This window comes from Sphaerodactylus townsendi, linkage group LG04 (assembly GCF_021028975.2).
Source record: "Sphaerodactylus townsendi isolate TG3544 linkage group LG04, MPM_Stown_v2.3, whole genome shotgun sequence".
Taxonomy (NCBI): Eukaryota; Metazoa; Chordata; class Lepidosauria; order Squamata; family Sphaerodactylidae; genus Sphaerodactylus; species Sphaerodactylus townsendi.
Window position 1 is genome coordinate 55,593,066 of NC_059428.1, and position 1,153,433 is coordinate 56,746,498.

Below are 1,153,433 nucleotides of genomic sequence, written 5' to 3' on the forward strand. Positions count from 1 at the left end.
TGTGTGCTGATGGGCAGAGTCTCCCTTGGCCTCAATAACATAATACAATTAGTTTGGAATAAATTGGGCCACAGCCTTTTTATTAAAGCATATAGGAAGCTGGGCGAGCAAGAGGGGGCACATCCTAGCTGCCGGGCAGCACCCTTGCTGAACCCGGCACTGTCCCTAATCTGTATTGAGGAATTGCGACAGGAAGTTACCAGGTGCCACAAGTTACCAGGTGCCAGGAAGTTACCAGGAGTGCAAACCCATTACGTGATACCTCTCCCTGATGGGCTCGCTTGGAGAGCCTCCACAGCTTGTGCCCTGAGCCTGCCCCACCCCTGGAACTCTTATTGAGACCCCTAACTACTGGGAGGCCCAGTACACAAGCACGGCCTCCCCAGAAAGGATGTGCTTCTCTAACAAAAACAGTTAACTAACAGTATGAACCATACTAAAAAACAAAGCCACCAAAGGGGAGTGAGAGCAGGTCCACTCACTGCAAGCCTCAGAAAGAGTCTGCCTAACAAACACATGCCATCTTTTTTAGGCATGCATGCCCCTTTCCCACCATGTGACTTCAGCCCTGGCACATGACTCGGGCCAGCCTGGCCTCATCACATGGGCCGTTGCCCAAGTGCGCACAAGTGCACTATCAGGTCCAGAGGGGGAAGCGGAAGCCCTGCCCCCCGCTGCAACAACCTCGGGCCAGCCTGGCCAGCCTGGCCTCATCACATGGGCCGTTGCCCAAGTGCGCACAAGTGCACTATCAGGTCCAGAGGGGGAAGCGGAAGCCCTGCCCCCCGCTGCAACAACCGCACTGGGTAAGCCCGGGGCTGCATTTTTCTGACAAAGTTGGTTCTGTTGAGTGAGCTATAGAAGCATAAGAATTATTTTTACCTACATGTTCCTCCACCAAATAGCAACTTGGCTACAGATGAGGACTCAATCTTCCATCTGCAAAAAGACCTGGAGCATATTCTCTTCAAAGCTCCTCTTGGTTCCTCCATAGCACTCATTCCAAAAGTGTTGTGCTCCCTGTTTTCCCTCCTTCGACTTGTTCTGCATTGTACCTTGGTAGTGTCTGCCTAATGTCAGATGGCTATGATTGGGTACAACTAACATGCTTGCAATCACTGTCCAGTGCATCACTATGTGCCTCTGTACTTATTTCCTTTTTGTGGCACTTGTGCTACACAGGCATCAGAAATATATTGACATAGTGGGACTTAAGTTTGGGCTGCCCAAAAGAATCCAGAGAAAAAAATCATACTTGTGCCATTAAATAGTAATGACTTGTCTCTACATGGCTGACAGGCTCCATGCAGAGCCACCTCTGTGGGTTGCAGCATCCTTGGTGCTGCCCACACAAGACCGTGCAAATGGTTTTGTGCATCCCCCGGCATTAATTATGACGGTGGACAGCCATCTGTGCAGAAATGACCTCAGGGAGTGAGTTCCAAAAGCAGCTATTTCACGCCGGTTGGGGGGGGGGGCAAGCATGGTGCTTCTGCAATGCAGTAGCACAAGCTGTGTAAACAGTGTGCCAGGGACGGTGTTTTTTTACTGTCCTTAGGGCGCTGTTTTTCGGGTGTGCAAAAATGGCCTTGGTATTGCAGGAGTTATAATTAGATGCCTGTTGCTCTCATAAACTGTACATGATAGCTGTAAAGACACATCTATAAATGGTCCTCCCTGATTTATGAAATCAAAATTCATATGTAGGTAAGTGATGATATCTCTTTCCCCTTCATTTTGCACTTTCATTCCCACAGTTCCTCCAGTTACTTTTCTCCCAACTGGCCTTACTGCTGGGAAGTAATCTATAGGCAGTTTTAAGTACTACCTACTTCTGGATGCCCAGTCACGCTCCCACTTTATAAGCAGTTGAGATTGGCCTTCATTTAGAGACCTATTTCTGTTACCATGATGGTAATTTGGGCCTCAGATAAATGTGAAACATATCCATAAATGTGTATATATTTTGCGCATATACATTTAATGCAGTGTTAATATAACAATAATTTTAGCAGAAAGAACATCCATATTAATGTTATATTTTTGTTATATTAATGTTATATTTTTATTTAAATAAAAAACTATGGTGCATATTATCATTTTTTTCAGTACAAACATGTTCCAATTAACAAGTATATTACTAATTCAAAGTATCTAATTTATAGTCTTCACCCTTTCTGCTAGGAAAGATTTTAAGCTTTCAAAAATTGAAAATTACTGACCAGATAGCATAGAAGAATAAAGACATAAAAGAAAAAAAACAATTTCCTCTATAACAATTTTTAAGCAAATCATAAACTTTGTGATGAGGCACATCTAAAATAATTATTTTCTTAAGGCTCAGTGTGCTGTGAATTTTAAGATTACAGCTAAGGTAGCTTCAAAACTAATGTATTCTATGAGCAAACTGAAAGATAAAAGTACTTCAAGTCTGTATGCTTTAAGGCATTTTCCCATAATCCTAAAGTACAATCCCCTGGAGTTCTAATGTGTGAATAATTGACAAAATTGCAGTATGCCTGAGGTTTATAAGCATAATGTAATCCAATATTTGTCCAACAGTAGGTCCACAGTGCTCCAGATAGACTATAATGATTTTACTGAAGGATATATAACAATGGATAGCTCATTTGAGGCAGATGTGACTTTATAGAAGGAAAAAATATATAGGCTGGCCAGTCAGAACTGCCTGTTTTGTCAGAAAAAAAAAATCATGATTGGGTAAAATGTGACTGCATAATTGAGTGGGGGGATTGGATGTTTCTTGCTACAGCCTAGCAGCACAAAATTTACCTATAGGTAGCAAAGGATAAGACTATAGTCAGGCTATCCTAATACCCTTGTGTTCTACAGTCGTCATGTGACCCAAGCATCTGATTATTGGCCCGTAATGATATTTTTTTGGAGCTGATCATTCTATAGGAAAGGTAACAAACAAGACCATGCAATCAGCCCTTCATCTGACAATGATAATCAGCAGTGTCAGAGCACCAATCACAATCTCTGTGTGATACTAGGTTATGGTGTTCCTTCTTTTATGCAGCATCTGTTCTTGTGTAGAAAATTATATTCAGAAGAGCAATCTGTCCGTGGAACTTGTTGGTAGGCAGGCACTAAACAACCTTACTGAAGTGAAGCACTTGGGTAGAACAAAGTATTGAAAAAATATGTCAGATTCAGTTCCTGAAGAGGACAGGTGGATTAAGGCACAGCAATGATAGATGCACAGAGAGAAGAAAGGCAGCTGGAGGATGTCTTCTCATTGTTTAAAAGATAGACTGGAGCATGACCTATGAGTTCATTACTGGAGACAAATGCTTCACATTTACTTATTTGCAACATCTTTTCTCACAGAGGCTCAAAGGTATTTCCAGTAAATAAAGCAGAATAATGCAGATGCAGGGTTTCTATTTTAAAGAAAGCAATCATACTTATTCTTCACCTGATTGCAATCAGAAATGCATTTTTCTTTGAGTATAATTCTTACCATGCATATTACCCATTTAAAAGATTGAGATTGAATTTAGTTATATTCTTCTTGTAGTGATTGTGAAATCAGCTTCATTTATATCTGTTTGATAGCTCTTAGAGAAATGTTTAGAGGCAGGTGTTTGGTAGCTATATTGCTAAGAGTACATGTGGGCTAATTTACTCTGGGGATCCATGTACATCAGTGTGGTATAGAGTATCAGACTAGGATTTGGGAAAACCATTTTTGAAACTATTTTGTTGTGGAAGTTTGCTGGGCAACCCTGGACAGATCATATAATATCTGTTTAACATACCTCATAGGATTATTGTGAGGATAAAATGGAGGTGAGGAAGATTATGTAAGCTCCCTTAAGACTCCTTTGGAGAGATATATGGTGTATAAATGAATTAAATAAATAAATTATTTTGCTTGACTTGAGTTTGGGGGCATGAAGGTGGGCCAGAAAAAAAGTGAGATCTGAAGACCAAATCCTCATGAAAGAACTGTGATTCTTAAAAAGATACCTCAAACTCACATCATAATATATTCATTAATACATCATAATATATTCTTCTGTAATTGGACTGTGGAAGTTAAGAACACAGTTTGGATTGTGAATTGCATCAAAAACCTATATCAAAGAGTAATACAATTTGAAACAGCAGATTTGGAAGGTCTACATAATTATCTATGGACTAAAGAAGAAAAAGAGTTTGAATTTATACTCCCACACACGCCTTTCTTTCCTGTAAGGAGTCTTAAAGTGGCTTACAAACTCCTTCCCTTCCCTTTCTCTCCTCTCAACAGACACCTTGAAGGTAGGTAAGGCTGAGAGAGTTCTGAGAGAACTGTGACTAGCCCAAGGTCATCCAGCAGGCCACCCAGCAGGCTTCATGTGTAAAGTGGAGAAACAAATCTAGTTCCTCAAATAAGAGTCCACTGCCCATGTGTAGTAATAGGGAATCAAACCCAGTTCTCCTCATTAGAGTCCACTGCTCTTAACCACTACATCATGCTGGCTTCCAAAGTCAGTTTAAAAAGATGCAATACAAAATAAAAGCCATGTAATTAGAGATAGACTGCTTAAAATTTGGGGATTCATCTCAAGAAGAAGAATGAGTTATTCATTTGCCCATAAATATATTCCATAGAATCATATTACAATAAGCATGTGAAGAAAAATAACAAAGGCCCCTTCCACACAGGCAGAATAATGCACATTCAATCCACTTGCACAATTGTTTGAAAGTGGATTTTTGCTATTCCGCACAGTAAAGTCCAGATTGAAAGTGCATTATTCTGCATGTGCGAAAAGGGCCAAAGAAAAATAATAACATATGGCAGTATGATAGAGTGTCAAGGAGAAATTAAGTTTTGGCAAAAAGTGAAGGCAAAACTGTACAGTGGTTATTGTATTTTTTACTTATTTTAAGATTTAAAAAGGATATTCACACTGGAAGTGGTGAAATAAGGGAAATGACTGAATTTTAAAAGGTGGTAATACAACAAAAAGAACACTTATTAGAGCAAATCTACAAGTTATTATTTCATTTTGATCCTGAAACAAAAAGTTAATATATGTATGGTAAGATGGATGCAAAATGTTGAGAAAGAAATAGCTTTTCAACAATGGGTAACCTTATAGACAAAGGATATAAAATTCATAGCCAATCAAACATTAAGAGAAAATTGGTATAAGAGGTTTTATTGCTGGTATATCATTCCAAAGGATATTGAGAAGATGGCCTATAAAGAGAAATGTTGATCGTGTTTTTTACCATATGTGGTGGACATATATAGACAAAAATACTAGAAAAATATTTCAATTCAGAAAAAAAATTAAATTTGCTACAGATGCCAAAAGTGTGCTACTATGCATACCACTATGCCAAAAATATTAAGAGAATTTCAGAATAACTGTTCCAATATTTGACAATGGTGTCAAATGACCACACCATGCCACCTTTATCTTCTCAGTATGCATGCAAAGGAGGGCAGGAGGCATGGCACACCACAAAATGGCAAAATAAAACAGGTTACTTTATAGGGGATCCAGTTCTAGAAGATCAGGTTCTAGGACCCACATGAAGGTCCAGATCCATGGATGAAGGTAGGTAGTCTAAAAAAAAATTCTGTCTGACTTACAATTGAATGTCCTCATTATAAATGCACTAAAACTTTAAATTTCTGAGTGGACAGGTCCTAAATTTTGCTCATTGGGTGATGGGTTAGATTCAGACATTGCTAAAAAGTCATGGCTGTTTTATGATTAGCATGTTCTGGTATAAACAGAAGAAAATTAATCGACTTTACTCCCTGTATTCTGCAGCAATTACTTCCATCATCTTCTGCGCCTCCCTATCTTAATAGAATCTAAAGCAGAAGCACTATTTCATATCTCTGTTTCCATGTTGGTATGACTACACAGTGCTCATCTACAGGCTACAGTAAGCATACAACCTACAGTAACCCATTTTTTCTCAATGATTTTTTTTATTTTTTCTGATAATAGAAAGGTAATTTATCCAACCACTGCAAGTATCATTACATTTTCTGAGTGTGAATAAGGGGTAGGGAGAATTGGTGGCTTTATAAAAGGCAAAAAGAGGAACAAAAATCAATATCAAATTTAACATCATATAAAGCAATATTTCATGTAATTATTTCTTCTATAATGCAGCTGTCAACTAAAATGTACATTTATTTACTTATGATTCTTTTTCTTTTTACAATTACATTTATATTTTGTTTCATTTGACATTTTTAGATAAAGAACATATATAAAAACTCATGCATACAAATATGTGTGTGAGAAAGAGTTTATATGTTTGTTGGTGTCTGTGATTAAAACATGCCAGACTAAAGCAAAAGAAACATTTCTTTGTCACTACTAGATGATTTTTAAAGAATAAAATAATTTGTTCCTCCAGCCAGCTATGAAAAATAGATTCTAATTGTCTTTGATTAGATTGCTTCAATAAAATATATTTCAAGGTATATTGTAGAAAGGAAATTCCATACAAAATTCTGACAACTTTTCACTTCTTCTGAATCAGTTATTTTCCTCTCAGCTTTTAATAACTACTTGTAACATCACTTCTGGAAGTGAAGTTGTGGTGTTGCTCAGTACCATTACCCACTCCCTTTCTTCTCGAGCTGCTCATTTGAGCAGTAGCAGAAGCCAGAGGCAAGCAACGGAAGGCTGCCCACCAATGCAGGAAACCTGCCAATTGTATTCTGGATGCTTGAAGAAGACAGCTGAATCAAAGTCAAAGGTTTTCATGGCCAGATTCAACTGGTGGTTGTGGGTTTTCCAAGCTGTGTGGCTATGGTCTGGTAGATCTTGTTCCTAACGTTTTGCCTGCATCGGTGGCCAGCACCTTCAAAGGTGTATCACTGAGAGAAGTGTGTTACACTCTGTATCCAATGAGAAGGGAATGTTTAAAGGGGTATATATTGTCCATGTCCCAGGGTGGGGAACCAATCAGTAAGTGTTTGGGGTGGAACTTGCTATGCAAAGGTGTGGTTGACTGTATTGTAATGCGAATTGGGTTTTCAGTCCATTTACATTTGTATTCGCATTTGCATTCCCTGCAGTAGCAACAGTATTAGTGAATTCAAATCCTGTGACTGGGTGGAGTTCATTGTCCATGAACCTAGCATGCCCTTGGTACTGGTATTTTTAAATACTAGTAGCCAAGTTTTGATAATTCTCAGCATCTCCTCCTTTGTGTTGAAGTTGTCCTGGTGTTTGTGGATTTCAATAGCCTCCCTGTGTAGTCTGACATAGTAACATCTGAGTTGTTCATGATTTCAGTGTTTTCAAATAAAATGTTATGTCCAGTTTTGTTTAACACATGTTCTGCAACTGCAGATTTTCAGAATGGCTAAGCCGACAGTTTCTTTCGTGCTCTTTAATACTAGTCTGAGTGCTGCTTTTTTGAAGTTTCTATGTAGACCTTTCCACAGCTGCCGGGTATGCAATAGATTCCTGCAGAAGCGAGGGGGTGTCTCTTGTCCTTTGCTGAGCATGGCATCTGCAGTATTTTTCTGGTAGGTTTGAAGATTGCTCGTAGGTTATGTTTTTTCATCAGTTTTCCTATTTGATCTGTGATACCCTTGATGTATGGTAGAAATATTTTTCTTGTGGGGGGCTGTTTCTCTTCTGGGTTTCTCTTGGACTTAAAGCAGAAGAGGAAGTTGGCTGGTTCCTTTCAGGAGACTCACACCAGCAGCCCTGCAGGAAATTAGATGCCCCTACCCAGAGATGTATAACTTTATTTTATGTTATACTATGCCTCCTGGGAGTTTGGAATCTGGGGTGCAGAATTTCATTTAGCACACCAAAGCAAGTCACAGCAAAGAGGAACAGGAGGTCTTACAATACCCTCAGCCCTCTCTCTTCAGCCTGTGGTTCACCTGATTGCTTAGGATTTACAGTCCAGAGAATGAAACTGCAACACTCCTTCCAACCACAAAAATGTTAGGCCAAATACAACCCAACGTTGTTATCATTAGCAAAATGATTTTCATTGCATGAATCCAGATTTTTAAACTTTCCTTCCTTCCTTTGGCAGTAGTATTTCCAGCCTTAATTTTAAGTTGAACTGAGTCTTTTCATTTTTATCTGTATTAATTCATCGCTTGATATTCACATTTATTATATCTGGTGATGCTGCTGTCTTAACTTTGCCATTAAATGCTCACATTGAATAAATCCTCCAGCTAATTTTTGTCTAAAGCAATGTAAAACAAAGGACCATTTTTTGCAGAACTTCATCTCTGAAGTTTTAACAATGACTAATTCTGAGTTGAGCTGTTGTATTCAGAGTTTTAAATGCCTATTATAATTAACTTTGTAGCTTAGCTTCTACCACAAACTGTTCAAAGATTTATAACACTGAGGATCAGAAGGTTGAATCAAGGATTTAATAAAATGCATTGGACAAAGAAGAACTTGTATAGTTGCACAGAATAATAAGGGTTTATTAACGCATTGCTGATGTGGACATAATGATAATTGCTACTCATCTATTGAAATTGATTTAGGGTTTAGCCTTACTTAAACATGTCATTAACTAATTACATTAACCAAACAGACTTAAGACATTGCTGGCAAGCCACTGGGAAACATACATCATTCAATATTTGAAGAGTAACTTTTCTGAAGCAGGCTGTTATATATCAAAATGAAAGCTGATCCCTATAGATTTTCCTTTTTTCCAAGGAAGAGCTTAGGACACCAGTAAATGTGTAAGTATGCAGCCATATATATATCTTTCATGTTGTATTCTCAAAAGGCCAGGGTCCAGTTCACTTGTCTAAGTTGCATGGCAATAAAGATATAGACACACCCTTTTATTAGTATAGATTAGTTAATGAATTTTAGAATAAATGCATCATTACTTTTCTTTTATTTCTGTTACTTTAGAGTCAGGGCCTGTCAGAGGCCTTTCCACATACACAGCTTACCAGTGTTTTTCCCAGTGGTTGAGCCTTATGTCTTGAAAACATTTTCTTTCTCCCCATCATTTTGGGTCTCCTGCCATCTTTTCAGTTGCAATGATTCCATGAGCTACTGCTGAAATGTATAAGGAAGATTCTAGCAGTGGGTCTCCAGATGTAAGTCAGCATTGCAGACAGAGATTGAGAGTGGCCTTAAAGGAGAGGTGCTGCTCAGCAAGACTGCAAGCTAAGCATTACCCAGAGTCTTTACAGGAACAGTCCCAGGTAAGTAGCTCTGAGGAATAAAAGGACTTTGGCAGGAACTGCAGTTGTGGTTGCAAAGTGTGTTCTACCAGACCTTGTCTACACACCACTGCTGTCTCTAGACCCTGACTGACCACTGAATGGCTTCTTGACCTTGATTCTTGGATTCTTCTTGTTGCTGCATACATTCCTGGCATTTGACTCCTGGCCTGACTGATATCTCTCTGGGCTGTCCCAGGGACTTGGTATCTTTGGACTGTATTGTCTGCTGCACTGTTAGCAGCCCAATACTGGCTCTGAGCCTTCTCAGTACTGCATGTTTCTATGGCAGCACACCAGCCCCACCCAGCCTGCACAGTAACATATAGTTCTCAGCAAAGTATATTCTGGTCACCATCGCATTTCAGATGCCTTGTCTCACTTCCAGCAGGAAAGGATCTAGTTCCTGCCCCCGCCAGAGCAAACCAGCACCCCAGGACATTCCCACAGGACCTTTTGAGCCTTGGCAGTAGCTGATCAAACAGTCTGCTGGGTTCTTTATCCCCAGTGACTTAGACAGCATGACAAATGGGAAGATGCAGCCTTTTTGCCCTTCTCAGTGCCCTTAAGCCAGGGCAGGACCATGGTCTTCAAAGAATGGAGTAAGAATACTATGTTACCTTGCTTGCCTTTGGTCACAGAGTTTATCAGCCAAGACACTGTGCTTGTATCTGGCCACCATTGCCTTTTACTACAAGGCTGTGGGAATGGTCTACCATGCCACTCTTTTCTAGTGCAATGGATTGTGAAAGGGTATAGCCACTTGCTCCACACTGCACTGGTCATGCTCATGGGCCTGCCACTCCAGCTGCCAGAGGTCTGTTCCTTGCCATTTGAGGTTACTCTGTTCCAGACCATCTTTTCCTTAACCTTGTTTGGAGACTTCCACTGCAGTGAACTGGTATTAGAATCACAGAATGCAGGATGACTGCAGCAGCAGGGCACTGACATTGGCAGACCTGTGGGTCAAAAGCACAGAGGTTCATGTTTGGCTTCACTGCTCCAAGACAACCAACAGGCATGAGGCACATAAGCCTTGACCTGTGAGGGATATAGCTTAGTATCTCTCAGCGTGGCCTTCGCACCAAGGCCCCCTTCTAATGCATGTCAACAGGTGATGCTTGTTGCACTTCCAGTTCATCAGCTTACTGCATGCCTAAACAGTTGGCCTGGAGTTGGCCTGAAGTTTGGCCCCACGCTCATTTTGAATTAGGAGAGCCACCACTGTGGCTGCACTGAGGATTCCTATAGAGCAGATAAGGTCCATCGCCCACTGGTACTCAGCAGCCTACAGGGGGTACATTTGCCCTGCACTGGTATGTTGATTTTAACTGTGCATGTGTTTCAGCATTTTCAAGTTCACATAATGTGGTTTAGATCATGGATCACAGTGTTGTCCACTTGGGTGGCAGCAAAGAAAATAATCAGCTGCTAGTAATAGTAATACAATAAAAGTGATATATAATCAGCTTTAGGTCACCATGTAACTTTTAGGAAATCTGCCAGTACATTACAGTATGTTTGCATATTGTAGCCAATACATAAGGATAATAAAAAATAATTTGATGGCTTCATGCATTGTCTCAGAAAAACTTTAAACTGTTTTGGGGCCTATGATCATGTAATTTATTTTATACATATTTGTGGAAATCCCTGTGTTTGATGAAAGACAAACATTGTATAAACAAGATAATTGAGAGAAAACATTGATTTAGTGAGATCTAGCTATTTTCTCCTTCATTTTTCTTTTCTAAATGTTTCTCTGTGATCACATCCTCCATTAATGTATTATTGTATTACAGTCTCTTTACTTCTTTGCTTGCCAAAATGGCCCTAGGCTGTGGTCTCCCAGGTAGCTGTAATATCCTTTTCTAAACCCTCCTTGAATGATTACGGTAAATCTTGCTTGCAGCTGTTTTTGTTCCCTCTAGTATCTTTCCCACCTACCTCTCTGTGCTAGTCTTTTGTTTTCAATTTCTTATTTTTTTCCTTGTCCTACAGTCTACCAAACTGTGGCAATATACTTTTTAAAAAAAACTGTTTGTGTATGTATTATTAGTGGTACACTGTGATTTTCAAACTTTATAACACTGGTAATTCTAAGAAAAACCATCAGAGCAAAACTCTAAACTATTTAATAAGTATCATCAATATTGAGACAGCTTAGCGGTTTATATTCATCAACAACCATTGTCATGCATTTAATAGATAATCCTGCTTTTCTATTGACCATATCAACAAAATGAAAAAAGATTATTTTGTGTTAAATTATTAAGTGAAAATAATACCATGTATATACATCAAGGTCCTTTGCATGCACACACAAAAAGATGTGGGGTTATTCCTTTATCTCCGTTTTTATGGATCAGAGAGTTGAAGCAATGGATCTGCCTTAATGCAGGAGTTAAATGTTCATCCCACTTCTATGGAAAAGTCCTTGCTTTTGTATTTTGTCAGGCCAATCTTGTCTACGTTATTGCAATCTACTACCCTTCTCAAATTGAAATGAGATGATCTGCTAACAGGCCCCCCAAGCTAAGACTCATAGGTTGTTGCGAGTTTTTTTTCTTTGTTGATGCCTAAGATTTCTGTTCATGACTATTCACAGTATTAATCTCCTAATAAGGCTATTTGTTTAATGTTTCCCATTTAGTGGAAAGGTCTCAACGATAGGAGTGGGAGTCAAGGGCTCTGGGTCTGAGGAAAATTCCATGATGCTGGGTTTTCTCCGGGGATCCAACTCAAATAATGTCTTCCGCTGGCTCATCTGGATCCTTCCCTCATGATCTTGAACCTGGCTCAGCAAGTATTATGACAAACACAGAAACTTGAAACAGGAACACTTGAAACAGTAAAATTTGTAAAACAGTTTTAAAACAGTTTTAAAAGTGGCATTTATCTGCATCTATTATCCTCATTTGCAGTCTAGATGCTTCAGATAAGCATGAAATTTGCTAAAATGTGGTGATATGAATTGGTTGTCATAAAATGGACTGTGTATACACAAATGCATCTTGCATTCATTGCAGGAAATTCATTGAAGCTAAATATGCCTTGCTGCAGAAAAGGTCCAGGGAATAATTCCTTCAAACTGGTCATTCTGAACTGAAGTTATACTTTTTGAGAAGCTGTTCACTTATGCAAATGGTTTCTATAGCTTACAGTGCAATCCTAAGGAGAGGCCAAAAACACAAAGGGATCCAACTAAACATGTCTCTGAGATATACATCAAAAGGCAATAATTGTAACACAAGGCTAAAACATTATATATAACCTCTGTAATTGACATAAGACCATGCAGCTGCAGAGCCACAATATATCACTAACTGCTACATTATCAGTGTGTTAGTACAAAAATGCCCTTAACAATTAATACCTTGGTATCTTATATCTCTGAGATACACCAGTGTACGGGGCAGTTACTCCACCACAGTCCTGCAATGGCCACCTATTGGTGGAACAGAGATGTAGATCCATACCAATGCAGCCATACCAATTCCATCCTGAATTGGCATGGATGTGGGCAGGCCTGGGGGAGGGCATGGCTGAACCTACAAAAACCCCAGTCAAGGCACTCCATAACTCATTAGGAAGGGTGTGTGGCATGACTGTGACTCACATCTTCCTGCCATGGGGATGTTACCAGCAGGAAAATAGGAAAAATATTTTCCTGAGCCTGCCACCGAACTACACTGGCTAAGGATCAGAGCAAAGAGACCAGTGTTGTCCAAAAGCCTCCACAAGTCCTGGAAAGAACATGTATATACAAATGTGCTGATATTTCACATGGTTTCCTTCTTACCTTTGTCCCTTTTAAGGTTTAATGTAAGCCCCTCAGTGTTGGATTTATTATTTGCCAAATGTTTAGGATTATACTTTAGCTAGGTTCTCCATCTGATTTAAGGTTTTCTTACTGTTAATTTAGGATACTCTTGCTTATATGTTTATATGGGCTTGTACTGTATTGGAGGTCCTTTGTTATAAGGTTAAGGGATTCTATAGAGTTACTTTAAGTGACAGACAAGAAGAGAAATGGATTAGAAATATTCTTCTTACTTTAATGTATTAATAGAAGAAGCCTCTTAAGATTTTAGTAGTTTTATTTTAGCTAGGTAACAAGGAAGTAGATCAGAAAATGCAAAGTAAGGACAACTCCTTCTTACAATCTGATAAGTTTGTCAACCTCAACAAAAGACCTTTGGAGGACATCATCCTACTTCCCATTGGACTATTTGAATTTTCACTTCTAGGATCTCAAGACCCATTGGACTATTGAAGTTTCCATTTCTAGGATCTCAAGATTCATTGGCAGCCTTTTCTTCTGGGACTTAATTCCATCAGCAAAAACAAAAGACTGTCTTCCTCCTCTTTGTTTTAGATTGTCTGTATTATGTGGCAGGGGACTGCCCCCTTACTCCTCGGCTTGGGTGAAAAACTGTATAAAAAGGGCTGTGTTTTATTCTGTATTGGGCCGTCTGGCCTGGAAAGAGCTTGAAATCACAATAAAGAACCTCTGCTCCGAAAGCAGCCTGCCTCTGCATCCACTCACTGCTGCCAAAGCTGAAATCACTCTGAAATCACTATTGCTCATTGCTGACAAAGCTGAAATCACTCTGAAATCACTTTCTAGTTACCCCTGGCAGTGGGTAACAGGGACATAGAGCAAGCAGCCTGGTACTTTGGTTAAAGGGAAGGCACAGACAGAGCACTTGGAGAAGAATTGATGTCCAGGTGAAGCTAGGTAGGCGGGCTGTGGGTGGAAGGAAGATGTCCATGGCAAAGCTGTGTTCACTGGCAAATTTGTCCCATTCTGGTGGTGAAGCAAATTAAAGCTGTGCTGGAAGTGATCTCACTTGCCATAGACAAAATGGAAAATGAAAGCAGGACTCCACAGAATACAAGAAACTTTGCTGCAACTGACATTTGTCCCCATCACATTGTGCATAACTGGCCTCTGCTTACACAAGATACATTTCTGGGTACTATGATATATAGAGATAAATGTGCCAGGTGTTGAGCATCATCTTGAGCAAGCAGACTGGCACTGAGTCTATTTAAGTTTCCGCTTGGATGTTGCTGGATTCAAGTACCTAGTCGTATCATTGGTTAGTCAAATCTAAGCTTGTACATAAATGTCACATTGTCAACAAAGCCAAAATATAATCTGGGCTTTTAACTGAGTCCCTCAAGAAACAAAAAAAATGACTGAGTAAACTGGCCTTCAGAGGGAATATGATATGCATACCTGAGGATCAGGTTACATAGCAGGGTCTATCAGTGCCAACATTGCAGGAATTATGAGTTTGAAAATGCACAGCCATGAATTACACTGGCAAATACTTGCACATCATTGATGGAGTAGTTTACATAAAATTAACCATGCACTGCTTGCATTAAATCAAAGAATAAAATATTCCTTCTTTCAATATTGTTGAATCACTTTTGAACTAAATATACTACCATATATAACAGCCACAAAACAAAAAGCACTTTAGCTAATTGCACATACCGAGGAGTAACTTCAATTGCAAGTGAAAGGCAGCCATCCTTGGACTGGAATACAACAGTGCACTTAACCATGCACAACAATATCCTATAATCATTTTGGCAGAGGAAGTTAAAAACACTCTATCCAATGAAAACTGCATAAGGAGATTGGGAAACTGGAACTCTGCCTGAATGCTCTAGTTGTTTTGCTTTATGAAATCATCTTGGAATCCTAAGCCAGTAAACCAATCTATCACCCTTCTGAAGAACATGTTTGTTTTCACAAATGTAAACTTCAATGTTTTCAACAATATTTCATTTTTTAAAAAATTACTATTGCTGTAACTTCATGGTGCTTCAGAAATCACCAGTGTTGTTTTCATGCATGAAACAAATATGAAGGAAACACAAACTGTGTAATATTGTCATGCAAGAGGAAAGTCAGACATAAGTTCTAGAAACAATTATTGTCTCAGACAGGTCCCAATTTAATTAAGTATCTCTACAAGATTTCTTAATTGATTCTATTAACATGCACCTGTCGTTTAAGCTCTGACAAAAAGATGAGACAGAACTGGGAAACTGGAAGGGAATATTTCCTGGGTGATAGATAGATCACAGAAATTCTTTCCCAGTTTGTTGGAAGACAAGTTACAGGCCAAAGCAGTTCCCCCTTTCCGTCCAATGCCTCTCAATTAGTTTAAAAAGCTGCTGGCTTAGGTTCTACTAAACAGCTCCCATAACACAGTCTATATAACATTAATGATGCATCTGTGACTAAGTGGCAAGACTGTGCTATAAGCTTGGAAGGAACACTGAAATACATGTGAAGTGAAAAGTAGGAATAAAGTTTATAATGAAAAATAATACGAATATCTAGGTGAGTGAATCAACAAATCTTAAGCAGTGAATATAGCCTCCATCCCTCATTCCCGATACTTAATACAAGAAGCTCACTAAAAAGTAAGTCATTCCACATACACAAACATTATTGAATTTACTCCATTACAGAGGTGGGATAAAACAGAAAACAAGACTATACCTACCAGTTCTGTAAAATCCCCAGTCATAAGTCAGGAGTCTAAAATCTACACAATCCAGGTATATTTCTTTTCATAGCATTAATTATACAAAAAGGATGATGTTTAATTATTGTAATAAATATGATAATGTTCTAGCAGCATTCTCTCCTGACGTTTCACCTGAAGATCCTCTGAAGATGCCAGCCACAGATGCAGGCGGAACGCCAGGAGAGAATGCTGCTAGAACATGGCCATACAGCCCAGAAACCACACAGCACCCCAGTGATTCCAGCTGTGAAAGCCTTCAACAATACATTTTTCATTTTGTTCTTTTATTATTCTCTCTCTTTCTCTGATCATTGTTTCATGTTTACAGGGCAGCCACTGCCAGCAGAGATGTAGCAAGGGGGAAAAGCACCCAGTGCACTGGTGCGTCCTCTGCCCGGTCCTACCCCAGAACACCACACCATGCCACGCCACACCACACCCCAGAATGCCCTCGCCACACTCCCACAGGTGCTCGCACCCTGTGCATCGTGCACCCCCACCCCCTTGGAGCCTCTGACTGCCAACATAGAATATAGTGTTCCAGTGGTGGAATCCAAAAATTTTAATAACAGGTTCTGATGGTGGTGGGATTCAAACAGTGGTGCCACCACACACACGCACCTCCAGTCCCTATTGGGGAGGGAGGTTGCTTTAGTAACCCCTTCTCGGCACTCAGAAAAAATTAGTAACCACTTCTAGAGAAATGGTGAGAACTGGTTGGATCCCACCTCTGCAGTGTTCCAGTTGGAGATAGGGGAGATAAATGCAAGCTATAGTGACTTGGATTACTTACTTGTGTGAGTTATCACATCATTGAAGCTGATGACACATATTGAAGTATACCTGTTATTAGGGGTCTCAGAGAATGACAGAGATAACTTTTTCAGATTCTTGTGCCAATTGAAGTGACTGTTATATATTAAGTCCATTATATCTTAATGCTTAGATTCTTCTAGAACATAATTGTATTATGTTTTCTGAATTTATTTGAAGCACTTCACTGTTTTCACTTAAGGCTCTCTTCACCCTTTCCTCATTAATTTTTCAATAGTTTGCTTTCCTTTTGTTTTTCTTCCTCTAGCCACTTCTGGGTTTTTTGGAGTCCATTTATTTATTTATTTATTTATTTTCCTGCACCCTCATTTTCTTTATTGGTTAGTCTTGCTTATTAAGCATTGTGATTGTGGTTTTTCTTAGTTTGTCGTAAGACTAGTGATTGTGTTTTGTCTTTGTCCTCCTGCTTTATTTAGATCAGACCTTTCTGACTTTTAACTGTGTTCCCCTCCAACCTTCTCCTGGTGCTGCTGTTGTGTTTCTTTGTGGATTCCCCCTTGAAGTCCATGCTCTCCTGACTTTGTTCCATTTTCCCAATCTTATTCAAGCAAATATAACTCACATTTTTTCCTACTAACTGCCTGCCCAGATTCCTTCTACCTCCTTGTACCCTTGCCTTGTCAGTCTGGGGGCTCCACAAGCTATTGCTCATCAAGCTAAGTGGCCGCAGTGCCAACTTCCCTGGTGCTACCTTTATATGTTACTGTTGTTGCTACCAGTTCTATCATAGACTTTAATGTTGAACAGTTGTTTATTATTTCCATTCATTGCCTCTATTTGAAATTGGGAGATAGGAATACTATAATACATCTTAGCTTTGTCCAAGTTGGATGGAAAACTTAAAAAGTCACAGAAAAAGGAATGTAGTCCCCTGAAAACAATAGGAAATAATAACAAAACTAAATTGTGAAAATAGTACAGAAGCAAACAAAAATATGAAAAACAACCAAATAACAGAACAGTCCCTTTTGGAATTAGTAACAAAAATGAAAGAACGAAAATAAACTTCCTACTAAGCAAAGTAGGATGTTGGCAGGCAATTCAAACTATACAATTTAAACCTCTCCACAAGTAGTTCAAGGCAGGAAATAAAATGGGGATTTGTCTATATACAGGCATGACTCCATTATTTCAGTAATGGAAATACTGTGACAAGGTTCTGTTGTTGGTGAAAGATGCTTGGTAGTATTCTGAATGCTTCACACTGTTTGGTGGCCTATTGTGGCAGAAAAGAAGAAAAATGCTTCTGGGACGAAGGAGAGGGGAGAGTGAAACTAAAATGGAAGAAGTCTTGTAACAATGACATACAAGTACAAATCGAAACAAAAATATTGAAGGACAAACCAAGTCAAATTCAAATCAAAACAATATTTTTGTGTTCATATATAAAACAATTTTGTCTCAGAGTTCACAGATTTAATTAAACAAACTTCACACTCAGCTTCCAAGGTGAACCAATGTTTGTACTAGGCACAGTGGAAATAACAGGTCAAATAATTAGATGATAATTAGATAATTAGGTTAGAAAATAATTAGATGAATGCATACACACAGAGATAAGAGAGGGAGAGAGCAACTTAGAAAGCATTTGGAAGCCACTCAGAAGCTTTCAAAGACAAAATCTTTTCAGAATAATTGTACATGATTAAATTTAATAAATTGCTGTTTGGTACAGTTGCATTATTGAATTTAGATTTTTCACTTATATAGATAGACTGTGTCTCATATGATGCCATCATCATTTGGCACCCTTTTTATTTTATCTGAAATTGTAACTTATTCTGTTATCCAACTGAAACATGAGTGTTGAAATTCTGCTGATAAAACATCCATGGACTGCTATTTCCTGTGATCTAATCACTTTTAATACAAAATTGACTATTATATAAATTTCTTTAAAACCTGGATGGAGTGAAACCTGACAATCTCATCCATTTATTGTGCAATGAGACAAGCAGGATGCATTAAGGAAGCAATTAAAGAAATGCTTCCTTGGCCAAAGCCAAGTAATATGATGCTGTAAACTTTAATCAAACTCTGAAACAGGGCTGTCACAATTCAGTCAATCCAGAAACACACTAAGGATCTGCTATGTTGAATAGTCTACGTTGTACCAATGAGCTTACATTCAGTGTTCATTTCCCTCCATTCTAATTCTTTCAGAATTCTTCTGTGAAATTTGAAAATCAAACCAGTTTAGGTTAGTTTGTAATTGGGACAGTCCAAGTCAGTGACCACTTCTGTGTAATGAAACTGGAGCATGGAATGGACAGAATATTTCAAAATGGCCAAAAGGAAGATCCAACTATGAGAAAGAACCCTGTGCATTAGTTTTCAAATAGCATTAAGGATATTAAGGGCTTAAATTCTGTTGAATTTCACTGTAATTGCAAACGGCAGCAAAAATTATGGTTTTATAACAACACCTGAGAGCATATGAATTCTTAATAGCTCATTTGCAAAACAAAGTCACCAGATGGAAGTCTGATGGCAGCAACAGAGCCTTCACACACCTTTTTCCCTTTCCCTTTATTTTTTCCTCCCCCTGCCACGTGACAAACATAGTAACTGGGAAACATTGGCTGGGGCTAATTTAACCTTAATTTAACAGTGCCAAGGCATTATTGAAATTTTATGGTAATTTTATGTTTTTCATAATACTGTTATGTCATAAATTTTTCACTGTAAGTCACCCTGAGCCCATTTAGGGAGGGGCAGCCTAAAAGACAAACAAACAAAAATAAATAAATAGCAACAGACAGCCCCTCAGCAGTTTTCAAAGCAATAGGTGAGCTATAGCCTGTGCATAACAACCATGCTTTCTTGCTAGCCTCCCATCTATGTACTAACCATGACCAACTTTGCTTAGAACCCAAGCAATGGCTAATCTGGACTGCTCAGGCTAGTAGTCCACCACAAGTTTCTTCTTACTCATATTAACAGTTCTGTTAATTTTCTGTTTCACATTGACTAACCTTCAGCTCTAATTAAGCATGCCATTGGCCTTAAACCATGAACGGCAGTGGCTCCAAGGCGCCCTCCCCCCCTTCCGCCCCTCTACCTACCGTGTCCTTGGCCGTCCGGTGTGTCGCTGAGGCCTGGGGACACGCCCCCCTGCCCTGGACACCGGAGCACTCGTGCAGGGCAAGGGGGCGTGTCCCCAGGCCTCGGCGACGCGCCGGAAGGCCATGGACACGGTAGGTCGGCCGGGCGACGGCACTCCGCGGCGCCTTCTTCCCGGCTGTTTTTGGGACCGTTCGTGCGAATGGTCCCAGGGGGGTTGGGTCGGTGTGGAATACTCTGACCCAACCCCCATTGTCGCTGTGCAGAAACGGCCATAGAGTCAAGGTAGTTATCTTCCCCATATGCCATAGGCATCAACATTTTGGAAAAGAAGATTCCAGCAAAGTTGCCTTTAAGTTTAGTAGGTGGTATATCATTTAATCTAGCAGCCAACAATATATAGATGTTTTACCTCTGAGTTATAGCCTCTTCCATTTTTATATGTAAATGTATATGTTTGCATCATTGTCATATATAAAATTATATATTAATTAGCTAATATGTTTATTTTTTGTCATATTGGTTTCAATAGAAAATGAAAATCTGGCTCATGGGATACTCAAACACCCACTCACATTCTGCTTGGCAGTTGTGAGCATAGAGTCAATTTTTCATTGAGCAGTTTGACTGTTAGTGAGTGGCTTGAGTCCAAATATTCATTAGTACAATTGCAAGCACTGTATGTACTTGCATTCCCACCAGTTTAATGGGAATCCTAGTTTCAATCTCCCAACACACATTCCGATACAGCATTGTTTTCCACTCCTACACAATACATTGTTTAAATAAAGGGTGAGCAAATCACTTAGCAAGTATGAAGGTATTTATAAACATTTTTCTAAGTTGTATCACTTGGTACTTAATCTGTGTTATGATTGTTATTTCCATCATGCACATTTTTACATAGACATAAGGAATTACAGTTCTTCCCCTTACTGTGTCATTTAATTACCTGACCTAAATTTCCATGACTACGTGAAAAGAATCAATTTGACCTACTGAGCAGATTTAAAAATAGGCACAAAGCAGAAGAAAATAAATTTCCACCAGAACAGATACTGTGCAGCCACAAAACTATCTAACATCTACCTGAGTCAGATAGTGGTGAATCAAGGAAGAAGAGGAAGAAGAGATGGCTTTTATACCCACTTTCCCTACCTTTTTAAAGGAATCTCAAAGTGACTTACAGTGGTTTTTCTCTTTTTCTCCCCACACCAGACACCTTGTGAGGTAGATGGGTCTGAGAGAGAGAGAACTGTGACTAGTCCAAGGTCACCCAGCAGGCTGCAGGAGGAGGTGTGGGGAATCAAACCCAGCTCACCAGATTAGTCTGCTGCTTTTAACCACTATGCCAAGATCTGACCCATGAATGACTGTAGCTGTTCCAGATTGTGACACATGAGATTAGGTCATGGAAAATATTATGCAATTAACCTACTTGAAAGCCAGAATTTAAAAAGGGCACACTAATGAACAAATATACTGATGCAGAGAAATATGTGCACTGCACCAAAACAAAATGGGGAACTCCAAGATCCCAGTAAAGAATAACCACACAGTCATCAACCAGATTTCCCAAATGATATCACAGCCCTATTTCAACATTGCCTAACAAGCAGTTTCTTCCTATGGGACAACAACATTTATGAACAGATGGATGGAGTAGCCATGAGAAGCTTCCTCAACCCTGATATAGCTAATTTTAACATAGAACACATTTAAAAAATATGTTATGAAATCCATATGCCAAAAAACAATGGTATGGATCCAATTTGTGGATGATACTTTTACCATATGTAATCATAGGCCGCTTCCGCACGGTCCATTTATGACGGCCTGGGGGCGCCAAAAAAGGTGCCCCCAGGCCGCCCGTTATCAGGCGCCGCTGCAACGCAGCGCAGCAGCGGCGCCCTGACCCTTCTTCCCCCCCCCCAGGGCGGCGTCAAGCCGCCCTAAACAACAACCCTTTAAAGGGTTGTTGTTGGAGGCGTCTTCCACTGCAGCGGTTGCAAACCGGCCGCCGGAAGACGCTGTCTCCGCCTCCATCGCGGTGTCCGCCTGGTAGCCTGCGGGCGTCGCAGCCCGCCCACACTGTCCTCCGACCTCCAGGATGGGAGGGCGGTGTGGGCGGGCTGGCACGCCCGCAGGCGTGAGGAGGACACCCGTGAAGAGCGCAAAGCGTCCGTGCGGAGCCGCCTGCCATCTACCGTCTGCCGGCCTGCTCGCTACTTCGCGCGGCTTTGCGTGCGAGCTCACTCCACACCGGCAGAACTCCTGCGGCAGCATACTCAACCGTGCAGAAACGGCCCTAGTTAGGAGGAATTGATGAAATTTCTGGGCCACCTTAATGGCATCTAGCCTAACATTCAATTCACCATGAAAAAAGAAAAAAACCCTGAAAAGCTGCCATTTCTGGATGTCATAGTCATCCACAAAACAAACCAACCATTGGGCTCACAGACTATATAGAAAACTGACTCACCCAAACTGATATCTACACCAGTCACCACCCATGAAAAAGGGGCATAATCAAAACTGGTAGGCTGGGCAAATTGGATCTGCAAAATGGATCTTCTCACTGATAAACTGAATCACCTAGACTAAGCTCTGCAAAACCAAAACCAAAAACTATGGAACTTTTCAAACACTATTCAACAATACAAACTGCTTCCCTCCCCCTCACCTCATTCCATTTTCTGAGGTAAGTCACAGATATTCAAACCACCAGCACATATATGTACAAATACAACTGCAAATGAACTCCACCTGAACACATGCAAATGCACCTCATCCCCTTCACACTTCAGAGGTGGACAATATAAATGCACAAGTGCTCCACAATGCCTTGTGAGGAGAAACACCTCCTACCAGAACATGCCTCTGAAGATGCTAGCTATAAATGTGGATGAAATGTTTGGAGCTAAGACCACAGCCACATAGCCTGGGAAACCCACAGCAGCTAATTAAATGGAATATTTAAAGCCATCATAGTACTCCATCATGTACTATGGGAATTTATATTTAAATTAAGGCTAAAATAAGAGTGCACATTTGGCTCAAATACATGCTATCTAATATGCTTCATTGTTCATTAACTTATAATGACCTGGCAATTAGATGTTTAAACTGTACTGAAAATATGGGAAATACGATTCATTCAATAAGTTAAGGAAATGAGAGTGAAGAGCTGTGTCAGCTGATCCATAGATTGCATTTAATAAGTGTAAGGAATCCTTTGCCCACTGCCTTCCAAAAACACCACTATGGAATGTCACAGCATAGTCAATGGAGATGCTAATGTTGTTGTACCCACGAAAAACTTTGGAAACCCATTGTTTTCCGGCTGTTCACCATGTAACTAAATCCTACAGAAAAGAGATTAGTACTGCCCAAGTTATGCCTTGGCCAGCCATAGCAGCACAAGCAGTCCTCAAGATTGCTCTATAGGCTGATGTCTTGGATGCGTTAGTGTAAGGTTGGGGGTTAGTTTCGGCTCCTTCGTCTTGTCCTTGGCGCATTCCACAGTCTGGGCTTCGTGCCCGGAATGGTTTCTGCCTTAACCTTGCTACGTTTATCTTGTGTGTTTGAAGCTTGTTTTCACCCTGTCGTGGGAATTCTGCTTGGGAGTTTGGGGAGGGGCCCGGATTGTCCGTAAAAGCGACACCTTAAGCCCAGGAAAGTCAGAATCCGCATTCCGTGTATTGCGATGGTTGAAGTTTATGAAATAAACGAACTGAACTCGGTTACTTTGTTTCGAGTCCTTTGAGGTTCCTTAAAGTTAGCTTTACAACCCAATCTGGAGGGGTGGGGCAAATTGTGGAAGTGGCATGGGACTGTGCTGGTGGATTTGCCCTCCCTGGGGCACTTACCCTGGTGGAGAGGTACTTCTGGTGAGTGGACACCGTGGCCCTCTGAGATACCTGGATGCAGCACTGGACACCTCATCAGTGCTTCTATGCCACTGCTGACCTTGTCATCACTGCATGGTCATACCAAAGGTATTCCCAGGGATGAAGCAAATGTTAATCAGCTTCTACCTTATCTTTGTGCCAGTTATGCCACAACCTGGGGGCTTGGGCTTATGCCACTCTTCTGGATGGCATAAGTCCATTAATTATTATAGAGGGCTTTCTGGGGGCGGGTGAAGGTTTTGGTTTTTCTGCCTCCCCAGGATTTCAGAAGGCCTCTGGAAGTGGCAGGGCAGTGTGGTAGCAGTGCTGTCCCAAACCACCTGGGGCTGTGGGTTGGGCTATTTTACATTTGTTTTCATAGATTTTGAATGGCTGTTGTATAGTTGGGTTGACCTTAGCATCTATAGTAAGGTATTAAAGCTTCCTTCTCATTGCATGTCTCCTGCACTGATCTGTGTCATTGAATTAGCAATGCAGAGTAATAATTAAAGTAACATAAACTCTATCAGTTGGTAGCCTGAACTGCCACACTAAATAATAGATTCCAACTTTTAATTTATAGTTAATGAACTAATCTAATCCTATCCATACATTAATATTAAATGCCATTTTAATCAGAATTAGAGTATGAATGGCACAATACATGAAACTATGCAGCACTCCAGTTATATCAAAGCTGATCATTTCGTTTATACATAAATCAAATAGTATGTGCATGCATTATGCACTTGACACATTTTGTCATTTTAAACATGTAAAATGCTTGTTTGCTGTTTCAGTTTAATTTAACTTCAACTTTATAAAGCCTTTTCTACAGCACTGTGCAAACAACCAAGGAAACCAATTTCCTCAAGCCTTCAAGGGTTCATATTGGATTCTCTCTATGGGAGGCAGCCTCCCTACATAAGCAATGCTCTCATTTTAAGGGAGATTACAGTAATCCACTAATAGAATCTTACTCTCTTCCTTTCCGCAGACAGACTATGTGTAAGCAAAGAAATTCTATACCTGACTTCCAAATATGTGTGACATGTGCCTATGATTCTAAACTGCTTTTTTTTTTACTTTCAAATTAAAATTGGACATTAGGTGGTTCTGCTTTGTTTCTTTTGTTTCTGATTTTTAGCATGTTTTAGTTCCCCATTGAATATTCCAAAGATATTTTATTTTAATTTCAATACATTTTCAACCTTTTAGTAACATTTTATGTTTTCTTGATTAATGTGTTATCTTTCAGACTTATGTTTCTTGTAATTTTTAAATTTTATTTATGTATTTATTTAGTTAAAACATGTCTACACTATATTTCACCTAAATAGGGTCCCCAAGATAGTGAACATCAAAATATTTCAATGTTAAATCATCAAGAAATCTAAAAAACATTTAAAATATAAATGTATATAAATATTAAAGTATATAAAACATACATACACACAAAACATCACAACCAAGCAGAAGACTCAGTGATAACTAGTGTGGAAACATCAAATGAAACAGAAGTCTTCACTTGCTGGCAGACAATGATAGAAGGAAACAGATGAATCTTCCTGAGGAGACGGTTCCAAAACTCCAGCACCACAACTGAGAAGAATCTTGACACCCAACTTCTCAAAATGAATGGAGGTTCATATGGAAGAAGGTATTCCTTAAACTATGATAGTTTCAAACCATATAGACCTTTGAAGGTCAATACCAACACTCTGAATGGGAGTCAGAAGCAAATTGGGAGCAAGTGTAGATGGAACAAGACAGGAGTAATATGGTTACTAAGACCCACTCCAGTCAACATTCTTGTCACAGTATTCTGTGCCAATTGTAGTGTTACCCAAAGTGGTGGGAAGTCTCTCCCTTTTAGTGTGGGGAAATTAGCTGGAGCAGACTCTCGGCATTGCAAATGTCCAGGAAGCATGGGAACTTTATACAAGAGTATGCTTTTTCAAAGAAAGCCGCAGGAGAGTTAATAAAGTTTAACAATTTTTATTAAGGGATAAAATGGGGCTACACAAGCACACAATAAAAACAGCAGAACACACACACAGTTCTAGGATATAGACAGTGGTGAGAGGGTAGATTTGGAATAGATAAGGAATAAATGGGGAGAGGTAATAAAAGTTATACACTCATCTGATCTTGGAGCAGAATGGACTGATGAACAGAACTGAATGACCCGTGCTTAATTCTGTGGAACAGTATCATAGACAGAGAGTTCACCAGAGATAGTGAACACTGTTTATTGGGAGAGTGGGCTTCTTACAGAGAAAAATGGACCCTCAAAGTTACGTAGAGTGGAAATGGGCAGTTTTTCATGGCACAGAAGTAATATCTTCAATATCATCTGGTAAATAACATCCCCTTAAGCTCCTATTAAAGGGTTTCTTATTATTATTGGCAGCCATACATGCATACTAAATAATGCATATCTTGGTAACATGCATATATTGTATTGTTTCAATTATTCTTAAAATTATAATGTATAAGATGGTCCTTCAGCAACACAGTCTTATCTCACTAATGTCATGGAAAGCTTTTGCCAATAAGAACCAGCAGCCTCAGAATGGTACAGTACAAATAATGTTTTAAAACATTTATGTCACTAAAAACAGTAATCATTTTAGAAATGTATGTGTTCAAAAATGAAGGAGCACCATGACTTACAATGGAAGAAAATTATGTTCTGCAGGCCACCAAACATGTGGTTGGCAGTTTGTAGACATTGAATATTGCCATGGAGTGGGGAGTTAACCAGTTTTAATTTTTTTTTGTTTCATGCAGCTTTTAGTTAGTGCTGTGAACCAGGGGCTTTGGAAATAGACACATATGGGGCTTAAAATATGGGACTTTGGAAATAGACACATATTTTTCTCAAATATTTCACATTAAGCCAAAGGGAAAGAACAGTTCATCCATCTGTCTTTTGAATAGCTCTTACAATTAATGGGTTGGATTTGTTCTTCTATTTGGAGCTAATTAACCAACTCTTTCCAAATTGTTTGTACTTTTTGCTCCATAAAACCTAAATATTCTCTTTTCCAAAAGAAGTAATACATTACGAAGAAGGGTGATCATGTTCCATTGCTAGGTTAGGTGCACATCTGGTGATTCTCTCTAATCAATGTTCAGAGAACTTAATAGTTCCAGGAACTATTAACTGATGCTGCATTCACACCAAATTTGTTTCTGTTCTCCTGATCTAATACTGAATGTGATGAATATTCATTAGAGAAATATCAGATTAGTGTTTTAACCACATTACCACAGTTAAAAGGCTATTTAATACATAGTGGTTTTTTTCTGATGTGGACATATATAGTAAATATATTGGGATAAGGGATAAAATGGGGGTATCCAAGAACACAATAAAACAGCAGAACACACACAATCCTAGGATATAGATCAGTGGTGGCAAACCTTTGGCACTCCAGATGTTATGGACTACAATTCCAATCAGCTGCTGCCATGCTGGCAGGGGCTGATGGGAATTGTAGTCCATAACATCTGGAGTGCCAAAGGTTCGCCACCACGGATATAGATCTAGAATAGATAAGGAATATAGGGAGGAGCAATAGAAGTTATAGTCACCTAATCTTGGAGTGGAATGGTCCGATGAACAGAACTGAACAACCCATGCTTAGCTCTGTGGAACAGTATACCAAACAGAAAATACTGAACACTATTTATTGGGAAAGTAGGCTTCTTGTGGGGAAAAAATGACCCTCAGAGTTACGCTGAGTGATCCTAAATCTCCCTAGACAAAAAGGATTTCCTGCCCTTCCTGGGAAAGACAAGAGACAGACATCAACTTTAATGGTGGGTTATCAGTATAATATGTTTCGACATCACCCTGAATGTGTCCCGGGACGTTAGGGTTACAGCTGTGAAACAATTATAATGTAAGGTGGTTGTTAAAAGTGTTACTCAGAGGAAGAAACATCTGATAGAACATTACATGGCAGGGAAGAACATTAAAACATCCTTTGTGTTATCCGGTGCATATGTTCCAAGGCTGGAGATGGGAACTCTCTCCACCCAAGATCTTTTGTGTAGACTTAATCCTGACAGGAAGGGTGAGAGAGGACATTATGCAAGTTGCTTTGGAGGGTGACAAGTCCAGACCAAGTTATTTTTCCTTGTAGGCTATCCAGAACAAGTTTCTCTATTTTGGAACTGCTGCTGTGCATCCCAAGGTTGGCTGAGGTGGTAGAGGTGCCACTGTCTGTCTTAAAACAATGGCCCTTGATCCACCATAGGTCAGTCTGACAACAATATATACAAAATGTGCGTACTTTCAGCTGCAAGTCTCAGTATTCTGCACATATATTTTACAGGTGCTAGTTTGTCTTGTGCAATTGATGTGCATGGCACTGTATGCATTTTAGACATGTGTATATTTTGTCGAAGGCTTTCACGGCCGGATTCAACTGGTTGTGGTGGGTTTTCCAGGCTGTGTGGCTGTGGTCTGGTGTATCTCGTTCCTAAAATTTCACCTGCATCTGTGGCTGGCATCTTCAGAGGTGTATCACAGAGGGAAGTCTGTTACACACTGTTACACAGATATTTGTGTACATTTGTGTATTTTTGTATGTATTTTTGTGTATATTTGTGTGACAGACCTAGGAAAAATGTAATATGAAAAATAATATGAGCATTAATGTAAAATAAAATATCCAGATAATATAGGGAAGAAAAAGTGATAATTCTGCCAAAGTTGCTTAACAATGACCAATGAGTCATCATTATATCCCGACTTTCCTGATTGGAATGAACACATTCAATATTAAATAGGGATGTTGTGTGCCTGATAGGGGAAGGAGATCTCCCAATTACAACAGATGTTTCCCACCAGCACTCTAGATATAAAAAAATTAAAACTCCTCAGCATCAGCATGATATCACTGCTCACTAGAAATTCTATGGTTTTACAATAGAGTTTTACCATAGATTATCTCATGATTCCTACAAAGATGCAATATCACTTCCTGGTTTTCTAAGACATAATATCACTCTGTCACCAACAGCTGCCCCTCATACCTCTGCCTTCTCTTCTGCTGGTTGCTAGTCTGGCAACCCTAATAATAATCCTAAGAATTATGGTTCCTGTCTTTTTAAACAGGAATCATTCTTTCTCCAAAGACAAATGTAAATGTAAACACAATGAATGATTGGGATAAAGAGCCTGCCTTATGTAGATTAGACAATTAGGGTACAAAGTAGGCAGGATATTTAAGGCTTGCATGTTGTTTGTCATCAGAAAACCTTTGCCATCCATCCCTGCTATCATAAAACAATGTGGGAATAGCAAGTCACTGGTTGTATCCAAACAGGATTTTTGAGCTTACCATGGTAAGTTCCTTTTCTATTTGCTTTATACTGTACATATTGGTTGGTTTGTTCAATAGCTAGAATGGATGGGTCCTAAATAAGGTCGGACAGGATTAGTGTGAGTTTAGTGCTCTCTTTCATTTTGGATGAGTAACCAAATTCTTCTCAGGTAACCAACCCAAACAGCTAACTTGCATGGAAGGGAAACTCAGTGCTGGGCATCATCTCCTGAACTCACAGACTGACCAACATAAGAAAGGGGTGTTGGTATCTATTGTCTTTCAGGAGTGTTTGGCATGCAGGAAAGAAGGAGTGGTTACCCTACTACTTCAATGTTGTTGTTTCTTAAAAAAATCAACACTAAAGATGAGTAAGAATTAATGTTTCAGGTATGTAATAATTAATAAGCCTAAACAAGGATCTTTCTTCTAAGTTCTAGGAGCAATGACTGCTAGATACCATATCCATAACTAAAGGAGGGGGGTGATACAGTGTACTATTAATATCAAGAAAAATTACTTACCTCCAACAATAATTCACTATTTACAAAGTTATATTCATTGTATTAATGGAAATTGTATGAATGGAAATTAAAAGAAAAATACATTTGTTACAAAACTATCTTAATTTCAACACAAGCACACAAGATTTATCCAATTGTAGAATGTTTTCAACATCCAAAAATATATCAAGCCTAAGTTAAGCTATTCTAATGATCTTGTTTCAAAATTCATTTATAATTTGAATTCTTATCTTATACATTGTTATATATTCCTTTTATTTGTTGTTATAGTTTCCTCAAGCCGCCAGTAAAACATATTTTGATTGAACTTCCTCAGAAGTAGATTATCTTTCCACTATGGTTCTTTTGGAAAATTCCTTTCTAAAAAACACAATACAATATTATAGAAAGTCATATACAATCAGTTGACATTTCAAATACATTTATAAACTATTTAAGAATGTAGGGTGCTGTGGCTTTTTCGGGTTGTATGGCCATGTTAAAGAATTACTTCAGACTGTTTTGTCATGAGTAGGTATGAAAGAGATTTGTCCCTTCTTCAGCTTCTGTGACCAGAAGGTGCCAAACTAAATAGGTAAAAGAGAGAAGTCAGGGACAGGAAATTTAATGTGGTGGAGTGAGGGTGTGTGTGCATATATGTGGTAGGGCTTTTTGTTTGCACAGAAATTTCCCTTGAGTAGTTTCATTTGGTTCTGTCTAGCCTCACAAGCTCCAAAGTTTCTAAGGCCGTTTCCGCACGGCCAAAAGCAGCGACGCGATGACGTTGCAAATTGCGACGCATCCCAAAAAAAGCGTTCACACAGACAGGCGGAGCTGCGGGCGTCCGCAGCCCCGCAGAAATGTGGCCGGTTACGCGCGTGGAAGGCGCTGCGAAGCTGGCGTCTCGCGATATTTGCGCCTGGGCGAAACTTCATGCGAAGCCGCATGCAGGCCCGGACGCCATTTTGGCAGGACAGCTCCGTGGCGGCTGTTACGCGCGAAAGTCGCGGCGTCCCGATCTCGCGTCACATGGGGAAAAAAAAAAGAGTGGTTTTAAAGCGTTTTCTGAATACCACCCGTCTTAGCGCCCGGTTTAGGCGTTTTGCGGCGGCGACTCGCGACTAAGCGGCGTGCGAGCCGCTTTAACGCCTCGCCTTCTTTTTTTCCGTTGCGACGACGTCATATTTTGCCCGTGCGGAAACGGCCTAAGTCTTCTAAGCTTCCACCAGCACTGCCCCACATACACTCCCCCCAAGAAAGTGAACAGAGGTAAAGATGTCATGTTTTTGTCATGAAAAAACCTGGAGGTAGGTAGGTTTAGGGTTTCTCATCTTACAAAGAGCATTCTATCTTTGGGGTGTGGCTTTCAGCATTGCTTGTCCCCATGGTGCTTGTGCAAGCTTTGCTGTACCTAAGGAAAAGAAATGGGGTTTTTTGCAAGCAGAGCACAGTTTTAATACCACTCTCTGGCTCATTCCGCACATGCAGAATAATGCACTTGCAAACTGCTTTCCGTGCTCTTTGAAGCTGTGCGGAATAGCAAAATCCACTTGCAAACAGTTGTGAAAGTGGTTTGAAAATGCATTATTTTGCGTGTGCGGAAGGGGCCTCTGTTTTAAGAACCCAAGAGGTTGGCTCACTTCACCTTTGTTAAGGCCTCTTATCCCGTGGCCATTCATGTAAGGGCAGGAGGAAGCCTGCAGCTTGGGTCCCAAAAACATTCCAAGGGGGAAGTGCGGGGGACAAATGCATATCAAAGTTGTCTTGGTTTTTCTGGTCCCAACCAAAAATTATGAAGGCAGATCATTTCGAGGAAATGCTGAATGGAGGAGAGGGTATCTGCCTCCAGGAAATTATTTACTTTGATGTTTTTCACTATTATTTACTTATTCAGAATATTTCTATGCCACCTCATCAGAGCCCCCCCCTTTTTTACTACATTATAGTATTTAAAACATCCATCAACAAAACTAGGTAAGGTGTGAATTATAAACACTTAATTCCACATAACAGTGAAAGATACAGAATCTTGGCAGTGGAGGGTGAGTTATCTAATGCTCTTCCTGAGTCCAGAGAACTGAGGATCATTTTGCAAAGAATTATTTTCTTCCAAGAAAATTAATTTAAGATAGAAGAACTGGAGTACACCATGATACAAACAGAAAATGAGGAGCCTTTATTTTTTTCAAGAGGGCAAAGACATTTTTTAGTGGGGAAAGCCTTTATGATGCCAGAGACTCTGGCTACAGTATCTCCAGGAAGGGGTGTTTGAAAGAATGCTGGGTGATTCTGTCTTGGGTGTGTTTTATTTTCCATATCCAAATGTGGAAATACTGGGATAACAGTGTGCCTGACACACATTGGCTGTTGAAGGAAAGTACTGTAGATCATTGTCCGGGAGCAGGGGTAGCCCCCACCCCCTCCCCAGACTTGCACCCCGCCTGCAGCCCGCAGGTGCATCCCCTGCAACATGGGGTGTCATGACGGGAGGGGAGTCTCATTGCTGCGCTGGCGAGGGACGGGAGCACTCCGGGGCCTGTCGCCGTGGCGACGAAGGAGCAGAGCGACTCCCTGCTCTCTTGCCAGCTGACGAGACAGGTGGGGGCCTCGGCGGTGGGGAGCGGTGCGCCGGAGAGGCCAGGCCGGACGAGCGGGGCCAGCTGAGCCCTGTTGGGCTGAGTGCGGGGGCTTTCAACCTGGGGGTTTGCTGCAGAGAGGATAAAAGGGAGGAACCACAGGAAGAAGGGGGAGAGGAAAAACGAGAAGGAGGGAAGGAGGGAGTGTGCACGTGTGTGGGAGGGAGAAGAGAAAGACATAAAGGGACAAGGAGGACGACGGTGGGAAAGTCCAAGGGAAGGAGAGGAGAGGACAATAGGGAGGAAGGTCTTGGAGAGGAGGAGAGGTGGTGGTCAGTCAGAGGGGGCAGGCACTGAGAGGGAAGGAGAAGCCAGCAGTCCAAAGGCTGGCAGGGGGGCTACCCTACTCTCCCTCCCTAGCTTCTTGCGAACCCTGGGTCAGCTGTGGGCAGCCGACGCAAGCTGTGGCTAAAGCGGCTGTCCCACTTATTCCACTCCCCGGAGAACGGGAGTGAGGCCGGAAGTTCCAGCATCCAGGCAGGGGAAGGTGGGTTGGCAACAGGGGTCCCAATGGGGTCCCCCGGGCGCAGGACAACCATTTTCTCCCTTTTTTGCAGCAGCTCTAATAGAATGCATGTGAGGAGACTTGCTCTGAGTAAACACAATGGCTACTGGGCTGAAACCACTGGTAGGATTCAAATAATTTAACAACCAGTTCTGAAAGGACTCAGTGGTGGGATTACAATCAGTTCTATGAACTAGACAAAAAATTAGCTACTGGTTCTATCGAAGTGATACGAATAGTCTGAATTCCACCACGGGCTGAACCCATACAGCTTGGGCTAAAGGGGAAGCACTAGTGGCCCATTTCTGGGTACTATCCATCAGGCAAATCCAAAGGGGGTGAGCAATTCACAATACAATCTACCTTTAAGAGCATGAATGCTAAGCAAGCCCTGTGCCATCTGAATGCAAAGTCTTCATTAGAGACAACAACAAAAATGTAGTGATGACACCCTCCTCCAATCTGGAGCATTCTGGGCATGTGGCCAGCTAAGGGGATACATTCAGAGCAGAACATCTGACTCATCAAAGCTTTCACCACCCCAGAGATACACCAATCTTCAAGACTTTTAGCTGGTCCAGCTGCAGCAGACATCCCTGGCTGCCACTTTCATGTAGTGCCATAATTTGTTAATTAAGAGATTAATAAGCTTAACTTGTATTTTTGAGCTGATATTATGGTAAAGTTATCTAAAAGATGGGTGTTAGATATTTGGACAGGGGTGCAATTTCGGTTTTTGCCCTATGTGCCATTTTCTGTAGATACACCTCTGTTCATCACTCAAGCAAAACTTTCTGTTGAGTGTATGTATACACAGACTAAAATTCATGGAAGGATTTAGTGCTAAACATGAATCCCCGGAGTGACACTGGCACATAATCAGATTTGATTGGCTTCAGGACACTGTGATTAAGGAGAATGGGACATCATCATGGAAGCTACAATCATGCACTGAAGAAGCCTTTACAAATAAAATAAATGACTCATGTACAACTGCAGAAGACAAATAATGGCTGGGATCAGGCACAACATGTGCAAACAAGTGGAAGGCAAAGGGTATATTTGTGTAAGCATCACACACTCACAGGCACACACAGAGTACTTTATCAAAAGAGAGCGTGTGGACTGAAAATCTATCCTGTCATAAATTTAACATGGCATTGAATTGGATGGACAGAATAGACATATGCTCATTGCCAGAAACTACAGTGACGCAGAGAGGAGAAAGGCACAACTCCCCAAGTAATTTGAAAGAAGCAGGCACATTTTCATTTCTTTAGAGCTCTAATATTAAAGTTATATTCATGAATATTTCTCCATTGTGGGATATCTGCCCTTGTGACCTGTTACACATTTAAATTCTCTTGAATACTTCGACTTGTGTCTTCAGAGAGTGTTAATTTATAGCTTCAGATTATGTGAAATATCCTTTGTGCCACTGCTAAATGAGGGTGAACAAAAGAATTGTACATTTATATGGTTTTACATTATGACTGTCTCTACTGATTTCATGTTTACTTGTAACACTGCGTAATTTTGATAAATTCTTCAGTGCAAAGCAAGGCATGATTGATACATTTGTGAAAACCATATTCCCTTTGCTAGCCATTGCCTTCAGAAATCTTCTCTGCAGTTTCAGTTTTTCAAAAATATTTGCAAATGTTACATTGCTATGGAAGAAAATATTAATGGCTAAAACAGACTGATGAGATGTTCCAAAACTGTTGAAGTAGATCAGAAAGTGTCAGAGCATATTTTTCTCCCTTTGCTTTTAAATACCAAATGAAATGGGGACAGAGCTCCCAAATTTTTGCATATTTTCTACCAACCTACATATGCATGCACATAGGAACTCAAGATTAGACATTGTGAGCAAGTGCAATTAAGAAAATGAGACATTCTTTTTTAGCTTATTTTAAAAGTACATGTAATATTATTGCTGCTGATATCATATATAAAAACAAAGTTCTATTTTTTCCAACTATAATTGTTTAAATGGAACATCATTTGCCAACACCAGTATTGTTTGAAGCAAAAATAACATTCATGGCAGTACACTCATCTTAATCACAGAAATATATATATATATTTCTTTCAAGACAATTATGTCCACCTGGCCTAGCATCAGTGCTTGCATACTATCCCCAACTACGCTGGTGTTCTGGGAGCATTCTGGGGGCAGGGTTAGCTTCCAGATCCCCCTCAGCCCTCATATGCGGGTGGAGCTGCTGGTGGAGATACATCACAGTTTTCATGGCATATCTCTATTCACCCATGTGGGGGAATGGGGAGGATTTTTCAGCCTTCCCTTTTTCAGCCTTCCCACGCTATGAGAAAGCCCTGTGAGGTGAGCAGAGTGGTGTTCTCCTCTGCTGGCGCCATCCCCATCCACCTCAGCTCTGGATTGTGCTGTTAATTGTTGTTTTTCAATAGTTTTGCTGGGTCATCTGCTAAAGATCCTTTTTTCAGCCAGGCTATGTCCCTTCCCCCTTCAGTCAGCAGACTTCTTGATAGATATCCTTTTACAATTTCCTTGTGTGTCCCAACTGAGGCCAAAATGGATTGTATCATGTTTTAATAAATGGCCCATGCTCCCTCAACCAACTTTAGAGCAAAAGGTTCAGTTCCTCTTAGAAGTGTCTGACCATCATAATTCATTTGTTGTCCATATTTTGGAGGCTGCAAAGAAGAATTGAAGGGAGGTGTTTTTACTTGTGGGTCTTATTTAAGCTTTATGGTTTTATTGTTCAAGACCTCAGTCTAAGAATAGGGGGAAAGGAAGGAAAGAAGGTGTTGTATGTGATGTTTTATAAAGCCCCACCTTCTCCTAGGAAGCCTTTAGTTTTCCTTTTCAATAAATCTACCTAAGTCAGAATTACAGGCAAGTATCAGCTCTCTATATTGTGGTAGTTTCAACATTTAGGATGACCCATGATTGATTTCATATGTTCTTTGTATGGCGTGGATATTGTTCAGTCTGAAATATCTTCTTTGCTACTATGTATCTTCATGAAGGAATAATTCAGTTGATTGACTTGTTAATTAGACATGGTAGATCTTCAAAATGGGGGGAGGAAAGTAACAATCCTCCATGTGCACTTGAAGCCTCTATCTGTGGGTTCTGTGGGGCAGAACTTGGAATGAGTTTGCAACAACAAAATTTAAAAACAAAATGGTTTACTTTTTTAACACATAACATCAAACATCAACATTTAACATCACACTTCAAGGTCCTGTTCAGGTTGCATTTTCAAGTCCTTATATTTACAGTCTACTGATACCGCCAAGTCCAATTCTTCCTTGCAAGTGGGTTGGCTCCCGAAGACTCCAAGGGCTTGATGAACAGGATTCAATGTGATGAAGGTTTCCAGGAGAACTCTCACCCATTACAAACATAAAAAACCCTGAAACAATAAACTCCAACATTTACAACATAGCAAAAATAAACAACTACCTTCCCACTAGTTCCCAACAACATTGCAGTTACCTTAACAAGGGCCGTTTCCGCACGGCCTCCAGTCGCCCCCACGCCGCCAAGAGTTCTGGCGGCGTGGGGGCGCAAGCCCGTTCGCACGCAAGCGTGCGAGCAGGCGAAGCAGAGGCCGGCAGACGGCAGGCGGCTCCGCACGGAGCCGCCTCTTCCCCCGTCCCCGCCCCACTCACGGTGTCCTCGTCGTCGCCTGCTGGGCGTCGCAGCCCCGCCCACGCTGCCCTCCGACCCCTGGAGGTCGGAGGACAGTGTGGGCGGGGCTGCGACGCCCAGCAGGCGACGACGAGGACACCGTGAGTGGGGCGGAGATGGGAGACAGCGTCTTCCTGGCGGCGCAGTTCACACCGCCTTTAAAGGGTTGTTGTTTAGGGTGGCCTGATGCCTCCCTGGGGGGAGGGAAGCGGAGTCAGGTCGCGCTGCTGCGTTGCAGCAGCGGCGCCTGTGCAAACGGCGGCCTGGGGGCGGCGTTTTTACCGCCCCCAGGCCGTCGTTAATGGGCCGTGCGGAAAAGGCCAAGGTGTTTTTTCTCTCTTTCTCACAATACTAGAACCAGGGGGCATTCATTGAAAATGCTGGGGGAAAGAATTAGGACTAATAAAAGGAAACACTTCTTCACGCAACGTGTGATTGGTGTTTGGAATATGCTGCCACAGGAGGTGGTGATGGCCACTAACCTGGATAGCTTTAAAAGGGGCTTGGACAGATTTATGGAGGAGAAGTCGATTTATGGCTACCAATCTTGATCCTCTTTGATCTGAGATTGCAAATGCCTTAACAGACCAGGTGATCGGGAGCAACAGCCGCAGAAGGCCATTGCGTTCACATCCTACATGTGAGCTCCCAAAGGCACCTGGTGGGCCACTGCGAGTAGCAGAGAGCTGGACTAGATGGACTCTGGTCTGATCCAGCTGGCTTGTTCTTATGTTCTTATGTTCTTATGTTCTTATATTAAGGGCTTATACAAACCAAGGTCTGAGTCTGGTAGCCTTGTCTCCTCCAAACTACATGAGCTCTTCAGCCTCATGCCCCACCCCTTTCTGGGTCAACCCATTCTGAGCATGGGGGTTACATATTTTCACCTCTTTTGATGAATAGGAACACTGAAAGGTTGGATAAGGACAAAAGGAGTCTGACTGGGAACACAACTCTAACTAGAATAAAAGTATGGGTACTAGGGTTTCCCTAAAAGTCATTTTATGCATGTGCTGGTTCCCCAGTCTGTCAGAAGCTTATAATCTAGGGAAGTGGGCTGGGGGTATCAGAATATCAAAAGTTCTGAAGAACTCAAAAGCTTGCACATGGTTGTGTTTTCTTATGTTAGTCCTAATAAATAATGTTCCTGGTTTTTTTTCTTTTGGATCAGCACAGCTGAAAATGTCTTTCTTCAAAATAGGGCAAGCTGTTCTAGAATAGAGAACTCTTAATCATTTTAATTGTGCTAAGCCATTTTATCAAGGTAAAAGCAATGATTAAATAAATTGTTTTCCTTAGACTGAGCTTCACATCTGTTGGGCACTCCAGTGCGTGTTCAGTGTTGTGACAGCAAATGAAAGGATTTATCTTTATGGACTGGGGGAACAAGAAACTATAAACAGGACAAGATATCTCTCAAAGATCCATTGTTAAATACCTACACCAGAGGGCAAGATTACTTTCTGTTGATAGGAGATAATGATCTAGTTTAACTGTGTGGGAAGTTGAATTGACTGTCAGTTCAAATGTAGCATGTTATGATGCATTTCCAAGTGAAGTTGTGGCTTCGACTGAAATTCATGCCAGCCTTGCATGTGGTTGCTCACTAGGAATAACACAGCAACTTGCACAAAACCACCAACGGCTCCAAGTGTGTACTTCAATGGTGAATAGTACAAAGTATAATTAGGAAGCAAGATAAAAAAATAGCAAGGAAATAGCTATCTTTCCTTTTAAAATAGTGGTTAGTGTTTTTAAAAATATTCCTAATGGTTGTAGTGTCTGCAACTTTTTTGTAGCAGTGGTTTTTTAGTTTAGTTTCCTGGATGAATGTAAAAGAATACCATGATCATCATTTTGTGGAGTCACTATGCCATGCTTTTTGTAAGTTTGGTGGAAAGATATTAAAACGCAGTTCATAAATAAGTCTTTAACTTAGAGCTAAAACCTTCAAGTGGGTCATAGGCTTATTCCGCACATGCAGAATAATGCACTTTCAAACTGCTTTCGGTGCTCTTTGAAGCTGTGCGGAATAGCAAAATCCACTTGCAAACAGTTGTGAAAGTGGTTTGAAAACGCATTATTTTGCATGTGTGGAAGGGGCCATAGAGTGTCATTTTCTAAGTCACACTTTTTTTTGTTTTTTTGCTTTTGAAGGGAAGGACCTACTTAGGCACACATACATAGATAGCATGGATGATGTACCTCCAGCCTCTTTTTGCATAAATGCTGACAGAACCAGATAAATGGCAAGGTGAGGTCATTCAGCAGTGAAGGTTCTTTTTTGGCACAGGCAAGTTTAGACATTTTTATGTTCCTGTTTCCCAATATGTTTCCCCAAAAGTACTGTGTGCAGTAAATAACAACTTGCTAGTGGTCCCTGGCTCAAAAACTGTTTGGTTGGCCACAACCAGGACCAGAGCGCTGGAAGATTGCAGACAGTTTCACAGGGCCTCCAAGATGTAGTTCTTCTGCCAGGCCTTGAAAGTCTATCTTGAAAATCTATCATATTTCGAAAGTCTATCATATTTTACAAGCATTAAGAACTCTGTGACAAACTGACATCTTTTTAAAAAGTCAGTTATCATATGTGCTGAACTTGGAAAACACCTATCTACAAATAAAAACTGTCTCTTTCTATGCTGACAGTTCCTATCTAATCCTGTGAAGTTGTTAATAAAATTCTATAACCTATATATTAAACTTTTTAAAAGGCTTATTTTGTGATTACGTGAGGTAAAAGGGAACAAGACAGACAAAAGAGTGGGGGGAACACCTCAGTTCCCTAAGGGAGCAAAACTCGAAAAAGTTAAATTTTATATGGAACAGGGAGGACAACTAAATAGAAATCCCTTAAAGGTATGTATGTATGTATGTGTGTCATGTCAGCCTTGCATATGATTGCTCACTTGGAATAACACAGCAACTTGCACAAAAACACTGAAGGCTCCAAGTATGTATATGTATACACACACTCTCTCTCTCTGTCAGAGAGAGAGAGAGAGAGAGAAGCTGACCACAGAAAAGAAAATGAGAAAAATGAGAAAAGATCTTAGGAGATTCTTTGCGTCTTGAGTATTGGAGGTGGGAGAATTTTTTCCTCATGATTCCCAGCTTTATTATATTTTATAAGCTACCCTGAGCCTTTACAGGGTGCCTGTATAGGGTGGCCTATAAATTGAATAAAATAAATTAATAAAATATGTGGCTTCCTATACTGTGTTCGCAGCCTACTGGATCCCTTGTTGTTGCCTTGGGTTAAAGGTAGGTCTCAGATCTGGAAATGTTGAAAACCAGTGTCCTAGATAAGTGTTGATTTAATTTTTTTACAGGCAATTGTGTACTGTGATGTCACATGATGTCACCCTTTGCTTACTTTTTGTCAGAATATTCAGACAAATTGTTACCACCACATCTTAGCTCCTTATCTGAATGTAGGCTTTTCAACTGTTTGTTGGGGAAAGGACATTCTTAACAACTTAACAAAAAAAGTCTGAAGGACAAAAATGCACAAGCAGATGGAGACCAGCCAAGATGATGTACTCTAGTGAATGCTTTATATTTTCACCTTGGTATAGGTTAATGATTTCCCTATAAATGACTTCAAAGTTTTCCTGCCTAATAGTATTAGAATAGTAATGAAAAATACATAGTAAATATTTCTTTGTATTAAATATATGGTTATATACATTCTATCCTTATAACAACATTTATTAACATTGTGCACTGCTCTCATTTTGAAGTTAGCCGCATCGCTGTCCATAAGTAACAACATGCTATTTTATTTCAAGGACATCTTCGGAGTTTCAAGGACAATTCAGAGATAATTTAAAAGGTATATATGCTTGTCTTTCATTGTACTGTATGTTTTGTAAGGGAAAAATTTCTTGGAGATTTGGGTGCACTGAATCCCAGATTCGGCCCAAATCTGGATGCATTTGGGCATATTCGGGCCACAATTGGCCGAATAGCTCCTGCCCAATATGAATGAATCTGTATGCAAGGAATTTGTTTTTTTTAAAAGTATTTTTGTGGTTTTTGAATTTTGGTCTGCAAGGGGCGCATTTTTAAAGCTAGCGGCACCAAAAGTTTAACACTCTCCTGATGCTGTCACCCAGGTTTTGTAAAGTTTAGTTCCGGGGATCCAAAGTTATAGACTCCCAAAAAGGGTGCCCCATCCCCCATTGTTTCCAATGGGAGCTAACAGAAGATAGGGGATACCTCTTTGAGGGTCTATAACTTTGGACCCCCGTGAACCAAACTTCACCAAACTCAGGTGGTATCATCAGAACCGTCTCTGGATGAGACTCTGAAATTTTGGTGCCACTAGTTTTGAAAATGCACCCCTGACAGGCACCTCAAGAAATTTGCCCTAATTCTCTGCTCTGCAGTGCCTTGGCACCATTGTACACAATGGGGAATTTCTGAGTGTGTAAGCAGACTGCACATTTTTGAAAATAGAAGCACCAGACTTTCAGGGTGGCTCCAGGAAGCCCTCCTGGTAATAGCATCCGGTTTAATGTAAAGTATAAAGTATAATTATTTTGCTGTCACCTTGTTGACCCAGCTAGCCCAATGTTATCAGCTCTGAAGGTGGCTTGTTCCTGCTTAGTATTTGTATAGGAAATCACCAAGGCAGTCCAGGGCTGCAGTACAGAGGCATTCAATGGCAAATCACCTCAGAACATCTCTTGCCTTTAGACCCCCATGGGGTCCTCATAAGTTGGTTGAGACCTGACAGCACTTTCCATCACATAATATTTCAAATAATTCACAAGGTGACAAACATTAAAAATAATATTTTACTATCAATTAAAAATAAAACTGAATAAGTTTACCACAGATATGATGTTAAAAGTTTTCTTTGCTTGTGTCCTTGCTTTGCTACATGCTTCTAAAATCATTTTTTAACTTATACAACAGGTAAATTCATAATTTGTTCCCATTCAGTTAACGGAGGTGGAAGGGAAGGGCAATAGAAAAATCACACAGATAGATATCTTCTAATGACTAATTACATAGAAGGGTGGTTTACAGCTATCATAGATGGCAACAATACCAGGGGTTCAGAATTCTTTTTGTCCCAAGCTTATTTATATTCTAAGCAAAGAGAAAAGCAAAATGTTAACAAATTATTAATTATCTAGGTAGTTAAAGATGATATGAACGATTATGGAAAGAAGTAACTTTGAATTGGCTCAATAAAGTGCAGTGAGTTACCATAAAGACTCCATGAAGCTGTGCCAAATTTCATCAGCTAAGGAATAGTCTGGACGTCTGTATTGAAACACATCAAATATGTACAGAAGTGTATTTCCTGAGGAACACTTTAAAAATCAGTCTCCTAATAATTAATAGATGGCAAGAATAATTAAATGCAGATGAAGAAGATGGATTTGAGGAAAAAGCACAGAAAAGGAAAGCACATGTTATTTCCATGGAAAAGGTTGTTGGTGCCATCCATGATTAGTTCCTACCAGAAAGACAAAAGGCAAATATCTCAATTTATCGGGACAACTTTGACAAGATTTTAATAGACAAAACTATGACTGAAATAATATATGACAAATAAAAGAGGCAAGAGACAAAGGCATCATAAATTAAGAATATTATGGCTCCCAGAATGAAATGTAGGTGTTGGAGCCAGCCAGGTGAAACATGAAGAATGCACACAATACAAATATACTGACATGAAATAGAATTCTAATTATTACATGACAGTGCTAGAGCATGAGGAAACAATGGACAAGTCATATTGCATCTGCTCCCTGAAGTCTGTAAACAAAAAGTAATAAATAAAATTATTGGCTAAAGAATCACAGTGTATAACCAGAAACAAATGAAGCTGCCTTCTGTCTAGTCTTTGTATTTCAGTACAGTCCAGGGTCCCAGGCAGAAAAAGGTCTTTCCCAAAATTTGCTACATCAGATCCTCTAACTGAAGATGCCAATAACTGGATTCTTCAAGATTTCTTTAAAAAAAACCATGTGGTATTACTACTCAACGATTCCTCTCCAACCTTATACGTAGTTGATCTCTATCTCCTTTCTGTCTGCAGTATATGAGTATGGTCAGCGCCATGGGCTCAAGGTCTTAGATCATGACTCATAACTGTGTCCATTGAGCAGGCAAGTCACTAAATATAAAACCTACACTGGGTTTCAGTTATTAGTGGTGGTGTTTTCTTGTTTATTAATTGAGTTTTGTTTATTTGAATTGGGTATTTTTTGTGAACTGTTTTGGGTCCCCACCATGAAGAAAAGTGAAGCACTAAGTGCACTCTGAGGCAAATTTTGAATTTTATTTATTTAGATACTTTACTGTGTGATCCTAAGGAGAGTTGTACTCTTCTAACCCCATTAAGGTCAATGGGACGAGGTGGGTTTAACACTCTTTAGGACTGCAAAGTAAACCACCTAAACCAGTTGTGGTGAACCTATGGCAAGGGTGCCAGAGGTGGCACTCAGAGCCCTCTCTGTGGGCACGGGTGCACAGAGTTCGTCATGTGATAATAGTGTAATTATTTCAGGGAGATTATTAGCATTAAACCTAAGACCTAGTTTTGGGGAAACAGTGTAGGTAACCCTGTTAAGTGCTGTTAAACCCCACTGATTTTCATGGGAAGAACGAAAGCATGATCCTTTACCTGGGAGTAAGCTCGGTTGCTGGCAATGGGGTTTGCTTCTAAGTAAACCCTCCTAGGGTCGTGATTCAACCATTCGAAGTGTTGCACAGTTGCTTCAAAGCAAAGCCACCGACTACCACCAAGCTTAATCCCGAGTAACGCATGCCTTGGAGCCAACCGTTTTTTCTATACTAAAACCTCAGTATTCAGGTTAAATTGTCATGTTGGCACTTTGCGATAAATTTCGAAAAGGTCTCGAAAAGGTTCACCATCACTAACCTAAACAAATAAAGTTCAAATTATGAGTCAAAACAGAAGATGGCAAACTTCAACTGTATCTCCAGTTGATATCATTGTTCTTTGAAGGGATAACTCCAAGTGGGCAGGAAAGATATCTCTAGGAAATTTCTTAGACACAGGTCTACAACAAGATTTCCTCTGGGGCCAATCACTACCACCAGATCAAACCCAAGAGAATATGAAACATGATTTATCCGACTTCATAAGGCTGGAATTTTGTCCTATATTTCCCCACTCCAGCAATCCTTGGGAACAGGATTGCTGCAGTCCTATTGATGCCTTCCTGAGAGTAAGTCCCATTGAGTAACGTGAGAACTCGTTCAGGATAGCGCACTTTGAAAATTGTGACTGGTCAGTATCCAAGTAGCCATGCAATTCAGACCCAAGAATGCTTCTCAAAAAAAAAAGCTCCCTGCATCATATGGCAAATTACTTTTGAACTTAACAAAAGCAGTCTGTGATACAACATAACGTGAAATCACAAGAAAAAATAGTCAAAATTACACTGATCATGCCCTAGCATGCCTCTTTCCATCCTGGCCATTGATCCTGGCAATTATAAGAATGATAAAAAGTTGGTTTTTTCTCAATAGACTTCTATTTTAGCAACTGGCTAAATTTTAATATAAAATATCACTCTTTTCAAGTCCTAATTTATGATTGCAGATTATGTAACAAGATCTTTGTAATTCATGCTTACACAGAAACACAAAGTGGTTTTTTGCATATTTATTTTGTGGACTCTTTTCTGTGTCCTTATTCCCATTCAGTTTAGAGATGATACTAAATTATTTATATTACCTTCATGGAACATAATAGCAGTAATCCTACAGTGGGTCAAGAGTTTCATGTCTAGCTAGCAAACCTGATAATTGTTTTATGCTGTAGAGCTCCATTATAAAAAGACATCTGAGATGCATAATATTAATTCTTCAACACGATTAATTATATCAAGCATTCACAATGTTAGGATAATTAATTATGCTGTATGCATTAAATGCAATACAGAAGTCTATGGACATCCCATTTAACAAATTAGAGGAAACTAATCAAGTAGCACTTAAACCAAATTTCAGCTTTTAATATATTCAATGAAAACTGAAGTTAGACACTGATATGTCCAGACTGCACTAGGACATCTGAAGCTCTCAGATCTACTGCTTTGAAAAGATCAACAGATTAAAAGGAAGTTATATCTTCCTAGTATCCTTGTTTCTCTGTCTTCTCCACCAACCAATTTAGGATTATGAGAGCAGGGAATAACAGAGGGATGTGAAAGCCTAAAGGTGCATCCTCTTCTCATGGGCAGGGCTGGGACAGAAAACAATGTGCAGGTACTCACCTTGCTTTCCTGGTTTTATGTGTAAGGCTAGATCAGGCCCAATTTCTTTCTCAAAATCTTCATTTTTTATATAAAACCTGGTAAAACTGACAAATATTTCTTCTCTCATAGCAAGACCTGTGGAAGTGTAATTTTATCCAAACATAACAATGTAGAAACTACATCCTTCTTTGCAGTTCTCAGAAATTACAAAGCTAGATTTTTGACCTTCAACTGATCTACAGTTTATCCTGTACAACTGTCCCTCTTCAGGTGTAGAATTAGTATTAGTGATGGGTGATGAGCTACTGGTGAGGTGAGTGTTTGTTGCTTCTCCTAAACTGCTGGGGAGTATTCACTGAGGTTTCTGTGTGAGAAGACAGTGTTGGAGAGTAAGTATTTGTAATTTGCTGGAAAGTGGCTTCTGATTTGTTCTTTTTGTTCTACTGTCTAGTTTGTTGCTGACTGAGGAGGGTCCATTTGTCTGAAGTTGATTGATGACCTTGCCTTCTGCTGTTGCTGTTGAACCTTAAGTTCCGGCTTACATCAGTCCACAAAGAAAATTTCAGGGTGATGCAATCTATTGGATAGGTGATGATGAATGCTCAAGGCCCATTTCCAGTCACCTGCGGGGAATGTTTTCTTCCCTGTCAGCAAGATGGACTTCAGTTATCAAAAGTGTAAGCTGTTAGGGTTCTTAGAAGAAAGAGTTTCAGAGTCTCAAGGAAAGCCTTGCTACCCTTATGAGATCAAGGAAGGGGAGGAGTTAATTAACAGGAATCCCTCATAGAGATGAGAAGATGGGTCAAGGAGATAACAGAATTGTTTACATCCCTAATGAGTCTTATCTGAGAACTACAGCATGAACTGGAAGGCTTAAAATGAGACAGTGCTCAGTGCCATTGGAACTCAGGAAATGATTCCAGGCCCTTGTGGTGGCAACACAGACAGAAACAGTGGTTGAGGAAGAACAACAGTGACAAGAAAGAGTCAGTGAGGAGGGCATGGGAATATTAAGAAATGGCATTGAAAGGAAAACGGAAGTGTTGTTCATGGGCTATTATCTTGTCTACTTATGACCAAAGTATGGGAAATAAGAAGAGCTTAAGCTTATAATGAAGACAGAGGTATATGATTTAGTAGGCATTACAGAGACTTGATGCAGTGGCAAAAAAGGCTGATTAGATTCTGGAGGCATACATGATGTCATAGTGCCTCTGTACACAGCATTGGTCAGGACATACCCAGAGTACTATCTGGAGTTCTGGACATCTCACAATATCTTCACTGAATTTGCTGTATCTAAGTAATCAAAAGATTTCCATTATAGAAAAAAAAAGTTTATATATTTTAGTTACAAATATGAAGCACAGAACAGACAGATCTGAACAATTTTATGTTGCAACAATTCCACAGGAAAATTAAGCTCTTGCTTAAAACTCTGAAAAATCAATTAAACTTGTTAAACTTGACCAGCTCATATTTATTTATTTATTTTGTACATTTTAATCTGGGAAACTGCTTCTTTATGAGCAATAAAATACAATAAAATGGCAACTTGTGAATTACTAGTTTTGAACCGTTGCAGGACTTTCTCTCCCCAGCTGATTTTGGCTGGGTTTAAGTTAAAAGAGATTTTCTCTGTACTGAGAAAGAAAAAGAAACAAGAGAGTGGAAAGATGGGATTCAGATAACTGAACAAACGCAAAATACATTTGATGCCTTCTGTGAATAAATGAGTCCTATCTCACATATATTTATCTACTTTCACACAGAGTGAGTTGTTTCTTATATTCTGATGTCCTGCCAGGGAAATTTTACATTTTCAGATGAATTTTTCCATGAAAAATCCAACTTTTTATATATGTCATTTTTTTTCTGTTTTAGATGCTGATAACAAAAAGACAACTTGTCAAATCTCTTGCTGATCAGGTGAGCAAACAGCAAACTGAAGCTCCACAGTGTGGCATCAAATTCTTTCTAAGTTCAGACAACTCTTTTCCATATGCCTTCATCCATCCTGAAGTAATGACCTTCACTTAGATTTAGATTAATATCTCTACTTGCTGTCTAGCTGTAATGTTGTATTCCTCTGTTTTTCAATTCCTTTGGGGAGTTTTCTTTTCTAATTAGTACAATAAGCAGATTTGGCCTGCTTTCTCTCAGCTTGATAAATTTTCTCATGCATGATAACATCTGTCTAATAGGTGTTTTGGTATAGGATTCCTACCAGAGATTTTTTGACATTATACCCCCAGCATCTTAATCCATATTTTTCCATCATTAAAGTAATCCCTTCACATAGATACCTTATTTGAGCAACAGGTTTATTTATATAACCCAACACATTGTTTCACCTTGTTCAGTCATTTAAATATTAGATTTATTGGACTGGAAGAGTATTAATTTTTCAACTGAAATATATTTGCTAACAGTGGCATAATCACAACTATATAGCAAAGCAGGAAATACTTCATGCCCTGTGTAAAGCAACGTGAGCCAAAATGAATGGAACAAATCCCCAACCTGATGGAAATCACCTCAGTTTCCAAATGTTAACTCAAATGTATTAGTGATAAATATATTCAGGTGTAAAGGAAACAATCTTACCATTTTTTTCCTTTTATTTTCTACTAAAAATCAACAATGCTATCACCTAGTTTGAAATTAGTCTTGGGTTTACCAAATCACAGGAAAAACCTGAAAAAAGCCATATTGGCTTATTTCAGAATTTTCTTTTACTGACATCCCACCCTCCATCTCACCCCCAGTGTATTCAAAAAGCTGACTACACTTGGGGCCAAAACAGCTGAATAACATTTGTTTAGCTTTTTAAATCTCCCTCCCCTCTGCTTTCAGTGGGCAAGGTCAGTTCTGCATAGAGAATCTATCTCACACTGCAACAGCAGGGGATAGATCAGCTAGATCCTGCACGTGGCGCTAAGCTACCTCAGGCTGTTTCCGCACGGGCAGAAAACAGTGCCCTAGGAGCGGTAAAAACACTATCCCTGGGGCACTGTTTGTGTAACCCCCATGCCCAGAATGGGTTGGCCCAGAATGGGTTGACCCAGTAAGGGGGTGGAGACTCGGAGCAGCAGAGAGGCTGAAAGCAAGAGCTCTTTGCAGAAGACAAGGGTACCAGACTCGGACCTTGATTTCTATAAGCCCTTAACACCTTGTTAAGGGTTTCTTTTGTGGTTGTAATGGGTGAGAGTTCTCCTGGAGACCTTCATCATGTTGCAACCTGTTCATCAAGCCCTTGGAGTCTTCAGGAGCCAAGCCAACTTGCAAAGAAGAATTTGGACTTGGCAATATCAGTAGACTGTAAATAGAAGGACTTGAAATGCAACCTGAACAGGACCTTGAATTGTAACGTTAAATGTTGATGTTATATGTTATATGTAAAGAAAAGTAAACTGTTTTGTTTAAATTTGGTTCTTTGCAACTCCTTCCAAGTACTGCCCCACAGAACCCACAAGCTGAGGTTACAAATGGCGCCCAACGTGGGGCTTGGAAGTGAGATTGCAAATATAAATTGCTTGCAATGGAAGTGTGCAGCAAGTTGGGGTTTGATCCCCATAAAACTGTTTTGTTATGTAAGTTCAAGAGATGTTGCTGTGTTAATTTGAAACACTGTTTGGCAGTTATATGAAGGAAGGGATTCCAGTTGCAATCCCCCATCCCTTCTGCAAACTGCTTGGCTGAATTTACAACATTTGCTGGAAAGTTTTGCAAACTTCCAGTGCAGCTAAGTTTGGAACAGTTGGAAATCCTTGCAAGGGAAAGACAATGTTCTGCATTCAGATGCACCAAATGTGGTTCCTCCAAGTACAGGAATCTCTGGGGAAATCATTGTGCAATGATTTCAAGAGTTGCATTGTAATTACTGTCGGGATGACAGAATTTTAGTGGGGGAGAATGTAACCCCCATGCCCAGAATGGGTTGGCCCAGAATGGGTTGACCCAGTAAGGGGGTGGAGACTCGGAGCAGCAGAGAGGCTGAAAGCAAGAGCTCTTTGCAGAAGACAAGGGTACCAGACTCGGACCTTGATTTCTATAAGCCCTTAACACCTTGTTAAGGGTTTCTTTTGTGGTTGTAATGGGTGAGAGTTCTCCTGGAGACCTTCATCATGTTGCAACCTGTTCATCAAGCCCTTGGAGTCTTCAGGAGCCAAGCCAACTTGCAAAGAAGAATTTGGACTTGGCAATATCAGTAGACTGTAAATAGAAGGACTTGAAATGCAACCTGAACGGGACCTTGAATTGTAACGTTAAATGTTGATGTTATATGTTATATGTAAAGAAAAGTAAACTGTTTTGTTTAAATTTGGTTCTTTGCAACTCCTTCCAAGTACTGCCCCACAGAACCCACAAGCTGAGGTTACATTTGCAAATCTGACACCCACTCAAGTGGTGTGAAAACGCCACTTTTGAGGACCGAGGTTTTTCAAAAGCAGCGTCTTCCACCTGCTGCTGTGCGAGCGGCAGCGGGTGGAAGGTGGTGTTTTCCCTGTGCCAGCATCAAATGCCTCCTTACCTCCTCCTGGCTTCCATCACTCTGTGGAGGTCAAGGGACATGCCTCTTGTCCTTTGACCCTGCAGTCATCGCTCTGGCCATGGGGGCGTGTCCCCTGGCCTCCACAGAGCGACAGAAGCCAGGAGGAGGTAAGGAGGCATTTGCGGAGCTGCGCAGCCATGTGGATCCTGCTTTGCCAACTGCGCAGCCAGTGGGGTCATTTGTGCAAATGGCCCCGGGCCTCGCATCCGCATAAACCATGCCGATTCAGCCCCACTACTCTGGCCGTGCAGAAACAGCCTCAGTCCAGCATGCAGTATCTACCTCCACTGATACTTTTCAAGCCCTGGCACAGATCTTTCTCTTCATCCCCCCTTGGCTGAATCCCAAACCCACACGGGTTGGAAAATGACAGAGGAAAGGAAGGATTTAAAAAACTGAAAACACCAAATGTTATTCAGCTTTTTTGGCCTCATGTATATTCGGTTTTAAATACAGCTGAGGGGTTTTTTAAATACATCTGTAAGGCTTGGAAAGCACTGGAGGAAGATAGATTGGATAGATCCTGTATGCAGAATTTGTCTCCACCCAACGCTTTCCAAGCCCTCTAAGGGCATTTTCTCCTCACCCCCACCATTTCTCAAACCCCTGAGTCTTGGGAAACAGTGGCATGGGGAGGGGGATGGAGAACTGAAAATTTTCAGATTTGGGTTTTTTAATGCAAATATTTTCAGTAATAGCCAAATAAAGTTGAAAGATATCAGCTTTATTCAGCATTTCCAGATTTAAAAAACCTGAACCCCAAATGCACTGGTATTTTGTATTGGTCCTCAAGCCTGGTTTGAAATTGGTCTCATTTGAATAAAAAATAGCTTACCTTAATCATTTTTATTAATTGTACTATTCATAATCATAATCACAATTTTTATAATTGCACCATTCATAGTGTCATTATGCTGTAGTTTAGTTTGGCTTCTTTCTGCTTTTCTGTATGATTTGCAGCCAGTAGGAAGTTCTGTAGTGAACATCACAGTGCCACTAATCAGGCTTGGGCAAACAACAAGATCACTAAGGACAAACAAATTCCTTTCGTTGTTTTCTCTGAGATCCTTTTACTAAGCAACGATCCTGTTTTGGATTCCTTCTGGCCCTGACCCATTATTCCTTCACACATGTGTGAGAAAAAAATATCAGAATATGTTCTGAGGAAAGGGAAGGAAATGACCTACTTCAGCACCTGTTTTAGATAATTTGTCCAGTTATTGCCTCATTCTTTAAAATGCCCTGAAGTTGTAGGCAACTTTTTGCAACAACAGGAAAAGGCTTTTAAGGTAAGTGAGTAGCAGAGATGGTTTTGTCATTGCCTTCCTCAGCAGAGTCTTCTTTGGTGGCCTCTCTTCTAAGTACTGGCCCTGCCTAGCTTCTAAGATCTGATTAGATCAGACCAGACACATACCTGCCAGAAGGACATGTGGGGTCACGTGTCTTTGGGTGCAGGCAATTTAATTACCCCCACACTCTCCCCTGGGGTCCTAACTGCACCTCTGTCACCTGCGTAGGTCTGCCTGCGAGTCAGGGCTGGCATGTTGCCTTTGCAAACCAGCTGCAGCTTGACCAGGGGCTTCCTAGTGTCAAGCCCTCGTGGCTTCTGCCTCCCAGCTTGCCAGCCACAGGCTCAGGGGGTGCTGCCTCCAGCTCCATCTTTTTGCCTGCCTGGCCCCCTGTAGCCTGGCTCGGCGATGGCAAGCACACCTCTCTGGCTCCATGACTGCTTTCTGGCATAGCTCTATGGTTGGTGGTGGGAAGGAGGCAGCAGCAGCTGCCACCAGGCACAGAGGCGATGGCAGTGGAGTGTGGTGGCGGAGGTGGTAGTAGAGCTCCAGCGGGGAGGTGCAGCTGCTCACCTGTGACCACAAGCAGGGCTAGCGAGAGCTCCACCACCTGGCTCCACTCGCACTCTCCCCACCTTTCCACTGCCAGTATGGATGTGCAGCAACCTGGCTCAAACCCGATTGCCCAACCCCTCTTCGCCTCTCCACAGAGCAGGGCCCCTTCACACCATCAGCCGGGCATGCCACGCCCAGCAGGGGACTGAGAGGCACTCCTCTTGCTGTGCCTCTGCTCAGACACACTGCCAAGTCATTGGCCCCCGTCCAGCCAGCTGACCAGCCTGCCAGGCAATTTGGGGAAACAGGATGACAGGACAGCCCCTATGACTGACAGGGAGGCCTTAAGTGGGGACGGCAAGGGGGGGAAGAAAAATCAGGTGTTCACCCAGGCTCCGGGGGGGGGGGGGGCGCAGAAAACTCTGGTCTTGTCTTGGCTGCAAATTTCTGCTGGTACGCCACTGGCTCAGACTATACCATGCTGTCTTCCTTCTCTGTCTTAGGTGAATAATAATCATTGGCTGTACAAACCAATGAAGAAAGAAGTTAGAATTAGATTGATCTAATTGAAATCATCTATATAATACTGGCCAATAATTTTATTTCCTAATCTCTGATTTTGGAGGTGTTAGCACAAAATGGCATCACACACACACACACACACACACACACACACACAGAGAGAGAGAGAGAGAGAGAGAGAGAGAGAGAGAGAGCAAAGAATGCTAGGTAACCTGATAGCAGTCTTTTCAATCAAGATGTTACTCATATTCATAACTGTCTTATATCCAGTTCTACCTGTTGCTACTACAAAGCTGCAGTTATTTATAGAAGCTGCAGCTTTACTGCAAGTGAGAAAACTGTTCTGTGCCAGAATATTTGACTAAGACAAGCAGAATAAGTGGGTGATCTCAAGATTAGGGAACAAGGTGACTGTTTGTGAATCTGTATTTGTTGGGTGAGAGAAGGGCAGTAGAATAATGGGGAGATGTACCTAGTGGACCGAGATAACGACAAAATTAGACCCCCAGTGTGAATGTTGGATGGCTGCCTTTAGACAGTCTTCTATCAGGTATTATGACTATACTGTACTGCCACTGAAAGTCTCTCTGTAACATTAACATGGCCTGGCTAGTAACTGTACATACTGATTAAAAGGAAATCAAGGACAATGCATCCGTCCACCTGGTGAAAACAGAAACCAGTTCAGACTTGATCTGAGAAAAAATGGCAGTTTTTCATTTTTGAGCACAAAGTGAGAAATAATTTACAACTGTGAGTTTGTGTGACAAAGAGGAATAGCTGGTGTAACTTTTATGTTGGATTGTTTATATGCCACTGCCTTTATAATACTGAATCATTCTGGGAAATGGAGATGTCATTTAGAGATGGCTGTTTCCAGATTTCAGTACTAAAGTGATTTTGGTTCTGCATGTGTTTGAATTCCTGTTAGAGATGTTTGTAAGAAATGAAAACCAAAATGTTCTATTCATCTTGCCATTGCTGCCTGAGGAGAGGAGGAAGAGGTCCGAGGGTGCAGAAGGACACACAGATTATAATGATTTCATAGAATTTTCAAGGCAAATAATTAAGCAGAAGTGGTTTTCCATTGCTTTCCCCACTAGTCTCTCTTCAAGTACTGATTCTACTTAGTTTATGAGATCTAATGAGATACCATTCCACATCCCACATTAAATCTAGTTAAACTTAATAGAACTTCATAATGGTAAATTTAGAGAGAAATCTATAAATACTCTTTCCCAATGTGAATGGAACACAACAGGGACAATAAATCTTCATTAATTTATAAAATCTGCTGGAAACTTTCACATATTTATCCATAGACTCATTATCACCATACTTCCATTGGATATTTAAATGAATTCATCATGTACTCTCTTTAGATTCAATTATACACAAGCTGGAGTGCTCTGGTCTTCATTGTGGTAGTGTCTGAGCTATATTTCACCAGTTCAATATCTATTATTTGAAAATCAGTTTTGATGCATGTGAAAAGCATAGCTTCACTTAGCTCTGAGTCAGAAAGGGCTGTTAATCTTTAGAAACCTTGTACCATGAACAAGATAGCCAGAAAATTACAGCTCAGCAATTTTCTGGCTTTGGAAGGCTGGTTGTTTTAATGGGCATAAAATTCATAGCCAGCCCAAACTTTTTTCCTTGTAGCTGACTAAGTGTTTTAAAAACACTCATTCATTGAATCTTTGGAGACACCATTTCATATTTGTGGATGACAGAGACAAAGAAATTGAACGTGTGTGTTGTGAGAGTCATACAAGTCTCAAAATCTGCTTGTAGAGATATTCAAGTGCAATCATCAGAACATAACAACTCTGATTTGGTAAGCTGACCTATGCTCTGATTGGTGAAGCAACCATCTGACTAACAGAGGGCGGAGGTATCCCATAGAATCATACAGTTGAAAGAGACCACAAGAACCATTAAGTCAAACCCCTATTGTCCAAGTCTCTAGAGCAGCAGATTTGATTAGCATGCCTTTTATTCCATCATCCAAGTCATTGATAAAAATACTAAATAGCACTGGGCCCAGAAAAAAAACCCTGGGCACCCCACTAGTTACTTCTTTCCAGGATGAAGATGAGTTTGGTCAGTCTGATGCAGAAATACTATTGTGAGTGTAGGACTGATGAGACTTCTGAAACATCTATACTATTTCATGCTTAATGACCTACAATTAAATTTTGATAAACCTAAAATAATGCTCTTCACCCATAAATGGCAATTGAGTAGATGGGAACATAATGGTAACCAGTTTGAGCAGGTTAAACAGTTTAACTATCTAGGCCTGAATTTTCATCATCAGGCTTCTTGGTCCACTCTTATATCCCAGGCCATTTCAGCAGCTAATATAAATGCTATGGCCATTTTGTGCTTTTTAATGGTAAAGGTAAGGGATATGTTCCTGTGGCATTTGAGTTATTCAATGTGAAGATCTGTCAGCAACTCCTATATGGAATCACCATATGGATTGAGGCTTGGAAGAGAGTACAATCAATCTTCCTTTATAAAATCTTTGGTCTTACTTATTCAGTTCCTTATCCGGTGCTTTACCTGTAATCAGGCCAGCATTTGTTAGTAACTGTGGTTTGATCTCTTGCATTCAAATTTTGGGTTCAGATTTGTTTTAATCAAGATGTCAAGAGTTTTTTTTTTCCTATCTGGCATTAGTTGGCATCCATTCCTCCTAATTGTGGAATTGTATTTTTAAAAAAGTTGAATTCATTGGGGTTGTCTCTTGATGATTTGGCTATCTTACCAAAACAAGAAATTTATCTAGCCATCAAAAAAAGACACTTCCAAGAAGAATTTTCCCACTGCCAGGAAGTCTCTATTGGGCAAAATATACCTATGCCATGTTTTTGTGGTATAAGTCCACTGGTGCAACAGGGAAAATGGCTGGGAGGGAGCTGGCCAACCATGTCACCGGACTTCCCTCACTACACTGGTGGGGGGTGGGGTGCAGGGATGCTGGTGCTGTGTCCAGCACCACATCCTAGCACCATCTGCATGCCAGCTGTTTCATCCTTTACCAGGGGAAGTGCCCCAGCACTGGCAAATCTGCTGATGGGGCTGTGCGCTGCTTCCACTGGCAGTTTCAGTCCCTCTACTTTGGATGGGACTATTAAAAATCTACAAAGCTTGATAAAATCTATGCTTTACTCCTGTCAGATTTCCATGAGCTGATTCTATTCATAATTCCAACTTTGCTCAATAAATTTTCCCTTTAAGCGGTTGAAGTTTAAGAGGATCTGTTTGAAAAGAAAAAGGCATTCTACACCTTAGAGTGGGACAATATTGGAACTATAGCCTGAAACCATCACATGCTACCAGAAAAGTTGTTCAGTCCTGAGGGACCCAAGAAGGCAAAAAGCAGAAGCATCTGCCTACAGCGAAAAACAAGGTGTAGAGTGGTAGGTGGTTCACCACAGCATGATTGTTGGCTCGGTACAGATCAAATCCTGACACCGTTAAGGCAGTGCAGGGCTGAGAAATGGCACTTGCCTTGGAATGCTGGAATAGCCTAATTCATTACAGCTGACTTATCCAACAAGTTTGTTTCCTTTTTAAGCAGCTAGCAAAGAGAAACTACTATGGGAACAATGTGTTGATACCTTTGTGGTGCCTACCTTTGTATCCATGCTGCACTTCAGACTTTCACTGAACCTAACACTTCTGGACTGGCCCTGGACTTCTGGACTGGCCATGATCCATGCCTTTACTTCTTGATGCATTGGATTCTGCCTTATATGTGTTTGACCTTGGGCTGTATCTTCTGACCATGCTTTCTGTTGCTTGCCAAAATTAGCTGTCTAACTCCGGACAAAGCCACTTACAATAATTTTATGAACTGGTCAGAAATATGAAAATTCTCTGGGTAGAAATTCTCTTGATCCCCTTCAAGAACATTTCTGAATTTTGTCTCTAAATGTCTTGGAGTAAAATGCTGAAAATGAATACGGAGGAGTCACAAAAAATAAATGCAATGGAATGCAGAATTGTTTTCCCAAAAAAACTGAATAGCTAAGAAATGTGACTCAGCTGTGGCAAAATAATTAGAACAGAGAGAGAACAAATGTTTATCATTGGGCAATATAAAAAGTCAAAATATCAAAATCAAAAAGACCACATCTCCATGGTAACTGCTCAGCCTATCTATAAATCTTGCCCCTTTGCACAGTCATTAGGGAACATTATTGTTCAGGAGGATTTTTACATCATTTCTACAAAAACAGAGATTTGATTATGCTTTTTCCTATGTAGAAATCTGTTGCTACCAGTTTAGGGACTTTGGCTATGGAATAGTGGCAACTACATGTATTAATGTTTATATGCCATTAAAGGTTAAAATGGAAATGGAAATGGATGTATTAATGTTGATAGTTTCCTGGTGTTTAGCCGAGATTACTGTTAACATATTGTGAGAAGAATGCTCTAATGCATAACTGTATTTTTCTCATTTTATTCAGTTCATAGCTTCCTTCATTTTCTCTGGAAGACTAAAACAGGAAATTTATTATTGTTAAAATAGTTTTTCTGGGATTTCTACATGATGAGATCTTGGATGTGCACATGTACTAAACCTTTTAATAGAATGGGTCTAAGCTCAGACTTCTATAGTATGGAAAAAACTTCTATGGAAAAACCACTGATGGTCAACAGAGTTTCTTTTTGTCTTGTCTTAATTTTATGGCATTTCCTACAGGGAGATCTAAATGGACGAGGTTTTCCTATGAGGTATGTTGAATAATCAGCAGTTGTTAACATCACAATTTTCAGAAGAGTTTTCTGTAGAAAACACATGTACAGATTTGAATTTCAAGGATTAGCAAATCCAGTTGAAACTTGTTTTATATAAATAAAGAGATCTTAAAAATCTATTTAAGATGATGATAGCAAAGTTTTGTATCTACTCACTATTAAGACTAAGAAAAATATACAGTAGAGGCCTACCATTGGGGTGATCCTAAGATTAACCATCATTTCAGTGGTGGAACTCATAAAAGACATCCTCTGCACTAGCACAGAACTTTTGTTTTTGCTACCTATATCATTTTATACATTTAAGGTTATGACATTTTGATAGAAACTAAACATTTTAATTGAATGAAATAAGCATACTAAACAACATAATAATCTAAAGCTATCAGTTCTAGTATTTGGTTTGTTCAGAGTACACTATGTATTATGATCTTTTTGATCTGATGAAGGTGTTCAGTGACTAGTAGTGTATGATGAGTTTCATCAGGATAAAATGGTACATAGGCATTGTTGCCATAGAAATGGAATGGCACCACAGAGAGAACCATATAATCAGGAGTGTATCTAGACTGTTGTCACACATAACTATGCATGAGAAAATGGCATGCTGGGATTGCTTCTAAAATTATGCTGGGATTGCCTCTAAAAATTGCTATCCTTAATGTCTGGCAGAATATGCAGAGACTGGTTTCAGAAAAGACTACAAAGAGGAAACAAAAGAAATCTTTACAGATAATCGGAAAGGGGATGTATGAGAGTTAGGGAAACAAATACACTGCTGATAAATATAAAAAATTAACAAGAGTAGACAAGAAATTAGGGGAAGAGACTTGAAAGACAAGGAGAAAGGAGATGAGAATGAACTGTAATGAGTTTTGTATAAGCAACAGGAAGGATTCAAGGACAAAGAATAAAGGATGGGGAAAAACAGAATGTTGAACCTGAAAACAAAAGAAAATAGAAATAATTTTTAAAGGGAAGCATTTAGGAAGAAAAAATAATTAAGTGTGAGGGAAGTGCTATGTAGAATACTGCAGAGTTTACATAATTCTTTTTTATGAAGGTTTATTATAAATATATCCATGAATACCATTTCTTTTTTTATCTGATTGCAATTTGATATCAATGACTTTAGTCTGGAGTAATTCTGCAAGTGCCTCAGCAGTACAAGGAGCTTAAACAGGAGTTTATCTTTTTTTCCCCCTCCATCTTTATTAAGGAAAAAGTGATGAGTTAAGAGGCTAACTGCATCCCTTGTTTGTGTACAGGACAAGAAAGGTACTATTGTTCAAGACAGATGAGTTGTTGTTTACTTACCCTAACATTGTAGGTTTCTTAAATGAAGTTATATATTATCATAAAACACCTGAATGTAATTAGTGTAACTTCTGAGAACTAAAGAATGGGCAGCATAATCCAGATGGGGGTGGGGGAACATGGTGACTGGGGAAGACATGGCTGCTTTGCTGCCACATCTCCTCTTATCAGGTTCTCAGACAGCATGGGCAGGAGGAAAACTGTCCCCAGGAAACCCCACAGGAAAAGGAATTTGTACCATAAAAATTGTAGCTCAAGTTCAGAGCCAATGGTGGAAGCTGCGTGCAGTTGGCTTCACCCCTGGGCCCATCCCCAGACGGCTCCCTTCCCCCATCAGTGTGCAATGTTGCACAAGATGCACACTGTGGCCACCCACACTTCTGGGAGTGGGTGCTACAGAGCTCTGTAGAACCCCCTGGAGGCATGGGTGCCCTTATTGCCAGTAGTGGTGCCCCTTAGATAGGCAGATTGGGCCCTCCTGTTGGCATAAACCAATGCTGCATCAAGTGGGAGATCCCCCCCTTCCTACTCTATTTAGGCACATATAAACATTTGGAAGTAGTTATTTAGAAAGCTAAATATTAATTTGATTACTTTACAATCAGAGGCTTATTGGAGGGGACTGACTAGATTTTCAGCAGTTAAAACATCATGTTATATACTTAATAATGAGGTATACATTTTGATGATTTCTTGTATGCAGAACATAATGAGCTGAAGATGATGCACAACAGATGGGAACAGAATAAATTCATTTTATGTTCACCATCTTGTAAACCCTGATTGGGTAGAAAGGGCTGGGGGCATAGGTTTTTTTAAAAAATAAATAATTTTTTCCATAACTATTTTAAATAATGTTGGTAATAACATATTTAAGGTACAAGTGGTATTAAGATACATGTAAAAGCCACACTGCTAATGCTTATCTTTAAATATCTGTTACAATACATACATTATATATCAAGTAAATTTATTTGTATATGGCCATAGGCTTTTATAAAATATCACCAATAAATGTAACACTTTTTAATATGGATATAGACATTATAAGATAAATTTACAATAATATAAACAACCTTGGAACAGTAAATATTAATAAATCCGGACACAATTTATCAACCAATAAAATCAATTTTGGACAACTGGTTGAAGATGTTCTGTGAGATATATAATCATCAGAATCTGATAGCAGGAATATTATTTTCTCTGTACCAGAATGAAAATTTAAACCAGATAATATTCTAGCAAGAAATTTAGCCTAGGTTGCACATAAAGTGGGCAGTCAAGTTTATAATGGAACAAATCCTCAAGAGATAGCATAACACAGATACAAAAACATTGGTCCTTGGGGGTTTGACTATAGTGGTTACCTGTTGTTGCTGTTGTTACTGTTTCAAAATACAAAGGCATGATAGCTGCTCTGAGGTTACGATCTGATATCTTAACTAAGTATGGAGATGTAAAATTATTATTTTTAACTGATTTATATCATGATGCTGACAACAATTTCAAGATTAATGATCTGTCTATCAAAGCATCACACTTATATACTCAGTCTCTAAATTGATGGTTATCTACTGGACTGGATACATAAAATATCATCACAGCATTCCAGTGAAAACACTAAATGAACTTGTAACATTAAATTAATTCAATTAGCAGTATGTCATTTATGTAATTATTTACATTAAAATGTAATTGAATTTTAAGATTATTTTGTGTAGAACATTAAAAAAATCAAGCTCCTGATTTGTGCCCGTAATTACTGAATTAATTCTAGATCAGACTATTTTCAACAGCATAAATAATAAACTTATCACATGATCTGGAATTTTTTTGACTTTAATTTTTATGACCAGCAGTACTAATGCTTAGTTTAAGAAAAATATAAGATATAAACTGAATTATAGAGGCAGGTAATTCAATCAAACAATCAGGAAAAGATAATGCACATATATTACACTAAATCCTAAACTTGTCAGCCTCAAGTTATCAGTCTGTTTTACCAAAGACTCAGATCAACAAGACATTTAATGTAGTTCTATTAACTGAGAACTAGGGTTATAATGAATAATGGACAGTATTCCTATGTGTGGTTATTTGCAACCTATGTTGATATCTCTAATGGAATGTAATTATAACATTTTCATGGTGACTAACACATCAACAAAAACAAAGTGTAGCCGCTAATGGAAATGATAAAGGGATTGCAAAATTAGTTGTGACATTTAACTTAATTACAGTATTTAATTAGCTTTCAAATGCGTTTCTGCATTTTTACCCTAATGTAATTATCCCAATAGCACAGTGAGGTAATTAAAATATTTTATTTATCTATGTCTTACAAAGAGGTAAGGGACTGGTTCATTGATACCAGCAATGTCCTTCCTTAATAGCAGAAGTCACATTTCTCAGATGAGGCTGCCCAATTTAAAGGTATTCCTGAGTCTTCCAAGTTATACACATGATCTTAAGGCTCCATTTATATTTAATAGTCTTGAAAGGTGTCTGTACAAGTCAGTCGTAAAGGTACAGGACCCATGTCACTATAATGCATATTTCTATAGCATTGATGACCATGAGGAAAAAGACTGCAATGTGGTTATTTTCCCATTTATCATGTTCCACTGCCACTTCTGAGTTTGGAAACTCCTGCAGATTTGAGGTGAAGACAGGGAAGATGAGGTTTGACATAGGAAGGGAGCCCAGTATAGCAAAATACAGCCATTTCCTCCAAGGAAATTGATCTTTGTAATCTAGAGATCAATTGTAATTCCTGGAGAATTCCAGGCCCACCTGGAGATGGCAACCCTGTGTCCCACCCCTATATCATCTCTGCTTGGATCTGGTATTGTTCAGAAAACGTATTTCCTGTGCATCCAGTATTTTAAAATCTCAGCTAATTTTTCTTCAGCTTAAAGAAAAGGTAGGTAATTCTTTATTAATATGCAGGGAAGATAATGTCATGCTGAAGTCTGTAATGTCATGCTGTACAGCACTTTCACTGCAGGCTGTAGTTGAAATTACTTGGAATGGACAAATTAAGTAAGCCTGTGTGAGCCTGAACTGCTTAATTCGTTTCAGTTTGCTTTTATTTGCTTACACTTTGATCGCTTCAACACATTATCCTTAGATTAAGTAAATGGCTATACATGGCCAAACATGTTTCAGCCATATGGGTCTTCTTCAGTGGTCATAAGTACCTATATATACATCAAGAATAAGTGTAGCTATACTATAGTGTAGCTATACTATACCAGGTATCGATGGATTCACATTTTATTCTCTGTGGCCAAATTGTAACATTATTAAGATCATGGATCTTGTTCTATGATTTTCATATGCACACACAGACATACAAGATTATAAATTATATCTAGTTTGACAGATCATTTCGTCACAATGTTTAGGTTTATGTATACATCAACTTTGGATATACATCAACTTTGTGTGATTCTTTTCTATGACCTTTCCATCCACCTTTATCAAAGGCTGTCTTAAAGCTTTGGTCTAACGTAAAGTTGCCAATGGATCAGAAATAATGGTCTGGCCTGCTTTGCTATCTTTAGCAGCATCTTAGTTTGTAGATTTTCCTGGCATGAAGATAAGTGTTACAAACAACTGCCAATTAACCTGTTAATAAAAGTACAGGGAATAATTACTCAAAAGAAGTTTGCAACCTTAGTATGATGTTTGTTAGCTGAACTGATAAAGGGTTAGAAGGGTGGTGAAAAAACAAGAAACCATTCTCGAGACAAACAAGTAATGCACTAAAAGGAGAGCAGATAGAGAAAAAATTGGAAACACAAATGTATTCATCTGCCATTTTGTAACCTCCACAAAACAATTTGAGAAAGCGAGACTAGAATTATACAGCAGTTTCATGAGGTAGTACATTGCTCACAATATTGGTTTATCTTCACCTATAGCCGTGATGGTGAACCTTTGGCACTCCAGATGTTATGGACTACAATTCCCATCAGCTCCTTCCAGCATGGCCAATTGGCCATGGTGGCAGGGGCTGATGGGAATTGTAGTCCATTACATCTGGAGTGCCAAAGGTTCGCCACCACTGACCTATAGCTTTTGAACGTTCTTAAAAATCTGTTCTAATTCTTTTTTTAACCTTCAAGGTGAATATAATTTTAATGTTTGCAGTTTAATATATGGAAGCTTTCTGGATTGCCTGTAGACAAATTGATGCTCTGTTTTTTATTATGAAGCTACTCAGTGACATAGGTATAGATTTTTAATGGGGTGGGTTCAGGAGGCGTGGCCAAGCCACCCCAAGCCCTGCCCCTGGCCTCAGTGCTTATAAAAGCAGCTCTCCAAGGCCAGAGATGGCAGACTCCCCTGCCCCCCCTCCCACTGGGCTCCAGCCAGCATCCAGCAGTCCCTTCTGTCCTCCCCTCCAGGCAGAGGCATAGCTAGGGAAAATGGAGCCTGTGCAAAATTTGAGTTTTGGGCTCCTACCCCCTATGGGCAGCTACTGTAATACTGGAATCCACCCCCAAACAGCATCACTTTCAATGGTGTTTAAACTAGGGAGCCCAGATTCTCCTTTTAAATCCACCTTAAAGGGAAAATCTGGAGTCTCCAGTTAAAACAACATTGAAAGTGATGCTGTTTGGGGGTGGATTATCCCCCACCCTGAAACAGAATCACTTTCAATGTTTGAGCTGGGGACCTCAGATTCTCCCTTTAAATCCATGCCAAAGGGAGTGGATTTAAAAGGAGAATCTGGGGCAATTTGGGAGGTGCCTGCTGTCAGGGGTGCAATTGTTAAGCTAGCAACACCAAACTTTCAGGGTATCTTTAGGAGACTCTCCTGATGATACCACCCAGGTTTGATGGAGTTTGGTTCAGGGGGTCCAAAGTTATAGCCCCCATCTTCTATTAGCTCCCACTGGAAACAATGGGGGATGGGGCACCCCCTTTGGGAGTCCATAACTTTGGACTCCCTGAATCTCACCTAACTTGGGTGGTATCATCAGGAGAGTCTCCCAAAAATCCCTGAAATTTTGGTGCTGCTAGCCTAAAAGCTGTGTCCCCTACGGGCCAAAAACTGAAAAAAACACTAAAAAACCCACAAACCGGGGGTGGAGCTTTGGACATATAATGGGGGGGTTGAACCCGGAAAAAAAAACCCTTACCTTTCCTTGAAGCCACCCAATGTAACTGTTACTTGGTTCCATAGAAGCAGCTATTTAACAGCATGAGAAATGAAATGAAATGTAGTCTATTCATTTTAAGGGCTATTTACTACTAGAATAGGAAGGGTCTTTCTCACATGTACATCTACTTCAGCGTAAATTGAAATATAACAGGACTGATTTGTGACAAGATACTAACATTTGTTTGTGCTTTCCTACTATGTGTTTCCTAGGACCATTTCTTTTAATACAATATAATAGAAGCAAATTGAGTAAAATCTTGCTTGGAGACCCACAACTGCATTATTATTAATTATGTAAAGCATATGACCATTCTGCAAAAAATAAAAACAGATATGGCGAATGAGATAGGTGGGGACTGCAAGGCATGCTAATGATGATTACATAATCCACAGACCTGTACAGCTAATGGCAAAATAGTCACAATTTTGTTTTAATACTTATGGATTCTAAATGATGCAATGCATTGAAAGAATAGCAAAATTTTATGTTAGCTGGTATGTTTTTTATAAGACAGAAAGTTTGAAAGTCAGTGTTGACTCTAGCGACTTAAATACAGTCCACAGCAGGTTACACCTGCAACAGTGAGTGACCTACCTTAAATAATCTTACAAATGAAATCGATTTCACCCTCTGACTTCTAAAAGACAGTATAGGAGAAAAGTTACCTTCTGAAAGACATCCAGAAAATTGGTTTCTTTAGGCCATCATTAGGGACCTAGACAGGTTCTGGCATCTCACTCTAAAGAACTGTCTAAGGCAATTTCATTTAATGTAAACACTTTTGATCTGCAAGTTGGACAAGTTTGACTGGAAATCTTGATACAGGGAAAAAATCTTAAAAGAAGCAAAGGCTCAGTCCAAAGTTAGACATATATTAACCAAAACACTAGACTATTGTTAAATTTAGTTGTTTAAAACTAATAGACAAGTCAAATAATCATGAGTAGCTTGTGATTCATAGGATCAATAATCTGAATGTATAAGTTCTGTGCCTCAAGAAAGATAAATGTTTACAATCCTGACTCTATGTGGAAGCTGTGTGAACTTTAACTAAATTACTAGAGATCAAAAATGTGGAAGGATAGAAGAATCTTTTTTTTTCATTATTTGGAGAAATGAGACTGGAAAGTATATAGAAAAATTGCCAGAAATCCATTTTCACCTTGATTGCGCAGAGCACATCTTTGCTTCTTTTTAAGAATTCAGAATGAAGCTTCAGTGGCTGTTGGGACTTTGTGTGCTTCAGTCACCTGGAGAGGTATTACAAAAACATATAATTGTTTTGCCTTCCAGCATTTGCCATTGCATTATATAACCACAAGGTGATTGTGCTAGGCAGTAGGGCATTGTCTCCTGAAGATGCAGTGTACAATGTGGCATTGGGTTTTTGTTTTTTTGGTAACTCAGCCGTTTGGTTAAGTTTGCCATTAACTTAAAAAATAATGAAAGATCTGGGGTGTCTCTAATTTGCTATGCTTATGTATCACAACTGATACTGAAAATAAGCTGTGTAGATCACTATCAGAGAAGCCGAGTCCTCACCCACCCTCACCCAATACAGATTGCTGTTGGATTCATGTGGCTGACAGGCATCTTCAAGTCTTAAAGGTCTTCAGTTTTATTTCACGCATACCAATCACAATGCTACATATTTTTGTTTCTTCTTTTAATGTTTTAGTTCTTTTCAATGTATTTTACAGTTGATTTATTACTTACTGTATTAAAAATTATGGGTTCAAATATCCCCCCCCCCCCAATTGCAATAACCCCTCTCCTCAGAAACCCCTATGTGAACAAGACTGGGCTTTGCAACTAAGGTAAGTTTGCATAATTAGACCATCTAACTCAATGTTATCTAATAAAATTGGCAACAGTGTCTTAAATAGTAAGAGGTCCTTCCGAAAATCTCCTACTGGAACCAAAGTAATTGGAGAAACTAGGAATTACATTTGGGACCTTCTGTATGTAAAATGTGTTCACGTCTAGCACAATTATGTAGCGTACTTTGGTGGCTGACATCCCTACCTATAGTATCTAAAAGTAGTGAATTGGCTATTAGCTGTGAGGCTTTTACAAGCTTTTTTGCAGATAAAGTCTTGTTGCTCTGCCAGGACCTCCCTTCTACAGTTGCAACAGTAAGGGAACTGGAGGCCCCTCAGACATCTTGTGATCCTATATTGGCAGAGTACTTAAAGCTGTAAGATCTACTACTTGCTCTATTGATCTGTGCCCCTCATGGCTGGTGAAGGACAGTTGTGTTACAGAGCCCTCTGTTGGATATTGTCAACCACTCCCTTGAACAGGGAGTGTTCCCAGGCAATAGTTGAAGGAATAGTTAAAAGAGGCAATAGTACACCAGCTATTGAAGCTGTTATGACCAGTGTTATGACCAATAGTACACCAGCTATTGAAGAAGCCATCTTTACATCCAGTGAATCTGGCCAACTATCACCCAGTCTCAAATCTATTGTTCCTGAGAAAGATAGCTGAGACAGTGGTTGTGGAACAGTTGCAGGCATTTCTGGAAGATGCACTGATACTGGATCCCTTTCAGTCCAACTTCCATCCTAGTCATGGGATGAAGACTGTGCTGATGGCCATCATGGATGAGCTCTAGTTGCAGCTGGACTGAGGTGGGTCAGCACTGTTATTGTTACTAGATCTCATCACAGCTTTTGACATGGTTGATCATGATCTCTTGACCCACTGTCTTGCCAGTGCTGGAATTCAGAGTACAGTCTTGAACTGGCCACAACAAAGAACTTCTGAGAGAGTGACAAGGAGCCAGTAGGCAGTGATAATTGCAGAGGACTAGCTGTGTTAGTCTGAAGCAGCAAAAATAAAGAAGAGTCCAGTGGCATGCTAAAGATTAATAAGTTTTATTCTAGTATAAGCTTTTGTGTTACAGAACTTAGTTCATCAAATGTATGATGTTATGACCAAGAGGCAGTGTAGCAGTTGGGGAAAAAAACATTACCATTTCACCAACCAAATGATCTAGAATGTTATAGAACAGAAGCACATCCTAATATGACACAACCAGAACCTTTTTTATTACTTTATGCTTTTGGTGGAATACAGGAGTTTGCTGAAGATGAGCAGATATGGATTCTCAGTTGAATAAACATTTTAAAAAGTGGAGCCAATAGTTCACCATTAATTAATGCAGAGTGAATTCATTGGAAGTTTAGCAAATCATTAACATGAGTGAGCAAATAAAAGAAAAGTGAGACAAATTAGCATATGTTGATTACTTCACATTGAGCAATTTGAATTCTTAGGTAAGTGGGCAAGGCTCCAATATATGTGGCAAAGAGAAAAACCTTGTCCATCTATTCTAAATGAAGGGGGGTAAACTTGCAATTTCATTCCAAAACTTGCAGGAAAAAAAAACCTAATAAAATATATGGTCTAAAATAAAATGATAAATTGGTTCATTAAGAAAGCAAGGAAATGTGAACATGAAAGAGACAGCAGTCCACAAACCACAGGAAGCTATGTAGGAGGTCGTGGCAGTTGATGATTTTTAGAAGAACAAAGAGATGGTGTGGGACTTGCTATTAATATGACTTTCTAGAAACCTGGACCTGAGCCATATAGTGCTTGGTCTGCAAATACTAGGTTTAAAATCAATCCCCTGCTTCACAGGAAGCCAATGTACTTTTGCTCAAAATTAGAGCAACATGAAAAAGTGTCTCAGAGACATTAACCATCTGACTGCTTGTGCATTTCTGTTTTCTTTCTCTTCCTCATTGGGGGGGATGCATTTCAAAGCAGCCACAGGCAACCAAAGGTTAACACATTTTCAGACATATATCTGTTATTACATGAATGCACTTCAGGGTCAGTGATAGAAGATTCATGTATTAAAACAGGCTATTCAAGCCAGGATGCTGGTGTAGTCAGATTCCAAAGGGAGAATGAGCCAAGAGAAAGTAAAAAATTGAATGGAAATTCAATTGAAAAATACTGATAATAAAATATCACTGTGGATAAGAATATTCTTAGGAAAAAGATATTGTTCATCTAGAGAAGAGAAACGAATAGAACTATCATTATGGAGAATAATTTTTAAACAGCCTCTTACAAATGGTTATATTCACTGAATGAATCACTTGTGTCTGAAGTGCATTTAAGAATACTTTTTCTACAATTACTATGACATTGATATTTGTCTTCTTAAGAGGCTATTTCATGCAAAAGGGGGGAGTGTGGGTCTCTATTACAAAAATTTTGAGCCCTGAGAAATTCAGCATTGTTAAGAGAATAATAAGAACCTGAAATGGTTCAATTATGCAATCTAATAACTCTCACCTAGTTCTAGCTAAAATGCCAGTGTATTTAGATCCAGAAATTACTGAGAAAGGGGGAAAAATCAGTAGAGTTAAGCTGTAAATGTGTGGGGTGAATTTGTGGCTTTAACATTTTTCAGTACAATGTTGCTGCTGCCTAGTAACATTTTGACCTAAAACTTTAGAAGCATAAAATCAATATTAATGAATTAGTTTATCCAAGCTATAGCAGAAAGACAAATTCTTAAGCCTTCTCAGACAATCAATATGAGGTAAGTGAATAGTGCTGTGAGGCCCCATCTGTCAACCTACGTGCATTCATTAGGCTGTGTGAAAAAACTCTTCATGCCCATGTAAGAATATCCCTGTAAAAGTGAAGGAGTTGTCCTAAAGGTGATCCTTTGGAGGTTTCTCATACTAAGGAAAGTAGGGCATATGTTTGGCATAAGTATGCCATAAAACTATATTTACATTTTGGGCTAAAATAGTTGCAGAAGTAAGCAAAAGTTTAGGTCCCCGTAGGGTAGGCTAACACCACTTAATCTCGACAGAAAGGATGAATTTAATATAGAGACCTTCTAAAGTCAGTAAGAATAATAGAACTGGAGCTGTACAGGTTCTTTGTCAATAAGGATAGGGGTAGAAGCCATTAAAAAGCTGACCTTCCATATGCACTTAACAAAGGTAGTGTAAGTTCATGCAGATGTTGCAGCAAGTGGAAGTTATTTATAAATGCTATAGAAAAAAATACAAAAAATATAACTTCTATTTATTCAGCCCTCCAGGTTCCTTAGTTATTTCAGATTGCCATAGTGTTATTAGGAATGCATACTGTAACATTACCTGTGCTATAATGTGTATTGAAACATATATTACTACAATATTTGTAGTTTTCTATATCAGTATGTTTTGTGTGTATTTATCTTTTAGCCATCACCATGCCTTAAAGTTTGTATTTCTCTATAGTTATTTAGTAGGAGAATATCTTTTTCAATAAGCAACTAAATAGCCAGTGTTCTACAAAATTCAGACCTCTGTGAACCATTGCTTGTCAGCAAAAATGGTATCCCTGTTGCAGTTGGCCAGCCTTCTGGGAATGATGGTATCCATCTTTGACATGGTCCAGTGGGGAAGGTTACATGCCCGTCTTCTCCAATCGTTCCTCCGACCATTCCAACATCAGATCATGATGAAGAAAGACTGAATGCTGTTGCTTCCTACTTGCCTCAAGACCAGATCTGAACACTCAAGACTAGATCTGAACACATAACATATAGACAACAATTGTGCATGGACATATTTTTAGATATTTGGGAACCTTTTATGGAAACTTATTTGTAGATAAGCCATCATTGTTATAGCTTTATCTCTACTTGATGTATACTTTTTTCTTTTTTTCAAAATTGTATTTAGTTGTTATTCTTTTTTTAAAAAAGAAGTATAGGAACTGAGAGATCCAGGATTGAATCTGCATTGTTCCATGGAAAATTTCTGTATGACTTTGGGCTAGTCACACCAACCTACCTACCTCACAGGATTATTACTCTTTGTTTTGTAGAGGCAGGTATGCTGAGGCTGCTGGGAGCCAGCTTTCCCAACTAAAGGCATTGTCTTTTCCTTAATCTCTTTAGGAGAAGGTGCAGCAGGATTGCTTTGTAAGTGGATGTTAGAAAGGGCTGTTCCAGAAAGGATTCTGCCCTTGTGGGTGACACTTAGACAATGCAGAGGATGGCACCCATCTTGGCATTCCATCTGTAAAGGTTAGCTAGATTAAGAGAGATGATGTTGTCCTAAAAAAACAGAGCTCCCCCACTTACGTCTGGTTCTGTCTGGTAACAAGGGGCATTCCTGGGATGAAAGTCCAGTGAAAGCTAACTACAGTTGGCTCAGCCCTCAGAAATACCCCGAGCAGGAAATCCCAGCTGCATTGATGACTAGGTTCCAACCCTCAGGAATGTCCCCAATTGCACCCATGCAAAGATTTAGACCAGCACAGCTCTGAGGCCTAAGCCCACTTCCAGCATGGGTGACACAAAGCTGTGTCTCATCCCTCCTCCCTGTCACATTCTTTTCCCCTTCCGTTTGTTGCCTCAGAAGGCACCAGGCAGGCTTACCCAACTCCCAACAGGAGGGACAAGGAATATCATGAGGCAAGAGGATTGAGAATTACTTAATAAAATTTTATTGAGGATCTCCTGTAGCAACAATAGGGATCGATGAACTGACGAAAAGCAGTGGGTTTTATAGGAAAAAGTATGGGAAGGAATGTCTTCAAAACAATTCAAACATTAATACATCCATTTGCAGAGTATTGGCATCTTGATGGCAATGTTTAAGATTTCAACATCTGTTTTCTCAGTCAGTACTTAAATATCCTGGTTCTTGATAATCTTTCTAATACACCAAAAATCTAATTCCCCTTTACAATACTCGATAGTACTTTAGATATGCAGATGTTTTCTGTAGTCATTGTAATTGAAGGCTAAATGTTCTTGATTTCAGAAAGCAGGGTGTGCCTTATAGCAACATTGGGGGGGGAGAGAGAGAGAACAGCTTATCAGTATTCAGAGAGACAGAAATTCTACTTCAGTTTAACAGACATTCTACAAACTATCTTCATAAAGGTTGACAGGCAAATAATATCACAGGCTTCATAATATCATTCTCCTACAAAATATAAGCATACAAAATAGGAATACTATGCAGTAAAGACAGGTATATTAGGATCTTTAGGACTAAAAACATTGAATTTTTGAACAAAAGAAACCATTCTCCTTAAAGAACACACCTGGTATACTCAGGGACCCGCGGGGCAGACTATATGGGTTCTTGATATATTCCTTCAGGGAAGGGCTATCTATTCTACAAGTCAAAGGGACTCTTTATTCTTCCATGGTCTTTCATTACCACATCCTGTGTACGTGTCAGTTTGCTTCTCAGCACTTTAGTGAGGTAAAGGGCTTGAGCTGAATATGGCTTCATGAGGAATTCTGGGATATAACTTTGGCCAAGCTGAAATAATACTGGATGAATTAAAAAATTAAAACAAAAATGCTTGTGAGGTTACATGTTAACACATTTGCCACTTGCACTGGCAAGGTGGACATCCACAATAGCATGAACCTGCACCGATTCCCTAAGACCCTCCCTCCCAGATTGGGCTGCCTGAATGACAGGAGGAGGTTCATTCTGGGAGGCTATTTGGCAGCCATACTGCAGAAGTAAGGAGAAGGAGCAATGGTAAGCTTTGTTCTTTTCCATAAATTTGGGGGATTTAACCTAACCTTGTAATTATCAATCTTCAGTGGCTAAGAGGCCTACTGAAATGAAACATAGATCATTTCAGTTTATTTTATTTATTTATTTATTTATTTCTTAAATTTATATACCGCCCGATCCCCGAAGGGCTCCGGGCGGTGAACAACATTATTTGAACATCTACAGGAGCGGTCATACAAATATAAATACATAAGCTCCATCCCATAAAATAGCTTAAAACTCATAAAAACAGCGAATAACCATAATACATAATAACAACAGGCGTCCAACCCCAATTTAAAACCTTCCCCCATGGGGGGGGCGGTGGGGCCCCTCAATATGAGGGGACCCTGATGTAACTGTCCCAGGCACAGAGCAGTGAGGGAGCACCGTTCAGCAGCTGGACACTCCAAAGGCCCGGTGGAACAACACAGTCTTGCAGGCCCTGCGGAACTCACCCAGGTCCCGCAGGGCCCGGAAAGCTGGAGGAAGGGTGTTCCACCAGGCCAGGGCCAGTGCCGTAAATGTCCTGGCCCGCGTGGAGGCCAGCCGCATCATAGAGGGGCCGGGGATCACCAGTAGGTTGGCCTCTGCAGAACGCAGGGGCCGAATTGGGACATATGGGGTGATGCGGTCCCAAAGGTACGAGGGTCCCAGGCCACGCAAAGCCTTGAAGGTCAAAACCCACACCTTGAAGATGATTCGGAATTCAACCGGAAGCCAATGCAGCTGCCGCAACACAGGCTGGATGTGTTCTCTGAAGCCGCCACCTGTGAGCAGGCGTGCTGCCGCATGTTGGACCAGTTTTAACTTCGAATCAAGCGCAGGAAGGCAGCGTATAGCGAGTTACAATAGTCCAGCCTGGAGGTGTCATGTGCATGGATCACAGTGGCCAGATCCGCCTGGGAGAGGAAGGGAATAACCGCCCGGGCCTGGCGAAAGATGGAAAAATACAGTCCGGGTTGTATGGGCCACCTGGGTCTCCATTGAGAGAGACAAATCCAGGTGGACCCCCAGACTGCGAACGGAGGAGGTCGGCGCCAATGAGACCCCCTCCCACACCGGCGGCTGGAAATCCCCGACCTCACCCCTGCGGTCTAGCCAGAGGATCTCCGTCTTGATGGATTCAGTCGCAGCCTGCTCTGCTGCAACCAACCAGCTACTGCCTCCAAACAATGCTGGAGAGCCGCAGGGGCGGCAACCGCTCCCCCCTCCATCAACAGAATGAGCTGAGTGTCATCAGCATATTGATGACAGATCAGCCCAAAGCTCCGTACCAACTGAGCAAGTGGTCGCATATAGATGTTAAATAACAGCGGGGATAGCAGCGCTCCCTGGGGTACTCCGCACTGAAGATTTAAGTTAAGAATTAAGTTAAGATAATAAAGTTACAACAACATCTAAAAAAGAGAGCAGAACACCCCAAATCTTAGTGACTTGTCAGGGTATAGTCATACAAATCTATTACCAAATGCCATACTGTGCAAAAGTTATTTGTTATGCATACATGCATACTTATGAGATAAATGGCAGAGGAGACTGTTGTAAATATATTGAGAGACTGTTGAGAGACTGTTGTAAATATATATATACAGGTGAGGAGAAAGTCCTGTGGCAACTGAAAGACTTGAAAATACATTATGGCATGTTTTATTATGGATCATATTATGGTTTAAAATCACATGCCACCAGAGGCGTAGGGGGGCAAAATGGTGCCTGCCCCGTGCCCTCCCTCATGGCACCCCCCATGCTTCCCCTACCCTCCATGCCCCCCTAGTTCATCTCTCCTGCAGCCTGGTGGGAACAACACTTCCCAGGAGCAAGGTCTCCTGGGAAGTGTAATTCCCACCAGGCTATAGGACAGAGGAATTTTCTGGTGAGAAAAGAAACTAAGGGGCAGGAGAGATGAATTAAGGTAAGTGGGGGGAAGGGCCAGGGGGCAATTTTCCACCCCTGCCGGCATGCGCCTGGTGCACACGCACCCCTCTGTCCTCTTATAGCTCTGCCACTGCATGCCACTATAGATATGCTTATTAGTTAAATGCTACAGGAATCTTTCTTGGTTTTTCCATACACATACTAAATGATGTGAGCATCACACACAGGCAATAGTTCAGTGCTAATTAGGAAGATTTTCCTTATTTATCACTCTATACCTTTGTCCTGCATTTCTACTTCTTCCAAATTCCAGTTTAACTGGAACCCCCACACCACCACCACCACCAAAAAAGCTACCCTGGATTAGATGATGTGCAGTCTCTAATTTAGTGTTCATTTGCATCTTATACTTTATATCCCCATATTATGGGGGAAAGACAGCATACTTGTGATGGTTTTATTTGCATTGCAATTGTTTAATGCAGAGAATGTGCGCATCAGAAAGGCGGCACATTTTTTGCATAATTACATTGCAGTGAGACAGTTACATTAAAATTACATCAAGAATTTTTTTTTACTATAAATCATGTACACATGAAATAATATTTTGGTACATTGAAGCACAAAGGAACAGCTCTCTGCACAAAATTTAGAAATAACTCCCAAAGGAGAATTTCTAATACAATGAGACCAGTTTAGAAACAAGATCAGATAAAAATCTACAACATAGGGAAAAGGTCAAATAAGGAAGTGATAATGTTACAATATGAGCAATAGTACAACAACTAAATTAGTAGCCTAGTTGTGGAATCTGATCCTATTAGCACATTTGACTAAAAAGTGTGTTTGGGTATATATTCTATTGGCTGCTCCTTGTTATGCAAAACCTGTTAATGGTATTCCTTCATGGAATGTGAGCATTTTTAATATGATTAGTATCAATTGTCAATATCATATTTTAGGGAAAGACAAAAACAGAATCCTGCCCTAAGTTCCATTTCACAAAATATTATAGAGCATTTAAGCTTCACTCAAAGAAATCAGTTTCAGCTGTCTTGTAAACTGACTCTTTTGGAGTTAAATTAAGAACATACAAGTGGGGACCTGCAAAGACTTGCAGGGGACATTTCATTTTCCTCCCCCCCCCCTCATTTCCTCATCATCTGAAAGCCCACATAGCCTCTCCCCTTTCCCTGCCACATTTTCTATTTCTCACCACCAGACAACTCATTTAATTCCTCTTATCTTCAGCATTTCCTACTTCCTTATACCTGACAGCCTTTACCTAGGAAAAGTCTGGAAATGGTGCACAGTGCTGACTGCTAAGTCAGTTTCAGTAGCTCAATGAAGAATCTGCAAAGACTTAGGAAGGGCATCTCATTTCCTCCTATATCCCCTTTCCCCACACTTTTTTGTCTTTGACCTCTCTTGAAAAATTCTCATATTCTCACCTTTTCCTGTACCCATCTCTGCTTCCATGAACATACTACTTTTGCATGTATTGAAGAAGTACAACGGTTTATTTACTTCAATAGCACACTGGCCTGTGATGGAGATGTTGAAGTCAATGTGAATTGTAGAATTGGCAAAGCATCAGCAGGATGCGCCAAATCTGGTCAGCATCTGCCATCAATACCAGGATGAAAATATGACTTTTCAGCACCATAATCATACCAACTGCAATTTACACCAGTGAAACATGGAAGACCATGGCAAGAATAGCCCAAAAGTTGAACATGTTTCAGCAGAGGTGCCCTCGCAAGATTCCTGGAGTCACTTACCATGACCACATTACAAACAAGGAAATTCTGTGCAGAAGTGGTATACGGAGGCTGCAGGACATTGTGACAGAGTGACGATTGCGTCTTGCTGGGCACATCCTACACCTACCTGGTCACCGTCAGCTGAAGACCATGATGCGATGGGTACCATCTGGAGGAAAGCAAAAGGGAGATAGACAATGGAAGACATGGTGCCAGACCTTCAAAGAAGGTCTAAATGAGGCTCGCATTTCATGGGACTAAGTTGAACTCTTTGCAACCTACTGAAATGTGCCCAATGTGCCCAGTTGCACAGGTGGAACTAAGTCTAAGTAAGTCTAAGCCCCATCCCCTGTGGGAAATTTTTTAAAGATTTCCTATTTTTATGCAAACCTGGACCTTTTGTGAGGCTTGTACAAATATAAAGTGAAATGAAATGTATGCCTTGGCTGTTCATTGCTCCAGTCTCCTGGGTCAAGTATCTACAGATTTGCCCAGACTGAGAATTAGATATATTGAGTGTAATTATGGGCTAAGGCAAGACACAGCTCTTAGACTTTCCCCTAGTTTTTCTTAGTGTTTTTGCAAAAATAAGCAGCCTTTTTTTTAGAAAAAAACTGTAAAATCAAAACTAGTTTTACTGACATACAAAAAAGTTCTTCAGTACCAAAAGCTCTGAGCTGAAACAGCCAGATCCAATTTGTGAGATTTGAGTGTAGCCTGTAGTGTATATAAGACTCCAATAAATTGTGGATTGTTTTAATTAAAAGGAAATAATAGAATATGATTTTTTGTCTTTATGCTGATCATACTGAAAAGGCACATTACTGCAAAGGAAAGACAATAAACACAATGAGAAGAAATGTGAATATGACAGCATTTGTTATAGAATATTAAATAATGCAACATAGATATAAATGCATAATTGATAAACAAAGCTTGGGATCCATTCCAACTTATGGTAATTATTTCATTTGAGAGTTATTAAATATTTAATATTTATAGAGTTCCCATATTTTAAAACCTCTTTATGTATTTACAATTGTATAACATTAAATATATGATGACAAAGTCTTATTTTTACTGTCCTTCACTGTGAGGGAATCAAATTGTTTTGCAAATCTGTGCTAGTAAGAATTTTAAGTTACGCATGAAATTTAGATTTCATTTCCCAGATATAAGTAGGGAGTTAGTATATTTTGTATCAAGAATCCTTCTAAGATATTAAATGGTTGGTTCAAATATTATATATGGCAGCTGAGTGCAGGTTATTTTTGGTTGTCAACATGAGATAAATGAGACGTCTCAACCTAGTTCTTCATTAGGGAGGAATCAATCAAATAATTCTAAATAAATTTCAGAGTTCACAGTTCACAGTTTTGAATAATTTGCCAGTTGTCATGCAGACACTTTTCCTTGGGAAATATTTCTTACTTGTTAATCATAGTATAAAGAAATAATAACTCCCCCCCCCCATCTAGGAAGCCAGTTAATAATACAATGCAAAATGAAGACATCATTCCTACAGCACTCAAGATGCTTTATTCATGGTTAATCAAAGCGGTAAATGCATATTTTTGCAGCATATTGTCCACCTGACTTCATAGTCTTTGGAATCCTTTGAAAAATGGCAGCAAATTGTACACAGAAATTTTATCCTTTTCAATTTTTCAGAGAAAATGTAAATCAAGAGAGAAAGGACAAGACGGTTGTGGTGCATAGAGGATAACACAAAGCTGAATGAAAGATAAGACAGGAATAGGTTATAACTTGTGATGGCAAAGGTGAAAATTTAGAAAAATGGAAGGATGATTAGATTAGTATCCATGCATTCAGTCAAGAAAAATTCATTAAAGAATACCTGATAGATAACAGGAATAACAATAGTAGATAACAGAAATAACAATCTTCAACCACTGGAACTGTTTCGATATGCAATGTAATAAAGATTAGGGCCACAGACTAACTGAGTTTCAATAAGTAAACATAAACAACCTTTCAGATGTATTCCTCTGATGAAAAAAACGCAATTAAGTCAAAGGAATAAACAGTCCAATATGAATGGACATCAACCACCAGTTGCTGAAGAATTGGCGAACGAATAAATGTTCTAAGGAGGGGACTAATTTAGCTTTATTGAATCCAAGTCTGAAGGAATCATATTGGCAAATGAATTCCAAGTCTGACAAGTTACACAGAAATTGAACAGTACTCTTATTAGATTCTGAAGCCTAATTTAAACATAAATCTGTTGGCTTTTCATCTAAATTGTGATGCTATACATGCAAAATTACCTTGCCTATGTGCTTGTGTGTGTGTGTTTTGTGCCAACACAAGTGGCATTCATCAGAGTATGTGACCAATGCCTGCAGAGTGATTTTCATATGTTCAATGTTGAGAGAACCAGTGTAGTGTGGTATAGTGATTATACTGCCGAATTCTTCTTTGCACATAATGGCAACATTGTATGTCATAATTGATGAGTGCTAATTTAGAGTTCCATTAGAGAATCAAATCCCAATTATTATTTGTAGTTCCCACGTGCAGCAGAAAAATTGAACAGTGAGGTGGCAGAATGTAATTTCAGCATGCAAATGTGGAATCACATTTGATTTGATTTGATTTAAGAAAAGTTGGATTTATATCCCCCCTTTCTCTCCTGTAAGGAGATTCAAAGGGGCTTACAAACTCTTTTCCCTTCCCCGCTCACAACAAACACCCTGTGAGGTAGGTGGGGCTGAGAGCGCTCAGAAGAATTGTAACTAGCCCAAGGTCACCAAGCTGGCATATATTGGAGTGCACAGGCTAATCTGAATTCCCCAGATAAGCCTCCACACCTCAAGCAGCAGAGTGGGGAATCAAACCCAGTTCCTCCAGATTAGAGTACACCTGCTCTTAACCACTATGCCACTGCTGCTCCTACATTTACTACATTTATAGGCTACCCTTCCTCTTATGTTCTCAAGGTAACTTCCAACTATACAAAAATACAATAATATAACAATACAAAAATAAATACGAGAATTAAAACAGATCATAAACAAATTACCCCAAAAGCTTGATGCTGGCTAAATACTCAACACTATAAATTCCTATTTTCCTAGGCAACAAATAGAAGGGGAAAGAAGAAAGAGAGGATGTTATGTTTGTTTGAAAATTCCCTGCCAACAGAAACAGGATGGGCTTGGAGAAAAAATTTCTTTGCTGTATTTTTGTTACTTTTTATTTTCACAAAGTTCTTTACACAGAGGTATTGCTTTCCTCATATTCCTAACTTCTTCAGGCAGGGAACCACTCACAGACCTGTCTTGTCAGATTTTTCTTGCCTTTGTTCCTTTAGGGACTGAGGTGCTTAAGAATTTTTGCAGATCATAAAACTGAAGTACTTTCCCTCAGCCCTATAACTTATCCAGAAGGTGAAGAATGCCTGTTGTTATAACCTTTCTAGGCAAACCCTTTAATAAGGCACACAAAATACAGTGGAACCTCGGTTTTCATCGGCAATTGGTCCTGGAAACATTGGCGAAAACCGAAACCAACGAAAACCGAGGCTCTCATTGGCAAGCAATGGAGCACCAGAGGGTCAGCGGTTTTCATTGCAAAATTAGTGCACGTGCACTGACAAAAACCAATGAAAACCGAGGTGACGAATGAAAACCAAGGCAACTTTTCATTTAAAAAACCCGATGAAAATCGAAACTGGCGAAAACCAATGGCAACGATAACCAAGGGTCCACTGTAATATTGAGGCAATTTTCAAACTTGAACAGAATTAAATATTTATTTAACAGAAAAGGAGATGGGAATTGAGATAGATACAGCTCCCAGGTGTCACAAAGTAGAGTTTTCTATACCCTGACTAAATCTGCTCTCCCCAGAGAAAATGTTTAGCTCATTATTCTAGGAACCCTAAAATCCAAAAAGCTCCCCAGATATTTCTTCATAGGGGAATATCATCCTCCCTCTGTATATCATCAAGTTCTTTAGCCAAACAGAGTGCGGGATGCCACAACCAATCAGGTGGTTCCTCCTGTTCTTAAAGCCATCTATGTGTCACTCTGAACGTCAACAATAACACCTCTGACAAACTTGCATTTTAAAATTAACCTTTCCTCTGCAGACCATCAAAGATGCATTCAAAACTTACATGTCTACCTGTAGACTGAAGAGATACAACCTCAGCATTCTACCACCTCATTCTGTATTTCGTGTAGCTCTATCTACAGTGGTCCAGGCAATGTATCCTACAGGCAGAATATTCCAAAAAGGAAAGAGAAGAATTTTAAATTATACAAGTGGGAACCCAAATGAATTTGCAGAGGTATCTCATTCTCTCCCACTATTTCTGCTTTCCTTTCCCTAAAAGTTCCCACAGCTTCTCCCCTTTTCCTGTTTCTTCTTTTCATTCCGTTCAGCAGCCAATCTACTTCAATCTGTCTCCCTAGCTTCAGCTCTCCCTCCCCATATCTTTTGCCTATGACCCAGTTGTGTGTTGCGAGTTGCTGTGCCAATTCCATTTCTATGGTAGAGAACCCTCAGGACTTGTGAGGAAGTATTTAGCTTTCTCTTCTATCCTCCTCCCCACACTATCATTTATTTTCCTCCTCCTGACAAATCCATACCCTCTCTCATTTCCCTGCCTCATTTGCAGCCATTCACTAACCTATCTATTAACTGCCTCACATCTTCAGCTATATTTGTTATTGGTTTACTTTAGGTCTACCCTACCTTCCTCTGCAGTGAGGACCAAAACAGCTCACATTATTTACTCTCTCTTTTTTCCTCATAACAACCTGTAAGATAAAGCTATTCCACCAGTCTTATGGTTGAAGCAGTAATGATAAAAACCAAAGACTTCCATCAATCTTGACTTTCCCCTTCTTTCACTCTTTCCTCTCTCCCTCACCGTCATATTGTTGAACTGGGACTTTCAGCTGCAGCACCCAGCTCCCCATAGGCATGCCTGCTCTGCCCAGAGTTATGCCAGCATCCTGGGGGTGTTCCAGGGGGCACGTCTAGCCTTTGATAGTCTCCAGAGCTCTCTCAGCTGCTGTATGCCAGCAGGGCTGCCAGTAGAGATGTAGCCAGAGTGACCTATGGTGGACCAAGGGCCCCTATTTTAAGACAGTGGCACCTCTACCACCTCAGACAACCTTGGGATGCCCAGTGCTTGTTCTGGGCAGCCTACAAGGGGAAAGAACTTGGTCTGAACTTGTCTCCCTCCAAAGCAACTTCCATAATGTCCTCTCACACCCTTCCTGACAGGATTAAGTCTACACAAATGATCTTGTGTGGAGAGAGTTCCCGCCTCCAGCCCTGGACCATATGCACTGGAGAAGACAAAGGATGTACTAATGTACTTAGCTGTCTCATATTGTACTAACTGATGTTTCTTCCTATGAGTACCACTTTTAATGACTATCTTGCTTTACATTATCATTGTTTCACAGTTGTAATCTCTTCAGCTAACTTCCCGGGGCACATCAGACTGACGTCTGAACCCATTAGACTGATGATCCACCATGAAATTTGATGTTTGTCTCTTGTCCTTCTCAGGAAGGGCAGGGAATACCTTTTGTTCAGGGAGATTTAGGATCACCCTGTATAACTCTGGGGATCCATTTTTTTTCCTACAAGGAGCCCATTTTCCCAATAGACTGTGTTCAGTATCTCTGGACAACTCTCTGTCTGTGATACTGTTCCACAGAGCTAAGCATGGGTTGCTCAGTTCTGTTCCTTGGACCAGTCCACTCCAGCATCAGGTGACTATAATTTTTTTTTGCTCCTCTCTATATTCCTTATCTATTCTAGATCTATCTCCTAGGACTGTATCTGTGTTATGCTTCTTTCTTATGTGCTTGTATACCCCCATGTTTATCCCTTTATAAAAATTGTTGAACTTTTATCCACTCTCTCGCATGTTTCTATACAAAAGCTGACTCCCGTAAGAATAGGCATTCAAGACCCATGTTGTCCAGCTTTTTGCAAGAGTCTGCTCCAGCTAATTTCCCCACACTAAAAGGGAGCGACTGCTCACCACTTTGGGTAATAGAGATATGCAGCAATGTTTGTGGCATATCTCTATTCTCCCCTATGAGAGAGTTTCAGATAGGATTTTTTTAACCTTTTGGGGCTCCCTGCTCTGTGTAAGGCTGAACACACTCAAACGAAGTCGACTTTATAGAAAAGGAACGAACTTTATTGATTTGTGTTGCCCTGATTACAGGGTGCTGGAACTGAGGGTTCCTGCCCTCAGTCCCAGTATATAAAGGGTGTGTTGGTGGGCGGTTCTTAGCTGTGGAAACCAGGGGATTCGGAGAAATGAAACTTACAGGGGATTACAGGAAATGAAACTTGGTCCTGACATCCCTGCAGGAAAGCCCTTTTGACTGGGTGGAGCAGTGTTCAAGTAGTACAGTCCCCACCTACCCGATTGGGCTGTTATCTCTTTAAACAATGAATAAGGGATAATTATGATCCTCATATAGCCACACATATATAAGGAATTTTAAAGGGGGGAAGGAATATAAATTATCCTGATTACATATTTAGAATCTTGCAATATCATTTTCTTTATTCTGATCCTCTTTAAATGTGATAAACAAAACTTCAGTTAATCCATCAGAACAAACATTTAACATGGGAACAAACTAAGCATCTAAAGCATCATGATTATTCCTATACAGCAACATGTAGGTTTTCAGCATGCCTTACTTTTAATATTATTCTACAAAAAATACACAAAGTTCAGAGTTAATAGCATGTCTAGTTTGTGATATTTTGTAGGACCAATTATATTATACCATATTTGGATCACCCTGAAATTTTCATTTAGCCATTTTGGCCAATTGTGCCAAAATATTATAATACAACAGGCAGTATATTCAAAATGCAAGGGTATGTATTTAATTAACTCCATTTAGATTAATTGTGTAGCAAGCCACTGTTTATTTCCTTTGTCATAATAGATCTCACAAATCCATCAGAGGCCCAACTTTAGCTATTCATCACCATTCATTGGTATCACAGCAGCAGAACTGCAGAATGAGATGCAGACCCGTATCAGGCTGCACAGAGGAAATGTATAAAATATTCATCACTGCATATAAAGTGCAATCCAAAAATTCAAATGAAAGAAAAAATTTCACCAGGAAGGGGTGCATGTTAGGATTGGAGGGGGGAAGTATTCTCAAGGCAAAAGTAAAATCCCAATATTGTCCTTTTTAAAATCCCTTGTCATCAATTAAATCGTATCACAGACACAGCAGGGCACTGCTACATTAAAGGTAACTACTCACCTAAAGGGCAAAAGGAGCAAGTAGGACTGTAAAAGCACTGTCTGAAGTGAACAGTTTATCAAAATTCAAAAAATGTCTCAAAGCAGAGGGACCAGAGCTAGGGTTAATTTAGAGTTATTAATCTTTCTGATGTGCACCTTGAAAAGCTTTGACTGTAATAGATGCCTTGAGAGGTTCACTGCCAAGTGTGTCTGCAGTCAAGCCTTCTTTTCAGGCATGAACTTCATCAGAATCAGAATGTTGAGGATCAATGACAAGAACTATACATGGACCTCTGAAGTTCCCAGGTTCTGAAAGAATGCAGAGTAAAGGGATTGTGCCCCTCCCCCTGCTGGGTGGATTCGTTCCCAGCTCAGAACACTGGATAATATATTGCAAAGATTTACCCCCCACCCCATCATGTGAACCAAGACAGTACAGTATTTACTTGACTATTTCTCTCACATCTCAAGGCCAGGCCCGACTGAGATAAGGCACCTGCAGGGAAAAAGCACAACAGCAGAAAGCCCCAGCAACAACCCAACCCCCATGAAACAGAACCTGACACTGCCGAAGTTGCCGCTTCATGGTGGGTCTCGGGCAACTTTCTAGAAAGGCCACTTTTTCAGGCTGGGGTCTCAGGATCCCTTGGCTGACCACATAACCCAAATACTTGAGTTCTTGGAACCGCAGATGGCTTTTTCCAGGGTTCACGGTGAGGCTGGCTGCCTGGAGTACTTGAAAGACCTGACAGAGGTGGTCTAAGTGGGTATCCCAATCCAAGCTATAGATAAGAATGTTGTCAATGTAGACTGTGGAGAAGGCCTGGCAGTAACTCAAGGCCATGTCCACCAGTCACTGGAAGGTGGCAGTCCGAAGGGCATATTCTGACACTGGAATAAACTCCAGGATGTGGTGAAAGCCATCTTTTCTTTGTCCTGGGGGTGCATGGACACTTGCCAATAGCCCTTTGTTAAATCAAGGGCAAACAAATACCAGGCGGTCCCTAACTGCTGCATCAGGTGGTCAACCTGAGGCAAGGGGTATGCATCGAATTGGGCTAGTGCATTCACATTTCGGTAGTCGATGCAGAACTGTATCAGGCTTTGGCACGAGCAAAATCGGGCTCCGGCAGGTGCTGTGGAGGGCTCAATGATGCTTAGTTCTAACATCTGCTCAACCTCGTGGTTCACTGTCTCCCAGTGGTGCTGTGGCAGGTTCCGCCAGGTGGCTCACGCCACCTAGTTTGGCAGGGAGTGGATCTCGTGCTGGAGCAGCGAGGTCCTCCCAGGGAACTTAGAAAAGTGTTTGGGGAACTGGTGCAGCAAGGCTTATATTTCAGCCTACTGGACATTGGACAGTTGTTTCTCCAATTGGGGTTGGTCACCCCCTTGGGTGTTGTCCACTGAGGGGAGGTTTACCTCCTCTTCCTGCCTCATGGGGTTTAGGTTGGCCATTGCTACCACCTTGGATGCCACTCCTTGAGGTCATTGATGTGCAGGGGCTTGCACTGCCACCAGAAGGGACCACACTGGACCTCATATGTAAGGGACCCACTTGATGATGGGGCCCTGCCAAGGGTCTCTATTCTGGGTGCTCACCAACTTTTGGGGCATCAGGACACAATCGCCTTTGTTGAAGGAGCGGGTTCTTGACTGTCGACTGTACAGCCTCTTCTGGGCCTGGGTGAGGTTTTGCCCTGCCTGTTCCTGAAACTGTGCACCCGGTGGCACAGAGCGTGCACATAGCCTGAGGCAGCCTGGGCAGGGATAGGGTCTCCAGGGCCCCATGCTTCCCCTATGACTGTGAGCATGCCCCTCAGATTCCCCGATAGAGCAGTTCGAAAGGGGGATAAACCTTAAAGACGACTGAGGGGTTTCCCTGATGGCAAATAGGATTGGGTCTATGAATAGATCCCAATTCTGGGGGTGATCTCATACTAGTTTGTTAAGCCACATCTTTAGGGTTTGATTAAACATTCCACAGGGCTATCTGTCTGAGGATGAGCCATAGCTGTGAAGATCTGTTGTATTACAAGGGCACAGCCCAGCTGCTGCGTGACATGGGCTGTAAACGGGGTACCCCTATCCAAAAGGAGTTCCTGGGGGAGTCCAACATGAGAAAAGAAGTGAACCAGGGCCCCTCCCACCCCCTTGCACACATGGAGCACATGGGAATAGCCTCTGGAAAGTATGTGGCATAATTGACCAAGACCAACAGGTACTTAGGTACTTGGCTTCTCTGGCTGTCTGGGTTAGGGGGCCTACAAAAGCCATGGCTACCGGTTCAAATGGCATCCCTCCATTGTTGCCCCCCCCCAACTCAAGGCTGCCACTAACAACTCAACAAACACTGGGACATCCCTACCTAACAAATGGGGGTAATGAAGGCTCACTACCTGGGCTTCCTTCTTGGGCAGGGCTCTCACTGCAGCCTGGGCTTCCCCAGTTAAGAATGGGGCAAGTAGAAAGAGCCACTGCACCGGGTCCCAGCCTGTCGCCTCTAAAAAACTGTCCATGACATCATCCAGGGTTAATTTGGTTAAGGGGACACATGGGAGGGATCCTGGATGGGTACTCCCTGTGCCCCCCTTGAGCCCCCAGCCTCCCAATCCACTGGGTGAGGTCCTGTAGGACAGTGTTCTGTGCATCCTGCTTCTGCAGAACCTCTTGCATCATGGCCAATCGTCCCTCCTGTTGTTGATGGGCTAGTTCCCTGGTCAGTTTGGCCTGGTGTTCTGCCATCCACTGGAAAAACTGGGTGAAGTCCATATTAACCTCCATCTAGGTGCCCGCCTCAAGTAAGGGGTAAACACCTGGCACTTCTCCAACCCCTTTCTTCTGGAAGTAGCAGGGTTCGACCCACCCTGGGGGTTTGGGAAGTGATGGGCGGGGTTCAGAGATCACTGCGGGAACCATACTGCCTGCACTCTCCACCAGATAAAAACATATTGTTACTTTCAAAACAGCTAAGATACTGCAAGTTAGATCTGGCAAGCTTTCTTTCTTTAAAAAACAATCTAGCCTGTGTGAAAGTTTGGACTGGGACATTCAGGGAGGAGAGAGCATGCCATTAAAATTTGTATTTCTTCACAGTTTTCTGTTGAAATCACCACCATCATCCTGCCCTCTTATAACATTTATTCTATTTTTTTCCTTTCCATGATTGAAAAGTCTGCAGGACCAGCAGTCAAAGCCATAAAGTCTTGGGAAGATTATACTTCCCCTTCCTGCAGAGCTGTGAAACAAACAAAAAGCAGGTAATCAATGTTTATGTTTAAAGGACACTGAAAGATCATTATCTCATCTAGTCTAGTACTGGGTTGACACATTTCAGAAATATAGTTAAGTGAGATAAAAAGGAACAATTTTTTAAAATCTCTTGGAATATTACTGCAATTTTGTGAGCATATGAAAAGAACTGCTGTTGCACCAACACTATACCAACACATGAAGTTGCCTGATAAAGAATCAGACCATTGAGTCATCAATGTCAGCACTGTATACTCTGATCAGCAGTGCCTTTCCAGGGTCTCTGGTAGAGGTCATTCACATCACCTGCTATTGGATCCTTCTAACTGGGGTATTGGGGTTTGAGCCTGGAACCTTTTGCATATAAAACAAGTTTGTCTACCACCATGGTATAGCCTCTTCCCAATCACTTTATTCAAAACCAGGAATTCTTCAGTCCCTGTATTGTGTGCAGTGGGATGAGGGGGAAAGATGAAGCATGCAAGCCTTTTTGCTTTTTCACAATCTAACTTCAGTTTCTTAGAGATGTTGTCCTATGACAGTGATGGCGAACCTTTTCGAGGCCGAGTGCCCAACTGCAACCCAAAACCCACTTATTTATCACAAAGTGCGAACACAGCAATTTAACCTGAATACTGAGGTTTTAGTTTAGAAAAAAACAGTTGGCTCTGAGGCACGCGTTACTCAGGAGTAAGCTTGGTGGTAGTCGGTAGCTTTGCTTTGAAGCAACCGTGCAACTCTTCCAATGGGTGAATCATGACCCTAGAAAGGTTTACTCAGAAGCAAGCCCCATTACCAGCAACCAAGCTTACTCCCAGGTAAAGGATTGCGCTTTAGTTCTTCGCATGAAAATCAGTGGGGTTTAACAGCACTTAACCGGGTTACCTACACTGCTTCCCCAAAACTAGGTCTTAGGTTTCATGCTAATAATCGAGCCCAGCGGCCCAGGCCAGCCTAGATGTATGGTGGGGGCACTCTGTTTGCATGTGCCCACAGAGAGGGCTCTGAGTGCCACCTCTGGAACCCATGCCATACGTTCGCCACCACTGCCCTATGATTTGCCACAGAGGTGTAGCTGGGCCAGAGTGCACCCGGTGCTCACTCTGTGTTTGCTGCCCTCCCATGGTGCCCCCCCATTTACCGTAGTTCAGCCTGGAAAGTGTCCTGTTCTCTTCAGGCTGAAAATGGCCTGGTGGGAACTACACTTCCCATGAGACTTTGGGGCAGGGGCGATTTTCCAGCCCCCCAGGCATGCTCCTGGTGCAACGCACACACCCTGGCCTCCTGGTAGCTCTGCCTCTGATTTGTCATTTTAGGAATCTTTATACTCGTGACTTGGAATTAAATGTGAATGTTTTCCAATTAGAAAAGTGAGCAACAAATCATATTACAGACAATCAAATTTCATCCATAGAAGTATTATGGAAAATAGAAAGCTACTTTAGTATTGATGATATACTGCAATTATGCTGAGTATGACTTTGACAATGACAAAAGCATATATAAAAGACAGCAGGTATATCTGAGTACGAAGCAAGGTTTTGATGGTAGAACAGACAGCAGGCTCAACTAGAGTAGACTAAGGTTCAGAATTTGTTGAAAAATGTTTCCCCCCCCCTGCCCAAATGAAAACACAGGCAACTAACCCTATTAACTGATCTTCATTTGTCCTTACCTGCACATTAAAAAAAATGTAGAAACATTTGTACTACATAGCCTGATAACTCTTTCCACCAATGATAACTCTTTCCACCAATATTAGTTCCTGAAAAGCCATCTATTAATAATCTAATAAATACAGATAATATAAAAAATGCAGATGCTGAAACATATACCAGTTGAAATATGACTGGCAGCCTGCATTAGATTATAATTAAGCTGGAATAACAGATGGGGAAAATGAAATGGTGACAACCATGGTAATACTGTAGGAGACAGTGATAGAGGTTAAAGGATGCTTTAACTACATGGGAAATAAATAATTTAAATATGTGTTCCAAATAGAACACAGAGATACAGTAAAATTAGTTCTGATGAACTTCCAGTGAAAGCAACAGAATTTACATATTGTGGAAAGTTTTCATGATTGGACATTGTCCCTGAAAATACCTTCCACAGTACTTAGTTTTTGGAGTTGGATTTGATAACCTCAACCAGAAAAAATCCTGAGGGCGGGGGTTAAAAGGAGCTAAAAAATCAAATCCTGAAACATTCCAGGGGTGAGGTGACATTTTTGGGGCTGTCTAATCCACTGCCTTAAAAAACCCTCTTCCTTCTCCCTCCCTCCTTTAACTACAGTCAGGCTGAGCCCAGCGTTCAACTGAGGGCTTCACTTTTGAAGTCCATGTGGACTTTAGAGATGGTGCGCACAGTTCAACACTGGATCCAGCCAGGCCAAGCCTGCAATTCAATGCTGGGCTTCGCCTGGCAAGGCCCAACATTCAATTCTGTGCCTGCACATCCTGCTGCCTCGAAACCTATGTGGAGTTCAGAGGCAGGTGTATTTTTTGAGTTCAGGTTTAATAACCTGAATTTTTTTAGAAAAAAACACAAAAAATTGAAATATAATATCAACTCTTTGCAGGTTTTGTGAAAATTTCTGGGTCAATTAAACCAGAACCTGAAAAATACCATGAAGAAGGGTGACCATCCCTACTTCATTTGCTTAGATACATCTTCAGTGAACTTTCGGGCCAACCTGTATTTCCTTTTTTCTCCTTAAAACTTTCTCTATTTTTTACGTATCAATAACATAGTACAATACCAAAAAGACATATATATTGTTTGTATACAAAGTAAATATTTGTGTCTAAACCTTGTAAAAAAACCCTTTGTGTACCAATTACTCTGAAATTTGTAAGTAAACAGAAATAATAATACTCAGTTAAAATGCAAAACAGTAGTTGCAGTTGCCACAAACCATTTGCTTCTGGCATCTTTCACCATTTCAAATTAGAAACTTTCCCAATCTTACTTTTAAATGGATATAGTACAATGAATAAGCCACGAGATATAAGGCTTGTGTTAGAGGAAGATAGCACATGTCTCTGGGGCATTGGCCTATGAATCTTTATGATTTGATTAATTCATGGGATGTATGCGGTGTATTTTCCATATTTCAATCAGAAGTAAAAATGTTATTAACAATCATAACATGATAACAGAGTAAAAATGACATTGTGTTGTCGAAGGCTTTTATGGCCAGAATCAACTGGTATTGTGGAAAACCCGCAATACCCAAAAATGACATTGTTCAGCAGATTTTTTTTCCTGAGAACATACATTATGTGTTTCCACTCCGGGTGCCACTTTCAGGATGCGAGACCATACCCTTTGAGGTCATCTAGCAGAGCTCTTCTTGTGGTCTCTAACAAATCATTTACTAACTAGAAAGAACAGCTTCAAAGCTACACTAACTTCCAGTTGGTTCTCCACTACCATTTTATTTATTATACTGTTATGTTTTGCCCCATATTTAAAAATAATTATGAGATCAATTTATGACTGGCAGCCTGCATCAGGGAAACACTTTAGAAATATTATTAGCTGCTTTCCTTCCTCATACAAAAATTGAAATCTCACAAAAGAATACTCAAGTGCACCAATAATTAAAGATACAGCAATACGACATGTGATCACAGTTGGCACATATCCCAGCATTTGCGATGCTTATTCATTGGTATGTTCTAAACTTCCACTATCAACCAAGGGACTTTGGAATTGAAGGTCAGCCTATGGAGGTCTCAGCTGAGGTTTTAGCCAATGCAGCATGATTGTGCTGATTGGAAGCACTAAACCCTAATCTGCAGTATATGATCCACTGATTGCAAAATGTCATAACCCATAACAAATTATAGTCACACATTCCCAGGGATGTATATCTTGGCTATAAAATAGTGGCAGGCTGGGTCTTGGCATACAAGGTCTTAGCCAGGAAGCAATTCTTTTTAACCTAGGTTTTTAATATGTAGCATCGGCACAGCAAGCAACTTATATCAAGGATCCTAATAAGCCTAAAATATGATGTTTTAAAAAGGTAAAGGTCTTCAATTAGATAACGATAAATGATAGATGGATGTGTTTCTGTTTTTGTCACACATCCCTTATTGTTTTAACAGCATCAGAGTATTCTTTTTGTTTAGAAAAGAAACACTAGTCAGAAGACAAGGGAAGTAATCTTAGTGGATCTCTTTAAGCCCAGTTATCTTTGATGCATAAGCTCCAACCTTTGGTTCAAATTGACTTTCATAGAATCTAACTGAATGCAGGATTGCATCCACAGAATAACAACTAGATTGAAGTCCAGTAATATTTTAGAGATTGACAAGGTTTTTGGGGTAAACACTTTTAAAAATCCAAGTTTCCTTCATAAGAATGACAAGGAGGAGGGAAAGTTTGCCCTCTGCAAGGTTTCTTGCTCTACTCTGACAAATTGTTTAATGCTGAAAAGAGAACAGAACCCAGTCTGCAAGCAATTAATTGCATTGTGAGTATAAGGAGCTCTTAATACTTAGGAGATGTTGAAGCCTCTAAAACTATTCCAGAATCAATAACACAGCTATGTACATTATATAGCTGATAAAACCTACAGAGCAATCCATGGGGAGAGGGGAGATAAAAGGGTTGTGGAGCAGCTGTGATCCCTCACCAGCATCATTGCCAGTCCAGACAGTGTAAGTACTCTGGCTGCCATAAAACTACCCCCCCACACACACACACACACACACACATACACAATGAATCGGGCTGTTATGTTCACTCATTTATTCATTCATTTATTTTGGAGCTTCAAATAACTTTTCTTCACAATGCAAATCCAAACTGGTTTACAATAGTCCTGTTTACATGTTACAGTAAACATGCATACATAGTGTGTATAGAGAAGTATATATGTTTGCATGAGACAGCCAGCATGTGTTCATGGATGGAACTGGAACATGAGAATTACTGAGATAAATTAAGTGAACAATGTGCATGGATTTTACAGGCATTCATTGAACCTTGTCAACAGGCCTCCTACTGAAAACACACACACACACACACACACACACACACACACACACACACGAAATCATAATACTATTAAAGCCTACAAGATACCTAACAACAAATATACTTCCTTCAGTAATCTAAACCAGAGCTGAGGAACAAGACAGAGCATGTGGTAAAAGCTGTGCTCTTGGTAGAAACTCTCTCCCAAGTAGGCAAGCAGACATTCACAATTTAGCAAGGAGGGGCAATTTAGCAAAAAGAGCCACAGTGGAATAGTGGTTAACAGTAGGTGCACTCTGATCTGGAGAACCAGGTTTGATTCCTCGCTCTGCCACTTGAGCTGTGGAGGCTTATCTGGGGAATTCAGATTAGCCTGTGCACTCCAATACTACACCGAGCGACCTTGAGCTAGCAGTGGCATTCCTACCTATGGGCAAGGTGGGCAGTTGCCCAGGGCGCCCCCTTGTGGCAGGCGTCAAAAATGCAGGTTTGTTTGTGGGTTTTTTGGTATTTTCAGTGTTTTTTCCCTTTTGGCATGCAGAGGGCGCAGCTTTTAGGCTACCAGCACCAAAATGTTAAGGAATTTTTGGGGAGACTCTCCTGATGATATCACCCAAGTTAGGTGAGGTTTGGTTCAGGGAGTCCAAAATTATGGACTCCCAAAGGGAGTGCCCCCATCCCCCATTGTTTCCAATGGGAGAGCTAATAGGAGATGAGGCTACACTTTGGAGGATCCATAACTTTGTACCCCCTGAACCAAACATCACCAACCCTGGGTGGAATCATCAGTATGGTCTCACAAAGATACTCTGAAATTTTGGTGCTGCTATCTTAATAATTGCACCCCTGACAGCAGGCACCTCCTAAATTTCCCCAGATTCTCCTTTTAAATCCACCCCCTTCCTGCCAGTGCTTGTTTTCTTTCTCTATTTTATTCTCTCAATGCCCAATGAAGGTTATTATAATTATTAAATCCACCCCCTTCAGCATGGATTTAAAGGGAGAATCTGAGGTCCCCAGTTTAAACATTGAAAGTGATACTGTTTCGGGGGGGAATCCATCCCAAAATAGCATCACTTTCAGTGTTGTTTAAACTGGTGACCCTAAAATCCAGCTGCAAAGTACATTGAAAGTGGCTTGAAAATGCATTATTCTGCATGTGAGAAAGTCCCCTTGGCCTCACTTCCAAAACACCTTTAGAAGGTGATTTTCAGTAAGCATCATTATGGACCTGCTTCCCTAGGAAAATGAAAAAATAGAAAAGTCTACAGTTAACTTTAACATATGCTGATCTTAAGAGGGATATGAAGGGTGATGGACACACTTGGAAAGACAGCACCCCTTACCTTGTGGTGAAGGTAGTGAATTTGCCTGGGGTTGTTTTTTGTGGAAGTATTTATACCCCATATTTTGGCCTTTAAGGTTAACCAGCGTTCAGAAATGTCATCAAGAAAAGAGTGGACTGTGTTAAGACATTAGTATTGAAATCAAAATTTTGTCTGATTCTGAGTGATAGTATCGGAGTGTGTTTATCTGCTTCTGATTAAGTACATTTAATATTTACACATTGATTTGTACTGTTAAAATATTGTACCACCATGAGTCCTCCAGAACAGCTTGCAATACAAACACATCCCTCAAATTGCATGCAGAACGATGACCCTTGTCCCTTGAACCAGTAGATCCAACAGTCTTCTTGTTTTCAGTCCAACCCACCCTGACAATCTTGGTGCTGCTGCCTTGTGGCTGGTACTCAGAGAGAGAGGGGTGCACCAGCCTCCTCCTTGGTGCTTTGTTTTAAGCTGAGAGAGGATCCCTCTCTTGGCTTAAAAAAAGCTCTGAGGCTGGAGCATCCCTCTGCCAGCTTCCCCTCATCCCCAGTATGCCTCCCTGACCATGAATTGCAGGATCCAAGGGCAGAGCAAGCTCTGCCAGCCTCCCCCCATCCCCAGCACACCTCCCTGCCCATGGATCACAGGGTTAGGGTTAGTGTCATACACAAAAACAAATGAAAGCCATTCGGAAGTTCCTTTTGAGGTCCTTTTATTTTATTTTAATATTTTTTTCTCAGCAGTAATAAAACATTTTGAAAGCATTTTGAAAATGTCAAAAAAATTATTTCCACTGTGTGGCATGAACCATCCCTGTGTTCAGATTTGTGAGTTGGGGCATGTTCTATAACGTGATGGTGACTTTGAAATGACCTGGTGGAAAAAATCATTGTTTGGTCATGGTGAGGGAGGGTGGCCGCCCATTGGAGGAGGCATCAAACTAAGGTTTTGCCCAGGGCTCCAGTTTGCCTAGGTATGCCACTGTGAGCTAGTCACAGCTTTTTGGAGCTCTCTCAGCCTCACCTACCTCACAGGGTGTTTGTTAAAATCGACAAAAAAAGTACTTTATCACACAGTGCACAATGAATGAATATAACATGTTGCCTTGCGATGTGGTAATGGCTGAATGGGGGCCTCTATGCCTGAAAGCAGTAAACCTCTGGATATCAGTTTTGGCAGACCAACAGCAGGGTTTTGTCTTCAAATCTGGGCCTTCAAGGAATCTAGCTATCCACTGTGGGACACAGGCAGTGGTAGGATTCAAATAATTTAACAACCAGTTCCAAAATAACTCAGTGGTGGGATTACACCAGTTCTCTGAACTACACAAAAAATTAGCTACTTGTTCTACCAAATAGGTGCGAATAGGCTGAATCCCACCACTGGACACAGGATATTAGACTACGTAGGCCATTAGTTTTGTCCTGCAGCATTCCTCCAAAGTTTTCATGATATAGATGTCTCCTTTAATGTTCGGTCCACAGTCACTCCTTTCCTCTGTAAAGCAGGAAAATATCAAAGAAAACTATTTCCCATTTATATCAAGCCTCCATTTCCTAAAATTGTCACTTGATAAATTGAACTTGAACTCCTCTAATCAATTAATCAGTGACAGAAAAGCTCTAAGCTCTGAAGTGTAAAAAATGATGGTGACAACAATTCCCGTTTGCTCTTTATTAAGACAAATATTCTTTGAATTTCCTCCATATTATTCTAAATTGATAATGCAAGTGTGAGTGAAATGACATTTTAGTAAGCTCTTCTTGTCCAATCTTTGGATCCTATTTAAATCTCATTCTGTCAAATGAGTATAATTCCTTCGCATTTTTAGTTGTCATCATGGTGGTAGCATTCTGTATATTATCATTATAGCTGATCCATCTTACTTTGAAAAATAGCCAATTTACAGCTTCTCTCTTGAGCAGGCCATTATTATAAGCCTGGCTGGCATCTAAGCAAGAGTTGAATGGGATTAGTTGTGACTTGGTTCATAAAAAGGAAAAAAACCTAGTTCTTGAATTCTTCACTAATCACCTCCAATTTATTGCCAACATGAGATTTAGCATAAAATACAGGCAAATATGTTACTACAAATATCTAATCCTATATGGGGAAAAATCAGTTTATAGCAGCTCTGATAAGATGCATTTTAGGTCACCAAACAGGCTTTCTAGGATGTTTTTAATCCTTAAAAAGACCTTTTCCAATATATTATTATTTAAGAGGATTGCTACCTTGAGTGAATTTTGGCCATTATAATAGTAGACTAAAATGTTGAGCACTCAATTCTGATTCCTCATTTTTGAAGGATCTCATACAAGAATTTCTCATTCAAGTTTCTCCTATGATTTTAGGTTCTGAAATTCTCAGTTTTGTTTGCAGAACAGTACCAATGAACAAGAAAAGGAATATGATATAAAATCCTAATAATCTTCAATAAATAACCAACCATAGAACTTTTGCTAAAGCTTGTATGAAGGGGCATAAACCAGAAACTGAAAACAGCAATCATAAAAACAGCAGTATGTAGGCTACCAAGGAGAAAAAACTTTAAAGGTTGATATAAAGCTTTGATTAAATGCAGAATTAAAGAGAAATTATTCTTGCTGGTGCTTTTATGAATTTAAGGAGGAAGAGATTCCCCCAAGAAGAAATCTTCCTGCAGCCTTCTGCTGCCCTTCTGTAGGTAATATTACAGAGAACAGGCATTGAGAACTGATCTATACCATATGACAGAAGATATTCTTCAAGTATCTCTGTCTCAATTAATTACTTTAAAGGTAATAATTAACTCTTAGAATTGATCCAGAAAAAATGGGCAGCTGATGTAGATCTTTCAGCATTGGGGTGATACAACGTCTGTATCCAGTTCCAAACTGCAATTTGGCTGCCACAGTTTGAACTAGCTGAAGTTTCCAGAGAGTCTTCCTGAAGTACACTGTGGTAACATATGATCAGTGTATGAGTCACTATGGTCAAATCATGCTTTTCAAGAATGAATTTTAGAGGGCATAATAGAAGAGGAAGAGTTTGGATTTATACCCCCTTTTCTCTCCTGTAAGTATAACTCAAAGGGGCTTACAAACTCCTTTCCCCACAACAGACACCTTGTGAAGTAGGTGTCTAGCCTAAGGTCACCCAGCAGGAATGTAGATATGGAGAAACAAATCTGGTTCACCAGATAAGATTCCTCTAGTCATGTTGAGGAGCAGGGAATCAAACCAATTAGATCAGCAAAAGCTGCTAAGAGGTGCTACACATCATGAAAGAGTACTGCACATCTAACCACTGACCAGGACTAAGTAGCAATCCCAAACTATGAACCACTTGAAGAATTTGTTTAACATCTGAGTCCACTAGCAGCTTTGTTGGTTACCATCTTCCCTTCTGTCTAAACTAAGATTCAGTTTGGTTGGTTCTGGTGGTTTTTCCGTGCTGTGTGGCCGTGGTCTGGTGGATTTCCCTGCATCTGTGGCTGGCATCTTCAGAAGTTTATCACAGAGAAAAGTCTGTTTCACACTGTGTCTAAGTGAGAAGGGAAAGTTTAGTGTAGTATATTGTCCATGTTCCAGGGTGGGGAACCAATCATTAAGTGTTTGGGTGGAACTTGCTATGCAAAGGTGTGGTTGAGTGCAGAACCAGTTGAATCCAGCCATGAAAGCCTTCAACAATACATTAAGATTCAGTTTCTTAGCCTTAACTCATACCATTACTTTTTCCACATTTTCTCAAGAAATAAGAGAAGTGGGGCTAGGTGCCGTATGTATACTGGCAGTTCAAACTTTCATCTGATGTTGCACAAATTGGCTCCAAGTATTATTTTGATTTTATATGTTTCACACACCAATGTACACAGGCATATCAGCAACATCAACAGTTGCAGAAAGATGTAAATGAAGACCCTCATATTTAATGACACTGACCTACATAGTTCGATTGCTGGATCTGTCAAGAATTCAAATGTGATTAGGTAAATTACATCCTGTTTACTGTAAGGTATCTAGAAAGAGTGATTAGTCAAATGTATCTTTGTGATATTAATGGAAGTTATTGTTGCCATGCAGGTGGAAGCAGCTGTATAAAAACTGATGGCAAATAGTTTCAAAATGAACATCAGGGTCTCGGCAAAATCTTGAGTTGTCCTAAACAGTTATAATCTTCTACGTCAATTGAAGTCAAGGAGCTTAGAAAGGTATAACTCCACTTAGGACTACACTTTACTTTGCACTGTCAGTCAATAGATAAATAAATAAATAAATACATATATCTGCATTCAGGAAGGACCATATTTATAGTGGAATGATATGCATATGCACTGCAGCTTTTACTATAAGTACCTCAGTGAGAGGAAATACTCAGCTACAGTAGAAATCCTTGAGCAGTTCTGTTTACTTAAATAACAGAAGATCTATATCTTGCTGTTGTTCGTGGCTACTGATGTGGGTTTATCAAGTATTCATGATCTATTCTATGATACAGTCTAGTGACATTGTGTCCAGGGACAGGGTTTTCATGTTTAGCTGGCAATGGAAGGAGACCTGTTTTATAGTTAAATACTTCTGTTTAAAAAAATATTCCAGCAATTGACATTTCAGCATGAAGGAGGCTTTCAAAGATATGATATTTTAATTAGTTTTGTTTAATAAATGGCCTCTAGTCACCCAAGGGAAACCTTATAGGCACATTTGATCATAAAGAATGCCAATTTATAAATGGATGTGGAGTATCAAACAATAGATCATTAAAAATTATCATTTGAATGACACATGGAATCTGGGATTCAAGCCAGGAAGTAAAAGCATTCAGTTTATGAAATTATGTAGCTTCAAGATCAAAAATCCAATGATTCCCACAAATCTACCATGCAAAAGACATTTGACTTATAGTGTTTTTGCTTGCCTTCTTTCTGACTTCAAAAAAGAAACAATTTGAATATTTCAGGGGCAATTGGTGTTATACATAAAATAGAAAGACATTGTAACATTACCCATATGAATTCCTGCAGCACTTACATTTAGCAGTTATTTCCTACCCAGTTCAATCTGATTCCTATAGGTAAATCTACTGTTGAGTTTGACATTCAGTCAGCTTCTTCCACAGTGATGCGTTTGGTTGTTAGTTAATTATCTTCTTCATTTAAGCAAGAAATTTCATGTGTAAGGTAAACAGTCCTAGTCTTCATATTCATAAAAACACTTGCTTAGACAAACTGTACCCAAACATAGTACACATTTCCTGCTTTTCTGACCCACATTTGACTGTTTAATCCAAAATTGCAAACAATTTTGACAGAGGGCTCCTTTTTTTAGGGGTGTGTATGTCCCATTCCTATGAATCTTGGCATTATCATACTCTTATGCTACATTGCTCTGCTCTTAGCTCATCTGTATAATAATAATTGTGTGTTGTTAAGTCACAACTCATTCATGGTGATTCCAGGACTGTAGGATTTTTAAGTAAAGAGACGAACAGAAGAGGTATGCCATTTCCATCCTTTGAGTAGCAACCCCTTTCTTTCTCGGTAACCTCTCATGCAAGTACAAACCATGGTCAGCCCTGCTTAGCTTAATGCTGTTAGCAAGACTGGGTTAGTTAAGGCTATTCAATACTTTAATCTTTTTCTATTTTGATCTCCATGCTTTGTTTTTCTAGACATGAATACTGCTTGTAATATTTAAAGTTGGTGAATTTCCAGCCCATTTGCTAAGTCTGATCCTTTTTGCTCTAGTATCACTTGGTAAATGAGCTGTAGCTGTTAAATACTGACCGGATTTATCAATGTATATGCTATAGACACAACTCCTCCCCCCAAAAAATCTGGTCAGTTTTATTTATTATTGGGAGATTCTTTTCTTCACTTGCTGCAGCTTACAATATTGAAATAATAGAAAGCCACCAACTTTCCCAAACAGAGTAATTCATAAGCAAGCAGGAAGGCAAACAGGTAACCCTATTTTTCCAATGGATGAAAAGTCTTTTCCCCAAGCAGATAGGCACACACTTCCTCTAATCAAAGCTATCTATTTTCCCTGAGGTTTTAGCTTTCCAGTTTTTGCTCCTTGCAAACAAAGGGTAAGAGTAAGCACAAACAGCTGAACAGACTTTGAATTCTTTTAGTTATCCTCAAGAAGAAGGCTGAATGTGTTCTTTGCTTAGGGCAGCCCATTGCCCTATGACACTGCTTGCCCTAAACATTTGCCCAACTAATCAATGCCACTTTCCCTCAACCACTGGCAAGAATCCAAATCTCTGCTTCACATGACCTGGAACAAACACTCATCGTTAACAGGCTGTGCTGTGACAATCATTCTCTGTGCTACAGCTGTTACAACCCAACTCAGTGTCACTGAAGCAGAGAGAAACTTCATGAAAAATAATACGGTTGTTGGTTACGTACAATGGGCATGATAGGAAACAAACTGTCCTGTCAGCACATCTGAAAGAGACTGAGTATGATTTAGGCACTCCAATTCCTTTTCATCCTCCTCTCTTTTCTGCTCAAGAAATCACAAACAAGATCTACTGAGCTCCTGCCTCCTAAGGGCATCATCAAAAGCTCTATGTATACTAGAACAAGTGACAAAAAGTTATGGCTAACAGATTTTGCAGATTTGAGGAGCAAACATACAATCCATCAATCGGGCAGCTTCATAAGCCTATCTTTAAAGCACTCTGTCCTCATATTTATGATAGAAAGTAGATAGGATGGATGATAGATGGACTGTTACTTTTGATAGGAGGGCAAAAATGCCAGGCTGTTGCCATAGATAGATAGATAGATAGATAGATAGATAGATAGATAGATAGAGAGAGAGAGAGAGAGAGAGAGAGAGAGAGAGAGAGAGAGAGAGCCAAGAATTGTTTTTGTAACAGAAAAAATAATTCTCATCAGCTTTGAACCCAGCAATTCAAACTGGCAGCCTGTTCCCCCATGCCTTCATAAGCATATCTGCCTGATGAGGAAACAAATGCATCTTACTACAACAAGAACGTGCATGTCGAAATAGTTTATATTAGGTACCCCTATTTAGAGAAAGATGCTTTTTTCAGAGGACTATAATCTATGTGATATGCACAATTTTATTTATTTATGTATTTGTTTGTTTTTTAGATTTTATCCCACTTTTGGGAGGGAAGGAATCATAGCATAGCTGGATCTCAGAAGCTAATCGGGGTCAGTACTTGGAAGGGAGATCACCAGGGAAGACTCTGCAGATGAAAGCAATGGCAAACCACACTTACAGACAAGGAAGAAGTTCTGGCAGCCATTGATAAACTAAATGGTACCAAATCCCCTGGCCCAGATTGCATTCACCCAAAAGTTCTTAAAGAGATCAAGCATGGAATTGCTGATCTTCTCACTTTAATATGCAATTTATCCCTGAAATCAGCCTCCATCCCTAAAGACTGGAAGATGGCCAATGTCACACCAATCTTTAAGAAAGGATCTAAGGGGGATCCAGGAAATTACAGATCAGTCAGTTTGACATCTGTTCCTGGTAAATTAGTAGAATCTATCATTAAAGATAAAATTATAAAACATGTAGAAAAACAAGACCGGCTGAGGAATAGTCAGCATGGCTTTTACAGAGGCAAGTCCTGCCTTTCAAACTTACTAGAGTTCTTTGAGGGTGTACACAGGCATGTGGATAAGGGGGAACCAGTGGACACTGTCTACTTGGATTTCCAAAAGGCTTTTGACAAAGTTCCTCACCAGAGACTACTGAGAAAACTTAGCAATCACGGAATAAGAGGGGAAGTACTCCTATGGATTCAAAACTGGTTAGAAACAGGAAGCAAAGGGTGGGTGTAAATGGGAAGTTCTCACAATGGAGAGATGTAGGGAGTGGTGTCCCCCAAGGATCTGTTTTGGGACCAGTGCTCTTTATCCAATTCATAAGTGACCTGGAAGTAGGGGTGGTTAGCATGGTGGCCAAGTTTGCAGATGATACCAAATTATGTAGGGTGGTAAGAACCGCAAAGGATTGCGAAGAGCTCCAAGCAGACTTTTATAAATTAAGTGAGTGGGCTAAGAAATGGCAAATGCAGTTCAATGTAGCAAAATGTAAAGTGATGCACATAGGGGCAAAAAAATCCAAAATTTACATACACGCTATAGGGGTCAGTGCTATCAGTCACAGACCAGGAAAGGGATTTGGGCATCTTAGTTGATAGTTCCATGGAAATGTCAACTCAATGCATGGCAGCTGTGAAAAAGGCAAACTCTATGCTGGGATAATTGAATTGAAGGAATTGAAAATTGAAAATAAAGCTGCAAAGATTGTCATGCCCTTATATAAAGAAGTGGTGTGACCGCACTGGGAGTACTGTGTTCAGTTCTGGTCACCACATCTCAAAAAGGATATCGAAGAGATAGAAAAAGTGCAGAGAAGGGCAACGTGGATGACTGAAAGATTGGAGCACCTTTCTTATGAGGAGAGGCTGCAGCGTTTGGGACTCTAGTTTGGACAGGAGATGTCTGAGGGAGGATATGATTGAAGTTTATAAAATTGTGCATGGGGTAGAAAATTTTGACAGAGAGAATTTTTTCTCTCTTTCTCACAATACTAGAACCAGGGAGCATACATTGAAAATGCTGGGGGGAAGAATTAGGACTAATCAAAGGAAACATTTCTTCATGCAATGTGTGATTGGTGTTTGGAATATGCTGCCACAGGAGGTGGTGACGGCCACTAACCTGGATAGCTTTAAAACGGGCTTGGATAGATTTATGGAGGAGAAGTCAATTTATGGTTACCAATCTTGATCCTCATTGATCTGAGATTGCAAATGCCTTAGCAGACCTGGTATTTGGGAGCAACAGCAGCAGAAGATCATTGCTTTTACATCCTGCATGTGAGCTCCCAAAAGCATCTGGTGTGCCACTGCGAGTAGCAGAGTGCTGGACTAGATGGACTCTGGTATGATCCAGCAGGCTTGTTCTTATGTTCTTACATGTCACTTGCCCTGGAAGCCCCTTCTGTGGTTGCCATAAATTGGCTGCAACTTATAGCACATTACACACACATGATTCACTGCCCACTTTCTTCTTTTTTAGGCAGGCTAAGAGCTCATGACCATCTAAAAATCACTCAAGCAAAGCAGGAATTCCAACAGGTTTCCCAGAATATAGTCCAAAACTACCATTTCTATTAGTGGGGAGAGTGACAAGGAGGAATTAAGAGACTTACTTCAGGACACTATTACAGAGGGTATAATTTCTCAGTAATACTTATAACAACATAATTGCTTGCCAGTTTGAGGAGGGAATGGATAGGGGATGTAGGGAGTAAAAATATACAGACACCTTTTTATTTGGTAACATTTGCTGGTCACAGCTTGTTCATTGAATGCAGGCAAAGGAGAAGAATGCTGGAACTGAGCAACCTACTTGCCAACCAGATGAAATACTTTCCCCCAGCCTGCCTGTTGGGGGAAAACCAAGGAGAGGCAAGTAATTGGAAGTCAAGTGGGGACCAGCCTCTAATTGTTCCTCCTTACTACCTGGGGGTATAGACCAACTCACTGCCCTGCCTGGGCATGCAGCAAGTGGCCTCTCCACAGAAAGATCCATCCTGATGCCCAACCTCCCAAGTTGTGACAAAGTACTCAGAACACAAAACACACATGTAAAATACAATGAATGTTACCATGGAAATAGACAAAGAGGATGGGTAAGTTGTCGATCCAACAATAGGAAGAGGAGGCCAGGGTGGGGCTACATTTTATGGCCCTGCAGACTTACAGCTCCCTCTCCCATCTGGTTGATGTAGCAAACTCAGTTTCACACCAAGATGCCAAATGGTTCACACTGAGGGCACCATGCAGCCAGCCAGTCACATCTTTTTGCTCCAGTTCCTCCCACCCTCAAGAATGGCAACTAGCAGCCAAGGGTGAGTCAGGGAGCATGTGATATCAAGAGTTCCAATAACAATCTTTCAATTTTTTAAACAAATTTTATCTCACCTAACAGATGGTGGTAGACAAGGAAGAAGTTCTGGCAGCCATTAGTGGTAGACAAGCCATTAGTGGTAGACAAGGAAGAAGTTCTGGCAGCCATTGATAAACTAAATGTTACCAAATCCCCTGGCCCAGATTGCATTCACCCAAGAGTTCTTAAAGAGCTCAAGCATGAAATTGCTGATCTTCTCACTTTAATATGCAACTTATCCCTGAAATCAGGCTCCATCCCTGAAGACTGGAAGATGGCCAATGTCACACCAATCTTTAAGAAAGGATCTAGGGGGGACCCGGGAAATTACAGGCCAGTCAGTTTGACATCTGTTCCTGGTAAATTAGTAGAATCTATCATTAAAGATAAAATTATAAAACATGTAGAAAAGCAAGACCTGATGAGAAAGAGTCAGCATGGCTTTTGCAGAGGCAAATCCTGTCTTACAAACTTACTAGAGTTCTTTGAGGGTGTACACAGGCATGTGGACAGGGGTGAACTGGTGGACATTGTCTACTTGGATTTCCAAAAGGCTTTTGACAAAGTTCCTCACCAGAGACTGTTGAGAAAACTCAGCAATGAAGGAATAAGAGGGGAAGTCCTCCTATGGATTAAAAACTGGTTGAGAAACAGGAAACAAAGAGTGGGTGTAAATGGGAAGTTCTCACAATGGAGAGATGTCGGGAGTGGTGTCCCCCAAGGATCCATTTTGGGACCAGTGCTCTTTAACCTATTCATAAATGACCTGGAAGTAGGGGTGGGTAGCGTGGTGGCCAAGTTTGCAGATGATACCAAATTATGTAGGGTGGTGAGAACCACAAAGGATTGCGAAGAGCTCCAAGCAGACTTTTATAAATTAGGTGAGTGGGCTCAGAAATGGCAAATGCAGTTCAATGTAGCAAAATGTAAAGTGATGCACATAGGGGCAAAAAATCCAAACTTCACATACACGCTACAGGGGTCAGTGCTATCAGTCACAGACCAGGAAAGGGATTTAGGCGTCTTAGTTGATAGTTCCATGGGAATGTCAACTCAATGCATGGCAGCTGTGAAAAAGGGCAAACTTTATGCTGGGGATCATTAGAAAAGGAATTGATAATAAAACTGCAAAGATTGTCATGCCCTTATATAAAGCAGTGGTGCGACAGCACTTGGAGTACTGTGTCCAGTTCTGGTCGCCGCATCTCAAAAAGGATATTGAGGAGATAGAAAAAGTGCAGAGAAGGGCAACAAGGATGATTGAGGGACTGGAGCACCTTCCCTATGAGGAGAGGCTGCAGCGTTTGGGACTCTTTAGTTTGGAGAGGAGGCGGCTGAGGGGGGATATGATTGAAGTCTACAAAATTATGCATGGGGTAGAAAATGTTGACAGAGAGAAATTTTTCTCTCTTTCTCACAATACTAGAACCAGGGGGCATTCATTGAAAATGCTGGGGGGAAGAATTAGGACTAATAAAAGGAAACACTTCTTCATGCAACGTGTGATTGGTGTTTGGAATATGCTGCCACAGGAGGTGGTGATAGCCATTAACCTGGATAGCTTTAAAAGGGGCTTGGACAGGTTTATGGAGGAGAAGTCGATTTATGGCTACCAATCTTGATCCTCTTTGATCTGAGATTGCAAATGCCTTAACAGACCAGGTGATCGGGAGCAACAGCCGCAGAAGGCCAGTGCGTTCACATCCTACATGTGAGCTCCCAAAGGCACCTGGTGGGCCACTGCGAGTAGCAGAGAGCTGGACTAGATGGACTTTGGTCTGATCCAGCTGGCTTGTTCTTATGTTCTTATGTTCTTATGGTGTTACCAACCTCCAGGTGGGGTCTGGAGATCTCCCACTATTACAACTGATCTCCATACTATTGAGATTAGTTATTCAGGAGAAAATGGCTGCTTTGGAGGGTAGTCCCTACGGCATTATACCCTGCTGAGGTCCTTCTCCAAACCCCATCCTCACCAGGCTCCACCCCCATAATCAGGTATTTCCCAACCCAAAGCAGGTAACTGTATTTATAGTAAAAAAGAGAAGATGCAACAGTAGAAGTTAGAATTCAGCTCATGAAATACACACAATTCAATACACTGCTAAACTAAGGTAGAGAGTTTATGAATGAGTGTGTTTTGCTACTGCAAAGGGAGAATTGAAGGGAGAAGGACCCCAATCCCCTTCTGAGAACCATCAGAAGGCAAGGACAGCTTAGACAACACTGAATACGTGTGTGGTTGGTGACTGGATAGTAGACCCCAGGACAAATGCCAGACATTGATGTTAAATGGTAATCAATCAGCCACCACAGTTTTATTCAGTGCTGACTGAGCACTCTGTAGGTTATACCAGTGTATCCTGAAGAACCTTGATAAGGATGTTTCATACATTTTTGTTTCAAACATCTATCTGTGATAGTGGTGTATACCTGCAATCAAAATCACCTTGATACCTTGATGGCTACTGCAGATGTTCATGTGGCTAGAGAGTCTGTACTTGTGCATGGTAAGTTTTGACTTACTGTTCATGAATGTCTATGAAGATCAGTGGGTGCTCCTTCTCTCCTTTCTTACTTTATAGGATGATTGCAAAGACAAACATGGAAAAACCTTATATAAAATGAGATACAAATAGACTAAGTAAAATACAAGTAAATGCAGTAGTAGTGTAAAGGATTCAGTGGTGTTGATGGTGAAGTAACCTTGAGTGCATTCCACAGCCCGGGCGATGGGCCAGATGCATCGGCGGAGACTTTATCTTTGCGCGGGAGATGAAGACTCCGTTCCCATGGGAAGCAGGAAGGGGGGATGGGGTGAATGGTGTTATAACCTGTGCTTCTGGCGGGAAGTGCCATTCCTGCCACTGCGTGTACTTGAGCTTTCTAAGATGTCTTAATAAATGGACTTTTACTCCCAAAAGCCTTTTATTTCTGCTTCTATGGAATTCCTTACATTGTGGCAGGAAACGTAATTCATCTATATTCCTGTGCAGTGGACCTCTTGTCTTGCGATGGAGAGGTTGAATGTTACTGCGAGAGTGCGGTAGCCCCAAAGAGGGCTCCGACCTTTCCCTTCTGGATCTGGAGGAACCGGCAGGAGAAGCGGGCCTCGCTGGTAGCTCTTTCCCGTCCTCGTATCAACACGAGTCTTCCTTTACTCCGTTGGAGCGAGGGGCGTGGCGGCGACCATGGGGACTTCCATGAGTGGATTTGGGGCTGTCTATGGATCGGCGCCTGTGGATCCGGATCTCTACCCGTTTTTCGTGTGGATTACAAACCTCAGATGCAACCTGTCATGGAGAGGCGGGCTTGACCACCTTTCATGCTGCAACCCAGGAATCCATTGAGCGATTCCTGGACTCATTATTTTTTGGTGATGCTCCCAAGGAACCACCGTGGCACAGCACTGGGGCCGATCAAAGGACACGGGACTAAACCTGGAATTGGGAGGGGTGTCCGTGCAGCTTCAATCGGACCCCTAATCCCGGTCCAGCGACCGCACCTGAGAGTGCCTCGGGGAGCCACCGGTGGCTTTCACGGCGACTCACGGTGTCTCCGATACCGCTTCCAGGCAGCGAAGAGTCGAAGAAAGCCTGCATTCCCAGCCGGACGGTTTCCTCTCCCCATCGAGAGGACTGGGATGAGGAAGTGAAGGCGACTGCGCGAGATGCCCAGCGGCATGGAACCGTGAAGCGCCAGCTATGGGAGGAGCGGAGGGCACAGTTGCAGCAAGAGCGAAAACCTGCAGAGGACCGGGGAACAAGCAGCGTAAAGAAGTCCAGCTCGAGTTGGACCGTGCCAGGACGCGCTCCAGCGACAATATGCCCAGAATCTGTCAGTCCATGATAAAGTCCTGGAACATTCCAGACTGGATTTACAGCGGCAGCGAAAGCGTTCAGGCTCTGCATAAAGCGAGCTCACTGAAGCCCTTAAGCGGGACGAACTGGCTAAATTGGAGCGAGAAAAGCTGCTTTGCATGCGCACCAGGATGCATTGACTGCGCCCAAGGAGGGAGCTGGCTGCGTTGGAGAGGGAACTAAGGAGGCAGCAGACCAGGAAGCCCCAAGTTGGAGTCTATGCTGTTACTGATCAGGCGGTGCCAGGGGCCGCGTGCCTGGAGTCCTGCCACTTAAGCGCCACCGTCAGCGCCCGATTCCGGCCCCCGTGCAACAGCTGCCTGCCCAACCTGCTCAGCCAGCGCAACCACCTCCCCAGCAGGCTAAGAGGCCGTCGAGCGGGGCTACTACCGCCCCGATACCCAGCCCGTTTTGATGGGACGCTTCCAAACTTCCCTACTTCATCTTGCAACTCAATGCCCACTTGAAGACTATGATGATTTATACCCGGTCTGGCGCGAAAAATACGGGACATCGGTTCAGTCCTGGATGGGGCAGCAGCCGACTGGTCGTGACTCTTTGGATTTGCAGGATGAGGACTCTCGCACAGTGCCGCATTCCTCCAAGCCTTAAGAGCGTGCTTTCAAGATCCAGGCGCCGAGAATGAAGCTATCCGCACCATCAAAACCATCCAGCAAGGCAACCGCCCGTTTGCAGAATTTGCCCGTGAATTTCGTGCGGCGGCTGCTTTCGACTTCCTCCTGAGTGGCCTGAAGCGCATGAAATCACGAATACTTCTCCGGATGCTGTGGATGGCAGAAGCTTCATTGAAGCGGTGTTTTTTAATTACCAGGGTTCCTGCGTACTGTACAGATTGGATCAGTTGGGGTCCCCAAGTGGCGTCTCGTTTAGAATCTTTCGTCAAGGAGGAGGCCATACGCCGAAACCACTACTGTGTCCACCAAAGTCCAAGCCAGCAGCCCTACGGAAACCACCTCTGAGCGCCCGTCGCCGACTGAGTTGTGTCTTTACTGCGGAGGGCCAGGTCATCTAGCGCCAACTGTCACAAGAAACAAAACCAACGCTCCAGCTCCGCGCATCCGTCCTGCCAAACCACCACGGGTCAGGGCCGCCTCCACAGGCTTTCGTCTAAGCGGTTACGAAGCGACCCAGAGGAGGAAGCAGCTGTTTGCCTTTCTTCAGCCCCATGGACATGGGCCGACTCCTGGCGGTGAGTGAAGGCTTGGCGCTCCCATTACTGTTCAAGCATTTCTGGCCAACCCAGCTAAACACTGCGTATAGCCTGCGGCCCTTGTGGATTCGGCTGCTCCCACTGCTTATCACGGCCCCAGGTGGCAGAGGAGCTAGGTCTGGACCGAATTCCCCTGGCTAAGCCCATACCATTCACTTGATGGGCGGCAGCCCCTCGGGAGCGAAGGACCGGCCCAGTACAAAACACAGCCGGTTCTCCTCCGTTCGCCCGACCATTGGGAGAAAATTAGTTTTATTTTGAAGCCAGTGGCTAAACCTCCATATGTTTTGGGCATGCCTTGGTTATTGTTACATGAACCAAAGTTCATTTGGAAAAGAGCGGATCTAGGGTCACTGACCCTCCCTGCGGTGAACACATGAATTGGGGAGAAAACCCGTCTCTGACACACACACCTCCCTGGCTTCCTCAGTGATTGCTCGATTCTATTGGCATCCCACACCTGCATATCATGATCTAGCCAGAGTTTTCAGGAGCAGGAATGCGATCAGTTGCCACCCACCAGAGACACTGACTGTAAAATTGTCATACAACCAGGGCACAACTACCCAAGGTAGAATCTACATGAGTCCCAATGAGGAGAAGGAACCGTTGCCTTCTTGGACAGAACCTTGCGGGTTCATGCGGCTACCAAACACACACGCTGCTCCCACGTTTGTTTGTCAAAGAAAGATGGGTCTTCTGGCTTTGCACAGATTATCGAGTCTCAATCGCGGTCTCCTATCAATAAATATCCTTTGCCTTTGATCAAGGACCTTTTAGATGCACTTTCGGCAAAGGGCGCATTTTTTTACTAAAGTGGACTTGAGAAGCTTACTACAGAGTCCAGAATTGCTGAAGGCTATGAACACCTGACTGCATTTTAACACAAAGTTTGGACAGTTTGAATATTTAATAATGCCATTCCGGGTTAAGTGGGGCCCCAGACTTTTATGGCCCTTATCAACTTGAAGTTCTCCATGATTTACTGTACAAGGGGAGTTGTTGTATACTTAGATGACGTTTTAATTTACTCACAAACCATAGAAGAGCATGAAATATTGGTTCGAGAGGTATTGAAGCGGCTGCGTTTCTCTCTTTGCCAAACTCTCCAAATGCTGTTTTCATCAGACCTCCATTGACTATTTGGGTTACGGATCTGCGCCGAGGGCTTAAAATGGATCCTGCTAAAATTAGCGCCAGTCCTCCAATGGCCTGCTCCCACCAACGCAAAGAACTCCAGTCGTTTCTTGGTTTTGCTAATTTCTATAAGTGACTTTATACTGAACTGACTCTCCCTCTCACAGACCTCTTAAGCACTAAGGGTAAAAGATCCACTGTCCGCCAAGCCGGGGCCCCTTTCCTGGTCTGAGGAATGTCAAACAACCTTTCAACTATTAAAATCTGCGTTTACCTCCGAACCTATCCTAAAGCACCCTGACCCAGATCTCCCGTTTGTGGTTGCGTGGATGCCTCGGACAAAGCACTTGGGGCAGCCCTGTTTGCAAAAAAATAAAGATGGTAGGCTGGTTCCGTGTGCTTATTTGTCTAAAAAATTCTCTGGTGCGAACTCAACTGGACTGTGGGGACAAAGAGACTGTGACCCATCAAAGTAGCACTCTCCACTTGGCCACTGGCTGGAGGGCTAAGCACCCTTTCAAGTTTGGTGGGGATCATAAAAACCTGGCAGCTCTTTCCACCCCTCAAGATGTCAAGCAAAACAACGTTGGGCCGATTTCTTTTCTCGTTTCTCTCTTTACAGTCCATTTTTCCCTGGGAAAACCAACAAACTGGCTGGCAGCTCTAGCGCCTACCGAGGGTGCGGAGCTGCCTGAGACATTCACGCACTGTTCTTTCCCCTCCCAGTTGGGGTTGGCTGTCACCCGATCTCAAGCGTCCACTTCTCCTCCACCCCATTCCCAGTCGTCTCTCCGCTTTCCTCGGGGAACTGGAGGAGGCGGGGCTGCACTCCCCAATTGCGTTTGGAGAATGGAGTTTGGCGGAGGAATGTTAGTGCGATGAAGCAGGTTCTTGGCTTGCCGCGATGCCCGTTCGGCTGGACATTTTGGCTTTTGAAAACTCTGCATTTAGCCAGTTCTGGTGGCGCCAATCTTTCAAAGACGATGGCGTTACATTAAAAGGCTGCTTTCGGTTTGTGCAGAAGCCAAAACCATCCCGGAAAGCCCCATGGACTATTGAAACCGCTCCCGGTAGCCTCCCGCCCTTAGGAGATCATCTCCATGGATTTTATTACAGATTTACCCAAAGTCATGGCAACGGTTTTATGGGTGGTGGTAGACTTATTCTCTAAACAAGCCCATTTTATTCCATGTGCTTCCATCCCCTCCGCTCCTAAGTTGGCACGGCTGTTTATTCAACATGTTTACCGTCTCCATTCCGCCCCGTTAAAGGTGGTCTCCGACCCAGCGGCCCCAATTCATCTCAAAAGTTCTGGAAAGCGTTTTGGGGTTGTTGGGGCGCCCGGCAATCGCCGCCCTACCGCGTTTCAAAGTGGCGGCGGGAAGAGCGAACAGAACCCTAGAGCAGTATTTACGTTGTTACACCACTACCACCAAGACAATTGGTGCGAGCTTATTCCGTTGCGAGATGCGCCTACAACAATGCCGGTTCATAGTAGTACAAAGAAAACCCCTTTGAAATTGTGTCTGTGGCTCCCGCCCGTTTACCCACAATTACCCAACTTTGGACCCCCAGAATTTCAACAATGGATTTCATCCCTAGCCGAGGGATGGAAGTCGGTCCAGGCAAGCACTACAACAAGCAAAGGACTCCCAAAACTGCAAAGCGGATTTTTTCTCGCGTGTGGGCTCCTGGGTGTACTTATCTACAAAATCTCCAGAGGCGTTATAAATATTCCAAACTTGGCAAAGAGATTTGTGGGACCTTTTCAGATTACTAAAGTGATTAATGATGTCACTGCCAGCTTAGATTTGCTAACTCTCTTAGTAACATCCATCCTGTCTTCCATTCCAGCTTGCTCCAAGGAGGCTCCGCTTCCGATGCCTGGCGAGGAGGCCCCACCGACTATTATTGATGGCCACAAGCACTCACGAAATTGGCGCTATCTGGACTCGCTTTAATCATAGCGGCAATGTTAGTCGTGGGTGGGATATTCCTCTGAGTATAATCAATAGGTTTATTCGAAAATATTAAAACCCCCACCGCATTTCTGCTTTCCACGGTGCCTTTCATAAACCTGGGGGAAGGGTCTTCTTTAGGGGAGCAGAGTGTAAAGGGTTCAGTGGTGTTGATGGTGAGGTAACAGCAGGTACATTCCACAGCCCGAGGCGACAGATGCATCGGCGGAGACTTTATCTTCTTGTGAGGAGATGAAGACTCCGTTCCATGGGAAGCAGGAAGGATAAGGGTGAATGAGTGGTATAACCTGTGCTTCTGGCCGGGGAAGTGCCAGTTCCTGCCACTGCGTGTACTTGAGCTTTCTAAGATGTCTTAATAAATGGACTTTTACTCCCAAAAGCCTTTTATTTCTGCTTCTATGGAATTCCTTACAAGTAGTTGCACAAATGATCTATAAACTCTATCACTGAGTGCCCTTCAGCACAGCAAATGTATAACAGATTGAAGTCAAGATAAAGGAACCCATTTTCCTGTTTTTGCATTCACATTCATCCACATAGGCAGCAATTGGAGCTCTCGGAAACAATCCGGGTTGCTGCCACGCCTTCGCACAGAGACTTGTCTATTTCCCACACATGTGTACATATGCAGGCATACACAAATGAACCCCTAAAGCCATGCCGATGACCCACAACAGACCATCTGCACTTGTGTAGCTATGCAGATGCAAGCCACAAAAAATTTTTAAAGGAAAAGGAAGGCAAATAAAGTGTCTCCTACCTGGCCATTTGCTTGTAAGCAGCTGCAAACCGGGATTTTTGAAAAGACTCACTTGTTTAGTGATTTTTAAAAAAAACGGGAAAAACATGGGGCAGACTCATTTTGGGGGTGGTATCTGTGCGAAGCCCCGCCTTCAATTGATTATTTAGCCTGCTAGACCCATGTTTATTGGCCCATGTGGAAGGGGCCACAGAGACATATCTAAAGTGGGGCAAGACAGGGCATGTGCTGTGGATACTACCCTTTGAAGGGGGCACCAGACCACACCCCACAGCCTCCAAGCAACCACAGCTGAACTGCACTCTACCTCAAACTCCACATGGAGTTTGGGGTGGGACACACAGTTGAATGCTAAACTTGGCCAGTTTTAACACCACATTCAACTAGGCTTGCCCTTAGTAGAGTTTGGGGGAGAGTGCATCTGTATAACACTGAGGCTCATTTCGCACATGCAGAATTAATGCACTTTCAAACTGCTTTCAGTGCTCTTTGAAGCTGTGCAGAATAGCAAAATCTACTTGCAAACAGTTCTGAAAGTGGTTTGAAAACGCATTATTTTGCGTGTGCAGAAGGGGCCTGAGCTCAGTCTGGCTAAGTCAAGTTTTAAACTGCAGCCTTTGAGGCTGTATTTTGAAGCTTAACCCAGCTAGGCTGAGCTCAACATCAAACTGAGTAGCTACTCTACTGGCCTTGAGCATTATAGTGCTGGCTCCCCGCACCTCCCAGTCCATCTGAAGCTGAAGGTTTACACATGAGCAAGACCATACTCTGGCTTATTTTGCTGTAATTGCTGTAATTAAAGCAGCTTACTAACTGTAATTAAGGCAGCTTAAACACTTTAACTGCTCTCTTTCAACAGCAGTTAGTAAGCTGCCGTAGTTATGGAATAGCTGTAAATCAAAGAGGGTTGGGCAGGTAACTATTTTTATCCAAATTATTCTAAAGGTGACCTGAATAAAATTAACATTAGCATTGAATATGAAATCTAAGTATTTTCTTAACAATGTAAGGTTTAACTCCACAATAATCTGGGGGAGGGAGTGACAATTTGTCTTCCCAAAGGATGATTCCATAGAAAAACAGTGAAAGAATCTAAAAACTTGATCCCACACACATAAAATTAGAATGCAGTGCTCCAACTGCTGCATCAGCAGATTCAGGGACACAACTCATTTCAGTGTCATTGAAAAATGATTTGGCATCTTTCCTTAATTTCTATTTTATATTTCAATTAGAGATCATAATGCCTAAAGAAAATCTGTACAAAAGGGGAGGGGAATGAAAGAAAAAAACCCTACTTCACTGCTTTTACTGTATTACACGTGATTAGATGGTTTAAAACAAGAGAAAGAAACCAAACCAGAATCTCTCCTGAGTTATTTGTTTCTAAGTACTGGATAGGGATTCATTCTTTTAGTATTGCTTTTTTTCTTTTATTTGGAGAAAGATTTCACAAATGGGCACAGATGTATTTACTACATTTCAATAACTTATTATTTACAACCAGACAGTAAAACAGATTCAAAACAATGTTAATAACTGTGCAAATATTAGGTTCAGTATTAAATCTATAGCTATTAGAGTGTGCTATGGAAACAGTCATTTGAGCACTGAGTATTAAGTAGTTTGTGGAGTGCTATAAATTTCAGATGCATGCATGTTACATAGTGCTGCACAAATCATACTTTGGAAGTCAGTTCCATTTCTGCCATGTCTGCTGTAATAGACCAAAAACAACTCAAGCATGCTTGGCTCCCATTTTCAGGAGCTCAGGGATCATTCAGTCGAAGGAAGAGAAGCTTCTAATAGCATTTGAAATATAGCATTAAGAAACATCACAAGCAACAGTTCCACAAGCATGGCAATTTATTAAATTCCTGTTCCCACAGCAGTGGGCAAGATTCCAATTCTTGTTCCTTTTTATTGCCTTAATTTTCTGTGTACCGAAGGTTGCAAATACTGTTTCTTTCTACTACGCTGCCTTTCAGAATAAATATCACAATGCTACTTATGAAGAAACTAACTTTTCAATTAGTCTCACCACTTTTCTCTCCTCCCTTGCCATAACTTAACATGGATGTCTGATTATTCATTCCCATGTACACTTACCAACAAAAACTGGGACCTGGATTTCTGCTGGAAGCAATATATCTAATCCTAAACATGGTCCCATCTGCGGATACTTAAATATGGAGACTGGTTTCCCAGGTTTGCAGAAAAGTCATCTAAAAAACCCTCAGGGGGGCGGGGGGAATAAAAAGCCAGAATAATAGAAGCAAAACACATAACTTTGAGAGACAAATGTCCTCAATGGTCATTGCTAGGCAACTACAACAGTAATGCCAGCCTTCAAATCTTGAGATGATTCCGCATGGGCCAAAAACAGCAGTGTGAAAACCGTGTGAAAATGGTATAAAAGGGTTTAAAATGGTGTAAAGGGGTTTATACTGTTTTCACACCATTTTCACACTGCTGTTTTTGGCCCATGCAGAATCAGCCTTGGTTTCTGCCAGGAAAGGTAGCGCAAGAAGTTAGCCCTTTTCTAGGGCTGTTTTGACCATTGAGGGAGGACTCATGGGGCTAGGCCTGGCAATAACAACCAGGCAACTTGCCACCCCCAAACTTGCATGACTTACCCAAACGGAGCTGCTTGCTACTGTTCAACAGCAGCCACCCCATAAAAGCCAGCATAATGACATGGTTAGAGATTTAGACTACAATCTGGGAGTATCAAATTTGAATCCCCATTCTGCCATGAAAGCTCACTGGATAATCTTGAACCTGTTACACATTGCCCACCTAACCTACTTCACAGGATAAAATGGTGGAGAGGAGATGCTGTAAGGTGCTTTGACTCCCATTGTAGATCAAGGTGGGGTACAAATGAAGTGAACAAATTTTAAATATAGTTGAAGGTAGGAGAGGGCAGATAAAATGAAGGGTGTTGGTGGGAAGCAGACTAGGAAGCCAAGAAAGGAGAAGATATGGGGGTTGCCAGGAGTAAGAAAAGAAAAAAAATACTGTCTGGGAAGAGAATACAGGAGAGATTCCATGCATATCCTGTGCCCTTAAACTGCTTAGCCCAGCAGCCAGAAACATACTACTGGGCCTGGTCCATCCCAGCTTTTGGAACTGCACAGAGCTTTACCAGAGAGCCTACAGTAAGAGGGAAGAATGGAAAGCTGAAAAAGGGGGTGGGGGGAGTGGAAAAGGTAGATTGGCTGATGGATTTGAAGAAGGGAAGAAAGACCAAAAAAGGAACAGACTATAGGGGGAAATAATTCTTGCAGGTCCCCTGCATGTTACCACTGATTTCAAGGCTACTGAGAACACTTCCACTGGTGAAAATAGAAGCTACAGATGGTGAACTGTATGGCATCACATTCTTTCTGAGATCCCTTCCCAAATTCTGCCATCCTTAAGCATCACTTATACATTTCTAGGAACATCCCAAGCCAGAGATGGTGATCCTACTTTCATATCCCATCCAATTCTGCTGGGATCAGCTGGCATAATCTGGGCTGGAGATCAAGCAGGTTGCTTTATGATGGTCTGCTAAGTGCAGGGAAGCTCTGATGAGATTTAGGCCGTTTCCGCACGGGCGAAATATGACGTCGTGGCAACGGAAAAAGAACCGCCATAGCGAGAGCGTTCGCACGCGCAGCGGCGGAGGTGCGCATTCGCGCCGTCGTGAAAACGCTAAACCGGCGCGAAGACGCCGTATTCAGAAAACGCTTTAAACCACTCTTTTTCCCCATGTGACGCATCGACGGCGCACTCGTGCGAACAGCCGCCACGGAGCCGTCCTCAAACGGCGCCTGCCAAACGATCTCCCGCAGTAGCGGCGGCCATTTTGGGAGGGATGAACTGCTCCAGCGGCCATGATGGTGAGATCAGCAGCCGCTTTCGCAGCGCTTCCGTGCGAACCGACATTTATCTGCGGGGCTGCGGACGCCCGCAGTTCCGCCTGTCTGTGCGAACGCTTTTTTTCGGAGGCGTCGCAATTTGCGACGTCATCGCGTCGCTGCTTTTGGCCGTGCGGAAACGGCCTTAGTGTTTGGTCCCCATGGGAAATCATTCCACATTCTGTATTTTATATGCATGCACTCTCTAAGGAGACAGGACTTCTCCCTAACAAAGGGTCTTTCCCCACTTCTCCTGTTGCTGCCGTCGCTGCGCACTGCTCTGAGCGCGCGGCGTCCCTAGCGCGCATCTGGGCGTCCCCACGACCCCGCACTCTGCGCGGGGTCATCCAAAGGCGCCGTTTTTGCCAGCGCCAGGGATGCCGCGCCCTGAGCGGGCGCAAGAACAGCAGCGTCGGGCCAGCTGCGCTGTTGCCGCCCCTGACGTGGGGAGTGCAGTGGGACCCCACGCTACTTGCGGAGAGTAGCGCAGGGCTTAAGGTAAGTGGGGAAAGGGCCAAAGATATTTTGCAGAAACATGAAAAAACAACACAATGACATGAGAGTACCCTAATTGCTTTCCACCTTGACTTTCAATTTGTTATATGTCAGAAAACACTGTCTGAAATGGCTTGCCTACTTGAATGAGAGATGGCACAGAGCACTAGAAGGAAACATCTCTTGAATTATTACTGCTTCTTAATATAATGCTGCTTCTCACACATTAGTGCCTTCAGAACATTAATGTATGTTTTAGTACATTTAACTTTAACATTAAGAAGTGCCTATTTATTGCAGACACTTTTACTGTTTTTAAGTTTTCATAATTTCATTATACATTGGATATACATGGAGAGAGAAATGAATAGATAGAAATATATTCATATGCCAACAACTGTATAAAGAAAACACAATATATTTGTTTGGAAGGGGAAGTGAAACCATAAATAGGTTATGAATCTTTGAGACAAATATGTATCTTCACATGACAGAAAACTGAAATCTATCTTGAACCTCCCAGCCCATGTGGAACATATCTAAATTAATGAATATTTCGATGTAATACATTTAGGGCCAGAATGCATTTGATTGGGCAAAGCCCTTTACCGCCACCTGGTGAAGAAGTTAAACCACCTCATTTTTTTTTAAAAAAAGGCATTGCTGGATATCATTACAAGGTTGATTTTAATCATCAATTTTTAAATATTTTCCAGTTTCTATCAACAGGAGCCAAATGCAACTGTTATTGCTATTGTGAGGATTATCGGAAAGACTTATAATGTCTTTACATAGTGGAATAGATAATTTCATTTGTAATCATGTCCTCAAAAAGAAATTCATTTCAAATACTTTTTCTTCTAACATTGTATTGTTTTCTAAAAGAGATTATTAAACATATTGTAAACATGCCAGAACCCTGTGTGAAAAGCATCATATTGTGTCTTTCCAAAATGAATGTTTCCGTTGAGTTACTATTCATTCCTATTAAAATAACATCCAAAAGACACATTTTTTTCCTTGCCACCACCACCTATACATAGCTAAGGCTATCACAAAAGGCTGAGAATGTTACAGCTACAGTTCAATAAATTCAGCAGTGAGGTTTAAAGAAATGGAACAATCCAGCAAAAACTGTGGGTGTGCAGACACTGCTATGATTTGAGCTACTCCTTTAACTTGATTTACATGATTTTCTTGACATTTCCACTGTTACAGAAAGAGATCTAGAGCCTCATATGTCTTTTGCAGATATTGGCAAGGATAGAAATTTTACTTACATGCTAAGATGCATGTCACTATCACTATTTTTAAGGAGATCACAGAAATCAAAAGATGGGAGTCATAATCAAGAGTCATGAGCAAGCCCAACAGTCTGTTCACATCTTAGTGAGCACTTCTCTCCATATGAGCCTGCTGGCCTGCCAGAAATAAGAGTTTAAAATAAATGCTTGTAGCAAACAACTGATTGGGGAAGGAAACTAAAGGAATTGTGCTTTTTATCCTTACTGTGTAACTTGTATATATTAGAGTTCTATTATCTCATGGAGCATTTTAACCCATAAAATAATTAGTTCATGTTATTATATTTGTTTTCAAACTGCTTGCGGAAGAGATCTTCTTGAACAAAGGTTTTCTGAAATACCAGGTAGTTCTACTGTACTATACAAAGAACCATTTTAGAAAGGTTACCTGACCTAGACCTCTTTCTGTTTGCTTTGTGCCAGCAAAGCCAGTCTCCTTTACAGCTACTGCCCTATTGGTATTTAATTCTGCATAAAGCAGAACTTAAATTTATTTTCAGGTATTAAGTAGCTTATCTCTTCAAAGTATATCTCGGCTGATAATTAGGAATTCTGAAAGTCCTGCTATCTACTTAAACTGTCATCTTTTCTCAAAGGAAACTTCAAAGGAGGCTGTGAATATGAAAAAGCTAGTTTATTTGATGTATACCTGACATCTTCTTTATTACTTTGAAAGGAACAACTTTCCCTTCCGGTATACTTTTTGGATAACATTTGTAAAATGGTCATCTAGCAGCACAGCATGGTTAAATAGAGTAGCCTTCACAGTTAAAGTAGGAGTTCTTGTATGATTACCTAAATATTCACAAAAATGTTGACTTATAAATGGAAGAGGAATAAGAAAAAGAGGTCAGTAAGCACTGAGTAGCTGGTACAGTTGACACTGTCAGCCCTGACAATTCTGGTGCAATTATATCTGTGTTAGAGAGCAAGAAGGTAATGAGATCAACAATTAGTGGTTAGAGATGGAAATATATGCATTCTACTCTTTATCACAACATACATTCAGTCAGTTAAACAGTATGAGTAATTGTAAGCAACAGAATGTACTGTTTGCATTTTTGTCATCGGCATTAGACCAACCTCTGCAAGTTGACTTCCTTGCTGGACAAGGCCAAATATGTGAAAAACACATGCAACATTTATTAGTTTCTAAAATGCATCTGATTTCATTTTATGTAGTTGTGTGCGTGTGTATGTGTGTGTGTGTGTGTGTTTCTGATTCATTTTGTGAACTCCATAACTGAGCTGAATGTTCTTTGTATTCTCCTTCAGATATGGATTCAGATAATCAATTTTTCACAATGAGTTTTAGAATAACCAAGTCATGAAAATCAGTGCAGATGGCAGTCCATTGAACAGTGTCCTTCAGAACCAGAACCTAGACTGGGCTCTGCAGGCTAGTGGCTACTCCACAACAGAAATCAGAAGAGGGTTAAGTCCAAGAGAAACCTAGAGGACGGAGGAGAAACAGCCCACCCCAGGAAAAATATTTCTACCAGACATCAAGGGTATCACAGATCAAATTGGAAAACCGATAAAGAAACATAACCTACAAGCCATCTTCAAATCTACCAGGAAAATACAGCTGACGTTACGCTCAGCAAAGCACAAGAGAGACCCCCTTACTTCTGAAGGAGTCTATCGCATACCCTGCAGCTGTGGAAAGGTCTACATAGGAACCACAAAACACAGCATTCAGACTCGTATTAAGGAGCATGAAAAACAATGTCGGCGTAACCTTCCTGAAAAATCTGCAGTAGCAGAACATGTCCTAAACAAAACTGGACTTATGAAAACACTGAACTTCTGGACAATTTGGGAGGTTACTATGTCAGACTGCACAGAGAGGTCAATAAAATTCACAAACACCAAACAACTTCAACAAGAAAGAGTTTCTGAGAATTAACAAAGCTTGGCTACCAGTACTTAAAAACACCAGAATCAAAGGCCAAGGGCATGCTAAGTTCATGGTCAATGGACTCCACCCAGACACAGGATTTGCATTCACTGCTGCTGCAGGGAATGCAAATATGATTACAAATGTAAATGGCCTGATAACCCCACCCATAATACAATGCACACAATCACACCTTGCATAGCAAGTTCCACCCAAACACTTACTGATTGATTCCCCACACTGGGACATGGACAATATATACCTCACTAAACATTTCCTTCTTACTAGACACAGTGTGTAACAGACTTCTCTCTGTGATACACCTCTGAAGATGCCAGCCACAGATGCAGGCAAAATGTTAGGAACAAGATCTACCAGATCACGGCTACACAGCCAGGAAAACCCACTACAACCAGCGGGTTTTTTTTAAGTTTTTCAAGATGCATGTGGCAGCTGGGGGTGGAGTGGATTGGTGGGATTTTTTTACTTTTACAAGCTGCGTGGAACAGCTGCGGAGGGATTCATGGTTTTGGGTTTTTTAACTTTTACAAGCTGTGTTCCACGGCTGAAGGGAGATTCCTGGTTTTGTTTTTTTTACTTGTACAAGGCGCATGCAGTGGCTGGGAAAAATTTGCATTTTAGTTTGTTTTTTTACTTGTACAAGCTGCGTGCGGCAGCTGGGGGGATCCACAAACCCCAGTCACCACATGCGGCTTGGATACAGAAAAAACCCAAAACCACGAATCCCCCCATCATTCCCTTCTTTTACATAAACTACCACACCTCTTTTTTTCTCATTAGCAGTCCTAAATAAGTACTGAAACAGAACTCCGGTCCTCCTCCACACAAGTCCCCCACTAAAATGCTGACAAATGCCTGTTGGCCTTCTAACCTGAGATTTTCAGACCTGATCAAGTGTCTAGTTAAGCTAAAAGTGATAACAAGCACCACAATGTGAAAGCCTCTGAACTAATTATAGGTCTTCAGGCCCTCTCCGCAGAACAAGAATCCTTTAGCACTCACCCTTTGGCTCACACCAAAGACTCATGCCTTTGGCTAGAGGAGCCTTGCAATTCAAAGGTTCACATCCCCTTAACAGCCACAGTATAAGGTGGGGGTAGCAGTCAACCCCAGGCAAACAGACCTTTCTCCTTCAGCAAGAAACTGGCCAGCAGTCCTATCCTCAGCTATGTCTCCCAGCCCAGCTGACTCAATAATGTACTTTGTACAGATATTTTAAATGCATTATTCCATGTAATTCCTACAAGGGTTTCCAGGACAAGAAAAACATTCAAGAAAAGAGCAAAAAAAGAAAAGGGAAAGTATTTAAAAAGCCTAATACATATTGAAGAAGGCTTGTAGATAGCATCTCAATTGCTCTTTCACAACAGATGCTATATGAGAGCAATGATATGTTTGACAACAATGTTTACAGATCATTCATTCTAAAAGTAATGCAGAGGTGCTCTTGTAGTGATTTCCTAGGGATATTTTACAGTATTAGGGTTAACATCTGCCTAAACACAGTACCCAGCTGCTGACAGATGATAGGCAGTAATTGTCCAAGCAAATCTTTTGAATTGCCCATCTTAGAATGTAAACTGCTCTGCCTGATTGCTTTGACTGACAGTTCTCTCTGTCTGAGTGAGCAAAGGGCTGTGAAAAATCCTTCACTTCATAAGCATTTGGAAAAGTGATTTCTGACACAAACTTTTGGCAGCAATTTCCAAGGGGGTCATCTAACATGACTGATATAGTAGTTATTGAGATGCTGGCATAGCACATTTAACAGTCACTGAACTCTGAATATGACACAGTAGGTTTCTAATTGCAGCACTGCAAGTGAGAGAAAGGAGATGCTCATAATGCTTGACACATCTTTTATCACGATGACAAAAGAAGAGCCATTGCTGTTGATTACATCAGGCTATGTAACATTAATATAACATGGGTACTCTTTGCACCTTGGATATTGACACTCACTGGCATCACAGAAGCTCAGCAGGTAAAAAAATCACCATCAAGAGGTAGGAACTGGTGATTATTAAGGTTACTGGCATGACAGAAGCATTGGGCTGGGGGATCACCATCAAGACCCAGGCATTGGAGACTACTTAAGTTGTGACATTATTTATCCAATAGCATCCTTTGCATTCAGAATCTCAGAAATCAGGGGGACTTGTTCAGTGACAGATTCAGGGTTCAGTATCAGGACAGAAACCCTGATTTGGCATGAATGCTCTGTAGTTGCATATGGCATGCTGTGTAGTTACCTGGTTCCTGAATATCACAGCTTTCATTAATAAAAAATAAGTTTGTAGCTTGTGATTGCATAAATAAAACATGAAATGCTCTAAGGCTCAAATACCAGGTAACATTGAACTTGATACCTTCTCACCTCCCCTATTTACTTATTTATTTGGTTATTGTTCCTTTATCTTCTAGCTGTGGAAGAGAGATTTGACTGAGTTAAATGCCATAAAAGAAAGAGAAAAGGAGATTCTCCCTTTCCCTTGTTTCACATGGCTCTTCTTCCTCTAGATTGAGGCCTCCATAGCTGTTTCTGATGGACAAAGAAAATGTCTAAAAATATCTGACTGATTGCCACATGTAGTTTGGGCCCGAATGACAGTTGAGAAATCATTAGAACTTAAGTTAAATGATGTTCTGTTGCATTATTACCTTACTGCTTAGAGCAAGGAAAGTAAACATTTGTTCAAGCAAGAAAAGCAAGTATCTTATATGTGGCAACTTGCATAAAATATAAATATAAATCTTATTACATTAACCATATCTATAAATTTAATTTAATTTATGGCAAGAAATTTACAGGCCAATATTTATGACCAGAAATAAATTTAGAAAGGAATGTCAGAGTGAATGCTGAATAATCATTACAAAGGTCATTGAAGTAGATCGATTAAAATTATAATAGGATGATCTGATTTTAACATCATACTTAGGGTTTGTTTGAATTTGGAGTGTGACATAAATGAATACATCACCTATACACTATTTACCAAGTGTGCCTCCATCTGCAGATATCTAAATCCACAGATTGGGGCCACACTTACCTCAAAACAGATGTTTCTGCAAACTTGGAGGGACTACTGTATGACTTGATACTACCCAACTTGTATGATTTAATCAAGATTGGCTGCTTGCTACAGTCCAACATCCATCACCTTATGAAAGCCAGTATAGTGTAGCAGTTAGAACTTCAGAGTAAGATCTGGCAGACCCAGGTTTGAATCTCCATCTTGGCATTAGAAGCTCACTGGGTGATTTTGGATCAAATACTTTCAGCTTAACCTACTGTGATGGACCTAAAGAGCAGGCAGAGGTGAAAATTCCAAACCTGAAGTCTCTCACAGTGCCAGTGTGAATGACATATTGAAAGTGGATGAAGTTTTAGAAGCAGTCAGAGCTTCTGACAGGATTAGAAGGAATTCAGCTCTGAGTTGTAGGGGGAACCGATGTGTTTAGTGTCTGTGGTATTAACAGGAAGAGAGTGTCCGGGCACGGCCCTGTCCCCAGCGCCCGGACTCAGCACAGCAGGCAGGGCAAGGGCTGGCAAAGGGAGAGACAGCAGGATAACAGCAGACAGAGCAGGGGTAGGGAACCTGCGGCTCTCCAGATGTTCAGGAACTACAATTCCCATCAGCCCCTTTCCTCATGGCCAATGGCCATGCTGAAAGGGGCTGATGGGAATTGTAGTTCCTGAACATCTGGAGAGCCGCAGGTTCCCTACCCCTGAGACAGAGTAAAAGCCAGCAGAGTGAGTGTTGGCAGGGAGGGGCCTCTCACAGCTGAACTGGCTGTGAGAGAGAGTGATGAGCTGCAGCTGGGCCAAGAGGAGGAGTAGATAAAAGAAGGGAAATGAGCCTCTGGAGCTGCCGCTGCAGCAGGGACTGGGGAGGGCATTGGCAGGGGAAGGGAGTAGTAGCTAAGTAAGGAGCTTAGAAGGGGTGGCTGCCCAGCGCTGTGGGGAAACAGGCTGGTGAGCCCCGGGCTTCACACTGGCTGCTCACCCACCCCACCCCTGTGAAGCATAACAGGGTGGGGCAAGGAAGCCAGGAAAGGGGAGAAGCAATCAGAGGGCTCTCTTCTGTGAGGCAACAGAGAGAGCGAGAGGGAGAGGGGTCAGGCAAGCCGGTGGCTCTGGCAAACAGCGCTGGGACCCCAGGCCAGGGTACGGGAGGAGGGTACAAGGCGTGGCCTAACACAAGGCGCCCTGTGGGCAAGACTGTTCCTTGGCCCTCAGGGCCAGGCTAAGATAACATCGTCTGGGGAGTCCAACCCCCAGGTCAGGGAAGGTGGGTCAGTACAGCCACTTGCGGGGCCGGGGCAACTAGGGGAAACGCCACAGAGAGGACTTGGGGAAAAGGGATCCTACTCTGCCCAGAAGGGTAATTTACTTCTAGGGGGAGAAGAATTCCTGGCCCAGGTTTTACAACCAGATGTAGTTCATCTCCTGTACAGAGGGGGGTAGAACTCAGGGAACTAACAGAAAGAATTAGTGTCAGAGAAAGACCATTCTCTAGTCAGATAGGGAATTTACACTGCATATAGGAGAACAATTCCCATCCTTAGTTCTTTAGAAGTATTTACTTCAAATATGATGAAGTGGTCCTAAAGTCTGAGAAGTTTGATGGGAAAGTGAGTTGGGACAATACTCCTTTTTGTATAGTTTACACAGTTAATACATGAACCTCTGAGTGCTAGCTTGGGTTAAATCTGTGAAACATCTTGAAAGACTATCATAAGAACATAAGAAATATTTTAAAGCATTAAGAACTCTGTGAATTGAACTCTGTGAATTGAAATCTTAACCATCAAACCAAACACCATATGTGCTGAACTTTGAAAACATCTCAATAACTTATAAATGAAACTGTCTTTTCTATTACCATTCCCTACTATTCTATTTCCCTGAAGTGTTTTATAAAATTCCAATACTTATTTGTTGAACTTTGAAAAACTTCTTGCATGATTATCTGAGATAAAACAGAGGGAGAAAGTGAGGGGAGGAAATCACCTCAGTTCCAAAACTGGTTCAGATATACATTTATTTTAAAGAGGTACAGGATAGGACAACAGAAGAGAATCCCCAGAAGGTTATATATTTATACATAGAAAAGCTGGCCAGCAGGAAAGATCAGATCAGAAGAAGATCAGAAGAATTAGAGAACACTTTTTTCCTTTGGGTTTAAGGGAGGTGGGAGTATTGTCCTTTGTGGTTTCCTACTTTCATGCCTGTTTCACAGGGGTGTTGTGAGGATAAAAAAGGAAAGAGGAGAATAATGTGAGCTGCTTTGGTCCCCACTGTAGAGAAAGGTGGGATAGAAATGAAGTAAATATAGCTGAAGATGGGAGCCAGGTAAAAGGCAGGTTGTTGAATGGATCAGAAAGAGAAAATGAGAAAAGAATATGGGGATTACCAAGAGCAAGGAAAAGGGAAATAATGTGGAAAGTTAGATGCCTTCATACAAGTCCTTGAGAGTTTCCAACCATGTATGCAGGCCTGGCCCAGTTTCAAGCACCACACCCCAGGGATACAACTTTCCTTGGCTGAGGCTGCTGTGGGGAGAAAGAAAGATGAAGGGGCAGATAAATGTAGGTTGGCTGTTGGTTGGGAAGGAGAGAACAGGAAAGGGAGAGGCTGGGTGATTCAGGAAAGAGAAAGAGGAAATAGTGTGGGAGTGGGAAATAAGATGCTTTGCACAAATTTTTATGGGTTCCCACTTTTATAATTATAATTACTTTTCAATGTAGCTGTCGAAAAATATCTGGTATTTAGTTGGGCCTGTGGAATGGATGTGAAGGAAGACACGGACACAGATTATTGGTTTCCATTGGAGAGAGCCGGCAGCAACTCTGCCGATAGCTGTCCCTGGTCACCTTTTATTACATGCTTGTCAGTAGGGAGACAGTAGGGGCTACGTGAAACAAGTCATGCACTAGCAACGTGATCGATGAATGTGTATTGGCTTGCAAGTCCCCCTGGTCAGCATTCTTTGGGCCGAATCCACATCTGAAGGTCTTGAGGTGGGGGTCATGTCGTCTAGTGATGGGAACCGCCCTGCCGGGAGCATTCTCAACCAGACCATGACGTTTCCCTTAGAGCCACCATCCCCCACAGGATGCCCATGAGAATTCTTCCTAGGTCTTCAAAGTCAGTGATCATCACTTCCTCATAGTGAACGTACATAGGATCTCAGATTTACTCCAGTGATAAATCAGCCCTCTGCTAACATAATACAGCCCTAACTCATATTCCAGTTCTTTACAAGTTCATGTCACTACTGAAAATAACAAATTCTTCCATTTTATTCACCCAGGATGTAGGCATGCATCTTTACATTCTTCACAAACCACATGTTTAATTTTTAGCTAAATTAAATAAGACAGTTAGACCCTTTGCACTGTAGTTTACCATTTTATATGTTTGCTTTAGAACATTGTTTAAAAAGGAAATCTGTTTATTTCATCATAATCTCATGCCTTTGGAGCGAGCCCAAGAAAGTAGTAATTATATTGTCTGATAGCGTCTTCTGGGATGTGGAATTAATAACGCAAGAGTAAATGCAACCATTTCCTGTGCTTGCCAGACCAAACGCATTTCAATTTTATTTGAAACATCTGGAGAAGAAAAAACAAAGAAAACTCTTCATCTTAAAAAAAAACCCTAGGTTTTAATAAGAAAATGAATGGAGATCATTTTGTCATTCATCATCAGTACCAGCTATTCCTTCAAATACTTCTACTCCTTCCGTGGCATATGTGAAACTTTCACAGAGGTTATAACAGTTCCAGGGACAACAGTGGCGAAGCTACAACGGGGACATCCGGGTCACTTGACCCAGTTCTTTTGTAGAAATTTACTAGATAACAATTGAATTTACACTAAATATAGGAAAAACAAACTCAATCTATACAAGTGCTCAGTATGAGTATCTGTGCAGTCTATCTGTGCTTGTGTGCCTCTCCCTCCTCTTTTGCTGGAAAAAGGAAACAGATTTTTCCAGGAGCTCATGTGACTCTAGGCATGGGACTTCAGCAGTTAACTCTTGCCTGACTGAATAAAGCAAAATCCTAACATTGTACCTACCATATGACCTGCTCTTTTCGGTTTCTGAATGACGTCATCACAATTCACTAAAGTATAGGGATTTCCTGCTCAAACACAAGTGTTGTAGTGAATAATTTAATGCTATTGTATTAAACTAGAGATCAGAAGTTGAAGGCTGCTTGAAGAGTGATACCTGACCCTCAAGTGCCAATCCAGAAGTTAACAATGAATTCAAGCCAGCAGCTTACTTAACCACCAGGTTATTTTTGAGCGATTAGAGTTAGGACATTTTACCCAAACCCATCTTCTCAAAGCAGGTATCCAGGGGAAAAAATTGATTGGACCACAGAGTATTAAGCCTTGTAGGATGTATGTCAGGTGAAGAAAGGGTTGCATCTGTAGTCTCTAACATGTTAGTTTTTGAATTCTTTCCCTTCTATATATCTGCTTTTCCCCTGCTGACTTAAAATCTCAATGTTTTTTTTTTCCTAGTGAACTTTGAAATGGCTGCAAGGCAGATCCATGTCAAATGCAAGCCTTGGTGAACTTCAGAGGAGACATCTGAGAGCTCAATCAATGAACAGGGCTGGAATACGGACCTTACTCACATCAGCCTAGAGACATTCTTCACTCCTTTTTTAACTTAAAAAAGATTTTGTTTATTGGTTTACTGCCATTTTGTTCACTTCCTCTGCAATGGGAGATTGATCTCAGTTATACCTAAATTCAAACATTATTGCAAGAAATTTCAAAGCACATAAAACAAATTCCCTGTGTGTATAAATTATATCAGTGTAGGGTGGGGAAAGTATAATGAGAGCAAATGGAGTTAATATACATTTTGAGAAGTATCTGGAAGTGCTCATTTTTCAAAGAACCAATAGAATTTCAAGAAAAGTTAAAATAATTTCAATAAAGTTAACAAAATTTTGCATCGTGTGTTTGTGTGTTGTGTATGATTAGTATTGGACTTTGATCTAGGATAACCAGTTTCAAATTAGGAGTGTGCACATAAAAATGATTGTTTTTATTTCCATAATTTTGGGAATGTCATGATCATTTTCATGAGATATCAGGTTTATAAAGTTTTGTAAATTCATTTTGGTAGAAGATTTGTTTATGGCAAGTTCTGCATGCCAGTTAGACTGTTCAACCACAGACTATGCTATGCCCTATAGAAGCAGCTTCCTGTGCTGTTTCATTATATTGCACTTCTAAAACCTTTAAAATGCTCTTGTGAACGTTTCTGTTTTGCACCTGCTGTGAACTGACACAGTCGGAACCACCACAGGGAATGTACATGAATGGGCCCTTACCTGTTTTCAAGGTGACATCTTCAGAATGCTTCGCTCAGACAAGCAAAGTGGTCACAGTAGGGCACAGCAGGAGAAGAGATTCTGCATGTATGTGGGTTCAAGGCTATAAATAACTTTGTAGGTGATAACGAGAACTTTAATTTGAACCCAGCAATTGATTGGTACTCAGTTCAGTACCTGAAAAATGAGTGGGGTATGAATGCTATTTCAGGTCCAATTGTAGCCAGACTTAGGTATTTTGTACCAAATGGAGTTTCTAAATAATTTTTTTTGGCAGCAGATCCAAATAAAAGGCATTACAATAGTCTATTCTTGAGGTAACCATGATATGGAGTCACTTGGCCAGATCAATCAAATGGGGGGGGGGATCATTTTCTGAACTAAGGAAAGTTGAAAAAATGCCATTTTGAAGTTGCTTCTCCACCATTAAAGTTGAATCCAGTGAATCTCTAGGCTCCTAGCCAAGTCAATGGTTTAGAAAAAGAAAACCAAGGGAAGGATGAATAGGGAATAAAAGAGGAAGCAATCTTAGAGGACACAGGAAAAAAAGAACACTTGATCCTAGAGAGAATATATGAGGGAATTTTAGAATCTGGGGGACCATGGTGAACAAGCAGGGGCTATTGGAGGAATTTATGTCTGCTGAATTTAACATTATTGTAAACTAATATCTTGTTTTAGTTTCTAAATCAGGACATTGTGGATGTGCATTCAGATATGTCCAGTCTGAAGATACATCTAAAAAGAATACCTTCTGGTTATTTCTGGAGATATTTGGGTCTCTGAATAGTGTCTGAGATTTTTGGGATCTCCTGCATTAGTTCATTGAGGGGGGGGGCTGATTCTGTCTGCTTTGAGAGGATTTGGGCAAGATTTGCTTTGCTTCATCTTACTGTTTAGCTATTCTTTGTCTTGGACAAAGCATGGAATTCCCCCTCCATAGAAAACAATGGAGGATGGCTTGGGGCACCTTGTTCAGAGGCCCATGGAATTGATCCTCTTGGTCCAATTTACTATAAATGTGGCTATTATTTAAAATACAGGCACCAGCAGCTCTGCTGAAATTTTGGTCCACTTTGTTTGAGTCCCTGCAGTCCTCCAGAAAGATTTCCCATAATGAATAAGGTTGGCAAATAACATTGGAAGCCCCCACCCCTTAAAACCTCCCAGATATGAATGCCAAACCAATATTTTAAACCTGTCTTGAACTGGATAGCCCAGGATATCATTATCTTGTCAGATCTTGGAATTTAAGCAGTGTTGGCCCTGGCTAGTATTTGGATGGGAGACCTCAATGGAATATCAGGACATTACACAGAGTCAGACAATGGCAAACCACATCTCAATGTCTCTTACCTTGAAAACCATGTGGGATTGCTACAGGTCAGCTATGACTTGATGGCACTTTCTACCATCACCATTTGGAACCTGGAAAATGGGGAATACAGATTTTTCTCAGCTCCTTATCCACATCCAAAAAAATCCATTTTTAGTCAAGCTGCACATTCCTACAGACCACTGTTCCAGTCACTACTGATCTTGTTTTTTGCACAGCAGTTAGTTGTCATGGGTTTTATGACAGTCATTGTCATAACTTTTCTCTTAGAAAAGAGGAATGGAAAAATGGGGCAGTCATTAGGCAACCAACATTTCTATTCTATGGACATTACTTCAGCTTAAACCAACTCAAATCAATGGCCTTAGTCTAGAATAACTGCACAGGATTGCCTTGCAAATCAATTTCAATGACATGTTATGTTTTTGATGGAATTTACTAAAACACTTATTGCATAAATGCATACAATATACATTCACAATTATGTATTCTGGAAAAGCCAGCTATGAGCACCCTTACTATCTGAGAATACAGGCAGATTGAGAGGCAGCAGCAGTCCCCTTTGTTATAGGCTCAGATTTGTTCCAGAAAATCTAAATTCAAACCTAATTTCTGGCAGGGCCTGTAGGATCAAAAATGTTTCCTTGCCATTGATCTGCTACATGAAACCCTCAAAAGGGCAGTGAATGACAGCCAAACTTATTATCAGCTCCAGCAAGTGAAGGTCAGTGAATGCAACATCTGCCTTGCTGGGACTTGCCTGCTTATTCATGCACAACTTCCTGCTCATCCAGAGGTCACAAAAACTCAGAGAAAGACCAAGCTGCCATTCGAACTGGCTGCTTCTATAGATATTGAAACAGATTGTTTTTCTACCAGCTCACTTTGAATTTTGGCAAAGCTTGCCGATTGAAGAAGTCAAAGGTTGCCCAGAGGAAATGTTTGCATGCAAGTTAGCAAGGCCTGAAAGTGTGGATTGTGTAAATATTTCAGCAGCAGAGTTAGATTTATTTCAATGAGCAAAATGACTTTTGTTTGCAGACTGGCTTTTCTACCACAATGTTTATCCTACAGAGTAAGAGAACCAGCTATTCAGTCACTATAAATTATAGCAATTAAATTAAATAATTGTTTAAAAGCTGAAAGCTATTTACCATGTATGTGATCTAATTTAATTTTTAGTAATAAATTTTATTTCCTGTTTATGAAAGTAAACTGTGATTCACATCCGGCCCACATGTCTAGCACATAAATGCACAGGGGGATGCTCAGTAATTACAGTGATTGGTGTCTGCTCAAAGGCGGTCTTACAAGGGTTCCCAGTATACCTGTTATGTGATAGGCTAGGTTTTTATAACTTTGGGTGGTACAAAAAGTAACACACTTTTACATACAGGCAATCATGTGAAAATGCACACATCTAGGGCAGATTTTTGACACACAGAAGCATTAAAATGCATAGGAGTGGAAGATCTTTCTTTCTGTAAACACAATCACATGAACAATGCAGGAGAAACTGGAAATGTCACATTCAGTTTGTGTTGCTAGCAGCTATTTGATTCTGATCTGGCATGTTCTTGCACTCCAGAAGATTCATTTGCAATTTTAAAAATGTCTCAATAATAGCAACACTTGGTATGAAATATAGTTTATTATAACAAACTGTGCCACATTGCCAATGTGTTTCAATAATTTTGAGAGTTTTGATTAATACATCGTTGTGCCAGAAAAAAATACAATTTTGATAAATCATTATGATTTACAGGAATCCCAGGTTTGCATCTCCTTATAATCTTTAAAGAAGAAGTAACAGGAAATCATCTTTCCATTTAGATGGTGTAATTCAAACTTGTATTCCACCTGAAGTATATCTTCTTTAACATAATTCATGCAGATATACTGATGCAGATTCTATTTGTACAGATTCTATTTGTACAGATTCTATTTGTACAGATTCTGTCAGAAACCCAAGCTACTATATTAGCTTCCCTATGCATAATATTTACTCAAGGGTCTTCATCATTTGAACCTGACCTTTTGAGTGCCAATAACTTGTAAAGGATAACAAAAATAGAATAGGATATTATTACTATATAATATAATATATAATATAATATTTTGTATTATGTATAGATTCCCATGTGTTTATAAAACTACAAAGAAGTCACTATATTTGTAAATATCGACAAGATGGATATATTTTAATCAAAGCTACACATTTTGGAATTACCTACTTTCTAAAGCCTGAAAACATTTCTTTTTCTTGTATGTCTCTTTATTCCACATTGTCTTTTTACATTTTCCTGTCAGAGTCAATATATATCTCCATATAATCCTTTACAGCCTCTGAAACTATGGCCGCTTCCAAGCGACGTTGCTAAAAGCGACGACCGATGATCGGCCGCAGAAATTGCGACGCATCCCAAAAAAAAGCTGCTCACATTACAGACAGGCGGAGCTGCGGGCCTGCCCGCGAGCCCTCAAGCAGAAATGTGGGACGGTTCGGCGACGGAAGCGCCAGGCGGAAGCGGCGTCTCATACCAAGTTGCTTCTGCGCAAGACTTAATGGGCTGCGGTGGCCGCAGGCCCTGGGACGCCATTTTTTTGGAGACGACAGTCTCCGTGGCGGCTAAGTTCTCGCGACGAAAAGTGCGGCCGATGCGCTCACATGGGGAAAAAAAGAGTGGTTTTAAGCTGCTTTTCTGAATAATAACCGGCTCTCTCGCCGGTTTAGCTGCTGGCGACGGGCGCTAAGGATCACAAGATCTGCTGCAAGTGCGAACGCTTCCTCGGCCTCTGATCGCTTCTTTTCCTTGCTAAGCGACGCACGCCATATTTTGCCTCCAGGTATGGAAACGGCCTATGGCTGAAAAAAGCAGTCTGTAAAGAATTTGGCTAAAATGCAAAATGGTCAAATTTCCCAAGCAATATCTTCAGGTTTTTATGAGCCTGGTTTTTATGATTTCTTCCTTTAACTTCCCATTTGTGCCCAGACATAAACTCATATTTCACTGTAGATCAGGCACTATTTCTTCAATTTCTGTAACATATCAGCAAAATACAAATGACAGTAAATTTGACCAAAGTTTAGGACTGAACAGAAAGAAGAATTAAAATTGCAAATTACATTGTAAATTAGAAGATAAAAACAAATAATTTAAAAGAACTTGAGACCACATCAAGTTTTCTCCTTCCCCTTCCCACACAACTCCCTTTCCCTCCTCCTGAGACCTTGTATCCATTTCCCTTTCCCTGTTTACCTATCACCTTCCCATCTACCAAACTTCCCTATCTCCTAGTTTTCAAATCAATTAATTATTTAATTTATTCATACCCTGTCTTGTCCCCAATAGAAACTTAAAGCACCTTATGTCTTCTCTCCTACATTTTATACTCAATACAGTAAGATAGATTCAGATGAAAGTGAGTGATTGGTTCAAAGTGAGATTTAAACCGCATCATACCAGCTTCCATGCAATGGCTGCTGTCAAAGAATAATAAGTAGCCAGGTGCTTACTGTTGGGCTTGACCGTGATGCATTCTCACTCTAAGATAGGGAAGATAGGATCAGGTATGGCCTGTGAGGCCATAATCATTCTCAAAAAAGTCCCTGCCCCTCCCTCTTTCTTTACATGATAGAAACCGAGGCTCATTCCGCACATGCAGAATAATGCACTTTCAAACTGCTTTCAGTGCTCTTTGAAGCTGTGCGGAATAGCAAAATCCACTTGCAAACAGTTGTGAAAGTGGTTTGAAAACACATTATTTTGCGTGTGTGGAAGGGGCCCAAGAAAAGGCGGGCAGTATTGTTGTGGTTGCCTATCAACCCCAACAGTAGACATTTTTTTTTCAGATTTTAGATTTTCTGAAAACCTAGGAAGAAGGCAAGTAGAAGAAGTTTGGAAAGTGTAGCAAATGGGAAGAAGCAGATTTTTTCAAGTGTTTTGAGGGGAGGGATGGACTGGCTTGTATGTTTATGGCTCCTGTCTCCAGATTTATGGCCCAATCTGGGGGCAGCATGGGCCTGGCATCCATATCAATGAAGGAGGATAAGGACCTGGCAGCTGGCCATTCCTCACCTCCATGGTGCCAAAAGCCAGATGTTCAGACTGCTATGGAGCTGAGCTGGCTTATGATCAGCATAGGGTGGGTGGGCCAGGGCATTCCTGTGAGTGGAACTAACATTAGACAACTCGCACCCTGAGTTTACATTGAGTTGCACTTTGGCCTGGGTCCTGGACTTATGCCACCCTTTTGACAGGCATAAGTCATTTAAGCCTATGGAGGCATTTCTGGTGGCAAGAGGAGTTTGGCTTTTTCTGTCTCTCCACATTACCAGAAAGTCCTCTGGAGGCAGTGGGGCGCTGTCTCCGGCTGCCAGGAGCGCTGGATAGGGCTGAAACGCTGGATTACAAGATGGATCCATGTGAAGAATTATATGCATGAAGGCCTCAGTCTATTTTCAACTGTTCTCCTCCAACAATTAGTAATCAAGGTACAAACCAGGGACACACAAAACTCACAAAGAAGGGGAAATCTTGTTCTTCCTCACTTGCTACATTCCACCCTGTCTCTACTTTTCTCCTTGCCAGATCCCACTTTCTCCACTCTGCCCACTTTCTTCCATTTGCTATGCCTTCCCAGTCTTTCTCCAATTGCCTCCTTTCCACTTGTTCAACTTCAAAACAGAAAAGGCACAGTGCTTTTTCTTCAAACTTTCTCTTTTCCACCTAATGCAAAACAGCAAGCAGCTTTTGCTGTCATCACAATACTGTTCCCAAAGTGCAACATCATTCCCTAGCTTTCATAAAAGAAAGAATAAAGAGGGACCTCATTGGGTTAGAGGGCTAATCCTGATCCCTGCTTCCAGTTACCTCAGCCTTAAAGAATTAAGTGTGTCCATATTTCTGTAAGACTACAATGGGTTGTGTGGTGGTCACATGACACCATTGTAAACAACAGCAATAGAATTCTTAGTTCCGGAGACCAAAGAACATAGTTCAGTAACTGCTCTAGGTTTGCTTGTCATTGTTCTTGTACAGCTTAAATCCTGCAGGTTTTTTATATATATACATATTGCATACCTACTAGTGGCTATCTGTTGATGGTAACTGAGTAACAATAATTTCTGGAAGCAACTACCCCTTCTTACGTACTTTGAAACTTCTAATCTTGCAATTTTTTCCTTGTACTTTATGGAGGCATAGAAGGCATGGTTCCTGCTCCATGCTGTCTGCTTAAAACTCCTGTTCTTTGTTTACTCAATACATACATGCTTGCAAAGCACTTTTCCTAAAAAATTGTGTGAAAGCACTTTTCCTAAAAAATTGTTAGAATGTCTAAATGAACAAATAAATTATTGATTTTTCCTTCTTTTTAAAAATTTGGTACAGGTAGAACATTATTATTCATTCGGGAACATCAGAAGCATCAACCAATCAAGTATAACTTATTTACTAAACCAACTAAAGTCACAAAAATTATTTAGTTTATTGCCAAAATAATTATTATTTACATATATGACTTCAATTGTGTACATGTTTGTAACAGTAGTGGGATTTAATGGTCAAATGAAATGCACCAGGAGTCTTAAGCTGGGGATTCCAGAGGAATTTTTTAGAGATGAGCTCTTGGCACCCTCTTTTCTTTAGAGGAAGATGCTTATCTGTCCTCTTCTGAGCTTCAGTGCTATGAACCCAGATGGCAAAATAGTGTTTTTGCAATTATCTTTTCAATATGGGTCAACGGATATGAGCAGCTTCTTTTTATAAATCTGCTGACCCAGTGTAAGTTACATATTTTTCAGGCAGAGAAAGATCTCAGATTCCCAAGCTTCCAAAGTTGCTCCCAGACTTTTGTGTGTGTATAAAGTGCTATAAAATTGCAGGCAACCTATAGGGAAGGGAAGAGACATTTGAAGTGGTTTGCCATTGCCTGCCTCTACTTGGGCTGACAGAGTTGTGAGAACTGTGTGATTTGCCCAAGGTTACCCAGCAGGCTTTATGTGAAAGAGTGGGGAACAGAACCTAGTTCTCCAGATTATAGCCCTGCTTCTTTTAACCACTATTCCACACTGGCTCTCAAACTTCAAACCTCACACAAAGGGTTTCTGAAAATAATCCTATTGTTTGCATGTTTTCCATCATATTTGATTTTACAGTTAATAGTTCTTCAAATAAATGAAATGCAAGACTGCTAACCAGGAAGTCTTCACAAACCCATAGTAAAATAATAGATGCCTTTTCAATACCATCCAAACTGCATGCTAGCCCATTTGTGAAAGGTAATAACAAATTAGAATAAGAACAGCAGAAAGCAAAATAGATCTTGAATGCATGAAACTCAGATTCTCTCTGCACACAGTATTCTTTTTTTCTATAACAGTATTATTAAGGACTGTACATAATTTATGAATTGTGAAGGTAGAATTTTCTGCAATATATAGAAAACTTCTCTTATGATTTCTTTAGATGTCATATTTTCAAAAGAAATAAGGAAATACAACTGCTGAAAGGTATTTGATAGTTTTAGCATACAGGATTACAACCAAGAAGATGCGTTCACATTGTTTTATTTGAAAATATACTTAGTTTTTGTGCAAGTCAAAAGTCCTTGGTGGAATATATTATAATTTATAGAACTGAGATCCAGAATGAGATGAGAGTCACAGTATATTTATATCTATCTCTGACAACGGTTCAAACTCCAGCTTTATATATAGTTCATTTGTATTTTCAGTCCTTTTTGGTTTTCCATATTTGCTGTATTGTTTCTGACAACAGCACATACCTTGTTACAAACTACCAAATGGTATTTATAACCTGCCTTGTTTCTAACCTTCATAAAATGAAGCACCGGGGAAGCTTATTAAAGATTCTGGTCATTGTTTCTATTGTGCTTAGGAGAGCTAAGGCTATTACATAGGAAAGAAGTTTATGGTTGAGTTTAGAGGGGAGGCCTAGCCTTCCTTTTGAAATAATGTTTTTGTTCGTATTTTGTCCACTCAATAAAATATGAAAGGAGAATTAAATGGTACTTTTTAATACAGTCAATCATTTCTTATCTTTTTATTTACACTAGAATTTAAAAAAATTAAAATATTAAAATGTAGCTGGCCATGCTACAATGAATGTGTGAATTAAAAACTGTTTTAAGAATAATTTTTACAGCAACATAGGTGTAAGTGTATGAAGCCAACTTGTAACACACCATTGGTTACATCAAGCCCAGTACTAGCTATTCTCATTAGTAGTGGGATGCCAAGGAATCAGAAAGATGTCATTTTCAGTTTTCATCCTGATCTTCTAACGTAGGCTTATGCATAGTTACTCCAGTCTAAGTTCACAGTCTCCAATAGGTCTAGACAGGAGTAAGTCTTCACCACCAGAGATGCCAATAAATGAACCTAGGGCCTTATACATCCAACTGTGCTATTTGCTACATGTATGATTCATTAAGGTACTCAAGCTGACCATGTATGATTTAAATTCTTACCAAAATCAACACTTTGGATTCTTCCTTCTCTATTCAACCCTCTCTTTATCTATTGTTCAGGCAGGCCTCTGTTATGGAGCACTTCTGTCTAGCTCAGATTCTTTTTGGTTCCATGAAAAACTTTGATTTAACTTATTATGAGAGGAATACTCTGCAGAGTACACTGTCGCTACAGTGGAAAATAATGTATATTTAATAGAAATGAAACAGAAGATGCAATAGGGGAAATTCAGCACAGGATAAAGAGGTAGTACAGGAATACCTTGCTACTTTAAATAAATTCAAATCACCAGGGCCTTGTGTACTATATTCAAGGGTACTAAAAGAACTGACAGAGTTATTCTCAGAACCACTGGCAATAATCTTTGAGAATTCCTGGAGGAGAAGTCCCAGCAGACTGGAAGAGGACTAATGCTGTCCCCGTCTTCAAAAGAGGGGGGGGGGAGTCCAAAACAATTATTACCCAGTCAACCTGACATGAATACCCAGAAAGATTTTAAAGCTGATCATTAAACAGACAATCTGATAGCACTTGGAAGGGTTGCCCGTTCTAAATATACACAGACCAAATGATTACTAAACATCAATATGGGTTTATCAACAAGTCATACAAAAATAATCTCTCTCTCTCTCTCTCTCAAGTGACAAACTTGGTAGATGAAGAGTTAAAAATGCTGGGCTAGAAAATGCTGCTGTTAGATGGATCTGTAATTGGTTGACTGACTGAACCCAAAGGGTGCTCACAAGTGGTTCATCTTCATCCTGGAAAGAAGTGACTAGTAGGGTGCCGCAGGGTTATATCCTGGGGCAAGTGCTATTCAATATTTTTATCGGTTACTTGGATGATGGAATAGAGGGCATGCTAATCAAATTTCCAGATGACACTAAATTAAAAGGGGTAGCTAATATCCCAGAGGGCAGGGTCAGAATTCAAAATGACCTTGACAGATTAGTAAGGTGGAACAAAACTAACAAAATGAATTTAAACAAAAATAAATGTAAGATACTACATTCAGGCAGGAAAAAAATGAAATGCGCTGATATAGGATGGGTGACACCTGACTTCACACAACAGTTCACGTGAAAGGGATCTGGGAGTTTTAGGAGACCACAAACTGAACATGAGTCAGCAGCATGATGTGGCAGCCAGGAAAGCCAATGCAATTCTGGGCTGCATCAATAGTAATATAGTGTCTAAATCAAGGCAATTCTATTCTGCATTAGTCAGATCTCATCTCATAGAACTGTGATCAGTTCTAGGCACCGCAATTCAAGAAGGATGTTGACAATCTGGAATGGGTCCAGAGGAAGGAGCCAAAATGGTAAAAGGGTTAGAATCCATGTTCTATGAGGAGTGGCTTGGAAAACTAAGTATGTTTTGTCTGGAGAAGAGAAGGTTTAGGGGTTACATGATAACCATGTTTCAATATTTGAAGGGATATCATGTTGAAGGGGGAGCAAGCTTGTTTTCTGCTATTCCAGAGACTAGGACAAGGAATAACAGATTCAAACTACGAGAATACACTGCCTATTGAAGTTTCTCTGTGGCTGGCAAAGGAGAGAGAGTGGCCATGACTGCAGGCTGAGCTTGAACTGGATTTGATAGGATTGTTAGTCCTGCAGCTCTCCAGATATTCAGGGTCCATCCCATCAGTTTCACCAGCATGGCCAATTGGCCATGCTGACAGAGGCTGATGGGAATTGTAGTTCCTGAACATCTGGAGAGCCGCAGGTTCCCTACCCCTGATGTAGGAGATTCAATGCTGGTTGGAGAACCTAGTTCTTGAGTCTCTGGTTTTGGTACTAACTGCAGGTGTTTTCTATTCCTGCAAATAGTTCCAGTGTTGGTCTTAACGAGGTACAGTAGTATCAAAAATGCACAGCCCTCAAAGGCAAAAGGGCAATGAATTCAGGTATACTCCAAATAAGCACATCAACTATGTATTTTAATGCTTATTCTGATCTTAAGTCAATATTCTTATTGTCTATATAATATACTTAAATTCTTATTCATTGGTCTATAACATAAAGATTCATAACATTCAATACAAAGTGTTGCCCGTTCTAAATATACACAGACCAAATATGTAACTATGTAATTCAAATACACAGAATCAGTTCATTGCTGGGAACAGAGATATTTAGAGGTATAGTAAGTTCTGTCGTTCATCTCCATTCAAACTGAGCACGTAGTCTCTATTCATTCATACAAAGCTACTTAGTACATGAGGAACAAAAATGAGATAGCTCCACTGTATATATATCAAATGCAAACTTGGCATATAATCCTCGGAGTTCCCTTCATAAGCTTGTCAACTGGGCTGTCGGGAAGTTATCCAGTAGAATTTCCATCTGACGGTCACGTAAGTAATTATCTAGAACTCGTCGCGTTAAGTAGAGCTTTCGAAAAGCCTTCTTCAGTAGCCCCTTTTTAAAGAATATGTGTTTTTGCCATCATATGGGTAATCTATTAAACATAATCATGAATGGAAATATTTTCAGTATATTAAATCAAGCATGTATATGTCTTCACAATAATCAGTTGTTCTATTCCATATTTCTTTACATTGCCCCATTTCTTATTTGTTTGCCTTTTACATAATACATATATTATTTTTGTCAATTGTTATCTTTCTGTATAATACATAATACAAAATAATAATAATAATAAATGCTAAATTCATGCTTACTGTCTCTCTGCTGCAGAGCTGCATGTTCCCATAATGGCTACTGCTGAATTTTTTCACCTGGAGCTCCTTATTGCTATTTTAGCCTAAAGTGATTGCACCTGGACTGGCTGATCCCAAGCTCTTTAGAATCTTAATTAACTAACTTATATCCTGTGTATTAACAAGATTGTAAATAACTTACAAGTGATATACAGAAAGATGTTAGCAGGAAGATGTGTTCAAACGGATATGTTTATTTTCTTTAAGTGTGGTTTAACACCATGTTTATCATTGTAATGCCCTAAATAGGTGAGAGACTTTTGGTGAAGAAAATATTTAGCTTTGTTCAGCTATAGCCCTGTCTTCTGTAAGGTGTGAAGGACTTTGTTTAGTAGAGCATCATGCTCTTTGTCTGTATGACCAGACACCAAGATGTCATCTGTATACACAGATATGCCTTCTAGGTGCTTTAACAAGTGAGCCATCTCTCTCTGGAATAACTCTGGAGCACTGGAAATTCCAAATGTCAATCTGTGGAAGAAATATTGGCTAAAAAAAGTAATGAAAGTGATTAGCTTTGCATTTTCAGGTTCTAATCGAATCTGTTAAAATTCACTTACAGCATTTCGCAGTGAAAATACATGGGCACCAGCTAATCTTGGAAGAATGTCATCTATAGTTGGAAGAATAAAGTGTTCACACTTGACATCTCTTTTCAGTTGTTTTAAGTCTGCAGAGATGCATACTGAACCATATTTTTTGGGTACTGGCACCAATGGAGCACTCCAATCTGTAGGTTCTGTAATTTATTCAGTCACCCCACAGTGAACCATTCAGTCAAATTCAGCTTTCACTTTTGGAAGTAGAAGTACTGATACACACATAACAGTACTGACAGCCTAGAGTGTGGCATTGTCTTTTAGCTTTATTTAATAGGGGGTATTTGTAAAGTTCCCAATTCCTGTTGAGATTCTTGTGGAATGTCATCTAGGTGATGGATGAAACCCAGCTGTGTCTCTGCTCAGGAGGTTATTAGATCAAGTTTTGAGTACATAAACCTTGAAGCTATAGGTTTTGCCCTTTGAAATGGGTTTGTGCTTGGAAAAAGAGCCATGCAATTCAGCTTGTTTCTCCCTTGGCTGCGGAATATGCAAGACATTTGGTAAAGGTGAGGACAGTTCTTGCTGCCTGTAAACAGACCCTGAAATCACATTCAGATCAGCTCCAGTACGTACCTATTTTGAATTTAAAGTCAAGCTAAAAAGAAACCACCCATGAGTCACTTATAGGTTTTGGAGCAGCTGATTGGTCCCAAAAAATCTGGTGAGAGGCACCCTCTTTAGATGCAACTTTTCTTACATCATGAGTGTAGCAAACTATAGCAAAACATTTCATTCATTTGTACTTATAGCACTGTGGAGCCTTTGCAGAACACTCTGTCCTCTGTGCTTGCTTTTTTCCCACAGCATGCGCACCTCGGGGTCTGGCTTGGCATACAGTACAACATGATCGCTAGGGTACTTCTGGGAAGGTGCAGTCCTAGAAAGTCCTAGGGTACTTCTGGAAAGGTGCGGAACTTTTCCTTGCTGGGGTGGGGTTTTTACGACACTTTGCAGTCCTAGAAATCTCTTGAAGTCCTTTTGGACAATTTTGTACATAGACTTCTGCTTTAATCAGTTCAGAGTTTCTAATTAGTTGGATTGTAACATCCAGGTCACTTTTAAATTGCAGCTTCTGAGAAAGTTCTGTGTTTGAAATACCCACAACTAATTGGTCTCTGATATTTTCACTTTTGTTAGTCTCAAAATCACAAATGCCTGCTTGTTCATGAAAACAAGTTTCTACAGATTCACCAAGCTGCTGCTTCCTCTGGTAAAAACAAGCTCTCTCATGGATGTGGTTGAATTTGAGGGAAAAAAATATTCTTCCATTTTCCCAGGACTAGGTCAAAGTTATTCTTACCCCTTCTGTTGCAAAGCTAAAGGAGTTGGAAATCTGCTCTGGGATCATGTCTGGATTTCCCCCACCTTCTCGTGGTATTTACTGGCAATTCTGTGCCTGGAGAAATACTGTTTCCAAGCCAAACATCTAGCAGTCTGATTGAAGTCAAAGGCTTCTGATGAGACAAACTTAGCCATTTTCTGCTGCTTCAGTTAAAAACATAAGAAAGAACCTGTTGGATTAGACCAGAGTCCATCTAGTCCAGCACTCTGCTACTTGCAGTGGGCCACCAGATGCCTTTGGGAGCTCACATGCAGGAGGTGAAAGCAATGGCCTGCTGGTGGTGGTGGTGCTGCTGCTGCTGCTCCCAAGCACCTGGTCTGCTAAAACATTTGCAACTTCAGATTAAGGAGGATCAAGATAGATCAAGATGGATCGACTTCTCCATAAATCTGTCCAAGCCCCTTTTAAAGCTATCCAGGTTAGTGGCCATCACCACCTCCTGTGGCATCTTATTCCAAACACCAATCATGCATTGTGTGAAGAAATGTTTCCTTTTATTAGTCCTAATTCTTTCCCCCAGCATTTTCAATGTATATCCCCTGGTTTTAGTATTGTGAGAAAGAGAAAAAATTCTCTCTGTCAACATTTTCTACCCCATGTATAATTGTATAGACTTCAATCATATCCCCCTCAGACGTCTTCTGTCCACAGTAGTCCCAAACGTTGCAGCCTCTCCTCATAAGGAAGGTGCTCCAATCCCTCAATCATCCTCATTGCCCTTCTCTGCACTTTTTCTATCTCTTCAATATCCTTTTTGAGATGTAGCGACCAGAACTGAACACAGTACTCCAAGTGCGGTCGCACCACGGCTTTATATAAGGGCATGACAATCTTTGCAGTTTTATTATCAATTCCTTTCCTAATGATCCCCAGCATAGAGTTTGCCTTTTTCACAGCTGCCATGCATTGAGTTGAGATTCCCATGGAACTATCAACTAGGATGCCCAAATCTTTTTCCTGGTCTGTGACTGACAGCACTGACCCTTGTAGCGTGCATGCGAAGTTTGGATTTTTTGCCACATGTGCATCACTTTACATTTTGCTACATTGAACTGCATTTGCCATTTCTGAGCCCACTCACCTAATTTATAAAAGTTTGCTTGGAGCTCTTTGCAATCCTTTGCGGTTCTCACCACCCTACTTAATTTGGTATCATCTGCAAACTTGGGCACCACACTACCCACCCCTACTTCCAGGTCATTTATGAATAGGTTAAAGAGCACTGGTCCCAAAACGGATCCTTGGGGGACACCAGTCCCTACATCTCTCCATTGTGTGAACTTCCCATTACACCCACCCTTTGCTTCCTGTTTCTCAACCAGTTTTGAATCCATAGGAAGACTTCTCTTATTCCTTGATTGCTGAGTTTTCTCAATAGTCTCTGGTGAATTCCCCTATCTCTCTATCAAGCCTCAAAGAGAAAAACTGGAGACCTTTGCAAACAGCCCTGGAGATGACTTGGAATTCAAAATTTTGACACCATGTTATTAAGGACAACAGGATGGTCTGTGTGGTTTAACACATGTTTATTTACAGATAACAAAAAGACTAGTTAGAAATAGAAACAGCTACACAGAAGCTCTCAGTTTGGATTTCTCTAAGGCTCATTCTGCACATGCAGGATAATGCACTTTCAAACTGCTTTCAGTGCTCTTTGAAGCTGTGCGGAATAGCAAAATCCACTTGCAAACAGTTGTGAAAGTGGTTTGAAAACACATTATTTTGCCTGTGCGGAAAGGGCCTAAGTCTCAGCTACGACTGCTTTTCCTGGGTCTCTTAACTTTGTCCATGAATTCAAAGTTTTAAAGGCACATATCACCAGAATGACCAATGGCTGCTTCTTCAGATTAGCCACCATTATATATACTTCTGAATGGAAGGACTGTGGACAGAGGGTGGGGAGACCTGAGTAATAAATGTGCTGAGGAAAAATGGAAGTTTAAGGAAAAGTCAGGACCAGGACTGACATAAAAACACATGCAAACTATTATATTTTTCCTTCTCTAATACATATTTCTGTTTGGTTGTTAGCAATTTATTTTTTCTTTATTTCTTTTTTTGCCCTCATCCTTTAAGAGCTTTGGTTAGTTTTGTTCAATACATTACAAGAATGAATACTCTAAAGAACCTCCTCTGCATCTGCAGCTAGTTTAATCCTTCAAAGCCTTGCCAACTTCATTGACTGACCCTTTGAAAAACAGCCTGCAGAAACCGCAGGGACAATCTCATGTTTTTTTCTTATTAGGCACAATTCCAAGACTGCAGAAAAGACAAAGACAAAAATACAGTCTCTTGTAGGGGTTATACTGACATAGACACATCAAATTTTTGGAAGTGCTTTGTATTTCTGTGAACCCCAACGTTTCCATAATGAAATATTCAGTGTATTGCTATGAATCCTCTATAAAAATATAATTAATTTTTGCATATTTACAAGACAGTATGTAATAAGCAAAGCCTGACAATGTACTAAAACAAGTAAGAAAATAGAACATACCTTCAAGGGCCAGCATTTTGAGTAGTTTGCACAAAAGTAATCCTGTTCACTCACAAGATTACCCTCTTCATAGTGCATTAGCATGACATGCAATTACACTTCTTTCACCCCTCTACACTGCTCCCTAGTAAGCTAGAGGGATGGGGTCTCAAAATTCCATTTGAAAAAGATCCACATCTCAGCAAGAATCTTTTCTCTATACTGTAATACGCTTTTCAAATATTTATATTCCTCTTTAATTATAGCCATTGCAAACAATTCTTTTTATGTTAGAAAGAAGTCAGAGAAAGTCTAATGTTTTTTTTTGTTCAAAATAGCAGGCCACAGTCAAAGTGGTTCAGATTTTTTCATAACAGTGCTCTTCAGAATTATGGGATGACATTAATCCTTTGGAATGAAAAAGAGAGTTGCAGTGGATACTAGGGGTGCACATTTGGCAAAGTCAAACCAAGGAATTACCTGAAAAATATCTTATTATTTTTCAGGTTATCTTTTTGGTTTCACGTTGCGAAATACCTTATCGGTATTGGGGGTGGGGGGTCACAAAAATTGGTGGCAATGTAAGGGAAGCCAAAAAGTGGGTCCTGAATCATGCTGGGGGGTGTGTATTTGTGTGTATGCATGATTCAGTTCCTTTCTTCTTCCCTTACTTATCTGCTAGTTGAACAGACCAGTTCAGAACTCCCCTGCCACCACCTATGGCACAGGTGCCAAACTTGCGGCCCTCCAGATGTTATGGACTACAGTTCGCATCATCCCCTGCCAGCATCATGCTGGCAGGGGATGATGGGAACTGCAGTCCATAACATTTAGAGGGCCGCGAATTTGACACCTCTGACCTATGGGCTTCAAATGGGGCTCAGAGATGATGTGTGGTGCAGAGCTGTATGCCAGGCTCGGCTAAGCTGAGCCTGGCATGCAGCTCTACCTAGGCCGTCACTGCCTCTGGGCTCCATGTGGCAGCTCTGTGGCTGTCATGACTATGGGGGCTCCAGGCAGGGCATGGAGACAGACACTGCAGTTCTGGGGTCAAGGTAAGTGTGGGAAGATGTGGAGGGATAAATAAGGGTAGTTAAATTTGGATTCAAGTCTGATATGACGGTTCAGGAATATATGGGTTTATTGGAAAATCTCAGGTCTATTAGACCTAAATCCAAGTTTTACTAATTTTTTGTTGCATACTTCAGTGGCTACCTTTGCAATTCTTTAGAAACAGTAAGAGGGCAACCTTCAAGGACTTGCAGGGCTCAAACCCCTTGTATCTCTTTACAATATTTTCTCTCATTTTGTGAGCACCCTGTCTTCTTACCATCTCATTCACAAACCATGTCCTTCTTACCATCTCACTCACAAACCAACATTTATTTTCAACTTCATTTATCATGTATTTATCTCATTTATAAACTGGGCGCCCTTCTCAAAACATTCCCCCAAGTACGTTTTCTGTTCATGGAATCGACCAGGTGCCATTTCGCCTGGGTTAATCATGAGTGGAGTCCCAAAATGTCCCCATTTTCTTTTCTGTACATGTACTGGTTGCTTGGAAATCATAGCTAGAGAGATGTGCGCTTTGGGCCGAATGTTAGTGGGCATATCATGGAGGGAGAGGTTCCTCTCGTTTTCCACAAAAATATGAGAAAGTGAGTGGGAATGTGATGTGATTCTATGCCCCATTGTTTTTTGCTGTCACTTGTATTGAAACCTGTACTGGGTCCTATCCAGGACTGGAAAAGCAGGGGGGGGGTTCATTTCCCAAAACAACAGCCAATCGGAATGCAGGACACCAGGGATGTTTGTGCATGCGCAGATACACGTGCAGTGTAAATACAAAAAACCAATTGCAGGGGACACCAATAACACTGGGAAATTGATCTGTCTATTATCTGATGGTGATCCAAAAATTACCAATCGAGTAGCACTTTTTGCTCATGCTGCAAGAAGAATCAGGCTAAGTATGGTATAATTATGTTGTGTTGTATTATTCGGTAGGGATATTTATATAGAGTTAATTTAGTCCATTTTAGCTAAGTCCTTTGGGGTGCTTTTGTGTATGTTTTCATGTTATGATACCATGTATGAAAAGATTGTGAAGGGCTATGGCCAAGACAATAAACTTTTACTACTACTACAAAAGACATGGGCTCGTGCGAGTATTTCCTCCTGGTCTTCACTCGATTCCTTCACACAAATGGGCAGCCATGAGAAGGGAGAAACCAGGATAAAATAGACCAGGCTTTTAAGATTCTGATTGTAAGCTGGTATAATAGTGCAGTGCAGTAACAGCCATTGTCTATGTCTACCAGTCTTGATTCTCCTTGATCTGAGATTGCAAATGCCTTAGCAGACCAAGTGCTCGGGAGCAGCAGCAGCAGCAGGCCATTGCTTTCACATCCTGCATGTGAGCTCCCAAAGGTTCTGGTGGGCCACTACGAGTAGCAAAGTGCTGGACTAGATGAACTCTGGTCTGACCCAGCAGGCTGTTTCTTATGTTTTTATTGTTAGCTTAACAAAACTTGTGTTAAAGCCACAAGGATCATCCTGTCATCCTTCACAATTGTGCTTCAGTAGCAGCTTTAATTGATATTTGAGAAGACATCACTTCTACATCCCTATTATCCTATCTGTCATTAAAAAATATTGCTGTGGGAAAATAAAAAGGCAGTATTAGCTGTATTTGCTGACTGGGCCTGTTCTAGACTTGAATGGCCGGTGACACCCATTTGTAGAAAGAGTTCCCGGAGGAAGGGAGGAAATTACATGCCAGCTAGCTTCGTGTCTGTTCCAGGAAAATTGATGGAAAGCATTATTTTCCATTATTAAAGAGCATTATTAAAGATAGTATTGTCAAGCATATAGAAATCCAAGCCCTGCTAATAAAAAATCAGCATGACTTCTGCAAAGGTAGGCCCTATCTCATTAACATGTAGTGTTTGTTGGAAATGTCAGTAACCATATGGACATGAAGGTGATTGTGGACATTGTGTATTTGGTCCCTCACCAAAGACTGCTAAGCAAACTTCATAGTCATGGGATAAAAAGACAAGTAGGAATAAATGGTTCATTCTCAGAATGGAGGGCTGTGAGCACAGGTCTATCTGTGTTGGTGCTTATCAACCTGTTCATCAATGAGAAGGGGGTAAACATGTTGCCAAATTATCTACAATGACACCAAATTATTTAGGGTGGTTAAAACAAAATGACCCTTCCTTAGGCCCATTCTCAGGTTGCCACCCCTCTAGCTTCAGATGGCTGGGAGCAACTGAGGCAAGGCTTCAATATTATCAATGGGGATAGGTAGATATACATGGGAAGAGGCATGTTGCTCCCAGGCAGTACAGGAATCTGAAGATCAGTACCAGCATCTTGAATTGAACATCTTGAATTAATATTCCCAGTTCCATTGATAATGGATTGACTCAAAGTGATCAGAAGGCAAGTCTACTACATTTGCCTTGACACCCTGGTGTTCTGAGGCAAATTTAGAACTATTTTAAATAAAATAATTAAGGTAACAACTGTGATTCTTCTAGCAGCTTCACACATTCCTTCAGCAATTATGGGATCTCTATCAGCTGTATAAAGGAGACTACATATTTTCTTGTAGTTTATGGGAGCAATCCTAAGCAGGTCGACTTCAAATAAAACCCATTGAGTTCAATAGGACTTGGACTAAGGTGCAATGGATTATGGCTTCTCTCTGCTAATTCTGTGTCCAAAAACTTACCAACTAAATTTGAAAAAAAGTATTTGAGAAGTAGTTGGTTTGTTAAAGAGCATAGCCCAGAGATGTATTTTATTCTGTGTGATTTCACAGAGGGCATTTCTAGGTAACAGATACATTTCAAGAATGTCTTCAGCTACTCAAAACTGACTTCTAAACATAATTTTATTGACTGCATTTCTTTTTCTAATGTAATGTTAATATTCTATGGCAAAGCTGGCATAAGTGTCTCTTTTCTTTTAAAGTGGAAGAATGTGCATAAATGTGTTGCCCTTAAAAACCCTACAAGTTATTTAAATAAATGAGTACCAGTGTAAGCTGAAATATGTACTAAGATGTAGAGTAACAAATAGGTGTTTTTGTTTTTTAAAAAATTCATGTGATCACTTGAAACACCACATGCAGGGGAGCAAACATAGAACTGCTGAGGGTTCTCATGCATACAAATTGGTTATGGGTATGATTACCAAAATAGGAAGAGGTGAAGAATCATATGAATGATAACAGAAAATAAGAACAGGCAGGAAAAGCAAACTGTGCACTTGTCCTTTTCACAGTCAAATCCAGACTGGCCCATATAAACTTGGAAATGAATAGAGTGGAATTTGGGACAAAGCCAGTGAAAAAATTCAGGAAAACTGAGTGTGAGAAACCTATTCATCCTGAGTGTGAGAAACCTATTCATGATGTTTACCAGCATTTTGCATAACCAAAAATATTTTACTAGGTTTTAAGCTAGGCCTTTGTTTATGTGAGTCCTCTTCTTTTGGCCTACTTCCCAGGCTGATGTATCATTTATCTGCATTGTCTCACTGCATTTTTAATTACTTACATTTAATGGCCACCTCTGCCAATCCTGTTACTTTTAGCCACTTGTGAATGATAGTAATAAAAGTGTTTGTCACTTACCCCAAGGTGATTCTAGCTCTTTTCAAACATCCTTGTATTCCCAGTCTAGCAATATGGATGATAATATAGCATGAAGCATATGAATAAACGTCACAGATTCACCTTCGATTAGTTCTGCTGACTAAGCCTTTAGAACACAGAAGTATTATCTTGAAAAGTTAACTGGAAGACATCCTGTAGTGTAGTGTATTGGCCCAAAGCAGTTGCTATAGTTGATGCTGTAATTAACAGCCAGCATTTTATATTTAATGAATGCAGCTGTGTGTATTAGGAGTTCATTGTTATAGAGTAGCTCTTGAATAAAACTGCTGTGCTTTAACCTCATTTGTCTGGGATTCCTGAACATTGAATTTGGTGATGAGGATGGGATTTTTTGCTTGGAAAGTCTGGAGACTTTGAAGTGAAGAACAGACATTAGTGTTGTGAGTGAATTATGGCTTTCCAAAGGCAAATGGAAGAATTTAACTTGGTGTTTTCCTATAAAGTGGCAAAATTATAAAGCCAGATTAGAATTTTATCATCTGGCAAACAATGTAGTTGAACCAGAGAGGAAACGTGCAGGGTTTTTTTAGTGTTTGTAGAGAGGGAGTTTTTGATTTGGCTACAGCTCCGATAGCTCTGAGGAAGTTATCAGCAGCACCTTTTGAAGAAATAGCAGCTGTTTTGAGGGGTCATTTTATTCCCCAGCCATCAGAAATAGCTAGAAGGAATGTGTTTTATAAACGACATCAAGAGGCAACAGAAAGCATTTTGGAATATGTAGCCAAACTCAAATACATTGCACAATATTGCAATTTTGGTAACCTAAAAGAGATGTTATGAGAACTTTGGTTTGTGACCTGGAGGAGGCACCATTGCAGAAGTTGCCGTTTGCAAAGAAGGATCTGTCCTTTCAAATGGCATATGAGGAATATTTGACTTTCGAAGCTGCTATGTTTTCCACCTGGGAAGTGAGACAAGCCAGAAGCCCAAAGAGATTCCAAACAGCTGGTGGTGGAACTGTTTACCCAGGAAATATAGAAGCTCAGAGACTGCAGCATGGCACAATAAGAACTTTAGGTGTGCCAAAACAGAGAGGAATGTTGGTGACAATGAAATGTGAAAGTGGTGGTGGGCAGGCTTGTAAATTTAAAGAGGCACAGTGTTTTTGTTGTAAATGTTGGATGCATATTGAAAAAATGTGTAAAGTGAAGAGAAACCAAAGAACAGAGAGAAGGGCTATGAGTCATTCTCCCAGTCAGCTGGCTACATATTCTGTACAGGTGCCCTGTGCCTTGTGGCTGCCCCCTAATTAATAAAGCAATGGAAAAGCCTTATTTGGCCACACCTTCCATATCAATGCTAAGTGACTGGAGACAAGACAGCCATCCCTTACCAGTACCTTATAAGTGTGCCCAACAGGCCAAATGGGGCAAATATCATGCCACTATTCAGCAGATGTGATCAGCCACGTGCAGCCAGTAATCCTGTGGAAGCTGACAGTGACTATGAGAATACAGGATGTCTCTTGTGTGATGAAAACGGATTCTGGTTCAGTATTTTCCATTGTCTCGTGGGACACATATAAAACATTCTGTTCTCAGGGAGATTTGAACATTAGATCTTTTGATGTCCCACTGACTGATTATCAAGGAAATAGAGTACCCATGGTGGGCATGTGTGATGTCAGGGTGAAATATCATATGTTTGAAGGATGGTTACAATTGCTGGTAGTTGAAGGGAGGCATACTAGTCTGTTGTGGTTGGACTGGTTTGGGAGGTTGGGAATTGTGATTACAAGAATACATGGGGTGAGTAAAGAAATGCGGGAGTCGCTATTTGAAGACTTTAAAAATGTGTTCGCTGGGAGATTGGGACAGTATAAGTGTCTACTGGTATCATTATGTCTTGACTCTTCAATAGTCCTAGTACATTTGAAACCACGGAGTGTCCCATTCACTTTGTGATTTAAAATTGATGCTGAACTAGATTGAGTTTTAGAACAAGGAATATTGGAGCTGGTTACATATGTGAAATTGTTACTCCCCTGAAAGCCAATGGAGCGGTACGCATTTGTGCTGATTATAAATGTACAAACAATAAGGTGTTCCAGAAGTAGTGTCAGTGGTGAGTCAGTTGTTGGCAACACTGGCAGGAGGGAAGATTTTTGTGAAATTAGATTTAGCTCAAACATAGCAGCAGTTGGGGGTGGATGACACTACAGCGGAAGCCCAGACAGAAGTGACTCACGGTGGGGTTTCAAGGTAAAGTGGTTACAATTTGGGGTGAGTGTAACTCCGGGTATTTTCCAGAGTTTAATGGAGGCAATATTAAGAAATTTGCCGGAAGTCTATACCATATTTCGATGATGTCTTGGTCATGAGTACATCTGAGAAGGAATTAATGGCACAAGTACAGAAAGTACTGCAGTGTTTCTCAGATGTGGGATTGCACATGAAGCAGGAAAAGTGTGTGTTTGAAGTGTCAGAAATAAAGTTTTTGAGGTATATGACAGATGCAGAGGGGATCCACCCGACATCAGTGAAAGTAAGGGCGATCCAGGATGCTTCAGTGCCATAGTCAAGACAGGAATTGCAGGCATTTTGGGGACTTTTGAACTTTTATCATTCATTCCTGGAGCATAAGGCTACTGTAGCAGTGTCATTACATTGCTTGTTAGATAAGCAGGCTCTGTGGCAATGGACAAGTCTGTATGAAAAAACTTTTCAAAATGTAAAAAAGCTGTTGACATCATTTGATGAAAGGAAGCCATTAATTCTAACTTGTGATGCTTCCCCTTATGGGGTGGGAGCAGTATTGAGTCACCAGTTGGAAGATTTGCATGAAGCTCCAATTGCATGTTACTCTAGAACATTGTTTGGCAACAGAGTGGAATTATGCGCAGATCGATAAGGAGGCATCGGCAATTGTGGCTGGAGTTAAAAAATTCCATGATTATGTGTATGGCGACCCTTTGATATTGTAACAGATCATAAACCATTGCTGGGATTGTTCTCATCAGAGCCCACATTGTCACCTAAAATGCTTCAGTGCACAATGTTTCTAAATGCATATGGGTATGTGTTGTAACATCATCCGGGTATGCAGATTGGTCATGTAGCTGCATTAAGTCGTTTACCTGTGCAAAGGGAGAAGGAAGATCTCCCCATTATTAGAAGTCTTAATGTTGGAATATTTGCCTGAACCTCCTTTGCAAGCAGCAGAAATAGCAGAAAAGTCAGTGAGAAACAGAAGACCCTGTCATTGCTCAGGTTTTGAACTGGGCATGGAGGGCATAGCCAATGGAAAAGTTAGATGTGCAATGTAGGCCATTTGTGTCAAAACAGCATGAATTATCTGTACATAAGGGTTGCTTGTTGTGGGAAATCAGACTAGTGATTCCATCGGTCTTGAGGACCAGAGTGTTGGAAGCCTTGCATGTGGGGCACCCTGGGATAGGGGGGATGAAGGCATTGGCCTGTAGTTATATATGGTGGCCTAAGATGGATAGTGCAGTAGAAGAATGGGTGACTAGATGCAGGGAGTGTCAGATTATTCGGTTGGCACCACCACAGGCTCCCATTCATCAGTGAGAATGAACAAAAAAAGCCATGGTCTACATAGTGACTTTGCAAGACTGTTTCAGGGTCAGAGTTTCCTTACTGTGGTGGACTCATATTCTAATTGGTTAGAGATAGTTTCAGGAATGTCAGTGACATCGTGTACAGTAATTAAGGCATTGCGTAAGTTGTTCACAATGCATGGCCTCCCTGGTACTGTGGTATCAGATAATGGAACATCATTTGTGTCTGGGGAGTTTAGGGTATTTTGCCAAATGGTTTTATTCACCAGCTTACCTTGGCCCCTTTCCATCCAGTTACAAATGGGCAGGCAGAGCAGATGGTGCATACAACAAAGGATGCTTTGAAATGGATAGTGGAGTGGGATTGGCACCATCGGTTGGTGAATTTCTTATTGACCCACCACATAACACCTTGTACAGCTATTGAACAAAGCCTGGTGGAGCTGTTAATGAATCATAGGTTGACTACTCTGTTGGACCGGATGCATCCTGATCTAGTGGATGAATGACTGGAAAAGGAGGATCAAGAGCTAAAGATGCCCCGGACATTTGAAAAGGATGACACTGTGTATGCTAGGAATTATGGAACAGGCCCTTGTGGGGTTCCAGCAGTAGTAATGCGACCTACAGGACCACTGTCATATCAAGTGGAAATGGAAGATGGGTGGGTGGTCCGTAGACATGTGGACCAAGTGAGGAAAAGAGTCTCAGACCCAATAATAGCAGTGGGTCAGGGAAGTGGGCAGCCAAAGGGTGTGGCGCAAGTTGTTGGGCAAGAGGAAAATCTGGGGTACTGGAGGGCCCAATAGGAGTACCAATGCAGGATGCGATGCAAAATTATGAGACATCACAGAGCCCAATAGCAATGCAGGGTTTGGAAGAAGTACAAGATCAGAAAGTAGAGCAGGAGTTGAGGTGGTCTCAGTGGAAGAGAGTTCTGCCAGATTATTATGTAAGTTAGGGGGAAGGGGTGTAGCGTATTGGCCCAAAGCAGTTGCCGTAGCTGATGCTTAATTAACAGCCAATATATTTTATTTAATGAATGCAGCTGTGTGTATTAGGCATCTGATGTTATGGAGTAACTCTTGAATAAACTGCTGTGTTTTAACCTCATTCGTATGGAATTTCTGAACATTGCACATCCTATCTAGCTTGGGAGCAATATCCCATCAATTCAGTCACTTCTAGAGAAGAAAACATGATGCTGACTAGAACTATCTGAAACATTTCCTGCTGATTGTTATTATTTCTTGCCTCAGACTTCAATGGATGTTTTAAACTCCTGTCTGGCTCATTTTCTATGCTATCTATCTATAGTTATAAACCCTGCGCAAGTAATGCATACTGTTACAAGAAAAGTATTGTCCCACACTGCAATCTAATTCTATAGAAACACTTCTTTCTCCTTATGTTCCCCCACAATGTTTTACAATGCCCTTCTCACCTTCTTCTATTTTCCTCTACAGCATTATTTTTTTTCCTTCACTGTCTTCCTGGAAACTTAATTTACAGTTGTTCTTTTCAGAAAGCACCCTGCAGCTGGCTCTTATAGACAGAATGCTAGATTCTTTTTTACAGTTTTTTTAAAAGGATGTGGTCTTTAATTCAAATGCATTGTTACAATGAAAAGTTCTGAAAAAGAATTGGCACCCTACTGTTGCCCCACCCTTTTTACCCCACTTTATAGCTTTGTATCTTCTACCATATTGTGGTTTAGAATGTAAATTGGTTTAAAAGCATTAAAAACCTTCAGAAAACAATCCAAACACTTTGCTATGCATGAACAAATATAGCTAGTCAAATATAATTGGCAACATGAAATGATTTATTGTGGGATAAATGTGAGAAAGGAACCAAAGCTTGGGGGAGAGATGTCCCCAGGGAATAATGCCACACATTTCACTTTCCAAAAGTCACCATTTTCTCCAGTGGAACTGATCTCTGTAGACTGCACATCAATTGCAATTACAAGAGATCTTCATCGCCTACCTGAAGGTTGGCAACTCTTATCTGTAGCACATTCAAATGTTGCTGCAAAGGACAATGTGGTGTCTTCAAAGAGTGTGAAACTGAAGAGCATTAGTCTGTGGCTGAAAGAGCAGAAATTTTCTACAATAAAAATAAAGGGTACAGTGTGTTGGGTATTGATAAATAATTAAAGCCCCCACCCACCCCCCGCCTAGAGAGAGATTCAGGCAGGTTAGTAGTTCTTGATTTGAGACCCTGAGCAGTAAAGGGGGTTAAACAGATTAATGGAGGTAACATCCTTCAATTGATACTAGCCACCATAGTGAGTAAAGTGAACACCCATATTTAGAGGCTAGAAACCTTTGAAACTTTCCCCAGACCCCCTCACAAAGCTCCCCAATTTGATTCCTGAACACATGCACTTCTTACCACAGACTTAGCAATGAGAGATGGAGTCTGCATCAAAATGACAGAGAGTCTCACTAGGCTTGAGCTGAGCAAAAAAAATTGGCAAAATTCAGGGTTTTAAAACTTAAAAATGATTAGTAAAGCCGAAAAACCCAAATACCTTTTTTGGGAAACACAAACCTGAACCAAAATTTTTTTTGGCTCTATGAGTATTTGGGGGGGGGGGTGTTCATATATTGGATGTGCATTTATCAAGGTAGAGGCACTAAACATGCAGACTGGCTTCAGAAGACTCTGCTGTTAAGAGCACTTAAGTTTAATGAAGGGGGTCCAATTGTTTGGGTCCCCAAAGGGGTAGTCCTCATATCCATTAAAAAACATTGGAAACAAATTTATAAATGCTTTATATGTTTTTTAAAATAAAAGAACAAAGAATCAATCAGATCATTGCCTGGTGTAAATATTTTTTTAAAACTGTGCTGATTAATTCTAAACATTATTTTGGTCCATATTCTTCAAACAGCTGCACTTGAACACTTTTCTAACTTTTCAATAATCTGAATGACTTGATTATTCAAAAAGTTGGGAAATCATGCTTTCTCAGTATAAATTCTAATTTGGAAAAAATGTTCACTGCATCCATACACACATTTTTCACATACATATCTAGGTTACAAATATGTATGAACATAAAGTCACCTTACTAGCTTTTTTTAAAGGCCAAATTGTAGAATATAAATTTATATTTATAGAGCTTCTCAAAAAATAAGGTGCTTTAAAATGCCCATCCTATTTCTGATTGAGCTAATCATGAGATTTTAGAACAAGGTGCTGATCTTTTGTCATTTTTTTACCAAAACAGTGAAGTTTTGAAACTATAAAAAATGTCATTAATGAACTAGCAAAAAACTCAAATGAGAAAAATTCCAAGCTTCTCCAAATGCTGATGAGACATAGTATTAGGCTGGCCCCTGACATATCTAAGTTCAAACCACTACTCACCATGAAACTTGCCAGGTAACCTTGAGCCAGTCGTTCTCTCAGCCAAGCTTAAGTAGTACTTACAGTCTATGTTCAAGAGAAGGGAGGAGGAAAGAATAGGCTACTTTTTTTCTATGTGTGTAAACAGGCCAAATCCCTTTTTAATAGGCTGATGTGCTTAAGCAAAAATTCCAAAACTCTTATCAGGGCACAGCTGTGTAAAAGAATTCAATGGATATATATTGTCATGAAACTGTAAAAAAGAGGTCTAGATATATAGAACTAATTGTGATAAATGTATTGCAGATACACACAAAACATAGGCTGAAAATGTAGCATTAAGAGCACAAAAAGGCAAATATAGTATTTCACAGGTAAAGAAGAAATGCATACAATTCTATGGACATAAACAACTAACCAGAAAAACAGAAATAAATTAAATTGAGTGAAGCTCAAAGATGTATCAAGCCAGCCTACAGCTTGAAGGCCACTATTTCTGTTTTTTATTAGTGTTTCTTTGGCAGAACAGGGTCATGCTAAAATTTAAATGGTTATGTAAATCAATATGCAAATTTCTTATAACCTCCAGGCATTTGGGAAGATGCCAGGGCTATTTTAGCTCCAAAGAGTTCAGGGTGCTACAGCTTTGTGATTGTAAATTCTCATGCAGAATTGCATAAATTATATCTGTGCTTAAATTTTAAAGCTACTGGTTTATTGAAGGTATGCCACCTGAAGACCTGTTATTGGACTTTCAACAGTGGTGTCATCTGCTGAGCTCTTTTTTCCTCTCTTGATGGCTGCCTGCTGTTTTTCATGCTAGTTTGAGATTATCTCATATTCCAGGATAACCTTTGCAAGAAAATGTCAAACTGACCCAATGTTCCTGAGTAAAGCCAGATGTGAAATAAGCTCAGATGTACATACATTCTTTTACTTTAGATTACTGCACCTATTAAGTTCTCATTAGCTAGTCAATTTCATTCTACACCACTGATAAAAATGAATGAGATGTAGAATTTCCTTATTCTACTGTGTTCATTGATGATTAATCAGATATTTCAGAAATACAGGGAACTGATGTTTTAAATCTATTTCTTTCCAATTTCTGCTAACTCCCATAATTTTAAAATTCACCTTCCCCATTCTTGTGGGGAGGACAAAGTTGAGATATGACCCTAAGGAAGTGTTCACAAGCTTGCTGTCACCAACTCTTCACTCTCCAACTCAGGCACCGTCCTCACTATGCTGGGCGGGTTTTTTCAGCTTTTCTTTGACTGAGCTGTTTTGATAGTAGTGTATGAGTTGTTTTATGCTTGTCTGCTCAGCCTTAGGAATTCCAGAAGGGTGAAGAGAGCTCTTTTCTGTATGGCAAATCCCCCTTTTCAAGGCACCAGAGGCAGGTTCAACAAACAAAACTAAAAATTAGGTACTGTAAATGGCATCTATACAACCGTGAATCCACAATAGAGTTCACTTCCTGATGCATATCTTCTCCACGCCACATGGGAGGGAGTAGTGTTAACTTGGGATGCCAACGATCAGTGGATGCCAACGATCAGTATGCCATGTCTGTAATTTAAAAACCTAAATTTAAACAATATCTTTTTAAAATGACAGAATGTACTATTGGAAGAAGAGGCTTTTCCTACATTAAGATTGAACTGTAGCTGCACATTTAAAACAAAAAAGTTATCTTTTATCCTTAGTCTTTCATGCAAAGAACTTTCTAGGGATCAATAATAATTTAAATGCCATTCTTCTCTGTAAAAGCACTGTGTTCGCATGTCTGTTTATTTCAGAAGCCAAATGATTCTTAAAATGAGTCTGGAAAAGCAATCACACTTTCCCCTTTGGAATTAAATGCTACAAACAGAAAAGAAAACTGCCTTTAAACTGTGAACATTTTCAGATTAAAGAGATCTCACCTTTTGTAGGGTGATGTTGATTTATTTAGACGTGTTTTCCAATTTAATTCCAGGACAAAATGAAAGGTTAATAACAGATGCTTCAGGTAGACATAGGGGAAATAATGTAACTTAGGGAGACCTATGAGAAAGCTATTCTTTGTGTTGGCAGAACTGCTAAGTGCATGCATGAAACGGGTACATGTCTGATATCTGTAAGGGTTTGTTATTCCAATCAATAATTGTGACTCAGGAATATTTTTAAAGCTTTATTGAACTGTATCAAGACCTAGGCTGCAAAAAGCCAGATCTTTCAGCAAGCCTTTATTGGCATAGACAATAGTACAACAATAATAAAAACAGATTAAAAAGCATATACAATACAGGAAATAAATGTTAGGTCGAAGGAAATCTACTGGCGTTTTGTAATTTCCAGGAGAAAGTCTGCCACTATCATATAGAGAGAAAAATCAGGATTGTCCAACAAGTAGTGTAATCTAATTAAATCGGGGAGATGGGGTAAATGTAAAGGAGTAAGATTCACATACTTGGATCTGATTTCCTTGGTGGGCCAGAGATTCAACTGAGCCATCGTTACATGGGCACAATCTTTTAACCTTTTCTTGCTTATTATATCTGCCATGTAACAAGGCAGAAGACATAACATTAAACCTGGCGAGCATTATGGCTCTCCTTTGAGCAGGGTTTATTAAGCAATACAGGTAGTGTGCCAAGTGGCCCTGTTCAAATGGGGTAGAAAAATACAGGGGGAGCACGTTTTCTTGGCTGCAGTGATTAGGGTAGAGAACTCTCTATCCAATAGTTGACCTTTTAATTTTCTATAAGCTTCTGAATAGGACAAAGGGCAAAGTGAATCCACTGACAGTCCAATAGAGGCCATTTTTTCTTCAATTATGGAAAACCAGGGGGTTTCAGGAAATGTATATACTTGTATATGTCTTAACTGTGTTGTATGTGATTTTTTTGAACTTAGATTTATATAAACATTTAAAAATTCATTTGGACTCTTGCATTTACTCTGCGGATTGCTCCTTGCCAAATCCCTTCCCCGTAGATATAGTCTCCAAGATCCTGGACCTAGTCTCCTCTCGCACTGCCAAGTGAGTTCCATTCCCCTTTGCTACTTTAAAAACCATATGTGTGCTGTTACACTCTTAGCAGCTGGTGGAGATTCCCTTTTATAAATTGCTAACCCCTGTAAAACTAAGTAACAATTCACTGAAAAAGCGATGAGACAGTGGAAAACTGAACTGACAGTCAAAAATGAAAACTTTGGAACAGTCAACATTAAGCGAGGAATTTTCCAAGGTGATTCACTATCACCTTTACTGTTTATCATTGCCATGATCCCACTAACAGTAATTTTAAAGAAAACAAAGTTGGGCTATCAAATGGCCAAAGACTCAGAAAAAATGTCACATTTGCTGTACATGAGATGATTTGGAAGTTGTATGGGAAATCAGACACTTTTAGAAATCCAGCTCACTAAGTAAAGCATAGTCCGAAAGTATTCCCAAGCACAGAAGCATTTCGATGGAGTTTGGCATTCTGGAGAAAAGTGCTATGTATTGTGGCAATAGAAGAGGGCAAGATCACTGAGAGTGATGGGATTAGAAATGCCTGATGGCCAACCTCATCCAAGTGCAACCAAGAGGCAAGCTTAGATAACTACCTGGGCAATACTTGCAGTTATGGATAAACATCAAGCACCGGAGCAAATTGAGGGCAGACTTGCTTGTCAGCAGAGAGTACACCCAGAGGGTCAGTAAAATTTTTGAAATCTAAATTAAATGGGTGGGTGAATACTCATCAAGGCCAATCAACACCTGGGCCATAATTCCTGTCATCAGGTACACTCAGCTGGAATCATCAACTGGACAACAAGCTGGTTGGATGGCATTGGATTGAAAACTCGAAGCTTTGCGATGACAATGCACCTCATGCTTTACACCCAATGCGCAGGTGATACTGATAGATTATACCTTCCCCGGAGGTCTGGTGGCAGAGGCTTACTGCAAGTACAGCAAACAGTGGAAGAAGAGAAGCATGCACTGGCCGATTATGTGAAGAAAAGTCAAGAACAGGCATTGATTGAAGTAAAGAACAGACATTTGCTGAAGACTCAGAAAACCAAACAAGAATACAGGGAAAATGTGATTAAAATGAGGACTGAAAGCTGGCACAACAAAGCACTGCATGGCCAATTTCTTGAGAAAATCAAGGACAAGGTGGACAATGAAAAGACCTGGCTATGGTTAACAACTGGAACTCTGAAAAAGGAAACTGAATCCCTGATTTTAGTTGCTCAAGAGCAAGCCATTAGAACAAATTCGATCAAGGCCAAAATAGAAAAATCCTCGGACGATGCAAAATGTAGATTGTGCAAAGTAGCTGATGAAACTGTAGATCATGTCCTCAGCTGCTGCACAAAGGTTGCCCAGACTGAGTACAAACAGAGACACAACTCAGTGGCCAAGATGATCCATTGGAATTTATGCAAGAATTACAACATAAGAATAGCTAAGAACTGGTGGGAACATTGTCCAGAGAAAGTAATGGAAAATGAGAAGGTCAAGATCCTGTGGGACTTTCGAATGCAAACGGACAAAGTGTTTAAACGCAATACACCAGGCATCACCGTGATCGAGGACAAGAAAGTGAGCATTATCGACATAGCAGTCCCCGGTGACAGCAGGGTCATTGAAAAAGAACACAAGAAGGTCATTAGATACCGCGATTTGAAAATCGAGCTTCAGCGTTTATGGCACAAACCAGCTGAGGTCATCCCAGTGGTAATCGGCACGCTGGGGCCATCACGAAAACACTAGGACAGCACTTGCAACATCTTCGAATTGACAAAATTAACATTGATCAAATTCAGAAGGCAGCCCTGCTAGATCCGCACGAATACTACGCCGATACATTACAACTTCCTAGGCCTCTGGGTGAGGCTCGAATTGTAATGAAGGCCAACAACCAGCTAAAAATCTGGCTGCTGTGAAATCTACAATAATAATAAGACTTTTATACCGCTCACCTCCAAAGGGGATGACAGCAGTGTTGGCATAATAAACTTAGGTTTGTGGAATAGATATGCCATCATAGCTAAACTGGCTATTAGGGTATCTCAATCTATTCCAGTGACTCTGGAATTAAATAGTGATGTACTAAATTAATATGAAGTGACACTAACATGGATTTTAAGACAGAGCTTTCATTTCCTGGTCAATAAAAAGTAAGATGAAAAACAGCCCACATTTGGATTTGTGTCAGATTTGTCAGTTTTGCACATGGCTCACTCACTGCTGCAAACTTTTGTAGTTGCTGAAGAGTCTGGAAATAATGTATCATTCTTAAAATACAATAAATAAACTTAACCTGAATCTCCCCTCTGAGACAGAACACTAATATATATGCTAGATTGGGAATCCACCTGTGCATATAACTCCCATCCTAGCTGGCTTAGGGATTCTTCTTCTACACCCAGAAGTTATATTTCTTTCCCTTATATTTATGGACACCTGTGCAAAGTCTAAATACTAGTCCACCTTCAGCCTTGGCAACTAAATAAAACTCCCAGTTTTCTTGTTTGAGTATTTTCTGCTTACAGCATACACTCTCAGCATATTTTTGTCCTTGTGGGTAACTCAGGCCATGCAGGAATGGGCTTCCCATCTTGACACTGCATGCCAGACACCCCAAAGATTGGCAATGTAGGTAGAAAACAGGTCTTCCTACTCACCATGGATCAGTCTGGTAACACTGGAGTCACTGAATGATTTACTGTAATGGTTCTCTCCATTATAATAATTATTATCATTGTTATTATGTCAATCACTGGGTGCTATACTGCTTAAGTATAAAAAGAATCCTGCTAGTTGTCTAACAATTAAAAAGGGCCTAGCAATTGGGGGCGGGGAGGGTAAGAAAGAGAAGGAGAGGAGAGGAGACAGTGATGAGGAGGAGCAGTTACAAGAGGTAGTGACAAAAGAGGCCCCAAGAGAGAAAGGACAAGAAGAACAAAATACAAGTGGCAATCTGACATTTATCCCCCCCCCAAAAAAAAATTGAAAGAGCATAAGTGCTGAGAAGACAAAGAAAGGAGACAATAAATATGGAGCCAAATAGTAAGACATTTAAATGCAAAAATAGTAACAAGCTGGATACAATAAGGAAGCCAAAGCCATTGAATACAGTGTTTCATGTACCTTTAGTCATGGAGCTTTGGTCTTGTCCAGACAGGTCTTGTCCACACAGGTCTTGTCCAAGACCTTTGGTCTTGTCCACACAGCACAAATATAACATTTTGAGAATGTTATAAGAAGCATTCTGGAATGGAACTCTGCACAGCTTTCTCCCCCAAGGTGTCTTCAGGTCAATTTTTTTCTCTCAATTTGGCTCTGTTCTGCACAGCACAAATAAGACGTCCTGAGGAGTGAAAAAAAGACATCTCAGAGAGGAGCTCTGCATAGATTTTTTCCCCAAGATGTCCTCAGGACACTTTATTTCTGTTTGAACCATCCTATTTTGATGACACAAAACCACCAACTTTTTCCCCAAGTCATCTGCAAGTCATCTACTCTTGCTGTGCAGACCTTAGAAGCTGAGATGTCGTATTTTTCCCACATGACCTTTAAAGTTCTTTTGTCAGTTTCCTCAGCGACTTGTGCTTGACATTTTGTGGTGCTGCAGGGATTTTCAGTGCCTGCAGCTTGTTGCTTAAGGTTTCCTTGGAACATTTGCTCTGCACATTCCACTGTTGGATGTCTTTTCAGCCTGAAAAGTACATTGTTGTACTCAGTAGGTGTCTTTGAAGCTTCACAGACTCAATATGAGAATCTGAGCTGATTTTAATATTGAGTCTGTGAAGCTTCGAAGACATGTCCTCTTAAAAAAAGCAAAACTAAATATTGCTGAAATTGGCAAGAAGAGCTGAGTTCAGTCATGTACTTTATTCAGTGAAAAGGCAGGTGGCCATGATGACTGCAGAACAAACTTTCCAGAAGATCTCCACAAAATGGTGTGCACAATGAAGCAGGCAAGTGTCAAATTGTCAGCAGGGAAAAGTGAAAGTAAAAAGATTTAAGTTAGGTCAGAAAAATAACATGCATGTGTAACCCCCATGCCCAGAATGGGTTGGCCCAGAATGGGTTGACCCAGTAAGGGGGTGGAGACTCAGAGCAGCAGAAAGGCTGAAAGAGCTCTTTGCAGAAGACAAGGGTACCAGACTCGGACCTTGATTTCTATAAGCCCTTAACACCTTGTTAAGGTAATTGCAATATTATTGGGAACTACTGGGAAGGTAGTTGTTTTTGCTGTGTTGTAAATGTTGCAGTTTATTGTTTCAGGGTTTCTTTTGTGGTTGTAATGGGTGAGAGTTCTCCTGGAGACCTTCATCATGTTGCAACCTGTTCATCAAGCCCTTGGAGTCTTCAGGAGCCAGCCAACTTGCAAAGGAGAATTTGGACTTGGCAATATCAGTAGACTGTAAATAGAAGGACTTGAAAATGCAACCTGAACAGGACCTTTGAATCTGTAACAAGTTAAAATGCTGATGTTTTAAAAGTGCTGCTACTTTGTAAAGAGAAGTAAACTAGTTTCTGTTTAAATTTGGCTCTTCTTGGGCAAACCTTCATTATCCCAAGTACCACTTGCCCCCACAGAACCCACACATGCTTTCGAGGTTGTGCACATGGAGGGGAGCTGTCTCCTCAGATGATTTATTTTTGTCTGTGCAAAAAAATGTGGATACAGGTTTAGTTAAGATATCCTCATGACATCTTATTTTGGTTGTGCAAAAAAGACCAACGTTCCAGGTGGGCACAGTCAAATGATTAAATTGAAGATGAACACAATATTCCATTTGAAAATGAAGTTCCCATCCTGAATTGAGCCTAAGAAAAATTCTTAAAACAGCACATTCTTGATTCAGATAGGATATAAGGAAAGTAAAGTCTCTCCCTATTTAAAGATTATTTTCAGTACCAGCTGGGGTGGTGCCTTGCATGGAATTTCTCAAAATAGGTTTGACTAGTTCTGGAGCATTGTCTCAACTGCTTAAGTTATTGGATGTTATATCCTGGAACTTATTACTTACTGGAAACTACAAATGAGGGTTCTCTCAGACATTCTGTCTTAGCTTAGTAGGGCCAACAGTAGGGCCAACAGTAGGGCCAATTTGGTTGGAAACCTGTATCTAGAGTTCCCCTCTGTTCAAGAGGAATCTACTTCATTGCTAAAGTCATTCAGTGAGTTTGTGCAATTATGTTCTGTTAAAATTTTCAAAACATAATAGTACTGACACAATGTCAAACAGCTTCCTGCAGCAGTTTGAAGTATCAACATAATGCTTGGTATTTCTTGGGCAATAATGTTAAGAAGCAAATAAATGAAAATTCTTGCATAATTTAACAAATAACGTTTTATTATTGAACTATATGATTTTGTATTTCATTGTGATTACTACTTTTTTATTTTCATGCATACTATAGAAACATTTTTTCTGTTAAAGGATTCAAATGACTTTGCAGATCTTTGCAAGAAAAAAGAAAGAGTAAGGATTGCTATTAATAATTGTCCTTTGAAGGAGACAGTCTGTTTCTCATTCTTGTAGATAAGCTTATGCAGGCAATAAAATCAAGAACTAGAAACCTAAATGGTAGTGTAAACCCACGGGAATACACAGTTCAGTTAAGAAGCAATAAACTGTCTTTCCTTCACAAGACTAAGATAAAACATTTGTGTATTTTTGTAAAATAGTCAAGTCTTAAATTTAATGTACACAAAGATTCTCTGTTGCATGTTTCTTGTTCTTTCAAATAACTCAGTCACTAAAGCATATGTAGTATATCACAAGGTTTTTAGTGTTAAACAGATGATCAATAGTTCAATGCAATAAAATTAAGTGTTTTGAGTTTATTAAATGTAGGATATGATTGCAGAGAAACTAGAAAGCAAAATATCATTAAAAACCAATTAGCGTAAGCATTACTGCCCAAATTGTTTGTTCTAAGCTCTGTTTATTTCTATGAGAGAAAATGTAAAGAAAAAAGTAACACAGGAGAACTAAATCCTTAGTACAGATTTTCGCTTCTTACCATGGAGAACTTGGGCCACATTTCTTGCTTTGGCCTTCAGACCTATTAAAGAAATAACATTATTCTTCTTTTCTCCAGACTGGATTAGAAATTTCCAGTGATAGGATAAAAAGTCTTTTTCAACATGCTGTAACTGAAAGTCTCCAATCTGGCAAGCAGGAAGCAAAAAACCTTCCAGTCTCAAAGTGCCATCAGAATGAGAGAAAACGTTTCAGTTCACTTCATATCCCAAATGACTCCAATTAAATGTGTTGGCTATATTTTTACCAATGTTTGACTGCATCACAGACCTTGCGTTGCTGCAGTGGACTGAGGAAACCATTCCAGCTTCAGCAATCTATTCAAGATACCTTGGTGTGAAAGGGCTGAAAGAAAATGAATTGTTTCCCTCCAACCTCAACTCAGTTCCTTCATGGAAAACAGGCACCCATGCAAAGGACAAAAATGGAAGTAAATGGACCCAGATTCAAACATAACGGATGCAACCCATTATTATTATGCTGTGTAGAATCCACCATATCTACAAATATCTTGCTCAAGATACTCTGATGCCCCAGAAAGGTGACATTTTTGTTCTTTCCCTTTATTTAGCTATATGTGGCGATCTTTTATATAACTTGTACCCTCAATATGCTTCAGCACAGCAGCTGGTCTGTCATTTAATAAATTGTAGAGAAATCTTTCAAGAGATTCATGATGCAGCAAAAATATGGCCAGTCTTTTTTGAGTGTTTTGCTCCTAAGCATTTTAACCCACATTTCTTCATACATAAAAAATTGACTCAATAGTTTTATCAGACCTTGAACTTTTCATCTTTACTGTAATTCCATATTTAAAACCTTGTTTTTAAAATAATGTATTAGCCATATACAATGTTAGCCATACATTCAGAAGTTTTAAAGTATGCCAAAAAAGATTGTGCAATGACTTATCAATGGAATATGCACTGTTGATTTCAATTTATATTAAGATAGCACTTACCAATAGTTTCTGGGGAGCCAATAGAAGATTAATAGCTCTTATAAGCATGTAACAAGCATGACTATTGTGTGTTATTGACCTATAAGCAATTGTAAGCACATCAGTACAAGATGTCATAAATCAGAGTGTGAGGAACCTGTTGAAGTTTGTAAAAAATCTATAATAGATTCATTGTAATATTAATTTCTTAATTCTTTATAAACTGCTTATAGTATTCATTTATAAGCTGCTTAAAATCAAACATCATTCTGCAGTATGACAGATTATTATGCAACACTGAAGATCCCAGTTGCCAAATGTATCTGAAGAAAAATATTCCATTAAACTTATGTGTACTTTAACTTTTATTGTCATCCAAACAATGTTACCCCATGGAGAATATTAATGAAGATTGAAATCTTAGTGTTATTATGCCAAAAAAAAAATCAAACTACTTAAAGTCTGCTAGAATATCACATCTGTAAGATTTTGGCTTGAGTAAAATACCAATTCCTATTTTCCTGATCATTCTAACTTGAATTATTGTATTCACATTAGCTACAGTGGGCTTGCAATATTGAATGTTCTCATGTTTGCTTAATTTGTATATCAATTAGTTGAATTGTGGTGCTGAGGGGTGATCAATACCACCCACATGCAAGTACAATGGTGTTATAGACAAAGTGACATAGTATGCATAGTATGTATGTAGTATTTTTTGTGTATTGATTATATTTAGGTGGAATTAATCTGAGAGCAAACTTGAAAGTGTGAGGGAAGCTATCATAGGAGAAGCACAGTAGAATTCTTATAGGTGACTCAAACAGATTCCCGAAGGTTTGCTTTTTCTCCTTTCACATAATCATAGAACATAGAATGGGCAGCATAGAACACAGAATGGAGATACAATTTGATGAAAGGATATCCAACTTAGAATGTAGATTATTCCTCTCCCTCATTTTCTCTTTCCTTTGCCCTTACTTTTATTTATTCGTTCCACCCTGCTATGCATACCTAACCTAATGATTTGTTCTACTAGCTTCTTCCTACATACTTCCTCCAGAGCAAGGCTCCCTTCTCAACCCGGTGCCCATAAGAGCCAGGGCATCCAACAACACTTTTTTAAGTGAGTGGGGCCAAGTGGGGCTCTTGGCCAGTAGGGATGCTGATTGGATATTGGTCATATACAATTGGCTGTGTAAGTTAAAATAATGTTGTTTCAGTGGCACCTGCAACCACAGTGTTGGTGTTATTCTCCCACTCCTCTTTCCTAGTCCATTTTTAAAAAATTACCCCCCCCCCTTCTCCCCTGCACATGGGCTTATTCTGTGTGTGGCTGGTTCCACCTCCTGTGTCATGTTGGGGTAATGTGGTTCTGCAACAAAGGTTTTTGTTATCAGAATAAAGGCAATAAGAACAGCAAAACACCTTGCTCCCTGATATAATAATGATAATTTAAAAATTTAAATGGAAATTGGAACATAGTTTATCATTGTTCTGAAGTACTGGACAGTATCTTTGAAAATATATTCTAGCCAAAATTGTTCTAGCCAAAAAACTAAATAGTAATTATAAACAATGTTAAACTAAAGTTGTCTCTATGGATACTTGTACACAATAGAAAACTTAGTGTATTCATTACTTATCTTCAGTTTGATGTATGTTTTAGCTTTTCATTTCTAGCTACAGAATGATGAAATAATATCAGCTAACCACTTTAACCACTTTAAATATAAACCTACCTTATTTGTCTCAGTGTGTGCATATCTCAGGCCAATTTATAGGAAAATGGTACCCAAAAGAGCTGTTGTCAGTCGCATTTCCACAGATTTCCCTGTCCAAGAAGGAAGCAGATGCTGAGGGAATTTCAGAGGACTCAGGGAAATGGTTATCAAGTCAGGAATTTGGCATTCTACGCTCCACCTCACATTCCTCTTTTCAAATCCATGCGTTCAAGCTCATGTCTACATGTCTAACAGAAAATTATCTTAAAATCAAATTATCCAATGATGTGTGTATTCCCCAAAGAAATCAAGAACATGTAAGTTGGCTAGCCAAAATTCCTCATGAGATGTAGTTTCAATGAATAAAACGTGAATGTCTTTTTTTAAAAAAACAACCTTGCACTACTAGCATATATAGCAAACTTGTACTTATTCATTTTACAGTAATTCTGAAGCATTTTTGAAAGCTTCTTATCAAAGGTTCAGATTTTAATATTAATGATAACAAAATCTTACACTTACTGATTTTTTAATGTTGTAATTTGTGTTCTTGCTATTTTCCTTTTTCAAAACTAATCAAATGAAACTGCCAAGATTTTCTCTAGCCTATCCAAAGTTGTTTCTATTTGTTACTTATTCCATTACGTGCACTTAAAAATTAAAACTACCAGTATATAGCAGACTTGACACATTCTATAATTCCAGTCCAGAACCTTTAATAGGCATATAATCAAGAAAATATATAATTGTTATGTTTCTTCTTTGGTTTATTAGAATATTTATTTTTATGTTAATAGGCATTTTGAGTAAAATTATTTATTGCTGGCTCAAAATAGCAGTGATACCTCATTTGTGTTTCATATCAATACCTCAATGATTCTTGAAGTGTCCTCAAAATATAATTGACAGTTGATGAAGAAAATGCACTAATTAATTCCCTTAAGATCCTGGGATGCATATCATGTAGAACTGGTGATTTGTATAGATTTAGTCTTCCCTTGTATTCTTGCCAGCATTTCAATGCCATTTCTGACAACAAGAACTGTCTTTTCATCCCTGGAAGAACAATTCAGAGATTTGAATAAACTGTAGAACACAGCAAGAGAACATAGCGGGGAGATTTCATGCCAAACAGGAGGAGATAACTAATTTTGCCATGAGGTTTTTGTGAATTTATAATTTAAGTGTGTATGAAGAGACTTCTACAATATGAATGAGGAAATAAAAGATATAACTAGTTCTTTTCTACAGAATATGCTGACGTGTAAAAGCAAAGTTGTAGGTATAATTCAGTTGTGAGCATATTATTTTGTTTTACTTTTTTATTCATTTCACTAAAAACAAAGTTGTATAGTAATGAAGCCATTCTAAGCACTGCCTGTCAATAGTTCAGATACCAACTAAGCTCTGTACTAGTATAATAATATATGTTGGTGTAAGAACAGTGGCGTGGGGGAGGGGAATGGCAGCTGGGGCAAAATGGTGCCAGGGCCTCCCATGGTGCCCCCTGTGGTGCCCCACCCACTGCAAAACCTTTTCCCCCCACTTACCTGAGTTCAGGTGGCTGCAAAAAGCAGCCAACTGGAAAAGTAGCCTGGTAGGAACTACACTTCCCAGGAGACCTTGCAAGCCTCACAAGGTCTCCTGGGAAGTGTAGTTCCCACCAGGTAGGTGGGGGGCATGGGGGGCACTGTGCAGGCACCATGGAGACACCATGGGGGTGTTGTGGGGTGTCGAGGCCCAGCCACTTCTGGGAAGGTGGAGTGGCATGGGTGGGCCTTGGTGTGATGTGTGCACGCTACCTGGGCAGGCCTTGGCCTGGGGGACATGCACACATCACACTGAGGCACAGCCATGCCCCTCCTCTTTCATGGAAGTGTGGGGGTGATTTTTCCACCCCCCCATGTGACTTCCACGGGGGTGCCTGGGGCATTTGTTCCTGGATGCCCCCATGGCAGCTACTACACTGTATAAGAGACTCAGCAGCAATTTTGGAAATACACTGGCACCAAAATGTGCTGGTACCACTTTGGTGGCAGGCCAAAGTATAGATTTAGGTGGTGTCTTCCTGTAACCCCTTCCCCAGTGTTTAATTTGAATAAACTTTGCATAACTAGAAAAATCTCAATAGACTGCCTTGACTTCATTGCAAAGCATAACTAAACAAAATTGTCAGCGTTTCACATTTTTTCCAAGCACTACATAAAGCCTTGCCAGTTTAACCATAACTGTAATTCTCTGGACTTCTGTTAGGTACAATAAGAACACATAAAGAGCCAGAGTGATATAGTAGTTTAAATGACACACAGAAACTACAATCTAGAGGGGGGAGGGGGGAATCAGTGTTTGTAGCCGGCATGGGGCCGCACAAGTGCATTTGACCACCCCACCGGCATAAGTGGCACTTATGCCAATGCGGATGGCAAACTGGGAGGCAGACAGGCAATATGCAACTCAGTGGACAGTGGACATATTGCAGACAAGCAATATGCAACACCTGCTGCCTGAAGAGCCATGGCAGCATGAAGTTGGATCCTGATGCAGTTGGAGATGGACTGGGAGTGTTTCCAAGGGTTGAGTTTACTTTAGTCAGCCTCCGCCAGACTTTCAGCCTGGGAGCACTTTCAGTGTAGCCCTTGGACTTTTGGGTAGTGTAAGTCTGTTTTGGACTATGGAGGGCTTTCAGACAGCTGGGGCTTTTCAGATCTTCACTGGCTCCCCGTGCTATCTGGAAGCTCTCTGGATGTGGTGCGGTGGTGTGTCCACAATGGCCACTGTGGCTTCTGAATTTGGTCGTAGAAACTGGGAAATTCAGGTTCAAATCCCCACTCAGCTTTGGATGCTTGCATAGTGACCTTGGGTTAATAATACACTCTCATATTAACCTATCTCACAAGGTTTCGTGAATATAAAATCGGGGATAGAAGAATGAAATAATCTGCTTTGGGTTGCTATTGAGTGAAAAGCAGGATATAAATGAATATGAGAGGAACTTTGATAGGAAATTCCACAAAAAACAAACTTTGATCAAAAACAGGAAACAAACATAATTACAACATATTTTTAACACAGTTCTAAGCACTATAGGTATTCCACTTTAGGTTACAAACATCAGAGAGAAGCTTCTACTCTTTCATCTGCAGATGAGAGATAAGCAAGGGAAGGAAATCAAGCTGTGATTGAATAGTCTGTGTGCCCCTAAGTACATTTTGTATTTTCTCAACATACACACACACCCTCAACAGTTTCCAACAGTAAGTAGGAAAAATCCATACATACCAACAATATACTGTAATTCTGAGCTAAGCCACCATGACAGTGGGGGATATGGGAAGTGCAATCACATGCCTAATGGCCACTGTACTCTTGAACGTAGCTACTGCTACCGCAGGCCAGACACTTGTAGAGTTTGCCCTGCAGCAGGATTCAATTGTTCCTCCTTTACTGTATTCTGTATCCGAGCAGCAAGCAGGCAGACATTAGAGCAGCGTGCACTTGTTGGCTCCATTCATCTCTGGGTGTCACGTGGAGACTGGGTTGTGATTTGTCTGGCTGTGATTGGCTGGGTTGTTGGTTGTAGAATTGCCTTGGATTCTGGTGATATAGCTATGCTCTCCACTCCTCAAAGTGGGGTCTTTTTTTGTACTTTTTTTCTATTTTGCCTAGCAAACAGGATGCCAACTAGTGGTTTTAGGGGTATAGTGGTGCCAGCACTGCATTGATGTTGCTTTGTTAGGAAGAGTCTACCAGATGAGGAAACTTGTTAAGTTTCCTCATATGGTACTCACATGAGGGTCTTAAATATTTTCATGACAGAATGAAGAAATGTGATATTATTTTCATTTATTATAAATTTTTCTGGTTGTAAATGTTCACATCCATAGGAAAATGTGAGCTGTACACCAGAATTTATTTAAATAATATTAATAGTGTTGTGCTATGTTGCAAGTTTTCTTCTTTTTGTCCTGATCATTCTTTTCCTCTGAAACAGGTGCTACAAGGCATATAGAGCTTCCACCATTCCACAGGTTGGCATTCTACCATTCCATCGGTTTTTCATTCAGTCTCTGCCAGTTTACTTCTTTTCAGTTTTCATTCCACATGAATGTTACCTGTGCAGATCTCATCATTTCTAGTGTGGCTATTAAGGAGTTAAAAGAGGACCCTTCTTCCTTCTCTAGTAGCAAAAACGTTGGTTGGATCCAATACTGTATCTTCTCCTATCTTCCAAGTGACAAGCACTTTATAACAATGCATGTCTCTAAGCAGCTTTCAGTAGTCAATGAAAGTAACTTGCCATATGATGAGATCTCACTATACATTGTGATGCTTACACATTGCAAAAAGACAGGAAATGCAAAGCGGACCAGCAGCAACACTGATTCTATGAAGCAGAAGTTCTGTCTCTTGTCATATATATTTCTGCTTGAAGTGCTCTTGTTGAAAGTGCAGGAATACAAATACTCAGGTAAATCTGCCTCAGTAGGAAAGATCTAACCTTCAAAATTTGTTACATCTTCGTAGACTAATTAATCAAAACTGATGAAGTACTTTTATTTGTTGTTCTTCTAATAGTTGCTGTTAAACAATCTTGTTTGTTGTTCTGTGAAAATAAGATTTATTTATATGTGTTGAGCTGTTCAGTTTAAAGGGGTCTTTAACAGTGCCATGAGCAGAGAATACTCTGTTTTGTGCAAAATATTACCTTGGTCTGTTTTTAGAAGTGATGAGAACTGGTAAAAGTAGATTGTTGTTTTATTTTCTTTCTCAGAGAGAGAATGAAAAAGTGGAACTGAAATAATCATACATAGGCTAAGGAACCAGCTGAAGAAGATGAAAAAAGCATATAATTGAAATCCAGAAATGATTATCTCCATAATTAAAAAATGAAAAAGTATTCAAGTAGCTTAATAGAAATTGCTAAAAGACCTACCTTATGTTCTAATGGTCACATGTGGACTCATTTGTGGATGTCTAAATCTGGATCAGACCCACACTGACTAAAAGTATATAGTTCTGCAAACCTGGAAGACCTTCCAGGTTAGCAGAAAAAAATGAAATAAAAATATACATTGTGGGGGAGGGAGTTAATTCTCTCCAAAACCAATAACATTGCCTGTGCTTGCACAGCTCTTATATTCCTTCATCCACCATTCTGCAGAGGCAGCAAAACTGAAGGCAGGTGGGGGAGGAGTAGCTGCTGCTATTGAAGGGATCAGGTAAGCATCCTTGTGGACTGCTGAGGACTGCAAATATGACAGAGGGCTTGGTAAGACACTGCTTCTGCCAAGACAGCAAAGCTGGCAGGGAGACAAGTGAGCTGCCACCACCGCAACAAAGAGCTAGGGAGCTTCCAAAGAGATTGGGTGAACAGCCAGTGGACCCACCATTACAATCATGGGGAGGGGAGGCAAGTGAGTCACTGTCATTACAGTGGAGAGGTTGGGTGAGTGACCAGGAGAACTGCTGAAAAGACGAGTGAAACAGCTGGGAGAGCTGCCAATGTAATGAAGTTGGTGGAGGAGAAGTAAGCCACACTGTGGAAGAGAGTGATGGTAGGCCAGAGAGAGAGAGAGAGAGAGAGAGTGGGGTCACCGAGAAAGTGATTGGGGGGGCAACAGAAAGAGTCACAGTAGATGGACAGAAAGTTAGATGGTGGGTGTCAGGAGGATGCTTATCGAAGTGAATGGAGTGCATTCTTGAATTCATGTAACTCACCATATATAACCGATCAATGCCTCTTTGATATATGTAACCAGTCTGCTATATATTACCACTGCCACCTGCGCATTATTACCTTGACCTGTGATCCATGGCTTTGCATGCTTTGTAGTGAATTAGGCTTCTCCTGTATTGCCTGTCCCGTGAGAAAAGAGTTACTACTGTTTTCTTGGTGGCTCCTTTGAAATCTGTTGTTGATCTTGGGGCAGTCTTGGTTCCAGAGGCTGCCTCTGGGAAATTGGGAGGGGGGATTCTTGTGGGGATACATGAGACTGTAGATACCAATTTATTTAGAACTGGTTCTGCTAAGTATGGTGCTTGAATATGTCATCGATAAATGCTGCTGATTACAACTTCAGAGTCTGTTTATTGGCTTAAGTTTCCAAGACCTAACAGTGGCAGAATGAAAGAGAGAGTCACTGAGAGAAATTGGGAGAGAAAGGAGAGAGGAGAAGAACTGAAGATAGTGGGAATATCAAGGCAGCTCCCACAAGTTTTTCTTGGGTTCCCATTTGTGTAATTTTAAATTATATAATGTGGCTTAATCAGTCTACTAAACTGAAGACAAATAGGACACTTAACTAGTCCAAACATGGTGGTTCATTTATTAGCAAAAGTAGGTCACAACCATATAGCATAACTGTGTTGCAAGCACTTCATGGGCTGTTTGTTAATGTCCAAATTAATTTAAGTGTAAATTGCACTGTTCTAATAAACATTTCTTTGTATTGTCGAAGGCTTTAACGGGTCGAATCACTAGGGATGCTATGTTGTTTCAGGTCTCTATGAAGTTTCGTTACAGCATCTGTGGCTGGCATCTTCAGAGGATCATCTGATCATCATTCAGATGATCCTCTGAAGATGCCAGCCACAGATGCAGGCGAAACGTCAGGAGAGAATGCTGCTAGAACACGGCCATACAGCCCGGAAACCACACAGCACCCAAACATTTATTTGATTACATTGCAGTGTGGCATTCTGCTCAGAAACAATTGGTTGGATTATATGTAGTGCACATATTCACATTTTATACTTCCGGTTGTTTAGATTATAATCTACTGGCAAGTTTCAAGTCCTGATGAGCTGGGTGAAAAGAGCACAAAAATTTCTTATATTGCACTTGTCGATTTCAATGCAGCTTCTGCAGGATGCCTTCCCTGTAAATTCTGCCCTTAATGTGTTGCAGACTGGGTTAGTTTTCTTTTCCATTGTTTATTTATTTGATCAGCCTACATCTTGCTATTACCCATTCAGTGATAATTGATCAAGCAATTGCATTTTAATTGTCTTAATAGAATGACTCAGTGATTTATTCGTCTTTGTTTTGTTTCGCTGCAGAGGCATAATCTTTGCTCAGATGGTTAACTGCCACCCACTTTGAATTAATCCCTATAGAATACACAAAAAGTTAGTCAATTTCTTCCTTACCAATGTTTAAATTGTTGCACTAGTTACACCACACTAAACTTTTACTTTTCCAAATAATTTCTGGTGATGAATCTTCATTGTTTCTGCCTTCCCTTCTTTTTCTGTATACCAAACATTTAGCTGATAAAGAGTTCTAGCCAATTCAAAACACTGCATACTCTAGAATATTGTCATTGCAAATAGATACATTTTATTAAACTATTGTTTCTGTATAGAATTTTTGTAACATTGTAACATTGATCACAATTCTGGGCAGCCCAATCCAAAGGAGTGTGGGGGATTGTATCTAGGTGATTGAGATGCATTCCTAGCACAATGTAATTGTTACAAGATATATATAATCAGCCTGCTATATGTTACCACTGCCATTCTGGGGTACTCTTTCCTTGATCTTTATGGCTTCACATACTGAATAGATAACTAGGCTTTCCCCTGACACTTTGGTGTCATGAGAACTGGGATTGTTTCCATTATCTTGTGGGGGCAGGATGCCAGGTGGTTCTCTATCTCTATCTGTCACCGACCTTGGGTTGCCTTAGCTCCAAATTAACTCTTTATCACATTTCTTGGGAAAATGGGAGGGGGGGACTAATATCGGAATAAAGAGGATAGCAAAAGCCTGGTTCGCCAGAACTGGCTTTGTCAAGCTGGGTGCTTTGTTGCCTATCAATAAACGCTATTAATCAACAATACAGAGTCCATTTAGTATTATTATTATTAATTAATTAATCAATCAATCAGTTAAGTAAGTAAGTAAACTTGTATACCGCCCTCCCCTGAAGGGCTGAGGGCGGTACACAACACAAATACAATTAAATAAATAAATATGCTCCATACATTTAAGTATTAGTCCCTGTTAAAATACAGTGCTCTAATTACATTGCATTACAGAAAGCAACAGATGGCGTCCAACAGCTAAAAACTCCCCTGAAACGGGGACAGCAGGGCCCCTGCTGTTATAACAAGGGGGGGGGGCGCATGTCAGCGGCTGGCCTCCCCAAAAGGCCAGTGGAACAGCTCAGTTTTACAGGCCCTGCAGAACTCATTAATGTCCCACAGGACCTGGACAGCTGGAGGGAGAGTGTTCTACCAGGCAGGGGCCAGGGCCGTAAAAGCCCTGGCCTGAGTGGAAGCCAGCCACATCGTGGAGGGGCCGGGGACCACCAGAAAATTGGCCTTTGCTGAGCACAGAGACTGAATTGGGACATATGGGGTAAGATGGTCCCGTAGGTACGAGGGTCCCAGACTGCGTAAGGCCTTAAAGGTTAATACCAACACCTTGAAAATGATTCAGAACTCAACTGGAAGCCAGTGCGGGTGGCGCAACACAGGTAAAATATGATCTCTGATGGCACCTCCTGTGAGCAAGCAAGCCGCCACATGTTGGACCAGTTTTAATTTCCGAATCAGACGCAAGGGAAGGCCCCCGTAGAGCAAGTTGCAATAGTCTAATCTGGAGGTGCTTCGAGGTTCAAGACCTAACAAAAGCTGAAGTTCACCTGCACCCAAAGGGAGTTCAAGTGGCATGGAAAGGGAGGAAAACAAAAAAAACCCTCTACTATGTCTTATTCTCAGGGGATGTCTTATTTTCGGAGAAACAGGGTAGTTATCAGATTTAAGTATCCAAAGATTTGCCCACTTCCACTATTAGAATATAAGATTTGATTAACCAGTGCCAGATGTCTTTGTTCTCTGTGTCTTCTTCCTGTAAGGTCAAGAATGACTGATAACAACTCTGCCCTGCATTTCAGCTCCCTCTTACATGTCCAGTCAGAGATACCATTTTTCCTCCCACCCTGATCAATTTTTTTTAAAAAAAAACTACAGTTCTGGAGAGTGTGAAAACTTGCACATAGTTTTGAGTAATTTAGGGTGGTCTTAATAAAAGGTATATTATGTAAAAAAAAAGTTTTCTTTATGCTTGCACAATTATTTCTGTGTTGTTGACTATTTTTGGGTTGTTACCAGTATCTGACTGCAGAGTAGCTGTGATCTGCACACTGAATGAGTTTGCCAAGTAAACTTCTCATAACTGATTTAAGTGATACCGGGGAGCCAATCCCAGAACTAGTTATGGGTATGGCATATGTCCTAAGATCCGTTCAAACTCATTGGAAGCAGCACAGTACATTTTTATTAATTGGTGGGCAGATGTTATGAAATAGTATGAAGACATTGCGCATAGCCACATTGGTTGGCTGATTTCATCGTTTAGAAAGGGGTAAGTTGTGGGAAGAGGGAGCAGGTTGTGTTTTGTTTTGCAGACAAACACATGAAGTTGTTCTATGTCTTTCAAGATAAGACTGGCCTTGCCTTGCCCAGAACCATGCTGGAAACAGTGAGAGAATCCTTGCTTTTTGCAGAACCACACTGCACAGATAAGACTTGCACACTGTGTCTTTGGATGATGGAATGTACTAACAAGAATGTCAACTGAAAACAATGGAAGCTCTCTAAGGGATCATTGGATATAATGGGAGTCACAAGTGTCTTGGACAGGAATGACAGATCATAGAGTGAAATGATGGTCCATAGGAATAAAAGGAACAAGCAGGACTTGTGGATTCCACAAAGACTTGTGGAGGCATCTCAATTCCCTGTATATATCTTCCATACTATTTCCTATTTCCCTCTTCCAGAAGTTTCCATAGCCTCTCCCCTTTCCTGATCCCTTCTCTCTTCTCTCCATCCCCACCAGCCAACCTACTTTTAATTACTCCCGAGTCTTCAATTTTATTTCCAGATTCTCTCCAGGAAAAGTTTCTCCAAATTACAAAAGTTGTGTAGTGGCTCTTTCCACCACTCTCCCAGTCCATGTCTAAACAGGCCTTATTCAATCAGCTTATTTCCAGGAACAAGGATTGCAACCTCATTCCACTTGCAGAGACCATATGTAACTAGTTTCCTTGTTTTTCTTGATCTGTTACTTGATTTATAGGAAGCTACAGTCTATGCTCCTTTGCAAAACTGCACACACAGACAAACATATTGGTGGCTATAGTTGGAAATCATTAATGGGAATACTGGAAGTTAGGATCTAATTTAAAACTAATCCATTTTGAAAGACATTCATGATAGATATAAATTAGGTTGCAGAGAAATGAATCATGCCTGTGTGGCAGAATAATTTGGCTGTAAGACAATGTACATACGTGAAAGCCTACTGTCTGTACACACTGTTGTGCAGCCACCCAGTAAAGTTTGATAAACAGTCCAACAATAGCAAAAAAATAAAAATAAAATAAAATCAGCAGCATATTCAATTCTGCCAATTACAAGATTATCTGAATCCATAGGAGTCTGAGCATCCCTGCTTCTGAGTAGCAAAGTGGCTGTAGGTTCATGCTTGTGCAACAAGTTCCCTTTGACAGAAGCAACCCAGGGAAATGAAATATGATTTTTTAAAAACCTCATCCTAATCCTGCCACACGTGCAACAATTGAGAAACTGAGAAAAATGAGATTAGAGTCCCTGAGAGAAGTAATTATTTTCTTTTCAAGGACTTTTAATGGCAACAATCTCTATTTCCTATTTTCCAAATCTGCACTGAGAGCCAAATCAAACAAGATAACTGGAAAACCCATGATTGTGTTTGACTGCATTTGTCAATAGCTTCCTGGAAGATCCCAATTCAGATCAGTTTGGTCTATAACATAGGAAAAGAGAAAGAAAATTTAATGTTTCCCCTCAACATCATTGCGCCCATCCCTAAAAGCCCTTCAAACCACTGGCGTAATGCCCATTGGGCAAGGTGGGCAGCTGCCCAGGGCATCACCTTGTGGGGGGCATCAAAATGCTGGGTTCGTTTTTGGGTATTTTATTGGTTTTCCATTTTTGGCCTGCAGAGGGTGCAGTTTTTAGGCTAGCGGCACCAAAATTTCAGCGTATCATCAGGAGACTGTCCTTATGCTACCCCCCCAAGTTTGGTGAGGTTTGGTACAGGGAGTCTAAAGTTATGGACTCCCAAAGGGGGTGCCCCATCCCCCATTGTTTCCAATGGTTTGAAGCAGGGGCGTAACGAGGCAGCCCTGGGCAAACTGTAGCCCTGGGCAAAACCTGAGTTGTATGCCCCCCCCCCCATGGGCGGCCACTCCACCATGACCAAAATTTTTTTTGCACCAGGACATTGGTGCCTGCAGGGGGTGCATTTTTAGACATATCAGCACCACGATTTCAACATATCATCACGAGACTGTCCTTATGCTACTCCCCAAGTTTGGTGAGGTTTGGTTCAAGGAGTCCAAAGTTATGGACTCCCAAAGGGGGTGCCCCATCCCCCATTGTTTCCAATGGGAGCTAATAGGAGATGAGGGCTACAGTTTTGAGGGTCCATAACATTGGCCTTCCTGAACCAAACTGCACCAAACTTGGTGGGTATCATTAGGGCAGTCTCCTGATGAGACCCTGAAAGTTTTGAGACTGTGCCTTCAGAAATGTGCCCCCCACAGCCTGCAACCCCCATTGACAGCAGTGCAGAAAACTCAATGCAGAACAAAGATTCTTGGGCAAATTTCTAGGATGTTCCTGCAGGGGGTGCATGTTTGGATGTATCGGCACCAAAATTTCAGGGTATCATCTGGAGATGATGGCACCCCCCTGCAGGCACCAATGTCCTGGTGCAAAAAATTTTTTGGTCATGGTGGAGTGGCCACCCATGGGCGGGGGGGCATCAAACTCAGGTTTTGCCCAGGGCTACAGTTTGCCCAGGGCTGCCTCGTTACGCCCCTGCTTCAAACCTCACTGGAGGCAATTATGTCTCTCCTAACAAAACAAATAAAGAAATTTGTACCATATGCTAAAGTCAAACTTTCACCCAAAATATTTTTGGCCATTAACACTACAAAGAAATTCTTGGTGATTTGGTAAACCTAACCCCCCCCCCCACACACACACACACACACAAGCTGTATCAGCTGATTTAAAAAAACAGGTGTATTTGAAAAACTGTATACACTTGGAGCTGAAAAGCCAAATAACATTTTTAAATCACCCTCCCCCCATAACCATTTCCCAAGTCAACATGGTAGCCAGTGGAGTGGGGGAGAGGGGGAGAGAGAGATCTCCATGCCAAATCTGAAAATAATCTATAATTTTTATCAGTGCTCATGCCTACAGAATCGGACTACTCTAGAAATACCCTCATGCAATATACTATCTCGTTGAAGGCAATGGGTTTTTCTGACCTGGATAGTTCCAGGCTAGCCTTGCCTTGCCAGATGTACAGGGTTGTCGCTGGTTACTAATTAAATGGGCAACCTTCAAGAAATACTAAAGCCATGACTAGGAGGCAGACCACCTCAGAACCTTTCTTGTCTTGAAAACCCTATGGGGTTTCCATAAGTTAGCTGTAATTTGACTGCACATACACACATTCAATAAACACACATTTATTTATCTGTTAAATTTCTAGCCCTTCCTCAAAATGGGGTGGGCTCAAAATGCCTTAGAACAATTTTATAACAAAATTCTTAAAACGTGTACTTACGTCCTTATATTACTTGGCCCCCTAAAAACCATTTGATTATAAGACCAATCAAAGGAGGAAACAAACAAAATTATAAATAGCATAAACAGTAAGAGAAAGAAGAGAAAGAAAGGGAGGGAGGGAGGGGGATGAAAAGGAGGGTATCTAAAATGGACCCCATTGCTGCCCTCAATCATAGGACTGATGGAATATCTCCCTCATACAGATCCTACGAAATTATACAGATCCTACGAAATTGAGACATGTTCCACAGGGTCCAGGACTCATTTGACAGAGCATTCCACTGGGCTAAGACCAGAGTTGTAAGAACTCTGGCTCTGGTTAAAAGCAGCCAAACATTTTTCAAGCCAGGGGCAACTTGTAGGTTATCACTTGCTGCACATAATACTCTTGCAGGGGAGAAGTGTACTGGGAGAAGCTGTCCCAGTACACTGGATACGAAAGTCCCAGACCATTTGGGGCTTTAAAAGTTAACACCAGAAATTTTAACCCCATCCTTTAGTCCACCTGGAACCAATGTAGCTGACAGAGCACTGGTTGGATGTGTCCCTGTGATGATCCATGTAGTTCTATTCTGGACCGGCTGAAGTTTCCAAAGTAGCATCACTGCTGGTTGCCCTGTATTGAGTGAGTGACATTAGTCTAGCCTGGAAATGACCATTGCATTGGTCATTGTGGCTAGGTTACGATGAGACAGCTAGAATGCCAGTTGCCTGATTTGATAAAGATGGAAGAATACCAGTTTGACTAAATTCATGACCTGTGTCTCCATAGAAAGGGAGGCATCCAGGATCATGCCTAAATTCCTGATGATCAGTGCAAGTGTTAACTGTACCCCATCCAAACTTTCATTTGTGCCTGCCTTTCACACCAATGGTGATTCCAAGCAGTTGTCCTCTCTTCCATTTGATCTTCCCAGCAACTCTGGGAGGTGGGTTAGTTTGAGTGTGTGTGACTGGCTCATCAAGCAAGTTTCCATGGCAGATTGCAGATTTGAACCTGGGTCTGCCAGATCCTAATCTGGCACTCTAACCACTGTAGAAGCACTGGTTCTAAACTACACTCACCCTGGCAAATGTTTGAACAACTTGTTCCGGACCATTTGTGAATCAGTGCCAGATTAGGGCTTTACAGCCAAGATTTCTGGTCCAAATCTTTTTTATATATAAATTAGATTATATATTACTGTTGAATAATATACATGCCTTAGAATATTGAAAAAAATGAAGCTGCTCAAAGCAGAATTCTGAAAAAGTGGAACAAAAATATTCTAAATAAAATCACTATACAGCTCTTAGAAATTAAAAAATGATATACATTCTTGTTTTATTTTAATATACATAATTAAATATGATTGTATTACCTTAAGACTAACTGGACAGCTCTTGATCTGGTATAATGATGCCTAGGGATAACTCACACATTCCTTTTGCTTTTCTGACAGAAAACAGCATGTGCCCCAAAACTATAATATATGAAATAAAGTAAATGCCAATGTCCTAAAAAGAAGACAAGAGTTCTAATTCAGAAGTTATATTAATACATTAAATTACATTTAGTTTTACAAAAAGAGAAGCTTATAAATCCTTAAAAGCTTATCAATCCATAAAAGAAATGAATGGGTTAAATGGTATGCCAAGTATAATAGAGTAAATCAGAGCTAAAAAGTCACAGGATTGGGGGATTCCAGCCCCCAGTGCTACTGATGGGATGCCCAAAGAGCAGTTTGCAGCAATCACCAGCAATGCTGCATTGGCGCTCCCTTTCCAGAGCTTCATGTAGGAGCACTTAAGCTGGTAGGAAGGAGAAAGTGATTCTGGTGATAACCTTTTAATCCTTTTTGGGAGTAAATATGAGACATTTCCTTAGCAGGGAGCCTCCCTGCTCTTTTTTCCTCTGACATTAGGAATGGTTCTCACAAGAAGACACTTGCGTAAAAGGGAGTTCTCCTGCTTTGGATTCCCTGTGTCTTAAGCCAATTGAAAGGAAAGCAAAGGTCTTTGTGAAGACTGAGCTCGCTGTTCTAATAATCCTTGTATCAACTGCTTTAAAATATTCAAGTGTTTAATGTTAATAACTCTGCACAACACTTCTACAAAAAGTCACTTGTCTGTCCGTGACAGCTTCTGAATGTGGATTTTACTTGGTTACACATCAGCAACACATATAGCAGAGGTAACGAATCAATTCAGGTTTCTCCCCCCACTCCCCATTCATGCCTCCTCCAAAGCCGCTTGCAAATTGCTGCTTTGTAGTTTCTCTGCGATAGAGCAGTAGGACCCAGGGGCCTGTCACAGCCACCAATAGAAGCTCATACTTGGATCTATTTGTATGCAATGCCTTCTGCTCTGCGCATTAATGGTAATACAGATAACGGGTCTGAAAGAATTCTCATCTGAAGAAGGATTTGATTTTCCGGGGTTCTTGATAGTGGAAAGAAATCCAGTTTCATCCTTCCTTTATGGTGAAAAGTCTCTCGGGCAGTTCGCCTGCTTGAACTCAAAGGTGTGTGCGTGAAAGGAAAGTTGCGAGGACTGTGTGAAGCATGGAGCTGCGAGTTTTCTGACAGCCTGCTTATCATTGAGGGTAAGTGCCTGAAATGTCTGCATTATTGAGGTTTTTTTAGAGGTTATAGTTATATTGAGTATGAAACAAACCATAGAGTTTTTCTTTAATTACACATAGAAAAGAACCATTAAAACATAAAGCACCCAGTGCAAAGCCAACAAGTTTCTTTGCAGGTGTCTCCGGACAAGCTGTTGTTATTGTTATTTAAAGTTACCAGGTTATTGAGGTGATGATACTACAGCAAATGGTAACGGACAAGTTGAAAAGCTCCATGGAGGCATGTTAACAGAATCTTTTGGAGCAATTTCCACTGTGCAGGGGTAAGCAGAGCGAGAGAGCCCGTTCCTCTCCCCCCCTCCCCCTTTGGCTGGTTAATAGACTTTGGATTTGGAGAAGCAACTTTACAGGAGCTGATCCTTCACTACAGAGCCGCGTGATGAAAGATCCCCCACTCCTACCCCATGGCTTTCCTAACACTTTGCAAAACAGACAGCAGCGTGTGTGTGTGTGCTGCCGAACTGCATCGGCTCCTTTCTGTCTTCCTTTGAGATGTGCTCTTCTTTCTCTGGTTCACCCCCTTCATCCTTTTCGGTAAGAATTTTTTTCCCAAAATTCTATTCTAAGTGATTGCACAGGAAACTTACGGCTTTTAACCCTTCAAGAACGTATCAAGGAAATCTGCTCTCTCTCCTTCCCCCTCGACTGAATTTTGCTTGCCAGTCAAACCCCTTTGGTAACTAGGAAGCATATTGCAGGTGGGGAAGCCGTGCAGCGCCTGCATTATTGATGAAAGGCTCCCTGGTGCTGTTGCTGGAGGCAGACGCGTCCCTCTCCTTTCCAAAGGCTGGGGCGGCTCCGCGCCTCTGCTCTTGTCAGCCAGAAGCGGGACTCGTGTTGCTGCCACTGCCTAACACAATGGAAGGAGCCCCTTACAAGCTGGTGCAGGGGGAGCGAATAGGAGAGAGCTCGGCGGCTCCGCTGCAGTAGCAGCTGTACTGTGCTGCTGCTGCAGTCAGTGACGCAGCCCTGCACTGTTTTCACCCTCTCCCCCTCATCACCATTCCCCATCCTGGGCTGCATGTAAAGAAGCCACATTGTGATGCTCCAAGGGCGAGGGGCTGCCCTTTCGATCTCCTTCCTGCTTCCGCAGTACTCTCTAAGGGAGAGACGGATAAATACACTGAGGCCGGCGCCTCTTTTCCTCCGTCCCAGCTTCTTTTCCGCCGAGCCCTCCAGACTCACTGAGGCACGGGCCAAGTTAACTTACTAAACGGAGAATCGGAAAGGCAGAGCAGCCCTAGAAAAGGCCACGCCCCCCATAGCCACACCCATTTCCGGCCATGCCTCGGCAAGGGGGAAGAACTGGCTTGGGGGGGTTAACGAGGCCAATTTTTTCTTGCATAAGGTACTCTTTGGCAATATTTGGCTGGTCTCGTGGGGGACAATCCAGGGCGAGACGGGAAGGGGTCTGATTTCGAGCATAGCGGGTAACAGCGTGCAGTGGGTCTCATGTCTAGCGCGCGCCCACACGAGGAGATGCGGGTCTCTTGCTTTACGGCTCCTGTGCAGCTGGCCTGACAAGAGGCTAGAAGCAGTCTCCTATGTCTCGCTGGGCAGCCCGCTTGATGGAAGCTGGTGGAGGGGTGCCTTTGCCACTTCCCTTCCCTCTGAGCTATAGGAACAGGAAAATAGCCTGAATATTATATTTGATATAGAAGAATAAGGGATCTATATAAACTTAAAATCAAGGAGTCTCTCAGAAGTAAAAGAACCTGTCAGCAAAGGTACAAAGTTGGAGGCCATTATTACTAAGTAAGTTATAGCATCCCGAAACAGGACTAGGACTCTAAACACACCATCTCCTAGAGTTCAAAGTATATCCTCAGCTAGATAGAGGAACTTAGTTGGTTGATTGATTGATTGATTGATTGATTGGATGTATATCCCGCCCAATCACCGAAGGGAATTAATAAATACAGATGTCAAATACAAAATGTTTAAAGGTTAGAAGACAGGTAACATCTAATGAGATAATTAAAATGTGTTTTTTCTATATTTTAATGAACTCTGAAATGATAGTGAAATTTATGAAACGGATATATGACATTTATTCTATTTGAATAACATTATTCTATATGAATAACATTATAAGAAGATGTTTTTTGTGAATAAGATGTATGTAAAATCATTTAATCCTGGAAGAGGTTACTTTGCACCATAGCCCTGTTCAGGCATGCTGGAAACTGGATAACTGGTTTGAAAGGCTGAAAATAGTTTTATTGCCTGACCTATGGAAAGGAACTATCGTAGCAAAATTTGTTTTGCTAGCTTAGCGGAAATTTGTGTTTGTGTTAAATTGTTAGACTAACAAAAATTAGATTTTATGGTGGAAGGTATGTACACAAGAAGATCATGACGTATTCATTTTGAAAGTTTAAGAACCAACATCTGTGACTGGGAAATAGTGTCTCTAGCATAGAACACCCTGTTTTAGAGACTGAATCTGAACAGTAAAAAATCCTCTCTTTGAAACCTAAGTCTTTGGAATTTTCTTTCTGTCTTTCACACGTGACTGATCTGGCCCAGAAAGGGGTTTTCTGGTCCAACAGAGCAGACATCCTTCTCGGAGGATAAGGGAAGCTGCTGGAGAACCTTCGCTGCTTCCCTTCCCTCTGAGTGGGCAGCCTGCTCGGAGAAGAAGGGAAACGGGTGGAGTAGTGCCTTTGCCATTTCCCTTCCCTCTGGGCAGACAGCCTGCTCATTGGAGAAGGGAAGCTGCTGGAGGAGCCCCTCCACCCGCTTCCCTTCCCTCTGAGTGGGCAACCTGCTCAGAGAAGAAGGGAAGCGGGTGGAGGGGCACCTTTGTCGCTTCCCTTCCCTCTGAGCAGGCAGCTCACTCAGAGAAGTAGGGAAGCGGGTGGAGGGGCACCTTCGCCACTTCTCTTCCCTCTGAGCAGACAGCCCGCTTGGAGAAGAAGGGAAGCGGGTGGAGGGGTGCCTTCGCTGCTTCCGTTTCCTCTGAGTGGGCAGCCCGCTTGGAGAAGAAGGGAAGTGGGTGAAGTGGCACCTTCACCGCTTCCCTTCCTTCTGAGTGGGCAGGCTGCTCTGATAAGAATGGGCAGATCGCTCCGAGAAGAAGGGAAGCAGGGGAGGGGAGCCTTTGCTTCTTCCCTTCCCTCTGAACAGGCAGCCCACTTGGAGAAGAAGGGAAGCAGGTGGAGGGGCGCCTTTGCCGCTTCCCTTCCCTCTGAGCGGGCAGCCCGCTCGGAGAAGAATGGAAGAAGAAGAGTTGAATGTATATCCCCCCCTTCTCTCCTATAGGAGACCTATAGGGGCCTACAAACTCCTTACCCTTCCCTCCTCACAACAAACACCCTGTGAGGTAGGTGGGGCTGAGAGAGCTCAGAAGAACTGTGACTAGCCCAAGGTCACCCAGCTGGCATGTGTTGGAATGTGAAAGCTAATCTGCATTCCCCAGATAAGCCTCCACAGGTCTGGTGGCAGAGCAGGGATTCAAACCTGGGACATTTCCCCACTGAGAAATTTAAGCCAGATACAGCCAGTTTTCAAAAGAAACAGCACCTTTTCATCACGGTTTCTCCGTGAAGACCTCAATGTCTATCACAGTTTCAAGCAATGTAACACTCCCCATGAACATGCGATCTTCTCGGCGGGTATGTTCTTCCTCTTCCTGATTGGCTGTTGGGGTGGGAACTTTTTTAAAAACTTTTTTTCACACAGCTACATCATTACGTAGATGTGTAGACAGAATTTCCCTGCCTTTTGTGTGGCTATTGTGCTGGAGCAGGAACACTATACTGCCCCTGATTGAAAATTCATGTTATTCTTCTCGTTTTTAGGTTTGAATAGAGCCACGCATAAATAATTTATCAAAATCATTATACCGTAGCTTCCTATTCATGTACCTTAGTAGCCATGCCCAGCGCGGCACAAAATAAAGGCTCTGCGCACAGCCCACTGCGCTCTGATTGGCTGGAAGGTTTGAAGGGCAGGAAGAATAAGCTGCATCTGTCTTGTTTGTCCCCACTGAACTGATTTTAGAGCATGATTGGGAAAAAAGATGCACTTCAATGCAGGTTCTGAAAAAATGCGGGATGGGGGGGGAGTGCATATCAGAAACAGGATGAATCCATGTTTGGCACTTAAGTGGTGGGGAATTCTTGCTTAAACCATGTTTTCTTGCGTGAGTATCACACACTAAATTGACCGTGTGGAATCAACCCTGGTTCCTCCAGATCAGAGTAGACCTGCTCTTAACCACTATGCCACTGCCATTGGAAACGGGTGGAGGGGTGCCTTCACTGCTTTCCTTCGCTCTGAGCGAGCGGCCCACTCAGAGAAGAAGGGAAGCGGATGGAGGGGTGCCTTCGCTGCTTCCGCTCCCTCTGAGTGGGTAGCCCGCTCAGATAAGAAAGGAAGCGGGCAGTGGTGTACCGCTAATGGGGACATGGGGTAAGGTGCCCCCCACGTGACCAAACAGCATGCGCTCATGGACATGGGTAACCCCATGTTTCCATTAGCAGTATGCCACTGCCATCCCTCCTCCCTTTGACTGTTGGTGGGCTGACGGTTTAGCTGTGACTTCCTGCCTCATAAGAAAACACTTCTGGGTAAAAAACATGATAGCCAATGTTTGACAGTCCATCACCACAAATGCACATCATACTATCTGTACGTATCTCAAGAAGCCAGTAATCCCCCCCAGTTGTCAGATAAAGCAATATGCATGAAGATTGCCCAATGCACATGTGTTCCCCTGAGCAATTAAGCATTGAATGTTCACAACTGGCTTCCACAAATACAGGATTTTAGGAAGGGGCTCCCAAGACATTTGCCAGTGTGTGACTGATGGTTTTCAGACCCTGTGAGAGTTTTTTTTTCTTAATCTGACATTGGCTCTAATGTTTGGAGTGAATGAGTGAGGCTGCTCATCCTTCCGGTAGAGGGATACCAAAGACATATGAAATAATAGCAGGGCACCCGTGCTTCGCTATGCATACTTCATCACAGGCTCTCTATGAATTTTGGGGTGGTATTCAACATACTTCTTTACAGCCTGTTTGTGAACTTTGGGGTGATATGCAGCATATTTTCTCACAGCCTGTCTGTGGACTGATGGGTTTGTTTTCACATATTTTGCAGCAGCTTCCTGTAGTTGTCTTTTTCTAATGCAATGTGTTATTGCTCTCTTTCACCTAGTGGGCTCCAAAAGATGTAATGTGGAAGCAGCCATTGTATTTTCAGGATGCAGAAAGGAAGTGTTCTGCCATTGGATGCTGATGAGTGAGGAGGCTGTGAAGAGGTTCAGGGTAGGGTTGAAGGGCAGGGAGCTGGACTGTACCGCCACTGCAGCACATTATTGGGGACTTATCCCGCCACTTCAGAGCACGACACCAGGCACAGGGTGAGCGGAGGCTGAGAGCAGTAAACTTGTCTGCACAGTAATCAATCTGATGTCCAGAGGTGGGATCCAACCAGTTCTCACCACTTCTCTAGAAGTGGTTACTAATTTTTTCTGAGTGTCGAGAAGGATTTACTAAAGCAACCTCCCTGCCCAATAGGGACTGGAGGTGAGTGTGTGCGCCGCCGCCACTGTTTGAATCCCACCACCATCGGAACCTGTTATTAAAATTTTTGGATCCCACCGCTGCTGATGTCCATATGCAAAACCCGACAAATTTTTAGTAGTCCAAGGTGATAGTGCGGTTTGTAATCTGTTTTGATTGTATTTGGCTGTAGCGGTGTTGTTAACATGAGGGTGGGTGGAGGAGTACTTTTTCACAGCCTGTCTGTTAACTTCAGTGTGACATTCAGCATGCTTTTTTGCAGCCTGTTTGTTGAAACTGGTGGTGTTTAACTGTCACCCTTAGAATGTTCATGCAGCATGTCTGTGGACTGTGGGGCTGGTTTGCCCTTAGAATGTTTGCGTAGATGGCCAGAGATGAGCAGTTAAAACAGTAAATGTGTAATGACTCAAGTAAAACTGAATATTTTGAAAAACCCTTTCTTAGTGGGCACCTAAACCACAATGAACTGGTGTGCCAAATTTCAACTTTGTAGGTTTGGTGGTTTTTGAGTTTTTTTGATGAGTCAGTCAGTGAGTGGTATTTCACGTTTATAGATATAGATTGTTTTGGAGGCTGCTATAGAATTAGACGGCTGGTCATCTCCAGGCTTTTAAATAATATGCTGCATGTGTGAACAATAATAATAAATAGAAGAAAGTGAATTTTTTAATGTGACAGTGGGCTGCTTAGCTTTATTTGCTTCCTCAATGGATAGTACTGTATGTTTGAAAGAAATTGTATCAATCCAAAACTGGTTTTATGTCTGTGACAGAGAACAGTGACCCTGAAGTAATCCCCAAGTTTTCAATCAAGGTATACGATCTTAATTGGCTAGACCACTGTGTAAATAAAGTGAATGTGTTCTGCTTTTGGCAGTATTCACACAGAGATACAAATAGCATGATAACAAAAGTAATTCTGTGGTATTTGCACTTTCCACTGATATTATGCATGCTATTTGGAAATAAAGTTCTCTGTATTCAAGATTTCAATGAGAAGAGAAAATCTGTTATGTGGCACCCAGACAATATAGTAAGCAGAACTAGAACCAGGACTTGGCAAGACAGGATAGGATAACTTTGCCTTTGGAGTCCAGAACTCAATGTTAGAAAGGGCAGGATAAGGCCTTGCCTGCTCTTGTGCAGTTAATATCAGTTTGAATGGAACAAATAGACAAAGTGATTATTTTATTTTTATTTTTACCCCACCCATTCCCTGAAGGGCTCTGGGTGGCCACAATAACAAGATGATACATTAAAATTCCAATAAATAGATAAAAACAATAAAACAGTTTAAAACAAACTAACTTGACCACTCAGACTCCAGATGGAGACTCAGCTTTGTACCCACTCCCCTGGGAAGCCAATGAATGATGTAACTACTGACCCGGCTGGCCAGCAGGGAAAGCCCAGCGGAACAGCTCTGTCTTACAGGTTCTGCGGAAACTATTTAGGTCCCGCAGAGCCCTGGTCTCAAATGGGACCGTGTTCCACCAGGTAGGAACCAGGACTGAGAAGACCCTGGCCCATGTGAAGGCCAGCCAGATCACTTTAGGGCCAGGAATTTCCAAGAGGTTCCCACCCAATGAACGGAGGAACTTGCTAGGGCAATATGGGGAGAGTCGGTCCTTAAAGTATGTGGGCCCAAGACTGACCATAGCCTTAAAGGTTAGAACCAATACATTGAAGATAACCCTGCCTGCCAGTGCGCTAGGTGACCAGTATACCAGCAAAACAGCCAACCTCTCCGGGGAGTCCCAATGGAGGCCTAAACACTCTGTCCCCTTAATCGATGGGATGGGGGACATCCAGAAGGAGATTGAATCCCGAATGACCATTGCCACATCTCTCCCCTGGCCCTGTGTCCATGGTTGGTGGGCAAACATGGAGCCCGCTGAGGTGAGTTCATTGAGGGCGACAGTCTCACCATCCCTCACCCAGGTCTCTGTGATGCATGCAAGGTCCACTGCTTGTTCCTCGAGAAAGTCATGGAGAACAGCTGTCTTTTTATTAATGGACCTTGCATTTAACAACACCAACTGCGGAGCAGAGTAAACTGCTCCAACCCCACAATTAGTATAATTAATTAGTATAATTAAATCATTATTTAGTGCCAGTGGAGCAAAATGCTGTTACAGTAACAAGTGAAAGGGTTAGAAAGCAGTTCTAAGTCATTCTATTCAGAATCCCGTTGAAGTGTATTTGGTGTGGCTTATTCCCAGGAAAATGTTTTTGGGATTTTTCTGTAGCAGTCTTAAACTGCTAATGCAATGAAGTAATGATTCCAGGGATTATTTTTCAATTTCTTGAAACTGATACTGTTTAATGACACTGCAGAATTTTTATGTGCATTTTTTGTTTTTTTAAACATATATCTTTCAGTATAAGAAAATACTTAAAAAAAAACCCTGTTGGGCTAAGTCAAATGTAAGATCAGGGAATTTAACAAGGACTCCTGAAGTGAAAGGTTACTCTAGAACTGTATGTATATTTGAGGCAAAAGAGTGTAAAAAGACAGCCACCCAGCTGGATTCACCTGCTTCAAAAGCTCACTTAAAATAGCACAGCTCTCCTTGTTACAGGTTGCTAGAATTGTTTACATTGCTCATAAAAATCCAGGTTATTTTTTTTTGCCATTTAGCCTATTTATTGCACATTTAACTGGAATGTTCCATCTTTATCGAAAGCTGCCCTAACACAAAAGTGCAGTTAGCTTTTTAAATTGTCTACAGCTTCGAGATTTGGTACCCCTGTGTTATTTTTAAAAAGCAGTGCCACAAGCCTTTTATTAAGCTGATTATACAAATCATTGGACCAGCTAGCTCATTACTTTCTGCCTTGGCTAACAATAGCTCTCCAGAATCTTAGAGAAAGACACTTCTTTCTAGCACCTGCAACTTGAGCTCAGTTTCAGCTGGAGATGCCTGGTACTGAATCTGGAACCTTGTGTATACAAGGCACATGATCTCCCTCTGAGCTATAATCCCTCTACAGTCACAACTATTGTTGCCAACTTCTTGCTATTCCTTTAGCAGTTTGGTCTGTTGATATCAGTAGGTGATAATGCTCCACTCACCCAAATATTCTCCTGTTGATTCTTCATCAAGTGACCATTCACAGCCCATCTTTTTAAAAAATCTGGCAATTATAGCTACTTTTTAAAACTGAGACCCTGTGTCTAACTGCTCATGAAAGCTTGAATTTCTGCAAATGATTATTCTAAGTATATCAGAATCTCAGTCAGTTTTTATGACTTGTTCATATCCCTGATAGGCCAAGAGATTGTGTCTGGTCCATGGCTACCCAGTCACCTTCATGGTTAACAGACATTTGAACATCATACTCTCTAGCACTACTAATCAGCTCACATGTTGACACTCTGAGATTTCTTATCCCTGTACAGCTATATTTCTACTAGTAATCTGTACTGTCTGTCAAGAAAAAAAAGTTACAACTTCAGTAATGGCTTGTGATTCTTGCATCTTATCCCAGATGGCTAGCCTAGTTCTGATTGCTAATTTGGACTCTTCAAGGTGCTTATGTTGGTTGTTGTTTTACAGTGAGGATCCTGAATAGCTGCATGGGTTGGTGTTAAGGTGCATTAATTTATCAAGTTCATTTATCACAGTTGACACATCCTCTGTTAAAGGTGGTTTAGTCCCATATTGTTTCCAGGATATAATGTACAGCTTCTAATGTGGAGTTGAAAACATTGCGCTTCTTAGATTCTAGATATTTAATTTCTTTCAGCTTGGTAATTTACAGACTTTGGCTTGTAAATGATACCTGAATACCCATGGGGATTTTCATGAAAGGGAAATAAGAAATAGTAAAAGAGGGGGAAATGTAATACCTCCTGCAAGGTTCTCCATTGTCTAAATAATGGGTAATGTCTAACCAACAGACATTATTATTTGGGACTGCCACTATCTATTCAGGTAAATCTGTTCTACAAGTCAATTCTCAGCATCTTGCACATTATAACCACCTTTAGCATGGTTGATTGGCTATGTAAAAATCTCATCACACACTAGTCCTGTTTGCGATAACTTCTTCCAAAGCAAGCCATCCTTAACAAAAGGGAGTACCTTTAACTCATTTTTCTCTGTATTGTCGAAGACTTTCACGGCCGGATTCTACTGGTTCTGGTGGGTTTTGTGGCTGTGGTCTGGTGGATCTTGTTCCTAACATTTCGCCTGCATCTGTGGCTGGCATCTTCAGAGGTATTAACAAAGAGGGAAGTCTGTTACACACTGTGTCCAGAGAGAAGGAAATGTTTGGGGTAAATATTGTCCATGTCCCAGGGTGGGAAACAAATCAGTAAGTGTTTGGGTGGAACTTATTATGCAAAGATGTGGTTGATAGTATTGTATGTGGTAGCATATTGCACTAGGCGTACACCTGTGGGGCAGGAAATCTCACCCACCCTCCACATTTACCTTAGTTTAGCCTCAAGGTCTCCTGGGAAGTGTAGTTCCCACCAGGTTGTTTTCAGCCTCAAGTGAACAGGCTGCTTTTCCCAGCCTGCACTTTCAGGCTGAACTAAGGTAAGAATGGCAGGGCGCCCCACAGGGGGCGGAAAACACAGAATGTGCACCAGGCGCAGTATGGCCCAGCTACGCCTCTGGCACACAGACCAAAGAATGACATAATTGCGTTGAGTTTATGCTGATACATAGAATAAGAACAAGACATTCATTTTAAAGTGAGTAAGAAGGTGAAATGTTTATAGAAAGTGGCAATGCAGAAACACCTCCACTGGCGTAGGAATATCAACTAAATGTTTTGGGTAGGCAAAATTCCTGTCAGGCATCTAATTGTTGTGTCATTTTCCTTCTGTTGCCACTATCTGGGAAACCAAAACCAGGCAACGGGTAACAGAATAAAAGCTTACGACCCTCTCAGATATAAGTCATAATTCTTAGATTAGGGACACTTATGCTATTTATAGATGGACTTTTGGGTCAGATGTTCATTTAGTAAATTAAGTAATGGACATTCCTAAAAAGTTGCTGTAAATATTTTGACTAGTAATTTCTCTGATTATGGTGTCTGCATTTTTTCAAGTCCCATGACAACATTAGTGACTTATTTTACTGACATAAATACTCTTTCTACAGACCTTTTAGTATAATGTAACTTGAGAGATGGTGAATAATCTCACCATGTTTGAGCAGCAAATGCTGAGAGATTATTGGTTCTGTAAGCTAGATACATATTTGTTGAGGTTTTATGGGAAAAAATGGCTAGAAATATTTAGTCAGAATTTTTTTTTCCATATAGAGAGCTATACTTGGAAGGTAACAACTTATTTGGGGGTTAATACACATCTATCTGTCTTACTACTTCAGTCCTTTAAGTGCATAGACGATAACAAAATTCAACAGTTTTACTATGATACAACAAATTATGATAGCAAAAAGCTGTTTGTACATTTCTAAGGTTGTAGTGCAATTGGCTGAGTTATCCAAGCACATTGACTTCTGAGTGAACTGTTTCATAATACAAATCATTTGTTGGATAAGATGGAAATGGATCCAGATGCCTCACCCCTTACTTCCTGCTTAATAAGTGACACATGCTGATGGAGGTTTCAGCAGAGCATTTGTAAGTGGGAAGACAGTGTACAAATATTTCAGATAAACACACATATATATATTCAAAGATCAGCCTTTTTTTCAGAGGTTAGTTGCCAATGGGAGATAGAAAAGACTTGCCATGTATTGTTCTTCAAGCTTTCTTTTGTCCTCTTTGAGAAGCCTGTTAGAACAATGATTCCTAAATGCTTTTTTTCTGATTTCTGTCATCTCTGTATGGATAGTCTCCAGTTAGTTAAGATATGTGTATGTTTTATAAGGATACAGTAATTTTAAGAACTACCTTTGTCCTGAAAATTAATTATCTTTTTATAGGGTTTATGAGGACAAGCTTATTGATTTCTGCCTATGATCACTCCCAAACAGTAAAAGGACTGACACATCAAAAACTTGAATAGGGCCTTGCACATCTGTAAACACAGGACTGCCAGATTCATAGTCTGTCTGGAGCATTGCACTCCTTCATAAAAGGGAGGAAAGCACCCAAGGTATTCCTCAACAGGTGGTTATAGCCAGTGGTGGGATTCAAATAATTTAGCAACCGGTTCTGGTGGTGGGATTCAAATAATTTAACAACTGGTTGTATACAAGCACCATTTTAACAACCGGTTCTGTCGAAGTGGTGCGAACCTGCTGAATCCCACCACTGGTTATAGCCCTTTTTTGCTTAGCAGTCAACCCCTCCACAGATAAGAACCCTAATTTTAGATGTTCTATCAGTCTAGTGAGTCTAGCTTCCAGCTATGAGCGAGAATGAACCACTGAAATTGTCATGATTGTTCCTTGTCCATTGTACTTTAAGAGGGAAATCATGATTCCAACCAAGAAATCTTGTAATGATCTTTGTCAGCTGATTGGAATGTCATTAGTTTATCCTCACTGTATTCCAGTCTATCTTTTCCAAAACTGCTTACTGCCTACTGCTGAATCTTGGATCAGGTTTATGTTTCTGTGGTCGAGACAATAATTAATCTTTATCCAAATTTTCTAATGGTTAATTTGTGTGTTGTATTGGTTTCAAGTAGTTCTTGTGCTCTGCCCATCTTTAGATGGCTAAAGGAAGGGTGGAATACTTCCTGTCAGTGGTCATTGGTAACTGTGCTTTCTCTGAGCCTTCTATCCTCATGGGCGATATCACTCAACAGTTAAGGATGCTGTGCATTACTTCTCAGTTGAAGGAACAATCATGATAAGTCCAATATTCTGTTCTAATGCTTCCATCTTAAATCTTGCAATACTATGAGAATAATTAGTTATGATGAGTGATAGCAGTTGTTGTACTGTCTTAGTATTGTAAAATATCTTATGCTATTTTTTAAAAATGGGCAAGTATTCAAGACAGATAAACCAAGAACAAATATTTGCCTGAGGCCGCTTCCGCACGGCCCATTTATGACGGCCTGGGGGCGCCAAAAAAGGCGCCCCCAGGCTGCCGTTTACTTACGCCAAGCGTAAACCGAGCAGCGGGCGACCTGACTGTTCATCCCTCCCCTCAGGGTAGCGTCATCGCTTCTAAACAACAACTCCTTTAAAGGGTTGTTGTTGGGGAGTGGATGTCTTCCCTGCGCATGGTGTGCGAATCAAGGCCACCGGGAAGACGCTGTCTCCCGTCACCGCCTTCAATTACGGTGTCCTCCTCGCCGCTTCGCGGGGCGTCGCAGCCCCGCCCACACTGGAGGGCAGCCGCATGGGCTGTGACGCCCCGCAGGCGACGAGGAGGACACCGTGAGTGGGGAGGGGGAGGGCGCAGAGGCGGCTCCGTGCGGAGCCGCTCTTCGTCGCTCGTCGTTCTCCCCTTCGCCTGCTCAAGACGAACAACTGCTGTCATGGGGGTTTCTCCCGGTCGTGCAGAAACGCTCCGAGAGTAGCAAGTTTTTAAAAAGAAGTTGGAGGAATTTATAACGAAGAATTTATTTTTAATTAATATATTATGTCAGCTCAGTTATAAACACTCAGCCACAGGAATTAATTTGCTGGCTAAATTATTCTTTGGTCAAATTATTATATCACAATTTAAAAAAAATCTTCCTTCAGTCTTTCTTTTTAAAGAAAACTGAATGATTTCTGTAAGTGTTATGCCTGACATCTTCAAAAGTCCAAATAACATGTATCTTGACAACACAGTTATTTGTAGAGCTATGTGTGGAGAAAGGGTTAAGGAGATATTAATATTCTGACGTTTTTCTAGTGCTTCAAATAACACATAATTGAATTTTATTAGTTCTGGCAAGGTATAATATACATTCATTAAAAGCTGTTCCAGTGTATTTGGGGAAACTATTTTTATTTCACTGTGATGCATTAAAAGTGGGCAGACTTAACACTGACAAGGCAAAGTTGACTTTCAGTGTGATTTCTTCAACACTCTTAATGTAGTATTTATGTTTCTTTTATTTTGATATATTGGTTACAATTACTCTTTTTGTTCTTGTAATTTCTTTTATTAGGCTTTACATTGTTACACAATAAAATAAGTTAGATATTACTTGCAACATAAAGTTGGTTTGGAATATAAAATGTGCAAACTAAAACAAAAGTAATTTTTTTAAATTATTTGAATTTCAAAACTTTTTGGGAAAAGTTATAACACTATGGTTTAAAAGGAAAAAGAAAGAAAAAGAATCCAAACTTGGATGATTGGTAATGGAAGACCAGTTGTGATATCATTGTATTATCTATATTGACACAAATGAAAAAGCTTTCACTATATTATTCCACTTTTCTGAATTTCAAACATGAATAAATGTGGCAGTCAATTACTTCAGCTATATTTCCTAGCCTGCATCACAGACTTTATTGATTGGTTTCAATTAATGTATGCCAGCAAGTAAATTAACATAGCACCTGAGGCATAATTCTCTAGTGGCTCAAGTACACTGACTTTTCACCATCTCTGCTGTTTTAACTCCTGTTGAGAATATTGCTAGGAGGTACAGTGTTTTCAGTCCAGACATGAACATTACCCGTGGCTGTAATGACAGGTCATTTGCAGCAAACGCATGTTTTACCCGTGGTGTCTCTTTCAGTGACACTTTATCAATGGCAATTCAATTAGTCAATCTTAAGACAGTGAAGAATATTTTACATTCTGTTAACACAAGGATTTTGCATTTCTGATATCAGCTGCAGAGTATTTTAGCATATAGAAATGAGAAAAATAGCACATTTTGGAATTCAAACAGGCCCTTAGTATTCTGGCAGTAAATCCTACCATCCGCTAACAAGTCTTGTAGAAATAACTGCGTGCATTTTGAATACTAATGTGGTTTTAATTCTGAAACTTCACAGAAATTTTGTGATGCATGCTGTGGCAGCTCTTTTCACCCTCCTAACTATTTGTGGTAGGCTCTGGCAGCCTCCTAACTGCTGGGCCGGTTTTCCTGCCTTTTCAATAACTGAGCTGTTTTGATGGTAGCATATAAAGGGTTTAAAGCCTATCAGCTCAACCTTAGGAACTCCAGAAAGGTAAAGGAAAGGCACCTGTTTCCCCTTAAGGCAAATCTCCCTTTTCAAGGCGCTGGAGATGTGAGGAAAGTTTGTCAAACAAAAATAATATTGATTGAACAAACGAGATGGGATCAGGAGATTTTCAAATGGATGGAAATCAGGCAAGCGATAACTATATACCAATTTCAGTATTGGGCACAGGCACAGTTCTTAATCTATAAAGTTCTTAAACTTTATAAGTTTCTTCTGTTGATTAGATGTTATGTGAGGTTCTTTACTTTAAGCTTTATAAGTTTCTTCAGTTGCTTAGATGTTATGAGAGGTTATTTTCTTTAAGATGGGTTCTAACAGACTGGTACTCTTTCACAGAGTACATATACAGCTTTGACACTTTTTAAACTACCCAGTTCACATAAATCTCCCGCCTGAGGTTACTATGGCAGAACACTAATACACTAGACTGGTAATTTACCTGTATATATAATTCCCATACTAACTGGATTAGGAATTCTTTACCCAGAAGATATATTCCCTTCCCTTTTATTTATGGTCACCTTTGGAAAGTCTCCCTTCTATTCCACCTTCAGCTTTGACCACTAAATAAAACTATTTGATGTTGCACATTGATGTTGCACGTTTGCCGCCCTGAGTCCTGTTGGGAAGGGGGGAATATAAATCTAATAAATAAATAAATGAATGCTGCATTGATATCATTAATTTGTGTTTTTTGTAGCTTAAACACCAATAACAAGTATCAATATTCATCTAAGTAATCCATCCATATGTGAAAGTGTATATCCACTTATAAATATTCTTATACCTCTAAATGCACAGGCTAAAGTATAGGCTAAAAATGGCCTGAAGAACTACATTTCCCAGGAGACCTTGGGGCTCACAAGGTCTCCTGGGAAGTATAGTTCCCATTAGGCCGTTTTTAAGCCTGAGCTGTGAATAGGCTTTTTTTCAGCCTGAAAAAGTCCTAGGAAAAGGAAAGGAACTAAGGTAAGAGGGGAAGGGGGGTGGCGCGGGGAGGGGCACTGAGGGGAGGGGGCGGAAAATATAGACTGTGCACCAGGTGCAGTTTGGCCCAGCTACGCCTCTGGATTTCTAAAAAGTAAAATTGGTCTTTCTCTGTTTCATTTTAGCAGAGACAACTTTAAGAGTCAGGCTTCTGCCTTCCCAAGGTCACCTGAATTGTTAGGAGATAATCGGACATACTAACATACTGAGGAAGATGCACGAAAAACGTTCTCTATGCGCGAAACGTTTTTATGTAGAACCTGCAGAATTGGAATATGGACTATATGAAACTGAAGCTTTGTCTCTGAAAAAATAATTGGCAGGAATTGAATGGACTGAGTGGTTATTTATGTTTAGTTATAAATGTTGGAAGACTGATACTTTATCTTGAAGAACTCTGTCAGTAAAATGGAGGAAATGTAAATACAAATAGAAGTGTTAAGTTGATTACTTAAATGTAAGATCAATATATAAGATTGGATACAGCCAGAGTGCAACGTGTGTATTTCTTAGTATTTAGGCAAGAGATAATCGGCTCCACATTCCTACAATAGCTTGTAACTGGAGGCACCTGCGGTAGATGAGATAACATTCCAGTAGTTGTGCTAATTAGGGGCAATGATTTCATTGGGTGAAGCATGTCACCTGATATATAGCTAGGGCTGTAATGCATATGCTAAGGGAGAGATCTTTCTTTAATACCTGTAGTTCCCCAGAAGTAAAACTTGGTTAGGTGTCACCAAGTAAGTGACCATGCGTAAAAGTATGCATATTGCACAGGCCGCTAGGACCTCTTCCCTCCTGAACAAGGGGAGTGCCAACCTTGCCTACTTTCAGACACCACTCCGAAATTAAGAAGTTTTGGACACCACTCCAAAATTAAGAAATTTCTACTAAGAACTTCTAAAGTTGCTATGAATAATAAGGAATAGGGGGGTCCTTTTCTGGTTCCTTTCTGTATAGTAAATGATATTAATTACTATTGTTTCCTTTTGGGTGGAATAAATAGCTTTCACTTCCTGTTGATAATGTCCTTCAATTCCCATATGTTGTAAAACTTTTTTCATGAATCTCCTGCTAGCAGTATCGAAGACCTTTTCTGCATCTAGAAAAATCATAGCCATTGGTTTTTCTGAATGATGTTCTAAGTATTTTATAATATTTAGCACAATTCAGATGTTATCTTTTATTTGCTATTTGGGTAAGAACCTGGCCTGGTCTTCATGAATATAATTTTGTAATGCGCTGATTAATCAATTGGCCAGAATTGCCACAACTATTTTATAGTCTAAGTTCAACAGAGAGATATGTCTACAATGTTTCACCTCCATGTAGTCTGAGTCTTCTTTTGGGATTAGAAATAGATTGGTTTCTTTCCACATTTGGGGTATTTTATATCCTTTTAGAACTGAATTCATTATTTTCACTAATTTTGAGATCAAAATTTCTCCAAATATTTTAAAATATTTTTTGATGTATCCATCTGGATTTGGTTCTTTCCCTATTTTCAGTGCTCTTATACTCTATTACATATGAAATCATGCATGCTTCTGCACCATCCTCTTTCCTGACTTTGCCACATGAATGAATCAACCTCATCTGAGAACAGGCACTGAACTGTAGGACCCCATAATACTACGCAGCTAATCAACTACTATATGTAATGATTGTAATTAAGGCAGGTGAGGGCTAAACAAATGAAGATGCAGTTGTTTTTGCAAGTAATGGAAACTTCATGGAATGCTTGTGATAGTGAAAAGTTCCAGCTTGTCTCTATTAATCGTCCATTAATATTTCTTATTGTACTTTCCAAGTGTGTTTGTGAATAAGTCTTGAAGGTTTATATTTAAATTTTCACAAGTTAGTTCTGGGATAAATTAAAAATATCAATATGATTTATATATTTGTCAAATAATGGCCAAATCTTAGCCATTAAAAAATGAAATAATTTAGTGGTGTAAAACATTTAATTCCTAAGCTGCTATGCCAACAAAAAAGATTGCTGCATTATTAAGTCTAACTGTTTTAGACTTTGTTTATCCCTAAAGTTTTTTTTCTAACTAGGTAGAAAGAAATAACAAATAAATATAGCATTGTGAAAGATAATGTTGACTGCAATGGTAATTGATTGATAAATGTAGAGGAACAAATGACAAGGAGTAGTGATATCTTATTGTGTCTGCACAGAATAATACTCAGATTCACTAATGTTATATTTTATGGTTATTTATCCCCTGGCACCATTAAAATCACCAGTTTTCAAGATAAAAGTGTTTAAAAGATTTTATCCAACTGCTATGAAAATGTGCTTATAATAAATCCGGTTTCTTTCAAATTGTTGGGAAGAAACAATGATTTTTCAGCTTTTTTAATTCTCATTATTTACAGAGTTTTAAATGTCATAAAGCAGCTTGAAACACTGTAGGGAGTCTGTTCAGTAATTGGAAAAATGTTTTCCTATTAATGTTTGGATTGCAGTAACATGTGCCATTGGTACACATTAAGAGATAATAAACATCTTTAGATATAATTTCAGCAATGTATTTTTTAAAAAAAGATACTTTGGACAGTGTTTGCAGTGACATTGTAAAACCCTTAAGGTGAAGTGATTTTCCCTGATTATACTAGCTTGCATTGACTGTTAAAAGAACAGCTAGGTGTTTTAAAAAGTCATTTTTGTTGGAAAAAGCAAAATGGTTTCTATATTATTCTTTCTGCTGAGATTACTTTCTCATGGCCATGACTCCTTTTTTTATGCTTTGATCCATCCTGAATTTGTAGCTTTATTCATGAATGTACCTGATAACCTAAGTGAAGCCAATCAGATTAGTCATGGTTCCAAAATCTAAGTTCACAGCTTCTTTACTGAACAGATATTCAGTTTTAGGAGGCTTAATTTGAGTAATGAGTGATAGTATTCAATGTATTTGCATTGTTATTTTCTGCTGAAGTTTCTTAGTCTTATTTTCCATTCCCACCCAGCACTCTAAGGCTTTCATTTCTGTTTCATAGGTATAAAACTGAAATATGGAATAGAAGCAGCTAGAGAAACTCATGTATTTTGCCAGCTAGAGAAGCTCATGTATTTTGACATCTGATAAGCTATTTCTAATATAAACTTATTAAAATGCTACTTTTTGCAGCCATAAAAATTCATTCTGATTTATTTTAGAAGTAAGTAGTATTTGAAAAGGGTTAACTAATTGTAGAATTATGGGACAAATCAGAAACTGTAGTTGATACAGAACACCACAGCTTTTCTGTTATTCTGCACAAAGCAGATTATTCATATTACACTTTTTCTGCAGATGCTCCCCTGTACTAGTAGATGAAGCTGCCTTATGCTGAGTCTGACCATTGGTCTCTTAAGGTCAGTATCATCTAATCTGACTGGCAGTGACTCTTCAGGGTCTTGTGCATAGGGTTTTCACAACACAAAACCTAATCATTTTAACTGGGGTTTGATTTCTGGGGTTTGATTTCTTCTGTATGCAGAGCAGATACTTTATCATTGACCATTCAGTGTTAAAAAATCCAGATCTATTTTATCCTGGTTTCTCCCTCTGCATGGGTGCCTGTTTCTGTGAAGGAATTGAGTTAAGACCGGGAGGAAATATTTTGATTTATTTTGCACGAGCCAGGCTTTTTTATTTTTACAATGCAGATGCATCACACATGCTCAAATGTCTTTGGTGCGCTGCATTCTGATTGGCTCTTCCCCTCCCGAGGCAATGCTTTTGATTGGTGTATCCACAGCAACCGCGGGAAAACCACGCGGGACATCCCCCTCACTTTTCTCTAGCTTTGTAAAGGAGCCAGTTCAGTGATCAACACAGCAAACACGTTGTGCTGTACAAAGTAAAAACTTTTGACCAATACTGGGCAGAGTATTACGTCCCATCCACATTTAAAGGTGTGCAAGAAACCATAATGCATCGCAGACACTCCACCTCACTCACTTGGATATGCACTGTAATGCTGAACATTTGACTGGTTTTTGGGGCTGTCACGGAGTGAAAGCATACTGCCAGGCAGGCACTTTCCCCCCTCCCCCTAGGACCCACATTGAGAACATGAGGCTATGGGGCTGGGCTGTCTGGGCTGTGGCTTGGCTAGCAAGTGGTGCTTGGCGAGAGCGAATGGGAACAGGGCAAGTGCTCGTGCTTTCCCACATGGGCTCACTTGCCTGGCTCCCAGAAAAGCTTCTCTAGCCCTCCCAGGATCCTGTAGGGAATGTGAGCCCAGAGCTACAGGGCTGGGCTCGGCTAGTGAGTGGTGCTTGGTGAGAATGAGCAGAAACAGAGGGAGCTTCATGCTTTCCCACATGGACTACTTTGCCTGGCTCTTGGAAGAGCTGTCAAAGGGCAGACGATTTGCTTGGAGAATCTTTTGGAAAGGCCGGGTACAACTCAGCAGAAATGAAACTGATATGATGTAAGGCAGGGAGGTCAGGCAGCAGGGTGGGAAAATAAATCGGTTTTGCTCCCGTGGCATTCACACGGAAGCAGATTCAAAGTGCGATTTGGGGGGGGGGGGATCACCATTTTAGCAGTTTTTTGACAAACTGAGAGAAATATCATGGGACAAACTCACTTTAAGATCGGGAACTGTGCAAACTTGTTGGCCAAACCTGGATATTTCCCTTGCTCAATCCGGGATATTTGGACCATGCGGAATCGCCCCTGGTGTCAATGAATTCATCAGGGCAATATGCCCAGTATGAATAGGCTTGTGCTTAACATATTTACTTTTACCACTAGGAAAACTTCAAATCACAGCAACTGATCTGACATACCAAATAATTATTTGTAAGTGATTTACTGATAATTTCACATGCAGTCTTGACCAAGATGCTAAAATAACCAGTGGTTTATACTGTATGAAAAAATAATCCTATAGTAATGACAGTGACAGAATACTTTTTCTCATTGGATAAGTGCACGAGTAAAGTCATTTCTTACAACTTAATCCCCAGTGAAATTAATGAAATGGGACACACAGCTGTCTAGCCTCTTTAAAAGTCTGGTCCTACAATAACTGTTTTGGGATTATAGGGATGTTATGTTAATTGTGGATATGCCTAACTAGTAATTAAGCCTTAATTAGTTTTCATCCTGAACATATAGTGCTTTGATTGTGTGTTCCTGCATGGAAGGGGGTTGGACTTCATGGCCTTTGTGGTCTCTTCCAACTCTGTGATTCTATGATATATCTCTAAACAATATTTGTGGTAGCAGGCAATTCTTTTATTTTCAGAATTTTGCAGTTCTATATTTCTGCATCATCGAAAGCCATGCAAATAGGAAGTTATTTAACCATCGCAGTGGAACTATACCATATCTAAACAACTATTTAATGCATGATATCCATTGGGAAGTCCTGGATGTAACATCTGGCATTAGACAATAGCAATAACCAAGTGTCAAAGATTCAAAACCACTGAACAACCTCCTCCAATTCTTGACATGATTCTAAAACCTAAAATAATGAGACTTTCCAATGGTTTGTATTGACAAACAGTCATTCACAAGTCCATATGAGACCACACTGTTCAATTCCAACAGAAATTTTATATCTCTATTTTTTTGTAATTCCCAAATTGAACTTCACAACAGAGCTGATATCTCCTGTGCCTTGAGTCCATTCATAGATGGTACATGGTAAAATGAGAATCCTGTATAGAATCACACCACGCGTCTGAAGGCGTTTTCGAAGGTATCTTCCTCCGTATACCGATTCTCAATAGCTTGATTTCATCCTGGGGTTCTACAACGCAAGGTTGTTGTTATTCATACCTATGTTCGTATTAATAATCAAATTTAACCCAAAGTGTTAAACATACTTACAACATTCTTCTACAGTGTCATCTTTCCCCTAGAGATCATCTTATACAAGCAGGAAAAAAGCTCAGATATATACATCACCCATTAATCATCTGCACCTGTTCCCATATAGGTCTAGAGCAAAAGTTAAAGGGATCCCTCTTTCATTCATAAAAAAAAAGGTCCAGTCAATTTCCCTATTAAGACCTGTATGGTCTGATTGTAACGTGTATATCCACTTTGCCTCTTTCTGCAAAAGAATCCGTCTGATGTCCTTGTTTGTTGAGGGAATATGATAAAGTACCAAGAAGGAAAAATCCTTCTCCGTGTGTTGTTTCTCTTTAAAGTGGCTAACCATAGGAGCCTCCTCTTTATTTAATCTGATGTTACTGGCGTGTTCTAAGAGTCTGGTCCGGAGATTTCGCAATGTCATTCCCACGTACATGAGATTACAACTGCATGTTATCAAATAAACACATTGGTTAGTGTTACAGTTGGAAAAATGTCTGATGGGCCATGTTCTTCTAGTGTTAGGATCTGTAATATTTTTAGTATTAAGTGATCTGTCACACATGGAGCAATGGCCACATTTGAAGTGGCCACGTTAGATAGGCGTTATTTGATAAGGTTTTCTTATGTCCGATCTTATCAATGTCTGGCGTAGATTGCCCGTGTGTCTATATCCAATTATTGGTGGCAGTCTGCATCCAGGTATGTCTGCCACAATAAACCAATATTTATTTATGATGGATCTGATCTGGCTAGCCTGTGTTGTGTAATCTAATGCCCATGTGATTCGTTTATTATCCATCCTGGGCTTATATTGTAATAAGCCCTTTCTAGGTACCTGTCTTATTCTGTCCAAAGATCTATTTATCACATTTTGGGGGTATCCTTTTTCAGAGAACTGGTTGACTATTCTCTCAGCCTCTTTTTTAAAATGGTAAGGGGTTTGTGGAATTTCTTTTAGCCCTAACCAATTGGCTATATGGAAGATTATCCCGCAATTCTTAGGATGGTGGGAAGAATAGCATAGCACTGTGTTTCTCTCTGTAATTTTATGAAAAGGGGCAAAACATATTTGGTTGTTTTGCCCAAAGTAGATGGTGGTGTCCAAGTAATTTATACTCTGAGTGTTACTAGTACCTGTGAATTTAATGGACCCATGTATCTCATGAGAATCGGTATACTGAGGAAGATACCTTTGAAAACGCATTCAGACGCGTGGTGCGATTCTATACAGGATTCTCATTTTTCCATGTACCATCTATGAATGGACTCAAGGCACAGGAGATATCAGCTCTGTTGTGAAGTTCAATTTGGGAATTACAAAAAAATAGAGATATAAAATTTCTGTTGGAATTGAACAGTGTGGTCTCATATGGACTTGTGAATGACTGTTTGTCAATACAGTTGGTGAAAATTTGTGTAGTTCCATTTTGAAACCATACAAAATATGGACATACTAAGAAAATTTTGGAACTCATTAGTTTAAAGTCACATATGGACCTTGTCATTATATATTGAACGAAATGATGAAATTGTATTTTGATGTGATTTATTGACACTGGCACTTTATATATATTATGCACTTTAATTTTCTCATTATAGTAGATTAGAATAAGGTTAGCATTAGTGTAAGTGGATTTATATATGTGCAATAATAATGAAAAAATAACTTTGAGTAAATGTTGCTTTGAATTATTGTAAATGATGTCTACATACAAATCCAGGTCAGTGTGCCAATTTTGAATTTTTGAGTTGTTCGGTTCTATTGGATTGGTTAATACTATCAGAGTAGAATGCTGGCATCATGATGATGTAGTGAGTATGTAGGGTCTGTTCTCATTGAGCTTGGATATGGATAATTCTCATTTGCATTGAGCTTTGGAGAAGCTTTGGAGTAAGTGTCCCCCAAATTTGAAAAGTATATGTTTCTAAAGCTCGATGTTGCACCAAGACAGGACCACTCCTGTGCAAAACTGCTAAAGCTTTAGGACCTTTTGGAGATCTTTGCACACAAGTAAAAAGATATTCTAATAGGATACACCGTCTCCAAGTTGAAGGTTAAACTCTAGACAGGGCTGCTTTGAACAAAAGCTACTTTGGGTTTTAACTGAAAGATGCAAGGTTTCTCTCTTTACTGCTTGTCTAGCTGCTCTTAGGGGGTTGTGTGTTTGTAGGCACTTGTTAGTTAAAGACTTGGGAATCACAGACTTCTCCACCTAATTTGCTTTGGAAAAAATGTTCTGTATATTAATAAATAGTGAACTTACCAGATTTTAGCCATAATTTCTGTGGAAGATAACTGAAACTTCCACCCAGCCACTCTGGTATGGATTACATTCTGGCAATTGAAACTTATGCACCTATTCACCAAGATTCACAATCCATCAGTAGATGCTTGCTATGTGCAGAAGAGCAATTAATCCTTTGAGTTAAGTCATACAGTGAAATGGTGTAATAAATATCTCTGTTCTGATAATGAATCAGGAGTTGGTAGCACCCTGATTCAGTCTATTTTTGCATATATATTTAAATGGAAATAAGCTCAAGGTAAAAGACTGTTCAGATTCACAAAGGACATTTAGGCAGCCCTGATACCAAGTGTCCATTGTTACACAGCTAGTGCCACATAATAGTAGCAGAGGAAAGAGTGGGAGAACCATTAGCATTTTATCTTGCTGCTTGCTTGAACAGCTCTTTGGCAAGAGTAGCACTTTGACAGTTGTTACTCCTGGGGCCTATGCAGCCAGAGATATAGGAGGACTCTACCTTGGATCACTGTTTCTGGCACCAGCATATATTCCACTTGGGAGGCGGGTGTTGCCTGTAATAAAGACTGTAAAATCCTGGCCTGATGATGCCTCTAAACTACTTCAAGATTGTTTTGAGACAACAAATTGGGATGTTTTCTACCACCCAGATCTGGAGGAGTATACCACTGCTGTTCTGAGTTATATCACCCACTGCACAGACACTCTTACTGTGTATAAGCGCATCCGGATTTACTCCAACCATAAACCCTGGATGACAAGGGAGGTTCAGCGACTTTTGCATGACAGGAATATTGCTTTCAGATCTGGTGATGAGGCAAAGTATAGTGCGGCGAGAGCCAGTCTCAAGAGAGGCATTCGACAAGCCAAGATGAGTTATAAGAGAAAAATTGAAGATTATTTTAATAATAACAACATGAGGCAGGTGTGGCAGGGAATTCAACAAATTACCAACCATAAACCAAACAATGACATTTCTGTGGATGGGGATTCTTCTCTGGCGGAGGAGCTAAATCACTTTTTTGCCCGCTTTGAAACAGGTCTATCAGAAGGAGATGACACACAGCCACCAGGTGATTGCAGCTCACACCTCACTGTGGAGGAACATGAGGTGAGGCAAGTTTTGAGGGCTGTGAATCCAAGGAAGGCTGCTGGACCGGATGGTATTCCCGGTCGGGTGTTAAAGGAATGCGCTAACCAACTGGCTGGTGTTTTTACTGGGATCTTTAATCGATCTTTATCCCAGTCCACCATTCCATCTTGTTTGAAAGCTTCCACCATTGTTCCACTACCAAAGAGATTTCCTGCTGACAATCTTCAGGATTATAGACCAGTGGCACTCACCCCCATCATCATGAAGTGTTTTGAAAAACTGGTCCATAGGCATATTAGTTCTTGCCTTCCAGATACATTTGATAAACATCAGTTCGCATATCGGACTAATAGATCTACGGAGGACGCCATTGCCATTAGCCTCCACACAGCTTTGACGCATCTGGAACAGCAGGGGAATTATGTGCGAATGCTCTTTGCGGACTTTAGTTCCGCATTTAATACAATCTCGCCACAAAGACTGGTGACAAAACTTGTGGATCTTGGACTCTCACATTCAATCTGTTTGTGGATTAGGGACTTCTTGTCTGGACGTTCCCAGAGGGTTAGACTGGGAAATCGGGTTTCCTCAGTTCTTACTCTAAATATGGGAACGCCACAGGGCTGTGTGTTGAGCCCTTTACTGTTCACCCTTTATACATATGATTGTACTCCTGTCTATCATAGTAACACCATTATCAAATTTGCTGATGACACAACGGTGGTGGGGCTCATCTCTGGAGGGGATGAGTCTGCCTATCGGAATGAAGTGGACCGACTGCTCTCATGGTGCAGGGAAAATAACCTGGTTCTTAACACTAACAAGACAAAGGAGCTCATAGTGGACTATAGAAGGAATAGCTCAGAAATTCAGCCCTTGACTATAAATGGAGATCAAGTGGAGCGGGTGGCTAGTTTTAAATTCCTGGGCGTTATGATTAAAGAGGATTTGACCTGGGGAGTACAGACTACCGCGGTGGTTAAGAAAGCCCAGCAAAGACTGTACTTTCTGAGACTTTTAAGGAAGCAACAACTAGATGGAAAACTTCTGGTGTCCTTTTACCGCTGTGCTATAGAGAGCGTCCTAACCTACTGCATCTGTGTATGGTTCTCCAGTTGCACAGTGGCGAATAGGAAGGCGCTCCAAAGGGTGATCAATACTGCACAAAGGATTATCGGCTGCCCTCTCCCCTCCTTGGAAGAAATCTATAATGCCCGAAGTCTAAATAAAGCCCAAAATATTCTAAGGGACCCGTCTCATCCAGCACACTCTCTTTTTAAACTGCTACCATCTGGCAGACGATACAGGGCCCTCAGAACTAGGACAAAGAGGCTTAGAGACAGCTTCTACTCTAGAGCTGTGGCTATGCTAAACTCCGCTGCTTCATATTGATGTATTTGGGGCTATGTAGGGATGGGTGGAGGATGATGATGTATGAGTCTGAAATTGCATGAGTCTGAAATTGTATGAGTCTGAAATTGTGTGCATCGAGGAATGCTGCTGTAAATTTCGTTGTGCGTGCACAATGACAATAAAATGCTTATGCTTATGCTTATGCTTATGGATCAATCCATAGAATCATTATCTGTGCTCTCCACTTTCAATGGGATCCATTTGACATTCACTGATTCAGTTTATTTATTTCACAGAAACATTGGATTGCTTCTCCAGTGATAATTCTGGATCCAATACAATCCTTAAACTCTTAACTAATACAGCAATTTGCCTGATCCATGCCATCTAGGCTTAATCTACCATAATGCACTCTGCACACACTTCCCCTTGAAACCAACTTGAAAAGTTGGTAGGAAATGCAGCAGCTCAATTACTAGCAGGTATAATGAAAAACATTAAAAACCTTCTGGCAGCAGGTCTATTGGTTACCAATCAGCTCTTGGACTCAATTCAAGGTATTATTATCAATACCTTTTTCTGTTTTTTCTGTTTTGGGGCACCACATATACATCCATCAGTGGGTTCTGCTTATATTAGCTATAGATGAACATAACTTACTAATTGTGAACACTTTCACTAATTAGCATTTGTTTTCCACTGCTTCTTGTGTAACTTTTGACTTTATTGTGATTTAAATGTTTCTCTTTCTTGCTTTGCTGCTACATGCAATAAAAATTAACTAAAGGTTTTCTTTTGCCTTTTTCTCCCAGATATCACCCATGAATGGTTTCATGTATAGATTTAGAGTTCCATGGCAGAGTTGGGAAATTTATGTGTAAAGGCTTCATATGAGTGTCCCCCTGCTTTCCCAGATACAACAGTATAAATCCTAACCCTAGATATGTCAATTTTATTAATGTTGCTTGGTAATAAAGGAAATGTTTTTGAGTTCCCAGACATAACAGCATACTGTTTGTGTAGACAAATGGTAATTGTTCAAATTCTATGCAGAGTAGGTTTAGGTGTACCATACTCTGCAAAAGACAGAATTGAATAGTTAATGATATTCATTTTAATAACAAATGATTTGCTACAGCTACATGAATGGTTTTTAGCCCCTCCTTATTCTGGCTGTGTTAAATGGAATTTATGGTTATGTGCTGAATCCAGGAGGAATTTTTCCATGAAAAATTGAGCGGCCTGTGGACATTTGCTGGATAAGGAGCTTAACCTTCCACCTAATTTAAGACACCTAATCCTGTTAATTGAAAATGTTCTGAGGCTGTCTTGGACTGCTTAAATACAAAAAAATTCACCTGAGCTTTTGCATTAATAAAAGTTAATTATTATTAGATGTTTGTAAATGCCTGCACAAAGTCTTAGACCAGCTCTCTAGTGATTGTAAATGGTCGTAGTACTAAACGAGTTATGTGATTATAGTCGCTCTGACCGAACCGTTGAATCATGCATTGTGTTTTTTCTTCTCTATGGGTCTCCCAGGAAACATGACAGCAATTCAGCAATAAATGGAGAATATCTTAATGTATTGTGTATAAATCAGACTGACAATGTTTCTGTCCCCTTCAGCTATGCATGCTTAATGTCGCCACTGATAACTAGGTGGTCCACATAGTATTATTTCTTTCCATTCAGCTGAACTGACTTCCACTTACAAATTAGTTTGCTGATGTTGCACCATGCTGTTGCCCTGCTGGACAAAAGATCAAGATTAGAAGAAGAGTTTGGATTTATACCCCACCTTTCTCTCCTGTAAGAAGTCTCAAGGTGGCTTACAAACTCTGTTTCCCTTCCTCTCCCCACAATAGACACCTTGTGAGGTCCCCCCCCCATTGTCATGCTATCAATATACATTACAGAATTTGATAAGAAAGGGAAAGCCAGTGCCTAGTCTGTGAAATGTTAGTTTTAACATTGGTTCTAAAATCGTGAATAAAATGTGAATCAGCTTGTTATCAGTAGATAATATAATGTTAGGAGACTGGGAACAAATTGTGAAAGAAATTAATTCGACCTTGGTTCAAAGATGAAAGACAGCTATTGGAATGATCAGTCATATGGGTATGGAAAATAGAAAAGGAAATTATGATACTAAAGCTGGTTTGGCAATAGATAAAATTTAGATTATGTGTCAGGACTCAGGAGTGACTTTGATAACAAGATTATAGCCAGCATAGATAAGAATTAGATGGGAAGTTGCCTTGAAATAAATGAAAAAAAGAGGTCTCTCAGAGAGTATTAGCAAAAGACTAAACCATGAAAATTTAGTTGAAAGCTGAAGGATTTCCAAGTTTATTTTTATAGAGTTGCTGGGAATGGGTGACATGAAAAATGGTAATTTTAGTGGTATTTGTTATCAAAAACATTAGCAGGGGTTAAAGAATTCAGCTCATACATAAAGGTCCCTTGTGGAGTTTCTTCCATTGCTATTTTAGTGTTGTGTGTGTGTGTGTGTGTGGGGGGGGAGTATAATCATACATGCTTCTTGTTTCCAGTATGCATATGTTCATCTGAAGGTCTGAACATAGCCTGTACATGTAGTACTGCATGGGTACAAGATTCTCCATATATAAGGTATTCTACTTTTTCAAGGCTCCCAGTCATTCATCAGGAACCTACATACTCTATTCCAACTTCTGTTACATGATGTCTGGGAGCCTGCTATCAGTTTGGAAATATCATGTGTCTGGGAGCCTGCTATCCGTTTGGAAATATCATGTGAAAGTGACAAAATTAAATATCGTGATAAGTGTTCAGCATAGGTATTTCATCTCCTTGTTGTGCTTAGTTATTAGTTGTTCTTCTCTAAGGGAGGGAAAAATAAAGAGTACTATCTTTTTTTGATATAAGAGTTACGTGTGCACTTCCTGGTTGCTTGTTGTACTCCATTACTGCATTAAAGCAAAACTGTTTCTAGCCGTGCTAAAATATAAAATTCTAGACATTTGACTTCCAGGTCTGAATTCAAATGTTTCCTGAAAAACATGGTGCTCCTCCACGGGCAACCCTGAACAACTAACAACTGCTAAACAAATTTGTTTATTTTTGATGAACAAACTGTCATAGTTACAATAACAATTTCTGTAACAGGGAATGATGTTTAAATTATGTTGTGATGCTTCTGCAATTTTTTTCCCTTTGTTCAGATTTTTAATCTTAGTTTTCTACTTTTTCCCTGTTTCTTGCACAGAAGACCCATAAATACTATATAACTAAGTCAAAAACAAAGTAAATAAACTGCCAAAAACAAAGTAAATAAACTATTGAAAAGAATGTGTTGATATAGTTGGCTTAATTTATATGTAAATGCAAGCAATTATGTTGCAGATAGTGCTGCTAATTACCAAAAGCCTTCATTTCAGAGTAGGATACATGATTTAAAAGGAAAAAAATACATGTAAGTTCATTTGGTAGCATATCAAATTCTTCCATCTGCTAGAAAGATAGAAACTGTTCAGTTGTGTCATTTAGAAGGTAATGTGTCCTGTTCTTTTGCTAAATGTATTGTGCTTCAATCACTAGTTCTGCTGGTGATAGTTTCAAATAGGCAACCTCATTCAGGACCCTGGATAGCAGCTCAAATGAGCTTTGAAACAGCGATCTCAAAATTGGCCTGTTCTGCAGGCAGCTCTTTCTCCTGATTTTTATGTGATCTATCAGCAAGTTTCAAGACTGATGTTCTACATCTTCATTTTCCTATTTATCCATGCTGCAGTATATTATTTTTTTCTTGTTCTGCATATGTTCAAGCATCCTCATGCAAATGTCCTTTGCCTTGGGCATCACTGAAAACATCATGTCATTGGTGGCATAAAAAAGCCCCCTTCCCTTTTTGTGCATGTGCACAAGCAAAGATGGGCCCTAGCAATAAATTAAAAGTGATGGTAGGGAGTGGGATTTAAATGCCATATTAGAATTTCAATGAAAATCCGTTGCCAAATGCACCATAAGGTTTTAGCAGGTCTCCAGCAACTTTCAGCTGGTGCCCTTGAATTGACATCTTCTTGGAAATGCTGGGGCAGGCAGCACCTTAATGCAAAGGATTTCACACATCCCCCCCCCCTGCATCCCTTTGTGCCAATTATTCCAGAGTTGATCAAAGCCTTGCAAAAAGCAGCTTTCCCTTGCATTCTGGGCTTTTGCACTAGTTCTCCACACTGCTTGCCTGGAGGCTGCCACTCTTGTTGCCTTGACTGCATCTTCTTTCCAAGGGCCCATCTCTCTCTCTCTCTCTCTCTCTCTCTCTCTCTCTCTTTCTCTCTCTTTCTCTCTCTCTCCCTCTCCCTGATCCTTGTGCAATGCCAAGCATACACAACTCTGAAAGTCTTAAGCGCACATATACTTTAAAAGAAATGTCAGCATATGAACACGCTATTGCTAATTCCTTGAAGGGAGAAGAGTCATTTTATGTGTAATGTGAAAACCATGTGGCAGTATACATATGAGAAGGGAGGTATGATTTGAGGAGGGGGGATCATCCATCCTGCTTACAATGTTACAATGCTGCAAATGAACATCTGATTGTTAATTTCTCATAGCCTTCCCACTATTATTGAGGAAATGGTGCTTGAGCTTTGTGTAGCCAAAAAAGAAAAAAAAAGCAGAAAAAAAGGTTGCAGTAAGGGGGGAAAGAGGAGGAAACAGGTGGGCTGGTACAGGGCACAGATTCTTGCAGTGCATAGCCAGGAGTGTGAATTTTCAGACAACAGATTTGGAAAAAGCATTATTCATAGTGGGTCAAGCCAGTCTGCTAGTACTTTATATGAAAAGATCACCATTTAAGTTCATGGAAAACCCAGGGAAAACATGGAGAGAGCCCAAACTGAGCCTAGGATGAAGTCAAACAGATTCAGAATGTGGGGGAAAATGTTACATGGCAGTATAATGAACAAAAATGTAACATGCGTAACAGCCCACAACATAAAATTAACTCCTTCATTTCTTTCCTGTGGTAGATGGACTGACTGATTCCTGAGCATTTGTTGAAACCTCAGATAGGAAAAATCAGTAAGAACATATTCCAAACATGAATAAAGAAGTTCATTGGCTACAAAAGAGAAAGGCTGGTGAAGCGGACTCTGGGTCACAGAAGCGCTTTAATAAATTTATTCATCTTTAGGCTGCTGCAGAACACTTTGTGACTGAGGACAGCAGCTCATATCAGTTTGGGTGAGAGTGGGGTTCTTTTCCATAGCCATTACCATAAAATCATGCAACTTCTGGGACTGAAAATTCTATGCAAAGATTTTAAGTAGCGTAATTGTGAATTCCTGCTGCTCCAACAGTTCCAGTGTAAGTTTTAACACTGGACTAGGAGCTATAAAGACCAGAAAGGAGGGAAAGTGTTTCTTTGTCCAAGGTGAAAGTATGTATTTAAGAGCGGTGCAACATGTCTGTGGAGGAAGTAGGCTTTTTACCATAACTGTTTGCTTCTCTCTTTGGTAATGGAGGTGTTTTGTTTGTTTATTTGCTTCACTTTGCAGCGGCTGATAAGAATTTTCACCACTTGGGAACAATGTTGATGTTGAAAATAAAGCTATTGTTTCAATCTTGTTCTGTATTTTCCACAGAAAATACATCTTGTCAGCTGTGTCAGTAAGAATGTTCACTGTCCATCACTGACTCTGGGGCACATTTTTAATTCCTGATAGTATCCTGTCAGGCCCAGCTGTGTGGCATTGAAATTATTTGGCTGGTAATTAGGTATTTATAAGATTCTCTCCGTAAAGGATAAAACAGTTATCTGACACAATTATCTTTGAAAATTGAATCTTCTCTCTCTCTCTCTCTGTCTCTCCTGCTGAGGATGTCGAAAAGCACAGCAACTGTTCGTAGCTAAATGTCCTTAAAATGCCTACACTGGGAAAAGTATTGTCCATTTCTATACAAAATCTCTCAGATTCAAATGTAGATAGTTTAGTAAAAAAGGATTCTATTTTTTACTCTTTTGTAGAAAATAAATTAAAAGTATTTACATGTTGCAGGAAGTCTTCACAGATGCTGAAACTGGATCTGGAAAGGCAGTGGTTACATGTAGTGAGCATTATGGGGGTGTATGAAACAGCTCTTAGGAACTATCCTTGTTAAAAGCTTTTCTTATTATGGCTCTCATACTGTACATCATCATAAGTAAAGCATTTCTAAAACTAGTGGAATTTTAATAGTAAATCCCACAGCATGAAACTTTGACATCTTTCTAACATGGGATTGTTTTTGTCCTTTAATCTTGATAGAGTACAAACCATAAAACAGCAAAAAGTCTTTACCTGCAAATTCATAGATGAAATGTTTAAAAGGAAAGAAAATAAGGAAGGAAGGAAGGAAGGAAGGAAGGAAGGAAGGAAGGAAGGAAGGAAGGAAGGAAGGAAGGAAGGAAGGAAGGAAGGAAGGAAGGATAGATACAGGCCTCTGTAATTCTTTCCTATAGTACTATGTGAAGAATCAAACAGACAACATTCCAGAAAGATTTAAACACCTTCTGCATGGGATTTTAATGTTGATCAGAAAAGGTTGTGGCTAGTTAGAGGGCAGAACCAAGTCAGAAGGGGTAGAGAGAACTACGATAACATGGACAGGAAACCAGAAAAATGGAGTTGGAATATACAGTTATATATTAAGAAGGTTAAGAGAAGAAGAACATGGGAAGTATAAAAGGAAAAGAGATCAAGACAAATTTGTGAACAGAAAGAACAGACTGTGAATAAAAACAAGCAAGTTTATGTAATGAATAACTGAGGTCCTGTAATAAAATTTTGCAGAATCTGTTGTGGTTTTCCAAACCTTACTCATCACTCTTTCTCTTCCTTCCTTCCTCCCCAGCCTCATGATTCTCTATCCATACTACTTCTCATATTCTCCCTTCCCCTGCCTATCACTCTCACTCTATCCATGCCCCTCCACCTCATCACTCTCTTTCTGTCTGCTCCACCACATCACTTTCTGTTTTTGCTTCCTACCTCATCACTGTTTCTTTCTGTCCCCCTACCCAAGCACTCTCTTTACTACAGTAGTGGGTATCAGGGCTTGTGCTTGGTGTCAGATTGTTTTCAGTGAACCGCACCAAGGGTGAGAGGTTTAAATCCTTTCTTTGACATCTGCTAAATAGGATCCAATAATGAAAGGCTGAAATTCTGGAAACACACAGGTTTCCATACTTCTACATTCTACGGCACCATCTTTTGATTATATAGTCACTGACATCACTATAGGCTCACTCTTATACATCTCAGACAGTGCCCACCAGCGAACGCCCAGCAAAGCCTGAGAGGGAACTGATTAATGTTGGCTCTGCCCCCACCCCTGCTATTGTGGCGGTGGGGCCCTGTTGCAACATTTGATGCTGCTTTTTATTTTATTTCAAATAAAAGCAGAACAGACAGTATGCAACATAATACGATAGGAATTAGGTATGCTTTAGCAAAGTGCTGTGTATCTGCTCTAATAATCCTAAAGTGGTCTCTTTCTCCTCCTGTATTAGATGATGCAGTGGCAATTGATTTCTGTAGCATTTTGCCATACAGTTTAAATTCTACTGAATGTTCTGTTTTTCCCTGTATAGCAAAGTGAGCAAACGCTACATTGTATCTTTGAACAAATCCATGTCATGGGAGCACTTTCTTCTTGATGCCTTTTATAATAAATCTAGTTTATTCCAAATAAATTTAGGGATTATGGTTACAATGGAGTGATGTAGTTCTATGATCTGAAGTGTAAAGGAAGTGGGTGTCCAAGAGTAGTATCAGATCAGGAACAAATTGCTACCAATTTTCATCAACTTGCTAAGATGAAATGATCAAACATCATAGAAATGTCAGTTCTATCAGATACTAATGCCCCCGAACATTGCAATTCACATGTTCAAAATTGCCTGTCTTTTATACTTCTCAGTTCTTGGTATGCATTTTGAGGGACAGCTCTGTGACTGTTCAGTTGTGAATGTTTTGCAGCATGACTGGAAAATGTATTGTGTGACACCTATATTTGTTTGTACTAAGAGTTCTTGTGGAGTTTAGCCTTCACATTAGATCTCACCCTTTTGAATGTCAGCAGCCAGTGTACTTCCCATCTCTGCTGTTTTGTAGACTTATCTAGGAAAAATGAATGATTTAATGAAAGGGACACTACATTTGGTTAATGAATGCTTTGCAAAGTTGGCAAAATGCCACAGATTGGCTAACAGGGTTACTGGGGCTGTAACAGGCAAATGAAAATATTTTTTGGCAAAGCTATTTATTCACTTTGCTGAGTGTGCCTGATCTTTGAAATGGTCTTAATTAGTCAGTGTCCTGTCAAACTTTATTTCTTATTCATTTACAAAGTCAGTCACGCATTGTGAGACAAAGGATGTTTATAATTATAGTGTATCAGTGTTTTAAACTGTTGAAACTTAGAGCAAGAATTATAGTGTAAAGAGGTATAATTTGCATACTGATAGCCAGTCCACATGGTTGCATGAAGATGCAAGCCAGGCTGGATAGAGTGAGATAATGTATACTTTGAACTGGGCCCCATGGGTCCATGGGAGCTTGGCTCAGGCTCCAAGTACATTGCCTTATGTTGTCAAGGTCAGTTATATAATATATTCTAATAGCAAGATCTGTGGATATCTATATCTGCGGATTTGGCCATGTGGAATGAACATCCCCCTCCCCCTGCCAGGCTTGCAGAAAAATCTGTAAGTTTAAAATGGCTGATGATAGGACAGAACCTAAAAAAATAGAATATTTTGTTTATACTTGCATAGAAATGTCAGTCATGCAATTCAAACAGTGTTGTAGACAATAGTCACTTCTGATAGTCTGGCTGAAGAAAAAGATAACCAGGCTGGGAGAAACCATGGGTGTTAGTAGAAGAGCAAGACCTGCTGCAGCTTCCAGGGATGTCAAAAGGCAGTCATGGACCAACTGAGAACCTGCTGTGGATGGGGGAGGTGGCAGGGAAGAGTTCAAGCTGGAAGAAGGTATTCCCTGTGAAGCTGAAGAAAGTGTGGTGCAGCAACTTCCAAAGACAGAGATGTAGGGTTGGGTGAGTCTGGGGAGGTAGTGAGATCACAGCAACAAGGCAGGGGAGAGGCCACCAGCTTCAGTGAACAGAGACAGTGTTTGGGAGAAGCCTGGGGAGTTTGCAGCACTGGGACAAGGTGGACAGGGGGGAGTACCGCCATCTGCAGTGAGAGCTGAAGCAGTTACAGGGCAAGAATAAAGCACAGGAAGATAATGGCCCTCCAGAGAATGATAGGTACTGATAGGGAGGAGGCTGGGGAGGTAAAAGGCGAGGAGCCGCCACCACCCATTTCTCCATGAACTCTGGAATGTAATGGAGGCAGGCAGCTGGGTGTGGGAGAGGAAGAGCAGGAGTGAATAAATGAAAGTGAAGGGAATGGGTGACATGGGGGAAAAAAGAGACAGAGGAAGAAGGAATTACAGTAATTGGGGGAGGGGGAAAGGTGACAGCAGCCATAGTTGAAATGAAAAAGAGCAAGAGAAACAGAAACAGAAACAGAAACAGAGAAGGAATGACAGTAGTTGTTACTACAATGGAAGGGGGAATAGGAAATGGTGGGCCCAATGGGATTACTACCCCTCAAGTTTCTTTCAGGTTCCTGTGTGTATATTTTAATAGCAAAGTGGACCAAATCTGAGGATATTTAAATCTGGCAGCTGGATCTTTGAAGGGCCTCCATGGATCTTTTGACAGACATGAAAAGCAACCCAGGTTTGCAGGAAAGTCTAAAAATATGTCCTCAGTAGCTGTTAGTAGGGAGGCAAGAACGGCCTTTTTCAGGACTGTTTTGGTCTTCAGGGATGATTCATTAGTGTCATTTGATCCAACATGACTTGAATGCCTCACCTAGGTCTAATGTTCAACAAAAGCTAGTGTGGTACAATGGTTAGAATTTCAGACTATAACTTCAAATCCTGTTAACCATCTGTGGCTGCTGAGGTGTTTCAAAGCAAATGTAAATGCATGTGTGTATTCTTATACTGTTTTATGAGAATCCACCCCCATGTCTATGAAAATAATTTTTCATAACTTTAGTATATGCAAAAGCTGTGTCTCGGGGCTTATTAAAATACACTATTTCTACATGCATCTCCAGGTTAACAACTAAAAGGGAAGGCAGCTGAATGGTCCTGATGGGATAAATTCATGCATAAACATATAACTTTTTATGGGAGGCATCATCTTCAAACATGACTTTGAGATGTTCTGATGAGACCCCAAAGCATAAGCAGCACTGCACAGTTGTGCTTGGCATGGCATTTGAGATTAACATCAACTTCAAAGCTATACAACAAGGACACTCAACTCATGCTTTGCTGGTGATTGGACTTATGTATGTTCCAATCTGTACTTTTCCAGTCAGCCCTGGAGTTATACGGGTTTCAGATCTCAGAAGCTAAACAGGGTCAACCCTGGTAGGTATTTGGATGAGAGACCTCCAAGGAATACCTTAGTCATGAACCAGAGGCTGGCAAAGACAAACCACCTCTGAAAACCTCTTGCCTTGAAAACCCTGTGGGGAAGGAGGGTGTGTGTGTGTTCAACATAAATCAGATATGACTTGATAACAAAACAAAAAACAAAGCAGGTAGCCAAGGTTAAGCCAAAAGATCCACAAAAGAATAGAAAAGAGCCACAAAGAGCAACAAAGCTCTGAAAAGTTAGAAACTCCCTTAGTAGGAAGCTGTCCAGAATACTGTATGAGTATTGAGACATTGAACTATTAGAAGACATTGAACTATTAGAAAATAGAGTTTGGCTGAGGAATTGTATAGCAAACAGATACCCTTTCTTGTACCCTGAGTAAGACTGGAACCCAAAACAACTCAGTCTACCTATGGTATGTGTTTCTTTGTCTAATCCAAGCTTCAGTTCTGATCCTGCACCTTTGGTTTGTCCCAGAAGAAACTCTTCAGCTTTGGATAAGGTGAGGGGAAAGAGAAGATTGGTCCACTCAGGGGGCTCCCGGTCTGCCTTTGTCCCTGTATAATGTCTGTCTGTCTGTCTGTCTGTCTGTTTGTTTGTTAGTTTGTTTGTTTACATTCCGCCCAATCTCTGAAGGGCTCTGGGCGGATTCCAACCAGTTTAAAACATTTTATAAACATTCACATTAAAAATATAAATCCTAATCAACAATTTAAAAATAGCAGAGATGATAATCAACATAAGTTCATCCATCTCACCATCCACCTTTCCTTCATCCCCCTCCTCTCAGAGACCAAAAGATGTTATACTGTGTTCAATCAATCCAACTGGCTAGTTCAGGGATAGGGAACCTGCGGCTCTCCAGATGTTCAGGAACTACAATTCCCATCAGCCCCTACCAGCATGGCCAATTGGCCATGCTGACAGAGGCTGATGGAAATTGTAGTTCCTGAACATCTGGGGAGCCGCAGGTTCCCTACCCCTGGGCTAGTTGGAAAAAGCCTGGTGGAAGAGCCATGTCTTGTAGGCCCTGCGGAATTGACATAGTTCCTGTAGGGGGAATGCCTCCCTTGCATATCGTAGTGCAAGTAATCTTCATCTGCGTGAGACCATTATTAGGGAGACCTTCTTCTTGAGACTGGAACAGGACAGTTTCTGGCAATGTGAAATTCCTCAGATTCCCAGCTTATCATTGGGGATAGCCGAGGACAGAGTCAAAACCCCTGGTTCTTGAATCAATAGTTCCGGTGGAAGGATTATGAGAAGGGAGAAAAGAAAAAGAAAAGTTTGGATTTATACCCTGTGAATGCCCCACTGCCGACTACCCCTGCAAGGTAGGCCACCTTGGCCTCTTAGGAACCTGGCTACCCTTCTAAAATAAGACAAGATACCACTCTGGCTTCTATTCATAGGCTGTTAACCTCCATCAGGCAGTTAGCAGCACTCCTTCAATCCTGAGTCCATGCGCTACACCAACATCCTCCTTGCCCTGCCTCCCTATTATCCCTCACAGGAGGTTCTCTCCCTCCTGGAAGCTCCCTGCTCTAGCCTGCTAGTGGCTGGCAAACAGTCTGTCGAGTCCTGCTGGCCTGGTACTGGCTCTTCAGCTTCCCTGACCCTCCTCCTTAATTGCAGCCTGGCTGGGGCTGTGTTGGCCCTGTCCCACACTCTAAGGCTACAAAGAACTACTGATTGCATCTTAGCCAGGGCTGTGCTGCCTCCACTCTGTTACCTGGAACTGTAGTGGTGTGGTGTTGCTGGTTAAACCCTCCTGCCAATTCTCTGCAGCTTCTTCCACCTTCTGGCTTCTTGGAGGTCCCTGTAACTTTTGGTAAATCCAGGGACAGGGCTGCCAGTTATGGGGTACTTTAGGGTCCCTGGGAGGAAATTTTTTGAGAAGAGGGGGTGGAGCAGGCTGTTGGGTGCTGGGAGGTAGTTCTGTCCCTGGACATATCCCCCTTTCTCTCCTGTAGGGAGACTCAAAGAGGCTTGCAAACTCCTTTCCATTCCTCTCCGCACAACAGACAACTTGTGAAGTAGCTGAGGTTGGGAGAGTTCTGAACAAACTATGACTAGCCCAAGGTCACTCAGCAGGAATTTAGGAATTCAGAAATAAATCTGGTGCACCAGATAAGACTGTATTGCTTAAGTGGAGGAGTGGGGAATCAAACTCGGTTCTCCAGGAACAATCATAGCTGTGTAGTATAACAACAAAGCCAAGCAGAACATTCCAGCTATACCAGAAAAATCTTTGACTTCATAGCTTTGTAGTATAACAACAAAGCTAAGCAGGAAAGACCCAAAGTATGTTCTTTTATTTCCTGTATTAGCTGTGGACTTTTATTCTTCTTAGGCCTTGTGTTGTTTTAATTTACCATTGACTTTTAAGTCATTATTGCTCCAGCTGAATTCTGGTGATTCTTTTTATGCCCATGAAGCTTTTCAGGCATGACCATCTCTAATTACCACACTTCAAAAGAAACTTTATGGAATAAAACAGTGGTAAGCTGGTAAAAGCTGCTATTTCTCATTACACTTTTTTCATTTTAATCTGATTCAGTATAGTCCAAGTGGGATAATCCTATTCCTGCATTTATGATTGTATTAGCAATTGACAGCCTGAGGTAGGCAACCATTGTTATTATGCATCAAGATCTCATCCCATAGTAATACTCTCAGTTGGTTGCACACAAGTAAGTAGTTATGGATATAATTTAACACACATACTGAACCTAAGTTAAGTTTTCCATCAAGATTTTTTTTCAGAGTTAAAGCAGGTAGCAAAAAGATCTCAGTAGGGGAGCTCAAATAGTAGGTCCAGCCTTATCATGATATCAATGAGACACTTATTCAGACAGTGAAATGGTGGGCAGGGAGAGCTGACAACCTCCCATCCTTCCTGGCCATTCCTATGCTCCTTGGCAACCCTATCAATTACCATAGCTGATAAGATATCCAAAATGATAGGCAAACTTTCAGGAAGGGAATAAATTCCTAGTAAGCCCTGTACTGTGTTAGCATAGGTCTAATGGTGCCAGGATGTGCTATCCTGCTGTCAAAGAGTGGGGCTTAGGTGCAAGGACACCTGGCTGTGGAGAGGGGGAAGCTGTCTTCACTTTCTGATATGTTAATGAATCTGTCTCTGTTCTTTCGCTTTCCTTTGCTGCTAGTAACTGTAGCTAACTGGAAGCGACCCTAGCGCCTTCCCAGCAGGGGGTGGCGGCAGGTTGCTGAATATTATCACTGCATTGATCTTGAGATGCTCAACTCCCAATCATCCTTCTTTCTGTTGTGCTGTTCTCACATTCTGAAGGAATCAGGGAAGGGGGATTTATGGCAGGAATTCTGAGGGGATAGGATGTATTTTCATAGCCTGGCAGGGCCTGCAAAATGGACCTGTTCCGCCAGGCTTTTGGCCAGCCGGGATGACCATCAGACCCTCATGTCATCTAGGCCTCCCGTGGGTGGTGTTGGGGTTAGGGTTGGGAGGGTAAAGTCGCCATACTGGTTGTTTTAACTGTGAAATGTAAATTATTGTTGTATAGGTTTTTATTGTATTAATACCTGTTGTACACTGCCCTGAGACTTCTGGGGAGGGCAGTCTAAAATATAATAAACAAACAAACAAACATGATTCACAAGCTTACTATAAGTAAGATTCTATTTTGTAATTTTTGCACAGCTTAATGTGTCATTTAATACTTCAGTTCTTTCTGGTGGTTCCAGACTTCTATAGTCGTAATACATTGTTTATTGAGTGTCCCATTTTGTTGATTTCACTGATTCACTAAGTGTAATCTACCGTGAGCCTTTGTGAAAATGATGGGCACAACACAAATAAACAAATAAAATTATATCCTTTAGTCGTTTCTGATGTTGAAATGCATAACAGAAATGACCTGTCCTCGGAAGAGGCTATTTGTTGTGTCTCTGCGTGTGTCACTATTCTGGGTATGTTTCCGTTGCTTGTTGGTTGAGGATACTTCTATGGTAGCCTTTCCTTAAAATTATATGTAAAATTGCTTATAATTAAAAAGCTGAAAAAACAAAACATAGTCATAACACAATAAAACAAGAACAAAATCAAGAATGTATACGACAAGTATTCAGGAGGGTATTTTTATAAAGCAGAGTTGTGTAGGAGAACACTTTCTATAAAGTTCAGAGATGTTGGAATTTTACTTTGCCTGTGATAATTTAGGATTTTCCTCCACTTCCACAGAAATATGTCATTATAGTGTATTTGAGGGAAGCAGCATGATATAGCCTAGTTTCAGCAGAAGCTGACATGGTTAGTTCCTGAAAGCTAACATGGTTAGTTCCTGAAAGGGAAACCACCCAGGAAAACTCTGCAGAGGAAGGCAGTGGCAAGCAAAGCCACATCTGCTTTTCACTTGCCTTGAAACCCCCTTGCTAGGATTGCCATGTTGTCTGTAACTTGAAAGCACTTTCTACAGACACATGGGCAGCCCAATTCAGATGAGGTGGAAGAGCATGGCGGCTGAGGAAGGCTTTTCCAACAGCACGGGTAGGAGGAAAATAATGAAATCTCTCTACCCCCAGGAAATGCCATAGAATAAATGAACTTGTGCCATGATTTTCATGGCACAAGTTCAGGACTGTCTCTGGTGGCACTTAAGAGCTGAAATCCAATGGAAGCCACCTGCAGCCAGCTCCACCTATCTGTGGAATGCTCCCCCTCCCACTGGCAGGCAATTCTGTGCCAGACGGATGCCTCAGCCACCCACACTTTTGGGTTCAGACACTGTGGAGCTCTGTGCCCCCCCCCCCCGGTATGTGTGCTGCTGGCTGGTCCTAGCTAGGACATGGCCAGAAAGACCAGAATCCAGGTGAGCAGCAAGTGAAGTGTAGTCAAGACAGGCCTCAAGCTTCAAGTGAAAGCATAGTCCAAACAGTCCAGAGACAGGGCAGGCAGCAGGCAAGAACATGGTCAAGGCAGTCTGATGTCAAGGCACAGGCAGAAGATCAGGCAGGCAGGCTGAGAGCCAGAGGTCATGGCATGTAGAGCTTACCAGGAAGTATCCTTGTTGCACTCAGCCTAAGCCAAGCCCAAGACAGGGTTTATATAGAAAGTCCTTTTTAACACTCATTATGCTGTATGTTTTTTAAATTGTTTAATCTTATTTGTCTATTACTGTTAGAAATTGTCTGTTAGAAATTGCTCTGAGTCCACAAGAGGGGAAGCAGCGCAGGAATTTAACAACAACATCTAGAATATTTATTCTGAAAACACCTTCAGTTTGTTGGGTTTTGTTATAGGCGTAAAGAGGTTGTGTTATGTGAAGAGACTGAGCAGGGAATATTTTAAATATTTTCCTAACTGTGAAAATGTAATGTGTCATTTCATTTTTCTTTTTCCCACATTGTACAGATAATATTTGCATAACTTGTTGTTGGGCTGGTGTGATGCAAGAACAGAAGCAACATGAAATGGAAACATTATTCTTTTACTGTCGTGGTAGCTGTACTCAGCCTGTCCTGGTTCCATCAGTTAATGGGTCAGCTTATTCCAGGTAAGATCTGATTTATCCATACCATTCTTTTCACTTCTGTATGTACACGTTTGTGTGAAAGTCTGAGTATGGGAGGACCATGACATTGGTAATTTATTTAGCATTTTAGTGTTTCTACTGCAGGCAGCAAATAGCTTCTTGATATGGAGCGGTCCTGAAGAAGCGCAATATTCTAAAGTGCACTTGAAGATAAAGCCACTAATTAATAACTGAAAAGCATAAAAATATACAGAATATAGGCAGGCAAAATGCAAATATATAACATGCATTGTCAGCTATAGTACCTTTTTAGTATTGCAGTGTGAAATCAGTGGGACACAATCTAATTGAACAGGAGTGTTGGAAGGGAAAGCACACACTTTTCATAATATCAGACATAAATATCAGATCTCCAAATAGGCAGTGTACTCTGTTATGTTGAATTGTTTTTGCAGAAATCAAACATTACTGATGGACAGGGACGTAGGTATAAATTTTTTATGGGGGGGTTCGGGGGTGGGGCCACACCCCCACCTGCCCCTAGGGCATGGCCACGCCTTACCAAGCCCCGCCCCCAGGCTAGCGCTTATAAAAGCAGCTCTCCAAGACCGGGGATGGCAGACTCTCCTGCCCTGCCCTCCCCTGCACCCCACCAGCTGGGCTCCCAGCCGGCAGCTGGCAGTTCCTTCTGCCCTCCCCTCTGGGCAGAGGCATAGAGGGAAAATGGAGCCTGGTGCAAAATCTGAGTTTTGCCCCCCCCCCCCCCGCTGGAAGCCGTTGTGATGCTGGAATCCACCCCCAAACAGCATCACTTTCAATGGTGTTTAAACTAGAGAGCCCAAATTCTCATTTTAAATCCACCTTAAAGGGAGAATCTGGGGTCCCCAGTTAAACATTGAAAGTGATGCTGTTTGGGGTGGATTATCTCCCACCGTGAAACAGCATCACTTTCAATGTGGTGTAGTGGTTAAGAGCAGGTGCATTCTAATCTGGAGGAACCGGGTTTGATTCCCTGCTCTGAGGTGTTTGTTGTGAGGGGGGAAGGTCAAGGAGATTGTAAGCTCCTTTGAGTCTCCTACAGGAGAGAAAGGGGGGGATATAAATCCAAACTCTTCTTCTTCTTCTGAACTGAGGACCTCAGATTCTCCCTTTAAATCCATGCCGAAGGGGGTGGATTTAAAAGGAGAATCTGGGGAAATTTGGGGGGTGCCTGCTGTCAGGGGTGCAATTGTTAAGCTAGCAGCACCAAACTTTTAGGGTATCTTTAGGAGACTCTCCTAATGATACCACCCAGGTTTGGTGAAGTTTGGTTCAAGGGGTCCAAAGTTATGGACCCTCAAAGGTGTAGTCCCATCTCCTATTAGCTCCCATTGGAAACAATGGAGGATGGGGGCACCCCCTTTGAGAGTCCATAACTTTGGACCCCCTGAACCAAACCTCACCAAACCTGGTTAGTATCATCAGGAGAATCCCCCATACAATCCCTGAAAGTTTGGTGCTGCTAGCCTAAACAATGTGCCCCTTGCAGGCCAAAAACTGAAAAACACTAAAAATATTTTAAAAACCCACAAACGCAGGGCGGAGCTTCGGACATGAATGGGGGGGTTGAACCCGAGAAACCCCCCCCCCTTACCTATGTCCTTGCTGTTGGAATTGAATTTAGAGGCTCCTTCCAGATTGCCAAGTAGTTTTAAGAACCTTCAGGTCTCTAAGTATTCTTGCTAAATCTAGATCAAATCCCTCTGAAATGCTCTATGGCAGATTTGCAGGCATCACTTACACGTCTGGACTATTCCCCTTCTGCAAAAGGGATATTGATGCAGTAGAGCATATTCTTCTATGTTGCGACAATAGCTTCTTTATCCTTAGCTGAAGTATGCTCCCAGTCAGTCATCTTGATTTTATATGAAGTTTTTATGAGAGGATAAGAATCCAAAGATATCACTATCAGTTGCTAAGTTCTTATCTGAGAGCCTGAGAACCTGTGAACAAATTAACAAAGATATATGAGAATACTGAATATATTTTTTCTGCTGTGTATGTGTATGGTATGGGCGGGTCTACTTCTATATTTTGTATATTGTATTTGGGTCTGTAGACTGTATTGAATAAACTTACTATAAATAGGAAATGAAAGAGGAAGGAGGAATATTATATGAGAGAATGTCTAAACATTTTCAGCATGTTTTCAGTAATCTGAACTGTGACTGATTTTTACTTTCTCAAATGGGCATAACTGAATATATAATTTTGAATTTAGTGGACTAGTGTTAGTCCTAAATATGGATGCTGCTGAAACAGTTGATATGACCATATTTCAACTTTGTATTCTTGGGCATGCATTTTGATTTAGCAAGGCAAAAACTATAATAGTAATTAGTAATCTGTTCTCCAATAGTTGACTAATAGAATTCAGTAATTATTTCCAGATTGGAGCTGATCATTCAAAGAGATTTTTCCTTAGTGGAATAATTCCTTTGCTTAAGTCAGGGGTTCTCAACCTATGAGTGCCATGATGCTTACTGACATCTGTCCTGGCACCCACCAAGTGTTTCTAGAAAGCAGGTGGGGCCAACTGGGCTTCTGAGTGGTCACTGGAGAGCTGATCCTTTGTGCAGATTTAGGTAATGTGAGTGTTGTAATGTATGGGAATGAGGGGAGGGGTATCTGTATGTCTGTATGAATTTATTATAATAAACTAAAAAAACTGTATGAATGAAGGTTAAGTATGTTATGAAAGTATTTTTAAACAATATGTTCATTTTTATTGGCTTCTTATGAGAGCTTTTTCCTGTCATGCTGAAAAGTAACTATTAGAGTTGTGCATAATGTCTCTCCCTGACACTTTGTGGTTGACTCCACCTCTGGCTGTTGTGCCCGTCATCCTGTGTCAGAACTCCAAAAGATGCCCACAAGCTCAAAAAATTTGAAGACCTCCATCATGAGCCACTGACATTAACAGAGTAATCCTATGCAGATGTATTCCAGTCGAAGCCCATTGAAATGAATGGGCTTACATTAGAGTAGGGTTGCACTGGTAGTTTAGTAAAGGTATTTCTACCATGGTCACTTTGCTTCCTTTTTTAAACATAATGCGACTTGTATGATCATATAGTATATTGGTGTCAATTAAGGTATGGGTTAACGTTATGGTTGATATATAAACCAAGATCGGCTATTGATCAGTTTCAATACAAAGCTTTTATCAGCTTCATCATTTCAGCTGCAGGAATATAGATCCGAATTTATTTCTGTTAACAGACTGCAGATTTATTCCAGGTATTAGGAAACCAGATCCCTATTTAGGATTTTGCCAACCTCCAGGTGGGACCTTTAGTTTTCCAAGAATGGCAGCTGGTCTCCATGCTTCAGAGATCAGTTCTCCTGGAGGAAATGGCAACTTTGATGGCGAGATTTTTTGGCAGCACATCTTTCCTAAGCTCCCTACCCTCCTTAGAGACCACTCTGAAATTTGCAGGATTTTACATGCCAGACTTGGAAACCTTATATGTAATTGGAATATTTATTTGAATGGAGCATTTTATTGGAATCTTTGATTGGAATAGTTATTTAATTAAATCAGATTATATGCACAGTTTGTCTAGGTGTATGAGCAATTGAAATCCAAAAGTCCAGTTTTCAGAGAATTCACTCTATTATGCCAGATACTGAAGCCTCAGAATTCAATTAGTGCTGCCAATTAAGGTGAATCTAACATGTTATCAAGGCTGGCAGATCAGGAAAATAAGAGTTCATGTCAATACCATTCATATTTTTGACCAGTTAAGTGGTATAGAATAGTCTTGTGATATTAAGATAGACAGATTTATTGTGGCATACACTTTGATGGACAGAGCCCCCTGCCCCATCAGATGCATGCATTTTTCAATTGACAGATACCTTTGTGCCAAAATGCCATGAATAGGAGATATAGTTGTTCGGTGGCTGTTTTATGTGAGCCACATAATAGCTTTGAGAAATTCACATCAGGTCATAAATGGTAATGTAGATTTCTGACTGTGTTATTATGTGCCAATTTTACACCTGTAGTGGAACTGAATGATTATAATTAAGTCCAAGTTGAATGGAATACATTTTGTTGCTGAATTCTATTTCAGCCATTTCCTTTTTCAGCAAGCTTTTGAAGGATTTTTTTTTTGCATACATACTAAAATTTTTGACCTAGATATCCGCCAGAAGGACGTTGTTGACAAATGATAGCACATATGTGATTGATATGATTATGTGATTTATGTATGTTGGTATGACTGATTATATTAGGTCTAAATCCATAAGAACTGGAGTTGATATCTGGATGTTCAGAAAGACCCAGAGTGAATTCCTAAGTGGAGTTATATACTTGTTAGTCCATTGAAATCTGTGTAATTCTATATATGAAGATAAGACCTGAAAAAGACCTGTTGTCACAAAATATGCTATTGTTTTTGCTTTAGCAGATATTTCTAGAAAGAGTGACAATAGTTCTCTTACTTCCATCTGCAATTGGGAAGCTAAGGAATTAAGAGGAAAAAATGTCCAAACACAATCCATGGAGATGTCGAAAGATTCTTGGAAGTAGCACAAGGTTACGATGACATGGAAGCCTACTTTGCCAGCGTAAGGGGCAAATGCACCTGAACCTGGAAGCTGCCACATGTGCCAATGTTCCTCCATCACAAGAGTTCATGCTGACATTGGTAAAGGCATTCCTGAGGCTTTTGACCTGGAAACACCTCATACACTGCTCAGAGTGTTTCTGGGTGTGGAGCCAACTTTAGTTAGTGTGCTGTGACCTGGAAACGCCCCCTACACTACTCAGGGACTTATGCCACATTTTAATGTGGCATATCACATTGGGTAGCAATGCATTGGGTAGCAATCCCTGCACCAATTGAAACCACTTAAGAGGTGGTTCGACTGTGCTGCAGTAGCACCGCAGTTCCCCCTCACCCATTGCTTGCATTGTAAAGCACAATTCACAAGGAGCCTTAGCAAAGTTTAAAAATGAAACTTTCTAAAAATCAGGTATAATTGAAGGATGGTGCTCCTTATAAGCTTTGTTACAGATCAAGGCGAAAGTGTCAGTGCTCTATGAGCTTCAGCTTCGAGAGATCTTGAGAAAACTGAGTATATGCAAGAAAAGTTTATATTGACGAACAGTTTACCAATGCCATTTTCAGTCATCATGAGAGGTGAAAACAGAGTTGGAATTAGCTTCCTTGACAGCCAGCCTGTGCCAATGTCACTGGAAAGATATGGACTCCATTTTATGCATTTTGTAGAGAACCAACTGGATTGAAAGAAATAGGAAAATATTTGCTCTTCTTGAGTGCTGGGCATTTACCTTGTGATGTATTTGAGCCAAATGATATTGAACAACCCTCAGAACCAATAATACTTTCAAACATTATCCATGGATCTCATAGCAGCTGCATGTAGTCATAGAGATGAACAGAGAATAACCTTTTTATTATTATCTATCTCTCACCTCCTTTGTTACCTCAAGAGCTGTCTGGCAAATTCTGCAAACTCTGCAACCTCTTCTCATAGGTAGGGTGCTCCAGTCCCTCAATCATTCCCGTTGCCCTTCTCTGCACTTTTTCTATCTCTTCGATATCCTTTTTGAAATGTGCCGACCTGAACACATCCAAGTTCGGTCGCACCACTGCTTTATATAAGGGCATGACAATCTTTTCAGTTTTCTTATCAATTCCTTTCCTCATTATCCCCAGCATAGAGTTTGCCTTTTTCACAGCTGCCATGCATCGAGTTGACATTCCCATGGAACTACCAACTATGACGCCCAAATCCCTTTCCTGGTCTGTGACTGATAGCACTGACCCCTGTAGCGTATATGTGAAGTTTGGATTTTTTGCCCCTATGTGCATCACTTTACATTTTGCTACATTGAACTGCATTTGCCATTTCTTAGCCCACTCACCTAATTTATCAAGGTCCACTTGGAGCTCTTTGCAATTCTTTGCGGTTCTCACCACCCTATCTAATCTGGTATCATCCGCAAACTTGGCCACCACGCTACCTACCCCTACTTCCAGATCATTTATGAATAGGTTAAAGAGCACTGGTCCCAAAACGGATCCTTGGGGGACACCACTCCCTACATCTCTCCATTGTGAGAATGTCCCATTTATAACCACCCTTTGCTTCCTGTTTCTCAACCAGTTTTTAATCCATAGGAGGACTTCCCCTCTTATTCTCAACAGTCTCTGGTGAGGAACTTTGTTAAAAGCCTTTTGGAAATCCAAGTAGACAATGTCCACTGGTTCCCCCTTATCCACATGCCTGTACACACACCCAAAGAACTCTAGTAAGTTTGTAAGGCAGGACTTGCCTCTGCAAAAGCCATGATGACTCATCCTTAGCAGGTCTTGCTTTTCTACATGTTTTATAATGTTATCTTTAATTATAGAGTCTACAGATTTACCAGGAACAGATGTCAAACTGACTGGCCTGTAATTTCCTGGGTCTCCCCTAGATCCTTTCTTGATGATTGTGGTGACAACTTCCAGTCTTCAGGGATGGAGGCCGATTTCAGAGATAAGTTGCATATTAAAGTGAGAAGATCAGCAATTTCATGCTTGAGCTCTTTAAGAACTCTTGGGTGAATGCAATTTGGGCCAGGGGATTTGGTAGCATTTAGTTTATCAATGGCTGCCAGAACTTCTTCCTTGTCTACCACTATCTTCGCTAGTTCCTCAGATTCACCTCCTAAGAAACTTGGTTCAAGTGCAGGAATTTTCCTCACCTCCTCTTGGGTGAAGACAGATGCAAAGAATTCATTCAGCTTCTCTGCAAGCTCCCTGTCATCCTTTAGCACATCTTTTGTTCCTCCATCATCTAATGGGCTTATTGCTTCTCTATCTGGCTTCTTACTTTTGATTTACTTGAAGAACTGTTTGTTGCTGGTCTTGATGTTCGCAGCCATGCGTTCCTCATAATCCTTTTTTGCCTCCCTTACAGCTAACTTGCTTCTCTTTTGCCACCATTTGTATTCTTTCTCATATTTTTCATCAGTCGATCTGGACTTCCATTTTCTTCTTTTTTTCTGATAGTTTCCTCAACCTCCCTTGTTAACCATGGTGGATTTCCTTTGGTCTGGATGCTGCCTTTCCTAACCTGCGGACACATTCCAGCTGAGTTTTTATTACTGTGTTTTTAAATAACCTCCAAACATCTTGGACAGTGTGACTTACTGGCATAACTCTACCTTTTTACATTTGTTTCCCTGGAGCCTGGATTCTGTTTAAAATACTAGTCACAATTTATTTTCTTTCAATTTAAATTTCTTACAGTATAAAAATCACAGGTGGCATCTAAATGTTCCCCCGTAGTTTATAATGAGCCTCAGACCTCAGGAATGAATTTTTTTTACTCAGCTAGACATGCAGGCCAGCTGATGGTAGGAATAGCAGCCCAATTATTATATAGTTGAAAATCAAATAAAAGAGCCTTTCTACCATTCTCTTCCATTGATATTGCTTCTCCTCCCAGATATTTTAAAGGTACAAAGTTCTAATGATAATATCTTTTTAAGGACTGACAACTGTTTTTAAAGGACTTTCACAGACCAATCTGACTCAGCTTTTAAGGAGAAGCAGAGCTGGGCATTATCTGCAAATAGATGGCAATTTATTCCAGATCCTCTTATGATCTGCCCCAGTGGTTTCATGTAGATGTTAAACAGATATAACTCTGCAGAAACCCCATACATACCATGGATCTGAGCAGCATCTTGTGTCACTGCATCTTACCTTTAATTCACATGTAAAGTACTTTCCATTTTACCAGATCTGATTCCTAATACATATAAGGTCTCTGTATTCAACAGCTTTATGTGAACAGGATATGATTTCTGCATTTCTCCGGGGATGGGGCGGTATAAAAGTTTAAAAAATAAAAAAATAAATAAAATTTCTCAACTATTGAAACGTCATATAATTTAGAAATATATTAATAGCGGTGCAATCTACTGACTTTAGGTACTAATTCTTGTCTTGATGCAGATGCTTAAAAATTGTCAATTTAGATTTTCCCCGAACAGGAAAAGTGTTTCAGAAATAATTTAACAATAATAGTTTATATTTAGACAAACAAGCATTTTAAAACACAATTTTTATGTTATCATGTTGAAAAATACTTTCAAAAGTTTTCATGACTCAAGTTGTTAGGAGCTTTATATTTCAATACATTTTATTATATGAATCACACTATATCTAATGATAAGATCTCAGGTTGTTATGTCAGGTGAAGGGGATTCTAGCTTACAATTGGAACCATATGATTTAATCACAGTATCACAGTGATAAGGCCAGAGGTGGGGAAAGAGGGTTGTGAATACAGAACAAAGTTATGGAAAACTTGGTTATAGCCTTTCCTTAAGTCTTTCCTTAAGTGGACCTGCCATATTTTCAAGTGAGACTTCCAAGGAACACATAGAAAATCTAATCCTCAAGATATTATTTTGACTCTTCTAGAGGATTATTTATTTCTTTTTGTTTCATTATTCCAATGAAAATTGTCACTCCCGAGGTATTTTAAGGCCTGGTAGGGAAAACCTGGCTACCATACTTTTTGAAAGGTTGCATAAAAGCAGTTTAGCAGCAGCAGTGTCTTCTGGATAGGTTCCCGTGGAAACAATTTGCAGCCCCATGGCAGCAATTTATAAAAGAAAAACATGATAAAAATACCTTCCTGCTGTGTAGTTCTACCCCAGTGGCAGCATTGCCAGCTAATTATTCTACAAAGAATCTCTTTTTTAAAGAACTAAACATGTTAATTTTGCTTGTAATTTTAAAAAGAAAGCATTTGGATCTGGGAGTAGGTAATTTGAAAAAGACAAAAGATTCACTGTATGTGACTATATCCATAGCTTTGCTTTCTGAAACTCTTACTAAAAGAAAATGTTCTATGTAATAACCATACTTTGTACTAGTTACTTTAGAAACATATTTCAGTTCATACAAAGTGAATTACTTTAATAATTCAGAATTATTTTCTGTATAAACACTGTGTGCTGAAAACCTATGCAGGGTAGTGGTACAACCAGATCAGTTTAAGTCAGTTTACAAGAAGTTAATATCCACGTGTTATTACAAGAAATATCTGTAACAGTGTTGCTTTCTGACTTGCCTAAAGTGAGTTCCACTTTGGGACTATGTTGTGTGTGTGTGTGTGTGTGTGTGTGTGTGTGTGTGTGTGTGTGTGTGTGTGTGTGTGTGTGTGTGTGTGTGTAGTGCTATCAAGCCACTTTTGACTCATGGTGACTCTATCAATTATTGTCCTCCAAAACATGCTATCATTCAGAGCCTTGCCCAGGTCTTGCAAACTGAGGACTGTGGCTTTCATTATAGAGTCAATCTACCTCATGTTGAGTATTTCTCCTTTCTCTGCTGCTTTCAACTTTTCCTAGCTTTATTGTCTTTTCCAACTACTCTTATATTCTCAGAATGTGAGCAAAATGTGATAGCCTCATTTTAGTCATATTAGCCTCTAGGGACTGTTTGGATTGGTTTTGATCTAGAACCCACTTATTGGTCTTTCTGGCAGTCCACAGTATCCATAAAATGTGCCCCAGGATTAAACCTGGGGCGCTGTTGCGGCAGGAGTGGGGTGAGCGGCTGCACCTTCCCTGCCAGACAGCATCAGGTCATGTCACGTGCCCAGGAACTGGCACATGACAGGGGCTGGGCGAGCCATTAAAAGGCATCGCCCAGTTAAACTGGCCTCTTTCGAGGCCACAGCTTGACGAGGACCCACCCTCTCTCCCAATGTTTTAAGGTTTGGAGTTTAATGTTAAAGTTTATGTAATGTTCTTAAAGCTTATGTAATGTTTCATCGCAGCTCGGGCAGTTGAGCATAGGAGCACATCCTTTTTGGGAAAGCAGAGTTTGCGCACCAGACCTTCCCGCATTGGGGGCCTCAATGTCTGGGGGAGTGGAGAACTCGATAGTGCAAGCCTTGGAGCCTTGTGGAGAGCTCGCTACCTGGCAGGAAGGGGTGTCACTAAATGGGTATGCGCCCAAGTGGCACCTAGTAACTTTCTGTTCCAAGTCCCTTGGGGGATGTGCCAGACAGCTGGGGCTGTCCGAAGAGCCTGAGGGGTCAATTGGGGCTGCCCTGTGAACTAGGTTCAGCATGGCTGCCTGGGGGCGAAGATGTGCCTCCTTATGCTCACCCAGCTTCCTTGGTTGCAGTTAAAATACACATGTTGATTTAATAAATGGGCTGTGGCCAATTTATTTTCCAACTAATTAAAGGTGTTGGTGGTTAATTGAGCGAACCTTTGCATGTCTGCATGCAAAACTTTCCTCCAACATTTGCAAAATTATCTACTTTCTTTCTGTCAGTTTATACTCTGTACTGGCTACTTCATGGCTGACCTACCCAGTTTCAATCTCTTTCTGATTCCTTGGTTGCAGTTTCTTGGTTGATAATTGAGCCAGGGAATAGAAAGTCTTCAACAATTTCAGTTTCCTCATAGTCCACCTTAAAGTTGAGTAATTTCCCAGTAGTCATTACTTCTGTCTTTTTGTTGATCATCTGTAGTCCTGTTTTAGCACTTTCTTCTTTAATTTTTAGCTGTAGTTGTTTCAAATCTTCACTATTTCCTGCCAGTAATGTGCTACCATTGGCATATTTTAAATTGTTAATATTCCTCCCATCAATTTCAACTCCACCTTCATCTATATCTTAATCCAGGCTCATTCCGCACATGCAGAATAATGCACTTTCAAACTGCTTTCAATGCTCTTTGAAGCTGTGCGGAATAGCAAAATCCACTTGCAAACAGTTGTGAAAGTGGTTTGAAAACGCATTATTCTGCATGTGCAGAAGGGGCTTCAGTTTCTCTTATTATATGTTCTACATATAGATTGAAGATAGGGAGAAAAATACATTCTTATCCACACCTTGCCAAGTGAAAAACATTCTGTTTCTCTGTACTCTATTCTAGCAGTAGTTTCTTGTTGGGAGTACAGGTTGTGTATCAAAATGATCAGATGTTATGGCACATCCATTTTCTTTAAAACCTGCCATAGCTTTTAATGATCCACATAGTCAAAAGCTTTGCTGTATTATATGAATCACAAGCTGATGTTCTCTTGTATTTTCCAGTAACCAGTGTAAATTTGTAATATGATTTATTTCATTTTTATTTCATTTTATTTGTTTTAAATGCCACCCTTCCCTATATGAGCTAAGGGTGGCTGTGGCAAGTCCCTTCTCCATCCTAACTATTTGTGGCAGGCACAGGCACCCTACTAACTATGCTGTGCAAGTTTTCCCCCTTTTGCTACGACTGAGCTGTTTCGATTGTAGTGGATGAGGTGTTTAAAACTTGTCTTCTCAGCCAAAGGAACTCCAGAAAGGTGAAGGAGCCTGTTTTCCCTTATGGCAAATTTGACCTTTTAAAGCACCAGAGAACTGAGGCAGGTTGGTCAAACAGAAATGAAACTTATTATACAAACTAGATGAGATCAGGAGATATTTCAAATGGATGGAGATAAGGCAAGAGATCACAATACATGAATATTGGTTTTGGCACAGGCACAGTTCTTAATCAAGTTTTGTAGGTTTCTTCAGTTTCAGTAAGTTTCTTGCTTAAATGTTATGAGAGGTTTGTTAAGATGGTTCAATTAAATGTTACTAGCTAATGGATTTACAAGATCTTTGCGTTCTAACAGTCTGGTACCCTTTCACACAGTACACATACATTCTTGGCACTGGTCTTTTCTGCCCAACACAAATAAAAGGTCTTGAGAATATTTAAACAAGCATTTTGGGGAGGAAGTTCACATATCTTTTTACCCAAGACATCCTCAGGACATTTTATTTCTGCTCAGCCCAAGGTTTTTTTTTAAAGTGTTAAACTTGCGTTCTTTTGTCTCCAAGATGGGTTGAAGACATTTCCTGCTTGCTGTGAAAAGATCAGGAAACATTTTATTTTTCCTGCAGGTTAAAGCTCTTATTTTCAGTTTCTCTGCAGCTCGCACCTACCATTTTCTGCTGTTCCAGGGATCTTCTGTGCTGCCAGTTGCTGAAATATTCTCATATCTTGTCTTTGTAGCTGTGAAAACATGTCACTGAAAACAAACGACAAAAAATGATATGTGGACGTCATTGGCAGGGAAAACTTAGTTTCTTCATGTACTTTACAAACTGAAGTAGTAGTCGGCTACGATGCAAGCAGAGAAAAAAATGGATTTCCCATTTTGGCACTGCATTGCTAGGAACCTCAAGGGTTGGCTGAGATGGATAGAGATACCACTGTCCTCCAAGCAGGGTTCCAAACATGGTTCCAAACAGTTCGGTCTGGCAACACTGCCACATAGGGTTGCTGTGTGAATAAAAAGGAGGAAAGGAGAATAATATAAACTGCTTTGGTTCCCACTATGAAGAAAGGAGGGGAAAGTGAAGTAAATAAATAATGTAACTGAAAACAGGAGGTAGATAAAGGTATATTGGTGAATGACTGTGGAAAGAATGAGGCAGCTGAAGGGAAAGATGGAAGAGTATGGGGAGAGCAACAGAAGAGTAAGTGAAGTGCTTCCCTATAAATCCTTGAATGTTCCGTGTCATGTAAGTGGGCTTGGCCTTGTGGCAAGCAGCACAAAACTGGGCCATAGTTTTCCTAGGTAGATGTTATTATGGGCGGTGGGGGGGGGGGGGGGGTAGGGAAACCTTAAGACAAAGGGGCAGATAAAATTAGGTTGTCTGTTGGGTGGGAAGGAGATAGGGCTACCAACTCCAGGTTAGAAAATACCTGGAGAATTGGGGGTGGAGCCTGGAGTGTGTGGGTTTTAAGGGGGGGGAAGGACTTCAAAAAGTCAGACTGCACCTGGAGTTTTGTGTGCAGTTCTAGAGGCTTTGTTTAAAAAAGAATGTGGACAGAATGGACTTGGTACACAGAAGAGCAACAAGAATGATTATGGACTTGGAGACTAAACCCTGAAAGGAAAGGCTGAGGGACTTGGGACTGTTCAGTCTGGAAAACAGAAGGTCAGGATGAACATCTTTACATATTTGAAAGGCTGTCTGTTAGAGAAGGGTAAGAAGTTTGCCTTGCTGGCAGCACACATTATGACTCATACTAATGGATTTAAATTATTATGTGGGAAGGTATCCACTGAATATTAAGAAAAAGTGTTTACAATAAGTTTTGTTCAACAGTGGAATTGACTGTCTAATGTGGTGATGAGCTCCCCTTCATCGGTAGTCTTCAAGCAGCAACTGGACAAATCAGGTATGCTTTAGGGCAGAACTTCCCAACCTGGGGTACACATACCCTTAGGGGTATGAGAGTGAAAAAAGGTTGGGAAGCACTGCTTTTGGGTGAACCTGCAATATACAGGGGGTTGAGCTAGATGTCCTGTATGGCTCCTTCCAACTCTATGGGTCTATGATTCTGAGAAAAAGCAGAAGGCAGGAAGGAAAATTGACAGTTAGGTTGAGTGTTAGGCAGAAAGGAAAAAAGGAAGAAGAAAAGGGAGAGACTATGGGGGCTTTCAGGAAAGGGAAAGAGTGGGAAAGAGGGAAGTGAGATGCTTCCCTCAAGTCCTTGTGGCTTCTCACCTGTGTGTGTGTGTGTACAGGTTGATGTATGTGTGTTTGTGTGTGTGCGTGCACACGTGTGTGTGTACTCTTTTTCAGAAACTTAACTTCTTTGTATTAACTGAAAGGAATTGTCCAACTCCCAGCTTCTCACAAGCAGAAGGATCTCTGGGATAAATATCTGGAAAGTTTTTCCAGTGCTATGAAGAGCTTACAACAGGCATTGAGCTCTGACACTTGACAAGTTAATTTTTAATGGGCATAGAGTCTTTCCATTGGGAATTTAATCCATGCTCTTGTTGGTTTTAGCAAGCTGTAAGGAAAATCTAGCGAATAATGAGCATTGTTATAAATTTTTAATACATGTAGCAACTTGCATTGTATATACACCAGTGTACATTACCTTTTTAAATCCTAGAGATGGCTAACAAAATATTTTGTTTTTCAATAACTGCAAGATTAAAATGAATGTAATCAACATTTCATGAATCATTAATTGTTTAGGCTGTTTTAGCTGTTGCTAATGTATGACATCTTTATGAATTGTTATTCTTTTCCATTATAATATAATGTAATCTCTGACCAAATGTACTCTCATCCTAATACCATATGTCACTTTTAGCCATTCCTATTTGTTTGATGCACATTACATTAAGCTGTAGCTGAAGAGATCATTATTTTGTACTAGCATAACTCAAACACTGTAGAATAAATATTCGATCTCAGTTTTATTTATGGGAGGGTGACTAAATTTCTAGAGCTGTAGAAACATGACATATGCCAATCATTGTGTATATCATTTGTAAACATTAATAAGTCAATTTGAAAGATTTTCCCCTCAATTCTACACCTGCCTGTTATATTCTTTCATTTGAGTCATGCACACATTTACATGGAAGAGAGTTTTGGAAAGCTGGACTGCTACATAAACGTGTTTAAGACTGCATGCTTTAGGCAGCTTGTCCTGTTCAAAAATGCAACATTTTTAAAGAGATAACTATATCTGCCATCTGTTCAGATCATTCTTCTAGGAATGGTTTTGTCAGTCATCACTTTTTCCCACTCTCTTTTTTATTTTGATTGACACCAAAAATTGTTAAAGCCTCTTGAATGTTTCATTTTCCACATCTCTAAGAGTTGACCTTTGTTTATTCTTTGCCTTTTTTGTGAGAACAACAAAGGCCTGGAAATCCTATCAACCCAAATGTCATGCCCGAAAAAAGGGCAGTTATTATAGTAGCAAAATACAGAGGCAGAGAGTGAGAAACCACTATGCATGCCTTGCCTTTTAGATGTTGTCACTATAGATGCTGCCAGGTATTAATAAAGAAAAGATTGCCAGCTGCACTTCAATTCAAGGTCTCTTTATTAGCCCAAGTTTATCCAGCATGAGGTTTTATTTAATTGTCTGAATGGAAGGTGACAAAACAAGAAGCACTGTCAGCTGCATGATACTTAATGAAGGAATCCGCATTTCTAATCTAGCTGTGGAGTACACAACTCTCCTGCTTTGATGAATTGGCCTTTTGTGATGAACCTGACTAGAAAGCCACATGTGTTACACTGACTATCTAATTAAGTCATCAGAATGCAATGGAGCAAGTGGAGGGGTTCACATGGGCTCATATAAATAATTTCAGTTCCTGGCTAATAGAAAGTGGCACTGTTCCAGATTATGACTGATAGGGGTTAGATGGTACAGCTGCTGCAATTATGCGAGCAGGTAGATTTCTGTGAAACACTCTTTTTCTTTGTCTACAAGAATTGTGGAGTCACTTTGTTTTACTTTTCTATATATTACAAGGATGTGCTATTACCTTCGCTGCACTGCTACTGCTTCTTCCTCACCTGTCCGTCCTGCAGAAACTGATAGATCTTTACAGGTTTTCTACAGACTAGTCATTTACTCCTTAAAAAATGAAGTTAAAGGTTTTCATATGGCCTTGAATATTTTGCTTTCTACTATTTGTGTGCTCAAGAGACTAGTGAATCCTAGGCATTTAGCTGCTATCTTAAGTTCTACATTTAACTAAAATTAACCCTCGAATCTGTGCAGAAACACACAAGCCAAAAATAAGAGATCAAGAACTAAAAGGCAGTTCCTATAGTTAGTAGGAACACTGAGATTCCAACCGGGTATACATCAGAAATTAAATATATTATAACAAATAATACACATATTGGGTAGGGGGTTAGCACATCTCAATAAGTCAAATAATCCTGGGTGCCCAGGACTCAATTTGCAATGCTAAGTACCACCTGAGAACAAGTTGCCCTAAGAACCCTAATTCCACACAAGCTATCACTCCAGATGTGAGGCAGAGAAATTATATGTTTCTTAAAATATACTCTGGATTACTTCATGGCTTATGGTGGCTTAAAAATCACAACATAAAACTTACAAAATAACCCTCTTACCATTTAGAAACACCTGTAGACCCATTAAAAGTCCAAGGAAAAAACAGAAAAGAAGATTGCAATTTATAACTACCACTCCTGCACTGATTAGGAGGTTAAAGTATTTGGTCAGCAAATAAACTCAAAAGGGAGGAAGAAGCATCAGTGAAAGGTATTGTGTATCAATTATATTTCTACAGCACCACAAACATTGCTGGTCTGGACTTAGTCAATAGTGCACAATGAAGAACAAGAGCTTTTGGGAAAGGATCCTGTCTCCAGTTATAGGACAAGAACCAGACCACTCCAAACAAAAGACTGTTTTTGTTTCTGCCTTGGAAAGGTGGAAGGGGAAATAGGTCAGTTCATGTGTGTACTCTAACTGAATGGCTTGGAAAGGGGGAGAGTTCTGAGAATAAAGTTGAATCATGCTGAATAAGATAACAGTGAGAAGGATTCCAGATGTGCAAAACCTTTTAAATTCAAGATTGAACTAAATAGAGGCATACCGGCAACATCTTGTATCTAACGATGCTAACACTGTTTCATAATAATTCAAACAAGTATTCCATGTGTGTGAAAATCAAATCATCCAACTCTTTTGTTCAGTTTCACTTAAAGTGCACCAGTAATTGAAGTTATCTAGTGTGATTCTGATTCAGGTCAAAAGAGAAACTCAAAATAACTTTTAAGGCACACATTAATTCTATCTAATTTATATGGGGAAATATATCTTTTTATGTCATATGTGATAAATTAACCAACATTGTTGTAATATTTCATCTCAAATTCCTAATATTTTTAAACCTGGATGGGCGAAAATTACTAAACAGATTCTTGTATCTTTTGCATCATGTTTCTAGTTTTATTCTTCATCTTTTTTTATTTTTTGCATTAGAATGCTTTTAAAAATAATTTATTTTTGTTAATTTGAAAAAAGGAAAAACAGGAAATAAAGACATTATCTCATTTCATCAAAAGATAAGGAAAGGAAAGATACTTTATAATATATTAAACAAAATGATAATAATATTGAAGAATAGTGATATATTCATAAGCATTGGGTGGTTATGACCATAATAGTAAGTCTAAGCATAATTTTTTAAAATAATTTTCCAGATATTGGAAAATGAAGCCATATATAATTGTTATCTACCTGTTATTCATTCAATTTTTTCTTTTAGACACCTTTTAATACAGTATAAAAATAAACTAAAAATAATATATGATATATATGTCAATTCATCGTCTCCATCTTCCACTCTCCATTTTATGAGAAAAGTTTAAATAATACCCTTTCCATTTATCTTTAAATTCTGCTGGTCTATTATTCACATAACTTTTTAATTTCACCATTACTGCATATTCTGCTAGTTTACTTTCCCAATCTTTCTGCTATGAACAATCTTCTGCTTTCCATTGTGTTGCAAATGTAACTCTGGCCATCATTATCATATATTTAAGTAGTTCTTCCAAAATTCTTGCAAGATGTTTAAGCAAGATGCCTAGATGCCATAGAAAATTTAATGTTTAAAATTGTCTTGCTTTCTCTTGTGTATTTCTTTCCAGTACTTTTTTGACTTTATACAAGTTTATCACATATGATAAAAGTACCATCTAATTTTTTTACATTTCCATCATTTCCCTTTGCAATTCTTATCCATTTTTTCAATATCCTTTGGGGTAATATACCTTTGATAAAATATCTTGTAGCAATTTTCTCTTATAGTCCCATCTAAACTGGAAGCAGTGGGCTGCAACACCAATGCGGCGCCAACCACCCACTCCCATAGAGGTTTTCTGATGGCGTGGGGAAGCTTCCAAAGTGAAAAAACTTCCCCACCACCGAGAAGCCTCTAAGGGCTTCAGTAGACTCACACCACTTTTTTAGTGGCTTAAGTCTGAAGTGTGGCCCATAGGCGTAATGCTGGCAAAGGACAGGAAGACATGACCTGCTATGTTGGCAACAGAATCACAGCATCTAGCACCACATCCCAGCATTGTGGGGGGCTGCGTTGGCCGCATGCTGGCTCAATCATTCCTCCCCAGGCCTAGTGCCCCAGGGAGGGCAAATCTGCAAGCGTGGCTGTGTACCTCTCCTTCAAGTAAATTTGCCCCCTCCCTTGGATGGGGCTCTTAATGTTTGATTTGCTGTAAATTTTATATCTTTTGTTGTTAGATTGATATTTTGAATTTCTTCAAAATTTTGCATCCATGTAACCATAACTTGTTCTGTTTCTGTGTCAAATTGGAGTAATAACTAGACATTAATCCTAATAAATGTTCTTTTTGCTGTGTTATCACATTTTCAAACTCTGTCAATCCCTTTATTACACCTCTTGCTTTTTGAATCATGAGACTAATTTAAAATATAGTAATCATAATCATTGTACTTCATCTTTTGCCAAGATTTAATTTCTCCTTGAGAGTTTATCATATTATAACATGAAAACATTACTATTTCTCACAGTTTTATTATATACTTTCATGGGGATAATGGGGATAATGGAAGACTAAGTTTCTTTGAGTAGATTCACAAATTCTCAAGAGTCCATCTATGTTCATTCGTCATTGAGCTTGAATTCTGGTGGACTTCTAATGGACTACATGATAGTTTATTGACTCTCTGCCAATATGCCAACACTTACCATATACATGGGTTCATTTATCTGACTCTGGGGACTGTAAACCCAGACATTCCTGTTAGTGGGAATGATGCAGCCTAATTTTATATTGGTATTTTTTTGTGGATGGAGATCATCTGCAAATTATGCCTTTTAAAGGATCAGAAACTTTTAAGCTTTACTGAAGTGCGGTAGATGATGGTAACATTCTTCATTTACCTGCCCAACATTAGTGATTGATGATGTTTTGTGAAGGAATCTGACTGGTCAACAGGGATAAAAGAAACCTTATCCAGAGTTTACATTAGCTATTCATTTAGATGTTTTTAGCTTGATTTTTAAAAATGTTTTGTATATCTCCAGGAAGACCATTTTCATACCATTTCCTAGTACTGTTTGTTTCCCTTAAGACATTATACACCATTTTTATAACATGCCATCTTAATTCAATTAATGAAAAAAACTTTAAGGACAATTTTTAAAATAAAATTTCATTGCTGTGATTGAAAAAAAGATTATCACATTCTAAAACTGGAGAAATCATAAAAAGCACAGACTTTTGAATGAAACAAGAGTTGTCTTGAAATCCTGTAGCATTCCATATTCAGCTCATACCAAATTTGAGTGCTCTACTGGAATAAACAACATCAGAGATCTAGCTAATCTCCTCAAAGTCATGACCAATATCTCATAGCAGACCTCTTCATTAGTCAATATGCTTTATGCTGTTCCACACCAAATAAGAAACGCAACCACACAAAGTACTGATTAAGTACTGCAGTGATTTTGGCATTTCTTGAAAACCATGAGGGACTTGACACAAATTGTCCTATTAGTATTCTATTGCAACAAAATCTGTCATTGCTTTCAAAAGAGAGTTTACATACAATGGCCTTTCCCTTTCTTGAAATATCACATTAAACATATTTTATGCATATATCATTTGCTGTCTATGTTAAAGTTCCCTCACTAACATTATTAAAAATATAATCCATAATCATATGTTATTTTGCTAACTTTCCTCAATTTGAGATGATACCCAGATGGTGTGATAGTATGCAATAAGTAATTGGCATAGAACATTTTTTTCCCTTTAAGACATTCTGGGAGTGGAAAAAAATGTGATATGTATGTTGATACAACATTTAGCTTCCCATTGAATAAATATCCAAGTTCTTTAATGTAACAGCAGTAACACCTGGTGCCAATCATTTTATACCAATTAATTCTGACAACATTGTTTCATTTTATGTACTCAGCTCAGTGTACATTAAATATTTCTATTTGTCCTGAAATCATTTCTAGACAATAATTATATTTCATAGTGTGTATTTGTTGAATAAAAGTGTTCACAACAGGCTTATATGAATCACCTTCCGTTCTGGGTTGTTTAATCTTATGCCATCAGTCAAAACCTAATTTTTCTATTTTTTATCTTATCTAGGTGTTGCTGAATGCAACTTTACTCCTAGCTAAAATTTAATATGAATATGGGGATCAGATGCTGCATTAAAAGAGAATGAATGAATAAACATGACTTACAGCCCAATCCAGATGTGGGGGGAGCTCAGCAGCAGCTGGGAATGGCACAGTGAAGGATGGTACAGAAATGAGGGAAAAAGGAAAACCCTCCTGCTGCCTGAATAGCACCATAAGCTACATAGGCTTACACAACACTTTTGGGTGGTATAAATCTGCAGCTGTGGAGGGGGGTGTCGCTGGGCTGGAAGGCCAGTGGGAGCTGTCTAAAGTTGGCTCCATCCATGAGGACACCCCTTGCCCACGCCTCACTGAGCCAGCATGCGCTAGGATGGTGGCATAGCTCCCAGATGGCAGCCAATCCCGGGTGTGGTCACCCTGAAGCTATATGGCACCCACACACTAGTGTCTTTGCTCTCCTTGCCCGGGTAGGTGCCACTTACACCAGGGGGGTGGGCAAATGTGCTAGCATGACCCTCCACCACTGCCACAGACCACTTGCTCCCTCCCCATCTAGGTTGGGGCCTGATAATTTTTACATAGATGATAACTGGAACAATAGCATTCATGATTCTCAGTTTCAATTTTGCATTGTCCCAAATATGCAAAATTTTAAAAATCATAACAGCTGTTTAGTTAATACAATATAAAAACAATAACATGAAATCTTATTAAATTTTAACTGGTGTGTATGAATCAGCCATTCCAAATAAGTTACTAAATATTTTTCATATTATTCAGGATTAACAGAACACTATTAAATGAAACCAGTTCATATATTTTCTGAAAATTCCACATATGACTATGTATTTGTGAATCAGCCCCTAATCTAATATTAGTCTAGTCCTAGTCTTGTTTTTGCGGGGTCAAGTATATTCATTTATTTCAGTGAAGTATTTCTGTGTATATCAATGAAGGCAATAGCATCTACTATAGGCCTATCTGCACTGTTCTTTAAACAGGATGGTTTATTCTACAAAACAGACAATAAGTAAACTGCTAATCCACAGTATTTCATTGATAACCAGTTTAAAGTACATACTGATGCCTATTTCTGCTTCCAAATATCTCATCAAGATGACATGATCAACTGTATCAAAGGCTGCAGAAAAATCCAATAAGAGCAACAGAGAGGGGTGGTCTTTGTCTATGCTCAGTCAGAGATAATCAAATAAGCTAGTACCGGTAGTCTTATTCATAGCCTGGCCTGAAGCCAGACTGAAAAGGGGTGGAGCAGATGAGTTATCCAAAAAGGCTCGGAGTAGGTGAACTACTGCTGTCTCAGTCACTTTGCCCTGAAAGTTTTGATTAGAGACTGGGTGATTATTGGCAACATCATTTTTTTTTAAGTGTCAGATGGATAACCACCTCTTTGAGTGGCTAAAAGAATGTGCCCTGCTGACCTTACATGCTTTTAGCAGCGAGGATGGACAGGGGTCTATGGTACAAGTCATGATCTTCACAGATTCCAGAATCTTATTCAGATCCAGCATGTGATGTGGAAAAATGTATTTCTTGAGTGTGAAGGTCACTACGGAAAATGAGACAGAGAGAAAAGAGGAACTAAAGGGAGGAAAGAACAGAGAACTAGGGCTGTGGTAGCCAGAAACACAGGATATTGACGCATGTTTGTGCCACATATAGAATTAGCTGATTTCCTAATAAAATTACTCTGTGCTCACTTAGCTAAGATCTGCAAATGGAAAGTCCCCAATGTATCTAGGGAGATGTGTTAGAAGCAGATTGGTAGATTGTGAGCCCCGTGACCAAAGGAGGGGTGTAAGGAATTCCATAGAAGCAGAAATAAAAGGCTTTTTGGGTGTAAAAGACCGTTTATTCAGACATCCTAGAAAGCTCACGTACACGCCGTGGCAGGAATAATATCTCCCGCCAGAAGCTAATATGGTTATGGACCCTGTCCATCCCACCTCCCGGTTTCCCATGGGAATCGTGAGGGTCCCATCTCCCTCAAGAGAGATATGGTCTCCACCGGCAGAAGCTGGCCCATCGCCTCGGCTGTGGAATGTAGTCAAGGCTGCGGGCGGCTGACCCCGCCATCACACCACTGAATCCTTTACACTCTGCCTCCCTTTAAAAGACTTCCCCTTGTGCCTGGTGAAGCGGAAAGGTGCGATGGAAAGCAGAAATGAGGGCGGGGGCATCAATATTTTCGGAATAAACCCATTGATTATATCCAGAGGAATACCCCACCCAAGAGACCACAAATATTGTAAGCGCTTGGCGACAGCTGCAGAGTCCAGGGATGGCGGCCAATTTCAGAATGCTTGTGGCCATCAATACTAGTCGGTGGGGGTCTCTCCGCTGGTCGCGGCTGCAGGCACGGAAACGGAGCCTCCCCTTGGAGTAAACTGGAATGGAAGACAGGGATGGGATATTACTTAGAGAATTAGGCAGTCCAATCGGCAGGACATCATTAATCACTTTAGTAATCTCGGAAAGGTCCCACCTAATCTTTGCCCATAGTTTTGAAAATTTATGCACGCCTCTGAGATTTTGGTAGACAATACACCCAGGCCTACTACCTAAAGGGGAACTGTTAAAAGCTTATCCTTGAAGTTTTTTGGGAGTCTTTAGTCTGTTAGGGTATAAGTAAAGCACTGGACCATTTTCCACCCTCGCCAGAGATGAAATCCACCGCTGAAACTCCGAGGATCCAATACTCTCAAGAGGTAGTTGGCGGCACCGAGGGAAGGACCGCCAGACACACTCTTTGAAGGGGTCTTTTGTACCGCTATGAACCGCATTATTATAGGCGAGCTCCTGCAAACGGAATTAGCTCGCGACCACTGTCTTGGTGGTAGCGTTGGTGTAACAACGCAAATATTGCTCCAGGGTTCTGTTCGCCTTCTGACTCACCGCCACTTTGAACGGGGTGGGCGGTGGCCCGCCGGGCGCTCCCCAACAAACCTAGAAAAGCTTTCCAGAACTTTGAAATGAATTAGCTCCTCAAGGGTCGGAGACCACCCTAACGGGGCGGAGCGGTAATACAACATGCTGGAATGAACAGACGCGCTTAACTTAGGAGCGGGAGGGGATGAAAGCACATTGGGATGAAATGGGGCTTTGTTTTAGAAAATAAGTCCACCACCACCCACAAGACCGCAGGTTGCCCTGGACTTTCATGCAACCGTGAATAAAATCCATGGAGATGACTTCCCAGGGGCGGAGGCCACCGGGAGAGGTTTCCACAGACCATGGGGTTTTCCCGAACGCTCTTGGCTTCGCACGAGCAACCCTAATATACCGCCTCATCGTTCCAGGCGCGATCAAGCATGCCACCAAAATTGACGGGCGGGCCAAATGCAGAGTTTTAGGAAGCCAAAAATGTCCAGCTGAGCTGGCATCGCGACAGACTCCGAACCTGCTTACGAGGGGAGAATGTACCAACAACTCTGCTGCCAAACACCATTCTCCAAACGTACTGGGAGTCACCTTCCGCTGGTGGTTCGCGCAGCCCCGCCTCCCCGAGTTCCCGGGGAGGAAAGCGAGAGACCAGGCTGGGAATGGGCAGAGAAGGAGGAGGACGCCTGAGATCGGGTGACAGCCAGCCCCACTGGGAGGGGAGAGGACAGCGCTGGAATGTCCCGCGGCGGCAGCTCCACCTCCTCGGTAGGCGAGCGATCAGCTAGTTTATTGGTTTTTTTCCGGGAAAAATGGACAGTGAAAGAGAAACGAAAGAAATCGCTCCAACGGGTTGTTTCATGGACATCTTGATGGGTGGAGAGGGCGCCAAGTTTTGCAGGATCCCAATTCAAATCCTGGAAGGTGTTTAGCCCCTCCAGCCAGTGGCACCAAGTGAGAGTGCTACTTTGATGGCTGCAGCTCCTTTATCCCCTACAGTCCAGTTGAGCTCAGCACCGAGAATTTCTTTTGATAAATAAGACACGGAACCAGCTCTATCATCTTTATTTCTCTGCAACAGGGCTGCCCCTGCTTTGTCCTGGAGGCATCCACGCGGAACCACAAACGGAGATCTAGCTCAGGGTGTTTCAGGATAGGTTCGGTAGTAAAAGCAGATTTTAAAAGCTGGAAAGGCTGTCTGACATTCTTAGACCAGGAAAGGGGGGGCCCCGGGCTTGGCAGTTAGTGGATCTTTACCCTTAGTGCTGCATATTCGTGAGTGGGAGAGTCAGTTCACGGTATAAAGTCAATGAGAAATTAGCAAAACCTAGAAAAGATTGGAGTCTCTTCGGTTGGTAGGGCAGGCCATTGAGGACTGCATCAATCTTAGCAGGGATCCATTTTTAGTCCTCGGCGATCCGGTAAACTCCAAATAGTCGATAGAGGTTTGGTGGAAACAGCATTCGAAAGTTTGGCAAAGAGGGAGTTGTTGAGCAAACGTTTCAATACTTCCCCGAACCAATGTTTCATGCTCTTCCATGGTTTGTGAATAAATTAAAACGCCATCTAAGTACAATTCACTATTCCCCTTTGTACAAATCATGGAGAACTTCGTTGATAAGTGGGCCATAAAAGCCCGGGGCCCCACTTAACCCAATGGCATTATTAAGTATTCAAATTGTCCAAACTTCTCCGTGTTAAATGCAGTCAAGTGTTCATAGCCTTCCACAATTCTGACCCCAGTAAGCTTCTCTCGTCCAACTTAGTAAAGCATGCGTCCCTGCCCAATGCCTAAAAGGTCCCGATTAATGGGTAAGGGTATTTATTGGACAGGGAGACTGCATTGAGTCCCTCGGTAATCTGTGGTCAGAAGACCCATCTTTTCTTTTTTACAAACAATACAGGAGCAGCATGTGTGTGTTTGGTAGCCCGTCGTATGAACCCGCCAGCTTAGTGGTTCTTGTCTAAGAAGGCACGGGTTCCTTCTCCTCATTGGGACTCATGTAGATTCTACCTTGGGCAGTTGCCTGGTTGTATTACGACTTTGCAGCCGCGTCTCTATGGGTGGCAATCGATCGCATTCTTGCCCTGGAAATACCTTACAACCTGGTAAGCCGGTGGAAATGCCGGTAGAATCGGGAGCAATTAGAGCTGCGTATCGCTGGATGAAGCCGGGGTATGTCGAGAGTTTACCTAATTCATGTGTTCTCCAGGAGGGTCAGTGAATTCTAAGATCCTTACCTTCCAAATAAACCTTGGTTCATGCAACAACAAGTATGCATGCCCAGAACTATGGAGGTTTGACACTGGCTTCAGAATAAATCCAATTTTCTCTCCCAATGGTCGGCGCAGCCGAGGAGAACCGGTTGGCGCTTTTGAACTGGCCGGTCCTTCATTCCGAGGACTGCTGCCCACTTGGGTGAATGGGTGTGGGCTTAGCCAGGGGACTTGGTCTAGACCTAGTTCCTCCGCCACCAAATGCATTAAACAATGGGAGCACCCAGAATCTACAAGGGCTGAGGCTATAATAATGGCATGCTTAGCTGGGTTGGCCAGAAACGCTTGATCGTACTGGGAGCTTGCCTTCACTCACCGCGCCTGGAGTCGCAACCCATATCCATGGGGCTGAAGAAGTATAAACAGCCAGTTTTCCCTCCTCTGGGTCAGCCTTCGTAATCTGCCTTAGACGAGCCCGGTTAGCGGCCCGGATTTATGGGTGGTTTGGCAGATGGGGTGCGCCGCTGTGTCGAGCGGTTGGTTTCTGTTTTTTCGGCAGTTACGGCTAGGTGACCCGGTCCCGGTAAAAGACACAATCCCAGCCTGGGCGCACGGCGCCAGAGGTGGTCTCGCAGAGGCGGCTGGGCTTGGCTTGCGGTCGCGAAAGCGTGGTCGTAGGAGTGGCTGGTTTGGGCGGGCGCCCCTCGCACGAAATGCACTCCAAACGACGCCTACCTGGGGAACTCCCACCGCATCCAACTGGCACAGCGTGGGGATCCAATTGTTAACGCCGCCCATTTGCCGCCGACAGCATCCGGAGAAGTATCTACATTTGCTACGTGCTCAGGCTTTCACTCAGGGGAGGGAGTTTCCAGCAGCCGCGACGAAATTCAATGGGTACCCTGCAAACGAAGCGTTGCCTTGCTGAATAGATTTGATGGTATGGATAGCTTCATTTTCAGCACCCGGATCTTGCAGCGAGCCCTAGCTTGGAGGAACGAGGGCACGGGCGAGTATCTTCATCTTGCAGGTTCAAAAAGAGTCACAAACCAGTCGGCTGTCAGCTCTATCCAGGGACGGAGCCGGTCCCCGTATTTTTTTCGCTCAGACCGGTATAAATCGGCCATAACCTCCATGTGGGCATCGAAGTTGCAGGATGAAGTAGGGAAGTTTAAAATGGGTCCCATCAAACGGGCAGGTATTGAGGTCTGTAATATCCTCTCTCCACGTCTCCTTTGGCGTACCGGGGCTGGGCGGCGGTTATGCTAGGCTGAGGCAGCGGGCGCAGGGGGGCCGGAATTTGAGGGTGGAGGTACCAACTGCCGGGCTATGCTCTGGTGGGAGCTGGTCTCAGAAGGTGGTAGGACTCCAGCAGCTGCCAGCCTCTCTGGCTTGGCTGTACCCAGTGACAGCGACTCCAACTTGGGGTGTCCTGTCTCTTAATGCTTCTTCAGTTCCTTCTCCAAGGCCAGCTCTCCCTTGCTAGTCATCGCATCCTGGTGCTATGCAAAGCTGCTTTCTCTCGCTCCAGTTTGGCCATGTCTGGCTCAAGAACAGCTGTAGTTAGTTCACTTTATATCGCGAAGGGCCTGGAAACGCTGCTGACGCTTGTAAGTCCAGTTTGAGGTTCCAGGACTTTATCATGGACTGATAGGTTCTGCACATATTGCCGTTGCAGCTGCCTTTGGTGAACCTGGGTCCACCCGAAGTTGGATTTCTCTTTGCGCCAGCTGTTCCCGGGTCTTTGCAGGTTTTCACGCCTTGTTGCAGCTGCTCGCTCTCCTCTCCCATAGCTACGCTCACTGGCCCATGCTTTGGGCATCTCGTAGTTGGCTCCACTTCCTCATCCCAGCTCTTCGATGGGAGAGGGAATAGGATCCGGATGGGAATGCAGGCTTCGACTCCTCTTCATCTGACCGCAGGACGTCAGGCTCACCGGGTGGCTCCCATCGGGTATCTCTATAGGTAGCTGCTGGTCCGATCTGGGGTTCCTTTTGATCGGAAGCTGGTACGGATACCCTCCCAATCCCCCCCGGTATAGTCCCAGTTTCAACGTGTCTCGGACGTGGGCCCTGCAGTGCTGGGCGCCATGGTGGGATTCTTTGGGAGCATCACCAAATACGTAGTCCAGGAATCGCTCAATGGACTCCTGGTGTTGCCGCATGAAAGGTATTAGGTCTGCCTCCTCCGTGACAGGCTGTATCTGAGGCTTGTAACCATAATGTAAAACGGGTAGATATCCATCCACAGGGCGCCATCCAGACAGCTTCCAAACGAAATTCCTGTAGGTCCCATGGTCGCTCTCTGTCCCTCGGCCCCAACGGAGTAAGGGAAGACTCGTGTTGATACGAGGATGGAAAGAGTCACCAGCTTGCATCTCGCTCTCCCTGCCCCTCCAGATCCAGAAGGACAGGTCGGAGCCCCTTTGGGGCTACCAACCTTCCAGGAATAGGCTCAACCTCTCCATGCCGGTAATACCTGTGAGGTCCACTGCACTAGGGAAGATAGATGAACGAGCAGTTTCCCGCCACAATGTAAGAATTCCATAAAGCAGAAATAAAAGGCTTTTTTGGGGTGTAAAAGCATCGCTTATTCAGACATCCCAGAAAGCTCACGCACACTGGCAGGAATAATATCTCCGGCCAGAAGCACAGGTGGTTATAACCCTCGTCCATCCCATCCTCCGGGTTTCCCAGGAACGTAGGGTCTATCTCCCCTCAGAGATAAGGTCTCCTGGCCAGTAGAAGCTGGCCTTATCAGCCTGGTTGTGAGGTCGTAGTCAAGGCCAGGCGGCTGACCCGCTCATCAACACCACTGAATCCTTTACAGGGGGCCGCGGGGCAGAGTAGGAGCCTTAATATTGAGCTGTGCTGCGCCACAGACTTTAGAGAGCCGCACCCACCAAGGTGCCTCTCTCCACTCTTGCATTCGTGACTACAATAAACTGCTTACTGCTGACCGCCTTGTTCATGAGTATTCTGGGCAGAAAATATTCCATAACACATGGAAACTGGTGAGAGCTGCTTTGCACTGTAAATGCTGAGGCCTGGCCTCCCTGTGGGAGAATCCAAGAGTCTTGTGGTTGTCCAGGAGCCTTCCATCCTGGTCACCATTTTCTAACTAAGGGAGTGAGCCAGCAGTGGGGAGAAGCCTCTAGCAAAGATGGTGCTGGTATGGCAAGTCCAGGGCCATTTCAGTCATTTCACTTTTACAATTTAAAAGGACATGGATGGAGAAAGAAAGACTCTGATTAACAATTCTTCTTCCCAGGCAAATTCCCTCTCCACTCCTGCACTTCCCCAAAATGCCAAAAACACACCTGAAATTCTGGGAGATATGCATTTTGTTAATCTTGGAATGTTGTAAGCATTTGGGGTCATTTTGGTGTCCTGACCCAACCACATCAGCTAATTTCAGGTATAATTTTGACTCAGGCATACCCAAATGTGCATCCTTAGTTTCAGGAAGTGTTACAGCTTCACAGCACAAACCAAACAGACCAACTGATCATATCACATCTGACCAACACCTTTGAACTCAGTAACTTCAACAGTAAAGCATGTTTGTAGTGAAATTCCCAATAACCCTACATGTCATATGCCCAGAGAGCTTAAAATCCTGACTGAGTCCCTCTGCTCCTTAGACATGTCCATGACAATGCAGATTTTTGGATGCTGCATCAGGACTGTATTTGTACTGGTGCAGTTCTAGCAGGGTAGAATGCTGGAATATATCTATGTTATGGCAGTATAATAATTTAGTAGCCATTCTAAGCAGTTCCAAGATAGTTTTAAGATTGTGCCTTTATGCTACCAATCTGTAGGTTGAACATCAGTGCACAAACTGTAGAACGTATTATGTTAATCTCCAGTGGACATAAGCAATATATAGAGAAAAGGGACTACTCTGTTCACTTACATTCAGGAAAAGCTGCATATTTCAGATATTTTAGGTAAGTTTGTTATTACCACACATTGTATGAATCTGATGTTTCTTCTCTGTGTCTAACCATTTAACTCTATTTGTTGGTAAGCATATGTGGACTTAATAGTCAAAATAATACATTAAAAATTAAAACTTAATACATCCCCAAATACAGAAGCATAAACAATTTCATTAGAAATAATAAAACATTTGGTTATCTTCATATACTCTAAAGTGCAAAACTAAAAAAAGAAAGATGAAATATTGCAGTTATCTGTATGGGCCACATCTGTTGAGCTTCTGATGTCTAGAAGATAAGGATCTTGGACACTTTTCACCTAGCAGGCATTAATCCTCGTCACACCAGTGTAATGTTCATGCTTCTCTGCAAAAAGATGGGATCACCCTCCTCCAGTGTAAATGCTGTATATAAATTGTAATATTTCATAATTCTTTGCACTGTCCATGGCATAATTCTGAAATCCTTGCTAAGGGTCATTCCTGTAATTTGAATATAATTGAAACATTCCTTTTCCATATACTTTCTTTCTTAATGGAAATTAATGCAAGTTGGCCTACTAATTACTGATTGCTGCCACAAATACTACCTGGTATCTAAACTTAATGATTTTCCATTATTTTCAGATGGTCAAAACATAAGAACATAAGAACTAGCCTGCTGGATCAGACCAGAGTCCATCTAGTCCAGCACTCTGCTACTTGCAGTGGCCCACCAGGTGCCTTTGGGAGTTCACATGCAGGATGTGAAAGCAATGGCCTTCTGCGGCTGCTGCTCCTGAGCACCTGGTCTGCTAAGGCATTTGCAATCTCAGATCAAGGAGGATCAAGATTGGTAGCCATAGATAGACTTCTTCTCCATAAATCTGTCTAAGCCCATTTAAAGCTATCCAGGTTAGAGGCCATCACCACCTCCTGTGGCAGCATATTCCAAACACCAATCACATGTTGCGTGAAGAAGTGTTTCCTTCTATTAGTTCTAATTCTTCCCTCCAGCATTTTCAATGAATGCCCCCTGGTTCTAGCATTGTGAGAAAGAGAGAAAAATTTCTCTCTGTCAACATTTTCTACCGCATGCATGATTTTATAGACTTCAATCATATCCCCCCTCAGACGTCTCCGCTCCAAACTAGAAGAGTCCCAAACACTGCAGCCTCTCCTCATAAGGAAGGTGGTCCAAACCTTCAATCATCCTCGTTGCCCTTCTCTGCACTTTTTCTATCGCTTCAATATCCTTTTTGAGATGTGGCGACCAGAACTGAACACAGTACTCCAAGTGCGGTCGCACCACTGCTTTATATAAGGGCTTGACAATCCTTGCAGTTTATTATCAACTCGTTTCCTAGTTATCCCCAGCACACCCCCAAAGAACTCTAGTAAGTTTGTAAGACAGGACTTGCCTCTGCAAAAGACAGGACTTGCCTTTTTCACAGCTGCTATGAATTGAGCTGGCATTCCCATGGAACTATCAACTAAGACGCCCAAATCCCTTTCCTGGACTAATAGCACTGCCCCTTGTAGCGTATATGTGAAGTTTGGATTTTTTGCCCCTATATGCATCACTTTACATTTTGCTACGTTGAACTGCGTTTGCCATTTCTTAGCCCACTTACCTAATTTATCAAAGTCCACTTGGAGCTCTTCGCAATCCTTTGCGGTTCTCACCACCCTACATAATTTGGTATCATCTGCAAACTTGGCCACCACACTACCCACCCCTACTTCCAGGTCATTTATGAATAGGTTAAAGAGCACTGGTCCCAAAACGGATCCTTGGGGGACACCACTCCCTACATCTCTCCATTGTGAGAACGTCCCATTTATAACCACCCTTTGTTTCCTGTTCCTCAACCAGTTTTTAATCCATAGGAGGACTTCCCCTCTTATTCCTTCATTGCTGAGTTTTCTCAACAGTCTCTGGTGAGGAACTTTGTCAAAAGCCTTTTGGAAATCCAAGAAGACAATGTCCACTGGTTCCCCCTTATCCACATGCCTGTTTACACCCTCAAAGAACTCTAGTAAGTTTGTAAGACAGGACTTGCCTCTGCAAAAGCCATGCTGACTCTTCCTCAGCAAGTCTTGCTTTTCTACATGTTTTATAATGTTATCTTTAATGATAGATTCTACTAATTTACCAGGAACAGATGTCAAACTGATTGGCCTGTAATTTCCTGGGTCCCCCCTAGATCCTTTCTTAAAGATTGGTGTGACATTGGCCATCTTCCAGTCTTCAGGGATGGAGGCAGATTTCAGGGATAAGTGGCATATTAAAGTGAGAAGATCAGCAATTTCATGCTTGATCTCTTTAAGAACTCTTGGGTGAATGCAATCTGGGCCAGGGAATTTGGAAGCATTTAGTTTATCAACGGCTGCCAGAACGTCTTCCTTGTCTACCACTATCTTCGCTAGTTCCTTGGATTCACCTCCTAAGAAGCTTGTTTCAGGTGCAGGAATTGTCCTCGCCTCCTCTTGGGTGAAGACAGATGCAAAGAATTCATTCAGCTTCTCTGCAATCTCCCTGTCAACTTTTAGCATACCTTTTGTTCCTTCATCATCTAATGGGCCTACCGCTTACCTAGCTGGCTTCCTGCTTTTGATGTACTTGAAGAACTGTTTGTTGCTGGTCTTGATGTTCGCAGCCATGCGTTCCCCATAATCCTTTTTTGCCTCCCTTACAGTTAACTTGCTTCTCTTTTGCCACCATTCGTGTTCTCTCTGGTATTCTTCATCGGTTAAGTTGGACTTCCATTTTCTAAAAGACATCTTTTTTTCCTAATAATTTCCTCCTAAAGGTATTTGAGATTAAAGTATAGCTTGTTTAGATATAAATTATGAAGAATTTTTTTAGATATAAAAGTATGTGCATTTCTCTATAAATAATTTCTTAGCTGATTTTGTAGGGAATACATATGTCTAATCATACTGTTTTGTTTCAAAAATACGCACTAGTATGGATCCAGTGCAGTCAATACTCTGTTATGTTAAAGCTGAAGCATTTACTAATGTGTGTTTGTTGGAATGATACTCATTTGTTTTGTATACTAATGCTAGAACCTAAGTTGGCCCGTCTTCCAAAAATATCCTGAAATGGTGTTTTATAGTTAGCTGCCAGATTATATGATTCTAGACACTGCTTGAGAAAAACCAGTTGAACAAAAAGGCAGGAACTACACTTGTAAAAAGTGTCACATACTTGAGTGTATCAAATGGGCAACTATTGGCAGATTCCTTTTAGCAGTCTGGCAGTGCTTTTACAGGTGGGTAACTGGCTTTGTCAATGCAGCATTAGTGGTTTCTTCAAAACAGCTCACCTGACAACAATATTGAACTAATAAGCCCACTGTAATATAATATGGATTAATGGGTTGGATTTATTCTAGTACAGACTTCGGCCTCTTGAAAACTGATACAGTACAACAATTTCAACTCTGCCAAGTGCATGTCGAATCTTCATTAAAAAGCCAGCATGAAACACAATAAAATGTTACAGTTGATGCTGACTTGTCATCTGTGCCAGGTTAGACATGTTTATATCTTACATCTTTTAAAAGACATATAAGTTTGTTTTATATGAAAAAAAAAACTTTTGTTCAATACTTTGACAGCTCTATATATCATGTTGATGTTAAATCTTGCTGACACATCCTTGGACAGTCTTCAGTATGTTACATTTCATCAGGGGCATAGGTAAGGGGGGGGTTCTCAGGTTCGACCCACCCATTGCATGTCTGAAGCTCCGCCCCCCCCCCGGTTTGTGGGTTTTTGCATTTTAAGTAGTTTTTTGTTTTTGGCCTGCAAAGGGGGCAGTTTTTAGGCTAACGGCACCAAAATTTCAGGCTATCATCAGGTGACACTCCTGATCATACCAGCCAAGTTTGGTGAAGTTTCCTTCAGGGGGTCCAAAGTTATGGACCCCCAAAAGGGGTGCCCCCATCCCCCATTGTTTCCAATGGGAGCTAATAGTAGATGGGGCTACCCTTTGAGGGTTCATATCTTTGGACCTCCTAAATCAAACTTCACTAAACATAGGTGGTATGATCAGGATTGTCTGCTGCTCATACCACCCAGGTTTGGTGAAGGTTGGTTCAGGGGGTCCAAAGTTATGGACTCCCAAAGGATGTGCCTCCATCCCCCATTGTTTCCAATGGGAGCTAATAGGAGATGGGGCTACACTTTTGAGAGTCCATAACTTTGGACCCCCTGAAACAAACTTCACCAAACCTGGGTGGTATCATCAGGAGAGTCTCCTAAAGATACCTTGAAAGTTTGGTGCTGATAGTTTAACGATTGTATCCCTGACAGCAGGCACCCCCCAAATTTCCCCAGATTCTCTTTTTAAATCCACCCCCTTCGGCATGGATTTAAAGTGAGACTCTGAGATCCACAGTTCAAACATTGAAAGTTACGCTGTTTCAGGATGGGGGAGAATCCACCCCAAAATATCATCACTTTCAATGTTATTTTTACTGGGGACCCCAGATTCTCCCTTTAAAATTGATTTAAAAGGAAAATCTGGGCTCCCTAATTTAAACACAGTTGAAAGTGATGCTGTTTGGGGGTGGATTCCAGCATCACAGCAGCCGCCCATAGTGGGGGTGTGTGTGTGTGCAAACCTCAGATTTTGCATTGGGCTCCATTTTCCCTAGCTAACTCTCTGCCTGGAGGGAAGAGAGAAGGGACTGCAGGCTGCCAGCTGGGGAGCCCAGCCGATGGGGGGGAGGCAGGTCACAGGAGTCTGCCATCCCTTGCCATGAAAAGCTGCTTGTGATAAGCACTGAGGCTATGGGCGTGGCTTGGGGAGGCATGGGCACACCCCCAGGGATGGGTGGGGGCGTGGCCTCACCCCGAACCCCCCCATAAAAAATCTATACCTACATCACTGCATTTCATCCATCAGAAAACAAGAGTAAAAATAGTGGCAGTAATGACTACTGAAAGTGGGAGAAGTTCAATTAATAAATCCAACAGTTGTGAATGAAAAAGTTGTTTATTGAGATAAAGAATAACAAATCATCATTACATCTTCAGTACATTTGTTCTATATCAAATAAGTAGCTACAGCAAGCTTAAAAACTTGAATTTCAATCAATTTAAGAATAAACAATTGTTTTGATCTGAACGTTAAATATGAATATGATGCATTTTAATGTAGATGTTAAAAGTGGTATCCTTGTGCTAAGCAGTAAAGGATTAATTAAAACTCATAATGTCAGGCTTTATAGTCACTGAACACCAAATCCTTCCTCAATATAAGCAGTTAATTTTAAGAAAGCAATAAAGAATTAATATTTTTATCCCAGTAGTGCAGATAGAAGTGCTGGGGGATAATTTGAAATTGAGAAAAATATATGGCAAGAATGCTTAAACTCTATTCATCCTCAATATGGTAGCACAGGGCGTACATACATGTGTGTTTTTTAGGGAATCACAAAACTCACATCCTCCTTTATGGTTTGCCTGTGGGACATTTGGATACAATACTGTAAATCTGTTGAAGGGATAAATTTCACACCTATTTAGGTTCATTATTACAGGATGAGAAGACACAAAAACCTTTCAGTGCTACCAGAGGCATGCAAGAAAGCTTCCCCAAGTCCATAGCAGAAGAGAAGCTGTGAAGTGAAACAAGATGACCATCCCTTCCATAGCATGGGTTTGAATCTGTGCTCTGAACCACAGATCACCTTCAGGTGCAAAAGAAAGCAGAAAAGAAAGCCCCTGCACCCAAGACCAACATCCTAACCACAGTTGAAAAGGGCAGGTTCAATGGAAGAATGCTAGCAGGCATTAGCCACATTTCTGTAGTCCTGACATGACTTCATTGTGATACTTTTTTTGGTGATAAAATATTCAGAATACAATCTGATCTGGATGTCAGTTATAAAACAGTAATGGAGTGGTGCTTTATATGGATCATTTTCACCTAGTTCCTGTGAAGAATGTGGGCAAGATCCTGGTGTCTGTGAAGGCTACTACTTGTACCCTGGATCATTGTCCATCCTGTCTGCTAAAATCATGTTTATTATAAGAAAAAGGAAGTAAAATCATGGAAGAACCTCATTAAGAAACCCTTAGCATCTGTTTTAAATCAGTCACTAACTCAAGGCACCTTCCTTCAGTCACTCAAAGAGGTGATACTCTGCTGTATATATCTTTATCAAAATATCATGGTTAACTGGCTAAAAGTAAACAAATTGAAACTGAACTTTGAAAAGGAAAAGGTAATGCTGGTTGGAAAAGAGGAAGTTTTGAAGGATATTGTTCTCCCCTCTTTTGATAGAGTTCAGCTGACTCTTGCTGACTTAGTTGAAAGCCTTGAGGTCATTGAGCCCTTTGGGGATGAGGCGGCCTATAAGTCTAATAAATACATAAATAAATATTGAACTCAGCTTTATTACTGGAAAAGTAAATTAATAAAGTTGCAAAAATAGAATCAATTAGGCTGTAATTGTGACAGGGGGCAGGGCGCATGGTGAGCTCTGGAGCAGTGAGCATGCGTGCCCTGGGCTGACTGGGCGGCCGAGCCACACCCAGCCTGATTGTGTTATGCGCGTGAGTTGAAGGGGTGGAGCACACTCCCTATATATTAGGCAACATGCAGTTGCTCCGGCCTTCTTCGATGGTTGGAGCAAACTGACCCTCCCTCCCTCCCTATTTGGGCAGGTTTTTTTGCTGCTTACTTTGTCACAGCCTTGGCAGTTTGAGCAGAGGAGCACATCCTTATGGGGAGGCTGAACTTGCGCGTCAGACCTCCCCACGGTTGGGGGCCTCCATAAGAGGCTTGGGGTGTGGCGGGCTCATGGAGCATGCTGTGGAGGCCTCTGCAATCAAGCCTGACACCCACAGAAAGGGGACTCCAAAGGGCAGGTGCCTCGGTGACCCAGTACCTATCTGTCCCCCCCAATATGGATGTGCTCCTCTTGCTTGCCCAGCTTCTGCCTCAATAAAAAGGGCTGCAGCCCATTTTAATTCCAAGACGTGTCCTGTGGTATTCACCTGATGGAACCTCTGCACATCTGGGCACGAATGCTTTCTAACAACTGGCCACCTGAATCCATATCACAGCAACATCAAGACTGGATTACAATAATGCATAATATATTGGTCTCCCCTCAAAGTATCCTTGGAAACGCCAACTGGTCCTGAATGCCATGATTCATCTATTAATGAGAGTTAGAGCATGCATATTACTCCCATTCTACAGATGCTCCTTTAGTTACTGGGCTCAGTTTAAGGTATTGGCTATTACATAGAGAGCCCTTGTAAATAATGAGGGCAAGCAGTGATAATTGCACAAATTAACAAGGCTCAGTGGAAAGGCATTCAGATAGCTAGGAAAAGGCTCAGAGCTGACATTTTGGCTCCAATAATCAGGGAATGGGATGGCCCAACTGATGACAGGGATACCATTCCAGAATGCTCTATTTGGTTCCCATGGACTCCCTGCACCTGCACTGCCAAGTTGCCTGGTTTATTAGATACCAACATTACTGTGGAGGAGTGGGATACCTAGAGACATGCAGCCAGTGGCTTCATAGGATCTCCTACCAGCCGATCCCTGTGCAAGCTGCACACAGCAGCCAGCAGTGTGTATGTGTGGGGAAAGGAGATGAGTATCAGCACCTCAGATCAGTCTTCAAGGTGCCATTGGTCCCCTGGCATATTTTTCAGCTGAAGACAACAGTCATCCATTGACACTAGTAAGCCCACCCCCTGAGTCAGGGCCCATTCTATGATATATGTGAACAGACCTAAGGAGAGGTCAAAGGTGGGGGAGAAAAAGTGGGTTGGGGGGTGCCATTAAAAAGAGAGAGACAGTAGAACATCCCAGGTTTTATTGAACATCAAACTATGAAGAAGTCCATTTAAATAGGTTGCCATATTCAATATGGCATCTGTGTGAGCTATTCCCAGAGGCCAAGAGGAGACAGCTGAGTTGTGTGTAATATGGGCTTGATGCTTGAAGAGCTGCTTAAGGCAGGACACTCCAGTTGCCCAGCTGGAAGTGACTAAGCAGAGTGGCAGGTCTCCCAGGTCATGCTCCTAGGTCTCCCTGTTGAATTAGCACCCACACAGATGCTGAACATAAACATGTGCAGTAAAGGCAAGCAGTGCAGATGCCATGCCTGTGGAGCCCCAGCAGGTGCCATGGTTCCATGGGCTCTGTTTGACTGAGGCATATGCTGTAGCCATCCAAAATGATACTGAATCTGTGAGGAAGTGCTCTGCAACTGTTGTATCCACTACCATGCTGAAAGTATATAGTCTGTAAAGGTGTTCCCTTTACAGTAGACTGTAAAGGAGTTCCCATAAGTGGAAACAATATACTGACTTGTTGCTAAGCATACATTTACATTTACAGAAAAAAAAGAAAATGTGTAGTGGATTCTACAACCTGAGCTCCACATTCTCTCTGATCTCAGGGAACCCCACTAGATCTATCAGTTCTGTTAAATGAAGCACATTAAAATAGGATAAGGAGAAGTGTCTGCAATAAGCAGAAATCTTGAGGTAGAATGGATGTTTATTATAAGAAAAAGGAAGTAAAGGAACAAAAACCCATATGGGTAGGTGAGAAGACTCACACCTGGAATTCTTACCTCAGGACTGTTCTCTGAGCATTGAGCTTGCAGTGGGCTCTCCTCGTATTTCTCCATTTATAAGTGAGGAGGTATTCCCTCCTTTCCCGACAGTTTTTCTACAGAGCCTGGTTCTCTTAACTCCAGGCCTGGTTCTCTTAACTCCACCCATCAAGTGATTCCTAAAGGCACAGATCTCATTACATCCGGTCGTCAAGACTGCTGGCTTAGCCCTTTAAGTTGCACTTCCATCAATATTACTGTTTCAAAAGTCATCCTTCACCCACCAAATGAAAGAAACAAAGCAATTCCCTGGACCACAGGCTACTAAAGAAGGGAAATCCTAGAGCAGATCCTAGAGCAAATCCCCTCCTCTTCCTTCCCTTCCACACAACACTTCCTGCTGGTGGTGTTATTTCTAAGCTATCTTTATGTTATTATCTCAAAATATCAAGAGAATTCGAGGTTGGTGTTGTGTGAGTGAGCTTCTTTTTTGTTACTTGAAGCATCTGTCCCCTTGTAGAATTCTGAGTGGTTTAATTTGAGTATATGCTACACTTTTATTATTGTTTGAATACAGAGCTTTCTTGAAGAGCCATCTGCTGGCTAACTGCAGCTACAAAAAGACACATTTCTTTTCTTTGGACCATGTCCCATTTGTCTGCAGGACAGAGTGCAACTGGTAAATATAAACGTCTATAACCTTTGAGATTAAACTAGTAAAGCAGTACCTAGATTTGACAGAATTAGAAGGTTGTTACCCCACTTAGGATGGTGATGTAGAAATATTGTAATAGCATAAATAATTGTACAATAAAAACAAATAGTAGGGAATGCAGGTTTGCTGTTGACAGGAAAAGTCTATAGACAACTATTTAAGTAAAGAATTTAGAATATCTAAACTGTTGCACAAAGTCTATAGTACTAAAATCAATCACCTTTTCTCTGCTAGATCTCAGGCAGCCCAATCCAGAGCCCCCAATGGCAGGATGTGGCGCCACCCTGCCACCTCCAAAAGGGCTTCTTGCCTGTCCAGGGAGGCAAAAAACAAACAAACAAAAAATCTCACCACCACCAAAAAGCCTTCCATTGGGCTCTGTGGACTTATGCTACCCATAAGGGTGGCTTAAATCCAAACACCCAGCACCAGCATTCCAGCAGGCTATGGCTGGATGGAAGCTGACTAATGTCCACTCCACCACTGCCCACACCTCCAGAATGCCCCCACTTTGCCAATGAGGGCAGTGGGGTACAGAAGTGCTGATGCAGCATCCTGTGCCATGTCTGACCACAATGGAGGGCAGTGGTAACTACTCACTGGTGGATTTACCCCTCCGTCAAGGCAAGTGCTTCAGGGAAGGCAAATCCACCATGCAGCCCACCCCCAGCCCACCATGCAGGCAGATTTGACCCACCCCCAGGTCGGGCCATTAACACTGAAGATGATATGTATCCATTATCTATACGCATCAATTGAATAAATGAATTTTAAAGTGGTAATTCAATATTTTTGTTTAACCTTTGCAATTAATTACTGAAACTTTATTTTAAATATATAGTAAATATATCTGTCATATCAGGGCTGGCCCAGGGGTGGGCTGTTTCTAAATTTAATGAGAAATAAAAATAAATAAAAATAAATAAATAGTTTGTTTTCCAAAGAACAAGGATGTAGCATATTTCAGATGACTTTAAAATATTTTAACAGGTAACTTTTATTCTGTTAATTTACTTTTTATTAATTTATGTTCTATGTTAAACTGTTATGAAATGCATCATAAAGGATGATCTCAGTAGAAATATAATGAAATAATATTTCAGATGCTATGTACCCTTTATCTATAAGCATCAAGTGAATAAAAAAATTCAAAGTGGTCATTCACTATTTTTGTTCAGCATTTTAAATGCTCTACTGTAATTCTTTTAAACATTTCTTTAATATCAATGAGGCTAAATTTTAATACATTTGTGTGTTACAGTATGCTGGTTACAATGTTACCGTGTTAGGAATTGGCAACAATATTTATAACTTTACATCTATTAGAAGGGTTGCAAGAAGTAAAAAAAAAACCCAACAGGAACTGATTTCTGGCTTATCAATTCACTGCTTATTTTTAACCAGAAAGCTTTATAACAAATGATAGAAAATCAATTGGCTGTTGCACCTCTTTTCTATTCAGAGTTTGATCAACCATGGTAGTCAGATTAAGAATACAAAACTCAACCTAAAAATGTAGAATAACTTTGTCTTTATTGATTTTAAACAAAATACCTCAGTAAGTGAAATATGATTACTAATCAGCAGCTTAAATCATTGTCCTTGTTTAAATCAATACACCAAACCTAATAATTTCAGGATTAGAATTGAGCAGATTAAAATATGTGTTGTTCATAGATAAAGAAAGATCAATGGCTGAAACACAGACAAGTGTGGTGTTTATTTCTGAATTCTTGGTGACAGATCTAGGTTCCATGATTATGTGGCTTATTCCATATGTTGACTTTCAGTTTTTGATTCCATTTTTTTCTTTCCTTCTTATGTGACTGGTATGAGGCATGCTCATCCAGGTGTATTATTCCATATGTTGACTTTCAGTTTTTGATTTCATTTTTTCTTTCCTTCTTATGTGACTGGTATGAGGCATGCTCATCCAGGTGTAATGGCTGTTTTGATACCACCTTTTCCTCACTGGATATCTTTCAAATGTATTTAAGTAAACTTTCTTAAGAATTGAGACCCACAATGCTGTAGTTGTTAAAGTGCTGGACTAGGATCCGGGAAATCCAGGTTTGATTCCCCACTTACACCATGAAAATTTGGGTGACCTTGGGTCAGTCGCACACTCTCAGCCTAACCTACCTCACAGGGTTGTTGTGAGGATAAAATGGAGGGGATGATGATGATATAAGCGGCTTTGGGTCCCTATTAGAATGAAAGACAGAATATAAAATGATTAAAGTAAATATATAGGATTTTGTATCCTACCTGTGGTATTTGGATGTTTTGTCAAACTATAGCTGTTTCCACACAACACAAATAAAATGTCTTGAGGACAGAAATAGAAGTGTTTTGGGAAATTTCATTTTTGCACTCCAGTGGGAGGCTTCTTTAACATTAGCTGTAGCCCTTTTGGTACAGTTTTGTCTTTTGTTGGCCATGTGGTTTTGTACCAACCCCTTTTTCTGACTATATGGACAAAAAAGCCAAAATGATTCTTTTAAAAACATTTTTCATATTTTAAATGTTCTATGCAAAAAAAGCCAGAGTTAGACATGACCCTTTGAAACACATTTCACAGGAAGAAGTTGACAGGGAGGTTTTTTTTTTGTAAGCCTTTATTGGCATAAGAAAAAGAAAGAAAAGGTTTACATATAAGAAGTCAAAAATAATAACAAGAAGTCAAAATACAATTTGCAGCTCTAAGCAATTCGTTGAGTCTCTAACATCTAATAATAAATTTGCAACTAGTGCACAATGTGAAGGATCCTCATTATTTAAAAGGAAAAGTATCTTATGGAAGTCCGTCAGGCCCGAGCACTTAGCAAATAAAGAGTTTTTTATATTTCATCCTCAGTTGAGTATGTTTCTGGCATATTTTAACTATGATTTATTTTAAGTACGGTTGTTTTGTTACATCAGCTTGAAAATGATGACACACATTCTGGTTTGCCTCAAAAATGGAAGGTATCACCCAGGGAAGTGCCAGGATGTTGACCAGAATGTTTACATTCATACATCATACAAAATCCTTGTTCTGTCCCAATATGCCCCTTTACATTTTTCCATACGTTAATAACTACCATTAACTTCTACTGTACAAGGTAAAGTGCCTCACTTGGGTTTACCATTACTGTTTAGGCAAAATTTGTCACATGTTCAGAACTATGAATTTCACTGGGAACATCCACTGATTCGATGATGTGCACCAACGTGCACTTCCCTCAACTATTGGGTAGTGCCTGCAGTGTGCAACCCTTCCTTATACTTGCGTCCACTATTGTAGTGAACGTTGCTAGAAAAAAATAAAATTTCAGGGAAGTGATGTTGAAGGATTTTGTTCATATGAAAACTGTAAGATACAAATGCATTTCAGAAGTTAAAATGATGATGCATGAACTGATGCAAACAGGTTATTGGAAAAATTATTTTAAACACTACATTTCATTCCTGCCAAGGAAAGATAAGTCAGCAATAACCTTGACTCGTATGTGAAATCAGCATGATTATAGTCAGTACAAATCTCAGGACCACTCCATGACAATAAATAAATGGAGGTGTCGAGTCTCATTTCAATCACCTTCAGAAATGACCTTGAAGGCATGCAAATGTGAAATTTACTCAGTGGAGGCTTGGTGGCAAGCCTATGATTCAACTGTGAAATTAGAGTAGCTTGTCTTTAAATGGGAATTTCACACAGTCTGAACTAGTAAAGTCTATTTGTAAGGACCAAGGCTGTGTAATGCCATCTATCAATCTGATTATGTGACATGATAATACTGGAATTACCTTGTTTCTGTATTTATGCTTAAACTAATTAATTACAACAATAACTGCCAGAAGTATGCTATGTATTCTTATTAAAGGTTATCCATAACTTTCAGGAGCCTCTTGAGAATATAGGATTGACATCATATACACTGATAAATATTGTAAAATAATAAATAAAAAGGATCTTACCTGTTTTAAACATATAACCATTACAAAAATAGGAACAGGGTAGTAAAATAAAACTTTTCCTGGGTTCTATTTAAGAAAAAGCTTATATATATATTATTGTAGAAGCCTGTGATGTTAAAAGTATTGGATATGTATTGCAGAAATTATTTTTGTATCTTTGAATCATACCATCATTTGCATAACCTCTGTAGTTTGTCCTAGTTCACACGACACATAACAAAGTTCCATTCCCTAGTGTATGTTAGAAGATCAATATACTGTCATTCTTGCACAAAATATCCCAAAGAGGTTTGAAAATAATCAATTTGATATTGATTTTGTAAGCCAACAGCCCCCCCCCACAGCAGTTAATTACATGCAGAACTATTCAACAGAAAGAAATGACAAAGAAATATTTCCTTTTGTGTTAACTTTGCAACAATTTTCTTACATTCATGTATTTCCATTCATTTGAACAGTAACTCTACTCAGCATTTACTCATGTGAAATCATTACCCAATAATATAAACCACAAATCTCTTGCTAAACATTTTTGCTGTTTGCTTTATCATCCCTCCCCCCTCCCTGCCCCCCTGCCCCCATTTAGCAGTTTCTCTTTAGATACTCTTTTATACTTGTTTTGAGTATATACAAGCCTTTCCCCAATCCCCAATAATTAAAAAAAAATTCATGTGTTCTTGCTTCTGAAAGACAGCTCTGTGTCAGACTGGAGCCTGGCACCCAACAGAGCAGCATCGGGGGGCGGGGAGCTCCACAGAGTTGGCCAGATAACTTTCGTTTTCCAGAAAAGAGGCTCACACAGCTAATGAGTTTATCTCATTATTCTGACCATGGGTTCATCTTACATCCCTGCTCTTCGTGCCTTCTGTAGTGGGGATAGTATTATGGGATAGGGAGGGGGAGGAGGAATGGGGTTTGATATACTGGGGTTGTTTGAAGGTTCTGGCACAGCCAGCTTTTCCCTCTTACCCATGAATCTACCAAGAAAAGCATCTTAACCTATAAGTTACAGAGTCTGATTTGGATCTTAGATCCAGGGTTTGACACTCTGCTGTTTCAGCCTGGGACTTCTTACAAATTGGGACTTCTTGCAAATTGTTCTCCCCCACCCCCCCACCCCCCCAAAAAATGCTTGTAGAATTTATCAGTTCAATAGATACAAGTTTCACTCACATCCCTAGAGAGTATGTGCCCTATTCTTACTAAGGTTGGTAGGGGATGGCGTTCCCCCACTTTGGTCCCCTTCCATTTAGCAGGCTGATCAGGGTCTTGCTTGTGTTAAATTGAGGTTTCACCATTGGCATGTTGGCATGTCACTTCCAGACACTCTGATATTTGGGAAAAACTCAATGGTAAAAAGTTACTTTACCATAGAGTTTTTGCCTGAATACCAGAGTGTTTCCTACATTGTTAGTGACATCATGACATCACTTCTGGAAGTGTTGTCAATATGTCAAGGCCTCAATTTACAGCTAATAAGCTCCCCACACACACGCTAGTTGTCAAAGGGTACCTGGCAACCCTAATTCTTATTCTGACAAACCAGAGGCTCATGTGATAAATCAAGTTATGGCAAGTTGTTGATGCAAATATTATTCTGGATTATCAACCCCAGCACTACACCCCAGTAGTTGCCACCACCTATTAGGTACTATGTTACTAGGATACCAAGTGGAAATCTATCAGCTTCCAGTCTTCACCCACTGAGAACCCTAATACTTTCCCAGTGGGCTGAAAAAAATATCAACAAAAACTCTGGCTTTTAATGCTTGCCTTTTAGCTAATGAAATCAGCAGGTAAGTTACAGTTGACATGGTTACTGAGTATTCAGAACAAAATAAAATATACTGAGTCAAGAGAGGGGAAAAAATCCCTCAGTTCTTTGTCCAGCAAATGTAGCATGGAATTCCGGAAGCACGGCTTCTGCTATCTTCAGACTGAAGATTCTTAGCAAAAGATTAGCTGTAAGTTTATGAGAAATATGGCTGTAAAACTCACAAAAGGGTGTAACTAATTTTAGGATACAATGCAAAATAATCCCATAATATCATGGAAAGTTGGTATCTTTTTACTGATTTCTTATACGCACCATATAAATCCCCCCCCCTTACATTTTTCAAGCTATCCCCTCAGTTCACCTTCAGGATCAACTCAGTACTGCTGAACTGCTTGCCTACAAACCATGTGTTTGCTTACTGTTGCATGCCTGTGACACGTATATCGCATATTCATTTTTATACTAGCAAAAGTATGTACAAAGTACACACTGTTGTTTCCCTGCTTTCTTCCATTGCCTAATGCTCCTGTTTCTATGCACTTCATTTCTGGGTACTAAGGGTCTGTGACAGGGTCTCTACATTGGTCTTCATCCAATTCCAGGTTTTTTTCTGCACTTTCTTTATGAAGCTCTTTCCATCACCTCTCCCATCACTGGTAAATATAATCCTATCTTCTGTGTGACATTCAGGTTAATGTCCATTTTTTTCATACCCTCCTGTGCACAGCATGCTCCTTCCTGCCAGCCACTCTTCTCTCAGTTTGCTTTCCTCCTGCCCTCTTGTGCAAAGAATGTGTTTGCCTTCCTGCAGAGTAGAAAGCCTCTTGCCTGTCTGCCTCTCCCTTGCATTCACCTTTGTCCTGAGGGAGATAAAAATGCTTTTAAACTGAAGACTCTCATAGAAGTAGAGGTTTTTTCCCCTATTCCATTTAAAAGTGATCAGAATTACAGAAAATCAAGATGCGACAGGAGTAAAAAGGATGTCTATAGTAAAATGAAATGCCAAAGTCTTTTTCCTGTAATATGTAGAATATCTCAGCCAAGGGATTAATCACTGGGCAGGAGTGTACAGTTCACAGTGACAGTATTTTGTGACCAAATAAAATAAGTCTATCGTTTTGAGATGGCAAAATGCATAGTATTAAGTGACTCGGTATATCAAATAGTCCCACCATGAAGCACATAAGTTTGCTCTTTTATGTTATTAAATTCACAGCGTAAATTCAGTATGACTCAACTGCCCATGTATGTGAAGCTCCATTAAGATTAAATAAGGGAATGTGATTATTTAATGTTAATTTCCTTTCCTGCTGGGTGAGAATGGGTGTTGAGTATAATCTGCATAGTGAGGCTGATTTAATAAAGAGAATAATAGCTTGTAAATTGAATTGGTTGGCATTAGAGAACAGTTAGGTCTAATTTAGCTGTAAAGGTGAATTGTCTAAAAACATTTATCAATGATACCTGAAGGGAATCCATGGGCAGTGAGCTTTAAATATGACAGTGTGTAACAGACTTCCCTCTGTGATACACCTCTGAAGATGCCAGCCACAGATGCAGGCGAAATGTTAGGAACAAAATCTACCAGACCACGGCCACACAGCCCGGAAAACCCACAACAACCGGTTGCTTTGTCCTGTAGCAGTGGTGGCGAACCTTTGGCACTCCAGATGTTATGGACTACAATTCCCATCAGCCCCTGCCAGCATGGTCAATTGGCCATGCTGGCCAAAACTCAAACCTAAAATGTAGAATAACTTTGTCTTTATTGATTTTAAAACAAAATACTCCCAGTAAGTGAAATATGATCATTACTAATCAGCAGCTTAAATCATTGTCCTTGTTTAAATCAATCACACCAAACCTAATAATTTCTGTGGATTAGAATTGAGCAGATTAAAATATGTGTTGTTCATAGATAAAGAAAGATCACTGGCTGGAAACACAGACAAGTGTGTGGTGTTTTATTTCTGGAATTCTTGGTGACAGATCTAGGTTCCATGATTATGTGGCTTATCTCCATATGTTGGATCTCTTTCAGTTTTTGGATTCCATTTTTTTCTTTTCCTCTTCTTATAGGTGACTGGTATGAGGCATGCTCATCCAGGTGTATTATTCCATATGTTGACTTTCAGTTTTGGATTTCATTTTTTCTTCTCCTCTTCTTATGTGACTGGCATGCGAGGCATGCCTCATCCAGGTGTAATGGCTGGGTTTTGATACCACCTTTTCCTCACTGGATATCATCTTTCAAATGTATTTAAGTAAACTTTCTTAAGAATTGAGACCCACAATGCTGTAGTTGTTAAAGTGCTGGACTAGGATCCGAAATCCAGGTTTGATTCCTACCACTTACACCATGAAAATTTGGGTGACCTTTGGGTCAGTCGCGACACTCTCTAGCCTAACCTACCTCACAGGGTTGTTGTGAGGATAAAATGGAGGGGATGATGATGATATACGCTTTAACCCTAATATTAGAATGAAAGACAGAATATAAAAAATGATTAAAGTAAATATATAGGATTTTGTATCCTACCTGTGGTATTTGGATACTTTGTCAAATCCATAGCCGTTTCCACACAACACAAATAAAATGTCTTGAGGACAGAAAATAGAAGTGTTTTAGCCTCTCATTTCTTTTGCACTCCAGTGGGAGGCTTCTTGAACATTAGCTGTAGCCCTTTTGCAGCAGTTTTGTCTTTTGTTGGCCATGTGGTTTTGTACCAACCTCTTTTTCTTGGACTATATGGACAAAAAAAGCTAAAATGATTCTTTCAAAAAACATTTTTCATATTTTAAATGTTCTATGCAAAAAAAAAGCCAGAGTTAGACATGACCCTTTGAAACACATTTCACAGGAAGAAGTTGACAGGGAGGTTTTTTTTGTAAGCTTCTTATTGGCATAAGAAAAAAAGAAAGAAAAGGTCATTACATATAAGAAGTCAAAAAATAATAACAAGAAGTCAAAAATACAAATTTTGCAGCTCTACAATTCAAGCTGAGAGTCTCTAACATCTAATAATAAATTTGCATGCAACTAGTGCACAAATGAAGGATCCCCATTATTTAAAAAAAGGAAAAGTATCTTATGGAAGTCCCACAGTCTTGTTAATTCTAGCAAATAAAAGAGTTTTTTTATATTTCATCCCTCAGTTGAGTATGTTTCTGGCATATTTTAACTATGATTTATTTTAAGGCACGGTTGTTTTGTTACATCAGCTTGAAAAATGATGACACACATTCTGGTTTGCTCCTTAAAAAATGGAAGGCTGGTATCACTCCAGGGAAGTGCCAGGATGTTAATTCAGAATGCTTACATTCATACATCATACAAAAATCCTTGTTCTATCCCAATATGCCTCCTTTTACATTTTTTTCCATACTCTAATAACTACCATTAACTTCTACTGTACAAGGTAAAGTGCTCCTTAATTTGGTTTACTTCATTACTGTTTAGGCAAAATTTTGTCACATGTTCAGAACTATAGAATTTCACTGGGAACATCCACTGATTCGATGATGTGTAACTTCAACGCTGCACTTCCCTCAACTATTGGGTAGTGCCTCCAGTGTGCAACCTCCTTCCTATACTTCTTAAGGCCCACTCATTGTAGTGAACGCTGCTAGAAAAAAAAAAATAAAATTTCAGGGAAGTGGATGTTGAAGGATTTTGTTCATATGAAAACTGTAAGATACAAAAAATGCATTTCAGAAGTTAAAATGATGATGCATGAACTGATGCAAACAGGTTATTATTGGAAAAATTATTTTAAACACTACATTTCATTCCTGCCAAGGAAAGATAAGTCAAAGCAATAACCTTGACTCAGATGTGAAATCAGCATGATTATATAGTCAGTAATAAATCCCAGGACCACTCCATGACAATAAATAAATGGAGGTGTCGAGTCTCATTTCAATCAACCTTCAGAAATGACCTTGAAGGCATGCAAATGTGAAATTTACTCTTGGAGGCTTGGCGGCAAAGCTTCCTATGATTCAAACTTTCTGTGAAATTAGAGCAGCTTGTCTCTTAAACGGGGAATTTCACACAGTCTGAACTAGGTAAAGCTCCATTTTGTAAGGACTAAGGCATGTAATGCCATCTACTCAATCGGATTATGTGACATGATAATACTCAAATTACCTTGTTTCTGCATTTATGCTTAAACCACTAATTGCCAACAACAATAACTGCCAGAAGTATGCTATGTATTCTTATTAAAGGTTATCCATAACTTTCAGGGAGCCTCTTGGAGAATATAGGATTGACATCATATACACTGATAAATATTGTAAAATAATAAATAAAAAGGATCTTACCTGTTTTTAAACATATAACCATTAAGCAAAAATATAAACAGGGTAGTAAAATAAAACTTTTCCCTGGCTCCTATTTAAGAAAAAAGCTTATATATATATTATTGTAGAAGCCTGTGATGTTAAAAAGTATTGGATATGTATTGCAGAAATTATTTTTTGCATCTTTGAATCATAACCATCATTTTGCATAACCTCTGTGGTTTGTCCTAGTTCACACGACATTACAAATGTTCCACTCCCTAGTGTATGTTAGAAGATCAATATACTGTCATTCTTGCACAAAAATATCCCAAAGAGGTTTGAAAATAATCAATTTGATATTGATTTGTAAGCCAACAGCCCCCCCCCCACAGCAGCACCTCATTACATGCAGAACTATTCAACAGAAAAGAAATGACTCTAATAAAGAAATATTTCCTTTGTGTTATCCTGCAACAATTTTTCTTACATTCTTGTATTTCCATTCATTTGAACAGTAACTCTTATCACTCCAGCATTTCTACTCATGTGGAAATCATTACTCCTAACAATATAAAACCACAAATCTCTTTAAGCTAAACATTTTTGCTGTTTGTTTCTTTATCATCCCTCCCTCCCTGCCCCCCCTGCCCCCCATTTAGCAGTTTCTTTAGATACTCTTTATACTCTGTTTTGAGTATATACATGTTTTCCCCAATCCCTCCCCACAATTGGGGTAAAAAAAAAATTCATGTGTTCTTGCTTCTGAAAGACAGCTCTGTGTCAGACTGGGAGCCTGGTACCCAACAGAGCAGCATCAAGTGGGAGCTCCACACAGAGTTGGCCAGGATAACTTTGCTCTTTTCCAGAAAAGAGGCTCACACAGCTAATGAGTTTATCTCATTATTCTGACCATGGGTTCATCTTACATCCCCTGCTCTTCGTGCCTTCTGTAGTGGGGATAGTATTAAGGGATAGGGAGGGAGGAGGAATGGGGTTTGATATACTAAGTTGTTTCTTAGAAGGTTCTGGCACAGCCAGCTTTTCCCTCTTACCCATGAATTCAAGAAAAGCATCTTAACCTATAAGTTACAGAGTCTGATTTGGATCTTAGATCCAGGGTTGGCCACACTCTGCTGTTTCAGCCTGGGACTTCTTACAATTGGGACTTTTGCAAAATTGTTCTCCTCACCCCCCCCACCCCCCCCAAAAAAAAATGCTTGTAGAATTTATCAGTTCAATAGATACAAGTTTCACTCTCACATCCCTAGAGAGTATGTGGCCCTATTCTGGTACTAAGGCTGGTAGGGATGGCGTTTCCCCACTTTGGTCCCCTTCCATTTAGCAGGCTGGGATCAGGGTCTTGCTTGTGTTAAATTGAGGGTTTCACCATTGGCATGTTGGCATGTCACTCTCCAGACACTCTGATATTTGGGAAAACTCAATGGTAAAAAAGTTACTTCTACCAAGTAGAGTTTTTGCCTGAATACCAGAGTGTTTCCTTTACAGACAGTTAGTGACATCAATGACATCACTTCTGGAAGTGTTGTCAATATGTCAATGCCTCAATTTACAGCTAATAAGCTCCCCCCACACACACGCTTAAGTTGTCAAAGGGTACCTGGCAACCCTAATTCTTATTCTGACAAAACCAGAGGCTCATGTGATAAATCAAGCATGGCAAGTTGTTCGATGCAAAATATTATTCTGGATTACTCAACCCCAGCACTACACCCCCAGTAGTTGCCACAAGCAATTCACCTATTAGGTACTATGTTACTAGGGATACCAAGTGGAAATCTATCAGTTTTAGTCTTCACCTACCGAGAACCCTAATACTTTCCCCAGTGGGCTGAAAAAATATCAACAAAACTCTGGCTTTTAATGTCTTGCCTTTTTAGCTAATGAAATCAGCAGGTAAGTTACAGTTGACATGGTTACTTGTTATCTAAACAAAATAAATAAAATATACTGAGTCAAGAGTAGGGGAAAAATCCCCTGCCTCTTTGTCCAGCAAATGTAGCATTGAATTCCTCGAAGCATCGGGTTTCTTAAGCATTCTTCAGACTGAAGATTCTAGCAAAAAAGATTAGCTGTAAGTTTATGGAGAAATATACTGTAAAACTCACAAAAAGGGTGTAACTAATTTTAGGATACAATGCAAAAATAATCCCATAATAATGCATGGAAAAGTTGGCATCTTTTACTGATTTCCTTATAATGCTAACCATATAAATCCCCCCTCATACATTTTTTCTGCTAAGCTATCCCTCCTCAGTTCACCTTCTTCAGGGATCAACTCAGTACTGCTGGAAACTGCTTTTGCCTACAAACCATGTGTTTGCTTACTGTTGCATTGCTCCGTGACACGTATATCGTGATATTCATTTTATACTAGCAAAAAAGTATGTACAAAGTACACACCTTCGTTGTTTCCCCTGCTTTCTCTTCCATTGCCTAATGCCCTGTTTCTATGCACTTCATTTCTGGGTACCTAAGGGTTCAGACAGGGTCTCTACATTGGTCTTCATCCAATTTGCTTCTTTTTTTTTTTTTTCTTGCACTTTCTTTATGTAGCTCTTTTTCCCCATCACCCTCTCCCATCACTGGTGGGAATATAATCCTATCTTCTGTGTGACATCCAGGTTAATGTCCATTTTTTTCATACTCCCTCCTGTGCACAGCATGCTCCTTCCTGCCAGCCACTCTTCTTCTCAGCTCTTGCTTTCCTCCTGCCCCTCTTAAAGTGCAAAGAATGTGTTTGCCTTCCTGCAGAGTAGAAAGCCTCTTGCCTGTCTGCCTCTCCCTTGCATTCACCTTTGTCCTGAGGGAGATAAAAATGCTTTTAAACTGAAGACTCTCATAGAAGTAGAGGTTTTTTCCCCTATTCCATTTAAAAGTGATCAGAATTACAGAAAATCAAGATGCGACAGGAGTAAAAAGGATGTCTATAGTAAAATGAAATGCCAAAGTCTTTTTCCTGTAATATGTAGAATATCTCAGCCAAGGGATTAATCACTGGGCAGGAGTGTACAGTTCACAGTGACAGTATTTTGTGACCAAATAAAATAAGTCTATCGTTTTGAGATGGCAAAATGCATAGTATTAAGTGACTCGGTATATCAAATAGTCCCACCATGAAGCACATAAGTTTGCTCTTTTATGTTATTAAATTCACAGCGTAAATTCAGTATGACTCAACTGCCCATGTATGTGAAGCTCCATTAAGATTAAATAAGGGAATGTGATTATTTAATGTTAATTTCCTTTCCTGCTGGGTGAGAATGGGTGTTGAGTATAATCTGCATAGTGAGGCTGATTTAATAAAGAGAATAATAGCTTGTAAATTGAATTGGTTGGCATTAGAGAACAGTTAGGTCTAATTTAGCTGTAAAGGTGAATTGTCTAAAAACATTTATCAATGATACCTGAAGGGAATCCATGGGCAGTGAGCTTTAAATATGACAGTGTGTAACAGACTTCCCTCTGTGATACACCTCTGAAGATGCCAGCCACAGATGCAGGCGAAATGTTAGGAACAAAATCTACCAGACCACGGCCACACAGCCCGGAAAACCCACAACAACCGGTTGCTTTGTCTTCTGTAGTAGGTGCAGGGCGACTCTATACCCAGGTTATTCATACTTATCAGTACCCCCTGCCAGCATGGTCAATTGGCCATGCTGGCAGGGGCTGATGGGAATTGTAGTCCGGAACATCTGGAGTGCCAAAAGTTCGCCACCACGGTCCTATAGGGTCTGAAACTCTTGATCTAAAAGCCATTGCTTCAATTGGAAAAAGATTTCAAAAGCAGATAACATTTGAAGGGAATCCCAGGAGAATCCCAAAGATAATATCTTTGTTTCAACTAGAGACCACCACCACCTACAGGCTTGAAGCTGAGAAAGAATACGATAGGTGAGGCTATTAGTGTCAGGGTTGAAACACAGGCGAATCCAGAATTTGAGAGTAACTAGCCATGCCCTAGTAATGAGTAAGTGCTGTCCCACCTCCAGACAAAGTGCAGCATAAGGTACATAATGGGGAACGCTGAATATTTTGTACTAGCGGGGCCCAGCCACGCGTTGCTGTGGCAATTGTCCTTCTCATCACAGTCTGCAACCCACACAGATGTCCATGCAGGTCCAATGATCCCCAGCATAGCCTTTTGGGGTGGTCAAATGGAATCCCTCTTTCCCTTTTCAATTCACATTGTTATATGGTGGTGTCTTGTTTTTATTAGTATAAGGCAGGGGTAGGGAACCTGCGGCTCTCCAGATGTTCAGGAACTACAATTCCCATCAGCCCCTACCAGCATGGCCAATTGGCCATGCTGGTAGGGGCTGATGGGAATTGTAGTTCCTGAACATCTGGAGAGCTGCAGGTTCCCTACCCCTGGTATAAGGTAACCCTTTCCATTCCACAACGGAACTGTCCAGAGTGCGAATCCCGCTGTCCATGAGGCTGGTTGACACGCATAGTCCTGGCTTGGGTAAGGCAGAACTGGGGCAAGCAGGCTATCCCAGTCAGACAGCAGAGGCAGGGTGGTGTGGCGCTCAGATCGAGGCCAGCTCCCTGCGTTCTTAAAGGGCCATGTGCAAAAGAAGCGGAGCCAGTAGTGTTGGTTCTTCCCCACCCCGTGGATTTTCTTAGAAGAAAAAGGCAAACTCCACCTCGCTTTTAGTAAAAGAGATCTGTGGCGAATATGGGTGAGGAAGTGGGTAAGTGGTGGTTGGATGTGAGGGAGGGCACAGTGAGGTGTGTGAGGATGAGCTGGATGTGTATTGTGTGGTATCAGTGGGTGAGGCACAAAGAGTGAAAGTTACCTGCGTGTGAGGGGGGGAAACCCCACCTGACGTCTCACCCGGCAAAGTGTGTATGTATTTCACTTCCACTCGTATTACCTAACAGTGTTACCTATTTACTGTTTCCACTGCTCATCTTTGCCCATCTGCATGAACATTCTAAGCCCTCATACCAAGGCCTCAGGCCACAGACAGACAGGCTGCACGAACATTCTAAGGGTGACAGTTAAACAGAGCCAGCTTGATGGCCTGGTGCGCCAGGAAAAAGACGTTTTACCTGGCTCAGGTATGGACTTTTGGCGATTTGAAGGTCCGATTACCTGCCCGCAACAGGGAGGAACGTCATGTGAAAATTTGGGGGCGATCCGTCCAGCCGTTTCGGCGTTAGGGAGTGACTAACAAAGTCACTGTTTGCTTTTTATATATATAGATAGGAAAGAGGATTGTATCCTCTCTATTTTGGAATTCCATGCATTAATCCACAAAGGGATCCCATATAAAAGTTGAGAAACAACTTTCATGTTGAAAACTTTCAGGGCAGCAGATGTAAACTTGTTGCCTTTTGCAAAACAGAATCTCTCAGCTCCAGCCACTGTGGAACTATATGTTTTCACAGTAAGATCTCTATGAACCAGTGGGCTCTGTGGTGGAAAACAATCCCCAAATATTTGCAAAATTTGATCTGTTCAACAGGTGCACTATCAGGTGTCCATCTAGTGGGCTTGAAGTTATTAGAAAACACAATTACTTTGGATTTAGAAGGATTGATTGATCACAAATTCCTGGTGCAGTACTCACTATACTTAGACAAGAGGCAATTTAGACCAACCCTTGTTCTGGATAGGAGAACTGTGTCCTCTGCAAACAGAAGGAGTGGGAGAGGCTCATTTCCACAGTTCAAATTAGCAGATCTCAAATCCAGTTAAAAATCATTAATGAAAAGATTGAATAAGAAAGGGGCCAAAACACAGCCTTGCTTAACGCCTTTGGTGGATGGAATTTTTGGTGCTAGTTTTCCCAGTTGGGCACTTCTTACTTGACAGGTGTTATTGGCATACAAGGCTTTTACAAGGGCAAGCAATCTGTCATCTACACCCATCTTCAAGAGTTTCTTCCAAAGAAGTTCCCTAGTCACAGAATCAAATGTCTCCCCTGAGATCCGGGAAGGCAACATATAAGGAAGATTTACCGCTTGTCACATATTTGGATATAATCATATTTAGAAGAATACCATGATCTAGGGTAGATTTACCTTTTTAAAACCCAATTTATTCAGGACCGATAATCTTATTTTCTTTGACCCAGGAAACTAATTTATTCAGAAGATACTTAGCGTATAGTATGATAAAATTTTCTGAAGGTTCAATCAATTTAGAAGGTTAAATCAGTAATTCTGAAAGTGGGCACTATACAAAAGGGCTTCAGTTTCCTTGGCAGAAGTATTTTTCTACACTGTGACCATATGCCCCTAGTGCTGCTAGCCTGATCATCAGTTTTTTGTCTCTGTCCCAAAAATAAGAAATTGATGGTCAGGCTTAGGGCCATTTAGTCCTAGTTCAAAAAGGAGCACTAGGGGCATATGGTCCTAGTTCAAAAAGGAGCACTAGGGGCATATGGTCACTCCAGGGGTGATGGTTGACTATAAAAGACTTTACGTTCACAAGATTAGAGCACGGAATTAGTACATAGTCAATTCACTGTTACCAAGAGAGGAGACATATGTAAATTCCCCTTTAGTATCATCTAAAGCTAAGCCATTCAAAGGAACTAGATTAAATTGTAAACACATATTATTATGGCAGAGATACCAACAAGTAGGGCTGATTGGATCAGTTCTATCAATTTCCTACCAATGTAACATAAGAGCAGAGAACAATTCTGAAACTGGGGACAATTGAAAAAAGTACTAGAAGTGATCACTGTGTGTAATCAGGGGCTTCTTCAGATCAAATTTGGTCAAAAAATGTGGTTCTTTGTGTGGGGAATATATGTTTCTCTTCCTTCAGGTAATTGTGCCTGCTCTAGGAGTTGTTTTGGCTTCCATTTTGGGTTGATAGTTCACAATAGTAGAAATGGAAGCTGAGACATTTTTTAATTGCTGCTTCAAAATGTAACTGTGCAGTAACACTAGAGTATCTCCATAAAAGGTAAAAAAGGGAGAGAGTTGTTCTTCTGTTTCACAAATAACATCCTACCAACATCAGGAATAATGCATTTTCAGCAATAGTGTGCGGAATAAATACAACCGAAGAGATAAGAGGAAGGAAAGCCCAAAATGACAGGGGAAAGGAGGTGTGTAGAATGATTTCACAGAAAATCTTTCCAAGACACAAGGACTGACCTCTGGGAAAATCTGTGGTAATCTGTGCATGTGGAAAAGGCCTGTGCCTTGCTTCCAGATGTAGAATTTAAATAATGTTCTTTAATAATGTACCATAAAAGATAAAAATAATTATGGAACTTAATTTTTATTATAGAAGCAATCAGACATGGCTACTGTGTTCCATGTCATTTAAATCCCAGGACTGAATATGATGTGACTCAATCAAATTTCTAATGATAATGTTGATTTAACTCAACATTTCGCTGATTGCAATGACACTATTAAAGCCCTTTCATTACTACCATTAGTCTCTCTTGAACAAAGAAGCTCTTTTATGGTTTCCTGTTGCGGGGGAGGCTATTTGACATCCCAAAATACTACCAAAAATAGAATTTCTTATTTGTTTACTTTACAGTACACATGGCAGGAAATAATATGTCTGCGCTGAAATAATTGATAATTGATAATTTGTAAAACCTCTCTGTGTGTGAGTGTGTGTGTGTCTGAGAGAGAGAGGATTACAAGTCAGGCAGTCCCTTGGTATATTGCAGTAGTGGACCAGACAGATGCAAGGGAGATTGTGATGTTGCTCAGTAAGGAATTCGGTTGACATGATTGACACACAAAGCAAGATTTTTTTGCCATTTTCGAATAGTTTCTTGTGGAGGGGTGCCTCATGGACAAAGCCATTGGAGTAAACCTTTCCTGCTGTCAACCATTAAGGGGATTTTTATTCTAATGAAAACAACCTGCCTTGTGTGCCAATAACAAGACTTTGCTGTTTGATATGCACAGAAATTCAATCAGATGCTTAATTACATTTTAATATGAGTTCTAAACAGCTGGCTAATTCCCCTGTTCCTGATTAAAGAGATTACAAAAATAAAATTTAACATTGCATTTACATACTGCTCTAAAAGGAAACATTTGCACATCGGTTTTAGTAATTTAAGAAACCCATGTCTGCTCAGCATAGGGGATCAAAGCTTTTAGCACTTGAATCATAGAGCAATAAAATGGAATTGTATATAGAAATTGCTTGTGCATGTATCTTTGCAGGTATGAGAAATATTGATGATTTTTAAATTCTGCAGCTGCATAAAAAGGTTCTTGTTAATTTTAAAACACACAATGCCATGTACTTTGTGTAGAAATATTTGATCATGGCCAGAATAATTATGTCTGAGCACATGTATGACTGCAAAATTTGCTTAATAATAGCATATACATGTTTACCATGCAGTCCTAGGACCCCTCCTTAGGTGGCAGTGTGACCCTGCTGCCAGGGTAAATGTCACTTTGACTGATGTAAAGGGCATTTATGCCAGTGCCAGAGTGCAGCCATAGCTGCAAGCTCTTCTTTTAGAGGAACCCATGCTGGTGCTGAAGGAGGCATCCCCAGGGACAAGCTTGGCTTTACTCAGCTTCCTGAGCCCTTTTGCTCTGGGAACACCCTCATTTGCTGTCACGAATTTACACCTGCAAAATTGGTGGCACAGCCCATTTGAGCTGCATGTGCCATTTGCATGGAGGAAGGAGCAACACGGCTCTCACTGCTGGCCATGGTGCAACAAGCCACTTGGGAGTCATCCCTAGCTGTGGCACAACTGCCCTCCTTCAGGATTTGTCCTGCCCGTTGTAAACACTATTTGCCTCAATATTATTTTTTAATGGGCCACATTTTTGTAAATTAATTACACATGAAACAAGTCTTGGAGTTGTCCAGTGAACAGCTAATTTGGAGATTACTGCCTAGTCTTTGAAATGTTATATATAAGCTGATTTTATCACATACATTTAATATATGTATATATCTCCTTCCTTTTCAATATTTCATTGTGGCTTAAATAAGATAGAACAGTCTAATGATAAGTCTAAAGTTAAAAAATATAAAGTAGCCCTTAATTTATCATTACTGAACAGACAAATCATAAAACAAAATTACATACTTTTCAAAAGGTTTGTGACAGTTGCATCTGTCTAGATTGACTGACCTGATATGGTGGATAGTTTTGTGGATTAGGGACTTCTTGTCTGGACGTTCCCAGAGGGTTAGACTGGGAAATCGGGTTTCCTCAGTTCTTACTCTAAATATGGGAACGCCACAGGGCTGTGTGTTGAGTCCTTTACTAATTCACCCTTTATACATATGACTGTACTCCTGTCTATCATAAAACAATTCATTGGTCAAATTTGCTGATGACAACGGTGGTGGGGCCTATCTCTGGAGGGGATGAGTCTGCCTTATCGGAATGAAGGCGGACCGACTGCTCTCAATGGTGCAGGGAAAATAACCTGGTTCTTAACACTAACAAGACAAAGGAGCTCATAGTGGACTATAGAAGGAATAATTAGGAAATTCAGCCCTTGACTATAAATGGAGATCAAGTGGAGCGGGTGGTTTTAAATTTCTACAAGCAGGATTAAAGAGGACTTGACCTGGGGCTTACAGACTGTCATGTGGAAGCTAAGAAAGCCCAGCATAGACTGTACTTTCTGGAGACTTTAAGGAAGCAACAACTAGATGGAAAACTTCTGGTGTCCTTTTACCGCTGTTATAGAGAGTGTCTTAACCTACTGCATCTGTGTATGGTTCTCCATTGCACAGTGGCTAATAGGAAGGCGCCCAAAGGGTGATCACTACTGCACAAAGGATTACCGGCTGCCCTCTTCCCTCCTTTGAAGAAGAAATCTATAATCAAGCCTAAATAAAAGCCTGCTAAAATATTCTGAGGGACCTCGGCCTCATCCAGCACACTCTCTTTTCAAACTGTTACCATCTGGCAGACGATACAGGGCTCTCAGAACTAGGACAAAGAGGCTTAGAGACAGCTTCTACTCTAGAGCTGTGGCTATGCTAAACTCCGCTGCTTCATATTGATGTATTTGGGGCTGTGTAGGGATGGGTGGAGGAAGGGGAAGTGAGGATGATGTATGAGTCTGAAATTGTGTGCATCGAGGAATGCTGCTGTAAATTTCGTTGTGCGTGCACAATGACAATAAAATGCTTATGCTTATGCTTATGCTTCATAACTTTGTTGAAGACTTTCACAGCAAGAATCACTGGGTTATTGTGGGGTTTCCAGGCTGTATAGCCGTGTTCCAGTGGCATTTTCTCCTGACATTTCGCTTGCATCTGTAGCTGGCATCTTCAGAGGATTCTTTGAAGATACCAGCCTACTGGAACACGGCCAGATAGCCCGGAAACCCCACAACACCCCAGTTTCAAACTCCTATAGCATTATATCACATAATATTTAAAACAGCATTATATGTTTTTCATATGAGCTCTATGGTACAGAGTGGTAAACTGCAGTACTGCAATTAAAGTTCTGCTCATGACCTTAATTCAATTCTGATGGAAGTCAGTGTCAGATAATTGGCTCAAGATTTTCTCAGCATTCCATTCTTCAGAGGTCAGTAAAATGAGTATCCAGCAAGCTGGGGGGAAAGTGTAGACTGGAGAACTCAATGGCAAACCACCTTGTAAACATAGTCTGCCTAGTAAACATTATGTTGTGATTTTACCACATAGGTCAGTAAAGACCCACTGCTTGCACAGGAGACTACCTTTATTTATTAGTTTTGTATACCACCCTCTCCCTTGACCTTATCTGTTCTTTGGAAACACTGTTACCAAAATCCCACTTTGGGCATGGAAAAGACTGATTCTGAGTTATGAATTATTGAATATCTTCTATCAAAAATTAGGAGAGCAACAGCATTTGAAATCTTTAAGTCATAGTCTAGCCAGAGTTTATTTGAGTTTATTTGAGTTCAGCTTGTACTGACAAATTTCTCCTCATAACCAACACTTTGTGAGGTAGGGGGGAATGAGAATGTTCTGAGAGAACTGTGACTAGGCCAAGGTCACCCAGCAGGAATGTAGGAGTGGGGAAACAAAGCTGGTTCACCAGATTAGAGTCTGGGTACCTGGACACTGCACGGCTTCCCAGTGCCCAACCTGGAAGTTTCTTCCATTATCCTGACTTTCCAGAGCAAAATGCTGCACTGACGTGGATGTGGCATTCTGGAGGTAGGGTGATGGCGGGGCCCACTTTGATCAGCCTCAATGGCCCAGAAAGCCCCATGCACAAATCCAGGCAAATCCAATGGAGATACACCACGATTTTCATGACATATTTCTATTGTCCCCTATGGGGGATTTTGAAGTGATTTTTAAAAACTTATTCAGGCTCCCCATGCCATGGAAAATACCTTTGGAGCTGATGGGGTGGCGCCTGAGTAGGGCCATCCCTGCCCACCCAACAGCTCTGGTTTGCACTGAATATATAACAGAGTCTTGTAAAAAAAATCAAAATGATCTATTGCTAAGAATTTATGACTGTTTGAAAATGGCAAACGCATTTCTGAGAAATTCATAATTTTCAAATTTCACACCTTTTTAATATTAGAAATCTCTTCTGAAGTTACAATTCTCCAGGTACTACCAAGTATTAGATAAAAATTATCTTCTGAATTTTTTGTATAATGGAAGATGTGTAAAATAAATTGCTGCATAACTGGAGCAACAGTGTAGTTATGGTTGGGGCAACATTTTCATTATAAGTCCTGTCTTCATAAAATAATTGAAATTAAAGATTCATAAAACCAGTTGGATCATGTGGTATGAGCAAAATGAAGCAGTGTAACATGCCCTGCATCATTGTATATTCGTACTACAATAATATGTTTTTTAAAGAGAAAACATGTTTTTTAAAGAGAAAATCTTTTAAACACTCCAGCTGGTATTATGTCGTTTGTCCCTCTGAATATGTGAGGACTTGACCTTTTATCAAAGAGATCAGGTAATATCTTTTTGGCAAATCCCATACTGATCCCTTCCTATGATATTTTAGATTCAGAGCCTCCTTAACATTTTATATGAAATGCAATTTGAGTTGGAGATTTGCCTCAAATATCATATTGGAGATTTGACTCAAATATCATATCTGACCTGGGACTCACCCTTAATACAGCTGGGGCAAACCAGATTGGAGCATGGCATATTGGCAAGAGAGACTTCAGCCTTCGACACCCATGCTGCTTTCAACAGAAGAAAAAAACCGACCTTGGAGGGGCTGTCTCACTGCCAGTTCCACAAATCTGCTAATTTGGCCCAAAACATAAACACACTGGTTTTAAGGTAAGTCACAGGCCAGATGTGAAATGCAGAAACCATTGCTTGTTTGGTGTTTGTTCCAGAGGAAACTCAAAAGAGACATATCTGGCCAGACTGCCTGCTTCACGATCTGTGCAGTGGCTGAGCACGTTCTAAAAGACCATCCTAATTTCATTTTTGTTGCTATCTTAAATCTACGTAAGTTAGAGTTTGGTTCTTTAAATAATTCACATAAAACACCCTATGTTTTTGAATCCCCTTGACAATTCACCCTGTTCTGGTTACACTAAGCAGTGCAGAGAAGGAAAACAGACTGAAAGAAAATGTTCTGCGGTACAAAAACCAAGAAATTGTTGTTTACCTGTTTTAAATGTGTAAGTGTAATATTGCTCAGAAGTTAAACTATTCATAGATGACCATATGCAGAGTCCAGTCAAAGCCCAGTTATTTCAGCTGAGTTGTACAAAACAGATCTCTCTGTGAATGAATTTAGTTGCTGTTTGAACTATCCATTTTCACCCCTATACCTGAGCAAACTGAGTTTAAACTTGGTTTTCAATATTAGTTCTGGCCTTCCTCTGCCATCTAGTGTTTGATTAGCACATTTCATTTTTTAAAAAATAAAAGACAATTGGACATTTGAATCAGTTTTCTACAAAACCCTATTAGTTTAAATTAATTATTAATTTAAAATGGGCCTCTAAATCATTAGACTTAAAACTGGAAAAACACTCTGTAGGACTGTACTGTAGGAAAATAATGCAATACTTATTTTGCCTGTATGTCTGAGATATTCACTGCTGAACTATTTATTACAAGGAATTACAGTGAACAACAAATTATTAGAAAAGATTAGCCTAATCAGATACTTCCATGTCATTTTGTGTGCTTGTAAATTCTTAAATTTAAAAAACTAAATAGACATAATTAAGGGAAGAGATTCTTAAAGGCAAGTATTCTAATATGTATTGCTGAATGTGAGTATAAAATATTGATACTCCTCATGTTAACATATCATATATATAGCAAAGCTATTAGTTTGCCTTCTTCCTACTGCCGCTTTTGTCTTTGGATTTACTTCTGGGGATCTCTTGTCTCATCATGTATTCCCATCGTGAACTGAAATGGATTCCCCAAAGGTTACAGTGTTCCCTGGAGGCAGTTGATATGGATGTGCCCTATGGCCATATCTTCAGCTACTTTCAATGTCACATAACCAAGCTTTGATCAAATTCTTTTCCTTCCCCCACCATCTAGTTCCTCCTCCTCCTTCCGCTATCTCTACGACACATCGTCTGTCATTTTCCATTCTGCCTAGCCTTATATCTAAACTCTCTTGCACTACATTTTGACTTCCCTTCCATTTCAGTACTATTCAATTTATTTAATGCTCTGCTTTCCTTTTTCAAAGAAAAAAAAATCCAGGTACCTGACATATGCAAATAACATTGATGAGGAAAGGCTGCTGGGTGGATTATTTTTTCCTCTCCTGCAGGCTAGCTGACTGTTGATAGAGCCTGAAAAATATGGGCCAGTTTATTTCCAAAGACAGAAAAGATCTTCTGAGTGGTTCTGGAGGGTCTTCTGGGCTGTGTGGCCATGGTCTGGTGGATTTTATTCCTAACGTTTTGCCTGCATCTGTGGCTGGCATCTTCAGAAGTGTATCACAGAGAAAAGTCTGTTTCTCACAAAAACCACAAAACGCAGCATTCAGACCCGTATTAAGGAACACGAAAGACACTGTCGGCTTAACCATCACCATCCTGAAAAATTGGCAGTTGCAGAACATGTCTTAAACAAAACTGGACATAACATTTTATTTAAGAACACTGAAATTTTGGACAATTCAAAAGCCTACTATGTCAGACTGCACAGGGCGGCCATTGAAATTCACAAACACCAGGACAGCTTCAATAAGAAAGAAGAGACTTTGAAGATTAGCAGGGCCTGGCTCCCAGTACTAAAAAAATGGACTGATAACCCCACCCGCAATATAATGCACTCAACCACACCTTTGCATAGCAAGTCCCACTCAAACAGTTAATGATTGGTTCCCCACCCTGGGACATGGACAATATACCACACTAAACTTTCCCTTCTTACTTAGACACAGTGAGAAACAGACTTTTCTCTGTGATACACCTCTGAAGATTCCAGCCACAGATGCTGGCAAAACGTTAGGAACAAAATCCACCAGACCACGGCCACACAGCCCAGAAAACCCTCTGGGCCACACAACCCAGAAAACCAGTTGAATCCGGCCGTGAAAGCCTTCGACAATACATTGATCTTCTGAGTCTTCTTGTTGCTGTTTTTCTCATGTCTTTATGAAGTTGTTTAACCAAGCAAAGTAATATTTTGACACAGTACTTGTTCTGGTGGGTTTTCCGGGCTGTGTGCCCGTGGTCTGGTGGATCTTGTCCTAACTTCTTGCCTGCATCTGTGGTTGGCATCTTCAGAGGTGTATCACAGAGAGAGTCTGTTACACACTGTGTCCAGAGAGATGGGAATGTTTGGGGTATATATTGTCCATGTCCCAGGGTGGGGAACCAATCAGTCAGTGTTTGGGTGGAACTTGCTATGCAAAGGTGTGGTTGATAGTATTTTATTGCAGGTGAGGCTTATCAGTCCAGGGAGTGATTCACATTTTCATGCCCTGCAGCATCAGTAGTATTGGTGAATGCAAATCCTGTGTTTGGGTGGAGTCCATTGTTCATGAACTTAGCATGCCCTTGGGGTTTGCTTTTGGTGTTTTTAAGTACTGGTAGCCAAGCTTTGTTAGTTCTCAGAGTCTCTTCTTTCCTGTTGAAGTTCTCTTGGTGTTTGTGCATTTCAATGGCCTCCCTGTGCAGTCTGACAAAGTAACCTTCTGAATTGTCCAGAATTTCAGTGTTCTCAAATAAAATGTTATGTCCAGTCGCATCATCACAGTCCCCCTTCTTCCCACTCCTGCCATCTGCTAAGGGAACACTTCTGATTGGTGGAAACTCTACAGCAACCCCAGGAGCCCAAGCAGGACCTCCCCTCCCATTTCTACAGCAGTTTAGGGCTTTGAAACCACAACTCATGTAAACATGAAGCACGCAACACTCCCCTTAACATTGTGATATACAAAATGATAAAATCTGTCCAAAAAGGGAGCAAAGCTATATGTCCCATCCATATCCAAAGATGTAGTTGCATGCTTTAAGCACCCCCCCCCCCAAAAAAATAAAGAATTGGAAACATTTGTTGTGAATCTGTTGCTGTACACATTTGGGTGAAATGGCACTCACAATCGCTGTCAAGGGGACAAAACATGCTTGGGGGAAGTTTCTGAATGGCAGGCTATCACACTGGTCAGCAGCTCAGCAAAAACAAAACTGACTTGATGTAAGGCAGGAGAACCAGTGGCAGGGCAGGAAAAAAATAGTTTGGCACCCATGCCATTCCCATGGAAGCAGGTTCAATCCGAGATTTTTCAAAAAGATCATGATTTTGGTGTCTTTTAAAAAACCTGAATTGAGAGAAATATAATGGTTCGATCCTGCTTTGAGGAAGGGACCCATGCAAAGTTCCTCCCCAAATCGGGATATTTCCAATCGTCAACCTGTTATATTTCTATGTGTGGAATTGGTTGTAGAGCAGGTGGAGGCAAGGAAGGATTTTCCCCAACCATGGTGAGTTTGCACATACTACATTTAGAAATTTTGCCTATCCACCTAACAGACAAATAAATGGACAGAGGACTACCAAACAACGCTCCAGAGAGAGACTAAGGAACTAAACAAAGATTCCTCTGGTTCTGGTGGCTTTTCCAGGCTGTGTGGCCGGGGTCTGGTGGCTCTTGTTCCTAATGTTTCGCCTGAACCTCTGGCTGGCATCTTCAGAGGCGTATCGCAGAGAAAAGTCTGTTTCTCACTGTGTCTAGTGAGAAGGGAAAGTTTAGTGTGGTATATTGTCCATGTCCCTGGGTGGGGAACCAATCATTAACTGTTTGGTTGGAACTTACTATGCAAAGGTGTGGTTGAGTGCATTGTATTGTGGGTGGGGTTATTAGTCCATTTTTTTAGTACTGGTAGCCAAGCTTTGCTAATTTTCAGAGTCTCTTCATTCTTATTGAAGTTGTCTTGGTGTTTGTGAAATTCAATGGCCTCCATGCGCCATCGGACATAGTAACCTTCTGAATTGTCCAGAATTTCAGTGTTCTCAAATAAAATGTTATGTCCAGTTTTGTTTAACCCATGTTCTGCAACTGCAGATTTTTCAGGATAGTTAAGCCGACAGTGTCTTTCGTGCTCCTTAATATGAGTTTGAATGCTGCGTTTTGTGGTTCCTATGTTGACCTTTCCACAGCTGCAGGGTATGTGATAGACTCCTGCAGAAGTGAGTGGGTCTCTCTTGTCCTTTGCTGTGTGTAGCATCTGCTGTATTTTCCTGGTGGGTTTGAAGATGGTTTGTAGGTCATTCTTTTTCATCAGTTTCCCTATTTGATCTGTGATTCCCTTGATGTATGGTAGAAATATTTTTCCTGTGGTGGGCTGTTTCTCCTCAGTCCTCTGGGTTTTTCTTGGTCTTAAAGCTCTTCTGATTTCTGTTGTGGAGTAGCCATTAGCCTGCAGAGCCCAGTTTAGATTATTGATTTCATCAGGGAGGAGGTGAGGTTCACAAATTTGTTGTGGGTTTCCTGGGTGCTGTTTTGAGAACTTGTTTCTCAACATGTTCCATGTAAACATTGACTATCACTGGGCTGAGGGGGCTTCCCATGGCTACCCCATTGGTCTGTTCATAGTAATCATTGTCCCATTGGAAGTAGCTGGTTGTTAGGCAGTGTTGAAATAAAGCTGTGATGTCATCTGGAAACATCTGACCAATGAGTGCAAGTGTGTCTTTCACTGGAACTTTGGTGAACAACATCAAAGCTGATAAGTCTGTCGCTAGGGTTGAGATGGAGATTGCTAATTTTTTTGATGAAGTGGGCTGAGTCTTTAACATAATGTGTTGTGTGTCCAGTGTGGCTTTGTAACTGAAGTTAAAAATTTTGCCAGTTCATATGTGGGGGAAGCAGTCGCACTCACAATAGGTCTGAGTGGGATGAAGTCCTTGTGGATTTTGGGGAGTCCGTACAACTGGGGTGGAAGAGCTTCTGACTTGCAGAGTCGTTGGCATGTGTCTGGTTGAATGGAGGAGCTCTTAATCAATGTGATGGTTTGGCGAATGATTTTCTTGGTTGGATCTGGTTTCAGTTTTTTGTATGTTGTTGGATCCAGGAGTTCTCTGATTTTTCCTTTATATTGTTCAGTTTTCATGATTACTGTCGCATTCCCCTTCTCTGCTGGAAGTGTGATGATTTCTGGATCTAAGCTGAGATTCTTAATGGCATTTCTTTCCATTCGTGTAATGTTGCTGGAGGAAAGTTTTGTTTTTTGTAATATCCTTGCTGTTTCTCCTCTTACTTCCTTGCCTGGAAAACCCACCAGAAACAATTGAATCCGGCTGTGAAAGCCCTCGACAATACAAAGATTCCTCTGTTTTATCTGCTGATACAGCAGTGCTCCTTTAAATGGCTTCTTTTGGCAAGGGCATCCAGAAGGAGACTAGTGCATGCAGCTGCAGCTGCTTAAGACCTGCAGTACCCAGTAAGGCAATCTTCAAAACCTCACCTCACATAAACAAAGTGACTGCAATTCCCATGCAGACTCCTCTGTGAGGCCAACTGTAATCAGCCAGCTGACTCTAGCACATGAGATTCAAGGAAGGTTAGAAACCTCCAACTGTAGTCTCCAACTGTCACTCCCTTCTTTCACACAAGGAAAAGACACCTCCCTTGTCACACCGCTGCCTCCCTCCTTAAGAGGGCACTGCTTAGAACAACTCAGAGAATCACTCCTTTTTTGTCAAAAGCAACATCTCACCAGTACCATACAGAACAATACTGTAAACCACTATTACATTTTATTTTATGTGTGCCCCCTTCCCCAGGCAAATTGGGCTCAGGGGAGCATAATACAGATAACAATACAAATTTTAAAATTTAGTTAAAATGATTAATAACCTACTTTAGCAGTTACAATGTTCAGATGGCACATTAATCAACTATTTCACCTTTGTAAGAAATATACCAAAAAAAACCTCACAAAAGAGGATGGCCCACCAAAATAAAAGGATTAACTTCAGCATATATTCTGTGCACTGTACTAAGTGAGTCTGTTCACAAGGAGTATATACATTTACTAAGTACAAATCATATATTGCAGTTTCAAAACAACCCAAATACAACTGGAAAAAACCTGCAACACAATATGCAACATTTTGTTGCCAGTCTCCACTTGTGCATTTTTAAATTTGTTGGAATGTTGGTGCCTTTGGGATCCTCAACTGGATGAAAAGGTTTCAGATCAACCCAATCAATCAGTCAATCTATTTTCCTTTGCTGTAAAAAAAAAAAAAAGTGAGTTGACTGCCAGGGGAGGCTAGAATCATGATGATCATTGCATATGAAAAAAAAATGACATTCTGTGAAAAAGGCAAAATCCTTGCTGGCAAAGCATGAAGAATAAAGTTGACACTGAAATGCTGTTATACTAATCTATTATAAGACCACACTTGGAGTACTGTGTACCGTTTTGGTCACTGTACCTGAAAGTGGCATTGTAAAGCTTCAAAAAGTGCATTAAAAGCAACTAAAATGACCAGGAACCTAGAACAGCTGCCCTATAAGAATTGGTTAAAACTGTTTATCTTAGGGAAAAGGTAAGCAAGGGGAAACATGCTAGAGGTTTATAAAATTGTGCATAATGTGGAAAGAGTGGGCAGGGAGAAAACTCTCCTTCAACAGAAGAACTTCAGAAGAACAGAAGAACTCTCCTTCAACAGAAGAACTTGTCCATTGAAGGTGAAGGGTGAGATATGCAGGACCAAAAACAGGAAGTACTTCTTCACAGAGTATATAGTTAATTTGTAGAACTCATTACTACAGGATGTGGTCATGGCTGACAACTTGAAAGGCTTTAAAAAGGGAGTGGACACATTAATGAAAGACTGGACTATTAATCATGGTGGATATCTACTCCTTCCAGTACTAAAGATAGTATGCCTCTTTAAATCAGTTTGCTGGGGAGCATAGGCAGGATAATGCTGTTGCAGTCTTGATGTTTGTGGGCTTCCTTGAGATAGCTTGTGGGTCGCTGAACTAGATGTCCTTTGGTGTGATCCAACATGGCTCTTATGCAAGTTTTCAAGTTGGAGGGAGTTTTTCAAGTTTTCAAGTTGGAGGGAGGAAAGTTTTCAGTAGGACTGTGGTGGATCTTTTCACCCTCCTAAATTTTTGTGGCAGGCTCTGGAAGCCTCCTAATTATGCTGAGCAGGTTTCATGGTAACATGTGAGGTGTTTGAAGTTTATCTGCTCACGCTTAGGAACTCCAGAAAGGTGAAGGGAACCTGTTTTTCCCTTACAGCAAATCCCCCTTTTCAAGGCATCAGAGAACTTAGGCAAGTTTAACAAACAGAAATAAAAAAAATATTAAACAAACTAGATGGGATCAGAAGATATTTCAAATGAATGGAAGTCAGGCAAGAAAAAACTATACACAATGATCAGTTTTGGCACAGGCACAGTTCTTAATCAAACTTTAATATTTCTTTACTTAGATGTTATGAGAGGTTCTTTAAGATGTTTCAGTTTTTACTTTGACTTTGGGTTTAACAGACTGGCATACTGTTTTACATAGTACACATATATTCTTGACACATATATTCTTGACACTGTTAGCTACCCACTTCACATAAATCTCTCTCCTAAGGTAACTTTAGCAGAATACTAATACACTAGACTGGGAATCCAACTGTGTTTATAATTCCCACTACAACTGGCTTAGGAATTCTTCTTCACCAAGAAGAGGTATTTCCTTCTCTTTAATTCATGGTCACCTGTGGAAAATCTCACTACTATTCCACTTTCAGCCTTGACCACCAAATAAACCTCCCAGTTCTCCTGTCTGTGTATTTTCTGCTTTCATCACACACTGAGCTCAGTTTACTGCAAGTTAGACCCACTCCTTCTTCTCTCTCTTCTTCCCTCCCCCCAGGGCGGCGTCAAGCGCCCTAAACAACAACCCTTTAAAGGGTTGTTGTTGGGGAGGGAGCGTCTTCCCTGTGGCGCGGTGCGAACCGCGCCGCCGGGAAGACGCTGTCTCCTGCGTGATAGCCTGCCCACACTGTCCTCCGACCTCCAGGGGTCGGAGGGCAGCGTGGGCGGGCTGCGACGCCCGCAGGCGACGAGGGAGGACACCGTGAGGGCTGGGAGGGCGCAGAGGCGGCTCCGCACGGAGCCGCCTGCCGCCTGCCGGCCTCCGCTTCTCCCGTTCGCATGCTTGCATGCGAACGGGCTTGCGCCCCCACGCCGCCCGCACTCTTGGCGGCGTGGGGGCGCAAGGAGGCCGTGCGGAAACGGCCATAGCCTCATTGCTAGATGGCCCTGAAAGTGCCAAAACATTGGCCAAGACACACTATAGTTGGCAACCTTACTGGCTTCAAATCTTCAAGATTTCAGGCATAGATCTGGAAAATACCAGATCTACTGTCTGTTAACCTTCAGATAGAAATACTAGGGATGAAACCTCCTGTGCAAAATATGTAATCCTCCGTTTAGCTGTAGCTGCTCTCCGGTAGTGGTTAAAGGTGGTGGGCTCTAATCTGGAGAACAGGATTTGATTCTCCACTCCTCCACATGAGTGACAGATTCTTATCTGGAGAGCTGTATTTGTTTCCCTGGCCTGACACATGAAACCTGCTGGGTGATTTTGGGCTAGTCACAGTTCTTCAGAACTCTCTCAGCCCCACCTTCCTCACAAGATGTCTGTTTTGGGTAGAGGAAGGAAAAGGAGTTTGTAAGCCTATTTGAGACTCCTTACAGGAGAGAAAGGTGGAGTGTAAATCCAAACTCTTCTTGTGAGATTTAAGAAAATATGAAAATTATTGACCTGTGACTTTTGCTTATATTAAACATGAAGGCACTGATTTGAAGTTATTAAAATTTGATGTTATTTTATGAATTGTTTTAATGCTAGAAAACCAGCAAATGTTTTAATAATTAAATCTTCAGAAATCATAGTGACTGATGTCTATTTACTTGTTCACTGTCAGCTTCTTCACATTTAGATGTACTTGCCAGTGATTTTGTGCTTGTACAGTATTTGATACCCTCAAAACCTTTCTGAATATCTCTTGCTCAATCTGTGCTGACCATTAAAAATAACTGATTTATAGAGGCTTACACAGTGAAATTAAACTGAGTAGGACTGAATACTTGTCAAATATCTTGTCAAAAACCTTTGCACTTTTAGGAGGAATCCACAAGAGGGCAACATATGCTAGGCTTAGGCTTTACAAGACTTTAATGTAAGCATGCAACAGCCCTTTTATTCTGTAGATGTGGATGAAGTTCAATGATTTCATATTTAGCATACTGCTGTATTAACTGATATTGTTATCTGTCCTTAACACATTGATGTGTGTTAATGGAAATCCTTTCTGTTTTATTAGGTTGTGAACATGGGCACTGGTGTGTATATGTAATTAATTACAATTAAATTTTAATGTGTGCATCATTTAATCACTTTGGCTGCCTTATTACCAGTATTCTTGTCTGGAAAATGATGTACCAGTTAAAAGAGACGGTTAAAATTATCTTAATATGGTTTTACATTAAGGGTATGTGAGTGACACTACAGAATGGCATTCTTGTCAGTTCTCTTGAAAATTAATTGACAATATTAACCAAACATTTCAGAAATAATCACTTTGCAGTTAATGGAGTATTTTTAAAATATCTAACAGCTTTTATCAGGACTGAAAAATATTGTTACTCAGACACCTTACTGGTCTTCCACATGACAAGATTGAAATTTATAGTTCTATTGCAATCAGTTAAATATTCTGGGGGCTCACTGTGCCTCAATAATTCAACATAAAAAGTAGAGTTTACTCAATGAGTAGCAGGGTCACATTCCCCTCTTGGTAGTTCTCAGTGGTCATCAACTAAGAAGTCCTTGTTTAAAATGGAGATGTGCATTTGGGTAAAACCAAAACTATGACCAAAAATACCATATTAGTGCTTTTCTGGAATGTTTGACATTCCAAGTATATCCAGGATTTGGGAGGGGGGGGGAGGAATATTGACAACATGGTCCCAAACAAACAATCTCAGAAATATTTAGAATTTACTGGGAAGATTGGGAGCCAGCATTACAGGCTCCCAGAGTCTGTCTGCTTACCTGTCTGTCTTTTTCTCTCTCTCTCCCCCTTCTCCTTTCCCCTGTTCTGCTTTGTTTCTGAGTCTCCCAGGGTTTCTGTTAGCTTGCCAGGCTGCTTCCCTCTATTTCAAGTATATTTGTCAGTTCCAAGAGGGTTTTTTTCCTTTGCCAGAGTTGCTTTGTGTGACGCCTTCTGCTTGTGTTTGTTCTAGTGTGATTCTGCAGTTTGACATTGCTTCTGTTGGGCTTGAACTGCCACAATGGCACTGGATTCTACTGGGCATCTGTACATTGTCATTGGTTCTTTTAGGCTTGCAACTCCTCACTACCAGCTTCAGTTTCCATAGAAATATTATCTGTTTTTACGTTGATCTTATTGAATTTGTATTGCCAAGATGGCACTGGGTTCTGCTGGGCTTGCAAAACTGCCCCAACCCTTCAGTTTCTACTGCAAAGTTTCTCTATTTTGGTATCGGTTTTGTTGAGCTTGCACTGACAAAGTGGCCTTGAGCTCTTCTGCACTTCTGATCATTGTTGTTAATGGGCGTTTTCGCACACACTGTTTGTTGCAGATCCAGCATGTGAGTTCGTTGCTGTTTCCTACATTTTTTCGTACACACTTAAGCCGAAATGTGTTCCGACCCCCCTTCTGTGCCACATTCCAGCCGTTGTTCCACATTTTTCCTGTCGCTCGATACTTCTGCAACTTTCTTGGAAAAACCGGTTTCCCCCCACAATCTGGTGGCTAGGTGCGAAACAAATCTGGAGTAAGCGACAGTCAGGGGTGACGCCCACAGTGTGACGCCCACAGTGTGATTTGATCCAGCCAATGGGAACGCGATTGGGCTTGCCGGTTGCACGCGCACATCCCATTGTTCCGCTTGAGTCTCACTCGACTCCCTCCCCTCCTCGCGTTCGATTGTGTGCGCCTGATAGCTCGAGCTACCAAGTCCCTGTGGCACCGTTGCTTTGATACATTTGCAGCACGGTGACTCATTTGGTCGTTTTGCCTCCGTTAACACGGTAGCTCAATAGCCTGTCCACGGAAATGGGATGGGAAGCAATATGGAAGCCCGCCCCTGGACGGCCCCATGATGGCGCGACAGCCAATCAGAGTGGTCGTTTGTGCCGCATTCCTGGGCGATGCAGAAACCCGGGAGTTGCGAAGCAGGCAGAAGATGCGTGACTACCTGGTCATGTGTGAATGCCATCGAGCGACGAAACTGCATCAAAAAGGTCAGGAATCATTGCGGCTTGCTTTTATTCTAGAATAAAAAGTGTGTGCGAAAACGCCCAATATTCTTTGAGCTTGAAAAAGTGCCCTCCTGGAGTTTCCACTGCAGAACTTTTCTAGTTTGATTTGGTTCTCTTTGGCTTGGCACATTGGATTGGTGTTTTAATTGAGATTTCTGGGTTCTGCAATGGTTTTGTTGGGCTTGTTGTGTTGTTTCTTCCATGGAAGACATTTGACCAGTATTTGCTGCGTGAGGGAATGTTTTCTTTTCCCTAGAAGGAAGAGGTTTGTTTTTTCCCCCCTCCATAGGAAATAAGTGTAATGGGGATGTACTACATCCAAGCACCTTCCTTCTTCCCACCAGTGCCCTGAGGGAATTTTCCCTCCAAAAGTTCTGTCAGTTGAAAGTTTGACTAACCCCTTTGTCAGTTATATTGATGCAGTAGGTGGATGATATTTTTAACTATATTTTTCAACACTTTGTGCTTTCCCACCTTATACTTATAATAAAAAGTAAAATGTTCTTCAGTGAGGGCACAACTCAACCAGGCAAATGACTGCATTGAGGAAACACAAAACAAACCTTTTTCCTTCTGTCAGAAATAAAATAACTTAGACACCAGAGATTTTATAATATTAAGCGATGAAAATGAAGTTTTTATTAACAGGAGCAATGAAAAAATAGTTTTAGGCAAAATAATAGATTATAAAACAAGATGCTGGTAAGTTGAGATGTTATTATTTACAAGTTGTTTTTGTATCTTTCTTCATAGTAGTTACAAGATGGTTCAGGTCATTAGCTTAGTGCCTTCAAGATGTTACAATAGACGATACAATATTCAGTTTGTGTGTCTCCTTATTTGAAAGACTTTCAGTTTACCTTCAGGTAAGTATTCCAAAACAGTTTCTTCAAACACTTTTAAGACAATCTGTCTACTAGAGATGTCCTGTCCATGCATTGCTTAACAGAGGAGGAATTTTAGCTATCTCTCAGAAAGCCAATTTTCTTTTTCTATATATCTCTATATTAGACTCTCACCATTCTCACAAGATTCACTGCTTAGTATCTGAGTGTGGATTCTCCTTGAAGTGTATATCTTGAAGTATGTATCAGTCACCTGGAGTTCTTGCTCACATAGACTGTAATGCAGCCTAAAAAAAAATAGGATAGCAAACACCCCACCCCATTTGTTGAAATTGATATGGATATTCAGCCTTTCTTGCTTTTCCCCAACATTTTTTGGATTCAAAACATGGAAACCTGAAAAATATCCTTAAAATGCTCACACCCCTTATTAGCACTACTTTATTGATTAAAAATGAACGAGCAGGTTTTCACTGGATTATACTAGTCAAGGACTAGATTGTAATTATTTAAGTGATGCTTGAGTATGAACTTTTGTGTAGTAAGTCTAGGAAAAATGATTGAGTAATATATTCAAAGCTAATCTTGGAAACATAAAGTATTAATATAAGAGGAAAAATGACAAATTGACTATCCTGTAAGAACTAATTTGCATGCACATATAGTCTGTTACAAGTATGATATTTTTCAGCTGAATAAATATTACATATGGATCAGTGTTAGTTTAAGTTTGCCATATTACTTTTTTGTTCTCAATTGTCTGTAATCATGTCTGATGTGTTTAATGCTTATAAAGTTCATTTCTCCTTGGCTGCAGTTTATTAGCCTTATTTGTACTTTGTTTTGATAGTGTTCTACAACTGACATAACAATATAGCAAACAATAATTTGTCTTGATTTATTTCCTGTCCCATGTTTATTGTTACTGTGCAGTAATGATGTTTACTGTTACTGTGCAGTAATAAAGTGGAGAATAGCATTAGAACAGCATTAGGACGAAGTGCATTACTGAGCATGAATAGCATTTGGAAAAGCAGATACATCAATTTCAAAACCAGGCACAGGCTAGTCCAAGCCATCATGAGCCCCATAGCCATTTATGGGTGTGAAAGCTGGACTACAAAGAAAGCCAACAGAAGAAGAATAGACGCTTTCGAGTTGTGGTGTTGGCGAAAACTATTGCGCATACCATGGACAGCTAGGGTGACTAACGCAGAAGTCTTGAGCTGCATAAAACCAGACACATCACTAGAAGGGAAAATAACCAGGCTCAGACTTGCATACTTTGGTCATATGATGCAATCAAATTCTCTAGAAAAATCTATGATGCTTGAACTTGTCAGTGGCGGGAGAAGACCTGGACACCAAAGAATATGATAGCTAGATACCATAAAAGCTGATACAAGCACGAACATCAACCAGCTGAAGGAAGAATGTGGAAAGAGCTTGCATATCGGGTCGCAAAGCGTCAAGAACGACTGAATGGATAACATCATCATCATCATCATCATCATCATCATCATCATCATCATCAATGCAGTGGTTAAATAAATATATTTTATAAGATTTGGGCTCACACACTGCAGTGTTCTGCTCCTATAGTAGCACCGTCAAATAGAAAGAAATACATGATTTAGCTTTACCAAGCACTATTCCTATGGCCATTAACCTAACATGATGCACATTTTTCCATTCACAGACACTTGTAATGGAGAGCTAGCTGCAGATGCCTTATACCAGGGGTCCCCAAACTTTTTAAACAGGGGGCCAGTTCACTGTCCCTCAGACTGTTGGAGGGCCAGACTAAAAAAACTATGAACAAATTCCTATGCACAAATGATTGTAAAATGTTTGATTTCACCTTTCAGCCTTTCTGTCATGGTCTATTTTTAGAACAGTGACCAAAGTATGTCAAGTACAGGGTGGGCTCCAAATATTGTTGGGGAGGCTGTGGAATCCCTTCCCCTGTAAAAAAAAAAAGCAGAAATTTCCCAATGAAGCATTCCATCTAACCCAGGATTAGGTATCTTCCTGGGTTCTTTCCTCCCTAGCAGCCTGCGAGCGATTCACCAGCCTGGCTGATGCCAATGGGAGTGAGGCGGAACAGAAAGCCTGAGAGCAACACATGGAGTAGCCGAGAGGGAAGGGCGGAGCAGGCGTTGCCACATATAAGGTTTCCAACTCTGGGTCAGAAAATGCATGGAGATTTGGGGGTGCCATCATGTAACTGCAATCAACGGCCGTTGGGGCCAGTTCCTCCTCTCCCTCGAGCCCCCACTGCACATGAATGGAGCCATCCCTGCCATGCCTGGCGGGCCGGATAAATGCCTTCAGGGGGCCACATTTGGCCCCCGGGCCGTAGTTTGGGGACCCCTGCCTTATACTAATCTAAGAACACTGATTGACAGGTTGTTTGAAAAGACATTCTACTGTTGACCTGGAAGAGTGGTAGTTGACAGTGGCAGGTAGATCTTGGAAGGAGGAGAGTTGTGCAGGATGTGAAAAATCCTGAGATGGGGAAGTAAAACTAGTAGTCCTCGGCTGTTTTTACACAGTCAAAATATCCCTGGGTGAGCACAGAAAATATCCCTGTGCAGCAGGGAATTCCACATGGTTTCCAAAGCTGCATAGGGTCTACCCTGGCGTCGGCCTGCAATATTTACCTTAGCCCAGGATTTTCAAAAATTACCAGTTCGGAGGTTCTTTTTAAAAATCCCGGTGTGACCCTGCTTATGCCTGTACCATGCAAAAATCAACCAGGAGCAGGATCGGTTTATTTTTCCTGCCCAGCCACCTGATCTCCCCGCCTGAAGTTCATTCAAGCTGCCACTCAAAACAACAGCCAGTCGGAACACGGGACACCAGGCAAGCTAACAGGTGCTTGCAGCTGTCACTCAAAAGCAACAGCCAATCAGAACAATCACTTGGTATAGTTTCCTCATTACAGGCTTTATTTTTAATCAATTAGCAGACCTATTCACGAGTTTTCTCCCTCTGACCGCAAAATCTTACTTTAAACCATTAAAATAGCTCAATTTCTTCCATTCCCACAGCATATACACAAAAACACCAATCAGGAGCAGACAAAGTTTATTTTTCCTGCCCCCCTCCGCCTGACATTCATTCAAGCTGCCACTCAAAAACAACAGCCAATCAGAACGTGGGACACTGGGTGTCATGATGGTGTCATGGGGGTGGGGCAATCGCTTTCGTGTTTGCAGGTGCTGTGTTATCACTTCTAGCTCTGGCCTTAGAGCTCTGCGGCTGGGAAGAGACTCCTGACAATGCACACTGTCTGCTTCTCATGTGGTGGTGGGGACTTTACACTCATATTATCAAAAGTTTGGTGCGGTTTTTGCCAGAACTCTCCTTCTATGTTCCTGACATGTCTTCATTGAACCAATCAAGTGATTTATTGTCTGAATGGGGAATCTGACACTGGGTAGGCTCAGACATACTTCAGAAGTAAATACAGGAGTCCATCTCATGCGGAGCAAACTGGAGCATTTCCTACTGGACCTAACTCTGCTCCTGGGCAGAAGCGGGGAGCCATGGCAAGGGAGAAACTGGATAAAAAACTGGTATATATGATCCCAGTTCAACCCAAATGTAATTGTGCCATGCAAAAACAGCCCTCCTGAGAGAAATACCTCCAAGGAAAAGGTTCTGATCCCTATAAAGTGTTGAAGGAAAATTGGGACCTGTATATATATTCCTGCCTTCACAGACCTTATAAACACCTGTCAGCAGAACAAAACAGTTGCATTCCTGTGACAAACTATCCATTGCATATAATTGTGCAGTTTCCTCATGCCAGTTGCCTTTTCACTTGCCAAGTTTAAACCTTAAAACACTTTGTGTTGAGAATTAATTTCAGCTTCTGATGTGGCATATTCAAACATATATTAATGGTTTTTCCTCAGCTTCCTAGGCTGGGTCAGAATACACCTATATACATTTTAACATCTTGGGGGGTGGGGGCAGAGAGAGAAACAAAGAAAGAACAGCAAGTCAGTTAAGTGAAAAAGGAAATAGGGAATCATTATAAGCCTCCATTAGAGTTTTGTTGATAACAAAGTGTTTTTCTTTAACATTCTAGTTTTGACATACTTTTAGCCTGTATTTAAATTCAGAATTCCTTCCAGTTAGCAATTGTTCCTGAAGTAGAGTTTTTCATTCTACTTGATGTATTTGAGGGAACAAATAACTTATAATAAAACCTTTAGGGCACTGTCACTTTGAATTACAGAGACAAAAGAATCAATGTGCTATTCTACAATTTAAATGAGGTGTCATTATTTAGCAATACAGTGCAGGAGCATAATTGATGACTAATTCCAAAGATTATGTCTTAATTACTTACTTATAGGGGGACTGAGATTAATTAGTTAAAGCCCAACCATTAAAATTCTGTTATGGGATACTACAGCCATTTGTTCAGCACTTTTTTTAGTTGGATTTGTTCATCAATGGGTGCTTTTATTATGAAAACATGGGTCAAAACTGCATAATTAATTGCAGTAAAATTGGTAGAGAGCCAAAAAGATAACTGTCGAAAGTGCTGACAGTTAAACATTCACCTATCCCTAAGTTCAACACAATGGTCTGTTGACCTTGTTGCAAAGTTTTTCAGACTTACTCAAAATCACTGATCTAGTGTGTGTGTGAGTGTGTGTGTGCACGCGTGCGTGCGTGTGCATGTGCGCACGCATGTATATATATTCTAAGGTACTTCTACCCTTTCACCATAAAACATAAGAATCTCACATCAGTTAACATTGGGCAAGTTTATGATTGATTTTTCATATTTCATACTTATAATTATATAGTATTACTAGAGGCATACATTTTTTGGCCATTTCATATTGTGATACACAGGCAAATTCATATTTGCCATTGATCATCCCAGAGCTTCATTTTTTGGTTTACCCTGCCCTTCATTCTTTTTCTTAGCCTTGTGACTCACCTACAAAGAGTCATGACTCAGGATCTGACCTAAAGTCTGTGAACCATCACCCTAACGAAATTACTCACGAGCCTGTGGTTTCAGGACTACAGCCAAACAATACTCCAGTAAACCTTTTCAGTGGTATAATCAGTAAACTTTTTAATAATATGTGAAATCTTGTAGCAGCTGCAGGCCTGGCCCCATAACTGTATTAAATTACTTAAATTTATCTGCCAAATATCTCAAAAGTTATTTTAGTGAAAATGCTGTCAACAGTATACTACTCTCTAATGTGTTAGAAATGTATGCTTCTTTTCTTTAAAAACTCCCCATAAAAGTCATATAACCTTCTCAATTATGCTTAAATGCATCATGTATTGGTATGCAGGTTTAACCACTTTTAGTGTGCTTTAAATTCAGCCATGGTATGTAGAAATCACAGATAGTGCAATCCAGATGGGGGAAGGAAAACTCTGCCACAGCTGGGGATGGGTCACTGAAGGCAGTGTTGTGCCACCTCCAAAGGGGTTTTGGCAGCATAGGAAGGAGAGAAATTGTTAAAACCCTCCTGCCACTCAAACAGCTCAATTGAAGTAAGAGGGTTACACCACACTTTTGTGTGGTATAAGTCTGCAGATGTGTACCTGGTTTGGAAGCCTGGTGGAAGCCAACTAAAGTCTGCTCCACCCCTTCACCCCTGGGAACACCCTTGAGCCATCCTTACTACACTAGCATGCTGGATCTCAACACCGTGAAGTTATAAGGTGTTTACTTTCCCCACTGGTGTAGGTGCTCTTTATGCTGGCAGGGTGGGCAAAGGTTTTGGTGTGAGCCCACACCACTCCCACGGCCCATTCCATCCCCTCATCTGAATTGGGCTGCTAGATACTTATTTATTTATTTATTTTATTTATTTCTTAAATTTATATACCGCCCGATCCCCGAAGGGCTCCGGGCGGTGGACAACGATATCCAAACATCAATAGGAGCAATCACAAAAATATAAATACACAGGCTCCATCATAGAATAACTTAAAATTCATAAAAACAGCGAACCCACAATACATAGTAACATGCTACCAGAATAAAATTAAAAGCACAACAAGAGGTGTCCGACCCCAATTTAAAACCTACCCCCATGGGGGGGGCGGTGAGGCCCTCAATATGAGGGGACCCTGATGGAACCGCCCCAGGCGCAGAGCAATGAAGGGGGGGCACCAATCAGCAGCTAGACACTCCAAAGGCCCGGTGAAACAACACAGTCTTACAGGCCCTGCGGAACTCACCCAAGTCCCGCAGGGCCCGGACAGATGGAGGAAGGGTGTTCCACCAGGCCGGGGCCAGTGCCGTAAAGGTCCTGGCCCGCGTGGAGGCCAGCCGCATCATAGAGGGGCCGGGGACCACCAGTAGGTTGGCCTCTGCAGAACGCAGAGGCCGAGTTGGAACATATGGGGTGATGCGGTCCCGAAGGTACGAGGGTCCCAGGCCGCGCAGAGCCTTAAAGGTCAAAACCCACACCTTGAAGATGATTCGGAATTCAACTGGGAGCCAATGCAGCTGCCGCAACACAGGTTGGATGTGTTCTCTGAAGGCGCCGCCTGTGAGCAGGCGTGCTGCCGCATGTTGGACCAGTTTTAACTTCCGAATCAAACGCAAGGGAAGGCCGGCGTACAGCGAGTTACAATAGTCCAGCCTGGAGGTGACCATTGCATGGATCACAGTGGCCAGATCTGCCTGGGAGAGGAAGGGAGCCAGCCGCCGGGCCTGGCGAAGATGGAAAAAAGCAGTCCGGGTTGTATGGGCCACCTGGGTCTCCATTGAAAGAGACAAATCCAGGTGGACCCCCAGACTGCGAACGGAGGGGGTCGGCGCCAATGAAACCCCCTCCCACACCGGCGGCTGGAAATCCCCAACCTCACCCTTGCGGTCTAGCCAGAGGATCTCCGTCTTCGATGGATTCAGTTGCAGCCTGCTCTGCTGCAACCAACCAGCTACCGCCTCCAAACAATGCTGTAGAGCCGCAGGGGCGGCAACCGCCCTCCATCAACAGAATGAGCTGAGTGTCATCAGCATATTGATGGCAGATCAGCCCAAAGCTCCGTACCAACTGAGCGAGTGGTCGCATGTAGATGTTAAATAATAGCGGAGATAGCAGCGCTCCCTGAGGTACTCCGCACTGAAGCGGGCACTTACGGGAGGCTTCATCTCCGCTCCACACTCGCTGACTCTGGTCCCGGAGAAACGAGGCAATCCACTGAAGGACTGTGCCCCGTACCCCGGAAGCGGCCAGGCGGTGTGTCAAAAGGTCGTGATCGACCATATCAAACGCTGCGGTAAGATCTAACAGAACCAGCAGCACCGATCCGCCTCGGTCAAGTTGCATACGGAGCGTATCCATGATGGCGACAAGAGCAGTCTCCGTCCCATGCCCAGCACGGAAGCCGGACTGGAAGGGATCGAAGGCCGATGCGTCATCCAGGAAACCCTGAAGCTGCTCCAACACCACTCTCTCAATTACCTTCCCCAGAAACAAAAGATTCGAGACGGGGCGGTAATTGGCCAGATCCCCCGGATCTAACGATGGTCTTTTTAAGAGTGGGCGGACCACTGCCTCCTTCAACCCATCCAGAAAGACCCCTTGCTCAAGGGAGCCATTGATGATGTTCAACAGATGGGGTCGTAACTCCGCCCGGCAAGCTTTTATAAGCCAGGAGGGGCACGGATCCAGAGGACAGGTAGTAGGTCTAACAGCAGCCAAGGTCCTGTCAACAGCGGCTTCGGAGAGCAGGGAGAACTGGGCCAAACTTGGGCCCGAAGACGGCAAGGGAGCCTCCAGTTCACTAATTGTAGATAATGTGGCGGGAAGGTCCCGGCGGAGCGACGCGACTTTATCTGCAAAAAAAGCTCATAAATGCCTCGCAGCTAATAGCCAATCGATGATTTGTAGACCCTTCCGATAAGGAGGTCAAGGACCGAATTATACGGAATAATTGTGCCGGGCGGGAGCTAGCAAACGCAAGAGAGGAGGAGAAGAAAGCCCTCTTCGCCTCCTTCGTTGCCATCTCATAGGCCTTCATAAACGTCCTATAAGATGTTCGCGCTGCGCCATCGCGAGATTTCCGCCACCCTCGCTCTAGTCGTCTAAGCACCCGTTTCATATGGCGAAGCTCCTCGGTATACCAGGGAGCCTGCCGAACACAGGGGCGAAGAGGACGCCGGGGAGCAACAATCTCGATGGCATCGGATAGCCGGGAGTTCCAGTTCTCCACCTGCTCATCGAGTGTGCCGGCGGGTGCAGGGTCCCGCAGAGCATTCAGGAAACCAATTGGATCCATAAGTCTCCGTGGGCGGGCATAAATCAGCCCCTCGCCTAGACGGGTTTGGCGCAGCAAGGCCATCCGAACCTTCAGGGCGTAATGGTCAGACCATGGCACTCTATCCATAGAGGATATGACCATATCAACCCCCAAACCAAAGACCAAGTCCAGCGTGTGACCGGCCTCATGAGTGGGACCAGAACTTACCAGGGAGAGGCCCAGTGCCGCCATGGATGACACCAGGTCTGCGGCCACTGTACATGAGGCGGCGTCAGCATGGACATTAAAGTCCCCCAGAACAATAAGTCTGGGGAACCGCAATGCCCAGTCTGCCACCACCTCCAGCAGCCGCAGCAGGCCGTCCCCCGGTGCGCTAGGCGACCGGTACACCAAGAGGACCGCCAACCTCTCCGCGGCCAACCACTCTAGGCCGACACATTCCATGCCGGCGATCTCCGGGATGGGGGCCGCCCTGAAGGGAATGGAATCACGGATGAACATCGCCACACCTCCCCCCCGGCCCTGTGTTCGTGGCTGGTGGAGACACGCGAACCCGGGTAGCGTGACTTCGCCTAAGGCGACGGTTTCACCCTCACGCACCCAGGTTTCGGTGATACAAGCCAGGTCCATTTGCTGGGCTTCGAGATAATCTCGGAGCACAGCGGTTTTATTGTTAATGGACCTGGCATTGATCAACACCAGCGACGAAGCAGAGTAACCCTGAACCCCGCCACCATCGTCTCTTGGGATAGGTCGGAGGTCAGAAGGCGAACGAGCATAACCATATCTTGTTCGCCTTCTATCATATGGCCGCCGCCTACCGCTATATCTACCCCGTCCCATCAATACCGGGATCCCCTGCCCCAAAGTAGGTGCCCCCATTGTTCAGCCGCTCTCCCCAAAACCTATAGCCTCGCTAACTACTACCACACCAAGCAGGCAGACCAACAGGAGGGTCTATCCCAGGCAGGGCTGAAAGGCTGGCTGCCTTGGGCTGCTGGTGGAACTCCTGTTGTAGCTGCCAGGCCCCACCCCCTGCAGGTGTTCCCAATGGGGTGGGTGGGGAAGGACTCTCACTCCTTCCCAGTGGCAGCAGGCGGCAGCTCACCTGGTGGACTTCTGCTTGGCAGGCAGGCAGGCAGGCAGACCAACAGGAGGGTCTGTCCCAGGCAGGGCTGAAAGGCTGGCTGCCTTGGGCTGCTGGTGGAACTCCTGTTGTAGCTGCCAGGCCCCACCCCCTGCAGGTGTTCCCAATGGGGTGGGTGGGGAAGGACTCTCACTCCTTCCCAGTGGCAGCAGGCGGCAGCTCACCCGGTGGACTTCTGCTTGGCAGGCAGGCAGGCAGGCAGACCAACAGGAGGGTCTGTCCCAGGCAGGGCTGAAAGGCTGGCTGCCTTGGGCTGCTGGTGGAACTCCTGTTGTAGCTGCCAGGCCCCACCCCCTGCAGGTGTTCCCAATGGGGTGGGTGGGGAAGGACTCTCACTCCTTCCCAGTGGCAGCAGGCGGCAGCTCACCTGGTGGACTTCTGCTTGGCAGGCAGGCAGGCAGGCAGACCAACAGGAGGGTCTGTCCCAGGCAGGGCTGAAAGGCTGGCTGCCTTGGGCTGCTGGTGGAACTCCTGTTGTAGCTGCCAGGCCCCACCCCCTGCAGGTGTTCCCAATGGGGTGGGTGGGGAAGGACTCTCACTCCTTCCCAGTGGCAGTGATCAGTTAAAACTGATCTTAAGTCAGAGTACTTCATCTTAGTTAAACTTCCTCAGTCATATTTTTAATGCATATTTATTCATTTGTTCTTATTCTGTATTCAGTCAGTCATTTATTATGGTCTTAGACCAGCAGAGTAAAACATACATGAACAGGGTTGCTACAAGAACATATATACAAATCTTTCCTTAAACTATATAAGAAAGCAAATACGTGTCATTAAATCAGTACTGTACCTCAGTACCTGGGTAGGCTCTGGGAGTTGCACAGCAACTCTATCCAAGATTTCAGATTGAAGGTCTGCCAGAAAAAAAGGATACCATTTCTTCCCAGGATTTTTTTGGGAATATCTATATATATGAAAATGGAACCATGCGTTTGTTGCTTCGAGAATAACCCCGCACCTGCTGGCCCAAATGCTCTGAAAATTTCACAGACACTTACTCATTCCCCCGACTGTGTTCTTACATACCTCCCGCTGTCAGACAACACACCTGAGCCAGTTAAAACATCATGAAGCTGCCTGTGTGTAACTTTCACCCTTAGAATGTTCATGCCCTTAGAATGTTCACTCAGATGGCCAGATATGAGCAGTGAAAACAGTACATAGGATGTGAAACACATACACACGTTGCCATGTGAGACATCAGGTGGGGTTCCCCCCCTCACACGCAGGTACCTTTTACTCTCTGTGCCTCACCCATTACTACCACACAACACACCTACTCTCATACACATTCAGCGGAGGGAGAGGGAAGGGACAGAGGGGGAGGCATGCAAGGGAAGAGAAGTGAGGGAGGAGACAGAGACTGAGGGGTGGCATGCAAGGGAGGGGAGGGAGCGGGCCCAGGATATGGATATTACCCACCCACCCTAGCAGAGGGAGATGAAAGGGAGGGAGGGCGGGTGGTATGCAAGGGAAAAGAGGGTGGGAGAGGGAAGGGACAGAGGAAGAAGCATGCAAGGGAACAGAAGTTAGGGAGGGGAGAGAGTGAAAGGTGGCATGCAAAGGAGGGGAGGGAAGGGGCACAGCATCTGGATATGACCCATCCACTCTAGCAAAGGGAAAGGGGAGGGAGATAGGGGGAGGGGTGCCATGCAAGGGAAGAGAAGTGAGGGAGGATGCGGTCACACACATTAATGACATTGCACAGTATCAGCCTGCACGTTTCCATGAACATGTACTGCTGGCCTCTGCAATTTGCTGCTACTGTTCCTTTCCCATTTCACCACAATAAGCCACAGCAATGCGTGGCCGGGCCCTGCTAGTAGGTTAATAAATATGTATCTGAAGTCATTATAAAAAGAACAATGCAGCAGCATATGTCCAACCATTTCAATTTTCCCAGTAGCGCAAGGGCATAAACTCTCCTGAAATGGCATATCATAGCATCTCCCTTTAAATCTCCCTTCAAGACTTTCCTCTTCATTCAAGCATTAGGGTACTCTTCCTGAATCCCCACTCTATGATGCTGTTACTTGGGAGGGGGGTGAGGATTAGGGCTGAGTTTTTAATTTTTGTATGTTGTAGTGTTTTTAAGAGATTATTTTGTGTATGGAGATGTTTTAATGTTGTAGCTGCTTAGAGATCTTGTATATAGGTGGAAAGAGAGAGGGTGAGAGTGAGTGAGGAAGAACATTGAGTGAGACCAGAGCAGAAGCTTTCATGAGTGTGGAAACAATAAATTATCTTGAAGGTTTGACAAAAGAGTTTTTTGTTCTTGAAATCATGATGTTTTTATTCTGTATTACTGATGGCTGTGTGTTACTTAAGTCTGGAATTTTTTCTGTTACATGATTTCCTTATTTTGCTGCTGCAAGAGTTTTTATTGAGGCAAGACTTGGGAAATGTTGGTTGAACAATTTGCTCTGAAAAGTTTCCTCTGACCTTAGCCACGGTGCATAGACTCCCTTTCCTCTTCTTTTTCCATGAAGACAATAATTTATTCATCATTTCTATACCTGATGTGAAATAAAAGGTACATGGGTAGCTGATTTAAATTGGAACACATCTATCATCAACCAAAAAGAAGACTTGGAATGGCAGCCATGAAGAAACTACAAAAGATCCTTAAGTATAAGTAAGTGTCACTGGAGATGAACCAAGGTAATTCAAACTATAGTATTCCTCACTACTATTTACAGGTATGGAAGCTGGACAATGAAGAAAGCTGAGTCATTTGAAATGTGGCGTTGTAGGAAAGTTGATGGATACCATGGATTGCAAACATGACAAATAAGTGGATGCTAGATCAAATCAAGTTTGAATTGTCCCTAGCAGTTAAAATTACCAAACTGGGGCAGTTGTATTACAATAACATCATGAGAAAACAAAAATCATTGGAAAAGACAAATGAAAGTGGGTAGCCATGCTGGTCTGTAGTAGAATAGTTAGACTTGAGTCCAGTAACACCTTTGAAACAAACAGATGTTGTTATGATCATTTGAGAGTCAAAGCAACTGGCATCTGCTGGAGGGAGTTGTAACAAATATGAGACAGTCCTGCCCCTGAATGGAAAATTAGCCACTCAGATGAGATCATTGGAGTGCTGCTCCAGATTCCAATCACCTTTGAGAAGGAGGGATGGAATGTTGGAGGGAACACAGGGGAGTTGAGTTCTGCCTCTTGGAAAGAACAGTAACAGCTCAAGTCTGAGGCCCCTTCCACACCTGCAGAATAATGCACTTTCAATCCACTTTCACAATTGTTTGCAAGTGAATTTTGCTATTCCGCAGAGTGGATCAGAGTCATAGGCCCTTTCTGCACGGGCGATTTACAGCGGCCCAGGGACAGCAAAAATGCCGTCCCTGGGCAGCCGTTCGCACAGGCAGTGCTGCTGCAACGCAGCAGCGCCGTCGTGTGCAGCCCCAAACGGTATGAAGGTGCCACTTTCCACCTCCCTTCCTGAGGGAGGTTTTTGGAAAGCTCCGCCTTCCCATCGGCGCGGTGCGAACTGCTTTCCCGTCTTCCCCACTCACCTCATCCTCCAGCGTCGGTCTGGAGAGCTGCTGAGACCCGCCCACGCTGCGCTCCGACCCCTGGAGGTCGGAGGGCAGCATGGGCGGGTCCCTGCAGCCCTCCAGACCGACACTGGAGGACGAGGTGAGTGGGGGAGGAACACAGAAGAGGCGGCTCCATGCAGAGCTGCCTCTTCTGTGCTGGCATCTGCGGGGGCCGTTCGCACACTCCCGTGCGAATGGCCCCCTCCCCTCCACCGGTGGAGAGGCGCCCTTTCCACTGTGCGGAAAGGGCCATAGCTAAGTCAACAAAATCACCAACTCTTACTGTAAAGCAAGGAATCACTCCCAGTTTGTCTCATCTTTCCTCCTGTGCAATTGAATGCATCCTTTAAATGGCCAATAGCCAGATTGCACTGCTTATTTCTAGCATTGTGTGCTGTCAATAGCATCTTTTCAAAAAGTAATCACAATAAATGATATATTAGCTAAGTGTATTGGCAACATCAAAGGCACACAGTGTCACTAGTCTCAATTCAAAAATTTTAGATGGATTTTTCTTTTTTATTTAAGTGCCCTCTAAAATTACAGAGGCTTTAGACAAAGGGAGGAAGGGAACATTTGTTAAATGAAATTATAGTAATCATGTAAGAAAACAGCATAATCACACAAACAGACATATCTGAATTCATTTGGAACATTTGAATTTACCAGCCAATCATTTCTGTATTCCTTGCTGGTGAATACAACAGGAACTAGGGGGACCCGGGAAATTACAGGCCAGTCAGTTTGACATCTGTTCCTGGTAAATTAGTAGAATCTATCATTAAATATAAAATTATAAAACATGTAGAAAAGCAAGACCTGCTGAGGAAGAGTCAGCATGGCTTTTGTAGAGGCAAGTCCTGTCTTACAAACTTACTAGAGTTCTTTGAGGGTGTAAACAGACATGTGGATAAGGGGGAACCAGTGGACATTGTCTACTTGGATTTCCAAAAGGCTTTTGACAAAGTTCCTCACCAGAGACTATTGAGAAAACTCAGCAATGAAGGAATAAGAGGGGAAGTCCTCCTATGGATTAAAAACTGGTTGAGGAACAGGAAACAAAGGGTGGGGATAAATGGGAAGTTCTCACAATGGAGAGATGTAGGGAGATGTAGGGAGTGGTGTCCCCCAAGGATCCGTTTTGGGACCAGTGCTCTTTAACTTATTCATAAATGACCTGGAAGTAGGGGTGGGTAGTGTGGTGGCCAAGTTTGCAGATGATACCAAATTATGTAGGGTGGTAAGAACCACAAAGGATTGCGAAGAGCTCCAAGCGGACTTTGATAAATTAGGTGAGTGGGCTAAGAAATGGCAAATGCAGTTCAACGTAGCAAAATGTAAAGTGATGCACATAGGGGCAAAAAATCCAAACTTCACATACACGCTACAGGGGTCAGTGCTATCAGTCACAGACCAGGAAAGGGATTTGGGCATCTTAGTTGATAGTTCCATGGGAATGTCAACTCAATGCATGGCAGCTGTGAAAAAGGCAAACTCTATGCTGGGGATAATTAGGAAAGGAGTTGATAATAAAACTGCGCGATTGTCATGCCCTTATATAAAGCAGTGGGAATGCTGACCAAGCTTGCTTACGGAGTAACTGTGTTCAGTTCTACAGTGCAGCCACATCTCAAAAGGACATCGAAGAGATAGAAAAAAAGAAAGTGCAGAGAAGGGCAACGAGGATGAAGTTGAAGGATTGGAGCACTTTTGCTTCCCCTTAAGTATGAGAGGAGAGGCAAGAGCTGCAGCGTTTGGGACTCTTTTCGCTTTGGAGAGGAGACGCCTGAGGGGATAATGATTGAAGTCTATAAAAATTATGCATGGGGTAGAAAATGCTTGACAGAGAGAAATTTTTCTCTCTTTCTCACAATACTAGAACCAGGGGGCATTCATTGAAAATGCTGGGGGGAAGAATTAGGACTAATAAAAGGAAACACTTCTTCACGCAACGTGTGATTGGTGTTTGGAATATGCTGCCACAGGAGGTGGTTATGGCCACTAACCTGGATAGCTTTAAAAAGGGCTTGGACAGATTTATGGAGGAGAAGTCAATCTATGGCTACCAATCTTGATCCTCCTTGATCTCAGATTGCAAATGCCTTAGCAGACCAGGTGCTCAGGAGCAGCAGCAGCAGAAGGCCATTGCTTTCACATCCTGCATGTGAGCTCCCAAAGGCACCTGGTGAGCCATTGCGAGTAGCAGAATGCTGGACTAGATGGACTCCGGTCTGATCCAGCAGGCTATTTCTTATGTTCTTATGTTCTTAACTGAACCAGTAGGTCCTCAAACATGTCTAGTTGTGATTAGCTTTCAATTGTACAAGGATATCAAATATAAGGAATAACTTTAACAGAATATTGATATAATACTCTTGAACATTGTAGTTTTCAAGTGTTACTGTGATTTTGCAGTTCCCACATTTCAGGGTTTTGTTTTGTTTTTAGACAGAGAGATCTGGAAAATTATTTGAGATGTAGTTGATTCGCTTTTAGTGCTTATAGAATTTTTGTTAATGCTGCATATGTGCTTTTGATATTTAAAGTGGTTCCCAAAAATATAGCTACGGTTTTATTATACACTCACAGGAATAGAATCTGATTTTTACAGCTGGTTTCATGTACACATTTAAGGGACTGGCCATAACCCCAAACTGCTTTTATTTGTTTGTGTTTTCCTGAGCAAAGATTATCCAAAGCTTTCATGCTTGTGGTGGAAGATCTCTCAATAAACTGCATTTTTTTGCCGCAAAGTAATGAAATAATTCCACAATTCTTTATTTTAGTGATTTTATTTTCCCCAATATTAATTTTAATTTTATGTAATATTTTAATATATTAAGGTGGATAGGTTACATGGTCAATTAAAAGCATAATTAATATTAAAATACATTTAGAAGGGGATAGCTCTGGTTTGAACCACACCATCGATCTTCTGCTAAATAGATATATCCTATTGCACACAATTCCCCAATATTTAAATACATATTTTACCTTGAATACACCACATGGTATACATTTCATGTATTCCGTATTTAAGGTGCATCTGAATATATTAACTGTAAACATGCAATGTAGAATGTATAACCACTATGTTCTAGCACCAGATAGGGACGGAAGCATTGCTGAACCCAGTGTTGGCAGGGAATGAGTTATGCAACTGAGCCCTGTATAGCAAATGAGATGCTCAGCCTTGGAGGCCTGGCAGGCTGGCTCTTTCTCCCTCCTTTGGATGGACCTGGGGGTAGAGACCTTTCCCAGGTCATTTTCCCCTCCAAGTTTGCTCCTGAATTTAACTCTGGTATTGTGGGATTGCTTCATGTATCATAAAGAAGCTGTGACAAGGAATGGTGTGAGAGCACTTTTCTGCTTTCCACTGTGTCTTATGTGAAAGAATGTACCTGCCCAGAAAAACTATATGAGTTCTACTTGCTCATGTTACCAGCTGTGATAGAAGGCAGAAGTGGAAATATGCTTACTTGCACATTTCCTTGTTACCATTTCTTCCAATTTCTTTCATTCTCAGAGAATTTTAACAATTCAGCAAACATTATGTTTTTACTATGCTGGATGATTTTTTTTTAAATCTGGGTTTGAGAGAAAAAAGGTCAAGTCAGTGCCACCCATCCTCAAAATACTTGTTGATGCGTATGTACCCCAGTTGTATGAACAAAGGTTTTCAGTTGGTTTCAGAAACTGCCAGACACAAACGAATGTACTTATGGATCATTTTGTTTTCTTTAAATGAAGGAAAAAGAGGCTGCAGGTGGGAGAACTCAATGCATGCATCTGGCTCCCGCAGCTAGACTTTTGTAATTGCATCTGAAGAGCCCTGACCTGGATAGCCCAGACCTGGATAGCCCTATCTCATCAGATCTCAGAAGCAGGATCAGCCCCAGTTAGTACTTGGATCAGAGGCACTATGTTTTGGAATGTCCTCTTTATGATAACTTAAGGACCAAATATATTAAGAGACTTTTTTCCAATTGCGGGGGATACAACACTGGGAAATTGATTTGTCTATTATCTGAAGGCGATTCATACATTACCAATCAAGTAGCACTTTTTGCTTATGCTGCAAGAAGAATCAGGTTACATATGGTGTAATTATGTTGCATTGTATTAATTGATAGGGATATTTGTTTTAGCACTAATTTAGTCCATTTTAGCTATGTTGGTATACATGGGGTGTTTTTTGTGTGTGTTTTAATTTTAATACATTGTGTACCAGGAGACTGTGAAGGCCTATGGCCAAGACAATAAACTTGCTACTACTACTGCTTGGATCAGAGACCACCTCAGAGGTTTAGGGTTACTAAACAGAGCAGACAATAACACACCGCCTGGGCTTCTCTTGAATACCCTATGGGGTCACCATAAGTCAGTTGCAACTTGATGGCATTTTCCACCACCATCTGCAACAAATTTAAGAAATTACCCGATAGTTTCCAAACATTGTTTCACTGGTCTGAGTGTGTCTATAATTTTCCATGACTTTGGCAAAGATGTTATACAATAGACTATTTCAAGTCTGCTTGTAATACAAAAGTATAAAACAGTTTGAAACTTAGTATAATTTCAGATATAAATAGAATTTGTATTATACTGATCATTAAAGGTAAAATATGAATATTGTTTCCATGTATCAATTTATAACTATCATTTTTCAAAAGAAAGATCACTATTGCAGTTCATGGAACTTCTTAGGCTCCATTTCTCCTGCAATGTAAGGCATTTGTTCCCTTATGCTCTCAATGAAACTAATAAAACCAACAAACTCCATATGGAACTGAAACAGACAACAGGCAGAAATTATGCCAACTACTTTTCATATTTACAATAAACCATCCCACATGTTCTCTAAAGAAAGTCTTAATGGCTGAAATGACCAGTGTGAATAAATCCATGAAATGAAGCACTAACAACTGAAGGAAACAGCAAATTTTATAGACTACTGTGTTATACCTATTTGTGTTTTACAGATGCATGCATTTAGGCCTTTCTTCTATGGTTGCAAGCTCCACATTGGGAAATACCTGGAGACTGGGGTAGAGCCTGAAAAGGGTTGAGGAGGGAAGGGACTTCAGTTGGGTATAATGCCATCAAATCCACCTTCCAAAATGACCATTTTCTCCAGTTGATCTCTGTCACCTGAAGATCAGTTGTAATAATGAGAGATCTCCAACTACCACCTGGAAATTAAAATAATATAGGAGGGAGTGGTATCAAAGTTTATAAAAGTAGTAAGATACCACTCCACAAATCCAAATAATTTTTATGTATCACAATTAAAAATACTTTACATGTGAAGTCTTCATACAATTGAGTCTGGCATACACCTTTCAAACAATACTATTTCAAGGAAGCATACTAATTCATTGCTTTCATGGATTGAATACAAAGTAACATACAATTTAATCTACTCTTAAACTTGCAATTCAATTTTTCAAATGTACAAGCAATACTACTTTACAAGGTTTCATAATTTTTCCTTGGTTCTCAGTGCTTCTTGAGAAGTCTGTCACTTTAAATCAGTCAGGAGAATTTTAACTGCTTTCTCAGAAGTCTTTCAAATTCTTAACCCTTTCTACACAAAGTAAAATATACAACAGTTCTTAAACCTGTAATTAAAACATAACAATTCCAATATATTTATTACATTTTAAATAACAATGCAATATTTATCCAAACAAGTATTCAATCAAACATGATGGACTGCTCTACCTCAGTGGGGATGAACCCTAAACATTACATTACATTACATAATTCAATACATTTAAATGATCTTGTGTCAAACATTTGTTTGACAGATCTATAACTAATATTTCTTCCTTTCTCCTTGAGAATGCTGGCGAGAAGGTTAAAAGGTGTTCGAAGAACTCTTATACATGAAAATCAGAGTGGATTTTTACCAAAAAGCAATTGAGAGATAATGTCAGAATATTCTTGGATGTGTTGAAGTACTATGAGACACGCAGTGATAAGCAAATAGCCCTGACATTTTTGGACACTGAGAAGGCATTTGACAATATTTCTTAGTCATTTATGTTAAGAACATAGGGAAATATGGGCTTTGGAAATCACTTTTTGAAACGCATAGAGGCAATTTATAATAAACAGTATGCCAAAATAATGGTAAATGGTGAAATGTCTGAAAAGTGTGAGACACAAAAGGGAACCAGACAAGGATGACTTCTCTCACCATTGCTTTTTATATTGATTTTAGAGATACTTAACAGAAATATAAGAAGTGATGATCAAACAAAGAAACTTACAATAGGTAAACAGTCATATAAATTGAGGGCAATTGCTGGTGATGTGGTGACTATATTGGAAGATTCAATTAAAATGTGGAAAGATTGTTAACTAAAATAAAAGTGTTTGGAGAATTGATGGAGTTTAAATTGAATATTATCTAAAAATATAGATCAAAAATCACAACTGTGTGTAACTCAGCTCTCTGGGTTTATGGTGGTTAAAAAAATAAAATATCTTGGAGTATGGTTGACCAACAAGAGCTGTATGCTATATCAAAATAGTAATGTTAAAGTGTGGAAAGAAGTAAAGAATGACTTGTTGAGATGGAAGAGAATGAATTTGTCCTTTCTAGGAAGAATATCTATGGCCGCTTCCGCACGGCCCATTTATGATGGCCTGGGGGCGCCAAAAAAGGCGCCCCCAGGCCACCGTTCGCACAGGCGCCGCTGCTGCAACGCAGCAGCGGCGACCTGACTCTTCTTCCCTCCCCCCAGGGCGGCGTCAAGCCGCCCTAAACAGCAACCCTTTAAAGGGTTGTTGTTGGGGAGGGAGCGTCTTCCCTGCGGCGCAGTGCGAACCGCGCCGCCGGGAAGACACTGTCTCCCGTCTCCGCCCCACTCACGGTGTCCTCCTCGTCGCCTGCGGGGCGTCACAGCCCCACCCACACTGTCCTCCAACCTCCAGGGGGCGGAGGGCAGCGTGGCGGAGACTCTGCGACGCGGCACAGGCGAAGCGTGAGGACACCGCTAGAAGTAATGCAGAGGCGGCTCCGTGCGGAGCCGGCTGCCGCCTGCCGGCCTCCCCTTCGCCTGCTCGCACGCTTGCGTGCGAGCAGGCTCCCGCCCCCACGCCGGCAGAACTCCTGCCGGCGTGGGGGTGCCTCCTGGCCGTGCAGAAACGGCCTCTGATAAAAAATAAATGTATTGCCAAGAATGTTATTTTTGTTTCAAACCATGCCAATAATTATCTCAGCATCATGCTTCATTGGCAAAAAAGATATCAGTAACTTTATTTGGCAAGGTAAACCAAGAATAAAATTTTTAAATGTCCACGATGTAAAGGAAAGGGGAGGGGGGGTTATCTTTGCCAAATTTAAACCAGTATTTTAATGCTGTCTCATTACTATGGATAAGGGAAGGGTAATGTTGAAGAATAATAGACTTTTAGATTTGGAAGGGTATGACAGGAGATACAGTTTGAAGGAGAACTACTATAAAATGATGTGTAGATACTATTTGATGCCCAAAAATGGCCAAAATGTACAAAGATGTGTCTATCAAATGCTGGAAATGCCAACAGCAAGAGTAATCTTTTGTTTTTGCTTATGTGTATACTTTGTTTTATGTGTGAAACAAAATATTTTATGTGTGAAAAAAATATTAATAAAATAATATTTATGCAAGTGTCAAAAATATCTTTGACTACTGTCCATTTAAGCTGTTTCACCATGTCAATCCATGAAGGCAATAGATTAGTATGTTTCCTTGAAATAAGAGCAGCAGTGGCATAGAAGGTTAAGAGCTCGTGTATCTAATCTGGAGGAACCGGGTTTGATTCCCAGCTCTGCCGCCTGAGCTGTGGAGGCTTATCTGAGGAATTCAGATTAGCCTGTACACTCCCACACATGCCAGCTGGGTGACCTTGGGCTAGTCACAACTTCTCGGAGCTCTCTCAGCCCCACCTACCTCTCACCAGGGGTGTTTAAGTTGTGGCAGGGGAAGGGCAAGGAGATTGTAAGCCCCTTTGAGTCTCCTGCAGGAGAGAAAGGGGGGATATAAATCCAAATTCCTCCTCCTCCTCCTCCTCCTCCTTCTTCAATTGTTTGAAGTTTTTACATGTTAATCCATGTAAAGTATTTTTATTTGTGATATATTAAAAACTATTTTGGTTTGTATAATAGTATCTTCTTTATTCCTTTTAATACCTGGAAATAGGCAACCCTACTTCCTTCTTGCTATTTTTCTCACATATTCTTCATTTGGGAGTGTAATTCCTAACTATTCATATCAAAACATTTGACTGCTGTATGATATTAACAACAGTTACTAGAGTTCAAGGCATTTGAGCCCTTACACACACACACACACACACACACACAAACACACACACACACACAGAAAAATAAACACCAATAATTACTTATCCTTCCTGGGTTTCTTTTCAGTGCAGTTGCTGCTGCTTTTCCGACCACTTCTACTTCTGGGTGTTAGCTACACAGATACAAAGGAGGGCATTTTTTCCTGAAAGTGATAACCTTTAGGTGGTGTTTGTAAGAACGTTTCTGCTGTAGAAAAGTTACATCATTAATTATTTCCTCTCTGTGCTTAAATTCTTTCCTGAAACTATTCTCATTTTGTTTCCACCTCATTTTTATTCTTAATTCTTACTCTGTTATCTTTTTTCCATCTATATTTGCCTTTTATGCTGTACAGAACCTTTCCTGTTCTGTCAAGAAATATTACTTTTTCTGCATTAGTAAGAAGACAGACACCCCTTAGTTAACATAGTGTGAAAAGTCTAGAATAACCCCAGGCATTGCACCTGCAATAGAAACAGCAAGTCTCCAAAGAATTCAAGAAGGAAGCATGGTTTTGTTAAGGGGGAGAAGTACCAGTCTTACAGCAATTTCCTTTCAGCTTCTGCCATACTATTTATATGAACTTGTAACATTTTAAATTGAAAACAAGACATTTGTGGTGCAAATGAGAATGTTTGTTTGAGAATCTCAATGGAAACTTCTGAAGTATATATCATCTTTAAAGATTTGAATCAGATTCTTGTTAAGATCAAGGTTATACATCACGCTAGTTCCGCAGTGTGCAGAAAAAAGAATACTAATTCAAAAAAATCACACACCAGTGCACATACAGCCATAAAGTATCCATATTCCCTGACAATGTTGACAAATGTGAATGAGAAAGGTGTTGCTAAGACAACTGGTATATTTAAGAATGGTTTCACTCTGAGACCTTTCTGCAAAGAAGGTGTGTGGAACTTATAACAGAAGAATGCATGGTGGATCTTATACTATTTAAATAATGCAGCTCTTAAGCCTTCTTGTAAGGTTTTTGTTAAACTATTGAACTTAGTGTGTCACCCAAAGAAATCATTGTGTATAGTTGCAGGTAATCCTTGTATATAGTTGCAGCTCCAAATTTCAAGGAAATCCAAAGTCTCCTTGTACAACTAGGACAAACCTTGCCAGAGTGTCTCCTTAACAAGGCATTCCACAGAAATATCAATATTTTTATCAGTCAAATGTTTTCAAAAAGTTAGGGGTATCCCTGCTTGACCTCCTGTATTCAAATTTGATTCTACTATATCCTCAGTTTAGCAGGTGACAGTGATATAGCTGATTCCAACAAAACCCCAGTAATTCAAATATGCACTCATAAATATACATTTAGGTTTTGGAGGAAGAAAACAGAGCCCTGAAGGACACAGTGGGGGGACACACAGACATTAGGAAACATGCATAACAAAAGGCACAAGATGAACAATACAGGCCCATGCACAGCCACATAAATCATAATATATCAGTCAAAAATATACTCAGTAGATTCCAGAGCAACTATCGGAATTATCATTTCCCACCGTTTCCCACACTATTTAAGCTGTGGCATCAAGAAATCAACCACCCAGTGTTACCTAGAGAGTCAGTAAGCCTATAAGATTAGAGTGGGACAAAAGTGATTGTAACTAGTGAAATTTGTACCACTTATCCCCTGGTGAGACAATCTCATTTCGGTAAGACCATTGCCTGGTAAGACCCCCGCTGACCAGCTGAATGGCAATGGGAAGAAGGGGGCCAAAGCAAGAAATCTGACAACCCTACTACATTCAGAGTATTGTAAAGGATACAGGATATCTGGGAGAAAGAAGGAAGGCAAACCAAAAAAGGACTGATCAATTATACTAGGAACCTGTATGAATTTTAGTTTCTGTGTGAGAACTTTCACACCCAGTTTGGGGATTTGGTTTTGCACAGTGAGATAAGATGGCTTTTGCAAGGGTGCACTTTAATGGAGCTCTTAGGTAAAGTTCACACGGTTGCTTTCTATAGTGGAATTTCCCCCATGGCCACTGTTGGACACATGCATGCAAAAAAGAAAGTTCTTATGGAAAAAAATGAATTAAAAGTATGGATTCAGAGCATTTCTAACTCTCACAAAGAAGTCCTTTCCTTGAGACCTATGTAATGGCATATTGGAAGTATTCCAATCTATTTTATTCCAAATACTAAAAGATATAAGATTTTTTAAATAAATAGCAAAATATTTAATTAAAATTCTAGAAGTATCCTAAGCCAAGTCACTTTAGAATTACGTACTTCTGTACTTCTCTGAGGCACTGCTGTATGCTGTTTGCCAGGGTCTCTGCTGCATTAGATGGTATTCAGTGGAGTATTTTAAGCTTCAGAAGTGGCTTTCAGGAATCATGAGGGGTTTCTTGGACAATGTAGTTTCTGGTGAAGGTAATTGAGAGAGTGGTGTTGGAGCAGCTTCAGGGTTTCCTGGATGACACATCGGCCTTCGACCCCTTCCAGTCCGGCTTCTGTTCTGGGCATGGGACGGAGACCGTTCTTGTCGTCGTCACAGATTGAAAATGCTGGGGGGAAGAATTAGAACTAATAAAAGGAAACACTTCTTCGCGCAACGTGTGATTGGTGTTTGGAATATGCTGCCACAGGAGGTGGTGATGGCCACTTACCTGGATAGCTTTAAAAGGGGCTTGGACAGATTTATGGAGGAGAAGTCGATTTATGGCTACCAATCTTGATCCTCCTTGTTCTGAGATTGCAAATGCCTTAACAGACCAGGTGATCGGGAGCAACAGCCACAGAAGGCCATTGCGTCCACATCCTACATGTGAGCTCCCAAAGGCACCTGGTGGGCCACTGCGAGTAGCAGAGAGCTGGACTAGATGGACTTTGGTCTGATCCAGCTGGCTTGTTCTTATGTTCTTATGTTCTTAGTGATCCATGCAACGGTCACCTCCAGGTTGGACTGTTGTAACTCGCTCTACGCGGGCCTTCCCTTGCGTTTGATCCGGAAATTGCAACTGGTCCAACATGCGGCGGCCTGCCTGCTCACGGGGGGGGGGCGCCTTCCGTGACCATATTCAACCGGTATTGCGTCCTCTGCATTAGCTCCCGGTTGAGTTCCGAATCATCTTCAAGGTATGGGTGCTTACCTTACGCGGCCTGGGACCCTCGTACCTTCGGGACCGCATTACCCCATATGTCCCTACTAGGCCTCTGCGTTCAGCAGAGGCCAATCTGCTGGTAGTCCCTGGCCCCTCAATGATGCGGCTGGCCTCCATGCGGGCCAGGGCCTTTACAGCCCTGGCCCCTGCCTGGTGGAACACTCTTCCTCCAGCTGTCCGGGCCCTGCGGGATCTTGGTGAGTTCCACAGGGCCTGTAAGACGGAGTTGTTCCGCCGGGCTTTTGGAGTGTCCAGTCGCTGACAGGTGCCCCCTGCTCCCTCCTCCTCCTCTTCCTTTTTTATCTTTTGGGTCCCTCAGCATCTATGGGACCCGTTTTCTTCCCCCTTTTGGGAGGTTTTTAATGAGGGTTATTGCAGACATTGTTTTACTGATCGCTGCGTTTTAAACTGTTTTAATGTATTTAAGGGTTATTGTACATGTGATTTATGTTGTTCACCGCCCAGAGCCCTTCGAGGGTAGGGCGGTATAAAAAACCCCAATAATAAATAAATAAATAAATAAATAAATAAATAAATAAATAAATAAATAAATAAATAAATAAATATTGTGATAATAAACCTTACTATTTAATAAACTACATAGTAATAAACCTTACTTGCCTATATTTTTCACCTTTGAAGAATGTGTTGGATATGAATTGTCTGTGTAATATTCAGTACTCAGCGTTATGACACATTCCCTTTTAATCATTGCATACTTTTCGAGACAGTTTTCAGTGCAATCTTGAACAATGTCACACCCTTCTAAGCCCATTTACTTAAGAAAACCATAACTCTGTTCTGGATTCCACTGTTTTAACAGCAACGTGGTATAGAAATAAAGGCACATTCTATATGTTGTTTGGAGATTAATGTGGCTTTAATAGTCAGGTATTTATGAAAGTTTCAGTGAGACTAAGCTGTTTGAAGACAGATGTTTCTAATTTTAAAATGCCATGACTCTTTAGGTAATAGTTTCTTATGTATATATCTTAAAAGGTGTGTGAGCACCTCTGTCAGTCAAATATATTTTAACAGCAGTTTTGACATTTACAGCTGCCAGCTGCAATATTCAAAGCACACATGCCAACAAATATCCCAAGCTGCACTGTCAATTTTTAAGTTAATTGCCTCTCTTGATGTCTGCCTAGTCCCAAGCTGCATTATTAAAGAATTTTTTGAGTAACCATGAATGGTGTGTTCAAATATGTATTTAGGCAAGAATTGTACAGAAAGATTTTTATTTTAAGAATGCCCTGTAAAGAACCACTATAATGTGTTTTAAAAGAATGTGTTGATTTATACATGTTGCACAAATAGGACACTGAAACTATGAATGGGAAAAGAGTACATGAAACATCTTAAGATGAAACTGAAAACATTATTTTTTAGCATATAAAACAAAAACAAACACATATGTTTAGGAGATTTTTTCATTGTCTGTACTACATTGTATTTGTGTATTCATAATCACCAAAACCCTGGGGCAGGAACAACTTGACTAGAAAACATCCTTGAGTTTAGTCTTAATTCTTATTCATCATGCTTTGACCATTTTTTGAAGAATACTTATACTAGCAATAAAGCTTGTTGTACAAAATAATACAACGGTCTCTAGAAAACTGTGGCAGGTGCAGCAGGGAAACAGGATTTCTCCAAATCACTCATCAATGTTGAAAGATTTCTTTGTATACAGTATTTTTTGTAAAGATTTTGTCAGAATTTGGAAATAATTTGCCTTGCTGTGGTCCATGGATAATTTGAACTTTTACAGCTGCAGAGCATCAGGCTCTTGAGTATGCAAAATAAAGTTTTCCATGGCTGAAGTCTGGTTCAAGAAGATAAATGCCTACCTTCTGCAGTGTTTGACCTTGAGATTTATTTATAGTCATAGCAAATGCAAGCATTACAGAAAACTGTCATCTTAAGGTAAATGGAAGGTCAGTATTAATAGGTACAAGTTTAATTCTCAGAATAAAAACGATTTCATCAGATACTAAACAGGTTAATACTTCCGCAATAATCAAATTGGGTTTTAGTGGGGTACTGTGCATTCTTCAGTCCAAAAAGCAGTTGTCTCAGAGCCTGCCTCCCCTCTTCACTATGAAGGTGTCACACCCTATGGCCAAAAGATACAGGGGAGCAGGCAGGGGTGTGGCTTCAAGCTGCCCCTCAATGTGGAATTTTGACTAATGATCTAGTGTTGGTTCAGACGACACTGTGAAGTCAATGCTGCAGTGTCTCTAATAGAGCTCCAGGCAGTGTAGCAAGCAGTGGGGCAAAAAAACCCTGCTGCCCAGGATGCACCATAGGAAATGCTTACTAGGTACCTTAGACCTGTCACAATCTCTCAGACTGCTCTATTACACAAGGTTATTGTTGTAGTGAGGATAAACCAGAGACTGTTGAGAAAACTCAGCAATGAAGGAATAAGAGGGGAAGTCCTCCTATGGATTAAAAACTGGTTGAGAAACAGGAAACAAAGAGTGGGTGTAAATGGGAAGTTCTCACAATGGAGTGATGTCGGGAGTGGTGTCCCCCAAGGATCCGTTTTGGGACCAGTGCTCTTTAACCTATTCATAAATGACCTGGAAGTAGGGGTGGGTAGCGTGGTGGCCAAGTTTGCAGATGATACCAAATTATGTAGGGTGGTGAGAACCACAAAGGATTGCGAAGAGCTCCAAGCGGACCTTGATAAATTAGGTGAGTGGGCTCAGAAATGGCAAATGCAGTTCAATGTAGCAAAATGTAAAGTAATGCACATAGGGGCAAAAAATCCAAACTTCACATACCTGCTACAGGGTTCAGTGCTATCAGTCACAGACCAGGAAAGGGATTTAGGCGTCTTAGTTGATAGTTCCATGGGAATGTCAACTCAATGCATGGCAGCTGTAAAAAAAGCAAACTCTATGCTGGGGATCATTAGAAAAGGAATTGATAATAAAACTGCAAAGATTGTCATGCCCTTATATAAAGCAGTGGTGCGATCGCACTTGGAGTACTGTGTCCAGTTCTGGTCGCCGCATCTCAAAAAGGATATTGAGGAGATAGAAAAAGTGCAGAGAAGGGCAACAAGGATGATTGAGGGACTGGAGCACCTTCCCTATGAGGAGAGGCTGCAGCGTTTGGGACTCTTTAGTTTGGAGAGGAGGCGGCTGAGGGGGGATATGATTGAAGTTTACAAAATTATGCATGGGGTAGAAAATGTTGACAGAGATACATTTTTCTCTCTTTCTCACAATACTAGAACCAGGGGGCATTCATTGAAAATGCTGGGGGGAAGAATTAGGACTAATAAAAGGAAACACTTCTTCACGCAATGTGTGATTGGTGTTTGGAATATGCTGCCACAGGAGGTGGTGATGGCCACTTACCTGGATAGCTTTAAAAGGGGCTTGGACAGATTTATGGAGGAGAAGTCGATTTATGGCTACCAATCTTGATCCTCCTTGTTCTGAGATTGCAAATGCCTTAACAGACCAGGTGATCGGGAGCAACAGCCACAGAAGGCCATTGCGTCCACATCCTACACGTGAGCTCCCAAAGGCACCTGGTGGGCCACTGCGAGTAGCAGAGAGCTGGACTAGTTGGACTTTGGTCTGATCCAGCTGGCTTGTTCTTATGTTCTTATGTTCTTAAAGTACAAGAGGAGTAGATGATGTGATAAACCACTTTGGGTCCCATGAGAGAGAAAAGCAGGATATAAAAATAAATGAATGAGTAAACTGAAATTGAACACCATTAAATTTTGACTGATACATATAGTTCATCATAACAATTCAGTGTAGACAAAATGGCCACAGTAATTTGTAGCCTGGTGAATATTTTTAACAGATTTTAAGGACACATTGATTACAACCCCCATAGATGGCCCAGCTCCTTCCTGCCAGCTTTCATCTACCAGAATGGGCCTACCCAGCACATCTAATACCTCAGAGGGGTGTAGTATCTGAAATTAATCCAAACAAACTGGACAAGGCTGTGTCTCTGAGAACTCAACTCTTGTTTTGTTTCAAAACAGGAAGTCCCCATGTTGAGTCAATTGAGTCAAGTAATTTGTCTGCAGAACAGGTGCTAAAACTAATTGTAGCAGGCAGAAGGTAATCTAATCTCTAGGGGAAACTGCCTAGATTCAAAAGGCAATTAATCACATGTAATAGCTGTGGTGGATAGTGCTTTTGTATCCAATGGCCAAGGGGGGGGGGACTTCTTGGTTACTATCTGTGGAACACTATAAACTCTTTTTGAAAGAAATTCATTACACAATATCAGCTTTGATACAAAATGAACATTTCCTAGATGCAGTTATTAATCACCAATCTCAGCATCCATGTAAACCAGAAAGACATTCAATGACAGAATGGAGCATGAGGATACAATGAGGCTTGTGTATTAGTGCACAGTTGTTTAACAATGGAAGCATGACAAGATAGCTGGAGACACAAGGAGTTCTCACTGTGCTATTATAATGACGTGGTACTACTATACCGATAGAGTCATGAGAATGAAGGAAGCAATGCTTTTCCAAAGTATGATCCCATTTTGATATTTTCAGCATGTTGGAGAACTGGTTTCTAGACCAGTTTATCCTGTAATATGCATTTGGAGAAGTAATATTTAGCATACATTATCTTGGCATAGACATAATGAAGTCCAAGGACAGCCTATTGAAAGCCTCCATCACAGGACCATGATACAATAAGCAAATTAATTTTTTTGGGGGGGGGGTGTTTTCATTTTTAAGAAACAAAAGTTTCAGTTCAAACCTCATTCACCATGAAACATTTGTTCTTAACCTAGCCTAAATCACATGATTGTTGTCAAGATACCACTGGGCAGTAGTAGCCACCCATTTGAACCAGAAAAGAAACCCAGTAAGGGTTTGTCTGGGAACAATTTGTCTTTGATGCTCTGTGGCCCCCCAAAAGAGCTGATACATTCTTAGGCCCCTTTTGCACCCACCATTAAACACAGGTGTAGGATGCTAAAAAAAACCCGTTGGGGTCTTCACACAGATCCCACCCCCCAAATGATCTGCCCCATGTTATTTTCCCCAAACCAGGTTTTTTGAAAATCGCTAAACAAGCAAGTCTTTTCAAAAATCCCAGGTTGCAGCTGCTCGTGAGCGAATAGCTGGGTAGGATGTGCTTTATTCACCTTTTTTCCTTATTTTTTTTTGTGTGTGGCTTGTATCTGCATAGCTGCATAGCTACGCAGGTGCAAATGGTCGTATTGTGGGAGATCGACATGGCTCTGGGGCGTTCATTTGTGCATGCCTGCGGAGCTACGCATGTGTGGGGAGTAATTAAAAAATAGATGCATCTTTGTGTGAAGGCATAACAGCAACTGAGATTGTTTCTGTGGGCTACAGTTGTTGCCTGCACAGATACATGTAAATGAAAAAGCAGGAAAATTGGTAACTTTTTCCTGATTGCAACCTGCATGGAAGGGGCCATAATTTAAAAAAATAAATAAATGAAAGGGGAAAATGGAACAGCAAACAATATTCATATTTGCAAGCATTCACATTGCATCCAGAACATGCTTGGAGCATTTTAGTTGAGTCCCCATTTGCTGAGAGCCAAGCTCTAGTTTTGCTTACTTATATGTTGTGTTCTGTGTATGTATCCATGTAGGTGTGCATGTTTCTTGAGAAGATTATTTATTTATTTATTTGATTTTATAGACCGCCCAACCCCCAAAGGGCTCTCTGACACTAAGAACAATGTTTAAAATGCAAATAAATTTAAAATATGTAAAAAAATAAAAATAAAACACATACTTCTATTATCACTGTGAAAGGAACCTACTTTCCTAATTCAGAGGTCTCTCTCATAGTATTTCAAGGCTACTTTCCAAAGTTTGGTAATGATTGTCAGAATCCCAAAAACTGTAACAAACTCATGTAGAAGAACAGTAGTTTATTGGTATTGAGATCTTCTGACACTGGTAGAGTGGTGACTTTCTACTCACGATATTTCATGTTATTAAGTTATTTAAATAAGTGTGTGGTTCATGGAATTCTTCACTGATATTTAGAAGCCCTTTGACTGGAACACAATACATTGTAGGATGAACAAGTTACTTAATAAGAAAGATGTATTCTCTTGTGCTTTTAATGAACAAAATATAATCTACATATATAAAAATCTATCAGTGCGTTTTTCTGCTAACAGGTAATCTCCCAAACTACTGGACTGATAGCTTTGAAATTTTCACACAATGTCGCATTCGCGTGCGGCCAGGTTTCCATACTGTTTCCACACCTCCTGTTGTGTACATGTCACAACTGTGTCAGTTATTGTGTACATGCCACACCTGTGACAGTTGGAACCACAGTTCTGTTCCGCAACAGTGCCATCTGCTGGCCATCAAAGCAACACCCTCTGATACAAGGGAACCAACCATGCCTTCCTTGAAAACCACTGCCTTATGGAGTGAAAGGGATGGGGCGGGCCATCTGCACATGGCCCACCCACCCTAGCGGAGGAAGGGGAAGGTGAGGGAGGGTCTAGGGGTTTGCTGGACCAAACGCTCTGAAATTTGAACACAACGTAGCTCATGCCTCCCAGTGTGTTTTATGCTAGATAATTCGCCTGCAAGGGAAGGGAGTGAAAGGGACAGGACCAGCCACCTGCACATGGCCCATCCACCCTAGCAGAGGAAGGGGAACCTTAGGGAGGGACCGGCCGGGTTGCCATGCAAAGGAATGAGAGAGAGGGAGGGAGGCGAGGGGCCCCTTGCCCCTCCCCTCCCTTGCAATCATTGTGCACTGACACATGTTTGAATTGTTCACTTCCCCTTTTCTTTCTTTTCCACTTCACCAGACTCAGCCGCAGCAACGTGTGGCCGGGCCTGCTAGTTTTATACAAAAAAGAATGTTCATGCAAAATCAGAAGCTAAACTGAAATAGTCTGTTGAAGGATATTTCATTTATTTTTACACTTCATTTGTTAGATGTTGCCTAAAATAATGCCCTGAGCTGGATGACCCAGGTTAGTGCAATCTCATCTGACCTCAGAACCTAAACAGGGTCAGCCCTAGTCAGCATTTAGATGAGAGACCTCCGAAGTATTAGGTTGCTATGCAGAGACAGGCAATGACAAACCATCTCTGAACATCTCTTGCCTTGAAAACCCTATGGGCTTGCCATAAGTTGGTTGTGACTTGATAGCACTTTCCACCATGACCAAGATAATGGGTATAATACTTATGCTGAGTTATTATTTGCAACAATTGTGTCCTTGTGACAAAATTAAAAATATTTGTAGTGTTATATAATAAGTTTCAAATATTTTGTACAAATATGAATGATTCAGTGTTGATCTAGCTATTGAGGGAATGGTCACTTACCTTTATTAAGCATGGAATTGCAGTGATTGGACTTGGACATCAAAGTCCACTGATCAAGTCACACTTTCTCATCTTAATGTATCACATTGGCATCGTGAAAGCAATGCATTGCTCTGATAATGGGTAGAATAAAAATTCAGCGTGTAATGTGCTGGATCCAGTCACTGCCGTCTAATGACCCCCTTCCACTGATTCCTTTGTTGTCAGCGGAAGTACTTTTCTATCAGAGGAAGGTTTAGAGAAAGGGAGTTACTGGATCCAGTCAAAATAAGTCAACAGAGATGAGATTCAGTTTTCGTATTCAAGATGCAAATAAGGGCGAGGCTATGTATTTCATTGTCTGTGTTCCAAGGTTTTATTCCGAATTATCACCATATCGGCAGATCAACAAGCAAAACAATAACAAAATTGGAATCCATCGTAGTTAATTATAGCTAATGGTTTGCGGTTTCACAATCGTAGCTAAGCAGTGGTGGGATTCAAATAATTTAACAACAGGTCCTGGTGGTGGGATTCAAATAATTTAACAACTGGTCATTTACAAGCACCATTTTAACAACCGGTTCTGCTGAAGTGGTGTGAACCTGCTGAATCCCACCACTGCAGCTAAGTCTCATTGCCCCATTTCTTGTATACTATCATTCCCCCAAAAGTCTCTGATCAGTATTCTATTTCTATTTATATTTGTTATCCACCTTTTATCACAGTCTCATGGCAGGTTACAAGAAAACATGCAACATTAAAATCAAAATATCAAAACACAATAAAACACAATAAAACCATTTTCTAAAAATACAATAAAACTCAATTCTAAAACCCAGACACAGTCTAAAATCTCCCACACCCATTCACTCATCCACAAAAATGAAGGGATGTATGGATGTCTCAGGGGAACCCTTCCAGCAGGGGTGGGGGGCAGTCAGCTAAATGTCCAGGTGAAAAGGATGGTCTTCACCAGGCGCCAAAATGCCAAGAGAGTAGGCACCCAGCCACCTTTGGAGGAAGGTGTTCCACAGTGTATGTATGGTTTTATCTCTTTTCATTTTATCCTCAGTTCCCTAGCTTGAGCGATAGAGTGAACCTGATTCATTCCAATCCTCATTTAACATTCTAACCTGTGTACCATACTGACTCTATTCACTGTTCATTGCAGTAAGCCAAGCTTAAGAGCAGCATTTGTTGAATGGTTTATGTCTGTTCTCGTTGCAAAAGCACATGGTCCCAAGTCAATGTCAGTATTTGTCAGTTTTGCCAAGCCTGCTTAGTTTCTTCCAACACTCCAGCATTAGCATAACATTTAATGATTGTAAACATTCTAGTCTGCATTTTATATACAGCACCCTAAGGGGAATCACTGGACATATGATAGACTCTCTGCACCATACTTATGTACACAATGTAGAAAGTAAAATAATAACCAAAAGAACTATTGTATGGATGGATACAGACTTGGCCTGTTTCTGTAGGATAGCCTCATAAGAGTGCCTGTTGTATTTCAGACTCATTTGATATGAAGTGTGAAAGAAATACAGCAAGGCAAGTGTCAAAGCAGAAGTTTGACAGAGTTTGCATCTACCTAGATATTTCTTTTCAAATTGTTAAGTGCTAAAATATTAGGCTTACAGTTTCACCTTCCTGTACATGCTAAATCTTTTGATACATAGTTTTGAACTGACATGTGCTTCCTTTGTGTGTCCTTCATGTGTATGCTGTAGACAGCAGAAGCTATACTTTTACTCATTTTTTTCATGAATTATGTATTTGTATTTTGGAGGCACAAAACCCTCTATTCATTGGGAACCTTCCATGTTCTAGTCTGAGAGCTGATTCCATCATGCACACATGCTATTTCCACTTCTGCTTCACATTCTCCATCTTCTTTATATGAAAACAGACCATGTTCCATTTTTGCCTTTATTGGCTAAATGTAACAAAATTCCACATCATTCAGTGACAACATAGGACATTTGTTCCACATAAAACAGGTTTAATCATATATTTTTTCTAGTATTTTCCAGCATAATAACATAAATGCTAAAACTTTCCAGTGGTAAGCACTGTGCATACTTAATATGCCAAATGTAAATAAGATTGTATACCCAATTAATCACAACTACAGTATTGCCATGCATTATTGCCCTCTGTTTCATACAGAAGGAGGATTTAAAAATTGAGGCTGAGAAATCTGAGTCAGAATACAAACAGATGAAATAAAGAGCTGGAGCCTGAAGTTCTACAGTTGTTTGCTACTTCTTACAATATTGAAAGGGCAAACAGGGTGTGATACAGCATATAGCTTTCATGTACACAGCATATAGTCTTTTGAATTTGTGTGAGAAATTCTTTGTTTTGAAGTTGGGGGCTTTCACTGCATATCATTCTGAATTCCTATGGAGCTATGTCACAAAACATAGAACACAATACAAAGAAAAAGATTAATCATGATGAGAGCTGCCTCAGGTAGGGCTTGTTTGCATGATACATAGGCTATATGCATAGAGGCAGTGGGGAAAGGGAGGAACATATTTTAAGTACTTGCACATCCCATGTTCTAATGGATGGTGGGAGGCCGTCTTGTTCAGGTTTTCACTGTACTTGGTTCAGGAGGCAGGATCAACTTTCTTGGCCACTCCCACTTGCCCTGCAGGAGCCATCTTAGCCCCAGTATCTTCCTGCCTTGCACAGGAAGAACAGGATCGTTAAGAGGCTCCTAATTCTTCCTTCTGGTTTTTTGTGCGTGTGTTTATGTTTGTGTGCTATTTCCCGGGCGTCTTTCCCTCTGTGCTGTTTTACCTATTGTTGAGTGTTTGAGATAGAAGCTGCCTCGGCTTTCTAGTCTGGAGCACAACGTTCCTCCTTCCGGCCAAAAATAGCGGACCAAGATGGCGTCCGCACCCTTCTCTCCACCCAGGCCGCAGTTCCAACGCTCGGCCGCATAGAACACCAGAGCGGCCAGGAGGAGCGGGATCGGCTCCTCACAGAGTCGCAGGGTCGACTCGGGAAGGCAGCAGAGTGGCGGGACCCAGTGCAGCCAAGAGTTTGGCCAGCGGTCCCCGACGAGAATGCAGCCCTCCCGGCGTGCAGGAGGCCGCAGGTCCTCGTCGGCCGAGCCTCTCTCTCGCCGCCGCAGCCGCTCGGAGGAGCGCGGAGCAGACAGGGCGCTCCAGAATTCTGACAGCAGAGGCAGACAAGCGCTGGACGAGTCAGGCACTGGCGACGACGGAGCAATCAGTCAGGCAAGGAGAGAGAGGGGAGGCGGCACACCGCTGGGCGCCAGAGGGCCCAGGCGCCTCATGGGCAAACTTCACCCCGGACAGGCTCATAACGCTGATGAAGGAGTCCATTAGAGAAGAGGTGGGGAGCTACGATCTACCCCCCCAGATCAGACTCCAGGAGCCTTGTTAGCACCGGCTTTAGATCCCATTCCCCCAGGTGGGTGGGAAGGGACAGGCTCTGGAGGGATCATTCGCCTCAGTCAGGCAGTAGCGATTTTAGTGAAGGGGAAATTTCCCATTACTCAGATCATTTTTCTGAGGAAGAAGGTTGGGCGAAGCTATGTCCACATCTGCCATCAGTGCTAACATCAGGAACTGCATTGAAGAAGCCCATAAGGCAAAGAACCTGCCAGTCCCCAGAGGTCTCACAGCAAATTCCACCCGCAGCGCGGCGACCAACGCTGCCCTGGTAAAGCTGGTACCACTTGAGGAGATCTGTAGAGCAGCCACCTGGGCTTCTCCCTCCTCATTCGTCCGGCACTATAGATTGTCCTCCATTGACGCAGTCCAGGCATCATTTGGGAGACGTATTCTGGAGAACATCGTGGGAGACTAACTCCCACCCTATTGGGGCAACTGCTCGGGAAGTCCCGAACAAGATGGCCTCCCACCATCCATTAGAACGACCCATTGTTACTCACCACGAAGGGGTCTTCTGATGGATGATGGGAGGCTGTCTTGGCCCATGCTTGAGTTTGCTCCAACGATGTTCTTATTTAGCGTTGCCTGTTCAGTCTTTTAGTTATTAGGAGTCTACTTGTAAATAGTTGGTCACTTCGTATTACCTTAGAGGTTAATGTTGGTTGTTATGTTACACCTGTTGTCTTGCCTTGCGTGTGCCCGGTAACGGCCTTTTTTGTAAGCCTGCGCTAGGGCATTCAGATACTGGGAGTAAGATGGCTCCTGTAGGGCAAGTGGGAGTGGCCAAGAAAGTTGATCCTGCCTCCTGAACCAAGTACAGTGAAAACCCGAACAAGATGGCCTCCCATCATCCATCAGAAGACCCTTCTCGGTGAGTAACCAATGGGTCATTCTGGCCTGCCTCAGTGCCAATTTGATGGGCACAGATTCCATCCCTGAAACTGAAATAATAAAATTAAATCTAGAATTTAACCAACCATATCAACACATGAGCACCAAATTGTACAATACATAGACGCTTGCTGTCACTATAAGTAGACCAGCATTCTGTATATGCAGGTAGGGAAGGCATTCTCACCTTCTCTTGTTTCTCATTACTGATCACCCAAATCAGAAAAAAAGGTAGAAATACTATGCAGTCACATACATGTTTTGTATTATTATTAAAATACTTATACCTTGTCTTTCCAGTGGTCATTGGCACATGATACAATATATGGACTGAGTGCACATACAGCTGTATGTGCATTTCCTAACCAAGATGATTACATCATGCAGTGTAATAAAATATTATTTTGGAGAGGGAAATTTAGAAACACTGTAATTTAGAAACACTGTTTCTAAATTACATTTAGAAACATTTAGAAACACTGTAAACAAATATGATCAACTATACTCATTTTTTAATTTTTTAAAATTAAATTGTTTTATAAACAATGTTGCTTTATAAAATGCTTTGCATTGTAAAACACTAATAATACAATAATCTTACATTTGAAACATCTCTCATAGGTCTCTCTGTGTGTGTGTATTTGTAAGACAAAGGGAAAGCTCTGTCATTATAAAGCAGTTGTACTATTGTCCTGCACTGTTGTAATTGGGGACAATTACAAAATTCAGGACAAGTTGTAATGAATTCAGAATGTTAGATAAGCATTTCAGGAAGTATCAGCATTTTAAATAAACCTGGAAATAGTTACAAATTTTTAAATTGAATTTTGTCTTCTCTCTCTCTCTCTCTCTCTCTCTCTCTCTCTCTCTCTCTGTGTGTGTGTGTGTGTGTGTGTGTGTGTGTGTGTGTGTGTTTGAAGGGAGAGAAATATAAGAACAAATATAATACAAAGTTATTTACATGTTTGCAAAATGTTATAAAACATCAAATGCAACAAAATATGAAATAAATAATAATGTTATATAGATTCAGTATATACAAACTGCAGTGTTATTCTTTGATTTTTATAGCTCAATTCAGAGCTGTCATGTGGGCAGGGAAAAGGCTGCTCCAGTGCTGTTCTGCCCACTCCAAAGGGCTTTTCTACAGGAAGCCCAAAAAGTAAAACAAAGGAAGGAAATAAAAGAAACTTACCTTCAATACCCACATAGGGGGAAAACAAAGATATGCCCCCAAAATAGTGGCATATGTCTGAGCCCCACTCCACCAGCACAAAGAGATACTGAACCAGCAGTGGAAGCTAACTAAAGTCAGTTTCACTCCTGAGAATATCCCCACCATGCCCCTGTCATGCCAATGCAGCTTGGGATGGCAGGGAAGTGCTGTCGGAAATCTGGGTACCATGGCCGGGCATCCCAGGGTCCCTCATCTCTCTCCCTCTCCCTAGATAGATAGATAGAGAGAGAGAGAGAGAGAGAGAGAGAGTGAGTGAGCGAGTGAGCGAGTGAGCGAGTGAGCGAGTGAGTGAGTGAGTGAGAGAGAGAGAGAGAGAGAGAGTGATTGGTCTGAGGTCTCCCTGCAGCTACTGCTTCTGGTCAAGCCCCAGCCCGGGCTGCCCTGGCCTCCTGCTCAGAGTGGTCACTTGCCCTTTTCATAGGTGTCTTGCTCACGCAGTGCCACCCTGCTTAGGGACCGCTCAGTACTACTAGTTAGTGAAACAATTATGTATGATCCACTAATGAACAAATCATCCTTAAAACACTAACACTAAATTAATTCTACCAACACCTAAACTTACTACTAATTATTCCTATTCCACTTAGCTTAACACTAACTGCTTGTTTATTAACTTTTTTACAACAGGGGGGGTGTATGGGGGTGCCCATCCCTTGCCAACTCTCCCCCAGCAGGCCTGCTGGTGTTTGCTCCCAAGCCTGGAGTCCTATCACAACACATTGCCTAATAGAGCAAAATTAAAAGGGGGGAGGAGCAAATTGCTCAATGCTCCCAAACAAATCGGGCGGTATGTGCCACACTGGCTGCCACTCATGGCCCCGCCCTCAACAATGTCAGAGGGGGGTCCAAGTCCACCCAGTACTCCCCACTCACTAATGCCCCAGGAAGCAAAATCTCTCAATGCTCCGGTATGCTCCAGAGCACCTGTAACCAAAAGCTCTTCTGATTTTAAGGCTGCAGCTAGACCCTAATTCCTGCTCGTGGCCCCCAAGAGTGAGCAAGTGAGCAACACTTTGCTCGCTCATCTGCCTCAAAAGAGGCCGGAGCACACCACAAACTACCTTTTAAATGTGCGCATGCCCCTTTCTTGACCCATCATATGCTCCATGCCCGAGTGGGCACATGTGCATTGCTCAGAAGCTGGGACTTACTTTTTTCCCCGTCTCCTGCCCCAATGGTGGTCCCGGGTGAGTCCAATGCTGCATTTTCTGGTGATTTGAAATTGAGTTTTCATGCTTCAAGGTAGGTAAGGCAATTTGGCTGTGTTTTTTAAAAATGTAGCTTCATAGAAGCTGGCTTGCATTTTAGAGGTATAGTCAAATTTCCAAAGCTGCTTTAATGCACACTGTTAGTACAATACTTTTAATGCTGTTATTAACCCACTATATTACATTGCAGAATTAGTCTCACTTTTATATGCAACCTTTATTTAGATACATAAATGGCAATCTCATTTATTGTCATATATTAGTTTTGCAACTGTCTGTACAGTGAATTATAAAATTAACTAAGATTTACCAGAGATCAGTTGCCCTGTTACAACTTGAGGATTGAAAAATAGTTATATATCATGTATGACACCAGCAATAGTCTCCATAACTGTGATATATCATTCTTCTTCCTTGTTTGTATGGATGTGGTTTTTTAATACATTCTGTCCCCAGAGTATAGAATCCATCTGTTGCCAGAAATAATGTGTTTACAAGCATATTCAAACTGCAGAATTGAATATACTGTTTCTTGTGAAATATGTATCTGTTAATAACAACTGTAAAAAATGGAGTGCCAAACCTTCAGAAATTTACTTTATTTGCTGCCACAGTCACAGTATTATCAGCACTAAGCACAATCATTTATAAAGTTATCTACAACTCTCTACACTAGGCACCATTTTTGTACCAAAATTATTTACTTGCTAACTTTCAGTTCAGCACAGTTTCATATACCATGCTTTTTGTCCTTGGAAAATGTTATTTGCAAAGGCAAAGTGTAATGTATGAATTTTCCTTCTCTTCTGCTCAATTGGTATGTCCCTGATATATAGAAATGAAATCCTAAATTTTTTGCTTGTTACAGCTGCATTTGCTACATGGCTCAAGTAATTTATAGTCCCAGACACTGGCAAATTCAAGTGTTGATCAATTCTGGGTGTAAGAACTGTCCTTTCTCTCCCCCCCCCTCCCCAGTATACTTTTTAATCTTTATTATGACAATATCAAACTTAATTGCTGTCCCAGCACAAGACTTTTGAGGGGTATGCAGGGAGCCCATCCCAGACAGTTATGATAAATTAATATTACTATCATATATACACAGCACATATTATGTTGCTATGGGGAAGGCAAAACCCTACCGCAAGCAAAACACAGTCAGCACTGTGAGTAAAATTCCTTCCCCAGCCCAAATAAGCAGCAGCCCCAGAGAAATAACAAAAATGACAATACCAGAATGTGAGGCCAGAACCCATGTTCGGCCTGCACAGCTGTCTTGAGAAAAGATAGGTTAGAAACAAACTCCCCCAAAAGCATCAGATATCAGAAACGAACAGAAAGTTTTACTGAACAGAATATAGATCTCTGACAGAAGGTGACCCTTCTGGGTGCTCTCGAAAAAGAGACACACCCACCATACGAAAGACCTTAGTCTTTATAGATACAAAGAATACATACGTCATAGTTCATCCCCATACCCACTTACATAATCCATACCCCTTTCACGTGCTATAAGCATGAACCTTAAAATCCCATTGGATGATTGTTTCTGCTACGTGTCTGATTCCTTCTGTTACACAAACGCTGCATGTTCTTAGCTCGTGTCCCTCTACCCATATGCAAATGGCTGCAATAAAACTAACTTCTGCCTTTTCTGGTTTCCAAGAATAACCTGTTTTCCTACTTTTCTAAGTTTGCTCCTGAAGAGAGATACCTCTCCAGGGTAAGCAGGTTTTTACCTACATTCTTTAAGATCATAAAACTTCCCTTTTTCCAGTTTGAAATGATTTAACTTTAACAGATTATACAAACATTGATTCTAACAATTATACCATTCGATTCTAATACAGTAGAATTATAGTAAAATACAAGTAATATAAATCACTCATCATTTCTCTAGTTCTTTTAACATATATATATATAAACATTTTTTCCATTTAACTAATCACATTCATTTCTATTCTAACCTCTGATCTCTTTTATGATTCTGTTTATTCATGTAGCTATCCCCTAAAGCTGGTTCTGACAAAAACAAAGTTATAAATGTATATGTCTTCTGTCACCTATTAACCTTTAGGGACAAGATCTTCAAGATATTTATCTTTGCTTGCCTGCATAATCACCGACAAGCTTCTAGCATGCAGTTTGACCTGCTGGTCTCTATACAGAAACCCCATTTTGATTCTTCAAATCATTGGTTCATAAAACTTAATATTCCTTAGTATCAAATACAATTATAAGGCATTTCAGCCAGTCCCTAAAGAACTTTATTACAAAGATATGGGTCCAGGGTAGGTTTTGGGAGAGAAGGAGACATGGAAAAGCCTGAGATCTCAGAAGCTAAGCAGGGTTGGTACTTGGATGGGATACCACCAAGGAAGAAGTACAGTGAAAGCCAATGGCAAACCACTTCTGTATTTCCGTTTTCTTGAGAGCCCCTTGCTTTCAGTTGTGACTTGATTGTACATGCGTGTATCTGTACGCTGGGTTTGGCTGTCAGAAGTCTCAAAATGCCCAGGCTGCCTGCAGTCCCACCTTTTAAATCTGCAGTGAGGACTGAATTGGAGCCTACTGATACTCAAGATTTCTGACCCCATACACCCCCTCCAAGCTGTACAATTTACTAAAAGGGTATGAGGACCGAAGGAAGTGGCAGTTTCCTGGCTGAGAGTCAATGCACAGTCCTTTTATTTTCTCTTCCCTTTCTAGCTGAGCAGAATAGGTGCTCCAATTTACAGCTTAAAGCAGAACTTAAAAACATTTTCTGCAGTGACCCCCAGTTGCAGGTGAATGCAAAATCTGAACTACCTAACACATGGTAATATGGGTACAAGAGAGTGCAGACTAATCAGTCAAGGATGAACAAGTAATAATACTTTTTTTAAAAAAATGAACTACAAGAATCCTTTCTCCTGCGCAGTTAGCAGTGAGATATATCAATTAATATACATCATCTACCCAAGGGGTAAGATTAGTGACTTGTAAGCAACTACACTTGCCTTACTATCTCTAAAGAAGGCAGTATGTGCAAGCATAGCTGCAGGACAGTAATGTCTCCCTCTCTTTTCTTAAGTCTTGAGATTTTCTGAAAAGGATAAGCGTTGAGCATGTCAACTTTTCTATCTTTGTAGATAAAATCTTGAGCACTGCCTTAAGAGTAATAGCAGGCTTAAGCTAGAATGATTTATCAGACATTTAGTCTTCTTAAAATTGCTGGAAAAAAACCAAAAGGTAGGACTGTCAATGAAGTGGGAAGAGGGTGATATGCTTGTGCCCTGAAAAAGGATTTATCATAAGTCCTTAAGTATTGTGAAAATATATTAGATAGAAAGGACTGTCCAGATTGATACCCAAAACTCTATGTGTGTGTCATCAACTGACAGCTGAATTATGGTGACCGCATAGTTATTCAAAGCAAGAGATGACCAGAGTTGGTTTGCCATTGTCTACCTCTGCATAGACTGAGAGAGTTTGGAGAGCATTGTGGCTGGCCCAAGGTTACCCAACCGGCTTCTTATGGAAGAGTACGGAATCAAGCCCATTTCTCCAGATTACAGTCTGCCACTCTTAACCACTACGCCATGCTGGCTTCTACCCGAATGGGTAGCACGTCTACTTGCAGTGCAAAATAGTACTCAGATCATCTGCAGAGGCCTTGTTCTGCATTCCTTCACCAGTAGTGAATAGCAGCATTTTAAGTAGTAGTACCAAGGTTGTGGTTCTCTCACCAGGAAATTTTGCCTTGTTCCTTCTTATGAGATTATAAATTAAAACTATTGTGGTCCAAAAGCCATGCTGATGCTAACTGATTAATATTAAGGTTGTTGAGGGAGGGATTACTGATATTGTCCATCCTCTATCCTGCTTCCCAAAAGGATTTCAGTTCCAGCCAGCAACACTAACTATTCAAATCTACCTGGTATTCTACATAACATTCAGATCATGGTCTGATCTAGTTCCCCCCTCCCATTCCTTTGGATTTCATGTTTTAATTTTGTTTTATTTTTGTTCTTCAATGTTTAGCCTGATGAATGAGGAGTTCTGGAGACCTCAAATATTTGCACTCTATTATTTTAGTTGATTAGTTTTAACAAAGGGTATTATGTGGTTTTTGGTTTTTTTCTGAATTTTAGTATATGGTTGATGCAACTTGATTTTTTTGTTTTAGTCAATGAGTTTTATCATTGTTAGCTTGTGATTGCTTTTCTTCTGCCCTTATAGAAGATTTTCAATTGTTGAAGTCAGTTAGCTTGGGGATTCAACTGCTTTAAAAGGAATTATACATACCACAATCAATCAGTTAATTAACTATAATTCTGCAGCTTTGGCATATGGACTGTTATGATATCTGGAAGACAACACCTAAAACTTAATCACATATCATTGGATCCATGGTCAGTTTCCATCAGTCAGTTACCCCTCCCATTGTGGCCTGCCAATTCATGTTTCTGAGGGAGCAATATTTCAGTGGGCTATAAGGGGATGGCAGAGGTGGCAAAATCCTGTTTGAAGATGGGGAATGTCTGGTAGTGAAAATACACTGAACTTTTAGTCCAATAGTGTATTGTGAACCCAACTGTACTTCTGTATAAGTTCTGTAGCTAAGGAAAGCGAACTTGAGCTTTTCCGTCTATTATTGAGGACTTGCTTCAGAAGGCAAAATTTGCTGGTTCCATCTTTTAGCAACGGGTACTCATACGTTGCCTTAACTGTTTTGCCCTGCTGAACTGAGGTGACTACTGAATATGAATGTGTTTTATTTTCTGCTTCAGGATTTCTATTTAAATTGCCACTGCAATTTATATCCGCTAAAATGACATGTACAGTTCTAATGAAGCAGCAACTTCAGATAAATCCTTTGCCAGTGATTCTTTAAACACCCATAAAGCATCCAAATTTTGGAGGACAAAATAATCAAATCTTGGATTTATAGGTTGGCTCAGCTACTTCAAAATGGTTTCATTGCTGATCATCCTTGTGATGAAGAAACATTTGCTATAAAACTGTAATCTCACACTGAGCAGTCAAAATATCTAATGTGAGCATGATGTGCAGACACAGCAGTTTGCATTCATTTTTATTCAGCAGTGAGAATCTGATTATAGCTAAGGTTGGTTAAGGATACTCTGACAGTGATGTCTGCTGGATTTCCAACACCATAAGATGCCTCTTTTTTTCTCTAGACAACACAACAAATCATTTTTGAAGATAATTTACTTGTGTAATAAGAATGTTTTTAAGTAGCACCTAAGCATTAAATATTTTTTTAAAAAACAATATGCACTATGGTTAAAACTATGTTCAAACTGCCAAATTTTTACACAGTTTATCATGTCAGATAACAGAAAGCAGGGAGTACATTCCATGCTCTGTTCTGCAAACTGTCTCTGATTTGCAGTCTACTTTCCCGGGGGCAGGGGTTCTCACTGACAAACTACTGCATTATTAAGGAACTACAAACCTTCCTGCAATTAGTCCGAACATGCATCTTGCTATCTCTGTCTCCAGCCACTATTGGACTGTTCTTTCTTGATCATAGGATTCTGTTTCCTCTTAAATAAACATTTTACATTAATTGGTAGCAGCACATCCATTTATCATGTAATCATTAATTTAAATTTTGAAGAAAGGGGACCCTGAAATTCCATCTTCTGATATCTTTAACATTAACTATGAGGGAAAAGGATCTCATACAGACCTGGTCTGGTTTAGTTCAGGAATCAGAGGAAGCCATGGTTTAATTTAACTATGGTTAGTGGATCATCTAAATTCATCCCTCTCACTCACCATAGTTAGTTTTGTTAATTTGGTCCTCTTAAAGTGTTACAAAGAATTAAATTGTGTATCGGAAGACATTGCTGCACAATGCACTACACAATCAAACTGCAAACTAAATCAGTTCCATGAATCTGGAATACACATGAAAATGGCATGAATACAAAGTGATTGGAAAGATGCAGATGAATACAATATAAACAGGTAAATAGGCAATGATGAAGCGGGAGCAAATGAAATAGAACTCCAAATCAGTAGAAACCACTCTAAATAGTGGAGAAATGAGCTACAATCTGTTAGACAAACGGGGAACCTTGGATTAATGCGGGCGTATGGCTTCTCATCCTCTTGAGATTATAGAAGTAATGGGTGACAGGTGCTCAGAATAAAAATCTATTTTCCACTATTGATCTCCTCCTGGCTGTTATATAGGCTGCTCCTCCAGAGCTTTTAACGGGACTTTACTTTTTGGTCATGCACAACTTGCATTATGTTTTAGACAGTGTCTAAATGCCACAGGAGAGCTGCAGCTTAGTTTGCCTGGCTCTACCACCAAACCAAAGTCATTTGTATAATGCATAAATACAGTTCTGAGATCACCATGCCATACATCACCTTCTGTGGAGAGGTGTTGGTGATCTGGTCTTTAAAGACTATCTTCTGTGCAAAATTCCTGGATGCTCAATTACCTCCCCACTATGAATGAAAAAAAAAGGCCAAAAGTGCCTTGTTGAATTTCATTCATATGCAAGACATTTCCTTGGGGATTCTGTGCACCCAGCCACTCCTTCCTCTCCAGAAGTTTTGACCCAGTGTTCATGATGTCTGGGAACCACTTCAGGCGTTACTCCAGGTTAGCTCAGGTTGTACACCACAGAGAGGTGAAGACTTTTGCTACACGAAAATCTTATCTTTTCCCCTGTCATTTAAAAAAGCATGCATATTTTTTTTTAGTTTCTACAAATTAACCCACTCTCAAGCCCATAATAGTTGTTTTGCTAATTTCAACTGTATATTCTGTTTTGGAAGTGTACCTAACCTACCAAATTAAAAATAATGCAATTCCAAATAGAGTTAGAGCCTTATGAAAACCACTGAAGTCATTGGGCTTAGAACAATATAACTATGTTTAAGATTGCACTGTAGAACCCCCCCCCCCCAAGCTGGATACGTCTTTCCCTTTGAACCATTTTAAAAATATGATTTGGAATTAAAACACAATGCTAATAATTTTGATGTGTTGGTGAATGAATGCAATTCTGCATATTTACCATCAGTTTATAGAAAGAAAATATAGTTATATCTCCAAGAACCTAAAGTCCATATATATGGAAACACAAAAGATGTATTCAGCATTGGAAGGAATGCAACTGAGTGAGATTCAACATTAAACACTGATGTTAGTCCAGTTTTCTTGAAATATTCATATGCAAAGCTAGACCTTTGTGAATCAGTGCAAATAATACATAATATGTATTAAAGAAGGAGCATTTTGGCCAGCAGGGAACTTGCTATGCCATCAACAAATTAGAAGACATTATATAGTAACTTGTTGGTTGCACATAATTGTACCATCCATTCAATATGGGAGAAGTTTGCCAGCTACATGTGGCATAGCGCCAAGGAGGTGGGGGGAGGGGTGTGTAATGCACCAGGCGCGCACCAGTTTGGGGGCATGGCAGGGGTGTTCTGGGGATGTTTCGGGGCATTCCGGGGTGGGCAGGGGTGGGGCAGGGGCACAGGGTGCACGCTTGCCCCAGGCGCAGTTCCCCCTTGCTCCAACCCTGCCAGATACTGTTATATCACACTGCATATCTTTAGGCTAAGTTATGCAAGAATATTTGCCGGGTCTATTCATGTCTGCTCATGAATTGCAAGCAGAGATCCAGTCATTCAGTAAGCTGTCAGGCATGCAAGGGAGGGGAGGGAATGAGGGGTGGCATGCAACGGAGGGGAGGGGAGGAAACTCAGCATATGGACATGGCCCACCCACCCTAGTGGAGGGAGGGGGATGGGAGGGAGGGAGGGGGCATGCAAGGGAGGGGAAGGAAGGGCTGGCATCTGTGACTGGCATCTTTAGAGGTGTATCACAGAGGTGTATCACTAGAAAACATCTGCATTTTGAATTGAAATCTGATTACTGAGGTGCTTGACCAGAACTAGCAGTTATTTTGGACAAGGAAAGTTCAATTTGAGCTCCTGTTTTGCAAGCATCATATCATCCCTGGTTTACATTGTTAGGATAAGTAAACTAATGGTTTAATTTTGCATAAATTATTTTATGTATGTATGTATGTATGTATGTATGTATGTATGTATGTATGTATGTATGTATGTACACACATGCACACATGTTAATCATATATTAACTTCATAGAAACAAAACCTGTACATTTAGAGAAAGAACCTTTGATCTTTTGCATGACAAGCATTTAGAGAGGTGCCAAATGAGAAAAAACTTACAGTTTAGTGCAACACAATTAAAAACAACAAACTTTCCACTGTGTGAGATAATCAAAATAGGTGCGTATGCCTTCTTTCAGTGACCTACAGAGGGCAGAGGAACATAACAAATGATGATTGCAACATTTAATTTGCCAATTTAAAAATGTGTGTATAAGAGAGTACTAACTAAACATGTATTTATATAAACACAGATTAATCACATTTAACCATACATAAAGTTTAAATTCAATACAAATTCCTTGTATTAACATCTCTCTTTAAGATATGGATTGTTCAGTGATTTCTATTTTATTCCATTTTTGCTTGTAAAATATGCCAAGCTAATTTTAATTCAATGTATTAATTTAAGTATATGTTTGTAAAATTAAAGCCTATGAAATGTGGATATTGATATCAACCTACTAAAGCTTGTGTAGAAAGAATTACGGGATACATTCAATTTGCTAAATTGAAACAAGTTTCTCTACATAAAATTGGACATGCTTTTATATTTTAAACTCTAGTATTCAATGCACTCAAATATTCTCCATTATGATTGTTTGATTGAAAAGTGACTCCAAGGGGTTTGGGTGTTTTTCTTTTTGCAAATTTAAATACTTTGAGATTAAAAGAAAGCATACTCATTTCTTTTGCAGATTTCTGTCCACAAAGCAGTTGTTTCAATGCAATATTCAACAATTCACATTCTCAACAATTTATTTGTGTCACTTATTTTTTCTATCACAAGGTGACTTTTTGCAGTCTCCTTTTACCAGCTGCTCATAAACATCTCCATATAGTGAAAGATGTCATATACAGTCTGAGTACAGGCCAACTTCAAGAACCTAAGCTTCTAAACAAGGGTTGATCATAAATCTGACCATACTGATGATACATTCATAAATGCACATGATTAAGAAACATGAGTTTCAGTGCAATCCTACCTTCAATATATTGAAAAGTACAACTTAGAAGGTCATATATTTCCTTAGGAGTGTAATTGTTAAAGGCTTTCACGGCCGGATTCAACTGGTTGTTGTGGGGTTTCCGGGCTGTGTGGCCGTGGTCTGCTAGATCTTGTTCCTAATGGTTTGCCTGCATCTGTGGCTGGCATCTTCAGAGGTGTATCACAGAGAGAAGTCTGTTACACACTGTGTCTAGTGAGAAGGGAATGTTTCGTGGGGTATATATTGTCCATGTCCCAGGGTGGGGAATCAATCAGTAAGTGTTTGGGTGGAACTTGCTATGCAAATGTGTGGTTGAGTGCATTGTATTGCGGGTGGGGTTATCAAGCCATTTACATTTGTAGTCGCATTTGCATTCCCTGCAGCAGCAGCAGTATTAGTGAATGCAAATCCTGTGTCTGGGTGGAGTCCATTGTCCATGAACTTAGTATGCCCTTGGCCTTTGATTCTGGTGTTTTTAAGTACTGGTAGCCAAGCTTTGTTAATTCTCAGAGTCTCTTCTTTCTTGTTGAAATTGTCTTGGTGTTTGAGAATTTAAATGGCCTCCCTGTGCAGTCTGACATAGTAACCTTCCGAATTGTCCAGAATTTCAGTGTTTTCAAATAAAATGTTATGTTCAGTTTTGTTTAGGACATGTTTTGCTACTGCAGATTTTTCAGAATGGTTAAGCTGATGGTGTCTTTCATGCTCCTTAGTACGAGTTTTAATGCTGTGCTTTGTGGTTCCTATGTAGACCTTTACACAGCTGCAGCGTATGTGATAGACTCCTGCAGAAATGAGGAGGTCTCTCTTTTTCTTTGCTGAGCATAGCACCTGCTTTATTTTCCTGGTAGGTTTGAAGATGGTTTATAGGTTATGTTTTTTCCAGTCAGTAAACCAATTATACAACAATCTAACTGTAGCATTGTCTAGCCCACATTTTACTAGTTTGCTTGCAAGAATATTGTGAGGGATCATGTCAAAAACCTTACTGAAATCAATGTATGCTACATCTAGAACTGCATTTACAACATTTCCTTCATCGATCAAACTTATCATTCTATCAAAAAAGAGAGAGAGAGAGATAAAATTAGTCTAGCATGACTTGTTTTTGAGAAACCAATGTTGACTTTTAGTGATCACAGCATTCCCTTCTAAGTGCTTACAGATTGTCTATTTAATAATCTGCTCTAGAATTGCTGTCAGGTTGATGTCAGGTTGACTGTATTGATGTCAGGTTGACTGAGTGGTAGTAATTTGGGTCCTCATTTTTCCCCTTTTTGAAGGTGGGTACAACATTTGCCCTCCTCCCATCTGCTGGGACAACTCCCCAGTGTGTTCCCCATCCAGTACTGCCTGCTCCATACCGTCCAGGCAATTCTCATTCTTTTTAATGTGCTGAAGAATAGGTACTTGAGCCTCAAGTTGTTGGATCCTCTCTTCCAAAGGAGCCAATAACCTGCCCTTGATGCAGATATAGCTAATCACATCCTTTGGCAAAGAATCAAACATGCCACAGTGTTGTAGGCAACTGGAGCAACTCCCTATCCATATTTAATTGTCTTAAGTAATAGTCTTAAATAGGCCTCACTTGCAAAAAGTCTCCCACAAAACTGCTCTGCAAATTGAGTGTTAGTCTTGCCTGTTAGTCAAGCTTCTGCTTAATGGGCTCTAGGGACTGAGAACTGTGGCTAAAGGCTGTGCTCTCAATCAAATCTCCAATCCACTGTCTACTCTCTCCTGAAAGATTGGTTATGACTGATTTAAGGACAGCCTCCCCCCCCAAAAAAAACAGAGCTCACCATTTGCTCTCTTTTCTGCTCTCTTCTGCTGCCTCTCAGAGATTATGGCATGTACTGCTCCCTTTCAGAGATTTCTCAAAAGAGCTGAATGGCAGTTAACTAGACCTAGTGACTCACCAAATACCCTGCTTCTCAGAAGCCTGAGGGAAGCACACAACCAAATACCAAGGAAACCCCCACACAAACAAAATCCCTCCCAAGCCCTGATAAAACTCAGAGAAGCCCTCCCAAAACAGAACCACAAGCCCTCAAGCACACACACATAGTTAATGAGTTATATTTAATGATTTAAGGACAACCTCCCCCCCAAAAACAGAGTTCATCTTTTGTTCTCTGTTTTGCTCCCTTCTGCTTCTTCTTAGATATTACAGTGCATGTCCCTGCCTCTCAAAGATTGCTCAGAGATGAGTGTAAGCCTTGCCAGGTATAAACTGCTTTAGATCCCCGTTGAGTATAATTGGGTATCATAAAATGAAAATTGGGTATAAAATAAACATTAAAATATTGTAAAATAAAATAATCATTTAGTAAATTAATCCATCAATTAACACTATCAGCACTGTTTTATATATGATGGCAGAACAATTTTCAGAGTCTGATTATACTTGTCTCTAGTATCATTAGCTTCTTTCAGTTACCCCAAAATTAGTTTTCCTCACAAACATTTCATAATAAATTAAAAGGCAAAGAAAATCAATTACTGTTCTCACCATTCTCAAGTGCCATAAACTTAATTGAGAAATATCTGAGCAACTCTCTTGATGCTTCACAATTACATTGCTTTCTGTGTGATTTTCTTTTCCTTTAAATGTTACAAGAAGACTAATCTATTTTAAAATGTTTGAAAAGCAAATGGAATATATTTTCTCATAGTAAGCTATTTCAAAATTAAATCAGGGAAGTTATTAAGGAAAATAATCCTACAGGACATGGTGACGGAAGTAAAACTCTTTATATTATACCTCATGAACACCTAAACATCTATTTTTCTTATATATTTTTGATCAGACTTTCTTTCTATAATCCTGTAAAATTAGGTCTCTTATTTATCCTGATGAAGTCTATTATAATGATGTATGCCTAGGTTGAAAAGAACAAGGTATATTATGTAATCTGAAAGCAACAAAGAAATAGAAATAATATTGTACCAAGGCTACGTAAATTGCTCAACATGCAGATTTACTACAAAGAGTGTAGAAACAAAGGACATATAAAAGTTATCTAAGTAAACAAGACTACAAATAAAACCAAAATATCACCATGAAATCAATGCATCAAAAGTGTGCAATCAGGTATAGTCCAAAAGTCCAAAAATAAGACAAGCTCCTGAATATCTCACATTTTGTGGTTAGCTTTTTCCCACTTCATCAGCAGCTTAGTTGACTCAGAAATTTATGGGCAAGAAAAAACCTTTACAGAGCATCCTCAGCCAAGCCAAACAGCCTCCTTCTTCCTTGTTCTTTCTGATTAGGAGAAACGGCTTTTGTGTGGGTAGGAAGAACAAGGAAGCCTGAAGGAAGTCAAAACACATGTTTATTTCTCTCACTTTTTACATTTCCTATAGGCCCATCCAGCTTTAAATCATTCTGAAAGATGATCAAGATGGATTCATATACAAAAATATTATTTGAAAAATATCTTCTTGTGAACCAACTGTACAGAAAAAGATATGTGTAACCATATGCTTTTTCATTTCTTTCAAATTCAGTATTTTCAAAAGTTTATTTAAAATTTTTTACCATATATACTCGTGTATAAGCCAAGTTTTTCAGCCCTGTTTAAGGGCTGAGAAAAGCCCCCTTGGCTTATATGCAAGTCACCATTTTCTATACATCACAAGGAGGCCGGGGCGGGGCCGGGACAACCTCCCTGCCTCTGGAAAGCTGCTTGTTGAGGGTGAAGGGGGAACCCTGAGGCACCCTGGCTGGCTGGGCTTCCTCAAACCCCGCAGAGGGAGCACCTTATTGGTCAGTGACATCAGGGGGAGTCACTGCCCAAATAAGGAATTCCCTCTGCCTGCCAGCTGGGTTTGACAAAGCCCAGCTAGCCAGCAGGCAGAGGGAGCTCTTTATTTGGGCAGTGACTCCCCCTGATTCCACTGCCTAAACAAGGAGCTTCCTCTGCCTGTCGGCTAGCTGGGATTTGTCAAACCCAGCCGGCAGGCAGAGGGAGCTCCTTATTTCGGCAGTGACTCTCCCTGATGTCACTGCCCAAATAAGGAGCTCCCTCTGCCTCCTGGCTTCCCACCCTCAGCTTATACCCAAGTCAATACGTTTTCCCAGGTTTGGGCAGTAAAATTAGGTGCCTCGGCTTATACACGGGTTGGCTTAAACACGAGTTTATACGGTAATTATATGACAAATAGGAAAATAGAAACCTTGACATTATAACAAGTAACTCTCTCTTACCATCAATTCTGAAGGTTGTGATCATAGAATCATAGAGTTGGATGTGATCCCAAAGTCCATCAAGTCCAACTCCCATATCAATACTGAGCCTGAAGGGAAGAAAAATTGATCCACAGTCTTTCACACATGAATACTTTTTATGTAGACAAGTTGATGGACACATGTGGTAAACTTGTTATGATAATGGACTGAGTTTACATGTCAGTTTTCATTCTGACATCTCTGCATGGGATCCAATCAAACTTTTGTGTGAACAGAAACAAGCAATGATAAAAAGCAATTTCTGTTGATTCCTAATATGGAACGAAATACACTTTCTCTGGGTTATTATGGCTTTGACAAACAGTGCTGCACTCACTGTTGATTGGATTCAAACTTTTGCCATTAAAGGAGATTTCTCACTATAGTCTTATGATTTGTGGACTTCTGCCCTAACCATAAGATGGTGACTCCCAAATCTGCTCTGGAATCTGAAGCTCTGGTTAATGACTCAAAAGGAGTTGCAAACCTCCCCAGATTAAGGGGAGAGCTAGAAGAAGCTGCATAGACTCTCAAGACTGTCTTCCCTGGAATCACATAAGAGGGATGCTTACCATAGTGATTTACTGGGGTACATTAGTCAAGTCAGCAGCAACATCACCATTTCCTGCTGGAGACATTACTTTTCCCACGACATTACAACATCCCAAGTCATACACCTCTCATGAAGATATGAAGGTAAATTGTAGATCAGTAAGGGAGTTCAGAATCTCTTGCAGATAGAGCCAGCAAAAACTGGAAGATCTCCCTAAAGGTATGGACATTTAGTCAACAAAATGTTTTAAAAGAGGATGAAAAAAATGCGGTTTTTAAAGCAGATGCTTAGAAATAAAGGTAGCAGAGGGAAAAGAATTGTTTCGTAGCTATGTAAGTAAGACTGAGTTAACTTCTTTGGAGCTGGCAAGGTGCCAGGCTCAGAATACTTTAAACTGGAAAAGAAACAATATAAAGGAAGGAAGCTTTGCTGAACCATTGAAAGAGACATGACAGAAAGGACAGCTTCAGCTATACTCTATTATAAACGCGGAAGCTTGTTGCACAGTGGTATCTAGCGACTCGAGATGGCTACTAGAAAAGGTTCATTTCAAGCAGACTGCAAAGAGATTTTCAACAATGTTTGAGGCATGAATACAAATTTATAAATTCTACCACTGGAAATGAACTCTATAAAATGTAGTGCTCAAAACATACCAGCAACAATGACTGAACTACTAAAGGACAATAAAGAACTCAAGAACAGCCTTAACAAAATTGAACAGTTGGAGGAGGACTTAAAAGCAGCAAAAGAACAAATCAAAGACTTTAAAAAAGAAGTTGACTGAGTTCAAATGGAATCTATGGAACATGAACAAGCCATTCTTTGATTAGAATATCAGACCAGAGAAAAAGCTCTTAGATTGAGAAAGGTCGCAGAAGAGCAAGACACTGTGAAAGAGAATCTTAAAAAGGATCTTTGACTCTTGCCAAATTTACGATTATGCAAGAAGAAGAGATGGCTGGAAAGATTGAAAAGATATACAGAGTGAACTCCAAAATTACAAAATCACAGGGAATGTGTAGATATATTCTTCTATGCAAAGGACATTGTAGATCAAATTATGGAGGCCCATCAAAAGTCTAAGATGGATGACAAAGACATTATAATCATGAAGGAAATGGGTCCTGCAGATATGAAAAGATTATACCATTTTAGTGGATGCCCTGAAAAAGAAACAAATTAGGTTTACGTTGTTGAAAAAGGGAATTCTTTTTACACATGAAGGCCTGACACAGAGAATCACTTCTGTAATAAACACCAGAGAGTTCTACAAGAAAAATATCAGTTTACTTTAAAAAATCTAGTGAAATAGTAGATAAAAAGCAGTAAAACTAAGTAGAATTCTAGATATTAATTAAACCATGCCAGACAGCAGTCTTAAGTATTTGTCTAGTGGGTTAAAATATTTAAGAAGAATTTATATGTTAATTGCCTTTAAATCCAAGAAATAAGTTAGAGAGATAAGGTTATACCATGTATGCTCTTTATATTAAAAAAGATAGAAATATGAGTAGTTTATTCTTTATGCTAATTGCTGGTCTAGATATGGTAACAGTACAATATTAAAGATTCTTCAAGGGATTCTGGGTGGGAAGTTAAGTAGTTTTTTTCCTTTCTGGTGTTGTTCTGTAATTAGTTTTTTTTTAAGTGTTAGGGTGACTAGATCACCATAAGAGTTGTTTGTATTGTTTTAGTTATAATATGTAGCTGTTAAAATTTAATAAAAATCATTATAGTCTTATGATTTGCATCTTTCCTTCTTCATGTAAGTGAAATCACATTTGACATGTATTTCCAACTGTAGATGTACACTAACAATCTAAACTGCTACATGAAAAGAAGTACATGAAAAGAAATACATGAAAATCGCAGCCTATTCGGGCATATTCGGGCCACATTCGTCCCGAATACAATATGCCCAAATACGAACTGATCTGAATGCAAAGTTGACAGTTAGACATGTTGATTGCTATCTTGGTCCTTGCAAGTGCTCTGCACTATAACCAGTGCTATGCACTATGTACACAAAGTATGCATCTGTTCTGGACTGCGATTCCAACTGAGGAGGGAAACCAGCAATGTTCTCTGGTTTCAATAACTTTAAACACTAAAATGGGTACATTAAAATAGCTAGCCATAATGATATCAGACCTAGATATATTGTCAAACATTTTGAAACATCTTTTACCCACTTTTTATATTTCACTTTTTGGTTGATATTATCAGCAATTCCTAAATATGAACATGTGCATGTTTGCCTATTTTGTATTCACACAAGAGTAATGCTTGTAAAATTATTGCCCTATCAACTTGCCTATTGCTGTCTAAGCCCATATGTGCATTTTAAGTGCCTCTTCTCGATAATAAATCACAGACTTTGAAAAGATAACTTATTATTGTGTAATCTAAGTCCATTTTTTTAAAAAACCCACACATTATCTAAAAAATAAATTAGGAAATATTTTATTTTTACAGTAATATGCAATAAATTCTGGGTGACCTTGGACCAATCACACATTCTTAGTTTAATCTATCTCACAGGGTTTTGTAACGATAAAATGGAAGAGGGCAGAATTTTGTAAGGTGCTTTGGATCCCCATTGGGAAGAAAAGGGCATGATTAAAGCAAATGATTTAATTAATAAATGGGTGATGCTTCACTGTCAATACAGTCTGAAGGCCAACTTAAATTCCAACCTTGGACTTTACATCTGAGTATTTTTATATTAAATAGATAATAGTTACATTGTGGTGTAGATTAAAGTGGCCTCAATTGTATTGGCAAATACATATATTACAAAGAGTTGTCACTTATGTTTGTTTTTGTTGAAATATTCTGTATAGTTCTGTTTTTCTTTTCTGGTGCCCAGAGGACCAAAATAGTCAGAAAATCTCTGATACAATTATGTCTTCTTGACTTTGTTTTGTAATTTTGAGTGATTGAATTATTATATACCAGTCTTGAAAATGGCAGTTTTGCAAGTAGAACTTAATTCATGTCCAGTAGCACCTTAAAGGCCAACCAATAGTTCAAAATGTATAAGGTTTGTGAGTCAAAACTCACTTCAACTGTTTAGCAAGTAAATATTCAACCTGGACAATTGGCACATTTTGTGGCAGATGTCATGTGTTTTCAACAACAGCCAAGAGGCAAATATTTGTAGTTTTTGCCATTAATGCATTCCTAGGAGAAGCTTCACCTGTTGAAGTATTTTCATGCAGCTTTGAAAGGCGCATAAATCCTTCTGAGAAAAAATATTGCAAAGTCACCAACATACATTAAAACATACCACCCTAACACGGATCAGCAACGTTTTATCATTTTCAGGAAAAGACATTTGTATCTAAATATTATAACTAAATCCAGCAACTCAACAGGATTTTAAATTAGAATTTTAACAACCACTCTGTTGTACTTTTGAGTGCACATATTTAGGAACATGGTATTTAAAAGCCACTCACTTCCCCAAACAGTGAGAAATTCCTGGAGCAGTGCAATAAGCATCAGTTTTCTTGGAAAGGGAACAATAGAGGCTCCTAATAACCTAAAGAAACATGAGTGTTTCTTTTGTAAAAGTTCTGTCTCCCACCAGGCATCACTTTCAGACAAGAGCATATTAGTGATAATACTAGTCACAGTGATCAGATGGAATACTTATTACACTCTGAAATATAGAAATGTTTAGGGGAAGATTCTAGCAGTGACTGAGATAGAGAGAGCTTGCCTCCCTCATAATATAATATGTGCTTCTTTTCTCCCAAGTGCTCTTTTTCATGTCACCACTATATGACCATAGCCATGGAAAGCTATTTAAAATGACCACACTGCAGGACTAAGGGAATAATTCATCATTAAAATCATCAGATGTTATGGATCCTTCAAGTAACAGCGTCCATTTTTGTCCTTCCTTGATTCCTGTCCGTTTCCTCTGTCCCAATATTAATTATCATGCTATTCCAGTATGTTTTATAAAACTCCATATTCTTGACATAACATTCATTGTTAAGCCCTAGACAAGATTTCATGGTTTCCGCTCTGCTGCTTTCTGTGTCTTTATTTTTCTTGCTTAACATATTTCTCAAAATTTAATATTTTATTCTATTCAATACTGTCTTATTTTTCCATTGCCAAAATGCTCCCAGTAGTCCCTTTCTCCATTAAATAAACCTAGGGGAACTATTAGTTTCCTAAAGATAAAAATGCAGTTACAAGAGGAAAATAAATTCTGTCCAAGACACTCCCTGATACATTGAGAGAACTCCAGGAACTCATAAAAGTTCCTTATAATAACACTGCAGAGTTTAGTAGCTCAATATTCAGACTGTTTGGCATTTCATATGATATCTCTTCCCAAAGTGAATTAATCAGCCGAAGAAGTCATCTGCAGTCGACTGTCTTAGCTTTTAGGCAGTAAAAGAAGGTGAATGAAACAAATGTTTTTGTTCAATATGACTATGGTTCTAGCAGAGGGCCCATGCCACCCCTGTCCAACCACTTAACTGAGCAAAGTTTGTTTATTATTTAAATATTTAAATGTCATTTTACTGGTCTGAATCCTTCCTTCAATCTATGGTGTCTTCCTTCAAATTAAGTGGCTCTTTTACTAGAAGAAGATCCACTTAGGTTGGAGAAAGATTCCTCAGGTTAGAGGAAGGCTACTTGGAGAATGGTTGGATCCTAAGTTGTTTTATTCTAAGTTGGTCTTCTCAGATATCCTGACATTGGAATCACAGAATCATAGAGTTGAAAGAGACCACAAGGGCCATCAAGTCCCAGCTTTCTGTCACACAATCAAAGCACTCTCAACATATGTTCATCCAGCCTCTGTTTAAAAACCTCCAAAGAAGGAGAGTCCACCACACTCCAAAGCAATGTACTCCACAGCCCTTACCGACAGGATGTTCTTCCTAATGTTTAGGTGGAACCTTTTTTCCCTGCACCTTCAATCCACTACTCCTTGTCCTAGTCTCTGGAGCAGCAGAAAACAAGCTTACTCCATCTTCAAGATATTTATTTATTTATTTATTATTTGTTTTTATTACCACCCCTCCCTCAAAGGGCTCTGGGTGGTGCATAGCATAAAATACATTCTCAAACAAATGGAGCACATAAACATGACATCCCATGGCTACCATGTCACCCCTTAACCTTTTCTTCTCCAGACTAAACAGACCTAGCTCCCTAAGCTCCTCATAGGGCTTGGAATTCAGACAATTTACCGTGTTGATTGCCCTCCTCTGGACCTGTTCCAGCTTGTCAATATCCTTCTTGAATTGTGGTGCCCAGAACTGGACACAGTTTCAAGATGTGGTTTGACCAATGTAGAATAGAATTGCACTATTATGTCCCTTAATCTAGACACTATACTCTTATTGATGCAGTCCAGAATTGCCTTGGTTTTCTTGGCTACTGCATCACACTGCTGATGCATGTTCAGTTTGTGGTCTGCTAAGATTCCCAAATTCCTTTCACATGTTCTGTTGACAACCTTAATCTGAATTCCCCAGATAAGCCTCCACAGCTTAAATGGCAGGGCGGGGAATCAAACCCGGTTCCTCCAGAGTAGAATGCACTTCCTCTTAACAACTACGCCACTGCTGCTCCTCTTCTGAAAGTGGAATAGCTGTTAGGGAATATGAATAGAGCATGCACATGGCTATTCCACCATTCTCCCTCTAAAATAGAAAAAATAGGTTGTGTTCTTTAAATTAAATAGGAGATCTACCACGAGTCATACTCAAAATGAGCACAATATCCTATGGACCGTATCTTTTTATCTCAGGGTTTCCTGCCTTCAGTGCAGAGTTGCTAAATCTCTGCCTGAGGTGGTGGAAATTCCCCACTTGGGGCCCCTTTCCCAGTGCCAACCAGGTCGCCAGTGGGAATCTCACTGTGTGTAAAGTGAGGCTTAAGCCTCAGCATAGCTGGTGCAATGATGTCACTGCTGAAAGTGATATCCACACATCACCAGTGGTGAGAGATATGTGCTGGTATTTGGGCAAAACTATATGATAAAAAACAGCTTCTGCCACAGAAGTTTCGCCCAAATACCAGAGTATCTTCCTCATCATCAGCTATGGGATGTGCTGATAATGTCAAGGCCTAAGCCTCATTTTGTGTCTGAGAGGAGAAGACATCCCACTCACCCCACCCCTGCCAGTTGCCGGGGGGGGGGCTGGCAACCTTATTTCCACGTGAGGAAATTTCCCAGTGTGAAAGCAGCCACTGTTTACCTAGAAGACTTTCTTTTGTAGTGAAAAGGTATTTTATAACATCTATAAACATCAGCATAGAATTCCAATTAAATTTTAGAAGTCAGTCAATGAATTTGTTCAGTATTTTGCTCACTTACTTGGAGTCAAGTCCTATGGAAATAGGGGACTTTAAACAAATATGTTAGTGTGCTGTTTGACTACGGAATGGTGAAATATTCTTATTGTTAAAATTGTTGAGTGCAACAATGAAAAAAATTAAAATCTGTGCAAGTCCTCTGCAGAATTCCTGCTTGGAAATATCTCAAGGAAGGCGGGGAGGGTTACATTGTATTCAAGATCAAATTGTTGATCTAATGCTAATTTCCTAGTGTATTTAACCTCCCATTAAATTTGAATTTACATTTTTATTGGTTTGGAGGTCATCTTGTGTGTATGCTGTGGCATCAGTTTTCTAAATTGCAACTTTCTGCGTTCAAGCATAGCAATTTTCATTTCAAAGGGGATTTATTGACAGTGCCAATGCTTTCCCATGATTTAATAGTTAGTCCTCTTATCTGGCCCAGATGGAAATATGAAGAAAATGTAATATTTCTTGTACATCTACAGAGTTTTAAAGTATTTAAATTCAAAATATTGTTCTCTGATGTCTTCTGTTGTACTATGTACTATGAACATTTTAAAGCACTGCTCTTATTTCATCTGACCTTAGCCAGATACAACCTGATGTCTTCAGAGGTGAAAGGCCAGTAAAATAATGTTGCCATTTACATGCTGGCTACAAATAAATGTTTGGATTCACCAGTTTCTATGTGCTTCTTTGTACCAGATGTTGAGATTCCATAAAGCTCCTTAGTAACAATTAGATCATACACAATTGGGATTTGTGGTTTATGTTTAATTTATTATTTCCGTATTAATCTATGTGATTGTCATAGAACTGTCTCCTCTGTATACTTTCCAGAAGTACTTACATTTAGGGACAGTTTAATTTCCCTCTAGATGGATCATTTGGCCTTCTGGTTTTAAATTTAGATAAAGTGGACTTGGCATCAATATTTGTAATGCCACTAGCAGCAACTATTGTATAAACATTTCTAAATTGCTTACTATGAGTACTGATGAGCTACATTCATTTCACGTTCTCTATAATGACTCAATAGTTGGTTGGAGAATAACTTTCAAACCTGTACATCTGGATGTGGAAGTTGGAAACAATTATGATTTACCACACATATTGCAATTAAATTACCATTGCTGGTAAGGATTACAATCAAACATATATGAAAGCCTGCCTCTATAAGTGATTTAGGTAACATTTTAATGGTATTTTTGTATGTATTTGAATTTGGGCAGAATTCTTATGTAAGGAACATGATTCATTTACTGCATTATAAGAATGAAAACAATGAAAAAATAAAGACATTTTTCAATTGGAATATGTTATCTCTGATATTCGATAAATATTACTGCCTGTGACACAAGTAGTCACAGCAAGAAAGCTTGTGGGTATTCTAAGCTTGTGGGTATTCTAAGCTTGTGGATCAAGCACCAGTGAATGTTAGACTGGATCTGCTCTGGAGGCAGCCCCAATTCAGCTGCAGTGGTAGTGGCCCCAATATGGAAATAATGTCAACCAAACTTTTAATGGGGGGGAACGTCCAGTGGGTCAAGCAGGCATGAAGCATACTGATGAACTGTAATCATGATAAACATGTCCCATCAGCATGTGAAGGAGTTCCTGGTTGCATCGCAAGGGCAGGGCCATCCTGATAAGGGGAGATGCACCGAGTACCACCCCAGTTTCCTAGGCTCACTGATCCATCTTGGAGAGATGGAGCCAGATATGCATCGTGGCATCCCTGAGAGACAGGTCAAACAGTGCAAGTGATCTTCTGCTGTGGTCGTCCCATGAACCTGATACCAGTTCACTGCAGCAGAAGGCCCCAAAGAAGGCCAAAGAGAAAGCAGCTAGGAACAACAGACTGAGAGGAGCAGATACTGGAAAGCTGGCAAGATAGACCTGAGAGCATGACTAGGAAGATCGACTTGCAGTAGTCAGGGTGACAACTCATGTCATATATATCACCTCATTTGGCTCTTAGTTACCAACTTTCCCTCTTAATTCACATCTGACAAGTTATACTTATTTCAAGAGAATTTTAATGCATATATAACATATCCAACCCTTGCAGCATAATGTATAGTTTTTAATAATTTATATAGAAAACTTGCATTGCTCTGAACATCTGCACCCAAGCAGAGCTACAAGCTTTAGGTCAACCAAGTAATCCTTAATTGGGAAGAGGAACAGCTGTGAGTTCAAATTATTGGTCATTTTCTGAAACTTGTGGAAGAATAAAAATCACTGTGCAGTAGGAAAGAGAACTTGAATTTGTTAAAGAGAATTTGTTCCTTGGTTCACAAAAGTACAAGAAATTATAGCATCAAAATTGTTGTTGTTTTAAAGCAACATAAAACATATAAGGTGGTAAGAGTCATTCTGGAATGTTTAGTCAAGGATGCTGTATAGATTTAGATTTATTCTCCCTTTGAAACTCAGGCACAACATTGTCTGGTTCTTAATGAGAATTGCACGTGTGCGGTGAGGGGAGAATAAAACCAGTTAAAAATAAATCAGCATTTTAGTGCAATAAAGGACATTAGCAGTGATTTATAAGTGAGTGGGTATGAAAAGATTTTGTTTCCTTTCACTTCTCAGAGGTATACTTCTGTGTTACAATAACTGCCACCTACACCGCTAATATTGTTTGTCTTAGATTAATGCACAACTGATTGCTAAATACCCTTAGCAATCAGTTGTGCATTAATCTAAGACAAACAATATTTTTGAGCTTTTAAGAAGGTTTAAGAAACTCAAGGGTTAAGAATTTAATTATTCACTATGATTCTGAATCATTGGTTGATCTATGCACTGAGGAGTATGCCAAAAACTAATGTCAAGTGAACTGTGATGTCATAAATTATATATGAATTTTATCATTTTAATTGGAAATTACCAAAGAATTTATGTGCTGTCATTCTTTTCAGTGTCTAGAATTTCGAATATTTAAATGCTTTGTCAGGATCTACTTGAAGAGCTGATAGCAAACATTAGTTTAAAAATTACTGGTAAATCCATAAAGAAGAAAAGTAGCATGTTTGGACTCCAAGCGGGCTATTTGAATATATGAAGAAAAAGAAGAGTAGCTTGGATTTATACCCCGTCTGTCTCTCCTGTGAAGAGTCTTAGGGCGGCTTACAAACTGCTTTTCTTTCCTCTTTCCACAACAGACACCTTGTGAGGTAGATGGGGCTGAGAGAGTTCAAAAGAACTGTGACCAGCCCAAGGTCACCCAGTAGACTTTATTGTTAAGAGTTGGGAATCAAACCCGGTTCTCCAGATTAGAATCCACCACTACACCATGCTGAAGTACATTAGTGTGTACATGATGCAAAAAGCAAATTATTTCATAGAAATAATACTGCTTCAGAGGTTCTCCTAATCTTCAAGACCAGGTTATTGAGGGCTGGAAGGCAGGATATGACACCAGGTGAAGCCCTCGATAAAGGTAGCATAGATTTTCGGAACCAGTCTGAGTTGCAGTTTGTTTTCCTCTCTTTGTTCTGTGGTAGCAGCTGTTCCCAATGTACAGCCAATCAAATCTCCAATGCCTGAAGAAAAGCCCCACTGGCCCCACCCACTTTCTAAAAACACACTAGTTGGACACCAGGAAAGATTTTTGCCACAGACCCCTGCACTAGCTAAATAACCAATGGCATAAGTTTTCATTTAATTTTTTTATTTGCACTGCTTCTCTCTGCTTCTTTTCTTCTTTAAAGGTCTTCTTTAAACCTGTGAGCCTGTGTCATAAGTCCTAGAGGATAGTGAAAAACCATGTCCTATAGCCTTGTGCAAAGCTTTTTTTTTGTCCATGCTTTTTTCATTATCATTGGTTGTGTATCTGACAGCCTATTAAGTATGTGCTCTGAAAATTTAACTAGGCTTGCTCAATTATTCTGCATTAATTAACAAAGTATGGTTATTCTGATGCTACACTAGATATTTGTAATGTGGGAAAAGTTAAAAAGAGTGGCTCAAAGGATTAGTCTAGAGATCTCACACATGTTGCTTACACTCTATCTTTAAGAAACATAAGGTGTGTGGTAAATAATTTAGTGTATATGAAATATATATTGCACTTAGAGATATAGTATCTTTGTTTACAAATGGTGTTCATTTTTCATGTCATTATTCTCGGAGGAATTAGCATAAATCAGTGAGGCTCAAACACTCTTGGTATCAGTGTGAGACCCACAGCTGTTTCCCAGAAGTTTAGTTGTGAGATGTGATAGGCTATTTGTGAGTCACTAGTTAGACAGGCAGTCAGATGTATCCCATTTCACACCATGATATACTCGCTTTACATTTGGCCACTGGAGATTTTGATAACAAAAGAATTGTGTTCAACTTTTAAGAAGTTGTGAATTTGAGAAAACAATTATATAATTGTCCTCGCACTTTATAACCATGGTGGCATAAGATGCAATCTATTGGGGATATTTCTATGGGAATATTCAGTATTAATAAGCATAAAATCAAACCATTCTTTGTCAACATACTTGACTGCATGTTAAAGCAGCATTCTCTAAAAATGATTTGTGTGTATATGTGTGTGTGTGTGTGTGTGTGTATGTATATATATATATATATAGACACAGAGAGAGAGAGATAAAATGAAAATACAATATTAAAATACTTTTGAAAAATTATATTTAAGTACATTCTGTATCTATAAATCAAATGTAAAAGCCACCTTAAAGATACTATACATTTGATTTTAAAATTTATTTTTATTTTGCAATTGCATCTAAAACTTATGCATTAACATCTTAATACTGCTTGGAAATCTCTGACACTTTTTAAAAAGGCACAGTTTATCTGAAAATAAGTACTTAGAACACTGGTGTGGTTAAGGAATTTTAAACTTTGGATATAGTAGTCTTATGGAGGCCCTTTCTAAATAGGAATATATATATATCTTTAACTGTAAACCATATCTTGCTTTGGGGAAACTCCTGTGGACCCTACGAGCTGGGACTCTGGACTTCCAGCTTGTATTCTCACCTTGATGGCATCAGTGGCTTTTTTTGCACAGAACATTTAAAATGTTTTGCAAGCGTTTTGAAAAGAACTGGTGGGGGGGGGGTGGTCCACAAATGTGAAAAAATGAAGCATTTCAGGTGAAAATGGTTCTTTCCTTTAAAAAAAACCACACCATCATATCTTCAAAGCCAAGGAGACTCAGTATCTGAAGCCTTGCCAGTTTGAACATCATGTCTACATAGCATCAAATATACTTCACCAAGAATTTTAAAAAATGAAAAAAAATGAAAAATTCTTGTAATTGGCAGGCAATTCTGGGGTTATTAGTCACAGCAATGACAGAAATGGTGGGCAGCCATGATGCAAGGTGCGAAAATGGCCATAGGACACTTCAACAAATGGCAGACAGTGCGGAGAAGTGGTGCAAAATGTCAGGCAGTGGGCAGCAAGGAAACAAAAGTGAGAGCTTCAAAAGGTGGGAGAAATAAAACATTTTCTGATCTCTGCACACCAAGCAGGAAATGTTTTGAAACTGGGTTTTTTTTTGGGGGGGAGGGGGGGTTACTAGTTTAGCAGATGCTAAATAAAATATTTTGAGCTAAAACAACATGTTCTCAAAACATTTTAGGTGAAAAGGTCTATTCACCAAAACATTTTGATTTCCATCCTCAAGATGTTTTATTTATATTGTACAGAATCAGCCACTGATTTGTATGCTATGCTGATTAAAATAAGTACCCTTAGGGGCTTTCTGCACTACAGAAGGGAGCTAAGGTTGACTCGGTTCCCTTCAGTGGGGGGTGATTCCAGGCTGTCCACACAGCAACTTACTTGGCCCCCTGAAACCGAGCTAAGTGGGTGGGATCATCTTGGTGCCTGTTTCGCTCCTCGATCGTGATTGGAGCTTGTGTTACCATGAGAAATGGGAGCGTTCTTTTTTTTTACAGTTTTTACAGTTTACAGTTACATGCCCGCCACGACTCCCGTTCTGCGCATGCCACAAAAGTGGCTCCTGATTGGTTGAACGGATGAGGTGTCATTTCTATGCGTCTGCACTTCGAAGCTTCAAAGAGGTATTGACCTTGTTCCAGCAGAAAGGTGCAGTTCATAACTGCGACAGGGATGTTGCAGTTCTGAGGGGGGGGGGGAACTGAGACAAAACAATGTTGAGCTCAGTTACAGTGCGGATACACTGAGGTGAACCTAGATAGAAACCAGTACAACTCTGTCAGTGCGGAAAGCCCCTTAGACTACTTCCACATGAATGTTCTGATCCACTTTGGTTTTCTGACAGCAGTTCTGTTTTTGGGAGTATTTCATGATGTCATCCTCTATTCATCCAGCTTCTGACCTTCCCTCCACTTTGATGTGATTATTCTGAGACCTGGTTCAGAGCCATCTTTTTAGAAAGATCAGTGTTGCAGTACTTTGGGACACTATGCGGAATGTGGATTGCATATTCTACCCTTACCAGCACCATTTTTCCTCTTTCAGCTCCATTTAGGTTGACATTTCAGATCATACCTACAGGGGCTTGGGTAGAGGCTTTTTAAAAAGAAATGGGGTATGTGGAACCTACACCTTTAGAATTATAACCCTACAACAAGTAGAATTAGAGACTTACTATATTATCTCAATTGAGAACTGGAAACAAATACATTGTTACATTAGATTATTATAATAGTATTGCAATATAGTTGCAATATTATTGCACCCACCTCACAGGGTGTTTGTTGTGAGGGGGGAAGGGCAAGGAGATTGTAAGCCCCTTTGAGTCTCCTACAGGAGAGAAAGGGGGGATATAAATCCAAACTATTATTATTATTATTATTATTATTATTATTATTATTATTATTATTATTATTATTATTATTATTATTATTATTATTATTATTATTATTATTATTATTATTGGTTGATTTCACAGCTGCCAGTTCTTTAGCTGGTTGTTGGGCTTTCATTACAATTCAAGCCTCACCCAGAGGCCTAGGAAGTTGTAATGTATTGGCGTAGTAGTCATGCTGCCTTCTGAATCTGACAAATGTTAACTTTGTCGATTTGAAGATGTTTCAAGTGCTGCCCTAGCGTTTTTGGGATGGCACCCAGGGTGCTGATTACTACCAGGATGACCTCAGCTGGTTTGTGCCAGAGACTCTGAAGCTTGATTTTCAAATCGTAGTATTTAGTGACCTTCTCATGTTCTTTTTCACTAACCCTGCTGTCACCTGGTACGGCTGTGTTGATGATGGTCACTTTCTTTTCCTCTATAACTGTGATGTTAGGTGTATTATGTGCCAACACTTTGTCTGTTTGGATTCAAAAGTCCCACAGGATCTTGACCTTCTTATTTTCTGTTACTTTCTCTGGACAATGTTTTTAGCTGTTCTTATGTTGTAATCCTTGCATAAATTCCAGTAGATCATCTTGGACACTGAGTTGTGCCTTTGTACTCAGTCTGGGCAATCTTTTTGCAGCAGCTGAGGACATGATCTACAGTTTCATCAGCTTCTTTGCACAATCTGCATTTTGGCCTTGTTGGCCATCAGGCATTTCTATGCCATCACTCTCAGTGATCTTGCCCCTCTTTATTGCCTCAGTGGCACACTTTTCCAGGCCAAATTCCATTGAAGTGTCTGCGCTATCATGACAATTTTGAAATAGCTGCTACTGCCTTAACAACAAAATAGATGACCTTTCCCCAACTTTCAGGAGATTCACCCACCACTGGGTATTACATTACTTTAATTATTCACTTCCCTGATTTTTGTCAGAACAGGGAAATCCAAGAGGTGGATGTTCCAAGAGCACTCAATGGCAAATAAACCTCCAATTGGGTTCTCAACTACCGTCATTCTATCACACTTTACAGTAAATAAGGAACAGAATCAAGTATGCAGATAAGAGCATATTAGAAAGGCAATGTGATGGAAGATCCAGGTTCAAATCTCCATTCTTCCATGAAACATACGTAAGGTATTGACTGTCAGTTACAAAGCCCTCACTCTGATCCCTCATATCTACAGGACAGCCTCTCTTCCTCCACTCTGCCATGACATCTGAGCAAGGTCTTCTGCAGGTGCTACCCTGCAAATTGGCAAAATTAACAAATTCCCATACATTTGCATCAATTGTTGTGGCCCCACCTTACGTAATTACCTGTCTGATGTGGTCAGGAAGGCTTCCTCTCTCCTGGAGTAATGCTAACAATGCAAAACTGAATAATTCAGAAGGAGGTACTGTAACAAAATAGCTCAGAAAAATGCTTTGATGAAGGAATAGGAACTGAGATGTGCTACTGTGCATAGCACATTCTGTCTGTTACTGTAAATATACCTCTACTATGTAATTCCTGCATCAATTTATGTACCATGTTTAAATGTGTATGCTTTGTTTAAGCTCTGTTTCAGGTTTCTGCTTCGTATCAGACTTTTGCAATGCAGCTTGTATTGCATTAAATTGCATGCCTTTCCTGTTGGTTGCACTGAGTCTGAGTGAGAAAGCTGAACTATAAATAACAAAAATAAAACAATTGAATTAATTAAAAATTCTTTTTCTCCCAGCCTTTTTTTGCTTCACTGTGTCACAAGGCATGAAAAAGCCCACAAAACATCTTCACATTCTGAAAAGTATGCTAGGATGAAATGATTAAATATCCAATGCTTCCATTCCACGAAGAAGATTCTTTTTTCAGTAGGAAATAGACTCCTACTTTAACAAAAAAAGAGGACATGTTGGATCCAACTGAATGGCTCCAGTCCTGAATCCAATTACTGTAAAATAGTGCCATTGAAATTAGACCAATTACTGTGAAGCAGTGGTTTGAGGATTGCAGTTCGAATCTGCTAATAGCACATTAGCAATATCCCAAGTTGAAGGCCAGTAGCCTTTATCAAATGTGGAGAACCAAATTGTTGGCTTAAGTGGAGTCATTCATCTCACCCAGCATCTCCTGCTGGGAAAATAAGCCAGCTGTCCCAGTCTTTTTTATTAGCAAATGGTCCTGGCAAGCAACTCTTGACTCTGCTTTTCTCAGGGGAGTGGTTTATTTGCTGAAGTCATTTTACACACAAGGATTGCAGGGTAGAATTCTTGCATGTGGAAAGCTGGAAGTGAATTTAAATATCAGATTTTAAAGGCAATTAATCATTACAACTTTGGCACACAGAGATGTGTGTATGTGTCGCTTAGACTGGAAAAATCAGAATCGCCTGAAAATAATGAGATTATAGCATATTATCTCAACTTAATACTGGCACATCTTCCAGGGCTGCTAAATATGTGTGCTGTTAAATTTGTAGTTGCTAAACTTGTGTAATACATTAGAAAATGTTTGTTAAATCTTCTATGTGCACAATCCTCAGTTAAATGGAGAACAGTTGAAAAATATACTGGCATTTGCACAGGAAATTTTCATTTTTTGTTGTACCATTATTCTACCTTATATCATTTGTAAGCACTTCATTGCAACAAGTAGATTTACTAGGTTCCTCCCCTGTGAATTGTGAGAGCAAGGTGTGCTGATAAACCATAGAAAGAACCAGCAGGTGAAGGTATGCTCAGTAAGGCGTACACACAATGTAGGGGACAGCAAAGGAGGAGAACCATTGCAATAGTCCCTGCCTTGTTGACCCACATTCAGACAAAGCACAGGAAAGCCTTGCATTTTGGCAACAAGTTAATGACCAGGGTTCAATTTAGTATTCCTGTCCAGTGAGTTTAATTGATGATACTTTTTGATGCAATTCTTAAAAACACTTTCCTGAAAGTTAACCACATTCAATAAATACAGGTACGGATCTGAATAGATCTGCTTAGGATTGCTCTGTCAGAGTAGGTAGGAAGTTTCTTGGTTTGACTTCAGGGACTTGAAATAGTCTTCAATCTCCTCAAGAAAGAGGATAATTGAAAACAGGATCTGGTCAACCAAAGACTACTGAGGTCAGGATATAGCTATGTCCAGTTCACAGTTATCACATAAAAGTACTGGCCATGGAAACTGGTTAAGCCAACAAGGCTCATTGTTTACCCAGGACATAAATAGCCTAAGGAGGAAGTCCACATATCTCGGGGCTTTTTCTAGGCAGTGATCTCTCTCAGTGGTTGGAACACAAGGCCTCTGGCCTGATGCTTTGTCACCACTGAACTGCTTCTTTGAGGGCTTGCTGTCTCTGCCACTACACCTGAGAGGAGGGAGAACGCAGGGAACTGGTGGTCTGAGAACTAATTGCCTTCGAGTCTGGTGTGCTGAGAAGTGTCTGGAGCTGAGCCTTCAATGGTAGTTCATTTGTTAAAGGCACCAGGATCCAGGTCTGGAGGGAATTCAGAAGTGTTAAGTTTCCTGAGTTTCCTCATCATCCCCTAGAGTGGTCTCTGGTTTTTCCTGTTGAGAAGTCCTGATCCTGGATCTGTAGCTGGATATGTGGATTGGGCAGGGGGGAGGTCTTGACAAAGGCTCTTTATTTACTGTCATGCTCAGGCAGAGAGGAAATTGTTCATTCCCTGGGTATGAGGAAAGTTGTGCTGTTCTCCTGCCATGAAGTTCAGATGGATAGAATGGATCTGGGCTGTCAGGACAAGTCTTGTCACTTGTGGGAGGAAGGTGCAAAGTCATGCATTCTTTGTATTCTTGTTAAGCATTGGTTTTACAGCACATGGAAAGCAATATTTACTGGCCATCTCCAATTTCTATCACCCAGGGTTAGGGAGGGAAGCACGTGACTCAGAAGCCATAAGTTACTGTGAGTTCATGTGCACATGTGCATGCATACATGGGAGAAGTCAGTTTTTGCCTCTCTCCTTAAACCTCCAAGAATTTGGCTACTCCTGGAGGGAATCTCAGCTAGACAAATTTAGTTCCAGAAACTCTGAGAGATCCAGGTGGCCGACGTTATAGGAGTGGGGAGGGGGTATCCTTCAGAACCAATTGTCCACCAGTTATCCCTTCCACTTTTGTCAGCCTCCATCTGCTGCACAATTTACTAACAGCTGAGGCAGGCTTGGTGCAAGATTGCCAGTGAGGGAGGCAGCGCTTTCAGTAGGAACTGTGACTCAGGTGGGTCTCATGTATAATCACCCCCTCCCCCCCAGTTAGTGAATACCAGCTAAGTTTATAACACTTCTGTTTCAGTCAAAATGTTATATATGGTTTAGCCACTCTTAGGATGAAATTGTGGTCATCTTGGGCAATGTATGGGCCACATTAACAGAATTCTTTTTTTAAAAATTGCCTTGATCACATATAGTTTATTCAGGGTATTAAAATATGAATATCAAAATAAAATGTAAGAATAGTGTAAAAATGGGAAATAGGCCCCAAAATATATATTTTGGTATAGAAATGGTCTTCCTGACTAACAAAGTTAAAAGAAATTGAAACCTACCTACTCATCTCAGGTGAAATTATAACACATCTTGAATGCAATCATATTAATTGGTATCCTCCCACCAATCCACCACAATGCACAGATGTGCATCAGTAACATAGAGATGGGAAAGATGTAAATAAAATGAGCAAACTGAAAGCATCACAAATTGTTCATGCTCCAATTATGAAATTAATTGTAGAAGTTCTCGTAGTCAACTGCACTGAAATCTGCTTATTCACCAAAGTAGTTGGTGATGTCCTGACCTTAATGATTTTGGTCACCTGAAATTTGGAAGGCTCCAAAGTGTGTTTCATCTTAATATTTTTTCCACACTATTGGAATATTTTATTATCAATGCATCTTTCACAGCCCCATCTAAAGAGGGGGCAAATCCACCTGTGGGAGCAGTGTTGTGCAGGGGCGTACCTAGGCAAACTGGCGCCTGGAGACAAAACCTGAGTTTGGCGCCCCCCCCGCCTGGCGTATGGCCAGCCACCCTCCTCCACCATGACCAAACAATGATTTTTTGTACCAGCTCACAAAACACCTCCCACTCCCAGCAAAACATACATGGCTCTCTCCCCACCAACTCTTTTCCTAATTTCCTAATCACAACCACCCTATGAGGTAGGTTGTTAGCCTGAGAAACAACTCCAAGCCAGTGCAAGTGGGCATTAAGCATGTAAATCTCTCACAAATCACCCCCAGCAAAACATTTACCAAACAAACGTCAGCATCAACTCTCACAAAACACCTCCAGTGGAATCCACCCCTAAACACCATCACTTTCAATGATGTTTAAACTAGGGAGCTCAGATTCTTCTTTTAAATCCACCTTAAAGGGAGAATCTGGGGTCCCCGGTTAAAACAAAATTGAAAGTGATGCTGTTTAGGGGTGGATTCTCCCCCACCCTGAAACAGCATCACTTTTGAGGGAGATTCAGATGAAACAAATACCATATTCGGCTGGAATCTGGGCAAATTTGGGCACATTCAGACAAACATTGTCCAATTAAGTCCTGCCCAAATATGAACAAATGCGAATGCAAGGTATTTGGGCTTTTGGGGGGTGTTTTTTGGCCTGCAGGGAGCGCATTTTTAAAGCTAGCAGCACCATGATTTCAGGTCATCAACCAGAGACTGCCCTGATGATACCACCCAAGTTTGGTGATGTTTGGTTCAGGGGAAGCAAAGTTATGGACGCCCAAATGGAATGCCCCATCCCATTGTTTTCTAAGGGAGCCAACGTGAGATGGGGGCTACCCATTTGAGGGACCATAACTTTGGTCCTCCTGAACCTAACTTCACCAAACTTGGTTGACATCATAAGAATAGTTACTAGACGATACCCTGAAATTTTGGCATCACTAGCTTTAAAAATACATCCCTTGCAGGAACCCCAAGAAATTTGCCCACGATTCTTTGTTTTGCAGTGACTTTGCTCCATTGTAGCGAATGAGGAATTTCTGAGGCAGGCTGCACATTTTTTAAGATAAAGGCTCCAGACTTTCAAGGTGGCTCCAGGAATCCCTCCTGGTAATAGCATCCAGGCTTAGAGACCTTTGCTTCTGAGGGTCCAATTTTATGGGCCCCCAAAAGGCTTATTTTGCTTCCCCACTCCTGCACATGAAGCCTGATGGCTGAGTTCTCTCAGAACTTCTGAGCGCCCCCACCCACCCCCAAAAGCAAAGCTCATCAAGCTTGGATGCCATTATTCAAGGCCTCTTGGAACCACCTTGAAAGTCGGCGCCTCTATCTTCAAAAATGTGTGGTCACTGCTTACACACTCAGAAATTCCCCAGAATTTGCCAGGCTTTTCAGCAAGTTCTGTGGTGGGAAATTTTTTTTTCCCACCATAGACTTCAATGGGGCTTTCTGTTATGCCCAGCTGGCTCTGTGGTAGAGGTTTCAACAGGAGGCACTGTGGTAGTGGTCTTGCTGTGGATGGGGGCACTTATTTCCTGCAGGGCTGCTGGTGTGAGTCTCCTGAAAGGAACCAGCCAACTTTGGTAAAGTTTGCCTGTGATGGCCGAATGCTGTGGGCATCAGGTTTACCTTCAACTTGGTGCCCACAGCCTTTTCCTCTTCCACACACATTTTAACAAATTTGGCTGGTTCCTTTCAGGAGACTGACACCAGCAGCCCTACAGGAAATGCCCCCACCCAGAGCAAGACCCCTACCACAGTGCCTCCTGTTGAAACCTCTACCACAGAGCCATATGGGCATAACAGAAAGCCCCATTGAAGCCTAAGCCCCACAGAACTTGCTGAAGAGCCTGGCAGATTCTGGGGAATGTCTGAGTGTGTAAGCACTGGCTGCACATTTTTGAAGATAGAGGTGCCAGACTTTCAAGGTGGCTCCAAGAGGCCTTGAGTAATAGCATTCAAGCTTGGTGAGCTTTGCTTCTGGAGTGGGGGGGGCGAGTTGAGAGAGTTCTGAGAGAACTCACCCCGCAGGCTTTCATGTGCAGGAGCAAGGAAACAAAATAATAAGAGTTTGGATTTATATCCCCCTTTCTCTCCTATAGGAGACTCAAAGGGGCTTACAATCTCCTTGCCCTTTCTCCCTCACAACAAACACCCTGTGAGGTAAGTGGGGCTGAGAGAGCTCCGGAAAGCTGTGACTAGCCCAAGGTCACCCAGCTGGCATGTGTGGGAGTGCATAGGCTAATCTGAATTCCCCAGATAAGCCTCCACAACTGAGGCAGCAGAGCTGGGAATCAAACCCGGTTCCTCCAGATCAGAGTGCACCTGCTCTTAGCCACTACACCACTGCTGCTCTTAGGGGCCCATAAGCCTTTTGGGGGCCCATAAAATTGAACCCCCAGAAGGAAAGGTCTCCAAACCTGGATGCTATAACCAGGAGGCCCTCCTGGAGCCACCCTGAAAGTCTGGTGTCTCTATCTTCAAAAATGTGCAGCCTGCCTACATACTCAGAAATTCCCCATTGGCTACAATGGAGCAAAGTCACTGCAAAACAAAGAATCTTGGGCAAATTTATTGGGGTGCCTGGAAGGGGTGTATTTTTAAATCTTGTGACACCAAAATTCCAGGGTATCATCTGGTAACTATTCTTATGATGCCACCCAAGTTTAATGAAGTTATGTTCAGGGGGACCAAAGTCATGGTCCCTCAAATGGGTAGCCCCCATCTCCTGTTAGCTCCCATTGAAAATAATGGGGATGGGGCACCCCTTTGGTGGTCCATAACTTTGCTGCCCCTGAACCAAACATCACCAAATTTGGGTGGTATCATCAGGACAGTATCTGGATGGTACTCTGAAATTTTGGTGCCACTAGCCTTAAAAATGCGCCCCCTGCAGGCCAAAACGTAAAAAACCAGAAACGACCCTGAAATGTTGGCGCCCCCCACGTGACCAAATGGAGGGCACCTGGGGACATAGGGTACCCCCTGTCCCTAGGCAGGTACACCACTGGTGTTGTGCCGCTCTGGCAGATTTGCCCTCCCTAGGGCATTTGCATTGGGGGATTTGACTTCTCCAGGGTACTTGCCCCAGCAGAGGAGTGATTTCGTCAGTGTGCAGCCGCCACCACCTTCCCCAGCACACCAGATGCAGTGCCATCATCCCAGCACCCCTGCTTCCAGTGTAGTGTGGGCAAACTGGGTCATGGCTGTGGGGAGGAGCAGGCTTTAGTTGGCTTCCTCCCAGCCATTAATTGTGTTACGCTGGCAATCGGGGCTTTAGGCTTCACAACACTAAAAAGGTGGTGCAAGTCTATTGAGGCCTATGGTGGTTTCTCAGCAGCAGGGAAGCTTTTTTGCTTTTCAAGCCTCCCTATGCCACTGGGAAGCATCTACAGGAGCACCAGGGTAGTGCAACCATGGCACTGTGGCTGGCTAGCTGGTTCCTAGGATGGTGTTGTCAGTCATCTCTATGTGACCACTGAGAATATCAGCAGTATATGTGTACTCACAGAGCACTACAGCCCAAAGGTTTACTTAGTTTGCAAATGCCTTAGCAGACCAGGTACTCAGGAGCAGCAGCAGCAGACGGCCATTGCTTTCACATCCTGCACGTGAGCTCCCAAAGGCACCTGGTAGGCCACTGCGAGTAGCAGAGTGCTGGACTAGATGGACTCTGGTCTGATCCAGCAGGCTAATTCTTATGTTCTTATGTTCTTATGCTAGTCCCATATCCTTATGTGCTTATGTTCTTATGTTAGTCCCATATCCTATCCAACAATGGTAAGTCAGATAATTCCAGGCAGCTGATAAGCAGCACATGAGAGCAAAATATCTTAGCTCTCACATAGTATTAATCTCATATGCAGAGGCAGATTACTGTTGGACAAGAAAATTCCATTTTGCATCTGTCGCTCCTTGAACAAAATCGATGCCTTCTTTCCTGATTTTAAAATTACTCACCTGCAGACAGAACATGCAAAATAGGGGAACAAATTTTGAAAGCCAACTGGTTTTATTTTAATATCTATTAAAATCTAAAAGATCTTCAAGGTTATTTTGTGTAATTTGCATGTAAATTTTTCAAATGCTGTAAATTACATAAAAGATTCAGAATTTTTATTGTTCACGATCACAAGAATGGTATCTATGCATAGTTATCAGATGTTGATCACATTTAAGTGGAGCATGGGTAGCGTGTTGTCACATTTTCTCCCCTTCTGTGTTCATTAATTCAATGCATATAAGAGTCATGGGTGTGCAAGGATAGGTGCGGCAACAAATATGCAGTAAACCAAAGCCATTGAGACATGAATTTAAAAAATTGAACAAACAATACTATTTCATCCCTAATAACAAAAGCTAACTTGAATAACACTTGAACCACATAACTGGTAACTTACTATTATTCTGATTGCATTTGTGTAGGTTTAGGGATTCAGATGGATTGTATTTCAAAATCTCAATGACTGATAAATTAGTCAGTTCATGTTTTATACCATTCCACAAAAATATAAACTGTCTTAATTGTTAGCTGTTTCTTTCAGAAAGGTCTCTAATTGGCCCAAGTGGGGATACTAAAATATATCTTAGGGAACAGTCCAGTTAGAGCTGTTCACATCACAGTGTTCAGCTCACATGTTCTTGAATTAGCATTTAATGTGAAACAATGTTGAATGATTTATTCATATTTTGGAATACTGTTGCCATAAGATGGGCAGGCACTTTAGGGGGGAAAAAACCTCCCTGCCATCAGAAATAGTGAAAATTAGAATTACAATTGTAAGAAAGAGAGAAACATATGGATTCTTATGCAGATCTTCTCTCTCTCTGTCTCTCTCTCTCTCTCTCTCTCTCTCTCTCTCTCTCTCTCTCTCTCTCTCTTTCTCTCTCTCTCTGACTCTTTTTCTGATTATTCTGTTTGTTGTTGTATGTATGCACTTCCTTGCAAGGAGAAAACTGAGTTATATCTGCTAGTGCAGACAAATTTGATAGGTTGGTGCACTGGATTAGCTTTGTTATGTTTTCTTTGTAGCTTTCAAAGAATAAAGGATTTCCCTTGAAACTTACAACATTTCTGAAGAATGTGCTCAGAAGATGTTATGATATTCCCAGGATATTATTTTTTGAAGATATTTTCCTGCAGGGTAAGCAGGTGCAAGCAAGCAGTATAGCCGTGATTTTTGCAGTGCTGTGTTGGATGTTCAAGAAATTTGGAAAAAGTCAGGATAGTTAAGTTGTTCAGTTAATTTTAAGTATGCAGCATCAGAAGATTAATAACAGAATTCATTAGTATTTATTAATTGAAGTCCCTTCCCCCATATTGTAAATACAAATTTAAACAGAGGACCAAACTATATGATATGTGCAGTTTTTTTCAAAAGATCTTTGAGAGGCTCAGTGCAGTGGTGGGATTCAGCAGGTTCACACCACTTTGGCAGAACCAGTTGTTAAAGTGGTGCTTGTAAACAATCAGTTGTTAAGTTATCTGAATCCAACCACCGGAACCGGTTGTTAAATTATTTGAATCCCACCACTGGCTCAGTGCATAACTACACAATATATATGACACATGGCAAGCCAAGGTGTACAACCCCATGTCCTGTAGAATGACATGTGAAGAGGCAGAAGAGGGGTAACTAGCCCAACCACTTCCTTTCCATTGTTGAAAGTGTTCAAAATGTGATATGCAACCTGATTGTAATCTTATTTAATAGTACACTTGAAATGGCCAAGTTCAGGTTTATGCCAATAAACTAGATTCAGTGATAATTCCAAGGGAAAACAAACACTATTGTGTCGTGATTATGAGCTCCACTTTAGGACAAAAGTTTGTTTTGTTGACAAGACTATTGAATTTTGAAATTTAAATGTGTGTTTTCAGAGTGGTAAAACAGGAACATAAACATCAATTTTTTTGTATTACTATTACACACAGGAAAAGTCTGCAGTTTATTGAAAACCTGTATTGCTGTGAAATGCCTGCACAGACCACCCAGTTTGTATAATGTTGATAGGAGAAAGTACTATGGTTTCAACTAATTAAATAATTTAGCAGGATTAATCTTTACCAATAATAATACATATTGAAAATTATATAGCCATATTGTTATTTCATAATAGTGATATCAGTGAAGAGCAATCATTAAAAAAAGAAATGGTTCTTGCCTCTCAAAGCTATTGACCTGTGCATGGTGTGAAATGCCTGTTTCCTGTGGATAACAAGCATTTTCATGCACACCTACAATGAAATATTTGTTCAGAAGTACATTTCTTTCCCATATTTGAAGAGGGCAGGAGGTGCCTCACTAGCAGAAAAGAGGATGGAATCAATAAATTTTTGCAGTGTTAAGTCAGCACTGAGACACCAAGATACTTTTCAGTCTGTTTTAAGCATATCAGACAGAAAGATTTGATCCAGCAATTAATGAATTGCAGTTTTTCTGTTATTTTTTTTTTGTAAAATTGTGTTTAATTGCATTGTTTTGTATTGTGAAAAGATTAGAAAAGAAGAGCAGGAATGCAAGTTACAAAAAGGAGACAAGGGGTGCTCCCATGTCTATTAATAGATTAGCAGCTGTGTCCAGGAGTTACTTTAAGCAACTTTGAATGTTAGCCATCTGTGGCAGAGGCGTATCTAGGAAAAATGGAGCGCTGGGCAAAACCTGTTTTCGGGGGGGGGCCCTCACATGGGCAGCTCTGGAGCTGCCCTCTCTGGCTCCCTCAAGCAGGGCAAGGGCTCAAAAGGGCTGCTTGGCTACACATCCCCCATGAGCCTGCTTGCTTGGCTACCTTTTCCCCTTGCTCTCCATTTGCCTCTCTTCTTCTTCCCTTCGACTTTCCTTTACACTCCTCTCTCTCTCATCCTCCTCTTCCTTCTGACCTTCCTCCACACTTCTCTGTGCTCCTCCTTTGTACAATCCACCCAGAACCTCTGAGCCTCCTCCCCTTTTATCCCTGCTCCGCCCTTTTCTCCCTAGCCCCTCCCACCAATCTAGAAGCTGCACCCTGCCAGTGTTCCAGGCCTGACCCAGGGCCAACCTGCCCACAGACTGTTTTCTGGCCCCACCCCATGGACCGGCCTCAAGCCCGCCTCCCTGCCGGGGCTTCACTGGCTCATGCTGGTGTTGCGTGCTGCCCTGCATTCTCCTGGCTCTGCTTGGCTGTCGATCCCTTCCACAGGGCTCAGAGCCCTCGCAGCCTCTCTCCAGCCGGGTGCTGATGTTTCCCTGTGGCTCCGGCACAGATGGCGGTAAGTGCCAGGGCTTGGAGTCTGGGCAGGAGGCTGCCTCCCACCCCTGGACACTAGGCATGGGTGGCCCAGCAGCAGTCACGCAGCCGCCAAGCCGCCAATCCCCAGGCACAGAGTGGTGTGGCCATGGGGACATGGGATTTTCCGCCCCCTACATGACTAAAACGTCTCCACCTGGGGACATGTGACCCCCACATGTCCCGTGGGTGGTACACCACTGATTTGTGGTGTACCACAGAAAAGATCTGGCTTCTATGGTGTTACACTTGAAAAGTGTTTAGAAGATTCAATTGGTACAGAATTTTGCAGTTCTGATGTTGACTGGAGTGTGTCATAGGGACCATATCACTTCAGTTTTGGCCCATCTATACTGACTCCCAGTTTGTTTCTGGGTACAATTCAAGGTGCTTGTGCTGACATTTAAAGCTCTATATGGTTTGGGACCAATATACCAAGAGGATCACCTATTCTCTTATGAACTGTCATCTTTGGAGGTCCTGCTTTGGGAGCCCCTGGCTTCTAATATTAGGTGGGAGGCAGCATAGGAAGAGGGTTTTCTTGGTCATGACACCAAAACTCTGGAACTCCCTTCCCAGGAAGTTTTTTCTATCCTCTTCTGTTGTCTTCCTTCACCAGCAGCAAACCTTTTTGTTATATTTGGCATTCCCTCAGTGATACTGTCTTCCTATTCAATGTTTTAATGTTTTCATTTCAGCTGTTCTGCTTTATATTTTGACACTATTTTATTCATCATCATCATAGTTTATTTACGGTCATTGACCAGCAAGATCCAAAAGAATTAAAATCATAAAATTTACAGATATTACAAATATATAGATTAAAAGAGTTAACAAAATGCAGATAATAGGCCGCAGGAACTCAGAACATCAGCTCAAGATAATGAGTGGAATGTCAGTCTAATAATAATTAATAATAAGGATTAGCTGGCAGAGCCAATAGTGCTCTGTCGGGCCTTCCTGATTTTACTTGATATCCAGGCAAACTTGGCAACAGAATACGTTAGATTTTTATTGGTATCTGATAACAGTATTTTAACCTTTTCTTTCTTAGCCAAAGGAGAGTTTGTCTGGTCAAAGGACAGAAGCATCCAACGTATCTCATCATAGTAGGAGCATTCAAATAATATATGTTCCGAGTTTTCAACACCTCCCATTTGACAACTGCAAATTCAACCCTCAGTTGGTACTTTGTTATAAATCCTGTTGGTATAGTTAGACGAAAGGGCGTTGTAACGGAGTAGGCTGTAGGCTCTTCGATAGTTAACGTTAAACAAAGAAGTAAGATAAGGCATTATTGAAAGTTTAATTGTCACTATTTTATTTGTTTTAATGATGTGTGTTTTGGATAATCTTAATGGTGTTAAAATGTGAAGTTATCATTTATGTTTTAAATTGTTAGCCTCCTTCATGGCAGAAATACAGGATTTTAATTTTGTAAATAAACAAATAAATAAAAATTACAGTAGGCTGTCTCCTGCATTTACAAATGCCACAAATTGCCACTAACTCTTCCCATTCCTGTAAATTTAGTTGAATGAATAGCAATTGAGATTATTTGTTTTATATACTAAGGACCAGAGAGCTTTAAACTGGCAGAGGCAAGGAAGATTTGGACACAAAATCCTAGTGAAATAGCCCTATCCAAGGTGGGTGCTGAATCTACCAGTGGAAGCAGCATGGGACCATATTGGCAGATTTGCATTCCCTGGGACACTTGCTTCGGTGGAGGGGTGAATACATTGGTGGGCAGCTTCAGTGGCCCTCCCTTGCAGTGGATCATTTCGCTAGACACTGCAGCAGTGTCCCTGTGCCCTCGCCACCCCCATCACAAGGACATAGCTTAGAGAGAAGCTGATACTAGTCAGTTTCCACCTGTTTCACTGCAGGACAGTCTGGTGCCCAGATCCTGAACTTATGCCATCTTGCAGTGGCATAAATCCATGTGAGCCCTATGGTGGGTTTTCCAGTGGCCGGAGGTTTTTTGGTTTTTTTGCTCCCCATGCCTCTGGAAAGCTCTCCTGAGAATGGCATGGTGGTGCAGCTGTGGCACCGCAGCCAGGAACCTGGTAGTACTTCTTATCTTTCTGCTCCCTATATATAAATTCTCCTCCACCAGACAGCCCTTCTTTTCACCCACCCACCCACCCACCTACCTACCTACCTACCTACCTACCTACCTACTTACATTGTTCTGTTTCTCCCCCAGCTCTCTCTCTCTCTTCCTGCTCCAACCATCTTTCTGTTCTTCTTCCCTGTCTTCAGTTTTTCCTTTTTGCTCCTTCTTCTCCTTCATCTTAATCTTTCTTCCTTTGCTTCCTTCTTCCTTTTACCTTTTTAAATTCTGTCTTCCTCCCTCCCTCTCATTCTAACAATAACTGAGACGTGGATTCCTCAACACTGTTGATCATGGGTTACCCAGCGACCCATATAATTGCCACCAAGATCCCCCAATGTAGTTTTGAGAGATCTCTGTGGCATACTTTTTAAAAAGTAGCACATATCGTTTGTATGACAATTATCAGGAAACTATAGCGAGCATGTCTCATTTTTGAGAAGCATCAGAGAAATGAAGAACAGCTTATCTAGTGTACTGCCATTCTTAGAAATTGCATATTAATTATATATCTTACAGCTTTACATGTCTCAGACTTTGATGAATGCTTTGACTTAGAACGGAATTTTTTTTTTAAAAAAAACACACCTCTCAGTTTAATCACACAGTTTTGCCCTCTGCACATTTAATTGACTGCAATGGAAAGAACAAGCCTCATTTCCATGAAATGCTATTGGACAAGGCAGCTCTATGTGCATTCTTTAGTTTTACTTTTGTGAACACTACACTAAGCATGTTAAGTCTATTAGAAATGGTCACTGTTGAAATAATTGATAGCTTCATTACAGTTAGTGGCCTTTAATGAGTACACTGCCCTTAATAGTTATTTAAGAATGGTATTCTCATTAGGTAGTTTTCATTTATGGACACTTCTTACACAATGAAAGGATTTAAAAAGATTAATTAAAATGTTACATTTATATGTAACATCTCCAGTAGATATGTGATAAATACAAACCCTGCTGCTTTTCAGTTAAGGTTTCATTAATTGGTTGTTTCCTTACAAGCGTGATTAATCTAAGTCTTGAATGCATATTGGAAGTGTTTTAAATATCAATTTGGTAACTATGTTCAGAGTTTGATATTGTTCCCATTAAAGTTAATGGGGCATCTGTGACCATACCTTGTCCAGTATGGGAGATGCTGAGATATTTTTATGAAACGTGCTTTAGCAAATAAGCAGACAGGACTTATATCATTGGCACCATTTTTTGCATTTCATATATCATCTTCTTGCAACACCTGTCTCATATTCCCATGCTGCTATCTTTGTAACTTTAATAAATACTGATGTGTTGAAAATAGCAGAATAACTAGCATGTATGTGTAATGCAACGGAAGGGACTTTTTTTGTACAGCGTCAATTCTGTGAGTGTCAGTAGCTGTATATTGGTGACAGGAAATAAATGTAGCATGAGAATGAATTGGTTGCGCTGTCAGAAATAATGCCAGAGTCCAAGCTCCTTGGAGGAAAGGCAGAATAAAAATTGGAAAATTAGAAAAATCACCATTTTGGGGGATAGTACTACATTGATTTGTAATTAGAGTACATAAAGAAAATACTTGATAATCCAAAAGTTATTATTTGCTATAATGACACACATGGGCATGCTGTATGAGTAGTATATAGCACTGTACAACATCATCTTATGCACAGTGAAATGGATAACTGTGCAATTTTATAGTATGTCATGTTAAATCTAATTGGCAATTGGTTCCTTCTGTACAGTTGGAAAGCTGTAACGAATCTGTCATTTGCAAGCAGTTTTTTAAATTCAGGGCCATGTACAATGTATCAGTGTGGTGGTTACAAAGTCATATATCATGAAAGCAAGATCTCTATTGCTGATAGGGTGCATCAAGTGAAACCAGTAGAAGAATATTTTGAGCTATAATTGTCACAGAGTTTCAAGTAGCACATGTTGATTTGAGAGCATCCCAGACTGTGAACCTCTAGTGTGTTCCTTATGAAGAATAAGTAGTCAAGGCTAGAATGAATGAATGAATGAATGAATGAATGAATGAATGAATGAATGAATGAATGAATGAATGAATGAATGAATGAATGAATGAATGAATGAATGAATGAACTGATCTAGCTTCTTGAGTTCTCTGAACAGTTGGGAGCCTCAGAATCTAGGTCTAGCATTGATAGAAAATAATTGGACCATTATTTCCTAAGGGGAATAAACCTGGTCTAGAAGGCTATGTCTGCTTTTAGTGCTGCCATATTTTTGGTGGTATTTGGTCTCTTTAAATTGACATAGGCATGTGTAACGAACTTGCCCCACCCTGAAGGGCTGGCGTACAGCAGGCCAAAGGGAGAAGGCCTTAGCAACAGCCAGAAAAAGAGAAAAGGCTCCACAAGTATAGAACCGACCTGATTGGTTGAGAAGGGTCCAGTAACGGTTGGAAAAAGCTAGGGGGAGCCGGTATGCTTACAGCACGGAGAGTGGAGTTCAGTGCTGTTCGGAGTCTGTCAGAGAGCAGAGCAAGAAGTTGGAGCTGATCTGTCAGCTCTGACAAGAGAAGGATTCTGACTCAAGCTGAGGAAGCTGGAGGGAGTGTGTGGAAGGCCCTGAGTCTTGGTGGAGTGTGAACCGCCGCTCAGGTGCCTTCAACACCTACTTGAACATGATCTGTTCATCCCTGTTCCTAAACCCAGTCATCAGAAGTCCAGTCGAAAGGGGCATTTTAGGCCTGAGTAGGGGGACTGAGAGGGTGAGTGGCTAGTGCGTGCCCAGTCCTACCAGACTTAGACAGGGGGGTATATATGAGCGAAAGGGGGTGTGTGGAACAGAGACCATCTAGGGTCTGTGAAGTAACATCTTAAGTGAGTGCCTGAAACCGTTCAGTTTAAAAACAATATTTCTCTGTAAACGTTAAGCTAAGAATGACTCTCTCTCCTAAAACCAACAGCGTTAAACCTCTCCAGTTTACCTGAGAAGCTGCTTTATTGAAAGCCAGCAAATAAACGTTTTCAGTTTTGTTCACCTTTAAAACCTTTCCAGTCATTGAAGCCAATTTTTTGTCTGTGTCTGTGTTCCCCAGTCAGGGTAGGTGACCTTGTGAAAGTAATTGAGTGGGCTATAAGGAAAAATATTATTGGTGGCAGAGAAGTAGAACTTATATATAAAGTGGCTTTCGTTACATTTGTGTGATGGGATCACGATATAACATCTGAATCCAGTTGAAACAACATGAAGACCCACTTTGTTTTTTCTGATTTGTGAGGTAAAACCGTGAAATTTTATGCATAATGGCACCACCTAAGACACAAAAGACAGCTGGTGAGAGAAAAGCCCCAGAGACAGGTGATATTGGGGAAACACCTAAAAGGTCCCTTTCAGGATTGGGAGAGCATGAAACTGAAGCTGGCCAGTATAGATGCTGGGATTGAGAAAGCTAAGATGGCTTCTGGAGTTGAAAAAAAATAAAATTAGAGGCTAGAGTTATGGCTGAAGTAAATGCTTGAAGGTAGAAATTGAAATAGTTAAATTGCAGTTTGAAGGGCCAGAAAGAAAGAGAGTTTAAAATGGCGGAAATGGGTAGAGGCAAACATGAGCCATGAGAAGGACATGTTTGATTTGAGAGTGAGGGAAAAGACTCAGAGCAGAGCTGCCTCCCCACTGTTGTGGAATTTTTCCCTCAGCAGATGAGAAAATGGGAAACAGTTTCCAGGGCTGCCAGAGTACCAGATGAATTGGAGGAAATCTTTTTCTTTAAATGCTTATGGAAACCTCAGAATGGCACCCAGAAGATGCAGTTAGGTGACGCGCCAACCCTGCAGGTGTGCCTTGCCAACGCGTATTAGAGTCCAGGAGAGCATGAAAGCTCATACTTAACGCCTGACTTTGTGAACTGGTAAGGCTGAGTCTGCAGCAGTTCAAGAGTTGCAGATGGATGGTGTTCATGCTGACTGGTGCCAAGAAGACCAGAGCGGGGATGAGTTCCTGAAAGAACTGAAGGGGAGACAGCTGAGCTTGCTGACCCCAAAGCTACAAAGGTGGTTCCAGTTCAGTGCCGGAGGCAGTTCCAGAGGTGGAGGCTAAGTCAGCTGCCAACGCCTCTGCGTGCCCAGCAGTGCAGCTGAACGATGTTCCTGGCGGGCAGTACCCAGGAGATGGCGAGGAGCTGAGTTCCTGTAGGGGAAAGAGGAGGTTGCCAAACGCCCTCTAGCGACGCGCTCCAGCGATGCAGCTGTTCGCGTTCCTGCGGAGCGGTACCGGGAAGTTCGCAAGACGATTCCTGTGAGGGAAAAGGAGGCGAAGACGACTGCCAATGTCTCTGCTAACCAACGTTGCTTGGCAGGAGGTTCCAGTTCCTGGAAGACGGATCCAGAATCCAGCAAGAGCGGAACAGTGTTGGCTACCTGCAGGACTTATGCGGGACAGTGCAGATCTGGCAGAGAACATCAAAATGAACTGAAGCAGCTTAGCAACGCCAGCCCTCAACAAGGCTTCAGCAGCCAACGGAAGGACTGTTGTGAAAGCCCAACATTACAGCTGCCCAGCAGAAGACCGGGTTGAAGTTTTAAATACCGGCCTCAAGAGGAAACTTGGGGGGACCGGGGGAGGGCAATCTGGTATAAAAGTGAAAGGGTCTGACCGTGTTGATAAGTGTGTGTTCTGGTGGAGGGCACTGTAAGAACGTGCTTTATGATAAAATGACAAAAGCCTTACCACAAAAGAGGCAAAGTGGTAAAGAAAGCCAGAGGTGTAAAACCTCAAGCTTTTGATTTGGCCAGAAAGGGTAAGTTTAGAAGGAAATTTACCTTGCCTAATGTGAACACCATCCAAATTCACCACTGCACTCAAGGGCAACTAACCTTGCCATGAGTGAGCATGAATGTCCAGCTAAGTTTGGATAACCACCAAAGAGGAAGCCTTACTGGAGGATAAAGGAAAGAGAGTTACCCTGTGCTTAGAGCACCCACCAGTAAAGACATCTGGAAGGAAAAGGTAACCAGAGAATGTATGTAAATAAAGTACTGAGTTTAAAAATGCTTGTTGAAATGTAATGTGGATTACTGCAATGTTATTGATACTTATTAGGAATTCATGGTAAGTTTAACATGGTAAGAATGTTTATGGTAAGTTAACTTTAAGGTAAAAACTGAATGCATTTGAAAATGTGAAATTTTATGAAAACTTTTTAGTTTTGGTTAACGTGTGTAAGCTTTATTTACACACATTGCTGCGCGAGGCTTGTTAGCCTGCGTAGTCATAATGTTTGGAAGGGACATATGTAGAACTTGCCCCACCTCTGAAGGGCTGGTACAGCAGGCCAAAGGGAGAAGGCCTTAGCAACAGCCAGAAAAGAGAAAAGGCTCCACAAGTATAGAAACCGACCTGATTGGTTGAGAAGGGTCCAGTAACGGTTGGAAAAAGCTAGGGGGAGCCGGTATGCTTACAGCACGGAGAGTGGAGTTCAGTGCTGTTCGGAGTCTGTCAGAGAGCAGAGCAGAGTTGGGCAGTCTGTCAGCTCTGACAAGAGATTCTGACTCAAGCTGAGGAAGCTTGAGGGGAGTGTGGAAGGCCACAGGTCTTGGTGGAGTGTGAACCCGCCGCTCAGGTGCCTGGCAGCTTAACCTACTTGAACACCAGTCTGTTCATCCCCTGTTCTAAACCCAGTCATCAGAAGTCCAGTCGAAGGGGGCATTTTAGGCCTGAGTATTAGGGGACTGAAGGAGGGTAGGTGGCTGGTGTGTGCCAGTCCTACCAGACTTAGACTTGGGGGGTATATATGAGCGAGGGGTGTGTGGAACAGAGACCATCTAGGGTCTGTGAAGTAACATCTTAAGTGAAGTGCCTGAAACCGTTCAGTTTAAAAACAATATTTCTCTGTAACCGTTAAGCTAGAACAAACTCTCTCTCTAAAACCAACAAGCGTTAAACCTCTCCAGTTTACCTGAGAAGCCTTTGTGAAAGCCAGCAAATAAACGTTTTCAGTTTTGTTCACCTTTTAAAACCTTTCCAGTCATTAGTATTTTTGTCTGTGTGTCTGTGTTCCCCAGTCAGGGTGGTGACCTTGTGGAAAATCAGTATTGAGTGGGCTATATAAGGAAAAATATTATTGGTGGCAGCGCAGAAAGTAGAACTTATATATAAGTGGCTTTCGTTACAGCATGATCTCCAGGGTCCAGGTCTTCTATTAGGGGGAATGCACCAAAATTGGTTTCATATTTGTGTCAGGTTTTGTGTATAGTTATGAAAACTGAGCCCCAAAATAATTACTCTACTGAACCCATGAACCCATGCACCCCCAAAATTTTGGCATACCACAAGGTATGCCCTAAAATAACAATGTTTTGATGTGTACATCCCTAAAATCAAGTGCCTGATATGAGCCATGTGTTACCTTCTACATATATGCATCTCTAGCAACCAATATATAATTGTGGGATCAAAGGGGCTATTATGCAGATGATTTTGCAGTTTTCCTTGTCTTTTTGCACTATGGAATGGCTTCCCTATTAAAATCACCAAATGTTCACCAAATGTTTGTATTTTCTACTTCAATGCATCATTGTTTAGGTCATAAGTTTTGGCTGATGTCCAAGTTATTTTATTCTCAACATATGTTGAAAACATTGCATGTGTGTATTTGCAGGCTCCAAGGTTATGCTTTGAAAGTGAAAGTGAAACTCCCATGACCATTCTTACTTTCTCTAAAGGGTTCATTTTGCTATATGAAAATTAATCACAGTGTTGAGAAATGTAATGAGAATTCTGGTCCTTTATGCATGTGTCAAAAATTACATTTGGTCAAAGTATAGATTCATTCTTCCCGTATATGCTTCCTCACTTCCCCACAATCAAACCCTTCACTGAAATATTGAATAATTTGCTACAAATTTATTACAAAATAGAATTTTTAAAGTATACTATTCTGGTAGTTACAAATTCTAACACTTTTTTAAAAGAGTTAAAAAAAATAAATGAAACTTTAGAATGAATCAATAGGCAAATATCATAACACAAAGAAGGAAAGTCTGCTTGCCCTCTGCACCATTCTGTTAATCATGGTTTAAATCAGTATAATCTTCTTAATCTCCTTGTAACACAGCAGCTGTAACCTAAAGTTCAGTGTTTCACTTGCTCACTTTAGCAACACAATATTGTGGAAACTACCCTGTGTTTATGTCCTTGCCAAATCTCACAAAACTCCTCTGAGCATGTGGCTTGGTATTTCATAGTGCTTCTAAGTATAGCAATCACAAAATAGCTTTGTATTGTTATGAACTCTTCCAATAATTAATTATGATAGCTTGCTACACCAACAAATATCACATTATACTTACCTATCCAATTGAACTAGTAAAAGCAGTAATTCTTTAAATTCAGCAATTCTTTAAATTCCTAGAATGAAGATGTCTGTGTCTATAACTAGAAAAAGCTGTTTAAACTTGAGTGATAATAAAAAACAGAAACAGAAAATTCCCTCTCCATATTTTTAAGAAGTGCCTCACCATAACCCTTCCTGAAACACCTGATTCATTTTTAAAAGTAGTAGTTATCCGACTTCCCAGTGTACCTCTAATCCCATATACTTTTTCTGTTTAAATCATGGGTCTTCTTAAATACTCTGGGTAGAAAATATTAATAGTACCTAGAGTTGCCAACAGGTTTAGACAAAAATGCTTTGTCCTTTTATTTGGGACTTAACAGAATTTTAGTTTTGATGTTTTAGTCTGGAAAAGTGGAGGTTGAGAAAGGACATGATTGCTCTAAGTATTTGAAAGGATGTCACTGGCCCAGTACCCATGAAACAATTACCTTGGGGTTGTTCTCCACACAATGAGCTTGCAAAGGGCTCTCTTCGTGTTGTTTACACGCAAGGAGTCAGCCTAGTGCAGGCCATGCAGCTGCTTGCTGAAGCTTTAAAGGGGTTCTAGTTCTTCCGGTTCTCTTAAGTCCATCCATCAGCTGTTTTAAAGGCACAGATCTCATCACAAGCAGAAGTCTCAATACTAGAGCTAATATTCTCCCTCCTTCCCCTTGCCTTCCACTCTCTCTCTCTCTCTTTGTCTCTCGCTGATACAACAGAGAGGCTCATTTTTTATTGGGGAGGGCAGAAGCGAAGGTAGGATTGGGGAGGTAGGATGGAGTCAGAGACAGACCCCGCTCATTGCCTTTCTTTCCCTGCTCGTGCTGTTCCTTTGCAAAAGCCAACTACATTGATTTATTGATACAAACCATTGGCTGCCATTTCCAAGTGTATTTCTTTCTGCTCCCAGGCAAGCAGCCAGGCTCTTCCTCTCCCGTTGGTGCCTTTCCTCACCTGCCTGCCATTGACACACACAACAGGCATGCTAGGCCAGGCCAGGCCAGGCCAGGCCAGCTCTCTGTGTGTGTGGGGGGGGGGGTAGGGGTGGGTGGGTTGGTGGGCTGCCAGCTTCCAACTCTCCTCCTCTGCTCCCCCTGACATTTGGCATTTAAAGAAGTCAAAGCAGCATGAGGGATTGGGGGGTGAGAATAGGTGGGTAGGCTGGCTGTGGGCAGGGGGAAGAGGTTTGGGGCAAAACTGTGCTCACTGGCAAATGTGCCCACTCTGGCAGCAAAGCAAAAATTACATTCATGCTAGAAGTGGTCTTGTTTGCTGCAGAGAGAATAGAAACTGTAGGTGGAGCTGAAAATAAATGTGTACAAGAAATCTTGCAGCAATGCACATTTGCTCCCATTGTGCAGCAAATGCCTTGTGTATAATCGACCACTTAGAAGAAGGCATTAGCAATGGAGGATTGGACTCACAATAATGGCTATAAATTATAGGTGGAAAGGGGGGAATTACAGCAACAGTTCTGCAGCGGAATTGGCTGCCTAGGTTGCTGGTGAGCTTCCTCTCAATGGCAGTCTTCAAGCAGTAGCTGGACAAATGCTGGGGTGCTTTAGGCTGACCCCGATTAAGTGGAGGTTAGACTGAATGGACTAGATGATGGTGGCATGGGGATAATGGGAACTGTAGTCCATAACATCTGGAGGGCCACGCATTTGACATCTATGGACTAGATGGATTGTATGATCCCTTCCAACTCTATGGCTCCATGATTCTGTTATGTATCTCCATGTATGAATCCTCCATGTTCAGCTATCCATTTCCATGTATTAAATCCAGTGGTGGGATTCAAATAATTTAACAACTGGTTGTTTACAAGCACCATTTTAACAACCGGTTCTGCCAAAGTGATGCAAACCTGCTGAATCTCACCACTGATTAAGTCTCTATTAAAAGTTCACTACATTTTCATCAGGCCTGTTAGCAACCCTAATTAGTAACTTTTTTCTGTTCACTGAATGTATCTCATTGTGCAAACCACTCTTTAAAAACCTTTATTTATTCATACAATATTCCTGATGATAATTAGTTTTCCTATACTATTTTAATTTTCCAGTACTGAAAAAATGTGCAAACTATTTAATTTTTTTAATATTCCAAAATATAGGAGAGCTTTTACCTTAGCATGTTGTTATGTTTTGCCATGAGCAGGTCTTGAGGAGCTGCTATAAGCATCTACTTTGACATGACCAATAATGCCCTTGTTGATTAGAGGTGCAACAGACAACCTACATGCTGTTGTCTGGCAAATATTATAAGAGAGCAAGACAAGATGTAATTACTCCATTTTTGGCTATGGTACCAGGCTTCCAGCAGGTCAGCTAGTTACCCTTTTCCTGGCTGGGGAGAATGTACACATTACTGGAAAAATGTCACTATTTTTCAACATAGCCAGTGAGATAAAGTCTCATAGTTAGCAAGATAATATCCCAAAGAAACCACAGCCCTCAGTTTGCAAGACCTGAGCAAGATTGTTAACAGGTTGTTTTAGAGGTCATTAATTCATATGGCTGCTGTAAGTCAGAAAGTACTTGATAGCACTTAAAACACACAAGTACACAGTGAAATAATTGTTAATCAAATTCTAGTAATTATTGTATTCCAATTATTCTACCTTAAAGGTCTATTGACAATATAATAAATAATATTGAGTATAAGTTTTCTACTACATAATATGCTCGAGGGTCTCAACAGTATCCTGACAATATGCACATGTTCTGTCTAGAAGTGGAATACTCAACTGTCGGCCCTTAAGAACGGCAGAGGGGAATGCGTTACATCTAGCTCGAGTAATGATCCATCTCTGCATGGACTCTGACAGTTGGGACAGATATTTAGCTGTGAGGCTAATTTCAGGATAGATTCCAAAGTGCAAGGGAGAGCAAGATGTCCTGGCGGCACTCAACAGCAACTAGTATTCCCTTCTTTTTAGGGATAGCCAAATTTCATTTGCAGATTGCCTAAAAAAGGTTTCTAAGGAGAGACCTAAAGAAGTGTCCACCATTCAGAGGATTGCAGTTCAGAGAGGGCTGAATAGGTGAGGTTTCTGACCTCAGTGTTGAAGTAAAGATGAGACCAGAATTTTAAGGTAATAATCCACACTCTGGTTTCCAACAAGTGCTGTCCTGATTCGAGACACAGAACAGCATATGGAACACAGTGGGGTATTTCATGTTTCAAATTTAAAATGTAATATAAATTAGGAGGTTCATGTCAGAAAATGTGATGGGCCCCAATGGCCCACAGTTTTGGAAAAGATCTGTGTAGGTTTGTATAGAGCCTTAACAAAGTAGCAATACTAAAAATATATCAATAATTTATTTTATTTATATATTTATGCCCTGCTTTTCACCCCAGTAGGAACCCAAAGAATCTTACAAAATCTCTCTTCTTCCATTCTATTCACACAACAACAACAGTGAGGTAAAGTAAGTTGAGAGAGAATGACTAGCCCATGTGAGCTTTCATTAAAGCATGCTGACTCTAATGTTAAACATACATGAACTTTTTCAAGTGTAAATCAATTCTGTAATGTGTAATTTTGTCAAAAGAGTATCCATTTTGAGAGTAAAAGTCTGTGAGATTTCATCTTGGATGAGAAGAGCTCCTTTCCCAGGTGCAAACGTATTTCTGAATTTCCCTTATCTATTCACAGTTATCATGTAGTCTCTGCACCTTTGCTGACTTTTTAGCATTAACTGGGAACCTCTGGACATGCCAGTCTGAGAAAGTTTCACTCTGTGAGGAGGGAGGATATTGCTTTTAGATGAGTCTTGGAAGTTTTGATCAAAATGTGTGCTGATTGGTTATTCATGAGTCACCTATGGCAGCCAGCAAAAAACCATAAATGTGATTCCTATAATGTGACCAGCAGTTCTATTCCACTATCCTTTTTCCCTCCTTACCCTTTTGGCCATTTCTAGAGGAACTCTGCACATGTACTGATACCAACTAAAATGCCTGCTGTTTGTAAGATCTCACTGTGTTATGTAGAGAGTATGCTTTTTATTTTCTTGTGTCACTATGTTGCATACCTTCTGTATGTTTAGTAACTTCTTTAATAAAGCTTTAATTTTTACATTTGTGAGTCCTGGAACAGACAACTTGCTTGTTGTTGTTGTTGTTGTTGTTGTTGAATTGGCTTGTCATAGGCAGCTGCTGTTTCTTGCATAGATACCTGGATCTGAAATCTGAGTACTGACAATGCAACCCTATGCAGTTATGCAAGTCTAAACCTATTGAGGGTGCAGTGGATGACTATTATGTAACATTCTTGTAAACCACAGTATTGTATTATAGATGCAGGATTAGATTTTTAAAACAAACAAAAATAAAGGTTGTGAATGTATTACCTTATTTTAAAATATTCAAAAATGTGCTTTAAAATAAAAGCCACAGGGGCATGGGTTCAAGGCTGACTCGTCATGCTATGTACCTAAAACTAATACTTAGATTTTTTTTATGTAATAGTATTTACTGGTTAACTAATTTTTGTCTGCATTTGAATTTATCAGTCATGTAACAGGGAGAGCAAAGTTCACACTCTGTGATCAACTTCTCTCAGTTCTGAAACAAACATGTACACCATCTTCTCACTATGACCCAAAAAGGGTATCTGTGCATGGAAAGGCAAGCAGAGGAACATTCCTCTAACCGCCTTCCCATTTTCTCCTTGTCTGTGACTGGAACTGCCTTAGCAATGCTAATATTCTGCACCCAAGCCTAGCAGCCATCAGGGATCCCACCACCACAAGTGACCCCATGCACAAAGGGGTTTAGTACATGGTGACTGACCTGGAACAGCTTCTGGGGAGGGGGGTAGTATACCAGGTTCCAGGCAGCTTCTGTTTATCCCAAGGCCCTCAGAGCTAGGAGTACCCAGACTTCACCAGGCAGGTGTCCAGGATTGCCCATGGAGGGATCAGCCATTCATGTGGGTGAGTGGTTCTTTCCATGACCTGATTCCTAAGCCAGACTGGCTGGACACTGAAAAAAATAATCTGTTTATGCAGATGTCTTTTGCCAGCAAAAAGTAAACTAAAATTCACTGAAGCGCAATGGTTGCTGTTCATGATAAATGGGAATCCCAAGTTTTGAAGTCATTGTCTTACCATCCTTTTTCTTAGGGAAAGAAAACAAAAGTAAAAGGCAGAATGAGTGGCCAGGAATCAGCACGGCTGCAGTTGCTGCCCAGGATGGGCAGGAAGGAGTCCCCAGCTTCAACCCTGGTAAGGGCAGAAGGGGTCTCCTAGCCATGCCCTTCAGGGGCAGGCAGGCGTTGCGCAGCTTACCCTGCAACATCATCTGAGAGGGGCCGGCCAGAGTTTAGAAAAGGCTGGACTGGCCTTTGTGCCAGCCATGTGCTCGGCCGACAGCAACTTGCCTTCCCACCTCTCCCCTTGGAGCTTCGGTGACGTGTTAATGCATGCTTCTTTGTCATAGCCATTCGGAGGTTTGGCGCATGGGAATTTATCTGAATGGGCCAGAGGAGGGGAGCGAGGGAGCTATCCCCCCATTTGTAAGGAATGCTACAGCAAGAGGCCGACCGTCTACCTGAGCATCATAGCAGGGCGAAGTTTCAGCAAGAGACCGACCACCCGCTGGAGATCCACAACAACGTTCCAGAGCAGATCAAAATCCCATGCTGCACTTCACGCTTCTGATTGCATAATAAACTGTTGGCTATGGCCAAAATATTTACCCCAGCCAGGAGTGTAGTGTGGTTATTGGGTCAAAGAGCTCCGACCAAGGTGGTCCCGCCCTCGAGCGGCAACAGAAAACTCCAGTGCTAGGGAGCACTGGGTGCTAGGGAGCAAGATGCTTGGTCACTCCTTTATGCAGCATCCTGAGCTGCTTAGAGCCTAATGGGCATGGCTGCAGCAGTAGGGAAGTAGTTGCTTTTTGCCACTCTATGGTTGCTTATGGGCTGCACCACATTGGTTCAACTTTCCACCTTTATCAGGGGATCTTCCCAGGCTAAAAGGCATTTGGAAGCAGACTAACTAATGTGATCCACTCACAACTATGCTGGCCCAGAGCCCTGTGCTTGAGTTGCACCACCACCAAGCCACTGCACAGGAGCACTAGATCCCAAGAGGCACCCACTCAGCCCCTCCCCTTACAATTGCACTATAAATCAAGTGCATTCTAATGTAATCCAACTAGTAATTTAGGACAGAGGAAAGGAAGTATACAATTTGATCAAGTAAGAAACTTAGTGAAATAACATGTGGTGATCTGTTCTGTATTTACCAAAAATACAAGCTACGGCTTTACTTTTCTGGCCTATTTTATGTAAGAATGTCCTTGGTGCTATTGGAAGCAATCTTTCCAAAATACTCCTGAAAAGCATTTCCAATTTTGTTGAAATAAACAACTTTTTCTTCAGCAACAGACCTGTTTGTCTTCACATTACAGGGTTTAAAAAAATCCTTGTATAAATATATCATGTTGTGACCAACATAACAAAAGTTTTAGAAAATCTCTTCCACTCTCTTTTTCTGTTTGATTTTCCTTTTATTCCCTTATAGTGTTCCAGGGAATTGATGTGGTATAGGATTCTGTTCCAAACACATGTTTTTCTCTGTATTTGGATACCCATAAAACTATACAGTCAAAGAGCAACTTTATACTGTTCCCCATTCCCTACATCTGTACTCCATTGAGCATTGAAAATGAATTTCCTCATCTTGCTATTTGACACCCAAGGCTAAGTTAATCCCTGCTGTAAGTTCCTGAAGTAGTACCATAAGAGTGTATTTTCCTTATTACAGTTACACTCTGGATCCTCTGGAGACAGACAGCAGAGACATATGATGATGATGTATTGACATCTAGTATTAATTTTTAATGTTCCCAGTGAGATAGAATCTACTAATTCGAATGTTCACTTTCTCATTTCTTTATTTATGTTGAAAAACATATATTTTAATATTCATTTTTATGTTAATCATTTTCCTTAGTTAATTAGTTTTCTGTCTGCTAGTGTCAATGAAAGTAGCTGCTGAGGGTTGCTGCAATAGCAGTCACAGTACCTTCCCTGCCTCTGTAGTGCAGCAGCACTACATGCTGGCAGGGATCGATGGGAATCGTAGTCCATGAACATCTGGGACACCAGAGTTGGATACCCCTGCTTTAGATCATCCATTTCCTTCAGGAAAACTGATCTTTGAAGTTGACAGAAGTAGCAATTTCAGGAGATCTTATGGTCACCCTGGAGTCTGAAAACTCTATTGCCTCTGGTACAGTTAGTGGCCATTTGTGCACATGTGGTGTCCTTTGAATGTAGCATCCTTTGAGTTTGATTCTTGGTTATGCACACATCTTCTCCTTATTGACAGTTACCCTGCTCTCAGATCAGATAATCTCTACCATTTCCCAAAGCTCTTAAAGTGTGACTTGCAGGAAAAACAAAGAATATCCATCTGTATTAATACTTCCTCTGGTTTCCTTGCTTCTCCCAACCTTCCCATGCCCACACCACACCACCTCTACTGACCACCATTTCAGAACAGTCAGGTTCCTCTAATGGCTTTTAAAAAGTTTTTAAAATGTTCATGTTTAAAATCTATTGCAGGAGCTGTAGATTGGAGCTGTAGATTGAAATTGAGAAGAGAAGGCTGTCTTCTCTATTTGAACAACCAGGGCTCTTGTTAACCTTTCCCGTGTCTCCCTCCCAGGTGCTACCACCTTCTTTCCTCCCTCCCCTCCCCTCCCCTCCCCTTCTGAAATACTTTAGGCTCTTATGTCTCAACATGGTAAATATTGTGCTGGCTAGTCAATTCAGCAAATTCTCAGTAGTCTTTTAGATGGACTCCCCTACCCCATAAAAAAAAGGTGGCAAGCAACCTTCCAGAATGGAGCATGGCAACAGCAGAGGCAGGCAGACAAAATGATAGATCAGCTTGAATGGGGAAACACAAAACCTTGGGGGTGGGGGAGAATGGGGAAAATAGGAAAACCCACAGTGAAGCAAAGCTGGAGAATCAGTTGATTCTCAGCTTCAGGTTACGTATATGTTTCAATGACCAGTGAGTTAGTTGCTGCACACAATTTACATAGGAGAAGCATTGTGACTGCTTTAGCTGTAACACATGGCTGTTGACTGGCAGTCACTGAGGGACAAACTAAACAATACTTTTTTTTAACAAGACAAGTCTCAGTTCCCCAGACCAGACCAGCTTTTTACTCAGCTATACAGTTGTGATAAATACCATTTTAAAGCTTGCAGTATCCTTATTCAGCTCAGGATTATGGTGTGGTGGTAGGAGGGGTTCCTGCCTTCCTTCCTATTCTGTTTTCCCAAGACAAAGCAGTCCTCGTAGGGCTATTTACATAATTTCACAGCTGTATGTGTTCAGAATATATCACTCACAGCTCAAAAATATGCAAATAACATTCTATTGGGTCTGTTTTGCCTCTGGAAAATGTCAGGGCCCTGAGCTGAATTAGGCCCTGCAGTCTTTAAAAATGATGTTCCCCACACCTGCTGTGTGCCTGTGGGGAAAGCAAGTCCCCAGATTTGTCTTGTTTAAAAAATATCATGGTTTTTTTTAATGATTGGTACAATCATGATGGGTACAATCATTGTTGGCTCAGTATTAATACATCACAAATTGAATTTATTCATTTATAAACCAAATTAATGATGCCTTTTTGTTTATTTAGTTGTCTCAATGTTCATCAGTTTTAAATTGAATGCATGTGGCTGATGAAACTACAGGAAGTCTGGGGAAAGAGGGAGGAATTTCATGGAAACAGAAAGATAATTATGACCTCAGCAAAAACATGTGTGCAGCCAGCAATTTTGAGGAACCATCAGATGATACCCCAACATAGATTTATATTTAATTTAATTTATTTAGATGCTTCTAAACCCCCACCCCCATCCTTTTGTAAGCAGCTTAGAATGTGAAAAACTAATTTCTTACAACAGTAAACTATAAAATAACAGGACTGATAGCAGGACAGAATAGGTGATAATAGCTCTGCTATGGCAGAAACATTAATTTACTGTCAAAGGGTTTCATGGCTGGAATCAACTGGCTGTTGAGCGCTTTCTGAGCTGTGTGGCTATGGTCTGATAGTTTTTGCCTCGAACTTTACGCCCACATCTATGCTGGCGATTTCGCAGATCATTTCACTGTGACATGTCTCTAAAGATGCCAGCCATTGATGCAGGCAAAAGGTTTGGAGCAAAAACTACTAGACCATGGCCACACAGCCCAGAAAACCCACAACAGCCAGAAACATTATTATTAAGCAAGTATTCCTGTAAAACCTGCCATTACACAAGGCCTCAATTTTCATAATGAAAGTCAAAATGAAATCTCATAGCAATTAGGTAGAACTGGAAGAGAAAGCGTACTAGAGAGCTATTCTCTCACACACATCTCTACATTACAATAACCAGTGAATTCTTCCATGCAGTTTTCAGTAGGGAAAATGTCAGAGGAAGTTGTTCCTTCTTGTCACCATCCTTCATTTAAAATAGAATGATAAAAAGAAAACCTAGTCCACAAAATATGCAAGCTGTCGGCCTCTGCAGAGAAACCATCTTCTCCATTTTGCTATGTGTAGTATTTATGTGTGCATAATGTTCCATTTTCATGTGAAGATCCTTCTCAACATTTATCTGACCTCCCCCAAAAGCTCTGGATACAACACTCATTCACCAATTACAATGAACACATATTCGGGGCACACCTGATCTTTTGTTATGCATGCCTTCAGTAATTTTCATGGTATATTCAATGCATGTGAGGCTGAATGTGTGATTGAAACCACACATTTATGCAGGTAGTGGTCCTCAGTTTCCTTTGTAATCACTCACTGGCATTTTCTTACAGAACAGATTTGCATGTGCAGATGTATGTGTGCTCCCTGTAACGTATGAACAGGGCTACTGAAGTTTCTAAAGAAAAATTCATCATAGTGACACCAATGATACAGATAAGTGTATTTATTAATATGTGACCACGTTTCAGTTTTCTGCTGAAAAGCTTTATCCATCTGCCTCCAGTTTATGGGAATTTCATGCACTCTAATTTCATGCTTTTAATTTTTAGCAGTGAGATTATGCACCAGAGAAAGAAAATTTAGTAGAAATAGTTTATGGTTGTGTTATAATAGTTCCCATGTCATTTGTACAAAAATCATATAATGCAGCTGCACCATGAAACATGCATAAACCCAAAGCGTAGCTCAGTCAATATGTAGCAAGTTTTAATTTATTATATTAATCATGTCTCCCAGTGCCAGGAGGAATAAATTCATACAAAATAAGTGCATTAAAAAGGCAAATAAAAAGTGGAATACAATTTTCAAAGTTCACCAGGAATAAAAATCAATATAAGTAAAGGAGAAGTGCATAATATGAAAGGTACAGCATCAGCACAAATAAAGAAAGATGATTCATGAATGGAAAACCTTAGAGTAGTTTTAGTTTGCAGACTCAGCAAATGTAAGACACATACTCAATACTTGAGTGAATCTTATAGCACCGATATTTTTAAGACTCAGTGTCTAAAGTGGTTATAGTACCATTATTAAAGTACAAAGCAGCCATTAAATGATGCTATTGTGCATGCCTTACATTGCACCAATCTGTTTGTATAGGATGATGCAAGGCAATGACCTGATTCTCAGTCTTTTTGTTAAGGTAAATGACATAAAAACGTACAATATGGTGAACACAAAGAGTATTACCAACTTATATAGACAGACAAGTACAAATTCTGAAGGCTGAGAGTCAGATTATATGCTTGAGTCCCATAGATATGTATGGTTGGTGGTGGTGGCACTTTTGTTGTAGTGCAAGGGCCTTACCCATAATAGAATTCCCTGCATTAGGGAAAGTTTCTGTAAGCTGGAGAAAGGGTCACTATTAGCGGAACAGATGTGTGGCTTCCAGTCCACAGTAATGTGGGCATCAGAAAGAACTGCACACCCCCAGAGGTTTGGGAGATTGCTGTGAAAGTAAGACCCTTAAATATGATGTTTAAAGAAGGATAGCATGATATAAGGATTGATCAGAGTGGTTTCCCCCAAACCTTCTGTTTGATGGATTTAACTCCAGCGGCTTCTGAACCAAGTAAGCACCTGTGAGAGAAACAGAAAACAAACCATAACTTTTAGTAATACCAAGGATGGAATAAGGTGGTTCAGAAAAGGGGATATAGATGTATTGATAGATATATTTATATAGATATATTTATAGATGTATCACAGTTGATTACTTAGGAGAGTAGACAGCAGCTAGCAGCCAAGTTTGTATTTCTAAAGTGATTATTAGCTTTCCCTCAACCTCAGGATTGTCACAGTGTAAATGTGAACTCTTCTCAAAAAGGAAAATCTTTTACTGGTTTTCCCTCAGAAACTGGCACTTCGAGGCAGCCTCAGTATCTTCCTCAAACTAGTCTGCTTTATTACAAAAGGCAAGTTCTGAGACTTTCATAGTCTCCAGACAGGTTTTCTCACAATTAAACTCTGGAATTGCAAACCCAATTGCATTCACTAGTTTAATCTGCTGATACACAAGCCAAACTCTGAGACAGATCCCTCCAGTCTTTCTTTCTCTGAAAGTTCAGACCCTATTTGGATGAGCTGACCACATTTCCTCTCTTTCCTCCCACTTCCTGGTTTTGGATGAATTAATGCTAACAATTTCATTTATATTCACACACTCACAGATTTTCAGAGAGAGAGAGAGAGAGAGCACTTGTTTTACATTTTATTTTGCAATTTATTAAGATAGTTTCAGAGGCTACCCTTGTTGATCTGCAGAAGAACAACTCTGTTTAAGTCCAGTAGCATCTTGGAGATCAACAAGATTTTAGGGGTATCTGATAAAGGGAGCTTTGACTCTTGAAAGCATATACCCCCAAAATCTTGTTGGTCTCTAAGGTGCTACTGGTCTCAAGTCTAGCTTTGCATCTTATATTACTGATTGCAGTGCAGGATTTGTATATACAATATAACTCTTGCTGAAAGAGTGAGAACACATAACTATATTTTTTCCTTTAAGAATTAGGTATAAATATGGGGTAATAGTTATACATGAAGTTGGGTTGATATATGTATTGTCATTGAATTCTGATGAAATGCTTGGAACAGCATTTTAACCTCATGTAACATAATTAGATATTTATGATAATAAAGAATGTATTGCTGAAGTCCAGTCTGATCCCTTGAGGCTCCATGGCTGTATAATTAGGATAGGTATAAATTAGATTTCAGTTAAATCAGTTGACTATTTTCATAAATCATCAAAAAATTAAGAAGGCATAAAACAAGGCATTAGCATCAAGATGATTCTCAGAATCTCTGTCTACCTTCTCAAATTACATATTTGCAAAAAAAACCTTGCTTCTCATGATTAAATAAATAAATTTAGGGTTAATTTAGACTTACTTTAGACTTGGCCAGTTGGGATTTGAAGCAGATTCCTTGCTCAAAGGATCACAAGGAACCTTTGAGCAAGATTCAAATTATGGATGGTATTTAAAATCATAAAATATTTCAAGAGCAATTGAGAAGATATCTGAAGAAGTATATGCTGAACGAAATGACTCTGCACCGGATATCTTGTGAAGTCTTGGTCTTAAAGCTTCTTTGTTATCTAAAAACTAACTTGTATAAAATGCTGCTCTTATGACTTTGTCCCAGGTGGATTGTTTGTAATTATGGTCAACTGCATCGTTTTTACAGTTCTTGTTGTTTCATGAACAGACAAATGAGATTTTACACAAGTGTAAGCTCTCTAATACCACTGCTAAGTCCTTGGCCATTACATCCCAGCCCTTGCAGTTTTATCAGCCCAAATGTTCCCACAGTCAGTCTTTTTATCATAGGTTGGCTCCCTGTTATTACCACGGGGGGTCACTATCAACCTTGTTCTGGGTAGCCAGTTACACTGTCTATAGATAATTGAAATTTTGTTTCAAAAGGTAAGCAGAGTTCTTGTTTCCCTGAACTTATTCAAAGGAAGCAGTATAAGAATACATGACTATATGACCCATTTTTGCTCATCAGTTGACTTGTTCTGCCTTCAGTGGGAATTGGTTTTTTCTGATAGTTAGGTTCTTTCAATAATAAAGAATGGTACAGATTGGAGTTGTCTTCCATCCCTCCCTTCAGTGAATCAGAGTTTGTTTTAGGGGACCCATCTTCCTTGTTGTTGTTGGAAAAGATGGACACTTTGCTAAATAAGAGTGCTGTCTCTGAGGTCCTTTATCAGACTTCTGTCTATGCTCATGATATTTTTTGATAGATAAAAAATCTGGGGGTAAGGTCACTAAAAGCAATCTACCCCACCTAGCTGCTTGACAGCAATTAGATTTTGTACTCAGGAACACTATTTTTGCTAATGAAACTACATTAAATTTAGGTAAGTGTCTGGCTTAGAGGTGGTGGTTCAGCTTGGTCCGATCCAAAAATTGGGCCGAGCAGAGCCGGTTCAGAGGAGCTCGGAGGGCCAAGGGCCTGACCCCTCCAAACTATGCCCAATCCGAGCGCCATGGGCTCGGATTGGGATCTTCCGCGAGCGGCAGCTCCTCTGAGCCAGCCGGGGGAGAACTCCCAGCTCCAGCCGGCAAAAGGGCACCAGCTGGCAGCCCTCGCCCAGCCGCTTCCTTCCAGCCAGAAAGATCGTGGAGCTCAGCTGGGGGGGAGGGGGTTTGAAACCAACCCACCCACCCTCCTGACAGTGGCCCAATAGCTGCCTGCCACCCCCCCATCCCAGCCAATTCCTCCCAGCCAGAAGGATCATTTTGGGGCTCGGTGGGGAGGAGGGGAAACCACCCACTCACCCAGGCCCGGTGGTGGCTCCAAAAAACAAAAAGAAACTTTGACAAAAGAAGAAAGGGAGGAGGGATTCCCCATTCCCAGCACACTGCCTCCCAGTGCAGCCAAGGATCGTGTGGGGCTCGGCGTGGGGGGGGGGAGAAACCATTGACAGCAATTGGAATTCCCCCATTGACAGCAATGGGAAAAATTCAATACAAAACAAGAATCTTGGGCAAATTTTTTGGGGTGCCTGCAGGGGGTGCATTTTTAAAGGTATCAGCATGAAAATTTTAGGATGTCTTTAGGACCCTGTCCTGATGGTGCCCCCCAAGTTTGGTGTAGTTTGGTTCAAGGGGCCCCAAGTTATGGACCCTCAAAGGATAGCCCCTATCTTATATTAGCTCCCATTGGAAACAGTGGGGGATAGGGGCTACCCCTTTAAAAATGTGCCCCCTGCAGGCCAAAACACAAAAAACAGCAAAAAATTGAAAATGCATACAAGAATCTCGGATGTCACCGCAAATTTGGGTGTATCCGAGCCGCACAGGCTTGGAAATAGGATGATCCGACCCCATACACCTGAACTGGACCCAAATTCGAACCGGGGCTGAATTTTTTTCCCATCTACTAACCCTAGTCTGGCTTTGCAAGTCCCTGTAGTAATGGGTAGGTGTGAAGATATCCTATTGGTGAATCAATGTCCTGCTCAAGTTTTGGCTACTCATTAGAATAGTCAGAGGAGAGCCCTGACCTAACTTCTCCAAAACATGGCATTGCTAGCTCATAAAATAGCTACCAAAGCAAATTTAATAAAGATGGAAATGAGGCTGGGACAGACTTCACAGTAAAATAAAGGTTTATAAGGTGCAAGTCAGTTAATGGAACAAGGTGCTATCCCAACAGAGTGGGGAAAACTTCCTAGGAATGGGAAAGCATTCTGATTGGGTAAACTGACCTAGTGGAACAACCAGCTGATTCAGAGAAGGAGGAGGTATCTTTCTGGCCCTTTCCTCAAGGGCCATTTAACCCAGGTCAGGGCTGGGATTAAAACTGTTTGAGGAGGGAACTTTGGTAAATTTGTTAGTCACTTCATGAGCTTCATGTGAGGCCGTTTCCTCATGGCCAAATAACAGCGCCCTAGGGACAGAAAAAACGCCATCCCTAGGGTGCTGTTTGCCCAAGAGGAGCTGCTGCTGTCCTGTCCGCCCCCGAGCAGCATAAGGGCACTGTTTTCAAACCTTGCTCATTGAGCGAGGTTTTTGAAAAGCTGTGAGTTTTTGCCGGCGTGGTGCAAACCGGAAAACGCCGCTTTTCCCGTCCCATCCACTGACCTTCCTGTCCAGCGCTACTCTGGAGGGCTGGAGGGACATGCCCATGCTGCCCTCTGACCCGGTTGGAGGGCAGCATGGGCATGTCCCTCCAGCCCTCCAGAGCAGCACTGGACAGGAAGGTCAGTGGAGGGGACGACCCGGAAGCAGCTCCATGTGGAGCCGCCTCTCCGGGTCAGCAGATCTTCGGGGCTGCTCACACGCTACCATGCGGGCAGTCCCCGAGCCTCTACCGGCATTATGCTGGTAGAAGTGCGTTTCTGCCACCGTGCAGAAAGGGCCTGAGATTAGAACTTTAATTAATACAAAATTGAAAAAATTAAATGAACCTCTTCCAAACTATAACAAAGTATGTGTTCAGCACCTGAACATTTAAATTAAAACACTGACAAGAACAGAGTGCAATTTTTGTACATTTAAGACACTTTTGCCCTTAAACATGTAATTAGGTTTTGGTTATGCATTAGTTTTTAACTTTTGTTATGTATTTCCACACATGTGCAACATGTTTGTGTAACTGGTTGCCATGTCTGATTTGGTCTTCTTATGTACTGTAGATTGTTGTTGCTTTTTTGCTGAGCATGAAGCAAAAATGGAAAATTGTTATGTTAGATTTTTTTTCTTATTGAGATATAAACATTGTTCACAGTTCTAATGCTATTATCATTTGTTTAGTCTATTTTCAAATATACAAGGCAGAAGAGCATCTATCACTTGCCCTGGAAGAGTTCCAAACCAACATGTTAGTGTCTCTATTCAAATTTGAGATATAGATTAAAGCAACTATGTTCAATCTTTTGTACACTGAATTCCAGCAGTGATTTTGCATTGACTGTTAAACTGTGGTAGAGCAAATTTCAGCCTAATAACTAACATTTGCCCATATAAATACTACATCACATAACAGCTCACACATGAACCTTCCCTCCATTAAAAAGGCCCAAGCTTGTTCTCAAAATCTTCATCATTGTAATGTTCAAAGATGTCAAAATGAAAGAGTACTGGTGCTTAATGTAGCTGCAAGTCTTACTCTTACTCTAATCCCAGACATGACCTGGCTTTGGTGAGAGAATAGTAATCTCATGCTCATGCTCAGGATAACTCTTAAGTTTTGTTATTAGATGTATCTAAGGATTAACATCTACCTGTGGAAGTGGAATACACCTTCACCAGCAGATTTGCCCTCCTCTGGGAACTAGTCCCGGTGGAGGGGTGCAACAACCAGCACACAGCCACCAAAGCTTGGCCAGTGCTGGGATGTGGCACCAGTGTCCCTATGCCCCCACCACTAGTGTAGCAGGGGTGGTCCAAGGATGCAGTTGGAAAAGACATAACTCTGTTCTGCCCAATAGGGACTTCCTGATGGCAGGGAAACTTTTCAGCTTTTTAAGCCTCCCTATGGCACCAGGAAGTCTCTATGGGAGCAGTGGGGCAGCACTACCCCTGAGTTTGGATGAGGCTCAAGGACGTAGGTAAGGAGGGAGGAGTTCCCGGGTCTAAACCCCCCATTACATGTCTGAAGCTCCGCACCCGTTTGTGTTTTTTGTATTTTTAAAGTGTTTTTTCAGTTTTTCCAGTTTTTGGCACAGATTTTAGGCTAGCAGCACCAACATTTCAGGGATTTTTGAGAGACTCTTCTGATGATACCACCCAAGTTAGGTGAGGTTTGGTTCAGTGGGCCCAAAGTTATGGACTGCCAAAGGGGGTGCCCCATCCCCCATTGTTTCCAATGGGAGCTAATGGGAGATGGGGGCTACACCTTTGAGGGTCCATAACTTTGGACCACCTGAACCATACTTCACCAAACCTGGGTGGTATTATCAGGAGAGTCTCCTAAAGTTTGGTGCTGCTAACAATAATTATACCCCAGATTCTCCTTTTAAATCCACTCCCTTCAGCATGGATTTAAAGGGAGAATCTGAGGTCCCCAGTTTAAACATTGAAAGTGATGCTGTTTCTGGGTGGGGGATAATCCACCCCAAAACAGCATCACTTTCAATGTTGTTTTAATTGGGGACCCCAGATTCTCCCTTTAAGGTAGATTTAAAAGGAGAATCTGAGCTCCCAAGTTTAAACACCATTGAAAATGATGCTGTTTGGGGGTGGATTCCAGCATCACAGTGCCCACCCATTGGGGGGCATGCACAAAACTCAGATTTTGCAAAGTGCTTCATTTTCCCTAGCTATGCCTCTGCCCAGAGGGGAGAGCAGAAGGGACTGCCGGCTGCCAACTGGGAGCCCAGCCGGTGGGTGGTGGAGCAGGCGGGGCAGGGAAATCTGCCGTCCCTGGCTTCAGAGAGCTGCTTTTATAAGCACTGAGGTCAGAGGCAGGGCTTGGGGAGGTGTGGCCCCGCCCCCAACTCTTCAAATCTATAACTATGTCCCTGATGAGGCTGCCTGTTTTTCAGGGTCATATATCAGTATCTTTAAAAATGTAGATGTTGAGGCTATGCTAAGAAGTGCACTAATACTGGTTGACTATAGAGAGTATCTTGAATTGATTGACAGGCCTAATTTTCTTATATGGATAGATGCAATAAAAGTAAGAAAATAACAATGTGCAATGTGTAAAAAATAACCCTCTTTCATTAGCAGTATTAAAATCAGTGAAGATCAAAATCAATGTTTACTAGTTTAAGCATATTCAAAATTTCATTCCAAAAGTTCTTGGTGGAAAAGTAATTGAAAATTTAGACATTACCTACAGAGAGACATTCTTTAATTCCACCTACATTTAATTGGGTGGTGGTGTACATTATTAAAATAAGCAGATGGGCTGCCCAATCCAGAGGAGGGGGGCGAATTCCCCTCTGGAGCTGGCACATTCCTGTGCAGGTGGAAATGCTGTTTCCACTGGCACAAGGGGCAAATGCACTGGCAGAGGGGCAACTAACTCGGGCGGCCAGGTGCCGCATGACTCCACAGGACCCAACCCAGAAGCATCCTCCCTAACCCAGGCCTACTGGAGCAAAATGCTTCTCCATCATTGGCTGTTCTGGAGATGACACCAACCTTAGTTGGCCTCCAGTCTTATAAGTCCCCATATACCAGCGAAGCTGCTGGCAGAGATATATCACAATTTTTTTGGTGTATCTCTGTGCTTCCTGATGGGGAACGTTGAAGTGAGCTTTTCTTTTTCAACTTTTTCAGGCTTCCTGTGCCATGGGAAAGCCCTTTAGAGTGCATGGGGCAGCACCAAAGTGGTGCTGTCCCCACTGACATGACAGCTCTGAATTGTACTAAGTGGATTTGGGATTTCCTATTTAAAAAAACAGGAAACAATTCTGCTTCCTTTCTTTGTCCATTTCTGTATAGTTAACCAATTGTTCCACAAAATATTCTTTTTTTCACCTTTTATTAGAAAGAGTATGTTGCAAGACTTACTGAACATTCAAGACATCTATGATCATTATTATGCAAAACCTTGGATGCTCCAGTTATGAATTGAAGGAAGCTCATAGACATCCTTCGGTTGCTTTTAAAATGTTTCTAAAAAGGAATCATTTTCTTTATTTCCTTTACTGCTCTTGTTGCATAACTGTGGTTTAAATTTTTAAATTGAGATTAGTACCTTCAATTATCTGTACTTTGAAAAAATGTTCTGTATGCAAACTAGTGTCCAAAAATAGCAACTTTTCCGCAATGCTTTCTGAATCCTACAACTTGTATTTTTCTTAAAATGTTTTAAAGAAATCTATGCAAGTACCATCAAGCAGTTTGCTTGGAAAGAAGTACAGAATGAAGCAAATGAAAGACACATGGTTGTACAGCTTTGGCAATAATAATTATTTGCAGAAGGGGATGTCTTTCTGACACAAACATTGTTTCCATTCTTTGTCTCTAAAATATCCCAGTCAAAGCCAGCTGTACTTGTCTTATTATACTGGATCAACACATGGAGATTCAGTTGTTCTAGAGGGATACAGCTCCTTTGAATATCTATTTTAACATTAAATCCTTGAAAGCTTATTAACAAGTATGAGTAACAAATAAACATGGGTAATATTTATTTTAAATGAGCATGTTGAAAAAAAATCTCAGCTAAAGATAGGATTTTCTGTTGCCTGCTCCTGCTTCAAGTGGTAGCAGGTGGGGGGGAAATGCCACCAGCATCAGCACTGTTACATCACTTCCTCACAAGATCTGGAAGTAACAATTGGTAGCACTAGAAATTGCCAGAAACTCCATAATTAAATTCTACAGTTACTTCCATGTTGTACCCATAAATTATGTAGTGTCATTGATGATGTCTCCCCAATCTTGCCACTGGTTGCCATGCTTGACATGGCAACCCTATCTGAAGGCTAACTAGTCTGAACAATGAGATTCACATTTAGCAAAGGGGAAGAAGTCTTTTTTGAGGCAGAAATGGTTCTTTGTTACAATCTTTATGGGCTCCATTGCTTTAAGCATTCTTGTTCCAGCTGCACCCTGTTGTTGGAGCTTGATTCAGATAAAAATGCTTCAGTTAATGGGCAGCAGTGAGATAAGAGACAGGGGCAAGAGAGAAACAAGAGAAAACCAGGCATAGCACAATCTTCTGTAAAAACAAAACAAAAATCAAATCTGCCCACTTACAGGTGAATGGGTAGACAAGGGAGTAATACATGGGCATCTTCCTCCCCAGGCCCATCTAGTCTGGCCCTAAGCTTTACTATGAAGGCATAATATTGCAATTGGAAGATGTACAACCTGATTCATAGTTGCTGGGGTATTTTTCCAGTGACATATAATTTCAAAAATAATAACCCTGGGCAGATTAGTCGAGATTTTGATATGAGTATTGAGGACTCATTGTCTACAATCATAGATATTTAAATAAACAGAAACTCATGGAACATCTTCTGTAAAATGAACAATAATTATTGTTGTTATAATGGACCCTAGGAATGGGGGGTGAGAAACCCTTGTCCCCCCCCCCAACAGGCTTTCTATGTGCCCCCCCCCGGTGGGCAGTTTGCTCAGGTGGCGAGCTCTTCCTTGCCATTTGCCCCCAGTCACCCCCACAAAGAAATCTGGATGCATGCAGGTGAAGGCTGCCCTGTCGCCAACTATGTCAGCTGATGTAGGAAACCTTATGCTTTGCAATGTGCCCTCCCCCCTCCAGCAGCCTGTTTGCTTTGACACCAAACCCCTCAGTTGCCATGTGCCGGCCAGCCACCTCTGCACCTAAACACCACCACACCTAGGTGAAGGCCACTGTGCTGCGGACCATGTCGGCCACTGTAGGAAGCTTCATGTTTCCAAGAGGCTTTCCATGCGGCCTACATAACCACAACCTGGAGTTTGGTAACTCTAATGACAAGTAAAAAGTCAAACTAAAGCAAATTCTTTTTCCTTCAGGGATCATAATAAAATAACTATATAATACCATAAGGGAACCCCACAAAATTCACAGCTTCCCATACTATTACAAGAAACAACAACAAAAATGGTATAATAATTTGTGTTTATCCTTTTGCAATCTTTATTGAATTGTCTTATTTTTTGTTAAATAGGAAGCTATGTAAGGCCTATTCTGCATAGGCCAATTAAAATGGGTTGAGGCCCTTTTAAAAACTGTTGGGGGGGGAGTTTCCCACAGAACTTGCCCCCAAAATGCTGCTAACCCATTTTAGTGGCCAGAACCCAGGTTTAATGCAACTCGCTAATTCTGCTAGTTTTTTCCTTAAACCCAGGTTGCAAACAGTTCCTGCTTGCCAGTGTGAACTACAGAAAGTGGGAGCACTCACCCCCCCACACACACACATTAGGGTGGATTCCCCAGACAGCTGCCATTAGAGGGGATACACTAATAGGCAGCTGCCATGCCATGTCTGTAGGTGGAGGGGATTCTTGGGGGGGGGGTGGATTTTCAGGTTGAGGGGGATTCTCAGCTGCATTGTTTGCAAGCAAACACAGCATTTTCATGTGAGCCATGCTATCTTCTGCCTCCTGATCCCAGTGATTCCAGCTGGCTCTTGCAACCACCATGCAAATGGTGGCAAAGGCAGCATAAACAGGTCCCATGAACCCATTGCTGCCCGTGCAGAATCAGCCTTAGTTTGAGAATGAAGGCTAGCTAGTCCATCTCAGCTGTACTTATATAATTCTAAAGATACTTGTTCAAATTTAAGACCTGTAATTCTGTTCAAGATATCAGTAAAATTCCAAATAAACATATATTACACATGTAAGCATGTTATATTGCTCTACCATATTTAACACTGACAGCTCAGTGGTGAGGCTTTTTTCCTTCATGACACTTATGTCTGAGAATTGCAACAGCTGCTACAGTATTTAAAAGATCATCCTTCATTGTGAACAGCATTGACTGTATTGTTTTCCTTTAAGCTTGATTAAGGAGTTTATTCTCTTTTGACACAATACTAGATTGTGGAAGAAAGCTTCAGTAGTGTGTCCAGTTCCATGTGGTATTATAAAGTTATGTGTCATTTTAAGTATCTGCTCAATAAGATTGTCTGGTAACTCAACACATACTGGACATACACTAGGATTTATTTTTACAAAGTTACTTTTAAACTCTAAGACATCTTGTATAAATTTAATATGGTGCTGGCTGCCCACCTCATCCCTACATTTAAAGCTATGATTGATAAGTTTCATTCAAGTTGTACAACTAAGTTATAATCCAATAAGACACCCCACACTTCTTTAAATGTTGCCAGAAAAAATATGAAACCAAACTATTGTATTTCAAAGTTAACAGAAGTATGCATAAAGCTCTGTATGATAAATGATAGGAATGGACAAGGTATTCATCATCTAGATAGAGATTGAATTTTGTGTGAGAAATAGTTATTATGGGTGGTAGTTATTTCATATTGGTTGCAATATTTGTTAGCTTTCCTGCCTGTGGAACAAATAAAATTCCACCAAATGCCTTCTTCTAGCCACTTCTGCATATGGATTCTACAAAATTACTTTATTTTTCAATAGGCCACCTCTCCAGAGAGCTGCTTGGGGCAGCTAACAAAATAAAACCAAGTCAGTTCTCTAAAACATACAATTCATAAATATTTAAACACAAAAAATTAGCAATAAATGACTGTGGCATAGAAAAGCAGAATAAAAAACATCAAAACAATTTAAGAAAAAGAATATAAAGCAGTAATCAAAAATAGCACATGGGGAGATAATATAATACCACAATTTGAAAATTGAGATTTAGCAACTATGGCACAAACCAGCTGAGGTTATCCCAGTGGTAATCGGGATCTTGGGCACCATTCTGAAAACACTAGGGTGGCATTTGAAACATCTTCAAATCAACAAAATCAACCCCTATCAGATTCAAAAAGCAGCTCTGCTGGGATCTGCATGAATACTATGCCAATACATTGCAATATCCTAGACCTCTGGGTAAGGCTCGAATCGTAATGAAAGGACAACAACCAGCTAAACAACTGGCAGCTGTGATATTAAACAAAATTAAATGATGGTGGTGATGATGATGATGATGATGATGATGATGATGATGATGATGATGATGATATATCATCAAATGGCAACTGACTTATGGCAACCTGTCATGAGGCTTTCACGACAAGAGATGAACGGGAGTGGTTTGATTTCCTCTGCATAACAATCCTGGTCCTTGGTGGTCTCCCATTCAAATATTGACAATGGCTGATGGTGCATAGCTTCCTAGCTCAGGCTAGTCAAGACTGTTCAGGCTACTAATATAAGGCCAATACATAATAGCTAAAAAGAATGGGATGAACTCAGCTAAAGCATGGGGTAAAAAGAAAGGTTTTGTCGTTTTTTTAAAAAAAACTTTATTGAAATTTACACAGAAAGAAAAGAAAGATTTTAACCTAGTACTTGGCATTCCAAAGTAAGTCACTGCCTACATCACCTATGTGGGTGTAAGTCTAAACTCCCACACTGGTGTTATGGCAGAGAAAGGCTGGGAAGAAGCTGATTAATATTGGCTTTGTTGTCCCCCTTACCTGCCCCAGAATTCCCCCGGCCCCACCAACACAGCTTTTTGTGCCAACAGACCTAGGCAAGGGTGGCGGCTTCCAGGTTGGGTGCTGCGGAGCTCTAACACTGGCGCATTTGCTCCTTGTGTTGGCAGGGTGAGGACCCATGTAAGCACAGTGCTGCACTGGCTCTAGGGAGGGGTCGGCATCCCCTGGATTAAGCTATAGGTTAATTTTATTTTCTCTGAAACAGCTGAGCAGCCAATGCAGATATTTCAGCTCAGGTCGATACAATCCTTATATCAAGGCAACAGTAGTAGCCTGAATGTCCCATTTTGAATGAACGGAAGTTTCCTGGCAGTTTTTAGAGGTAGTCCATATAATGGCCATTATAGTAGTCTAACCTGGATGTGATCAGAGCATGCATCACCATGGCCAAATCATGCTTTTCAAGGAATGACATAGCTAGTGTATCTGGTGGAGTTAAAATGTACTACATTCCTGCACCACCACAATCTACAATCTGCTCCTTCAAGAGTAGTACAATACATTTGTGGCTCTTTTAATGTAAAGGTTGCAGATACCTGCACTAGGGGAACCTATAATCAATCATTATTCTTTCAGGACTGGTGCGATTTTCCCATGTTGTCCATGTATCTTTGGTGCCCTGATATCCTTGGACTAAGGAAAGAAGAAATTAGATAAATAGTATTCTCTAGTAAAGCCTTTCAATCCTCTCACAGTAGGAGGTTTAATAATATCAGTTTAATCACACACCAAGGAATGTGGTGGGCAGATCGAGACATACCTCCTTTAAACTGAACTAGCGGGTAATTTGGGATGTGTAATGAATATGTAACCTGAAGTTCAAATCCTAAAATATTTAACTCCAGACTTCAGCCTACACAGCAGCCTCAGGAAGTTTTAAAGATTTTGCTTCCCTGCCCCCTTTCTATGCTTTTATAGTGACACATTCCATTTAATTTAAAGGACACCTATGGAAAGAGGAACTGTGGCCAGCCCAATTACTCATCATTTGCCAAGAGCAAGTTAAAAAATATATAATCCCTAGCCAGTCCCTTTGGTGTTCCTAATTCTTTTGTATGCAGGGGGGAATCTGCCATTTTAGAATGACACAAAGGCTTGAAAAAAAAACATTTGAAAATAATGCTGATTCTTTTTTATAATGGTTGACTTAGAAAAACTTGATCACAGAAAAGAGGAAAAGTGAATTGGTCGTGGATGACTCAATGTAAAAGTTGGTGAAAGGGGAAGAGTGCATGAATTAAGAAAATGTACACGACCTTTCTGTTTCAGAGGAAATGCATTTCCATCACTTGCTACAAGAGAAAAATAACCAGATTTTTGTGTTAAAGTCAATTGCCTGCAAAGTCCCTTTCATAAGTGTTCTAATACACTTATAAAAAAATAGAATGATTAAGGCCTGAACAAGTCATGACAACTGTCAAAACATACACAGCTGCAGTTTAATTTTTCACTTTTCTGTAATTCACTCTTTCCTGAGAACTCTTTATTTATCCCTTTTCACAATGCTCTAATTGGTGAAACAATTGCTGTCAGAAAGAGTTGCCAGTAAACACATTCCCTCATACTTTGTCCACTTAACATTTAATAATATGACATTTCTTTTAGATGGTAGAACATCTCATGTTTAACCTTTTGTTAACATTCTGAGAGTCAGGGAGCTCGCTGTGATTGTTCAGTTCTCATTCTCTAGTAGGAAAAATATGTAATTGCTTAGTGAAAGTTATTTTTGTCTTTGCAAAGTTAAACTCAACTCAGGGTATTCATGAAAAGTATAGCTATCCAGTTAATCCAGATTGTTAAAATGCTTTCTCCTGTCTCCAATGGGGTGTGTCAGAAAAATAAAGGATATTTATCAGTGTTCCAGCTCTCTTTTGCATTTCTGATGTTGAATTAACCAGTGTGTTGCTCAGTGACCTGTACAAATCAATACAAAGTCTGCCTGTAGTTTGTCAGATAAGTATGGATGAGCTGCATACTAATAGTCAATACAATGCTATGTTGAAGCTTATTTCTAAACACACAATTATTGCCTCCCTCTTTGGCCTTTCTCTTCGCAATTTATCAAATTGTGTTTTTCTGGAACATGATTGTTGAACAACCCTAAAAATAAAACAATTTGTCAGAAGACAAAGAACTAAAACTATAACACCCCTCCCTGCTTGTTATCATTACAATGCCAGGTCTGGAATAAATGCTAGGAATCTTGCCTGTTATAGAATCATAGAATCATACAATTGGAAGAGACTGTAAGGGCCATCAGGTTCAACCTCCTGTCAACAAAGGAGTTCAGTCTGCTATACATTAGCCTGCAGGTACAACATATCTTATAGTCTTGATTCAGGTATCCAGATCCTACTGACCTTAAATTAGTCTACATAGGTATAGAAATGTAGGCGCACACGTGCACACTTGTAAGTACAATTTACCTCTGTGCTGTTTTCAGACATGCTTTTGGAAACCACATCCTTGTTCTCATCACCCTTTGCCCGAAACATTTTCAAAGGTGTGTATGATGAACATCCGAACATTTCTATCCCATGTGTACTTTGACATGAGTTGCACTTAAGTGTTGATGTCCATTGTAAAGTAAATATTATGTAGTCAACAGCTGGTTTGTGTAGTGAAAATAGTTGTGAAAATAGTTGTAAAAAATAGCGATGGCAGCAAATCTACCATTTGAACAGTGCAGAAAGGAGAACTCAGGGATTGTTCTGGAAAACTTAGGAACAGTATTCTTTCTGGTTCTGGTGGGTTTTCCGGGCTGTTCTTTCTGGCTCAGCCCAACCAAATGCTAGACCTTTCTCTGACAATTTTCAGACTGGTAGAGATTTAGATTTGCTTTGTGCAATACTATCTTCTATAAAACTACTTCATTATTGAATTATAGTACTCTTCATCCTGAATATAATGTATCATAAAACAAAATAAAGGTTGGTGCAGAAAATTGTAGCCTTTGCACTGTGCTTTCAGCCAATGACAGACATTCTGGCTAGTACAGGGCCAATCAGCATTCCATACCAGTTAAGTCGAAATCTGACATCCTCTTAGAAATGTTTTTCACAGCTGTAATATATGTGGAGTAGCACAGAGATGGTCGATTATGCAGTAGGCTCAAACATAATACACAGGTGAGTACTTACCGGTACATATTATCATTAAAACTGACTCTTCATCTTCACTAGTGTTATTGCTAGTATCCCAATGAATCTTTCAAATGTGATACTGTAAGTGCATCATCATAGAACAATGTTATCAATACATCCTAACTAAATACCTCCAGTAGTGCAATTTTGATTGTACTCTCTTTCCAAGAACATATCAACAGCATTATAGAAGATACTATGCTTAGGATAAATAAAAAAAGCCAAGCCCACCCACCGCCCACTCCAAAGTTCAAAATAGGTCCAAAATACTACTGTAAACCGCTGAGCCCTTTGGGGGTGGGCGGTTAATAAATCCAAACTATAAATAAATAAATAAAATTAATAGTGTAGATTGTCAAAACAATCTATATTTGATCCATGGGTAGATGTGCTGGATTAGCCTCATGGCAGTAGAGGCTTCACTTTTAAAGTATGGATTGTAGCATACCTGTCTGGAATCTGGATGGAATTGGTTTCATGTAATTGAGAACATTATTTCCCAGACTTTAGAACTGGGAACTTTAGAACTGGGAACAAGACTGTGAGAGCACTGCTATTCCCTGAAGACCTCACCATTTCTATTTTTCCCAGCTCTCCTAAATTTGTAGGATAAGGAAGAACAAATGGATTGGAAGCTTCCCTGAGCTTCCTTTTCTGATTTCATTTGCAGAACATTCCAAATTTTTTCCACAAGTTCTTTGAAGATGCTAAGCAAGATTAGAGTGGGAGTAGCCTGTGTGTGCGTATTACTATTGTAATTTCCTGCTCTTATGCATTTACTCACTTTTGCTAGCATGGTGGCCACTTTGAAACACTGCAAAGGTCACTGGTAATCCCTGGGCCGTACTTAATTATTGAACACTTTGATTTCAGTTAGCTGTTCCATTAAATGTGGAACCCAAATCAGTGTTCTATCAGAGATTACATATTATTGTTGTACAGAAAAACATAACAAAACATAGACACCTGCCCTTAGAAACACGGGATACTTATTTATTATATTTCTATCCTCTTCGTCCTCCAAAGGATCTGAGAATTGCATACATATTCCCAGGTGATCTACCATCTACATTTTGGCCAGGTTTATAATTAAGCCAAGTCAGGTGATTTCTTTATATTTTGTATTTTGTTAATCATAAATTTTATTTTTTGTTAATCATAAAAATGTTTTGGTGAAGAATCCAACCTAGAGTCTATATACTAATAGTGAAGTTAGCTCAGAGTTTGGTATTTAGATCATATGACTAGAGACTATGAATGGCCAAGACAAATCTTTCTGCCAACCTGAAAGAGGTCCTAGGTTTAGATAAAAATGTGAAATTTTAAGCAAAATGCATTGGGGGAGTTCTAAAAACAAAAACAATTATAAAAGCAGCACCTGTAGCTTTAAACAACGGATTCCTTCAGTGGCTGTTACTGGGCAACCACAGCATTCCAAGGCTTGCTTCTATCAGTAAGAGCAGTGGGACACAGCCCTTTCCAGATGTATTTTGTATTTTGAAGGAGGTAATGTTGGGGCGAGATCTGACTAGGATTGCCAGCTCCAGGTGAGGAAATTCCTGGAGATTTTGAGGTTTGGAAGGGACAGGGTTTGGGAGAAGAGACCTCAGTTCACATTTAATAGAACAGCTAAATGAAATCAAAGTGTTCAATAATCAAGTGTGGCCCAGGGATTACCAGTGACCTTTGCAGTGTTTCAAAGTGGCCACCATGCTAGCAAAAGTCCACAATCTAAACCAGTTATTTCCTCCAGGGCTATAGATCCCTGTTGTATGGAGGTTGTGAATGCGAATGCAAACTCCCCACCATGGCCTATGACCAGTGGAAGTCCCGGCAGTTTGAGCGTGGCCTGGCAGCGTGTTGGCGCCAGGAGGCTGAGGACCTAAAGGAGGAAAAGAAGACCTCCGGAGAGAGCGAGATGAGATGCGCTTTGAACTGCGGACCATGCAGCGCCAGCTAACCAACCTATGGCAACTCAGCAAGCTCCAGGCCAGAGAATGCAAAATCAAGAAGTCCAGGCCCTCGTCCAGGCTGGAGCTGCAGGCAGCAGCACTGTAGGTGTGGGGCAAGGTGCGGGAGTGGCCCCAGTGGCACCAGCACCTCCAGCCCTGAGACCGAGGAGGAGAAGGGAACTCAAAGCTACATTTGATGGGGACCCAAGAAACCTGCCTTATTTCCTCATACAGGTGGGAGCCTATATGTGCATGATGGAAGAGGAGTCTGCCAATGATGCCGAGCACGTGTATGAGATTGGAGCCCTCCTGGAAGGAGAAGCAGCAGCTTGGCTGGTGGGGCTATTCGAAGAGGATGTCCCTGAGCTCAGAGATTTCAACCACTTCATGATCTCCCTCTGACGGCATTTCAAGGACCCCTTCCTAGAAGAGAAGGCCCAAGCTAAGCTGCAGCACTAGCGACAGGAGGCATGGTCAGTGGCTGACTATGTGGCTAAATTCTGCCAACTGGCCAGTTGCCTGAGCAATTGGCCTGAACATATCTTTATTCATATGTTTAACAATGACCTGGACCTGGAGGTGCTCCAGTGGGCCCTGGGGTCTGGGGACCCAGACACCCTGATGTGCTGGATCTGCCTGGTGGGTGATTCTGAAGGCTGCCTGAAAGAGGTTCAATGGGCCAAGCAATGCCAGGGACCTGCTAAAAGTCAACCCACCCTGAAAACCACCAGCGGAGGGACCAGCCTGACCCATGCATACCAAGAACCCCATGAGACTGTAACCCTGGCCTTAATCCCCTGCCTTATAAAATATTGAAGTTCCCCAACTCCCTGCGCTATCATCCCACCTATCTTCTCCTCCCTGTTTATATCCTAGGAACTGTGTGTATGTGCCTTGACTTCTTGCTGTATGATTGCGTGCCAACAAAATTTATATAAAAACATATTTAAAACTAAAATTTGGTCTTTTGTGAATTCTCTGCAGATACGTTTCAAGCCGTTTCTGGTATATATAGTCTTAAAAGAGCCCTACCCAGCCTGCCTCTCGCATTGCCGAGCCGAGTTATTTTCCCCATTGCTACTTTAAAATAGTTGTGTGCTGTTACACTCTTAGCAGCTGGTGGAGATTTCTTAGAAATAAATTCACAACCTGTGAAACCTGGGTAACAAGACCATCTATGCTCGGTGCCTCCAGCTCGGATTGTGCCTGCACTGCGGAGAATCCAGCCACCTGATCGTCAGCTGCCCCGAGAAATGCACCTGAGGACCCCAGGCTGCCCCAAAGGCAGCTGGGCACAAGGGAGCAAAGAAGCCAGCAAAGTGCCATCTAGCATCGAGTGCCACCTTAGCCCTCGATAGCCAGAGTTACTGGCCCAAAAACCGCTGACACAGTTCAATAAAGCTCTTGAAATATTCCTGAGTCTCAATTATTGACTGGAGTAACAAACCCTTACACTAGGTCCCACCTGAAAATTGGCAACCCTAGGCCTGGAAGAAACATTTGGGTGACAATACCACCCAATTACCCTGACTCAACTAAGCTGGGCTGCTTGCTATTGTTCAACAGCATAAACTGTTTGAAAGCCTGTGTGGTGGAGCAATTACAGCTTCAGAGTACGGTCTTGGAGATCAAGGTTCAAATTCTGATCTTGCTGTGGAAGTTAACTGAATGATTTTGAGCCAGTCACATATTTTCATACTAGCCTACCTCACAGGGTCATTGTGCAGTTAAAAAAGTGAAGAAGAGAATAATGTAAACTACTTCGGTTCCTAATGTGGAGAAAGGTGGAGCATAAAAGAAGTAACTAAATAATAAATATAGTGGGAGATGAGAGACGAATAAAAGCTAGGTTAGTGAGTGCTGAGAAAGACAGAATAAGGCGGGGAAAGGGGAGAAGGTATGGGGATTTCTAGGAGACGGAAAAGAGGAAATAGTGTAAGGAAGGGGATGCAGGGAAAAGTGAGGTGCCACTCTTCAAATCTTTGAGAGTTCCTTACAATGCAAGCAGGCCTGGCCCAGTGGCCAGCACCACAAATCAGGGCCATAGTTTTCCTAGGTAGAGGCTGGAGGTGTTGGGAGAGAAACCTGAAGACAGAAGGGCAGATAAATATAAGTTGGCTGTTGGGTGTCAAGGGGAGAATGAAGCAGAAAAAGGTGAGAGCCAATGGAGGCTTTCAGGAAAGAGTATGAGGAAATGGTGAATGTGTATGTGTGTGCATAAATTTGTAGCCAGCGTGGTGTAGTGGTTACGAGCAGGTGGATTCTAATCTGGAGAACCGGGTTTGATTCCCCACTCTTCCACCTGAGTGGAAGAGGCTTATCTGGTGAACCAGATGTGTTTCCACACTCCTACATTCTGGCTGGGTGTCCTTGGGCTAGTCGCAGTTCTTCAGAACTCTCTCAGCCCCACCTATCTCACAAGGTGTCTGTTGTGGGGAGAAGAAGGGAAAGGAGTTTGTAAGCCACCTTAAGTCTCCTTACAGGAGAAAAAGGTGGGGTATAAATCCAAACTCTTTTTGTTGTTCTTCTTCTTCAAGATGAGCACAACATGGTTCTCATTTTTCATTACTCTAGCCAGATAATCTAAAATATAACATAAAAGAAAATTGATGAATTATTACCAGTGCCCTTGAGGCTTATATCAAAGCTATCAGGTTTGAAAACAGAGTTTGGTAGCACCATGAGAACTGACATTTTATACAATCTATTTAATGTGTGGTCTTTTTGATCATTTGATAAGAAGCAGAGAAGCATATCACTGTATTCTTAAAGAAAATAAGGTGACCAGAACAAAAACTTTCAGAAGAGCTGAGCAATTAATTAAATGATATGCTTGTTCATCTTGCAGGTCATGCAGTTAATTGTGCTGAGAATTGCTTTGAAATCATGCATGCTTCATCTTAGACTTTTCCCCAAGAGATTTCTGCAGGTCATTGTGTGAATCACACTGATACTGGCAGGCAGAATAATACTGGGTAATCCTATTAGCAGTCAAGAGGATTTGAAACTATCTATAGTTTTTTTCCTTTACATGTAATGATTTAGCAATATTGAAAAACAACAAGATTTAGATTTCTCCAGCAAGAAATGAAGAACTGCTCCAATGTCTGTATTTAAGCATTCACAAATCTGCCCGTAGTGAGAAATAGATGCATTGATTTCATTATGGTGGTTTTATTGCCCTTTTAAAGTTCCCCTTCAACATAGTTTATGTAAATGCATAGTTTATGCAAATATTTGCACAAATACACACAAAATCATAACAGTTTATATTTCAACGTACATCCAAGAAAACCCCCTTGTTGCTTGTATTCTTTCTTTCTTTTGTTGCTGTTTAGTTCAGTGTAATTCTAATTTCACATCCAGCAAAATCCTGACAGATAACATGCTGTTTCATATACAATATGTATTGAATGATGCCATTTATTTATTTACATTTATTCTCTGCCCTTTACCACAGTGTCAGAGTGGGTTACAATAAAAACCATAAAAAATCCTCACCTGATGCAGATGGAACCAAGAGGAACAGCTGAGTGTTATCTGCATATTGGTGACACCCCACGTTGTATCCTTTGATGGCCCCTCCATTTCCATTGCTCAGTTCATGAAAACTCTTGAATGTACAGTTTTAGATCAATGACTTTAAAGAGAATCATATGGTTAAGGATGAGCTGAAGTGTCTGAGTACACAAGACACTGTTCTGAGTTGGCGACTCACTGAATATTCAGGCAACATTGCCTGTATTTCCAAAGAAATGACACATATGAAACTACCTTATGCTGACAAAGACCATTGGTCCATCAAAGTCAGTATTGTCTTCTCCAACTGGCAGCAGCTCTCCAGGATTTCAGTTAGAGGTCTTTCACATCACCTACAACCTGGTCCTCTGAACTGGAGATGCCAGGGATTGAACAGGAAATGCAAAGCAAATGTTCTACCACTGATCCACAGCCCCGCTCTTAGCCACAGCTCTTCCTCAATGTTTTACAAACACCGAAAGTTTGTGTTGAATTCCAGTTTGATAAACAGTTGGTATCTAATGGTTCCAAATGTTCATTAGATACCACTGGGATACTTAAATCAGTTACAGCAATTTGCTGTTGGCAGAAATAAAAGAAAATACAATCAACTTCCTTGGCTGAATATTTATGATGTTTTAGGATTGTTGCAAATGACACTTTTTGTTTCCTGGGATGAAGCCCACAGTGAGTAATGAACTCTATTGAACAGTTAGATTCAGCTTCTGTAGTACTTTAGATACCAACAAGATTTTCAGGATGTAAGCTTTCAATAGTCAAAGCTTATATCCTGAAAATATTGTTGATCTCTAAAGTGCTACTGGACCTCAATCTAACTGTTCTACTGCAGACTAATATTGCCCCTCTGAAACAACGTCAGTTGAAGGTTCTTTAACTAGTCTCTCACTTACATCTCAGGCCTGAGCTACAGAAGACATTTTTGATTTTGTTTTATGTAATTGGTGAACACTGGAAATTCTTGTGTGAAAGAATTCCATTGGCTAGTTTTCTTGGAAACATTCCCTGGAGTACAAATGCAAAAATTAAATTTTGGACAATTCACTTTCTCTGTAAATACTTGAAGGTCAATGAGCTTTGAAGCAAGTTTTTTAAAATGTGATTATTCTATGTATGTAGTAGTCTACCAATGACAATTCATAGGCACTTTTCAACTTATATTCCATTCCAGTATCCACTGTTCTACCTTTTTTCACAAGACAAAACACAAAAACATCTCTTGCTTTATATGCAGAAAGATCAGTTACCATGCTCTTGAGCAGCTTGTTATCTGATACTATTGCCGCTAGGAAAACCTGCAGCTGCTCATATTTTCTCTTCGTAGCACGTGTCACTGTGGCAAATGTAAAATATTTTGATCCACTAAGATTACAGAGGCTGCTGAAAAGCAATAAACAAACATATAACAAGAATTTGAAATAGAAATGACAGTTAATGGTCTGTCTCAAAAGGAATGGATTAGAAACATTTGCTTATAGCTATGGTTCCCCCTTGACTTCCAGGCCAAATTCCTAGTGTTTCCCCTCCCCCTCCCCCACACATACACATCTTTCTTGGTATTAGGTCTACTGCAAATTCAAAACAACAGTGAGGAGAATGTTGCAGCTTTTCCTTTGTAAAAAATCTTACCTTGCAAAGCATTGGCAATGGGCCTCTTTGCCCTGGCTTCCCCCACCCCCACCAGGCTATACAATGAGGAGAGTGCTGCTGGTTTTCCTTTAAAAATACATCTTGCCTTGTAAAGCAACAAACCAGCAAGCCTACTTTGACCCTGCAGCTGCCTTCCACTCTGCTGCACTCTCCCTCTCACACACACACACACACACACACACACACACACACACACACACACACACACAGAGGCCCATGTGCACCTTCCTCCGCAGGCTACACTGTAAGAACAGTGCTGCTGCTTTTTCTTTAAAACTCACCAGTCACCATGTGGCAAGGATGGAAGGACAAGACCTTTCCCCTGCCGGCTGGCCCAGCAATTCCTGTCTCCTACCACCCCAAAATTCTCTGCTGCCCCTCTGCTGCGCCCAGATTCCTCACCGACCCATTGATATTTCCACAACCCCTGAAGGGCAGTATTGCCCACTTTGAGAAATCCTAGTTACAGCTATGCTGTGGTTACCCTTTTCTTGAACATTTTAAATTATTTTTGTGACTAAAATACATACTAAAAAAACACACACCTTTATTTTATAAATACAGGCTGTACTTTCAGCCTGTACTTTCAGTACAGATATTGTGTCTGGTCTGTTCCCCAAGGTCTATGTTAGGCATTTCCACAATCACAGAAACAGATTTTGCAGCAAGGCAAGTGTGACACTGGTTTCTGTCCGGAGGGCGAACTCCTTTAAAGTCTCGGCTCACCCCTCCTTTCTTCCGGTGATGCTAGCCCTTTCCTAGTGTGGTTCCCCGTCCCCTTCCGCCCTTTCTGGGGTGGCATCTGCTGGTTTCGCTTCTCCCCACACCGAGCAGCAACTGTGTCTCATGGTAATTCACAGACGTCTTTATTTGTGTGTACAAAATACATGCTCAAAATTCTATGCAAAATCTCCCACACAGATCATACTTATTCAGTTAAATGACACAATCTACAAAATTGTAGATTCACAAGTGGGGCCCAAGAACTCCCCCCCATCAATGCCACTGCTACTGATTCTGGATCCAGGAAGACTCCTAGCCTCTGCTGGATGTCTGCTGTGACTCCCCCCACCTGACTTCCTTCTTCCCAATTGCTGCTACTGCTTTCATTGATTCTTTGGGTGCAGTGAGACCCTAAGCAACCACTGGAAGCCCACTGTGGCTCCCCCTGCACCACCATCACCACTGCTATTGCTGTGGGCAATTCTGAACTCAGCAAGGCTCAGAGCCTCTGCAGAGAACCCACTGCAGCTTCCTCCCCCTCTGCCCATCACCACTGTTACTGCTGCTACTATCTAGGCCTACTATCAGCATCCTCACCATCTGAACAGTAAGTGTTTGTCTGTGCAGGACAACACTGATTTAAAAAAAACTCTCCAAGAGTAGGTTTTCACAAGTGGGAACTCACATGGACTTGCAAAATAAATGAACTAAGACTTGAAGTACTCGCATGGACTTGCAGAATAAATCTTATTTCTCTCTACCTCACTATTTCTTCTTTCCTTGAAAGCCCCCATAGCCTCTACCACTTTCCTGCCTTGTTCTCTCCTTTCCATCTACCAACTGGCATACCTTTATCTTTCCCTCATGTTCAGTTTTCCTTTCTTTCCTAATCCTGGCACCTTATACTAATACTATGAATACTATGAACCTTGGCGAGGCCAGGAACTACTGTTTGCCTCATCTTGTGCAGGGTTTGGCTGTGCAGGGCACCACCATCTTTTTTTGCCCCATGTAGGCTTGGTCAGGATAACACCCTCTCCTTACCTTGCTGCATAACTTTCCTTGTGTCGTCAAAGATTTCCACCAGTCAGTGCCATTTGCCTTGCCTTATGCAGTTCTCAGCCAGTACCTGCTGCCTGCCTCATCTTACATTGAGTTCATCCAGTCACCCCAATCTGCCTCACCTCATGTGGGGCTTGATCAAACCCCAGCTTCCCCAGGCTGTACCCCCCAAATTTTTAGATTTGATTGAGACACTCCAGTTATACAACACAGTTCCTGAGGATTTATTCAGACACTATGGCCGTTTCTGTACAGCAGCAGGAAACAGCTCTCCACTGGCATAATTCATGCCAGTCGAGCTTCGGGGCCGCTCACCCGGTAACGTGCGAGTGGCCCTAAAGCTGCTGCGACCCGCAGAGGCAGCTCTGCTCGGAGCCATCCATGGGATGTCCTGTTTAATTATCTCTCTGGGGGTTGAAGAGCAGCATAGCCGTGTCTCTCCAGCCGTCCAGAGCTGCACAGGGAGAAGAGGTAAGTAAACAGGAAACCGGAGGGGCCAAAAGTGGCACCCTCGTGCCAGTGTGCTTCACACCACGCCAGCGAAAAGATGCCACTTTTGAAAAACCTCGCTCAGGGAGTGAGGTTCAAAAGCAGTGTCTTCGTGCCGGCGAATAGCGTCCCAGGGATGGTGTTTTTACCATCCCTAGGGCACTGTTTTCCACCTGTGCAGAAACAGCCTCAGTGTTTCTGGTAGAACACATCTTTCATTCAATGAGATCAAGCTTATGTAAACATTGCATCCTTTATCATAACTCGACATTTTCAAAGAAATTATCTAACATTACCTTTAAATATGACAATTTTTGACAGGAAGGATATTGAAGAATATTTTAAAGAAAGCAGTCCTGTGTGAGAAATAAGATGTTACAAACCTGGACTTTGATTGGAAAATGGCCTACACACATAGGACATCAAAAACTGCTCATGTTGTTCTACATGACAAGCATAATATATGAATGAAGCTTACCTCACACATCACCCAAATTGCATAGGAAGTCCAATACCAGTACCACAAATTCTTGGCACTGAGACTCCCATGTGACTGGGTTAAAGAACTCTCGGGAATTTGGTCATCATATGGATCATAGTCTGCATCAATAGTTTTAAACAATCTCCACATAAGGTTTGAATTAGACTTTGAGGGGGAGGGGGCACACAAAGGAAATTCTACATTCCTTCCTGTGGAGCAACTGTGAAAATAAAGAAATATGAGTATTCAATTCATTTTTGAAGCCTTTTAATAAAAGAGTTACATTGGTCTTGTGTCTGAAGCTATTGGGGTAGCTTTTCCACTGAACGCTACTTGCTAGAGGTTAAGAACCATATTAGGATCTTAATCACAAAGAAGGTATGTAAAAGATACTAAGACTCAGAGACTGTTAAATGAAAATATTTCCTTAGGTGAATACATTCCACTGAAGAGTTTATATCAAGCTGACACTGTGAAAGAACAAATGGATCACAGAAGCAGGTGCTTGCCTGCAGGAATTAGACGAGCAGGTCTCAGTTTATATTGAAATAATATCTTGTGCACCATTTTAGTTCTGCCTATACAGTTTCATGGCAGATGGCAAGCGAAGTTCTTCAGCAAGGCTTTTCAAAGATTTCAGTGATTTACCATAAAACAATTGTTTTATGTCTCTCCTAAGGCAAAACTATCAAAACTCTGCCTGAAGAAAACTTGTAGACTCAGGAACACTGATATCCTCCCATAATGTATATGAAGTCTTGTTTCCTGTAATACAAATTCAGTAGTGAGTTACTCTTGTTAGAGTACATGTATTATGTTTAGGTGCCTACACATTAAAAAGTAACCCAAAACATGTGTATTTTATTTTTCCCGACAATCCCTTTAGAAGGACATACAATATTAGCTTTAAAGTTGATTCTTTTTTAAACCAGTTCTCCTCTCCATAATTAAATAAGAACGACTATTCTTTATTTTTAATTGCTCAGTGCAGTGCAGTCCCTGGATCTATATCCATTAATACCATTTTTCAAAATAATCATATTTTGTTACCTATATGTGACTGTAGGGTTTGAAAATGTAGGGTTTGAAAACAGTAAATTATCTCCACTAAATAATCTTGGTACTTGGTTTTTCGCCAGAATATTTGCTTTATGAACAGTGCTACACTCACCATGCGCTCCAAAACAAAGTTATACCCTTAACAGTGTAATCCAATACATACTTACTCCAGTCTAAGCCCATTGAAAGGAATAGGCTTAAACTGGAGTAACTCTCTTTAGGATTGCACTGTTAATCTCACTGAATTTAGTTGGTTTAGAAGGATATAGCTCTGTTTAAGACTACACTGGCACTTTCCCAAATTATGCTGGTACATTTTTCCAACACTGTTCCATGACAGCACAATCTCAATACCTATGCCTATCTATACCAGAATGCCAAACTTTAGAATTGTACATGGTTGAATAGGTTAGCTCTTGGCTATACCTCTGTTATTCCAGCCTAATGCTATTAGAGTTGCCAGTCCCTGAATGGGGCCTGGTGTTCTCAGAATTATAACTGACCTCCAGACTAAAGATATCAGTTCCCTTTTATTTATTTTACAAAATTTGTACTCTGCTTTTCTGCCCTTCTAAGGACCATCAAGGCAACTAACACATTAACACATACATAACAAAATCACATCTCAAAAACCATCAATAATTACAATTAAAATCAGAGTTAAATACATATAAAATATAAAAACATCTAAAACTTTAGGCAGGATCACTGAGCAAATTCCAAATGAAATAAGAAATCTTTAGCTACTGGCAAAAAAATGGCAACAAAAGGGACAAGATACAAAGGATGTGGGCAATGTGTATAACCAGAATACAGACCGCTATGCCCACTGGCTACAAATATAAATTACAAAAGAGGATTGTGTGTGGGTGGCCCTGCGCAGCTCTGTCAGGACAAGGGGACATGCCCCCATGGCCCAGGCAATGGCCCGGGGGTCAGAGGGTGGGGGGTGTCCATTTGTCCTTACAGAGCTATGTAGGGACATGGAGGTAAGTTTAAAAACAGAAGTTGTGCACCAGAAAACAGCAGTGTCCACCCAGGGCCATTAGCTCAGCACTGAGTGGACGCCACTGTTTTTCATTTGCGTCGCTCATTGAGCAACAAAACATCATGGGGGGGAGAGCGGTACTGCCTCGATTTGGAGGTGGCAGCCATGAGAAGTTTCCCCCCAAACGATGTTTTTATCGGGCCAACACCAGTTAAGTCTGCCCGTGCAGAATCCGTCTCTATTAATGCCATAACAACAAGATAGTGATATGAAAGTCAAGAATGTGTGTTCTTTGAGAAACATTAATTTGTAGTTAATAGTAAATAGAGCCCCTAGGGGATTGGGCGGTATAGAAGTCTAAACAATAAATAAACAATAAATAAATAAATTGTAAATAATAATTGTAATGAATAATATGAAGCTTGTGTTATTTTATTTATTTAGAATCTATGGACTATCCCTCCATAAAACTGTTCCCAAGATGCCTAATACTGTAGAAATTATATTTCGTCCCTGTAACAAGGAAAGGAAAAAAAAATCTCTGTTTAAAATCACTGCAATTTTATTTCTTACTGTTTCTAAAGAAACATCATTTTCTGTCTGAATTTCTGTAAAGGTTTCCAAACCCTATAACTGCAGCTAACGCTAAAGGAATTTTGTGGTCTATTTGGACTGAATTTGACACCAGTGATAAAAAGTAGTTCTGCAGCATCTATAGTTAGCTGCTAAATTCCAGAAGCTTCTAGCATGAAATAGCTTTGTGTCCATGAAATTGCTTACAGAATGTGCTCTTCTACATTGATACCACAAGGCCTGCCGCAGATGATTTGACAAAACATGAAGAGTAATGAAGGCAGGGTGGGGGGGTATCTTCACAATAGACTTGTTGTTATATCCAGCTGCTTGTTTTCATTTTGCAAACTGTAAGGCTCAGAAGGATGAAAGGCTTTCAATGTGACAGACTTATAGATGTGGGGATGGGAGAAGTACACTGGCATTTAAAATTTAAACAAGACTGGATTGTTCATTTGAGAGTTTATTAAACTTCCTCAGACTGAGTTTTTGTAAATCACATATATTAACTTGGTTTCCTTTCCCCTTGAATTCCAGGAGTGTAGTCTGGCAGTCCAAAATAAGCAATAAGAGCAGTCCTGTCTTCCTGGCCCTTCTTCCTACCAAACATTTATTTAGAGCATCACTGTGGTAACAGCTGTGCAGAACACAGATGTAACATAATCCCTGTTCATTTTTTTAAAAAACCCTACAATTTCCATCAGAAATATAAATATTGACTTAATATTAAATAAATGGAAACAAGCACTGAAATATATAGCCTGGGCAATTCTAATCTAGTCTGATCTCAGAAGCTAAGAAGGGTCAATCCTCACAAATATTTGGATGGGAGACCTCCCAGGAATACCAGGGTCATGGTGGGAGACCTCTAAGGAATACCAGGGTTGTGATGGGAGACCTCCAAGGTGTGTCAGGGTGTGTTGCAGAGTCAGGCAATGGCAAACCACCTCTGAATGTCTCTTGCCTTGAAAACCCCACTGTGATCTCAAAAAAAATACTAAGTTATTTTGGTGATCCTACAATTATACAGGCAAAATGCCATTTGTAATGTCCACCTATACAATGAGAATTTTCTACACTTCCATAAGTAGTTAGAAATCTTGATCAGTAAGAGAGAATAATTTCTTTCAGTAAAGTATAATTAGCTAAAAGGTTTTTTTTAAGAAAGTCTTTTTGTTCCAAACAGAACTTTCCTTCTGACTTAAAGATTGTTCATGGAGGCACAAATATCACAGGACACTTACCCATAATTTAACTGTATTACAACAAAATAGGAAAATGCTATTAAACAGGAAGTTTGCAGAATTTCTGGCACTTTCATCTGGGACTCATAGTTCCAGGACCTCCCTTGAAAAGACTCCTCAGATATCAGAATAATTCAGATTCATTGACTGCAAGAGACGCGATTGAATTAAAACTAAAATATTTATGTGTCTGACTCACTCAAATTGCTAAATAAACATGTCCTGATCTCTGAGCAAGATTGCTGAATATCTCAGAAGTTTGTTTTGCTGTTCTTCAAAGCTATGAAATGTCAGTAGGTTTGCACTCAAAAAATAAAATTGGAACACTTTATTTTTAGACCAAATGGATTTTATCATGCAATTCAGAAATACAAATATTTGAATACTGAAATACATTCCTTTCAGCCATGCAAGTGGTACCAAGTTTCACTGTATTTGGGCTACTTTGTATCTGGAGTTAAATATCTTTTCTATCTGTCCATTCAATCATTAAAAGTTTGGAAAGTGATACCATATTACACTAAATGTCTCTATGTGTATGTGTGCTGCCAATCTAATTCTTTCCCCTGAAATCTTAGTCAACTTACCCCTGTCCTGATGTTGCACACTTTGCCTATGGACCATGTCAATCACTACCAGTTACTGTCATTTATGTGAGAGACCGAGTGTGGCCCTGTAGTAGAGCATCTGCTTCACATGCAGAAGGTCCCAAATTCAATCCTTGGCATCTCTAGTTAAAAGGACCAGTTAATAGGTGATGTGAGAGATCTGTGCCTGAGATTCTGGAGAATTGCTGGTAGTCTGAGTATGCAATACTGACCTTGATTGATCAAAAATCTGATTCAGTATGAGGTCTTTATGTATGTTAATGAACATCAATATATGTGTGTGTTATTGTAGAATAACTAGAGATTTCACAGAGGAAGACAAAAAAGGTGTCCCACTCCACTGCAGCAGCAGCAGCGAATGGTGAGAGAGTATGTAGGAATGGTACTCCATGCCACTTGCTGCTACTGCCACTACCCCAACCTTTCCCTTTTCCTCCAGTATGTCTGTGCTGTTGAAATTATGCAGGGTCCACCTGAAACCTCCCTTTGCATTCCCTTTGGCAGCTGGGCCATGTTATAAGGTTTCACTGTCACTCACTTTTAAATGACCAAAAGAGAGGGAGGAAATACAGAACTTAGGTGCCTCCCCACAATAGTTGTGGGCAAAGCATACACATAGGGAGTCCACCGGCAGCCACCCCACAGTTCCTCCTTTGAGTTGGATCAAAGGAGGCATTCCGTTGATCTAGTTTCAGAGGGAAGCTCTGGGAGGCTCAAAATGAGCACATCATCATGTTGACTCTCCTGCATTCCATGCAGAGAAAAACTGTTATGTGTCAACAGTGATAGATGCTCCTAAAATCCAGTGGCGTAGCTGCGCCCTACACCCCTCCTCCTTCCCCCATCTGGCAGAAGCCTGGAGCAGCCTGGAGTTCAGCCAGCTGCAAAGAGCAGCAAGTTGGATGAAGGTATGTGGGGGGCAGGGGGCGGGGCCCCATGGGGAGGCATCTAGGAGCAGCCTGGAGTTCAGCCGGCTGCAAAGAGCAAGTAAGTGGTAAGTGGGGGGGCAGAGGGGTGGGGCCCCACAAGGGGGCAGTCCAGAGCAGCCTGGAATTCAGCCAGCTGCAGAGTTCAGCCAGCTGCTATTTGCATCCGGAGTTTAGCTGACTGCAAAAAGCAGCCCGCTGAACAAAGGTAAGTGGGAGTGGGGTGTCACGGGGGGCGGGGCCCTGGTGCCATCACTAGCAGCATGTAAGTCCACATTCAGGTGAAAGTATCCAAAAGAATTCACAGTTCCATTGTGTTCATCTCTGAAAATTCTGCATCTCTGAAAATTCTGCAAATTCTTGAAATGAAGTCAATGTGAAGGAGGATACTCCAGGCCAGACAACAACATATTCTTCAGTTAGAAGAACCACAGAACCATAGAACTGTGGATACCTACCGTGGACTCTTTCTTTCCCTCAGTATCCGGCCCTGCTCTTTCATTAGAAATAAAATTGGCTCAAATGTTATTTAATGCTGTTCTACCTTGCAGGGATGGCCTGCACCTGGTAGTACTATACCAAAGTTAAGCTTTTGAGGGGAATATATTCACAATCAAATTACACAGCTGCAATATGTCGATGAAGAGGGGCGGATCAGATCCCTCCTTGAGAGGAACAGGATTGGCGGTATTGAGAAAATTTTCCACTATACCCCCATTCTCCCAGAAATTCACATAAACAAGCCTCCAAAAGTAACAAAGAGAATGAAGTAATAAACACTCATACATAACAACAATATATACCTGGCAGTCCACTATAGTGCTGCAGTTCAGATGGACTGACTGTCTGAATCTCCTTCAGATGGGGAGAGGTTAACCATTTGTTGAGTTTTGGGTCTCCACTTACACTGTGTTCAAAACAACTACCTATGGTGCCATAACACGTCACCATGGACATGCGTAATTACATGTTGTATACATGTTACAAGTGTCTTTGATGTGATAAGACAAAGTGGACCTTCCTTCAAGTCTTAGCTGGACTTCAGAAACTGTATGTTCTTATGGGGTGTGTTTTGGGGTCCTTTTTCTCTTGTAAAAAACAAGTAACCTTTCAGGGGTGATAACCTGAACAAAAATATACACTAGTTCTGAGAGAAACAGGTAGGCTCGTGCTTCTAAAAGAGTCAGAAAAGCATGAAAGATTCTAAAATGGCTGTGGTTAGGTCAATGGAAAAGCCTAGCAAAATAGAGAAAATGGCTCAGAAAATGCAGGAATGGTTTTCTGAAACCTTAAAAAAATTATTTTGGAACACAAAGAGAAAGAGACCAGGAAGGCAGTAATTCACCTATAGTAACAATTTTGGCTATGTCAGGAGTAGTGCTAATTAATTTCACTCAAAAGCTACAAATAATAGCCTGGACAGCTTGACTTTCTGGAGAGAAATTGCATGTTACATCTTTTAGAGTCAATTTCATCAGTTCTTTGTATAATCTTCTGATATCTTTGATGTATTTGATGCTATTATTTTCAATAAAGTTTTAGAACTTTGTTCCCATTCTTCTTTTCCATAGCTGTCCTCTTGATAGCTGTGGATTTTTCAATGTTTATTGCCAGAATTCTGTTTTTCTACTTATCATGCTGATCTTTTCATCTCCAACTGAACGAGTGTAGGAACATAATGTAAGCTAATAATGTGTGATATATGCACTTTTTCATATAAGAGGGTGATCTAATGCAATTAAAACATTTTAAAAATAGACTTCACAGTGTGGTCTTAAAACACAGCCAACAATTAATTGGGAAATTCCTTCCATTTCATGTCTTGCAGACAAAGAAAGGATCAAATGACACACAGAGTTTTCCCATTATTTCCAGATGGTTTTAATACAGACTCTTTCATATAATGTAGAACAAGTAGCGGAACTCATGTTTGTCTCAGTTGGCCAAAGTTTTATCCGCCACCATTTTCAGGCTCAAAAAGATTTATGAACTTGGTCAAAAAGATAATATCTATTTTCTTTGTTTTAAATTCCACATTATCTTCTCATATTGCATTTGTCCAGATGTAAATTATCTGACAGCTTCATAAAGACTATCTGCTACATTGCTGTTTATATTCTGTTTCTCCTCCTCTTCTGGTTGCATTAAGAATGACACAGGAAGCAGAATATAATTAAACAATCTGAATTTGTGGTAGATGTTTGTACTTTACATTGAATGTGTTTTTCATGAAATATTGAGAATAAAAATGTAGTGGTTAATTATGCATTACTTGGTACCACATTATTAAAAAATAATGTGAATTCATTTTCCCTAAATGAAATTTGAAATCTGTATCTAGCATCAGTCTCAAATACATTTATTTACTACTACCCTTTATTTAGTAGTATTTCACTCTGAATGTGCTTATGGACATACTTAATCTCAGAACCACTTGCTATAATCTTTGAGAACTCCTGGAGAACAGGAGAAGTCCCAATGGACTGGAGGAGGGCTAATGTTATCTCCATCTTCAAAAAGGGGAAAAAGGAGGATCCTAATAATTACCATTCAGTCAGCCTGATATCGATACCAGGGAAGATTCTGGAGCAGATCATTAGACAGACGGTCTGCCAGATCTTAGAAGGGAATACTGTGATCACAAAAAGTCAGCATCTGAAAAACAAGTCATGCCAGACCAATCTTATCTCTTTTTTCTGATAGAGTGACAAGCTTGGTGGTTGAAGGGAATGCTGTGGATGTAGCATACCTTGATTTTAGTAAAGCTTTTGACAAGGTGTCCCATAATATTCTCACAAGTAAGCTAGTGAAATGTGGACCAGACAATTCTACTATTAGATGGATTTCTAATTGGTTGACTGATCGTACTCAAAGTGTGCTCATTAATGGCTCATCTTCATCCTGGAAAGAAGTGACTAGTGGGGTGCCACAGGGTTCTGTCCTGGGCTCAGTGCTATTCAGTATTTTTATCAATGACTTGGATGATAGAATAGAGGGCATGCTAATCAGTTTTGTAGATGACAACAAATTAGAAGGGGTAACTAATACCCCAGACAGAGTCAGAATTCAAAATGACCTGGACAGATTAGAGAGCTGGGCCAAAATGAACAAAATGACTTTCAACAGAGATGAATGTAAGATATTACACTTAGGCAGAAAAAATGAAATGCAATATAGGATTGGTGACACCTGGCTTGACAACACTACATGCGAAAGGGATCTAGGAGTAAACCATGACTAAACATGAGTCAACAGTGTGATGTGGCGGCCAAGAAAGCCAATGCGATTCTGGGCTGTATCAATAGGAGTATAGTGTCAAGATTGAGGGATGTAATCTCTCTAATCTGCATTGTCTAGACCTCACCTGGAATATTGTGTACAGTTCTGGGTAACCGCAATTCAGGAAGGATATTGACAAGCTGGAACAGGTCCAGAGGAGGGCAAAAAAAATGGTAAAAGGTCTGGAGTCCATGCCCTATGAAAAGAAGCTTAGGGAGCTAGGATGTTTAGTCTGGAGAAGCGTAGGTTGAGGGGGGACATGATAGCTATGTTTAAATATTTGAAGGTATGCCATGTCGAAGAGGGAGCAAACTTTTTTTCTGCTGCCTCAGAGACTAGGCCCGTGGTGGCGAACCTTTGGCACTCCAGATGTTATGGACTACAATTCCCATCAGCCCCTTCCAGAATGACCAATTGGCCATGCTAGCAGGGGCTGATGGGAATTGTAGTCCATAACATCTGGAGTGCCAAAGGTTCACCACCACTGGACTAGGCCATGGAGTAATGGATTCAAGGTGCAGGAAAAGAGGTTCCACCTAAACATTAGGAAGAACTTCCTGACTCATGACTGTTTGACAGTGGAATTCACTGCCTTGGAGAGTTGTGGAGTCTCTTTCTTTGGAGGTTTTTAAACAGAGACTGGATGGCTATCTGGAGTGCTTTGATTGTGTGTTCCTGCATTGCAGGGGGTTGGACTTGATGGCCCTTTTGGTCTCTTCCAACTTTATGCTTCTATGATTCAGATTTAAAAGGATTAATTCATCCAGAGTCAATAAATCTTCATTATCTAGGGGCATACAGGAGTCTTGACAAAGTAGGCACAAACAACTAAGTATAACTTAGAAAGATTATAAGGTTAAACTGCACATTCATTATTGTAATGCAATAGATGTTCCAGTATTAGGGTATTATTCGGGTACAATTACTAATCAAATTATGAAGAACATCACTATACTCAGTATTTGCATCTTGAAAGAACATATAGATTCCAGCTAAGGAGCCTTCTTTCAAACTTATATGAAGCAAAAGTCCAGATACTTAAATCACTTCTTAACGTGCAAGTTAGAAGTATTATTACACTAATCCCTTCTGGAACCTATGGTTGATTTTAGGTGGGAGGAACATTTTCAAATACTTCAACACATATCCCTGCCAACTCATTAGAAGAATAATAGGATTGATGGTTTCAACCATTGAGAAACCCAGGAAAACCAGTTGGGGTTTTATGTCCCTATCCCAGAATACATTATAAGAGGGATCAAGGCTGTTTCAAATAAAAAGAAAATCTGGTTCTCATGCCAAATTGAAGTTGTCCAGAAAATCCATTTTATTCAACAAAGCTTGGTGTTGTGACATTATCTTGCTAAGGCACCTTGCTCAAATAACTCATATGTTCAAACAACTGGTATTTGTTTTAAATGTTTGTGTCAGAGAGCTCCTTCAAGGAGGGTCTTATTAGCATCTTTGAGGAAGCTGGAAAAACACCCTTAATCAGTGAAGCATTCACTTCTTCCTGAGCCCTTTCAGCAATGAGATCCAATATGGTCCGGTGGAACAGGATGTGAGATACATTGGAACTTTTTCCCCCCATGAAGGCTTACTGTGTGCCCTTGGGCAGATCACTCTCTCAACCTCCTCACAAGATAAAATGTAGAAGGGAACAATTATGTTCAAAACCATTGTGTATCCCCACTGAAAAGAAATGTGTGCAATTGTCAAATACAATAAACCCATCTTTATTCAAGTAACATGCATGTACTTAGACTGAAACAATAGAAAGTAACCGAGGCAGACTGTGCTCCAGTATGATTCTATGTACAGACTGCCAAAACTATGGAGTGGATATTTTATCTGTGAGATATAATCATTGTATATCTGGGAGTGATCTATAATAGGCTTCCCTGAGAGCTTAGATATTTATATATTTATTTATTTATTTTCTGTATATTACCACCCATCACCAAAGTCCCTGTGCGGGTTACAAAAATTGTTTGATTTAAAATAAAATTAAAATTAAACAACTTAAAGAAATTTCACCAGAATAATTCATAAATACAATCGTAACTAAGAAAAGCTTATGGTCTGTCACTGGGTATACACATTCAGAATTAAAACTGTCTGACAAATCACCTATGGCTGGATAGTAGAACTGTGATAGGCCACAGCAGCTCTTACTATCCAACATCATATCCTAGACCAGGTGGACAATCTTTTTGACCCAGGTACTGAAAAAAAATGTTGATGATGTCGTTGTGCTAGTAAAAAAAATGGGGAAGGGATGGAGGTTATACCAGACCATATATGTAAGAAAAACTGCAGTGGTGCTGCCAACATCTTTGGACTCACTTGGCCTTGGCTAGTTGCTGTGCATGTCTGGGGGCCCTTCCACATATACTGAATAATGCACTTTCCACTTTCACAACTGTTTGCAAGTGGATTTTGCCATTCTGCACAGATGCAAAGTGCACTGAAAGTGGATTGCAAATGCATTATTCTGCATGTGCGAAAGGGACCTAGGAGATTATAATGTTGTCAGCAGTCTGGGTGGAGGGGGGAATCCTTTCTGTTTAATGAGATATTAATGTATGGAAATAGACAACAGATGCTTTTCATGCCGTGGAGTAAATAATATCACCTTCCCAATAACTTATTTTTAAATCTTTATTAAAGGTAAAGGACATTTTTTTGTCCAAGAAGTTGGTAACTCAAGTGATTATGAGTGTAAGCTGAGCCTGTTGTTTCCTCCTTAATCACTGCCCCCCCAGAAGTACAGTTAATGTCTCAGTTTGTTGGGCAGAAATCTATCCCTGAGGGCTAAGAACGTTAATCTGATATACCATTGTCAGCATATATTCCCCAGATTTCTTACCCCTGTCCTAGTCTGATGCAGTAGTGGGTACCCAACCAGATTTAGGCAAGATTAACTCATTCAATCCAGACTCAGTGATTAGGAATGTTCACTCAGATATATCCATTCTGAAGATGTACCCCAAAAATACCTTATCAGTATTTGGTGGGTATATTCTGAATCTGGATAAACATTAGAAAATTAGAGTCAGTCTAGGTATCTCAATCCCAAATATTCCTGGAAATATTCAAAAATATTCCTGGAAATATCCAAGGATGATGTTTTAAAGCACCAAACTTTTTTTTGCTTTCTTGCTTTTTGCAGGTCTTTCAGTGATGAAAGGGAGGAGGAAGGGAGGCAGCTCTCAAGAAAAATAAAGTGTAATATTATGAGAAGTTTGCCATGTTGTCTCTGCTGGGATTCTCTTGTTTGACATTGGTTCTATTGAGATTGTACTGCCACATTGGCACCGGGTTCTGTTTGGCTTCTATGGTTAACATTAGTTCTGCTTACCTGGACTCCCATTTGTTGCTCCAGTAGATTTGGCTTGAATTCTCTGTCTTGGCATCAGATGCATTAGTCAGTGGTTCTGCTGGGATTCCTTGGTTTGATGTTGGTGCTGTTGGCCTTGTTGGTGCAGTTTTCATAAGGAAGCTTTTGGCCAGTGGTTGCTTGCTTTTAAGTTTTTCATTATCCTGTGCCCTGAAGAAAGCATGGAAATAATGGGGCATTTCTGGGGCATTTTGTTCAGGGGGCCACAGAAGTGGACCTCTTGGTCCAGTTCACTTGAAACTTGAAGGCTCTTTAGTTGTCAGGCACTACCACTACCATTTTGAGACATTCAGCTCTGTGGAAAGTGAGAGCTTGGCACTCAATAAAACTGTATACAAATATTTTTAGTGCAGATAATGAAACCAGCACATTAGTGGTCTGTGCGGACATATGAACCTTTGCTATTGTGATCTTAATCTCCATATAACTTTCACATATAAACAGGCAATTGTATATGAGGTCTCTGTGAAAATCTGTTTTCCCAGTCTGGCACTCAGCCTTTTCGGTCAAGTGTATTAAATCTTCTGAACAGGAAAAGTAACCTTAACTGATGGAGATAATACTGCCATGACTGCACAGTACTTCACTACAGCTAGGGAAGGTACACAGCCAAACCTTTATGTTCTGAAAACCACCACTTTACAGCAGAAGCAAAAAAAAAAAGCTGTTTGCCCAAGGAATATAAAGAAACAAAGGGAAAACATACGAGAGTCAAATTTACTATAATATAAACACACTCAAGTGCAGAGAGATATAAAAGTCTGATGTGGGAAATGCTTCAAATTTTCACTCAGAATGGCTGCAGAGGCGCTTCAAATGTAGCACTGATAGATTCTTGTATCTTAGCATGATTTTACTGTTAACACACTATTATCATATATCAGTTTATATTCTAATAGTGAAGTCAGACAAATTTTTGCATGCTTAAATCTGGTGACTGGAGCTGTGAATGGGCAAGACGGATCTTACTGCAGGCCTGAAAAGGGTTCCAGGTTTTCAGAAAAATGTGACATTAAAAAAAATATATTGGGGAGTTTTTAAAAAAGCCAGAATTATAAAAGGAACACCTGTAGCTTTAAACAATGGATTTCCTCAACAGTTACTGCTGGACAGTCACAGTATTCCAAGGCTTTGTTTGTGTGAGTAAAAAGACAAGGGGAAAAACCTATTTTGGCCTTTGAGAGAGAACTAGTAGGGATAAGACCTAGCTAGGGTTGCCAGTCCCAGGTTTGAAAATTTGTGGAAATTCTGTAGTGAAGTCTGAAGATGGCATGGTTTGGGGAGGGAAGATGACTCAGCAGGATATAATGCCATATAATATCCTCAGCAGGTTATAATGCCATAGAGACCACCATCCAAAGCAGCCATTTTCTCCATGTTCTCTTCTGAAATTCAGTTTAATTTCAGGAGATCTCCAGGTCCCACCTGGAGGTTGGCAACTCTAGTTTTTGAAGCACCCACTGGGTAACTTGATACCCCCCAATTTGCATGACTCAACTTGGTCTGGCTGCATGCTAATGTTCAACAGTAGCCACTCTATGAAAGCCAGCATTGTGCAGCAGTTAGTGCTTCATAACAGGGTCTTTGAGACCCAGGTTCAAATCCCCATCTTGCAGTGGAATTCCACTTTAAAACTAAATATATAAATGCCAACTAATATTTATTTCTTTAATTCTTCCCCATATGGTAGCTTCCACCAGGAATATAAATCCCCCCCCCCCCGAAAAAACACCCTTTATCTCCTTTTGGTAGTGTGTACAAGCTTATAAGGCAAAGTAGATGGCCTATACGTGGTTCTAAGGAAAATAGGGTGGGTTTCTGATGTTTCTTCGAAGTAAGATTTTATTTGTAACTGATAGGTAAGTTCAAGGTTTCAAGCAAAATATTTACAAGATAAAATAAAATAAAGCTGAGGCAACAAATACTTTGAGGACATCACTCAACATAAATTGACTCTAACACTTTCTGATAGCTTCTCTCATAGGTGGATTCCACACACAGCAAATATAAATGAATGTAGGATGCAATACAAACCATGTGTGTGTGTGGGGGGGGGGGGCTTTGCCTGGGTCTGCCCCGTTTTATTTCCCTCAACCTGGGACTTTCAAAAATTGATAAACCAGCAATTCTTTTGTAAAATGCGAGGTTGGAGGCACTGCCACATGAATGGTCAGGCAGGAAACCCTCCCTTCCACCGCACTGTCCACAGTCAGGGAGATTTCACCTGCCATTGCCCTATCATTGCAGGGAGGCCCCTCCCTCCTTTTTTAAAGTGCATGTTACACATGCACAGCTACAAAGGTGCAACCAATCATATTGTGAGATGGTTACCATGGCTGCAGGACCATTTTTCTGTGTGAAGCAGGAAATTTCTTTTATAGAGAGAAGCATCTTCATGTGAAGGCGCAAAAGCATCCCAGAGTGTTACCACGAGCTCCAATTACTGCCTGTTTGGCATTCATGTGACCCAGAAAAAGAAAAACTGGTTCCTTTATAATTACTGCAACCCATTATGCATTTGCTGTAAGGAATCACCCATAGTTCTCTCAGACTCTGCCTTTATTTTGACCGAGTTTATTGAGGCTCGGATTTTCTCTGTATAGATGCTGACACACTGACTAAATACTGGCTTTTTTTCACTCAGAAGCCCTAACACATTCTGCCATGCTCACAGAGTTTTAACTCTTTCTGATGAGTTTTGATACTCCCAGTCCTTTCACTCTGAAATCCTGTCACCTTCTGTGCTCTCTGACTCTCTAACACTTTCTGCCAGTTCAGCACAGCCCCCTCCCCACACACACTCTAGAATCAATCAATCATATCGCACTCTCATTCCTCTCTCATCCCCTTTCTCTCTCCACTAATCCCTTCTTCCCATTTCCGAGCCTGTCCTTCCAGCACTGTGCTTCCACCTGTACTCAATAGTGGCATCTCTGTCCTTTCTTCCTCATGTGTTTCTCAAGCACATAATACAATAGACAAAGGTATTAAAATTGGTCCAGCATATTAATTTATTAATTTAGTGCAGCCCATATATATTTCCGCATTATGGACCAAGACAGTAATTGATCAATTGACTGGAAAATAGATCCATCATTTCAAGTTAGGATAATTAATATTGCTTCTGAAACAAATATGAGAAATTCACTGTTTATAAAAATAAAACTATAACAGAAATTAAAAGCAGAAGAGAACAATACCAGTTAAACTCCTTAGCCTTGAAAGGCTTTTTGGTATGATTTTAGAAGCAGTTTTGATCGCTGTTTTCAAAAGAATTCCTCTTTTAGACAGCACAGAAGCAGGGGCAAAATATGGTGCTGTTTATGTAGGATAAGAAGCACTGTGATAATTGGCAGCTGTCTAGAATCCTAGGCAATAGACCACACAATAAATCAGTGTGGTCTTATTGATAAGCAGAGTTCTGAATTCAATGGGGTTGGGACAGTCAATGAATGCAACATAATGCATGCAAATATAAACAGGCTTGAACCAACTGTAGGTTTTCTGTTGCTGTAAAACACTCATGCTTCTTTCAGTGTAGCCCTATGCATGCTTATTCAGAAGTAAGTCATATTAAGTTCAGTGAAACATAAACATGTGGTTCATGACCTGGAAGGAACACACGTCTGACATCACAACAGTTCCTTTAGGACCCAAGCATGGTGGCGGGTCCATGTGGTTCAAAGCTGTAAATTAGCACGGCTGCCATTGCTGGCCAGGTAAGAGCATGGCAAAGAGCCCCCCGCCGCACCTTCCCTTTAAAGAGCAGGGGGCAGGCAGTGGCCATGCCCATCATGGGCAAAAGAAGTCATGATGCCGGCACAGCATCATGACATAAAAAGGGGCGAGTGGCCCCATGGCCTTCCTCTTCTCAGGCTGGTGTGGTGAGTTTTCACACCCACCTCTCCCCTGTCAATCAATGTTAATGCATGTGTTCGCTGTCATAGCCATGCCAGTGGGTTGTGCATGGGAACTGATCTGATGGTGAGGGCAGCTAGGGACCTAGCCCTCTTTGGTGGTACCTCATTGAGAGGTTTGGGGCAAGCCACGAGGCAGGACACCCAAGCAGGGGCTACTGAGGCTTGCATTCCTTGGCAGTAAAATGGTTCTTCAGCATGGGACCTTCTGCCCAGCTGAGTTCCACTATGGCTGTGCTGCACAAAACCGGATCGCCAGCATGAGGCCCTCTGCTGAGTTCCAACAATTGCAGTGCAAGGCTTAAACGGTTTCCTCCAACAGTCGGAGGAAGATTTCACTGGGGGACAGCACTCGGGCTGCCCAGTGTACAAATCAGATCCCATGCTGCACCTCATGCTTCTTTTCATTCTGTGTCAATAAAATGGTTGGCTATGGCCAAAATTTTAACCCTACATACATGAGTGTTGTGTTGGTGTTATGTTTGGGGACTCGGAGCAGTACCAGTCTCGACTTCGGGTGGCAATAGATGTTTATAACTTGGCTGTGACTCCTTACATCAGGGGTCCACACCCTTTCCGATCCTCTGGGCACATTTGGAATTCTGCCACAGAATATTATAACAAAACAAAAAAGCAATGGCAAAAAGAGATTTAAGTCTGATGAAGAGTCCTCATAGGCTTGAAAACTTGCACAATGTTTTGTTTCAGTTTGGTCCTAATAAAATATTTTAAATGAATTTCATTCTTGGTTTTGGATTTTGAATAAATATGGCTGTCCAACTCTTTCTACTATACATGTAACCAGTATTGACAAATATATAAGTGCTGGTACACTAGCAGCCTACTGCTGTGCTTACATTGCCTTGGATTAAGGTCAGTGGAAACTAGGAAATGTTCTGTGATTGAAAGTTTCAATTTCTTATTATATTAAACATTGCAGGAAATATTTTCAGGGTTAAAAATAAGAACAAGTATCTGCCCATGAATCATAATCTAAGCAAAGCAGTAAAGTGAGGGAAGTAGCCAATAAAGAGAAATGTGGTTCCAGTATGCTGAAATGACTGATGGTATGAACAAGAGATTAAAGCAAAGAAGAAAGCACATTTTTAAAAAGATAGATTAAATGAAAAATCAAAGGAAAGTAAGATTTGGAAAGAAAAAGGCAACAAGTAAGCATATTTGTTGTAAAATATTCAAGAAGAGCATTGCAGGTATATGAAAAACATATTCAAAAAACAAATATAAATGTAATGAATTTTTAAAAAAGTAAAATGGTTGTTTCTGAGCTCGGGTTTCTTGAACTTTTTTTCTAATCATAACCTAAAGGTTATTCATGTTAAATTATATGTTATGCGTACCGAGTAGGGTCTAACACAAGTACTCAATGAATGACCCATCAAACAAAGGATCAGATGAAGCATGCACATCTTAAGTGTTGGCATTTTTCAGTGAAGGTGTTGAACTGTGAATGGCTATTATGAGATCAGTCAATCAGTGTCTTGCTGGTGAAGTACTGAAACACTTTTCTTGGTTATAGCTGTCACTTATTCTTTAATCCTCTGTGAATAAACCTGACATGCCAGATGCTGGTGGAGGAGGGGGAAGCAGCTTCATATTTTCTGCAGTGTTGAATTGGCTGTGGAATGTATGTTTTCACCACATACATACACACACCCACTGAGAGAGAGAGGGAGAATATCCGATTGCTCAGGTTGGCTATGGAAGTGTTGTTGAGAGAAGAGGAAATGAACTCTGTGTGTTCTTCCACAATGATTCAAAATTAATTTGGCATTTTAGGCCAAATGCCAGACTGCTGATACCAGACTGTTGATTCTAACTTCCTGTTTAGCACCATGTAGTGGCAGCACACAACAGTATGTGAGATGAATCCAGGCTGTTTTAGTGACAGCTTTCAAGACTATTTAGTTCCCATTTAGTTCTGATATCCAGCTAGACCTCTGATACTTTTCTGTTACCATACTTGTCAAAATCTGATCCAAAATGCCACAATTTCTGAAGTGAGTTGTAGGAAACATATGATTTACTTAAATACGTAACAGCTATATAATTTCTTTTGGCTTTTGTACAGCATTAGACTTACAGGTGAGGCTCAGAACATTTAATTGTGAATTTTACTTGACTTGCACTAAAATTACATCTTTATGTATTTGAATAAGCTCACATATCATCTCAACAACTTATTCACACACTGTTGGAACATTTGTAGTATATCACCCATCATGCCAGTTTGTGGTGCTGTGCTACCATGAAAGCAAAATACTGAGGTATTTTCATAGTGAAGCAAAAGAACTAGTCCTCAACCATAGACAAAGAAAGTAAGATAGAAAGAATGTGTGTTTGGGCAGGGTGTAACCAGAATTTTACTAATCCTGCCGAAGTCCTGTTTGCATGAGACTGTTTGCATGACACTAGAGACCCTGCGGTAGTCCAGTGAGAAAGAGAGCTGTGTAGTTTGAGGCTGAGTCAATCTCAAGACTCATTCAATCCCCACCTCTCATAAAGGGTCACACCTTTAAACTGTTTTTTCAGATAGTCAGTTTCTTCATTTCAATAGTGAATGACTATATTGCTATAACTGTGTTGTTTGTGTTTATTGTTCAGCCTACACAAATAAATGTTATGTCTGGACTGTAAACTATCTTAGATGGGAACAGATTTATTCAGTACTTTTTGTGTAAACATAAAATACGCTGCTGCTTACATTAAAAGTTTGTACCAATTTCCACCAATTCCCCCCTTAGGACTTGAGAAAGCCCTAAAAGAAGTTTTGCCAATGCATTTGCCCACCCCACTGGCATAAGTGGCATCTATGCCAGCAGGAAGGTCAAACAGGACAGTGGAACGGCACCACATGACTCAACAATGCCTAACCCAGGAAAAGATGCCTGCCCCAGAGCTTTTCCAGCCTAGCTAAGGATGCCACATGGCTGGGTTGAGCCAGGGGCATTTCCAGGAGTGGAGCTGATCTTAGCTTTCCAGTGGGCTTTTCAAAGAGGGGCATAAGTCTGTTTCTGCCAGTGGGGGCTTTTCAGGCAGCCAGGGATTCTCTGGTTTTTGTTGCCCTCTGGAGGTGCTGTGGCAGCAAAGCCTCTAGATTGGCCTGTAAATTCTGTTCATGGATACATTTCCAGAAAAGTTATGTATTACTCATCTCCATGATTCTACAAAGCAGCAGTCAAATGATCCTTTTAACAGCCCAATCTATGAATTTAAACATTGGCTCTTTCTGTACAAATCAAATAAAATGTTTTGAGGCAGGAAATAAAATGTTCACTTCATGGAGTTCCACATGGTTTTTTTGCCCAAAACATTTTATTTCCTTGGGTGCTGTGTGGTTTCCGGGCTGTATGGCCGTGTTCTAGCAGCATTCTCTCCTGACGTTTCGCCTGCATCTGTTGCTGGCATCTTCAGAGGATCTTCAGATTTTATTTCCTGCCTGAAAATGCTTTCTTTGCCTGCTGTTCCCTAGGAATTCTTCTTTGAAAACATTTTGAAAAAAAATCATGCACTATGCAAAAACATTTCCCACACCTCTCTGCAGTCCCTGGACTTCCTCATCAGTGCCATTTTCTGAGCTCACACTACAATGACTGTCTCAAGCTGTATTTCTGTCAGGTTTTTTTGGAGGGGGTCGTGTCTCCATAGCTATGTAGATATGACTCCTAGAGAACTGCAGCATGAGGCTTTGAAGCTTTGTAGTTACAGAACTAAGAAGTTTTTTTAAAAAAATAGAATTACTACAAAATGGCAGCCAGGAAGTGTTTTTGAGGGGGTCAGTGAGACAGAGGGTTTTGAGAAACATTTTGAAAATGTTTGCAAAATGTTTTCAGGGGCTTGTGTGGAATGGGCTGATATCTTGCAGCAGCCCAGTTTTGGTTTGGGTTTTAAGGACTGTATTTGTAGATATGTTATTTATCTTTGTGAGAACAGGAAAATTTCTGTCAATAGGTCTTAAAAAATCTGGATCCTGTAAAAGTATAAAAGTTGTGGATTGTGCCATATGTACATAGATACGGGACCATTTCTGAAACAAAAAGAAAATATTGAATAAATTTATTCTCCATTTTCTGTAGCTATTCTGTTTTCTTTGGTTGGGCAATTGAAAGTAAAATGCTAAGTAGCAAGGGCACTGTGATAGATGCAGTCCTAACAAGCAAACTTTTGAGTATAATTAGCATATCTAGAAAGGTTTGATGTGGAAAAAAATTGACAATTTAAAATTCTGAACACATAGTACCAAAAGAACTAGCTCATCATTCACTCCAATCCCCAAGCCATTGATAATGGAAGCATCCCATCAATTTCCATAAGGTTTGCTTTGAAGCAGTTCTTATATATTGCATTACAATATGTTTACCCCAACTGTATGGTCATCAAGATGCTACATAAAAACCACATCCCAAACTGAAAACATATTGAGCATTCCACACAGGCATACACAAAGTGGATCAGTAGGTAGCTTTGGTTTCAGCATTTTTCCCCAGTCCTGATAGACCTTTGCCACTGGCAATGTCTCTATTGATCCTTCTTTAGGCTGTGGTGCCTTCTGTCCTTTCCAGAATAGGTACCTGTCAAGATTATACCTGGCAGGCAAGATTTAAGTACAGTACTACCTTAAACATCAACAAAAGGCTGTTAGGTGAAGAATCAAGCAGCAGACAGAGATCGGGTTTCAGTGTCCTTTTGTTTTGCTGGAACAGTCCCATTAATAGACATAGTCCTGGTGTAATATAAAATGCCTAATTGTAGTCTTGCTTACCTGTAATGGTCCAAGGGTTGCCATCTCCAGGTAAGGAAATTCCTGGAGATTCAGAGCTGGAGTCTAGAGAGAATAGGGATTGGGGAGGAGAGGAACCTCAGTAGGGTATAATGCTGTAGATTCAGTCCTTCAAATCAACCATTTTCTCCAGAGAAACTGATTTATTTCATCTGGAGATCAGTTGTAATTCCCAGAGATCTTCAGACTCCACTTGGAAACTGGAGCTGAGACCTGCCAAGATATAGGGGAGCCTGACTGCAACCTCATCTACTTCAGATAATTTTGGTTTTAGGATCACCGACCTATATGTTAATTGGTGGATTGTGTTGCATTTCAAGGGAAAGTTGAACATAATTTTCTCCTAGTCCTTCTCCAAGTGAAAATTATTCTTTTATTGGCACTGTTTAATTTTCCCCATCGTTGTGCTTTTTTTTTCACCCTCTTTGTTGAAGTTTCACTGAGTCATTCTTGAGATAAATGGAATTTTCCTCTTCTGTCCAAGGCTTAATTATGGTAATTAGTCTTTGCAATTTGTAAAGTTTGGCAGTCAATTCATCCCCTAATATGCATAAGCCTCTTTTCTGTTAGGAACTGAGTCAGTTCAATCGGTTTGAGAAAGTCAGATTCTTACTACAGCTATATGGCACATTCTCAGCTTTTTCAAATTGGTTCTTATTTCAGACTGTGCTACATCATTAGTTGCAGTTTTTTAATATTTATGAAGCTTTCATTTTAGCATTAATCCAGCATCTGTGATTATGATGGGCACTTTGAGAATCTGTCTATTGTGTGTCTGCTGAGAATGAAAAGCTTGACAGTTTCTAGCAGTAAATTAACCCTCACAATGCCACTTGGTGCCAAACATCTTTAGAAATGTGGCCTTCTGCTGCGTTCTTTTCTCTCCAGATTTCACAGTAATGTCTGATTCCCTCAGCAGACATAAGCTTCATTTCATTCTGACAGCCATCTGTGGCTGAGGGGTGTTCCAACCCACCCCCTTTTCATTCAAAGACTTTAGCTGCTCACGTTTTTTCTAGAATGAATATGTTAATCAAGGGGTAGGGGAAGGGAGAAAAATTGTATCTAAAGAAAGCAACTTAGAAGCAATTCTAGTCTCTATACTTGCAGGTCCTACTGAGTAGAAAATGCTATTAAGGAACACTCACTGGGACATCTGTAGTCATATATTCTTAGGTCACAAAATAAAGTGCATAATTCTCTTTTTTGTGATTTTTCAAACACACTTTGCTTTAATGCTGCCAAGAAATACAGTCATGGTCAAATGAATACAGAATGAAGGAGCCAGGGAAACAATCCATGGGAGTATCTGTTACGGAAGTAATCTAGTCTGGGAAGGACTGTAATTCCTGAAAAATTGGTCTCACAAAGTAGAAATTAAGGTACACAAGAAAAGGTCTGGCATGGATTGGGATTCCATCAAAATTAAGTTTGGCAGAATAGGAAATCTGATAAACAGGCAAGATGGAGTATAATTTCTAGGGTTACCAGAAGTCTAGATCCAGGTCTAACATGAGGAGAAGTAAATGAGAGGTCCTCAAGTAGGTCAGATCAGCTATCAGAGGATTTGAACCAGACACCTGCATAGGGATCTGTGTTTAGGAGTTGGGGGATGCCTGTCACGCTTCAGCAGTCTATGATTTCTTAAATATGACAACAGTGTAATCCAGACTGAGGCTGCATTGCAGTTGGTTTAAGAAATATGCCTTATGATTCAGCAAACATATGTATGAATCACATTTTTATACTGCCCTCCCTTATTTCCTCTGTTCAGTAAATTTGCCCATCATGAAGTATATGTGTGTGGACTGTTGTTATTTGATCGCATGCATTGAACTCTCTCACACATTCAGTCACTGACAAAGGAATTTATCAGATGTTAAATTTTATTATATAAATGAAACAGGAGCCTTACAATCTTAAATATAAAGCAGAGATGATAGGGTTGGAATGTGACTTAAGGAAGCAGTTCTCTGAGGCATAAATTCCTTCTGTGAAATACAATAGCTCATTGAGAAGCAATGGAACCTACAGATTACATTCTGGTAATGTACTTAAGCTGAAGTGAAGGCTAAGTCACAAAAAGGACAATGATCCGTGGAATTTGCTGTAAAACTGTTAATGTAGGAGGATGTCCAGATGTTACAAATGCCCCAGAAATAACTCCAAATTATGTAGCATATAAAATAACGTGCACATATTTTTGTCAGCATTGATTAAAATATTTGTTTTACATTTTTGTTTTAAATCCATGCTACATTATAAACAACTCAATCAGAGCAAGATAAAAGACTAATAACTAAAATATACCAATACAAATTGTTAATGTGTACATAGTAGAAGCTGGATTGTGTCTACAGTTTGCCCAGCATGAATCACAATTAATGTAAAATGAAAACTCCGCAGGGAGTTTCAAGTTCAATAAACAACATAAATCTGGGTTGAGAGTATTTCACAGGTATCCATTTTTCTGCAGATTTTTTTTCTTTTTAATATGTTTTTATCACACTGCTTATAAAAGGAAAATTAAATATCACTAAATATGAAATAAATAATTGTTTTGCTTTGATAAATGAGGGTGTTTTACATGGGGAAAAGAAATCTCAAATAATCTTTGAATGGACATCATAAATATTTTCCAACCTTTGCGGCCCCCTTCCCCCCCACACACACACAATTTTTGTCTGAAAAGAGAGTCCAGGTTACTAGAATGAATGAAAGTGCATGTTTGTATAGATGGGCTGGAAATATTCTCCATTTCCTTTTGCTTTTTATGTCACTACAAAATATTTGGATAGGGTTTGCAAAGTAAGAGAGGTGATTGGATAGTATGTGGGCAAACATTGCTTGATCTCAACCCAAATGTTCAAGCGGCATACTTAATTGGTGTGGATAAAGGAAAGCTATACGTTAGGGTTGCCAGGTTCAGGGAGATACCTGGAGATTTGGAGGTAGAACCTGAGGAAGGTAGGACTTGGGGAGTGGAGAAACTTCAATTGAGTATAATGACATAGGGTCCACTTTCCAAAGCAGCCATTTTGTTCAGGTAAACTGATCTGCGTCGCCTGGAAATCAGTTGTAATAGCGGGATATCTCTAGCCATCACCTGGGTATTAGCAACCCTACTAAACATCATTATGTAACAAGTCACATCCATTCATATACCTGAGGCTGAAGAAACTAGTTTGTCATGTGGAACCTGCATGGAGAACCATTCCATGGTTAGAGTAACCAAATTCACAATAAGTCATATGAATTAGTGTATTGTTGAAGGCTTTCACAGCTGGAATCAACTTACTGTTGTGGGTTTTCTGGATTGTGTGGCTGTGATGTGGTAGTTTTTTCTCCTAGTTTTGCCTGTATCTATGACTGTCATCTTCAAAGGCATCTCATGATAAGATGTGTTTCTCTGTGTGGCAAAGCATGGGGTGATTTGTGCCATGGATAAAAAAAAAACACATCTCACTGTGACATGCCTCTGAAGATGCCAGTCATAGATGTGGATGAACATTAGGGCTTTTAAAATACAGAGTTGTGAAAATTTATTTTTTTCCCTTCCCATACAGTCCTTCCAGTGCCTAAAGGACCATGGAAGTGATTGCTTTGATGAGGCAAATTGGGATCCAGTCCTTGCTTTGGTATTATAGCAACCCTTGGGGGCAGGAATGATTATGATCTGAGGGTGTGCAAAATGTAGTGAGTATCTTCGGAGTTTAAGATAAGACATGCAAGAGAGTCCAAACGCAGGTTACATTTGTGTATTTATTTAGTGCATTTTATCTTGCACTTCCTGTAAGAATCTCAAAGTATCTTGTCTCTTCAGTTCTTTCTTCCAAGATGAGTGGCCCAAAGTAACTCAATGTGTTTCCAGGGCTTTTGGGGTTTTTTTGGTGCTGGTACTTACTGAGTACCAGCACCTGGCTGCCAGCATAAGTAAGTCCTCTGCCAGTGCATTTGCCCCTTTTGCCAGCAGGGGTACATGTATGCCGGTGCTGTACTGCACTGGCTCCAGAGGAAAATTAATCCCCGCTCTCTGGATTGGGCTGTGAGTCTCCCAAATATAGTGGTATAACCAAACAACCTGTAGAAAAAACTGTCAGGCCCCACCATTCTAGGCCTGCCAAAGCGCCTGAGACATGCCTTGGCATGCCCTGCTGTGACTGGTCTTGTGTCAGCATTGCCCCAGGCAATTGACTGGGGTACTAGGCCCTTACAAAAACAAAACAAAGCTGCTCAGAAAACAGAACTGAGAGCTTTAACAAGTCAAGTGGAAAAAATAAACTGTTTTCTCCTCTCCACTCAGCAAGCAGGAACTGTTTTCAAAGAGAAAATAGTCAGGGAAAAATTCACTCGTTAAGCTTTTCTGAAAAAATCCATTTTGATCAAAACCAAAATGTCTTCCAAACTTTGGGGGAGGAATTCTACTCTAAAGCATTTGTGTCAACATCCTGAAGATGTTTTATTTATATTGTGCAGAATGGGCTTGTGACTAGCCCAAGGTCACCCAGCAGGAATGTAAGAGTGGGGAAACAAATCTGGTTCACCCAATAAGAGTCTGCCACTCATGTGGAAAAGTAAGGAATCAAACCTGGTTTCCAGATTAGAGTCCACCTGGTCTTAACCACTAGACCACACTGTGATGTCACAAGAACCTGAAATATTGAACCAAGAAATGTTACACATATTTTGCAGTTCTTCACCACAAAATGGCTTACATTTAAGTTAATCTTCTAAACCTGCTTCCCTCAATACTTCCACAAAGATAATACATCAGTTTCTTAAATTAGTTAAAAAAGTAATTGGTAGAAGTGTTTTCTTGCCTTCACTCCCTATCAGTCTACATATAGAAACTCTGACTTTGGTTACAGGTATATAGATGAACATGTTCCGTTGCCATGTTCCGTTCACATCTGAACCACAAGACAAAGTGAATTCAGAGTGGCACTGTAAAATGGCAGTGAACCAAAAGCTAAAATGTCCTGATTGTGTTGAACCTGGACTAGAACTGCTCAAGGTATTCAAAATATTTTAGTTAAGGATAAGTAGGATTGAGATTGGTTTAGCGTCCTACTTTTAACCTCACTTTTTTTTTTAAATGCTTCACAATGAAAATAGTAGATGCCTAATTTGGTAGAATTTCAATGGTATTTTTTTTTTAAAAAAAATCAAGTTATAAGACCAAAACTACATTTCTAAATGAAAAGTTAGCAGTACATAGTTGTGGAAATAGCTTATTAAAGGTAATGATTTAAAGTAAACATTGGCAATTCCATTAAGTGGCATACTTACTAACTGCAAATGGAAACTAATTAGTATTTATCTGGTGTAGTGTTTCTAAAACCTTTGGAACAGACTGAATACACTGTTTAGAAAACTTTTTTATAATTTTATTGGTGCATTCACCGGTGTCAATATCAGAAATTTATCTTGCTTTAGCAAATCAACAGATTTTTTTCTTCTGCTAAATGTTTTTAGCAACACAGATGAAGAACGCAGCAATGAGGGTTCCACTCAGAGGCGTTGGATAACTGAATGGGTTGTTTCCTCCGTTAAGACCATCTTGTTGACTTGGCAAAGAGCCTTGGTCAAGTAATACAACCCATGCTTCTGCCATTTGTTAATTCTGCATAATTAAACACCAATTATACATAGCATTGTTTCATACCATCCTCCTCAGCTGGCTTTCCCTTATTATGGTTGTGTGCCGGTTTCCCTCTTTATTACCAAAAATTACTGGACATTTGTTATTCTAATGAGAAGATTTAAAGGAAATCATATTTTTCTAAAGACAGAATGGCAAATGATTGTGGAAGATGGTGCTTATTTCATGAGCAAGACATTGCATTTAATAGGTGTTTTTGAAATCTTTTGTCTCTATGTACATGAGCCATTTTGCACAGTAATATTACATGCTTTTCAAAAGGCATCTTCTGGCACATATATAATTGACACAAGCATATATCATTGTTAACAGTTGCCAAGTGTCTGCCTGCAAAATTACAAAGTAGGAAACCTAGACATAGGCTTCTAATTAAAATATTCAATTTCTTAATGAAGGAATAAAATTCTTAAATACTTTTATGTGAACTAAGCATATTCTTACGGTTAATTTTTTCATAACCTTACCTAGAAATAGATTACATTGGAATATTTGGATATAAATGAATTATGTTTCTTTGACTAAAATGGAAGCAATTTGTTTGGTTTTTGTTCTCATTTGAATCACAGGCCAAGTAATTTTCAATCCAAGTGCTATGGTACCTTAATATGTTTCAGAAATGGACAGCAACTAGTGCTTATATAATCACTGAAGAATCTACCACTTCAAACAAATACAGTTTTGTCAACATCTTAGTGATGAAGGACCAAGTTTATTCATGAGCCGGATATACCCAATGTGGCACAGGAGAAGCACCATTCATACTGGCTCATCAGTCAGCCTCTCTCTCTCTCTCTCTCTCTCTCTCTCTCTCTCTCTCTCACACACACACACACACACACACACACACACACACACACACATACACACACAAACAAACAAACAACATATGCAATCTTTAATGAAAACCACACAATAGGTACTCTACCACTTTTTTCAGGGTACAAGTTGTCAAGCTGCATCTGTTCATATAGGCACTTTTAGGTTACCTCCATGGTTATTATTTAGTCTTGAATAAACATTATTTGTTCAATTAGTTTTATGGAGATTTCAGATTTGCGCATCAGTGAGTTTTCCATCTTTTAAAATTCTGGTGCTTCCAAGGACATTTTCTTCATCCTTCTTTATTGCTTTTGTTGTTCAGTTTAACTTCTTCCTATTCATTCACAAAAGCATTCTTAATGGATCCTCAAGCAGTTCTTGTTGGAGAGAAGAGAATGGGCTATGTTACCTAATATCTTCCCTGGATTCTGCCCCTTATATATTGATTCCCTTTTCCACAGCACATCATTTTGGGTTTTCATTTTTAGTATCAACAACTGCTGAATTTCTCTAAATAACTAATCTGGACATGATTTAGTTAATATGATGACAATGGAGAAATACTGCTCTGTGCCATTGTCATTGCTACATTTCAAATAAATTCTATAGTGTGCCTTGTCACCCTTGTTCTGAGTTTTCTCCAATGAAGAAGGAAAGGACAGGTAGAGAAGAAAAAATGGGAATGAAAAACTGAACTGCTTGCATCACTAACAGTTGATAGTTAGGGACCCTCAGTTAAGGAACCTGATGTTAACTCCCAGGAATCAAAATTCAAAAGCTTACAAAACTTTTATGCTTCGAGGCCCCTTCTGCACAGTTTATAGTATTCTGGAGGGGAGATTTCAGTTTGGAGGAAATTCCCCAATTGCTTATTCACCTATGTTTTTTTTTTGGCTGGGCAATTGAAAGAAAAGGGTTTTTTTTCCTAAAGGAGTAAATGGTTTTTTTCCCTCAAGACTATCAGTATGAGACTTCTCTTTATGATATGTGTTACTGGTTAAATTGATACTAAACACAACAATCTCAATAATCGCTTTGTTAATTGGCGAATGTCTTAGTTTAATTAGAGCATAGTCTAAGAACTTACTACAATAATAGCTAGTCATAGGCCCTTTCCATACAAGCAAAATAAAACATTTTGAGGCAGAAAATGAAACGTTTCCTCGGAAGAGTTCCACATAATTTTTTTGCCCAAAACATTTCATTTCCAGCCTCAAAATGATTTATTTGCATCCTGTTCTCTAGTTATTATTTTTCTGAAAATGTTTTGAAAATGTTTTTACATTCTGTACTTAGGTCATTGAGATGTGTCCAAGACTTCCCAGACTTCCTTGTTAGCACCATTTTCTAAGCTCACTTGCTGTCTCATGCTGTTATTTTTGTCATTTTGGGGGAAGCAGTCGAGTCTCCTTGGTTTCCAAGACATGGCCCCTAGAGAATCACAGCACAGACTTAGAAGCATCGTAACATCAAATTTACAGATTTATAACAAAAAAAAAGGAACAAACACAAAATGGTGGCCAGGAATCGTTTCAAGGGGTGAGTGCGAACAAACGGGAGGGGGGGGGATGAAAACATTTTGCAGATTTTTCAAAATGTTTTTAACGACTTTCTGTCTGTAGTTTACTAAGGTAATTTGCATTTAGCAACAAATTGAAGCTTACAATATTTTAGATAATTAAGAAAATTCAAACAATAAATTGTTTAGTAATATGTATTGTCGAAGGCTTTCACGGCTGGAATCACTTGGGTGCTGTGTGGTTTCTGGGCTGTGTGGCCGTGTTCTAGCAGCATTCTCTCCTGATGTTTTGCCTGCATCTGTGGCTGGTATCTTCAGAGGATGTTTAGTAATAACTGTTAAAAGCAGCAATATTTTAAAGAGCCATAAGCTTAATTAAATAAAACTCAGCTGAAGAGAATAAAATTGTCTTCATTTGGGACCTAAATGTATACGTTGCAAGTGAACCTCTCTGCATTCTGCATGCTGCTACAGAAGAGGCCCTATATTCAGTCAGTCAAAGCAAGCCTCAGAATAGAGCCTCTATTCAGGAGCTAAGTGAACAGGCATTGTAGTACAGAAGACGAGTACACTGGAATACCGCTGCTGTTAATTTAAAAAGTAAACATTTGTTGTTTTATTTCATTTCAGTTTAATATTTTTGTTTTTATTGACAGCATTTTAGCTACATAGTTGCTGTTATTGCAAGGCACATAAGAGGCCATAAGATGGAAAGTCTGATGGAAACATAAAAATAATTAAGTGAATGTTTTCAGTGCTGACATATGCTAACAACATTATTTTCCACTGAAAGTCTTTTTATCAAAATGGCATAGTCATAGAAACAGAAGATAATAATTGCTCTTGAGTGACTTTTAAACATGAAACACTTTCATCTGAAACTGATGTCCTACAACAGCAAATACTAAAAAAATACTTTGAGAGTATCAGTAATAAAGCAGACCATGTCAATACTCATTTTGGCTGAATGATGCTTAAAGAATTGAACACAAAAGGAAATCAATAAAGTCATTAGTTGACTTACCCTCTGTGTATGACAAATGAGAGAACAATTTTTGGATGTTTTGACTGGAAGGCAGACTTCAATGTTTTTTTTTTAAAATAAATCCAATTTTAAATACTGGGAAAATTGTGATTTCAGTTTACCAATAGTTCTAGAACAAATATTTAGGTATCACATGACATTGTTTTCATTCTTTCTATTTATGGTTTACTGGGAAAGTATACCACTTGTACAGATAACAAAAAGCTTATTTTTTTGTCAGAGTAGTGTCAGTCATTAAGAGTACAATCCAAAGGTGGTGGTGAAGCCTCATTGGGAGTGGCAGGAGCTCTACATTGTTGTCCAGGCTCACTGCACCACACAAAGTGGCATGGATGCTGGCATTGGGCCACTTCAGCACTGATCTGCTGCATAGATGCATGGTTGCTGAACCCAGAAGCTGGCCCTTGTGGCATCAGGCCTTTGCTACAACTTCCCACACCAGGACCTTGAGAGGGAGGCATTCCACGGGCATTCCCAGAGGTGTGGTCAATGTTAGTCAACTGTCAGTGTTCTTTTAGGCTGGAAAAGCCCCCTCCCAGCAGTTCAGACTTAATTGTGCCCAGATTTGCAGAGGTTTTATCTGATGAATAACTGCAGGACACGGCTTGGAATTAAAATGGGCCGCAGCCCTTTTTATTGAGGCAGTTAATGTGGTCTCTAGAGACTCGACCCCTGCCGCCCACAAAAGAAATCCGAAAACCATCTGTAAAACCCTTACGTAGGTACTCCGCCTCTGCCCAGAGGGGGTAACCCACCAAGGCCTGTTCCAATGAAGCCAAGCAAACTGGAGTGGGGGCCAGGGAACACTGGTTACGAGGATGAGCTGCAAAGCACCTGCTACAAATATGCTCGTATCTGCATCCGGGCCTGTGGCAAGCCCCTTTGTTAAAGTCCCAACAAGTTAACCTGATCAGGAACTTGCTCGAGCCCACTAGTCTGCGGCTTCTGTCGTTTTGGGGGCCACCTTCACCCAGGGTTTTGGATAAAGCATGAACCGTGACCATCCATGTCTGATCATGGCCCCAACAGAACCCACTCCTATGCGAAGCGCTACGCTGCACCTACTCATTGTAAGAGATAGTGGCGGTGTCACCCGCTAAGGCCCTGGCATGAAGAATGTGATTCATGTGAGCCACTAAATGCCAGCCCTGGGCCGGGTAAGCTGCAGCAATTAAAGCCAGGTACTCCCCAAAATCCCTGACCCAGTTATTGAAGGTGCGGTCTACGCCCTCCTTGCTCCATTTCGTCTTATCCTTGCTAGAACCCGTCACCCTGGGTCTCCTTCGGCCTTCACTCACCAGAAAACATCCGTGAAATACCCGTTTTTCCCTTCTCCCCTAGTACCTATTCCACCAATTGCCTCTTTGGAGTCAGCACAGTGGCATCATCCCTGACCACTGCTCTACCACCCCCCTTCTTTTGGATTGGTCATTTATAGAATATGATGGATTCTGCACAGCACAAAAATAATGTATTTAGGATGTTATAAAAACCATTTTTGGGGAGAGCTTCACACAGCTCTCTTCTCCAAAATGAGTTCAGTCCGTTATATTCCTTTCAACCTAAATTTTTCAAAAATCACTAAACCAGTGATCTTTTTCTCCCAACCCAGGTTGAACACAATTACTGCTTGTTAAGCAAACACCAGCAGGCCAGAAACACTTTGGCTGCTTCTGCATGGCCCAAAAACAGCACCATAGGGATGGTAAAAACACCATCCCTGGGATGCTCTTCACAGTAGTGCCATGCTCACCCCCCTCCATGAGCTGTGATCACCCCCCTCCACTTTTGCAAAGTGACGTCTTCCCAATGGCGCCATGCAAAGGGCACCGTGAGAGCGCCACTTTCAGGCACTGCCTGTTTGCATGCGTTGTTTACCTTGTCTTCCCTCCAAGGCTCCAGAGGTAGAAGGGACACACCCACACTGCCTTCTCACCTACATGCAGAACAGAGGCGGATCCATGCGGATTCTCCACAGGAATTCCCCACAGGGAATTTCCTACAACAGAGGGAATGGCAGGCACCACTGTGAAACTGACAAGAGCTCCATGCAGCAGCTGCGGGGGAAAATCCATTTTGGCTGACAATTCTTGTGTTCTCCTGTGCTGTGGGAACACAGAATCCCAAAATGGATCTTTTTATAACATCCTAAAGACGTTATATTTGTGCTTTGCAGAATCCACCAATGAAAGACAAAGTAGAATCTAACTGGATAGTATTTAATTTTTACCTTTTGAAATAATATCTGTTAGTTAAATGGATAAAAGACAAACTGGTCAATCCTTTCTACAAAAACCAGGACCGTTCATTTATCTACCTTTGCCTATTGCTTTCCCAGATCAACAGTTCGAACTAGACTGTGCTACAAAGCGTAAGTAAGAAACATCAAAGTACTCTCAGTCTGAATAACTCTGCATAGACAACACATGCTTTTGGGAGGCTGTATGCATTTTCAAATGTGACAGGGCTTTTCTGCCATCTCTCAGGAAACCACTCATGGTAACAACATTATCTGTGGGTAAAATCTTTTCCCTTTGTCACATTGACTGTAATCTATATCCATGAATGAATGAATCCCATTGAGCTCAATCAGTCCCATTGAGCTCCAAATAAACATGCTTGCTATTACAGTGTTTGTCTCTTCCCCAGAAGAGTAACCATACTCTTTGTTGCACTAAAAGCAACAAAGAGTCTTGTGGCACTTCAGAGATTAACTTTGACCTGGGAAAGTGTTGTTGACCCTATTAATGTAATATGTATATAATGCAGGCAACCTTCATTTGTATACGCATGTAGTCATGATATTGAGGTACTTATAACTCACAAAACATTAACGGTTGTTCCTTACATATAACAATGCTAGGCCTTGTACCAAACGTTGTTTTGTCAGAGGTGGGTTTTATTTTTGTTTAATAGTGTCTGGAGTCTTCAAAATGAGAGCTACTGTAAGTCCCACCTAGATATCTAAGGTATGTTTCATAAATTCAGAAGAATCAAGTGGAAATGAGATGGTGTAATGGACTGCACCACTTCAGACTGATGAAAAGGGTCACATTCTGCCTCTTGTACTACTTTTCTATTAGCAATGTGTTTTTATATGAAGGAACATTCAAAGCTGTAATTCAGCATTTCAGCCTGAAATGATAAAGACCTTTCTGCCACTACTGGACTCTACTTCTTCATTATCTCCTAATTCCCTTTCTGTTGCTTCATTATCTCCTCATTCTGTTTCATATTCATAGCTCATTTTCCCTCAGTTTCACCCAACTAAAGTTTAAGTACATGGAAACCCCACATATCAGGCCGTTTCTGGATGGCCAGCTGAGCAGGAGTGCATCGGCATAGTTTATGGTGATGCACCCCCCGGGACCATTTACATGGATGGTCCCGCTGGTGGTGCAGCCGGCGGCACAGCCTTCACATAGGCTGTGCTGCTCCCCAATGGCTCTTACCTTCTGCTGCCTTTTGTCGCATTGTGGAGGCCAGGGGACATGCCCCCGTGGCCAAAGTGGTGGCTATGGGGTCAGAGGCCAGGAGGTGTGTCCCCTGGCTTAGACAAAGTGATGGAAGGTGGCAGAAGGTAAGAGTCGCTTGAGAGGGCTGCGGGGAAAACATCGGCTTCCACCCAGTTCCGTTTGTTGGGCACTGAATGGGAGCCAGCATTTTCCAAAAGCTCGCTCCCCGAGCGAGGTTCAAAAACGCCATTACGGGGGGGGGGGGAGAGTGCCACTGCATCAATTTGGCAGCAGCGGCTGTGCAAAGGCTCCCCCTAAAACAAAATAATTTATTTCAGCCCGTGCGAAAACAGCCTCAGTTAGGGTGGCCTAGCAGCTTTTTTGATGGATAAAGGTAGATTGAAGCTCAAATCTGACAAGATGGAGGTGCTACTATTGGACAATAATATTGATACAGTAATTGAGGGGTCTCCTATTCTGGATGTTGTTATTCTTTCCCTAAAGGAGTAAAGTCATAATTTGGGAGTGCTGTTGGAACTGGGCTTGCTATTGGATAACCAGGAGCCTTCCACCAAGTGATGTAGGTATAATTTTTTTATGGGTGGGTTGGGGGCAGGGCTCAGGGGGCAGGGCCATGCTCCCATCCACCACTAGGGGTGTGGTCACACCTCTCCAAGGCCTGCCCCCCTGAGCTCCACCCCAGCCTGGTTCTCCCCCCTGCCTCCCACTCCCCCTGCCCCCCACAACCAGCTGAGCAGGCAACTGGGAGACTCTTCTGCCCTCCCCTCTGGGGAGGCCACAAGAAACTGCCGTCCTTGGCCTCAGAGAGCTGCTTTTATAAGCACTGAGGCCAGTGGCGGGGCTTGGGGAGGCGTGGCCTCAGTGCTTATAAAAGCAGTTCTTTGAGGCCAGGGATGGCAGTCTCTTCTCCCCAGAGGGGAGGGCAAAAAAGACTGCCAACTGGGAGACCAGCTGGTGGGGGGTGGCACAGGGCAGGGCGGGTGGATCTTAAGACTTGTAATGGTGGGGCTGAACCCCTTACCTACATCCTTGCTTCCACCACCTTTGGCTGGGGAGCTAGTTCCAGTCTTTTCAAGGTTTTAAAAAATATTGCTGCTATATTACATGCCTTGAGCTTTATGTGGGGCTGTCTTTTAAGAATGTGTGGCGGGTGCGGGTTCTAGAGACCATATAGCTCCAATCTTATTCCATCTACACATTGGCTTCCAATTTCCTCTGGGCTCCTGTGTTGGTGTCAACATTGGCTGAGATAGAATAGATCCCACAGCCAGCCCTTACTATGAAATAATTGTTTTGTTTTTCTTTTTTTACCTTTATTATTTAGTGGTAATGATAGAAAAAAAACAAGTATCTGCTAGTTTTCTCTACAAAATCAAAGGACAATCTGCTCATTTTAATTATGCACATCCCCTTTTCTTTGTTAATAGCAAATCAGTAGATAATGAGGATTTTTTAAAAAAAAAATCCACATGTCATAGACACCACAAGAAAAGATCTTGTAAACGTTGTACTGGACAAAGTGTCAGAAGTGGATGGAATGCTGGCGTCTAATATTTATGGTCAATACTAGGATAATGGTGTCCAAGGAGTAAAAGCCATTATTCTAGCATGAAAAAACTGTCATACATCCTGTGTATCTGGTTGTCCCTCATAATTGCAATCTTTTATTGGTGCATGCTGCAGACAGTTCTGGCCTGACAAAGTATTTTTAATAAAAAAAACACATCACATTTTTTTCTTGAGAAACCAGAGACTGAGAAATGTATGCTTCAACTATCTTTAACATGTCTGCCTCCGAGGGCTCGGCTAGATGCAGTCAGATCCGTTTTGCTAAGTTTGGTGTAATTAGTTGAAGTATTAAAGGAGCTTTTTCCTGGTACACATCTTGATTGGAACACCCTAGGCAAAAATCTATGGGCAGCCCAACCCGGGGGGGGGGGATCTCCTTCTGGAGCCAGTGTACCCCTGTGCCAGCAGAAATGTCCTTTGGAGTTGTGGGGTAGCACCATAGCAGTGCTGTCCCTGCCTGCCCAACAGCTCTGGATCAGTCATCTTTGTAGCCTATTATGGTCTTCAAGACAGCAAACAGTTATAGTAATACAAATCATTTTTAAAAAGTGCATCTACTTACAACTAACATCCAAAGGTATGAATTAGGATATTTACTGGAAGATTAAGTTTGTTCCATCAAAGATATAACTCTTGGTTTTAAAAACTGAGCATTGCATTTTTCAGTATTATTATTTTTTATTAGTTAAGCTATGGCTTCTTTGATCCTGTGTTGTGTGATAAAATGTTTCCCTCCTTGTTCCTGATAGTTGAAATTAAAAAGCTACAATATGTTGGGATTGTTCAGCATCTAAAGCATTCTAAATGAATGTAAATTGGCTTCTGATAGCAAGAAGGAAGAAATTGTTCTGTAGGCCTTGAGAACAAGGCTGCTTTAGAAAACCAGCACTGCTTACCATAACTGTTTGTTCATTTAGTGTCTCTCTGTGCAGGCACACATGGGACTGTGTTTGTGCAGTCCAGCCACGGAGTATTTTAGTTAGCATTTTAAGAGCTTTAGCCATTAGGTGAGTGCTCCCCTCCCCCAGTCACAAGCCTGAGCTATCTGCTTTTCTCACCTAGGATAATGTGACCTGGGAGGAAGGGCACACTCTCTTCCTCCAGATCTCTCTTCGCTGCTGCACGGAGCGGCCTGTGAAAATAAGCCTGAGTGCCCCTTACTGTTTGCATGACTGCCTACATAATATTAATTTTCTAAGGCTAAATTCTGCCGTGATAGAACAGTTATTGATTATTATCCTCCTTAGCTGTTTCATTTCAGAATGAAATTTTATTTTCCCAATTGTCGGAGTTCATAAACTTTAAGAAATTTTTCTTCCTGAATTTTCTTTTGAATGCTAATACTAAGATCCTTACAAATTCTTTTCATGGAACTGCTAAAAGAGTGATACATTTATTTGTGTTCATTTAGGAATCTTTCCAAGTTCTCATTCTCTCTCCCATACATAAACAATTTATTATAACTTGTACAATAGTAAGTTAAATTCCATTGTAGTCATTTTTGTTTCACTATTCATAGTTTTACTGTCAGCAACTAATAAAACAGAGAATATGACATTATTGTTTTTCCTATAAAGGCTGACATTTGATTGTGGGGCACTTGGAATAGGCTTAATTTTTCATGGGCATTGCCTTTGCTATTTCTTTTGTGTGGAAATGAAGTGGGGGGAATAGACCACTAGAAGTGCCTCCAACTTTTGAGCCCTGCTCCCCATGAGGTGAACTGTGGCAGCTGGATCCATAATCCTATGGACACTGGACTCATCCTATGGTCACTGGACATCTCAAGGTCCCTGGGGCCAGTGGCTTAGAATGAGCCCATGCAGCAGCTGGACTCAGTGTCTTCAGATGGCAGCAAAGTTGAGGCAGTGGAGTCTGTAGAAGATGAGAACACCAGAGGTGAGCCCCTTCCTCTGGAGCCAGGTGGTATGGCCGCTGATGCTCAGAGCAATGCAGAGGATTCAGTCCCTTGCCAGGGCCTGCAGCAGGAGTCAGCCCATTTCCCTACCCTGTCATCCATGTGGGTGACAATCAAGCAGAAGCATCCAGAGAGCTGGCAAGAGTGAGGAACATGGGGAAGGGTGCACATTGAGAAGCTTCTGGTAGACTGCTAGTGGCACTTTAAGCCTCAATTCTACCTCCCACTCTGCTGGCCCTCCTCCTGTTCTTCCACCAGCAGGTGTGGTGCAGGGGAACCCTTGGCAGTGTTAGCAGTCAGCTGTACTTTGTAACTGCCAATGAGCACAAGACACCTGTTATTGCACACACTGCCCATGACATCTGCCCTTTCTGGAATTTAGTTGCCTTTTGTTCTGTGTGGGCAACTTGGGGTGGGCAACTTGGGGTACTTGGACCTACATCACTGTCAGGTACTTGGGGTCTTGCAGCTGAACTTGGTCCCTTTAAGAAAATGGGAGAGTGCCACTGACAGCAAGCATACTTCCCTGGCCTCACCCTCTGTATCCCTAGGCAGCAACAGGCATTTGGCTCATTTATAGTTATAGTTTATTTTTCCCTTGCCTAATGACCCCTGATTGATTCTGGCTGCCCTATTCATCAGAGTCCCACTGCCTTGCCACTGTACTTTCCACAGAATGCAGGTTGCTGTGGTTGTGTCCAAAAAAAGCCAAATTAACCCATTGTTGTCCTGCTAGTGACTGTGTATAGTAGTTAGTAGCTAGACTAGCAGTTATACCCTCCAGTATTGTAGCAGTTAGTTATATAGTAGTTATATAGTATAGTAGTTAGTAACCCTATAGTAATTAGACTAGCAGTTATGCCATCCAGGATTGCTCTGTATATCCAATTAACTTGGGCATACTTAATATATGTATTGCTATCAGACTTACCAAAAGTACTACATTATTTTAGAAAGTACAGTCTTGATCAATAACTGATCATTATTTATCCAATGATATATATAGATGGGTATAGATCTATAGATGTGTATAGATCTATAGATATATAGATATATATTATGTTGTTAAGGAGGGTCAAACAAGCAGGATTTTCTGGAATTCATGCACGTTTTTAAAACAAGTAAGTTTAAAAGATCTTTGACAAGCACATATTATACTTTTAAGCATGTACCTGTCAAAGATCTGCTTGAACTTACATGATAGAAACTAACTAAATAGAAACTATTTGATCAAATAGAAACTGATTACTAAAAGTTCATTAGATGAGACAATAAATATCTTGTTTTAATAAATGATCTCTAGAAGATACATAACATTTAATTTTATTGCTGCTAAATTACAATTGTGTTGATGTCTCCAAATCAATATTTAAAAGCATTTAAATCTTATTGGACTACTATTTATATACCATGGCTTCTATAATTTTGACAAATTACATTGTAATTTATATACTTCATCTACATATTCCATTAACACAACACAGTCAATACCAGTGGGGCAATTAGATATTTATAGGTCTGTTTGGCACTGCAGAAAACAGAATTTCATAGACAGAAAATAGTTTATTTTCAAAATTATTGAGTCATCAATTATCACCAAATAATTCAGATTTTAACCAAAATAGTGTATGTGATATTGCTTAGGTAGTTATTTATGTTAGTTTAGCAGTGTATGATTAAGTATAGTATATAATGAATATATAATGAGTTAGGAGTGATATTATAGGTCTAAATAAAATAGAGGTTTCAGGCCCACACTGACTTCTTTGTTGCTTTCTATAACATTACAAAGTAATCCGTAAGGATACATCATTTTTCACACAGGGATTTAGTGTATTCAGCACTCTTTTTCAGATGTATCTTCCTACATTACTCTAGATTAGTAAAAGAAATCAATGTCAATTGATCCAATTTGCAGAACACAGTTTTAATATTGATAGTAGTTTATCTTATTTGCTTTTACCTAATCTTTTATTAATGATCATTTTCAAAATGTCAATTAATATTGTTATCAGAAATTCTACAATAAATGCTAGTTTTGAAAAATCTACTAATGAATGAATGGGCATTAAAAAAATTGTATATGGAGGAAGATGAAATGGGGGCAAAAGACCACTTATTTGTTTAGAATTTTCTCAAAATTGCAATCACCATTACAAAGTCTTCCCAAAATGTGAATTTAGTATTATCATCTACATCAACAATATATGCTAGAATATGAATCAGGTTAAATGAATAAATAGTATATGTTGCTTATCTATTAACTCGGGGGGGGGGAGGTGGTGGTGGTGGTGTTGAAACATGGAAATAAGCTTTAGCCATTACTGATTCAATATATTGTCACAGCTTCCTATTGCATGGCAAACAAACAGCACACACTTATGGGAAATACAAAATCATACAATTTAATAACTATAAAATTAGTTCCAGGCAGTGGGTCGTTGGCACAAATTAGCCTACAAAACATACGTAAGACCTCACCTGTTGTGTTAATGTCTATGCCAAGGGTCGGGAACCCACGGCTCACGAGCCACAAACGGCTCTTTCCCGCTTGTGGTGCGGCTCCTGGCATGGCTGCCCCTTCCTGGAAAGCATGTAGAATCCTGGAAAGCGTGTAGAGAAAAAAGCAGTGCCTGGCTCAGGCCAGGCTGCTGGCTGCATGCTCCCCGTTCACGCAGGAGCGTGGGTGTTCAAGGGCGCCTGGAGGCCCCTCCCCAGACTTCAAGGGCGCCTGGAGGCCCCTCCCCAGACTTGATGGGGCAGGGGCGGGCACCGGCGCAGCTGCGTGCCCCAGCAGCAGCAGGCCTTGGTCTGGTCGTGCAGCCCCAAGCCCCAGCGGCGGCGGCAATGTGCCCGGCCCCGGCCTGAGGGGCAACGGGCCAAGCGCTGCAGGGGCAGGCCACCGAGCGAGTCATGGCGGCAATGCCTCTCCCAACCCCAGCCTCGTTGCACAATGCCTCTCCCGGGCGCCTCTCCCTGACCTGGCCTCGTTGCAGGACGTGGGGAGAAATGACCCAGAAGGCACTGGGGCAGGATTTAAGGTGGGGTGGGATGGCCGAACAAGGCTCCGAGGAGAAGGAAGAAGCTGGGGAAGGTGGAGGTGGAAAGGAGAGTGGAGGTGCTTAGGAGAGAGGAGAAGAGAGAGAGAGAGAGAGACAAGAGAGAGAGAGGGAAATTGCTGTTGAAAAGCCCCAGAGAGGGGAGGAACAGCAGGGAAAAAGGTTGAATGTAGTAGAGAAGGGGGGAGGGGAGCTGAAAAGGGAACAGAAAGCTGGGTAGAAATATTAGAGACAGAACAAGGGGGAAAGGAGGAAACAGACTGGGAAAAGGTCACAATCAGAAGGTTTGAAGGGGACCCTGACGAGAAGGGAGAAGTTGAGGAAAGAGGACAGTTGCCCTTTATACAAAGCGTAAAGGTAAAAAACCAAAATACTCAGTGTTATCTTCATTTTAAATGCCAAAAAGTATTTGCGGCTCCATGAGTTTTCTTTTCCGTGGAAAATGGGTCCAAATGGCTCTTTGAGTATAAAAGGTTGTTGACCCATGGTCTCTGCAGAGCGGCAGGAAAGTTGGACCCAGAAATGGATCATCGGACACATTATCATTCAATGGGTCGGCCTGTACGCATCCTCAACTGCTTGGGACGCAGACCTGGACCTTGGAAAGGACGTCATTCGGCTCGGCCAGTGGGGTATGCGCTGGGAGTCTTTGTTACCCGCTATCAGGGAGGCACTTCATAGGTTTAGTGTGCCTATGGGGATTGTCGTCCACCTGGGTGAGAATGATCTCCCAGCTTTGAAGGGCTTGGAACTGTCTTTACAGATGGCGGCCGGCCTCCATGAGGTCCTGGAACTGATTCCAGACATTAAATTGTTTTGCTCCCGTATCCTCCCAAGGCTCCTGTGGAAGGATGCCAGGGAGCTGAGGAAAGTGGACATGGCACGCCATAAAGTGTGTAAGGCAGCAGCATGGGTGTTCTGGGAGCTCGGTGGTAGCATTATCCCACACCCTGATATAACCACCCAGGAGCATGCGCTCTTTCGTTCGGATGGTGTGCTACATGCCATATGGCAGGTGCTCTTGGACTGGCTGTGAGGCTTGCGAAGCTGTGGCGGGAGCTGAAGTGTCAGCTCGGTGGTGGCAGAGGAGCGCATCTTTATAAAGAGGCCGAGCTTGTGCGCTGGACCTCCCTGTGGTTGGGGGCCTCCATAAGAGGCTTGGGGTGGGACGGGCTCATGGTGCATGCCACGGAGGCCTCTGTAATCAAGCTCGACACCCCAGCAGGAAGGGGGCCACAATGGGTGGGCACCCAGGTGGCCCAGCACCTCTCCTTCCCAATATGGATTAGGGATGGTGTCAGGGTCAGCCAGGGGTGCTGACCAGTTGCTCAGATGTGCTCCTCTTGCTTGCCCAGCTTCTGCCTCAATAAAAAGGGCTGCGGGCCATTTTAATTCCAAGACATGTCCTGTGGTTATCCACCAGATGGAACCTCTGCACATCTGGATGCAATGTTGTTTAATTTCCAGTAGAACTTCTTCAAGCATCTGGAAAAAAACCATAATCTTGGTTTTTTTGTAGTTGATAATCTATTGGAATCACAGTACTCTGCAAAACACTTCATGAGTCATCTCAATCCAACTCTGGATCGAGAGAGCAAGACGGAATCGTCAGCATAGAGCAGAATTGGAATATGGTGCGAGGACAACTTGGGAGCATGGTTAACAGGACCTGCAAGGGCTGCGTGGAGATCACTCAGATAGAGGTTAAAAAGGGTAGGGGCCAACACACAGCTTTGCTTGACCCCCTTGGTAGAATCAATGGGATCAGTAAGAAGGCCTTCCTGCAAAGCCCGTGATAAACTTTCCTGGGATCAGAAAGGGCTCCTTGACAGAGGGGAAAGTCTGGAAGGTGATGGTGTGACATCATCACTTTCTGCTTGTGGATTGTGTGATGTTTTATTTGGTGACACTTTAAGATTTTACTGCCTATAAAGATTGGTCATATGTATCAGATAATTCTGAGTCTACTTGGTCTAAAGACAGCCATGTTAACAATACACATTAAATTAATACAGCGGCAGATTTTTTAATTTAGACAACATTACATTCTTGAAACCTATATGAAACGGCATGTTCTACATGACTGCATGAATTCCTTATTATATATTCATTGTGAAGCAGAATATATCAGTTTCACATTTTAAAGTTCAATATCAATCTCCTTACTGTGATTAGTAGAGTTTCTGATAACTTACTTCAAGATTCATGGCAATGTCCATTTAAGTTAATAAAATACACTCATGTGTTGAACAAGAGCTTCAGTGTTCACCTTCTGAAAAAGTTCTGGCCAGAAACCAGAGTCCTGTAACTAGTTCCTCTTCACTCAAAAACAGTTGGGCTTCAGTTTCTCTCTTATGACACATGGAAGAATTTCAAAAAACAAGTTATGATCTGATGGCCGGTGGGAGAGTGGGTTCAAAGAAACTAAGTTGTTAAACATACGTCATACTCTGAACACAGTCTAGTCAACTCAGCTAAATTGCTGCTTAGAGCTCAACTTTTACTTTACCAGTTGCAATTCAGCTAAATTGAAACTCATCTTTACAACCAAACATAGTCTAGAAGTTCTCTGCAAGTTATTTACAGTGAACCACATTTCCTTCCACCATCAGTTTCACTAAAATCTTAGGTGTATCACCTAAGGTTGGCATATCACAGAGGTGGCGAACCTATGGCACAAGTGCCAGAGGTGGCACTCAGAGCCCTCTCTGAGGGCACACACAAACAGAGTCACACCCTCACACACACCCCACACACACATCTAGGCTGGCCTGGCCCACTGGGCTCAATTATTAGTATTAAACCTACGACCTAATTTTGGGGAAGCAGTGCAGGTAACCCTGTTAAGCACTGTTAAACTCCACTGATTTTCATGCAAAGAAGAAAAGTGCGATCCTTTACCTGGGAGTAAGCTCAGTTGCTGGCAATGGGGCTTGCTTCTGAGTAAACCCTCCTAGGGCCGTGATTCACCCATTGGAAGAGTTGCACAGTTGCTTCAAAGCAAAGCCACCGACTACCACCTGAGTATGCCTCGGAGCCAACCATTTTTTGTAAACTAAAGCCTCAGTATTCAAGTTAAATTGCCGTGTTGGCACTTTGCGATAAATAAATGGGTTTTGGGTTGCAATTTGGGCACTCGGTCTCGAAAAGGTTCACCATCACTGGCATATCATATAGTGTTGCCAACCTCTAAGTGGTGGATGGAGATTTTCCAGAATTACAACTAAACCCAACTTATAAGTATTCCACTGGAGGAAATGGCTGTTTTAGAAGGTGAAATCAATGGTATTAAACCCCACCCTCCTCAGGCTGCACCTCAGAATCTCCAGAAATTTCCCCACCCAGAGCTGGCAACCACATATCAATGAACTGTTTCGCATTTTATCTTTGCTTTTTAACTTCAGAACACAAAATAGAAAACATACTGTTATCTGTCACTTGATTTACTAGAAGGCTGGCGTCCTTGACTATTATAATTTAGTACTGGCCCAACAGCTTGGTGCATGCAAATAAGAGAACAGTCTCTTGGATGAGGATTTTTATTTGCTTCATATGCAGCCTCTTTCAAAGCAGGTCTCAAGGATGACAATGAGATTGCCTGTTACTGAGGCAGCAAAGGTAAATGGATGAATGAATGAACATTTTCACATCTCTATCTTTATTCACAAAAGCATTTCAAGAATAGATCTTTGTAATGTAACAGGACACTGTTAAAGGCATTTTTGATTTGCTTTTTTGCTTTCCAATGGAAATATTTTTAGTTGTATATCATGAATTTCCTTTCTTCCTATTCTGCCCTCATAAAGGGTTTTGCTCTTTTGTGGATAATTGCCTAGGCAGACAGGGTCTTTTCTGACTATACTAAGAGGAACTTCTTTTAAAAAGGAAGCATTTTTAATGACTGATCAACTTTAGCATGTGTAACAGTCTCAGTTTTTCTCATTCCTTGAACATCAGTAGATACTATTGTCTTAACGGCAACATATTTTTGTTAGTCACATATGTAGATTTAAGAATAACATAAGATAAAACTAATTAGATATCTGTCTTTTGGCAAGTTAGAATGGCTTTTGTAAAACAGAAAAGAAAGCCAGTATTCATAAAAAGCTAACTCATTTTTGAAGTTCATTTTGAAGCATCCAACAATCTCCTTATCACTACTATTTTTCAAGTTGTTGGGTTTTTTGACTGAATTTTCATTCAATAACATTAAATGTTTTTTTATAATAAGCTGTAACTTAAGCTATGAATTTAATAACTTGCATGTTAAAAATAAATGTCTGATAGATTTTTTTACATTTGTTTCTTTTCCCATTTTTAAACCATTCTTTTCCCATTTTTAAACTTCATTCCAAGCTAATTGGAATGAAGCATAATGTAGATGTAATATCTAGTTGGCCATTTTCTTGTATAGAAGCTTGTGGTTTATTTTACACATGATTTTGGAGTTATTTTCTTATTTTGACTTCAGTTTAAGGAAATATGCCTCTTTCTCATGATTATAAGCTGTTGCCTTTTGCAAGATGAGATGATTCCCCTTTCCTTTGCTCCTCCTCTAGAGAAGGTATAGCACTTACACAAGCCCTCCTTCTTTATTTGAAAAGACAGTGCTTTCCCCCTTTCCACAAAGAGGTAAAGTCCCCTGAGTCCGTAATTGCCAGGAGATGAAGCGATGATGGGGAGTGATCACAGTCAATAGCTTTGATTAACAATAAGGTAGAAAATTAGCAATGCTAGCGTTCAACCATCCTGCCTCCTCTTTCCCATATGTCCACCACAGCATGTGCTGACTGCTCTGTAGAATAGACAGAGCACTTTCTGCTTGGAAATCAGAGTGAAGGTGTGACAGAAGAATAAAACTAAATAAACAGAAAAGGGGATTTAAAAATCAAAAGGAATGTTGCTGAAACTATTACTAAAGTTATTGCAGCCAATGTTGTGGAAGAATGAAGTGTGCTGCATTCTGTCACTGTTCTTTTTTCTGTCATATATGGATTTACTTGTGTATGGACAATATCTGATTGAACTGGAAACTACTGTTACTACTATGACCCCCTCAGCAGCTCTGATGTTATTTTCAACAGACTCTGATGACCTAGAGAAGGGGACCGACAGTGGAACGCCACTTCCCACCTCAGATAATGAGGACAATTCGTTGGGCTATACAGGTAGAGTGCACATTTCTAAACTACTACCTCCACCTTGCTACTTCCATATGCCATATGGTTGCTTAACCATCTTTGATGCCACTATCATAGGACATTAGCATTCATCCCAGAAGATGTATTTGTATTACTGAAACAATGTTCTGAATTGCTTATCTGATGTTGAATCATTGTTTACGGCTGTGTGTGTTTCAATAGTCCAAAATAATGAACATAGTGCATTTGCTCTAATGAGTAAACATAAGCACAAAGTTTACTCAAAAATAATTATTTTTGAGATGTAAAATGTGATTTACTTTTGCTTTTTAAATTTTTTTTAGACAAAATGTATTGAATTTGTTTCTTGCCAGGCTGTTCAGGTTGCAAATTTTGTGAGTGTGTGCCACATAAGGAGGAGGGGAGTGCTTAACAGTACCTAAGAAGAGGGCACTGCATCAGAAATCTCTCCCCCTCCCCCGTTCTTCCATCCTTATTATCATTGAACACTACACTGTTAACCCTCCTGTAATTTCAGTTACAGTTGTTAACTCTGAACCTTTCCCATTGTGATTACTCACAAAGTAAAAATATTCGTAAGGATGGCATATTCTAAATAAGGATATATGAAAAACAAACAAAAAGCAGACTTCTGATCTAGGAGATGACACTCCAAGACAGAAAGTTAGTACAGTTTAACTTTACATATAGCAGCATACGATCTCTCAGTTATTTAGAGCGTATTTAATATGTGAATTCCCATGTTGTTACAATTACAAAGGTAAGTAAAATAAACAAGTCATATGTCTGTGTCTTTGTAATTAATAAATGATATAATAACTAATAATTTCCTACCTGTAATAGTCATTCTTTGCAATCATGTTTTTGCAATACTTGGTAATTCACTGTTCACACTTTTGCGAGGAAGCAAAGTGGGATATAAAGAAAGAAGAAAAGTTTCCTTTGTGATATGATTAAAAAATATAATATCACCCACCTCTTTTTCTTGGCATAAAATAAAGAAATAAATCTAGTTTGTCTTTCTGTTCTTTACAAATATTTAAAAGTGTGTAGTGATTCCTCTCCTTCATTCATATAGACAGGTTTTGAGGTTGCTTGGACAAAGGCTTCTGAGACAAATATTTGGCACAAGCCACTTCAGAGAAATGCAAAATTAGCTCTTTTTTAATTCAAAAATTTCAGTAAGACACTGAATTTCCTTGTAAGCAAGAGCTTTCTGATTCACTTCTGTTATAGGGACAACTCTGCTGAGTATGTGGAACTGTAATGAAAAGACAGATTTATATGCTTACCATGACTTTAGGGATATTTCCTTTATCCTTAATGTAAAGAACTAAATGTTGGATTCAGCCAGCATTTTAAATCTCATCTAATTTCCCTCCTTTGTACAGCCCCCATCCCAAATGTATTTTTTTTTCATGCAGGTCCCATTATACCAACCAAAGCTTTTTTTGATGGTCAGCTAAAGTCACCAGATTTACACCACTTCCCAGATTTACGCCATTTACAGCTAAAGTCACCAGATTTAAGTAGCCACAGATTTGGCCAATTTTGCTATTAAAATAGATATTTGTTTATAGTTTGCCATTAAAATCTTGTTATTTCATAAATATAGAAACTGAGTTCCTTCTACTAAACAAAAGGTAGCACAAAATAAAATAGAATGAAATTAAATATACTTAAACAGTAGCAAGCAGCCAGGCCTAGTTAACTCTGAACCTTTCCCATTGTGATTACTCACAAAGTAAAAATATTCGTAAGGTGCACATCAGGTGATACCAAGTCACCCAGACACTAAAATTGACATAAAATTGTTAAGGAGAGGAACGCTTAGCATTCTCAAAATCCAAATGTGGTGCTTGGAAGTTAGGTAGTTCCATAGGCCTCTAAGTGCTGACATTTTTCAATTACTATATCATAACCCTCTTCCAACCAAACAATAAAAGAGCTGCCCTGGCTTTTGGGAAGGGAGGATGAAAGCTAAAATGCTAGATTAAGGAAGCCCTCCTCTAAAATCTGTGCCCCCCCCATATTATAATGGTGCAAGCAGGTGTGGAGTAAGGGAGGCTGTGCCTCCTGCCGCAGCACCTTCCGCCCCCACCCCACTCCAGAACGTCCCCAGAACACCCCGCCACGCCCCTGCCACATATCCTGTGGGTGCTACACCACTGAGTGCAAGCATGTGGATAAAGAACTGACTGGCAGAGTCTAACAGCTTCGGAATGCCTAAGATAGCAGCCTGAAAAAAGGCTAAGCTCAGACAAGTAGAGAGAGTAATAAGAATGAGAGTGAGAATGTTGAAGGGCAATTATATAAAACTGCTGATCAGGTGGCCTAAACAGACTTTACACTAATCACACTTTAACACTAAGTAACAAGGTCAGTTTAGTGCAAAGTCATTGCTGCTATCAGGTGCAAATACTTGAAAGGGATTGTTGAAGTACTAATTATGAAGGAAATATCCTACAGCTGGGGTGTGACCTTTAGCAAAAGCAGCTACGAACAAGTTGGGAGAAAACTAAAAAAGACAATTTCTCCACACACTGGTATTAGGAACAGAAGAAGTAGATTGTCAATAACCAACCTGAGAGTCAGCTGTGAGAAAACGTTTGAAATTAGATTCACACAGTCCATGTTTTGGGCAGAAAAGATTTATTTCATCGGGCCGTTTTATTTCATTATGGGCAGAAAAGATTTATTTCATTATCAAAGTTCATAGGTAAAGAAATGCTATGCTAGAGTGTACAGAACACATTCATTTAAAACAAGGTTAAACTGTTTAGTTGATCAGTTAGATTAGTTGATTAGGTTCATGACCTTGTTTAATTAATTAAACCTTTCAATTAATCAGAATAAAGGGGAAATAAAAAAGAAAAGGACACAAAAATGTTTTCTTTTAGGAAAGTACATGCTGTCTTCTCTCACACACAAGATGGAATGCCTCTCCTGCTGTAACGCATGCATCACCCAAAGCAACTTCTGTTTTAGTTAATTAACCCATGTGATTTCTTGAACTGCGTGACAGCCCCAGTACTACTGTGAAAGTGACTCCAAAGAGGCTGATAGCGCTGTAAGAATTGTTTACTTGCAGCTTTCTACCATTGCACTTTTGGGGATCTGTTTAACTGTGGATATGATATGCTTATTGTAGGTGTTCTAGATTTCAGATTTTTTCTAAGCTACTATTATAATCTTACCAATAATAAAGCGCTAAGGAATGGAATGTCTGACTATGAACCCTCCACCAATAAGGGAGCAGAACTCATGAAGGGTTTGTGAATTCCTGAGATCCATGGTAATTAGTTCTCAGAAAAAAGTTATAACTAAAAAATTTACCTCAATACATTGATAGATAACTAAAAGGTCAGTCTTCTGACTCACAAGGCCAAAGAGTGTCAAAGCCATTACAAGTTACTTTTCTCTTATATAGAATTCTTTAATTGGAGATTGTACAGATTAAACCTTAGCTGTATGTGTGACAAGAAAAGCTGAGTAACTAAGATCTAACTCCTTTCCACTACTATATCCATCTGTCAATATACCCAGTACAGCAGTGACGAAGGAATAGATTTTTAAGGGGTGGGTTTGGGAGTGAGGCCATGCCCCACCCATCCCTGGGGGTGTGGCCACACCTCCCCAAGCCCTGCCCCTAGCCTCAGTGTTGATAAAAGCACCTCTCCAAGGCCAGGGATAGCAGACTCCCCTGCCCTGTCCCCCCTACTGGCTGGGCTCCCAGCTGGCAGCCGGCAGTCCCTTCTGCCCTCTCCTCTGGACAGAGGTGTAGCTAGGGGAAATGGATCCTGGTGCAAAATCTGAGTCCCCCCCCCCTCCCATGGGCAACCACTGTGATGCTGGAATCCACCCCCAAACAGCATCATTTTCAATCGTATTTAAACTAGGGAGCCCAGATTCTCCTTTTAAATCCACCTTAAAGGGAGAATCTGGGGTCCCCAGTTAAAACAACACTGAAAGTGATGCTGTTTTGGGATGGATTATCCCCCACCCTGAAACAGAATCACTTTCAATGTTTAAACTGGGGACTTCAGATTCTCCCTTTGAATCCATGCTGAAGGGAGTGGATTTAAAAGGAGAATCTAGGGAAATTTGGAATGTGCCTGCTATCAAGGGTGCAATTGTTAAGCTAGCAGCACCAAACTTTCAGGGTATCTTTAGGAGACTCTCCTGATGATACCACCCTTACCTACATCCTTGCAGTACAGTGGCTTACTGGCGCCAGAGTGGAAGGAAGGGAAAGAAGCAGAATATGTTTCTGACTTCCATAAAAAAGGAATTATTGAGAATGTGGAATATAAATAAAGAAATTGTCCTTTCCCTTCTATCAGCACCTTTAAACTGCAGTGAGAATTCTCATAGCATGTTGTGGTATGTTTCACAACCATTTCAAGTGTTCTAAATAAAAAAAGATATGGCCTTGTGCACACATGGAGTAAACTCTCTCTCTCTCTCTCTCTCTCTCTCTCTCTCTCTCTCTCTCTCCTTGCTGCCAAGTCACAGCTGACTTCAAGTCAAAGCTTTGCTCATGATCTGAGTTTGATCCTGATGGAATTTGGTTTCAGATAGCCAACTTAAGGTTGACTTAGTCTTCCATCCTTCCAAGGTTGGTAAAATAAGTATCCAGCTTTCTGGGGGCAAAGTGTTGATGACTAGGGAAGGCAATGGCAAACCTTCCCATAAATATAATCTGCCTTGCAATCATTGTGATTTGATGTGATCCTATGGGTCAGTAATAACCAATGTTTGCACAGGGGGCTATTTACCTTTTATACAGCTCTTACAGTAACCCCATAGGATTTTCAAGGCAAAAGAAGTGGTTTGCCATTGCCTGCCTCTGCATCATGACCCTGGTATTCCTTGGTGGTTTCTCATCAAAGTACTAGCCAGGCTTGACCCTGCTTAGCTTCTCAGATCTAATGAGATCTGGCTAGCCTGGGACTATCCAGATGAGGGTAAAAGTAAACTCATAGGGAACACAGTATAAATTTTACTGTCTTACTAGACACTTCTGTTTTTTATCAAATAATTTATACCTCCCTAAATTGCACCATATATACATTCAAAATCACTCCATTGCAAGAAATCAAAATGATCAAAAAACCCTAAATATTCTCATCACATTAGGTTAAAACAGACTTTATTGTCTAGGGATTTTTTTTTGTTGACCATTCATCTTTAAGGAGTATATGGGTGCAAATAAAATAAATCAATACTAATACAGAAGCAGTACGATCTGTCAACCCCCTGTCCAGTGATAATGAAATTCCAGCTAATTAATGAGATTATTCTTTTTCATTGGCAGCTTTTTCCTCTACCCAGTAAAACTGCCATGCTGAGTGAGACTTGCAGTGTGATCTTACAGCTATCATACCCAGGTTTTGTCAAAGTACAGAACACTGTCCTCCCTTGCCCCCCCCCCCCCAGACAACAATTCTTGAGCATCCAGTTCCAAAGAAAGGTAAATAATGTGTTATACCAAAACACAGATTATTATAAACTGCCTTACGAATCTGGCTGGTTCCACTTAATTATACTTGTATATTTATAAGCAAATACATATTAAAGACACCATAAATCCACTGACTGCTCATCAACAGGAAAATGAAAACTCTTGAATTACTGAGTGTGGTCTTCTTACCATTAGGACAACCAGAACACACTAAACTTTTTATTAGATGATTTAAAAAATATCTTTAATTATAACTTTATAAGTACTTGATTTTTAAAAGCATTCAGTATAATAAACCAGGATTGTGAGCAAAAATACTTCAGCTTTCAACCAATTTTCTGAAATAAACTATCTGGCACATTGGGAACATTTCAATTGTGAATAACTCAATACCCTGATATTCATCTTTTTTTCCACTAAAATCAATGAGAGTTTTGCATTGACTTCAGTAAGTCAATGGCCACAGTGGCTACTGGATAGCTTTAAAAGGGGCTTGGATAGATTTATGGAGGAGAAGTCGATCTATGAGTACCAATCTTGATCCTCCTTGATCTGAGATTGCACATGCCTTATCAGACCAGGTGCTCGGGAGCAGCAGCAGCAGCAGCAGGCCATTGCTTTCACATCCTGCATGTGAGCTCCCAAAGGTATCTGGTGGGCCACTGCGAATAGCAGACTAGATGGACTCTGGTCTGATCCATCAGGGTCTTTTCTATGTTCTTATGATCACTATTGTATGTTTTACATGTACAGTGGCTAATTGTTTAGGCCTTTTTGAAGAACTGAGTGATAAAGTTTGACTTTGGCACTCCTTTGGGAGCCACACCAGAAACTTAATGGTAAAACCTAAAAAGGTTCCTAGAGATGACTGACATAACTTGGAAATTTTCCCAGAAGTGATGTCACGTCCTCAGCCCAACAGCATTTAATATTTTTTGTTCAGCTGTGACAGCTTCATTTCAAGTAGCATGTTGATGGTTTATGTTAGAAATTTGTGCCATTTAGGGCAGGGGGAAGGTCTGCATTATTGGTACCATTATTTTCAACGGACAGCCAATTTGAGGGTCTGGAGCAGCAGTCAACAAAGGAATTCTGTTTTACCAATCCTTGAAGTAGAAGGTTTCCATACATGCATACTGCAGAAAGGATGAACTAAAACGAATACAAGAAGCCCACTGAGAACAATGGAAGCTGCATAAAGGCCCAGTGGTTATAATGGGATCCAGGAATGCCAACTGATTTCTGTTGACTCTATTGAAACACAATATAGCACACTAATGTTGCAAAGAAACTGTGGAATTAATTTTGAGAATGCTGTTTCAAGATTAGAATGATAGAAACCAGAGTGGAGAGGCATTCTCTGGGACCAGATAAACTGCTCTGGGCCTGGAATGAAAGTTCCCTGCATGGAATGTTGGCCTCTGGGATCAGACGCACTGCTCTGGGCCTGGAATGCAGTTCCCACAGTGGAATGACACTCTTGGGAGTTGAATCCATGCTCTGTGAGAGGCATGAAAGCCCCCAGAGTGAAATGAAGCACCCTAGGACTGGTGTCAGTGCTCTGGGACTGCAATGACATCCCCCCAAAGTGGAATGATAGTCCCTGAGAGTAGCAAAATGTTCTGTGATGGGAATGACAGTCCCAAAGGGGAATAATAGTCCCTACAATCATAATCCATGATGTCACCACTGGTTGGTCCCTTTATTGATGAGCAACCCAAACTCCCAGAGATTTCATCCCACTCTGGGAGCTGTTATTCCAAGCCCAGAGCAGTTTTTTTTTCAATTCCTGTCCACATTTTCATTACAACTGTACTGTCCTTTAATGTATTCTATTGGAGCCCATGAAAGTCAATTGACATTTTTGATTTCCATTATATCCAATAGACCTTCATGTTTATTCTTTTTATTCCCAATGGGCATTATTGTGATTCCATTTAATGCATCCCCTGCAGCATGTACTATTTATACCTAGATTCTAAATGATGTTATATACTTAAAAACATCACAGGAAGAAGAGCAAAGGTGAAGTAAAAGTAAGGCTAAGTTTGCACTGGAAAGACATGGATTAAACTAATTTCTCTAAAAGGTAGATGAAGTAATAGCTCAGACTTGGCAGCTGCAGTTGAGATTTAATAACAGTAATACATTTTTGAATTGCTACTTAACTATATGAGTCTATTGAAACAGGTGATGATAAGTTGATAAACAGATAAGATTTTTCAACTGTTGACTTCGAAACAGAAGACTTAATGAGATGGATAGAATTCTTCAAAGAAGTTCCACTGCCACCCTGATAGTCAATCATGACAGTTCATTAAGCAGTTCCAGTTGAATTATTAAATTCCTGGCTTCAATTAAACAGATAAAGCTGCTTAACAGGAATTTAATAAATGCAAAACACTGGGTTACTCTTCAGCTACTAAAACTAGCTGACCTATTCAGTAAAGTTTGGGAAAAACAGACTTTTCCCAAGGACTGAAAGCACAGCATCATTGTCAAGATGCCAAGAAAGGATGTTCTTACAGATCAGAATTGGAGGGGAGTTTACCTGCTCCCTATAGAAGGGAGTCTTTTGAAGAAAGAGTTCATAGAGAACTATAGGATAGAAAGTTGGCTTTTGGCCTGGTTTATCATGTGACAATCAGTCACGCTGAAGTCATTTAGGGAAAAAATGCATAGAATTGCATAGTGTTTAGCAATTTCTTTGGTTTCCACAAAAGATTTGGCACTCTTTAGAGTCTAACATTAATTTAGTATCACGTTTGCCAAAGTTTGACTCCCATTTAGTATGATGCTTGCTAAATAATAAAGTTATTCATCTCATATTATTTTGATATAAAACAATTTTAATTTTACATAAAAATAAATCGCTTTAAAATAACAGAATATATGCTATCTTCCTTTTAAAAATTCCTACTTTTGGGAAGCTACATTGTTTTAAAACAATAAAGTAGTACAAGAACAATACACACAGACATATTACAGATTAAAAAGAGAAAGAAAACTACATAAACTATCAAATTCAACATGAAACTTTTAGTATAAGACACCAAAATACAATGTTGTCTTTAACATACATTTCCTTTCAAAGTTTTCCATGTTTTGTTTGTTACAATAGTGTTTCTTGTTTAAAAACCCAACATTTCCCTCAAAATATTTTGTATTGTGTGTTTCATAATGACAAAGGAACTCAAAAGAAAATAAAATTTAAAGCAATCTCTTTTTCCCCAAAAATTTTTTCCTCCTCCTTTAACAAACAGTGTAGGTCAGTTCCCCACAATTGAAATAAAGTTTCCTAATCTTTTTACAGGATAGGCCACTTTCATGTACTATAAAAATTCTTCAATAATATTTAATTTCCATGGATCTGTATCATTCTTTGGTTGTATTATATCTACAACAATGGTCTTATGACGTTTACTTGGAAATGAATTCTATTCAAACCAATGACTTTTTTCTAAGCGTTGTAAATTGGGATACATAGAGAATGGACAGACACTCACCAGAAGCAACCAGAAAATTATATTAAAAACCATCCCATCAAGGAGTGTTGATTGTATCTTCAGATATGTGAAATGTGTTTGTCAGGAATCAAATATTACATCAGATATGCTGTAACAGCAAGGAGAAAAGTAAAACAGCACAAAATAGAAGCCAGTTCTCTCTGTCTTCCTCTTTCTTACAGATTAACATTAATTGGGGGGGGGGGGATCTCCTTACAAAAGACATTTAATTCTGGTTATTTTGCTTTCTCTAAAACCAATTCCCATGGTCCATGATCCCTTTCCTAAGTTCCCGACTTCTTTGGGTTGATAGTGAATGTGATCATTTACAACACTATTATTTGACCATTACTTTATTTTACTTTATTTAAATTTGTATCCTACCATACTCCAGTCAAAGAAACAAAAAATGTACAACAAAAGTATGCAACCATTGCAGCCGACTTATGGTGACTGTTAAGAATTCCAAGTCCAAGGGAATTTTCAGAATGGGTAGATAATATTACAAAACCTATTGTGTGAATGCCCATGCTCAGTCTGGGTAGCTGCCACCAGGCCCTTTGTCTATTTAAACAACCAGAAGCCAATGAACAAGCTTCTAACATTCCTGGGATTAAAGTAATGAAAATCACTCCTGCAAGGTAGTCACCCCTACAAAAGTCACCCCTGCAAGGTAGACCATTTGCAAAGGCAGACCATTTGCCAAGATATTAAAGTTAGATTGAAGCCTACTGAAGTCAAAACACCTCAAGGATACAATTAAAGTAATTTATTAAAATTGTGCAAGAATATGAATAGAAAACCAGTCTACAGGGAGGATTAAAATAATAAATCTAAATAAATCTAAATCAAATTACTAACTACACATTAACAGCATTTGTTCAATATCAGATGTTACCATTCTGAGGTCTTTCAGCATTTAAAGTCCACTCTTCTCCAGGAGAAAGTAGGTTTCTCACCCAAGACCAGTAAGGACCAGAACCAGAGTCCACAATTAGGAATCAAGAAAGAAAAATAGAATGAGAAATTTGATTTATATGCTCAGTGGTCTGAGTTGGCCTCAGGGGCATATGGGGGGAAATAGCACCTGGAGATAACTCCTTCTCCTGATGCCCCCTGCATCCCCCGTGCTTGGGGGCAGGGCTCGGGGGGTGTTGCCCCCACACCCTGCCCCCCGGGCTCCCTGCAGCCTGGCTTCTGCCCTCCCCAGAGCCTGGGGAGAGCAAGAGCCGGCCTCCAGGGACATGCTTTTAAAATCTCAGACGTCAGGGGGCAGGGTTTGGTGGCACCCCCCATGTGACTGAATGGCGTACACCCAGGGACCTGGGTGTCTCCATGTTCCTAGGCCGGTACGCCCCTGGTTGGCCTGACGTTACTTGGATAATCTAATGTGTGGTCAGTGATGTCAATTGAACATTGTAATACTGTTACTAGCCATATGCTCAAGGGGAAGGTTGGCAGAATTGGTTGGCATGGCTGTCAGCCCATAGAATGACATGACTAGTTAAAGCAGGGGTAGGGAACCTGCGGCTCGAGAGCCGCATGCGGCTCTTCTGCCCTTGCACTGTGGCTCCACGAGCCGAGCCGCCGGCTTCATCCTTGCCCGCCCTGCAGGCAGCAGGGCGGGCGCACCAATTGCCCGCAGCCGGCTGGGCCGCGCCGCGGGCTTCCCCTCTCACCTGCCTTGTTCAAGCAGGGCGGGCGCTTTCCCGGCGGCCGGCAAGGCCGAGCCGCTGGCCCCATCCTTGCCCGCCCTGAAGGCAGCAGGGCGGGTGCATTCATGCGCTTCTCAGAATGAGTGGAGTAAAAAGTAAAAAAAGCCCAATATATACAGTGTTATCTTTATTTTAAACGTCAAAAATTATTTGCGGCTCCAAGTGTTTTCCTGTGGAAAACGGGTCCAAATGGCTCTTTGAGTGTTAAAGGTTCCCTACCCCTGAGTTAAAGGCATACGAGATAGAAAGGGAGTAATATCATACCCCAATGGACACACAGAATTCCCTTAGAAGGGGAAGAGTTTAATGTTCAGCTGACTCAGTATAAGGCAGATGAGTCCAAAAGAACAGAGGATCAGACTGTCAGGCCTGTTCAAGTGTCCATTGGAGTCTGCACAAATGCCCAGATACTTTTTTGGTGATTGTTCTTGCTGGCTTGTGTCCCTTTATTGAATAGGAATGCCAAACAGTCACTGTAACTTTTTAACCTTTAATTTTCCTAGATCACTTTTTCACCTGTGGTATATTCTATAATGTTTATTCAGATTCCCATACTCTGTGCTATTATTAGTCTATGGAGAGTGTTTAATTTAAAAATAAAGATAGTTTATCCTGTAAAGATCTCAGACTACTGTTAAATCTCACCCAAGCATTTTGCTGTGTATCCATGCAGAGAAACCCACACACCTAGTCATGTTGCAGGGATTAGCTGATGCTGGGAGGACAGGGAATAGTTATTCCATATGTGCGTATGAACAAAAAAATCACTTTCATTGAATCAGACCACTGGGGAATTTGGGTAATACACTTGAAGATCTGACTGGTAGAACTGTTTGGGAGGATAGAAAAGGATGTGCTAGGATCATGCCTATTCAAACATAGTGACACCCTAGCCCATGGGTCTGCAACCTGCGGCTCTCCAGATGTTCATGGACTACAATTCCCATCAGCCCCTGCCAGGATGGCCAATTGGCCATGCTGGCAGGGGCTGATGGGATTTGTAGTCCATGAACATCTGGAGAGCCGCAGGTTGCACACCCCTGCCCTAGCCTCTCAGTGATTCACAACCTAGAAGCCACAAAGTAGGAGGATCAAGGCACTGTGGGGATCAGAATTATGCTAATAAAATGTTTTGTTATACTGCAGTGAATTGGTGAGTGTTAATTGAACTAATACCCTTTTCTCTCACACAAATAAAAAGCAAAAAGTATTGAGAATTTGATATACTAACTTAGGTTTGTCTAAATATTTTCACTCTTGCTAAGAAATAAATTGTTCAAAATCTCAACCAACAGATAAGGATTCCCTTTGTACCATTTTCGCAAACTGAAATTGTGGGGAGGTGGATACAATTTGGCCTGTATCAGCTCAGAAAAAATGGTATGGGAATGGGAAATGCTTGTAAGAATTCAAGGTGGCTTACAATGTAAGGAATAATAAAATAATAAAATACAACAGAGTGTATATAAACAACTTGTTAAAATCAGAAATTTAAAACTGCTGGTAGAGAATTAATCAAATGCCATCATGAATAAAACTGTCCTCAGCTGACTCCCAATGATCAAGAGTAATGGGGCCATGTGCCTCTGAAAATTCCCAGCCACTATAGTCAGCCAGGTAAGAGTGTTTTTAGATGTTCACATACCTGAAATGTCACACCTGGCCCAAGTAAAACACCTTTTTCCTGGTGCTCCATGGTGAAGGACATGCAGCTGCCTGTGTGTAACTATCACCCTTAGAATGTTCATGCAGTTTAGAATGTTTGCTCAGATGGCCAGATACAAGCAGTGGAAACAGTACATAGGCAATAACTCAAGTGGAAGTGAAACCCATACACACACATACACACGAGGGAGAGGGAAGGGAGGGAGAGGGAGGGAGGGGTGTCATGCAAGGGAAGAGAAGAGAGAGTGAGGGATGGCATGCAAGGGAGGGGAGGCAGGGGGCCCAGCATCTTGATATGACCCACCCACCCTAGCAGAGGGAAAGGGAAGGGAGGGAGGGGGAGAGGTGCCATGCAAGGGAAGAGAAGTGAGGGAGGGAAGAGAGTGAGGGGCGACATGCAAGGGATGGGAGGGAGGGGCCTGGCACCCTAGATTCCCTGAATACTGTGGTTACAGTTAAGAAAACCAGGGTTGCATTACTCAGGAGTAAGCTCGGTAAAGCAACCCTGACATACTTTGCATGGCTGCATCACGACCCTCAGGGTTTCCTCAGAAGCGACACCCATTGCCACCAACCAAACTTACTCCCAGGTAAAGGATCGTGCCCAACCAGTCTAGATGTGTCAGAGGGGTGCCTTTCCATTCCCCCCCCCAAGGAATGCGGGCACACACATCACTGACATTGCACAGTATCAGGCTGCGTGTTTGCATGAGCACGTACTGCTGGCCTCTGCAATTGATTTGCTGCTACTGTTCCTTTCCCATTTCACCACAATAAGCCACAGCAACGCATGGCTGGACCCCGCTAGTGTAATATGTAAATACAGCATTAGAGGCTTCCTTTGTTGTTGATAACTGCAATGTCATGCACACTTTAAATTGTTAGCCATCTTAGTGACTCGTGTAAGAGCAGAAAGACAGAATACAACTTTTGTAAACAAATGAATAACGAGTCTTTCATAAGGAAGCCATAATACATTTCATTATATAAAATATGGGTAAGCAGGTTATGGTTGGGTTTTCTGTTGAATACATTTTATGAACGTATCTCTCTAAATAAACTACATATGGCTTTAACATTTGAAAGAGAGAAAAAGAAATTCCCAGGGATATAATACTGAGTAGTTAAACCAGTAAACAATATTTCCAGAAAATACTGAAAGCCAGATACCAAAAATTAGTTGCCTTCAGAGACCAGTTCATTGTTATTCACTTGCACAATGCCTCTCCTGTAGCTAAACATCTGGATAAATATTTCTTAAGTTTGAATATGTATCCCCGGGGCATGCAAACAAGCAGAAAACTGTGCAATCAGCCCACAGGGAAGCTTTTGTCATTTTAGTGAGTTCTTCACATTGTCTTAAAAGACAGCTTTGCCAGAGTACAGGTGTCCAAGATTAGCATTCACATATTGTTAACAGCTGTATGGTATGAATGACAATTTCACTTCAGCATTTTATCTTGGAATACTAGACTCCAGACAAGCCAAGACCTTGTGATATTCCATGTAAACAAAACATAATGAGATTATGGAATTTTACAATAAAATACTATCTCTGCCAAAATATGTTTATTGCAATGTTAAATAATTATGTTTATCATTCCCTTTTAACCATTATATTGAGAAGTTTTACTTACTGTATGTTTTTGTGGGTGCACTGAGCCAATGCAGAGAATGGGTTTCCCATTTTGGCACTGGACTGCTAGGCACTGTAAGTGTAGGCAGAAATGGGTAGAGACATAGCTGTCTTAAAACACGGCTTCCTCAACCCACATTGAGTCAATCTAGTAACAGAAGTCACCTGTAAGTTTGAGGAAGACTAAATGGGCTTCCTATGTGGTTCAGACACTTTCGGTTCACAACAGGTATTTGCACTTGGCTCACTGTCCTTACCTTGGAGTAAAATGGATTTCATCAATACATCACAGGATGTATATGTTCACTGTGCTCAAGTTTTGGGGAACAGTCTCCATTATTTCTGATTATCTGAAAGACTTTTCAAAGTGATAATTAAATGCTGAAATAAAAAAAAATATTTATGGTAACGTGAAGTAGCTAAACCACATCTGAAAGGCTGTCCTCAAGTTGCAGCAAACATTTTCACTGAAGAACTGCACATTGTTGACTAGAGTGGCTCATAGGAAATGTATCATTTCAGTCTTGGCCCATTCACACTAGCACCCAATTTGATTCTGAGTACAATGCAAAATGCTGGTCTTGTATGATTTTGGATCAACATACCTGAAGAACCACCTAGTTCCTTACAGGTGCATGATGAGTACGGAATGATGATGAGTATGGAACGGACAGCTGCCTCAGGTGCAACTGGGATGGGGCAGAGTGGCTGCCCTGGGGGCAGCTGGGGGGCATAGTTCAGCTGGCCCCCCAGAAGCAAGCAACCAATGCACTGTGGCTTTTCAGCTGCCCACTGCAGCTACACAGCAGGATTTACTGCAAGTTCAGCTGGAGCTGGGGAGGAGGGGGCAATAGGCTTGTGCAGGCTGGCCTTCCCTGGGTACACACAGCCTGTGTGACTCTGGCAGAACCAGGCAGGGTTCAGCTGCAAGTTCAGCTGGAGTAGAGGTAAGTGCAGAGGAAGAGAGGGCTCTGAGCACGAATGGGCCAGCCTTAGGGGTGAGAGGACATGAGCCTGAGTGCACACTTCTTGCCTGAGTGCACACTGCCGGCACCTGGAACTAGCACTGTCTTCTCTCCTGGACCACAAGTTGCTGCCCCTCTTCACCCGTTGCCTGCTGATTGCCCTCTCCTCCACCTTTTTCACTCTCTTCTCCATTTCTGGAGTACTGGGGATACCTTTGAAGAGCTCCCCTCCTTTTGCAGCAGCTGTGATCTTTCCATCCCTGTCACTGCCTGCTGCTCCAGGGCTGGGCGCAAATGGAACTGGTTTTAGCTGGAGGAGCTGATCAGGCAGATTAGTAACATCTGGATTCAAAACCTCTGAAGGAAGACTTCAAACTCCAATCCCTGCTTCTTTCCTGCTTCTTTCTGCTACCCCTTCAAATAATTTTCACTTCTAGAATTCAGACCTGATTTGGTGTAGAACCCACTTATTTATCTTTTTGGTAGTCCACAATATCCATAAAACTCTCCTCAATTGCCATATTTCTAATGAATCAGCTTTGTTCACTGTTTTTCTCAGCCATATATAGTAATGGGGAGTACTATAATCAGAAACAAGTATGGCACTGTAATGAAATAGATACAGTCTCAGAGATAAATAAGATACTATACTTAGGCAGGAAAAATTAAATGCACAGATATAGGATGGGTAACACCTGACTTGACAACAGTACATGTGAAAGGGATCTGGGAGTCTTAGTAGACCACAAACTGAACATGAGCCAGCAGTGGGATGCAGCAACCAAGAAAACCAATGCAATTCCGGGCTGCGTCAGTAGGAGTGTAGTCTAGATCGAGGGATGTATTAGTACCTCTCTATTCTGCATTGGTCATAAATCACCTGGAATACTGTGTCCAGTTCTGGGCATTTCAATTCAAGAAGGATATTGAAAAGCTGGAATGGGCCAGAGAAGGGTGACCAAAATAGTAAAAGGTCTGGAATCCATGCCCTACAAGGAGAGACTTAAGGAGCTGGGTATGTTTTGTCTGGAGGTTGCCATCTTATTTGTATTTTATAGATTTTAATCTATTTTAATTGTTTCTGCTTTTAAGTATTTGATTTGTTGTTACCTGCCCTGAATCCTGATGTACGGGAGGGGTTGGGTATAAATCTAAAATATAAATAAATATCCAGATTCCTGTCTTGACTGCATTCAGGGTAAATTGGAACAGTAGTTTGGGAAATACTTGTGACTGTTAAATTAATAAAGGAGAGGTTTCTGGTTGTATGCCAAAAATGTGGTTATTCTTTGAGAGAAAAATAAATGTAAAAAAATTTCAGTTACTAGTGAGATTGAAGAACATAAGAAAGACCCTGCTGGATCAGACCAGAGTCCATCTAGTCAGGCACTCAGCTACCCGCAGTGGCCCACCAGATGCCTTTGGGAGCTCACATGCAGGATGTGAAAGCAATGGCCTTCTGCTGCTGCTGCTCCTGAGCACCTGGTCTGCTAAGGCATTTGCAATCTCAGATCAAGGAGGATCAAGATTGGTAGCCATAGATCGACTTCTCCATAAATCTGTCCAAGCCCCTTTTAAAGCTATCCAGGTTAGTAGCCATCACCACCTCCTGTGGCAGCATATTCCGAAAACCAATCACAAACTTCTTTGAGTGGTAGTTTGAACCACATGATTTTGTCTGTGAAAGAAACAAATAGAAATTCATACTTAGAAGGCTAGGCTACTAATATGTACCCCTCCATATTAGTATGTACCCCTGCTATGTATGGACATCAAGGGAATCACAGATCAAATAGGGAAACTGATGAAAAAGCATAACCTACAAATCATCTTCAAACCTACCAGGAAAATACAGCAGATGCTATGCTCAGCAAAGGACAAGAGAAACCCCCTTACTTCTGCAGGAGTCTCTCGCATACCCTGAAGCTGTGGAAAGGTCTACATAGGAACCAGAAAACACAGCATTCAGACTTGTATTAAGGAGCATGAAAGACACTGTCGGCTTAACCATCCTGAAAAATCTGCAGTTGCAGAACATGTCTTAAACAAAACTGGAGATAACATTTTATTTGAGAACACTGAAATTCTGGACAATTCAGAAGGTTACTATGTCAGACTGCACAGGGAGCCAATTAAATTCAGAAACACCAAGACAACTTCAACAAGAAAGAAGTGACTCTGAAAATTAACAAATCTTGGCTACCAGTACTTAAAAAATGGACTGATAACCCCACCCGCAATACAAAGCACTCAAACACTTACTGATTGGTTCTCCACCCTGGGACATATACTCCACTTTTCCTTCTCACTAGACACAGTGTGAAACAGACTTTTCTCTGTGATACACCTCTGAAGATGCCATCCACAGATGCAGGCAAAATGTTAGGAACAAGATCTACCAGATCACAGCCACACAGCCTGGAAAACCCACCAAAACTATATGAATCTGGCCATGAAAACCTTCAATATAAGTTATTGTATTACTTACCACTGGTTCTCACTACCAGGCCGACCTTACAGTCAAACTTCAAAAATGAATTAAAGTTACTTACCTTTTTTAAAAATGTGAGGCTTTCCCTACTAAAATCAGTCCTTCAATAAAATAATTCAAATTCCAATGTAACTAGTGATTAAACTGTGGGGAGACAGCTTTTAAAGCATGTTCCTTTTTAAATGGCACATTCCCAAAATATCTTTCCTTTAAACTCAATTGATGATAATGTTTTAAAGTTTTAAACATAATTGTATTGCTATCTTACCTTTTACAAAGACTAATAAAAATATATCCTGTTGCTCAAAATGAAGTCACTGAATGTAGTAAAATGCAAAACCATGGAGATTTTCCCAGGACTTAAATAAAAGATTGTTAGTTATATGCATAAGATATATTGACCCAGTAAGCAATAATGACGACAGTTCTAGTGTTCTTAGCCAAGTTTTCCTCAACATAGCCTTTTGTGGTTGCAAGCAATAGACTTCAAAGGCATTCTATAGATGACTTAATAGAAGTTCAGACCCAGACAGAAAAGACCATAAAATTATAGTGAAAGATGCTGAGTTTGATATTAGAAGATGATAGTTGAATACCGTATATTTTCTTGGGGGTGGGGGGGGAAGTTGGGGAATCTTGTTGAATTTTCAGTCTGTATGCTTTCTGTGCCTTCTGAATATTCTATACTTATTTGTTTCCATGCTATGTGCAGAGAAAAGGGATTTAGAACAAATCTAAAATTATTCCAGCCTGAAGAAATACTGTGATTTGAGTGGTTAAAATGTGTTCCCTACACAAATTGTCCAGGGCATTGCAATGAGTGTATTCCACTATAGAGTTATAACTAATTCTTATCAGCCACTAATTTATAACAAAGACCTAAGCCCTACTTACCTCTTCATATATATTTTCTCCTCCTTTTTTCCAGACACAAATGATACAGGCTTCTTGGGATTATGACTTTTCACTATACACATTTTAATGGCCCTGAGGTCAGAAATTCCCTTTATATAGAAATACAACATGATGATTAGAAAAAAAATTGCAGGCTGGCCTTTTTTATATGGTAGCCTTCTATATATAGAAGATTTTAAACATTGGGGAGCATTCAAACATACACTTTCACACCAGCGTTAGAAGTGGTTTGAATTATACTGGACCTAGAATTAAAACAATGGTACATTAATGCAAACCATGTACACACGTAGGTGATCATTATACAGATCTTTTTAATGACATAGGTACATTTATTTGAAGTGGTTTGACCCACTCAGTTTAACAGAAAATTGTTAATTCCTGAGGATCTAAATGAGTGCAAGTCAAATACAAAGATATACCACTAAGAACTTTTAAAAATGTATCCTGTTTTAATTATCTCTGGTGCCTTGTTGAGAAATATTAAAATATCATGGGAAAATGGTTTGAGGTGTGAAAACACTTCCTACATTACTAAATACAACAAAAAATGCAACTTTGTTTTATTTGCTGTGGCTGTGTGAAGCAGGATGAGAATATTTAAGCACTGCAAATGTCAAAGTTTCCAGAATGTATGGAATTAGTATCCATGACCTGTTTGTAAGTTTTCAACAAACAACTTATGAATCATATTTTCTCCTGAAGTATCTCTGTGTAAAAACTGAGAGGCCCCATGGAAGAGAAAAGCTGTTAAGTCTGACAGAAAAGGGACAATTCATGGCCCATCCAAAGCCTGAGATGTATGAGGACAGCTCTACTTCCACACCACTGCCTCCAGAGACTTTCTGGCAGTACAGGGAGGCAGGGAAAACTTTTTTAAAAAAACTGCTCTGGAATGCCCTCCATAGGATTATGTGGAATTACGCCACCCTTTTTGGTGGCATAAGTCCAAGTGCCTGGGTGCTGTGTTCCTGACCCTAAACCCATGTGAAAGCTCATTAATTCTAGCTCCACCTCCAGAAACGCACCTGCCTACCCCCCCCCCTTGCACTGGCATCATTGCTCCACAGCAGCCCTAACTTCCACTTTTTCCACCACAGAGCTGAAGGACAGTGCTAAAGGATGTGCTAAAGGATGACAGGGTGATTTCAGAGTAGCTGAATGCATTCTTTGCATCTGTCTTCACCCAAAAGGAGGTGAGGAAAATTCCTGCACCTGAACCAAGCTTCTTAGGAGATGAATCTGAGAAACTAGCGAAGATAGTGGTAGACAAGGAAGAAGTTCTGGCAGCCATTGATAAACTAAATACTACCAAATCCCCTGGCCCAGATTGCATTCACCCAAGAGTTCTTAAGGAGCTCAAGATGAAATTGCTGATCTTCTCACTTTAATATGCAACTTATCCCTGAAATCAGCCTCCATTCCTGAAGACTGGAAGATGGCCAATGTCACACCAATCTTTAAGAAAGGATCTAGGGGGGACCCTGGAAATAACAGGCCAGTCAGTTTGACTTCTGTTCCTGGTAAACTAGTAGAATCTATAATTAAAGATAACATTATAAACTATGTAAAAAAGCAAGACCTGCTAAAGAAGAGTCAGCATGGCTTTTGCAGAGGCAAGTCCTGTCTTACAAACTTACCAGAGTTCTTTGAGGGTGTAAACAGGCATGTGAATAGGGGAAACCAGTGGACATTATCTACTTGGATTTCCAAAAGGCTTTTGACAAAGTTCCCCATGAGAGACTGTCGAGAAAACTCAGCAATGAAGGAATAAGACGGGAAGTCCTACTATGGATTAAAAACTGGTTGAGAAACAGGAAGCAAAGGGTGGGTGAAAATGGGAAGTTCTCAAAATGGAGAGATGTAGGGAGTGGTGTCCCCCAAGGATCCGTTTTGGGACCAGTGCTCTTTAACCTATTCATAAATGACCTGGAAGTAGGGGTGGGTAGCGTGGTGGCCAAGTTTGCGGATGATACCAAATTATGTAGGGTGCTGAGAACTGCAAAGGATTGCAAAAAGCTCCAAGTGGACCTTTATAAATTAGGTGAGTGCTGAGGAATGGCAAATGCAGTTCAATGTAGCAAAATGTAAAGTGATGCAAATAGGGGCAAAAAATCCAAACTTCACATACACTCTACAGTGGTCAGTGCTATCAGTCACAGACCAGGAAAGGGATTTGGGCATCTTAGTTGATATTTCCATGGGAATGTCAACTCAATGCATGGCAGCTGTGAAAAAGGCAAACTCTATGCTGAGGATAATGAGAAAAGGAATTGATAATAAAACTGCAAATATTGTCATGTCAGTATATAAAGCAGTGGTGCGACCGCACTTGGAGTACTGTGTTCAGTTGTGGTCGCAACATCTCAAAAAAGCACCTTCCTTATGAGGAGAGACTGCAGCGTTTGGGACTCTAATTTGGAGAGGAGACATCTGAGTGGGGATATGATTCATGTCTAAAAATTATGCATGGGGTAGAAAATGATGATAGAGAGAATTTTCTCTCACACACAATACTAAAACCAGGGGGCATACATTGAAAATGCTGGGGGGAAGAATAAAGACTAATAAAAGGAAACACTTATTCACGCAACGCATGATTGGTATTTGGAATATGCTGCCACAGGAGGTGGTGATGGCCACTAACCTGGATAGCTTTAAAAGGGGCTTGGACAGATTTATGGAGGAGAAGTCGATCTATGGCTACCAATCTTGATCCTCTTTGATCTGAGATTGCAAATGCCTTAGCAGACCAGGTGCTCGGGAGCAGTGGCAGCAGAAGGCCATTGCTTTCACATCCTGCATGTGAGCTCCCAAAGGCATCTGGAGGGCCATTGCGTTTAGCAGAGTGCTGGACTAGATGGACTCTGGTCTGATCCAGCAGGCTCTTTCTTATGTTCTTATGACAGCTAGGTGCCTGTGCCTTTGTTCCCTGTGCCGGTGGTGCTGCCCTTACATTGTGTGTGTGTGTGTGTGTTTGTGTGTGTGGAATGCACAGGCATGAGGCTGCACCACTTCACTAAGCTTTTTTGCCTCCCCCAGAATGGGGCTGTTAGTTTCTTTTTACTTTCATTCTCTAACATGCAATAAGGAAATGCCACTAAACTACTGATGAAATTCTTTAGCCAGACAGTACCAGTCTGCTATTTACTCATTGCACTTTCCTTTAATATTTGTTTTTTCCAGAAACTTGGTTTTCAATCATATGTTCTAATTTTGGAAATAGGACATGGATTTAAAGATTTTTTTTTAAAAAAGAAGAGATTTTCTAAAATGCAAATTTTGTAAAAACCTGGTTATATAACTTATTTATTTTGGTAATGCTACTTTTTTTTTGCTGCACTGTGTGTTTTCTATTTGGATTGTATCATCCAACAGAGTAATACAAATTTTTAAAAAAGATTTATTGTTGAATTTGAACAGGCATAACAACTGTGGTATCATTCAGTAAGTTAGAATAAGTCCATGCCAAATCCCTTCTACTTCATGTTTCCTGTTCTACTATATCTCCCTGAAGATTCTGTTGTTCACAGGTACTACTATATCTAAGAACACCACATTTTCCCCTTCTTAGGAAACATTTATATTTTTAAAAACTTGCTTATTTAACAATACAACAATGCATATCTATATAACTCAGTACCTCCTTATCTTGCTTTCTCATATATCTCAGGCAGCTAAATAAACAACAATCATGGTCTGCTATTACTTAACATGATCTCTAGCCCACACCTTGTATCCCATCTTTCAGGACCAATCTTTGATAGTGCATCTTGTAGTTCTAGTGGCGGGGTTAAGTAGGATTGCCAGGCCAAGCCTCATCACCAGCCATTGGCAAAAGCATGATGTCACTTCAAAAAAAACCCAGAAGTAATATCATGACATGGTACAGAGGGTAATTTTTCTGCAACAATAATGTTGCAGAACCATCAGGGGCATGAAGCTACCATTCTCCAGGAATTTTTCAGCTTGAAGTTAGCATCTCTGTGCAGGCTTGCCTGGACTTTGAATAAATGATGTGGGTAGGTTGAGAAGGAAAAGAGACATCTTCATCACCGCAGTGTTGTATCTTCCAACAGAATAAAACCAAAGTTCAAAACAAGGTTTACTGTGGAACTGGAACAGTCATAATAACTGCCATATCACTTAATAAGCAGTGCCCAATGAACAAATCTCCTTTCCACTTTATGTTTCTTGTTCTACTACACTATAGCTGATTTTGCATGGCAAAATTGTTCCTCTGTTGCCACAGGGAACGCCCCAGTATTTACCTCAAAAATAAATATTCCTGCTAGGATGACTGACTTCTTCATCCAACTGGTTTTTCATTGACCAACAGTGCCTCAGTCTAGTCTGGATTGAGTTTCAATTTAGTGACCCTCTGGCCATATCTGTTCATGACTTCCCTGATTCAGCTGTTAAGGAGAAATAGAACAAGGTACATCTGCATATTGGTGAAATCTAACTCCAAATTGCTGGACAATTTCCATGAGCAATTTCATGTAGATATCAGACACATATTGTTGCTCTACATTACCTTGTAGGCAGAATGAGAGCTAAAATATTTCTAGGGGTAAAATAAAGGAATAAAGCTAATATATTTCTGATATCTGCTCCTGTCCAGGCCTGCATGTGCCTGATTAAAGACTAATTACTTCCTACCATAGAAGGCAATTATTACTACTATTACATGAGACAAACTGCTAAAATGCTGTATATGCATTGTATATGCTGTTTGTATATGCTGTGTGAGGAAATATGCTGTGCACCGCCCAGAGCCCTCCAGGGGTAGGGCGGTATACAAAACCCATAAACAAACAAACAAACAAACAAACAAATAAAATGATATGTTCAATTTTTCAAAGGAAGTGTTCAAGTTCAGATAATGCGTAGTGTACTTTTCTTTTGTAGACAGTGGGATACTAAAGTCCCTTCCACACATGCAGAATAATGCACTTTCAATCCATTTTCACAATCGTTTGTAAGTTGATTTTGCTATTTTGCGCAGTAAAATCCAGCTGCAAAGTGCATTGAAAGTGGATTGAAAGTGCAGTATTCTGCATGTGTGGAAGAGGCTATGTTAAGTATGAGAACTGATTATAAGAACTCAGCGAACCCAAATTTAATTGGGCTATCAGCATTCAATTATGAATGAATGAATTCAGTAATTAATGTAAAAAATTTTTTTAAAGCGCTACCTTAAATATTTTAGCAAAATCCATGTTCTACCTTTTGTCTTCCAAATAGGGATGGTAGGAATTAGGTGAAAGGTAATTGTGTCTTCTTAGAACAGTAAAAAAAAAAAGTGTGAGTTCCAGCCACTAACTGAATTAGATCATCTGAACATTTATGGATCTGCTAGTGTTAGATTTCTTCCCACCCCTATAGAAGATGATGCAAAAATAATGTGATCTTGTGGGACTCAACTATTTAGAAATAAGATAAATGTATGTTACTGCTTGCCAACTAATGACATCCTGTATGTGTATGTTGGCAAGCAATATGTTTACATATGCTTGATCTAGCAGAAACAGATCAGGGGTCATGATGGACCGGAAGACACAGGAACTGGAAGAAATGCAAGAAGAGAACCCATTTGGGAGAATACAGCTTTCATGAATATGAAATTCCAGTTGAACATTTGTTTCAAGTACATCTCTACATATTCATTGCTGCTTTCCATCTATTTTGCCTAGCTATAAACATTTTTTTCATAACCAGCTATTAGATTTCCAAATTTTCTCTTCGAGGAAATTTTTTTTATCAAAAAATGTAAAATCTGTCACTTTTCCATAAAATGGGGGGGGGGGCAAGGGAGAAGGGAACCCTGAAAATATTCATCTTTGCCTTAATCTGCTATCCTGAATATACATTAAACACAACTGGATGTAGGGTTGAATGTGATAAGACCATGGATATCTAACACTCTTCACTAGCCCCTTCTTTTTTTCCAATACTTTTGATCAGCAAAACCATGCAGAGACCTGTCTTCATATGGTCTGGTTCCAACTAGTGTTCCAGATGCTTGAAATTCTGTTTTAAATCTTCTTTGGAAATCCATGATCACCAAGTCATCAAGTTTAACTCTTAGTTTTGAGTAAATATTAATAAGACTGGACTTTTTTAATGGCCTGGGTAGGGGAGGAAAAAAAATCATTCATCTAACTCCTGTATGGTTGAAATGGGTGATAAAGTGTAGAATTAAATGCCTACGTTGGCTGTGATCCAGATTGCTATGCTGCAAGCTTAACAATCTTCTGACTTTATTTTTCTTTAACAACACTGTTTGCAAAATCACTTTTGCAATTTGGAATTTAGGAGAATGTGGTTTTCAATGCAGTATTGGAAGCAGCAGGTTGGGGGGAGTGAGAAGTCACAGTGTGTCCTCACATGCATGCACACACAAAAAAGTGTTGCTAGTCTGAGTCTGGCAATCAGCAGGAGATGATGGGGGTAGAGATATGGAAGCTGATGGCAGCAGTGTGATGTCACTTCTGCAGAAAATCCAGAAGTGACATCATGCCTTTCTATGAATCACTGAGACCATAGAGTTCTTTAGATGTTCAGATTTCTTTAGTTTAAATCTATATAAAATAAAAGAGGGAAATTAAGTTTCCAAGCAACTGAAAAGTCTCAACACTTGCATATCTGATTAACAGTTCTAGGATTACCTGCTTGCAAGTAGCTTAGTTCTCTGGTGTTTGGAAAAATATTAAGATTACATATTTCTAAGTAATATATTTTAATAATACAATAGAAAAATAATAATTGGACAATGGCCTGAGATCAGGAAAAAACAATTGGAGACCAGGATCATGGATATCTAACAATAGGAGATAGCCTTTCACAATAGGATATATTTATTTGCATATGTTCCTTAACCAATGAAATGTGTTGCTCTCATTAGACTATTGACATATTGACTGATGTAGTCCTGCAGTTCATCTTGCTAGAGACTCTCCCTGATAAGAAAAAGATCTGCATGTTTTTGACAACATTATCATTTTTCCCTAATGGGAAAGAAAAAGAAAGGGATAAAGATGCAAATATATGTTCTGCAGCTTTTAAAATATAAGAAGGGCAAGGATGAACAATTGCTTCAGATGTTCTAAATATTCCATTGGGATATCAATTTGTAAGTGTTACTCATTTATTTACTTCCTTTATAGCCCTCCATTCACCCTGAACTTCAAGGCAAATCACACACACACACACACAATTTGAAGAGGCAGCATAAAATATACACTAAACAATGCAGTAGGATTAGGATTACAGAACAAGAAAAAGGAATAAGTTAGAAGAATACACTGAGAAGAATCTTCATATGTGAACTATGTGTTAGCTAGATTCTGCTTCAGACCCACCTCCCCCCCAGTTCCTGTTCTAGCCAGTTTATGGAGGTTTTTATAATATTTTGCTGAACAGAACAAGTTCCTAGATCCCAAAATGTTCTGACAAAGAAAATGTAGTTCTAAACTATAATAAAAGCATGCCCTCTTCTACTGTCTTCCCCCGCCACTCTCTGGAATAATTCAGTATGGGAAATAGTTGTCTACATTAGTATGGAACAGCTAAAGTAATTTCTCCAGACTAAACATCCCCAAGACCCTTTCGTCATAGGGCTTGGTCTCCAGGTCCCTCCTTGCACCCACTCCATTCTGTCCACATCCATTTTGAAGTGAGGCCTCCAGAATTCTACACAATGCTCCAGGTAAGGCCTGACAAATGCAGTGTACAGCAGGACTGTGACATCTAGCAATTAGGATGTTTTGCCTCTGTTGATACACCTTAAGATCACATTAGGGTGCATATTTAAACAGTGGGAAATATTATCTGCATCCCACTATATTTATCATTGCAGATTTTCCGAGTTTCAATTCTTGTGGTGAGTAGCTTTGTAAAATCTTTCAACCGGCACAATGAAATGTACACATTTCTGATTTTTTAAGTATTTGGTCAGCATCCCATGATACCAACCATATCATATTATGTTTAAGTTTTTTTGTACAATTTCATGCTTGTCTTTTTGGCAGCTGATACTAAGAAATGGTGTAGATTATTACTTTTAAATTTAAAATTTGTATTTAGTTTCACATTTGTAACATTCATAAAATGGTCACATAGAATACACAAGAACACTTACTATTATACACAGTGCAAAATACATTATAAACTGTAAATATAATTCAATACAATTTCTAGTACATTTTAAATGCGTCTCAAGATTTCTTCCCTCACATTTTCTTTTGGCTTCATTCTATTCTAGTAAATAATGAATAGCTATCAAATTTTAACAGGTTCTTGAATTTTCCTCTGCCCTTCCCATAATGTTTTAATTTCAGTCACTATATCCATTAGTAAAATGAAATAAGCTTGATGAATCCAAACATTTCAATGAGAAAACTTAAAGTTTTTCCAGTTTTGTGCCAGAGTTTGTCTAGTATTAACTAGTGGGCTTGGTGATTCGGTATATCTGAATAAACAAAAATACCAAAAAAAGTTGTATTCATCTTTTGCCGGCTTTTATCAGCCCCAAATACAAGCAGGGCTGATAAAAGCTGATCCAAATAGCTTGAGGGGCAGGTCACAGGAGGAGAGGGAAAGTTTACTCTGCCTAACCAAAGACTGGAATGATTTTCATTCCCTGGAATATTCAAACTCCATTTGGGTTGCTAATTGACCCAAAAGTATAAATTGCAGCGCTGGTTTGTAGTCATAGGCTGATTCCGCATGGGCCAAAAACAGTGGTGTGAAAACGGTGTGAAAACATTATAAACCCTTTTACACCGTTTTAGACCCTTTTACACCATTTTCACACCGTTTTCACACTGCTGTTTTTGGCCCATGCGGAATCAGCCAAAGTGATAGTTCAAGAGCCTTGAACTTGTCCTCCCTCTATCTGGTGACTAGTCACAGAGAGCCTGCTTTCATGGGACACACCAGCCCTGCAGAGGAGACCTGCCTGGAGCGGAGAAGACACTGAAAGGTTTGATTTTAATTTCATTAGTATTTGATTAGTATTAGTATTAGTATTTTAATTTCATTAGTATTTGATTAGTATTAGTACTAATTTGATTAGTATTGTGGATCGAAATATAATTGCCAACATCAATGGACTTGCAACAGACCATAATGACAGATTTTTTCATGGCTATACTGACAGCTCTGCTTTTAGTACTCCCATGAATTTCACATCTACCTGGTAGACACCAACTGACTTCTTGGTGTTACTCATGTCTTTAAAAACTATTCATATTGCTCATTACTACAGTCATATAAATGTAGAAATTGGCTCCTGTGAAGGTTCTAAAGCATTCACACATTTTCATTTAGTCACATGTCTTATTTATACTGTTGGCTGTTTTCTGATAACCTGCTTCTTTGAGAAGCTCTACCACTGAAATTCTTTGGGAAAGGACATACCAACTTTCAATTAATTCATATAGTACCAAAATACCTACAGTAAAATATCCTCATTGGTTTATTATATAAATAAATAACAGTTTGTTAGTATGTGAATGTGGGTGAGAGAGATGGGGGAAAGGGAGAGGGAGGATGGCTAGGTATGTGCTTTACATAAGCAGCTAATTCAGCAGATATAAGCATGAAAATATTCCAGCATAGTCCTTTTTAGATGTTTAACTTTAGTGTGTCAAATGAACCTAATAGGATAATGTGCTACATGTGACCCTCCCGATATATAGTTTTGTGAATTTTGGTTTTTTTATGCACAACAGAAGTGAACACTTTCTTGTTGCATGACAATAACTGTGAATCTCTGAATTGCAGCCATGATCAAAAATAATTCTAAAACCAAGTGAACACTTTTAAGCCAAGAGAACATCAGAGTAGTCATAACCTGCCTGAATAATTATGAGGTAAAATTATTTGTAACATCACAATCAATTTTATTCATTGTGTGGCTGTCTGAAGCTTCCTTAAAAGCACACCTTCAAGCTTCAGTCCCACTGGTATATGTGGATGTAAGAACCAGCTGCTGTGCAAAGTGGAACAATAAATTAAACATAATTATGCATAGTGGGCACAACTTTACCTAGACAGCTTGTAAATGACTGGTAGATACATGACAAACATGCCTGTTTCCCATAAAGGTGACTCTGGTACATCAAAACAGTAACCTAAAAATATCATTTAATTTCAAAAAGCTCTGAAAAAAAATGCTTCCAGACCCGCAAATTCATTGGGACACCTTTGTATTTCCCATGTTGCTGTATATTACTTAACTATATGGCATATATTTTATAAGTATTGTTACCCAAAATGGTGGGAGGCAACGACCCTCTTTGGTTGGGGAAATTAGCTATAGAGCACAAGGTTGCTTAGAGTCGCTTGAGGAACATGGGTAACTTGATCACTATATATATAGATTGCCTATGTATACGGGTTTCAGCTCTTCATAAGAATGCAGCAGAGAAAATAGATTTCTTTTCAATGGTTTTATTGGGAAAATAACAAATGGAATAAAATAAAATTTCACTCACAATCACTTGTCCACAAGTTCAGACAGTCCCAAGATGGAGTTTCTGAAAACAGACTCCTTTCAGGGCACTGTTTTGCCAGGTCAGCCAAGGCAGCATTCCAGGAGAAAGACTACTCTCTCACCCTCCGCACTGCTATAGGTCTTAGGTTGGCTACAGTATAGAGTTTACAAGTATCATAAATATTATAAAACAAACAATGTTTTAATGTTTTCAATGTTAGGTATCCTGAATCAGGTAGAAATGTTTAAAATAAATAATTTTTAAAATTAACCCAGTCTTTTCAGTTGTTATATCACTCTTTCCACCTGGACTATTAGAACTAAGCAAGTCAAGCCTGGATTTCATAATTTTTTTCTGTGTGAATTCTTTTGCTGGCTAGCTCGCTGCCTGCCAAATGCCAGGTGCTTATCTCCTTCCTCCTGGTGCTGGCCTCTGAAGGCCACTTTCCCAAAACTACTTTTCTGCTGTACTCGTTGTTTGAATTGGAGGGAGAGTGGGAAGATTTGCTTATATGTTTCTCTGCTGCTTCCAAAAAGAAAAACTGAGCTCACTAGTGCTGTCTGTCCCACTTCTTTTCTCCCTGCTACTCCTCTCCTCTGCTACTCCTCTCTGCTGCTTCCAGAGACATGTGGGATCATGTGGGATGGCCCTGAACTTTAGTGCATCAGCACCAGCTGGCTGAGGAGAGGCAGAGCAGAGGACAAAGATGGAGACTGGCTTGGCCCAGACACATCCAATTGCCAATAGATCCTGCCAATCAACTCAAGATGGTAGGGCAACCTGAGGGGAACAGGAAGAGAAAAGTGAGGACATTTCTCAGGTAATCTGCCTTATAAGGGCCAGGATTAGCTCTCCCTGTAAAGCCCTTCTTTGTCAAGTCTAAGGGCTGCCAAGGCCTTCAGAGGAAACTATGGAGGATGTGTTAGCCCAACCCTGATGATGCAGCTGACACTAACATTAACCTATAAGATTGTGCTGAAAAACGGAAACACAACTGTGTGTAATGGTATTAATTTTTAACTTATCCCAGGCTTCTCCATAGACATTACTTTAACTGGTGGTGGTAGAAAGTGCCTTGTGACAACTCCACAGTGTTTTAAAGACAGGCGGCTTTCAGAAGTGGTTTGCCATTGCCATCAGCTGAGAGAGCTTTGAGAACTGTAACTGACCCAAGGTCAGCTACAATTCTGCAATTAAAGTATTCTGAGGGATTTTGATGACTTGTATGCTCTACAGTAAGAAAAGATTGGGCTTCCAGCAGGCTCTGTAGTGGCACCCAAAAAGACAACAGAATGCCTGTAGGAAAAAGTTTTTACTGAAGGATTAAAATGTATTCCCTTTTAGCAAGGAAAACAAGAAGTGTGAGACATGTTTCTCTTTTCATTAATGTTTTCATTGATCACCCTGCAAAACCTTTCTGCACATTCCCATATATTGTTTGCAAGAGCATAGCTACAGAAAATGGTGCCTGGGGCAAGTGATCAAATTACACCTCAAGCTAGCCCCTGTCCAGCTGGGAGAGTGGGGGGAGGGGGAAAAGGTGCCCTTAAAACACTCCTCCTCCAGCACCTGGGCATGGGAAGGAGCTTTGCAATGGCTTGGCCACCAACCATGTGTGCCCTTTCCTTACAAGGAGAGTGACTTTTTGCCTACCTGTCCAAAGCAGCCTGTCCTGTTACCTCAGCATTTTGTGCATCTCTGGCAGACTTCAGCACTGTAGTGCCTCCAGCTTAGCCATGCTGCTGCTGCTGTCACCCTTCCGGATGAGGGAGGAAAATGCCTGGCAGCTGTGGGGGTATCAGGAGGAGGAGCACTGGCAGCAATTCACCTGATTTTGCACATGCCTGGGGACAGCCATTACCCTTGAAGTACAGGACAGTGGCACAGCAGCAGGATTAAACTCCTTGCCGGCAGATCATCCAGACATGGGGCGGGTGAAGGCAAACTGTGCAGCCTGGAAGAGTCGGTGTGAAAGCAGTTGTTGGTGGTTTACAAAGGAGCCTCTCCCCACTTCATTTCATTTCACTTTATATTTATACCCCGAAGGGCTCAGGGCGGCTAACAACATAATAAACAGATACATTATACCAATATAACACTGATAAGTTACATAGAACTAAAATAGAACCAGATTACAGATGGCAACTTAACATTTCGAAGTAAACCATTTCGGAGAACAATAACAGCAGCATTTGCAGCACATTAATGTATACCACTAAATCCATAATATCCACGACATTAATCATAAGTCAGTACATTAGTAATAATACATAACTACATACCAATAATCAAAAACATCAGAATAACAGTATATAACAATTAACACTTGGCCTCCATGCCTGGCCCTGGCCACCTGCTGCCCCAGGACTCTGGGCCTGGCTGGCTGTATGGGATCCTGAGTTATTGCCCCAGAGGTGGCCAGGTGCCTAGACTGACTGAGTGCCCGCCCGCCGAATGAGTTAGCAGTGTGCAGGATGTGGGTTTGCTCCAGTGGGCTAAACTTCAGTGGCTTGCTGAGCTGGGTCAAGTCAAGTGCTGGCTAAGTACAATCGGTGGAATATCCAAGTGCACTTCCACTCAAGTTGTACCCAGGACACGTGTCCTGGCTTGCCCTACCCTTGTTACAATTCTGATTTTTTGCATGTTTAGATGTGGTATAAGAACTGGTATAACAACTTTCATCTGTTACAATAATGTGGTATGCTACCCCAAGTGTTTGTCTACATAGATCTAGCTTTTCAGATATTTATCATGTTTGAAAATATGCTACTGCACCTGTGATAACTTCTCTTGGACAATGTGGAAGATTTGATTGTATCTGGAAACTAGTCAGGTCACATACTATGTTGTCAACAAGAATAGCATTTCACAAAACAGTTTTTGCATACATCTATCTGTCTGTTTGCCAGCATCATTTACATATGGTGGGTGGCTGTGCCAGTAAGATAATATTCAAGATTCCATAGAAATTAATTCCAGGCTCCATCTGGCTGCCAACTGAGGAAGACTGGCTGATGACATTAGGAAATTAATTTAGTTTAAGTCTCAGCCAAGCACTGATAAAAAGACTTCTGTAATCTCAGTGAGTAAACAGGAAGTGAGTGTGAGTAAGCAGGAGGCTGAGAAGCCTACCCTGGAAAAGAGACAGCTGGCTCTCATTCTGCTTTGGCTTCCAGAACTTGGAAATGAACTTCAGCAAAACAAGCAGACTAATAATGTAAGCAAGACTGTATTGTGATAGTAAATCAGACTCCTTGGAAGGGATTATGCAAGAAGCATATAAAGTAACCAAAAGTGGGTTCAAACAACTGTAGTTTTCCTTCTTGCTGTGATAATTTTTTTCCAAACATGTTTTAAAGTATCTATGTAGAAGCAGGTTTCCTGAGAGGTCCCAGTGCCAGTTTTCATGGTTTTATCACATTTAACATGACTGACAAAAGGATCTCATAATGAGCCTGAGAAGTAGTAGCAGGGCTGTGCCTATGGAAATTCCATTGATTTTCAAAGTCCAAAGGTCACACCAAAAAACACATTATACCAATTTATCTCTTTTTGGTAATGCAGATTAGAACACTTGAACAACAAGGGCAAAACCTGTCTTCTTCTCATAACATGGGCTTTGCCCTTACTTTCAGTCTATGGACCATGGAGTAGCAAGGTAACATTTTATCTCTGTGCACTGAGCTTAAATAGATGTGCTGCTTTCCACTCCACCCCCAAGATGTTACAGTGCATAATCTCTCCATATACATCTCACTGTCATGATGACATAGTCTGCTAATTATATTAATAATATGTAACTGGAATTCTGGAACTTGTCATTAGCAGTGAAAATCTATACTATTTTAAAAGGGTGTGTTCTGTGCTGCCTCTTAAGCATGCAGTCATAGAATGCTGAAACAAGGTATTTAAGCATATGTATAATTCATGAACCTAAAGTTACATTCACATTGGAATACTTTATTGATCTGATAATATGTTGCCTGATCCTGAATCTATTCCCATCAGCTGGAGTTGTCCTTCTGACTCAAGGGATCATTGGGTCAGGGCAAATCATTAGCTGCTTCGTAATGTGTAGAAAATAGATATCTCTACTACAATGCATAGCAAAATATTTTTTTTAATTAAAGGAACCATTCAATGTGTGTTGTAGAAGTCAGTAATCATAAAATTCTAGAAAAGGATGCCAGCCAAACTAATGTTCTTTCTGAGGTACAATAATACTTTGGAACATAAAAATTCAGCATTGTGGGCCCTTCAGATCTCTTACACATTGGAAAAAGGAACTCCTTGGTTCCTTTCACATGTTTCACAAAGATTGTGTTTCAACACTGAAGAAATTTAAAGGTGGTGCTCTTTGAATTGTGGAGTTCAGAATAGCTGTTTACAGCATGGGACTACCAAGGCAGGCAAAATTGCTCCATGACTACATGCATCTGTAATTACGTGGCAGAGAGGTAAGACACCCCAGAATATTTTGATTCCCTTTTCTTGTTACCCAAAACTGCTAAAGAGTTAAACCAATATGAAGGTTTTCAGCCTATTCCTGATATATCTGTGGCTCTATAGGAACCATGAAAGTGTTAAGATATTTATCAAAATTGAAGGAATCACCTGAAGAAATATAATCCTTCTTGAAAATCGTAATCAACATATCCCACTCAAAATGAAATATTGTGTAAGTCTTTTGGCAGCACATAAGTGGATAGAAACTCAAAACAATATCATCTTTAATCTCTTGCCAAATGACACTGTGTTCGGCTTAACAAGAGCACAGGTGCTAGTACTTTCTCTTGTAATAAAACCAAGACCATCACCTTATTAATGGGTGCACAGTATTTTGATTCATGTAAAATGATTAAAACTGGATTACGACTTTACTAGGAAACTTAATGTTTTCCAAGCTGACTGACTTATTGGATAAAAAGTGCATTTCTCGGGAAAAAAACATTAATTTAAGAAAGACATTTGATCTCCACTCAGTTTGCAGGTCAGATTCACATTGCAAATTATTTTCATGTATATTAAATGAGAAGAAGCTGTAATAGCAGCTTAGGATATTGCAGGGAATGTGGCTGTCAGTTGAACAGGAGCCAAATTAGGGATGTCAGCCTCCAGGTGGGACCTGGGGATCCCCCTGGGTTACAGCTCATATCTGGACTACGGAGATCAGTTTCCTTGAAGAAACTGGATTGTTTGGAGGATGTACTCTGTGGCATTGTAACCCACTGAGGACCCTGTCTTCCCAAGGCTCCAGGAGTTTTTCAATAATAATAATAAATCATTGGACAGAACATAGTGGTTGACTAACTGCCTTAAGAACTTGCAAGCTTCCCATGCTTTTGCCACTCAGCAGTTAGTATTTTGAGATACACTATCTCTGTCAGAGCAAAAAAAATATATACATTTCTTCTCACTGTTCAAAGACAGTAGACACCAGCTAAGTGATATACTTCTGGTTTGAAACAGGCAAGTTTCTTCTGCTAAAGACAAAATCATGTCAGTGCTTGACAGCTCCTCCAATTCTCCCAGAACATATGGAAAGCAAAGAGTAATCTGCCCTGTCCCATAAGCCTCTCTTCCTACCAATTCTGGCTCCTGATCACAAAGTCTGCTTCTTTCTTTGGGCTTTCAAAGTAAGCAAAGATGTGCTAAAATGTATGCATTCCCTCATTAGGACATATAAGGCAACCCATAGATAAAGGAGATTTAAAATGCCTCTGTTCTTGTTTAGTTAGTGCAACTGTGAATCATGACCTGTAGATCAAGGCAAGTGTCTTTGAATGTACAATACCAAAACACAAAAAGAATAGCTCAAAATATATTCCCATCTCTTTCACTTACATACCTTCCAGTTAGCCTGTTGAGATTATGACAACATGTGCAAGAATGCTCAGATGCCTAACTGGATGGCTAGTTAAGTATTCAGATCTATTCACATCTTAATTGAGCTCATATGATTGCATCAATAAAATAACATGCCTGCAAGGAAATAGGTGAGTGACATTAATTAGCTGAAAGAGTTGGTTCCAAGACATTACAAGTGGTACAGTTGGTTTCACTCTCCTCTTAATTTGTATTATGTACAAAGCTTGAAACATTGCACCACTGTCATTTGTCATCCTTTCAGTGCATTGTAGAATACATTAAGAAATATAATTTAATTTATTTGTTACTTGATGTGTTACATTATATTCCAAGTAGTCCAGATAGGATGGATGATATTCCCTGGCCTCCTACAGCCCATTGTTCCAAACAGCTCTCACATTGCTGAACCACCAGCAGATATTCTCTTTGAAGCTTTACTGAGAAAGGGGTTGGTTTGAGAGACAGGATCCTGCAACAGTTTATGCATATTGTGCCGAGACAGAAGGAGATATCTGTCCTGAACAGCTTTAGGCCCGAGTGGCCATTATTAATTTCACCTACTTCCTCTGTTCACTTACAAACTGTAAGTAATTAACACTGTTAGAATGTGTACGATACTCAATTTAAATTAATGCACTGTAGTTAGAATTTTTCAGATGAAGATTGGAACATCTCTGGAATAGTCTTGTTAGAAGAAGCAAACAGTAATTCCCTTAGCCTGCATTTTAAAAAACTACAATTTACAGAACCCAGCTAAGAAATAAAAAATGACAAGTGTCATTTTTTATGTATGGTAATGACTTTAGTTTTGTAACATAATATTCTCATTAGTGAAATTACATGAGATTACTTGTGTAATTATTGTAGATCATGTAATTGTGGGAAACATAATTTTAAAAAACTTGCTTACACTAGTGAAAAGTGTACTCTGCTTTCATAGAATTTTATCTGCTTTCTAGAGATTGCCCTCTAGTGGACATATATGAAATACTGTATCATGCTATAATCAGGAATCCAGTTGTTCGAGTAATACAGTAAATGATGCTCTCACCATTCAAACACCTGGTTAGAAACAACAGGGCATGTAAATATTGCTAGTTTTTTTTTAAATTCCTTACCTTCTCCCCATTTGGTATACATATTACATTTAACTTTGAACCTACAAAAATGTAACATCCAAAGACTCTGTATTAAAACTTTCCAGCTTTGCTCCTAAACTCAGTAATCCGGGGGGGTCTACCAAAAATAGTTCTGCTTGATTGGAATGTTGGTGTTTATTTCAACCAAAACCAGAATATGAACTGAATGTTAGGTTGATTATTTCAAATGAGAATTGGAACATTACCCTCCTCTCCCTCTCACTTCCTCCTCTCTTCTTTTAATTCTTTTAATCTGATAATCAAGATGGTGCCCAGAGCAGAATGCTGATTTGGAGCTCCAGTAATTAGTTTGATTTTTAGACCTTGGAGTTGTTTTTTGCTACCTAAGGACTTATGGATGCTAGTTAGTGTTAGTGCAACTATTGTGCAACTATCGTTTACTGACTTTTAGTATTAGTATTAGCTGTTAGCAAGCTGAAATGGTTGAAAGGGAGCTAGGGAGCCAGTCTGCTGCTAGCCTGTTCTTTCAACCTGATGAGCAGCTCTTTGGTGGGTGACAAAGCTCCTGTGAGCTGAGGAGAGAGCGGCAGGGTTCGCTTGAGCTGGGAGACATCCCTTCGATTACTGGGTGGCCTTGGTATAGGGGGTCGGTGGCAGTGGCCCCCCAACAGCAACTGACCGAGGCACCAGGGCTGTGGTTCCAGGGTTTCCCTGGGCCACTAGGTCCCTTCAACTCCTGAGTGGCCCTGGTATAGGAGTCTGTGGCAGTGGCCCCTCAACAGCGACAGCATTTGGCTGAGGCATCCAGGCAGTGACTGGCTGGGTGAGACTTCATGAGACACATCTTCAGGTTACAGTGTTCAGGCCCATGGGGGTGGCGACAGCGATGATACACCAGCAGTGAAAGTGCTGGGGCCCCCCTGTCCATCACTGGCAGCCCCTGGTCAGCAATGGGGGCCAGTGGCAGGAGCTCTTATAGACTGCAAAGGACTATAATGCTTGGAACTATCTTGCTTGGAACTATTATGCTGGAACTATCATACATGGAACTCTCTTGCTTAACAGTCATGGGGAGAACATGGCAGTGGACTACCACACCCTTAGGCAGTGGTGGCGAACCTTTGCCACTCCAGATGTTATGGACTACAATTCTCATCAGCCCCTGCCCGCATGGCCAATTGTAGTCCACAACATCTGGAATGCCAAAGGTTCGCCACCACGGCCCTAAGGAGAATGGAATTCAGTGTTGTTATCACTGGGTATGTTGACTGTAGGGGAGGGTTGGTGCTTACAGCTGTTAGACTTTTTGATTACATTAGTTTGTTTAACTGTTAGTTTGTTTAACTGTTTTCATTGTTAGGTAGTAATGTTGTTCTTTTTTTTAGTTGTTTATAGAGTTAGTGTTAGGGTAGTATCAGTCCCCTGGATCAGAACCCAATAAACACTCGATTGGTTAAGGATTTTATTGGCAGACTTCAGAGAACAAGATGATTCTGGCAAAAAGGCGCCAAGCAATTGGTAATATGACCCACACTACCCTACCCCCACATGAGAACAGTACAGCGAAGAGAAATCCAGACTTGAGGCCCATCCCAGGAGTAGATACTCAAGGTCAGACCGTTAGATAGCCAAACACTTGCAAAAGTGAAAGCAACTCCACACACCTCCCCCTCCTACAGCCAGGCCTGACAGGTAGTATGTTTACATATTTAAGCTTAGTTAGTGGTTGCTCTTATCCTTAGTGCCAGGCTTAGCCATTGCCCTACCACCCTATGGACTGTTTAGATCAGGGGTAGGGAACCTTTAACACTCAAAGAGCCATTTGGACCCGTTTTCCATGGGAAAAGAAAACACTTGGAGCTGCAAATAATTTTTGACATTTAAAATAAAGATAACACTGTATATATTGGTTTTTTTTTACCTTTTACTCCGCTCATTCTGAGAAGTGCATGGATGCGTCTGCCCTGCTGCCTGCAGGGCAGGCAAGGATGGGGCCAGCAGCTCGGCCTCGCCGGCCGCCAGGAAAGCACCCGCGCCACTCAAACAGGGCGGGCGAGAGGGGAAGCCCGCAGTGCGGCTCAGCTGGCCGCAGGCAATTGGTGCGCCCGTCCTGCTGCCTGCAGGGTGGGCAAGGATGAAGCCGGCAGCTCAGCCTCGCCGGCCGCCGGGAAAGCGCCCGCCCTGCTCCAACAGGGTGGGCGAGAGGGGAAGCCTGCAGTGTGGCCGAGCCGGCCGCGGGCAGTTGGTGCGCCTGCCTCGCTGGCTGCCGGGAAAGGGCTCAAACGGGGCAGGCGGTGGTGCTTGCAGAGGGGGAAGCCTGCAAGGCGCTGCCTCCCGGCTGACTGCCAGGAAAGCTCTGCCCCGCCCAATGGGGCGGGCGAGAGGGAAAGCCTCGCAGAGCTGCAGCCTCCAGCTAAAGTCCAGTGGTGCAGTTGGTGAAAGGCTCTGCCCCCGCTGCTGGCCTGCAGGGCGGGCAAGGATGGGGCTGGCGGCTCGGCTCGTGGAGCTGCAGTGCAAGGACAGAAGAGCCGCATGCGGCTCTCGAGCCGCAGGTTCCCTACCCCTGGTTTAGATAGTTAGAACTAAGTTATATTTGTAGTCTTCGTTTTAGAAGAAGTCGTCGCCATCTGTATTTGTATTTTGAACTGTTATTGGGCTAGGATTATTGTTGTTTTTGTCAAATGATTGTGCAATATTTGCTGATATTTATATTTTGTTATGTATATTGTTATGACTGTTGTTATTTGTTGACTGTTATATTTCATCCTAATGTGTTAACATTTATTGATGTTTTCTCCTTTTTTGATAGTATATTCATGATTTGTAATGTATGATGCTGTGATGTCTACTATTTACTGCCTTTATTGCCCATGTTCATTGATGTTAGCTATTTATTGTAATCATATATGATGTTATTGTTGTTTATACTGCTGTTTATACCATTGTTGTATGCTTCCCTGAGCCCTTCAGGGGAGGGTGGGATACAAATCGAATGAATGAATCAATGAATCAATCAATCTTCTCCTTCCCTTATCCAGTCTTTTTTTCCTTCTCTGACATCTCAGGCTGATTGCCCCCATCCTTTGTTTACTTTATACTCTCAGCTGCTCATAAGAGTCTGTCCCTTTTGCAGCATGTTCAGATTTTATCAGACTGTAGGGAAAGGAGAGTTTTTTTCTTTTTCATTTAGTTAATCCATACCTGAGGAGACCCCCCTCCCCCACACACATAGAAACCCCTGACAGCTTAAATATTGTTATTTTGCCTTTGTTCCAAGGAGCTCAGCATGAAAATGGTAATTCCTTGATTTTGTCTTCACTACAACTCTATGTGATAGGTTAAGCTGAGAGAATAGGAATGGTCCAAGTCACTCACTGAGTAAGGATTCAAATCTGTCTCTCCCATTCCTAATCTGACACTATAAATTCTATGCCCATTTTGCTGTGTTCTTCATTCACATGGGGGCTATTATTTTGTGAGTGCGTATGTTTTACTTTTTTTTTTACTTTGGAAGAGTTTTCATTTCTAAAGGCTATAGTTTGTACCTAACTGTATATTTAACCAAGCTAAAGAATAGATTATAGGCCATACTTCAGGAGTATCCTGTTCAGGACAGTAAAATGATACACAGTGACAAATAATAAAGTTTTCCTTTTTTAAAAAAAGTCACATTGATTAAGCCACCTGAATTTTTTTTAACAAAAGTGTTGCTGGAATCATGTACTTCTCTTAATTTAGACTTGTGACAAATTATAAATTCAAGGTGAACCCATCTACAGAGAGTAGTTATGAATACAATGGAAGTGGATTTACAGGGACAAATTGTTCAGAATCCTTCTAATCTTTTGACCCATAGTTACAAAAGGATGGATGGATGGATGGATGGATGGATGGATGGATGGATGGATGGATTTAATGGATTTTGACATTTTGGATGGATTAATTGGATGGATGACGGATGGATGGACATGGAATTTTAATGATGACGTGGATTTGACGGATGGATTTGGATGACGGATGGATGGATGGATGTGGATGGATGAGATTGTGGTTGAATGGATGGATGGATGATGATGATGAGAGAGAGAGAGGTGCAGGTGGGTGGAGTAGGCAGGCAGGCAGAGCAGGCAGGTAGGCAGGAGTGGCAGTGCAGGCAGGCAGGGCAGGCAGGTGGCAGTGCAGTGTGCAGGTGGTAGTGCAGGCAGTGGCAGGGTAGGTGCCATGCAATGTGGACCAATTCTAGGATCACTTCTTAGCTTATGGTCCTTGACGGGTTCAGATTTCTTTTCTGTACTGGTTGAATGTGTGCCTGCTGACCACTGAGTCAGTCAGCCACCGTGGATACAGATTACTTTTATATTTACAAGTTACACAGGTTTGTTCACATAACTCATAGCATGCATGCTGCGTATGTGTACTTGGTGTGACACTTCTCACTGTCAGTGTTCAATATGCATATCAGTCTATTAAAGGAAAAGACTGTATGTATAAAATGGAATTGAAAGTGGTTTTTTCACTAATTGGCCCTCATTATGCTAGTTCAAAATAAATATGCAGTAATCTTAAAGCAACACAACAATTAGATTCTGAGATATATCTATTTTTTTGTAGATACAGGCCGAATAGTGGAGAAGATTCCTGTTCCAAAGAGCAGTTCTCTTAGAAAAGAAACATTTATGCCAGTATCTTCTTCCAAATATTTGAGAGGTGGAACAACATTTACAACATCTCCCCCACCCCTGCACACTTACAATTATCTGTTATCATTTTGTTTGTTCTACAGTTTCTCATGAAACTGTGAAAGACAACACCATCATTTTGTTTGTTCTACAGTTTCTCATGAAACTGTGAAAGACAACACCATCTCCTTTAAGCAGGATTTTTAAAATACAAAAGGAATGAAATCATTCCATAATGCCTCCCCCTGTCTCCTCTTATGTTTATATGACTCTTCATCCATTGCTAAGGCAGGCTTCCACTGTGAAACACAGTGCCCTGCTTCTAAGGGTTTATGAGTATTCAAGACAAATGTCTTTCAATGAGCCAAAAAGTCCCTAGCATCAAACTTCACTTCACAGTAAAGGGTCACTTGCACAATATCTGAACAGTGCAAGGAACAAGATGCAAGACAGAGCAACTAATATCAAAACTCAAAATGATACACTAAAACTGCATGCTTTTTCACGTGCACTTAAAGAACAATGACTGTAACAGAGGCTGTTTACACACATGTTTGAAAACGCAGCTCCACCGGCATGAATTGTGCCGGTGGAGGCTCGGAGGCTGTTCGCACACTATCATGCGAGTGGCCCTGACTTGCTCCCCTGCCGGAGAGGCGGCTCCACATGGAGCCGCCTCTGGGTCAGACCCCTCCACTCACCTTCCTGTCCAGTGTCGCTCTGGAGGGGTGCAGGGACCCGCCCATGCTGCCCTCCGACCTCCAGGGTGCGAACAGCACCCTAGGGACAGCGTTTTTTCTGTCCCTAGGGCGCTGTTATTTGGCCGTGTGGAAACGGCCAGAGAGTTGAACGTTTTTACAAACAGTTGTGTGTTTCCTCCCAGTGCCCTGAAATGATTGCACTGAAACAATTGCTGCTATGGTCATATGAGTCTGCTGAGTATCCTCTGGCTTACACGATGTTGTAGGGAATTCAGGTTATGCAATTCTCCTGTAAAGAAACAAGATTCAGACAAGCTCTTTGGGACATTTTTAAAATCCTGCCTTCTGCTGCCTCTGTCATTCCCTTCTTTCCTTACCTGAGTTAACAATCTCCATTAGAGAGAACTCTAATGAAGGGTGCAGGGACCCGCCCATGCTGCCCTCCGACCTCCAGGAACTTGACAAGGTTCCTAGGTATTCCTTGGAGCACATAATGTGATATATCAGAAAGAGGCCCATGTAGGCCCATGACAGCAATGTTACTGACCTGACCTCATCTGTATGGCCTCAATCTGATGAGTCACTCTCACCAGGTAAAACCTGATAGGGAAATGATCAAGAGTTGGCACTCTGCATTGATACTCCATGGATGTGCATAAATGGATGGCAAATATCCATGTGATAAAATGCATCCATTTCCACAAAGATTGGAAATGTCAAGGCTATACAGCATGATTACATATTATACTTGCCAGCTATGTTAAAGAAGACTAAGCATAGAGAAGACAATATAAGACAGGCCAGATATTAAGGAGATTAATCACTTAGTTCATCAGGGAATTTATGCAACAGAACATTAAATGATTAATGATAATATCATTAGGTTTGATCAAATAAAATAATTTTATGATTATACTGAAGCCAAGAAAAAAAATCTCAGGAAGAGAGGACTTAATTCCCTTCTGATTTTCTCCGGAATATATTTGCAAATATGGCAGAAAGCAGAGCCAGGATACAGGACGATCTTGACAGGCTGGATAACTGGACTGGAACAAATAAAATGAATTTCAATGGTGATAAATGTAAAGTTCTGTATTTAGGTAAAAAAAATCTAATGCATAATTATAGTATGGGGAGACTTGATTTCGGAATAGTATGTGTGAAAAGAATCTAGGAGTCTTAGTAGAACATACACTGGACATGAGTGTGATGAGATAGCTAAAAAGGCATCATCAGAAGTAAAGCATCCAGATCACATAAGATGATGGTATCACTTTACTCAGCTCTGATTATTCCTCACTTTGGCCGTTTCCGCACAGCCACGCTCCAATCTCTGGAGTTGCAGGATGGGGAGGGGGTGTCCCCTGGCCTGGGCGACGCGCCGGAAGGTCGGAGGGACGGTAAGGCATTCGGGAAAGGGGGGAAATGGTACCTTCCAGCCACTGCCGTGCAAATGGCAGCGTTTGGAAGCTGCTGTTTTTGAAAAAACTTGCTCAGCGTAGCTTATGTTCAGGCAAATGAAGCAACTTTGTGCAGCTCAGGGGTTGCTTGAGGCCGCATGCTGCTTACTCTGATGCAGCAACAAGGCAGCTCGTAAGCGAATCTTCCCTTGGACGCTTTGTATTCACTTCCGCATGGAAACAGCCAGAGAGTACTGTTTTCAGTTTGGGGCACCACAATTTAAGAAGGATGTAAACAAGCTGAAACATGTCCAGAGGGCACAAAGATGATGAGTGGTCTGAAAGCCAAGTTCTTTGAAGAAAGGTTGAAGGAACTGGAGAAAAGATGACTGAGAGGTAATATGATAACCATCTTTGATTACTTGAAGAGCTGTCATATTGAAGATGGTCCGGAGTTGTTTTTTCTTGCCCCAGAAGGTTAGACCAGAACCACTGGGTTGAAAGTAAATCAAAGGAGTTTTCAACAAATATTATGAAGAACTTCCTGTCAGATAGAGCACTTCTCAATGAAACAGGCTTCTTCAGGCTCTCCTTTTGGGGAGATTTTTAAGAAGATGGCCACTTTACAGTAATGCTGGTTCTATGAACTTAGGCAGATCATGACGGGGAGAGCTGGAACAGTTGTGTCAGTGCTTGGCATTCATGGCCCTTTCTTACATAGAATAATGCTGATTGCCACTTTGGGGTCAGGAAGGAATTTTTATATAAGCCAGATTGACCAGGGATCCTGGAAGAAGTGTTTTGTTTTGTTTTGTTTTGTTTTGGGAGGGGTCACTGAATTTCCTGCATTAGATGCAGTCCCCTTCTACTCTATTGTTTCTATGATTCTAAGGCCGTTTCTGCACGGCCTTTTTATGGCGCCCTGGGAATGGTAAAAACGCCGTTCCCAGGGAGCCGACTGCGCTCAGGCCTGGCAGCTGCTGCTAAGCAGCAAGCTGCCGGACCTGGTGTCGCCCCCCCCCTCCCCCAGGGCGGGTTCAAGCCGGCCATTCTTGAAAAACAAGCTTCTTTAAAGGATTGTTTTTCAAATCAAGCAGCGTATTCCCGATGCGGCGCAATGCGAACAGCACCACGGGAACCGCGCTGTTTACTTCCCTGTCCGACTCACACCTTGTCCCCGTCGTTGGCCTGTTGGCAGGTCAAAGCCCACGCCCATGTCCTCCAACCCCTGGAGGTCGGAGGGCAGCATGGGCGGGGCTTCGACGGCCAGCAGGCCAACGACGGGGACAAGGTGAGTGGGACGGGGAGGGGGGAAGAGGCGGCTCCATGCGGAGCCGCCTGCTGCCTGCCGGCCTCTCCAGAGGCCGCCGCATGCTTGCATGCGAACGGCCTCCGCCTCCACGCCTGCAGAATTCTTGCCGGCGTGGAGGCGCCTGGGGGGCCGTGCAGAAACGGCCTAAGAGAACTAAATTTGTATGTATAAACATTTGGGACAAAACTGGCAGGTGTGTGTATGTGTTTGTGCAAACACACACACAGGCATGATGTATTTATTTAAAGTAAAGCATTTATTTGGCCCTCCAAAAAAATGCAGAATCAATTTCAAATCCAATTATCATGACAGAACTTACTCAATAAAATAATAAATACTAAGAAAAGAAGTTAAACCATATTCTAGCAACATCAAAATCAATGAGCAAATGGATAGGGATGCTAGAATTCCATACATTTTCAGAAAAGTAATATTAAGAAAAATCACAGCAATCAATATCACAATGAACAACAATGCGAGGCATTAAATTACACATTAAATTACAAAATTGCGAAGAAGAAAGACGAACAACAGGAAAAAAGAACCAACAGAACATTCCTTTACAGGATTGTTCCAATTTAAATCTAGGCAAATGAATATGACTCAGCAGACTTCACATCAGAAGGACTGCTGAGAGAAGGGTGGTATCCTGAGGTGTCACCGCTGATAAAACCTTTTTCCTGCCACTAAACTCTGTAGATTAAAAGAATGGAGGCAGGCATGGATGGATTCAATTAAGAACTCAACTTGCGGGAGCAGGCAGTCATTCAAGTATTCTGGTTCTAATCCATTTAGAGATTTCAAAGTAAGAACCACCACTTTGAATAGGCATCAGAAACTATTGCATTGTTTTATACCAAGTAACTGGATGTGAGTCTCAGTCCCCTTCCACACACACAAAATAATGCGTTTTCAAACCACTTTCACAACTGTTTGCAAGTGGATTTTGCTATTCCGCACAGCTTCAAAGAGCACTGAAAGCAGTTTGAAAGTGCATTATTCTACATGTGCGGAATGAGCCTCAGTGAGAAATGTGGGCTATAAATCAACAAAATTAGTGGAAGTAAATATTTAAAAGGGCTTCTGGGAGCCAGTGTAATATGATGGTTAGAGTATCAGATAAGAATGATATAAGGCATTTTGAGTTCCCACTGATAGCTGAGGTATAATGGAAGAAAATAATTTAAAATAATTAAAAGCAACTGTTGCAGATTCCAAACTGTTCTCCAAGATAGGTCCATGAAAAGCATGCACAATCTTGCCTTGTTCTTTTCAAATTACTTTAAACAAATACCTAGTCTAGCAGGGCTACAAACAAATATTTGAAAATATGTGATCATTGTCAGATAAAATTTCCCATTGTTCTTTGAATCTCTCCACTCTTTACTCCATCTACAGTATATGAACTTCTGCAACTCTTTTATCCTTCCATTGTTGGCAAGGGGAAGCCTGATTTGCATGTGTCAAGTTCTTTCTCTGGATAATGACACTTATTTGTGGTCTACTAAACTAGTAGAAACAAAGAGGACAATTATGTAAAAACTTTACTCAGTGAGTTGCCCATCCAGTATATTACAGATTAGAAAATGTTTTGATAGGCCAATTTGAAGGCATTCACCAGTACCCACATTGCCTTACATTTCTTGAAGTGTGTTCATGTACACATATTCATTTTCCCTACTTACCAAACACCTGCATTTGGTAAAAAGACGCCTCACTAAGTTCAATATTTTATTTCTCTCTCTTTTTTTGTTTTAGAATCCTATTTCCTCACCAGTCTCATTTGATGTGAAAGAACCTTTTTATCCAGGTGATATTCTTCTTCCATATTCATACAAATGTTGCTAAGATTAACACAGGGCTGTTTTCATGGCTGAGGAACAACTGAATAGAACACATATATTTACAACCCAGTTTCTTTCCGGTGGGAACCCAAATCAGCTTACACCATTCTCCTCCCTTACATTTATCCTCACAAAAAACTATGGCACAGGTTAGGCTGAGAATGTGTAATTGCCAAAAGTCACCCAATTACCTTATTAGGAATTTAAATCTGCACCTCAAGCATCCTTTTCTGAAACTCTGTACTTTTCTACACCATTCTGGCTTTTCTGAGATGGGTGCTGTTGAACAGTAGCATGCAGCTGGACCTGGGTGATTCATGCAAGTCACCAGGGATTGCTGTTAGGCCCCATGAAATCAACCTCAAAAGCTAAAACAATCATGGCAATAGCCCTGGGCTGGCCCTGCCTTTTATTGACAGAAATCAAGAGTTAAAGGTTGGCAATACTGTTATGATTGTCTGGCAACTGCCACTGAGGATATATATTTCCTTAAAATTATAGCATTTTATCATTTGTGTGATTTAACTCTTTTACCTTTTTTTTAGTTCAAACTTTTTTCCCCTAATCCTGAGACTTTTATCAGGTTTGTAGAAAGATCTGTGTTGTTTCCCCATGTTCTCAATCTCTAGATTTAAATATTTGTAGATAGGAGCACATTTCCAGAACTGATTCTGGAAAACTTTTATTCTTTTTTTATGAAGAAAACTGTAATCCTAAGGGTAACCCTTGATTTTATGGCAGAGAATTCAAGTAGAACCAGTCATTCAAGAAAGCAAGGTAAGCCAGACTATGAGTCAAGTATCTTTACTTATTTTAGAGGTTCACAGACTCTCTCTCACACTCGCTCGAACACACACATGCATGTGTTATACATCCTGTGATACAAACTTGGCAAAGAGAACAAATAATTATTTCCTCCAATGGCACATTAAAAGATGGGCACCAGTAGGCAAGGGAGACAGCAAATGTAACCTTCAGAAAGAAGGAGAGGTGGTTTTGGTTTTCTCTTGTTCAGTAGAATAGTGCTTATTATGTGATATGTCATGGGGAGGGATGGGCGAAAGTAAACATGAGATTGAAAAGGCATGAAGCCCCTCATTTCTGTTACTAAACATAGGAAATAATCTTAGGGCCACTTGTGGGACACAAGTGTTAGCAGTTCCATTCCCAAGAGACCTTGATCTAAAACCTGGTCTCTGAAAATCAAGGCCTTTCTTTACAAAAGCATTGCTATTTTTAACTTATCAGTGTTAAGAATGGTCACACATAAAATTATATGGATTGTATAGAGAACATTTGCTTCATGCAGCAGATCTACCACTAGATGATGAAACACACAAAGAAAGGAATGGAAGAGTCAGTCTGATCATGAGTTTATTGCTAATTATTGCTGGATGTATTGGTACAGGGCTCATGGTATGTGAAAAGGCATGCAAGTTCCATTATATTTGTGATAATATTTATAGCTATTCCACAATTCTGAAGCATGCCACAAATATTCCCCTTAGCCCCTACTCACTGTTGAAGGTCTAGTACAACGCTAAAGATGCAAGAAAATACATTTCTTTTTTAAAATTAGCATCATTAACTGCGTCTTTTCACACGCACACACAATTCTCAGTTGCCCACAGAAGTAAATTTTGAACTCATTCTTTCTGGAAAAAAGGCATGCCTATTTTAATAAAGTCAAACTTGCTTATTAGAAGGCATAGGACATTACTTCTATCAATAAAATAGGTCTCCCAGCAGACAAAAATAATGCCACGGTAATCATGAAAACAGAACAATATTTTTCCTGATAGATGCTTGTTCTTCAATCAATTTCATAAAACACCTGCTGCTATAAATTATTTAAATTATGATTTGTGTCATGTTAATACTTATGCTATCCTTTTGTTCTCTCTGATGACTCCAGACTTTTAAAATCCTAATGCATTGGTTATTAAATGTTCCTTTTTGTTTATTGTATTGACACCCTATGTGTAATCCCCATGAGTCCCTGTGAGAAAGATACATTATAAATAATATAAATAACAATTTACTTTAAAAAATCTGAAATGTGAAGTCAATTAAGACTAATCTTACAAGTTTTATTTACATGAAAGCAATTTTCATTATCAGCCTGTATAATGCATCCTCCAAAATGCAAAATGAAGCACATTAAGAACCAGTAGTTGACTTTTTTGAAGTCTGTGACATCTTCCTAGCAGCAGTGGCGTAGGAGGTTAAGAGCTTGTGTATCTAATCTGGAGGAACCAGGTTTGATTCTCCGCTCTGCTGCCTGAGCTGTGGAGGTTTATCTGGGGAATTCAGTTTAGCCTGTGCACTCCCACACACCCCAGCTGGGTGACCTTGGGCTAGTCTCGGAGCTCTCTCAGCCCCACCTACCTCACAGGGTGTTTGTTGTGAGGGGGGAAGGGCAAGGAGATTGTAAGCCCCTTTGAGTCTCCTACAGGAGAGAAAGGGGGGATATAAATCCAAACTCTTCTTCTTCTCTTCTTCTGTGGTCAACAAAATCCAGTCAGTTTTTTTAACCTCCATTTAATGTGAGAAGCAGTGTTATATAAGAACATAAGAACATAAGAACATAAGAACAAGCCAGCTGGATCAGACCAAAGTCCATCTAGTCCAGCTCTCTGCTACTCGCAGTGGCCCACCAGGTGCCTTTGGGAGCTCACATGTAGGATATGAATGCAATGGCCTACTGCGGCTGTTGCTCCCGATCACCTGGTCTGTTAAGGCATTTGCAATCTCAGATCAAAGAGGATCAAGATTGGTAGCCATAAATCGACTTCTCCTCCATAAATCTGTCCAAGCCCCTTTTAAAGCTATCCAGGTTAGTGGCCATCACCACCTCCTGTGGCAGCATATTCCAAACACCAATCACACGTTGCGTGAAGAAGTGTTTCCTTTTATTAGTCCCAATTCTTCCCCCCAGCATTTTCAATGAATGCCCCCTGGTTCTAGTATTGTGAGAAAGAGAGAAAAATGTCTCTCTGTCAACATTTTCTACCCCATGCATAATTTTGTAGACTTCAATCATATCCCCCCTCAGCCGCCTCCTCTCCAAACTAAAGAGTCCCAAACGCTGCAGCCTCTCCTCATAGGGAAGGTGCTCCAGTCCCTCAATCATCCTTGTTGCCCTTCTCTGCACTTTTTCTATCTCCTCAATATCCTTTTTGAGATGCGGCGACCAGAACTGGACACAGTACTCCAAGTGCGGTCGCACCACTGCTTTATATAAGGGCATATATAATAGAGACAGTACTGGATTTGAATGTGATAAACACAGGTCCAGATTTCTGCAGACCTTTGATATTCACAATCAAGGATTTTGCTTTCGGTCTCAGGCCAATCTACTAAATGTGATTGTATGGCCTGAAGAAGAAGTGGAAACAAATGTACCAAATAATGAGTACATTTATAGCACTGTCAGCTTTAGCTTGATGTCAAGTTGTTTGTTGTCTTACAACACAAGTTGCATCTTTCTAAATGCACTGAAATCAATGAACTTGGAAAAGGGTAACTCTGCTGGGTAGTTAGGCTCAGAGATTGCACAGTTTTTATCCATTAGAAGTCAGTGATTTCAAACAGCATCATGATAGAAGAGAAGATTATCTTCTCTATTAATTTACATAATGCACCCATAGAATCAGATGTATGTCCTTCATGTTGAGGAACAGAAGTTTTAAGAATCATATAAGATTTAGAAAGCAACTCCTCCACATATTTTCTTATTAATTCTTTCTTTGTTAGCTGCTACAAAAGCTATTCTTTACTGAGTGGTAACTGATACATTTAAAGCAAATAAATAACACAATGCATTTATTAGCTTCTAACAGACTCTCATCTTAGCCAATAAGCTATGCATTCCAATATAAGGTTGCTAAATCAGCTCACACTGTTCAAGACATCTCCTCAGCAACTCAGGTCTTCCTTCCTCATCTCTAACTAGATCTACTTTCTCACATTTCTCTCCCATTCAGTTGTACATATTTCTTGTCCCTGTAACATGACTACAACAGCCTTATGCCAGCTGAAAACGGATTCTAAATGAACTCTACTAACACTTTCCAGCTGCCAGGCCCAGCCTACCAATGAGTTGCAGCTTATTTATTATGCTCCAGAGAGCTTCTTTTATGTATATTCTGAGTGACAGGTAGAATTCTTCACATTGCAAATAGTATTGGGAAATCTCCTTCTTTCTTGTAAGGTATACATGCAACAAAGGAATGTAGATAGCAGGTGGCCAGGTAGAGGTTTCAGTAAGACCAATGCTGGGAGGTTTGGGGAAAATGTAATACAATCTCTCAGCAGAATGGAAAACATCTGGGTGCTGAGCCAAGAATTTTGATTTGTAAAACAAAACAGTTGTGAAAGAATGCTTCACTCTCAACTATAGAGACTGAAGTGAATCTTTATAATATTATATAAAATTATTCACCTGGCCCCATTTGTGGATACTTCAGTCTGTTACTTATTCAATCTAGAGAGTGGGACCATGAATAGAACAGATAGATCTTTCTACAAACCTGACAAAAGTCCCACATTTGTAGGGGAAAAAATCTGAAATCATATATATTGCTAGCATACAGTCCTTGGTTTAGGCCAATAAAAGGATAAAGGCCTTTACCAGAGCTGTTTTGATTTTTGAGGAATGTCTCATTGGGTTACTCAAAGGATGACCTTGCTACCATGCAACCTGCATGATTCATCCAATCCCTCCTGGTGGCTGCAGTTTAATACCTCACAAGAAACTAGCTGATAAAGTTTCAGAAAGTAGAATGTAAGAGACCGAGGTTTGAAACTACCTCTCTGGGAGCTTGCTAAATTCCTTGTGCCAGTCATGTTCTCTTTGCCAAACCTACCTTACAGGGTTTTTGTGACATAAAGTTGGCTTGGTTCTTCATCCTCTGTAATAATTGTTTCTTCAGTTTTGATTCACCAAATCTAATCTATGGTATGGTTCATACATACCACTGCCATTGCAGAATTGTGTACACAGTTGCTTGATTTCTTCTCTTAACTTTCTTTTCTTCCTCACAACTAGTGAATAAGGTATTTCCTATATCACATCATTGCTTGTTATACATCTGAGCTGCTGAACTATGGTTTGCATTTTCTCGGCAAACTTGGATTCCAAATCTTAGGCTCATTCCGCACATGCAGAATAATGCACTTTCAAACTGCTTCCAGTGCTCTTTGAAGCTGTGCGGAATAGCAAAATCCACTTGCAAACAGTTGTGAAAGTGGTTTGAAAACGCATTATTTTGCGTGTGCGGAAGGGGCCTTAGTTTGGAATCCTGGCGTGCAGGCAAACCTCAGAATTTTCCCATTTGGATCTAATGGCAAAATATGGTTTGTCTCTAAAGCAAATAATTCACTCACTGAACTGCACAGGATGTAGTAATTAGGAATGCAATCTTTCAAGACAGTCCTAAGAATATTTTCCTGGTAATAGGCCCACCGGGATAAAGTTGTAAATTTTGATAGATCTTCTTATGATTGCTCCCTTTGTCATACAGTATCAAAGATTAATGCAATAAAAATACTTGCAATGTTGATTACTAGGATCATCACAAACATTCAGTTATCCACCAACAATTGACTGAAAGGGTCTGAAAGCAAGTTTGCTACTTTGTGTAGAGATTATTGTGGAATAATTTGAGAAGACGATAGTCAAATGCTACTTTAGCCTTATTCATAATACCATGGGGCTGGGGTGGGGGTAGAGGGAGGTAGAATGAGAAAACTGGAGCCCTAATCATTATCATGCTTACAAATTTGTTGGATCCTACATTTTCCAAGACTGCTTGGACTTAGCTTGCCTGTTTTAATATTGTTAAGTATTTCTGATTGAAAGTTACTATGAAGAGTTATTGTAAAAATACAGTGGCAACAAAATGCTCACATGTGGCTAATAAAAAGATCACTGTAACTATACTTAGTCTTACAGAATGTATGTCTGTCCATGTGTGAAACATAGATTCCAAGAAAAGAATATCTAAGACAGAATTATGCTGCTTTTCCAAAGTTGTGTAGCTTTTGAACCTACATCTATTGCCTAAGGTGATACATTAGCACTTCAACTGCAGTTGGATCACATTAACCTTTTGATAGTTAATGCAAAAAAAAAAGTAGGGCATGCAAGAAGGAATGGGAGGAGAAGTGCCACAAGGAGAATGAAAATAAATGAAGTGAGTATAAAATGTCACCTAGAAATTTCAAAGAGGAAAACCAGAAGGCCTACAAGAAACAACAAAATAAGTTTTCCTCCCTTCCATCTTTAAAAAATTATGATATTACAGGAAGTATTGCAAAGAGTTCCAGAATGAAGGGTACTTTTCAGTAATCTGTATGCAGAGCCATGGATTATGAATCCAGATTTAAATCTGGGCAGTCTGAGTATTAACTGAGTATTAACTGGAACAATTTGTTCATCAAATAGGTTCCTTCTGCTCTTGCTCAAGTCGTGTGGTTGCAGCTGGGTGATTTCAGCCAACCAGATGTTCCCTCTAGTACATAACTTTAAAAGGGATAACTGTGATGAAAATAATGCATTAAAAAAGCTAAAGCATCAACACAAGGACAAAAATAAACTTATCCTACCTGTAGATTTGTAGTGTAATTAATTACTCTACACATCAGTTAGACATGGAGAAAAACAAAGAAAGATATTCAGCTAAAAAATGCCTGAGGGACTCAGGGGCTGCTTTAGTGAGGCTTCAGCCACTTGGATGTTGTGCTACTGTTAGAATTTAGACACACACAAAAAGGAACCTGAGTGCCATGGTGCTTCAAAACATATTGGCTTGCCAACCACACTTTACCTATTGAACAGCTATATCTGGATCCTGCACATGATTTTACCATACCTAGTTTAATAAGTGGTTTGGTGACTCATTAAAGAGAGCTGTGTAAAACAAAACTCTATACTTTTGTTCCTCATATTCAGTACAGCTAATGATTCCTTTTCAGACTAACCATTCAGGCTGGAATCACACTGCTGTTTACTGCTTTTTTAGAAAAAAAATACATGACATGGTCAATCATTGTGTGAATGCAAAGTGCCATCAAGTCACAGCTAGCCTTTGGCAACCTGGTAAGGTTTGGCAACCTGGCAAGAACCAAACAGATATGGTTTCCCACTTCATCCTCTGCATAGCAACCCTGGCATTCCTTGGTGGCCTCTCATCTAAGTAATAGCCAGGACTGACTTTGATTAGTTTGAGCTTGGTGAAAGTCAGTGCAATCAACAGGACAAGACATCTGATGAGTGAAATAATAAGACTTTGCAGGTTTTTTCTTAAATACCAGTGTTCATATATAAGGCTGGGTTGATTTCCACCAATTACTTCTCCCTCTGCAGATTCTCACTGCTCTTCCTGAGGGTCCATTCTCTTTTTCTAGCTGAGTGGGGCAGGCTGGTGCGTGAGAACTTGGAACAGCCCTGAAAAAGGTGTCAGTATTAACTACTAGTGAGTGCCATCAGGCACACAAACAAAAGAAAGCCATAGGATAGAAATCTGAAAACAAACTGGAAGTATTAGACATGAGAACATAAGAAAAAGCCTGCTGGATCAGACCAGAGTCCATCTAGTCCAGCACTCTGCTACTTGCAGTGGCCCACCACATGATATATTAATAATGACCAGAGTGGTAATTAGATATGTGAAAAACAGGGAGAACAAAATAATACATCTGGCAAACAGATATTCAAACTGGAAAATGGTTAAAAAGCTGCAAGAGATATCTCCACCACTATTTGTTCTTTCCTTTCCCTGAAAACTCCCCCCAAAACTACCTTTGGTGCTTATGCTTCCAATATACCAGCCAATTTACCTTTTCCTACCCATCCTTTGCTTTCCTTCTTTCTCTCCTCCTGGCAGGCCAGTTGTGTGGCCAGTTGCTGATGAGTTTGCTGAGTTTGCTGCTGATCCAGGCCTATTTGTGTAAATGAGAACCTGCAACGACTTGCATGCTGCATTTTAAGGTGCAATTTCCCCTGTATTCTCCTTCCCACACTGTTCTTTCCCTCCTCCAGGCACTTCCCATATCCTCATCTTTTTGTATTTCTCTTCTTCCCAGACACTACCCAACCTAACTACTAGCAGCCCCCTATTTTCAGCAATATTTATTTATTTACTTCCTTTATACCCCACCTTTCTCCACAATGGAAAACTAAAACATCTGTCATCTTTCGCCTCCATTTTATTCTCACTACTACCCTGTAAAGTAGTTTAAGTGAGAGAGTGCGATTGGCCCAAGGTCACCCAGGGAGCTTATATGGCAAACTGAGGATTTGAAGCTGGGTCCAGGGGCTTTCCTGGTTGATGGTAGCCTGGCTGAGAAAGACGATGTCAGGTTTTAAAGAAGTTATTACCTGCAGCCCTGCAAGGTTGCACTCGTTGGGGCTGTTTGATGGGGAGGCGGGGGTGGGTGGGAATTGTTTGCTTCTGCATTGCCAAGGAGGGCATGAGCGCATGGGGAAAGCCTTGCACGTGGATCTTGGAAGGTTACTTACTTCAGAGTAAGCCAGTGGAGGATAAGCTTGTAGTTCGTGGATGGGAGGAAGGCCAGGATCATCCTCAGCCATGGTTGTCATGGGTTGCCAACTCTCGGCGGGCAAATCCCAGGAAATTTTGGGGTAGATTCTCAGAAGCTGTGGCTTTTGGGACCACGGTGGGGGACATGCTCAGTGAGGAATATGGCTGTCGAGTCCATGGCAGACATTTTCTCGGGGGAGGGGGAGTTCAGCCCCTGGAAGTTGACAACCCCATTAAAGGCACCAATTGTGATCCACCATCCAAGTGGAATTTGAGGGCGTTTTTTTGGGGGGGGGCATAATCAGTGTCTTTCAACACAAGAAAAGAGAAATGTGTGAAATGGGAGTTCTACTGCTGGTCATTTGAATCACGTACAAAACAGACTTCCCGCCCTTTTTTTTGCTTTGATGGGTAAAAATGGGCTGCAAAGAAGGCAACTTCTCCCTGCATGAGAATATATACAGTGTTATCTTCATTTTAGATTTCAAAAAGTATTTGCGGCTCCAAGTGTTTTCTTTTCCGTGGAAAACGGGTCCAAATGGCTCTTTGAGTGTTAAAGGTTGCTGACCCCTGGGTTAGGCTGACAATCTTTCCTGTTTTGTCCTCACAACTCCCCTGGTTAGGTAAAAGTGTGACTAGTCAAAAAATCCAGGATGCTTCAAATTAAAGATCTGAACTCAAGTCTAGGTTGCCATGCTAATCCATGCTCCACTTGTTCCACATGTCTGTCACTGTCATAATAAATCTTTCTTTTGGCTGTCAAAAGGTCTTTGCTTATCTTAAAAGATTTTTCACAGGGGAAGTTAGAAGTACAAATGAACGATGTTTCCTATTTTTATACATTATTCTCCTTTAAGTTGTGCAATGGAGAAAAATCCTAATGCTTATTTCTTTAAAGAAAAATATCAGACACCTTTACTCACTACATTATATGCACAGTTTGTGGTCATTACTGGGAAGGTAATATCTACATAGCTAAAAATGTTTTATTTTAAATCCCCCCCTCCTTACCTCACCCTCAGCGTTTCCCTTCATAGCAAATGAAAATATGCTCAGGCATAAGTGCTAGTTTTATAAGTTGGGTTTTTTGGGGGGCGAGACGGGGAGGTCTACTGGTATAATATGAAAGATCTATTATCAATTTTTATTTGTTGAATGTTTAAAACGTTACATTGATTTTTTTTTTGTACGTGTTCATAATTCACAAGAAATCTTAGTCAGAGAAAATATATTAATTGATGCAGATGAATGAAAACATCCATTAGTTAAGGAAGCAAGATCTCATAAACGAAGAACTGTCAAAGAAAAATTACACAAGGATGATTCTAATGACAATAGATTTAAAGTTTCCCACCTGTTGAAACAGACATAGATTAATTCAATGGATTGTATGAACAATTGTCCATTATCAGACAATCTCTAGTTCATTTTATAGAAAGACAGACCATTTTTATGTACTGTATATTCAAAAAGAAGAAAAATCTGGAGTCCCAGAGCTCATTAAAGATAATCAGGCTTTATTATTCAGAACATGGATGAAGAGACTGTACTCCACCCTGTGACATTAGCTGGATGCTCATAAAACAAGCCAAAGAATAAGTCCCTTCACCAGGGGAGGACATGAAACTTCAACCATGGTAGCTTCAAAAACAGTTAAAGGCTGCCTTTGTGCTCATTAGCACCATCAGGGAAAGCATTTTGTATTGGCGGCTTTAGGTTTTACCAAAGTGGTTCCAAAGAAAGTTGTTACCAGCTTGTATTCTGCCATTCACAGACTCTGAAAAAGAGCACATTAAAACAGTTAGAATCCCCAGGGCAAATGGAGGAGATTAAGTAGCCTTTCCTTGCAACAGAATCCTGAGTAGACAAAGCTCAGTATTGTGTATTCAGTACACTATCTCTTTCTACCACAGAACTTTAGAATTGTTCTTCCAGATTGTAAGTTTACAAAGTGTTTGTGGGGCTTTGCAGAACGGTTCACTGGCACCACCACTGACATCTATCTGAGTGTGGGAACTTTTCAAAAATGACATGGTGCTTGCACAAACTACTGGACTGTTATATCAAAGCTTGTTGGAGGTCTCCCCCAGATCTTTATATATATAATCTGCTCTGTGTGTGTGTGTGTGTGTGTGTGTGTGTGTGTGTGTATGCGTGTGCGTGCACCCAAAATCAACATATTATATATATGTACACACACACAAAATCAACATTTTTTGCACCTGAACATACTTTAAAGGATCACTCTGTAGAAGCAATAAAGTGGAGTAAAAATTGAAAAGAACTGTTGAAGAATACAGAAAAACAATTATTTTTAAATGGACTTAGCTGAGAGAACTAAAATTAAAACTATAAAATATTTCTCCAAATAATTGGCTACAAAATCTTTGTGCATGTTCTCAAGCAAGCACAATTGAAATATGTACTTTCTTGTGCGCAATTCAGGTTAATGCAAATTTGTTTTTGTAATGTCCAAAGGAATGTAAAAAAAAACTTGGTAAGACAGAATGCATCTCTTAAAAATAAAATACTATTGAATGAGCAAAAAAGTTATCATAAAATACCTTTTGATTATATATACACACACACACACGTGACAGGATGTATTTACAACCACAGAACGCCCCCTTTTTTGGTTCTCATATACTCTAAATATAAACGTATACCCTAAATATAAACATGTTCAAATATAAACAGATTATTTCTTTTAAACAAGAAGGATGCATTCTGATTTCTTTAATATGTGCCTTTTAATGTCTTTTCTAAAGTTTTCTATTTTTGTTGAATTCTCAGAAACTGGTACACAATAGCCCTTTCCACGCAAGTTGGTTAAAACCTTTTAAGAACATTTTCAAAACATCACTATCACAATGTTCATCTGCACTCACTATCTCCAAACATTTATGGCTACCATGAGGGGTTTTTAATTTTATTGCTTCAATGCTCTTTTGCTTCCTTAACCAATGCTTCCTAGATAAAACCAAACAGGCCCCCCAAACCCACATGAAATAATGAAAAATAAAAAAGCAAAGGAGAAAAAATCAGCTCAGGGATGGGAAAAAATGGCACCGAGGGAGAAGTTGAACAACAGCACAGAGGAATGGAAAACAGCAGCAGGAAAGATAAAACTTTTTAACATGACAGTGAGGGAAGACGACTTGGAAATGCATCAGGCAAAAACATTGTTGTAGAAGGGTTTTCACTTAAAATGGAGAAAAAGCTGCTTGAAAACATTTTTGAAACTGTTTGAAACAGTGCAGAACTCCACAGAGGAAACATTTCATTTTCTGCTAGACAATGTTTTGAATAGTATGTGCAGAAAGGGCCAATGTAAGAAAGACATGTCTCTATTTTAAACTATGAAATAGGATAATTTCTGCATCTCTAAATATCCTACCCTATTCCACACTCAATGACCCCCTAACACTGCAATCTTAAGCAGTGGCATCCTTGGCCGCACACTATTTTGTCAAATGGGAGGGCCAGAAGCCAGCCGGGTCCCCACGTCAGGCCTTTCTCACAGCTTTGTGATTCAGCCAGTGGCTGGTGGCTCCCCCCATGCCAGGGCACTGCTTGGTGGCTGAGATGTTTGCCACAACTGCAGGCAGGGAGGGCAGGAGCCAGCCTAATGCCAAGGCGCCCGCCCAAGCTGCCTGCCACTGAGCCCTGTCCCCTTGGCCTCCCTGCAGGCCAGCTCCTGTCTTCCCCAAGTCCTGGTACAATGATATGCCACTAATCTTAAGAACACTTTTCTTGGAGTAAGCCCCATTGAGCAGGCTTTACTAGGATTTTGAGTAGACATGCTTAGGATTTCTCTGTAAGCTACTGTAAATTGTCGCATGAACAGCAGTTAAGTTTGACTGTAAAAATCATTTGTATTTGTTGTTAGATTACAGGTCAGGTGAAACTGAAAGAAGATAGACCAGAAAGTGATTTAGGTTGCCAACCTCTAGGTGGGGCCTGGAGTTCTCCCAGAATTGTAACTGATGTCCGAACAGTTGCCCTGGATAAAACTGCAGTTTTTGGAGGCTATTTGTGTGTGTAAAGTGCCATTAAGTCACAATGACATTTGGCAACCTGGTAGGGTTTTCAAGGCAAGAAACTAACAAAGATGGTTATCTGTTGCCTTTTTCTGCATAGTGGCCCTGGTATTCCTTAGTAATCTCCCATCCAAGTGATGACAGGGGTCAACCCGGTTTGGGTCTATCTAGTGCCACTATCTAGCCTGGGCCAATCTAGCCTGGGCCATATAGACCAGGGCTGTGGGTTATTTACCAGAATAAAAATAAAAATAAAATGTAAATCAAATATGTACCAAATGTAAAATGTAGTTGAGTTTTTAAAGTGCCAATTTTTGCCTCCTATCTCCAATTTCCATGTGCTGCAGTTACCACAAACAGGCATGTATAAAACCATATACTTTCACCATGGCTTGCCATCTGCAATCCAGGGAGAAGTGATTTACTAAAGTTCATAGGTGGTTTATAATTAATGAGTAAAAACAGCAGTCATGCTAGGGGAAACAGGGCAGTGATTTTTATACTCCTACTTCCTGCCCTATGGCCCCACATATTGGTGGATCAAATTCTCTGTGTGGATTAAAAAGCACAGAAGCAAAGGGCCCAGGGAGGAAAGGTGATGAGACAAAGAATATTATAATAAATTTGGTAAGGAGGGCATTTACTTCAGCCAGCTGGTAACTGCCACTCTCCCGTTCTTAGGCAATTAGTACAAAAAACTACATGCACATGTCTGTTTATGTTTTTGTAATGAAAAAGAACATATGGTTACTTTTATAGCAAAGGTGGCTGGCAAATAGTCCAATTGCACTCATGGGAAATAATTTGCAAATCAAATTATGGAAACATTGGGTGGTATCCATGCCTGAAGCTATGGGTAGCATTTTGGGACAACCTCTTCCCAAACGTTATATCCTATCTCAGAATTTCTAGCTTCCATCAAAAAGTCAGTTTGTAGTTTCTATGGTAGGGATTCAAAACCATCTGAACGTGGATTTACATTTTTGGCCAATAATTTTTTTGCCATCCAAGAGATGCCAAGGCACTGACTAAGGCATTCTGACAGTGTGGTGCGTGCCTCCCCAAAGAGCCAGTCATACAATGGCCTTCGAAGTTGATCTTCAGTCCCAATGTGAGGTCATTGTTCTGTGATGGCAGCTTCTACCAAAGTATTTTTTTTAAAGAAATCTGCACAGCCAATTAAATCTTCAGTGTCCAGTATCTTTCAGTATTCTTGATGGGCAAAAGCCCTACCTGGTCTGCCTCAATTTCTAAAAACACAGGGTGAGTGCCAGGAAAGGGGTTGATGGGCACAATATCACCCATGGGTATCACATTGGAGCCCCCATCTATTCTGTGAGAAATGCAATCCTGGAACCTTTCTTGTATATATACTTCTATCAACTTTCTATTGTTTCAGGATATGCAGTATATATGTATGTATGTGCTATCAAATTGCAACCAATTTACAAGAACCCCAATAAAGCAGCAGTGGCATAGTAGTTAAGAGCAGGTGTACTCTAATCTGGAGGAACCAGGTCTGATTCCCCGCTCTGCTGCTTGAGCTGTGGAGGTTTATCTGGGGAATTCAGATTAGCCTGTGCACTCCAACACACGCCAGCTGGGTGACTTGGGCTAGTCACAGTTCTTCTGAGCTTTCTCAACCCCTCCTACTTCACAGGGTGTTTGTTGTGAGGGGGGAAGGGAAAGGAGTTTGTGAGCCCCTTTGAGTCTCCTTACAGGAGAGAAAGGGGGGTATAAATCCAACTCTTCTTCTTCTAAAGGGCTCTCAATGTATGTAAGAAGCATAAGTAGTTTGCAGTTGCCCTAATTAGTAATTAGCATGTAATATATTGAATATGGATCATGATTATTCCATTTTCTTGTCTTGTAACTTCTTTGGAATTTTATTTTATCCTATTTGTATTTCATTTTGAGATTCTCTGCATGCAATCACAGCCAATATATGAAATGATCCTAAAGCCCTCTTGTAGCAGTTGTAACAGATTTCCTGCGGCTTTTTTGACTTGAAAACTGCAAAAAAACTAGAACTGAAATTTTAGCTTTCATTATTAATATCTTTAAAGGTTTCCTTTATATTTTGTGCTTTTGTGACTATTTTATGTACATTTCTTATTACTTTTCTTTTTATATCTTAGTTTTGCTTCTCGATCTCTAACTGATAAAACTTAAGTCAAGATCACTTTAAATTTAAGGGTAATCTGGCACACAGCAAATATACTTTGCATCCATCAGTTGTGCCAGAAAGCCTTGATTTAATTCTTTCAAAATCCTCTTTAAGTATACTGTAGACTGAGCACATAGTAAGTAGTTTCCAGGGAGGCGGGGTATTTTGTTTCTATTGTAAATGTATGTGTCAGCATAGTTGAGTGCAACACAGATATATTTAATATAATTATAGCTCTAAGTTATAATACAAATACATGATTTAAAATAAAAGAATCAAAAATGAAAACATATATTTAGTCCAGTCTAAAGTTGAAAAAACTAGCGACAACAGGAAACATGTTTATCAATGATAAAGGAAAAAATAGAGAATTTTGGTTGCTTGTGCAATCATACTTGCTGGATATATTATATTCTGGCACCTAACATAAGTTATCTTATAGCCATGGATTTGTTAATGAAAATCATAATAATAAATGGACCAAGTCTTGAAATAAAATGTATGATCTTCTGTTATGATGAGGAAAACTTCAGGGGCTCTAATTTGGTTTCAAAGAGAAATTATAATTTGTGTAGATTATAATAATTCACAACATCTGCTTATCCACATTATATGTAAAATAGAAAAGTCAACATCTCATGCAGCTTCAGGAATCTACTAAAATAGTTATTTAATATAATATTAATATGCTAGAACTCACATGGTGTTCTGAAATGAACATCCCAGGGTATTAAAAGAACTGGCAGAAGTAATCTCAGAACTGCTTCCTATAATCTTTGAGAACTCCTGGAGAACAGGAGAAGTCCCAAAGGACTGGAGGAGAGGTAATGTTGTCCCCATCTTCAAAAAGGGAAAAAACAGTATCCAAAATACTACTGCCCAGTCATCCTGACATCAATACTAGGAAAGATTCTAGAGTAGATCATTAAAGAGACAGTTGGTAAGCACTTGGAAGGGAATAATGTGATCACTGAAAATCAACATGGGTTTCTCAAAAACAAGTCATGCCAGACTAATCTTATCTTTTTTTTTATAGAGGGACAAACTTGGTATATGAAGGGAATGCTGTGGACATAGCATACCTTAATTTTAGTAAGGCCTTTGACAAGGTGCCCCATGATATTCTTGCAAGTAAGCTGGAAAAATGTGGTCTAGACAATGCAACTGTTAGACGGATTTGTAATTGGTTTACTGGCTGAACACAAAGAATGCTCATCAATGGCTAATTTTCATCCTGGACAGAAGTGAATAGTGCAGTGTCACAGGGTTCTGTCCTGGGCCCAGTGCTATTCAATATTTTTATCAAAGACTTGGATAATGAAATAGAGGACATGTTAATCAAATTTGCAGATGATAACAAATTAGGAGGGGTAGCTAATACCCTGGAGGTCAGGGGCAGGATTCAAAATCATCTGTACAGATTAGAGAGCTGCGCCAAAACTAACAAAATGAATTTCAACAGAGATAAATGTAAGATTCTACACTTAGGCAAAAAAAATGAAATGCACAGATATAAGATGGGTGACACCTGGCTTGACAATAGTACATGTGAAAGGGATCTGGGAGACCTTGTAGTCCACAAATTGAACATCAGTCAGCAGTGTGATATGGCAGCCAAGAAAGCCAATGCAATTCTGGAATGCATCAATAAGAGTGTAGTGTCGAGATTGAGGGAAGTAATTGTACCACTCTACTCTGTATTGGTCAGACCTCACCTAAAGCATTGAATTCAGTTCTGGGCACTGCAGTTTAAGAAGAATATTGACAAGCTGGAATGTGTCCAGATGAGGGAAACCAAAATGGTAAAAGGTCTGGAATCCATGCCCTATGAAGAGATACTTAGGGAGCTAGGGATGTTTAGTCTGGAGAAGCAAAGGTTAAGGGGGGGACATCATAGTTATGTTTAAATATTTGAAGGGATGTCATGTTGAAGAGGGAGCAAGCTTTTTTTCTGCTGCCTCAGAGACTAAAACATGGAGTAATGGATTCAAGATGCAGGAAAAGAGATTCCACCTAAACATTAGGAAGAACTTTCTGATTGTCAGGGCTGTTCAACAGTGGAATTCACTACCTTGAAGTGTGGTGAAGTCTCCTTCTTTGTTGGCTGGATTATCATATGTCAGGAGTGATTTGATTGTGTTCCTGCATGGCAGGGGGTTGGACTTGATGACCCTTGCAGTACCTTCCAACTCTATGGCCCCTTCCGCACACGCAAAATAATGCGTTTTCAAATCACTTTCACAACTGTTTGCAAGTGGATTTTGCCATTCAGCACAGCTTCAAAGAGCATTGAAAGCAGTTTGAAAGTGCATTATTCTGCATGTGCGGAATGAGCCAGAGATTCTATGAACAGTAATGTTAATCAAACTGTAAATAACATAATGATGCTATGTCAATTGATGTTTTAGATATATTCTTAATTGGAAGAATGATTTGGTTTATTGGTAGCATATAGTTATACAGATAAATCCAGCAAAAATGAATCAAGTAACAATGACAGTGAAATGTCACTTTGTGGTAACTATTCTGCATTTAGGAAGGAGACAATCATCTATCAGAGTCTTATCAGGAGTATAAGATCTGACAGTAATTTTTCTACATCTTTCTCAGAGCTATCATTTGTTAAAAGTTCCCAAGGAACTACTATTCTGTTTCCTAACAAAGAGCCTGATAGTCAATTGTTAGTTGCAGGTCTCCTACAATCTTTAGAAAGTGTATTTTGCACTTTCATTTGGATGGCCATTACTTTGATAACTGCCTTCTTATGTCTCCCCCTTTTCTGTCTACAGCAACTGCTTCTAGAAGCACTTTGGATCTTTGTTATGTGGTCAAGACACTCCTTAAATAAGCAAAGCATCAATTAACTACAAAGCACTAAAATCTGAGTATCTTCATTGTCAAAACAGCCAATCAGCTGCAAAACTTTAAAGCTGGATTTCAGTCTTTGACAGTTCTCATTCCTGTCTGGTTAGTGTTTAGAATTCCTAGCATAGGATTTTCTGTTATAATTACAACACAGAAAAGTTCTCTGGTTCAAAGCAAGGTCATGTAAATCTTTCCTTCAACTCTAATTTATGGGGGTATCCAATCTATATACGTTAGGTTTTTGTATTATTCCAGAGAAGACTATCCATAAAATGCATATCAGCTCATTAGTGAATTTAGACTGGAGCTCAGAAGATTACTAACAAAGAATGTAATTAGTTTTAAACTGGAATTGATAAACGTATGGAGCTTTGATGCTATGATGCATAGTTACAGGACTGCTGAGATCATGAAGTATCATTTTCATCTAGTCATTTGGATATTGTTAGGGGTTTTTTTTTGCAAACTCAGATGGAATGGTTTATGCTAAAGTGCAGGAGTCCCAAAGAACTGAATAAAGCCTGCTTGTTGGATTGTGCGTGCAGTTAGATTTTTCATATTGTGGGAATAATGTATCCATTTCTATATGGGGATCCCATCTCCAAAACCTCGATTCTGTTGAATCAGTAGGCTTAATAAGTATGGACTGCTTTCATAAGCCCTGTTCATAAACCCTGTTCACAGTACAGAGACCACGTGTCCAAAGTGTACAATGAATATTTGATTGTTTACATTTTTTGAGTAACTTTCATGTTACATTTTATGCATGTGCTGCTTACTGTGATACAAACTCCACATTTATCCAGACGTTGGTTCCTGGTTTCAACTACAAAGAGAACAAATTTGCCTTTACCATATTCTAGTATGCATAATCCTGCCAAGCATTGCCCAACCTAATCCTGCCAAGCATTGCCCAACCTAATTAACCAATAACTTGGTCGTGTTATATGCGTTCATAGCCATTGGATCTGACAACTCAAATCATGAATGACGAAAGTTTGCTTAAAACAAATTGTTGTCTAGGTGACATGTAGCATAATTCAAACATATAATACCTATTTTAAGTACTAGGGCACAGATAATTTCTGAGGTCATCTGTGTTTCCAGTACATCTCTCAACTCCACTGTCTATGCTTTCCATTCATTCTGTTCCTTGCCTTGCCATGCCACAATGTAGGTGAGAGAATATGGGCAGAACTACAAAACCACATTACCTTCCAATGAGTGGTATGTATGCAGAAGAAGTTGTGTAGATGCCAAGGAAAATGTGTCATTTTTAACTTCAAGTCCTCTTTTTATAATAATGAAAAAATGCATAGAGGTAGATTCATTAAACTGTTGTCTGAATGAAGTCAGATTTCTGTTTCTAATGTCAGATCTCCCTTACAAATTGAAACACTCATGGTATTTGGGTCTGGGATGTACATTCACATGGTAATGCTGTGCTTCCAGTTTTTTAAAAAAATCCTAATCAACTTGTACCCAGAGTGAGAACGAAAGATGCACAAAACACTGACAATGTTATTTCTCATCTGAACATGGAACAGTTAGAATGAAAATGCACATCCATCACATCCAGTCATTTGTCCTATTGAGCAGGCCAATCAAATCAAAAGTTCTCAAATACTGTAATATATTAATTTTTGAATGCTCCTTCTAGTAATTTAGCTTTGATGTTTTAAGTGTGACTGTACTGAGGAGGATTAGGGACAAAGATTCTTTTTGGCCTTTGCACTTGTGGATCTACCATGTGTCACAGTACAATTTAATATTCTTGTGTGGTCAGCTAAACTATCAACATCTTATTTATTTAGAAATGAAGATGGCATTACTGATTTAGACCATGACATCTTGAAATTAATGGAATGGAAAATAATGAAAACACTAATAATCACAACTTCTTTTGATGAGTTTCAGTTTAATTGAAGAATTAAACCCCAGATATTCCTTAAAAATAAACCTATTTCTAATTTGCACTATGTGTAGCATGTTATTACCACAGGAATAGATTCTATGTGAGTTCATCTAATGTGTGTTTCTTTCTTCCTTCAAACAGCAACTCTCAAATGTGGCCATTTCTGTTGTTGAATGGCAAATTGAACACAGACCCTATATCATGATCATTGCTTGGTTTAACTTATAAATTCATAATTGATTAACAGAGCAATCTTTTACTTGCTTGACTTGGCAAAAACTCGGTTTGTACATACATTTCTGTGTACAAAGTTAGTTATCGACACCACTTAACAGCCTAAATCTCCCATAATGATATGGAAAGATAAGCAACAGCTCATATGCTTTATATTCCTAGAAAAGAGTTTCTTTTTAAGCCCCAGTGTTCAATATGTCACAGCTCAGAGAATCTGGAATTAGAACAGCATCAATATCATATGATATCACTCTGTTCTTCCATACTTAGCTTCTCTTTATATTACTCTTTGCATAAAACTGCTGAGATGAGACTTTTTTTTATTCTGCAATGAACTGTTCTTTTAAGCAAAGCACACAAAAATGAAAATATTCACTGAGATCTGCACATAATTTCTGTGAATGAGAACAGTAAATTTCCATTGCCTGAGGCTTATAACCTTCCGGGACTTGGGATTCTGCTTGAAATTGAGTTGTTACTGCCTTTGTGTGATTTATTCTTTGTACCCCATTAAGCTGCATGCAAAAAAATAATTATATTTTCCATGAAAATATGTGATGCACTGTGCTCTTTTCATTTTACTAACTGCCTCCTCAGACACTGGGTGATAATATTCACTATAAGTGAAATAAGTATTTCATCATTCTGATTTTAGCTAAAATAAGCTGAAAACATTGCTATGTTGAAAAGTTTTTAAACCATAAATTGCCAAGAAGTTCAGTCTTGTAGTGTTGCGGGTGGTATTGTATACATTTATGCCAAAAAATGCTTAAGTACTCTCAGAGTATTTATATGGATGAAAGACATTCAGAAAGGACATGTCAAAGCAATGGTTTAGGGGAGAGACTGTGGCTCAGTGATAGACCATCCACTTTGCTTGCAGAAGTTTTCAGGTTCAATCTCATCTCCAGTTCAAAGGACCATTCAGTAGGTAATGTGAAAAGCTTCTGCCTGAGACCTTGAATAGCTGCTGCCAGTCTGAATATACTTTGATGAACCAAGGTGTTACACAAAGTGCTGGGGTCTGCTGCCCCTTTTAGAATGGGGAATTCACGATAGTCAGACCCTGCTTTAACAAGGGGTTGGCTAAGCTCAAGATCTTTGTTGCCAATTTTATGGAGATGGGTCTCTGAAAGAAACCTGCAGGAAGCAAGGGTTTAACATTTTTTTTAATTATAAAGGGTAAAATAATAAATGTACACGCACACAAACCAAAGCAGCAGAGAATTCTCCCATTCCTATTATTTATACAGAGTTCAAAGTATAAGTTTGGAAAAGACTGAGATTTTTGCAGGGAAAGGATAATTACCTGATCTAGAACTGGAAGGTTCAAGCAGAGTTCAGCGATCCACACTGAACTCAGGCAGAGAAGAAAAACAACGCACTGGGGACAATACCAACTAGACAGAGAGGTGCCCTGAAGAATACTGAACACTAAGAGCTCAGAGATCAGGCTAATTATAGGGCCTTCAGGTTATGCTAAGTCGCCCTGATCTTCCAAGGGTAAAACAACCTTCCGGGGGGGTAAAACAAGAGAGCGACACTTAAAGTGAGTACTTGGGTAAGTGTTGGGCATTTAAAATTATAGGTTGGGCACTTGGTTTAATTTTCTAAGTTTGGGCGTACCCAGAGATAGTGGGAAGCTGATCTAACCAGTTTTCAGACAATGCCAAATGCAAATGAAGGTGATCTTGAGAGGTTAGTCAAAGATTAGAAAAAGATTATTGTTTCTGGCAAGAATTTCCTGATTAAGTTATGTTAGCATGTTCTTGTTTCACGGAAGCATGTAGATCAGGGCTGAAAATGGAGACTTGGTTTCCCAGGCTGGAATATTGGCTCTTACAAATGTCTTTAGGAAGGGTGAGGCAAGTTATATTTGCAAGACTGATGTTGGTGAAGGCAAGGCCAGGCAGATTTTACTGTACTCATGGGTGACACTGAGCCAGTGCAGATAATGGGCACTCCATCTTGGCCCTGCATTGCTGGGCCACCCTGCTGAGTAGGAGCACATACATCTGTATGAAGTTGAGGCTGCTCGCACGCCAGCAGCGATATGACGCCGCAAATTGGCACGCATCCCAAAAAAAAAGCTGCCTACACAGACAGGCTGAGCTGCGGCCCCGCAGGCCCCGCAGAAATGTGACGGTTCAAGACGGTGCTTCATGAAGCTGGCGCCTCGCGACGCTATGCTTCATGACTTATGGCCGCGTGCGGCCCGACGCCATTTCTTTTGACGACAGCTCCGGTATGCTGTTCGCCAGACGAAAAGGCCGGGAAAGGCCACATGTGGTAAGAGGCTCTTAAGCGCTTCGGAATACACCGCCTTCGCCGGGTTTAGCTGCTTTCGCTGACTGGGCGCCGACTGGCGCGACCTCGCTGCGCTGCGGCGACTTCCCTCGGGCCTGACGCTTTTCCGGCTATGCATCATCGCCATATATTTTGCCCGTGCGGAAACGGCCTGAGAGATTTGTTGTGATTCCAGGAGAGCCTTGCCACCACTGCTGCTGTGGAAGGGGGAGCAGTTACAAGTGCAAGGCCAGGAGGGTGATGTGGGGCAGAAAGAAAGAGTGATAAGATGGGAGCAGAAAGAGAAAATGACACATAGGAGAGGGAGACAGAGTTAGAGATTAAGAGAAATAGAGGTAAAGGGGAGGAAGCAAAAAAACCTTGCTGTTCCTCAAAAGCTTTTGCTTCGCTGTTGCTCTCTCTCCCACTTGGAGTTCACTTCCTTATCATTACCTAACTTTTTAAGGGCAGTTGGTGAGCATGGTGAGTACCACTTTCAGCCCTAGTGGGCTCAAGCCATACAGGGACCAAATCAGCCTCCTCACACTAAAGAAGGGAGAACCCCAAAGAATTAACTGTCTGCCCCACAACCATTGCTCTACTGGCCTTGGCTTGGCTTTGTCTCTCCATTCCTCCATAAAGGAAGTGTATGGGAGTGTGAATTCATGAGTTATTGGTCCACCTTGCCATGTTGGCAGCACTGGAGATAAGTGAGAGGCACCTAGGCAGCAAAATTGGTGGTGGGCAAAAGAAGGAGGAACTGAGCCCCTAGCCAACAAACTAGCCTGTGTGTGTGTGTGTGTGCGCGTGTGTGTGTGCATGTGCGTGTGTGTGTGTGTAACAGAGTATTGGTGTGGAGAGAAAGCGGGGGATAGAGAAATGATGGGGAAAACGGACAGAAGCAAAGGCAGGGGAAAATGGGAAGTCTCCTCCCCACACTTTTCTTATGGGTCCATATGTATTTCTTTGGTTATAACACTTGTTAGCCAACTTTCTCCCTTGTGAAACTCAAGTTGGCTTATAAAATAGATAAACACATTACAAACAATAATTACAAAATCCTTACAAGCCACAGATTAATAATTCTAATTAGGATTTCTAATAATAAATAAATTCCTATCAAAATGAAGCCCTAAAACTATCCTCAGCTGTTTCCTGAGTAATGACGATGAGAGGTCACACACTTCTCTCTGGGTAGTTCCCTGATTGTGGGGCTGCCACAGAAAAGGTGCGCTCTTATGTACCATTTAAGTTATCATCTTCAATTGGCAGGAAAGAAGAGCGCATCACCCTGCAATCTTAATTCCAAGGCAGGAATATATGAGAGAAGATGATCTTTCAGATACTCCCATCCCAAATCATGTAGGAAAAAGGACAAAACCAGCACTTTGAATTGGGCTCAGAAATGAATTGGTAGCCAGTATAATTGCTGTAGTATTGAGTAGATATGCTCCTGATAGTGCTGCATTTTGCACTAGGTGCTACCTTTAAACACACTTTAAGGGTAACCTTAAGTGCACTGCATTGCAACAGCTTGGTCTAGATACAACTAAGGCATGGATCACTGTGACTAAGTCTAACTGATCCAGGAATAGATGCAGGTGATGCACCAGCTGTGCAAATGTGCTCTGAGTCACAGCAAGCACCTGGTTATGTATGATGACTGCTGTGTTAAACAGTCCCAAAATGTGAACCTGTCTTTTCAAAGGGAATACAACACCCATGGGACCCCATGCCACTGCCCCCACACTGCCACCGTATGCTCAACCCCCCCCCCCAATCAATAATAATGTGGTACAAGGTGGGAGCCTGGAAACAATAGGAAAGGGGAAGACACTTTGAAAATCACATCACTCTATAAAATGACCTTCTTTCAAGGGTCTAAGCTGCCTCATTTCCCCTCCTCTCCGCTAATTCATGCTCAGGGTTTGCTGCAGAAGCTGAACCAAACATTTAGTGATGGGAAGAGTTCAATGAAATTTAAACAATTCCCTGCTCTTGTTTCAAGAATATTGTTCCTCTGTGCCTCTGGCATAGTTTCTGCCAAACAAATGTCTATAAAATGCCTCTTCCAGTCCCTTCTGTGCTGTTCTGTCTGTATTCTGGTTGGGAAATGGTTACTACAAGCATAGTAGTTCAGCATCGGCATTTGTAAAACCCTGCTCTCAAGCGTCTTTAAAACATCCAACTGCATTTTGCAGTAGTCTCTTCACCTGTTGAGTGTCTATCTTCAACAATTGTGCAAGGTCCGGGAGACCTGCAAAAGCAACAACCTGTTCTCCGTCCTAAGAGGCAGCCTCATACAAATGTCAGTTCTATAGCTTCCGTTCTATAGCAAAAGTTCACAAAACAGATTAAGCTCTTTCCCCTTCTACTCAGCTCCCTTCCCACTGTGGCCAGGATCGTTTCTGTGGGAAGCCAGCAGCACCCCGCTTCCTGCTGCGCTCTGGAAGGAAGCGGGGTGGCGTTTTGACTCGACAGGACATGCAGTTTCCAAAGTGTCTGGAAAACCCTCAGCAGCATCTTTCTCTTTCCTTCCCAATCAGGGTGTGGAGACGGGTGTCCCTCCCTGCAACTCCCCACCTGCTTGCCCACCCTGGGCTTCCAAAGTCACAACTCTCACCTTGACTTGGGCCCATTTTTCCCGCCATCAAGGGGCGTGCATTGGGACTGCCTCCTGTCCGTGGAGGAGTCCCTCAACATCCTCTTCCTAGCCTAGGACGATGGCGCCTGTTTTGGGCTGCCCCTGCTTCAGCTGCCCCTTCTCCACCCCATTCCTGCAACTCGCAAATCACATCCACTGTAACAGTGGCCACTGTAACCATTGGGGTCACGTGGGGGTGAAAATTACCCCCACACACACACACCTCTTGTCCTTTCCCCTCACTCCACTCTTCCGTGCTCAGCCCTTTCATGCCCCACTTACCTGGCAGGGGTGCCCAGCAGTGGCCTCTACCAGGCCTGGCAGGGCGGGGTGAGGGGGAAAGGAGGAGGGATGTGAGGGTGATTTTCCATACCTCCACGTGACCCCAATGGTGTCTGCCCGGTGCCTGGATCTCCACCACACCCCCTGGTAGCTACTCGACTGAGACCAGGGGATCAACCTGTGCTCATGTTGTAGAAACTGAACAAATTGTGCTATAGAAGAAGATTTGGATTTATATCCACCCTTTCTCTCCTATAGGAGACTCAAAGGGGCTTACAAACTCCTTTCTCTTCCCCCCTCACAACAAACACCCTGTGAGGAAGGTGGGGTTGAGAAAGCTCAGAAGAACTGTGACTAGCCCAAGTCACCCAGCTGGCGTGTGTTGGAATGCACAGACTAATCTGAATTCCTCAGATAAGTCTCCACAGCTCAAGCAGCAGAGTGGGGAATCAAACCTGGTTCCTCCAGATTAGAGTACACCTGCTCTTAACCACTACGCCACTGCTACTTTACTGGGGTTCTTGGAAATTGGTTGCAATTTGATAGCACATACATACATATATACTGCATATCCTGAAACAATAAAAAGTTGATAGCAGTATATATACAAGAAAGGTTCCAGGATTGCATTTCTCACAGAATAGAGGGGGCTCCAGATTAGAGTATACCTGCTCTTAACCACTACGCCACTGCTGTTCCTCTAGCACTGCTAAATTGTTATGAGGAATTGAAATTATCTACACATTGTTGTTGCCAACATATAGTGAATGTAAAACCATACAAAAAACCCACATGAATAATGTTATGATTTTGAATTGTGTTCTTGCTTCATTTTATATGCAATATTTTCCTACACAGTTAAAAAAATTAACTATGCTACTTAATGAAATAGACTTTTCTATTTCTGTAACTAAACCATTACTTAATTATCTGTTTGCTAATCATCTATCAGGATGTTCACATCTTACCCTGGGGAATAAGGGGTGGAGATGGAGACAACACCCTGAGGAAGTTAGTACCTCAGTTGTAGAGCCAAAGAAAGAGGCCTGCAAAAGCAAGGGATGAAGGCATTCACTCCCAATGGCACCAAGGCCTCCTTTGGAGTAAAAGTTTGCTCAAGAGCAAGGGCCTAAACAGCAGTAAGAGCAAGGATGCAGGAACTGGGAGCAGCCAAGGGTGCTCAGAAGGTGACATTCTTGGTCCAGATGGAAACCAGAAGGAATCTTCCCACCTGACACAGACAGCCTGGCTTTCTCCCAGCTTAACCTGGCTTAAAGGATGGCGTGACCAGAACCAGAACTTAAGGAGCTGATATTGTAACAGAGCCTATGTTATATTTCTGGTTTGCTTGTCTTCGGCACTATGGGAAGAAGATGGCATCTTCACAGAGGGATATAGATCCTGGCTATGGAGGCATCACATTTATCAAACAATGATACATTTCAACTGTAGTATATTACTTTGAAAGTCAAAAGCTGAAGATTACTTCTATTCACTTGAAAACAGATGCTATGCCAATTGAAACATGCTGTAACTATAGAATTATGATGGTAATGCTAATATTATTTCTATTTCTGTATGAGAAAGTATATGCACTTCTATTTCTGTATCAGAAAGTGTGTGCATATTATTTCCCATACAATTTATGTTTTGATGTATCAAAACAAACAAACAAAATGTGAAATATGTGAACACCCAGTTTTGTATGTACTAGGTTTACATTGAGTTTTTGGAATGTTTTTAAACAAAGATATTGTTTACTTAATATTTCTGTATGAGAAACACAATGGTATTTACCTCCATTTAAGAAGATGATGCTAGTCAGCACCTTATTATAAAACAGTAATATTGCAACCCCACCCCCAGCCCATGTGACTCATTTCTGCTTCTTTTACCACATTGTACCCCAAGAGTAAAAGTAAATATTTACAACATAAAACCAGCAGAGGGCATTATAGTATAATTCAGAGTGCAACAAACAAGGTCCACAAAAACAAAACAACAACATGGTTCAGTTACTTTATTAGAGCTATATTCAGTTCTGCTTTATTGAAAATCTCTGCAATTTATGAAGTAAGCTATGTTTATATTTATGAAAAATATTTACCAATGGTGCTTTTTGTATAAAGACTCCAAGATAACTGGGACCTTTAATTCTGCACTGTAGTTCATAAATATAACACGATAAAATCCCCTGTTGAATATGATAAAGTTGCATACAAACTGTTATATATTGGTTTTGTAAGCTAGATGCTTACAACTTAAAATGTGTATTCTAACATTTTGTAAGACACAGAATATGATAATTGCACAAGCAACATTGAAAAGAGTTTTTTTACCCCCCCCCCCCAAATACTTCCTCGCAGTGACTGATTTAAGATTCAGTGCTGTAATCATAGTTGAGAGAACACACTGCATACTTGGGTGAGTATTCGTAACTGAATCAAATGAATGCTTCTGTCTCAGTTGCAATGCATTTTCAGGATTAGTACTTTAAACAGTGCCACATTTGATCAAGAGTAATATTTCTTATAAAGTCTGTGTGTGAGTTAGAATGAGAGACTGAATTTGAACAGGAAATAACTATTATCATACTGACTCTGTGAAAAGCTTGGCTGACACAGAAGCTCATAGGTTAAGGCATAAGGAGTTCAGCCTCATTGTTAGGGCAGCCAAAGTTACTGGCACTGCATCAATAGCTCAGTCAGACCAATTCATATATTACCAGTGCAGCCTGCAAACCATATCACACGATCTAGTTCCTATGGCTTTTTTCAAGAACATCTGTAAAAGGAAAACTACGTGATCTAAGAAGATCAAGTGGATGACCTTCTTCTGTAGGAATGGAAACATTAGCATGAGAAGTAACTATGTATCCAGCAGGTTCATGCAGTTCCTTATCAGAGAAGTGGAGTTGGGTTGGGACATGACAGGAAAAACATGCTTTACTATGTCATTCCAAACAAGTGTCCTCAGAATCCTTATCATGGTTATACTCAATGGGCCTTCTACCAAGGAAAGGCTTCTGAAAATTGCACTGTTGGTCTATCCATTGTGATACTTCCATTGCTGTTGTGCACACACTTTCTTATTATGAAAATGGCTCTCTGTACAAGAAGCAGTTCTGGGACTTCAGTCCCTTGGCAGGCATCATATCAGACTATGAGATATTGTATTGTGCTAGGAGATGACATCAGATCTAACACTGGCACAACATCAAATTTCCAAAATATTATTATACCTTCCCTTCCCGTTAAACAACAACTTGACGAACAGACATAAAACACACTAATAAAATACAAAACTACATTTAACCAGTACTTAACGAAACATTACCAAGTCTCAAATCTTTTTACAAGTAAGCCACTAGGGGTCAGTCCTGAAACAGCCTTAGATAGCAACTTGTCCCCAGGCAAAAGGCAACACCAGGTTGCATCTGCTTCTCAAGGCTGAAGCAATTAGGAGCAGAGCAAGTAGAAACGCTAAGCCTGCAGTGGCACATTTTCCCCTTGGGGACATTCTATGGGCCTCTTGGGCCTCCCTTCCCCAGGGGTGGGAAAAGAGTTCCAGCATCTAACGGGAAGCTAGCACCAAGGGCAAGCATCAGCTTTGTTGACTGTAGACCCCAGGGGCAGGGAGAAGCTGACAGCAATACAGCATAAAAGAATGGCAGGGCTCAATTTTCAATAAAGTGCTGAGTTCCAAATATTAAATAAGGTAAGGAATCCCGGGCCTTCCCTTGTCATATTTAGAAACAGCTACCAGAGTTGGCTTTGTTGGCTATGCTTTCTTTGTGACTTTTTTCTTCTCTTTCTTAACTTTAATCTGTCTTGGCTGGAAACATAGTTTAGAAGAGTTGCTTAATTTCCTAAAGAAGCATTCTTTCAGAGCAAATAATCCTCTCATATGGATCAGCCTCAGCATTTGGTGTATCCATTTTCCATGTGTGCATGTGTAATCATTTCTGGAACATTGCTCCTTGCTGCCAGCATGATCAAAAGAAGGGAGTTCCAAGCTCATAGATTAAAGGAGGATATCCCTGTAAGTGTCCTTGGGGATGAGGTAAAGAACTGTGAGGCCTCACTCTTGACAGTTTCAAAGTGATAGTGTTCTCATTTGAAATACATAGAGGATTCTTTTTGTTTTGGTTTTGAAGATCTGTTTGGCTGGGAGCCAGTGGCCTCCTGGAGAGTTGCCTTGTGCCTTGCAGGCTAGTCTGACCTTGGAGTAACAGATGCTGGAAGGTGTCAAGTTCTGTTACTTTCTGCATTAAATTTAAAGCTGCTGCTTTTTTAAAGGAAACAAAACCTAAAATGAACTGTTATGGCCTCTGGTAATCTGATGTCTGTAACAGAACTCTCAGCTCCAGGGTAGACTGCAGTATGTGGGAAACCTAGGCTGTTCCCAATAGAATTACGGTGTCCAGTGTGGAATCACAAAGTAGTTGATATTATTGTCTTTCTACTTCTGAATCTGTAATTTCAAGGTTATTCTATTTTATTTCATACAGATTTGGTCACCCACTCTGCAGTGAAATTCTTTCTGGTCCCATAGTAAAATCTGTTTTATCTTTCATATGGTTTCATGCGGCACAAAATCAGTTCAAGGTAACTTCTGGATACTTTCTTGTCTGGTATATTGTGTTTTCTGGAAGTACATTTTCTACTCTGTTCTATTCAACTGCATATTCCATCCCATTATGAATTTTAAAAAGAGAAGAAATGTGTTACTAATAAAATGAAATTTCATTATCCCTTTCCTAATTCATTCCTAAACTCCAAAGACCAAGTCGGTGCTCACGTTTGGTCTTTAAGGATTTTTTTGTGGGCTACAGTGCTATAAGTGGAGGAAGGGATACCCTGACAATGGCCATTTCCCCACTCACCTTTAGTTGCGGGGCACTTGCAGCAAATAATCGGGGGCCTGCTGCGTTCCCCACTACCTCAGCGGCAGCAACACAGTGACCCCGATTCTGCCACTCTCCTTCCTCCTTTGCGCGCGTTATTTCAGTTCCTGTTTGGTCAAGCGGGGGAGTGGGGAAGCCCGGGAGGTGACTCCGGGTTCAAGTTTCCCGCCGTTGCTGGTGACGTGGAGCCCTCCATCCAATTAGGCAACGGCAGGGTGTACGCTATGCGCGCACAGCCTAGGTTTTAATTTTTTTTCTTTTAAACACTAAAAATCCATGTCTCCACGTCGTTCTGAGCGCAGATGGGCATAGACGTGTATTGTGTCTGTTCAAATACATGTGGATTCCTCAGCACAGCATGGAGACATGGTTTCGTCCTTTTGATAATAAAAAAATCCCCGCCCCAGAGCAGCACAGCATCCAAACAAGACAGCCCTTGAGCGGATCGTGGGGAGTCCTGCATAGCTGCCGCGCAGCTGTAAAATTATTTTGACCAGGGGAGGAAACTGTAGTGGGGATCGTGAGCCCATGCTCAAAAGGTCCCGCAGCAAAGGAAACCGCAGCTATCGACCACCATTTTGTAAGTGGAGAAACGACCCATGCCTCTCTTAGTGTTGTTGATGATTGATCCTAATGTATGCAGGATATAATTGAGAAGGGTCCATTCCACACAGCCTAAATAAGACATCCTGGGGACACTTTTTCCCCAAGACTTCCTCAGAACACGTTATTTTTGCTCAAGTAATCTTTTTTGGCAAACGCTTCAAAGTTCACCTTTTTCCCCTAAGCCACCTGCAAGATGTCTCCTGCTTGGCTGAGTGAAATGCAGAGCTCAGGAGGCGTCTTATTTTTCCTGCCCAATCATTTTGCTCTCTAGTTAAGTTTCACCCTCAGCTTCAGCCTGACATTTTAATTTTTTTTTTTTTTTTGCAGTTGAAGGTATTCTCCCTGCTGCCGTTTGCTGAAGGTTGCCCCAGGGCATTTGTTCTGCAGGCTCTGATCCTGGGTGCCTTTTCAGCCCCAAAAGTACATAGTTGTGCTCAACTGGTCCTGCTGATTCCAGCAATATATAGTTTTCCTTTTGGAGGAGCTATCCCCAAAGCCATAGCATAGCCATAGCTACACAGACACAAATATAAGAATCTTAGCTGCTCAGAAGACCTGTCTACCTCCCATTGAGAAGCATTGGGTTGGCATGCCCTCTGCAGACTGACTGTTTTTTTAGTTAAAAACTAAGTCTTCTGGTAGTCTTATTTTGGGTGTGCAGAGTGAAAAGAGGCAGTTACCTCTTTTTAAGACATCCCACAGAAATCTTTTTTGTGCTGTGTTGGACAGACTTGTTTTTCTTAGCATACCAAGTGATACCCAAAAGAAAGAAAACTGACTTGTTTTGTGAAGAGGCTAATTTGTGAATAGACCTTGGTCTTTGATCATGAATTTTCCTGTTATATGGAACAAGCTGGACAAGCAGTGAAGGAGATGACCTGGTGAAGTACAAAGAGACAAATGATTCTGAAGCCCCAGAATCCTACCAAGTTCCTGAGATAATCTATATATATAAAAAGCTAACCATTCGTTTGTTGGTCTTGCCCTAACGCCAAAACGCCCCCAAATTTTCACATGATGTCCCTCCCTGTTGCGGGCAGGTAATCGGACCTTAAAATCGCCAAAAGTCCATATCTGAGCCAGGTAAAACATCTTTTTCCTGGCGCACCAGGCCATGAAGCTGGCTCTGTTTAACTGTCACCCTTAGAATGCTTCAAGTGCTCTGCAATCTGTCACCTGTTCAGGCCTGAGGGGCTTACAGGTATGAGGGGCTTAGGGAAATGTCTCTCCGTGCAGATGGGCAGAGATGAGCAGTGAAAACAGTAAATAGGTAATACTGGTATGTAATACGAGTGGAAGTGAAACACATACACACTTTGCTGTGTGAGACATCAGGGGGGGTTCCCCCCCACACATGCAGGTAACTTTCACTCTCTGTGCCTCACCCACTGCTACCACACAACACACATACTCTCATACTCATCCACTTCATCCTCACACACCTCACTCTGCCCTCCCTCACATCCTACCATCACTTACCCACTTCCTCACCCATATGCGCCACAGCTCTCTTTTACTAAAAGCAAGCTGGAGTTTGCCTTTTTCTTCTCAGAAAATCCATGGGGTGGGGGCAAACCAACTCTACTGACTCCGCTTCTTTTGCACGTGGCCCTTTAAAAACCCAGGGAGCTAGCCTCGATCTGAGCACCTCACCACCTTGCCTCTGCTGCCTGGCTGGGATAGCCTCCTTGCCCCAGTTCTGCCTTACCCAGGACTGTGCGTGTCAACCAGCCTCATGGACAGCGGGATTCGCACTCTGGACAGTCCAGTTGTGGAATGGAAAGGGTTACTGTGACGAATGCACTTATCCTGCATTCAGTTTACAGGGTAGAGTGTTGCCCTGAAAGAGTTAAGCCCTGGCCAGCCCTGATTGGCCAGAGAAAAAATGCAGGTACTATAAATAGAGTCAGCGAGAGTGCTGAGGGGTTCTTTGGTCCTTTTTGGCTTTTTGGCTCTGTCTGTGAGCTTTTGTGCCTTCGGGTACGTTTTGTGGCAGAGTGAGGAGATTCCGCCAAGATCTCTCACTGCTGTTGTTTGTTAATAGCTGAGAAAGCTATTAAGACATCCTGAAACCCCTTGAGGATCTGGAGGGAGAGTGACTGGGCCACTCAGGGTGTTTTGAGAGGAAGAAAACCTCTGACAAGATCTAAAAGTCTGTCCTCCTACAGTTAACATCAGTCTTGGGAGGCCCAGTCCTGTGGCAGAGAGGCCAAATTTGGGATTGTGGGAGAGGGAGGCTGTTATGCCAGAATCCCACCGGGCATAGACTGGGTGTTTTGTTTAGTGGTTAGGTACAGTGGACTAGAGTCTGTCAACAGAGAGTGTAAAACCTCTAAAAGAAACATGATTTTCTGAAACATCTTTTCTGAAGAAAAAATCTTACTAAAGAGACACACCTTAAGTGGGGGTGTCTAGTAACGCTTTAAAACTTTAAGAGAAGTGCCATTAACATCTCTTGCAACCTGGGCTAATGGCTCTTTGAAATCATTAAATTCTGAAACCAACAAGTGTAAATCCTCTCAAGTTACCTGAGAAGCCTCTTTTAAGCCAGAAATAAACATTTTAAGTTTTTGTTCAGTTAAATCCGTTCCAGTCTCTATTTTTGTCTGTGTCTGTGTTCCCAAAAAGCGTGGTGTCCATTAAAATCAGTTTGTGGGCTATAGTAAAGTATATTTTGGTGGCAGCGAAAAGAAAATCAAGCTAATTATTAGGAAGGTTCCTAAAACACCTGACAGGAATCCTTTCCATAGAGCAGAATATAACGCCCATACGTTAGTTACCTTATACTAAAAACCAAGACAGCACCATATAATAATGTGAATTGAAAAGGGAAAGAGGGATTCCATTTGACCACCCCAAAAGAAGAATAAGAATAAGAATAAGTAGTAGTAGTAGTAGTAGTAGTAGTAGTAGTAGTAGTAGTAGTAGTAGTAGTAGTAGTAGTAGTAGTAGTAGTAGTAGTAGTAGTAGTAGTAGTTTGGATTTATATCCCCCCTTTCTCTCCTGTAGGAGACTCAAAGGGGCTTAAAACCTCCTTGCCCTTCACCCCTCACAACAAACACCCTGTGAGGTAGGTGGGGCTGAGAGAGCTCCGAAAAGTTGTGACTAGCCCAAGGTCACACAGCTGGTGTGTGTGGGAGTGCACAGGCTAATCTGAATTCCCCAGATAAACCTCCACAACTCAAGCTGCAGAGCTGGGAATCAAACCCGGTTCCTCCAGATCAGAGTGCATCTGCTCTTAGCCACTATGCCACTGCTGCTCCCAAAAGGTTATGCTGGGGATCATTGGACCAGCATGGACATCTGTGTGGGTTGCGGATTGTGATGAGAAGGACAATTGCCACAGCAACGCGTGGCTGGGCCCCGCTAGTCTCAAATAATATTGTGGTTGACAGAATCAAAAGCTGCTGTTACGGAACAGAGTGAACATCTAGGGGTTTTTTTTGTGTGTGTGTCTTGTAGATCATCCATCAAGGCTACCTGTGTAGTCTGTATACCTATCTCAGAGATCAAAAGTAATATTAAATGAAAGTGAAAGAAGTTTGTGTTCATGGAACTTATGTAAGTTCCATCCTTGCGACTGGTTTCTTCAAAAGTTACTGTTTACAGAAATATTGCTTATTTATATGCACTTATATATGTGCTCATGAGATGACAGTTTATGTAGAGAGGAAATATGGAGCCAGCATGTTTATGTCACACCTTTATTTATGATTATTTTAATATGTGCAGTATCTGTGCGGGTTGTTGTAAGAAAAGTAGCAGTAAAAAAGTTATAGTGAGAACTGGGATTTTATTTATTTCTTTGTTTAATATATTTTCCTAATCTTTTCTCCAAGGATTTCAGGGAGCTTTCTTCCTTTTACATTTTGTCCTCGCTGCTAGCAGGTTAGGCTGAGACTGAATGACTGGCTTAAAGTCACCAAACATCATGATGAGTAGGAATTTGAACTTAGTTCTTCCAAGGCAGTGGTTCCCAAACTTATTTGGCCTACCACCCCCTTTCCAGAAAAAATATTACTTTGCGCCCCCCGGAAATTAATTTTTTAAATTTTTTTAATAGCAATTAAACAGAAAGATATATGTATTAATGTTTCTACCTGTGGCCATCACTGCCCCCCTGGATCGCTGCAGCACCCACCAGGGGGTGGTGGCGCCCACTTTGGGAATCACTGTTCCAAGGCATTGACTTATACTCTGATTATTCATCCGAGCTCTCAGGATTTAAAAGATCTTTAACCATTTAGAAAAGTTCAACTGAGTGTGGTTTGGCTGACAGGGGTGCCATAGAAAAAATATTTCTTGCCACCATAACTCTCATATAGGCCTGAACATGAGCTCAATAGCATGCTCTAGTTTTCCCCCTAATCATTTTATTTTATATTCCCCAGCTCTTCAGAAAATCTTTAAATACAGTAGTAAGCATGTATTTTTTTTCATCTTAAGAGTGCTTCATTTTGATTATCAAATAATCTTTTGTCTTGGGTTTAAGAGTGTTAACCTTAATATATGTTTGACATCTGAATAATTTGTACAGGACTATTTTTACACACTGTATGTATTTCGAAAACAATTCAAACTTAAGTTTAATATATAGCAAGTATTTATTTTTTATTACTGGTAGTTTCATTTACATTCTGTTCTTCTGCGAAGCTCAATGTGATTTAAGCGTCATAACAATCTTCTGAGCTATGTAAATCTAAAGGAATTTTCATTTTTGTAATAGTAAATCAGCAAATAGGCTGATAATTTTGATAAGCTCAAGAGGCGGCGGCATAGGACAGGTTGCGGCCGCCATTTCCCCACTGCCTGATGTGAGGGGAAAAAATTTCAGCAGCATTGAAGCAATAACTTCTTGAAAGAAGGGCACAGCCCTTCTCAACTTCCATGGTAGAAAAGAAAAAAAACCCTCACAATTTTGCCAAAGAAAACCACCTCACAGAGCCCGAGTTCTGATGAGAGGTGAAGAATCAGCAGAGTTTTGATTCTATTATATATTATATACTATAATTGGTGTCTGCACACTGGAGATCATTTCCATCAGGAGAAAATGGCTGTCTGAAAGGAAATATCCAGATCTTTGGAATAAAATAGTCTGCCACAGTACATATGGAGGGCACCGTCACATATTATAATTAGGAAAGCATGTAGGAGGTTGTTGGTTTTTTTAATTCAAGAGACAATTTGGTGCTTGAGAGAGTCCAGTTTTGGCAGATTTGGCTGTGTTCTTTTTAAATTTTGTATTTTTTATTCAGTTATTTTAATTCTCCATCTGTAATCTATGCATTTTAGTTATGTATTTTTAATATGAGTGTGTTAAAATCTTGGTAATTGGACTGTTAAGTTTTGTGCCCTTGAAACATGACGTTGTGTTGTTTGCATCTTTGAATCTAAGGCCCTTTTAGCACAGGCCATTTATCCTGGCAGGTAGCCAGGATAAATGGCCCTGGGATTGCCCCAGGCCATTCGCAGACCTGGGGCAGCAGCCCATGAGGCTGCAGTGGGTTGCCACTGTGGCTTTGCACAGAGCCGCTGCTGCCACCTGTGCCCCACCTCCCTGCACCCCGAGGACCCTCCCCCCAACCACAGGCCAGTGTGGCAGTGGCGATCAGCCAGCTACCCACACCTGCGTAGCCACACAGGTGCAGGGGAGGAGTAAAGGGATGGTGCAGCTGCCGTCAACCCCCCTCTCTGCTGGAGCCATTTGCTCGATCCCTGTGTCAACGTGGAATATTTGAAAATAACTGCACTTAGTACAATTCTCAAGTATCCTGCCGGGGGCGGGGGGGGGGGGGGGTAAAGCGGGATTGACTCAGTTTAGGGTCAGGATCTGTGTGAAGTTCCCACCCAAACCAGGTTTAATCCCAACCACACCCTGATATAATTGGCCCGTGCAGAAAGGGCCTAAGGGGGAGAGCAAGATAAAAATGTTTTAAATTAATACAACCTGCAAAAGCGTGGAATAACTTGCTGACTATTCTTTCTGCATCTTTGAAATTTGGCTTAGTAGGGACAACAGAATCTGGAGACTCTGCTGGCTGAACCCTTTCTTACCAGCTGATTCTCTCCTTCAGATGATGCCCGACTGAAACAGGTTTCCTTTGCAGAATTTAAACTATATGATGCCCTTGTAAACACACAGGGTACAAAACCAATACTTTTCCATTCCCAATGACACATGCACACATAATTACCTAGGGCATTTTTCTTCAAAGGATGTGTCTGCAGAGACATAAAAACCAACTGTAAAGGGTTAATTCCTCACAGCCCCTGTGTGTGTGCCACATGTTGGGAGTGGGTGGAGTTTTGAATTTAGAGTGCTAACAGGATTATGGGTTGGAACTCTTGGAAACAGAGGGTTCAGACGTGTAGTCTGTGTATAGACCCATTGTATTGGCATGGAAAGAGTATTTGGGGAAAAAAGCACCCTACATTAGCTAAAGCAGGGAATAACCTTCTAGGGAAAGAATTCCTAGCCCAGGTTCCAAAAAAACAGATCTAATTTGATTCCTGAGCTATGTGTGTAAAACACAGGGAGTTGGCTGCTGGTGAACAGTAGCAAGCAGCCAGACCTAGTTGAATCATGAAAATTGAGTGGTATCAAGTAACTGAGAAGTTGCTTCCAAACCTAGGGTTGCCAACCTCCAGATGGGTCCAAGAGATCTCCCAGAATTACAGTTGAACTCAAAATGATAGACATCTGTTTCCAGGAGAAAATAACTGCTTTGGAGGGTAGATTTTATGGCATTATATTCAGCTGTGATCTATCCTCTCTTTTTTCAGTGTGCCACAAAATGTAGCTCTCAAATTCTCAGAATTTTGTATAGAATAATAGGCTAGGTAAATCAAGTAGCAAAGCAAAAACTCCTTACCTGAAACTTTTCAAACCTTTTATGATTATACTTGAGTATTAGATTTTTATGACTATACTTGAGTATTAGATTAAAAGCTGACAAATTTTAAAAAAACTTGGATTTGACCAGTTAGATAACAGGACTTGATTAGACACATTTGTGAATCACAGGAGGAGCTGAATAATTTGGAGGGAAAACCCACAAAATTTCACAAACAGAAGGAAATATGTCAACAGTTGTATACTGATATGTTTATTTGCATTATTAATTGGTTATTTAGATTCTGCAGTTATTGGAATTGTTGATAAGGCAGGTTGATAAAAGTGGATAAATTTGAAATAAAGTACTAGCCGTAAGATGTAAAAACAAGTGATAATTAATGTTCTCAATATGTTGAATGTGCTGTTAGAGAATTCCCTTAAATTTGAGAGGACACAGGGAAGCCCAATATTCCAGATTATCATACACTTAGACCTGGCGATTGGAGCTTGAACTTGTATCAGCTACAAGTTCCAAGAAGATTGTTATATTTTTATATTTAGTCTAAATTCACATCTAAAAAGCAACTACAAAACTTCTTAGCTCAAATCATGAAAACATCAAATAAAGCTTCGAGAGAAAGAACTACTAATACAAAAGAAGACGTGCATAAAAATAAAAACCTGCTGTCCCTTTGTCTTCTTAGAAGCTTTTTGAAAAAGATCGCTATAAACCTGTTTCCTGAAACTTGAAAAAAATGAATACCTCTTTATCTCTCTTAATGCATTCTTCTCTAACTAGAGGTATGTTCAGACTTTAGTATATTTCTTTATATTTATGCTTCTATGTAGTTAGCATTTCATTGTGTAATATTGAGCCTTGGCCAACAGTAAACCAGCTTTCCCCATTCTCTTTTTCACCTGAGAGAGACTGGCCCTAGTGCACAGTTGGGATGAATAGCTTCCTATTGATTCAGAAATTTGTTTCAATCATGTTTAAAACATTCTGTTTTTCACACATCGGAAACCATTTTTTGGTGAGAAATATCTTTTCCACATCCTCAAACTCGCATGCACATCAACAGTAGGATATGGGCTTACAAGGGTATTAGGTGACTTGTATGTATTCAGCACTACAGCCAGTCTATATTACTCTAATTTTGGAAACCCGGAGCACTTCCAGTTTGTGCAACCCTACTCAAGGAAAGCACTGTATTAACATAAGCTGACTCCCTGTTGTCCTTTGGGGTTTTCCCAAAGATTTTTTTTACCATAACACTTTTTTACCATGACACTTCCAATGCTTTTAGCTGTGTAGTACGATGCCAAATCATAACCGTGGGAAACCATCGTCTGGATCAGACCTTTAAGAACTGGTCTTTTGGAGCTGTGAAGTATTGCAGTGGAATCTAGTAATTAGCTGAATGGAGTGATGAAAGAATTAGAAGGTCATGGTGTATACTCAGCAGTGCATAGTAATTGTAGTAATGTTTTAATAACTGCCTCTGGGTGAGTCAGAAACCAGGTATGCGTAGGCAGGTAGGTGAACTGCTTTTAATGGTTTTATATTTGAGTCATATGCTCCATGGGTGGCAAATACAATTCAAAATGAGAAGGATTTAAAAAAAAATAGAAATTCAAAGTTCAGATGTATGTCAAATTTTGGTTTAAATTGGACTTTTTTTAATTTCAGTTACAGAAAGAAACACAATATACGGTTTAAAATGTAAAATAAATGGCAAATTCTACACAACTGAGGGATTGACAGAGTGAGCTTTGACTCACAAAAGCATATTCCCTGGAAAACTATGTTGGCCTTCAGGGCACTGCTGGATTTGAATGTTGTTTCTACTACTACTACAGACTAACATGGCTATCCACCTGAAACTATTGTCAACTGAATCGTGATCATCTGTCAAATACATTGAATTACAAGCTGTGAGGTAGGTCATACTGAGTGTGTATGACTGCCCCAGATAACCCAGTGTACTTCCATAGCAGAGCACTCCTAGACAATCATTTTTGGAGACAAGCTGCAGAGAACTGCTGTTCTCCCTCCCTCCCTCCTTCGTTGAGGCCTTTTGGTCTTTGTAAATATTATGGCTGGGAAAACAGAATGATGAGGACAACATGTTCAGGGGCCAATAGAACTCAAACTCTGAGTCCAGCCCCCCCGCCCACCATTTACTGACAGAAACAAGGGCTTGAAGCCTAGCCACACTGTTGTGATTGCCTAACAATGACCACTGAGATTTGTGGACATTTGTTCCTGACAGTAAAAGTGCAATTTCTATTTTTTAATTTCCCTGTTGTTTTTTTAAGATTTCAGATTTTTATGCAAACATGCAGCTTTTCTTAGGTTTGTAGAAAGTTCTGTCTTGTATGCCCTCCTTGGCTCCAGCCTCTGGATTTAAAGATCCACATTTGAAGCCATATTGATGGGAGGAGGTTTGAGTGACTGAGGAAATAAACCTGTGAGAGTATGGGAATCATAGTGCTTTATATGCAGAATGTGATTGGTTGAGGTTTGAAGGGATTTAGCAATGTGAGTGTGAAGAGTTGGAAGGAAGTGTCTAGGTCAGGGTGTGGGAAATACTATCAGTCTGGAGATATCTGAATGTTTCTGCATGTCAGTCTGGTATATTTATTAGCTAACTGCTATATTTTATCCTTATCTTAAGTTTCACTCCCAAACTATTGTCATTATGTATGTTTGCCAAATAAAATTTGGTTATTCTATAAGGAAGTTTCTTTACAAGTAAGGTTTTAGTAAGGTGGCAGAGGTTTAAAAGTTAAAGGTTTAAAGAGCTAGAAGTAAAAAGAGACTTGACTACAGCCCTATGTTATATTACAATCAGGAATATAAAGGGAACCTAGCGTTAGCTAGCATAGTGTAGTGATTAAGAGTAGCAGACTCCTTCACGTGAAACCTACTGGCTAACCATGGGCCAGTCACAGTTCTCTCAGAATTCTCTCAGCCCACAGGGAGACAGACAATGGCAAACCACTTTAGAATGTCTTTTGCCTTGAAAACCATAAACATCAGAGCTTGTTTTTGAAAGTTCTGAGCATTTAACCTTCAAATATTGATTTATTTAGTTCATTGTATCCCATTCTTTCTTTAAGGCATTCAGGACAAACATGGGTCTACATACATACATTTTATATTTATGATACTCCTTTAAGATTTTGAAATCATGGAGTACCAATATGGTTTGTGAGCAGATTACTAATCTATATAATAATAGCACTGCCAGTCAAATCTGAGGATATTTAAATCTAGTGACTTGAGCTATGAACAGGTAAGACAGATCTTTCTACAAACCTGGAAATGGTTCCAGATTAGCAAAAAAAATGTTAATCCAAAAACAAAATTGAAATGTTTAAAACAATGTTTAAAAACAAAGGTAAGAATAAAAAGAGCACTTGTCGCATTAAGCAACAGATTCCCTCAGTGACTGTTACTGGGCAACCACAGTATTCCAGGCTGAGTTTCTGCGAGTAAAAGGCAGGGGAAGAAGACAGGGTCCTTTCTAGGCTTATTTTGACTTTTGAAGATAGACTCATTGGGGTTGGTTCTGATTAGAATACCAGCATGTGGAGAAATTTGTGGACGTTTTGTGGTATGAGTCTGAAGAGGGCAGGATTTAGGGAGAGGAGAAGCCTCAGCCAAATATAATGCCATAAAATCAACTCTCCAAAGGACTCAATTTCTCTAAGGAGACAGACCTCTATCATCTAGAGTTCAGTTGTAATTCTGAAAATCTTACAGCAACCTCTGGGTGACTTGATACCACTCGACTTGCATGGCTGTTTGCTACTGTTCAACAGCAGCCAGTGGCGGAGTGACCAGGGGACGCGCGCGTGTGCATTGCACCAGGCGCACGCTGGGGGTGGGGCAGAAAATCACCCCCATGGCTTCCCCCCCCCCACACACTTACCTTAGTTCAGCCTGAAAGTGCAGGCTGGAAAAGTGGCCTGTTCACTTGAGGCTGATGGGAACTACACTTCCCAGGAGACCTTGCAAGCCCCAAGGTCTCCTGGGAAGTGTAGTTCCCACCAGGCTGTTTTTATCCTCAAGTGAACAGGCCCCTTTTTCCAGACTGCACTTTCACACTGAACTAAGATAAATGTGGGGGTGGTGGTGTGGGAGAGGGGGCGGGGGTGGGGGGGGAGGGAGAAAGAAAACCCAGAGTGCACACAGGGCACAGTATAGCTCAGCTACACCTCTGACAGCAGCCACCTTATGAAAGTCAAGGTGGTGTAGCAGTTAGAGCTTCAGAGTAGGGTCTAGGACAGTGGTGGCGAACCTTTGGCACTCCAGATGTTATGGACTACAATTCCCATCAGCCCCTTACGGCCAGCAGTCATGCTGGCCAAGGGGCCATGATGGAAGAATTGATAGTGATCCCATAACATCTGGAGTGCCAAAGGTTCGCCACCACGGGTCTAGGAGGCACAAGTTCAGATCTCCATCTTGCTACACACTAGGTGATTTTGTACCAGTCACATACTTTCAGTCTAACCTACCTCACTGGGTTGTTGAGCCGCTAAAAAGGAGGTAAGGCAACTAATACTTTGGTCCCCACTGTGGAGAACAATGGTATAAACATGAAGTAAATAAATAATGAATACAGCTGAAGATAGGTGGTATATAAAAGGTAGGTTAGTGAATGGCTAAGGAGAGAATGAGGCAGGAAAAGGGGAGAGAGTTTGGGGTTTCAGGAGGGAGGAAATAGTGTAGAGAGGGGCTTACAGGTAGATGTGAGATGCCACCCTACAATAGTACCTAGGCAGCTAATATTGAGAAAACAGATGCCAGGACATACACTGTACCGTTGGACAGGCTCATCTGGTTGGAACATATTCAGTATAAGAAATTATATAAAAAGTACTGCTGCAATCTTACACTTTACAATTTTTTCATTCTCTCCTTTGTTTACTGAATTCAGCAGAAGGCAAAATGGCCTAGAAAGGGCTAGCAAAAGCAGTCTTGTTTGACTCCAAAGGAAGAAGGACTGTAGTGGAGGCTGCTGTTGAGCAGTCCCAGGTAGAGTGAGGGATCTCTTGTTTCACACAGTACACATCTCTTCTGTCATGGGGTGTTGCAAGGCTCATCTCAAATTCCTCACCAAGTGAGATGAGGAATATCTTACCTTGCACAGGGCAGAGTAAGAAGAGTCTTATCTTGTCTGGGGCCACCTAGGTAAGGTTCTGTCCCCCAATACTTCCCTGGGTGCCTTAATGGACAGTTCTCCCTGGAACTTAATTCTGAATGCCATGCAAAGAATAAGAATGATATTTCATATTATAAACAGCTTTCTAAGAAAGAGATGAAATTTTTGAGTTCAATTATGAATCAGGAACATAGTGCAAATAGCTTCTTAAAAATACTCATGTCTAATAATCATTCATGTTAACCCTCTCCTGGCAATGGTCAAATTTACAATCAAAATAATATTAAAGACAGTGTGCATAGTAGCATTTACTTGTTTCAAAATCAGGATCCGATAACATCACATCTACTTTGTTTTCTGGCTCCGTCTTCTACAATACTACTGATTGATCACACATTTTCAGGACAACTGCCTGCTGTCAAAAACAAGCTGTCCAACATTTGATTAGATTTTATTTCTAGCAAGAATACTTAATGTTGGGCTGTAAGGATTATTAAAATAATGCTAAATTATATAATGCTTGGAACAATTAGACATGTTTTCAGAGTGGCAGAGAAAGGAAGCTGGTGATGTAAGGGCATGTCCTTGGCTTTGTGCCTGTCATCTAAGGTTGCTGTCCCAGCAAGCTCCTTTGAACTCAGTGGATTTACATCCAAGTAAGCACAATGGGATCTAGATGTAACACAATGAAGTGCATTCAGCTACTGAATACTGCTGATGTCCTTTTCAGTATGGTATCAACCCACAGGTAAGGTTGGAAAACATAGAACTTTGAATGTGTTCTGCATGCAGATATGATTGAACTAGAGTTGTACACATAGAATTATGATTCTGTTCAACTGCCATTGTTGCTGCCGATGCAGATGCACTTGCATTGTTAGTGGAATATCTACATGGTAGTTTTGTTCACAGATTCCTCCATCAGCCACCATTCCTTGCACGATTACCTTCAGTGACTCCAGCAGGCTTTATCCCCCCATAATTGTTTTGGTGCTATAGCACTCTTACCTTGTAACAGTCAATTGTCTTGATTAGTTCCTTTGAATTCATAGCTTTTGCTTCAGTTATTGAACAGATACAAGACAATGTTGCTGCTGTGGGTAGGACCAAAAACATCCACACCTTTTCCTCTACATAGCATGCAAGTATGCTATAAATGTGATCTTTCCAAACAAATCAAATCATGCTACCTTTGAGAAATATCAGAGTAAAGCAGGGGGAAAATCTGGATTATTACAGGATGATGGAAAATCAGAACAAAATATCCCTGTGAAAGCAACCTGGGTGCTGACATGCACCAGAACTGGATCCCACTTCCCAGAATTTCACTGGATCCCACTTCCCAGAATCTTTTGAATGCATATCCTCCTAGTACAAAATCGGTTGATTTTCATTGAGGGGTGTAAAAGAAAGTGGTGCTGAAGGGGATATTTCCTCTCTCCGCCAATTTATATAGATCTAGCAGCACCTTAGAGACAAACAACATTTTCTGGATGTAAGCTTTTGAGAGTCAAACCTGCTTCAGGGACTCTCGAAAACTTATACCTTGAAAATCTTCCCTCGAATGTGCTACTGGACTTGAATCTAACTTGCCATCGACCAACACGGCTACCCTCTGAAACGAGCAATAATGCTAATACCAGCCGCCCTTATGGGTAGTTGTAAGGACTGTTTATAAAGAGACAATATTACAGGTATAGATTGATGGATTTGTAGGACAGAAATTTTTAGATAGCAAAGCTCAGTAAGTACAAGGAAAACTGCGAGGCTTCACCGCAAACTAGGTGTCGCTCTTCTGGCTGCACTATTTAGAATGAAGTCTATGTACTAAATAAACTTGAAAGCCAACCAAATCTCCCTTCTCTGGTGCGTGTGAGACAGAAACTCCCTCCTCTTCCGTTTCGTTGCTCCCATGCTTAATAATCAATATCACTGGCGGAGCCTCCTCTCAGTTATGGAGGAGCGAAAGGGTTAAACTGTGTGACTCGGGAGGATTTTTTGAAGTCCTACGCTGGAAAGTTCCATTTGCATTCCCGGGGAAGTGAACGTTTGAGCAAAATGGTTTGCTCCGTCTTCAGTGGTATCCCAAACCATGGCGCGTTATTGTTTATGGGGAGTTTTAACCCTTCACGGACACGGTGTAATTGCAGACATTTTTCAAGTTAGTTTTTTTTTTCCCCCCCTCCTGAGGAATTCTGCATTTGTCGAGGACGGGTTTTCTAAACCATCGGGGAGACGCGCCTCCTTTAAGGTGTCCCAAAGCGGCATCAGACCTGCAGCAGCAACCGGGGGCAGAAGGCGCGCTCTTGCCTGCCAACGTGACGCCCAAAACTTCAGAGGCTGCTGGAGCTTCTGAAAAGAGGGAGGTTTCCACTTCGCAGCCCTTCCCGAAGGCGGCGGAGAGCTTCGCTCTCTCTCCACCAGGGGCTGGCTGGAGGCGGAGGCCCTCGGAAGTTTTGCACGCACTCCCGCATCGCCCTCCTCTTTTGTCCATCCCTGGCTGGGGAAGAAAAGGAACCCAGGGCAGATGTTGGCCGCTGTGCGGAGCTGCCGGGGCTGCCGTGCGTGCGGCGCCGAGCCGCCTCTGGTCGCGGTCTCCGCTCTTGGCCCCAAGTGATGGGACCCGGGGCTGCTCCTCCTCCCGCCCAGCCGCTTCTTTCTGCCTTGCGCTCGGCCAGCAGCAGTACGAGCAAGCCCTCGCCTGGAGCAGCAGCAAACACCGCTGCCGGTCCGTCTGCGCCTCTCTCCGCCTGAGTTCTCCGCGCGCCGCGGCATCAGCCGTAGCACTTGCTCCACTTCGCCCCTTTCTGGAGGAGCCGGGCCGAGCGGGCCGCTTTTGTTTCTGGCTCTCCGTCGGATGGTCCCGCGCCGGGGCCGGAGAGCGCCCTTTGGGATCCCCGGGGCAAAAGGAAAACCGAGCCTGGATCTCCCCGGTCCTGACAATAGGGCTGTCGGCAAAGAGCGAAGGCGACCCTCTCCCATCCGTCCGACTGCTGGAGGATTTCGGAGCCGCCGCTGATCATTCAGCTTCTTGTGGATTTACAAATTGGGGAAGCGTTGGAGGCTTTTTGGAGAAAGTCCTCCCCCTCCTCCACCAGCCCTCCCTTTTGGCATGAGACTATCGACAGGCTCCACCTGGAGACAATGATCGCGGAGTTTGCTCACTTCTATCTCTTTGGATTAGTATGTCTCTCGTCAGGTAATCGCTGCTGTCCCCCTCCCCCCCCCCCTTTTGTTGTTCTTGTTCTCCAGAAAAAGAGAGGATTGCATGCTGTGATTTCCTTTGTTGTTCTTGTTCTCCAGAAAAAGAGAGGATTGCATGCTGTGATTTCCCCCCCCCCCCCCCCATTTCGGGCAGGATCCAGACACTCTTGATTCCTACCAAGCATGTGCTTAAGCTCTCACGCTAACGAGGAGACGCCAAAGTGCTTACTTTTAACTGGATCCCTGCTCTGTGCTTGTCCAGAAGTGTGAGTGACTTCACAGTCCCCGAAGATGCTTTAAATTCTCTACTCCTTGACCGTTTCTGCTCTCTCCTCCTTCTCACCCTTCCCCGGTCAATTTCTTTCTGCTTCTTTTCAATATGTTGGTGGTACATCTGAATCCTCCCCCCCCCCCCCCCCGCTAGGTGATAGCCTTGAATTTATGGAAGGGCGTGCATGTTTTGCGCCCACAACTTTGAGAAAGAAAAACAGGCGTAGTAGTACCTGAGGACTTCTGTGGCAGCGACCAGAGATGCTTCTGCGCTGGTTAGGCTACTTCTAGATCTTAAACACAACATGCTGAAGAATTTAATATTTTCGTGGCCTAATCGCACGCACTTGAGAATGTAAGCCTAGGATTTTAGGCTCAGTCACTTTATGAATCCTGGTGTGCTGAGTCTTCTGTGTAATGGGTTCTCCCACCGGTTCTCTGTTTCCATTATCCATCCTAGTCCTCAACAAGGGGGCCATTAGTACTTGTTTGATGTATCTGAGGGCTGTAATTAAAACTGATCATAAAGAAACGGCAGGAAACAACTTCTTACCATGGAATGTGAGTAGTTTCTTCTGGATTTCTTTTGAAGTAGAAAGTTTAAAATGCGGGATCACAGGTATTGACAAGAAAGTTAGGACATTTTCTTAATGTGTGTATTTATTGATTTTCTCACGCAGTAGCAAATTTTTACCTTTATGAAAGGATCACTGCCCATTGTTCTTAATATTTACGTGGAAAGAAATCTCCATGGAATTGATTTCAATGGGGTTTACTTCAATACTGAATGATTCACTCTAGTTTTCTTGGGATGAAATACCATTTAAATCAGTATTCCAAGTACTGATTCAAGTTTGTCTACAGTTGTCTACAGTTGCTAAAACTTCTTTTATTTTGAGTACAAATATATAGTTACACAGTTATCTGCTGCCTGAGTTAATTATGCATGGAAGTAAGCCCTTTTGAGTTCATGATGCAGCTTTTAAGTGGATAATTTCCTGGTCTGAAACAGTTTTTAGTACACCTTCCTTCATCCAGCCAGAGGGGTCCTCCCTTTGCTCAACTTCCTTCAACAAGTTAGAGCAACTGGCAACCTTCAAACAATAGACAAAGTGGATTATAGATTTGGCAGGAGCTGCATTTAAAAAACCACTCTTTTTCCATACAAATAATAATTACAGTGAAACTAAACAGTGGCTGTTCCAGTGAATAGTAATATGTTTGCCTTTCCTGTAAAATGACCTTAAATTGGTCAGCAAGTTCCTGTAGCGTGACACACACTAAACTGTTTGGTCTGACAGCAGAAAATTGTTACGATCCCATGAAACTGTCCCCCTTGATCAGAAGTGACATGAGAAAATTCTGGATAGGAAAATGAGCTACTTCCAAGGTACTGAGTCGCGAATAAGCCACATGGCAGTGGTTACTTGGCTATAGGGAGCTGAATGCTGTGGAAGCAGGACAGTAGATCTGGTTAAACTTGAATCTGTTTCTATTAGTTTTTGTTCAGTTCCCTGAGCACTGTCACCATCTCAAGGAGTTTCCCTTATTTCATTGACAGCACTTCAGCAAAGTGGGATGCAAATTATGGTCACTTCGTAAGCAAATTTGTCCCCCTTGTTTCTCTCACCAATCCACTTGTGCTTGCTGTAATTTATAGCCTGAAGTTCCTTTGTGATGATTTTTATTCACTTTCCCCTGTTAAAGTTTATTCACAGATGTAAAGTGAAGTGTCAAGTGTGATAAATGGAGGAAGGAGAGATCATTCAAGAGATAGGGGAATTACTGGTCATTAGTCATTGTTTAAACTAAGTTTATGAGTGTTGGAAAGTTCTCCCATGGCTGTAAATAGCATCACCTTAATGTGATATGGTTGGTGGCATACTGAATACTGTTTTGTCTTTAAGGTGCCATGGGGAAGGTCCTTGCTTCTGCTAAATTTTCTGTCATGTTCACCTGTTAAGTATATCTTTCCTATTTTGATCTTATTAAAAGTTTAAATTTATCTCCCTTGATAACCGTTCTTCTTTAGTACTGTGTGGATCTTTCCTGATTATTTTAAAGGAAAGTTCGTAAGGAGTTGCTCCCCCTCCCCATGCTGTGTGAATTTCCAGAGTCACTATCATCAGATATATTCTTCCACCTACTGCATTCCAATCTAAGTTGCTTTTGATTTTTATAGTTTTGCCATTGGAGTTATTAAATTTCTGGAGATACAAGATGACAGATTATTGAATGAATTAAGTTCTGAAAAGATAACTCAGAGGTAGTTTGAAAACAAAGACAATTAAAAAATTTGCTTTTGTCAGTGTCTTGATATGTTGTTATTAAGCTTTGCTTTAACACATTATATTTTAGTTATTTGGCACAGGATTGCACAGTCTCATTTAGAAGGGCACATTTGTCCGCTGTCCTTTTGATAAAAAATTGCGAATGACACATTGTTAGCTTTAATTATTACTATAGTGAATCCAGACAATTGTAATACTTTTGAAAACATGTTTAATCCCTTCAATATTCTTTTGTTATTCATTCCCTAATTTAGGAAAAGTTTAATTCATTTATAACTTGCTAATGAAATGGTTACCTTTAGTTCTTGCACTGAAGGACAAAGGACTGAAGGACGTATTTATATTGCCAGTTTTGTGCTATGAGGAATTTAGCCAGGAACATATATATTTTTCTTTGGTAAAAAAGCTTTCTTTGTCGCCCTTTGCCATAGTCCAACACATTGCATGTGTAGCTCATGCCATTAAGTGTAGCAAAATGGGTGGAAAAATGAGCCAGGAACAAACATTACACCGGCCAAAATTCACCTAGTGTCCTCAGAACAAGCTTCTGAGGCTGTAAGTGAGCAAACTTCTTAAACACTTTCCCAAAGACTGAAAATTATCATCCCATCATACTCCAATTTCCACTGAGATAAATATACTAATCCCATACACTTGATTTGTTGTAGAGGACTATTGTTCACTGAGATAATAAAAGTGAAGCGCTTTGAACACCTAAAATTCCAGGTGGTATTATTATTATTGCCCTGATCTGGATGGTCCAGCCTTTCTGATTTTGGGTGCTGTGTGGTTTCCGGGCTGTATGGCCGTGTTCTAGCAGCATTCTCTCCTGACGTTTCGCCTGCATCTGTGGCTGGCATCTTCAGAGGATCTGATAGTAGGAAAGGAAAGCAAGATCCTCTGAAGATGCCAGCCACAGATGCAGGCGGAACATCAGGAGAGAATGCTGCTAGAACACGGCCATACAGCCTGGAAACCACACAGCACCCCAGTGATTCCGGCCGTGAAAGCCTTCGACAATACTTTCTGATCTTGTCACATCTCAGAAGCTATCCAGGGTTAGTATTTGAATTGGAGACCACCAAAGAATTTCAGGGTCGTTGTGTAGAGGAAGGTATTGGCAAATCATCTCTGAATGCCTCATGCCTTGAAAACCCTATGGGATCTTTATAAGTCTGCAGTGATTTGACAGCACTTCATACACACAGACATATTATAACTAACCTGCCATGATGTGGATACCAAAGCTAAACTGGTAAAAATCTTTTTAAGTCATTCAGCCCAATTTCGTCTTGCATAAGTCATCCTACTATTAGGCCTCCTGGAACTTGTTTAATGTAGATTGTGTTCATTTCCTGAATAGTAACTTCATAATCTAGTTTTGTATGTACATATTGTCTGTTTTGAGGGCACAGTTAGAAATACACTAACTTTGGGACTGACAAATCCCAGATCACCGTGGCACTTAAAATGTTAACTGTGACACCTAGTATTTTTAGCAGTGATTTTATTGCAGTGCGCCTCAAATACAAAACTTATTTCTCATTCCATGTTAATGTGTTTTGTTGCATGGCATAAAATACATGAGAGTGAAGTTCTTATCACTTATGGTTTATGTGTTAACTTTGCAACATTCAGTGGTAGTGGATGAATGTGTTTCTTTAAGAGCTGCTTTCTATTCTGTCTCACTTAAATGGAGCTTTTAAAGCAGTCAAGGAATTATTAGAAATAGGAAAGAAGTTAGGCTGGGTTAGCTTTTTCTTGTAGCAGTGACAACCAGGGCCATCCCTATACTTATATACAACCGTTTTGTCATAGCTTTAATAAAATTACATAAAGCTGTAAAATGGGTAGGATTAGGCTTTGTGGTAGCAATAATTAGAAAATATGGTAATTAAGATTCTAACATGGTAATTAAGATTCTAAGAACATTTGGTAAGGCTCACATTAACTTTCCATCAACAACAAAAAGGGAGCACAGACACTTTGGGATTACAGCAGTCCAGACCAGTGTGTATGTCTCTCTGTGTGTGAAATAGTTCTTAATTGGCAGTTTCATTCACTGGAAGGCCAAGTTGACCCAAATATTCTCTTGGCCTCTTGTAGATTAATAGAAGCAGTAAGGAATGCATCAGTTAATTTCTGGTTGCTTTTGGAATTCCTCTTTAATACAGAATAATATGGTTTCTTAGTACTGAAATATCACATTGTACATTGTGTACCAATTTTGGAGAATAGCAGCAGCTGGTCTAAAAGTGTAGTTTCCCCAAACTTCTTTGCACAAAGAGTTTTATTTTTCTAGCAGTACCAGATAGCCAATTGCTGAGGCACCCATCTAAAGAAGACACAACACAATAGTTTGGGCGTAACTAGTTTAATTTAACTGATCTGCATAAATATTTAAATATAGTAAATATTTAAATGACCAGGCTGTGCTAAGGCAGCTTATCCGTTCCTTTTATGACAGACCTACCTGACTCAGAACAGAGCTAGCATCTTCTGCAGGCTTTGTTTATCATTACCTTCACACTGTCTCATCAGTTGCACTGCGCAGCCGTTACCATGTTCAGAAAGATGTTGGTCAGTACCAAAACGTCACTGCTATCCAGAGGTGGGATCCAGCAGGTTCTCATAGTTTCCCAAGAGTAGGTTACTAATTATTTGTGTGTGCCGAGAGGGGGTTACTAATTGGTGATTTTGCCACATGATTTTTGCCTTAGTTACGTCCCTCCTCTCAGCAGTAGCACGCAGAACTTGAAGCAGTCTAGCAGGAGGTGCACCAGCGTGTGTGGCAGCCTGCGCCTGCGTGCATTCGTTTCCCGCCCAAGGACCGGCGCAGCGGCTGCGTCCTTGCCACAGCCCCACCCAGGAATGCCCCACCCCCAGAATGCCCAGCCACGCCCCGTCGTGCCCCACCCAGTCCCATTGGTGCTACGCCACAGTTTGAATCCCACCACCATGGGAACCTGTTACTAAAATTTTTGGATCCCACCACTGCTGCTATCCAGTGGTGGGATTCAAATAATTTAACAACCAGTTCTGGTGGTGGGATTCAAATAATTTAACAACTGGTTGTTGACAAGCACCATTTTAACATCCGGTTCTGCCGAAGTGGTGCAAACCTGCTGAATCCCACCACTGCTCCTATCCAGCTCACCCTTCCTCATATCCATTTCTGGACACTCCCTCCACTACATGGATGTTTCAGGGGGTTTGCCACTAATCCCGACCTTTGTGATCAGTCCACTCAATCTCTGCCACACAAGTTGGTTAGACTATCCCCACCTGCTGACTGTAATATCCTGCAGGCACAAATTCAGATTAGTTTAATAGACATCACATCCTTCAACAGAAAAATGTATACCATCAGTCCTATATAGTGAATAGATAACAATTATAATAGTAAAAATAAGAAATAGTTATGAAATAGTTATGAATTTTACTACATTGTTGTTTCCTCAAAGAACAGCACTTTAGCTACCGGTATTTGTCTTTTCAAATGACTAGACTAAGTTAAAGGAGCTCCATGACACAGGGTGGTAAGCTGCAGTACTGCAGTCAAAGCTCAGCTCACAATCTGAATTTGATCCTGATGGAAGTCAGTTTTAAGTAGTTGGCTCAATGTTGACTCAGCTTTCCACCCTTCCAAGTTGATAATATGAGTACCCAGCTTGCTGGGGGTAACATGTAGACTACTGGAAAAGACAATGACAAACCACTCCGTAAACATAGTCTGCCAAGTAAACATTATGTATCATTCCTGCATGGGTCAGGGTGACCAGTGCTTTACTTTTTTAAAGACAAAGTTTGCTATATACAGTGAACAAGATATCCATTCCTTCTACTGTCTGTGTTTCATGACTTTTTAAGCAAAAGGGAATACATCATTTTTTTCCAGAGAAGCACGCTAGAAGTTACTGGCTTCTAATACAACAATGTTCTCGTGTATTTTCTAGGTACTATTTATCGAGGATTTCTTCAAACATGGAAAGTTCAGTCTCTCAGAATTCTATAAAACTGTTTAATTTGAGTAAATTCTGTCAGAGCATGCCATACAGTTCTATGATCAATGTGTATCACAGTCTTCTATGGTGATTCATATATCTGTGCTCTTAACTTCTTCCATTGTGTTGTGAAATTCATATCTTGATTAAACTTCCCATGTACGTTGGTGTGCTTGCCACATACCCAATAAACTTCAAAATTAATCTTGCTGGCCAAGAACCCCTACACCTGTTTTTAAAACTATCCACCACGGCAATCTCAGCTACAGACCACATTGAAGAATATCATGTGTAAGAGGCTGTATAAAGGGTGTTTCCAAGAAGGCAGTTTTATTGTATGAGTATCACTTCGTAAGAAAACTGTTATATATGATGACTGCATACATATCTGTTTTGCTATGTGTGCACACAGTTGATATTACTTAGTGGCAAGGTCTATCAGAGCATGTGGTAAAATGAACATTTTTACCCTTACATTTTACAGAGTGCAGATAGTTATTTCTTTTGAAAAATATTTATAGAAAAAATAGTCTTTTGTAAAGTAACCCCCAGGGTGCATAACAGTTTCTAGCTGGAGACAATTTATAGTTAATGGATGGCTGTCACAGCCTGGATGGATTTCAAAACCTCCTGCACAATTCCTGTTCAACTCTCAAACAGGTTTGCAAAAATTGACTGGATGGCTGACATTACTCCCAGACATCTCTTAATGTGATACAGTCTTACGGTTCAAATGGAGCTTTATAACAATATTTGGTTTTATAATCTAGTAGCAACTGTATAGCACCAGCAACCTATATTGATAATGTTAGTAGAAACTGGTGTCTTGTTTGTTTTGACACTACTGTGTTTCTTTGGGCGCATGTCTTCATTACATACATAAGTGCTTTGTGATTTAAGACATTTAACTTGATCAGCTTTGGTTTTGCAAAGTTCTGGATGTCATATTTGTATTCACTACCTAAGATCTTACAAAAAGGAGTAGGGAAGAATGCTGTTGGGAATTTTGTTTTGTTTACTAACTGACAGGCATTTCTGGAATGGCCACTGATGATCTTATGTTGGCTTTTATCTAAAACTCATTGTGGCAGCTAAATCAATTAGTATGATCAGATAAAAGCAGACTGGAAAAAAGAGACATTTCCCCAAAACTATCTTTTATCACATAGCATGTAAACCATAACCAGCATAAGACAGTGGTTCAATATGAAATATGTGGTAAAATATCACCAAAACAGGCAGTAACAACAATTAAGAAAAAAAAGAAGTTGGAAATACCTGGCAAATATTATGTACTTTTTTATCCCACCTTTCTGCCCAATCTGGACCCAAAGTGACTTGCATTATTTCCTTCTCCACTATGTAATCCTCACATCTACCCTGTGGGGTGTCGTAGGATGAATGAATTACTGAATCAAAGTCACACAGCAAGCTTCCATGGCAGAATGGACCTTCTACTATCAGCCCAGTCCAGATTGGGTGGGTAGACAGGGATGCCACTGCTTCAGTGGTGCCTTGCCCACTCTCCAAAGGGCTTCCTTGTGGTGTGGAAAGTCTGAAAAGAAAACGAACAGCCCGCCACCAAATTTCCCTCATAGGAGATAATGGATATGTGCCATGAAAAACATGTCATATCTCTAACACTGGTTCCGCTGGCACACTAAGGTTGGCTCCACACCCTAGCCTGTCCCTGGAACATCACAGCCATGCTGACACAGCTTTCTGTGCCAGTGGGCATAGACATGGACGGCACCTTCCAGATTGGGCACCACTGAGTTGCATGGCACCCACCATGGTAAGTCATTTCTCTGCCAGTGCATTTGCCCCTTGAACTGGCAGGGTGGATACCCATGCCAGTGCAGGGCTGCTGTGGCTCCAGAGATGAGTCTGGCCTTCCACTCTGCTGTTAGGGAAGTATGGAATGTGAGACAGTACTTTGTTTTAGATTAGTATTTTTTAAAATAATTTTTTAAGTGTGAACCTTTTCTGCTTCATGTAGCAATATGTTAAATGTGACTTTTTCATACCTCTAAACACAGTAAAATATCAGGAGTGTAAATAACCACTGGCTGGTATCATAAGGCAGCAAAGGAAGAAAATTCAGGGGAATGATAGAAAACTTTGTTCTTTGTTTCTTCTTTGTAAGGTAGTTCTTGAATTTGTAAGAGAGACGAAGCTTAACTGCAAAACAAAAAAAATACTTGAAGCTATCAGCTCACTCTGAAAACTGAATTGAAACTCCATCCATTTGAGCAGAAAAGTTAGGAGAATGTAACTCTGCTTCAGAGCTAGTCAGTCCAGAAGAATATCCACTTAGCATAATTGTGCAAACCATGCTGCCTCCTGCTGCTGGGATCCCAGCGATCCTGTCTGGCTCCTCCGGTCACTGTGCAAACGGCAGCACAGGCAACTGGAGGGGGTTCCATGTGCAGAATCAGCCCAAGGCATATTCCTGTTTTTCCTTCCAGGAGAACAGAAGAGGCACACCCTCTCTACCCAGGTGTTTCTGCAGAAACAACTCTATAGCTAACATCACAACAATCAAACCACTCTACAAAAAAGTGCTTGTAAACCAGAACCTTCACTCTTATTTGAATTTATTAGTATCCTATTAAGTAGGAAATTTAAACCCTACAACACTGAATTAAATAAAACTAACCCTATCAAGCCCTTTAAAACATGCCCCTCATTAAATCTTACAACTTGGGAAACTGTGGTTCAAATATAACGGGTAGGGAACCTGCAGCTCTCCAGATGTTCAGGAACTACAATTCCCATCAGCCTCTGTCAGCATGGCCAATTGGCCATGCTGGTAGGGGCTGATGGGAATTGTAGTTCCTGAACATCTGGAGAGCTGCAGGTTCCCTACCCCTGAAATATAAGAACCCAGAAATATTACCACAACAATTCTACTCCACCTTTCTCAGCAGAGAAACAACCTCCCCCCCCCTGAAAAATCCAAAAATCTATAAACTAATGTTTATAGACCCATCCACCCAGTGGTGGGATTCAGCAGGTTGGCACCACTTCAGCAGAACCGGTTGTTAAAATGGTTCTTGTAAACAACCCGTTGTTAAATTATTTGAATCCTACCACCAGAATCGGTTGTTAAATTATTTGAATTCCACCACTGCATCCACCCCATAACTACACCAGCCAGAAAACCAAACAAAACCCTGCAGACACAGAACCAGCAGGAGGAAAACCACCAAGGAGTTTGGGAAACAAAATTCAAATATTACAACTGTACAACTGCAATTAAAAATCTGCAAGAAAACACCCCAAAAACCAGCAAACAGAAACACCAGAGAAAAAGAGCAAAGGTCAGAATTCAACCATGGGAAACCTTAATAAAGAAATCTTCAACAGCAACAAAGCCAACCAAAACAAGAATAGAAGCAGTGGCAAATGCAAAAACACCCAAGATGGCAACTGAAATTTAACTAGAAGCTTAAAAGGTCTTCCCACAAACCTTAACACTACAACAACAGCAATCATAAATCAGAAATGCAGAACTTAAAAAAAAAGTGCCAGTAACCGTCAACTAAGTAACTTTTAGAGAAGGGGTAGAACAAACAAAAACAAGTTGTTTTCTTCCACCCTTAAGATAACTTTTATATAAACAGGTCAAAAAACTATGCTTGTACTCAAAATCCCTGAATGTGACTGGAGGTGAGGAGGCTTAAAGGTGCTGTACTTCCTCATTTATAGTTCTCTCACTTGTATCCAAAATATCCATTGCATAAAATGGCTTTCCTTCTTGATTGAAAAAGGGGTGACAATACATTATCCCTGGAGTCTTCCAATTCTAAGTGCTAACTCACGTAATCTCTCTCTCATAAGTCCTGCCATTGCTACTGTGAAAACTTCACATGAACAATACAAAGGGGCATTATCATTAACAGTATCCTCCATGTGCAAAACTGGTTACTTTTACTGAAAGCTAGAGCAACCTCCTTAAGCACCTACATAGCAAATATGTTTTCCAACTTATACTAGTTCTTTAAAAATGATGGCTGTTGTTTTGCTGCAGTTTCCGTATACCAGTGGGCTGTATGCTACTATCAAAACCTATATGATCTGTTGCATTAGCTGGTCATTTCAATTTTGGACTCTATGAGAATTATTAAGGAAAAAATATTGAAGTAAAATGAGTTAACAGCTAGTTAATGCTTCTGGTTATTCCCTTTTTATTACCTCCTTGAAATTTTGCAAGCTACTACAGAATCAAATATGTGTGTGTGTGAGAGAGAGGGGCTCATTCCGCACATGCAGAATAATTCACTTTCAAACTGCTTTCAGTGCTCTTTAAAGCTGTGCGGAATGGCAAAATCCACTTGCAAACAGTTGTGAAAGCATTGAAAACACATTATTTTGCGTGTGCGGGTGGGGCCCGAGAGAGATAGAGAGATAATAAATATGGTTTCAATAGCTTGGGTGCTGTAATGAATCTTTCTGCAGGTATCACTATTTTTTAGTTTAACTGTTCTTCAATGCTTCCAGCTCTAGTGCAGTTGAGTGGTTGCCCCAAAGCTTTTGATGTTTTCTTGTGTATTTACACCTTTTACAAACTCAGTTGCCTTGACCTAGATAGCCTCAACCCTGGGTAACACTTTGGGTGGGAGACCATCAAAGAATGTTACAGTTGCTATGAAGAAGCAGGCAATGGCAAGTCACCTCTGAATGTCTGTTACGTGGAAAACCATAAGGGTCACCATATGGTAGCTGCAATGTTACGTGACAAAAAGACTCAGGTGCAGTATCTCTTGAATATATAAAAGTAGACAACATTCTTTTGCCAAATCAAAATGTCTATGTGGGTTTGAAGAATATATCAGCTTTGGGATACAATGGCTCTAAAACAGTTAACCTTATTTTCTTACCAAAATTATATTGTGATCACAGTGGTAACAGTTTTCCACTGATCTAACTGATGATGTCATTAATCAGATGTAGAAGTGCCACAGTGCAGAGGTGTCATAATCAAATACTTCAGAAGAATCCTGGCCTGATAGAAAATCATAGATTTTGAGAAGCAATTTGTGTTTACTTATTCTTCTGCAGATTTCCTGAAACTTTGAAAAGTATTACCATTTATGTTAGTTAACTGCTTCAGCTTTGTGCGTGGGGGGAAAAAATTTGAGAAACTTATTTGTGTGACTTCCATTCCTTGTGATCAAATATCTTGAGCAGTGATTTTGGTGACTTCATAAATCAAAAATATATTCTTGTATAGCAGATACAATCCTAGGAATCACAAGTGTAGGAAGATCACATGAGGATCAAGAGCCAGTGTGGTGCAATGGTTGGAGTATTGGACTGGGATCTGAGAGAACTAGGTTCAAATGCCCATTCTGCCATAGAAATTTGCAGGGTGACTGTGGGCCAGGCACATACTCTCAAGCTAATTTATCTCACAGGATTGTGTAAATAAAGTAAAGGATAATAGTTTAAGCTGCTTTGGGAGCCTGTTAGGGGAAATGTGGGTTATAATTAAATAAAATTGAATAAATAGAAAACAAAGAACTTTCCAAATCAGTGAAAAGATATCTTGTGGATATCCTTTAACTTTTCTTGTGTGGTCAGCATCAGTTAGGATTTATTGATTATCATTTCTATACATAAGGATAAATAATTAAAATAAAATTGTGTTCAATTGTATTGCTTCCTTCACTTCCAGTTTTGCTTTTTGTTTTGCATTTGCTGTCAAGTCATGGCTGACTTATGGCAACTACATAGAGTTTTCAAGGCAAAAGATATTCAGAGGTGATTTGCCATTGCTTGTATCTGTTGAGCAACCCTGGTATTCCTTTGGTAATCTCCAATCCAAATACCAAGCAGGGCTGATCCTGCTTGGCCAAATATTTCTCATGATTGGGTGAGGTGTCTTGTGTGAACAGGATATAAATCCTTTGTAAAGAATGTCCCCTGCAAATCAGGTAATCTTGTCAAAGTTCGTAAGGTTCATTTTGGTATGTAAAAGTCTTTTCAGAAAAGCAGTTGGGTCAAGTTGAAAACAGTACTGAGATTTGAATAGTAAATGGTTGTACAAGTAGCTTCTTTCTGTTTGTCTTTAATAGAAAAAGATATGAGAAAGAGGCTTTCTTAATTGTAGCATTGGGAAAATAACAGACACTGCTTTCCAGTTTCTTCAAATTAGGTGGAAAATTAAATTGGCTTTCCTCTAAAATGCTTAAGTACTCTGAGACTGCAATTGTGTGCGTGCTTCCTTCTGTGCAAGCGCTGTTGGAGGGAACATACGTCCAAATAAACATGTCCAGGACTAGGCTTTTAAAATGTGGCCTCTAAGTAATTTACATATTTACTTATGGATAGTTACAAGTCTTGTCATGCTGGCTTCTGACTAATTCTGGCTAAACTATTAAATTAATTTTGAAGCAAATACTTTGAAAAGAGATTGAGAGAGATGTGTTTCCAGTATAGAAGTAAAACAATAGATCTGAGAGATAATATTGGATATATCAATTGGTTTTTATCTAGTAATTTCAAACAGAAATAGCTGAGAAGAACACTATAACATGCACTTCTGCAAGTGTTGAGAGGTCCTAGGGAGGCATTTATTGGTGCCTTCTTTAGGAAGAGAGCATTAGATCCTTATGGTGTTTTGTAATGTTTCCTTTATTCTTTTTGGTTTTAAAAATTTGCAAGTAAAGTACTAGTGGAATCAAAGAGTCACTCCTGTAAGGTAACCCTTATCAGTTCTCCCGAGATAGAGCTGTACCACCAGGAACCTTCAGAGGTTACAGTGTTGGACTAGGACCTAAGAAACCCAGATTCAAATTCCTGTTTTGCTGTGGAAGCATGCTGGTAAACTTGGGTTAGTTCTAGGTTCTCATACTAAATTTACCTCATAGGGATGAAATGGATGAAGGAGAGGAGAACAGTAAGGATGAAATGGAGGAGAGGAAAACAGTTTGAGCTCTCATATGTCCCCATTGTGTTTGTTATTTTCTCTGTCTTTTCGAAATCCTAGATATCTCACTCGACATGTTTTATGGCAAGAACTTGGAGTATGAAATGCGTTAACAGATACGCTTTTCATATAAGAAAGTAACATATATCACTACATAGTGCTTGTGACTTCAAACTTCTGTTCCCTAGGGAAAAAGAACTTTGGTCTCTGTTCATTGTTGAATGTATACAGTGATTCTCGAGTTTCAGAAACTGATACTGTTTTGTTAGGCATATAACGACACCATATTCACAAAAGCCTTGATTATTCAATGTGTATCACCTAGATCACCTTACAGAACACAGCAGCCTTTCAGAAGATTTTACCATGCTTTACCAAAACATGCACTGGAAGTTTCACTTATAATCTTCCATCAACTAACTTTGTTAACTCTGCCATCACATCTCCTCAGGTTTAATGACCTTGACTGGTTCTCAACACCTGCTTACTGATAGTTTTCTTGTATCTGCCAGCTAAAGGGACAATCTCTCGAACACAGTTTTTCCTTCGAGAACCAAGTATGGCATGTGGTGTTACATTCTAGAAATGAATCTGATAGGCACATGATCAGGCTGTTGGCACATTGTCCAACTTTTGGCTCAGTATACAGCATTTCTGAGGTTTCCCTGCTCCACCCAAACATGTGCTGTGACTAGTATTATATGTTATTCTTGTTAAATCCTGCTGGAAAATCCTTAAAGTAGTAATTTATCATTCCATTTTTCAAAAGTTATAATAAAGGAAATTCTAAAATTGAACTGTATGCGAGTATCTACTTGAATATACAGGTTTATTTCACTAAGAATTATAAAGCTTTTGTTCCAGCATTTGAACACATGAAGCTGCCTTATAGTGAGTCAGGCCATTAGTCCAACAGAGTCAGTATTGTCTACTCAGCCTAGCAGTGGCTTTCCAGTGTGTTAGGCCGAGGGTTCTTATATCATTGATGCCCCAATCCTTTCAACTGGAGATGCTAGGCTTGGACCTGGAACCTTCCGCATGCCAAGCAAATGCTCTACTGTTGAGCCCCAACCTTTCCTAAAGCCAGTTATACAGTATTCTGGCTTGTATGCATATCTAATCTGTGGCCTGTGCTATTCTAACATGCTTGTGTATTAACTATTTAAATTAAGAATGTGAAAATATAGTCTTATGTAGTGTCTGGAGAGGAGAGATAACATAGACCAACATAAAATTTGCAACTGTTCTTCTGGTATTTGGGGACTAAATAGCTTCTGTTTCAGGCAAAGGCAGCCTAACCATAACAAGAAAACTGACTTCCTTCAACAGCACTGAATTTTGTCAATTTCCTCCTACAGATGAGATCAGGTAGATTTTAGCAATCTGTGTATCCATTAAAAATAAACCCAAAACTATTCACAAAGACTAAAATTATCAACCCATATGTTTTGAGTCATTAATACATATTAAAACAGTGCAAGATGTATTAAAATCTTAATTGTACACAACACAGAGAAATGTGGAGGATGTTACTGACTGGACATCATATGATCAGAAAATGGTTTTGTTGGAAGAAGCATGTAATTTGTAATTATGTATTTTAGAGTTGGGAAAGAACACGGCATGATATAGCCTGATTTTGTCAGATCTTGGAGATTAAGCAGGATCATTGCTTGGAAGTGCGATCTCCAAAGATGGTTCTGCAAAGGAAGGCAATGGCACCCACCCATCCCCGGCTCTCACTTGCATTGAAGGCTCCTTGCTGGGGTTGCTATAAGTTGGCTGTGGTTTGATGGCATGTTACATACATATTTTAGAATTGTGGTGGTGGGTTTTGCATAGTAACAAATAGAAATAAGGGCACCTTGATTTATATCTCAAAAGAGTGAGTACTTCAGAGGAACAATAAAAATTATTTGGATTGATGTTCCTGACGTTTATTACCATCACATGTATCTTAGTACAATTTGATGTCAATGTATTTTATCACATGATGAAGAGCAGTTTATTTATAGCTTCTTAAATGTTGGAGACCTATATTCCCTGGCATGGATTTGTATAATGTAGACTCAAAGGAAAATATTATTTTAAGATTTTTGTGTGTGTGTCTACTGTAGTCAGAGTTATGTGCCAGCTAGTTGTATTACTAGCATGATTGGGGAGCAGTGTGTAAAGGATTACTGTGCTTACTGAGATTGAAAGCATCCCCATTCCCAAAGTAAACAATGAAGCTTCAGCCTAATTAATATTTGTATAATTTCTTTTATGAACCTTAATGCCTTCTTAGCTTCCTGCAGCAAGTTCTTTTCATGGTATCCTCTATCACATGCTAACCATCTTGGCAGGACATTATTCTTTTTCTGTGATGGCTACGTCTTTATGGAATGCACTTCCAGAGGACGTCTGAAAATCACCATCATTTATGCCTCTTTATAAAGTATGCTAAATTGTCTTCTTCTCCAGGTATTTCTCAGATGAAAACATGTTTCCAAAATTTATTTAATAGGCTTTTAACTGTTTGTTTTAACAGTAATTGGCCCTGAACACAGGATAAATAAGGGAGATTCATGGCAATAATGCTATGGAGCATATTGTCCCAACCCCCCCTTTTTTCCCCACAGGAAGCACAGGATAGGAGTGACTGGGGCTGGGGCCAGCTGGTGGTTAGAGGGCAATGTGTAGCCTATAAGAAACTATTCTCTCTTTGGCAGAAATAAGACAGGTTACTCAAGGTGTGGGTGCTGACCTTTACTCAAGTTAGGTAGGGAAAATTGGCAGAGAGGGGGGATTGTCTGGATCAGGCCATCACAAGCCTTATGGCTGGATGTTAAGGGAAGGAGCTTACCAAACCAAGCAGAACCTTACAGCATGTCAGAGGAGGAGGAGGAGTCTGGGCATCATTCAGTACATAGTACATGTGCAGGCAAGGATAAATAAGCCCAGTGGAAGCACTCACTAAGTTTGGAGCCAGGGTAGACATGCCCATAAAAGGAAGCCTGGATTGGTGGCCCAGTGCAGTTGTCCTTTGGGATGATGATGATGATGATGATGATGATAATCATAATCATAATGATAAAACTGTAAATCACGTCCTCAGCTGCTGCAAAAAGATAGCCCAGACTGAGTACAAACAGAGGCACAACTCAGTGGCCAAGATGATCCACTGGAATTTGTGCAAGAATTACAACATAAGAACATCTAAAAACTGGTGGGAACATTGTCCAGAGAAAGTATCAGAAAATGAGAAGGTCAAGATCCTGTGGGACTTGTGAATCCAAATGGACAAAGTGTTGGCACATAATAACCTGATATCACAGTGATAGAGGAAAAGAAAGTGACCATCAGCGACATAGAAGTACCCGGTGACAGCAGGGTCATTCAAAAAGAACATGAGAAGGTCAGTAGATACCATGATTTGAAAGATGAGCTTTAGCGTCTCTGGCACAAACCAGCTGATGTCACCCTGGGCAGCACTTGAAACATCTTCGAATTGACAAAATTAACATCTGTCAGATTCAGAAGGCAACCCTGCTGGGATCCGCACAAATTCTATGCTGATACATTACAACTTCCTAGACCTCTGGGTGAGGCTCAAATTGTAACGAAAGGCTAACAACCAGCTAAAGAACTGGCAGCTGTGAAATCTATGATAATAATGATAATGATAACAATAACAACAACAACAACAATAATAATAGAAGACTACCAACCATTCCGCAGTCTCCCACTCTAGACCAGCACACTCAATATCAGCGATCCTTGGGACAGGGATTTCCCTGAAAGGGATTGAAACCTGCTTGAACATTGCCACGCCACCCCCTCCTCTGGCCCTGTGTTTTTGATTGGTGGATATGCGCAAAACTGAAGGCTTCACCTGGTGTAACCGTTTTGCTATCACACACCCAGGTTTCAGTAATACATGTCAGGTTCATTTTCTGAACCCCAAAATAATCTTGGAGCATAGTGGTCTTATTATTAATGGACCTGGCATTAATCAATACCAAGGACGAAGCAGGAAAAACCTGAAGCCCACAGCCCTCATTCCCTGAGATTGGTTGAAGGTCAGAAGGGGAATGAGCATAACCGCCTCTTGGTCCCCTTCTCTCATAAGGCCTCCGCCTACCATCATAGTTGCCCCATCCCACCAGTACTGGGATCCCCTGCCCCAATAGTGCCACCCCCATCATCCCCTCCCATGACAATGACCCAGGACTAGATGTCCACAATTTAACAGTGTTAGTAATTAGCTTATAGAAATAAGCAATGGTGTTGAACAGCAATTTAAATGAATAAAACCAGTTGAACCTGTCCATCTGTCCTGTGTCTTCATTTGTGAAAAGGATGTCAAGGCAAATAAAACTCATTATTGGATGTGTAACTCTCATGTCCCTACAGCTTGGAAAGTTTAGTTTTTCAAAAGAGTGGCAGTGTGATGATACACTGTTGACCGTAGTTTGGCATCTGAACTGTAGTACTTGAACTCAGATCTCCATGATCCTGATCAGGGTAATCTGGGTTCAAACGTTTACTGTAATAAATCTCACAGGTTGATCTTGGACCTAGCCAAGCCTACTTCTAGGGTTGCCATCCTTCTGGCAGTGGGAGATCCTTGTCTCCTTCCTGCTGGGAGAAAGATGAACATTCCACTGGACTGACAGAATAATATCATTTTTGGGGCAAACCTGGATGTGATGCTTCATCTCTGTAGGAATTGCTGGAATCTCTGTGGTCTTTCTCTCTCCCTCAATATAAGACTCTTCCTTTTATTTACCTTTAGTGGTATAGGAAATACTTCAGCACAGCTTCTTGGAAATGCTGGATGTCTGAAGTAACATGGAAGAGGGTCTTCTTCATTACAATTTTACTCTTCAGAGACCTAGAACACTGCTCCCTTACTTCCAATATTATTAGACAAGGAAAAGGAATGCTTGTTTATTGGGGCTATTTACTAGGAGAGAAGATAATATTGCCAAAGACTTCACTTTCTGTAATGACCCTAGCTTTTACTTGGTAACAAAATAATAGCATTTTTAAAAGAAATGTCACAACAAAGCTAATCTTGAAGTGTCTTTTAGAAGAACTGATTAATTTTTAGTATCTGTGCTAAACTTGGTTTTATAGATAGGGGAGAAGAATAGTATGCTATTTCCCTATGAAATGTTTGTGAGCTTTTTACCTATGCTAGTCATTGGCATAAGGCATTCAGTGTCATCAGAGACAGTCTAAATTACAGACCTAGCAAAGTTCCTCAGTGGAAGCTTATACTTCCACTAGTTGTTCTTCTCCCAACCTCAGTTTTGCTTTTCTGTCTTGCTTATGTACAGTGTGTCAAAAGCAAGGACAATTGTAGCTATTGTTTTCATAGTGTAACCTTTTCCTAAGGAATTCCCCAGACCCATTGTCTGAGGAAAGGATGTGCCTTTTTGAATCTTGCATCAGTATCTGACCTTTCCCCCTCCCTTTCTTTACACTGAATATCAGTTAAATGCATAAAGTACTGCATATATTGAACCCATTATTGCATTATTTATTAATGTATGCATGTTCCATATTTAGATGCTTAACTTCTATTTCAACCACAATATATTTTACTTTGATAACCATGTAGCTACACTGTTTCTGACTAAAGCATTTTATGTATATTCAGTGTGTTTTTGTAATTTATAATTTTCAACTTTGCATTTATTTATTTTACTGTTTTGTTATGGAAGAAAGAAGTAATAAATGAAGTGAGGGGGGGCTGCCTTTTAACCACTTGTTTAATACAAAGGAATCTGTTTCTTTTGGCTCCATGAATCAACAGTGAAAGGTGATTACCTTAGTCTGGCTGCACCCCTTGTAATTTTAGAGACTACAAATGTTGTTACAAGAAAAGTAAGGGTGAAAGTATAGTAAAGTTCCACTGAATGACTTTTACAGCTTTGAGCTAATATATACAAACAAAGACACTCTTGTTTTCTCTCCTCCATTATGTGTGTAATAAGAGAAAGGTGAAAATTAGGCAGTCTTGCAGGAGGGTTGAAGCTGTATGAAAATCCTATTAGAATACAATCTAATTATTTCATTTTAATATTTCCTAAAACAGACAGTATTTGAAGTATTAATTTCTTTAAAGTAAGTTGTTCCCACTTGCCCCTACTTTTGTACATATGAAGACATTCACAATTCATGTTTTTAAATGCATTAAAGTAGCAGGCAGTACAGTGAATATAGCAATGTGAATACCTTTAACTGTACATGGTTCTATTTCTGCTTCTCAGTGTGATATACTGAAAATATGGAATTGCAGGATATCAGCTAAATAAAGAAGTAAAAGATTACTTTAGAACGAATCTAGATAAAAACTCTTTTAAGGTTGTAGTCTGGGTTTCAGTTTCAAATAGATCTGAAATACTATAGAACAAAAGAGCTGTGAATATTCACTAATACTAATATTTATTATTTATTTATTTATTATTTGATTTAGTATACCGCCCTATCCCCAAAGGGCTCAGGGCGGTGAACAATATAAAAGCATATATAAACATAAACATATAACAGTTTAAAATTTTCATTCTAAAACAGTATTCCACGAACCCATATGCAACCCTCCCAAGAAGAATGATGGGTCCCGATGATGTTAGGGACCCTATACAGCAGGGGGGAGAATGAAAGCAGGGCACCCTCAGCGGCTGGTTTCTCCGACCTCGGGTGGAACACCTCCGTCTTGCAGGCCCCTAACGGAACTCTCCTGTTGTCCCGCGAGGGGTCTGACAGCAGGTGGTAGAGTGTTCCACCAGGCAGGGGCCAGAGCCGTAAAGGCCCTGGCCCGAGTGGAGGCCAGCCGCATCATTGAGGGGCCAGAGGTCGACTCGGGACATATGGGGTAATGCGGTCCCGAAGGTACGAGGGTCCCAGGCAGCGTAAGGCCTTAAAGGTCAGCACCCACACCTTGAAGATGATTCGGAATTCGATAGGTAACCAATGCAGGCGGCACAACACAGGAGAAATATGTTCTCGAAAGGCGCCTCCTGTGAGCAGCCGGGCCGCCGCATGTTGGACCAGTTTCAATTTCCGGATCAAACGCAAGGGATGGCCCGCGTAGAGCGAGTTACAATAATCTAGCCTGGAGGTGACCGTTGCATGGATCACAGTGGCTAGGTCAGCATTGGAGAGGAAAGGAGCCAGCCGTCGGGCCTGTCGAAGATGGAAAAACTATATAGCTAGTCATATAGCTAATCATATGGTTTTCTGCTATTCTGTGATTTTGCTCTCACTATGAATATTTCCTGTGAAGATATAGGCTTTTTAATGTTTAACATAGTCTTGCACTAATGATAGTAAGGTAACAGCAGAAGGAGATTTCCCCCTGCCGTGGTCTTTACTGGGGTGGTAATGGCTCCCTTCCCGCTCCCAGCATAATGCTTCCCACCTACCTGGTCCTGAGTCTGTAGCTTGGGGGGTGGGAGACGTTGGAAAGGTCTGGCTTGGAATAGGTGGGAAGGTGAGGATTGGGGGAGGGTAGAAAGGAGTGGCTTGGGATTGGGGGAAATTGGAAATATGAGGGTTGTGGGAGGGGAGAGTGGAAGTGAAGCTTGGGGTGGATGGAGGGTTGAAAGGTGAGACTTGGGATGGGGAAGTGTTGGGAAGTGTGGCTGGGGTAGGGGCTGGGTTGGAAGGTGTAGTTTGGGGTGGAGATTGGAAGATGAGTATTGGGATGGTGAGATTCTGGAAAACTGTGACTTGTGGTGGGGGAGGGTTAGAAGATGTGGCTTGGAATGGAGGGAGGTTTGGAAGGTGAGTAACGCAGTAGGGGGAACATAAGAATATAAGAAAGCCTGCTGGATCAGACCAGAGTCCATCTAGTCCAGCACTCTGCTACTCGCAGTGGCCCACCGGATACCTTTGGGAGCTCACATGCTGAATGTGAAACCAATGGCCTTCTGCTGCCGCTGCTCCCGAGCACCTGGTCTGCTAAGTCATTTGCAATCTGAGATCAAGGAGGATCAAGATTGGTAGCCATACATCGACTTCTCCTCCATAAATCTGTCCAAGCCCCTTTTAAAGCTATCCAGGTTAGTGGCCATCACAACCTCCTGCGCAGTATATTCCAAACACCAATCATGTGTTGCGTGAAGAAATGTTTCCTTTTATTAGTCCTAATTCTTCCCCCCAGCATTTTCAATGCATGCCCCCTGGTTATAGCATTGTGTGAGAGAGAAATTTCTCTGTCAACATTTTCTACCCCATTCATAATTTTATAGACTTCAATCATATCCTTCCTCAGACGTCTCCTCTCCAAACTAAAGAGTCCCAAACTCTGCAGCCTCTCCTCATAGGGAAGGTGCTCCTCAATTATCCTCGTTGCCCTTCTCTGCACTTTTTCTAACTCTTCGATATCCTTTTTGAGATGTAGTGACCAGAACTCAACACAGTACTCCAAGTGGGGTCGCACCACTGCTTTATATAAGGGCATGACAATCTTTGCAGTTTTATTATCAATTCCTTTCCTAATTATCCCCAGCATAGAGTTTGCCTTTTTCACAGCTGCCATGCATTGAGTTGACATTCCCATGGAACTATCAACTAAGATGCCCAAATCCCTTTCCTGGTCTGTGACTGATAGCACTGACCCCTGTAGCGTGTATGTGAAGTTTGGAATTTTTGCCCCTATGTGCAACACTTTACATTTTGTGACATTGAACTGCATTTGCCATTTCTTAGCCCACTCACCTAATTTATCAAGGTCCACTTGGAGCTCTTCGTAATCCTTTGCAGTTCTCAGCACCCTACATAATTTGGTATCATCTGCAAACTTGGCTAACCACCCCTACTTCAGGTCATTTATGAATAGGTTAAAGAGCACTGGTCCCAAAACGGATCCTTGGGGGACACCACTCTCTACATCTCTCCATTGTGAGAACTTCCCACTTACACCCACTCTTTGCTTCCTGTTTCTCAACCAGTTTTTAATCCATAGGAGGACTTTCCCTCTTATTCCTTGATTGCTGAGTTTTCTCAATAGTCTCTGGTGAGGAACTTTGTCAAAAGCCTTTTGGAAATCCAAGTAGGCAATGCCCACTGGTTCCTCCTTATCCACATGCCTGTTTACCCCCTCAAAGAACTCTAGTAAGTTTGCTGACTCTTTGTCAGCAGGTCTTGCTTTTCTACATGTTTAATAATTTTATCTTTAATGATAGATTCTACTAATTTACCAGAAACAGATGTCAAACTGACTGGCCTGTAATTTCCTGGGTTCCCCCTAGATCAGGGGTCTTCAAACTATGGCCCTCCACATCTTCATGAACTACAATTCCCATCAGCCCCTGCCAGCATGGCCAAGTGTTAGGGCTCATGGGAATTGTAGTCTATGAACATCTGGAGGGCCATAGTTTGAAGACCTCTGCCCTAGATCCTTTCTTAAAGATTGTCCATCTTCCAATCTTCAGGGATAGAGGCTGAATTCAGGGATAAGTTACATATAAAAATGAGAAGATTAGCTATTTCATGCTTGAGCTCCTTAAGAACTCTTGGGTGAATGCAATCTGGGCCAGGGGATTTGATAGCATTTAGTTTAACAATAGCTGCCCAAACTATCTTTGTTGGATCCTCAGATCCTAAGAAGCTTGTTTCAGGTGCAGGAATTTTCCTCACCTCCTCGTGGGTGAAGACAGATGCAAAGAATCCATTCAGCTTCTCTGCAATCTCCCTGTTATCCTTTAGCACAGCTTTTGTTCCTTCATCATCTAATGGGTGTACCGCTTCCCTACCTGGCTTCCTACTTTTGATGTACTTGAAGAACTTCTGGTTGCTGGTCTTGATGTTTGCAGCCATTCATTCCTCATAATCCTTTTTTGACTCCCTTACAGCTAACTTGCTTCTCTTTTGCCACCATTTTTGATCCTTTTCGTATTTGTCATCAGTCTAGCTGGACTTCCATTTTCTAAAAGACATTTTCTTTTTTTCTGATGATTTCCTCAACCTCCCTTGTTAACCATGGTGGCTTTAGTTTGGACTGGAGGTACTGCCTTTCCTAGCCTGTGGAACACATTCCAGCTGAGCTTTTATTACTGTGTTTTTAAATAACCTCCAAACATCTTGGACAGTTTTGACTCTCTTGATATTCCCTTTCAGCTTCCTGTGCACTATCCCCCTCATCTTTGAGAAATTTCCCCTTCTAAAGGCAAATGTAATTACATTAGTAGTTGTCACTTGCTCGCATTCAGAGATACTGAATCTGACAGCATTGTGGTCACCGTTTCCTGTCGGCTTAACAACACTGACTTCCCATACCAGGTCCTGGGTCCCACATAGAATAAGACCTAGGATCACCTCTCCCCTGGTTGGTTCCACAACCATCTGCTCTAAGCCACAGTCATTTAGCATATCCAGGAATGCTCTCTCCTTACTATGATCTGAACATGCAGTTTTCTCTGAAGCTTCTATGTGTGGGGATAGTTGAAACTCAAATTCTGCTACCAGCAATACGCTTTTGGATTTTTTTTGCTTCTGTCCTCTCTAATTTCTTTTTCCATCCCAGAATCCTCTTGTGCACTTTGGTCAGGGGGATGATAATATATTCCTAATATTAGAGTATCCTTCACACCTGGTGTTGATATCCACAGTGCTCCTGTAGGGGAACCAGCTCCCCTTGCATTGTCTCTTTTTATGTGACACTATGCTCTCTTTGACGTAGAGGGCAACACCACCCCCAATACGCCCTGTCCTATCCTTCCTGTAGAGCCTGTAACCTGGGATAACAGCATCCTACTGGTTCTCCTCATTCCACTATGTCTCTGTAATGCCCATTATATCAATGTCCTCCTTCAAAATCCTGTACTGCAGCTCACCCATTTTAGGTTGAAGGTTTCTACTGTTAGCATAGAGACACCTGTATACCCTGTCTCTGTCGCTAACCTGGGATTTATGTGCGTTGCCCTCTAGCCCTTTGTAGGCACTATCACTTATCACATGCATATTGCTATGTTCCACGCTTGTGTTTGGTTGATTTAGAAAAATCTCCCTCTCTGTCTGCATCCCCATAGATACTGCGTTTCGAACTGAAGTCACCTCAGCTCCTGTCGTCTTTCCTCCAGGGATCAATTTAAAAGCTGTTCTGCCACCTTTTTAACGTTGAGCGCAAGCAGCCTGTTGTTGTTTTTGGTCCCTTTTGTACAGACCTGCCTTGTCCCAAAAGGTTCCCCAGTTCCTAACAAATATGAAACCCTCTGCCATATACCACCTCCTCATTCACGCATTGAGACCCCATATCTCTGCTTGCCTAGCTGGCCCTGCGTGTGGAACAGGTAGCATTTCTGAGAATGCCACCTTGGGGGTCCTGGACTTCAACCTGTACCTAGCAGCCTAAATTTAGCCTCCAGAACCTCCCGGCTACATTTCCCAATGTTGTTGGTGCCAATGTGAACCACAGCTGTTAAGTCCATCCCAGCACAGCCTATCTAGATGAAGTGTGACAACCACAACCTTCACATCAGGCAAGCAAGTCACCATGTGGTTATCATGCCTCTCACAAACCCAACTCTCTACATTCTTAATGATCGAATGGCCTACTATGAGGAGCCCCCCATCTCCCCGAGGGGTATCCTTGGTGCAAAAGGATAGCTGATCACCAGCTAAGGAAGGGGTCCCGTCTAAGGAAGCATCTTCCACCACCTCAGACTGGCGTCCTCCATCCCCCAGACCCTCATTCTCCATGACATCTGAAGAAATGTCACCTTGGGAGTGGGACTTGGCTGTTAGGTCCCTGAAAGCCTCCTCTTTCACCCTCTCTGCCTCTCTCAGCTTCTCCAGGTCTTCCACCTTGGTTTCAAGAAAATGCACATGTTCTCTGAGTGCCCGGAGTTCATTGCAGCGAGGGCACACCCATGACTTCTGCCCTTGTGGTAGATAGCCATACATGTGACACTCAGTGCAAAACACTGGAAAGCCTCCACACCCCTGCTGGCTTGCTGCCTTCATATCTAACTCTGTTTACATATTAAAATATTAAACTTTTAATGAGTGCCTCCCCCTTGAACTTTCTGTACCTTCTTCTATCCCTCAAGATATATCCTTATTCAGAAAAACACCTGTGCATGTCTCCACTTCCACTCTCTCTGCTGCTTCCAAAAAGAAAAACTAGAGCTCACTTAGTGCTGTCTGTTCTACTTCTCTTCTCTCTGCTACGCCTCTCCGCTGCTTCCAGAGAGTGAGCAACAGAGATAAAGGAAGTCCCACCTCTGAGCAAGCAATTATTTTATTGTCTGTAACTTTAGAATTGAGTGACTCTATTGGGGTAAATATTTTTTTAAAAATTATATTTCAACTACATGTTATTCACAGTTCAGCCCTAAATTCAGACTCTTAACCTAATTTATCATTAACTAAACTGTTAACTACATTGTGTAAAAAACAACTTTCTGATCAGTGGAACCAACCTTTTGAAGCTTTGTTCTTTGTAAATGTATTGGTGAAACAGATCAGAAAGTGTGGTTATGTGTGATAGCTGTAGCTAGTATTCTTTATCAAGTAATTGCATTTCCCCCCCTTGGATTATATCAATACATTTGCATTCCTAGCATCTCTGTGCTTCTGGTCATTGCTGTACTTAAAGTTCATGAATGTGTTATTTTTATGAAGTTCATGAATGCAATTGTGAACATGTAGCCTTGAATTAATGGGCTAATACAGGTATATTAGCAACAGAAAAATCTGTCTACTTGCATCTTGATGTATAGATTGCCATTTAAACTCTCATAGAGGTGTAGTTGGATTTTTCTTTCACTGGAAAGCAAATGCCCAAAAATTTCACTTACCCTTCATGTTAACAATCTAACCTTGTCCTATCACCTACAGACAATCATCTTTCCATTTTTGTCCATAAATATGTTTTTTAAATTAAGTTGTTACTTGATCGTTTGACACTTTAAAAATGCTTGACACTTTAAAAATGCTTCATTATGAGTGAGCTGTGATGCATTGGTTTGTTGTGTTCTAAGTATACAACCTCTATGCACTGTTGCAAGTCACCCTTGTGTAAAGTCATGATGAAAAGCAAAAGGTCAGGGCTTCCCAATTAGCCTTATATAAACAGTGTTATGCCCTGGTAAGTCTAAGAATTGATCTTACAAAGTTCTACAAATGTTGCTGATGTCAATGTTAAGTAGCTTTCTAACCCAAAACCGATTAAGGGGAAAAAACCCTAAAAGTAGGAATATCTCCAGTTAAAGAGGTCTCCAACTCACCCGAAACAGGATATACTCTGAAAACTCTGAAATTACACTCAGGCTGTTTGCAAGGCAATGCTCCTAGCGTACTGGTTTCATATGCCTGGATAAGTTGTTTGAGTTAAGCTGAAACTTTATGCATGGTTGGTTGGGAGTAAATCTTATTGAACATAGCCTTATTTCTGAGTAAACATGTTTACTACTTACTATGTTATTATTTGAAAACAAAACAAGTTTTACATCTCTTTTCTTCTGAATATAATGCAACTGTTCTGGGCCAAGGGCGAGTCTAGGAACCTTTCTGTAAATCCTACTATTAGTCTACTACTATTGTCTATTTAGAAGAAAGGTTCTTTTTCACTTGGCTAAATTTTAAAAAATAGACTTTCTCTGGCACCTATAAGCAATCACGTGCATTATAGATCTTAACCATGTTCTTTATAATAAGGTGGAAAAACTGTTGTGCAGCAACAGGGCTTTTATCATTGATGCTGGTTAAAGTTGCTTTGTCTAATAACTGGCCCTGTTTTCCATGTAATTAGATTTTATAAGGTCCTGATAGGAAGCTGAGAGAAGTTCAAGACCTAGAAGGACCAGATCCTAGTTATCGTAAAAACTTATTCACTGGTTCAAATTATTTTGCTGTTGGTAATGATTACGTCCAAATGTTGGGGTAAAGATATACATTCAAGTATTTTATTTAGGATAAACTAAAGTCTTCAAAAATGTGTGCGTGCATGTGTATATAGAAGGCTAAAATATCGGTACTTAATGTTTCTAAACAGAGTATACCAGAGATATCTTAAGCATCCCTTTGTGTGCCTATGAGAGTGTATGATGTAGCACTTTTCCAAAAAAATATTTTTTGGTATTGAGCTACAGGCCAGTCCACAAGTTGTTTTGATTTCATTTTGAAGGTGTTAAAAAAATAACGAAGCTGAGAACTGAAATAATATTATTGCTTTTCTCAATAATACATACGTTCCCCAAATTGAGCCATATTTCTAGAGAATAAAGCTTTCATGTACACTTTTAACTTGCTTGTTTTAAAAACTTCCCCTGGTTACATTTTCTTGTTAATTAGTATGGTAGGGTCAGCGATTATTATTTTTTTCTTTCCCTGAGTTTGTGAGAGACCCCCAGTGGTATGTGATTGCTTTAGTACATTGTTCCTTATTTCTTTTCCGTGCCAAGGTTCAGATACTCTAAAGAATAGGACTTTTTGTTGTAGTTAACAAGACTACTGAGCTTGCTATTGAAATTAAGCAGAATCCTTGTCAAATGTGAGAATAAAACCAGTCTCTTAATGAATTTATTTAGGAAATCACAAATAATGGTTTAAAACAGTAAACTAACTATTATACAGAATAATATGCAAAAATAAACATCTGAGTAATGATAAATTGATGTGCGTATTTTCTGAGAAGCCTGCACCTTATATAGCTAATTATTTTTCATACGTTAAGAAGAAACTGTTCTTGTGATATATGTGATATGTTTTGTTTATTTGCTTGCCCTTTGCTGGAAGTATTTGGATGTCAAATATTACTTGATGAATATTCTGTAAAATTTCTGTAATTTTAAATAGGACCAGTTTTCAACAAACAGTTGCCTGAATCCAGTGAAGGTGGTGTGTACACTAAACAAGACATTTGCTGATAGGTAGAATATTGCGTGCTCAAAGCGTGCAATATTGTGCACCAGTTGTTCTCCACCAGTGCTGAATTTCTGCTTGTAGTAGTTGGGTTTGTATTAACAATTCTAAATGCCTCTCAGTTTTTAAGAAGGGATAGGAACATTGGGTAGGGAAGAGAATGAAACTTGAATTCTAGCTTTTTCACAACTCAAAAGCATAAGCTGTCATAACTAGAAATATGCAAGTTGCAAATAAAGCATTGTTCTGATAAGTCACTCCTCATTGTTATCTGTATGGCTAAATGAAAGGTATAATTCCTCAAACACCGAAATTTTTCAGAGTTGTTCTTGTCTCTGTTCCTCGGAGGAGTACCTGCTGGAGATCCCTGGCCCAAAAAAGATCCAGCTGGCCTCTACAAGGGCCTTTACAGCCGTGGCTCCTACCTGGTGGAACAGGGTCCCTAAAGAGACCAGGGCCCTGTGAGATCTACAGAGTTTCCGCAGGACCTGTAAAATGGACCTGTTCCACCAGGCTTTTGGCCAGCTGGGTTAACCATTGGTCCCTCGTACCATCTAGGCCTCCTGTGGGTGGGGGGGGAGGGGGAGAGGGGAAGGTCGCCATCAGATGCTGTCCATTAATCTGTTGTGTTGCTAATTTTAATTCATTGTTTTATGCTGATTTTATTGAGATATTTATATTTGATGTACACCGCTCTGAGCCCTTTGGGGGAGGGTGGTAAAAATGTATATATGTATATGCCAATAGTAGGGTACTGCAACAAGTGTTATAATTAACATGAGTAGCATGACATATACACCATACTTGGGAACTGCTTTTGCAAATCCCATGATAAGATGACACCACCCTCAGAGTGAGACAGGAACTTTGAACCTACTGTGAAGGTTCCTTCTACCCTGAGGAATAGAGGACATATTTCCCCATCCTTAATGAGGGATTCCCTCCCCCTTTCCCCTAGTATGACTGGATATTTTGTCTTTTCTTACAGAGGTTTTGTTCTGGGCAATTTTTCTATCTAGAAGATGTATCACAGATGTTTAGTTTTGCATTTCTCAAAACTACAGAGATTGCTTCTTCACAGCAAAAATGTTCTAAAATAAACATACATAGAATCAACCCTTTACCTCTTAAGTGCTAAGTTTATCTGCACAAGGAGCTCAGTGTGTTGAGGGAGGAATGAGCAAGAAAAATAAAAGTGAAACCTTTTGATCAGAATAATCCATAAATCTTAGATCTTTGTGTGCATAACCTGAGGTTTATAATAATATTCTCTCGGGGGAGAAAACCTACAATGGTAGTAAGCTTTAGAAGAGACCCAGTTTGGGAATATTTTAATGAAATTCCTCGAGCTATATGTAAGGCAACTAGGCAGGCAAAATGCAAACACTGCAACAAAGAAATGCAAGGCTTGGTGGCCTAAATGAAACAACATTATTGGAAGTGCTTTGATGAAGATGGCTAAAGGAAGGTGTTTGAAGAGGTAGGATCTTCAGGTTGATCAATGTTTTGATTCCTTCATATTTCTTAAAGCCTTGAAGAATTGTCTACATAACAATAAGTTGATTTAGGATTGTATTAAACTGATGTTATGTTCTATATTTTATTTTAATGGAAGACCAATTTCATTAATTTCATTCTTTTCTGACTGTTAGAGTGAAGATAACTATCAACAAAATGTATTTTTTTACTTTGTATTTTTATGGAACACCAATAAAGCATTTATTTAAAAAGAAAAAGAAAAAAAAAGAATTGTCATATTTGAGCAAAAATATATTTGTTATTATTATGGCATGTAACTGTCATTTTGGTTCAGTTGTTAGCAATAGAGAGGTGAAACAAGCAAATATTCCTTTTCTGGGCAGTACCAAATTACAGTGAATACAATGAGTACGGTAATATTAAATAAGCTGAAATGGTATCAATAATAAAATAACAGCATTGACTTTTTTGTTCAGGGGAATCCATCATCAACCTAAAGTTGTCCATCAGCCTACAGCTGTCCACCTGGAAGCTGTCCACCTCTGAGATCACCACACTACTGTTGTACAGTTTCAGATTTATCTATCCAGGATAGTGTTTCAGTCACATCAAAAACATCACAAATCCACAGTATATCACCTAAAAGAAAGAAAAAAATCCGACTGTCCAGGAACCACCCTAGATAAATTTGTGATAAAAATCAGTAGATTAGAAAAAGAGGTAATCGATGAAAACAATTGCCCAGTTTAAGTATGTGACAAACTGCTTTTTGTCTGGTTGAGAACCCACACTTCATTAATACGGGTCAGTTATTGAAACCAGGATTCAGTTCACTCATCAGAGCACATGTTGCAGGGAAACTGCTAGATAAAGTGTATGATAGAGAAATGGAGCAATGTACTACAGGTCTAGAGGGTAAAATTGTTAACCTAAGTCTTGATGGATAGAGTAACTTCCACAATGATCCTGTTGTATGTGCTTGTATAACAACTGAAGAAGGGAATGTATTTTTGCAAGAAACAATTGATACGTCAGAAAATGCACATATGGCAGAATACTTAACAAGAAGTAGCAGCAAAAGCTATAATAAAATGCGAACAAAAATTCAATGGTCTTGTGTTCAGTTTAGACCAGGGGTAGGGAACCTTTAACACTCAAAGAGCCATTTGGACCCGTTTTCCATGGGAAAAGAAAACACTTGGAGCCGCAAATAATTTTTGACATTTAAAATAAAGATAACACTGTATATATTGGGATTTTTTTACCTTTTACTCCCGCCATTCTGGAGAAGGCAAGATATCCGCCTCTGCCATTCGCAGGGCGGCAAGGATGGGGCCAGCCGTCAGCCTCCTCACCGCCGCTGGGGCGCCCCGCCCGGGCCCAACGGGCAGGCGAGGGGGAAGCCTGTGGCGCTGCCCAGCCAGCCATCGGCAGTTGCGCCTGCCCCGCCACCTGCAGGGCTGACAAGGATGGGGCCAGCTGCTCGCTCGGTGGAGCCAAGAAAGTGTGGGCAGAAGAGCGTTTCGGAAAGAGGTTCCCACTCCTTGGTTTAGACCAGGGGTAGGGGAACCTTTAACACTCCGCAAGACATTTGGACCCGCTTCCGCTGGAAAAGGAAAACACTTGGAGCCGCAAATAATTTTTGACATTTAAAATAAAGATAACACTGTATATATTGGGATTTTTTTACCTTTACCTCGCTTCATTCTGAGAAGCTTGATTACCGCCATTCCGCAGGGCGGCATGATGGGGCCAGCCGCTCGCCCCTCACCGGCCGCTGGAGGCGCCCTTCCGCCCAACGGGCAGGCGGTAGAGGGGAAGCCTGTATGGCTCCAGCCAGCCACGCAGTTAAGCCGCCCCGCCACCTGCAGGGCTGACAAGGATGGGGCCAGCGGCCTGGCTCGTGGGGATTATAAGGGCAGAAGAAATGACGCGCCTTGTTTGAGGTTCCCTACCCCTGGTTTAGACACAGACAATGCAGCAAATGTATCCAAGATAAGGAATTTAGAAGAACATGAAGAGAATACGAAGCTAATAATATATGGTTGCAGAGCTCATTTGTGGTGTACTTCCTAGTCAAAGACTTCAGTGTCCCAGAAATAAAGATAGATGTCATTGAAATAGCTGAATACTTCTGTAACAATCATTTTGCAATAGCAGCTTCGAAAGCAATGGGTGGAAACAAGTTAACACTCCCACAAGATGTTAGATGAAATTCTATAGTGAACTTTTTTGAGCAGTATATCAAGAACTGGCCTATTCTCATGACAGTTTGTAAACAAAATCAAAAGAAAATAGATGGCCCTGTTATAGCTGAAATCCAAAATATTGAACTCTTGCTGAGATTCCTGAAACCCATTTCTGAAGCTTTAAATACAGAGAAATTGTTATTGCTGATCCTGTTGAAATTTGGAAGGAACTGAGTGAGCACTTAAAAACAGAACTACACGATAACAGAATTAAATTACAAACATTAAAAAAATGAATGGGACAAGCACTTTCTCCAACACATTTTCCTGCAAATAATGTCAGTGTCAGGTTTAGATCATAAGTGCTCCAGAAGAGAATTCAGTTATGACATGGGTATACAGGAATCATCCATATATGATGAAAACTATAATGAGTCTGTGAGGTAAAAAGGAGTCATTCAAGAAATATATATGTTAGCCAACAACATCTTAAAGAAAATCACACCAGTGAACTCGTGGATTATTCAGCATTTGAATTTAGGGTCTGTGAAATAATGATTTCACTTTTTCAGTTTGTTCTGCTGTCATAGAAAGAAAATTCTCTTCTTTTGGGCTCATTCAAAATTGAGAAATCATTTGGGAACCAATAAAGCAGGCGAGCTTGTTTTTCTTTTCCAGATTATGAACGAACAAGACAATAAAGATGAGTGACATACAGAAGACAGTATTTTAAATTTTTCATGTGTAGACCTGGTTGATAGTCTAAGTTTTTTAAAAGGTATTTTGTTTAGCCACATCATTTAACAAACATGTATGTTTAAGCAAGTATAAAATATATATGCTATAATGTCATCCTTTTGGTTAAATGAAACTACTTAATTTGTTATTAAGCGAATGATTATTTTTGTCCTTTCAAGAAAATACAGCAGAAAAATTGTCCAAATATGAATGATCAACCTATTAAACTGGAGATAGTTTACTTGCAATAATTGCATAATTATTTATCTATGTATCTCTAAAAGCAAAACTAAATCAGTACTATATATACTCGTGTATAAGTTGAGTTTTTCAGCACATTTTTTGTGCTGAAAAAGCCCCCCTCGACTTATACATGAGTCAGCTGTATTTTAAAAAATATTTTAGGGTTTTTACTTTGTCGGCCTTCAGGGGGCGCAATTTTAGGCTAGTAGCACCAAAATTTCAGGATATCATCGGGTGACGCTCCTGATGATACCTGCAAAATTTGGTAAAGTTTGGTTCAGTGGGTCCAAAGTTATGGACCCCCAAAGGGGGTACCCCCATCCCCTATTGTTTCCAATGGGAGCTAATAGTAGATGGGGCTACATTTTGAGGGTCCATAACTTTGGACCCCTTGAACCAAACTTCACCAAACCTGGGTGGTATCATCAGGATAATCTCTTGCTGATACAAGCCAGGTTTGGTGATGTTTGATTTAGGGAGTCCAAAGTTATGGATCCCCAAAGTGGGTGCTCCTATCCCCCATTGTTTCCAATTGAAGCTAATAGTAGATGGGGCTACCCTTTTGAGGGTCTATAATCTTGGACCCCCTGAACCAAACTTCACCAAACCTTGGTGGTATCATCAGGAGGGTCTCCTAAAGATACTGCTAACATAAACATTCCTCCCCTGACAGGTTGTGTGAATGTCCCTTCTAAAATGACACCTGCCATGTCCAATTTTAAAAATATATACACTAAAAATAATGAACTATTCTTTTAAAAAACAGGGTAGTTTTGAGTCACAGTGAACAGACATGTTCATTCCAGTTTTTATTGTAAGATCCATTGTTTAAAACCCTTCCTTACAAAAAAGCTAACTTGTACTTTTAAAGTTATTGTTGATACCATATTGTTCTTGTTGACCCTCTTTTCCACTTACAGAGCTAGTTTACTGTTTTCTTTGAAATAAATATTCAAAAACATTTAACCTACTAATGCCTCAATTAATGTAATTTTATTGGTATCTATTTTTATTTTTGAAATTTATCAGTAGCCTCCTGCATTTCCCACCCTCGACTTATACGTGAGTCAGTAAGTTTTCCCAATTTTTTGTGATAAAATTAGGTGCCTTGACTTATATGATAAAATTAGGTGCCTCGACTTATACACGGGTATAGACGGTAATTCTTTTTAGTATAACTGTAAAACTAATCTGAAATGTTAAGGTTATATCAGCAAGAATGAGTCTTTATGTTTAAAATATGATTTAAATCAAGTTTTACTGACTAGTGATTTAAGTCGTGACTAAAAGTGATTTGATTTAAATCAATTTGAGTTAAATCCACCCTATAGCTGTGTCTTGAGTTTGGGCAGTTTCTGTTGAAAGTAGGATGAATCTACAGTTTAGCTACCTGTAGTTTAATTTGTCAGTGCCACACTTAAAACTGAAGAAAAATCCTATAAAAAAGAAACAGTCAGCATTATTATGTGGGAGAACAACATATTTTGCATAACGGCATGGTGACCCAACTGAAGAAGTCTTACATTTATAGCAACTCCCTGGATATTAGCAGAACCCTTTTCTTTCTCTAGTTACACGTTTTTGTGGATGAACTTTGAAGAGCAATACTTTGTTTTCTTTATTAATGTATAAAATGTGCTAGGATATGAGGGCAAAAGGATATTGTATTATAATTCTGAGTGATCTCACCTGGGGGCTGGCAACCCTAATCTTGGCTTCAACTTTTAGATGACTTGATTCATCCAATTTGCATGATTTACATAGTCCTAGCTGCTTCTACTGTTCAGCTATAGCCTATGAAAAACAGTGTGGTGTACCAACTAGGGCTTCAGCATAGGGTCCAGAAAACCCAGGTTCGCATCCTTGCCTTGCTGTGGAAACTCATGAATTTTAAACCAACAACATACTATCAGGCTAACCTATTTCACAGGGCTGTTGTGCATATAAAAAGGAAGAGGAGAGAATAATGTAAGCTGCTTTGGTTCCGAGAGTGGATGAAGATGGTATATAAATGAAATAAATAATTATAGCTAAAGATGTGAGACAAAACGTAGTTCAGTGAATGCCTAAGAAGAAGAAAGGTTGAGGCAGGAAAAGGAAAGAGAATATGGGGTTGTCTGGTGTTGGGAAAGAGGAAATAGTGCAGGGAGCAGGATTTTAGTCCACCTCCTATGCACAACTGGCTTATCACAGGACTTGATGGAGGACTGTGCAAGTTCTCTTAGCTGTGTGGTATCAGGTGAGGAAGGGCTGGTAGCTGACTCTGCTGTCTAAACTTCCTTCTCATAAGGAGCCACTTCTGAGTGCCCGGCATTAGCAGGTTCTGTATCTGAGTCCTCTGAGTTTTCTCAGTCCAGGTAACTGCCCACAGGCTGGCCCATGACACCATGCTTGGTTCAGTGGCCAGCACCACACTATTGGGCCATAGTTTTCCTTGTTAGAGTCTGCTGCGGGTGGGAGAGGGAAAATCTTCCGATGGAGGGGCAGATAAAAGTAGGATGGTCGTTGGTTGGAAAAGAGAAAGACTATGGGAGCTTTCAAGAATGAAAAGAGAAAATAGTTGGGGACAGAGGTGTGAGATGCGTTCCACATGGCCTTGTGAGTTCCCATGTGTATTGTATAATACCAGAATTGTGTAGTGCAATCAAGTTATTCTTTATCAAAAAAGGAAACAATGTATAAAAAATTCAAATTGGGTAGCCCCATCCTGAGACATTGCCTTATGGCTGATGAGGTGTCAGGATTGCTAGTCTGTGTTCCCATAAATGAGAGAATGCATGTGAAAGGAAGTTAGCAAGTCTGGAGTATAGCAAGTCTAGAGAGTGTAGAGAGTCTAACAACCCTGCACAACTCACCAATCACATAGTGGTATGACAGCAGCACCCCTGTGAATGGTAAAAGGAACCAAGCATCCAGTCCATATGTTAACATCCACTTGAGGCAGAGGTGTACCTGGCAAAAATGGTGCCTGGGACATGACCAACTCCCCGTGCCCTCCCCTGCCTGGCTCACCACACTCCAGTTACCAAGGGAGGGCTCGGTGGTGGGTATCTTAGGCGGGTGCTGTGGCGGCAGGCTGGCCTGCGACTGCAGCAAACAGCACAGCCAGGTCTGCTCGCCCTGGCACTGAGGAGGGAATGAGGAGGGGGCGGCCAGCCTCCAGGAGGGGCCCTGACACCGCCTCAGTCCACCCCGCAGGCCGCCACCCACCCACCCAGGCCGCCACCCACCCTGCAGTGCCTTGCAGCAGCCTGAGGGGAACCCCTGTGCAGCCTGAGGGTGGCTGTGAAGACAGCCAGTGAGCTGTGGAGGCAGAGGCCACAGGAGGATAGTTTAGCATAATTGGGGGGAGGGGTAGTTTAGGGTTATGCTGTTTATGTTTGACATACTTTATTTTATATCTGATTTATATCTTTATCTTACTTTTCTTTCCTTCATATTTGATTCGTAAAGGAGGAGGGAAAGGCGTGAAAAAGTAAATGGCAACTAAATATTGCACAGGTACTATAGTCTCCCATACAATTCCTCGATAGCTTACTATGGATGATGTAAGATGTCTAACTCTGAATCCAGATGGTTTAATTGCAGTAGTGGTAGATTAGGTCTCTCAGATTTGATTATGTACATGCATCTGTCAACAACAGTACCACGTTAAGAAATAAAGTCCTACATTTGAGATTCTAACATGTGAAACAAGAAACAGGCTTAAATGTTATCTATTCCTAGGGAAAAAAGTGGAAACAAACAAGCTGCCAGCCTTTGATGACAAAACCATTAGATTTGATCTTTTCACCTGTTAAGCTCAGCTGTTCCTCATGGGACTGTTTTCCCTTTATGGTTTAAAAGCTCAATTTCTACTTAAGTCTGTAGAGGAAACTATAAACTAACTAACATGAACAATAGCTGGGTTTACAAGATGAGTGGTATGGAATATATCCTATCAAATGGCAAAGCTGTACTCTTAATGTATTCTCCTTAAACTGAATTTTGGTGGCATTTTACAAGTCCAGTATTATATTTTTTCTGTCAAACTTGACTAATAGAGTGGTCAATTGACACCATCTGTCTGTGGAATCCACAGCCGCTCCCATAGCCCCTCAATAGATGGGCATTGTTTATGATGAACAATTTCTCTCCACCTCATTCTCTCCTCCCTCCACCCAAGTCCTGCTGCCCCTCCAAGATCCAAAGTGGTGATTCATATTTGAATTTCATATTATTTTATACAGATGGTAACTGGACGTGCAAAAAGGGGGAAATGCTGAGATAATTAAGTGTTCTTTGCAGATTCTCCAGTATAATCTGATATGCTGGCACATGTTGCACAGGCTGTAAGAAAACCCTGGGGCAATCTGGACAGGAATAAAATGATGGTAGCTCATTTTACACATAATTCCCTTTAAATATTCAGGTCTTCTGGAAAAATGTGTGATGTGAGGGTGATTTGTTTTTTTAAAACGTGCTGTACTTTGACTAGCTCTACAGGGTCTCTTAAACTACTTCAGTTAGTCTTATAAATACCAGTTGAAATGAAGCAGGTTATAAGTATGGTTTAATTTTATTATCACTAAAAAATACCTAGGAGCATCTAAGTGAAATCTTTGCTAACATGAACAATATAGAAATCTTATATCATGAAAAGACAGCAGTAAGTCTGTCTCCCTGCCAGTCCCATCCTAGGACTCTGAATCCAGTGCTGCATGCCACTAGATGGTATCCTACGGCTATTTGGCAAAGGAGACACAATGGACACAAAAAGATTTTTACTTATTAGTGATTACGCCAAAGTGCATAGCACTCAAACTGATATCTCCCAACCATGGATTGGAGTGCTGCCAATGAGTGGCAGACTTAGGCACAGCCAGCTGGTGCTTGCCAAAGAGGCAACTTTATATAACACAGCCACTATCCAAACATGAAAAAATAAAAATTGCCTTTATTGTAAAGCAGCCATAAGCATGCATGGCAAGAGTTCTGGAGTTAATGCACTCTAGCAATACCTGTAGGTGAGGATTTTGAGTGGGTTTTGAGTCACTGCCTGCAGCTGAGTTTCCTTTTGTCAAAAGGACACATAGCCAATCTAGACATAGCATTCCATTTTTTCCATAGGAAAAGTATGACAATGGAGTCTCCATCTACTAAGGGTTTGTGTCTTGTTGGTGAGACATTGGATAACTTCCTTGCCTTTTTCCAGATAAGGAGACTGCAAAGCCTGGGGTTGCAACAGGAAAACACACAACTGCTCTCTGACAGACAGTCCCTTCAACTCACCCCAGTAACTTTTAAGTAGCAAGTGAAAGGCATGGATTCAATTTCCAATAAGGACATGTTCTTGCCAGAATGTATAGCTCCATTCTTGCCAGCAACGGGCTGAGAAACAGCAAATCTGAACAATGAAGATTGGACTAGAACCTATGAACTTGAGAACAATTTTGCAACTGTTCACCCAAATGAATATGGAGGAATGAGGCATGTACCAGCAGGTCTTCTAGTTAAACAAGCTGTATGTCCAAGGCAAGGAAAGATTCAGTGGCAGGCATAATGCACAATCATGACAAACCCAAGGCCTTAGTTTGACTGCCCCAGCTGGATTCCTGAGCACAGTTGAAGCCACATCAGATGTTATCATGAGGAATGAGCTTGCAAGCAGATTTGCTGGTGAACATGACAAGTTTCATGTACTCCCTCCTGTACTCAGGGGAACTTATTACAACTGCCTGAATCCATTCACCTCATCCATCTTTGTGTTCTATGGATCTCTGCTTGTTCTCCCTCATAAGCTGCTTGATTTGCAAGACATTAGCTGTATTGTGGAGAAGTGTACAAGCTGGAAACTCCAGGTATACCATTGTGTCAGGAAAATATTCAGTGCTAAAAGGTCTTAGTCAGCTTCCTAAGTTCCAATTTATACATAACATTTTACTCATTACTAGTGTGGACCTGCCACGCGTTGCTGTGGCTTATTGTGGTGAAATGGGAAAGGAACAGTAGCAGCAAATCAATTACAGAGGTCAGCAGTACGTAGTCATGCAAACACGCAGCCTGATACTGTGTGATGTCATTGATGTGTGTGCCCGCATTCCTTGGGGGGGGGGGATGGAAAGGCACCCCTCCCACACATCTAGGCTGGCTGGTCATGATACTTTACCTGGGAGTAAGTTTGGTTGGTGGCAATGGGTGTCGCTTCTGGGGAAACCCTCTGAGGGGTGCGATGCAGCCATTCAAAGTATGTCACGGTTGCTGTACTGAGCTTACTTCTGAATAATGCGTGCCTGGTTTTCTTAACTGTAACCGCAGTATTCAGGGAATCTAGGGTGTCTGGCCCCTCACTTCTCTTCCCTTGCATGCCACCCATTCCCCTCCCTCCCTTCACTTTTGCTCCGCTAGGGTGGGTGGGTCATATCAAGATGCTGGGCTCCCTGCCTCCCCTCCCTTGCATGCCACCCTTCACTCTCTCCCCTCTCTCACTTCTCTTCTATGCCTCCCCTCCATCCCTTTCCTCTCCCTCCCTCTCTTCCCTGTCATGCCACCCCTCCCTCTCCCTCCCTTCCCTCTCCCTTGTGTGTATGTGTGTGTATGTGTTTCACTTCCACTCGAGTTATTGCCTATGTACTGTTTTCACTGCTCATATCTGGCCATCTGAGTGAACATTCTAAGCTGCATGAACATTCTAAGGGTGACAGTTACACACAGGCAGCTGCATGTCCTTCACCAGAGAGTGCCAGGAAAAAGGTGTTTTACCTGGGCCAGGTGTGAAATTTCAGGTATGTGAACATCTAAAAACAGTCTCACCTGGCTGACTATAGTGGCTGGGAATTTTCAGAGGAATTGGCCCAGCAGTTACTGAGTTATACTACCACTAACAAATACACGGTTAGCTTTTTATATATATATAGATTGTCACAGAGACTTGTATCTCCATGGGAGCTGTGGGAGGTTCCCTATAGCAACTAATTTTTAGGATAACCTCAGATGCCCAATTTAATCACAGCATATGGGAGAATGCAGCTCCTCCCCATGTCATTTTTCCAACCTGAAATGTGAACGCTTTCACATGTAGCTCACTGATAGGACAAATAACTCCCCCAGTGCTGATTAGGATCAGGAAAAAGAAGCTGGGAGGAGTGGGAAGATTGGGCAGTCTGTTTCCCTGTGTCACGGTACCAAATAGAATTCTAACCCAAGTTGCCATGTGGAACTTGGAGTTTGTGTCCTGCAAGTTCCTGTTGGGATCACATGATAAATAATGTCACTGAGCCCATGGCATTGTCCCGATGGTTCTTGTTTTTGGCACAGAGCTAATCCCTTTTGAGCTGGGATTTTGCATGGGGCTTGTAGTCACTGAAGTTTCATTGGAAAAAAAGTTCCTAAACCCTTTTTTTTGTTTTGAATTCATCTTCAGTTTGACTATTTGCTTATTTGACTGATTTGGTCCTATAAACCTTAGAATTTCTGTGCCCCTTTGAGTTTGCCCTGGCATTTCCTCTAAATGAAGGTAAAAGACATCAAATGTTGGTTCAACTAGTTTATTTATTCAACTGAATTCAACTTATGTAAACAGATCTACCTCAGGACTGAAAGAGAGAAGGAGCATAAGGGGAAATGGTCAGCTACCCTCACCTGATTAGCTGCTGTTATCTCTGCAGCCAGTGGAGCCTTGTGCTTCATTGGGGACTGGGCAAATCACCTCACAACATAATTTGTTGCTTTTTTTACAGTCTGGTGAAGTAACTCCTGCAGATTCAGAGCAAAGAAAACCACTGAGTGATAGAAGCGAAATACAGAAATAATTAGGAAGACATCTAAAGCTTTGATACCTTTAAGTGCTTAACTCAAGGTTAAGAGCTTGTTATTTCTACTAAAAAAGGGTATTCTGCAAGCACCAGCTGAAGCTTGTACTGTGATTAACACACTGAGAGCATAGAGAAGGCTTATGGAGGCCTTCTTTGGTACTATGGTTATTGTGGCAAATTGGAAACTAGAGGGCAAATTGGAAACTGCTCATCACACCAGAGTGAATAGAGTGTTGTGTCAGCAAGTTTATAAACTTTGCTGCAATTGTGGGTTGTCTTGAGGCCAGCCATGAGGTAATGTAATCTGCTATAGTTACTCATTCACAGTTAGATTTTTTTTGTCTGATTTTAAAACTTCGAATTAGGACTTTTGCTGTTTATGCAATTGCAGTTGTACACTCTTAACATATTATGAAATATCATCTTAACATGCTATAAAGATTGCTGTTAAACTACTGATTCTGTTTAGATAATTTTGCGTACAAAAATTGGTTAGGAAAAAGGCATTATTATTTCATCAAATATTGTTATTACAATGGGTACAGGTGTTATTTAATATATAATCATGCAACATATTTCTCTTACAGTATGTTTTTCCTAATTTTGATAGTGCCTAATCCTGCCACAGATTTATCTTATTGTGTGTTCTTTCAATTTTTGATTTGAAAGGTTGCAGCTGTTGAGAACATTTTCTCCCTGTAACACCAAAAAAGCCCACTATATGGTTCTGTTTTGTGGATGACATGTTCACAATTTGGAGCCATGGAGAAGAACTAAACAAGTTTCTGGACCATGTTAACAATATCCACCCAAACATCCAATTTACTATGGAAAAAGAAAACAAGGGGAAACTACTATTTCTAGATGTCTTTGTCATCCAGAGACCAAACCATCAATTGGACCACACAGTATTCAGAAAATCTGCACACACTGATAGATATCTACATAAAAACTCCAATCATTACTCAGGACAAAAAAGGAGCACCATAAAAACTCTGGTAGATCGTGCAAAAATAATCTGTGAACCCCACCTCCTTCAAGATGAACGGAATCACCTAATTTGGCCTCTACAGGCTAATGGTAACTCTACTACAGACATCAGGGTTGAAGGAGGTAATGATCCGCCCATTCTTAAAAAGACCATCTTTAGATCTCAGCGATCTGGCCAGTTATCGCCCTGTCTCGAATCTTTCATTTCTGGGGAAGGTAATTGAGAGAGTGGTGTTGGAGCAGCTTCAGGGCTTCCTGGAAGACATGTCACCACTTGATCATTTCCAGTCCGGCTTCTGTGCTGGGCATGGGACAGAGACCACCCTCACAGATACACTCTGTATGCAGCTTGCTCAGGGCGGATCAGTGCTGCTGGTATTATTAGATCTTACCACAGTATTTGATGTGGTTGATCACGACCATTTGACCTATCGCCTGGCTGTTTCTGGGGTGCGGGCACCATCTTACGATGGATTGTCTTGTTCCTCCAGGAGTGGAGTCAGCAAGTGGGGATAGGGTCTCCCAGAGGTGCCTGCTATATTGCAGTGTACCTTGGGGGCCCTGTTATCCCCATTGTTATTTAACATCTATATGCAGCCCCTTGCTCAATTGGTTCGGAGTTTTGGTCTGATCTGTCATCAATATGCTGATGACACTTAGCTCATTTTGTTGATGGGGGGGGGGCAGCCGCTGCCCCTGCAGTTCTATAGCATTGTTTGGAGGTGGTTGCTGGTTGGTTGAAGATGGAAATCCTACGGCTGGGTCACAGGGATGGGGTTGAAGATTTCCAGCTACCGGAGCTGGAGGGGGGGAATCACTTTAACTCCGACCTCCTTGGCCTGCAACCTGAGGGTCTACCTGAATTCGTCTCTTTCTGTGGAGATCCAGGTGGCCTGTATAACTCAGGTAGCCTTCTTCCATCTTCACCAGGCTCGGCAGCTAGCTCCTTACCACCTGGACATGGTGATGCATACCACGGTCACCTCCACATTAGACTATTGCAACTCACTCTATGCGGGCCTTCCTTTGTGGATGATCTGGAAGCCAAAGCTGGCCAAGCATGCAGCGGCACTGCTTCTCACAGATGGCTGTCCTAGGGACCATATTTCCCTTGTGTGCATCAGCTTCACTGGCTCCCAGTGAAATATGAGATCATCTTCAAGGTCCTGGTTTTAACATTTAAGGCCCTTTGTGGCTTGGGGCCCTCATGCCTCAGGGACCGTCTTTTCCCGTGCATCCCTAATCAGCCTCTCCATTCAGCAGAGGCAAATTTGCTGGTAGTCCCCAGTCCGTCAATGATGCGCTTGGCTTCTACCCGGGCAAGGGCTTTTACTGTCCTGGCCCCTGCCTGGTGGAACACTCTCCCTCCAGCCATCAGGGCCCTGCAGGACCTTGGACGGTTCTGCAGAACCTGTAAAGCAGAGCTGTTTCACCAGGCTTTTTTTGGGGGGGGGGCTAGTCGCTGATTGCCTCCCCCTCTATCCTCCACATACCATCACACCGGCTGTTTTATGCTGTGTTGGTCCCCTCCCTGATGGATACGAAATCTTCTCAGGTTGCCATCTGATGTTAGTTTTTTGGGGGGGTTGTGGTTGAATTTAATTAATTATTTTGGTTTTAATTATGTGATTTTAAGTTTATTTGTTTTGTCCTGTACAGAGCCCTAAAATAAATATAAATGGATTAAAATGCCAGGCAACTACTATGCAGATGCCCTCACTAATTGATTATGCAACTTCATTGTTACTTACATATGCTAAAATGGGTGGATTCCACTTAACACATGCAAATCACACTTGCTAATTGCACCTTTTACACTTGTTAACCAATGCAAATGGTTCTTTCTCCTACCCTGGACATTCCACAGGTATGTATACTCCACTTGCTTCACTACCAGCAGATCCTCTGAAGATGCCAGCCACAGATGCAGGTGAAACATCAGGAGAAAAAGCTACTGAAACACGACCATTCAGCCTGGAAACCCCACAACACTCTTTTTTCTCCCTGTGTTTTTCATTTACAACATTTCTACTCAGTGGACTTTTTTGATTTCCACAAAGCTTAGGGGTTTCCCCCTTCCCTTCCCTTCCATTACAAAGGCAGGGCCTTTACTGTTAACAGCATACCAACATGAACTGTGTGAAATAATTCTTTCCCCAAAGAGCAGAATGAACTCTTGCTGTCTTTAGATACCAAAACAAAATAGAAGGGTAGGAATGTGGTCACTGTGGAATCGATTCATGGGTTGAGACTCCCAGAGTGTCAGTGGACTTGATTGCTTCCTGGAGCAAACCATGAGAATGAGGCACTCTTAATGGAACACTTGGGTAGGTAATTCTGAACTATGACACTGTCTTGAGAGAAATGTGATTCTGCTTTGTAACCAAAAACAGATTTCTAGTGTTATTTATAATAGGAAATAGAAGCAGAAGTTAAAATCATTCTCATTGAAATGTTTGACATTCAGTGAGTTTTTTAATGTTCTCAATTTCAGGTGGTATTATGTGTCCTATAAAATGAGGATCCTTTTCTGCAACCTAACAGAATAATTTAGCAGCTTTGTTCTTCTTGTTTTCTTCTTTGCTAGTATTATATTGACACTCACCATTTCATGTATACATTAGACTAAAATACCTCTGCGAATTTAGCTTTCGAACGCAATATATTGTAAGTTATTCGATTGCAAGTTATTTCGATTATATCTTTTGCAAGTTATGAATTTCAGCATGTGGAAAAATACTGGTTTAAATCCAGCCACTCAGTGTAAGGAACACAGAGATTTTCTGAGTTCCATTCCTTTTGATCCCTGGAGAAAGCATTGCCAGAGGTGCAGCACATTTGTGGGAGAATAACAGTCTGAATGCGGGAGAGGGGGACCTATTGCCCACCATAGAGTGAGGAATGGCAAACATGGTCTGACATCTGCCTTGTGCTTCATGGTTGCCTTATTGTTTTAATTGTAAGCCTTTTGAATAAGTGACATAAAACTTTTGCAAATAAAAAAAATAAATCATTTGATTCAGTGACTGATTCTGTTTCTTTCACTTTATACAAGGAAGTAGGAGGGTTGCTCTCCAAGTAGAGCATGAAACTCTCACGACACTCTTTGCTCAAGTGAAAACTAGGAAATTTCCAACTTTTATAAAATAGATACCGGTAATTAATTTCAGGAAAACTGAACAAGTAGGTATGTTCTCACAGAGCTATATAGTGTTGCTGTTTAATGTATTGTGAACTTTCAACTTTTATAGAGACTTTTGAATTTAATATTTTAATGTTTCTTGGTAAAATTGAATATTCTTTCATTTGTATTTCTGCTCCATTAGATAATTGCAGTAGCCATTTTTGTCCGATTATACACCTGAGTTTTAATCATGAAAACAGTGTTACAGGATATAAAATATTTAGAAAGCAGTGGTTAGTAAAGTAAACCCTTTAATCTGCTGAACTTGTTTGCATGGTGGCATTTTTTTGTGACCGGTTGCCAAAACAATAATTGAAAAAATTCTGCCTTGGGAGTCTTTGTTTATTTAAATAATAAAATCATGTAATATTCAGCAAATTCCATTTTTTTTGTTTTTATGGTTAGCTTAAACGTTTCAGAGTCATAGGGCAACTGTGAATGGAGCAGTTATTAGTAAATGGCAACGAAAACAATACAAAAGTGGTGTGGTACTCTGAGTATATTCCACATTTTAGGTTTTAACCTTTAATGTTCCATCAGACTCTGAAAAAATGCATGTATACCCTGCAAAATGAATATGATCCATTGTTTCTAAGATCACAAATAGTGATACCATGGGAATAGTAATTTGGAAATTAAACATATTGTTCTTCTTCCTGTTCATAGGCAATAGTTAAACATTTCATGCTTGATACTTTCCTATCACCAAGGCAGTATACTGGTTAAGAGCAATGAACTGTAATCTGGAGAAGCAGGTTTGATTCTCCACTGCTCCACATGAGTGGTGGACACTTATCTGGCTGGACCGTCTACCATCCCTGCTTCTCTGCATGGGTGGTCTTAGGCCTGTCCTATGGTCCTATCGCCAAATCTTATAGAGTATCTTGTAGGACATTTATGAAAGCCTATGAAATAGCAGTGAAAGCCATGAGAAAGAAATTCTACTCAGCCTCCATTGTGTTTGCTAGCTCTCACATGACACAATTATCTAGGATAATTCAGTCCTTGACATCCCTCCCTATGGGATCTAAAATGTTAATAATTTGGCCGTTAGCTGTGAGGTTTGGGGAGTTTTTTTGTGGACAAAGTCTTGTCACTGCACTGTGACGTCCCGATGATACAGTAGAGGAACTGGAGGCCCCTTGGCCATCTTCATGTTTGCTATTGGACAAATTCAGTCTACTCTCACAGGCTGATGTCGACAAGGTACTGACAGCTGTGAAACCTACCACTTGTCCCCTGGATCCAGGGCCATCATGGCTGGTGAAAGCCATGGGCCCGGGAGGGTGGCAGCGAGGGGCTTTCACCCAGCCCAGGAGTCCAGCTGGGCTGTGGCCCCACCCCTAGCAGTTCCCCGGCCAGTCCCTGGACCAGGGAGGGAGGCAGCCAGGGGATTCTCCCCAGCCCAAAAAGTCCATCTGGGCTGCTGCTGGGCCCAGAAGGACAGAAGGCAGCATGCCAGGCCCAGGAGGTAAGGGGTGTGTGGTGTGGGGGCCCATGGGGGGGGGCAGAAGACTTGGAGTCCACCCTGGGCTCAATTTCCCTCAGCTATGCATTTGCTGGCTGCACTGCTTACAAGTTGAATTCCACATCGTTTTCAAGGTATTGGTATTTAAGATTTAAGGCCTTGAGCAGTCTGTGACCATCATATCTTTGGGACCGCATCTCGTCCTCAAATGACCCTTAGGTCCTCCAATATAAATTAGCTAGTGGTCCCTGGCCCAAAGAACATCCAGTTGTCGGCCACCAGATCCAGGACCAAATTCCATCTAGCTGGTGAAATTTGCTCCTGGCAGATATCAGGGGCCCTGCAAGATATAAACCAATTTCTCAGGTTCTGTAAAACCAAGTTATTCTGCTGGGCTTTTAATTGACAGTGTGGGTTCATATGTCATCTTGGCCCCCAGGCTTGTGTTCCTTCCCTTTTTTCGCCTATAAAACCTTACAAAATTATGGTGAGAGTTTGGAATATTATGTGGGTTAGACTGTTGAACTGCAATTGCTCATATTACTGGGATTTTCTTTGTAATTTATTGACTGTATTTTGAACATGTATGTTAACCACTTTGAGCCTGGCTGTGGCTGGAGACGGTGGGGTATTAAATCCAATTTGTTGTTGTCGTCGTCTCTTCTTTCTCCTCCTTTCTCTTACTATACTGGTCATACTTTATCTGGCTTTCCCCTTTCTTCCTTTCTCCTCTTCATCCTCACCCATGCCTCCCCTCTCTTCATCCTTCCTTTTATCCTCCTTGACCAGGCTTCTATTGGCTCTCAGGCTATCCAGTGTGCCTTACTGGCTTGAGGATTGGCTCTCTGGCCTGAACCACCTGTTCCTTTAAGGCACAGAACATTGTCTGGCTTCACCACAACATCAGGTCACCCACTGGTGACCCCAGCTACACTCTGTCTCACCAAAAGATCTCAAGAGATTTTGAAATCATCCACCAGAACTTTCTGGGCCTTCTTTGTTGCTCTACTTGGGTTCTAGTGCCCACCTTCCAAAGCCCTTTTCAACCCCACTGAAAGCAAGACATTCCTGTGAAACCATTGTAGCAATTCCCTCATTGAACTCTCAACCCCTCCCCCCAAATAAAATAAGCTGCACTTTATGTTACACCCATGACAACGTTTGGCATGTTTAACCGTTAACCCCAGTTCAGAAGAAAGAAGTGAGGGGAGGATTTGGGAGGGAGGGAGGTGGATGGCAAAAGCCACAGGTGCAGTGGAAAAGAAGTGGGGGATGTGGGTGGGTGGCAGAAACTGTGTGTATGGAGGAAAAGCCGCAAGTGAGCAAGGGGTAATTGGGGAAACAAGTGGCAGAAGTTGTAGGCACAAAGGAACAGCAACAGATGAGTGAGGTGGGAGTTGTGGGGAGGCAGGTTGGTAGCAAAAGCCAAAGGCACAGGAAAAGCTGTGGGCTAATGTTGCTTGGGTCCCTCTACACCTCCCCCCGGTACACCTGTGGAGGGCTGGCCCCGGGCCTGTTGGGACAATGACAGCAAGCTGCCTGCTGCCCTGCTGGAAATATTTTCCCAACGAAAGGTCTAAGTGTAGTTTGGAGTATTTTCTATGGCAGAAGCACACTACTTCCACCTAACAACTACCAACTGCACTTGAATTTCTGCAGAGAGAAAAATTCCATGGCCCGCAGCATCCATTTCCCCACTGTGCCCTATCACTTCCATTCTGAACTTTGCAGCCTCTTCCTGGTATGTTCCTGGTCTTATGGCTTATTGCGTGGCCCTGCCACCACCTCTGGTCTCACTGGCGAGGTGGCCGAGCACAAGTGGCTTAGCGCCAAGGGTGTGTGTGTGATGCACTGGGCATGCGCCAGGGCGGGGGTGTGGTGGGGTGTTTTGGGACTGGCAGGGGCACAGGGTGCACGCTTGCCCCGGGCGCAGTTCTCTTCTAACTTTCTTTAGTGTATCCATTTACCTCACAAGGTATCTGTTGTGGGGAGAGGAAGAGAAGGGGTTTTAAGTCACTGTGAGATTCCTTACAGTTGAGAAAAAAGGGGAATAAATCCAAACTGGTTGTCTTCTCCTTCTACCTTTGCATCAACTACTAAATTTCCTAGAATTGACTGTGCCTTGCAAAATTTCCCTCGTAATAAATGGAAGAATTGTTACTAATCTAGTTATCACTTTAAGCTTTGAGTTGGTGCCTTCTTGTACTTGATAACCCACACTGGAAAATGACCTAAATATATAATTTAATTTATATGTCATTCAGGCAGTGCTGTACTTCCTCAAAAACCATCTTGTTTTAGCCTAATTATTTCTTTAATGCAAGATTATTCCTTGTTGCATTAATCTGAAAGTCAGTTTTGTTACTTGACGAAAGAGTAGTAAGCAATTTCAGAGTACATACCGGTACTCAAGTTGTTATGGATTCTTCAGTAGCTTCATTAATCTTTCTAGAGAAGTTGTACTAAAAATAAATAATTATGTTTGAACAAAAAAACCTACTAGTATACTTCTAGGCATGATAAATTCTAATCAGGATTAAACTGTTTGGACTACTTTGCTACATGTAAGATTGACAATGGTTGCTTGGAAATACAGTAGGCTATCTGAATTATTTTCCAAGATGTGGTGTGGATTACTGGTGGTAAAATGTTGCTTGAAGTAACTCAGAGGCTCTCAAGACATCATGCCATTTTCCTATGTGCATTGCTTATATTGTTGAATGTGACAGATTGAGCCAAAATTTTGTGCCACGTCAATCCTGATATTTTTTTGAGAGCTCTTTAATTTTAACTAGTGATTTAAGGTGAGAAGGAATACAAATGATAATACATGGTCAGGATACGAAGGATGCATGTTAATTTTCCTCAGTGTTAAAACCCCATGGAACATGGCGATGATACCAAATTATGTAGGGTGGTGAGAACCGCAAAGGATTGTGGAGAGCTCCAAGCGGACCTTGATAAATTAGATGAGTGGGCTAAGAAATGGCAAATGCAGTTCAATGTCGCAAAATGTAAAGTTTAATTTTATAGGGTTGGATCTAAAGTTTTCATTCTAGTAACAGCAGAGCCACTTTCTTGCAGAACAAAACAGTACAGTTATCCATAGAGTTGCCCCACCGTTTTAGAGCAGTGTTTTCCCACCAGGGAATTCCTTTTTACTGTGACTTAGAGGGCAATTCTGGCCAGGCCTCCTATGGCATGGGGAGGAAAAACCTGGATGTGCCCAGGTCATTTTTCTGTTCCAGAATGGTGATGGAGTTGTTATTTTCTCGTATATCCCCAGAGGTGTTTTGCGTTGTAAAAAAAGGTGCAGGGAAGATGACAGCATTACCTAATTTGATTTTAAGTGCTATCTTAAAAGAAGGCTCCTTCATTAATGTAACTTTGGATACATGTAGGACACCAGTGTGTCTTTTAAAATAAATGATTTTTAAAAGTGTAGCACAGTTGTGTATTATATGTTTAAGAGAATCTTCATCTGATACAATTTTGGCCATAATGATATTGCATCCTCAAATGGCTAAACATGTCATAACATTATATATATTTTTAAATGTGCAGCTATTCTGTAAGCCGCCTCGAGCCCTTCGGGGGTGAGGCGGCTTATAAATCCCATAATAAATAAATAAATAAATAAATAAATAAATAAATAAATAAATACTCAGGCTATCTAATTTCCTCTTCTTTTTTGTATTCTCTGGACTTTCTTAGACTAAGGGACATTTTTGGTTCAGGTTGTGCAAACTGTCATGAAATCTTGCATCAGTGGCATTTGTTTGAATATCAATGATTTATAATAACACTGATAACAGTTGCTGGTCTTCTAAAAAACCAGGAGCAGATTTCTTCCATATGTGTAGCATCCCAACAGGACAAAAATGTTTTGGGAATAGGATAACTAGATTAGTGACAATACCTTTTCAATTTAAGGTAGATAATACTATTGAATGTGTTTTGCTATGTAGTTTCAATTCCTGAACAGTATCAGATTATTGCTTTACATTTATTGATGTCTGCAACATATGTCTTTACAGAAACATGGAAATTCAATATTGAATTATAGACCTTTAGTTAGAGATTGATCAATTAAAGTGAAGGAGTGGTTTAAACTGTTAATATCAACTTTATTGAAAAAAATAAAGATCATCAAAATGTAATCATATCTTGGGATGCTATGATTCTAAAGATAGAAATGCATGTGATTTGAAATTGGAACAAATTGATGAGCTAACTGTTAATTGATGTTTATAGTTTGAAGTGACATTTGTGTATCATTTTTCTTTGTACTCTGTTCTCCATATATACACACAGTGTAAAATGGAACCATTGGATTTTTCACATTTCTTCTGCCAAAACATTGTCATCATTGTAATTTGTGAAAAGACAGAAACATTTTACATATTTTCATACATTTCGGAGGGTCTTGCTCAGAGGTGGAATTCAGATAATTTAACAACCAGTTCTGGTGGTGGGATTCAAATAATTTAACAACTGCTTTTTTACAAGCACCATTTTAACAACCGGTTCTGCGAAAGTGGTGGAAACCTACTGAATCCCATTACTGGTCTCGCTCCTTGTAGTAAAGCAAGATTTATTTCTCAAGAATTTTTTTGTCTTGTAATAATTGTTGCTAATGATATCAGTCAGTTCAAAAAACTGAAAATTCTCCTTTTATCTTGAGCATATCTATACAAAATAGAATTTAAAAAACATTGTTTGTCATGGTGCAGAGGCTAGTGAACCTCAATAGCATAAAATAAAATGAAGTACCGTGTTACTTACATCCAGGTATTCTCCAACAACAATTAAATTTGGAAACCTTTTTGTCATACTGTTCATTTAAATTACAAACTCTGTAGGGGCTGGTAGTGTTTATTTACCTGCAAAAATATTACACCTTATATTCTTTTTGCCTCATTAACTTTGTGTTAACTAATTCTTAGTGAATGTTGGAAGAGTTGACTTAAAAGTTTCAATATGACTGAGGTTGACTGCATTCCTTCAGGGATTTGTTACTAATCCTTTAAAAGGCTATTGAAATATTTTGTTTTCTAAATGTATACATGTCTCTACAAAATTAACCCTAAAGTTTTGCATTAGTACTTTGTGTCAGGGGAGCTAATGCCTCATATAAACCAGAGCTCTTTAAACAACTTATTTAAGTGTGACTTTTATGTAGTAATTTTTTAAAAGCTTCACTAAATGTCTGAATAGAAGACTATCAGGAAAACACAAGAAACATCAGAAGATTCATGACAGGTTCTTATAGAAACTGTATATCTTAGCACGTTGTTCATGGGAAAGTGGTACCATTCATATCAGATTAGATTGCTTTCATTTTCCATGCCATAGCAAACAGGTATGCATTGTAGTAGTACAGAAATTTTTGTTGCTTGCTTGAATTTTCATGTTATATTACTTAATATAACTTGTAGTTTAACTATTATCCCTGAAATCAGGCTCCATCCCTGAAGACTGGAAGTATGGCCAATGTCACACCAATCTTTAAGAAAGGATCTAGGGGGGACCCGGGAAATTACAGGCCAGTCAGTTTGACATCTGTTCCTGGTAAATTAGTAGAATCTATCATTAAAGATAAAATTATAAAACAGGTAGAAAAGCAAGACCTGCTGAGAAAGAGTCAGCATGGCTTTTGCAGAGGCAAATCCTGTCTTACAAACTTACTAGAGTTCTTTGAGGGTGTAAACAGGCATGTGGACAGGGGTGAAACCGGGTGGACATTGTCTACTTGGATTTCCAAAAGGCTTTTGACAAAGTTCCTCACCAGAGACTATTGAGAAAACTCAGCAATGAAGGAATAAGAGGGGAAGTCCTCCTATGGATTAAAAACTGGTTGAGAAACAGGAAACAAAGAGTGGGTGTAAATGGGAAGCTCTCACAATGGAGAGATGTCGGGAGTGGTGTCCCCCAAGGATCCGTTTTGGGACCAGTGCTCTTTAACCTATTCATAAATGACCTGGAAGTAGGTGTGGGTCGCGTGGTGGCCAAGTTTGCAGATGATACCAAATTATGTAGGGTGGTGGAGAACCACAAAGGATTGCGAAGAGCTCCAAGCGGACTTTGATAAATTAGGGTGAGTGGGCTTCCAGAAAATGGCAAATGCAGTTCAATGTAGCAAAATGTAAAGTGATGCACAGGGGGGCAAAAAATCCAAACTTCTCCACATACATCACACAGGGGTCAGTGCCACTAGTCATGACCAGGGAAAGGGATTTAGGCTGCCTTTAGTTGATAGTTCCAAGGGAATGTCAACTCAATGCCCGGCAGCTGTTAAAAAAGCAAACTCTATGCTGGGGATCATTCGAAAAGGAATTGATAATAAAACTGCAAAGATTGTCATGCCCTTTATATAAAGCAGTGGTGCGACCGCACTTGGAGTACTGTGTCCAGTTCTGGTCGCCGCATCTCAAAAAGGATATTGAGGAGATAGAAAAAGTGCAGAGAAGGGCAACAAGGATGATTGAGGGACTGGAGGAGAAGTCGATTTATGGCTACCAATCTTGATCCTCCTTGATCTGAGATTGCAAATGCCTTAACAGACCAGGTGATCGGGAGCAACAGCCGCAGAAGGCCATTGTGTTCACATCCTACATGTAAGCTCTCAAAGGCACCTGGTGGGCCACTGCGAGTAGCAGAGAGCTGGACTAGATGGACTTTGGTCTGATCCAGCTGGCTTGTTCTTATGTTCTTATGTTCTTATATTAAATTATCACCATTATTTATTTGCTGTTTTCCCAATTATTACCATTTTATTATATTTTTCCCTTATTTGAGGAAACTCAGGATGGTGTATATGGTCTCCTCTGTCCAGTTCTGTCCATTCTTCTCCTAAATCTAGCATTGTTCAGTTGTGTATTGTGTTCTTTGTACTGGGACATAGTTCTAAGAATTCATCCTAAGTGTTAGATATGAAGTAATGGCTTGTAAGAAAATCAAAGATCCTAGAAATCTATATGATTAGTGTCCAGCTTTGGACTTACTAGCCTCATGTCTCCTGCCAGTCTGCCTACCATTGAAGCCTGCTTTGCATACTTCTCACATGGTTCTAGTTCCTGGGATAGCTCACAGGGTATATGCCCATATTCCTCAGCATTTTCAATATCCAGTGTTTGACCAGTTTGGGTGTGGTGACGCCACTGGCTTCACAGATTCTAGATGCTGAAACAGCTGGGGAAACATGCATGCATGCCTTTCTGGTGGTCCTCTGGTGTAAAAATAGAGAAAGTGTGGAACAGTCTCATAGCTTCATGTCTACCGAAACGCTCTGGGTATCTTGGCAGCTATTACTATGGGTCACTGGAAACTTTCTAGAGGCACAGCCACTATTTCTCCCAAGCCTTACCACTACCAAAGGCAAGGTCACCACAACTTTTCAGTCATTGCCTTTCAAGTGAATTGTTTAAAAATGCTGGAATTCCTGGCCAAAAGATGCACACCCCCCCCCCCCAATGGTCTTCCAGTCACTGTTTTTTAAAATATATATATACATAACCGACAAAAAAAGAGAGAAATGTAATAGAAGAGAATATGGGGAAATAGTGCTGGATTAACCTAGTAGCAAAAGTAGCATTTGCTATAGACCTCACATATTCAAGGGTCCCCACACTAAATATTTGCAAGTTGTCTGGTGAAATCGGCATCTCATCATGTTCTTACAAACTGGTAATACTGTTATTTACATGTCAGGGAACTGCATGCTGCATGGTATATGTTGTGTGTTCTCTGTATGTGCAGGTAGGTGTTGTCTCCTTGCTGTGTCATGTGCACAAATGTAGTTTCCTTTGTGCTGTCTCCCATGCTGCCAAATTGCTTCAGCATGTGCTGTTACACCACTCTCGAGGTATGCCTGTGCCACTGCGGTGAGCCTGCAATAAGAGCCCCATTATAACATATGCTACAGGCCTCACACTAGCTTAATCCGGCCCTGGGGAAGGGGGGAGAACAGAGTACACAGACTCACTCACAAACCCCTTGACTCATACAAATACTTGAATGCAGTCAGAATCAAAGCACCATGAAGGGACACAGTGATACAATACAGCTCACAACCTGGCCACAAGATCTCAAAGTTTCACTTCTCCCTCAAAGGTCTAACACACCCTGGTCTGCTCTGCACAGCCTAAATAAGACATCCTGGGAACGCTAAAAAAAAAGGAGTCCTGGGAAGGTACTCTGCACAGCTTTCTTTCCAAGACATCCTCAGGATGCCTTATTTTAGCTCAAGGCATCTTTTTTGAAGAATGCTTCTAAGGGCACCTTTTCTTTGCCTAGGTGCTTGCAAGATGTCTCCTGCCTGGCTGTGTGGAATGCAGAGATCAGGAGGCATCATATTTTTCTCACCTGACCATTTTGCTCTCCAGTTGGTTTCATCCTCAGCTTTTGCCTGGCATTTTGTGTGCAGCTGAAGGGATATTCTCTACCACCATTTTCTGAAGGTTATCCCAGGATGTTTGCTCTTCAGGCTCTGATCCTGGGTGTCTTTTCAGCCCAGAAAGTACATAGTTGTACTCAGCTGCTCCTGCTGATTCCGGCAATCCTTTTTTTTCGGGGGGGGGGGGGCTATCTTTAAAGATATGCAGACATGCAAAACATAATGCAAAACTTTTACAGCCCTGGCCCCTGCCTGGTGGAACACTCTTCCTCCAGCTGTCCGGTCCCTCACCCCCCAAGTGGGATCTCGGTGAGTTCCCAAGTAGGGCCTGCAAGATCGGAGTTGTTCCACCTGGCCTTTGGAGTGTCCAGTCAGCTGATATAAGTGCCCCCCCGCCTCCCTTCCTACATTTTGCAAGCTCCATTACCATCTATGGGCTTCACTCTTTTTCTCCCCTTCTGGGAGAGTTTTAATAGGGATTGTTGCGGGCATTGCTGTTATTAGTCGCTCTTAATTGCTGCATTTTAACTTAAATTATTTATAGTCTCATTATGTAACTGTTATTTTATGTTGTTCACCGCCCAGAGCCCTTCGGGGGTTGGGCGGTCTATAAGACTGAGAAATAAATAAATAAATAAATAAATAAATACTCTTCAAAGATAGCTACTCCAACATTTTTTTTTTAAAAAAGAACTATATATTGCTGGAGTTGGCCAGACCAACTGAGTACAACTATGTATGTTTTGGGCTGAAAAGGTGCCCAGGGTCGGAGTTTGCAGAGCAAACGTCCAGGGATAACCTTCACCAAATGAAGGCAGGGAGAATCCATTTCAGCTGCAGCCAAAATGTCAGGTGGTGAAACTGACCAAAGAGGAAAAATGGTCAGGCTGTGCCTCTTCCCCTCTGATACCTTATTGTCTGAAAAGTACAATCTGGTGGTGTCACTTCTTTTAAGATTTGCCCCCGACATCTTATTTTGGGTGAGCAGAGTGAAACGATGCAATCACTTCTTAAGACCGTGGTTCTTTACACTCTAGATACTATGGATCATACTTCCCATCAGCCTTTCCTGCCAGCATACAACTGGCCATAAGTGCTGGTGGTGGGCTGATGGGAATTGTAGTCCATAACATCTGGAGTGCCAAAGGTTCGCCACCACTGTCTTAAGACATCCCACAGAGATATATATAAAAGACACACAGCAAATATATATATATTTGTTGTGTGTCTTTTAGCAGCAGGTGGCAAAAGGTTTCTCTGTGAGGGTGAGATAGCTTCTTTCCCCATGAACGGCTGTTTTATTCCCCCAGCTAGTCATGCTTCAAGCTTCATTTGAAGCTGGACTGGGGTAAATCACAACTCAGTGACTGTGAATGCCCCTTCCTGTGGCCATTTGATGCAACTTCAACAGAAGGCACAGCTTACAAATGATCTTTTTCAAAAGCACCTTATTAACTGCTGAGAAAGAGCTAGGTGGTATCACCATCAAGGAAAGGAAGGAGAGGACTGCAGTTGCAGAAAGAAAAAAGAGGTGGACCACTGGCTGCTATTGTGCTGGGGAATAGATACTATCTCTTCTTTCCAGGGGTAGCTGCGACTTCAGCCTGGCTAGGTAGCTGGCTTGTTCTGTCCCTTAATCCGTCCATCTCAGAGATTCAGTGTGTTAGGCTGACCACCAGACAAGGAGGTGAAGGAAATGCCTTCCATAAGCCCACGAGAGTCTGCAACCACTTCCGCAGGCTTCACAACCCACTTGTGAGTCCCTACCCACAGGCTGGGAAACAGTGGTTTATAGGAAGGTTTCAAATTTTGTTCATTGAAATAACAGGAGCTTCCCACTGTTTTGAAGTGACAACTGGTCCAAAAAAGCTGCAGCTAGGTTCCTTATTGGAACTGAATTTAGGAAGCATATGAAATAATTTTGAAATGAACTTAATTACCAGATGGTCTTTGTGCGGAATTAAAAATAACTAAAAGTTTTGATTGTATAGAGGGTTAGCCATAGCTAACATACATTTATACATTTTGCCTCCTTTGTTGAGATTATCTGAGGGTTTTTTTTGGGCTGTATTTAATTACATTTAATTTAACATTTACATTTAATTACAGGCTTTTTTGAAAAGGAGTTCTGTACCTGTGGCTCCACCACTAAAGTGGCTCTGTGATTATAATGTAGAACTCCTTATCAGAGGTTGTAAAATTATCTGCAATTTTCTTGGACATTAAGGTGTAGGCAACTCCCTTTGAGAGACCATTTGTTTAGAAGTTGCCAACAAAAATTTCAAGTATACATTTGTACAATTTTTGTCTCACCTTATCTGCCTTGTTGATGTTATTTTATGTCAATTTAAGTGCTATGTGTTGGCCAATTTGCATTTTTTAAAAGTTTATTTTTATTTTGAATAACTTTGAGAAGTCTGCTATACTCCCACCGTAAGATAAAAGGAGATTTGTATATTCATCTGCCACTAACTGGACTCTCTATGCTGTAGAATGCTCCACTTGGGGCCCAGTGCCTGGTAGTTCAGCGGAACAGGATACAGGACCCAAGTGGAGCATTCCTTAGCAAAGAAGGTCCAGTTAGTGTTGGATAAATATGCAAGTCTTCTATCTTTCAGTGGGATAGAGCATAGGAAGGTAAATTCATGTTGAAACATAATCAAAACAGTGTTGTATCGAGATAATAATCATGAACACAATAATATGTTCAAATGATTAGTGAAACCAATATGATGAATAATCTTCATTGGTTTCCAGGGTTACCCTTTAAAAACACAATGTTTATAAAGTGCATACCGAATAATAAGAAATAATTGAAGGTATATAAATTCAATGAGCTTCCTGTTTTGGTGAAATTGTAGCAGTCATGGAGGTTGTGTATATGTTCAACTGAGTATTTTGTCATTCCACTTTTTTCATGTATCTTCAAGTAATTGTCTTAAAATGCAGTTGTAATGGCCTAGGCTTTTATTACTTAAAGGTTGAGCATTTCTTTTAGATCTAGGAAGTAGGAAAACATATTTTTAAATTGTTCTTATTATTTCTTTTAGGTTCGCGTCTTCGCCAAGAGGATTTCCCCCCAAAGATTGTTGAACATCCTTCGGATCTAATTGTGTCTAAAGGTGAACCAGCAACTTTGAACTGTAAGGCTGAGGGCAGGCCTGCACCAACTATTGAATGGTATAAAGGAGGAGAAAGGGTTGAAACTGACAAAGATGATCCTCGCTCTAATAGGATGTTGCTGCCAAGTGGATCTTTATTTTTCTTACGTATAGTTCATGGTCGCAAGAGTAGACCTGATGAAGGAGTCTATGTCTGTGTAGCAAGGAATTACCTTGGTGAAGCTGTGAGCCATAATGCATCGTTGGAAGTAGCAAGTAAGTTATTCTTTCTGTCCCACGCTCCTTTCACTAGCAGTCACTTTGACAGTAATTACTTTAGTAGCTCTAGGCATTTATTAGCATTTATTATACTTTTAGAAAATATAGGAAGAAGCCATCTTGATAAATTTCACTGTCCAACACTAATATTCTACCAGCACTAGTGTGGAATGTTTACACACACACACCAGTATCTTTTATGATAAGAAAGCCTCTAGAAATCAGGGTGTTCTTGTGCTCATTTGCATCTGTCAGGTAGTGTTGCAGCATAAGTCCCATACTCCATTTATTTATTTCAGTGATGTTGTATTGGTAGATAGTTAATGTGCTTAGTACATTGCTTTAATACAGATTGTTGGCATTCACATTGGGGTGCATGGGCCAGGCAGACAGAGGATATTATTGGAGTTGTGTGCTTGGTGAGGTATTTTCATCATTGTTTTTCACTTGAAGCATTGACATGAGTAAAGGTTTTCCCACAGTTTCAGGTACTGTGAGTAATTTGCCATAGAAGAGCTGTGAATGATTCATATCTGAGGTACCCAGTAAAGTCTTTAACTATATGGTTGGTAAGTGAATCAGTTGTTCAGGAAAACCCTTTAAACAATGCATACAGTTGCTACTCTCTGCCGAGAATTCTTTAACATGTCTTAGTTTTAGTTTTGTAAGAATACTAATGCTGATATGAAATTGATTTATTTTTACACATTTCAGTATCTATCACAAAGGCGATTTAAGTATACATTCTGTTTAACATTTGGCATTATTTGTAGCAAAGTATGGTGTTTTGTAGCCTGCAAATGTTATTGTGTTTTGTTATTTTTCATGTAATGTTTTCATGTTTCAGTTAAGTATACACTGATGATGAGTATTTAGACTTTGCGAGTTTACTTGTCCATTACAGGTATTATCTTTGTCTTCAGGGATATTGATTTACATTGCAATGAAGGGCTCTTTGATTATAGGTAGAGCTGGCACTGAAAAATAACCCAGTGGGTTATTCTTATTCTTAAATGAAGGTAAAATTATTTCCCATGTTCACTTAAACATGATAATGTAGAAGTCACACATTGAAAGTAAAAACAACAACAAAACCTGCAGTGGAGAAATAATTCCCCCTACAGACATAAGTCGAATTGAAAACGAAAAAAAAAGATAGCTAACACTTTAGTGGGAACAGAGCACCTGTTTTGGATTGTAAAGGCTTAAGCCCTAGTTGGTCTTTTTTATCTGCCAGATGTGCAACTTACAGAGCAAACATGATGAAAAACAGTTTTCCAGAAATATTTGAACCTATGGCTAAATCTGCCAGTTAGTATGAGGCTGATTTCTTAGATGTAGTAGTGATATGTTTGATGTTTATGTAAAGTGCCATCAAGTTATGGCAACCCAGTAGGGTTTTCAAGCCAAGAGATTAATAGAAGTGGTTTGCAATTGCTTTCCTCTGCATAGTGACCTTGGTAGTCCTTGGAGGTCTCTCATCAAAATATTTAACCCTTCTTAGCTTTTGAGATCTAATAAGATCAGGGGTAGCCTGGACCTCCCTGCTGCTCCAGAGACTAGGACCAGGAGTAATGGGTTCAAGGCAAAGGAAAAGAGAAAAACTTCCTGACAGTAAGGACAGTTCAACAGTGGAATGCACTACCTCAGAGTGCAGTGGATTCTCCTTCTTTGGAGGTTTTTAAAGAGAGGCTCAATGGCCATCTGTCAGGAGTGCTTTGATTGCAGGGGGTTGGAGGCCCTTGAGATGTCTTCCAACTCTATGTTTCCAGGGCAGGGCAATGTGTTTAATTGTTCCTCCAGTATCCCAGAAAGGTTCCATTTGATTCAAACTCAGTATAAACAAAAATCCCAAGTGTTCTTGGAAAAAGAGTAACAAAATGTGATTTTATAACTGTGGCTAAATCTTAAGGCAGTTGAACAATGAAAAAGTAACACTTTTTCTTCCTCATGGGAAAGTTACCTGTGGTGAAATGGCTGGTGCTAAAATTTTCTCAGCACTAAATAAATCATTTCCCCCAAATTTTGCTGTTTGAACAGAGTTTACTTTTATGTACTTTTGTACTCCCTTTGGTATATTGTTTTTGAAGCAGCTGAGATATTTTATAGAAAGTACCACATCTCTTTGAAGAAATTGAATTTTCCAAGGTACATATTGACAATGGTCTGATCTGAGGCAAAACATTATAGGAAGATAAAGACTTACAATGTTTAAAAAGTACAAAGAGTGGGTCCAAAAATGAATAACCAAAATGCAAATACAGGGTTCAAGGTTTAGGTGAAAGGTTAATTGAAAAGGATATAGGTGTCCTGTATTCTGAACACTTTGTGCCTTCAACAAAAAGACAAAGAACTAAACATTTGAAATAGTGAATTTATTTTGAGAGTGTTCCTACAAAACACAATATTTTGTATCATCAACTGTAAAATAATGCATTGGGGACACAGAATGAAAATTTAGACAAGAAGCTTGAAAAACAAGCAGCTAATCAAAACAGCTCCTGTATTAAAATATTTTGATAATAAAAAGGAAATGGTAAACTGATGTCTCAAACAAATTAATTGGAGTAATACTGCCAAAATATAGTGATTCTTGGAGAGCAGTGTAAATGCTTCTAATACTGTCATAGAAACAAAGGGCTGGTGTGTACAAACAGAAAAAGGAAATTTTGGATCTTGTATTATTGTAAAAGTTTCATGTGTTCATGTGGTAGCAGCAGACAATATTTGGCAGTACCATCCCAGAAAATGATGGGGTTTTTGACATTATTCAGGTCAACCTAATAAAAAAAAAATCTTCCCAGTATCAACAGCAATGATTATTTTGTACTGATTACAGTATTCCCTTAGACTGAGATGCATTCACTCTTAAGATTTTTAATGTTTCATGTGTAACTTGTCTGTGACACAAGTTGTTTTACAACACAGGCAATATAGGAAGCTGAAGTGAATGTATGAACATGGAACGATAGAATCTCGGAGATATGAAAAATTTGCCTCAGTAACAAAAGTGGTTTGTTGTGATGCTTATGTGCTTTCTCTTTCCTTGCCTCTCCAGTCAGACTCTCACATGGACAGTGACTGAAGACTTCATGTGTAGTTCCCAATCTGTTGTGATCTTCAGTGTGGGTTTTTACTTGTCATGATCTTTAAAAAATTGGAATCCCCCCCCCCCCCAAAATCTGGGATACTGTATTACCGTATTCAAACCTAGTGTAAAATCCAAGTTTGTGCTTTTTCTTCTGCTTCTTGTTCCTGGATGCTTTTTCCAGTTCCTTTCCTGCCTAGGAAAGGGAGACAGGGAGTTAGCATAGTCTCTGAAATTCTTGCCTTCTATCTTTTCTCTTGATTCTTCTCTTCTCCTGGAGGCAATCTCGGGCATCTTGGATGGGTGATTTCCAACCTATACTCAGAGAGGCAGGACTTAAAGATGTCACTTCCTGTGGTAGGCTTGGCATCCATCTTAGATCCCCAGTATGGTTCCTGCCTCAGACAGGGAGAGCAGTGCTTGTTCAGGGCTCCAAGCTTCTAGACTGTTGGACTCTTGTGTTTTTCATTTTGTCTTGTCTTGGTATGATCATCTTGTACTGTAAGTCTGTCTGTTCCCTTGAGTGTTATGGAGTGAGTGTTGTGAAGTGTTTGATCCCTTTCAAAAAAAACCCCGCCAATTTGAGTCCCCCTAAGATGGCCGCCTAGGCGCACTTCTTCTCTCCTCAGCTGGAGACCTTTAGCAGGTCAGCTGCAGAAGGCACAAAGGCAGCGACCCATAGGGGTCCGCGGGAGCCCGGTTCAACCAGAACCTCGCAGGAGGCCACTAAGTCTTCCCTTTCGGCCGTCTTAGGCCCAGCAGTGGCAGCAGCGGCCTTCTGGGACCGCACGTGGATGCCGGAGCACCAGCGTCCCTATTAGGGCCATGGCTGGCGGAGCTCCTATTTCCCCCCAATGCTTGCAAAGGGAAGAAAAACCCCCAAGGAGCTTCTTTTTGCAAAAGGTTGTTTAAGTTTAAAAAAAGAGAATGGAGAAATTTCCTTCCTCAACATTGCCTGTTTGTATACATTCCTTCTGAATTACACATATGAATGTGAAATGTAGGCTTGATTAATTTATTTTATAATTTCAGGCTGTGAAAAATAAATCTGTACATAAGATACTTGCTGAAATTTATTTCAAAAATAGCTAATGCAATGGCCCAGCAGTTTCATCTTGATCTGGAGCATGTTATTTGAAATAGCTGAATGTTTTTGCAGTTTTGTAAAAAAGGGAGGTTTTCAGGTTAGTGGGAATGTCATATGCTTTAAATATCAGAATCCAGTAGCAGCCAGAAATACAATGCATGCCTCTTCATGTCCTTCTTTAGCATAAATGGAAATTTCAGTATTAATTTAGTCCAGGTGTTGCCATGATTTTTTATAAGAGGTTTGATACTGTGCCTTGGCAGTGCTTATTCAGTAAAATAATACAGGTGCTTGAAGCACAAGGGTTCAGACTCTCTTCTTCAAATTGTTTAGAAAATGTTCCTTGAAACATTTTTATCTTGAAATTCCCTGCAGATGAGGTACAGTTGCCCAACCACAGACAGACACAGACTCAACAGTTCCTAACTCTGCCCACAAGGGTAGGTGAGAACCAGATTGCTAATGCTAACCAGATGCTAGTGAATACCTTTGCACAATTGTGTGCCAGTAAAACCTTTTACTTTCATTGCCCTGGAGTGCACTGCTAATATTGGTGTTCTGCCAACAGTAGAATCTGTTTCTAGCAGAATTTGTGATTTCTAGCCTTTACTGTTATCCTTTTGATTATTATAGAAATTAGTACTTATGACTCAAACGGCACAGTCGGCGTTTCTTTTGCTAGGAGATTCACTTTCAGTAGTAGCCACAAAAGCCATTGCCTGCAATAGGCCGAAGTAAGATCCTGGCGAAACCAAAATCTATTATCTGAGTATAATAGGCTGGTTATATGCTTATCTTTGTGTGGGGGCAGGGGTGAAAGGGATGCTATCATTTACAAGGATTTCTTTGGTTAACATCAATTTCGGTGCTGTGTAAAAAAAACACCTTTTAATTTCTTCCTTCTCCTTTGTTATGAATGACAAATTTCTAAAACCTTTTCACTCTGTCCTGTCCTGAGGGCCTAACTAGCTTTTGTAAAGTCTAAGTGAAATTCTGATGAGAGAGTGACATGATTGATTTTCATATGTGCATGCTTGCTTGGAAAAAAAGCATGATTTGTTTTGAACTCAGGTCATTCATTATGTACAAATCCCATTGTGACTGACTTAAAGAGAGCTATTTTTTCCAGTTTCAGTATTTTTCTTAATAAGTTTTCTCCATGTGAATACACATGGAATGGTAGCTTTTGAACTTCAATTTTGTGAGCTTCTGCAACAGCTTGATCATAGTTTCAGAGGATAGCTGTGGTGGTCTGCTGTAGGACCTTAGAGGGCAGCAAGATTTTAGAGGCGTATGACTCTTGAAAGTTCATATCTCCCCTCCAAAATCTTGTTTGTCTGTAAGATTGGTCTCAAATCTAGCTTGATTATAGGTGATATTACCAGTTGGACCAACTTACTAAGAATTTCCACCTCAGTGTGGGGAGCAAGGCTAGACTTTTTTTCATTTTTGATGTCATTTTTAGGGTACCTAATCTTGATGCCTGGTTACCTATATATTTGCCTCTAGACATGTTAGTCTTGTTACCTATATGCTTGTGTTCGCTGCATTGTTTTATTTGTAATCTACCTTAAGGCTCAACAAAGCAGGCAGGCTGAGTTAACCAATAAACATTATGTATGTATGCATTGTCAACTTGCAATGTACAAAGACCCCTGCAGTGTGAAGCAAATGTCATTTGCTGTTGCTTTCCTCTGCAGAGTCTTTGGTTGTCTCCCATTTAATTACCAACCTTTCTTGGTTTCTGAGATCTGATGAGATTGGGCTATTCCATGTTGCCTTCCCTCTCCAATATATGTTCACTTGGTCAGAATTGTTGACTTTTGTCATGGATCTGGAGATCCATGACCATGTGAAAACAAAACAAATAAAAATCTTTAACATTAGTTAATATACAGTACAATATTGCTATTCACATGCATGACCTTTAAAATATTGTATTAAAAAGTCTAATTAGAGATTGGGCTTTTTTTTTCGCAGGGTAGGGGTCTTAAAATGTTTGCTAGTAGAAGCCCTGAAGGATTCCTGTTTGAAAGCCATTGGAAGCACTCCTGCTTCTGTTTTCTTGGGAGAAAATAAGAAGAGAGAGTTCTTACTGGCATTGTAAATGCTAATTTAGTTTCTTGTTACATGAATGGTAAAAGATATTCCTGTGTGAATCTATAAAGACTTTTCCCTCAAGAAAATTTAAACTTACATAACCTTGAACATCAAGGGTCATTCATTTTGATTTCATCTTCTTTATAGCATTTGCTTAAACCAGTCATGTTGCTCAATGAGGTTTCTTTGGGTTTTTTGTATCCAGATAATTCAGATGACAGTCATCTGACCTAACTTGGATCCAGCATGTTAATTGCTTGCAGCTGATTGCATTGAATTTTCAATGAAATTTAATTTAAAAGTCTCCTCTCCATTGTAGAGGATTCTTCTCTACGTCATCTGTTAAGCAGTGCACAGTCAGCATATGGCTATTCCTCTTCTATTTAAGCTGTTTTCTCCTGAGAAAGGGAAATTCCCCCCAGACCAGACAGACATCTGCTGGCTCTCTTACCAGCAAAGCCACACAAGAGTTATCTTTCCTGTGATTAAAAGAAATAACGTCTGGAGGTTTTTAGTTTTTGTTCAATTAATCAAAGATTAAACCCATGTGGGACTCAGGGAAACTGAGCTCCTTTGTGTGTTCCATCTATTGCTAAGGATACCAAGGCTGAAATTTGAGATGTTACTGACAGTTTTTTTCTTTCTGCTATACCAAAATCTAAAATACCCTTGCATTGATTTTCCAAAGTAATAGTTTAGCAAGAGAAATATTAAAATAGCACTGTTGGTGTTTTTTTCAAAATAAGTCAGAATTTATAATATCTAATACATTAACAAGAGGAACAGGGGACTAGCAGACAGTGTCCAAAGGACTGCTCAGGTATAACTGTTTTGCTTCAAAGATACATTGGTGTCTTTCCCCTCAATTGCTTAAACAGTTTCCAAATGCTAAGTGTGCCATTATTCCAGCATTAACAATTTCTACTCTTTTTCAAATAATAACAGTGCTGCTAAACATTTTGTTGGAATCTTAGGCCATGCATGTGGTAAGCCTATCCGTGGCTTTAAAGAAACAAAACATTGAACAAAGTTGTGCCACTTGTCATGAATATCTTGTAAATAGCACATTAGAACTATGAGCTTCTCAAATGGTTTTAGAATTGTGTATTTTGTTCTCACTTCCCAATCACCTGCCCCTCTCCCGTTAAAAAACAAGAAGCAGGATCCATTTTGGCTTCCTAAAGTTTTACTAAGCTTGTGAACTGAACATTTCATAAGATCAGGATGGCAGCAATTAAGTAGATTCTCTGAATACCAGACCTCTTTCAGATTTTTTTTTCATCTGTCACTAGTAAGAAGCTCAGTACAGACTATTTATCTGAAGATAATTTGTTTGGCTCCAGTTTTATTGGCAGAATTAGGTCTCTGGCTTCATTTTGAAATGGTAAAGCCCCTAAAGAGTTCTTTTTTCCCCCTCTTCTCATTCTGGGAGGCAAACAGCTTGCTCCTATTTTCAGACTTGTTTATATGCATAGGTATGCTTCTTTTACTCTTTACATTAATCCCAGTTATTTTTCTAGGAGTCGTCTTATCACGAGGTTTGAATCTATACTGCACTGTTCAGGACAGATAAAGGATAAAACCTTTAGTGTTAGCAAACAAAATATTTTTACATTGGTATCATGATCAGATAGAATAGCTATTTTAAATTTTTGCCACTTTCGAAAATGCATGCAAAATTGTGCCCTTGGATGGTAAAATTGTAGTCCTACTGTTTAATAGTAATAACCAGTGTGAATTCAGCAGTGTCTTGCTGAAAGTGTGAATCACTAAGGAATTATCATACCATGGGGGAGTGTGAGAGGGAAATTTGAGATACCTTCTGCAAGTCCTTTGAGTCCTCCACTTTTTTTTAACCTATTCACAGTCTTTTTAAGCATCCAGTGTTTTCTTTATTAGAGATATTTATTAACCAACTTTCTTCCTTACGGAGCTCAAGGTGGCTTACAATATTAATAAAGTACATAAGCAAAATTTATTATAATATAGAAAAATTACATAAAAACATACACACACACACACACACACACACACACACACACACACACACACCCCACTACTTGGGACTCAGGAATATATTACAGAAAGCAGTCCTTCAAACACCCTGATCATGTAAGTTTTTAAAGGACAAAATAGATATATTGAATTAAGATCTAGAGCTGATCGACTCTAGAGCCATACTTACTGTAATATTTAGGTCACATGCTCCAAACACCTGGCCCCAACCAGTTAAATATGTTATAAGTAAGTCTAGCCACAGAACTCTGCCCTATCTAAAGCTTCTGTACACTCGTCAAGGGTAGTTCCAAATGGTGTCCATTGCTGTAGCTAATCTAGGTGTAACTAATTCATGGATCACTGTAGTTAGATCTGACTGAACCAGGAATGGATGCAATTGGTGCATCAGTTGAAGTTGTGCAAAAGCACTCTGAACTACTTCAGCCACCTGGTTTACTAGGGTGATGGCTGTGTCAAGCAGCACATTCTTTTTGATTGGAGTGAAACCCCATCCAACAGGAGAGATCAGAAGTCCTTGGTCTGCATTTCAAGACATGCTGTATGAGAATTAAGTTTCAGCTTGTTCACCCTCATCCAGTCTATTACTGACTTCAAGCTCTGGTTTAGCATATCAACCCCATCCTAAGAATTAGGTAGAAAAGAAAGGTAGAGCTGAATATCATCTACATATTGGTGACATCACAGCCCATACGTATTGATGACCTCTTTCAGTGGCTTCACATAGGTATTAAATATCATGGGAAGGACAAGAACACCTCAGGTCAATACTATGGGACAACTCAAGAATCCCCACATCATCTTCTGAGATGACACCCCATAAGACTCAAAACACTGTAACATGGTGCCCCCCCCCAAGTTTTGAGAAGTGGTTCAGCAGGTTACTATGGTACTGCAAATCCAGAGAACTAGCAGGATCACATCCTTCCTGTCCAGTTCTTGGTAGAGGTAATCACTCAAGGAGACCCAGATCTGAATCTCTGTTTGCCATGTAATCTTGCTTGGTGACTTTTATAGTATTTACTTTAGTTATTGTCTGTCTTTGTCACTGAGGTAAAAGCAGATTACATAGTTTAAGTAAGGTAAGATCTCTACTAAGCAATGTGATCGGACCAGGATTGTCGAAATCTGAAACAGCGTTAGACTTAATATGTTATATAATGAAAAATGATATTAAATAAGTATAAAGCAGGATCACAGCCAACAGATAATACATACTGAATACAGTGATATTAACAGGTCAGTTACATGGTTATCAGTTAAGAAAAGTGCCTTCTAAAATCATTTTGTCATAATGTAGTCCTATTTCATTTAGAAAATGGCCTTATGAACAATTATACTAACAAAAAGTGTGAGGCTTTCTTGACCTCCTGAGGCAGGCCATTTTCCAAGATGAGCCACATAGAGGATTCATGCGTACAGGTAGGTGTGGATCTTGCTGATTGGCAGGGTGGCTATAGTCACTTACACTCTACCTGGCTGAATGGAAAAATTAGCAACAGTTTCTCACCAGGCTCCATTGCTCTTGGAAGATGTACACATGTAATCTAGGCAACCGCAAACCCACCATATATTTGAAATAATATAGAAGTAGCAGCACCAGTGATTAAAACACACTTTCTAGCTTGAGTGTGTGTGTGTTGGTGTCTGGGAAGCTTATTGTCCTGGGAGAAACTGCTTAAGTAGGAAACTGAATACATTAGAGTGGAGGACCCCAAAACTAAATAAAACTTGAATCTCTGATAGTAGTGAAAATGTTCTGTTTCTTTACAAATGGAATTTGAGAAGAAAATTTTTAAATGAGGTAACAAGTTGTAAACTTAGTGTTTTTCAAAGAGCCATCCGATGTAGTAGTTAGTGTTAGATTTGATTCATTTTGTTTTGCATTTATCTATATCCTGCTTTTCCCACACCCTGGGATTTATAGCCCCTTAGAACATCCTTTTCCCTTTCTCCACTTTCTCATAGCAACAGCCCTATAGGTAGAATAGGATAAGAGTTTGTGACCAGCCCAATATCACCAAGTGAGCTTCCATGATAGAAGTGGGGATTCAAACCCAGGTTTTCCAGGGTCTTCATCTGCCACCACATCACATAGGTTTGAATCCCCATAAGAACATAAGAAAAGCCCCACTGGATCAGGCCAACGCCCACCAATGCAATCTGCTCACTCAATGGGCAACCAAGTGCTTCTAGAAATCCCACAAACATCATGATTTCAGCAGAATTATCCTTCCTGTTTTGCACAGCATTTAATATAACAGTTGTGGTCATCTGATACTGGAAAATCTGCTGTGGAAGCTTGCTGGGTGACTGTGGACTAGTCACACACAGTTGTTGTGAGTTGTTGTGAAAATAAAATGGAGAGAACGATGTAAGTCACTTTGGTTCCCCATTGGACAGCATTATAGAGTACAGTACAGTAAACCTTTATTAGGCATAAATAAATTCTACATATAGTATATCGTATCACAAACAACAATAAAAATCCCAAGACACAAAGTTAGGATAAACTATATGTACAGACTCACCAGAGACCTATTATAATATCCTAATGTTATTTAAGTCGGTTTAAGTAACTTCTCGCGTCTATCACAATTTAAGCATCAAAAGTTGCATCTATGTGGTTAAATATTTGAATAGATCGAGAATCACATTTTAATATCGTCTTTGAGATATTACTTCAGCTAAATATTTAGCAACCTTAGAAATTATCTCAAAATATGCATTATTTAATAGATAATTCATTACATAGACCGAAGGCAAATTAGTTTTGGCTTTAAGGATTGGGGTTATATAGTAACTACGTAGAGCGGAGTGAAGCTGACATTCTAGAAGGATATGCTGAATTGTATCCCCGGCATTAACAGGGCATGGACATCATCTATCTGAAAGCAAAACACCTTGAAATCTACCAGCCATAACTTTAGAAGGAAAGGCGTTTACTCTGGTAAGCATAAATGCTCTGCGATGAAATGGACTGTCGAGGCTAAAAAAGTATTGTGCCATCTTTCTGTGGAGGGTGGGTAAGTTTAACGCGTCAGGGAAACATACTGCAGGTTGTACTGGATGGAGGGATTAAAATTCCATATCAGTCTTTGTCTGTGCAGCCTGAATATGTACTCCTCATTTAAGGGTTCAAAAAATTCCAAAGAGAAACCTAGAGTTTTTAAGCATTATAGAGTATAAATGAAGTAAAGTAAAATAAATTTGCAGTCTTCACTCAGTAATAAGATAGCAGTTGTGGAGAAGCTATGTCTTTTACTAAGGATAATGGTTAAACTTAGTTGAAGATTCTGGAAGTTAATGTGATGCATTTAATATAACAGAGCCCTTGTTAAAATGCCGGAAAATTCAAGTATAGAAGACTGGAATATGAGTTATGTAGAATAGGTCAACAAAAAATTAGGTATTAAATTTTTGTTAACATTGCCTTTGTGCTTTTCACTTTTTAAACCTATTGTTTAATGAACTTTGTCAGATCAAAAGTTTCTTTAGAGATTCAATAACTGAAAGCAGTAATAATTAAATAAGTCTGAAGAAACCACACATTTTAATTTGGAAACTTTTTGGATGGGGAAGCTGTAAAAGCAATGTGAACAACTTGTCCTTTGTTCACAGAAATACAGAAACATTTTTGGTCAGTTTGCACAATCATAGCAGTTACCTCAAAATGAAGTCATGTATTGTTTTTTCATGAAAAATTTTATGGTAAAGTCTGATCTTGTTTAATGGGAAAGAATATTAACATTCTCATGGAGGTAAAAGACCTCTTGTCTGGGTGTTCCTCTGCCCATTTGCAAGGAGGCAGGAAAAGGCTGAAACATCACTTCCTGAAGAGTCCTAGGAAGCCATATTCTCCCCAATATTTTTCCTGCCTCAAAACGGAGAGCAAGGCTTTGTCTAGGCTCCATTAGGATCTGAGATTTCAACCTTTGTCTTCTGTGTGATTTTTGTCTCCTTTTCTGATTTCTTCTGTCCCCTTCTTCTCCTTCCTTTTAAACTCTTTATGAATTAGGAGAGGAGGGTTTTCAGCCAGTTCTCTGCTTCAAGCAGTTGATGGATTCTTCCTGCTCTTTTCCCCTGGCAGCCATTTTAAATGGAGGCCAGGTCATTCTTCCCAGCTAGGTTGCCCGATCGTTGGCAGAAGCAATGAGGGCATGGACCAATCGAGCCTCCCCCCCCCATGTCAGCTCAGGAAGCTCCAACCTCCCTTAGAATCGCAAACCAATCAAACTTGGCAATCTAAGAAGACAACAACTTGAGTGACAGATCGAGACGGAGACAGCGTGGTGGCTCAAAAGAAGTGCCACGTCTTAACACAGATGAGCTCAATGTCCCCCAGGATGTGTCAGGGATTGGCAGCTCTAGCAACGGCACTACAAACTCTCCCAGAGCAGCAGAGTGTCCGGTGACCGAGCAACAAATGGAGATCTTTGCAGGGCTGGAGCAAACTTCCAGGCAAAATCTTGGTGGTGCAGGGGGAGGAGGAGGAGGCGGCAGTGTAACCAAGACTGTGGCTGCCGTTACTTATGAGTAGCCCCAGCTCCCTGGCAAATACTTCTCCCCCTGCCCTGGTTAACCTTTTTAGGCAGGCCATGCGGGATGAAATTCAGAAATACCATGATACCAGGGGACTACATGGACCCCCAGTTCATGCCCCCAGACACCATTCCAGATCCTCCTATACCCCCATAGGCAGCATTCTGGCAGCAGTAGACATCAAGATCCCCTCAGGTTTCCAGGGGTTGAAGAGCCAGTGACTCTGATCACAGTGCACAAGAGCAGCATTTTTCAGACCCTCAGGACCAACCTATGGATCCTGCAGAGCAGTCCATGAGATTTTTCAAACAGGCAGGTTTACAACTCCTCATTAATAAAACCATCACAGCCCTAGATCTGCATGATACAGAGGATGCAGAGGACCCTTCAACATCATCCTCCACAAAACCAATCAAGAGCTACTCTAAAGGGAAGGCAGGTTATTTCCCCCAAGAAAATAAGGACATTGGTTATTTTCCCATACCAGAATGCTTTGAAAAGCACATTAGAAGGGTATGGCTTAACCCTGCTGCCGATAAGAGTCTCACTCCTTTATTCAGGAAACTCTGTGTAGTGCCTCAATATGTTCATCACCTATTGCAGAACCCACCAGTAGATTCACCAGTGGCTACTCTACATTCAGGGGGCTCGGTAACCAAGGAAAGAGAGGGCAACATAAAAAACCCTCTCGACAGGAGGTCAGAATCAGTTCTTCGAAAATCCCATGATTGGCTAGACACAGTTACCAAAATCTTGGGACCCTCATCCACAGTGGCCTAGAGAATTCTAGAGATGCTCCCTCCAGAGGCAAACTTGCTAAAGTTTGCCTGTGATGGCCGAATGCTGTGGGCATCAGGTTCACCTTCAACTTGGTGCCCACAGCATTTTCCTCTTCCACACACATTTTAGCAAATTTGGCTGGTTCCTTTCAGGAGACTCACACCAGCAGCTACAGGAAATGCCCCCACCCAGAGCAAGATCCCTACCACAGTGCCTCCTGTTGAAACCTCTACCACAGAGCCATCTGGGCATAACAGAAAGCCCCATTGAAGTCTATGGTGGGAAAAGTAATTTTTCCCACCAAAGAACTTGCTGAAGAGCCTGGCAGATTCTGGGGAATGTCTGAGTGTGTAAGTGCTGGCTGCACATTTTTGAAGATAGAGGCGCCAGACTTTCAAGGTGGCTCCAAGAGGCCTTGAGTAATAGCATCCAAGCTTGGTGAGCTTTGCTTCTGGGAGTGGGTGGGGGCGGTGAGAAGTTCTGAGAGAACTCGGCCAGCAGGCTTTCATGTGCAGGAGCGGGGAAACAAAATAAGCCTTTTAGGGGACCATAAAATTGAACCCCCAGAACAAAGGTCTCCAAACTTGGATGCTATTACCAGGAGGCCCTCCTGGAGCCACCCTGAAAGTCTGGTGCCTCTATCTTCAAAAATGTGCAGCCTGCTTACACACTCAGAAATTCCCCATTGGCTACAATGGAGCAAAGTCACTGCAAAACAAAGAATTTTGGGCAAATTTCTTGGGGTACCTGGAAGGGGTGTATTTTTAAAGCTAGTGGCACCAGATTTTCAGGGTATCATCTGTTAATTATTATTATGATGTCACCCAAGTTTGGTGAAGTTAGGTTCAGGGGGACCAAAGTTATGGTCCCTCAAATGGGTAGCCCCCATCTCAGTTTAGCTCCCATTGAAAACAATGGGGATAGGGGCACCCCCTTTGGGGGTCCATAACTTTGCTTCCCGTAAACCAAACATCACCAAATTTGGGTGGTATCATCAGGACAGTCTCTAGATGGTACCCTGAAATTTCGGTGCCGCTAGCCTTAAAAACGCGCCCCCTGCAGGCCGAAACGTGAAAAAACACTTAAAAACTTTAAAAACACACAAACGACCCTGAAATGTTGGCACCCCCCCACGTGACCAAAAGGGGGGCGCCTGGGGACAGAGGGTACCCCCTGTCCCTAGGCAGGAATGCCACTGCCTAGAACAACAAGAGAGGGAGGGTGTCCTCAGTGGCAATCCCAGTGGCAATCTCAGGGATCCTTTTGAGGTAAAAGTTCCTTTCATCCTTACAACAAATCAAGAAAAACCTTCCGAAACGACTGTCCACACAGGCAATGACTACCCGCTCATTCCTTCGCCCGATGGAGTGCACGGCAGAAGGTAGGTCCAGAGCATCCTTCCATGATCAACATTCCGAACTTCTTACAACAAGGTTTCGGCTTACAAAGTGCAACTTTTAGGCGCCAGGTAGTGGCACTTGCCATGGTTTATCCATCGATCTGAGGCATCCCAATTTCAAGACATCCCAATGTCCTCAGTTTTCTGAAGGATGTTCGTCTCTCTCAGCCACCAGTACTGAATAGGTTCCCTTCCTGGTATCTGCACTCAGTTTTCACAGCCCTCGCAAAACCTCCTTTTGAACCAGTACAAACTGAGATGGCTCAGGATGAAGACCTTATTCCTGATTGCAATAACATCGGCCAGACATGTTTCTGAATTAAGAGCACTCTTAGTTAAAGCCAACTTTTGTATGTTCCACAAAGTCAGGGTAGTCCTTCGAACTGACCCTGCTTTTTTACCTAAAGTTAATTCCAACTTCCATCTACGACAAGAGATCATAGTGCCAAATTTTTGCTTGAATCCAAAACATCCAACAGAAAAACTTTGGCATAATTTGAATATACGCCACACTCTTAAGGCGTTCATCATCAGAACTGAAATCTTACGAAAAACAGAGCCTGTTTATTATCATCACCCAACGAAACATAGGGGGATAAATGTCAAAGGCAGCGGTCAGTAGCACCTTAAAAGCTTGCATAATAGAAGCTTACAAGGCATTAGAATTGATTATACCAACAGGTATAAATGGCATAGCAAATCAATAAAGCTGCTTGCAGCGAACAGTCAAATTTGTAGTGATCTTATGTGACCCACATGTTTCATGCATGTACAAACACATAGGGACAAGCTATTATGTACATGCAGAATTCAGATCAGTCCATACTCTTCATGGCCCATGTAGAAAAAAATGGGAACTAATCACTGAATATTGTGCAGAATGATTTACCCTGTCCTCTAATTTGTGTGTGTGTGTGTGTGTTTGTTTGTTTGTGTGGGTGTGGGTGTGTGTGTGTGTGTGTGTGTGTGTGTGTAATGAAAATCACATTAACAGACTGTCCGTTAAGGCTGGCTCCATGGTGATTTGAATCAGCTGCTTTAAGTGACAGATTTTGAAGGAAGAAAACTAACTTCCCATCAATCAACAAGTTCTCTTGCCATCATCAACTGAAAGCCATAATCTTTATGGCAAGATGTGTGTGGTGGTTCCTGAATTTCAAGACATTCTTTTCTGGTCACCATTTCGGATTGCTTTATATCAGGGTAACCAAAATGATGGCTGTACTCTCATGAAAGCAAGCCCTACAGGGCATATGTAGCTTGCTGAACCATAAGTTGCACTTATTTAAATATCTGTTGCACTTACTGATTTGAACTCCTTTTGACTAAAAATTGAAATAGCACTCAGTACATCTGTTTGTTTTTCAATTGTGAACTTTTACATGAAGATAATAGGTTTAAAATCCAAAGTGCTTTTTAATTGTAATTCATTTCAGAAGTTCATACAGTTAAATGGCACTTCAAGATCTTAGTATAAACAAACTTTCCCAGTTATAGTGATATGCAAGAAATTATTTGTGAAGATTATTTATTTTCTTCCGACACTTTTCAGAAGGGCACTTCAACGGTGATAGTCTTTATGAATTGTTTACTTTTTTTCTTTTATATATCACATTGAAACATCTGCTTTTTCCTGCTTGCTTCTATACAAACGACATTTTGTTAATAATAAGCATCCCCATGAATAAGCATTTCTCCTTGCAAAAATGCTACACAATGGTAACAGATATTTCAGGGCAGTATGACTACTTAATGATTGATGACTATTGACTACTGAGGAGACAAACCTGAGCTTGAAAAGTATTTCTGTTTGTTGTAGAAAGCAGAAAGTCAGTATATTTTTTTATTTACCCACCAACTCATTTGGATGTGGTAAAGAGCAATAAAGTGTTCCAAGTACTTCAGAGGCAGTTTTGTACAAAGTCACCACCAGGTTTGGTCTTTCACCTGTAGTTCTTTGAGATGTGTTACTCCTCCCACTATAATAGTCACCCTGCCAAAAAGCAACAGTACATCTTCTGAACAAATGAATGTGATTTTCTCTACAAAGGAATGTGATATTTTTTTCAAAGCACAGAAGTGTCCAAATGACTACTGTTCAAATTATTATGAATTCTGTCTAAAATGCAATAATTTAATGTTTGCTCATCTCAAAACAATTTGTCATTAAAAAATCTTGTTGTTGATCATAAGGCTGTGCTGGGCATCCTCCTGTAGACTTTGCTGTTGGATGGCCCTGCCTGGGTGGCAGGAACCTCAGGTGACCATCCTTGGCCACAATAGAACGATCAGGGGAGAGAAAGTGAAGTGAGCAGGGAGCGACTGGCTGGCAATGGGAAACTGGAAAATGGGAAAGTGTTCTTTGGGGACTCCCTGGAATAGGTAGAACACCAAGCAGCCACAAACAGCCTGGGGAAATGCAGGATGGGGCATGGTTCTGAGGAGGTAAGGCGAAGAGAGTCTTTTGAACATATAGGCCATTTCAACACGGCATAATCATTCTGGATTCTTACAATCTGAATCTGTTTTATCCTGGTTTCTCCCTTCGCATGGCTATCCGTTTTGTGAAGAATCCAGTGAAGACTGGGAGGAAACAAGCCCTGGGACTTCTTTATTTACATTGCAAGCGTATCTGAGCATGCCTGGTGTTCCGTGTTCTGATTGGCTATTGTTTTTGAGTGGCAGTTTGAATGAACATCAGGTGGGGAGATCAGGGGAGTGGGCAGAGGGTGGGGAGATCAAGTGGCTGAGCAGGAAAAATAAACTAGTTCTGCTCCCATGGTGTTTGCATGGTAGTGGGCTCACCCTAGGATGTTGGAAAAGAATTACCAATTTGGCAATTTTTGAATACCCCAGGAGGAGGGAAATATCATGGGACAATCCTGCTTTAGGACGAGGAACCATGCAAAATTCTTGCATGGAACAAGGTATTTCTCTTGCTCAACCCAGGATATTTGGACTATGCAGAAACTGCCTTAGAGGGGAAATGGTAGGCTGGAGAGTACAAAGGGACTATTGGCCAGGAGGCCAGTCATCTATGGGGTTTGGAATGCCTTGGTGGGAGCCTGGGAAAGTCCCACTCCATATACTCCTTTATAAGAACTGCCTGGACACAGCAAAAGGGTAAGGATGAAATGTCTTGTTTTCAAAGTAAGAGGACGGTCAGAGGCCAGGGAGGTAGGGAACCAAAGTGAAGGAATTTTTCCCTTTCCATTACTGAGCTATTGTTCACAGCCATGCTGGAAAAGGAGGTGGAAAGTGAGCCTTTTCTTGACTCAAGCCGCCACTGATGGAGTCTGACAGATAGATGATATATTTGCTTAAATGCTTAAAGGTAGAATTTATGTATCTTTCATGTTTTGTACAATTTCTCATTGTATTATGCAGTGTGATATATTTATAATCCAGGTCAGGATTTTAAAAAGTTTATTCAAGATGCTTTCCCTGGCAATGCTATGAATGCCTGCCATTTGGAATTTTGGGTATGGAATAGGTAGAAGAAAACCCCATTTTAAAAGTCATCTTGGGCCTTGGGCACCTCAGAAGTCAGAACATAAGAACAAGCCAGCTGGATCAGACCAGAGTCCATCTAGTCCAGCTCTGCTACTCGCAGTGGCCCACCAGGGACTGATCTTTGTGAAATCCCTGTTGTTGTTGTTTTCTACCTTGTGTTCCCCATCCAGTTGATTGTATTGTTTGTATTACTTATCTCAAGCAGTGTAAGCAATAGTTCACATGAAGGACTGATTGGTATAGTATTGCCATGCTGAAATGTATACTTTACAATCATGTCTATTAATCTGGGAATTTTAGAAACATCGATCTAAATTTTAGAAAGCTGCATGGAGTCAAACATTGTTGGGATCTATAAAATAAGAATGGCCTAGAATTTTGTGCATATAAATTCTATATTAAGGCCAACAAATTCTTTTTCTGAAAAACAGAAAAAGAGCAAACAAACAACTAAGTACTTGGCATTGAACCCAACAGTTCCCTTGCATTTGTGACCACCATGTATTTCCAGTTTAGGATTGATTTGTGTAATCGACACTATTCTTTTTAAAATGGTAATATTTGTAAAATGTGGTTGACCAAAGACTGTGATTTGAGCCTAAAGACAATCAGCTGTGTGTCTGTGGAAGAAAACTGTTTACTGTTATTAATTTTACTTACCATTGTTTTAGTCTGTAATCGTGACACCAATACTACAGGGTATTGGACCGAACACCAACTCTGGAAAAAGAGACAAGTTGTGTTCGCTTTATAGTATGCATCTATAAAGGAACCTGCATGGGCAGTAAGCATTAGCAGTCCTAGTTCCAAGTGTAGATATTATGCCTTTAATGGTATTAGACTCAAGTCTACTCAGTCAGACTTACACTCAGAAATGTTCTTCACAGTGAATTACATATGTTTGTTATGTACAGTCATTGACCAGGATTAAAATAAAATAATAGCATTAAAACCTCCAAAGCTGTAAGTAAACATTCTACTCTGTGTAAAAATATTCCATAATTCAAAGTTTGCAGTGAGGTATGTTGGGCAGCTCAGTCTGGGGGAGGGGGAAAATCCCCCTCTAGATTCAGCATGAGCTTCCACCGGCATAAATGCCCTATACAGGCAACTGTGCCGGCGGAGGGGCAAATTTGCTGCCACCGAGCCACTGATGCCTGGCATCACACCAGCGCTTGCATGCTGCCCCCAGCTATGCCGGTATACCAGGGGCGATGCCGACCTTAATTGGCCTCCATACCCCTTTTGGTCTCTGTATTCTGGTGGAGTTGCCAGCAGAGATATGCCACGATTTTTGCAGTGTATCACTGTTCTCCCCTACCGGCAAGTTGGGTTTGGTTTTTTTTAAAAAAAAACCCGCTAAAAAAACTTTTGTGCAGTAGGAGGAGCGGTGCTGAAGTGGCACTGTCTTCATCCGTTTCAGTTTGTGCTGTTTGTGCTGTTAGACTCTTTCCTGAAAGTTTTCAAGCATTGATACACTACAGTTGTGAACTGTATTTTAAAACCTTTTTACAGTATACAAAACAGTGCAGGTTAGAGGTGGGAAAAATAGACTGTAAAAAGGAAGGTTTAAAAATAAGGAACATAGAAGTTAATAGACACTGACAAGGACTGGGAAAGAGAAAAATTAAGGAATTCATACAAATTCGTTTTGCTTTATAATACTAACCCAAAAATGAAGGTTCACTTGTAGATTCTTACTTTATTCTTAGCCCAATGTAGTAGCATATTATACATTTAAAATGTTTAATAATTATTATGGAGAAATTATAATACTCATCCTCTGAAGATGCCAGCGAAACGTCAGGAGATGCCGACCTTAATTGGCCTCCATACCCCTTTTGGTCTCTGTATTCTGGTGGAGTTGCCAGCAGAGATATGCCACGATTTTTGCAGTGTATCACTGTTCTCCCCTACGGGCAACCAGTTGAATCTGGCCATGGAAGCATTCAACAATACTTCTCACTTCATCTGATACGGGAACCTCCAAAGTTGTTCAAAATTTGCTATTTGGCGAAACGTCAGGAGAAAATGCTACTAGAACACTGCCATGTGTTGTATTTATTGTAGGATTTTAGGGAAAATATTTTAAATATAACATTGTTTAAAGTTGAGTAATAGACAGGAAGGCTTTTGGGTAGTTTAAGTACTGTCATTCTCAGAATTGACCTTTTGAAAATTATTAAAGTGGTGGAAGTAATAATGAAATTTATAGTGAGATGTGAGCAAATACATAAAATTAGCATAATAACGTTTTGTATTCCAAAGTCTAGGATATTTATTCATGGTCATAATTAATCAGAATGTGATTTAAAGAAATGGCTGCTTCAATATTTTTTGGGTGAAATAATGCAGTCACCTTGATAATAGGTTCTAGTAAGTGAAAGGTGACATTTCTTAATAAATTGGAGTTCAGAATGCATCTCTACTAATTTAAATACCTACCTCCCATTCTGTTTCTGGCCCTTTTGAGACCACTTTTACCACATTTTTGGAGCCAATTTTTAGATAGCATTTTCCTTGTGCTTGATGTTGCTTTTTATTTTCTTTGTCCCAACCTCTCCCACTTACCTCCAGCCCAATGTTCAGTGATTGGATTTGTTAACCCATTTCCTTTCAACCCCCTTTTCAGAAGAGGAGTAATTTCTCAGCTTTCAATTAAAGAGCAGTAACTTTCAGCCCTCTCCTTCATGGAGATGCAAAGAGAAGAAGAGCTGGAGGAAAAGAGTTGAGAAAAAGAGTTGAGAAAAAAAGCTGAGAATTCAGAGGCAGAGGCCAATTTGCTGGTGGTTCCCAGCCCCTCAATGATGTGGCTGGCCTCCACATGGGCCAGGGCCTTTTTGTCTTCCTCCAGCTGTCTGGGCCCTGCGGGATCTTGGTGAGTTCTGCAGGGCCTGCAAGACTGAGTTGTTCCACCAGGCCTTTGGAGTGTCCAGCCGCTGAGTATGGTGCCCCCTCTCTGCTCTCTGCTCCCTGCTCTTTACATCTGGGTAGCCCTCCTATGGAGGGTGTTCGCCGTTCCCCTCTTTTTGGGGAAGGTTTTAAATATGGGTTTACTGGACGCCTTTTATTGTATTAACCGCTGTTTTAATGGAATTTTAGTAAGTTTTAATGCCTATTTTAGACGGAGCATTTGTAATTTGTTATTGTGTATTTGTATAGTCTGCTCTCCTGTTTGGTATAGTGTTGATTTTGTGTTGTACACCGCCCGGAGCCCCTCGGGGATAGGGTGGTATAAAAATCTAAGAAATAAATAAATGAATAAATAAATGAATAAGCTTATTGTCAGAATGTTCCAGTGATGTATAAATATGTTAGCAACTTCTTTAAGAGGGTAGAGTGCTGTGACATCACTGAGGACAGCACTGATAATAAAAGCACCTTTCCTTGAAAATCTTCATTACTGAGGCCATGTGTGGAAGAAAATAAACTGATTCCACATCTGTAAAAAATGCAGAGGGAGGGCAGTTACAAGGAACAAGCAACAATGCTCAGACCTATTCTTATGCCTGTGGACTGACTCAAGTGAAAATCCAGAGTAAGTCAAGTGTGATAATTACCAACACTTAGCCTTATGTTCTGCAAGTGGACTGCAGCGCACAATGAGTGAGGACTGTTTGTGATTTGCTTACTGTGAAATCTAAAATTCTAAAGGCAGTGTGATGATACTCTGAGGAGAATTGGTTTCAGAGGGAGGGCAGACATAAGGCAATGTGAGGAGGTTCTGAGAAGAATTGATTTCAGAAGGAGGGCTGATATAAGGAACAACTATGCTCAAACCTATGCTCAAGCTTGTGAGCAGGTGTGTGCCAATTGGGCTCTGTTTTAAATTGGTTAAGCTGCTGTATTTGAGGGATTGCAGGGTCAGATTAAAAGAAGAATCTGTACTATGGCTCTGGTAGTGAAAAAAAACAGTTCCATTGCACGCTTGCGCACCTACACATACACACAGGTTGCTTGGTTGTTTTGTCTCTGAGAAAAACTCCATAGATGTTGAGCAGAAAAGCTTATGAGAGTGGAGGTAGAGATAAAGAGAAGAATTGGCTTATTGAGGGATAGCTGGAATTCCTGCTTTTGGTGCAAATATATAGGCTAGACAAATTTAGTGTACAGGATTGTCTAGAGGTTAGTGTTCTAAGGAACTGATTTGAAATAATTACCTGAGAGTAAAAGGAATATCTTTTCAAACTAATAGTAAAACCAACTGATTATAGTATCACCAAAACTGGTATGTGTATGTTTATTTAAAATTAAAGTTAATGTAATATCTTGAAGACAGTAAGCTAGTAACTTGAGCCAATCTTGTAGCACTTATGAACAAAGATATTGTAACTATTTGTGTATAAGAAACCCTTTGTATTAGTCTCTTATTTATAAATAACTGTTCCTTTGTCAGAATTCATTTTTCTTGTAAATAAAATTTTCTTGTTCCATCTTTTTACTTTGAAGAAATTCTGGTGCCTGCTTTTTATTTTCAGACAAAGGGAAAGAGGTTGTTTTTGTGTTCCCTCAGAGCAAATTTCTCTGCCTGCCTCAGAGCTGCCCAACTCAGTAGTTAAAGAACAGTTTTACTGTTTATTGTAAATTTTAAAGCTGGGAGAACACAAAGTGAAAGAAATAATCACCACACTTTTGCCACCTCATGAGTATAAAAATCAGATGGTAGCTGCTCAGTGAGCCCTGAAAGTGACAGTTTTCATTTTGGAGGGAAAACTCCTGAGACTACCTTGTCTGGGCAGGACAGGGGAAAGTCGTCATATCAAGCATGTGGAAAAGCCCCATGAATGATGTCTGCAATGAAAATAATCACTATTATAAATCATGCATAGTTATAGTTATATTCTCTTTGTTTGAAAATATTTTTTGACATTATTCATTATTTTCAAGTCGTTTCTGTTCTTCAAGATGTACAGTAGAAAAGTGAAAGACAGCCCGGAAACCACACAGCACCCAAATGAAAGTAATTTCCTCCTATATCCCTCTTTACACACTTTCCTCTTTTCCTTCCTCCTGGCAACCCCCATATAATCACCTTTCTCTGCCTCTTTTTCACCGATTAACCAACCTACCTAAGGAAGTCTGAAAGGCAGTATTTGCAGACTAGAATTGCTTTCATTGACTGTCCTCTCGAGTTGGCACACTTTCTTCAAAACTCTCCTCCTGGGCACAGTGAATTATCTCTCACACTCATTGGACCTTTATACCCAAGTAAGAAGATGATGACCCCACTCCCCTTAATTCAAATGTAGTAGCACCTTAGAGACCAACAAGATGTTCAGAGTAAAAGTTCCCTTTGATAAACATAAATGTTTTAAAATGTTGTCTTTCTTTTGAGCTTTACTATCCAAACAAATTACAAAAATCAATTAGGGACCTTCTGTTAAGATACTGTGGAACAAGTCAGTCAAAATCCAGTCACAGTGAACTTCTAGAAAATTTTTGCTTTACTCTTCAGTTAACATCTAGTCTTACACTGTCCTTTATAAGGAGTGATGCAGGGATTTGTGCATCAGAAACAGTTTGCAGTTTAAGGCAATGGTCTTTATAAACAATCCTATGTCTTCTTTGATTGGCTGAGATCATTGTCTGCCTGCCAGCTTCTCATGTTCTAACCTGCTAAAGGGTCATTGACCAAACCACCCCTGTTCGCACACATTTGTGGGGCATATACAGCACCTCTAATAATTAGAATCTCAAATTTTACTTGGAATTCTGAATTCTGAATGAATAGTCATATGTGACGCAGAAAATAAACTCTCAGATGCCTGATAGAACCTTTACCTCGAGTCCTGAAACAGCAGTAGAGAGGATGCAGTCCTTCAGTCTCTCTGGTGGCAGCTGTGCAGATTGTCTACCAACTTCTATTAGAAAGGATCATTTTCCTAGTTCATGGGATTGGTGTCATCTTGAGGAATAGTCCTCAGAAGAGCTACAAGTGACTCTGGAATGGCTGAATGAAAATCACTGTTGTATACTATTGTGTGTTTAGGGAAGTTGCATCCAGTGGTGGGATCCAAAAATTTTAATAGCAGGTTCCGATGGTGGTGGGATTCAAACAGTGGCACCGCCGCACACAGACACCTCCAGTCCCTATTGAGCAGGGAGGTTGCTTTAGTAACCCCTTCTCGGCACTCAGAAAAAATTAGTAACCACTTCTAGAGAAGTGGTGAAAACTGGTTGGATCCCACCTCTGGTTGCATCATATAACTATAAATACAAAATGAAAAAAGTAATGTCATTCAGATAGTCTTTTCCACAAAAGAGATCTAAGTAGAATTGTAACTTCATCTAAGTAGAATTGTAACTTTATCCACCACATACTGGACTGTCTTTTTTTACAATGCTCTGCTGGGATTGTAGTGCCTATTTAACAGAACAAGGTAGGCACTAGGACCCACTTGGAGCATTCTGAAACAAAGGTGATCCAGCATGTGGCGGATGAAGTTATAATTCTACTTAGATATTTCAGTGGAAGAGAGGATAGATCAACAGACAAATAGGCAGATTATGTGATCAATTTTCCCAAGACTCAACAATGTACTTTTATGCACTTTGATCTCTTCTACTGTTCCATTTCATTGTTGTTTAACAATTTTACACAATTATTTGAAAAGAAAATGTCACTCATTCAACAATACAAATACAAAACTTTGCCAGATAGGAAAGTTAAATAGCAAGATTTACTGTTAAATAATTAGGATCCTTGTGTATTTTAAATAGTCATGCCTCTCTAATGGTTCAGGAACTGTATTCAGAAATATTTTATTACTTATCAGTGACCAATAAACTTCCAATATATTTGTGAATTACAAAATTGTTAACAGTTACAACAAAGCATAGATTTGTACTGCAAAATTAAGACACCAAACTTTTGATGTCAAATCTATGTTAGACAAGAAAATAGTTGGGGTGTTGTGGGGTTTCCAGGCTGTATGGCCGTATTCCAGTAGCATTTTCTCCTGATGTTTCACCTGCATCTGTGGCTGGCATCTTCAGAGGATCTGATGCTACCATCAGGTCCTCTGCTATCATCAGATCCTCTGAAAATGCCAGCTGCAGATGCAAGCAAAATTTCAGGAGAAAATGCTACCAGAACATGGCCATACAGCCCAGAAACCCCAGAACATCCCAGTGATTCCAACCATGAAAGCCTTCGACAATACAAGGAAGATAATTGTAGTACACATGTGTTGGTGCACTAACAGATTCCAAACACAAAAGTTGTAAAAAGTTAATTGAAGTCAATTTGGATTTTATTGCCTTATTAATAGAAGATTAACTTGTAGGTAATGATTGCTGCACTCATCTGTATCAAGTGATGTGTTTGGTATGTATAACATAAGGAGAAAATGCTACTAGAACACAGCTATACAGCCCAGAAACCACACAACACCCCAGTGACTCCGGCCATGAAAGCCTTCAACAATACATTGTTTGGTATATAGTTTAAATATTTAACAATTCATGTTTGTTATGCAATACATCCATTTTAGAATTGTACCCTATGTTTTATTTGTCTGTTTGTATTTCATTTTGTGGTTCAAGATTATGGTTCAAAATTATTTATATCAATGGACATATATCTATTGTCCCAAGAGACACATTGGTATAAATAGAATAAAATGTATCTGAATTATTAACAACATCACAATTTTGTTGGTAATTTTGACTGTAATACTTTTGATTTAAAAGAACAATTAATTTGTACTAGTAAGGAAAATCTAATATAAGGATGTGTGTGTTTCAACTTTGCACTTCAGATGAGTGAAATTCTACTAACTTGAGCATGTTTTTACAGTGTCAGCTGGTCTGTCTAACATCTTGACAAGTATAGCCTAAGTGTATGTTGGCTCAAATTCACTTCCAGTAACAGATCTTACTTCAAAGCTCTTAAGACTTGAAAAAGGTCTTGTGTATAGTTCACTAACAATAGGTCACATATCTTCAAAGATTCCTCTAGGGCCTCAGCCCTGTTAAAGAGATAACAATGAATAAAAGGATTTTATAGCATCAGAAGATAGGATTAAATGAAAGAAATTTAAATTGAAAAGTAAACTTAATCCCATTTGAGTATAATGCTTTAATTTATACTGGGCTTCCTCATTAGTAGGAGGGTTCTTTGTTAGTAGTCTTCTTAAAGTCTCTATCTAGGGCCAGACTTAACATTCATTCTTTTTGAAGAATCCTTGTGAATGTTATTAAAGGTGTTCTTTAAGGTTATTTCCATGATTTAATGTTTGCTAAAAGGTCTGTCAGTGGTAGTGTATGCACATCTAAACAAAAATTAAAAGTGGGTAGCTATGACCACTATTGATAATCATGCTTTGCATGGTAGTTGACATTTGTATAAGCGATGTATGTTCCTTGATATTCTGTATCAAATGTTTCTTTTACAGCACAGCACAGCACAGAGAGTGAGAGAGAGAGAGAGAGAGAGAGAGAGAGAGAGAGAGAGAGAGACTGCTCTTGGAATTCTACTGTGTAACCTTTCTGAATGTGTGATTTAAGTGTTTGTCTTTTTAAAAAGAATAATAAATCCTAACTGCCTGAAAACCCTTTTCAAAGTTGATATCCTTTAGTTTTCTGCTTCTGTCTGGAGTGAAAGTTTGTGAACAAACTGCAGAAATTCAATAACTCAGGTCCCAGCAAGTTCCATCACAATTCATGGAATTTGCTTTTGAATAAATATACATGGGATTGGCTACACTTAAATCCAATAAATGCCATGTTCTCACTAGGAGGAGAAGGGCATCTTGAAGCTTGGGTGTTTCCCACTGGTCATTCAGTGAGACTAAACTTTATCACTTCCTGTTGTATCTCACTTCCTGTTGCTGGGAAATAGTTCTCTCCAGTCGCTGTTATTATTGATAGACTGCAGAAATAAGACAGAGGACAAGAGTACAACTATTGACTGAAAATGATTAAATACCTAAGAACTAAAGGGGGGGATGATTAGTCTCCTTCCTCAAAACTAGTACCGTATATATTCAAGTATAAGCCGACCCGAATATAAGCCAAGGCACCCGATTTTACCACAAAAAACTGGGAAACTTATTGATGAGTATAAGCTTTCGAACTTGACTCAGTAGCAGCTAAAAACAGAAGATTCAGGAGAAAGATGAGATAGAGTTGCTTAACAGAGTTTGCATTAGGGATGAGCAGCTTTCCAGCACTCTAGGAACACAAATAAACCACTGTTTTCCTCCAAATGTAGAATAATTCTGGGATTCATAGCCATGCCAGCCTAAACTTTGCTCCAAAGAAAGTCTTTGTCTTCAGCACCATCAGTATTTGGCAGTAAACTACTGTATGAAGAATTGTATTCATCTAGAATGCAATGCACCAATAACCCTTAGGAGAGAAATGCCTCAGTTTCTTTTAACACACACACACAAACACACACAAAATCCCCACAGCAGCGCCAGCTCCGGCTGCCATCTTGGAATTACAGATCCTTCATGGAAACTCCATTCGATCATCTCAGCTCTCACACGGTCACCCTTTGAGCCAGTTCAATCAATACACCTGCGCTGGCTACAGATGAAGTTGCTATTCCAGATGGTGTTTACCTCGGCCAGGAGGGTCTCGAAGTTGAGGGCCCTATTGGTGAACTCGAACTTATGCATCTTTCATTCTAAGAACTGACCCCATGTTTAAGCGAGTTCTAGCTTTCATCTGTGTCAGGAGATAGTGGTACCTAATTTCTGTCCTAGTCCATCACACCCTAGAGAGCAGCTATGTCATAATTTGGATGTAGGATGTTCCCTCAATACGTTCATTATCCGGACAGAAAGTTTACATAAGACAGAAAGCCTATTCATCAATGTCACTCTGCTGAATTTGGGCTGTCATATGTCCAAGGCAGCAATTAGCTCAATATTGAACTGTCTTCAGTAATCCCTCTGGGAATTACTGCTCATTCTATCCATAGTGCTGCCACAAATGTGGCTCTTAGGAAACACGTTTTGATCAAGGAGATTTGCAGGACAGCCACCTGGGCATCAGCATCCTCTTTCATTAGGCATTACAAATTACATTTCTGGGCCTCGGCCGAAACAGTCTTTGGCAGAAGGGTCTTGGAACACATTATTGGAGACTAATGATGATCCTCCCCATTTGGGGACTCTGCTCTGGGAGGTCCCAGCAAGATGTCCTCCACCTCCAGGAGAATGGTCCATCGGATACTTACCGTGAAGGGTCCTTCTCCTGGTAGGAGGACATCTTGGCCTTCCCTTAAGCATTGTTACAGTCCAGTATGGTTTGTTTACCTTGTACAGTTCAGGGTTTATGGTTTCGTTATGCCATGTGTTACTTCCTGTTATAATGTTATGGTGAAGTTATAGAGTACTGCTTTGCCAATCAGATACTGAAGGAAGATAGCCACCCGACTTCAAGACAGGAAATGACAAAAATCTAGTTCCTGCTTCCCTAACAATAGGATGAGAAACCACCCAGCAAGATGTCCTCCTAGCCTACCAGGAGAAGGACCCCTCAAGGTAAGTATCCAATGGACTGTTCATCTTCTGGACAGAGTGGCTAGAATAGAGGGAACTAGCTTAGAAAGAGTTTGTGTCAGAGAGGAACATTCTCCATTCTCTTGTGAGAAGGGAAAATTACCTTGAGTTTGAGTGAAGAATTTCCATCTCTAGTTCTTCAGAATAATTTTTTAATGAAGGATATATGTTGTTATCTGTTATACAGGCACGCGAGGTCTATTCAGTGTGTAAGTGGTGTTCCAGAGTTGCATGGCAGAAGCCATTTTCCTGGTTATAAAAGGTTATAAAAGGAACATAGTCTACTAATTACCTGTCTAGAGACAGAAACCACGATTTTAGTCCTTGAATGAAAAATAATAGTGCTGATGGTGTTTCTTTTAACTTGTATTTTACTACAAAAAAGAAATTGATTATTTTGACAGATAGTTTAAGTAACTTGTTGTAAACATAGAGGTTTCAGAGGTAGTAGGCTTATGAAGATTTTGGATAGGAAATGATTTTGTAGAGATTTTTCTTCAATTCACCAGGTTTACATTTTTATAGAGTTTATGAAGAATTAGCAGCACTATTGACCTCTATTAACATCTCATCTCCAGATTTGCTGATCGTTTTAGACGTCTGTCAGTTGTAAAAGACATATGATTAGTGAATAATTAATGCATATAGGGAAAAATTGTGTAATTTCACACACATGTTATTTTTCTTTAGCATAAATAACTATTGTTTTTATCTTAAGGTTTCACATTAAAAATGTCAGGTACAGGAAATAGATTATTTAGGCATCATTTTATAGTTGGCACTGTCAGAAAATACCAACTGTTTTTGCCAATAACTTAATGAAAACTGGAAAGCCATATCTTCATTTTTTCTACTTTTATGTTCCTTAGAAATTGTGTCTTTTTAATTACACACTGCACTAAATGTACCTGTGTGTTTAGAATGGTTTTTTTTTCCAACATAGGAGAGGGAAAGGCAATTCAATTAAGCTTCAAATGGAACATGTCACAATGTGCTCTGTACACATTAGAAAAAGAAAACACTTCATTTGTGACCTAAGCTAGGTTTATTCTACTCTGATGCTACATGGTAAAGAAGAAATGCTCCCAATTTTTATTGTTAGGGTATGACACATCTTCCAGTATTTACACAACTCACATTTATTTTTTCAGGCTATTCATGAAAACAGTTGTTTGTATCATTTGGAAGTAAATTATGTTGGGGAAATGAGCACATGCTTTAGCTTAACAAAATTCAGGATACACTGTAAATATTTAATGATTGTAGAATTGTTTGATCAGTAATGTGATATGGACATGTGGGCTGCTTCCTCCTCCTTCCTTATGTTCCAGTTCTCCCCTTACTTCCAATTCTAGGCAAATAATAGTTTGTTGTACAAAACTGTAGCTTTGAAACCAATGTTTTAAGTGGTTGGTCCAGTTTTAATTTGCAAGCAACATAACTCATAGTTTGCTTTCTAAATTTTTATTTGTTTATGTTTTAAATTTTTATTTTCTATTTAGAAAGGGAGGGGGGAAAGAACAAAAGGAAAAACTGAAAATCTGGCAACTAAATAGAAGTTTAAAAATGAAAAGAATAGGTATATATACAGTGTGTATATAAAGTGCTAGTCAAGTTGACTTATGGCTACTTGAAAATTCGGCCCCAGTTCAGATTCTGGCCAGCCTCGGATAGAGGAGTTCGGATTGGCTGAGCTCCGAGCATACCAGGCATGGATCCATCAGATCCTGCAGGAACATCCGAGAAATTCGGATGCATTTTTATTTTTTGTTGTGTTTTCACGTTTTGGCCTGCAGGGAGTGCATTTTTGGGTGCATCAGCACTAAAATTGTAGGGTATCATCAGGAGACTTTCCTGATGATACCCCCCAATTTTGGTGCAGTTTGGTTCGGGGGGGCAAAGTTATGGGCCCTCAAAGGGGGTGCCCCAATGCCCAGTTTTGCAGTAGTAGCACAATACAGCAGCCCAGCCTTGTGCTAGCCTGCTCCATCCATTCATCATTCAGTCGTCGGACTGGGAAACAGCAACAGCGAGTGTGTGAGTGGGATCGTTTTGGGGGGTTGCAGAGGGGTTATTTTGGGTTGGGGTGTTGGAGTTGTGGTGCTGCAGGTGTGTGTGTGTGTGTGTGTGTGTCCCCACCGAACCTTGCCAGCTGAGAGTGTTTGCTTACATTTTTAAACTGCAGGCTGGGAGGGGTTTTTTTTTGCAGGGCTCAGCTGCCTGTGCCCGGAAGGGTTTTTTCCTTTTGCCGGGGCAGGGATCCCACGCTGCCCTTGCAGGGCTCATCTGCATGCGTGCAGGGGAGGGTTTTTTTCTTTTTTGGGAGCGGAGATTCCTTGTAGGGCTCGTCGTGCGCACAGGAGGATTTTTTTCCCCAGGCTTGGGGTGAGCTGCAGTTCGGGGGACCCACCGCTCCGAACCTTATGGATTCAGAGTGGCTGATGTTCCGAGGGCCTTGGCTCGGCCCAGCGGCACCCGAGCTCGTCCGAACCACGCCAAGCTCAGGCCGAACCGCTGGGTTGGAGCTCCCAAACCGCCATCTCTATCCTGAACTACTAAGACAATTAGCATGTGAAAATATGATTTATAATAAAATGAACAAATGCACACAAACCAAATATATTAAGTAAAAAACAAATCAATGAAAAGAAACAAACCAGATGCTCTACAGGAACTCAAGCAATAATAAAACTGATTTATAAGCGAAGTGGGAAGTGGTGAGGGGAGGACAAATGGAAGACAGGAAGGGGTCTTTTGGGAGGGAGTTGTTTTGATATAGTGTTCAATAACTCCTATGATAGACCATCATGAACAGTTTTTAAAACAAGCATCCCCCAACTGTTCTGAAATGGATGTCAGTAGAGTGCAAGGAAGGCTATGCTATTGGTTGGGGAAAAGCAGGGAGGAACCAGAAAAAACAAATCAAAATGGACCAGTTGTCTCCTTTGCTTTCCATGTAGTTGCCCACTCTTTAAAACTGCAGTGTTTATTAAATCTGCGCTGCAGTGAATTTGAGCGGAGTGAAAAGGTGTTTGTAAAGAAAACTCTAACCCAAAGGAAGGTATGCTTACTGCAGGGTAAAATTCTCTGTAATATTGTACAGTTTTCGATTGTCTTACAAAGACCCTACTATAGAAGCCAGCTAAATTTCTCTGGATATTAAAATTCTCACTTTCTTTAAAACAAAGACATGAAATTGAAAAATATGTAGCTATACTTCCTCTGCTATCATAGTATGTACATTTTAAAAGCAACAATATGGAACTTATGGGAACTTTAGAATAGGGCCAAACAATAGTCTCCTAGCTAAATTCTTCAACCAAAGATTCATCTTTATTGTCAATTATGCCAGTAACTGACGTGCTGCAGCCATGTAACAGGAACTTATGAGTGACATGACAAGAAGAGAAAAAGCCAAAGTTATAACTTCAGTGAGGATAGCCATACTACAGCAAAAGGCACAGTAGGGATAGTCTGGCTAAGAGAAAAGAGAGGAGAAAAGGGAGAGCTTTTCAAGCCAAATCAAATTAAACCATCTTTCCTTGTCTTTCTGCACCTTTAGAGAGTCAGAAAGCAGGACACTGTATGTGTGTGTTTGTTCCAAAAAGCACTGTAATATTGATTGCTGTATAAAGTCTCACAGTACATGAGGTGGGGATCTGCAAACCACCTGAGGATCCCAAAACGTGGGTTGAAAACTATTGTACTGGCACCCCTTTCAGATCTTCAGAAAGATACCAAGGGTGGTAGTTGTTGTTAATAATAATAATTACATTTGTAGGCTTCTCTTCCTTGCATATTGATGAAGTAGAGAGCCAGTTGTGGTGATGAGGACCAGAAATATTTTGGGAGGCCATTGCTTTCAAATCCTGCATGTGAGCTCCCAAAGGCACCTGGTGGGCCACTGCGAGTAGCAGAGAGCTGGACTAGATGGACTCTGGTCTGATTCAGCTGGCTTGTTCTTATGTTCTTATGCCAACTGGACCTACTGGACTAGTCATAGATAGTGCTATGCACATTAAATGATATGTTGCTAGTCAGTTCACAACACACAATATTGATTGAATTCAAACTTTGGTTTCTAATAGGCACTGATAATTCAGCCTAGTCAAATCATGTAGAGTGATTTATTTACTTGGCCTTTCCTTTTAATAGTGAAGAGAAGGCTACATTTACATGTTCAGACTTGCCAGCAGTATCAGTGTTTAAAAATTCATGTCTTCATTTTTCTTTGAAAGTTTTTGTTTGACATATTTTTACTAGCATGTTCATTAATGATGCTGTGGCGAAGAAAAATTCTTTGGTACAACCCATTCACCTGTAGATGGGCTATCAGTTCTTTTAGCGGTGACTTTGTACAGAAGGTTGATGCTCATATTTATCTCCATTTTCTAAAGCAAGTTGATTCCAGTGGTCCTGAAAGTGGACAAAGAAAACAGAGTGAGTGTATGCGTGTAGATTGACTCTCACTAAATTGATGTGTTTCAGTTACAAATATACAACTAATAGTTAAGATTATAAATAATATCTTCACTTTTAATATTTGAGGAACAGTCATTTTCCTGTAAATACCCCCATTCTTTTTAATAGCTATCGTTTATTTTCATTTATTTTTACACTGTTGTACTGCATCTTTTCCTGTATAGTTTCAGAGCAGTTTGTGTACTGTTCTCATTTATTTTCAATTGTTGGTGCCAAATCGTACAGAAAAGTTGTTGCCCATAGAATGCCCTCGCCTTTAAATACCAGTCTGCTGCAGCGTGCTACTTCAACTTATTAAAATTGGATTCATGTGGTGCCAAGTTTATTCACAAGACTTATATTGGGCTAAGCATATCCATCAAGAACAGAAAAATAGGAACCTCCCACGGGGAAAATTGCATGATTAAATTCTGTGAGCTTACTTAACTTTAGTCTCCACAGATTCTAAAGGATTGCTGCTGTCCTTTTTTTTAGCATGCCCATTTTTTTTCATTCTAAATGGACAAGAGGGCATGAGCTTAAATGTATGAGCTAATAGAGCTTCTGTGGTCCAATCCACTAATTAGAGTACCTTGAACAGATGGTATTTAGCCTTCCTTTCTGGTGAAGAAGGCATGTGGTAATGAACTTCATGAATTTGTATAAGCGCAAACATGCTACTTAGGTTTAGCTTGCATATTTTCTAACCTTGAATTAAAGCCAGACCATTGGATGGATATAAATGGCAAAATAAATGTATAGGTAGAATAACATTCTTACTAAATGGGTCTAAAACACAAGATAGAAACTTTCATGTATTTTAATATGACTTTGAGCATGTGCTCTAAAAGTTACAGGACAAATAGTAATTTGTATTCTTGAAATTTTTAAATAACAGTAGCTATCGAGAAAAAAAAATTGACCATGCCTTTGAATATCGGTTTGAGGTAGCTATTGACTTACCTTAACTTTAAGTGAAGCTAAGGTGTAATCGTTATATCATTAGCCATCCTTTCTCACAAAGAATACAACACAATGTGTTTTTTTAAAATGTAAGTATAAGTGAAGGTCCAGGAAAGAAAAATAACAGAAACATTAAAAAAGTACACCACTACACCACTGCTGCTCTGTATCGTAGGGTTTCCATATGTTGGAAGTGCCTTAACAGCACTTAACACATACACACACATTTGTGTTCAACTATATCAAATGTAATTACTGAGGAGCTAATAAATGGAAAGACAGTTCCTTTATAAAATATAATAGTAAACTGTGGAGCCTGCCATGATACTTTCTCAATGACATCATTCAAATTCCGCTCAGCTTTCCTCATATCAGAAAGACTACATCTATGAACTTTAATCCAGTAGCTGCTGGTCACCCCACTAACCTAGTCCACCAACACCTGTAGTGACTTCAAGATAGAGTTAATCCCTGAAAGTACTTCTCAGGCTAACCTGCCCAAGTGACAGTTAAATTGTGTATTTACCCTTCCCCCCCTCCCTTTTCTCTCCAGTGGCTTGAAGGACCCTGGTTGTTGTTTCTATCTCTATGCCACTCTAGTATGACAGACCGTGCTGTGATGGAGAGTACCACGGTTGCATATACATTTTCTAAATAAATGTTTTCCTTATTGTGCAGCCCTTCCCTATTATGTGGCATACTTTACTGCAGAGTCTTCCCATACTATTGAGGTTCAACACTCACTGGTTTTCTAAGGTTGTAACTGGATTCTGAAGGAAGTGTAAAATGCTAAAAATGGCTTCTGTGATCTAATCCCTTTATGAGATACTTCCCAAAATTTTCTGTGTTTCTTAAGTTTTGTATGTCAAGTTGCATAATAGTGAAGCAAAAAGGCAATACATGATAGGAGCAACAATAAACTTTTGCAAGAATGTTATTTTTATTTGTTTATTTAATAATCTAAATTCCATTCATTAGCAACTATGTTCCCAGGACACCAAAAAAAAGTGTAAAATATTTCATTCAAAATATAATAAAGTCCCAAATTATAGCAGGATGTCAGGTCCTGTAACAATGATACAAATAAGAACAACAGTGAAACTTTCCTAACCTGGGTAATCTGCATTGAGTTTCCCTGTGAAAGGTGGGCTATAAATTATATAAGTAAATAAATAAATAAATAAATAAATAAACACATGAGCAAAAGGGAAAGAGTAACCAAAATCAAAATAAACCAATGCGATTAAAGTCCCTTTAATCATGATAATAAACATGATTTAACTGTTGCCAGATACTAAAATCTTTTTAAAAAAAGGCAGATAGGGAAATAAAGGACATTGGAAAGATGATGAATCACATCAAGACAAGCTGGAATAGTGCAAACAACTTGCCCGTTATCAAGGAGTGCTGGGCAAAATAATTCTTTAAAAATAAAAGTGCAAAATAGATACCAGATCCACTGTTGAATTCTAATGGACAAAGTGACAGGTGAGGCAAAACTGCATGAATTCTCTGTTCTGCGCACTGCCATAGTGAGTTAGTGGAAACTTCATTAAGAAAGTGGACTTCAAAATGTTTGAAACATTTTTGTGCAGGGATTTGATTTTCAAGCAAAGGTGTTGTGAATAAAAAAGAAGTTTCTTACCATTGATGAATCGGCTTGTCGTTTTTCAGTAAAAATATGCTTTGTTGAGTAAAATACCAGTACTGATTGAAACTTGGAGGCAATACAAAACAATAACAAAGAAAAATATCAAAAATTCCTTGGAGAGACTGGAAGAAGGTAATTGCTGCCTGCTTGTATATCTGGAAAGGTTGTGAAAGTACTGGTTGGGAAATCTTAGAATTGTTTTGGTGTATATGGTTTTAGAAGTCCTACAAATATTGATTTCATGCAACCTTATTGATAGTTATTCTTCTGAAGGGCTTTGTTATTAGAAATGTCCTTATAATGCTTTCTCTATGCTGGTTGCTTTTAAATTTATGTATTTCTGTTTTTGTCTTTTTCAAACTAGTGTATTTTTCACATGTTAAACTGCTGGAAGGAAGCGGAACAGGAAGCACTTATTCAAATGATATCTTACATAAAGCAAATCTGACAGGACTAAGCACGGTAGCAAGTAAATATAGGAAGGAGAAAAATAAAGGTCAACACAAAGATAGCTATCAGGTGTAGAAAAGAATATTGATGGAGTCATGACAGATCGCTGATGGCAGTGATCGGAGCATTGATTGCAAATAGTAGAGGCAATCAAGTGAAGACTGATGGGAAAAGTTCGAGAAGCAAAAGGAAGCTATTGTGGGGACAAGAGATAATAATTAGATTGTTTAAATGTTGCTTACAGAGATGTTAGACCAGATGCTGGGTTTCTAGAAGACAGCTTCTGTTTATACTAAATGCCAGTGACTGTAGCTATAAGAAATGATGTTTCTGTTTTGTTTTAATTTTAATGTTTTGGAAAAACTGACAGGAACTGGAGGATATCATTACCAAATATAATAACAGTGATTAGTGATTTGAAAGACTCCAGAAAATCAGAAACCTGTTTTCATAAGTAGCAGTGCTATGATATGGAATTTACAATTAAGGAATTTTTGACTTGTTTTCATTGCCCCTTTATCATAATTGCTTGGTAATTGTCTGGCTGTTCATTTAGTGACTCAAACTAAGAAAGCACAAGGAACTGCTATTTAAGAAAGACAAACTATTCTTGTTATTATTAGCAAAGACAAGGAAAAGAAATAAGAGTTTGGATTTATACCTCACATTTCTCTCCTATGAGAAGCAGAGGCAAAGTGAGGGGAAACTGTGCCTGGGGCACATGTGTGCCCTGCACCTCTGCTGTGGTGCCGCCCGCCCCCGCCTCGGAATGTCCCCTCCATGCCCTGCCTTGCCAACTGCACATGCCCATTGAACTCTTATCCCCTGGCCCTAAGATCCAAACAAAACAAGGGTACTAAAATTGCACAGGTTACACAAGCACTTTTCCTTTTACCCTGTAACTGCAGCTTCTGGTTCTGGTTCCTTGTGCAGCTGGCTTATTCGGCTCTTCTGAGTTTCCTGGTGGTTCTCCCAGCCACATGACATCAGGCTCTGTCTTGACTTGCAGGGAAGGGTTTAGAGCTGGCTCTGCTGTCTGCATATCTTCAGGAGGAACCAGCTCTGGCTCCACAGTGCCTTCAGTGTCCAGGGACTGGCTCATGATTTGTAATTTAAGTAGTTTGATATGAAATTGTCATAGTAGTTTGATATGAAATTGACAAAGCTAATCTAATCCACCATGCTAATCTAATCCACCATGCTAGTATCTTTTCTTGAATGTTACATTGCTAGTTTGATATGATAAAAAGAAAAAAACACATACTTTTGCAGAACAGGGAGGAGAAAATGGGTGAATGGTTGGGCAAGTAGGTGGGGTATGGATAAGGACCAGATGTTTACACAAAATGGAAGCAAAAAAGAAAAAAACTACTGGAGTAGGCATCATTATTTGAAGGTACAGAAACACAGCCACCCCCCCCCCCAACACAAAGAAACATTTTTTTTCAGTCAAATTAGAACTGCAGTAACACAAAAAAATTGCTGTGGCAGTCCCTTGTCAATTTCCTTCTGCAAAGCAATTGTCAATTTCACTCAAGCCTAACTGTAGACATAATATATCTTTGCATTAAGGTTACATAGCTAATTTGAACTGAAATTGACAAATCCAATACAGTGGACCTGATTTGTGTTTGTGCCCTAAGGCTACATAATAGCCCACTCTCCCCACAAAAATTGATCCTGCTTGTTTGTATCTCTGCCTGAATGTTCCATTGCAAGTGCTATATGAAACTGACAAAGTTGATCCACTCGATCAGTGCTTAACCATATATAAACAAAAAAAATTCATTTCATCAGGTTTAATCAAAGAAAAAATTGTAATATACTTTTTCTGGTTTGGATGAATTTCTAAATTGCATTTGGCCCAATTTTTCATAGTATGAAAGAAAATTATGTGCTCTGGAAACAATTTCTCAAGGTCACATAACTGATAGAGTTAACATTTTTGTACCCTTTTATTATGTGTATCTTCTTTTCCTTGGTTTCCCCCCTCCCTGCCTTAGCATAAAATGGATAATTATAGGTAATGGATGTGAGTACCACTTTCTTGAAAGCATTTTATATTCTCTTCTCCTTCCCCCAGTCTTTGAAAGATTTTAAAACTTCCTTTCCATTGTATTCACACTAAAGGCTTTAATTTCTCATGTGGGAATAGAGCTGTGAAAAAAATGGAATTCATCACCTTATTTTATTCTGGCTGTCTTTATACCTTTATAGCAAGTGTAAAAGGAAAAAAGCTAGCTGAAATAGAGGCCAAGGGTTGTATCATGAAATTTGATAGCAGAAGGAATAAATAAGTAAGAGAATGAGTTAAAAAAAACCCCTTATATATATACACACACTATATGTGTGTATGTGTGTGTTTAATCACCTCACACATTCTCCTTTCCACCAAGATAAATGCATATTGAAAACTGTTCTGCTTTGAACAAAATTGTCCTTCTGATTGAAAAGTATTTATTAAGAAGAATGTTGCTTTGGATTGCATAGTTTCTTTGATCTGCAGGTTCCAAACAGTGCAGACTGCATGGGTTAAAGATGGTTGGAAAATGGGATGAAGCTAGTGATATAAGGAACATGAATGGTGCCTTTGGTAAACCACTCCTCTCTGCACACTTTACAGCAGCATTGACTCATGGGAAACTCCACTAAGCTGAATAAGGGTCAAACTAGACATAATATTTTAAAATGAGCTGAGTCTGAGTTCTCTCGCCCCCACTTGCTTTCTCTGCAGGTGCAGGAAACTAATTTTTAAGGCCCCATTGAGGCCTACTTTTAATCATAACTTCAGTGCAGGGGAAGAGGGACTTCTGTCTTTTCTCAGCACCATTTTTCCCCAAGTCAAAACTGCCCTGAGGGTGCTACTAGTACCATTTTTAAACTGCACATGCACGGAAAGAAACCATATCTGGGAGTTATTGTTCTAAGCAAGTGTTAGGGATAAAAAGGAAAGGAATAAAAAAAAGTCACTACCAGCTATCTAGCTTAACATCTTTTTTATAAAAAAATCAATAAATGTTAGTATTTTAATATCAGAATTATGATTTTTGGGAATTTCATGAGACACAAACATTTGTCAGAGAAATTATTGTATACATACCAGCTTTGTTACCATAATCAGCAGAAAGCTTCACAGTTCTTCAGCTGTGAAGAATAGGTTTGTTACATGTTGATTCATTCAAGTAAATTGGCCTTCTGAATAACAGGTCAAGAGAATTTTGTATCTTAATTTGAACAAAAAATAGAAGCTGTAGGAATGCTTTATTGATTAATAAATGTAACATGTATATTGAACAAAGCCACTTTCCTATTATTTTGACAGTTTTGCTAAATGGTAAGTTTCTGAGTTCCCAAAAGCGGAAATCAGAAAGGAAAACAACAGAAAAAACAGTGTGTCAATAGGCAATGATGCAGATTCAGCAATGATTGTAAAGACAAGCAGATTTTCTAAAATTGAAAGTCCTACCTGATCAAGAGGCTTGTGCTTTTAACAATATTCTCTGATGCAAATAACATTGTCTAATTTGAGAAGTTTTTACATTATAATTTATTGGATTATTATTTTTATTTATTTTATTTATTTATTAGATTGTATAGACTGCCTAATCCTCAAAGGGCTCTAGGCGGTTCACAATGCAATAAAACCCAATACATTAATTAAAACATCTAAAAACATTTGAAATTTGAAGTTGTATTAACCTAGGCAAAGTTGTATTAATTAGGCAAAAGAAAATCAGGATAATATTTTAGCAAGAAAATGGGCCCAAACTGTATGCTTCTTCCATTTCCCTTTTCTTTTCCCTTGAAAAGACATTTATATTTAGATAGGCAATTATGCTATAAAAACCTCGAACAACTCCTCTGTCATAATATGAACAAATTGAGGAGACATTGCGGGAAATGATAACTGCTATATATGCATGGAAAGAAAAAAGGAAACAAGGCTAGAAGTTGATCAGATTGATACGATCTGAAGTGGCATAATATATTTTTAGCAGCGGCACTTAGTAGAAATTGAGATTTGCAGGATGAAAAATAGGATAACTTTGATCATATTAATATGGGGCTGTCAGTAATCTGTCTAACATGTTTCCTAATTTATTGAAAGTATGCCCAGCACTGCAAGTTTAAGCATAGACAAATAGCCTTTGCTTGAAACTTCAATTTACTGTAATTGTAGAGCCTACTGGTCCATGCTTTGAAAAAAAAAGTGCAATCCGTTTTAAACAGTAGGGAGGAACTTTTACAAGATGCTGGTATTTTTATATTTTTTATACAATCCATTTTAGCAGACTTCTTAAATACTCCATTAGTAACTTCAAAAAGTGTAGGGTAGCTACATGATTTTCTAGTATGAAAACTGTTAATGTGATATTAGATATTCTTCTCAAGCATTCCTCCAAGTTTAGAGTAATTCCTTTTTTATGGCCTAATCACATTTAAGATAAAGAAAACAAATAAGATTATAATTTTACACATACTTACCTGAAGTAAATCTAATTAGTCACCACGAGTAGCAGCAGCAAAAGGCCCTTGCTTTCACATCCTGCATGTGAGCTCCCAAAGGCATCTGGTTGGCCTCTGTGAGTAGCAGAGTGCTGGACTAGATGGACTCTGGTCTGATCCAGCAAGCTCTTTCTTATGTTCTTAAAAAGCCCCTTTGGCTGATATGTTGTGATGAGATACAAACTTAAAATTGATCTCTTTGTACATTGAGTCTATCCATGCCATTTATAATTTTATAGTTCAGCACTTCTGTCTTATTTCTGGAAGGTGATCAGAAGAATTTTGGTGACAATTTTGAGCACTGGAAAAGGATGGAAAATCCCAGTTTTCCTGGAACATATAGCTGTAGCTATTGGTATGTTACAATACTAGTATATCCAATTATTTCACAATCTAATAACCCATTTATATGTAGTTGGAGTCTAAGGCCCTTTCCGCACGGGCGTTTTATGGCGCCCTGGGGATGGCAAAAACGCCATCCCCAGGGAGCCATTTGCACTTTCCTGGAAACGCCGGCTGGAGCGGCTTCCAGGTGCTTCCCTCCCACTCCCTCCCTTCTGAAGCAAGCTTCATGGCTTTACGTCTCAGCATCTCCTATATTCTGAAGCTTGCTTTCTGAAGCAAGTGCGCAGGGCAGGGGAGGAGTGTCCCCAGGCCCCGGTGACGTGCCGGAGGGCCGGGACCAGGTAAGTCCACCGGGCGATGGCGCCCAGTGGCGCCGTCTTCCCGGTTCTTTCTGGGACCGTCCATGCGGACAGTCCCTGCGTCGTTGGGTCAGCGTCAGTTACGCCGACCCAAGCCCTTCCGCCTCCGTGCGGAAGCAGCCTAAGATAGTAGTTCCTGAAAATGTCAGTCAAGGAGATTGGTTACTTTTACAGAAGCACATATTATAAACAGATTTGTTTGCAACACTCTGTCTTATTGTTCTATAAAACTTGTTTGGTTTTTAAGATCTTAAATTACTTCTACTTGTTGTAATAGCTTTCCAGCTAATGGCAAAAGGATATGTTGCCTTGGGAATCAGTATATTTTCTTGGTTAAAAATTGAACTAATACGTTGCTGGAAAACCAACAAAATGTTGGTGGTTAATGTTGGACTAGAATATAGGAGATGCTGAGACGTAAAGCCATGAAGCTTGCAGCATGACCTTGGACCATTTACTCACCTTGCAGCATGACCTTGGACCATCTACTCACTAGCCTTTTCTGTATGCTCCATTAACCCTAGATGGAAGCTCTTTTCGATCCTACTGTTTTCAGCAACTTTTTTTTCACGCTCGCAACTAGGGTTGAGCAGTGCTGAAAATGTTTGGTAAAATTCAGATTCAGCTTTATTCGGGTATAAAATTATCTGAATAATCGAATATATTCAGATATCCTGAATAATTCAGGTCCATCTTAATTTATTTGTATTTTTAGTTTTTTTGGTTGTCAGCCTGTAGGGGGCGCATTGTTTAGGCTAGTGGCACCACAATTGTAGGGTGTCTTCAGGAGACCCTCCTGATGATTCCACCCAAGTTTTGTGATGTTTGGTGCCTCCATCGCCTATTGTTTCCAATGGGAGCTAATAGACAGAGGATCTGAAGATGTCAGCCACAGATGCAGGCGAAATGTCAGGAGAGAATGTTGCTAGAACATGGCCATACAGCCTGGAAACCACACAGCACTCCAGTGATTCCGGCCATGAACGCCTTTGACAATAAATCAGTAATCTCCCTTCAACCAATCAGGAGTGAAATTAATTAAAAGGAGCCGTTGATAATATCATTATATTCCATGAATACGCAGGTCAACATTCTTTAAAACTTCACCAATTAACAGTTTCACACAGCTGTTGATAACCTTCAGCCGATCGTTATTCCACCTTAGAACGGGCTAGCTGGAAAAGAGCCAAAGGTAATTAACACTTTAAAAACATAAATAAGAATTACAGAAAAAATTGGTAGTTACAGTTAAGTCAATGCAAGTTCTTTCTCCACAAGCCTCTTCCCCATAGAAGGATGGTGGTGGACACTTTAGTTTGTTGTGTTCTGTCTTTACAAACTAAAGAGTCCACCCCTCCTTCCCCCAGGAATCAGCTGCATTTGGGGATCGCCGAATTCCGAATGTCAACAAGCTGGTCCGAATACTTTGTATTCGGATCAGCTTGTATTTGGGGCTTTTGTATTCAGGCTGAATGGGGCCCAGATGTTCCCAAATCAGTCCCTATTCAGGCATATTTGGCGATTCAAGCTACCCAAATTGTCAAGCCTAGTTGCAACATCATTTGTTCTGTGGTAGATCTGACCTCTACCATCCTCGCAAAAAAATTAATATTTTCCCTTTTTCCATGCGTGTGCACTTGCAAAAATGCAGTACTTCACTAATTTGATAATACTGAAAGGGAAGAAAGAAAAGAAAAGAAAAAAGCAGAGCACAATTAAGAGGAAGGGGAAAAGGAGTGAGGCAGGGAGGTGGGGGAAATGGTGGAACAAGTGCCAAAGGGAAGATTGGGTGACCACATGGGGGACATGGATAATGACCTGGCTTTTCGGCCAGAAAAACAAAGATCAAATCTCTATGATCACACTGGTAAGGGAAGCCAGCTGGGAAACATTTCTGCTAAAAAGGTTGCAGTAAAAGCATTTGCTCAAATTCTAAAGGAAACAGTGCTTATAAATGTTTTCAAAACCAAACAGGAGGGGAACAAAATATGTGGAGGTACACTGATAAAACATGGCATTAGCGGGCTGGGTACGAGGCAAATGACTTGTGCTGAAAAGGCCAGTGTAAACCTTTTCACGTGTAAGAATAAAATGAAAGAAGTAAGAATGATGTGCATTGTGGAATAAAAATAGCTTGCTGCTCAAAACATCCCTGATTCCAAAATCTACTTATTTTGTAATGAAAGTATTTAAAAACAAAATGGTGGGTGAGTCATTTAAAATATGCCAATTCATAGTCAAAACAGCTTACCAAGTTAATTAATTGTTACTCTTACAAAATTTCTAAAGATCAGAGTGGAAATAGCTGTACAAAGTGTCACCACTAAAATACTATCTGGCAACTCACAATAGATAAAAAATAACACAATTTAGCCTGTCATCCAGTTTAAGAAGGAAAGAAACATCAAAAGAATGATAGTATCTGATAGGTGTTAGAAGCTGTAATTTCCATTTCCTTTGAAGTTCCGTTTGTATATATAATGAAGATGTATTTGGTTTTCCTTCTAGCATGGCCAAGATTGATAAAATTTAATATAACTTTTTCCTGTCATTATATTATGCTTCCTAGCCCATTGATAAACACCAAGAACTGTAATACATCTTTTACTTGTCTTTTATATACAATACCATTGCAAGTGTAAAAGATTATTTGGAGTATATTCATCATAAATAATCTTGTGCATGCACACTAACCTTTGGTAGAGCTTTAGAGGTGCTATTGCCAAAGCTTCAGTGAATGATTCGTTCTCTTCTTATGGCTTTCTGAGAAAAAATGTTTGTTTTAGTTTCACTCAGTTGAATTCCATGTAACTAGACACTTGTCAAACTTTTCACATATTATTTTGGAGATGGTAGGGTTGCACAGTTGTGACAGACATAATTGAGTTTGTAGAACATTTAACTACTGAAGGTGAGTGAAACTAATTTACCTATTAGAAATTTGACTGATTTTATAAACATATTTTGTCATTTGAGTTACTAAAATAGCCAGAAAAAGAACTCCCAGCATACAGCAACAATATTCTATACACTAAGTTTCTACACTCTGAAGCCAGTCAAAACAATGAATATTCTGTTAATGTCTTGTAGAGGCAGGATGCACAGTTCATGCCATTAGGAACACTTCTGGACAGTACAGCACACAGGAACATGATTAACATGTGCTTTGTACTCCCAGCTATAGCGGTGCTATCCAAAGAGGAATTTGCTTTTCTTACATAGTGTGAGAATTTGAATTGCTTTCCTGTCCATCTTTCCTTTGCACAATACAAGCAGCAGCAGAACCAGCAAGACATTGTACATGGCTGCATCTGATATCTGAAGGTTTTGAAATTTAATCAATGTCCATGGTTCTGGAAAAATGAGGAACACATATACTGGATGGGAGGTACACTACTGAGTTGCAATGTGTGTGAAAAATATCTTTGGGTACAAGTGGACAGTACTTTAAATATGAACAGCCAGTGTGATGCAGCAACAGAAAAGGCTAATGATATGCTGGGGTGTATCAACAGAGGCGTAACATCCAAATTGTACGATGTCATGGTCCTGTGGTACACTGTATTGGTTAGGCCTCACCTGGGTAAGTCCAATGGTCATTCCAATAACATTTTTATATTATTAGCATACAGCTTAGAAAATATTCAAAATTTCCTACCTTGGTTTGAAAACTCTAGCTTTTTAGCCTTTTTCCAGTGAATGTAATTCTGGATCGTTGTGTTTCTTAACATAAGGAAATTTTGAAAACATAACAGATGCTTCAGACAAATTATATTTTAGTGCTTCAAATAAAGTTTAAAGGATTATATTAATTTGAAAACACTTTCAAGTTTGCACATGAGGGAAGAAATATACATACTTGCCCTAAGCTAGAAAGACAGAAGGTAAGAAAGCAATTAATGTCTTTGTGACAAAACATTTAAACTTGATGCCAACTGTGACAGGTATTGAAATACATATTGCTACTTTTGATTATGGTATGGTATATCCCACAGTAAAGTCATTATTGTAAATGGTACATTGTTCTTTTAACAGCCATGCCGGTGGTTAGTTTTCTAAAAAAAGTAACATCCCTGAATTACTGTTTCTTGCAATATTGAAAGAAAAAGTAGTTTGTTCTATATTCTTTTTAAAGATTTTGAGTAGCAACTGTCAATAGTGAAATATTGAAGTCTCTGATGAAGTCACAACAGTCTTGCTACATTCTGAACCTTATTAAAAGTTACTTCCATGGAAAAAATAAATGAGGATTTTTTAATTAGGCATACAAAATCACTTGAGACATCCATATGGATCACCCATGTTCATCCATATGGAGTTTTTTTTCAAGCTAAACGTGGATGACAATTGCAATGTAGGTATAATAGGTGCTCAGTCAGTCCCATGTCCTATCAGCCAGAGGCTTCTTAATTCTCTGTCTTTCTTTAACCCTATCCTTACTCTTCTCCATTGCCTCAGAATCCCAGAGAAGTAATGAGAACACATCTGCATATTCATCTTTCCCTATATTTTGCTTAGTGACTTGGGAAGGGGGGATCCACAAGTGGCAGTGCCCATTCAGCATATGCATTACGTTTTGGTGGAACCTGTCATTGACTTAAATTAGAAAGCAGACCCTTTAAGAGACATGGTACAACCACCTATGAAGTACTACAGTCTGTAATATTGCATTCACTCGCTCTGCACCAGTGCCTCCCTGCTCTGCCATATTAATTGAGGGAGTGTCCATGTTCAGGTGGGTAACCGAGGCAAGATATGAGCGTAGCCAAACACAATCCAGGGTTGAAGCCCCAGTATTCAGTAGTCCAAGTATCAAAACCAGTAGGACAGATCCTGAGGACACAAGCCAGGCCACGGTCCAAGAGGTTAAACACACTGATGTCCAGAACAAGACAAGAAACAGTCACAGATGCGCAAGGGTTGTGGGCAAGTACAAAGGCATAAATTCCCACTCTCTTTCACAGTCTTTGGATCCAAACTCTTCCTGAATAAAAAGAGAAGGTATAGCCCAACAAAGTGGCAGCTTGATGCTTGAAAATAGCCAAAAATGGTACCACTCCATTCCAAAGGTAAGGAAATCAGAAGAGATTTCCAATGACAACTTACAATTGCTTGAATAAAAATATCTCAAAATGATATTTGCTGCTGCAGGCTAGCAAGCATGCATCCTCTGTAAACTACTGATGCACCATCAAAACAGAGTATAAACTCTGCACTCCTACTGTTTGTTAGCAGTGTGCTCTGTACTACAGAGTCGCTGAGATGCTCATCGCTTAGGCTGGATTATACTTCAGTACAGACCTGTACTACAAAGCAGACCTAATGCCACTAGCACACATCTATACTGAACAAGTCTACAGTCAATTCTAAGCCAGTAAGCCTCTTGTTGCCTGCAGAGACAAGGGAACACTGCAGAGACAAGGGGATCCCCCGTGGCCATGGTGACACCTCGAGGTTCAGAAGCCAGGAGGTGTCTCCCCTCGGCTCTGCAGAGCAACGCAGGAAAAAGGAATAAAAGTCATCACTTTTGCCTGTAAAACATAGCCCTTTTCAACATAGCATGAAATGTAGATCATGGCCACTTCTTTCCATGGTTCAGGCAGGAGTTCCTGGTTGGAAAATTCCTGCTTGGGAAGCTGCTGACAATTTGGGTGGTATGCTGGGGAAGAGCAGTTTGATTAGAGGTAAGAGCTCAGTGGAGAGATGTCACTTGGGCCGTCCATTCTGAGGGGAGGGTTGAAGCAGCTTTTGGAACTTTCATGGAGCTGCATTGGCACATTTATCCTGTTTTCAGGCATCCAGGGATTTTCTGGAGTTTGCTGCCTTCCTGCAGTTTTATCCAAACGGCTGCTGGAGCCCTCTAGATTGGTCTGTAAGAGGTCTATTTCTCCTAGATCAAAGGTCTGCAACCTGCGGCTCTCCAGTTGTTCATGGACTACAAATCCCATCAGCCCCTGCCAGCATGGCCAATTGGCCATGCTGGCAGGGGCTGATGGTAATTGTAGTCCATGAACATCTGGAGAGCAGCAGGTTGCAGACCCCTGCCCTAGATCATATGGTACACTTCCCTCTGAAGCTGCCATTTTTTCCAAATGGTCTGTGAATGCGAGCTCTGATTTGAAATTCCTAGTGATTTGGGGGTGAAGCTTGGAGAGGACAGAGTTTGAAAAAGGCAAGACCTCAGCAGGGTGTCATGTGATTGAGTCTGCCCTCTAAAACAGACATTTTCATCAAGGGAACTGCTGTTTTTGGTCTGGAGATCACTTGTAATTCTGCCATATCTTTAGGTGTCATTTGGAGATGGCAAATCTAAAGTGAACTGAATCCTGTAGATGAGCTGCAATTTTGGGAAAATTCCAAGCTCTGCCTTCAGATTAGTAACTCTACTTCTGGCTGGTAGCTCTTGAAGATAAAAGCTACCTTTATTTGTCATAGGTGAGCAGGCAAATGTCAGTCTAAAATATTATTTTATGTAGTCAAGGGATCTTCAACCTAAAAGATACAATTTAATACCAAAAGTAGTTAAATATTGTTGGAATGGTATTGACATTGATTTCTCTGGTAGAAGTTACTGACTTACACAATTTAAATATTTATTTTCATTAAAGAAGAAAAAAAAGAAAGAATGCAAGGCAAAATTGTAATCCAAGGAACATAGTTACAAGATAATGTTTATGGTTGAAGAGAGAATTTTTTAAAAAAATATTAACAGGAACTTTCTCAGTGCCAATTAAAACCATAAAGATTTTTATGTTTTGATAGTCAATTACCGTATATACTCGTGTATAAGTCGACCCGCATATAAGTCGAGGCACCTAATTTTACCACAAAAAACTGGGAAAACTTATTGACTCGCGTATAAGTCGAGGGTGGGAAATGCAACAGCTGCTGGTAAATTTCAAAAATAAAAATAGTTGCCAATAAAATTACATCAATTGAGGCATCAGTAGGTTAAATGTTTTTGAATAATTATTTCAAAGAAAAACAGTAAACTGGCTCTGTAAGTGGAAAAGAGGGTCAACAAGAACAATATGGTATCAACAATAACTTTAAAAGTACAAAAACCTTAGCTCAACCAGCAACCAAGCTAAAACACAAGAGTTAAAATCCTCCAAAACTGGATTCCTCATCATCATCTGTATGTCCCGAAATGGAAAATCTACTATTAGCTTCCATTGTAAACAATGGGGGATGGGGCATCCCCTTTGGGGGTCAATAACTTTGTATCCCCTGACCCAAACTTCACCAAACCTGGCTGGTATCATAAAGAGACTCTCCTGATGAGACCAGCCAGGTTTGGTGAAGTTTGGTTCAGAGGGTCCAAAGTTATGGACCCTCAAAAGGGTAGCCCCATCTACTAATAGCTCCCATTGAAAACAATGGGGAATGGGAGCACCTCCTTTGGGGGTCCATAACTTTGGACCCCCTGAACCAAACTTTACCAAACATGGCTGGTATCATCAGGAGTGTCTTCTGAGGGTACCCTGGAATTTTGGTGCCGCTAGCATAAAAACTGCGCCCCCTGCTGGCCAGCAAAGTAAAAACACAAAAAATTTTAATGACCCGCATATAAGTCGAGGAGAGCTTTTTCAGCATTAAAAATGTGCTGAAAAATTCGACTTATACATGAGTATATACGGTATTTTTTAAAAAAGATAAACATTTTACTGACAGTCCTAAAACAATGAAGATATAGTTTGCTACTGTTTGCTACTGCTAGTTATTTCAGCTACAGATATTGAATGACCAGTGAAATAGTTTTCCTACAGTTCATTAAAATTTCTTATAGCACATGTACTAAGTGGACAATTGTTTTGATAGTTTAAAGGCCTTTCTGTTTTCCTGGATCCACTGGCGTAATGCCAGTTCAGTTCAGGTTTATTACGGCCATTAGGCCAGCAAAAAAGAGCAGAGAAGAACAAGAAAAAGGAGGAACAACAAACAAAAGAACAATCGAATTTGCACTGAAATCCACGAAACAGAAATCCACACAAAAAATATCATCAGCTTGTAGCATTCTTACGGTCACCCTCATGTGGTCTGGCTCTTGGTCCCAACATGGTTCTTCTCTTACTATATGCCAGCATACAAAATTTAGCTACCTGCTGAGATATAAGAGAAACTCGGTCTTCCAGCAAAATTCTCACAAGAACTGAGTCGGAATTAACTCTAGTTAAATTTCTGTACTGGATAAACAATGGATGAATTAACGCCTCCCTTTCCCCTTTATGGAGTTCACAATGCAATAAAATATGTAATACAGAGTCCACTTCCCCTGAGTTACAAACACATAGTCTCCTATGTCGTGGGATTTTTTGAAATCTGCCCATTAGATTGGCTGATGGAAAAGCGTCAACACCGGCCCTTGAAAAGGCCCAGCGGCATTTCGTAGATGTTATATTGGACAGGTAAGGGGCAGCCGAGATACCTGTCCAAGATTTTAATGGTTTATATAACGCCGGTAACAAGGAGAAATCTGTTTGCATTTCAATATCATTGAGCCGTTGATAGACCAAGGCTGTTGCTCTGCAATGATCCAGTTCCAATAATTGCACAGGATCAAACCACACTGTGTAAGTTTAACTGTTATTTTTCTAGCCAGCTTGGATATGGTGTTGCTGCCAGAAGCAAAGGCAATAAACCCATGGGATGGGAGAGGACTTTAAGCCAGTATTTGATAATAAGCCTCCAAAGGTTGTCTCAACTTTAACCAACCCTGCTTCTTGTCTTAAAACTACATTAGCTGTACATTTAGGAGTGTTAAAAAGAGCTCTGAGGAATGTGGATAGGACTCTCTCTAATAGAGTGAAATCCGAAATTATTGCCAATGGGGCTCCATAGGTGAGTTGTGCCAGGGATTTAGCTTCAAATAATCTAATTGCCGCTGGAATAAATCCACCCCCTTGTGATCGAAAATATTTTAGGATTGCCTGTGAGCTCCTTTGTGCTGTGTGTATGGCTGTTTGTATATAGGCTGAGGGTTTTCCGTTGTACTGGAAAACCACACCTAGGTATTTGAAACACTTTATTTGTTCAATCTGATGACCTAACAACTGCCATTTCAGTTTCTTAAATTTGGCATTAAAATGCACTATCTTGGTCTTTGTGTAGTTGATACTTAGCTGTTCCTCTGTGACTGGCGTAATGCCCATTGGGCAAGGTGGGCAGTTGCCCAGGGCATCACCTTTTGGGGGGCATCAAAATGCTGGGTTCGTTTTTGGGTATTTTAGTGGTTTTCCATTTTCAGCCTCCAGGGCGCAGTTTTTAGGCTAGCAGCACCAAAATTTCAGCGTATCATCTGGAGATTGTCCTTATGCTACCCCCCCCAAGTTTGGTGAGGTTTGGTTGAGGGAGTCCAAAGTTATGGACTCCCAAAGGGGGTGCCCCTATCCCCCATTGTTTCAAATGGGAGCTAATCGGAGATGTGGGCTACAGTTTTGAGGATCCATAACTTTGGCCCCCCTGAACCAAATTGCACCAAACTTGGGGGGTATTATTAGGGCAGTCTCCTGATGAGACTCTGAAAGCTTTGAGACAGTGCCTTCAGAAATGTGCCCCCCACAGCCTTCAACCCCCATTGACAGCAATGCAGAAAACTCAATGAAGAACAAAGATTCTTGGGCAAATTTCTAGGATGTTCCTGTAGGTGGTGCATTTTTGGATGTATTGGCACCAAAATTTCAGGGTATCATCTGAAGATGATGGCACCCCCCAAGTTTGGTGCAGTTTGGTTCAGGGGGTCCAAAGTTATGGACCCTCAAAGGGTAGCCCCCATCTCCTTAGCAAAGAATGGGGGATGGGGCACCCCCTTTGAGGGTCCATAACTTTGCCCCCCCGAACCAAACTGCACCAAACTTGGGGGGTGCCATCATCTCCAGATGATACCCTGAAATTTTGGTGCCAATACATCCAAAAATGCACCCCCTGCAGGAACATCCCAGAAATTTGCCCAAGAATCTTTGTTCTGCATTGAGTTTTCTGTATTGCTGTCCATGGGGGTTGCAGGCTGGGGGGGGGGACATTTCTGAAGGCACAGTCTCAAAACTTTCAGTGTCTCATCATGAGACATCATGATGATACCCCCCAGGTTTGGTGCAGTTTGGTTCAGGGGGGCCAAAGTTATGGACCCTCAAAACTGGAGCCCCCATCTCCTATTAGCTCCCATTGGAAACAATGGGGGATGGGGCACCCCCTTTGGGAGTCCATAACTTTGGACTCCTTGAACCAAACCTCACCAAACTTGGGGAGTAGCTGAAATTTTGGTGCTGATATGTCTAAAAAGGCACCCCCTGCAGGCACCAATGTCCTGGTGCAAAAAATAATTTGGTCGTGGTGGAGTGGCCGCTCATGGGGGGGGGCATCCAACTCAGGTTTTGCCCAGGGCTACAGTTTGCCCAGGGCTGCCTCGTTACGCCCCTGCCTGGATCTTAATGTATATATATCAGTCAGCACAGTCTTTTAAAACAATGTACGCTAACTGGTTTATTAGTACTCATTTGTTTCCAGCCATTTTCTTGATAAAACAAATCATGTATCAGTAAAACCAACTTAGTGACTGGACAAAGTATGAATTCAGGATGTACCAACATTGTAAGGGATGGTGGCTGCAGATACTTGATAGTTGTTACTTAAGCAGCATGGTTTATCATTTTAAGAAAGTTAAATAAAAACAAGAACTATATATTTTGGCTGTAAAAATGGTTAAATTATAATGAAGGAACGCTGTGAACTCAGAAGGCACATAAAGTGTGTTTGAAGATCATTTTGCAGTGAAAATATGAATGAAGTTACTTGTACAGCATTGTCTTTATATATTTGACAAACAGTATGAAATGTATATAATCAAAGAACTAAAACTACTATTCATTTTTGAGATTTCCTGAGCCAAGATACTGAGAGTTGAAGACTAACAGGATCATTAAGTACAGTTCAAATATCTTAAGTGTATGACATAACTTGAAATGGAAAATAAATTAATATCTTGATGTATAGTGTAGTTGATTTTTTTACCTTGATAACTCAAGTTTGCATGTCAATTTTCAGTGTCTGGTTTCAATTCAGAGTTTCGTGTGTGCTCAGATCTCCCATTTATCAATTATGATAGGCTGAGTTCCTTGAACGTCTAAACTTTCTTTTTTACTATACCTGGTCATGCGTAATGCAGTTTTGCAGAATAATGCAGAAAATTAGAATGTAAAAGTGCAGTTTATTTATTTTTCATTAGCTGATAATGAACTTTTGTCATTTAATAATTTTGTACTTTGTTAATTATTTTGGGTTTTTTAATATATAGGATGAGTGATGACCCAGGAATGTAATTGCTGAGGTGAAAAAATATCAGTGGCACCTGCAGGATAGGGGAAAAATTAACAGCTAAATAATTATCTAACTAGATTTTATCAAGTGACTAGGGATGGAAGGAAGCTTCAATGAGGCCTCCATTACTTCTATGTTGTTTCACTGCTTCTTGATGCTCTCTGAGATACACTTTATATAAAATAATAATAAGAAATAAAGAAGATTGGGTTGTCAACTGGAACCCCCTTTTTGAGTCAGAGATGTATCTTCCCAGCTTTAATTGAAATCTGCCAAATGTTTGCTGAAGGAGGTATTTGTGATTGAAAGAGAGGAGTCTAACTGAGACTAACTGAGGCCAGGAGATTGAGTTTTCGGTATTGTTCTATGACTGTGATATCACCAACCTGCAACCTTCAAGAGAGATCTTTGCTGAAGTGGTTTTTGGCAACAGAAGGTGCTGAATCATCTATTCAATTTGACTAGTTCTAGGACCCTGTCCAAGCGTTGTTTCCAGTTCTTTTGCTTTGGTTTGCTTGCTGATAACTCTCTGAGATAGTCTTCCCCTTTTAAAATCTAGATTTTGACTGGGGCCTCACATTTATAGTTTGGGACCTAACAGTTCTAGGTATTAGTCTTCAGCTGTATGAGTCCATGAGTCTGGTATCAACTAATGATGTAGTATGACTACAGAAGTATTCATACTTAATGTCTATACTTTGTAGTTTCATGCCTCCTCCAAAATTTATTGCCTTAACTGGGTGCTTTAAGAGTGTTTTAAACATGCTTCAAGCTGATTCAATTTGTTGTGATTCATTTTATTCAAATTTTAAATGTTTTTGTTTTATTTTTGGCAATGGGGAAATCAGATTCTAGCAATTGGTATATCGAAGTGTGTGGCTAATCCAGGAATATCTAACTTGTTGCTTGCATCAAAGCAAAGTGGGTGTTCTGAGAATGATCCTGTGAAACTAGCTACTTCCATGAGCAATGGTTTTGATGTTTTATGTTCTGAATTACTACATGGTTCCACAAAATATCAAGACTTGTTTCAGCTTTGTATTCTCCTTTGGTTCAATCTATTCTCTGAGAGTTGAAAAATCACAGGAGCATAATTGTCATAACAGTCCAACAAATTCATTATCAGTTAAATCAATTAGAGCCCAACTTGAAAGGTTAATGGTTTAATTTACAGGACCTCTCAGTTAACTAGTGAAGAAAGCCCTCTTGTAAATGGCATTGGCGGACCACAAACTTTAATCGAACTCAATTTATTCCACCATTGGAGTATGGTAAATTCATTCTTATAGCCATTTCCACATCAGGGCAAAAAAAGAATAGCCTTCTGACATTTAAGCTGCTTTTTTATTTATTTGTTTGTTTATTTTTGGATTTATATTCTGCCCAATCCTCGAAGGGCTCTGGGCGGGTTACAACAAGCTTAGAAAATTAAAATATGGCTCTCAGCTCAAACTGGCTGAACACATCATTAACAACCAGCAACCTATGCTGGAAAATGATACTCTTCTCACAGTCAATGGGAGGCAAACATTTTCTTGCCCAAAGTCTCCAACCAAGGCCTGCAACAAAAAAATTTGTCCTCATATCCACTCATTCACTTGTTCATTTGCCAATGTTATACATGCCCTCAAATGCCAGCAGTGCCCTTCCACTCGAACATTGGACATTTAGCTCAGTTCCTCCTGTCTGCACTGTCTCCGAGGCTTCAGCTGTTCGTTCCCACTCCCTGTTTTTCTCCAGTCTTCACTGAGTTCTTCAATTTCATTTTTTTGTTTCACGTCTCCTACCTACTCCAAACTCTGCTCTTCTCACCAACCCTCAATCTGCTGGTTGTTACCAACCATTTCAACAATATATTCAGAAGTCTTTTGTTGTTTCTTTTATATAATTAAGATTTTATTAAAGCTTCTTGTTTTGCTTTCCAATAAATGTTTTTGATTAATAAATTGTTTGTCTTCTTTTCTTTTTTTTCTGTGAAGGGGTGTGTGGTTTTTACTTAGCCGGTCAGACAGTTAAATGCCAATAAGCCGTATTATCAAGTAATTTGAAGAAATTATTTCCTTTGTTATTGTGAGTTGACTAGAGTCGGAGCTGCTGAGAGTGTGACTGGTTTCATTGAGGCTTAAATGGAACAATACCATTTAAAAATACCATTGAGCAAGGCAGGAAACAGTTTATTCACCTTTAAAAACCCAATATACCAATGTTAAGTCATGAGAATTAAAGAAAAATGTATCATTATGAACTACTATGCTTTTTAATTGTATCTGTTGCTAACGTTTTCCACCCACATGAATATATAAAGCTGACATGAGTAAGACAGTTGATTCATCTAGCACAGTATTCTCGAATCTGTCTGCTACAGTCTAAGATTTCAGACAAAGCATTTTTCAGTACTTCTTACCCAAGATACTTCTGGCTGCAAATGCTAGCGAGAGAACTATGGGATATTTGTATCCAAAGCATGTGTTCTATCAATAAACGTGCACTATCAATACATATGCTTTACTAATAAAACACAGTGCTATCCTGTAAATTATTCTAAATAAATCTTACTATTTTTAACTCATGTAATATTTATTAATATATATTTCAATTAGATGTTAATTTTGTGAAAAAATTCTTCAGTTATTTCCCTGTCAGAAGATGCATGCATGTTGTATCCATAAAATAGTTTCTCATGTATGTATCAAACCATTATTATTCCAGAGCACATTTGTTTCAAGTGCAATACAACAGGCATTTAAAAATTCAGTTTTAGATATATCACTCCAATTTGTGCTGTCAATTTTAATTGATTTATGTGCAATTTTTAATGTTTTAAAAGCATATAGTGTAAACAACTTTTTAAAAGCACATGTTTGGACGACACAGTTCAGATTGCATTGACGTGTTTGAGCAAAGATAATAGATAACACAGAATGTATCAGATCCCCTTTTGGTAAACCTATCCCAAGCTTCAATGGCTAACACCCCAGTCTGGAGTGTGATTAATAGATTTTTTATCCATTTTAGAGACTATTTTTATGAATACATTTTTCAAACTGAGACAGAACACATTATCGCCTTCTCGATCATTGTAGTAAGTGTTGAGATCTGAGAAGGCCAGCTGTAGCAGCTGTGTTTCCCCTTGAATCACAGAACTAAATAACTTTCATCTCTGTTGCTGTCTCAGCTGCTAGTCTCAAGCTATGGCCTTGCCATAACTCACCATTTCAAAGCAGTATAAGTAACCTCTTTGGAATGCTTTTGGAAAACCACAGGAGAAGGTAGTTTTTAAAAAAGCTAACAGTGCCTATTTAAAATGTTCTCCCTCCCCCCTGTCCCTATTTTAAGGTATTATGCACATGATGCCAATGGACTAAGGAGAGCTTTTTCATTGAAAGTAGTTGTTTTTTTCAGAAAAGAAAACACTTTTAGCCAGAGAGTAGGGGTGATTTTTCTGATCTAATATGCTAAAAGTTAGGCATGATTAGCCAAGTTTAACTTCAGCATTCTAAATTAATTTCATTGTTGTCCTGAGAATATGCAGATACCTATGTGCTATATACTGAACTACACGTTTAAGAAGGAGAATACTGAAGTACTTTAATATATTAAATTAAAAATATGTTAAATGTTAACTCACCAGGAGATTAGAATATTGATCAGCCGTCATTGTATAGTTATTTCTTTAGATTAAAAACAAAAACACATCAACAAAAACAACCATATATACATTTCCAGACGTATCAACACACTGTCGCATATGAGACAAACTCAGTATTCACACTGGAAGGGTTTGTTATAAAATCTTCAGCAAAATTGTAAAGAAGAGAAGGAATTAAATTCAGAAATAAACACTCTTAATGCTTAATATGATGGTTCAATGGTGATCTCATTCCTGTCAACAAAGCAGCCAATGGAAAGACTCACATTCAGGAGATGGCCCCTGAAAATGGGAATTCCTTGTCCCCACAGGCGATTGGCAACCTTATTTCTAAATTGAAAACTAATTTGGTACAAAAACTGTAAGTGGACCTGTTAATCTATTAGATTTTTCCAGTAGAGCTACACACAACTACCATACTTTTGGGGAGTTGGCTTTATACTATATACTGCTATTTAACAGTTTGTTGGGGATGCTAGTAGATATTCCTGTGATTGTGGCAGCAGAAAAGAAATATCAAAGATCTGAGTATAGTTTCACAGATGGCAGACTACTGGATTGTCTTTTTTCAGTTTGTTTTGTAGATTACCATAAGCATACAAATGCATACCTAGGACTGCAAATAAGGAGAAACAATTGTAGTATTAGTACTGGTTATAACATTATAACATTTTCATCTTGAATCTTACTTCAGGTAGATTCTGTTGTCTGTTGCATTTCCCCATACTTGATTTGAATTTATAGATTCGCTATGCTACATTATTCTTTGAAAATAGGCAGTATGAAGGAATTGAAAGGGGAACTTTCATTATCATTATCTGAACCTTTTAAATATTTTGACCTTTGCACAGAAACCTATCACTGCAACCAGCTCAATGCTAGTATTGATTTACTCATATCCAAATCTGTTGTTTCTAATCTCTGACCTTTAACCTTTTATCTAGTTCAAAAATGGTTAGGTTTCCCAACTCCCAGTATGTAACAGAACTCTAGTACATAAAATGCCAAAGTATTAATTTTGTGTAACTATCAGTTATTTGAACAATTAAGGGATACATAAAATTAAATGCAAAAAAAAAAGATCGCTAAAATATATAGTAATTCCTATTTGTGTGTGGGAGTGAAAGATTATATATATATATATATATATACATATACATATATATATGTATGTATGTATTCTGATCATATCTTAACTGAGACCTCTCAGTCCTCAGCATAAAAAATCTTGACCTAGGACCACCACCCCCTTTCAAATAAGGACCCAAGACTCTAAGTGTTGGTCCGACTAGTTTTTTTATGTAACTATTTTCAAATTATGTAAATGACTGAACTGCATCATTACTTAGTTCAATAAATAATCTTACAATTTTGAGGGCTAGCTGTGCTAGGCATCCATGCCTTCTGGATAGATTCATTCAGGCCCCAAACTTGGCTGGTGTTTCCACTTGCTAATCACTGCCTGTGCATCTCTATGTGCAGAGAGTGGACCTGATGTGCTACCAAGCTATTACTAGGTTCAAAAGATACTCTTTTTAAAATGAGGTTTTACCAGAGCTATTACCAGGTTCAAAAGCAGCAAGTGTACTATTTCACAATGCATCTAGCCACGTGGCATGTCATAGCCTGTTTCAAACATGCCTCCATTATGTGGATGTCTAACAGTGCTTGCTGATTAATAGTACCTATCCAAAGCCATCCACCCTATTCCTGCCACAAGGGGGTTAGCCCACCTTAACATTCTTTTCCTCACCTGCTGTCTATTGTGTCATACAGGTCTTGACAGAGATCAGCCAGGTAAATGTCACAAGAGTTTAAAATCACAGCTTTGCCTCATTGAATAACAGCATCAGGTCTGACACCTGCAGCATTGTTTGGGACACATCCCAACAACATTAAACGAAGAAGTCAAGGTGAAAAGGAGCAGCAGGGCAAAATGGCCAGCCCTTATGTGATTGGCTGTTCTGTTTTGTCCATAGTCAATGGAGCATTACACTTAATTTGACAAAAGTTGGTGGGGGGGAGGAGGCAAATTAACCCACAGCATAATTTGCTGTGAATCTTGCTTAATTAAAATAATAGAATATTCTATTATTATTATCATATTCAGATTCAGCATAAATCCCAGAAGGTGGATTAATGGATCATGAACCAGCAGATTTCAGTATGTTAAAATTAAAACATATAATTTTTTAATTCAGAAACCGGCATTTAATTATGATGCTCAACATTGATTTATGGACATAATTATTTGATTTCAAGTATGAAAAGAACCATATTCATTGTAGTCATACGAAGGGTTGAAATTAGGTAGAGAGGGAAGAGGGAATTCATACACATTTAAATATTCATTTTGAAAGTTCATAAAATGACATTTGGATAAATACATTTCAAATTTCTGAAGTGGTACTCTTAGAGAAGTTCAACTTAGTAATTCTGATTCTCTCAAAATTGTTGGTAGTGAATCACATTACCTTGCAACTAAAGATGGAGAGCTTTTCACTGTGAAATCCAGTTTACAGGGGAGCACTGTGGTGGGGGACCACTGAGGTGGGCAGAGGCAGCATGGTGAAGGTAGTGTTGTGCCACCTCCAAAGGGGCTTCAGGCCACACGTAAGGGAGGGAAACTCAAAACTCCCCACCTGCCCGAATTACCACTTTGGCAATAATGACGTAAGCCTCACTTTTGTGTATCTGAACATCCAGAAGTGATGTTTCTGGGCTGGTATTCCAGTGGAAGCACACTAACATCAGATCCACCCCCAGGAATGCCTCAACCTCCCCCCCAATTGCGTCAACCCAAGTGGACACCAGCGGTGCCCTAGGCTTCCTGGTTTTGCTGCTCTGGAGCTGGAGGATGGCTAGTCACTGTTGCCTCTTCCCTCTCTGCTGATTCCAACCAGATCTAGACTATTTACTTGATTGAAAAAGTAATGTATTTGGGAAACCACACTGTCAACCTGTTGTCAAAGGTGTTCATGACCAGACTCAACTGGTTGTTGTAGGCTTTTCGGGCTGTGTGGCCGTGGTCTGGTACATCTTGTTCCTAACGGTTTACCTGCATCTGTGGCTGGCATCTTCAGAGGTGTATCACACAGAGGAATTTTACACGCTTCTCTCTGTGATACACCTCTAAAGATGCTGGCCACAGCTGCAGGCAAAACATTAAGAACAAAATCTACCAGACCACGGCCACACTGTCAACCATTGATCCCTGTGCTATGTTCTGTCAGACTATTTTTGCTTGAACAGAGGAGTAGATATTCAGTGGTGATGTTCTCCAGGGATGGATGTAGTACAGTTTTGTAAATGTAATTTTAAGCACAGCTTTTCGTGTAATGTAATCATTAGCTTATTTCAGATCAATGTGTAATTTGCTAAAATGGTCTATCAGTCTAAGCTCATTTTTCCAGGAATAACAGAATATGAGTCAGCAAAATCTTACATTCCAGGTATCAGCTTTCTGTATTTGGTTAAGATATTAGGCTGTTCTAATACACTAGCCTCCTCAGTTGTGGTTGCCCCAGAGAAAACATATGGTAGTGCCAAGGCAGAGGTCTTAATAACAGCAGTAGATTTGCCATCTGCCACCATAGAGGACAAATAATCATGGATTAAAGGTTTAATGCCTGAGAGGGACTTTAAAAATTAATTTCTATCGTGAATTTTGCCTATAAGACAAAGTGCCATTAAACGCCATTGAAGGATTTATTGTCTGTATTTGTCCATCCAAAAAGCAAGATTTGTGTCCTCATGGAATTTACCGTATACTGTAAATTTCCTGGCAGAAAAGGATATATAAAATTAGGGTGAGAAATGTGGGTTTGGGACGTGGATGGTTGTCAGGGTTTATCTTTTTTTTCATGGGTTTATATGGTATAGGTCTTCCTTGAGAACAGGTGCTGTCAATTCTGCCTCCAAATACAACAAAAACATTCTCAAAATGTTCTGAAAAACAGAAATCAAAAAGAGAAATTGTGAAATTGCACTATATTTATACATCCCAATCTTATAACTCATTAATACAAAAATATTGTTGGCAATCTTGATGGCCTGTAGATAGAATTGTAGACCCTTTCTAAAACTCGTTCTGAATGATAATGGTCATGGCAACCATACATGCATTCTTTTAGAGAGCAGTAATCGTACAGACTAAACAACATGAACATTTGTGTTATGTCCATTGCTTTCATTTCTAATATGCTATAATAATGAACAACAGTAACTTTTTTAAATTTAACTCATCCTGGGTTGTATATCTAGTTTTAATTAGTCTCGTCCTGTGGTAGCTCCATTCCCTGCTCTTTTTCACAATACTAAAACCAGGGGGCATACATTGAAAATGCTGGGGGAAAGAATTAGGACTAATAAAAGGAAACATTTATTCACGCAATGCATGAGCGGTGTTTGGAATATGTTACCACAGGAGGTGGTGATGGCTGCTAACCTGGATAGCTTTAAAAGGGGCTTGGACAGATTTATGGAGGAGAAGTCAATCTTTGGCTACGAATCTTGATCCTCCTTGATCTGAGATTGCAAATGCCTTAGCAGACCAGGTGCTTGGGAGCAACAGCAACAAAAGGCCATTGCTTTCACATCCTGCATGTGAGCTCCAAAAGGCATCTGGTGTGCCACTGCGAGTAGCAGAGTTCTGGACTAGATGGACTCTGGTCTGATCCAGCAGGCTTGTTCTTATGTTCTTATGCTCTCATGTCCTGAGAAATTTTAGAGGGTTCTTCAGATCTTAGGAGTTGGTTTGTGGGAAAGTCCCATGAAACCATTGCCAAACAGAGAATTAGAAAAGCAAAAGCAAACCACCAAAGTGTTTTTTTCATTTTAGTAAATCTATGTCATTTTTTATAATCTAAATTTATAAGGTAATAAATATTATTTATAAGATAATAAAGCTTAACGTAGAATATAATAAAACTAGCGGGCCCAGCCACGCGTTGCTGTGGCAATTGTCCTTCTCATCACAGTCCGCAACCCACACAGATGTCCATGCAGGTCCAATGATCCCCAGCCAAGCCTTTTGGGGTGATCAAATGAAATCCCTCTTTCCCTTTTCAATGCACATTGTTATATGGTGCTGCCTTGTTTTGTTAGTATAAGGTAACCCTTCCCATTCCACAATGGAACTGTCCAGAGGCGCTCAGATTGAGGCCAGCTCCCTGGGTTCGTAAAGGGCCATGTGCAAAAGAAGCGGAGCTGGTAGTGTTGGTTCGTCCCCACCCCGCGGATTTTCTTAGAAGAAAAAGGCAAACTCTAGCTTGCTTTTAGTAAAAGAGAGCTGTGGCGAATATGGGTGAGGAAGTGGGTAAGTGGTAGTTGGATGTGAGGGAGGGCAGAGTTTGTGTGAAATGAGCTGGATGGGTTTTCTTTGGTAGCAGTGGGTGAAACACAGACAGTGACAGGACAGAGACATGTGCATTGTTGGAAGACCATGCCTGACGTCTCACAAGGACAACTGTGTATGTGTTTCACTTCCAATCGTATTACCTATGTTTGACCTATTTACTGTTTTCACTGCTGTTTTCTGCCCATCTGCATGAACATTCTAAGCTGACTCAGGCCATTGACAGACAGGCTGCACGGCATTCTAAGGGTGACATTAAAACTTGGAGAGGCATTTAACAGACTGTTACGCCAGGAAAAAGACGTTTTACCTGCCTCAGGTATGGACTTTTGGCGGTTTGAAGGTCCGAGTACCTGCCAGCAGCAGGGAGAAACGTCCTGTGAAAATTTGGGGGAGATCCGTCCAGCAGCTTCTGAGGGAGACCATCAGGGACAAACACACTGTAAGATTTTATATATAGATAGATTAATATCAGCAAAAATAATAAAATCTTCTATAGGAACATCCTTTCCATCCACATAAAATTATTACATTTATTTTAATTTCATCTGACATGACTAACTTCTATTCTGCTTCTGCCTGTTTTTGTTCGTTTTAAGTATGATCTGCACCTGTACATTTTGTTTATACTTTTATTGCACTTTAGATCCTTTAAAACTGCATTTCCTGGTCAAACATTAGCAGATTCCCTAATTCTGAATATTGTGTACTATTTCCTTTGAATGGAGTCTTAAAGTTTAGTTAAAGATGTAGTTACACCAGAGGTTAACTCATCAACTGGATAAACTCTAATGTAGTAGGGTGCTTTATGGAATTGAAGGATTCCTTACAACTGTATTATTAACTTATGTGATATATCTGACATTGGATAGGTAACTAAAAGATGCTTGTTTTTGAGGCCTATGCTTAAGATTTCTAACTGTGCTTCAGATACTAACATGACAACTTAGCATGCCAAAACATTATTTTGAAGGATAAAATAGAATTGCCATACACTAACCTGCCATGATTTACAGCTTTAATTATAAAGGATGTAGAATTTCTTCTGGGTTAACATTTATTGTTACATGCCCAGTTGTGATTACACTGAAAGGTATTAGTGTTTCTCTTTTTCTATTTTCATCTCATGTTAATTTCTTTTGTTCTATGAATCTTCAGATGTTTTACTGCTTGTGGATAACATAAGACCATTACCATTAAATACACGATGTGGTTACAGTTTTATAGTTTGTGCTATAAGGTCAGAAAAGTGGTGTAGTTACACTACAGTAATTCTCAAGTGAGACAATCTAAATGAATCATTCAATAATACTGAATCTTCCAGCAACAGAAACTGTTGGGAGGGTGTTCTGTTTCTATTGGCAGAAGCCCAGTGTTTTCACATACTGCTATGATGATATTAGCAATTCTCTGAAAACATACTCTTCATTGATATCAAGGGTTCAATCTGCACAGTCCCATGAGGCCTGGATGAAATAGCAACAAAAATATCTGTTTGTTTTTGTTTTTCCCAATGAAAAGGAACAGAGTATGTCTGTGTGACTGATTAGTTAAAATAATCTGATTTGTGGAAAAGAACTGTTTTCTGGAGTAAGAACTTCACTGACTTTAACCCTTAACTAGTATTTGCCCTCAAGATTCTTGAAGTGAAGCTCCTTAGCATTTCTTAGGAAACTTGGAGATTTGGTGGGAAAGGACTGTTTGCCTGTAGGAATTTAGACGGTAGCTATTATAAGTCAAAACATTTATTTTACTATGTGACAATTTTGCCTCATGTTGCAACTAAGTGGGTGAAATAATGAGGCATGGTCTGGAATAGCATACTTCCTGCACTTAGGTAATAGATATCAGGGTCATGATGGCCAAAGGTAAAAACATTTCATAAGCCTCCCAAAACTACTCATAGGTAAATATTTAAGTGTGACTGTTTGTAGGAGCATAGACTGACTTCATAAATCTTAAGTTATAAAGTTAGGGAGTTAGGCCAGTTTTAGCTTTGTATTCTTCTATCACTTTTTAAGGCATCACAGAAGTAATATGTATTTCAGAACTTGCACTTCCACTTAGCAAGTGAAACAGATCTATATAAGACCTACCTGCTATATAGTCTCAAGCCTTCATAAATCAATAAATAAGATTTATTTGCATAACAGCATTGAATCTGTATTTATGTGTGCTAATGAACACTGTTGGGTCTTTTGTGACAAGGGTTGGTTCTACAATGACTTGTTATTTCTGCAGTAATAGTATCTTAATGGAAAAAGAAAATGTATTACAGCTGTGAAGGCAAATATGTAAATATGAAATTATTTCATGTGCTTTAAGTACATATGTGATACATTTTCCATGTACATATGCAGCTAGAAAATCTTGATAGCATCAATTTTACACAGTTTGTTACAAGCAAATAATTGGGAAAATTAATAAACTGTTACAAATGTATGTGTGCATCCACATATTTTACATTATGCATACACCAACTCTGCTTTCATTGAATAGTTAATGTATCTAATTTTCAGCCTGGCTCCTTCTGTGGATAATTAAATCTGAAGATGGGAGCCATAAACAGACAGATCTTTCTACAAGCCTGAGAAAATCTTGGGTTTGCAAAAAAGATCTGAAATCTTAAAAAACTGGGGTGGTAACCACACCCCCAAAAATGGATGTCCTCCGGAATCTCAACGTCCATTGTGGGGGGCAGTCGCAACAATATTGTCAGCCTTCACACCTTGGTTTCTGTTAGTAAAAATCAGAGAAGGTCACCTTGCCAGAGCTATTTTGACCTCTTACGCTATTTATAATTTATTTAAAATGTTTCTACCTTTCAGAACTCAGGGTGCTTAAAATGTAAATCAGTCATTCCCAAGTTGGTGGTACTGTGGTGGAGGTGGTGGAATTATCTTGGGGGAGGCTAAGAGTCAAGGTGGTGGCAGTGGGCACTGAAGTTGCATTGCATTGACTGTATTGATCACTTATTTATGATTCAGCAGCTACAATCTAAATGGTGGCAAATGATATCTGAAGTTTCTACTTCTGCATAGATATGAAATCTGGTGGAAATTATCTGAATTTTTAGTAAATAGTCCACCAGACCTCAGGTCAGACCAGTACACCATGATTTGAGATGTATTTTGTCTGTCGTTTTTCAAGTTATTTTCTTTTTAATTTTTTCTTTCATTTCAATTTTAACCAGTTTTAGTGGAAGTTGGTACAAAAACTGTAAGTGGACCTGTTTATAATACATTTATAATGTATTATATATTATGAGGAATCACATACACATGTCAAAACATTTTGTAATATGTAATCTTCATCTTCAGATGTTTGGAGCTTGATCCCACGTTTTTCTTGCTCGCAGCAGAAGTTGTCAGTCAATAATTTATATTTTAATGTATTTAATTTTTATATCCTACCTTTTTATCCTATGGCATCCTTGGTATTGAACACATGATACACAGCAACAAGCGGAGGACCCACAAGGACATATAGGGGACATCTCATTTACTCCTCCTTCACCATTTCCTCTTTCCCTTCCCTGAAAGCCCCTCATATTCTCTCCTCATTTCTGTCTTCCTTCTGTCCTTCCCAGTCATTATCCAAGCTACCTTCATCTGTCCCTCTGTTCTCAGGTTTCCCTCATTCCTTTTCCCTGGCAGATTCTACCTGGAAAAACTGTGGTCCAGTGTGGACTGCTGAGCTCAACCCAGTTGCACTATATCAAAACTTCAAGGACTTGTGTGGGGTAGGGAAAGGGACCTGATTGCTTTGTATATTTCTTCTTCTTTTTTCTCTTGGCAGTCTCCATATCTCCATCTTTCCCTGCTTCTTTCTCTCTTCACCCACCAACCAAACTACCTGTCATTTGCCCCAATCTTTATTTATGTTTATTATTGCTTTCATTTATACTCCATTTTTCTCTGAAAAGTGGCCCCACCCAGCTTAAATCATTCCTTTTCAGCCTCACAATGTGAGGATGCTGAAGTTAAGAATGTGCTATTGGCCCAAGGTCACCCAGTGAGTTTCTAGGGAAGAGTTTTGATTCAAATCTGGGTCTCCCAGAATCTAGTCTGAAACTTTAACCAGTATCCCATTCTGACTTTTTTGGACTGGCTGCTGTTGCAAGCTAGCAAGCAACCAGTTCTGGTTGAATCATGCATGTGGTAACAAATTGCCCAATCGTTGCTGCTGGGCCTGGACCCAATTAATCCTCCCTTAAAGGCCCGAACAACCCTGGGAAGGATCCTGTTTCCTTCCCCACCATTTGCTGGCAGATACCAAGGTCTGAAAGCTGAGACTAATGTTGTGATTGCTGTGATTGCCCAGCAACAGCCACTGAAGCATTTGCCTCTTAAAGCTACAAGTCCTGCTTCTATTATTTTGGTGAGATTAGCCTCTTTTCAGAGTTTTCTGCAAAACTGCATCATTTTCATGATTATAAAAAATATTTTTTTCTGTTCATGGTCCAATTTCTGGATGTAAGCACTCACAGATCTGGTCATGTTGAGAATTAAACATATTAATTGTTCCATGAAGAAGGTCTCTCCGCTTATCCCAAAGGAAGCTGGTGGTTTCAAAGAGATGTGTGGCATTTGGTGGGTGGGGATGGATTGAAGGAAAAATACCCTAACTTAGTTAATAGCCAAAGCCACATCTGCTGCTTTTTTTTTTTAATTGGAAAGCTTCATATGAAAACCCAGTTTGCAAGCTGGTGTTATGGAATAATTTTCTTTACGTTGGACTCTGGCTTTATTGCAAAAAGCAATTAAGACCATATGTGTAACGTTTCTTGATTCAAATTTCCCTGTGTCCCACATGGACTTGGAAGCTATACATGGTAACATAAGTGCTGAATTATGGAACTAGTTATAGAGAAAGCATATTTTTACAATATATGTTAAATGCTAACTTCTATAACAGATGCATTTGCCTGCTTGAAATTTTGTGCACAAATACATGTGTTTTCTTGCATTTAAATTTTGGTCAGGTTTTAGAAGCCCTGGTTGACTTGTAGTTTTATAATGGTTGCAAAATGATGCAAAAACACATATTCTATTTAAAAATTAAAAGTATATAGCTAAAAGTATATAGCTAAAAGTATATGGCTTGCTTCAGCCAATTAGCTTTCCATAATATGTTACTATATTCACTAATGTGCAGTGATGAAAATTGTCACGTATTAGTTGCTGCTGGATCAAATTGTGAGGATGATGTCTCCATGGCCCTTTCCACACAGGGCCAAAAACAGGCCAAAAACAGCGGCCCAGGGATGGAAAAGCACTGGTCCCTGGGCAGCTGTTCGCACAGGCAGCTGTGCAGCCCCGAGCGGCGTGAAGGCGCCGCTTTCCACCTCCCTTCCCAAGGGAGTATCTTTTTGTGTGATATATGTATTCTCTTTTAACTGGTTTGTGATTATTAATGATTCAGATGCAACATTAAACCTTTATGAAAGCAAAAAGAATTCAGTTTTATATGTATGCAACAAAATTTAAATATAAGAAGGGAGGGCAGGAACCAGATACTCCATTTATTGTGTCTGTATCTAGCTAAAGTAAAAATTCCCCTCCCAAATTAAATTATCATTTTGTTGTTATTATTCCCATGAGCATCTTTGGAAGCCAATTTTGACTGAAAATCAGATAAAAAATTACAAACCTTTAAAAAAACCTCTTCCAATTTACATTTCTTATATGGAGAGATAAGCCAGCAGCCTTGATGAGAATCTATCTAGATCGGGGGAGTTGGGGAACTCTGTGGCTCTCCAATGAATGTTCAGGGAACTAAGAATCTTTACTCCATCAGCCCCTACCAGCATGGCCAATTGGCAGAGGCTGATGGGAATTGCAGTTCCTGAACATCTGGAGAGCCGCAGGTTCCCTACCCCTGATCTAGATATTGCCAGATGTTACCAGGACATGGATAGTACTCATACATTCCCAGCTTTATTATTGTATGCATTGAAACATTATCAATATCCACCAATTCCCTCTTCCCATCACAGTCACCCTTCCCATCACAGACCCCCTTCAGTGGGCTGCAATGGGAAGCGGAAGTTTGGATATTCCATTCTGGAAAATTGAGGTTGGATTCAACTATGTTTCTTATCACAATTGACAGCCCTGCCTTCCATACATTTCTTTAACTATTTCTTTTTCCCTTTTATATGTATTTATATGTATATGTATTCTCAGTTCTATAATAATATTTATTAGAACAGTCAATCCAAACTGCACATAATTTCTAGATGAATTTGTCTATTCAATGGCATTGTATCTGCAGAAAGTAAAGATTTGGTCTCTTGGCTCTCTATTTTGGGGTATGGCTCAATTTGGAAACATCATTTTGTAAAAAATATTAATTCCTGGTAGCACTGTTAGGATCACAACTAAGCATTATCCTGTGCAGAATATTTATGTGATATTTAGTAATTAATTCTCAGTGATCATAATACATCCAACAAAGCATTCAATCTATTTAGTTTTTTTCCAGATTTAACTGCATGGACATGAAAACAACTAAAATGTGAGGACAGTGTAGAAGCACATTTTTTTTTGTGAGAAGTGTTGTAAAACCTCTGAAAAATAAAGTTTTTACAGTGCTTAAAAGTTCACAAAAATGTGATCTTTTGGGGTGGGGTGGTAGTAGTCATGGTTGTTGAATCATGTTACTTAACACAATCAACTTTGAAAACGTAGCAACCCTTTGGAACTGATCTTTTCCACTGACTTGTCCTCATAAAACAATAACGAGAAAGAACCATATGATGTCTGTAGTCAAGAAAGATATCATGCTGCCTATATATGGAACTGGTTTTGTCTTGCATCTTACACTTTTCTTCTAGTGCTGTTGTGATGCTGGGATAAAATGGGACAGGAGAAAATGGAAGATATTGTTCTTTGAAGTATTGACTGAGCCAGTCATTTAATTTATTTTTGTCCCCTTCAAGACCCATGGAATGTGAGCGCTGGAAATGTCCTTAGTTCCTAAATAGCTTTTTTTCTGGAGTTGAAAGATGTCTAATTGCTAAGCTGAGAGGCGGTCATTCCCCCCCCCCCACACTCTTGAATTGGTCACTCTCTATTTTAGCTAAATTTGGGGTTCTGCATTGATAAGGAAGGTTAGATATCCTTAAGCATCACATCCTCTTGCTTCATGTCTCACAGAGACGGCACTCTGAAAATCTCACTGGAGCCTGGGTACACCTGGCATCATAACGTTGTTGTTTATGGTGTAGTAGTTGAAAAACTTCATCAGATCCATTGTTTGCCGATTTAATATGTTTTTATGGTTGGATTGTGGGAACCTTGTTTTCTCCTGAGAAAATCTGGTTCTCTTTACATGTTCCATATTCTGACTAGTGTTGCTTCTTTGGCAAGTTGACTAGCCAAGGAAGCTTTTAAAATTTATATAGCAAAGACTTTCCCATGTGTAAATGGTGAGGAAAATAAACACCCCTATACTGTATCTTAGTCTTCCTTTTCTAGCTTGATAGAAATAGCATGGCCAAACTAAATAAATAAAGTGCAAAATCATATGGTCCTATGTTTAGAAACTGATTCACTGGAAGGAGAAATTGTATTTTAGTGAACAGAAGAACACAGAGAACTAATTCCTGAAACATTTGCTCTGATTATTTTATAAGTTAGACTTATCTTAGAAATAAATATTTTCTCTTTTTTCCTATTTTTAGTTGCTTGTAAAGAGGTACTAGATAAAATTCTGGTCCAGAAATTATAATAAAAATGTAAATAATAACAAACTGTACCCAATAAACAATATTGTCCGGACTGTTTGTGCACTGGTGCTATGTGTGTATGCACTTGTGTGTTTATAAAATCAAACAGCTAGTGTATAGAAAACAAAGTAGAACATCAAAGTCCTCTTTAAGTCTAGCTTAATTCCCATGTAGTAATCATGTCATAAAGAAAATGGCATGCAATAAGTTACAAGGATGTATTGTATTATGAAATGAAAACCAATCAAATATTCACATCTATATGTAGTCAAACAGGGGACTTGAAAGAACTTGCTGGGGTGCATCTCATTTTCTCTCCTCCAATATTTCTTCTTTTTCTTACTTGAAAGCCCCAATAGCTTCCACCCTTTTCTTGCTTCCTTTTCTTCCTTTTCTTCTTCCTAACCACCAGCCAACCCTTTCATCTGCCCCCTTTTCTTTAGCATTCCCTCTGCTTGCAGCCTCTACCTGAGAAAACTATAGCCCAGTTGTGTGATTCTGACTGCCAGACTTTACCCATCTAGATGGTTGAGGAACCTGTAAGAATTTGCAGGAAGGCACCTTGTTTTCCTGTATAGTTCCTTCCCCACATTATTTCTGCTTTCCTTTCTCTTGGCAATGCCTATATTTTGCTGATTTTGTGTTTCCCATGTGACCAAATTAGTTGCGCCCAGGGTCAGGGGTTACCCCTTGTCCCCGGGCAGATATGCCACTGGCAACTACAATAGCTTCAAGCCTTGGTTTCCGATAGCCAGAAGGAAGGGTTGGGGACTTTTCTGGAGCTAATTTAGCCTTTGAAGAAAGACTCATCAGGATCAGACTCATCAGCAACCACTAAGGCAACTTACTACCAAATGTCTTGCATGTTTAACAGCAGCCACCCTAGGAAAAGCCAGTGTAGTACTGAAGCTAGAGTCTCAGATTAGGATCTAGGAGAAACAGATTCAAATTACTACTCTTCCATGGAAGTTCATTTACAGGGTGAGCTTCCTAACTTACATGGTTGTTGTGAAGAAAAAGTAGAGGAAAGGAGAACATGTAAGCTACTTCGGGTCCCCGCTGTGGAGAAAAGTGGGGTATAAATTAAGTATATAATAAATACAACTGAAGATGGGGAGCAGATAAAAGCTTCGTTGCTGGGAAGAAAAAAAAGCAGTGGGAGTGATGATGTGGGAGGGGATGAGGGAGCCACAGTGGTGCCCTGACCCCTTCTGGCCAGCTTCTGCCTTTCCCAGACTCTGGGGAGAGCAGAAGCTGTCCTCCAGGGCCCCCTGCAGCCCAGCCTCTGCCTTCCCAGAGCCAGGTTGTTCTTCTCAGTGGTTGTCCTCCTCAGAGGGTGCCAGTGTAGGGCTCATTCCGCACACGCAAAATAATGCACTTTCAAGCTGCTTTCACAACTGTTTTTGCCATTCCGCACAGCTTCAAAGAGCCCTGAAAGCAGCTTGAAAGTGCATTATTCTGCGTGTGCGGAATGAGCCTAGGTGTCTGGGAAGAGGAGGAGGACCCATTAACAGTTTTCTAGAGCCCACTGTATTTGTTTATACAACTTGCTTTATTGCTAGTGAAAGTATATGCTGGAATGTGTGTTCTTAGGAAATTCTCTTCTGTTTTTATTTGGGATTTTTTTCCCCAATGAAAATTGAATTTGATGATAGATTTTTTTTATACATACTCTAATGTCTCTTCAGATGACTTTAATATCTCTTCAGTTAACTTTGTGCTTCTTATCATTCCATCTATTCCAGCAACAAATCTCCAGAGGCTCAGAAAGAGAAAGTATTTTCTAGCAGGAATTTCATTGTTTTCATATGAATGAATATTTTTCCTACTCCATCCCCATTCCTTTTATCTTCCTTATGTCAAATTTTAGACAGAAAGTTTCTTGAGGAAGAGACTTATTTTATTCTACTGTGAAAAGCACTATGGATATTGATAGTGCTATATAAATTAAATGATGGCAGCTCTTTGCATTGTATTTAATAAAAAGGGTGGTACGTGTAATCTCTATTCAATTTTGCTTGGCACAAATTCAGGCAGCTGGATTTGTACTATATGATTGCTTTGAGTTTCCAGACACAACTTTTTTCCACAGATAAGTTGCATTATTTAGTGTTACCCAGGATGGAGATACAGTCTCTCAATAAAGTGGGTATTATTAGCTCAGAGCTTATTAATATTGTGAAAGGCTGGGTAGGAAATCTTTAATACCAATTATACGAAGGTCAGCTTTTGGAAGAAGATCCACAGAGAGGAGTATAATACAAATTTGACAATATTTATTATAGGAATAAGGGGTTCACAAGCATGTGGTTCAATGCAGCAGACACACACACACACACACAGAGAGAGAGAGAGAGAGAGAGAGAGTTCCTAAGATATCAATAGGTTGGAAAAATATATTTGGAATAGAAAGGGGTATTGGGTATATAGGTAATGTGACCTGATCACGACATGACGATGAGGAGTTCAGAGCCAAACGGCCAAGTGTCTGGTTCCAGGGGGGCAATGCGTTGGACACAGTGACAAAGATGGAAAAGTGTCAATGGCACTGAGTTATTGGATTTTTGGAGGGTAAGACATTTGTAGGGTGAAGGACCACCTCTGGGATGTGTCTGGACAACTCCTGGAAGGTTATCAAGAGTGTTTTGATCTTTGGAGACTTGATTTTGGATGTGGAAATTAAAAGGAGAAGGGTGATTAGGAGCAATGGGAGAGACATTAAGTGGATTTAGCAGGGAGTCTTCCAGGCAGTGGCGGAGCGCCAAGGGGATGGGGGGTGCGTTGTGCACTGGGCGCAAGCCGGGGGCGGAAAATTGTCCCCCGGCCCCTCTCCCTTTTTCCTGTGCCCCCCCCGCGGCATCCCCCTGCAGCACACACAAATACACTGCCCCCCTTCCCACACTTACCTACGTTCCTTTTCTTTTTTAGTACTTTTTGAGGCTGAAAAAAGCGGCCTATTTACAGTTCAGGCTAAAAACTGCCTGAGGAAATACAGTTCCCAGGAGACCTTGGGGCTCCGTGACCCCAGATCCTTTTACTATTCCACCCAGAGTCTCAGAGTCTTTGTAGATATATTAAACATTTCTTATATAATGTTATTAATTTTGTCATTGGCAAGCAGGAATGGACAGTGGTCAGCTTGAGTCCCTTTTGAGGAGAAAGACCAAGTATAAATTCTTCAAAATTTCTCCTAATTCTGTCCATGCTGACCTTGCTTTTCCTTCATAGAAGTGTAGTCTGTGATGATAAGACTAATAAAAACAATTACACTGTTTGATTTTATACTTTTAAGTTCACATGCTATAGATTCTGTATTGAAATAGGTTGATAGGAAGGATCCAACAGCCAGTGGGCCATACAGTCAACTCCTGGGAAAAAAAAACTTGCAAAAATATGCTAAATATATAAAAGTCATGTTGGAAACCAATTCAATAAAGTTCCTATGCATTTACTGTTCATAAAATTATGACTATGGTGTTATGGTTGAGTATTCAGAATTCTCATAATAGTGAATTAAATAGAGACTGCATTGATTTAATCTTGTCTGAGAAACTTATTTCACTCAGAGTGATATCCTTTCTACCTGGGAGACTGTATTATCAGAAGGCATGTTTGAAATGCAGGACTAAATTACAAATACAGATGCTAGATTTGAAAAAGCTCTGTGTATATATAGACATTTGGTTTTGTACACAGATCCTTTTCATAGAGTCAGGTTAGATAAGATCTATACCCAAAATTTAAAACAGTTTCTGCCTATAGATTGTATTGTTGTTGGGATATTTAGATGAAAAATGAAGTGATATATTTTCCTTGGAACACTGCTAGACAAAGTTTCAGATTTGTATTGCTGTATATAATTTTAGGTGTGGTCAGAGATCTTAATTTAAAACCATTCAGCACAACTGTAGTTAAAGGAAAAATCAACTGGCCTCATTACTGGGTTGGTTGATTTTTGGCATTGTCTCTAGTTCTAAGTTTGGCTGGTGTTGCTTCTCTACTGGTAATAGATCCAAGCAGACATGATGAAATTGCTTTTGATCTCTACCACAAAACATCTGTTAATGTTTAGTTGGTAATGATTTCAGTTTGGTGTTTAGCACAGAAATGTGTGTTTATGTTTTTTTTTCTTTTTGAGAACCAGTACAATATAGAGTTTAGAGTATAAGGTGTTAACCTAGAATCTCCACATTCCTGTTCTTTTTGTTTTTGTTGTTCACTTCATTTATACCCCACCCTACCATGGAAGATTGCTAGATAACCTTGGGCCAGTAACACAATCATAATTTAATATATCTCAGAGCACCATTGTGAGGATAAAATGGAGGAGGGAGACTGATGCAAACCACTCTGACTAGGAAAAGGGGGAGTATTCTGTGGGGTATAAATGAAGTGAAAACAAAAATTGTATTTTATGCAAATATAATAATATGAAGTATTGCCAATGACTAGTATCCTGTACAATTGCTAGCAATTATATCTGTTCCATTGGTTCTTGCTGCCTGTATTAATTATTTTCAGTCTAACCTTGCATGAGAGCAAAGTTTGTAAAACCAATTAGAAAACAATTGAGTGGATTAGACAGAAACCGTATTTAAATATGACAATCTAACTCCCATTTTTATGCTGATGATCTTGGTTTAATCTCAGCTTTACCATGATGCCTTTTAAAATAAACATGTTGTTTAAAAATATTTTCTTGCCCACATAGTCATGCTGTGAAGATCTTTGTTCTGTGGTTGCAGCTGCTGCCCAAGTAGCTTTTTAACAATCTGCACACCCAATCAGTTTTTGAATGGCCAATCAGAAGCCTTTCTAGGCAAAAACATCATTTGATCCCATCCACTATCTAAAAAACATTTGGCTGGTGCCATGAAAGGTTTCAACGGGTGCTTTGGCACTCAAGCTGTTTCTCTTCATTTTCAAACAATGATATTAAAAATGATATCTTGCCTCAATTACAGCTGAATGACAGATTTTTGTGAAAAGTACATCTCTGATGATAGAGGAGAAATGGGCATAGAAAACATACCTACAACTAGTCTGATTTCACCATTATTTCTCTGTAAAACCCAATGTATTCAAAAGGAACTATAGGGAATCCCAGGAGATTGTTAACGTGAAGTACACTCCAGGAAGAATGTTAATTTTGATATTATCAATGTTCATATCCATGTTGTCTTTTTAGAAGGGTTAAACTAAGCAGTAACTTACCCTTACTCATTATGTCCCCTGGAGATACAATTATGGAGTGATTACTTGTTAAGCTGTGTAGTCTCTATTCATTGACATGCCAGAGTTACTCAAAATGCATTTGAAAGAAACTTCAACACTTAATACAGTTTGTGGGGGGAAAAGGCAGTTTGAATATTATTCTGGAAAGTATATTAGTAATTTTTTTGTGTCTAAACCTATCCTCCTTTGAGCAGAATTTGGCTGTTTTGCTATTTTTGTTGTATTTTTAAAAAATAATTTGAAATAGCAGGGGACATGCAGAATATATTTTAGCAAAAAGTAATAATCAGCATTACTGGTACTAAAAAGTGCTGCCAAGTCTCAGCCAACTTATAATAACCCCATACGTGTTTACGGTAAGAGATGAACAGAGGTAGTTTGACATTGCCTGTGTCTGCTAAGCAACCCTGTACTTCCTTAGTGGTCTCCTATCCAAAAACTAACCAGGTCAGACTCTGCTTAACTTCCAAGATCAGCCAAGCCTGATCCATCCAGCTCAGGAAAACAATCAGTAATGAACATCTGGAATTAGTGACATAACCTTATACATCTCTCCGAAAAGCTTCAAAAAGTGATGACTGAAGAAAGATGCGAGAAAGGGCTTTAGCCATGTCGTCATTCATTTTGTCACTGATATATGTGTGTGCTCAAACATAAATACCTGGACCCTAACTACTGTAACTGGAAAACATACAGAGATTTGCAGAATTCTCCTCAGTTTTTGCCATCCCTTCCATCCCCTGGATAGTGCTTCTAGGGCAGTGGAATTCAAATGCAGAAATAGCCATGTGGGTTAGGGGCTGCAGTGAGAAGGAAAAAGCTTGTTTCCTCCCCCATCTTTCATTAGAGACTGCTGTAGGAGAGGAACACAGCAAAAATCCATATGCTTCCTCTGACAGTACTTAAAATCCAGCCCTGTATACATAGGCAATGCATATATGCATGTAAACTTAATGTAACATTGGGACATATAGCCAATATCCTAGACTTCTAAAAGTTAAATAATCCCTCATGACACAAATGAGGGGAAGAAGCAGGGATGGAACAACTGACACTGAAAAAAATGGCTTTTCCCCTAAATCAAAGATCTTATCTGAATTGTAGCCCACAGTTTCTATTCATCGATGCCCAGTGTCATATGTGGTTTGAGCAACATAACATCTGCATCAAAAAATGAGTACTGCAGGGACTAAGAAATTACTGTAGCCATCAGTGCCTTGAAGATTAAGATTCCACCCCATTTTTAACAGCAAAGCTCGAATTGCATCTACCCTCTAGTTACTGCAGCTGTGCCTGCATTTCCAGTCTAATCATAGCTCAAAAATCAGGAAGGGTCCATAGTATTGCCACCTTTTGGGTGTGTGTGTGTGTGTGTGTGTGTGTGTGTGTGTGTGTGTGTGTGTGTGTAACTGCTGTGGACATCAGTTCTTAGGTGCTCAGTATAGGTGCTTTATATTTATTTCATTTTGTTTTATTTTGTATTCAATGCAATTATTTGTGTGTACAGCTGCACTCTCACTCTGTTTCCTCATAATTTTATTTTTGTGTGCTCTTACTGAGATCCATTCTGGTATAAACAGACTACAAGGTCTTGCATTATTTCTTTCTGAAACCCTTTTAACAGCCCAATTTAGAGGAGGAGAGGGTGAAGCAGCTCCTAGAACCAGCATGGGGTCATGGCAGCACATTTTCCCACCCTGCCAGCATAAGTAACACCTATGCTAGTGAGGAGGGCAAACAGGGCGGTGAGCAAGTGCTGTACATCTTGGGTGTCTCTGATTCAGAAGAGTCTGCTACCTGCAGAACTGTTCCTGCCTAAAGGTGGATGCCAGTGTGGCTCGGGGAGGGCTAGGCGTATTCCTGGGGTTGGTGTCAATTTTAGTCAATTCCTTTGGGCTTTCATCCCAGTAACGCCCTCAGCATAGCCCTCAGACACATTCCACAATAATGTATGGTATATGTTTCCCCAATGGAGTTGTCTAGGCGGCACTGCTTGCTGTGCTGCCTGGGACTCAGTAGGAGGCCGCATGGACCAACCTTCACTGCGTCATCCCCAGCAGCTGAAATTTGGCTGTTCAGCTAATTGGGCTGTTCAGCTAATTTTCTCTTTTCTGAGTTCAGTTTGGGATAGAAGTGGAGTTGTCATCTGATTCATTCTCCACTGGCCTGTTCATTTTTTTTATTTTTTTTCTGATTGTATTGCTGATTTTATTGCATTAAACTTTTAAAAAATGAACATTGCTCACTGCTTTAGGTAGTATTAAATTAGAAAAAAAAATCTGATTATTACATAACCAGTTACTGATGGGATTAAATGGGTTCTAATACAACAAGGCTATAGTTGAATTTAGATACAAGTAGAACACTATGTAGCATATTTGTTCCTTGAAATTAATAATGTTATGTATGAATATTGTGAAACAAGTAATTTCATGGCCAACATACGACTTTTATTACAGCACTTTATTCATTGTCTGTAAGCTAAATGTTTTCAGTCAATGTGATTTAAATTGTTGATGGAAAATGCCAAGAGAAAGGGATGATTTAAATCAAATTTCCTACACTTAAATTCATGTTTCCAAAAAAGCATACATACTAATGTGTTGCCACACCACTAAAAATATGGACAACTAAACTGAGCCTTTCTACTGTCCAGAAGCATAAACTTTATTCTTTATAAAGAGTTCATGTCTTTATTCCATGAACTCTTCATTCACGATTATACCAGTCGACATATGTCCTCCAATAGCCCAAGCGTTTCTCTGCAAAACAGATCAACAGCTGATTTTAATTGTAAACTCATATTTGCCCACATGTCCTAACTATACTGAATTATCTAAACAGTGGGGCTTATTCTCAAATTTTATAGAGAATTTGGAACATAAATATCCCACAGCTAATCCCCTTTTATTTGGAGATTTGAATGACAGAATAGGTCAGGTTGAGGATGATGACTCCTATACATCTTCCTCAGGACAGAATTTTATGTCTGCTCCACAAAAATAAAGGCATTTCAGTAAAATCCTTTTCAAAAAGACTGAATGCCTAGAATTTTCTACAGTTGGAACAATTGCTATTGAGTGGAAAGGATTTTTAAAAAAATGCTACACAGAAAGTCTACATTCAGACAGCATGAAGAAATCTCAATTTTTCACAGGTCCTTGAAGTCCCCAGTTTATGGGTCATTTCCCCCATCGCAAGTAGGGTTCAGACTCAAGAATTTGGGGTTTGATAGAAAACACAGGTTGGGATGTTGTTTTTGGATGAAATTACTGCAACAGGATTATTATAATGCATTTATAGCTATCTGACCAGTAAGAGTTGTTATTAGCAGCAGTTGTGCAGTGAAGTCAGAGAGAGAAAGAGAGGATACCATGGCAGCATATACAGATGTTAAATAATTTAATATGTCTCCTTAGAATTTTTATGGAAATAGGATGAATGTTCTAGCTGTGTTCATCCTTGCTTTGGTAGTATCTTAGTCACTTGGACTAATAACGTTCACTGGGGTAGTGTAACTTGATTTATTTTTCTTTTTATACTGTTTTTTCTAGACTTGCGTATGCACACACACATATACATACATTTATATATGTGTATGTGTGTATGCAGTAAAAGCCCATTTTAGGAGACCATAAAGTGGACTCTCGGAAGGAGGGGAGGGAAAATGCCGTCAAGTACCCCACCCACCATTTACTGGGCCCCCCACCACCTGTGCCATCCCCCCCACAGCTCACTATGTGCTGTCTCTAGGTCTACAACCTTAAGCCAATAAACAAACTCTGGTTCCTTGATCAGCAGTGTTAATTGAAAGGCAGCAAGCACCTAGCTTGAGAAAGCCAGTTCTGTTCGACCTGGGTTCCTTTATCCTTGCCCAATTCCCCCTCCCACTTTCCCAGAGAAAGTGTGAAAAGATTTGTTTAGAGGCTTAGGCGCCTTCAAGGCCATGATAGGAATAGATGCAGCCACTTGCCTCACCTCCCTCCTTGAGTCAATGGCTATATCCTGTTTCACCAAGGCAGAGAGGTTGCTCAAGGTCATTTAGCCTAGTTATCTACAATTGGTGTCAAAGCAATAAACATCAGAAGAGAAAGGAAAGAACGACAGAAAGGCCCTTTTCATATCAATCAAAGGTACACATTAATCAGGTTATATGGAAGTTACAATCAGGTTATATATGCCAAGCTTCGCTCCTAACACTCGAGTTGGGTGTTTGGTTCAGGGGGAGGGTGCACATTGAATGGAAAGGGATTATGGTGGGCTGAGTGGGACAGCGACTCGCCACCCCTGTTCTGGCAGCATGGTTTTTGGGTGGGTTGAGGGTGCATGGGCAAATGGAAAAATGAGAGGGCTTCTGGAGGGGTCAGCTTGAGAGGGAGAGACATGGGGGTGAATGGTGGGGGCTTCTACTGGGGCCTGTAAGGGCTTGGATTTGGGGGGAAGGGTGTGCAAGTGAATGGGAAGGTGTTCTGGCAGGGAGAGCAGGATAGTGGCTTGCCACCCCTCTTCCAGCATTGTAGCTTGGATTTTTGGTGAGTGAAGGGTGCATGGAGAACTGGGAGGGGTTGTGGTGGGGTTGGTCTAGTCATGGGAGCGGGAGAAGCATGTGCAACAGCACCCACTGCCTGAGGAAAAACAGAGGCCCCAAAAGGGAGCGAAGCCTGTCACTGTGGGTAGAAGATTGATAACTGTTTGTTGGCCTTGATAACTGTTTGTTGGCCCCTCACATACACACTCAGGCCTTTTAAGCAGAAATCCTGTTGGGAAACTTAATATATTTATATATAGGCTGCCACAGAAATACTAAGGTAAAATTAATATTGAACTTAGAAAGAGGCTCTTGAAAGACACTTGCCAAGCACTCTGTGTGGGCTTAGAAGCGTTCCTGTGAGATCCGTTTCCCTCTTGTTTCTCACCAACCAGGCTTCTAACCTCTCATGGAAACAAGGCTGTTTCCTCTTAGTCTGAGATTTCTTTGAGAATGCAGGCCCCTTTGGCTATTCTCCCATTGTCTAAGGCCCACTCTGCCTTCAGACTAGATTTCCCCTGACTGACTTTGAGGACTGGTATGCTTTGTGCGTTGCACAAGCTCTCGTGCTGCTTTCAAGGCTCTGCAAATCTTCCTATCTCTTTCTGCACTGTCTTTCTGGGCATTTTCTCACTTACCTTAAGCCGCGCGCTACTCTCCTCAGGTAGCACGTGGTCCCCCAGCATTCCCCACTACAGGGGCGGCGACAACGCAGCTGTCCCGAAACTGCCGCTGTCGCGCCCCCTCAGCGCGCGTCTTTCCTGGCGCCTTTTGAAACGGCACCTTTTGATGACCCTTCGCGGGGAAGCCCGGGCACGCGCCAGAAATGGCGCGTGCTGGGAGTTGCGCGCAGCAACCTTTGGACCAAGGTAAGTGGGGAAATGCCCTCTGACAGGATTCTTCTTGCTTTTATATTAGTCAGTGCACCCTATCTCTGGCTTTGGGCTACTGCATCTCAGCCAGCCAATCGGGTGGCGCTTTGGTTAACACTTTGATGGTGCTGCTCTGGCTAACTGCACCTTTTAAAATTAACCATTTTAAAGCCTAATCTGTCACAGTGTGCAAAGGAATGGAGGAGTTCTGGTGGCCCCTGTGAGGGATTGGATTTTGGGGCAGGTAGAGGCTGGCTGGGGGAAGGGAGATGCTGTTGGCAGGACATCTAGGCAAATACGCCACTGGATCCATGGAAATAAAGTGTGTGATAGTTGTGTTGGCAGCCTTTTGTTTGTACATTTGAGGAATATGTGGTCATGTTACATCTTGGCACCAAGGACATCAGGAAATGTAGTTGTTACCACGGTAGTCTAAAACCTCAGGTGTAGCATTGTTAGAATTGCTAGCTGCTTCACATGTAAGACCAGCTAGATTGGCCGAAGTCATGGGTCTCAGAGTATTGATGCCACTGTCCAAAGGTTGCAGAACAGCTTTTAAGCTAAGTTCCAGGAAAAACTGAAAAATGGCTTATCATGCCATTCTGTGCTGTGAAAATAATTACATTCTTATTTCAAAATATTTATGGAACATTTAAGCAATAGAGCAGCTATAACATTTGCATCTTTCTTAAGCACTAACAACTTTGAAAGAAGAAAACTATAGCTTAGAGATAAAAGGACAAACATGCATATTTGCAGTTCTTATTCTCTTTTCATAATTGTACATTCTGTTCACATTCAGAAATTTAAAAGGCCCTCAAGCAAAAGTTCTTAACAGCATGTGATGCCTTATTCATTAACTGAGAAATATATTTTTCTAACTCTGTTGAATCTGTTATGAGTCATTATTTCAGAATGATCAACCATCTGATACTAGGCTGCATATCAACTCTTTCATGAGATTTTTTGATCCTGAATCTGAGTCTGGATTGTCTCCAGAAAGGAAATGAGTTGCAAAAGTTTTTTGGGTTTTTCCCCCTTTTTTTGCTAACAAAAGCTGTCAAATACTCTGTAATTCGGATTTTTGTTGTAACAATGATCAAACAGAAAAAAATGTCTTACATATTATCTGGTCTGTTTATGGATCACTTTGACCTAGTTACCATGATGGATGTTGACATGATCCTGGGATCTGTAAAGATTACCACTTATGCTCTGGATCCTAGTCCATCCAAGTTGATGAAATAATGCAAAGTTCATATAAATAAGTGATGCCAGTTATAAATGAATCACTGTTTCAAGACACTTTGCCTTGCCTACTCTGTGAGGTGTCATTCATCCCCTGCATAAAAAAGCATCCTCACAGAAAAATGATGTGGCCAATTATTATCCTGTCTCTGATTTGCCATTTCTGGTCATATTAAATGAGAGTAGTGGCAGACCAACTCAGGCCTTTTTGGGTTACTTGTGCTCTGGAATCTTTTCATTCTGATGTCAGGCCAGGCTATGGGACAGAAATGATGCTGGTGGCTTTAGTTGATTAAACCTGTATGAATGTAGTCAAAGGACAAACCCCTTTGTTGTTCCTACGGGATATCTGTTCTGCCTTTGATAGGGCAGACTACTATGCCATACCAGAACAACTTTGCTTATATTTACCTGTTATATTCCAGCATAAGCACAGTATGATATCTGTGAATTGCATTTGCACAAGATCTTTAATGCATTGAATATGAAAATAATCCCCTTATAGGTAACAGTTTAGTACTATAAAACTGCATTATGCAAACAGCACACAGGCAGCATGAACTTTGGAGATTCAGAATCTGAAGAGTTTACAAAATAATTTCATAAATGCTAGAATGCATCCAGCTATGAAACTTGAACAATTGAACCTGCAAAGTTTTAATTAGTAGTTTTTTATATTATGCATAAGCCGTATAGTTTTAAAATGTATGCATATACATATATGTGATGTAAGTGTTGCATACTTGATTCCACTTGAAAAAGATCTATCTTTAAACCTTCTAGTCTTCCTCCTTGTTATTTTAGTTGCCTGTGGCTATTTTGTTTTTGGTATAGCTTTTGGCATATAATTTTATAATACCATGTCTCTCAAACTAAGTGCATAATGTGGTTTTTCACTATAGATAGTGGAATGAATTTCAGATACATGATAGTTAACTAAGGAGTGCAAATCATATTGTTCCAACCTCCATGTGGTGGATGGAGATCTCCTGGAATTACAAATTATTTCCAGGTACAGAGATCAGTTCACCAGGAGAAAATTGCCATTTCTGGGCATATTAAATGAGAAAGTAGTGGCAGACCAACTCAGGCCTTTTTGGTAGATTCTGCATTGCTCTCCTCTCTCTAACCCCCTTCCTCAGGTTTCACCTTGAAAACTCCAGGTATTTCCTAGTCTGGAGCAGGCAACCCTCGTTCTGCACAATATAGGATGTTTTTATAATAGCTTTATTTTCAATGTTTGTGATTTCTAAATTGTAAACAAAGGAGCCTAGACGAAAGAGCAGGGGACACAAACACATAGCTGTTCATAATTTCTCTGCATCTGGGATTGTAGAGAGTGATGTGTTGGAATGCTTGGAGTAAACTCCCCACAGTAAACTCCCTGAGGAGTTTACAAAAAGGCTGATGTTGCTTCTTGGCACTGGTATTCAGAGGTTTACTGCCTCTGAATGTGGAAGTTCTGCACAGTTTCAGTACTCAAGACAGATTTTTCAAGAGCAGGTCAAGAAAGTAGATTCTGAGTTTGTGCCCAAGCAGCCCACAGCAGCTTCTGGCCTTGGCTACCCAGGCTGATGAATGCTCACCATATTAATTCAAAAAAATACATAATCTCTCTCTCTCTCTCTCTCTTGATAAACATCAAAACAGCCCCACTTCCTAGTTCCACGGGGAAGATCTGCAACATGGATATAAACTGAAAAAAGTGGCTGAAATATTTTCAATAATTAATCCATCCTTTGAAGATTACTATTTAAAAAGGAAGAGAAAGAAATCATGTCTTTCATCCATATAATTTCAGTCTTAGCCCTCAACCTCTGGATCTCTTTATTAATTTCTTGGTATCATCTTTTTGGTCTTACCTTACTCACTATTACAGTCTTAACTTGCTGAGCTACAGTACCCAACTCTTAAATCTGGTCTCTCTCAATTATTAAATGTTTTCATTTTTGATTATATGAATTTCGGCAAATACAAAACCATATTGTGATATTATTGCCTTCCTTTCCAGTTAGTTTTTGTACAGAGAGAAGTCAAGAGGCTTCAGGAACTTTTTTGCTTAATAAATTTTAATCAAGTAAGTGTTGCCTGGATTAAGCTTTTGCCAGACCATACACACAGTCATTTATGTTCCTTTGAACTTTGGCTGAAAGTTTGAACATCAACTCAATGGGAACTCTGTTTATTATTTCTCTGGGAATTTCTGTACAATTTGAGAGCAACCTGCTACAAGTTGATTAGGTTTATCCTTGCTCCTCAGCTAGATTGGCTTATATTCTATCAGCAAGGGATTTAAATATACTCTGACACATTTTAATTGGCATTTGTGCAGCACTACTGAATTCATTGAGAAATCCTGAAAGCCATCTGTTTAACTAGCTTTGCCCTCTAATGAATCACATAATGAAATATGGCCTAAATAATTTAGAATTTACCCATATAGTTATCTCTGATCTTTACAATTGCCATATTATTAGTTGTATTATGGGTTGTAGTATGTGTGAGTTAGTACTTGATTGATTTACCTAAAAGTAGTGACATTTCACTTGCTGTTTGCTATGTTTCCTAAATCTGGCTCACACATGTTTCTGTTCAGTTTGAAGTAAAGTGTAGCTGATTTCTCCAGTAGCTGATATAAATGTTATTGATACAGTCAAGTCAGAAAAAGTAATGGAGAAATTTTTATTGTCCCTTATTTACTGGTTAGCTTAGTAAACATATGTGACTGTATCCACACTCATGTATGTATATGCTATATGTAGAAAATATTATTCACACTTGTGGCACACAGTCTTTTGCAAACAGCATAAAAAAGTCCTAGCAATGCATGATTTGATGAGATAATGTTCTACCAAATTACAGTTCAATGCCATATTAGCAAACTGAGAATTATCCTTTATGCTCAATTTAATCTATAATTTTTTTTAAATACTGTGATTTAGAGACCCATCCAAAGGGGGGAGTAAATCTGCTCATGAGAGCCACGAGCTACTGCACTGGCAGATTTGCCATTCCCAAGGTTCTTGCCCCCTGGAGGGGCAATTCCACTGGTGTCCAGCCCCCAGTGTCCCAAAGCCTCTGTTGCCAGCATAGAGTGGGGGAAGGGGTGTGGTCAGGGGAGGAGCCAACATTAGCTAGCTCCCTTCTGGTCGTTGCTGGCATTATGCTGGCAGCCTGTATGTCGAATGTTAGCAATCAAAAAGTCTACTGAGGCTCATACAGGCCTCTCAGCGGCAGGGAGGCCTTTTCACTTTGCAAGTCTCCTCATGCCTCTGCAATACCTGTATGAGAGTGATGGGATGCTGTAGCTTGCTGCCTCTGTTTCAGATGGGGCTGAAAGTCTGTCACTTCGGAGTGCCTAAGTATGTTTTCATAACTTGACTTTTGTTTCTGAGATTAGATATCACTGTTGTACAATCTCTGATTATTGTTATTGGTATTAGTGCACTGCACCTGGCAGAATTTTAAAAACAAAAAAGAATACTGAGGTCTTCCCAGAGAAGCTTACAGTCTAAAGTAGTTATTGGAAGAGGTAATAGAGTGAAGAGATGGGATTCAAAAGCAAGAGAGGATTCAAAAGCAAGAGAGGGTAGCAAAGGATGGTTGAAAGCAAATTCATCTGTAATTTATTACAATTGAGAATGAGGGTGAAGGTCTAACAAAAACACATTGAAATTAAAAGGAAAGGAAGCACATTTATGTATTCACCATTTAGCTTTTGAATTAAATGGAGAACATTCACCAGACTGAAAAGAGCACATTGACAGTTAGTTGGCTGTTCAGCAGGAACAACACAAAATATATGAAATGGTTTCCTTTATTGGGCCAATAACTGGAAGAAAAGAAGTTTTCGAGTTAAACAGAGGTTGATTGAGACAACCTCCCACAGTTGTAAAGACATTTGTGAAATACTATTCATGTCATGTTATGCTTATTCAGTTAGTTTAGGAGAGTGAGTGGTGCTGTCCCCTTCTAGCACTTTATTACACAAACATAGAAGGGTAGCAAAGATAGTTTGACTCCAACACCTGTCAAAAGGTACGTGCATGTGGAAAATGTGTGGTTTAGAGTTTCTTGCATAATATTCTTCATATAGTTATCCAAAAGATAGATAAAATAGATTCTGTGTTTTAGGCCTTGTATTTTTTTCCCTTCTGTCGTCATGTATGTACTTATGTCATAGTAGATTTGATATTGCATGTCATCATGTTAGAAGTAGATTTGTATGTTTTTGAAAAGTTAGTCTTTATTTTATTTTACTGTTAAATGTAGTTGTTATTAATTTTGAACTCATATATACTAATTATGCAACATTGTTTTGTTATGTTTTGAGTTTATATTACACATATTGAATAGATAAATTATAAAAAATATTCTTCATATAGTATTAGATTACCACAGTTTAAGAGATTTACAGCCAGATCCAGATGGGGGGAGGGGGTGTGAAACAGCAGAGGCCCATGCCAGTGCATTTGTCCAATCTGAAAGCATAAGGGGCACCTACACCAATGAAGAGAGCAAATATGCCAGCAGGTGGTGCCACACAGCTCTGTAGTGCCTAAACCCAGAAATGTCCACTGCCCCAGAGCTACACCAGCATAGGAGAGCAGCCAGCACAGCGGGGGGCGGGAGGGTGGCTCTGGGATGTTCCCAGGGTAGAGCTGGCTTTAATTGGCTTCCACTGAGGTCATGACCTTGGAATGGCCTCTCAAGCTCCAGACTTAAGCTACTGGAAAGTGTGGTATAGTCTTTTTCTCCAATAGGACTTTTAGGGCAGCAGGAGGTTTCTTGTTCTGCCTCCTTTCCACACCACCTGAAACCCCTTTGGAGGTGGTGTAGTGGCACTTTTGCCACTTTGTCCCCAGCCACTGCAGAGCTTCTCCCATATGGATTGGACTGTGTATGTTAAAAGTAATAATTTGCTAATGCAGGTGGCATGGTTGTGTAATACAGTAGATTATCCTATTTCTGGAAAATTGAAATATGATCTTATTAAAAATTAAAGAATTATTGTATGGATTCATATATTTTACCCCCAGAATCAGAGGGGATGATATGCAACTTTCATATTAGGTGTCCTTTTGGCAACTTAGATAATTCTAACAGTTCAGTAGGTTATTGAAATATCTTGGGAACAGAATGTGTGCTTCTTAAGCAACAGGGACAGAAAGAAGAATTCAGATGCTGAGTAATGTTTTTGTTTCAACATGTTTATATGTTTCAACATGTTCCTTTTTGTTTCAACATAATATATTTTTCTATCAAAAAAACTACAAAAATTATGATCCTAAATAATAAATGTCTTGTGGATACATTCAACAAGGTAATAATGCTGTTATCATGATAGTAATCGATCATTAACCCAAATGAGAAATAATATAAAACTATGAGTTTTTAATGTTTAATCACTTAACATTTTCAAACTAATAATAAAGAAGTATTTAATAACCAAGATGTTTTCCTCTGCTATATATTCAGCCTAAATTATAACTATCCAGTTGATTTTTTCCTGTCTCATTGTTTAATTCACATTTGCATTGTATGAGTGTAAGATAATATATAGAATACTTTCAATTACAAAATCTTTATTTATTTATTTATTATCGTATTTATATACCGCCCCATCCCCTGAGGGCTCTTGAAATTATTTAAATTAAAATGCGCATTTCCATTGTTTATGACACTGGTTATTCTCATAAAGATGCTTCATTTGTTCTTTTAATTAAACCTTCAGATACTGTTATGTGGCCTGTGCTTTTATGATACGTGCATATGATGACTCATTTTTGTTCTTACTGACTGCATTTGGCTATAAATTTTAAGAACAATTTGAATGACAGTAGAATTTTACACCCTTAGATTTGCATTTTAAAGGATATATATACAAGAATAATAATTTCTATGAAAGATGCATGTCATTTAGATTAAAGATAAATTTAAGAATTTTATCATCTAAGGAAGGGCTGAATTAATTTCTCTGCTGATTTTATTTTTTGGTAGAAAAAATAATAGGTATACTTTTTATCATTGTTACTGGTGTGTTATCCAAAATTACTGCTGTATTATCCAAAATAGCTGAGTGCTGCAAAGGACTATTACAATACAATAATTTATTTGGTATTCGAATGCACAAGATATTTGTAAAATAGAATTTCATCATGAGATTTTTTTTCTCTGCCTAATTGTTCAATTGACATGTGATGAAATGTCAACATTACTTTCACTGTGGCAATAAGACAAAACTAGGTAAAAGAAAAACAATTTATAACAATTTATAACCCATAAAAACATTCAGTATAGTTACAGAAAAATGTATGTTGTTTCCTGGCAGCTGCAAGGTGTTGCACCATTTCTTTTAAAAATGTGAGCAATCATTTGTAATTACAAAGTAATGGAAGATGCCATTCAATTTTGTTTAAGCAGAAAACCGATAAGTCTTTATAATAGAACAAAAAGTTTTTCCTGGTGTTCCAACATTTGATACGCAAATGAACAAATATGTGTTGAGATTTATTTTCTTTTTTTCTAATCTAGACAGGTAAAGGTCAATGTTATAATTCTTATCAGTCTGTGTATAGAAAAGCTAATAATTTTATGTGAAGATTCTGTTTGACGTTCTCTGCTTTTGCTGTAATATTTGTGAAATGCTGATTTGCTTCTAGCTATGTCTGTATGCAAATGTGAAAAGTGGGCACCATATATATCATGCATGCATTTGCAAGAATTTATGGTAGGAAACAATCTTTATGCCTGACAGAAGTACTGATAGCAGCTAGAAAAGAAGGCTCATTCCGCACATGCAGAATAATGCACTTTCAAACTGCTTTCAGTGCTCTTTGAAGCTGTGCGGAATGGCAAAATCCACTTGCAAACAGTTGTGAAAGTGGTTTGAAAATGCATTATTTTGCGTATGCGGAAGGGGCCGAAGAGAAGATCTAGGTAGGTAGAGATCTAGTTCCTAATGTCTAGGCAAAGGTCTGTCTTAGGTCTCTTATTCTAAAGACCATAGCAAAACAAATCTGTGAATGTGTGTCATAGCAGGAATTTCACATCAGGACAAAAACTAGGGGGGAAAAGATAATAACATATGAGGCAATAACATATGAGGCAATATAACTCATACTTCCAATGGGAACTTTTTGTGACACACTAGGGCTCTTTCCACATGGGCAACGTGAGCGAGGGTGCACTGGCATAGTCTATGCTAGTGTAACCCCCAGGGCTATTCGCATGAACAGCCCCACTGGCCCAGCAGCCAGCGGTTCAGCCTCTGCATGGGCTGCACCACTCCCAGTCCCCTTTTACCTCCTGCTGGCTCCAGTCACTCTCTGGAGGCCAGGAGACATGCCTCCGTGGCCATTACAACACCTCCAGGGGTGGAGTCCAGGAGGCGTGTCTCCTGGCCTCTACAGAGCAACCGGAGCCGGCAGGAGGTAAAAGGGGACCGAGAGCGGTGCAGGGAAAACACTGGCTTCTACACAATGCCATTTGCTCAGCACCGGATGGAAGCCGCCATTTTCAAAAAGACTCACTCTGAGTGAGTCGAGAAAATGCCGTTGTGGGGGGAAAATGTGTAATTGCAGCTGTGCAATCTTCTCCCCCACAACAGCATTTTTACCGGCCCCACGCCAGTCTAAATGGCCCGTGCAGAATGGGCCTAGACCTCCCTGATCTACCTGTATATATTAAATTTTGAAAACAAGACTTTAAAACAAAGAGTACTTGATCTGGAAAGACAAAAACTGCTATCTGAAACTGACAGGCCTTGCTCATCATTGAGCTATGGACTTCTTCCACCTGATGGATGCCTTCTGGCCTACTTCAAAAATCTCTTATCCCCTTTATTGAGACGCTTCTTTATGCAAGCTCGTCTAAAATCGTCCTCCTCCTCTGTAGCGCTGTTCTCTGTGGGTAGATTCCTGCTGAGTCCCATTTTCACAAGCAATAACTTGTGGTCAATGTTTGGATTTGCACAAAATAAGTAAAGAAAACAACTTGCTCATATTACCTTGTATTGTTTCTGCCATTAACAGAACTCTCAGGGAGTCTCTCGTTTAAGCATTTGAACTTCACATTAATTTGTGTCTTGCCATTTCTGACCAAGACAAGCTGCACTAAAAGAACTGCAGATGTAGCAAAGTTTTTGGCAACAGCTTTATCAACAACTGTGCACTCCGGTTGATCACCTAATAACCTTTTATTATTGTTATTGTTAGTCTTATTGTTGCTTTATCCTATCCCTAATAAAGGGAATGAATGAATGAATGAATATTGAAAGTCTGTTAACAGTGAAGATATGACTGTTTTGTATTTATTCATTTTTGAACATTCTTAGCTTTGTGATGCGCCTTTCTGGATTCTGTGTGTGTGTGCGTATATAACAGCTGCCACAGGATGTATAACAGCTGCCACAGTTACTTATTGTGACCCAAACTTATTTTTATTGGTAAATTTCATGTTTGACTTTTAAAAACCCAGAAATGTTCAGTAAATCAAACACCTATCAGGTTAATTTTTTTTCTTTTTACACACACACACACACACACACACACACACACACACACACACACACACACACACACGTGTGCTTGAGAAGCTGTGGTGGGAAAAATTGCTTAGCCCAGGGCAAGCTTTCAGATTGCTCCCCTCCCCCCCCCCACTGCCATTTCCTAAGTCCGAGAAGACTTGGGAAGTGGTGGCAGGAAAAACTGAATGGTGTGCTGTGCAAAGCATTCAGTCCTCTCCCCCACACCTCACTCCAAAAGCCAATAAAACTGAATAATGTAAATAAAAACCTGAAAAAAACTGATGAGGGATTTGGGATATGACTGGGATATTATTTTTTTAAGGTAAAGTTTGCTAGGGGTGGGCGGGAGACAGGACAAGCTGAAGAAAAAAAGGCAGATAAATTGACTTGTTGAATCTTGAATAGGAAGCAGATAAGAAAGCACAAAAATGAGAGATTATGGGGGCTTTTAGGAAAAAGAGAAAATAATGCAGTTTGGGAAAAAGAGATGCCTCTCACAAGTCCTTGTGGGTACCCCCTTGTACATTGTATGTTATTTTATATGTAATCCTGCTTTCTAGATATAAAATGTGTCCTAAAGTGGCTTGCAACAATTAATATTAAGTACACTGATGCTGACACAAGCTGTGCACAGACAAAAGGAATAGAGAATCCCTTCCCTGAGGCTTACAAATTAAAAAAGAGAAGTCAAACTGAACTGCTTTATGTACAAAAAGTTTCTAAGTGGAGGTACTGCCACCTGGTAAAAGAGGGATGACCCTCTGATCCACTATTATTCGGTGTAAACAGCACTTGATTGGCAGGATCAGAGGCCTTATTTGGTACCCCTGCTTTATTTTTTCAAAGGTGAACTCTCCTACACAAATACTTGGGAATAAGCCTCAATAAGTAAACCCAATGGTAATTATTTCTGAGTAATTCTGAGTATTACCAATACATATGGTGAAGCTGAACCCTGGCCACTCTTAAAAAGATTTCAGTAAAGATCAATAGCATTTCCCTCCCACTTTTTAAAAAAAATATTTCCTTTTTTTAGGTTCTCCTGCTCGTGGGCAAGACAACAGAGGTGGGCAATAGAGGTGGGAGGCGGGATGGCAGTAGCCGAACCGGGAGCCTGCCAGGTGCTCGCAAGTTGCCCCTCTCTATTGGAAGCATTGACCTGCTCACAGCCTCCGATTGAGGGGGGAGCAGCAGCAACCAGCCCAGTCCAGGAGCCTGCTGGGTGCTTCCAGTCTGCCTTCCACCTCCATCAGAGGTGGGTGCCTGCTCATGGCCTCTGATGGAGGTGGAGGGGCAGCAGCAGCTAACCTGGACTGGGAGTGCCCAATAGGCTCCTAGCCGGGGACGGCTGCTGCCACCCCCCCCTCTATAGGAGGTCACGCCTGCCCTGAAAGTGTTGGGAGCCAGCCTGCGGCTTCAGCTGCAGCAATCACCTCAGTCCACTTGTGGCACCCACCATTTCATAATGTGGGCAGCCACTGAGCACTGGCTGGGTTCCACGACACAGGGACCCAGCCAGTTCTCAGCTCCCCCTCCCCCGTGACAGAATGGCAGGCATGGGATGCCACATGTCCCCATTGATGGTACGCCACTGTTCTGCCTTCACTTTTAGTTGGGGGAATTAGCTTTTGGTGACAGAGCTTTGTGAGAAGGAGTAACTGAGATCTGTAACCTGTGTCTGCAAACATCGTCCAGATGAAATCTCTTAGATGAGCAGGCTGATGTATAATTAATAATGGAGTTTTATTAATAGCAATAAAAAAGAATAAACCAAAATTGTCTATGTTGTCTATATTTAATCAAGTATATGCACATAAAGCATATAAGAGGTTACTAAAAGAAAAGGAGGACGTGGGATAGAGATTTTTGCAGATGAAGGGTCCAACAGAAATGGCATCTGAGATGGAAAAGGAGCCCCCATGAATACTGGGGTATATGCAGGAATCCCCCCACACACACACACCCACACACACCCACACACACAATGAATGGCCACAGGTGTAATATTTATAGTCAGAAATGGGTCTTGAGGCAGTATAGGCTAAGGTTGCAGGAAGACCAAAGAACTGATTCCTTTTCTGGGGTTTCAACAAAAAAGAAAGGAGGAGTTTGATCAATCATCAAGAGCAAGAACTTCACTGGTGACCTGGCAAGTGATTTTGTATAACATTGAAAATAACATTAGAACACACTCTAATTTATACTGAATACTGTGGTCTGTTTATTTTCAAAATAAAAAGGAGTAATCAATATTTTGTATTACCGAAGGTCTTTATGCTGAATTTGGACCCATAATGGACAATGTTCCCAGAAAGGAAAGCTCAGTTACACAATACATTAGGGTCATGTGCTTAATAACAAATAATGTAATTTTTTTAAAATCCTGTACTCACCAAGAGGACAGGTCTGGTTAAATCTGCAAAATATCCCTGGGGGTGTGACAGAAATTCCAGTAAACTTTGGTGATTCTAAATTTAGTGATGTCAGTTACTACAGATTACACAGGTGGCGTCTTGTAAATGGAAGCCCCAGCATGGAAGGTAACAGCTGTGGCTTGGCTTACTTAAATCACCCATATGACAAATTCCGAAATAGTCACCAATTTGCACACCACAATTATTTTCCTCAACCCAAAGCACTGTAATGATTTCTTTCCCTAAGAGCAATCAAGCAGGACCAACAGGGACTAGAGTTATTCTTTGACTTTGCAAGTAATATTTTTAAAAAGCAAGGGATCGGATTGGCACAAATGTTCCTATTATGAAGATAATGTGCAGAATTCATGAGTAAATAAACAATTGGGCTATCAACAAACTTTGACATACAAGCAGTACAGATGTATTCAAGCAAAAAATTATGTGAGAATGCAAATTAAAGTAAAGATTGCAGAGTTTGAGATCAGACTTTTGGCCAAAGGCAAAAAATCAAAAGAGGACAAGAGCCATTTGACCAAATTTTTTAATGTTTGCAAAAAAGGTTCACATGCTGAAAATTAAGCCTTAGAAAACAAAATAAAACACTTTACTAATATTTTATTTATTTATTATTTGGATTTGTAGACCGCCCCATCCCCGAAGGGGATGTATTGCTACTACCCCTTGAAAAGGAAATATATAGGTTCACACTTGAGATCCAGTTTATAAAAGACTCTGAGAGAATTACTTTTTGAGCAAGAGGAGCAGTCTTTAAATTTATAACTTTATGTTCAATTGCCAGGGCCTGAGGCAATCCCAAACTATGTATCACTTTTACCGCTGCAAAAATAATTACATCATTGCTATCTTCAGAGTAATCTTTAATGGATTACATTCTGATATCTTTTCATTATGTAATGTTAAAATCAAAATATTTAATTGTAAATGGAATTTAAACCAGTATTTTGCAGTATCTAGTCTTAATTCTTTGATGCTTTCCTAAGGTATTTTGTGTTCTATGGTTAACTGGTGAAAAGTCCTCAGTTTAGGCAAGATAGAATACTTGTAGATTTTAGTCTAACACATGTACAAATTACCCAATTTGCTTTATTAGACTGGAATTAAACTTCTTTGTTGCTTTAAAGTATTTAGAAAGAATCTAAGGAGGTTTCTGAGAGATTTGGGTTTTGATTTTATGAGCTTTTTCAGAAATGAAAGGTGTTTAAGGGTTGTAAAGCAACATTAGAAACAATTTTATTGCATGATCCTGTAAAAGTTATTCTCCATTTTAGACTGCTGATACAATCTTGAGATCTAATAAAATCTTGTCAACCTGATTCTTAGAACAGTTTTGTTAAGCTATGACAATTAGAATTTCAAGGCAGTAAATATTGGAATGGAGTCTACCCCTATCTTCCCAGTCTACTGAGCAAAGTTTGAAGCTTTTTTCCAGCCTAAGAAGTCTTTCCAGCTTATCTATATACTAATATTGATGTGTGGTCCCTATCTGCAGTTACCTGAATCTGTAGATCAGAGCCACACCAACAATAAACAGAGTTTTCTTCAAATTTGGGGAACTTCCCAAGGTTGCAGAAAAATCTGAAATGTTAAAAGAATACATCGATGGCTAAAATTCCACCCAAATTAAGTTGTGTGTGCTGATTGATAATGTATTCACTTTTTGAACTGATTCTGGGAGTGGCTCTGGGCCTATCTCCAGCAAGTGCTGGGAGTCAACACACGCCTATCCGCACTGGTGTTGGATGCTGAGAGTGGTTCTGGGTCCAATTGTAAAGGCAAACTTCACTGAGGATTTCAGGGGAGCAGCTGAAGACTCTGCTGAGGGGGGGTGGAATGCAGGCTAGTGAGAAAAGTTTTACAACAAACCTTATCTTTTTTCTTGTAACTTACTATTCTTTTATGCAGTTTATAGAATAACCTGTGTCCAGCATGGATTGCTCATGTTCACCCAATGTACAATATTTGAAAGGCAACTTTAATTACCTAGAGCATTGTATTCTGAATTAATGTATTCTTAACTTTAAATATTATAGTATTAAATTTTACATAACACTATTTTACAACTTCATTCTCTAGAAAGATGTAGACATCACTGCATTTTTATCATTGCATTTTCAACACTATGACATATCAAGGAGCAGCAGTGGCGTAATGGTTAACAGCAGGTGCACTGTAATCTGGAGAACGGGGTTTGATTCCCCGCTCTGCCACTTGAGCTGTGGAGGTTTATCTGGGGAATTCAGATTAGCCTGTGCACTCTAACACATGCTAGCTGGGCGACCTTGGGCTAGTCACAGCTCTTTGGAGCTCTCTCAGCCCTACCCACCACATAGGGTGTTTGTTGTGGGAGGGGAAAGGAGATTGAAAGCCCCTTTGAGTCTCCTTACAGGAGAGAAAGGGGGGGTATAAATTCAAACTCTTCTTCTTCTGGTTGTTGTGGGTTTTCTGGGCGGTGTGGCCGTGGTCTTGTAGATCTTAAAGGACAGCAATGTTGGCTCCATTATTGTCTCAAGTGTGTGGAGAAACACAATTTAATGACAGCTTGACATTCAGGAAGAGGAATTTAAAAATAAAGCAGAGAATATGTAGGAGCCAAGGAGTCAAAAGTAATAGGATTTAATAGGATTTAACTCAAGCAGGTATAAAAGACACAGGATTGCATCAAAGGTGTAGAATAATGAAATGAGCCTACTTGTAGGGTACCTAAAAATTATTCTCTGGGGATTCGTAGGCGTTTGTGGGTGCCCACATATTTGCATATAAATTGGTTCTGATATAGGTTTTGATCAAAGTCTAGCTATACAAATGCAGATCTGTGGGGAAAGTGGTTTGTGTTGGGATGAAATAGCCAAATGCATATTCTGCACTAGATGGGAATTATGTAGATGGGACTGTGTATTTTAGGATGTTTTATGCTTTCAGTGGACTACACTGCTATATTTGCATTCAAAAAGCATTCAGATGAAAGCAGTGCAGTAGAGATAGCAGCCGCACTCAGATGCTCAGCCAGTTGTGTATATAACTGTGTATATGGCCTACCAGCAGTGCATTACTTGCAGCCCACAACCTTGCTATTGACTGCATGCTTGTCTGTGCACCTCCGGCCCTTTCCGCATGGGCCAAATATCCCGGCAGGCAGCTGGGATTCATGACTCCGAAACTGCCCTGGGCCGTTCACATGGCCCAGGGCAGGGGCCTGCAGAACCACATGGAGCCACAGCTGCCTCCTGTGCCCCGCATCCCTGTGGCTCCTTTCCCCAGCCCAGCCGGCATCACAGCTGCAACCAGCCTGTCACCCCCCACCTGCGTGGGGGGTGGCCACACAGGTGCAGGGTGGGGGCAAAGGGGATGCGCAGCCACCATCAACTCAACTCCCCGCCGGGGCCGTTTGCTCAGCCCCACCTTCATGTTGGGTTTTACAAAAAGAATCATGGAAAGTGCAATTCATGTAAAACCCGGCGTGGGGTTTTTTACCTGGGATTCACCTGGTTTAGGGGCGGGAAGTATGTGAAGTTTCCACCCAAACCAAGTTACATCCCGCCCCTACCACGAAATATTTGACCCATGCGGAAGATGCCTGTGTGCACTTTCCCTGTAACGTAATCAAATATTTATAGGTCAACCACATTATAATATGCAGTACAGTGTCTGCTGGGTTGCTATTTTGGGATGAGTTGTCAAATGCATCCTCTGATACCAGTTCTCTTGTTTCCTAAGAGTTCTTTAAATTACAAAGAAGCAAATTTTTTGCATCTGGAAGGGTCTAATGCCACCTGGCAAACTCCCCTCTTGATCATGGGCCACTGTAATGTATCTGCCCGTGGGCCACTGTAATGTATCTGTGACAACCTTCATAACTGCTTACATTGCCTGAAGTACAGGCTGAAAAACAAAAGATTTTGCATCTAAATGTATACAACTCCATAGTGAAGAGTTGACATAGGATAATATTGTATTCATGAACTTGTAATTCAGTTTGTAAAATCAGGTTCATTTTATCCTAGTTTTGGAGAAAATGTTTTAGCTATCTCATCTATTTTAGTTATTTTGCTTTTTTCCCCCTTCCCTTCAATCTTTCAGTACTACGTGATGACTTCAGACAAAACCCTGCAGATGTCATGGTAGCTGTAAGTGAGCCAGCTGTAATGGAATGCCAACCTCCAAGAGGCCATCCTGAGCCTACAATATCATGGAAAAAGGATGGATCTCCTCTGGATGACAAAGATGAAAGAATTACTGTAAGTTGGGAGAGGGAGTAAAGAAGAGAAAATACTGTTTCAGACTTATGAATTCACATCATACAGGGACAAACAGAATACCCAGTTAGTTGTTTGATATACAGCAGTCTCCATCCTTTAGTTTTGTCCACATTACCTATTTCTGCAGGCATAGAGCTAGAAAGCAAAAATAGTTTGCAATTGCTTGATTTCTCCACAGAGAAAACATCCCTGTTCTTTTAAACCTTTGAGAGCAGACAGATTTCCTTGTTGTAGTTCCCGTAGTATTCAGAATACCTGAAATGTATCTGTCATCCATAATGATGAATGGGGTTACTGCAATGGTGGATTAAATTAAAAGCGTGGGGCGATTTCCAGTTCAAAAACTTGGAACAGTTCAGCCTTCTCCTGAACTGGATACTACAGTCTTATTTAGAGAGTCCCCAAATCTCACAGGGGGTCTCTTGCCACTCACCTCCTATTCACTAGTGTCCCCTTTCTTTGGATTCTCCCATCGATGGCTAGGACTTGAGTGATGTCATTGTGTGGTGTAGTGGTTAGGGTTGTAGATTCAGATGGTCCAAATCTGGATTTTGGCCAAATCTGCATTGATTTGGACAGATTCGGACGAGCAGGGTCCGAATCTGAGCTGTCCGAATCCCATCTGATCCGAATCCATGGGATTCGAATCACCAGCCGAATTGTGTTTTAATTTTTTGGGTGTTTTTCACGTTTTGGCCTGCAGGGGGTGCATTTCTAAACATATCAGTACCAAAATTTCAGGGTATCACCAGGAGACTGTCCTGATGATACCTCCCAAGTTTGGTACCCCCCTGAACCAAACTACACCAAACTTGGGGGACATCATCAGGACAGTATTCAGAAGATGCCCTGAAAAGTTCATGCCAATACCTTTAAAAATGCGCCCCAGCAGGCCAAAACGTGAAAAACAGCAAAAAATAAAAACGCATCCAAGAATCTTGGATGTCACACCAAATTCGGGTGTATCCGAGCCTGGCAGGCTCGGATATGGGGGGATCTGACCCCATACACCCAAACTGGACCCGAATTCAAACCGGGGCCAAATTTTTTCCCCATTTACCAACCCTAGTAGTGGTTAAGATAAAGTGAACTCAAATCTGGAGAACTGGGTTTAATTCCTTACTCCTCCACATAAGCGGCAGAGTCTTATCTGATGAATCAGGTTTGTTTCCCCATATATATATATACTCATTCACTTGAGTATAAGTCAACCCGAATATAAATTGAGGCACCTAATTTTACCACAAAAAACTGGGAAACTTATTGACTCAAGTATAACTCTAGGGTGGGAAATGCAGCAGCTACTGGTAAATTTCAAAAATAAAATAGATACCAATAAAATTCATGAAGGTATCTCACTGGTTGTAAGAAAAGTTGACTAAAAGCAATCTTCATGATCAGAGGACGAACAGGATGAAGGCAAGAAGGGAGACTGCCTGGCTGCTTCATGGCAAAGACTGTGAGTACCCACAAGGCCTCCCTCAAAAATGGCTCACTAGAATTTTTAAAATGTCATTAAGCAAGGCAGTTTTTAAAGGAAGCAAATACTGTTTGCTAGCACCACCTTGTGAATAGTGTACGCTTTTATCCTTGCATGTTCAGGGACTGTAAGGGTCTGGTACTCCAGTCAATGACAAGACTTAGGAAAGGTTCAAGAGCTTTAATCAGAACTGTGTCAGCTCAATGGCCAGGTAGCTGAATATGAGATTCAAACTCCCTGGCCCTAGTATATACCTTAAGGTTACAGTTTGGTTCAACCCAGAAAGCCTTTGCATTCCCACAATATCAGCATAAGAAAGGCAGAGAAAGACAGTACTACAGATTCATTGTTTTGGGAAAGGCGAGTTACACCCTGTGAAAGAAAGATAAGAAGTACTCAGTAAGCTCTACTGAACTAGTTACATGCGAACAAAGGAAAGAGGGTCCATGGCCTTGGGGTGGCGGAGGTGATATGCCCAGCTGTTGCTGGTCTTGGAGACGTGCACTTTGGCAGGCCGATAATGGCGCAGCCTGACAGGGACATATTTTATTCAAAGGTAAGATTTAGCCATTAGGAATATCCACAGTGTCTCTTTGTCTCCTACCGCACTAGCTAAATAGCACAGAGGGTATTTCTGTCCTTAGAACTGTAAGACCCTATCTTTTCAGCTTTAATTTATACTGCTTTACAGAGAGGAATTTACACAGAAACTCAGCTTGACCTGATTTACTAGTAACAAATCTTGACTTGCATTTTGCAGTCTTTAAACGCTCCAAATGCAATGGAATCTCTCTCCAAGAGGATGCCATGCCTATCAGAACACAAATTTCAAGGGCACAGAGTAATACCTAACACGCCATTCAGAGCCAATGGAGCAACTCTAATTGCAAAGACTGTGACTTTATCAAAGCTGGAGGATTTACAAGCCTAGCTTTACATAAAAACACAAAAGGTGAATTTAATACTCAAAGTTGGATGCAGGCAAAATACTTCTGCCACAGCTGGTGTGATCTCCTTTCTCGGTGTGCCACAGCTCTAGCGGCCATCTTGCAATTACCACATATACTCGAGTATAAGCTGAGGGGGGCTTTTTCAGCATAAAAAATGTGCTGAAAAAGTCGACTTATGCTCGAGTATATATGGTACATTCCTATTGGGTGACCTTGGGCTAATCATTCAGAACTCTCTCAGTCCCACCTACCTCATAAGATGTCTGTGGAGAGAGGAAGAGAAAGGAGTTTGTAAGCCTCTTTGAGTCTTCTTACATGAGAGAAAGGTGAGGTATAAATCCAAACACCTCCTCTTCATGTCCCACTGTGGCTTGCTCTTCTGCTCCTGGCCACCACTTTGATGGCTGGCATATCTTCATGGAACCCTGGGATGCCAGCCAGCTTCTGCTTCCTGCTTCCAGAGGTCACCTGAAGAGCTGGAAGTGGGTCCTCTGATTGAGATGAGTATGTGTGGGAACACTGCTGCCTCTGAATTACCCATTCATATTTGAGATTGTTGTACAGTCCCTTATAGGAACAGCATGTGTGTAATACAGCTGCAGAGATAAAAAAGCTAAAAAAAAGTCTGGCAAGAAGCATTCCTCTGTTTTCCTTTCTGGCCTTCAGGTGAACATATAAAGGAAGTGGGCAGAACCTGTCTTTGAATTCTTTCTTTGCTGCAGTATAGAGATGTTGTATCATTGTAATTCCTGCAAAAATATACAAACAGAATCAGACAAAATAGGAGTTTCCATACACTACTATTTTCTGTCCGGTTGCTGTCTGGTTGCTAGTTATGGCTCAAAATATACTGTATATATAATCTCGGATATTTTCTCCTTGCATCTGATTTTATATATATATATATATGTATATATGTATGTGTATATATATGTATATGTGTATATGTATATGTATGTGTATATATATATATACATGTGTGTGTGTGTGTGTATAATATAATATATATAAAATCAGATGCAAGGAGAAAATCTCTGAGATTAAGAATGTGTCTGTCTTCTATGTCTGTGCCAAGGTCACAACACCAATAAGTGTCCAATTGGTGAGCAAAACATGGAACATGGATTCCAAGTTAAAAGGAACAGTGCTTACAGGTGCCAATGAAATTTCCTTAGTCCCTCTTTGTGAGGCAGCTTCTGAGAGACAATCCTGAACTTGTCTGTTCTCATTTCCTAAGGCTTCTAAGCAGCATTTGCCTCACATCTTTCAAACTGCCAGTCAAGAAGGCAAAACATTGATCTGAACAAAGGGTCAGATAGCCTTCTGATGTGCTGGAAGTAAATGGATCTGAAGTTTCAGTTAACTAAGTCTGTTACCTGTTATTGAGGGGAAATTTGTCAGTGCCAAAGATCCCTTTATCTCCCTTCAGGGGTAATGTTGATCTGACTTCTAGTGTCCTGTTATCAAAGACCATTTATACATACACTACTTACCCCATGACTGTTGGTTTCATAGTTGGGTTTTTCTACAGTTTTTTGTTTGCATAGGGATTCTGTTCCTGTGAAGTGTTCCTAATTGAGCCAATCCACCATTTGGTTCCTTCAAATTCCATTCAGGGAGGTTGCCTGCCACCTTTTTTCCCCTGCTCTCTTTCGTCTAGTGTTAGTTTGATAGTGCAAGTCAATTTCTTGTCAAATTCTGAATGAAAATTTACCAAGCCCTTCTGAATCCTTCTGGGAGGTGCTGCTATGGCCCCATTAGTGAGGAGTGTAAATTCTAGTTCTATCCACTCTTTCATGTGGTACACTGCATGCGGCAAACAGACATGGCCTCATTTCTACTTAGACTACCTGGTTCCGATCCACTCAGGACCAGGTGATTTGCACATCAGCTCCATCACAGCACTACTCAAGGGCCATGGACCATTATGTCCTTCCTTCCCAACATAAATATATGGATAATTTAAAGTCAGAGTCACATCTGTTCCAAGTATCAGAACTAGAGGCTGGGATCCCTTCAAAACCATCACCTGAAACTGCAGTCACAGAATCCTTTGCACTTTTACCACTGCAGTTAGACATAGAGCAGATGCTATGCATGGCTAAATCTCTGAACCTGAACATTTTCTGTACTGCCCCAAGTCTAAGAATTCCATATGCAATGCTTTGAATTCAGTCTGTCAGCCCAGTATGACTAATACTAAATTCTGATAATTGAGGTTGATGTTATTAGATGGATGTCATAACTGATATTATGGTCATTCTGTATAGCTTATAGTGTCACATGAAACATATATGCCAGACTGAAATAAGAAAATCAAAAATCTGTTGTAGACTGTGTGATAATATGCTTAAATGTTCTGATGACTTTTTAATAACAATTAAGAATATTTCACATGGTCAAACCAAACTTTAAAGTCAGGAAAACTTTAAAAATTATGTGACATATATAGTCATGAATTGAAAAAGCAGGTAAGCTAACCTTGTATCGGTATATTTTTCACAGTATTTGCACACTAGTCATTTTTTCTCCTTTAAAGCATGAAGGCATGTGTTGTATTATAAATGTGAAATTAAATACAGTACATTTTATGTTTTGTAATGTTGACTAAGAATCTGTAAATTGTATGCCTTTATGTAACTGATAAAAATAGGTAAATTTATAATGGAATGTCAAGCAGTTTTTTCCTCCTCCATTTATATAGTTACTAATTTGGGAATTTGTTCTACACATAAGGCTCAACAGTGTCAGTGTTTGGACTGTGAAATGACAAGCGTTGCCAGAATGTTACACGTAGATGAAAATGTAGAATAGAAACCACTAAAATCTCAGTGCCAAACCAGGGAAGCTTATCCTATTTGATGCGGATGTTCTATTATTACTTTCATGCTTTTGGAAGTCTATTTCATTTTTTAGTTTAAAAAGTAAGTATTTTGAATAATGTCCATGAATATATAATAAATAAAATACATATAAAGGAAGTGGAGGTATAACTGTGGTATTTGTGATTGGCTTCAAAAGGGAACCATTGGCCTGGGAAGTTGAGGTTAAATACTGTGAATCTAATTTCACCCCATTCTCGGATAATGCTTCCCTTTCATTTTATTCATTGTCATTCACTTTTAAAAAGGAAAACCTGGAGAAGTAATTCATCTTTTTATGTTTGTGATTCTCGGCTTTTAACAGCAAAGTTATAAAATAAATAATGCATGACTTTTTCATCCTGGTTGTTCGTGTAGCTCAACTTTTCAATGACTCATGGTTCTGCTAATTTATAGTTTCATTTCTGTTCTGCCTGATCTTCCAAATAACATATCAGAAATACAAAATGTACAACTTGCCAAATCAATATATATATATATTTAAAAACTACAAATTGTAGTGCGTTTCTATTTTGGAAGAACTGGCTTAAACATTCCATTTGATGAGAATGCATTAGCTTTATACATAGATAGCAATTTTCCAAAATGGCCAAGGAATTGTCCGGGTGAGAATTTAGAGTATCATTTTACTTTATTTAAAAGAAAAAAAAGTTATATGACAAAGATAAACGTCAATGAAAAAAGACATCTATATATATAAAAATCTATCAGTGCGTTTTCTGCTGATAGGTAATCTCCCCAACTACTGGACCGATTGCTTTGAAATTTTCACACAATGTCGCATTCGCATGCGGCCAGGTTTCCATGGTGTTTCTGCACCTCCTGTTGTGTATATGTCACAATTGTGCCAGTTATTGTGTACATGCCACACCTGTGACAGTTGGAACCACAGTTCTGTTCTGCAACAGCGCCATCTACTGGCCATCAAAGCAACACCCTCTGATACAAGGGAAACAACCATGCCTTCTTTGAAAACTGCTGCCATCTGGAGTGAAAGGGATGGCTTCGCCATCTGGACATGGCCCACCCACCCTAGCAGAGGATGGGGAAGGTGAGGGAGGGTCCGGGGTTTTGCTGGACCAAACGCTCTGAAATTTGAACACAACGTAGCTCATGCCTCCCAGCATGTTTTAAGCTATTTACCTAGCTCATGTACCACACTGGCCAAGGTAAACCATGATAACAAGCTACGTTCTGCCCAGTTCTCCCCCCCCACACACACACACAGGAATCGAAAGCCAAGTAGAAACGGATAACCTTTCATACACACATCTCTTAGGGGTGTGTTTCAGTCAAAGTGAGAGGTATTGTGTACCTACCACACCTGTGATAGTTGGAACCATGGTATGGTTCCACAATACCGCCATCTGATGGACGTCAACAGCAACACACTTCGCCTGCAAGGGAACGGAATGAAAGGAACAGGGCCCACCATTTGGACATGGGCCACCCACCCTAACAGAGGAAGGGGAACATTAGGGAGGGAGGGGGCGGGGTGCCATGCGAGGGAATGGGAGAGAGGGAGGGGAGCAAGGGGTCCCTCACCCCTCCCCTCCCTTGCAAGCATTGTTCAATGACATATGTTCGAACCGTTCGCTTTCCCTTTTCTTTCTTTTCCACTTCACCAGACTGAAGCCACAGCAATGCGTGACCGGGCACATTAGTTATGTATATCAGTCAAAGGAGATCTGTGTGTAGCAGATGAAATAAGAAACTCACAGAAAATTGATCTCAATCCCAAGGAAGGTGCTCTCCATTTTGAAAGATGAATTACTCTTGTAAAAGAAGGGTCAAGGAGGAGACAAGAACCTATGATGACTGAATTTCTGGTTGTCTGAAGTAATAGTTTTAACATCTGGATACTTCTTTACGTTCAACTTTTGGGGCTGTGTTTAACTATGTGTATACTGTTTCCCTCCTTTCCTGAAAATAATCCTATGCTGTCATTGTTGTATCTACCTTAATGTGTGTGGTACACTCTAGGCAGATGTGTCTATCTTTTGTTCATTTCTGAGGGCCTTCAGTAAAGAAGATACTATATCTTCTTGCTGTGTAAACCCCTGTGGCATACGTTACAATGGGAAACCCTTAGCTAGGCTACCACAGATTTCTTTTGTAACCTTGGTTTGAACTAAGATTTATTGTGGTTAGCTATGCTTTGAATGTATTTCTTGTATTGTAATAAACTTCCTTTAGGTTACAATCTTGTCTGTCAAGGATGAAAACCTGTGAATGCAAGCTTCTTGATTAATATTTTAGATGTGACATGGAACATACATTATAATAGATTAAAAGCAAGCCTGCAAAATAAAGTTTGAATTGCTAGGATGGCATTTTGATATTGCCATTCTTCAGCCTTGAAGTTCACTGGGTGATCTTAGGCCAATCACTCGTATATTCGCTCAGATTAATGTGTGCCTTATGATTGTTGTGAGGTTGAAATAAAGTTCCCTAAGCTTCTTGGAAAAAGAGAATGTAATGTTTTTGCCCTTTTGTGAGACCCCATATTCATAATACCTGTACCAGGCTGGTTTAGATACATTTTGGTCATCTTCAAGTGATTTTTTAAAGTTCTTTCTTTACTAGAGTTGGGTTCTGTTGGATTCATGGTGTTTTGCAGGTTCTCATTTTTATTTTATTTTTTGCAAGACCTGAATGAGACTGTTACTGATAGGATATTTTGGAGGTCATTAATTCATAGGGTTGTATAAGTTGGAAGCAACTTGACAGCACTTAACACACATATATGTATACTGCCGTGAATTAAAATTTAGGTCTCTAAAGAAAGAAAGAGGAGGCGCTGTATAGGTGATTGAAGTATGTTATGATTAGGCGGCAGCTGTACCTTAGGGGTTGAAGTTGGCTGCTTTGGTTCAGAGAAGCTTTGCATAAAAGGAGCAGTGATATTTGTTCAGTGTATGTGGAAATAGAGTGGAGTGGATAAAGAGCGCAATGTGTGAGAGAAATCTGTGTTCTGTAGTCTAAGTGGCAAGTTAGGAAATTAAGCTTTGTGGAAGTTAATAGCCCCAGTGGCAAGTGAGAAGTTAAGCCTTTGTGGGTAGGCTTGGCTAAAGAAAAGGAAGAACTGCACTTGAAACCATTATTCTTTTACTGAAACCATCACATTGTTACACTTAAAAAAAATCTCTAATTATGTTCAAGAGAAAACAATTGTTTTGTTTAGAGTAACTGATCTCTTTTGCCTTAGAGTCACCCCTACATGCCAATCTGGCTGTCATTCTATCAAATGTAAGTAAGCCATCCTGTTCTTTGGGCCCGACTAAGAATTCTAAGGCATGAGCCTTCAGTGGTAGCAAAAATAAGTTGGAGCTTCTAAGGAAGGCACTGAGGAAGCAAATGACACATCACTTAAGAATCCCATAAAGAGGTACATTTATTATTATTATTATTATTATTATTCATTTGACTTAATATACCGCCCAATCCCCGAAGGGGATCTCCCAAGCCCTGGGAGATACAGAAATACAGAGATAAAAAGCAGGGGTAAATGGGGAAGTCCTTGGGGCTTGCACGTGCTGGCTACCAATATTTCTGGTTAATTCTGAGTATTTTTGGGATTTTTAGGACTGGGCGAGGGGGGGCTCAAAATTGGCAGATATATTTGAGAGAGCCCCCAAGTATTTTTACCTATATATCATATATTCATCTAAATTAAAGCCAAGTGTTATTCCTACTGTGGTAATAAACAGATATGGGAAAATGAGAACCCTAGACATAAGGAGCCAAAAAGTTAGTTTGTTTGAAAATAGTAACAACTCAGTGTTAATTGCAATGAATTAGGTTACTTGAATCCTACTTGTGTTGTACCTAGGATTTCCAGATGGGAAATCTATGAAGATTTGAGATGAGCCTACGGATGATAGTGGAAGGGGCCTCAGCATGGGCTAGTGCCATAGAATCTTCCCACCATAGCAGGCATTTTATCTAGAGGAACTGATCTGTCATCTAGAGATCACGTGTAATTCTGGGAGATTGCACCCCTTTGTACAATGTATGTTTCATGAACCTTCTATCTGAACTAATTAGAGAGAACTATAACACATTATTATTGCTGATAAATTAAGTCAGATATATTCACTAATATTTTTGTTACACCTAGCAGAGTTCTGTGAATAAGTTTGCATCACCAAAATGTATTTCATTTCAGTGACTGTTACACTTATTCCTATGACTATGAATAGATTGAAACAATGGGCCATGTAAGTTTCATTTCATAGTTAAAGCTGAATATAGCTGCAAAATATAGGAAAGTATGGTTATTCACAGTCAAAGATTTGGCATATATACATATACATATGTGTGTGTGTATGTGTGTTTCATGCATGAAAAATTACTTCCCATATACTTGGATAAATCTGTGGTCACTGCTGTTGTTTGCCATCTCATGAATGGCATATATTTGGTTAAATCTAACATCTAGTCACTTGCTGACAGCAAGGAACACATTCTGTCATTTACAATCTAAGTGCTAGTAAGTAAATTTTAGTTATTGTAAACTTGATGGAAAACTTAAAAGCTGTGTTAAACACCAATCTTGATCTCTTCTGATTTTTTTTAGTTGTTACATTCTTTCAGTCAAAGGAAGAAACACACAAAATTTGGGTGAATGAAGGGTTCTCTTGCCTAGAGCTTGCAAACAGATGTGAATGATTAGTGTGTCCTTGTTGGACTTCTTTGATACATTTTATTTTCTTTCAGTCTAGTCATTTTCCATTTTGCTCATTTCACATTCTGCTTTGGATAGCTTTACATTTCTGAAGTTCCTAAATGGCTTCTGCACGTATGAAAAGTGTAATTCAAAGAACAAAACTTTAAAAAAATAATATTTGTTTCAGGTCTTTGGTTTCCTCAACTAAATAGAGTTGCAATTACTTCTTTTCAGGGTTGTGCCAAGAACAGATAGCAAGCGTGTGCAAGAGTACAGAACTGACATACAAGTTGTTGGACTTCATCCAAGTTTCCCTTGGACTAGCCAAAAAAGTAGATACTTTCTGTCACAATTTATATGGTTTGGGGTTTGGGTAACCAAGCTGAAGTGGTTTTATTTGCAACTGGAAGCTATTTTCAGGGAGGTAATGAAAGACAGAAAGGCATTAGAGAGCATTAGCTATGTGCATAAGAAAGGCTGCATGAAAATTTAGCATTTGCTGGATAGCTTCAGAATGCTTGAAGAACTTCCTCCCTTGTTATCTTTGGCAGAATTCCCCAGGGTAAAAATCTGGGAGAGTTACATAGCGCCAGCTCCCAGGCAGGAATGGACCCAGTTGCCTGGTGGCAATGAACATTAATTTGAGCAGGGCACCTCATTTTCCCCTGTATTCCCTACCAACAATCTTACTTCATCCTGCCAATACCTGTAGCCTTACCTTTCCCTGTTTTCTTCTTTTCTTCTTTCCCACTAAACAAGCAACCTTTTATCTCCCCCTATTTTGAGCTATATTTATTGTTATTATTTACTGTATTTATTTATACCCAATCTTTCTCCCCAGTGGGGAACCAAACCGATTTTTATGGGTGTTGTGGGTGTGTGGCTGTTGAATAGTAGCAAAGGTCATGTTGAGAATCAGATATATTGATTACTATTAAACAATCATTAATCAAAACTTAGACAACAGTTCAGTATAAGCAGATACTTGACATCACTGTTCTGAATGGATAAAAGTAACTTCTTGCATAGTCGTTCCCAGGATTGAACAAATAATTTCAGCAGAGGGTTAACTTCCTTACATAGCATCAAATCCCTTCATCTTACAATGGCTACTTTAATCAGATCAGCTGATCTTCAAGAGAAAAAAACATTTTCCATGTCACAGGATTTCACTAGAGCATATTATTTTTTTTGTGTTTGGTAGCACAGTAAATTTGTATTGCCCAACTGCATTTTTCTCATTGTACAATGAGTGCACTAATGTTAGCATTTTATAAAGGAAACATTGTTTGTGGACTGGTGCATCAGGAGATAAGGATCACATTATCTGTGTTGTGCTTTAAACTATTTTATGCAGTTTGTAGAATTAATTGAAATATTCTAGGCATTTTTATCTTTTTTCTGTATCTGTGAAATTTATAATGAACTGTCCTTTCACTGAAACATGTCTGAAATTGGCTTCAGTTGTATACTACTGTGGGAAGCACATCCAAAAAACAGTCTAAACTCTTTGAAGAAAGAATGGCATACAACTTTGTAAAAGAAAATGTTCAGTTTCCTAACTATGGTTTTCTGACAGGGAGCAGAGATTGCAGTATAATATAATCTTTATAGCATTACTGCTTTAAAAAAAAAACTGGGTCCAGGTTTCCCAGATTAGTGTCTTCCCCACCGCAGCTGCAAGGAATAACTTCCTTAAAACAGGCAAACAAAAGGAGAGCTCAAACAGGTTCAGAATAGTACTGGGAAGTGGGGAAGAGAACTCCTGCCTTCCCTACTCCTAAGATGTTTTCCTATGCAAAAGCTGCCTGAGAGGGAGTTATTGCTCCAGTTTTGCTGTTCTGTGTTAACATATACCTCACGTGGAACAGCAAAACCATGATTTCAGTGAGGCCTTTGACAAGGTCCCTCATGATATTCTTGGCTTTGACACAGTACATGTGAAAGGGATCTGGGAGTCTTAGTAGATGAGTTTGAACTTGAGTCTACAGTGTGATGTGGCAGCCAAGAAATCCAAAGTGATTCTGGACTTCATCAATAGGAAATATTGTGTCTAGATCAAGGGAAATACTCTTGTGTTGGTAAAATCTCACCTGTAATACTGTGTCCTGTTCTGGGTGCCACAATTTAAGAAGTGTATTGACAAGCTGGAGAATGTCCCGAGGAGGGTGGTCAAAATGGTAAAAGGACTGGAATCCATGCACTATAAGGAGAAACTTAGTCTGGGGAAGAGAAGTTTGACATGATAGCCAACTTTAAATATTTGAAGGGATGTCATGATGAAGAAGAAGCAAGCTTGTTTTCTGCTGCTCCAAAGACTAGGACATGGAGTAATGGATTCAAACTGTAAGAAAAGAGATTCCACCTAAACATAAGGAGGAACTTCTTGATGGTATGGAGTGATCAGCAGTAGAATTCACAGCCTCAGAGTGTGGTGGAGTCTCTCTGGAGATTTTAAAAGAGAGGTTGAATGGACATCTGTTGGGGGGGGGGCTTGATTATGTTCCTGCGTTGCAGAAGTGTGGACTGGATGTCCTTTGAACTCTATGATTCTACTTTCCTGTAAGTTGAAAACTAGTAGAACAAGCAGTGTGCTAGACATTATTTCCTCTTGAACTAGATTTTTTACTTTAGATAGTGAGGGTTTTTTGTATGCAGAAGAGTCTTTATGTCAAGTTACCTTTAACCAAGCCTCATCCAGCATTCTGCTAGCATTATATGAAAATAGTGGTACGATTTTAATTTTTACAGTTGGTCTTTTCATGTTTTTAGCATTGACTTGTTTATGGATCTTGTTTATGTGAGAACATAGAACATATAGAACATAAGAACAAGCCAGCTGGATCAGACCAGAGTCCATCTAGTCCAGCTCTCTGCTACTCGCAGTGGCCCACCAGGTGCCTTTGGGAGCTCACATGCAGGATGTGAAAGCAAGGGCCTTCTGCGGCTGTTGCTCCCAAGCACCTGGACTGTTAAGGCATTTGCAATCTCAGATCAAAGAGGATCAAGATTGGTAGCCATAAATCGACTTCTCCATAAATCTGTCCAAGCCCCTTTTATAGCTATCCAGGTTAGTGGCCATCACCACCTCCTGTGGCAGCATATTCCAAACACCAATCACACATTGCGTGAAGAAGTGTTTCCTTTTATTAGTCCTAATTCTTCCCCCCAGCATTTTCAGTGTATGCCCCCTGGTTCAACTCTGATCAGAAATCAACTCATAGCTGAAGGCCCTCTCTGTCTAAAAACACTGCTCCCAAAGTCTCATGTACGTATCCAGATTCTCAAATGGGTTTCTCTTTGAGCAATTTACTGTATTTTTTCAATAATGTCATCATGAACATAAGATGTGTGGCAGAAGCAATTCATTATCATCAGATGGTTTAAAATTGTTGACCTTTGAAGTGCATGGATAAATTGATAGTAAGATGCTTAAAAAGGGGGGGGGAGAAATGTAGTGGAATAGATACATCAAATCATCTGACTTGCGCAAGGGCAAAAAATGGATACATTTCAAAAACTGAGTTCAGTTCAAGTTTACTTTTTATTTCTAATTTAATCTATTGATTGCTTAGAATAAAATAGCAGTGAATAAACCATAAATGTACAGAATTTTGCAATCCTAATCACAACGCATGTACAGGCTTTCCACTATCTTTAGTAGTTGTATTATATTGAGACACTAAAGAAAAATGTCTGACCTATGAAGTGTACTTCTATTTGAGAACTCTGTGAGATCACATGATTTTCTGTCAACACTAGCTACTGGGGATCAAACTAGATATTATAGGTTTGACCCACAGACATTGACATCATTTTTTGAAGAATTTAACCATTTAAAATGCCACGAGGGCCTGCAGCATGGCAGCACCAGGCAACTTGAATGACTGATTTACATGGACTCTACTGTATACCAATCAATTGCGCAGAAAAAAAAGACATTTCAGAATAAGGATCTTTGTAAATTCAAAGGCAGTGTTACTTGACTAAAGCAGCCAGAAGTTTAGAGTTTGCATTTCATCACACCAAGGGTACTAGAACATTTCTGGACTTTATGAGGTCACTGGTTGTTTTCCGGGCTGTGTGGCTGTGGTCTGGTAGATCTTGTTCCTAACATTTCTCCTGCAGCTGTGGCTGGCATTTACAGAGGTGTATCACAAAGGGAAGTCTGTACTTCCCTCTGTGATATACCTCTGAAGATGCCAGCCACAGATGGCGAAACATTAGGAACAAGATCTACCAGACCACGGCCACATAGCCAGGAAAACCCACAACAACCAGTTGAATTCGGCCATGAAAGCCTTCCACAATACATTTATGAGGTTAGTTTATTTGAAATAGAGTTTTAGATTTGTAATATTGTTTGTAATATTGCTTTCTTTTCGAATAGGAATGGGTGATTGGAGCAAATAGGAATATATGCCTGTCTTAATATTAACTGTCCTGAAACAAAAGTCTACTATCCTAAGGCCAAACTATACATGAGTTTTTAAACAGACAGTATTCCATGCATAGCTAGTAAAGGTGGGAGTGAGATCCCTGGACTTGTTCAGAATTTAAAAAATGGTTCTGGGGAAGACAGGAGTTGGTGTTCTCCCTGTACTGTGTTTCAAGGCCAAACTGGGCTTCCACGGAGATCTAAATGGAGGCTCATTACAACTGCTGAGTGGCTATAAAGGAAAATCAGGGCTGGAGAACTGGAGCTTTACTCTTTGAAAACATCTCATGTAGTTTCTTCAATAATTTCCTACTTGCCAGGCCTTTCTATATTAGTCTGTTTTCATTCTCTGATCAGATTCAAAATGCAAACAAACCCCATGCTTCCCCCATATAGCCCTGCGGGGAAAGGGCGGGGTATAAATTGAAGTACAAATACAAATACAAATATAGTTAGGAAGGTGTGAAGTGTCCAAAGTTCTTCAATCACAGGCTATTTTTCATCATAAGCAAGCGTCATTACTTTCACTCTATATAAAAGACAAGGGTGATACCAATTTACATTCCACAAAAGAACAACCTGGTTTGATTTTCATTTCTAGAAGGGGAGGAAGATATTTTTATGTCCCTGCCAGGACCAATTGGTGACCTTGGGCCAATCCCACACTTGATCCTGGTGAGCCTCCAAGGAATACCAGGGATGTGACATGGGGCCCGGCAATGGCAAACCACCTCTAACCATCTCTTGACTTGAAAGCCCTACAGGATCACCATAAGACAACTGTGACTTGACAGCAAAAAAAAAAGGATATTGTTTATTGAGAGTGGCACTACTGTCCCTATTTCTTCTACTTTCACCTCAGATTATTGTTGCCATCAAAATTCCATGAAACTTCTCTTTCACTTCTCATATTTTAACTTATATGCTTGGAAGGAGGTTGGACTGTGTACAGAGGCATCATTTCTGGGGATTTTGGAAGGAAGGTAGAGAAAGGAAAACACTTAGGGAAAACACTTAAGGTCTGAACCTGGACCTTATTCATCCAAAGCAGGTCCATTACCACTGAGCACAACCCCTCTAAAAACCTACATATACACCCATAAATCTACACAAAGGGGTCATTGTTGAAAATACTACCCCCAAACTGAGAACATTTTTGACTATTAAGAAGAAATATCTTGTATAACTTTGTATGCCTGTGGGTACAAAATTCATTGAATTGATTCCATTACATTTAGATGTGTGCTGAATATGCTTCTGTATGTTATAATGAACATGAAAATGCAGTCTACTTGTTTAAAAATATATTAGCTAACTTATATATATATTAGCTATATTAGTCACCTTTAATGCTCCTTTCTCAGTGTCTCAAATATTCCTTGAAGTTTCTGCGCTGTTAGTTTTCCAGATGATAAAGGGCATACTTTTTGTTTTTGTTCTCCAACTGTCTGTGCTAATGGCAAAAAATGAGATTTTTATGCAGTGTGTTATACAGTACATGTGCATGTTCATCTATCTCAATAACTGACTGTCATCATTGCGTGTGTGTGTCTTGCAGTGATAATAAGAGTCCCATCTTCCTCAAGATGTCAAGTTTTCAGGGATAGATTTCTAGCTGTAGGCGGCTTTAACAAAGTGCTTCACATTGTTGGCATGCTCTTCCCAGCAGCCTGATTGTATTAGGCTGCTTAATGCAGCTTTATATGGATCTTGCTTTTTGTACCTCATGTGTTTCAGACCTCAGTCTGAATGATTATCATTTGTGATCTTTAAGTCTCCATGCACAGCTTTGTTAACCTTGAAATGAAAAAAAACAAAGCTAGTAAAATGTGGGCTAGACAATGCTACTGTTATGTGGATTTGTAATTAGTTGATTGACCAAACCCAAAAGGACTCACTAATGGCTCCTCTTCATCCTGGAGAGAAGTGACTAGTGGGTGCCATAGGATTTTGTCCTGGGCCCAGCATGATACAGTATTTTTTATCAATGACTTGGATGATGAAATAGAGGACATGCTAATCAAATTTGCAGATGACACCAAATTAGGAGGGGTAGCTAATATCCCAGAGGACAGAGTGTAAGGAAGCAAACCTTCCTTCGACCCCTTTCCCAACTAGGTTCTATATCTGGTTTAAAGATACCACTGGTTTAAAGCAAACCACACAAGGGCTATAAGATCTTCACCACAGTGGCTTGTGCTTGGCCAGACTGGGAGGAACATCTAAGAATCTGGACAGAGTTAAGTAGCAATGAAATTTATTGACGGGAGTAAGACAAGGATTTGGACCAGAAACTTAGTAAAATCAATCAGATTTTTTTAAACTGGACTTCCTATTGACATTTGAACCCTCAAAATGATCTCCTTGGTAAAATGGTTCCTGCAGGCACATCATTTTATCATGACTAGTGTGTTGGGCATGTGGGTGATGGGGTTAGAGTTATGGACTAGGATCTGGGGGACCTAGATTTGAATCCCAACTCTGCTACATTTTCTGGGTAAGCTTGGGCAAGTCAAACATCCTAACCTACCCCTGAGGATTGTTGTGAGGAAAAATGGAGGAAAGGGAAATGATGTCAGCCATTTCGAGACCCAACTGGGAAGAAATATGGATATAAATGGAATAGGTTAAACAAATGGGGAGTAGAGGTTGTTGTTTTTAATTAAGGCACCTGCAGGGGTGCATTTTTGGACGTATCAGCACCAAAATTTCAGGGTATCATCTGGAGACTGTCATGATGGTACCCCCAAGTTTGGTGCAGTTTGGTTCAGGGGGTCCAAAGTTATGGACCCTCAAAAGGGTAGCCCCCATCTCCTTAGCAAAGAATGGGGGATGGGGCACCCCCTTTGAGGGTCCATAACTTTGGACCCCCTAAACCAGTGGTGGCGAACCTTTGGCACTCCAGATGTTATAGACTACAGTTCCCATCAGCCCTTTCCAACGGGAGCTAATAGGAGATGGGGGCTACAGTTTTGAGGGTCCATAATTTGGTTGTGGTGGAGTGGCCGCCCATGGGGGGGGGGGCATCCAATTCAGGTTTTGCCCAGGGCTACAGTTTGCCTCATTATGCCCCTGTACTTAAACCTTCTCTTTTTTTCTGTATCTTTAAGAGATTCTTTGCCCAGCTAAGAATCACCCCCTATTCACCTGGGCAAGTATCTCGCTTGTGAGCCAAGTTAGGAACATTGGTGGGGTGGACCATTGAATATCTCTTGATACTGAATTTAAATTGAAAAGGAATTCCTATTTCATCCCCAAAATTTCCCCTTTAAATGGGAACTGTACCTGACTTGCACTTAACCCTACCTTACCTGCATTTGACAGAGTCCAGATTTTTGCAGTGGAATCCATGAATTTAGGGGCATTGGCACACTTCTTCCCTCATCCTGGCTCAATTGTTCCCTTACCCTCACGTACACCAAGACTTCCAGCTGAGCCTTATCCATTCCTCTCTGATGCTCCGATGCAACTGCTAGATTTTTTACTAGGTCTTCCTGGTCTGCACATATAACATCAATATTTTGGCAATGTACTGGCTTCCAGTCAGCTTCTGGTGCCAATTCAAAGTGCTGGTGTTGACTGATAAAGCCCTAAATGGCTAGGACTGTCTTGTCTGCAAGACCACTTTCCCTGGAATGACATTCCTCACCTTCTTAGGTCATCAGCTCAAGACCTTCTACAGGTGGATACCCCATGAATTGCCTACTTATCAGCTGCCAGGGCAAGGGCATTTCCAGTGATTTCCCTTCTTTATGGAACTAGGGAAAGTTCATGCCCTGCGAGATGTTCCAGAATTCTGTAGGGAATGTAGTATTTCTTTGTTTAGTGCATCTTTTGGTTAATGGTGTGAACCTGGGAGCTGGCTTGTTTTTTAATTCTTTAAAATGTTTGGTTGTTAAGTCAATATTTTAACTGATGTAATTGTTCTGTACTTATCACATTTATTTGTATGTGTATTGTATCTGTATTTATTGTATGTATTGTATTGTATTGAATTGTTTTATGTATTTATTGTATTTTAAATTGTTGTAAGCAGCCCAAGTACCCCGTAGAAATAGGATTATAAATTAAATTAATTAAGACAAAACAGTACAGATGGTACACTTCATGTCACTTGTTATTTTATCCATATGATCAGGTGAGAAGAAAATGTTTATGAAAGCCAGGGTAAGATTGCTCATTATAGTTGCTGTAGTATCTGTGAACTAAATGTCAGTACAGAAATATGATTTTGTTTCTCCACCCCATTTCTAAATCTTCTTTTGCAGTCTTTTGTGCTTAATGGTTTGCTTGCAGTTTGAAATGCTGCATTTGGAAATAAGACAATTTCTTGGTATATTTCCTTATTTTTCATAATTGTTCCTGCTGTGTCAGGCACTGCCATAACCAGTGAAACTCTGCTATCCAGGTTGTTGTCCCTTTATGTGTTCGCATATTATCAGATCTTATCTTAGCAACCATAATAGATAGAAGTTTCCTTTTTAAAAAGAACACAGAGTTTCAGACTGAGAAATTTAAGCTAAATAGCACTATTTATGCAGCATTCACGCAGACCTGTGCACCATGTTAGGAGTTTAATCAGAATCTGCAAAGGGAATTTCTGCTCCTTAACTTTGGCACTAAGGTAAATCACTCACCCTCCATACTTTTTAAAAAATTGAATGCTGCTTTTTGAAGCTATATTTCTATGGTATTGATACTTCTAGATTAAAAAAAACATTGTTTACATTTACCTCTTTTGTGTGTGAGTATTTTGATCTAATTTGCTTCAGGGCTTCGTGAATAATTACTGTTGATTTATTCATTCTTGCAGATTAGAGGAGGAAAACTGATGATCACCTATACTAGGAAGAGTGATGCCGGCAAATATGTGTGTGTTGGAACAAACATGGTGGGAGAAAGGGAAAGTGAAGTGGCAGAGCTTACAGTTTTAGGTAAGCACAGTTTCCTCTTTAAGATATATTGTCAGTAGCAATGTAAAACTAAAAACAAAGTTGGATCCAGCCAGGTCATGTCCCATTCAATCCTATTCAATTCCCTGCTGTATCACAGCTCCCATCCCACATACTTTTTGTGCATGCATGCTCCATGATTCCCTGGTTATATCGAATACAAAATTCTTAACTGAACTGAAGTAAAGTCTTTATTTACGGTGAATGACCAAATACAAAATTCCTAAGTCAAATCCTGTGTGTATTTCCATTCACACACTATATTTGCTGTAGACCTGCCCAGCAGAGGCGGAGCTTCCACAGGGTGGCCTGAGGGCAAACTCCTTGGGTGGCTGCCAAACGTCATGTGGGGGGCAGGCAGAAAATTGCCCCCACACCCCCTCCTCCTTCCCTCCTCAGCCTGGCCCCACCAGGCTGCTCTTTCAGCAGGCAGATCCTCCGCCGGCTGAAGGAGCAGCCTGGCAGGGCCACCGCCAGTTACCCCTCAGCCCCACCCCACCAGACCCGGCTTCGCCAGGCTGCCGAGGACCACTGCCATCCAAAGTAAGTGGGGGGGGGGCAGGGAGCATTTTCCCTCACTATGCCTCTGTCCTGAAGCTCGCTGGGCCATTGAGCACCCAGTGAGAACTTCCATGCCTCTGTCCTTGAAACTTGCTGGGCTGCCAAGAGCCTAGTGAGAGCTTCCCTGCCCTATGGCCCGGGGAGCTTGAAGGGGGAGTGGGCGGGGAAGCTCTCACCAGGTACTCCATGGCCCAGATTGAGTTGCGATCTCTCTCTGTGGCCCGGAGAGCTTGAAGGGGTTGGGGCACCTCCCACCAGGCTCAGTGAAAGCTTCTCTACCTCCACTCACCTCGAAGCTTGCCAGGCCACTGAGAGCATGGCAAGAGCTTCCCTGCCCTGCAGCCTGGGGAGCTTCGAAGTGAGTGGAGGTGGGGAAGCTCTCACTGAGCCTGGTGGATGCTGCCCCCACCCTGCCCACCTTCAGGCTCTCTGGGCCACAGAGGGCCCGGCGGGAGTCACCCCCACCTTATTGACACCCTCTCAAACCCCAACCCACCCCTTCCCAACCTCCCCCACCGCTACCCACCCCTTTCCATTTCCCCCACCCCTATCCATCACTTTCCATCTACCCCACCCCTAGCCATCCCTTGCCACCTTCTCCAATCCCTACCCACCCTTTCCTGCCCTCCCCCACCCCTAGCCACCCCTTCCCATTTCCCCTGCCCCTAGCCATCCCTTACCACTTTCCCCCATCCTAGCCATCCCTTGCCACCTTCCCCCCACCACTAGCAACCCTTGACACCCTCCCTCCACTCCTAGACATCCCTTCCCATCTCCCCCACCCCAAGCTATCCCTCGCCATCTTCTCCAATCCCTACCCAACCCTTACCTCCCTCCCCCCACCCCTAGCTCAGCTGGCATTGTTCTGAAAGGTGGTGATTTTGGAGTGACAGTGCAAAAATCATGAGGATCCATGAGGATCCGTGTTTTCCAAGGAGGTTTTTGCCCCACTGTGGAACCATGGAGTGTGGGATGCATGATTGTTGTGTTCAGACAGGTGGCCAGGGGCTGTGATGTGCTGGTGATTTTGGGGTGGCAGTGCAAAAATTGTGAGGATCCATGAGGATCCTTGTTTTTCAGGCAGGTTTTTGTGCCACTGTGGCACCACAGAGCATGGGATGCATGATTGTTTTGGTGCTGCTGGTAGACTAAGACATGTTCTATAGTTTCATGGTGGTTTTATTTCATTCCAACTGAAAAATTATGAATTCATGAGGATCCATTTAAAATCATCTGGATCCGGTTTTTACCCAGATTTGTGAGTTATGTGGTAAGCAGGGAAGAAATAACACTTATGAATGAAAAAAAAACCCATTGATAGGTGATTCCATAATTTACTATGCTTAAAAATAAAAATACATACTTTATTCACTTAATCTATTACGGTTCTAACAGACTTTGCCTCCCAAATACCCTATTGCCTTGGTTAAACTAATCTTCTAAATTCTAAATGTTACCCAAGTTACCTATCAAAAGCTGAATAACCATCTAAGCAGGATGGATCCTTAAACCTTGTAATATCTACAGTGGGCAACTTGGTAAACTTCTGCTCTGGATCTTTTCTATTTTTCCTTTGATCAGGGATGGTAGTAAGGTGCAGCAGAGTTATGGATTCAGTTATTACACCAACTGTGCTAACTTTTGCTGGTCTCAGCTGGTCTCAGCATCTTAGGAAAGGCACCTGTTGTCATGATAATTAAGAATGCACACTATTCTAGGGCCTTCCCTTATGTATGTATATCTGGTGTAATCTAGCTGAGTGTAACTTTAATTCTTGCAGCATCATGATTCTGCAGACTGTCTCTGTAGACTTAACATCTAAGCAATTATTTCTCTTCTTGCATACGTTAACTAACTTGGTACAGCATCAGTAACATGCTGATGTTACTATGGCATCTTATTCTGTTTTACCAAGTTCTTGGGTTCTTCAACTCACAGCCCCATCCAAAGGAGAAGGGGATGAACCTGTCAGCAGGTGGGCAGCCACCACAGTCTCCCCAGCAGTGGAATGCAGCACAGAATGCATCCCTGCCATTGCTGTCGGCAAAGTGGGTGCGGTCTGATGGCATGTTGGCTTCCTCCCAGCCATTGCCCCCACTGCTTTGGAGGCCGGGGCTTTAAGCCCAATGGGAGCTTTCCATTAGCAGGCTTTTCTGTGTGTGCAGGCTCCCCACACTGCTGGGAAGTCTCCTTTGCCCAATGGGGGCTTTAAGGCCAATGGAGTCTTTCCAGCAGCAGGGAAACTTTTCTGTGTTTCCTGCCACCCCACACCACCAAGAAGCCTCCTTGGAAGAGATGCTGGTGCAGACACAGTGCTGCAGCTGGGCACCCACTCATTGGATGGGGCTGTAAATCTACCAGGAATCAACACAATCATATCAGAAGTTCAGCAATCCATGATTCCTCATCACATTATAACACCTTGTGTGGCCAAGCATAGTTGGGATCATCTGGAAATATTCGTCAGAAAAGCCCATTTGGTCTCTGAGCCTAGCTATCTCTCAGTATTAAGACATACTTTTCAATTGTTTGCAATTATTTGAAGTGATGTGTTTCTTAAGGAATGTCAGCAACACAGAATGTCAGCTGTGTCGCTGTCATCTGAGAAAAAGTATGTTATAAAGTTGAAAGATATGAAATTCATTTTGTTCTAAATAGGATAAAAAGGCAAAAAGCTACCAGTGTAATGAAAAGAAATATAAAAATATATCATTACAAACATTGTAATGCCATGTATAAAAATGTACTCCAGATGTGTTTTGCTATTGTTTCTTCATAGGATCTTCTAGTTAGTTGTCTCTTGGAAGTGTCCAGTAAAAACAGAATGAACCGGGTTTCAGCCATTTCTCCCATCTTTGTTTCACCTTTATTTCCTTAGAAAGACCTTCATTTGTGAAGAGGCCAAGTAATTTAGCAGTAATTGTGGATGACAGTGCAGAGTTTAAGTGTGAAGCACGTGGTGATCCAGTTCCTACAGTAAGATGGCGAAAGGATGATGGAGAATTGCCTAAAGCAAGGTACAGTACCTTTAGTCCCAATTTGGAAAAAGTTGGGTGCTACTGATTTGTGACCTGTCGTGTGTCCTTGTCCTGAAAATGATGTAATAATCCTGGTAATATTTCTTAGGACCTTATTGTAACTATGGTTCTTTTAAAAAATTATTGGCAGAATAATGTTTAATAGCCTGTGATAATGTCAAACATAACAGATTTAATTGTGACATTGCTTTCTCTGTACATCAAAGAATATTGTATAACTATTAATAGATTAATGAATAAAATGTATTGTAGTAACATGAAGTAGTAGTCCTAACAAAGAAAATTCATGCTAACTTAATGGTTTTAAAGATCCTCTTTAAAAACTCTCAGTTTCAACCTTTGCTGTAACCAATGTGTAAAAGAAATGTAAAAGAGAATGATTTGGATAAAATCTGGAGAAAAGGGTCCTCTGACTACCAAGAAGCACCAAAAAAGCATTGAGCATTTTGCTTGGAAAAACAGTCATACGGACAAGGACTACAATAAGGAAGGAAATGGGTAAAAGGCTGACTAAATCCAAACCAGAATGTTTAATGAAAAGATTATTTCCTTATTCAAGCATCCCAGTTTTACATACAGCATTTTTGCTCTTAACAGATAAAATAATACCATTATCATTTGAATCTAATGTTGTTGTCCATATAAGTGTTGTCCATAAATTCAATATATTATTTTCCTAAATAAATTCTAATTCATACAGACACAGTGATTATTTTCTCGGTGTGGTAGACACCCAGAGTAGATGCTCTGTATGAATAGCCCATCTAAAAACTTACCACATAGTTAAAATATGAGCAATGGCCCCCTGTAAGATCTCCTAAAGATTAGCAAAGCCATCCTGGAAACTTGATCAAACATACAGAAGGAAAAATAATATATCTGGAAATGGTATTTCATGTGGATTGCCATTCTCTCCTCATATCTGTATTTTAATGAAGTGGCAAAGTCATACCTGCATCTTCCAAAAAATCCTCCAAGTCTTCTGGTCAGAACAAGTTGTGTGTAGCAGCCCTGGCCTGATCCCATTGTTTTTCCTTTCTGGTGAGGAAATTATTACAATTTCTAAAGTAAACAACCACACAGACAGGAAAGATTTAACAAAGATAGTATTAATTGAATTTAAGGAATCAGGCTATTGTATCAAAAAGAAACTAAGGCTCATTCCACACATGCAGAATAATGCACTTTCAAACTGCTTTCAATGCTCTTTGAAGCTGTGCGGAATAGCAAAATCCACTTGCAAACAGTTGTGAAAGTGGTTTGAAAACGCATTATTTTGCGTGTGTGGAAGGGGCCTAAGTATATGTCCATTCATTGTCACTGCAGTGGAGAGTATCAACTGACTTACAGCAACCCTGTAAAGTTTTCAAGGAAAGAGAGGAGCAGAGGTGGTCTGCCATTGCCTGCCCCTGCTAGCAATCCTGGCCTTGGTGGTCTCCTATCCAAGTACTAACTAGAGCTGACACTGCTTAGCCTCTGAGATCTGATGAGCTGGGGCTAGCCTGGGCCATCAGTGTCACTACTATTGTACTAAAACCCTAAAATACACTGAATCTATAAATGAAATGATCTGTTCCAACCATTTAGAATATGTCATTCACTTTGCAATATGGGACACATTTTTTTAAAAAAAAACAAGTATTTAGAAGGTTTAACTTTTTAGATCCACCTCCTTTGCTTGTATGTTGTCCTTTGTTTCTATGTTGTCCTCATATACAATATCCATACCTTTTAAGTTACAATACAGTGTTTGTGACTCCAAGGCATGTGCCTACTGTGCTTCTAATCAACTTTTTAACTAGTAGAAAAAAATGGCACCACACTTACTTGCCTTTTCTCTTCAGAAACTCAATTTTTAGCCTCCTGCAAAGTACCAACCAAATTGCCTGCAGTTACTTTAATGTGCATGTGCATTTTGAGACAAAAGCAGTACCTGAATTAGTCTACCATATATACTCATGTATAAGTCGAGTATTTCAGCACATTTTTTTTTGCTGAAAAGCCCCCCTCCACTTATACACGAGAGAGGTGTATTTTAAAAATATTTTAGGCTAGCGGCACCAAAATTTCAGGATATCATCAGGTGACACTCGTGATGATACCACCCAAGTTTGGTAAAGTTTGGTTCAGTGGGTCCATAACTTTGGGGGTGGGTCCATAACCCAAGGGGGGTGCCCCATCCCCCATTATTTCCAATGGGAGCTAGTAGTAGATGGGGCTACATTTTGAGGGTTCATAACTTTGGACCCCTTGAACCAAACTTCACTAAACCTGGGTGGTATCATCAGGATAATCCCTTGCTGATACCAGCCAGGTTTGGTGATGTTTGGTTCAGAAGGTCCAAAATTATGGATCCCCAAAATAAGTGCTCCCATCCCCATTATTTCCAATGGAAGCTAATAGTAGATGGGCTACCCTTTTGAGGGTCCATAACTTGGGATCCCTTGAACCAAACTTCACTAAACCTGGGTGGTATCATCAGGATAATCTCTTGCTGATACCAGCCAGGTTTGGTGATGTTTGGCTCAGGGGGTCCAAAGTTCTGGATCCCCAAAGTGGGTGCTCACATCCCCCATTGTTTCCAATTGAAGCTAACAGTAGATGGGGCTACCCTTTTGAGGGTCCATAACTTTGGACCCCATGAACCAAACTTCACCAAACCTGGGTGGTATCATCAGGAGGGTCTCCTAGAGATACTCGGAAATATTGGCACTGTTTATAACATTCCTCCTCTGACAGGTTGTGTGAATGTCCCTTCTAACATGACACCTGCCATGTGCAATTTTAAAAATATGTACACTAAAAATAATGAACTATTCTTTTAAAAAGCAGGGTAGTTTTGAGTCACAGTGAACAGGCATGTTCATTCCAGTTTTTATTGTAAGTTCCATTGTTTAAAATCCTCCTTACAAAAAAGCTAAGGTTTTTGTACTTTTAAAGTTATTGTTGATACCATATTGTTCTTGTTGACCCTCTTTTCCACTTATGGAGCTAGTTTACCGTTTTTCTTTGAAATAAATATTCAAAAACATTTAACCTACTGATGCCTCAATTAATGTAATTTTATTGCTATCTATTTTTATTTTTGAAATTTACCAGTAGCCTGCTGCATTTCCCACCCTCAACTTATACGCAAGTCAATAAGTTTTCCCAGTTTTTTGTGGTAAAATTAGGTGCCTCGACTTATATGCGGGTCGACTTATACACGAGTATATATGGGTAATAGGATTCTGTTTCTTTGGTTTAGATATGAAATCCGTGATGATCACACCTTGAAAATCCGAAAAGTTATGGCAGGAGACATGGGATCTTATACTTGTGTTGCAGAAAATATGGTTGGAAAAGCAGAAGCATCAGCAACTCTAACAGTTCAAGGCAAGAATTAATTTGAAATACTGTTTATACTCTGAAAAGGAAGGAAATTGTTTTTTAAGCTGTAATTTTATTGGATTCATAAATAATATAAAAAGAAAGGTCACTCTGATTTGATTGCTAGATTTCAACTGAACTGTTGAAGCATTTCAAATAACCCTCTTTCAGTGGGTTAAAGGAGTTTGACCTGTCATGAAAATGAAAAATGAAAGTGTTTTGTACACCAGTGCTCTTAGAAGTTATTAGTGACATGAATTCTTTAAGGGTTATCCAGTTGGTTAAAAAAACTTTGTCAGAATTGTACTGAATAGCTGAAGTAAAGTATCATTTGTGTGTGTAGTGTCCATGCACTTTTATTTGTTCCTTATTAGTGTTTCAGATTGTGGACACAGAGCTTTCCCTTACAACTCTGCAGATTCATTTCTGTTTTTGTTTTTCCAAAAATAGTGCCTTGTTTAAGATATTATGTAAAATCACTAGAGTTACTTATATTCATTTTGTATTAATACGTGAAAACAGAACACCCGACTACTGTTTTTTTCTTCCACTGTAAAACGTCTAGCAGAATTCAGTGAATGAGTATGTGTGAAAATCTGTCATTGGATTTCTAAATACAATCCAGATGTTCACTCTTCAGATAATTCCTTGCTTCCTGTCCTGGCTAGAAAGCAAATTGTGATGTCATACCTCTTTGCACTCATCTAATGCTATGATCTTCCATCTTGTTCCATATTGAAGTACATGTGGATTTTATAAAAACAGTTACAACTTATTTTGATAACCTTCTATTAATACTGTTCTGATTTGTAACTGTTAAAGTAAGTATGTTTGTCATTGAACTTACTGTTTACTAGGCTGATTAATGCAGGTTAAAATAGATAAAATAATATGTAGAAGTCATTTTGCTGGATTTGTAAGGAACATTCTCTGCTTCTGTTGCTTGTGGTATGAGGTAAGGGCAATGCTGGCTATGTATAATAAATAAGGTGACTAGATGGACTGTGGTTCTGTGATTTGAAGGGAATACACTGTTAGACTCAAGTATGAGACATGAAGATTTGAGCAAGACATGAAGAGGTATAGAAATATCCTAAATTAATAAGATAAGTATTTTTTCTATTCAAATGCTTCTTTGGTTCAAAGCAGTCTCTTCAAATCAACTTGAGCTAATAGAACTTTTTTAGAACTGATTTTGATTGCCCATTCAAATTGAAGTTTTGTAAATTAACTATGTTTTTGTCTTCACACATGAAGCATTAAGGTGATGAGATTTAGTTTGCAATAGTATATCTCTTCCACTCCATAGCCATTATTTTCACTGATATTTTTAAAAAGATTATACCCAACAAAATCTCCTCACCTAACATTTTAATATGGTTTACATGATCTGGGGCCCTTTCCTCAGGTTCTACCCAGGGCCTCAGAATCACTAATATTACCCTTAATGTTGATGCCACATTTTTTCATTTACTGAAGCGTCTTACTGTTATGTAAAGACATAGATCAGTGATAGCAAGCCTTTTTGAGACCAAGTGCCCAAATTGCAACCCAAAACCCACTTATTTATCGCAAAGTGCCAACATGGCAATTTAATCTGAATACTGACTAATAGTCAGTAGTCAGCTCTTTCCAAGATGGCGCCGATGAGGGCTGCCTCGGTGGAATGCTCTCAAATGGCTTCTACATTTTCTACTATTTCCTGCAATTTACAACGAATTTCATACTCCAGAGACCTTCTGCTAAGAATTAGGGAACGTTTCCTTAAGGAGTGGCTCTCTGCAACTTTACCCCTATCTGTCTTTACAACCACGGAGGAAATTTCAGCACAGGAGGCAGCCATTTCCCGGCAACAACAGATCAGCAAAAACAAGCACAGGCGGCAGAGACGAAGAGGTAAAAGGGCAGGAATTTTAAATAGACTAAGGAATAAGGGAATTAAAAAAACCCCGCTCCCTTCAATCTTTCTTACCAATTTATGCTCACTTGCCAACAAGATAAATGAAATACTTCTTTTAAACAGATGCAATTCTGATTTTTACAACGCATCTGCCCTATGCTTTACTGAAACCTGGCTAAATGAGAGCATTGATGATAATAGCATGTGCATACCGGGGTTTCAGATATTTCGTTCAGACAGGATTGCAGAATTATCAGGGAAGAAAAAAGGAGGAGGATTATGTATATACATCAACAAAAGCTGGTGTCAGGACATAACAATAATTCAAAAATTCTGTGATGAAAACTTGGAGTCCTTACTTATTAATTGCAAACCCTTTTATTCCCCTCGAGAGATAAATTCAGTACTGTTCTTTTTGGTTTATGTTCATCCACAAGCGTCTGTAAAAAAGGCATTAAGAACTCTAACTGATCAGATTATGGAGGCTGAAGCCAAATACCCTGATTCACTGGTTATTATTTTGGGAGATTTAAACAAAGCAAACTTAAGGGAAGACCTACCAAAATACTTTCAGCATGTCAACTGTCCCACCAGAGGCAAGAATATCTTAGACCACTGCTATACAACACTGAAAGATGCTTATCGGTCTTTACCACGAGCAGCTGTAGGCCATTCTGATCATTGCATGATTCACCTTGTACCTGCTTACAAACAAAGATTTAAAGCCACAAAACCAATAACTAAATCAGTGAGAACTTGGACTGAAGAGGCAAAGTTAAAGCTGCAGGCTTGCCTTGACTGTACAGACTGGAATATTTTTAAAGACACCTCTGCAGATTTGGATGAACTCACAGATACTGTAACATCATATGTCAGCTTCTGTGAAGATCTTTGTATACCAACCAGGAACTTGCGTATATATAGTAACAACAAACCTTGGTTCACAGCTAAACTTAAGCAGTTACGTCGTTCCAAAGAAGAGGCCTAGAGAAAGGGTGATAGAATGCTGTATAATCAGGCCAGAAATGTATTAACAAAGGAGATCAGAGCAGCAAAAAGAAACTACTCTGAAAAGCTAAAAAATCAGTTTTCACCAAACGAAACAGCAAACATGTGGAAAACTCTCAAAAATATCACCGGTTACAGCAAACCACCTTCTCAAGCTGAAGGAAATCAGCAATTGGCAGACGACCTGAATGTGTTCTACTGTAGGTTTGAAAACAATCTACAGTCACCTTTCTCCACAACCTCTATCTCAGATGCACCAACAATAGCCAAACTTCCTACAATTGAACCCATTTCATTGGGTTTACAACCCCTGGTGATCTCAGAAAAGGAAGTGCAAGATCTATTTCACAGACAGAAGCCTGGAAAAGCACCAGGCCCAGACAAGATAACACCTTCTTGCTTAAAAGTCTGTGCTGTCCAATTGGCCCCCATTTTCACCCAAATCTTCAACAAATCACTAGAGATGTGCTATGTTCCTTCCTGCTTCAAACACTCCACTATCGTCCCAGTGCCGAAGAAGCCTTCCATCAAGGAACTGAACGACTACAGACCAGTTGCTCTAACATCTGTAGTTATGAAAACTTTTGAAAGGCTAGTGATGTACCATTTGAAAACCATCACGGATCCAACTGTTGGACCCCTTGCAATTTGCATACCGAGCAAAATAGATCGGACAGATGATGCTGTTAATATGGCTTTGCACTATATCCTACAGCATCTTGAATCGCCAAAGACCTATGCAAGGGTCCTCTTTGTTGACTTTAGTTCAGCATTCAATACTATCAGACCGGACATTCTTCTAACCAAACTAAATCAGCTAGCAGTACTTGAGCATATTTGTAAGTGGATCACAAGCTTCCTAACAGATAGGAAACAGCAGGTGAAGCTAGGAAAAATTACATCAGACACCTGTAAAATGAGCACAGGGGCCCCCCAAGGCTGTGTACTTTCACCACTTCTCTTCTCTCTGTATACCAATGACTGCATCTCAAATGATCCATCTGTTAAAATACTGAAATTTGCAGATGATACAACAGTGATTGGTCTCATTCGAGACAACGATGAAACCGCATACAGACGGGAGGTTGAACAACTAGCCTCGTGGTGCCACTGGAACAATCTAGAACTGAACACACTTAAAACCGTAGAAATGGTGGTAGATTTCAGGAGAAACCCTCCCATCCTACCTCCTCTCACAATACTAGACAACACAATATCAACAGTAGAGACCTTTAAATTTCTAGGCTCCATCATATCTCATGACCTAAAATGGTCACCTAATATCAAAAATGTCATCAAAAAAGCACAACAAAGAATGTTCTTTCTGCGCCAACTCAGGAAGCTCAAACTGCCCAAGGAGCTGCTGATACAGTTCTACAGAGGAATCATTGAGTCTGTCATCTGCACCTCTATAACTGTGTGGTTTGGTTCTGCAACCCAACAAGATCGACACAGACTTCAGAGAATAATCAGAACTGCAGAAAAAACAATTGCTGCTAACCTGCCTTCCATTGAGGACCTGTATACTGCACGGGTCAAAAAAAGGGCTGTGAAAATATTTACTGACCCCTCGCATCCTGGACATAAACTGTTTCAACTCTTACCCTCTAAACGTCGCTACAGAGCACTGCACACCAAGACAACTAGACATAAGAACAGTTTTTTCCCGAATGCCATCACTCTGTTAAACAAATAATTCCGTCGATAATGTCAAACTATTTATTATATAATTACTGCACTACTTTTTTCATCATTCCTATTACCCATCTCCTCCCACTTATGACTGTATGACTATAGCCTGTGCTGACTTTTTATTTTATTTTAAGATTTTACATTTTATGTTTTCATTACTACTGATTGTTTCCTGATTGCTTACTAGACCTATATGACAATCATTAAGTGCTGTACCTTATGATTCTTGACAAATGTATTTTTCTTTTATGTACACTGTGAGCATATGCACCGGAGACAAATTCCTTGTGTGTCCAATCACACTTGGCCAATAAAGATTCTATTCTATTCTATTCTATTCTAGTTTAGCTCCGAGGCGTGCATTACTCGGGAGTAAGCTTGGTGGTAGTCGGTGGCTTTGCTTTGAAGCAACCGTGCAACTCTTCCAACAGGTAAATCACGACCCTAGGAGGGTTTACTCAGAAGCAAGCCCCATTGCCAGCAACCAAGCTTACTCCCAGGTAAAGGATCGCGCTTTAGTTCTTCACATGAAAATCAGTGGGGTTTAACAGTGCTTAACAGGGTTACCTACACTGCTTCCCCAAAACTAGGTCTTAGGTTTAATGCTAATAATCAAGCCCAGCGGCCCAGGCCAGCCTAGATTTGTGTGGGGAGGACTATGTTTGCACGTGCCCAAAGAGAGGGCTCTGAGTGCCACCTCTGGCACCCGTGTCATAAGTTCGCCACCACTGACATAGATAATTATAGTAATTCCTTCTGGATTAAATCAGAGCTTTAGATATGGCCAGGAAAAAGAAAGTCCCTTGCTGATTTATTAATTAGACAAAAGTACCATATATACAGAGATAAGTGCTTCACTTTAGACTAATACTGTTTCAGGCTGCAATTCTTCGGAGAACAGCTTTTAAACTGATCACTGGGGGAAAGCCGAAAGGAGCTGAGGTGACTTCGGTTCGGAATACAGTATCTATGGGGATGCAGAGATAAGTGCTTCACTTTAGACAAATACTGTTTCAGGCTGCAATTCTTCGGCAGAACAGCTTTTAAACTGATCACTGGGGGAAAGCTGACAGGAGCTGAGGTGACTTCGGTTCAGAATACAGTATCTATGGGGATGCAGACAGAGAGGGAGGTTTTTCTAAATCAACCACATACAAGCGAGGAACATAGCAATGTGCATGTGACAAGGGATAGTGTCTACAAAAGACTTGAGGGTAAAGCGCATAAATCCCAGGTTAAGGACAGAGACAGGGTATACAGGTGTCTCTATGCTAATAGTAGAAGCATCCGACCTAAAATGGGGGAGCTAGAGTACAGAGTTTTGAAGGAGGACTTTGATATAGTGGGCATTACAGAGACATGGTGGAATGAGGAGAACCAGTGGGATGCTGTTATACCAGGCTACAGGCTCTATAGGAAGGATAGGACAGGGTGCATTGGGGGTGGAGTTGCCCTTTACATCAAAGAGAGCATAGTATCACATAAAATAGACAATGCAAGGGGAGCTGGTTCCCCTACAGAATCACTGTGGATATCAATACCAGGTGTGAAGGACAGTTTAATATTAGGAATATATTATCGTCCCCCCTGACCAAAGTGCACAAGAGGATTCTGAGATGGAAAAAAAATAAATTAAAGAGGCCAACAAAAACAAAAATGTAGTGGTAATGGGTAATTTTAACTATCCCCATATAAACTGGAAAAATGCATGTTCAGGTCATAGTAAGGAGAGAGCATTCCTGGATATGCTAAATGACTGTGGCTTAGAGCAGATGGTTGTGGAACTAACCAGGGGAGAGGTGATCCTAGATCTAATTCTATGTGGGACCCAGGACCTGGTGCAGGAAGTCAGTGTTGTTGAGCCGATAGGGAACAGCGACCACAATGCTGTCAGATTCAGTATCTCAGCATGCGAACAAGTGGCAACTACTAATGTAGTTACATTCGCCTTCAGAAAGGGAAATTTCTCAAAGATGAGGGGGATAGTGCGCAGGAAGCTGAAAGGGAAAATCAAGAGAATCAAAACTGTCCAGGATGCTTGGAGGTTATTTAAAAACACAGTAAGAAAAGCTCAGCTGGAATGTGTTCCACAGGCTAGAAAAGGCAGCACCCAGTCCAAAAGAAAGCCACCATGGTTAACAAGAGAGGTTGAGGAAATTATCAGAAAAAAGAAAATGTCTTTTAGAAAATGGAAGTCCAGTTTGGCTGATGAAGAATAGGAGAGGGAACACAAATGGTGGCAAAAGAGAAGCAAGTTAGCTGTAAGGGAGGCAAAAAAGGATTATGAGGAACGCATGGCCTTGAACATCAAGACCAGCAACAAACAGTTCTTCAAGTACATCAAAAGCAGGAAGCCAGCAAGGGAAGCGGTAGGCCCGTTAGATGAGAAAGGAACAAAGGGTGTGCTAAAAGATGGCAGGGAGATTGCAGAGAAGCTGAATGAATTCTTTGCATCCGTCTTCACCCAAGAGGAGGTGAGGAACATTCCTGCACCTGAACCAAGCTTCTTAGGAGGCGAATCCGAGGAACTAGTGAAGATAGCGGTAGACAAGGAAGAAGTTCTGGCAGCCATTGATAAACCAAATGTTGCCAAATCCCCTGGCCCAGATTGCATTCACCCAAGAGTTCTTAAAGAGCTCAAGCATGAAATTGCTGATGTTCTCACTTTAATATGCAACTTATCCCTGAAATCAGGCTCCATCCCTGAAGACTGGAAGATGGCCAATGTCACACCAATCTTTAAGAAAGGATCTAGGGGGGACCCGGGAAATTACAGGCCAGTCAGTTTGACATCTGTTCCTGGCAAATTAGTAGAATCTATCATTAAAGATAAAATTATAAAACAGGTAGAAAAGCAAGACCTGCTGAGAAAGAGTCAGCATGGCTTTTGCAGAGGCAAATCCTGTCTTACAAACTTACTAGAGTTCTTTGAGGGTGTAAACAGGCATGTGGACAGGGGTGAACTGGTGGACATTGTCTACTTGGATTTCCAAAAGGCTTTTGACAAAGTTCCTCACCAGAGACTGTTGAGAAAACTCAGCAATGAAGGAATAAGAGGGGAAGTCCTCCTATGGATTAAAAACTGGTTGAGAAACAGGAAACAAAGAGTGGGTGTAAATGGGAAGTTCTCACAATGGAGAGATGTCCGGAGTGGTGTCCCCCAAGGATCCGTTTTGGGACCAGTGCTCTTTAACCTATTCATAAATGACCTGGAAGTAGGGGTGGGTAGCGTGGTGGTCAAGTTTGCAGATGATACCAAACTATGTAGGGTGGTGAGAACCACAAAGGATTGCGAAGAGCTCCAAGCCGGACCTTGATAAATTAGGTGAGTGGGCTCAGAAATGGCAAATGCAGTTCAATGTAGCAAAATGTAAAGTGATGCACATAGGGGCAAAAAATCCAAACTTCACATACACGCTACAGGGGTCAGTGCTATTAGTCACAGACCAGGAAAGGGATTTAGGCGTCTTAGTTGATAGTTCCATGGGAATGTCAACTCAATGCATGGCAGCTGTGAAAAAGGCAAACTCTATGCTGGGGATCATTAGGAAAGGAACTGATAATAAAACTGCAAAGATTGTCATGCCCTTATATAAAGCAGTGGTGCAACCGCACTTGGAGTACTGTGTCCAGTTCTGGTCGCCGCATCTCAAAAAGGATATTGAGGAGATAGAAAAAGTGCAGAGAAGGGCAACAAGGATGATTGAGGGACTGGAGCACCTTCCCTATGAGGAGAGGCTGCAGCGTTTGGGACTCTTTAGTTTGGAGAGGAGGCGGCTGAGGGGGGATATGATTGAAGTCTACAAAATTATGCATGGGGTAGAAAATGTTGACAGAGAGAAATTTTTCTCTCTTTCTCACAATACTAGAACCAGGGGGCATTCATTGAAAATGCTGGAGGGAAGAATTAGGACTAATAAAAGGAAACACTTCTTCACGCAACGTGTGATTGGTGTTTGGAATATGCTGCCACAGGAGGTGGTGATGGCCACTTACCTGGATAGCTTTAAAAGGGGCTTGGACAGATTTATGGAGGAGAAGTCGATTTATGGCTACCAATCTTGATCCTCTTTGATCTGAGATTGCAAATGCCTTAACAGACCAGGTGATCGGGAGCAACAGCCGCAGAAGGCCATTGCGTTCACATCCTACATGTGAGCTCCCAAAGGCACCTGGTGGGCCACTGCGAGTAGCAGAGAGCTGGACTAGATGGACTTTGGTCTGATCCAGCTGGCTTGTTCTTATGTTCTTATGTTCTAGAATGCAATCTTGTCCAGCCAAGACTGACCAATTCCTGATTCTCATTATCATCCGGTAGTTCCCACAGTTATCTGGACTGAGCATTAGCTTATTGGTCCTCATCCAACTCATTATCGAAACATTGATTTAGAATTCCTACTATCTTACCAGACTTCGTTGAAAATGAGAAGTAGAGATGGCTGCTATCAACAAATCTGGATAGCATCTCTAATAGTTACATATGGAAGCTAAATAGCATGGGGAGAGTAAGAGTGAATCCTGCAAGATCTTGCACATACAGCAGTTTATCATCATGGTGGAAAGATCTCATACTTGTGATGCTCATCACTTTACCTCCAATTTTAAACTTCATATAGATTTTGACTTCATATTGATACAGCTTCAAAATCAGAATGATTTCTCCCCTGACGGGGGAGTGCTCAGAATCTAAATACTTTCTACCGCAGCTGTATGGAGGATCACGCTGCCTATTTGTCTCCCACTTCAGCATTCATAAACATACTGAGCACATTGCTAACCTTATTTTTGCTTTAAGGCAAATGTAGTTTTTAATTTCAAAGCAGTTCTAATGTCTGACTCTTATGCTTCTCTTTCAGTAGGAATAGTTCTCTTTCCTATTTGCCAGGAGCTGTTACCTAGTTTGTCACAGTTTGAATTTAAAAAGATATCATTATAGTTGACCCAGTTCTATTCCTAAGGAAATTTAGTCTTTATCAAAGAAGACAATTATTGTGCATCTCATTGTAAAAAGATGTGAAAATGGATTTCTCTCCTTAAGCAGTTTGCCAAGCAATCATATTTTATCTCTAGAAAACTAAATCTTTAAGAAAATCTAAATTCATTCTTTTTGGGGTTTGGACTGATGAGAAATAAAAGGTATCCAAATCTATTATCTTCTCACAGAATTAAATTCTGCACTGAATTTTTTCTGGCTACTCAGTATGTGTAGCAATTTCTTATTCAGGGAATGGACTCTCACTGAATGCTACAAATGGATATTTTCTTTACAGTAAAGGAACAATCCAAGAATGTTCTTGTATTCTGAGCAGACTTATCCCTTAGACATTCACAGATCTCTTAAAATTAGTGTTCAAGCAAGGGAGGGGGAGGGGAGGGTGGCATGCAAGGGAGGGGAGGGAGGGGTGGCATGCAAGCAAGGGGAGGGAAGGGGAGGGGGCCTGGCATCTGGACCTGGCCCACCCACCCTAGTGGAGGGAGGGGGAGGGAGGGGTGGAATGCAAGGGAGGGGAGGGAAGGGGAGGGCTTTATTTCTGAGTAGGACTGAATACCAGTTTACCCACTGCAGTATCCATGTAGAGATTGTCCAAAAACTCTTTGATGCAGCAACTTCTCTTTATAGTTAGGCATGCTTGAATACCCACTGGTTCTGTTCACTTCTTGCTTTCAGGTCACAAGCTGGGAGCTGACTGTTCAATGAGCTGTTCAGTTGCATAAGATTAGACTTTTTAAAGTGTCTGCCACCTGTCTGCCTCTGCCACTTGTTTGCTACTGCTACTGGTCCACTGCAAGACAGTTTGATCAGGAGATTGCCTCACATGTACTCCAGGGGATTCATTTGTCTAGTGAGCACTATGTTCACTATGAAGTATTGCCAGAGAGATTAATGCAACAGAGCTGCACAAACTGATCAAAAGAATCTTTATTTAGGTGTAGATTAATCTTTATTCAGGAATTAACATACTTGATAGTAAAGATGAGAGATAAAGACAGGCATCAAGCTGCATCACTGGCTGAGAGAGAGAGAGAGAGAGAGAGAGATTGTGGAATTTCTGAAAAGCAAAATATTGCCCTAGAAGTAGCAATAGATAAGGAATGATTCTTAACAGGCCATAAAATTACCTTATTACCTTTACTAACTGTCCTCTTGCACCACCTGCAAGGTCTTCCACTTTTTTTGTATGCCAGACATTGCCTATTCCAACAGGAAGCTCTTTACCAACTCACTGAGGGGGTCCCTCACAGCACACAGAAACTTCAGGCTGGAGGCATCTGGCATCTGGTAGCTAGAAGCAAATAGATCTAATAATAAAAGGCATTCCTTGTACCTAGTGGGAACTCTGCAGCTCATAAGTGTTCTTGGAATAGTCAAATAGCATGCTTTGGGAAAGGATTCTATTCCCATTGTGGGGCAAATAGGCAGAAAGCATTTTTTTTCTGTTTATGGAGGCAGACACTGGGTTCAGGCATATGCTTTGAGAAGACAACTGGAAAACAGTGCTAGTGTTGAACAAATCAGCTGTAAAAGATGACGGGGAATTCTAGGTGTCAGAGCAAATCAAATAAGGTGAAAACTGGATGGGAGTTCTGTAGGTTCCAAATATGACCATAGATCATATTGCCCAGAAATACGAATATTAATAGTGACAGATACTATTAGAATTGGTCAATTTTGCCAGGAAAGATCATGGTAATATATCCAATAAAATAAATAGAAACTTGGGAACAGATTCTTTTGTTCTGTTGCTTTTGGAGGGATTTGAGGAAGAAATTTTTAGTGCAGTTTATATTTTATGAATTATATGTTTCTTCACAGATAATTATTCAATTGTTACTGTTTCATAATGTTAAAGGGATTATGCTGTTAGTTGCAAATGTTTTGTCAACAGTAATTAAGCATAAATTGGGATAATAAGCTGTTGTTTCAGTGTAATACTGCATGTGACCTGATGGCCATGGCCAATTGCACACAATGTGTCTGCTGCACGATGGAAGCAAATGTCCGTCACAGCCAAATTCCATGTATGGACCTATTTCCTCAACCCCCGTTTTCACGTTCTATCCTCCCTCGTTCTGATTTTTCTCTTGTAAAAAAAGAATGCATAGATGGTATACATTGAATGGAAAAACTGTGTATAAATTTCTTTGTTTATATACCCTGCTTATATAAATATATACACTGAGAAGAAACAACACCAGTAATGAACTTTTAAACCGTTCACAATGATAAACCCAAAACAAAACAAATGTCCATCTCTCTATAATACATAAACTCTAGCAAATATCTTAAACCTGTGCCATGCTGTAGACTTCATATTGTAATGCCACTAGTTGTTCTTCAGAAGTGGCATGGTATAGCCCAATCTTGTCAGATCTTGGAAGATAAGTGTCAGTGCTTGGAAGAGAGACCACCAAGGAAATGCTGCAGAGGAAGGCAATGGCAAATTACCTCTGCTTCTCTCTTGTTATGAAAGCCCCTTGTGATGGGGTCACAATAAATCAGCTGCAGTGTGACAGCATTTTACACACATACACATATAGTGTTAACGCAGCTAACCAACTTTACTCTCTACATTCGAAGGCTGTTGTTCCTTAATTTCCCACCTGCAACAAATGGAGGTACCCCCTATACCAGTTGGCCATGCTGGCAGGGGCTGATGGGAATTGTAGTCCATAACATCTGGAGTGCCAAAGGTTCGCCACCACGGCCCTATACCCATTTTTAAAGCCATTTTAGAGGAATATATGTATGACAATGTGACCTTACTGTTGACAAATGGACTATCCTAAGTGATGTACTTTCAGGACAAGGTTGTCAGAGAAACAGAAGTCACACATGGAAATACATTATTTAGAAAAATTGGAAACAAATGGAAACCATGTGTGTGCAAAGACTTGTGGAAGAAAAAAATCCCTGAAGGCTTTTCTTGTAACAGGTGTAGTGTACAATATATTATCTCCTTATTGTTCCTAAAGGTTAAGTAAGATATTTAGTGTCTGAGCAGTTGATCATTGATTCTTAACTACATTGAATTGAAGCACTCCTTTGTACTGGCAAGAGTACCTTGGCAAATTTTGAATACAAACTGCCTTCTGCAAACAAAATCAATTCAGCAAAAAAAGTATAGTGCAAATATATTTACTGGACATTTATCCCAGTTTTTTTCTAGTATCAGATAACTTTTTAACCTTGCAAATATATTTATTTACTTTATATGTCACCTTTCACCTCTGTTTTGTTTGTAGTCACTTATGGAAACTGCATACACAGGCCAACCTGAGACAGTATGAGATGCTCTCCCATCCTTTGGTGTAGTATTTTGAAGAAAGTTGTGTTTGGTCTGCAAACAGTGTATACAGAAGGCTTGCAATAAAAGAGCTTTCAAACTTAAAACTGGTCAACAGCCTCACCCAACCTACAGAACCCACACTCAGTTTCCAGTCCTCAAATATACCACATATTTTATCACTTAAGGAGCAGGACTAGGAACTGGAAAACCCAGGTTCAAGCCCCTACTCACTTCATGGAAACTTGCTGAGTGACAGGGTTTGTAACTTTGCACCTTCTGTCTATTCAGTGAGCCCCTTATCTGGGAGGCTATTATTCTAGACAACTGGATTTTGTCTATTATTATTATTATTATTATTATTATTATTATTATTATTATTATTATTATTATTATTTATTCAATTTCTATACCGCCCAATCCCCAAAGGGCTCCAGGCGGTGAACAACATGTTCATCAAAGATATACTCTAAAGTTCAAAAACAATCCACGTTTTTTTCCTGCTCTCACTGTTTCTCCTTATCTATTTGTTTTACTCCTGCAAGAGATCCTCTTGTCAAAGGAGACATAGGTGATTTCCTCACTGGCAATTAATCCTGGGATAGTCACCCGAAATCTCAAGGTCCCCTTGAGCGCAAGAAATGGAACTGGAACAAGGAGGAGCGCAAGAAATGGAACTGATCTGTGTTCCATGGTTCAGCTGTGAGGAAATCTCAAGGTCCCCTTGAGATCTCCTCACAGCTGAACCATGGAACACAGATCAGTTCCATTTCTTGCGCTCCTCCCCCCCCCCCCAGGATTTTCCTGGACCTGCTTGTATATGCACCTTTTTGAAAAAATACTCCAATGGGAGCTAATAGGAGATGGGGGCTACACATTTGAGGGTCCATAACTTTGGCCCCCGTGAATCAAACTTCACCATACCTGGGTAGTATCATCAGGAGAGTTTCTTACTGATGCCACCCAGGTTTTGTGAAGTTTGGTCCAGGTGATCCAAAGCTATGGACTACCAAAGGGGGTACCCCATCCCCCATTGTTTCCAATGGAAACTAATAGGAGATGGGGGCTACACATTTGAGGGTCCATAACTTTTGCCCCCATGATCCAAACTTCACCAAACCTGGGTGGTATCATCAGGAGGGTCTCCTAAAGGTACTCTGAAATTTTGGTGCTGCTAGCTTAACAATTGCACCACTGACAGCAGGTAACCCCCCCCCCCAAGGGGCAGGGCTAGATATCTTCACTACGAACATGCTGCGGTGAGGATGTTGAAACCTGGATGAAAAGGTGCTGATTCTAGGTTAAATTGTCAGTGGGAATTTGGCCATAGATGTTATCCCTCTAGATATTGTGAAGGGTGTTGATCTACACATACACAATATTTCCAGTTAGGAAATCATGACTAGTCTAAATATCATCATCTGAGGTGTTGTGTAGTTTTCCAGGCTGCATTTTCTACTAGAACACAGCCTTACAGCCCAGAAACCACATAACACCCCAGTGATTCTGGCCGTGAAAGCCTTCAACAATTATCATCTGATTTGCTTTTGAGCTTTGATGCACATGACATTTTTATGTTCTCAAAAATCTCCATTAGTTTGGTGGGGCAAATCAGTGCATGCAGAGAAACAATCCAAAGATCAGTGCCTCATTTGAAATTAGAGGGCATATCTTCACATGCAAGAACTTCAAGTGAAAACTTTCAAAAAATTCTGAATGATAGAAATCACTTTATTTTTTGGTGTGAAATTAATATCAGAATATGAATAATTTAGACTTTCTCCTGAGCATTTAAACTTATACATAAACAGTGACAATAAATTTGTGTATTTCTTACTATGTACAGTGAAAATTCTTGCTGTGAGGAGTTATACTAGACAAATGACAATCCTCTTATTGATATATTTTAATTACTGCTGGAACTAACAGTGCAATCCTATTCAGAAAAACTGTTTCTTTTGTGAGTAAATTGTTGGAACTCATTACTGATTACATATGCTGAGAATATTGTCAAGGATTAGAATTTTAGAGGCATTTATGATGTAGAATTATATAGCCAATATTATGGAAGGACTAATAATTTTTTTTTAAAAAATGAAAGTTGATTTCATTTTCATTGTATAGGTTTTTTTAAAAAAATATCATAAATGGGATACCATCAATAATTGATCTTTTAAACATATAAGTAGTGTTCACTATTAGTTATGTTAGATAAGTAACTTTTATTATTAAAATTTTCTCACTAACACTTTGTATAAAAGGCAGCATGGAATAGTGGTTAAGAGTCCCACTCTAATCAATTCCTCAACATGAAGCCTGCTGTGTGACCATGGGCCAGTCACAGTTCTCTCAAAACTCTCTCACCCCACTCAGAGGTTGGCAATGACAAACCATCTCCAAATAATCATAGAGGCTGAAGGGGCTGTACAGGCAATCTAGTCCAACCCCTGGTAAATGCAGGATCAACCTAGAGCATCCCAGACAAGTGTTTGTCCAGCTGCTGCTTAAAAAATGCCAGTGACTCACCATAAATCAACAGTGATGTTATGGCAAAATCACACACACACACACAGATTACATATCCCTTTTTCTATACTTGTAGGTGTAGATTTTGTTTTGTCTTATATATACTTTTGCTTCCTGCTAAAAAAAAAATAGCAAACCATACTTGGAAGGCTATGGCATATTCAAAGGAGCTGGCTCTGTAGTCTAGATCAGGGGTAGCCAAATTTGCTTGATCTAAGAGCCACATAGAATAAACTTCAGATATTTGAGAGCCACAAGACACGAACAAATATTACACACTTTCTGTTATTGCATGCACATTTTGTTATAAACCTTTACAAACATATTAAGAAATACACATACCTAATAATTATTATTAATGTACGTAATTTTTATTAACATTAAAGGAGACTTCAATAAAGAAAAACAAAAGTAGTAAAAACAGTATTGCTAATGATACTTCTTTGTCTAATGCCCTAGATATCTGGTCAAAACATGGAGAAGAATATGTAAATTATAGATAGTTACTGGCTATAACTGCTAGTAAAAATGTTGTGAGTCTCCATCATTGCTATGGCAGATTCCGCATGTGCCAAAAACAGCGGTGCGAAAACAGCGTGGAAACGGTCTAAACCCTTTTACACCGTTTTAAACCATTTCACACCGTTTTCACACCACTGTTTTGGGGCCATTCAGAATCTGCTTATGAGTCAATTAAAATCCAGCAGATATGTTTTCAAGGTTGTGAACTGGCCTGTCAGGTTTGTAAGGATTACACTATGCTTTGACTTCCCAAACTCAATTACAGAATACAGTGATTCATAGTAGTATGTGGTAATGCACATGTTCTACTCTCATGAAAGAACAGACATTTCATAGGAGTTCTCTTAAGACCTTCAGCTGTTGAACCTTTATCCCTGAGTTAGGTTAAGCCCCCAAGGATGTGATCACAAGGAGGTCCATAGGGAGGAAATCTAGCGCACTATGGGGGGGGGGGAGAAGAGAGGGGGGATTGAAGGTTACTCAAATTTAGAAGGTTAACATGACCAGTTGTGGCTTCTGCCCAGCATAGGTTCTGAGGCCGTTTCCGCATGAATGCGGAAGCGGCCGGTTCGGCGTACTTGACGCCGACCCGGCGTGTCCCCGGGCCTCCGGCGCGTCACCGAGGCCTGGGGACACACACCCCTGGCCCTGCGCGCCTGCTCCAGCGACCGGGAGCAAGGAGCAAGTGCCGGGAGCAAGGAGGGGGGGAGGCGTCTCGAAGCCGCTGCCGTTCGCTTGGCAGCGGCTTCGAGGCAGCGTTTCCCCAACAAGAGCGCTTCCAAGCGCTCTGGGGAAACACCGGCTTCGCGGCGGCCGGGCGGCGCGAGGGCGGCGCGGCTGCGATGCAGCTGCGCCCCCTGTGCGAATGGCGGCCTGGGGACGGCATTTTTGCCGTCCCCAGGCCACCATATTCCACCCGTGCGGAAACAGCCTGATTGTCATTGGCTGTGAAGATTTTAAAAATGTTGCTTTGGCAGCAGCACAGGCATCTTTACTGTATGACTGAAGTTAGGCTGTGGCAATCATTTTTGTGACTGGCTCCGCAGCAGGCATATTGTCAGAATTCCAAAGGTGCCTGCAGGCTGGGAAAGGTTGGGCATCCCTGGTTTAGACCATCTGACTCTGTCCTGTGCCTTGACTACAAGGACACTGATAAAAGCTGACTGAATGTCTCATTGAAAAAAAATCTTTATCTACTTACCAAAATTAGTATGCTTTATCTTGGTGCTAAATTTAGAGTGCTTACTCTACCTCTAACCTACTAGAGTCTTAACAGAGACAGGTTTACATACGTTGGTTTTTTTCACTCCACTGGAGAAAAAAATCAGGCAAACAGGTCATTGAACTGTGTCTTGGCACTGTTGGTTCATTTCTGTCTAATGTGTTTTCCCCATATTCGCTACTTTTAAAAGCTCACCTCTCCTTGAGAGAACCAATGCCAACATTCTTTGCTACCTAAAACATTAAGGAAAATCCACTTTCTATTACAGTAGCTTAAAAATAAGCATTTGTCTAATGATTCACTACATTTGGTGGTGTTATATGACTGACTGACTGGCTGACTGACTGACTGACTGTCTAAAACATGCTTTTTGTCTGAATCTGAATAACAAAATAAAATCTAAAATTGGTTGATAACATTGAACTGGAAATTGAAACCTGCCTGACTTAACTGCTGTCTCATATTGTTTTATGCTAGTAAGTATTACAAAATAAATAGCTCTTATAGTTTGCAGTAACCAATTTGGCATATGCATTTAATTATTCGATTTTCTTATAAACTGAATTACGGTGTACTGAATGTAGCCAGATTCAAAAGAGAAGATATTATAAGTAACTTATATGTTCATTTCATTTTCATGTCACACCTGTCTTATGTACTGCTTACTTGAAAATGAATCTGTATTTCTCCTACCTAATGAATTTTGACAGGTGGAATCTTATTCCTTTTCTCAATATGTGTTATTTGAGATTAGCATACTACAGGTGTTTACCAGCTAATTATGACAGTGTACTCATGCTTAACAGTAGTTTATTTTTAATCTTCACCTAAAAGGGTAAAACCAAATGAGAGCACTGAAGGACTTAAGATATGCAAAACATCCCTTTAAAAACCTGTATTTGACATTTACCACATATGAGTCAAATCTTATGTAAATTATTCTGTTCCTGATTTATTCATTGAATAATCAATGGCTTCTTTCTTTAAAAATCTAGCATTTATTGCATTTTATCTGTAAATATAATGCATGAAGAGAGAGAGAGTGTGTGTGTGTGTAATGTTGAGTTCGGAAATGCATTTTTGTGGACATCATCTCAGCAATTTTATTTTTCGAGATAAAGACTATTGTTTAATTTTCTAACCCCCATAATTGATAATAGGATAGATTTGGAAGAATAGTTTCAAGTCACAAAGGCATTTTAGCATTTTATATGGGTCTAGAATAAAGGAAATAGTTTGTAGGATTTTTAAAATACTCACTAAAAATGACGTTTGTTTACTTAAGCAATCAGTATAGAGAAATGATTTAGCAACCTCTTCTTACATAGCATAATGTTTTGGAGTGAGATGCAAATAGTCTCACCCTTCCTATCCATGGAAATTGAATTTTCAAGGGACTGATGTAAGCATTCAATTCAAAAAGGATTAGATTGTGTGGCTTCCATGTCATCCTAACTCATTTCTGACTAAGCTTGTTCACAAGTTATAGTGAATTTACAGCCTGTGTACAGTGTACACTTATTTTTTCCTGATATGTATGTTGAATACTTCTCATATTATGCTCAACACATGCACAGTTGAACATGTGACTGAAACCTCACATTTATATAGATACTGGTCCATGGTTTCCTTTGTATAGTGAATGTATGTTGACTCTTTAGCAGAAATAGATGTTCTTATCTATTTCTGCCCCACCCACCTCACAGGGTGTTTTCTTGTGAGGGGGGAAGGGCAAGGAGATTGTAAGCCCCTTTGAGTCTCCTACAGGAGAGAAGGGGGGGATATAAATCCAAACGCCTCCTCCTCCTCCTCCTCCTCCTCCTCCTCCTCCTCCTCCTCTTCTTCTTCTTCTTCTTCTTCTTCTTCTTCTTCTTCTTCTTCTTCTTCTTCTTCTTCTTCATGTGCATTCAGCCACTGTAACATGTGAACAGAGCTAACTGAATTAGGTTTAGTGAAGTATGGAAGATAGGCTCATGGTTGTTTCTGCCATCTCCACTGCATGTGATGTACAGTACCTAAGTGCACATATATGCATTGTTTAGTATGTAGCCCACACATGTATTTTATTGCCACACAAGCATAGGGTTAAAATAACCAGAGGACTAAAAGAAACCTATAAGTTCTCAGCTTTAAAAACTTAATGCAAACTTTTAAGTCCTTTTGATATGATCCCACTTCAACCAGAGGACAGTTCATCGTGATCAGGAATATAGCCAAATCATGGGGGAAAACATTCAATGGAATATTCAACACATCCTATTTTAAAGAAATATATTGTCTGTGTGGTACTTGTACAGAATTACATTTTTGGGCTTCATGCTCTTTATCAGGGGCTCCACACCTTTTTGAAACTTGTGAACACCTTTGAAATTCTGACACAGGGTGATAGATACAGCCATGAAATTGCTGCTTCAGGAAGTGGACCCAACCACAAAATGTAATGGAGTGAGGTTACGCATAACTCTAATAGTAACACTTCAGCATTTCAGGCAAAAGCTCTGTTTAACACAGCGGTTCTCAACCTGTGGGTCGTGACCCCTTTGGGGGTCGAACGACCCTTTTACAGGGGTCCCCTAAGACTCTCTGCATCAGTGTTCTCCATCTGTAAAATGGATAAATGTTAGGGTCACCACAACATGAGGAACTGTATTAAAGGGTCGCAGCCTTAAGAAGGTTGAGAACCACTGGTTTAACAGGATGCCTTTTAATATGAAAATAAGGTTTAAAATATTTTCTTTTACACACACACATATTATCTTTTCATGTAGTGAAGATTCTTGTGCTGCTTACAACAAATGTTTTTAAAGATCTATACAGCCAATCAAATCTCAAATGGCCAGGTTGGCAAGAGCCAGAGGTTTTCTTTTAGATTTGATAACCAGGTGCATCATTAGGGATTTTGACCAAGGCCAAAACTTTGGTATGACCGCTCTTCAAATAATTATTTCCCAAGTAAATTGTTCTACTGGAATCTATTTTAATCTATGTGTAAGGAAGACTACTAATCACTACTACTTGCCTCTTAATAGGTAAAATACTCTTTATATTGTAATATAGTTGTAGAAGAATTCTTCCTACCGGTGTGTTGTAGAGGACAAACATTTAAAAGGAAATGAACTGAAATACAATCACTTTATCCACTGGAATAGGTATTTCTGAGCTCTACCAATCCTGCCTGAATTTGTTCCTTCCTTCTTCTCACTGGAAATATGCCATGAACACTGATGGCGATTATGAAAATTACTCCTGAATTATGTGATGAATGGAACATCATAATCCATTTTTATTCTGTTTCTCAGCATGAAGGATGTAGTGGACAGGTTGTGGGTGTAACTGCTGAATGTGATCCCATCAGTCAGCTCAGCAGGGAGAAAGATCTTTTTTATACTGTGGCAAATTTCTTGTATATATTTGGTGTTTCATGCTTCATATCACCTTATTTACAATTGAGTTTTCTATTCAGCTAAAAAGAACTATTTGTTTAGTAAGACTTTTTGTGTTACACTGTTTTTCTCATATCCTAAATATGTTGTGTGCTCAAATAAATTACAATTTCTAAAATAGGATCTGGAAATTTAAAAACATCAATTTACTTTTTTATTCATTTTATGTTTGATTTTATTTATTCCATTTTTTCTTTTTGTTTTGTTTTTAGTTGTATCTGGTAAGTTGATATATTATTCGCCATCTTCTCATCTTCGTTATCCCTGTGAATGGAACTCCTCTCCCCTTTTCCATCCATATCCTTCCATATCTGCCAGCTTCTGCTTCCATCTTTCACTTGTAATTGACTGGAGAAACTGCAAAGAGCAGATTCTGCATGAAGTATAGGTAATTTTTGTGTCAAACAACAAAGGTAATGGGATGCTTATTTCTATCTGTTTTTATAATTGTAATGTTGAATTCTAATTAACTTATGTATGCTTGACTGAAATCTTACTTTTGAATCTGCAAATCCACCATTTTTCATTTTTTTATTTTTTTCATGCATATTCATTATAAGCGTATTTTTGTTTGTTTTCATTCTGTTCATTTATTTTATGATATTTTACACTATTTATATGCAATATGGCATTTATATACAAAACAGAAATCAATATTAATAGTACTATTTATTTTGCATTTTTAGTACTGTTAGGGTGGAAGAATTAGTATAGTTTCATCCTAAGCCTGGAGAACCCATCACAGAAGATGGAATTTTAAAAATCAGATATTAGCTTGGATCCTACAAACTGCAGGTGAAAGGTACTTGCAGCTCCCTGAGATATTCAAGCAATTTGTTAGTTGAATCCTAGGGTAGGGGGTTGCCTTGGGGCACCAGTGAGGCAGTGGAATCAATTCAAATCAGCCCCAAACTGCCAATGTACTGGTGGAAACTCTGCCAGTGGAAGAATAAAGAAAGACCATTTTACTTGATTCAGCATCCTTGTAGCTTCCATATCCCATGGCCTTCAGTACAGTTATTTTAACTGATCCAACCTGGAGGAAAAATGAACAGTAGTTGATAATATGGGGAGAACCATATGGATCTGGCTGTAAAGAAGGATTCAGTTACGAAGGATGTAGTGAGGAAGGATTCACGGAGACATTTACTAATCAGCAGTTATACAGATTTTTCTGTCAAAGAGGATTGTGCTATGTAAAAGTGGTGTTTATAAGATAGTGATGTTTTAATGGATTGTGGGTCAGAGGCGGATTCCGCACACGCCATAAACAGCGGTGTGCGGCCGGTGTACACAGTAACACAGCTGCCCCGGGGTGATTGCATGGCCGGGTGCCCCGTGGGCAGCATGGAAACAGGCTGGGCTGTGGGCCTTTGCATGGGACCCTGCGGTTTTTTCTAGTTAGCCAACCAGGAATGGATCCAGGAACCCCCACAGCCATGCTGACATCTCACAGGACCCAGATATCAACCCCTGCACCTTGGCTATGCAGACCGGAAGTAGCAAGAAAAGAGGTACACAAGTGCAGCCAGAGCAGGAGCGCCTCCTGCCCGGCTGTTTGCGCAGCGCCAGCTGCACACCTACATTTTCAAAAATCTCACTCATTTAGCGAGTCACGGAAACATCGTTGTGGGGAAAATAGGTTGTTGTGGCTTAGCTCCAGCAGTGGCAGCTGTGCAAAGTCCTTCCCCACAACAGTGTTTTTACCGGCTGCACACCGCTGTATACGGCCCATGCGGAACCCACCACAGTTTTGTAAAAGCTCTGTAAAATGCAATATTGTGGGTATTGATGTGGGGTTTGGGGGAAAATTTGCATGAGAGCATTTTCCATAAAACTTTCCTAAGCTCTAAATGCAGAGGTGTACCAGGGGGAAATGGCGCCAGAGAAATCCATTCTCCAGGGGCCTCCCTGCTATGCCTGGGGTAGGACCCACCCCCAGGCCCATCCCCAAGCCCTGCCCCTTCCCAGTTGCCAGCTTCAAGTGGTACCCCCTGTCCCTAGGCAAATGCGCCACTATCTAAATAATGTGATCTGATCTTGCATACTTGTTTGACTAATTTTTGTGTTCCCCAGTATCCTTTTTCTCTTAGGCACACAAAAGTCTGATATTTAGTAAAAATGGATAAAAATGTAACCCAATAGCCATAAAGTAATTGAACTGAAATTTGATTCAGGAGAAATTACAGTAAGCACATAGTATAGTTTCAATGTTACTTTCAAACACATTCAAAATTTTGAATGAAGACATTGCATATGAATACTTATAAAAGCAGAGACAGTAGCTTATACTTACCTTATATTGTTGCTGTTTGGGATTTTTTTAACAGTTAAGGGAAACAAGACTCAGAAAATTACAGCTGCACACACTGTTGTTGAGATACCCAAAGTGCTAGATAAATCTTACATTGACAGTGTTTACTTTTTTCATAAATAAGTGTCCCAACTTCAGTTTCACTGTTACTTTTTGCATTGCTTTTGAGTCCTATTTCAGATTGAGAAAAATATGATTTAGAATTATTTCTAGACTCAGTGCTCAATGGGGGAAGGAAAGAATGGGGAGGCAGAGCCACAACCACCCAGATTAACCAGACAGATAACTTAGCTGGAGAGAATTGGAACTATAGAAAACTAGGTTTGGAGGATAAGATGACTTTTTTACTTGTTTCAAATTACTTCAAATTGTAAGTTGATATATTAGAAAAAGTTTAAGAAAAAAGAGGAACCTATGTTGGGCTTGAGGTTTAAATAAACAATGGAAAAATGTTATAGATAAGATTGACAGAAGGCTATGGGCAGGGAGCCAGTTATGTGTACTCTATATGTTTAGGTACAAGTAGAATAGGGTGGCTGCCTTTGTTGTACAAGTAGAATAGGGTGGCTGGATCACCTTTGTTTTTTCCTCCTATGTTAGTTTTGTTGTAGTTGTAAAAAAATTGATTAAAAAAGAAAAGAAAAGCATATTGCCCTTTTCCTCCCTCCTCCCACAGGCCCACAAACAGGGCTCCAGGTTAAGTCTGGGATCCCAGGCTTCCACTAAATACTTTTTCACTAACATAGGACTGGGAGAGGATTATAGTGGTGACTGATTCCCTAGAAGCAAAATAGAAATAGCTATTTGTTAGTCTATTCCTTGTTTTTGTCTTTGTTGAGCTGCAAACTTTCCTGTTCCTTTCACAAGAACCTGCTGTTGGTGGAATGCTTAAGATCCTTATGGCAGTTCTGGACAGAAGTCAAGTGTTGCAGTATCTTTTCCACCATTCTCTGCTGCTCATCAAATTATGTCTTTCTTTACAGCTTTTCTTTTGCACACAAGTCAGTGTAACAGCTGTTTCAATTGAAGACAGTCTTAATTATGTCTGCAAATGTATCAAAAGCAGAAGATAACTTGTCTTCAATTATATGTTGCCCTCTGTATTCAGTTTCCAAAGATTAACTGGAACTCAGATCTCTTAGCAAATATTTGTTTTACTACTACTTTTTTAGATAGAGATGAAGATGGCAAAATCTAAGTGAAAATTTATTTCAGTTGTCTGAATATCTCAAGAATATTTGAAAAGTTTTTTTTAAAAAGCCACTGAAACTGATTTTTTCTGAAACTCTCACAATACTAGAACCAGGGGGCATTCATTGAAAATGCTGGGGGGAACAATTAGGACTAATAAAAGGAAACACTTCTTCACGCAACGTGTGATTGGTGTTTGGAATATGCTGCCACAGGAGGTGGTGATGGCCACTAACTTGGATAACTTTAAAAGGGGCTTGGACAGATTTATGGAGGAGAAGTCGATTTATGGCTACCAATCTTGATCCTCTTTGATCTGAGATTGCAAATGCCTTAACAGTCCAGGTGCTCGGGAGCAACAGCCGCAGAAGGCCATTGCTTTCACATCCTGCAGGTGAGCTCCCAAAGGCACCTGGTGGGCCACTGCAAGTAGCAGAGAGCTGGACTAGATGGACTCTGGTCTGATCCAGCTGGCTTGTTCTTATGTTCTTATGTTCTTATGATAGTAACAAATTGAATTCTCCTATAACTTGAATCCAGAACAGCTAACTGTCAGGAATCTGCCTCTGAAGGTGTTCAGCATTAATCTGGGATACTCTTATCTATTGAAGCACAGGGCAAACTATTATTCATGCATGGCAAACTCTCTGAATACTTAATAGCTGAATCACATCTAGTTTCTGCTGCTAGTATAAAAGCACATTCTTTTCCTTGTTTTTCTTTCTTCAGTGTCTTCAGAATTTGATTTCAATGTGATGATTGTTGAATGCTTTCACAATCACAGTACAGTTTGTGAAAGCTGCAGTTTGTGAAGGCAATGCCTTCAATTATCCACAGTTAATAAGCCTTTGACAGAAGATTTAGCCAATGAGCAAAACAACCAAATATTATTATATGATACCGTGGATTCTATATTTACCTTGCAGCTTTCATATTTCTCACATTGTCTGTTAACAAGGGCTCGTACCTTGGAAGGACTTTATTCACTACACTGGCTGTGTATTTATCTATATTATGGAATATTTTGGTATCAGTTGCTTTCAGGAATATTGGCTCAGATGTTGAAACATAGGATTCAGTAAAAGAATTCCCTGGATGTCAGTCCATCCATCAGATTTCAATGTCAGTGATTGTGCTTAACCAGTCTTTTAAGCAGCTATTGTATGAACTCTCCTCTGCTTTTTATCTAAGGAAAAATGTGATAAACAATAATATGATGGCAATTTATACAATGGTTGGATTAATTTGTGCTGCTCCTTCCAATGCTGATTTCAATATATGGCATATACCATATGGCCGGTATACCATTCACACATATAGCTCAAGCCTATATCTTATCGGTAATTCCATGTAGGGTTACAGTATCATTCTCTTCTAGCTGTATGTAATTTAAAATAGCCATCTGAAGTGGTTTTTTAAAAACAAATTATTATCAGTGGTGCGTAAACCTTTAAATACAAAAATAGTGTTTAAATATGATCATGTCATACCTGTTAAAATTAGTAAGGAAACAGAGGAAGTAATTAGTTTTTCAGATGACTGATGAGTTAGAGCTGAAAAGTATAAACCACTAAATACATCTCTTACATAAAGCCTTGTCTTTTGAAGCTGAAAACAGAGGAGTAAAAAAATCGTTCCCTCTTGTCTAGTTCATTCACTGTGCCTAATACACTCAACTGTCATATCTCAATGCAACTGACATAATTTTTGACATTCTATTTACTGCTAGATGAAATGGCCATTTAAGTCTATAAATCAAACAGTTTGGACAGTGCTGGCAGTATTTATAATGTCACGATGAGCAGATGTTTCAAATTTTCCTTCATTTACATATATATTTTGTTTGAGCATGTCTTTGCCTATGTAAATGAAGGAGACATTCTGCTTCACTGTTGCTTTAAATTCATTCCTCTTCAGTAATTGCATTGAAGGTTTTTAAATGCTTATAATTTACACAGTAGCAATCCTGGGGCTTTTGAGTTAAACTGGAAAAAAAATTGAGCAACCCAAATGACATCAAAATCAAGCCTCTTATGGAAGCTATTAAATGACTACAAAATGACGCTAAATCAAAGATGATGACTTTTGTATATCTAAACTCTAAATTTGCACTCATTTAGTGGTTTTTACTGTAAGAATTACTAATACACGGAATGTTTTTAGTTCTTTTTGTGGCTGCTGGAAATTCCTTCCCTTTAAGATTCTGGCACCCCCTGGAGTACTTTTGAAAGAAACCTCACTGAAGGTAATTAGGCTTTGTGAGACTTCAGACAAAAGGTTGTTCCATTGTGGTTTCATAAAGGAGATTTACGTAGGAGCAACTGTGACACCAGGTCTTAACAAAACAATGTCAGTGTTGGACATGAGCCATATTTTCTTTATTCTAGGAGAACCATTCTCTTTGGGATTTAAATGTTGCATGCAAGTCTAATTCATGTAGCTTAAAAATCAAATCCTCTAATGTTGCTGTACATTTTTCTTTTAGAGCCACCACATTTTGTTGTGAAACCTCGTGACCAGGTGGCTGCGTTAGGCAGAACAGTGACTTTCCCGTGTGAAGCAACAGGGAACCCTCAACCAGCAATATTTTGGCGAAGAGAAGGAAGTCAGGTAAAACAAAGTTTTGAACTGCATATAATCCATCACAGAACACTTCCTAAGAAAATATAGAAAATTGGAGTTCAGTATTTGCCCCTGTTGGTTATGTTATTTACCATATGAGTAGTGTCTTCCCACAGGCTAAAAATTAGTCAGGTGTCTTTCTGCATTACATGGCTGTGAACTGAACATAGCCGAGGAGATGTGTGCCAAATTTCAGCTATTTAAAAAGTAGCCAGTAGCCTGTGAACAAATTTTAGATTAAGTTGTTTTCTCTTTAAACTGAACAGTTTCCAATGTTTAGCAAGTAATAATAATGAGAAAGGAATGGCACTAAAAATCTTCCTTGTCTAACAAGTTATTTTTATTTTATTTTCTACCATCAAGTTGCACCTGGGGCAGGGGGGACAAATGTCCCTGGGCGCTACAGTGGGGACACAAAATTGCCCCCACCCCTACACCCCCCTGCCACCCCAACTGGGAAGAGCTGGGTTGGCACTGGGGAGGTGCCTACAGACAGGGCCACAGTGCCTGTTGGAGCTGCCTCCAAGGGGCTGGGGAGGGAAGGAGGCGGTTCAGATGGACAGTGCAGCCCTGTCTGAAGGCGCCTCCCCAGCACCGCAGCCCAAGTCAGAGGGCATGGGGGCAGGTGGAGGGGTTGCCAGCCTCTTTCCCCCTCATCCGCTGCTGCTGCTGCTCTTGCCGACCACTGTTGAGTCCAGGATGGCGCATGGCCACGGCGGTGGAAGGGGGGGTGAGAGAGAGGCCCCTCCAAGCTCTTCTTCTCAGCCGAGTCCTCTTCTGAGGGTGTGCCGTTGCTGCACCACTGCCATGGGAGGTCCAGCCACCTGGCTCCCTGGCCTCATCAGGCTGTCCTCCTTCCCAGCTGGGCAACGGCCGGCACTCCCACAGCGGCAGCATGGCCCCGGCATGTCACAGAAGAGGACCCGGATGGGAAGAAGGAGAGCCCGGTGAGGCCAGGGAGCCAGGTGGACAGTGGCTGAGCCTCCTATGGCGGCGCCAGCCCAGGTCCCTGGCATCACCGGGCTCTTCTCCTCGACTGGGGCCACACTGCTGCTGTAGGAGGGCCGGACATTGCCTGCTCGACTCCCTGGCCTTCCTGGATAGTCCTTCATCCCAGCCAGGTGACAGCCGGCTCTCCTATGGCGGTGCGATCTCAGCACACTGCAGAAGAGGACCCAGCTGGGAAGGGGGAGAGCCCGGCCACCTAGCTCCCTGGCTTTGCCAGGCTGTCCTCCTTCCTGACCGGGCAATGGCCAGCACTCCCGCAGCAGCAGCACGGCCCCGGCATGCCACAGAAGAGGATCCAGCTGGGAAGGAGGAGAGGCCAGGGAGCCAAGTGCCCCACATTGAGCCCCAGCCCACACCAGCTTCACAAGGAGGCTGCCCACCATCAAGCTGCGTTAAGTGGGACATGGGGTGGGGGGGGGGTTGGAGGCTGGGAAAGGGGGAAGCAGGATCTAGGCAGGAGGCATAGGGCGCTGGTCAGCCCGGGCACCATTTGGGTTCTGATATTCCCTTGCATCCATACACCTTTTTCTTCTTCACCTTCTGCAGGTTGGCAACCCCAACCTCAAAGGAACAAACTTGTTTTCTGAGAACCAAGAACTCCATGCATCAAGTATACACACACAATGTACAGATAATCATACATGTGGTATTCCCTACAAACAAAGGATAGCGTGCACTCGCAAAGGATAGTGCCCATTGCAGGCTCTGTATTTTTATAACTGGCTTGGTTGTTTAAAGGTGTTTCAGGGAATCTGTTCAGATTATCGTAGCAGGAAGGTACTACTAACACTATTTTTTGCACAGGCTTTTAACTAAGGGGATTTGTCTTTTTAGTAGTTTTATGTGCTGCATTTTGAGGTCTTTGTGGATATTTTTAGTGTGGTCAGCATTTTTTGTGCTGTTTTAATTCCCCTGCCTTATTTGATTTTTATACGATAGGTTATGATTTCATGGTATTGCTTTTACTTGCAAGCTAACTTGAGCAGGACTCTGGAAAGGCATCGTATACATTCCCAAAATAGATAGAGATGAAGTATAAACAATCTGACTTGCTACCTTTTCTCTCCTCACTAGAACCTGCTATTTTCATACCAGCCTCCTCAATCTTCTAGCCGTTTTTCTGTCTCACAAACTGGTGATCTCACTATTACAAGTGTACAGCGATCCGACGTTGGATATTATATCTGCCAAACCTTAAATGTAGCAGGAAGCATCACAACAAAAGCCTATTTGGAGGTTACTGATGGTAAAGTAAAATAAATTCACTTTCATCTTTACAATGGTTTATTCTGCAGTTTTAAAAATACAATAATGTTTATAGAATATAGAATCACAGAATTGGAAGAGACCATACAGGCCATCTAGTCGAGTCCCTTCCTCCACACAGGATCAGCCTAAAGCATCCCTGGGAAATATTTGCCTGGCTGTTGCTTGAAGATTTGCCGGTGAGGGGAAGCTCACCATCTCCCTAGGCAGCTAATACCACTGCTGAACTACTCTTTCTCTAAAAAAATATTCCTAATATCCTGCCAGTGCCTTTCTGCCCATAATTTATACCCACTATTGCAAGCCCTATCCTCTGCCACCAGTAAAACAACTCCCTGTCTTCCTCTGACAACCTTTCAAATACATTTCAAATACATATGTATATAGCCTTCTTGTTATGTGGTACTTGTTAGCAGGTAAAAATACCGGTGTCTAACACTGGTGCAAAATTAAGGGCCTTGCTACATAGAATTGTACTTTTCAAAGTCCTTTGAAGTCAGTAGGTTTACAAGGGCATAACTCTGTTTAGGATTACATTGTAAATGTAAGTTAGCATGGCACAGATTTTCCTGAGTAAGATAATATGTCTTGAAAGTGGTCCATAACTGAAATATGCAAGCCTGTTTTATCCAATGAGTTTTAAGTTTATAATTAAATTTATTTTTCATAATTTCCAAAACCATTATTACAGGAAAATAAAAGATACATTTGCTAGTTTTATGGAATATTGAGTTCTAGTCCAAATGGTTCACAGATGATGTGTACATAAATGTACAACCTCAAAATATATTGCATTCTGAAACCCATTGAACCTATTGAGGCTGCATTTAATTACTTTCTGCGGTGGCTGTCTGCATTAAGCCAATCTTGTTTAGGTCAGTTTTCTTCACAACATTTCAGTTGGATACAACATGTGTCTAAACTTTTCTGAAACAATGTACCGTATATACTCGTGTATAAGCCAACCCGTGTATAAGCCAAGGCACCCATATTTACGACCAAAACCTGGGGAAACTTATTGACTCGCATATAAGCCGAGGGTGGAAAATGCAGCAGCTTAGTTAGTTTAGTTTGTTGGATTTGGATACTGCCCCCCCCCCAAGGGCTCAAGGCATGGCTTGGGGGCCTCTCTTGCACGGAGGTCTGGCTGGGGAAGATCTCCCCTCTTCCCCAGCCAGCTGGGCAGCCTCCATGGAAACGAGGGGTGCCCAAGTCAGCAGCCCTCGACTGGGGCTGCAGGCTTGGGCGCCTCTCTTGCACGGAAGTCACTGGGCTGGCTGAGGAAGAGAGGAAGATCTCCCCTTTTCCCCAGCCAGCTGGGCAGCCTCCATGGAAACGAGGGGTGCCCAAGTCAGCAGCCCTTGACTGGGGGGCTTTGGCAGGCTTAAGCACCCCTCTCCTGCATGTAAAGGTAAAGCTACAGGCTGGCTGGGGAAGAGGGGAAGATCTCCCTCTCTTCCCCAAGCCAGCCAGCTGGCGACAACCTTCAATTGGAAGCAGAAGGGGAGTGCCTTGAGAGTCAGCCAGCCCCTCCAACTGGGGCTGCAGGCTTGGGCGCCTCTCCTGTTGTTTCATTTGCCAGTAATCTCGGCTGGCTGGGGAAGAGGGGAAGATCTCCCCTCTTCCCCAGCCAGCTGGGCAGCCTCTGTGATTCGCGTATAGGCCGAGGGGGGCATTTTTCAGCCCGGAAAATGGGCTGAAAAACTTGGCTTATGAGCGAGTATATATGGTATATGAAGTACTTTAAACCAGGAGTCCCTAGTGTTTTACCATGGGCACCATGATGCCTGCCAACACCTTTTCAGTTGCCCACCAAGTGTTTTTAGTAATTGGTGGGGCCAGGTGGGGTTTTTGTCAAGTATGGCTTCTTACTGACTATTGCAGATATGATTGGCTGTGCAGATTTTTAAAAAAATGTTGCTTTGGCAGCATCTGCAACCACACCCCAATGCTCTACCCTGTAGTACTCAAGTTTAACTGTGGCAATCATTTTGTGGGTAGGTCCTCCTCCGGTGACAGCCATATTATGGTAGCCATTTTGTTGTTGCACCCACTATGCCGGGTCAGCATTCAAATGTGCCTATAGGCTCAAAAAGGTTGGGGACCCTTATTTTAAACACTGGAAATGAGCTACATATGCCAAACACTAAACATTATCATGACCTTTGCACTAGTTCTAAGTAGTATTAAGGAAAATAATTTTAGTAAATATGAGTTAGCATTATCCTGTCATTTGGAGAACCTTACTGACACATAATTATGATTATTATAAGCTTTTTCAAGAACTAAGGAAGTTGAGATTAAGCAGCATATAGAAATAAATCGTAATAAAGTAGGTAAAATTAAAGATAACTGTAAAGCTCAAGCAAGCTGTGGATGAATATAAACGTCATGCCTTTACTCATCTCAGTAAATGTGTGAATCAAACTGAAAATACACTGGTAAAAAATTAGCTCCACCTTTCATGATATCCGTCTCGGTTCTTTCAATGACTTTAAAGAAAGCATTGCACATACAGATAAATCATACTGTTCACACATGTTAATTGTACAATGAATGTTGCTACTTATATTGATTTAATATCAAAATTGCAAGATTGAATTGTCTAGATTAAGCAAAGAATTTATGTGGAAAACAGTTGTGAAAATTACTGGTTAAGTACCAGCATTACTAAACTGTAACAGACAGAAAATCTTGGAGCTAGACATCAGGTTTGAATCAATTATGCCTAAATATCTGTTGAATTCTCCTCTTCCTGCCTGGCTCCAAGCTTGCTTGTGGTACGTACACTGTTCTATTCCAGTTCTCTAATAAATTTCAGCTGCTTCTTGAAGAGATAAATAAAGCAAATAGAGCATCTTCCAAACAAGGAAAGAGATTTTTTTTCACTAGCTTTATGTCTTTGAATGCTGATGGAGGTAAATGAATCACAAGAAGGTTCTAATGCATACCACCATCTCTTTAAAAAGTCACTGAAATTTATTCTAAAACAGCTCTGCTACTTTAATTGGTTATTTAATTATCTTCAGAGTCTTTCAAAGCCCCAAGCAACTGATACTTAGATGAATAGAAAATTGTTTTCAGTTTAATAAATCTTGTGTCTGTTTTTCTCCTGTTGTTTCATTTGCCAGTAATTGCAGACCGACCTCCTCCTGTCATTCGACAGGGCCCTGTGAATCAAACAGTAGCTGTGGATGGTACTTTAGTACTGAGCTGTGTGGCTGCAGGTACTTTAATGCCCACCATAATCTGGAGAAAAGATGGCATTCTTCTTTCCACACAAGACTCCCGGATCAAGCAGCTAGAGACTGGCACACTACAGATTCGATATGCCAAGGTAAGTTAAAATGGAAATCCCACAAGATGTTCTTTAAAAGTTTGCTTCTTTTACATTTTTGTCTTAGGTCCTGAATGGCACAATCTTTAAATTCAGAATTAATGGTGTTTTAAATAACTGTTCATATAATATTTATTTGATGCTTCATATTTTCAGATAGCTTATTTTACATTCCCAAAGCACAATGGAATATAATAATGCTGCTAGAAAGTTATTTCATAAATAAACCTCCAAGACTAATTGTTATAGGAAACTGTTTATACACAGTTTTTGGCACATAAGGGAGCTTTGACTCACATAGCTTATTAAATCTTGTTGGATTCTACTGGACTCAAATCTACAACTACTGCAGATCACCACATTTATGCTCTGAAATAGTTTTTATATGAAAAATGAGGAGGTAAAATGAACTTCTGTGGCCTTGCATTATGAGACTGAGGCCCTTTCCGCACAAGCAGAATACAGCGCCCTAGGGATGGCAAAAACGCCGTCCCTGGGGAGCTGTTTGCCCAGCTGGCGCTGTCAGCCACCCCCCCCCCAAGGGGCATGAAGGCGCCTCTTTGAAGTGAGGTTTTCCAAAAGTGGCGACTTCCTGCCGGCGCGGTGCGAACTGCACCATCATAAGGGCGTCGCTTTTGGCCCCTGTGCTGTGCGACAGGAACTTGCCTTGCCTTTTGTGTGCAGCTCAGGACAGCTTCAAAGACACACCCATGCTGCCCTCTGGAGGTCAGAGGGCAGCGTGGGCATGTCTTTGCAGCCGTCCCGAGCTGCACACAGAAGACAAGGTAAGTTCCTGTCACACAGCAGAAATGTCGGGACTGCCCACACAGATCCGTGCGAGCAGTTCCCGACGCTCCACCGGCTTACTTTAAGCCGGTGGAGAGCCACTACCTTGGCCATGCAGAAACTGCCTGAGTACTTTCCTGAGCAGGTTATACCTAAATCCATCGGAGTTAGAGGGCATATAAATTTGTAGCAAATGGAATGGTATTGTCACTGGTTTCAGTCACACAGATTTTGTGAATCTATATCAGGATTCCCTAGTGGCTAATAAAAGGTATAAACAGCAAACAAAGCTGTAATTCCATTTTTTTACATAGTGTAACATTTTAGCTATTGTCATCATCACAGTCTTTATTGCATCAGAAAATAGGTCAAAGCAATTTTAAACTATGTTATTAAGAGAATGAAAATTTTCATCTCCAGTTCACTCTATAATTTATATTGCTCTACCACTAGTTCTTTATATTTGCATTCTTGTGCTTCTTGCATTCTCTATCATGCCATATTAAAATACAGTATGATTCTCAAAGAGTATATTGATTAAGATAATCATAGGTATAGGTGGTTTCATACAGGTTTTCAACACAGTCTTGGTCAATGCTAGAATCTTCTGTGACAAGTTATAGCAAAATTGTTTACGTTTTCTTTTCTTTTTTTAAAGTAGAACACCTGTTCTTACTTGCTGGGTGTTCTTGCCTTAGGATAACTTGATTCATAAAATTAAACTAAAGGTAAAGAGACCTTTTCATACAACTCATTGTTTGAAACCATCTGGTTACCTTCCCATGCATACTCTTCATGCCAGCACAGAATTTGTGGTGTTGACAGGTGTCTCTGATTTTTAACTTGACCTTTTGTGAGTGGATTAATCTTTCATTACTTTGTGAATGCATTACCAGTAACTTTTGGTAGGTTGGGTTTTATGCCGGTGATTATATCATATGCAGCCTTTTTACATGCATCATATTATCACAGTCAACTGTGAACATCAACATTTAAAAAATCCAGATGGCCTTGGAAATAACTTGCAAGAATTCTGTCTTGCCTGAAGAGCAACTCTTACTTATTCCTTACTTCCCTTTTTAAGCATCTTAACGTATTAGGAGCTTTTTCTGCCTAGGATCCTGAGATCCTGCCATACAGAATAGACAATGCTGAGCTACATAGACCAATAGTCTTACCTTAGTATAGGGCAGCTTCATGTGGTCACGTATCTTTTCAAAATCAGTACTGTCTACTGTCACTTTAGGGTCTTGTGTAGCAATCTTCCACATCAGTAGCTTTTCAGCACACTACACGTGCAACATCTTGTTTCTTTTGGCAATAGCGCATCTACCCTTGTATACGGGATATTTTTCCTGTATTTTATTTTATTTTTACTGATATGCCTAAGAAAGGTCAGTTGAAGTATATTGTTTTTGTTACAGTGAATTTGATTACTCCAATATGTTCTTTGGATTTTTTTCATGTGATGAAATGCTGGCTGTGGGATTTTTCCAATAATCAAAACCATTTATAAATTGATGACCAGTTGAATTTATATTCTTGCTGAATAGCTTGCAGACATAAGAATATATCTTACCAGAAGAAGGAAAATAAATAATTCAGTCTCTTGGTAGTTAGTTACCAAGTTAGTTACCAACTAACTCTCATTCATTAATTTTCCGGTCGTTTCCCCACTTTAAAAAATAACGTTGAGCCAAACTGCGCTCCTTTGAATCGGTGCTTTTGAGCGTGAGGTCTGACTCCCCACCGCAGCTTGTCCCTATTGTAAACGAGGTTCATGACATGCAGCATTCCCCACAACTGCATGTTCAGTGGCCATCAACAGGGCACTTCTTTGTTCCGATTGGCTGGAGCATCAGTTTGTGGGCAGAACTTGGTTTTTAAAAACCCTGAAAACGTCGACATGCACAGTCGTCATCACAAACTGAACCGATGCCTTTTTTCCTTTTTTAAAAAAATGGTTTCTGACTGGCTGTCGTGCTGCGGCGCGAAAATTTGTGGAACATGAAAGTGCCCATTTTTCTTTCACCTCCATTCCATGAGATGAATGTTCTGAATGAACAATGAATGTTCTGAATGAATAATGAAAATAAGCAGTGTCCGCATGTGCTTGAAGCGACGTGCAGATGAGTGATTTCATGGTAAAAAAATGGTGGAAGGAAATCCTGCGTGCGCATTGCGCATGCCCCACAATGCCCTGATTGGTCCACGTCACCATGTGCGGCAGGAAATTCAAACCCACAGTGACCCCCGGCTTCCCCACTGCCTCACTGTCCTCCGCAGTCGCCGTGGGGTTTTCAGAAATGTTGCTTGACCATCCAGGGGGAGAAATGACGCACACTGAGGAGAACGGAGAACGGCAGAGTCGGGGTCGCTGCGTTGCTGCCGCTTAGGTAGTGGGGAATGCAGCAGGCCCCCGGTTTATTTGCCACAACTACCGCACAACAAAAGCTGAGTGGGGAAACGACCTTTGAAGAAAAATTCTTTTCTAGTATACCTCATCATTTCTAATCTTTAAGTCAGAAATTCAATTTAGTATTCTGGGAATTTTTTCTGCATAAGTTTTTAAGTCAGCTATTAGAATCCAATCAGCTGGATCATTACTGTATTTAATTTTTAAAACGGAAGCATCATTTGTGTTATTGAATTCTTTTGATGCTGATTCAGAATTATCATTAAGCTCAAGTGATCCCTTTGATTATAACCACAGAACACAACCAAATGCTGAATGCCATAATGCATCAACTGGGACACCAACTAAATACATGGAAAAGACACAGGTGTACACAGTAATTAAACCAAAACCAATTAGACTGGTGTGACACAGTCAGCGATTTTTCATAAATTCAAAAATCCCCACTGTTATGTCTCAAAGAATCAGGAGTCGGAGGAACAAAACATGGTGCTTTATTTCAAAGCTGCTACTCACACATAGCCTAAAATCACTCTGCAGCTGTGCTCAATATAACACACCTACTGATTACCAATTCCAGTGCAACAGCTGCAGACTCTTAAAACAATACAGTACCTCACAATCAATACAATACATTACACCCCTTCCCCCTAACTCCTGTAATAATCTGGTGGGATTCTCTTTCGCTGAGATCGTCTCAGCTCCCGCTCTGGCTCCTGAGTCTGTGTTTGTTCCTGGTTCTGCAAAACAATTGGACCCTTTGCTGTTTCCTTATCCTGCATCTCCATCTGTGCCCTTAACGCCCCAGGTTCCTCTGGGACAATTGGACTATTTACTGCTTCCTCATCCTGCAGCTCCATCTGCCCCCTTAACGCCCTAGATTCGAGGACCTGGGGTTCCTGATCTACTGTTGGACCTGGCACTCTCTTCCTTACTTGGTCAACATGTCTGCGGATCACCCGCCCCTCTTCAGTTTCCACCCTATAAGACAAGGGCCCTGTCGGCTGCCTCACAACTGCTGGGACCCAACATGGACCTGCTCCATAATTTCGGACATACACCGTATCATCCCTATCAAATGTCCGAGGTGCTTTCAACACCTGATCTTCATCAACTGAATCGGGATGCATTCGGTCCAGCAACGTTGTAAGTTTCCGATTCATTAGCAACTCCGCAGGACTCCTCCCGGTGGCTGTGCACGGTGTTATGTGCTGTGTTAACAAAAAATTCGCCAACCGACGGTGCCAATCCCCCTCTACTATTGGGCTGCAATGCATCGCCGTTTAATGCAGCACCATCCTTTCTGCCTGCCCATTCGTAGCCGGATGAAAAGGGGCCGAGGTAACCTGGCGAATAACACCATTGGCCAGGAATACTCTAAACTCCTTGGATACAAACGCTGTCCCATTATCCGATACCACCGTATCCGGGAGGCCATGGGTTGCAAATAACTTACGCAGTGCCCTAATAACTGTTTGTGATGTCATTGACATTACTGGCACTACTTCTAGCCATTTGGAATATGAGTCCACTATGATGAGAAACACCTGGCCTTGGAAAGGCCCTGCAAAATCAATATGTACCCTTGACCACGGTCTTTTGTGGACTCCCCATTGATAGGTAGGGGCCTGAGGTGGGGCAGGTCGCGTTATCTGACACTCCCTGCACCTGGCCACCCATTCTTCTATTTCACTATCCATCTTTGGCCACCACACATAACTACGGGCCAATGCCTTCATTCTCACTATTCCAGGGTGCCCTACATGTAAGGCCTCCAGCACCCTAATCCTTAAAGCTGCTGGGATCACTACTCTATTTCCCCACAGTAAGCACCCCTTGTGGACAGATATCTCGTGCTGCCTCATTCCAAATGGTCTGAATTTTTCCTCTAACTTACCCAATGGCCAACCCTTCCATGCCCAATTCAAAACTTGGGCAAGCACTGGGTCCTTAGCTGACCTTTCTGCTATTTCTGCCGCTTGCACTGGAGGCTCTGATAACGATTCCAACATCAAAACCTCCAAAAGTGGGGAATGATCTTCCTCCTCCCTTTGTACTGGCAAGCGACTCAACGCATCTACATGACCAATTTTCTTTCCCGACTGGTGCTGCAAGACATAATCATATGCATTCAGGAACATTGCCCACCGCAGCATTCTAGGGGACAATATCTGTGGTGTCTGGCGCTCTGAGGAAAATAATCCCAACAGCGGCTTATGGTCTGTAACAATCATAAATGGTCGCCCATACACGTAATCATGAAACTTCTTAACCCCAGCCACTATTGCTAATGCCTCCTTATCGAATTTGCGCGTAATTTGGCTCCGTTTTAGACACCGTACTAGAATAATACGTAATTGGAGCTTCCCGCATATCCTCCAACTGATGGCTCAACACTGCCCCATCTTCATACGGAGAGGCATCGATCGTCAAAATTAATGTTCTCCTCTCATCAACCAGAACCAATACACTGACTGATAACAACAATCGATTGACATCTCGGAATGCCTTCTCATGCTGACTTGTCCACTGCCACACTGCCCGTTTATCTAATAAACGGTGCAGTGGCTCCGCCATTGTGGCCTTATGCTTTAAGAATGAATGGTAAAAATTTAGCAATCCCAAAAAATGCCTGTAACTCTTGCTTTGACTGTGGTGCTGGGGCATCCTGGATGGCCCTCACCTTTGCTGATGTCGGGTGGATTCCCCCTGCATCTACCATGTATCCCCAAAACTCTACCTGCGCCACTCCAAACACACATTTTTCACGCTTAACGCGCAACCCTACATCTGAGAAGCACTGCAGTACTTTTCGTACCCGTGTCATTAGTTCCTCCTCAGCTGCACCCGCTATCAAGACATCATCAAAATACAGTATGACTCCCGGCAAGTTTCTTAATATTTCTTCCATCAAACTCTGGAATATCCCAGGAGCTACACTTACTCCAAATTGCAGCCGCTTTACTCTGAATGCCCCCCTGTGAGTCACTATCGTCTGGGCTTCTGCAGTGGCATCATCCACTACCAGCTGTTGGTATGCTTGTGCTAGATCTAATTTTGCAAAAACCTTTCCTCCTGCCAATGTTGCTAACAACTGACTAACAACTGGTACTGGATATGGATGTTTCTGCAATGCCTTATTAATTGTGCACTTATAGTCAGCACAAATGCGCACATCCCCATTGGCCTTCAGGGGGGTCACAATTGGAGTTTCCCATTTTGCATTTACCACTGGCTCCAATATTCCCTGTTCCAATAACCGATCTAGTTCTGCATCCACTTTAGAGCGCAAAGCAAATGGAATCGCCATTGATTTTTTAGACGTATTGGGGGTACTAAAGGATCAAGATGCAATGATATAGGTGGACCCTTATACTGCCCCAGTCCTCAGCAAACACACTCTTTAAATTCTCCCACTAGCACCTCCCATGTCAACTTGCTAACCTCATGAATTCCAGTAATTACAATTCCCAACCTCCCAAACCAGTCCAACCCCAATAGGCTGCGTCCGCCTTCCTTCCACTATTAACAATTTCAAACATCCATCAAACATATGATATTTCACATGGACATTACATGCCAACCACAGGTACTCTATGTCCTTGATAATCCGTAAGTGGTAAGTCACAAGATTGAATGTCCAAATCATCCTGTGGGCAAAATGTTTTATAAGTGTCCCATGAAACGATGGAGAATGCTGACCCAGAATCCACTTCCATCACACAAGGGACATCCTGGATCTTCACAGTCACCGACAACTTACGCTGGATCTCGGGTTGCCGTGGTTAATTACATCAGCTGCGTAAACACCATCACACTGCTCATGTGGGGGTTGGCCAGTCAAAGCCAGCTACATGGGGACAGCAAGGTGCATCCACAGAGTGTGTAGCAGATGAGCCAGGAACATGTCTTCTTGGTCCCTGATGCCTTTTTTCTCTGCACACTCTCCCAATATGCCCCCAACGTTTACAACAGAAACATTGTGCCTCTTTAAATTTACACCTTTCTCTCTCATGGGGCCCACCACAACTCATACATTTCTCTGTTAACATCCTCCCCCTCTGTTGTGGTTGTCTTCCCATCTTCATTGCACCATGCTGCAGTCTCTGAATTTCACCATTACCCGGTTCTACAGTCCCACTGCCAGCTGTTTGCAATCTCTGTGGGCTCCTGGCTTGTCGCACCTCCCGAGTAGAGGCTGCAGCAAGTTCAAAATTCAAGGCTTCTTGGTATGCCGTTTGAAAAGTCAAGTCTGTCTTTGCCAGCAGCAACTTTTGCAATGGTGCCTCTCTCAGGCCACAGACCAGACGATCCCTTAACATTTCTTCCAAATTGGAGAAATTACATTGTTGTGCCAACCGCCGTAAGATTGCAACATAATCTGCAATGCTTTCAGTCCCCTCCTGATCACGTTTATAAAAAACACTCCGTCTAGCTATTTCTGACGGTTGGGGAATGAAATGGTTCCTTAATGCAGTCAGTATCTCTACAAGCGGTGTTGCTGATAAGTCTCTTGGCGCTATCAATGCTGAGGTGAGGTCAAACACCCCTTCACCACAGAGGCTCAAAAACACGGCTCTTTTCCTTTCTGGGTCTGTTATGCCATTTGCCAGAAGATAAAATTCCAATCGGGCCTCATAACTCTGCCACTTCAAAGGAAACTCCAAATTAAACTGTTCCAGCTGCCCTTGAAAAGCCATAATTTACTCACAGTCCTTGCTTCACAAAAACTTGCTAGACTCGTCATAAGTTTATCCTCGTCGCCAATATGTTATGTCTCAAAGAATCAGGAGTCGGAGGAACAAAACATGGTGCTTTATTTCAAAGCTGCTACTCACACATAGCCTAAAATCACTCTGCAGCTGTGCTCAATATAACACACCTACTGATTACCAATTCCAGTGCAACAGCTGCAGACTCTTAAAACAATACAGTACCTCACAATCAATACAATACATTACACCCACCATACATTGTAAAATTTAATTAATAATTTTAAGCATGTATTTTTAGTCATAGAATTTTCTCATCTACAATATTCTTTTTTTTATTTGCACCCTTCCCCACCTTAGACATAGTGGTTAAGAACAAGTGTACTCTAATCTGGAGGAACCAGATTTGATTCCCCACTCTGCTGCCTGAGCTGTGGAGGCTTATCTGGGGAATTCAGATCAGCCTGTGCACTCCAACACACGCCAGCTGGGTGACCTTGGGCTAGCCACAGTTCTTCTGAGCTTTCAGCCTCACCTACCTCACAAGGTGTTTGTTGTGGGGGGGGGAAGGAAAAGGAGATTGTCAGCCCCTTTGAGTCTCCTTGCAGGAGAGAGTCCAACTCTTCTTCAACTCCTCTTACCACATTTCATATTTTATTTATTTATTTTATTCAACTTGATACCCTGCCCTGCCGTTGAAGCCGGCTCAGGGCAGTTAACATAAATACATTAATAATTAAATAGTTAAAATAAATAATTAATAATTAAAACATTCTAAAAACATACTAACATATTGTAATTTTTCAGATGGCTATATATAACAGCATCACCTCAATATCATGAGGAGGGAAGAATACACAAGGACTAAGGTTTTTTTTAATGGATATGCACATTTTGAGGTTCACAGAGGTCAATAGGACAGTTTTTGTAATGTCAGTCTATCCATAGTGTGAGGTGGGTAGTTGGATACACTGGGGTGAGGTGGGTAGTTGGATACAAAAGTGCCTAGGATCTACAAAAAACTTGATGCAGCCCTGGCAATAAGGTCACATATTTTTTATTAAATGTCTGTTTATTTAATATATTTATTTTTTTCTATTCTTCTCTTCAGCTGGGTGATACTGGTCGGTATACATGCATTGCTTCAACCCCAAGTGGTGAAGCATCGTGGAGCGCATACATTGAGGTTCAAGGTAATTTTATCAGGATTCCTGTATATAGGATAGAAATAATATATTTTTAAATACATCAGGAATTACATTCCCACTATTGTCTGATTATGAAATAAAGGATGTGAATATGACAATCTTTTTTCAGTTCATTTATTAGCAGGTATGTCTATATAGCTCATAGACAAAATTCTATATATAAAGTATAAACGTTGAATAGAATAAAACAAAGAGCTCTAAGCTAAACAATTTATAATAAAGATTATAACAAAAAATTATAATAAAACAAATCAACAAAATTAATGGCAAAATCACACAATTATAAGGTTGAGTATATCTGTTATATTTATATACATTCCTATTACTGTCTGCTAGAATTTGGAGTGCCTGTACAGCCACCAAGATCTACTGACCCTAACCTGATTCCAAGTGCACCATCAAAACCAGAGATTATTGATGTCAGCAGAAACACAGTAACATTGTCGTGGCAGCCTAACTTGAATTTAGGTGCAACTCCAACCTCTTATATAATAGAGGCCTTCAGGTACTACTTTTTTTTTTCATATGATCTGATTGTCAGTGTTATTTAAATCACAGACATGTACTAACCTTTTTAATGTATTTATGTTTTATCCTTAGCCACGCTGCTGGCAGTAGCTGGCAAACTGTAGCAGAAAATGTGAAAACAGAAACATTTGCTGTTAAAGGGCTGAAACCAAACGCAATTTATCTCTTCCTTGTACGGGCAGCAAATGCATATGGAATTAGTGATCCCAGTCAGATATCGGATCCAGTGAAAACTCAAGGTAAAACATGCATCTGAATTAAGGGAAATCCTATTCAGCCTTGGTTTGTTATTTAAATATGAGGGGTTTTTAAAGGAAGCAGGCACAGATAATGTTAACCAGGATTTTTAACATATCATATGTTTGGGAGAAACTATGGTTAGCAGTTGTTTGTTTAACATGCAGTAATATATATTTTGGGAACAAAAAAGAGGCTTTTGGGAACAAAAGCAGAGGCAGAATCATTCGTAGGCTTACCAGAAAAGTTTCCAAGTAAGCCGCTGCCCTAGGTACTGGATGTACCACAAGAGCTGTTTACCTGAAACTAGTTCAGCAACAGCCACTAAGTCTGTCCCATTGGCTGTTCTGGCACTGTTCATGTATCAGCCAAACAGCCCAGCAACACTGCCTAATGTGGGTTGTTTTGCTCCCCTGTTACTTGCTTCCATGCTGCTGTTGATCAGGTTGAGCCATAGTCTTAGCTTTGACCCAACCAGTGGCAGCATGGGGTGAAGTTATGGGCATAGCTACATATATTAGTATCACCATTAGCCAGTCCAGTCCAAGTGGGCTTGGGCAACTGAGAATGGGCTAGCATCTTAGGAACTGAAGAGGGAGGAAACAGATATCAGTGAAGTTTTACAGGGATCATAGATGGAACTGAGTAAAAAATGTAGTTATAGAAATTAGAAAAGCAAATACTGGGTAGATTTCTCATACCTTGTAATAATAGAACACACAAATTATTTTATTTTAGTTAATTTATATCGTACCCTCCCCTGGCAGGGCTGGGCTCAGATTGAATTAATGTAAAATTTGTGGCTGTAATAAATATCTTCCCTTGATCTTTCAGTTATTGAGGTTTAATATCTTTGTTTCAAAGTAGAATTGGTTTGTGCTGTTACTTTTGATGGAACATAAGATCATAAAAATAACCACATTTATTTTTTTAAATGCTGTGATAAAATGTAAGTGTTTTGGCACTGTTTAGAGCTACTAACATAGCTCTTTCTAATATACAATAATTATAACATTCAATAATATCTAATTAGCAGTGGCTTACAGATATCAAGAGATACGGGATGTTTCATGGTAGTAAAATTTATAATGTTGAAACAAAACTCATTATAATATGCTGAATTTTTTTCCCAAACACATCTATACTTTGTGCCTCTCTTGTTCACATATTTATGTTGTTCATAATGGACTCTAGAAAACAGTCACCAATTTTTACCTAGTGAAAGAGGTTGGTAGGTTTTTTAATTGGCCATCATTAGCCTATTTCTTATGTTAATTGTTTTAAATTCATGCTTCTTCTTGTATCTTCCTGCTGTCTTGAATATGCTAAAAAGGTACAGTTGTATTTTGTAGCAGATGGGAGAGTAAAAGTTATTTTTCAGCTCTTTGTTTAACATCTAAGTGTACTGTTAAAATTGTTACAGATGTTCCCCCTACAAGTCAGGGTGTAGATCACAAGCAAGTACAGAGAGAACTGGGTGATGTTGTCCTACATCTTCATAATCCCACCATCCTTTCTTCTTCCTCGATTGAAGTTCATTGGACAGTAAGTAAAGCATTTGTGTGTGTGTGTGTGTGTGTGTGTGTGTGTGTGTGTGTGTGTGTGTGCACCTAAGTCTCCTGAAAATAGACCACTATTCAGTAACTTATTTATGATGAATTTGAACATACAGTGCTTATATTACAAGCTGCTTATGAGAGCCTGGATGGCAATTAACTAATAGCAGTTGACTTATGAACATACTATTTGTGCACATGTTGACATACACATTTTGTTATAGCCTGATGTAATGTTGATACATCTTTCCCCATGCAGGTTTACAATAAATTGAAAAATGAAGAGTAATTTAAGTAAAAAAGCTAAACTTACATTTGAAGAAATCAAAATGTATAGGGGAAAAGTTATTTATAGATCCACAAGGGCAGATTTGCTTAAATTTTTGGTTTAATGCCAATATAGGATATGAATCATAAGATTAAATAGCTATCATGTCACTAACATTTTATATTACCAGGAGTCACTGAAGAATGTGTTGTTGTGACACTTCGTAATTAGAGGAAATTGCCTTGCAAAGGGCCACCTGAAGTGGGCTTTCTCTTGTTTAATTAACTTAACGTGAAATCTATTTAACTTAAAATGTAGCCAAGATTTCTTTGACCTCTGCAAACCCAGTCTTCTAATAAAAACAGCCAATTTTGGGGATACTGTTGGCAAATCTATTCAGGAAAGTTTTGGGACAACTTGTTTTTCATGCATGTATGACATTTACATAGTTATTTAGTCGACCAAGAATGTTGTCAAAAGAGAGGGTTTGATAAATGTTGAATAGAAAAGGTAGGATTTGTTTTTAATTAGGTGCTTTCATTTGTTTAATTTGTGTGTACAAGTGTTTGGAATCAACCCAGTGAAGTTGCTTCTACGTAAAAAAGTATCCAGATTTATTGACACTAAGAGCCTGGGCAGAGCACTTAATCATTTAAAGATTCCATCTGTACTTTATAAATGCACATATAGAATTAATACTTGCCTTGAGCAGGAATGACTATGATGTGGATGGACTAATTCATATTATAAATTTATTGATATATCACAGACTGTAGGTTGCATTATTAGGTGGATAAGTGTAACCTCAGCTTGTGGGTTCTGTGGGGCAGTACTTGGAAGGAGTTGCAAAGAACCAAATTTAAACAAAACAGTTTACTTCTCTTTACAAATAACATTAAACATCAACATTTAACATTTACAATTCAAGGTCCTGTTCAGGTTTGCATTTCAAGTCCTTATATTTACAGTCTACTGATATTGCCAAGTCCAATTCTTCTTTGCTGGTGGTTGGTTTTGAAGACTTCAAAGGCTTGGTGAACGGGATTCAAGATGATGAAGGTTCCCAGAAAACTCTCACCATTTACATACACAAAAACCCTGAAACAATAAATTCTAACATTTAAAATATAGCAAAAAAAAAATAAACTCCCTTCTCACTAGTTCCCCACAACATTGCAGTTACCTTAAACAAGGTGTTAAGGGCTTAATAAAATCAATCAAGGTCCCAGCCTGGTAGCCTTGCTTCCTCCAACCTCATGAGTTCTGCAGCATTCTGCTTCTTTTCAGACTCCACCCCTTTCTGGGTCATCCCATTCTGACACAGGGGTTACATAAGCACTTTGCCAGTAGCTACCATCACATCTTTTTGGCCAGAATTTATTTCTCTGTCAGAGAGTAAAGATATTCGAGTGCTAATTGAAGTCATGATTAAATTGATGAGAGCCGTGTAAAGTTCTGAAGAGTTCATTTTTAAACTGATTTTATGTACTGTTTTTTATATATTGCCTAAATAATGTTTTACTATTGGCCTCTTGTTATAATTTAAGACATCACCAACCCTTGGCATGCAGTGCCCCCAGCTGAGAACTTGAGAGTAAAGGAAGTGATTTGCTTAATCTGGATATATTTAATTGAGCCAAACACAGTTAGCAGAATGAGAATTCTGTCAGTTGGCTGCCCTTTTCTTACGGCATTCAAGAGAAACCAAAAAAAAAAACCATAAGTAATTTCACAAAGTTGTGAAGCTGCTACTCCTTTAGATAGGAAGGTCTAAGTATTTGTCTGATTTAGAAGACTGTTTTTTTTAACATCTTTTAACACATACTTGTGGGTGAAACCTTATCCCTGTACAGGATATTACTAGATTCAGTGTGTCACTGGTTATTATTATTACTATTTTAAGATACCAATGAATTAAAATAATGGGTTAAGATTATTTTCTTTTCCAAAACCATTAGATATTTCTAAGTATTATTAATTCAGAAAAATATAGACAACAACTTGGTGCTTGTATTTCTGTGCACATAATGTTGGTAAAGTTAACATCTGTTCTTTTCATCTGCAAATAATCAGTTCTTACAAAAATCCTTTTAAAATTAATTATGTTGTTGAATTTTAATGCAGTTGAACTTTAACAGTTATTTTATGTTATATTATGTTTATTGTTGTACACCGCCCAGAGCCCCTCGGGGATAGGGCAGTGTAAAAATCTAATTAATAAATTAAATAAATAAATAAATAAACTGACACTGCTAAATACTGGTCACTTTCCTTTAATAGCTCTAATTTAATAGTAACTATTGCCCATGTGATTAAATTCTTACTCTTTTAGGGTAACACAGGAAAAATGCAAAACTCAATGAATATTATATTGCCCTGGCAATATGGCACCCAACCAGATTAGACATGACACAGCGGTTTAGGATTAACTTAATTTATCTAATTAATTAAATTGATCTGCATAAATATTTATGACACGAGTTGACAGCGTAGGCGCAACTGAGCATACACAGAGTGCGGCAATAACCACTGGAGCCAGGGAGTTCACGCAAAGAAAGAATGTATTGGCATTGATACAATATATATAGTTTAAACGGACAGAGCCTTCGGCTTAGGTCCTGTCCCCAGCAAGGAACATGCTTAACTGAGTTAGCTTACTTATATACGCTATGATACATTAATTAGCCTATGGCTAGTACAGTCAAAGGTCACATGACTCATATATATAGCTGATGCAATCATGCTTAGTCATTCCCTTTGGCTGACTGCTAACAGGTGACTGTAGTTAGTCCTTCAGCAGTCCATTAAGGCAATCAAGGGTTTTGCCATGCAGCTGTTATACCTTCAGCTCCTGACAATTTAAATATACTAAATATTTAGATAACTAGACTGTGCTAAGGCAGCATGTCTGTGGCTGCCTTTTTTGGCAGATCCACCCTGACTCCAGACAGAGTCAGCATCCTTTGTGCTGAGAGGTTCCCAGCCCACACCTCTTACTTGATGCACTGAACCTGCCATTACCAGGTTCAGAAAGATGTTGCTCATCAGCAAAGGATCAATCCTTCCTAGTCCTGTACCTTTCCTCACACCCAGTGATATGCCATTCTGGATACTCCCTCTACCACATGGATATCTCAGGGTGCTTGCCACTAATCCTTACCTCTGGTGATCAGCCCCAGAAGGGGGCTAGCCTAGCTTCACAGCCGTTGCCCCACCTACCAACTATAAAATCTTGCAGGCACAGGTACAGATCAGTTAAATAGACATCACATCCCTCAACAGAAGAATGTATACTATCATCCATATACAGGTGTGGCATATTTGATGGAATCATGTAGTAGGCACATTCCACCTTCATACAAAACTACAGCATGAATGACATCATTTCTTTTCACCATTGCCCATTCAATGTGGACCCGTTTCCTGGTCCCTCTCCAACTGCTTATTTGCAAAAAGTCATACCGCATTAACATGGTGTGAAATGAAAGGTCTTTTATCCCAGTAATATCTCTATGTATCCTCCAGGTCAAGACCCTTCCTTCATCTGCATCAGGTTGTTCTTGATCAGGTGCAAGGCGAGGTTATCAGGATGACATCAGCATGATATAGTGGTCAAGAGCAGTGAACTTTAATGTGGAGAATTAGATTTGATTCCCCGCTACTCCACATGAGCAGCAAACTCTTATCTGGGGACTGGATTTGTTTCCCTGGTCTTACACATGAAGCTTTGCTGGGTGACCTTGCAACTCTCTCAGCCCCACCAACCTCACAAGGTATCTGCTGGGGGAAAGGAAGTGAAAGGAGTTTGTAAGCCACCTTGAGTTTTCTTGCAGGAGAGAGAGGAAGGGTGTCAACCCAAACTCTTTTTCTTCTTCTACTGTCCTCTCTCAGAACCTGATGGACAGAAGGCAAGAGGTGGGCACACAACATACAACACAACCCCTCTAGTCCATCAAACTGTACCCATAATTAAATAATCAAATCTATCTTTTGTTGTTGCTGTTATTATTTAGTTTAAGCCAATAATGGGGGTGGGGAGTGCCAAATGATTGCAATGCCTAAGCCTCCAAAATGGCTGCCACCCAAGTTCCTCAAAATAGCGGGCATCTCATTCTTAGTTGCAAATACTAGGCTGCAAAGCACCAAACAAGCACCTCCCTAAATCAGTGAAAAACCGAAGAAACCATTCTTTTTAAAACTCCCTGACCAAACTACATATATATCATTACAATCACCTCAGAAACTATCCAATACTATCAAGGTTTTTTTCTTTATTTCTACAGACTAAACAGTAGCAGGAGTCTGGCACTCAGCTGAAGCTATTAACAAGAAAAAACAGTGGACTTAAACAAAAGAATTACAAGGCTACACAGACTGCCTGAAATACTTTGGGGGTGGGGGGGGATTGAAATTAAGGCAATAAACTTTCAGAAATCTGGGGGGGGGGGTGAGCAACCTCCCAAAATTCCCCCCAAAATTAAACAGGCATTCAACCACACAATCCCAGTCACTCTAGTACAGTCTCCCCTTTGCTTTAGATACTAATCACCCTAGCAAGAAATGAGGAAATAGTTCTCTTCAGCAGACTCAGTCCCAGATCCAACCAGTCTCTGCAGGAAACAGCAGGAAAATCCTGCTGCTGATAACTACCTAGGTAAGGTGCTTAGAAGAGGGATTAAAATCCTGCACCAATATGTACCATTTAGCCTCGCCTCATAATTGGCTGCTACTCAGGGTTGCTGCCCAAGGAGACTTCACAAGTCTTTTTTGTCCTAAATTAGGCAAACTGCTCTTTGACAAAAATGCTTTTATTGTTATGTTTAAAATATATGACCTTTTGTCTCATCTGTTAGGTTGACCAGCAGTCCCAGTATATACAAGGGTATAAAATTCTGTATAGGCCAGCAACTATTTCTAATGGAGAATCTGACTGGTTGATTTTTGATGTGAGGACCCCAACGAAAAACAGTGTTGTCATTCCTGAACTGAAAAAAGGTGTAAACTATGAAATTAAGGCTCGGCCTTTTTTTAATGAGTTTCAAGGAGCTGATAGTGAGGTGAAATTTGCCAAAACACTGGAAGAAGGCAAGTAGTAGCATGTCTATTTCTGTTCCTTTATTTTGAAGTACTCTTTTATTCTGTTCCCCTCCGATATGTTCATTACTTCATTTGCTTTGAAGTGCATGCTTTATTGGAACTGAGTCTCCATATCTGAAGAGACTGTCAGTGCACAAGGCTGATCATTATGTGCTTTGTTTGTTGACATGGAAGTAAATATTCAGAAGTGTGCAAGTGAAAGGCAATGTAAAAAATCCCCTCTAGGATATACTAGGAAAAGTGTCTTTTAAGATTTACTTTTTTGCTGTTCATATTCTCACTTCATGATTCATGATTCAGCAGCAAATGACTTGTATCAAATCCAGATATTTGATTATCATAGTAGTCATCAGTGGAATAAAATAACACCTTTGTGAACTTCCTATACATTAGTTACAAAAAGGCAATTAAATGATGCTGAATAAAAACAACAAAATGTTATATTAGCTCATTTTTTTCCTGTGTGTGTGTGGAGAGAGAGAAAGGCTGATTCCTGCATGGACAGCAAAGGGTTCATGGAACTCGTTTCTGCTGCCTCTGCCACTGTTTTCACGGTGGCTGCAGGGGCCAGCCAGGATCGCTGGGACCCCAGAGGCAGAAGCCAGCATGGTTCACATGGAAATGCTGTGTTTCTCTGTGAACCATGTAGCTGAGAATCCTCCCCTTCTGAGAATCCCACCACCACCTACCTGCACAGCATGGTGGCGGCCTATTAAAGTATCCCCTCTAATGGTGGCTACCTAGGGAATCCACCAAAATGGTGGAGGAGAGGGGATGGGGAGTGAACACTTCCTTCTTGCCATAGTTCGCTCAGGCAAGCAGGAAGCATTTGCAACCTGGGTTTAAGGGGAAAAGTCACAGAATTAGCAATTTTCATTAAGCAGAAACAGGTTCTGGCCACTAAAATGGATTAGCAGTGTTTTGGGAATGAGTTCTGTGGGAATTCCCCCTCCCCCCCCAAAAAAACACTGCTTTTAAAAAGGTCTTCAACCTGTTTTAATTGGCCCATGCAGAATCAGCCAGAGAGAGAGAGAGAGAGAGAGAGAGAGAGAGAGAGAGAGAGAGCGTGAATGGATAAACCATTGTAGTGGTTAAGGAGTCAGTCTAGGATCTGGGAAATCCAGGTTCAAATCCTCAATCTGCCTCAGAAACTTGGTGGGTGACCTTGGGCTGATCACACACTCTCAGCTTCGACCTTGACAAGTCTTTGGATGGGAAACCTCCAAGGAATATCGGAGGTGATGCAGAGGAAGGCAATGGCAAACCACCTTTGAATATCTTTTGCGTTGAAAACCTTATAGGGTTGCCATAAGTCAGCTATGATTTGACAGCAGTATACACACATGCACACACCAGTGTCATCACAGCTCCTTGTATACCAAGCATAATGGCTGATACAGGAAGCCTTTCTGATTCAAATGTTGTGGTGGTTATTTTATGATTTTCATATCCATAACTCTATAAGCAGATCTGGGACAGCAACAGACATTGCTGATGCTGACCTAACCTCATCTAAAGGGAAATGCCAAACAGATTTGCTCATTAGAGCAGAGAGATAATATGGCTTCATGTAGGGAAAGGAAGATGCAGATTCATGAGTCTGTAAAGGTCTTAACCATGTTGAACTGAACCTGAAAAGAAGCTGGCAACCAATGTAGTTGAGTTAGAACAGGTGTAACATGACTGCTCTGATTTATCCCAAACAACAAACAGGCCACTGCATTTCGTAACAAGTTGCCTTTGAAGGCAGCTCCAGAGTGCATTGCAATAATCATGTTTTAAGGATTAGCATGAAAGGCTAATAAATGCATAGTGACTAAAGTGAAATAAGTTCCAGAAGTTATCCTCTGTTGCCCGTGATAGATTAGCATATCTTTTGCTTACAGGGAGTCAGCTGATAACTACCTAGGTAAGGTGCTTAGAAGAGGGATTAAAAAGGTCTGGGAACCAGTGATCTACGTGCATGTTTGTTGCCATTCTCCCATCCTTTACCACCTAGGCTAATCCCCATTATGGTCATAAACAATATTATTTAGTTCACTGGTAACAGGGCCAAGAAGGAATCAAAGATATCAAATATCCTGTTGAACATACATACTTGCTGTCACTATGGTTTGGGTGACAGTTCTTTCCTTAGTTTTCTCCTACCACCATGTGTCATTTCTTATCCATGCTATACCAAGAGCAAAGAATCTGTATTCGATAAAGTTGTGGGCTGAATTCCCATATATGTGCATATGTGTCATATTCCACCCCCAGCCCACACCACCTAGGCTGATCCATAGTATGAGCATAAATAACATCATTTAATTAAGTTTTATAAAATGTGGATTGAATCATGTTCATCCTCTCATAAACAAAGAAGCCTCTTCTTTCCAAATGAAAATTTCTAGCCTTCATATGGGTCATGTATTAAATAGTAATTGTATTAGTTTTTTAAGAAAATATATTGGAAGCAGTTTCTGTGAAAAAACAGGAACATAATCCAGTCTGCCATATTGATGAAACCTTTCCAATCTAATAGCTTCTCCTATATCATGATTTTGTGATGAGCTTGGAATCTGGTTATTGTGATGTGTATGATGGGTTTGCAGTAAAATGGCATGCCAGGGCTGGGTAAAATAGAAATTCAGTTCCTGTGGCAAAATGGTCGTGTTTTCTATTGACTATCAAAAGTTAACTTAAATTTAACTCATGGGAAATGGTTGTGTCCAACCAGATCAGGACTGGCCGGAGGTGACATCCATATCCCCATCTGGGGCAGGTGTGTCTCTGTATATGAAGAAATAGCCATTTAGATTCTGCAAGGGACCGAGAAACAGCCAGACACTGCTGTGAGTTGATTGATACAACCTGGGATGCAAGATCTTGCTGAGAAGGCACAGATAGCAGATCTGCTGCCTGTAGTAGTGCTTCTTTACCCTCTGCACTCTGCTGTAAGTGTAGTGTATCTGTGTTGGTTCCAAATGGAACCATCTCATGAAATGCAGCTCCTGGAACTTCTCACAACTCAAAGAAGTGGTGAGTGCGTAACAATGCATACATTCTTTGTGTAGAAGCAAGGAGGTCAGTAGCATTTATATGTTGCAGAATAAGCTCTGTCTGCCTCGTAGTCTAGCTGCAACCTATTAAGAGGCCTCTGTGTCTAATCACAATCATGCTTCTTTTCACAAACAGCTCCAAGTGCTCCTCCTCAAAGTGTTTCAGTAAGCAAGAGTGATGGAAATGGCACTGCAATTGTCATAACTTGGCAGCCTCCTCCAGAGGATACACAGAATGGAATGGTCCAGGAGTACAAGGTAACATACAGTTTTATTTGGAATAATTGGCAAGCAGCTGACAGATAATGTGTTTGTGGTTACTTGGCTCCATCTGGTGGTAAAAATCAAAACACAGTAAAATAAAGCTACCCTCCACTATATTTTGGATTGTAGTTGTGATTTTTTTTACACCTTTGAAATCCATCTGTGTTGAAAAAGTAAATCCAACTAAAATATCAGGGAAATGTCAAAATTCACCCCCATACTGTTTATTTTTATTTTTGCTTTGCTTTTTGTGAGAACTGCAGGCATGAAATAGAAAGGATTTCTGTGAACAAGCTTACTGTGTAAACATTAGGAAGTCAACAAAAATGAACATAACTGAAGGCCATGATTACATAATCATAATAAACCTTACTTTAAATCAATCTTTTTTATTCCAACATGTATGTAAATAGGAATATCTTGGCTAAAACTAGGTTTTCAGTGTTAATTCAGTAATAGAATGGAATATCTGAAGTAGTTTTGATCGTACCTAGGGCCAAGCCAGAGCTGTCAGCATCTACAAGCTGGAAATAGTAACGTGGCTGCCATTTTAAAGTCTAATGCTGCTGACCATTTAAAAACACTGGGAGAGCCTAATCAGTTCTGCAGCTGTTCTGGTGGGACTGTGAGTGCAATCAGAATACGATCTCCATTTTTAAATGGCCAGCATTAAGCTTTAAAGTGGCAGTAGAATTCCCAGATTGAACAGAATTAAGTACCCAAATATTTAAATATTTAAAAGACTTTTCAGCGCCCAGTGTCTTCTATAGAAAGCGAATTATTTATCACATTTCTTATATTTGATGAAACTGGGAAGTATTTATGGCGGAGGTTTCATTTAAAAGTATTATGACATTGGACTTCAGGAGTGAACTCTCATCAGTTACCAAAAACTCCTTGAATTAATTCTGAAGCTGAAACGATAAGCATTGTTGAAGATCTTATATAAGACAAATAAGTACTAGGTAATTTCAGAGGGTAGCCATGTTGACTTGCAGTGGAACAGCTAGATTCTAGTCCACTTACAGTTCAGTAGCTTCCAGTCCAACAAACTTTTCAGGGTATAAGCTTTGAAGAGTCAAATTTCCTTTGTCAGATACCATTCCCACTCATACTTGATGAAGTGATCTTTGACTCTCAAAACTGATACTCCAAAAATCTTGTTGGTCTCTGGCTAGTAGTTTTTTGCACAACATCTAGGCAAACAGGTTACTGTGAGGTGAGAAACTGTCTGCAAGAGTAATTATAAAGAAGGTATTGGCTGGGTCCATGGTTGTAAAATAGTCAGTGTTTTAGTTGCCTGCTTCTTTTAATGTCCTTTGAGTGAATCCTAGCATGCTAAAACTGATTTTATTTTGTATCCTCAATTAGCTGAAGTAATTGTATTAAAGTCGGGGGGGGGGATCTTTTACTTGATTTGCCAGATTAAAGATTAGGATTATTCTTTAGCCTTCACTAAATCAATGAAAGGGGGGGAGGGGATTGCTTGGTTCACAGCTTGAAATGACCAGAGAAGTAGTTCCTCAACTTCTTCAGTTACATAGCACCTGTTGTTCTCATAGTTCCGTTTTTTGATACAGTATATGCCCCTGCAAGAAACAGTTGACCAGATATTCTGTTCCTCAATCCATAAGCAAATTATGAAGTTTGAGACTATTCTGTGCACCATTTTTTTTGGCCGCTGGCAATCAACCAAACTGAATATGACACAATTTGACACCATTTTGTCAGCATGTTCTGTTTACATTGCCTGAAGCATTTTCATTATGGTTGTCTCAGCAATGTCAGTCATGTAAACTAGGAGAAGTGACAAACAGGATCCTCTCTGAGATTAAAAGTGCCAGAACATATGCTCAGAGTGCATATTTTCTATTTCTGTTGCAGTATGCTTGGAGTGTTACAGATCAAATTGGTAGACTTCCAGTGTATTTGTGCCAAATGCTTCTGAAAAGACATATGCCTTACATTGTTCCCCACAGTTAGTAGGCTGATGAATATGTGCTGTTTTGAATTTCTTACCATATGGGCTGTTCTGAAGTTTCAAAATAGCAAAAAAGTATTGTTGCATATTATCAGGTTGCACTCAGTAACCTTATTCACATGGACATTCAGATGGTTGTTTTTATTGATGTTTATATTCATTTGTTCGCAGCTTTTACAACAGGTCTATTAATGTTGCTGGATTCAACTCCCAGTGTAAAGCATAAAATGCCATATGGTACATTTGATACTCTTATTTATATCTCTTGTTTAAAAGCCTGTGCATATGAGATTTGCTTTATTGTTCATAGGTCTGGTGCCTTGGCAATGAAAGTCGGTACCATATGAATAAGACAGTGGATGGTTCAACTTTTTCTGTAGTAATCCCATCTCTAATTCCTGGTATTCGGTATAGTGTTGAAGTGGCAGCAAGTACTGGAGCTGGTTTTGGAGTAAAAAGTGATCCACAGTTTATTCAATTAGGTATGTAACTTTGCAATTTTGTCCACTTTGCTTTAAATCCTAGGGGGATTTATGTGCAGTTATTACTGCATATCATCAGGCCAGGCACATGCATACTTCAGTCGCAAGTCCATGATCTTACTATTTGAACGGAGCCTATGTTTATAAAATGTGGCATAGTAGGTGACATATTAGATGCCATGAACAAGGAGATATTTGTTCAAATACATGCAATTAAACTTATTGATTGAGTGTGGCATGGGGATCTGGGGAGAGGAGCAACTTTTGCCAAGCCGTTTACATCCCTCAGCTTTGCAGGTGATCTGGGATCTTCCAGGCCCATGTAACAGAGATGGAGATGTTGGGAACAGGATGGAACCTGTGGCATCAGAAGCAGGAATGGCTTCCTCAATAGCCAGTGAAACTGTGTTAGTGCAGTGCCTGCAGCAATAGAATGAGCAACAGAACTGCTTAGTGCAGAGACCTTGATGGCCCAGCAGCAATGGTAGGACCAGGCTGAAAGAGACTGGGTGCCAATGAATGCTGGTGTAGCCAACCTAACTGTTCTGTCAGAAAACTGCAAAAATAAGCCTGTTGGATGACCCATAAGCCTACCCGAACACTTTTGAATGAGTGGCTACTGCAGCTGGGTGAATCAAGGCCTACTGATCCTAACATTGTTCCTAACAGAGTTCATTTTCTTACCCTGTCTGGTTGTTTGTGGTGTGTATCTTGAATGAAAAATAAAATATTACCACTTGTATGTATGTATGTTTTATATATGTACTAGCAGGGTACCCGCGCTTCACTACGGGAAGTGGGAAAAGCGGAACGCAGAAATGCAAATACTCCACCTGTAAGAAATGCAAAGATCTCCACCCGTAAGATGGTTGTGGTCAGTAATATCTTGGAGCGTCCTATTTAGGGCCTCAAAACCTTATGTGTGAGCCATGGTGCAGTCATGGTGCTGGGGTCCCGCCATGAGGCTTCCTATCCTGTGATCTGGGATCTGTATGAAGTTGTTGAGTCACCCTGTAGCGGGTGCAGCAGAAGGAACGGGTTGCTATGCGTTGAGGAGAGTGGTGTTGGATAGTAGGGCACCTGGGTTCAGTACGTGTTGGTGAGCCTCTCTGTGAACTTCAGGGTAACAGTCAGCATACTTCTGAGGGGTGACGTGCAAGATAAAACTTATTGCTTCAGTCAGCTACTACCTTATTTTCAACAGCCTACCTGTGGAGTGACAGGGTGGATTTTGCATATGTTGTAGCAGCTTCCTGGCACTGTCTGTGTGTAATGCAATGGGTAAGTTGATGTGTGTATGTAAGGCATGTTCTCCCTTTAGCTGTTTCAGCGGAAGGAACAGGTTCCTGTGTGCTGAGGAGCACATTGTTATACAGGGCCCCTGTGATTCTAAATGTGTTGGTGATCACAGTGTCTGTATGAATTTGTTGAGTCACTCTGTAGCGGTTGCAGAAGAAGGAACAGGTTGCTGTGCGTGGAGGAGCGTCGTGTTGAATAGCAGGGCATCCGTGGTTCGCTATGTGTTGGTGAGAACGGTGTCTATATGAATGTCAGGGTGACAGGCACAGAGGTGGGATCCAGCAGGTTCTCACCAGTTCCCGAGAATGGGTTACTAATTATTTGTGTGTGCCGTGAGGGGGTTACTAATTGGGTCCGCTTTTCCGTCTCCACGCCCTCGCCTCCCCCTTTCTTCTTCTTTCTCGTAACCTCCGTTGGGCGGATCGGGTGACTGCCCCAGGGCATGAGTACTTTGAGTCACATGTGGGGCATGGGAACAATGGTCACATGATTTTGCCACGTGATTTTTGCCTTAGTTACACCCCTTCTCCTCAGCAGCAGCACACAGAACTTGAAGCAGTCTAGCAGGAGGTGCACTGGCATGCGTGGCCTGTGTATCCTGGCAGTAGCCTTGATATCTAGCTCTTGAATATGCCTATGCAGTAGGAATGGTCCATCGGATCCATGTTTAGATGAATTTGTGTCTTAATCTGAAGTGCAAATTATTTTGAGCATTGAATGTATTAGCCCTCCAGAATATAGTTAACAAACAGTGGTGATGGTGAATCTTCACTAAACTGTAGTGACCACTCATGATTTCACGGCATAAAGTCCTGTTGTTTCCTATGTGGCTGGTTAGCGAAGGTAGAAAATGGGATTATTCTCCCTGTTGTGCTGTTTTAAAAACATGTTTTAGAAATATGGTAAAGTTCCTTGTTTAAGGAAAGTATCCTTCTTTTGATTTCTAGAAACAAAATTAAGTATTTGAAAGTATTAAGTATTTGACAGGCAGTCAATTAGAGGAGGAGGAGTTGTTTCTGTTGGCAGTAGACGATAGGACTTGCTATAATGAGTTTAAATTATGGACAGAAAGATTCTGGAAATTAGGAACTTTTTTTACAGTAAGAGTTTTTTACAGTAACAGAGAAATTATTAATGCCCCGCCCCTGAATGCCCGGCCACGCCCCCATCATGCCCTGCCCAGCACCATTGTCTCTACACCACTGTTTGAATCCCACCACCATGGGAACCTGTTACTAAAATGTTTGGATCCCACCACTGGACAGGCAGCATACTTCTTTGTAGTGTGTTTGGGATGACATGCAGCATGTTTCCTCACAGCGTGCCTATGGTGTGGCGAGGTAGGTTTTGCATGGTTTGCAGCAGCTTTCTGGCACTGTCTGTGTGTAATGCAATCTGTAAGTTGCTGTGTGTATGTAAGGCATCACACCAGTGGATCAAGCATGCCTGTTGTTTGGTGGGCAGTACCTCAGCTTGTTAATTTGGATAGTGGAGTTAGAGCAGCAACGTGGCTGTCACTGAAAAGTCCTGTGACATGAAGCTGAATATGTAAACGCGGAATACCAATCACTGTTAGAGTGAGTGACTCATCAAAGGAACTGGGAAGCTGTTCCATTAGTGGGTAATCTCAGTGGGTTGTTCTATTCTCTTACCCGGGAGGCAGGAGGAAGAACCCTGGAAGGGACCCCTTCCTCCAGGAAATAATTCTGATTGCCCTTGGGACAACCCTTTATAGGCTTTCTTTGCAGTTGTCCAGTTGGATCATGAGCGTCCACTGGATGCTGCAAATCTAACGCATTTATAGTTTTTGTAATTAGTAGAGATAAATCATCCACTTTAAAAAATCTGGGAGTCTGTTCTATGTCCTCTGTGAGTGGATCGTCTGTATCTGAAAATTGAGTTTCCTCCTGTAAGCATTCACCCTCACTTAGATCCGCTATACTCAAGGGACTGTGTTGAGAGAAGCTAAATGGTCCAGGATCTAATGGAACAGTTCCCTCTGCTGACTGTTGGGGCCATTGTCTGGTATTCTGGGAAGGCAGAAGTGCTCAACTGTCACCCACAGAATATTTGGGCAGATGGGCAGAGATGAATAGGAGAAACAGAAAATAGCTAATAACTTGAGTTGACTTCAATATTTTTGGAAATCCTTTCTTATTGAGCGCCTCGGGCACACAAGGAACCGGCCAGTTTCAAGTGCGTAGGTTCAGCGGTTTCTGTTCCGTTGGCGAGTGAGTAAGTGAGTGGAATTCGCTTATATAGACAGACAGACAGACATGTGTATTTATATTTATACTGTGCCTTTCCCACACAGAGGGGACCCAAAATGGTTTAAATTGTACTCAGAACCCTCAATTTTTATCCTCACAACAATTGCCCAATTAGGCAGAGTGTGTGTTTACTGGCCCAAGGTCACCCAGAAAGTTTCTGTAATGGATCAAGGATTCAGACATGGCTCTTGCAGTTCCTAGTGTGACACTAATAATTAGAGTCAGACTGGCTTTCACTGACTTTATGAGGTTAGGCACATATGCTTCTGATCTCCACTTGCCAATCAGTTAATTGTCACAAGGTAATACTCCTCACCTTTGTATATTTTTCATAATGGCCAATTACCCATGGCCAGTTCTGCCCTGCCTTGCCTCCCTCTGGTGCAAAAGTCACACCAGAAGTGCTCTCCCTTTCTGCCAGGAAAGCAAGAAGCACAGGTGGGGCCAGTGGAAGTGTTTCAGGACAAGAAATTTTGCCCTGAAGCACTTTCTCTTTCAGGGCACTGCAGGGAGGAAGCATCTGCTCTTTTTAACTGAGAATAATGTTATGCTTATTCATCACTCTCAAGCCACCTATCTGCCTCCTACAGGACACACTTGGAAGAGTGTCACATTTTATACAATCAGTGATTTGCTGAATCCTGTTAAGATTTGTGAATGCTGGCTTTGTGTGGCACAGTGTTAGGATATTTTGGGCATATCACTTTCTAACTTATGCAGTGGTTCCAATTTGAGAGGATAACATCATGTCAACTGAGGCTGTGGCTTAATGATAGAAAATCTGCTTGGCGTGCAGAAGGTTCCAGGTTCAATCTCCAGCATTTCTAGTAAAAAAGAATCAGGTAATAGGTGATATGAAAGACCTCCACCTTAAGCCCTGAAATGCCATTGCCAGTAGACAATATTGACTTGGATGAATTATAAAGCAACTTCATGTGTGTTATGTGAGATAAGATTTAGTGGTGACAACTGGACACATAGAAAAGGGAAAATTTTGAGCAATTCACTTCTTCCTTTTCATCTTACATCATAGAAACATAAAGCTAGGAGGTCCTCAAGAGCAGGGGCATAGCTAGGGAAAACGGAGCCCAGGGCAGAGTCCAGGTTCTCCCCCCCATGGGCCCCCACCCCCACGTGCCCTACTTACCTTAGCCAGCTGTGAGGCCTGGCAGGGTTGGGCAGGGGTGCCCAGTAGCAGCCCCCACCTGGCCTGGCGGGGTGAGCCATGAGGAAAGAGGAGGGGCATGGGGTGGTTCAGCACCTCCAGGTCCCACATTGCACCTGCACACATTATGCTGCCCTCTCTGGCTTGGCCCGTCCCTCTGGCATCAGCCAAGCCAGCCAATGGACCGAGCCCTGCTAGAGTGGTGCCTGGCTGCTCCACCTCTTCAGCCTGGGCTGCAGGCTGGTTGGCTAATGAGGAAGCGGAGCAGCCAGACACCGTCCAGGCAGGGCTCGGCCTGTCGACCGGCCCGGTGAGCTGTGGGTGTGCTCTCTGTCTGCTCCCAAGAGGCAGGCCGAGCCAAAGAGTGTGCAGGTCCCATCCCGCACCTGCACTCACTGCACCACTATCTCTGGCTAGGCCCTCCCCTTGGGCAGCAGGCCAGAAGTGTGGGGGCAACCCTACGTGTCTCAACAGGGGCCGCCCGGGGAGTTTGTCCCCAGATGTCCCCGTTGTAGCTATGCCACTGCTCAAGAGCAGGGTAATCTAGTTCAAACCCCTGAACAACACAGGAAATTCACAGCTACTTCCCCACTACTTCCCCAGTGACTCCTTTCTCTGCCTTGGAGTAGGCAAAACAAAAACCACCTTTCTGGATCCTTGGCTAATCTCACCTGGAGGAAAATTCCTTCCTGACTCTTACTGTGATCTCTCTCAAGGTCTGCCTAAGTTAACAGAGTCAGCCTTGCTGTCAGGTGGGCATCTGGCTTTAAAACTTCCAAAGTCAGGGAGAGTCCAGCACCTCACAAGGAAGTCCCTTCCACTGAGGAACTGCTCTGTCAGGAGATTGTTTCTAATGTTTAGCAAGAAACTATTTGGGTTTAATTTCAACACACTGGTTCTGGTGCGACTTTCTGGGAACAAGATATATCTACCTCAATTAACCTACATCAACAGCATCAAAAAGAAAATTCACTGCTGGATAACTCTAAGCTTGCCTTGCATCCAATCCGAGTACAGGCATGCTGAAAACATATAAGGGTTGCTTTGGTTTTTGTGTTTTTATTTTTTCATTTACAATGGAGTGCTTGACTTCCATCCAATTTTGCTTCTCTTGCTCTGAATCCAATGCTGATTTTCTCCCCCCACACCTTCTCTGTTGTAGTGAGGCCATCTGATTGTTTTTTTAAAAGCCATGATCTTCTTTTATCTTTTTCTGATCAAACTTTTGGAAATAGTGTTTCCAAACATGGGGAAAATGCACTGAGTGTTGATGTGTGTTCAGATACTGTTGCCAGGGCCAGCTAAACAGTGCTGTTCCTTTTGGCAGCAAACACCAAGAGCAGGTTTTGCTTGTACTCAATTTGGGAAAGAGATTATACATCTTCCCAAAAAACAGCAGACTCACTGCTAAAATTATATACGACTCAATGTACCCATAGAGAGTAGCAATTGAAGCATTAAATAACTGATAGCCTATTACTTTCCTGAATCTCCAACAATAGGTCTGTTGTACAAAAGATAGGCCTTAAGGGACATTGTTTCTTCAGCACAGAAAAGTTAACATTTCTTGCAAATATATTAACCTTTTTAAATACATAATACATTTATGAGACACTTCACTCAAATCACTATGAATGTTCAGTGTATTATTCATGGTGTGGACAATTCAAGAGAAATGAATACAAACAAATCTCTTTGAATTATTATTGCTCTAGCAGCTCCTATTATGAGAAGTGATTTGTGAACTAATTAACGTGCCTTTCATAAGGGTGTCCCAGCAACTGCTAATATCTGTTCTCTCTTATTTTTTGTGCGTGTTTACAGCTATAACTCCTGCATTGCACTGAGTAGAGATCCACAAAGGCTACAGCAGGGGGGTTGCAGCCATACTAGCTGATTCTTATTTTGGTTTTGTAAATCTGCCATATTATGTGAACATACCCATTTCTGTATGGCAAAAATATATATTAATAAATGTAACTTAATTTTCCAGCTATAGTGATAGTACAAAAATATATTGTGCATATATTTTTATACATTTGATGTATACATTTATTTAAATTGTCCAGCAAAACTTGATAAGTAGATCGTAGATTGTCTAGGAGCCCTTGAAATTTGATGTACTGTATATTTTCTATTTAAGCAATGCTCTCCCCACCATAAGCTAGTTGGTTGTTGCTATACTGTACGTTTAAAAGTTTGTTGCATATAAAACTCATGCATGCAATCACAGTGTTCTGGGCTTTCAACTCAAAAGTCCACGGACATGAATATTTTAATTTAGAAGCCCAGGTAAAAGTAGCCTAGGGAATTTTTTGTTCTACAAGAGAATGTGCATTCATGCACTCCTGTATTAAAGCATATGAAAACTTGCCAATACCTGAAGTGGCTCACTGAATGAAATCATTGGTTCCATGCTAATTAGTTCAGAAATAACATATTATATTATGATCCACTAAAGCAGTAAGAGTTCAAGGAATTTTATTGTATGCCATGCTTGTGATAGTCATTGCATGAACTGTGTGCATAATAAAATGTGGGAATGTGTTTAATGATATCACTATATTTGCCTTAGACCACACTCTTTATTTCTCTAATTTTATTTTTTTTCCTGTGAAAATTTGATAAGAAGTTTTGATTGGACTATAGATACATTCATTCTGCTACAATACAACCAATGTATATGTATAATTTATATAAAATTAATACATTCATTATATTCATAATGTGAAAGTATGGTTTTCATGGAAGAGAACTAATTAGTGATGCAGTTTTCCATGTTTTAGTATGGCCTCACCTCCTATAAGATAGCAAGTAAGATGTACAATGGCAGTTTACATTAATTAGTCATACCACACTTTATACAGTTAATCCCATCTGGTTGCACAGGTGTTTTCCCCCCACACAATCTGATGCAATCCTATATAACCTTACGCAAACAGGCATGACATTTTAAAATCTGAAATGTTTTACAGGGGCAAAATAAGAAAAAGAATAATAATTAGCTTTCTTGTTGAATTACAAGATGCTTTTAGGATCACAGAAGATGAAAGCATCTGTGACATGAAATAAAATGCTCAGTCACCAGTAAAGGTACTTATTGCTTTCAAAAACGGGCATTCAGCCTTTATGTTTTATAGAATGCAATTCTGGACTTCCACAGAAATGGAGGCAGAGGTGAAGGGAAAGAAAAAAATGCTGTGATATGTGGCAGTACATTCATGAAGTCAATGGTATTTACTGTTGTAAGACTGAAATAATGCAAACTTTTCCTCACATTTCCCTCTGTCTTGATGGAAATGAGCAGATCAGGAGGTAATGTGAGGTAGTATGGGGAAAACAACCATTTTATTGAGTTTACTTCAATGTATTTTCTGTTTTATCCGCCTGGTGCACATCTCTGCTGTGTTACAATTTCATATTCATGTTTTCTCATTACAATGGTTTTATGTCAGAAACATGACACCACTTTAGAAGCCCAGTTCTACAAAATTAACGTCTACCCACATATAGTATTTACCTTTTCAAATTTTGGGTATGTCTTCCAGATTCTCATGGGAACCCTGTGTCACCAGAAGATCAAGTCAGTTTAGCCCAGCAAATTTCAGATGTTGTAAAACAGCCAGCATTCATTGCTGGAATTGGTGCTGCCTGTTGGATTATCCTAATGGTTTTCAGCATTTGGTTGTACCGCCACCGAAAGAAACGAAATGGACTCGCTAATACTTATGCTGGTATTAGAAAAGGTATTGTTTCCTTCCAAAAGTTTGATTTATTGGTTAGGTTTTTTATGTATGGTCTTCCTCCTTTCTTAAGGTAGAATGCTGAAAACAGTAAAAGAAAAAAGGAAAGGAAAGGAAAAACAGAGAATTCCGTGAAGCCTGTTTTTGAAAATGTTAAACTACTTGGACCTTCTTCTGGCTCAAGCAAAAGCCACCTCAAACTGCAAGTTTTTCATTGAGGTTAGCCAATGAAAACACTTTGCAGTGGCCTAGTGTTAGTACTCTAATAGCATCATTAGATATAAATTGGATGAAGGTATTAAGAAGTGATTTTGGTTTCCACAGCAGCATGAACATCAGAAACAGAATGAACCAGAAACACAAAAACCAGGAACCCCAACCCATTTTTATGGCAAATATAATTTTTGCTTCCAAATTTCTCAGTGTCCCAATATTGCTTGCCCAACCACATCAAAGCATAATCAGCACCAAATAGATGATATGAAAACAATTGACTTAGTCCAGCAACGTTAATTTCTTGGTTTAGTGCTATATTGAATTAAAAACAAGATGCACAAGGCCCAGAGGTATACCACCTATTAGGCATAGGGGCGGGCACTGTTTGGGGGGTATTTGGGGGGAAAGTTCAGATTTAAAACACCAGGAAACTTTTAAAAAGCTGGGGGAAAGTCAAACTCCTATGTCAGATTATTTTGGCTTCTTAGAATTTTTTAGGATTTTGAAAGCTGAACCCAAAAAATTCCCAGCCATGAGTGCTGATTGCAGGGATTGGATCTGATCCCTTCAAACGGCTCTCTGAGCTGACCTGCGGGCTCTGAAGCCAGCTCCAACTTCACAGGCTGTCAGGGAGAGCTTGGTGCAAGAATCACTGAGCTGATCCCTGCACCTAGATTTGTCAGCTGACTTCCTACCTCTGATATCAACTCTGACATCAGAGGTGGCCAGAAGGGCTGTTTTCAGGGATCAGGTCACCCAAACAGCTATCCTGGCTGTTTCTCCATTTCTGAAGCCAGACTGCAGGGGAGAATTTGGTGCAGGAATCACCAAGCTGACCCCTGCATGCAACTCTGCATGCTGCCCCACCAAAAGACAAGAAAAGCCTAATGGCTATTCATTTTTTTTTTCAGCTTGGGGTAGTCATGTCTGCCCCAAACACCTTTTTTTCACACACACCTGCCAGAAAAACACCCAAGAAAAGTCAAAATGGTGTGGTTTTTTTGGGGGGGCGGGGGGTGCATTTGTGTTTACATGAATGCCAAGCTCTAATTAGGGATGCAAAATATACAAGATGACCACTTCCCCAAATAGGATAGTTGAAAATAAGGTAGTAGCTGACTGAAGCAATAAGTTTTATCTTGGCATCAAGAAAGAAATTAATTGTCTTCCAAGATACAGAGTCTTAGAAATCTACAATTTGTGGTAGGGTGGCTTCCTTGGGTGCACTCAATGCAGCTGTGGCTGAAATTGTCTGATGTTGGTTGTTTTTCTTTCAGGACTTTTAAAAAGAATGTCTTATGCTTCAATTTATTTTGTTCTAGCTTTACTAACTGCTATGCAATCTTTTATTCAAATTTCTATTAGACTAATACTGCCATGCTGGATGTAAATGGAGGCTGAACTCATAGCACGAAATTTTAAAAAATATTCTCATAACATGTTCCACATAACATTAAAAGTGGTGGGATTCAGCAGGTTCGCACCACTTCAACAGAAGTGGTTGTTGTTAAATTATTTGAATCCAGGTATGCTATTAAAGTTCTACCTGAAACATGGTTATTAAATATGCTTGAAAAGAGAGCAACATCTTCCAGGAGATGGAAACCATGAGATAATCTGTAAATATTCACATCACAGATGTCAGCACAAAAACTGAGGAACAAGAAACTTCGTTAATTTTCTTTCTTTGTTGAGCTTCTGGCTTGAAGCTTTGACAACTGTTAAAAACTTTCTATAGCCACACATAAATATCAATGAGCATGCTAAGCATTTTATTAAAGTAAACTTTGATCATTAGGTGGTTGTTTAAAACTGAAAGATTTCATTTAGTTTGACCTCTCCACAGTTCCTTACAAACAAAATGATATTGAGTGTTTAGCTCACATAAAAAAAATGATGATAAGGTTTCATATTTTCTTGTGTCCTTGTGATTTGCAGATAAGTGTGGGAATGGTTTATTCTTCCCTCAGTAGCACTTATTTTAAATGCACCTTATGTGTTTGTGTGTGTTAGCACATGCACACACTTTATTACTATAGCTCTGTATTGGTTCTTAATGTCACTTAATTCCTTTCACTATGTGAAGGGAAGCAGCAGACAGAAATCACAATAACACTCAGAGATAAAAACAGCTTTGCCACAAATGAAGGACAGTGCTTAAAGTGGGAAACTGTTTTGGAGACATTCTTTTTTTGTTCTGCACAATGTTCCCGGAAATAAAGTGGGTTGATAAGGAGCGACACACATACAGCATGTTCTACATTAGGCTTTTCTGATACCATAGGGGCTTAAGTACCCAAGCCCATACAAAAATCAGACCTATGTGCAGCAAAAAGAAAAGCCATTGGAGCATCTCAGCCATTCCATCATCTCTTTGTGGCAAGGCTGCTAACCTGAATTCCATGGTTAAAACCCATTTAGTAGCTATTGTGCTGCTTTTCTCACATGGTCTTTGTTTTGCTCAGAACTGAGGGACATTCTGTGGATTCCTTCTTCCTACTCTATTGTTTCATAGGAAAGAAATGAAAGCTGTAAAAAATGGAGTAAATGTTACTCTGGAGGTCTGCTGCATGATTATAGATCTTATTGATTCAATTAAGTTCTACAGAGCCTCTAAGAGTGCAAGCTTATTGGAGATAATTATTTTATTATGAACCTTTTCTGTTTAAGTGCAAGGGCTATGACTTCAGATAGATTACTGTAGGTGAAGTTAATATTTGAAAATAAAAAAGCAATCTTTAAAAAAACAATAAAAACCTTCTCTTTTATATTCATCTTATTAGTTCAGCTGTTTCTAATATTTGCTGATTCTCTACCAGAATGCTTGTGTGCCTCTATTGGCACATCTTACCAGCATTTACTTGATGTAGTGAAGAAAACAATTGGACGAAATCATAGTTGCAGAAATACTTGTTAGCCTTTGTTTTAAATGATTAAATAGCATAGGGTTTTTGCTTGTACATGGATTTGGAGTAGAGCATAGGGCATTAAAGTGAAGGTCATTCGGAGGCTAAACCACAGTCTATTTTCCTCAAGAGCATAGTATACTAGAATGACATTCTTCTTAAGAAATGGTATCTGTGGAGACAAGACACCTTTTAAATCACAACTTTTGTTTTATTCACATATCAGTGTGTCTGGACATATTTGTCCTAGCTTTATGTTCTGTTGCTGGTTTGATTTATACTAATGTTGTATGGTCTCTCTTCTTCTCCAGCTTAATAACCAGTTTGTTATTGTGTTTTGATTTTTCAGTCCCGTCTTTTACCTTCACACCAACAGGTATATATTTGCACTTTTCCCTTGACAGTTTGGCATGTGCCTGTGATACAGTGTTGCTCTTTCTTTTTTCCTTCATATAACCTGGCACAATGTTATATAGTAGTAGATATTGTTACTTAAGGTAGAATATCTTCACTATTCTTTTATCCATGTTGTGGACTTAACATTGCTAACTCAAGCGTAAAGGTTTATATCATTTGGAAGGCTGCAGGACATCCTGTAATCTGTCATGTCAATTTATAGCATGGTTGTTTTTTAGTCATTTGGTTAGCCCCCATTATTGCCCACTAATATCCTGGTCTTACACACACACACACAAACACACACACAAACACACACACACACACACAAGGACTCTGAATAAAAAAGCATTCCTTGCTAATAAAGCTAAGTGAAACACTGCTTGGCAATGTAATAGAAGAACCTCCCTGCTGAAACTTTTTTTCTCTGAGCAACATATGAGTAAAAACAATTTCTTGTGCTAAAATCACTGTGGTCATATATGAAGCATGGGTTGCTATCCTGTGTTAATATTTACTACCTTAAACCCATAAAATGGGTTAGTCATATTTACCAGTGCTAATGAATCCAAAATTTCCTTTTAAACATTGAACATCTCTAAGGATTATTTCAATGTCAAAAAGAAAAAAATTAGCAAGTGTGCCCGCATAATTAAATATTAGTTGTTAGTGTTTCAATAATGTAATATATGCCCCTGAGTTGTACAATTATGTTGTTTTTAATCATATTTGGATTGCAACTTTCTTGTAGCAGAAGAGTCAGTTTTTCAACATTCTTCAAAAAGGACATGTAACAGTGGATTTTTTCAGATCGTTTAAAATCTTTGTAAACCTTTGAAGTGGTTATTTCAACTTTATTTTTATACTGTTTTTTATTTTTTTCCCAACCTAATGTCAGTCTTTAAGCTGTGGGTTATTATTGGTCAGTACTTTCACGAGTTGATTGCATTCAAATTTTGTTTTTATGCTCTGCAGGGAAAATAGGTGTGCATCAATATAAGCACATTCTGAGTTTTACTAAGATCAGTCACAAGCTTGATTTTTACATTCAGGCCTAAAGTGCCAGATACTTTTCAGGGGAAATTTTCCAAATTATAAAGACTGAAATATTTCAATCAGATTTGGCTAGTAATAGCAGCACAAATGAAAGATTTTATAAAGTGCTTTCAAATATGTGGGCGTGTTTAATTTTTTTTTAAAGTTATTTTACGTGATTCAGAATCCTGCTGGTTTAGTTCCACTGAATTTAAATGGTAGCAGGCTTTCTTCTTAAGCAACATTTTCAGCAAAAAGCCTGTATACTATTGGCTGCAGCATTTTAATCCTGTTATTGTAATCACTGCAAGCAGTTATCTCTCTCTTGCAGACCCCCAATATGGAATTCTACTAAGGAGCAGAATTTGGCTGCCTTTTAAAACACATTGCTACATTGGTAAATTTATAGCAATGGAATTCAACAGAGTTTGCATGGAGGCAAATCTGCATAACTGCTTGCTTAACCTGATGGTGGTGGTCAACTAACAATTCACTTCTAAACAGAGTCATACCCTTCTAAGCCTAATGGAGTTAGAAGGGCACAACTCTTTTTAGGATTTCACTGTAAATTACATCAAGTTTATTTGGCTCAGGTATATTTTCATTTTAATATTTCCAAAGCACTCCCATATCTATGAATATATTTTGAAACCATACACCGGTCAGTATGTAAGATTTGACAATATATTTTATTAAAAAGTAAGTAAACACTATGTTGTTTTTAAGCAGTCATTGATTTTTACTCGGTGGGGTAAAAATTCAAAAATATTGGTGGTATTTAGAATGTTTGTATAAAAAGAATATGTGAATGTTAACTGGATGTGCTTAATTAGAAACTGCTATAGAACAATATGTAATTTGGTACAGTGAGACAAGAGGGTTTTTTTTCTATTTATCTTTTAAAAATCCAGTATGAAGAACATTCAAAGAATTCATTTAACCATTGTACTATTTTTATTTTGTATTTCAGTTACATATCAAAGGGGAGGAGAAGCCGTTAGCAGCGGAGGAAGGTAAATGTTACGTGCTTTTCTGGTTTCCTGTCACTCATGCAAAAGAATCAACTGCAACATTTTCAGCCTGGCTACATTGAAGATAAGAGCAAAAGTGCATTTCAGAAAATATAACAGCAGAGGGAGCACTTTAACTTCAAACATATCTTGCTGGTTTGAGGGATTGTTAGAGTAGGTTAATTATGGCATTTTAAGACTACAAAATTTTAGTAGAGTGAATAAAGAAACCCAAGTGTCAATAGGAAAGCACACTTATGCTAGAGCTCCCTACTTGTTAAAAATCAAAAACAAGAGTAACAGCAACCATGACATGATGCAAATTGTATGTAAGAAGTGCAGAAAAATACAATAGTTGTGAAACTATTGTATTTCTAAATTCAGATTGTTACTAAGTCTAAAGTTAAATAACCTCTTTCCATGCAAATACTACTTTTATTTCATTGCAACTTTAGAGCCAAACTACAGAAAACAATAGAGTTCAGTGATCTGGTTCTTAAAAAAAAAAAAAGCTATGGAAGGAATAAATAGGAATCAGGGCTGTGATTCTGTGGAAGAAGTACATTAGTCTTCAACCCCTATCTTTGGTCTTTGTTTAAAAAATTAGACCCTTCCCTGACTGATTTGAGCCAAAGTTATTAAAGCAGTCAGGGATTTGCTTTGTGCCACTATTTTTTATCTACTGGGGTTTAATAGTCTGGCGCATGATGATTTCTTATCAGAGAAATGGGTGAAGGGGGGAAAATTGGCATTTCCTCTCTCTATATCAGACCTCTTACAACTGCTTTTTAGGGCCAATTTAGGCATATAAGATGACAGCAACATATCGCATGTTACAGCATTTGGCCTTTAATAGTGGAGTCAGCACTTTGGTGGTCAGTGCAGCAGAATATGTATTTTTGCCATGATTGTTAGTGACTCTCCAGGTTGTCAGCCAGAGATGCCAACTCTTGCATCTTTTACAAAATTTTCAATATGAGATGTTCTGCAGTCTCTTTTGTTTTTACAGTGGGGCAGATGAGCAGTATAGTCTCCAAGAGAACCTGGACTAATTAATTTATTCATGAATGACCTGGAATTGGGGTTGATTAAGGTAGCAACATTTGTGTTTTACGCCAAGTGGTTTAGGATAGTAGTTAGAAAATTTCCTCTGTCTCCCATAATACTAGGATTTGGGGGTCACCCTATGAAAATGAATAAAGATTTCAGACAGACATAAGGTAATCTTTCATTACATCATGGGTGTTGACAAAGCAAGCAAATCCTGAGATTAGCAAACAGTAGTGATTTTTTTAACTCTAAAGAAGAACCAGAATGATAAAGATTAGACTGCACTGAAAAGTTACCCTTCTTCTCATTGCACCCATTTAATATTTTAACTGAGTTTCTTCTTTGTAATGCCTCTTAGACCTTCTAACTGGGATATAAGGACTCAGAGATTTGACTCGCAAAAATTTATATACTGAAAATTGTGTTGTATGCAAGGTGCTACTGGGCTCATATCCAGCTGCTCTACTGACAAATAGCCCTCTGAACCCATTTGTACTTACGCTTGCTTTTTGTGGTACTTAGGATCCATTCTTGCTGTGTATCCTGTATTCAGTGCCATATCATGCTTATCCCTTCTGTGAAATTGTTGTGTTCTCTTGCTGGCTTTATCCTTGTGTTTGGGTATGGACTCTTCTATCAGACATACCACCCCATTTCTCTGCTGCTCTATGCAGATTTCAGTAAGCCAGTAAGCATCTTTATACCCTGACCATATACAGTAAAACAGCTGAATGTTTGTGAATAGTCTCAGGCCACTTTTTTGGCTTTGCTTAATGTTTAATCAAAAATGTTTTAACTTCAATCATGAAGTTTTTTCCCCCTCAGACTTTGGGAATAATGTTTACATGTTCAATTGCTCAATAATTAGCTTTCCCTACATAAGAACATAAGAACAAGTCGCTGGATCAGACCAGAGTCCATCTAGTCCAGCTCTCTGCTACTCGCAGTGGCCCACCAGGTGTCTTTGGGAGCTCACATGCAGGATGTGAAAGCAATGGCCTTCTGCGGCTGTTGCTCCTGAGCACCTGTTCTACTAAGGCATTTGCAATCTCAGATCAAAGAGGATCAAGATTGGTAGCCATAAATCGACTTCTCTTCCATAAATCTATCCAAGCACCTTTTAAAGCTATCCAGGTTAGTGGCCATCACCACCTCCTGTGGCAGCATATTCAAAACACCCTATATTTTATAATTTATTTGTATCTCTATACAAATGTGTCGTAAATTCATAAACTTCTCTATTCTTAGGATATATTTCATGTTGCAGTAATTCTTACTGTAGTCTTAATTGGCTCATCCCCTGTAGATTTTAGTTTAAAATTCAGTTCACCTGTTTGATTCAGCGTTCTCTAAGCTTAATACCATCTTTGAGTTTTGCTCACTCATTATAATCCTGTGGTTAAAGAAAATTAGAACCTCCTTGTTATACCTCTTACATATCCAGTAGCTTATTTAGAAATTGCACGTGCCCAGAGATTAACCTTTCTGCAGGGTAAAAAAGAATTTGTAATATCTTTACTTGAGACCCAGAAATCTGTCAAGTTTCCAGTTTATTCAGTGTTGATTTGCAGTGTCATTGATGCTATCTTCAGTAGAGCCTGGCATTTACAGGAATGTCTGATGAGCTCAAGCTCAAGCACCGTTTGGGGATTCTTACTAGTAAAAAAATATGTCTCTGTCTAAAAAAAAACTGTCGACTTTCTATCCTCTCAGATTTACCTTTGGTTACCTTATCCCTAAGGAACTGAAAATGTACCTTCTTCTTTCTACTATTACCTAACAAATACTCCCTGTGGAAAATTATTTTTCATGTCCACTTTCATAAAGTCACATGAATGTAGTATGAACACGTAATGCCAGATGTCTGCTTTTTCTCCCTTGGTAAACTATTGTGTTTCTCATCATATTTCTATGTGTTTCTGTGTTCTGATTGTTATTGAAGAACTGATGCTTCATGATGTGACCAGCTCATCATACTCTCCCTGATCTAATGAATTTAGTAGCTGCTATCCCTGTCCTGTGACCTCATATAACAAGGATAAACTTATAATATTTGCTATAAGTAAGCTATAATATTTGCAGTTTATTTAGGAAATAAGATTAAGACATGATATAGTCCTTGTACATAACCATATTCTTCTGTCTGACTTGGAATCATATGATCATATAGTTGGAAGGGACCATACAGGCCATCTAGTCCAACCTTCTACTCCATGCAGGATCAGCCTAAAGCCCCAACAAGTGTTCATCCAACCACTGCTTGAAGACTGCCAGAAGATTCATATTTAGCTCACAGATCACCTATACCAGGGGTAGGGAACCTGCGGCTCTCCAGATGTTCAGGAACTACAATTCCCATCAGCCCCTACCAGCGTGGCCAATTGGCCATGCTGACAGAGGCTGATGGGAATTGTAGTTCGGCTTTCCCTGGAATGACTCCTAACATCACGCTTCTGCCTGAGGCCGTGGTGGCGAACCTTTGGCACTCCAGATGTGCCAGCATGGCCAATTGGCCATGCTGGCGAGGCTGATGGCCAATTGTAGTCCCATCTGGAGTGCCTCGCCACCAAATGCCCTACTAAATTCCCTCTGAACTATTCTTACCATTAAAAAAAATCCTATTAACCTTTCTTCCCATAATTTAGACATGTCCTCTGCTGCCAACTGGAACAATTCCCTGCCCTCCTCTGTGACAACCCTTCAAATACTTAAGGAGAACAAGCATGTCCCCTCTCAACCACCACTTCTCCAGACTAACCATTCCCAAATCCCTCAGTATTTAATTATAGGTCTCTAGGCCCCTGATAATCCTCGTTGATCCCCTTTGTGCTCGCTCCATTTTGCCAACATCTTTTTTGAAGTGAGACTCTCTGAACTGCACACAGTACTTCAGCCACAGACTGACCAAAGCAGTGTACAGCTGGACTATGCCAGCTTGTGATTTGGATGTTGTGCCACTGTTAATACATGGCAACATGACATTCGGCCTTTTTTCTTGCTGCATCACACTGGCAGCTCATATTTAGCTCACAGTTCACCTGTACTCTAAGATCTTGTTCGCACATACTGCTATCCAAAAGTGTATCCCACATCCAGTATATGTGCTTCTTATTTTTGTTACCCCGCTATAGAACCTTGTTGAATGTCATTTATCACATCCACTCTCTTTTCCAAGGAGTTCAGTTCTTGCTGAATTTGATCTCTTAGGCCCCTTCTGCCCACGCAGAATAATGCGTTTTCAAACCACTTTCACAACTGTTTGCAAGTGGATTTTGCTATTCCGCACATCTTCAAAGAGCAGTGAAAGCAGTTTGAAAGTGCATTATTCTGCATGTGCAGAAGGAGCCCTAGTGTGTTTGATGTTCCTCTCAATTTAGTGTTGTTAGTAGATCATGAGGAAAAATCTACCACCTCCAAATTTCCAAAGGCAATGAATGTGCCCTAATTCTCCTAAGATGATTTTTTTTCTTTGGGCTTGTGTGTGTTTGTGTGTATGTGTGTATGTGTGTTCTTTTTAACCGAACCAGCTTTAGGGAATTGAGGTGATCCCCCATTCTCTCTCTCTCTCTCTCTCTCTCTCTCTCTCTCTCTCTCTCTCTCTCTATTTTACTTCACACAAGGAGCTTTTTAAAGAAAAGTTAAACAAATAAATAGAATTTTATTAAACACTCCAGGGGATTAGGGGATTAGAGAATATTATTAATAAGAAAAGAAGCAGTTTTATTTACAGATATTAAGATATTTTCAAAGTTCAGCTCAGATGGTGTTTGGCTGGGGTTTAAGATTTCAGTTTATCACAGAGTTCCCAATGTGTTTGAAATATGATATACATTTAAGATGTTTCACAGATTATAACCAAATTAGCATCCAGAAGTTCATGTGTTAACTGTGGCACCTATAAACTATATGGAAAGGAGTATTTTCCCAACTCAGTTTCCCTTCGGGCTTCTTGGACTTCAGGATAATTTCACAGTGTTTTAAGTAAATCTTTCTAGAGATCTGATGGGAACTCTTCTCCCACATACATTGTAAATTCATCTTCTGATTAAAAATGTCCCTCTCTGACACAAACTCCTAGGACAGTTGTGTCAGTTCTGTCCATTCTGTTCAGAGGTCAAACTAGCTCTGTTCTAAGAACCTGGGTTGGAAATTGTTCTCTCCCTAAAAGGTAATTTTCTTCCAGACTAAAGTAGGGTCTCACTTTCCCCAATACTCTCTTCCTGCCAACACCACAGGTCTTTCACAGTGATTAAACACATCTTTTCTCTCTGGAACTCAGAGCTGAACTCCTTCTTTCTCATCCTGTCAGAAGTTCTGACTCCTTAAGAACATAAGAAAGAGCCTGCTGGATCAGACCAGAGTCCATCTAGTCCAGCACCCTTTTCAGTGGCTCACCAAATGCCTTTGGGAGCTCACATGCAGGATGTGAAAGCAATGGCTTTCTGCTGTTGCTGCTGTTCCCAAGCACCTGGTCTGCTAAGGCATTTGCAATCTCAGATCAAGGAGGATCAAGATTGGTAGCCATTCTGAAACCCCACCCACTCCCAGCCTGTTGTGACGAATGCCCTTATAAGGCATTTAGTTTCCAGGGTGAAAATCTGCCCTAAAGGGATTAAGCCCTGGCCAGCCCTGATTGGCTAGAGGGAAATGGCAAGAATATAAAAGGAGTCAGCCTGAGTGCTGAGGGGCTTTTTCTTTTGGTTCTTCGTGCCTTTTTGGTGCGTTTTGGCAGAGTGAGCAGATCAAGCAGAGATCTGTCACTGCTGTTGGTCTGGCAGGAGTCAGACAGTGTACTCTGTAAGCTGAGGAAGCTTATCAGAGATATCAGGAAGCCCTGAGTTTGGTGGAGGGTGACCCGCCACTCAGGTGTTTGACGGAAAACCTCTGTCCAGACTAGAGTCTGTCCTAACCAGTACAACCCCAGTCTTAGGAGGCCCAGTCCAGTGGCAGTGTGGCCAGTTTGGATGGTGGGAGAGGGAGGCTTGTGTGCCAGAATCTCACAGGGCATAGACTGGGGTGTGTTGGTTTAGTGTGGTTAGGTACAGAAAGACTAGTGTCTGACAGAAGAGGGAGTGTGATACTCTAAAGTCAAATCTTTTTCTGAAGTAAAATCTTTTCTTAAGTGACACCTGCGTGTTTTTGTGAATGTTTGAAACTGAAGTGCCAACAACATCTCTGAAACCATTAAGCTCTTGAAACCAATAAGCTTTTGAAACCAACAAGCTTTAAAATCCTCTCAGGTTACCTGAGAATCCTACATTTAAGCCAGTAATAAACTTTTCAAGTTTTGTTTAAGTTACAACCGTTCCAGTCTATTTTGTCTGTGTGTGTTCCTAGAAAGAGTGGTGTCCATTTATCAGTTTATGGGCTACAGAGCAGATTATAATTTTGGTGGCAGCGACCTTTAACATTTTTGTTTTTATTAGGGGAAGTCCCTCCAGCTAGAGAGGAAACAGTTTCCTGAGGGAGTACCTCCCTGGGGCTTGACACCTTGAAATAGGTGTCAGGGGAAGGGGAATTCCTTCTTCTCTCCTTCTCCGTTGCCCCTGTTTGTGCTTTTGTTAACATTGGTGACATAAGGGTGGCTTGGAAGTTTGGGACAAACGATTGCCTCAGACGTGGGCCGTGCCCTGAGTTGTCACACCTGTCACTTACATATTCAGGCTATGTGACACTTTAGATTCAGACTTTTCTGCCTCTGCCTGCTCATTAGGTCCATCACAGATGTCAACTGCAAATTTAGTGAATAGTTCCTCCAGTCTCTCATCCAGATCATTTATACAATTTTTGAAAAGTACCAGGCCCATAATCAAGTCCTGTGGTACCCCACAGGATACCTTTCTCCAATCAGATGAAATGCCATTGACAACCACTCTTTGGGAACAGAGTGGTTTTCCAACCAGTTCCCTATCCACCTAAATATCCTAGAGACTAGTCCACAGTCCTCCAATTTACCCATCGGAATATCATGGAGAACTCTGTCAAAAGCTTTACTGAAATCCAGGTAAATAACATCAAACGTCAGCAACATTCCTTTGATCCAATAAGCTTGTAATTTGAACAAGGAAGGAAATAAGACTGGTCTGGCAGGACCTTTTGGGGACAAATCCATGCTGACTTCCTAGTAAAACCTTTGGATTGACTTTTGTATGGTCACAGATGGATTGATTGTCCCAGTATGTGGTGGCATAGAGATAATTAAATAATACACTAGCTGCTCTTTTTTGCAATGTATACTTGCTAGTTGTGGGATCAAGAAAGGTGTTCTTTCAAGTTCTATTAAAGACTCTTCTCTGCTATACTGTGGAACTATTTATTGACTTTTCTGAAAACTGAGATTATCTTAGATTTATGGGGGAAGTGTTTCTTGTAAGCCATTACTCATGATCTTATATAAGAGCATTCAGTTCACATTTGCAATAAATCCCAGAAGAAATCTGTCATTATCTTTTTAGTTTCATGTACTTACCTAAGGATCTAATTGATTTAAAAAGTTGTGTAACATTGAAGGGAATGTATATAGTAGAAACATTTTTGAAGTTGCATTTCAGATGTCCAGTTTAAGGTGGACATCTTGGTTCAGCCAACCAGCAGGGAAACGCTGTTTTTGAAACTCGCTCAATGAGCGATTCTTTTCAAAAACAGCATTTTGAACCAGTGCCGAGCTGTTTGGTGCCTCCATTGTGTTAGCCGACTTAACTTCTCTTCCCTGCACAACTCCGCAGGGACGAGGGGACATGCCTCCTGCCCTCCAATCCCCAAGGCATCGCCATGGCCATGGAGCATGTCCCCTTGTTTCTGCAGAACTGCACAAGGAAACGAAGGTAAGTTGGCAAAGACAATAGAGGCGCCTCCGTGCGAAGGCAGCTTCGCGGGCCACAGTGTCTCTGCGACCACCCACACAGGAGCTTGCGAACAGTCTCAGGGTTCCACCAGCATCATATATATCGGTGTGCTGCCACTGCATAGGCCCATGTGGAATGGGCCATACAGTCTTTTGCAGATAGATCTTGATGAATTTCTATCCAGAACTTAAAACAGATTAACTTATTTTAGTTTTTACCATTTATTAAATAACTACTATGACTGTTGCTGTCTGTTTTTGTGCAGGATTGACTACTGGTTGAATTGTTTGCATCATTAGTCATAACTTTATCAATAATTTCTGGTTTAAGTACACATCTACTTAATTATTTGCAGTGTTCTATTTTGCTTCCATCATTGTTTCTTTTTTTTCTTTAACTCCTACATTATTCACATCACACAATGGTTTTACTTAGCTTTATCAAAAGATTCTGATTCATAGTTTCCTTTTTATGGAGTTTCATATGAAGCTATAAAATATAGACAGTAGTTTTTTAGATTAATATTGCTCAATACTATTCTGATTATACCGTTTTTTTTTGTATATCTATAGCCAACATTTGATTACTAGTCAAATGAACATATCTGACACATTAAATTGAAATTGTTCTGTAGAATTAATGTAATTTATTTATTTAATGACTCAAGACCTGCCAATATTAAATCTTCCTGTGAGACATGTGATAAAATTATGACTGAGATTATCTTTCCATCACCACAATAACCAACTCCACATCTCTGCGCTGTGAGTAGGACTGTGGTGTCCCATGTCAGTATAATAAGATTTCTAAGGAGACTTATGCTGAGTTCTGTATTTGACCATTTAAGTGCTATCTTACTGTTAAGTGCTATCTTTAAAAAATATATTTTGCTATTTTATTCAGTGAGGTAAAAAATATAAGTCTCTGGTACACTGAGCTTGTAATTTAAGTAACAGTTGAAACATAAAGAGGAAAGGGGACAAGAAAAAGGCAAGAATAACATAGTTTTGCATTTAATACCATAAACCTTTCATGACCACGCTGTAGCCAAAACCAGACATGTTGTCTCTTGTATAAGTTTCTATGAGATGAAAGTGAGAAAATTCAGGTATATGGGTTGAAGCCACATTTTAAGATATGTAGAGTATACTGTGCAAGAGTTATGGGCTTAATTTTAGGCTTAAATTACAGCAAGAGAGTATGGTCAAAATTGAGTGAAAGAGCAGAAGACTTCCAGATGACTGAAAATGGTGCAACTGGCAGAACAAAGATCCAGGACAGGGATGTTATACTATGAGGCAGACATATAATATGGAACGAAGCCATGGAGATAAGTATACTGTATAAGTATAAATTCTTTCTGAATTCAGAAGCATTGTAGGACTTTAAAGGAAAACACCACAATCTAAGTGACAGGAGAAATGTTTGTTTTGTCGGTGGATTTCTGATAGAGGACTAAGTTGTGACAATGTAAAGCAAGTGGAAAGATTGCATTAGTCAAGGTATGAGATTAAAAAAAATAAACCAGAATTTTAGCTAACAGGATAAAAAGAGTGGCTATTTGCAAGGTATGTGTGAAGAAATGTACATGGTGTGGCTATAGATTGAGGAAAGTACAGACTTTTCTTTCAAATTATGGTAAGTCTTTCATAGGTATTCAACTTCTGATAAAAATCGTTCTTTTTTAAGGCCAGGTCTTTTAAACATCAATGAACCTGCCTCTCAGCCATGGCTTGCAGACACGTGGCCTAACACTGGGAACAATCACAATGACTGCTCTATCAACTGCTGTACATCAGGCAATGGAAACAGTGATAGCAACCTTACCACATACAGTCGACCAGGTAAATGCTGTTTATTACTGTAAGTTTTTTCTGTAAATTACTTCCTGCATGTTAATTTACTTCAAGTCTCCTTCTACTAGTAGCCTCTTTTATTTGTGACAGATTAGAATTGATATATGTGTTATGGTTCATTTGGGAAGTCTTCACTCTATTGTAATCATGGGAAATGATTAAAAAAAATTACCTTAAGATGTGTCTGCCCTTCCAAATCCATTAATGTTAATGGGCTTAGAAGGGGATAATTTTGCTTGTGATGCAAAATTGTGATGCCCAATAAAAAGATTATGAAAATTCAGATCTTGAACGCAATGCAATATTTAAAAGGACAGCAGATGACCAGACATATGTTATAAACTACTGAATACCATGCTTCAGGGATTTTTTCTATTTTGCAGTTTGCATGAGCTATGACACGTAGGGATGCCAACGTTTCTCTGTGCTTATTACAGCAGAAGTGGATACTTCTGTTTTCTATTTAGTCAAACGGGCTATAGTGTCAATAGACCTTCAGGCACATGTCCATGTGACAAGTTTATTAATGGAGTCAAATGCTGTTTGAATCACAGTTGTTCCAATCAAACCAGTGCTAATTCAGGTAGAGGATCTGAAACGCATAGTGACATGCTCTAGGTTCTTCTGTAAATACAGGTTCCTTTCACTGGAAAAATAGTGACCATATATTTAAAATCAATTAGCAGGTACTTTCAACTTTTTTTGAGAAAGACAGGGAGGGGGGCGTTAAACTTTCTGGAAAGAAAGATGGATATGAAGAAGTTGGGAACCAGGAGAACATGACTTCCATATAGACATGTATGCCTAGTTTTAGAGCCATGAAACAAAATTATTTCTTTACCACATTTTAGGATTCTAATTTTTCTTATTTCAGATATATTGCTATGAATCTGTTTCTGTTTTAAAAAGCAAGTCACACATTTGTGCGCAAAACATGTTTAAGCACTAGGGCATGAAATATGGGTTATAACTGAAGAGCATCTTCTTTTTTCTTTCTGCTGTGGTTAGCTGATTGTATAGCAAATTACAACAATCAGCTGGAGAACAAGCAGACAAACCTAATGCTGCCTGAGTCAACAGTGTATGGAGATGTGGATCTAAGCAATAAGATCAATGAGATGAAAACTTTCAATAGCCCTAATTTAAAAGATGGAAGATTTGTCAGCCAACCAGGGCAGCCTACGCCTTATGCCACCACGCAACTCATCCAGTCAAACATCAGCAATGTTAACAGCAATGTTAACAGTGGCAGTGGAGATTTGAATGAAAAGCACTGGAAACCTTCTGGACAACAGAAGCAAGAGGTTGCACCAGTTCAGTACAATATTATGGAGCAAAACAAATTAAACAAAGGTAATTCACCTAGCATTGTTCCCTGTTTCGTGCATCAGAGAATACTTAAGCCTTGAAGTCCCCAGCTGATATAAAGTTCTATTCTGGTCCACCCACAGTGATTTTGGCCATCTCAGGATCTAATAATTGGTTACTGGAGTGTAAAATTTGTCACAATAGACCAAGCATTGTGGTGCAATCTAAGTTCCTTTGTAGATATACAAATTCCCAATTAACAGTATCAAAGAGTTAATTAGCAGTACAATAATCTTCGAAGATCAAATTTAGTCTAACAAATAAGCTGCTATATCTTAAAAGAAAAGAAAATATATTTCATATGGCTTTGAGCTTATATTAAATTTAATAATAACAAATCTGTGATTGGGACTGACACAGCATTTTAATTCATAAAGCATATGCACTCAAATTCTAAAATAGGTCAACTTATTCTTCTAGTATTGAATGGACAGTAATTAAACTTACACATCCTTGTAAATGACTGAAATATACATATAAAAACCAGGACAATCTTATAGCAGCAGATACCAAGTATGTAAATAGATTGGTCTGATTAATTTTACCATATTCATCACATTCACCATCGTGTTTAATATTTTTATGCTTCAAACTGTTCTTTTCAGAAGCACAGAATCTTTAAGGTAAAGATGAATTGCTTTCAATGCTAGCTTCAAAATCAGAATGTGTTTTTGTCCTTAAGGACACATCTATTTTACCATATTGGATATAGAAAAAGAAGTTATGTGATTTCTTACTCATCCTTCAGGCTACCACACAGCTTACTTTTAATAACTGGATTTGCCAAATGCTATCCATAGAAGCTGGGCCTGCTCTAACTTTGAACATTCTGAACATATTGTTGTAGCTCATATGGCCACCTAGTGACATGGAAAAAAGGTAAAGGACATGTTCCATTACAAAAGGTTGATTCAATTTATTTACTACATGAAGTACTTATTCACAAAACGGTTCAGAGGTCACATAAATCTGACATGAATGTTTGATATAGTGATAAGGGCATGTTTGTCCTTCATTTTTTCTATCTTTACGAGTTTTTATTTCAAAGCTATATTTTAAAACCCTGGGCAAAATGGATTCTTTCTAATGAATTATTTTTAAAATATATGGATTTTTGTGTGTTTGTGTGTACACTTTCTCAATACAGTATCTGTAATGTGCCTATATGGGGCTGTAATGTGCCTATATGTGCCTATAATGTGCTATATGGGGCTATAAGGTATAATAGCATTATACCTTAGAAGGGCCTGCTTAATTCAATTTAAGCTCAGATAAATGTATCTTCAGTATAAATAACTGTGCAAGAGAGTAAAATGCAAGAATAATAATAATGCCATCGAATGCTCAGTTAAAAATTATGTATCATACTACTTCCTGAATATCAGGAGAGTAGGTGCTTTCCAAGCAGTTTCTGGCATCACAGGTAGTCCAAGATAACAGTATAATTGTACCTATGTTATTACAAAACTGAGAACAAATTCTGCAAATGCATTAAAAATTCCTATAGAGACAACAGAAAAAAATCTGGCAATCTACAATCCAAGAAAATAAGCAGCCACTCCTTTCCCAGTCCCAGATAATCAATTTTATTATAGCTTTCATATGTTGCGATTCAGTTATTTTTTATTTAATCTCATGCCAATAAAGGCAGATAGATAGATAGATAGATAGATAGATAGATAGATAGATAGATAGATAGATAGATAGATAGATAGATAGATAGATAGATAGATAGATAGATTGATTGATTGATTGATTGATTGATTGATTGATTGATTGATTGATTGATTGATTGATTGATTGATTGATTCCTAGGCTGTGAGGCTAATATAATTATGCCTTGATATTATTCATGACTCTCTGCTGAAATGAATCCAGCAAGGTTGATCCTCTATATGTTAAAAAAGAAATCCAGTATCATGCAGAGCATCTGCTAAGGCTCAACCTGTGCTGGGTTGGGAGGGAGGTGGGAATGGGATCACCTGCAATAACTTGACATAATATGCTAATATCAATTAATCTGGTATGCAATAGTTACATCAAATGATAATTTTTACAAATGATACAACAGATGTAAGTGTTAGCAGTGTTGTAAGTAAGAAACAGCCAAAAAGTTTGGCATGAAATAAATGGTCCATCTTGCCACTCATATCCCTGCTTTCTACTTTTACAAGCATCTGTGCAGCACATAGGTGAGTTTCTTTGTGCTTCATGTATTCCTAGAAAAGCATCACAAGGTAATCAATTAAACCCATGAGGCCTAGAAAGGTTTTTCCTTAGAACGAATTCTGTTGCAAGCAACAAATTTCCTTATTAGCAGCTAGAGCAGAATGCTGTGGCTAGACTGCTGCTTGGGGCAAGCTATTGGGAATGTATGTCCCTAATATTGTAACAATCACACTGGCTACCAGTCTGCTGGATATCAAGTCAAGGTGCTGGTTTTGTCCTTTAAAGCCCTACATGGGTTGGGACTGGAGTATTTGAAGAACCATCTCTGCCCGTATCTATTTATTTTATTTATTTTATTTATTTTTAGTTTTATATACCGCCCTCCCCCTGAGGGCTCAGGGTGGTTCACAACAGGTTAAAACAAACATTAAAACATAATTTAATATCAATTATATAAAAACAGAACCCATTTTAAAATGTGGATGGTGTCTTACTACTTCCCTCCCTCCCTTGTGCCCACGGGAGGCCAGATGACATGGTAGATGTTTTTTTAAAAAACCAGGCTGGCCAAACGCCTGGCGGAACAGGTCCGTCTTGAAGGCCCTGCGGAAACTCAGCAGAGAGTCATGAATAATATCAAGGCATAATTATATTAATAATGCTGACAAACCCTTATATAATCTTGTATTTTGCACAGATTATTTCTTAGTATTCTTAAATCTTTGGTGAACAGGGACAAAAACTCAAATTATATTAGATTGGACCAGCAAAGCTCTTTTTTTCTGCAGAAATGTTATTCTGGTAATCTGATAATGACTTATTTGAGGGGCAAAGATCATCTTCTGTTATTAAACTTGCAGATTATCGAGTTAGTGATAATGCTCCAACTATTCCATACAACCAGTCATACGACCAGAATACAGGAGGATCCTACAACAGTTCAGATAGAGGAAGCAACACATCTGGTAAGTATAAAGTACAATCTGGGATCCTTTTAAAAACTAAAAAGCCTTTATTAACAGTTGAAAAGTTATAATATTATAGTATTACTATAATACTGTACTGAAATGCTGATATCAATTTTTTGCAGTTACATTGTGAGAAAATAGCTGTAACAGTGGCTGGGTTTCACTAACATTTTTGTTTCTTCTGGAATAATACACAGTAAAACAGAAAGCATAAATATTTCCAGAAAAATAGATTAAAACGTGTGATACTTTTGCCTCTGCTGTTAACCTAGTAATTTTCTAGGCATCCTTTATGGCTGAATTAGAGAAAAATACCCTCTGCCTGTCTTTCTCTCATTACATATGTTCCAGCTCTACTTCTCATGTCTTTATCCATCTTCTATCTATTTTTCCATAGTGTTTGCCACAGTTGCCCAGTTATTCCCATTTTCTCCAGATCTCTTTACTTCCTCCTCACAACCCATGCAGCCTCTCCTTTCTTCCCTTCAGAGTTTTTCAGAGAACCCAAAATGTCAGCCAAGATCTTAAAACTTGGCTTTGCGGGGGAGATGCAATGGGCCCTAGCAAAGGGTGGAAGAAAAAGCATCTCCCTCTGCAGTGGGCTTTATTGGTGCTGTAGTGCCCCCCTTGCTCCTGGTGTGAAACTTGCCACCTACCTAGATCTGGGGCTGTGGCTTGCACATGGGAGAGGTGTGGCTTGGGGTAGATGGGAAGATGAGGATAGGGGGAAGGTGGAGAGGTGTGGCTTGGGTGGGGGAGGGTTGAAAAACAAGGCTTGGGGTGGCAGATTGGGGAGGGTGGAACAAAGTGGCTTGTTGTGGGAGGAGGTCAGAAAGGTGAGGGTTCTATTGGGGAAGGGTGGCCAGATGAGGCTTGGGGTGGGGAAGGGTTGAAAGGTAAAACTTTGGGTGGGGGAAGGGTTGGAAGGTGTGGCTAGGGATGGAGGAGGGTTGGAATTGGGATGGTTGGGGTGAGAGTGAAGCAGGTGGGCTTCGCTGAGCCCACGGAGCAGCTGTTTGATGGGCCCAACTGGGTGTTAAGGGTGAGGGGTGGGTGGGTGGGAGGACTTTGCTGAACCCATGGATCATATGTTCCATGGGCCCAAGCTGGGTTTAGTGGGTGGGGAGGCTGGAGGGCTTAGCTGGGCCCATGAAGCAGCTGTTCCATGGGCCAGGCTGGGTGTTGTGGGTGGTGGAGGTGGGAGGACTTTGTTGAGTCCACAGAACAACTGACCTGGGTTGGAGGTTGGGAGCCAGGAGTTGGAAGGTGACTATGAGGGAGGGGGAGGGTTGGAAGGTTAGTATTGAGGTGATGGAGGTTGGCAAAGTGAGATTTCAGGTGGGGAGGGTTGAAAAATAAATATTAGGGTGGGGTGGCAAGGTGTGCAGGAGGGTGGAAAGGTGAGGTTTGGGATGCGGGAGGATGGAAAGGTTAGGTTTGAGGAGGGGAGGGTTGGAAGATGTGGCTACGGGTGGGGAAGGGTAGCAAGGTGAGTTTTGGGTGGGGAGGGTCAAGATGAGTTTTCAGAAGGGGAGGTTGGAAGGTGTGACTAGGGGTTGGGGAGGATGGCAAAGTGAGTTTTGGGGTGGGGGAGGGTGAGAAGATGAGATTTGGGGTAAGGAGAGGGTGGAATTTAGATCATTGGGGTGGGAGTCGGAGGCAGGGAGACTTTGCCAGCCCTCCGTGGGCCCACCATTGCTGTTGGCAGATAGAGGATGAGGGTTCGGATTGGGAACTTTGCTGGGCCTGCAAATGGCCCAGCATTACTGTTGTGGTGGGAGGGTAAAGTAGGGGGGGAGGCTTTGCTATGTCTCTGTGGGCCCAGGTGTCGGGCTGCAGATTAGCTGTTCCACAGCCCAGCCTGGTTGTTGGGAGGGGGGAGAGGGTGGAGGGCTTCTGGGAGTCCACAGAAGAGCAACACCAAGACACCTCTGCTTTGTGGGCAGGGAAGAAATAGAATGTCCCAAAGGCGAACCCCTGAGTCCTGCTCCTGCGTTGGTGGAGGGTTTGTCATTGGGACATTTGATTTCTTAGCGTTTTATTGTTTAGGATTAATAGCACTATAATGAAGTAATATTGTAATGAAGTAATGAAGTAACATTTCATTTTATTTTATGATTTTGCATTTTATGTTTTTATTACTATTGATTGTTTCCTGATTGCTTACTAGACCTATATGACAATCATTAAGTGCTGTACCTTATGATTCTTGACAAATGTATTTTCTTTTATGTACACTGAGAGCATATGCACCGGAGACAAATTCCTTGTGTGTCCAATCACACTTGGCCAATAAAGATTCTATTCTATTCTATTCTATTCTATTCTATTCTATTCTATTCTATTCTATTCTATTCTATTCTATTCTATTCTATTGCATTGCTGTCAGTCTGATATGTATCCCTCTGAAGAAGGAATACATTTTGGTAACATACAGTTCAAATGTATTTTTACAAATGCATCAATGCTTGGTTGAACATGTCAGGTGGGCCATATGACATTACAAAGGAGGCTTCTGCATGTTTACTTGTTATTTCTGAGGTATCAGCAAATGAAGTGGGCTGGGTCATCAAGAATTACCACAAGTCCCAGAAAAGGTTCTGTTCCCTCAATTCAAGACACTGAGAAATAAGATATTATGTGAAATTAAATAACAAGGGCCTTTATGGAGGCTATGCCCCTCACTCCTTTCTCCTTAGTACACCAGTCTCAGTTATTGTGATGGTGTGGGCATCCAGAAGTTAATAAATGGAAATAAATGGAAATTCTATGTGAAGCACTTAAGTTTTATCAGACCAAACCGTGTTGGGTGTGGGAACCCTCTATTTAATACAGCAGTGTATCTTCCCATCCTGCCAACCCTTGGGATGGCCTAGCATTGCAGTGCCAAGATGGGGTGCCATTCTCTTCATTGACTCAGTGTCACCCATAAGAACAAGAAAACTTGTCTGGACTAATCCTTGTCAACATCAGCCTTGCAAAATAACCTGCCTCACCCACTTTCTCAGGAGATTCAGTTCTTCAGTTCTTCAGCTTGGGAAAGCTAGTTCCCACCTCTAGCCCTGGTCTACAGACCTCCATGCAACAAACAGTATGCTAGTATGATTTCATCCAGTAGTTTCTGGCAGCCATTCATCTACAAATACAAATCCCATTTTTCTAATTTCTGACTAAATTCTCTCAAGATTACTTTCATTTACATTTGGCCTTGTCCAGAAGCTGTGATTGAATCAGTGTCTCCCTATCACCAGACACTCCTTGGCTTAGAACATTAAGTCTAAGTGCCAAACATTAATGTCAAGTATCCAGCATTGAAATTAAGCATGTACCATTTAAGTTAAGTGTCCTTCTCTTGTCTCTCCTGTGGAAAACAAGGACTTCCCTTTGTCCTGGAAATATGAAGCTCTCTTAGCAAGGCTAGAGGGCCCAATATTCCCTGTAAATTAGCCACCTGCCCTACAGTCAGTGCCCAATACTTCTGAGCCTGCTTTTGGTTCAGTTGTGCTGCTTGTTATTTGCTTTCTACCTTGCTTCCTTGGATCCCATTGAGAGCACTGCTCTCTGCTTTTCTGGAGCCTCTTTAGGAAAAAGGTAATTACAGTCTTTTCCCCCAAACCCTCTTGCTTTTCCAAACCTATTCCCTCAGCTCTAGGATTGTGTGAATTCCCTGCTGCTTTGATTTGTGAATGTTTATTATTTTTGTCCTTTTAATGAAAATTATTAAACTTATAGTTTGTTCTCATGCGGCTTACTTGCAGAGACTCATCTGTGTAAAGCTCTTGAGCTTACCCAATCTCTCATTAAAGCATGGTTTGCCCATCACTAATTCCCCAATCTAAAAGGAACAGACTCCAACATTTTGATAACATAAGCACTTAGGAATGCATCTGCACGTACTCTTGATCTAAAACTGGCTAAGGCATATATAATACTACTGTAAATGTTAATTTTCCAGGAAGAGTGGTTGAAAACCTTTATGCTATGCTTCTCCTGCTGATTTCATTGTGGGTAGTTCTTCCAGTAATTATTTTCAGCTACACCTGCTATTTGAACTTAACGTAGTAGATTCATTGTGCCTGAAACATTTCAGTGGACAAGTAAAAATTAGATGTATTCATTGACTTATTACAACAGTGGAATTTTAGCAGATCATATCTATGTGTTAAGCTCCAGCAATTAAATAACAGAAAAATACTTTGGAAAATATTTCTACAGCTTATTTGTTTTAGATAATAATCTGTAATGTGTGTGATGATCACTTAAATTATATTTGTTGTTAAGTTTGTTCATGGCTTTAATATGTTTTCTCCTTTTTTAATTCAAGTTACAAGCATTGTGTGTATTTCTTTGAAAAAGCATGCTTTAGAAAAATATTGAGAAATTGTGGAAGGGACCAGAGCAACAGTTATATATTACCAGTGTTAGTATTAAATATCAAAATATTTAAGCAAAATATGTTCTAGTTTTTCAGTCAGCTAGTTTTTTAGTTATCTGAAATAGCCAATGCATAGTTTATTTTAATGATGAAATCAGGATTTTGTTTCTAGATGACCAGTCAACACTAGTGTGATTCAACAAATCCTGGTTTCAGAACATTGTTTTCTTTTTTAAAGCACTAGGTTCCTATCTGCAGCTGTTTAGCAGCACTTCTACTGGGCTAAAGTTTCACCATGGTTAATAGCTTACTTCCTACTGAGCAGAGTTACTGAACAGCCAGTAGTGGGATTCAAATAATTTCACAACTGGTTCCGGTAGTGGGATTCAAATAATTTAACTACTGGTTGTTTACAAGCACCATTTTAACAACAGGTTCTGCCAAAGTGGTGCAAACCTGCTGAATCCCACCACTATGTACAGCTATAAATCTGTGTTCCCTTTTCTCCTTCCTAATCAGGAGACAGTGTAATTAAATTGAACCATTCAAATATGTACAAACAACTTCCAACAGTCTAACAGTACACCATACCATACCCACATCAATTTTATCCCTCTATTGGTAACTGTTGCTGGAGCTTGCATTGCATGTCTCTAGTCACTGACTGACTTCAGGCTAGTCAAACACTTTCACCTTAGCCTACCTCATAGGGTTATTATGAAGATAAATGGAAAAAGGTAGAATGCTGTAAGCTATTTTGGTAGACTGCATGATATCACGTTCTTGATGCACTCCCAACCCCTCACCAAATTTTAACCTCCTTAGACTTTGCCTCCAATATCCCAGATTTCCCAACCTGGAGCTGGCACCTCCCCATCAGGGAGAAAGGTGGAATATAAATTAAGTGAATAAATAGTAGGAACTAGGTATTTATTTATTTATCTTATTATTAAACTTGTATACCGCCCTCCCCTGAAAGGCTCAGGGCCATTCACAACAGGTACATAAAATAGACAGGCAAATAAATAAACAAATACCGTACATTTAGTACTGGTCATTATTAAAATACAGCGCTCTTATAACATATCATTACAAAACAACAGATGGCTTCCAAAGCTTCAACTCCTCTAGGGAGGGCCAGCAGGGCCTTCGCTGTTAAAGGGGGGGGGGGTGCACATCAGCGGCTGGCCTCCCCAAAAGCCCGGTGGAATAGCTCAGTCTTACAGACCCTGCAGAACTCATTAAGGTCCCGCAGGGCCCGGACAGCTGGAGGGAGAACGTTCCACCAGGCGGGGGGCAGGGCCGTAAAAGCCCTGGCCCGAGAGGAAGCCAGCCGCATCATGGAGGTATGGAGGTCAACATACTTTTTAGAACAAGGCACATGCCTTAAAGAACTGTGCTTGTGCCATTCAAGTGACCTCTGGAGCTTGAAACCTTGGCTTGTGTTTGATATGGCATAAGTGATAGATGGAGGAGCTTAAGGTAGTTGATCCAAATGCCCTCCTCTTATTTTACCTTTGCTAGGTCAAATGGGAAGCACCTCTGCAGCCTGCCTTGAAGCCCAGTAGGGCAGCAGCAATTCAATCAGTAATGAAGTAATGGCACTCAGGCCATGATGGTGGTACCCTTGTATTCCACCCATCCCCCACACAAGCCTGCTTTGCATGGTGAAACATGAAAAGGTTCTTCTGATTGCTGCATATCAGCGTTCAAGGCTATTAAAAAGGATGCTTACACTTTTGAGCTGCTTTAGGCAGGCATCTGCATGACCGGGACAAGCTTGCAACATTGACAGGCAGCAAGTCCTGCTTCAGCCAAGATGTCTGTGTTCACACATTAGAGTATGTCTGGTTAATAACTTCACATCCTACTTTAAGCCCCTACAGTAATATCTATATTGACTTGCATTTGTGCTACCAATTAACCATGGTTGGTGTAATTAAACTATGGTTTTGTTTTCTGTCTCAACTCGTCCAGTGATTCAATCATCCAATGTAAAGAATAAACTCTTAATCATCTAATTAAATTGTTACATGTTTTAATATATAGAACTTGGATCACATAGCTTGTTCCAGAAAGTAATATTAATGATATAAATGTATTTCTTCCTAGGGAGCCAAGGGCACAAGAAGGGTGCTCGAACACCCAAAGCTTCAAAGCAGTCTGGCATGAATTGGACAGAACTACTTCCTCCACCTCCTGTACATCCTCCTCCCCATAGTAGTAGTGAAGATTATAGTATTTCAGTGAATGAAAGGTAAGATAAAATAATGAATTGCCAGTAAGTATTTTGATGACCTCCAGTTTTCCAAATTTACTTAATTTCAAAAAGGAATTTGGGATCTCATGTTTGGAAATGAATATTTTGTCATTTGACCAGAATTTACCTGACACTGTCCAGTTCTCATTTTTCTAAAACTAATTTTAGCTATGACCAGGAAATCCCATGCCCAGTACCACCAGCCAGAATGTATCTACAACAGGATGATCTAGAGGAAGAGGAAGAGGATGAACGAGGTCCCACACCACCAGTTCGAGGCGCAGCTTCATCTCCAGCAGCTGTGTCCTATAGCCATCAGTCTACTGCCACACTAACTCCTTCACCACAAGAAGAACTCCATCCTATGTTGCAGGAATGCTCAGAAGAAATAAATCACTTGCAACACCCACCAGATCGGAGGTCAGTTATTCAGCCATGTTGCAAACTAACTTATATTCTCAGCCTAACATACTTCACAAGATTGTTGTAAATATAAAATGGAGGAATGGAGAAAGCTAAAGATTGTAACAGATAAAATATAACATCGTGAATAGCTAAGATAGAGAAAGGGGGGAGGATATGGCCCTACCAGGCCAACCCCAGTGATTTGTAGCATGCAATTGGGATACAGTTTTCCTGGGTAAAGGTTGCTGGAAAAAGAAAGCTGGAAAAAGGGAGGTAGGTAAAAGTAGGTTGGCTAGTGGGTACAGAATCTACAGAAAATGGAGCCCTGGTCAAGAACTGATTTTATACCCTTCCGTGCTGCATGAGCATTTGGTGGTGAGGGGCACTATGCAGTTGCCCATCCCTTCTTCTATGCCCATATGAAGGAGAACTGGAGTCCCCCTCTTCACTCCCCCACCTCCACTCACCAGCTTGTACTGGTTAAGAAGGAAGGAGAAACAGAAAGAAAGAGAGAGAGAAAGAGGAAGAGAGAGACAGAAAAAGAGAAAGTGGGAGAGAGACAGAAAAAGAAGGGGAGAGAGACAGAAAAAGAGGGGGGGAGAGAGAGGGAGAAAATGAGACAGAAAAAGAGAGGAGAGAGAGAAAATAGATCTTCTCGCCTTGCAAAAAGCTGCTGCCTCCTGGAGCAGAAAGAGAATGAGGAAGGATCAGGCAGGCTCTGGAGGGGCTGTGGCACCATGGTCACCCACCTGCTGCCCCAACAGACCAGGCAGAAAGCAAGTCTGCTCAGCTCATATTCTCCAGCCGCGGTGGGGCCTGCCCAATCCAGCCCTTGCTTGCGCCTCTCACGTGATGTAGGTGTGTGGCACCTGAGTTGTGAGACACCCCCCCAAGACACGCTCCTGGGTGGGTAGCAAGTTAAGAAGGAAGCAGGAAAAGGTAAGAGACAATGGGGGCTTTCCGGGAAGGGAAAGGGGAAATAATGGAGATGGGGAAATGACTTTTAGCCTACAAGTACTTTTAGTTCCCTTCCCATTCTATACTGATTTAAGAACTGATCAGAGGAAAAGACAGTTGTGTTTTCATTGCGGAAATTACTTTTCCACTTCATATGCTAATCAACAATTTCTACATACAGAAAGAAAACTCTTCATTTCAATGTCATCTTGAGAATCCTATTTGGGTGGAAAGGCAGCATAAAATGTAATAAATAAATAAATAGAAACAGTTAACAAAACCTAAAGTGTAAGAAATTTATGAATATTTTGTTAACAATATAATGCGTATATCAATATGTAAACATTTATTTGTGTACAGGCGTCAGCCAGTGAGTCCTCCTCCACCTCCAAGGCCTATCTCTCCACCACATACCTACGGTTATATTGCAGGACCTCTTCTATCAGATATGGACACAGATGCACCAGAGGAAGAAGAGGATGAAGCAGACCTAGAAGTTGCCAAGATGCAAAGTAGAAGACTCCTGTTTCGTGGCCTTGAGCAGACACCTGCTTCAAGTGTAGGAGATCTGGAAAGCTCTGTAACAGGTTCCATGATTAATGGCTGGGGATCAGCCTCAGAAGATGACAACATATCTAGTGGACAGTCTAGTGTTAGCTCATCTGATGGATCCTTTTTTACAGACGCAGATTTTGCACAGGCTGTTGCAGCAGCAGCAGAATATGCTGGTCTTAAAGTAGCAAGGCATCAAAATCAAGATGCTGTAGGAGGTGAGGTTTTTTCCTACTCCTTTATTTAGCCAGAGATTTCTGTCAAATATACATTTAGCATAAAACTTCCTGAGTAACAACAAAGGTCAAAAATTACTCTTATATGAATCTCCTGGACACAAAATATCATATGTTTATGTGAACTACAGTAGCAAAAAGCTTTTTCAAATATATATATGAACTTGCAATTAAGAAATAGAAACCTTCAATACTTTAAAAAAGTGTGTACATGTGCAAAATAGAACCCCATGGCACCAAGCAGTACTCCAGTTGAAAACTGTTAACTTGCATTCAATCCTGACAAGTCAGTTTTAGGTAGCCAGCTCAATGTTTGTCTTCCATCCTTCTGATATCAGTAAAATGAATACTCAGCTTGCTGGGGGCAAAGAGTGGTTGACTGAGGAAGACATTAGCAAACCACCCTGTAAACATATTCTGCCAAATAAATGTCATGGGTCAGTAATGACCTGAACAGGGAACTACTTTTACGTGTTCAAAATTTGTAGTCAAAACCAACTATTATGTACCAAAATACACACAAAGGAGAAAACAAAACACCCATGTTATGTGAAGGAAAATAACAAAGAAATAGTGCCAAAAAATACTGTTCCATTTTTCAACATATACCCTATTTTTTATAATTACTAAGGAATCAGAAGTAATTCATATTAAATACAAATACTCATACCACTTAATTATGGTCTTATTTTTATTTACTTCTTTAAAAAAATATTTCTCAGTGCGCTATTTTTTCTATAATGGTGTGGTAGTAGGAGATGGGTCTGTCATAATAGATGGATGGACACAGCTACATTGATTCACCAGTGTACAGTTTATCTGTGTCTATCTCTGCAAGTAAGTTCATTGTTAGCTGATTCTACTTTACTCTTCAGGAATTACCACTGGCTTCTGCTAGGCTGTACTTAGAAGCAAAACAGATGTGATGCGGAGGTTCTCGGAAAGGATATACTAACCTCTTTAATTTAAAACAGCCAATGATGGTTAATCTTTTTTTCTTTTACATTGTTTTCTAATGTACACCATCCTCTGTTTAAAAATCCACACTTTCATCCAACAGTAGAGGGAAAAAATGTGTATGTCTTGTGCCTGGACAATAACAAAAGTTTTTGCTTTTGCTGCAGGAAAATGGCATGGAAAAATTAAACATCCTTTACAGCTGCTTCTTCAGTTAACATCAGCATTGCTTTCCTCTCCTGGGGTTACTTTAAAGTTGCTGGGATTTTTTAAAAAGTCACATTAGTTTCAGTCCTTATTTCTCTTTGGTAGCAGGAGCAAAAAATAGCAGCTGCAACCTTCCAATATAAATCTAGAAACCCAAGGCAAAAACCTTAATGCATTCTTCTGATGATAACGTTAGCATGCTAATACTTTCTCACCTCACTCAACTGGAAAGTAAAAGTGTGCCAGTTTCACAAATATATTCCAAAGAACAACTTTCCAGTTGCTTATGCTTATTACTGGAGTGGGACTATAGATTTTGACAAAATTGTACAAATGTGGAAAAATTCTGTTCTTGCTCGGAGGGAAAGAGCATCTTCAGACTGGATTATTCCAGCTGATTACTTGAGGGGCAGGACTAATCCTTTGCTTGTTGGCCTCCTGTTGGCCTAAGAATTCAGTTTAGTTCCTGCCTCACAAGGGAGTAGCAATGCAGAGACAGATCTCTTCTTTTCTTTTCCTTGTTTTTATTTTCTGTCTTGACTTGAGCTTACTTTAGCCTTAATCCACAGCATCCTGAGCCTCAGAAAAAAAGGAATTTAAGAGGTGCATGAAGAAGCATGCCAAAGGCAATGTCTTTCAGGCAGCCAGTTTGGCCCACCAGGGCAGCCCTACCCCCAAAAAATATCTGTGACCACTGAAGGGAGCAGCATGGAAGACATTGGGATAACATACAGGCAACTTCTCACAGTGAATGGAGAAGACAATGTTAAGGATCCCCCTAGACAGAAAGCTGGATTTGCCTTAAGGAAGTTTCATGAGACATCAGCCATTGCTATCAGGGCAGAGGAAAAATTCTGTTCCTTCTCTGAGGAAAAGAGCATCTTCACAGCCGTTTCCTTCCTAGCCGATGCCTTTGTAGACATTATGACATTCACATCCAGAGCAATAGTGGCTACTGCAGTTCTTCCTCCATCTATTCCAAATGGACATTACAGACAGACAGGACAAACCCCTGACTCGTACCTCAGCAGTCAGAAAGTCGAACTGGTGGACCAATCTGAAGCACCTGCTGGTGGACCGATCTCAAGCACCCTTCGACGGATCTAACCTATGTGAACAGAAACTTCCTCCAGATTTTCACAGATGCCAGTCTGTCCAGTTTTTTTTGCGGGGGGCGGGGAACTTTCTGGATATGCCAGCTCAGGGGTTCTGGTCTTCACAGAAACAGCAGTTGAGCATCAGTGTCCTGGAGTACAGGCAATTTGGCATGCCCTGCAGCACTTCAAACAACAAATCCAACAATGTCATATCTCTGCCAATTTACATGTGAACAAACAAGGTGGGTCCAGATCTTCACAGTTACACTGAAAAAGTTCACTGAATCTTGACCTGTACTTCTGCCCATATCAGCGGAACACATTCAAGGAGACTGGGACATAGAGACTCTAGATGAAAAAAAGAGACCCATAATCCAGAGGTATTCAGGCAGATCTCAAAGAAGTTTGGCTTACACCCAGTGGACCTTTTTGCATCAAACCTGAATTGTCAGCTGCCTTTCCTTTTCAGCTGTTCTGCATTTGAATGTAGAGCAAGTAAATGCCTTGACCTCATCATGGCCTCAACAATGACTGCTATATTCCTTTCTGCCATTACTCATTATTCACAAGGTGCTGAGAAAAATAAGGGGAAAATTCACTAGTTCTAATAGCTCTAGAGTAGCCCCACAGAGTCCAGTTTGCAACCTTGATAAAACTCTCCGGCTGTTTCTGCACGGGCTGAATACAGCGTCCCAGGGATGCTAAAAACAGCATCCCTGGGGAGGGGTTCACACGGGCAGCAGCGGTGGCCTCGCAATCCCCGAGTGGCGCGAAGCCGCTGTTTTCGAACCTCGCTTCCGGAGTGAGGTTTTTTAGAAACAGTGGCTTCCAAATGCTGCCGTGCGAACAGCAGCAGCTGGAAGGCGCCATTCCCCCCCCCCTTTCCCAAATGCCTTACCATCCCTCCGACCTTCCGGCATGTCGCCCAGGCCAGGGGACATGCCCCCCTGCCCTGCGACTCCAGCGCTGTCGTGCAAGGCAGGGGGCGTGTCCCTGGCCTGGGGGACACGCCGGAAGATCGGAGGGATGGTAAGGTGTTCGGGGGACGGTGCAGCCTCTGCGCAGATTGCGCTGTCTTCCTCGCCCTACCGGGACATCCGTGCGAACAGTCCCGGGGGGGGATGTTGGCGTTGTTTACACCGACGCACCCCCGCAGTGTGGCTGTGCAGAAACGGCCTCAGTTTAGGAACCATGGAGACTTATACAAGCCTGGGATTTTCTTTTCCAAGGATCCTTGGGGCACCCCAATGATATTGCTGCAAGAAAGTGGACCCCTTAAATTCAGGTCTTGGTCTGTTTCTTGGTTTCCTACAGGAAGAGGTCACACAACAGCTTAAGGCTTCAGCATTAAGGTGGCAAGTGGCAGCTATATTGACAGTCATCCCTATCATAACCAGGGTTCCTATTTTCAGACATTCTCTGGATTCTCATTCTCACACATTCTCGCCTTCCTCAAAGGAGTCAGTCGGTCTAATCCACCGATTCTCCACAGGTTCTTCACCTGGTGGCTTCACGTGGTATTAATAGCTCTCACTTTTGAATTGCTGAGAGAGGTAATTACTCAAGTGGCTGCAGATAAAGGTACTCTTTCTCACAGCCTTTTGCCTTAGAATCTGTACATTATAGAACATATGTTTAGAGTTTACCAGTAAAGAAGTAATTATTTATAGAACTGATGGTTCTCTATCAATATTTAATGGCCATGATGGCAAGGCAGCATGGTATAGTGGTTAAGATCAGGTGGATTCTAATCTGGAGAACCGGGTTTGATTCCCCACTCCTCCACCTGAGGCTTATCTGGTGAACCAGATGTGTTTCCACAGAGGCTTATCTGGTGAACCAGATGTGTTTCCACATTCCTACATTCCTGCTGGGTGACCTTGGGCTAGCCACAGTTCTCTCAGAACTCTCTCAGCCCCACCTACCTCACAAGGTGTCTGTTGTGGGGAAAGGAGCTTGTAAGCCACCTTGAGTCTCATTACAGTAGAGAAAGGTGGGATATAAATCCAAACTCCTCCTCCTCTTCTTCTTCTATAAAAGTTATTAAACAATTGGAAATTTGTTTGAAATCTATAATATTAAAAATAACAGTTATAAAAATGTATGTACCCACAATCATGTAATCATTTAAGAGGTCCACAATCTTGTAAAGCCAGCACCCTTTGAATCAGTGGTATGTGACACATACATTTAAGAACATAAGAAACCAGTGAATTTAACCAGTGAATCATACAGTGGAATCATATAGGCATTAGATTTTGGCACTGCTGCAGTTAAAAAAAAAAAGACGTCCACCCGCATAATAAATCTGTGTATTTTTGTTTCACATTCCTTGTGCTTCAATCAAATGCATAGTTTACATTTTAGCCTGATCAACTACTAGTATCCAATAACTAATACCTGCTATAACAAAATAACTAGTACTTGCTATAACAAAAAAGTAATCAAACAGCTAAGCAACAGAACATGCTTTGACTGTAGTTCTTCAATATATAATAGTGAAATATTCTAAATTTTTTTCACCATTTTATTTATTCATTGCCTTTCTTGCTTACAGCTTTTATTCTGGTGTGATCTTAGAAGCCTATGTTTCTTCTACATTCCTCTATGATAAAACTGCATTGATTCATTTTAAGGCTTTTCTCTAAACAATATTTTAATGCATTGGCAAAGTGGTAAATGTGGACCAAGACGTTATCTGTTCACCTAGCCAAGTAGTTCATTGTGTGATTTTGGATAAATGTTTCAGCCTAAGTTATTAGGGCAAAGTGTATGTATGCCATCCTGAGGTCATTAGAAGAACAGTGGAATAATAAATTCAAGCACACTCAAAAATGCTTCTGCATTATCTATTCCTTGATTCTTTTGCTAGTTCCATCAATTAAAAGAAGTTTACAAATCCTTTTTGTACAAGTTAAATCCAAACTGTCTTGTTGATATCTGTGCAGAGATGGCTACACCTGATTTAATTTCAGTCATCTTTAAAAATTCTGCTTGAGCAAGACCAAGGACATCTAGAAGTTATGGGACTGGATATGAAGTGTGCTGACAAAAGCCACTTCATTATGAGAATAACACATCTTGATACCAAGTCATACTAAGTCAGTGCGACCTACTTTGATTTGTAGAAGCTCTCCAGGGTCTTTCTCCCAGACTTTCCATCTAAGTCCCTGTAACTGAAAAGGCCAGGAGCTGAACCAGTGACCTTAATATTGCAAAATATGGGCTCAGTAACTAAACTATAATGAGCCCTTAATGCCTTGTATGGAAATATGACTGAATGAAGAAAAGGCAGAGGAATTTCAGTTGTGGGCACATAGATAGATTGTCAGGCAGGAATATGTGCAACAAACAGCTTACAAGTAAAGCTGTCAAAAAGTGATGTTCGACCTTAGCAACTAGAAAGACAGATGAAGGTGTGCTGCTAGATCTGGTGCACAAGGAACTTTGATCTAAAGACAGCCCTGTTTTTATTTGCTATATTTCTCATATATCTCCTTGACTCTCAGTCCAACAATTGCCTGCTAAGTGCAAAAGAACTTTATTTAATATTGTCCAATATGCTTGAAGGATGTTCAGTGTTGCAGATTCTGAAAATGTTTGCTGCTTCTTTCCTATACCAATTGATATAAATGGAATTCAGGTAGGAATATGGGATTTTGGAGGTGGTTGTGTTTTTTTTTTTACATGATGCTCTCCAGTTTCCACTAATTTAGTTTTGTCTTACTCTGGAGGAATTCTAATTTTATAATAATATAACACTAAACATCAGCAGTGTCAAAATAATGATGTTTCTGTGTACAAATTGAAATGCTGTTTCAAAGAAAACAAGGCTCATACTTAAATATTATGTGTTTCTTTCCAGGACGTAGACTTTATCATGCCTCACACTGCCCTAGACCCACTAGTCCTGTATCTACTGACAGCAATATGAGTGCTGCTGTAATACAGAAGGTTCGACCTGCCAAAAAGCAAAAGCACCAGCAAGGACATCTGCGCAGAGAAGTCTACACAGATGGTAAATGTCTTTAGATGTGCACTCTTCTAGTATGCATATAGAATTGCTGTAGGAGTCCATGCCTTGTCCTTCCTCTCATTGGGCTCATTTGACACGGCACATTGAAAGCTTCATCATTGTTTTCATTCTTTACTTAATCTTCTTGTTACACACATACAGACCTACCATAATTCTCTAATCAGCTATTGACTATCACTATTTTGAGACCTGATATTGCAAGTGGATACAACAGAGGAAAATAATGCATTCATGAGATTAAAATCTTCATTAAAATAAAACCTCCATAGTGTCATTTTCGCCCATCCCAGAAACAATTTAACATTCAAATTGCAGGCAGAAAAAAATCATTGCATTTTAATCCTAACCATAGTATTGTTCCAAGCCGTTACTTTGTGCACCAAAAGGCAAAATCTAATCATCTCCTCTCATGCCTTCACACACAATATCGACTCCTGCTGAAAAGGTAATGCTTGTATTCTCTGGGGAATATAGAGGGATAATGCAAACATTGTGATGTTGTCTAGAGAAAGCCTTTAATGAAAATGCCTCAGGAGGGCCAGTTTTTTATTAAACCACCACCTTTCAGTTTTATAAAACAACCAGAGGTCTTTGTTAGAAATTCATGTAAGATATATTCCCAAAGACTTTACCCATCTTGTCAAGTTTTCTAAATTCACTAAAGAGGAAGAGGTGGAGGGGCAGCACAAGGCATCATTTCCCCACCTCCTGTTTCTCAACAACAACAACAATCTGATTAGGACTTTCATTACCAGTCAGAAATTTTTCAAAGAGGGGCATCATTTTCCATTATCATATGAAAGCCTAATATTATAGATACTTATCCAGGGTTACAAGAAGGGGTTTTCAAGCCACTTCTCCTTGTGATTCCTACCACTTGACAGAAAAAATTAATACAAAGTGCACAGCATGATGAGCAAAAGTAATTTTGCAGTGAGTGGTTGTCCGTGCTATTATCTGTACTTTATTCTGAGTATTTTCTCTCTCTAGCATCTATCTGATATTAGACTACATTAAACACTGGCATGACACAATGCACCTGGGCTTCTTGGCTTCTGTCCAGACTGCCTTTGTCACTGAAACTGAATTGACAGAATATTATCTGATTTCAAGAGGTTATTAAAGCAGTTTTCTACATGTTTGTTTATTTGAGGAGTGTGTGTGTGTGTGCAGGGAAAACACAGGGTATAAATTCCAAAACTATACCCTTTTAAATATTTATAGAACTTCACATAATTTGCAAGGGTATGAGGAAAGCTTTTCAAGTTTTAATCTTTTTTTTTTTAAGTAAGAACCCCACAAGTGAAAAATAGACTGTGTGTCAAACTTTAGTCTGAAATAGGCATAAAAACTGGCGTTTGGGGGTGGGGGAGTTCTTTTACCAATTAAAAATCCAGGTGTATTCAAAAATTCAAACAACATTTAACTTTTTCAGCTTTTTAAATCTCCCCTCCACCACAGAGAGATCGCCCAGCACAGCATACAAGATTGCTCCCCCACCCTTGCTTTCCAATGGCTTAGAAAGCAGGGGTCAGTGAAGGGATGGCCCAGTCCTGCATGCTGGGGTGATCTATTTTCCCATTGTCCCAATAGCCTTTCATTTAGAATGGCGTTGAAAGTTGCTGCCACTTAAAAAAAATTACATATTGAAGATTTTTCTTGTAGGACATGCTATAAAATAGTATCCATTAATTGTTTTTCTTTAATCAGGTAACAATGCAGCAGTGATATGCAGACATATATAAATGAAATAGCTGAGCACAACTGACCTTTTCTGGTTACCTCTGAGTTCCATATATTGGTTTGATGTCACTGTAAGATTTATTTTTTATTTCTCACCATGGAGGTCTCCATTTTCTTTTTAATAACCAAGGATGCCAGTTTGCACTAGCTGAAGCAGATTAATTCTGGATTTTCTCTGTATTTGAGCTCTGAAATAAATACCACAGGGGTGAAATTGTGTTGACCTCTAAAAAGTTTCCTTTTTTGATTTGGAGGATGCCTCTCAGCAAGGAATGGTGTGCTGTAATGAAAGTTTATCTTTCTTCTTGGCATATCACTTTGTGGCAGTCATTACTGATGCATGCAAAACTGCAATTAGCACAAAATGCTTCAATAGATACTTACCCCTTCAATACCATGCACAGCAGCATTCTTTTCCTAATGTGAACTTGGTTACACTTGAGTATAAAATCATCTGAATTGCCTTTGTTGTAAAATGCTTAAAATGTGGCATATTAAGTGGGCTACTTTTTCATTTGTAATCAATATTATTCATTTCTTACGAAGTGGACAAAAAGTTATGTGGCCCAATCAAGAATTCTGGGGGCATACTGAACTCAGTCTCCCTATTGAAATGAATATGTAAGCTCTTTGTAACCAAAGGAACCCTAGTTGGGCAGCCTAATGTTGGCTCTTGTATACTTATTGTCCTAATATATTTATGTATGTAAGTTCCATTAAATCACAACCAACTTATTACCATCCCAGCAAAGGAATTTCAAGGCAAAAAAACTCACCAAGGTGGTTCGCCATTGCATTCCTTCACAGTTTTCATTGGTTGTCCCCCATCCATGTACCAAGTCTTCTTAGCTTCAAAGGCTATACCATGCAGCATTCCCTCTCCCTAATATATTTTGATATATACAAAATTGAAGGACAGCTAAGCATTAGATTAGTCTAACTTCTCTTTGAAGGACTTTCTGGACAAAATGATAGCTTCAGTGAACAATAAAATATTAAAATAAAGGCTGTGGTTCAAAGCTTTGTCAACTGAAATCAGTAGGCCTTAAAATCTCTTACCAGCATGTTAACATTTTGTAGCCAAAATTATCAAATAACACAGAGAGATTGAAAGTTCTAGGTGGTATCTTCTTTCAATTTAAGCCTGCTTCATCTCCATAAAAAATGTTATTTAGCGTAGCTACCTTCATCTAGTGGCTAGTGACTAGTGGGGTGCCACAGGGGTCTGTCCTGGTCCCAGTGCTATTCAATATTTTTATCAACAACTTGGATGATGGAATAGAGGTCATGCTAATCAAATTTGCAGATGACACCAAAATAGGAGGGGTAGCTAATACTCCAGAGGACACAATCAGAATTCAAAATTACCTGGACAGATTAGAAAGCTGGGACAAAGCAAACAAAATGAATTTCAACAGAGATAAACGTAAGATACTACACTTAGGCAGATATAGGATGAGTGGCACCTGGCTTGACAACACTACATGCAAATGGGATCTGGGAGTCTTATTAAATCATAAACTGAACATGAGTCAGCAGTGTGATGTGGCAGCCAAGAAAGCCAATGCAATCCTGGGCTGTATTAATAGGACTATGGTGTCTAGGTTGAGGGATGTAATCGTACCTCTCCATTCTACATTGGTTAGACCTCACCTGGAATACTGTATACAGTCCTGGGCACCACAGTTCAAGAAGGATATTGACAAGCTGGTCCAGATAATCCAGATAGTTCCATGGGAATGTCAACTCAATGCATGGCAGCTGTGAAAAAGGCAAACTCTATGCTGGGGATAATTAGGAAAGGAGTTGATAATAAAACTGCAAAGATTGTCGTGCCCTTATATAAAGCTGTGGCGCGACTGCACTTGGAGTACTCTGTTCAGTTCTGGTTGCCACATCTCAAAAAGGATATCGAAGAGATAGAAAAAGTGCAGAGAAGAGCAACGAGGATGATTGAGGAACTGGAGCACCTTCCTTATGAGGAGAGGCTGCAGCGTTTGGGACTCTTTAGTTTGGAGAGGAGGCGGCTGAGGGGGGATATGATTGAAGTCTACAAAATTATGCATGGGGTGGAAAATGTTGACAGAGAGAAATTTTTCTCTCTTTCTCACAATACTAGAACCAGGGGGCATTCATTGAAAATGCTGGGGGGAAGAATTAGGACTAATAAAGGGAAACACTTCTTCACGCAGCGTGTGATTGGTGTTTGGAATATGCTCCCACAGGAGGTAGTGATGGCCACTAACCTGGATAGCTTTAAAAAGGGCTTGGACAGATTTATGGAGGAGAAGTCGATCTATGGCTACCAATCTTGATCCTCCTTGATCTCAGATTGCAAATGCCTTAGCAGACCAGGTACTCAGGAGCAGCAGCAGCAGCAGGCCATTGCTTTCACATTTTGCATGTGAGCTCCCCAAGGCCCCTGGTGGGCCACTGCGAGTAGCAGAGTGTTGGACTAGATGGACTCTGGTCTGATCCAGCAGGCTAGTTCTTATGTTCTTATGTTCTTCGAGGTCCAGAGGAGGGCAACCAAAATGGTGAAAGGTCTGGAATCCATGCCCTACGAAGAGAGACTTGGTTTGGTGAAGAGAAGGCTAAGAGGTGACATGATAGCCACGCTTAAATATTTGAAGGGATGTCATGTTGGTGAGGGAGCAAGCTTGTTTTCTGAGGCTCCAGGGACTAAGGCCAGGAGTAATGGGTTCAAGGTGAAGGAAAAGAGATTGCACCTAAACTTCCTGACAGTTAGGGCTATTTGACAATGGAATGCACAACCTAGGAGTGTGAGGGAGTCTCCTTCTTTTGAGGATTTTAAGCAGAGGTTGGATGGTCATCTGTCAGGAGTGGTTTGATTCCTGCATTTTAGGGGGTTGGACTTGATGGCCCTTGGGTCTTCCAACTCTATGATTCTATGATTCTAATTATCTTAGCTTCATTTTCTGTATACACTAATGATGCTGTTATCTTTTCTCAGGCTCAAGCATTCTTTAAAAATATTGGCAATGTCAGGAAGAACTTCTATCCATCAATTATGAAAAGACAAAAATCATGCATTTCAATGCTAATTTTTTTTAAAAAAATGGCAGTTAAACAGGCATCAAATTGAGCAAGGGAAATATTTTAAATATTTAGGTGTCGCATTTCAATACAATGGGAAACCTACTGCACTTATGCAATCTGAAATATATTCTGCTCAAAGAATCTCAAAGGCCATCCTTAGGTATTTCTAATTGCATGGAGATGGTTATATATGAGTAGCTATGAAGCTATTTATGGCTTAATCCCTTGCCAACTCACCTGTGGTGCTCAATTGGGGTTCATTCATAATTACACACCATTAGAGAAAGTGCTGTCCAGCTTCCTCAGGGCCTTGTTCAGTACTCCCAAATGTACAGCAAATGTTGTTCTAAGAGGCCAGGTGATCTAAGGTTAACACTCTGATGTGGAGATTGACAATAAACTATTGGCTGAATATTCATTTAAACCCTTGTGGTTTATTACCCCAGTTTCTGTTGGCTATACCCTATCCATCCTGGTGCTCTGGGGTAATTCAAAAGCTCACACTAATCGGGCTATTGAACAGAAGTGAACAGCTGGGCTTGGATGAGTATGGAAAGTCATGTGGTTTCAGTGCACCCAGTGGCTGCTGTCAGGTTGCTGAGTCCTCCCTCAAAGGTCAAAACAGCCCTGGAAAGTGCCCAGTGTCCTCTTCCTGCCTTTTACTAATAGATACCAGGAGTGTACCTGCCAGAGGGACAGGGGGTACCTGCCAGAGGGACAGGCACCACCCAGCAGGTCACATTAGAGGGTGAAAAATCGACTTGAGGGGCATCCAGCAGGTTAACGGAAGGCTCCCAGCCCAGTGCCAGTTTCTGCCCGCCTCCCCACCCCTATCAAAGGCTGGCCTCCAATAGAGGTGGGTGGGCAGCAGCCTACCACAGGCCCACCAAGCACCTCTCAAGTTGAGGGGTATTTTGGCAGGTTCACAGTAGGCTGCCGGCCCAGGACCAGCTTCTGCCAGCCTCCCCACCTCTATCAGAGGCCAGCCTTTGATAGAGGTGGGGGGCCATCTGTCTGCTTCAGGGAAGGGGCACCCCCACCACTCCAGGTGTCCCACAGGGAGCACAGGGGCAGGAGGGCACACGGAGCAGGTGTTTGCCCCGGGCGTCATTTCCCCCCAATATGCCTGTGATAGATACCAAGGCTTTAATGCTGACAATACTGTTTTGGTTTCTTAGTAATGGCCATTGGGGTCATTTGTTAAGTCTTAAAGCTTAAAGATGCTGCTTCAATTATTTGGAGCAGCTAACCCACTGATGTTTTTATTTCATATTTTTCGGAAAATCTAGGATTTTCTGTTCAGGGCCCAGTCTCCAGATTTAAGTATCCACAGATGGGCCCCTGTTAAGAATTTAGGGTTGCCAGTTCCAGGGTGGGAAATTTAGGGGAGGCAGGCAAAAGACATCAGCAGGGTATAATGCTGTATAGTTCACCCTCCAAAGAGGCCATTTTTTCCTGGGGAGCAGTATATTCATGTCTTGGCCTCAGTTGTAATTCCTGGAGATCTCAAAACCCTACCTGGAAGTTGGCAACCTTGTGAGAATTAGATATATTGATTGATTAATATCTACATGGAACTTTGTTATTCGGAGGTAATAAGGAATAAAAATCATGGACTGTGACTCAGATCAAATGAGCCCAAGGAAATGCAAACAGCAACAGCCAAGGAAGTATGAATTTTAGGCTGCCTATTTCAGACTAAGCATAGAATAGAAATAACTGTATACATTGTTTCTTTCCCCTGCTAGCACCTTTTCTTAAACCTGGAAACTGACGTATTAATAATAAGTATGTTCCATGTTTTGACATTTCTATGTTTTAATAGCAAGATAGAAGAACTGTCTTACAAACTAGCTCCCAAATTGTGTGACAGTGTTCGACAACATGGAGATGATAACAGTGGTAATAATAATGTGATTCTGTGGAATAATTTTATTCTTTTTTCCTTCTGTAGACCTGCCACCCCCTCCTGTACCGCCTCCTGCTATAAAATCTCCCACTGCCCAATCCAAATCTCAAATGGAGGTTCGACCTGTTATGTTGCCAAAGCTCTCTTCTATAGAACCAAGAACAGAAAGAATAGCGGAAAGAAAAGGAACAAGCTATAAAGGGAAAGAAGGTTCTGATGGCCGCCAGCATTCTGATGTGCGGACAAGTTCAGGGGAGCGTCGGGAATCACAGGAACAGCAAAGTGATAGCAAACTACGAGGAAACAAAGTAGCAAGGCGAGATGGCACACCAGCAAAAACACATCTTCTTCAAGGTGAGTTGAAAACTGGCCATGTGTTTTTAAAGACTTCTGTGTAGTTATGAGTAAGGTTTTTGCAGTATAACCCAGACTCCCTGCAGACATAGCAGCTTAGTGGGGCTGCTTCTTCTTGTGATGGACATCAAATCTTGCCTCCTAGAATTTAATTATATCTTACCACAGAACAAACATAGAGCCCTGAAGTGTTCATCAAGTAGGAAATATAGGAAAGTAAGCCATAAGCAAATAAACCCAAATTCCCTTAAGAAATTTAATGTCTGTTGTACATTCCATATTGCTTTGCATGATTGTATTTCATTGGTTAGTGTAGCACAAGAAACCCAAAGAAAAGCATTTATGAAGGGCCATGTAAGTTGTTCTTCTTTGCATCATAATGTTTTTGTTATCACCCAAATGTTTTTTTTTAAAAAAGCTCCCTTTTTCTTCACATTCCTGAAAGCCAAAACTACAGCAAAGTGTCTTCAATCACCTTTAATAATGTGAAGAAAAACAAAAGAACAGTAGCTTGGCTTCAGGCTGCAAATATCAGTGCTCACCATGTTACAAAAACCGCAAATGGATCATACAGACTAGCATAATCTCTGTTTATACAAGCTAGTAAGACCTGATGGGGGAATGTGTATGAAGGGATCTATATAGGCTTCTGTAAAAGTTATCATCAAGGTGGCAAACCAGGCCTTGATACTAGCCACGCTTTGCATGAAACAGCATAATACAACTGGACAGTAAATTGGTTAAATAGGCTCAAAAGCAAAAGGTCATTGCAAATGGAGGCAGGTCACAATGAAGAGAAGTCATTAGCAGGGTACTTTAGGATTGGTACTGCAATTGTTGGTTTTCAATTCCTATATTAATAGCTTAGAACAGGTGGCAAAACTTGCTGGTGACACTGAAATTGGAAATAATATTTAAGTAATTTATCTCCTTCAAAAACAGAGTTAAAATATTAGGGGGGAAACTCTATGTATTGATTTGTGACTCAAAGAATTACAGAGCTGGAAACTTCATTATTAGATAACATAGTTACTCTCTCTTTTCCATTGCCCACCCCTGTGTAAATACAGAATCTTTACTGAATAAAAATCAACAGTTGCTGATATGCATCTTAACTTTTTGGAGCAAACTTCATAGTTTGTAAGGATCAGAAACCTTCCGATTCTGTGTACTGTGTCAGTGTTGAGAATAGTAAATATCTAAAATCTGTTAAAGGCATAAGGATATTATCTACCCAGTAAAAGTTTCTGTAAATAAATCACTGAAATGCATTATGAACTTGGTGGGTCGTGTGTGTATATGGGCAAATTTCTCTGAGATATTTCATCCTTTCTGCAACATACTCACATGAACCATATAATACCTGAACTAAGAATCTGTGCATTTTAGTTGCAGCAACCTCCTTGATCTGATAGTTAGCTTTTTGGAGGATTCTTGGTGTGTGGCTGAAACCCTTAAATTCCTAATTTATACATTACAATGCTCACCCCCATGACTAGCTATATGAAAGGAAAAGAGAAAATAAGTACCAGAAGGTAGCCATCTAATGTGAGTGAGGTCTGGTTGCACCAATTGTTCATCATACTCATCTTCATTGGCAGTACAGAACAAGTAATTTTTACCCACTAGCGTTGTGCTGCATATTTTACAATGACCACAGTTCCTCCCATTCTGTGTGGTTCTTGATATAGCCAGCTCTTTTGGTCTTTTATACACAATAATGTTTAACCATTTTGTCTTTTTTAATGCTTTCAATTTGCATTAGTATTGAAACAATATTATTTATCACTAGAGCTTTTGTTGTTACTGCCATCTGTTTAAGAAGCATACAGAGTTATTATGATTGTGACTCAAAAGCTCAGCACAGACTATTATGAATGCTTCACCTTTCACCACCTGCACACCAACCAATGTGCCAAGAGGAAATTAGCAGTATACTCCCCTCTGCAAGTCGATCAGCCTTAAAATTAAGGAATGGTGGCCCAGCCCACTGGACTAACTGGCCATATAGGTTTGGATTAGTCAAATTTTCCTTTACCTACTATTAAATTCTACACTTTTCAGTCATAAGTCATACTGTTTTTGCTGACTATGATGCCCAATTGGAGCCTTAGCTGCCTAAACTTAGCTGACTGTGAAGCCCAGTTGGAGCCTTTGAAAAAACTGTAGCTGGTGGAAGAAAACACCCTTCTGTCCCATTAAAAATATTTGACTCCATGACTATATTTTGTGACTTTTGCATTTGGAGACATGGCTAGTGATAAATGTTGTATGCTTGTTTTGTGTAATTGTGTGAGTTGTGTGATTGTTTTTAGAAGTTCTGCAAAGTACTGTTTGCTGAAGTCTTGGGCTGTCAACAGAGTGCTGTATTCAGGAGGTGACTGTTGCTCAACTCTGCAGTGTCATAACATGTTTTTGATCATATACTCCAGCTTTTGCATCCTGAAAAAGACATATTTGCTGTCTTCAACCATACATTTTATGGAACATCTCAATCTTACAAGCCCTGAGGAACTGACTAAAATCCCCCAGGGCTCAGGTCTCATTAAAAAGAGAGTTCCACCAAGTGGGGCCATTACCAGTAGAGCCCTGGCCCTGGCTGTAGTCAGCTGGGCCAGGAACCACCAGGACATTGCTTCCAGCTGAATGTAAGGCTCTACTAGGTGGATCTACTAGGAGAGATAGACCCATTAACAGAGGGTCTAGCTCACTTCAATCTTATCAAGTTATGTTAATCCGGTTGCCTCACCCTCTCTTTGTGCCCATGCATATTTGGGGTATATCAGGAAAAGGGTTGATGTCTTCAGTGCTGAAAAGTGTTCTGTTATTAGGAAACAACATGCCATTGAGCATGTTCTGCTTTTGCTGCAGCAACACTCTTCCTCTTCAGTTCTAGAAATTTTCAGTGTCATAGATCATCCCAGGTGCCTTACAAGACTGCCCATGTTTCAGCTCCCTGGCATTTGGTTGTTTTGGTAGACTCCCACTTTTACAGCTTAAGTTCAAAATAAAAGGGACCCCTACTATCTAAGTAGTCTCAGCTGGAAGACTGTCCGAACAAGGCTATTGGAAACTTCTGTTTCTCCCCGGCACCTCAGGTGGCTTTCCTTTTCCAGGCTCCTCAAAAGAAACACGATTTCCTAAACAACTGTATCTTATACTTTCATAAACTCCAAACTATTACCATTTCATAACTAAAAAATGCACAGCATGGTTTGGAGCATCTATCTTTCTATGGCATTCTAACAAATGTAAAATTCTCTCTACAGAGGATATTCTGCCATATTGTAGACCTACATTTCCAACATCAAACAACATTAGAGATCCCAGTTCCTCAAGCTCCATGTCATCAAGAGGATCAGGAGGTAGACCAAGGGTAGAACAAGCAAATCTAAGTCGAAGAAATGTTGCAGAGATGCAAGTATTTAGAACATATGAGAGAGGTGAGGATGATGATGATGAAGAAGAAGAAGAAGAAGAAGAATTACAGGTAATAGCAGTATGACAATTTCAGTAGCTCATTGGGGATGAAAAATCTGTTGTGCAAATGCTTATTTCTTAAAGATCATATACTTAGATTGTTTAGTATATAGTGGCTTCAGACTGATGACCTTCAAGGATAAGGCTATCTCCAATTGTACTTATTTATTAAATATACTGTTTAATCTCTGCTTATCCCCAAGATGACTGTTTCAAATTTATTTCTAGTTCATATTTTCTTAATCCCAACAGTGATCTAAGTACTGGCTGAGAATTTTGGGCAGGAGAAGAGAGTTATTTTAAGATGTTGGCAAGGATTTTTGCAGTCCTTTGCTGCTGGTTAGCTGATTTGATGTTGTGAAAAGTGAAATGTGAAGCAATGTTGAGAAAAAAAGAGTAGTCACTTTTTTCACCACTGCTTAAACAACAACCTGTTCTCCTTCAATGGGGCTCCAACATTCAATGACAGGTCACACCCCCTACTGTCCGAACAAGGCTATTGGAAACTTCTGTTTCTCCCCGGCACCTCAGGTGGCTTTCCTTTTCCAGTTTTGATAGCCCTGCGTCCAGGCAGGTTTGCTAGTCAGAATCACTCCACCTGTGCTTGTTCAAAATGCCAGGGGGTAAAATACAATCCTCCTCCTCTGCAGTTGCAGAGGCAAAGAGGGAAAAAAGGCAAAGAAAAGTCATCTTGTCCAGAATACAAACCCAGTGGGAAACCAAACTCCAGGATCATCCACTATACGATGCAGAGGGGGGCTACAGACATGAGCTAAACCCTGCCTGTCCATTCTTCACAGAGAGATCCAGTCACCACAGGAAAATATAGGCCGAGGCCCAGGTCACAAGAACCCCAGTAGTTCATAGATTCCCATCCTGTAGCCTGGGCACAATTTTGAAGGCCTTGTCAAAACATCCCTTCAAACCTATAGAGGAGGTAGATATTAGGGGTGTTTTTAACTTGGGTGGTCTTTCTTATTGCAATCATCTCTGCAAGAAGAGTCTCCAAATTGGGGGCCCTATCCATCAAAAAGGAGTTGTGCACATTTACCCAGGACTCTGTAATTTTGAGACTGGATCCCTCTTTTGTTCCCAAAATTAATTCAGGTTTTCATGTTAACCAACCTTGGTCCTTTCTTCTTTTTACCCAAAACCAGTTCACACAAAAGAGAAAGAGTGGCACACAGTAGATGTTTGCAGAGCACTAAAGTTTTATTTGGCAAGAACTTATTCTTTCAGGAGTATGGATGCATTGTTTGTTTTGTATGGAAAGGAGAACTGGGGGAGGGGGGAACTTTGAAGTCTTTGATTGCCCAATGAGTTACTCTAGTAAAATGGCTTATGAGGCAAATAAACTTCAGTCACCAGAAAATATCACGGCTCACTCTACCAAAGCCGTGGCAAAGTCAGCTGCTTTTGCCACCAGAGCACCATTAGTGAAGTCAGCCAAGTTGCCACACTGTCCTTTTCGGCATTTGTGAAACATGACAGGCTAGATGGTCAGGTTTCAACCGATGCAGTTTTCAGTTGCAGAGTTCTCCAGCAGATGGTCCATTAGGATCTCTAAGGTGAGAATAGATTGTTATGGAGTCCAGTTAAGAGTAAAGGCAATTGGAGTTTTTCCTACCCAGGTTCATAGCTTGAGCATATAACTGACTTCGCCTCACTGAAGCACTGGAACTTACTATGAAGATTTTTTTTTGTTCAGTGAGGCAAAGTCATTCACTTTTTTCCCATCCTAATGTTATCTTTTTCAAGAAGGGAAAGTCCTTATTTTTAGATGGAGCAGAACTTGTTCCTCTGGGAAGGGAAAAGACTCAGAGGTTCCAGGGAGCAACAGAAGTTTCCAATAGCCCTGCTAAAACAGTATGACATCTTCACGTTATGTTCCAATTCACTATTGAGTGGCATAAAGTGTTTTTCGTATGTTCATTTTCAAAATTGGTGTATGAACATTTTTGAGTGAGACTGCAATATAATACTCAGCAATGATTTTGATTTTTTTTTACAGGAAACTGAAAGCTGAAGAAGAGATGTACTGTTCCACATTTTTTAAAAATCTGATCAAAAAGATATCACTTAAGATGCCTCAAGTCTGATATTTGATGCCAGAAATAATATTCAGTGCAATCAGAGTGTACAATTTCTTGTCTTTTTTTTGATGCCAGCAGAATGCTAATCTCTATTTTAATGTTTCTTTTAAAAAACGCATCATAATGAACATTGCCTGTTTATTCCCTTGGGCTAAATATACCACATTTTCTCTGGCCAAGAGGGCAATTAAATACCTTTTTTGTGATGCTAAGCTAGTTGCTATTTCCAATTTTGGGCAGTAGGAGGAGTTCTAGTTTGCTCTTACTGAAGCAGTGCAGAATAACACATCTGTGCCACCCAACTGGTTCATAAACCTCTTTATAGATTACCACTGATTACACAATAGCAAGTTGCAAAGAATGATATCTATGCAAAGGGTTTTCAAACCTTACATTGTTGTTATAGGCTGCATTTGTTTCACTGCATTGCATTTTCTTCCAGCATTCAGAGCCCTTTGCAGCAAAAATTACTGTTTCATATAATTTAGGTTACATGGTTCACACATATTCATTTTTCAAACCCTTATAGAACTTTAATTTGCATATACATTATCCCTTTAAGCGTAAAGGTACTGGAGAAGTCTTTTAAGGATAGGAAAAAGGCATGCCAATGAGAACTTGGCAGTTATAATTGAGTTAGGTTTATCAGTTACTTGAACAATCGTTGGTCTTAACCAGTTCTTCTGGAAACACAAAGCAATGGACATTATTAAGCATCTCTGAGAAAGGACATCTTCATAATGACTGGCCCAAATTTCAGACCTCTGCTTTATAGTGTCAATTCACCTTAAAGAAGTGCCACTTAAAGAAGTTATGTTTGATTTGAGGGGAGGGGGGTTATTGGTGTTTTTGTTTTGTTTTTTGTAATGCACTGTTTATCTTTTTTGTTTTTTGGTTTTAAAAGCACAATCACTAAACTTTATTTGTAAAACATTGTAACTATTAACCGTTTTTGTCTTATTGTAAAATGTTAAGCTTTTGTTTGTGTTTTTCTTATTTTTGTTAATGCTCTATGTTTGTACTGGGAGTATTTGAATGCTGACAGATGGTGAAGGTAGCAAACCTAAGAATGGACTATAAACAGAGCATTATCCCCATTTCCAGGATTTGGACACTGACGTTTCCTGTGGCCTAGCTTGACATTGGATTTCCACTAAAACTGAAATAGAGCCATTAGTTCCTATGAAATTACAGAATGATGTCCTCTGTCTGTAGATTTTTTATGATCTCTTTTGTAATTATAAAATTTCTTTGTCATTGGTGCTAATGGAAAATTGTGTGTTTGTTTATGGACAATTATCAGGCCTAGCCTCAGTGGGGAGGGGGAGGAAAGGAGTGTTTTGGTATTTACTGAGGGCTAAACATTTTCATTTAGGTAATTTTTAAGAAATGGTTACAATAGAGAGGATGTGCAGTACTGAGGGAACAATCCATGTGATTAATGTTTTTCATTATGTTCATGTAAGAAACCTCATATTTTAGCCATAATTTTGCATACCGAGGATTCAATAATCATAAAAGTAATTTTTGTCACATTATTTATTAAAAATGTTCTCAAATACATCATCCTTTCTTGTCGAGTTTTTTGTTTTCCCTACAGAGTGTCATTAGGAGCTAATTCTCAGTAATACACAAACTAGCTGATCAGGTTATAGTATAAATCAAACAGTGAAAAAAATAGCAGAATTGTTTGTCTTAGGACCACAACATTTGACAGCAGAATATGTTCTAAATTAATCTATACTAGAATGGAAGTCAGGATTTAGATTTTATACAGATAACCAGCAAAATGACAATCCTTTTCCAAAGACCTCATGTTTTCTAAGGATGTCAGGAACCACACTACATTTCAGTGTGTCCAGTGCTCAACTATAATGCTTTTTCTACAGAATCACTTGGCTTGGGTTATTCACTGTCATTGGTGAGGTTTGCCCTCACTGCAACCTCCAAGTCTAGATCTTTTTTCCCCATAGAAGATGATATCTTCTATGGTCACAGCCATCATAGCCCAAGTTTCTGGGACAAGTTTAGCTGCCTTTCAACCGCACTGTAGATTCTACCCTGTTCACTTCATCCTGTGATGTAGTACTTTCAAGGTTTTCATTGGGAAGCTCGTGATTTGTATTTAAACAAGGTTTTGTTTAGTTTTTCATTTTATTTGCTCAAATGGCCATCTTCATTGACACTGGTCAATATCAACTTTCATGTTTCATTGATGCCATCTTAGCCAACAGCTTTAAGATGCAAAACATCAGCATTGCATGTTCCTACTTGGAGACTAAACAAGCAGATAAAAGTAAGATCTGTAATAATTATTCTCTTGGTTGAACAATGAGAAAAATAATTCCAAACTGCTCATGTAAATGAATCTAATAATTTGTTAATAATAAATAGTATAGTGTAGTTGTGTTACCTGCTAAAAATAATTGTAGCATTTTCAAGACTAACAAACTGATTACTACATGTGTTTTGATAGGGGAGAAACTTTTTATTAAATGTACTAGCAGTAAAGCCCATTTTGTGTAGCAATAAGATGGGCTCTAGCAAAGGGGGATGTTAGCAAGCAAGGCTTTTCCTCTTCACCAGCCTCCCCTTCCTGCTGGCCCACTTGCTCGCCCACCCACCAACCCCGTCCACTGGTGCCACACACACACACACACACACACACACACACACACACAAAGAGAGAGAGAGAGAGAGAGAGAGAGAGAAATGTACAAACCTTTCTAGTGGTTGGGAAAGGGGGTTGCCCGAGCCAGTGGCATTGTCTCGCAGATGCTGGTGGACACAGTTGGCCTCTGTGCCTGCAGGGGACCCTCCAAAGCAAGGTATGTTGAGGTAAGGGGAGGGGAACTGGGGAGGCTGTTGCAAGGACTGCAGGAGGACAGCATGTCAGCCATGTCCCGCCTGGCCTGGTGAGTTCCTTGGGATGGTAAGAGTGGGCGGAGACCTGAGAAAGTGCTGGCAGGGCAGCACCAACACTGCCCCAGTGGGCCCCAGCTTGGTGGTTGGGCTGGTGGACTGGTGATGGGCCAATCACCGCACAGAACTCAGTGCCACACAGGACAAACTGAGTCCTACATGGCAAGTGACTGGGGGTTTGTCGTAGCAACATTAGGCAATTATAGGTAAGGATAATGAAGCCAACAATGAAAGTTTAACACACTCAGGAGTAATGATGAAGTTGAAAGAAAACAACCAACATGAGATTATAATTGAAGGAACATATGGAGATTTCTATCATGACTTTGCTCTTAGTATGGGTGTGTCAAGTGCCATCAAGTTGTTTCTGACTCTTGGCAATGTCCTCCAAAATGTCATATCATTAACAGCCTTGCAAAATGAGGGTCATGGCTTCCTTTATAGAATCAATCCATCTCATGCTGAGTCTTTCTCTTTTCCTGATGCCTTCAACCTTTCCTAACTTCGTAGTCTTTTCTTGTCTTCTCTTTAGGTGGCCAAAGTTCGATGGTCTCAGCTTAGTCATTTTGGCTTTGAGGGATAGGCTTGATTTGATCTAGAACCCATTTATTTGTTTGCTTGTTTGGTGGTCATGGTATCCATAACACTCTTCCCCTACACCACATTTCAAAAGAATCTACTTTCTTCCTGTCACCTCCCTTCATTGTCCAGCTTTGGCACCCATACATAGTAATAGGCAATACTATGGTATGGATTAACCTGATCTTCGTTGCCAGTGACACATTGGCTGAATCTGCACAGCCCAAATAAGGCATCTTGAGGACATCTTAAAAACAAACATCTTGATTTTTTCCACTGCTCAACACAAATAAAACATCCTTGGGACTTTTTAAACAGAACCCTTTTGCTTTGTTCAAGCAGCAGATGTCTTTTCCCCCCTCCCCCTGTTAGGGCACTTACTTTCATTTTCTGCAGCTTGAGAGTCCTTACTGCTGCTATTTGCTGAATGTATTTCCTATGGAGGTTTCCTCTGCTTGCAGGTCATCCGATTGCTATTTCCTTGTAAAATGTTCTTGAAGAAAGTTTGTTTTCCCTGGGGATCCTGCACACATGTTGTTTCTTGCTTTTTGTTTTTGTTTCGAGGGCATTGGATTCATAGCTTCAATGAAATGAAAAAAGAATCACAGCTGCTCAGAGGACTGGCCTATCTCCCATTAAGAATTTTTGGATAGACCCATTAAGAACCTTGGGATAAGCTGGCCATCTTGCTTAATAAAGTCCACATTTTAGCAACTTTTAAATAAGACGCTTTGAGCACAAATAAAATGTCCTGAGGACATTAGGGGGGGGGGGTGTGAACTTTCTCCCTGAAATGCTTTTTTAAAATGTGCTCAAAATGTTTTATTTGCTCTGTGCAGAATGAACAATCCTTACACTTAAGAATCTTTTCTAGCTCCTTCATGGTGGTTTTCTAGTCTCAATCTGCTCCTGATTTCTTGGTTGCAGTTTCCATTTTGATTGATAGGGTCAAGGAATAGAAAGTCTTCCACATTTTCAATTTCCTCATTGTCCACCTTAAAGCTGAGTAAAACTCTAGTAGTAATTTCTTTTGTGTTCTTTATGTTTATACTGTAGTCCTGCTTTGGCACTTTCTTCTTTAACTTTCAGCAGTAGTCACAAGCCTTTATTGGCATAAAATAAACATACAAAATCAGCATACAAAATTTGCCCATTATTGCTCACAATTATAGACACTGGTACTAAAATACTAAATACTAAAATGTATACATGGTCCTTCTGTAACTATAGGACATTCCTTCAGCTAAGTTAACTCACTTAAACGTCATCGGATACTGACAGAAGCTAGAAAAATTACTGCTGGCAATATGTGGTCATAATACATAGACATTGGTTGGTATTCATCTAGACTTACGTCTATTATTGTTAGCAGAAATTTTGCTACATTCTCACACACTGTGGGATCCATGTTGTTCAAAAGCATAGGTATCTTAAGAGCATCAGTTAGATTGTTATACAGAAATGGGATAAGTGCAGATTGTGACATTCTGATTTTTTGCAAACCTTACACAATGAAAGAGGGTATGATCGAGTGTCTCCACCTGACCCATATTGCATGGACATAGCCTCCTCTGTTTATCAATTTGTTGATATCTGCCATAGAGCAGCATAGAAGGCATTAGATTGAATCTGGCCAGTGTTAAAGCTCTTCTTAATTTAGGGTTGGTGATCCACTGTAAATAATTGGCCATGTGTCCTTGTTCAATTGGAATAAGCAGGGTCAGGGGAACACGTTTCCTCACAGCTGTTATCATATCCCGATACTCTTGTTCTAATAGCTTAGTTTTCAAGCAGCTATATGCTTCTGATAGGGAAAGAGGGACTAACGACTCTAATGAAAAGCCAAGAGTGTTGATTTTTCCCTCAACTAGTTTCAGCCACCTAGAATTTGCATAGTCGGAAAGCATGAGGTGTAACAAACTGGAGTGATCCTGCAAATAGTGGATACGAGCCAGTATCTGACAGTTCTCAGCCAGGCCATCGTGGCATATGATATTTGCCCGAAGTTCTAAACATGGGGCTGCATATGAAGCACAATTTGGTAAGCCCATAATTTTGTGGAAGAAACGGACTGGGCTGTGTTTATATTTTTGTTTATAGCTCCGATCCAAATAGGTGCTCCATAGAGGAGCTGAGAGTCGCATTTAGCATTGAACACCTTCAATGCGGATGGTATATACTGGTGGCCCACAGTGAAAAAGAAACGCTGAATTGCTAGGGCACTGTTGTTAGCTGCAGCAAGTGCTAATTTCCTATGTACTGCCCAATTAAGGTTGCTAGTAAGAGTTATGCCCAAATATTTGAACTGGTTAACTTGTTCTATGGGTCTGTTATTGATGGTCCATGTATGACTAGGGGGTCTTCTAGCGAAGACCAATATTTTGGTTTTTTCATAGTTAATTACCAGTTCGTTCCTCTTACAATATTCAGCACAGCAATTTAAGAGACGAGTGAGACCAACTTTAGTGTGGGAAAGAAGAACAGTGTCGTCAGCATACAGTAATGCAGGCACGTGTTTAGTGCTTAGTTTGGGAACATGCCCATTGGCCTTCTGGAGGGTTGGCACTAGATCACTAAGGAATATATTGAACAAAGTGGGGGCCAATGTACAGCCTTGTTTGACCCCTCTGGTTGTGATGATATTTTCTGTGAGCGGTCCTTTTGTTGCGGCTCTTATTCTGCAGCTAGTGCAAGTGTGTAGCTGTTTTATAAGAAACAGTAGTCTGGGGTCCATGTGTAACGCCAATTTTCTCCACAGTAGGGCTCTAGATATGGAGTCAAATGCCCCTTTTAAATCCAGGAAGGCTGCAAACAGTTTACGGTTATTATGAGTTATACTTTTGTTAGCTAAGTGTGCTAAAACTGTTACATGATCCAGTGTTGATTTATTTTTAGTGAATCCAATTTGCTCGTCCTATTACTTCTGCTTGCTTGACCCAATCTTCCACTCTCCTAAGGAGTAGTTTTGCATATAGTTTGCCAATTACAGATAATAGGCTTATAGGGCGATAGTTTGAAGGATTAGTAAAATCACCCTTTTTGTAGATTGGGACAACTATAGACGCCAGCCACATCTTTGGGATGCGGCCCGTGTTATTTACATGGGTAAATAAGGAAGCCAGAGTTGTAGCCCACCACCTGGGTGAGGATTTAAGTATTTCTGGTATTATTGCATCAGGACCTGGGGCCTTACCGCTTTTCAAACCACTGATTAGTTTACTCACTTCTTGAGGATTAACCTCAGGCCAATCTGGTAGCTCCTCTGGTATTGAAGTGGAATCAGGGTATTCAGTTAGGCTAGCATTGAACAGATTAGAAAAATAACTGAACCATCGGTCTAGTGAAATATGGGGCAACTGGATACTGCACGTTTGGGCCCTTCTATTTATGATCTGCCAGAATTGCTTAATGTTATTTGTTAAAGTGGCTTGATATAGTTGTTCCCACTGCTGTTCGAATTGATTTTTTCGTTTCCATTGTACCATAATTTGAAAATCCTTTTTCAGTTGGGTTATATTGCTGAGTAGCTTTTCCTCACCTGTGCTGCGGTAACTTCTATATAGTGATCGTATTAAGTTGTTAAATTCAATACAGTAGCGATCAAACCATTCTCTATGACCGTTTACAGCCTTAGATTTGGTCGAGGAGACGGCTTGAAGTTCCCCTGCTAAATTTGAAACTAGTTGTTCAAAGTGATGTATTCCACGTTCTGGTGTGTCAGCCTGTAATATATTCTCTTTTAATTTATTAAATGTAAAAGAGCTAAGTAGTGTTTCTGTAGCAGCTGCCACCTGAGGTGACCATGTTATTTTCTGATGCCTAAAGTTGGTGGGGTCCTCTGTATTAGTCTTTACCTCAAATGAAAAAGTTACATTGAGTGGAAGATGATCACTTTAGCAATAAGTCCCCTAACGCTAAAAGATGTGACACACTGGTGTAGATAGGGATATTAAGATGTAATCGATCACGCTTAGCACCGGCGAGTTTACCAAGGTAAAGCTATCTGCATTCCTATAGCACTTGAGGCCGTTTAACCATAATTTGTTAAATTTGATGGCAAATTTGATTAACTGAATTCCTGCCGCATTCACGAGAGAGTCCTTTGAGGAGCGAAGAGCTGGGGTTAGAAGAAGCTGTACGAGATCGTCCTCCTGATTCAAATGGGCCAAAGTGGTAGAAAGGTCCGTACTCCACTCTGGCGTTAAAATCGCCTACCAGGATCACCTCCGTAGATGGTTGTTTTATTTTCTAAATTTTCTACAAATGATGATATCCTACTCCATGTGTTGATTAAGGAGTCTCGTGTCAATCCAGCAGGTATATACAAAGTTCACTATAATCATGTGAAGAGCTTCCCCCTCTACCAAAACAGCCTGTGCAAGAGGGGACATGAGTCGAGAGGAGTTGCTTTGATGCTGTTGGCTACAAATAGTGAAAGTCCCTCCAGAATAACGACCTCAAACTTGGATACTCTTGTAGCAGGAAGAGAGTATTGTTGGTAGCCATTTAAGGCAAGCTCTGAATTGGACCAAGTTTCTTGTAAGGCTATAAACGAATTTTTGTAGATAAGTGAGGGAAATCACGATTATCGTGATTTCTTGATCCATCCAGCTATATTCCATGAGATGAGGGAAATCACATCTCTTCTCTGACTTGGATTTGGAGATACTTCCCCCCATGCTGTGTTGGTCCCAGATTGGCTAAGAGATTTTGATAAGGGTTGAAGGCCACTGAGATTGGTCTATGGTTGTAATTTCGTGGTCATTTTGGACCACACAACCATTACCTTGTAGCCTAATCGGGTCTGGCATGGAGGTATGTGTATCTGAAGCCGTGGAAGAATAGTCAATTATAATCTCTTTGGTGGGGCTTGGCTGAGTTGTATTATCCAAGAAGCTCTTAAATGCATGTATTTCAATCGGTACTTGAATGGAAATCCCAGATGATCTGTTATTATCTATAACCTGATCTGTCTTCTGAGACGTAGTAACCTCCTTTGACAGAGGGATGCTGATGTTTGGGTGGGCTTCTGTTGATTGAAGTGGGGTCATCCTCAGCTCTTTCAGTTTCTCGAACCAAGATTTCTTTGGATTTTTTAGGAGAGTATCTTTATCCAGTACATTTGTGGACCTGAGGTCTACCTCCCAATGTAAGGGGGAGGTTTGATGATATACATTCTCAAGTGCTAGAGAGGTAGCCGCCTGGATAGGTGTTGGAGTAAGATCAGTATTTGTTGGGGAACAGTGTGTTTCACCTTGAGCTGCTGTGGGTGGCTTTGACACAGGCTCTGGCATTGTAATAGGGTGGTTTGTGATCTTGGCGAGGTGCAGCCTCAAGGCCTTTGTAGTAGGGCTGGTTGAATAAGGGTTGCCTTTAGCCTGACTGGCAGTCCCCCCTTTACTTATGGGCACACAATTTGCTTCATTAGTTATCTGGAGAACAGTATCTTTGAATTGCAGGATTATAGGCAAGTAAGGTTGGGCAAGAAGGGGAATTTCCAGAGCATAATACATCCCCCAAGGCCTCTGGAACAGAATTGGGAGCAGAATTGAGGCGCAAAACATCCTCCACTTCCTCAAGGATATGTTGGTGGGAAGAGTGGATTTCATTCAGGGACATCTCAAGTTGCTTCCACTCAACCGCTAGTTCTTTGATTCCTTTGGTAAAAGCTTCTGAAGAGTGTCCAGTTTTGTTAGGGTTTCCAACAGCAGTCGCTTTATTGAACTCCTTTGAATTTGCATTTCTCTTGTCAGGTGTAGCATGGGTATCCTCAATGAGTCTGTGGATAGTAGTATTCCTAAAGAGACGCATAATTTTAATATCATACCTTCTGGAAAAAAAGTGGCGATGTTTCAACAATAGTGAAGGCATTTTAGATGTGCTAAAAGTTAGGGCAATTCTTTTATAGTAATCCACAGGGGGCAAGTATTCATATGAAGTCAACTGAATCTTGTATGGAGCACACTCTAACAACTGGCTCAAAGAGAACCTAATTGCACTATAATTTGACCACCTATTTTGGTTTAGCTTGGAATGTCCAATATACAACACCACTCACTCTTTTGCAAAATTAACGAATTCATATTAACTAGCTTTAGCTGCCGGGTGGGTGTAGGCCTTGAAGGCCAATGGGCAGTGTCTGAATAAAAGGGAGCTACCACGTCAGATCCATTTCCTGAAGCTTGTGTCTTTAAAATTTGATGGGAGATCAAGTCTAACTTAGCCCCCAGGGTGGTAAAATTTGTTAAAAGTAGGTCAAGAGTTTTTGAAATTAAAATCAACTCATTAGAGAAAAGTTCCTGTCGAATGTATAAATTGTCATGTGTTGTTAGTTCTTTATTCTTATTTGGAGGCTTTTGTAAACTTGGAATTAATGCATCCTGTTTTCCTAAACCAGTTGGAGATGGGCTTGTTGCAGAAACTTCTTCTGCAGGGCTAGGAAACATATCCTCCAGCTCCAGGTTAGCTTCCAATGGAGCAAATCTATTTGATAGTGTTAATCCCTCAATTAGTGCCTCCACTGGAGAATTGTCAGTGAAAAACTGGTCAATTTTAGTCTGTTTACTAGACTTCTGGCATGGAGAGTGTGGGGATGAAAGGTACCGTTTCCTCCCGTTCTTCATTTTAGATAGCAGCCGTAAAACAATCAGACAATGAGTAAAATATTCGCACAGGAGCAATTAATTACACTAAACTAAAACAGACGCTTAAGACGCCAAAGGCTGGTGTTAAAAAAAACCTAAAAAAACTTTAGTAGAAGTCTCAAGGCTTTTAGCTGAGAATTGGGGAAATTGGCGTCTCCACACCAGCTGGTCAGGGAATGAGGAATGAGCCAGCAAAAAAACCCTCAAACACTCTGGTTGAGCCAAGAAAATAAAAAATAAAGATAAAATAAAACCAGCAGTTCAACCACACCTGATGATAGGGAAGCTCCAGGCTTCAGAAGTACACAACTTGTTTTAAAAACAAAAGGGAAACAGACTCATTAGTCAGCATTGCTATTATTAAAGTATTGTGGATTTTAGCCTGGTTTTAAAATATCAACTCAGAAGGTTCTTTAATATAGTCTCTCTCAACAAAATTGCAATAGAAAGCTCTAAATTAAAAGAAAGTGCTAAATACTAAGAGATAAAACTACAAAGGGTAGGAGAAATTTAAAACTTATCTTTAAAAGGTGGAGGAGCTCAACGAAGAGCGACCGCTCAGCAGTAGACATTTCAAGTCTCCATTATTTTCTGAACGTAAGGTAGTATCATCAACATTTGTAAAATTTGTTACTCTCCCCAATTTTTTTCCCACCTTCATCTAAATCTAATCCAGTTTTCCTTATGATATGTTCTGCATATGGTTTGAAGAGATGAGGAGATAAAATATATCCTTTAACATGTTTGTGATTGGAAATCATTCTGTCTCTCCACGTTCTGGCCTAACACTAACCTCATGTCCAGATTACAGGTTGTGAATCAAAACAATCAAATGCTGTGGCACACCCATTTCCTTTAAAACCAGTCCTACATTTCATGATCCATAGAGTCAAAAGCTTTGCTGTAATGTATGAAACAAGCTGATTTTTGCCTGAAATTCTCTTATGTACTCCAGTAACCAATGTAAATTTACAATATGATTTCTATTTTAATGGTTTTGTATTATTATCCTGGTTGTAAGCCACCTCCTGAAAGACAGCATATATATATTTTAAATAAATAAATCAGTGACTATATCAGTCAAAGTTCATAAGGTTGAAATAGTATGGTTAATCTAAATACCAACTGCATCCTAAATCTTGTTTTACCTTGAAGATGCAGTGTTTATCAATGAATGCCAAGTCAAAAAGTATTTGATGAAGGAAGTCTATGCCACTAATTTGTTTTTAAAACAAGCACAAGAATGTTCATTAGCTAAATATTATTTTCTGTTAATAGAATACATATTGTGTTTTCCTTTCCGGCTACTTTTAGGAGCCATGATTTAGGTCTGTGTGTGCACATGCACGTGTGTGTATGTGTGTGCTGTAGTGGTTAAGCATGGTGGAGAGTAACTAACCCAAGGTTATCCTGTTGTCTGGCATCTGGTCATCTGGCAGCAACTGGCGCATCTTGGTGAGTCATGCAAATTGCATACAAGTAACTTTCCCAGTGGTTGCTGCTGGGCCTTGCCCTGATAATTCCAGGACAGGAGGAGAGGGGACTAAGGGTACATTGGGAGGCCAAAATAGCCTGAGAAAGTCCTCCCCCTTTTACTGACAGAAATCAAAGACTGCCATTCAGCAATGTTAATGTGATTGACGTGGTCCATGACATGGCACCGGCTGCTGCTGCCCCCCCCCCTCCATCAAAGGCTGCAGAGCTTGCTGTGGGTTCACCAGGTGCCCTTCGAACAAGGCAGGTATGACTTCTGATAGAGGTGGGGGGTGGCAGCAGCTGGCGTCAGGTCACAGCAAGCAGTGGCCCAGGCCAGGAGCCTGGTGCGGGCCTGCGGCAGACTCTCACCTTGGCCCACAGTTTGTAAAGTTGCCACGGCCTGCAACCTGGCACAAGCTGCTGTGCCACCTCCATCAGAGGCCACGACTGCCTTGCAGGCCTGTCGTCCTCCTCCACCGGCTAAGGTAAGGTGGGTGGGGAGGGGCAGGGGGCGCTTGGAATAGGTGTTCCCCCCAAGTGCCATTTCCCCCAGTACACTTGATTTTAACAACAGGTAAACATATCGTAACAGGCTCAATTTCAGTCCTGACCAGACTCTGTTTCAATTTTTTTTTCTAAAACCAACCCTAGGGGGGTAGGCTGCAGCCTGGAAGTGATCTGACTATATGCCAATGATGATCAATGATCCTCTGAATAGTTTGAGATCCTGGTGTATAATCCAGGGCATACAGTAATTTCTTCTCTCTCTTAGATGGAAATCTTTCCTGCAAAAGATTCTGCCTATTGATGGATTGTACCTTTTTCAAAGGTGACTCTCATATGTAGTTAGGGTAACCTCTGCTCTTAAAGCCCTGCAACAGTCCCTCAGCCTCCCTTTTGAAATCAATGTCCTGAGAGGAATTTCTTTTAGGCGAATCAGCTGACTATATGGAAGGCATATTGTTTCTGGCTCATTCTTTATATTTAGCTTTAATTTACTATGCCAGTCAGCAATCTAGTCATACTGGAATATTAAATAATGTGCCTACTCAGCAATGAACCCCATATAAGACTGTGGAGCCAATTGCTTTTAACATTTTTGAAGTATGACAATAAAACTATTATATTTATTGAAGTTTTTCTGAGTTCTAAGCAGTTATTTAGCGAGTGCTATTGCAAAATCTCTTTAGCATTGACATTTTGCTGTTTCTGGTCTCTCATCAGTATGAAAGCAGACCTATAGGTACAATAACAATCCCCTATGGGTTCAAGGCAATTAAACCCTCTGTGAGCATATCTGATTATGACAGGCAAAGAGACAATACCCATTTAACAAGATCAGCAATGTGGTTGTTTGAGCTTTGTGAATATAGCAAAAATAATTGCCAGAGCTCCAGAAACTGTAGAGTTCCATCCTTTATTCCATATTCCAAGATGAATGTTCTTTGCTTGTCCTGTGCATAAAGTTAAATAGGTTTGGAACAGAAGCCAAGGAATATTCAAACAAAAACAGTACCTTTAAAATAGTTGGTAATTTGCAATAGACCCCAATTTTGAGATCCCAAGATTCACTTCCTTTTACTGGTGATTTTTTTCAGAAGAGTTATTGCACATACAACAGGACTTAGTGGAGGGGACAATGTCAAACAGTGCTGTACATTTATTATAACTATGTAATACAGCTGCCATTTGTTAGCTATTGCTGGGTAAACTCCTGCAGTTGCTTTCCTGTAGCCACCAGTGCCCAATTGTGCAGTGGTGGAGGGAAGTGGAGGGAAGAATGTCAGCAACATGTAGATGTTACTTCTGGCTGGAACATATAAGTCACACTGATGATGCTTGAGCAATCTTCCTGATCTCTATGGCCATTTCTGCATGACACAATTATACTGGGTTATAATTGGTATCCTACAATCAGGGTCTATTTTATCCCAGTTTCTCCTTTCACGTGGCTGCCCATTTCTGTGAAGGAATCAAATGAAGACCAGGAGGAAATACTCCAGTTTGTTTTGCACAAGCCAGGGGCTTTTGCTCATGTGCAAACTTCCACAGTGTCCTGCTTTCTCATTAACTGTTGTTCTTGAGCAGCAGCAAGTGGGGGAAATGAAGCTCCCCTTTCCCAGTTCTGGATAGGGTCCAGTGCAGGCCTTAACACAACAAGCACAGCAAAAAACAATGGGGCACAGCATCACATCACATTCCCACTCTCGTTCTCATATTTTTGTGGAAAATGAGAGAGACCCCCCCCCCATGATATGCCCACTAACATTTGTCTCAAAGTACACATTTCTCTAGCTATGCGCTTTGAGCAACCAGTAGATATACAGAAAAGAAGACAGGGACATTTTGGGACTGGGTGCCATTTTGTTTCTGATTAACCCAGGCAAAATGGCACCCAGTTGATACCATGAGCTTGGGGGAAAATTTCGGGAAGGGCGAGCTGCAATGGTCAGCGGCTCAGCAGAGTTGAAAACTGACATGATGTTGGGTGGGGAGATAAGGAGGGCAGGCGTCAGGGCAGGCAGATCAAGTTGAGTGAGGAAATCAGGCTGATTGAGGAAAATAAACTGGTTCTGCTCCCATGGTATTTGCACAGTATTGGGTTTACTGCAGGATTTTTGAAGAACTGACAATTTTTGAAAATCCCAGAATGAGGGAAATATTGTGGGACAAACCTGCTTTAGGACCAGGAACTATGCAAACTTCTTGGCCAAACAGGGATATTTCTCTTGCTCAACCTGAGATATTTGGACCATGCAGAAACAACCTATGTTAGCTTAAAGAGTGGGCAAAATCTTAGATTGTACGTGATGTCATTTCTGGGTTCCAGCTGAAAATGATGTCAATCTATTGTCAGCATGGTTTTCCCCGTGCCTCAACCCAACTCATGTGCCTGGCAGATTTGCGATCTGAGGCTCATTCCACACATGCAGAATAATGCACTTTCAAACTGCTTTCAGTGCTCTTTGAAGCTGTGCGGAATAGCAAAATCCACTTGCAAACAGTTGTGAAAGTGGTTTGAAAACACATTATTTTGCATGTGCGGAAGGGGCCTGAGATAGGGCCTGCTGATGTCACAAGTCATACATACTATTAGCCTGACTCCTAAATGTTTGGGCTGTTCTTAGACACAAAGAAAAGACATTATGTCTTGAAACACAAGTCATAGGACAAGTTAAGTAAGTTTCATAACACTCACTATTGTTTTTCCTATAATGCAACAAATCTGTTTACCATTTAGTCTTAACTATACATAATTCAACCTAACCCTTTGGCCTAACGGGTCCTGCAAGATTTCATGGGATGTCCCTATGCTCTGTAAAATCTACATGAAACTGCTGGGTGAGGTCTGGGTTGTCACCAAAATGCAGTGAAATCTCACAGTTCCAGCTGATCCCAGGGAGGATGTATGAACACTGAACCAGAGTCTGGAAGCAGTTTGGAATGTATACAAGCTAATAAGTTGAAGCTTAATAAGTTGGAAGTGCTACTGGTGAACAGAAGGCCTGATCTGAGATTTAAGGTGTTACCAATTCAGAACAAAGTTCTCTTTCTTTGAAGAACAGCTCCAACTAATCCAGAAAAGATATGGCCACATTTGTGTGTCCTGGTTCCATCTAGCTCAGATTACTGCAATGCACCTTCTGTAGGACTGCCCTTGAAAAATGTTCAGAAACTTCAATTGGTATAAAATGTTGCAGCCAGGAAACTGACTGGAATGGATTGTAAGAACCATGTCGCTGCAGTCTTGATCCATTTACAATGACTCCCAATTTGTTTCTGGGCATAATTCAAAGTGCTTGTGCTAACCTTTAAAGTCCTATGTGGTTTGGGACCAACATACCTAAAGGACTCCCTACTCCATATGAACCTTCAGGACCACTATAGTCATCTTTGTAGCCTCTGCTCCTGCCTTTTAACAGCAGGTGGTGGCAGCATAATAGAGGGCCCTTGTTATTGTCATAGAACCATGGATTACCCCTTCTGTTGCCACCTTTCACCTTTCACCTTTTTTGTTTCATTTGGCATTCCTTTAGTGATTCCTGCTTCCTGTTCAATGTTTTAAATGTAGTTTTAATGTATTTTTAGCCCTGGTTTCAATTGTTTTAATGATATGCTTTTGTTCGTTTTAAAGGTTTTTAAGTTGTGGTTTTATCAGGGTGTGGGGGGAGAAAATGGCACCCAGGGCAAAATGGTGTCTATGCACCACCCCCCTGTGCCTCCGTGTCACCTGACCCCCGCATACACACCCATGCCACCCCAGCCCCTCCACTTACCTTTTTTGCCAGCTGAAAACAGCTTTCTATCAGCTGAAAATGGGCCAAGCTGGTGGGGTGGAGCCAAGCCTGGCAAGGGGGCAAGGGGCAAGGAGGGAAGAGGTCAGGGGAATTTTCTGCCCCCACCGGCATGTGCCCCGTGCATGGCACACATACCCTTTATCCCTTATAGCTATGCATCTGGGTTTTATTATTTATGTTCTAATTTGTTTGCCACCTTGGTTGCATTTATAAATAAATTATCCTTTATCATTTAATTAAACAGATGTTTCCATTACATATTTTGTTTAAAGATTTTTAGATCCTTTTTAAATTGAGCCTCTGTGAATGGCATTCCATAGCTACATCTTAATTATTAAGGGTCAGTTCATCAGCATTACTAAAAGCAGTGTATTATTTAATAAGTAAAACTGCTAAAGTTGTTCAGCACAAGTTGCCCAGCCTTGGCTGGGAAAGGGTGGGATATTAAATTTAATAAAATAAAATTTAAAATTAATAAAATTAATTTATTTGGACTAGTTTTATGGTGACTCTCCAGTGGACCTGCCATTGTAGTTAAATACTTTTAATTATCTTTTAAAAAGTTCCTACAGATTGGTAGTTATCCCATTGACTCAGTGGATACAACAATGGAGGTAGGCGCAGATTACTCCTTATTTAGAAATTGTGCAGAGCACTGTTACTGTGCTTTAATTACTTGGAATATCCTTGAGTATGTTAGGCCTCCACAGCTACTCCCAACCCCCACATAATATTTGTGAATAAGAAAGGAGTCCGCTGTGACTTGAGGGCATTTAATACACATACAATAATCAGAAGCCTATCATTCCTGTGAAGCCTATTTGTTAGGCTAACCAAAATGAATTCAATTAACCTTCAGCCTCCTACATTATATATAGACACTGCTGACTATTCACTTTTAAGGTACACAGGCATCAAAACATTTTAATCACTGGAACAATTAGACTTAATGTATATCAGAATTAATTTTATATGTCAGGGAGTTCATAAATACATATATCCATAAAAGCCATAAATAATATCAGTACCTCTGATAATTAGCTTTGCGATTATATTCAAAGTCTTTTCAGTAAGCTTCAAAGAGCTTTATTTATTATCAGGCCACTGAAGTGAAATACATTTGATAAGACTAAAATAGAATTTTTGTGGAATTATTCTCTCTTTTTAGTACTGTCACTTCTTCTGGGCATTTAATTTTTCAATACATGTCAGCTGTCACAATTTTTATACCATGACTAATTATTCATAGACAGACAGAGGTAAATACAAACTCAAAACATCAGCACCTAAATGAGAAAAAATAAGTAGTGGAAGGGCTTGGCTAAGGAGAAACACAATCAGTTTTAAAAGGTCAGTTCTGTGTTAATGTGTATACAGCCACATGCACAGTCCTTAATTGCTCTCCATGTTTAATTTTCATCACAGAGAACTAAAGTGTTTTTGACTCACTGAATGCCTCTAATTACTTTCTCACTAATTTTGTGTCATGGCACAATATTTAATGGGCTGTGGAATGCTCATCATACCATTGAATGCAGAATTTTAAAATCTTACCACATTTGTACAAGTAGAAACTAATTTTCACCATTGCCTTTTTCTTATCGACAACAAAAGAAACAAAGCAGCATGCTTTGGAATGTGGGAATCAATACTCACATTGTAAAATGCCAGGTTAAAGCTACATCTAAATAAAGTTACAATTCTGACCATAATAAAATGGAAATAAACATTTCTCAGACAGCGTAAATTCCTACAGAATGCACAGTGAATTGAGAACAAAGAATCACCTATTGACTATTGAATTAATAATAATAATTTGATGTCATTAAAAATACCTCAGATAATGCCTCACCACAAATAAAACAGCACCACATAATAGTCAGCCAACACCCTTTCACAGTTGTGCCACATAGTGCCTTTGCACCAGCCTAAATTTTATGTAATTTACCCTAGCTTCTTCTGCCTGATACATTTTATCAGTGTTTTATATAATGTAATACCAGTAACTATGAGATGTTTCTGCTTTTTAGATGTTTCAGTGAGATGTTTCTGCTTTTTAGATGTTTCAGTTTTTGACTGTCTGATTAGGATAGTTTCCAAACAATATTAAAGAATTATATGCAAGATATTATACTGCAAATTGAAGTCACTGTACTGAAATATCCAGAATTCTGAATAAAATATTTCAGATTTGAAAATGATATTATATTCTATTTTGTAAACAAAAGTTGGTTTACAAGAAAACATCACAATTCAAGTTGAAAAGCAATTCAAAGAAACTGCTTATAAACAATTGGGATCAAAGCTATGTATTTGTGGTTCTCAACATATAATGAAAAAGCTACTCATTTTGTAGCCATGCACCTCCCATCTAACTATGGCTGTTTCCGCACAACCCAATAGCAGCGCCCTAAGGACAGTAAAAATACTGTCCATGGGACACTGTTCGCACAGCAGGCACTGCTGCATCACAGCAGCACTGTGCTTGTCCCCCCAAGTGGCGCAAAGATGCTGCTTTTCAACCTCGCTTGGGGGGGAAGATTTTTTGAAAATGTCGGCTTCCATTCGGTGCCAAGTGAACAGCATGAGATGGAAGCCGGCATTTTTATTGTGGCCCTCCCAAATGCTCCTTATCTCCTGTTGCCTTCTGTCACGTTGTAGAGGCTAGGGGACACACCTCCTGGCCTCCGACACAAGAGCCGTTGCTCTGGCCAGAGCGGGGTGTCCCCTGGCCTCCACAACATGACGGAAGGCAACAGGAGGTAAGAGGCATTTGGGAGTGGCGCAGCCTGTGCGAAGACTGCGCCGTTGGCTGCACACCCAGTGGGACCATCCATGCGAACGGTCCCGGGGGGTGCATCAGCATAATTTATGGCGATGCACCCCAGCTCAGCTGGCTGTATAGAAACAGCCTATGTTAGAAACTTTATAGTCAAATGATCCCAAACTCCAAGGAAAACATTCCTGTAACACCTAAAGCTTTAAGTATATTATCGTAAACTCCAAAATACAATTCATTGTCGAAGACTTTCACGGCTGGAACAACTGGAGTGTTATGTGGTTTCCAGGCTGTATAGCCGTGTTCTAATAGCATTTTCTCCTGATGTTTCACCTGCATCTGTGGCTGGCATCTTCAGAGGACAATTAACATTCTAAATAGACATGATTCACATCATAACCATTTCAAAAGAGAAAGGGTTTTATATATACCTTTCATATATTAATGTATATTTTATATTTATTCTTAGCTAAATTAGATTTAGAAAATAGTCAAAGCTGACTTCCCTGTCAGATATTTAATTGTGAAAATTTGCAATGTCACCAGGTACATAAAATTGAGCTGTTTCTACAAACTCAGGGGAAATCGCACACTTTCATAAAAATCCTCTCTCTCTCTCTCTCTCTCTCTCTCTCTCTCTCTCTCTCTGTCACACACACACACACACACACACACACAGAGAGGCTCATTCCGCACACGCAAAATAATGCACTTTCAAGCTGCTTTCACAACTGTTTTTGCCATTCCGCACAGCTTCAAAGAGCCCTGAAAGCAGCTTGAAAGTGCATTATTCTGCGTGTGCGGAATGAGCCAGAGAGAGAGAGAGAGAGAGAGAGAGAGAGAGAGAGAGAGAGAAAAGGTTTTAAAACACTCAACTTCAAAAAAATAACACAGACCAAGATCTCATAGGAACACAATCAGCATTACTGGACTGCCTATTCACAATGCTTTTGAAAGCAAAAGACCAGTCACTGAAGGGAGAACATACAGGAATAGTAGATGAAATGGGAACATTGGAAATAAGACAACTGGAAGGATGAAAAAAACTGCCACTGGGGATAAGAAAAAAGGGGCGCATGTGTATGTGTGTGTATGCATGCCAGATATTATACTACACATAATAGTATGCTAAAACTAATGGCTCAGTCCTATAATTGCTGGTCCCACCCAGTATATCAGTGTATCCGTTAAGCACATTTAAATGTCACTTCTGTGCTTAACTTTGGCAAACAACAATACTGAAGTAAGTTTTATGCATATGATATAATAAGGGATGCCTTATGGTCTGTTGTGCCAATCTGCTTAGACTGCCTGTAAAATAACACAAGCACATTGGACAAAGGGTAATGAACACATCAGTAAGGTTGCGGCGGTCCATGTTGACCTCTACTTTCAGCTCCATATCTGGGGGGTTTTGTGTCAGGTGCTCAGTCTGTTCAGAAAATGGTCAATGTGAGCTATGCAATTGTAGAAAAAAAGATTTTTTACAGCATCTTGCACATGATGGAATCTGGTTTCTTGAATTTTTTTTTGTAGAAATCCTTGTTTATATGAAAATTGGAAATATATGCTAAAGGAATCTTTATATTACTAGAAATGCTGACTGCAAAGGCCTTCCGTGTACTGTTTTTGAGATATTTCTGTTCCATAGCTGGGTAATAAAGGTCTTTTGTCTCTTTTAAAATTGTTGCAAAACTGAGCTGGAGGGGAAAAAACTCCTAGGAGACACCATTTCTCTTTTTAGGCAGCCTAAGAAAGGCTGCAAATCATAAATTCTTGTCCAAACATTCTTTATCCTGAGGAAACGTCAGTGCTTCCACTAATCATCTTTTAAGAACCATTTGTAGCGATTAATCCAGAGAAATAATTACAAGAACTAATTGATTTCAGCACACTTCAATAGGACATGTTCTGAGAATTTAAAGTTATTGTGCATTGTTTACATTTTATAATATTGCATTGCCTCTTGCCCCAAGCAACAGGAAGCTGTGGCAACCTCTAAGACCTGTTCTCTTCTGAGTACACCTGTAAATCTGAAAACTGACAAGGAATAGCTAAGAAGGAACATCTTGTACATACACTTCTTTTGGCAAGATGGAAAAATGCAGATCCTCAGCCCATTATGTTTTGAATTCATCCTATATCATTTCTGTGCATTTTTCAGTGGAAGATGTCTGTTAATTACTTTGCCTCCTTTATTGTTAGGCTAAAAGAAAATCTGAAATGAAGCATGTCTAACAAATTGAACCTGGGCTTATGAGAAAACTACTTCATTGGCCTCTCTTTTAGTTAGTAAGTGTTCTAATTGGTTAGTGGTAGGATATGATTGGCCACGGGACAAAAGAAAAAGATACCAACATGTACCTTTCCAGTATCTCTGTAGTGCTGTTGAAATAGAATATTGGGATATAGATCAACTGTTAGCTGGATATAGCAAGACAGCTTTTATTCACACCTCAGTGGTTACTGTGCCACATCAAACAATTGGAACTGAAATTTATTTTGTGGACAGGCCACTGCACTTGAGAATTATTGCTGTACTGCAATGACAGTACAATATTTAACTATGTGTGGATGCAGTCAATACAGTACATAAAATGGCTGTAAATATATTTATAATTCTGTGGCCTTAAAGGAGGAAATCATAAAACATCAGTTCAAAGCATGTATGACAGGACCTTTTTAATTGACTCAAGATGGAAATTAAATTCTATTTTTTTAAACTAAAATATAAAATAAAAACCAATTCAGAAACATTTTTAAAATAAACAAGCAGGTAGGAACTGTGCAGTGTGAATTGTCATTTGGAATTACTGTTTCTCACAAACAAATCTGAATTGGTCTTGGAGTTTTATTTTGCCAATCATTCTCAAGTACCAAAATAATTTTAATTCAAATCCCAAGTATATCTAATTTTTACAAATAAGTATAGTTTATTTGTAAACATCAGAAATGCTCTGAATCTGAGAATTTTGGTTTGATCTTGATGGATTAGTACTTTTTTTGGCATTGGCTGCTTCCACATTTTGAAATGTGTTTTCCACATTTCAGCCTCTTTATTTATGCCATGATATTTCCTGTTTCCACATATGTCATCCTGTAGTTGTGCACCAGTTGAGAACAACCTACAATCTATTCCTTCTTATTTAAAAAAAATGCTTTATTTAAAACCTTTAAAAGGGTGTTTTGTTCCTGCAGAGCAGACACATAGCAGCAATGGGGACATTCGGGGCAGCTTGTCCCATGCGCCGCCATTGCTGTCACGTGTCATGGGCGAGGCCAGGGGTATTTTGGGGGTGGGGCAATTTGGGGTGTGTTGGTGTGGGGGTGCGAGGGGGCACGCGGGCAGCTCGTGCCCTGGGTGCAGTTTCCCCTCTCTTCGCCACTGCTGCAGAGCATTATTACTGTATTGTTCCTTATTTCTGAGAGAGAAACTACATTCTGTGTTTGAGACAAAAGGCACCTTTCTCTCTCTTCCTTCTTTGCCTCCCTCTGCATTATGTTGTTGAAATATCTTGTAGACATTTGTAAATTCCATGTCCCTCCCCCAAGGTCAGTATTGTTGCCACTATTGAAACATAAAAGCAAATTGGTTCATAAAACATTGTAGTAGAGTTTCAAGAGTATAATAAGAAGATGTCACAATTCCTACCCTATGGTTGATTCCACACTTGAGAATCAACCTAGGTCCCTGAAAAGTACGGACCTAGGTCGACTTTGTTGTTACTTCCCACAGCAGCTGAGGTCGTTCCACCGGAGCCAAGCTCAGAGGGTGGGATCACCTCGCCATTTCTTTGCTGCTTGTTCCCGATTGGCTGCTGTTCTACAGTGGAAAACATGAACATGCGTCCCTTTTTTTTTTACATAACAGCAATGTAGCCACAAAGCAGTGCTCTACATAGCTAAAAGTAGCATGTAAACACGTGCTGTTTATATGTATGGCCGTCACTTGGTATACAGTCAGCATATTTGGGGGGAGATTGAGTTCATCTGATGTGGTGGTGCTGTCTGAAGCATGACCAGTGGGGCTGGATGGGTGCACAGATGGTGGAAGCACTGGTCCTAGCAGACCCGGTTGATGAGTTGTGGAGTACCAGTTAGAAGAGACCCAATACGATGGGAAATTGTCACATTATAATCATATAAAAGCTTAGCTGCTCCTGATGGCAGTGTACCTACAGCAGTAGAGGTGTGATCTTGTGGGTAACGGGTCTGAACAGCAGGAGACCATCATTGATGGCCTCAACCAGAACAGTTGTAGTCTTGGAGTGCACCAGAATGTTATGCTGAGATGTACACTGGACATCTATAAAACAGCGGGAGGGTCCAGAGTCCACCAAGATGTACGCATATACCCAACAGCCATCCTGCTGTTGTAGTGTTTCTGAGACAAAGGAAGTCCAGTCCTCGTGATGGGAGGGGATCATTGGAGTCGATAGCTTGCCTCAAGTAACAAGACCTGTGCAAACTTGGGGGCTTGATGTTTGCTGACAGCACAGGAGCTCCTATGTTTCCTGGACAATAGTGGAAAATGTAAATAGATGAGCATAGTTGTCTGCACCACCATAGTAATGGCACAAGTTCAGAGATTGATGTCATTTTTTTCCTGCTCAGACAAGCATGAACAATTTGCCCCACCTGAACAAGTTCCTCCCTAGCCAATACTGGAGCTTCTAGCCCTTGGCGGAAGGAGGTGATACGGAAGGGGATGGCTGGAATGTGGGGTGAGAATAGGTAGCACATCAGCCTTCAGCCTTCCAGCCATTCGTCTATTTTTGATATAACAGGATTAATGCCTGCAGAGTCCATCCTGGCCAGTTCATCCAGCTGTAACCCTGAGGTGGCAAGGGAACCATGCTGTGGTACCTGCCAATCTGGGACCCCTGGTCTTGCTTTTCCCCAGTGTTCTCCAGGCAGGTATGCTGAGTAGAGGGTGTGTCATACTCTGACAAGCAGGTAACTTGATTTGGTTCCATGACCTATGCTGTGACACTGCATTTATGATTGTGCTCAATAAAAGGCCATGGTCATTTTATCTCCAAGTCAGCACAGTCTGCTTATCTTCCTTCCTTTGCCCTCATTCTTTTTCTTGCCACTTTGACCTGCAAGTGGAAAATGTAAATAATTGCCTTTTAACACAAATACTACACATACTGTTGCAGGGTGCCAGTTCCGATGGTTATCGAGTCAGTGTGACCTGTTTGGCCTTTCACAGAGCTGAATGTCTTATAGACCTTATAGTGTGATTCATCATGCAACTGAAATTACTGCTGAAATGACAGTGCATAATCCTACGGGAAAGGTTTTTTTCCCTTTTCCAGACAGGAATGATATGGAAATTTTGCCCAGGGTTTGATGGCCTGGCCTTGTACTGTAACCCTGCTTTACTGGGAATAGCTAGCTTTCTGTCACTAAGAAGCTTTCTTGTTTTAGTATATTTGACTCCATGCTTGAAAGCTGCTGTCCTATCATAATTTAGTGTTTCTTGCTCTCGGTCTTTTTGTGAACTTGTTCTGTTGACTGACATACCCTGTATAAGAGTTAGCCCCAAAGAGACATGATTATTATATTATTGTTCATGCTCAGCATAAATTCCGAACTTGCACAGAAGTAACTTATAAGCTATATGTGCCACATTTAATGAAATATGAAAGTTGCTTCTTGTGTTGTCCTTCAGGATACAATAAAGCAGAACACTGACTTGTCTAGAAGAATTATGCATATATAAGTTCACAGGAACAAATGGCAATGTGGTCTAAGTATGCAAAAAGAATATTTTGTCTTATAGTTGGAATAACTCAGTGTCTTGGTATAACACACAATAAATCTGGCTTTGAAAGGCATTCTTCTTCCACTCTTGGATTATAAGCAACGAATATTATTTTCCAATTTTAGCCGCTGTTCTGATTATAAAGCAGTTGGATTTTCTTTCACATGTACCAAATGTGCTCTGGGAGCTATTGATCCTCGATGAATTTCCAAAACCGTCATGAAAATGCTGAAAAACCAAAGATTTATTTGAAGGGAGTTTTTTTATACCACATTTGAAACGAACAATCAATTTCTCAGTATAAATTCTGAAGGTTAACTTGAAAGATAGTTTGCCTATTCATCCATAAAAGAATGGAATTTCTCAAAAATTAGTTTTCCTTCAAGAGAAAGTTTTGGCAATGAAATATGTAGATGAATATTAGGTAAGAAATATTGTTCAGACATCTCATTTTATGGGCATTTTAAAAAAAACATGGTGGTCCGCAGAAAGATCAACAGTAAGAATAATGGACATACAGAATTATAGGCTAAAAAAATTACATCCTTGTTAATTATATGGAAGTAAAGTAACATTTAATTTGAATGAAACTAACTTTCACTTCCAAAGCATATGAAATCAATGAGGCTTCCAAACAAGAGAAATACATGAAGCATGAATAACCTGAACTAAAGCCTATTCATGTGAAAGGAACGTCTCAGCTCCATTGAAATCAATTCCAATAATGTTGTAAATAGTTGCTGTGAAAGAATTTCAGATAGTCCCTCGTCTGTTGTTTCCCAGGTCCCGTGTCCTTGCAAGATTCAGTATATTGTCCTTGTATGCTCAGATCTGCATCAATTATACATTTACCAAATCTATCTTTTATATAGGGGAAACATAAAATCACTGATTGCTGTTCAGATTATCTATGTTGGCAGAATAATTAACAAAGCAAAAGCACAAAACCTGATTAAAGTGTAGATAAAGCTTCATTCAGGAATTTATATGGGGCTTCTGGTTAAGATGAAGAGTAATTCCAAGCAACTCTGGACTGCTCCTATCTCTCCTTCATACTATTCTTTGATTTGGATCTGTTTTGTTTGTTAATGTGTCTATTTGCTCTTACTTTAGTATTTCACTTTTGTTTGTTATTCTTTTTTCCAATAAGCAGAACTATAAGCCGTAAAGGGTGGGGGATCTAAGACAGCTGCCAAGCCTTCCACCACTGCTGGTCAAGAAGAGGTAATTGTGTAGCTGACAACACTGACTGCTCAACTGGAATGACAGCTAAAACAGCAATTTGAAGTACTAAAACATAAGTCTGAAGAATTAAAACATCAGTCTAGAGAATCAAAACAATTTTCACCTAACAATAAGATGATCAAGGATTCAATAAAACAGCTTTGGGGGTCAATCAAATCTATCAGTGCACAAGTTCAACAGATCCAAAACAGCTGCTTTGTATGATCAAACTGCGGCTGCAGTCTCAGTTTCATATAATATCATGCCCAGCTGGATATCCCAGCTCAAGAGCTATACTTGTCAACTGCAGGTTTGTATCCTTGGTCTTTCAGAAGAGCCTGGTAAGGAGGGCCAGCATAAGCTGGTGGAGCTTATAGCAAAGTTTTTTCATGAGTTTTTGCTTCCATCTGATTTTCACCTGCAAAGAATATTCCTTGGTGAGATCTTCGCTTAAAGCCTGAATGGCTGAGCTAGTTTTAATTGATCCCTGGCATATATAGCATCCAATGGACAAAGTCATAGTTTTATTTCTTCTATTTATCATAATTATTTCTGGTTCAACTACTCTCCTGATTGAGCTCATCTGCTCCTCCAGATTATTTCCTGTGATAAAGATTTTATTGTTTCTGATCAGTCCTCCACATCGTTTGTCCTTAGTTTTCTAGTCTGTGTTAGACAATCAGGTTCATGGCATCTTAATATTTCTCTTCTTAATGAGGAGACTTCAAAAAATCAGATGATTCCCAACTTATCAGAATATTTTAATAGAAATCAAGGAACAGCTAGTAGTCATGCTGTTGAATGGGATGCTTGTAAAGCTTTTAATATAGGGGAATCATTGCATATGCTTCTCATAAGAAAAGGCTGAGGCCGTTTCCGCACGAAGGCGGAAACGGCCGGGTCGGCGTTTATGACGCCGACCCGACGACGCTGGGACTGTCCGCATGGACGGTCCTGGGAACAGCCGGGCAGCCGGCGCCACGGAGCGCCGGCGCCCGGCCGACCCGGCATGTCCCTGGGCCTCCGGCGCATCGCCGAGGCCTGGGGACACCCCCCATGGCCCTGCGCGCCTGCTCCAGCAGCGCAGGGCAAGAGGGCGTGTCCCCAGGCCTCGGCGACGCGCCGGAGGCCCGGGGACAAGGTGAGTGCTGGGGGGGAGGCGGCGTGAAGCTGCTGCCGTTCGCTCGGCAGTGGCTTCACTGCAGCATTTCCCCAAAAAGAGCGCTGGGAAGCGCTCTGGGAAACGCCGGCTTCAGGCCGGGAGGGCTGCGCGAGGGTGGCACAGCTGCGTTGCAGCTGCGCCCCCCGTGCGAATGGCGGCCTGGAGACGGCGTTTTTACCGTCTCCAGGTCGCCATTCATTGCCCGTGCGGAAACAGCCTTAGAGAAATACAAGAAATAACATTAAATGATAGATTGGAGTATCTTTTAAGCTGATTTGCTATTCTCCTTGACTTTTTTCAGAAACTGCAAAAAGTTAAACATGAGCTAAACAGTATACTATCAGTGAAAACAAAATATGCTGTAACTTGTTAGCACCAGTCATATTGCAAAGTGGTGAGAGACCAGGTAAAATTCTAGCAGATAATTTAAGACAGCAATAGTTGCTTATTCCTGCTTTTCTAAATGCTAATATTGATATAATAGTAACAGAGAGGGCTTTTTCAAAGAACAGTTTAAGTAGGGTCTGTTTTTGACTCTACCCCACCTCCCTCACTCTACTTCTCCCCTCCACATGATCGACAGGGCTTCCTAAAACTTTATTTCAAATAAGCCTCTATATTAAAACAAGCCTCTCTCTTCTGTTCTCCTCAACAGCATTAGGAATAGAGAGACAGTATGTGTGTCTGTGTTGGGGGAGGGAGGGAGGGGAGGGGAGAGGAAGAGAATATAAATTCTGAGACATTGTCCCCTTTTTCAGCCTTTTTCAGCAGTGTGTAGTCTGGACAGTTGCTTGGTCTCTTTCTTGGAGGAAGGGGTTATTTTTGGCAAGTTATATTGATATAACTGCAATTTAAAGGGCTTACCTTGCAGGCGAGAGCTTCAATGTATAATGGGCTAATGCCTCTAGAAAAATAAATTTATACTTCTATAAGTATTATTCTGAATTATATATATAGGTAAATAATTTACAGGAAAATATTTGACTTTCTTCTTTAACCTTGATTTTCCATGGTTAGATATTATTCAGCAACAGATTTTTGCTCAGTCTATATACATGAACAAAATAAAGGAAGTGATAATGAATGTGAATAGTTACAAATCTCCAAGACCAGATGGGTTGCCTAATGAATAGTATAAAAACTTTGTAGATTTCTTAATTCCAAAGCTATATCAATTGTATAATGAGATTTTTGAATCTGGCTCATTGACATCATTATATGGTGACTATGATCATAATAATTCCTAAACCCAGCAAAGACCTTATTCAGTGTACACAGTTTTGACTTATTTCTTTGATGAATGTGGATGCTATTAACTGTTATTTTTGCTAGCACACTCAAAAAGGTTGTTACAACTTTGATATAAGTAGACCAGGTAAGTTATATGTGAGGTAGGCAAGGCAATAACAATCTTAGGCTTGTCACTGATCTGATAGCTTTGAATAGTAGGAGATCTAATCAAGTTTCCATTCTTTCACTTGATGCTGAAAAAGCTTTTGACAAAAAATATTGGAAATTTATCTTTGCTATATTGACTGAATTCAGTTTTCCTAACACATTTTTGACGTGAGAATTCTTTATTCATCTCCCAGATCCAGAGAGCTCACTAATGGAATATTTGATGTGCCATTCCCTCTTGGAAGGGATACTAGACATGGTTGCTTGTTTCTCCTCTTATTTTTGATTTATGTCTGGAGCCTCTGGCTTGTATGAGACAAAATAATATTATTGGCTTCATGCAGAGGTGGGATCCAGCAGGTTCTCACAGGTTCCCGAGAGTAGGTTACTAATTATTTATGTGTGCCAAGAGGAGGTTACTAATTGGTGATTTTGCCACGTGATTTTTGCCTTAGTTACGCCCCTCCTCTGCTCCTCAGCAGTAGTGCGCAGAACTTGAAGCAGTCTAGCAGGAGGTGCACCGGCGTGCGTGGTAGCCTGCGCCTGTGTCTGCGTGCATTCGTTTCCCGCCCAAGGACCGGCGCAGCGGCTGCGTCCTTGCCACAGCCCCGCCCAGCAATGCCCCGCCCCTGGAATGCCTGGCCATGTCCCTGTTGTGCCCCGCCCAGTCCCATTGGCGCTACGCCACTGTTTGAATCCCACCACCATGGGAACCTGTTACTAAAACTTTTGGATCCCACCACTGGACTTACCCCACCCTTTTGAGTGACATAAGTCTGAGGCCTTCACTAAGGCCGTTCCCAGCTCAAAATTCCGGTGGAAGCTGACTAAAGTCAACTCCTCTCTTGGGAACATCTCTAGCCCACCCCTAGCTGCACTAATAGCTAAGTTTAAAACAGCACAGCCAGTGGTGGGATTCAAATAATTTAACAATTGGTTCCGGTGGTGGGATTCAAATAATTTAGCAACTGGTTATTTACAAGCACCATTTTAACAACTGGTTCTGCTGAAGTGGTGCAAACCTGATGAATCCCACTACTAAGCACAGCTCTGTGGGACGTAGACTCTCCCAGGTCGGATGCCACAATGCTCCACAGTGCCTGTCTGCCTCCCTGTTTGTTCTCCTTACTGGCATAAGTGCCACTTATTTTAATGGAGTGGAAAAATGCACTGGCATGACTCCTCACTGGCTTCAAGAGCCAATTCACCCCCCCATCAGGATTGCACTGCTCATCACCCTGTTTTACCAAAGCAATGGGATGTGGCCTATACCTGTCTCTCCATGGATTTTAGGTTGAGATTTATTCATCAAAAATTATATTCAAGGTATACTGAACTCAGATTACAATACTAGAAAGATAAAAACCTATCACCAGTAAATCAGTGGTTCTTATTTGGCATCTTATAAGAGTCTGAAAATATGTGAAAACACCACATCCATGATGGAGCAATTTAATTCAGGAAGCAATGCAATTTGAAATAATTGTGTTTGCCCTTATGCCATTGCCACATAGCTGCTGATTTAAAAAGACTAAAAAACAAAACAGCAACCTTCTGTCCACAGTGGCATGGTGTTGGATTCTCATATCATTTTTCCCCCAGTAACTCACACAAGACATTTATGGTAGAAACTGCACTGACTAGGTGATCTTTGGGGTAAAATAATCAGCCACAGGATCTTGTCCAGTTCTACATGGGAAGAAAGAACTTTGTCCTTGCACAGTTGATCAGGTCAGTAAGCTGCTGTTCTGGGGCTACTTAATATAAAGTACTTGCATGAACATCAGTAGGATTTCACCAGGCTAAGTGGCTTGCTAAATGGCTTTGAAGAGAAAATGGATAGTATTCACTGCATTAAATTTATTTGTTAGAATCAGTAGCTAGTAGCAATAAATAAATAAATCCGAAATTCTTCTGAATATGTGTGTTTGTGAGAGTGATGTCTTGCTTCCTGCCAGGATAAATCAGCATAATATACACAGCAAAAGGATTAATCTGATTGCCTAGTAAAATATTCTAGGTCTGGCCTAATCAGTCCCATTTGCAGCTCTAAATCTCTGAAGCTGAGAAAAGCACTGATTACAATCAAAGCTCAGAGCCTCATTATTTCATTAATAATATAAATATTTTCATATTAACATTTTCTAATTATAATGCAGTGCAGCAGTGCAGGAACTGTGGATTATTAATCCAAGCCTGGTTGAGCTGACAGTACTTGGCCTCTGCTTTTGTGCCTAATGCACTAAGTAAAAATTAATGCAACTCTTCACACTCTGTCATGTCCCATTGCTTAATTAACTTATCAGAAATATTGAGAGGTGGGTAAGAAGGTTTAGCTCTGTGGGTTACATTCATTTTACTGGATTTCTTGTAGCTAAATATCTCTTGGCAACATAAAACAACAACAAAACACAAACATACTCATATACACTTCATTTAATATTATAGCTACGTGTATTTCTGTTCATTTGTAATCTTTTTGGCTTCGATGACAATTTTGTGAAATGCTATTTTCAGTGACTGAATCAAGTATATTTTAACTGAATAATGCTTTTGTCATAATTTCAGTTATAAATTGTGCCTTTCAAAGGACTCAGCTGATAAAATTTCTTTAGCTTGATTTTTTGTTTTACAAGAAAATATAGTCACTGTGGTGTGTGCATGTACAAGTGTATCCGTCTCATCTTATTTTTCATAGATATTAAGGCAGGTTTTGTTCATGGAATAAACTTAAATGTAATTGAAAAACTGGTTAACAGGATAAAAGCATTCACAGTATCTTTCTGTGTGTCTAATGACTCTTGACTTTCATAAAGACAATTCAAGCTGGTGAAGCCTGAGGTCCATTAACCAGACGAAATCTTCAAGTTTATTCAATGTGTATAATACATCAAAGTAAAATAATTAATCCAGAGCCCAATCCAGAGATGTCAGGTGTGCAGTCTCCAAAGGGCTTTCCCAGCTTGGGAAGCCCAAAAAGTAAAAACACACATACATGTACACACACCAACCTTTAAATCCCACAATATATCTCTAAGGCTGGACCTGCCAGCACAAGGTGGCTAAACCAGCAGTGAAAGCCAAGGTCGACTCCAGCTCCCAGGACTACCTCTGGCACACCCCCACCATACAGACGAAGCTGGGGGCCTGTAGCATTAACAAACAGATTTTTTTCAGTGGCCATAGCTAGGCAACAACTTTTCAGGGTGGGATTTGGTAAGTGGGCAGGATCTTTTCTAGGACTGTGTTGACTTTTAAGGGAGGATTAGTTGGGGCCAGGCATGAGTAGGCTTGCTAACTCCAGGTTGGGAAATTCTTGCAGATATTGGGGCAGAGTCTGGGAAGGCCAGGATTTGGAGAGGGGTCTAAGCTGGATATAAAACCATTAAATCCATCCTCCAAAGTAGCCATTACGCGGCCTGGGACCATCGTATCTTCGAGACCGCATCACCCCATATGTCCCTGTACGGTCTCTTCGATCAGTTGAGGCCAACCTACTAGTGGTCCCTGGCCCCTCAGTGATGCGGCTGGCCTCCACACGGGCCAGGGCCTTCACGGCTCTGGCCCCAGCCTGGTGGAACGCTCTTCCTCCAACTGTCCGGGCCCTGTGGGACCTTGGTGAGTTCCGCAGGGCCTGTAAGATGGAGCTGTTCCGCCGGGCCTTTGGAGGAACCGGCCGCTGATGGTGCCCCCCCCCTTCATGGCCCTTCCTCACGGCCCTCTACATCTGGGACATGCCATTCCTCCCTCTTGGGGAGAGGATTTTGAATACCGAGCTGCTGGACGCCATTTATATTTATTATTGTATTTTTATTGTATTTTATTGTATTTATAAGATTTAGCTTTTACTGTTTTATCGCTGCTTTTAAAGATTTAGCCATTTTATGTTATATTATGTTTATTATTGTACACTGCCCGGAGCCCCTCGGGGATAGGGCGGTATAAAAATCTAATTAATAAATAAAATAAAAAATAAAAAATTTTCTCCTGGGGGACAGATCTCTGTCATCTGGAGATCAGTGGCCTAAATGGTTTGGCCCCTGTGTTGTATGCCCTGGTTTCATCTAGATTAGATTACCACAGTTTGCTCTGCATAGCGCTGCTCTTGAGAACTGTTTGGAAACTTCAATTCCTGCAGAATGTTGCGGTCAACATACTGTAGGTACCATATTGTTTAAATCTTTACTTGTCTACTCTATTCCCACTTTATTTCTGGGCATAATTCAAGATGCTATTTTGACATTTAAAGCCCTTTATGACTTAAGATTAACATACCTGATGTACCATCTACTCCCTTATATCCTTGACCAATCATTATGCTTCTGAGATTAGATGGATGACCCTTCTGAATTGTGCCACCAAAACTGTAGAACTCTCTCCCTGCAATTCATTTATCGTCCCCTTCTTTGTCATTCATCATCAATACATGAGGGTTTTTGTTTGTTTGTTGGGTTTGGCATTCTTTCAGTAAACCCACCTTCCTGCCCAAGGTTTTAATTGTCATTTTTATGTCTTTGTATGTGTTTTAGTTCCACTCTTAATTGTTTAAATAGTGTGTTGTTCTTTTTGAGTTTTTAAAATGATTTTGGGTTTTTTGATGGTTTTAAACTGAGAGGGGGCAAATTGACATAAATGGGTGAGGAGAGAAGAGCATAAGAGGGAATTGTTAGAGAAGGGGCTAGGGTAGAGAAAGAGAAGAAAACATAGGTAAAAGGAATGAGATATATTAACACCAAAATATTTGACAATGCTTAAATCTGGTGTCTGGAGCAGCAAACAAGCAAGAAGGATATTTCTTCAAAATTGCCACCACAGAAGCAGGCCTAACCTCAGTAATAGAGCTGCTCCCTTTTATCTGTGTTTGTCATTTCCAGGTAAAACACTTTGTAATTTTCTGCCAGAAAATGTCCTAATCCAGTCCACTTTACTTCACTTATTCCCAGGACAGCATTGGTTCAACATTCCATTTCTTCATACTTTTCACATTTCATGTTCCTATTATATGTGTTAAACTGCTTTAGACTTTACGTTTTACATCCATTCACCTAAACAACAGAATGTCCTTTCAGTTTAGTCCAGCTGCATCTTTAACTATAGCCCTATTTATAATTGTCCGTAGCTCTTCCCCAAATGATGATTGAGTGCCATCCAACCTGTGAGTTCTGTCTTCCAGTTCTGTATTTTTTTCTTCATTTTGGATTGTTTCATCATAGGGTTTTTGAGATAGGAGATTATCAGAAGTCATTTACCACTGCCTTCTTCTGTGTACTACTAACTAGGATTAGCTGAAGTGGCACTGCCATTGTCTATGAAAGGTCCTCTGCCAATGCCACCTTCCACTTCTGCTGCTGTCCAGTAACTACCCTTCAAGGATTTATCTTCCCCAATCCCCCATCACTATCTGTTCTCTTCTTCTAATGTGGCTGTTGATTTCTGAAGGAGCTGGACACATCTAAGTCTGGTAAATGAGCTGTTACCCTTCTGTCTTGAGGGACTCTGCCAGGAATTTAGCCTTTCAACAGAGTTGAAACTCCTTACTGTACGGAACTCTGCTTTGCTGAAACATACAAACCCTTTACCACATTAAGGTATGTGTTACGCATAAAGACTGAAATCAAAGTGCTTCTGTTTTTGGCTGCAGATAGTTCCACTGTGTTATGTTTCTGTCTTAACCAATTTGATCTAAGTTAAAGTGAAACAATGGTTAGAAGCTTCTGGAGGAAAAAATAATCTTGTAGCTCTAGAGAAGTCAATACTGGTGAATCAACAGAAAAAAACTGTGAGGTAGACTCTATTCTCAGTAATGTTCACTCTGAATTTTTAAAATTGCAATAGATAACATAGTGATACAACAGTTTCTTTAGAACATATATATCTTAGATTGATACATCACATATTTAATAAAAATAGTTTGGCAGTTAAGGAAGAAAATGCCTTATAGTTCTTCCAATCCCCCTGAGATAACCTATGCCTCTTCCTACTAATGGTATCCTAAAAGATATATTATTTAATCTAGCAGACAGTTACACGCTATTATTACTCCACAGCTCAGGCGGCAGAGCTGGGAATCAAACCCGGTTCCTCCAGATTAGATACATGAGCTCTTAACCTCCTATACCACTGCTGCTCCTTAAGCTGTATCACTATGGAAATAAATACTACTTCAGAAGTAGGATAGCATATTTTGATCTCCAGTGTAAGGTTTAAGTATGTATGAAGATGAAGAATATTTGCTTGCTGCATGACCATTTAACTCTGTCACCCTGAGGTGTCTCCTACCTCCCCTATACCCAGAGGCAGAAATATTCCCTAATGTTTATTATATTCACTTCTTCTGATCTTCTAATTGGTGAGCTTTACTATATATAACATTCTGGGGTGTTCATTAAAGACTGGCTATTCCATTCATTGTGAGAACTTTTAATTTATTCCTATTCTTTGCTTCCTGTCATTTAATTGTTTTTTAATCAATAAGAGAACACACTTTCATGCCATGACTTCTAAGTTTACTCAGGAGTCTTTTTGAGGTATCCTTGTCAAAAGCTTTTGGAAAGTCCAAACAGGGGCGGAGCGAGGGGGAACTGCGCCTGGGACATGCTTGCATCCTGTACCCTTGCTACACCCACGCCCGGCCTGGAATGCCCCCACCATACCCCCCACCGGCACGCGCCCAGTGCATCGTGCCCCACTCCACCCCCTTGGTTCCCCCTTTCACTTTCTTAAAGAGCTCCAAAAGTTGTTGAGGCAGGAATTCCTTTTGCAGAAACCATGCTAATTTTTCTTCAGCAGGTTTTGTTCTTCTATTTGCCTGATCGTTCTACTGTTTATTACAGTTTCAGCTCATTTATCTGTGACACATGTTATGCTGACTAGCCCAACTGCTTCTCTGGATGGTTTTCTGATCTGGATATACTTAAATAAATGTTTATCACCTTGATTAAACTAATGAACAGGCCAGTCCTGACTGTAAACTTCCTGTAATTACCACTGAATTGTCAGATTCAAGAAAAGATTTCTCTTTTCAAGGGATGCTTTTGGAAAACTACTGTATGCAGCCAGGAAAATTTGTATATCATACTGGCATGCCATTACCAAATGGGACAAAGGATGTACAATGGGAAATTCGCACAACTTGCTTAGTCAGACAAGTATTGGTCACTTGGGCTACTTGGCTACTTTATAGCTCCATTTTTGAGTCTGAGGAGCCTCTCAAAGGCTTGAACTTTTGGGATTGGCTTAAAAACTATCAGTCCTCTTACTTTTAATTGGGAGAGGTGGAGCTGTTTTGGGATACCAATCTTATTCCAATTTCACATTATGCTGAACTCTGAAACAATTCTGACTTATAATAGTATCAAGACTTTTGTAATGGTTTGGAAAACTTGGGGGGGATCTACAGTACAATGAATGTGGAAAGTTAACTGCAATAATAACCCTATTTCGTGGTTTTTTGGGAGAAATTATTCATATAAAATCCTACTCTCAAGCTGTTTTAAGCTTCATCATCTGTTGAGCTCTAAAAACATTGCTGCCAAAATTTCTGAATCTTTTTATCTTAAACATTTGTCCATGGCTATAAATAAATGTCAGCTGTTCAGTGATGTTAATAGCAAATACAGTATTTAGAAAGGGTTTTAATCCTCGTTTTAAAGAACCTATCCATAGAACAGCAAGTGTAGCAAAAGGCAGTATAACCATTACTATGCTCACACTACCCCATTATTTCATTTTCTCCATCATCATTATTGATTATAACTAAATCTTTACTTCCTTTTCACAAAAAAAAACATCAGATTTGGAAATTTTACTTTACCAGATGTGTCTGTCATGAACACAGCAACATTTTGTGCACATCTGATCCACTTATGTTCACAGATAAGTGTCAAAAGATTCAGTTAACTCTATGAGTATACACTGAGGGGAAATGATGTGTATTGTTTAGCTTAGCATTTCTCAAACTGGGATCCAGGAATCCCTAAGAATCTGCAAGGGTTCGCCAAGAGATCCACAAGTCCTATGTAAGCTCAGAAAAAATATTCTCCTACCCATCTGAAGAAAATGAAAACAGATCCCTCTGTTTTACAAAAATGGACATTGAGACTTGCCACTTCTGGATGTGATGTAATTAGCAGTTACACATAATGGATGGTAAGAAAGTTCAAAGGACTGAACAAATAAGCAAAGTGATAAAGCAGTATGAATAGTTTAGGTGGAAATTAACTGATAGTAGTAGTAGGTTATAGTCTCATAAAACATGTTAAAAACAAATTAAAATTTCTAAAAAGTGGGCCCTGTAAAGCTATTAGGGATTGTTGTGAGTAAAGAATTCAAAGGCTCCAGGATGAACATGTAAATAATTTCTTAATTAATGAGTTCTAATTCAGCACTTTTATTTATTTATTCGTTATATATAATATACTGCCCACCCCTGAAGGGCTCTTTTACACTTGTTATTGAACAGTGATTTCAGGTCTGTAATAGTATACTTGTAATAGTATGTCCAGTTTGTTTTTATTGAGTCTGTCATGCAGAGGCTGACACATTTTTTTCTATGTAGATAATGGAAGTGCATTGTTGGCACATGATGGAATCTATTAAATTTGTATTAAGTCGGTAAGTCCAGGATGGTACAGATGATGTGATTATACTGTAACAATACTGTTCAAGTATCTGTGGGAGCAAATTTGGGATCCAGGTCTGTTCTAGGGCTTGGTTCCTGAGTCTGTATGTCTGTTGGGTGGTTCATGGCTGTTGGCGAGAAGTTGTTGTAAGTTGTGAGGCTGCCTTTAAGCAAGAAAAGGCCTGCTCTCCATGGCCTGTGAAAAAGAAATATTCTTATCAAGTTGTTCAAGTCGTTAAGTAGTTTAAGCTGTTTGGGAACTACTAGTGGTGGTTGGTTATTTGGGCCTGTCTTATAGCAGGTTGGCTCTACATTTGACTCTCCTGGCTTTTTACAGGAGGGGGAGTAGTGTAATCCAAAACATGTTTTGTAAATCATTCAGGTGAAAGTCACTGTCTGAGGGACAGTAGCCTGCAGCATGAGGGGAGGGTTGGGCTCCACTAACATTTAAAAATCAAAATAGAAATCCTTGGGCTGCTAAACTTTGATAACTGTTGGTTTAATTGATATGTATGCATGAGGTATATAATGTTCAGACCTTCTTTCTACAGTGGCTGTGACCCAAATCCTTTTTCAGTAACTAGGTAAACATATGAAATATCTTGAACCCTAACCCTAACCCTAACCCTGCAGATGTCATGGACTACAAATCCCATCAGCCTCTGCCAGCATGGCCAATTGGAGGGGAGGAAAGGGGGCCTGGCATCTGGACCTGGCCCACCCACCCTAGCAGAGGGAGGGAAGGGGAGAGAAGGGTGGCATGCAAGGGAGGGGAGAGGAGCATCTGGAGAGAACCTCTTATGCTGTGCGTGGGGGGGAGTATTTTTTTTAAAAAATAATAAATTTTATATGCCAGCATATCTTAGCACTAGCTCTTGATTCAAACGGAGGTGGGCTGAAGTTAGTTTAGGGAATAAATAATAGATTGATTATTCTCCACAGGAAAAATCCCTCCAAAAAATCTATGTGATGTCTCTCTATTTTTATTTATTCTGATTATTATAATATTTTATTCATTTTTAACCATATAGACATCCAAGCAGTCAAACTTTAGCAATATATAATCACATTACTTGTATTAAATGGCTTTAGCACCATTTTAGCAGTCTGAGTCGATTCATTCCCTAGCCAGATTCATTCACATGTCTAGATGACCTATCATCCTCATTCACTTCTCATCTAAGACACAGACATCCTCCTTGTTAAAACAGTGTGGTTAGTCTTGGCAGGTCCTTTAATTTCTCAATAAAATCCTTTTTCTTAGGTAGCTTTGCTAATATCAATCTAGTCAGCGAGAGCATATGTGTGTGAAGTGAGGTCAAGTCACAGCTGATTTATGGCAACCACATCACAGCTGATTTATGTCAACTCAAGACAAGAGACTAAGAGATGGTTTGCCATTGCCTTCCTCTGCATAGCAACCCTGGTATTCCTTGGTAGTCTTCCATCAAAGTATGAGCCAGGACCAACCCTGTTTAGCTTCTGAGATCAGATGAGATCAGGCTAGCCTGGGCCATCCAGGTCAGGGCAGCTAGGGTATGTGGCATTTTAAGGTATAGAATTAAGAAAGCTGCATTAAGACATTAAAAAATAGAAAGTTGTTATGGGCACAAACATATTGTTGCTGTGACTGAGCACTTGTCTCACTTCTCTGGCTCCTTGTTCCCATAATGAGGAGGGTGAGTTGAAATTTTCTGGTTCTGAGAAGCCTTAAATCAAGCTCCAGTTCATAGCAAAATCAGAAAGAAAGAGACAAAGTAAATTGTAATTTACACCTCTTCCTATCTGTATTCTACACCTAGACTTAGTTCCAGTTCAAAATCCTGCTTTTCAAATGACTAATTAGGGATGCTATCCCAGTTTCTGCTTCCAGGAGGAAAGAAGAGAGAATTTCTGCTACCACTGAGTTGGCTGGTCAGACCAGAAGGGGGGGCAGAGTGGTGAGTTGGCATGGGCCTATGATTTTGAGGGGGTCTACTCCAAGATAATCCTTTAGCACTAAATATTAAAATATTAAAAATTTATTTAGCACTAAATATTAAAATTTGAAAGAAGATTTATAAAGATAAAATAAAAATAAATAAGTGTAGGTAACAGAAACCAACTTTGTGCTGAATTTAAGTGAGAATTCATGGAAAACAAGGGGATACAGATGTTTTTTTTATGAGGTGCTTGGTGAGATATTTGATATGTTCATTGAAATCCACAAGCACATGGACAATTTCAACAGAAACTGAAGAAACCATGAAAATGAACAAAATTTGGCTACCAGTACTGAAAAGCACTAGAATCAAGACAGTGACTAATGAACACCACCCAGACAAAGGCTGTGTCCAGGCAGTAAGCAGTCAAAGGGCTAGTGAACACCACCCAGAACATCATCCACCACTCTAGGTAGTAACCAATCGAAGGGATCAAAGGCCAAGTACTACAATGCAGATGCCCTCGCTAATTGATTATGCTATCTTCATGGTTACTCACAAGCTAAATGGGTGGAACCCACCCAACACATGCAAATCAAGCTTGCTAATTGCACCCTTTACACTTGTTAAAAGGCAAATGGTTCTTTCTCCCACCCCTGGACATTCCACAGGTATATATACTCCACTTGGTTTACTACTATCAGATCCTCTGAAGATGCCAGCCACAGAAGCAGGTGAAATATCAGGAGAAACATGGCCATACAGCCCGGAAAACCCACCTGAACCTGTTATAGTTCTGTTTCTTTTATTCAAATCTATTATTTGTATATCATATACCACATGTACATGTATATAGCACTGATTGCAAAAGTACCTGAAACATACAGTTTGAAATGGAATTTACATTTTCCATCTGACCCAGGCCTATATCCAGCTCTACACAGGTCAATAGCAACCTAAAATTCAGCCAGATGCTTGCAATTTGAAAATCATTGTGAATTGAAGCTTGATTCAAATCTTATCAGACCCAAAAGCCATTTACTTAACCCTGTGCTCCTGGAAAAGGAGGGAGAGTGAATGAGGTGAGCATGCAAGCACAGCAACAAACTGTTCATACCTGTCATGGACAAGTCTGTTGGTTGTGATGTCTTAATGCAGTCTAATACAAGCTCCATTTTGTTCAGCTAGATTCAGGAGAGGTGATTAAATGAGAACAGGTCATGGAATAACTAATAATGTTCCTCAGTGACCCTACTCTGTTCAGTTCATATGTTCACCTGCTACCTTTTAAAATTCTGCTGCACGTTTTTACATTTTCTACATACCATACCAAATAAAAATAAAGGTAAAGGTTGTCCCCTGTGCCAGCACCAGATCATTACTGACCCATGGGGTGATGTTACTTTATGACATTTACTAGGCAGACTATGTTAATGGGGTGGTTTTCCATTGTCTTCCTCAATCATATGCACTTTACCCCCAGCAAGCTGGGTACCCCTTTTGTCAACCTCAACAAGATAAAAGGCTGAGTCAGTTTTGAGTTGGCTACCTGAAACTGACTTCTGATGGGATCAAACTTTTAGTCATGATGAAAGCTTTGACTGCTGGACTGCAGCTTACTAGTCTGCGTCATGGGGATGTTACCATAGCAAATACCAGCAGGATATCATACCCAAAGCCGCATCTTTTTAAAAGTTATTTACAGCCATGCTCAGGAGAACATCCAAAATATCATGGCAGGACTACACTTTCTCTGCAACCTGTACAAATCATTCTGTATTCCTAATTCATAAAATCTAATGGGCATCTGTTGAAAGAAGAGAGAGCATTACACTGGTGTGCTATTTGTATCATATTCCTATTTCTGCGTGAGAGTAAAATATCATGGAGTAAATTTCTTTTTACAATTCATGCAAACTTATCTCCTTGCTCAAATAATGAAAGTATTGCCTTAGGTATTGAGTTGTCTGATCTAGAGATATTTAAAAGAACTGATTAAAGCGCCTTAAAGTGACAAATGTACCATGTGCTAAACATAACTTTGTAGTCTGACTTTTTATTCTCCTTACTGTGAAAAATACTGTATGTAGGTCAAAGAAACGTGTTCTGAATATGGTAGTTGCAGGTGAGAGTTTTGAATTGCATATCTAGCCTGTGTGATTTATAATCTGTGTTACTTTCAATTGATTTTTTGTGCTATTTATAAACAAAATTCGTCCATAATTTCGAGGCCTTGCAAACCTGCACTGCTTGGTTGTTACTGCTGATAGTTACTAAAGAGCATTCTTTGAAAACTGAATTATGAACTGAGGAGATATTTTAATGAATTGAAGCCTGCTTTTCATGGTTTTTTCTTGTTGATTTAAGGACAAGAAAATAAATATATTGTGACAATTATGAAGATTGAATGAGTATTTTAAACATGGCTTTTATCTCTATACTAGCAGCAAAACCCATTGTGGGAAAATGCAATGGGCCCTGAAGAAGCTCCTGAGCCTGTGATTTTGGGTGGGGGGGGGGGAAGGTTGGAAAAATGTGGTTTGGAGTAGGTGGGAATGGGGAGGATTAGGGGAGGGTGGAACGGAGTGGTTTTGGGTGGGGGTAGGTTGAAGAGGTGAGTATTCTGCTGAGGGAGGTTGGCAAGGTGAGACTTGGGTGTGGGGAAGGTTGAAGGGTAAAGCTTGGGGTCATAAGGTAAGGCTTGTCCACTAGCGTCTCAAAGAAAGCAACACTAGTAGAAAACCAACTATAATGAATTCTGTAGAATGAAAAAAGAGGCTGGTCAGAAGTGCTGGTACTCTAATTTTTCTCAGTAGTAATGTCTGGTAAATGTTTGCTTGACTTGTGGAGATCCTACATTAAGAGAGATTTCAATGAATATTCATTTCATTGCCTTACCACTTTACCATCAATGAAAATGAGGGATTAACTAAGGCAATACTTTATTTCCTTCTGTAATTGTGAATACATAACATTAATTATATTATTAATCCATCTTGAAATGTTCATGCAAAGCTATTTTGAGCCATTAGCTGCGTCATTGTAATTGATGGATTACTGCATTAACGTTTAATTTAGTTTTGTTTTCAAGGCATAACACTCACTTTCAATTTAATTGTATAGCCAAATAAGGAAATAATTTGCTCCAAAAGAATGAGTAATGTAATTTCAGAATACTTCCCAACTCAAGAGGTACAGTGGTATCTCATCCATTTTACCTTAAAATGAAATGGTAGATTCATATTTTCTCACTCCTGTCCGCACAAACATACATAAGGCAAAAAAGTAGGCAGCAAATTATTTTTTGTGAATATTATCTTTGAAAAAAACCCATTCTCCAATGAGAGTCATTTTTCCTTTATGAAAGGTCTGATCAATAAACTCTCAACCTTCTCTCTCCCTCTCACTGTTAATCTCACAGTTTGATTTTCAACCTGCTGCAACCAAAAGACCTGTTATCGGTAACATTTTAGCAGTATATAATAGGAAAAAATTAGATACTTGGTCAAAGAAGGTACCATGCTAAAATCAATTAAAATTATCCTGTGTGGCATTTTGACTTATGTTATTAGTAACTTCATCCAATAGTGTTTTAATATGAGTATCAAATGTTCTGTCCTTGATAAATACTACTTTGCAAATTTTGCTGATACTTAATATGTAAATTAGCTATGTCTACCCTGTTCTCTGTTACTATATTTTGTGTAGATATAATAGAACTAACAGTCACATTACAAACATCATAGTATATATTCTGAAATTCAGTTCCTATATAATTTTTGCTATGTATCTATTATTGGAAAGAAGAAGAATTGGTTTTGATACCTGCTTTTTTTACCTTTAAGAAGGCTCAGTGTGGCTTAAAAACTCCTTTCCTTCCCCACAACAGACACCTTTTGAAGTTGTTAGGGCTGAGAGGTAGGTAGGGCTGAATGAACTGTGACAAGTCCAAGATCACCTGGCAGACTTCTTATGGAAGAGTGGAGGAAACAAACCCAGTTCACAATATTAGAATCCATCACTCATGTGAAGAAGTGGGGAATCAGTTGAGGTTCTCCAGATTATAGTCCACTGTTTTTAACCACTATACTATACTGTTTCTCACACTGAATGCTTCTAAAATCTTATCCTTAATGTCTGGACCCAAAATTTTGATACCGTTTCTTATGCAAATTAAGGTATAAGTCTTCATTTTTGCAATTTTTTGTTTTGTCAGATTTAGTTTTTTTTTCATAAACTTTAATTTGTGTACTGATAAACTTGTTATTTAACTTTATATACATATAATGTTAATACATATAAACACTATACACACTATACAGACACACATATATACACACTAAACACACGCACACACACACATATATCCCGAATGTAGTTATTAATGTTGCAGCAGCAGTACATCCCAACAGTTGTTTATACTGAGACCACTGGTACTTGTAACCTAGCACTGGAGACTATGTCAGTGCTCTTTGCAGACAAAGATAGCTTACAAATCTGCAACATAATCTTCCTGAAGCAGAGATCTGCCTAATAAACTCAGGACATGAAAAACACGAGCACTGCCATTGAGAAATGGCCCCTTCTCCCCAGTATAGTCTGTCTCACCTCTTATTTTCCAGTTCTTTCTGAACTGGAAACTATTGCATCTCAAACCAGTAGAGCACTTGCAGGGAGTCACCATTTATTTGTAGATGCAGCAAGTCTTAGGATCAATCCAAAAGAGGTACTTTTTATTATACACTGTTTCAGAAAGAAAGATGAAGAGAAAAACTGCAAGTGTGAGAAATTACTCTGGTGGTTGTAGCATAGCTCATTTGCCTCCAGCATGAGCTGGGGGTAGGTGTCATATATTCATGTCATGGCATAATGGCACACTCTAGGCTATTCTCATATACATTCTCATTCCAAGCTCATTTGTCAGTTGTCTGTAAATCCAACATCTTTCTCATGTGGGCTAGCTTATGTATCTTTTTCTCAGCTGGCTGTAAACAAATTTCATGTACTATCCAGCAAGTGACAAATAAATGGAGTTGACCAGGTGAGTTTTTGCTACAATCTCCACATTGCAGATAGGTCAAGCAGCTGTATTTTACTGATTTTTTTAAATGGCAAGGGCTGTCACATGTGATGGAGGAAAAAAGATCAAAATAGTGACATGGGGGATAGAACCCCTCTCCCCTCAACACAATCTGAGATTAATTTTATTTGATCTAAATTTGTAAGTGTTGTTTTTAAAGGCCTAGAAAGATAAATATGTTATATTCCAGTCAAGTCTGAATTCACATGTGTACAATGGATATACTGATAATGACATGAACATGTATAAATATGATGCAAGGAAGTTTATACACTGTAAAGGATTCAATGGTGTTGATGGTGAAGTAACCTTGAGTGCATTCCACAGCCCGGGCGATGGGCCAGATGCATCGGCGGAGACTTTATCTTTGCGCGGGAGATGAAGTCTCCGTTCCCATGGGAATCAGGAAGGGGGGATGGGGTGAATGGTATTATAACCTGTGCTTCTGGCGGGAAGTGTCATTCCTGCCACTGCGTGTACTTTCTGAGCTTTCTAAGATGTCTTAATAAATGGACTTTCAGTACCAAAGCCTTTTATTTCTGCGTCTATGGAATTCACTTTACATTGTGGCAGGAAACCTAATTCATCTATATTCTTGTGCAGTGGACCTCTTGATTCCATGCGATGCTGGAGGTTGAATGTTACTACTTGAGGGCGGAAGGTGCGCGTAGCCCCCAAAGAGGGCTCCGACCTTTCCCTTCTGGATCTAGAGAAACCGGCAGGAGAACGGAGCCTTCGCTGGTGGGCTCTTTCCCGTACTCGTATCAGCACGAAGTCTCCTTACTCCACGTTGGAACGTAGGCTGACGTGACGACGGCATTTATGGGGACTTCCATGAAAGTCGTTTGGGGCTTCGTCCATGGATCGAAGCGCTTCAGTGGAACGGATCTCTACCCGTTCTCGTGTGGATTACAAACCTCAGATGCAACCTGTAATGGAGGCGACGGGCTTGACCACCTTTCATCGCGGCAACCCAGGAATCCATTGAACGCATTCCTGGACTCGTGATTTTTGGTGATGCTCCCCAAGGAACCACCGTGGCACAACGCACTGGGGCCCTATCCAAAGCGACTTACCGGGGACTCAACCTGGAATTCGGGGAGGGGTATCCGCATTCTTCTAAACTGTCGGATTCCCCATCCCGGTCCGCGCATCGGGCAGACCTTGAGGTGCCTCGGGGAGCCACCCGGTGGCTACGGGCGGCTCACGCCGGGTGTCTCCGAGGGCTCGCTTCCTGATGGACGTAAGAGTCTGAAGAAAGCCTGCATTCCCAGCGGACCGGTTTCCTCTCCCATCGAGAGAAGACTGGGATGAGGAAGTGGAAGGCGACTTCTCGGAGATGCCCAAGCGGCGACGTGGAACCGCGTGAACGCATCAGCTATGGGAGGAGGAAGCGGGCACAGTTGCAGCAAGAGCGAAACCCTGCAGAGGGACCGGGAACAGCAACGCTAAAGAAGTTCAGGCTCGGAAGTTGGACCCGTTGCCAAAGGCAGCAGCTTCCAACGGCAATATGCCCAGAATCTGTCAGTCGCATGATAAAGTCCTGCAGACAGTCCAGACTGGATTTCACAAGCGGCAACGCTAAAAGCTGTTCAGGCTCTGCGCACGCTAAAGTGAACTCACTGGAAGCCCTTTAAATGGACGAACTGCTTAAATTAGGATGCGAGAAAAAGCTGCTTTGCAATTTGCGCCATCTCAAGATGCATTGGCTCGCCAAGGAGAGGGAGCTATTGGTACGGCTGCTTTGGAGAGGGGAACTAAGGAGGCAACAGACCAGAGGGGGGGGAGGCCGCAAGTTGGAAAACCCTATGCTGTTACTGGATCATGCCGGTGCCAGGGGGGCTAATGTGCCTCGGGTCCTGCCACCCAAATGCCAGCGGCACCGGGCCAGCGCCCCCGATTCCAGCCCCCCCTGTACAACAGCCAGCCTCGCCCAACCTTGCTCAGCCAGCGCAAATTCACCTCCCAGCGAGGCGTTCAAGAGCCGTCGAACGGGCTACTTTCGCCCCCCCGGCCATACTCAGCCCGTTTTGATGGGACCGCCTTCCAAACTTCCCTACTTCATCTTGCAACTCAATGCCCACTTGGAAGACTATGATGATCTCTACCGGGTCTGACTACGCCAAAAAAATACGGGACATCGGCTCAGTCCTAGATGGGCGGCAGCCGACTGGTTCCGGTGACTGTTTTGGATTTGCAGGATGAGGACTCTCGCACAATTGCGCCCGTGATTCCTCCAAGCTTTGAGAGCGAGCTTTCAAGATCCAGGCGCCGAGAATGAAGCTATCCGCATCCATCAAAACCATCCAGCAAGGCAACCGCCTGCTTTGCAGAATTTGTCCGTGGAATCTGCGATGCGCGGGCGGGCTGCCTCGAGCTTCCTCCTGAAAGTAGGCCTGAACGCATGAGATGCGAATACTTCTCGGATGCTGTGGGATAGCAAGCTACGTGAAACTGCAGGTGTTTTTTAATCCGGGTTCCCTTCGTACCATTGCAGATTGGATCCAGTTGGGGTCTCAAAATGCGGCGCCTCGCTTGGAATCACGGCTTCGTCAAGGAGGCCGCCATCACGCCCGTAGTAAAACCACTCACTGCGTTGCCCACCAAGTCAAACTTTCCAGCCGCTTCTTACCGAAACCACTCTCTGAACGCCCGTCGCCGACTTGGGTTGTGTCTTTACTGCGGAGGGCCAGGTCATCTAGCCGCCTAACTGTCCCAAAGAAGCAAAACCAACCGCTTCCAGCTCCGCATACTCCGTCTGCCACAACCACCATCAGCATAGGTCAGGGCCGCCTCCCACTGGCTCGTCCTAAAGCGGTGACCGAAGGCGACTCCAGAGGGGAGGGGAAGCTTGGCTGTCTGTCTTTCTTCAGCCCCCATGGACATGGGCCCGACTCCTGACGCGAGTGAGTGAAGGCAGCGCTCCCATTTACTGTTCAAGCATTTCTGGCCAACTCCCTTCAGCTGCAACACACTCGCGATTATAGCCTCGGCCCTTGTGGATTCCGGCTGCTCCCACTGCTTAATGCGGCCCCATTGGGTGGCAGAGGAGCTAGGTCACCAGACCGTATTCCCTGGCTAAGCCCATACCATTCACCCAAAATGTGGACGGCCAGCCCCCTCGGAAACGAAGGACCGGCCCACCTCCAAAAACACATTACCGGTCTCTCCTCCGTTAGCCGACCATTGGGGAGAAAATTAGTTTCATTTTAGCGCCAGTGGCCAAACACTCCATGCAGTTTTGGGCATGCTCTTGGTTGTTGTTACATGAACAAAAATTCATTTGGAAAGAAAGGATCCTAGGAATTCACTGACCCACTCCCCTGGGCGGTGAACACATGAATTTGGGGAAGAAAATCCAACGCCTCTCCCTGACACTCCTCTCTGGCTTTCTCAGTGATTTGCTCCCGAGATTCTATTGACATCCCACCTGCATATCAGGATCTAGCCAGAGTTTTTCGTAGGAGCAGGAATGCGATCAATTGCCACCCCACAGAGACACTGACTGTAAAAATTGTCATACAACCAGGGGCGCAACTGCCCAAGGGTAGAATCTACCGCATGAGTCCCAATGAGGAGAAGGAACTTCGATGATTCTTAGACAAGAACCTTGCTCATTTGGTTTCATAATGCCGGGCTACCAAACACACACACGCTGCAGCTGCTCCCCGCTTTTGTTTGTCAAAAAGAAAGTATGGGTCTTCTACGGCTTTGTACACAGATTATCGAGGGTCTCAATGCGTTCTCCCTGTCCAATAAATATCCTTTGCCTTTGATCAAAGGACCTTTTAGATGCACTTTCGGCAAAGGACCAGCATTCTTCTACTAAATTGGACTCTTGAGAGAAGCTTACTACAGAGTCAAGAATTGCTGAAGGATATGAACTTTCCTGACTGGCGCTTTAATACAAGCAAAGTTTGGAGCCAGTTTGAATATTTAATAATGCCATTCGGGTTAAGTGGGGCCCCCGGAGCTTTCATGGCCCTTATCAACGAAGTTCTCCAATGATTTACTGTACAAGGGAGTTGTTGTATATTTAGATGACGTTTTAATTTACTGCATGAAACTATAGAAGAGCATGAAATGTTTGGTCCCCGAAAGAGGTATTGAAAGCGGCTTGCTTGACAACTCTCTCTTTGCCAAACTCTCCAAATGCTGTTTTCATCAGACCTCCATTGGACTATTTGGGTTACCGGATCTCGCCTCGCAGGGCTTAAAAAATGGAATCCTGCTAAAATTGGATGCAGTCCTCCAATGGCCTGCCTCACCACCAACCGCAAAGAACTCCCGAGTCGCTTTCTTGGTTTTGCTAATTTCTATCGTGATTTGTATACCCCAATTTGCTGAACTGACTCTCCCTCTCACAGACCTCTTACGCACTAAGGGTAAAGATTCACTGTCCGCCAAGCCCGGGGCCCCCCTTCTCTGGTCTGAGGAATGTCAAACAGCCTTTCAACTATTAAAATCTGCGTTTACCACCCGAGACCTATCCTAAAGCACTCCGACCCAGATCTCCCGTTTGTGGTTCACGCGGGACGCCTGGGACAAAGCACTCGGGGCAGCCCTGTTGCAGAAAAAAATAAAGATGGTAGACTGGTTCCGTAGGCTTTCTATTTGTCTGAAAAAATTCTCTGATTGCCGAACTCAAGCTTGACTGTGGGAGACAAGGAGAGACGCGACCATCAAAGCAGCACTCTTGCCCCCCCATGGCGCCACTGGCTGAGAGGGGGCTAAGCACCCTTTTCAAGTTTGGTCGGATCATAAAAAACTCACAGGTGCATCTTTCCACCCCCCTCAAGATGTCCGGCGAAAACAACTTCAAGTTGGGCCGATTTCTTTTCTCGTTTCTCATTTCCACAGTCCATTTTTTTTTCCTGGGAAAACCAACAAACTGGCCTGACGCTGGCAGCCTACTACCGGGGACCTGAGGGGTGGAGCTGCGCTTGCGAGACATTCCACGCTACTGTTCTTTCCCCCCCCCAGTTGGGGTTGGCTGTCACCCGATCTCAAACGTCCGCCTCCCCTCCACCCCCCCCCGCTCCTCCCAGTCTAGTTCTCTCCTTTCCCTGCGGGAATTGGAGGAGGCGGGGCTGCATGAGCCCCCAGCGAAACTGAAGCGGGACTCCCAATTGCGCTTTGGAGAATGGAGTTTGGGCGGAGGGGAATGTTGAGTACGTGCCTCCCCTCCAAGCAAGCAAGTTCCTTGAAGCTTGCCACGATGCCCGTTCGGCTGGACATTTTGGCTTTTTGAAAACTCTGCACTTAGCCCGCCGGCCGTTCTGGTGGCGCGCAATGCGCAAAGACATTAGAGGAGCTTACATTAAAGGCTGCTCGGTTTGTGCAGAAGCCAAAACCATCCCGAGGAAAGCCCCATGGACTGTTGAAACCTTCCCGGTAGCTTCCCGCCCTTGGGAAGTCATCTCCATGGATTTTCATTACAGATTTGGTTCGGAAGTCATGGCAACACGGTTTTATGGGTGGTGGTAGACTTATTCTCTAAGCAAGCCCCATTTTATTCCATGTGCTTCCATCCCTCTCTGCTCCTAAGTTGGCATCGGCTGTTTATTCAACATGTTTAATACTCGGCTCCATTCCTCAGCCCCGTTATAGGTGGTCTCCGACCGCTGCCCCTAATTCATCTCAAAGTTTACCTGGAAAGCTGTTTTTGGGATTGTTGGGATGCTTACGCCCCGGCAATCGCCGCCACTTCTACCACGCCTTCAAAGTGACGGCGAGCCGTAGAGAACGAACAGAACCCTAGAGAAGTATTTACGTTGTTACACCAACTACCACCAAGACAATTGAGTGCGAAGCTTATTCCTGCTTATGCGAGAGGCACGCCTACAATAATGCAGTTTCATAGTAGTACAAAAGAAAGTCCCCTTTGAAATTGTAAGGTCTGGTCGCTCCTTCCCGCCCGTTACCACCACAATCTGACCCGCAGTGTTAAGCGTTGGACCCCCCCAGAATTTTAACAACAATGGATTTCATCCCCTTTAACGCCGAGGGATGAAGTCGGTCCAGACCGCCTTTACAGCAAACAAAGTTGACTCCCAAAAATCTGCAAGCGGATAAAACACTGCTCAGATTTCCCTCTGCGTGTGGGCTCCTGGGTGTATTTATCTACAAAAAAATCTCAAGAGACGTGCATAAATCGTTTCCTTCCAAACTTGGCAAGAGATTTGTGGGACCTTTTCAAATTACTAAAGTGATTAATGATGTCACTGCCCGCTTTTAGATTTGCTCTAACTCTCTTAGTAACATCCATCCTGTCTTCCATTCCAGCTTGCTCAAGGAGGCTCCCTCATCCGATGCCTGGCACGAATTTTAATTCACGCCGGAGAGGCCCTCCTCCGACTATTATTGATGGCCCACAAGCACTACTTAAATTGACGCTTATCCTGGACTCTCGCTTTAATCGCAGATGGCCGGGCTTGCAATATTTAGTTTCTTGGGTGGGATATTCCTCTGGGTATAATCAATGGGTTTATTCCGAAAACATTGAAGCCCCCACCCTTATTTCTGCTTTCCACCGCGCCTTTCCGCATAAACCTGGGGGGAAGGGGTCTTCTTTAGGGGAGGCAGAGTGTAAAGGATTCAATGGTGTTGATGGTGAAGTAACCTTGAGTGCATTCCACAGCCCGGGCGATGGGCCAGATGCATCGGCGGAGACTTTATCTTCATGCTGGAGATGAAGTCTCTCCAGTTCCCATGGGAATCAGGAAGGGGGGATGGGGTGAATGGTATTATAACCTGTGCTTCTGGCGGGAAGTGTCATTCCTGCCACTGCGTGTACTTGAGCTTTCTAAGATGTCTTAATAAATGGACTTTCAGTACCAAAGCCTTTTATTTCTGCGTCTATGGAATTCCTTACACCTTTGTTGTACTTAATCCTTTCTTGCAATTTGTTTGGGTCTTTTAAAGTATATGATGCTTTAAGTGAGATGAAAATGCTTGTAATTGGTAACAAAGGTGGCTAAAGATGAAACCAAACATTTGCAAATGAAAGTAATATAAAAAAACAACATTTGCAAATGAAAGTAATATAAAAAAAAATACAATTCCAGAACAAGTCAGTTCAGTTTGAAGGGCTTCCAGAACAAAATGTGTGGAAGGTCAATAGGAATGGCAGAGAGGCAGAATATAAATACTTTAATTTTTTTTAAAAAAAACACCGTCTAATAACGACTGGTGCTTTTTAGTGTAGTAATTTATGGCTTAACTTCATATTAATTGTTTGTATACAGAATCTTGAATCTGGTCCCAGCATATGTTAAAACATTCCAGACTTCAACCTGTCAACCCTAATTCTCAATTTCAGTCCCACAAATGCAATCAGAGCTCCTTAATTCTGCAATATACAAAAAACTTAGAAGGAAGAAATAAGATAATATGGACATGAGATATAAGATATTGTAGATATTGAGGGATTTCAAGATACGTACCGTACATGGCTCTATTTTTGGAAATATAAGGCATAGCTTACAACTACTAGGTGCTGGCTGAGAATACTCTATACATCTCCTTAGCCTCAATTATCAAATGCTGTCAGAATCCAGTGTTTCAAACTGGCTTCCTGATATGGGGGGGGGGGGGGAGAATAAGATCCCTTGGCCTACCTATGGACTTGTGGTTTTTTCATTCTTTTGGCACCCGAGGCCTTCCAAAAATAAAATGTAGGCTTTTGGAGATCGAAGAACAAACATTTTAATAGTGCATCCAGCTTGTTCCCTTTTGAGACTGGAAATTCCACTTAATGCAAGCCATACTGCCAAATATCTTTACCATCTCCAAAATCTGAGCCAACATAGAGCTTTTTCTTTGATCATATTGAATATTATGCCACTTGAAATTATCTGTGGAAGATATCTAAATGTAGCATATTCAGATAGGTGTTGCCCTTGTAAGATGGGCTGCATTGGATCTTTTTAGCATGCTCTATTTTTATTGCCCCCTTTTATCTGGAAATTTAAGATATCTAAGCCTTATTTTAGTAAATAGGATAGGATGATCTGATTCTGCAAAATTGTTTCTTCTCCTGAATAATTCCAATCCTGAAATAAGTGAATAAGTAACAAAGTTTTTGCAAGATGCTACAAAGCTACAGCAAGACAAAACTGGGAGAGAGATCATTGTTTATTTATTCTACCTGTAATTTTCTAATTACGGTTTATCCATTATATTTATATTTTGATTATAATTATTTAGTATGTTTTATATCCCAATAAAGGTTTTTTGCCTGTCTGAGGTCATATCACCTCTCCGGTTTTTTCCCATAAAATCAAAAGCTATCTAAAACTCACTTCAAAAATGTACATTTTCATCTTCCATCCTATTTGAAATTACTTCTCCAAATGATGCCTGTTTCCTGTAATCTAATTCTCTTGCTTAGATCTCATCTACAAGTAGTCAAAGCAAATAACCTTTTAAACTTTGTCTTCCTTGTTTGTATTAAAGCAGGATTTTCATAAAGGTTCTTATATTAAATACAAAAAAGTTAAATGCATTGCTTTATGTATAATACATAAAGGTAAAGAGGGCTGAACTGATTCCATTAAATCAGTCTTTATTTGAATGCTATTCAAACAATTCACCATTTTGCTGCAAAAAGCAATAGATGGGAACAGTCTAATGCTCCCATTCTTTCTTGAATTCCAAGTAATATTTGATGTCAAATCAATGCATTGTTTATTATGCAGGAAGATTTCTTGTCATTGTAAAAAGGCTACGTATGTGTGTGTGCATCTAAGCAAATAGAACTAAATGTTGAACAGAATGACTGAGGGTACATTATTTATTGTACTTTTCTGATGATCTAATAATGTTCAAAACAGCCAAAAGGCATCAAGAAATATCCCAAAAGCTCATTAATAACTTTAAATAAATTATTCATTTATAGGCTGTCCATCATACACACAGTTTATTTTGGGTCCTATTTTAACTATACATATATTGAAAATTTTAGCATTTGCACCTTTTTTGTCCTGAATAAATAATGTGTTCGGAATATTTACCCGCTGACTTTTTCTCCTTATATAAAAAGGCTATTTTAGAACTATCACTTCAGATTGCTTTACTATTCATGAAGGCAAAAGGGGAAGCTGCTGAATCCATAGAAAGTGTGGGAAGGGTGAGGTAGCTGGTGGCAGAAAGAGCTACTGGCCCTTTTCAGACAGAAATTATCCCCACCTATTTTTGTTTCAGTAGGGCTCTGTGATTAGGACCCCTTTCACATTGCCATTCTACATGGCTGTTATCTGTTGTTGTCCCAAATCCAAGAGAAGTGGCATTGGGTCATATTTAAAAATGTTAATGAGCCATGTCTGAAGTGCTCTGGTCATTTCAAACCATGCCATTTTTTTTCCTGCCCTTTTTTGTGGCACATACTTTGCCATCTTTTTTTTAACATTTCAATTTTTGTGCTATAGTGATTGACCAAAACAGTAATTCTGTGCTATATTGTCAGCATCCAGCAGGTATCTGAATGCTGGCAATACAGCACAGAATGGCTATATTGGTCTACTACTATAGAGCAAAAGTTAGAATGATTTTTTAAAAATGCAAAAAAGGATGGGAAAATGTGGTCTGTGATTTGGGAAGGAGGAGGTTGGAAATGTGGTGCAAACATTGCACTACAGAAATTCAGCAGCTCCATGAAGATCTGAAAACTGAAAAAAATGGTTTTAAAAATGGCTCAGCCTCGTTATGTGAGCAGGGCACAAGCAGCTTTGTATGAAAAGATTTTTAAAAATCTCATCTCAATCCATTAGTAGCCAGGAGTCAAAACAGTTCAGTCTGAAATGTCACAAAAATCTTCTAGCAACCAGCTGCTAATATAGATTCTAAAGGCTGTTTGAAAGGATCCTCTATATAACCCCTGGCAGTAACACCAACCAGCTGAGAAGAGGTGAATTTGGGGAGAAAAGTGGGGTCAGGAAATGGGTTGAGCTTTCCCCCTTCTACATGCCTTGCTGCATTTTAAATTCACCCACATTGCTTATAGGATGTTGTATGATCTGGGGTGGCCACTGAGCTGTTAGAAGATTTAGCTATGACCACAGATGGATAAAGGTGACAGGGATTATTTATATGCATGCCAATGAGAACTGCTGCAGATACATTGTTTATTAATATTTTTTATTATTTGAAGGATTTAATGGCAGAAAGATTCCTGACAAATGAATATGTTTCAACTGTGGCTTTGATTTGAACAGAGAGCTGCAAGATTTTGTTCCATACATTGCCTGCTATACCCATGTAATAGGCAATATCACACCATATTTGACAGTATAATCCCAATACCATTTTTTTTGGAGCAAGTTCCATTGAATAGACCTTAGTGGGATTTTGAGTAGACCTGCTTAGGAATGTTCTTCCTCTTCTAATCTACAATTCCTTCTTTTAGACATAGGGCATTTGTGCACATTTGGTCTCTTCAAGTCAAGTGGATATTATTTTGGGACCAGATTCTCAATTGAACACATTTTCTCTCCTCTTCAGATCTCACTGTGCCACAGATCAGAGAAGCCCCACTGTTTCCAGGAGTGGGGAAAGCACAATCTTTTCCCTGCCTGCACAGAGAAAGTGGAGCACACCAGTATGCATTTCACTCTGCCTGGCTTTTCTGCTCCTCCCTGCCTTCCCCAGCCCACGCAGGAGCAGTTTTTTTGAAGTTCCAGAGAATTGGTGGGCCTCCTTTTTAAAAAACTTTAAAACTTTTGATCTGTCACCTCTGCAACAGACAGCTGAAAGGGTGTGTAAATTTTAGAAAAGAAAGGAAAAAAGAAGAAGCAGTGAACAACTTCCCAACCTGGAAACAAGGGACCAAGATAAGTGGCAGCACAGCTTGGAAGAGGCAGGGTTTACCTCCTTGCATGTAAATGAGGAAATGCGAGGAGACTCCCTTGCCATGCAGAGAGCTGTGCGACAGAGGATGGGTGCACAAAGGGCCAAAATCTACTTAATGTGCTTTAAAATGATTCAGCCTAAATTAAGCATTTTAGATATTACTGAGTTAGGTATGTGTCTAACTTCTTAACTGAAACCATTAGGCTACAAAAGGGCATCACGTGACCTTGAGTTGCCTACTTATGCAATATTTGCATCTGAATGAACTGTAAATGTGAATGAGGCCTGATTTAAAAGTGATGCTTGTTAAGTGAAAAAAGCCATTTTGCTCAGAATGACTATCTGTGTTAATCTGTTCAGGAATCTTAAAAAATAATTCTTTGTTTGCACAAGAGAAACCCTGGTAGATAAAGTACTGGTGTGATAATTAACCTTGAATGAGTTACATGGGTTGCAGCACAATTCAAACATGAATTCATGCAAAGTAGTATTGGAAAGCTCACTGCCTTGCTGGCATCTTGCTTCAGCTGGGTCTCATTTTCACTGAATAGGTAATTTCTGGAAAATCCCTCTAATTTAAAATTCTTCGTTTATGTAATAAACTGAGATTGTAGGTGCTTACTGTGATTTTGCCTCCTTTGGGAAATACTCAGTTTAGTCATGAAAAAGAGGGATTAACTACTAGAAAACGATAATCTGGGATGGGACTTTGTTTATGGGGGTTTCCTGCCTTTCATCTACCAATACGATTACCCAATTTGGCTTCCTTTGACTCTTTATCTAATGCATCATCTAAATTAATGCTCAGCTTGTTAATATGACTACCACATTTCCCCTCTGCTCTTGTTCTTTTAAGAGACATTTATTCCACTTGATAATGAAGAGACATTTAATTAACCACTGGCTTTTATCTTCTTAAATGGAGATTGCAATTTGTACTTCTCATGAGGTTTAAGTGCCACCTAGTTGCACCTAACCTAATTAAGCCTTCAGCACTTTCTATGCAAGATGCTGACCATGGCTTGAAACAGTTTTTTGGACAAAAATTGCAATTACGTTTGTGTTTTGAAGAATATTGAATCTGTAATGTAAGTGGCAGTGCTCAATTTTATTTGATTATTTTTATTTACTTTTACAAAATTCTGTAGAGTTCACTTTTCCCCAAGGATTCAGGGCAGCAACCACATGCTAATAGGTAGGAAAAATACAATAAAATCACAACCTCCCCCCCCCCCCTATACACACCAAAGCAAACAGTCACCTGTTTCTGTTATAATCCACTAGGGGTGTGGAAAAATTGAGATTTGAGTTGAATGGTCTAGTGGACCTAAAATCCCCCATATCAAGAATATCTAGCTTCCCCTCAAAAATCTAAATTTTTCTGCCCCCTCCATTTCCTCCTTCTGCATTGGTTAGACCTCACCTGGAATATTGTGTGTAGTTCTGGGCACCACAATTCAGGAAGGGTATTGACAAGTTGGAATGGGTCCAGAGGAGGGCAACCAAAATGATGAAAGGCTGGAATCCATGCCCTATGAGGAGAGACTTAGGGAGCTGGGCATGTTTAGTTTGGTGAAGAGAAGATTAAGAGGTGCTACCGTATGATAGTCATGTTTAGATATTTGAAGGGATGGTGAGGGAGCAAGCTTGTTTTCTGCTGCTCCCGAGACTAGGACCAGAAGTAATGGGTTCAAGGTGAAGGAAAGGAGATTTCACCTAAACATCAGGAAAAACTTTCTGACAGTAAGGGCTGACATGGAGTTCAGTGGAGTCTCCTTCTTTGGAAGTTTAGAAACAGAGGTTGGATAGCCATCTGTCAGGAGTGCTTTGATTATGTGTTCCAGCATTTTAGGGGTTGGACTTGATGGCCCTTGGGATCTCTTCCAACTCTGATTCTATGATTCTATGAAATCCTATCCTCCATGCTTTTCAATCTTTATGTAAAACCCTTAGGCCAAATAATTTGTAGTTTCGGGGTTGGCTGTCACCAATGTATTGATGATACTCAGTTTATGTCCTAATCTCTTGGTAATGCTGTTGAGGTCCTAAACTGCTGCCCTGTTGCAGTGATTAAATGGTTAACATACTGAGACAAAACTCTGAAAAGACAAAAGTAAATGCTGATTGGCAAGGTGGAGATCTTGAAGGACTTCATGCTTTTAATATTTGACAGGGTTAAGCTGACCCTTACTATCTCAGTTCAGAGCTTCCTAGTTGCAATGGACCCAACATTATTGCTGGATGAGCAAGTGAATACAGTTACAATCTAGGCTTTCTTCCAACTCAGTTTAGCTTGAAAAATGTCTGATCTGTCCATGTGGTTACATACCACAGTGACATTGAAACTAGAGTATTGTTGTCCATTGGTCTCACCTCAAAATTAATACAGAAACACCAGATGGTACAGAATGCCTCAGCTCGGTTAATATCAGGAGCAGGATGAATCATGCATATTACTCCCATTCCACCCATAAGGTACCAGGCTCAGTTTAAAGTATTGACTGTTACCTACAAAACCCTTCATGGCCTTGGATCCTCATATGTGCAAGACTGTATCTCCCCCTATGCTCTGGCACCATAGCCTCACTCATTGGCAATAGTGTTGAACTATACACAAGACTTCATAAAGTTACTTGGATAAATTACTGGGGAGTGCAGTTTGTACTACTGTGTACAGTTTGCTGTGGGTTGGATCATTTCATGTGTAATGTTAACACTGATGCCTTGCTTTAGTTTTATTTTTAGACTTCTGGTTGGTACTACAACCCAAAACCTATTTCATTATTTATTGAATATTCCATCTTGTTGATTGTACTGAATCACTTTGTATAATCTGTATAATCTGCCTTGTTCAAGTGAGAAAAGTGGACTATAAATAGTGTAAATAAATATAGGAGTATGAAACAATGCACAAATCATCTCTGATTGTTTTCTTTTTGGTTGTTTCTTCAACACCTCCAACCAAAACAGCGAAATAAATGAAAGGAAAAGGAAGAAGAGAATTGCACTGAATTCCACAAAGAGATTCTCATTGTATGAAATAAAATGTGGATGATATTAGCAAACAAACAAAAGGGAGAATGGAATAATGTTAATCCATAAAATGTGGGCTTCTGTATTTTGATTTTTTTTAAACCTTTATTATTTTTCAGAATTTCCATAATGAGCATGTTGTGCCTGTCAGAATCTGACTTCTTCACTGAAACCTTCAGTCTCCTTCAATACCAATGTCCTGTCAAACCTTGTAATTATTTCCTAGAGTCAAGCCTGCCATTAATCCTCTCAGCAAAGGTTTTCTGAAGTATTGCTACTCAAGGGCATGAATTGAGGAAGGACAGGATGTCTCTGTGTCATCTGTTGAGTCTTAATGGGTTGCTGTTTGAAAAGAATGGAAAATTAGGCAATAGATCTTAGATAAGGGAATAAATATACTGTTCTGATTTTTCAACATTATGATGCAGAGTTGAATAGAAATCAAACCAGTGTTGTATTCTTTTACCCTGTTTTTGCATCTCACTCTCTCAGTGGCTGGGTGCGTATATTATATCTAATAAAAAAGATACAATTTAAACAAGGTCTATGAAGCTGACAATATAATGAAGAATTATTAAGTTAACTATTTTTATTATGATACTTTTTAACATTTACATAGCACTCTGCACTCATTTATATTCATTAGGGTTCATTTGTTTATGTATATTATTTTTATATTTATTTATATTTATATCACTGAGGCGCAAGGCAGATTCCATAGAGTAAGCCAGATATGGTCAATAGGAAGGAATATCCAATTAATTGTGAAATAAGGTCTCTTTATCCCAGTTTCTCCCTTCACATGGTTTCCAGTTTCTGTGAAGGAATCGAATTAAGACTGGGAGGAAATATTGTCATTTGTTTTGCAATATCACAGGACTAACCTGCCTTAGGACTGGGAACCATGCAAACTTCTTGGCCAAACCAGGATATTTCCCTTGCTCCACCCAGGATATTTGGACTATGCAGAAACGACCTTAATAAAATGCTGGAAATGTTTAGTAAAATGTTGCATTCTTAAGCTTACAGATTATTAGTCACCATATTCATCTTCAAGACACAGCGATCTCTTCCTGTGGGTGTGCCTTTTTGCATTAGAAAGCAATGGATGTGATAGGAGAGGAAGATTTTATTGGTGCTGCTATAAATTGCTATACAATTCAGTATTTGTTGAAATAAAACTGTTCAATGATTAAGAAATTACTAAGGGAAAATTATTTTAATTTAGGAAATCCTAGGACCAATTCACATGGTTCTAGCTCTCAGCAGGCAATGCATTTTGATTCACAGTGAAGTAGGCAGAGGTGGGATCCAACCAGTTCTCACCACTTCTCTAGAAGTGGTTACTAATTTTTTCTGAGTGCCAAGAAGGGGTTACTAAAGCAACCTCCCTGCCCAATAGGGACTGGAGGTGCGTGTGTGTGGCAGCGCCACTGTTTGAATCCCACCACCATCTGAACCTGTTATTAAATTTTTTGGATCCCACCACTGGAAGTAGGTAGTTTTCCACTTTATAAGAGCTGAGAACCCACAGAAAGTGCAATCAGCTGTGTGTATAGAACATCCAAAGCTCTTTCTGAGCATAGGGAGAAGCACTTTGATTTTTTGACTGTAGCACTAAGTGACTGTTTCACCTGTTCTATTTTGAATTAACCCTGATCATCACTGAAGATAATTTCTTTACCAGCAAGGTCTCAAAGAAAAGGTACTCCTGTTGTTAGATACTTGCTACTAGTGTTGATTAGAACATCACAAGACAAATTTGACAGGAAAAATGGGGTGATAAGGTTTTAAAAAATGTCTGTTGATCACAGAATAAATCTGTGTCCTCAAGGCTGTCTGTTTGCCTAAACATTCTATTAGGTTCCCTTCTCAAGCAATTAGGCTAATACCTTTTCACAAAAACAGGGATGAATTTCTTTCAGACATATGGATGAGCAGCCAATGAAACAGTCCTGATTTCACTGAAGTCAGTCAAAAAACTCTTGTTGATTTTAATGGTTCAGTAGTCAATCTAAATTATCCTGGGAAGAACTGTTACTGGTTCTCAGGGCCAGGACACAGCCATTTTAAATATGTATGTTGATGTGCATAGGAAATACTGCAGGGTTAATTTTAAATTTGAAAATGAAATGATAATGCAAATGTTGGAGAATCAAATCATAGAAACTGTAGCAGCATATGGTATAAAAGCTGAAAATATGCATTTTGAATCATAACCATTTAATGGGCTAAAACTGGCAGGCTGTTACATACGAGTCTCCCAAGCCCAGTGGCAGCACTTCTGCGTTTTCATTATATGTTCAGAATTCTAACTACAGAGAGGGAAGGATCAGCCCCATTGTTTTGACAAGTGAAAGTAATGGAAGTAGAAAACTAGTTTCGCTGAGGGCAATGTCTCACAGTGACCAGGCAGAGCAGATGGTTTGAGAGCTGGGAGGGAAAGAAGTTTGGGAATGCAGCAAAGTTTTAGAGAGACATGCATGATTACTTATTGAAGATATAATCATAAGCATAAGCCAGTGTTCTGATTCTTTATTAATATGAATTTGATTTGTACATGTATGTGTTCGTATACTTTCAAAATACTTCGTCCCAGGATTTTCAAAAATCGCCAGTGTGGTGATTCTTTTAAAAAATCCTGCTACTGTGCATCACTAGCTCCATCCTTCTCTTCCTTCACTTCCCATCTCCCCATCTTCACAGGCAGCTCAGGACTTTGTAGCTGCCATGATAACCATGGACCTGTCCCAGAACATTTTGGTGCGTATTCATATATCAGGTCATACACTTGATTTGTTTTTTTTCTGGGGATAAGATACATGGTTTGGTAATAGGGCAATTCTCTGTTGCTCCATGGGAAATGTGAAAAGCTGAAAACACCACACACAAAAATACTTTTCAACTTTATCCAGATAGTTGGGGACAAGGGTTTGGGTGAATAAAGTTGACACTGCTCTTTCTGGCTTTTTTCAGCTCAGAATATCTGAATGTTCACCCCTAATTATGAATAGGTTCCAATCACTACTGTGGGAAATTCTTCTTGCATCTGTTTCTGGCTGACCAACATTCCATTGACTAGGTACTGTGGAAGCACAATGTGTTCATGTACATGGGCATATAGAAATTCACCATGCCTTTCCCAGACTGTACAGAATATGTAAGACCTTTTTCTATCTTCAAACTACCTTAAGGATAGCTATTTCATTTATATAATGCTAATACACATAACGTAGATGAGAGATTGCAAAAACTGGAACTGAGGACATTTGAAAACCATGTAAGAGTCCATGCAAAGTGCTCCAAGTTTGCATTCAGTATTTCCAGTATTGAAGACTAAAGTTTTGTTTAAGAAAACACAGATTGAAGGATTGTTAAAATATGTTTTTAGAAATTTCCTTTATGTTGTTAATATCAATGGACTGAATGTGACAACAGACCTCTGGCAGGAAATGTGATATTGTTCCTCTAGAATGCAATAGATATATGGCAGTGAGCCTTCAGTACTGTAAGTCATACAGACAGATTCAGTGGATGCAGTGATAGTAGGAAATGGTTTGTTTTTTTCCAAAGGGACAGCAGAAATACCAATAAATAATATACTAGCTTCACTATGGCAGAGGTAAAACATCCAGCACCTTTACAGGGACAGAATCTCAAATTCTGCATCTAAGAATTTAGTTGAATACATTCAGTGTGTCTAGTTCTCAATATGGGCCCACCTGTGAAGATTTAAATCTGGAAACTGGAGCTATGGACAGACAAGACCAATCTTTGTAGAATGACCAATCAGATGAAAGACCAATCAGATGAAACTCTCCCAGTTTGCAGAGAAATCTGAAACCTAAATTAATTAATTAATCTATCAATTAATTAATGATAAAATATAATGGGAATTAAAAAGTCCAAAAAAAAGACTCATCATAGTTTTAGGAAACACATACTTTGAATTCCCTTTGTTAGGAAACACATACTTTGAGTGCCCTTTTTTAGGAAACACATACTTTGAGTGCCTTTTGAATACTTGTTACAAAAGTATTCAAATATTAGTTTCTATCAGGAAAAGGAAAGGCTATGGGTAGCAGACCTTTTTCAAATTATTTTGGTCTTTGAGGAATCATTGGGGCCAGGCCCGGCAACAACCACAAGTGACTTGCCACTATATGACTTGCATGACTCGCCAGGTTTGGCTGCTTGCCACTGTTCAATAGCAGTCATCCAATGACAGCCAGTCATTATAGTTTCAGACTAGGATCTGGAGGACCCAGGTTCAAATCCTTTCTCTGCTATGGAAAGACAATCACATACTTTCTGTCTAATCTACTTCACAGGGTTGTTGTGAGGATAAAGGAGAAGAGAATTATGTATGCTTCTTTTTCCATATTGTAGAAAAAAAGTGGATTATAAATACGATAAATTAATAGATGCAAGTGAGGAGTTCTCCTGCAAGACCCCCCCAATACAACTGGGCCAGGCTCATCTGGCACTGTGCAAGTTGACCAGAGTTTGCCCAGAGAGAGGCTACCAGTGAAGAATAGAAGAAGAATTTGTATTTATACCCTGCTTTGCTTGAACGTAAGGAGTTTCAAAGCGGCTTACAAACACCTTCCCCTCCTCACAACGAGCTACATGTGAGGTGGGGCTGAGAGAGTTCTGAGAGAACTGTGACTAGCCCAAGGCCATCCAGCAGGCTACACGTGTAGGAGTGGGGAAACAAACCTGGTCCACCAGATTAGAGTCCATTGCTCATGTGGAAGAGTGGTGAATCAAACCCAGTTCTCCATATAGAGTGCACTGCCCTTAACCACTGGATAGGGGTATACATTATAATAATTCTCTAGGAAAATCACAGTCTGAAGTGGCTCCTAAAAGAACCAACATCAGGGCATCATCTGAGGCAGTGCCTTTGACCTGAGTTCTGGAAACCAAGACCTGACCTTGGAAACAGTATATTCCATGTCATACTGCAGTTGGTATTTTTACTGCAGAGAATATGCACATTATCAAAGGATGAATTAAAATGTGTCCTGATTCTTACTAGAACAAAGATTTTCTTTTTAGAATCTTAAAGAAGAGGGTAACCAAGGGCTAGAATGTAGTCTCCATAAGTAAAAATTGGTACTGCCAATTGGTACTGCCACTTTCTTGGGGTTCAAAGTAGGTACAGCTGGACCCTTTGTGCAATATTTGTTTGTTTCTTATAAACATCTGGTTGGCTGCTGTAGAAAATGGAATGATGGACTAGATGGAACTCAAGGTCATAGTTTGTCTAGCATGCCAAAAAAACATTTGTGGGCCCTGAATGGGTCATACCAAGTAAATATGGACTTGTGGGTCCCTATGCCAAAAAAGGTTGAGAATTACTGGTCTAGGAATTCCCTAGGAATTGGAAGATCCCTAGATAATTGTATGATGCTGTCATATGACTTGTGGACATGAACCTGGAAGTGATGTTGTGCCATTGTACAACTCTGGAATTTCCTGCCATTTTGCTCCCTCATTGAGCAGCCGCAGGGTGTAAAGTGTCGAAGCCATAGCAGGCAACTGGCAAGCCTACTCATTTCACAACGTTTGGAGATATGACAACTTCTTGGAGTCTTTCATTGAAGTTCTGCTTTGATTACCCAAGTCTCCAGTGAACATTTTATGTTGAAAGTTTGCATTAAGATAAATATTTTCAGTTTTCATTTTTTCCCTTGAAATATACATGGGGCACAAATTTCATGCAATTGTTTTCTATTCATGCATTTTTTTTTCTATTCCAAGGAAGCTGCAGCTTCCTTGATCAGGATCACATGACATAATTAGATTCAAAGGAATCCTATATGTTGACACTTCTAGAGTGGTGTGTCTAGGGAGCAACTCCATGAATACCCCATTACAGCTGGTCATATTAGCTTGTTACTGTCATCAAAGGGCCCCCAAGGATTTTAAAAGAATCCTAACTGGTTCTTTGTATTTGATACACTGAGAATCTGAACCTCTTAGAGTGATCTTAGAGTGATCTTTGAATATTCTCTAGAATACAGTATTCCAAAATGCCAAGGAGGTGTTCAAAGGGAACTGAAAAAAAAGCATTAAACGAGTAGTGCTGAAGGCAAATGGGAAACTGATAAAAATGAAAGCTATGTCGGTTCATCCCTAGCAAATATCTGCAAAAATGAAATATAGCAGCAAGTTCCTGGGGTTTATAACAGTACTCAGACAAAGACATGTTCTTTCTCCTTTCATCTTATTCTGCAGCCTTTCTTATCCTGTGCCAGAATAAAAGAATTCTACTTCATGTTACTGGGTCATTCATCCTTTTCTGTTAACAGACCTTTCTTCTGTCTTATTTTGTGCCAAGTATGAAGGAAAAAATAGGCAGGGTATCCAATCTATGGAGTCAAATTCAAGTTCCGATTTAACCTTGGCAGTCAGTTACATGATTGACATTTCCATTGCTAGAGTTGGTCCAAGCCATTATAAGAGGCAGCTAAATTTCATTTTGCCTTATCTGCAGGTTATCATTCTTACAAGAATCATCACATTCTGGCATGATCTTGATTTAAGGCTTTTCAACTCAGCTTGGCTCAAGCTAAATTCACAAGGTCAAAAAGACTCCAGGTTTGTTCATCATAATGCATAGCTTGAAGATGGAATGCTAGTCTCTTCAAGGCCCTTGGAGTGGTTAAATGTATCTCATATTCCCATTTTCAATTAGGGCAATTTTTAAGGTTGTCAAATGGCTCACAGTTTTCTTTTGTGGTACTTTTCTCTTCAAGGTGTGAAATCCATGATCAATTTTGTCTCATTTCCATTTACACCCCATTTGATAGTTTAATAACCTGAAGATAGAAGATATTGGGTTAAAATTAGATATTATTTTACTTCATAGGAAGGCTATTTTTGTCTTTTTGATATAAAATCTGTAATAAACAGCTTTGAAATGATATTTAGTAAACACTTAATATTTGTATTCTCTTGGAAGGGCTATGGTATTTCATGAAATAATTCCAGTAAACTATTGATAAACAAATTATCTTTCTGTGTTTTAAGCATGCTGACATGGATACAGCAACAAAAAATTATGAAGTACACATTTAAAGTGAAATGTGGACACAATCCAACAGATGTGAAAACAACAAAGGAGAAACTAATACTTATGTTTATTTGGTTTTCAGTTCTAAACATATTCTGAAAAAAACTGAACTAGTAACATTTAATAATTAAATGGTCAGTGGACCCATCCAGTAAATGTAGGCTAGCTCCTTCTGAACAACATATGAATACAAGAAGTTGCCTTTTATTGAGATGAATCATTGGTCTGACAGTGTCAGTATTCACAGTAGCCATTTTCCAAGGTCTCAGGTTGAGATCTTTCATGTCACCTACTACCTGATTCCTTTAACTAGAGATGCTACGGGTTGAATCTGAAACCTCTGTACGCCAAACAAATGCTTTTCCACTGTGTCCTGGCTCATCAGAACAAATAATTATTTGGCTGTTATTAACTGGGACACGGAAGCAATTGTGGAGCAATACTGATCTTCATGGGCTTTAATGCTTTTGGTTGAACTGTTGTTCCAATAAGGGCACATCCGACATTTGGCAAGCCCTGGTGAGTTTGCATGGCAAGACACGTTCAAGGTGGTTAGCTATTGCTTGTCTTCACATCACAACCCTGGTATTACTTGGTCTCCCATCAAAATACTTGCCAGAGTTGAGCCTCTTTCCCTTCCAAGATCTGAGGAAATCAGGCTAGCCTGGGCTATCCAGGTCAGGGCATTCATTTTCTAGCATTCATTTATTAAAATGACCCATTGAACAAATCTTTAACAACAAAGGACTTCATACATTTCACTCTTACACCTGCTACACATAGAGAAGGTACTCATACCTGAAAATACTCAACTATCCATCATTTTATCATGAAGTCTAACAACTAGATCAGTGTAATGTGTGTCACTATCAATGACTTTGTGACCTATCTCACTGCAATAGTATTTATTTAGAACTGAGATGAGGTAACAGAAAAATCCTGTCCGTGATTGCTCAGGTACATCAGCATCCCAACATTGGATGCCACAGGCAATATGAAATGAAGAGGTTTATAATCAAAATCTCTAGGTACTACAGAAGTTCCATGAACCATGAATGGAATGAGTTCATATATTATATCTGTTGCTGTTTCTCTGCATCCTCCTGTACCCCACCACCTCCAAAAAAGCATCACTAGAGATTTGGAGAACTTTTGGCCATATGAACAGGATGGCAGCAACCACTTGTGTAAGTTCTCACCCCATCTTTAGGCAAGCTGATGAAAAAAGGGGTGAGATTTCCCCCCTTGAGTTGCTCCCCCAACCTACATCTGCTTTGTTCTTAAAGGTCTCCAAGCAATCAGAGTCAAGATTTCAGGAAGGCTGCTTACAGAGGGAAAGAAGAAGTAGACCTCTGTGAAATTAGTTCTATTCACAATTCATTGGATCTAATTCTCAGTCTGGAATTGGCTGCAAAAGTTATAGTTCTGTGAATATTACCTTTCATTAGTTTTCCCATAAAGTTACGATAGTTGGAGAAGTTATGGAATTGTTGGGTGTAATCAAAGAAGAAGGTTTGATCATCAAACAGGATGGAAGCCTGCACTAACAGAATATCACACATTGCCTTTCTCCTCATGAAGAAATTCCCATCCTTACATACCAGGTGATTTTATATAATGCAGCTAGCACTAGTGAAGGTTCAGTTAATGCAGAGAGGAAACAGCAAAGACTAATAGGAATGTTTTCTTTCACAGTATTTTTTCACTATGTCTTGCAGGTACTTTAGATTCAACTCCTTCAAAACACCCATTTTTTTCTATCCATGAAATCATAAACAACAGCAAAGGTCTGCCTTTCAGCCCTCCTGTTCAGCTGACCTCTCCTGTTGCCAAGTTCCCCTCACTTGGATCCTTATTCAGTGCTAGTAAACCCCCATTTCCTCTCCATTTGTATTCCTACAAAAGATGGGAGGGTGCAGAACCATTATGTGGCTCTAGGGGCCACCCTCTGCCACCATGCATATATAAACCTGCACGTGAATAAAGGATACCATTGTAAAACTGAAACTTTGTTTGAAATAAATGAATACAATCTTAGAGAATAGATAGGACAGGGAAGTGTGTTTCCTATGACTTCAGGAACACAGCATTTCTGAATTGTCTAAAATACATTGTAAGATTTTGCCAGTGTCACCTAGAATAGTAGCACTATTTTTATTGATTTCAGTATCACATATTTCCACATTATTATTTCTTCCCATGCAATTTCAAGCTGACACCTTTCAATGTACAAATTCCTGAGCGACTTTGCAGTCTTCTGTTTTTTCTCCAGTTCTTTTGCTGACTGTATTGTAGGCAGAACAAATCTACTAGGTACCTTACATTTCACAAATAACCCTACTGGAGTTTTATTCTTTTCTTCAGAGCCACAATTACTTTAAGAAAAGAGGGGGAAAACTTCAGTGCAACATTGCAGAGCTCTATATCATTTTGACTCGGCCTGTACCAGGTATGCGAACAAAGCACTCTGTGGAGTCATTCTATGCTATATAATAACAGAAATAGTGTGATTCAGTGAATTTGTTTCCTTTAGAAATACCTGACTACAGTCTTTTATTGAAACTCCAGGTAAATCCCTTGCTGTACACAAATATTCCATGATACTTGATATATTGAACAGATGACCTGGGTAAAATTCCAACACAAAAGAAGCATATTATGGTATGTCATATTACCAAATTGGACCATTAGTTTTATATTATGAGCAACTTTCAACAGCAGATGCCAAAATATATCTCAGACCTCTAAATCATTTAAATACTTTTATCATACCATAAGAATTTTTTTGGGGGAAAAAAGTACAAAATGATGTCCCTGGTGAAGACAACTCTGCAAACACACAAAAATTCAAGCACTAAAACAATTGGGTGAAACTCCCCAAAATACAATGGCAATCAATATCTCAGCTGCCATTTTATGGTTGCTAAGCAAACATGTAACCTCAGCTTGTGGGTTCTGTGGGGCAGTACTTGGAAGGAGTTGCAAAGAACCAAATTTAAACAAAACAGTTTACTTCTCTTTACAAATAACATTAAACATCAACATTCAACATTTACAATTCAAGGTCCTGTTCAGGTTTGCATTTCAAGTCCTTATATTTACAGTCTACTGATATTGCCAAGTCCAATTTCTTCTTGCAAGTTGGCTGGCTCCTGAAGACTCCAAGGGCTTGATGAACAGGTTGCAACATGATGAAGGTTTCCAGGAGAACTCTCACCCATTACAACCACAAAAGAAAACCCTGAAACAATAAACTCCAACATTTACAACACAGCAAAACAACAACTACCTTCCCAGTAGTTCCCAACAATATTGCAAATTACCTTAACAAGGTGTTAAGGGCTTATAGAAATCAAGGTCCGAGTCTGGTACCCTTGTCTTCTCCAAAGAGCTCTGAGTTCTGCAGCATTCTGCTTCCCTTCAGACTCCACCCCTTTCTGGGTCAACCCATTCTGGGCCAACCCATTCTGGGCATGGGGGTTACAAACACATACACCATCCACCATCCTTTCCTCAGATACAGTGCACTGTAAACTTTTTCTAAATGAATTTTGTCCATATTTCAGTATATCAGGGAAAACAACTATGAAGACGGGATCATGAAGGGAAAAATCTTCCACCTTCCAATACCCAAAGACAATGAATGATCCATAATTCTTGTAAGACCTTTTCTTTTCTTTGTGGCTGATCAGCTCCCCCCCCCCCCAACCCGGTGTATCTATCACTGTATATAAAACACCTTTTTAGGGGTTCTCTTCAGCTGTCTCACCCTATTCCACTTAAAAATACATGTTCGACAGAAAAAGCTTAGGGCAGTAATGTGATTTTTCCTCCCTTCCCTTGGTCTCTGTTTTACTTCAGATAATCACACAAGAAGCCTTTTTAAAGTTTAAAAAATAAAATTTTATTAAAACTTCATAGAATTAGGTTAGGATGGAATATTGTCAACAAGAAAAGAAGCAGTTTTATTTAAAGATATTAAAATGTTTTTGAAGATGGTAATTGACTTTTTGAAAAGATGTCAGCTTGTCACAGAATTCTTACTGCTTTTAAAATATGATAGGCTTCAAAAATATTCCACAGATTATATCAAAGCTAGTGCCCAGAGGTTCATGTGTTTGTTCAAGTACCTGTAAATTATATTGAAAGGAGTATTTCTGCAACTTTCTGGACTTTTCAAACTTTAGGATTACCTCACAGCATTTGAAGTAAACGCTTTTAAAGAACTAAGGATAAAAAATTCTTCTCACATATGCATGGTAATTTCTCCTTCTAGCAAGAAAATTGTCCCTCTCACATAAACTCTTCTAAGTCGCTCTCTGACACAAACTCTTTCTAATTCTATCCAGTAGATGAACTAGCTCTGCTCTAAGAACCTAATGCCCATCCAAGGCAGGGGGCTGAAAGGGCCCGTGGAAATGGTGCATGGCATGCTAGGGCATTTGCTCTCCCCTGGACACTTGCCTCAGAGGAAGGAGCAGATGCATCAGCGACCACGGGTCCTCCTGATCCACTGCTGCAAAACCCAGAAGTCTGGGCTGCAGCTGGGCTGTGTTGGTGTCCTGCTCAGATGCCATCATGCAGGAGGTGGGCCAGGACTTTCCTGGGGGTGGAGCCGACATTAGAGCCCATCATCATTTGAGCCCACATCATTCTCCTCTCTTTCTGTGAGGTAAATTAGGTTGAAAGAGAATGACTGGCCCAAGGTCACCCAGGGAGCTTCTATAGCAGATGGGGGTTTGAACTTATCCAATGTGCTAACCACTTCACCCCATTTGGCTTTCATTTAACAAACTGAATTATGGTTTCATGTGACTTTGTTGGGCTCCTTTCTGGGATTGAGGGTTGGTTATGTGGTACACCAGCCCTCGGACATACCCTGCCCTTTTGGCGGCATATGTCCTTTAAACCCTATGGCGCTTTTAAGCTGTGGTGGATTTCAGGGCTTTTCCCTTTTCTCCACATCATCAGAAAGCCCTTTGGGAGGTGGCAGAGCAGCACTGCATCAGTGCCACAGCCCACTGTTGGGGATTTTGCATGGGGCTCTTCCTCTAAGTAAATTTATTTCCTGGAAAGATTAGAGTATCTCTTTCTCCAATACTCTTTTCCCACCAAAACCACAGGTCTTTTACAGACACAAAACACATCTCTTCTCTCTGGCGGTTTCCGCACATGCAGGCTTACGGGCTTGCATCGGCATGATTGATGCCGATGCAAGCCCTGGGGCCGTTCGCACAAACTGCCCCGCTGGCTGCGCGACTGGCAAAGCAAGCTCCGCACAGCTGCACAGCCCCCCAAACAGCGTCCTACCTTTTCCCTGCCTTTCGTTGCTCTGAGGAGGGAAGGGGACATGCTCCCTGGCCAGAGCAATCGAGGCAAGAAGGCGTGTCCCTTTCCCTCCTCAGAGTGACGAAAGGCAGGAAAAAGGTAGGCAGCTGTTCGGGAGCACCACGGGAATACACCGGCGTCCACCCGCTGCTGTTCACTCGGCAATGGGTGGCAACCGGTGTATTCCATAAAACTCGCCCCCCCCCAAGCAAGTTTCAGAAGTGGCATCTTCGCGCCACTTCAGGGGAGCCAGCAGCGCATTGCAGCAGTGCCTCCTGTGTGAACAGTGCACCAGGGACCATTTTTTCCTGCCCCTGGAGTGCTGCTGTTTCCCCATGCAGAAACTACCTCTGGTTTTTAGAGTTGCACTCATTGCAATCTTTTCTGAAGCTCTAACTCATTTTAGAACTCCATCCACTCCCAGCCTGTCACTCACACAATCAGGCTCTGTGAGGGATTAACACTCTACATTCGGGGGGGGGGGGGTGTTTGTTTTTTGCCTCTGCCTTCTCCTTAGATCTGTCATAACATTTACCCAGTGCATGAAAAAAGAACAGTAAGCTCATCAGCAAATTTCAGGTTACATTCTAACAGTGGGAAGCAAGCAGGGCAAAGGCTTGAAACAACCAGGAGATGGTGGGTGGAATGGGATTCCTGTTCCCACTCCTAATTGGTTCCCTGATATTTTATTTGTATTTATTAAAACATTTATACTATAGTCTGTAAGGACTACAAAGTACAGTCAGTTTGAAATTCAGCTTAGGTAGAAAAATAGCCAAGATCCAAAAATATTATTGAAAATACTAGAAGTTAGCAGGCAAAGCTGAAGTTCAAACAGGAGATCAATTAGGTTCAAACAGGAGATGAATGAACTCGGAAGCTGTTCTAAAGTTTATGGTCTAACTAAAGAGCTTTATAACTTCTGGCTTTTACTCTGCTTCAGGTGGTATATCACCTGTGTCCCTCCCTAGTTTAGTCAGATTTAGTTAACCATGATCCATACCTTACTTAGGCCTAGAGTGGACATCCATTTGGCCCACATAAATCCCAATGGCAGATATTGCTGCAGTGATGTAGGAGCCTAGTTACATGAAAGCAGAAGCAACACCACAATATGAATTGGCCCAATGAGCCAGGACATGTCGCAATCACCACAGAGATGTTGCCAAAAAGGAGTTTCTCAGAACTAGTGATCCTGCTCAGCTCATCATGTTTAGAAGTCATCACTGTATGCTTTTAAAAATTTACAGCTCAAGGCAATGGGATTCTGAAGATTTGTTTGTACATTTTTAGCTTAATAACACATCTTCTAATCCTATTTCTATAACCCCTGAGAAGAATTCAGAGAAGAGGAAATAAGAGGAGACACTTTGGAGAAAATAGCTTATGTACTGGAGGGCTGTACCAAATTTTTGATTTGAAAATACACATTGTGCATTGCTTCAATCATAACAAAATTCTTCATATTTGCAACAATCCCTTTCAACAGTTTATCCTAGCCTCTTCCCTCCAGTCTCTGAATTGCCTTTGTTCAAAATACAAATGCTAACACATAATATATTGTGGCCATAAAAGCAACACCACTAGATACTCTGCAGAGGTTTAAAAACAAATGAAGTTTTTTTCATAAAAAATCAATGTTTTATGATTACTGTCTTTAAATAAGAAGTCACCATTCTATTCATACTGCATATAAGTAAGTGTCGTTATGAAAACATCATTAATATGGAAATTGCAACACTTTGATTAGCACTTGCAGCCTCTTTTTATAAAGCAAAAAAGGAGGAAGGAACTAACCAGATTGCAGCAATTTGCATAATAAAAACTCAGTGGTGGCAATGCCACCAGTAAGTGAAACCAAAGAAGGCTATAATGTCTTTTTAAACAATTTAACACAATTTTTAAAATGTGGAGTACAATGTGAAGAAAAATATTTTTCTTGAAACTGACAAATTTATCCAAAAGAAAGTAAGTATTTATGGAGGATATCTTTTAGGGTTATATGGAGGATATCTTTTAGGGCTATAGTCTAAACCAGGGATTTAACAATGGGATGTGTTTAGGATCATTATATGGTAGTTCTCACATACAGGGCTTATTGTCTCCTATATCAATTATACCATGAAAGTATCCAGTAGTTTATGGATTCTGTAAATAAAGGGAACCATGTCTTTGATTTTCATAAGAATAGCATTATATTGTGTGTTACATTTCAATGTTATCTTTACAGAAAATTCAAATATACCAATAAAATTCTAAACCTAATGTTAAAATAGTTAAATTTGTGGGTGTGCCTGCCAACATCTCCTTGGATGAAAAAGAGATGGATGGCAGCCCTTGGATGTCATAAGAAGATACACTAGACAAGGCAGAGATTCCATCTGGTACAGAGGGGAAGTCTCAGGCTGAAACCAGCCAGCAATACCCTCAGCCTTGCAGTATATCACCTGTTTGTGGATGACTGAGCAGGCTGAGGAGTAACACTTGCTGTTGAACAGAGTTTCCCTGATAAAAGCATCCAGAGAAGGGTAGACCTGTTTGGAAGTTGTCTTGTGTTCCTGTGACTGAGTGGCACTGTAGAAATCAATGTGTTTGAGTTTGGACTGGATTTGACTTTGACTTTGGACTGGATTTGGATCTTGTTTCTTGGATTTATCCCTGAACTAGGACTTTGACCTGGCTTATACTTTCTGGATTTGCCATCTACTTTGATGCTTCAACTTCTACAATTAAGACTATGCCTTAAATCAGGGATTTTCAACCCATGGCCATCCAGATGTTCATGGCCTATGATTCCCATCAGCCCCTGCCAGCATGACCAATTGGCAGAACTGATGGGAATTGTAGTCCATTAACATCTGGAGGCTCATAGGTTGGAGATCCCTGTAGGTTATGCTTGTTGCCCCAGGTCTTAACCCAGACAGTGCGTTGTTGGAGAATTTGTATGCTGATTAGTGAAATTTATCTATTCTCAGTTCTATGCCTGGATCTCTGGCAAAATAATGTCTGCTAGTTTCTTATATCTTTTTTTTCTGAAATGGGGTATCCAGTGTTGCCATCTGGATTTCAGTCATTGTTTGGATACACTTTCGTCATTTAACAGTTCATTGACAAAGTACATGGAAGATTCTGTAAGTAGTAAATTAAGTGTTATATAAATACTGAGAATTTACCTACTGTTAGGGGTTTTACTCTGAAGATGCAAGGAGGTGCCATATGCAAAAACTATTAATGCTATATCTCAGTAAGTGTGTCTCTGGGCTCTGGCCCACTTCTTGATCATTATCTGCACAAAATCTTTATAAGGGAATTTTACGTTCATGGCAGGAGGTAGGGGAAAAATTGCTATGCCTTAATGTCTAGCTGGACTCAGGTAAGAGGGGAGGTACATGGGGGAGGCCCAGCCACTTCTGTGAAGGAGGAAGGTCATGGCTGGGCCTCGGTCCAACATGCAAATGTTGCCCAGGCAGGCCTTGGCCCAGACAGCATGTGCACGTCACACGAGGCCCAGCCACACCCCTTCCTGTAAGTGAGGGGGTGATTTTTCCACCACACAAATGCGGGCGCCCAGGGCGTTTGTCCCCGGATGTCCCTTTGGCAGCTATTCCTATGCTGTCACTATTCAATTCAGATATCTTACCAACCAGTGTCTCCTATCTCATCTAGATTTGGTTTCACTTTATTCTCCTACAGCCCCCTAATAACAATATTCAGGAATTAGTGTGGCTCAAAGATGGCAGTTGTTGGAGATTTATAGTGCAATCACATGCATATTTATTCCTATAGGCTTAAACTGGAGTAATTTTGTATAGTTTTGCAGTATTTGTCAAGGTGATATACAGATGGATGTCTATTGATGAAATTGAATTCCTAAATTACATATGATCATGTTCATAGGTATTACATAGATACTGAACAAGACAAGATAGAGAACTAAACCTTGTGAATGGGCAACTCGGTAAACATTCCATGGGTCTTGTTGTGTAACTACCACAACCATGCTTGGAGTATGGCCTGATAGAAAGGATCTAAACATTTAAATACTATTCCAACTATTCTTCCTCCTCTTCTAGATGCTTTAGCAGTATGATATGGTCATAATTTGTCATTGATTATGACAAAAATGTGCTGAAAAAGTAGACTTATACACAAGTATATAAGGAATACTAAATACAGCTGACCTGTATTGGCAAGAGACATCCCACTCCCCCCCTCTTCTTCCCTCCTTACTTTCAACCCTCCCATGTGCCAGCTCTAGCTTGCTGCCCCATGGGCTCTGCTTTTCATTCCTCCCTGCTGCCACAACTTTTAATTTTCCATCCTCACAACCCCTAAGGGCTCTCCTTTCCTGCACCCACCACAGGCTTGTTTTCTTATCTCACCATCCTGATGGGATGTACTTTAACCCTTGCAGGATATCTTTTATATCCCCCTTGCAGGATATCTTTTATATTCTCCATGTTCATCCCAAATCTTCTCCATCCCCTTTCCTCTCCAGAGGCTTTCCTTTCCCACAGGAGCTTCTTCAAAATCTCTTGCATATGCTGCCAGTCTTTGCATGCCATTTTCAGCTGCTGTAACTTTTGTTGCCCCTGAACTTGAGCTTTGGGGGGGGAGGGTATTACATGTACACATGTGCAGGTGGTGTTCCTATCAACTTTGAAGCTTTCCTTAAAATCCCCAAATAAGGCTTTTATTTAAATTATATCTTTTTTCTACAAAACCTTGAGCCATCGCTATGGATGACCCCATTATGTAGCTTTATCTATTTGTACGGCAGCCAGCTTTTGACTACTAGATATAGGGCTGTTAGCCTTAGTTGTGTTGAAATGAAACAAGCTGCAGGAAATTCCTGTAGAACTGGGCGGGGGGGGGGGGGAGGGTGCCACCAAGTAAGCCAATTTCAGTGGATTCTTGTGTTAGCAAGATTTGATTCCAATTTCACTATTCTTTCAAGCAGTAAAGTGAACATTTCAGACTTCCTTTTTAAAGCATGTTATTCATTTTTCTGTTGATTGTGGGATTATTCTTCCTAGGTCCCTCTAAACTTCAGTGAGCTCAAAAAACACAGATAATTGCCAGTGTTTTCTTACTACCTTTCACATTTCCAACCCTCTGTGGACAAGCCATAGCAAAGAGCCTACTGAATAATCCACAAAAATACATTTCAGGATTGACTGAGAAATGTTCCTTTTATCAAGGTTATCACCAAGCAAATAACATGAACAATTTTGGGTCCAGGAGGGCTGCCAGCCTTTAGATGGTGGCTGGAGATTTCCTGCTATTACAACTGGTTTCCAGGCAATAGAGATTAGTTCACCTGGAGGAAATAGCTACTTTGGAAGGCATTAAATGGACTCTGTGGCATTATACCCTACTGAAGTTCTTCCCGTCCCCAAACTCTGCCCTCCCCAGGTTCCACCCCCCAAATCTCTAGGCATTTCCCAACCTGGAGCTGGCAACCCTAAGCATTGGACAGCTGCTGGTGATGGCTGGATTCTGTTTCCTCCTGTCAGCTATTGTATCTGTATATTGTATATTAATTTTAATTAAGAGGAATGATATAAATGTTGCCATCAATCTAGTTTTTACTGTATTTTGTATTGCAATTATTGAGTGTTATATTTATAGGTGTTCTATATTTATAGGATTTTTAGGATTTCAATTCTTTAGTTTTATATTTATAGAATTTTAATAATTTATGTATGGCTGATTGCTGTAAGCCGCCCTGAGCCATGCTTGGGCAGGGAAAGGGTGGGATAGAAGTTGAATAAAACAAATAAAATGGTGGGAAAGATAGGGCATAAATGAAGTAAAATAAATAAAATACACAAACCCCCTAACTTTTAATAAAAAAAATAAGTATTGCAAACTATTGTGGTTTTAGGTATGGAGAAGGTTAAAAAAATCTATCTACATTGATTTCCAAGACATAATCAGACCATCATTATATCAAGTAATCAGGCTATGCACATTTATGAACACAGTGGATTTTACTTCTGCATCTACTTGCACAGCATTCATAGCTTCTCCTGATTAGTGCTACAGGATTGTTGCAGGGAACCCCTCCGCAGCACAAATATCTATGCACCGTTCTGGATGCTTCTAGAAAATCTGGAGTCTGCAAAGGAATATAAATGGTCTACCCTTTTTTATAGCTGAGAACAATGTCAGTGGGGTTAGATGGTAGAGACAGATTTCTGTAGTCACATTCCGTTTTAGTTTGAGTATATATTTTCAACCATATAATTAGTTCTTGATTCCTCCTCACTTACTTTGTGTTTTATTGAAATAATATTGTTGTCAATGCTATAAAAGCAGACACTGACACCCACCCCAACAGTGCTATGGAGCAAAGTGTTTAGACAGGATCATGCAACTGGGGGGAGGGGGGAAAGGCGCATTATACAAAAGGAGAACAACGCATCTAGATGGGTCTCTTTTGCATATATTAAATTGGCTGGCAGCCCATTTCAACAGAGGAGCCAAGGCAGCTATAACCTCTAATCTTAGAGAGCTGAACTCTATTATTTGCCATTAAAATGAAAGGATGCCAAACTGAACCAGATGTCTTCAGCAGACATGTCTTCATTACAGCTGAAGTTTAGGCAAATGAAAATTGAGCCACAATTTTTATTTTGTCAAATATGGGGCTAAAGAGCTTTGTGGTTGGACTTGGCATTTAAAAACATAAATTATAAAAGCTTTCAAAAAACAACAACCTCAAGCCGTAATTAATGGGCCAGCAGTTCTGATGAATCACAGTATAAAAACGAAGTATATATGCAAGGAGTTGTTAGCAATAACCAGTTACCCTAAACACAGAACCACTGAGTCACACAGTGCATGACACTGCTTGTTGTACACCTCAATAAAGCATTTTAATTAACTTTTGGGAATACACGAGAAAGTGGTTTGTGGGGGTGGGAGGGAAAGGATGGAATCCAGAAGACCTTTAATAAAAACAGACTGGAGGTTACATGAAGTGATATGAAAATGCTATGAATAGTTGCCAGTGCAGGTGTTGAAATAAACAAAGAGGGATATTTTTTTAAAAAAATAAATAAATTAAATTTACATCCCACACTCTCTGACTGAAGTTGGGTTCCTGGCGGTGTACAGACATTTTAAAACAATTTTACACATACATAAAATTCACTATATCTAACATTAAAACTCACTGAAATCACAAGATGGCAAACAAACACATTTGAGCCTATGAAAATCATCTGGCTGAGCTCAGGTATAAACCCTCCTTAAAAACTGTCTGTGCATGGGCCAAGTCAAGAGGGGGCAACACTAAGTAACCATATGTTGATTGTTATAGGAGGTCAGCTAATGATATCAGGACACACAAGTAGCCTCAACCAAAAGCCTGGCCAGTGGCGGAACTACAAGGGGACGGGGGAGTGTGCAGTGCACTGGGCGCATGCCTGTGGGTGCAGAAAATTGTCCCAGGCCCCCCTCCCTCTGCCTCCCCTCACGGCACCCCCCGTGGTGCCCCTTTTTTTTTGTAGCACTTGGTATTTCCCATTGTCTTTGACTCTAGTTCCTCTTCTTTCTAGTCTTTTTTCAGGTTGAAAAACAGGCCTCGCTCACAGTGCACACAAGTTCGTGAAATTGGCCTGAGGAACTACAGTTCCCAGGCGACCTTGGGGCTCACAAGGTATCCTGGGAAGTATAGTTCCCATCCGGCTGTTTTAAAGCCTGAACTGTGAATAGGCCTTTTTTTTCAGCCTGAAAAAGTTCTAGGAAAAGGAAAGCAACTAAGGTAAGTGTGGGAAGGGGGAAGGGGGGCGCCATGGGGCGGGCGAAAATATAGACTGTGCACCAGGCACAGTTTGGCCCAGCTACGCCTCTGAGCCTGGCAGAACATATCCAGCTTTCAGACCCTACAGTACTGTTTAAGATCTCACAGGGCCCTGGTGTCAGCTGACAGCAGGTTTCACCAGGCTGGAGCCAGGGCAGGAAAAGCCCTGAGTCTGGTTGAGGCCAATCACATGTCCCTGGGCCAGGGACTACCAGAAAGTTCTTATTGGATGAGCGCAGTGTCCTTTGTGGGCAATATGGGGTGATGTGGTTCCACAGATATAATGGTCCCAGAGCACTCAAGCCCTTAAAGGTTATAACCAGAACCTTGGACCTGATTTGGAATTCCGCTGGCAGCCAGAGCAGCTGTCAAAGCATTCTCTCACCAATATACTGAAGAGGAGTCTAGCAGCCATGTTTAAGGGGTTCTCCCATTTATGACAGTTAAACAACAAAACACCAGAAACCAGAGGCAAAGTTATTTTAATGATGCCATTTAAGTTACTACATCATATTACTATGAAACGTCACTCTTTGACTTCAAATGATTAATAAAACACTAAAAGATTAATATTCCATATCTTCAGAAAGTTACAAGTGCCTCTAGCACTGAATTAGAAAGTTTAGATTCCAGAGTTCAATCACTTTTTTTCTTTTTAACAAATTGTTTTCAAACATGCTTGTCAGTTAAACAAATGTAATCATTTCAGTAATATCCATCTCTGCCTGTGGGCACAGTGGAAACAAAACTTAAATATAGGCCTTATGTTTTGCTTTATGAACTTTACCGGAAAGGAATTGCCTCTCTTCCACTGATTCGCCAAAGGGTTTATTCCCCAACCCCACCCCATGGTAAAATGGAAAGCCTTACTTCAAAAGAATTCTTCATACATACACAGTGAAACATTTGTATGGTAGAAATATAACTATGAATTCTGGTATTTCTAAAAGTCCTCACTGTCAAATTTTGTTAAACTTCCAGTGCTTAGGTTGGACCAAGACTACATTTTCCAATGACAAAACAGAACTTTTCTGCCTCCCTTTGGCTATTGCTGCACACTGATCTTCAATAAATGCTCATCATGGCAGATAAAACACCCTGATGGGTGAGGAGGTCTACAGAAGGAAGAATGAAGTGGTGGAAATTGTCAATTGAGTCTGCATCCATCCCCTTATATTAACAAAAAAAATAGTTCAAGCTTTCCCAAGTTGTATGGAGTACAGCTCTTGTAGGAGTATTTCTTCCTAATGTATAAAAGTAATACCATCAAGACCCAGCAGCCAAGGAAATATTTGGATGTTATACACAGAACTGAAAGGGGAAGCAGGATATTTCTTGCTGTTACAGTTTTCACAAACATTTGTTAATATAATGCTAGAAGTGTGACTCTTTAAATCTTTCAGACCTTGAGAATTCAGCATTAAATCAACAGCAGACTAGGTAGCTATATCCTCAACATTTATGCTATCACCTTTTCAATCTCATCTTTCTTCCAATAATTTCAGTGTGGTGTGCGTAGTTCTCCCATCTTCTACTTGCCTTACCATTTGCCCTCTGAGACTGATTAGGTTGAATGAAAATGGCTGTCCCAAAGCCTGTAGTGAATTTCATAGCGAAATGGAATTTGAGCCCAAGTTTTCCAGCTCTAGGCTAATAGTTAAACATTTCATACCAGTTTTTTCTTCTTCTAATCTCCAATCAGCAGCCCTTTACAAGATTTCATTTGACCACACATATAGGAAGTGCGTGGTTCATATTATCTTCCTGATATGTTGATGGAATGGGGAAACACATGCAGGCTGTGGTCCATTTGTAGTAAAGCTGAAAATATGAGTGTCTTCCCTTTCAGGCCACATTGTGATTGCAAATACAAGGATGACCATTTGGTGCATGTTTTCCCTTACACATGAACAGGTTAATCTAATGGGACATCTGCCACTATAATGGGAAACTCATCATCATTTCAAACATTCATGGTATGTTTGGTAAACTATGGTAAACTAAAATCTTTTTGGTTACTCTTTTCTATCTGATATAGATATAGCTTGATACTGTTTCTGGGATGTACCACATAAATAGTTAAGTATTCTCAACACACTTCTGTGTAATTTCAAGGTATTTTCACAAATGGCAACTGGCATGGTAAATGACAGCTAATGGGGTGGGGATTCCTGCATAACTGAATGCATATCTTTTAAAAATCATATACACAGAAAAATCTTGTGCCATTGAAAAGCTGCACAAGAATCTTGTGAGAGCCAGCGTTGTTGAGTGGTTAAGAGCGTTGGACTCTAATCTGGAGAACCAGGCTTGATTCCCCACTCCTTCACATGAGCAGTGGACTCTTATCTGGTGAACTGGATTTGTTTTCCCACTCCTACACATGAAGCCTGTTTGGTAACCTTGGGCAAGTCACAGTAATTCCACCAATTTCACAAGGTGTCTGGTGGGGAAAGGAAGGGAAAGGAATCTGCAAGCTATAAGAAGAAGGAGTCTTCTTATAGGAAGAAAGGTGGATTATAAATCCAAACTCTTTTTCTTCTTTCTGACATGTTGCTTCCTTCAGAATATTTTTGAATGAAGGACCATTCAGTTACGTGAATCCTTCCCCCTCCCCCCAAAAAAATCTGTATAGCTCAGGTACAGATTTCATCCTTCCCCTATTAATGAAAACTGGATTACAAATATCCTTGTTTCAAGATTCCTATGTAATGTCCCTGGTGGAAATAGTGCCAGATTTTGATGAAGAGGGGCCCTAGGCTATTCTATTTATGAGGCCTCTCCAAATACCCAACCCTTACAACTAGAGCAAGGTGGAGGTGTGTCTTAGAAGAAGAAGAAGAAGAAGAAGAAGAGTTTGGATTTATATCCCCCCTTTCTCTCCTGCAGGAGACTCAAAGGGGCTTACAATCTCCTTGCCCTTCCCCCCTCACAACAAACACCCTGTGAGGTAGGTGGGGCTGAGAGAGCTCCGAGAAGCTGTGACTAGCCCAAGGTCACCCAGCTGGCGTGTGTGGGAGTGCCCAGGCTAATCTGAATTCCCCAGATAAGCCTCCACAGCTCAGGTGGCAGAGCTGGGAATCAAACCCGTTTCCTCCAGATTAGATACACGAGCTCTTAACCTCCTACGCCACTGCTGCTCTTAAATAAGATTGAGTAAAACTGAGGATGATGACAGATGTTTAAAATTCCATAATTCACAATCAATACAGAAATCGATGCTAGTGTCGAATTATCGGCTTAAGACAGTATTATTCTGTCTTAAGGAAAATTACTGAAGGATTGTTTAGAGACTACAGTGTATTATGACAACTTGTGTAAAAAAGGCCTATGACACCATCAAATATATTATATACCTTGGCCAGAGATCCCCAGATTTTGAGGGTCCAGGCTTCAGTCTGCCAAGCCTATACATAAATCTGACCCTGAAAAGACATCATCTTCTCTACAGTTAGATTCATATGTTCTATATGCTAACTCAACCCAAAGAGGTTATACAAGTTTCCTCTTTATATGTTATCACACAGAATGTGCAAAAAGATAAACTGCAACTTATGTTTGCTTCTCACATCAGAATACATTTGTAAGTTCCAAAATCTCTCTTTGCAGAGGGCATTATAGGTAAATAGTCCATTATCTCATTTCTGTTTTCATTTGTTTTTGTTTTTTCTAGTCAATTGAAGCTCTTTAGCCCTAAAGAGCAGCCACGATTGACCGCAGCGGCCATTACTGCTGGGGAAGGGACAGCCTCCGTGATGCTGCCTCCTTCCCCAGCCTCGCAAGCTCCTTGGGGCTCATGAGGCTTGGCAGCGCATGATGCATGGGCTGGGCAGGCTTCAGGGCGCCAAGCAATGATGTGGGGTGCCCTGACGTCACTGGGGGGAGGTGGGACTGGGCGGCCTATTTAGGCCAGGGCCTGGCCTTCCCACCTTCCCATTTGCCGGAGCAGCGCATTTCCCACCCACCTCTCCTTTTTAGTCTATGTTAATGCATGCACATTATTGTTGGGGTTGGCGGTTTGTGCATGGGGGACTGATCTTTAGCTGGGGGGCAGCGGGCAAATACCTGCTTTAGTGGAACCTCCTTCAGGAGGTTTGGGGTGGGGCAAGCCAAGGGGTCACCTGCCCAGACGTGGGCTTAGATGGCTTGCGCCCCTGGCAGCAAAGAGTCTTCAGGAAGTGGCCACCACCCATCTGGAATCTCACAGCTGCTCCAGTGCGCATAATAATTTTTCATCAGCAGGCGTGCTGAGAAAAATTTAGGTGTCTGGGGGACAGCACTTGTGCTGCCCAGTACACAGATCAGAAGATCGCCTGACGCCTTTGTTTACCTCGAACCAATTTTGTTAATAAAATGTTTTTTACCACACACAAATGCTTGTTGTATTTTCAATTTCTCTCAAAGGGTAGGAGGGTATTAGCTACTTCCCTCAGGCAGCAAATGAATTGAAATGAAGGCATTTTCATTTTACACTTTCTGTTTGCCCTCCGCCAGAAACAAATAGCTTCAGCTAGGTTGCTATATCATGTATCTTTGAAACAACCCTAAACATCTATACTTGTTTGAGCCTGGAGAGAGAGACAGAAACAGAGACTGGAATTTCAGAATATAAGCTTTTGAGAATCCTATTTCCCTTTGTCAGATACCAATTTCTACAGCAAACCAACATGGCTATCCTGAAATTATCTTAAAAGTAACAGGAAAACACTGAAGAGCCTTTGCTCAGTCTAAAACAATTACAGACAAAAGTAAGAGCTTTCATTTAATGACGTATTATAAGAGGCATCCAGTAGTTCTCTGTGTCCAAACGAAATGCAAATGAAGGCATTTTCATACATATTGAATAATGCACTTTCAGTGTACTTTTAGTGATCATTTTCATATTGATTTTTTCCATTTCACACAGTACAATTCAGTTGGAAAGTACATTGAAACTGGATTAAAAGTGCATTATTCAGTTTGTGTGAAGAGAGATAAATTGTTGTAAACAGCATGTTACCTTATCATGATTAACCATGCTCTTGCTCATATTGCAAGGAGAGATGCTTGTTTGCCATATTAACAGTACATTCCTAGGAACACTTTCTCACTGTACCATTGAATACCTCAATACAATACTGAGTAGATCTGATCAGGATTCCTGTTAAAGAGAAGTGATGGACAGCACAATTTGCACTATTTATACTATTTTATCTATTTAAGCATTTATGTACAAAAGTATACTCTGCCCCTCCGTTTGAGTTTCTGGTACTTTGACTGCTGTGTTCCTTCGATTACTGCTTGCCTGCATTGGATTTCTACTACCTGGAGAAGACATTGGGTGGTTTGAAACAGTTGGTTTATTTTATTTTTTTGTGATATGTGCTTGTTGCACCATTTTGTCTTTGGCCTGCTGGTGGGGTGTGTGGCCAGTGGCCAGTGTTCAATATCTCTGGACATTGCTTTGTCTGTTGATATTGGGGCTCCTGGAAAATGTAGTTCCCACCAGGCCATTTGCAGCCTGAAAGGGAACACAGGCAAGCCTCTTCTCAAGCCTGCTTCATTCGTTAATTAAGTGTGGGGGGAACTATGGGGAGGGCACAGGGGGCAAAATATCACCACACACCCCATGACACCCCCCACACTTACTTTAGCAAATCAAGTAGGATGGAGAAGAGGTCTGCCTGTGTTCCCTTTCAGGCTTTGGGTCATGTGGGGAACAGAAAATTCCCTCCGACCCCTCCCCTTCTCCCACACACCCCCGTGGCGCCCCCCATGGCGCCCCCCCACTCTTACTTTAGCAAACCAAGCAGGCTGGAGAAGAGGCCTGCCTGTGCTTCCTTCCAGGCTGCAAACAACCAGGTGGGAACTACACATGATCCAAAGGCGTGCGCCTGGTGCATGGCGCGGGCCCCCCTCCCCCTGGTATCCCCGCCACTGTCCATAGGTATGTTCAGTGGTGGGATTAAAATAATTTAACAACCGGTTCAAGTGGTGGAATTCAAATAATTTAACTGGAATTCGGACTCGATTCGGAAGAAAAGGTGTAAAATGATATTTTATGATGGCATTCAATCATTACATCTGTTATCTGTAAACTTTTTAAACCTTTTGCAAACCTTTGTAATTTCCATTTATATAACTAATAAAATCATTTAAAAAATAATTTAACTGGTTGTTTACAGGCACCATTTTAACAACCAGTTCTGTTGAAGTGGTGCGAACCTGCTGAATCCCACCACTGGGCATGTTGCCAAATGGCATGCCATAAGCCATGATGAGGCAGACAAAAAACGGTATGGTAGAAACTGTTTTTATCACGCAGCACTTTCCTTCTCATTGACAACATGATGACATCACATGATGACATCTCTTCCAGAAGTGACATTGTTGTGATGGAGATGTTGAGGCTTAGACATCATTTCATGCCTGGTAAAGTCCCAGCTGGATGGTGCTAGGAGATCCTTCCCACTAGAGGGGGGTAGCAATCCAACTGAGCCTTCGGGGAGGGCGGTATACAAATATAATAAATAAATAAAATAAATAAATATAACTGTTATACAGCGGGGGGGGGGGGTCATGATGGAACCCTGTGAAATCCCATAGCAGAAATGCCATGGGTCTGATCAGCATTTTAACATAAGAACATAAGAAAGAGCCTGCTGGATCAGACCAGAGTCCATCTAGTCCAGCACTCTGCTACTCGCAGTGGCCCACCAGATGCCTTTGGGAACTCACAAGCAGGATGTGAAAACAATGGCCTTCTGCTGCTGCTGCTCCCGAGCAATCTCAGATCTCAGATCTCAGATCAAAGAGGATCAAGATTGGTAGCCATAAATCGACTTCTCCTCCATAAATCTGTCCAAGCCCTTTTTAAAGCTATCCAGGTTAGTGGCCATCACTATCTCCTGTGGCAGCATATTCCAAACACCAATCACACGTTGCATGAAGAAGTGTTTCCTTTTATTAGTCCTAATTCTTCCCCCCAGCATTTTCAATGAATGCCCCCTGGTTCTAGTATTGTGAGAAAGAGAGAAAAATTTCTCTCTTGTCAACATTTTCTACCCCATGCATAATTTTATAGACTTCAATCATATCTCCCCTCAGACGTCTCCTTTCCAAACTAAAGAGTCCCAAACACTGCAGTCTCTCCTCATAGGGAAGGTGCTCCAGTCCCTCAATAATCCTTGTTGCCCTTCTCTGCACTTTTTCTATCTCTTCGATATCCTTTTTGAGATGTGACGACCAGAACTGAACACAGTACCCCAAGTGCGGTCGCACCACTGCTTTATATAAGGGCATGACAATCTTTGCAGTTTTATTATCAATTCCTTTCCTAATTATCCCCAGCATAGAGTTTGCCCTGCATTTGCCCTGCATCCCCTTCTAGAATCAATCAGACAAGTAAGAGCAAAACCACTGAGCACAGTATCCTACAGACACACTTTCAGCTCAACCTGCCTCTACAGAAAGATACTATAGATGACAGTATCAAATGCTTCAGAGAGGTCCAGGAGAAACAAGGACATGTAGTCTTGCATGAGATGAATACATCAGGGTGAGCAAGGAGTTTCTATCCTAAACTCAGATCTGAATTGGGATTGAAATGGATCTAGATTATTCCTCTCATGCAAGACTACCTGATGCAACATGATCACTACCCCCTCAAACACCTTACCCAAAAATTGAATGTTGGCCTCTGGATAATAGTTGTTCAGGTCAGTAAGGTACAGAGATTCTTTCTTCAAGAGAGTTCACCGAACATGTTCTTTCAAGGTAGCTGGAACCACAACCTTTCATAGAGAGAGACATTAATTGCCTCCCGGACCCATTCTACCAACCTCACCAAACTCAATACCAACAGCCACAAAGGGCAAGGGTCAAGTCTATATTTGGTGGGCTGCACGCTTCTGAGCAACTTATCCACTTCATTAGGCTTTACCAACTGAAAGTCATCCATACAACTACCCTCCTTGTTCCAAAAGCCAGTAGGAACTAAATACCAAACCAATAACAGATATTAATTAAAACACAGTAGAAAGTATATGCTTCTATATTTAAATAAAGTTACACATTGAGGTAGCTTGAGGATAAATTTATTATTTTTTGCTTCCAGAATATGAGAAGTGCCCATGACAAGACAGTACCATGGCTCTAAGTGGAACCATTTCTGAGTATAGTGCTTCTTGTATTTCAGATTAGCGTCAGCTTGTGTTTAGCTAAAACTATTTCCAATTTGAATGAGTTCACAGAGATATTGTTTATGGTGTAAATTCACAGTGTAAATTTCAACTGATTTGACACAGCTCAAATAAATGCTTTCTCTCAAAAGAACTGATGGATAAAGTATATTGGTATCTGAAAACAAGAGGTGAAATATTGCTTCTTCATTTCCCGGTGCCCTGAACTTCGACTACCTGCATTCTAGCTATCAGTTGTGCATTTTAGTTTGTTGCTATTTTATTTCAAGGTTCGTTTCGGGATTCTTGATGTTTTACAAGGGTTACTTCGATGGAAAGGAAAAAGAAAATCTCCAAAACACAAGAGTATATTGAAAATCTTTGACAGTTTAATGGAACGTGGTATAAGACATCTAGATATATTTATATCTCCTCACCCACATTTACTTGGCTATGATGTAGTAAATGGTACTTTCAAATTCTGTTCCCACTAGGCTCTGAATACAGGAGGATATGATGCAGCTAAATGCTACTCTGTCTCCTTTCTCAGTGGGTAATTGCTAAGGATTTATATAGCTGTTTTTCTTCACTTCCTTTAAATCTAGACAGAGGCTCTATTTTCCTAAGGAATTGGGTCTAATTTCAGGGGAAACCTTTGATTATAATTCATTTGGATGAAGTATAAGGAAACTATGGGCTGGCTCCAGGTTGTAACATTTTTCTACTCTTCATACATCCTGTCACATTCCATTCAGCTTTAAATATTTAGGAAGGCTTATTTAGCGCTGGACTTGACCTAGATAGCCCAGACCAGCCTGATCTAGTCAGATCTCAAAAACTAAGCAGGGTTAACCTTGACAAGTGTTTAGATGAGAGATATCCAAGGAATACCAGGGTTGTATTGCCAGACTGACCTATGGTGGACTAAGGGAACCCTGTTTGGAAGACTTGGCATCTCTACCCACCTCAGCTAATCCTTGGGGTTCCTAGCAGTGCAGGAAGCCTATTTTGGGCATTGACTCAGTGTACTCCTAAGGAGAAAAGACTATGGCTCATTCCATACATGCAGAATAATGCACTTTCAAACTGCTTTCAGTGCTCTTTGAAGCTGTGCGGAATAGTAAAATCCACTTGCAAACAGTTGTGAAAGTGGTTTGAAAACGCATTATTTTGCGTGTGCAGAAGGGGCCTAAGTCTGGATTTGTCTCCCTCCAAATCAGCTTGCACAATGCTTCTCTCACAACCTTCCTGAAAGGATTAAATGAACACAAAGACCCTGTCCTTGAGAGTGTTCTCATCTCCAGGTAATGTGCTTATCTGCCCAGTATTATACTAACTAATGTTTTTTTCTCTAATACCTTTAATGACCACCTCATTTACATAATCACTGTTTTACACATGCTATTTTATCAGCTAGCTTCCCCCTTGGAGACAATCCTGAACCTGGAACCTCAGGCTGATGTCTCAACCCCTTAAACCAACAACCCAACCATCAAGGCTGATGTATGTCTCTTGTCTTTTCCCTGGAAAGGCAGAAAATCTTGTCTTGGGAGATTAAGGATCACTCTGCATAACTCTGAAGGTCTGTTTTTCCCTATAAGCAGCCCATTCTTCCAATAACCAGTGTTCAGTATCTCTGGACATCTCTCTGTCTGTGATATGGTTCCATAGTGCTGCTCCTCTAGAGCTAAGAGCAGGTCACACAGTTCTGCTCACTGCACCATTCCACTGCAAGATTAAGTGACTATAACTCTTATTGCCTGTCCCCATATATTACTCATCTATTTCAGACCATCCCCTCACAACTGTTTATATCCAGATTGGAAGCTTTAAAAATAAATGATTTAAATGCAAATAAAATATGGCCTGCTTATAAAGAAATAGTGAAAATTGAAAACAATAAGATAAAATTAAAAATAGAGATGAATTAGAGATTAATAGTAGGGATTGTTACTGGTGTACTTACAAAATCTCACAATATTTTAAGAAGGATGAAAAAACCTGGGGGTTTTCACTAAAACCCACCAGACTAGACAAGATTCTGAAAAAGGAAACATAAAGTTAATTAATAAGATTTGCCTACTGAATTTTGATACAGAAGAGGAATTGATCAGAACTAGTATGTTGGTCTAAAAGTATTGAGAGGAACATTACATTGGATCAATGGGAGATAATTTGGAAATGTGCTTATTCAAATTTAACAAACGTTGAGGTAAGAGAAAACTCATATAAGATGATAAATAGATGTATGTATCCATACATACCATATGTAATATCAAAAATGGATAAGAAATATTCACCTGTATGTTGTAAATATGAGAAAACAACTGGAACCTTCTTCCATTCCTGGTGGACATGTAAAAATATTGGCTACACAGATTCAAAGAATACTAAATATTCAATTTAATATTTCACCACAGTTCTACCTTTTAGGACTATATAATGATCAAAACTTAAATCAACATATCAAGTTAATAACTTACCTGATTAGTCACTGCCAGCATCATCACAGCTAAAAAATGGAAAACATGCTGCACTTAAGTGAATGGTATGATAAAATCTTTATGTATATGGATCTACTACCATTATTGTTGTAGACTGATGAGACCTCGAAGAAAGAAGATATGTACATACCCTTAGGAAAAAATTCAGGAAAAAATTAATATAGTTCAATAATGAAATTAGAAAGAGAAACTATATAAGTAGTATGAGTAGTTATTAAAACTGCCCACTTTATACCTTGACATGTCAAGTAAGGAATATTTTCTGTTTTTTTGTCTATTCTCAGGATAGAAAAGTCTTAGAAATTGTATACTATGTACTTTATGACTGTATGACTTGAAACTCCAGATGGAGGAGTTTCCCACTATTTTATGAGTTACTAGCGAACCCGGCCACGCTTCGCTGTGGCTTACTGTGTGGAGCCACGCACAGAACGGAAGAGGAAGGGGAGAGGTGTACCAGCTTGTTCCAAAAGCGTGGCTTGGAACGCTCCTCCTTCCTGTCCCTTCCAGCAGCAGGCGGGTTTGCGTGGCATAAGCGCGCACACCATGGCGATCGCAGGCAAGCCACGCCCCCTCTCCCAGTACGGTGGCCCCTCATTGGTCCATTGCAGGTTTGGGGAAACATGCATTTTACCGGGCTCCAGTGTGACCTGCGAGCCCTGTGAAGGTTGCAAAACCTGCCCGCAATGGGAAGCCACGTCATGTCAAAATTTAGGAGCAATCGGTCCAGCCGTTTCGACGTTAGAGCGTGACGAACAAACGCATGGTTACATTTATATATATAGATTAATGTATGTGTTTTTCTTCTGTATATTGTTATATTCAAATAAACTTTTTCAAAAATAAAAGACAGCTATTTCCTAAGAGTGTGTTCTACTGCTTTTTATTGTGTGCTTGTGTAGCCCTATTATCCCTTTATGAAAATTGTTAAACTTTATTTGTTCTCCTGCGAGTTTCTTGCTGACCCTCATATACATAGACAATCAAGGTCTTGCATTGCCTGGCTTCTAGCTAAGCCAAGAGCCTGCTCCTGCTAATTTCCCACTTTAAAAGGAAGAGACTTCCCATCAGTTGTGATGTGAAAGCAGGCAATAGCAAACCACTTCTTACTATCTCCTGCCTTACAAACTGCACCATGTAGCAACATGATTTAGAAGTGATTTGATGGAAAATAAATAAATAAAATTGACCAATGGGACATGAAACAAAAGGCAAAAATATATAAATACAGAATATACATAGGGAACTTTTTAAACAGTACCCATAATGGCTTAATTTTTTTGGTGGAATAAGCATGCAAAACAAGGCTCAAATCCCCCCCCCTTTTCAGCCATGAACCTCACTTAGTGATAATGAGCCAATTTCTTCTAGTCTAACAAACCTCCCTCATTGGGCAAGGCTTCTCATTAAGCTGTTAGCCTGCCTCCGCCGTCCCAACTTCAATGGGAGTCCTCCAAGTGGCTAAGATTCTCTTATGCAGGTCTGCATATTTTTGAAGATAGCTCCTCCAAAAAAAGAAAAGAAAATTATACAGGAAGATCTGAGAACAACTATGTCCTTTTAAGGTTAGAAAGGCACCTAGGATTGAAGCCTGCAAATGAAATATCCTGGAACAACCTTGAGCAAATGAAGGCAGGGAGAATCTCATCACCAACCACACAAAAATGTCAGGTGCAAGTGCAGGGTGAAACAGATCCAGAGAGTGAAACAATTGGGAAATGAAAATAAGATGCATCCTGAGCTCTGCATTCTACACATCCAGGTACAGAACTTAAGGAAAAGGTGGCTTAAGGGAAAAAAAGGTGCACTTCAAAGTATTCTAAAAAAAGACTCTTTGAGCAGAAATAAGGCATCTGAGGATATCTTGCAAAAAAGCTATGTGGAATTCCTTCCCAAGACACGTTTTAAAGGTCCTTAGAAAGTCTTATTTGTGCTGTGCAGAATGAACCAGTGTGAATTTCAGGAGGCACTGGGAATACATAAAGGCTGTTTCTGCACAGCCAAGGGAGAGAGCCTCCATCGGCATTGATCATGCCAATGCAGGCTCTGGGTGATTCGCACAAACGGCCCCATGGGATGAGCAGCTGTTGGAGCAGGCTCCGCACAGCTGCATATTCCCCTCCCCTCCCCGGCCCCAAATGCCTCCTTACCTCCTGCTGGCAGCTGTCGCTCTGCTGTCGCTCTGAGGAGGCCAGGGGACACACCCCCATGGCCAGAGTGATGGCTGCAGCTACGGAGGCCATGGGGGCATGTCTCCTGGCCTCCTCGAAGCGACAGAAGAGCAACGGCTGCCAGCAGGAGGTAAGGAGGCATTTGGGGCTGGGGAGGGAAAAATGCCAGCTTCCACCCACTGTCGTTTGCATGGCAGCGGATGGAAGCTGGAGTTTGCAGGAAAACTTGCTCCCCAAGTGAGTTTTGACAGCACCGTTTTGGCGGGCACAGAGTGCTGCTGCATCAATTTGGCAGCGGCGCCTGTGCGAAGGGTCCCTGCTAAAACGGTGTTTTACCGGGCTGAAGTCGTTGTAATTTCCAGGAGTTCCAGTTGTCTTTGTGTATATCTAATGCTTTCTTATGTCTGACAAAATCTTTGGGCCTTTGCAGTTCCAGTGACCTACTCTAAGGAAGTTTTACCAGATAATATAAATAAAATTTCAGAGTTCTTGAGGACAGAAAGGCGACTTTATATTCCAGATACAGGATCATTCATTGCTCTGCCAGCATGGGCCAATTGGCCATGCCGGCAGGGGCTGATGGAATTGTAGTCCATAACATCTGGAGTGCCAAAGGTTCGCCACCACGGCTCTATGATCATGTTACTTTTTCCCAGTGTTTCCACCATGATGTATCCTGACAGAGATCTGACAGCTGGAACCTCATGGGAAATCCTGGCACTTTTAATGCTTAAACTCTTGGAGGATTTAATCTACAAATCTGAGAATATGAATAGCAGTCTTTTCTAGACTTCATCCTGTCACAGTCAGTGCCTCAGTTTTTTCTGTTCTTTTCTTTTTTTCTGTTCTTTTTTTTTGCTTTTCTCAGGGAATAAAATTCTTGGGTACCATGCCATTTTAAGCTGGAGATTTTATAATAGACTGCTTAGTTTCTTTTGGTTTCTGTAGGTATTCAATCCCCTGCAACTTTTGCTTAGAAACCCTTAATTTGAAGTAACATAAAGCTGAAATTACTTTACAATTGGCTATGAGTTTCACATTACCATATTAATAGCATAGATTAGCTATGGTCAAGCATTCTCCTGTTCAGTTCACATCCTGCTAGCTGGTTGTGATCAGGCAGCCAATAGTTCAGGAAAACGTTCAGATATTTCTGTATCATGCATCCATCTGCATGATTTCAGACTGGTTTCTCAGAGTTTCATCCTCCACTCATTCATCTGCCATTACCTCCAGTTTTTATAAGGCACAAGTGTAAGTAATTTGTTCAAAGGACAAAGAAATTTAAGATGTTTTTTAATTTGGAGAAATTTTATTTATTTTACACATCTGAATAACACATATATAAAAAGATAAAGAAAAACTTGACTCTAGGCCAACTCCCCTATAATAGTCATACTAAATAAAAGGCAGAAAAAGAAAAAAAACACATACATAAACACCTACACGTATCTAGCTACCTCACTAAGGATCCAAGCATAATTCTAACTCCGTGCTTATAATTAATATCTATATTTTTTCCACTTTTGGTCCTTCTTATAAAGTTGTCTTAATCCAATACACTGTTTTCATTTAAGCCTCAAATCCTGCCTTTGTTTCTCTGTTTGAATATGTTTTCAATAAGTAGTCCACAGATTTCCAGTCTTTCAGAAAATTGCCCCTGTTCTTGTCTCTAATAGCCGTCATCTGCATACTCTGTGACTTTCAGGATCCAATCTTGTTTCATTGGAATTTTGTTGTTCCTCCATTTGTATGCATATAGAATCCTTGCTGCAGTTGTCATATACATTAAAAATGTTCTTTATTGATCAGGAATACTTTCCCCTGTCAACCCCAACAGAAATGCTTAAGGGTTTTTTTCAATTTTTATTTTCAACATCTTTTGCATTTCTTTTAAAATCATATCCCAAAACAATTTTGGCTGTTTACATGCCAACAACATATGAAAAAAGAACCATCCTGCTGCTGACATTTCCAGCATTTGTTATACATTTTAGACAGTTTTTGGTGTTAAATACCATCTTATAATGATTTTCTTTCAAGTTATAACAAGCTGTAAATTCCAAATCTTTTTTCCATAGTCTTTATTGTTCAATTGTATGCTTCTTAACTACTTCTTAGCCCATTTTACCACCACTGATTTTACTCCCTCTTCCTCAGTATCCCACTTTAATAACATCTTGTACATTTTAGTAATCAATTTATCATCAAATTTAAGATTTTGAGTTGAGACTTACTACTCAGTTTTCTCTTTGTACCTTCAGTGTCTGCTGGTGAACCTAGTTAATCTTGCAATCACCTTGTCAGTATGCACATGTAATGTAATGTTTAATTTCTATGTAATGTAATGTTAATTTCTACATATGAGTATGCAGCAACAAAAAGAAGATTGTTCAAGTATATCTAATATCAGACATTGACACCATGTTCTGTAGCTACACCCCTGTACAATTTACAGTACAATACTAAACAGAGTTATATTATTCTAAATCAATGGAAATTAATGATTTTTGAAGAATATGAGTTTAGGATTGCAGATTAGACTTGTATCTTACATCTCTCTCATGTAAGTGCAACATCTTTACAATGGTTCTCTGCAACCTATGTTTACCAAAATGAAGTTTTATTAACTTTCTATATGTCCATGGTGAGATATAAAAATAAAACACCATGCAATATTTTTATAATTATCATATACATTGTTGCTGCATTAATATTATAAGTCTATTTTTATTGGCTAAATATTCTACCATACCTTTTTTTTACTTTGAAGTTTTGTATTTTTTCTTGCCTTATTAAAACAAGCCAGGAAAATAGACTGAGCCTGGGATTTCTTTGTTTATGTTGGCTTCTGGTATCCTTTCACCCACATACCCAGCTAGTTCTTAGTCAAGGTCAAAGGCCCAGTGCTGCTGGGATCTGTTGAGAACTCTAGTCAAAATAAAGATTTTAATGATCAGTTTTTTAAAATTTCCTGCCTTCAAGTAATGCCAAGACATTGGAACACTCTCAATACTTTTAGCCAGCAATATAAATGCATCACATCCAGTAACAGTCTATGAATAGAGCTAGCTTATTGTGAATTCTTTCGCATTTCAATACAAGAAAGCAAAAAAAAAAGTTAAATAAGTGTTTATTTCTAGTGTAACGTTAATAAAAAAGTGGAATGACTTATTGTGTGCTTATGTAGATAAAGAAGCAATCCACAAAAAGAAAACTCCCTTCAGAAATCATGAAGACACTAAATAGCATTACATATTGTTTATCTCTATCCTAGTGAAACAGATTATCCAAAGGGAATAGGGAGCCTTCAGAAAACGATACCATCGTGATACCAGCTAAGACCCTTAGTCCAATATCCAAGGGGCATTATTGTACAGAAGATGGCAAAGATGACATTTGATACTGTGAAAAAAAAAATGTATATCAGCCATACTCGGGACTGGCCTCCCAGCAAGACTCCTTATCTTTATTCCATAGACTCTGCAGGAATTCACCTCTCTTCATAATATTTCTGCTGTGTCCATATACTCCAGTTTGCAGATACGGTTATGGTTTGTAGCTCCATCTGTTCAAAATATACATTTAATGGGTTTATAATACTGCCATCAGTTAAATAGCTCTGCAAAATGCAAATACGGTTAAAATATATGGAAAAGATACAGACATTAGACACAGAAATGGGCAATTTTTGTTGTCTAGAAATTTATATCAGTCTGTATGTAATTACCTTTTGTTATAGCTTAGGTGTAGACAATAGTCATGAGTAAAAACAAAACTGGAAATTTAAAAAAAAATTATGTTATAGAACAGTATTCATTAAAAAAATGAAAATTGTTTTAAACTATGATCCCTTTCTCAGCAATAAATGCTAGTTGCAACACAAAATATTTTAGGAACAATATTACATGTTTTCATATGTAACTAGACTTGTAGTTTAACCAGATACAGCACAGTACAAACGTTCTGGTTGATTTTTACACTTGTAGTAGGACGTTTGCTTTCAAAGAACCAATCATGGGCCAAGATCTAAAAAACAATAAAGTAGATATGTACACTTAATCTCAACTTCTATTTGTCTTATGCAGCTCTCCATGACATGTGGCAAGTGTCTTCTGAAACTAAAGAGACTTTCAAAAGCAATTTGAGATATGATACACAACTAGTTGACCAAACATTCCCCTGGACTAGTCAAAACTGAAGGGTGTACCTAAAGTAGCTCTTTGGCCTCACAAAGCACTGTGTAGCAGAAGTTAAAAGGAAAATGTGTATCGTTTAACTATTTGCTGCCCTTGTGTTACCATGGAAAACATCAACTAAAAATAATTTTTCAAGATTATTTTTTTAACTCTTCAAGCCTTCCATGTAACAAAAATCATTGGCATTGGTTCATTTATGTTTTTAAATTGATTATATTTCACAAACAGTACTCCTAATGCAGTCTGCACAAAAAAGAAATTCTGGAAACTGGCAATTATGTGCGTGGATATTAACTAATGAAAAGCTAAACTGAATCTCCTGTTTAACCTATTTAATATAAGTAGCTTGCCTACTGAAATTAATGTCATTTGGTAGTTCTAGAAACATTGAAACTGATTGTTATTTTATTGCCTTGCTATCAAATTTTCACAGTTGCATGAGGCAAAGTAAGCAGACAAGGTGAGGGGAGAGATCAATTCAGCCATTAATCTAAATGACAAGAGGAGTTCTTCAACCAGCAGAATTACCAGATGTTTTTGAAAAGAGTTGTCTTGATACTCATTTCTATGGTCAACATTTCCACCAGTCATTTAAGGATGGGTACAGGATTTTTGTTTGCTCTGTTTTCATATACACTTGCCAAACTCAAAGATTGCTATTTAATCAGCTTTTCCCAAGAGCTGCTCATCCCTTGGAAAGACAGTGGTTGTATTGATTGGGCAGTGGCCTGTTCATCCAAAACAGGAAAAATACCATGGTCAAGATCAAGAATTATTTCTATGCCTGTCATGCCTCCACAGAGGCTTTTGTTATTTCACCATGAAGCTTCAGTTTCCCCATAGTTAGCAGGGGTTTAGTACATTGTAAAGTCTTCTAAGGGAGGGGGATTTAGTTAGCCCCTCTCTCTTTAAGACATTTCCCAAGAGGCAGCTTTCTTTACCCACCAATCCCCTGTTTTAGCTCTAGCCAGTCAGTCAGAACGAGGTACCAAGGGTAGCTGGAGACTGTAATATTTGTGATGTATATGGTGATCCATAGTAGTCTATGGTGAAATATAGAACACAAGTTAAGGTTAACAGCAATTAGAATCAGACAAAGACTGAAGGAACTAAAAGGAAGCAAAGCACAGTGGACTTTCTTGAAAGCAACCAAGAGAAGACATAGTCTACAGCTTGAAATCTGCTCAAGACAAGCAAGTACTTTGATTTAGACAGACCCAAGAGAGTGAGAGCTAGGGTCTTAATTCTCCTAATAAACCTATTGTTTGAATTGTTGAACCTGGCTTGTGTCTCCCCCACTTTGTCCTAGCCAAGTACAGGGGACCAAAAACAGATTCACTTGGGGGGCAGAACAATGCCCCTTAAAGAAATGTGTTATTTTAGCAACTTCTGTCTCACTGACAAAATACTGTATTTCATGGCTATATCACTGTTCTTTTTAATTGATAGATACAGATAACCTTTAATGTCATCATACAAAAATAAAATACAACAAAATTAAAAGACAAAATACAAAGCTAAATTAAGATCATTTGTTTATGACTGTGGATAAAAACCTGGCTGTTTGCTCTAGAGCATCCCTGGATTAGTTGTTTAACAGAAAAATTGTCTTCTGCTGGTCTGTCCATCAATAAGGTTGAGAGGAACTTTGTTCTGACCCAGTTATGCAGGGGGCAATAATACAGAACATGGTGTACAGTTTCTGCAGTTTTCAGTGCGCAGATGCAAAGACGCTCATTATGGGGTGTTTTGGAGTTTTTAATTGAAACTTAGGTTCATTCTGCACATGCAGAATAATGCACTTTCAAACAGCTTTCAGTGCTCTTTGAAGCTGTGCAGAATAGCAAAATCCACTTGCAAACAGTTGTGAAAGTGGTTTGAAAATGCATTATTTTGCGTGTGCGGAAGGGGCCTTAATTTGGAAAGAAACATCATCTCTCTTTTTCAGTTCTGAACCTGGGACAATTATCAATGCTGCTGAAGTGTTGGGATTGTACACAATATATTTCAATACTTTCTCAAATTCCCTTAAATTAAGTGGGTCCATTTTATACCCACTCACATATTCCACTTAAAAAACCCACAATCAGCTGTGTCTTCCAGGCATTAGTATGTTATAATTCTATGCAAAGGGTCAGGTCAAGGCACGTCAATGCAGCCCACCTTCAACAATTTCTTGCTACCTCAAGTGTCTCATCTCATGTTCAGTTCAATAAAGTTTTTTTTAAAAAAATTGGATTCTTTTTTAAAAAATTGGATTTTTAAATTATACCTTTGATTTCACTGTTAAAATGGCAGCTGGGTTTGTTGAAGCAAAGTAAAACAAAAGACAAATGCTACCTTTAAGACTAACAGATACATCTTGAGAAAGCTTATACTAACATAAAATTGGTCAGTCTTAGGGTGCTTTCATGCATGCTGAATAATGCACTTCCAATCCACTTTCAATATACTTTTAACAATAGTTTGCAAGAGGATTTTGCCATTTCACACTGTAAAATCCAGCTGCAAAGTGCATTAAAAGGGGATTGAAAAATGAAAATGTATTATTGGGCATGTACGAAAGCCCCTTAAACTTGCCATTTTATTTTTGTTTTCCTTTTATTTCAATTATTACATTCTGCATACATTCTACATATTAAATTCTGCATGCATTCTACATTCTGCATATATTCAATATACATTCAGTTATTACATTCTGCATTATATCTGAAGCAGTGTACATACACATGAAAGTTTATAACAAGAATAAAACTTGGTTGGTCTTAAAGGTGCCACTGGACTCAAACTTTTTTCTACTGCTTCAGACCAACATTCTACCCACCTGAATCTACATTCTACTTTCATGAGTAGGAACTGGGATGAACACTTGTATCTGGCAGAAAGGAGGAAACCAAGGAACAAGCCATCAAACTCCAATCACAGACTAATTTCTTACAGATGCTAATGAGCCTGGCTGAAGCAGAACAACAGGTTTACCTTCTCACATAGTCATAGTCAAGGCTTTGTCAGGCAAACTACTAATTTCTTCCTCTTAAGGCAGGAAGAATAGCGTAACCTCAGGACACAGGAAAAAATTGCTCATCTTCCATATTCTTCTTCTTCTGGATGGGCACAAACCCATGAAGTGTCCTACTGCAGTTTCCGTTTAAGTTTCCGTTTCATTTCTCCTGATCCTGATAACCACTTCACACACCCTATATATACTGGGACTGAGGGCAAGAACCAGCAGTTCCAGCACCCTGTACCCAGGGCGACATATATCAATAAAGTTCATTCCTTTTTTATAAAGCCGACTTTGTTTGAGTGTGTTCAGCCTTACATGAAAGACTAAACCCTTACCTAGGGATTCCATTTTGTCTACAGAGCAAGGAACCAAGATAAAAAGACCCACCTCTGAAAACTAAGGTAATGATGAATTGCAACTTCAAAAATTATTAGCATATCCTAGTTAAAAATAATTAGGATAAATAGCGTAAGAGGACTGCTTGTTTTCACCTTCTGTTTGTATTCTTGTTCATAGATAATATAAAAAGTGGTCCTGAGAAAAAGTGGTCCCCTCCCTTGCATGCCACCGGTCCCTCCCTCCCCTCCCTCCCACCCCTTGCATGCCACCCCTCCCTCCCCTCCCCCTCCCTCTGCTAAGGTGGGTGGGCTATGTCCAGATTCCGGGGGCCCTCCCTCCCCTTCCTTGCATGCCACCCCTCCCCCTCCCCTCCCTTGCAAGCCATCCCTCACTCCCTCCCCTCCCTCACTCCCATTCCCTTGCATGGCACATCTCCCTTTCCCTTCCTTCCCCTCCCTCTGCTAGGGTGAGTGGCCCATGTCAAGATGCCAGGGCTCCTCCCTCTCCTCCTCCTTCTGTAGACAAGCACCCTCACCTCCACTCACTCCCTCCCTCGCCTTCCTTTGCAAGGCACCCCTCCCCCTCCCTCCCCCTTCTCCCTTCACTAGGGTGGGTGGGAAATGTCCAGATGCTGGGCCTGTGTTCCCTCCCTCCCCTCCCTTGCATGCCACCCCTCCCCCTCCCATTCCTCCCTCCTCTTCCCTTGCATGCCACCTCTCCCCCTCCCTCCCCTCCGCTCTCTCCACAAGGGTGGGTGGGTCATGTCAAGATGCCAGGGCCCCTCGCTCCCCTCCCTTGAATGCCACCCCTCATTCACTCACTCACTCACTCACTCCTCTTCCTTTGCATGGCACCCCTCCCCCTCCCTCCCTCTTTCTCCTTCCGGTAGGGTGGGTGGGCCATGTCCAGATGCCAGGCCCCTCTCCCTCCCTCCCCTCCCTTGCATGCCACCGCTCCCTCCCCTCCCCTCCCTTCCCTCTGCTTCCCTTCCCTTGCATGCCGCCCCTCCACCTCCCTCCCCTCCCTCCGCTAGGGTGGGTGGGTCATGTCCAGATGCCGGACCCCCTTCCCCTTTGAGCATGATTACTCAAAATTATAAAAGTGTGATAGATCTTTCCTTCACTAGCTTACAGAAACAAAGCAGGAGATGAAGTGCCAGATATTAGGTGGGCTCTCTAAAATGGCAACAGATGTACAGAGTAATGGATTTCCAAATCTGTTAAGCAGGATAGACTGTCTGATTTACTGGTGGTGGCCATAACTATTTAATGTATTGTCGAAGGCTTTCACGGCTGGATCACAGCTGGGAGTCACAAGGAAAGCCAGTATTTAGTATTTCCCCTGCTTGCATCTGTGGCTGGCATCTTCAGAGGGTGATCCTCTGAAGATGCCAGCCACAGATGCAGGCGAAACGTCAGGAGAGAATGCTGCTAGAACACGGCCATACAGCCCGGAAACCACACAGCACCCAAACATAACTATTTAGTTTAGTTTTTAAAAAACCTGGATTAAATGGAAGGGGTGGCAGTTCTGGTATGGGACTTCTGATGTAGGAATTAGCAGACTTCAAACTTTTAAGATCTACATTGTTGTGTAACACTGGGTAACTTAAATTGTCCTCAGATTGATTGGGTTGCTATATGTTCAGGCTGTTGAGAAAAAAAAACCCAAAATTTCAACTTGCACGAAATTTTTGAGTTTGGAAGATTTGACAGGCCAACTAGATGGAGCTCCTTTCCTAAAATGAAAGGGTGAGAAGAGAAGTTTCTCTCTCTCTCTCTCTCTCTCTCTCTCTCTCTCTCTCTCTCCCCCCCATAATACAAAACTACTAAACACCCAATGAAATCAATAGGCGATAGATTTAAGAAGAATAAAGAGAATTACTTCTTCACTCAAAGACTAATTCCCTTGTGGAATTCACTGTCTTAGGATGCAAAGATGAGTTTCGAACATAAGTTTTGCAGGCAACAACAGAGGATGTTTTGGCCACTTTGACCTGATAGTAGCCCTTCCTGGGCATCAGGTAGGCCGTAATTATGAAACAGGATGCTGAATTGCATGGACCATGGTCTTATTCATCATTGCTGCTTTTATGTTTTTACATACAATCAGAATTTTAGGGTGGGGAAAGATGCCAGCCACAGAGGAAGGCAAAACATCAGGAGAGAATACTACGGGAACATGACCATACAGCCCGGAAAACCCACAACATCTTACAAAAGAAAGTTCTCAAAAATGAGAAAGGTAAGAAAAGTTAATCAAGAACCCTTCCCAATCTACTGCAAAGCAACAATGGCTCAACTGTTGCACTGATGTTCTTCCACTAATTGATCCACTGCCCACTCCAGAACTCCCCAGTGGCCAGGGACAGTGCCACCACTGCACTGCCTCACTGCCTCCAAAGAACATTCAGGTGGCACAGGAAGGTGGTGAAAAAGAGAAAAAACCCAGTTGCTGGAGAATTCCCCATAGCATTAGGGTGGTGTAATCCTGACTCCTCTGGCAATGGCATACTCAGGTTGAACAGCTGGTGAAAGCTGACTTGCTCCACCCCAGAAATGGCCTCACTATGCTGGAGTATCATCCTGTGCTAGCAGGGCTGGGAAATAGCACCTGCTTCCAGGTTCAAGCACTGCACAGCCACACAGTTCCTGGCTGTCCACATATCCATCCCCTCCACTGGTGCATTTGCTACTTTCAACAGTGAGGTGGGCACCCATGTTGTTGCAAGGCTATGTTGGCTCTAAAGGTGAGTTCTCCTCCCTCCATCTGGATAAAGTTCAGCCCTAAGCATATTGACTAGAAATTGACTGTCTGTCTGTCTGTCTGTCTGTCTGTCTGTCTGTCTGTCTGTCTGTCTGTCTGTCTGTCTGTCTGTCTGTTTGTCTGTCATGTATTGTCCACCTTTATCACAGGGCCTAGTCGCATGGCATGTTGTGGAAAGCTGCAGTACTGCAGTCCAAGCTCTGCCCATGACCTAAGTTTGATCCTGATGGAAGTTGGTTTCAGGTAGCTGGTTCAAGGTTGACTCAGTCTTCCATACTTCTGAGATTGGTAAAATGGGTACCCAGCTTGCTAGCGGGTTAAGTGTAGTTGACTAAAAACATAAGAACATAAGAACATAAGAAGACTGAGGAAGGCAATGGCAATCCACCTTCAAAACATAATCTGCCTAGTAAACATTGTTATGAAACATCACCCCTTGGTGACCTGGTGCTTGTACAGGATACTGTCTTTAACTTTTTTATCACTTGGTAGATTACATCTAGCGAATCAGTGCAATCAACAAAATGGGAATTCAATAACCAGTGCATTAGGATTTTAGAAGTCTGGAACCACCAGAAAGAACTGATGCATAATTTAAGTTATAATATGACGTGTTTTTTATTTTTATTTTTATTTATTTATCAGTCTTATATACCGCCCAATCCCCGAAGGGCTCTGGCTGTGTTAAGCAGTACAAGATTTCCATAATAGGATCCTACTTTTAAAAAGCTACATACAGTCTTATTGACTACAGTCATATAATCCCTAGTCATATCATCCAAGTAAATTTGTGATCATCTTGTACAGTACAACCCTACTACCATTGCAGAAAAGCCATCTTGAATACTTCAGTCCATTCCACAAGGAAGTTTCATTTCTTTAAATTTAGAATAAAGTGTTAACAAAGTATTATCTTTGTTCTCCAGTGTGTGTTACAGATCTATGTAGGCAGAATGTTTCATTTTTCAGCCAGTGATTTAGTGTTTACATATGTAAAATTTCTGTGTCTAAGGAAGCCGTGATTATCATGTATAAAAAGAAATGTATAACAAAGGCTAAATATTCTTTCATGCAAAACACATGTCTTTTCAAGAATACTACTAAATGAATTATCCAAGAACCCATTTCATGCACCAGCAAAGTAGAATTTGTTATTTAAACATATGCATTAGGAAGCTATGGCTGATGCTTGAAATAGTACTATATTACAAAGGGTTTGCCCAAGATATCTCAGGGATTCCATGGCTAAAATCTGTAATGGAATTTCCCAGTTCTACTTGAGTCTAACAAGATGTATACTTAGTTACATAATGCCAATATTCTTTAAAAATTTCTAAGACCTGCAATATTATATGTACATCTCACTTGTTCTTTTTGAAAAGGATAAAATAGAGGAAAATCTGATAAATGTTAAAGTGGTAAAGAGGATCCCATTGATCCCACAACTGTGTGGTAAAACAGAAATATAACCAAAATTTACAAGGTTTGTAAATGCACAAGATTTGTACCTCACAGTTGAAGCTAAAAAGTATGGGGTGGATGCAGGGTATTCTGATAGATTTTCAGAAGCCATATCTCAAATATCAAAAGAAGAAGCCTGAAGAAGCCTGTATTCTATTTGACAATAAGATGATCTTAAATGCTGTAATTAAAAATAAAAAAAACCACTTTCGTTATATACTGAGCTCCCATTGTGCAAATTATCTTAGGAACATTTTACATAATATGAATTGGTAATAATTAAGAATACAAAGCAAATTTTACCTTGCAGAGATTAAAATGTCTGTATCTTCCTTGGTACAGTGACTACTAGATTGCAGATCTGCAACATCTACCATTGAAAACATAAGGGTAGTTTCAGACTTAGACCTTCCCAATAATTAATCCACACCACTCTGTTTCTCTTGCTCTTTGGCAAACATTGACTACCCAAATATTAACTTTCCTACAAACTGAGTTAGACTGATTAATGCCTTTAAAAGGTACAATGCAAGAGAGAATCTATGTTGTATATCTTTAAATATTTCCCCTGAGAAACTAAGTCACATCACATATAACATAAAATTAGCTCAAATGGAAACATGAAGCACAGGAAGTGAAACCTACGATGAGATCCAAGAGTTCAAGGACCTGTGGAGTTCAGACATCTCACAGATCACAAGGTCCATTGTTTTCACTTTCCATGTTTCAAACAGTACAAGTCCCTCATGCATTCTCTTTTGATGCTTCTTTGTAAGCAGCGTTCAAAACAACTAATTTTAATTGCATAAAAAGATACCAGAAAAACAAGAAACTATGACCTCTCCTGCACATCTTGTTTCCCCCTCTCCACCTTCACAATTAAAAAGCTCAAGAAGCAGCCGCAAATGCTGCAGCTTCTTCGCACAGGCATGCTTTCCCCCCTTCCCAGGATGCATGTGTAGCTGCAGAGGCCTCTAGGGGACCTCCATGGGCATGCACTGCCCAGGCTGTAAAAAGGTTACCCAAAGCCTGTGCCTTACCAGGAATGTACCAAAACCTGGGTTCTTTATCCAGATACTCTCAAACAGCTGAGATTTTAAAAATTTTATTAAAAAGAAAGAAAAAGAAATGATAATATCATTTCTGATATTACCAGTTCTCTCTCAGCTCTAGACAGTTCCAAGTATTAAAAAAAATACAATTCAAGGCTATTGAGTCTAAGGCAGAAGAACAACTATGAGAAAATCCTTTTAGGAAAACAATCACTACCTGAAATGGTGTCAGGAGTTCTATAGAATTGGCTCATCTAGACCATTTGACCAGTAATTAACCAGTTGGGTGTCGGGTGGAGTTGAATCTTCTAGAGGTGACCCTTACCTGAGCATTCTTGGAAATTAAGCCCTATCTGTCTGGTTTAGAATGCAGCCTTGAAAAACCCAATTCCGTTATCTAAGGAATAACACCTTCTAAACTAAACACAAACACAGTTTACAACTTTAGCAAGGCCAAATTGATAGCGGAGCCAGGAGAGAATCCCGCTCCTGGACTGTGCCAGAACTAAAACGATTGAAAGATTATTCTGTTTTGTATTTATTAGGTAGAAACTAGTTTGTATTAGATAGAAATAGGATTTGTAAGTTTCCCTGTACTTGTGTTTGTATGGAACCTCCTTGGCCCAAGGCAGAGAGCCATCTCTGCCTCACCCGGACCCATCCCATTCACGTGTAACGTTTCCTGAGGCACTCGGACAAAGGAAGACCTCAGTCGAAGCACCAGCCTCTGCCTAATCCCTGCCAGCAGGCAGATAAGGCAGCTCACGTCATCGCTCTCTGCCTCCTGACCCTGGACACCTGGAGAAAACCTTTGTGTTTCCCCCGTCAGTGAACACGTCATCGCCTCGCCCTGCTCTGGCGCGACACTCGAGAAGGGAATGCCTATCGGACATTGATTGGTTCCTGCATGTTGCAATGTATGATTGGTTGTTTTGAATTTTGTTAATGAATGGTGGTGGGCTGTCTTTGGTTCTCCCGGTCCCCCGACGGGAGAAAGTGTACTTAAGGGGTTGCAAAGCTGCTAGGCGGCAGAGCTGTTGTGCGGAAGGGAGGTGTGCTGACACTCTGTAGGTCAGCATCTAAATAAATCTCTTTTATTTATCTGAGCCTTGTCGGGTCTTGCTTGGGTTCCTGGGCGCTGCCGAGAGCGGGATACCTCTGAGTAAGGAAAGTGTTATCCTGAGCAGCGCGGTAACAAAATGGTTGAATTGTAAATGACATAGCAAAACCAAATGGTTGCCTCATAAAAGACCTAATATACAAGATAAATAATTTCTAAGTAAATTTAAAGGAATATATGCACTTTCTTCACACAGGCAACAAATGAAAAAGAAAGTATCTTTCCCCCGCTACCCCCACCCACTTGGGACTTTAGAATGTTGGGCTGGCACAGATTCCCCCTCCAGCAACCAAGAATCATCCCCCCTTCTGAATATGGCAGCCACCATTTGAGTGGATTATCCACTCAAATGGTGGATGGAAGGGGGGAACTGGGCCCTCCCTGCATGGGGTAGCAGGAAGTGTTTGAAACCCAGGTAAGAGGGAAAAGATCACTTGTTTAGCAATCTTCATTTAACCCTAGTGGGGCTCTTTAAAACTGAATTGACCTGTTTGGGGGGGACTGGTCTGTGTGAACCTCTGCCCCCAGAATGGTTTTTTTTGTCTCCTTATTCCGTTTTAGACTGGCTGTGCAGAATCTCCCCATGATAAGCAGAATTCTGGCAATGTGTGCTTAGATAAGATTTCAGGGGTCAAACAAGCAGTCTGTTAAATTACTTACCTAGCTGAGGACAAAGGGAATGTCAGAGGAGACTATTTAGAGTCATTAATACTGTTTTAGAGGGGGAGTGTGAAATGAGACAATGAAATTCTCTTGGAAGCAGATGAATATTCATGAGAGGTTTTCTTTTGTGAAGGAAGTTTCATCATTGCAAAACATCTCTCACCAAAATATGATGAGGTTGCTGAAAAATTATCTTCCCTGATTGGAAGGAGACCTTTCCTCCTTCTGGTTACTGTTATGTGCAACTTTATTTAGGAAATAGGAGAGGGGAATGCCTCAAAGGCATGATTTGATCTCTAGATACCTTTGCTGAAACAAGCTTTGTTGAACTATCAGCAGCTAAGGCTAACTGAACATTAAGAAGAAGAAGAGTTTGGATTTATATCCCCCCTTTCTCTCCTACAGGAGACTCAAAGGGGCTTACAATCTCCTTGCCCTTCCCCCCTCACAACAAACACCCTGTGAGGTAGGTAGGGCTGAGAGAGCTCAGAAGAACTGTGACTAGCCCAAGGTCACCCAGCTGGCGTGTGTGGGAGTGCACAGGCTAATCTGAATTTCCCACATAAGCCTCCACAGCTCAGGCGGCAGAGTTGGGAATCAAACCCGGTTCCTCCAGATTAGATACACGAGCTCTTAACCTCCTACGCCACTGCTGCTCCTAACTGAACATTAACTGAACATTAACTGCCTACATGTTTTGTATTTGAACAGGAACAAAGGGAGTCTATTCACAAGGCTTTTAACATAAGCAAATGATTTAGAAGCCATTGATTAATCACATGTGTATGATTGCATTGCATTGATTTCCTGTTTTTCTTTAAGCAGTCAAATAATGCAACTTATAGATGTTTCCGCAACACTCCCATCTTCTTTTAGGGTATTTCTTTGGCATTTTTAAAATTAACTTCTATTTTTCACCATAAACTGCTGATGCTTTTGCCCAGTTTCCTCCTTTCTTTTCCCTGAAGTAGCATCCATCTAGTGAATGCTACATCATTTATGCTCTTTTTGTCTTCCCATAAACATAATAAAATAATAATAATCAGCAAACATTAATTGCTTTTCCTATAAAGGAGAATTGCATCTCTTTATCACTTTGTCCTAAGAAAGTAAAATGTTAACAAACTGATGATTTTTTGTATTTGCACAAACACTGATCCCCTACACACAAATTGTGTAGTAAAATGAAAAGGAGACCTAACTTTTATTTGAAAAGTTTCAGTTTGTAATAAAATAATTGTTGCTTATGTGAAGTAATTTAGACATTTAAGTAGATGGATAAAACCAACAGTCACAAGGCAGTAAAGGTGGGATTTCAGATATGCCAAAACTCCCCCTCCCCCTCTGAAAAAGAGGAAGCAATTTGGATAGATCCAAAACGTTTTTTGGGGGGATTTCCAAGGTTTTTGGCTTTTCCATGGCCCATGTAAAAACACAGGGTAAAATTATTAAAGTCCATTCACAAGACTGGTGCTGGACTTAAAAGATACCTCGGCTAATGCTCCGCTGGGCTTCCAGGTGGGTTCTGCAGAACTGGCAAGGGTGACCCCCCTGCTGGATTGCTCTGGAAAGTACAATCTCTTTTGTTGGCTGTGGTGGGTTTTCTGAGCTGCATGGCCATGGTCTGGTAGATCTTGTTCCTAATGTTTCACCTGCATCTGTGGCTGGCATCTTCAGAGGTGTATCCCAGATGGAAGTCTGTTACACACTGTGTCCAATGAGAAGGGAATGTTTAGTGGGGTGTATATTGTCCATGTCCCAGGGTGGGGAATCAATCAGTAAGTGTTTGGGTGGAACTTGCTATTCAAAGGTGTGATTAAGTGCACTGAATTGTGGGTGGAGTTATCAGTCCATTTGCATTCCCTGTAGCAGCAGCAGTATTGGTGAATGCAAATCCTTTGTCTGGGTGGAGTCCATTGTCCATGAACTTAGCATGGCCTTGGCCTTTAATTCTGGTGTTTTTAAGTACTGGTAGCCAAGCTTTGTTAATTCTCAGAGTCTCTTCTTTCTTGTTGAAGTTGTCTTGGTGTTTGTGAATTTCAATGGCCTCCCTACGCAGTCTGACATAGTAACCTTCCAAATTGTCCAGAATTTCAGTGTTTTCAAATAAAATGTTATGTCCAGTTTGGTTTAGGACATATTCTGCTACTGCAGATTTTTCAGTATGGTTAAGCTGACAGTGTCTTTCATGCTCCTTAATACGAGTCTGAATGTTGCATTTTGTGGTTCTTATGTAGACCTTTCCACAGCTGCAGGGTATGTGATAGACTCCTGCAGAAGTGAGCATAGCATCTGCTGTATTTTCCTGGTAGGTTTGAAGATGGTTTGGAGGTTATGTTTTTTCATCAGTTTCCTTATTTGATCTGTGTATGGTAGAAATATTTTTCCCATGGTGGGCTGTTAGTCCTCTGGGTTTCTCTTGGCCTTAAAGCTCTTCTGATTTCTGTTGTGGAATAGCCATTAGCCTGCAGAGCCCAGTCTAGATAATTGATTTAATCAGGGAGGAGGTGAAGTTCACAAATTCGTTTTGCACAATATGTCAGAGTTTTGATTATACCCCTTTTTTGTTGTGGGTGGTGGTTGGAGTTTTTATGTAGATACCAGTCTGTGTGTGTTGGTTTTCTGTACACTGTGTGGCCCAATTGATGGTTGGGTCTGCGAAAGACCATGAAATTTTAAAAAGGCAGTTTTCCTTCTTTTTCAATTTCCATGGTAAATTGGATGTTTGGGTGGATGATGTTAAGGTGGTCAAGAAAAGTCAGCAGTTCTTCCTCGCCATGGCTCCAGATTATAAAAGTGTCATCAATGTAAAAAGGATTAGTGTTAAAAAACTGTTTTTCAAATTCCTGAAAAGCTGTGGAGACTAAGGTCTTTTCCGCACACCAACTGTATAGCGGGTTGCAGATGGGATAAAGTAACCTGCTTTGGAGCCCACGGAAATAATCTGGGTTGCTGTTGCGCCTTCTCGTGTCTATTTTTTTAATTTACCTCACACCAATGTGTAGCTATGCAGGATGCACAACTGAACTCCCACCACCATGCTGACATCTCACATTTGTACCTGCGTGGCTATGTGGATGTAAGCCAGGGAATTTTTTTAAAAGTAAAGCATAGCCGAATAAAGCGCCTACTGCCCGGACATTCACTCGCAAGCAGCTGCAACCTGGATTTTTAAAAAAGACTTGTGGATAGTGTGATTCTCACAAAACCCAGTTTGGGGGAAATAACATGGGGCAGACTCACTTTAGGGGTAGGATCCATGCGAAGTTTCCCCAAAAAATGTTTTTTACCATTCTTAACCTGTGTTTATTGGCCTGTGCAGAACAGACCTAAGAACTGTATATCCTTATCTCTTTTAAACTGCCATGGAAATCTGGCAACAAGAAGGTGACAAAGTTGGAACTGATGGCCAAAGAAGAGAAAGCAGATAGTCTCCGCCAAATTACTCCACCCCCATACTTACAGAGACCAAAAGTGCTAGGAAGCAAGCTCTCTCTCCTTTGGCAATAATAGAACTGTGGATGCTATGAGGTAAGGGATAAATCTATCTCACCATGTTCACATAACTAAGCCCAATGCAAGAAGTTTATTTGATGAATTTCAAGTAAAAGCGAATAAACAAGTTTCCCTAAGTCATCATGGGAACTGTCCAATTGCTTTTGCAGGGCCTCATGGCTTTTGTTACTGAAATTCTCCCCTTCCTTGATCTCACGGAAGGTAGTAATCCTTTCCACCAAGCTCCGAACTTCCTTTCTAAGAGTCCTATCAACTTACACTTTTGATAAGTGAAGTCCATTTTGTCCCCAGGGAGGAAAACAAACAGGGTGTGTTTTCTGCAGGTAACTGGAAATGGGATTTGACCATTCATAGTCACCTTCCCAGTAGGTTTCTTCAGCATAAACTTTCTTGGTGTATTGATCTAACCTGAAACTGACAGTGCTGGCCAAACGTCCAACTGAGTCAAAAGGGGTAAAAACTTCTTAGATAATTATAGGGCTCTCAGTCCCAATTTCCAAGCTAAGAGTCACAGGCCAAGAGCCCTTTTGTTTTCACACTTTGGCTCACATCAAAGGCTTGTACCTCTGATGCGGAGGAACCATACAGTCCAAAGGCTCACAACCAAGCAACAGCAGATGGCAGAGCCATCAATCATCCTAAGTCAAACAGACTTTCCTTAATCAGTGACAAACCATACGATAGAACACACAGAACCAAACAGACTATCAAGCACTATCTCTGCAAAATACATGGCATTCTTAGATAGTTTCAGATGGGTAACCATGTTAGTCTGTAGTGATTTACAAATTCAAAAGTTTTGTAGCATCTTAAAAACAACAAAAAATTTGGGATGTAAGTTTTCATAAGTCAGATTCATTTTACCAGATCCTTCAGCTCTTATACCCAGGTCAGAAGGTGAAGTTGTTCTACAAAGAAGAACCAGCTGGATTCAGGATGCAGAGGTACACTGCAAAATGCAATCATATTGATTAAAGCAAGGAGATGTGCACAAAAAGAAACACACGAAGGCTAATTCTTTTTCAATAGCACAACTTAAGTGGGCCTTGTGAGTATAGTACATGACCAAACAATCTGCTAGAAGTACATGGGTGGGAAATATTTGCACGTCATTGGACGCATGTATGAGTAATCACAGAAGCATCAGCCAACACCACTGCTATGTGTAACACAGTGTGGACAGAAGTAATATTAATACATGACCTGAACTTAAGTTCCTTGAATGCAGCGAGATCTATCTCAGTTAAACTTGTCTTGAGTTTATGATATAACATATGCTCCTCAAATCTCTTTGTTTGGAATTATACTACTGATTAATTAATTAAGCAACTAAGTAATCAACTGATTTTGTGATTGGCTAATCCTTGTTTTTAATTGCTTTTCTACTATTTTTAAAGCGTGTTTTAATTTTTTTTTATTAATCACTTTGGAGACCATAAATTGGATGGTGGAAAGGTGAAATAAAATGTTTTCAATAAAATAAATAAGAAATAAAAACAATATCTTTAACCGACAGTTGATCAAAGGACAATTTCCCCCCACATGTCTGAGGAAATAAGGCCATATTCTATTTCTTACATGTATAATTGTAATTTGTAAACTGAGGGAGAACCTGAAGGTTTGGTAGTAAATTTAGGATTATGTGCAATTAGATGCACAGATGCAAAAGACATATAGTCTTAAAATTCTCTATATCACAAAGCTCTGTAGGATGTTTCAACCCTATAAACACTAATATAATCTTATTAACATAAAATAAAGTAGCAAAGGTATCTGTTAGGACTAAATTTTGCTCCGAGGACATCTGAAATTAACTAAGAAGCAGGCACTTCTTTTAAAAATGGAGTACAAACATAATAGTAAGGTTGTCTTTGGCATTAGTGTCTTTCTGCACTAACTCAGGTATGCATCACAATAACATTAGAGAGAGGAGAACAAAAAAGTAATTATGGGTTCATTCTACACACTGCCTTACGTTCCCATTGATATTCTGTGCAGCAACACCCTTGAGCATCATGATGTAGTACCACTTCTGCTGGAGTGCCATCATGTCATAGCAATCCCAGAGGTGTTCAGGTATCATCAGCCCCCAGGTGACCTGCCTGTTGTATTGAAACTGATTGCTCAGGGACATTAGTTATGATGACTAACAAGCATTTATTTAGATGTCTGAAAAGTCAAGCAGAAACACGGTAACAATACACACAAAAACGTTGGTCTTACAAACATTCTTTCTTCAGCTTTCTACAGTAGCTAAATAAATTATGAAAGCTATTAAACTCTATGTATGGAGCCTATAAGCATACAGCACACAAAGCAGGCCAGAAAGAGAGAGAGAGAGAGAGAGAGAGAGAGAGAGAGAGAGAGAGAGAGAGAAGTGTTGATGTTTTCAGTACTGCCATCCATCACCATAATGAGCACCCAAAACCCCTTTGAAAATTAGATGCCTGTGATTACACAGATCTCAAAATGTAAGCATCTCCTCCATCTGATTCTGAAAAACATTAATATGAATGGTATGATAATTTTTATGCTTTTGACCTAGAGTTTATCTCAAAGATTCAAGAGGATATTGCCTAATTAACTCTCTCTCTTTCTCTCTCAAAGCTTTCTTCACCTTCTCTCTTCATTAGAGGGGAATTCCCCCACCCACCTTTCTTTTATTCTTTGGCAGAACAGATAAACAAGAATACCTAGGTTATGTGCTGTTATTTCAGTCTCAAAAAGTGCATATGTAATTGAGTCAAATAAATTACTGTTCCATCCTCTCCAGTCTAACAGTGCAATCCAGATGTCCTGTGGTGACTGGAGGCAGTGCAGCAAAGGTCATACCACCTCCAACGGGCTTTCTAAAGGGGGGGGGGGAAGAAAATAGCAAAAATCCTTCCTGCCACCATAAATCCCTCTATGGGGCTCAATTCCAGTGCTGGGGCCATGGAGCAACTGGCTGCAAACTCAGTATGCCTCTGGGACCACCTGTGGTGCTGAGACACAGCTGGCTGCCAGCAGGGTGCCCCTTACACGGTGGGGGGCAAGTGTGCCTGTGTAGCCCTGCCCTGCTCTCTGTGCACATTCAGCCCTTCCCCATCTGGATTGGGCTGTAAAACTGTTTTGATGGGTTATGACTCACTCTTCATAGGAAATTTTGTGATAAAAAAGGGGGGGGGAGAACTTGAATTCATAAGCCATTTGACCCTGCAGTACTGAAAAAAATGAAGTGATCTGAATTCTTGTTCATGTGGAGCCAGGTTCACTTGTATCACTTGTATCACTTGTATCACAGCATGTTTAAAAATAAAGGTATCTTGACCTTGCAGAGAAAATAAAATATATAGGATCATTTATACAGGTTCAATTGTTTTAGGAAAGAAAACAAACATTTTAATAACTCAAATCTATGTTATTTTTAAAGGAGCATTAGAATAAGCAAATCCAGAACAGGACACTTTGTGGAACCTGTAGTTTAATATTCAGTTTTCAATCCTCAAAGGGCTCTACACAGGTGAGGAATATTGCTGAAGATGAGAATCACTGACTTTAAAAAATGACTGTTTCTCCAGTTACTGGAGGTGAAACTTAAAGAAAGTTCTAACTACATGTACAGATTTTAGATGTCCCCCTCCCCCAAGGCACTTGGTAATTTAGCTTACTTTAGTAGCTCACAGACCAGCTAGGATGTCATTTTATGTGAATATTAGTGCTATCCTAAGAATATTGAACTATCCTGCACAGGGGTCTGTGTAGACCTGTTTAGGATTGCTATGTGCTTGTCTGAGTTGTAGTGGGACTTAAAACCCAAATACAGTGAAATCTTGGTTTTCATTGACGTCAGTTATTGTCGGTTTCAGTTTCCATCGATTTTTCTGTGAAAATTTTGTCTCGTTTTTTGTTTGTTGCCTCAGATTTTGTCAGAATTTGCCGCTTTTATCGCCATGCCCATGTGACCTCTCTGCTAATTTCCTATGGAAATTTTCTATGGAAATCATTGCCTCAGTTTTCGTTGGTTTTGGATTTCGCCAATTGTTTTCGGACGGATTACCGATGAAAACTGAGGTTTCACTGTACAGAAATGTTAATTTAAGTCCAGCTTAAAACCCAAATACAGAAATGTTAATTATGCAATTTCTTATTTTGAAAAATTTTAAATTATGAGAAACTGACTTCTGAATTTCTGAAAGTGTGTGTAAATTATCTATGTATAACTGGAGGACCCACAAGGATTTGTGGGGGCATCTTATTTCACTTTCCCTCTATTTCCTCCAACTCTTCTTGGAAAGCTTCCATGGCCTTCCCCTTTTCTCATTTCCTTCTCTCCTTCCCTCTCACCAGTCACCCTATGTTTATCTGCCCCCCATCTTAAATTTTTCCTCCTTACCTATTCCTGGTAGTCCCTAACTGGGAGAAGTGGAGTACCAGCCAGAGGCATACCGGGGAAAATGGTGCCTCGGGCAACACCTGCTTTGGTACCCCCACACCCCCATGTCCCACTTACGCAAGTTGTCAGAACCTGGCACCGGCTGCTGCTGCCCCCACCTCCATCAGAGCAGAGGCTGCACCTGCCTTGCTCCGGAGTTGCCCCTGCCAGCGGGCTTATGGCTTGCCAAGTCTCCAGAACCCAGCGCAGGCAACTTGGCAAGCTGCAGGCCTGCTGCCCCCCGGCCCCCGGAGCGAGGCAGCTACAGCCTCTGCTCTGATGGGGGTTGGAAGGACAGCAGCAGTCAGCGCCAGGTCCCAGTGACTTGGCAAGCTGTGGGCTGCTGCCATTCGCCCACATCCTTTGGAATGGAGGCCACACCTTTCTCACTCCAGAGGCACCCAGACCATTGGGCCCACAGCTTGCCAAGTTTCTGTGACCCAGCATACCTGCCAGAGGGACATGTGCAGACTCCTGACTTGATTACATGGGGCATGATTTTGCACCCCCCACATGATCTACTGGGTAGCCCCCAGGGTCAATTGTTCCATGTCCCCCTGGTAGAATCACCCCTGGTACCATCTGCTGGCCAGGCAAAGTTTCATGTTGGAGACCCACATGGATTTGTGAAGGACACCTCAGTTTCCCCCATATTCTACTACTCTTTCCATTCTCCTGGCATCCACCTTTTTCTGTTTCCTTCTTTTCTTTTCACCAACCTACAGGAGCATATCTATGGAAAACAGTGTCTAGGACAAGCACTGAAAACTCCTCTTCCCATCCCCAGCCAAGCTTGGTCCAGCATGAAACTGCACACACCAATTCTGAAGTCCATGTGATTTCTAAGGCAGAGCTTTTAAGGCAGTGCCAGCTGTATAAAGCTGGACTTGGCCAGACCGAGTTCACTGAATCTCACCTGGCCAGGTCCAGGTTTATACTACTGCCTCTGCCTCTGAAGTCCACCTGATTTTAGAGGTGGAGGCTCAAGGCATTATAGTAGCACTGTTTTAATGTTTTTATTGGTATTTTAGATTTAATAATGTTTTGATGACTGTAATTTTATGTTGTGACCCACCCTGAGCCCTGCAGGGATAGGGTGGATTAGAAGTAAAAAAAAATAAATAAGGGCAGAGCCAGCAGTATAAAACTGGACCTAGCTGAGAGCTCAAAGCCTGCAGTTTAAAACTTGATGTGGCTAGGCCAGTGATGGCGAACCTATGACACGCATGTCAGCACTGACACGCATAGCCATTTTGGGTGACACGCGGCTGCATGCGGCTGCATACAGAGAAGGACGTTTCATCCTGTCCAGGGGTGGCTCGGAGGCCCCACCCCAGACTTGACAAGGCAGCGGCCCCCTTTTCCGTTCCCAGCCCGGCCAGCCCGACAGCCCTGTTGTGGGCCCTGGCGGCAGCAGCAGCACAACCGCAAGCTTGGGCAGAGGCGGTGACGCCCGTCGTGGTCCCGGCCTCTGCAGAGCTTCTACTCTAGAGCTGAGGCTATGCTAAACTCTGCGGCTTCATGTTGATGTGTTTGGGGCTGTGTAGGGATGAGTGGAGGAAGGGGAAAGTGAGGATGGGGTATGAGTCTGAAATTGTATGCATCGAGGAATGCTGCTGTAAATTTCGTTGTGCGTGCACAATGACAATAAAATGCTTATGCTTATGCTTTTCCTCCCCACCAAGTTAGCCAGCCACCACTCATCTCCCCAATGGCTTTGACTGCCTGTCTGTCCTTCCCCACACACATCTCCACCACACTCATCACCCAGGATGGGGTGCAGTCAAGTCTGGTTCTTCCCCCTTCCCCATTCAACTGAAGTGCCTTGTCTGACTCAGCAGGAGCTCCTGTCTTCCCATAGTTGAACAGTGGTGGCTCATTGTCTGTATAAGTACTGACAATATTCTTCTGTTTTGTATGTTTCCCAATTTTTGTAGCTTTTATGATTTTTCTGCCAAGTTGGAGAATTCCCAAGGTTTGTAGGAAAATGTTCCCTTGACATTGGCCCTAGTCAATAGATTTAAATATCTACAGGTAATGGGCATGTTGAGAGTTAAATATATTATTAAGCAGTAGGTCCTCTCAAATTCCCACTTTGTCCATGTGAGTTCTGTCTTTTTGAGACTTAACATTTTCATACTGTTTGTGGTGGTTACCTTTAGTGTTAGCTGCAGCACACATTTTCCATTCATTCCTTTTCCTAATAATTAATTAATTTAAGCCTGCTAGTCTTCTGTCTGTATGTTTTACAAATTGCAATGCACACACATACTATTGAAATGTGTATTACCATTACTGATGGAAGTGCACACAAATCAATAGCAAGATTTTTGTCTCTATGTTACTGATCATAGCACACACTTAGTCATAAAGCAAGTGGTTTTCATTAAAGCAGATGCATTCACTCAAATAATTCCATTTTGTGTGCACAGAATGAGCAAAATGTTGTGCCTTCTCCTGTGGCAAAAACCAAACTCATTCCAAGTACAAGGTGATAATATTGTGAATATGGAGTACTCCAATAAAGAACAGATTTGGATAATTTTTCATTTCAGTTTATCTTTAGATAGAAGCCCTATAAATTGTACCTGAGAGTGAGCCTCATTGAATAGATGGGATTTACTTCACAGCAATCAAGGATTTGTTGAATTTATAAAACTATCCAATGGATTTGCAAAACAGTTCTACTGGTTAAAATTGCAAGCATATCTCCAGTGTAACTTTCCCCATGCACCCAGTTGGAGTGAGATTCTCCAGGACTGTACTCCTAATCAAAATAATCCCCCATCCCAGATTTCAGGTGAATTCGGCCTTCCCTTTGAATGGGGCTGTTTGAATACTTGTCTCAATGTGAACACTGATATTTGCTACTAATTTCTGCATGCTTGTTGTAACTATGACTGCATTAATATATTGTTATTATCTTCCATAAAACTAATTTTGATTTCTCTATATCCCAAATCTCAATGTTCCTCAAAACATTGTGAAGAGCTTTGTCATTTTGTGACAAACAATCCCTTAGGTACTATTATATGTGTTTGACAAATTTCCCTTTTCCCATTACAAATCCAAGTATGAAATAATTGTCCATGTCATATAAAATAGGAAAAGGCGATGGTAAAAGAATGATTATTTTCATTTGCTTGAATTTCCCCACGTGAACTCTGATCAGTTGGCCTTATTCACACAGATATGTGTCCAATATATGTGGGACGTTGACCACACAAAATAACAGCAAGACATAGGATTTCAGATCAAGGAAGATTCAGTCTGACATCAAACATTTTTACAATTCCATCTCGTAACTTTATTTGCAGTCATAAGGGCTAGAAAATCATACCCAATGGCGAGAGATTCTAATGTTAAATGCTGTGACCAATGTTAAATTCTTTACATTTCCTGATCTTGCATGAAATAAATAATAGAGATTTTAATATGTTGGGCTGGCTCCAAACAGTGATCAGAGGAAGATTTGCCATAGTACTGTACTATTGAAAGACTTATCATCTTAAGTTCCATCATTCTTGCTTTGCACATGTTGCACTTTTTAAGTTCCCCTTGAGCAGGTTCCCTAGAGAGGCAGCATGGACATTTTCTAAATAATGTTCAATTTGAACAACTTGTCTTATTAAAATTTATTTGCCCTAAAATGCCTAAAATCCTATTCAAAAGATTTAAATATATTGTATCATTTTATCATGTGACCTTTTGATAGGAAAATCCTATCAGAAAAAGAAAATCCAGGATGTGAATTATTAACATAAGAAATTATCCACCAATGGGGAGATTCTTGCATTATTGGAATGTAAACGACATGCATGTTACATTAATTTTGAGGGATATGTTTACATATCAGTTATCTGGTTCAATTCAAGGTATTGGCTATCACAAAGAAATCCTACATGACCTTGGACCCTCATATATGCAGGACTTTTTCTTTCTCTATGCTCTGCCATGACAGTTTAGCTCATCTGAGCAGGTGCTGCAATACAACGGAGCAAATGCCTGTGCACAGTTATTTTCTGTTGTCGGTCCCACCTTATGGAATGGTTTGCCTCGCATTCATCAAATTATGCAAAACTGAATTATTCAGGAGGGCCTTTTTACACAGGCAATAGAACTATACTATAATAGACTGTTTCAGAAAGATGCTTTAATAAAAGGATAGAAGCTGTGGATACATGTATAGAAGACTATACTATACAGGTATGGAAGACTATACTATTTTATACCATACATATATTAATTGCTCTATGTGTTATTTTACTGCGTAAATTCTGCATCATTTAACATATGTTGAATCAGATTTCTGTTTGGTTTCTTGATTTCTGGTATTCCAATCCTATTACATGACATATTGGATATCCCATCCTGTTGATTATATTGACTAATATGCTGCATAATTTGCTTTGAATCTCAGTGAAGAAGGTGGACTATAAATAACATAACTAAAAATGATCATCCATTTGCAAGCTGGAATGGATTTGGACCACACTTGTTTATTTGCAGTTTATTATTAATTTATCTTATTTCTTTCTTTCCCACTGTATACTCATAATATCCCATAAAGCTGGTTAGATTGTCAGTGACAGGCACAAAGACACATAGGCTCATTCCGCACATGCAGAATAATGCACTTTCAAACTGCTTTCAGTGCTCTTTGAAGCTGTGCGGAATGGCAAAATCCACTTGCAAACAGTTGTGAAAGTGGTTTGAAAACGCATTATTTTGTGTGTGCGGAAGGGGCCTTAGTAAACCACAGCATCCACAATGTGCCAAATTTTTTCAACAACAACCTCTATTAGGCATTTAAAATGCCCCAAATTCATACTACTACATACTAGTTACCTGATAAATGGACTAGCCCTTTAAGAGTCATCCAGTCATTCAGTCAATTACAGCTGGTCCTTTGATGGTCAGTTGTCTGTCTGATGCCCTTTCCCACACAGGAAAGTAAAGAGACGAGGAGGTGGCTACTAGAAAAGAGATTACTGCAAGGCCTCTATTGGTCTCTCACAGTTATGGTCATGCCCTACAGGGCTTCTGGGTATTTGGAGGTTACGAGACATGCCCCAGGGATTGCTAAGACATTAATATGTTCAAGGAAGGAGGCCAAAGAGGACACATAGATCAAACTCTCTGGTAAGAGTGAAGGAGAGCTAGGAGAGAGGAGGTAGAATAGGGTGCTACTTACCCCCCACCAATCTCTGTCTGAGGCCAAAAGAAAGTGCTACATATAAATTGGACCCAACTCATAAAATACATGGCACAAGACCAGTGGTGAGATTCAGCAGGTTCGCACCACTTCGGCAGAACCGGTTGTTAAAATGGTGCTTGTAAACAACCAGTTGTTAAATTATTTGAATCCCACCACCAGAATCGGTTGTTAAATTATTTGAATCTCACCACTGCACAAGACTATACATGTATTATAAAAGAAAGGCTTAATTGAACCTGGCCATTTCCCCTTGACAGTTCTGTATTTGAATATGAGTTTGGAAGCCTGTATTCAAAGTACACATTTAATTTATTCATGAGTGTCAGTTACTGATGTGTGAAGTCATTTAAAATATCATGTGACAGGAGTTCATAAATATATCAGAAACATCTCCACTGCTCAGTAACTAGCCCCTTCCTGCTTTCTCCAGCTTTCTCCATGCATTAGGTATGGGTGGCAAGCTATTTATAGATGCTTGTCTCTTCAAAACCATAGAAGGCTCCACAGATCTTAAGAAAGCTTCCATTTCAAATCCTATCCTTGCAGATAATTGGTAGAATCAAAATGTAAAAATATGCTTTCTACATGACATGCAGCTGTATATTTTAAATTTGCTATCTTAAATACACTTGGACTATAAGAACATTTTGACTGAACTGGTAGAAGCAACTAACATGCAAAAGTCAGTATTTGTACCCTATTCTCATCTGTCAAATATTAAAGGGTATAATCGAAAACACTGAGACTCTTGGGAAACAGCAGGAGCACAGATTATGAATACTCTTGACTACATGAAAGAATATCAAGAAGCTACCGCTCTTGTTAGAATTGATCCACATGGCTTTATATTCTGATTTCACCTTTCTCATTTGGTCTTTTTTTAGACTGTTCTTTATTAATGAATTGCAGCCCAAGGCACTTCAGCAGAATGAAGTTATTGCCAAATCTGGAAAATATAAAAAGAGAATAGCGAAGCACTCAAATGCAAAACATTTGGCAATTTGCAGTTAAATTTGTTTATCATTATCACAGCCTGTGTAAAATGTATACAGCACATCTGACAGAACTTTCAGACAATAAGCTTGACTGTTCACTGTGCTTTGTGTAAAGGATAAATGACATCTTTGGTGTAAGTCTGGTTGATTATGTTGCAAAACCAAATCAGTACCCAACTATTCCAGCATGCCTAGATACCACACAACTTTCAATCAAACACAACATTCTAGTGTTTCAGCTCTCTTTTCACTCTTTCAGGGTAAAAGTTTGAACCCAAAAGTGAATGCTGGATTTTTTATTTATTTATTTATTTATTTATTAAACTTCTATACCGCCCCATCCTCCAGGGGCTCTGGGCGGTTTAAATGATTTTAAAAAGAAGACTCTGGTAGAATGGCTAAATAATCCTGAAGGTCTCTGTGTTGGAAGAGATTTTTTAAAAATGTAAAGAAGCTTGGGGATTCTGGGAATAAAAAACCTTCAGGCACATGCTAAAAAGGGAATGGTAGTCATAAGAAAGATGCACCCCTGAACTTACCTGGGGTACTGTTGTGGCAGGGGAGGAATGAGCAGCTGCTCACCTCCCTCAAGCTGATCGCCTGGAGATGTCACGTGACAGGGAAATGGTCACGTGATGGGGGAGCCAGGTGTGCCTATTTAAGGTGGCGCCTGGCCCACAGGAAAGTGGGTTGGGGAGGACAATAGAACTTGGGGCCTTCTATGGGTGCCTGGTAGACATGGCATGGTCACCTACTGGCCACATCACCATGATGCTTATGTTGGATGTAGGATATGTGCTGGGCAGTCACCTCTGCCCCTGCCAGCTAAGTGGGAAAGACTGCAAGTCTTTGGGCTGCTAGCAACAGGTATGTGAACAGCCTCAATAAGCACCTGCCATCTGTCTTCTGAGTGTCTTCTGTGACAAGTCCCATGACTGTTGAGCTGACCTATATAGCCTAGTAGCATCTGGCATCTGGCCTGCCTGTGTCTTTTGTCCACAAAATAGCCCGTGCATGCCTCACAGCTAATAGATAAATCCTAATATTTTGAGATCACTCTGAGAAGGACATTAAAGATCAAATAGCCCTAAGTAATTGTGTTGGAAAAGAGCTAGTGGACATAATGGAAGCCACACAATGTGCTTTTTTAAAATAGCCCTATCATCTCTTAAGTTCTCATAAATATCCTATAAGAAGTTCTTGCAACTTTGTCACTAGTATACCATCAAATGTGCTCTAGCTATCTAAACTCCCGTTTACTCTTCTATAGTTCCATGGTATACCAAGGAGCTAAATTGGAATGGGAGTGAATAGGACATCAGGGAGCTATCACATTGATGTCTTAAGACAGACAGCTATGCCAATCATGCAACAGCATATCCAATGAATTGCCAAGGGCCCTTGGCTCCCTCAAGGCATTCTGGAATCCAATCCAATGCAATCCAATAACCTCTCTAGGCAAGTATAAATGAATTCACTGCTGATATGAGGCACCTTAGAGCCAACAGTGGTTGAGGCTACTTAGGACCAGTCACTGATTACGGGGCTAACAAGTGTCATGCCACAAGCCACAGAAGGGCTTCTGCAAACCATCCTCATCTCCCACTCCAGTAGAGCCATGTCTCTCTCTTAATGATATTGAAGAAGATATGTAAAATACAGCTACTGAAGAAGTTTGGAATTTCCTAGTAGATTGGAATTTAAAATGAGGGAAGCAGTTTATTTTTTGCTGTTTTGGTGTTTGGTTTTAGATTTGGGATATACTGTTTTTTATTGTTTTTAACTCCATTGTTTCCTGCTATTTATCACTATGTTTGGAAGAAAAAAAGGCTTACAAATATTTTAAAATAAATATATGTCTCTAGAATTGTTTGAAAACTCTTAAGCTGAGCACTGACAGAGGTTCTCCAGGTACCGGTTGTCATTGTGTGATGGGCCTGGCTGTCAGTGATGCTTTTTCAGATAAGCTGCTATTTTTTTTTCTAAAAAGAAGGAGATATGCATTGAGCCTTTGTATTGAGTAGCACAGTTATATCCTGTCCCTAATCTTCATTTCATCCTAGGCAAATGTTTTTTCATATCACATTTCTAACAGGCTTGGGAGTTCACTTCAGGTGTGCAGTATCATGGATAAATGCATCAAAAGGGAAGTGCCTTAAAGTGGTGTTATGTCTTTATCTCAGTATTTCACATATTCTTTACAACTGAAATTCATCACCTTGACACTGGCACAATTTCTTTTTTGCTTCAGCGTTCCTACGCATGCTTTTGCAATCTATTGGCCTCATAAATGGAATATAAATTTACTGGAAATCTCTGTTCATAAAATACTCCACTTTCCATCATAAAACAGTGTATTAGGTTGGAAAAACAAATGTAACAATAGCTGAGACAGCATATTACTTCAGCATAGACATCTATTAAGTACAACCCTAAGAAGGAGAATAGAACAGCAGAAGTCTTTGGTCAAATAATCACCAAGTATAAAATTCTCAAAAGTTATAAATCTATCACTAATAACAAGCAAGCTTGGCAAATCAGCCTCCTCCCACCCCTGAAACAATCCCATAGCTAGCATATTCAGCCTGTGGTGATATGTTCCTTTAAGAGTTTGAATTGAAGGGTGACCTGAGAAAAGTAGTTGAAACTGAGACCTGGAGAGTTGAGACTGAGGGTTTCTGGTTAGCTAACTGTTCTATAGTTCCCATTGTAAACTGTAATAAACCTCTTTAAAACTACTACAGTTGTCCTGCCATCCATCCCAACAAGGTGTCAGAAGTTTGAACTCCAGCCATCTCCATACAGCTGTTTGGAAAGATTTGCAATTTTCTTTCTTTTTGAGGCTTGAGAGAAAGAGCAGGGAACTGACAGCAGAAAATGGCAAAGTTTTCCCTACGAGAAGCCTTTGACTTCAATCAACCAGTTGAATGGTCTGCCTGGAAACAGGGCTTCTCCAGGTACAGAACTGCCACTAAACATCATAAGGGGGTAGAAGAGATCCAAGTATGTGCCTTAATTTATGCCATAATATCCCAAGCAGAGCAAATTTTCATCTCCATCTTTGCAGCAGAAGGAGATAAGAATAGCTTTGCCCTAGCCATGGGAAAATCTGAAGAATATTTTATGTCCAAATGCCACATTATCCATGATAAGATTTGCTTTAACCAGAGGAAAGCATAAATCTGGTGAATCTGCAGACTTACAAGTGGTGCCTGGGATGTCAGTGCTATCTGTCCACCCTAGGTACGCCACTGCATCTCTGGGAAGTATTGAAGCTTTGCTAGTGAAAAGTGGGAACACTGCATATAGAGAATGCTGTATTCATCAGGAACTTTAATTTAGCTCATGGAAGTTTTTTCTTCTGCTCAAATTACCCTCTTGGGTCCTCCCCTTTATCTCCCCCCAATTCAGATAACTGTGAAGGGTAGACAGCAAAGTATAACAGGCATTACTGAAGAATTTGAGGGAGTTATGAAAGTAACGATTTCATAATTAAAGATGTGTATATATAGAGACATATAGATTGTTTTAGTTGTGCAAGTATAAATTATAAGTGTTATAATTTCAGCAGTTAGATAATTATTGCACAATGATGAACTTATATTCCAAATGAAAATAGCAGTGATTTTTATACATGTTCCTCTCAGATCTAGTGCAATATATGTATTTTAAGTCAATAAAATGTCTCACATTTTCAATATATACTTTACTCTGCAATGTGTCACTGAATATACTTCGTATTTAAACCATTCAGCTACAGAAGTGATGTCTGTTTGTTGTAGATTCTGGATTAGGAATGATATTATAGCTAAACTGTTTTGCACTGAAGCTTTGCCTTTTGCCTTGGGAGTGCTTTGAGAAGTGGACCTGAAACATGGGATCAATAATACAGTTGTAAGAAATTCAGTAGGCTGCAAAGCTCTATTCATCCCTATATCTGTCTTTCCTCATCTACTTAATGCTATCTTCCTAGCAGATGAAGTTATTTAATTCTGATTTCTTGCATCTGAAGCACAGAATACCCAAGGGTTAGAATATTAGAATTCATAAATATATTTCTTCCTAAAGTTACTGAAGCATTTATCTTGATGAATCTTAGATGGATGTTTGGTTTTATTAGGTCCAAAAAAAAGATTTTTATGCAAAATGAGAACTGTACATTTAAATAGCCTTTATGAACTATGAACCTATTTATCAAGTATGACAGCCAAGTGATATCTGCTTGAGAAAAAGCTGAAGTATCCTGAATTATTTCGGGGACAAAATGTTCCTTCTGTTTTTGTGCCATAGTAAAACTGTATAATGGACCATTGATGTGGTACTATGTATAAGAGGAAGTTTGGATTTGTACCCCCCCCTCCCCACACACACACTTTTCTCTCCTGTAAGGAGACTCAAGACAACCTAAAAACTCATTTTCCTTTCCACTCTCCACAACAGACACCTTGTGAAGTAGGTGCTGAGAGAATTCAGAAGAACAGTGACTAGCCCATGATCATCCACCAGGAATGTAAGGGTGAGGAAACAAATCTGGTTCACCAGATAATACTTCACTTCCCTACCCAAAAGGAAGAGTAAGGCATCAAACCCAGTTCTCCAGATTAGATCGTCATGCTCTTAACCACTAGAGCACACTGCACTATGTGAATATAGCATATCAGTGATACCTTATGGAGAACGATATGAAATATATTATCAATTTGTATGGTGCTTTAGCTGTTACCATTTCCCCACTTCTGTTTCTGAGATCCATAATGGATTAGCTAATATTGAAACATTAATATATCGGGAAGGCAGTACTGTAAAACTTGCTCTGCATGAAATGCATATTGGATCTGCAAGAAGGAGGAGTGCAAAAGCCTTTCATGAATGCTTTGCAGTTTTTTTCTGGAAGGAGAATAGGAGGGGAACCAGGACAAAAGACATCATATCCAGCTAATTGTACTGAGGAGGTTAGTTGGCTTGTGCAATTCTTGAGCCTTGAGACTCTTAACAAAGGATAATAGGATTGAAAAAAAGACTTTTTTCCTAGCGAACCTAATACCTGCTTGGGTTATTTAGATGGTGGGGTGGTAGAAACTACACAGAGTGTAAAAATTAAACACCTGGTCCCTACGTGCCAGTTCTCTTGTTAAATTATTTTGCACTCTATGGCTGCTTTGGAGCACTAAAAAATAAAAAATTCAGTCATGATCTTCCATATTTATATATATATTTTTACTACTGGAAAATACATCACAGGTAATTACAAAATGTCATCTACTCATTGATCAGTCTGTCTGAATTAAAACTTTTCCTTAAATCCAAACACAGTGACAATTCAAGCACAATAAAAAATTTTAAAAACAAATTTTACATGATATGGATTGGTGTTGTAATGCTTTTTCTGTAAATTTTCCTTTCCAATTGGAATGTCCTCCCTGCCCCACTTTTTAAGTCCTAGTAAGACCAATTACTAGATCGAACCATGGTAGGTGAAGGGGGGGGAGGGCTCTGCTTTCGAAGTGTGTGCTAACCCTTGGGGTGCCTAGCAGTGCATGGCCAAGATGGGGTGCCCATTCTCTGCATTGGCTCACTGTTACCCACAAAAAACCTATCTGGACTTGCCCTCGCCTACATCATCCTTGCAAAATACATGTTTCACCCCTTTTTAAAGGAATTAAAAATAGAGCAATATCTTCTTGCCTTAGTGAAACAATGGATCAAAGAATCATCCTGACATCAAGTAATTTACTGACAACCATATTCAATCATAGTAATCTATTTTTTCTAATTTCTGCTAATTTCTCTCCAAGACCTTCATTAATATCACCTTTCTCTAGAAGCTCTGATTGAATCAGCTTCCTCCCACTCCCCAGCTTAGTACATTAAGCCAAGTACCACAGCCATCAGTTTAACTATCCAAATACTTCCCTTAGGAAGACAAGGACCCTCCTTTGTCCAGAAAGATTAACATCTCACAGCATGACTAGAGGGCCCAATCTTTCGTATAAAATAGCCATCCACCTGGCACTCAGTACCTAGTACTTCTGAGCTTGACTTTGGTTCAGTTGTACAGCATGCTATAACAGTACAACACTCCACTTCCTGAAGAGAAACACAGGTCCAGCAGGGAGGGAAGCATGTTGTTTCTAGGGTGGTTGATCTGACAGCTGACTTTGGTCTAGGCACTCCTAAAGTCATATACACACTCAAGCCCTTTTCTGTCAGAAATCCTGTCAGGGAAATTAATATACAAATTCTGTCACCAGAAATTAGAGGTAAACATATATTGTAGAAAGACATTTAAAAGTTTAAACGAAAAACTATATTTTATTTTACAAACTTCTCTTCTCAGGTTGTTACTACAGAGAGGTACTTAAGCTTTATGGTTTCTTTAGCATATATTTCTTAGAGGTAACAGAGCAATTGCAGGTTCACTTAAATAGCTGTTTCAGTTCCAAGATTTTGCTTCACTTAAAAATGGCTGTTTCAGTTTCACAGATTTCTTCACTTATAGTTTCACACACATGCAGGTGTCTCTGCTTAGGGTCAACCTTTTAAACATGGTTCCAAACGCTTTCCTAAAAACTCCCACCCTTAAACTCCAAAGGATCTCACACTGGTTTGGGACAGATTAAGGTGTGAAGTGTCACTAAACCCACTCTTAACTCTGCCAGGAAGGCTAAACACACTCTCATGGGCTCAAAGGCACCATCTAGGTGTGGTCTCTTCGTGAGACACTAGCCAAGCACTCTGTGTGGGCTTAGGAGTATTCCTGTGAGATGAGTTTCCTCTTGTTTCTTACCAACCAGGCCTCTAGCCTCTCCTGGAAACAAAGCTGTTTCCTTGCAGTCTGAGATCTCTTTGAGAATTCAGGACCCCTTAGCCATTTCTTCCTTTGTCTCTGGCTCTTTCTGCCTTAGACAAGATCTCCCCTGACTGAATCTGAGGACTGAAAGCATTTGTGTGTCACACAAACTCTTGAGCATTTGTGTGTCACACAAACTCTCCAACCATCCAGTTTCAATTTTGTGAAGTCTGTAAGTGTTCAATACTATCCAGCTTGCCAGTTAAGATCTGCAGATCTGTTCTCTATGTCCTTGCCTTCAGAGGTGAGGTGTGTGGCAGCTAAAAGGATTTCAGTGGTAGTACCTTTCCTTTGAAGTACCCTCCTTCCTTAATCTTGTCAGATCTCAGAAGTCAAGCAGGGTTGCCCTGGTTATTACCTGGATATAATAACACCAAGGAAGTCCAAGGCTGCTATGAAGAAGCAGGCAATGGCAAACCATTTCTGGATGTCTGTTGCCTTGAAAACCCTATGGGATTGCCATAACTTGACTGTGACTTGACAGCATTTTTCATACACACCTTCTTGAGGCTCACATGGCACTTACTTTACTACCTTTTAGGCACCAGGCTAAAACACATGACAAGTAGCAGCTAATGTATGGCAATCCCAGAGTGGGGCTTTCAAGGCAAGTAAGAGAGTAGTTTGCCATTGCCTTCCTCTGCAGGCTCTTACTTGGTGGTCTCCCTTCCAGGTACTGGCCTTTTTAGCTTGTTTTATCAGTTTGTTGTATCAGATTTTAAAGGTCTTCTTCTGATACATGGATAGTTTTTATGCTGCTTTAGTCCAATAGCTGCTTTTTAATGGGTTGGGATTGCTTTTTAAACATTCTAAGCCATCTCAGTTAGGTCTCTGAAGAAGTGGCATATAAAGATTATTAAAAAAGAATAGTGTCTATCTGTTTTTAGAAGGTATTTAAAAGAACAGAAGATGATTTTTCTGAGAGAAACTATCAAAGTCAACGCAGCTGTTAGAAGTGAACCTGATACTACCTCTTTGCTGTTCAGTACTTGCAACTATACTTCAGAACTTGCAACAATTTCAGACAGTTTTATTATTTGGGTACCAATCAAGAAAAATAAGTGTATTGTGTGGATTTCAAAACACTGTGCAAATACTGTTTGAGTTTAGCCATTTAGACTTCAGATTAGTAGGCAGAACAAACCATCTTATCGAAGTGTCAAAAGGCTCATTCATTTTTAGCATGTGAACTAAGAAACTCTTAGGCCGTTTCCGACGGCCCATTAACGACGGCCTGGGGACGCAAAATTCGCTTGTAGCCCCAGGCCGCCGTTCGCACAGGCGCCGCTGCTGCAACGCAGCAGCAGCGACCTGACTCCACTTCCCTCCCCCCAGGGCAGCCTCAGGCTGCCCTTCAACGCTTTAAAGGGGTGTTGTTGGGGAGAAAGCATCTTCCAGCTGGCGCTTGGTGCAAGCAGCGCCGCCGGGAAGACTTTATTATCTCCTGTCCCCGCCCCACTCCGCGGTGTCCTCGTCATCGCCTGCTGCAGGCGTCGCAGGCCCGCCCACACTGTCCTCTCTCCGACCTCCAGGGGTCGGAGGAGCTGCGTCGGAATGAATGCGACGCATAACATTTGGCTGGCGAGGTTACCGTGAAGCTTGAAACAGGCGACTCATGTGCGGAGCCATGCCTGCCGTCTGCCGGCCTCCGCTTTGCCCGTTCATGCGAACGGGCTTGCGCCCCCACGCCGCCAGAACTCTTGGCGGCGTGGGGGTGCATCCTGGCCATGCGGAAACGGCCTTAGAGATGTCAACTTTAAGAGTAATAGAAAGGATTGGCTAAAACACTTTCTATTGGTTCTAGCATTTCTGAAACTTTTATTAAATAATTCACTTTCTTAAATCCCTAGACCATTATACTCTCCCAATCAAAAAATAGTAATTTATCAACCGTAGTTTTACTTCATATCTCCTGTAACATCATCACTTTCTTGATATACATAAGGTATAATGCTACCAAAGTGCACCATATTTATATTTAATTTATTGTCAATGTGCTACTCCTCTACCTCTGAAATAATAGATCTTATGTATTGTATGCTGTTTTGAAAGGTTGCTTCTGCATAGTGGGATATTTCTAATTTATGGCAAATTTTTTATCCATGCCTTTGTCTAATTTGGCATTCAGATTTGATATTATTTAACACTCTTTATTTGTTTGTTTGTTTGTTTGTTTGTTTGTTTGTTTGTGTCTGAAAGGGCTCTGGCCGGGTTACAACAAGCTTAGAACATTAAAATATGGCACTCAGCTCAAAACGGCTGAACACATCATTAACAACCAGCGATCCATGCTGGAAAATAATGCTCTTCTCACAGTCAATGGAAGGCAAACCTTTTCTTGCCCAAAGACAGTCTCCAACCAGGGCCTGCAACAAACCAAGATCTGTACTCATATCTACTCATTCACTTGTTCATTTGCCAATGTTTATACATGCCCTCCAATGTCAGCAATGCCCTTTCACTCAAACATTGGACTTATAGCTCATTATTTTCACTTATATTGCAGTCTTCTTCCCCCACTACAATACCAGTAAACTCAAGCTTTAGGAAAACTCCTAATTTTACTTTGTGTTGATGGGCATGTTGCTGATATATCTATACCTTCAGTTACTTGCAATCTTTGCTCAGACCAGGTACTGGCACTTTAAGTACAGACAAGTCACTGGGAATTTCTCCTTGACCAATACAATTGTGTAACAATACCCATCACTTGCTTTGATGATACCCATTGTTACACATTTGTTCCATCTTGGGACTCCAACATGTCATGCTCTCAAAGAATCCACCTTCCCCCAGCATGCTTCTGAAGGCTCAAGGTTTGTTGCCTTCTCTGTCAGACACTCACAGGGCTCTCCTAGCTCCAGCACTCACTGTCAGCTGGCTGCTGGCAGCAGGACTGGCTTCCATGGTCTCCCTGCAGCTTCCTTCCTCCCCCCCTCAGTCCTTGATGACTGCAGTCTCTGTCCTCTTGTCCCTATATCCTCTTGCGCCCTCTTCTTACCATCTTTTGATGGCCAGGCAATCTTGAGTGGGCCCCACTCTTCCAGCAGCATACTGGCAGCATCCTTAGCTCAGCTGTATTTTTTTCCAACGAAGCTGCTCATGGTATCCTGATGGTATTCGGGCTCCATGTGGGCATTCGGGTGGCCACAGTAGCCTTCCTCCATCTCCAGTGTACTACAGTGTAGTCAAGTTGAATTCTTGACTGGTTTTATAGTAATGTAATTTTTGTAATCAATTGTCATTTACTTGTTTATGTAAAACATACATAAACTTGTGTTTGACCACAGCAGGTAGCATCAATAAAATGGTACTAAATATAATTATTTAAAGCACCAAAATGAAAATTATATTTAACCCTTTAAACCTTTGTTATCCATGGACATTCCAATTTCTGGGATATCGGAGATGCTACAGCATATGTTTGCCAGTGAATACACTGCACTCAGCAGTGTTAATGGCAGCCTTGATGTCATCTGGCTCTGCTTCGCTTCTTTATACATTTACACAACAAAGGCTTGGAATGGAGATGAAAAGATTTTTCACTAGAACTGACATTTGTATAATGCTATATAGATGTATTCAGGTGTCATTTCAGGTAGATGGCTTCTACGTGGAATGAGATTACAAGCAAATGTAAACCATTATATTTTGTTTTGCAAAGCCAGGCTCATTGGCTAAATTTCAGTTTGGGCTCTGAAATGTAGGAATGCTGTACTTTCAATTATAAATCTAGTCTATTGTCAGAGGTGCATGGACCACCCTCCAAATTAAATCCCTTTTGGGTTACAGCAAAAGGATTTGCATACATTCTCCCGAATGCTCTTTAAACTGTGGAAAGTATTAGTGATATGCCCTGAAGACATTATTAGGTAAGCATCTGAGGATGGTGGTTGGCAGATTAAGGCTAAATGTAAAAATGATTTCCTTTTAGAGCATTTTGGAAAGGCTGAAAACTAACAAAACAGAACAAAAATCCCATTTAGAAAGATGGAGAGCATGCGACAGCCAGACATGCAAGCAAAACTGAGCTATTTATAACAGAGACAGGAAGATGATTTTCAGAAAAGCAGTGTTTTTAGTACAACAGCCCTTCCTAAGACATTATCTTGACAAAAATGTTTCTCCTCCCCCACTGCTCACATTGCCATGATCTGCATGACAGACAAACCCAAGAGATCAATTGCCTTTTTATATATTTGGTTTCACCAAGAATAGTTCTTCTAGGCAAGTGTTGCACACAGTTTTTCTAATTCCATATCATCACATCTATTACATTCACCTCAGACATGTCTAAATGGATTCCTTGTGTAATGACAGTATTATGTGAAATGCACCATGACAGAAATGCTTAAAATTGTTCAGAACTGTAGAAACCAGTCTGATTTGTGTTCAGCTTCCAGCTTGGGGCCTGCATATTTGGCAAACTCTGTAAAATCAGGCAAAGATGTAGAGATTGCAGCTGGAGTACTGCAATAGTCTTTTTTTTTTGCTTTAACTCCAGGCAACAGAAACAACAATCCATAGTTCAAGAAAAATAATCATTGATACCCAAATTGGTGGGAACCTCTCCCTTTTAAAGTGAGGAATTAGTGACAAGAGACTCTTGGCTCAGCAAATGGTTGAGCAAACTCGAGGTCTTCGTTGCCTATGTATACCAAGATCATCTTTTGCAAGAAATTCTGCAGGAAAGCAAATACAGTTTAACAATTTTATTTAGGGATAATGGAGGTACACAAGAACACAATAATCAAAGCAGCAGAACACACAAGCAGTCCTAGGATATAAGCAGTGTTGAATGGATAGCTTTGGAATAGTTGAAAGGAATTGGGGAATAAGGGTTATTGTCACCTGATCTTGGAGTGGAATGGTCCAATGAACAGAGCTGAGCAGCTAGCACTTAGCTGTGGTAGAAGAACCTGTTGTTGAACAGTATCAACAGAGAGGTGTCCAGAGCTATTGAACAATGGCTACTGGGAGAGGGGTCTTCTTATAGGGAAAAAGGGGCCCTCAGGGTTATGCAGAGTGGCCCTTAATCTCCCAGGCAAGAGACAGACATCAACCTTAATAGTTTGAGTCATTAATCTTTTGACTGAGGCATTAGTTTAGAAATGCTTGAAGGTGGGAGGAAACTAATGAAATACAGGGTTTTTAAAAACCTTTATTTCTGCAATTAAAAATGAGAATAGTAAACAAAATAATAATAGTATACAGAAATAAGAATAAACAGACAAATTTTTCTTCATGTTTTCGCATGCCCCAAGCTTAATATATGTAATAATAATCATATTAGCACTTCTAAATAATCAATACACTCTAATACTTGTATGCTTGAAAAGATTTAGCTCAAGATGGAAATAGAAATTGTGAAATACTAGAAGTAGACTAGTAGGATAGAAAGTGAAAAAAGGAAAAAAGTAGAAGCAGTTATAGTGTTTATAAAAAAGAGACATGAAACCACAAGGAAGAGGAGAAAGACAACAAAAAGCAACAAATGACTTCCCCCCACTCTCCTATATAATGTTCGCTATGTATTCTATCAGGTAGGAAAACATTTAATAATAGGCTCACATTATTATATCCGTTCTTATTCATATATAGAATTTTACAACATATGTGAGTGTCTCAGCTGATCAATATTTTAAATCACATATATTTTTAATATATAGTTCCCAATTCTCCCATTTAATTTCCTGAGGTTTTACTGTACTAAAGTCTTTTGAGATGGTATGAAATCAAATCGGCTGTACTGATCTTGTCTTGCTCCCACAGAGGTTTGGTTATTTCCCCTTTAAGATTTAGTTTCCCCATAGTCAGTATGGTTTTGCTTTATTGTTAAGTCTTCTATGGGAGGGTATTTTAGTTAGTCCCTGCCCCTTTAAGACTTTTCCCAGTAGGCAATTTCCTTTTCCTTACCCAGCAACCCCAGTTTTAGTTTAGTCAGTCAGTCTCAATGAGGTGCTAAGGGAAGCTGGAGTCCGTTAATATTCCTAACATCCATATGTTCATATGGTGGTCAAAAGAGAAGTCCATATATCTATATGGTGGTCTAAAGAAAAGTTCATATATTTAAATGGTGGTCCAAAAGAGAACAAGCCAAGTTTATCAGCAGTTAGAGCAAAGAATTAGACTTCAGAGCTGTAAGGAAGCAAGAGACAGTGAACCATCTGAAAGCAGCCAGAAAAGGATAAAGTTTGCAGCTTCTAACATCCTGAAGACAAGCAAGTACTCTGATAGTTAGACCCAAGGGAGGAGTTAGGGTCTTGTTTCTCTCTGTTAATAAAACCATTATAAGAACTGTTGAAACTAGCTTGTGTCTCCCCCTTTCTGTCCCAGCAGAGAACAGGGCACCTCCAACAGAGTCACTTGGGGGGACAGAACAGGTCTCCTGGACTTTATGCACCCATTCTTCAGTTGTTGGAATTTCTGGCGATCTCCATTTTGCCACCATAAGCATTCTTGCTGCTGTGGTAAAATAGAAGATTTGTCGTTGGTTATTCGCTGAAAAGGAGATATCTGCAATACCAGGACTTAACAGGTAAGTTTCCATATAATTTTAAATTCAATTCTTAATAGCTTTTTTATTTGCGTGTGTATTTTTTCCAGAATTTTTTAATTTTTTTCCATGTCCACCACAAATGGGTAAACATATCAACTTTCCCCCCACACTTCCAGCATGAAATTACAGTTTCTGTAATAATTACAATGTAAATGAGGTGATTGTTAGTCAGAGGAAGACGTTCTTGTGTTAATACAACGCTGGGCAGGAACGCTCAGGGCAAACAGATTAACAAGTCCTTTGTTTCTGCAGGGGTGTATAGTCCAGGGTTGGAGATGGGAATGTTCTCCAGGGCAGGGTCATCGTGCTTTCTTAATCTTTTCAGGAAGTGTATCAGATAAGTGTTTTGCATGGCAGATGTGGGCAAGGGCATTCCAGGCAGGTTCTTTTGTGTCTTCGTGGGTACATTAGGCAATGCAGAGAATGGGTTTCCCATTGTAGTACTGCACTGCTAGGCACTCCAAGGGTGGGTAGGATGAGTAGAGACACTGTTGTCTTAAAAGCAGGATTTCCTCAACCCACCATGGGTCAGCTTAGTTACATCATTATTGCGATTGTTTGACAATGACAAAATATAGCTGCATCATCTTTTCCTGAAGTGTGATTCTGATAGTAAATCTGGTATGTTTACTTGAGAAATAAGGGACAGCCATAAGGAAGTTTATTTAAACTCTGAAAGGTGTCAATGTAATTGAGTTAAATACTTTGAAGGTAAATTAAAACAATGCTCTAAGGTCTAAAACACATCATGTCTTTGCAATTGCAGTTAAGAGAGAATAAAAATTAATTTTACTTTGAAGAAGAGGGATGTAGTGCATGTCTGTTATGAGAGTAAGTCATTAATACAAAGCATAATTTCTTATAGGAAAAAAATCTTTATTTTGTTGCTGGAAGTCTGCTGTAGAAGTATTTGGTTGAAGGGAGTCATAAGATCCAACCTTGAAGTTTAGACAGACAGGAGCAGCAGTGGCATAGTGGTGAAGAGCAGGTATACTCTAATCTGGAAGAACCGGGTTTGATTCCCCACTCTGCTGCCTGAGCTTATCTGGGGAATTCAAATTAGCCTGTACACTCCAACACACACCAGTTGGGTGACCTTGGGTTAGTCTCAGTTCTTCTGAGCTCTCTCAGCTCCACCTACCTCACAGGGTGTTTGTTGTGAGGGAGGGAGGGTAAGGAGTTTGTAAGCCCCTTTGAAATCTCCTATAGGAGAGAAAGGGGGAGTATAAATCCAACTCTTCTTTTCTATTAGCCTGTTCACAACTTCAGATTCATCCAGGATCACTATCTGGTTGAGTCTGGTTGATTCTTTTGAAATCCAATTGTGATGATGTCAACCCACTTCCCCCCCACCCCCCAAGGCTGCAGAATTATGGTACATCCTCACCAAAGAGACGACGAGAGTCTCCACATTTCTCCACAGAATATACCACTTCTTTTCAAGTCGGAATTTGTCAGCTAATTTATAGGAATCTACTTGAACAGAAACCTATGAAGCCTGAGGCTCAGATTTCTTGTAGTGGCAACTGGAAAAGCAGCCTAGAAATATTAAAATAAGTAAATATGAGGATTTTCTTGCATTAAGGATTTTTCAGGATTAGGCTAGACATTTTGGACAAGATAATGGTTTATAGTAAGGTTTAAAGATTCTTTGATTCTTGGATTTAAACTAGATTCATGCAATATTAATTGCAAATTAGAATAAGCATTCATTGTATTTATCCCTGGAAGAAGGTGGATGTTCTCCTGGAGCACAAGCCTAAACAAAAAAGCACAGCAGAAATGACTTTCTTAATAGAATATTTAATAGCGCATATATATATATATGCGCTATTAATAGCACATATATATATATGCGCAACATATGTATATATGTTGATTCAAAATATATGTTAATATGGGAAGAGCAAATGATCATAGTATCATAATGTGGGGAGTAGCAGAGCTTCAAGACAAAGACTGTGCTAGGGTTGGATAGAACTTGGATCACCCTCTGGTGAACAAGACACTCCCTCCACCCCCAACATGTCATCGTTATGTATCTCTAGTTTTTCCTTACAGTACCTCTGGAAAATTCATGCATAATGTGTTTTGTTGTTTTTATTTCAGGAAGAAACCTATTGCTTTCTAAATGTGTGTGAGTTGCCCAGACACTGTTTTGCATTTTGTTGTGATATAGATGAGTGTGCCCTGATTTGGTGCCACACATAAATCATGTCAACCTTGTTAAGATTAGAATCCTCAGAGCTTGTGACAGCTGTCACTGCTGAGGCGATCATGACACTAAAAAGTCTACAATACTCACATTGTCATTATTCCTAACTTTAAAAAAACAACTTTCATATCTTAAGTGACTTATGTAAATATTTATGTAAATATGTGAGACCATTTCAGATCAAAGCAAGGGGCAAAACAAATCTTACAAAGGTAGAAATCATCTGGAGAAAAGGTAAACTATGAGACAAAATACAGCTCTAAAATTTTATCTTACAAAATGTATTTTAAGAATGGCAAGGTAGGGGTTCTACCATACTATGTCAAACTGTCTTTTCAATTGCTCTAACACTGGCTTTAAGCACAACTGGCTAATGCTTCCTTTTTGCTATACATAGAGGCAATGTTAACTGTCTGGTTGCACAGGCATTTTTAAATCAGGCACAGGCATTTTTAAATCACTCCTAAGGGGTGAGAGATTTATTTGCTACACGTACTGAATTTCTGTTGTCAATAGTTCTCTTTGTGTAACAGATTCATTTTTCTAGAGAGTTTTTATACCCATTCCACCTCTGTTCATTATAAAATTTTAATAGACTTCCTGTGTTTTGGGGATTGTTTGTCACTTCTTAGAGACGGGCTTTAAAAAATAATGAGAAATCAAAATTTTTAACAATCTTGAACAAAATAGAATCATACCACGGTCTTCAACTACGCCCCCATTTGTAAACCCTTTATACTTTAAATATTAGCTACACTATAGTAATAAATAGTGATTAGTTTAGCTTTATAAAACATTTCTAAATCCATATTTTCTTCATGTGCATTTCCCTTTATTGTTTTTAATTCAGTGAAGTGTCATTAGTTTTATGCTGATATACTTCAGATGCTGGTTTTAAAAGGCTGATGAGATGCTTGGTACAACCTCTATGCATAGTTAGTATAATTGCCACGAATCTGGCCAGGTGTAGCTAAATGATTTTTCAGGCAAAGAACTAATAGCAAAGCTTTTTACACAGTAATTTCCTTGGTAAGGTTCAACAAAATGAAAACTCATCAGAAACCCTGCTGAGATTCCATCAGCCAGCATTTATTTGCAGTTGCTTCTACACCTGCTTACACAGTAATAATACACCAGTGAGTTAAGTTTCTATGCCAATGCAAATTAGCTTTATTTTGAACCAAACACTGGATTTCAGCACATATGATAAGCAAAAAAATGTGCTTCCACTAGAAGGATATAGCTAATGAGGAAAAAAATTCTACACATATATATTGCCTATTGCTTTATGCAGATTCAGACCCACAGGATTACTCAGTTTTTGCTATTTATAGCATATATCAGGAACATATGCTTTGCTCCATGGGCGTAATGAATATTTTTTTTTCTCTTTTTCAGCCTCAGGTTTACCATCTGCAATTTGTTTTAAAGGATGTTCCAAATTTCAATCTAGGAAGAAATTCCTTCCTTCATACCATATGGGAATCTCTTTCTTATAGGATTGGTTCTTCTTTGTATGCTTTTGTTTTCTGACAGGCAGCCTGGCATGCAGCTTTAAAAGAAATCTGAAATAGTTATTTGATGAATCTTCACATCTAACACTGGTGTAATTCATTCTTCATTCTGACCAAATTTAGATTTTAGAATGATGATTGAGAAAACCTAAAAGATTTTAGGTTCTTCTTGGTTTTGAACTCAAATGGATTCTCAATTAAATATCAAAGCACTGAATGGGTTCAGACCCCATGAATGTCTGAAGGAAAGTAAGAACGGAAGAAAAAGAAGAATGAAGAAGAGGATTTATATCCCCCCTTTTTATGTAAGGAGACTCAAGGGGACTTACAATCTCCTTCCCCTTCTCCCCTACAACAAACACCCTGTGAGGTAGGTCGGGCTAAGAGAGCTCAGATGAACTGTGACTAGCCCAAGGTCAGCCAGCTGGCATGGGTTGGAGAACACAGACTAATATGAATTCCCAAGATAAACCTCCACATCTCAAGTGGCAGAGCAGGGAATCAAACTTGGTTCCTCCAGATTTTTTGCAAGTTTTACCAAATTAGAGTACACCTGCTCTTAACCACTATGCTACTGTTGCTCCTTGGTGGACTGGTGGGCCATCTTACTATCCTTCTGTACATCAATGAGATAGGCTTGGGGAATGGCTATAGCTGACTCTTTCATTAAGAAAGGAGTGACCAAAGACCCACAGATTTATAGACCAGTCACCTTCTCAGAACCAAGTTAATCATATACCGGACATGGTAATTCCTAAGTTCATAAGTAAACAAGCTGAAAAGACCTTAAGTGTATAAACAGCCACTGCCAACATTTCTTTTCAGCATATTTTTGTAACATTTCTGTGTAATTGCATAGTGGTTTGTAACTTACTATAAAACTTTAGCTTTCCTGTTTATTTAGACTCCTGTTTGCACTTCTGTTTCCTTGTGTACAGGTTCACAATAAATTCTTCAGTGATGATCTCTGTGTTTATATTTGGTCCATTCCTGGCCAGTGGACCTTATCTCCCACTGGGTTGGAATTACTTGAGAGGAGTAAATGCCTAGGGTATTCTCCTGTATTTAAATTGTTAGTTAAATAGAAGATTCCTTCTGAAAGTCAGAGACTTCAGAGCCATTTCTCTGCAACTTGAAATTTTGATTAGAAAAATATCTTCTATATATTGCCCTCATTTAAAGATGCACCCCACAGAAGAATTGTTGTTAGAATATACATACTCCTGTTCAAAAATGTCCATGTAAAACTGTCAGTCTTAAGGCCCATGGAACACTCTACAGCGATACCTTTCATTTGCTAATAAAATGTACAGTTGAATGTAATATAATTTATCATCATGGAAATTTCAGCTTTTGTACCAAAAAAGCAGTTGGTGAGAGGCATTGTTGTCTTTTAAGAAGAGGATTTTCTAGCACTTTTAAAGTAGTCCTGTAGTTTGCTAACATAAAGATACCATGCCTAAGTTTGCTAAAAATACCTCCATCACAATTTTGTCTATTGTATATAGTTTATTTTTAAAGTGTTGAATCTCTGTTATGTGATTGTATAAACCAGTGATGGCGAACCTTTTCAAGACCGAGTGCCCAAATTGCAACCCAAAACCCACTTATTTATCGCAAAGTGCCAACATGGCAATTTAACCTGAATACTGAGGTTTTAGTTTAGAAAAAATGGTTGGCTCCAAGGCATGCATTACTCGGATGTAAGCTCGGCAGAGGCGGATCACCCATTGGGCAGAGAGGGCAGCTGCCTTGGGTGTTGGAATTATAGATCACGTGGGGGCATCAAAAGTCCTGAGCCGGAGCCCCGCCCACTCCCCACGGTGGCTGGCCCAGCCCACACAAACCACCCGAGCAGCCGAGCAAGTCAGACTCAGAGGAAGGGGGAGAGCTCCGCCTCCGCGGCACCTCCAAAGTTCAGCGAGCATCCCACCCATTGGGCCAAAATCAGGGGGGTCATCTGGGGGGCATCCAGCAGGCTCCCTGCCACCCGCCCGGGCCAGCCCCACTCAACCCCCTCATTCACCGAGGAGGCTCCAAGGCTCGGCTCCAGACTGCAGCTCCGGCAATCAGTCCTGAGCCTCTATCTATGGGGAGTTTTCTTAAAAGGGTAATTCTCCAAAGAGTTTGCTTAAAGATTGCTTTCCCCTTTAAGCAACCGTGGTTGGGAATTGCCCCTTTAAGAAACTCATATAGCTGAGTCAGCTTCTTGCGGAGAGCCGCACTACGCCCAGCCAGGAGGAGGGAGGAGCCGGGCGCTGCAGCTCAGGAATCCCAGCACAAGGCACACTACCGGGCTGGCTGGGGTGGAAGCTGAGAGTGAGTGGGGGGCACCCGGGCTGAAGGTGTCCTCTCCCTCTGGAAGGAAGCCATAAGGAGGAATCCCTTTTGAGCGCCCTCAGGCATCCCAGAGGAGTTTGGAGCTCTTGTGGGAGGTGGGAGTTCTGCACTGGGGAGCTGGTTGGGGTCTCCACCCACTTCAGCGAAAAGTGAAGCAAAAGAAGAGACAGAGGGAGGAAACCCTTTCCACCTAATATCTGTGATGCCATCAGCAACTGTACCATTTTGTGTGTTAAGAATTTTCATTTTTTTAATTGGTGTGTTCTCCTTTTGCCAAAATGTGCACTTGATTACCGAAAGCTGAGGGACTCTGTGCGCGCCCTCAACAAATCTATGGGGTGTAGCCCAGGAAGGGGCGGTGTTCTATTTTTTTATAAAAGACTGTGAGTTCCCCCCAGGCTGTTTCAAGCCGACGAAGTTGCGTTGCTGCGTTGCTATTAGTAAGTGTGTTAAATATATGGCTAATTATGCTTATGAAGAAATTAAACATCAGTGTTATGCTAATGGAGCCGCCTTCAGCTGTGGATCAGAGCACTTAAAGAAACTAGCATTTAATAAAATAAATCAGTAACCTAATACTAGCTGCATGTGTGAACGTTGCGCAGGATCACTCCTCCGCCTTCCAGCTTCTTAGTCTCTCTCTCTCTCAAATTACGCGCATTTGCACACACACACGCATATATTCAGATTATTAGCCGGGCCTTCTGAATTTTTTAAATGCCCAAAAGTCACTTCTGACTTCCACCCAGAAAGACTCTGCCCAACAGCAGCCTCCGGAATATCTTCCGGCTCTCCCACATACACACTCCCCTTTGGCATCCGCAGTTGGGTAGGGCACAGGATCTCAGCCCTAATGGGGCAGGATGCTCCAGCAGAGAGGAGTCAGGCCAGGAGGTGCATTCACAGTCCTGGGGCTGTGTGTAATGGCAGGTGTGGATGGTAGGAAGCAGCGGGGCCTGTAGCTGCTCCACCCCCCAGGAGTGCCACCTCTAAGCATGGGAGACTGAGCAGAGATGCTCCAGTTTAGAAATGTGGATTAATTCCAGGAGGGGGGGCAGCGATGGTGTGCTGGTGGAGGTTGCCTGAAAACATTGCGGCCCTTTGGCGAGGAGCCCGGGTTTCCTTCCCTCGCGTAGAACAGCAGCAGCTTCCTGGGAGAGTGCTGGCCTGTCCGGGCTCCCTCCAGCACTGCTTGGGAGGGGGCTCTGCCTGCAGTCTGCGGCCTTGAGGACTTCTTCCCTCTGACTTTCCGCTCCTAGGGCCTCCCATCCTTGGACCCCTCCTCACCCTTCCCGAGGCCTGCTGTGCTCCAACCCCCGAAAGTCGGGAGAGAAAGAGAGGAGGGGGCGCACTCCATCCCTGCGCCAGCCCCAGCCCTTTGCTGCCGCCACAGCAACCCAACCCTCGCCTTGGCCACTTCCTCCCCAATCTCCAGGAACTGAAAAAGAAAGCACAGAGAGAGAGAGTGTGAAAGAGAAGGGGGGAACAGAGCTCTGTGGGGGGACCCCCCACCAGCCCCTGCAGCTCTCGGCAGGGCTGCCCTTGCCCCTCTCCCCGGCTGGCTGAGGCGATCTGCGTTGGGTTTTTTTGCTGGTTTGCAAATGCATGTGGCTTGGTGCAGGGGTTTTTTTTTTTGCTTCGGGTGGGTGGGACGCAAAGACAGCTAAAAGAAAACGCAGCGGCTTGGAGATGGGCTGACAAGTGGTGCAAAGAGAGCAGGCTTTTTGGAAATATTTTTGCTAGGTTGCTTCCAGTCCTGTAGGTAGATCCAGGACTGGGCAGGCGGTCGGGGCAGCTGATTGGGAGAGTAGCCGGAGGAGGAGAAGGGAGAGCCGGTATGTTATTGCACCGAGTAGCTGCTGGGACACAACTCGCAAGAGTCCTCCGAAGCCATGCTGGGGCTGCGGGACTTGGATCCGGTGCAGGTGGGGGAGGGTGGCCGCCTTTGGGGGGGGGGGCATCCAACTCAGGTTTTGCCCAGGGCGCCAGTTTGCCTAGGAACGCCACTGAAGCTTGGTGGTAGTCGGTGGCTTTGCTTTGAAGCAATCGTGCAACTTTTCCAACAGGTAAATCACGACCCTAGGTTTACTCAGAAGCAAACACCATTGTCAACAACCGAGCTTACTCCCAGGTAAAGGATCGTGCTTTAGTTCTTTGCATGAAAATCAGTGGAGTTTAACAGTGCTTAACAGGGTTACCTACACTGCTTCCCCAAAATTAGATCTTAGGTTTAATGCTAATAATCGAGCCCAGCGGCCCAGGCCAGCCTAGATGTAGGGGAGACACTCTGTTTGTGTGGGCCCACAGAGAGGGCTCTGAGTGCCACCTCTGGCCACCACTGGCATAAACTGTTATATGACTATATAAAAATAATAAATGGTCTCTAAAAATGAGATTTTGAGAGAGGTTCCAAAACTGAACGGAAACCTGAAATTATATGTCTACCCGGGGGGTGAAGTAACACTCTTGTAGATCTTAGGGAGGATATAAAAGAACAGAGTTCATGGGTTTAAATTATCCAAAAACTGTATATCATGGGAGGAACTGTAGCCCATAGAAAAACCTTCATGAACCAGGCTCTTTATTTCTGATTGTATTTATTTCAAAGAGTCAGAGCTACATGGTCATAATACTCCCAGTTGTTAAGCTGTCTCATTACCTCCAGACCATATTTTTTTTCTATTTTGTATAACTATTGCAAATCCCCCTTTATTTTCTTGTTTTAAAATGATGTTCTTATAATTTTTAATGTTTTCAGTATCTTCCTGTCACATTTGCTAAGGTTCTGTCATGTAGGCATGTTTCTCTTTTCTCTGGGGATTTCCCCCCAAAAAACCTGTATAGTTGTGGAATAGGCCCTGGATGCATGAAATGAGAGAAAGAGTAAAAATGGATATGGTGAAAATAATCAGGATTACCATGGTCACCAAAGAAAGCTTTAAGCCTTATGCCTTTAATCATTTTGAAAACTTACATGTGCATCTCATGGGTTATAACATGGATGAAGAACATAAGGGAGGCCCTTATTTTAATACCTTTTGCTCATGCTCAGAAAATGACAGATTATAAAACAAAGTTTTCACCACTGTGATCCAAAAAGGTAGGGTGTTTTGTCTTGACATTATTTATTCAATGTTGTAGATAGGATTCCTTTGATGTTTTGCAATCCTTTGCCCTTGTCTAAAACAACATGTTGAGAGTGCTGAACTTGCTTGGATAGGATTCTTAAGGGACAACCTGCTGTCATCGAAAACTGCCTGTTTATTAAAATAATCTTTGGAGGTCATGTTTTGGGCAGTAAAAAAAAATCAAAGAAACAGTCCATAATGAGACTTTGAATTCTTCTTGTATCACTGCTGTATGCCGTTGTGAGAGCAATTTCTAGAGGATTTTTACTGCTTTTTGATTGGTGGAAGAAGAAGGCTTAAGAGTTCAAGTCCCTGCTATTTTTCCCTACTCTGCAACCTCCTATGAGGTGTGTCCATTGAGGCCCAAGTTTTTTTTTCAAGATTTGCTTTAGATAGATTTTTATCATCCTTCACTTTGCATCAACCCTGTGATGTGAGTAAAGCCATGGAGGTATTTGCATTAGTCTGCTTCTATAATTAGTTCTGGAAATAATAGTAAAGATAAAAGGTAAAATCATAAAAATGAATTACACTAGTACCCCAGTAACTCTAACCCTGCTGTTGACAAATGGCTGCTCGTACACCAAGTCCTCACATATTTATCTACAAAATCTGTTACGAATACTACTGAAGCTTAAACAGGATGTAGTTGCAACTGTGAAAGGACACTGGACTCTTATTAAGACTTCATAGATAAAATGTGCTAACTATAAGGTGTGAATATAAAATTTTATCTGTAATTTGGAGCAAGACTGAATGGAGAAGATTCCCTCTGCGTAATAATCATTAAGATGCTGTATAGCTTTAATTTACAGCTTCATTTAATGCATGCATTGTAAGACTTTTAAAACATCAGTATTGGTAAAAAAAAACTACTCTCTCTTAGATCAGTAAAGTATGAATTCCAATTATTAAACATTTAAGAGTCAAACATGCTGGTAATTTCTACTGATATATTACTGGATATTACCGGGGGGGGGGTATGATTAAGGAATCCATAGTAATCTGCAAGGTATTATGCAATTGAAAGTGCCCTCTAAGGAGCTACCTCTTGTAGCATCGTCAATGAGAACTGAAGAGAAATACACAAACCTTCGCATTTTTAAAAAGTCCCAGCTAGTATTGAGCCAAAAAATCACCACTGAATGCCTGTTCAGTGGTCTGTGGATAATCAGCAATTGAAATCCATTTGGTTCCTGAGGGATAGGTGTCTGTATTAAACAAAGACAATACAGAATTGCTACAGTAAGCACCCTAGTGGGCAGTTTCATCAGAAAGGCCAAAGACTTGAAATTGAAAAATTTCTTTCACCCATAAAACTGAGAAATGCCTGAAGCTATTACAAGATCCTTGCATCTCCAATAGCTGCTCTTTATGAACTATGTGAATAAATATAAGACAGAGAATCTGCTCTGATTTCAAGTGATGCAATACAGCTTGAAAGTGACTCCTGTGGTACTAAAAAGGTATGTAGGAAGTATCTGTCCTCTGCTATTCCTTGCTGTTTACAGTGGGTGAGGGCAAAAAAGGGTTATTGTCCAAGCATCCAAGATTTAAGAAAATATCCAATTTCTAGCATTTTTATATCTTCCCTGAGTTGACCCATTTATAAAGCTATTTATAATGTAGCTTTAGCTACTGCAATAGAAATTGAAAAACCTCATTTGCAATGCTGCAGTTAAAGCAACTAAAATGTACTGCGATCCAGATGTTAGTGAGTCATAGAAGGGGCTACAGTAAGTGTGTTTCACTTTTCACTATGATTTTTAAAATGGCACCAATAAAAATTGATAGGAAAACTTAATCAAAATGTAACATATTCACAGTGTTAAAAAGAATTGAACACAAAAAGTAAGATGGTATGCTATACAGAACAGAAATATTGCAAAAATATTTTATGCTGACTGAATTTAACAACTCATTGTGAAGAAAAGTACCCCCAGGGTGATATGCTTTTTATAAAATACATAGGTAAATAGTTTTTGAAGATCAGATACAGAACCAATATTTCATGCATATCTGTTTCATTTTATGTAATAACATTGTGGTCCTGGGGGATGACAAGAAAAAATAGTTTCATTTACTAGATCATGAATGTTAGTGATCTTAAGGCCATAATTTTGTGACAGAGGACCACAATATTGCTTTATAATGTATGTTCAAGACCTTCAGGAAAATTCTAGCAACATGGCTGAAAGTACCGATTGGTGCTTCCCTCTTTCATCTATTTTTAGTGTTCTCTTCCAAACATGTTACTCTATTATTGTGTCACTGCAAGGTTTAAATGCTGCATTTTTAATATTGCCAAGTTCATGTGAAGGCTTCAAAAATTTTAAGTATTATTTTTTAGCAAATGCATCTCAAGGGAATTTTTCAGTGTTTACGTGTGTAAGGAACAGGGTTGGTTGTAACACATCAAACAAAAGTAACATCAAATGAAAGTAACAGTGGTTCCAGATATCACAAACAATCCATAATTTTGCTATTTGTTTCCTGTTACATTACTGTTATTTCCAGAAGTGGAAGTGTTCTGATTTTATCTGGAATAGAACCACAATTTAAATGTATAGCCTTTTCCCTAATATTTTATAACCAGCACTATTTTTGACTTCCTTATAAGTTGCAGACAGTGAAACACAGTTGCTGCAGTTGCAATTTTTCATTTTTTTTAAAAAAATCCTGACATTATGCCATTAAAATTAATACTATTCCTCAACAAGAGTTTTTTTTTTTGAAGGGTTCATTTGAATTTGAAAATTTGGACTTTCTAGCTAGAGAAAGGTGAAAGTGGGAGGGATCAATCATACAAGTTGCAGTTGCACCCTGGGAACTGAATGTGAGATAAGTTTACTGGCTAGTAGCTACGAGGAGAAAGAAAAATGGTTATGTAGCAATATGACACAAGAACATAAATTGCTTACCTCTGTGACAGTGGTAGGGTGACAAATTATTATTAGTGAAGAGTGGGGTTCTACTGCAGCTTTCCCTCCAGTAGACTGCCACCACCTCCCAAACTCTGCTCTTGTTCAGAACTAGGAGGAGCATCCAAATATTGCTGTTTTTTGTAACATGAGCATCAGCAAGATGAGTAGGTAGGAATCAAGTCAATCACCTTCTCTTAATGAATGCAGCTTTATTCTACTGGCAAAACTATAGAGTAAGTACAAATTACAGGATTAGGGTACAGACTAAGAACAGAAATGAAGCATATCAGCCTATTTTGAATTTACAGAACTGAGCATTGATTGCCCTGCCTATTGGGAGATTAAAATGGATGTAGATTTAAAGTGGATACTGCCCTTCACATGGTCACATTCCTCTATGATCACACACCCAAAGAATGGAAGTTCCTTTTCAGGTCTTCCTTCCACATGTGAAACAAAGCTTTAACTAATCTGGGTCTTGGGCTGTGGCAGCAATAGCCTTCCAGAACCTGCTCAGCCAGCAGAGAGGCACTAGTGTTTTAAAAAATCTGTTTTTACTCCTAACTGTGAAATTGTGCCTATGTAATTGGATGAGCCTTGGTTCCCAGCCTTGGTTCCATCACAAACACCAGAGGTGTACCAGCCTAGGGACATGGGGATACCCATGTCCCCAGAAGCACACCTTTCAGTCATGTGAGGACACCTCTGGCACCCCCCCCCCACATGACTGAAAGGCCGGTGACAATGTCCTGCCCCAGCCTCCAGAGATTAGAGGGAGCTCTGATCTGTGACCTCTGCCCCTCCCCCAGGCTCCCTAGTGCCCGGCTGCTACTCTCTCCAGAGTCTGGGGAGAGAGAACTTGCTGGCCTCTGGAACATGCTTTTATAAGCACAGAGGCTGGGGAAAAGCTTGGGAGCATGGATGTTGCCACACAATGGCTGCTTATCTCCTGGCTGCTTCTCTCCACTGGGTTAAGAGCACTTGCCGGCCTCCAGTGCATGCTTTTATAAGCACAGAGACCTGGGATGGGGCTTGGGGTTATGTCATGCCCCCAAGGAGTGGGGCTTTGGGTGGAGTCATGCCCCCAAGCCCTGCCCCCCAGCCCTGTGCTTATAAAATCATGTCCCAGAGACCAGCAAGTGCTCTCTCCCCAGGCTGTGGGGAGAACAGCAGTCGGGCTCTAGGGAGCCTGGAGCGTGGCTCGGGGGCATGGTCATGCCCTTGAGCCATTCCCCTGAATGGGGGGTGGCACCCAGAGACCTAGTTGTCTCCGGGCCCCATTTTCCCTTGGTATGCCTCTAACAAACACTATTCAATCCTCGTAAATGTTAACCTTCTATTCTTTTCCATGACAATATTAATTTTTCTTATTAGTGCAGTGTGACTTATGTTATGTAAATGATCTGTTGCTAGTAACATCTTGATATCCAGCATGATAACATTTATTTAGCTGGTTGAAATGGAGTAGGAAGAGACTTGTTAGATTTTTATTTGTTATTACTGATCACTGTTCAAGAAAATAGTGGCAAGGCCACTTTATACAGCCAATAGAAATAAGGGGTAACATTTTCCTTTTGTAACATTTTCCTCTGTATGTTGTTTTTCAGAGGATTCCACTCCAGATAAGTCTACCAGGTGAGAAAAAATCCTAAATTTTCTTCCAAAATGTTTGTTGTATACATGTAGGGATTTTCTTTTCATTTTCTGATTGTACAAATTAACCCACATTGATACAATGTGAAGCCCTTTAATTATTATTATTATTATTATTATTATTATTATTATTATTATTATTATTATTATTATTATATTGATACAAAACAGTTATACACAGCAAACAAGATCAATATTATTATTATTATTTATTTGATTTAGTAATACTAAAATATATAATTTCTAAATATTTTGTTTATTAATTTTGTACAAAATATTTCTTCATATTAGCACATCAGTTAATAAGACATCATATTTATCTAGTAATGAAACCACAATATTTTTTCACTGCTATCAATTTTATATTAGTACATATACTAAAAAAATAAAATCATGAAAAAACAGGAAATACATTCATCTGAAGATATCTACACCAGCTATCTAAAACCAACAACTTTAACATAAGCCTCCAAGTAATCCTTTCTAATTTTTAAAATTTTATCATGGAGATATATTGGTCCCAGATGATTTCACTCATATGTTTAAATAATTTCTTTAACCTTTTGGTTGTGTAATTTATTGGATTTATGCATACAAATGAAAACAAAGAATTATATCAACCCCCTACACTGTTGTCCATGAAACCTAAGGAAAGAACCTGCCATAAGTTCAAGTTCTGTAAATCTTCAAACTGCATTTATGAATTTTCTCACATCATTACGCAAAGTTTATTTGCTATAGTAGGATATGGGATCTGGTATCCATAAAACACCATAACACAAATATTTTTCCATTTCTTGAATGAACAGTCTCTAAGTAGAAAACTTTACTATAATTCACTGACTGAGTTGCTAATATTTATGAATGTATAAACAATATATAATTGTCTAATGACCCCATCCAAAGAAAGGGGGCAAATCCACTTGTGGGAGCAGCATGCTGCCATACCTTTGGATTTCATCTCCCTGGAACACTTGTCATGGTGGAGGGACAAATCTGCTGGCCAGAGATGAGCAGTGAAAACAGTAAATAGGTAATAAATCAAGTGGAAGTGAAAAAATACAAAACACACAGAAACGAACCTGAATGTTTTGCGCCCTCCACTGGGGCTGGGTGCCCAGGGACATGGAATACCCCATGTCCCTAGGCAAATATGCCACTGGCAACATGTCCCTAGGCAAATATGCCACTGGCAACACTCCAGCAGAATGTTACCCAGGTTTCACAGGTTGTGAACTTATTTCTAAGGAATCTCCACCAGCTGCTAAGAGTGTAACAGCACACAAATATCTTAAAGTAGCAATGGGGAAAATAACTCGGCTTGGCAATGCTAGAGGCAGGCTGGGTAGGGATCTTTTAAGACTATGTATACCAGAAATGGCTTGAAATGTATCTGCAGAGAATTCACAAAAGACCAAATTGCAGTTTAAATATTTTTATATAAGTTTTGGTTGCAAACAATCATGCAGTGAGACATTAAGGCACATACACACAGTTCCTAGTATAGAGATAGGGAGGAAAGATAGGTGGGAAGATAGAATGGGATTTGGGGAAGCAGGGGCTCATACGTTACCTAAATCAGCTGAAGAAAGTCTAGAAGAAGGCAAGGATTCAAATGACCATCATCTGAATCCAGGCGAAGGACGAATTCGTGTCTCACACCAACAAGACCAAGGGAGGTTCAAGTTAGCAATGAGCACTGGAGTTGGGGTGCACAGTACTTTTATACCCTTCTGCATGGGTAGGGGTGGGAACAGGTAAGTTTAAGTTTCATTTTCCTAAATTCTCTGGAATTCCCCATGCTAGTCTTGCTGGCTTGAGCTAATTAGCAGCTCTATCTATTGTCTCTACTTCCCGGGGCAATGGGGTCAATTGGTCCTAGATTATATCAGTGATACCATGAATGGTTTATGCAGAGATACTTCTTACAGTCTCTGCCTTCAGTATTCAGATTTGGCTGAGGCTTGATTGATTCAGGATGGGATCTTGCTGTTAGGGAGATCATATCTAGAGGTTGGGGAAATGCAAGGAAGCAACCATTTGTTGCAGAGCCATTTTCTGAAAACGTGTAGTGAAATGTAGCATCTGATACCAAGGTGTTTTTCCATATTCTTTTGTCTTACAGCATTTCAGCAAGTTGTGGTAATCAAGATCATGCCCACAAACAAAATGAGACCTCCAGGTTATGCTGGAGTAACTCATCCCCTTGATTAGATTTTGTAAAGTAAACCTTTGACCTTTGGCTTGCTGCCAAGTGGACATGCTGCTACCTACACAGAGAAGTGTATGACAACTGGCTTCTACCAATATGATTTTTGAAGAAAATATTATTGCAATAATATGGGGGGTGATCAGGGCCGTAACACTATAGATGCTGCTTCTGTGGTTGGAGTGGGGGAGCAAGATTTGAGTTGGATAAAAGCAAACAAGATTTCCAGGGTTTGAGCCTCTGAGAGTCAAAGCTCTCTCTAAGGGGGCATTGACTCTCAAAAGCTTATACCCTAGAAATTTTGTTGATATTTAAGGTGCTATTGGTCTTAAACTTTGCTGTATTGCTGTTGACCAACAAAGCTACCCACCTTATATTATTGGGGGGGTGGGGGGTTTGCCCTCCATTATTTTTTTAATTCAGATTTTTCAGCAAACATGGAACATTTTTCAGGTTTGTAAAAGAACTATCTTTCTGTGCTGTGAAATACCATGTCACTTACCCAAAATGTATACATTGTTCAAATAACTCTTTCTATCACACATTTAAAAGGTTTTTAAAATGGAATCCAACACATTTTACCTTGAGGCAGCTTCAGGAGAACTAGACACTATACCAAGGTATTCAGGTAAACACTTAGGCATTTGTTGACTTAGATAAAACTAGCCACTTTACCTAGCATTCAGGTAAATACCTAAGTATTTGTAGGAGATTTGAGTCCCACGTTTTTCAAGGAAATAGTTAAAATTGTCAAACTGTTTGAACAGTGGCAAGATTCTAATAATTTAACAACTGGTTTGCTCCCCCCGCCACATGCTCCCCCACCACGTGCCCCCTGCTTCCCCCCTGTTGTGCCCCCACTGCCCACTTAACTGCTGTGGAGGAACTTCTTGTGGGGTGGAGGAGGGCAACAGGGCCTTGTAGCTGCTGCTCTGAAAGCCCCCTTGTTCCCCTGAGAGAGGGGGCGATGGGACTTTTAGTGTCTCATAGGAGCCGGGCGGCAAGGCTGCTTCAGGATTCTGAAAACCCCTTTCTCCCCTCCCCTGGGAGAGGGAATGTCAGGGCTTTTAGTGCCTCAGAGCAGCCAGGCTGCACCGAACTGGTGCAAACCAGCTGAATTCCACCACTGCATTTGATCCTTGGCAATGTAGACAAGTCTTTATAGAGGCTATGGCAGAAAGAGCCAAACAACTCATTTAGCTTCACAAGCAGCATTCATTATATTAAATAACAGCACTAGAATCAACTAGACTGCAGCACCCCCTGGGGGGATGCCAGCACCCAGGCAGGAGCAGGAGGCAATGGCCCCTTTGGCTGAGGTATCTTGTAGGCCAAAAGGGCGGGGCCATGGCATACACTTCTCATCCTGACAAGCCTGTTTGAGTCATCGGTCTCCCAGTTCTTCCTCTTCGGGTGAGTCCTCTGACGAGGGATCCACGCAAGCAGATGGAAATTTTTTGGAAGGTTGGGGAAGGGGTTCCCGTTCTTCCAGATTGGCTCGCTCACAGGCGAACCTGGGATGTCACCAGCCAGGTTGGTGGGACCTGTTCCATCCTGGGATCCTGGGAACCCTCCTGGCTCGCACCTCCTTAAGAAAATTAGAGAGAGGGCCCTGGACAAGTATTTTATGGATGTTTTTTGGTGCGTGAAGGCCGAAGGCATCCCGGGGGTGATGAGCTCTAGTAAGGAGAAAAAACAGCATAGCAAGGATGGCTCAGACCGCACCTTCGATAACTGGCTTAGGGGCTTTGGGGAGTACCTTGCACGGGCCTGGCAGTTAGCGGCTCACATGAACCATGTTCTATGAGCTAGGGCATTGGCGGGCGACAACGTCACCATTTCTTATGACGAGGAAGCTCGGCGTAGCACTTCGCATAGGAGCGGGTTCTGTTGGGACCTCATCCATGATCAAATAGGGATGGTAATGGTGCATGGCTTGTCAAAAAGTGCATGTGAAGGCAGCCTCCAGACTGAAGGGAGCCGCAGATTTGCAGGCTCGGGCAAGTTTCTGGTCAGGTTTACCTGTTGGGATTTTAACAGAGGTGAGTGCCACAGGTCTAAATGCCGATACAAGTATGTGTGTAGTGGGTGTTTTGCCTCTCATTCATGTAGCCAGTGCATCAAGTCTCCCTCGCCTTTTAGGCCAGCTGGTCCCCTGGTGCTGGCAGCATGCAAAAAGAGGCCGGCAGCCAGGGAAGGTCAGCGGTGGTTTCTAAGTCTTGAGTTTGACTCCCCCTTTTTCTCCCTGGCCCCCACGCCAGTTCGATTGTCTTCATTAGAGTGGGCTTTGGTGGACTACCCCCTCCATGCAGAGGCAGAGTACCTGCAAAAAGGTTTCGCAGAGGGTTTTTGGATTCCATTTGTGGACTATTGGCAGGCCACTAGTGTGTCCAATTTGAAATCGGCCAGGGAATTTCCCAATGTGGTGAAGGAAAAAATTAAGGAGGAGTGTAAATTTATGTAAAATGATGTCAGTGGTTGTATACAGTAATTTGAAATCTGTTTAAAAATGAAAGCTAACTAAGGTTGGTTAGCTTACATTTATTATTATTATTCTACCATTATTCCCCTGGGATTAGAAGAAGAGTTTGGATTCATCCTCTCCTCTTACTCTCCTATAGGGAGACTTAAAGGAGTTTACAAACTCCTTTCCATACTTCTTCCCCCAACAGACACTTTGTGAGGCAGGTGTAGTTGAGAGAGTTCTGAAGAACTATGACTAGATCAAGGTCACACAGCAAGCTTCATGTGTAGGAGCAGGAAAATAAATCTGGTTCATTAGGTAACACTCCGCTACTCATGTGGAGGAGTGGGGAATCAAACCTGGTTCTCTAGATTGGAGTCCACCTGCTCTTAACTACTATACCACACTGGCTCTCATTGGTCTTCCTATAGGGCTCCCGTTGTTGCTTAGCAGTTTAGAAAATGTAATGTGAGATGTAGCTGTGGTCTCAGGCACAAGATTAACTCTTTCTAAACATCCACTCTAATAGAGTATTTAATTGTGCAAGTTCTTTCTCTTATAGATATTTCAGCAGCAGAAATTTCTTGATGGAGAGTAGTTCTCAGGACAAAAGGATCTGTAGAGCTTGCCTGCAAACAGAATTCAACTATTTACAAATCTCACATTCAAAAAAAGGTAACATCTGTTGCTTCACTATTTGCATTTAATTCCTAATCTATGCAGTGCAGTGGGAAAGACTTGGCCTAATAGAACTAGTAGTTCCCATCACGTGGATATATTTAGGACTTTTTCAGAGAAAGTTCGTTGTTATAGTTCAACCATGATAAAACTTTGTCTATCCTGCTTTCAAAACTTTCAGTACTGTATTTCTCAAAAGCACACAACAAAAGAGTTAGAAGGCTTCTGAATCCAAACTGTACAATTCCCAACTAAGTTTTTCCTAGTGGCCTGAAGAATGGCCATCTAATTCCTGTTCAAGGTTTGAGACCAAATTCCCTCAAATCAATTAAAAGAGCTTTAAAATGGTTACAGCGTCAATGGATTGGCCAGTGATTTATGTTCAGTTGTGTTCTTGAGACCAAAATAATTACAGTTATCTCTTTATGCCTCTTATTTATCCTTTATATATTCTAGAAATATCTCAGTCACATTCAACCTGTTCTCAGCACAGCCAATAACAGTTTTTACTGATGCAGTCACAATCAAAGGCCATCAGCTTTACAGCCTCAAGGCACTTATCCAGGTGTCAAACAAAATTTCATTTTCACCTCTTTACATTCTTCTGAAGTGTAGATGACTCATGCTCAGTAGCATTATTCCAGGAATAAGCAATATGCATGCCTTCCAGTTATAATAAATTATCCCCAGTGGAGAGTTACTGTTGCAGTTTCTAAACACACTCATTGGAAAAAAAGTAGCCCTTCACCCTGAAGACTGCCATTCGGTTTGAGTTTAGGTAAAGGGGTCCAACTTCTAATGAAGCTCAGTATGAAAATTGGTTACACTGATAACAAACTACTATGTAATGTGTTATTAATTAAAAATTAATGGATGAACAGCCTCTTGCTATACAAAAGCTACTAGGCTGCACACATGAACTATCACACCAAAATAATAGCGTCAAAGGAAAAGTTAATATAAATGCAACCTAGGGCTTTTAAAATATATTCTAAGATACAATTGAGCAGCTTTCGCCGGGGAAAAAACAGCTTTGAAGAGAAATAAGCCATAAATAAAACATGAGATGCACATTGTCAGACTTTTCTTCAGTTCTGGAATGTACTCTGTGATCTAATGTGATGAATACTGTACAGCACAAGGGAGAGAGAAATGATTGAACTCTTTTACTCAAATCATTTCCTCTGCTGTGCGGAATTTTAGTACAGGGGGCTTATTAGGCCTTTGAAAGAACTGGTAAGATACCCTACAGTGACATCATACCTGCATCCAGACACCTTTGGCTTGCCATTTCTGACTTTTGCCCACTGGATCAAAAGAGCAGAGACTTTTGACCTTCAAACCATGCTAAAGCACATTTCCTTAAATCTCTCTTACATGAGCTAGAATTTGATTTTCAGTTTTCATGCTTTCCATGCAGCATTTGAACTAGGCATTTGCACTTCTCTTTTGCAGAAAGATCCATGAGCTATTCAGTTTTCTGGAATTTTGGATATTATACTGGAAGCATAAATAGAACTGAGGGGTTTATGATTCTTCTTTCACTTCTCTGTAATTTTCTTGGTTTTGTACATTGTTCTTGTGAATTGTAAACTGGAGGTTACATTATCACAAAAGTTGTGAATACAAAATTATGAGTACAAAAGTTGTGATAGTTTAGTTGATACTGATAAAAAAATGCTGTCAATAAGTCTACGGGTAGCTTTAAGGAAGAAAGAAGAGTGATTGCCCACTCAAAGAAACTATATCCTATAAGAAACTATATCCTGAAGTAGTATCCCTGAATTTTTTAACACCAGAGAAGTTGAATAGAAAGAAAGAAAGAAAGAAAGAAAGAAAGAAAGAAAGAAAGAAAGAAAGAAAGAAAGAAAGAAAGAAAGAAAAGGGAGCTAAATGCTAATATGGAAGTAGCTAGTAAATAAAAACACACATTTAATTTAAGTCTTTTCTGTTTGTGGTCAACATTATTAACATACAGCCTGATGTAGTTTAAGATAAGCATTAATATAGGGACTGTCATATATATAAGAATCTAAAAACAGTGGCAAAGAGACCAGGGAAAACATAAACAACCATAGAATTCTTTATGATGGACTTGTTATGGTTTTTCAGTGATAAATGGTAGCAAGATATTAACAGAGCTGTGAATGCTGATATGTAAAAGCAATATCTATATATATAAAGAGCTAACCATTCGTTTGTTGGTCTTGCCCTAAAGCTGAAACAGTTGGACGGATCGCCCCCAATTTTTCACATGACGTCCCTCCCTGTTGCAGGCAGGTAATCGGACCTTCAAATTGCCAAAAGTCCATACCTGAGCCAGGTAAAATGTCTTTTTCCTGGCGCACCAGGCCATGAAGCTGCCTGTGTTTAACTGTCACCCTTAGAATGTTTGTGCAGCCTGCCTGTGGCCTGAGGCCTTGGTATGCCCTTAGAATGTTCGCAGAGATGGCCACAGATGATCAGGGAAAACAGTAAATAGGTTATACTGGTAGGTAATATGACTGGAAGTGAAACACATACACACTTTGCCGTGTGAGACGTCAGGTGGGGTTCCCCCCTATACACACATGCAGGTAACTTTCACTCTCTGTGCCTCACCCAATACTACCACACAACACAATACTCTCATACACATCCACTTCATCCTCACACACCTCACTCTGCCCTCCCTCACATCCAACCACCACTTACCCACTTCCTCACCCATATTCGCCACAGCTCTCTTTTACTAAAAGCAAGCTGGAGTTTGCCTTTTTCTTCTAAGAAAATCTGCGGGGTGGGGGTGAACCAACACTACTGGCTCCGCTTCTTTTGCACGTGGCCCTTTAAAAACCCAGGGAGCTGGCCTCGATCTGAGCACCTCACAACCCTGCCTCTGCTGCCTGACTGGGATAGCCTCCTTGCCCCAGTTCTGCCTTACCCAAGCCAGGACTGTGCGTGTCAACCAGCCTCATGGACAGCGGGATTAGCACTCTGGACAGTTCCGTTGTGGAAAGGGTTACCTTATACTAAAAACCAAGACAGCACCATATAATAAAGTGAATTGAAACAGGAAAGAGGGATTCCATTTGACCACCCCAAAAGAAGAAGAAGAAGAAGAAGCAGTAGCAGTAGCAGTAGCAGTTTGGATTTATATCCCCCCTTTCTCTCCTGTAGGAGACTCAAAGGGGCTTACAACCTCCTTGCCCTTCACCCCTCACAACAAACACCCTGTGAGGTGGGTGGGGCTGAGAGAGCTCCGAAAAGCTGTGACTAGCCCACGGTCACAGAGCTGGTGTGTGTGGGAGTGCACAGGCTAATCTGAATTACCCAGATAAGCCTCCACAACTCAAGCTGCAGAGCTGGGAATCAAACCCAGTTCCTTCAGATCAGAGTGCACCTGCTCTTAGCCACTATGCCACTGCTGCTCCCAAAAGGCTACGTGGGATCATTGGACCTGCATGGACATCTGTGTGGGTTGCAGACTGTGATGAGAAGGACAATTGCCACAGCAACGCATGGCCAGGCCCTGCTAGTATGATATAAAGTTCTAGGAAACAAAAGAATTTGTAAAAAAAAAGAACCCACAAAAAATATTTGCTGTTCCTTGCCAGTATTTTCCAGCCTCCTCTTGAACAGTGAATACATAATGTTTCACAACAGTGTTCAGTCATTTCCCCTGGGACAAAAATGGGAGGGGAAAACTATTCATATTTAATGAAATTAATCTTTACTGTGAGTGTTTAATCTGGCTCACCACCAACACAGGCACAGAGAGGGCAGTTACCATAGGTCACGAAGGACAACTATGCTTCTTGGAGAACTGAGTGGGCTTTGTTCACCTCATTAAAAAGTATGCTTTCTTTCGGGATCAAAAGAGGGAGTGATGCTATCTTACTCAGTGTTTATGGAATGGGGCTGGTTTATTCAGCATTTTTTTAATCACCAGCACACTTGTAAGATTATGTGTGCAATTGTATATCCCACTTGTTGTTATTTTTTGTACAAAGGGATTGTGAAGCAGGTGTGCCTTCCAGAAAGTGATAGCTGATGGTTTTGATACAATGTCCTATTGTTACAAACAACAATCTTGCTCATTGCATCACTGACTAAAGATTTCCATTTCAGAACTATTCAGAATTTTACCAAGAAAGACAAATTGGGCTCTCAGCGTGCCAGTCACCTTTTCTCCTTTCACATCAGTCGCTCCATAAGCAGTGAACTGAAAATGAAGGGGCAGGCAGTTTATTTTAGTTAAACACCTCTTTCATTGCTGATGTAAAGAGGAAGTCTGGATGGGGATCTATAGAGATGAGATAGATTCACTATAACTTTTTACCCCGGAAGTGGCTGATGAGAAATATGAGAATCTTATCTGATGAAGAATGATCGAAAACGGCACAGAACGCGTACTCTGTTCATCCATTCCATGCAGACGGGTTTGCTGGATTCTCTTATAAAAATTGACTGTTTAAAATACCAAAGGCTTTGTGCCTTTAAGGACAAGTGAAATTGACTCTTATACTAGAAATTAGTCACACCAATTGTTTTGTATGATATTTATTAATGCACATTATTCATGGTGATGTTATGCACTTTGGTTTACATAAAGAGCGGTTGATGCAACGTGACTTTTGTGTTGTGGTTACATACGTTGCACCATTGTAGAAATTTATAGTTTGAATCAAAAATATCATTAACTGTCTTCACCTTCTTCCTTCATCTCATTCTAGTAAGTGTAAAACCTTGATTGGATCTCATCGTTTTGGATTGGGAACTATTTTCACGCCCTTCCCAGTTATGTTAGCATTTTATTCAGGAGAAATTCTTATATCCAAAAATGGGATGCATATTTCAGTCTTCTAGGAAGTATGGGATCATCAACCTTTTGGATATGCAAATCAAAGTCAGAGTGAATACATCAGGCTCTCTAACTGATGAGATCCAAGTGAGAAAAGGAGTTAAGCAGGACTGTTTACTTGCCCCCACATTATTCAACCTGTGTATCAATGATATAATTCCTAGACTCAGGCTCTGAATTTGTTGCTCCCTCCTTAGGAAATCAGAAAATCTCAATCTTGCTATATGCAGATGATATGGTCTTGGTCTCACTTACTAGGAACAGTCTAAAGAGACTTCTAAATAGTTTGGGAGAATATTGTCAGAGGCGTACCTGGGGTAAATGGCGCCCGGAGACAGATTGTCTCCAGAACGCCCCCAGGCTCCATGCCCCCAGGCTCCACCCCCCACTGCCCTCAACCCCACCCATGTCACCATGGACATGGGCAAGGTCTAGGGTGCCCACCTCCCCCCCCAGACTCCCCTTTCCAGCTGGGCTCCCAGCCGGCAGCCTGCAGTCTCTTCTGACCTCCCCTCTGGGCAGGCCAGAACAGACTGTAGTCCCGGCCTCGGAGAACTTCTTTTATAAGCACTGAGGCCAGGAGGGGAGGTGGGGCTTGGGGAGCAGGAAGGGGTGGGACCCCACCCCTGGCCTCAGTGCTTATAAAAGAAAATGCTTATAAAAGAAGGAAGTCCTGCTGTCTCGTCATTTTTCGTGCCTCGGATGGGGTCGAGGCATGCGAAAATGACAAGACAGCAGGACTTCCTGGTCATGTGGGGGGCTGATTTTGCACCAGAAGAGTGGTGCACCAGAAGAGTGGCGCCCGGGGACAAGGGGTACCCCTTGTCCCTAGGCAGATACGCCACTGAATATTGTAGAGGCCCTCAACATAAATTACTCTAAAACCAAGGTAATGGCATACAGAGGCAAGTGGAGTCACACAGGGGCATATCAAAAGAACCTCCAATTTGGTGGTTTTTGAAAGCCATGGGGAAAAGGGAAAATGGTGGTACAACTCAGGGGCAGACCCAGTGCAGCTTTGAGGACCCCCATCCCCTCCCTCCCTTCCCTTGCATACCACTCATAACTCCCTCCCCTCCCTCCGCTAGGGTGGGTGGGCCATGTCCAGATGCCAGGCCCCCTTCCCCTCCCTTCCTTGCATGCCACCCTCCCTCCCCCTCCCTCCCCTTCCCTTGCATGCCTCCCCTCCCTCTCCATCCGCTAAGGTGGGTGGGCCATGTCCAGATGCCAGGCCCCCTTCTCCTCCCTTCCTTGCATGCCACCCCTCCCTCCCCTCCCTCACCCCATCCCTCCAGGGAGGCAGAAGGGGCAGACATGACGAATTCCAGGCTGCACTGGAGTATTCCCCGTGCTAACAACAGTACAATTTCGCCATGCAAAAATGGTCGCATAGGCATTTGGGGGACGGAGGGTGATTTGTATGTTTTAAGTTTGGATTGTAAACTACTTTAATCCAAAAATGAAAGATGAAGTATAAATATTTAAATAAACAAATGCCAAACTGTACAGGGATTTTTTTCCTGGAAAAAGAACTCTTATATGTGATGTGTAGGAATTAACTTTCGCCTAATTTTAATAACATAACAGAAAGTGATCTTGCTCCTCAACTTACTTTTTCAGTAGCAACTATATATATGGATAAAAGGACAAAAGCTCTTAGAATGTCTAGAGGGTGTGATTACTTGTTTGGAGTTTGAGAAAGGTGATTTGTCTTTAAAACTGATGATGTTTATAACCACTTTGTTTCTTAAAAGCAATAAACCACAGTTGTCAAATGCATGCAAGTAACTACCCCAAAAGAAATATACTCTGCAGCATTAAATGTTATTTCTCAGAAGTGTGCACCCTGTAATTCATGGCTTCATGATGTACGGCCAAGAAAGTCAGACATTCATAGTTTGTCTTTGGTCAAATATTTATTTCCTATGTTTTCTTAACCTTTTGAAATGAGAAGAAACATTTTAAAAAATCCTCTTCTTAATGCCTGAGTACAGTTAACAATATGGTTGAAATGAGCATCAAAGTAAATGCTTGGGAGCAAACAAAGCAGAAAAGAAGCATATAATCTCTGAAAGTCTTAGATTCTCTTTGTAAAATGCTCAGAACCCAACAAGATTTTAAATATGATGTTTGCTGTGAAACAGTAAAAATGCTTTTATAGATGAGTTAAATGCCAAGTGATATTCCCATTTACAGATTAAAAAGGAAACCCATTTTCATCATAGAATTTTATAACTATGATAATCTTTGAATTGGATTAGAATATTTTTCTTTCAGGAAGTTATTATGTTGAATTTAACACTAGGACATATGGAGTTTTAAAAAACTTTCTGAATAAGAAACAGTATTAATCTATTATGTAGTTCATCCTGTTTGAAACATATTTTCCATATGTGCATATAGGAAGCTATGGCTGACAACAGTACTTGCCAGTGCAGTTTAGCCTTTATTGTGTTGAACTAGTACTAAAGACTGAGGCCCCTTCCGCACATGCAGAATAATGCACTTTCAATCCACTTTCAATGCACTTTGCAACTGAATTTTACTGCGCGGAACAGCAAAATCAACTTGCAAACCATTGTGAAAGTGGATTGAAAGTGTATTATTCTGTGCAGAAGGTGCCATACAGGTTTGAATATTTGCTCTGCCATGATTTAGGTGACTTTGGACCTGTCACATAGCCTGCTTTACAGGGTTCTTGTGATAAACAAAATATAGATGCCCTAAGATCAGAGGCGTAGCTAGGGAAAATAGAGCCTGGTGCAAAATCTGAGTTTTGCGTGTGCATTCCCCTCCCCCCATGTTCGTTTGTGCTTTTTGTATTTTTTAGTGGTTTTTTTCAGTTTTTGGCTGCAAGGGTGCAGTTTTTAGGCTAGCAGCACCAAATGTTCAGGATATATTTAAGAGACTCTTCTGATGATACCACCCAGATTTGGTAAAGTTTGGTTCAGGGGGTCCAAAATTAGGTGCCTCGACTTATACGCGGGTCGAGTTATACTCGAGTATATACGGTAAATAAAAAAGTTATGAGATTCAAATGGATAAAGTTCTTTTTATAATCACCTGCATGGGCATTGCCAGATGTAATACTGAAAATAAGGTTGCTATTGCTAGACCTGCCAGTCATCTCATGTTGATAGAGGCGGAGGCGGATCTAGGGGGGTTGTGGGCCCCAGCTGCCATTTGCATGTATTACTGGGAAGCATATTTGGCTGGCTGCCTCACTGGCTCCTACCCCTCCCCCCACAAGCCATGAGGGTGATTGCAAGAAAGAAGAAGGTGCAGGCCAGGCTGAGAGTGAGGGTGAGGTATGTAAGGATAGCATGTAGAGTAGTTATAACATCTAAGAAACAATAATGAAGTAAGTGTAAACTAACCAAATACCTGACTCCCCCTCCCCTCCTGAGAGAAAGGTATAGGAATGACAGGAGCTGCAGCACAGAACCTCCAAAAACTCCACTACCCAACCCTGCATCAGTGTGTTTTAGTGCTTTATGTAGAGGATATGAAATCCCATTGATCTTGGATTCATATGACACCCTAGATTTCTGGCTCCAAGCTCTGCTTGTTCCCACCTATCCCTCAATATGTTACCTGCTTCCCTCCTTTCGTGAACAAGTGGCAAAGGTCCACATAAATGGGTGTATTTTCTTAAGAGCAAGTGGTTATCATTTGCAACAATATGCCTGCTACTAGGATTAACAAACGTTTCATAGCATTGAACCAAAGTATTTTCTACAATGGAGTATGTGATTAAGGGGTACACAGTGAGAAGTCAGTGAAAATCACCCACTCCTCATTTGAATGAGCTAATGTGCCATTCCACATTTGGAGGACAACTCTGAGTGCAAACGATTATATTTAAGTGGACAGGGGAGTACAGAATGAGCGAAGACTTGTAACTGTACTATTGTTAGGGTTGTTACACAGTGATTTCTTAGGCAGTAGCAGAGAAATGAGTGAAAACAAGACATAGCCAAACTTTGACTTTGAATGTAATGGATGCTCAGAAAGTTAAGCACTCAAAGTCATTGGTAAACATGTCCGCTTTCTATGGAAAGAAAAATAAGAAGGGAAGTATTATTAAGATTATTATCACATTTATTATTTTAGATCCTATCAGTTAACTCTGTTGAACAGTCACTCTTCAATATTTTTAATTATAACATAAACTCAAGTGTCAATATTCCCAGGACATTTCAACTTTTACCCTTTCACTACATGTACAGTTCTTTCAAACATGAGTAGTTTCTTTCATGTCTACAAATCTTGCAAATAAAACAGTAGCAGGTAGCTATAGATTCAGCAGTAGTATTAATCACTCTACTAGAAACATATGGAATATTGTCTAACACACTTCAGAATATGATTATACCTCCTCCATATAGTTTCTACATTTCTCCAACACTTCAAGGTGCAGCAACTTTTTGAAAGGTAGAGCTTTAATCCTACTTGTAAATACTCCTGCATGGGTCATTGTTTTATTCTGTTTAGCAGCACATGAGCATGTGTTTATTAAAAAGAGATAAAAGTGTTAAATCCTGATCATATTGAACTCTGTATGAGGATTCGCTATTCATATGAAGCTGGAAAAAACACTGAAACCAGGAGAAAGCTGGAGTTCCATGCAAAAAACTACCAAGAAGTTTGATAGTTGCGGGTTTTCCGGGCTGTGTGGCCATGGTCTGGAAGATTTTGTTCCTAACGTTTTGCCTGCATCTGTGGCTGGCATCTTCAGAGGTGTATCACAGAGAGCAATCTGTTATACACTGCGTCTAGTGAGAACGGAATGTTTTTAATGGGATATATATTGTCCATGTCCCAGGGTGGGGAACCAATCAGTAAGTATTTAGGTGGAACTTGCTATGCAAAGGTGTGGTTGACTGCGTTGTAATGTGGGTGGGGTTTTTCAGTCGAGGGAGTGATTCACATTTGCATTCCCTGCAGCAGCAACAGTGAATGCAAACCCTGTGTCTGGGTGGAGTCCATTGTCCATTAACCCTTGGCCTTTGATTCTGGTATTTTTAAGTACTGGTAGCCAAGTTTTGTTAATTCTCAGAGTCTCTTCCTCGTTGAAGTTTTCTTGGTATTTGTGGATTTCAATGGCCTCCCTGTGTAGTCTGACATAGTAACCTTCTGAGTTGTCCAGAATTTCAGTTTTTCAAATAAAATGTTATGTCCAGTTTTGTTTAGAACAGGGGTAGGGAACCTGTGGCTCTCCAGATGTTCAGGAACTACAATTCCCATCAGCCTCTGTCAGCATGGCCAATTGGCCATGCTGGTAGGGGCTGATGGGAATTGTAGTTCCTGAACATCTGGAGAGCCGCAGGTTCCCTACCCCTGGTTTAGAACATCTGCTGCTACAGATTTTTCAGGATGTTAAGCCGACAGTGTCTTTCATGCTCTCTAATACAAGTCTGAATGTTGCGTTTTCTAGTTCCAATGTAGACCTTTCCACAACTGCACGGTAAGCAATAGACTCCTGCAGAGTGAAGGAGTAACTTCGCTGTTCTTTTGCTGAGCATAGCATCTACATATATTTTTCTTGGTAGGTTTGTTTTGTAGGTTATGGCCTTTTTTCGAGAAGCCTCTTTATTTGATCTTGTGATTACCCGCTTGATGTGTGATAGAAATATTTTTGCTGTGTGGGGCTGTTTCTCCTCAGACCTCTGGGTTTCTCTTGGTCTTAAGAGGAGAAACAGCCCCCCAGAGGAAAAATATTTCTACCATACATCAAGGGAATCACATATCAAATAGGGAAAGTGATGAAATGGGATCAGGCAATGGGATCTCTCTCCAGGGTGAGGTCTTTTGTTCACTTAATTCTGTCAGGAGGGGTGTGAGAGAAGCATTATGCAAGCAAATATGGAGGGAGACAAATCCAGACATAGTTCTTTCTCCTTGGGTAAACTGAGCAAATGCAAGGAATGGACTTCCCATTTTGACTGTGCTTTGAAAAAAACAGTGCCTGCACAGAAAATGATCCTGAAATGGGAAGTTCTCACAATGGAGAGATGTCGGGAGTGGTGTCCCCCAAGGATCCGTTTTGGGACCAGTGCTCTTTAACCTATTCATAAATGACCTGGAAGTAGGGGTGGGTAGCGTGGTGGCCAAGTTTGCAGATGATACCAAATCATGTGTAGGGGTGCAGTGAGAACCACAAGGATTAAGTAAGAGCTCCAAAGCCCTGACCCTTGATAAATTAGGTGAGTGGGCTCAGAAATGGCAAATGCAGTTCAATGTAGCAAAATGTAAAGTGATGCACACAGGGGCAAAAAATCCAAACTTCACATACACGCTACAGGGGTCAGTGCTATCAGTCACAGACCAGGAAAGGGATTTAGGCGTCTTAGTTGATAGTTCCATGGGAATGTCAACTCAATGCATGGCAGCTGTGAAAAAGGCAAACTCTATGCTGGGGATCATTAGGAAAGGAATCTCGATAATAATAAAACTGCAAAGATTGTCATGCCCTTTATATAAAGCAGTGGTTAATGCAACCCATTCTGAGTACTGTGTTCAGTTCTGGTCGCCGCGATCTCAAAAAAAGGATATTGAGGAGATAGAAAAAGCGCAGAGAAGGGCCTTAACAAGGATGATTGAGGGACTGGAGCACCTTCCCTATGAGGAGGAGAGGCGGCAGCGTTGGGGACTCTTTAGTTTGGAGGAGGAGGCTGAGGGGGGGGGATATGATTTGAAGTTCACAAAATTGTATGCATGGGTTAGAAAATGCTGACAGAGAGAAATTTTTCTCTCTTTCTCACAATACTAGAACCAGGGGTACTGATTGAAAATGCCGGGGAAGAACCAGGATCTAATAAAAGGAAACACTTCTTCACGCAACGCAGGGTCATTGGTGTTTAGGAATATGCTGCCACAGGAGAGTGGTGATGGCCACTAAACCTGGATAGCTTTAAAAGGGCTTGGACAGATTTATGGAGGGAGAAGTCGATTTATGGCTACCAATCTTGATCCTCTTTGATCTGAGATTGTAAATGCCTTAACAGACCAGGTGATTGGGAACAGCAGCACGAAGACCATTTCGCTCTCATCCTGCTACATGTGAGCTCCTTAAAGGCCCCCCCCCCCCCCCCTAGGTGGGCCACTGCTAGTAGCAGAGAGAGCTGGACTAGATGGACTTTGGTCTGATCCAGCTGGCTTGTTCTTATGTTCTTTATGTTCTTATGTTCTAGAAAAATCTAGAACATAAAACACAGCACAGATTTTTAACCCAAGCTGAAATTAGGCAATCAGATGAAACGCTATCCTCACTAAAAAAAGCTTCGAGATCCAAAAGTGTAATGATTTTTTTTTGGCATCCCCTCCCACAATTTTTATAGTTCAGTCTACTAGTAGGATCAAAAAATACAATATTTCTGAATTCTTAAAGCAAGCCCAGTTCTGTGTTAAATTTTACTATAATTATAGATACCTAAAACTTCTTGCTTCTTTATCCACATTATCCACATTGTTTTGATATGGAATATGGAGAAGCATACCAGACATATCAATACACAAAGTTCTAGGAAACATCTGTGCTGCACAAAATGAAGTACCTTGGTTGTAGTTTCTCCTTTGCTAATCTTGTAGCCAGATACAACATTGCTTAGTGGAAAATCTGAGGTCAGGGGTTGATTATCAGGGCTGAGTACTCCATGTTCAGATACTCGAAAAAGGTATGTCAATCTTTAAAATAGCATAAAGCATGATTTTGGTGCTGCTTTATTTGTTGTGTCACTGGAACAAAGTTATAAAGGAAAAAACTGAGCCTAGAGAAATGCTCCCTTCTAAGCCAACTCTGACAAACCAGCAAAGGATTTTTATAACACTACAGCAAGATGGCATGGAGATATTAATAACATTTTGTGATTATAGTGTGACTTAGGACACTTATTACATTACAAGAAGTTCAAGGCAACATACAGGATTAATTACAGCATGAGAATTCATATAAATAAGAGCTTACTGCTTTGGCTGGTATATAAAGAAACCATTTTGCAGAATGTTATAAGGGAAATTACTGAAAGAGAGGCAAGGAGAAGTTCAGGAGGGAGAGGCTTAGTATGAATGAATCTTCCATGTGTGATTTTTTTTGTGGGCAAGGGTCTGGAATGGATTAGATTGCTAATGGATGTATACCTATAATGGATGATGAGAATGGAGAGCAGATCAATGATTTCATCTCCATATGTAAAAGGCAATAGTGAATGTGTGTAGACATAATTCAGATTGGGACAATATGATATGTAGAGCTGCCAGTTACAGCTCCCATGGTGGTAACTGTTTGCACTCCACCTGGTTCCTCAAACAATTGAGTACTCAGGATAAAATGGGACATAGGAACAACACTGAATCTTTTACCATAAATATTGGGGAAATTCTATAGGAGTGTTACTGAAAATGGTGGTATCTCTTCTAGGTGATCATCCTCTCCACTCTCTACCTCCTTCCAAAAGTTTGCTGAGTTTACTGTCATATGGACTGTAATTTCAGATTTAAGTTTTCAACAACCGCAATCAATTTAACTAATTAAGAGGTTCCCCCGTGCACTGCTGTTACCTTCTGCATTTTTTAAAAAAAAAAAAAGATGGACTTTCTACAGAGACTTTTACTACCACAATTACAAATATCTGATGAATGGTGTTTTGATTTTGAAAGCGTGATACTATGGAAATCTTATTGATCTTTCTCAGATGCTACTGGACTCAAATCTTTCTCTCCAGCAGCTACATTGGCTCCAGTTGGAGGTCAGAAACAGGCTCAAGGTTTTGGTGTTTACCTTTAAAGCCCTAAATGGTCTGAGACCATTGTACCTGTGGACTGCCTCCTCTCTCAGATGTTCCTCAAAGGGAGCTGCAGTCAGTGAATAACAATTTACTGGGATCCTCTCTCCCCTGTAAATAAGTCTAGCTGGCTCTCAAATCCGTGGGCCAGGGGCATCTTTCTTGGCCCTGTCCCTACCTGATGGAATGCTCTTGTCCAGAGTGACCCAGGCCCCTGCAGGTCTTGGACGCATTTTCTCATAGGATCTGTAAGACAGAGCTTTTTCATTAGGCTAATGTATTGAGGCAGCCATAATTAACCATCCTAATAGTTTCCTCTTTCTGCATACATTTGTTGGATGTTACTTAATGATAGAAATCAGAAGCAGATTGGGTTGAGATTTAATTCACATCTGGGATTATAATTAGTCTTGTTATTTGTGATTTTGCAGTTTATGGTTTTATTGTGAGGTCATATGTTAAAACTCCCTGCTCCTGCAAAGAAAAAAAAAGTGGCATAACGAATTCGAATAAAATAAATAAATACTCAGTAGACTATAATGGCTACTCCACCTGAAACTATCATAATGATTGTCAGTTTTGATTAGAGTGGATGGGAATGTAGCTTCTTTAAATGGTGGCTTCCATGCTTGCCATTGGCCTTTTTTTTACAGATAACAAATAAATATCAAACATGTGTCCTATACATTTGTTTATATTATAGCAGATTGATATACTTATATGTATTTGTTCTTGTTTTATGTGTTTATTATTTCTTTTACTATACCAACTTTAGAAAATAAAAGTCTATTTGGTGTTCCAGTTTTCCCCTTACTGGAATAAACTTTTACTGAATTATATATATATTATTATATTACTTCCTGAATTGCATTTAAAAAATAAGTGTAACAGCAATTTCCTATTCTTTTCTTCATTCAGAAACATTTTGTCTTGTCCAGAAGAGAATTCACACATCCAGCCAATTAAAAAATATAGACTGTATTTTCCCTCAACTTTCTATTAGAGATGTTCACATTGCCTGGTAGAGTATGCATAATAGCTTTTAATTAGTGACATTGCTTTACTTAGAAAAAAACATTAATATAAAGCACACCTGACTCCAAAGTTCAAATCCTTCCTGTGTTAACAATGTTAAAAGATACAGTTCTCTCAGAATGGATGGATGATTTTCTCTATGCAGGTCTTGCTATGAACTCATAAGGTGGTTGTCACCTGTTTCCTTTACAGTTGTTGGTCTTTAACACTCTGCCAAACAAGTTTCAGCTGGTGTTCATTTTGCAGTTACAGAATGACCAAATAAAGTGGTCAGCTACAATCATAATTGTAATTTCTTTTAGTTTGTCTTCATAATTTTTTGATCTTAGAAAGCATTTACATTTTTTTTTTGCAAAAAAGAAGCTGGAAGACAGATATGAACTTCCAAATATTACTAATGATTAGGAAATTTTGTATTGTGCATTTATTTGCCTCTTTACTCCTTAAAAAAATAATAATACACATTATTTAAAAGGTCATGGATTTTTTCAATCTCAGTGGATCTTTCCGATTCAAAGTGACCCAAGTTGATCTCTCAGGACCAAAGCAGATCAAGCCTCAGGAAAATTGGCTATTGCCCCTTTTGCTCTTAAGCTTTCTGCATACTTTCTCAGTATTCTAGGAAAGTAGCACTGCATAATTACAGCTAACCCCATGATAAGATGAGCTTGTTTAAGACATTCTTTGATGGAAAAAAAATCTTCCATCCATTTGGAAAAAGTATGATGAAGGAAACAGTTGGACCTAATTTTGCAGAAGGAAAAAATGGGATTGTATAAAACCTATGATCTTTTGTGATCTTATAGCCATAACTAAGTGGTTAACTTTAGATAAGGGATCTCCAGTGTTTTTTGAGCCTGTGGGCACTCCTTTTGGAATTCTGACACAGGGTGATAGGGCTGTCAGGTCTTGAACCCTGAAGCAAATAAACAGACTCCTGTATTGTTGATCAGGTAGTTTTTTTGTATTGGATTGGCATCGAAGCATTCCTAGGCTTGGCAAAGCCAGTTTTGGGGAACCTGGCTTTTAAGCTATCCATTTTAATATATTGTTGATCCCTCCCTTCCTTTTCCTAACAATGAAATGTGAGAAATGAATGTGAGAAAGAGTTAGTTTAGAGCCAAGATGCTCCAAGGTCAGTGGATAGATAGAGATAAAGCTACCTGGCATCCTACCCCTCACAGAACATCGGGAACAACCCCTGTTTCCTCAGGGACTAGAAAGTTAGAAGAAAGCTCTAGTTATCTGCCACTACACAGTGTGTGAAGCCATAAAGTGCCAAGATTAAGGAAAGAATGTCCCAGAATAGTATCTTACAACATATGGGAGACTGGTTACATATATCTTTTAGCAGTTACATTGGTTAGGGAATGCATCTCAATTACTAGACAATCCTCTGACATAGGCACTGCCATCATATGGCTACATGGGAAATCGGACCCAAACCACTAAATGTGGAGGAAGTGAGGTTATAACTCTTTGATAATGTAGCCTCAACATTGCTGGAAGAAGCTCTTGTTTAAATGGGATGCCTTTTAAAAATTAACATATTGGTTAAATATATTTCTTTGTGTACATACATAATAAGCATGTTGAGATAAAGCTAAGAAACCCCAGTCGAGGGCCATCTTGTTTTCATTTAGCAAAGAAAGCGAAAATAAAAATAAAATGCTTCTTTTCCATGGCTTATTCCTTTACAGGAACCCTTTTGTAATGAGGACAATCCATTTTTAACTACGGGCTCTACTACTTGTAACTATGACAAGTGGTGCTGAAGGGTTAGTGGCATCACATTTTGGTCACATTTTGACTACAGTGGTGACTGTCTCTGGGGCCACCCCAAGGTTCTGGATTGGGCTGCCCAAAAGAGATGCACTAAAATAAAAGATACGTCAGGATCTTTGCTATCTAGCTTGAAATGCTCCTGTTGTTCATGCTGTCTGTAGAAAAATATATTAGCCCTCTTCTAAGAATGACAAAATCATTCATTCATTCATTTCCATTCATTACTCTTTTATTAGGCATATTGGTATAAAACAAACAACTTCAGGACTTAACAATAACAACAATAAAAGGTTATTAGGTGATCAACAGGAGTTCAAGCAGTTGCTTGATAAAGTTTGTTAAGCCAAAATCCTTTGCTAAGACATCTGCAGTTCTTTAGTGCAGTAGCTTACATTCAAAAAAAAGTAGACGTAGCTTGTCTCTGGTCAGATGTAGCAAGACATGAATTAATGGGAGGTTCTGGGTAGAGACTTCTGAGTTCTTGTGGTGTGGCGCAGAACAATACAGGAGTATATGAGCAGTTGTTTCCACTCTCTTGGTTGGCTGAATATTCTTGCTTGTTCTTGCTTGTCATGGGACCTGAAGGAATCAGCCATGTAGAACTGCAGAGCGGAGAATGAAAAAATCATGAGATTTTTGGATGAGCTTGATGGGAGATTATTATTATTATTATTATTATTATTATTATTATTGATATGAGCTTTAGTGATAGGTGATTTCTACCATTATGTTGGTTTATGACTAAATAATTGTAAATTTTGAAAAAAATACAATACAATACAGTACAATACAATGGACCTCCATATGGATACAGAAATGTATCACTAATCTAAAAGTGAAATAATTTATATGTTATATCAGTGGCCTGAATACTTTGCATCATAGGTATTTCCTGGAATTAATGGAACAACTCCTAAACAGATCTGCTCTCACTGTAGAATCCTAGTTAGATCTGTTTCATAGATTTACTACTATAAAAGAGCCCCTCGGGATGGGGCGGTCTAGAAGCCCAAAGTATAAATAAATAAATAAATAAATAAATAAAAGTGTCCTTAAGATTGCACTGTAATTCCCTCTGACACATTAGGAACATAAAAAAGTGCTAAGAATCTTTTGGAAAATTGGAATTACTTGGCTTTATTTTAAACATTAACTATAACTATAATGGCAGAGGTAAATTTAATCCTGGTTTGCAGAATCATATAGGTCAATAAATGAGTCAATATAGTGAACAACAATATACAGTTGAAATGCCTTGGAATTGTTGCTGCATAGATAATGCAAATTCTTTTCTAGGATAATATTCTGGAAATAAACATGTCTGAAAAGAAGTATTAATTAGGTGTAAACAAAGCTCATAAATACAAATGGTTAGTCTCGATTTTCATTTGCCATAACCTCAAGTAAGAAATGACACACAAACATTAAGAACTGGATTTCAATGTGACCTATCAAGAGGAATTAAGTACAAAGTTCCATGAAAAAAATAAATGGAGTTGCAGGTTTAATTTTCACAGACTACTGCTGAAAATGTACCCTGAGTCTATTCTTTCCTGCTAAAATTGAACCAAGTGAATAATTTATGTAGTTCAGTTTTTGCATTATTTCTTGGCTGATTTCTAAGGACTGAATATCTTATTTCCTTAAGAAAAAATATTGAAGAGGACAAATTAATTATTTCTAACAGCTAAAGGTTGATTTGGTCCTATAACATTACTCTCCACTATTCAGTTCTGATTCTAAGACTCAAAGCAATGTAAGTTATCTGGAGAAGAAAATGATAGTATGGTGCAGAGGCTGAAATAAAATTAAACTTCTTTCTATAGTTTATAACATCCAGGTGCAGCAAAACGTTGCTGTTTAAATTAATTCAGGATAGATATGGCCTCTTGATGAGGTGTTATGCCTCATGATGTGAACATGTTCTGCTATTTTGGTAAGTACTCTAAAAGTCTAGTGGACTTTCCTTATAGTTCATTGGCATATATCTTATTGGAAGTTTCCTGCTTTACATTTTATATGCCTTTGAGAATGATAAAGAGAAAAAAGATTAATGCATCTGACTGTACAATCCTACTTATTTTCCATAGCATTTGTAAAATTACCATTGTTCAATAACTTTATGGGGAAAGGACTGAGATTTTAAAGTTTTTGAGTTTAAGCTGCTCTTCTGCCACTGCCTTGAAAGAAATGCTTCTTACAAATGTTAAAATGCACCCAATTCCTTTAATGTGCATTCTAGAAGTGCCTAGCATTTGATATCAGTCTTTTTGCCATTTCCTTCACTTGTTCTTCTATAGTGGAAGTGTGTAGCATGAAACAACTATATCATGATTTGGTGCAATCAAATATTTACAAATCCACACATCTCTCTGTCATTTGCTTCTATCTTATAAAACTACTCCAGTATTCATTATATACTTCACAGCATATATGAACACTTCACTATTTTGTCTCTACAGCAGCTGTCCTCCAGAATACGAGCCAGCTCAGTCTGAGTATTTGTCAGGCAAGCATGTAGTCTAAACCAGCAGAGGGAGCACATAACACATGATTAGTTCTATTTAAGTTTAGTCTGGTTGTTCTGCTTAAACTAAGCACTGGCTTAAGACAGAGGCCAAAGAGCTCATTATGATTCCTCTGAGCCCTATATTTCTCACCAATTGCATCTCCATGAAATGTCCCAACCTAGTAGAGAAAGCAAGATAGCAACTAAGTTCACACTGACCTCTGCAAACTAATCAACTTTCATCGCTTCTAATAAGGCTCATGTTTTTTCTAGGAATCTGATTGTGTTATTTGTACACCAAAAGTCTACCAAAAAAGAAAGATGGAAAAAACTTTTTTTAAAATACACACTTTTAAAATCAAGCTAGAATCTTTTTCAGAAACATCAGGCTCAAAAGCTGCCACTCTCAAGACACAGAAGCCTGGTTCCATGACTAAAGCAGGTGATAAAACTAAAGACACATTTTACTCTAACACCAGGAGCCACAGAAAACAAAAATATTCCTCACAGATCTGACCTTATAGTCTACATAGTCCCAACTCTTATGTACAGTGGCTGTAAATACTGCATTCAAAACAAACGTATTAATAATTATAACATGTGTATATGACTGAGAAGGCTATATTACTTTAACATTTGAGCTGCTCTTTTTATTTCAAAACAGTAGTACAAATTATTATTCTTTGCATTAAACATAAGCCACCTTTCAAAGTCTGTAACATTCTCTGAAATCAAAGTTTTTCCAAATGTTATGAAGTAACATGATATAAATAACTGCCTTGATATCTTTTTTTTTTTTTTGGTCAAGTCATAGCTGACTTAAAGTGACTCCTTAAGGCTTTCAAGGCAGGAGACATTCAGAGGTGGTTTGTCATTGCCTGTTTCTGCATAGTGATCCTGATATTCCTTGGTGGTCTCCCATCCAAATAATGACCAGCGCTGACCCTGATTAACTTCTGAGATCCAATAAGATTTCGTTTTAATGTTTTTAAACCAAGAAAATGGTTTTAATGTGAAATTTAAAGCTCTAATTTTATTATATTGTATGTATTTATTGAATGTGCTCTTCTTGTTATTTTAGATTATATCAGTTATTGTACACTGCCCAGAATCAAAAAAAGGGCAAGGCAGTTTGAATGAATGAATGAATGAATGAATGAACTGAATGGAATGAATGAATGAATGAATATTTGTAAACAAACACCTAAAACCAAGTTCACCAGATTAGAGTTCATCACTGTTAACCTACAAAACAGTATGCTACAAAACTCTCTTTGTTTGGTTTTATCTGTTTGTAACTGAGCCAGTTATTTAGACAGTATCAAATTCTTTCAGACCCCAGGGGACAAGATCATTTGCAGGAACCTATGGGAACAATCCTAACAGGTCTACATAAGTCCTACCCAGGTCTATTCATAAATCCCAGGAAAGTGTTCTTAGGATTGCACTGTAAGATATGGAAACTTCTGATGAATCTTCAGTGTAATTTTGTAAACAAATATTTGTGAAGATGTGGAATCTTTCCATGAATGCTGACTATAATACATTAAGAACCTGCTGAATTTATTTATTTCCCTGTACACTTATTTCCCACCCATCATCAAAGTCCCTGGTGGGTACAACTTTGTCTTGCCTCTACAGTGAAAGGTGAAGGACAAGTACATAAGGAGAACAATTTCAGAAAATTCTGAAATATTAATGAAATTGTAAAATAAAATGAAATCGATCAATGAAGAAGTTTATTCTTCAAGGGCAGAAATGTTTAATAACTAGTGATAAAATTAGAATAATATGCTAGGATATGAGAGAAACATTTATGGCATCTATATTTATGGCTCCATCAACATCTAACCTTAGTATGAAAAAAGATTTCTAGAATTGTTGACTAAAGACAAACCCAGAGTACATTTTAACAGGTAGAGACTTAGACAGGTCAAAGCCATTTAAAGTGGAGGTCAAGCTGAACAAATCTGATTAACTTCTTCAAGGAAGTGACAATGACAGCTGACAGAAATGAAGCAACAAACATAATCTACTTGGACTTCAAGAAGCCTTTTGTCACAGAATGGCCTCAAAGAACAGGATGGAAGGTTAGAGAAGATGATATTGCTAGCAAACCATTTAAAGAGCAAATGAAAAGGATGTCAGTGTATAATTGCTAATTCAAATCTGAATCTAAACCTTTTAGAGCTGTCCCTTATACTTTGGTTTTCAATAAAACATTATGGTTTATTCTAAAAAAATATATGGAAAAGAGTGCTTCTTCTTCTTATAGTGTAGGGTTAGCTTAACCCACTAGTGGTGGTTAGGGTGGTATATGCTTAATGGCATATACTAAAGAGTTAAACTTACCCAATTTACAGATAGGGAATATAGAAACTCGACAGGCACTTTGCCCAAGTGAATCACTTTATATAACAACACACAAGCATAACCAATCCAGAATGCCAACTAGTTTCAGCCATGACTCTAAAATACATACATACAGTCCCCCCCCAATACCAGCCAGGTATAGGGAGAGTGCATTGCTCTCTGTTTGACTTTGTGCAACCATCCATTATTCATACCCCCACATATCCCAGTGCCGTGAAGAACAAGTTCTGTGAAAAACAGACTTAAAGCCTAGAGCATAGGAATGTGGCTGTTGCAGTAATTAGGCTGGAGAGCCATGGTGGGACGAGTCAGCTTCAGTTGTTAGGATGGTTGCTCCAGAGATGAAGACTCAGTACTCATTTCTTTTCAATGGTAGTACTGAGAGCATCTGGATTGCAGGGTCATCTAGTCATATGAAAGGAAAAACAGTAAGTTCTGTTCGTCATCAGTGCCATGAAGCACCGCTCTATATTGCTACCCTAATAATTACAAGGACGAGGGCAGGAACCAAGCAACAGTGGGACTTGTGCATTCTCCATTTGCCTTCTGTACATATCGGATCATGTGTTGAACAAATATGGCATAATTCTAGCAGATACTACACTGCAATGTATCCTGTGTTCCATTATTGGAATCTGAAAACATTCTATACTGTCTTTGCCATATGAAGTCTGCTTCAAGTGGCCAGTAGGTTTGATCCACAATGTATGAGTGGATATTAGATAAGTCTTGGGAAGAAATTAGTTCTCCACTAAGAAATAACAAAATTATTGTGGTTTGTGGTAATTTTGGAATATATTACTATTTGTATTGTTGTTCTGTTTATGCATAATGGTTCTGTAATGGGATAGTGCATGCAAGGTGGCATGGCATAGACTGATCTCATCAGATCTTGGAAGCTAAGCAGCATCAGTACTTTGAAGGCACTTTGACAAAATGGGAAAGCAAAAGTGTTCAGATTGTACAGAGTGTAAGCCAGTTGGTGGAGAAAGTGTCGCTACTAAGGAGACCTTTTAAAGGATCAGATTCAAAAAAGAGCTTTCAAGCTCAGAATAGGATTTCAATTAGGAGGCATGTTTTGAGGGCTCCTAGAGTCTAGATTACAGAGTCAGTCAGGTCAAGGTGGATTTGTTTGAGCTGGATTTGTTGAACCTTCATGACAGTGTCCAGAAGTCATAGGTGCTGATAAAAATCTGTGGTTGAAAGAAATAGCTGAAAAGTGGATGGAAGACAGAGGAACTTCAGGAATAGGCTAGATAGGCTTTTAGACAGTGCTGGGGTGGAGCCAGCAGTTGTGGTCCACATTGGCACCAGCCATTGGGAAATGTAGCCGGAGGTTCTGGAAGCAAATTTAGGCTGCTAGGAAAAAGGTTGAAGTCCAGGACCTCCAAGGTGGCATTTCCCTCAGAAATGCTACCCGCTCCACGCCAAGCAGGGCTTAGCCAGGCAAGCCGGAGATACAGGGTCTCAAATGCGGATGAGAAGGTGGTGTAAGGCAGAGGGTTTCAGATTTGTCAGGAACTGGGGAACCTTTTGGGACAAGGCAGGCCTGTACAAACGGACGTGGCTTCCATCTTAACCAAAGAGGAACCAGTACGCTGGCTACCAACATTAAAAAGGTGGCAGAACAGCTTTTAAACTGGATCACTGGGAAAGCCGACAGGAGCTGAGAGGTGACTTCGGTTCGAATACAGAGTCCATGGGGATGCAGACAGAGAGGGAGGTTTTTCTAAATCAACCACACATACAAGTGAGGAACATAGCAATGTGCATGTGACAAGCTGAATAGTGTCTACAAAAAGACTTGAGGGTAAAGCACATAAATCCCAGGTTAAGGACAGAGACAGGGTATACAGGTGTCTCTATGCTAATAGTAGTAGCTTTATCTACCTAAAATGGGGAGCTGGAGCACAGAGTTTTGAAGGAGGACTTTGATATAGTGGGCATTACAGAGACATGGTGGAATTAGGAGAACCAGTGGGATGCTGTTATACCAGGCTACAGGCTCTATAGGAAGGATAGGACAGGGCGATTGGGGTGGAGTTGCCCTCTACATCAAAGAGAGCATAGTATCACATAAAATAGACAATGGGAGGAGCTGGTTCCCCTACAGAATCACTGTGGATATCAATACCAGGTGTGAAGGACAGTTTAATATTAGGAATATATTATCATCCCCTGACCCAACTGCACAAGAGGATTCTGAGATGGAAAAAGAACTTAGAGAGGCCAACAAAAACAAAATGTAGTGGTAATGGGTAATTTTAACTATCCCCATATAAACTGGAAAAATGTTCAGGTCATAGTAAGGAGAGAGCATTCCTGGATATGCTAAACACTGTGGCTTAGGAGCAGATGGTTGTGGAACCAACCAGGGAGAGGTGATCCTAGATCTAATTCTATGTGGGACCCAGGACCTGGTGCAGGAAGTCAGTGTTGTTGAGCCGATAGGGAACAGCCAATTACAATGCTGTCAGATTCAGTATCTCAGCATGCTTAACAAGTGGCAACTACTAGTGTAGTTACATTCGCCTTCAGAAAGGGAAATTTCTCAAAGATGACGGGGATAGTGCGCAGGAAGCTGAAAGGGAAAATCAAGAGAGTCAAAACTCTCCAGGATGCTTGGAGGTTATTTAAAACACAGTAATAAAAGCTCAGCTGGAATGTGTTCCAATGTGTTGTAGTGCTGCAGCACCCAGTCCAAAAGAAAGCCACCATGGTATTAACAAGAGAGGTTGAGGAAATTATCAAAAAAAAGAAAAATGTCTTTTAGAAAATGGAAGTCCAGTTTGGCTGATGAAGAATATGAGAGGGAACACAAATGGTGGCAAAACAGAAGCAAGCAGCTGTAAGGGAGGCAAAAGTATTATGAGGAACGCGATGGCTGCAACATCAAGACCAGCATGTAAGCCCTCTGACCATTCCTATAAAATATATATATATTCTCACAGCAGTATATTTTCCTTTAAAAAATCATATTGGCAAAAGCCAGTTGCCAAAAGCACTCCTATGGGTGTAGGTAGTCGCGATGATCACCTGACCACAGCCAAAGGTCAAAACTACTTTAACAAAAGCTAAGATAATGCTACTCCAGCATAACTTGGAGGCCCCATTTGAGTCACTTGTGAATGCTTGATTACCACACCTTTGCTATAGAAACTGTTAAAGACAAAGAAGATGGAAAGGCATTAGCATCAGTTGCCGAATTTCACTATCTCTTCTAGCAACAGATGGTTCCTTCCTTGCATTTCAATCCTATAGATATGATCTCCTTACAAGAAGATCCCATCCTGAATCAATCAAGCCTCATTCAAATCTGAATACTGAAGGCAAAGACTGTAAGAGTTACTTTGCATAAAGCCATTCTGTGCTTCCTGATATAATCTAGGACCAATTGACTCCCATTGTCCCAAGGTGTAGAACAATAGAAGAGGCCGCCAATTAGCTCACCCAGCAAGCCCAGCATGGGAAATTCCAGAGAATTTAGAAAAAGGAAACTTAAACTCAACTTGTTCCCCGCCTCTTCCTGGGCAAAAGGGTATAAAAGCTCAGGTCACCCCAACACATGTGCTCTTGGCCACATGTCTTCCTTGGTCATGTTGGTCTTGAGACACAATATCGCTCTTCACTGGGTCTCTGTGCTGGCATGGAATCCCCTTGCCTTCTACTTCTACTCTTCTAAGAATCGTTAGGTAAATGTATTACCCCACAAAACCCTCCTCTCTATCTCCAATCTATATTTTTAACACCTTTCATATCTCTCAGGAACTTGAATGTATGTACTCTTATGTCTCACTGTGTGTTTGTATTTTTAAACAAATTTATATAATACTTTAAATTCAATTTGGACTCTTGCTTCTCTGTGGAATATCCATTGCTAGAATTCCTTCCCTCAGATATACAGTCTAAAAGATCCCTCTCTCAAATTCGCTGCCAACGAGAGCTCATTCCCCTTTGCTACTTTTAAAATCCTATGTGTGCTGTTTCCACTTTTAGCAGCTGGTGGAGAATCCCTTTAATAAAACCCTTGCCCCTGTTAAGGCCATAACAAGCAACAAACAGTTCTTCAAGCACATCAAAAAGCAGGAAGCCAGCAAGGGAAGCGGTAGGTCCAAGTAGATGACAAAGGAACAAAGGGTGTGCTAAAAGATGGCAGGAGATTGCAGAGAAGCTGAATGAATTTTTTTTGCATCTGTCTTCACCCAAGAGGAGGTGAGGAACATTCCCACACCTGAACCAAGCTTCTTAGGAGGCTAATCCGAGGAACTAGCGAAGATAGTGGTAGACAAGGAAGAAGTTCCGCAGCCATTGATAAACTAAATGTTACCAAATCCCCTGGCCCAGATTGCATTCACCCAAGAGTTCTTAAAGAGCTCAAGCATGAAATTGCTGATCTTCTCACTTTAATATGCAATTTATCCCTGAAATCAGGCTCCATCCCTGAAGACTGGAAGATGGCCAATGTCACACCAATCTTTAAGAAAGGGTCTAGGGGGGACCCGAAATTACAGGCCAGCCAGTTTGACATCTGTTCCTGGTAAATTAGTAGAATCTGTCATTAAAGATAAAATTATAAAACATGTAGAAAAGCAAGACCTGCTTTAGAAAGAGTCAGCATGGCTTTGCAGAGGCAAATCCTGTCTTACAAAGTTACTAGAGTTCTTTGAGGGTGTAAACAGGCATGTGGACAGGGTGAACCGTGGACATTGTCTACTTGATTTCCAAAGTTAAGTTTTGACAAAGTTCCTCACCAGAGACTGTTGAGAAAAACTCCCAGCAATGAAGGAATAAGAGGGGAAGTCCTCCTGGATTAAAAAACTGGTTGAGAAACAGGAAACAAAAGAGTGGGTGTAAATGGGAAGCTCTCACAATGGAGAGATGTCGGAGTGGTGTGTCCCAGGATCCGTTTTGGGACCAGTGCTCTTTAACCTATTCATAAATGACCTGGAAGTAGGTGGTAGCGTGGTGGCCAAGTTTGCAGATGATACCAAATTATGTAGGGTGGTGAGAACCACAAAGGGATCATAAGAGCTCCAAGCGGACCTTGATAAATTAGGTGAGTGGCTCAGAAATGGCAAATGAAGTTCAATGTAGGAAAATGTAAAGTGATGCACATAGGGCAAAAAATCCAAGCTTCACATTAAGACGCTACAGGGCCAGTGCTATCAGTCACAGACCAGGAAAGGGATTTAGCGCCTTTAGTTGATAGTTCCATGGGAATGTCAACTCAATGCATGGCAGCTGTGAAAAAAAGGCAAACTCTATGCTGGGGATCATTAGAAAAGGAATTGATAATAAAACTGCAAAGATTGTCATGCCCTTATATAAAGTGGGTGCGACCGCGACTTGGAGTACTGTGTCCAGTTCTGGTCACGTGATCTCAAAAGGATATTGAGGAGATAGAAAAAAGTGCAGAGAAGGGCAACGAGGATGATTGAGGGACTGGAGCACCTTCCCTATGAGGAGAGGCTGCAGCCACTCTTTAGTTTGGAGAGGAGGCGCTGAGGGGGATATGATTGAAGTCTACAAAATTATGCATGGGGTAGAAAATGTTGACAGAGAGAAATTTTTCTCTTTCTCACAATACTATAGAACCAGGGGCATTCATTGAAAATGCTGGGGAAGAATTAGGACTAATAAAAGGAAACACTTCTTCACTAACGGTGATTGGTGTTTGGAATATGCTTCCACAGGAGGTGGTGATGGCCACTAACCTGGATAGCTTTAAAAGGGGCTTGGACAGATTTATGGAGGAGAAGTCGATTTATGGCTACCAATCTTGATCCTCTTTGATCTGAGATTGCAAATGCCTTAACAGACCAGGTGATCGGAAGCAACAGCCGCAGAAGGCCATTGCGTTCACATCCTACATGTGAGCTCCCAAAGGCACCTGGTGGGCCACTGCGAGTAGCAGAGAGCTGGACTAGATGGACTTTGGTCTGATCCAGCTGGCTTGTTCTTATGTTCTTATGTTCTTAGGAAGAAGGTTACCAGACGAAGCTTTCCAAGAGGTGATCAGCTGGGAAGAGTGCCTTAACAAGACCAGAGGAAGACTGCAAAGTAGCCTCAGGTAGTACTATACTAGCATCAGCAAGAAACTTCCACGCCAATCAGGGCCTTATCCAGCAGTAAGTCTATGCAGTACAGGATGGGGTGAAGAGCAAGGAAATATGGTTTTCTTACTTTGATAGGAAGAGTGACTATTAAAACCTCATCTTGGTAATAGTCTTTAGTGAGGAAACAGAGGAGTAACCATTTGATTTAGATTAAAAAATAAATTTATGATTTTTTCCTATTTAAGACTTTTGTTTATTTCCCAAGAAACTGACCAACCACCTGATGACACTTGAAAACTTTGGGGTCTTATCAGGTCATTAAATGCAGTGAAGCAAAGTGGATTTGAAAATTCAAAAGAAGTAGGATAGATTGAGGAAAGATATTTAGTTTACTAGAGCCAGTTAGAAAAAATCTGGTGATGTGTACATGCCTTTGGAGTCTTATCATCTGACCCATGGAAATGTGATTTGCCAAGGTTGTGGGACTTATGGGCTAATGGCCATGTGGGTTACAGCATGCCAGGGAGGTGGAATAAAATAATGTTCTTTTCCTTCTCCTGGATCCATAATGGCTCCACTGAAAAAATAACATTATACTTGAAGTATTAGTGTATAGGAGCTGTGCTGCTGTGTGCCCTCCAGCTAATGCCAAAAGGGCATTTGGTCCTATTTATCTCCCAGTCCTCCATGCTATTTGCAATGCACTTCTCTCTATTAGTTATGCTATTTCTTTGCCAATTCTGCAATCTGTGGTCTATGGCCTTCTCTGGAAACATGCTACACTCATCTTGTCCTGTGATTCTACACTCACATAAAATTGTAGCATTTGCTGTTCCTCTTATCAATATTTCAAGTTGGTTGGTCAGCAGTGAACAAATTCTACTGCACAGTCCAAAGGTGGGGAACCTCATTCGAAGCAGTGTGATTCCTAAGCGCTGGCACCATTACCAACAGCACTGCTCAAAGTAGCATGCTGACACAGAAATATTCATGGCCAACCAGCAGTTGTCCAAAAGTTTTCTCTCTGCGACAGTTGCTTCTGTGTCATTGGGGCCTGCACCAGTTTGGAGGGGGGGTGTCATGCCCCTACTGACACCCTATTTTCCTTATTTAGGTCTCAGTTATATCCTTTTAGTTAGAAATGGGCTTAATTGTTTTATTCAGTATTCTGTGGAAGGAACCTTAGGAGGAGTGGCATGCAAGGGAAAGGGAGAGGCGAGGAGGGTGGGAGGGGTGGCATGCAAGGTTAGAGGAGAGAGGGAGGGGTGGCATGAAAGGGAGGGAGGAGGGATCTGAGATCTGGACATGGCCCACCCACCCTAGTGATTGAAGGAAGGGAGGGGTGCCATGCAAAGGAAGAGGAGTGAGTGAGAGGAGTGAGTGCATGGCATGTGAACTGTTATATGTTTTATAATTGTTTATTAATATTGTTTTATTGTGTTTTTAATCCTTTTATTTATATTGTAAACTGCATTTCCACAAGGGAGAAAGGAAGCTAATAGATGTTTTAAATAAACAAAAATCTGCTATTCAATCCTTTCTTCAACTAGGGATTCTAGGCATTGAACCTGGAGCCTTCTGCATGCAAAGCAGATGCTCTACCACTCAACCATGGAACTTCCTCCCAAATTACTGCACTTTTCAATTATGTTATAGTGCAGTATCATATAACCATCCAAATAAGGTGGCATGACTATATAGTGAAGATGGGTTGTATTTTTCTCCCTCCCTTTTAAAAAAAGTTTTGCCAGACATAAAGTAAGGTAATGTTTATTCCACTGTAGTGGTCAATTAATTTATTGTGATTTATTGACACAATTTCAGATAAGAATACAGAAGAAATGGAAAAGGCCATCTTCTGTCATTCTACTGAGCCGATCATGAAATTATTATTTAAATTGTTTAACAGTTTTGCAAAGTGTGACATTTCAGATAGCTTTAACTAATCTTGCTTTTACATGGATATTTTGTGGTATAATATGCTTTAAATAAATAGAAATAAGGTTTTGAAAGGTTTTGTTTAATGTGCAAGAAGGAAGAAGAAAATCCAGCTGTCAATTGAGATATAGAAATTCAGATACTGGAATCCATACATAACTGCAGGTCTCATAGAAGCAGAAGAAAAGAAAAGAAAAACCCTGTAATATACATTCAAAGAGAAATAGTGAACTAGGCTGGAAGGAAGGGAAGACTGAAAATTCCAGAATCTTTATATATGTGTCTAGTAGAAGCCATCATTACCCAATTGGAAGTGTGAGTTTTGAGGACCATTGAACACTGAACATTTCCCAGATACTGCAATTACAGGAACAATTGTGCTAAATAACTTTGTTCCAATAGTGCGTGAACATGTGCATTTTTCTCATCAACTCTTAAAATTCAGCATTTCTTCTTTTTGAAGAACTTGACTGCTCACTGGACTAGGATACTGAATGTTTAGATCATGAAGCTTTTGCTTCACTAACCTCAAAATATGCTTGTACCTATTCACTTATCTTGCTGAAGTGATAGTATTTCCACTTAGGGCTTTCATTTGGCATTTAAGTGTGCCATTTGTATCTTGTGGAACTGAGTGGTGTAGTTGTCTGACACGTATAGGTATAATTTGAGGATTTCTGTGGATTTGGTGCGTATTCACAGCAGTTTATATTCAAGCAGAAATTAAATTATGTTTCTTCTCAAGGTGATAAATATATCTCACAAATAGAATTTTCAGCATAAAATACCTAAAATCCTCTTCAACAGATTTTTATTCATCCACAGGTACTGGTAACCAACTTGTGGTCAAAACCACTTATATTAAATGGGGTTCATAATCTACACCTATTATACTCTTCAATCCTACTTATTAATAATGCAAAATTAATTTCAGCAATGAAAATGGGTCTTTTAAAACATCCTGTTAGTGGGTACTTTGGACTTGACTTCAAATTAGTCATTTTAGATAGCTAGTGCATGACCTTTAAGAAAAGAAATTGTGGGTTTGTTCTAGTTCCTAAAGGGCAGGAGCTTAAAGCCATCAAAATCTGACCCTCCTTTATTTGAAACTACCAAAATGCCTAGAAAGATACACATGGTATTTTCATTCTTTGGTGTTGTTCCCATGGGACCATTACAGGGGGCTTTTGTAATAACACCCGAGTTCTCACAGTTTAAAACTATCTGCTGAGTGTAAGCAGAATTTCTAGCTGCAGAAAAGTCTCAGCTGACTTAGAATGCTTTGCAAAGGTCATGAAGCTACCTACTATCACTACATAGACTCACTCAGGTATGCTACTTAGTATGTGACAGTTGATGCAGTCTTTGTTAAACATACTATGTGGAAAGTTTTTTAAATAGTCAATTGAAGAAAAAGGATTCTCACATATCTTCCCAGGTTCTTTTAAAAAATCCCAGGCATTTTTTTTCTCTTCTTTGTTAAGTTGTATGCCATGTTAAAAAAAATCAAGATCTGTACAACTGTACATGTTTATTGCTTATAAGTTAGTATCTGTGCTCTGTTTTGATCTTTTACCCATTTTCTCTACACAGAAGATCCAGTTACTGTGCAGCCATCCCAGATCAGTTACAATGGGTAGTTTTCTATAAACAAGGAATTTCAAGTATATTAGTGGAATTCCACTCCATCCTATCCCTCATCCAAGTGAATGAGTGGGAGAGGTTTGCAGGCAGCCCTTCCCCACATGGATGCATGAGGTTGTGCAGCATGGGAGGAGGGAAAGGAATGAGGAATTAAAAAGTCCCGTGGCCCACTTCTGCTCTCCTTTGGTTGTCTATCACAGCACATCAGCTCCCCTTATTCCTTGTCTGCCTGAAAAGAAATACATTATCACAGATAACTATGAATTGGACACAAAGTACTGTGAGCACTGTGAGATCTTTATTGTGTTTTTTTCTTATGTACAGCTGTGTATTCCTCCTGAAAAGCCAATTCTAATGGGAGGGAAACCTTTGATAACAAAAGTTTGAACAATGCATTGGACTTACTGTGAAGGCATCTTCTCTTCCAGTGGGACAAAGTCATCCAGGCTAGTTAAGTCACACCTCCAATTTTTCAGGCTGGGCTATGAAATTTTTTTGTAAGCATTCCTGGACTGTACAGGGACATCCCCTTCCAGTTGTATGAAAACCCTTGCTCCCCATGTTGTGGTAGCTTTCATATTCTCACTTAGGGTGGGAAGTGGATGACTTCACTTCACTGAAGAGAAGATGCCTTCATGGTAAGTCCAAAGTGTTATTCTCCAACAGTGGAGCTCAGTTGTCTAGGCTGGTTATATGCCATACCACTGGACTAGGGGGGGACATATCAAAACAATTTTTTAAAGCTCCATGTAATAAAAAAGAGCTTATCTTACAAATCAGGATGTGCAACCTGATGCAGCACTCTCCTCACAAACTTTGCTTCTGCAGATTTTGTTGGTCCAAATGGAGTAATGTCTTCATTTAAAAAATTGGAGAATGATGACCAGGTAGCCACTCTACATATTTCACTGATAGGTGCACTGGTAGCAAACATGGTTGAGGTGACTGCAAACCTGGTCAAATGGGCTGCAAATCTCTATAGGAACAATGCTCTGCCTTTGTGGTGACTTCTTAATGCAGCTTTTAGCCTGGCTATCGTGAGTCTTTGATGCTTTCTTCGACACAGTTTGTGCCATACAAGATGAACAAAGAGTCAGTCAGACATAAATCCTTTGTCCTATCAATGTAAATGCATACAAGCTCCATCTCACATCTAACTTATGCTGTTTCTTTTCCTTTGGAGGTTTGGGTTTTGGACAAAAGTAAGGTAGCGTGATCACCTGAGACATATAGAATTCAAACTGTACTTTGAGCACAAATGAAGAATCTTACCTCTAAGCATTACTAAATTGTCCTGGAAAATACAGAGTTCACTTCTGATCAATAGGGCCCCTAGCTCAGAAACCCTTCTGGCAGATGTAATGGCCACTAGAAAGGTAACCTTCCATGTAAGGAACTTCAGGTCAAGCAACAGCCGCAGAAGGCCATTGCGTTCACATCCTACATGTGAGCTCCCAAAGGCACCTGGTGGGCCACTGCGAGTAGCAGAGAGCTGGACTAGATGGACTTTGGTCTGATCCAGCTGGCTTGTTCTTATGTTCTTATGTTCTTAGGAAGAAGGTTACCAGACGAAGCTTTCCAAGAGGTGATCAGCTGGGAAGAGTGCCTTAACAAGACCAGAGGAAGACTGCAAAGTAGCCTCAGGTAGTACTATACTAGCATCAGCAAGAAACTTCCACGCCAATCAGGGCCTTATCCAGCAGTAAGTCTATGCAGTACAGGATGGGGTGAAGAGCAAGGAAATATGGTTTTCTTACTTTGATAGGAAGAGTGACTATTAAAACCTCATCTTGGTAATAGTCTTTTAGTGAGGAACAGAGGAGTAACCATTTGATTTAGATTAAAAATAAATTTATGATTTTTTCCTATTTAAGACTTTGTTTATTTCCCAAGAAACTGACCAACCACCTGATGACACTTGAAAACTTTTGGGGTCTTATCAGGTCATTAAATGCAGTGAAGCAAAAGTGGGATTTGAAAATTCAAAAGAAGTAGGATAGATTGAGGAAAGATATTTAGTTTTACTAGAGCCAGTTAGAAAAATCTGGTGATGTGTACATGCCTTTGGAGTCTTATCATCTGACCCATGGAAATGTGATTTCCAAGGTTGTGGGACTTATGGGCTAATGGCCATGTGGGTTACAGCATGCCAGGGGAGGTGGAATAAAATAATGTTCTTTTCCTTCTCCTGGATCCATACGGCTCCACTGAAAAAATAACATTATACTTGAAGTATTAGTGTATAGGAGCTGTGCTGCTGTGTGCCCTCCAGCTAATGCCAAAAGGGGCATTTGGTCCTATTTATCTCCAGTCCTCCATGCTATTTGCAATGCACTTCCTCTCTATTAGTTATGCTATTTCTTTGCCAATTCTGCAATCTGTGGTCTATGGCCTTCTGAAACATGCTACACTCATCTTGTCCTGTGATTCTACACTCACATAAAATTGTAGCATTTGCTGTTCCTCTATCAATATTTCAAGTTGGTTGGTCAGCAGTGAACAAATTTACTGCACAGTCCAAAGGTGGGGGAACCTCATTCGAAGCAGTGTGACTCCTGCGCTGGCACCATTACCAACAGCACTGCTCAAAGTAGCATGCTGACACAGAAATATTCATGGCGCTCAAATCCAGCAGTTGTCCAAAAGTTTTCCTTCGCACAGTTGCTTCTGTGTCATTGGGGCCTGCACCAGTTTGGAGGGGGTGTCATGCCCCTACTGACACCCTCGCTATTTTCTTATTTAGGTCTCAGTTATATCCTTAGTTAGAAATGGGCTTAATTGTTTTTATTCAGTATTCTGTGGAAGGGAACCTTAGGAGGAGTGGCATGCAAGGGAAAGGGAGAGAGGCGAGGGGAGGGTGGGGGAGGGGTGGCATGCAAGGTTAGAGGAGTGAGGGAGGGGTGGCATGAAAGGGAGGGGAGGGAGGGATCTGGCATCTGGACATGGCCCACCCACCCTAGTGATTGAAGGGGAAGGGAGGGGTGCCATGCAAAGGAAGAGGAGTGAGGGAGAGGAGTGAGTGAAGGGTGGCATGTGAACTGTTATATGTTTTTATAATTGTTTATTAATATTGTTTTATTGTGTTTTTAATCCTTTTATTTATATTGTAAACTGCATTTCCACAAGGGAGAAAGGAAGCTAATAGATGTTTTAAATAAACAAAAATCTGCTATCTAATCCTTTCAACTAGGGATTCTAGGCATTGAACCTGGAGCCTTCTGCATGCAAAGCAGATGCTCTACCACTCAACCATGGAACCTCCCCAAATTACTGCACTTTTCAATTATGTTATAGTGCAGTATCATATAACCATCCAAATAAGGTGGCATGACTATATAGCAGAAGATGGGTTGTATTTTTCTCCCTCCCTTTTAAAAAAAGTTTTGCCAGACATAAAGTAAGGTAATGTTTATTCCACTGTAGTGGTCAATTAATTTATTGTGATTTATTGACACAATTTCAGATAAGAATACAGAAGAAATGGAAAAGGCCATCTTCTGTCATTCTACTGAGCCGATCATGAAATTATTTAAATTGTTTAACAGTTTTGCAAAGTGTGACATTTCAGATAGCTTTAACTAATCTTGCTTACATGGATATTTTTGTGGTATAATATGCTTTAAATAAATAGAAATAAGGTTTGAAAGGTTTTGTTTAATGTGCAAGAAGGAAGAAAAATCCAGCTGTCAATTGAGATATAGAAATTCAGATACTGGAATCCATACATAACTGCAGGTTCCATAGAAGCAGAAGAAAAGAAAAGAAAAACCCTGTAATATACATTCAAAGAGAAATAGTGAACTAGGCTGGAAGGAAGGGAAGACTGAAAATTCCAGAATCTTTATATATGTGTCTAGTAGAAGCCATCATTACCCAATTGGAAGTGTGAGTTTTGAGGACCATTGAACACTGAACATTTCCCAGATACTGCAATTACAGGAACAATTGTGCTAAATAACTTTGTTCCAATAGTGCGTGAACATGTGCATTTTTCTCATCAACTCTTAAAATTCAGCATTTCTTCTTTTTGAAGAACTTGACTGCTCACTGGACTAGGATACTGAATGTTTAGATCATGAAGCTTTTGCTTCACTAACCTCAAAATATGCTTGTACCTATTCACTTATCTTGCTGAAGTGATAGTATTTCCACTTAGGGCTTTCATTTGGCATTTAAGTGTGCCATTTGTATCTTGTGGAACTGAGTGGTGTAGTTGTCTGACACGTATAGGTATAATTTGAGGATTTCTGTGGATTTGGTGCGTATTCACAGCAGTTTATATTCAAGCAGAAATTAAATTATGTTTCTTCTCAAGGTGATAAATATATCTCACAAATAGAATTTTCAGCATACCATGCTAAAATCCTCTTCAACAGATTTTTATTCATCCACAGGTACTGGTAACCAACTTGTGGTCAAAACCACTTATATTAAATGGGGTTCATAATCTACACCTATTATACTCTTCAATCCTACTTATTAATAATGCAAAATTAATTTCAGCAATGAAAATGGGTCTTTTAAAACATCCTGTTAGTGGGTACTTTGGACTTGACTTCAAATTAGTCATTTTAGATAGCTAGTGCATGACCTTTAAGAAAAGAAATTGTGGGTTTGTTCTAGTTCCTAAAGGGCAGGAGCTTAAAGCCATCAAAATCTGACCCTCCTTTATTTGAAACTACCAAAATGCCTAGAAAGATACACATGGTATTTTCATTCTTTGGTGTTGTTCCCATGGGACCATTACAGGGGGCTTTTGTAATAACACCCGAGTTCTCATGATTTAAACTATCTGCTGAGTGTAAGCAGAATTTCTAGCTGCAGAAAAGTCTCAGCTGACTTAGAATGCTTTGCAAAGGTCATGAAGCTACCTACTATCACTACATAGACTCACTCAGGTATGCTACTTAGTATGTGACAGTTGATGCAGTCTTTGTTAAACATACTATGTGGAAAGTTTTTTAAATAGTCAATTGAAGAAAAAGGATTCTCACATATCTTCCCAGGTTCTTTTAAAAAATCCCAGGCATTTTTTTTCTCTTCTTTGTTAAGTTGTATGCCATGTTAAAAAAAATCAAGATCTGTACAACTGTACATGTTTATTGCTTATAAGTTAGTATCTGTGCTCTGTTTTGATCTTTTACCCATTTTCTCTACACAGAAGATCCAGTTACTGTGCAGCCATCCCAGATCAGTTACAATGGGTAGTTTTCTATAAACAAGGAATTTCAAGTATATTAGTGGAATTCCACTCCATCCTATCCCTCATCCAAGTGAATGAGTGGGAGAGGTTTGCAGGCAGCCCTTCCCCACATGGATGCATGAGGTTGTGCAGCATGGGAGGAGGGAAAGGAATGAGGAATTAAAAAGTCCCGTGGCCCACTTCTGCTCTCCTTTGGTTGTCTATCACAGCACATCAGCTCCCCTTATTCCTTGTCTGCCTGAAAAGAAATACATTATCACAGATAACTATGAATTGGACACAAAGTACTGTGAGCACTGTGAGATCTTTATTGTGTTTTTTTCTTATGTACAGCTGTGTATTCCTCCTGAAAAACCAATTCTAATGGGAGAGGAAACAGCTGATAACAAAAGTTTGAACAATGCATTGGACTTACTGTGAAGGCATCTTCTCTTCCAGTGGGACAAAGTCATCCAGGCTAGTTAAGTCACACCTCCAATTTTTCAGGCTGGGCTATGAAATTTTTTTGTAAGCATTCCTGGACTGTACAGGGACATCCCCTTCCAGTTGTATGAAAACCCTTGCTCCCCATGTTGTGGTAGCTTTCATATTCTCACTTAGGGTGGGAAGTGGATGACTTCACTTCACTGAAGAGAAGATGCCTTCATGGTAAGTCCAAAGTGTTATTCTCCAACAGTGGAGCTCAGTTGTCTAGGCTGGTTATATGCCATACCACTGGACTAGGGGGGGACATATCAAAACAATTTTTTAAAGCTCCATGTAATAAAAAAGAGCTTATCTTACAAATCAGGATGTGCAACCTGATGCAGCACTCTCCTCCCAAACTTTGCTTCTGCAGATTTTTGCTGGTCCAAATGGTAATGTCTTACGAAAATTGAGAATGATGACCAGGTAGCCACTCTACATATTTCACTGATAGGTGCACTGGTAGCAAACATGGTTGAGGTGACTGCAAACCTGGTCAAATGGGCTGCAATTCCCATAGGAACAATGCTCAGTCTTTCTTTGTAGACTTCTTAATGCAGCTTTTTAGCTACCTGGCTATCGTAGCCTTGGATGCTTTCTTTCCCGACACAGTTTGTGCCATACAAGATGAACAAAGAGTCAGTCAGACATAAATCCTTTGTCCTATCAATGTAAATGCATACAGCCCATCTCACATCTAACTTATGCTGTTTCTTTTCCTTTGGATGTTTGGGTTTTGGACAAAAGTAAGGTAGCGTGATCACCTGAGACATATAGAATTCAAACTGTACTTTGAGCACAAATGAAGAATCTTACCTCTAAGCATTACTAAATTGTCCTGGAAAATACAGAGTTCACTTCTGATCAATAGGGCCCCTAGCTCAGAAACCCTTCTGGCAGATGTAATGGCCACTAGAAAGGTAACCTTCCATGTAAGGAACTTCAGGTCAATCAAACATAAGGACTCAAAAGATCTCTTGGAAAGCTCTTTTAGAACTTTCCCGAGACTCCATGCTGGGAATCAGTGACAAACGGGGGGGGGGGGGCGCTGAGAGACCCTTGTTAGAATTTTTTTAAAATCAGACTATTTGATACTATATACCTGTGCCCTCTGTGCCCCAGTGTTGTCGCGATCACAGCCACCTGTCTTCTGAGTGTATTGGGTTACCATTCTCATGACAGACATACAGGTGTGAATGAGTATGTAATTATTCTGACAATGGCATCTTAAAGATTAACATTATTTTCAGTATGAAATTCTGTGGGTCACAGCCCACTTGGTTTCAAAGATATGTGATGGAAAACCATACTGGGGAATTTTTATGGGGCAAGTTGTGGGGGACTCAGTGAGAAAAAAGCTGCAACCGAATAACCGGGGGCAGCCATTGCTGCCGGGGTGAGCCAAGGAGCAAAAATAAGTTGCAAGCATGGCTTGGCGGCATGCTGCAGAAACGGGGTGCATTGATTGGCTCCCGGCCGGTAAAGGCGGGAGGAGCCAGGGTATATAAGAACGCCTCACCCAGACCTCGCCCTTCCCGGCGGCGAGACTCAGAAAGGCGTGGTGTACGGCAGAACTGAAGTGCGAGCGTAAGGCCTGGAAGGAGCCTGGTCTTGGCCATTCTCCCTCTTGCTTGGTCTACTCCTTACCTCTTCTCAGCTTCTCCTTCTTGGTCTGCCTTCACCTGTGCTGACTTTCTCTTCGTTCCTTTCCTCGCTCCACCACTCCTCCCCTCTTTTCACTTCTTGGCTGTTGGCCAGGTCCTCAGCTTCGGCCGCAATGGGTCCTAAAGCGGGCTAAGAGCAAGGAGCCCCTCTCCAGGAGGACCTGCCACCTTCAGGCAGGGCCTCGGGCCACTCCTTAACAGGGTGCGTGATGCCCAGAAGGCGGGGCCCGGGGCAGTGGGAGAGGAGGGAGCCCCGTGGAGTGGGTGTGGATCGGCGCGGCCGCTGCAGGCAGCTGGGCTCTGGCCTTGGGCTTCTATCCCCTATAGGCAGGGGCAGGTCGGCGGGTTCAAGGCACAGCCTTCTTCATCCGGGGTAGTGATCCCTGGGGTACAGCAGGGCCCTGGCTTGGCATCCGCCACCTCAAGTGCCTCGCCGGGTGGCGGCCAACTCCCCACCCCACCCTGGTCCGGAATTTCCATGACACGCTTGCTTCATCTCTCCTAAGCCCTCGGGTGGGATCGTCTGGGTCCCGGGACCCCCGGCAGATCAGGGGACCCGGAGCCATCCATGCTGGCGGCCGCTGGCGCTGGGAGGGAGTGGCAGGCCCGGCGGGCGGACCGGCAGAAGACTCCTCCAGCTGTCTTCTCCGGGTGAGCGCCTCCACGCCGGTGGATGCGCCCAGGCTCCTCCGAAGCCGGGAGTGGGCTCGAGGAAGAAGCTGGGTCGTCGCGAACACTCCCGGTCCTCCAGGGCGGTCGCCTCAGCTCCTCTTCATCGGGTGAGTCACATATGGTACATGTGTCATGGGCCCCGGTCCTTGGTCGGCGTAACCCGCTGCCATAGCCTATGACGAAGAAATTGGGCTAGAACTCTTCCCATAAGAGCTGCCATGGACTGGGACCTCATCCATGACCAAACATGGATGGTTGTGGGCCAGCCGGCCATGGAAGGAGCATCGGAGCCCTCCGCCACCGAGAGGCCTCCCAGAAGCTGGCCTGGGGATGGGGGGCTGCTTAAAGGGAATTTAATAGAGGCACTTGCCAGCGACCAAAATGCAAGTATGATCACGTTTGCTCCAATTGTTCTGGAAACCACAGCAGGGTATTGCACAATGCCAGCTGGTCGCCCTCCCTTTCGGCAGGTCTGCCTCCCCTACCGGCCCCTCTTGTGAAGGATGCCGGCAGCCAGGGCGGCGCTGCTGCCTCCCAAAAGCATTGAAACTTCAGCTTTGCTGCAGACCTTGCTCCCCACACCCGTCCGGCTGGGGGTGCTGTTAGACTGGCTGCAGCATTACCCTGACAAGGTCGCACTGGGGGCCTTTCATACGCTGGCAGCCGAAATAGGGGTCCCTTTGGCTCCCAATAAGATGGAGGGCCCTTCGCCCGCCCTCAGCTACTTAGGCACACAGCTGGACACTGTTCATGGCACGTCCTCACTCCCCGGAGACAAGCTGCTCGCTCTAGCCAACCTAATCCAGTCGATCATACCCCTGCGAAAATGCAGGGTGCGCCTGGTCCAGTCATTACTGGGTCACCTTAATTTCGCCTGCAGGGTGGTGGCACCAGGCAGGGCATTCTGCTCCCGGCTGGCGAGGTCTTTGTCTGGCTACAGGTCCCCCCACCATCACGCCGCTAGGGTTACAAAGGGACTGAAAAAGAGGACCCTTTGCTGCCTGGCTGCACATTTCTCCAGGGCTTTAATGGCATTTCCTTGTGGCAGACGCCTGTAGAACCTGGCCTGGAGCCACAGGTGCATCTCTGGACTCTCAGGGGCCTTTGGCTCGGTGTATACCTCCAGGGTCACTGGGCACAGGGCCTCTGGGTTGCATCTTGGCACGCACTGGGAATCACTAGGGACCCAACCTTCCTTGAACTGGTTTCCCCATCCTGGTGGTAAGTGCATATCCGGCAATACCATTAGCTCGGACAAGAGTAGTGCTCTTCTGGCGCGACAACCAGGCCGTCATGCGCGCGGTGGCGAATAACAGGCAATCTAGCAAATCTTGCATCGGCCGCGCGCCTGGCGCGCTTATCTTGTTCTTATCTGGCTGGAAGTATAACATCTCCTTTAAAGCTGCTTTCGCTCCAGGTTTCCAGAATGAGACCGCCGGCTGCCCTTATCTCGCCAGCAGGTGGATCTCATCAGGTGCCTGGCCCCCGGGGCAGAGCTGTTCTCGGCTAATATGTCAAGGCGTCCCTGTGGAACCTTCCTTGCAGCGAACCGGTCATCACAGGTGTTTTGAATTCGCTGGCACCGGCCACGTGTAGACAGTACCACAGAGCCGTGCGCTGACTTCCAGAGCTTCGCAGTGACGACAGGGCTGGTCGGGTCCGCAGTGGGGTGGATACAGGTCTCCCACTTGAGTACCTAGTTTCCATCTCCACATGCAAGTACGCACCACTCCATCCATGGGGGTGCAGCTACCGGGATTGCACGGTATGGCAGGATCTCTGGCTTCCCCAGATGTAACCAAAACATTTGTCGCTCCGCCGGCTGGTGGCTGGCTACAGGCGCTTCGGGCCCCAGCCATAGGGACTACAATGCTCCATCACCAGGGAGGTGCTCTGAACAAGGCGGGGGGGAGTTGCAGCAGGTGCGCGCCTCACTTAAGGAGCTTCTGCTCTTTACAGCTGCTTTCCACTTACGCATCAATGGGCTTTCAGGTCAGGGTTGGTGGCCCCCACCAGGGACCGGCTTCCAGGGACGGGGCTGCAGCGGCAGCACCTGGTCGTGTCCGGATACATGGACTATGCAGGGCTTGCCCATTCCAAACTCTATCAGGGAGGGCTGGGCCATGGTGCCTGGGTCACGGCGCCAGTCTTGTCCGGTGATGTGACTCGCCCCCTTGCCTCACTAACCACTTGGCTCCTCGCCACAGGCCACGGCAAGGGCGGGATGCCCCTGGTGCATCGAGGGATGGGTCCCCCCTCATCAGGTTCCAGATGCTGGCGGTGCTGAGGGCTTGCCTGGTCTCGGCAGGATTGCCAGTTAACGAGTGCGCGGCCGGCACTCCTTCGGTGGATTGGGGTCACGACAACCGTGGCACCAGCAGGGCAGGGCCCATGGACGCAAATCCACACCTTGGGCAGGTGGCGCTCGGACGCTTTCTCGGGCTTACATCCTCAGCTCTCACTTAACATGTTGATTCTCTTTCAGTGCCTTCCAGGGACGCTGTAGACTGTTTTCCCATAGTGTGTGTGGGTCATGGGGCACAGCATCATCAATCAAGTTGGGACTACGCCTGCTCATCCGGACAGGGGCCGGCATCTCGGACTCGCTGCTCACGGGAGAATCACCTGGTGTGGGTAAGGGGAAACATGCTATGGGATGAGCTTGAATGCAAGCTTATCGAATACATTTTCCAATTGGCTACACCTGACATTTTAGTCACCGCCCACCTGGGGGAGGAGGACCTCCCGGCCAGGGCGCCTGGAAGCCTGGAACTGAGGTGGGCGGGTGGCTACCACGCCACGGAGCCCGGCGGGCACCGCCCGGGCATGACTTTTGGTGTGTGGCTGATCTCCTCCAGAGGGGGGTGCACTGGTAGCCAAGGTGGTGCTCTCCCTCGGGGGAGCTGTGGCGGGACCACGCAGCCATTTCCTCAAGAGGGATAACAAATGATCTGTTCGAGCCTGATGGTGTTCCACCTGTCCCGGTGGGGCTTGGACCTTTATTGCAACCAGTGCGCTTACACCCTCCTCCGACAGAGGACCAGACAGGCCTGTGGCCTGGAGAAGCTTAGCGGGGAGCTGCAAGGGGGGCAGCTCGTGGTGGGTTTGACAACGTGAGTCGCACATCTGGGGAGAAAATGAGCCTTCAGGCAGGTTCTCCCAGGCTTGTTCCCTGTGGAAGGGCCGGGGCTGGGGTGGGCAGGCTGGCTGGCAGGCCGGCAGGCTGGGCCGCTGCCCGGCCACCCCAGGGAATGGGCCACAGCCAGGCCGATAGGAGGTCATGGGCTTGAAGCCGGGTGCCCTACACCCCAGCAAGCAAGAAGAGGGAGGGCGGGCTGGTAGGCGGGCCATGGGCTCAGCCGGGTGCCCGCCTCCTCAGCAAAGTATGGAAGGGCGGGAAGCCGGAGTGATATCTCTGGGGCTTCCCTCTTCCTATTGATTTCCCAATGGAGATTGGGATGTTGTTGTATTAACGGCTTGCCGCTTCCAGCTTCATTTTGTACATAAAGAAGTTTGATCATGTTATTTTGATCATTATATATTAATAAACTGGGCTGTGGCTCCATTCCTTTTCCAGCCTGTCGCTGTTGTGTCCTACTTGGTACGTAATAGCAAGGTCTCACCCATCTGCAAGGCAAAAAAAGCTGCAACCTAATAAACTGGGCAGCCATTGCTGCCGGAGTGAGCCAAGGAGCAAAAATAAGTTGCAAGCATGGCTTGGCGGCATGCTGCAGAAACGGGGTGCATTGATTGGCTCCCAGCTGGTAAAGGCAGGAGGAGCCAGAGTATATAAGAACGCCTCACCCAGACCTCGCCCTTCCCGGAGGCGAGATTCAGAAAGGCGTGGCCCACCCACCCTCCCTATATGTTTAGGGGGTTGGGGTTGTGGTTGTTACTGTAGCAGCCCTGGCGGGTTTGACAACAGGAGTCGCACATCTGGGGAGAAAACGAGCCTTCCGGCAGGTTCTCTGTCAGGAGGCCTAAAATAAAGGGATTGCTTTTGCTGCATTTCACTGTTTCACAGTTGGGAGGGGGTTAAAGGGTTACTGCTGTCTTAACTGTATTTTCTAGCTGCTCTGGGAAGTCTACGAATCGCAGGTGTCTTCAAGGTCACTGCCTGTGCTTCCCCCTTGCTATCTCTATGCATTTTCTGTGAAGCCCTCGTTCCCAAGGAGTGCGGTGAGGGTAGCCGAAGTGTTTTATGAGCTGTGTGTTTTGGAATTCGTCATTCTCAGCTTTGCTTCGCAGACTCATCTTAAAATAAAGCTTCTGTCCTACAACACGAGTTTGTCTTTTATTGGGGGTTCTGACAGGCTTGTGCCCTGTGGAAGGGCTGGGGGTGGGGCGGGCAGGCTGGCAGGCCGGGCCGCTGCCCAACACCCCAGGGAGTGGGGTTGGGTCGGGCCGATAGGCGGCCGTGGGCTTAGCCGGTGCCCGACACCCCAGCAAGCAAGGAGAGGAGGGCGGGCTGGTAGGCAGGCATGGGCTTAGCCGGTGCCCGTCTCCTCAGCAAAGGTGGGAAGGGTGGAAGCCGGAGTGATATCTCTGGGGCTTCCCTTCCCGACATTTCCCAATGGAGATTGGGATGTTGATGTGTGACCCGTTTGCCGCCCAGCTTCAATTTGTACATAGTTGAAGTTTGATCATATTATTGATCATTATATATTAATAAACTGGGCTGCGGCCCATTCCTTTTCCAGCCTGTTGTTGTTGTGTCCTTATTTGAGCGAAGAAAGGTCTCATCATCTGCAGCAATGTATATTGTATTATGTTTATTATTGTGAGCTACCCTGAACCCAGCTATGCAGAAATACAGCATGAGATACAGATGTAAACAATAAATAAATAAATATTTGTGAGCTACCCTGAACCCAGCTATGCAGAAATACAGCATGAGATACAGATGTAAACAATAAATAAATAAATATTTGACTTGTATCCTGGAATGTTTGGGAGAAAGGTGGGCACAGAAATATTTTAAATTAATAAATAAAAGAGCCATGGATCAGTGGCACATACTGATTTCATGCAAACTTTGTGGTACTATAGGAAGGCACATCATGAACTTACATTAAATCCAAAGCTTAAATGGCAGATAATTACATGAAATTTTGTGCTAGTTCTGGATTCATAATATGTACCTCATCCAATGCGTTCAAACTAATGCAAGGCAAATTACAAACATTTAGGAATTGTCTGTTTGGTGCTTTCTCGTGATATAAAAGAAAGCGAAATAACATGTTTTGAGCACAGGATTAATATTGCCATGGTACTGAGTGGGAGTTATTCACACTTGATTACAACCTGGATTAAAGACACCATGTTACATAAAATTCAAGACTATTGCTTATGTCTGAACTTGTGTGACCAGTAAACTGAATATTTGATTCCATGGAGTTAATGCACTTTTAGTAATAATAATTTACTTTCTGTATACATTTGGGCTAAACTCTAGGAGGCTGATCCTATAGTAATGGAATAAGGGCAGCAAACATGCAGTAATTGAATACAGATGGAATTTTATTTCCTTTGTTCTTTTTAGCATTCTTTTTAGCGTTCTTTTAACATAAACATAAACATTGACATATGTGCTAGAGCTAAAATGACCCTAAGTGAAAAAAGAGGGGAACAATCTGTTGCTCAGAACCCATACACAGAATTAATGTGAATGCTAATTTTATTTATCCATTTCATTTTAATGTTAGCCTATCTCCAAATGCAGCATACATGCTTCCCCCATCCTCAACTCCATGAGTTAAGTTAGGTTGAAAGAATGTAGCTGGTCCAAGGTGACCAATATGATGTATGACTGAGTGACAATTGAAACATGGCTCTTCCAGTCTGAAAGGGCCAGTCTTATCGCTGACATCCTTATTCTTATGTTTGTTGGTGGAAAACACAAGAATTTTGTATCAGATATGAAAAGGGAATTTTGTGCCTCCCAGATGTATGCCAGCCCTTTCATGCTTATGACCACAATACATGAGACTAAGTAGCTTCAGCCTTTCCCCAGTGCCATGTTTGTGTCCACAAACTGTCCCATGCTAGTGCAATTGGCTCTGTTGCAAAAATCATCCAATGGGCTATTTGGCTGACTGCAACACCTTGGCCATACCAGCCCGCTGCTGCCACAGGGTCTCCAGTAGGAAAGGGATGGCAAACATCTCTGACTGATGCCCCCAGGCTCCACCCCCCACTGCCCTCGACCCCGCCCATGTCACCATGAACATGGGCAAGGTCTAGGGTGCCCACCTCCCCCCCAGACTTCCCCTGCTGGCTGGGCTCCCAGCCTGCAGTCTCTTCCGACCTTCTCTCCGAGCAGGCCAAAAGAGACTGCAGTCCTGGCCTCAGAGACCTGCTTTTATAAGCACTGAGGCTGAAGGGTGGGGCTTGGGGAGCAAAAAGGAGTGGGACTTCCTGCTCCCCAAGCCCCACCCCCAGCCTCAGTGCTTATAAAAACAGGTCTCTGAGACCAAGACTGCAGGCTTTTCTGGACTGCCCGGAGGGGAGGTCAGAAGAGACTGCAGACTGTTGGCTGGGAACCCAGCTGGCAGGGAGGGAGGGGAGAGTCCAGGGTGGGGTTGAAAGCACTTGGAGGCAGCAGGAAGTCCTGCTGCCTCGGCGTTTTAGCGTGCCTCGGATGGGGTCGAGGCACTGAAAATGATGAGGCAGCAGGACTTCCTGGTCATGTGGGGGGCCGATTTTGCACCCCCCACGTGACCAGAAGAGTGGTGCCTGGGGACAAGGGTACTCTTTGTCCCTAGGTAGATATGCCACTAGTGGTGGCAGCCCAGTGACATTTAGGGATGGGATCAGTGTTAGATAGGGCAAGGGCTGACAGGCAGTTATTGCAGGGCAATACTGCATGCCGAGATTCTTGACATGCAGCACACGTTGGATAACATCACAGCTTCCATCAGATCACAGCTAGTGGCCTGGTTTGGGTCATCACCATAGGTTTCATGGTGACCAATGCTGGCTCAAACATTAGGACAGCAGCAAAAATATTGGGCATGCAGTGCATTTACTATGCAGTCTTCCTCCACATTGTGGTTAAGGATAGGGATGGGTTCCTCACAGACTCCTGGGCTGTACCCCCTCTGATACCTACTCATGCCTTCCAACACCTACTCTAGAAATGCTAGCATCTCGCAAACCACTTCTCACACAGAGTGAAGAACACCCATCAGCTGTGTGAGAAGCAGGCACTGACAGGCATGGTGGAGTGGCACCTGTTAGTTATGTTGCCACTTGCAATGTCACTCAATTCCACCCATGCCATGTTTGAGTGTTTGTTGCAGCAGAAGGAAGCCTTTGCTTCCTTGTTTCAAGAGACTCAAGGTAGCTTACCAATATTGGTATTCAGGTTTGCTGAGGGTGGGGCAGGGGGGCGGGATGCTTTACCAATAATTTTAAAGTTTAAAAAACCAAATCCATTTTTTGTGCTCATTTCTAGTTCCAAAAGACTTTGGGCAGCAGTGGCTCTGAGGAGTTTGAAGCAGCTGATAGGAAAGGAAAGGGAAAAAAATTGTAATTCTATTTTTAATATTTTGCTACTTTAAGTGAATGTTTTAGTTGAATATTCATACAATGCAATTTGTCCTTTTAAAATTTTTGATAGATATAGATGTGACCTACTTTTCACTGAATTTGTAGATTTCCTGCTCACAGCCTTTTCTGTCTCTTTTGCCCACATTATGTTTCTTTTTCTTATTGCATTAGACTCATGTGATGTAAACAGGGTAAAATGAAGTTCACAATGGCTTGCTATGCTGTATATAGCTATATTAATAAGGAAAAAAACAGAAGTTGGAGAAAGTACATTATATACAGCCCATTTTTTCAAGAGCAATGGGGGGAGATAATGTTGTTAATGTGATTACCATAAATATGTACGGTTTGAAATTATGTATTAGTAAACTCAAAATCATGCAAGTGTATAGTATTTTATATCTATTTATGATTTTAAAATTGTATATTTGATAACACATCAACTTATCACATTATAATAGAGAGATCTTTGTGGAAACCAATAAAATACATCAAAGTATTTTACTATGCTTTGAGCATCTTCCATGTCAGGAAAGGCTAAAGTTTGCAGGCTTTTCAGAATAGAAAAAATACAAGTAAAATGTTGGCTTAAAGGTGGGTTATTCTACATCAACATCAACAACCTTTATTGGCATAACAGTGCATTTCTGTAAACAATAGGTTCATTCAGGCCAGACAAAGGAGGAGAAAGAAAAAAGAAATAACAATAAAAATTAAAAGGAAGGAGAAGGAGGAGACATTAGTCAAGTTTACTCTTAGGACTCTGAATTATAAATAAGTCAAGACATTTGGCTACTGAATCAGTTTTATTGCTGCTAGGGTTGTCTAATAAGAAGACGATCTTCTATGAATTGAAAGCATGCTCTTTTTTTGCTAACAGCAGTGTTAGCAGTTTTGTTCTAAGTGCAATATGAAGGGGGCAGTAGAGCAAGATATGTACTATGGAGTCTACACAGTCCTCATTGCATGCACAAATCCTTTGATGGTAAGGAATTTTGGCAAATCTCCCTCTTAGTGCAGCTGATGGAAGAGCATTGCAGCGAGCCAGCATCATTGCTCTACATAACCTGGGTGAAATTATTTGATAGAGATATTTAGCCTCCCTGCTCCCCATGCAGGGGATACCCAGGGCTAGAGGTGAGCAAGACCTGGTGGCCTTTTTGATTAAGAATTGATGTTCTTGATCCAGCAGGCTCTTTTCAGGGATTGAAATATCTCTGTAGATGAAAGCATGGCCAAGAAATCCAAACAGTAGCCTAGGATGAGGAATTTGGATTCAATATGGCCCCATCATTCAGAGTGATAAAGAAGCTGTAAGGATTTGTGAATCAAAGAAGTGGCATCATAGTTAAGCAGAGGCATAACCAAAATTTGAATGTGGCAAGCCAGGCTCTTGTCTCCAAGAGGTGCTGTCCAATCTGTAACCCTGCCCTTTATCCCCTGCCTAATTAAATATTGGATTTTCATATTATTTCCTACACTGTGTGTTATAAAATGCCAGTTTCCATGTTTGCATGGGTGGAGAGCAGAGTGTCCAAGCTGAAAGCAAGCCTAAGGCGAAACAATCTGTTTGCAAAGATTATATCTATGTGTTACTCCAGTGATACAATCTGGACGTCTCATGACACAAGGACATGTATCTTGATTATCACACCCTGCCAGAGCACTCTGTTTAACATAATGGAATCTGTAGAACTCCTGGACGCCACACCTTGCCATGGTTCCAGCTATGCAAATAGTACAGGAACATCCTGCCCCGAGATTGTAGTACCTCTTTGCATTTTCTCCCTAACAAAACAATCCCTTCCTGATAACAAACGCCTCAGCCAAATTTGAATACTCTGGGCAGAGACTTTAGGACAGTGGTGGTGAACCTTTGGCACTCCAGATGTTGTGGACTACAATTCCCATCAGCATGGCCAATTGGCCATGCTGGCAGGGGCTGATGGGAATTGTAGACCACAACATCTGGAGTGCCAAAGGTTTGCCACCACGTTTTTAGGAAGTACCTCTGCATAATCCATTCAAGGGTTCACTGATGTACTCAAGGACCAATTGGCCCCATTGTCTTAGGAAGTAGAAACAATAGAGCTGCTAATTAGCTCAAGAAAACCCCAAGCAGTTGCAGAGAAACAAAACCGAAGTTCAAATTTCCTGCCTTACCTGCGAAAGGGGGTATAAAAGTACTGCAGACCCAAGCCTCAATCCTCAATACTAGCCTGAACCTCTCTTGGTCACGTTGATTTGAGACACGAATCCGTCCTTCGCCTGGATTTCTATGCTGGCATAGGAATCCGTGCCTCCTTCTGGAACTTCTGCAGATTTTAGGTAACGTATACGTCCCCTACTTCCCCTCCTATTCTATCATCCAAAACCTATCTTTTCCTCCCTGTTTATATACTTAGGAACTGTGTGTATGAGCCTTGACATCTCATTGTATGATTGCTTGCAACCAAAACTTATATAAAAATATTTAAAACTACAATTTGGTCTCTTTTTGCCTTCTCTGTAGAACGTTTCAAAAGCCAATTCTGGTATAGTAGTCTAAAAGATCCTACCTAGCCTGCCTCTCGCACCGCCAAGCTATTTTCCCCATTGCTACGTTAAATATATATTCTAACTGTTAAGCTAGGTAACAAGTCTCAAAGCACAAAACGACATAGGGCACACAATGAGGCATACCCAGGAGTTTGTACAAGAATCTTGATTGTACCTGCTCGACTGGATTGGACCAGGAGCCTATCCAAAGTGAAACCCCATATAAAAGCTGCTGGGAATGATGGGCTATTAAAATCATTTATGTGGACTGATTGGATACAGATATTTTTCTCCTTTTGTCATAATACCAGAACTTGAAGGTCATCCAATTCAAATGATTTTGTTCAGGATAAACAAAATAATGCTCCAGATATCTCAAAAACTATAGGGTCCAATGCAGAATTATTTAAAAGGAGATTGACCTGATTCAGTGAAGCAATGTTATAACAAATACACCCAAAGCAAGCAGTACTTTTCAAGTGCTGTTAAAGATAAAGCAATATTCTTTGTCAGACAAAGGGTATTTTATGTTTCTTGTTTAGTGTTTTGATTCATTTTATAGCATGATGAATTAACTGTGAACATTCCATATTATAGAAACAGTGAAAGAAGCCATTAAATGGGGAACCAAATTAAGTTATTTAAACATAAATAATTTCATTAAAGCTGTGACAATGCTACTGACTGTAGATAAAGCTATATTTTCTTTGGGAATTGCCTTGCTTACTAACAGAGAATTATAATTCTCATTAGATGAAAGTAAAGTGTTTTTATTCATCAAAATGTCTGCTGCTGTAATATATGGATGTATTTATCAGGATACATATGATTTATGAATACTTATAACAACCATTATAAACTAATGATCCTCTGGTTTCATGGGATGCTTTGATGCAATTTTGGTAAGGATTACGCTGATGAGAATTGTTAGAAAACAGTCTTCACTCAGACACACAGACATTGTTATTGCAACTAGTCATTTCTAGGAACCTGGCAGGCTTCAATTCATTTCCTCTGTAGAGTTTTCAAAAACATCTAGAGATATTGCCCGCTCATCTCCCCTGGGATTCTATTCTATATGGTGGGATGTACAGGAAAAAAGTTTTGGCTCTGACAAGTAGATTAACTACTTTAAGCACAGCAATAGCTATGTCGGTCATAATCTGAACAGCCGGGTTTGACTTTAATCTCCACTACTTCAAAAGAGCAGCAGACTCTTCTTTGGTGAACCAGATTTGTTCCCCACTCGCACATTCCTGCTGTAGAGACCATGATATCTTACATTTTGGATGTTACACTTCTGTTGATACACACCAAGACTGTATGAATCATTTTTGACGCTTCAATACGCTGGCTTCTCACCACTTCTTTGGGTGGGCTGCTTTGTTTTCTAAACATTTTTCTTTCTATATGGCCTTTCTTTCAGCCTCACCTTCTTTTGTGGTCTGAATGATTATATTTCAGAGACATTTAACCTTGGAACGCTTCATAGGAATTTTTTCAGCATATGCAAAATAATATTTTTAGTTTTTATAATAATAATAATGAAAAAACTTTCCTACAAGAATAAGGTTCAATTATGGGTCCCAACAGTTCAGAAATTCCTATTATCTTGATAGTTTGCTTTCTTCTTGATAACTGCAATCTGTCTTTTCCCTGCAGCACCATGTCATCATCATATTTTTGGAGAGAGTAGCTGTGTTTCACTGATACCCTGTACTTTGAGGAAGACAGTCACTTGTTTTTAATCCCAAATGTTGTGGCAGGGTTGTTTTTTCCCCTCCCTAGATACTTAATTGTGATGACTGAGGCATACTAAGAATTCAGTGAAAGTGTCATGAAGTCAAACCTATTGCTCCCTGCATAAACTATGAGCTATAAAAGCAAGTGGATGTCATTAGGCAGCACCACAAGATAGTCAAAGAATGGAGAGAGGACAGAAGGTGGCTGGAAGGCACTGAGCCAAAAATGAGAAATGTATTGATGGTATTGAATATAATTTAAAAGGAAGGGGGGAAAACACTGGAAAGAAAAATGCTTTCTGTATTTTATTTCCATTCTCAGAGCAGACATAATGCCTGAATGCATAATGCATGAGTAATGAGTTCTGTAGTAGTGCAGGCAGTAGGATATTTGCATTGCATGCTCCATCCCATCTGGGCCTGATCCAAAGTCAAATAAAAGGAATAAAGATCATTCTGTGCAAAGATTTTGATGGTTGCAGTATTTCAACCCTATGTCCTTAACTGCTCATTGTTTTTGTGGCATGTGAAGAAATGGCACCTTCCACTGAAGTTTGACATTGTAACATTTTTTTTCTGGGCAGGAAGGAGGAGAAAATCATTTCAATTGCTTGCCTGCCTCACCTCAGCCACCTTTCTAGAAATCCTAATAGCGGTAGCAAGAGACAATGGGATATCACACCCCACCTCTTTCTCCAAGCAGGTATTACAGATTTGGAGGTCTTAAAATAACAGAAAGGCATCAGGAGAAAGATCCCTGGAGATAGCAGGAAAAACTTCCTTGACCCAGACTGACCAGATCAAGGTGACAGGGAATTGATAAAACTCTTGGAAGCATGGAGGAAGCATTCATCTGGCTGCAGCCAACAGAGGAGACAGAGCTCTTGCCTGTGGTCAGTGGACGGGAGCAACCTTGGCCATGTGCTATCCGAGGAAGTTGGCCCAGTCTTCCAGGAATGGAAACTCTGTGAGATCTGTGCTATTCTAAGGGCATGTGTAGAAAGAGGGACAGAGGAACTGTGCTGTTCTCTCATTTCTTTTGAATCCCTTGCTTAATCTGGTGCTGTGCTAAAAGTACCCTTGAAAACATTTTTAATAAACACTTTTTAACTGTGGATTATGGTAGCAGTTGTCTGCACCACATAGACCTCTGCTATCTAGGACACACTATTTTAAGAAGCGGATGCCAAGAGGGAGGAAGTTGGTAAGCTGCTATTCCTTCAGGGGCATACCAGACTGTAAAGCATTACCATGGTGCTCAGGAGTAGGGGAGCAGGAGAGACAGAAGCAAAGCCTCAACATTGGAAAGGAAACTGGGGGGGTCCTAATCCTCTCAGTGGAAAAGTCTTACAACAGTCAGGTTATCTTAGAGATACTAGCTCATCCAGGAGGAGTTGGGAGCCCCTGGAAGAGGACTGAGTGGAATAGAACCTGCAGGTCAAAGCAGGCCTGTTCTGCCACATGGTGAACTGACACCCCACAGGTAACAATGAACCATCACCACCTTGGAAAAGTAAGGTTTACAATTTGACATAACTGGTGCCTATTTCCCTCTATTTCCCCTCCATTCCAATCCTGATGCTTGGAGGGTTCCTGAGAAATGTAGGCCCATAGGGAAATTGTTAACCCTGCATGAAAATAAGCCACACTAAGCTTTCTGAAAACTTCTTCTGGACAGTGGAAGAGATGGCTAGAAAATGCTGTAGCAAGTACACCACCCCACTGGCCACCAAGTATAGCAGAATAGCTAGAGAAAAGGGATTCCTGGTTGTTGTTTTCAGGAACCCTCCTTTATTTTACTTTCACTGCCACCATTTACTTAAGGGGATCTAGAAAACCCCACACTGCTTCTAGCAGTGTGGGAATCCTTTTCAAGGATTCCCACAAGGATTCAAAGGAATCCTTTTCAAGGATTCCAATTTCTAAGTCACTCTTGCTTGAGGGGAAGTTCCTACAGAGTCACTTAATTAATAATTTTGGAGGGAACTCACAATGGCTGGGGTTTCTAGTCATGTCACCCACATTCTCAATCACACACTCACAGACACATACTGGCACAAGGTAATTTGAGCAAAATAAATAAAAGTTCATTGTTGAAACAAAAGATTCTTCTTTAACTGGCTCAGAAATAACCTTCAAATAAGCTTTTGATATTTGGTGGTTCCTCAGACTTAACACGCACTCAGAAACATGCAGGTGTCTTTCAATAAATGAATTGGCTTTAATATGAGTTACTCTTCTCCACAGACACACCCTTGACCATATTCTTCCACTATCCACTGTTTCACACACCCTCAGTCCTGGCCCTGTGAGTTTCAGGCATTACACAGCCTCCCTCACACACACCAAACCCTCTCTGCATAGAGGTTTTGGGGGCCTCTCCTGACTGGTATGGTATAGGGGCTGGACAGACTCCCAGGTCCGGTCAGTGTCCACTGACAAGCCTCTGGCCGGCGCTTCGCTCTGCACCAAAAGCCAGGGCCTTCCTTGGCCTCACACAAGCTTCCTCCGCTTGAAGAGAGTTACCAGAATTCTGTCAGCTATCTGAGCTGAATCAGAATCCCTCTTCACAAGAGTCAGAACTGAGAGACTCCACTCTTCAGACTCTGCTCTCAAACTGAACACAAGCTGTTCTCAAACTGATCTGTTCAGATCTGATCTGTACTGAACAGAACTCCAAGCTGTTCACTTCAGCACACACAAGACTGTTCTACTGTCTCCTCTTCTGACAGACTTCGCTCTGTCTATCTTGTCAGCATTATATCGCCCCCTAACATTGGCCATAGGCAACTGTGCCTCCCAATGACTAATTGGGGCCTGCTGTATTACTTCAAGTGTCATCCAGGCCTCTATAAGCAGGACTGTTTCACACAAACCCTTCAAGGTGGGGCAAGTCCGTTACAAATGCCATTTACTTGCTGCAGAACAAGAAGCTCCCCAATGTACAGGTGGTTCATTCTAACCCATCACAATTACTAACTATCACATAACCTTTTGCTATTGTCAAACAGCCCTTACTGTCAGGAAGTTTTTCCTAATGTTTAGGTGGAATCTCTTTTCCTTCACCTTGAACCCATTACTCCTGGTCCTAGTCTCTGAGGCAGCAGAAAACAAGCTTGCTCCCTCACCAACATGACATCCCTTCAAATATCTAAACATGGCTACCATAGCACCTCTTAACCTTCTCTTCACCAAACTAAACATGCCAAGCTTTCTAAGTCTCTTCTCACAGGGCATGGATTCCAGACCTTTTACCATTTTGGTTGCCATTCTCTGGACCCATTCCAGCTTTTCAATATCCTTCTTGAATTGCGGTGCCCAACATTGTACACAATATTCCAGGTGAGGTCTAACCAATGCAGAATAGAGAGGTACAATTACATCCCTCTATCTAGACACTATACTCCTATTAATACAGCCCAGAATCGCATTGGCTTTCTTGGCCACCACATCACACTGCTGACTCATGTTCAGCTTATGGTCTACTAAGACTCCCAGATCCCTTTCGCATGTAGTGCTGTCAAACCAAATGTCACCCATCCTATCTCTGTGCATTTCATTTTTTTCTGCCTAAGTGTAGTATCTTACATTTATCTCTGTTGAAATTCATTTTGTTTGTTTTGGCCCAGCTCTCTAACCCATCCAGGCCATTTTGAATTCTGACTCTGGCCCCCGGGGTATTAGCTACCCTTCCTATTGTGGTATCATCTGCAAATTTGATTAGCATGCTCTCTATTCCTTCATCCAAGTCATTGATAAAAATATTGAATAGCACTGAGCCTAAAACAGAACCCTTTGGCAACCCACTAATCCCTTCTCTCCAGGATGAAGATGAGCCATTGATGAGCACCGTTTGGTCAGTCAACCAATTAGAAATCCATCTAATAGTAGCATTGTCAAGTCCACATATCATCAACTTACTTGAAATAATATTATGGGGCACCTTGTCAAAAGCTTTACTAAAATCAAGGTATGCTACCTCACAGCATTTCCTTCATCTACCAAGCTTGTCCCTCTATCAAAAAAGAGATAAGATTAGTCTGGCATGACTTATTTTTCAGAAACCCATGCTGACTATTTGTGATCATAGTATTCCCTTCTAAGTGCTGGCAGATAGGGGTGTAGCACTCCAAAATGGCACTTGGGGCATGACCGGCACCCCGTCCCCTGCCTGGCTCCCTGAGCCCCCTCCCACGCTCCCCCTGGCCCCCCACCTTAGTCCACTCACAGCCTGTGATTGCATTGCCGCTCACTGAACCCAGCCAAAAGTGCTTCGGCAAATGGGACTCACCAGTGGCCAAAGCCTCGGCCAGAGCGGCAGCTTGCAGGAGCTGGTAGTAGAGCTCCATTTCAGCCGTGGTGATCTGGGTCAGTAGCAGGTGCAGCTCCAGTGGGGGGCCAGACAGAGCCATGCCCAGCAGCTGTATCCCCCTCCCCCTTGCAGCAGCCCCAGACTAGGCCAGCCAGTGCCCTGTGGGCCCCTGCCATGCCATCAACCCCGGCGCTTACCACTGTGCCGGCACAGAAGCACAAAGAGGCCAATGGAGCAAGCACGGCCACCAACACCTGGCCCAGGCCCTGTGTGGTGTGCGCAGCAAGCCCACCGCCCAGTTGCAGCTGAGGAAAGTCAGGCCAGCCAGGCCCAGCTAGAAGTATGGGGGCAATTTTACACCCCCACGTGACCGAATGGCTGCCACCCTGGGACATATGACCCCTCTGCTGGCAGACCATCCGTTTAACGCTCAATTCCAGAATATTCCCTGGTATTCATGTCAGGCTGACTGGACAGTAATTATTAGGGTCCTCATTTCTCCCCTTTTTGTAGATGGGGATAACATTAGCCCTCCTCCAGTCCACTGGGACTTCTGTTCTCCAGGAGTTCTCAAAGATTATAGAACTCCTGACGAACAGAAGTCCCAGTGGACTGGAGGAAGAAGAAGAAGAAGAAGAGTTTGGATTTATATCCCCCCTTTCTCTCCTGCAGGAGACTCAAAGGGGCTGACAATCTCCTTGCCCTTCCCCCCTCACAACAAACACCCTGTGAGGTGGGTGGGGCTGAGAGAGCTCCGAAGAGCTGTGACTAGCCCAAGGTCACCCAGCTGGCGTGTGTGGGAGTGTACAGGCTAATCTGAATTCCCCAGATAAGCCTCCACAGCTCAGGTGGCAGAGCGGGGAATCAAACCTGGTTCCTCCAGATTAGATACATGAGCTCTTAACCTCCTACGCCACTGCGTAGGAGGTCATTTATAGTGCAATCCTATGCAGAGTTACTCTTGTTTAAACCCATAATGGTATAGGATTTTTATTTACATAGTGGAATGCATTAGGAGCAAAAGGTGAGATCTGGAGATATTCTAGACTGTCCTAGATACATCAATGTAAGTCCCAATAATTTATCAATGGAAAGTGTTGTTTTTCACCTCTACTCTACTGTAACATTATCATCTACAACTGCCAGGAGCAAAATTTGAGATTTATTGTTCTTCCATGTATTTCAGAAAGAGCAGAAGCAATAATGCAGATTTCCAAAGTTCTTTGCATACATGTTAAGAACTATATTCTGTTCCATAGATTTTAGATACTTCATTTTAGCATTAACAGCTTTTTAAGGGATGTTGCTGTTGCTCTAAACATATGAAGGTCTAGATAAAGTTCATGTCATCTAGTTGCCTTGTCATTTAGCAATATAAACATGCTTAACATATGATTAGAAATATTTTTCTTCAGATTGCTGCATGATTTCTTTCTAAAACATTTCCAACACCAAGGTTACTGCCATTGGCAGAAAGTATTGTTAATTTAATTGTGCAGATATGCCTCCTTTTGCCACTGTGCATGGAGAAGTTCAAATGCTTTTATTAATTTCACATAAAATGAATACATTTACATTCCTCCTTTTATACATTGCAGAAGTGAACTTCCTTCTATGCATTAGCCAGACTCACAGTGTAATCCTAAGAACATTTTCTTGGGAGTAGACTCCATTGAATATATCTAAGTAGGATTCTAAGTACCGGTAGTCCTGCTTTCACACACAAACTGAATAATGAACTTATAAGCCACTTTAATGCACTTCTGTGATCATTTGGAAGTAAATTTTGCCTTTTTACACAGGGCTTCCTGATTTTCCTTAAAAGATTTATGTGTTCTACAGAACATTACATGTTGCACAAAAATTGAGAAAAATTATTTTCAGGACTCCTGTAAAAATATACTTTAAGATGCCGGAGAAAGCTCAATGCTGCTCAAATATTTGATTTTTTTCCTTAAATATATGTGCTACAAATGCTATAACATATGCTATTCTTAGGGAGATGCTTTATTAGCTTATGTGAAAATGCCCTAAGCCCTACTAGGTCTATTCTATTCATAGGAAATTATTGTGCTATCAATGTTTTAGACACCCTTCCACCTGAGATACACTAAAGAAACATTTTAAAAACCTAATTATGACAGTAATAATGAGGAACAACAAGACAATGACTAATTATTCAGATTGTGTTCACTGACAGTTAAGTTAGTGCTTCACAAATAATTTGAAAAAACCTTGGTGGGATCCTGTGCAGTGAAAAGGGAAATACTCATTTTTCTTCCATTTATGTTCATTGGAATAATTATGACCAGTCCTAATGACTAATTTGTAAATAGTTCAAAAATGCTTTCATTCTAATGTACTTGCCTGGTGAAAACATAATGGGGTCATCCCTTTTGTTGTGGCTCTGGTTTCCTCAGCTTTGTCTAGAATGCTGCAATGAATACCATAATGTGTTTTTAGTGAACTCTATCAGCAGAGCATGGTATGCCTCATTGGGGATAAATGTTAGATTTAATATTCTTATCAGGTGATTGGAGATTGGTACTCACTGACCCTCTTCCCACCCATATCAAAGTTGCTCATACGCCTATTGTAGAAAAAAATACTGTCTTTCATGTCTGACTGCACTTGAAACGGATGGAGAAGAATAACAGAAATGGAGAAGACCTGAATTCCCCTTGACACTCAAGAGAATGAATAGGTGATTTTCGCCAACCTGTAACATGAAAATGACTAATTCAAATTGATGTTATTTTTGTACACTTTGATGGATATGAATATTATTTGTTTCCCTAATATTTAAAGCCATTCAATGTTTTCTATTCCTGGGGAATCTATTCTGCAATACTATTTTTTCCCCTAATGCACTTCTAGTTTTGAACATTTTATAGCTTCTCATTTTATAGCTTCTCATTATAGTTTCTCATCAAAATTACATTCATTTCATAAGATTTTTGAATATACACAGATCCTAAATTAAAATTATAATAACTAAATGTCTTGTGAAACTTCTCAGATTTACACTTCTCCATTCGGGAAGCTTCCTTATTGAGGAAGCCCAAGCATTTGAACAAAGGAAGGACACACAGCACTGAATGAGAAGGAGGCAGAAATTAAGGGAGTAGAGACTCACACAGGTGGAATGGGAGTGCAAAGGGACAGAGAACTCTGGAGTCATAGGGACAATTGGCAGAAGCAGCCATGCTCGCTGAGTGAAGAGACTCGGGTGGAGAGGCAGAGAGGAACTAGCTGTCCAAAATGCTGCATTGTGGTCATGAAAATCAAAACACCATTATTTAGAATTGGGAATGAAGTTTGGCTACTTTCAGGGGGTCTAGTTGTATGGAGGCCTGCAGTTTCCAGAAGTCTCACTTAAGCTTGAGCAACATTGAAAAAATTCAAGAAAATTCTGATTCAGCTTGATGTGGCCGTAAAATTATCAGTATAACTAAATCAGCCGAATCCCTGATTCGATATATTCGAATTCAGGTTTGTTAGCATTTTTTGGCATTTTTAAAGGTTTTTTCCAATTTTTGGCCTGTAGGGGGTGCATTTTTAAGCTAGCACAGGGGTCTGCAACCTGCGGCTCTCCAGATGTTTATGGACTACAATTCCCATCAGCCCCTGCCAGCATGGCCAATTGGCCATGCTGGCAGGGGCTGATGGGAATTGTAGTCCATAAACATCTGGAGAGCTGCAGGTTGTAGACCCCTGAGCTAGCAGCACCAAAAGTTCAGGGTATCTTCAGGAGACTCTCCTGATGATACCACCCAGGTTTGGTGATGTGTGATTCCAATGAGTGCTAATAGGAGATGGGGGGTACACCTTTGAGCATCCATAACTTTGGACCCCCTAAACCAAACTTCACCAAACCTGAGTGGTATCATTAGGAGAGTCTCCAGCAGATACCCTGAAATTTAGGTGCCACTAGGTTAAAAATGTGCCCGTAGCAGGCAACCCAAGATATTTCCCCAGATTCTCTCTTTGAACTGCGCTGGCTTCATTGCAGCCAATGGGGAATTTCTGTGTGTGTAAGCACAATGCACATTTTTCAAGGTAGAGGAACCAAATTTTCAGGGTATTTTCAGGAGACTCTCTTGATGATATTATCCAGGTTGAGTGAAGTTTGATTCAGGAGGTTCAATTTTATGGATCCCCAAAAGGGTAGAGCCCATCTCCCACCACCCCATGAAGCAAATCTCACCAAACCTGGATGGTAACATCAAGAGAGTCTCCTGAAGATACCCTGAAAGCTCAGTGCCTCTACCTTGAAAAATGTGCACCCCGCAGATACCCCCAGAAATTCCCCATTGGCTGCAGTGGAGCCAGGTCCGATAAGAGAATCTGCCAGGCTCCTCAACAAGTTCTATGTTGGGGGAAAGGAATTTTTCCCACCATAGACTTCAATGGGACTTGCTATGATGCCGACCTGGCTCTGTGCTGGAGATTTTATTGGGGGCGCACCAAGCTGGCCACACCCTAGACCTGATCTTTGTGTCTGGTGTGAATGTGATCTTGCCCTCTATAAACAGAGTGCCATGGTTTGATCACTTCACCCTTAAACACCATATTGAGCAAGTTTGTGCCTATACGGTAGCTGTTTGATCTTTGCAGCTAGCAGCCACTTTTGACTAATGCAAGAACTAAATAATTTATCAGAGGAGAAGCAGTATCCCCAAGGGACATGGTCATCTGGGACATTAAATTAACTAACCTTAATAAAGCACAGAACTACTTGCAGTTCCCTGCTCTTCATCTGTACTGTCGAGTGTATCCTTGAAATGAACCAGGATTTCCCAAAGCAAGTTATGTTTATCCTGAGGGCAAAAGAGGTTGCTAAAGATTTCCCTGCAACACATTCTGAAGTTGTATTCCTGGGTGAATGTTTCTAGTGCTCAACGATCCTAGAATTAGCATCATACCATTTACAATACATATTTTCCCCTCAATCCCGAGTGACATGTAATTAATGTCTTTGAACACCCAATACTTTGTACGTGTCCATTGGAGGATAAGGTTAAGAGACCATTTCCTAACTACAGATTTTATTCCTGATTTTATCTTGTTAAAGGAAATGCTGCACGTCTTTTATAAGGCTTACAATTTTTGGATGAAAGGAAATATTTCAAAAGACACCAAATTTAAAAATGCAGTTTTTGATAGCATGTCAGCAATTCTTAGACTTATATAGCCATCCTATGGCCGTAGGAAATAGAAAAAAAGATTGTGCGTGCCACACTTTTAGTACAGCTTTTCAAATATTTTCTTGGCATGTATTTAACTTAGTTAAACACCTTGTGTACAACAAGACATTTTAACTATACGCATAAATCATTTAAAATTGTATAATACAGATAAAAAGTATGTCCTATGTATGCACTGAATGATGTGACTTGTCATGCGTGCTGCAATTTCGCATTCTGGCAGAAGTCAATAATTTTTTACATAGCCAAGAATGTGTTCTTGGTTCATCAGCCACACTCTGGCCAAAAACTCACTGAGACTGCAAAATTGTTCTTTCAAGAGAATGCATATTCAGTAGAGATAGGGAATGGCTTGGTCATGGTTCTTCCTCTATCCATTCTTTTAACTATACTGCTTCTGCTCCTTTTCATGTTACTGAAAAGAAAACATTACTCATAGATAATAGTTCTGTTTGGTGTATAGTTAAGGGAACTAAAGGTTTCTTTACAACTGCATAAATGCATCACTGAAGATCCTCTGAGATACTGCTGCTGTTTATATCTGAATCACTTATAGAAATGCCAGATTCAGCCCATTTATACTGGTTGGGTTGGGGGCAGATTGATGTGATTAGATTGTTGAAGATGATATTGATTTAAAAACTCAGATTGGATTTCAAAATTCATGATTAAATGTTATCTATTAGAAATACCAGATTTTCCACCAAATCCCTAATGTATTGTCGTATGGTCCCCTTTTAAAATAATGCTAGGACAATGAGTAGAAAATGGGGACATTTCTGCATGGTCTCAGATTTGCTGTGGTTATGAGACCAAGTCCCCATTGCTTGTTCTCAAAAAGTGTTTAAACTTGAAACAGGATCCTGTTTCAAACAGAGACCAGGGAGAAGATTCTAAAAAGTGCACAGAGCATAAAAATAAATCCATTCCCCATTGACCTCTGAACAGAAAGTTTTCTATTGGGCCATCAGACCTCATAGCTACAGATAGACTTATCTTCCATGAATTTCATTTAAATCTCTTAAATTAATTTAACCTAGGAGCCAAATTTTGTTGTAGATAATAATCCAAATCCCATTTTGCATTCTGAGGTTATTATCTGAAACATTCACACTAGTTCTAGCAGCATTTTAAAGACTAAGAGCCAAGCTCCATGTTACATTTAGCACATGATCCCCATGGGGACATGCAGGAGGATGCCAGCACTGAGTTCTCTATAGGAGCTCAATTCTGCAGAGCTTGATTCATCTTGCAACCATGCCATGGGGGAGGAATGCCTCCAGTCATCTGTCTCATACCATTCTCTCAACTTGAAATTATCTTTGAGTATTATTTGCTCCATGGGGAGCTACACTTACAAGCATTCAGTACGTATACAGCACTCCCAGTAGGTCAAATAATACCCCAGAACCACTTTGCATTTTTTTAAAAAAAAATGGCATGGGGATGAAGGCTGAAGCCCATCATTTTCCTGTACTAGCCTTGGAAATTTCTGGTGATTTAGGTACAGTTTGAGGATGGAGGAATCTGGGCAGGGATTACAGCCAAAATCTGTAGTATACCATGGAGTCTTCTCTCTGAAGCTGCTATTTTTCTCCAGGAAAATGGATCTCTGTAGTCTGGAGATCAGGTTTAATTCCAGGAGGACTCCACTGCCCTATTCTCTGTCATGTTCCTGATAGAATAGAATAGAATAGAATCTTTATTGGCCAAGTGTGATTGGACACACAAGGAATTTGTCTCCGGTGCATATGCTCTCAGTGTACATAAAAGAAAATACATTTGTCAAGAATCATAAGGTACAGCACTTAATGATTGTCATATAGGTCTAGTAAGCAATCAGGAAACAATCAATAGTAATAAAAACATAAAATGTAAAATCATAAAATAAAATGAAATGTCAGCACAGGCTATAGTCATACAGTCATAATTGGGAGGAGATGGGTAATAGGAATGATGAAAAAAGTAGTGCAGTAATTATATAATAAGTATATAATAAATAGTTTGACATTATCGAGGGAATCATTTGTTTAGCAGAGTGATGGCATTCGGGAAAAAAAACTGTTCTTATGTCTAGTTGTCTTGGTGTGCAGTGCTCTGTAGCGACGTTTAGAGGGTAAGAGTTGAAACAGTTTACGTCCAGGATGCGAGGGGTCAGTAAATATTTTCACAGCCCTTTTTTTTGACCCGTGCAGTATACAGGTCCTCAATGGAAGGCAGGTTAGCAGCAATTGTTTTTTTCTGCAGTTCTGATTATTCTCTGAAGTCTGTGTCGATCCTGTTGGGTTGCAGAACCAAACCACACAGTTATAGAGGTGCAGATGACAGACTCAGTGATTCCTCTGTAGAACTGTATCAGCAGCTCCTTGGGCAGTTTGAGCTTCCTGAGTTGGCTTAGAAAGAACATTCTTTGTTGTGCTTTTTTTGATGACATTTTTTGATATTAGGTGACCATTTTAGGTCATGAGATATGATGGAGCCTAGAAATTTAAAGGTCTCTACTGTTGATACTGTGTTGTCTAGTATTGTGAGAGGAGGTAGGATGGGAGGGTTTCTCCTGAAATCTACCACCATTTCTCCGGTTTTAAGTGTGTTCAGTTCTAGATTGTTCCAGTGGCACCACGAGGCTAGTTGTTCAACCTCCCGTCTGTATGCGGTTTCATCGTTGTCTCGAATGAGACCAATCACTGTTGTATCGTTTGCAAATTTCAGTATTTTAACAGATGGATCATTTGAGATGCAGTCATTGGTATACAGAGAGAAGAGAAGTGGTGAAAGTACACATCCTTGGGGGGCGCCTGTGCTCATTTTACAGGTGTCTGATGTAATTTTTTCCTAGCTTCACCTGCTGTTTCCTATCTGTTAGGAAGCTTGTGATCCACTTACAAATATGCTCAGGTACTGCTAGCTGATTTAGTTTGGTTAGAAGAATGTCCGGTCTGATAGTATTGAATGCTGAACTAAAGTCAACAAAGAGGACCCTTGCATAGGTCTTTGGCGATTCAAGATGCTGTAGGATATAGTGCAAAGCCATATTAATAGCATCATCTGTCGATCTATTTGCTCGGTATGCAAATTGCAAGGGGTCCAACAGTGGATCCGTGATGGGTTTCAAATGGTACATCACTAGCCTTTCAAAAGTTTTCATAACTACAGATGTTAGAGCAACTGGTCTGTAGTCGTTCAGTTCCTTGATGGAAGGCTTCTTCGGCACTGGGACGATAGTGGAGTGTTTGAAGCAGGAAGGAACATAGCACATCTCTAGTGATTTGTTAAAGATTTGGGTGAAGATGGGGGCCAATTGGACAGCACAGACTTTTAGGCAAGAAGGTGTTATCTTGTCTGGGCCTGGTGCTTTTCCAGGCTTCTGTCTGTGAAATAGATCTTGCACTTCCTTTTCTGAGATCACCAGGGGTTGATATGAATCAAGCCCCTGTAGTGCTTTAGAACTAAGTTCTAAGGGCAACATGTAGTTGCCATATGGCTGCAAGTCCATGAGGCAATCATGTGTTAAATGAAACATGTATGTTGGACCTAAAAAGATTGTATTTCTGCAAACACTTTCATGGACTAGGAACCGCTTCTTCAGATTCCATGTAATGCAAAGTAAGTTTTGTTAAGTCAGTTAAGACTGGAAATGGCAATCAATTCCTGGTTTTACACTGCAATGACTAAAGAATTCCAAATTCTTGTTCAGCCCTCAGGGGAGATTATGTCAAACTTTTTGATGAATTCTAGTCCAGAAGTTCCATTATAAAACCTCCATTTGAAGGTTTTGGAGGTGGAACTGAAGACTGATTATTTTTAAATCAGGAACAGTAAATAACAGCAATGTTATCTTGCCAGTTTCTGAATATTTATAATTTGAATGTGAAATATGTGTCAACTTATAATTTTGTAAAATGATATTGACCTGTTTATCATGCATAGAAAACAAAAGTGCATTATTAATACATGGTGCCATATATCACACTGGAGGATAAACATGTGAATGAGCCTAAGATGCTCCACTTGTAGGACTTAAGAACACAGGAAAAAGGAGAACAAAGGTGAAGCAGCTTGCAAATTTATTCAGATCTTGTTGAACCATACAGGAATCAATATATGCACCATTGAAAAAATGAGCAAGAAAATCAAATAGGTAAATAAAGATATAGTGGAATGGTAGTGAGGAAAGACAGCATGGGAATGCTGATTTACTACGCAATCAACATTTCACTTGTAGCAGAGTTTGCAATCTGAGGACAAAAAGTCTTGTAGAAATTGTTGAATAAAGTCCATGTCTCATATTCAGCAACCTGAATACCAGAGTTTTCTACTGCTACCCCCATATTTTTCCTTTTTAACCAGAGGAAACTTAAGACATCAACAGATTTCTATAGGAATAATGAAGGATTTTGATAACTGTCAAAATTCAGATCATGGTCCCTTAGTGATTGAGTATAGTCACTGTAAAATGTTGATTTAAAGTGTAGGCTTCTGACCCCGGATTTGATATTTTTAAACTATGCAACATAAAGTATACAATACCAACGCACTATGGTAAATTATCCCTGAGAAAGAACCTGCTATATCACAGATGTAGGCAACGCAATACCAAAAAAGAAAAAAGGAATAAATGTGCTAATTTAATGTGTCAAGAATGCAAAATAAAGTGAATATGTGTCACAAGTAAATGACAATGAACAGATCATTTGTAAAAACAAAGCAACATACAAGCAGACATAGAAAAATGTATCAAAGACACACAAACAAGAACAAAATAAGAAGATATCAATGCAAAGAATAAGGTATGTCCTAGTGTCAGAAGCCTCAACAAGGCAGGTAAGTTCTTAATTCTTCAGAGTCATTGAGGAAACAAGTAAGTCTTAGTTCTTTTAAAAAAATCAAGGAGATGGGGTTTTCACGATTAGAGAAAATCTGGTTTAATTAATGTTGACCCATGGTTAGCTTATCCTCCACTTATTTCATGCTGCTGAAATAGAGACAGCTGGAAATTCACCTCAAGTTTTTCTTCCATCACTTTGACTGTACCTTGAGGTACAAACAGAGGTGTAGGGGGCAAAATGGTGCAAGGGGAAAATTGCACCCCGACCCGCTCCCCTGAACACCCCACAGGGCCCCGCCCCCACGGACTTCACCCCCACAACCCCCTGCAGCTTGCTGGAGATGGGGGCAGGGCTCAGGAGCAGGGCCCTGCCTTTGAGCCCCACCTCCTGGTCTGCATGATGGTCCTTCTTTTTAGCAGGCCCAGTCCTGCCTTGGACTACCTTATCCAGTTATGGTGATCATTTCAACACCATACCCATGAGCCTTTGCTAAATATGCATAGGCAAGACTGAGCCTGCTAAAAGAAGGACCCCCAAGGCCTCTGTACAGGCTGTGGCAGCAGGGACTCACTCCCCAGCCTCCGTACTTTAAAAATCCAGCTTTCAGCTTGCCTGCATGGGGGGGTACTGTCCCCAGCATCGCCCCTGGCCTACATGAAGGTCCTTCTTTTAGCAGGCGCAGTCCTGCCTTGGACTATCTTTTCCAATTATGGTGATCATTTCAACAACATACCCATGAGCCTTTGCTAAATATGCAAATTCTTGTGTCAAGAATGCAAAAGGTGTCAAGAATGCAAAATAAAGTGAATATGTGTCACAAGTAAATGACAATGAACAGGTCATTTGTAAAAACAAATTCTTGCATATTTAGCAAAGGTTCATGGGTATGTTGTTGAAATGATCACCATAATTGGAAAAGATAGTCCAAGGCAGGACTGGGCCTGCTAAAAGAAGGATGCTGGGGCCCCATCCCTGTCCACCTCCACTTAATGTAGTTCAGCCAGCAGCGACTGCTCCGTAGGGCAGAGGGGTGTGGCTGGTTCAGCTGGCTGCGTTGAGACTGCAGCCATCCTCTCTGCCTGATGGAGCCAGCAGCCAGGTTGTGTGAGGTGATTTTGCACCCCTTTCCATGACTCCTACAGTGACTGAATATAATCAATAAAAAATGCTGACATAAAGCTCAGACCTTTGATTCTGTGATGAGATTTTTTTTTTGAATACCAATATCTGGCTATGGTAATCCATCCTCTGATCACACCCAGATCACTATAGTGCACTCAATGTGGAGCTACCTTTCAAAACTGTCCAGAAACGTGAAAATAAAATAGCTAAGCTACTGAAAATAAATAGCTAAGCTACTTTCAAAGATTGGTTATAGAGACTATATTACTCCTGTGATGAAAAATATGCTTTATCGTCTCTGTTTCCAGGCATAGTTTAAAGATCTGGTTCTTACTTATCAGGTCCTAAATTGTGTGAGGACAGGGTGCTTTAAGGACCACCTTCTCCCATACAATCAAGTCCTCCAGTTAGCATCTTTCTTCACAAGCACAGCTCTCTTTGACTCTGCCCGCAGAGGTGAGGCAGGTGGTGACCAGATACAGAGCTTTTTTACTTGTGTAATACTTTCTCCCTTTAGATTCACCTACCTTATTTTCCTTTAGGAGCAGGAGTGGCGTGGTGGTTAAGAGCAGGTGCATTCTAATCTGGAGGAACAGGGTTTTATTCCCCACTCTGCCAAAATGGAGCCTGGTGAAAAATCTGAGTTTTGCCCCACCCCACCCCACCCCACCCCACCCCACCCCCCATGGGCTGTTGCTGTCATGCTGGAATCCACCCCAAACAGCATCACTTTCAATGGTGTTTAAACTAGAGAGACCAAATTCTCCTTTTTGTTTGGTGTTATATATAGGAGCAGCAGTGGCATAGTGGTTAAGAGCAGGTGCATTCTAATCTAAAGGAACCTGGTTTGATTCCCTGCTCTACTGCTTGAGCTTTGGAGGTTTATCTGGGGAATTCAGATTAGCCTGTGCACTCCCACACATGCCAGCTGGGTGGCCTTGGGCTAGTCACAGCTTTTCAGAGCTGTCTCAGCCCCACCCACTTCACAGGGTGTTTGTTGTGAGGGAGGAAGGGCAAAGAGATTATAAGCCTTTTTGAGTATCCTACAGGAGAGAAAGGGGGGATACAAATCCAAACTCTTCTTTTTTAGGAACCAAGCCAAAACATTTCTTTTTATCTAGGCATTTATCTAGAGGTTTGATCTGCTTGAAGCTTGAAGTGTTATGAGAATAAGTTAATCTTAATGTTTTATGTGCTGAGTTTTTATGTAAATGTTATTTTTAATCCTTCTGGGTTTTATTGGTTGTTTTTAATGTTTTTAAATAGTTTATTATTTAAGCTGCTTAAGCAGGTCCCTGAAGACATGGCATATGTTTTAAATAAACAGATAGTATTACAGTAAATCACCTGATAGCAAACCCAAGCATGAGAAGTAACAGTTATGTATCAGTTATTTGCTGCCTTTACCTTATGCAGTTTTCTGCATTTTTATGGAAACTACAAAAATTTTAAATGCATCTCTGTCTTAAAATGGTAAATGACATCTATCTATATATAAAAAGCTAACAGTGACTTTGTTAATCATGCCCTAACACCGAAAGGGTTGGACGGATCGCCCCCAAATTTTCACATGACGTTCCTCCCTATTGCGGGCAGGTAATCGGACCTTCAAATCGCCGAAAGTCCATACCTGAGCCAGGTAAAACATCTTTTTCCTGGCGCACCAGGCCATGAAGCTGCCTCTGTTTAACTGTCACCCTTAGAATGTTCGTGCAGCATGTCTCAGGGCCTCGAGGGTTGGTGCTATGCCCATGTAGAATGTTCGCATGCTAAGAGCGGGCCACACAGATGAGCAGTGAAAACAGTAAATAGGTAATACTGTTAGGTAATACGAGTGGAAGTGAAATCACATACACACTTTTGCCGCAGGAGACGTGATCCAGGGTGGGAGTTCCCCACACCCGGCTCACATGAAGGTAACTTCCACTCTCTGTGCCTCACCCAATACTACCACACAACACACATACTCTCATACACATCCAGCTCATCCTCACACACCTCACTCTGCCCCTCCCCCCTCACATCCGCCAACCACCACTTACCCACTTCCCTCCCACCCATATATCGCCACAGCTCCTCTCTTTTACTAAAAGCGAGGCTGGAGTTTGCTGCTTTTTCTTCTAACAGAAAATCTGCGGGATGGGGGCGAACCAACACTACTGGCTCCACTTCTTTTGCACGTGGCCCTTTAAGAACCCAGGGAGCTGGCCTCGATCTGAGCACCTCACCACCCTGCCTCTGCTGCTTGACAGGGATAGCCTCCTTGCCCCAGTTCTGCCTTGCCCAAAGCCAGGGAACTGTAGCGTAATCAACCAGCCTCATGGACAGCCCCGGGAGTTCACACTCTATATGGACAGTTCTGTTTGTGGAATGGAAAGAAGGTTACCTTATACTAAAAAAGGCACCACCATATAACGATGTGAATTGAAAAAGGAAAGAGGGATTCCATGTATTGTCGAAGGTGTTCTTACCATACATCAAGGGAACCACTGATCGCATAGGAAAACTGATGAAGAAGCACAAATCCCAAACAATCTACACCACAGACCCACTAAGAAAAATTCAACAGATGCTTACTGTTCAGCAAAGGATAAAGAGGGATCCTTTGAAAGCTACTGCCAGGAGTCAATCGCGATACCATGCAGCTGTGGACAAGTCTACATAGGAACCACTCAAAGCATGCATGCGCATTGCGACACCTTTATTATCCAAAAGAACACCTAAAAGGCACTGCAGACTATTTCAGCCAGAAAAAAAATCAGCAATAGCAGAACACATGATGTAAAACCAACCTGGACATAGAATATTGTATTTGAAAAAAAACAGGAAATTCTGGACCACTCCCCTGGAAAGCCACTCACGTCCAGACTACTTTACAGAGGAAGCAATTGAAATCCATAAGCACATGGACCGAATTTTAATAGGAAGGGAAAGAAACTATGAAAAATGAACAGAACTTGGCTGCCAGTGTTGAAAATACTAGGGTCAAGACTGTGTGTCAAAACCAGCTCCACACAAACACAGGATGATCATATACAAAAGAAACAAAGACCAGGATAACTTCTATTCAGATGCTGCCACCAGTGAACTTGCTATCTACAGGGGTACTCCTAGGCTATAGTCTTCATTGTTACTCATACTTCTATTCAGATGCTCCTCAACTATTGACCTGGTTGCCGCCTTTGTTACTCACAGACAAGGTTTCTCCACCCACCCTGGACACTCCAACAGATATATACTCCACTTGCTTTCCCAACATCAGATCCTCTGAAGATGCCAGCCACAGATGCAGGTGAAACGTCAGGAGAGAATGCTGCTAGAACACGGCCATACAGCCCGGAAACCACACAGCACCCAAAAGAGGGATTCCATTTGACCACCCCAAAAGGCTACGCTGCTGATCATTGGACCTGCATGGACCTCTGTGTGGGTTGCGGACTGGGATGAGAAGGACAATTGCCACAGTAATGCGCCGTGGCCAGGCCCCGCTAGTTTCAAATAAAGCTTGATAGGATGCACATTGTTTATAGACAGACAAAAGCAGTAGAAATATTACCAAGTAATTCTGAAAAAAAAAGATTATAAATGTGCACTCTTATAAACTTGAACAAATTAAGCGTCAGCAATGTGAACAGCTTCTCTTGGAAACAGAATTGTTTCCACAGTGCACACAAGATACATAGAAAACAAATCACCTAAATCAATGTTGTGCATTATCTTTAGGCAATTATTTTTTCCACCATTTGTCAAAAGCAAGAAGTAAATTGTAAGCAGTTTTGAACTGTTATTTTGCTGTAATTATATATCCATTTTACAAAGATATCGTGATTTATATCGCCTACTAGTACTTCAGGGTTATTTTGTGGCATTTTTATGTCATGGGAAGAAGTAATTAAAAAAAAACAGGTACATATAAGATAGGTGGATGCAAGAATGTGCAGTGCAGCCTGAAATTAATTTGAGCATCCAAAGATTTATATGAGGATTTTAACCATTTTACGATCACATTAGGTCAATTTACTACCATGTGGGCATAGTGCACCTCTGTATGAAAATTTAATTTTGACCTCTGCTTGCCTGCTAGGAATGGACTCATAAATAGACACAGCTGGCCACATAGGCCAGGATTCATGAATGCTATCAGCAAATTCAACTGTTTAGGGTCCTAGAAGGTTAACAGGGCTAGAATATTTGATGCTATTGAGTAATTTTGTAGCAGTCTTTGCTTTTAGTGGTTTTATGCACCAGATATTTAGAAAACAGTGGTTGTTTGCAGGACAATGTTATTTGTTATAGATGTAGCTTTATGGTTCTGCCCAAACCTCATTTAACTTTTCAAGTCTGTTAAAGAGTGAGTAATACTTCAGATGATTTAGACCCTTATTTAGAAAACAAATAGACTGTCATGTATTAATAGTAAATTTTAAGAAACACATACTTTATTTTTTCTATTGAATCATCAATTCAATCATTCTATTGAATCATCTATTGAATCATTGAATCATTATTTTCTAGGCCTAAATATGTCAAATAAGGAATGTTGGGCAGCCTGATCCATAGCCTGCTTTCTATCCAAGACTGCTTTCTATCTTGACACCACTCTGTTTTGACAGGTGGCCAGAGACAGTGGCACTGGGCAACACCCAGCCACCTTCAAAAAGTTTTCTAGAGATGCAGGGAGGGTGAAAATTCTTGGAAAAAACTCTGCAGCCAGAAGGTCCTCCATAGAGCTTAATGGACTTACCTCACTGCTGGGCCATGATGTGAATGGCTGCAAACCCAGGGTAGAAGTCAACTAACACTAGCTCCACACCCGGGAATGCCTCTGCTATGCCCCTGGTACACTGACAGGGCTGGTGGTGGCATGGGAGCACTGAAATGGCATCCTGGAAGGCCACAGTGGCCAACTGCCAGAGTATTTGCTAGGGTAAGTGCTCTGCATAGGGCAAATCTACAGGTGTAGGCTAGCACTGCCTCCAGGAGTCGCCTCGGCCCCTCCTCAGTCTGGATTGGGCAGTCAGTTTTATAGTGTTTCATATTTATTTATTTATTTATTTATTTATTTATTTATTTATTTTATTAGACTTATAGGCCGCCTTATCCCCGGAGGGCTCAAGGCGGCTTCCAATATGGCTGTTACATCGACAGCAAATCAACAATAAAAATACTAAAAACATTAAAACCTAAAAACTAGCAGCAGTTTACAACAAAACTGTAAGTTAAACAACCCAATTTATAAATTGTTTAAGACAGGCGCCCCGCCAAAGGCCAGAAAAGAAAGGAAAGGGGAGGAAGTGGGCGGGGCCTGCGATGGAATTTGTAAGTAAGGCAGGCCCAGCTTTAAAAGATGGAGCGGCAGTCTCAGTTTCGGTCTCCGTTTCAGTGTCGGTAGGGGGCAGTAGATCCACGGCCGGCCTCCCCAAAAGCCCGGTGGAAAAGCTCCAGATCTTGCAGGCCCTCTACGAACTTCAAGTATAAAGGTCCCGCGAGAGAGGCCCGCACAGCCGGTGGAGGTAAGGAGCATTCCACCAGGCGGGGGCCAGAGCTGTAAAGGCTCTTGGCCGAGGTTGACCAGCTTGCCAGTATCATTGCAGGACCAGGGGTCACCAGTAGATCTGCCGTTGCTGAGCGCTAACGCAGCCTATGTGGGACATAAGGGGGGTGATAAGCGGTCCCCGTGAGGGTATAAATGGGCCCCATGCCGCTGTAAAGGCCTTTAAAGGTTAATACCAACACCTTGAAAAAAAAAAAAGCGCATCCGGAACTCCCACCGGAAGCCACAGTACGAGCAGCATCTGGCACAGCACAGGGGTGATATGATCTGAATAACCACCTCACCTGTTAGAAGCCGTGCCGCTGCATTCTGGACCAGCTTCAACTTCGGATCAGTCGCAAGGGAAGGCCCGCGTGAGAGAAGCTTGAGAGTTACAATAATCCAAGTAAGCCTTGAGGTGACCGTCGCCATGTGGATCACAGTGGCCAGGTCGGTTGACTGGGAGAGATAGGAGAGGAGCCAGCCCGCCCGTGCCTGGCGAAGGTGGAAGAAGCACTTAACCCATGGGTAACATGGGCCCACCCTGGCCCTCCCATTGATAATGAAGAGTCCAGGCGGACCCCAGGCTGTGAGCCAGAGATGTTGGGGCCAACATGACCCCCTCCAGACTCGGCGGCCGAAATTCCCTCGGTCTCTCCCCCCAGCCCAGCCAGAGGACCTCCGTCTTCATTGGGTTAAGCTTTAACCTACTCTGTCTCAACCAGCCAGCAACCGACTCCAGCCAGTGCTGTAGAGCCGCAGGGGCGGAGGCCGCTCCCCCCTCCATCAACAGAATGAGCTGGGTGTCATCCGCATATTGGTGACAGGCCAGCCCAAAACTCCGCACCAGCTGAGCGAGGGGCCGCATGTAGATGTTAAATATGTTCATTTGTTGTGTAGATCTTCACTTTTCAGTCTTCTTGCAGAGACAAGATCCACCTAATAAAACTTTTGTAACCAGCAATTCCATCTTTAAGAAATGACATTACCCCAAATTTCATAGGTTAACTAATGTAGTCACAAGCCTTTATTGGCATAAAGCATAGGTTAACTAAAAGAGAAGTAGTAACACACTGGAGCTGTGACTTGTTTTCCAAATAACCTTTTCTGTATACATCCATGCTTTGAAGATTAAGATCATAGTCTGGAGCCAGTATGATGTTGTGGTTTTAGTGTCGGACTATGATATGCACAATGCATGTCAAAATCCCATTCTGCCCTAGACGTTTTCTGGGTAAGCTTGTTGAAAGTCTCACGCACTTTGAGCCCCACAGGGCTGTTCTTGTGAAGATAAAGGGTAGGCAAGTTTGTAACCAAGAAAGCCATATGCACCCTCATATACAATTCTTAAACATGATCTTTTGCAAAACAATAATTATAAACATTACTTATAACTTTGAAACTACCAAGGTTGCCTACTATTTGTCATGTTCTCTAAGATCTCTCAAATAAAATCAAGTGTGAACGAAATATTTTCTTTATTGATAAAGAACCAGAGACGTAGGTATAGATTTTTATAGGGGGGTTGGGGGTGGGGCCATGCCCCCACCTGCCCCTGAGTGTGTGGCCACATCTCCACAAGGCCCACCCCTGGCCTCAGTGTTTATAAAAACAGCTCTCCGAGGCCAGGGACAGCAGACTTCCCTGCCCCACCTTCCCCTGACCCCCACCAACTGGGCTCCCAGCCAGCAGCCCCTTCTGCCCTCCCCTCTGGGCAGAGGTGTAGCTAGCGAAAATGGAGCCTGGTGAAAAATCTGAGTTTTGCCCCACCCCACCCCCCATGGGCGGCTGTTGTCATGCTGGAATCCACCCCAAACAGCATCACTTTCAATGGTGTTTAAACTAGAGAGCCCAAATTCTCCTTTTTGTTTGGTGTTACATTTAGGAGCAGCAGTGGCGTAGTGGTTAAGAGCAGGTGCATTCTAATCTAAGGGAACCGGGTTTGATTCCCTGCTCTACCGCTTGAGCTGTGAAGGCTTATCTGGGGAATTCAGATTAGCCTGTGCATTCCCACACATGCCAGCTGGGTGACCTTGGGCTAGTCACAGCTTTTTGGAGATGTCTCAGCCCCACCCACTTCACAGGGTGTTTGTTGTGAGGGGAAGGAAAAAGAGATGGTAAGCCCCCTTGAGCCTCCTACAGGAGAGAAAGGGGGGATATAAATCCAAACTCCTCCTTCTCTTCCTTTTAAATCCACCTTAAAGGAGCATCTGAGGTCCCCAGTTAAAACAACATTGAAAGTGATGCTGTTTTGGGGTGGATTCTCCCTCACCCTAAAACAGCATCACTTTCAATGTTTAAACTGGGGACCTCAGATTCTCCCTTTAAGTCCATGCCAAAGAAGGGGGGTTTAAAAGGAAAATCTGGGGAATCTGAAGAAATTTGGGGGGTGCCTGTTGTCAGGGGTGAAATTGTTAAGCTAGCAGCACCAAACTTTCAGGGTATCTTTAGGAAACTCTCCTAATGATACCACCCAGGTTTGGTGAAGTTTGGTTCAGGGGTCCAAAGTTATGTTATGTACTCTCAAAGGTGTAGCCCCCATCTTCTATTAGCTCCCATTGGAAACAATGGGGAATGGGGCACCCGCTTTGAAAGTACATAACTTTGGACCCCCTGGACCAAACTTCACAAAGCATGAGTGGTGTCAGTAAGAGACTCCCCTGATGATACTTGCCAGATTTGGTGAAGTTTGATTCATGGGGTCCAAAGTTACGGACCCTCAAACGTGTAGCCCCAATTTTGGTGCTGCTAGCCTAAAAATTGGGTCCCCTACAGGCCAAAAACAAAAAAACCCACTAAAAATACCATACCAAAAAACCCCCACAAACAGTGGGAGGAGCTTCAGACATGCAATGGGGGGTTTGAACCCGAGGAACCCCCCTTACCTACGTCCTTGTAAAGAACCTATAGAGATGCACATTGGATTAGGATTATTGTCCAATCTGAATTCAGGTAGGAAAACCCCAACAGAAAATACAGCAGCTCTTCCCCCCACATCCAATTAACCAGCAGAGTTTCTCGCAAGTGGATACAGTCACACACCTCCCCCATGGGACCAGATAACCTCACTCTCAGAAAAATTATGTGGGAAGATCTTTCCGAAGCAGGCAGGCTAGCCAAAACAATGTGGTAGCAAAACAAAAGCAAGCAGACCTGGGAGGTGATGGCAAGACCAAACCCTCAGATCTTGACACTAATATATTGCCAATGGCTTTCACTCATAGCTATTACTTTTGTGAAACAAAGGATCTGTAGAAATTGGACATTCTTAGTAGGAAAATTAAGCGTTACAAAATTACCCATACCACATCTGCTAACAATATCAGAATATCTTTGAGCAGGTTCAGTCTGTTTCAGTAACATAACAGATACTTAAATTAAAATAGTTCAGTGTATCTGAGATTACAGGAAGGATGCGCACAGGCATACACAAAGCTGCCTTATACTGTATCCAGCTATTGGTCTATCAATGTTAGTATTGGCTAGTATTACTGGAAGTGGTTCTGTAGAAACTCAGGTAAAGAACATGCACACCTATTACCTGATCCTTTAAACTGAAAATGTCAAGCAGTGAACTTGGGATCTTCTACATGCAAAGTGGATCCTCAGCTACTCAGCCATGGCTCTCCCTTAATAGTCAACAAGTGACTTAAATAAAATTGGGCAACTAATTTGTTCAGTGGGTATTAGCAAACACCTTACATACAGAGGATTCCTGTTTTTGACCGTTGCACCTTTAACTTAAAACATTATGGTCAATTATGGTCAATCTGGGAAAGACGCCTGCAAGTGACCCTCTATAACCGTGATGGCGAACCTATGGCACGCGTGCCACAGGTGGCACGCGGAGGCCTCTCGCCGGGCACGCAAGTGCCCGACTCTCCCCCTCCCTCTTCCCCCCTCGCATTGGCACGGGTCTCTCAGAGGCGCCAGAAAGGGCCTCTGAGAAAGGTTGCTCCCCTCCCGCGTGGTGCCTTATGGGGCGCTCTCCCAGGCGGCTTGCCTCAGGAACGCCTCCCTCTTCTGCAGCTGCTGTTTCCGGGCGGCTGTTTCAAACAGGTGGGCTCGTCGCGGGTGGCTTCTCTCTGGAGGGAAGTTCGTTTAGTGGCCCCTGAGGGGGCTGTCGTTTGGCCGCGCTGCATCCGGAGCTCTCCTTCCATACTGTGCGTCCCCGCAGGGGCTGCTGCGATCTCCATTCTTGCGCCGGGTGAGCCACTTCTGGGGCCGCCGGTGGGCTCTGCTCCTGCGCTGAGTGTTCCCATGCAGGGGTCAGCGGCGCGCTTTGTTCCGTTTCCAGGCATGCCCTTGCTGGGGCCACCAGTGCCATCCGCTCCTTTCCCCGGCTGCCGCGGCTTTTTTGCGCGCGGCTCTGTCTGTGCCTGGGCTTGCTCTTCCACCCGGGCGCTCTTGGAGGGCTTTTTGCCTGTCTTCTCCCCTTTGCAGGCGCCCCCTGGTGCATTCTGCAAGCGACGGGATAAAGATCTGCCGCTCCGGGGAGAAGGAGGTAGCCATGGGGGCAGGGAGGAAAGCCTCGTGGCGGGAAGAAGCAGAAGCAGTGAGGGGTGTTACGAGAGGCAGAAGTCAAATGTACTGTACTTGGGTTACTTGTAAAAGAATTGCTGAGGCTGAATTCCACCTGCAGTCTTAGGGCAGTATTGTGCATTTCTGTAGTGTACAGAGCTTCTAATTGTAATTGTGTTATACACAGTGATGCTTATGTGTAGCTTGATTTTTTTTAAAGGGATGTTTTAATACATTTTTAACTATGACTCAATTGCTGATCTGTCCAGGCTGGTCATTTAAGTACAGCATATTCTTTCTGCAGGATATTGCTAATTATCTTCGAGTCCTCGAGTATGGCTACATTAAAGGGTGAATTTAGTAGATATGAAAATAATTTGGCCACTAGTAAGAGTGTAGAGAAAACAGTCTTTTGAAAACTGACTTTTCTTTGAGATTTTAATCCTTATGTGTGTTAATTGGACAACTAGCCCCAGCCCCTTTGCTTTCTGTTGAAAATAGTAGGAAGTTCACAAGTACTACTTGCTGCATGCGTTGTTCTCTTCTCTCTCTTTGCCCTTTTACAAAACTGTTCAGTCTTTGAAAAAGCATTTTTTGTAAAGATAAGTATGTACATTTGGATATCTTAAGCAGCAGTGTGGGAGGAGACTGATCAGTGTGTTTGTCTGCTCTTCCAATGTCTTCTGTGTATACATTGATCTGTTGAGTACAACTTTGCACAAGTAACCCATGTAAGAAACTTATCCCTGGATGTTTCCACAAAGTTAGCCAGTTTGCAGCAGTTAAAAGTGCGTAATATAGGTATTTGTTGAAGCACTCATGGGCAGAAAAAGCTGGGCTCATTACAAATGCTTTGTGTGCTTGCTAGATAAAACCAGCTTTATTGTAAGTAGAAGGTACAAGTGAGAGAAAATAAGACAACAGGAAATAGGCTTTGTAGAGAGAGTACTTTTGAAAGTTTCTGCTAGATAGCAGTTGTTGGGGTTTAATTAAGGCTCATTCCGCACATGCAGAATAATGCACTTTCAAACTGCTTTCAGTGCTCTTTGAAGCTGTGCAGAATGGCAAAATCCACTTGCAAACAGTTGTGAAAGTGGTTTGAAAACGCATTATTTTGCGTGTGCGGAAGGGGCCTAAGATTGCTGGAGGTGGGTGGTTTTCCAAGGTCTGCAGTGGAAACTGCAAGTCTAGTTCATATCTACCTTGTTGAGCAAGAAAGTGCCCTCAACTCCACTTGAGACAAACAGACTTCCACACCTGTTGGTTTGGCTTTTCCAAAACATAAAACACCACAAATAAAGCATGTGTGTGAGAAAGGAACCAGTTTAGTGTTGCATTTGCCCTGTGTTTATGGTTGCCAGCCCCAGGTTGGAAAATACCTGGAGATTTGGAGAATGGAGCCGCAGGGGCAGGGTTTGGAGCAGGTGGGGACTTAAGTGGAGTATGCTGGCAAAGAGGCCACTTTCCAAAGAAGCCATTTTCTCCAAGTGAACTGATCTCTGTCACCTGGAGATCAGTTGTAATCCCAGGAGATCTCTAGCCACTACCTGGAGGTTGGTAACTGCACATATTGTGCAACAATAGCTGTTCTTAATTGCATCCCTTCCCCTGGAAAAATGTAGGGAGACTTTTCTTTGGCTAGGTTGCCCTTTGCAGAAATTCCCTTACTCTGCTGTGATGGCAAAGGGGATTTGGTCATCTTTCAGAGGGGCCACAAAATCACTAGAGCAGGACACATGTGCATAATTATTTCCATTCCCCACGTCTGCAATTTGATAATAACATCTGCATTTATATGCAACAATTAGCTGTCTGGGCATTGACAACATTCACAAACATGCCTGGAACCTGTTCGGAATGGTGGGGCTGATTTCTGAAAAATTTCCAAAAAAGTTTCCATAAAGGTAGAAATTAGGGAGCAGATCATAAAAGTTGTTGATATAAAGTGGTTTATATCATTGAAAGCTCTGTCATTGTGTTTATCTTTTAAGACAAAAAATGGTAATGTATGAGTTGTTTTTTCTAAACAAAAACTTTAGTATTCAGGTTAAATTGCCGTATTGGCACTTTGCGATACATAAATGGGTTTTGAGTTGCAGTTTGGGCACTCGGTCTCAAAAAGGTTCGCCATCACTGCTCTATAACCACTAAAACAAGTAGACTGTACTATGCTAGATTAATGGCTTTTAAAATAGCTCTTCAATCAAAGGGTAAGTAATGGCAAAGAACCTTCCTTGAAAAATAGCTTATCTTCAATTGCTATATTTCTATGCAATGAAGGACCCCCAAAGGAGATTTCCAGATGCACACTGATGCAGCCAGGGGGATTGGTTTTGGTATTTACTTTCGTGGCCAACGGTGCTGGGGAGAATGGCCTTCTGCCTGGTCAAACTCGGGCATCCTGTGGGACATGACCTTCTTGGAATTGTTCCCGCTAGTGATTGCAATGCACATTTGGTGGGACATTTTCTGGAGCCATTCACTGCACTTCTGGTGCAACAGCCAGGCCATGGTAAGGGTAGTTAACAGGCAGTCAAGCCAATCTGAGAGAGTCATGCGATTAGTACAGGAGTTTTTGATGTTATGCTTACTTAATAACATCTCTTTTAAAGCAGTCTTTCTCCCAGGAATTACCACCTGTACTGCTGACATTTTATCTTGTCGCCAGGTCAACAGTTTCCGATCCCTAGCGCCCAAAGCCAACCAGCAGCCGGACCAGTTTCTGGACTGGCTGTGGCACCATGGCAGCACCTGATAGCTGATGGCGTCCTTCAGTCCTTCGTGCTAACTACCCATTGTTCTTATGAAGGAGCAGTGGGCTCCTTCCTGGATTTCGCAGCACCACAGGGTCTGGCAGCCCCATAGGGTCTGGCATTCTTGAAGGTCTCCTGCTTCAGTACTTGGCCAGCCTGAAGGCTCGGGGGTTGGCACTGTGGACTATGAGGGTCCATTTGGCAGCCATTTCATTTTTAGCAGGTCCTTAGGAATCCCTGATCCAACAATGTCTTTCCTAGCTCACAGGGCAGTAGCAGGCTGGCACCGGGCTTCCCGTAGACCGCCTGATAGCCGCCAGCCCATCACCAGGGACCTGTTGCGGTCATTGCTCATAGTCACTGCCTCGATCTGCTTCTCTCAATATGAGGTGGTACTCTTTCAAGCAGCCTTCACCTTAGCATTTTTGGTGCATTTCGGTGTAATGAATTGGTGGCACCTTCAACAATATCCTTGGCTCCCCTGGGCCATCCAACAGGCCGATGTAACTATGGACAAGAATGGCTTGTGTGTTTGGCTGGCCAGTTCAAAGACTGATCAGCTTCATTGGGGTACCTGAATTCACTTAACAGCTGCAATTACGGCATTCTTGGCTGTCTGCCAGCCTGCCCTGCACAGGGAAGGGTCAGCATTATCCAGCTTCCAGTTTACAACCATACTGCGGCAATGTATGGGGACTTTGGGGCTTCCTGTTGAGGAATTTGGACTGTGCTCCTTTCGGAGAGGAGCGCTGGACAAAATTCGGGCTATTGGCTGGTGGAGGTCTCTAGTTTTCCATGCGTACATTCGGCCTCACCTTTTATCATGATTTATTTTCTAGTTACACTGGGCCATTGAACCTATGTATGACTGGTGGGACACAGCATCATGCACTGGACCGGTTGTTATGCTGTGAGGTCCAGATGGGGCTCAAACCTTGGACTGGACAATGTCTTGTCAATTTGTTGGCTGGAAATTTGGGACATGGTCTGGGACTCTCTGCTGCCCCTTGTCCATGAGTCGGTGCTTCACTACGGCCTTCCCCATGGTGTGGTTCTTCAGTTGAGGGAGAATGACATCCGAGCTCTGAAGGGAGTGGTGTTGGCACATTGGATGGCTGCAGTCTTACAAGTGCTGAATTGGCGGCTGCCAAAGGCCAAATGGTTCTGGTCCTGTTTGTTGGAACAGAGGTCGTGGAGAAAGGCAGTGAACCCTGGGAAGTTTAACCAGACCAGGAGGAAAGCCTGCCAGGCCATGGCCTGGGTAATGAGGGATACGGGTGGCGAGGTTATCCTGCAGTCCAAGATACCCCATGTGCTAGAGGTGCATTTTCGGCCAGACAGAGTTCACCTGTCCGAGTGGGGAATGGACATTTGGCTACATGCCATAAGACATGCTTTATTGCAGTGGTTAAGTGGCATGCAACAAGCTGGTGACTCCGGATTTGGGAAGCTGGGGTAGGAGCTTTTGCTAACAGCTCATTGGCAGTTTTGGGGCATAGGAGCACATCCTTATGAGGAAGGCAGAGCTTGTATGCCAGACCTTCCTATGTTTGGAGCCTCAATAAGAGGTCTGAGGTAGTGGAGGACTCGATTGTACATGCTTTGGGGCTATGCTGGAGAGCTCGCTACCCAGCAGGAAGGGGTGTCACTAAATGGGTATGCACTCAAGTGGCACCTACTAACTTTCTGTTCCAATCCCCTTGGGGGAACATTGCCAGGCAGTAGTTGCTGCCCAAAGTGCCCCAGGGTCAGCTGTGGCTGCCCGTATGCCAGGTTCAGTGTTTGCTGCCTTGGGGGACAGAATGTGCCCCTTATGCTCACCCAGCTTTCTATGTTTTTATATTGTTATGAATAAACAGGCTGTGGTCGATTTCTTATTCAAATTACGAAATGTGTCAGTGGTTAATACAGGGAACATTCGCACATCTGCATGCAAAAGACCCAGGCAAGGAAAGCGTTTAGTAGTCCATTTCTTTCCTCTTGTTGGTGGGCCAAGAAGTCTGCAACTGCACACTCTGTGTACTGGCTTTGAAGATCTGTACTGGCTTAGACAAACACAGCCTTGAAACAATAAATTCTAAAATTTACAATTCAGAGCTAACGTCTCCCTCCCCCTATTAGTTCCCATACATACATCATTATTACCTTGGAGATGGGGTTAAGAGCCTATAATTAAATTTCAAGCTCCCAGCTAGACAGCCTTGCTTCCCTCTTCTGCTTTCCATATATCCTGAACCCTTCTGCCTCTATCTCTTCCTGGCTCATTTTCTTCCTATCTAGGGGTTACATATGTTTAACAGAAATATCCCAAACCAAAACAATCTTATCCAATTCAGTATCTAAAACATTTAAATATAAAATTCCAAATATGTATTTCATGAAGAAGGACAACACAAGCTTAGGGCTTGCATAGAATTCACTGCTTCAAAAGCCATTTGCCTTTCTCCTTAGATGCAAAATGCACCAAATAAATTTCCCAAGGTTTTATACATAAAAGCATACAAGTTTTACAAAACTGGAAATCTCAGCTTTTCACAAGTCTCACATCTAACGCATTATTCTCTAAAATAAAAATCATGCTACAACAGCTTTAAATGATTGTCTTGACACATTGGTTTTTGTTTTATCACACAACAAGCAAAGGAAAAGGGGAAGGGGGAAAAGGAGTACAGTGGAAATAGATGCACAAAAGAAGAAAAAACTGTATTCAGGCTGCTGGAATTAAGAAGCATCAAACGTGCCCAGTGATTTAATAATATAGAAAAAATACAAGAGCAAAAGACAAAAAGCCACTTAGCAGCTTAATAATAATGACAGGATCACTGCGTCCCACACAGAAATAGCTAGAGGCTAAAGCATTCACCAAATAAATCTCCTGGTATGTCAGCAACCAGAGAAACATAAGCCTCGACATGTCTCTAGTAAGATACAATATAGATTCATAAAGTTCAACTTCCAGTGAGAAAAAGAAATGCACTCAATGGAAATTCTCCTGGAGTGCTGGTAACCAGTTGACTGGTAGATTTGTAGAAGCATGGAAATGAAACATCTTCCTCTGCTAAAAGGACATTTTCACCTTGCTGCTTGACATAATAGAGGTCTAAATACAAGTGTACAAAAATATTAATCAACCATATACAATCATAATACATATATCATTTAATGCAATAATAAATACATCCAATAAATAGCCATTCATGAACAATTAATTAAACAGCCTTACTTACAGATCAATGTACAAAAAGTATCACATCTCCCCAATTGCAGTTAAGCTTCACACTCCTTCAGGAGTTTGCTACTGAAAATTTCCATGCACCCTATATAGAGAACTCAACTCTAATTGGATGCAGCTGTGCTGTTGCACCTGCTCTTGTTAAAGGTAAATGTTAAAAAATGTGGGAACACTCTAGTTTGTTATTTTTCTTTTTTACAGTCAGATTAACTGACAGCTGTCACCTTTGGACTCATAAGAAGTTGGAAAAATCCTGCTCAGAATTTAATCCCCACCACAAGGAACTTTGCAGTCTATGGATCCACCTAACTGCAACAAATGGTGTTTTATATATGTTGTTTTATATTAATTCTCTTGTGAGTTTCTTACTAAACTCCAAGAGGATACAAAATTTAAAATCTTTATCAGTATGATGTTTTTCAGCAAAATGTTGGACCATAGGTGCATCTGGATGTGGTTGAGAAAAGCAGGGTATAAATCCTAACTCTTCTTCTGTTGAAGCTGCTCTTATGGCTACATGAAGAAGTTACAGAAGTAGCCTAAGCACTCCCTTACAAGTATTTATTGTCAGAGATTATAGCCTTTCACTCAGTGGCACATTTGTGTCCAATGCTTAATCCCTATAATCTTCCCCTCAAAATGGATCTCAGATAAGAAGGTTGTTGCCTTTGGATTTGACAGAGGCTGAGCGAGGGAAAACTGCTCCATGTGAAGGCATGAAAGCAACCCTGATTGTTTCCATGGCTCCAGTCATTGCCTGAACAGGTGAAGGGCACACATGAGAAAAAAGGAAAACGGGTTCCTTTATAATTACTGTAATACATATGCTGTGTGGAATCTACCACAGAATCATTGTGTTGAGAGGGAGAGAAGGCATGAGCAATGCCTGCTACAGCACACCTGCCAAGTCTTCTACCCAGAGGAAGTGTTCATGTATATACTCCCTCCCCACGATCAGAAACATTTTCCAAATGTATGAACGTTTCATTTTTTGCACTGTGCACATTTCATACTTCGGAATGTCTGATTTTCTCATCCTCAAAGGCATTGTTTTTTCAGTAACTGATTAGTACCTGAACCCAGTAGAAGCCCTGACTTCCATAGCTGAGGCTAGCTCAGTCTTGTCAGAACTTGGAAGCTAGGCAGGGTAAACCTTGATCAGTATTTGGATGTGAGACCACCAAGGAATACCAGGGTTGTTTTGGCAAACAATCTCTGAATGTCTCTTGCCTTGAAAACCCTATGGAGTCACCATAAGGTGGTTGTGACTTGATGGCAGAAAAAAAGGAGAAGCTGAGAACTACATATGCAGCTATTTTAATCCTTGCCCCTTTGACTCTTTCCCATGAACAAATAAAATATTTTTTAAAACCCCAGGTCTCTAGGAAAATGGAATAAAATGCTTGTTAGATTTAAATTGCTTCAGTAGGGGTGGAAGGAAACGTTAAGCAACAGCCCATAGATTACCTCACTGATAATAGTTTACCTACGATAATCTCTACATTTATGCCAAATATACCAAATACACCAGTCTATACACTTATACAATAATCTACACACTTATACCAAAAAGAAACCCTCCATTTGGGTTAAGGAGCACCAGAGAAGGCTCTGTGACATATTATTAGCCTTTATGTAGATTCCACCTGAGTCTTTAAACCAATGCTTGGGGTAAATTTCCATATTGGTTCACATTCACAACTTAAGGGCTAATTTATAAAGTGGCTCTACAAGTTTTATTTTTTTGGATATCACCTGTAACTTAATAAACAGATTAGGAAAATTAATAAAATAATGCCAGAAAACTGTTGATTTTGCTGCATGGCTGGCTATTTAAAAACCCCTATGTCTGTCTAACATGTTAGGGTTCCAAAGTGCCCCAAGACTATTTTTGCTTGTTTTACACAGAACACTGATACTGGGAGTCTATTTGTGATACTGGGAGTCTATTTGTGCTCTGGAAATATATAGTGCCTCCTGAAATCTGATTACTTTTCCTGATTATCTGTAGAATATGTACCTCACTACAGGTATTCATACAATGACTGCAACATGCAAAGTGTCGTCTGCATATGTAACATCTAATATGCTTCACCTGGGCAATTAGCTTTTGTGTCTTTTGACTCTATATTCTAGAGTTTCAATTTAAGGAAGCAATCTAAAAGAATGAGAAAGAAATAGCTCTTAAGTAAATAAGCAAAATGAATGGAATGGAAAATGAAATGGAAAAAACAATACAGTACAAAACAATTGCATCAGTCTACCTGCCGATGAGCTATTTTCTATAGGGAAAAACCTTGGAGAAAGGAGACCATATAACAGAAAGGCAGACTGGACATATTTTGTGGGATTAAAAAGGAGAAAGAAAACATAGGAATCTGATCCTGAAGAGAAAAGGCAAGCGAGAGAGAGGGTGATGAAAAACAGATGAAGACAGAGGCATAGCTGGGGAAAATTGAGCCCAGGGCAGACTCCAAGTTTTCTGCCCCCTGCCCCATAGTCTCCCATGCTGCCCCCTGCCCCCCATTCCTGGCCCCCCTCACACACCCCCATGCCCCACTTACCTAGCATTTTGCTTGGAGGGCTGGGAGGGGAGCAGAGGAGATTTGCTGTCTTTTACACCTGTAAGGCTGAACACACTCAAACAATGTCGACTTTATAAAAAGGAACTAACTTTATTGATATATGTCGCCCTGGGTACAGGGTGCTGGAATTGAGGGTTCTTGCTCTCAGTCCCAGTATATATAGGATGTGTGGGCGGTCCTTTGGAGTGGCAGGTATCAGGGGATCAGGAGAAACTAAACTGAAACTTAAACGGAAACTGTGATAAGACCTTGGTCCTGACATCCCGCTCCCCTTAAGGCCCCCTCCCGCCCGGTTTGTCCGGGTACGCTCGGTGAAAGGCTCAGATGAGGCATGTCTTATTTTCAGGTAAACAGGGTATCAGGTTAGATATTTTACCCTGGCCTATGTCAGTGTAGCCAGATGATGTCTCTCCACCCCGCTATCATGTGACCCCATACTGTTTTCAAGGCAAAAGATATTCAGAGGTGATTTGGCAATGCCTGTCTCTGTGTGGCAACTCTGATATTACTTGCTGGTCTCCCATCCGATATTGACAAGGGCTGACCCTACTTCTGAAATCTAATGAGGTAGAGCTAGTCTGGTTACAGAGAGGCTCTTTACGGGTTGTTAAACTATGGGAGTCCTTAAGTGTGAAGATGGTGGTCTTGTACAAATTAACAGAGAGAGATGCTCTTGGCTATTCAAATATCTCAAGGCACAAGCAATGTTAGAATTGTTAACTTTATAGATTTCCATTAAAATTTGTAAAATTTGTAAGTTTTCCAATTTTTTAAGTTCAAAACTGAATTAAGTTAAAAACCTTTTTCTCATATATTTCCACAAGCAAAGTACTACTAATACTGTTTAAGGCATTGCCCGTGCAAATATTTTTTTATTCTCCATAAGGAAAGGATGCTGGCAACCTCTTTGGAGGCAGTCGGTCTGCTCTGTGCCTGGCCACAGTTTAACAACACCCTCCCCCCCTGCCCCCATCAATGGATTGCACTGCTGCCTGTTCTCACAATCATATAAACTATGTTGAAGCCATTGGGACATATTTTTCAAGTGCCTAAAAATAATTCTGTTTTGAGGTATACCTTTAAATATGCTGTGATCCATTACATCTTATGCCAGCTCCGTAGATTACATTACCAATTATACAGAATGTGGATAATGTTTTAAGCTTAATGAGAATGAATTGATATAATGGAACCTGGAACTATATAAGCAAAATATAGAAGAATTCAGTGTGACAAATTACAAATGGGGTTAGAAACTAATCCACCAAGACACTTGGCAGAGGGACAGGAGAGAAAAACGCAAAAGCAATAAAAGCTTTTAAAAGTAATGATTCCTCTAGAGAATGAATAGAACACTTCATCACTTTGTCCATTGATTCAGAGCTCTTTTGTTTGTTTGAGGTGTTTAGAACAGGCCATATCATCCTTCATGTGTGCAAAATGAGATGTTTGAAAGAAAAGAAGCGTACAGCAGTAAACCTACTAAATACTGGTATATTTTTATCTTGTCATTTTGTCAACAAAAATGTTTTTAGTATCCAAGCTTGTCTTTTTCAGGTGAATGGTTCTCAGGGAATCAAATACTGTCATTGTTAACCCAGAAATCGAACATAAAGCTGCCATTATTTTTCAGGCCTTAAGTGAATGAACAGCCTAGCCCCCCAGTATTACATTCCTGAAGGCACACACACCATAATCAGCTACTTCTATATCTAGCTGAATTCAGGCACATTTGGAGCCAAGCAATTACCCATCAGCACCAGCCATCATTCAGTGCGGAACCCACTCATATACAATTGTTTGGGACACAACATTGAATCTGTTTGTATTTAGGCAGCATATACAATTATTCCCTAGAAATTTACATGGCTTAAAAAAACCCTCATTATCTCAGATTAAAAAAAGTTTGCACTCATAGTAAATAGTGAGTTGATAGATACAACAATAGATAAGTAGCAGGGGTCACACAATAGTGAAGGAATTTTGCAGGATAAAGATAATATAGTCATCCTCTCATTAAAATGGAAAGGCATAAAAGTGAATGCTGGATGTCATACTAAACATTCTGAAGTAGGAGAAAATTTTGTAATTAAAAGGAAACAAACACAATACCTTCCAAACAATTTGTTTCATCCTTACCACGTATTAAGTACAACAGATTAACCTATATACTAGTAGTGGTCAGCCAGAGGATACTTAAATCCAGATACTGGAGTTGCAAATAGGCAAGATATATCTTTCTAAAAATCTGAACAGTGCCCCATGTTTACAGAAAAATGTGAAATCTAAAAGGGCTGGGGGGAGGGTGTTAAAAACCCCAAAATGATAAAAGAAATGGCTGTAGCTTGAAGTAATGGATTCACTTAGTGGCTGTTGCTAATCAGTTCCCGGTTCTGTCAGTAAAAGGCTTCTGTCAGTAGAAGGAGCAGGGCCCTTTCCAGGCCTATTTTGGCCTTTGAGGGAGAATTCATTGGCACCAGGCCCGTCTAGAGTTGCCAACTCCAGGTTGGAAAATTACTGGAAATCTTGTGGTGGATTCTAAAGAGGACAGAATTTTGGAAAGGGATAGGCCCCAGCCATATATAATGCCATAGAGCCTACCCACCAGATCAACCACTTTCTCCACAGAGACAGATCTCAGTGGTCTGGAGTTCAGCTGTAATTCCAGGAGGTCTCTCAGTCTCACCTGGAGGTGGGCAAACTTAGGCCCAGCAAAAACTTCTGAGCTACTTGATACCATCTGAATTGAATGACCCAACTAGGTCTTGCTGTTTACTACTGTTCACCCTATGAAAGCCAGTGTGGTGTTGCAGTTTATTTATTCCATTAATTTATTTCATTTGATTTATAAGACATCTTCCCCATATAGGCTCCGTGAGAGCTTCAGAGGAGGATGTGGGAAACCCAGATTTGAATTTGTATCTTGTTGTGGAAGCTCACTGGGTGATTTGGGCCAGTAACATACTTTCAGCCTAACCTATCTCATATTGTTGTTGTTCAGATAAAAAGGAGAAGAGGAGAATAGCGTAAGCTGCTTTGGTCTCCACTGTGGAAAAAGGTGGAATAAAAATGAAGTAAATAAATAATAAATATAGCTAAAGATGGACAGTAGATAAAAGGTAGATTGGTGAATAGCTGAGGAGAGAATGAGGCAGGGAATGGAGAAAGGATATGAGGATTGGCTGCAGGAAGGAGAGAAGAAATAGTGTGTGTGGGGGGGGAGTGATACAGGGAAGGGTGAGGTTCCACCCCACAAGACCTTGAGGGTTCCATACCATGCAAGAAGACCTGGCCTGGTGGCTGGCACCACAAAAATGGGCCATGGTTTTCCTAGGTAGAGGCGGCCTTAAGGGGAGTAAGCTGAAGACAGAAGTACAGAGAAAGGCATGTTGGCTCTTGGGTGGGAAGGAGATAGGGATGTCAACTCCAATTAGGCAATTTGGGGGGTGGAGCCTGGGGAGGGGTGGTTGATGGGGATACCATACACTCAACCCTCTAAAGCAGCCATTTCCTTCTGAAAACTAGGCTTGCCAACATCCATATGAGGTCTGGAGATCACCTAAAATTACATCTCAAGATAGAGATCAATTTTCCTGGAGAAAATGGCTGCTTTGGAAGGTGGCTTCTGTGGCATTATAACATATTGAGATGACTTCCCCAAATCTCATCATTCCAAAGCTCCACCCCAAAATCTTCAGAAATTTCCCATCTTGGAACTGGCAACCATAAGGGGGAATTGATCTGCATAACTGCAAGATCCATAGATCTCTAGGCCCAACCTGGAGGTTGGCACCCCACCTGGAGATTGGCACCCCTAGGAGGAGAAAAGGAACTGGAAAGGGGAGGGGCTTTCAGGAAAGGGAAAGAGAAAATAGTGGACAGGGGAATGAGATGCATCCTACAAGTCCTTGCAGGTTCTCACTTGTCTCTATATCTAATTCTGGACTTAGCTATAGAGTGGACTTGGCTATGTATATCATTTTCCCTAGTGGAAGAAGACTTCCCAGGGACAGATCCAGTGATAAAGAGTAAACACTCACAACCCACAAAACTGGATCAGCACTACTGGCCACACACAACTAGACCCAGAGAAAGTGTCCACCACACAACTGCACCAGACATTTCCTGGTCAAAGCTGCCAGAAAATGAAAGGAGGCAAAGCTTAAGACAGTGGCCATTTCCCCACTTAAAAAAATTACGCTGAGGCAAACAGCACTCCTTTGAATCGCAACTTTTGAGTGCGAGGTCTGACTCCCCACCGCAGCTTGTCCCTCTGGGAAAGCCTTGCAGCAGCCGCAACTTCCGTACAGGCAGCAATCCTCACGACCGCACATTCAGTGGTTTTCAGTGGTGATCGGCAGGGCGGTTCTGAGTTCAGATTGGCTGGAGCGCCAATTTGGGGGCGGATTTTTTTAAAAAAAATTCTGAAATCGATGATGAAAAGTTGTGACGTTCTTTCCTGATTGCAAATTTACCCAATGCCTTTCTCTCCTTTTAAAAATGGTTTCTGATTTGCTCTCGTGTTGTGGCGTGAAAATCTGCTGAACACGGAAGTGCCCGCTTTCCTTTGTACTCCATTACATTGAGACTCCGAGCAGACAAATCCACGGCTTCCTGATTGGCGGCTGCTGCTGAAGGACGGGACTTTTTTTTTACTTTCCCCCTGTCAGATCCACATATGACAATGGCCCTTTCCCCACTTACCTTAAGCCCCGCGCTACTCGAGGAGAGTAGAGCGGGGTCCCTCTGCACTCCCCACTGAGAGGGCCGGTGACAGCGCACCCGCCCCAACGCAGCCGCCCCAATGCTCAGCGTGAGGCATTCCTGGTGCTCTTTCAAAGGGCGCCTTTTGATGGGGACACCTGGGCGCGCGCCAGGGATGCCGCACGCTGGGGATTGCGCACAGCAACCCTTGGAAAAGGGTAAGTGGGGAAAGGGCCAATGGTATTAATTTGGCTCAGACATGATCCGGTCTTGTCTTGCATCCCGCCCTTCACTTCTTTCAAACATTTTCATAATAAGCACGATGCTGGCCAGTGTTGTTGGATTTGTTTTCCTCCCCCTCCATCCCATCTCTCCCACCCCTCCCGCAACTGAAAAGCCTCCCCGACCCTCCGTAAGTCTCCTAATAAAAAGCTCTCAAGCTGCATCATTTCCAGTGAGGGAGAAAGAAGAAGGGGGAAGGAGGGGGGGGAGCATGTCAGGATTTTTTCCAAAAGGTATTGGAGCTTCCCCAATGCACCCATGTGATCCGGGTGACTTCTTTACTTTAAATCTTGAATAAGATGTGAGTTGTAACAAGGGGGATTTGCACTTACTCTTTGACCCTTGTAATTGCATTAAATATAGACTGAGACGTATAAAAACAGACCAAGATTGACACCTGCCAACTGGGCTTCCTTATGATTGATTGTGATGCTTCGTGCTGGCAACAATAATGAAATAAATTGTATGAATAAAACAGCGCATTTTTCTTTTCTGTGGTGCTCCAGAGTCAAAGGCAGCCTGACTGGCAAACTGCTGGCGGGCAAGTCCCAACCCGGCCGAGACGGAGGCAGAGCACAAACGCTGCAGCCAGCCCCTAGCAGGGCAAGTGCCCTCCCATCTCCTGGACCCCCCCTCCATTTCCCATTCACATCGAGATGCCTCTTTTGGAGGGGACCTGGAGGCCTGACTCGCCCAAAAGGGGAAGGGAAGCAACCAAACACAGAGGAGTCCCAGGAGGCTCCCGGGCTGCTCCCTCGTTTGCTGCTTGCCTGCGGAGGTGGCCAAAAGAGCGGCTCGGCTGAAGCTAGAGGGGTGGTGCTGGCCCCAATCTGGAATACGAGAGACCTGGGGCAAGCGGAGCCGGATGGGGAGGGGCCATTTTGGTGTCTGAGCAAGGCTCGAAAGGTTGGTTGGAGAGACCAGACGAGCTGCTCCAGAGGCCAGGAGTCGCTCCTTAGGAAATGCTGCAAACACCGTTGGGGGGCTGGACAAGTGTTAACTGACCCAACGTTGCCACATATAGACGTCAATCTAAGCTCCAAGATTGAAAAAGAAAAAGCTACGTGCGCAACGTGCACAGCCCACTGCTTCCTTATTGGGCAAAAGGCTCCACATCACTGCCAGGGGTGGGAAACTCAAACCCGCAGTCACCCCCCCCCTTTCCCACCACCCCACGCTCCCTGCAGGTTTTTCCAAAAGGCTCTGTTTCAAACAGCGCCCAAAATGACGTGCGCTGAGGGGACACGAGATCGGCAGAATTGGGGCAGCTGCGTTGTCGCCGCCCCTGTAGTGGGGAGTGCCGCTGGACCCCATGTTAATTGGCAAGAGTAGTGCACAACAAAAGGTGAGTGGGGAAACAGCCAGTGAGGCAGATGAAGTTAGGCAACTTTTGAATGGGAATGAGAAAATGAAGCAGAAAAGGGGGAGAGGCTATGGGGCCTGCCACAGAAAGAAAAGAAAAAAGAATGGGAGACAAGAGTCTGTACTGCACAGCCTAAATAAGAAGTCCTGGAGATGCTAAAAATGCATCCTGGGAAGGCACTCCACTCAGTTTTCTTACCAAGATGTCCTCAGGAAGCCCTATTTTAGCTCAAAGCATCTTTTTTGGAGAACACTTCAAAGTGTACCTTTTCCCTCTAAGCTGCCTGCAAGATGTGTCCTGCCAGGCTGTGCAGAATGCAGAGCTCAGGAGGTGTCTTATTTTTCCTGCCTGCCTATTTTACTCTTCGGTCAGTTTCACCCTCAGCTTGTGCCTGACATTTAGTGTGTAGTTGAAGGGGTTCTCCCTGCCACCATTAAACTTTTTTTTTACAGCACAGAAAAACTAAGTCAGTCCGCAAAGGACAGGTCAATCCAGTTCTACTCAGTGGGAGGTAGACAGGTCTTCCGAGTGGCTAAGATTCTTGTATTTCTGTCTGCATAGCTACAGATATAGCTAATTTTAAAAAGAGGAAAACTATATATTGCTAGAATGGGCAGGACCATCTGAGTACAACTATGTACTTTTGAGGCTGAAAAGGCAGCCAGGATCAGAGCCTGCAGAGAAAACATCCTGGGGCAACCTGTAGCAAATGGTGGCAGGGAGAATCCTGTCAGCTGTACACAAAATGTCAGGCAAGCTGAAGGTGAAACTGACCAGAGAACAAAATGCTCGGGAAGGAAACAGTCTCTTTTGCACTCTGGTGTCTTTGCTGTCTGGAAAGCACACCAGAAGCAGCCTCTTTATAAGCCGTCCCTTGGGCAGTTTATTTTGAATGTGCAGAGAGAGAAGAGGCAGTCACTCTGTTCTTCTTTCTGAGTCATGCTCTGTTCTTCTTTCTTGATGCTGTCTGGACATGGACTGTCCACAGACAACAAGGCAACAAAGTAACTGGCCAACTGGAAAGTTTTGGACAACTTCTGAATTTTGGAAATAATTTTAGTCACATTAGATCTTTCAAAAATTTCCAACAACTTTTATGTTGTGTCTGATACCAAGATTCTAAGGAATAATTCAATATATATTCTTCTAGATCCACAAAAATTAGCCTAAGACAGTCTGTATCTGTTAAGAGCCAATATGGTGTAGTAGTCAAAAGAGGCGCATTCTGATCTAGAGAACTGGGTTTGATTTCTCTCTGCTCCACATGAGCAGCTGATTCTAATCTGGAAAACCAGACTTGATTCCTCACTGCTCCACATAAAGCTTGCTGGGTGATTCTGGGCCAGGCATAGTTTTCTCAGAACTCTCTCAGTCTACCTACCTTACAAGATGCTTGTTTGGATGGAGAGGAAGGGGATGCAATTGCAAGCTGTTTTGAGATTCCTTGAGGTAGAAAATATCAGGATGTAAAAACCTACTCTTCTTAATCTCTCAGACCAACAAATCAACCTATAGAATATAGCTCTCGTCACAACATAGGGCAAAGCTAGCCATGTAATCATCATCAAATCATGAGCAAATGTAAATACATTTTGTTAGCTGAAAATTGACAGGCCTTGTGCTGAGTATGACTAGCCAGGAAATATGCCCTTGAATAAAATTCATATAAACAGATGAGATAAATGCTTGGAAATTGCTCAGCTGGTGAAATGTTTTCAAAAAATAATTTGGAGGATATTTCAACAGAAGCCTGGTTTCCTTAACAGCAGTGATGACATTTTAGTCTTTTTGGCAAAGCTCAGCCAGTATACAATTGATGCTCTCATGTGTTATTTGCCTTCTGGAAAGCTTCTAATATAACATTTCATGAATCAAAATGTAAATTGAATGAGTGCTTGCTAGAATTCTATGGATCTGTTTTCTATAGTATGGTAGGTAGCCTGTCCTCACAGAAGGAAGAAAAGAAACAAACAAAAAAGGGATATTTATATTGCTCAGATTTTATCAATTTCAGCCAGCTGCACTGTACCACAAGCTGTTGCAATGGGTATCTCATGAATGGGACAAAAATTATCATACAATGCTCCACAAGTTAACAATAATGGGTCTACATCCAGCAAAAACTGTTGCATTCATAAGGATATTTATCTGGAAGTACATTCCATGCAAAACAAAGTATGTTCAGGCTGGAATTTGTTAATCACAACCTCCCATTTTATTGCTTTCAGTGAAGCTTGAAGCCTAATCCAATACATATTTGTTAAGTTCCACCATATTCAATGAGACTGTCTCTGCAGCAAGTGTGTAAAGGATTGCAATCTTACAGCCACATCCACACTGGGGGCAGCGGGCCATGGTGCTGATGCAGCACTGTCCTGCTGCTCCAAAAGAGACTTCCCAGTGGCATGGGGAGGCTCGCAAAGTGTAATAGCCTCCTCATTGCCAAGAAGCCTCAATGGACCACAGTGGACTTATGCCAGCCAAAAGGCTGGCATAAATCTGGACTGCAGCCCACCAGTGTAACATCAGCAAAAGTTGGGAAAGTTCACCCCAGTTCATCCCTGCTACACTAGCAGGAGCTACAGGGGCACTGGCAGAGGCATAGCTGGGCCAAACTGCGTCTGGTGTGCAGTGTGTTTTTTCAACCCCCATGGCCCCCACGGTGCCCCCACGCCCCCAGGTGCCCCCCATGGCACACACACCCCACTCCCCTTCCCACACTTACCTATGTTCCTTTTCTATTTCTAGTACTTTTTGAGGCTGAAAAAAGCAGCCTCTTCACAGTTCAGGGAAAAAACTGCCTGATGAACTATACTTCCCAGGAGACCTTGTGAGCCCCAAGGTCTCTTGGGAACAGTAGTTCCTCAGGCAGTTTTTAACCTGAACTGTAAATAGGTCGCTTTTTTCAGCCTCAAAAAGTACTAAAAAAGAAAAGGAACGTAGGTAAGTGTGGAAAGGGGGGCGGGGGTGCTGCGGGGGTTCTGCGAGGGGTGCGGGGAAAAGGGGGAAAGGGGGATAGGGGAGGGGCTGGGGTGATTTTCCACCCCCAGGCATGCTCCCGGTGCATGATGCATCCCCCTGTCCCCTTGGCGCTCCGCCACTGGGCACTGGGATGCTGGCACCGCATCCAGAGCCATATTTCTGCACTGGGGGAGGGGAGCAGCAGCCACACGCTGGCGAGATCACCCCTGCACCAGGGTAAGTACCCTGGGGAGGGCAAATATGCTAGTATGGTGGTGTGCCACTCCTAGAGCAGATTTGACCCCCCCCACACACACACACACAGAGACACCTTTGGATGTAGCTCTTTGTCACTATTAGGGACAAAATAAATGTATGCAAGCTAAGATTGGATATGCATGGTACATTTGAACTTCGATGAAGCATGTGACAAAATCCCATACCAATGTTTCCCATGTAAACATTTAGTAAACATGTGAGGACAGCTCCTCTTGCATGTTGTTAATTGGTCAAAGAACAAGAAGACCACAGAAAAAGCAGTCATTCATGAATATGTGCTTATGGCAGAAACCACCCTGTTCCTCTTCTTCCCTGAGTTCTCCCCCCCCCCCGCCCCAAAGTTCCAGTACAGATAGTAGCAGCTGCTGGTCAGATGTCTAGTGGTATCTGCTCTAATAATCCTTTATGTCCTTCCCCCATTTTTTTCTTCTAAGGCATAGTTTTACTTCTAAGGCATAGTAATTCTAGTCCTGTTCACATGTTATAGTGAACATATACAACCTGCATGTACATGTATACACTTGTTTGTATGACATGAAAGAGCCAACACATGTTCACTTTACAAATGAAACTGGGTGCCAGTAATTGAGTGAATATGGGATTAAATCAAATGGTACATGCATTAACTGTAACTTGAGAATTACTCAATGCATGTATAATGAAAATTCAAGAGTACACTGTTCACAGACTGTACATGTGTTTTCTGTAACTTGGGAACAGTTACTGCAGTCACCATGACCTTGCCTGGTGACTATTAGAGAAAGAAAGAGAAATTGCAGTGTGGGAATGAGGGATGGCTGATTAAGCAGACAAAACTCATGTGGAGATATGTTCCCACACCTAAGCTGGGCATGTCTGGCTTGCTTCAAATAGGTCCATTCCAAACAACTGAAATAACACATCCTGGAGATGAAAAAAAGGCATCTTGGGAAGGCACTCCACTCAGTTTTCTTCCTAAGATGTCCTCAGAATGCCTTTTAGGTCAAGTATTTTTTGGACGATGCTTCAAAGTGCACCTTTCCCCCCTAAGCTGCATGCAAGATGTTTCCTGCCTGGGTATGCAGAATGCAGAGCTCAGGAGGAGTCTTATTTTTCCTGTCTGACAGTTGTGCTCTCTGGCCAGTTTCACCCTCAGCTTGTGGGTGACATTTTGTGGGCAACTGAAGGGCTTCTCCCTGCCTCCATTTGCTGAAGGTAGCCTCAGGACGTTTTCTCTGCAGGCACTGTTCCTGGGTGCCTTTGCAGTCCAAAAAGTATAGTAATATTTAGTTTTTTCCATTTTAACAAAAAAAACTCCGTTGAGCTGTCTTCATAGCTATGCAGTCACACATAAGAGAATCTTAGCTGCTCGAAAGATGGGTCTGCTGCGCAGTGAAAGGCATTGGGTTGACCTGCCTCTGCAGACTGATTTAGCAGGTCAACCCAATGCTTTTTGATGGGCAGCTGACTCATCTTCCGAGCAGCTAAGATTCTCTAATGTGTGTCTGGTAGCGATAAACATAGCTCCTTGAATATTTTTAAAAAGAGCAGCACCAAATCAGCAGGGCCAACCACTGCTGCCTGGGAAGGGCACTGCAAAAGAGGCCCCGCCGTGCCTGCCCTTAGAAGGGTGGAAGGCAGGCGGCGGCCAAGCCCATTATGGGCAACTGCGTCATGACGCTGACATGGCATCATGACGTCGGTGAGAGGGGTGGTCGAGAGCCTTTATAAGGCTTTGACCCAGTTGTCAGCCCCTCCTCTGGAACAGCGGTGGCAATTGAATTTTTTAAAAAAGAAAATTATACATTTCTGGAATTGGCAGAACCAGCTGAGTACAACCATGTACTTTTTTGCTAATAAGGTGCCAGGATTGGAGCCTGGAGAGTAAATGTCCTAGGGCAACCATCAGCAAATGGCAGCAGGGAGAATCCCTTCAGCTGTAAAAAGGCAGGTGCAAGCTGAGGGTAAAACTGACCAGAGGCAAACCAACCAGGTGGGAAACAACCTCTTTTCTGCTCTGATGCCTTTGCTGTCTGGAAAGCACACCAGAAGCTGCCTCTTTTTAAGACATTCCCTGGACATTTTACTTTGGGTGTGTGGAATAAAAAAAGGCAGTTTAAGATGTTTCACAAACATATCTTTTGTCTTGTGCAGGACCACTGTAATGAGGCCTTTCGATTAGGGGCAGTTTGTATTATGAATTCTTCCAGTTCAAGCTTTATACTTATCTCTAGTTGAAACAATTTACTTTGATAAAGAGTCAGTTTTCTCTTGGTGGGGAAATATTTAGGAGAATAGTTAGGAGACAAATCTTAGGCTGATTTTTCACGGTAAAAATGCCCCGTTGTTAGTATGGAGAATAATTGGGGCAGCTGGGAGTTCTTCACGGCTCCCAGTGCTGCAGCATGTCTGCCACATTATGGCCCCAGTGCCACCCAGCGGCATTGACTTTGCTCCATGAATTTCCAGAACTGCAAAGGTTGAGGTTCTTGTGAAATACCTCTTTGTTGCTCCGGTGGCTTCTGCTGCAGTGCAAAACTCTTCAGCAGTAGAACCAGGGCCATTTTTCCCACCTGGCTGCTCTGGCCTGCCCTACTAATGGACAGGTGCTGAGAATCGGCACCCTCCCCCCCCCTCTTGCAGTGGGAAAAAACACAGAGGAAGAAACCTTGGTTTTTAGACGGAAAAACGGCATGTGCAGGCGCCATGATCAGGAGGGTGGTGATTTTCTCACACACGCAAGGATTTTAGATTTAGATTATAGACAGAGGGGGCGTGTAGGACGATGATGCCCTCGCACACACAAGGATTTTAGATGGGGGACAAGGGCGCTGATTCTCAGCATCTGTTTTGTGTTCAGAGTCATTTAAAACTAAAATAGTGAAAGTGAGTGGGGAAGGGGGAGATTCAGCCAATCAGAATGTGGGAAACGGAGGTTGTCCGCGTATGCGTGGAAGACATTGCAGAAGAGCTTGCAGGGCAAATGGAGAAGCACTGGGCTTGTGAAGAAATAGTTGGGGCATAACATGTCGGCCCTGCCTCAAACCCCAGGAAGAACCGGGGAGCAGTGAAGAGTCAAAAGCAGGGCAAAAAGCACGTGGATAGAATAGAGAAAACATTTCTCTTTGAAAATTCTGGAATTAAGATTCAGTATCAGCAACAAAATGTTAGGAAATTTAGGATACTTTTTCACTTATGGGACCACTTAGTATCCAGAATTCTCTTGGAGTCTTGGAAAACTTTCTGGTGACTTGACTGAGACTTAGAAGGCCACTGGAATGTCAGGGCTTTTCCCCACTTCAAAAAAGAAGGAGATACGCACCGGGTTTGTTTGCTGCGGGACATTTTGGGTGCGGGTTCATGATCCCCACCGGAGTTTCTGGCCCTCAAACGATCCTCAGTCAGCAGGCATCAGGATTCCCCACTCCACGTGTTCAAATCAATGCAGGGGCCATCCTGATTTGCTGCTGCTGCTGCTGCTGGGCAGGATCTTTCTTTATTCTCCCCCCCCTCGTATCCACGTCACACACATGTCTATCTTACCAGTACTTCCTTTCATGGGCGGCTGGCTCCCTCCCACCAACAAAAGCGAGCCCCCCCATCTCAATTAATCCTGCTGCAGGCAAACTAGGCAAGTCCTTCCAGCACAAATAGCATCAAAAGGAGCTCCTGAATGGGGCTGATTGGAATGAGGGAAGTGCTGCCGAACTCCGCAGCTCAACCACTGAAGAGCAATTGAAGGGGCTGCGGATGGGCGAAATGACTTGATTAATGGCTGCAAGGAGAGCCGCCCGCCCACCCAAGCATATGTACTGTGCTTTTAGAAAACAGGGCTGCTTGTGCCTCCTTGGGGCAGTGACTCTGGCTGTGCCTGCGGAGTCAGTCGAGCGGACGTGCAATGTTTGAATGGAAGTTGCCTCCCCCTCTCCTTCCCCTCCCCTCAGCCCAGCCTCCAAGGAATTGGAAAAAACCCCAGCTACTTCCTTATTGGGCAAAAGGCTCCACGTCACTACCAGAGGCGGGAACCTGAAACGTGGCATCGCCCCTGGACTTCCCCACAGCATTGCGCTCTGCCTGGGGTTTTGTAAAAGCTGCAGTTCCTTCCAGGGTTAGAAAAGATGCACGGTTAGGGAGAAGGAGGGCAGCAGAATCAGGGTGGCTGCATTGCCGCCATGGATGCAGTGGGGAGTGCTGTGGAACCCCGCGTTACTTGGCCCGAGTAGCGTGCAACAAAAGGTGAGTGGGGAAAGGGCCTCAGATTCTGGAAAGGGCCTCAGATTATCTAAAAACACTTGATTGGCACAGAAAACATGTTGGCAGACCCCAAGGTGTCCAAAGGCACCACGTTGATAACCTCTGGATAAGATTATAGAAACTTTGGCATGTCAGTATTCTGTCTTTATCAGGTATGCATGAATTTCTTCAGTTTAATTTGATGATTGTCAAAAGGGTTGTGGGATGTGTAAAAATAACTACCTGCAAATTGGATCTCTGTCTATTATGGCTTCTGAAACTGAACCTAGGAAAAAGTTAGAGGTTCATCAATTCCCTGTTAGAGGAAACTTTTCAACTTATTTGCAGGAAATAGTAATTAGTCCTCTATATTTAAAAAAAACATTGCTTGCAAATAAACCTGCAAGTTTTTGGATCAATGTCTAATTTACCATTTTGATGGAGTAAGTAATAGCTGAGCTACTTGTGATATTTCTGGATGCTATACCTGTTCTTGACCAATTTCATTTTGGTTTCAAAACTCACTACCGGACTGAAATTTTTCTGGTAAATATACAAAGCAGTATAATTTGATATGATTTATAAATTATGCATTTCTTGTTGCTCAGGTAACATAATAAGTTTGTGATATATATGAACCTGTTAATATTTCAATTTTTCCAAATAGCAGTTTTTTATGGTTTTAACATTTGAAGAACTTTTAAAACATCTTTAAATCACCCTTTAAACAAAACTAGCTGTATAGATACAAATATGAAAACATAAAATTATTTGACCCTGTTTCAGACTGTTGTATACTATCAGAACAAACTTATTAAAGTGGTTCGTGTTTCATTAAAAGTATATTCCAGTTCGCAAACTTTAAAAATATTATGTGGGTTATCTAGGTGCACACAAGTAAATTGCAGAATTTTTCATTAAACAATAACACCTGTGTGATTAAAGCTACTAAATGCTTTCTGAATCAGAAGTACTGGTTTGAAGGTTGATGATTTTATAAACCAACCTAAAGTCTTGCTGTGCCAGCAAATAAATGATTTGGAACACAGAAAATTCCCACCATTACTTTGTTTTTTACTTATTTCTAAAGAAGTGTTTCCAGTGTAAAAAAAAAAGTAATTAAAACTAGTTCAGGTATTTCTAATCATGGAGCCGTATCATCTGAAAAGCAGTTCACATTTAATGATTGAAATGGATGCCATTTTGTAATCGGATTAAGGTTATTATTTTGAGATAGAATTTTAATTCTATACTCCTCAATATGTGTTGTCAATATTATTTATTGTTAAATTAAAAAACTTAATAGCAGAAACCCAGTGAGCATAGCAAACCTTGTTGTTAATAGTTGCACAGTCTTGCTAGAATGATGGCCTATTATGTAGGTTCAACATGCCATGGAAAAATGCCACCATTTGTAAGCTTTATCACAGGAAATTAATTAACAAAGCAATAGCAGACTCTTATCGAACACCTTTTATAGAGTCATGTGTAACTGAAGTAGCCATTACTAATATAATTTAATTAAAAATACGCCACACAATGAACCCTACCCCAATATATCTTTAGTTAATACAGCAACTCCATTTTTCTCTGAAAGTTTCATAAAGCCTGGGGAAGCCAACACCAAAAAATAAAAAAGAAAGACAGATAGAAAAGAAGAATGAGCTAAATCAGTCAGCACTCTCAAATTATTTAAGCAATTATTGTAGAAAACTGGAACCACACCAGAAACTCCTGCAGTGTCTGAAAACTGGCCTGCGTTCACATCAAAAGAACATTTAAATTCTCTGATGTAGGTCAAAAACAAGTAGGCGATCAATAGAAAAGGTCTAGAATGCAGAACTGAACAAGCTTATGGGGTACCAATAGTGATAATAAACAAGCTGGGTATTCAGCATTGCCAGTATTCAGCATTATCTAACTGCTGTACTCCAGCATATTATATTAGTTCATCATGGTACACTGCTGTGTTCAGAAACAGAAGGAAACAACCTGACAGCAAGTGTTCCTTATTGAATGACTAGACTGGACCAAAAGAGGGGGGCAAACTTTCCCAAATGATCACAAAAGACAAAAATTTAAAGAAAATATAACAAATGTTCAGAGTTTTAGTCAGCATACATTTGCAATGTGATGACATGTGATTTGACTTTTATAAGACAATATATTTATTTCTCTTCTACAAAACTGAAAGATGGGGTCTTTCAATGAAGTTGATTGGCCACTATTTCAGGACATAATAAAATAGCATATTTTAGGACATAATAAATTTCAGGACATAATAAAATAGCACTATTTCAGGACATAATAAAATAGCATATGCATAGCATATTTAACCTTTAAAAGTCACCCCCATATCAAAGATGGGTGTCAGTTTAGAAACTTTTGAAAATGACTGTAGCCGAAGCTTTGCATCGTTGTTAATACATGAAGCATTGAATGAGCATGTGGGTCATTGAGATCACACCTGCTGATCCTGTTACCAGTGTGCAATGTAGTCAGGATAATTCTGAATAGGAACTTATGCATGCACTGTATGGTACATTCATTATATAGTCTTTGGAGTTTAAATCCAACCAATATCTACAAAGACATCATACTTCTGAATGCAGAGATGGGGAAAGCACATCTTGCTTGGAAGTGTAACCAGGGCATCTGGTTATGGCTATTAGAATGTTGGACTAAGTGGGCCTTTGTTTTGATCCAGCATGACTGTTCTCATATTCTTTCCAGAGTAGTCTATCAAAGAATTCAGCAAAATGTCATCTGGGCAGACAAATTGAAAGTTTGAAAGAACATTTCTGATGGCTTGTTTCTATTGTAAAATAGAGTCTTGTGATGGCATACCGCAAATACTAACAAAACATTTAAATGCTCAGAAAAACAATTATACAGAGGGATTTCGCTTATACTGTAACATTTCTATTGTAATCTAAAGATTCTCAAAGGAAGTTACACAACAGAACACAATTTTAAAAATAAATAAATAATGTTTTAAACTACATAAGGGGTTTTTTTGAAGACCACTCAAACTCATCACCCTCTGGGTGATATGACAGTGTTGTGCTGATACTTCATAAAGAGTCTGTACCAGCAAATATTATTATTATTTATTCAGGCAAAGCTCTAATCATCAGCTTTAAAGTCAATTGGGGCATTGTATAAACTGGGATTAGGAGCTGCAAAATAGAAATTCAAATTCATCTTCCTATAATGAACTGGGCTATAGGCAAAGAGTTGATGAACAGGCTTTGATGACTGAGTCAATATGTGTCTTTGGGCAAGTCAGCCTTCAATTATTTAACAATTATTAAGATACCTTAGGAAGTTCTTTGAAATTAATGTATGAAATGTATGCTCACATGTCAAATACATCAGGAATAAGGTTCATCAGACATACAACTTCAGCCTAACCATGTAGGCTCTAAAAAGAGTCTCATTAATTACAAAGGGTTTTATAGTTCCATGTAGGTGGACTTAGAATTGCAATCTTAAGAAAACTTTTCATTCCAAAAAATATTCTGCAAACATGCTAGTGCTGTAGATTTGTTCAATTGTTTGGTGTCATGAAATGCATGGAATTAGGTTCTCATTTGGTATGACCTTGGTGGATGTCAACTCTTTTATTCTGTTGAGCATTGTATGTTTTTTGATCTAGAACCATGAGTTATAGGATATGGTTGCCAGTTCTTAAAAGCAAGAAATCTTGTACCTGCATGTGTGTCGGGGAGTGTGGGAGTGTGGAGGTGAATCCAGAAGAGATTAAACACTGTTATTTTAGTGAGTTTGAAGATGAAGAACTGAATAGGTTTAGATGGGTATACTTATGTTCAGGATTGCATTCTTATTCACCCAGGAAGAATACTTTTTCTGTCACTTGGTACGCAAACAAATCAACCAAATAATGGTATTTTGTTTCAGTGCCTAACAAAAGGCTCTAAAAAGACTCTAAGTTACTATTTTTATATTTTTGTATTTATTAGAACATTTATATGCAATCTTTAATTGTGGTTCAAGGCAGCCAATCAGTTGTAGAACAATTCCATCTAGAGCTTTGATAGTTCTGTCTTCTTTTGCTTGACTCCTGCTACTCTTTTCTTTTTTTCTACAAATCACTTGCACAGTTGAGATACACCGGGCCTTTGGGGGGCTGGCTGCGGTTCTATTGCCCCCCCCCACTGAGACTGAGGCTGCCTGTTTTTCCATCTTGGTGGGGCCCTGACTCCATCTTGGGCCCTGCCTACCCCCTACCCCTTCTGGCCTTTAGATTGGGTGCCTGTTTTTAACAACTTCTGTTGTCTTAATTGTATTTATTTTTAGTAAGTGCTGCTCAAGTTTTAATGGGTTAAGGTATATTTTGTATTGATTGCTGTCTTAGAGAACAGCTATACTGTAAGCTGCCTCGAGCCCTCCGGGGGTGAGGTGGCCTATAAATCCAACAAATAAATAAATAAATAAAAACTGCACGATTCACATACATTCACCCATTGTACTTTCAGGTCCAAATAGTTTTTGCTTCCTGTTTATTGATGTCATCTGAAGAATTCAGAAAGTATGGTCTTGAAGTGATCAACTAATCTGATGTTGTTGAAGAAAGGACAGAATGGTGGGAAGTTCTATGGCAGAAATTTCAGAAAGTGGGGTGGCTTTAAATAATTTCTCTTTCTTGCCATCCTATTGGCTAACTGCCCAAAGAACTCATCCCATCCCAATGTCTGATTACTGGTCTTGTCTCTGACAAAATATCTCCCAATCAATCTAAGTGGGAAATATTCTTGAATTCATGGTGTAAATGTATTAAATATCAATGAGCCAGCTTTGTTTTTATAACAACACACAGTTGAAAGTGGCTTGGTTTTCCAGATAATTAATTAGCATTTGGAAGTAAGTGATTTTCCACTTGGATTCTATTTTGCTTCTATTTGCAGTGTGAACAGTTGGTAGTTGAATAGCTAAAGGTTGATATTAATAAACGTGCAAGAGCTAGCTGCTGTTTTATATGCTCCTGTTTCTGATCAGAGAAATGTTTACAAGAATTTGTGAATGAATTGTGCATTTTTGTTACTTGTTCCTATATCTAAGAAAATGGATAAAGGAAATAAAGGAAAAATGGATTCAGGAAAATTGATGGATTGGTTTCCCGGTTCTTTCTACTTAGCAGTGCACAAATAGTTGTAAAAGAAAAGGATCAAATATGTACATGCTGTACTTACATAAGATACAATCTAGAAGCAGAACTAGGATTGTGTATTCAAAGCAAATACATGCAAATAGTACTTACCCTCATTGCCTCTATCTTTCCTCAGTTTTGTTTTCCAGTCCTATCCACCATTACTTTATTGTCAGACACTGTGCAGTCTACAAGTTATAAAACACAAGCCTTCTTCACACCATGAACTAATTTACATACAAATTAAACTTTCTAAATTAACAAATGTAACAATACTTTGATCAGAATACCCAACTGTCAACATAGCCACATCTGTGATTACTTAAGTCCAGAGAGTGAAACTATGAACAGAGTGCACAAACATGAGAAAAGCCCCAATCAGCAGAAAAATCTGAAATCTTTTTAAAAAATCCTCACTGGAACAGTTAACTACCCCGAATAATAAAAGCATTGCCTTCAGAGTTAAGAAACTGATACTGTCTGAGACATCCATCAGTGTTTCTAACAGTGGCGTAATGTCCATTGGGCAATGTGGGCAGCTGCCCAGGGCTCAGGAATTTTGCAGGGCATGCTCCTGCATTTTTATTTTTTGGTGTTTTTTCACATTTTTAAAGATATCAGCACCAAAATTTCAGGGTATCATGAAGAGACTGTTCTGATGACGCCTACTAAGTTTGGTGCAGTTTGGTTCAGGGGGTTGCCCCTATCCCCAATTGCCCCTATCCCCAAACGGGTTGCCCCTATCCCCAATTGTTTCCAATGGGAGCTAAGGAGATGGGGCTGCACCTTTGAGGGTCCATAACTTTGTCCCCCCTGAACCAAGCTTCACCAAACTTGGGGGTGTCATCAGCATAGTCTCCTGATGATACCCTGAAATTTTGGTGTCACTAGCTTAACAATTGCATCCCTGACAGGCACCCCCAGAAATTTGCCCAAGAATCTTACTTCTGCATTGATTTTGTTCCATTGATGTCAATGGGGAATTTCTGGTGCAGCCTGTGTGGTCCACATTTCTGAAGGCACAGTCACAGAACTTTCATGGCATCTTCAGAAGACTGTCCTGATGACACCCCCCAAGTTTGGTGAAGTTTGGTTCAGGGGGGCTAAAGTTATGGACCCTCAAAAGGGCAGCCTCTATCTTCTATTAGCACCCATTGGAAACAATGGGGGATGGAGCACCCCTTTTGGGAGTCCATTAACCCTGAACCAAACTTCACCAAACTTGGGGGTGTCATCAGGACAGTCTCCTGAAGATACCCTGAAATTTTGGTGTCACTAGCTTTAAAAATGCTGTTTTTTGTGGAACCCAGCAGGGTTTTTTGTGGAACTCAGCCCATCCATGGATTGGGCTGAGCTGAGCCGAACTGCCAAGACTTGCTGCCTGTACTCCGCCTCTTGTCAGCCCTGCTGCGTCCTCGGATGGATCTTTGTGGGGTGGCAGGACTAGCAGTCAGGGGTGCACGTGCACCTGGCCGACCCACCGACCGCACTGCTCTCCCCTGGATGCTGCCACTCCTGCTTCCACCCACCCGCCCCCGCATCTCATGCCCTTTCACCGGTAAGGGGGGTGCCTAAGTTCAGCTGGCTGAGAGGGGGGAAGCCACAAGCCACCAGGGGAGGAGGATGAGGGAGCTCCGCCTCCTTCTGCCACCCATGGGGGGCATCAAACTCAGGTTTTGCCCAGGGCTCCAGTTTTCTTTGTTATGCCCCTGGTTTCTAAGCAACCACAACAGTATTGCCAGAATTGAAGCTTTGTTTTCTGTCAGAAGAAGGCAAGGGAAGGGGGCAGGACTCAGGCTTGATGGCAGTCATCATGTAACTCAACTAGAGTTTCCCGGGGACAAGTTGCCAGGGAGGAAAAAAGCTGAAGATGGGCAGATAAAGAGAGATTGGCTCGTTAATGGAAAGGAGAGAATGGAAAAGAAAAAGAGGAAATGGTGGAGGAGGGAGAAATGAGATGATTCCACAAGTCCTTGTAAGTCCCTAGCTCATTTAATCCAAATACCCTAATGATAGCTACTGCCCTGAGGGACCTATATTCTTCTTGTACCAGATATTGCCTGAATCTGGCCACCAAGTGTAGCTTCTGTTTTTCAGAGTCTCACTTCTGCTCTCCGAAGCAGTCAGGGCTACACACACAACTATTCCAGGGCAGGGAGGCAGACAGACTAACAGGCTGCTGCTTTGGGGAGTAAACCACAAAGAAAAACTTGACTCAATACAGAGACCTGTCTCTTGGCTCTATAGATACTTTTGCTTTTTATTTATTTATACTTACAGTTCCGTTTTTCTGGTAGTCAGGAATTAGGTTTACAGCATGGGATACAAAGTCCTTGCAACAAGTAATTAAACAAGTAGTTAGACAAATAAACCAAGGGCCATCCAGTTGTATCATTCGCTGTTTCAAATGGTTCTGTTTTGCACTTTCAGTGGAGGTGTGTTTGCCTCTCCTCTCTTATATCAGTGATGTGGCTGTTAAATAGGCCTGAGTGAAGAACTGATGCCTGAAAATGGGAGACCATATATATTTTGTACTCTAGCATTATAATCAAGTACAAAAAGTAGATTTTGCCCCTGGCTTCATTTTCCTTAGATACCAGTTTTTTACACAGAACTGATACATGGGCAGGAAGTAGCAAGGCAAGGTTTCTTGAGGACCCATATTTTTATTTATTTATTAAAACATTTCTATCCTGTCTTTCTGTGTAGTTTCAGGCATAGTTCAAGGAGTCCTGAAAGTCATGTTATTTGTCTTCATGTGAGATTTTAGCATGCATCTAGATAGGGAATGAGAATCATCTGGAGTTCTGCAGGCCGGTTTTGATAAGAACATCAGCCCCGCGGTGCATGTAGACCAGAAAACTCTTTTAGTGGCCAGCCTGGAGACCAGGAGGTCCAACGGTGGGCTACAAAAGCCAGAGCGTTCCCCTAGGGTTGTCAGCTCCAGGCTGCAAAATACCTGGAGGTTTTGGGGATAGAGCTGAGGAGAGCAGGTTTGGGGAGGAGAAGAAGAAGAGTTGGATTTATATCCCCCCTTTTTTCTCCTATAGAAGACTCAAAGGGACTTACAAACTCCTTTCACTTCCCTCCGCACAACAAACCCCCGTGAGGTAGGTGGGGCTGAGAGAGCTCCAAAGAGCTGTGACTAGCCCAAGGTCACCCAGCTGGCATGTGTTGGAGTGTACAGGCTAATTTGAATTCCCCAGATAAGCCTCCACAACTCAGCTGGCAGAGTGGGGAATCAAACCCAGTTCCTCCAGATTAGAGTACAACTGCTCTTAGCCACTAAGCCACTGCTGAAAGGTCATCAACAGGTCCACCTTCAAAAGCAGTCATTTTCTCCAAATGAACTGATCTTTGTCAACTGGAGATTAGCTGTAAACCCAGGAGTTTTGATGGTTAAAGACCAAAACAACCCAAGAGATCTCCAGCCACCACCTGGAGATACGAGCTGAACTGTCACTGTTGGAGTTAATGCAATACAAGAGACTCAGGATGAAGCGAGATAAGACATGGAAACAGACTCACAACTGTTGATGTTATTGAAATCAATTCCAAGTGTGACCAAAAGTTTGGAAAGATGAGTTAAACTCTTTTCCCATGATTCATTTTTTTAGTCAAAGTCTAGATCTTCTTCACATTTGATCCATGGAGAAGAAGAGATACCAGCATGTATCATATCAGTCTGCTTAGCAGAGTTTGAAGTCTTCTTCTACCCTAACAAACTCAGCAGAGTTTGAAGTCTTCTTCTACCTTCTTCTACCCTTCCTCCAACGAGTGGTTCTTTCTCTGGAACAAGGAATCACTTAAGATGGAGTGATCAAATGACTCCATTGTAAGATGCTGCAATCATCCAGAAAGATGGTCATGGTCTTTTCAGTAAACACAGAATAAGTTATTCAGAAAAAAATAAATAAAGGAGCCCAAGGCTCATCAGAGTCCTGTGTAGCAGTTCCTCTAGCCACTTATCCAGAGCTCTAAGTCAAACCTGGATGGAACTGCTCCAGATTCTAGCATCCATGCACAAAAATAAAACATGAAACAGATTGCTGAACTGTACACAAGTCCTGTCTTCTCATCAACAAAATCATAATTTAATTGCTTTACTGTAACAGAGACCAATCACATACCCGAGTCTTATTCCACCCTTCATCTGTAGTAAATTCACCTCCCTTTCATGTAGGACAAGTAACTTGTATAGCGAGCACACTACTGTTGTCCCCCACTCTTCAGCGTTTTTCTGGCTTTTCAGCATTTTTCTAGCACTATTAGACCACAGGCATCTGCTTCCCCAGCAAAAGTCTCCAAAAGTATTATTTGCAGAGCCTACATCCAGTTTTCATTAAAGCTTTTCGTTTGTGCATTCTCCTTGTAAAGGCTGTTTCCTTTTTGTAAAGGATCCTGCAGTAAAAGCTGTTCTTTTGCAAAACCACAGAGAGCAAGGGACTATCTCTCTCTGGACTCAGTAGAAGTCCACTTTTTCCTAGCATAAGCTGGAGTGTCTATACTTTAGTTATTTTGCACAAATTGCTATCTTTATGAGATAGAAGACAAGGAAAATGACTTCAGTGGTATATTGGATGCATCTTTCCATTGCAGGCAGGCTACAGGACTCGACACAACATTCAACTTCCCAGTCTATTGTTCGGAATGGACCTTCTCCAAAAGAAGCTGCTTAGTCTTCACCGTGGTGTTCTTCATTAGCTAAAGAAATAGTCTGAACCCACAGACTACAAGACATAATAATTCCGATTCCTTTTAGCAGTAGGTGTGTGTGGATGATTATCAGTTCCTGTCAGATGTCCAAAAAAAGACTTTAAAAAGCTATATTATTAGGTATGAAATTGTCAGACACTTGAAGCTAGTTGTAATTATCTGCTGCAGACATAAATCTGTATCTGTGGCTTCTTAACCCATCTGTGTTATCATGACTGAGAATGGCATGAGATGCCCGAAAAGATACATGAATTACTACAAGTTCTGTGGCAGTATGAATAGTTAAAGATTCAGTTCAAGCTTGTCTTGAAAAATAATCTGCCTATGTGAAAAATAAGGCCTACCTGAGTCTGTCATGGCAGTTCCTCTAGCTAGCTTATACAGAACTTTGGATCAAACCTGAATTGGAAGTGCTCCAGATTCTAGCATCTTGGAACTAATAGAAAACATGAAACAGATTGATGAACATCACATCCATGTCAGAAGATGAAAATGTATTCCTTTGGATGGGGGAGAACTTTATCCAGTGGTATAAGCACATACATAAGGATGAGTTCTGTTCTTGTAAAATATTGTCATCAAGGGTTCTTTTTAAAAAAAAAAACACAAAACCTACAAGCTGAAGAAAGAAAACAACAGGTTCCTTTGCTGCCCAGAAAACTAATTCAACAAATATAATCATTCTTATTAATCGTCATCCTAGGGAAGGAACAGATTCACAACGTGAAAACAATATGCAAATAGTTTGTATTCTGCATGGATGACTGTGTGCTGTGGTGGCAATCTGAAGTCTACTGTGACTTTCTATAACTTTCTCAAGTAGAGAAGTCTCACATGAAAACACAGCATCTCTCATTCACATTTCAGTCTCCTTTTACTTCAACTAATATCATCCCAAGTTCAAAATATTTTACTCTTCTTTCAACAAGGCTACACACAAAGGAGATGCTGCTTTTTCTGTATTTTAAGAATTTTATTTAAACATTAGGAAAAAGAAATAAATGGGTCTGTTTACAAATTGTAAGATAAAGATGTCAGGTTCCACAGGTCCCTTGAGGGTTTATCTTACAGAAATTCTTTTCTTTGGAAAAAAAATCACTAGGTATGACCAAATGTGAAAAAGTTCAGAATTTATCAGCTAATTTTACAGTGTTGGAAATTGTTGTTGCACTGTTTCTGTTATTAACAATAACAGCCTCTGCATGTTGCAGTTCAGAGGTATTAATGAGTGGGGTTAACGGCCTGAAGCAAAACCAGCCATTCATGAATCCCCCTGAAATTCCCTGTGTTTGGGTCATTATGGCTTCATTACAACATAAAACTAATCAGTAGCAATTACAGTATGTTGGAATCATTCTTTCTGCATTAACCCTTTCAAGCTGGCAGCCACTGAAGTGTTATTTTCTAGCAATAAATGAAGCAATAGTAATTTCCAAACCTCAACAGTAAGTTAATGGTTGCTGATATTGTTACTATATATAGGTAATAATAGATAGATGGTCACTCTCCATACCGCAATACTTTTTTAACTTCAAGATCATAGCCTGAAAACAACACCCAATCATCACTCTCCCCCCCACCCTCATACACACGCATAGACTTTTTAATATCCATTCTGATGAAAAATTCTGGAGAACTCAAAAAGCTTGCACACTATTTTTTATCATTTTGGCTGGCCTCAATAAAGAAGAGGAGGAGGAGGAGGCGGCGGAGAAAGAGGAGGTTTGGACTTATCCCCTTTTTCTCATGTAAGGGTACTCAAAGGGGCTAAAAAACACTTTTCCTTTCCTCTCCCCACAACAGACTACCTTGTGAGGTAGATGGGGTTGAACGAGTTCTGAAGAACTGTGGCTAACCTAAGGTCCCCTGGCATGAATGTAGGGCCCTTTCTGTATGAGCAATATACAGCAGCCCAGGGACGGCAATCCCTGGACTGTTGTTCGCACAGGAGGCGCTGCTGCATCACAGCAGCGCTGTCCTGGCCGCCCGGGAGCGGTGTGAAGCCACCGCTTTTAACCTCGCTCAACGAGTGAGGTTTTTGCAAAGCGGCGTCTTCCCATCGGCGCCGTGTGAACTGCACCGCTGGGAAGATGCTGCTTTCCCCATCGTCTCCACTGACCGTCATGTCCAGCGTCACTCTAGAGAGCTGCAGAGACCTGCCCACGCTGCCTCCGACCCCTGGAGGTCGGAGGGCAGTGTGGGCGTGTCCCTGCAGCCCTCCAGAGTGACACTGGACATGAAGGTCAGTGGAGGGGGCTGACCGAGAGGCGGCTTCGTGTGGAGCCGCCTCTCTGGCTGGGGGGGGAAGTGGGGGCTGCTCGCACGTTAGCATGCGAACGGTCCCCGAGCCTCTGCCGGCATAAATTATGTGTGCCGGAAAGGGCCTAGGAGTGGGGAAATAAATCTGATGCACCAGATAAGACTCCACGGCTGTTGTGGAGGAGTGGGGAATCAATCCCGGTTCTTCAGATGAGACCCCGCATCCTCTTTATCACTTCACCACGCTGGCTCTCCACATGTAAAGGGTGTTACATGTGTTTTGTTTTGGATTTCACAAGATCACAGTGTCTATTAGTGGTCAAATTCATTTGTGAAAGGCAAGCTAAAAGCAGCAGCATGTTCCTCCATCTCCTAAATTTCTCTTCCCATCCTTTCTGATTCTCCACATATGTATACTCACTTGGAAGTTCCATTTTCATCCCTCTTAGCATATATGACTTTTCCTTGGAAAAGTTCTCTGCTAAGCAAGTCAAGCTGCTTTCAGAATGACAAGTCTTCATTGTATTTACTCCCTGTTCTCTTGTCTCACATGTTTAAAAGAGCACAAAATCCTTTAGTGGACACAAGTCTGAAATCTCTGGAGTCTCTTACATGTTGCCTTCCCTCCCATTTCTTTAGCCTCAATGTATTCTCAGTGGGATAAGAATGATTCAGAGAATTAAGTCTCTCTAACACACTTTGGTTTTTTTCTCAATTGTACACATGGACTCCTGATGTAACTATGGGCTAGTATGCATACTAAAATGGCTTTGATCTCATTGTCCTCCAATATCTTGGTTGGCTTTATGAGTCTCTCGTATCTTCAGAAAATCTCTCTGGCTAAGGAAGTCCTTTCCACTTTACAAAATGCCAGACATAAAAGCCTCAGTTTAAAAGCAATTCTTGTTTTGCTTCCCTCTCTTCAGAGCATCCCAATCCCATGTATATTTACATTGCAGTAATCACCTTTGTTTTCAGTGGTGATTACTCTCAGGTAAGTGTTCATCCTGGGAATATAGTTGGGTTTTTCTTGAATTTACATGTTCAGAAATTTGCCTCTGGCTAAGCAATGGGTTTCTAACCACAATGATAATCCTCTATTCAATTGCTTTTACTCCCTCCCTCATCTTCCCTTCCCCATTCCTTCTCATGCATATTTACAAGGACTCCAGGAGCAGACCTCAAAGCAGATCAGCAAATGATCAGTTTTAACTTATAAGCAAAAGTGCCAGTTCTCCTCATAATCTTTCTGGATTTAAGGAAGAGGCCAGTGTTCATTTTCAAGATACACACCGATTCTTTTACATCTACCCCCATGACTTAAGACCAGTCATTGCCAATACATTCAATTTACTCCCTCACTTTTAGACTTTTGATGATCTAATAAAGTTATTTATTCCAGGGGCTATTTTGTGGTTGGAATGGATTAATTTGTGGTTGGAGAGCCAGCATGGTGTAGTGGTTAAGAGTGGTGGACTCTAATCCACAGAACTAGGTTTAATTTCCTGTGCCTCCACATGAGTGGCAGATTTTCATTTGGTGAACTAGATTTGCTTCCCCTTTCCTATACATGAAGCCTGCTGGGTGACCTTGGGCTAGTCACAGTTCTTTCAGAACTGTTCCACCCCCACCTATCTCACAAGGTATATGTTATGAGGAGACGAAGGGAAGGAGTTCATAAGCCATTTGGAGACTCCTTACAGGAGAAAAGGGCAGGGTATGAATCCAAAACTCTTCTTCTTTATCTAAATAAATCTATCCACCATTCTTATGGAAGGATTCAAAGGTACCTTACTGAAAAAAACCCTGAAACAACTGTTCAAACTGTGTCATATAAACAGGCAATGCAAGAACAACAAAGGAGAAAACAGAAGACGTAGCCTTCTTATAAACTATTGCTTCAATTGCAAAAAAACCTTTCAGAGTAAGCCCAACTGAATAAAATTGAACCAATTTCTAAGAATTCCAGTGGATTGCTCCCTCAGTCAACCAAATTAAATACACCACGTGATTCGGAAAGTAGAAGAAGAACTAGTGAACTGGTTTGAGTGTTGAGCTGGGATCTGAGAGACCCACCTTCAAGCCCCTACTACTGGGTCATGAAACTTACTGGATGATCTTGGGCCACTCTCTCTCTTCTTCTTTCAGTTTCAGTTATTTCATAGGATGGTTTGGGTAGAAAGGCAAAACTACATATGCCACCCTGTGTTCCTTGGAGGAACAGCAGGCTAAAAATAGATTGGCCATAATTTGAAATGATGCTGCGATTGCTTTGGTGTAGATACACTGAAAGGCTGTCTAAAGAGATTTTTAGCATTAAGACAGTCCTTCCCTATGTCCAAACATAGAATTCACTACTCATTTTTTTTGTTACTTGCATGTGCCGGAATTGCTCGGTATTCTCCCCTCATGCCAGTTAGCATAAAGCAGACCTGGGCATTATATGGCCCACGGGCCACATCCGGCCCGCCGGATGACCCTGACTGGCCTTTGCTTTAGAAGAACCCATCGTCAAAATGGCGGCTGGGAGAAGCGACGCAAGACTGGGATTATTTTAAAAAGCCTGTCTCAGTCATTCACACGCACGCGCGCACTTCCCCCTCTTGGGAGCCCTGCCCTTCTATAACGCATGGCAGCTGCATTGTCCAGGAACAGGCGTGGGAGGGATCAGCGAGAGAGTTTTTAAAAAGCTGTAGTTCTCTCCCCACCCTCAGAGCTCCGCCACATTGCGCAAGCGCCGTGAGAGGAAAAAAGGTGGAGCAGGGTGCGTGAAAGTGGAAGCCCGAGTTTCTTGAGCACTGTTGCTATGTGAACTGCCGCCGACGGGCAAGGAAGCGGGAAAGGCTGACCTGAGCATGCCCACTCTGGACGGGAGGAGGGCCCAGCCCTCCACAATACTTTCTGTTTCTTATGCGGCCCCATGGAAAAAATAATTGCCCACCCCTGGCATAAAGGCTCAAATAATATTGCCCAGCCAGTAACAAGGGAGTTCCCTTCTTGGATTCCTGGGAAAAGAAGAGCCTTGCTGCATCAGGTTCATCTTTTTTTAAACAACAACAGACCTTTATTAGGCATAAATATCAAAATAAAATCATAAAACGATAATTATGACAGAACAGAGTAGGTTTCCCTTACAAGCAGAACCTGCAGCAGATATTGGGCTGTAATCCCCAACATCCAAGGATTGTTCAAGATGGGGCAGTGGGAATTTATTGCTGTTAAAGTGGGGGCCAGATCATTTAGAAAAAGATTAAATAGAATTGGAGCCAGAATGCAGCCTTGTTTCACCCCATTCATTATGATGATTTTGGAGGTTAGCTCCCCTGCCTGGGAATACTTGACTTGACAAGAGGTGTTATGATGTAGTAGTTTGATTAGAGTGAGTAATCTTTTATCTAGACCCAGATTTTCAAGTTTCATTCAGAGCCAATTCCTGTCTACTGAGTCAAATGCCCCCTTCAGGTCAAGGAAGGCAGTATATAAGTTGGAACGGCCTTTCCTAATATATTTGGAGATGATTGAATCCAGGAGTATGCAATGGTGGAGCATAGAATATCCTTGTTCATTCCCCAAGATCTTATTGTGCTCAATCCATTTAAGTAACCAGTTGAGCAGAAATTACCGGTAAGTGTATAGTTTTTCTGAAACTGATAACAGGTTCTTTTTGTCTATAATTTGATGGTAAGTCAGGGTCACCTTCTTTAAATATATGGAAATTATAGCATTAGTCCAGGACTTTGGCATTATGCCTGTGTTGTTGGTTTCAGTGAAAAGTTTGGCCAGTAAGGGGGACCACCAGTCTACAAACTCCTTGAACAATTCAGGGGGCATCTGATCTGGCCCGGGCAACTTATGTGGCTTCAGTTGGTCAATCAGGAATCTTATCTCAGTCTTCGTGACTATAGGCCCGGGAGGGGAGCTGAACAAGAGTGTTTCATCTAAGTCACTGGTTAGCCACTGTGGCAAACAAGATGCTAGTTCAGTGGTTAATCTAAACTAGCATCTTGTTTGCCACAGTGGCTAACCAGTGACTTGACTAATTAAATATCTTTAAAGTTCAGTCTTGCACTACTTCCTAAAGATAAAAAATATAGTGCTCTCCTAAAAACTTCCAGGAAACATCTGCATGGAGGCTGCCATAATAAATGCCTGATGCAGAACAACACAGAGGGTGCAGGTGTAGCTCAGTGGTAGAATAACTGCTTTGCATGTGAAGGATACCAGATTCAATCTATGGCATATACAGCTAGAAGGATCAGGTAGTAGGTAACATGAAATACCCCTGCCTAAAACTCTGGAGATCCATGGCCAGTATGAGTAGACTCAATCAACCTTGATGGGTCTTTAAACCCATTCCAAGTAGGAAGCATAATATCATCCAATAGTGCAGCTTTACCAACAAAAGCATCTGAATTCAGTTTTGGCATGTTCTCCCTCAGCCGCTTGATCATGGCATCTTGGCACTGGTTCAGTAAGTATGGCTGGCAGGAGGAGAAAGAGTCATGGAGAGTTGTGGTCCCATACCCATTCTCCAATTCAGAGTTGGTACAGGGCTGCATAACCATCTGGGGTTATTCTAAAATTTTCAGAACCAAATCTCTGTTAGCAGATCAATCCTATCCTTTTAAAAATATAATTAAAGGATATCTTATCCTGATAAGTCTAGTGTACTCAATATCAAGGTCAAAATGGAGGATTCCATGAGAATTGAAACACCCATATCCAGAGACTGGGTGGGCAGTAATCATAGGTTCATCTGTCTAAACCAGTATTTTTCCCATCATCATACTTTCCACATTGTGCCGTACACCAGTTCTACTACCCAAAATATTAAATGACCCAGCAGACATATCACAATAAAACAGGTACCATCATCCATATACCATCTACAAAACTAGTACAATTTCTTCTCAGTGCACCTGCAGAAATCTTTAAAATCATGATAGCCAGAAAAAGAAATATCAGAGCATAGTACTCTCAAAGTCACACTAGAGGACACTCTAAAAGGGTTAAATATCTGATTCATCTTTTTACAGTGCCTGAGGATACTTCCTTAGCCACAACACTATGCTAAAGAATGCAGCCCTGGCCTGGAATGATCTATAGTGCAGAGCTGCAACTGCTGTTTCATCCCCAAGTGTCATTGCAGTTCTGCAAAGGGAAGACAAACAGTTATACTTGATAACCAAGGTGACAACAAACTTCTCTCTCAACTGACGTTGAAGACATGTAACAGGTTCAGCTTATGAGTCCTATGACATCTACCAAATGAAGACTTCCCTGGCCTGGAACAAGTGGTTCCTAGACTAATCTGAATCTGCTACTCCCTTTTCAGTTCCTAATAATGGATGGGACAGAAAATGATGTGATATATTTGCTATTTTGATCAGTCTCCCACTACTGATTGCTGTTTCATAGCTTTTATTAATGGTTTATGACTTCCCTTTTGTTTTTTGCTGCTACAATCTTTTTGTTGTTTTGAGGTTATCTCATTTAAGATGTTTTTTCTATAAACCATTTTCACTGTATTGTGAATACATCTCAAATGAAGAACACATGAAAACATAAACTCACAATCTCATCACCTACTTACAAACCATTTTAAGTCCTGGGTCTTCTTTATGAAATATAAGATATAATTATTTAAGTGCTTCTCTCATATTAAACCTATAGAGGTAGCGGTGGATTCAAGGGATCCGCTCACTGACAAAATTGTACTCAGAGTTCCGCACTTGGAAAGCCAATACATTCAGAAAATCATTTCCCACACTTTTCTGTAAACTAATATGTAAAAATAGCATCATTTCAAGCAAACAGGAATGACATGAAATCCCAAAAGCCATTCTCTGTGTGGCCCCCATTCATTTCAATCCAGCCTGTGATTTATTATTCCCTTATTTTACTTTGCATGCACAAAGGAAATTGTGGGGAGTCTGTTATTTCTCTTAATGGAAATAAGAGTGTCAAAATTAACAGCAACAAAATTTATTGCATGTGATTCCTTAAACATATTATAGGTTTTCAAGTTCCATGGAGGGTGGTAGACAACTACAACCAGTGTCAAAACCAACAGCTCCTTTTTGTTTGTCTGCAGAGTGCTGACGTGTTCATAGATTCAGCGAACAAACAACTTACTTTGTGAACAGCTGAAGCAAGCTGTGTCAACAAGCCAGAATTTGAATTATTGCATTCTGCTGCATCTATTAACGCAAAAGAAGGGAGTGCATGATTACAGTCTAGAATAAGTGCTTAGGGAAGGAGTAATAGTAGCTCGTCAACATTAGTTTTTGATAGAAAACATCTGTTTCTTCTTTTATAATTCCTTGAAATAGACAGTTGGAAATGTGCCCCAGTGAGATTTTTCTGAACCAGGTCACCAAGATACAGTATGTCAAGATACTACTAAAAATTAAGATAATTCCATGCAGGAACACTGAGAATCAATTCCTACAAAGTCCTCATGACTACTACAAGGGCTCTGTACTAGATTTGTAAGAGCACAGGATTCCCATCCCATGTCTGATACTAATCCTTGTGTCTATTGTGATGACTGTGTCATGTATATATCAGCCTTTATCTCAGGAACCAATGCACTGACTTCAATATAGAAGGAAAATGACCATATGAATTGCATTATTTTAAAGCCCAAATGCAATTTCAGTTATTTTCCCCACTGAGATTTTTTATTTAGGCAGCTGAACACTTGAATATATCAAAATCCGTACAGCTGCCTAGTTTGATTACATAATACTTTCAATCTAATAGTTTAAAACATAAAACATAATACAAAATAATTTTAAAACATGACCAGAAGCAAAATGTACTTTGGCCCAATACAAACTAATTCTTGCAACATGTTTTTCCACATTCTTGCAATCTTTCCTTTGATGAAAGTGAGTCATGTGAACATTAGGAACCATCACACTAAGTGAATTTGATGGAAGAAAACCCAAGTATGGTAAGTTCAAGGTAATGGCCATTAGATTTTTTAAATTCTGTATTTACATTGCTGATAGTATGACTGCTGAGAAGATTTATTTATTTATTTATTTATTTATTTATTTATTTATTTATTTATTTATTTATTTATTTATGGGTTTTTTATACCGCTCTACCCCCGAAGGGCTCTGAGCGGTGTACAACATAGTTTCCTCTACACAGTGCACAATAACCCATATGGGTCATTCCACAAAACTAGATTAAAACACAGCGATAAAAAACTATAAATGATGACGGCCCCTAGTCAACTCCCGAATTAAAACCCTCCCAGAGGGTGGTAGTTGGAACAAAAGTGTAATCCATAGATTTGATCCTGGCAGCTTCAAAAAGAATTGTTATACATTATTTAATATTTAAAAGAAAAATATAATAAAATGAATATAATTAGTAAAACTATAGCTGATTATTATTGACTATTATTTATCTGATTAGTAGCTACCAAAATTAATATATTAGGAAATCAATCTGACAGCTCAGTTAATCATGCTCCCAAATCAAGCTCAAGATGGATGGGGATTGTGAAAATTAGCCTCTTTGCATCATTTCCCCTGCAGCCAATGGTCTTCATATTTTGCAAGCTCTTATATTCATTACAAGAAATCTTATAGGATAAGGAGACAGAGAAGCCAAGATGGTGTAGGACCGACTGCTGCTTATCTATCACAGAGTTTTATCTGTTTTATTTTTCTCTTAACTTTTGTTTTGTCTTACCTTTTGCAAAGAGCAGATAACAAGATTTTTTTTACCCTATCCTCCCAAATTTTAAGTTTTAATTGTTTCCCTTTTAACCACTTCTGACCTCCAACCCATCTTTCCTGATTACTTGCTCCTATTGGCAACATGAGTGATTTGGAGTGGTAAATGTTTCTTCATTTTGTATGCTGTTTGTCCAAGAACACTAAAGAAGCTTTAGTGCAGAAGCTGTTTAAGTGAAATTACTAACAACAGGGAGAGAAAAGTAATGTGCAAGAGATATCTCTGGACACTGTTCCCCTCCAAACCTTGAAAAGCAGCCTTTTTTGAAAGACCAAATAAGTGTGCATTCTGTTTTTCACTTTCATCTACAAATAATAATTATGAGGCTTCTGAAGCTTTGGTAGCTGAACTCTAAAGAGTATTTCTAACTGCTTATTGGGAAAACCTGACTCCTTTGACAGTACTGATTCCTTAAACTGACAGAAAATTCCATAATCCCCATTTGAAATTTTAGGAAAGCTTTTTTCTTAGAACTGGAGGCTAAACTTTGACTTGCAAAAGAACTCTTATTTGGAGTGTATTGCTGACAATTGCTTGCTTATGGGAGAAATGGTGGCAGCTCTTTTTCAACAGCTAAATTGTATCCCTAGCAAACTGGACTCCTTAAATTTCTTTCTTTCTTTCTCATATTTAATATACCACCCCACCCCCCAAATTTAACCTTTAAAGTTTTCCTCCAGAAACCTTCTTACTCCTCTTCCTCAACAGAATGTGGATGTTGGGACTTTGGATGACCAAGGAATAAATTGTTGAAGGAATTTGGGGAGATGGCACAGAAGCTCCATGATTTTTTTTACTACTGTGTTTGCTGTAAGAATAGCCACAGCCACCATTTTCCAGAAGGGAGTCTGAAGAACTGAGTCAAACTGAGATGACAAGAGATTAATTTCTAGACCTTCTTGGAAATTAGAAACCAATAAGCCTCCAGGTCCTGATGGCATCCACCCAAGAATTCTGAGGGAATTAAAATGTGAGATAGTTGATCTACTAAACTGAATATGTAACCTACCATTAAATTCAGCTGTTTTACCAGAAGACTGAGGAGTAGCAAATTTAACACCGATTTTTAAAAAGAATCAAAAAGGGAACCTGGAAATTACGAGCCAGTCAGCCTAATGTCTGTCTGAGGCAAATTACAGTAAAAACTGTAATTGAAGGTAGAATTATGAGAAATATAGAGAAACAAAGCCTGCTGAAGAAAAAATATGTGTGGCTTCTGCAAAGCAAAGTACTGCCTCACCAATCTTTGGGAGTTCTTTGAGAACTAGCATGTAGACAACAGTGACCTGGAAGATATTATATACTTGGACTTTCAAAAGGCTTTTGCCAAAGTACCTCACCAAACATTCCTGAGTAAATTTAGCAGTCATGGAATAAACATAGGGGTTCTTTTATGGATTTAAAATTGATTAAATGACAGGAATAAATGGACAGTTCTCACAAGGAGGGAAGTTAGCAGTGGGGCCCCAGAAAGATTGCTATTGGGGCTGGTACTATTTAATTTGCTCACAAATAATCTGGGTGAGTAGTGTAGTAGCCAAGTCTACATATGACACAAAATAATTCAGGATGGTGAAAACCGATGACTATGAATGCAGTTATCGATGCTATTGACTTTGCTCACTATAAAATAAATCAAATATATATTTTATTCATACTGAGTGGACTGTGTGGTGTTTGGTTCAGAAGGGACTCATGCCTTAAAAGACCCTGAGAAAGTGTCTTGGGTCATTTTGACAGAACTTTTTCTCCCTCCCAGAAAATACTATTTTAAGGGCATCCAATGAAACTGATGAGTAGTGGATTCAGGACAGGAAATACTTATTTACACAGTGAATGATTAAAATGTGGAATTCACTGTCAGAGAATGTAATTAGTGATGGCCACAGGCAGAAAGCTTTAAAATGGAATTAGACAGAATCCTGAAGTATACATCTATCAGTGGCTACTATCTATGGTGATTAAAGGAAACCCCATATTCAGAGGCAGATTGAGGTGACAGGGAAAGGCCTCAGCCTCCAGGCCCTGTTTTTGGCCCTCCAGAGGAACTGGTTGACCACTTTGTAATGCTGAACTAAATGGCCTACTCCTGCAAAGGTCTTCTTATGTTTTTAATGTTCTTATTAGCATGGGTGAAAGATTATCTGTTTGATGTTCTGTGTAATCGTTGCTTCTATCTAACTAAAAGCTGGATCTTTCAGTAGACATATAAAATTATATTTTGGCTGTGAGCAGTTCCTCTCTATTCTTTCTGAATCATATTATATTTTATACTTTTCTATCATTTTCCTTTTAATATTTTTGTTACTGTTAATGACAACGTGATATTATTCCTCCTCACAAAAACCTTTAGATGACATTCCAAGCTATTTACAGAGATTCCTAAGCTATTTACAGAGATTCCTAAGCTATTCACAGAGATAGGATTTTTCCTGAAATTATATGCAATTTGCAAATGGATAGATAGTTGAAGTAGTCCACAATACCTGGATGTACAAGGATCTCTTATGTAGAAGTGTTCCCAAAATTAGCATGTTCAATTTGCATTAGCACCAGGATTAACACGGAGCCCTTCGGGGATCAGGCGGTATATAAATTTAAGAAATAAATAAGAAATAAATAAAATAAAACATTTGTGATGTTATTGACATCTCTGTCTTGACATTCATTTCTGGTGCCAGTGCACTCACTAAGAGCAACTGGACAAGGGGCATTCTCCAGAACTTAGTATGCTCAAACAAGAAAATTCCATTTCTGTACTCCAGGGAGACCTTAGAAAGTCATTAAAATGAAAGCTTTTATGCTCCTAAGGAATATTGCTATGATGGGCAATCCAAAAACAGATACAGATTTGCAACAATGTGGGATATGTCAGAATGTTTTGAAACAATGTGAAGGACGCTGAGAAAGTCATAAAAGAATATTCCCTAACATATTTTTCCCATTTAAAAAAAATCAGATTTTAGGCTGTAATCCTAATACATTAAATAGAAGTTAAGTCCAGTTTAATTCAGTAGGATTTACTTCTGACTAAAAATGCTTAGAATCAGGCTGTTAGTGTCAGGATGCAAAAAAAATAGTATTTGTATCTTTTTGTTTCTCAAATGTTTGAGACTATTCTCAGTTTCAATTCACCTCTAGGAGAACAAAAGAAAAATGTTGGGGAAATAGTATATTGTAATATAGTTCATTTAGAAAGGATCCTTTAAAAATCAGGTTTTATCAAAACTTCTGTTCATTGTGTGAGTTGTTTGGTTGAATTTGAAATATGTTAAATCTCTGTGGGGATCATTTTTTTGCTACAGAGCAAAGGTCACTTGCAAATAGAAGCCAGCCTCAGACAAAACTGATGTTTGAAAGCATTTTAAAACAGAAGACACATGCTTTCTGTGCATACCAATTTTTTTTTACTTTTACTTGTTTTTTGTCCTTAATCCATCTTAAATAAAATATGTCCCATTGATTTCAGACCAAGTGTAAAATGTGTGCATAAATCTCTCGTACTAGAATTAATGGGATACTAGAAAAGTGTATTAATAATGGTACAATTTTAAAAAAAATTATTCAAAACTATGCAGGTTCTATGTGCCACATTAATTTTTAACTAAATTTATAACCTAAAAAATTATATATAATGTTATTGTTCCCGACCTCACATATTTACTTTATGTTCCCGAGTGGTTCTCTTCCCTGAGACTGTGGCAAAGAGCAGGGAATAAATGCAAATATATAAATAAATATTATATCAGTTTGTGCATGGAACTTTTAAACTTTGCTTATTTGAGTAGACATCTAATGATATCCATACCATCTTCAGTTCATTTTCTTCCAGCACAAAGCACATGACACAAGTCTGACATCATACAAACAGTGTCAATATAATCAGGCATGTGTAAATTCACTAGAAATGTATATGGGGGGGGGGGGCTTACTTGATGGATGATCAGGGGAAGTAGGGCTAAGCCACTCCAGCCTGAATCCTGCATAAGCAGTGACAATTCTGGTATAACTGAGTAGAATACATTAAGAATTAAAATGCAACTACTGTAGCCAAAGGGTTGAATATAAATAATTCTGTTTAAATATTTTAGGTAGACATATAATGTTAGTAGAATTTAGATAGACATATTTTAGGTAGACATATAATGTTAGTAGAATTTAGGTTTAATTGTAAGGTTGTCTATGGTTTTGCTAAAGTTTGTAAAAAGTTTATTTCCTTTTGTAAAATATACTGTTCTCTGGATGTATTGTCTGAACTGCAAGCTGGCTGGAACATAAGATAAGATTATACCAAAGGGGGGTGGATACAGAGAAACAGGATGCAGATAGTTAATGAGTCAAACAAACCTCTATGCATTTGACATAGCCTCTCAAATGATTATCACACACACCCAGAAAAGCCAGCAGCTGATAACAGAAACCGTGTTAAAGAATGTCTTCCTAGTTTGAGAAAAATTACAAAGAAATAGTTTAAACTGCCTAGTCATACTAAAGTCTCTCCCAAGTTAGCAGTTTTGATAGTGAGATACAAGGCAGAACGTCAAGGTGAATACATGTTAGAGCCAGCAAGCAAACATCTATGTTATCATAAAGATGGCTATACAGAGGTGTTTTCTGGCGAAAGATAAGGCCAAGATGTCTCAGAGGAAGAACCTTGATGGACCTTAATGATCCTTGTTGGTCCCTGATGGGCATATGTTTTATCATGTTCTAAACTAATCACTGATGTAACCACCAAAATCCTATAAGAAGTCTGCATTTTTCTGAGTTCTGTGTGCCTCCTGGTGCCTTCTTTCCCTGCTGGATGAAACTCTGTTCAACCACAATAAATCTTTCTTTTATTATGATCTTGCATCATGGCTTCAATTTTGATTGTTGCCCAGGCTGCAGTAACACTACCAACCCAACCTCCTGCCATAATAAAAAGGCATGACATGACTTAGGCTACTAACAGTGTGATCCTAAGAACACTTTCCTAAGTTCCATTGAATAAAACTGAGTAGGATTATGGGTAGACCTACATACAATTGATTCCTAAGCCTGCATGGAATCCCAGCTCTCCCAAGCACTATCCCAAATGATAGAGCAGAGAACATGGAATGTTGACTTAGAACAAACACCAGAGAACAATTCCAGAGAAAAGCATGCAAAGAAGAGAGAAAACATTATAATATACTGCTAATACTGTTCTGTTCAAACCTTTACAGGTATTCTACCTATCAAGTGCAATGTAAGGCTTGCATACCCCACCCCTTGTTGCAAGTGAGAAGAAACAAAACACAACAGTACTCCTGCATTACTGCCAGCCACTCTACCCTAACCTTTGCTATTTCTGGCCAAATATTTAAAGCATCGATTTGCTTGCAGTATAAGCCCCAAGAAAAAGACCAGCTGAATGTACATACAATTACAATAAAATAAAATTCCTTAATGTAGTTCAATGCCTACATTATGTCTTCCAAAATGTATATGCCACTAGGTAGGAACTGTCAAAGAGCAGGTGGATCTCAAAGAACTACAAAAGCACACAGTGCAGTTTTTCAGGGGCTGCTACTTATGACTCTTTGCAGATAGCCATCCCACAGATGAAGCTGTTATAATAGATTCCCTTCATAGCAGCTAGCCACCTGCTGAGCCTAGAACATTGCCAAGAGAAGCAGTAACCATGTAGATCTACTGGGCATTGCCCATTATGGTTTCTGTGCCAATGAAAACTGCTTAGAAGAAAGTAGTTTAACCAGCACATTTTACGCTCTCATGGCATGCAGTAACAGGGACAGAGCTATCTCTGATGGTATGATATGATATGTCAGTACATCTTACAGAGCCATGACTTAACCAGAGAGTTGAGAAACCCATTCATTGGAATTTCCTCTTAGAACTCTGTGCCTCATGATTGTCAACAAAAGTATTGATTGTTTCTGTAAGGCTGAACACACTCAAATGCAGTTAACTTAAAGAAAAGAACTTTATTGATTTGTGTCGCCCTAAATACAAGGTGCTGGAACTGAGGATTCATGTCCTCAGTTCCAGTATTTATTTTATTTCTGAACTCAACAACAACCAATCAGCTTTTTCCCCCTGCCCAGTCCTTGGCCCCTCATTGGCTGTGAAGCTCTGGTGGGATGTAGCTTCTCAGTTCTGAAATTATAATTGATCTCCACTTTACAGAAATCAGTCATCTTGAAGAGAATAGCAGGTTTGTAGGGTGGACTCTGGTATATTCTTGGTAAGCTCCTTCCCCTCCTTCTATCTTCAGGCACTGTCCCCAAATCACCAAGACTTACCCTAGCTGGAGTCAGTAACCCTACCTCCACCATTGACATTATTGTTTTAGAAAGGCAAGGCTTGTGTGCCATGTGGGTCCTTTTCCCACTGAGCTATTGGTGAGATGACAGGAACACTCTTTGTGAATATGATTATGTGTTCCTTTGTTGCCTAATGTATGGTAAAAAGCTGACGTCCTGAGCCACTTTCCCCCATCCTATCCTTATAGTGGAGAGGAATGTTTGATATGGACATGATTCCCACTTTGTGGCCAAAGCAAACATTGTTGCAAGTAGGGAATCTGGTCAGTTTCTCTGCATGTCCTTGGACTGCAAGTTTGTTCCAGAGTTCTTACTGTTCACTGTGGTTCACCAAAAACTGATGGGGCAATGTTCTCACACTGTAGACTTACAGTGGTATTGTAGTATGTCAGATATTTTTGCTTTTAAAAGCAACTTCTGACATTTGGGATGCTGCAAATTTCTCCATAGACCTGTTCAACAGTCAAATTTCTTCATGGACATGTTCAACAGTCAAACTTACCATGTTCAAAGAAGGGACAGAAGCAAGGTAAGAGCAAGTCAAAGGAGCAAGCCTTTCTTGCCTCTCTTAGAGCCACTCAACCAAACCACCATTGCCTCAATGTTTACAGTTATGATACCCATAAATTATGGTGACCAACCTTTGCTTTATAACCCATTGACATGTACAGTTTTGGAGTAGTTTATATTTTTTCCACTCAGTGGTATTTATTTCATTGTAATACTTTTAATTGTGGAATAGTTAGAAACAATGGGCACATCTTGTCTCTGACCAGATAGCAGCAAGAGTATTAATAGCAGAGTTAAATCATAACAGGATATATGAGGGTTAATTAGTAAAACATTCATCGCATTTTTATAATTTTAGAGTTTGTGGGATGAAGCCAAAAGACTCACTTCAGTGAAACAGTGATTCATGGCTAATAAGGTCAAATGCCTTGGGGAGATGAATATATGCTAGCCCAACATGTTGACCTTTTCCCAAAGACATAGCAATTTAATTATCTACTTTGGAAAGCACAATTATAGAACAATTCAACATCTGATTTATAGTCAGTAGCTTTATTCTGATGAATAAAAATAAATAGATGGAAAAATTAAGGAACAACTTTCTGCAGCACCTTTTTTGATATTTATCTCTCCCCCCCCCCACCCCCAGCATTGACTTGGTGCAATTCTTGATTCAGTGTTATATTAATAATACAACAGTTACAAAGTAAAAAGTAGCATATCACTTCATTATCTATTAGTTGGATCCAGATATATCTTTGTGTGATTGGAACATACAAGACAAGAATCACAGTTTCTGTTGATTTTTTACAAGCTAAAGCCCCCCCCCCTCCAGTTATTCAACACTGTTTCTGAGGACCCTTATGGTATTGCAATGAATTAGCAGAGCAAATCACAGAGCAAAGAGGCGAGTGAATTGTTTTTCAGAACTTTACCAGAATTTACACTAAATATAGGAACAGCAAATTTTATCTGTGCAAGCTTTCAGTCTGGGTGTCTGTTCAGTCCATATGTGCCTGTGTGTCTGCCTCTCCTTTTTTTCTGGAGGAAGAAACAGAGATCTTTCCAGAAGTTCATGTGATTCCATTTCAACAATTAACTCTTGCTTGATTGAATGAAGCAGACACTGGTAAAATCCTAACAGCCCTTCATGCCACAGAAGAAACTCTTTGATGCTGGTGATGCTGGTGCAGGTGATGCTCTTCAGAAGACAAAAGAGAAGTTCACATCTACCTCCCATAACTTCAGAATGACATTGTATATGATTATACAGAATACAATCAATTCCAAGTTTCTAAGACATAAAATAGCAAAATTCTAGTATTATTTTTTGTTACAGTCAAAGACCAGAACAATAGCAAAATTCATTTGCACAGATCAACATCTTCTACTAAAGAAACACACACCAGTTGATCAGTTCCGAGTTGAGATGAATGAGCTTAAGTATGTATGTCATTCAGCCTTCTAAGGCTACATATGAGTTGCTTTGGAAACTTTTTTAGTCTACTTTGAATTGCCGTCTTCCTATGTATGTGCAGCAGTGGCGTAGCAGTGGCATAGGAGGTTAAGAGCTCGTGTATCTAATCTGGAGGAACCGGGTTTGATTCCCAGCTCTGCCGCCTGAGCTGTGGAGGCTTATTTGGGGAATTCAGATTAGCCTGTACACTCCCACACACGCCAGCTGGGTGACCTTGGGCTAGTCGCAGCTTCTCGGAGCTCTCTCAGCCCCACCTACCTCACAGGGTGTTTGTTGTGAGGGGGGAAGGGCAAGGAGATTGTAAGCCCCTTTGAGTCTCTTACAGGAGAGAAAGGGGGGATATAAATCCAAACTCTTCTTCTTCTTCTTCTATGTCCATCTCTTGATCACAGCATCTTTATTGTTAGTGCTTTAAAGAGTTTTATGGTTATATTTTCAAATACAGTCCTACTATCATAAGGGCTAATGTAAGTGGTAGATTTTGCAGTTTTAACTAGCATACTTTGTGCACTGCACATGCTCATCAGAATATTGTAGTGTTTTAACAAGTGATTTAGTAAACAACAAAAATGAACCATGTAACAAAGATCTACCAGCCCATAAGACTTCTAACCCCCCCCCGGCCCCCCAAAAAACACCATGCCCAATAATTTTACCTGCAATATTGCTACTAAAACAGGCTCATTTAAAAATTATACTCCTGGTTGGAACACAAAGTAGAACAAAAAAAGAGAAAATATTAATTCAAATAGCTTCAATAACAGTTAAACATTTTCACTCTTGAATGATTAGGTTGTTATAAATAAACTGGTTTATAATCACTTTCAATAACAAAATCAATCATCTGACTCTTCAATTAATTGTGCATAAATAAATAATGTACTCTTATCTCTTTCAAATGAGATCTTTCTACATTCTAAATATGTTGGTTTGAAGTCCATTTTTCTTAATTACTTATTCTCCTTCTCTCCTTATTCTATTTTTAAAAAGAGATGTCTCCAATACTATTTGTATACATTTGTGCACTGGATGAAAAAGTAAAACAGAAATTAATTGGCCTATTTTGTGTATAAACACTAACAGCTCAGTGCAGCGGCTGGCAAAAGGGCCACTGCGGGGGCCCTCTAGTGGACTTTCAGTCAACCCAGGAAGGCAGCAAAAGGAAGAAAACCCCAGGCTGCTCAAAAAGTCCTTCATACGGTGCCATGATGTTTGAGAGTTGGGGTGGAAGCTGACTAAAATCAGCTCCATCCCCAGAAATCCCATTCCCCATGCCAGCATCTATTCAGAAACCAGCATTGCTCCATGGCAGTGCTGCCTTTGGGTTTCATGGGGCTGTGGGATGCTTAGACACCAATGTTTTGCCCTCTCCACTGGTGGGGGTGCTCCTTATGCCAGTAGGAGGGGAAGCAAATATACCAGCACGGCCCTCCACTGCTCTCAGAAGCTGTTTTTCTCCCACACACACCTGGATTGTCCAACAGATACTTGTTTATGTGTTATTTATTTCATTTATATCCTGCCTTTCTCTCCAGTGGGAACCCAAAGCATTTTACATCATTCTTTCCTTTATTTTTTTATTCTCACAAAAACCCTATGAGGTAAGTTAACCTGAGCATTTAACTGGCTTAAGATCACCCAGCAAGCTTCAATGGTGAATTGGGGATTCAAACTTGGGTCTCTCAGCTCCTATTCCTAACCACTACACAACACTGGCTCTCTAATTATCTACTGTATACTATATCAATAGTTTGCCTTTCTCACTGAGTCTGTTTCTGCACAGGCAGAAAAAAGCACCCTAGGGACAGTAAAAATGCTGCCCCTGGGGCACTGTTCACACGGCTGCCATGCTTGCCCCCCTCAAGCAGAGCAAAAATGCTGCTTTAAAAACTCGCTCAATGAGCGAATTTTTTGAAAAGCAGCATCTTCCACCGGCTGTCATGCAAACAGCAGCAGGTGGAAGGCAGCGTTTTCCACGCGCCACTCCCCTCCTACCTCCTCTTGGCTGCTTTTGCTGTATAGAGGCCGGGGGACACACCTCCTGGCTTCTGTCTTTGGAGACATCGTCATGGCTATGGGGGCATGTCCCCTGGCCTCTCTACAGCTATGGCAGCCAAGAGGAGGGGAAAGCAGCATGCCCTGTGCGAAGGCAGCCCCGTGGACCACTGGGGCACAGGGACCATTTGCAGAATGATGTGCGAACGGCCCTGGGGGTGCACCAATTGAAACTATGTCAGTGCACCCCCGCTTGCTCACCCGTGCAGAAACAGCCTGAGACTCAAAGTAGATTACAAAGTGTAAATCAATACATTCAGTATGAGGGGATATAAATACTAGGACTAGGATTACCAAAATATCTCTCGGTCTCTGAGCTGTGAGACATTAAAGCACCATGGTGCATATTGTGATTCCAGATATAAAGCTTTTTCCATTAATGAAGTTGGTTGGAAAGAGCTTTCACTGGGTTCAATTCACATATACCATTCTCTCTCCAGTACTGAGCTTTAAAGAAACCAACAGCAGAAACTGGCTGTAGTTCGAAATTATTGGCCCCTTCCTTCCTCTAGCTACATTCCCAGAGCAATTTGCACAGGAGGTCATAGCCTCAGTAAATATCTAATGTCACTTATGCTTCCACACCACATCCATGAAGCAAGAGATTACAAAGAACCCCCAAAGAATGGCCAGATTCACTGAAGGACCACAAATGTCACTATAGCTTTACTGTGTTTTAAACACAGGTACACAAAGACACACAATAATGTAAATAGTGAAGCTGTTGGAGATTAATTCTGTTAATCTTTATGCGATCGTCAGTGATCCTGATCCTGAAAATAGTTTTTCAGGATGACATTATCACCTGCATGGAACTACATAATATGACTGATGCTGAAGGTTGATGATTGCATGCAGTCAAACAGTTAGCCACACACAGAAAATAATCAGAACACACATAGTCACATTTGTTTAACTGTTATTTCTTCTCACAATAAAAATAATGAATCTCGAAATGTGTTTGGGAGTTATCTGGAACAGGCAGCTGGCTAAATTAATATAGATATGGATTATGTGGAAGGTACATTATTTAAAATAGTCCCAGAAAATCTCCATAGCTGATCCCCTGGCATAACAGCTGAGTTTAGAGTCCATAAATATTTTTAAGGATTTCCATCAGGTCATATGCTGATATATGATGCTATTAGGTTGGTCATTTCTCTAGCTCAGTTTCTTCTGCATCTGTATATATCTGTACATATTTTAATGATGCATTTCTTGTCAGAATGACTAAGATTATGCTGGCTACCCTGCTGAGAGTTGATAAAGCACTCCATAGAACTGTCTCCCTATCTGTCATGTTTTAAAAGAAGTGTGGTTTTATATAAATCTGTAATGTGACATCTATGCAAACCTATAAAGTATGCAAGTACCTTTAAACTGTTTTGGTAATTCCTGAAATTGCCATGCAGATGAGTTTGTCTTATTTTGTTCCTGAGTAGCAGTTTATTTTCATTGGTTGATCATTGTGATCTAGCACTTTTATTACTATGTTTCAAAAACTGGATGTATATTTTTCTGCACCTAGTGCAATAAAGTACAGATGATGACATTTTTCATCTTCAAACACTGAAGGCTATGGATGCCACCTGCTTTACATGGCAACTAGATCATATCTTTCCAGTCATGGAAACCCTCAGAAATTTTGCTTCAAGATCCATCGTCCTGATTGGTGAGGTTGGTAGTCTGGACTTCCTAATTTTGGCATTGCATCTGTGAAAATCTCCCCAGAAAAGAATTGATTTTCATACAGCTTATCTGTTAAAGCAAGCCTACAAAGAAAGACCTACCAATGTTTATTTTAAAATCTGGACAAACCATTGCAGTGTCATTAAGTTTACAGGATTTGCATCACTTTAAACTGGTTCTTCTTGGCTTGCAAATTAATATATTTAGGTGGTTTTAAAATGTTGTTGACTGAGACGAACTGATATAGAAAGGTAAGAAATATGGGCATTGATTTGGATCTTTTTAAAAAGGTTAACAGTGATTTATGGTTACAGATTATGATTGCAGATATGGAGTGAAAGCTGTGATATTATTTAAAATGATGTAGAATTTACAGTAATGCTTTGTGGTCAAATCATTTTATTAAATGGATGTTATGTCTATCAGATAGGATTTTGCAGAGCATTTTCAGTGACAATATTATTGTGACATGTCTGCTATATCTACTTTCAGTGTCTGAACATGTAAATATGTCAAATTTTATTTTCTATTCTTATCCCTCCTCCCCCATGCAACAATTAAATCATACTCTTTCAAATTAAATAATTTCCATTTTGATGAAAGCAAAATGTTGCATCTATTTAATTTGCAATGTTACCATGAATAACATTTTTATTTAGTTCACTACAGGATTCTGCCTACTTGATAATATTTCTCACTGCAGGAATGACAGCACATTTGTGGCAATCTGACATCCCTAATGTTTATCCTCATTCTTTACTATTTCCCACAGGTTCACAGCAGATTCAATAGAAGACTTAAGTGTGCTCTTAATGCCTAAAACAATATACAGGAGAGGGAAGCTTATTTCTAATGCTACAAAAATCATTAGTCCCTTTTAAAAATGTTTGCTTATCATTGTTTAGCCTTAGGGTTGCAAATCCAGGTTGGGAAATACCAGATTTTGGGGGTGGATACTGTAAAAGGCAGTGTTTGGGGAGGGGAGGAATAATTCCATAGGGTATAATTCCATAGAGTCCATTGTCCAGCAGCCATTTTCTTCAGGTGAACTGATCTTTGTAACCTGGAGATCACTTGCAATAGGGGAAGATCTCAAGCTACCGCTTGGAGGTTGGCTACCCTATTTAGACCTGGAATTATGTAAAATTGCAGTTATGATTTTAAGAAAAGAAGAATTCCTGGCATTAAAACTGAAGGGGAGCAATTTATTACTGGCCACTGGGATTCAATGAAGGCACCAAGTCCTTTTGGCTGTTTGAAAGAGTAGCAGTCAATAGGGAGATACAGCTGTCCAGTCTATTTTCTAGCCATGACTCCCTTGAGCAGACTTTAGTTGTTGTCTGCTGAGGAAGGGAGCTGCCATGCCTTGTGCAGTTTTCAAATCTGCTGGTGTGATAAGTAGATTGTGAAGTGTTGGGTGTCTGATACAATTTGTGTTTGATGCAATTTGTGTATGTGTTGAAGTTGTGGTCTTGAGATCACACATTTGTGACTCAGGATTAGGTTTCTAAAGACTCTAGGCCCAGTAAGAATCTTTAAAGGTGAAAGGTGTAAAAGAATAAAAATAATTTATTTGGCTGCATCAAAATAGTAGGTCCATTGACCAAGGCAGAAGCAAAGCATATATCATAGATCAATCAGTGGTACATCATGAATACATCATTATATCACTTTGATCCATCCCTTTATGTGTCAATACAGGTTAAGCCTGTTTCATACAAGTTCACAGGTCATATGTACTAAAAGAAGTGAACTTTTCACCCCCCGAGTGAGAAGATAATATGATAATGAACTACCCCAGACAACCTGATGGCAGATCAATCTCTCCAAAAGAATAACAATCAGTTATCTAAGGCAAGGCTGAGGCCATAAAACAATAAACAATTCGCACTCTTAGGCTGTATCCGCACAGCCAGAGGCAGCGGCTTCCCACCGGCATAAATTAAGCCGGTGGAGCATCGGAACCATTTGCATGGTCCCATGCAGCCAGTCCCAACACCAACATTGCCCGCAAGGGCGGCTTCACACTGAGCCGCCCAGGGTGTCTGCGAGGGATTTACAATGCCTTCCTCTGGGCAGCTGGATTTACAATGCCTTCCAGCTCTGGGCAGCTGGAAAGACACGCCCATTTGCCCCCCAACCCTCAGTGGTCACAGGGAAGCTTGGGCATGTCTTTCCAGCTGCCCAGAGCTGCAGAGGAAAACAAGGTAAGTCCCTCGCAGATACTGGAGGGGCCAAAAGTGGCAGTCTCACCTCGGTGCGGTTCGCACCAGGCCAGTGAGAAGGCACCGCTTTTTTAAAATCTTGCTCAGGGAGTGAGGTTTAAAAGCAGTGTCTCCATGCTGCTTGGGCGGGTCCAGCACGGCACTGCTGCGGTGCAGCAGTGCCTGCTGTGCGAACAGCGCCCCAGGGATAATGTTTTAACCATCTCTAGGGTGCTGTTTTCTGCCCGTGTGGAAACAGGCCTATATTCTTATCATAGGAAGAAGCGAGGAGGTGCTATCTATGGCAGGGACTAGAGACCCAGAGTCTGGGATGTATCCTTAAAGATTGGAAGATGGTGCAATATTACAAAATCTACTGCCAGCAATCCAGCATTTGGAGGGTATAACTCAATCACCAGGTCTCCTCTATTAGCAGGTAGTAGAGGCCTACTTCCTGATCAGGTGTTTACAGTATGGGAGTAAGATTCTTCTTTAGAAAGAATAACACTGCACAAGCCTAACTAAAATTGTTAGGTAAGTTGACTGCTTTCTACAAATAACCATTTCAAAGTCTACAATTCTGACTGCATTTGTAGACTGTTAGCTTCTGCGCTAAAAGTCTATCCCTTTGCTAAGTTAAATTACTCCTAAGTGTTAGACAGTTCAATAAAAATCAATCTATACTATTCTACTAAAAATGTATTTACTAAAATAATTTATTCTAAAAATAAGAAAAATAAAAATCATTTTCCAAAATGTTCTCTCAGACTGTTTCTGCACAGGTGAGCAAGCAAGAGTGCACCAACATAGTTGCAATTGGTGCACCCCCGGGGCTGTTTGCACGCTGTTCTGCAAACGGCCCCGTTCTGCAAGCAGCCATGGGGCCACCTTCGCATGGGGCACACCGCTTTTCCCCCCTCTTACCTCCTCTCGACTGCCATAGCTATAGAAAGGCCAGGGGACACACCTGCATAGCCATGGTGATACCTCCAGGGACGGAGGCCAGGGGGTGTGTCCCCTGGCATTTCTACAGTGCCAGCAGCCAAGAGGAGGTAAGGAGGAGGGAAGCGGCATGGGGAAAACACTGCCTTCCACCCGCTGCCATTCGCACGGCAGCAGGTGAAAGATCCTGCTTTTCAAAAAACTCGCTCGTTCAGCAAGTTTTGAAAGCAGTGTTTTCGCGCCGTTTGAGGGGATGAGTACAGTGCTGCTGCAATGCAGCAGTGGCAGTTGTGTGAACAGCACCCCATGGTTGGTGTTTTTATCATTTCTAGGGTGCTGCTTTCTGCCCATGCAGCACCTATCTGTTGAATATGGCTAACAGTTTCTACTTTTTTGTTTGACCAATGAAGTCTGTCAGAGGATGACCCTTACTCCAGCACCTCAGCTCTCCTTCACCTCTCTGCCAATCATTCAGGCCCTTTCAACCATGAGGTCATGGACTTTGTTTGGCCATTGCCCAGAATCCCTTGGAAAGGGGGTTTCAGTATCTGCTAGTCATTTTTACAGAATGTCATTCTTCCCCTAGAGAACATCCTGTACCACAGGAAAGAAGCTCAAATGTAAAAATGTTAACCCCAGGATGAAATCAAGCCATTGAGAATCAGTATATTGAGGAAGATACCTTCTAAAACGCATTCAGATGCGTGGTGTGATTCTATACAGGATTCTCATTTTTGATATACCATCTTTGTATGGACCAATGAAATGGGAAATACTAGCTCCTTTGTGAAGTTCCATATGGGAATCACATGGAATTGAAAACATATATATTCTTTGGAATTTATTGTCCTTGAAGTCTCATATTGACTTTTGATACATACATTATAACTAATGGGACAATAACAATCAAAAATTCTTGGAAGAGATTCAAAAATGTCTGCTGGTATATATATATAACCATATTATGAAATTTGTATATTGATATTGTTCAATAGACACTGGCACGTCATATTTATTTGTATTGCACTTTATGAATTTTATGAATCTGAGATTAGAATAGGGTTAGTGTTAGGATTATTGTCTTATTGTAAATTATTCACATGGAAAATAATTGAAATAATAACTTTGTACAAGTTTAATTTTGAATCATTTATTACAGTTGTTGTTTACAATGTAAGTCCAGGTTAGTGTGCCAACTTGGTTTGCTTGTTCCTCCCTAGAACAGTGCCCGCCACCCATCACCAAGAAACAGCTATGACACTGTCTGGGATTGGTGGGGTGTTAGAGTAAATTCACACCATACTTCACCAATTGAGCCATCCTGCTGACAGATTGTCTGTGAAAAGGCTGTCCGAATGAATTGTGGTGGAATGCTGAATGTGCCCACCCCTTTGAGGATCTAAAGACTGCTCTCAACTATGACCCCATACTGTGCAACTCAGACTTCAACCAACATTTTACTGTCCAGGCTGATGCCTTGGAGCAGAGGCTAGGCACCTTCCTGTCTCAAGATTGAGAGGGAGAAAAATAAAATATCCTACACATCAGCTGCAATCAGCAACCAGCTGAACAAAATTATTCCACCATAAAAAAGAGGCTTTGGCTTTCAAATGTGCCACCCCTTCACCCTGGTGACCAATCACGCATTCCTACATTGGCTGTTTCACATTAAAATCCATAAAACTCAGGTCTTATCAGGTATTTGTCTGTCTTGCCTTTCAGCTTCACCGTCAGATATTGGTCAGGGTGCCGCCATGGCAACATGGATGTCCTCTCCCATATTCATGATGGGCCCAATGAGAGGACTACAAGTATAAATGGGAATGTCCAATATCAGCCATTCTGGCCATCCCCACAATCCCACTGACAATTCCCATTGATCACTCACCCACCAAGTGATCAAGCTGGTCCCTAAGTTGCAGGATGATGAATGATAATGTGACCGCCAGGTCCCTTGAACTTCCAGAACCCACCACACGTGCAACTTCAATGATGCCAAAGACATCAGGCCTGATTTCAACCAAAGTCCTAAATAGAGAGTCAGCAGACACTTGGCTGGGCAAAGTGAAGCAAGGGACACAGCTTGAGCTGGAAACTGACCAATAATCTGTCCATCTTGTAGGGTTAGACAAGGGTCCAATCCAAGGGAGAGCTGGCAAGTGGCCTTCCAGGCAGAAAAGGGGCCAATCCAAGGAAGGGGTGGATTCAGCCTAGCTGCAAAGTACTTGGGGAAGAAGCCAGGTATATAAGAGGGAGGGAAAGATGCTGAAGGGAGGAGGAAAGAGAAATGATGAAACTAGGAGACTGAGAGAGAGAATACTGGAATGAGAAAGAAGAAGTAGAACAGGAAAGAGAACTAGGGGTATCTGGAAGAGAGGAGGAGAGAGAGAACAGAGAAGAGAGCCAGCCCTGGGCCAAGGGAAACAAGCTAGCACCCGAAAAAGAAAAGGCTCAAGGGGGATTGAGCAATGGCCATGCACAAAAAGCCAGAGTAAGCAAAGGAAGTGCTCCACATCAATGTTAAAATAACAATCCACTGTGTTCAAAGCTTCAGGTAAGTCTAGTAAAGCCAAAAGTGTTGGAAACAAGGATAATCCACAAGAACAACTAAAGTTGCCTTAGTTCCAAAGCCCAGGCTGAAACCAGAATGAAATGGATCAAGAAGTGTCATTTGGTTACATATAGAATTATTCTATCCATCACCTCTTCAATCATCTTCCTAAGAGAGGAAACCTGAAAACATATTATTGTTCAAGCCCCCTGCAGAAAGTAATAATGAATGGATATTCTACAATACTGAAATGGAGGATAGGTTATAGAAAGTCCTTGCCAGGATCTAACTGTTTTTGACACTTAAAAACAAACTTTTCTAAGAAAAATATTTTATTTAAAATAATGTCTCAGAACTATCTTTTTTAAAAATGAAGACAAAATAGCAGCACTTTTAAAATGAAGACAAAACAGCATGTTACTCTGGGGGCTCTGTTTCACAGTCAATCTCTTTTTTTTTCTTTCTGGATGAATGAATCTGGATTAAATCTGTTAGCTGGATTTTGTTCCCTTACAGATTAAAATGAATTAGAATCAACATTTCACACTTTAGAATGCATCCTCAAAATTAGGTGACGTCATTAGTTTTAGCCATCATTTTTAATAACACATTTCTTTAAAACCACTTCATGAAGCAATTCACTTACCTTTGATGATCTGATAGATTATCCCAGAGTGCTCTCAGATGCTCTCAGTCTTGTTTAGAATACCATGCTATGTGAACTGGGAGTATTTGATGAATGTCAGAACTATTCAATAATCCATTGCACTTGAACTCTTTCCTTCAGCACTGCCTACATAAGAAACATTTAACGATATCCCTTCAGTGAACTCAAGAGAAGCAATGTTTAACATGTTACCAGTACACAAATGTAAAACTGGAACAACATTCTTTTTCTAAATATCTCTAAATGTACATCTAAGAATTGAAAATAGTTGAATTACGGTAAATACTTAATTCCACACATTAATTATAGGAGTATATATTAAGATCCAGTAGGGGGAGCAGGAAGCCAATACTTTTGCCAGACTCTTCATGGTACAACTATTTTGAAATTGCAAAATTACAGGAAAGTAACTCTATAACACTTATTATTCAAGGCATACCTTTCAAAGTACCCTATCTTATAACCATTAATGTTTCATGAAAAATTCTTGCAGCACAATCCTACGCAGATTTACATCCTTATAAATCCATACACTTACACAGATTTAGTAGCATGTGACTCTCCTTAGGAATATGCTTCCAGTTTTCTGCCACTCAGGTCCTGGGGTAATCTGTTCTTGCGAATTGGTTACCTAATGGTTTAAAGGATATAACCCTAATTTAAGTTAGCAAATATGAATTATTTGGCATTTTCAGATCACTTTCTTACAATCATTATACACACACACACAAGTTTTTAAAAAAGGAAATCAATTTGAGTCAACTTAATTAGCTTTAAGAGAGTTTCAGAAATGAATAATGCAATTCTTTGTAGTCTTTGTACAGCAGGGTGGATCTCAGTACGGGTACCCAAAAATAAAACTATAAAGAGAGTAATTGTAAACACAAACAAATAACTTAATTGTATATCAAATGACATAAAAATAAATTTTAAAAACCTACACTAAGCTCCTGAAAACTAATTCCCTAAGTACTATCACACACAACCCATCATCAAAAGGGCACATTTATAAACTGTAAAAGGAAGGAAATTGGAAAGTTTTTGGGAAAAGTTTTCACTTTGCTTTTTTCTCCGCGTTTTCTCTGAGCACTTTAACCACAATTTTTTTAAGTCTACTTCAGAGTTGGCTTTTAGTACAGAAGCAAAATTCCCAAAACATTTTTGCTACTCCACCCCCATCAAATGGCCAACCTTTTCCTCTATGCTCTCTTTTTTATTGGAGGAAGTGACAGCAGAGAAAGAATAAGCTGTGGTAGATGAAATCCCCTCCTCTCCTCTCCACAACCCTCCTATTGTCTTCCTTCTCCTCCCTTTCACTCAATTCACTGGGTTCCTTTTTTCCCTCCCTTTTTCCTTCTTGGTGTGATATTGGTGTGAATTAAGACAGTGGACATGGAAAGTCAGAAAGAAAAAGTTGAAGTAGACTTGAGAGATTTGTTTCAGCAGCTGTCTTACTCTCTGTCTCCTCAACACATTTGCTGCACTGAGGAGATGGAAGAGGAGCCAGCCCCACTCCCAACCCAGATTGTTGTTGCTGTTGTTGCCCTCCTCACGTCCTTTTTTATTTTTAATAATAGAATTATCTATAACATGAAGGAATAAGTTAGTAATTGGATGCATTAACAGAAATTGTATTGCAGAGCTTATAATAAATGAGACAGAGTCACTCACAGTTGCTTACAAAAGAGATAAACGTTACTAGCTATGGTTATAGAAAAAGGTTACAAAAAGATAAATGCTTTCTATCAGTTACATCCAGTTGGCCTGCTAGCTGATGAAAAGGGAAACGTTCTACACGTGCTCATCTCATGTATGTGACTAGACAAAGGCAACAGGTTAGCTTTATAACTTTTGATCATATGTGCTATAAGACTTGCTAGCTATTTCCGATTACACTAACCAATGGCTAACCCATTGACCCTCTCATTAAACAGTGACCTCAGTATCTACTTAGCATGCAGGCAGTTAACTATTTCCTGACTCAATTGTGTGACAGACAGTTGCCAAATCCCAACAAGCATGTATTCCCTGGGCTAGTGCTACTGAGCACAATGAAGTGAGAGAAATACCTGGTGCTTTCCTAGGGGTAATAAAGTGGACATCTACATAACTTTCAAGTGTCAATACACATACAAAGAAAAAAGCTAACTGCTACAAGTTCCTTAAATATGCATAAACACACTATAATTTATTTCAAGACAACCATCTGGGCAGTCTGAATACAAGGTGTCAACTATCAAGTTCATCTCTCCACCCCCAAAAGCCCCTCCCCACAAATACAACTTGGAAAAAAGAGAATTGGACTGTATTATGAAAGGTACAATACTATATTAATGATATCAGCATATGCTGCCAACTTTTAATGTGTTAGTGCAAAGTAGATAATGGAACAATGTGGATCAATGTGGATCAAGTTTTTTAAAAATACAACAATTTAGTCTATGAAAAACTAATATTCTGATTTCTTATTTCCACAGATGTAAACGACCACTCCACAGATGTAAACCACCACATCAATATGCCCTAAAGGAAAACTGAAAAAACTATATATGATAGTGATGGCAAACCTTTTTGAGACCGAGTGCCCAAACTGCAACTCAAAACCCATTTATGTATCGCAAAGTGCCAATACGGCAATTTAACCTGAATACTAAAGTTTTTGTTTAGAAAAAACAACTCATACATTACCATTTTTTGTCTTAAAAGATAAACACAATGACAGAGCTTTCAATGATATAAACAACTTTATATCAACAACTTTTATGATCCGCTCCCTAATTTCTACCTTTATGGAAACTTTTTTGGAAATTTTTCAGAAATCAGCCCCGCCATTCCGAACAGGTTCCAGGCATGTTTGTGAATGTTGTCAATGCCCAGACAGCTAATTGTTGCATATAAATGCAGATGTTATTATCAAATTGCAGACGTGGGGAATGGAAATAATTATGCACATGTGTCCTGCTCTAGTGATTTTGTGGCCCCTCTGAAAGATGACCAAATCCCCTTTGCCATCACAGCAGAGTAAGGGAATTTCTGCAAAGGGCAACCTAGCCAAAGAAAAGTCTCCCTACATTTTTCCAGGGGAAGGGATGCAATTAAGAACAGCTATTGTTGCACAATATGTGCAGTTACCAACCTCCAGGTAGTGGCTAGAGATCTCCTGGGATTACAACTGATCTCCAGGTGACAGAGATCAGTTCACTTGGAGAAAATGGCTTCTTTGGAAAGTGGCCTCTTTGCCAGCATACTCCACTTAAGTCCCCACCTGCTCCAAACCCTGCCCCTGCGGCTCCATTCTCCAAATCTCCAGGTATTTTCCAACCTGGGGCTGGCAACCATAAACACAGGGCAAATGCAACACTAAACTGGTTCCTTTCTCACACACATGCTTTATTTGTGGTGTTTTATGTTTTGGAAAAGCCAAACCAACAGGTGTGGAAGTCTGTTTGTCTCAAGTGGAGTTGAGGGCACTTTCTTGCTCAACAAGGTAGATATGAACTAGACTTGCAGTTTCCACTGCAGACCTTGGAAAACCACCCACCTCCAGCAATCTTAGGCCCCTTCCGCACACGCAAAATAATGCGTTTTCAAACCACTTTCACAACTGTTTGCAAGTGGATTTTGCCATTCTGCACAGCTTCAAAGAGCACTGAAAGCAGTTTGAAAGTGCATTATTCTGCATGTGCGGAATGAGCCTTAATTAAACCCCAACAACTGCTATCTAGCAGAAACTTTCAAAAGTACTCTCTCTACAAAGCCTATTTCCTGTTGTCTTATTTTCTCTCACTTGTACCTTCTACTTACAATAAAGCTGGTTTTGTCTAGCAAGCACACAAAGCATTTGTAATGAGCCCAGCTTTTCTGCCCATGAGTGCTTCAACAAATACCTATATTACGCACTTTTAACTGCTGCAAACTGGCTAACTTTGTGGAAACATCCAGGGATAAGTTTCTTACATGGGTTACTTGTGCAAAGTTGTACTCAACAGATCAATGTATACACAGAAGACATTGGAAGAGCAGACAAACACACTGATCAGTCTCCTCCCACACTGCTGCTTAAGATATCCAAATGTACATACTTATCTTTACAAAAATGCTTTTCAAAGACTGAACAGTTTTGTAAAAGGGCAAAGAGAGAGAAGAGAACAACGCATGCAGCAAGTAGTACTTGTGAACTTCCTACTATTTTCAACAGAAAGCAAAGGGGCTGGGGCTAGTTGTCCAATTAACACACATAAGGATTAAAATCTCAAAGAAAAGTCAGTTTTCAAAAGACTGTTTTCTCTACACTCTTACTAGTGGCCAAATTATTTTCATATCTACTAAATTCACCCTTTAATGTAGCCATACTCAAGGACTCGAAGATAATTAGCAATATCCTGCAGAAAGAATATGCTGTACTTAAATGACCAGCCTGGACAGATCAGCAATTGAGTCATAGTTAAAAATGTATTAAAACATCCCTTTAAAAAAAATCAAGCTACACATAAGCATCACTGTGTATAACACAATTACAATTAGAAGCTCTGTACACTACAGAAATGCACAATACTGCCCTAAGACTGCAGGTGGAATTCAGCCTCAGCAATTCTTTTACAAGTAACCCAAGTACAGTACATTTGACTTCTGCCTCTCGTAACACCCCTCACTGCTTCTGCTTCTTCCCGCCACGAGGCTTTCCTCCCTGCCCCCATGGCTACCTCCTTCTCCCCGGAGCGGCAGATCTTTATCCCGTCGCTTGCAGAATGCACCAGGGGGCGCCTGCAAAGGGGAGAAGACAGGCAAAAAGCCCTCCAAGAGCGCCCGGGTGGAAGAGCAAGCCCAGGCACAGACAGAGCCGCGCGCAAAAAAGCCGCGGCAGCCGGGGAAAGGAGCGGATGGCACTGGTGGCCCCAGCAAGGGCATGCCTGGAAACGGAACAAAGCGCGCCGCTGACCCCTGCATGGGAACACTCAGCGCAGGAGCAGAGCCCACCGGCGGCCCCAGAAGTGGCTCACCCGGCGCAAGAATGGAGATCGCAGCAGCCCCTGCGGGGACGCACAGTATGGAAGGAGAGCTCCGGATGCAGCGCGGCCAAACGACAGCCCCCTCAGGGGCCACTAAACGAACTTCCCTCCAGAGAGAAGCCACCCGCGACGAGCCCACCTGTTTGAAACAGCCGCCCGGAAACAGCAGCTGCAGAAGAGGGAGGCGTTCCTGAGGCAAGCCGCCTGGGAGAGCGCCCCATAAGGCACCACGCGGGAGGGGAGCAACCTTTCTCAGAGGCCCTTTCTGGCGCCTCTGAGAGACCCGTGCCAGCGCGAGGGGGGAAGAGGGAGGGGGAGAGTCGGGCACTTGCGTGCCCGGCGAGAGGCCTCCGCGTGCCACCTGTGGCACGCGTGCCATAGGTTCGCCATCACGGATATATGAGTTCAAGCTCCACTCAGTTTGACACCTCAATCTGAATATCCATTTCAATTTCTCCTTCAATAAATACTTTTTCAAAACTAGTCTGGTGTAAGGTCTTTTTTTGAATTTGTATAATATGCAGAAACATGTCCCTATATGTATGTTTCTTTTGTCTAAAATGTTGGATGAGGGGGAGCATCCATATACACATTTCTTATTTTTGATGCAAGCTTCAAAATATGTTCTTTGACTGATCTACCGGTACTTGTCATCCCTTCATACATATATTGGTATTGCACAGGATGACATAATTATATTGCCTGGTATTATTTAAGTTGTATTGTGGGGCTTGGGGAGGGGGGGGGAAGGAAGCTGGATAGTTAGCACCTTGTATTCAGACTGCCTGGATTGTTATCCTGTAATGAACAATAGTGTATTCACTGAAGACATATTGTGATTTGTTGTCAAAGTTACTCCTTTATCTCACCATATCCATGATAATGAATTAGAATGAGATTATAATATAATATTGTAACACACATATACCAAGTTCTCCAAGGCAGCATATTAAGAGTTATTTAAATATATATATATATATATATATACTGTATATATATACAGTATATATATATATACTGTAGATAACATGGTCCCATTTGTGGATACATAAATCCATGAACTGAGGCCACATACAAATGACTAACATTTTTATGCCAACTTTGAGGATCCTTCATGTTTGCAGGGGTGGTGTTGGACTCCTCCAAAACAGAAGAGTGATTCTACGTGCTCACACAACATACCTCTGTTGAAGCTACAGCCACCTCTGCCTTACTTTCTCTTTTTTTTTGAGGGAGGAACAAAAGTCACTCACCATTAGGCAGCAAGCCAAACAGTGGTTGGATTGGGCACAAAAGAAAAACCAGTGCTTCTTCCTTCTCCACCCTCCCCCAAGTAGGGCCATGTCTAAGCAACTTACAGGTTAAGCTAAAAAGTTGGACACTTCCACAGAGTCTGAGGGTACTGTGCTGTCTGAATGGCAAGGGGCAAAGGAGGGAGTAATTTGTACACTAAAATGGACTTTAGTGCTAGTATTACATATTTCAGTAGTTTTAAGATGGGGCATTCTCACATCAAAATTCTTGAGAGACGTTCATAGGTTTTATTCTGTTCTATTATGTGACTTGCAGTGTGTGTATGCCAATTTCTCCTTTGTTTTCGATCTTGTGGTTCTTCAAGACTATCCCTAGATCCTGATAACTGCTTTAAAGAATTACCTCTGGTATATATGGAAGTAGTCAATGTATTTTTCACTTAGAAGTTTACATTGGCGCTGTCCAAGAAAAATATTCCTACTCTGACTTTTCTTTGGAAATTATGTGGTTCCTAGAGCTAAACTATGAAATTAGACTTGTAATGAAAACTGGCAAAATTTATGCTGTTCCTCATTTCTATTATTTATTGCAGGCCATGACTGACTATATTGATTTTATGCCAGCATCTGTTCTTGTCACAATTTTAGTCACACAAATAAGGTTTCTGAAATGCAATGCCTATATTTTATGAAATATAGCCTGTGCCATTTCAAACTGACCTTTTCAGTATTCTATACTTTGATGGGCTGCCCATTTTGAGAGACCCTTATTTAGAATGTTATTTTGTCCTGAGTTAACAATACACACACACACACACACATTATAACTCAGGTTAGTTGAAGTTGTAGTTCATTCACCTGAGAAGAAAGGCTCATGATGACTACTATGCTTTGTTCACCAGCACCATTATGGTACTGAGGTTGCCAGTTAATCAGAAAGCAGGTTGACTGAGTTCTTACTGTATCTATAGTCAAAAAATACCTGCTCCTCTGCAACACAAATTACCTGAATATTTTTCCCCTATATTGCCAATTAGCTGTGAGTTGGGTAAGGACCATTATGCTTGTAGTGTCCACAACTGTGAATTAGAACCTATTCCCTCCACTTTGTGCTGTCTGTTGAGAACAGGTAGTGGTGTCAGCAAGTCCTACCAGCTAACCAGGTGATGGATAGTATCACTTTTACTTTATTTTTGTCTCTGTAGGTTTTGAGCTGTTGTGTCTACTCATTTTTCTGACATTGGTAGTTGTGGGCTGGGGATGGGGAGTGATGGGATTCCAGCCAGGAGATCTTTTACTCAGAATATATCCATTTTATATGTACATGCACTGTATACACAATAGAGACCAGAAACATTTTCCAGGTATAAACTTTTAAAAGTTAAAGTTTCCTCCATCACATATTTGATGAAGCAAGTTTTAACTCTTACAATCTTATAGCCCAAAAATCTTGTTCATCTGTAAGGTGCTACTGGACTCAAATGTAACTGTTCTACCAAAGACCAACATAGCTACCCTCTGAAATTATGAACACAATGTATCTTTCCAGTGTGCATAATTTACGTAAACAATATACACATAGCATATAATGCTTGCTTATAGATACACAAACAAAATCAATATTAGCATATTTTACAGAAAAACCATGTGAGAAAACAAAAAGTGGCACAGAATTAAATATTTCCATGTTTGATTTGGGCAGCATGGAAAACCAGAACAGGGATTTTTTTTAAAGCAAAGATGATAATTTCCCTACTTTTGTATATAAGATTTGAGGCCTTTTCTCTACTCACTTCTTAAAGTGGTCCATAGGAGAAGCCAGAACTGACCAGGACTTTGTGCTTCTATAGGCCCATTATGCATGGAACACTTACCTCGGGGCTTTTCTCTGTGCAGTAAAGTTATAGTGCTGTCTCCTCACATTTCTCTGTTTACACATGAGGAGGCACTTACTGCATAGCAAGTCTGCTGAACTTTCTTGTGTCTACTTTTCCTGGTTCTCTTAACTTCTCCCATCAACTGGTATGTTTGGCCCCCCTCTGACCTCAAATCTATCCCCAAAGGTGAGTGCTGTGAACTCAGGGATCACTCTTCTTCATCGTTGGTGTTGATCAATGCCAGATCCATCAATAATAAGATCCATCAATAATAAGTCCATCAAGGGATGGACCTGGCATGTATCACAGAGACCTAGGCAGGTGATGGTGAAACTGTCGCCTTGTGCGAGGTCACACCCTTAGGTTTCACATGTATCCACCAACCACGAACACAGGGCCAGCGTGGTGGTGTGGCGATGCTCGTCCAGGATTCGATCCCTTTTGGGACATTCCCTGTCCCAAAGATCACCAGTATAGAGTGTGCTGGCTTAGTGTGGGAGACCATTGAGAGGTTGGCTGTTTTCCTGGTGTACCAGTCGCCTAGAGCACCAGTAAACAGCCTGTCACAGCTCCTGGAGGCAGTCGCCAACTGGGCATTGCAGTTTCCTTGGGTAATTGTCCTGGGGGACTTTAATGTCCAGATGGATGCCACCTCATGTTCAGTGTCCGTGGACCTGACATCATCCATGGTGATGTTGGGCTTCTCATTAAATTCTGGCCCCATTCATGAAGTTGGTCACACTCTGGATTTGGTCTTCAGTTTGGGTGTTGATATAGTCATAGCCTCCATGGAAAGATTGCCATGGTCTGACCATTAAGCCCTAAAGGTCTGAATGGATCTGCCATGCCAACCCTGTCTAGACGACGGGCTGATTTTTGCTCACCCACAGAGACTAACAGAACCTATTGCCTTCCTGAATTCTTTGTGGGACCCTGAACCTGCTGGCACATTTGATGACCAAGTGAGAGACTGGAACTCCAGACTCTCTGGGGCCATTGATGTAGTTGCTCCCTGGTGTCCTCTGCATCCTTAATCTCAACATGCTCCTTGGTATACTGAGGAGCTATGCCAGATGAAACAGAAACTCAGATGTCTAGAGTGTGTGTGGAGGAAGTTTCGAGATGAGGCTATGCAAATACCTTATAGGACGTTTACGAAAGCCTATGTGGTGGCAACAAAGAGGGCAAAAAATGAGTACTTTTCGTCTTCTGTCGCATCTGCTAGCTCCCACCCAGCTCAATAATTCAGTATCATTCAGTCCTTGTTCTCCTTAAATGAGGGCTCTAAAAATACGGAACTGGCTTGTAGCTGTGAGGCTTTTATGAGCTTTTTTTGCAGATAAGATCTCATCACTCCGCTTCGAGCTTCCTACCACCCTTGAGACAATAAGTGAACTAGAGGCTCCATTGCTATCTTTGGGTACTTTGGACCAGTTTCCCCTGCTTGCTAAAGCTGATATTGACAGGGTCCTGCCTGCTGTTAGACCTACAACCTGTCCTTTGGATCCGTGCCCCTCCTGGTTGATTCAAGCTTGCCAGGGGGAGTCACAACCCCATCTGTTGAATATCATCAACCGCTCTCTTGAGCAAGGAGTGTTTCCAGATGGGTTGAAGGAGGCAGTGGTCTGCCCACTCCTAAAAAGACCAACTTTAGATCCTCGAGAGCTAACCAATTACTGCCCTATTTTGAATCTTTTGTTTCTGGGAAAGGTAATTGAGAGCGTGGTGGTGGAGCAGCTTCAGGGCTTTCTGGAAGACGCATCGGCTTTGGATCCCTTCCAGTCCGGTTTCCATGCTGGACATGGGACAGAGACTGTCCTAACCACCATCACAGATACACTCCATATGCAGCTTGATCAGGGCGGATCAGCTCTGCTGGTATTCCTAGATCTTACTGCAGTGTTTGGTATGGTCGATCACAATCTTTTGACCCACCACCTGGCTTTTCTGGGGTCTGGGGTTGCCTTACAATGGGTTGCCTTGTTCCTCCTGGGCTGGTATCAGCAAGTGAGGGTTGGGGAGAGGGCCTCCCAACAGTGCCTGCTTCAAGGTGGTGTCCCACAGGAGGCCCTATTATCTGCACTGTTATTTAATATCTATGTACGACCCCTTGCTCAGTTGGTAGGAGTTTTGGGCTGATCTGTCATCAGTATGCTGATGACATTCAGCTCATTCTGTTGATGGAGGGAGGGCCAGCCACTGCCCCTGTGGTTCTGCAGCACTGTTTAGAGGCTGTGGCTGGATGGTTGAAGCATAGCAGGTTAAAACTGAATCCAGCTAAGATGGAGGTCTTGTGGGCAGGCCAAAATGGGGGAGGCAGGGGGTTTCAGCCACCATTGCTCAAGGGAGTCTCCTTGCCAGTGACCTCCTTGGCCTGCAGCCTAGGGGTCCACCTGGATTCGTCTCTCTCTGTGGAGACCCAGGTGGCCTGCACAACCCAGGTTGCATTTTTTCATCTGCGTCAGGTGAGGGCATGTCCAGACAGGTTTTTCTGTGTCCTTGTGTGTACACTAGCCAATGCAGAGAATAGGCTCCCCATTTTGGCATTGTACTGCTAGGCACTCCAAGGGTTGGCAGGATGGGTAGAGACACTGCTATCTTAAAAGTAGGGTTCCCCCAAGCCACCATGGGAAAGTCTGGTAACATCCCAGTGTACATGTTTGTGGACTGTCACAGTGTAAACCTAACATATATACTCAGAAGTATATTCTATCATATTCAGTGAAACTTATTCCCTACTGGGTGTGTTCAAAATGAAACCCTCAGAGTTCTAAAAGTCCATCAAGGTAGGACAATTCTTTGCAGAAAGTGTACAAGTTTTTACACATTGCTCTTCTACAATGTTAATAATTGTGTTATTGGATTGATTCAAACCTGTTTTCCTGTCTCTCTCTCTCTCACACACACACACACACACAAACTGATCTTTAAAAAAAATCTTTCAGTAATAGTGCCATTTTAGTTGAATATTTATGCTACAAGATCAATTATTCCACATTCTAGTACTTTAAGATCTATATGGACAAAGTCATTTGTTAATTTTTAATGTATCAGTTTAGATTTTTAAATCTTGATACATTGTTTTGATTTAGTTATTCATATAACTTCCTGGAAAAAAGTAGTTTGAACTGCCCAACAATGAAATTTCACAGCAGAGTGCTTCAAAAATTAATTCTTTTAATCATCTTCCTATTTTCCTGTTACTATGTTGTAATCTAATGATTCATTGGCCTCTTAGTATGATTTCCTGATCATTATATGTTTAATATTTCATTGTTTGTTTTAATGTCTTTAATCCGTACATTTGTCAATTTAACTTTTTTTTCTTATCTTGCTACCTCCCCAAACCCCTGTCCCGGAATCTCAAACATGCAAATCCTGGCTGGTTTCCCCCACACAAGTTGCAGGTATGCCTAAATTTACATAGCTTCTTGGTGCAGCCCTTCCCACTATTAAATTCTCAGCGAAGCAACTGTCAACTGTTTACATACAGCTGCACTATACAGCTTAACTACTCCCCTTGCATTAAGAAGAAGAAGAAGAAGAAGAAGAAGGAGGAGGAGGAGGAGGAGGAGGAGGAGGAGGAGGAGGAGGAGAAGGAGGAGGAGGAGGAGGAGGAGGAGGAGTTTGGATTTATATCCCTCCTTTCTCTCCTGTAGGAGACTCAAAGGGACTTACAATCTCCTTGCCCTCCGAAAAGCTGTGACTAGCCCAAGGTCACCCAGCTGACGTGTGTGGGAGTGCACAGGCTAATCTGAATTCCCCAGATAAGCCTCCACAACTCAAGCGGCAGAGCTGGGAATCAAACCCGGTTCCTCCAGATCATAGTGCACCTGCTCTTAGCCACTGTGCCACTGCTGCTCATCATTGGCTGGCCATTGGCTGAATATCTACCAGTCAAAGGATGTTCAAGGCCCAAGCACTGGGACCAGAGCTGCTGAAACTCTTTGCCCCATGGTAGTTTGGGGCTCAGGGCTGCCCACATGTAGATGGTGTCATTGTATCTGAGCCATGCCAAACTGACATACCCAGCATATGCTTAGTAGATATCTGTATATTTTATCAGGAACATGATCTTTTCTGGCTGCAACAGAATGGCCACTACCATATTTAAATTGTGTGTGATTGCTGATGGATTTTAAATGTGTTAAGTTATGTTGTTTGAGTTGCTGTCGGAGAACAGCCATGTTGGGAGCCGCCTCGAGCCCCTCGGGGAAGAGGCGGCCTATAAGTCTGAAATATAAATAAATAAATAAAATATCCTAAAAATAAATGGCTAAGGAATCAAATGTCACAATGACTAACTTGCCACTAATGGGTGGTGGCTAACATTCAATTCCCTCCTGGCTGCAGAGCAGCAGCACCTTAGTGCCGCTACTCTGTGGGTCCCCAGATGCCCTCCTGCCTCCCCCCATTCAAACAGCCAGTCTGGGTCCATGGAACAGCTGATCCCTGGCCCAGCAAAGCCCTCTCACCTCCAGAAAGCCACCCCAACAGCTAGCCCGGACCAAAGCCACCCTCCACCCCAACACCCTGACCTGCAGGTCTGGCAAAGCCCTCCCACCTCCCAATTGGCCATGCTGACAGAGGCTGATGGGAATTGTAGTTCCTGAACATCTGGAGAGCCGCAGGTTCCCTACCCCTGCCTTAGATGGTATGGAAAATTAGGGAAACAAACTGCCTCTGCCACCAATTAATGAATTAGGCTCAGCCACACAACATAGCACTCTGAAAGGAGCCAGAGTGCATTGCAGCTCACATTAGCCACTGGGCAATGGACTTGCTGGAGAATGGCTTCCCAAATCCTGCATCCCCCTTGCTTCTAGATAAGACACTAGTCTTCTTAACACTATATGTGTGCAGGTTCTGGAATGCATGCATCCAAAAAAAAACACCCCAAAGCTCAGGCTACCAAGCAGCTGTTAGTGATTTAGGGGTTGTAGTTTCATGAAACCTACAGGGGAGGATGGGGTATAAATTAAATAAATGAAAAATGAAATGTGTGCCTTAAATTGTTCTAAAGGCTAAAAGCATGCACAGAAAAGCGAAGGGTAATTGGAGGGAGATGTACAGGAAAAATTATATAACCTTAAAAAAATACTCTTGCTCTCACTCACACCAACACAGATTCCATACTGCCACCAAACCATAGTTCCAGTCTTCCTTACCAGCAACTGCAGCCCAATTGCAGTAGACTTCACAGAGCAGAAAACAACTTCCTTCTCAGCAGCTAGCAGCAAAAAACCTGCCGGGAAGATACATGGCTATTTATGCTCCTTTCTGATAAAATAAAAATGGCTAAGCTTCTAAATAGCTCTAGTGTTGAAATATCTGAAGCTGTTGCTATGTTTTTGCTCTGTGTACTGCAAGTAGAGCAATAATGATCTTTTATTGTATTTGAAATTCTTGGCACTGGTTTTATGCCTAATAAAGGTTTTTTTGGATTTTGGATTTGGATACATGGCTAAAAAAATATACTAAGTGTATGATAACAAATGACAAGGTGTAGTGGAGCTGCAACAAGGAACCAAAGGGAACCTACTATACCAAGGCAAAGGCAAAAATACACAAATGCAGAATATGTTGCATTTAATGTGAAACACAAATGTATATTAAGTGCATAACCAAGTGCATTAGTCTAACACATCAAAATTCTATATGGCATCAAATAAATCAAAACACTCTAACCATCACACTGGCTCTAAGTAAAAAGTTAGGGATGAATAGAACACATATGCAGTTCTCTTTTTACATTCTCTGAACAAGAAAGAATGATGTGAGTTTACTTACAGGATTGGGTTAAATGGGCATACAGGGCAGAAAACCTCTACCCAACTTTATTGTACTGGTGGGTTAAGTCACCATGGTATAGTCATTAAGAGCAGATGCACTACACGACAGGGTGCTCACCAATGACACTTCATCCTGAAGAGAAGCAGCTAGTGGGGTTCCACATGGTTCTGGGTTCAGTGCTATTCAATATTTTTATCAACGACTTGGATGATGAAATAGAGTGCATGCTAATCACATTTTCAGATGACACCAAATTAGAATGGGTAGCTAATACCCAGAGGACAGGGTCAGAATTCAAAATGACTTGGACAGATTAGAGAGCTGGGCCAAAACGAACAAAACGAATTTCAAAAGAGATAAATGTAAGATATTACACTTAGGCAGAAAAAACGAAATGCACAGGTATAGAACAGTACATGTGAAAGTGATCTGGGAGTTTTAGTAGGCCACAAACTGAACATGACTCAGCAGTCTGATGTTGCAGCCAAGAAAGCTAATGAGATTCTAGGCTGCATCAATAGGAGTATAGTGTCCAGATGTAATAGTACCACTCTATTCTGCATTGGTCAGATGTCACCTGAAATACTGTGTCCAGTTCTGGATATAAAAATTCAACAAAGATATTGACAAGCTAGAATGGGTCAAGAAAAGAGTGATAAAAATGGTGAAAGGTCTGGATTCCATGCCCTATGAAGAACAGGTTAGGGAGCTAGTTTTGTTTAGGCTGGAGAAGAGAGCCGTAAGCTGTGACATCAGACGCGTATGGGGGGGGGAAATGGTGACCACAGACAACTCCTTATCTAGGTGCCCTCTGACCCAGTGCCCCTCCAGTGGCATGACTTGGGGCATGGCTTGGGGGCATGTCTCCCCAAGCCCCCCGGCAGGCTGGCTTTCAAAAGCCGGCATACACAAAGGGGGTCTTGGGGGCAGGGCCATGCCCCAGAGCCCTGCCCCCCACCTCCATGCAGGAAAGCCAGCTTTTGAAAGCCGGCCTGTGTGGAGGCCAAGGGGTGCAGGGCTTGGTGATGGTGGGTGGCCCAGGTGGGTGCCACAGCTGCCCACCGCCAAGCCCCACACCCACCTCCCTGCAGGCCAGCTCCTGGGGGAGCGGGGCTTGGTGGCATGTGGCTGGAGCGCACACTGTTTGGTCATGTGGGGGATCTGGTGCCCCCCAAGTGACCAAAAGGGTGCCCCATGTTCCTAGGGCGGTATACCCCTGGGTGACATGATAGCCATATTTGAAGGGATGTCATGTTGAAGATGAAGCAAGCTTGTTTTCTGCTGCTCCAGAGACTAGGAGAAGGAGTATTGGGTTTAAGGTACAGGAAAAAAGATTTCACCTAAATGTTAGAAAGAAGTTTCTGCCAGTAAAGGCTGTTTGACAGTGAAATATGCTGCCTTGGAGGGTGGTAAGGTCTTCTGCTGAAGTTTTTAAACAGAGGTCAGATGGCCATCTGTCAGGAGTACTTTGATTGCATTTTATTCTTGCATGGCGGGGATTAGACTCGATAACCCTTGTGGTCTCTTTGATTCTATAGGTGGACCCTAATCTGATGAACTGGGTTTAATGACCTACTCCATATGAGCGGCAGATTCTTATGTAGTGAACCAGATTTGTTTCTCCACTCCTACATTTGTGCTGGCTGACTTGGGCTAGTCACAGTTCGTTCAGCAATCTCTTAACCCCACCTGCCTCACAAGGTGTCTGTTGTGGGGAGGGAAAGGGAAAGGAGTTTGTAAACCACCTTGAGTCTCCTAACAGTAGAAAAATCCAACCTCCTCCTCTTCCTCCCCCTTTTCTTCTGTGCACATGCATTGGCATGGTATTAGCAATAGTGTCCGTAATCTATTGGATCATTCACATTCATATTCATATATTTTCTATTCATAGTATTTTCTATACTAGTAGCAGTAGTACTGACTGGAAGGCAGTGACTTTTTCACATTCCATGTGGGACATTTTTAAGGATGAAAGTGATTACATCACATAGAAAAGGCGCTGTTGATTCTAACTAGCTAATTTTATGGTGCCACTATCAACAATCACATTAGTTGTAAGTATAGCTAAGAGTCAGAAATGAACCTATAACAGAAAGATACATCAGATACAGTTTTAGTATGGATCTTGACAGGGCATTTATTTCTTAGGCTCTGTATTTGCATTGCATTAGGAAGAAAACCACAACTAAAATACAAAGTCTAATGTAAGCAAGAGACAAGCCATCCTTGTATATGTTAAGTGTATTGGGATTGATTAGATTAATTTATTCCTAAAATAATTATCCTTTTTTGCTGCATTGGCCTCAACATTTTTTCAAACAATGAAAGACTAATATGTAGAGATAGACTCTAGCCAAAAAAAGCTGTTTCTGCAAAAAGTTATCGCTCCCCTCTCTTGTTTGCTTGCTCTCTTCCCATAGTTTTATAATTTACTCCCAGTACATAAGGTCCTTGGCTGCAAAGATTGGGATGATGGATGGTTCTACTTCAGCTGCAGCAAAGAAGATACAGTAATGTATCACTCCATTGGAAAAACAATAGGACAAAAAAACCATGGGGACAGTATGGCAGGCAGAAGGCCAAGGGAATTCACTTGGGAGGAAAACTGGGCAGCAATTCGTCCAAGTTATGTAAATCACAGCATGTGCATGTTTATCCCACTGTGGCCATCCTTATGTGAAACGTAAGAGAGATAAAATATGATAAAATCATAATAAAATATTTTCCATGAAACTTCATATATCCTCAACTTTGATTAAAAGCTCTACTTCCACTCACTTTTTGAAGGGATGCAGAGGGCTGAGCATGCTTTTGGTA

At 40.7% G+C, this 1,153,433-nt stretch overlaps 1 protein-coding gene, 1 long non-coding RNA gene and 1 other non-coding gene across 12 annotated transcripts; 1 reads left to right on the forward strand and 2 right to left on the reverse strand.

Annotated features, from left to right (window-relative positions):
• Nucleotides 1-179,833: 179,833 nt before the first annotated feature.
• Nucleotides 179,834-849,156, forward strand: ROBO1 (roundabout guidance receptor 1). 10 transcript variants are annotated; one of them, XM_048495370.1, is made up of 32 exons: nt 179,834-180,076; nt 222,134-222,275; nt 463,633-463,716; nt 613,065-613,391; nt 710,147-710,304; nt 729,558-729,678; nt 733,136-733,274; nt 736,543-736,670; nt 757,475-757,483; nt 763,253-763,377; nt 765,472-765,643; nt 768,795-769,000; nt 778,026-778,107; nt 778,459-778,627; nt 778,723-778,889; nt 780,311-780,432; nt 785,565-785,796; nt 788,986-789,107; nt 791,405-791,576; nt 799,859-800,056; nt 803,525-803,551; nt 805,577-805,619; nt 815,201-815,355; nt 816,376-816,720; nt 819,765-819,869; nt 826,360-826,504; nt 826,649-826,927; nt 828,230-828,639; nt 834,784-834,936; nt 841,712-842,020; nt 845,290-845,510; nt 847,512-849,156. In XM_048495370.1, exons 2-32 carry the CDS (start codon nt 222,188-222,190, stop codon nt 847,524-847,526), a joined length of 5,028 nt encoding a protein of 1,675 aa, XP_048351327.1. In that variant the 5' UTR covers nt 179,834-180,076; nt 222,134-222,187; the 3' UTR covers nt 847,527-849,156. The 10 variants fall into 10 exon arrangements, with proteins under 10 accessions (XP_048351327.1, XP_048351330.1, XP_048351331.1 ...); XM_048495373.1 differs by having other exon boundaries at nt 845,290-845,501; nt 847,506-849,156; XM_048495374.1 differs by having other exon boundaries at nt 845,290-845,498; nt 847,506-849,156.
• On the reverse strand, nt 196,427-196,553 carry LOC125432235. Its single transcript, XR_007244423.1, has one exon. It is a non-coding gene; the product is annotated as a U6atac minor spliceosomal RNA (small nuclear RNA).
• Nucleotides 418,948-439,693, reverse strand: LOC125432048. The gene is made up of 3 exons (XR_007244385.1): nt 439,464-439,693; nt 430,728-430,916; nt 418,948-419,454 (listed from the first exon to the last, which is right to left on the reverse strand). It is a non-coding gene; the product is annotated as an uncharacterized LOC125432048 (long non-coding RNA).
• Nucleotides 849,157-1,153,433: the final 304,277 nt, after the last annotated feature.

What these genes read in the sequence shown, in the direction of transcription:
- ROBO1 (XM_048495370.1), top strand. Translation starts at nt 222,188, where the DNA reads ATGAAATGGAAACATTATTCTTTTACTGTCGTGGTAGCTGTACTCAGC. An exon ending in GGATCCAGTGAAAACTCAAG is followed by an intron (nt 778,890 to 780,310) that starts GTAAAACATGCA and finishes AAATTGTTACAG; the next exon opens with ATGTTCCCCCTACAAGTCAG. An exon ending in AAAAACACATCTTCTTCAAG is followed by an intron (nt 842,021 to 845,289) that starts GTGAGTTGAAAA and finishes TTCTCTCTACAG; the next exon opens with AGGATATTCTGCCATATTGT.